This window comes from Lepus europaeus, chromosome 22, assembly GCF_033115175.1.
Source record: "Lepus europaeus isolate LE1 chromosome 22, mLepTim1.pri, whole genome shotgun sequence".
In the NCBI taxonomy this organism is placed as follows: domain Eukaryota; kingdom Metazoa; phylum Chordata; class Mammalia; order Lagomorpha; family Leporidae; genus Lepus; species Lepus europaeus.
The window spans coordinates 24965103-26107631 of NC_084848.1; the positions used below are offsets into that span (position 1 = coordinate 24965103).

General features: G+C 52.1%; 11 protein-coding genes, 1 non-coding gene and 2 pseudogenes across 28 annotated transcripts; 3 read left to right on the top strand and 11 right to left on the bottom strand.

The window, feature by feature from the left end:
• Positions 1-256: 256 nt before the first annotated feature.
• ESRRB (estrogen related receptor beta) lies at positions 257-165317 on the bottom strand. Of its 3 annotated transcripts, none has more exons than XM_062181430.1 (7): positions 165265-165317; positions 53775-54184; positions 35591-35707; positions 16183-16293; positions 15627-15788; positions 5411-5680; positions 257-616 (listed from the first exon to the last, which is right to left on the bottom strand). In XM_062181430.1, coding segments are annotated over exons 1-7 (1317 nt in total). In that variant the 5' UTR covers positions 165267-165317; the 3' UTR covers positions 257-371. The 3 variants fall into 3 exon arrangements, with proteins under 3 accessions (XP_062037414.1, XP_062037413.1, XP_062037415.1); XM_062181429.1 differs by lacking the exon at positions 165265-165317 and adding an exon at positions 102613-102662; XM_062181431.1 differs by lacking the exon at positions 165265-165317 and having other exon boundaries at positions 15627-15819; positions 16169-16293; positions 53775-53892.
• Positions 165318-188635: 23318 nt separating this feature from the next.
• On the bottom strand, positions 188636-226259 carry LOC133751418 (calcium load-activated calcium channel-like; annotated as a pseudogene).
• On the bottom strand, positions 211626-211693 carry LOC133751773 (small nucleolar RNA SNORD2). Its single transcript, XR_009864867.1, has one exon. It is a non-coding gene; the product is annotated as a small nucleolar RNA SNORD2 (small nucleolar RNA).
• A 31084-nt stretch (positions 226260-257343) lies between the features above and the next one.
• Positions 257344-312292, bottom strand: GPATCH2L (G-patch domain containing 2 like). Of its 3 annotated transcripts, none has more exons than XM_062181283.1 (10): positions 312215-312292; positions 309552-310224; positions 296437-296501; positions 289470-289646; positions 287916-287992; positions 285145-285212; positions 283020-283068; positions 281203-281288; positions 264807-264901; positions 257344-259930 (listed from the first exon to the last, which is right to left on the bottom strand). In XM_062181283.1, the coding sequence occupies exons 2-10, from the start codon at positions 310211-310213 to the stop codon at positions 259770-259772; spliced, it is 1440 nt and encodes a 479-aa protein (XP_062037267.1). In that variant the 5' UTR covers positions 310214-310224; positions 312215-312292; the 3' UTR covers positions 257344-259769. The 3 variants fall into 3 exon arrangements, with proteins under 3 accessions (XP_062037267.1, XP_062037268.1, XP_062037269.1); XM_062181284.1 differs by lacking the exon at positions 283020-283068 and adding an exon at positions 283126-283165; XM_062181285.1 differs by lacking the exon at positions 264807-264901.
• Positions 291286-292093, top strand: LOC133751674 (small ribosomal subunit protein bS6m-like). The gene is made up of 2 exons (XM_062181863.1): positions 291286-291294; positions 291689-292093. The coding sequence occupies exons 1-2, from the start codon at positions 291286-291288 to the stop codon at positions 292091-292093; spliced, it is 414 nt and encodes a 137-aa protein (XP_062037847.1).
• A 50008-nt stretch (positions 312293-362300) lies between the features above and the next one.
• LOC133751419 (histone deacetylase 1-like) lies at positions 362301-380938 on the bottom strand (annotated as a pseudogene).
• Positions 380939-382474: 1536 nt separating this feature from the next.
• IFT43 (intraflagellar transport 43) lies at positions 382475-467544 on the bottom strand. Of its 2 annotated transcripts, XM_062181034.1 has the most exons (8): positions 467482-467544; positions 465019-465111; positions 433946-434010; positions 403842-403894; positions 383711-383783; positions 383394-383469; positions 382947-383009; positions 382475-382791 (listed from the first exon to the last, which is right to left on the bottom strand). In XM_062181034.1, the coding sequence occupies exons 1-8, from the start codon at positions 467533-467535 to the stop codon at positions 382672-382674; spliced, it is 597 nt and encodes a 198-aa protein (XP_062037018.1). In that variant the 5' UTR covers positions 467536-467544; the 3' UTR covers positions 382475-382671. The 2 variants fall into 2 exon arrangements, with proteins under 2 accessions (XP_062037018.1, XP_062037019.1); XM_062181035.1 differs by lacking the exons at positions 382475-382791; positions 382947-383009; positions 383394-383469; ... (1 more) ...; positions 403842-403894; positions 433946-434010 and adding exons at positions 464143-464641; positions 464754-464807.
• A 3460-nt stretch (positions 467545-471004) lies between these two features.
• TGFB3 (transforming growth factor beta 3) lies at positions 471005-494806 on the top strand. Its single transcript, XM_062181347.1, has 7 exons — positions 471005-472546; positions 481494-481657; positions 481934-482063; positions 487523-487630; positions 489593-489764; positions 492555-492708; positions 493600-494806. The coding sequence occupies exons 1-7, from the start codon at positions 472195-472197 to the stop codon at positions 493756-493758; spliced, it is 1239 nt and encodes a 412-aa protein (XP_062037331.1). The 5' UTR covers positions 471005-472194; the 3' UTR covers positions 493759-494806.
• A 2330-nt stretch (positions 494807-497136) lies between these two features.
• On the bottom strand, positions 497137-776364 carry TTLL5 (tubulin tyrosine ligase like 5). Of its 8 annotated transcripts, none has more exons than XM_062181756.1 (34): positions 776016-776180; positions 774635-774803; positions 765480-765586; positions 745928-746010; positions 743305-743411; positions 739596-739726; positions 734871-734953; positions 727565-727634; positions 726694-726778; positions 717280-717381; positions 714811-714902; positions 713842-713949; positions 702414-702495; positions 700984-701045; positions 699740-699834; positions 689533-689646; positions 689225-689316; positions 671746-671808; positions 667228-667266; positions 657585-657742; positions 656233-656536; positions 651810-651930; positions 649127-649273; positions 647988-648091; positions 643789-643916; positions 640554-640637; positions 639606-640004; positions 635847-636031; positions 617822-617976; positions 574438-574633; positions 556795-557012; positions 542882-542964; positions 497721-497784; positions 497137-497363 (listed from the first exon to the last, which is right to left on the bottom strand). In XM_062181756.1, exons 2-33 carry the CDS (start codon positions 774706-774708, stop codon positions 497762-497764), a joined length of 3894 nt encoding a protein of 1297 aa, XP_062037740.1. In that variant the 5' UTR covers positions 774709-774803; positions 776016-776180; the 3' UTR covers positions 497137-497363; positions 497721-497761. The 8 variants fall into 8 exon arrangements, with proteins under 8 accessions (XP_062037740.1, XP_062037739.1, XP_062037738.1 ...); XM_062181755.1 differs by lacking the exon at positions 776016-776180 and adding an exon at positions 776342-776364 and having other exon boundaries at positions 497138-497363; positions 635847-636034; XM_062181754.1 differs by having other exon boundaries at positions 497138-497363; positions 635847-636034; positions 776016-776179.
• Positions 776365-776536: 172 nt separating this feature from the next.
• ERG28 (ergosterol biosynthesis 28 homolog) lies at positions 776537-788093 on the top strand. 5 transcript variants are annotated; one of them, XM_062181765.1, is made up of 5 exons: positions 776537-776636; positions 779820-779981; positions 783145-783235; positions 787173-787291; positions 787390-788093. In XM_062181765.1, the coding sequence occupies exons 2-5, from the start codon at positions 779849-779851 to the stop codon at positions 787467-787469; spliced, it is 423 nt and encodes a 140-aa protein (XP_062037749.1). In that variant the 5' UTR covers positions 776537-776636; positions 779820-779848; the 3' UTR covers positions 787470-788093. The 5 variants fall into 5 exon arrangements, with proteins under 5 accessions (XP_062037749.1, XP_062037750.1, XP_062037748.1 ...); XM_062181766.1 differs by having other exon boundaries at positions 776553-776743; XM_062181764.1 differs by having other exon boundaries at positions 776553-776721.
• A 2074-nt stretch (positions 788094-790167) lies between these two features.
• Positions 790168-854533, bottom strand: FLVCR2 (FLVCR choline and putative heme transporter 2). The gene is made up of 10 exons (XM_062181762.1): positions 853821-854533; positions 822671-822812; positions 819897-820037; positions 805307-805374; positions 803195-803298; positions 797918-798028; positions 796710-796815; positions 796497-796608; positions 795893-795948; positions 790168-791611 (listed from the first exon to the last, which is right to left on the bottom strand). Exons 1-10 carry the CDS (start codon positions 854505-854507, stop codon positions 791537-791539), a joined length of 1602 nt encoding a protein of 533 aa, XP_062037746.1. The 5' UTR covers positions 854508-854533; the 3' UTR covers positions 790168-791536.
• A 22082-nt stretch (positions 854534-876615) lies between these two features.
• Positions 876616-898275, bottom strand: BATF (basic leucine zipper ATF-like transcription factor). Its single transcript, XM_062181721.1, has 3 exons — positions 898126-898275; positions 896086-896190; positions 876616-877062 (listed from the first exon to the last, which is right to left on the bottom strand). The coding sequence occupies exons 1-3, from the start codon at positions 898186-898188 to the stop codon at positions 876853-876855; spliced, it is 378 nt and encodes a 125-aa protein (XP_062037705.1). The 5' UTR covers positions 898189-898275; the 3' UTR covers positions 876616-876852.
• Positions 898276-945854: 47579 nt separating this feature from the next.
• JDP2 (Jun dimerization protein 2) lies at positions 945855-986279 on the bottom strand. Its single transcript, XM_062181438.1, has 4 exons — positions 986203-986279; positions 976993-977216; positions 954638-954742; positions 945855-946875 (listed from the first exon to the last, which is right to left on the bottom strand). Exons 2-4 carry the CDS (start codon positions 977191-977193, stop codon positions 946690-946692), a joined length of 492 nt encoding a protein of 163 aa, XP_062037422.1. The 5' UTR covers positions 977194-977216; positions 986203-986279; the 3' UTR covers positions 945855-946689.
• A 123366-nt stretch (positions 986280-1109645) lies between these two features.
• On the bottom strand, positions 1109646-1112860 carry FOS (Fos proto-oncogene, AP-1 transcription factor subunit). The gene is made up of 4 exons (XM_062181609.1): positions 1112580-1112860; positions 1111677-1111928; positions 1111149-1111256; positions 1109646-1111052 (listed from the first exon to the last, which is right to left on the bottom strand). Exons 1-4 carry the CDS (start codon positions 1112718-1112720, stop codon positions 1110411-1110413), a joined length of 1143 nt encoding a protein of 380 aa, XP_062037593.1. The 5' UTR covers positions 1112721-1112860; the 3' UTR covers positions 1109646-1110410.
• Positions 1112861-1142529: the final 29669 nt, after the last annotated feature.

The window sequence follows — 1142529 nt, forward strand, 5'->3', positions numbered from 1 at the left end:
GAGGAAAGGCACATGCTGCCTCTCGGTGGTTGGTGGGAGAGATGGGCGCTGTCCCTGCTGATCCCCGGGGGTCTGCCAAGGGGAGGTGGCCCTCACCCAGGCCACAGCACCATCCATGGAGAAGGAAAAACATACCCAAGAAAAAGCCGGCGACAGATGAGCCCCACGCCCCTGCCCTCCCATCCCGGCCCCCCCCACCTCACTGCACCCCAGAGTCTGCGCACATGGCCGGGACGCAGGAGACCTCTTCCTCGGGACAGCTCAGAGTGGTGACACGGGGCTGACGGTGGAGGCTGGTGGCTGTGGAGGTCTCTGCGCTGGTCCGTCCGTGGGGCTGGCGGTGGGCGGGCATTGGTCCGTGCGCCGGGCCCTCAGACCTTGGCCTCCAACATCTCCAGGAAGAGTTTGTGCATGGGCACCTTGCCCTGCACTTTCACGCTGTAGAAGTGCTGCACGGCCTTGGCGGCTGTCTGCCGCAGCAGGGGCAGCGTGAGCAGCAGCTTGCCGGTCCTCCGCGGCTCCTCGTGGCGCTGGCTCAGCTCGTAGTCCTGCAGCGCCTCGTGCAGCAGGTCCTGCAGCTTCTGCACGGCCTCCAGGTCCTCGATGTACATGGAGTCTGCAGGCACAGGGTGAGCATCAGCAGCCTGGCTGGGGGGGTGAGGGGTGCCCTGGGGGCAGGGGCCATCCTGGGATCCAGGAGGCTCAGAGAGGTTAAGCCGCTGGTCTGAAGTCACAGACGTGATGGCGGAACCAGGAAGAGACCCTCTCATTTCATGAGCACCGAGGTGACAGTGGAGACCCTAGCAGGCTCGAGCCTGGGCAGCCCTGCTGCGTGCTCCGGAGGTGCTGGGCGGACCCTGGAGCCAGACTGGCATCCCACCCTTACCATCCCATGGCTGCACTTCTGCCGCGGCTACCAGGCACCAACTCCTACCATCGGCAGCAACCACCAGCCCCACAAAAGTCTGGCTGCAGAACACAGACAGAGGAAATTTATCAAGTCCCAGCAGGGCGGGGAGGCATCTAGTGAGGGCTGGGGAACGTTGGGGCTGAGCTGTAACACAGGGAATCTCCTGGGAGCCACATCTGGGGAAATCCCTGGACTCTGACCTTCCCTCCTGACCCTGGAAGTGGAGCACCCAACGCTTGCCAAGGGAGAAGGGAGAGGAGAGCACATGAATGGAGGGGGCTGCGAGCTCTGGGCAGGTTGACCAGGAAGTCCAGCAGAGCGCCTAAATTCTTTGGGAGAGCTGGGCCGTCCCTTTGCATGCTGGGCTGACTTAGAAACCGTGCTGCCAAGGGCAGCTGCACAAACTGGCTGCCCCCAACCCTCTGGGTCCACAAAGCCTGTGTCTTCCAGGTCTTGTCTCTCTCTGTCTCTGTCTCTCTGCCTCTCTCTCTCTCTCTCTCTGTGTGTGTGTGTCTTTTGGGTGGGGAGCAGTAGAATGAGGTAGAGAAGATTTTCGACTATCAGATGCTGTGTGACTTTGATCAAGTTCCTTGGCCTCTCTGAGATCATTTCTTCACCTGTAAATTGGCGCTCACAGCGTTCCCATACTCCTCGGGTGGCGGTGAGCGTTCAGTGACAGTGCACATCCCCCGGCCCTTGGCAAGCCCCTAATAAGCGTTAGCTCTCATTTTCATGGGCTGCAGACAATTATGGAGGAAAACCCAGATACCCTCCAGTTCTCTCTCCCTGGGACCAGGACGGGGGGACTCCTACTCTGCCAGTGGGGAGACGATGGGCTCCATCCTACACACTCAGCCACTGACGGGGCAGGCTCCCCAGATGTGGCTGCTCCCCGGGCCCCCCCAGACTCACAACTCCCACCTGCTCCCTCTTCTCCTGCCCTCCCCTAGGAGACCCAAATTGGCAGCTGCCTTCGACCAAAAATGAAATAAAATAACATTGCAAGATTAATTTCTTAGCAATCCATCAGCAAGTCTGTATCGATGGCATTGATAAACTGTTAATTACAAAATCAATGGCTATGAATTTGTTGTGCTGTCAGGGAGCCTTGGAGAGGGCTGGGACATGGGGTGACCGCCGGCCAGCAGGCGCCCGGGAGCTGCTGGTCTGGGACCAGTGCTCCTCGGACATGTCTCCCTCTCCTGCCTGCCGCTGGCGCCCTCAGCCGTTAGACCCACGGCCACGTTGCCCCACCCACAGCTGCAGCTATGGCCCTTACCGTGGCCCAGGACACTGCCACCAGGCCCATCTCAATGGTGTCCTGGCCCTGGCTCTGTCTCTCCCAGGGCCCGGTGGTTCTCCTACCCCGAGGCTGGGGACAGGTCACTCTCCCACGATCTTTCCTGGTCTCCTAGACTGACCCCATTACCACCGAATTCTTTTACAGCCCTAGAGCTGCTGGTCTGACCCCAAACAGGCCTCACTCTCCCCCTCATTCCACTGAGTCCTCCCTGGCATTTAGACCCAGCGCCGAGTCTGTCCCCCAGCTGAATACAATTCATTTCCTGAGGCCAGCATGGCGGCACACAAGCACAAGCCCCGGTTCCAGTCCCAGCTGCTCCACCTCTGATCTAGGTCCCTGCTGATGCGCCTGGGAAAGCAGCAGAAGACGGCCAAGTCCTTGGGCCCCTGCACCCACGTGGGAGACTCAGATGGAATTCCAGGCTCCTGGTTTCAGCCTGGCCCAGCCCTGGCTGTTGTGGTCATTTGGAGTGAACCAGCAGATGGAAGACTCTCTCTCTGTCTTCCCCATTCTTAGTTGCTCTGCCTTTCAAATAAATAAATGTTTTTTAAAAAACTGGCTCTTACGGGCCGGCGCAGTGGCTCACTTGGCTAATCCTCCGCCTGCGGCGCCGGCACCCCGGGTTCTAGTCCCAGTTGGGGTGCCGGTTCTGTCCCAGTTGCTCCTCTTCCAGTCCAGCTCTCTGCAGTGGCTCAGGAGGGCAGCGGAGGAAGGCCCAAGTGCTTGGGTCCCTGCACCCACATGGGAGACTGGGAGGAGGCACACAGCTCCTGGCTTCGGATTGGCACAGCGCCGGCCGTAGCAGCCATTAGGGGAGTGAACCAACGGAAGGAAGACCTTTCTCTCTGTCTCTCTCTCACTGTCTATAACTCTACCTGTCAAATAAAAACAAAACAAAACAAAAAACTGGCTCTTCCTTCCTGTAGCCTTTTGCATGGTGTTCCTTTGCGTGTGACCATGGCACTGTCTCCAGTTCTGCGTGTTCAGGTTACATTTGCGTGTTCACTCCCCTGGGGGGCAGTTCTCCAAGGAGCTCCTCTTCTGCAGGCTGTCCAGCACTGGGCCTGGCAGAGCTGAGCCAAAACACACCAGTGAGGAGGAATCTGGGCCAGGCCCCATGCCCGGTGCTGGGGCATTGCTCCTCCTTGCCTTGCACAATGAGCTGTCACTCTCCCTGTTTGGCAACAAGGGGCCAGTGCTGTGGCGTAGCAGGTAAACCTCTGCCTGTGGCGCCAGCATCCTATATGGTCACCGGTTCTAGTCCTGACTGCTCCTCTTCTGATCCAGCTCTCTGCTATGGCCTGGGAAAGCAGTGGAAGATGGCTCAAGTGCTTGGGCCCCTGCATACACGTGGGAGACCTGGAAGAAGCTCCTGGCTCCTGGCTTCAGATCCGCTCAGCTCCAGCTGTTGCAGCCATCTGGGGAGTGAACCAGTGGATTGAAGACCTTTCTGTCTCTCTCTCCTTCTGTCTGTAACTACACCTCTCAAAGAAAGATAGAAAGAGAGAGAGAAAGAAAGCTTCAAGTGCTTGACCCTCAGCAAGTAGTGGGCAGAGGTAGAATTTGAACCTCGTTCTTGCTGGCCTAGAAGCACCTGCTCTCAACTCTGCTGCTCCCAGCAGGGTCCAGGCGGCTGCCCTCTGTTGTTCCTGGTCTGTGATAAGTTAGGAGCGTATACATTTAGAAACTTTGTAGCAACCCAACAGCTGTGTTGTTATTTATGTCAGTGATTTAAAATTGGGCTGTGGTTTGCACATCTGGGTTTTTATTACATTTTTCTAACACTTCACTTTTGCTATATTTTACAAGATGATCAGTCCACAAAGGCTCGAACACTGTTTAAAAACTGGTGCTACACCCCAGGTCCTTTGAAAAAATAGTGCTTTAAACCTTTACTTGCACAGTTAAAAAGGGGGCTGGCCACTTGGCAGGTGCAGACCCTGCCCCCAAACCTTCAGTGCCAGGAAGGGAGCACTCCCCAGGGGCCCACCAAGAGCTCTGAGCAATGTGTGGCCTCCCCGGGGTGGGGGGCGGGGAGCAGCCAGGGCCTTGAGCCTCGCACACACCCCCTTCACCTAGAGCTTCCCGCACCTGTGGGGCAGCTGCAGGCCAGCCTCTATTTAATACATACTTACTTATTTGAGAGGCAGAGAGACACAAAGAGATGGGCAGACAGGAAGTTCTCCTACCCACTGGTTTATTCAACAACAGCCAGGGCTGAGCCAGATCAAAGTCAGCAGCCAGGAATTCAATCCGGGTCTCTCATGTGGGTGGTAGAGACACGAGGACTTGAGTTATCATGCGCTGCCTCCCAGGATGCTCATTAGTGGGAAACTGGAATCAGCAGCAGAGCTGGGACGTGAAGTCAGGCACTCTGATATGGGATGGATATGGGATGTCTCAACCGCTCTCCAAACACCTGCCTCCAGACGGCCCTCCCCAGATGCCACTAGGGAAGAAGTCCGGGTTCCTAGAACCTCATCCGGGTGGCAAAGCGTGTCCTTGGGCAAAGCTTGATGCTACCAGCAGCCCTGATGGGTTCGTGTCATCTGACACTGCGGGTCTTCAGGCCGAGCATGAGTGAGGGCGCTCATGGAAAAGTGGAATTAAAAGGTAAATTAATTTAAGCAAAAAAGCTTCAAAACCCATGCATAAAAGGTGTTCTGAAAGTTCATAGAAAACATGGACTATGGAAAAATCGTGCATTGATCTTAATTTTTTTGTCAACTAAAATGAAGTTGTCTTTGAATTCCATTTTCCCATGAACTTTTTGAGGTCCCATGTATGTGTGCGTGCACACACACGCATGTGTGCACACGGCTATGTGCTTCTGTGTGTGTAAGGTGTGAGACAGCAAGGAAAGAACCGCCGAGAGCTGCTGCAGTCTGGTGTTGGAGGCTGAGGATGGAGCAGACAGGTGGGCAGCCTCCTACCCCTCACCTGCTTCTCCCAACGTGGGCAAGTGTGAGCTCCACAGGAGTCCAAAGCCGATGCCTGGCCCTCCGAGGCCTGGGCACATCGCCTACTCTGCTTTCTCCTTGGCAGCCTTCCACTGACTCTTTAAGGCCAGATCTTCTGTAGCAAAAATCTTCCAGCACTATCATGTCACCCCTACCCACTGCAATGGGCCCCGCCCACAGGCCCACAGACCTGCCCCGGCCCTCCCCCAGCCAGCTGCACCCCTGCACCTGACCTACCTGAGTTGGCGAGGGCCAGGGCCTTGAGTGTCACGAACTCCTCCTTCTCCACCTTGAGCTTCTTGTACCTGCGCACCAGCTGCAGGATGGCCCGGTAGAGCTCCAGCAGCCCGGCCAGGCGGGAGTGCTCCTCGTCCATGATGTAGTCCTCGGCGTACACCAGCTTGTCGTCGTAGGGCAGCGAACGGTACACGATGCCCAGGATGAGGATCTCCATCCAGGCGCTCTGCAGCAGGCTCATCTGGTCCCCCAGCGAGAGGTTCGAGAAACCTGCCAGACGAGGGCACAAGGTGGGCAGCGCATGGTCAGGAGGGTGGACCTGGAGCTCCCTGGAGGGGACAGCCCGGACAGGGCTGGCTCTGCCCCCTGGGGCACCTCTGGACCTTTCCCCAGGTGGGGTGGGCCTATCACCCTGTGTGGCTCCCCTTGGCGTGTGAGTCAGACTTGGAATTCGTGGAAAAGACTTAGCTCAGTCAATGCACTGTTATCCTACCTCCTAGGGTATTTTCCAGAAGTCTGGGGAAGCTTCCTGATGAAGGGGAAGCACTCGGGATCCACGGAGTTACTGGGTTCCAAGTAGGGGCAGGAGGTGGCAGGAGGGGGCTCTCCCACTCTGGGGAGTTTCTGGGTTCCTCTCTCTGGGAGAAAGACCCAGGGGAGCTTTTCAAAATGGCACCTGAGCCCCACGCGGAGTCTCAGCTGAGACCAGGAAGCTCCACAGGAACCAGGGCGGAAGTTGCCAGTGGCCGTGGCCTGGGGCTGTGAGTGGCCACTGTCCAGGGTCAGGGGCCAACTTTCTCACAGGGCAGTGGTCAGAGCCCCTCTGCCCAGGCCACCACTCTGTAGCGACAATGACCCAGCCATCCTGAGGACAGGAGCCTGGGATCACAGAGCTTTCCTCCCTGCTGGTCCCACCTCGGTTTCCTTGTCTATGAAATGGGCTTAACAGCAGTGCCTCCTCCAGGCAGCCCCCGTGAGGTGTCAATGATGGGACCAAATGTTTACTGAGCTGTTCTCACTGAGGAGAGGAAAGCCCTCCCTGCGAAATGAGGGTAATAAACTGGAATTGCACTACATCTGCACTTCGAGAGGCCAGGCCAATTAACACCTTGATTTACAAGAGGTGGGGAGGGGAGAGAGAGAACAAATAAGGGCACTGACTGTCAAACACCTTAGCCACTATGCACAAGGCAGTAACTTCCCTGGGGCCAGCACGGCACCTTAGTGATGTGATCCCACCCTGACCATGGAGGCTGAGAACAGTAGCCACGAAGCCACGGGGTGGCACGGCACTCCACGGGCAGCTGGAAGGGAGGGGGCTCACAGGGGCCGCCCTGCCTGCCAAGGACGCTTTACTTCCTTTGCTGACTTAGCACGGCCCCCTGGGTTGGGCTTTCTGATGTGGGGGTGCGGCGAGGACAAACGGAGCAGAGGCAGGGAGGCCAGGGCCCGCTCTCAGCACACAGTGCTCACTGGTGGCTGTTCCCTTTATTGCTGTCGCTGTTGGCATGCAGTGGCTATGCCCCCTTCTCTGTGGACTTTCCTGGGGCCTGGGGTGGTCTTGGGTGGTCTCCTCACTCTCATCTGCTGCCCTCTGTCCCTCCCTCTGCTCCCATTCCTGGGACTGACAGCCCTGCCTATCACAGGGCAGGCTGCCCTTTGCCCCAGTTTTCTCTGGGTCCGACCATCAGGATGCCAGCGCCTGACCTCCCCGGCTGCTGGAATCCATGGGTGATCAGCAAGAGAGCAGGGACAATTACCCTGCCCTGCCCCGGGGTGAGCTGTGATGGATGCGCCCTCGCAGGGGAGAGGCTGGGACACAGAGGGGTCAGTAGGGTGTGCGTTGTTGTCCAGACGCACGGCCTGGGAGAGGGTGTGTGGCTGCCTGTGGGGGCCGGGGAAGCTGGCGGTAATAAAAGACAGATAGAAATGGACATCCAATTTCCCTTATCAGGTCTCTGAGTGGGAGAGAGGCCCTGGGCGACATTAATTAACAGATACCATCAGCAGCACAGGAGGGTGTGTGTGCCTGTGCGTGTCTGTGTGTGTGTAAGGAAGTGTGGGGCTGCATGGGGGAGCGGAAGGCAGACAGACTGGGAGGGCAGACGGAGGAGGAGGGCAGGGGCGAAATTAATAGACCACTGGATTGGCAGGTAGCAGAGAAGGAGGGTACGGCGAGCGCTAGGCTTCTGGGAACACAGGAGAAAGGGCCCCCATGAGGCTAATTGCACAGGTGGGAGCCTTCGAAGAACGCTACCAGCATGCGTCTCTCCCTGGTCATTCAGCAGACACTCGCGTATTTTCTCGTTTTATTTGAGAGGTACAGAGACAGACAGATGTGCACACACACACAGGAATCTTCCCTCTGTTGGTTCACTCCCAAGATGCTTGCAATGGCCAGGCCTGGGTCAGGCTGAATCCAGGAGCTGTGAGCCCCACCCAGGTCTCCCACACGGGTGGCAGGGGCCGTAGTACTTGAGCCATCACCTGCTGCCTCCCAGGATGCTCATTAGTAGGAAACTGGAGTTAGAAGCGGAGCTGGGACTTGAACCAGGCATTCTGATATGCGTATGGGTGTACCAAGTGGCGCCTTAACTGCTGTGCCAAATGCCTGCCCCCCAGCAAATGTTTAATGAGCGTCTACGAAGTGCCAGGCACGTGCTGGGCACTGGGGACAGAATGGTGCGCTCAAAGCAGACCAGTTCCCTGCCTTCGAGAGCTTGCGGTGAGGAGGCACAGACACACACCACGTGTCACGGTCAGCACCAGGTTACGACCGTAGCAGGGAAATGAACGTGACTCAGATGGAAGTCGGGGGAGGCTTTGCACGGGGAGAGCTGGGGAGTGAACTCCACAGGGGGCGGTGGCGAGGGTGCACCTGATGAACAGCTGCCAGGCCCTGCTCTGAGCTTCCAGGGAGCTCAGCCACGAGGCTCTGAGCACAAGAGTCAAGCAAAGAAGGGCCCACCCGCAGCTGGAGCATGGAGGAGAGAAGGGACAAAGGCCACGGGCCTGGCCTCCCAGCTGACACAAACATGTGCCCAACACACTTGGCTAGAGACGCTCAGCTCTTTGGACTGTGGTGTACGTCTGGCTGCCGTCGCCTGCGGCGTGAGAGTCCGGGACAGGCCTGCCCTATGGTGGTGGCGGGAAGCGGCCCGCACGGTGACTTGGAAGTTGTGTGTCATCATCAGAGGCTGACCCTGGGGGACCTCCGGCCAGGCTGGCTGAGTGTGCCTCAGCCCCTGATTTCTTTCTTCCTCCTTGACACCTTCAAAAGGTCCCACAAACACATAGCCTGCAAAATCCGAACGGAGGGCCAGCGTCGTGCCACAGCAGACTAAGCCACAGCCTGTGGTGCCAGCAGGCCGTACTGGGTCGCTGCTTTGAGTCCTGGCTGCTCACTCCCCCTCCAGCTCCCTGCTAATGCACCTGGGAAAGAAGCAGAGGACGGCCCGAGTGCTCGGGCCCCTGCACCCATGTGGGAGACCAGGCTGGAGCTTCAGGCTCCCGGCTTCGACCTGGCGCAGTTCCCAGACGTTGCAGGCATTTGGGGAGTGAACCAGCACGTGGAGGATCTCTCTCTGTCGCTCTACCTTTAAAATGAAATAAAATAGCTTAAAAAATTCAAATGAACTCTCCAAAGTACTGAACCATGTATATATAGGAAGGTCCTTCCAAAAGTTCGTGGGAACAACCATGCATGGACTTCAAGTTATTTTGCACCAAAATAAACAGATCGCTTCATTCCCTTTTCCCTGTAAAGTTTCTGACGTGCCTTTATGGCGGCTGCTTCATTTTGTGTAAGGAAGGGGAGCACATGTGTTTGCCTCTAATATTTAAAATAGTTAAACGTGCTACGATTGGACAAAATACACACTGGAAGGGACAATGAGAGACACAAATGGTCACCTGTAGGAGGTGGGAAGACGTCTGTGATTGTATTTTTGTCTAGTTTTTTTTTTTTTTTTTTCACTCCGTTTAAGATTTAAGGTGTTCAAAAACCAAACCGAATCATAGGTACAGTCAAGTTTTCAGAATAGCGGCAGGTGATCGGCGCGGCAGAAAAGTCGCTGCTTAGACGACCACGTCCCACCCCGGGGAGCCTGGGCCTGAGTCCCAGCTCTGCTGCGGGTTCCGGCCGCCTGTGTCCGTGCTCCCTGGAGGCAGCAGGGGATGGCGCAAGTACTTCGGTCTCTGCCACCCACAACAAAATAAACTTTTAAATTTATTTTTCCACCAACTTTGTGAAGTATGCTTGTATTATATTAGGTACATGTAGGTTGTTTGTGCTTTGTATCATTTCAAATAGTGATCTACCAAACACCCGTTCACAGCTTGTGTATTTGTGCACATCTTTCTAAAGGCAGATTCCTAGATAGCAAAAGAATCACTGGTTCACTCTCCAAATGGCCACAGTGGCTGGGACTGGCCTGGGCTGAAGTCAGGAGCCTGAAACTCCATCTGGGTCTCCCATGTGGGTAGCAGGGGCCCAAGCACTTGGACCATCATCTACTGCTTTCCCAGGCTCATTAGCAGGGAGCTGGATCAGAAGCAGGGCACCAGCACTCAAACGTGTGCTCCAGTGTGGGATGCCTGCATCACCAGTGACGGCGTAACCCACTGCACCACGGTGCAGCCCCTAGACTCCTCTTTCACTCCACTTCCCACAAACTTTTGGACGCACCCCCATACATGCAATTGTTATATAAGTGCATTTTTTAGTTAAATGAATGGCATGTCAGAGGCAACTGCTTGTGTGGATGTGGAAGGGCAGAGAGTGTGTGCGGAGCACACGGTCAGAACCCTCTCTGCGCCTTGCCAGCGGTCACCCTGGGCAAGTCCACCTCTCTGTGCCTCATCTGTAAAATGCACACAATACGAGCACCTATCTCGTGGGATGTTTGGACTAAATGAACTACTATGTGAACACCTAGAACACAGCATAGCATGCAGTGGGTGCCATCTTTTACAGAATTAAATGAAAGGGGCCAGTGCTGTGGCGTAGCAGGTAAAGCCGCCGCCTGTGGTGCCGGCATCCCATATGGGCACTGGTTCCAGTCTTGGCCACTCCACTTCTGATTCAGCTCTCCGCTGTGGCTTGGGAAAACAGTAGAAGATGGTCCAGGTGCTTGGGCCCCTGCACCTGTGTAGGAGACCCGGAGGAAGCTCCTGGCTCCTGGCTCCAGCACAGCTCCAGCTGTTGTGGCTATCTGGAGAGTGAACCATTGGAGGGAAGACCCCTCTCTATCTCTCTGCCTCTCCTTCTCTCTCTGTATAACTCTGACTTTCAAGTAAATAAATCTTTAAAAAAAAATTAAATGAAAAAGCAGATGTGAGAGGGGAACCCACAGGTGCGGTGAGGGGGGCGAGAACATCCCCGCCCTCCCTGTATGCCCACCCACCGGGACCGCACATGCACAGGACATTTGCAGAAGGAAGCTGGCATGGAGGCATTGGAACTCATCATCTCCACCTGTCTGTCACAGCTGACATCTTTACCAAAAGCACACCTTTTTTTATTAAAAACTCCAAGGCGCAGGCCCCTGGAGGAGGGCTGCCGCTGGGAGAGGCTGGGTGTAACCTCCCGGGAGGGCAGGGCTGTCCCCCTGACTGGCTGGCCGCAGGCTGCCCACCCTGCACTCTGCTGCCCCAGGCAAATGGCTTTCTCTGCACCAGCTGATCTAATCACACTGGGCTCTTCCCATCCCCCAGTGGTCTGGCACCACAAGCTCCTGGAATTTCAAAGAGAGAGAGAGAGAGCATGTAATTTGTGGCAAGTGGAGTCCATAATCTGTTAATTTATGATCGTTTCTGTCGCCCTCCGGGCCATTAGCAGAGGTAATAAAGGGAGATGCAATTATAGGATCTGGGGCCACTTCAGACACAGCTGCTGTCACTCGGCAGCTCATATTTCATCAAGCCAGCCGGTGGCTACCTGGGAGTAGGGCCACCAGGGGACCCTGCACGTCAGCCTGGGTGGGGCAGGGGCGGCAGTGATGCCCCACGAAGGCTGTCCTGGCCAGGGCGGACTCCAGGCTACCAGAGAAGGGCAGCTAAGGACTGGCGGAAGCTGCAGTCCATCGAGTGCCACCCGCGGCCACACAAGGCTGCCGGCCCCACGCTCATCTCTTGCTGGCGGGGAGTGAGACGTGGACTTGCTAAAGCTTGCCCTGTGCCTGGGAGATTCAACTCAAAGGAAAAACCCCACTGCCAGGAACACCCACTGCTACTCTGGGGGAGTCACACGGGCCCTGGGTTTTCCCTATGGAGCTCATCCCTTTGTATCCAAATGGGGTCCCGGGGACAGAACTACACCTGGTCGGCCTCTCTGTACCTGTGGTTTTGCTTTCTCTGCTTTCAGTTGCCTACAGTCAATCGAAAGCCAAAAATGCTAAATGGAAAATTCCAGAAATAAACAATTCATCCATTTTCAGTTTCTCACCATTCTGAGTCTTGAGATGAAATTCGCCCCATCACTCTCCAGCCCACCCTTGCTGCGAAGTAGCTCTTGGTCCAGTGTACCCAGGCTGTCTGTGCTGCCTTCCCATTACTGATCTGCGCTGGTCTCCACTCAGCGCCTGGTGTCACAGGGCTTGTGTCCAAGCAGCCCTTCCTGTACTTTATAATGAGTCCACAGGAGTATTGCCAAGGCGACACAAGGACACAACACACGGAAGGACAGAGGGATTCTCCTGCCACGTGGCGGCACCACAGGGCACGGGGGGAAAACACAGGGCACGGCGGGGGGGGGGGGGGGACATAGCTATGGGGTTGGGTGCTACCTATGGGTTCAGCCAACCACTGGGGGCCTTGGACAAGGGGCAGGGGAATGGGTAACTATAATTTCTTCTCTCGACCACATCTCCTAGTGAGAGATCTTACATGCAGTAAATGCTCACTGCATGCTTGCAAAGGCAAGAAAGACGAGCCCTTGGTGCGCCAGGCTGGAGGACACCGACGCCAGAGCCGTGGTCCCCTATGTGTGAGGACAGCAGCCTGGGCCCCTCCGCACTGCACTGCTCCTGGGTCATCTACAGCAGCCAGCCCTCCTTTCTGTCTGAGAACTGGATCGGACGAGGCTGACACAGGTCCTGGGGTGGCTCCAGTTTGCTTTCTCCCTGCTCAACCTGTTCTCTCTCTTTCTCTTTCTCTCTCTCTCTCTCTCTCTCTCTCTCTCAGAGCCGGTGAGCAGGCCTACAGATGACTCTCCCATCTGACTTGAGATGGGATTAGGCTGATTAACTCAGAAACATAAGGTACTTGATGTGTCACTGCCCTTAAGGTTTGGGGGCAGGTGTTTGGCCTAGCGGCTATGATGCTGGTGAAGATAGCCACGCCCCTATCAGAGTCCCTGGGTTCAACTCCTGCTCTGCCTCCTGACTCCAGCTTCCTGCTAGTGCAGACCCTGGGAGGTATGGGGAAGGCTCAAGTAATTGGGTCCCTGCCACCCATAGGCGAGACCTGGAGTGAGGTCCCAGTTCCTGCCTTCAGCATGGCTCAGCCCTAGCCATTGCAGGCATCTGGGGAATAAACCAACAGATGAGCATGCTCTCTGTTTCTCAAATGGACAGGGTCTCCAGTTCCTACTCCCTTGGAGGTGTCTCCAGGTGGGGCTGTGGAGGAAGCAGTGACCCAGGGGACCGCCAGGTGCCTCCCCTGAGCCATCACTGCGCTGAAGTAGCTGTTCAACCTGGGACAGGAGCATAGGGCGGGGCAGAGGCGGCACAGGGGCAGCTGTACCCAATGTGGCCCTGGGTTAGTGGAGCAATCCAGGCTGAGGTGTCTTAAGCAGGGCCCTGACCCCACAGGTGTGCTGAGCCAGCGCTGGGCAGATTCAAAAACTACTGAGCGTGTAATCCCCACGGGGCTGAGCTCCTTAGTGAGGGTGCACCAGCCCACCCTGAGTTAGAGCACCCAGGGGCCACCAGGGAGTCCCCTGTGCTTCCTGCCAGTGAGGTGACAGCCAGCAGCACCTCTGTAGGCTGTTCACATAACAGCTCACACAGGGGACTTTGGCATTCACTTCGGTCGCCGGTGGGCCTCGGCGTCTGCAGTCCAGGGTACCTCTGCTGTGTCGCCAGGTGCCCTGCGCTCAGCGCTCAGGGCTGGGCCAAACAAGAGCAGGATGTACGGACAGGAAGATAAACTGTCCCACGTCACAGGGCTCGAATTAGAGCGCACGGAAGGGCAGTCGCAGGTTCACAGGGCACAGCTGAAAGCTGAAAGGGAAAAGGAGGCCAGCCCTCGGCCCCCGCCAGCACGAGAACAGTCACAGAGGGAGAGCGGCTCATTTCCCCACCTTTCACTTTAATTTAGTGCGCACATTTCTTATGAGCTTATCCAACTACTCGAGAGGAAACTCACTACAATGTCTGCATTTCCAGTTTTTACGTCATAGAAGCAGCATAAATGAACACTTTCCAGCTTCTTTTTCTTTAACATTCCGTATTCCAATTTCTTGGGTGTCCCAGTAGCTGTCATCCTAATTGTAACACTGTATCCATTTGTATTTATTTGTGACACCATGTATCATGCTGTATCTATTAATTACAGCACTGTATCTGTTCTGTGTCTCCATTAACTGTAGCACTGTATCTACTAATTGTAATGCCACATCTATTTGTATCTATTCATTGTAGTGCTGCGTCTATTAATTAGCACTGTATCTGTTATGCATCTATTAATTGTAACAGTATTAATTGGAATGCAGTATCTACATCTATTAATTGTAACACTGTGTCTATTGGTTATAATGCTGTATCTATTAATTATGGTGCTGGTATCTGTTATGTCTCCATTAACTGTAACACTGCATCTATTAATTATAATGCCATATCTATTTGTATCTATTAAATGTAATATGGTGGGGCTGGTGCTGTGGCACAGTGGGTTAATGCCCTGGCCTGAAGCACCGGCATTCCATATGGGCGCCGGTTCGAGACTCAGCTGCTCCATTTCCAATCTAGCTCTCAGCTATGGCCTGGGAAAGCAGTGGAAGATGGCTCAAGTCCTTGGGCCCCTGCACCCGCGTGGGAGACCTGGAAGAAGCTCCTGGCTCCTGGGTTCAGATTGAAGCAGCTCTGACCATTGCAACCAATTGGGGAGTGAACCAGTGGATGGAAGACCTCTCTCTCTCTCTCTCTCTCTCTCTCTGCCTCTCCTCTCTCTGTGTAACTCTGACTTTCAAATAAATAAATAAATCTTTAAAAAAATGTAATACGGTAACTATTGGTTGTAATGTTGTATCTATTAATTATAATGCTGTATCTATTATGTATCTATTAATTGTAACATTGTATCTATTCTTATTAGATATACTCTAATTTGTTTTCTAATTGACCTCAGTTTTAATATTTGTATTATTTCTAAATTATTAGTAGAAAAAAAAGATGAGGAAGAACAGGAAGTTTTTCTCCTGTAGTAGGAGCTACATTGTGGGCGCATTAACAGAGCTGGGGAAATTGCACAGAGAGCGGCCTCCACCACACATGTGATGGAGAAGAGATGGGTGTCAGGAGCTACAAACATAAATTGTCAGAATCAGCTCTCATCACTTCTCACCATCGCTCACCACCAGCCCAAGAGAGAAGCTAAAAATGGGGTTGGGGTCTGCAATGCAGCAAAGAAAGGCCTACATGGCCCGAAACAGGTGGTGCCTCCTTCCAGCCCCAAAGTGCCCTTAAAAATCAAGGATCCAATGGAACAGACAGGCCAAACTCAGAGATCAAGCAGGAGGGCCCATGCTCAATGCTTGTCACATGGGGTCTATTTTGTCCTCACATCACCCACGAAGGAGCTCCGCTCTGGGTCAGCAGACCCAGACTTTGAATCCATCTGATTCCCAGGGCCATGCTCCTCACTCCGCCCTCCTCAGTGTTTCCCGGCAGAATTCCAGTAAAGTCTACAAGTGAGCCATCCTTTGTCCTCTGAGCATTCTAGAAACTTACTCTTTGAAAATGACCAATTGTAGTCCAGGCACAGCTTCTTCCAGAATAAGGGTTCTGAAGTTCATTAACACTACTGGACTTTCTCAAGAGCTGCTCCCCTCCAATCCCTCAAGGAGAGAGAGGGAGGCCAAAGGGAAATGAACCTGCCAAGGTGTCCCAGCCCCTGAGGGCCCGGCTCCAAGCATCGGAACCCCAGCCCCGGGGCAGGTATGGGGAGCCCGGCTGCAAGCCGCTGGCCTCCCCGTCCCCGATCCCGCAGGACTCACCTGGGATGTGCTTGGCCCAGCCGATGATGACCACGAGCTCTCGGTCTGCCAGGTCACAGAGAGTGGTCAGGGCCTTGATGTCCCCCTCGGGCATGCCAGGAGGAGGCATGGCGTACAGCTTGTCTGGCTCGGCCACCAAGAGGTATGAGACGATCTTGGTCACTGTAAGGACCAAAGAGGGAAAACTAAATGCCTGGGAAGAGAGGACCAGCGCCAGGGAGGGGCCTAGGCTGGGGCAGGTCAATGTGGCTGCCACCCCCCCTCCCGTTCTGACTCTACCAGGTGCTGGCAGCCATGACTGGGGCTGCGGAGAAACACCCTCCAACACCCCCACCCCCACCCCGGAAGTTGTCTGATGAATTCTGCCGAGAAGAACCTGGCTGTGTGCCGGGGGCACTGCTGGATGCTGGGGCCCACGGCTTCTGGGACTTTGGAAATGAAGGCTCTGACACCAACGCCACCCAGACGATCCCTCCCCAAGTCGCGGCATATCCTCAATAGACGTTAGATGTTCCGCAGGTGCCGGAGAGAGGTGCAGGCACTGCCTGGGACTCACATGGCTTTTTAGCAGGTGGGGAAATCTGTAAGCTCAGGTACGGGCTGCTCTCCGAGTCCAGCCGCCGCTTGTACTTCTGGCGGCCTCCACGCACCCGGTCAAGGCGCACACCTGTTGGGGAGCAACAAGAGAAGGTCTCAAGAGTTGTGCAACATCGCCAGGGGGGTAGCCCCATCTTGGGCATCTCAGCTCCTGCTAAGTCCTTCAAGGTCATGACCACGTAGCTGCACAATTATCCTAAAAGTCTGGTCCGTCAGTCCTGGCCCACCCCGCCTGCCCCAGGGCTGCTGCTGCCACTCTGGATTTAGCATCCCTCCCTGAGATCCATCGTTAGCCATTGTCAGCCCTTGGAAAGAAAACACACAATCCCTGTACCAAGTGCTAGGGAGAAGCCATTTATGTTACATGTGCTCTGAATCCAGCAAGGGCTGAGTTAACTTTGCCGAGAGAGGAGAGGGGTTCCCACCACCGGCAGGCACTCCAAGCTAACGAGGAGTTCAGAGTTTCACATGAGATGCATCTGGGTGGGCACTCATTAGCATCAATTTCTGGGGGCTGCTGTGGTGGTGCAGCAGGTTAAGCCACCACCTGTGACACTAGTATCTCACGTGAGCGCCGGTTCAAGTCCTGGCTGCTCCACTTCCAATCCAGCTCCCTGCTGATGCACCTGGGAAGGCAGCAGAGGCCAGCCAAAACCCTTGGGCCCCTGAACCCATGTGGGAGACCCAGAAGAAGCTCCAGGCTCCCGGCTTCAGATCTGCTCAGCTCCAGACGTTTTGGTGATATGGGGAGTGAAACAGCAAATGGAAGACCTCTCTCTCTCTCTCTCTCTCTCTCTCTGTCTTTTAAATACATAAAATAAATATTTTTTCAAGACCAACAGAGAGCTCCTATCCACTGACTGGTCCACTCTCCAGATGCCTGCGAGGACCAGGATTAGGCCAAGGCCCAAACTGGGAGCTGGGAACTCCAGCCTGGAACCCAGCCACTGATGCCATCCCTGCTCCCTCCCAGGTAGCACTGGCAGGAACCTGGAGTCAGGAGCCGGAGCTGGGACTCAAACCAGGTGCCATTCATGGCAGCAGTAAATATCTGGGAGTGGAGTAGAGGCCTCCTGCACGTCCTACCCCGCCCCCTACTGAAAGGCAATGTGGTCATCTTGCTGGGGGCCCCGCCCACACTGGAGACCTGCAGGGCGCAGGTTCTCCTTCTCCTGGACCTCCGCAGGTCAGAGCACGGCCCCTGGTCGGATGGCAAGTCGCCTGCAGGACTGTCCTGGCTGCTGCATTGCCTGCTCCTGGCTCTCCTCATTCTTGCCCGGTTTCTATGGGGGGGTCCTCGAGCCCCCGGATGGGCCTCCAGTAGACTTCCCCGGTGCTCAGAGGGCAGCACCGGTGGTAACGACAGTGGCTGTGGCTGGTTGCTGCAGGAGCAGAATCTCCAGCAGGCAGGTTCGGAGGAAGGAGGGAGCCCAGTGACAGGTGTGCTCCTGAGTGGTTCCCACCATGGGCAGCGTTGGCAGCCGGGGCTCAGCTCACCGGGGGGCCCAGGGATGGTGCAGATCACATCGGCGACCCACCCGTCACCAGCTAATGGCTGCTTTACTCCTGCCTGCCTGCCTGTGGGCTCCGGCTCTGTGGCAGAGGAGTGGTCACGAGGCTCAGATGAACACGCATGGGGCAGAGAGCGCTGGGCAGATGTGGCAGGCCCAGTCCGAGCCGCCTTTCTTCCCAAAGTGCAGGCCACAGGCCAGCAGCCTCACCGCCAGCTGGGGATCCCAAGGAGAGCGAAGATCCCAGGCCTGGCCCAGAGAGGCCAGAACCAGCATCCTTTTGTTTTTTCCTTTCTGAGCATATCTAAGCATATAGAGTTATTTGAGAGAGACTGCTCCCACCCAGTGGCTCCCTCCTCAGGTGTACACAACAGCCGGGGCTGTGCCAGCTTAAGCTGGGAGCCAGGAATTCAACCTGGGCCTCCCACCTGCGTGCCAGGACCCAATTGCTTGAGCCATCACTGCTGCCTCCCAGGCACATCAGCAGGAAGCTGGGGTCAGGAGCAAGAGGCAGGGATCAAACCCGGACACTCTCATACGGGACGCAGGCATCTTAACCACAGGCTGCCCATCCGGGAAGCAGCATCTGATCAAGGTCATTGGCATGCACAGAGCTTGAGGACCACGGCACTGCGGCACCCTGGTAAAGGCAGCAGCGTGTGGGCGCCTGCCAGGACCTTGGCAGGACCTAAAGGGGCAGCCGACCCCACGGAGCAGGGACCCAAGCCATGTGCTGGGAGGACGGCGGCGCACATCTGCCCCTCAGCCCTCCCAGCCCCTCGGGTGAGGGCGGGAGGAGCAGGGCGGGGGAGGATGGGTCCCCCCCCCAGACGTGTCTGGAAGATGCTTCCTGGTGAGGAGGGAACTAGACCCCAGCCAGTACCACACTTCCAAAGAGGCCCCTGCCTGCCACACCCTCCGCCAGGCCCCGATTCACCGCAGAGCACTGACAAACCTGAGACTTCACCTGCAGCAGCGAGGGCCCCACCCGCTGAGTGCCTGCCGAGTGCCAGGGTCTTCCAGGGACAGCGGGTGTTTCCTACCTGTGGGGTCTGCATCCACACAGCTGACCACCTGTGGATGCAAAATATCCCCCAACATGCGTCGGGGACTGGACACCTACACTCTTCTCTTTAAGGAACCATCCATTCATTTATGCATGGATTTGAAAGGCAGAGTCACACACACACACACACACACACTTTTCCATCTGCTGGTTCACGGTTCACTTTCCAAATGGCTGCAACAGCCAGAGCTGGGTCCGACTAAAGCGAGCAGCCTGGAACTCCATCCGGGTCTCCCACATGGGTGACAGGGACCCAGGTGCTGAAGCCATCACCTGCTGCCTCCCAGGTCCATTAGCGGGAAGTTGGATCAGAAGAAGAGTAACCGGCACTGCAATCCAGCCTGCGGGCGTCCCAAGTGGTGGCTTAACCTGCTGCACCCCAACGCCCGCCTCCAGACGTTTTTCTTGTCATTATTTCTTCAACAATACAGCACAAGAGCTGTTGACATTGTGTGAGCATTATGAGTGATGTAGAGCTGACTGCACGTGTGAGAGAAGATGCGTGCGGGGTCTGTGCCTGGTTTACACAGGCACTTGAGCATCTGTGGATTTCGGTATCTGTGGGAGGTTCCGGAAGCAAACTGCCACAGACACTAAAATACACAGTATCTTGGTGCTCGACTCAGGGACGAGCCCCTTCCCCGCCTGACGGACCTGCCCCCAGATGCAGGTCCAGTGAGTCTCCTCTCCTACCCAGGAGCCACATCCAGGCAGCTGTTGACCAGAGCAAGAAATGTAAAAGTGTGGGCCAGCATCGCGATGTAACTGTTAAGCTGCCGCCTGTGACACCAGCATCCCACATCAGAGCACAGGTTCAAGGCCCGGCTGCTCTGCTTCCTGTCCAGCAGATGTTGGCCCAAGTACTTGGGGTCCTGCCACCCATGTGGGAGACTTGGATGGAGTTCTTGGCTCCTGGCTTTGGCCTGGCCCAGCCTTGGCCATTGCAGCCATTTGGGGAGTGAACCAGTGGATAGAAAATCTCTTTCTCTCTCTCTATAACTCTGCCTTTCAAATAAGTAAATCTTTTTAAATTTGGCAATGTGTGGATCTGGAATGTTCTCTGGCTGATACAGGCCTGACCCTTCGTGGGGGGTCAGGAGAGACTTCAATACAGGACTGCATGTGCTTCCTCCCTCCCCACCCCTTGTCACACTGGGTGCTCCTTCCTGGGCTTAAAGACCACACTGGAGGGCTGGTGCTGTGGTGTAGTGGGCTAAGCTGGCATCCTATATGGGCTTCAGTTCCTTTCCCAGCTGCTCCTCTTCCAATCCAGCTCTCTTTTGTGGCCTGGGAAAGCAGTAGAAGATGGCTCAAGTCCTTGGGTCCCTGCACCCACATGGGAGACCTGGAGGAGGCTCCTGGCTCCTGGCTTCAGATCGGCTCAGCTCTGGCAGTTGCAGCCATTTGGGGAGTGAACCAGTGGATGAAAGATTCTCTCCCTCTCTCTCTTCCTCTTTTCCTCTCTCTCTCTCTCTCTCTCTCTCTCTCTGTAACTCTGCCTCTCAAATAAATAAAGTCTTTTAGAAAAAAAAAAAAAAAAAAAAAAGACCACACTGGACTTCCTCGCATAGACGGTGCGTCCCTTAGAGCTGGGGGCTGCTCACAGTCCTACGCCAGGGCCTGGCACGGTGCTGAGGCACCTGTTACTATTGCTACTATCAACCTTGTTATGACTTCCCCAGCATGGTGCACAACTGTGCTAACTAACATGAGTAATAACATAATATAAGGAAGGCTTTCTGGGGCCCGCGTTGCGGTGCAGTGGGTTATGACACTGCTTACAACACCAGCATCCTGTATGAACACTGGTTTGCATCCCAGTTGCTCCGGTTCTGTTCCATTCAGCTCCCTGCTAATGTGCCTGGGAAAGTGGCAGAAGATGGCCCAAGTGCGTGGGCTCCTGCCACCCATGAGGGAGACCCGGAAGAAGCTCCTTACCCAGTCCAGGCCATTGCAGCCATTTGGGAGTGAACTAAGGATGGAAGCGTGCACACTCTGTCTCTCTTTGCTTTTGAAAAATAAATAAATTTTTAAAAAATCCTTAAAAAAGGACTTTCTGTCTGTATTACCTTCTCTAATCCTCGAAATATAAAGCGGGTGCCAATATTCCCATTGTACAAATAAGAAAAACTGACACCCGGGGAGATTCAGTGACACCCGGGGAGATTCAGTAATTTGTCCCCTGCAATAGCCAGGATCCAAGCAAACTCTGCCATTCCAAGGTATGAGCTCCCAGGACACAGCAAGTACAAGCTGTCCTCTAAATTGTCTCCTCCAGATCTTACAGCCTAGCGGTCAATGGCACCAATCAATAAGTGTATCAATTATCAGGTTATTCTGTTAAAAAAAAAAAAGTGGCCTGTTGGGTTTAATTATGCACAAACAGGTCCCTGGTGGGAAACATAGTTGCTCTCCTTGCCTCCTGAGTGCTTTTCCAAGTCCTACCCTAGGCCAAGCCCTACCACTGCTGCAGCCGGTGGACTCCAAGGATCAAGTCCCAGACCAGTCCAGAATCCTTACAGCTTGTGTGGCCTGCGGCAGGTGGCTCTCCCAGCCTTCCTGCACCACTGGTTACGGGGAGGAGGCAATGGTGACACCCACTCTGCCCACCACATACGGCTTTAGTAACACTGGAATGACTCAGAGGTGGGGAGAGCTTGGTAAGTCGGGGAGGGGTCCTGCAGGCCAGGTGAGACCCTCCCCCCACTTCTCCTGCCATCTCCTGTGTGTTTCCCTTTATAGCCATCAGCTTTTCAATTCAGTGGGCTCAGAGGCTGACGCCCAGGCCTGTCCTCCTCGCTCCCCACTGTCCACAGTCAGGATTTGTGGATGATCACTTAGTGGGGGGACCCCGCGGCTCAGATCTGTGGGCCCCAAGTCTGGGGTAGGGGGAGGTGGCCCCCACCTGACTGCCCGCACCACTCCCAGACATGGCTCCTACCCTAGCAACACCCTTGGAGGTCTAGTCCAATAATTCTCTCTCCTGAGGGTCACCCTGGCAGAACGGGCCCTCCACAGGGTCCCCCTCGCTCCATGTCTATTTACAGCAGTGCCAATAAAAGACCAACACCCCCACATATGCCTGCAGGCACCTCCTGGGGAAGCACTTTGTGTATTCTCAGTCTGGAGCCCAGCACCCAGCCTGTGGCAGGCAACCAAGTGACTGCGTGTGACAAGTGAGCGACAATGGAGCCCCTCGGACTTGCCATAGGAGCACAGGGCCTGCTCCTTGCCACAGCTTCCCTGGGTCCTGCCAGCACCACCCAGAAATTCACTCTCTCAAGGCAGCTCTTCGCCCATGGATTCTGTCTCCTGGTCCCTCCACCCTCCACCCCACAACAGGACAACTCTCCTCCCCCAAGGCAAGTCCTTTAGGGATTTGAGCATTTGCAGGCACCCTCCTTCCACAGTGTTCCTATAAACTGTGCAGTGTTTTCAGGCCACTCACCTCCCTGCCTCCTACCCATGTGTCCTTATTGATAGGGTCTGGTCTCCACGGAGAGCTGTCACAGACATCGAGGGCCTGTGCTTTGTCTAGGCAGACACGGGTCAACCACACCTATGCTTGGTTACCCACCAGCGTGTCTCTGTTCACTCTTTGGCAAGCTGCTCACAATGGGGACTATTCATCATCTAATGAATCCTCCAGAAATGCACTGGCAAAATTTTTTTTTTTTTTTTTTTGCTTTTGTTTTTTTTGAAAGGCAGAGTTAGAAGGAGAGAGAGACAGAGAGATCTTCCATCTGCTGGTTCTCTCCCCAGATGACTGTGACGGCCAAGGCTGGGCCAGGCTGAGGCCAGGAGCCAGGAACTCCATCCTGGTCTCCCATGGGGGTGGCAGGGTCCAAACACTTGAGCCATTACCTGCTGTTTTTTTCCAGGCCATTAGCACAGAACTGGATTGGAAGTGGAGACGTCGGGACATGAACCGGCGCCCATATGGGGTACCAGTATCACAGGTGGTGGCTTTACTCACTACGCCACAACACCGGCCCCTGGATCAGCAAACGCTGGGCCCAACAGACATTCCTAGCTGTCTACCCAATTTCCATTCCACTCCCTCTTCCACGCCAACAGAACCGTCTCCAGCCCCTAGTCTGTACCAACAATCCTGTTCCCACTCCCTCGGCTCCCCTGAGCATTAAATCTGCCTCTGGCCACAGTGAGGCTTCTGGGAATGGTTTTGCTTTTCTGATAAAGAGAACAGATACGTTTGAGGCAGCACTTTCTGCCTTTCTCTTGCCCTAACCTGGAAGGTGAAGTTTGGAGTGTGGCAACCTCTTTGCAACCACGAGGTGGCCATATGAGGTCACTGAAAAACATCAGAGCAGAAAGAGTCGGAGCCCTTGACACTGTGGCTGAGAAGCCTGCGCAGTATCAAGTGCACGTCTCTGGACTTCTCGTTAGGCAGAGAAATGAACATCATTTATTGATGCTTAAGGCACTAGCTATCGAGCTTTCTGTAGCTTGCAGCAAAGAGCAAGCCCCACTGACATACAGTGGGCAATTACTTTTTCAAACATCAACTGGAAAAAAAAAAAAGGAGGGATGGGGACTTGAACTTGAGATGAGAATTACCTTATTGGTTGTGCCCTTATATTAGCAAAATACCTAAAAAGCAGAGTGCTGGAAGCACATTAAAAATACTAATCACCTTGCAATTACTCTCTGGGATTATGAGCTTTTATTATCCCATTGATACTTTCTGAATGTAGAGAGGCTTTAATAATGCTTGTATGTGAAGCACTGCACATCTCCAAGCACCGTAGTATGTACAAATCCTTTGTTTTACCACCGTGGTAAATGCAGTTTAATCCCTTAACAGGTGCAGGTCAAAACTGTACTATTTCCGAGTGTTCCATTAATGCCAAGGAGATGGCTAATCATTGGAATACACGACCCTGCGTAGATGCAGTCCCTGAGTTGGGCTCAGGACCAGATAAGGTGAGTCCCCCTTCCCGACCCACGTAATGTCCCCAACTCTGACAGACACCACGTATGCGCAGCAGGAAGAAGCAGCAGCCTCAGGACCAGGTCCCGACGGACTCCCTGCCCCCACCCCTTGCCACCTGAATGGTCCTGAGCAAGTTCCCTCACGTCTCTGTAACTCATTTAATCCTCAGGGAGTTAACACACGCAAGCATTTCAAATACTGTAGATGCCACACAGTAAGTGCTCAGTGCTAACTGACATGGCGACAGGTGGAGTGCCCCTTATCTGAAATACTTGAGACCAGACGTGTTCTGTATCCCATATTTTTCCCAGTCTTGGAGTATTTGCACATACATAACGAGATATTTGGCATAGGACCCAAAGCTACGCACAAAATCCATTTGTTGTCTGCACACCTTACACACACAGGCTGAAGTCCCTTGTACACAGTACTTGAGTGTGTCTGTGTCTGCAGTACCAACTGTCACCAGGGGTCAGGCGTTGAAGTCTCCACTTGCAGCATCCTATCTGCACTCAGGCAGTTTCAGATGTTGGAGGATTTGGGGTTTCACATCTTCCGATTCGGGATGCAAACCTGTCTGTTAGCAACGACACCAGTGACCGCAGCAAGGGTGCCTGCTGGCAGTGACGCTGGCGTCTGGCAGAAGGTTACCCTGGGGACACCGGGGGAGGGCACTGGGATCTCTCTGAGCTATTTTTACAATTGCCTGTGACTACAATGACTTCCAAATAAAGTTTATTTTAACACTCTTTTATTTTAAACATTTTTAAAATGCTAGTGAGAAAGTAAAATGTCGTTAGTGGAAATTCAGATGGAGTTCCAGGCCCCTGACTTCAGCCTGGCCCAGCCCTGGCTGTTGAGGACATTTGGAGAGTGAACCAGCAAATGGAAGATCTACCTGTCTTTCTTGTCTTTTAACTCAAATGAAAATAAGTAAATAAAAAAATTTAGGGGCCAGCGCTGTGGCATAGTGGGCTAAGCCTCTGCCCATACAGGCACCAGTTCATGTCCTGGTTGCTGCATTTCCGATCCAGCTCTCTGCTGTGGCCTGGGAAAGCAGTAGAAGATGGCCCAAGTCCTTGGGCCCCTGCACCCATGTGGGAGACCCAGCAGAAGCTCCTGTCTCCCGGGTTCGAATTGGTGCAGCTCCAGCTGTTGTAGCCATTTGGGGAGTGAACCAGTGGATGAAAGACCTTTCTGTTTCTCCCTCTCTCTGTCTGTAACTTTATTTCTCAAATAAATAAATAAATCTTTAAAAAATTTAAATTTTTTTTAATTTAAGAAAATGCTAAACAGAATGACCATCTTACCCAGCAGCCCCACTGCCACATACAGACCCGAGAGGCCTGAGAGCACGTTGAACAGAGCTGCACGCCAGTGTCCACAGCAGTGTTCTTTGCAGCAGTCAAAACACAGAAACACTCAAGTGTCCATGCACAGAGGGATGGACACACATAGGTGGCCTACACGCCCAGTGGAATGTCAGTCATTCACAAGAAGAAACAGAGTTCTGATGTGTGCCATAATACGGATGAACCTTACAAACGCCGTGCTGGGTGAAGTCAGCCAGAGAGCATCAGCCATGGCACGACTTCCCTTACATGACACACGTTCAAGTTCACAGAGACAGAAAGCAGCTTGGAGACTGCCAGGGTGCTGAGGGGAGGAGGGGAGCAAGTGATCAAGGGGTAGAGAGTTTCCATGTCAGATACGGGAAAAGCTCTGGAAGTAGATAGTGATGATGGTTACGTCACATTGTGAATGTAATTAATGCCACTGACTTGTACACTTGAAATGGTGTTGTTTTAAAAAAACTTACTTATTTGAAAGGCAGAGATACAGAGAGAGAAAGGGAGAGAGAGAGAGAGATATCTTCCATCCACTGGTTCACTCTCCAAATGGCCGCGATAGTCAAGGCTGGGCCAGGCCAAAGCCAGAAGCAAGGAACTCCAGCTGGGTTTCCAACTTGGGTAGCAGGGACACAAGTACTTGGGCCATCACCCACTGCCTTCCCAGGGGCACTAGCAGGGAGCTGGATCAGAAGCAGAGCAGCCGGGTCTCCAACAGGTGCTCCAACAAGGGATGCTGGGGTCTCAGGCAGCAATTTAAACCACTGCACCACAACGCCAGCCCAGGAAATGGGCTTCAAGATGGTAGTTTTATGTGATAAATACTTTGCCACAATTAAATAATATAATATACTAAAAACCATCAAAGGGTACACTTTTAATCGATGGATTGTATCTCAATAAAGCCATCAGAAAATCTGAAAACACTCGCCTTTCTCAGCTTAAACAAGATAACACAATGTGACACATACAGAAGAGTGCTTGGTATACAGCAGGTGCTCAGTAATAACTGCTTGCCTTTCACCTGCCTGCCAGCAGTGGCTCAAACGGCTTTCCTGACGGCAAAAGACCCAGTTCCCCACGGTCGCAGCTCCCACGGGCCGCGTGCCTTCCACAGAAGCCCTCCAGGAGCAAGCGTTCTGGTTAAGTGGCGTGCCAGGTGCCCACAGCCCCAACACAGGTGCTCTCAAGTTAACCAACAGGGCCGAGTGCCCACCCCTGCGCAGCCCGAGGACCCAGGCTCCACTCCCGCCAGCCCCATGGCTAGGTGGTGCCCAGGGTGCACACTGGGTCAAACCTTACTTCTCAACTCCGGAAATAGCAAAGAAGCCCCCTATGGGGCAAGACCTCCTCGGGAGGAGAGGACCAGGGCTCCCTAGGCCTCTTAGGGCCACGCCCCACCTGCGGGCCTCTCCCATCCTCTGCAGCACACAGCCACTTGCTGACTGGAGATCAGGCTTCTGACTTTCTTAATGGAAGTAAAGCAACTCCTGCTTCCCCCTCCTCCCTCCCTCCCTTCTTCTTCTTCTTCTCCCTCCCTCCCCTGGATGGGATCCCAGTCTCTCAGAGGTAAAAATAGCACAGCCTGCTTGGGGGGGTGGGGTGGGGGTGGGCGTGGAGGGCAGTTTCAGTTTCTTTTATAATTCAAGTACTAAAAATAACCTCTGAGGCCCTGCAGCACTGGGCCCTACACCTGGCCCTTAGCCTGCCCCGGGCTACACCTGTCACGTTTCTCTCCCCCAGGGAATGAGGGTGAAAGGTCTCTGAGCCAGCATCCGGATTCCACAGGCTACTGTCCAGGTCCAAGGGCAGGATCCCTGCTTACATTGCCGGGTTCACAGTCAGGATCCTGCTTTTCCCCTTATCCGGAACCCCACTGCCACCAAAGTCAGCCCCGTTGATGACATAAGCAGGTTCCTGTTTGCACATGGCTTCCCAGCTTGGAGAGCTTTCCCACCCGGCTCTCACTGGATCTGATGGTGTCGAGGAGGGAGAAGACGCAATGATTAATGTCCCAGGTGAAGACTGAGGCTCAGAAAGGCGGAATGGCACAGCCAGGAAGTGTCCGAAGGCAGGTCTGGGGCCAGCGTTGCGGCCCAGCGGTTAAGCCGCCTGCAGTGCTGGCATCCCGTATGAGCAGATGTCTGAGTTCCGGCTGCTCTGCTCTGATCCAGCTCCCTGCCAACGCACCTGGGACATCAGTGGAAGATGGCTCAAGTGCTTGGGCCCCTGCATCCACGTGGGAGACTGGATGGAGTTCCAGGCTCCTAGGTTCTGGCTGGCCCAGCTCTGGCCATTGTAGCTACCTGGGGTGTGAACCAGCAGATGGAAGATCTCTCTCTCTTTCTCTCTCTCTCTCTCTCTCTCTCTCTGTAACTCTTTCAAAAACCTGAAAAAAATCTTTAAAAAAGAAGGCAGATCTGAGTGCTGATCTGTAAGTCCCATCTCCTTGGCCCTGCTTGGACCTCTCAGTCCTGTCTGCCATTTGAATGCCATGGGAAGCCTTCGTGTTGAGGACCCAGCCCCTAGAGGTGCTGAGCGAGTCAGCCCTGGGGAGATGTCTGGGAACAGTCTTCAAAGCTCCTCTGGTGACTCTGATGCTGTGCCAGGTTTGGGGAGCTCAGCCCTAAGCTGCCTTTGCCACTCAGTTCTTTTATCTGTCTGGGTTCTTCCCGGGGATGTGAGGATTGACTCTTTCTAGTAAGTTCTAGCACATTGTAGCCGACTCATCTCCAGTGTGGGTACCTGGAGGGCCCAGAGTGGGTGTGCTGATGGGCTCACCCGCCCCGTCTGATGCCTCTCAGCTACACAGAACGGGCTTCCTCCAGTCCACCTGTTCTGGGTGACAGGTGAGCTCACCTTGCAGCCTCACACAACAGCAAACTGGGGTGATGCACCTCATATCTGAACCCCCAAAAGCCAAGAGAAAAGAGAGCCTCCTGGGTACACAGACGCACACATCCCTGAACATTCTGGGACCTTCCCAGCTGCTCTGGAGGTCCTGAGCCCCCAACACGCATGCTGCTGTCTCCTCAGAACCTTCACACCCAAGGCATCATGCTCCCAAGGACATTTCCACAAGGCTGTGCCATCCCTGTGTCCCCAGCTGCCAAGAAAAGGCTGGAACCATGCCGCGAGGAAAAGGCCGTTTAGTCCAGCTGCCTCTTGGCACGGGCTTTGCTGTTGGGCAAAGTATCCACACTGGGGCTGCAATGGGTTTCTTAGAAGGAATTCCTGCATTGCCAAGATTAGATCCCACCCAGCTCTGTCATTTACTAGCTGCCTGGGTCCAGGCAAGTCCCTTAAGCTCCATTGGAGCAGATCAGATACGGCAAATATGCGACGCCTGTGCCCGTCTTCCATTTCCAAGTCTGTGGCAGACATTACGAATCAATCACGGCACTCCTGCCTGCTGATTCCAGGCACTGCTTCCGAAACCTTTTCTGTCATGCACTCTAGGCCATTGCCACCCACCCTAGAACTGCCAGTTCCTACCAAACAAAGGCAACTTGTCAGGCTGCAGCCTGGATTCACAACCGAGTCGGAGGCTGTCAGAGGACACAAATATGCAAACAAACAACTAACTGAGATGGTTTCAGACTGGAGACATCCGATAAAGAAGCAAATGAGGGACCTGAAAGCAAGGCATGGGGTGGGAGAGGAGGCCCTGCGGGGAGGGTGGCATTTAAGCCCCAGCCGGCTGGAGGATGAAAAGGAGCCGGGCTTTGGGAGATGCAGGGGAAATGGCCTGAACGCCCTAGTAGGGAAGTGTTTGTCACACTTGAGTCCAAAGCAAGGGGAGTGCAGCACAGGAGAGGAAGGGTCTCAGAGACCATGGAGGAGGCAGGGAAGGGGGAGACCACGTAGGGTCTCGAGGACCCAAGTGTTGGGATTTTATTCCAAGCACAATGACAGAGGGAAAGCCCAACCAGCGAATCCCATTAGGGCGGTCAAAGACACTCTGGCTGCCCTGAGGACCAAGCGTGGCACCCGAAGTCCTGGCAGGAAATTGTTGCAATGGTCCAGGAGAAAGGTGGTGCTTCCCTGGACCACGGTTGTGACCGTGGAGCCGAAGAGAAGTAGGAGAATCGCAGTACATGACGGACACTGACCCAGGAGGAGACAGGTGATCTGTAGGCTTTGCTTGAGCACTGGGAGCATGGGGGTGCCATTCCTGTGAAGGGAAGACCGGGAGTGTGGGAGGGGGTGGCCCCAACCTGGAGCTCCTCTCCAGGGAGGTTCACTCTGTGATGCCTCTGAGGGCCCCCGTGGCGGTGCCAGCAGGGCGGTCACACACTGGCGTCTGCAGTGGCCGCCCAAGGATGGAGGCTACAGGTGTACGAGGAGAGTCGGCCACTCTGGCCTCTTGTCCAGAAGAGGTCTCCTGCAGGGTGCGGGTGGAGAAGACAGCCTGAACCAGCCCAAAGTGCGAAGGCCAGGAAGAGGCTGACTTTGCAAAGAAAAACAGGACAGAGAGAGAAGGAGAAATCCAGGCCGGCGGGGCGCCAGAGGAGCCCAGAGCCCAGGGGCTCGGGGACACTGCTAAGGAGCCCAGGAACTGGAAGGCAGGGAGGCCCTGGGCTTGCAGGGGGCAGAGTTTCGGGGCTGTGGCCGGCAGCGACGCCTGGCTGGAGCAGACCCAGAGGGGAGTGAGTGAGCATGCTCAAGGTCAACTGCAGGAGGAGCAGGGACCTAAGCGCACAGGGCAGATTAGAAAACCTCTTCACAACAGCGAGTTAGGAAGAGAGAATGACGCAAAGCACAAACCAGCAAGCAGGCCGATGAATTCAACTCAATAGAGTGACTAACCTCTGCCGGAAGCAAAGGAGTCCATAAAGAAACAGAAACCACATAGGGGGAGATTTCTCAAACACCAACAACTGGTAAATGGCTAAAATATCACATTATAAGATATATCAATATAACATACGTCTATATTTTATAACATACACTGTATATGCATATGTATCAGGGTATATAGGAATTTCTATGACTACTAGAAAAAACAAAGCAAAAAAACAGGGAAGGGCTCAGACAAGCCCCTCATCGCAGAGCAGGAATCCCAGGTTGCTAACAAACTCATGAAAATGCTTCTCTCACAGTCAGGAAGGCACACAGCGAAGCGACCGCACTTTATGCCCGCCCAGCAGAAAGTAGAAAGTATTAGAGTACAGAGCAACTAGAACATACGCATACAGACTGGAAAAGCGAAATCAGTGCAACCAAATCCAAACCAGCAGAGCAGCCTGCTGCACAGCCAAAGGTGCCTAACCCCAGCCCTCCTGCTCCCGCGCACTAGGACGTGAGAAATGAGGGAGAACCCGCCAGCCTCCCCAAGCTTCCCTGGTGTCCTGATCTGCTTGCTTGTTTTGTTGAGAAGCGGGAAGGGAGTCTCTGCCATCGAAGCCTAGCCCTACCCTAACATTACATACTACAGATGCTTTTCTGGACCTACTCAGTATTTCCTTCTTCAAGAGATCTTCAGCAAAGGTGGGGGGGGGGGTAGGAAAGGGAATTTGGTGGGCGGGGCTGGCTCTCGAGAGCAGGGGTGCTGAGACGGGGAGCAGCATGGGCTTGGGGAGCCGGGGTGCAAAGGCAGCTGGAGGCTTTTTAATTTTGTTTTCATGAAGGGGAGAGCAGACTGACTGAGGATGAAAATGAGCCTGTGTGAGAGAGAAGATGGTGATGCCGGAAGCAGAGAAGATGAGACATTTCAAAGAGGAGAGCGATTCTGAGCACAGGACGGGCGTGGCATCGGCCAGGAGCGGACCTGTCTCCAGCAGGCGGGAGCATTGGCGACACAGGCTCACCCGCTGGGCAGACGGTCTGTGGATTCCACAGCAGGAAGCAAGGCTTCCCTGACCTGATTCTGTTTTCTCGAGAAAATGTGAAGCCAGAGAGTGGGGAAAGAGGCCACGGGAGAATCAAAACTGCCTCTCGGATGGCAGAAGCAAATCCAGTCTAGGAGGGATGGAGAAAGGGAAGGGGTGGGTCCAATGGGACAAAGTTTTAGTTGGATGCAGGAGTAAGTTTTGGGGCCCTCCGGCCCTGCGTGGAGATGCACCATGTATCTCAAGATTGCTGAAATAGATTTTTAATGTTCTCGCCACCAAAACATGATATGTTCTCGAAGTGATGGATATGTTAATTAGTTTGATTGAATTTTTCTAGAACAGATGCATAGATCAAAACGTCACTTCTTACCCCGCAAATATACACAATTATTATTATTTAAAAGGCAGACTCATTTTGTAACACGATGAAGGATGTCTATCGTGCATCAACACTTAACATCCGGCTGCAGGCGCAGGGCTCAGGGCTGACCCTGGGAACTGGGGGCGAGATGAAAATGGCCACTGTTCTTCCCACTCCCAAGGCAGAAGGGAGGTTCACGGGGGTTTAATGAGTCGCCCAGGGAGCCACAGTGCCACCAACTCTGCACAGGCATTGAGTGTGTCACCCACTCAGCAGCCACCAGGGCCCAGAGTGGACACCAGCATCTCCTACGTCCTCATCCGGTCAACACCGAACAGTGGTCCTGGCGCCCGAGGAGTCTGCAAGGCATGGGCAATGCTTCGACCTGCCAGAGGAGGGCGTGAGTGCACCCATGGGTGTGTGGCCAGAGGAGGGCGTGAGTGCACCCATGGGTGTGTGGTCAGAGGAGGACATGGGTGCGCCCATGGGTGTGTGGTCAAAGGAGGATGTGGGTGCACCCATGGGTGTGTGGGCAGAGCAGGGCGTGGGTGCACACATGGGTGTGTGGTCAGAGGAGGACATGGGTGCGCCCATGGGTGTGTGGTCAAAGGAGGATGTGGGTGCACCCATGGGTGTGTGGGCAGAGCAGGGCGTGGGTGCACACATGTGTGTGTGGTCAGAGGAGGGCGTGGGTGCGCCCATGCATGTGTGGTCAGAGGAGGGCATGGGTGCACACATGGGTGTGTGGTCAGAGGAGGGCGTGGGTGCATGCATGCGTGGGTACATACGTGTGAGTGAAGGCATGTGGTGTGGGGGCGGGGCAGGAAGTGCATCTGGGGGATGCCAACACCCATTAGCCTTCTGGGCTATAGTTCAGTACTCTGCAGTGCTGGCGAGTTGGTTTGATTTGAAACGCTAATGTATTTTGGAAAAGAAAACGAATTTTTAAAAGCGAGTCATCTCTCATTCTCTTTGCTCATCACAGGGCCAGCAGAGTGGGCTCTGGCATGGGCTGGAGGCAGAACGCTCTATAAACACCAAACCATTAAATCCCATGCAGTGGGAACCTGATCGGGGCCTCCTTTTAATTTCCTGACATGAGCTGGCCACTAACCCAATTACCCAGAATCCCCGGAGGAGCCCCCGGCCTCCGCAACAAGCACAAAGAGACAGTGGAGCTGCTCGGCCGGCGGCCCGGCGTTCGCTGAAATCAAATCTCTTTTAGAAAACACTTAGGGAAAGGCAGGCGGGGCTGAGTGTGGAGGGCGGGAAACGCAGTGGGCCAGGGAGGCCGGGCTGCGAGGGAGGTGACCGGAAGTGTGCAGGGACAAGCTGCGGAAGGCAGCGGCCGGACCCCCAGAAGGCAGCGGGGAGCCCCGGAAGGCAGTGGCTGGTTCCACAGGGTTCCTCTGTCCCACCCTATCTGCCATAGGAACCCCTGGTCTGGGCTCCAGAGCCCAGTGAAAGGACTGGCCCGAGACAGTGCCACCCCCTGATACCCCCACCATGAAACCCAGTAAGGAAACCCAGGGCTGCTGGGCCCCGGGACGCAGCAGGCAGACTGCTGGAGTCAGGTGGAACCAAGCCTAACCCTGAATCAACACTGACATCACCAAGAGGCGCCACAGTAGCACCGTCCCGGGGGTCGCCACCTTGAGCTGCCGTGGGAGACCAGGTGCCGACATGCCTGATCTACAGCTGAGCAAGCAGAAGCACACGGGTGTGAGTGCACGTAGGATGAGCCAGGGGTGGAACCCAGGCCACCAACTCCTGACCCCGCCCAGGCTTTGTGCAGAGAGAATAATTCCTTCTTCCTAGTTTCCCCACCTCCAGTTCTTGACCCCAGCTTCCTGCCAGTGCAGACCTGGTGGTGATGGCTCAAGCACGTGGGTCCCTGCTGCCCACGTGAGACACTCAGATGACGTTCCCAGCTCCTGGCTTTGGCCTCAGCCTCAGCCCAGCCCTGGCCATTGTGGGCATGTGGGGACGGAACCAGCAGCTCAGGGATTGTTGCCTTCTCTCTGTCTCCCCCTCCTTCTCTCTGCCCCATCCTCTTCACTCCCCCACCTTTCTAATTAATTATTTTTAAAAGGTGAGCTAGGGCTTTGGACAGCACCTGCATTCCACAGCCCAGCTCTTGATGCCTCGGGGCTATGCAGGGGAAGACACAGGAATGTGGCACAGGACTGGTCCCCAACCAGCTGACAACCCAGGAGCTTAGAACTCTGAGCGGTGGCAGCCACTGGGGACAGCGAGCCAGAGAAAGCCACACATCTGACCTTTGCCACGACACTGGCTGGTTCCCCCAAATCAGGAAGTAGCCATTGACTTTGTGACTTCGGGAAGGAGAACTTAGAAAAGCTCTATTCCCGCTGAGAGAGGGAGAAGGAAGAGGGCATCCAACATCCTCTCTCCTTCCTTTAAGATTCTGGCCCCCAATGCCCAGGGCCCACGGGAGGAGCCTCAGGCAGGGGAGCAGCCTTTGGGGGGACAGTGACATCAGCCTTTCAGAGTGAGGCTGGAGTTGGCTGGTCCCGCAGGCAGAGCCAGGAGCCGCCACGGCTGCCAAGAACGCCCGCCTAGCAGGCACCCAGGCTCCTGGATGAGGCCGGCTCCTCCTCTTTGGGGGGCCGGTCCCCACGGAGCCTCAGATCCCAGGATCTGGAAGAGGGTCTGCTGGGGACAGACACTCAGGGGAGGCACTGGGCCTCCTGTGGTCTTTCCCCTCTTGGGTCTAGAAGATGCCAGCAAGGGGGTGGCGGGCGGATTCTGGTGCCTGCAGGCTCCTCCTCCCTCAGACAGGGCTCAGCAGGCCTGCCTGGGCACTGAGACAGGGGTGGGAGGGAGGCCTGGGCTCCTGAGGGCGGTGCCCACTCCCCAGTCCTTCCCTCTGTCAGGCAAGGGCTATATTCTATGCCTGCCCCGCCATTACTTACTTATTTACTTGGCAGAGTTACAGAGTGAGAGAGAGAGACAGAGAGAGATCTTCCATCCAGAACTCCATCCAGGTCTCCCACGTGGGTGCAGGGGCCCAAGCACTTAGGCCATCTTCCCCTGCTTTCCCAGGCACATTAGCAGGGAGCTGGACACAAACCAGTGCCCATAAGGGATGCCGGAGCTGCAGGTGGTGGCTTTACCTGCTGCGCCCGCCCTTCTCCTCTGCCACTCTCCTGATCACCCCCACATGCACTTCCCCTGCTTCCTCCCACTCTGGGGGGCTCCTTGAGCCCAGAAGCAAAAAACTCTTTTTCTGTAAAAATTTCCCCTGGCTCCCTTTGAAATCTGGAGAAGGGGCTAAACACACACACACATTCATACACACACACACGTACAGATACACTGACATATGCATACACATATGTACATAAACACACATGTGTGCCTACACACACTTGCACACACATGCACGCACACACTCATACATTTGCACACACACACCACTTCCCCAAAGGGCATTGAATGAGGTTCATCAAACTGAGCCGATCCACAGGGAAAGTGGGGGGAGGGGGTCCCTAGTGCAGTCGGCGCCCTTTCTCGGGATCTGGGAGGGAGAGGCGCAGCCTGGAGTGCCAGGGTCACAGAGGGCTGTCTTTAGCCCAGGACGCCCAGAGTGTCACCATTTCTGGGTGCAATCATTTGTAAGAGTTGTCACTAGCACATTTTGCACGGCTTCTCGTCCCCGAGAGCTGGGGTCTCTGTTACAGCTGGAGCGCGCTCCAGTTCAGAGCAGTGCTGCTGTGGAGCAGCAGGAGGTGCCGCCGGGAGAGGCAGGGCAGGGCAGGGAGAGGCAGGGGTGGGGGAGGGAGAGCCTATGTACCTGCTGGGAAGCAGAGGCTGGGCTCGGCTGTGAGGGGACATTATCTACCCATGGGAGTCTTCATGTCTCTGCCTCTTTCACCCCCAAACCTCAGCGGGCCCTGGGAGTAAAACAACCTCTCAAACCTGCCCCATCCTGTGTAGAAGAGGCTGACCCCAAAAGGGGGCCTTCAACAGAGCGCCAAGCCAAGGGTCTAGGGCCCAGGGGGCTCAGGAGTCCCCCCCCAGGATCCTTCATGGAGAACTCGTAACTCTCACCTGTTCTCCCATCTCCCCTGGTGGAGGGGAGCGGTGCACACCCTGGAGTGGGTCTTAACCCTAATGCAGGATGGACTTGCGGGCAGCAGGTGCAGGTGCGCCACCCTGGGAGAAGGCTCCAGCTTGTGGGCTTCTCACAGGAGCCTGAGACTCCCCATCCCTCTACCCCCAGCACAGCGGTGTCCGGGACCCCACCCTCGGCGCTGTGGGCCTCTCACCTTCCTTCAGCATCCCCACTTTGAGGCATTTCATGAAGCGGCAGGCCTGGCAGGACTTGCGCCTCCGTTTCGTGATCTCGCACTCGTTAGTGGCTGGGCAGCTGTACTCGATGTTTCCTGCAAGCAGACACAGAGACGGTGGTCAGGGGCCTGCCGCCCAGGGCCCTGAGCCAGGTGTGGGTCAACGGGCTGGGCCTGAAACCACCTCCCACCCCTGAGGGTCCCATCGGGCTGTGTCCCCCAGAGCAGGTGCTCTGAGAACATTGCAGACTCTTCTGTGCAGGGATTCCCGTTCACAGGTTTGGGATGAGGGGCAGGCAGCCCCCGGAGAAACACTCTCCAGACAAGGGCGCCCATGGTGTGGGCGGGCCACCCACTCACAGAGTTGGCATCTTAGCCCTGGCATCCCCTGTGCTGACCAGAACATCCACTGGGACCACTGCCACCCAGCCTCCAGCCCGGGGCCCCCCCCCAAGGCGTGGGGGAGAGCCTCAGGGGAACCCCAAGACCACAGGTGCCCAGGCCTGGATTCTGCTACTCACAAGGGACAAACACAGGCTGCCAAGCTGGATTTGCCAACCTGGAGGAAATCACTTTGCTTTTCACTGAGTCACGAATCCTCACCGGCCAAGCAGTGAGGGGTCTACCCAGCCAAGGTTAATAAGCAAGAGCTGGATTAGCCCAGTGAGCTTGCGGCGCCGGCACACCGGGTTCTAGTCCCGGTCGGGGCACCGATCCTGTCCCGGTTGCCCCTCTTCCAGGCCAGCTCTCTGCTGTGGCCAGGGAGTGCAGTGGAGGATGGCCCAAGTGCTTGGGCCCTGCACCCCATGGGAGACCAGGAGAAGCACCTGGCTCCTGCCATCGGATCAGTGCGGTGCGCCGGCCGCAGCGCGCCAACCGCGGCGGCCATTGGAGGGTGAACCAACGGCAAAAGGAAGACTTTTCTCTCTGTCTCTCTCTCACTGTCCACTCTGCCTGTCAAAAATAAAAAAATTAAAAAAAAGAAAAAAAGAAAAAAAAAAAGAAAAAAAAGAAGCAAGAGCTGGCATGGAAAGTTAGGTTCACACTGTAAAGCCCTCGGGCGGAGGATGGCCCAGCTGTGCAGCTGCTGCTGGGGACACCCGCATTCCATATCCAACGCTCCCTCACTTCCAAGACAGTGCGCACCCTGGGAAGGCAGCGTCACGGCTCAAGTACTCGGTCCGCAGCACCCATGCAGGAGACCCATACTGAGTTCCTGGGTTCCGGCTTCAGCCTGGCTCAGCCCAGCTGTTACAGCCACTTGGGAGTGAACCAATGGATAGAAGATTCCTCTCTCTCTCTCTCTCTCTCTCTCTCTCTGTTTCTCCCTCTGTCTATAACTCTGCCTCTCAAATAAATAATAAATCTTTTCAAAAACTGTTTTTACGGTACAAAGAAAAGACGGTGTCCCACCGTGCTGCTTTCTTGTTATTTGTCCTCCAGCTCCTGTGCCAAGGGCAGCGAGGTCTGCCGGAGCCGGGATCATCAGAGACCAGAGTCTGAACTCCAGCAGCTCTCTTGTCCCAGCCCCACCGAGACCCCCACCCGCTGAGGAAGCAGGGAGAGGGAGGCCTCCTGTCCCCTGGATCCTCCACACACACCCCCTCCCCTTCACAGAAACCCCGCTCAGGTGTACCGTGCTCCTACTATGTGCATAACCTGCATTGGCTCCCTTGATCCTCACAGCAACCCTCTGAGGTAGACACATCAGCACCCAGTTCACAGACCGACAAACTGAGACTTGGGGCGACAGAAGGGAGTTCTCCAAGGACACATCTACATCTCACAAGGTGCTTGCAGAAACCAGAAGTGTTGCCCCCAAAAACAGGCCCCTGGTGCCAACCGAGAAGCTGGGGTGGTCTGGTGGTGAGTAAGGGAAGAAGGGTGGCTGGCCCTGGTGTTCCCTGTGCAGCAGCCTCCCCACCAGAGACTCAGAAACCACTCAGCCCTGGGTTTTCTAGACCAAGTATGGCCCGCGTTCCACCACTGACAAAGGACTTTGAGGCAGGTAAACAGCTGGCCCGCTTACAGCACGCCTGATCGTACCGAGGACCCAGCTCGGCTCGGCCAGTGTCCTTCTCCCCTTTCCTTTTTTTTTTTTTTCTTTCTTTCTTTTTTTTTTTTTTTTTCTTTCTTTCTTTTTTTTTTTTTTTTTGACAGGCAGAGTGGACAGTGAGAGAGAGACAGAGAGAAAAGTCTTCCTTTTGCCGTTGGTTCACCCTCCAATGGCCGCCGCGGTAGACGCGCTGCAGCCAGCGCACCGTGCTGCTCCGAAGCCAGGAGCCAGGTGCTTCTCCTGGTCTCCCATGGGGTGCAGGGCCCAAGCCCTTGGGCCATCCTCCACTGCACTCCCTGGCCACAGCAGAGAGCTGGCCTGGAAGAGGGGCTACCGGGACAGAATCGGTGCCCCGACCGGGACTAGAACCCGGTGTGCCGGCGCCGCAAGGCGGAGGATTAGCCTAGTGAGCCGTGGCGCCGGCCTCCTTTTTTTTTTTAAACATTGACTCATTGGAGAAACAGACGCATCTCCCATCTGTCAGTTCACTGCACACCTGCCTACAGCAGTCCGGTCCGGGCCTGGCTGAAGCCAGGAGTCAGGAATTCAATCTGGGGCTCCCACGTTGGTACAGGAGCCTAAGCACCTGAGTCACCATCTGCTGCCCCCCAGGCACATTAGCAGGGAGCTGGATTGGAAGCAGAGGAGCCGGGACGCAAACCCAGAAACTCAGATACAGGATCAGCGCATCCCAAGCAGATGACTGAACCACTTCGCCAAACGCCCACCACTCGTCCCCACTGTCCTTGGTGGGGACACTGACTTTCCCGGAGCATGCTGGAGAGCTGCAGCTGAGAGGGTCTCTCCACCCCTCTCCCTCTCTCCCTCTCTCTCTCTCCCTCTCTCTCTCTCAGGTCCAGTGGGCACCACCTTCTGCCCTGTCCCATGTCCTGCAGGCAGAGGGCTGGAGGATGAGAAGTGAAGGGAAGAGAGGGCAGGAAGACTCTGTACCCTTCTCCCTCCTTTCACTTGTTATTTTGTTGTTCTTTTAAAAAATATTTATTTTGGGCCTACGTTGTGGCAGAGGGGGGAAAGCCTCCACTTGTGATGCCAGCATCCCATGTGGGCGCTGGTTCCTATCCTGATTGCTCCACTTCTGGTCCAGCTCTCTGCTATGGCCTGGGAAAGCAGTAGAAGGTGGCCCAACTCCTTGGGCCCCTTCACCCACATGGGAGGCCTGGATGAAGCTCTTGGCTCCTGGCTTCAGATCAGCCCAGTCCTGGCCATTGCAGCCATTTGGGGAGTGAACCAGCGGATAGAAGACCTCTCCCCTTGCCCCCATCACTCTGCCTTTCAAAAATAAATCTACAGATAAAACAATTTATTTGAAAGGCAGAGTGACAGAGAGAAGACACACACACACACACACATCTTCGCCTGGGCCATCTTCCACCTCTTCCCCAGGTACATCAGCAGGAAGCTGGATGGGAAGTGGAGGAGCCGGGACTGGAGCCGGATGCCGGCGTCACAAGCGGCAGCACAGCCCACTGCACCACAATGCTGACCCCTCCCTGTTTTCTAACCCCAGTGATTTCTTAGAGCACTCTGGCTTGTGTGTGGTTTCTTGGGGAATGATTCCAATGACTCCTGTAAGCAAGTTTAAATTTAAAAGAGAGTCAGGAGGCTGCTACGCCATAAACAGTGGCGGCCATGTCCATCTCCTGGTCTGGAGGGGGCTGTAGAATGTGGTCCCCAAGCCGGCCCCCTCTCTCCAGCCCTCTCCACTCCCCCAGCCATCTGCGGAAGTCTCAGCCCTATAACCCAGGGACCTGCAGGCTCCCAGGCATTTGCCACGTGGCTGAAAACAAACCCACAGTCCCCTCCTGCACCGGCTTGCCTGGCCGGCCCCGCCTCTCTGACAGCCTCCACCCATACTGTAACCGTCTCTCTCTCCCACCCAGAGGGGCTCCTCTCCGTATTGCCAGTGCCCAGCACACAGTAGGTGCTCAACATTCCCTGGGAGCCTGCACGAGAGCAGTTTTATGCATCTGGAGTCTCTAGTTTTCTCAGGAACCCATCTCACACAGGAGAAAGGTCAGCAGTGTCCAGGCTGAGGGAGAGGCAGGGACTGGAACTCAGGCGGCCACACAGGGTGGCTCGGGGCAGGGAGCTCACAGGGGCGGTACCCCAGGGTGCCTGGGGGATGCTGCAGCACACTGCCAATCTTCCCTGCACGGGCTCCCATTCCCTCGGGGAGCAGGAAGCACAGGTGGCTGCTCAGAACTGGGGGTCAAGGGTGCAGGTGGACCTGGCATTAGTGCCCTTCCAGGACAAGAGTGCTAACAGCAAGTTGTGAGCAACGCTCTTGACCCTTTGAGGACAGGTGCGTGTGTGTGCGTGCATGTGCGTGTGCGTGTATGAGCGAATTCTTATGTTATTTATTTATTTTTGTTCCTTTCAATTTGCTTTATGGCTCCAGGGGCTGACTGCCAGCAAAGCCAGGCTGGCGGCCCTGCCTTGTAATTTCTGTAAGTGCCTCCCTGATAAAGTGATGAGATGAATTCCTGTGGTCTCTGGGGGAGTGCAGCAGGGCTCAGGAGCAGGGCGGGGACCTGGGTAGCAGGCACACATGCACGCGCACCCATCCCCCAGCAGCTGGGTGGAGCAGCTTTGAGACTGGGCTTTAAGAGGACAGGGGCACAGCCAGTGGCTAGCACAAATCCAGGGTTCTATCCCAGGACTGAGTCCAGTGTAGACACGTGCAGACTCCACTTCAGGCAAGTCACCTGGCCTCTCTGTGCCTCAGTATCCTTGTCTGTAAGATGGGCACATGCCTATTCATCTGAATGGATCCAGTGACAGGAAGTGAGGGTGGGCACTTGGCACAGAGGTTAAGATTCCACCTGGGACACCTGCACCCCACATTGGAGGGCCTGGGTTCAAGTCCCAGCTCTGCTTCTGATCCCAGTTTCCTGTTAATGCACATCTTGGGAGGCAGCAGGTGCTGGCTCGAGTCCCTGGGCCCCTGTCATTCATGTGGGAGACCCAGATGGAGTTCTGGGCTCCTGGCTTCAGTGTGGCACAGCCCTGGCTGTGGCAGGCACTTGGGGAGTGAAGCAGCAGAGGGAGGACCTCTGTATGTTTCTCTCTCGGCCTTTCAAATAAATAAATAGATTTCAAAAAAAAAAAAAAGTAAATGGATCTACTTGCCCCTTCAATCAGACAAAGGAACAGAGTAACAGGAGCAGGCTGGGTGAGGACGGTTCTGTGTGAGGAGGCGTGGGGGACCCTCCGAGTGGACCATCCACAGGTGAATGGCCACAAGGGCGTGTGTAGAGAGATACACATACATGTACATATGTAAATGTATATGTATATATGTGTATATAAAAGGTCTTAGGGAAGAACTTGCTTCAGCGAGCAGCCAAGGCTGCTGTGTTCATTTCCACATGCAGGTGGATCTGCCAGGGTGGACGCGGCTGGAGGACTCGGATAAGGCTCTCCGGGGTGTCCCGAGCCCAGCCACCCTTCCTGCCCCTGAAGAACCTGAGGTTCTGCCTCCCACAGCCAGACCCAGAGCTGACCCTGCCTGTGTCCTAGGAGAGAGGCAGCCTCCCCCACAGCCCTCCGTGTGGCCCCCCAAGGCTGAGGCGCATCCTCAGCCCCAGCACGCTCTGACCCTGCCCTGTCCTGAGAAAAGGGAGCCCCGGGGCGGGGGTGCCCCCATCAGCCACAGTGGAGCGGGCAGCCCTGCCCCCACCAAGCTCAGAGTCGCACGCAACGGCCGCCGTCCTAAGCGGCTGCTGTAAAAGGGCTGGGCTGGCTGGCACTGGGTTCCGCTGCCCGAGGACAGACACTGTCCCCGTCACACTCCCTCCCTCTCTCCTCCTCACCCCCCTCTGATGATCTCATTCCTGCCCCTGGCTCCTACTCTCACGCACTTGGCAAGGACCCGCAGCAAGATCCGTGGCCTGTGCCTCACGCCCTTGTAGCCATCCACCTGCGGATGGTCCACATGGAGGGCCCCCAAGGCGTCCTCAGACAGAACCCACCCTCACGCAGCCTGCCCCTCCCACCCTGATCCTTGCTTGTCTCGCAGGAGGGGCAGGTGGCCAGAAACAGACGTGGCCTCCGGATTCTTCCCGCTCTGGAAGACCCCATCCCGTGTCCTTCATCCCACCTCCTGGCTAGCCCCTCGTCCCTCCCCGGCTGCCCCATCATCCCGTGCCACCCCGTCCCCATTCCCCTCTCTGGCCCACCCTCCACACTGCCCTGGAAGGATGCCAAGTAGCTTTCCGGGCAAAATCCCTGTCTGGGCCTCTGACTCATCACACACACTGAGCACGCATATCTGCACGCACACTGAACACACACGTCTGCACGCCTCCCCAAAAGCCAGCTAACGGGCGCTGTGGGAGTGAGACCGCTCTCAGAAGAGTGGGGGGAGCAGAAACGCAAGGAGCCAGAGACAGAGCTCTGGACAAGAAGGAAGCATCTGTATTGCAGATACCCGGGAGCCTCAGGCCCCAGGCTTGAGATACCGCAGAGGAGGGACGAAGTCAGGATAGGCCGGGCGTGTGTGGAAGGAGCGCTCATGGCCCAGACCCCAGGGTCAGGCTGCGCAGCCGCCAAGAAGCCCTCCACACCCTGCACTGACCCTGCTGCAGGAGTAGCGTTCCCGACTCCAGGACCCCACCTCAGAAGGGAAGCTGGGGCCAGAACAGGGTGAACGGATATTGCACATGGAGCCGGGAGACCTCCCAGCCCCTCAACCCAGCCCAGCAACCAGGTGCACTCCCTTACAACCCGACACTGGGGACCTGCAGGGTTCTCCTCAGGAGGGACTACAGTATAGAGAAAAGGGAAGATGAGCCAATGGACAGCCTCCCCCGCCTGTCTGAGCTCCTGCCCCATCTCTCTCCTCTCTCTCACATACACAGACACACACACACACGACATACACACAACACGCACATGCACACACACACCTTCCAAACAGCTTAACAGCTTTTCGTGTCTGTTTGCAGGGAAGCCCACCTTACTAATGCATTTCTGGAAAGACTAACCAAAACAAATAGGAGGGAAACCGGTCAAGGACAGAAACCAGGACAAAGTCAGAAGCAGAAGCAAGCCTCAAAAGCAATAACCTCACACTGTCGAACTGGGGAGGAAGTAGTCTGTTCACCAAGCAAGAATAGCTTGTCACAAAACCAAGCTTGTACAGGGCAGGTGTTGGGCCCACAGGTGTGTCTCCACTAGGGACTCTCATACCCCATATTGGGGTGCGTGGCTCCCGTCCCAGCCACTCAGCTTCTGATCCAGCTTCCTACGAATGCACACCCTGGGGGGCAGCAGGTGGTGGCTCAAGTACTTGGGTTCCTGCGGCCCACGTGGGAGACTCAGATTACACTGTGGTCTCCTGGCTTCAGCTTGGCTCACCCTCAGCTGTTGCAGGCATTTGGTGAGTGAACCAGCAGATGGGGGCGGGGGGTCTCTCTGTGTCTGTCTTTCTGTCTCTGTACTCCTCTCTTTCAAATAAAATGAAAGTAAATAAATTTAAAATTAAAAAAAATTAGAATGGAGCTCATGGAAATTAGAAATACGAAAGCCACCAACATGTGAAAGAAGAGCTAAGGTGCTACTCTAGGATAAAACAAAAATCAGAGAGATGAGGGCTGGAGTCGGGGTATGGCAGATCAACCTGCTGTTTGTGATGCCAGCATCCCCTATTGGAGTGCTGGTTCGAGTCCCGGCTGCTCCACTTTCAACCCAGCTCCCTGCTAATGGTCCTGGGAAGGCAGCGGAGGATGGCCACAGTACTGTCACCCATGTGAGAGACCCAGATGGAGTCCCCAGCTCCTGGCTTCAGCCTGGCCCAGCCCTGCCTGTTGTGGGCAGCTGGAGAGTGAACCAATGGATCTCTCTCTCTGTCTGCCTTTCAAATAAATAAATAAATTAATTAATAAATATATTTTTTTAAAACCTCAGAGGGTAGAAAAACGTTAAAAATCAGAGGACTAGTCCTAGAAGTCCAGTATCCAGCCCTGAAGGGTGTCTGTAAGAGAAAGCTATGGAGAAGTGTGAGCTAACGTGAGTTATTACAAGGAAAGGGGGGGGGGGAGGGGGGAGGAGCCAGAGAAGGGGTGGAAATGTCTCCGGCCTGAAGGATCTGGGTTTCCCCACCTAGAGGCCTGCAGAGAGCCTGGAGAATTAGTGAAAGAAAAGATCTGGGTAAAAGTAGGGAGGGAATGGGAGTGCTAGGGACGAGGAAGGGGAGAAGGGCGGTAGGATTTGTGGCCGTGGCTAAGAAAGGGCAGCACCAGGAACCCTGTGCCAAGGAGCTGTTCTCGCTCTTGACTGTGACAGCGGCCACAATCCTACACAGTGAAAAACTGCATACACACACACACATACACAGAGTGCATGTGCACACACACATACACACGAGTGCATGTACACACACACACACCCGTGCACACGCCTGATCACCTGGATTCACTTATTAATCTTGGTGGTTGTCTGTTGGGTTCACTGCAGTTTCCCTAGCACCTAGCACAGTGTCCAGAGAAGGAGGCCTTGATGAGCAGCCACCAGGACCTCAATGGCAAAAAGCAGCCATGGTTCCAATGCCTGGCGGTGGCTGATTTTCAGGAGTTCTGTGTCCACCCACGAGACGAGCCCACTGCCAAGGCTGATGGGCAGGTGTAGACTTTTCCACACACAGCAGCCCCCGATGATTTGACCTCACCTGCCCCCTTCCAGCAGGCCCACAGGCGTGTACTCTACACAAACAGGAGGGCAGATCCAGAAGAAAGGGACTCCGGCTCGGGAGAGAAGCCAAGGGCACACCAAGAAGGAATTGACAAGTGAACAGATTGAACAAAAACTATGATGTCACCACACTGGGAGAACAGGAAGGCGGGAAGTGTGTGTGTGTGTGTGTGTGTGTTGGGATGAGCTGTGTAATGGGGTTAACTCTCATGTTCCATAACAGGAAATCATGTCAAAATTGCTAGGTTGGTAAACATCGCTATAAAGCCATGGTATTAGTAGCTAAGAAGACAAATCCTAGGAGAAAGATTTCCTTAAATGGTGAACTATCTCCTGACTGAGGTTGTGGGGAGAGGGTAAGGTCAGGGATGATTATCTTCCACTATAAAATTTCCATTCTATAAACTATGGGCACACATTATTTTGGGAAGAGTAAAAAATTCAAGTACAAATTTAAGGATTCTCCAAATGTCCCCCCACAGGGCTGGGGAATGATGGCTACACCTGGAGACCAGGCTCACCTCTTCTCCCCCAACTTAGGCTCCAGGAAACCTAAACTATCCCTAAGCTGTGCATGGATCTCCAGGGGGCCCCTAGGCCCTCTCACCCTCCCTCCACCTGAGCCCCTTCCCCCCACCCCCTACCCCCTGACCCCGCCAATTCGTGCTGCACATCCTTGGAGCATCCACCCTCACGGGGCCTTCTGGGCCCCAGCTAGGCCCCCGCGTGCCTTCCCCACACTTGGCAACCAGCTTAGGGGTTCCTAATCAGGATTATTTGTATCGCTCTCCCTTTCCAACTGTGTGCTTACCCGGACAGAGATTATCAGAGCTTTCATCCGTACATCTCAAGTACAGTGCCCCGCACCTGACTAATGTCTGCTGAGTGGATGATGAACGCAAATGAAGTGAAAACAAGGTTCCTCCCAGAGAATTTGGCTTCCATGACCTCCCAGGGCCAAATGCCCCTCCCAGTGCCAAATGCCGTAGTCTCCTCCCAGTCCCTGTCCTCCTCCATCACCACCCCTCCAAAGAGACCAGTCATTGGAGTTCATCCCCCCTCTCTCTGTAGAGTCTTTGGCCACGACCAGACGATCTCTGGGACCCCTGCAACAGTAAGCCAGCCGCACCACTATCTGGGCACCACCCAGAAAGACAGGAAAAAAGAAAATCTGTCAATGAAACTGACTGTGCTTCCTTGCTAACATTTCCATTTTATTCTTACCAAAACAGCTCTCTCGGCTTTAGCTACACATTTGGTCACGTAGCATCCTTATGCATACAGGAAAGAAGAGATGTACGAAAATTAAATCAGTTGAGATATTGCTCAAATGTTCCAGTGACAGCCTGACCCCTCTGGTCATTTTGGATTCAAGTCACCATTTTCACGTTTGTCCACGAAAGGGAGCTGACCACACTGTTTCCCAGACGTGCGTCCACGGTTGTCTCAGATTTCCGCCTGCAGGCCACTGGCCCCTCTTCTGCAAGCTTCGCTGTGCAGGTGAGGGCGGTGACAGCCACAGTACAGCCATGACCTGGTCGACCCCAACTGAGACTTCCAGCCCCATTCAGACACAAAACAGGGCGGGGCGGGGCGGGGCCGGGAGATGTGCCTCGTAGAACAGGTAGAGCCAGGTCCTTCTTCCCAAGCTCCTCCTCCTCCCCCATCCCTCTCCACTCAGCTGGGTTCAGCATCAGCCCAAGGGCTGGGCGTATAGGCTCAGAACATGGAGCTCTGCCCTCCAGACACACAGATTCCAGAGGTCTGGTCCAAAATCTGCTCTCATGAAGATCTCTGCTGCTGGCCTGGAGGCCACACTTTGAAAACCACAGCCCTGAAGGCTTTCTTAGACCCCGAAGGCCACTCGAATTCCTCTCCCGGGCCCTAAGCTCCTATTTCCAGTTCTCCGAGTCTCAAAGTCCAGAACTCTTTCTGCCCTCCCCTACCAACACATTCCTCCTCCTAGGCTAGGTACCTTTCCCCTAATGGCCTTGTAGCTTAAATTAGAAACCTTAGGCCTTCCGACCCTCATGCTCCACAATCATCAGGAATCCAGTTCTGAACACTTATCACCACTGTCCAGTCTGGATGCACCTAATCAGGCCACTAACTTGATCTCTTAAAGGGCTGTTAAGCCCACCTCTGTCTCCCAACACCCAACCCCCCTGCTTCCAGCCATCCTTGTTTCTATCACTGCCCAGAATTTTCCTGCTCGCTGGAGATCGGATTAATTCCCTGCTGGGAAACCTTCACTGGCTTCCAGTGGCCAGGCAGAAGGAATCAAATAATCGCTGCTCCCTCTGTGGCTATCGCATGTCAGGGTCAAAGCTACACACATGGCATGCATGTCCCACTCAAGTTTTGCACAAACACTCAAGAGGTACGAACTATTTATCAGCCTCATTGTACTGATAAGTCACCTGCCCAGCGAGGACACAGCTTCAAAGCTGTGACCTGGGAGCTGGGATCATCAACAGTGCTCCCCTGGACTCCGTGTGTGCCCTGAGCCGCGGACGCCCCATGTTCTCACTTGCACACAGTTGCGGCTCCAAAACCAGGAACTGTGATGAGCTCCTCCTGCAGTCCCCCACCACCCCACCCCGGTGCCCTGCAGAGAGCTAACCCTTTGCAGGTTTAATTGACTCTTTCTGTAGCAGGTGATGGAAACTGAGGCTGGAGGACCCAGGTCCTTGCCCAAGGTCGGCCAGCTGGCCAGAGTCACTGAGCTGGGACCAGTCCCTGGCTCACAATTCCCACCTACTCTGGGGCCTTTGTCTCCACAGCACTGTCTTTTGTCCCCTGGGATCCCCCAGCCAGCCCCATTCTCCAGGACAAAAGGCCTGGAGGAGGTCCAAGGCGGAGTGACCCATCAATCTTGCCCTCCTGGGGGAGTTTCCTTCCAAGCCTACATCAGGCGAGCAAAGGGAGCACCATGCCAGACATCTCTCTCACCCCCGCTCTCTCTCTCCCCCTGCTTGTCTTTCTTTTTTTTTTTTTTCTTCTTCTTCTTTTTTTTTTTTGACAGGCAGATTGGACAGTGAGAGAGAGAGACAGAGAGAAAGGTCTTCCTTGTTGCCATTGGTTCACCTTCCAATGGCCGCTGTGGCTGGCGCGCTGCACTGACCCAAAGGCAGGAGCCAGGTGCTTCTCCTGGTCTCCCATGGGGTGCAGGGCCCAAGCACCACTACCTTCCCGGGCCGCAGCAGAGAGCTGGTCTGGAAGAGGGGCCGCAGGTGGAGGATTAGCCTAGTGAGCCGCGGCACCGGCCCCCCTGCTTGTCTTAAGTCACAAAACCAGAGGATGCTCCAAAGGTCTCCCGGTGACTTGGAAAGTTAACCCTGCTCCCTGGGACTGAGAGAAGGGTGCAGACTGGCTCTACACATGGGCCCTCATGCCCCCGTAGCCTGTGTCACTCAAAGCCCCGTGCACTCATCATGGCCCCAGATCTTGTCCCGCCTCTCCGGCTCCTTCTCCTTCCACTTTGCCTTCACTCACTCATGCTGGCCCTACCAGCCTTCCTTCTGGTCCTGAAACACACTCTGATGGGGAGGCACAGGTCCCAGGAGTTCTTCTGTGGCTTCAACTTCCCTGGAAAGCCCCCTTGTCACGTGACCTTCCCTAGTCCTCTGTTGCAAATAGAGGACTAATCACCCCTCTCTAGTCTCATCTGTGTCTTCTTCCTGGCACCTGTTTCAGTCCCTCCCCAGGTTTCCTTATGGATCGTGTTTATTGCATGTTTTCTCCTCCAAATGCAAGCCCACTGGGATAGGGCCAAGGATCTACCAGCTCCCAGCACCATGGCTGCCACTCAATACTCATCGAAACCAAGTGCAAGGGTAAGGCGGGATTTCCCCCCAGCGCTGTCCTCCAGAAAACAGGAAGTTGCTTGACACTTGAGCCTTTATAACATCTCACCTCAAAGGTGAGATTGGCCCATTACTCCAAGTTGAACAATAAACTAACAATTGAGAAGACACTTGGCCCTAAAAAGACCTCTATCAATGCCAATCACCCACATGAATCAATAATGAAGGGAGTTTAAAAAAACTTAACAGAAGCCGGCGCCCGCAGCTCACTTGGTTAATCCTCCGCCTGCGGCGCCGGCACATCGGATTCTGTCCCGGTTGCCCCTCTTCCAGGCCAGCTCTCTGCTGTGGCCCAGGAGGGCAGTGGAGGATGGCCCAAGTGCTTGGGCCCTGCACCCCATGGGAGACCAGGAGAAGCACCTGGCTCCTGGCTTCGGATCAGCGCGATGTGCCGGCAGCAGTGCGCCGGCCTCGGCGGCCATTGGAGGGTGAACTAACGGCAAAAAGGAAGACCTTTCTCTCTGTCTCTATCTCTCACTATCCACTCTGCCTGTCAAAAAAAAAAAAAAACTTAACATAAATTTGGTTATTCCTGAAAATTTGACCTTATAATTACAGATACCAAGTGTCAAAAGCAGTATAGTACCTGACCTGTAGGAATTACAGTTAAAAACCACAAATACAACAGAACTGAACACCTAGCAGCTCACTTACAGCTTAGCAATACTTGAGGGGCAGCAGCACACGCACACTCACAAGATATCAAGAAATCAAGATGGAAGATGAGATGCTCTGGGACACCCAAACGGGAAATGGCTCCAGAGACACTTTCATCAAACCATGCCAGCACGGTGGCACCGCGGGTGTAGTGCCCCCTGTGATGCCAACACCCCACGTCAGAGCCTTCACATCCAGACTGCTCTGCCTCCGATCCAGCTCTCTGCTATGGCCTGGGAAAGCAGTAGAAGATGGCCCAAGTCCTTGGGCCCCTGCACCCACGTGGGAGATCCGGAAGAAGCTCCTGGCTTTGCATCGGCGCAGCCATCTGGGGAGTGAACCAGCGGATGGGAGACCTCTCTCTCTCTCTCTGTAACTCTATCTTTCAAATAAATAAAATAAATCTTTAAAAAAAAAAGAGAGAGAGCTTGCTAGAGAGTGAGTGGGTTTTGAGTCCCACTGGAGTTCACCTTGGCAGTGCAGACACAAGGATTTCGCAGGCCTCATGCAGCCCTGGTGCGGGACAGACTGGGGTGACTGGGAATCAGAGCAGTCGGGCTGGCCCATCACAGGCAAAGGAGGGGCCTGAGGAGCTGCGGAGCCCAGGGACACTCCGGGGCGCATTCTGGAGCTTCCACACTATGCACAGCACTGGCAAGTAGGCGGGTGGGTGTTCAGGGAGGTCTCCCTGCAGAGCTGTGGAGGGGGAGGGGAAAGAGAAGGGTGTGCTTGGGGTGGGGGAAGGGCCGTTGCAGTTGAACACAAGGGGGGGGGGACGCTTGATGGGAGACACAGCACCTTCTGGGCACACGTGGAACACTCAGTAGGTGTTTGGGAACCCACAGCTCAGGGAAGAGGCCGAGGGTGAGAGCTCCGGGAGCTGGGGTCCATTCTGATTTCAGAGGTAAATGAAGCCAGGGGCCTGAGAAGGAAGACCCCAGTCCTGGAAGGCAGTGCAGAACTTCTGGGAGGGATGGTTTTAAGGTGGAACTACTAAAGGTATTTAAATGCTGATGAAGGCAGGAAAGAGACCGAGAAAGTGAGAAGAGGAAGACAATGGAGTGGAGATAATGGGTAGGAGGGTCTCTGGGAAGGGAGGAGCCAGGATTCCCCGCACAAGAGAAGTGCTGAGCCTGGGGTAGGCCACATCTCTTCCAGCAGCTTCCAAAAGGACTGTGGAGCCCACGCATAACAGAAATGGCAGATACGGCCGAGGGGCTAGGCTTGGGGCAACACGCAGGAGCAGCTCAGTGAAACAGGATGCAGGGTCATTGCTGAGAGTGACACAGGGTGACAAGGGCCAGGGCTGGAGGCCCAGCTGTGGAAAGGACCCCGGTTTGCTCCCCAGAGGCCACCTCCGCAGTCAGTCACTCATGACAAAGACTCTCATTCCCGCGGGTCAGAGCCACAGCCCAGACCTGGGGCTCAGCCCTCACTCCCAGCAGCCGGGCTCTGCCAGCCGCAGAAGGGGCAAACTCCCACTGCCCCAGTTCAGGAGCCTGATGGGTGACCCCAGGGCTGCCTGCACAGAACAGCAGCTCAAAGGCAAGGAGAAGTGGCTCCGTCTCCTAACCACCAAGCTCCTGTGTCCCTGAAGACGGACAGGGGAAACAGAACGTAACCAGACAGACATAGACTGTTTCACAGCAACAGACTGTCCTCAGCTACCCCAGGATGGCTGCCTTTGCCAAGTCTCCTTGTCCGCCTCCAGGTTTGGCCAATCCCCACTAACAGGCACATGGTTTTCTTTAGATACACCGGTAAATTCAATCACACGGACACACACGCGCGCGCATGCGCACACACATACACACTGTCTCTCCTTTGCCTGGAGCCAAGTGTTCCTTCAGGAAGGTGCCTTTGTCTATCTCTGAGCTCATCTATTCCCAAGTGAGTTTCACTGCCGCCCCAGACAACAAGCTCCCTTAGGAGGCAGAGACTTGGGATGGGCACTTAGCATGCCGGTGGGGCTGATGGTAGCCGGGCAGCTGCTTCCGCCTTCCTCACTGCTGCCCTGCGGATAAATGCACTTTTTTTTGGGGGGGGGGGGGGGCTGCAAAGACCCAGATAGTAAATGTTTCAGGCATTGCAGTTCAAGTCTTTGTTGCAAGGACCCAACTCTTCATTTGTCAAGGCAGCCATAGACAATATGCAAACGAATAGGCATGGCTATCTTCTACCCCACAGGTGCCGGCTGCAGCCCTCCAGGTTTGGTTCCTCCCTTTTCCCTCCCTGGCCCACCAACCACCCTGCACTAGCACCTAGCACAGCCAGACACAAAATAAGTGCTCAATAAATATTGCAGTGGACTCTCTGGCTGAGGGCTTTTCCAAGTCCTTGGTCCTACAACATTGTCCCCCCCATTGGTAGAACCACTTCATGGAACAGACTGAAGGGATGGGGAGGGCCAGGCAGGGTGTGGGCTAGTGGGATTTTCAGACTTGTGGATGGCTCCTTCCATGAGCAAAGCCCTCTGTTCAAGTTCCTGGGCTATTACATGCAGCCGGAATGCTCTCCCAGTGTGAGGAGGTGCTTGGGAGACCACGCCATAGCCTGCAGCCTCGTTTCCAGGCCCTTGGGGACAGAAGCCATGTCCCCTTCCCTCCTGTTGCCTCTCTGCACTTTCCCCAAAGCGGCCGTCCAATAAACGCTCAGTTCTTAGCTCGGCCCTGTGGCTGTCCCATGATAGGTAGTTGTTTCCTCCTTATACTTGTCCCATTTTTCCAAAATTCTGCAATTAACGTAAACCCTTCGTTGACAAAACTACCAGAACAACCCATCGGTCCCTATTTCGGATTTGAAGCTCTTTTCGGGTTGGAAGCGTGAAACTCAGCTTGTGGACAGGGTAGGAAGAGGCCGGGGCAGTTCAGTGCTGACGGCACAGACGCTGCTGTTTGTCTTTTGACTTCTGCGAAGAGATCAATATCCTATTCGTGGTAGCAAATAATGAAGGCCATTTACCGCCAGCTGAGAAGGCTCTCGGGCACCCGGGTACCGAAGGGGTCTCTGAGTCTACACGCACCAGCCCGGACCATGGGACCCGGGACTCTCCTGCCCACTTAAGAACACGTGGCTGCTCCTAAAAGCAATGCTTGGCCTCAAAGAGCCAAAAACCACGGCACGCTCACCACGACCGTGGCGCTGTTTGGGAAGAAGAATGCTGCTGTTGGAGAGACGGGAGTCGGTTTAAACATGAAATATTCGTGAAACATCTGCTGATTTGTGTGAAAACCATCGGAATGAGGTCCCCAGACCTGGCTGAGGCAGAAGACAGGATGCCCCTGCATTTCAAAGAGAGATGCAGGGCCTTGTCTCAGACACTGGCAAAAAGTGCGATGCGTGGTGCAGCCGCGGTCCTGCCCTGCAGGCTAGCGCAGTGCTTGATGAGAAGGAGTTTGAAAACATCTGCTGGTAATGGGGTGACTGGGGTCCGGGGTTTAGGATTTACTCTTGCACTGTTTCAATTTCCACCATTTTGTTTTTTAAGAAAGCAGTCACTTAAACTATTCTTTATAACTAAACTAACAATGTAAATTTTGCTAGATCAAAATAATAATTCAGTGATTCAAACACAGGTTGACTACAGAAGCTTGTTCTTTTAAGATGACTTACATGCCTGTGCTTTTAGTAACAATGTCTTAAGGGATAACGATAAAGCAAAACTAATAATGGCAAGCATTCAGTGAGCACTTACTGGGTGCCAAGCAATATTCTATTTGCTTTGTGTTAACTCCTATCTTCCTAACAGCTCTATGGGGGGCAGGAATGATAGCTCGCTTCATAAGCAACCGAGGTCCAGAGAGAAACCGAGGCAGCAAGGCCCAGGTTCAGCCGGAAGGCAACACACCTCATCAGCAAATCTGCAGCTAGCCAAGTCCAGTCCGCAGGCAATAAACAGATCGTCATCTGAGGCTGCTTAAATAAATATCTTCTGAGTTAATATACAGAGTCATGCCTGGGAAGCTCAGCCGGGGGGTGGGGGGCACCTCTGGACACCCAGGCAGGGCCCTGGATGAGGGATCTGACATGGGGCACGGCAGGTGTCCCTGGGGGATGGTGTCTGCTCACCTCAGTGACCTGCAAGAGCAGCGAGTCCTGTCCGTCCCTCCCTGGGGTCTAGAACAATGCCTGGTGCTCAACAGACACTTGACCGACTACACGAAAGTAAACACCCTGCCCGTGGCCCATGGCAGCCAGAGTCAAGGCTGCCACGGCTGGAGCAGCCTGTATGGGCTGTGAACTTGGTAACAGCCCTGGGAGGGGCTGATCCACCAGGGCCCCCACTATTCCTAAAGGTGACTTCACAGAGGGACCCACCAGCCCCACCACCACCCAGAGCTCTTGCACACATCCTCAGTCTCCAAGGGGAGAGGCGGCCCCTCACTCCACAGCCAAACACTACTCAGCTGATAACACACATGCACTGGGCGCAAAACAAAACAAAGACCTGCAAGAGAGGCCCACGGAGGATCCAGGCAGGGGACTTCCTGCGGGGATACCGACGGGCCTTGGTATTTTGCAGGGAGACAACATCCACATCTTACTATGCAATTGAAAAAAGATTAAAAGCAAAGTCTGGAATCACAGGGCAAACAATGCTACTGGTGCTTCCCCCCCACCTCCAGAAACGTAAAGCGTTTGAGGGGCACACATTCGCGAGTAGCCCCACGTGTCTGTGTGGCTTGGCTTGGGGCTTGGGGCCGTAACGCCACTCCAACCAGCCCTGCAGCTGGAGGGGGTCTCAGCAAGAGAGACCAGGAGCCTCACAGGACGGGGCGCTGTGAATCCCTGCTCCAAGGGCCCCCGGACCTGGCCGCTCGCTTCCGGGGACCCCTGCACCCCGCGCCCAGGGCCCGCACTGCCCACCACGCACCTTGGATGGTCCTCTTGAAGAAGGCCTTGCAGGCCTCGCAGGAGGCCACGCCGTAGTGGTAGCCGGAGGCAATGTCCCCGCACACGAGGCACAGGCGCTTGGGGATGGTGTTGAGCATGTACTCACACTTGATGGCCGAGTCCTCCATGAGACCGGGAGCACAGTCCTCGTAGCCCTTGCGGCACGGGGTGCCTCCCAGCCCTGCGCCTGTGAACATGGGCGGTGAGTCCAGACCGTTGGCGTGTGTGCCCAGGGCCAGGCCGAAGCTGCCGCTGGCGTCCGAGGAGCCGCTGGGGCTGTGGTGGCTGAGGGCGTCAACGCCTGAGGACGGACTAGAGGGCTCTGTCTTGATGAAGGAGCCGCAGCTGGAGCCCAGGTGCCGGTCCTCTGCGGACATTCTGTTCAGCAGCCTGCGGACACAGAGCGTGGGAAGTCAGCCTGGGCGGGCTGGGGGCGTGGCTCTGGCCCCAGGGGTAGGGCGGCTGGGAGGGGCCCAAGGAGATATTGATGGCCCAGGGGGACAACTGGACCCCCACAGGGCCTGGGCCCAGGGTTTCTGGCATTACCTCCAGAACCTTCTGGGTCCTCCAAGAACTGGATCACTAAGCTTCAGATGAAGGATGCTTTGCCAATCGCTGATTCCAGGGTGACACAGGGGCCTACAGTAGAGCAGTGCCACACCCCAGGCACTCGGCACAGTGTCTGATAACCCACTCCCAGGCACCTTTTGCCTAGGATGGTGGCCCTGCCGGGGCACGAGGCAAGTACACCTCCTCGCCACCCTGCCGTCGCCCAGAGGTGCCATTGCATCTGGCCAGGGCTGGCGCAGCAGTTGGAGGCCAAGGCCAAGGCCAAGGCATCTGGGTTTTGCCCCCAGTGCATGCTTGGTATAGGAGGACACACCTACAAGGCGTCCCGCTCTCTCAACTCCTTCCTAGTCCTTGAGCGGCCGGCTGCACCCAGCCCTCTGGCCCCCGAGAAGCTGTGCCCCCCTCAGAAAGCATGGGGGGTCACCCCTCCCACTCCGTCCTCGCCTCTGTGCTTCCTGGTTTCACCCAGAAAGTCAGGGAGCATTGGGAACAGCGACTTTCCCGGAATTAAAAGCCCCTCCTCCCAGACCAGGCTGGGTGGGGAAGGAGGCCAGCAAGGGTGTGACCCTCTCGTATCCGGCTCCCAGGGTGAAGGCAGGGGACCTGCCCCTCTCCCAGCAGCGACCCAGAAAGCAGCTGAGCTCCCGGCAGGTGGGTTGAGGTGTGCGCGAGGGAAACCCAGCCGACCCCCCAGCCAAGGTGGGGATCTGAGGCAGGAGGCCTGGGCTGGGCTCTGTCTGCCCCTGTCCTGGCCACATGGCCTTCACTGTCTGGGGCCACAGAGAGGAGGCCGATGCCCATGCCGGGGGTGGGGGTGGGGGACAGGTAGGAGGAAAGCAGGAAGGATCTGGGAGAAGAGCCAGGGTGGCCAAGTCAGAAGTGCAGCCTTGTTAACTGGAAAATGCCTCGCGGGCTGGAGGGAGAGCATTAAGAGCATTGCCGCCCCGCCCCCTCCTTTTCTGAGCAGCGCGTGCAGGAAAGGACTGGGGAGGGGGCTGCCTTATGGCAGTCACAAAGCCCACCCCACGTCAGAATCCTTGGCCACACACCAATGGTGGACGAGGGGGTTCCACTGTCCCTGGTCCCACTAACAACCTCGTAGTCAGCATGCTTCCAAAGGGGCTGTCCCACCCATCCCCACTTGACCTTGACCGTGTCTTAGGGCTCCCACACTTAGCAAATTTACAAACTCCTGGAATGTAGTGCATAGAGACAGTGGCTCCTGGTCTCTTCTGCTGCAAACACAAAGTTCCCAAGGCCTCCGAGCCACTCTCTGAGCAGCCCCGAGTCCCCCTCTCATCGGCAGCAGTTGAGGGTCTCCTCCGGGCTGTGCATCTCTGACAGTGCCTGTCATCTTCCCTGGGCACTGCCACCCATCTCCCCTCCAACCACCAGTGGTGTGTCCCCAGGAAATGCCCTCAGCCTCGCCGGATGTCATCCAGGAGAGAATGGGACTGAACAGGCACAGGTGCACATGGGGGTTCCTCCCCAGAGAGACTCCTCCGGAACGCACAGAGGAGAGCTGGGCACCTGCGCGCGGAGTTTTAAGCCCCTACTACTCTCCTAATGGTTGCATTAAGCTCTGCTCTTCTCAGAAACATCCCAGGCCCAATGTGAAAAACCCTGTTGGGCGAGACGGCTCCCAGGTCCCTGGCCCTCTGTTCCCAGCCTTCCCCAGGCCCTGTGAAGCTGCAGAGATGTCAGGAGATACATTGGACATAAACAGTCATTAGAGCAACCACTATTTAGTGAGCACCTGTTACATGCCACCTGCTGCAGATCTGTCTGTGGCGGTACAAGAAGCATTTGCCTGGAGGGCAGCAGGTGGACCATCCCACCCCAGCCACTCCTGGGAGACGGGAGGCTCCAGCTTGCCCAGTTGACTTCCCCCAGCCCTAAGGCTCAGTCATGGAGGAGACCCAGGAGAGCCCACGGTGATGTCCCCAAGCCTTGCTTCCCTCTCCGACCCACTCCTTCTTGATTCAGAAGGGCACAAAACATGCAGTGAGGATGGAACCCCCACCTCCAGGCCCTGGCTCGACACCTGGGGGCCGCACAGGAAATGCACTTGATCCTGACCTAGGTCAGGAAGCTGGCTACTAATAGGGGCCCGAGTCCCAGCACAGGGGGATGCTGCTGATGTCATTCCTTCCGCTCCCTCATTTCTGTGGCCATGACTGTGACCTCCCCAGAGTGCCTTTTCCAGGGGCCGTCAACATACGCATTTGGGGCACCTAGTGCATGCCAGGTGCTGGCCACATGACAACAATGTGGCTGATACAGCCAGGACCTCAAGAAGTTCACGCTGTTTCGCAGAAATGACGGAGGAAACACGGGGCTGTGTGGACGGCATGCCGACAGGGCCACCCCTGCTGCGTCCTTTGTCTCGCTTCATCCGTCCATCCATCCATCCCTTCACTGGTCTTTGCAGATGGCAATGCAGACCCCGTGAGGCCACAGCTCCCTCTGCCTGCTGTTCTCACTCTCGGGAGCCCTATGGTTGCCTATCTGTCCCGGGGCTGGGCGACTTTGCCCATGGCCTGCGGGGGGGGTCTCCTTTTGTACCACCTTATTTTGTCCCCACAGCCTATATGCTGGACAGTGTTAGCCCCGAATTGCAGAAGAGAGAGCCTGGAGCTGAGTGATAGCAAAGGTAGGGTACCAATTTTCTGCCTGCACGTTCAAGTTCCTTGCTCCCCGACACCATCGGGCAGAGACCTTGTGGTAGCTTTGAGATCTGGAAGGAGGGAAGGCCTGCACTTCTGGGAATGGAGAAGCCTACTTCCGGGGAAGAAAGTCCTTGTCAAAGTCCCTGCAGGTGCCTAAAGGTCAACCGATGAGGATCAGACCCGCCTCAACCTTTAACCTACATGCCCTGAATCTATAAAAGGAGCCCTCCCAGTCTCTGACACGCGACCTTTAACCTACATGCCCTGAATCTATAAAAGGAGCTCTCCCAGTCTCTGACGCGCGACCTTTAACCTACATGCCCTGAATCTATAAAAGGAGCCCTCCCAGTCTCTGCTCTGTTGCTCTGTTGGGACTGGTGAACCTCGCCCGGGAGCAGAACCCCAATAAAAGCCTGTGAATGAATTGATTCGTCTGCCTGGGAAGATTTGTTACACGCCAGACACCTTACCCCTTGTCCTGACAACCCCCCGGAAAAGGCAGACAAAACCTGCCTGCTGCTAAGAGCTCCCACACCATTTTCACGGCCATTTCTTGACCCGTGATGTATTAGTGCAGAGGGAGGAGGCTCAGGGTGCTTCCGGGCCACCTGATCCAGGCACGGGGAAGAAAGTTCCCCTGGGAAGCCTGCCCGTGCCCTCCATCTTCCCTTGCCCTGCAGGAGATCGCGCACTCATTCATTCACAGCAAAATGTGAAGACAAGACAGGGGGAAGGAGGGCCAAGAGGAGGACCTGGAGTTGTGATGAGCGAGCCAGCCTGTGGGCAGCAGGTTCGCTGTGGCCAGTCACGTGAAACAAGGGGCAGGTGCCCACCACATTTAGTGGTGGCTGGGGACCTTTGCCAGAGCAGGGTGCTGGCACGGTGGGGACGGAAACCCCCACAGTACAGTGAGCTGGCTGTGAAGGGTGGGGGAGGGGTGCGGTGCTGGTGTGTCCTGCACTTGGAGGTTGTGGGTGTGGAGCAGGAATGTCTTTGTTGCTGCTGTCAAAGTCCTTGGCTCCTTTGATGAGGAGGATGTTGCAGGTTTAAGGAATGTAAGGTATTTAAGGATTCCAATGTCCATACCTGCCACCTGGTGGCTCCTGGTCCCACCTACTGACCCCTTTCTCTCCACCGAGGAGATAATGAATTGCAGGCTGAGCATCCCTTATCTGAGTTGCTTGGGACCAGAAGTGTTTGGGGTTTTTTTGGATTTTTGGAATATTTGCATTTACATAATGAGAGATCTGGAGGCTGGGACCCAGATCTAAACATAAAATTCATTTGTTTTGGATTCACCTTGCACACATAGCCTGAAGGTCGTTTTATTCTGTTACTTTATTGGGGGGATGAGGTTAAAACTTTATTCACTTCAAAACCTTTATCAGGGGCCCAGCTCAGTTCTGGGGAAGGGGTGGCCTTGGCCTCCAGCCTGGGGAGAGAGTATCTCAGTGTTCACTCCTAAGGGAAATATTTGGGCCACTCTGAAAGCAATTTTACACCGTATTTTTAAAAATAATTTTGTGCGTCAACGTTTCAAGGCAAAGAATTTTCCACTTGTGATGGCATAATTCTGGAGCATTTCGGACTTTGGATTTCCGGATTAGGGATGCTCAGGCTGTACAGTGTCACTGGTGATAAGCAGACTTGAATGGAAGGGCTGGCGCACAAAAGATCAATGGCAAGCACTTCTCAGCCGGCAGCGCCGCCCTCCCCGCCAGCCGTGGGTGGAGGGACCTGGTGGATTCCTGGGCCTGAGCCCCTCCCATTCTGCAGGTGGGGCCCAGCCAGGACTCTTAGACTCCTAGGAGCCTCAGGTTAGGGTACCACTGGGCTGGTGGGAATCTGAAAGGCACCTGTCCTGCAGGTGGAGAAGTTAGCTCGGGTGTAGGCGGGCAGGAAGGAAGTCTGCAGTCCACAAGGGACGTTTGTCATGGCAGATGTGGGAGGAGAGCGGAGCAGGAAGCAGGGGCACAGGGGTAGCCCACTCTGCAGGGCCAGCAGGGCCACGGGAGCCTCTGGGGGCTGCCCTGTGATTGTCAGGTGTTCGCTACCCGACAGATGTTGCTACCCCCCAGATGTTGCCGAATGTCTCCCCCCCCCGAGGCCTCCGCTGCCCCCAGTTGAGGACCACTGGCTTGGATGTGTGTATGGCGGGGGGAGAAGGGGTGGACAAGAAGCCCGGGAGCTGAGGGTTGGACACAGGAACTATGCAGTCCCCAGGGAGAACGGGGTGCAGTCAGAAAGGGCACGTTGGGGGATGATGGGGGCGAGCACAGAATTTCCGGAGGGGTCAGTGGGAGGGAGGAGCCAGAGCAGCAAGGATGGGAGGGGGTTTCAGTCCACGGGGTGGGTGGCTGAGATGATGTCCAAGGAGCGCGTGGCCTCGGGGTGGGGGTAGGGGTGGGTGCGCTGTCAGCCGTGCTCCCAGGAGGATGGTGTCAGGGCAAGTCTGTTGTCCGCGGCTGGCTGGGCCCCAGTTACCCAGTGGATCGATGACTATTGACGCTGTAGGGGGTGGGACGGAAGAGTGAGAGGAGCCCCCGGAGGCAGCCTTTTCCCTGTGACTGGCCTCAATTCCACCGCTGTCCGCTCACACATGGCCTCCCTCTTGCCCCACCCAGTCCTGGCCCCTGGCTTTACCAGTGTGTGGGGTGGGACCCTGGGCTCCCCAGCCACCTGGGAGGCTGTCGCTGCCCTGGCGGGACAGAGAAATGGGCTGGAGGTTCTCCTAACACGGTCACCAGTGGAATCTCGAATGTTCTGAACGAACACCTGCAGTGGTGAGTTATTTCACCCCGAACTGCTAGGGGAAGAGAATGTCAAAGGTATGGGCCAAAGCTAATCAGGGATTCTGTTCCCCCAGATTCTCAGGACCTGTGGCCCTCTGGGGGGTCTGCTGGTGACCAGGAAGCAGCAGAGAACCTTCTGGAAGGATAGAGGAGTGAACTGGGCTGACTGCATTCCTGGCTGGGGTAGCATGAACCCACCAAGCTCGAGAATCTGGTTCAGGCAGGACTGTTCCAGAGCCTTCTCTGGCCTCCTGGTGGACCATACTCTGAGACGAGGGGGACCAGGGGCAGGATCACTTACAGGTTAGCAGCATGCGCCAGCATCGGCTGTGCTGGTTTCGCCACATATTGCTGTTTTTTTTTTTTTTTTTAAACAGGAAGAGTGGATAGTGAGAGAGAGAGAGAGACAGAGAGAAAGGTCTTCCTTTACCATTGGTTCACCCTTCTATGGCCGCCGCGGCCTGCGCATCTCGCTGATCCAAAGCCAGGAGCCAGGTACTTCTCCTGGTCTCCCATGGGGTGCAGGGCCCAATGACTTGGGCCATCCTCCACTGCCCTCCTGGGCCATAGCAGAGAGCTGGCCTGGAAGAGGGGCAACCGGGACAGAATCCGGCACCCCGACTGGGACTAGAACCCGGTGTGCTGGCGCCGCAAGGCGGAGGATTAGCCTATTGAGCCAAGGCGCCGGCCACATATTGCTGTTGACTCTGAGTAACCAGGTCACCTGTCCACTCCACAGGAGGGAAACGGCTTCCGAGTACCTGAGACTCTTCATGCACATGTCAGCAAAGCACTTGCTGACCAGCGGCCGCCAGAGCTGGTCCCAAAGCAGACCCCGAGCCTCTCTGGCAAGGCCTTATTTATTATCATCAGTCCCTCAGTCACCTGGAAGTTAGGCAGCTAAACTGCCTTTCAAAATCATGTTAAGGGGGCTGGCACGGTGGTGCAGGGACATAAGTGGCCTCCAACACTGGCACTGGCATTCCCTATCAGAAAGCCAATCTGAGTCCTGGCTGCTCCGCTTCCCATCCAGCTTCCTGCTAACACACCTGGGAGAGCAGCAGAAGACGGCCCAAGTGCCTGGGCCCCTGCACCCACGTGGGAGACCAAGGATGGAGTCCCTGGCTCCTGGCTTTAGTCTGGCCCAGCCTTGGCTGTTGCAGGCATCTGGGAAGTGAACCAGGGAGGGAAATGGAAGATCTCTTTCCCTGTCACTTTGCCTTTCAACAAATATGAATCTTTTTTTTTTTTTTAAATAGTAGTAAAGAATGCAGAATGCCTTTAACGTGGTGCTAGGACCTGGGGGAGGGGCATGTTGTGGCCAGATCCGAATTACTGTTGAGGTCCCGCTTTCCTGTTGGGCAGGGATTCACAGGGACTCAGGGAGGAGCAGCCCCGGGATGAGCCATGTGATGAACCAGGGCTTAGGATGAATCTAACCCCCAGTGGTCTGAATTGCCTATATATTCTTAAACATTTATTTATTTTATTAATTTGAAAGGGAAAGGTAGAGATAAAGAGAGTGGGAGAAGGAGAGAGAGAGAGAGAGAGAGAGAGAGAGAGAGAGAGAACCCCATCTGCAGGTTCAACTGCCAAATGCCTGCAACACCGGGAGCCAGGAACTCGGTCTGGGTCTCCCACCTGGGAGGCAGGGCTCCAGCCGCTTGAATCATCACCTGTTGCCTCCCAGGGTGCACTTTAGCAGGAGGCTGGAATCAGGACTGGCACCAAGGCACTGGGACACGGGATGCTAGGCCAGACACCCGCCCTGCCTGTTTCAGTGGATCACAGTTGATCATCCCTGTGTGATTCTAATCTTGCACGTGCCTATCTCTCAACAACAGAATAGCATATTTCTGGACAGACACACTTCAGCACTGCTGGACTCCCGGAATCACAAGTTCTCAGAGATCCCACTGCCTACCCTGCTGGCCTTCAGACGAGGGAATCGAAGCCATGAGAAGTCAGTGACTTAGTTTACGTACTAACTGGAGAGCCAGACTGGCTGGGGAGGGAGATCTGGGGGCAGCTGTTCAGGGCGCAGAGACACGGTGGGTTGGGGGCCCTCCCAGGAGCCCCGCTGATGTGCAAAGCAGTACACCTGCCACTTCCACAGCCACGATGCTGCTCCCGCACCTGTCTGTGCCATGGTTTTATTGTATCTGACCCCCTTGGAAATTCTTTACTGATACTCTCTTTCTCTTTCTCCCCCTGGGGGCCAGCCCTCTGGGACACAGGGCTGCGAAATGACCCAACAGCACAGTGGCTTCAGCGAGGATTCCCGCCTCCCTCCACACGCGCTGGAGCTCAGGCGAGAATCTGTAATTAAACATCTTGTCGTTGGGAAGATTACTCAAAACCAGGCTGATCCCAGACAACTGATGGAAATCTCGTTCCACACAAATTACGGCATGGGAAATAATGATGGGTAATTAGCGCCTTTCATTCAGGGCCTTTTACCCATGATTTTCCAGGCTGCATCCATCACAGTGAGAAGAGAGAGGCTCTGTCACAGCAGGAGAGGTGACTGCACGCACGGTGGCTGCCCCGGGGACAGCTCGGAGTTCCAGAGCAGTGGCAGAGGCCAACGCTCCAGGCCACAGTGGATGGACGCTGCTGGCTCTTCAAAACATCAGCCCTCAGGGCCAGCACTGTGGCGTAGTGGGTAAAGCCGCCGCCTGCAGTGCCGGCATCCCATGTGGGTGCTGGTTTGAGTCCCTGCTGCTCCACTTGCGATGCAGCTCTCTGCTATGGCCTGAGAGGGTGATGGAGGATGGCCCACGTGGCTCTTACTTTAGCTGCTGGGCCAGCTCAGGGCTCTGACCACAAGTGGGTCTGTTTAGGGGAGGCATCAGATATTCAGAATATACTCCCGGATGATTCTCTGTGTCCCTGCTTTCAGTGGCTACTGGAGATCTGACACCTGGTAGTCCGCCTGCCTTCTTCCTGAATCTGTTTTTATTTTCCCTGTATCAGGCTGTGAGGTGGTCTAAACCCCTACCTGAAGCCGCTAGACAGACTCATCAGTTCCCAGCCAGCACTGACAAGGCACTGGAGGCACTGGGCTGTAGGGCACAGGGGCTGGAGCTATGCTGCCTGGGGTCCAATCCGTCCGTTCTCCCCTTATGAACTGGGTTATTTCAGCTGCAAGTACCTCAGTATCCTCATCTATAAAAAGAGGGAAGAGCTGTAGTGTTCGTCTCACTGGATGGCCTTGGGAATGAGTGAATTAATACAGGAAAGAGCCTACAACACTGCCTGGCATACAGGGGGCGCTCAGTAATTGCTCAAAGTTGTTTCTCGCATCTAATCTGGTAATGAAGAGTTGGCTTCCATTTATAGTCTCTAAAAGGGTCAATCTGACAACAAGCAAGACTGTCTTACTCCCCTTTCCCCCCACCGTCCACTCCTCCATGCACCTCTCCATCCATCCTCTTAACCACGCACTTGCACGCCTGCTATGTCCATTGAGAAAGTCCCCTTTCAGGCAAAGGGGCCTCCTCCTTCCTCCTTCTAGAACCGACTGCCCAGCATTCTGACTGCTCTCCAACCCCAATACACTCTCTTCTCCCCTCTCTCTGGCTCCCTGCCCCCAGCACCATGTCCACACACACACGCTCACGTGTGCGCACGTGTGCACACACACACACACACACGAGCTCCCACGAGAATTGCCACTTTCTTGCACACGTCCACCTCCCTGGCCCAACTGATTGAGCTGGAGGTGGGCACTGGGCCCACGCAAGGCCAAGGAGTCTCTCCCGTGAGCAGTGTGGCACTCAGGGCTGCCTCTCCAGGGACAGAAGCAGCAAGATGGAGAGCTTGCGGGCCGAGCCAGGGGACACTTCCCACCAGTGTGCACTGAGAGAGACGAAGATCGAAGCTGGCAGCAGAGAAGGCAGGGTCGGAGGCAGCGACCCAGGAGCCCCCGTCGCAGCAGGCACTCCCTCCATGCCCTGCGGCAGCTCCTCTCACGGGAGCGAGTGTGGCCTGATGCTCCGATGCTGCAGCTCAAAGGAGCTTCTGACCACCAAAGGAACAATTCACACAACCTCTCACTCACCCACTCACCCACTCACCCACTCACCCACTCACTCACTCACCCACTCACCTGTCTCTGAATATCTGCCGTCTGCTGGATACTCTCCCAGCCCTGGCTGTGTCGGGGTCACTAAAACACACTATGTTGTCACATTTTGCCATCTGTGGCAATGAGTGCGTGTAAATCCAATAGTGGTGTGTCTTACAATAGATGATGTGAAACAGTCAATGAAACTTGGTAAGTAAGCGGAGCTGAGATTGCTATGACTCTACCAAAAGCCATTTGGCTTTCTTGCCTGAAAGACTACATTTCCCAGTCACCTTTGCAGTTGGCTGTGGTCATGTGACTGGGTCTTGGCCAGTGGAATATGGACAGAGGGATATCAGCCACGCCCCTATTTGGCCCATTTAAAAAAAAAAAAAAAAACTCCCACAGTATTCCCATAGGCAGCTGTTGTTAGCTTTAGATCACTCAATTTGCTTTCTAAAAAAATGATCATCAGGCTGGCATTGTGGCATAGCAGGCTAAGCCACTGCCTGTGATGTCGGCATCCCATATGAGCACAGGTTCAAGTCCCAGCTGCATCACTTCCAATCCATCCTCCCACTAAAGCGCCTAGGACAGCAGTGGAAGATGGCCTGGGTACTTGGGTCTCTGCTACCCACGTGGGAGACCCAGATGGAGTTCGGCCCTGCCTTTGGCCTGGCCCAGCCCCAGATGTTGCAGCCAAATATTTGGGGAGTGAACCAGTGGGTGGAAGATCTCTCTCTCTCTCTCTCTCTCACTCTGTCCTTCAAATACATACAGTACATCTTTTAGTATTTTTTAAAGGTCTTTGAGAAGAGCCTCCAGGTACAGTTCACACAATGGCAGTCCCCTAGAGCCACAGAACAGGTGTCACCCCGGCCACACAGAGGACAGCTCTCAGGACGGCTGGAGGCAGTGTCCTGCTCCCCGGGGAGCCCTGTCCCTGCTAGGTCCATGTCCTCTGGGCCTGTGAGAATCAGCTGTCTTCTCTCTGCTCCCTTTGCCAGGAGCCTTCTGAGCAGGCGGCCCAGAGCGGTCATCACAGATGCTGTGCTCCTGCTGATACAGCCCCGTGCGGAGCCAGCACTGAGGGCTCGGCTCACCTTGCTGTCTCCCCTCCGGCTCTCAGTGGTCACACCTTTGAGTTCCCCTGTGTGCACTCTCGCTGGGCCTCGCTGCCACCTCCCCATGTGTATCCCTGTGATGGCCCAACGCTGCCATCCAGCCCCTGGCCACGTGGCTCTTCCTGCGCGGCGTGTGTGCCGCAGGCACGACACAGGGCACTTGGGACTCCCAGCATCCCCTTCTCCTCCCGACTCCAAGGTCCAGGCTTTGTGCTCACCGGCAGCCTGGGCAGACAGCAGAGAGCCGGCTTAACTCTGCTGGTCAGGTGGGGAGCTCACTGCGACTGGCTGGGGGTCCTGTTCCAACCAAGGTAACGGGGACGTGGTGCCCACACGCAGAGCACTCACTCTTGGCAAACTCCAAGCACAGCCTGCTGGAGCCAGACGTGGGCCTGCCTGCGCGGAGTCACTGATTCCTTGCGACAGCTCCTGGAGTTGGTATTACCATTTTCCCCAGTTTTCAGATGGGAAAACCAAGGCCCAGAGGGGTTGGATATCTTCACAGGGGTTATACAGCCAGGAGGTGCTGCAGACACAGCACTGCTCTGGCCCGGGCGGCCCCTGGCGCTCTGGGCGACGCAAGAGGTCACTCGCTCTGTTTTCAAAATTTAATTGATTAATTAGCAAGGCAGACAGGTATAGACACACACACACACACACACGTATATATACACACATCTTCCTTTTGCTCCCCAATTTGGGGTTCACTCCCCCAATGCCTGCAACATCCAGGAGCCAAGAACCCCCTTGGGTTTCCCACATGGTGCCCAAGTACAGGAGCCATCAGCAGCTGCCTCCCAGGGTGGGCGTCGGCAGGCAGCTGGGTGGGACACCCTTGTCCCATCTCAGGGTCCTTGCTCCACACACGGGAGGGCGGGGCTTTGCCTATGCTCTTTCCAGCTCTACTCGCAGGCACACAGTAGGTGCTCAATAAACTGGCAGGCATACAGTAGGTGCTCAATAAACCTGTGTTGCATAAACAATGAATGAGGAGGTCTGAGGGTTGGGTGGGACATGAGGGCCCCTTGTCATCTGATTCCAGAGTCGCACAGTCCCCAAGCCCAGCCTTCCTCAGGATGCGCCGGTGCCAGGACACAGTCACAGGACAGGACCAGGGGCTGGGAAAAGGAGCCAGCCAGCTCCTGGGGGCCAGAACCCCTGGAGACCCAAGGGTTAGCGGTCCCTGTGAAAGAACCTCAGATCCACCTGGCAATCAATTCCGACAGAATCCCGATAATGCTGGCTTAAAGACTTTAGAAGGATGTATGGATTTTTCGTACTTTTTGTAAAAGCACCCAGAATCACGGGAGAGGGTCAACAAGCAACTCAGGCTACAGCCTCAGGAACACACAAAAAGTTCATGGAAAACGGACGTAAATGGTAAGTTTATTTTGGCATCAAAATATTGAAATCCACGCATACAGATGGTCTTGGAAAAGTTCATGGAAGCTGTGTACTCCAAAAAAATTGTGCATGGATTTCAAATTCTTTTGCATAGGGCTCCTGTCCAGATTGCCAGGTTTGGATTCTGGCTTTGCAGGTGCTGGCCGTGCAGCCAGGGCTCACCCTGTCTGCCCTGGCTTTCCTCAGGGCAGGAGGGCAGCCTGGTGGGCAGGGTCTGTGACTCCCTGCTGACTCCAGCCGCGGTCCCTGTCACCCTCATGGGAGACCTGGATTGAGTTGCCAGCTCCCAGCTTCACACCCCGGCTGTTGTAGGCATTTGGGAAGTGAACCAGCAGCTGGGAGCGCTCTCTCTCTCTCTCTCTCTCTCTCCATTTCTTAAATAAATTCATGAAAGACACCTGCCCCCAGGGTTTTCCTCTGAGGACCACATGATGTAACATGGCAGTGCCTGCACACGGGAAGTGCTCCATGAACGTGGGCCCCTTTGATCTCCCAGCTGGCTTGGGTACAGGTCCTGCTGGCCGTAGCGCAGGCAATCCCCGACCAGTAGAACCTCAGTGGTCTCTTCTGAGAACTGGGCTTAAGGAGGAAATAGGGCACGTGGTGTGCGTGCCTACACTCTGGAAAGAGGAAGTAGAACAGGGGTCACCCTTGCTGCTGAGCCCTCTTCTAACCATATTGGGGGAGAGGCCGGCGTCCCCAGGGGGCATTCTGCCTATTAATCGGATAAATAAACAGCCTGCTGGCTCCATCAGGACGTTATGTTACACTTCATTTATGGCTCACTAACACAGCCTTCATCCCCCGAGACGATGCTGGCGCTGGGACCAGCCCTGCCCTGGCTGGAGAGCTGGAGGCTAGCCCTGCCTACACCAAGCAGGATTCTGGTTCTTGCTCCTCCGGGGAAGTAAGGGCTTGGTGGGGGAAGACAGCAGCTGCAGGGGCCGGGGTGGGGGGCAGTAGGAGGGGAGGGGACCTGAGGGGAGCACGGTGTGGAGGGAGGAGTCGGGGGGGGGCAGCCTTCCTGACTGCGTCCTGCCTGCCGCTGCCTGCAGGTGTGCCCCTGGGGACCGAGGGCCAGGCCCAGGGCCTGCGCAGCTTTGCTGAGTGGCCGGGGCTGCCGGGGACTGCGCCCGTGAAGCGGATCTGAGAACACCTGCCTCTCCCCAGCTCCCCAGCCATGGGGATGTGTTCCATGGGGCTCTGTAAGGACGCCAGAGAAGGTGCTGCGGTCTTCCCCAGCTACTCCTCACTCAGCGGGGAGCGACCCAGGCACCCGGGTTCGTGTTCCGGTCCCTTTGTGGGCTGGAGGCAGAGCCAGGATTGGAACACAGCCCCCCACACACACACACCCCGACCCGACCCGGGGTCCGGAGTGCTCTGCCTCGCCACTTCACAGCTTCTCCACATCGCGATTCCAAGTGAAATCAGAAAGGCGAAGACCACCCCCGGCAAGCAGGAAACCTGAGCAGCACTCCGCATAGAACCCCAGGAAAGCCTGAAAAACGGTCACCAACCAGAGCAGCCCAAAGAGACAGCCGAGTGCCGCTGGGACCCTGGGTCGGATTCTGGAAGAGAAAAAAGACGGCGGCAGAAAACCCATCAAAGGCTGACGAGCCGTGACCAGTTGTGTGACAGTGCAGGGAGTGAGCAGAGGGAAAACTGGATGAGGGAGTTACGGGAACTTTCTGCGCTCTCTTCCATAAAGCAAAAACTATTGCAATGAAAAGGTGCTTTTAAAAACATTTATTTTTATTTATTTGAAAGGCAGAGTTACAGAGAAAGGGAGAGATAAAGAGTGAGGTCTTCCATCCATTGGTTCACTCCCCAAATGGCTGCCATGGCCAGGGCTGGGCCAGGTGAAAGCCAGGAGCCAGGAGTTTCTTCCAGGTCTCCCAGGAGGGTGCACAGGCCCAGGCACTTGAGCCATCCTCTGCTTCTTTCCCAGGTGCATTAGCAGGGAGCTGGATCAGAAGCGGAGCAGCTGGGATTCAATTTGATGCCCATATGGGATGCCAGTGTTGCAGGTGGCAGCTTAGCCCGTTGTGTCACAACGCCAGCCCCGTAGAACAAAAGGTGTTTATAAAACTGGAAAGGCACAGTGGTTAAGACTGTGCTTGGGACCCCCATATCATATCCCATGGTTGAGTGCCTGGGTTCAAGTCCCGGCTCTGCTTCCAATTCCAGCTTCCTGCTGGTGCACACCCTGGGAGGCAGCAGGTGACGGCCCAAACAGCTGGGCCCCTGCACCCACGTGGGAGACCCAGATGGGAGTTCCAGGCTGCTGGTGTTGGCCTGGCCCAGCCCTGGCTGTTGCAGGCATTTTGGGGAGTGAACCAGTGGATGGGACATGTCTCTCTCTCTCTCTCTCTCTCTCTCTCTGATACACTCTGCCTTTCAAGTAAATAAATCTTTTAAGAAAACGATTGCTGAAATGAGCACTTTCAAAAATGGGAAAAGATGTACAAAGCCCACCCAACTCTGCTCCTGATGAGCAGGCCAGGGGATCATGTGGCCACGTGCTGCCCTGGCCGGGGAGGCATCTGCGTGCGGCTTGGGCCTCAGCTACGCCTCCCTCTCCCCTCGTCTCTGCTCCACAGCGCCTCCTGCCCTGGCCGGAAGTCACAGCACGGTCCTGCTGATCTAGAGCTGGCCAGAGGGTCAGACGTGGAACCTCACTGCAGACCCGGTGGACCAGAAGCAGAGAGTCACGCGTCTGAACCGTGCCCTGCAGTGTTCACTTCACACGTGTGTGTGCGCACTCAGGGACCGCTGGGAAGAACCTCAGCATGTCGGTAATAACGCCATGGCCACGGGGTTGAACCACAGCGTTGACGAAACAGTGAGAGTTACAAGACAATGAGAACAAATTTCCAACCTCACTTCCGCCCTCTCCTGCTGTTCCAGCCACACTGCCCCCCTGGCTCTTCCCATGCAGGCTGAGGGCATTACTGCCTCAGGGCCTTTGCACCAGCTGTCCCTCAGCCTAGAATAGCCAGATACCCACAGGACTCACGCCCCCACTTCCGCCAGGTCTCTGCTCCCCCTGAGACGCTGACCACTCTTTCGACGTCACAGACTCTACCTGGTTACCTGCTTTACCTTCTTCACGACCATTGTTCACCTGCGAATCATCTGCCCGCCCAGAGCAAGCGCCACGGAGGCAGGGCCTAGGACTCACTGTTCTGTCATTGCCAAGACACAGTAGGAACTCCACAAAGGCAGGAATCAGTGGATGAAACGGGGAGAGGGGGAGAGCTTTAAGTGGAATACAGACAAAGGTCCCTCTCATGATACAACGATGGAATGTCAATGAGGATGCACAGAAGATAATGTGCCAACATGGAAACAGAGCAACAGTCAGAGGAAATGAGCTGATTTTTTTTAACCTTTCTCAAATTGCCCAGAGTGTAAGATGTGTCAAGCTGTGGAAAGAGGACAAGCTTTGACAGCAGTTTGACAACAAACTTCTGTTCAAAATCTATGTCTCGGGGCCAGCATAGTGGCATAGCAGGTTCGTGCTCTGCCTGAGACGCTGGCTTCCCATATGGGCACTGGTTCACGTCCCGGCTGCTCCACTTCCTATCCAGCTCCCTAGGAGCTAGCCTGGGAAAGCAGCGGAAGATGGCCCAAGTGCTTGGGCCCCTGCCACTTCTGTGGGATTCCCAGATGAACTCCTGGCTCCTAGCTTTGGCCTGGCCCAACACTGGCCATTGTGGCCAGGGAGTGAACAAATGGATCGAAGGTCTCTCTCTCTGTCTCTCCTTCCCTCTCTCTCTGTAACCCTCTCAAACAAATGTTTTAAAAACAATCTATCTCCTCCACTGGCTGGCTATGTGACTCGGCGAGACGCTCAGCCTCTCTCGACTTCAGCTGCTCCAGATATGAACTTGATAGCACATCCCTTTACTCAGAGGGTTGCCACGAATGACAGGCACATGTTGGTGGCCTCACGTCCCCTCTCCCACAGTGGTCTGTTCAGGCCTTGGGGCTTATAGGGGTTTTCCAGGCTGCACTCAACTGTCACTCTCTCTACGCCTTTTCAGGATTAGGGGCTCCCCTCTGAAACTCTGAGTTGAAAAACAGACACACACAGAGGTTACACATGCTAGAGTTTGTGAGTGGCCCACTGCCCCCACTGGCTCCTAGAAGCGAGGGTCTTGTCTGGTGCGCATCTGGGTCCCCAAGTGGCTGGGATGTTGAGCCCATGACTGAGCCGCACACCGCAGCGGGGGCACTTAGCACTCCCAGAGAATCGCAGGGCAGAGGGCAGAGGCTCATTTTTCCAGACGAAGGTCTGGGTAGGCCCGGCGCTGGATCAGGTCACCAGCGCAGCCAAGCCCGGGTGCCTGGCTCCCAGCCTGCCAAGCCACCGCACTGCAGTCTGCAGCCTGGGCCCCGGACGGTGCTGAGCCCCGGGGCCTGCGCGGCCGGAGGTCCAGGCTGGGAGAGGAGAGGGTTACAGGGCAGCTGCTTCCAATCAGTGACCGTGCTGATCGATCCACTCAATTAAATCTCGAATGCTTCCAAGCAGGAATACACAAAACCGCAGCAGAAGGTAATGACTAGTCATCAAGGGAAATTGGATTATTTCTCTGCTGACGGGGAGGGCTGGGTGGGGAAGTGAGAATATTCACTACAGCACGGGAGGGGCCACGAGCTCAGCGACCGGGACCGCTGGGGGCTTGGGGGAGGGACTGCAGGTGCAGAATGGAGCCCCAGTGTCACCAGCATCAACGGCCACCAAACATGGAACTCACTCGGTGCAGGCGCGGCTCTCCGTGTTAACACGCTTTGACGGGGCCTCAACCCCAAGAGGTCAGAGAGAGTCCACATGACAGATGGGGAGACTCAGGGGCCTGGTTACTTGGGGTACAGGCAGGACTGACTCAGATCAAGGGGTCTGACATGCGGGTTTTGCTCTCCAGGGCCCGGGGTCTGCTTCCTGGGGAGGCAGGGGATCGGTGCCTGGGGACAGAACACGTTAACCTCATATAAAAAGTAGTTACTGCTCGTTTATTCATTTAATCTCATTTGCTGAGTCAAACCCAGCAAGAATTGTGCCCCTAAGCTCAGCAGCTCATGGAAGAGACAAATAAGGGGCCTGTGGCAATAAGGTCATTAGACAGCAAAGTGACAGAAATGCCAGGACACAGGCTCATGCAGCCACATTCCCGGGCCCTGGGGCACAGAGCAGGGGCTGTCCAACCTCTTTAGGTGAGAGGGGTCAGGGAAGGCTTCCTGGAGGAGGAGTCTGGGCATGGTGTTGGGCAGGCCAAGGGGGACAGGGTGGGGATGGAGTTCGAGGCAACAGGACCAGCATGAGCAAACCACAGAGGTAGGAGAGAGCAGTAGGCATCCAGGGAGCCAGAGGGTGCCGGGGAGCCTGAGACAGAGGTGTGTGGCAGCCGGCAGGGCTGGGAAAGCAGCAGGTGGAGGCCTGGCAGGGGCCGGTGAGGGGTATGCATGCTGGAAGTTGTGAGGTGCACACCACCGCGGAGCAGGTGCAGGGGTGCCCCGCCTGACACCACCAGCTTCCAGCTGCACCCAGCCCCCGCCAGCTGCCTGTGTGGCTGCTGCTTGCTTTGCTCAACAAGGAAACTGAAGCGGAAAAGAAGTGAAGGGGCTATCCCAGAACCCAGCCCACTGCCTCGCACCTTCCTTCCCTCTCATGGCTCTCTCTGCAATATACATGCATGAGCGAAACTGGCTATTTAAAGGACCCTGCCCGCTAATCCTTCCGTAAACGGAAAATCTTTAAGCAAAGCTAATAATCGCCCCCATAATCCAGCTGCTATGTAATTCCGGATTTTACAGTACAGCATGGAGGCTGTGGGATTCTGGTTTCTACAGAAGCTCCTTTGTGGGGAATGGAGGGGCTTTTCAGGCGGCACAATGGTGGGGAGCTGCCAGGGGCAGGCTGTGCGCACTATGGTAGGAGTAGGAGGCACTGGGAGAAGGGTGATGCAGGTGCCCAGGCCACCAGCCCTGCCAAGGAGCCAGAGCCACGAGGCTTCCAGTGGGAAAGATGGAGGGAGGGATGCATGCGGGATACCTGGTGGCCAGAACAGGTGGAAAAACAAGGGGCTCAGCCCTTGTGGCCCCCACAAGACAAAAACCACATCAGCTGGGTTGTTCCCCTGACTGCAAATATCAAGGAGCAAGAAAGAGAGGCAACTCCACTCCTACACGTGCAAACCGGAGGGATGGAGACCTTGAAGCTGGATCCCCTGTTCCCCCATCCAACCCCTGCACAGCCTGGGGCTGCCACGATTCCCAGGTTCACCGTCAGCCCCTGATTCATCGCGATGCCCCCCGCACACATCAGAGCGCCAAGTGAACAGCAGATGCTCAATAAATGTGCTAAGTGGGAATTAAATTTGGCCATGCAGGTGGCACAGCAGTTAAGACACAGTTTGGGATGCTGCCTCCCCTACTGGCCTGTCTGGGTTTGTGTCTCAGCTCCATTTCCCCTCCCACGTGCGCCCTAGGAGGCAGCAGGTGATGGCTCCAGTTCTTAGGCCCCTGCCACCCACATGGGAGACCTGGACGGAGTTCCTGGTTCCTCCCTTCAGCTCCAGCCATTAAGCATTTGGGAATGATCATTCTCTCTGTCTCTCTGGCTTTCAAATAAGCAAATAATTTGTAAAACTGGTTCACTTTACAGAAATTAGATTCAGAGCAGGGATAAAGGCTTGGAGTTGGCGAAGGGAGGGGAAGGGAAATGGGAAATCATTTATATCGAGCGGCTCTGTATGCCCAGTGACACTAATTCTGTGTAAAACAACATTGTTTTATTACATAAACTGGTTCTGCTTTAGAAGTCATTAGGTATTTAACAATAGCATAACAATATAAGAACAGGACTATTTTCTCTCTCCAGGCTACTTGCCCAGTGGATGAGACAGATAAAGGTTCGTTGGGAAAGTGAATAATGGGGGCCAGCGCTGTGGTGCAGTGGGTAAAGCCACCACCTGCAGTGCCAGCATCCCATACGGGCTGCTATACTTCTGATCCAGGTCTCCCTTGGGAGAGCAGTGGAAGATGGCCCTAGTCCTTGGGCCCCTGTAACCACGTGGAAAACCCGCAAAAAACTCCTGGCTCCTGGCTTCAGATCAGCACAGCTCCGGCTGTTGCAAACATTTGATGAGTGAACCAGAGGATGGAAATCTCTCTCTCTCTCTCTCTCTGCCTCTGCCTCTCTGTAACTCTGTCTGTCAAATAAATAAATACATCCTTAAAAAAAAAAAAAAAAGCAAATGATGGCTAACAGTGACAGAGTGCTCCCCTAGGGCTGGGTGTCAATCATATCCTTTGGAGCTCCCAAGTTGGTGAACTCAAACCTGCAGTGAAGCTGCCCCCCCTACCTGGCCCCCTGCTGCCTGCCACACACACCTGCCTCAGCAGAGCGGTGGGCAGAAGTCACGAGAAAGCAGGCAAGGACTCAGCTCACTTCAGCATCACTCTGGCAAAGGGGGGGGCAGTGGAAGGAGGCCAGGACATGTGTAAGCTTCTTGGCTGTGACTGGACAAAACAGTAGCCGGTGGATGGGTCCAGGGAAGAGTTGGAGAAGTGAGAAGCCAGGCCTTGCCATGTAGCCTGGGCAGCACGATTCTGTAGCCGGACTCCAGGGGTTGCTTGCTAATTTATTTTGGAAGGCACAGAGACAGAGAGATCTCCCACCTGCTGGTTCACGTCCCTAAATGTCCACAAAAGCCAGGGCTGGGCCAGGTCCAACCTCGGAGCCAGGAGCTCCATCTGAGTTTCCCACATGGGAGGCACAGACCTAACCACTGGAGCCAGCACCTGCTGCCCTCCAGGCTGTAGCTTAGCCAGAAGCTGGAAGGGGAAGCAGAGCTGGGGCTCAGACCCAGACCCCCCAGCACGGGATGCAGATATCCAAGTGGTCTCTTCACTTAGGCACCAGAGACCCCCAACTGCCACCAGGCCCCAGGCCACAAAGCCAGACCATCCCCAACCTGGATCCCGGCCCCAACACCAAGTGACTCAACCAACCCGAGCCTCCAGGTCTCCACTTGTAACATGGGGATGCCCCACCCACCATCCCACCCAGCTTCCCCTGCAGATGTTTTGGAAGGATTAAGTTGTGCAGGGATACACGTGGGGAGACAATGAGCCACAGCCAGCTTGGGAACAGCTATTACTTCTGGGGGCGCTGTCGGGGGAGAGCAAATCAAGAAACAGCTATCACCTACACACTCAGAGTTTGACTTTTTAAAACTGTTATACACGTGAACATAGCACTCTCATAAAGACTGAAGAATTCGGCCGGCACTGTGGCTTAGTGGGCTAGGCCTCCGCTTGCTGTGCCGCCATCCCATATGGGAGCTGGTTCAAGTCTCAGCTGCTCCTCTTCTGATCCAGCTCCCTGCTAATGGCCTGGAAAAGCAGCAGAGGATGGCTCAAGTGCTTGGGCCCCTGCACTTGTGTGGGAGACCTGCAAGAAGCTCCTGGCTTTGGATTGGCACATCAGCCATTTGGGGAGCGAACCACCCTCTCTCTGCCTTTCCCATTCTATAGCTCTGCTTTTCAAATAAACCAGTAAAACCTTTTTAAAAACAAAGACTGGGGGATGGTGCTGCGGCGTAGTGGGTAAAGCTGCCACCTGCAGTGCTGGCATCCCATATGAGTGCCAGTTCAAGTCCCAGTTGCTCCACTTCTGATCCAGCTCTCTGCTATGGCCTGGGAAAGCAGTAGAAGATGGCCCAAGTCCTTGGGCCCCTAAACCTGAGTGGGAGACCTGGAGGGATCTCTTGACTCCTGGCTTCGACTTGGCCCAGCTCCGGTGTTGCGGCCATCTGGGGAGTGAACCAGTGGATGGAAGATCTCTATCTCTCTCTTTGCCTCTGCCTCTCTGTAACTCTGCCTTTCAAATAAATAAATATATCTTAGAAAAAAAAAAAAGACTGAAGAATGAAAACAAGCATACGAACCAGGGCTCAATAAATGGCAGGAGGCCTTGGAGGGGGGCTCCATCCGTTCCCCTGGGGGGGATGCCCTTCCTTCTTCAACTCCTCAGCCTTCCTCCTCCCCTGGGCCCCCTCCTCCAAAGGAGCCCTTCAGCTCGTTTGGCTAATGTATTCGCAAACCAAATTAGGGGGGCCCTGGCTGCCAGGGAGGCCCCCACCCAACTGCTGGAGGCAGGGAATTAGACACCATCTCGGGCTCAAATCCGATTAGGCGCCCGCGCCCGGCCCGCGTGCTCAAGCCCGCTCTCGAATCAATTTCACAAAGGGCCCTCCGCAGATCCACACTAATGGTATTGAGCCGGCATCTTTAAACTGAGGAGCCTGCGGAGATAAGACGCACCGGGAGCAGGACGGAGGAAGCCTGTCGCCAGGGCGTCCTTCCCCTCCGCCAGGGACACCGATGTCAACTTCGCTCCCTCCCTTCAGACTCAACCCCCACCCCAACTCCCGCCCAGGAAGCTTCGTTGTCACGGAACCGCTCCCCGAGGAGGCCCAATAGACCATCCAGTAACTGGGGTGCCCTGGACTTGCTGCCCAGGTTTCCCAGGTGCATTCCCGCTTAGTCCCTCCAAGAAACCTGCAGGGGGTCCCCATTTTACAGCCAGAAAAGTCGAGGTTCAGCTTGGTCAGGTGCCAAGGTGTGAGTGGGTTGACACCTGCCCCTGCCATTACTACGTGCGTGGCCATGGGCCTCCACTGAACTTCTGTGTAAAATGGACTCACTCAAAGGAGGCAAGGAGATGATAGACAAGGCCTTACTGGAGCTAAGCGCCCAACAGAAGTTAGCCCTCAATTCTCTGCACTGCCCACGTAGTTGACAACAGGTACACCTCTTAGCTGCAATGCCTCTGCCCTTCCTTTTCCTGGGAGTTTCTCTCTCTCTCTCTCTCTCTCTCTCTCTCTCTCTCTCGTAAGCTCCTCCAGCACCTTGTTCATTCAGGGGTTTACTGAGGTCCTACTGTGTGCCAGCTTCGTGCATCTGGGGTGCACATATACCAATTAAAGTCCTTGGAGCCAGGGACTGTCTTTTTGACCTTTGTGTCTGTATAGAACTTGATTCATACATTCTGGGAGAACAGACAAAAGGATGAGTCACTGAGTGGGCCAGATGGCCAGTGGTGACTGCAAACTGGCTGTGTGCATCTGGGCGGCGGCTGGGAGGGGGGGCAGCAGTGAGGCCTCAGTGCTGCCTGAGACCCTGTCCTCGCAGACTGGCCAGGGCACGTGGGACCCCCGGCCTCTGACTGGCGAGGGCTGGGCTGCCAGGACCCTGCAGTCCAGCCTCAACAGTCGCTCAGCCACTGGCCGGACCAGAAGGACAAGCCAGTTAGGGCGAGGGGGTCTGTCTGGGAAGCGAGCAAGCCGGCTGGGGCCTCCGTCTGCGCGGGGCTCACTGGTGTCTGCGGCTCAGGCTCCAGGGCCAGCACCTCCGTGCCTCTTCCTTCTGTTCCGGAGGGACCCCGGCCCACTCCTGCAAGGCGGCCCAGCCTCCCGCTGTGTTCCGTGTGGGGACTGAGCACACGGCCCTGCTGGCCCTGCAGGACCCCACTCTGGTGCTGAAAAAGTCCCATCGCTCAGTGACGTCACAGGTGTCTGAAGAAAGGGGGACACCAGAACGGCAGGGCCGAGGGGTCCCAGACCAGAGTCCAGGTGCAGGGGACTTGGCCAGGTGGCTCTGCTCCTTGTAGGCTCGGGCGCTCCGGCAGGGAAGGGGCAACTCCAGCTCTGGCGCCGTGGCCCTAGGGTCACATGGATTCCAGGTGAAGACAGCCCCGGGCTCTGCCTTTGTGTGCTGGTTCTGTGTGTGGTCTGGGGCCCAGGGGCATCAGAGCCACCGAATGGGTTTATTAAATTCCCATCCCTGGTTTCTGCCCCAGGCCCGCGGAATCGGAATCTCCGGGTGGTGAGGCTTTAACACGTGCTCTTCCTCACGGAAGTGCGGGAACCCCTGTTCTGTGAGCCCCTTGGAAACCCATGGCCAACAGCCGCGTGTTCTGACTCCTGGGGCCGCTGGTCCCCTCCTCCATCATTTGAAGAGCGCACCCGACTCTCCCAAGAGCCACGGAGGCAGGCATTCATTGGCTCATGCACTGAGCCCAGCACTATTTCCTGAGGAGCTATGGAGTGCTAGGCACAGTGGTGCTGAAGTCCTGGAGGCAGACCACATGCGAGTCACCCAACCCATAAACAACAGAACCACGCCCGCCCCGGGGCCTCCTGCTGTGACATTTGAGAAGAATCCCGAATGAAGAGAGGGCAGGAGCTTGTGGGTATCTGGAGAGTTGGGGAGGCAACAGGAGATTCAAAAACCCTTTTATAGTGGACTCGAAGTAGGGATGGCTCAACAAACACGAGTCAGCAGCCCTAACACATCGTGGCAACAGAACGAGCCGGGAACGGTGGTCTCCGTGGACAGGGACAAAGCTTTTCATAACACGTCCATTCATGATTAAAACCCTAAACAAATGAGGTGTGGAAGGATCGTAGTTCGCCACAGTAAAGGCTGTCGGTGACACATCCACACTGCACCGAACTGGGGAAAAGCTGAACACCCTCCAAGATCGCAAACCCACGCTCGCCTCTCTCGTGCGGTGTAGCTCCGGAAGTCCCAGGCAGTGAGCCAGGCAAGAGACAGAAAGAAACCGCATACAACTAGGAGAGGAGGAGGCCAGCGCTCCCAGTCTGCAGCTGCCAGGATTCTTCCCATAGACTAGCAGAACTGCCAATGGATTCAGTGAGGTTGCAGAATACAGAACCAACATGCACATTAAACAAACCAACATCATAGCACACTCCAGAACCCAGCGCTGGCTCCAGCCACAGCCCCTCCCGTCACACCGGGCATCCCCTCTGAGCCCCTGGAGCTCCTGGGTTTCCTCCACTGCCCCCTTCCCTCCCTGCCCACCCTGTAATTCCCGGGAAAGGAGACGCTCACTTGGTCCCTCAGCTGCACAGCCCAGAACCCCTGCCCTGGGAGTTTTTCAAAGACCCTCACTTGTTTCAAATATGCAAAAAAGAAAAATTAATTCTCAAATATGAATAGGAAAAATTAAAAAACCTTAATTCTTAATTAAATGTCCACAACATGATTTCTACTTCATTAATAGTATTTTGTAAACATTTTTATTACACCTGGAAATGATTTGTAGGTTATTATTTTCTTAGTGAGAATTCCTGAGTTGGCTTGAAGGTTTTTCCAAGGAATCATAGTCTAGTTTAAAGTCAATGAATGATTTGTATCCAAATAATTTGATTTTTCTGACAAATTTCCACAATAAAATTATACTCCTGAGATATTTAATATATATGAAGATACTTCAAAAAGTATAGATTTTAAAACTGAAATTAAAATTTCAGTTTCAGGTTATGCAAAATATTTCCATATTGGCGTACAGTTTTTTCACAATATGCATTGTTCATGAAGGATTTTATAAGAATTTTTAAAAATCTTCATTTATTTAAAAGGCAGAAAAATGAAACTGACAAAGACCTTCCATCCACCGATTCATTCTCTAAATGCCCACAACAGCCAGGGTTGCGCTAAGACAAAGCCAGGAGCCTGGAACTCGGTCTGGGTCTCCCAGGTGGGTGCAGGGACCCAGGCCCTTGAGGCATCACTGCTGCTGGACTCGGGCGGAGCTGGCCCTTGAACCTGGACACTCCAGTGAGGCACAAGCATCCCGAGCGGCCTCCTAATCACTGCCCCACGTGCTCAGCCCTCCACGAATGTTTTGAAGACCCGGAGTGTATATGATTATCGAATTTGGGCACCACATTAAACTTATCTTTAGTTCCATTTTCCGTGAGTTTTCAAAGCACCCTCATCTCGTGTGATCAGGGTTTGTGAGGGCCTGAGAGCGGCCGTGGCTGTGAGCTTGCATGGCCACGGGCAAGGTGGTAAAACAGGCCCAGGACCCAGGGCCCCAGGAGCTGCAGACAGGAGGAGGGCCTGGTCCACCCAGGGGTGGTCTTCCTGTCAAGATGGGCAGTCATTCAGTCCTACTCCCCCTGCCCTTCCAAAGAGGAGCAGGGCCAGCCCCAACGAGGCTCCCACCCCCATCCATTACAGGGAAGACCCTGTCCCCCCACCCCCCGCCTCCCTAGCTGCCCCTCCAGGCAGGTGGCAGCACAGGGTGGAATAAGGAGGTTCCCAAAGGAAATTCAGAGTGGAGGTCACGGCTAAGGTCCCCAGGTTTCCATAGTGACGTGGAGTCACTGAGGGAAGGCGAATCCTAAGAATGGCTTAATGGCCCGGCTGCCACAGGCCACTTGCAGATCGGGGGTGGGTCTGTGAGCTGCCATCCATTGACGGTTTCTCCTCAGGCTCACCAGAAACACTGCCCGGAATACGTATTCCACCTGTCCAGGGAGGACCCCCAGACTACTTCACACGGAAGCCTACAAGCAAGCACCGCCATTAGCCATCTTTCCACCCCTAGGCCCCCTCCAGTTCTGGGAACTCCCTCCCTTCCTCCCGCTGCCAAAGAGTTGCTGAGTCTCAGCTCCACGCTGCCTTCCATGTGACTCCACACAGGGCGGGGGACCCAACACACAGGTGTTGCTTTAGAAAACCACGCCACGGATGGGGCATGTGCTTGGCCAAGCAGTTCAGACGCCACTTGGGATGCTCACTCCAGTATCAGAGTGTCTGGGATCAAATTCCTGGTTCCGCTCCCGATTCCGACTTCCTGCCAGTGGGTACCCAGGAGACAGCTGCTGCTTCCTTAAGTATTGAGCTTCAGGCTCCTGGCTTCAGTCTGCCTTAGTGCTGGCTCCTGTGGGCACATGGGGCATGTACCAGTAGCAGAAAATGCCTGTCTCTCTGCCTTTTGTCTTTTAAAAGAGATTTTTTAAAAAATTTATTTGCAAGGCAGAATGACAGAAAGAGAGACATAGACATAGATAGAGACAGAGATCTTTCATCTACCAGTTCATTCTCCAGGTGGCTGCAAAAACAAGGGCTGGGCCAGACCAAAGCCAGGAGCCAGGAACTCCATGTGGGTCTCCCACGAGGGTCTTGGGAGACCTTGGCACTTGGCACTTGGGCCATCTGCTGCTGCCTTCCCAGGCACGTTAGCAGGTGTCCACCTCCTGTACAACATCTGGGACTCGAACCAGCGCTCTGAGATGGGATGCAGCTTGGTCTGTTGCACCATAATGCTGGCTTCTCCCTGCCTTCCAATGAATTTTAAAATATTTAAGAAGAGAGAGACTATCTGCAACACGGGGCTGGAGCTGCTTCCAGAGCAGCGCCTAAGCCCTGCACGGCAGGCGGGGGAGGCGGGGCGGTACTGAGGGAGCAGGGAGGCAGGGGGAGAGGTGCAGGGGGCTGAGAGGCTACATGCAGCCCCCCAGGGCCTCAGGCGGAGGGGTGCAGCCCACGTGGAGGTGTGGATCCCAGGGCACTTCCTGGAAGGTCACAGCAGCCTGTGCACGCGTTCACTCACTCACCACTCACTGTTCTGCCAGAAGACTCACAATGACGAAATGTGACGTAAGCGTGACTGAACATGAAGCCAACAGTTTAAAAGTTCTATTGACCCAGGGATGGATTCACATGTGGTGTGTATGGACACACATGGACGCACAGACACTCAGCGTACCGGCCCTCCGCGGCAGGTGCCAGGTCCCCGGGGAGCGCTGGCTGCTGAGGGCAGACACAGCTCCTTTGTAGAACGCCCCAGGCAAAACAGGAGGCGGACACCTGTTCCCCGTAGTGGACAGGCAGAGAGCACTGCCAGTCCTGCCCAAGTCACACCCCTGACTGGCCCGGGAGGTGCTGCTCCCAGTTAGAGGCCCTCGCTGGCTCTTACCAATCCACCTGTCAGGTGCTCCCAGGAACGAGCTCCGAGGGCTCCAGCAAATGCAGGCTGAGCAGGCTCTGTGGGACTGTGGCCAGGCCAATGAGGGCTCAGCATATACTGAGCCATCATCCTCTGCTTTCCTTCCGAATGCAACCACACTTCACCCACACAGAGCCCCTCCTCCCATTCCCTGGCGTCTTGAATTGTCCCTTCTGCCATGGCGAGGCCTCCTTCAGTTCAGGGCTTCCAGATGCACTGCTCTGTTTTGAAGTTTCTGCTTCCTTTGCTGCTAAAGGTTCCCTAGAGTGCAGGGGGAGGTGGGGGAGGCAGGGGCAAAGAGGTTCAAGGCTTTGTTCTGGAGTCAGACAGGCCTGGGTTCAAATCCTCATTTCCCACCTGCTAGGAAGTCACACCAACTCTCTGTCTACTGCTTTGTCTGTAAAATGAAACACTAGTTCCTCATTCAAAGGGCAGGTGAGAAGGTGAAACTGTGCACACAGAACACTAAACACAGAGGCCAGTTGTGGCACAGCAGGTTAAGCTGCTACCTACGACTCCGGCATCCCACACGGGAGCCACTTTATGTCTCCGCTGCTCCACTTCCCATCCAGCTCCCTGCGAATGCACCTGGAAAGCAACAGGTGATGGCCCAAGTGCTCGGGCCCCTGCAGCCCCATGGGAGAGCCAGATGGAGCTCCTGGCTCCTGGCTTCAGCCTGGCCCAGCCCTGACTATTGCAGCCATTTGGGGAGTGAAATCAGTGGATGGAAGATCTCAATCTCTCGCTCTCTCTCTCTCTCTCTCTCGCTCTCTCTCTCTCTGGTTCTTCGTCTTCCTGTAACTCTGCCACTCAACACTGAACCCAGTACTGAGTAAGCACCTGATAGGCGCAGTCGAAGAAGAACTCCCGGGGCGTCCTCTCTGGAGTCCTTTCACCTTGGTTTGCACTCTGAGCAGCACACTGCACAGAAGCTTCGACATCCACAGTTGCCCCAAACATGGACAGAGGCCACCTTCAGGCAGCCGGCACAGCAGAGCGGAAAGCAGGGAGGGGAGAGGCCCAGGAAGTCAAGGATTTGCAGGGTGAGCTTACGGCAGAGGAAGTCCTGGGGACCAGGGGTTCCACCAATGTGATCCCCCCAGGGCTGCATTTCCCAGCACCCGGTACCCCGGGCATTTCCACAGGCATCATGTCCCCCGCACTGAGCTCCCTACCCCCTTAAAAAGGTACCGTGGTCACATAAATAAGGGAAAGTCTTGGTGCAGAAGTCAGACAGGGTTCTCACCGCAGGACTTCTCAGTGCCTTTTTACATGGACATGGCCTGGGAAGGCCCGAGACAGGGCTGTGCTGCACAGAGCCAGCTGCACCCATCCAACGGCTCTCGTGGATCTGGGCCATGGACACATCAGAGTGGATGGCGCTCCCCAGTGTGGGCGGGTCTCGTCCCCGCTGCACAAGACCCTTCCAAAAAGGAAAAGCCTTCCCCTAGAGAGACTCCTCCCTGCCTAATAGCTTCGGGCAGAGACGGCAGCTTCTCCTGTCTCTGGACTCAAATCGCCCAGCTCCCAAGCTGCCCCCCATACAACCATCCTTTCCCAAATGCAAAACTACTCCCATGCCGCAAAGGAGAGCGACCGAAACCTCTGAATAAGAACAGTCCTCAGATGAGGCGCATTCCCCGGGAAGGCCCCCAGGCCCGTCCAACCTGCCACAGGCTTCAGTCCGCATGCAGGCCCCTTTCCCCTGCTCCAGCTTGCTCACCAAACCTTGTTCTGGGTTTGTCATTTTCTTATTCAAAACTTCTAAAATCTCTACCTTTGCCTGAACAGGGTCTCTAGAACTTCTCCCGGTAGGCAAATGCTAGGGGGCAGCAGTGTAAGGAAAGGGGGAGGAGGGGCCCACGTGGAGGGTCCCCACCCCCACCCCCAGGCTGACCCTCCAGAGCAGCTGATGGGCCAGGAGGGGCCACTGAGTGCCCTTCTTGCTTCTGCCCCCAGCCAGACTCTCGCAAGCTCTGGCTCAATGGGCCCTCCCAGCCAAAGCAGCGTGGGTTCGGCTGGGGAATTTGCAGGTTTTGCTGGAAAGAGGACAAAGTCACAGGCGTCTTGCTGGGCCATTCCTTATTCTGCAAGGAGCAGGACTGAGCCTGACCGCAGCTGTCACAATTGCCCAGGCTCCCCCGGGTCCCTCCATGGGCTCCCACCGAGTGTGCTGCACGATGCAGGGACAGATGGCCAGGAGCAGCGGGCTGTGACCGTGGAGCCAGGAGACCAATTGTGACCAAGCGATATTTATACACCCAGGTCGGTGCTGTCCCCTCCCACATGGTCACCTTGGGCCCGTCTTCCCAGGTCCCAGGGATGCTGTTTTTGGAGCTCCTCATGGGATTTGCCTTCAGAGCCCCAGGAGCTAAGAAAGAGTCACACCCTCCTTTTCTTTGTGATCCCAGACCGCTCTGCTCAGCTCTGTCACCCAGTGAGTTTCCTGCACTTGCTCCTGAATGACCTTGGCTGCCTCGGAAATTAGACGCACGCCCACAGGAAAAGGCTTCGCCACCAGCGAGCACTTTCAAAGCAGTGGACAGAGGGCTCCTACCCAGCTCTGCTGGGCCAGGCCAAAGCCTGGAACTCTATCCGAGGCTCCTAGGTGGGTGGCAGGGACCCACATGCCTGAGAGTCCACCTGCAGCCTCCCAGAGCGTGCACTAACTGGAAGCTGGAATCAGGAGTGGAGCTGGGACTTGAAGCCTCTGGTACTCCGATGTGTGATGCTGGTGTCTCAACGCTGAGCCAAGCACCCAGCCCGAGGTGAGTCCATTTCTAAGCACCAAGCATCCATGTTCATCATAGACCCTCTCTTAATTCCCAGCTTGTTTTATCCAAATGTTTCTATTCGGGAGCCACTCTAAAGCCAGCCTTCTTTATTTAAAATACAGAGCTGGGATGAAAGCCGAGATTTCTAGGGCCAAGGGGGCACCTGGCACTCTGGCTAGTGGCTGTGGGAAGCAAGTGTCAGGGTGCAGGCTGGCTGACCCCAGGGGTGTGGCCTGCAAGGGGGGAGTGCAGTGAGCAGTGCCTAGGTCCCTCCCAGGGAATCCACGGGCCCCACAGGCAGCCTCTGCAGGTGCCTTTCTCACTTTGACCTTGAAGAAGAAGGCCCTGCCAAAAGAATAGCAATGAGAAATGCCACCAGACGCAGCCCTCTTTGATGCGTCCCGACCTGGGGAATCGGTGACAGAAAATGCACAGAAAAGCCAGATGGCGTTTTCCAGGGTCATGGTCCACCATGGAGAGAAGCCTAGGGCCCCTTTCATGTCCTCTCCCGCGTCAGCCCGTGCCAGGGCCGCCGATGTAGAACAAGAGGCCGCGGAGACACAAGATTAATGGCTTCCCAGGCAGGTGCGCCACCACCCACTCTCGGCCCGTCACCATCCTCCAGCGGCTCCCTGGGCCCGGCTCCGTGAGGCGTGAAGCATAGGAAGAAGGTGTTGGAGAAGCCGACCCTTGCCAGCTAGGTAGTACCCAGCAGGCACCGCGAGAGCCCTGCCTTGCAGTGCAGCCCCGGGCCGGCTCTCGCTGCCGCAAGCAGAGGCGCCAGCTGGGTGAGACCAGGGAGGTGGAGGGCTGGACCCCGTTTCTGGATGCTGTCTGTCCTGAGCACTGGCTTCCAAGTTTGTCTAAAGATTCCTGAGATGTTGGTGGTTTTCTAAGGAGGGTTGATGAGTTTGCTGCTCGTGTGCTTAACCTGGCCGCCTTACCATATAAATTAAATTGTTTTCAGTGCGGCTGGTGCTGTGGTGGGTAAAGCCACTGCATGTGATACCGACATCCCATTCAGGCACCAGTTCATGTCCCACCTGCTTCACCTCCCATCCAGCTCCCTGCTAATGGCCTGGAAAAGCAGCGGAGGATGGCCCAAGTCCTTGGGCACCTGCCACCCATGTGGGAGACCTGGAAGAAGCTCTTGGCTCCTGGCTCCAGCCTGGCTCAGCCCATGGCTATTGCAGTCAGTTGAGGAGTGAACCAGTGGATGGAAGATCTCTCTCTCTCTCTCTCTCTCTCTCTCTCTGTAACTCTGCCTTCCAAGCACATAAATACATGTTTTTAAAAACCCACTTGCATTATAGTATGTGTACTCACATACAGTCAGAAAGATAAAGTGGAAAGCCACAAGCTCCCTCACCCCCACACCAAGATCCCTAAGCTCAGTCCTCGCAGGTAACTCAAACAGCGGTTTTTGTTGTCTCCTTCTAGAAGTTTCCAGTGCCAGGCAATGAAGCTGCAACCATAAGTGGGATTGTACTACGCATCCTGTTCAGTCACCTGATTGTCAATTTATACCCAGCGCTGTGCATTCTGTGCCCGCACAAGGGCCTCCGAGGGTCTCTCTCACACCAAAACGTTCCCCGGGGACCTGTGTCCTCCCTCATCTTGCTACCTTTGGTCTTGGTGAGTTGGAAAAACCCAAGATGAACTCATGGCTCAGAAACACTTGAGACGGGACATACATTTTCATCTCTTATTGGACACCCCGCAGCCCCGTAAGGGAAGGAAGTCTACTCCCATTTCGCAGGTGAGGCCAATGTGGAACGAGCAGTCAGGTGAGTGGCCCAAGGCTGTGCTGCTACTGGCCCAAGGTCACGGTGCCAGCTCAAGTCACTCACCTGTCTGATGTCAAAGGGCCCACCCTCTCCACCCACCCCACAGGGGTTGCCCACTCCTGGATCTCCTGCGTGTGGGCTGAGTCGGCACAGCCTCCTTCCTCCACGGGGGCCCTTCTGCAGCCTCGGCCCAGCCAGCACCCTTTGCATGCATGGTAGTATTGCCAGAGCCTAGCCTGACCTCAGACCAGGGACGGCCAGCTGGGTGCTGACCCTGCACTCGGGCTAGAGGAGCCAGATGTTGCCGGGAAGCACCCAGAGGCTTGGCAGCCAGCGATGCATCCCCGGTTCTGTGCCAGCTGCAGCGCGAGGCACCAGGGAGGCCAGGGGAGGCAGCCAGACCATGCAGCCTCGATGCCCACGCTCAAACCTCCTGGTCTTCTCACATGCATGTGGAGGGCACTGATGTCCCCCACTGACAGCTCCTTATTAGGTCCGCACCCAGGTCACTGTGAGAGAGGATTGGGAGGCCCAGGCCTGCCTGGGGGACAGGTGCAAAGGAGCTGGGGCGGAGGTGGCCTTGCCCAGAAACACGAGCGCATCGCTGCTCCTGCTGGCTTCCACCTAATACGAGTCTTTGCCATCTTTTCATCCAAAAGCAGAGCTGTTTGCGCCAGTCCGTCCCGCCCTCCTCGAACCTTCTGCCTGGCTCCCGCATCTCCTTGCCTCGCACGGCCTGGGGTGGCCAGGCCATGCGACATTGGCACGGCGTGTCTGTGCTCTGCACCTCCCAGCCCCAAGACTCGTCATTTCTATACAGGAAGATGGGGAACACAAGGCAAAGCACTGGGGCAGGGGCCAAAGACCGGGGCCTGGGCTTAGAACTGCAGCTGTGGCCCTCACCGGCTCGGGGCCTCCGTTTGCCCATCTGTAAAATGGAGCCAATGAGCTCTTCTCAGACTCCCCGCAGCCCCCACATTCTGCCTTCTGCTTCTGGGAAGCAGGAAGTGCACACGCTGGCCATGCGGGGGCGCTCCTCATGCTGTCTCGTCGCTGTGTGAACGTTGCATAGGGTACACAGCACAAACCAAGATGGCTACGGTGCCGCTGGGCGGTACAATCTTGGGGATCACCGCTGTATACAGTCCCACATCACAACGTGGCACACACCTGTATTCCAGAAAACGCCTCTGTGGCCGAAAACATGCAGCTTTTCAGATCGATACATTTCACAGAGCCCTCCCCCAACACCCATCGCCGCCTGTCACTCATCAGCATGCAAAGTACCCAGCACAGAATAAAGACCCAGGTGGTTCGGGGCATGGAGGGAGTCTTGTGCGCAAGGCTGATGGCCAGGACCACACACAGGGGCGCCCCTGGAGCCACGCTGGGGGCACCTCCCTGGGTGATGGCAACCTGGTTACTGAGGGGTGTCTGTCCCCAGCAGGCACCGAGGTTCCCAGCCATCTTCCATGTCGGTCCCCACTGGGTCTCATCAACGGCTGCCCTGATGGGCAGGCACGGAGCCTGGTGAGCTCAGGTTCACAGGAAGACAAACCACAAATGCAAACCCAGGCCTTAACAGAGAGCGCTGATGGCACCGCACACAAAGCAGCCCCATGTGTGGACAGAGGCCCTCCAAGGCCCGAGTGCAGACCTCCACCCCCGTTTGGGGTGGCTGACCCATTGAACAGGAGAGGGGGCATGCGCCCCTCCTCCTCTCCCTTCTTGGCACGGGGAGGCGATTCTCTGCACAACAGGACGGGCACTAACGTGGGCACTTCTGGGGACACTGGCCTCAGCCCTGCGCGGCTGTCCTGGGATGAGGACGCGATGGGGGTGTGATGGCAGCCTTTGCAGTCACAGACCGTTCTCAGGGGCTGTGCACCCACTTCCTGAGCCCAGAGTGGGCCGAGGGGTACAGCTGGAGACCACCCCGATGTGCTGGGGAGATGTCAGGGGCGCTGCCTGGAAAGGCAGGGACTGTGCAGGAGCTGGTGGGTTTCCCCAGCGTGCAGGGTTCTAAGCCATCTCAGGCACACCGGTGTGGATTTGCATCCTGTGTCGGCAAACAACTCCCTTGTGTCACTCCACGCCAGATGCTGTGCAGTGGGTAGGGCTCCCTCCTTGGGCGTCATTGCCAAGATGGAAGAAACCCACACACCGCAGCTGCCGTCTCCCAGTGCCCCTCCGCCTGCCACGCTCCAGCTCGCCCCAAATCCACCTGCAGAAGTCCCGGGAGCCCAGGTGCCACCCTCCCCAAGATGCGCTCCGCCTGCCAGGGCTGCCGGCTCCCCCACACCACACTCACACGCCAGCCAGCACCGGGAGCCAGAACCAGGGCCCCCGCCCGGCTCTTCTCCACAGGCCTCTGACAGCTGCAGCAGCAGGGGCAGGGCTCGGATGCCCTCCCAGCTCCACGCCCGCTGAGACCTGCGGGACCCACGTGGGACGGCAGCCACAGGGTTGGTGCCCTGCAGAAAGAACCACAGTCAGGGAGTTGCTCCCAGCAATTGAGTTGGAACCTGGGGTTCCTCAATCCCCTCAAGGCCTTCAACCCTTCTTCCTTATTATGTATGCCTAGCTGTGCATTAGAAAAACTAGGTTCAGCTCTCCTGGACCCTTCCCTCCACCAGGCACTCTTGGACAGTGGACAACCTGCACAACTGTGCAAGCGGTCCACCAGCAGTCCAGCCCCGCCTACAATGTCTGCCAAAGTGTATCCTTGACTCTTATTGAGGGCTCCTCCAGCACCCACCGTGCAGTGCAGAAGCACGGGTAGGCGGTCCCAGGCGGGCCTTGAGGGCGTGTAGAGGGACACGTTCCATGGCACGCTGGGAAGGAGAACTGAATCCCCAAGGTTCCTTCACCTTGTCAGGGGCATTTGTGGAGAGAGCAGGTGTTCCGAGATCAACAACAGACCCAGGTGGTGAGATGCATGCCCGGGGCCGACGTGGCCACCACCAGGTACTGTCTGTGGGCTCGCGGTTCCTCTGCCACTGGAAGAGGCCTGCCCCTGGGCGGGGCTGGCTGTGCGGGAGTCACTGAGTTCCGCAGGACTGAGCCTGGAGCAGTTTCCAGTTGGTTTCAGGTGCAAATCTGCCCTCCAGGGGCCGACTGGGAGCACCAGGGCATTTGGGGATGTCTGGAAGAGCCCGCGGCCCCTCTGGCCCCCTCCAGGGCTTCTGCCATCCTGGCTGCTGCAAGCCAGACCCTCTCGACTCGCCCAGAGACTCCCGCACTGCACAGCCCAGGAGAACCGCGGCTCACGCTGCTCCTGGCATGCACTCTGACGCAGCAACGGGCGGCATCGCACCCTCAACTCCCAAGGCCACGGAGCCCTGGCTTTCATGGACCATGCCGCCCAGCATTTCCACGGAGGACAGCTGCCTCTTCGTGGGGCCTGGGGGCCCCTGCTGCGGCCACATGGCAGCCCGGCTGCTCTTGGCATTGGCCCTGACCGCACCTGTGCCCACCTCCCTGCTCCGTCGCGTGGGTGCCGCTGTGACCTCATCCTCACAGTGCCTGGGGACACAGCATTCCTGTGCACCAGGAGAACTCGTGTTTTCTGCTTCCTGTCCTCACTGCTCAAGTTCACCCCGTGGGCAGGACCCAGAGGGAAAAGAAATTCTCCTTATACCTCCCCCTTCCCTCCCCTACCCTGGAAGTCACCTGTTTGAGTAGAATTCAGAGAGGGACGCGCCCAGAGCAGGCGAGAGGAAATGCTGAAAGGAGCCACTGTTTATTGCACACTTACTGTGTGCCAGCCTCGGCCCTGAGTACTTCCTGCTGACCAAGCTCTGACCTGTGCCACCAAGGATGAGTACAGATGAGGACCAAGTCATGTATCCAGGGTCCCAGAGCTGGGATGTGACGGCACCGGGTGCAGAGGCGATGGCTGGGGTAAATGTTTAACAACTGCCTGGGGGGAGTGTGTGCTCCCGCCCACGGTGTACACACCTGCCTGGCACGGCCGGTTTCTAAAGACCCACGTGACGTCACTGACGGCAGAGCCGGGAAGAGGGACAGGAGCCAGTGCTGTGCGTTTCCAGCCCAGATGCACGAAGCGCAAGCGCACCACGAGAGCATTAAGCAAAGGACCAGGGAGCGATGGGTTTCCAGTGTTCATGGCCTTTGTTTTTAACATATGTACTTAATTATAAGTTTATATATTTCATTGTACTATTTATTTAGAAGGTGCAGGGTGGGGTTGAGAGAGAGAGCGAGTGAGGGCGCTCCCACCTACTGCTTTACTTCTCAATGCATGCCATAGGGGGAAAGAGCCAGGCCCCAGTCAGGAGCCAGGAGCTTCAGCCCGGGCTCCCACGTGAGCGGCAGAGGCTCCAGCACTTGAGCCATCACTGTTGCCTCCCAGGGCGCACATCAGCGGGAAGCCGGGGTCGGGAGCCCGGCCAGAGCACAACCCAAGCAGCATGTTAGCTGCTGTGCCCAACGCGCACCCTGGATTTACTTTTCAATGAGGGTTGTGTTTATCAGCTCCCAAAACAACCGAGCACGAGCAGTCTCCCCAAGCTGGCTCCTGGCTGGGCTGGCTGCAGCGCCCCACTGGGACGTGGGTTCAGCCTCCGTCCAGTCTGAGGCCCGAGCTTTCCCTCTTCACCATGGCCCGATGCTGCCTCCTAGAAGGCGCGGATGCCCGCCTGGCCAGCCAGCCCCAGCCCCACGTCTCACCAAGGGCGACAGATGCTGGAGAGCCAGTGCTATTCCATGGCTTCTTCCTCCCCCTCGTGCCTCTTGGAGTTCCTCTTTACCCACTTCCCAGCTCCCTCCATGAGATCAACCAGCACGCATTAAGCACCACTCTGTGCCCTTCTAGGTCCTGGGACAGAGATGGCGCTTAGGCTCCGGGGGTTCAGGATCTCGAGGGAAGAGACAGGCATAAACTCAACCCCAACAGACGGCAGCTGCGTCAGGGGCACCGCCCAGGGGGAAGCTGCAAGGTGAGAGAGATTTAGTGCCCCTGGGAGAGGCTGAGGATGGCTTCACACAGGCTACCTGAGCAGGCTTTCGGGGGGGGGGTGCAAGAAGTTCACCAGGCAGAGCATCGTGGGGAGATGCAGTAGACAAAGGAATGGATTTGAGGTGTATATTTAGGTAAGTGTTTTCCAGATGGAGAAGAAGACTGGACAAAACAGAGAGAATGGAAGATGGATGCCCCATCTCAGCTGGGGTCTCTGCATTAGGGCTGAGAGAGCCGAGGAAGATGGAGGAGAACCAGGTTTGGAGCACGAGGCTGCTTTGTTCCTGCAGGAATCCAGGTTGGACGCCAGAGAGGGTGCAGCCTTGGCAATGGTCAGAGAACGGGTGATGGGAGAGTGACAGAAAGCCAGAGGACACGAAATGGGAGAAAATGAAGGATCGGCTTCAAAATGCAGACTCGGGCACGGAGGGGGCCAGGCCATCGGGGGCTTCCCGGAGGTTGGCTGTGCCCCTTGGAAGATGATGCCAGGGAGAGCGAAAGCCCCTTGCGACAGCCTTCCCCTATGTCCGTGACCAGGATGGGCTGTGGGGAGGGGCCCGACAGTCCTCCCACCTTGTCTTCTAGGACCATGGCATGGAGCACAGTGCTCTGCTTCCACCTCCACCTCTAATTTTACGCATGGAGGCAGCAGGAAGGGGGCTCTGAAGGCTGCAGTGAGAAAGCTGAGATTCGGGACACGACAGGGACACCGACAGAGCGCTCTGGAGTGTCGGTGCACAGCCACGCTGCCCCTGTGTAAACATTAGCTTTGTCAGCCATGTGACCTCGGGCAAGTGACTTAACACACAATGCCTTGGTTCCATCCTCTGTGGAATAGGGTGTTAATGGTGCTACTTCTGAGGGTTGTTGTGAGGGACTGAGGGGTTGATATACAGAACATTCTGGGGACACAAGTCTGGCACAGAGTATGTGCTCAGTAAACGGTGTTGCTGCAACTATTACTACTGCAGTCGTCCTCCGCTGGCCCAACAGCTCTGCCTCCCGCCAAGACTTTCCGCCCATCAAGTCCTTCAATGATCTCCGAAGAATGAGGTGGCTTTGAAGCTCAATACCAGGCCCTGAACATGACACAAGTTGTGTTGCTGGCCCAAACTCAGCAGCTGCAGGCTCTCCTTTGATGGAATGAGGCCTGAGTAGTCTCCAGCCTGTGTAGAGATCAGGCGAGCCAGAGGTGGCGAGTGTGCCTTGTGCACAGGATGCATACACGTGTTGGAGGGGGAGGCACAGCGCACTAGGAGGCAGCTGCAGGGGACAAGAGCAAGGAGCATGGCTCAGAGAGGTGCTAGATGAAGCCAGAGCTTCCCTCTTTTGCAGCCAGAGTCCTGAGCTCCATCCTTCCAAAGGTTCACCCCCTTGGGATCCTTCATACCCCTTACCACCGTGGGCAGGCTCTTCAGCAGGACTGTCACCTAGGGGTGCAGTGCCAGTGAGGGCCTGTAGGGGGCTCTAGAGCTCTTCCATTCCCCATACCCTGGGCTGTGAGGGTAACACACTTGAAACAGTAGTGCTTTTGCCAGGGCTATGTGACTACACAGCTCCAGCAGGTGAGTGGGGGGGGGGGGGGAGCTGGGGTTCCCTCGTACCCTGTTGGTGAGGCCCGGTTCACCCGCACCTCCGATTGTTTCAGGCATGGGTCCCACTGCATGACGCTGGTTTGGGCGGTTCCCCCCCAGCCTCCAAAGGTCAGCCTCCAAAGGTCAGCCTCCTGACCTCGCACGAGGAGGTGGACAGCTGTCATTGCTCTGGCTCCCAAGGTGGGGTGAGGGTAGCTGCCAACTGCCCAAGGCTCAGGCTCTCGCCGTCCAGCCCTCCTACCTGCGCGTGGGGGAAATTTCGCTTAGAGACAGGTGTGCGAAGCCAGGCCCTCCCCTAAGGCAGAATCCAGTAGCTCTGGTGCTGCCTTAAGAGAGCTCATTCGCACGCCAAGCGCAACTTTGTCAGTTATCTGGTGGAGGGATGTCACCTGAACCTGCCGACTTCCCAGGACGGGGCCGGCTAACAAGCTACGATGGGCAAAAAGTTAAAGGTGCGCTCTTAAAACCCAGTTTGGAAAAACTAAACACAGGTCTCCTGGTTTTGTCAAAAGCAGTAAAGAATTTGTGAAATGTGTTTCTTCATCAGACCAATTTAAGAACAACAGCCCTGGGTAGAATTGCCAGATGCAGCCAATATGGTGTGGAGTTTATCTACTCACATCAAGGGAAACCATTCATCGTGTGTGTAGAGTGAGCAGCTAACCGGTACCTCGTATTTTATCAGCCAGCTCGACCCGCAAGTCCGAGACTACAAGGATCCAGCGAAGCATGCTTCCACGGAGCAGCCCCACCCAAAAGGGTACCGCCTTCTCTAATCTCCTCGTGCCACACATGAAAACCCAGGCCCCACTCATGCATTAAATGAAGCAAACGCGTCAAGACCCCAGTCTCAGGGAGGCCTTCCGTGGTGAGGTTATGTCCAACGAGTCCAAAAGCAAACTTGAGAACGTGAACACTAAACATTACACTTGGCCGAGAAGCGATGTGAACACTAAACATTAGATGCACCCCTACTAAGTGCCTGGCACTTCACCCACTAAGCGCCTGGCATGTCACCTACTATGTGCCTGGCACGTCTTCCCCATGACTCTGTTGAGTCTTTGTGACAATCCTGGTAGGAGTGACAACTGAAAACAGAGCTACCTTCTGAAAAAAACAAAACAAAAAACCCACCTTAAATTGCTAAGGTTTGTCCATTTCAGGTCCCAGAAAGGAAGGGGGTGGGAAACTGAGGCAGCCTCCATCCTCTGGCAAACGGCTTTGCTCACTGTGCAGTGCCAGCTCTGTCACCGCCGGGCCGTATGCCGCTGGCACAGGACAGGCAAGTGTACGGCATGGTGGGGGCGAGGCAGGGGCAGCCAGAACGGCCGTGGGCATGGTGGGCTCAGAACCGAGGCGGACGCGTCACACGTCGGCATAACAAACCGCTCATCTGTCAGGGATAAAAGCTTGCCCGAGCCATCCCGGACACCGGTAACAATGACACACAGATTCCAAATGTTCTCTGTAAGGGAGGAAAAAAAAAAAGACCCACTCTTTTTCCTAATCCTTCTTAAACTCCACAAGACTGATTGGTTTTTATTATTCATGAATTAATTTTTTACTCAGCGTCCCACAAGGGAATTGAAGCTATAAAATTTCTTACCGATTTGCAAGAAAAAGCGGATCTCCACCTCCGCAGCCTAGCCAAACTCTTGCTGGCGTTCCTCGGCCGTGAAATGCTTTGTTTGTTAAATCAGTTAATAATCAATTAATAACCCAAAGCTTTGGGGTTTGTTTTTGTATTTTTTTCTTTTCTTTTTTGGAAAACAAAATTGAGGAAGAGCATGAGTAAGAATATTTAGGTGGGAAGCAAATACAGCCAGCCAGGAGGACCCCGGGATATTCGCAGAACTGGAGCTGCCTCCTATTTCTAAGATAGACAGGGAAAAAAGAAAGAACAAAATAAAGGCATCGGCGGCTTTAAAAGTGGTGCGGGGATGGCGAGCGCCGGCTGCAGATGACAGGGGTCGAGTCCGGGCATCGGCGCGAGGAGTCGCAGGTGCGGTCGCGGGACACGGCCGGGGGCAGCCCCCTGGCGGCCTCTCTCTGATCGCTGCCTCCCGGGCGCCCGCCGAGGTCCCCAGGAACAGGGCCGCGCGCGCGGCTTGGGGTGGAGAGGTGACTTTGCTCGGCGCTTCGCGCGGCCCTTTCCCCATTCGCTGTGCCAAGTCGCAGCCCTCGTCCTCTGCGCGCCTTTGCGGGCGGTGGGGAGGGGACCGAGAGGCGAGAGCCGGCGGGAGCGTCCCGGGGCCGGGGGTGGGGCGACCCTCTACTCCTGTTCCGGGACCGCGCGGCCTTTGAGGCTGGGGCCCAGACCTGAAGCCCGTTCGCGTGGGCGTCAGCACGAGGATGCTTATGTCTGGGGGCGAGACCCGGCCCGCGTGCCCCGGGTCCCCGGCGCGCGGTGGCCGTGCGCTTCGCGGGAAGCGACGGGGCCAGCCGCGCCCGCAGCCCTGCTACCTTCGCCTTAGAACCGCCACTGTGCCGCTGCTGTTAGCGCCACTGTTCAGGTAGACAGGGTCCCCAAGCCCAGGACACATATGACGAGGCGCCGGGCTGAGGGGAAGAGGCACTGCGCAGTGCGGGCTGGACCGACCCAGCAGGACGGCACAAACAAAAGCTTCCCCAGGCTCCCAGCCCAGGCAGCCAGGTGAGGCCGAGAGGCAGACTCCGGGCTGAGTTCGTCCTGATGCTGTCAGCCCACACCTCCAGCCTCCTCACCTGGCGCTCAGCTAGCAGACGGCCAGCCTGGAACCTGCGGGCGGCCGCAGCGGCCTCATCCTCCCTCCGAGAGCCGGCCAGCCATGCTGGGTACGGGACTGACGGCAGGTTGGGGGTAGGGTGGCCAGCGACAGGCATTCTGCTTTGGGACTTGACCCAGCTAACTGTGCCCAGCGCCTTGGGAGGGCAGAAATACCCACCCACGCATGCACACAGGGACACATGCTCAGACCCCCACTACACAGACACACACTCAGACACTGTTGCACACACGCACATGGACATACACTGAGACAGACCACCACACACACACACAGACTGCCCATCACACAGGTGCACACTCAGACCCCTACGCACACACGCACATGGACACACAGGCATACCCCCACTACACCCACAGAGCCCCCCACCCTGCACACACTCACACACACAAATGCACAGACACCCACCACACACAAACACTTGCATGCACACTGAGAACCCCACTCACACACAGACACACACTCTGGGTCGAGTCCCCACTGCACACACACACAGAGATGCACACTGAGACCCCCACTCCACCCTCCTGCCTCAAAAACATGAAATCAAGGAGAAAAAAACAGGACAAGGACAAGCAATAGCGAGTTGGAAAGAAAACAGAGAGGAAAAACCAGCAAAGACAAAGGAAAGGCTAAGCTGCCTCGAGCCCCCGTGCAAGCCCCGGCCCTGTCGGCCTCCTGGGTCCACAGCATCGCGAGTGACAGTGTTTCCTGTTCTCTGCCCTTCTGAATCCCGACGCACAGGAAGCGCCAGGAACGCTCAAAGACCCCTTTCCGGCTGCCTGTGCAAAGCACACACCAGGTGAAAATACCACGCACCACAAAGCTAAGCAAATACAATAAAAAATTTAAAATGAATTAATAAAAAGAATCAAACAACAGAAACTAACTTATGAAGTCAAGCAATGAAAAATAGAAGAGCTGAGTTGGAATAACCTTGAGCGGCTGGGGTTCTGAAACCCGTGCTTCCTGCGTGGGAAAGGGCTCCACGGCACTTGGGCACGTCCCCCGGGGCCCGTGTTCAACGCAGCTCTAGTAACACCCGTGGTCAGCCCGGGGGGGACCCTGATACAGTTTTAAATGAAAATTGATCACATTTGAAGCCAGAAGATAAGGACGAAACCTCGTCAGAGTTGTTTAACTGCCTTTTGACCTCTGAATGAAATGACATTGAGAAATAAAATAACATTTTCCAGAAAATCATTCCCAGCCAAGGTCCCATCCTGGGGACGCTGATGGCGATACTGAATAGAAGATTTTAAAATCCTAAGGAACAAAGGAGAGCAATCAGAAAGAAAGAAGAGAAGGAATGGGGGCGGGGGGGGGGCAGAAGGAGGAAGGTACTTCTTTAAGACCAAAATGCACATAGGTTAAAAAGCACAGAAAAAAAAAAATTGCACCTCTAACCTCCAGGAAAACTTCTGTGTTAGGTTTATAAATCTGAACTCCAGTTGAGACAATGCTGAATTGAAGGCATTCAGCTGAAAGTTCAGTTCCCACCCTGTCCAATTCCAGAGGGAAAGTCCCATGGGCAGGTGCATCAGCACGATTTCCCTTGATTTAAGAAAAGCTGCAGCCCATCTGTGGCTATTTCCAGGGAAAGAAGGGTGAGTCGGGAACCTGGAGCAAACAAGGCCCAAACGTCCCTTCCAGCGTGGCCACCTGCCGCCCCAGAGAATGACGGGACGCAGTCTGCCCAGGCCCAGCCAGGCCATAACGCCGCAGAGCAACTGAGACCCCGTGAGCTGCAGGGACACCCCCTTCACTCCACAGACAGAGGAACCTTAGGATGCTGCACCCCTTCTAGAATGTTCCACAGCCTGACCTCAGCCCAGGCCAGGGGCGCAGCAAGCAGCAGGGCCTGTGTTTAAATAGCAGAGCCCCTGGCCCACTGTCACCCCCGAACACACTCTGACTCCAGGACACACACAGCCTCCATGGTGAAAGCCCCTGAGGGGTGGATACTCCCTTAGCTGTTTCGGGGTTCAGAAATGGCCACTGCAACCCCGGCTTTTACAGCACTGTGAAAGGGCTGAGTGCTCCCTTAAGCCACTACTTATAGATGAAGGTCCCGTGAAGCTCTGCTCTGATTGTAGTCCTGGTCAGTACAGAGAGGCACCCTGGACAGGCAGGTGCAAGTTCACGCTCGGGGCAAAGGGGAGCCCACACGACTCCTGCCTCCCCACCCATCTCTGAAGAGGACCACCCACAGCTGCCCAGCTCTGAACGCCAACTCTGAGCCCAGCAGCCAGCGAGCCGCCCCGTCTGAGACGAGCGGCCCATTGAGATGAGCAGAGACCAGCTGCCGCCTGCCGAGCCCTAGGAGTATTCCGAGGAAGTCCCAGTGAGTCCCCCTTGGAGCCCCGCTTTCTCCCGCTCAACCCAGCATGCTTCTGGGTAGCTGGGGAAGATGCCCCATGTAGCCTGCCACCCAGGGTCACCAGCCCAGTGCCCTGAAGACGGAACCCCCCATTACCAACCTCTCTCCATCACGGCCCTGACATCCCCTCCAAGGAAGGAGTCGGGTCTCAGCACAGGGCTGCCACGATCAGTGCCGCCCCAGCGGCAGGAGCAGGCTGGGCCTGTGAGGGTTAAACTGTTGGGCCAGCATCACAGGGGTCACCGTGATGTGCAGAGAAGTTGAGCATCCCAGTCCCCCATGGCTGGTCTGCTAATTACATTTGCAATTATAAACGCCACAACTTCCCTGCACGGGGACGAGGCCACACCAGTGGATGGGGCCACCAGGGTGCAATCCCACCCCAGGCTACCCAGGGCCACGCCAGGGCCGGCCAAAGCCCCTGAGCGGCCACCCTCTGGGGAACGGTCATATCTAAGGCCGCTCCCCAGAGGTGTAGGCTGCTGGGACGGAGCCAGGGGAGAGTCGCCAGAGACCGTCTCCATCAAGGGTCACCAGCACATACTTGCTCTAAAGCTGGTTGATTCAGCCACAGAAGCCAGCCAAAGGGCTCAAGGGCAAACAGGCAAGATCTTGGGGAAGCTGCAGGTTTACTGTCAACCCAGCCCCTTCAGGGCTTCGCCCAGCACTCTGCAGACCCTGCACATGCACCTGACCCCAGCAACCATGGAGGACACTGGAGAGTGGGCGCTCCAGCTGAGCTGGGGGCCTCCGCGGTAGCACTTGGCCAGGAGCCTAGACAGGAGCTCCAGGGCACTATGCGTGGGGGTGCCGGCTAAGCCTGGGCAGAGCTCCCCGCCGGTCAGGAGCAGCGTTCCAGGGTCTTTCTGGGGAGAGGGTGGACAGACACCGGCCACGGCCATGACCGCGGGAGGACGCTGGAACAGGGGTGCTCAGGGCATGGCTCTGCTTCGCAGCCTGGACGGCAGGTGCTCCAAAAGCAACTTTTTGGAACTCCATGGAAAATGGAGCTTAAAAATAATTTTAGTACAAAAAGTCTTCAAATCCTTTCACCCTCTTTTCATCATTTGCATTTTCCGCGACCCCTGGGGACTCCTTTCCTGTGCTCTCTTCCTTTTACATTTGGAAGCACGAAGAAGTTACATTTTGAAGAAATCACTTGCAGAACCTGGGCAGACCCGTTCCAGAGAGGGGTGCAGCGGCGTCGGGTCAGAAGCCCCCACTCCCATCTTGCTTGGGTTTTCTGTCTTCCAAATCCTCTCCTCCTGTTGCCTGCCCCCGGCACACGCGGTCATGGTGTCTCTCTCTGTCCCTTCGCCTGCTGGAGTCACACAGATCTTTGCTTAAAAGAAACAAGGCACCTTGCAGTGAGCCAGGGGAGCTGCCAAACCTCCCCAGGGGGTTTTAGCGATCCTGAAAGACCGTAGGGCAACACAGCGAGTGGCCAGGACCCCGTTATAAGGGCCTCCAGGGCTAGCCTTGGGGACCCTCGGGGAAAGCAGCGTGTGACAGGAAGCCATCACTGCCACCTCCCTCCCAGTGCTTCCCCCCAAAGTCCCCTCTGTCCCTCCGCTCGGGCTAAATGGAATATTTATTGATTACCCCAAATCAATAGAATGAAAAGGTTCCTGTTTAGTGGGCCAGGTTGCTTCTTTGTTGGTGGTGTTTTTTTTTTTTTTTTTTTTTTAAGGAAAAAGATCTTTTTTTCCCATATTTCCTAATCATTGGTGAACAAGAAGATTGGTTCTACACGGAAGGAGTTGGGGAAAAGAGTAAGTACCAAGAGGAAATTTCCAGTGATGTCAGGATCTCACTGGGCTGGAAAAGGGCTTCGCAGGTTGGGCCCCTCCAACCTGACCGGAGGTTTCCTCCCAGCTCAGAGTGCACCCCTCCCTCCCCACGGCCCCCTGCCGTGCCCGACCTCTTCCCAGGCAGCCCTGGCCTCCACAAGGGTGGTAGACACATCAAGGCTTCTGTACTGGAGCCCCCTCCCTCGGAAATCCAAGACTAATGTCCTTACTCTGATTTATTTTTAAATGTACCATTAAAAATTAATTTCCCCCTTTGTTTTTCTCCGGGTCACTGATTCTAAATTGCCATGTGGCATTTTTCCTACGTGTGAACCCACATATTTTACCTCTAGGACAGTTTGTTCTTTGTTTCTTTAACAACAGCAAAGTGGTCATCAGAGGGTGCTAAGACAGCCCCCCCACACACCCACACACCCACACACACACCTCCCCACCCCAACCGTGCTCTCTGGGTGTTGTGCGCCCGTCTCCAGCTGATCCTGTCACACACACGTTTGTACACAGGCACACACAGGCGAGCACCCTCACTCCCACTCCGGCTGATTATATATGTACATAAAATATTGATTGCAAGGGTAATAGAGTCACCTACAGGATTGGCCACAGGAAAAAAATGAAGGAGAAAGGTAGCAAGGTACGGATGCACGTGTGCGTGTGTTCGTATCTCACCTGGGAAAGTGAGAATGACACCAAAGCATTAAAAAGGTTCTGTGTATGTTAGCAGGTGCAGCAGGGGATGGCAGGAGCGGGGGTTGGGGGATAGAGGATTCTTTCTCTCTGAACTCTGGTCCCTGTGCCCTTGGGCTTTCTCCAGTCCAGGAATGTCAACTAATCCACACAGGTAAAAACTGCGTAGAGAGCACAGAAACCCATCCCCACGTACGTCCCCCGAGGAACACCAGCACCACCATCAGTGGAGTCGTCTTGCTGTCCTTCCAGCAAACCAAAGAATGTGGTCCTCTGCTCTGTTACTTTGCGACCGGTGGCTCTAAAGCGACCTGCCATTGAGAAGTCAGAATGCTGCCTCCCCCAGACACCAGCCGCTGACCTCCACAAGCAGGGCTGCGTGTCTGAGCCATCACACACACACCCTGGCTGAAAGGCACTCATCTATACACGGGGCCAGCTCCCAGTCTGGAGCAGTGAGCAGTGGCATCTGCCGGGGACGCTTGGTTCTTCGCTGGAGACAGCAGGTGCATTTTTTGGCTTTTCCTGTGCCCCATGGGGGTGGGAAGCTAATTCTTTGCAAAGAAACTAGGCAGGTTGGGAAACTCAAAACCTCTCTCAAGCTTCGCTTATAATGATTCGCACTCCAAGCCTGCCCCAGAACCCCAGTCCTACACCTAGGACCCCAGCCCCCTCTTGGCACCTCCCTAATTTTCCCTCTGCTTATTTCTCTCCCTAAACTTAAGACAGGGTTACTGCCAACTCCAGGAATTGCCCGGCTGCCAACCCCCTCCCTCCCTGCTCCCATTCCTGCTCAACGTCATCAAGACCGCACTTCCCCCACACGAATTTTCAAATTTATCAACTATGACTTGAGCCTGGGACGGACACATAATAGATATTTCAAGCTCAACTAAAGAAGTCGCCTCTGCAGAAAGGGAGCCTAAATAATTTAAATATCCAATATTTGCGAACCTGGATAATTTCATGGGAAGAAACGCCCCCACGTGCAGCCACCACATCCACTGTGTCAGCCTCCCTCCCGTAAGGTGTCTGCGGGGCCTCCCACTCCCTCCAGGAAGGACCAGAGGGAGGCACGACCCCCGCTCAGCCCCGGCTCCCCTAGCCCCTAGTCAGGGACCCGTGTCACCCGCCGGGAGCCTGAGGAGCCCCCTTGCTAGCTGAGGGAAAGCGAAATGCGCTCTAAGTCAGGAGTCCCCTCTTCTACCAGCAAGTAGTCTTCTCCCTCCGGGACGCTCGGTCTAAATTCTGGCGGCAACCAGACCCTAAAGGTCAACGTGAGGCCGGGACAGCAGGGGGTCGCCGCTGTCCACCGCGTGGTGCCCCGGGGGTGGGCTGTGGGCGCCGGGGACTGCGCAGGTCTCAGAAGCCCACCTCACCCGGGACCACCGCTTTTGGAAACGTCATCGCAGTTCTTGGGGTACAAAAAAAAAAAAGACAGGACAGTGGAGCTAGCGAAATGCTGACTTGGATAGTTTAGTTTGCATCCGGAAAAAAAAAAAAAAAAAAAAGAAAAGACTGCAAAGTTACGCAGGAGAGCTGCCCGCGAGAACCAGAGTTTCCGTTTATGAATGTGATTTTTTTTCTGAAGCCTTCCAAGGGACCAGTCGGCACGCGCACGCGCCCAGACGCCAGGACCCTCGCCCGGGGAGGGTGGAACGCGCAGAGCTTTCGGGAAGACCGTGGCAGGTGGCGGGGCGGGAGAGGCTGTGGCCGCGCTGGACCCTAGGAGCGAAACCGCTGGAGCCGAGGCAGGGCGCGTGGGGCCGAGCTCCGCTTCGCCCTTCTGCGCGCAGCCCCGGGGCTGGGGAGCCGCGGTCCCCGGGAGTCGCGTCCGCCTGCGTCCACGCCGCTCTCACACCCACGGCTTCTGGCGCAACCGCAGCAAAGCCCCCAGGGTGCCCGGCGGTGTCAGCCCGTGCAGCTCCCTCCAGATCCCGAACTAACTTTGCCTCCGACGCAGCGCCCGGCCCGGCGCTCTCACCCCTGGCAGGCTGCGGGGCTCCCGGCGCAGGGCGTGCGCAACCCAGCGCGCCCACACCCCGGGGCCCTTGGCGCCGCTCGCGTACCCCTGGGGTGCCTCCCCCGGGACCGCCGAGTGAGCGCCGGCCGCCGGCAGGTTCCGAGCCGCCGAGCGCGTTCGAGGTCTCGTCGGTCGCCGGGGTGCTTCTTGCTCCCCGAGATGGAAAAGACAAACCCGCAGCGCCCGCGAAGAGGTTTTCTTGGACCGGACGGGGCATCCTTGCGGCCACATGCCTGTCCCTGTGCCCGCTTCCACCTCTCCCGCTCCTTTCCCCGGACACTCAGATATTTTCTCACTGATCCCAGAGGGCAGAGGGAGGAAGAACGCGCTACTCTAGCCTTCCAGTGAGGGTTGGGCGAGGCGGGGTCCCGGGAAAGTTGGCGTCGGGTTTAAGCCAGAGAAGGAAACTGAGGCAGTGTGCGGCTCTCCCCTCCGCTACGGGCCCGCAAGTGTCCCCCCCGAGGTCCCTGGCACTTCAGGAACGTGTGGGAGAGGAACTGCGACACCCGGGACAGGGACGGACGCACCGACAGCCCGAGGAGCGGGGCACCTACTGGTTGTGGTAGCCGAGGGGGTCCGGGATGCAGAGCTCCGACACGTCCATCAGTCCCGTTCTAGCATTCCCAGTCGGTGGAGACAGGCGGCGGGGAAATCACGCGGAAGAGCGAGTGAAGGGCACCGGCGAGGTGCGAGCCCAGGCAGGGGCCCGGGGTGCCGGAGCCGGCGGCCGCGCGGAGGAGAGGCGGGCGGAGAGCGGTGCGCGCACGGACCCGCTCTCCCACCATCCGCGCGCGCCGAGCCAGCGGGCAGAGGGGATGAGAAGCCGGGGACGAGACCGGGGCGCCCGGGACTTGGAGCCCACGAACCCTACTGTAGCTTTAAGGCTGGGAGACTGATGTATGGTTTGGCTCCTATTGGCTATCTCTCAGGGGCTGGACTTAAAGTGACAGAATCGAGCTGGGGTGGGGGGAGGGGGGCGAGCCCGAGCGACTTCAATGGAATACAAGTCTCCCGCGCGCGCGTGAGGAGTAGGCACTGGGCTTTAGTCACAAGGCCTGCTCCGTCCTCCTGCCCTCGCAGAGAGAGAGAGAGAGAGAGAGAGAGAGGGAGAGAGAGAGAGATGTCCAAGGTGGCACTGGGGGCCAGGGGAGATCTGCCGCTCCCAGACCACCCCCCACCCCCCCAACCCCCGTCTCCCGCCCCCCAACAAAGTGCTTCTTTACAAAAGCAGATCTAGAAAAAACTCACCTCGCACCCAACCTTTGGAATGGGTTTGTTTTCCAAATTAAAAATGAGCTGCCCTTCTCCACCCTGGCACCAAGGAGAGGAGACCCTGGCCTCAGATAGTCATGGCTGCAAGCCATGTGTTGAGTGTGAACAGGCCAGGCCTGCAGGAGAGGCCCAGGGAGACAGCAGCAGGGTCAGAGCTCCCCTTCCCAGCTCCTGACACCTGGGCCAGTCCCTTCTGCACGGTTAGATGCCTTTGCAACATGCCCTCCGGGTGTATCCTCATGTTCGCGGGCCAGCCTCGTGGATGCACCCGGGGCACAGACACAAGCCAATAAATCCTCAACTGCTTAGGAAAATGCAATTGTGGCTAAAACACCCAACTTTGCTGCCACATCCACTTTCTGACACACAGCTGAGTCCCCCTGTGCTGCTCCCTTCACAACCTGGAACGTGATGAGCCGCAGCAAAGCCACAACAAGTTGTAAGTCAAGCCCCAGCCTCCGTCTGGGGCTTTTCATCTTTTGAAATGTGCCAGCCACGGGGATAATAATCAATTTGGCGATTCAAATGAGTGTATGTTGGGGAGGTAGGTTTGGAATTATTTAAAAGGAGAGAAGACAACCCCTGAGGAAAGACCACCACCTTGTTCTCCAGAAGACAATGAGCAGTAGGGGGGGAAGCCACAATTTATCATCAAAATAACGCGTAAGTGGAGTGTAACCTGCAGGCACTTTGGGGATAAAAGCAGGGAAGGTTGCGCACAGCCCCAGGAGGGGCCCGCCATGCCGGGAGGGGCTGGGCACTGGGCAGCCGATCCTGGATGCTTTCTGGCTTGGATAGATGTATGCTTGTGCAGGCTGGGGAGCAGAGGAGCTGAGCTTTTTCACCTGCACTGGAGTGGGGGGGCGTGCGGAATTCTCCCCGCAGAGGCCCTGAGAGGGATGAAGGCTGTCAGCATACCCCCACCCCACCATGTCCCCAGATGTTCGAGTTTGGTTGCACGTTTCTAATTACATAGGTACTGGGTTCCACTAGACACAGCAAGAGGAACACAGAGACGCCTTCCCCGAGCCTGGCTTTTACACAAGCCCTACCTTTTGCCAAGACTTCTGCTTTCTGCTCTCCTGAGAGCTGGGCTGCGAGCACACAGCAGCCGGCGAGCGCTTTATAAAATGCACAGCCAATGTCTCCCACACTGTGATGAGGAATGAGATCCCATCCTTCCTGCAGGCAGGGCTCCCGTGACGGGGTTCCCTGGGTCCCTCTGCATCTCATGCCACACTGCCTCCAGGCCCCAGTCTGCCCACCTAAAAGGTCCACCATCCAGACTGCACCAGAACTTTCTAGTATTCACTTTGCTACCACGGTTGGCAATGATACATGCGTGGGTGTGAGTGGTACTTCCTCTTACCCTGACCCCCTGCACTGTAAGCTCCATAGAGGCAGGGCCATAACGCTTCGTCTGAGAATGCCAGCACCTGCCAGTGCGTGGTACAAGACAGCCGCTTGATAAAGATTTTCTGAATGAATTGTTGAAGTGTAGCAGTTCTTCTTGCTGGGGGAGAGGGAGGATGTCACAGCCTGCAGAGGCGCAGGCAGCTGTCTGGGAAGGGGGTGTGGCCCTGACAGGTCATGAAGAGTCAGGTAGCTCCTTGTTTTGTGCAAATGCATCATTTCAAACACACGCTGGATATAAAAGCCCCTCCATAGCAGAGACCAAAAGACAAGTTCACGGCCCAGAGCGGTGGATTCAGAGCCCCTGGGACCAAATGAGAGCTTGCGTTGGTTAAAGAGCTAGGCCAACGCTTGCATGCAATTATTCTCCACCTCCAAGGGCAGGGATGAGGGAAACTCAGACTTCCCCCAGGCAGTGGTGGTCCTCCAGGGCAGCGAAGTCTGAGACCCAGACCGCAGCCTGTGCCGGTGCAGCGTCCTCACCCACAGCTGGCTGGCGGCCAGCTTCTTTCTCATCTTCCTCTCTGGGGAGTGTCAGCCTCTACACTCTGCCACAGGAGAGGCAGAGGCCAGGTGGCGGGGACACCCTGGTGACATGATCCAGCGTGGCAGGCCCGGGCCTCTCCCGAGACGCTCCAGGCAAACCTGGCCAGGGCCCACTCCATGCATGGGACCAGCCTTTCTCCTGTGCTATCCTTGGCCAGCTCACAGAGGCGAAGCTTCCTTCTCACAGCCAGGGTCGGGGTCCCTGCCTCTGGCATAAAGGGGTGGCACTGCGGGATGGTGCAGAGGACCCAGGTCTCTGGTCCTGACTCCTCTGTGTGACCTCGCCAAAGCCATCGCTTCTCTAGAAAACACAGGCAGAGTGGGGTGTGCAGAGCTCTTGGGTTTCTCCAGGCTTGGACTGTATTCAGCCAATCACGAGTGCACACGGTTTCCACTCACCGGAGCAGGTGTTATCTGTACACCGTCTCTAGCAAAGGCTCAAAGTCACCTCCTCGCTGCTTTCTGCTCCATCACTGGCACCCCAGTCGAGTCAGCCCAAGGGGGATGGGACAAGGGTATTAGACATGGCAATAGTGGAAGCTGTAGGGTGATGGCAGCTCAATTTGTTTTTGTGGCAAATTCACTTAAATAGATATTTACACCTTCTCAGAACCTTATAGCTAAGAGGGGCTCAAGGAAGTACAGGTGGTCTCTGACTTAACAATAATTTGACTTAAGATTTGGGGGCTTTACAGTGGCACAAGAACGAGGTGCACTCAGGAAAAAACAAGGTCTCAGTTTGGATCTTTTCCAGCCAGCCACGTGCAGCATGGTAGTCCCTTTTGCTGCTGGCCGGTGGCAGCACCCACAGCACCCAACTGGTCACATGATCACAAGGGGAAACCAGCGACATTCTGTGTCATGTTGTTAAGCCAGGGTGTTCGGCAGGGGTGGCAAATGAAGTGCGTTTCCAGCTTGCACCATTTTCAACCTACGATGGGGTGATCAGGCTGTAACCCCATCGTAAGTCCAGGAGCACCTTGACTCAGAGCCATCATCGGAGTTGACAAACGAGAAAAGCTGGAAATTTCCCCAAGAGGGAAGTGACCTACGCAAGGTCATGCGGTGAAGAACTGGCCAGGTGCACCGTCTGTGGCCTCTGGATCTCTACTTATTCCAGCCCTCAATCTGAAGCAGGCCAGTCTCTTCAATGTCCCTCACCCTCCTTCCCCAAGGTCAAGCTCTTTCCTAAGGAAGAGGGAGCCAAACAAGCACAGTGCCGGGGCAACTCCCTCTACACACCTGCAGCCAGTGATAGGGCAGACACAGCGTCTCCTGGGTGGAAGAAAGGAAGCTCTGGTGGGTGGGCACCAATCGCACAGCCTGCTGTCCTGCCGGGAGCAGTGTTCCAGGCGGCAGAACATTCACACGCCCAGCCCGCTCTGTTGCCCGAGTCGCTGTTTCCCTAGGCACCAAAAGCACTGGAATGTGCCGATGCGGCAGCACGCACAGGTCTACACGGAGCACCTGCTGTTTCTTACTGCCTGCACAGGGAGCTCCCTGGGGGCCTGCACCTGGGTCTCCACTGCTGTCCCCACGATGCACACAGCCGATCCCAGCGGGGCTCCCTGTGCCGGAGGTCTGGTGAGAAGCTCTGCCTTCACGGAGCGCGGTCTTAGCTGTACCCTCCCTCCCTGGCGGCCATCCCCCTGGACGGCAGTCATCTTTGATTAATAAGTAAAGCAGCAGCGAGCAACGTCTCTCAGACTTCGAAGTTCCCTCCTGTCCATGTGCTGCCCTGGGATCAACCATGAAAGGAGGCGTTTGTCATCTTTCAAGTGGGGTGACTTTGCGGGAACTGATGGGCCCAGCTAGGCCCTCAGAGAGCAGAGGACTCGATGGCTTTCTCACCAAAAGGGAAGACCCAACAGGCATTTTTGGAGCGTCTGCCGGAGGCTCCCTGGCTCCAGTGGATGGGGTCATTATCTGTTGCATCACCCTGTTGCTCACCTGTACCCACATCCTCTGAAGCTGTTTCCAGGTGAGGATGTTGCCTTGGGGGCCCCCACCATGTACCCCCTTCTTACCACCAGCCCCGGGAGGAGAGGTTGCAGCGGTGGGATTGTCTGAGTCGCAAGCCCTGCTCCTTTCTGTTCCACCCCAGGCTGAGGGCCACGGTAGGTGCATCCAGGAAGTGTATCCATTGACAGTCCACGAAGACTACGGTGGGCCTGGCCCTGACAGGGAGCCTAAACTGCACATCCCGGGGCCAGTGCTCCCTGGGCGTCAGGCCACACACCGCTGCTGACCCACTGTCTTTTGCCGTGCTTGGATCTGGGGTGTGGAGTTATATCCCTGAGTGGTGGTCAGCAGCCAGCCAGCCCATTGGCTGGCACCTGTCCCACGGACCATAATTAGCTGATAACGCTAATACAATGTGAGTTTGTGCTCCCATAATAGTCTCCTGCTGACAGATAAATGCTGCGGAAATATGACGGCTTTTCCCGAAGCTGTAATGGGCCATTACCATGGCAGGAAGGCTCACGTCCTGTGACACAGCCGCCATGACACCAAGGACGCCTTGAGCAGATAAACGCTTGGGTTCCCTCCCACCAGCACCATTGTCCCTTTCCTGATCCGAGGTCCCTACCAGGAGTCTTGGAATAGCTTCCAGATATTTCAAAGCTCCATTAACTTTTTTTCTGAGCCTCAAGATCCCACTATCATACCACTGTACACTGAAGGTCTCCGTTTACGAGAGATGGCAACCGTGGAGAGCAGGTGGCTGGAGGACCAGGAAGCTGAGGTTTGTCGTTCCAGACAAAGCAAAATCTTTTTTGTTTTACCTCCTAAGGACCAAGAGAATAGGAGGATGTCATGACTGTGATAGCTTTGTCCCCTGCCAAATTTCTGTTGCCGGGGGGGGGGGGGGGGGGGACAGGGAAGAGGAGTGAGAGGCGAACAAAGAGAAAAGGAAGAGGAGGAGGAGGAGGAGGGAGAGGCCAGCGAGAAGACTGCACCTTCATAGTGCCTGGTGACTAAGAGACATTGAACAGCCAGCTATTGACTGAATGAATGATCTGTCTAATTAAATATTTTCCATTACAGTCGCTGGTGGGTTTTTTTTTTTTTTCTTACAACAAAGAAACTTGACCTTACTTTTGTCTGTGTCACATATACATTTATCATTAATATCCTGTGACTTTGACATCAGTTTAAGCATAAAATGTAGTTGGTTTCAAATGATAGTAGAAGCAATTTGTTCTGAGGGTCTCATTGTTGGTTGATAACATCGTTTTCTATGTAAGTCTGAGAGCTTTAATTTTTATAGGACAAAGTATAAACCAGTGGCTACTGGAAGTGCCACAACTTCTGAGGATAAGGGGCAGAGAACACAGGATTCTGGAGGGTCTTGGTGATAGTCAGGTGATAACCTTTTCTTTTGAAGATTTACTTATTTGAAAGGCAGAATGACAGAGAGAGAGAGGGACACACACACACATACACACACACAGAGATTTTCTGTCTGCTGGTTCACTCCCCAGATGTTCTCAACGACCAGGGCTGGGCCAGTGGACAGGGAAATCTGAAGCTCCACCCAGGTCTCCCACGTGGGTGGCAGGGGCCTAAGTACCTGGGCCATCTTCTACTGCTTCCCAGGAACAACAGCAGGAAGCTGGATTGGAACTGGAGCAGCCAGGACTCAAACCGGCACCCCAGTATGGGATGCTGGTGATGTAACCAGCAGCGACTTAACCCGCTGTGCCACAACGCCAGCCCCCCCATGATACTGTCAACTGCAAAAATGCTGGTATCAAGAACGGCCCCAGAAAGGAGGATTTTGTGACAAACTGACAGATGATGCCTGTATCTGCATTTCTATCCCCAAAGATAAGTCTCTTAGAGAAACCGTAACATAGGTAGAACTAAGAAAACTGATTCTAGCACACCATGCACAGGTGGAAAGTGTTATTAATGTGGAAACAAAGAATCTGGTTAGCTGAGCCAGGCTCCCCAGACATAAAATTAAAAACTGGGGACATTCAGGCATGTTTTTATTTCCTAAGGGTTCAAATAAGATAGAACTTCTTAATTATTTTTCAGAATGAAAAAGCATTTGATTTTTGCTCGAATAAAATGTTTTATGGAGATGAAGAACACATCAAGTGTTTCCGAGTTTCAGCAGAAATCAAAGGAAGGTGTTTGATAGAGGGCAAAGTGCTGTGTTTCTCTCGGGGGTAGGGGACGTTTTCTGTGCCAAGGGCCATTCGGATACGTACAACATCACTCACAGGCCATGCAAAATTATCAACCTAAAAATCAGCCTGCGATCTATAGATGGATGGAACTTCAAGTTCTGCCTGTGCTTGCCTTGGCGGGGTCAGACCGCATGATCCCACAGCCCTTAGACGACCCATGGGCTGGATGTTCCCCAACCTTGAATCCTAATACAGAGCATTCGAACTGTGTTCCTGCAGGAGACCAGGGGTCAGCCACCCCCTCACAGATGCGGGCCGCAATGAGAGCACTCCCCCGGCGCACTGCCCAGCGTGCTGGCTGATGGAGTCACACATGGGCCAGTACTGATTCGGAGGAAGCTTCCAGCTCTACAGCAGGGCCACCCACGGCAGCCTTCTTCTTCATAAGCTGCCGCAGAATTCCTGCCTTCCGAGGCCTCTGCCCCTCCGAGGGCCAGGCAGGAAGGGAAGCTCTAGAAGAGCCAACCAACGAGAGTTTTGAAAAATGGGCAAATGGGCAAGAGGCAGTGATCAGTGCCAGGTGTAATATGGAGGAAAAACAGTCACACAGCGGCCAGCAGTGACCGTCGTCAGAGACGCAGACTGGAGGAGCCTGGGTGGAGAGCAGTGATGCAGAGACACCTGGGGTCAGAGCAGGACGCACGTTACAGCCGCGCATCCCGCCCAGCGGCAGCATACACACTGCTTCGGGGCCACTCCAGCAGCCCCAGCAGAGCAGGGGACAGCAGTCATTCCGCAGGCACGGATGGAGTTTTACACTCAGCACTAGGGGACGTGCTTTGAAAGCAAATGGCACAGGTGCTGTAGAAAGGACTGGAAGAGAGGACTAGGTGTCCAAGGCCTCTGCAGGGGGTCCGAGTCACACGAGAAGAGTGACAAGCACGGGACAGGCGGGATGAGTGGTCCCACGGAACGGTAGATATTTGAGTCCAGAAACTGCACCACACATTTTTCTCTTTCTTGGTCAGCGGCCCCAGCAGGTGGAGTCTCGCCCATACCTGTAGTGCAGGAGACCTGGCTACCAGGGGCCAGGTGAGATCAACCTGGGAGCTCAGGCAGGTGCTCTCACATCACCTCCCTTCTATCCTCTGCGTGCTGCTCCACGGTGTGATTTCATCTTAGATGTTTTTATTTATTTTTCATCTACTTGAAAGGCGAAGAGAGAGAGAGAGAGAGAGAGAGAGAGAGACTTGCCATCTGCTGGTTTACTCTCTAAATGCCTGAAACAGCCAGGACTGGGCCAGGTCAGAGCCAGGAGCCTGGAACTCCAACCTGGTCTCCCACATGAGCTGCAGGGGCCCAAGCTGTCCCCCAGGGTGCACTTTAGCAGGGAGCTGGATCGGTAGCAGTGCTGGAACCCAAACCCAGGCACTCTCAAATGGGGTGCAGGTGCCCCAAGTGGCAGCTTAGCCCACTGTGCCATGGTGCTTGTCCCTGTCATTTCTTTCTTTAAAACCTCCCAGAAAAGACAGGCATGACCAACAAGCATCCCTGAGGTTGGATATAAAATGGGGACCAGCACAGTGGCCCCCACATCACACAGCCAACATCTCTCCCTGCCTCACTTCCACTTCCTCCTCACCCTCAGCTCCCAGGCTTGTAGCTGCCAAAGGCAGTGTCAGTGCTTTGATGGATGCCCCGGTTGTTCTGTCACTAGGGGTCCAGGGTGGAAACAAAGACTGAATCAAGGACCCAGCCCTGCTCCAGCCACCCAGCTGCCCACCTGTGCAGACACTCTGGGTCTGGTCTAGGCAAGACGTTCAGGTCCTTCAAAGTCAACCAATGGTGGCCTGGCCCAGTAGTCCTTCCCTGCCTTGTGCGTTGTCTCTTTTCCTCCAAACCTAGGAGGCTAAGCACCTATTGTCCTTTCCCTTCGCCTGGGTTTTCCCTGCACCGAGCCAAGATACCTCCATGGGTGACCATCCTCTGCTCACACATGCATCCACCAAGCAACAGCTCCAAGTTACAACTTCGAGCAACAAGAGCACCAAGGGACAGAGGCTTCAAGACTAGGAGCCCGTTGTCTCTCGCAGGACATCTTCCAGGCCAGGAAATTTCACCTTTGTGCTCTGCTGCCTTTAACACATTGGCCTGCACCTTCAGCCTGCTCTGCCTTGGTTGAGGAGGGTTCCTAGGTTGTCACCCAGCTGTGCCCAAACTCAGAAAGGGAATGAATGCAAATGTGTCTATGTGTTGAGTGCAACGTCCTTCCTTAGTTCTCTAGTCAGGTTTTTGTTGGTTGTCTGTGTGTCGACTTACATGTATTCCAGAGAAAGTCTTTCCCGGGAGCTACAGTCCTACCTACAACCTAGCAGACTTGTCTTCACTTCTTACTGGCCAGAGTGCAGCCACGTGCTCACCCAGACCAGTCACTGTCAAAGGAGCCATGGCCCTCCAAGCCTGGCTTAAGATACACTTAGTGCCTGAAGGTAGAGAAGAGGCTCAGTTTCCTGAACACCATGATGCTTAAGAATTGGGGCAGCTGTGTGACACGGCCACTGAGTCGCTGCCTAGACGGTCCGCTTCCCTTATGGGTGTACATGGTTGGAGTCCCGGCTGCTCCATTTCCAACCCAGCTTCCTGCTGATGCACACCCGGGAGCCAGCCGGTGATGGCTTCAGTACTTGGATCTCTGCCACCCACATGGGAGACCCAGATGGAGCTCCTGGCTCCTGGCTGCAGCCTGACTCAGCCCTGACTATTGCAGGCATTGGGGGAGTGAACCAGTGGCTGGAAGAGCTCTCTCTATCTGTCTCCTTGTCTCTATCTCTGTCTCTCTCTGTAGAGATGGTAATAGATGGTATCTCTACTTTTCAAATAAAATGAAAATAAATAATTTTTTTTAAAAGAAGAACAAACGAATCTACTTCTATTGGAAGAGGAAGAAGGAGCGGCACTCGGGTTGACCACCAACAAAGTCTGCCACACCTGGTGCTGTGCAAGGTGAGGCAGTGGGAGCAGACAAGCGATAAGAGGGGCCTCATTTGTGCAGAACAGCGGTAACCTGATGAGCAGCCTCACCTTGCTCCAGCAGCTCAAAGCTGCGATTGTAAAATACCCCTGTTGGTCTACATCCTAAACATCACTGCAGCTGCTCTTGAGCTTGGGTCATGTAGGGAAGCTTCACATTAGCATGTTTTTATTTACCAGCTCTTGAACACAAAGTGGATGCCACATGGAAGCTCTGATGTCCACACACACACGCATGCGCACGTGCAGACTCTGTAGGTGTTTCAGGACTACATTCACCGCAGCTCCTACTTCTTTCAGCTCCCTGAAAGCACAGCTTGTGTCTCAGCCCCACGGCGCTACACATCCCTGAGTCTGAACAGTAGATTTGAAACAAACACTGATAGCACAGGGATTCTAAAGACAAATGCGACCAAGTTGCTTCAATCTTGTTATTCCACAGGATCACTTGCAATTTGCATTTGCATTTAAACCAGAAAACAGTGAAACAGCAGGAACTCTGAGCTGCCATATTTGCTAAGTTCAAATATCAGTTCACACATGTCACATGACATGTCAAATGTCATGCATTTGAGTGCTCTTAAAGTAGAAATGTAGTCTTTGTTTTGAATTGTTTGTGGGTTGCTTTAAAATTCATCAACAAATTAAAATATATTTATTATTAATCATTAGGCAATTTGCATTTTTAAGATGTTTATTTTGAAAGTCAGAGTTAGAGAGAGAAAGAGAGAGAGAAAGAGAGAGAGAGAGAATCTTCCATCCACCGAAGCCAGGAGTCAGGAGTTTCCATCAGGGTGTCCCATGTGGGTAGCAGGGGCCCAAACACTTGGGCCATCTCTTACTGCTTTTCCCAGGCGTTAGCAGGGAGCTGGATCAGAAGCAGAGCTGCTGGGACATGAACTGGCGCCCACATGGGATGCCAATGTCACAGGCAGTGGCGTTACCCATTCCACCACTATGCCAGCCCCAGTGTGGTCACTATTAAGAATGATTTGATTATGTAGAGGAGGATGGCTGTTAAAAACAATCCAGTCCAGGTGTCAAATACTCCAGGTCCACCACAGCCACTCCCACCTCCCTTCCTACCCCTTAGCTGGGTGGGTGGTCTTGAGAAAGAGAAAAAGGCAACTCACCACACTTCCCGAGAACAATCTTAAAAGAACTCATCTCCAAACAGCAGTACAAACCATCCCTGAGCCCTGGAAGTCCTCAGAAATCCACACACACCCCCATCGCCATTTGCCTGTCAACTCCACCTTTCTCTAACTGCATGACTGCCTTCTATCAAACTCCAGCCCTGCGACAGAAACTCTGTTGTCAATCCCATGGCTGGTTTCTCTGTTTGGGCCAATCACCAAAGCTGTAGCACATTCACTTCCTGCCCCTCGCTCGTTACGCACGTAGAGTGTGCCAACTGAAGTTCAAGTCTCCAGAACAAGGCCCGAGAGGGGGCAGTGAGGGGACCAGTACGGCCGAGCACCCACCCCGTGCTGGGCACTTGGCACTGTCCCAGGTCCTTACCCCACGTCAGGTGGGCATCTGCACTCTCATCTCATAGATCAAGGAGAAAACAGAAGCTCTGCGGGTGAATGGCTCAAGGCCAGAAGACAATCTGGGATGAGAACCCATATCTGGTTCACCCCCAAAACTCTGCTCTCTATCCCTGGAATCACGTCCGCTCCACAGAGCCCATGCCGGTGGAACATCCTGTCCCTACGCCAGGTTTCTGTGGGCTAGCCTGGGAACCCGATCGCGATGCTCACTGGGAACCTGATCATGATGCTCACACACCAAGTTACAACCAACCAACCTACAAGAGGGCTCACAGCTTTTTGGGAGGCCGGTGTGGGCCAGAGCTATCTACCTGCTCGTGAACTTAGCAAGGTATGCTCATTCTTAACAGAAAAATTCACATCAGGACGAGAGCTGCTCTCAGCACTGAAGGGAGACCTCGGCAGGAGGAATGCAGCGTTGGGGAGACATCACTGGCTGTGTGGAATGACGCCAGAGGGCGAATTTTAACTCCCTCTGACTTGGAGACGGTGAAGGGCGGCCGGAAGCAGGAGGAGGGGGTGACGACAAGGAGGACTGCCCTCTGCCAAGCAGAATTTCCCCATTAGGGCCAATTTCCTTGGCTGGAGCTGGTTCAAATGGGAATTCTGCAGCCAGCTGGATGCCCTCGGCGGGTTTCTGCAGACACACCCAAGAGATGAGGAGGTGCTTTCTGGAGGCACGACACGCTCCCGGATAAAGAGCGCTCCTTACCCCATACTCCCTCTTCCCGTCTGAAAGGCCACGCCGGGACCAAGTGCGCGGTGTCACTTTCCCGTTTCTTCCAACATCAACCTGTGCTCATTTCCCTGTAGTGCTTGGATCCTCGCTAACCCAGCCATCCAGCCAAGGAGCTTCCCTCCTCACTCCGCTTGCAAAGGTGGGCGGGAGGCTGGGTCTTTACAGAGTCTCGGTTGGTGCCTCAACTCTTCCATGGCCACTTGGCTTGTCCACAGAGGAGACTCCAGCAGTACAAATGTTTTTGCTTCTGGGATCACAAAAGCATTGCTTGAAAGCAATGGTTTTCCTACTTTTTAAAAAAGAGCCAAAAACAATCATCCTTTAGATGGTACTGTACATAGAAATATGACTTGGAAAGTAAAAAGATGTAGCTCTTCCGATTTAGGTAACTGGGAAGAAACGACCATGCTGATCCCACTCAGTCCTTCTGCCACCCCACAAAGTCCACAAACTACACATCAGAGTCCCAGCTGCCCCACTTCGAATCCAGCTCCCTGCTAACGTGCCTGGGGAAAGCAGTGGAAGATGGCTCAAGAGCTTAGACCCCTGCTACCCAGGTGGAGTTCCAGGCTTTGGCTTCAGCCTGCCCATCCCTTGGAGAGTGAACCAGCATATGGAAGTTATCCCTCTCTCTGTCTCTCTGCGTGTGTGTGTGTGCCTCCCTCTCTCTAACTCTGCTTTTCAAATAAATAAATAAGTCTTGATCAAAACTATGTCTCAGCAATCATTCGCTCAGTCATCAGTCAATCAAGCATTGCTACCACTAATCAGACGCGTGCCTAGAAGGACCTTCCTTCTAGAGGCGCCAGGGCTGAGTGAGATAAGACTGGTTAGAAGTCAGCAACTGCTCCCACACCCCTGCTCCCTGTGTATCTTCTTCCATCCAGGTTGTGGCGCTGGCTTTGCAGTGCACTTGTTTGTTTGTTTGTTTGTTTTTTCTTTTTCTTTTTTTACAGGCAGAGTGGACAGTGAGAGAGAGAGACAGAGAGAAAGGTCTTCCTTTGCCATTGGTTCACCCTCCAATGGCCACCACGGCCGGCACATTGTGGCCAGCGCTCCGTGCTGATCCGAAGGCAGGAGCCAGGTGCTTCTCCTGGTTTCCCATGGGGTACAGGGCCCAAGCACTTGGGCCATCCTCCACTGCACTCCTGGGCCACAGCAGAGAGCTGGCCTGGAAGAGGGGCAACCGGGACAGAATCCGGCGCCCTGACCGGGACTAGAACTTGGTGTGCCGGCGCCGCAAGGTAGAGGATTAGCCTATTGAGCCTCGGCGCCGGCCTGCAGTGCACTTGTGAGCCAGGACCAAGCCCCCCATCACGGGTCGTATGGCTTGGTTGTTCTCAACCAGCACTATGATGTATAGGTGGGTTTCACATCAGGTTTGAAGTCCAATACCGGGAATATTAATACTGATACAGAAGAGCACTGGTTTTGGCATCTGGCAGACCTGAGTTCAAATCCTTGCTCTGTCTTCATTAGCAACAGGGCCCAGGGACAACATGCAAACTCTCTGCCCATGTTTCCTCAAACTTCAAAATGGTTTGTTATGTGCCTGGTGCTGTGGCATAGTGGGTAAAGCCATCACCTGTGACATTAGCATCCCATATAGGCAACTGGTTCAAGTCCCAACTGCTCCACTTCAGATCCAGCTCCCCGCTAGTGTGCCTGGGAAAAGTAGCAGAAAATGGCCCAAGTGCTTGGGCCCCTGCCACCTGCCGCGCATGTGGGAGACCTGGATGGAGTTCCAGGTTCCTGGCTTTGGTCTGGCCCAGCTCCAGCTGTTGCAGTCATCTGGGGAGTGAATCAGCAGATGGAAGACCTCTGTCTGTCTGTCTGTCTTCCCCCCACCCCCCAACATAACTCTGCCTTTCAAATAACTACAATGAAACTTAAAAAGATGGTTTGTTGCAGGGTGATGTGTATAAAGCACTTTGCATTGAGTCTGGCTCACAGCAGGTGGTAAAAAGACACTGCTCCAATTCCCTTCTTTCCTGAAGGGAGGTCCTGAGCTCAGCTCTGGGCCCAGGTGCTGGATTTTCACAGTGATCCTCTCCCCTACAACCTACTCAGTGTCTACATTGCACCATAACTTGGTAAGACCTAGCCTTACCACCCCCCGCCCCCGGAGAGCGTCAGCTGAGGTGTTAGCCCCTGGCGGGCCACCTGAGTCCCTCTCACAGGTTCCCCTCTCTGCCCCATCCCACGTCCAGACCCTAGAAGATGGAGCACATCTTTCCAGATGGGGCTGGAACACAGCTGTAGAACGGCCAGCCACCTGCTACCCACCTTCCCGTGAGCTCCCTGACTACATAACCCAATACCCAGCCCCTCATGGTGAGCCATAGAGTCCCGTGCAAGGTCAGGGCTAAGGCCATGTTGTCAGGACCAGCGTGAGGGAGGCTGTGGGTCTGTTTGGAGTCTACTTTGTGGTTCACACGTAGGTTCATGCCAAACTAACCCTCCAATGGTATCTGAGTCCACTGGCGTACAAAGAGCCGCCAATCCTACAGCGTGAGACTCACTCCACCCTTGCAAACCTTCCCATCTGCTACTAGACAACCCCCAGGAGGATCCTTCAGAGACAGATTAGGTCCCATTTCCTAATCTTAGAGCAGAGTCACCAATGCATAACAACCCAAACACTAGCTGTGTCTGTTGCCAAGGACCTTGTGGAGGTAATGGACAGACGGTGTTATTTCTTCTCCTATAGCTGAGGTCACCTCTCCTCACCACTGTGGCCAAGAGGACCTGGCCGTCTTGAGGTTACCCGTGCCCCCCATCTCAAAGGACCTCTCGAGGCACCCCCCTCTTGAGTGCCACCAGACAACAGCTCAGGCAGAGAAGCTTGTGAGCCACTCGTCGCCACCTGCCTGGCCACAGGGCAGCCACGTCATCCGGGATGTATTGGGCCCATCTTCGATGCATGATGGTCTCGATGAAATGGACCCGGTGACAGCTTCCTAAGTGTGTTCCGTCACGACCGGGTCACCAGCAATGTGAGTGAGCCCGCTCCCCGGTGTCCGCAGGAGTCGGTGGGAGCACCTGCCGGCAGGGCTGGCACACGTTATAAGGCGCATGCAGGGAGGGACCTTGCTGGCTCAAAGCAGCTCCTGGATCTTGCCAGCCCATGGGCAGAGGCAGAACAGTACCTTCCCTTTGTCTGAGAAGGGGGAGTGAACAAAGCCAAAGAAAGACCCCCGCCCGAGGTAACACTCCCAGGTCCCTTCTTGGTAGGGGAGTGTGCAGAATGAAAAGATATTAAAGATTAGCGGCATGTCCTTGGAGCTGAGGCTGGAGCAAGTCAGAAGATAAACAGGACTTACAGATCTGCGAGCACTTACGGGGCAGAGCAACGGGCGTCCTTCTCGTCTAAGTCTTGTGACGGTCAGTGCTGGCTAACGCGACAGATAAAGCAGTCTGAGAGGTGCCCCAATGGATCCAGCATCGTACGCTCAAGAGGAGAGATGGGTGGACACACGGTCTGGTTGCTCAGAGCCCAGCAAGTCCTCAGGGCCACGTTCTGCCACCCACCCCTGCGTGCAACAGGTATGCGTGCCTGCCCAGTGCTCCGTCCTGCCCACTGGGTCTCCAGGGCTTCCAGCCACCTACACGCACAGTCGGCGCGTCCTGCTCTCGGTCTCTGCTGTGGTTTCACAGTGCAGATCACAGGCCATGTGCTGGGAGCTGAATCCCCAGTGCAACAGGTTGAGAGGCGGCGACTGTCACAGGTGATGAGGCCACGAGAGCCCTGTCCCGGTGAAGGGATTAACACCACTCTCAGGAGTGGGCTCGTTATCACCAGCGAGTGGCGCTCTCTCTCTTTCTTCGCTGTCTCCCTCTGTTCACGTGCACCTGCACACTCACCACTCACGTGCGCTTTTGTCCTCTGGGACGATGTAGCACAAAGTCCCTTGCCAGAGTCAGGCGCCTCAACCATGAACTTCGCAGCCTCCAGCGCCATGAGCAATCCATCTCCTCTCTTGTCCAGTGCCCCGACCCTGGTGCTCTGTTCACAGCAGCACACAGTGGCCTGAGACGTTCCCTTTTTCCAGTCCCCGTGTCTGCTCCGGAGTCCCCGGGGATCTTGGCGTCCACAGGCAGGGAGGGAGCAGAGGGCGATGGTAAAAAGCAAGTTCCCGTAGGAGGAAGCCCAGCGGCTCCAGCAGGACCCCAGGGAGAAACACGCCAGTGCCGCGCAGGACAGGAGGGACCCTGCACACGGCAGGAGGGACCCGGAGCAGCAGCAGGGGCACCAGCCGCCAGCAGGGGCTCTCCAACTGCCACGCACCTCCAGGGAAGGGAGGAAGAGAAGCCCCTGGCACGGGCATCCTTCTTCGAAGCCCACTTTAGGGATGGCACCCAGTGCAGCCTTAGTTCTCACTTTCCCCTCTTCTTTTTCTATTATGTCCTCTTTAGAAAAGCCAGGAAATAAGGAGAGAGAAGAGTCCTGAGGGTTGGATGCTGGGTCCCACCAGACCTGAAGACCAATCTGTCCTTGGCAGAGCAGATATGCGAGCCACGTGTCCTGGCAAACACAGACCTTGCCGCCTTGCCTCTTAGAGCTCTTCCTGCTCGCTGCTTCCTCTGCCTCCTCTCTCCTGCCCTCCCTCCCCAAAGTCTGCCTCCCGTGCCAGCCTACAGGGACCATGACAGCACTGACCCCAGAGGCTGGTTCTGAGGATGGAATGAGGCCGGGCGCATGAAGCCCTCTGTATTGTGCCTGGCATGGGCCAAACACTCAGTAGTGGCTGCTTGTTGGCTTTTACTCCTACAAAAGGCGCGACAAACCAAACATTACCTGGGTCCCTTGTGAGTGCCGGCTTGAGTTCCAGCTGCTCTGCTTCCCATCCAGCTCTCTGCTGTGGCCTGGGAAAGGAGTGGAAGATGGCTCAAGTCCTTGGGCCCCTGCACCCATGTGGGAGACCTGGATGAAGCTCCTGGCTCCTGGCTTCGGATCGGCGCAGCTCTGGCCGTTGTGGCCATCTGGGGAGGGAACCAGCGGATGGAAGACCTCTCTCTCTCTCTCTCTCTCTCTCTCTCTCTCTCTCTCTCTCCTCCTATCCTTTCTCTGTGTAACTCTGATTCTCAAGTAAAGTAAATAAATCTTTGAAAGTCAGGGTTACACACAGAGAGAAGGAGAGGCAGAGAGTGAGAGTAAGAGAGAGAGAGAGAGAAAGAGAGAGAGAGAGGAAGGTCTTCCATCCACTGGTTCACTCCCCAGTTGGCCACAATGGCCAGAGCTGTGCTGATCTGAAGCCAAGAGCCAGGTGCTTCCTCCAGATCTCCCACGTGGGTTCAGGGGCCCAAGGACTTGGGCCATCTTCCACTGCTTTCCCAGGCCATAGCAGAGAACTGGATTGGAAATAGAGCAGCCAGGACTTGAACTGGTGCCCATATAGGATGCTGGCACTGCATGCAGTGGCTTTACCCGCTATGCCACAGCGCCAGACCCTTTTCAGCATTTTTATTGAAGTACAACACACAGAGAGAAATGCTCCCCTATCCTAAGTGTAGAGGCGGCTCAATTTTCATAAAATGAATGCATCCGGGGACCCAGCATCCAGTCCAACAAATCAACCATGGCCAGTGCTTCAGGTCCTTGTCATGTCCCCATCACTACCTCTGCCCTCTTTATTTCAGTTTTTAATTTTTTTTTAAGATTTATTTTATTTATTTGAAAGGCAGAGTTACAGAGAGAAAGAGAAAGGGAGAGACACAGAGAGGTCTTCCACCTGCTAGTTCACTTCCCAAATAGCTGCAATTCCTGGGACTAGGCCAGGACAAAAGCAGGAGCCAGGAACTCCACCCAGGTCCCCACGTGGGTGGCAGGAGCCAGAGCACTGGGGCAGCCTCTGCTGCTTCCCCAGGTGCATTAGCAGGGAGCTGGATGGGAAGCAGAGCAGCCGGGTCTCCAGCTGGTGCTCATGTGAACGGCCAGCATCACAGGTGCAACTTAATCTTCCCCTGCACCACACAGCTGGCCCCCATTTCATTGTTTTTCTCACTGCAGGAATATTTCAAACCAGGAACGTCCCTTTAAAGCAGGAAAGCTACCATCCTAATCATCGCATCAATCACCTCGGCTGTGCTCCGCCCCCCGCGCATGGATGTCCCGTGGTGTGCCCTTGACCTTGTTGTCACCCGCAGGTCCCCTGAGGCTGCGCGCTCCCGCACACCATGTGGAACAGGCTGTTCCCCACATCGAAGTGGCTGCTGTTCGGCAACAAAGCTCCTGGGGTCACCGTCCTTTTTGGAATTGTGTCCCTTAGAATCAAGTCAGAGGCCTGGAAGGTGTTGTTGGCCATGGGTTTTAGAAATGCAGATCCCACTTGAATAAAATTCGTGTGTCTTTCTGGCCTCCCAGCATCTCAGAATTCTGGATCTAGACTCTTCTCTCCCACGTCCCTGTGAACCCAGAAAAACTGGTAGCACTGGGCAGAAGTGGCGGGCACTGGCAGAAGACCCCGACTCCCGAGTGGGATGGGCTGCAGCTTGGCAGGGACCCCAGGCAGGAGCCCCGACAACCCCCAGGGGGGTGCGCAGAGAGGGGAAGGGTTCAGGGGCCCCCCACGACCGCTCTGTGAGGCCATCTAAGGTCTAGTGAGGCCCTTTCTCACCTCAGGAGCCATAGAGTTCAGCAGGTAGAGGCAGCATGAAGTTGGACAGAGAACAGCATGGAGCTCAGCCCTCAGGTGCCACGCCGCCCAGAGCCCACCCAGGACCCCATGGCGTGAGCATCTGTCCATGTCCCAAGAGACTTTCCTGTTCCCCTCAAAAGGTGGGCAGTGCCCAGCAGGCAGGATAAGCCTGGAGGGAGCGCAGAGCTGGGGATCTAAGGACAGAGCGCAAACACGGGGCCACGTGAGCAGGCAGGCCTCGTGGCCGTGGGTCAGAAGGCAGGCAGGGACTAGGGGAGAGCAGGCTGCGGGGCTGCGACGAAGTGTTTGCTCCGTCCTGATGGAGACGGTTGACAGCTGCGGCTTCAGAGCGACATTCGGCGGCGTAATCTGAGCAATCCCCTTAGCCTCCCTGTGCCTCGGCCTTCTGGTCTGTAAACTGGGGGCAGAGAGTAGCTGCCCCCAGGGGCTACTGTGAGGATTAGACAGTGGCTGTGAGAACACCCTGAGGCAGGCACATTCCACAGCCGCCGGCACACACTGCAGAAGTGGATGCTTTGCTGGAAGACAGGGCCCAGCGGAGAGAGAGGGAAAACGTTCTGCCGGTGCCCCCAGTGCTACCCCACGTGCCCACAGCAGGTGCTCCAGGAGAAACCCTGCCCCTTCCCCGAGTCTTCAGCCATGCTATTGCCCACTCACTCCTGGGGAAATTGGCAAGTCAGGGACAGCCACCGCGGGCACCCCCGGGACTCCAGCTGGGCACGGTGGGGAACAAGCGAGACCCACCTTCTCTTTGCTGGAGCCCAGGAACCCCCTGCCCTTCCCCTCCAGCCACCCCAGAGGTGTGGGGGAGGGGAGAGATGATGGAAGAGGAGCAGCTGATCCTTGGTCCCCGGGGCCTCTTCAGTGTGGGGCTCCCTCCAGGGGGAGCAGCAGTCCAGGGCTCACGCCCACTGCACAGCCTCACACAGGAACCCCATTTGCCTCCATTCTACAAGGAGGAAACTGGGGCCTCCCCTGCACGTCTGTCACTGCCCAGCCATGCGCTGACCACAAAGGGGACACAGACAGGACAGAAGACCTGTTCCTACTTCCAAAGCTGCATCTACCATGGCAGGAGGAGCAGGCCTGGCCTGGGACATTCCCGCAAATGAGCCACCTTGACCCAAGGTCGCCCACCCAGGACGCGGCTTGCATGCAATGTGCTGTGGGCGGCCGTGAGCCCAACAGGGTGACGGGTGAGGCATGGGCCCGGCCTTGCATGTTGGAGACAGCACAGGCGGGCAGTGGTTCGGGGATAAGGGGAGTGGGATAGCAAGTGGGGTCCTTCACAGACAATTGTGTTCTGGGCTGTCACTTGTCCCTGGAGGCAGCACCCCCAGTCCTTTTTCGTCTTTGACCCCTGCAGCCCCTACCCAGGCCTCCAACGTCACTGGCTACCTGGCGTCTGCTTTACATTGTAAGGAAGATTGCCTAGAAAGACACCCATCCAGGGAGGCAGGTGCACCCAATGGATGAGATCTTTCAAGGGGAGACCCCAGAGAGTAACACAAATGCTGACTTTAACCCCCCCCCCCCCCCGGCCCATGCAAGAGGGCCCAGGACTTCCCTGCATACGCGAGGCGTGCTCTCCCATCCCGGGCACCCTCAGGTTCCTGTGGCCCAGCCCCTCGCCTCATCCTGCTCTCTCACAAGTCTCTGGCCTGAGATGCTGAGCACTGTCTGCTTCCCTCTGGGGAGGCGGATGAGTCCCTCACCCTCTGAGACCTCAGTGTTTCCATCTCTATAATGGGCCATTTCTCCCCATCCCTCCTGCCTGGGCAAGCCCTGTTCCCCCAGAAAAGGTTGCTGTTCTCGGGGCCTGTCTCCATCCCACATGTCTGGTGCTCTGCTAGGCGGGGCACAGCAAATCCAGACACGGAACAGCCTCAGCTCTTAGCATCAGACAACCGAGGGCCAGAGGCACACAAGCAACCCAGGTGAGGGCACATGGAGACATGGGGATGGAGGGGGGATCCTGTGGGAGAGCTCGAAGACAAGTTTGCCAAGGAGGGTGTTCAAAACAGAGAGGCTGGGGCCGGCGCTGTGGCACAGCAGGTTAAGCTGCTACTGGGATGCTGGCATCCCATAGGGGTGCTGGTTTGAGTCCCAGCTACTCTATCCCATCCAGCTCCCTGCTACTGCACCTGGGAAGGCAGTGGAAGATGGCCCAAGTACTTAGGTCCCTGCACCCACGTGAGAGACCTGGATGGAGTTCCAGGCTCCTGGCTTTGGCCTGGCCCAGTCCCAGCCACCACAGCCATTTGTATTGTGAACCAGCAGATGGAAGATTCCTCTTCTCTCTGTGTCTTGCCCTCTCTCTCCCTCTCTCTCTCTCTCTCTCTCTGTAGCTCTGCCTTTCAAATAAATACATAAATCAATCCTTAATAAATTAAAAAACAAAACAAAACAGAGAGGCCAGGGCACTGGAGCAGGACTAAGGATGTGGGATGCAGGGGGAGGCAGCAGGGAGAGGTGGGGCCAGTGACTTGGAGCCACACTATCAGGATCCTCACCCCTGCCGCCCTGTGTGATACTGGACAAATCAGGAAACTGTGTGTGCCTCAGTTTCCTCACAGGTGCCACCGTTCTTATAGGTCCCACTGTCCCGAAAAAACGAGTTATAGGAGGGTACTCTGGAAGTTGGTGGAAAATGGAATTAAAAGACAAGTTTATTTGTGGTGCAACAGATTTAAAACTCCACACACAGGAAGGGGTTCGTGGAAAACGTGTTTTACGCTAACACTGTGCCATCTCAAAAATGCCTGCCTCAGAATCAGTGATAATCTTCTCATTCTGTTTTCCACGCGCTCAACAGCAGCGCGGGCTTAGCTTCACAGACGTGCGAGACACCGAGGATGGATGAGCCAATGCCTGCGTGGGCGTGCAGCAGCGGCTCCTGGCACGCGCGGAGCCCGGACCCCGCGGAAGCCATGGCTGCACGACCTGTAGGCCTTCTAGCTTGGCATCCCGGTCCCAGGCCTCAGAGTGGGTAGCGGCGGCGTGGGGACTGACTAGGCCTCCCCTCGGCTATGCGCCCTCCTCCAAGGGCCAATCCGGGAGCCCGCGCCCTGAGACCACCCGACAAGAGCTCCCCGTCTTCCCCGGCTCTCCAGGGCCCGGGTCTCTCCCGGTCTCCCCAGCACAGTGGCCCGTGCACCTGCGAGGCCGCAGAGCCAGACAGCTTTTCCCAGGAACACCACGGAGAGAGGGCCGCCAAGGTCGAGGGCGCCTGAGCCGTGGGCCGTGCGCACGGTGGGAGAATCCTCGGCGCGGCCGCCTGCGGGCCGTGCGCCACCAGAGGGCGCGCGGGATCTCAGAGAGTGCGGAGCGCTGGGCCGCGAGCCCCGAGCGCGGGCAGGCGGGAGCGCGCGTGGGCCGGGATGGAGGACGATGGAGAAATGACGCGACGCTGCGCTACACTCCCCCTGGGCGCGGGGGGCTGTCGTGCGGTCCTCCCTGCGCCACTCTAAGGCGGATGCTGTGTCCCCAGCTTGCAGCTGGAGACGCTGGGGTCCTACCTGCTGGATGTCCCACAGCTGGCCACGGCCACACCAGGGATTTGACCCGGCCCGGCCCGGCCCCAGGGCCCGTGCTCTTCCCCAGCGCCCTGCGGCGGCCCATTCTCCTGCCCCTCGAGGGTCACTCGCGTTCCCAGCAGCAGCGCACGGGATAAGGCCAATCAGCCCTCCCCCGCAGAAGCAGCGCAGAGTAGCTGCGGTCTCACTGGGCAGGCTGGCCCCACCCCAGCTGCCCCCCAAAGCAGGCGCCAGGACGGCCTCCCGCACATTCCGATCAACTTACGTTTAGCGTTCACTTCCTGCACGCGTTTCCCTGGGTTCTCACACAGTCCGCCCCATCCTTCTTCCCATTTTACAGATGGAGAAACTAAGTCAAGGAGTTAAGTGATTTTCCTCTCTCGGCCTCACCATCACATACCTGCATTCATCCCCTCAACAACCAACTCCCGAGCGTCCTCTCTGCGGGACAGATAGCAACCCTCACTTTCCTGGAGACTGCGTTTGCCCCCTCGAGGAATCCCCATGACGTCAGCCCAGTCCCCCTGTCTGGGGGGTTTGTGGGAAGAGGCTGTGAGTGCTGAACAGAAAGGAAAACATTTTTGCACAAGGTGGCGTGCGCGGCGCGGTACTCCTGGCCTTCACCCAGAAGACGGCGGTTGATGGTTGTGGTGGCTTTCACTCAACCGGATGTGCCGAGGTCCTAACCGCCAGGACTTTGCATCATGGCAGATGTCACCAGTTAAGGAGCACTCCAAGTGGAGCAGCCTGGGGCCTAAGCCAACACGAGCAGTATCCTCATAAGGAGAGAGGAGACAGCCACCCGGGCGGCAAGGGAGGTGGAGCTGGACGTGGTGTCCCTGCCAGCCCCGGAGCGCCAGAAGGGAGGGGCAGGTGAGGGAGGACCGTGGGGCTGCCCGCCCCTTGACCTTGCGCTGCCGGCATCTGGAACCAAGAGGCAGCACATCTGTGTTGTCTTCAGCCGCCCGGAGCATGGCACCTGCTACAGCCGCCCTAGGACACAGCTTGAGCACCACGAACTTTTTTCCCATTCATGGGCACAGCCTTGCGTGGTCCTTCGCTCACTGCACTCGTCCCTGGGGTCAGGGCCAAGGGTGATACCAAGCACTCACTGGCCACGATGCGTCAGTCCCCCAGCGGTCTCAGCATCTCCGTCCTCTACCTGTCAGCACTGACCCCTGGTTCCCAGGCGGGATGCCAAAGGTGTATTCAGCTGGTAGAGGCTGGGCCGAGAGCAGGCAGGTGTGCCCAGGGCCCGGGCCCCTCCCCTGACTAGCCGTGACTCTGCCAACCTCGCTCAGCTCTGCCAAAGCCCCGTCACTGATGTACTGCCTGTGGCTTCCTGCAGAGGGACAGGGCGCAGGGAGAGGCAGCAGCATGCTTGTCCCTCCAGCTGTGGCCAGGTGGCCTATGACAGAGGCAGGCAGAGGCCATCAGCTCCATGAGGAGCCACACATGGCCCGGTCTCTCTCACTCAACAGCCACCCCACAGAGTGATGTCATTGTACCTGCCTCACCGGAGGGCTCCGGGTTCAGGGACACAGAACATTGCTGCACTTGGCTTAGGATAGCCTAGTTTGGAAATGAACAAAATGCCAACTCTGAACACTGAGGAGTGACCCAGTGCCTCCCGGTGAAGCTCCAGATGTCTGTGGACCTGGTGGCTTCTGCCATCCTGGGAGCTCGGGGCTCCTACAACAGTCGCTTTGAGTCCCTGTGCATCACTTCTACAACCCCTGCAGCTCCCGGGGATTCTTCTGGGCATGCAAACTGCCACAGACAGCAACCTGCCAGGGCAGGGCTGCTCCGAATCGCCCTGGGCTGAGCACAGCGTCTTCCCCAATCAGGGGGAGCCGGGCCCCTGGCTGCCCTCTTCACAGCGCCTGCCGGCTTTGGGAAGGAGAGGTTCCTGCGGATCATCTGGCCTGGCCGACAGCGGCGGGGAAGGAGCAGCCCCCAGGTGGGACAGCAGAGAGACCTCTGACGTGGCTGCCTGGAGGCCGTTTGTCTCATAGCTGACTACGCCCTGCAGACTTGGAGCCGCGTGGAGTGGCTCGCTCTGGCCTGGGCCCTGCTCCCCAAGCTTTGCGGCAACACTTTCTTGGTTGGAAAGGCTCCTTGCTTTGCCTGAGTCCGTCCGTCCCCCCGGCCATCTGTCCTTTCCGTCCTGCCTCCCTCTCCGTTCACACCTTTAATTCACAACCCCTTGAGCCAAGTACTGTTCTGGGCACTAGAAACCCAGGAGTAAGAAAGAATGCCCTGCCCTCTGGAGTTTGCATTGGAAACGCATCGCTGCCTCTCTCTCCTTTCAACGACTCAGTTCTTCTCCCCTTCCCCTACCAGCCCTCCAGCGATGGGGAGCTCAGATCAGCCGCAGTGGGGAAGTGTAGATCTCACTCATTCATTCTGGAGCCGTCCATTAAGTGTCCACTGTGGAGGCCAGGCAGCGTAGTGGCCTGGTGGATTAAGCTGCTCCTTGTGACACCGGCATCCCATATCAGAGCACCGGTTCCAGTCCTGGCTGCTCTGTTTCCCAACTAGCTCCCTGCTAATGCACCTGGGAAAGCAGCAAAAGATGGCCCAAGTGCTTGGGCCCCTGCCACCTTTATGGGAGACTCAGATGGGGTTCTGGGCTCCTGGCTTCAGCCTTGACCAGCTCTGGCTGCTGTCGCCATTTTGGAAGTGAACCAGCAGATGAAAGCTCGCTCTCTCTCTCTCTCTCTCTCTCCCTCACTTTGCCTTTCCAATAAATAAATAATTTTTTTTAAAAGTGCCTACCGTGTGGCAGGTGCCATCCCAGCCTTCCTGGGTTCGTGGCCATGTAAGAGAACAGCCAAGATTAAGCCTGAGTTTTGAGTGACTTTGGACAGCCACTGAGCCTCAACCTCCCTCCTCGCTCCTCCCATGGACCCCAGCCACGCCTTTCATGACCTGAGGTCCCCTCTGCACCCTTGGGAGCCTGCACACGAGCAGGGCCCGGTTCCCGAGGGCGGTCTTCTCCCACCACGGCAGCCCAGCCGCTCCGGACTCCAGCTGCCCCCGCCAGCCCTCGCTGCTTTAATTAACTCTGCCCGGCTGCGCTGACTCACTCGTTGGCTGTGACCCGCCTGGTCGCAGAGGACACCTCCTCAGACACAATTACATTTGAGGATGAAGCACTTCCTCTGGGCGCAGAGCACGCCCGTGTAACGTTGCTGGGCGGGGGGAGCGGGGAGGGGGCTGTCTGGGGATGACTCACAGACCAGGCCTTGGGGTTAGTGCGGTCCCACAGGGCAGGTGTCTCGCACTCGACTGTACCACGCAAGCTTCCCTTCTGGGGAGGAGGAAGAAAACACGCCACCTTGCTAAGCAGAGGGGGGTCTCGCGTGTGCAGCAGCCCGGAGTGTATCAGAGCTTTCAAAAATAAAGAGGCAATGCTCCAAGTCCCTACAGCCCCGGTGCACCCCAACCCCGCCAGCCAATCCCCAGATTCCTCCAACACTGTCTACGTGCCTGTCAACCACAAAAGTAAAACATGAGCCTTCGTGTGAGACGTGGGGAGGAGACGCAACCTCGACTGTACCCCATTCTCAGTCCCATTTTATGGAGCAGGGAAATGAGGCTGAAAGAGATTTAAGTAGCCTCTGTTCTTAGGTCACTTAGTCTTTCCATTGGCTTTTTTTTTTTTAAAGATTTATTTACTTATTTGAAAGGCGGAGTTACAAAAAGTCAGAGTCAGAAAGAGAGAGAGAGAGAGAGAGAGAGAGAGAGAGAGAGAGAGAGAGAGGTGTTCCATCCACTGGTTCACTCCCCAGCTGTGCCGATCTGAAGCCAGGAGCCAGGAGCTTCTTCTGCATCTCCCACGTGGGTGCAGAGGCCCAGGCACTGGGGCTTTCCTCTGCTGCTTTTCCAGGCCATAGCAGAGAGCTGGATCAGAAGTGGAGCAGCCAGGACTCGAACTGGCACCCATATGGGATGCTGGCACTGCTTTACCTGCTACGCCACAGTGCAGGCCCCTCCATTGGCTTTAAGAATAGAATTGGCCAAGGATGGTTCTGAGTCTTGCACAGGTGAGGGGAGGGAGAACAGCCCAAAAAGACCTCAAGTCACATCATTTTCCTGACTTATGTTTCAATGACACAGGAGTAAATCAGCCTGTGGTGTGTGCAAGTTGGAGAAAGCCCGGCTGTCCTCTAGGTGTAGCCACCTGTGAGCCTGTAGGGTCAAGCAGTGCTCAGCTCAGACGCCCGCTATAGGCAAGGGATGGCAGTGTTTCCTGTGCCTTCGGATGGGAGCAGAGGAATTTTCATTGTAACAGAATTTCCCCAGGCCTTGACTTGCTTGTTTTTAAAGGATACAAAGCAAGAGAGATTCAACAGGAAATGTGGCAGGTATGCATTTTAAAACACACTCAGATGCCTTTTTAATAATATCCACAGGGGCACACCCACCCATCCATTCATCCACCCACCCATCTACTCATCTATCCATCCACCCACCCACCAACCTATCTATCCATCTATCCATCCATCCATCCATCCACCCACCAATCTATCTATCCATCTATCCATCCATCCATCCACTCACCAACCTAGCCATCCAACCATCCATGCATGCATCCATCCATCTACCCATCCATCCCCACACCACCCTATCCATCCATCCACCCATCCACCCATCCAAGTACTTCTTGACATCATCACAAGTAAGGAAACTGAGTCAGATGCACATGGTTCACACCTGCCGGCATCTCAGAGTCTAAGTGAGAAAGATGCTCTGTCCAAAAAGGCAAAGATCTGGTAAGCCCCTCCCCGACTCTGAGCAATGAGATCAGGTTTTAAGCTCCATGCAGCCCTGGCATGGGCATGAGAGAAGATGGAGGTGCTGCTGTCCCTTGGTGATGTTGCTGGCTGATCGGGGGACGAGGCTAGGAGCATCGACCTCCAAGTGACCTTAGTGGAGACACCTTGGACCTGAGGGCCAGGCAGAGCTGGGTTTGAATTCTGGCTCCATCATTCGTTAGTTGGGCAACTTTGGACAAATTACTTAACACCTCTGAGCCTTAGGTCCTTTAAATTTTCAAAGGCTTGATGACCAGCATCACAAAGGTTTGATGACTCTGGCCGAGTTACCGTCCAGATGAAACGAGCTAGCTCAGTGTCATGACGTGCCCTGTCCAGACGGTGACTGTACCACCCATCTTGGTAGCCCCATAGTACTGGGCCTCACACAGGTGCTGCATGCTTCACGTGCATTCGCAGTTAACTCTCTCTCCTCCCCCTTCTCTCTGTCTCTCACACACATCCATGAACAAACACTGTTAGGACCCCATTTCACAGATGTAGACACCAAGACTGAGGGATGAGCCAGGGCTGCATAGGCAACAAGAGCCTTGCTGGGATTTAAACCATATCATCCTGCCTCCAGAGCCCCACACAGCGTCCATCTCGCGGTCACCCACATGCATGGGCGTTGACCCCATGACAGATTGGCCTGGGCTCTGGACCCCTCCTTCTGCCTGCACAAAGCAACCCTTGGTTTGATGAAGAATGATGGAGTCTGCATGGAGCCATCCCCTACCAGGTGAGGACACTGCCCAAGTAACCAGTCCCCTGGCTTGTCCCAGAGGCCACAGCAGGGGAAGGAGGTGCGGGGGTGGGAGGGGTCTCACTTCCCACCATAGCCCTGCGGTGGCATCTGGGATCCAGCCCAGACCTAACCCGTGGCCAGTGTTTACGCAAGCGTGTGCCTGTGAGCATGCGTGTTGGGGGTCGTGTTCTTCCCAGCCTCCAGCCATCAGTAAATAAGACAGTGGGCTTGATTCATGAGCCCTGACAGGAAATCTATAGCATGCGGTGTCTGCAATCCTCACGCGGCGGCGCAGCACAATGAAAGAACAACGGTCCAATTACGGGATCCCCGTGATCCTGAGCAGCCGTCCCAGACCTCCCAGGGCCGTGGCCCAGCCACGTGGACAGCAGGCCCCAGGAGCAGAGGCTTGATGGAGGTACCCGGGCGATCCAGGCCACCTGGTAAGTGGGAAGGAGGGCACAGTGGCTGGCATTCCCAGCTCTGCCAGGCCCAGGGTAGCTCACCCTGCACTGAGTGCACCAGGCGTCTTGGGGCCCAGTCCCCCCTGCAGACTAAAGCAGCCTGTGGACCCCCTTTCCTCTCTGCCTCCCGTGTTAGAACCCAGGAAAGCAAATTTGCCCTGGGTGAGCCGGGGAAAGACACCCGAGTGTGTGGGGGTGGGGTGGTATTTGGAAGAGGCTGAGTCCCAGCCAGGTAGGGGTGTCCAGGTGAGTGCCCGCCCAGGTACTGCAGGCATGGGGGAGTGGAGGGCAGGATCTGCAGCTCTACTGACCACCCACGGGGTTGGATGATAGATGACCCCTAGGTTGGTGTCCACCCTGCAAATGTGACTTCATGTAGAAATGGGATCTTAGGACTTAGGAGATGCAATCAGGTTAAGATGAGGGCCTGTGGATTAGGGCAGGCCTGAGGTCCTTCCGAGAAGAGGGAAAGTTGTTTCCAGGGAGACACCAAGGGAGAAGCCATGTGAAGACGGAGCAGGGCTCGAAGCATCTACAGGGGTCTCTGGCCACCACCAGGAGCAACGGGAGAGGCAGGAACAGAACCTTCTCTGAGAGCCCTCCTTACCTTGGCTTTGGACTCGCAGCCTCCAGAACTGGGGGGACCCCGTGCCTGCTCTTTGTGACCACCGAGCTGTGGCACTATTAGGGCAACCTCGGACACAGACAGTGCTTGGCACACAGGAAACTCCCGCAAACCGGATGTGAGCAGGGCCCCCGGGAGCGCTGAATTCAAGGCCAGGCTCTGTTCGCTGTATCTCCCTGATCCTATTCCAGCCACTCTGCTGTGCCTTGTCTATCCAGCAGCCAGAGCCAGGGTTGGAAAACACGATTCCAGTGACAACAGTACAGGGCTGGCACTGTGGGACATCAGGTTAAGCTGCCTGGGATGCCGGCGTCCCACCTGAGCACCAGTTGAAGACCCGGCTGCTCCACTTCCCATCCAGCTCCCTGCTAGTGCACCTGGGAAAGCAGCAACCAAAGACTCCGGTCCCTGTACCTACAGGGAGACTTGGATGGAGTTCTAGGCTCCTGGCTTAGGCCTGGCCCAGCCTCAGCCAGTGAGGCCATCTGGGGAGTGAACCAGCAGATGAAAGATCTGTATCTATATATCTCTCCCTCTTTCTCTTTCAATCTGCTTTTCAAATAAACAAATAGATCCTTAAAAACAGAACAGTGGCCATTCTGATACATAATATGTGCCAGGTACTGGGAAGCCCTTCCTAGGAATTAAGCAAATTTCATGCTCTCAACAGCTCAAGAGCAATGCACACCCTGGACTGCTCAAATGCAGGCACTCTCATTCCAAAATCCATGCTGTCTCCACTACCTTTGCCACCTCCCACAACTTCTTTTTTTTTTTTCTTTTTATTTTTTGACAGTCAGAGTGGACAGTGAGAGAGAGAGAGAGAGACAGAGAGAAAGGTCTTCCTTTTGCCGTTGGTTCACCCTCCACCTCCCACAACTTCAAATAACTCAAGGACTTCATATTGCACTCCAAGTACAGTGAAAACTCCTTATCGCGACCTACAGGTTTTGCATGATCTATCTCTGACCTAACTCCTTGTAGCCTATGGCTACGAGTTCTTTACTCTTCCTCCTATTAAGACACAGAGTCTAATTCTGCCCTTTGCCACCGGGCTGGCGTAGGGCAGAAGTGAGGCTGCAGGATTCCGAAGGCCAAGTCCCCAGAACACTGCGACTTAGAACACTGGCTGGTGAAACCCGGCCACCATGCTGTGAGGAAGCCCAAGCAGCCCTGTGCAGAGGTCCACGGGGAGAGGAAGTGAGGTTCCCAGCCAACAGCCGATGCCATGCTACAGAGTGGCCATGGACTTGGGCTCCAGCCGGGCCACCCCAGCTGAATACCACGAAGAACAGGGATAACGGGCGAGCCCTGGCCACACCTCAGGTGTGTGAGCAGATTAAATGATGGGTGCTAGCCGGCGCCGCGGCTCACTAGGCTAATCCTCCGCCTTGCGGCACCGGCACACCGGGTTCTAGTCCCGGTCAGGGCACCGATCCTGTCCCGGTTGCCCCTCTTCCAGGCCAGCTCTCTGCTGTGGCCAGGGAGTGCAGTGGAGGATGGCCCAAGTCCTTGGGCCCTGCACCCCATGGGAGACCAGGAGAAGCACCTGGCTCCTGCCATCGGATCAGTGCGGTGCGCCGGCCGCAGCGCGCCAACCGCGGCAGCCATTGGAGGGTGAACCAACGGCAAAAGGAAGACCTTTCTCTCTGTCTCTCTCTCTCACTGTCCACTCTGCCTGTCAAAAAAAAAAAAAAAAAAAAAAAAGGAAAAAAAAAATGATGGGTGCTGTTTGAAGACACTAAGTTGGGGAGTTGGTTGCAATGGCTGGACTCTAATCCAGTCTGATTTCAGAGTCCCTGCTCTCACCGCTGTGCCACACCCCGACTTCTCTACTTAAAACTGTGACGTCACACCTTGCTTAGAATAAACTACCAAGCCCTGCTCTGTACCTTCTGGGGCCATCTGCCTCTCACGAATGTTCCTTTAACATTCCAGAGACCCCAGGGCCTTTGTACTTGCTGGCCTTCTCCCCAGGCTGCTCTCAGCATGACTGAGTCTTCCTCCCCTTCCAGGCCTGAGGTCAAAGGTCCTAGGACAGCTTCCCTGGGTACCCCATCCTGAAGATCGCTCCATCTCCCTCCCCCACTCTCTCCATCACCCTTCACCAAGGCCTCGTCCACTTTGGAAGGGCTCATTCTTGGCTCCTTTGGGCACTGCCACCAGCAGTGTCCACTAGAAGTGCCGTGTGAGCAGGAACGTGACGGTCCAGTTCAGCACTGGGGTTCTAGGACTGGGCATGTGCCTGGCATGGAGCAGGTGCCCCGCAAGTGTTTTCTCAGTGGGCAAATAAATAATCAAGGCAGTTAGCACTGGCCAGGTTCCTGCTGGGAGTCACACCAGAAAGAGGACCAAGTGATTGACACCTCACAGCCTTGCGGCACGAGCATCGCTGTCCCTACATTATATAGATGAAGAAGTCATGCTCCAGGGACAGAATCCGAGAGCCCTTGTGCTTTACCATGTGGCCTCCCCTGCGTATCTATATATATATATATATATATATATATATATATATATATATATATCTTTTTTTTTTTTTTGGCAGGCAGAGTGGACAGTGAGAGAGAGACAGAGAGAAAGGTCTTCCTTTGCCGTTGGTTCACCCTCCAATGGCCGCTGCGGCCTGCGCATCGCGCTGATCCAAAGCCAGGAGCCAGGTGCTTCTCCTGGTCTCCCATGTGGGTGCAGGGCCCAAGGACTTGGGCCATCCTCCACTGCCTTCCCGGGCCATAGCAGAGAGCTGGACTGGAAGAGGGGCAACCGGGACAGAATCCGGCACCCTGACCGGGACTAGAACCTGGTGTGCCGGCGCCGCAAGGCAGAGGATTAGCCTATTGAGCCACGGTGCCGGCCCACGTATCTCTTCTTGTTAAAGCTTCCGTTTCCATCCTCGGCTGGGTCAGCAGAAACGATTGCACCAGCCGCAGGCAGAGGCCTCCGTGCCGTGCTCTTGGGAGAAGGGACACCCTTGATGTCACCAGCCATATCTCCCTGATCTTGGGGTCGGGGGCTCCGTGGGCTTTCCCTACAGGCTCGCTCCCAGCTGTGTTATTTCCTCCCCTTCATGAATTTATTTATTTATTTTAAAAGATTATTTATTTGAAAGGCAGAGCTACGGGGCAGGGGATGGTGGAGGGGGAGAGATCTTCCATCCACTGGTTCACTCCCCAGATGGCCACAACGGCCGGAGCTGTGCCGATCCAAAACCAGGAGCCAGGAGCTTCTTCCAGGTCTCCCACGTGGGTGCATGGGTCCAAGCACTTGGGCCATCTTCTACTGCTTTCCCAGGCCACAGCAGAGAGCTGGACAGGAAGTGGAGCAGCCGGGACTTGAACTGGCGCCCACATGGAATGCTGGCACTGCAGGTGGTGGTTTACCCGGTGGTAAAGCCACAGCCACAGCACCGGCCCCTTCATGGATTTATTATACACCTTCCCAGGACCTTAAAAATTCCTTTATAGACCATCCATGGAGGTGGGCATTTGACCAGCAGTTAGGATGCTGCTTAGGATGCCTGCTTCCCGTATCTGAGTGCCTGGGTTTGAATCCTGGCTCTGCTCTGAATTCCAGCTTCCTGCCGATGGGCGCCCTGGGAGCCGGCAGAGGACGGCCCACGTACTTGGGTCCCTGCTACCAACCTGGGAGACCCAGACTGAGTTCTGGGCTCCTGGCTTTGGCCTGGCCCAGCCCTGGCTGTTGCAGGCATTTGGGGAGGGAACCAGTAAATGGAAGCTGTCTATTTGTCTGTCTGTCTGTCTCACTTTCTCCCTCTTTCTGGATCTCTCTCTGTGTGTCTCTCTGTTACTCTGCCTTTCAAATAATAAATAAATACATACCATATGCATATCCAAAAATAGTACAGTCTTTTGGGTACAGTGTCACCTCCACTCCGGGGAGTCAGTGGTGGACCCTGCATGGCATCTCTGGTCCTCCACACTTACGGCTCTGTGCCCTCCCTTCCCCATGCCTCAGTTTCCCCAACCTTCACAGGAGGTTAGCACCGCCTTACAGGACTTGCTGTGAGGGTGAAGCGAGGTAACCAAAACCTTGGCCAAGAGCCTGGCGCGTGGTGATCCCTCAGGCCCAGCAGACATGGTCATTCCTCTGTCACTGTTTCTGCCTGCACCTCGTGGGGTTCCCTGTGGCTTCCCAGCTCCGCCTACACCGCGCTCACTCACCCCCACCTGCCTTTGGGCCATGTCACCATGGCTGCTGGTCCCAGGGTCCAGGAGGGCGGGGCCCACTGTGTGCACAGCTGTGCGCACTGCAAGAAACCCCGGAGCCCTGCAATGTGCTGTTCAGTAAAAGGAGGCTGGGCAGAGAACGGGCAGCTCACACCTTGGCTGGGCCCGCACGAGCACACCCAGCCTGGAGCAGACGCCCCCACCCCACCAGCCGCCCAGCCGCCTCGGTGACCCCAGCAACGGTCCAAGGGCCTGGGCCGCGTGCCCTGTCACGTCGCACGGAAGGACGTATTGATTGGTTTGCAGAAGCCTTTCCTGGGGTCCTTTATATCTCGCTCCCCGGTCAGCCGTAATGAAGAGACTGCGTGCACGGGGCGGGGAAGGGCCGGCCCGCGTCCATCGGCCGGGATTTCTTCATCTTATCAATCAGCGCTTTAATTAGACACGTCCGAGGGGGCAGCCCCATCTCCCGGCGGGCGGCAATGTTTATCAAGCACGCCACATCTCTAATTACTGTGTCCTGACAGATAACAATTGGGGGGCAAGTGTGGGGAGCCCAGGAGGCAGGAAGGGGACAGCAGGGCCCAGCGCGTGGCCACTTGCTGAGGAGGCTGTCCCTCGCCGAGCTGGGAGGCGCAGGGCAGGGGGTGTGGCCTCAGAGAAGCGCTGCAGCCTCTGGGGGCTCCGACGGTGGCCAGAGGGGCGGCGTGCACCCCGCACACCCCGATGCGCTCCTTTGCATCTGAGCGTCCTTGGTGTTGCTCGGTGGCCCTAATGGCATCGTGGGAAGAGCCAGGAAAACCCCGACTTGAGAGCTGTGGCTTGGATGCTTGGTCCCTTGTCAGCCAGCTGACGCGGCCTTCAACACGCGACTTAACCTCCCTGGTCCCTGCTGCCTTCGCTGGCCAGCGGGGCTGGTCCCACCCGCGGGTAGGACTGCTGTGGCCTCCACTTAGAAGCACGCATGCGCAAGGATCTCCTCCTCAGCCCGTGGGGGAGGGGGGAGGGGCTTCGTTTAGAGCACCGGGAGCGGTTGAGATGATCGAAGGCGGAGACCTGACTCCTGGGGTGCCGGCATCCCAAATGGGCACCGGTTCGAGTCCCAGCTGCTTCACTTCCAATCCAGCTCTCTGCTATGGCCTGGGAAAGCAGTAGAAGATGGCCCAAGTCCTTGAACCCCTGCACCCTCATGGGAGACCCGGAAGAAGCTCCTGGCTCCGGCCGTTGTGGCCATTTGGGGAGTGAATCAGTGGACTCAAGACCTCTCTCTATCCTTCTCTGTAACTTTGCCTTTCAAATAAATACATGAAATAAACACGGCAAACTATTGTCACTTACAAAAAAAACCACTATTCTCCAAAGAAAAACAAGATAAGCTACACCTTCACCGTCTCCTTACAAATATGCTGCCCTTTGTTACCCAGCTCTGCTGCCGAGGCCGGGCCCGGGGCTGGGGTCTGGGACCCGCAGGTGCCTGCATGGAGCCACCTCTGATAAGCAACACTGAACTATGGCTTGAGTCCCCCAGGAGCTCGTCCGGGCTCTCCTGGCAGCCAGCGCTGGCACAAAGGGACCAGGCAGGGTGGTGGTGACCCCTCCAGCACTGCCCGCCCCCAGCCGCCATGGTGCCAGGCTGCTGCGTCCGTGCCCACCCAGGCTGGAGCCAGGAGCAGGGCTTGATGGAATGACACACTGCTGTAGTAGCTAATAAATAGGAGTAATTTGATTAGCTTTCTCTAACTGCTGATAAGATCCTGACAAACCGATTTTAATGCATTTCTGGAGCAAGATGAAATTGTTTCATTCGGAGAGGAGCCCCCCGGGAGTCGCCTTGAAGCTCCTTCAGTGAGAGGTAAAAATATGCCAATCATTAATGAGGGGAGAATTACGGAGACTTTAATGCAATCAGAAAGAGGAGCCCCGAGGCAGCTCGGGACTAAAACCTGCCCTTAAATCAGAGAGAGGCGGCTGCAGGGAGCTCGGAGCAGACAACAGGAGCTTGCACAGCTGTGGGCCCACTGTGCCCAGCGGCCTGTGTGGCGGGGGTCCCCATACCACGCCAGGGACTCCCACCTCAGGCCACGGCAGGAGGGCAAGGGTGGGGTCCAATGAGGCCGTGTTCCTTGAGGGTGTCTCCTGGGTGCAGTCCCTCTCAGAAAAATGACCGGACCATAGAAGTTTCTAGAAAAGTCAGCGATTGATGGACGCCACTTCCCTGGGATGACTGTATTCAAGCGTTTTGTTGGAGCTGAGAGACCGAGCACTGCCCTACGAAAGGCTCCCAGGCGACGATGCTTCAGCCTCCTCCCCTACGCCCCTCCATTGCCCATTCTCTAGAAGGTTCCATGGGTCCCGTCCCCAGCATAAAGCAGGTGGGAAGGTTCCATCCTGTTCTGGAACTCCCGGGGTCAGAGCAGCAACAGCTGCCCCCATGAGCCCTCCTGCCTTCCACAGCCTCTCTCATAGCCTGAGCCGCCCGGGGCAGCCTGGTGAGCATCTTCTGCCTCCCCCTCTCACTGGGACCGGATGCCTTAGCCCCAGCACGGGCAGGGCCACCATGGGTGATTTCTTTGATCAGTGTAACCAGGGGACGTCCCAGCTTCATTCACTCTCCCTGTATCCCTGTCTGTGCTCCTCCTTGCTCCCCCTGCACCAGCACCTGGCGTCCTTGTTATGCCCTGAACACATGGAGCCATTCCTACCTCAGGCCCTTTGCACCAGCTGTGTGTGCCCCGTGCTTGGAAAGTTCTTCTCTGGAATTCTGCAGGGTTCTCCCCATACCTCCTTCAGGGGTCATGGGGTGTCCTGAGGGTCTCCCCAGCTCCTCCACCTTACTAGTTCCCTAGAGCATTATCTGTGTGATGCACTGTAGGGTCCGCCTCCCCCATCCTACACACGTTAGACACACAAAGGTGGGGACTTTGTCTCATCCACTCGTGCAGCCGCAGAATGGCCAGCACATCTGTGAGGGCTAAGCGGCTGAGTGAGCAGAGCTGGGCGGCAGGTGTCTGTCACCAGTGCAGGACAGCTTGGAAGAGGGTGGAAGGGATCAGGAAGGCAGAGGGCTCAGGGATAGGGGGGTGGAGCTTTGAGGGTCATGGAGAGCCAGGAGCAGGCTCCAGGTCGCAGGCCCCTGTGTCTCCTCCATCCAGGCCCAGCCACCTGCCCAGTGTCTACAAACCTCGCAAAAACAGTGCTCACAGAGCCAGCTGGGCTGTGGACATGCTGGGAACAGAGTCACTCAGTAAAACTTGGTCTCAAGCCCTTGGGGTGCTTCCCTCCCAACCCTGGGCCTCAGTTCCCTCAGTTGAACCAGGAGAGGGGAGCAGGAGAGGTCCCTCTGAGGGCACCCAACCCCACGCTGCGGTTCCGTGGTCCCAGAGGGGCTTGGGGCCACAGCTCCCTGCCCACCAACAGGCACGGGGTTTCTGCAATTGGGAGGGATAGGGCTATTTCTGATTTGCCTTCTGCAAGCTAAGAGGCAGCCACAGGATGCTGCCGTGGGTTCAGAGCACGCACTCTGCGGCCAGACTGCATCGCAGGCTGTTGTGCAACCTTGAACAAGTGAATTGACATCTCTGTGCCTCACTCTCCTCCTTGGCAAGACGGGTTGCTGCACAGTACCTATCCTGCAGAGTGAGCATCAAGATCAGATAAGATTCGGGTAGCTTTGTTGGCCAGCGCTTAGCCCCTGACACTGAGTGAGCACTTCGTAAATAAATATGGGTTGTTGCTAATGGATGACACCCGAAATCAGAGCTAGTATGATCAGGACGGGGATCTTTCTGGCAGAGCGTGGGTGCAGAGTCCAAGCGAGGAAAGAGCCCCACAGACACAAGGCGAGGGGGGAGAGAGCGACACAGAGAATTAGCCGACAGAGAGCCTACCGGCCAGCAGGCACTCACTGAGCACCTGCTAGGTGCAAGGCCAAGGATGTGAAAAGACACATGGGGCCCCTCCGGTTCGCCCCATCTGCTCCACCTCATTGGACAGCCTGCGAAGCTGGAGACCATCTTCAACTCCTTTGCCACTGTGTTTGCAGCGTCCAGGCCTGGCACGCAGCGGGTCTTTCCAGAATCTCAGTTCAAGAGGGGAGGCGGGGGGGTGCAGAGGTTAAGTCACCCCCACCCCACACTGGAGAGTCCCGGCTCCTCTACTTCCCATCCAGCTTCCTGCTGATGTGCACCCACGTTGATGGCTCAAGTACTCGGGCCCCTGCCACCCACGTGGAGGACCCAGGCTGAGTTCCTGGCCCCCGGCTTCAACCTGACCCAGCCCTGGCTGTTTTTTTTTAATTTGATAGGTAGAGTTATAGACAGAGAGAGAGAGAGAGAGAGAGAGAGAGAGAGAAAGGTCTTCCTTCCGTTGGTTCACTCCCCTAATGGCCACCACGGCTGGTGCTGCACCTATCTGAAGCCAGGAGCAGAGTGCTTCCTCCTGGTCTCCCATGCAGGTGCAGGCGCCCAAGCACTTGGGCCATCCTCCACTGCCTTCCTGGGCCACAGCAGAGAGCTGGACAGGAAGAGGAGCAACCGGGACAGAATCCGGTGCCCCAACTGGGACTAGAACCCAGGGTGCCGGTGCTGCAGGCGGAGGATTAGCCAAGTGAGCCACGGCACTGGCCAAACCCTGGCTGTTTTGATGGAAGATCGGTCTCTCTCCATGTCTGTCTTTCAAATAAAATGAACATGATAAATTGGTGTTAAAGTGGTTCAGTACACAGCGTATGCTCTACAGAGCCCTGGCCTGTGTGGGCTTCTCTTGCACCCTGTAATCCAGCATTTTCTGAAGACTGAAATGATTTTTGGACATGCTCTTGGCCTTTCCCGCCAGACTGAGCCAGCCGGGCACAACGTCAGGCACTCACCAGCTGCTCTGTGACTGTGGGAGGCCCGAGGGTGGCAGGAGTGCCCAAGGAGCCTAACAGGCCGTGGGTGACATTGGTGGGAAGCAGACGGAGGGACTGGCTAGCACGGATTCAGGCTGGGCCCTCCAGGGTGTCAGGAGGAGGGGAGGAGAACATTCTAGATGGACCTAGTGCAAAGCTCATTGCCCAAAAGGATGGGCCAGGACCCAGGGGGCAGGTGAGAGCATCAGAAATTGGCCAGCTGGACACCGAGCACCACCAGGGGACACCAGCCCAGAATTCAGCTTTAGGGGTGGGTCTGGGGCCTCATACAATGAAGAGTGAGGACAGGGCAAGGACTCGCTGCTAGACCCCCGTGCTACCTCCAAGTCCATGGCCCCCACCTGCCCCTGCTAAGAACCCCAAGGTGTTTCTGGTTCCTGCAGGCCAGGAGAGTGACCCTCCCCACCCAGCGTGGCCAGGCCAGAGGCTCTGCCTGCGGCTGCACCTGCTCTGAGGTTGGGGCATGGAGGATGGTGCCTGGCTTGTGCGCCACCCCTCCCCAGGGCAGCAGGGGCTGTCTCGCTGCTGGAACACTCCCTTTGTCATCCTGTTTTGTTATGATTAAAAATGCATGTCGCAGGCGGGGCCCTGGAGTGTAACCCAGCTGAAAATTGGATCATTAATATTCCCCTCCAGCTGGGGCCTCTGCCCCTGGGCGGCTGTGAGCAGCATGCACGCAACAGTTTGGGGGCCAGGGCAAGACGGGGAAGACCACTGGGCACACCAGGCACCCGTACCCCTACCCAGGCACGTGCCCCACCCCCAGAGATAGAAACAGGTGTCAGGAGGAGCTCCAGCTTCTAGAAGGTTCTCTCCCGGCTCTCAGGCTGTGTCCAGGGAGCTGGAAAGGAAGTCAAGCTCTTCAAGGAGGGGCATGATCAGCCCATGGCCTCCCCTGCGCCCCCTGGTGGCCCCAGCCCCGCCGGCCTTCTGCTCTGTCTCTGCTGCCTCCTGCCTTGATTTCTTCTCATCTCTCTACCTGCTCTTGTTAGCAGCTAGCAGCATTTCCAGCGCCCCTTCCGCCTGCCGAGCACTGTCACATCTATAATTCTCAAAACAGCTCCAAGGAATGGCTTCTCTGCTTCGTGTCTCAGATGACGAAGCCGAGGCACAAAGACGTCCAGCAACCGAGCAAGCTCACCGGCGAGCAGGTGGCGCCAGTCTGCGCTCTTCGGCTCCAGACCCACAGCGTGGTCACGCTCCGTCTGAACTGGGGGGCGCCCTGGGTATAAAATGCCGCGTTCCCAAGGCTTTAAGAAAAAGAATGTATGCTATCCCGGCAATACTTTTTTTATACTGATTAATGTTGACATGATAATCTGCTACATTAGAATAAAATATATTTTAAAAATTAATTTTTTTTCCTTATTTGAAAGGCAGAGTGAGAGAGACAGACAAACAGAAAGGCAGAGACATAAGGACAGACGGCCCCGACAAACAGCACTGGGCCAGGCTGAAGCCAGGAGCCAGGAGTCTCATCTGTTGGCAGGAGCCAGCACACTGGTCACGCTCTGCTGCCTTCCCAGGGGCATTAGCAGGAAGTGGGACTGTAAGCAGGGCAGACGGGACTCGAACAAGGCACTCGGATACGGGATGCCGGTGTCCCAAACAGAGGCTTAGTCTGCTGCACCACATGGACCCCTCATTTGTTTCTTTTGACTTTTAAAACAACACAGCTGGGCTCTTGGCTTCAAACTGGCACAGAGCGCTGGCCGTAGCAGCCATTTGGGGGGTGAACCAACGGAAGGAAGACCTTTCTCTCTGTCTCTCTCTCTCTCTCTCTCTCTCTCTCTCTCACTGTTTAACTCAGCCTGTCCAAAAAAAACCACGGCTGGGTCAGCATCATGGCACAATGGGTTAAGGCGCTGCCTGCTATGCCAATATCCCATATGGGCTCTAGTTCAAGTCCCAGCTGCTCTACTTCCAATCCAGCTCCCTGATAATGTGTCTGGGAAAGCGGTAGAAGCTGGCCCACATGCTCGGGCCCCTGCCACCCAGAAGAAGCTCCTGGCTCCTGGCTTTAGCCTGGCCCAGCCCCGGCCATTGCGGCCATAGGGAGAGTGAACCAGTGGATGGAAGGTCTCTTTCTCTCTGTCTCTCTTTCTTTGTAACTCTGCCTTTAAAAAGAAATAAATCTTTTAATAAAACCAATACGGCTACTGGAAAATTTGAAAATTTGCACATGGCTCCCACCCACAGCTTGTGTGTTATTTCCCCTGGACAGCACTGCTGCAGCTGACGGGGGTCCCACCCTGGTTCTCTCCACCTCTCTCGAGGCAAAGCTTGGGGGCCACCTCCTCAGAGAACCTTGTCCATGCCCAGCAAGAGGCCAGGCCCAGTCCCCTCTCATTCATCTGTGTAGCACTGGCTCCTCCCACCAGGCACCTGACAGATGCTTCACATCTCCTGAAAGGCTATTGCAGAATGAGCTGTAAACGGGAGTGGGGGAGGGCGAGCTGGCTCTTTGGTTCTCCAGACTTTTAAGGCAGGATGAGAGCCGGATGTCAAAGCCACGATGTCCTGCCGAAATGACCACTGGGAGGGCTGGACACTCGGCCTCCCAAACTCCATTCCAGGGGCCAAAGTCCAGGGCTGGGGACTTGCAGTCAGCAACGTCAGGGATGTGGCCCCCCCCACCCCCCGCATGGTGCAGGGATCAAGAACCAGCTGCAAGGGCTCCCTGCCCGACAGAAGGAGGCCCAGGCTGCGAGGGGACAGGGTCCAGCCTGGTCCCCAGGTTGCTGCTGCCAGGAAGTGTAGAATCCCCCAGGCAGCCCCGTGAATAGGAAGGCAGGCTGCTGCACAGCCCGCCTCCCACTAGGAACCCAAGTTAACTTCCTCCATTGCACTTCACTGATGAGAGAAGAATGAGAAGTGGCAGAGAAGCCAGCGCCCCGCCCCGGCTCACCGCCACTCAGATGCTAAAGCACAGAGGGCCAGGGGCCCACGGGAGCCTCCCAGGTGTTGACCCAGGCGGGGAAGGTGCCCTCACCTCCTGCCGTCCAGAGAGGACGGAGCCGGGACGTGAGGATGGCTCTTCCAGCCCCGTTGCTAGTGGCCCCCGGCAAGTACTGCATGGCTGGGCTTTGGGGCTGCAGCGGAGCCGGGTGGGGAGGAGACCCGGGGTGGGGGAGAGGGTCCCCCTTCCCTTCGGGGTCTGCCAGGCCCCTGTTCTGGTCTGGACTGCGTCCCCCCAGGTCCAGGGACAGGAAGGACTGGCTGCCACCTGACCCCCAGGGCTCCCTGACTCCTCCGTCCCTGGCCGGGCAGGCCATAGGCTCTCATGCAGAGGCTGTTGGTGTTTGGATGTGGGGGCCAGGCCTACCCTCCTTTCTCAAATGTCCCAGAGTCCTCAGCATGTCCCCTCCTACATCCCATGAGCCCTGGCTCCTATTGCCCCCAGGCCAAGATTCACCCAGTGCCTGTGCACATGCTGCCCTCCCCCCACCACGGGAGACACCTCCTTTCTTGCTCCATACCTGGGGCTCAGCTGCAGCCCCAAACCTGCACAAAACCACCAGCCTTCCCAACCCATGCAGTCCTCCCGCCTCGGACTCCCAAGACCCGGCTCACTATGGGGGAACCCGCTGTGGGCAGAGACACCAGAACAGAGCAAGGGGGCAACAGGGACCAGGACCAGCAGCCACTGCATCACAGTGACCTGGGTCGGCCCTGCTTTGAACCAGAGGGACTTTGGAGTCGCCACCCCTGCCATTCTGCCCACAGCAGTGCCAGGCAGCTCCTGGGCTTTCTCACTGCTGCCCCCCACCCAGCCCCTCTGCCTGGGTAAGGGAATCACCAAGGTCCAGGAGTGCCTGGGACCCGAGTCCTTGGGAAGACAGGGCCTGGCTTCAGGGACACCCCTCCCCCACCCTGCCACCAGCTCTAACCCTAAGCCACTTTCTGGGCCTGGCCCCTCCAGCCTGAGAAGGTGGTACTTCCCAGAGCTGGGTCTCCCTCCTCCAGACGCAAGGGCCTTCCTGCGCCCATGGGAAGTCTGCACTTGTCACAGGTGGCGGCTGTGGCAGGGAGCTGGCCTGGCCGTCTGTCCCCGCCTGCTGCGGGGAGTGGGTGCTGGGCCAGCAAGTGCTTCCTCTCTGGTCTGGTGTCTCCCATCCCTGTGCCCCAGACCCTCACCCAGCCCACCCAGAGTCCCTTCCTCCTTTGCCTCCTCCCCTCCCCCACCCCTCCCCAAGGACAAGCAAAGTTATTACAATAATGAATTAGCCAGCCCGCTCGCTGCCGCCAGTGGCGAAGACAATTATCCCCCACCCCGCACCTCCCTAGCCGCTGCTCAGCTCCCTCATAAAGACAGGCTTTTGGGGCCGCTTTGTGCTTTGATTGGAAATGAAGAGATTGCTAATTAGGGAACACCTGCTGGGACCCGGGCTGGCAGGAACAGTGGCAGGACGGACTGAGCCAAGCGGCCACTGGAGGCGGGGCTGGCAGTGTGGCCCAGTCTGTGAGCCCACGGGAGGGGGAGGGAGGGAAGAGAGCCAGCACCATGCAGTCCCCTCCCCTCGGCGACTTAACCCAGCTCCCTGCCACCCCACCTGGAAGCCATAAACCAAACCCAGACATTTTATGGAGCTCTTCACCTTTTAAAGGATGCTAATTTGTTTATGGGTGGCCATTATTCTGCTGGTGTTTGCACAGGTCAGTGCTTGGCGTGTGGTGGGCCTGTGTTTGTGCTGTGCGCAGCTGTTTCCAGCTGAGATGCACACAGCCTCCCAGCACCCCCACGGAGGGACACACGCTCACGGAGCGGGGAGAGGGGACTGGCGCACAGAGGTGACCTGCAGGCACCTGACCGCCTGGTGGCAGCCACAGGGACGTGAGGTCAGAGAATTAAACCTGAGACGAGCTTGATTATTCTTGGATGGGAACCACCTGCCCTGGAAGACAAGTTCATGGGTGGCCTCTTGGCCGGGATGAAAATCCAATTAGACGCTGGAGTTACCGGGGCGTGGTGGCCACACAGGACCGATGGCTTCTACCTAAATGCCATAAAGAACCAGCCGGTGAGCCCTTATCTCATCTCATGTTCCCCAGCACCCACGCTGAGGGCTCAGCTCCCTCCCAGCCTGATTCCTAGTCCTTGTTCCCTCTCAGAACCGAGTCCAAAGATGTACCAAGCAACTCCTTCGTGAGGACTAAACACACACATGTACATACATGCACACACACTCACACGTGTGTGCACCACACACATATACATGTGCACACGAATACACACTTACATACACACACCATACATATGTGTACACACATGCAATCACCACACATATACCCACAGTACTCACATGTACACGTGCACATGTATGTACGTGCACAATGCACCCACACACCACACACATGCACACACACACAGCCCTCTGGGCACTCTTTTGAATATTTGCCACACAGTGTCTGGCTCGAGCTCTCCATCTCGGGGGGCAGACAGACGTGGAAACATGTAACTGCACCACAGGGGTGTCGTGGAGGGGCCGCAGGGGACACGCGTGGGCCTGAGCCGAGAGGTGACTTCTGCCAGAGGGGCTCTCAAGGCAGCCATCTCTGGGAAGGGGAGCCTGGAGCACAACTGCGGAGGAGTCTGGGGGGGGTGGCCCGGGGACGGGACCCAGCGGGGCCCTGCCTCTGGAAAGCAGGGTGCCTCTGCTCAGCTGGGCACAGCCCTCCAGGGCGATGGAAGGGTGGGCGTGGAGCCAGGGGACACAGTGGCATGCCACACTAGTGGACACACATGGGCACTTGGTGAGGCCCAGCAGGTGCTGTCCTGGACCCTGCCTCAAGGGGCTCAGGTGGCCTCCCCCGCCCACACCTCACTCTGGGCGCATCCTGGCTGGTCCCTCTGTCTCTTCTGCCACCCTGCACATGAACTGCCTAAAACGCTCCCCACCCCCAGCACGGGCCATCGGCTGAAGTGCGCACAGGCTGTCCCAGCCTCCCCACAGCTCGCCCAGGAGGCGAGGGCCCTCCCAGACGTCTTGTGTTGGCGTCAACGCTGGGCTGAGGGTGCTCGGACCTCAGGCCTCGGTTTTTCGATCTCTACAATGGGGGATGTCCTCCTCACTTGTCTCAGCTTCAGGGTTACACAGTTCCACCAAGCGTCATCCACCATGGAGGTACAGTACAAGAAAGCAGCTAAAACATAGGCGTTGGAGTAAGACCCAGTTGTGAGCCCAGGCTGCCACTCAACAGCTATATTATCTTAGGCTCCTCATCTGGCTCCTCTGGGCTTCATCTTTCTTGTCTGTAAAATGGGGGCAGTCCCAGCTCCCACTTCCTTGGTTTGCTGAGAGAGCACGGGAACAGCACCGAGCACAGGGCCTGGTTCGTGGTATGTGCTCAAGACCCAGCTGCCTTCTTCCTTCCCTCCTCCTCCTCCCTCCTCCTCTTCTTCATCGTCTCACAAGCTTCTCCATGGAATCAGGCTAGAAGGCCCCCATCCCAGCTTAGCGTCACTACCCTTTCAGTACAATTTAGCAAGTGCCTCTGCCTTCCGACACACCTGTTAATTTGCTCATGTGACTCATGGGACAGAGAGACTTTGTGAAGTGTGTCTAACCTGTCAGAGAGCAGCGAAAAAGCTGGCAAAGCCACAGGAGGGAGAGGCCAGCCCTACTGGTGGGACATGGCACAGTAACAGAGGCAGGAGGCACCCGGCCTCTTGGTGGAGAAGGTGAGCTGCTGGTGGGAAGGACAGGGGCCTGACAGCCAGGAGGGGCCCTTGGGAGAGACGGAAACAGCCCAAAGGGACTGCAGGCACAGCTGGAAGGTCCCCGGGCCCCAGCCTGGGCCCTCTCATCCCAGGCAGCAGCCGAAAGCAGGGGCTGGGGTCCTGCGGGCCTGGCACCTCCAGCAGATGGTGGCCTTTGCACCCCGGAGCCCTCCTGATGCCCAGGGAGGAGAACACACCAGGCACTGGAACAAGCAGCCAGCAGGAGGGTGCTTGCATCCCCATTGCATGTGCAACTGGGGTGCAGGTGTTGGGCCTAGTGGGGTGAAGATGCCCATAGAGTATAACAAAGAGCCTGGGCCCATTGCCTGGCCTTGGCTCCTGACTCCAGCTTCCTGCTAATGCAGACCCCGGGAGGCAGCAGGTGCCGATTCAAGTGACTGGGCTCCTGCTACCCATGTGCAGACCCAGATGGAGTTCCTGGCTCTTGGCCTTGGCTCCAGCCATTCTGGGCATTTGGGCAGTGAACCAATGGATGGGAGTACTTGCTCACTCTCTCTCCCTCTCAAATACATTTTAAAAAATATTTTGGATAAAGGTGTGATGGAGTCCTGAGGGTGGAGGAGGAGCGGGACTCACGTGCCACCATCTTCCAAAGCGAACCTCACCCCTGCACTCTCTCCACGTCTGTGATCCACTTCCCACGCCAGACACATTTTAGATAGCACTGACTGTGACCGTCAGAACCGCCCCCACCCTGATGCTTCTGTGGCCACACAAACCACATGGCACGCACTGTCTCCGAGCTTTGTTGAGTTGCACTGTAACAGGCAAGGCTGGACCAGGACAAAGAACTTCATCCAAGTTTTCCAGGTGGGTAGCAGGGACCCAAGTACTGGGACCATCTTCTGCCACTTTCCCAGGCACATTAGCAGGGAGCTGGGTGGGAAGCAGAGTAGCCGGGTCTCAAAACAGTGCTCTGATAGGGGAAGCTGGCGTAGCTTGACTTGCTCTCCTGCCACACCAACCTCTGCACCAACATGCGCTTTCCTTTTGATCCCATGTTCCATGAACTTTTTGGAGTCCCTCACACCTGTGAGTGCATTTTTAGTGGGGACACATGGAGATGTGGAGCAGGTATCACAGCCTGAGCCTAGTGCACATGTGTGTGTTTATGGGTACACATGTGAACAGTTGCATGCCCGTGCGGGGATCAAGGTTGGACCCTGGGCATGCAGAGTGGGGGAGCTTTACTCTTGGGCTTCGCTGCACCACTAGGGAAGCTTCCAGGAGGAGGCATCTTGAAATAAACACAGAGAAGGTGTGGTTTAGCGTGGGCTGGAGGCTGGGGCGGCAGCCTGCAGCAATGCCACAGTGGATGTGTATGACAGGTGGTTGGGTGGGAGGAGGGGAGTGCACAGAGCAGAGGAGCTCTCACAGGGTCCTTGGGGGCTGGGCTGAGCTGCAGGGGCCAGCACCCCTGCTGAGCTCCCAGAACTAGGTCTCCAAGCCCCCCTGGTCTATGATGAGATACCATGAGCTACAGAGGCACTGGAACTTGAATCTGAAACATATCTGTACCATTTCCTGGGCCTGCAACCCACTTAGGGAGGTGGAGCTGGGAGCCCCAGCTGTGAAGTGAAGATCCCACTTACATGGAGGGGTTGCTATGGAAACGAGATGCAAAAATATGCAAAGAACTTAGGCCAGTGCACTCAGTCCACAAAACCAGGTTCTTCCCCAAACCGCCCCTGCCCACAGCTCCTGCCCCAGCTGCACACTTGCCTCGTACACACACCTCCCCTGTCCCTACCCTTGAGGCAGACAGACAGGTCACAGCCAAGTACAGCAAGCAGGCAGCCCTGCCCTTTCTCCAGCTGATTCTGTATTTCAAACTCCAAGAGGACAAGAACTGATCTTCCTATATTTTTTTTCCTGTGCAGAGCCAGCCACAGCCATCTGTAATGGACGCTGCTTGGTCACAGGCCATGCCTGCACACGCTCTCCTGGCCACTTACTAAAGACATGTCAAAGTAGAAAAGGTCCCCAGTGGGGGGCCGTCATAGGGACCCTGGAATTGCATGGAAGGCAGCAGAGGGGGAGCCTGCCTCCTTGCAAGGAAGAGGCTGTTCCAGCTCCCCACAGAGTGAAAGCAGCAGGTGGTGAGTGTCTCTCTCTTCTTCTGCCTTTGCTGAGCCTAAACCAGAGAGGGTGGTGGAATCCATTCTCAGGGAACTGGCTCTCTTCAGAATCCCTGTTTGGGGCCAGCCTTGTGATGCGGCGGGGTTAAGGCGCCCCTGCGACAACAGCATCCCATAGTTGAGCACCAGCTCAAGTCCCAGCCGCTCTGCTCCTGATCCAGCTCCCTGCTAACGCGTCTGGGAAGGCCGTGGAGGACTTAGACCTCTGCCACCCACGTAAGAGAACCCAGTGGAATTCCTGGCTGCTGGCTTCAGCCTGGCCCAGCCTCCACTGCCATGGCCATTTGGAGAGCAAACCAGTGGATGGAAACTCTCTCTCTCTCTCTCTCTCTCTCTCTCTTGCTCTCTCTCTTTCAAATAAAATAAATATATTTTTTAAATCCCTTGGGGATGGGGCTGTGGCACAGTGGGTAAAACCACCACCTGTGATGCCATATGGACACCAATACATGTCCTGACTGCTCCACTTCTGGTCCAGCTCCCTGCTCATACACCTGGGAAAGCAGCGGAGGATAGCCCAAGTGTTTGGGCCCCTGCACCCACGTCAGAGAACCGGATAAAGCTCTTGGCTTCGGTCTGGCCCAGCCCTGGCCATTGGGAACATCTGCAGAGTGAACCAGTGAATGGAAAATCTCTCTCTCTATCTCTCTGTAACTCTGACTTTGAAATAAATGAATAGATCTTTTTCTTAAAGAATCCCTGTCTGAGTATCTTTGAATCTTCAACATCCAGGGTCCTGGTGTCTTATCAAGGGCTCTACCCCAGGTTCAACCTGGACAGCGATGGAATCTCACGGTCAAATTCCAGAGGCCTCCCAGAGATGGAGGGGAGGAGCCCACTCTAGGCTCCGTCTCTACCTTCTCCTCTACCGGACGCTGCTGGTGCTCTGCTCCTGTCCTCACCTGCCCTTCTCCTGACAGTTGCCCCTGGCCAGCAAGGGGAGCCCCCTTGGTCCAGAAGGGCCAGCAACTGATGGAGATGGAGTGGAACTGGCCAATCTCCCTGTCTCTAGTTGGGCAGCTCTGCCATGTGGCTGGTGCTCCTGAGCTCCCGGAGGGACCCAGCTGGGGCTGAAATACAAGCCAATGTGCTCAGCTTCCTCCCCATGCTCGCTCTCTCCCTCTCTCTTTTTTAAAGATTTATTTTATTTATTTAAAAGACAGAGTTACAGAGAGAGAAGTAGGGGGATCTTTCATCCTCTGGTTCACTCCCCAAACAGCCACAAAAGCCAGGCCTGGGCCAGACTGAAGCCAAGAGCCAGGAGCTTCTTCTGGGTCTCCCACTTGGCCCAAGTACTTGGGCCATCTTCTGCTGCTTTTCCCAGGCCGTTAGCAGGGAGCTGGATTGGAAGTGGAGCAGCCAGGACACAAACCAGTGCCTGGATGTCATTGTCACAGGTAGCAATTTACCAGCTAGCCACAATGCCAGTCCCATCCTGGCTTCTCTTTTTAAAAAAAAAAATTTTTTTATTTGAAAAGGAGAAGGGTGGAGAGGAGAGGTTGTGGGTTAGGAGAGAGATCAAGAGATCTTCCAACCAATGGTTCACTCCCCAAATGCCTCCAACAGTCAGGACTGGGCCAGGCTGAAGGCAGGAGCTCAGAATTCCATCAGGACTCCCAGGTGGGAAGCAGGGGCCCAAGTATTTGAAACATCATCTGCTGCCTCCCGGGATGTACATTGGCAGGAAGCTGGAACTGGGAGTGGAGCAGTCCCAGGCACTTTAATACGAGATGTGGGTCCCCATGTGGTGAGCTAACTTCCATCCCAAACGCCCACGCCAGCCCTCTGTTTCTTTCCTCACTCCCTGGCAGGTTCCTCCAGAAAACACTCTGCGACACAGAATCCTCCTTCCAGCCCCTGCTTCTGGGGACCTAAGACACTGTCATCCCCAACAGCCTGGCTAACTGTGGAACCCACCTGGCAGAGACAAGGGCAGGTCCCCACTGGGTGAAGAGGCAACCAGGAAGCAAGACTCACTCAGTCTGGGCGGCTCCCAGCCCCGGAACCTGCCACGGCCCAGGACCATAAGAGCATACTCTTGGCCTCCTCTGTGTCACTCCAACCTGGAGAACCGAACCTGGGTCAAGGCCACCGCTCAGGAAGTCAACAGATCCTGCAGCTCACCTTGAACTCCTGCCACCCTGCAGCCGGGGACCTGCTGCACCTGCTGTTCTCCTAAGAACCCACGGTCATGTCAAACATGCCTCCTCTGCTGGAGTTGTATTTGCCCATGAAAATGAACCAAGGATCAGGGCTGTAGGAGCCCCAGATAAGACAGGAAAACCGGCCCTAGAGACAGGAAAGTTGTCTCTGGGTTCCCTAAACAGCATCACTGATCAAGGTCATCTGGTGCGACACCCTGACTTGGGGCGGGGTGGCGCCAAACCTTAGAAATCACATCTGTGACCATGACCATGACCATTAAACCCTATCAGCACCTACAGCTGTCCTCACCCACCATGTCCAGGAGGGAGACTGAAGGCAGAGAGGGCTCCTTGGGAAAACGTGAGGCCAGAGGAAACCTGGTGAGCCTGCATCCTCGGAGGGCCAGGCCGGGGACAGAGGGAGGACAAACCCTCTTTCCCAAATGGTGAGCGCGTGTTGGACTTCATCCCAGGTGAGGGGGCCCTAGCTCGCTTGGAAGAGCTGATCAGCATCCCAAGAGCCAAGGTGGGCAAGCAGAGAGGAGACAGCAAGGTCACGGGAGAGTGGGATGGAGAAAAAGGCTGCAGCACTGGCCCTAGCAAGAGACCTCTCCTCCCACACCCCGCTCCCTCGGTAAGAAAACCCAGCAGGGGGCTGAGGTGAAGGTGGAGGGGAGGACCCGCGCACGAACCCAGTGGTGGGAAAGGAGGTGGACCACCAGCTCTGAGTCTGCAGAAAGACGACACGTAGCACAGAGCATGGAACACGAGGCGGTACAGACGTCCATGGCTGATGGAGGGAGTAGGCGCGGTCAGCATCGAGAAGGGGCAGGACGATGTGGCCATCACCGAGCCGAAGACAGGGCTGTGCTACCCAGCAGGCACCCCCGCCCGCAGTGCTTCTGAAGTCTGGTCCCCGTCCTACCACCGAGCTCACCAGCTCCTCTGCAGAGATCTTAGAAAACCGATCTGTAGAAAGGCAAGACGCTCAGCAGCTGCCAAAGGGAGCTAAGGGAGATTCACAGAGGACAGACTTGGGATGAGGCTCTGTGCTGGGATACTGACAAGGATGCAGGGACTTGGGCATGAAAGCTAGAGTTTCTGGGTCTCTCTTTAAAAAAAGATTTATTTATTTATTTGAAAGGCAGAGCAATAGAGAGGCAGAGGCATAGAGAGAGAGAGAGGTCTTCATCAACTGGTTTACTCCCCAGATGGCTGCAACAGAGCCATCCGAAGCAGAGAGTCAAGAGCTTCTTTTGGGTCCCCCACGCGGGTACAGGGGCCCAAGCACTTCCACTGCTTTCCCAGGCCATAGCAGAGAGCTGGATCAGAAGTGGAGCAGTCAGGACTTGAAATGGCACCCAACAGGATGCCAGCACTGCAGGTAGCGGCTTTATCCACTATGCCACAGTGCTGGCCCTAGGATCTCTCTTTCACAGGTGTCTGTCAAGGGGGACACTCAACTCTTTGCAAAGAAAACAAATAAAAAGGCAAAAACTTTGACAAGTTCAAAGCATGTGTAACAGAGAGGCGGGTGTTGGTCATAGCGGTGAAGATGCCACTCAGGACACCAGCATCCCACGTCAGAGTGCCTGGGTTTGAATCCCAGCTCCACTCCTGATTCCAGCTTCTTGCTAATGCAAACCCTGGGAAACAAACAGTTGGGCCCCTGCCATCCACGTGGGAAACCCAGATTGAGTTCCTAGATCCTGACTGGGGCCTGGCCGGACCTGGCTGTTTAAGGGCAACTGGAGAGTCAATCAACAGGTGGACGATCCTGCTCCGTCTCTGTCCCTCTCTCTCTCTGTCAATGCCTTTCAAAGAAAACCAAAATAAAGCATGTATCCATGATACAAAAGGGTATTCTTGTGGGTTTTCATGGTTGCCTGGTGCGCTCAACTTGATGCTGACACTGGGTGATCCTACTTAGGGTTCCCCGGGTGATGTTCAGTGAGATCCTTAACCTCAATGCCTCAGCTTTCTCTCCCGGAGCACAGGGAGCATCACAAGGCCTATCTACTCCGGTCATTACCAGGATAATCAGACAAAGCACAGGGTGGTTCCAGCACACAGTAGCCCTTCAAAAAGACGTCTTCCCACCAGGTACACGCAGAAGAGGCATTGCAGAGGTGGGAGCCACGTACAGGCGAGGAAAGCCCCCAAGTAAACAGCGTGAGGAGGCGATGCCTCGAAACGTCAGGATTCGCTGCCAGGAAATGGGGCAGTTAATGAGGGGAGGGATGGGGGGGGGGGGGCTCCTGCACGATATAGAGCCAGGGAAAGAGGCTGGAGAGTTTTGAAAGCTTTGAATTTGCAATATGGTTCATCCCCAAATGTGAAAAACTGCTGGTTAAAGAACAGGTAAGGGTTGAGGGGCCCGAGAACAAAGCGTGTCCCCAGGCTCAGTATGGAAATGACAGAGCCCCAAGACCTCCTGCCTGTGAAAGTCCGATCGTAAGAAGGGTTCTTCTGGGAAATTTTGGAGGCAAACTAGGGAAAGCCGGAGATCAAGGGTCCAGCGGATAAAGGAATCACTTTGTAAGTTTTACGAAATGGCAAAGGCAGGAGTGAACGGGGGCACGTCGAGACCCACGGAAGCAGAGTTGAGGACTTAGGGGAGACCATCTTAGAAATGAGTTAGACACCAGGAGAAGAATTGTCACACAGAGATTAATGATAAAATCAAGGCCATTTAGTAAAAATCAAGAAAACATCTTTATAAGAAAGCACATAGGGACCCAGAAAATGGAAAAGGGATACTTTGTGCTCTGAGGGCTCCTTATTTAGCAAGTCTGCAAGTGTAATATTTTTCAATTAATAGAGTTGGATGGGGGCGGGGCAGACCCAGACAGGAGGACGGCTGCCCAGAGGAGCAGGCGCGGCGGCTGGGAAGCCACAGCGGTTCTAGCTGTGTTCACAGGCGGCTTTCTTAGGCAGCACCATTTACGTATCGTCAGCAAAAGGTTTTCCATGAGCCTCTATCCTTAAGCAGTGAGGCAGGGGCTCGAGAAAGCAAGACCATGAGACACAATCAACAATGCCTGCGGCCCTTCTAGAAATGGAAGAAGTCCACACTGGCTGGAGCGGGGAGAGGGTGCACCCACCTGCCATTTCTTTCTTTTTAAAAATGTTTTATTTATTTATTTGAGACATACCCAGAGAGAGAGAGAGAGAGAGAGAGAGAGAGATCCCATTCACTGGTTCACTCCCCCAAATCCACACCCTCATAGCCAGGGCGGAGGCCAGGAGGCAAGAATTCTGCTCAGATCTCTCTGGGTGGCAGTAACCCAACCACCTGGACCAATCACTGCTGCCTCCCAAAATGCAGGAACCTGGAGTCGGGAGCCTGAACCTAGATACTCTGATGTGAGATGCAGGGATTTTAAGCACTAGGCTAGATGCATACTTCTGTCATTTCTAGCTTTAATACATTCAAAGTATGCTGGGGCACAGCAGGTTAAAGCCCTGGCATGAAGCACTGGCATCCCATATGGGCGCCGGTTCAAGACCCGGTTGCTCCTCTTCCGATCCAGGTCTCTGCTATGGCCTGGGAAAGTAGTGGAAAATGGCCCAGGTCCTTGGGCCCCTGCATCCGCGTGGGAGACCTGGAGGAGGCTCCTGGCTCCTGGCTTTGGATCGGTGCAGCTCCGGCTGTTACGGCCCTCTGGGGAGTGAACCAGTGAGTGGAAGACCTCTCTCTCTGTCTCTATCTCTCTCTGTAACTCTTTCAAATAAATAAAATAAATCTTTTTTACAAAAAGTATGCTGAGTGCCTGTCGGGTCCAGGCACGGTGCTGGGGGATGGGACCATCAGTCCTTGTCCATCGAATGCTTAATTCTGCTGGGAAAATAAGACACATAAATAGCTGTGCCACAAGGTGATGGACCACTGCTAGGTGGAGCGAGGGAGAAGTTCAAGGCTGGACCTAGAGAAGTCTTGGGAGATCATCTGGTCTACCCATTCCCCTCACAGGCAAAGAGACAGAGAGAGACAGGCAGAGAGACAGAGATACAGAGAGAGAGAGCGAGAGAGAGAAGACAAAGCGGCCTGTACAGAGAGATCTGGCAGTGGCTTCTGGAAGCCGATGGAAATGCTTGCTCACTGTGCTGACATGAAAATCAGTTTTCTTTCCGTCAACAGTTTGGTATCCTCCACAACAGTGTCCAATGGCATCAGCGGCGTGTCATATTTCAAGGTAATATTTCTGATATTTTTAGCAAAGAGATTCCACAGGTTTAATTATAATGCATTCACTTTCCCTCTCTCTGCCCCCATCCACCACCTTACGTGATCAGGCAAATGTATCCCAAAAATAAACGTGGAGAGAAAGCGAGGGAGGAGCCTGGGGAAGCCAAAGAAAACCCGTGCACTTGGCAGAGGGGGAGTGAGAGTGGTGCTGAGCCCACAGCCACGCACTGGGGCAGGCGTTTCTCACTCCCTCACCTGTCCTGAGACCGATCCCTCGGCCATGCGTGCCTTCTTACGTGTGTTAAAGCCTATACAAATGGCAGCCTCTGTCTCTAAAAATGCCCCTAAATGCCTTTCCCTTATGGATGCTGCTGACAGTCCAAGAAATCCACCAAGACTAGCCCTGGGATTGACAGCTGGCTTCGAAGCATCTACTGTAAGGATAGGGACTGGGTGAGACTCTGCCCAAGAAAAACCCCACTGCCGGTGTCAGCTGCCCAGGAGGCGAGGCCGACACACGGGACGCTCACCCACCACCGCCTGCTCTTTTTCCCCTGGGTTGAATGCAGGTCTCATCCCTACTGGTTTCCAAAGCAGCGACAGCAGATGGGCATCGAAGGCAGAATTAACTCAAGAGGCATTGCATGCGGGGGTTCTCAACGGCGCGCACCAGAGTAAACAGGAATTACACGTTCCTTCTAGATGACTCTCAGCCAAGACAGGCAAGGAGAGAGTCACGGATGGCTGCCCACAGCGCCCTGAACCTGCACACGTGCGCACAAATCCCCCAGGCCTGTCACAGGTCCCCTGGGAGCATGTGTGTTCCATGCAGGTAGAAAGCAAGCAGTCCCCTTAGTTCTGCTGCTCGGGGAAGAGGGTGTTGGCGCCACTCACAAACCACACTGCAGTGACTCAGGGTGCATATGGACACACAAGACAGCCATGGCCACAGGTTCCTGCCCTCGTGGCTGGGCTTGGCACCCGGGGAGGAGGGCTCCTCGGAGAGTTCACAGAAGACATGTGTTACAGAAAACCACTGCATAGATAGCCAAAGGTTTTGCAACAAAATAAACGGATCTTTTAATGTCATTTTCTAAGAATCTTAAATAATTATTTATTTGCGATGCAGAGAGAGTTGTAAGAGAAAGAGAGAGAGAGAGACCTCCCATCTGCTAGCTCTCTCCCCACACACCCACCGCAGCCAGGAACTTGATCCAGTCTCCCACGTGGGTGGCAGGGACCTATGACTGGAGCCGTCACTGTTGCCTCCCAGGGTCTGCATTGCCAGGAAGCTGGAGCCTGGAATTGAAGCCAGGGGCTCTGATGTAGGGTGCAGGTGCCTCAACTAGCACCTCACTGCTGGGCCAAATGCCTGCTCCTGCATGGCGCTCTGAGATACCCTCATGTGCCAGGCTGTGGAGAGCAGGTGTCTGTGATAGGTAAGAGCTTGGCCCGACCACTCCCAACCCCAGACAGGTCATGGGGCTGTGGAAATGCAATGCCCCGAGCAGAGACCTGTGCAGGATGAGGGGATGTCTTCAGGTCACCTCTGGAGACGCACCTTTTGCTTCTTGTAAGCTCTCCAGGGCGACTGCAAGTGTCACTGCAAATTGTCACCATCGTCACGACGGCTTTGAGGGTTTATCCAGCAGGTGAGCTCAGAGGTTGTAAAGGGGTTTTTCTCTAAGCCCCACAACCAGGGAAATGCTCATCTCCCCATTTTACAGATAAGACTGAGTGTGAAGGGGAGAGGCTGGGACCTGCCCAAGGTTGCAGTTGGTACAAGCTGGGTAAGGACCCAGTGGCTTGGTTCTTAAAGCTGCTTCTCACCCACACCCCTCCCCAGAGGCCGCCATCTGGGGGAAGGACTTAGTCTAACGCTGGTAAGTACTTGCCCTTCTACAGGGATGTTTACCCTCTGAGTTTTATCTTAGCTTCTCGCCACCCTTGTGAGATGATCCGAGCAGGTACCGGCCCCATCCGGCAGGCACAGAAATCAAGCCACAGGGAACGAAATCAAGGACCCAAATCCCAGCTGTGCTCTCTCTGCCCAGGCTGCCAAAGGCCTCTTATGAAAGTATGTTTTTTATATATGATTTTTTTCTTTTCTTTTCTTTTTGACAGGCAGAGTGGATAGTGAGAGAGAGAGACAGACAGACAGAGAGACAGAGAGAAATGAAAATATTTTTTAAAAGATTTATTCATTTATTTTATTTAAAGGGTATAGTCACACACACAGAATCTTTCATTCTCTAGTTCACTTCCCAAATGGACATCACAGACGACAGACAGGGCTGGGTCAGGCCAAAACCAAGAGCCGGGAACTCTGTCCAGTTCTCCCACGCGGGTGCAGGGGCCCAAGCACCTTGGCCATCCTCCACTGCTTTCCCTGGCGCATTAGCAGGGAGCTGCATAGGACCAGGTGCCCCACATGGGTAGAGGCCGGGAGCACTGGGGAGGGCAGAAGCATCAGATCACAAGGGCACAGACCTAGGGTCCCGAGGAGCCGAGGTCAACAATTTCAAATGCACGCTTGTTTTTGAACAAGTACAAGGGTGTTTCAAAAAGTTCATGGAAAATGGACAGAAACTGGAATGAAAAAATGTTTATTTTGGTACAAAAAGTTCTGAAATCCACACATAGCTTTTTCTTTTTTGAAATTTTTGTTTATTCATTTGATTTATCTGAGAGGCAGAAAGAGAGAGAGAGAGATCTTCCATTACCTGATTTGCTCCCCAAATGCCCACAACAGCCAGGGCTGGGCCAGGTGGAAGCCAGGAGCCAGGAACTCAATCCAGGTCTCCCACGTGGGTGGCAGGAACCCAACTACTTGAGCTGCCTCCCAGGGTGTGCAGTAGCAGGAAGCTGGAAGCAGGGGTGGAGCCAAGACTCCAGCCCAGACACTCCAGTGTGAGAGGTAGGCATCACAGGGGGGTCTTAACCTCTGGGACAAAGGCCCACCCACAGCTACAGCTTTTTCAAAGTACACATTTCTATGAACTTTTTGCAGACTGTCCTGGTCGTCACTGATTTTCCAGTAACTTTCTGGATGAGCTTGGCAAAAGGACGGTGAGGACAGAGAACCAACCAAGGAAGCTGTCGGTACAGTCATGAAGCCGGAGCCGAGGTGCACCTGCGCCAGAGGCCTTGGCGGAATGGGCCGACATGGGCCTACCTCACTCATTGGTTATGCCGACGCACAGGGTCCTGGGTCCACCACCACCACCACCACCAGTCCTAAACATGGGCACTTGGACAGCCAGCGAGTTCCTTGCCCCTCACTTTATACTCCAGGGAACTCGGGGCCCAAGAGTGCGAGCACCTTCGTTGCCACTGATCCTGGAGTCAGGACTGGGCTGCAGCACCTGGTGCGTGTCTCCTTCCACAACCACAGGCCGGCCCACGGACTAGCAGAGCCCACACACGAGCCCGGCCCTCGACACTGGGCCTCTCTCTGCGAGACTTGCTTTTTGAACTTTTCATTTCAAAATCATTACCTTTCATCAGGGAGTTGCAAAAAGTCTTTGCAGGGCGGTGTCAGGTGCCCTTCCTCCTGGCCCTTCTCTCATCTGCCGTGGGCTGGCACAAAGCCCACCCCTGCAACCTCAGATACGCAGACTGGGAGCTCCTCTCCTGAGACCAGGTCAGGAGCAAACATCCACAGCATTTCTTTCTCCTATCTTATCCCACTGCAAACCTTCACACACACACACACACACACAGAGCCTAATCAGCAATAATTTCACTCCTGAATATTGCTAGAAAGATCACTAAGCCAAGCTAATCAATGGTCCCAGCCAGCCACTGGTCCCCAAGAGAGGCCCAGACTTTCCTCTGCCAGCATTTAACCCTCGGCAGTCTGAGTTCTTACGCCCCTGTCTTCCAGACGAGAGCAGAAAGGCTGCTCTGGGAAGCATCCGGTACCTGCAATGATGTTCAGAACTTGACACCTTTCAAAAGCCTTGTCTGTGCTAATGGAAGCAGACACTGTGGAACACTTCAGAAGGAAGGGCTCCCTCTCATGTGCACCCCCCGGGACCCGAGTGGTTCACGCAGGAGGAGGAGCCGGGGGGCCGTTCCGAGTGCGAACAGGCAGAGGAGGCAGGTAGGGCTCAGCAAGGCGAGAGGGGAGAGAGCATGACAATGAGGAGAGAACCCACAGGAGAGACACCGGTTTAGCAATTAAATCTGACATCGACTTAGACAAAGGCTCTTCACTGAGCAGAATAAAATTCCTGGCCAGGTTTGTGCACCTAGGAATAAAAGCCACATGTCATTTGCTTTTTTTTTTTTTTTCTGGAAGCAGAAGGGGCAGGGAGGGGAGAGGGCTGGGGTCAGGAGCTGATGTGGTGGTTACAGCAGGTGGACCCGCACAGCCACACATCACGGTGTCTGTGTCACTCGCCGGGCACGCATGTACTGAACACATACTATGGTCAGGCCCTGGGCCAGGCAGGCACTGGGAACTCCAAAGGTGACTAGTATGGGAGTAACAAGGCAGGCAGCCAGACTCCGAGCGTTCAGGAGTCGGATCTGCCAACACGTAGGAGGGGGAGCAGGAGGGAGATCGGGGGTGCATGGGAAGTTCAGGCAGCACCATGATTTCCACTCTGGCTGCTCTGCCTCCACCAGGAAACAAATGGGTCCCCAGCGGGGAAGGAATGAGAAGAAGGCCAGTGACCTTGCATGGAGATGCACAGGGGTATGTGGACACCAGGACTGGGGTACCCTGCCAAAGGACACCTGGCAGGAACCCAGGGATGCCCACTCAGCTCCTGGCTTTACCTATCCAGGGGTCACACGATGAGCCAGGAGTCTACACTCGGCCCTGCTGGCTTCACAGAGGGACTGGCCTGGGCCACTCCGTGGGGTGGACAGGGTACACGGACCCTGCCCACGGGGATGTCAGAGCCCTTGGTCACTTTCAGGTCAGTGGGTTTTCCCCACACACCTTCACCTCTGGTTTCCTAAGCTGCAGGATGAAGTGGGGAGTCTTGCTGACATGGGGCACTGCCCAGCCAACAGTCAAAGAAAACAGCCCCCTTGCTGGGAGGCCTCGGGCTCTGGAGCCACGGGACTGCTCCACACCCAGCAAATAAAAGCAGCACCATTGTTGGGCCCAAGGCTAAGCCCGTCACATGCATCCGATCTTCCCAACACCCCTCCCAGTTGGGTCCTATTGTTACTCCCATTTAGCATATGGGAAAAGTGAGGCCTTGTGGGGTTCAGCTGTTCAAGCTTCATGGGTGCCAGGACCTAGACTCTGCTCTTAAGCACAGTCCTGTGCTGTCCACCGGAGGCCCACGCGACAGCAAAAGGCTAGGAAGGACCAACACACAGGGCTGGGCTGACACAGGAGACCGGGGCCAAGATCATTTCTGTGGGGCTGCTGGTCTAAGGAGGGAGGTCCCAGAAAGACACCCCTCCCCCACCCCCAGGGCAATGATGCCAACAACAGAGGCGGCCCGGCTGGAAGCCAAGGAGAAGGACCTGCACCCAGGCACCGGGCAGTCACAAGCCCAGGACCCTCTAGGAAGAACGTCAGCTGCCTAGGGTCTCCGCAGGCCTGTAAAAGCCCATGTGAGAGAGGCCGAGGCTGCTCGCTGGGTGAGTGGGAGCCCCAAGGCCCAGCGTGTGAGGGATTCCTCCTTCCCCAGCCACACAGGGGGCCCTCACTCCAGGGAGCCAGGGCCTGATATGGCCTCCATCTGGCTCCTGCTTTCCCCTCTCCTCTACCGGACCCCAGAGGGGGGGGGGGGGTGGACAGAGAGGCCAGGAAGCTTGCTGGGACTGAGTTGCCTGACCTCCGCGTGCCTTTGACATTGCCCGACCTTGGCCAAGTTGCTCCTCGTGTGTCCTGGCTGGAGCTCAGGGAGCTCTCCACCTGCATTCACCTGGGCTCTGCCAGCCAGATGGGCGGGTTCGGTGGTGCCCTTGGGAAGAGAGTCAGGCACGAGGACCCAGGGCCGGCCCCAGTCACAGATCAAAGCTGGAGGCAGAGCCCTCAGCACTGCATAGCCAGGACCAAAGCCCGGAGAATCCGTCCCCAGCAGCCGGGAAATTGAGCCATATTCTCACTCTCATGTGCTCACCTCCAGACCGGAGGAGGAGGGGAATGGGTGGGGAGTTGAAGGCACCCAGCCCCTCCAGGCCTCCGGTGGGTGGCATCTGATGGGAGAGAACCTTTTTTCTGATCACATCGGCAGATTCCAGCCCCGGGTTCCATTTTCAATTCGTGACCCTATCCCCCACCCCCTCCCCAGCTCCGTCCTGCCTCGCACTTCGCCAGCACACAGAAGTTGTACAGCAGCCTGAAGATGCTGATGGCTTAACTGGTTTAATTTTTTTCCCAGCAGCCCTGAGGGGTTTTAACTCTTTCCTCCTGCAGAAACCGGGCTTTTGGAGTTGAATGTTTAAACTCTCACTGGGAGACTCATAAATATTCGAAGTCACTCTCTCCCTCTCTGTTTGATTAGGAAATGAGCCTTTAACTCAATGTAATCCCCAAGCCATTAACAAAAAAGCCCTCAACAGCTCCACTATTAGAATTTCACTCTTAACCCACCGAGGATTGAATTAGATTAACATAACTACCCACAATCTGAGTTTATTTTCTGTGCCAGATAGAAATGTGTTTTCAGGAAAGGCGAGAAGGGGGAGGGAGTGGAGGAGGGCGAGAGAGAATGGGAGGATAATGAAATGTAAAAACAGAGATAAGAAGAAGATGGACAGATAGACTGCACAGTGAAGTGATGGCGAGAGAGAACGCTGCGTGTTCTCCAGCTTCAAACCCCTGCCAGCTGCCACTTGTTATTTATGGGGTGTTCGGAGAGAACTCGGCTATGTAAAATCATTTGAATGAGGGGAGCACTTTCTGGGCGTTTGCAGTTCCTTCTTCCCCGAGATGGATGGGTTTGCACCTGAGCCCGCTGTGTTCCAAAGCACCTGCTCGTTGGCCCCTCTGTCCCCAATTTGGGAGGAGGTCAGGACTGGATGCCTGTGTGCTGCAGAGAGGGGAGCCACGTAAAACACCACACCGCAGCTGTTTGCCCATGTTCAGGGAAATAAACAACAACAAGGTTGGAACGGCTTAGGTTTTGCAGCCGCCTAAGTCACAGACAGCCCCGTGACCAATTGCAGTTAAGAAATCAGTCTGGGAAAAAAAAATGAGTTTGATGGGAGCTCAGACCACAAGAAATTAATCGTTATTGAAGCAGAAACTAAGCCAGCAGAGTCTGCCTTATGCAAATGCACTGAAGATTCTGCACCCCCCCACCCCCACTGCACGTCTGTCCCTACGTCCAGAGGAAGGGGACAGCCACATGCTGAACGTGAGCATGAAAGCCAGGTGCTCCATCGCCCGGCACAGCTAAACAAGCCTCCACCCCTCCCACAGCGTCTGCAGGTAGCCGCAGGAAGGGGCAGCTCCCAGCCGCCCGTCTCGACAGATACGCTCCTCTCTGGGTCGTGCACGCTTTGTGAACACAGGACCAGTTCAGGAACGCGGGGCTCTCTCCCTGTCCATTTAGTCATGTGTCTGGGCCAGGCAGGCTCTGGTACTCAAAGGTTAAAAAAAAGTCCCACTTTCCCTGAAAAGCCATTGCCACCTACAAGTCCATGGCAACAGCAGGCGGCTGCGATTCCCGAGCGCAACGTCTCAATCACTCGACTCACTTGCACTTTAAGTAACGATAACCCACCAAGCAAATCCCACTCCAGCGTTAGTGAAAACCTTCAGCCGGATATGTTTATCAAGAGAGAGCCCTTGGCGTAGGAAAAATAATAATAATGTCACATGTAGAGCGCACTGAACTCCTGGGCTTTGTCTTTTCTTTCTGGATTTCTTAGGCTTGACTTCCCGTACTTGGGCTTAAGTAGTGACTCTGGTCCCCTCCTCCCCTTTATCCAAACTCCTTCCCGGTTTCTCTACTTGCATGTGTGGAGCTCACCTGCTAATCTCTTACTCCTGTTTCCCGTTCCCTACTGCAAAATAATGAATGAGTGCATTAAACACATCAATGACCCTAAATAAGAGACAGGTAGAAAGGAAACAACCAAGAAAAGGGAAGTTAACATTTCGAAAAAGTCAAAATAACAGTGAGGCTAGGTTGCTTCTACATCCACATTATTTCACTTCTCCCAAGCATTTGGCCAGTAGAACTCTTCTGTTTATAACCAGAAAAGTATCCAGACTTCTCTCCTTTGTTTAAGGCTTCTAAACGGTGGAAAAGATTGTTCCTCTGTCAGGATACTTTTTCCACACACAAATCAGACGCAGTCCTCAGCCACAGAGCGATGGTAGACATTGTGTAAGTAAGCAGAAACCCACGCCAGAAAGAACGAGATGCACTTAGGAAGCTGCACATCAGACACACGAAGCATCACCCCCCCCCCCCGCCCCCAACCCCGGATTCTGTCTCCAGAACTTAGCGTTGCCAGCCCTCTGTGAAGAGCATCTCCCCAGCTACGAAGTTTTCACGGGAGGCTCCCGGCGGGCGAGCCCCGTGGACCCTGGACAGTGGCTGGGGAGGGCCAGGTCCAGAGCCAGCCCACGTGCCCACAGAGCCTGCGCACTGCCGGGGCTGTCCAGAACAAGCCCGGCTTTCACAGAATCCTGATATTAAGTTTCTTGCTTTGTGAAGGACGCAGAGAGATGCCCTCAACAGCCCTCCACACCTGGCAGAGAGTCCCCCCATCCCGTTCTCCCCCCCACCGCCGACAGGAGTGAGCCAACCAAAGCTGGGAAGGCAGGACAGATCCTCCCACGGCCCCCCGGCTCCATGGCCAAGGGCGAAGCCCCTTTCCCTCACAACGGCACAGACCAGCCAGCCATCGGGGCTGCCGTGACCGTCCCTGGCTGCCGGGCAAGCCGTTCATCATCACCTGTCCTGCATGAGCCGGGTCTCCCCTCTCTGTCACCTTCTCCAGGCGCCCCGCACGCACGCCAGAGCCAGCCGCCAGCAAATAAAAGTTTTCACACTGGGAGACAGAACGCCCCGCTGAGCTGCGGGTAAACTTTCCCTTGCCCTTTTGATTGACTTACTTTTTCTCAGCGAAAACAAACACAAATCAAAGGGAGCCCACTGGCTCGCGTCCCTGTCCCACCCAGCCACCCCGGGACCCTCTGACCTTCTGACAACCATCGGAGAAAGGCCACATTTTCCCCTCGGCCACACACGGATGCTTCCAGCAAGGAAAACCAGGATAAAAGAGCAGGCGTGGGGAGATATTTTTATCCATTGAGAGAGAGAGAGAGAGAGAGAGGGAGTGGAGAGAGAGAGAGAGTAGGAAAAAGAGCAAGAAGACACAAGGCAGGAGCTGGGGCAGGGGACAGGGAGAAGTTGGCCACTTACATGCTTGGCGGGCGCGGAGCATGGCCCGGGTGGCGTGGGCTGCCTCTCAGGTGTGTCCAGTTGCTGACGACTCGTGGCTCGGCTCCTCCGGCACCAGCTGACAGTCCCCTGTCTGTGTCTCTTTGTGGCTAAGGACACAGTACTCCCAACCTATAAATAGAGCCCCACTCCGTGATTGATATAACAGGCAGCTGACAAAAAAAAAAAAAAAAAAAACAAAAAAAAAAAAAAACTCACAACCATAACCAGGTCTTAAACAAAACAGCCAGAGCTCCAGACTTCCAACACCACTGAGCCCAGGCGGACTCCACAGCCGCTGATGGGCACGGGAAGAGGGTGGGGGGATGTGCACTAAAGGGGAGGAGGAAGTAGGGGAGGGCAAAGAAACCGGGGTGGGGTGGGGGGAGACAATGAGGTCTCCAGTGGGGCAGCAGGCACTTGGGGTCATGGCAGAGCTGCTGAGTGACGGTCTTGGCGGCAGGGAGTGAGGGGAGGAGCCGGGGCTGGGGGTCTTGACCCGGGGAGGCACAGGGCCCCTGGATCCTGCACCCAGGGCCCTGTGGGGCTGCAGTCAAAGTCCTGACTTGGGAGCCTTCGTCAGCTCAAGTGCTTTCCATGAAAGTTTCCACGGCCCCTGCCAAAGCCGGAGGCAGGCAGGGAGCAGAGCTCTGCTGGCTCGGGGGGCAGGCAGGCTCCTGGGGGAAGGGCGTAAGAGCGGGTGAGGCGCCCAGGTGGAGGCCTCCGGGCCTCTGAAGAGGCCAGGAAATGGCCCTCCCAACCAAACACCTGCCACGTGTGGCAAGGCCTTGGGGGGGTTGGGTGTTGGGCTCTCTTTGTTCCCCAGAAGGATTTCCTAGGAGACTGGGTGGTGGGAGCCCCAGCCTTTGGGGGTGGGTACCAGAGGGTCTCTAGGGAACACTGTCTGCCTCGCATCTGCAGAGTGGGGGTGGCTCCCCTGGAGCAATGACAAAGCTGAGCCAAGGGGCAGACACCAGAGAATGGGCGACTTGTGGAGAACTGACACGGGGTGGGCTGCACTGCCTCACCCCAGGCAGGCCCTGGCTACCCCCGGCTCCCACCTGCCCACTGGAGACCACCGGCTTTGACCACCCAGGATCACCTGCCTTGGTTTTTCTGGGTCACTTGCGCCTGCTGATGGCAGCAGCATTTGAGGTGAGTTTCCCCTTTAAGAGGGTTGCAGGATCAGTCCCCTGCTGGTGTGGTAAGGGGCAGGTACTTCCCATCACCCGTGGTTTAGGGAGTGATGGCAAACCTCTGAGTGTTAGATCTCTTCTTTCTCCCTCCAGGCCAACAGAAACCACCAGGAAGGCCTGGGGCCCACACTGTTGAAGTCAAAAACCCTGCTTAATAGGCAGGGCCTCAAATAGCCCCTCTGCCCCGGGGCTGCCATGGGAATAAGGGGTCCGTGAGGGTAGTGATGGCTTGTGCCAGGCTCACTGGTGCTGCCATGGTGCCCAAGACGTAACAGGACCCTTCTGAGTGTGCACTGATGGACTGACTGATGGAATGAGTGAGTGAATGAATGAGTGACGCCTTCCGTTTGGGTCACTAAGCACCCTCCTTGAAATGACTGTCTTCCAAGAGGAAGGTCAGGAGTTGGGGTTCAGAAGACCCCCTGGGACTGGCTCACTCTTTGCCTGTGGTCCTGAGAGTCTCTGTGCTCCTGCGTGCCAGGCCTGCATGGCCCATGACCCCCACCCAGGCCTGGCCACGTCGGGGGCTCCCCAGGGGTTCAGCCGCTGAGCAGGTGGAATTCCACAGGGGCAGGGCTCCCAGGTCCTTCCCTCTGGAGCAAGATTCCTTCCTGCGGCTTCCCCGTGGCACAGCCCCACGTCTGTGATGAGCGCTCAGTGCACAGACTGAACAAGACCTCTTCCCCTGGAAGACGCGGCCTTGGACAGCCCCTGGGGGAGGTGCACCTCCAGGCTGGCCTCTGAGCCACTCCACAGACCCAGTCCCCACTCCCGCAGCTGAAGCCCACCTCAGCATCCACCCCACCCCCACCCCCACCCCCACCCCAGCTAAGCTGCCCCAGGTGGAGCCAGGGGCAAGCGGCGGCCACCTCTGCTCACTCGGGGCTCTGCCATCCCCTGATCATCATCATGGGAGGTGTCACGCCTTTGCTTCCAGGACACTCTAACTAGCTTCCCTTTCTCATCAGGAAACCTCTCCAGCTTTCAGGGCCAGTGGCCTGGGAGCAGACGGGCCTACCCACAGACACACCCCCCTGGAGCTGCCTGGCTCCAGACCCAGCCCTCCTGCCTTGGATGCTGCCTCTTCCACCTAGTGTTGGGAAGCACTGGTGCAAATCCTTTGACTTCTCAGCCTTTCTGTTCCCTCGGGAGCAAGGCAGACACGCTAAGCCTCTGTCTCCTAGGACTGTCGTGGGGACAGTCAACACAAGGGATGCTCAGAACGGCGCGTGGCACATCCAGTGTCCTCCACAAATGCCGGAGGTGTCAGCCGCAGCCCCAGGCACTCTGCCTTCCAGGTGGGGCCCTGCGGGGCAGACTGCTGGCAATGGGAAGTGCTCAGGCCTGTAGAGGTCAAGGTCAGGAGGAGAAGGCTGTGGGCGCCCTGAGGACCCTGCGGTGCTCCCCTGACCCCCATGCCTGCCACCCAAGCAGCCAGGCCCATCACACCCTCACCTCTCCCACTACTGCCCCTTCCCTGCCCCCTCTCCCCACCCAAGATGCTCTGCCACCTGGAGCACTCCCTCTGGAGTGCTTTCTCTTAGTCCTGTAAGATCCACATGACAAAATGCACCACTTTTTTTTTTCTTGGACAGGCAGAGTGGACAGTGAGAGAGAGAGAGACAGAGAGAGAAAGGTTGCCGTTGGTTCACCCTCAAATGGCCACCGCGGCCAGCGCATTGCGCTGATCCGAAGCCAGGAGCCAGGTGCTTCTCCTGGTCTCCCACGCGGGTGCAGGGCCCAAGGACTTGGGCCATCCTCCACTGCCTTCCCGGGCCATAGCAGAGAGCTGGCCTGGAAGAAAAGCAACCAGGACAGAATCTGGTGCCCCGACTGGGACTAGAACCCGGTGTGCCGGCGCCGCAAGGCGGAGGATTAGCCTGTTGAGCCACGGCGCCAGCCAGACAAAATGCACCACTTTAATGTATCCAGCTGAGTAGTATTAAATACCTCCCCAAAATTGCACAACCATCACCACTGGCTCGCTCCAGAACACCTTCCTCAGCCCCATCTCGCATCCATTCTCCCAAAGACTGGTCCCCTAGAACCGCGGTAACAAAGTACCCAGCCTCGATGATGGCTTCCAAAAGGGAAATTTCTCATCAACATATGGATGCTGGGGCCGCTGGCCTCGACAGACACGGATCTGCCTCCTGGATCCATGCTTGGCCTTCTCTGGACGTTTCGCATAAGCAGAATCAGACGGTCTATGGCCTCCCGCTAAACTCCGGTGTGTCCACTCTGTGTGTTCTGTCGCAACAAGGAGGCTGACCACGCAGCAGCACTCTGTGGGCCTCCTGGCCCGCTGCCTGCCTCCACCCTAGTTCTTGGCCCCGTATCTGAAGGTGAACCTCACGGCCTTTGGCTTCAGTGACTTGGCGAATGGGGCTGTGCACCTGCTGCCTCACACGGGTTACCCCCTCACCACATGCCCGCAGGAGGGACCATTGCTCCCCCATGTTAGTTTGCTCGGTGCCACCGGACTCCACTTGGCTTGCTCCAGCGTCATCAGTCCCAGCACATCAAGGTGACTTTACACTGTGTACAGGGGCCACAGCAGACAGCCGTGCCCCGCCCCCACCACCTTATCAATTCATTTACCTTTCAGAGTTCCCGAACACAGACTGGCAACCGGGAGGGGCGGGCAGGGACCCACAGCCCCGGAAGGGCCTGCATTCGCTTTATCTGGAAAGAAAAATCTATGTGCTTGGGGACAGACCTAAACACAACGCAGCCTGCGCGGCAGGCCATTAATCACTGCCCGCCAGGACGCGGGAGAGCAGGGCGCGGCCGATGTGGGCAGGCTGGCTTTGAACACAAGGGCAAGGTTGAGCTGGGGACAGTGCTGGGCTTCTCCCTTCCAGAGGGCATTCTTCAGGTACAGCAGGTGGGAGCAACACAGCTCAGTACTGGCGAAGTCCTGCGTGGAAGGAGGAGGCGGGAAGGGTCGTCCCATCGCCTCCATGGGACAGCCCCGACAGGAGGAGCTCCCACTGCACTGGGTGTCCACTCCCAGGTGGACACAGAGGCCTTTGGAGCAGGAAGCCCATTTTCCAGAGAACCAACTCATCAGGCCCAGCAGTTCAGCATAGTCCTATTACCCCCCTAGAGGGGGTCAGGGGAGGCACCAGGGCAGGGAGTCAGAGAACAAGGGGAGACCTAACACGTGGCCGAGTCAACAAATCAAGCCCCCAATTCCTTCCATTTCCTTTCCCAAGAGCCTCCCCCGGCTGCCGTACCAGCCTGCATAGCATCCTTAAAGAGGCCGAGCCTGCTGGGTGCCTTCCCTGCCTCCATGGCCTTGCCTTGCTCTCTGCCCTCACTTCCTTTCACTTGGACGGTCCAGCTCCAGTGTGCCACCCCACCCATCCACCACCTGCCCCCTGGGGACCTGACCACCGATCTCCTTCACCCATCGCCAACAACAGCGCCAAGCGCGCTGTCTCCCACATCTCATGTTGTCTTCAGCGTGTACTCGTCTCATGCTACAGAGAAGCCGTAGTAATGGAAATGACTGCTACCCTTCATTGAGATCCACTGAGCACGAGGGGCTGCTCAGAGCACCGGATTTAAGCTTGATTTAACCCTTACGTGTGCCCGGATGATGGGCGGGGATTACTTCCCCTGTGCCATCCTCTAGGAAGCTGGCAGTCAGGGCGGGGAAGTGACTTGCCCAAGGCTGCACAGTAGGATTTGAACCCTGCCTGCCTGACTTGGAAGATGTCACTGTTTAACCATCTCTGCCACGGCCCCCACACACCTGGAGGACACCGCGTGACACTTCCTTTGTTATATTCCTGGACTAAGGCAGCAGAGTTCTCACCAAGAACACAGCTGGAAGGGGCTGGGAGACAAGGAGCAGCAGCCTGGCGCTGGCTGGGTGCCCGCCGGGTGCTGCTCCCAGGGCATCTCTGCCACGGATTTGTGTCCTTTCCTCTGGCTGAGTGGCCCAGTGGCTTCTGGGAGATTTCCCAGTCCTTGGATGGACTCCATAGGGAATGGTGAGATCTCTTTGGTCTTCAGATGGGATTTAAAGTAGACAGAGAGGCGAGAGGCAGCGGAAGGAGCAGGATGAAGAGTTGGGGACAGAAACCTCAGACCTGGGTGTGGCCATGGTCTGCCACGTCTCTTCCAGGCCTTGCGTCTCGCTTTCTCGTACAGTGGGATGGAGATGCCGGATCCCAACCCTGCTCTGTCCACTGCCAGAGTTGAGGAGACCTGTGCAATCCCGGCCAGCGGTGACCATGCCCTTATATTCTACAAGCGTCCAGAGCTGTCATTCACATGTTTTGGTGAAAAGCAACAGAAACTGACTTTGGCCAGCCTCAGCAGGAATAGAATTTGTTGCACTCGTGTCAGGTGCAATCACCAGGAGGAATGACCAACAAGCAACTGCCCCACTCTGCTTCATCCAGTGCCAGAGGCCCCCAGGAGCCCACGATGGGCGCAGCCTGGGTCACGTGACCACCTGGCTGTGAGGAGGCGGGAGGGATGACAGCCCCTCGAGACCTGCACAACGCAAGCACAGTCACTCCTCCAGGGGGAATCGGGGTGCTGTTTCCCTCGAAAGGAAATGGGTGCTGCTCAGCAAAATTTAAAAGTAAAAAGTCTCCGAACCCTTAGGGACATGGATTTGCCACTGGAAAAAAATTTAGTTGGGAGAGCGATGAGTGGGAATCCTCCACCTGGTGTCAGATAAATCCCTGCTCCTACACGCAGACACCCCGTCTCCCCAACGCCGTACGCTGCATACTATCCACTCTCCAGGTGTCTTCTTGGATCCCTACCAAAGATCAGCTCACTGGAAATGTGTGGGCTTATTTCTGGGCTCTCTATTCTATCCCATTGGTCCCTTTTATACCTGTACCATACTGCTTTAATTGTTATAGTTTTGTAATGTATTTTGAAATCAGAAAGTATGATGTCTCCAGCTGTGTTGTTCTTGCTCAAGACTGTTTTACCTATTCAGTCTTTCATGGTTTTGCATGAATTTTTAGAAAGTTTTTTTCTACTTTGATGAAAATGAAAGATTGCATTGACTCTACACATTGCTTTTGCATGTGTGGCTATTTTGAAAATATCATGTCTTCTAGTCCATGAACACAAGATGACCTCCAATTTATTTGAGTTCTTCTCAAATTCCTTTAATCAGTGATTTGTAACTTTCAGTGTGCAAGTCTTTCGCCTCCTTGGTGAAGTATTTTATTCCTGACTGTTCTGTTTTTCCTGTGGCCACTGTGAATGGGCTACTTTCTGCATTTCCTTTCCAGATAGCTGGTGTCCGTACACAAGAACACAACTGGCTCTCCCATGGTGATTTTATGTCCCGGAACTTTGCTGCATTGTTAGTTCTACCAGATTTGGGAGCTTTCTAAATGCAAAGGGCAGAGGTAACCTTACTTCTCCCTTCCTGACACAGGTGCCTCTTACTCTTTGCTGGGCTGGTTGCTCCGACAAGGACTTCCAGGACACAATGTGGACAGAGTGGGGCGAGTTGGGGGCGGGGGGAGGTGTGTCTTTGCCTTGTTCTGGGTAATTCCAGGAAAGGTTGGCACCATTGACTACGATGGTTGCTGTAGACCAAGGTATAGTTTGGAATCACAGGATACATTGAGTTAATTGAGTTCCTGTTTTAAAATCTCCAATGGCTCTCCACACAAGTCCTGGAGCCAGTGCTGTGGCGTAGCGGGTAAAGTCGCCACCTGTGGTGCTGGCATCCCATAGGAGTACCGGTTCGAGACCCAGCTGTTCCATTTCTGATCCAGCTCTTTGCTATGGCTTGGGAAAGCAGTAGAAGATGGCCCAAGTGCTTGGGACCCTGCGCCTGCTTGGGGGACCCAGAAGAAGCTCCTGGCTTTGGATCAGCCCAGCTCCGGCCACTGTGGCCATTTGGGGAGTGAACCAGTGATAAAAGACCTCTCTCTCTCACTCTCTCTCTCTCTTTCTGCCCCTCTGTAACTCTGCCTTTCAAATAAAATAAATAAATATTTTTTTAAAAATGAGAACCCCAAGTCCTTTCCTTGACTCTGTATATGACAGTTCAGCCCTCACCCGTATTCCTGGCCACATCACTTGCCACGTCCTCCCACGTGGAACATTCCTTTACGACATCGTGTTCTCCCTCACACCTCTGCCTGGAACACACCATCAGGTTTCAAAGCTCAGCTCCAATGTCACCTTCTCCCTCTGGAAGCCTCTCCCCGTCTCAGCCACTCCTTCCTCTGTACCCCTGTGGGATCGTGTAGCATGCTCTACTACAGCGCTTATCACACAGTATTATAAATATTTGCTCAAATCTTGTTCCCCATTCCTGGGAGGTAGCACCTGGAAGATGGGGGCTTACCTTTTCCGCGTTTATATGAGTGGGATCTATCACCCCTCTACCAACCAGTGCGTCTCTCAGGTCCTGGACATTTACAGAGTGATTTAGAAATGTTTGCGGAATGAATTCATGCAAGCTAACAGATTAGGAAATTCAGAGTAGAAGAGTGAGGTTCAACATGGGATCAATACAGGATGAGTGTCACTGGTCCCCAGGGTTCCGCTGAGCACCACACAGCCCCAGGAGGCACGTCCATCCGCTGGTCCACATCGAGTGAATTCACAGCCTGGGCAGGTGCATGGAAAGAACCAGCTTAGCAAGCTCTAGACCTTGTTCCAGGAAACAAAGGACCAGCCACCAGTCACTGTTCGCGTTGGAAGAAACGTTTGGACAAGGGAGCATGGATGAGAATCATAGAAGACAAGTGTGGCCAAGGCTGGCAGTCACCCTCAGGCGCCTTCTCCAGAGTCTTTGGGTTTTCTGGCTGGCCGGGCCCATGGCACACCGTAGAGGCTGCAGAGGCCAGTGTGTTCTCAAGCTCCCTTGCTAGAGCAGAGATTTCCATGTGTCCCGTCAGACAATGAGACTCGAGGAGGCTGCTGGGAAAGAGGACAGGGTGCTGGAGCCATGTTTTCCTCCATGATAAAGAGAGAGAGAGACATGGAGAAAAGCGCCACAGAGGTCATCTTGCATGAAGAAAGACTTGGAGAAGAAAAGCCAGGATGCAGAATGGAAAATGCGTGGGTCCTTGATGTACTGGAGACGGCTGGACCAGGAAAGCAACCCTGGAACCACACACCTCTTGTCGCAGGAGACGACGCGTGTTCACATCCCTTCCGTCACCATTAGGTCTCCTCCCGTTCTTTGCCTCCCAAAGCGCTCTAACTGGTACTATTGGAGGTGGTGCTAACCAGCAATACAAGCTGGAAGTCAGATAATTAATGTAAACCAGATATAAATTAGCAGAAAATCCCTGGGAGCCCAAGGTGAAGAATCTCTAGAATATCAACAGTGGTCAAACTGCCAATAGTGAGAATTCCATTTCAGACTTGCAGTTGCTACATTTTTTCAGACTTAGTTATTGTAGGTGATTGGCACCATCATCCCTTAGCCTAAGCTCCACCTACCTCCAAAAAAATTGTTAGTCTCTGGGCCAGAAAAAGACCTGCCTGTTTTCACAGTGCTTTACAAAATGCCTTCCCATTCATTAAGTCACAGGGGCCTCCAGGGTCAGGAGACAGCCAAGGGACAGTGGCAGCCATGGAGACCACATCCTGCCGCTGGCCGAGTTGGGCAGTGTTTCCTGGAGAGCGCCCTCAGCAGCTGAGCACTGGTTAGGTGCCAAAGCCCTTCGTGTGTTCACTCACCTGGGCCTTACGGCAGCCCTCTGGAGTAAAGACGCCATTACCACCCCCATTGGCAGATGGGGGAACTGAGGCATGGGGGGGTCTGTAGTGTTCCCACCTTGACCAAGGCAGAGCAGAGCTGGGACGTGAACTGAGTGAGGCCAGTGCCAGATCTACACCTTCCCCCAGAACCTGCCCAATGACCACAGCAAGTCCTTCCTGGAGAGAGAGCAAGGCAGGTTCACATTTATGGATCCAAGTCCCTCTGGGAAGAACCCTAGAGCTTCGGAAGGGGCTCAATGCCCTCTGTCTGGGTCTGCTCTTGCCTACAGGCTCTGCCATTCTTCCACCGGCTGACCTGAAGATGCAAACCTTGCTCTTCTTTTCTCAGTTTTATTTATTTATAGTGGAGGCCGAGAGACCGAGCGACGCAGAAAGAGAGAGCGCTCCCACCCACTAATTCACTCCCCAGATGCCCACAATGGCCAGGCTGGGCGGAGGCCAAAACCAGGAGCTGGGAACTCAGTCCAAGTCTTTCAGGAGCCCAACTGTTGAGCCAGCCATCACCCCCGCCTCCAGGGTTGTGTGTTAGCAGGAAGCTGGAGTCAGGAGCCAGAGCTGGGACTCGAACCGAGGCACTCGGATAGGGGACACAGGTGCCCCAGGTGCTGTCTTAACCACCAGGCCAAATGCCTGTCCCAAATTCACAAAGCTTCCCTCCCAGCACTGACACCTGGGGGTGGGGGCCACCACCACCGCCATGAGCACACAGGGCTCACTTGTTAACAGCCTGGAATGCCATCATCTTTCCCTGCAGATCCTTGGCGTTTGGCTTCGGTAGATTCGGCGGTGGTTAAGTGGCCATGCGACCAGCCAGCACGTCTCTGAAAAGACCAGAACACAAGCAAGGCCTTGACTAACTCAGACCAACGGGGCGGGGGAGGGAAAAGCCAGAAGGAGCTGCGGCTTTCCCTTTACAAGGAACACATTTCTCACGTTTCTGGTACTTAGAGTAAATCACACTAAACATTAATAGCAGCCAAATGGAGTTCGTGCTGAGTTTGTGTGAATGAATAAATAAAACTAATTTTAATTAGCATATTCGTTGTGTACAAATATCGTCTATTCATAGCCGTTGCCAAGCCTGTTTGAAGGTTAAGCATCCATCCAGGCATCCAACAGGCGCCATGGCGAACCACGAGAGTCGCTGTATGCCGCTGTGTGCCCCATGCTGGAGTCTGAGGACAAAGAGGTGACCGCGACGCAGACAAAGCTCTGCAAGAATCTAAACCATAAGAGAAGACAGAAACCTATAACAGAGAATCGATCTGCCAGGATTTATGGAAATATATAGACAGTATATTGGGCCATCACATTTATGGAACAAACTGGCTGGCTCCAAAGGGAGGTAAAGGAAGATGCACTGGGGAGGGGGTCTTTGCCCTGGGTTTTGAAGGATGAGTAAGAGTCTTCCAGGAAGAGAGAAAAAGAAACTCGAGGGCACCGACAGGGTCACTCAGGGGCTCAGTGATGGTGGTGACTCATCGCCAGAGCTCACGTGTCACAGGTGTCACAGACCGTGCCTCGTCAGGTTGAAGTTTTTGATTACATGACTTAATGCATAAAATATTTTAAATGCAGAAACACTATTTTAAATTATCCATTTATATTTATCTGCAAGGCAGGAAGACACAGAGAGTGAGAGAGAGACAGACAAGCAGAGATCTCTCATCTACTGGATCACTTCCCAAAGCTTACAACAGCCAGGGCTGGGCCAGACTGACACCAGCAGTTCTGAACTCGGGCCGCATCTCCCGTGTGAGAGGCAGGGATCCAAGGACTTGAGCCATCCCCCGCTGCCTCCCAGGGTCTGCGTTAGCAGGAACCCGCAGCTGGAAGGGGAGCCAGGACACAAAGCCAGGCCCCCCAATATGTGGTGTTGGCATCCCAAGAGGATCCTTTAACCTCTGTGTCAACTGCCCACACCCAGAAATACTTTCAGTACAGAAAAGTGCATACGGTAATGAACACCATGTGCTTGCCATCAGAGTGAACAAACGTTCAGCTTATGCCATTAGCTACAGATTTTCCAAGAGGCAATACTTCCCATCATTAAGACCTTGATACCGCCCCTCTGCTGACCCCGGCAGACCCACCTCCTCTCTCTCTGTGGGGGCCTCTGCTTATTCCCCACAGAGCACCACCCACCGAGGGAGGCCACCTTGTTGATTTGTCACCTGCTGCAAGGTTCTCTCTACAGAGAGATTTCTGGAATGTCTTGGTCACCGTGGGCTCCTCCATGCCTGGTGTGTGCTCAGCACTCCTTAAGTATTTGTAGATAGGAGGGAGCGCGGAAGGACGGCTTCCACGTTAGGGTGAACTTGGATCTTCAGAAGGAGGGGCAGCAACCCAGTTGAACTCTACACTTCTCCTTTTTGAGTAGCCCTAAGGCACAGATGACACCCACAGGGCGTGACCAGCACCCCCAGGCACTGGCCCTGGAAAGGGGTGCTTTGGGAAGTGTCTGGGAGCCTCCAGAGGTCTAGGTCTGGCTCCTAGGGCCAGAGGCAAGGGTGCCAAAGCCTTTGCCAGCCAGTGAGGAGCAGAAGCGGCCAGGCTCGTGGCTGGTCTGGTAGGCCTGGAACTGCTCGTTGTAACCAAGGAGACTGAACAAGGTGAAAATATTACAGGCAAATAAAAGAAATTGACATTCAGGAAAGGTGACGAGTTACACATTAAACCGTGGAATGGGAGAGGGCAGAACCTCCCCACACCTGCCTCTGTGCTCAGCAGGGAGAAGGAACTCTCCCGTCACCACCCCCTCACACTGCTAGGGGGAGACTTTGGGGCGGGGATGTGATAGCTCCGTGGAAAGTGACTCAAGAAGAGGAGCTAGCCCTGGCCCCATCCTGACCACTGTCCTTCCCCACAAGCCCCTGAGACCATTCACCGAGCAATGTTTACTGAGCACCTACTACGAGCCAGCACTGGGCTAAAGACCAGGAATACGGAGAAGGGAAAACCACCATCCTGATCTTAAGAAGGTAAAAGTCTACAAAGACAAAACACAGTGCAACACAACACACAGTGCCACACAGCACTCACGCACGCACAGGGAGGGGCAGGTGCCGCAGGGATCAGAGGACTCGAGAGAACCCGTAGGAAGGGTTTATGAGGATGTGCGGTAGCTGATCTAGGATCTGAAAGCTGACAAGGAGCCTGCCAAGCAGAGCGGTGGGCAAGAGTCATTCTCCGGGTAGATAAGCCAAAGGCACCAAAGGCCCTGGGATGGCCAGAGAAGGGGGCAGGAACAGGAAGTGGCCGGAGCTGGTCCCTGTGCCTGGACTTTGCCTCTTGCCATCCAGAGTTCAGCTTCACGGTCACCTCTACAGAGAGACCCTCCCCAACAACCCATCTGTCAGCGCATCTGTGAGGGCCCCTACAATCCCTCAGCGTGTGAGTGTGATGGTTTGCATGCGCTGCTTGGGGTGAGGTATGCCCCGGGGACTCCCAGGAGTTCACTCAAGAGTGCACGGTGCAGGGGAGGGCTGATAATTAGTTGGAGGCCCACAGCAAGGGAGCCTCTTCTGTGTGTCTGTATCAGTGAGCACACTGGTTAAGCAGCACAGCAGGTGTCAGAAATAGATTTCTGGCTGGCGCCGCAGCTCACTTGGCTAATCCTCCGCCTGCGGCACCAGCACCCCGGTTCTAGTCCCGGTTGGGGTGCCAGATTCTGTCCCGGTTGCTCCTCTTCCAGTCCAGCTCTCTGCTGTGGCCCGGGAGGGCAGTGGAGAATGGCCCAAGTGATTGGGCCCTGCACCCGCATGGGAGACCAGGAGGAAGCACCTGGCTCCTAGCTTCGGATCGGCACAGCGCGCTGGCCACAACGTGCCAGCCGTAGTGGCCACTTGGGGAGTGAACCAACGGAAAAAGGAAGACCTTTCTCTCTGTCTCTCTCTCTCTCACTGTCTAACTCTGCCTGTCAAAAAAAAAAAAAAAAAAAAAAGGAAAATAAAAGAAATAGATTTCTATGGGTAAACGAGCGGCCTGTGAGCTGTCAGTCTGATGCGAGAATGTGAAATTGTGCAGATCTGTGTCAGAGTGCTGGGGATGCCACGCCCACGGCCCTCACCCGCCTCGGAGTTCACCTGCCCCTGACATGGTCAGTGTCTGGCAGCCTGAGCACATCCCACCGCACCCACCCGTGTCTCCCCCTTTTCACCTTGTTTTCTCTTCCACCACTGCAACTGGCTTTGCCCAAATGGGTACAACCGAGAGAATTAATGTCCCCAGCGCTGACCCTCAACCAGTGGGGGTGAGTCACTGGATGAGCACCTGTCTCCTGGTCCTTTGGGGGAAAGATGTCGAGATTTGCTCTATGCAGTGTCTCCGAGGGCCCCAGAAGGGCTTAGGCCCAGCTGCCACAGCTGTAACCCTCTCCTCTTCCCTTAGCCTACTCTTCACTTGTGCTTCCCAAAGTCATCGCCCAAACTGAAGGTCTCGTTCCAAGGTGCACTGGTGGAGGAACCCAAGTGCAGGTGGATCTGGGCTCGCTGTGCCGTCTGGAGAACACCCCCCTGCCTTGTTTTCACCCCGTTTTCTCTATGCAGAGTGTAAAAATCCAAGGGGCATTAGGCTTTACTCATTGGGGGTAAAAGCTCTAAGCTAAATCCTTAAATGATTCTATAACCAGCCAGCCATGAATTCTGGAAAGTTCTGGTTGTCGTGGACTCCAGGGTCAATAAGAATCTTGTCTCTGGAATCTTGGTGGTGCCTGAGTGAGCCCTTCAAGTGAGAGGTACTCAGAGCACCTGTTAGGACAGAGAGCAGAGACTTCTTTGAGCCTAAAGGAGCTGTAGGAATAGTGTTGTGCTCTCAGTAGACGGATGGTTCATGGATGTCTCTGTGAGGACTACTTCTCTTATAGCAAGGTCATGAGAGATTATGGGGGCACATCTCACCTGCATTCTCTTCACTCTTCTTAGCTGTGAGATTTCTGGCCTGAGACCCAGGTGGACAATGCCAACCTCAACCATGGCTGCAACAGGTGTGTACCTCCCCGTAGGGAGTGGACGAGTGAACCTGACCTTCAGGGTTGAGTCAAATTGCAGCCTTCAGTCCCCCTCAGGCTCCCCAAGGTTGCTGGGAAACAGCCTGGATCAAAGGGCCAGGGGCAGGAGGGGAAGACCCTGCTACCACTGCCGCTGAGTATGCTACCTGCTCTTGGCCCCGGTCTTCTCCCCTGTGGCTGAGTGCTTGTCAGAGGAGCCAACTCTTTAGCTGTGCAATACAGGAAAATATGAAGTCAGGATAACAGGGCAGGTCTTAGCCTCTTCTTGCACGTGTGTGGTCTAAGGCAGCCTCTCATTTCAGCTCCTGTTGAAAGGTTTGTGCCGAGGCCATCCATGGTGGATCCCAGTATACCCCTTGGCCACCCAAGGTCATTGGTTCTATAAGTCTCCTCTCACCTATATCACTGATTTTTGCCCTCCATGTACCACTACAACCATCACAGCTAACATGTAATTATATCTCCAATCTAAAAAGTTCCAACCCCAGGGCTGGCGCTGTGGCGTAGCAGATAAAGCCATGGCCTGCAGTGCTGGCATCCCATATGGGCGCTGGTTCGAGACCTAGCTGCTCCACTTCCGATCCAGCTCTCTGCTATGGCCTGGGAAGGCAGTGGAGAATGGTCCAAGTGCTTGGGCCCCTGCACTCTTGAAGGAGACCTGGAAGAAGCTCCAGGCTCCTGGCTTTGGATTGGCCCAGCTCCGGCCATTGCAGCCATCTGGAAAGTAAACCAGCAGATAGAAGACCTCTCTCTCTCTCTCTCTCTCTCTCTCTCTCTCTCTCTCTCTCTCTGTTTCTCTGTAACTCTGCCTTTCAAATAAATAAATAAATAAATCTTAAAAAAAAAAGTTCCAACCTCTTCCCAGTGCAGCTTCTGCCCTTCTGTTTGCCTTGCTAAGCTTCTTGGAAGCAGCACCTGCACTCGCTGTCTCCAATTTCCCCTCTGCCAATGCTTTTTGAGCCCACGCACAGCAGGTGTTCCTTCCTACCACGACCCCAGTGGCTCCTATCAGAGTCACCCACGGCCTCCTGATCACAAATCCAGCGGTCAGTTGCCCACCCTAATCTAACGGGGCCTCTCTCCAAAACACTTGCCTTAGTTGATCACTCTCTCCTGGACTCCACATTCTTCTCATTTTCCTGCTACATCTTGGAATGCTCTGGGAGATCTCCTTGGGTGTCGCACTTTCAATACTACCTATACATGGGCAGCTCGTAAATTTACGTTTCCAATCCAGCTGTCTTCTGGAGTTGTATCTTTATTTCCAATCATCTGATTCCACACAAATGTCTAATCAATATTTCAATTATGTCCCAAGTTGACCTGCTATATCCCATTCCTCCCTTCCAAGGTTAGTAGATGTTTTTAACATCTTCCAATGGCTTGGGTCAAAACCCTTGGAGTATCTTTGGCTCCCTTTTTTCTTGCCCCGTATCTGACCCTTTTGGTTCAGTCTTAGCACTTTCTCTCCTACATCTTGGTCCAAGATCTTCCCTACCTAGGCAACTGCCTCCTGACATGGCTGTGTGCGTCTGCCTTTTCTCCTCTTCTCTCGATTCACCGCCTGGTGCCCAGAGAGAACCTGCTGAGTCAGAAGTCAGCCATGTCACCACTATGCTGGAAACCCTCCATTGGCTTCCCATTCTTATTCAGAGTGAGGCTAGAGGACGGCAGCAACCCCACGGTCCTCCACAAGTGGGCACATCTCCTCTCTGCCTCTCTCCTGTCTCCAGCCACACCGGCCTCCTTGCTACTTTTTCAATATACTGGCCATTCCCTAGCATCATAACGTTCACATCTACTGTTCCATCCTCCAGTGACTGAGTCACTCACCACCCTCTGACCTTTAAACATAGGTCACCCTCCAGTGAGACGTCACCTGGTCACCCGGTGTGAAGTTGTCACTCACTTCCCTGCACATTTCCTGTGCCTTTAAGTTTATTTTATCTAATCCCTTTCATTACTTAACACACTGTATAACTTGCTTACCTATTTGCTGATTGTCTGTCTCTTCCACTAAACTATAAGTACCGCAGGGACAGCAATTTTTCTCTTTTTGTTTGTTGCTATATTGTCAGCCCCTGAAACAGTCAAAATTGAATAACATTTGCTGAGACCCTGTATAGATTCTTGTCCCAGGCCAGAGCTCAGATGACAGCCATAGAGACTGGAAGCAAGAACTTGTCTGTAGTCTGCTTCCCACTGTGACGGAGCAGCTCGTACCAGGGATGAAGAGAAGAGTTGGGTAAAATACAAAACTATTGAAGGGCTGTGGGCACCTTCCAAAGCAGCTGAGCATGGAAGAGGGAGCTCTGGAAACATCTCACGCAAGTCCCCTGTTAGGAACTCGGAGGGCTACATGCTGAGAATAAAGAGCATCAGTGCTAGACCAAGCCTTAAACCAGCCTAATCCAATGCTGAGTTATCTTAGTCCTCGATTGGACTAAGGTGAGCCATTTACCTGCCTTCCGGGGGAAGGATTAAATCCCTCTGGAGGGAGGTAACATGGTCCCAAGCATGTATGATTGCTCTAGTGCAAATCTGGTAGTCCATAAGAGCCTTTGGCAAGACAAAGCCCATGGAAACAGAGCTACTGACGAAACAGGTATTCACATTATTACACATGGACTTTAAAATGAATGTGATAAAAAAAATGGTCAGGAAAGTAATTGACAAGGTGGGAGGATTTAATTTCAGAATTGGAATTTATTAATTTACCATGGGAAAATGCAATGACAGATTAAGAACTCAACACATGAATTTAACAGCAGAATAGATAAAAATGAAGGGAAGGTTATTTTACAGGAAGATATTCCAGGAGGGAAAAATCAGACCAAACACAGAGAAGTAGAAACATACCAAATATAAAACACAAACACACACACACAGAGGCAAGAGAAATGGCGGTAAGCTCTCAAATAAGCGTGCTTATAGTTGCAGAAGTTGAGAGATAATTGCCAGAAGCAATATTTGAAGAAATAAATGTGTAGATTTTTCAAAATTGACTATTGATAGCAAATCAAATATTCAAAAAGCACTGTAAACTCCAAATGGGGTAAATATGAAAGAAATAACATTGAAGTACATTCTAGTAAGATAAAACTATCTTAAGGGGCCAGTGCTGTGGCGTAGTGGGTAAAGCCACTGCCTGCAGTGCTGGCATCCCATATGTGCGCCGGTTCTAGTCCCGGCTGCTCCACTTCCGATCCAACTCTGCTGTGGCCTGGGAAAGCAGTAGAAGATGGCCCAAGTCCTTGGTCCCCTGCACCCACATGGAAGGCCCAGAAGAAGTTCCTGGTTCCTGGCTTCGAATCGGTGCAGCTCCGATGGTTGCTGCCAATTGGGGAGTAAACCAGCGGATAGAAGACCTCTCTCTCTCTCTCTCTCTCTCTCTGCCTCTCCATCTCTCTTTGTGTAACTCTGACTTTCAAATAAATAACTAAGTCTTTAAAAAAAAATATTTTAAAAGCAGTAATAGTACAAGGCAACATCACCCTCCAGAAGCAACAAGTCTGACAGCTGACTTCTTAGCTAAATAATGGGAGCTGGAAGACAAGGAACAGAGACCTTGAAGTGCCTCAAGAAAATAAAGCCAATTTAAAATGCTCAGTATTTTCCAAAGTGAAAACAATGTAAAGACACTTTCAAACAAAGGTAAGTATTTCATTGTGGCCAGACCCACATGAAAAAGGTACCATAGATAGTTCCTCTCAGGCAGGAGGAGCCCAATCCCATATGTAAACATGGAAAAACTGGAATGAATTATGACAAATGGAAAGAGTATAAGACTGGCGCCATGGCTTAACAGGCTAATCCTCCGCCTTGCAGCACCGGCACACCGGGTTCTAGTCCCGGTTGGGGCACCGGACTCTATCCCGGTTGCCCCTCTTCCAGGCCAGCTCTCTGCTGTGGCCCGGGAAGGCAGTGGAGGATGGCCCAAGTGCTTGGGCCCTGCACCCGCATGGGAGACCAGGAGAAGCACCTGGCTCCTGGCTCCGGATCAGTGAGATGCGCCGGCCACAGCGGCCGTTGGAGGGTGAACCAACAGCAAAAAGGAAGACCTTTCTCTCTCTGTCTCTCTCTCTCACTGTCCACTCTGCCTGTAAAAAAAAAAAAAAAAAAAAAAAAAAAAAAAGAAAGAGTATATATGTGGATAAGTATAAAAAGGATTGGCTAGTGGCTGGTACTGTGGCTCAGCAGGTTAAACTGCTGCCTGCAGCACCAGCATCCCATATGAGCACTGGTTTGAGTTCTAGCCGCTCCACTCCCAATCTAATTCCCTGCTAATGTGCCTGGGAAAGCAGTAGAAGATGACCCAAGTGCTTGGACCCCTGTACTCGTGTGAGAGATCCAGATGAAGCTCCTGGCTCCTGGCTTCGGCCTGGCCCAGCCCCAGCCATTGTGGCCATTTGGAAAGTGAAACCAACAGATGGAAGATCTTTTTCTCTGTCTCTTTTTCTCTCTCTCTCTCTCTCTCTCTCTCTGTAACTATGCCTTTCAAATAAATAAATAAATAAATAAATATTTTAAAAAAGAACTAGGTATAAAGAGCAAAAGTAACTGAACAGACAAAAAGTCCAATATGACTATTGAAGCTTTGCTAACTGACATATAAGGGACACTTGACCCAACTTCAGAAAACACATTTTTTTTTTATTTGACAGGTAGAGTTAGAGAGAGAGAGAGACATAGAGAAAGGTCTTCCTTCTGTTGGCTCACTCCCCAAATGGCCACTACTGCCGGGGCTGTGCCGATCCAAAGCCAGGAGCCAGGTGCTCCCTCCTGGTCTCCCATGCAGGTGCAGGGACCCAAGCACTTGGGCCATCCTCCACTTCCCTCCCAGGCCACAGCAGAGAGCTGGACTGGAAGAGGAGCAACCGGTACTAGACCCGGTGCCCATATCGGGTGCCGGTGCTGCAGGCGGAGGATTAGCCAAGTGAGCCATGGCGCCAGCCCAGGAAACACATATTTTAAAAAGTATACACGAAATGTCTACCAAAATTGAGAAACTCTCAACAGATCTTAAAAGATTAAAGTAGTTCAGAATGTTTCCTGATCATAGCTAGAAGTCAGTAACACATGGATAACAAGAGAATTCTCACATTTAGAAATTAAGTAAATACTAGCAACCAATAAGAAAGAGAGATTGCAATGAAATCTAGAAAACATTGCTAATTGAATGACAATAAAAACATCATATATCAAAAATAATTAGGTGAATTTAAAACCGTGTTTATAGGGAAATATGTGCCTGGCAGTATATATCATAAAATAAGAAAGGCTGACAGCAAATGACCTAAGGATGTATCTGGTGAATTTAAAAATCAACAGTGAATTCACTTCAAAGAAAGTGAAAGGAAGGAAGGAAATAATAGATGTATGGGTAGAAATTACTTAAATAGAAAAGAAATGTATATAAGAGGAAAATAACAAAGCTAAAGATTGGTCCTTTAAAACACTTATAAGACTGATAAACTTGGAAGATTCATTTAAAAAAAAACAAAACCCCAATACCATGAATGAAGAAGAACACCTTTACATATCCTATACACTTAGAAATATGAGAGAATATTGTAATAACTTTGTGCTGGTATGGCTGGACATGCAAATGAACTGCACAAATTTCCTTAAAAAATAAAATTGAGGGGCCGGCACTGTGGCGTAGCAGGTAAAGCCGCTGCCTGCAGTGCCAGCATCCCATAAGGGCACCAGTTCGAGTACAGGCTGCTCTTCTTCCCATCCAGCTCTTTGCTATGGCCTGGGAAAGCAGTGGAGGGTGGCCCAGGTCCTTGAGCCTCTGCACCCACATGGGAGACATGGAGGATCCTGGCTTCGGATCGGCACAGAACAGCCGTTGAGGCCATCTGGGGAGCGAACTAGTAGATGGAAGACCTCTCTCTCTCTCTCTCCCTCTCTCTCTCTCTCTCTGTGTGTGTGTGTGTATAACTCTGAATTCCGAATAAATGAATAAATCTTGAAAAAAAAAAAAGGATGGAATCAGCACTTTAAAAAAATAAAATAAAATTGAAAGCTGACCAAAGAAAAAGCCAGAGAACCTGAATCATTTTCTTTATGAATTTAGGGATTTAAATCTATAATTTGCAAGCCCAGGTGTCTTCATTAGAGAATGCTTCCAATCATTGAAAGAAAAAGTGATGCCAATCTCACCCAAACTTCCAGAGAATAGAAAAAGAAGGAACCCTTCCCAACTTGTTATTTGGGGCGGCATCATGTGTGCAGCCTAATCAGACAGGAAGCATAATACAGAGATCAACAGGACTGTGCCCATCACAAATGCATTTGTAGGAAACCTTAAGCGAAATACTGACAGATCAGGAAGACCCATCACAACTGCAGGAAAACAAGGTTATTTTAACATCCAAAAATCAATGTGATTATCATATTTACATAATGAAAGAGACAAAACATAAGGTCATTTTAACAGAGAAAGCAATTTGATAAAACCCATGATTTTAAAAAGAGATCTCTTAGCAAACAAAAAGTGGGAGCCCTGAAGAAGCTCCTGGCTCCTGACTTTGGATTGGTTCAGATCTGGCCATTGCAGCCATTTGGGGAGTGAACCAATGGATAGTTGACTTACCTCTCTGTCTCTCTGTCTCTATCTTTGTCTCTTTCTGTCTCTCTGTTTCTCTCTGTAACTCTGACTCTCAAATAAGTTTTTTTTAATACCATTTTTAACATTTAAAAAATCACTTATCTAAAAAAAAAAACCTTTACATAGAATATTACAAAAAGCTATTGAAAGAAAATAAAACTCAAGTAAATGGAGGATATACAATGTTCATGGATTGTAAGACTAAATATTACAAAGAGTCATTGTTTACAAATTTATCTGTATATTCAATGTAATCCTATTTGATTCCCAGCAGTTTTTAAAAGAAATTCACAGGCCAATGCCGTGGCTCAATAGGCTAATCCTCCGCCTAACGGCGCTGGCACACCAGGTTCTAGTCCCAGTCGGGGTGCTGGATTCTGTCCCTGTTGCCCCTCTTCCAGGCCAGCTCTCTGCTTTGGCCTGGGAGTGCAGTGGAGGATGGCCCAAGTGCTTGGGCCCTGCACCCCATAGGAGACCAGGAGAAGCACCTGGCTCCTGGCTTCAGATCAGCGTGGTGCGCTGGCCACAGCGTGCCAGCCACAGCGACCATTGGAGAGTGAACCAATGGCAAAAAGGAAGACCTTTCTCTCTGTCTCTTTCTCTCACTGTCCACTCTGCCTGTCAAAAAAACAAAACAAAACAAAACAAAAACAAACAAACAAACAAAAAATAAATTCACAGGTTGACTCTAAAATTCATATGGAAATGCAAAAGCTTGGGAAATGCTCATCTTGAAGCAGAAAAACCAAGCTGGAGGACTTAGGAGCAGTTGTGAAGAATTTATAAAATTCCACTAACTCAAACGGTATTGAACATAGTACTGGTGCAAAGATAGACAACCAGGCCAATGGAACAGATGAGAGAAGAGACCCCTCGTGGAAGGACGTGCTCACTGACTCGCAGCAGTGTTGTCCCAGCGGCCAGGTGGGAAACAGTCACTTTTTAAATACATGGGGCTAGGTCAGTTGTACATTCACTCACAGAAGCCATTTCCAGGCTTGGAAATGTTGAATGTAAAAGGCAAAGTCAGAGTTCTTTCAAGAAAATAAAAGGGAATATCCCAATAACTGGGAGGTAGCCAAGATGTCTTAAATGGGTCCCAGAAAGCATTAGAATAAAGGAAAATATTGATAAATAGGCATTAAAATTAGGAGTGTCTATTCCTCAAAAGACACCATTAAGAGAGTAGAAAGATAGACATATGGTGGAAGACTATATTTGCAATATTCCCATCTGACAAAGAGACTTATATCCAGAATATATAAAGAACTCACACAAATCTGTATTATAGTATATTGGTACATAAATATTTATAATAACTTTACTTATAATAGCTAAAAATTGTAAAAATAAAAAAAAAAACAATGTGCCCCAACCAGTGAGTATAACAAAAGGGTGGAATACCACTCAGAGAGAAAAAGGACTGGACCATAGACACACAACCAATTTCATTCTTTTTCAAAATTGTTTTATTAATAGGAGGCCTCTGTATTTCAATATAAATTTTAGAATATATGTGTCAATTTCTGTTTTTTAAAAGCCTACAAGTATTTTGATTGGGATTACATTAAATCTATGGATCAATTTCATTTGGGTTCTTTTTTAAATTAATTTTTTTCTATTTTTTGTTGTGAATAAACACTCTTTTTTAAATTTATTTGACAGGTAGAGTTACAGAGAGAGAGAGACAGAGAGACAGAGAGAAAGGTCTTCCTTCTTTTGGTTCACCCCCCAAAATGGCCACTACGGCTGGCACTGCACCCGAAGCCAGGAGCCAGGTGCTTCCTCCTGGTCTCCCATGCAGGTGCAGGGACCCAAGCACTTGGGCCATCCTCCACTGCCCTCCCGGGCCACAGCAAAGAGCTGGGCTGGAAGAGGAGCAACTGGGACTAGAACCCGGTGCCCATATGGGATGCCAGCGCTGCAGGCGGAGGATTAGCCAAGTGAGCCATGGCGCTGGGCCCAGTGAATAAACACTCTAAAAGCTTACCCTCTTAACTCTTAAAGTGTACACTCCAGTGGTCTTGAATACATTTATGAAAGCATGCAACCATCACCAGCATCCACCTCCATACACTTCCTATCTTAAGGAATGGAAACTGTATCCCCATTACAAAATAATTTCCCATCTCTTCTCCCCAAGTCCCTGGCAACCAAGCACTTTCTACGCTCTGTCTCTATGATCTGGGCGATTCCAAGTACCTCATGTAAGTGGAATTCGTCTGTTTGCGACATCTGTTTTACTTAGCATAATGTCCTTGAGATTCACCCATGTTGTAGCATGTGTCGGAATCTCCTTGCTTTTTTTTTTTTTTTTTTTTGAAGTAGCTAAAATTTCGCCTTTACTGATTTCAACTGATGTATTTGGCTTAAAAAAATACACAACAAATAGTTCCAATTAAGTGTAGTTACACAAACTGCGTTTTTCTTCTAGATTTCTAAATGTTCATTCACTGAGAGCCAACTTCCACGTGTGTGACACGCACACAGCCTTGAGAGTCGGTCCCACAGAAAACATTTATGTCAGCAAAGCAAGAAAGATGCTATTTGTTTTTCAATAAAAAGTGTCACCTGAACTTAACTAATCAGTCTACTTATTTAAGACAATTTATCTGTGACCAAAAGCAGCATCATTTGTGTTGGGTGCCAGTCTCAGTCTAATGGTATCCAAAAAGCTGCAAAATAACTCAAAACTAGAAAGTGGCCGAGGTGCGAAGGCAGCCTGTGGTTCTTGCTAGACAATAGATGCCAGTCCATCTTGCATACCTAAAAACAACAGGAATTAAAGGGTTCAGCTTGGCTTCAAGAGAACATCCTAGAAGGAGGTGGAGGGCCAAGGAATCCACCTGCCTGCTTGGTGGCAGCTCGGCCGAGAATCTTCTGGATCTTCCGTCGAACAGACACAGTGCACAGACTACACGGGAAGATGAAGGGGCAGTCCGTAGTGTCACCCCCAGCAGTCCTTGCATGTAGGGAGTTCTGCTACAACTCCACCATCAAATATGGAGTTGAACATTCCCCTTAGGGCAGTGAGACAAAAGCCAATTGCAAACACGGATTTCATTGACCACTGAGAGATCTCCGTTGCTATTCTTCAGTTCTCTTCCTGCCTCTCTGTTTCCTTCTGTTGCTGTCGGCCAGCTGACTCTGTTATGGTCTCCTTCTTCTTTCCAATGCTTCACTCTGCTTTCCCACTTCTGCCTTCAGCCTCTTGTACTTGTCTGTCCTATAACCAGGACCCAGATTATGTCCCTGGCGAGAAGAGCCGTGCACGCGGAGACAAAAACGATGAGTAGCATCCGCGAACAGGGTGCTCACCTCGCAGCTCTGTCCCTGCACCCCCTCCCACCAGGGGTCTCCTTGCTCTTTGAGACAGAGTAATTCTCCACTGTATGTTTAGACCACACTTTGCTTAGCCATGTATCCATCGATGGATAAGTGAGCTATTGCAAAGAATGCTGCTACAAACATGGTGTATAAATATCTCTTGGAGAACCCATTGTCAATTCTTTTGGGTGGGTACTCAGAAATGAAATTGCAGGGTCATATAGTAATTCTATTATAAATTTTTTAAGGAGCTACCATACTGTTTTCCACAGTGGTTATATCATTTGATAGTCCCACACACAGTGCACAAGGGTTCAACTTCCTCACTAACATTGATTTTCTTCCTTCTTTCCTTCCTTCCTTCCTTCCTTCCCCCCTCCTCTTTGTGACAGTCCCCATCCTAATGGTGGTGATGTGTTATATCACCATAGTTTCGGCTTCATTGAACATTTTTTCCATGTGTGCATTGGTCATTTGAATATTTTCTTAGAAGAAGTGTCTATTCAAGTCCTTTGCCCATTTTTAAAATCAGATTTATATTTTTTGTTGTTGAATTTTAGAAGTTCTTTATATTAATCCCTCATTAGACTTGATTGGCAAATACTTCCAATTTGTGTTCTTTTATAAACCTAAGGATGTGTTAATAATCTGAGGGTCCTTACTGTCTAAGATACCAATAATAAATGATAAAAATAGCTATAATTGGGGCCGGCATTGTGGTGTAATGGGTAAAAGCTTCCACCTGCAGTGTCAGCATCCCATATGGGCGCCGGTTCAAGACTCAGCTGCTCCACTTAAGATCCAGCTCTCTGCCGTGGCATGGGAAAGCAGTACAAGATGGCCCTAGTCCCTGGGCCCCTACACCCACATTAGAGACCCAGAGGAAGCTCCTGGCTCCCGGCGTCACATCAGCACAGCTCTGGCCATTGCAGCCAATTGGGGAGTGAACCAGCGGATAGAAGATCTCTCTCTCTCTCTCTCTCTCTCTCTCTCTTTCTCTCTATCTCTATCTCTATCTTTGCCTCTCCTCTCTCTGTGTAACTCTTTCAAATAAATAAAATAAATCTTTAAAAAATAGCTGTAACTCATTTAACCCAGGTTTGTGGGGCTCTGAATACATGAATTTACTTAGTACTCCCAGAAGCCCTATGAGATAAGCACTATTATGCCCATTCTTAAACTCACGGGCAGGGCCTCAGTCTGAGAGAGGAGTAACTTGCCCACGGTTACAGCGTTAGCAAGTGGCAGAGGTGGGATTTGACCAAGGCTTCCCGACTCCACAATCTAGCCTCCTCTTCAAAACCGCCCTGGCTCCCTGCCTCCTCATGCCCTGACTCAACTTCCTCCTACCTGGTTCCTTCATGAACATAGGCTAAGCACCTGCTGTGTGCACTTGAAGCTGGGCAGGGTGATGTACACAGAGTACCTCCTCTGTCCCCTCAGAGGGACAACACCCACACATCCACATGCCCTTGCACACACACACGCACACACACACACACATACACACCCTCCACGGAAGTCCCCATGCTTGGGATCAGGTTCAGCTCTCCATCAGCTCGGCCGCGTGACAGCAGGTGCAAGCTGACGGGCTCCTAGGCAGCGCCCCTCCCCTACAGCCACTTGGGCCTCTGAGGCCTTCAGGGCTTCTCACTCGGCTCCCCTGTCTGGTTACTCGTTACAGACAAGGGTGCAGGTTGCCCTCGCTGGGTGAATGACTGGACCCTGTTCTCGAACTCTCCATAAGTAAGCCAACTCGCTCAGAGCAGCCGAGAAGCCGCGCAGAGGACCCGTCTCTAACCGTGGGAAAGCAGCTCTGCTATTTTTAGGTAACCCACTTGCTCTGCTACCTCACCCCTGTGCAGAGATTTCTCCTGCCCACACAGGACCTGCTCCAAGGAAGCAGCTTTTCCGGGACACTCTTTCACTCCCAGCCAGTCTGGTGGGTGTCCCCAGCCTGTCCCTTGGTACCCCCAGGCCCTGGATCTGGCTTTCAGAGGCCCGCGGTCAACAGCAGCAGTGCCTGAATTCGGATCTGGGTCTGCATTAAGGAGAACATCCTCTGTGGGATGTCTCGGCTCAGCCACTACTCCAGGGGACCTGGACCCACGCCGACGAAACAGCATCCTGGGGGAACTGTCTCCGTCCTTCCACACTTGGCATGGACTCCTGACACCCCAGCCTTCGGTAGTGTCTGGACTCAGCACTGAGCAGTAGGGAAACCTCTGGGGGCCGACTGCCTGAGAGCCCACGGGAGTCATTCGGGCGCTGGCCCCCTCGCTCAGCAGGCATTCCTGGGACCCTCCACTGGTACGCTGCGAGGGCAGGGGGCACAAAGGGGCGTCTGACACAGTGCTTGGCCTCAAGCAACTCACAGGCTGGTGCACAAAACAAAAACCCAAATGAACACTGCAAGAGAGTACTGGAAGGAAAGGAAAAGCAAACACCATCAAAGGACTGGCCAGAGAACAAGGGGGCACCCTGGGCTCCAAGTCCACTTACAAAGCACAGGCGGAGGGCGGAGGGCAGAGGACAGGCTTCCCAGGAGAAGGGCTGGCCAAGGGCCACAATGTGTGGCCATGGATTCACCCACCTGGTCGCCACTGCAGACCACCCGAGGAAGCAGGCAAATGCTGCCCAGGCTTGCAGGTGCTGCCAGTAGAATGGGTTGTATGACTGTCCTGCATGGGGTCTCTACAAACAAGACAGATGCCCACTCGCTTGACACGTTTTCAACTTCAGTTCTGGCTAAAGACAGGAAGTAGATGGAGCCCTCCCGGGGAAAAGGCTGGTACCTCTTTTGAGATATAGTTAAGGTTCCGGCCTGTGACCTGTCGAAGAACGTGCCTTGAGAATTTCAGGGCAGAATTAGGGAGCCAAGGTGAAGGAACAGGAAAGCAGAGGGTGCGAGCTGTGCATTGTGGGTAAGGGCAGGCAGTGCTGGTGTCAGGAGGACCCTGGGTCCCTAGCCCAGCCAAGTCTCTCCTTATCTGCTGTGTGACCATGGCAGGTTGGTAAACCTCTCTGAGCCCCACTTTCTTTTTCTATTAAAAAAGGAGGGGAGGGGGTTAAATTGCCTTCTCCATAGTTGTAAGAATAAATGAGACAAATGTCTGGCCATCTCGTCACCTCCTGTCCATACTTTGAGTAAGTGAATGAAATGCCTAGAGAGACAGAGAGTGGATGCCCAGTAAACACCCACCACCACTATAAGCCTCATCACCACACTGCACTTGCATTCAGATCACGTGTGGAAGACAACAAAACACAGCACGAACACAGGCCGTGGGCACGGGATGCCCACTAACCACCACGCCACTGTCCTTCTCCCCTGGTACCCTCCCAGTGCTCCTGCCTGACCCCAGGCAACAGTGATCCAAAGCGAGCCGAGAGCATCCCGGTGTATGCCTCTGCCTCTGCCTCCGCTCTCCTCCCCTCCTCCCTCTTTTATTTGGGCCCAGGAACTTGTCCCCAGCATGTCAACAGCAGTGGGAAGTAACCTAATTAGGAGTTATTTGATAGACTGCCCACCCTCGCGTCCCACTGGTAATCCAGCAGCCTTTGGCTGCAGACAGCAAAATATTTCCTCGCTAATTAATCTGAGCACAGGGATTTGAGCTTGGACCAACGCAGGGAAATCCATCTCCAGGAGCTTTGCTCACTTGCATCTGTTTCTCCCGCAATCACTTCCTTCCCTCAGCCCCACCCCTCTCCAACCTCATCTCCCACCTTTATTAAGCCTGGCTACCCTGATGACTTTGCACATGCCCCCCACGCCCTCCCAGGGCTCCCTGCAGGTTCGTTTTCCTCCTGCACCAGGTGGGGCCAGGGACAGGCGAGTTCATGCTCCCCAGCTTGTGACCGATGTGGCACCAAAGGCCTTGTCTGTGCTGCTCCCTGGCCCCCTCAGAACAGTACCCACCTCACTGCGGTGCCCCCTGCCCCCACCCCCACACTCCCAAACAAATACAGACATCTCACTCTCGTCTTTAAACAAGGCTCAGCTTCCGTCCCCGGGCCCTGCCCTGGCCCTCTGTAGAATCACCGATTTGCATCCAAAGAGCTTCCTAGGAACGGGGCAACTGTGCACATTATGCCACACGACTTGCCTTCCTTGGAGCGTCTCCCCAGGTCCTGCCAGTGTCTGTGACACACACACTGGACACGGGCGGTCAGAACAGGAACTTGGTGGTCGACAGGAGCTCGTGAAGAGAAAGACAGGGCTACCCACAGTAAGATGGCGAGCTCATTCCTGTTAGAGGAACGTGGGATCTGTGGCAAGAAAGCTGCCTTTGCAAACTACTATCTTATTAGGTAATCGTAGAGATTTCAGAGAGACTGTGATAGATAGACAGATGATAGATAGATAGATAGATAGATGATAGATAGATAGATGATAGATAATCAATTATAATGCAGCAGTGTCCCCTCTTTCTGTTACCTTCTCCCCACTTTTGCTTTGAGGGGCTGTCCCACGAAGCTTGGCCAATCACAAGCTCTCCTCTTGGGTAGTGGGTCTTGCACTGGGTGCCCCCAAGCTGAACACCAATAATCACACCCAGGTCTTTAGCCGCCCTGGCTCCAGGTCCTTCTGAGACCCAGCCCTTGCTGGGAGCGCCCTCGTCTTTCCAGCATGTTCCAGTTTGGCTTTTCTGTTTCACTTTCTGTTGCTTGCAACCTGACACCCGTGGAGCTGCTGATGCAATGCCCTAGGAGACTAACTCTTCTCTTTGCTCCCCTGCTAACAGGTGTATGAGAATTTCCTTGATTCAAGAATTGGCCAATCTTACAATAAAACTGGGCTTGATGAGGCTAAAGGGTAATATCATCATGTTCCCAAGTCTCTCCCTTCTCAGAGACTTTCTCTGCCTCCTCTCTGAGCCACTCTTCCTGTCCCATGCCATCTCCCAGTTTCAGCCAAGTGCTCTGGAGTAGTGGTTAGTGATGCTCAAGTCTCCCCCGCCTCCCAAGTTTTAAAGGACAGCTGGGATGGGAAAGGGACGCATGGTGGACACAGGTCCCTCTAGATAAAGCCGTTCTTCAGTAGCTAAAGCAACACAAGTGGGAGGGAAGCCAGGCTCTTGCCCTACCTGCCCATTGAAGCAGACACACATGCAGCTCCCCAGAAGACAGGACTATGGGAGGATTCGTAGTCTAAAAGCCACTTGCGCGCGGTAATAATCCCAAGTATCAGGTTTCTTGTCCCAGAGCCACGACTTTCTTTCTACTATAGGTACGCAGCCCTCATCTTTCTGCCCCATCTGGGCCCTCCGCGTATAATAAACACAGGGTACTGGTCTTCCCGTGTCCTTTGTTATTCAGTGATTGGCCCTGGACCTAAGTTCCGAAGGACCCATAGTCTTCCTCCGAGACTGTTTGGCTTCCAAATTCAGCCTGATCTCTTCCTTATCGGCTGTGTGACCATGGCAAGTTAGCAAACCTCTCTGAGCCCCCGTTTCTTTTTCCATTAAAAAGGGGAGGGTGCTAATTTGCCTTCTCCATGGTCATGAGAACAAATGAGGCACATGCATGGCCATCTTCTCACCCGCCATCTCCTGCGTGTGAGTTTGCCAGTTCTCCTGAGCTGACGGAGTCATTCTCTTTAGAGGAAGAATAATGTCCTAAGGAATATTTTACGTTGTCCCCATTTCCTGGAGAGCGAGAGGAGAATTCCACTCTCAAGAGCACATGAATGAATCCAGGTTGGTTCAATGTATTTCTGAGGTTAGGGATAATTGTCCTGTTGTGGACAGGAGTCCCAGCAGGTCCCAAGGCAGGGGCCACGTTAAATACCACACGGAGCTTCCTTCACTTGGCCACATTTCTTGAGGACACTACGAGGAATTACGCTCCCCTGGCCAAGGTCCCCTGGTGCTGCCACATTTCTCACAACAGGTGGACTCTGCTCCCCTCCCAGTGACCTGAAGAAGAAAAAGTCCCTCCAGACTTGAAGAACACATACGCCTCCTATTTCTCGTGGGCAAGGCGAAGTAAGTCGAAGACAGAAGAGGCATTTTCTGGGTGGTATTTGTACATCGCCCTCCATCAAGACCTGACTTGAATCTCGGCTCAAATCTCCAAAGGGCAAGCCTCCCAAAGACCACCCAGTTCCCTTGCCAGCTCAGCTCTGACTGAAGAACGAAAGTGGCTGCAGCCCAAAGGGCTCCCCGTGTGCAGCGTAACAAAGTGGCCAAGAGCACAGGTTTAGAGTCCACCTGCTCAGCCCGTGTCCTAGCTGGGCTAGTCCTTGCGGCACTGGCTACCTACTGCTGCGTAACAAATGATCCCCAATATCAGCAGCTTTGAACAAGAAACACTTGTCACACAGTTTCTATGAGTCCCGGAGTCTGGGGCGGGGCCTCTGGCATGTCACTCCAACAGGGCAGCCATCATTGCAAACTTCCCAACTCACTCCCGCGGTTGTTGGCAGGATTCAGTCACATGCAAGGCTGTTGATCAGGGGCTGCCCTCGGCTCCTTGAACTTTCCCAGGGAGCAACTCATGGTGTGGCAGCTTCTCCCCACAGGGCAAGCAGCCCAAGAAGACACACAGAGAGAAAGTGATCCAGAAACAAATGCCACAGTCTCTGTGACCTGATCTTTGAAGGAACTTTGTAGCTTAGACCCTATTACTTCAGTTGTGTTCTATTCCTTAGCACCAAGTCCCCAGACCCACGCCCAACAGGAGGGCATCTCAGAGCCCGCCCACCAGCTGGTCAGGTGACTTTGCACTCAGTGCCTCAGTTTCCCCACCTGCAAAACAGGATGTTGGTAAATAACACAGGTAGCACCCAGTGATGTCATGTGGGCCACAGATATGAATGCAGGAAATGAGTTTGGAACACAGCTGGGAAGAGTGTGTGTTCAACCCACGCTGGCAGTCGGAGGAATCCGAGGACAGGAGAAATACCAGGGGCTGGCCCTGGGATCCAGGCCGATCCCCCTGCTCTCCAAATGTCAAAGACATTCCCTACCTCTGAGGGGGGGGAGAGAGGTGGGGCGGGGACTGCAGGTGGCCAGGTCATCAGGATGTGCTGCCAAGGGAGGGGAGAGGCGTCCAGTGGGGCAGGGCTGCCCGGGAGCCCAGGCTTTGCTCCGCTCGGGAGCCTGAGGCTCGGGTTGACCTCATCTGCGGCGCCTGCATCCCCCAGGCTTTGCTGTGTACGAGGAGCTGTGCAAAGTGCCCGGTGCCCGTTCTCTCGTGTAATCCGCACCCCCCTGTGACGTATGTGCCGTTTGCACATTGTGCACACGCCAGCCAAGATGGCTGCACATGGGGTTTGCAGGTAGAAAGTGGCAGCTCAGAGAAGTCCAGAAACTTGCCCATGGTCACACAGCTCCGATGTCAAATTGAGGGCCTGTTGGATCAGAGGCTGTGCTGGGATCCACTGGGCTAACAGACAAGGGCTGGACTGAGAACAGAGAGTGCACTGTGATACCTCCATCTGCTGGCACACTGACTCCCACTGTGCGGCCTCCCCTGGGGTGACGAGCAGGCTCCCTGGTCCGCTCCAACTCTGCACCTGCTGCTCCCCAGCCTCCCCTTCCCCACCCCCACTGTGGGCCTTGATAGGTTCAGGCTCTGAACCACCTGTCCCCCCAGCCCCTACCATCTCACATCCTGTCTGCTACAGGGTGAATGTCTGTATCTCCCCAAAATTCATATGCTGAGAGCCCAATCCCTAATGTGCATTTGGAGCTGGTTTCTTTGAGAAGTAGTTAAGCCTGAGGGTGAGCCCTCGTGATGGGACTGGTGCCCTTAGAAGAAGAGACATACGGGGGACAGGCACCTGTCACAGGGATTAAGACGGCACTTGGGGGTGCTGGGGTTGTGGTGCAGCAGGTGAAGCTGCCGCCTGCAACACTGGCATCCCACGTGGGTACTGGCTTGAGTCCTGGCCGCTCCACTTGCTATCCAGCTCCCTGCTCATGGGCCTGGGAAAGCTGTGAAGGATGGCCCAAACACATGGGTGCCTGCACCCACGTGGGAGATCCAGATGAAGCTACTGACTCCTGGCTTCAACCTGGCCCAATCCAGGATGTCGTGGCCATCTGGGGAGCGAACCAGTAGATGGAAGATCTTTCTCTCTCTCTCTCTCTCTCTCTCTCTCTCTCTCTGCCTTCCAAATAAATAAATAAACCTTTGAAACAAATAAGACACCACTTGAGATACCCACAGCCCAGGCTAGAGTGCCTGGGTTCAAGGGCTGGTGCAGTCTGCTTCTGATTCCCGCTTCTTGCTGACGCACATCCAGGGAGACGGCGATGACGACCCATGTACTTAGATCTCTGCCACCACGCGGGAGACCTGGAGTGAGATGCAGGTTCCCAGCTGCTGCCTGGCCCATTCGCAGCTGTTGTGGGCATCTGGGGAGTGAACCACCAAAAGGCAGATCTCTCTCTCTCTGATTCCCAAATAAAATTAAATTTAGAAACAAGAAGAATAGACACACAAGAGCATGCACTCCCTCTCTTTCCCTCCTACCTCTCACACAAGCCGTCGGCAAACCACCAGGAGAACCCTCACCGGAAGCTGCCCGGGCTGGCACCAGGATCTCCCCCTTCAAGCCTGCAGAACTGCGACACACATGAACGAAATCGTCTGTGCTTAAGGTCCCCCGGCAGCCCCAGCCGACTGGGACGGTGTCCTAAGAGCACTGCTCCGGCACGCTGTCCCTCCTCTCTGCGCCCTCTGATTCCTTACAGTGGCCTCAGTCTGAGTGCATCTCCCCAAGTCACCCCTCCCCTGCAGCTGCCCGTTAAACCGCTCCCTTCCGACAATGCGCACCTCCGGGGAGCTCACACGCTGGCCTCGCTGACCCCTAATTCTCCTACCACAACGAAGACCCTCCCTCCCACCAACCACTGCTCCTCAATCCCACCTGCCTCCCTCCCACCTGCCCCAAAGAGACGGTCGCTGCCCTACCCAGCAGCCGTGCTCTGCGGGACAGGTTGTTTTCTGTGCCCCATCGCCAGGAAGGGAAGAAGGCCAAAGGCCCAGAGGAGGGAGAGGAGAATGATGGAGACCGAAGTGTAGATGCACGGGGAGAGCGCGTGCTCCGCGGGCTATAAATTCCCTTCTAATTCCAAATAATTCCGATTACACGGATGAGTAGTTTTCAATCAGGAAGATAATCTCAGAGATGGATGGCAGGATAATTGTTCGTAGCGCCGACGTAAATATTGTGTCGTTTCTATTAATCTCTGCGAATCGGCTGTCAGAGGTGTCACTCATTCATCACAACAAATTAAAAATAAAATTTTAAGAGAGAAAGTCACGCCTGGGGGTGGGGCGGAAGAGGCCGCGGTGGCTTCGGGAGCCGTGAACGCGGGGAAGAGGTGTCGCCAGCAAGCTGTTGCCAGAAATAAATTTGGCTTACCGATTTCATCTATTTATTTATGAAAGCAAATGGAAACGAGGGCTGTAGATCTCTATTAACTGCCGCGGGAGTGTGCGCACGTGCCAGCAGGTGCGGGAACGCGCGCCCGTGCGGAACGCGGGACTGAGCTGAGGGTGTGGGCCGCCGCCCCGCCGACATTGCCCTGGGCTGGAGCAGCTTCAGGCCCCTCTGAACAGGAGCCTGAGCATCCCAAAGCAGGGCCCCTGTGTTCTGCACAGCCCAGGCTCTGCCAGCCGTGGAGAGCTGGGGGCGGGCACATCCGGGCACTGAGACCTCTCCCCCCACCCCCCCACCACCACTGTCACAAGGATCTGCATCGGGCATTCCTGAAACTGGCTGCTGGCTTCGCTGCCAAGCTGTGGCCTTTTACAGTATTACTCAGGCACCAAGGGTCATAAATCCAGAGAAAACTCTTTAGAGAGACACCTGCATGGGGAGAACAAGAGCTCACCCTTTGTCTCACTTATTTCAATTCCCCGAGGTATGACGTCACCCTACAAGAAGGCACACATTTCCCAGAATCCTCCCTTCCACATGCTGCCCCCACAGACACAGGTACGGCTGACATCCCTGGACTTGTGCCACTGCGTGGGCACTTGCTGCAGCACCATGGCACGGTGACCCGCTCCGACCCGAGTACACGGCAGCCCCCCTCATCCTCAGGGCATCTGTCCCAAGGTCCCCAGTGGATTCTCAGAACTGTGAATAGGACCGGACCCTGTGTAAATGTCGAGAACGCTCAGTACCCCATTTAAAGGAAATACGTCACTGCCTCTCTCGGGTTTATCTGGATCACCACCATCACCAGACCTCTGTGTTGTGGCATCGTTAAGTACAGTAAGGGTTACTCAAACATACAGACATCCTGCCACACTTAGTCTCGCAACCAAGATTGCTACAGAGGTGACGGCGCTGTGGTGCAGAGGGTTAAAGCACTGGCCTGCAGCACCGGCATCCCATATGGGTGCAGGTTCAAGTCCCGGCTGCTCCACTTCCAATTCAGCTCCCTATTGATGGCCTGGGAAAGCAGTGGAGGATGGCCCAAGTGCTTGGGCCCCTGCACCTGCATGGGAGACTCTGAGGAAGCTCATGGCTCCTAGCTTTGTATCAGCTCAGCTCCAGCCGTTGCAGCCATTTGGGGAGTGAACCAGTGGATGGAAGATCTTTCTCTCTGTCTCTCCCTCTCTCTGTAACTCTGCCTTTCAAATAAATAAAATAAAGCTTTAAAAAAAAAAAGATTGCTACAGAGTGACTAACAAGCAAGTAGCATATACACCGTGGACACATTGCACGGAAGCATGATTCATGAGAAGGTGGGAGATGTCACACACTACTCAGTGTGGTGCACAATGGGAAACATGGATTATTTATTTCTGGAATTTTCCATTTAATATTTCCAGACCATGGTTGACTGCCAGTAACTGAGACTGCAGAGAGCAAAATGGAGGAGAGGGGTGACTGTACGTATTTACTTACAACAATTGTGGGGCCAGCACCATGGCTCACTTGGTTAATCCTCCACCTGCAGCGCCGGCATCTCATATGGGCACCCGGTTCTAGTCCCAGTTGCTCCTCTTCCAGTCTCTGCTGTGGCCCAGGAAGGCAGTGGAGGATGGCCCAACTGCTTGTGCTCCTGTACCCACATGGGAGACCAGTAGGAAGCACCTGGCTCCTCGCTTCGGGTGCAACGCTGGCTGTAGCAGCCATTTGGGGGCTGAACTAACAGAAGGAAGACCTTTCTCTCTGTCTCTCTCTCACTGTCTATAACTCTACCTGTCAAAGAAAAAAATTAAAAATTAAAAAAAAAATTTGTATTTCCAAAATGTACTTGAGAATATGGAAATGAAAGAGAGGCTGGTGCTGTGGCACAAGAGGTAAAGCCACCGCCTGCAGTGCCTGCATCCATTATGGGCAGCAGTTCTAGTTCTGGCTGCTCCACCTCCGATCCAGCTCTCTGCTATGGCCTGGGAAGGCAACAGAAGACGGCCCAAGTCCTTGGGCCCCTGCACCCATGTGGGAGACCTGGATCAGCTTTGGATCAGCTCAGCTCTGGCCATCTTATTTTATTTTTTTATTATTATTTATTTATTTATTTATTTTTTGACAGGCAGAGTGGACAGTGAGAGAGAGAGACAGAGAGAAAGGTCTTCCTTTGTCGTTGGTTCACCCTCCAATGGCTGCCGCAGCCGGCGCACCACGCTGATCCGATGGCAGGAGCCAGGTGCTTCTCCTGGTCTCCCATGGGGTGCAGGGCCCAAGCACTTGGGCCATCCTCCACTGCGCACTCCCAGGCCACAGCAGAGAGCTGGCCTGGAAGAGGGGCAACCGGGACAGAATCCGGCGCCCCAGCCCGGACTAGAACCTGGTGTGCCGGCGCCGCAAGGCGGAGGATTAGCCTAGTGAGCCACGGCGCCGGCCAGCTCAGCTCTGGCCATCTTGTGGCCATTTCGGGAGTGAACGTGTGGAAGGAAGACCTTTCTCTCTCTAGCTCTACCGCTCTCTGTAACTCTTTCAAATAAATAAAATAAATCTTTTTTTAAAAAAAGAAAGAAAGAAAGACAATGAAAGAATGCCAGTGTGTAGGGTCTGGACAAAGTCCTGGGAATCCATGCAGAGCCCAGTGTCTGGCATCAAAGTCACTCAGTCCCCTCAGATTTGTTGAGTGACTGCATGAGCGAATTAGTGGCTGGAAGTCAGAGACTAACATGAAGAGGCACAGGACTGTCAGGAAGAAATTTAGAGCCCGCACAGACACCCCAGAATGGCCACACAGCTGCTTGCGATGTGCCAAAAATGTGAAGCGCCCTAGAGACATAGCCAAGAAGGAAATCCCCCTCCTTATGAGATGCCCATCATCCCTAAGACGTGTGCAGTAGACACACAGCCCAGGTGGGAGGGAAATCTCTCCATGGCTCCATCAGTGCATCAGCAGGGAGTTGGATTACAACAGGAGCAGCTGCGATTTGAACCAGCGCTCTGATCTGGGACGCCGGCACCGCAGGAGATGGCCTAGGTTTCTGGATCCCAACAACCTTCTTATGACAAACACGCTCACGGATGCTCCATGCGTCAGAGGCAGTGCTGTGGGTCCACTACCCTGCTCTCTCTTCTTGGGCACGCGGGAGACTTCACTTCCCAGACCGTAGTGATCACATGGCTGAATTCCCGTGAATGTCAAGTGCATTTCGCTTACTTGCTCTCTGACCCTCTCTCATCCTCCAGAATGGAAGGAAAAACATCTCAGAAGTTGTTGAGGCGCAAGGTGGAATCGGCCTGGACGCCTGTGTCCCTCTTGGAGAAGAGCCACCTGCCCCAGCTCCGGCTGTGAGCCGAACACGATCAACCTTCACCAGGTTAACCCCTGACGGCAGAGGTGTCCTTGCGGCCTCACAGCTCACAACATGCTGACTACTGCAGCTGCCTTTTTGTTTTAAATAATTTTTTTTTCAGAGAGGCAGAGGCAGAGAGACAAAGAGAGAGGAAGATCTTCCACCTGCTGGTTTACTCCCCAAATGGCCACAACAGCCAGAGTTGTGCTGATCTGAAGCCAGGAACCAGGAGCTTCTTCCGGGTCTCCCACATGGGTGCAGGGGCCCAAGGACTTGGGCCATCTTTTACTGCTTTCCCAGGCCATAGCTGGGAGCCGGGTCGGAAGTGGAGCAGCTGGGACTCGAACCGGCACCCATATGGGATGCCGGCACTGCAGGTGGTGGCTTTACCTGCTATGCTACATGGCCGACCCCTGTAACTGCCTTTCACAGAATATTTCAGTGAAAGCCAAGGGCCTATTCCCAGAAGACAGTCCACTAGCAGGGTCAAAACCGTAGGTCAAGGCTGCTGCTCTCACCGGCTGCAGCTGGGCCACTGTGGGGTGGCAAAGGAACCATCACACTCAGCGCTCCACACAGGCCTCCCTTGGAACGACTCTGAAATCAGACTTGGCCGGAGGTGGCCAGTGAAACATGGATGACATTCCTTAGCAAGGATTTGTAACACGGCTCCTGGGCTGTTGCCACCAAGGGCTGAAACACGGGCTTTGAACAGGAACCAGATGAGAAGTGGGCTTCATGCTCCTTTAGGGAACTGGTGTCAACCAGCTCTTTGCTCAAATAGAAGACAGCTTTGGGGTCTCCAGGAAACAGGCCGCTGAGGAAGTGGACCTAGACGTCTCCAGGGCACACGGGAAGGTGGTGATCCAGGACAGTCACAGTGGGCGTCAGTGACTTACCAGTCATCCCCTGTACCTCCAGTGTAGACTCCAGGTTTTCCTTGGAGGGACCTCCTCCTCCTCTTACATCAACGCTTTAAAGTGGCTTCAACTTCCTACCCCAACAGGACATGTGACCTTGGCCTGGCCAATCAGCACACGGGATTCTCCAGGCCGCAGTGATTGGGGGGAGGAGCATGAACGATGGTTTTTGTTGTTGTTGTTTTAAGACATATTTATTTGAAAGGCAGAGGCAGAGAGAGAGAGGTCTTCCATCCGCTGGTTCACTCCCCAAATGGCCGCAATGGCTGGAGCTGGAGCCAGGAGCTTCTTCCGGGTCTCCCACAAGGGTGCAGGGGCCCAAGCACTTGGGTGGCTTTACCCATTAGGCCACAGCACCGGCCCGGCATGAACTCTAAGTTTACCCAATAAGAATCATCTCTGGGGGCGTGGCTGAATCTCCTGTGAAAGAAATGCGCTTCTCTCAGGGCTGCTAAAGCTGACCGAGCCTGATCCTGGGGCGGCCGAGCACCCCGGCATCACCACGAGGGCACAGAGTCCAGGGAAGGAAGCGAACGCCTGGGAAAGCAGAGCCAAGAGGTCAAGGGTCATTCAGCTCACTGTGGCTCATGGTAAATCCCACAGACACTTCTGGTCCACAAATAAAAACCAAGTGCTGGAATCAGAAGGGAGAAACTGGGAGTGGGAGATGCCGCTTGGACCCCAAAGCTTCCCTCCCTCAACACGATTCAGGTGCTCTTGGGTGAACCTCCAGAGGGAACGCACAGCTCCACGGGGCCTCTGGCAGGTGTGAAGTGTAGCTGTTTTAACCAGACTCTTCCGCGCTCAGAGAGAACACCCAGGAATGCATTATCAAGGTAGGCCGTGAGGGGCCTGTGCTGTGGCATCGTGGGTAATGCCACAGCCTGCAGTGCCGGCATCCCATATGGGCGCTGGTTCAAGTCCCAGCTGCTCCACTTCTGACCCAGCTCTCTGCTGTGGCCTGGGAAGGCAGTAGAAGATGACCCAAGTCTTTGGGCCCCTGCACCTGCTCGGGAGACTAGGAGGAAGCTCCTGGTCTCTGGCTTCAGTTCAAATCAATTGTGACTGTTGCAGCCATTTAGGGAATGAACCAGCAGATGGAAGACCTCCTTCTCTCTGTGTGTAACTCTGACTTTCAAATAAATAAACAAATCCTTTAAGATTTATTTCCTTATTTGAAAGTTACAGCGAGGCAGAGAGAGAGAGAGAGAGAGAGAGAAATCCTCCATCTACTGATCTACTCCCCAGATCCCTGAACAGCTTGGAGTCAAGGCTGGGCCAGGTTGAAGCCAGGAGCCCGGAGCTCCATTCATGACCCCAAAGTCTTAACTCACTACTCTATACCACTCCCTTCCTCATTTCTTTTCTTTCTTTTTTTTTTTTAAGATTTATTTATTTGTTTGAAGGCAGAGTTACGGAGTTGAAAAGGCACCCAATACTGAGGCTGGGACAGCCCCAACTTTCTGGACGAAGGCCATGGTTATTTGGTTCATAACCACGTCCTCGGTTCAGTTTCCTGGAACGTGCGTCTGCTGAAGCAATGCAGATAATCACTCACTCCTCTGGGCACTGGTTTGCCGCACGCATGTTTGCTGAGCACCTGCTATCCTGTGAGCCTGGCACCGAGCAGGGCCCGTGAGTAAGGTACAGTAGGCAGATACAGTCCCTGCTCCTCAAGAAGTTTACAGTGCGCAGGGGAAGACGTGTGGTTCTCCTCCACAGCTCTCCCCCTCTGCCCCAGCAAGCCCTGCTGTTGCCCCTTGGTGCTTACCCCTCCCCCACCCCGGGTCCCCTCTGCAGCCCAGACAGCGAGGACAAGTGCCGGGCTGCTCATCAAAGGCCCATTGAGAGCTGGCCATGTGTGGAAAGCAGCGGCACTGGGCCCGAACCTGACCCCGGGAGGGAACCTGACCCCGGGAGGCACAGCTGATGGGAGCGCTTTGACGGCAGGTGCCTGTCAGCTTCTGTTCTCCCCCCTCCCGCCCTCCAGTGTGTGTGTGTGTTTGCCAGCCTCAAAGTGTCACTTCCATTTGGAAGGCCGGAGGAGGCCAGGTGTTGAGAGGACCCAGTCTTCGCTCTGCCTGTTGAGCTGGGGTGGAGGGAGGTCAGGCAGGGCCAGAGGACAGATGCTCCTGCGTGGAAACACCCAGGGAGCCTGGAGCTGCTGAGGGAGCTGGGCCCCTCTTCTCTCTGCCTGGGCCATGGACGAGGTGGCTCCCTCCCATGGCCTCCGCATCAGAGTCCGACTTCTCAGAGCCTCAGCCGGTGGAAACCATGTTCCCCCGGCCAGGGCCAGTGTGCGGGGCAGAAGGATTTGAGCTGTTGGAGACCGATTTTAAGAGATGAGGAGGGGCCGGTGCTGTGGCGTAGTGGGTAAAGCTGCCGCCTGCAGTGCCGGCATCCCATATGGGCACTGGTTCGAGTCCTAGCTGCTCCACTTCTGATCCAGCTCCCTGCTGTGGCCTGGGAAAGTAGCAGAAGTGAACCAGCTGATGAAAGATCCCTCTCCCTCTCCCTCTCCCTCCCCCTCTCCCTCCCCCTCCCCCCTCCCCTCTCCCCCTCCCTCTCTGTAACTCTGCATTCAAACAAATAAATGGTTGGGTGGGGCACAGAGTGCTCCTGCACAGATGGTCCAGCTGCAGCCGGCCAAGGAGAGGCAGAAGAGGGAGGCGAGGAAAGTGAGAGTGGACAGCTGCTGCGGGCACCAAGGCCCCCACGTCTAAGCCACCAGCGGCAGGAGCAGCAGAGAGCCCTGGACTTCTGCGGTGCCCCCCCCCCCCCATTTCCACTTTGGCCTCTGTGAGTGGAAGCAGCTGCTCCTCCCCCCTCCCCCCTCCCCGTGTTTTGTGTGGTCTGCGAAGATCTGCCTTGAGAACCTGCTCGCTGGGGGACGCCAGGCTGAGCAAATGACCAGGACGTCATCAAAACGCCGAGGGGTGAGGACCTCTTATTCCAGGGCTGCCACTGCTTTGTCCTTCCACGGAGGCCGGGTGTAAAGATGTGTGGCCATGTGTAGCCATACACCCTCCGTGTGCACAAGACCATAATGCAAGGAGCATGGCCTCACTGAGCCTCAGTTTCTCTATGTGTATAATGGGAACAATAACACTCACCACACCCAGCTGCTGTAAAGGCGAGAGAAGTTAGCGTAGGCGAAGCGCAGGGCACAACGCCTGGTTATACGGCACCAGCCCCCCGCAGAGCTCACTCGCCCTACGCTCCTCCCCCCGCCCCACACAGCCTCACCCCTGCTCTCCTCGCAGCTGCGCCCTTCCACAAACTCGGTCATCTTGTGTCCTTGGCACAGTGGTCTCGCCGTCGCTCTGGAACCCCACTCCCTCCCCGTGGTGGGGTTTGCAATTCCTCCACGCCAAAGCTGGGAAGCCAATCACGGGAGCTCAGCCCAAGGGCCTCCTCCGCGAGGTCACCACGGTTTCCCAGCTTCTCGGGTGCGTTTCCCTCTGCTGCACAGTCACTACCGTGAGGAATGAACTTTGACCTTGGCAGGGAGCTCTCCCAGAATGCAACTGGTGTGTCTTTGGGTGACTCTGCATTTTTTTTTTTTTAATGACAGTGGATGCATGTTTTTCCAAATGCAGAGTGGCAAGGGCTGAGGCCTGGGCCCTGCTCTGTCTGTGAGTCTGTCCCTCCATGACTTGAGAGAAGACTTGGCTTGCGAACCCCGTGTTCCTGAGGCTTGGTTTACAGAGGGCTGAGCTCTCCTGGCAGGAACTAAGGACATCTTCTGCTGCTCGGAACCGACCGGAGCAGCGGCCTCTCCACGGCAGGGACTCCCCGGCATGCAAGATGAGAACTCCCACTAGGGCCTCCCGGGGGTAGAGAGCCTGTGCATCCACTGGGGGTCCCCATGGCTGCCTCCCTGGGGTAGGGAGCCTGTGCACCCACTGGGGGTCCCCCATGGGTGCCTCCCTGCGATAGAGGACCTGTGTATCCTCTGGGGGTCCCCCATGGGAGCTGTCTGCTGTCTGGGGGAGGGGGCAACTGTCTAAAGAGTCTTTTTTTTTTAACTTTTCTAGCCCATTGCTAACATTAGGCAGGAAGGGCACCGTGAATTGGCCGATCAGATGCTTTCTCCCTGGGACACGCAGGGCCGCAGACAGTCGGAGGCCCTTATCACCTCAGGAGCCCCCCCCACCCCCCAGGGCCCAGCCAGTTCCTCCTCAGGTGGCATTGGCTCCCAGCAGGAGGAGGTGGCACGCAGAGAGGGGCCCAACTGCTGGAGTTAGAGAGGACAAGGAAACGAAGCCAGGGAAAGAGGACTTCAGGGTGACAGCCAGTCCGGTCAGTCAACAGCACCCTGCTGGGCAGTGTTCGCCCCGGGCTGTTTGATCAGCTCCAGGCACAAATGCCCAGCACTCCCGGAAGTGACCACGTGAGACTCTGTCCCTCTGTGGCCTCTCCCTGCCCTAGAAGCTGGAGGAAAGTGCATATAATACAACTTCCCTGCGACCCAGCCATTCCGCTCCCATCTGTCTCCCCTAGGGAAATGAAAATCACGTCTACAAGAAGACTCGGACATAAATGGTCAAAGCGGTCCCAGACCAGAAACCAGACACTACCCGAATGTCCGCCAACCAACACAGGATAGAGATGGCAGGCCGAATCTGTGCAGTGGAATCCTGTTCCGCAGTGAACATGAAGAAACACTGATACACACGACAAACTGGGTGCATCTCCTAGACATCAGGCGACTGACAGAAGCTGGACTCCGAGAACGAAGGCTGTTTGAGTCCACTGATGTGAAATCCACAAGACAAAGCCAACTTCCGGTTATGGAAGCCAGGACCCTGGTTGTCTTTGGGGGTGGGCGGGACTGAGTGAGGGAACAAAAGACCTGTCTAGAGCTATGGAAATGTTCTACACCTTGCTGGGGGTGGCAGCTCCATAGGTGCACACACTGTCATAACTCAGGGAACTGAATGCAAGACCTGTGCAGTTTGCTACACAGGGTCTTCCCTGGATATGTTCCAAGAAACCTACTGCATGCTTGAGTCCATGGATAATACCAAATCCCACACCCCAAACCCTATCCGTTCTGTGGAGCCGGCCAATCTTGGATCAAAAATATTTTTTAGAATTGCATCTGTATTGCACGTGTACAGACTTTTTCTATATCATTGTTCCCCATACAACAAGTATTTGCATTGTATTAGGCATTATAGGTAACCTAGAGATGACTTAAAGTATAGGGGCACATCACTTCTCTGCCTTTTGGATAAGATCAAGTGTAAAGTGTAGGGGCACTTTGACGAAATACCGGAAGCAGGCTACTTATAAAGAAAAGAGGCTTAGTTAGCTCCCAGTTTTGGAGGCTGGAAGACCAAAGGCCCTCTCCACACTCTCATGCAGGTGTATGGACGGTGGGCGGCAGGAGAGAGTTTGGGGAACTTCGCCCATGGTGAGGGCAGGAAGGGCCAAGCTTGCTCACTTGACCACAACCCGCTGGAAAGAACAACCCAAGGGTCCCAGAGAGACAGGTGGGTTCCTTTCTGAGAGCAACTCCCCCTAAGACCTAAGAACCTCCCACAAGGCCCTGCCTCTGAAGGTCCCGTGACCTCCCAATGCCACCACCCTGGGGACCAGGCTCCCGACACGCGGGTCTTGGAGAGCACAGGAAAAGGGGTCTGGAGCTTATTCTCCCCAGATCCCAGGATCTGGAACGTGATGAGCCCTGGTAGGAAGCTCTAACAGCTCAACATACGCAATGTCTCTGCACAAGACGACCATGATGGGGAAACCCACGGAGCCTCACGTCATGGGACCCAACACTAGCCCAGCTCGTGACGAAGCACCACCCTCCAGTCAGAGCGCCGGTGCCTGCAGGAGTTCTGTAGGAGGTTGGAAAGGTGGCTGTGGTGAGAGAGGAGCCCAAGGGAAACAGAGCACCTGTGGACAAGGACACCACAGCCGCCTCAGCCTCAGGGGCTCGCCGTGGAAGCAGCCCAGGACTGTAGGCTACAACGTCCTGCCCCGACCCCGATGACTTCACAGGTGGTCCCAGCCTTCCCCCCAGGGAAGGTACCTGACAACCCTGGATCATGAAACCGTAAGAGGCATGTTACCTATTTCACATCCTGCAAACCGCTGTCCAGAAGAGGAGGAAGAAACTAAGGGCAGAACTGGACCCCACGCCCTGATGAGCCCCCGTCTGCAGACAGATGGCGCTCTCAGTCTCTCCCGAGACACCCACCTGCTGGTCAGGTGTGTTCTCTCCAGGAAGCCATGCGACCTTCTTACCCCAGTCTGACGGCGGGGCCACTCCTCAGATTCTGTCTGGAGAGGTGCCCATCTGTCCTGACGGACGCCCTGCCCCGTCCAACCTTGCTACCTGGCTTCCCGCTCCCCCTGTCTCACACCTGGATGAAAACGACAACCTCTATTCCACCCATCTCCGCTCACACGGGGAGCACACGCCCACAACACAGCAAGTGCTGTCTTTCTTTTAGAAACTCAGGAAGTCATCCCTGATACCTTTAATGGAGATTACATTAAATGAATGCCATCGGTTTGTATTTTATTATGCAGTTCGCATTTTCCACATTTATTTGAAAGTCGTTCAAGGCTTGGAAAATCCACTGCTTTGAAACGGTCTGGGTTTTCGGGGTTAATTTCCATATTAATTTAAGCTATAAACATGATTAGGGAGTAAATCTACTGCCAATATATATATATAAATGCATGCTGAAATCAAAGGTACATTTGGGATTATCAGTGGATATAGATTTCCATGCCAAAGGAGCCCTTAATTAATATGAGGGGATGTAAAATTACTCCATTTTTGCTAACTACATTTTTATGGAGGTCAGCTTTTGAAGTTTCACGCCAACTTCCGTTTCTTCAAATCATCGCGGATGACTCACTTCTGCTGAGAAGCCTCTCTGAACTCTTCAAGGAAGGCACAGAGGTGAGCCCTGACCTGCCTGCTCTATGAGCTCAAAGCCGGAGGACCCTCTAAGCAGGAGTGGACCACCCGCGAACAAAGAGCCAGCTCCCCTCTGCTCACCGGGAGCTTGGCTCAGGGCTGGGTATCCCCTGGTCAGCCAGACTTCTCAGCCTCTCTCAGTAATGCCTGACAGCTTGATTTCTGAGTGTGGACCGTACACAGGGCTCCTGAGATCTTACAGTGCATCACTTCAACTCTGTGAGGTCAATCTCTTTTCATCCCCACCCTATCAAGAAATGGGAACTCAGAGAGGTTAAAGAACTCGCCCAAGGTCACACAGCAACAAATTGAGCCAGGGAGACCCCCTCCAGGCAATGAGCTGAGCAATCTGAATTTAATGTTCTGGTGTTTGGAAGCCTGGAAAGTTGTCTGCAAAGAAGAGAAACCAAGAGAAGGATCTTAGGGAGCCAGGCAGACCTGCCCTCACTCATGTAGAAACTCAACTTGGAAGGGCGGACTGGAAAAGCAGCAGGAGAGTCCCCCAGGAGAGCCCAGGAGACGCCATGGGGAGTAGACTGCACCTGCTCCATCCACCGACCTGCTGTCTGCACACCCTTCCCGGCTTCTTCCTCCCCACCCCCTCTGCTGACTCTCCCCGGAATCCCTCTGTTCCTCTCCCTGACCCTCCCCTGCCCCCTCCTCAGCATCAGACGCCCAGTGCACCTTGCAACATGTCCCACGTGCAGCCAACCGTAATCAGCCCCTACCCTCTGCAACTGGCCGTGCTCCCGTGATTTCCTACAGCTGTGCCAGGTGTTGAGGAAGCGAGAAGCTGAACCCTGTCCCTGAAGAAGCTGAGAGAGACAGCAGAGTAGAGGACAGGCGGTGGGGTTTGGGGCCAGAGCAGGGTTTAACTCTGAATCTCAGTGCACCAGCTATTCGACTTGACTTACCTTCCCCGAGCCCCTGCTTCGTTATTGCAAAAACGAGAATAATCAAACCTACCTCTCGGGGCTGAAGTGCAATCGACATGTGATGCACGGGAAAGCAGCTGGGATGGGTGCTCTCGGTCTCCTTGCTCTGCATCCCGTTCCCCGCCCACAACAATGCCTTGGCTTTCAGTGGAGAACCACTTCCCCCACTCCTTGTCTATCTGGTTTGATTGGACTGACTCTAGCTTTTGTCTGGAGTGGGAGGGTGCCTAAACCAAACCAGGCCAATCAGAGTCTCAGTGTTTGCTTCAGTGACTGAGTCTGGGCCAATGAGATTTTTGCCCCAGGATTGGGGGAAAAAAAAAATCTCTCTGTTGCCTGGAGTTGCCGAGTTGGCTGAATGTAAGTTGAGAGCTGTGGCCGCCATCTTGGAAGGAGAGCTTGCTTGAGACTGATCTCCACACAGAAGAAAAAAGGGAAGGAGTGGGGGAGAGAGCAAGGTTCCAGACAGCTCGGAACACCTGAACACAGCTGTGGCGATGAGAGTCGACCCCAACTTTTCAGATGCTGCAGGTGACCAATTCCCTTTGGCTTTATCTGCCGTGAGTTGGCTACTGTACTCATAACAATGAGTAGAAAGATGCTCCCCCACTGCCCCCAACAACACACTCACACCACCCCAGTGTGAAACCCTAATTCCATCTGACCAGTGTCGCTATGCAAGAGGAAGTTGACGCACAGAGACAGCAGGGGGCCACGAAGACAGAGATCACTTCAGGGCCCGGGGAGCCGTGTGTGAGCCAAGGAGGCCCCAGGAGAAACCAAACCTGCACCGTGTTGACCTCGGACTTACAGCCCCCAGACTCGAAGGAAGATGAACGCCTCCCGCCCAAGCACTAACCAGGCCCGACCCTTATTAGCTCCCACGATGGGACCAGATGGGGCGTACTCAGGGTGGTGTGGCCGGGGACTCCAATACCAAATGGTCAGCAATGAGTATTCTGTCGTTTCCGGTCAGTCCCGAAGCATGACTGCCATCATATCACGATGAACCACTATTGCTTCAGCCACTCCGTGGCGTTTGGCTGTGGCAGCCCTCACACGCTAACACAGCCTCCACGGAAGCGCGACTAATGCAGTTCCCCTACTGCCATCCAAGGAACAAGAGAACCACGGACGGCAACTCTTTGATCCCAGGTAGGAAGTCACCAGAAGTTCCAGACAGGGAGAGAATCGATGCCGGAGGAGGAGTTGGATAGGACTTGGTGGGGTCAGGGGTGGGGAGGGCAAAGAACCCTGGGTTGGGCTTTAAAGAGTCAACAGAGGGGCTGGTGCCATGGTGCAGTAAGTTAATCCTCCGCCTGTGGCGCCAGCATCCCATATGGGCGCCGGTTCTAGTCCCGGCTGCTCCTCTTCCAATCTAGCTCTCTGCTGTGGCCCAGGAGGGCAGTGGAGGATGGCCCAAGTGCTTGGGTCCCTGTACCCGTGTGGGAGACCCAGAAGAAGCTCCTGGCTCCTGGCTTTGGATCAGCTCGGTGCACTGGCTGCAGTGGCCATTGAGGGGTGAACCAACGGAAGGAAGACCTTTCTCTCTGTCTCTCCCTCTCACTGTCTGTAACTCTACGTCTCAAATAAATAAAAATCTTTAAAAAAAAAAAAAAGAGTCAACAGAACCAAATACAGAAGAGGATGAAGGCTTCTAAGAAGGAGCAACTCCAGGGCGGGCCTTAGATGCTTCCTGGGACACCCATACCCTATGTGAAGTGAAGGGGTTCAAGTTAGAGCCTTCTTTCAATCCTAGCTCCCTAGCTGCACCTGGGAAGCAGCAGGTGATGGCTCAAGTCGTTGGGTCCCTGCTGCCTACATGGGAGACCTGGCTGGCATTCCTGGCTCCTGGCTTCAGCCTGGCCCAGCCCTGGCTGTCACAGGCATTTGGGGACTGAACTAGTAGATAGGAGACCTCTTTCCCCCTCTCCCTTTCAAAGAAAAAGAAAAAGGAACAACTTAGCTGGGATCAGCATGCCACCCATGGGAGACAAGATAAAGAAGTGAACAAACATGGGGGACAGCGCTGTGGCGTAGTAAAGCCGCCATTTGGGGAGTGAATCAGCAGGTGGAAGGTCTCTCTCTCTCTCTCCCCCACCAACATCTCATTGCTCTGCCTTTCAAATAGATAAATAAATCATTTGGTTAAAAAAAAAATTAACAAATTCATGGGGTGGACATTTGGCCTAGCATTGGAATGTCTGGGTTCGATCAACAGCTCTGGCTCCTGACTCCAGCCTCCTGGTAATGTCGACCCTTGGAGGCAGCAGGTGACGCCTCAAGGAGTTGAGTCCCTGCCACCACATAAGAGACCTCGATTGAGTTCCTGGTTCCTGGCTCTGACATATCCCAGGCCAAGAAACTGTGAGCACTGGGGAGTCAACCAGTGGATAGGAGATCCACCTAGCTCTCTTCCTGTTAAATAAATAAATACCTTCAAAATTTTTTGGGAGGGAGGCTGGTGCTATGGTATAGTAGGCTAAATTTCCACCTGTGACACTGGCATCCCATCAAGCACTCGTTCGTGTTCCGGCTGCTCCTCTTCTGACCCAGCTCTCTGCTAATGGCCTGGGAAAGCAGTGGAGGATGGCCCGAGTGCTTGGCCCCTGCATCTACATGGGAGACCCAGAAGAAGCTCCTGGCTCCTGACTTGGGATCCATCCAGCTCTGGCTGTTGCGGCCATCTGGGGGGTGAAGCAGCGGGTAGAAGACCTCTCTCTCTGTCTCTCCCTCTCTATGTCTGTAACTACCTCTCAAATAAATAAAATCTTTTAAAAATGTTTTTAATTATTAAGAACTTCAACCTGTTAAAAAAAAGAAAAACCCACCATCAAGAGAGTGAAAAGCAAGCAACAGGAGGATTGTTTGTCGAACATGTAGCCCTGTGGGATTTGTATTCAGGATATGTAACTCTCAAAAATTGATTTTAAAAAACACAAACACAAAAGAGAGAAATGGACAAGAGAGTCCAAAAAGAAGACTTCAAACAACCAATAGACACAGGAGAAAGCTGACGTCACTACTGATCTGGTGGACTCAAACTAAGGTCCCAGTGAGCTACCTAGAATTCACCTTAAAAGCCCAACAATCCGCAGGGCTCTGTGAGGTGTGAAGCCACGGGGACTCTACTAGGCTGACAGTGGCAGGGTAAATTTGTAAAACTGAAGCTGAACAAAGAAATACACTTGGACCCGCGATTCCATCCGAGATCTACACTCAACAGAAATCTGTGTGCAGGAACACCACGAGACATGGACCACAGTGTGTGTAGTAGCACTTTGCGTAATATCCCCAAAGCTGGAAGCTACCCGAATGTCCATCAATGACAGACAAGATAAGTAAATTGTGGAATGTTCCAACAATGGAGGACTACACAGAAAGGAAAATAAGTGAATTACAAGCTCTGTGGCACAATATGGCTCAGTCCCACAAAGTTGTGTGAAAGAGGCCAGATGCAAAAGAGAATCTATTATAATCTGAGTGGCTCCAGTTCAGAAAGCGACGAATGAGCCGCAGTGCTGGGGTTCCGAGGAGCTGCTGCTTGGGGGGGGGGGAGGTGCAGAAGCGGAGTGAGGACAGCAGGGGAGTGGGGGGGATCTTTTGTGGTGCTGACAATGTCTATTGTATAATAATTCATTGTATTTATAGTTTACGTCCTGTGCAGGTTTCTATAAATGCGTTATAATTTAGCATGTATACTTTTTAAAAGTTAAAAAAAATTATGGTCCATGCCACTCACAAGGTCACAGTCAAGCTGGGGAAACGGGCGGGCACGGATGGCCCAGTGACATCAGGGCTGTGATGAGCCAGGCTGCCCGGCTTCCTGTCCCAGCTCAGCACCACCTCGTCACGTCGTGGCCGATCTTCTTTCCTGTGAGGTGAGTGTGACAACCACGCCTACCTCCTGGGGTCTCTGTGAGAATTAGGTGAGCCATAAGAAGAGGTAGTTCACTAGCATATACCTTGTAGAGTTCTTGGTACCCTGTGGCCTCCCAATAAACCCATCTCAAATTGAAAACATCCTAGTAGAAAACGTGTTTATTACACCTAACCTGCCAAGCATCCTAGCTTAGCCTGGTCTGAAAGGCATCAGCACACTGGCATTCGCCTCCAGATGGGCAGAATCACCCAGCACAAAGCTTATGTTATGGTCATAAAGTGTTGGATATCTTCTGGAATGTATAGACTACTGCACTGAAAGTGAAAAACAGAGCGGTTATATGATTCTATTGTTGCACCAGCATAAAGTCAAAAACAATCTGAAGCTGAAGCACCGTAAGCTGGGCAATGTCTGTAGTAATGACGACTGTCGTCTTTACCACCACCACCACGACTTGGTGCCAGCTCTCCTGGAGTCACTTCCACGACAGCTACAAAGGAGCTGGACGAGGAGCGCAGAACCCATGCGGGTGACGGTGCAGCACCCTGCGCCTATCTGGTCTGCCCAGCATCCTCTGCAGCCAGCTGGTGTATCTGGAAAGACGGAAGATGGAGGAGAGGTGCTGCTGCCCCCAGGGAATCAGCCACAGCGATCCATAGCCTCAGGATCAGGCCAAGAAAATGCTGGAGCCACTACGCCCTCCAGTTATCACACCATGCTAGTGTCTTGTACACAGTAGGTGCCCAATACGTGCTTACTGACTGAATGTACAATTAGAGGAGGATAAGTGAGACAGTGAGTGGGCAAACGGAAAAGCAGGTCGGAGCCCCACGTGCTACCAGGATCTATAAATAGGAACGGAGGTCCCAGTTGTCCTTGAGCCTTTGCCTGTCCTCTTCCTGTGGCCAGATGGTGGTTCTCCCCGTTCCTCGTCCCGCTCGGCTCTGCCGCTCTCCCAGCCCACAGGCCACGTTGCGATCCGCCAAGCCATCTATTGCTCAGATGGCAACGTGAGGGAGTCGCTATTTATCTTTGTTACTGCCGCAAGTGTCCGAGAAAAACCAGCTTCGAAGATCACGTCTGCTGGGATAACCTATTGATTTGTGTCACATTTCTCCCAATCCCCATTTTATTGTTGTTCAAGACGGGGTCAGGGTAGGTCAAAAATAACTCTTTCCAGTGGAGGCCCCAGACTGGCGGATTCTAACAGGAATTCTAACTTCTCGAAAAGGCGTGGGCTGGAGAAGGAACAGAAGCCGAGTGTGTCCCAGCACCCAAATGGAGACTCTGCAGAGGGAGGGTCAGAGCGAGGCCTGTGGTTACCGCTGAGAGAGAAAAGAAGAAATTAGCTGGTAGAGTGGATGACAACTTAGTATCAACAGCCAGTGAGAGCTTTTAGAAGATTTTCAAAAATTAGCTTTTCATACTGCCCTAACCAATTTGCTGAACACAGTGTAAGAGTTGGCCAACTATTCTCTGAAAAACAAAAGGGTAAGCACTTCCTATTTATGAATGCTAACTCAGTTGCTAGATTTTCATCTCTAGCAGGAGTTGGCAAACTATGACCATATCCAGCCTCAGGCTGTTCTTGTAAATAAAGTTTTATTGGAACACTGTCTTGCCCATTCATTCATACAGTTGTCTAACTGTTTTACTACAAAGGTAGAGTTACGTAGGGTGATACAGACTGTGTGGCCTGCAAATCCTTAAATATGTATTATCTGGCCTGTTACAACCTATGATCTATAGAGTCTTACTTAATTTTCACATTTTTATCTTACATAAGGCTTTTTTTTAAAAAAGGATTTATTTGAAAGCCAGAGAAGCAGAGGCAGAGAGAGAAAGAGAGAGAGGTTCTTCATCTGCTGGTTCACTCCACAAATGACTGTAATGGCCAGAGCTGGGCTGATCTGAAGCCAGGAGCCAGGAGCCAGGAGCCTCTTCTGGGTCCCCTATGTGAGTACAGGGGCCCAAGGATTTGGGCCATCTTCCACTACTTTCCCAGGCCATAGAGGGGAGCTGGAACAGAAGTGGAGCAGCCAGTTCTCGAACTGGCGCCCATTTGGGATGCCAGCACTGCAGACGGTGGCTTTACCCACTACGCCACGGCGCCAGCCCCTTTACATAAGTCTTTAATTCATAAGGGTTAAATGACTTGCTCAGAATCAGATTCAAGGATGGTGCTGGGATTTGAATACAGGATTGCTTAAAGGAAAAAAAAAATTTCTCTGAGATGTATGCTACTTTCCAAAGAAGAAGATACATGATTATTCTCAAGAATGTTATCTGTACAAGTCACATCTATACATCATATGAATAGCATCTATACTAGTCAAATCGGATCCTAGAACTCTTCAAATGCTACTGTTTCAATAAATTGTCATTCAGGTGAGTACTTTGGAGGTTAAGTAAGATATCATACTGTGGACAAGCATTTGGTGCTGAGGTTAAGATACCTTTTGCAGGGGCCAGTGCTGTGGCATAGCAGGTAAAGCCACTGCCTGCGGCACCAGCATGCCATTTGAATGCTGGTTCAAGTCCGGCTGCTCCACTTCCAATCCAGCTCTCTGCTATGGCCTGAGAAAGCAGTAGAAAATGGCCTATACACCTTGGGCCCTTGCACCCACGTGGGAGACCTGAAAGAAGTTCCTGGCTCCTGGCTCCTGGCTCCTGGCTTCGAATAGGCACAGCTCTGGCCATTGCAGCCATTTGGGGAGTGAACCAGTAGATGGAAGACCTCTCTCTCTGTCTCTCTCTGCTTCTCTGTAACTCTGTCTTCAAATAAATAAATAAATAAATCTTTCAAAAAGAAAAAAATAGATACTTCTTGGGATGCTCCCAACCCATATCAGAGTGCCTGGGAATCTCTGTTTCTGATTCCAGCTCCCTACTAACATGAACCCTAGGGGATGGTCGATGAGGGCTCAGGTCCTTGGGTCCCTGCTACCCATAAGGGAGACCCAGACTGAGTTCTGGGCTCCTGGCATTGGGTTAGCCCAGCACTGATTTTTGTAGGCATTTGGAGTGTAAACCAGTAGATCACAGATCTCTGTGTATGTTTCTGTCTCTGTCTGTCTGTCTGTCTCTCTCTCTGTGTGTGTGTTTCTCTCTCTGCCTTTCAAATAAATGAAATGAAAATGGTCAATCAATAAAAAAGGACACGGCCCCTGGTTTAGGAACATTTGGGCTCTCCTGAGATTCCAGGGTCATGCCATTTGGCATACAGCTAACTTGTGGTCCGTTTCATCTTAACATTTCCTACTTCCTCTCAGTCTTGACCAACACTGATCTGTTGAATGGGGGCAATTATGAACTCTCTCTTACAGGAGGTTAAGTACAAGCAGGAAAAAGTAATGCCAGGCGCTCCAGTGTGACTGTGTTCCCCACATAGCATGCGTTGGGAACTTAATCCCCAATCCCATGTGTTGCCTCTATTTGGGCACGAGGCCTCTGGGGGGTAATGAGCATTCGATGACCACATGAGAGCTCTGTAAGATGAGAAACAGAGGGACGGAAGTGCGGCACAGTGGTCATGAACGGTATGGGACACCAGCATCCCGTATCAGGGCGCCTGGTTCCAGCTCCAGCTCCCGCTAATGTGCACCCTGGGAGGCAGCAGATGGTGGCATTAGAGATTTATAATAAGAGATAGAGAGGCCCGAGCCAGACCCCGCTCACTGTGGGATGCACCCAAGAGGCCCTCATCTCATCATGCTCTCGTTCTTGCAGCCCCCAGAACCATGATCTAAATAGACTTCTGTTCTTCATCAATTACTTAGGGATTGTGGTATAATCGACAGCAGCTTCTTCGCTCCCTTTCCTGGCAACAGAGTCATTCCCTAAGACACTGGACACAGTGGATCGGCAGTAATGAGGCTGAGTGGGGCGGGAGTTGTGGACATACTCAGAACGCAATCTCCGAGTCCCTGTAGAATCCAGGCGGCGGGGGTGGGGAGGAAGACGAAGACCTGCTGGTGTTGAGAACGAGGAGCTGCACTACTGCCGGGCCCCAGGAGATCGCAGTGACCATGTGGGAGGGCCGGGAGGAGCGCACGGAGCCGCGCAGAGGCCCTGGCCTTGCATCAGCGTCATGGGAGAGCCTGTCGGAGGATCATCAGAGGGACGGTCCACAGCAGCGCGACAGCTGCTGGTTCCAAGGGATTCTGAAGGGCGCCCCTGGCCCCAGGTGCTTCCTAGCTCTGTGATGTTTGGAGCTGTGCTGGGCCACGCTGCGAGCGTCAGAAAAAACAGAGCCACCGTGAGGGTATTTCACTGCAAGACGCGCAGGGTGGTCGGCTCTCCCTCACTAACTCTGAAGCTTCTTGGCTGCAGGACACCCCCGAGTAAACCAGCTCCCTTTCAGGTACCCCAAACTTCCTGGCTGTCATCCCACTATCTGGTCCCGACCCCGTCTTCTCTCTCCACTTGTCCCCAGCTTGGGGGCAGGGTGTGTGACCTGGGCCCCTCCCACCCCTCACACACAGCTGCCCCACCCTGGGTCGGTGCCCAGGCCCAGCCCTGCCTTCTGGAGAAGCAGGCAAAATGTAGTTGTTGCCATAGGAAACCCAGGCAAAGCCCAGGCACAGAGACTGACCCACAGCCCAGGAAAGACAAAGGAGCAGTGTGGTGAGATCACTACTAAAAACAAAAACAAAACAAAACAAAACAAAAAACAAAAAAAAACCTCAATGTATTTTGTTTCTTCAAATTTCCCACCTTTCCACTAAAGGGGAAATGGGAAAAAACAAACCAAACACACGTTAAAGATGGAGAAACAAAAAGCATCTTTCATATCCAGCCTAAGTCTGTTCCCCTCCCCCTTGAGACAACCACAGCTAATGGAAGAAACCAGACCCCAGGAGCCTTCGCGTGCTGCTGGGAGCAGGCCCGCTCGAGGCCGAAGCAGCTCTGGTCCCAGGCAGAGGCACCTCAGGAGTTAACCAGGAGTATTTATTTACAGGTTAAAGAGGCAAGCTCCAGCGCGGATGCTGTGCGGAGGCCGAGCCGTGCGTGAGCTAACAAGATGCTCTCTCTAGTGGCATTCTGGGCGATTACTCCCGAGCACCCAGCCATACCAAAATCAATAAACAATTTCAGCGCAGCCCAGGGAACTTTGCCACACTTAATAAAAGTCTCCAGCTGCCGTTATGGCTTCATTTCACCTTAACGTCTTCTTTAACTGTCCCTTCTTTTCAAGATCAATTAGAGGTACATGCAAAGGGAATACAGAAACACACACACGTGCAAGGGCACAGACGCAGACACCCGCACCGTAGGCAAACAAGGGCAAAAGTAGTTACGTGTGCCGTGGGCTCTCCCCTCCCCATTCATTATTTCCTCTTGAAGATGACCAATAGTGAGCAAGACTCGGGGTAGGACTGGGGGAGTGGAATTGGGTTGGCGGGGGGAGGGAGGAGGTGAAGGATGGTCCCCAATTCCCTAAGCACAGTTAACTAATCCCAATATGAAAGGCACCCTTACTCTGTGGATGGCTTCCCAAGAAGCTCTTGTCTAAAAATCACTCATGATATTGGACTGTTTCTCTATCCCCAGAATACACATTTAGAAATGGATGGGGACCAGCATTGTATCGAAGCAGGTTACACCACTGCCTGAGAAGCCGGCATCCCATATGGGCACCGATTTGAGTCCTGGCTGCTCCGTTTCCAATGCCACTCCCTGCTAACGCACCTGGGAAAGATGGCCCAAGCGCTTGGGGTCCTGTACCCACTGGAGACCTGGATGGAGTTCCTGGCTTTGAGTTTCAACCTGGCCCAGCCCCAGTTGTCGCAGCCATTTGGGGAGTGAATTCACAGATGAACCAAAGAGTGGTGAGACTCGCCTAGGGTAGGCAGGTTGGAAGGAGAGAGACATGATTCAGCCTGTGAGCTAAAACGACGTGTGTTGGATCACTCGTGCGCTTTCTTGTCTCTTATCCATTAGGAGCCCGCTGAAACACTGGCCATTCTCCTGGCCTGTTCGGCTGTGTGGCAACACTACGTGAAAACCTGTACGGTGTTTTTCGAAATGGTCCCAGGGCATGTTACACTCTGTGCACTGGGAAGTTCGTTAGCTATGCACAGCTCTGTGTGCACAAGCCCTTCCTGCCCACTTGAGAAAACGACCGGAGTCCGTGAGATGAACTGTTCCTCCTTTTAGGAAGTCAATAACACTAATGAATTCATCATCTATCTTGGATTTGTTGCCGCTACCGTGCAGTTAGAACAACTAGAAAGCTCCATCTACAGGAAGCACAAAGATACGGGCTTTCTGTGTACAAACACACTTTACGAAAGCAAAAAGAGTCACTCCAACGGTGGGCTAGCGATGGTGCTGGGACATGAGGGGCTAATAAGGCACGGGTGACATCCACTCCCCCATCTTTTGCCTATTTTCTAGCCGTGGTCAGATCCGGAAAAGTGGGCTCAGAAGCCAGTCAGGGGAGCCTTCTTCCTCAGTAGGACAGTGGCTGGGATGGCTGGACTGTTCTGTCCTTTCCCTACACTGCAAAGACATGCTGGCCATTGGCCATGTGGAACGCGCGCACTCGTGGAGCAAGGAGAAGGCCTTTGGGAAGGGCCTGCGGTCCCAGAACCCCAGGGGCTGCAAGGCGTGGCCGTGCACCAGCGCTGGTCCCCGGAGCTGCCGGCCCTCCCCGGCTGCTGACTTCAGCCTGTGGCCGGGTCAGCCTCAGCTCACTTCTCCACCTTCCTTCCCCAACTCCAAACATCATCACTTCCACTTAGCCTCTGCAGTAGACTCTCAACCCCACCAAGCGCATGTTTCAATCAAGCTCAGAGAGACAGCCAGGCATTGGAGGGAGGGAGAAGCCGTTAGAGCAGTAATTATGGCAAAGTTCACATTCCCCTGCCCTGCCCCGGCTAGGTTAAAAAGTGGCTCCGCTTAAACGTTCCATTGCCATGGGTGGTGTGGCTGGGATATGCTTGCGTGTCTCTGCAAGGTTCACGGGTTGCCATTTCATCCCCACAGTGCGGGATTAAGAAGCAGATATTTAATCCAACTATGGTGCTGTGAGGTGAGGCCTCTGGGAGGTGACTGCCATTAGCTAAGGTCATTAGGGTGGAGTCTCCATGATTAAATCCTGGTAGCTTTATAAGGAGAGAGATCAGACGAGACACACACACACACACACATTCCTTTTTCAAACCGGGGGGTAGGGGGGAGCGGGTGGCCCTGCACTGTCCCAGGACCCTGCCTGCAAGAAGACTGTCACCAGATGCCATCCCTAGACCCTACACCTCCAGAACCAGGGCCAAAAGAAACCTCTCCTCCTTTAGAATTCACCCAGGCTTGTGTTCCTAGCAACAGAAAGCAGACTTAACACAACAGGGTAGAGGGAATCATTGTGAGACATCTGACAACCTCTAGTGCTATTACAACAGGTTAGAAGGCACGGCTAAAAATTAGAGTCGGGTACAACATTCTGTAGCAGCTTAGAAAATAAATCCCTACCAGCCACAGAAGTGAAACAGACTTTGCAAATCTGACTGTGTTGGTTCCCAAGACCAAACTAAACATGTCAACAAGTCAATCAGAGCTGCCCATGCACCAGGATTTGCCTCGGGTTCTGGAGGCTTCTATTGCTCGCCAGGTATGACAGGTTCTTGACACCCAGTCAACACGTTAGGCAGGAAACCCTAAACCTACTGGTAGTGAACAGAACAAGCCACAGGTGCACCTACCTTTCTAAAACGCAGTCAATAAACACATTCGTAAAAAATATTCCCCAAAATGAAGACCGATCGGCAGGTTCCGGTGCAAAAACACAACTACAAAGGTGTGTGTTCTTGTGCGTTCCTCATGCCTCTACCCTGTGTAGTATTTTCATGGTGAGCACAGAGGGAGAGGCTCATGTCTAATTCTGTCTTTTGATATCCTGCAGGAGCTCAGGATGTGCAACTATCTTTATAAGCAAACTTCACAAGCAGAGGAACACACGCGCTTAAAAAATAATCCACTGGGATTCCGGTGAGAGTGCTGCCTAGCGATCGGGGACAGAGAACAGCAAAGCGGAGATTAATGAAATGCGTGAGGCGCCGAAAAGGAGAGGCAACTGGACATCGGGGTGGCTGGAGACCTTCTCTATTTAGAGAAAAGCATGAGCCTTGCAGGACAATAGCCTTCAAGTGACGATTCGAATAGTGAAATTCAGCAAATTCACAAATGACAAGCTCTGTGTTTTGTACGTTGTCTGATCTCTCCTTGGCTCTGTATATCACACAGAGCTTTGAAATATATATATTTGGAACCAAAGTACCTAGAAACTGACTTAGCTATACATCAATTCCTGGCTTCCTGATTACTTTTAAAGGAAATTATCTGAAAATTAAGTGGGTAAGCTATAAGAGACAATAGAAAAAATCTTTCTATAAATAAGGAATGACCAGAAATAATCAGAACGTGTGCTGACCTGGTCCCTCCCACCCCAGGCCATCTGCAACACCCACCCTGACTACCCACCCTCCCCATAACATCCATGGTAACCGACCATTTCCCACCCCAATCACCACCAGGCTCACTCAGCGGCAACACTGCAGGCTCTGTAGAGCTGGGGCCAGTGCCTCATTCATACTTGAGGCTGTGCCCTCTGACTGTCCCAAGTAACCCAGCTCCCCCAGGCAGGCTTAAACAGCTGCACAGCGGGCAGCAGGCCCCTCCCCCAGTTCCCTCTGTAGCATAGATACTAACTCTTGGTGACCCACTGTCCAGCTGCGCAGGGTCCCTGTTGGGCTAAGAGCCAGCAGGAGCCCTTCCTAGGTTCTTCTGATCAGAAGGTGAGCGAGGACAGAGATGATCGTTGCCCCCTGTGACCAAGGGGTTTGGGCTGGTCACCCCCTGAGGAGCTTATGGAGGAAGACTGGGATTTTGCATCCGTGAGCTTTTCATGAGCACAGTCCCAGGGCTCACTGGGGCCTTCCAGTCCAGGGTCTGTCAAACCACCTGGCACCTGCACACCCTCGGTCACACCACACGCCCACCCCTGAGTTCACCTTCACAGAGCAGGACTCTCATAGCCTTCATAAAGCTCCTTGGTCACCAGGGCATCCTTGCTCATCAGCGATTTTTTTTTTAAGATTTACTTATTTTTGAAAATCATAGTTACAGAAAAGGAGAGGGGCAGAGAGAAAGAGAGAGAGAGAGAGAGAGAGAGAGAGAGAGAGAGAGAGATCTTCATCTGCTGGTTCACTCCCCAAATGTCTGCAATGGTCAGGGCTGGACCAGGCCAAAGTCAGGAGTCAGTAGCTTCATCTGGGTCTCCCACATGGATGTAGGGGCCCAAGCACTTGGCCCATCGTCCGCTGCTTTTCGAAGCACATTCGCAGGGAGCTGCATCGGAAGTGGAGCAGCCGGGACTCGACGCCGCAGGCAGCATCTTGACCAGCTACACCATAGCACCAGCCCCATCAGTGCTGTCTTGAGGCAGTCAGGGTTTCCAATAGCTGTCATTACTCTCCTTAAATTATTAATGACTGTTGGGTTTGGCTTCAAAACTCTAAGTTAGCTTGTTATGAATCCCATGGTGATTTTGACACATACGTGCAGATCCATTTGCAGTTTGCAGTTTTTCCACTTGACTTAAGGACTGCTATTTTTGCCATTCAAATGGTAATCATCCACATGATAAAAGATGCCTGGACAAGCCCTACACACACACACACACACACACAATTTCCTTGCCCAGAGACCCTGGATTGCAATCCTGTGCTTTTTTTCCATGAGAAATTGAGACCATGTGGTGAGTGTTCAGCTTAGTGGTTGAGACTCCCACGTTCCACATTGAAGGGCCCAGCTTTTGGCTCCAGCTTCTGCTAACGCACCCCTGGGAGGCAGCAGGTGATCACTCGAGTACTTGGGTCTCTGCCACGCTTGTGGGAGACCTGGGTTGAATTCCTGGCTCCCTGCTCCCAGCTTTGGCCTCAGCCCAGCACTGGCTATTACAGGTGTTCAGGGAGTGAACTAGTGGATGGAGCTCTCTGTATCTGCTTGTCCATCTCTCTCTCTCTCTCTGCTTCTACAACAAGTAATAAAACATTTTTAAAAAGACTTTGGGAATTGGTACATGATTAGCCAAAGTCATAGATTCTAGATCTTTCCATGAGCACACAGGGTTCCTGGATATTAACAGTTAATAATAGTTTTTTTTTAAATATTTATTTATTTATTTATTTGAAAGGCAGAGCTACAGAGAAGCAAAGTAGAGAGAGAGAGAGAGGTCTTCCATCCACTGGTTCACTCCCCAAGTGGCTGCAGTGGCCGGAGCTGTGCCGATCCAAAGCCAGGAGCCAAGAGCTTCCTCTGACTTGGGCCATCTTCTGCTGCTTTCCCAGTCCACAACACAGGGCTGGATGGGAAGTGGAGCAGCTGGGGCTTGAACTGGCGCCCACACGGGGTGTGGGTGCTGCAGGCGGCGGCTTTACCCGCTATGCCACAGCACCGGCCTTGATAGTAGAGATTTAACACCTGGAGGAAATTATATATTTCTTAGTGGCATGAAATTTTCCCATGAGTCCAATAAAGATTAAAGCAAATTACAGCAGACATTTTAGAGACCTCTTGTGATAGCACCAAAATGTTTTCTCTTACATAAATTCTAAAAGGTGTTCCTGGTTGTGAGACAGATCACAGAGGAGCTGTGTTTATATCACTGTACAACCCGAGTTCTTTCTAAAGAGTGAACGAGGAAAAGCATGCAGGAAAAGGCAGTCTGCTGAAAACGAAAACGATGCTAAGAAAATCAATATCACATCCAAGAACCTCCGCCTGGCAGCTTTTCCTGGGCCGCTCTCACCCTGAAAATCCTGCATTCGATTCCAAGAACCCTCGGGCGACCCACTCCTCTCCGCCCACTCGCTGGAGGCATAGCCCCGTTCTTCTTAACACGCCTTCCCGACAAAGGCCTGCTTCCAGTTTGTCAGCCACTACAAGGGGCTCCTAAGTTGGAGCGATTTCCAGAACTCCGACCAAAGGCAGCTGAGCTACACCTGCGGATGAATCCATCGCTGAACCCAATTCCAGGTGGCAGTGGGGTCCCCAGCCGCCACCACCCCCAGCCCACCTCACACCTTCTGTGACTGACTTGATTGCCATCTTGCTAGGCTTGTTGCTACATTTAACATCATGAGATTTTACATAACTGTGTGTATACATACATATATGTACATACACACACATACATACACATACCTGCAACAAGCAGGTGCACAAAGCACAACAGGGCGATGTGTGGCTGCAATCATTCCAGAAGAACGTCGCTTTAGGAAGAGAAGCCGCGGGTGCGGGGTACAAGGGTTCGAATGATGGAGATGGGAGAGATGGGAGCCTGGCAGTAATTTCAGACTCGCGTTCAGGGCCCTCGAGAAACATCCGGGTGGGTCTGTGAGGGGGGCTCGGGGAGGCGCCGTGGCAGCCTCCAGGTCACCCGGCCCAGCAGTGAGCTCGGACTTTGGAGCTGTGGAAGTCTGGTGGAAGGAATGTCAGCTGACGTAGGCTACTGTCCCCTCTCGCTGCCTGCCGTGCCCGCAGTCTGAAGCCCGGTGCCTCAGGACAAGCAGCGTCCATGGTCTCAGGGGTGGGGCGCGGCTTACCCTGGGCCTTGGGCGAGGTTGGCGTCCATGGTCTCAGGGGTGGGGCGCGGCTTGCCCTGGGCCTTGGCGAGGTTGGCGTCCATGGTCTCAGGGGTGGGGCGCGGCTTGCCCTGGGCCTTGGGCGAGGTTGGCGTCCATGGTCTCAGGGGTGGGGCGCGGCTTGCCCTGGGCCTTGGCGAGGTTGGCGTCCCGATGTCTCTGCGCTCACGGGGCTGTGGGCCGGGGGTTTCAGTTCAGCCCCTCAGCACCTGGGTCTCTCCACAGACTTGCCTGAGCCGCCTCACAACATGGAGGCTCGTTTTCCCCAGGAAGCGGGGATGGCGGACACTTTAGGACCACCCTTGGGGACTGGCCGGGTTTCAGGTAAGCTGTGGTTTCTGCCACCACCTTCTTTTTTTTTTTTTTTTTAAGATTTATTTATTTATTTGAAAGGCAGAATCACAGAGAGGCAGAGGGAGAGAGACAGAGAGACAGAGAGAGGTCTTCCATCCTTTGGTTCACTCCCCAAGATGGCCGCAGCGGCTGGAGCTGCACCAATCTGAAGCCAGGAGCCAGGAGCTTCTTCTGGGTCTCCCACATGGGTGCAGGAGCCCAAGGACTTGGGCCATCTTCCATTGCTTTCCCAGGCCATAGCAGAGAGCTGGATTGGAAGTGGAGCAGCTGGGACTCAAACCAGTGCCCATACGGGATGCCTGCACCGCAGATGATGGCTTTACAAGCTACACCACAGTGCCGGCCCCTCTGCTGCCTTCTGCTCACTGTAGGACTAAGCAGAGCCTAAATTCAAGAGATGGGAAATTAGGCGGAGTAGCAGTGGACACGTGGATGTGTTGAAAACTGTGTCAGGCAATGCCGACTCCCTATTTACCTAGCTTACCTGGCACCTGTAGTAGAACTTCAGAAGACAATGCCAGCGCAGGCAGCAAAGCATCCTGGGAATGCAAGGTGCTACGCAGCTATGGAATGTTCTCCTTACTTCTTCCTCGTCCTCCCTAAGTCCTCCGTGGTGGCTGACTGCAGCCAGACTGCTGCCAGAATGGATGCTTATCTGTAAGGTGCCTCAGCTTAAGGTGACAGTTCTGGGAAAGAATTCTTTACTCAAAGAGTGAGATCCTCGGCCAGGCTGTATTGACATAATTATAATTAATTATAATTATACTGTTTATCTTTCTGATTTTTCGGGATATTATCAAGCATCTGAGAGGCACCACTCAGTTGATGGCAGTACAGTATTGTGCTGAGGCCAGAACTGTGCAAAAATCCAACAGTAGTCAGTATAGGCCGTGCGTGCTCACACAGTCTGCATATCTGCTTCCCTGTAATTCTTTTTTTTTTTTTTTTTAAACAGGCAGAGTTAGAGAGAGAGAGAGAGAGAAAGGTCTTCCTCCTGTTGGTTCACCCCGCAATTAGCCGCTATGGCCAGCGCACTGTGCCGATCCAAAGCCAGGAGCCAGGTGCTTCCTCTAGGTCTCCCACACAGGTACAGGGGCCCAAGCACTTGTGCCATCCTCCACTGCCCTCATGGGCCACAGCAGAGAGCTGGACTGGAAGAGGAGCAACCAGGACAGCATCCGGCGCCCCGACCGGGACTAGAACCCGGTGTGCTGGCACCGCAGGCGGAGGATTAACCTAGTGAGCCGGGGCGCCAGCTCTGCTTTCCTGTTACTCTCACACGAGCTGCTCTAAACCCTAGCCTGGCAGATTCCTGGTTTAGGTTAAGACTAAAGTCAAAATACAAAAACCATGACATGGCGACTGCGAATGAACCACAGCTGGTTTTCCAAGCTACGAGGATTTGGGGGGAAGAATGGGGATCTTTAGAACGGCGTTTCCCAAGTGTGACTTCCAGGCCGACAGCAACAGCGCCACTGAGAAGTCTGTTAGGGATACAATTCCCAGGCCCATGTCAGACTGGATGAGTTAGAGACTCTGGGGTAGGACCCCACAATCTCTGTTTTGTTTACTTTTTAGGAGGTTCTGATACACAACCAAATATGAGAACGACGCCTTAGAAAAGTCCCACTCACTGTATGCCATTTTCTTTGTTTAGAATGTAGCTCTTCTTTAAAATGTTTCTCTCTTTTTTTAAAGATTTCTTTATTTATTTGAAGGTAAGAGTTATACAGAGAGAGGAGAGGCAGAGAGAGAGAGAGAGGTCTTCTACCTGCTGGTTCACTCCCCAGTTGGCTGCAATGGCCAGAGCCATGCCGATCCAAAGCCAGGAGCCAGGAGCGTCTTCTGGGTCTCCCACGTGGGTGCAGGGGCCCAAGGACTTGGACCATCTTCTACTGCTTTCCCAGGCCACAGCAGAGAGGCAGATTGGAAGTAGAGCAGCTGGGACTTGAACTGGCACCCATATGGGATGCCGGCACTGCAGATGGCAGCTTTACCCACGACGCCAAAGCGCCGGCCCCATAAGATGTTTCTTATTGTATCTATTTGAGAGGCAGAAGGAGACAGGGAGAGAGAGCACTCCCATATGTTGGTTTGCTCCCCGCAGGCCCACAACAGCTGGGGCTGCACTGGGGTCAAGGCCGAGAGCCGGCAACTCAACCGTGAAGTCCCAAAGGGTGGTGGGGACCCGGCTACGTGAGCTGTCACCTGCTGCCTGTCAGGGCATGCATTAACAGGAAGCCAGGAGTGGACTCGAACCCAGGCCCTCCTACTCAGGGTGTGGGCATCTACCTGGCATCTTAACCACTAGCCCACATGCCCACCCCTGGACTGCATGGATTCAGCGATCGCACGGTAAAGCAGCTGGGCTGGGCACTTCCACTTATTCGGGTACCTGCAGGAACACATTGTCGCTGAAGCCACAGTGAGATCAGGACACAGGACCCACGGCACAAGGGCACAGAGCCCAGGTCCCCCGGGTCTACAAAGTGGAAAATGCCCAGGATTCTTTCAAAAAGGAGGAGGCGGCGGCAGAGGAGTTGGCGGGGCAGGGAAGGTGGTGTCTTTCCACGCTCGATTTCATAAGACATCAATTCTTTCTGAAGACAATCACAGAATTCCAACGCCAGGGATCTTCCCAACAGCCCTAATAAGAAAGTTTAAAAACTGAAATGATCGTATGCCTCAGAACACTCATCAAGGGTGTTGCTCGCATCTTTAAAAGAACAAACATCGGCCTTCTCACCAGAGATGCACCTGCAACTTCAGAACTTCCTCCCAAACAACCGTTTCCTTTTATCTCACGGACACTGTGGAGGGAATCAATGATGATGTTTCCAGAAAACCCAGATACAAATTAGCAAGCACACATCACTCACTCTCTGCTCTAAGAGCTCGTGTGGCGTCGTCTCACTTTTCCTGCCTCTATTTCCCCAGCCCGATTTTCCCCCTTTCTTATTACTTTATTTATTTATGTGTGAGGTAGAGGTATAGACAGAGAGTGGGAGAGACAGAACGGTCTTCCATCTGCTGGTTCACTCCCCAAATGGCCGCAACAGCTGGAGCTTGGATGATCCAAAGCCAGGAGCTAGGAGCTTCTTCTGGGTCTCCCACGCAGGTGCAGGGGCCCAAGCACTCGGGCCATCCTCCACTGCTTCCTCAGGCCACAGCAGAGAGCTGGATTAGAAGAGAAGCAGCCAGGACATGAACCAGTGCTCATGCAGGTTGCCAGCCCCGCAGGCAGAGGCCTGGCCCACTACGCCACAGCATCGGCCCCAAGTGTCCTCCGTTAAGGTCTAACTTGCTGTATCACTTTCATTGTTTGTCAGACATTTCATGGAATGAATGAAGCTGGCAATAAAGCAAATACATTTTTCAAAAGATTTACTTTATCTATTTGAAAGGCAGAGTAACAGAGAAGGGCAAGACAGAGAGAGAGAGAATCTTCCATCTGCTGGTTCACTCCCCAGATGGCTGTAACAGCTGGGGCTGGGGCTGGGCCAGGCTGAAGCCAGGGGCCTGCAGCTCCATCTGGGACTCACAGTGACTGGCAGGGGCCCAAATATTTGGGCCTTCTTCTGCTGCTTCCCCAGGTGCACTAGGGACTCAAGCCTGGTGCTCTGTTATGGGATGCTAGTGTTGCAGGTAGCGGCTTAACCCGCTGCCTCACAACGCGGGCCCCTGAAGTAAATACATTGAAAAGTGAGGAGGAGAAACCAAGGTTCTTTCCCCCAAGCAAATGGAAAGCCCGGGAGAAGGGGCAGTTGAAGAGGGACCGTGCGGGGCCTTATTGGGGGCACTGGGGTCTGGCCGGCTTCTTTGGCCCCTTGGGGAGCTGGGGGAGGAGCCCAAAAGGGGAGCAGAGGGAGGGGAAGAATGGCTTTTAGTGGCAAAAAAAAAAAAAAAAAAATAGCTGTTTGCACATCTCGTTCCCTGGACTTAAGAAAACAAAGAGAAGAACCATGGTCTAATTTCTGAGGCTTGTGGGATAAGCCTGCTTCTGTCCTGGGCGCTCTCACTGTGAGACTAGACCAGGGTTCCCCCAGGCCAACTGGAGCAGCCAGACCCGCACATCTGCCCCTTGAAGGCACCAGGCGGCAGCCTCACATCCAGCCCAGCCCGGTTCTGCTCTGTGCAGGGCTCCCAGCGTCAGGACAGGAAAGTCTGGGCGATTCGCACCTCTGCCCTGGGCTGAGAGCAAAAGCCAAGAAGGTTGGCCAGTGCCGCCATAGCTCAATAGGCTAATCCTCCGCCTGCGGCGCTGGCACCCTGGGTTCTAGTCCCGGTCGGGGCGCCGGATTCTGTCCCAGTTGCCCCTCTTCCAGGCCAGCTCTCTGCTGTGGCCCGGGAGGGCAGTGGAGGATGGCCCAAGTGCTTGGGCCCTGCACCCCATGGGAGACCAGGAGAAGCACCTGGCTCCTGGCTTCGGATCAGCACGGTGCGCCGGCTGTAGCACGCTGGCTGGCGGTCATTGGAGGGTGAACCAACGGTAAAGGAAGACCTTTCTCTCTGTCTCTCTCTCTCACTGTCCACTCTGCCTGTCAAAAATAAATAAATAAATAGCCAAGAAGGCACTGGTGCTGATTTCCTGGCTGTCTAGTCTGGATGGAGTTCAAGGCCGTCTTCTTCCGGCAGCTGCCTTGCGGGGAGCTATTTCCGCTCCCAGGCCTTCTGGTAGGAAGGGAATTGGGCAGCAGCCGCAGGGCAGGGGCTGTGGGGTAAACGATGCACTCGGCTGGGCAGATTTGCATCCCCAGATCCGCCAGGACCCACTGCCAAGCTTGACCAGCCGCTCCTGAGCCCCGTGACACTTCTCCACCATCCCTTTCGCCCCTGGAGGATGACAGACGAGGGGCTGCGTGGAATGTGTGTGCGAGCCGTGATGGGACTCTGTCTCGCTCCGCCGCAGAAAAAATATATATCCCTGAACAGCTGTGAGGAAGTCTCTCATTATTCATTGGCGGTCTTCCTGCTGCTCATCGCTTCCTCTTTATGCAATAAAAAATGAGCACAGATTACATGGCCCATTCTGACAATGATGGCTTTTAAACACCCGGGCTGGAATATGGCAGGTGGCAGAGAGAACACCAGAGAGAGCAAAGAGGTGTGTGAAGCCCTGGGCCACGGGAGCAAAGAGAATGGCCCGGGGGTTGGAAGGGCGAGGACTGACCTGCACGGTGACCACACGGGGTCAGCTCAAGGCTGACGCCTCTGTTCAAAAGCTCTCTGTTGGGAGAAATGTACAACCATGCAGGAATCAGACTGGGGAAGCTGGGTAGGGGGGAGGTGGTGAATTTGTTCAAAGGCAGAAACAGTCCCAGAGCGGAGGGAGCGCAGACAGACCCGAAGACCACAAGCTGCGTGTGGTCTCTCGGGAAGACGCCCCCAGGTGGGGCAGGAACTCACCCTGGCAGGGATGCTGACAGCGGAGGGGCCGTGGCTGGGGAAGGGAGAAGGAGTGACATCGTCTGCCTTGGTCTGTGGTCTGGGAAGGTGCGGGGATCGCGAGGGCCGGGAGCCTGGAGACAGCGGAGTCCGCCTGCCACACCCACTGTTTTAGGCTCCAGGAGGAAGCAGTGAAGACAGTGGTGGGAGGGGCATCCATGAACGAAGGAAAGGACACAAGTTAAACTGAAAGGCTCATCGATGACTCGGGGACCCTTAGTCTGGTCCTCACTTAGATCCTGATTTTCTTATGTGTAAAAAAAGCACTGGGGGGGGGGGGCGGGCAGCGCCATGGCTCACTTGGTTAATCCTCCACCTGCGGTGCCGGCATCCTATATGGGCACCGGGTTCTAGTCCTGGTTGCTCCTCTTCCAGTCCAGCTCTCTGCTGTGGCCTGGGAGGGCAGTGGAGGATGGCCCAAGTGCTTGGGCCCCTGCACCCACATTGGAGACCAGGAGGAAGCACCTGGCTCCTGGTTTCCAATCGGCGCAGTGCGGGCCGTGGTGGCCATTTGGGGAGTGAACCAACGGAAGGAAGACCTTTCTCTCTGTCTCTCTCTCTCACTGTCTAACTCTATCTGTCAAAAAAAAAAAAAAAAAAAAAGCATTGGGGCGGCGCTGTGGCACAGCAGGCTGAGCCGCGGCCTGTGACACCGGCATCCCATATGAAAGCTGGCTGGATCCCAGCTGCTCTGCTTCCCATCCAGCTCCCTGCTAATGCACCTGGGAAGGCAGGGGAAGGGGACCCAGATGGAGTTCCAGGCTCCTGGCCTCGGTCTGGCCCAGGCCTGACCTGTCCCCAGCCATTGTGGCCATTTGCGGATGGATGTTTCTCTCTTTCTCTCTCATTGTAACTGCCGTTCAAATAAATAAATAAACCTTTTAAAACAAACACTGATTTTTATGAAACAATTGGAAATTTGGATACTGACCACATACAAGGGAGCTTCGAAAAGTGTGTAGAAACTGGAATTAAAAGGTAGAATTTCCCATGAATTTTTGAGACTCCCTTGTATATGAAGACATTTAGAGATTATTGTCAATTTTTAAAAAGATTTATTTATGGGGCCGGTGCTGTGGCATAGTGGGTAAGGCCGCTGCCTGCAGTGCCGGCATCCCTTATGGGCGTTAACAGGGAGCTGGATTGGAAGTGGAGCAGCCGGGACTTGAACCAGTGCTCATGTGGGACACCAGCACCTCAGGCTGTGGCTTAATCCACCGTGCCAGATCTCCAGCCCCCTCCTATCAGTTTTTTAAGTATGACAATTGTATTCGTGGTCATTCACTAACAAGTTCTTACCTTTTAGAATTCGTACTGAACAATGCAAAATGATGGGTCCAGGAGATTTTCTTCAAAAAGCTCTGGGAGTGGGAGAGGCTGGGGCTGCAGGCGAGGTGAGCTCCCGGGGGGTGCGGCCGTGGGCGCGTGGGAGTTGGTTGAGCTGTTGTCAGCTCCTGGCGCTGTTGAGAGAGCTCTGTAATAAAGTCTTCTTTAGAAGAGGAGCAAGAATCTGCCCTCATCAGTAACCAGAAGTGCAAATGAGAGTCCCGTGGAGACCTGGTGTCTGTCAAAGGCACGGAGCTGTTCCAGTGACAGTGCCCATTGAGGGGTGTGACAGAGGAGAGGCCCTGAGGCACTGCTGGGTGGGGGCGAGGAGGGAGGAAGACACATCGGGTTACTCCCCCGGAAGCTTTTCCGCAATCTTTAAAATGTTCGTGTGCCGGTGTCATAATTCCACCTCCGTGATTTACCCTAGCAAATAACCCTCACACTGGACAATGCTTATGTGCAGAGAGACTCTTTACAGGTGCACGCCTTACCTGAGGAGCAGGCTGGTCTTGGCTCCAGGTCCTTGGGCTGTCCCACCCAGCAAGTGTCCCTGCCACGGCCACTGGGCACTCTGACAGTGTGGCCAGGGGTGGAGATTTTGGGTGTGCCTCGCCCACCCCACCTGTGGGCAGTCAGCCACAGAGGCCCAGTAAGATCTCTGACCCCGAGGCTTGAGTGAGCGCTGTCACAGTGTCACTCGCCTGTGCTGGGAAAGTAACACTGTCCACGACTCCGTGGGTAGAGGACAGTGGGAAGCCACATCTCCGAACGTTCCTGGGCTCGGCCTCTGGCTGATTTTAATCTTCAGTTGTAATAAACCACTACTGTGAGTTCTGTGAGTCCTTCTAGAATTGATCAAACCTTAGAGTGGTCTGCAGACATCCCCGGAATTTGAAATTGGGGTCCCCAGGGAGGGCTGCCTTGTGAACTGTTCCCCAACCTCACAGTTGGTGTCAGAAGTGGGGTGGGGGCAGTCAGGAGTGCGGCTTAGTGGTTAAGACCCTGGTTGGAACGCCCGACTCTACATCAGTGCCCAAGTTTGAGTCCCGGCTCTGCTTCCAATTCCAGCTTCCTGCTAGTGTGCACCACGGGAGGCAGTGGCTGATAGCTAAAGTACCTGTAGCCTTGCCGCCCAGATGGGAGACCTGGACCGAGACCTGGGCTCCTAGTGCCTGGCCCAGCCCTGGCTGTTGCAGGCATCTGGGGAGTGGACCAGCAGATGGAAGAAATGTCTGTATGTTTCTCTCTCTCTGTCTCTCTCTCTCTCTGTCTCAAATAAAATGAAAGCAAACAAATAAACATTTAAAAAGAAGTGACAGTTACCTTGTGCACTGTCTTCCCTCTAATCTTGCATGGGGTGGTTTATAAAAGTTTAAAACCAAGCCCAGGAAAAATGTCAGTGTTCAGCAAGTACAAGGCTGTGTGTGTCACATTGTCAGTACTCTGAAGTTTATAGTTTCTAAGGTTTTCAAACGGTCTATAGTATGCTAATATGCATAACTTATTTTGATAATCATAGAACTTATGATTTATACTAATATGAGGGGAAGTTATGTAACCCATCAAACATAATCTACATTTAGATTCTTTTAAGATTTATTTATCTATTTGAAAGGCAGGGAGAAAGACAGAGAGACAGAAAGCGAGATCTTCCGTCCACTGGTTCATTCCCCAGATGTTGGCAACAGCCAGAGCTGGGCCAGCTGAAGCCAGGAGCTAGGAACTCCATCTGGGTCTCCCACATGAATGGCGTGTGCCCAAGCACTTGGGCCATCCTCCACTGCTCCTCAGGCACATTAGCAGGGAGCTGGATCAGAAGCGGAGCAGCCAGGACTCTGGAACAGGTGTGGGTGCCCCAGGCAGGGCCTTCATCTACTGTGCTACAACACCCACCCGTATATTTAGATTTTGAAATACATGTGGAATAACATCCAGGAGAGTGATACCCAAATGCCAGTGAGTTTGCTGTTTAGGGGCAGCAATATTTATCTCTAAATTTTTCAAATGACCTCCACGATGTGAATGTCCATAACTTACTTTGATAATCAGGGGTGTGTGTGTGTGTGTGTGCGTGTGTGTATGGTTTCTAATCTTAGCCACGTCAGGGAAGGTTCCACAGCATAAATTTAGAAGGTGGTTCATGACCGAGAACCCCTCAAAAGCTTTGGCCTGGGTAACCCCCCAGGTCACCCTTCAGTTCACGCCGCAGGCATGGGCTTCCTCCCTGTGTGAGACAGAGAGGCACGCGCAAAACACTTTCCTAATTACGCCGCAATTCTCATGGGCTTCTGTCACTTAGGATCTTGGCAGCATGGAATGTGAATAAAACCTTTAATAAACAAGATGGCTTTTGGCTCAAGAGTGTCAGAGGCTGAAGCCGGGAATGAGCTGAGGCTTTGCCAAAGGAGCCCGGGGCCTCCAGGATGGCTTCTGCCTCTCTTCAGTGGGGTCTGGAGCGGGTGAGAAAGCACCACGACACAGGCCACAGCCGAGGGCACTCGCGATCTCTATCGGCTGGAAGGCAGGACCCATGCGCTCCTAATTTGCTTCCATCTTTTCTGTCAAATAACATCTCCTACCATGAAATGGGTAAAGGAAATGTTGATAAGAGGGAATTAAAGCTCCGAGGGCGGAGATTATAACAAGTGCCCCTGTTCTCTGGCTGCGCTAATGAATTAAAGTCTCTTACCTCGATGAATGACTTTCCCTGCTGCTGATAACCCTTGCAAATGGGATTGCTGAACTGCTGTCAGGGATCTTGGCCACAACCAGAACAGAAGATTCTAGAAGATGAGGGTTGGTGCTTTTATAGCAAAATATGCTCTGGATATAATACGTTACATTTCACTAAGTGTGGCCACAGAAATTCTTGTTTGTTCTCCACACCACACGAACACACATTCGGTTGGATTAAGTGAAAGAATAAACAAAACCACCCATGATGAGGCCCCGAGAGGCCACTGTGCTTCCTCCTGCCACAGTCTCCAGTTCCAAACAACCTCCGAGCTGCCTGTGTGGCCACTTTGGGAACGCACCAGTGGATGTAGGATCTCTGTCCCTCCCTCTTCCTCTTTGGCTCTGCCTTTCAAGTAAATAAACAAATCAATCTTTTAAAAAGTGAAAAGGTGAGATCTCCCGACATCCTTTCGAACCAGCAGCTCTGATGGATGGAAGGAAACAAGGGCTAAAGTCAGAGGCAGAACAAGGTTGTGGGGGGGAAGAGCTGGTGTTGTGTGCTGCTGGCTGAGCCGCCGCCTGCGACACCAGCGTCACACAGGTGCACTGGTTCGACTCCTGGCTGTTCCATTTCTGATCCAACAGAAGATGGCCCCAAGCACTTGGGCCTCCTCCACCCACGTGGGAGACCCAGATGGAGTTCCAGGCTCCTGGCTTCGGCATGGCCGAGCCCCAGCCATTGCAGCCATTTGGGGAGTGAACCAGAGGATGGAGGATAGATCTCTCTCTCTCTCTCTCTCTCTCTCTCTCTCTCTCTGTCACTCTGACCTTTACATAAATCAATACATTTTCGACAAGAAAGGTTATGATTGGGACACAAGTCAGGCATTTGGAGCAAAGCAGGAACTGGAGCTGAGAGAGGAGGGGCGGCGAGTGGAGGGATCACTACCACTGGCAGCCATGAGCCCCACAAAATGGTTTGGGAAAAGCCTAAGCAACACTTTCTAAAAGTTGAGCTTAGTGACTACGGAAGGGCAACAGCAGGAGGCAGGAGTGGGTTAGGGCAACCAATGAGTTTACCAGGAGAGTTGCAGCAGATCCACAAAGCGGTTAAGGGCTGGGCTGGAGCACGCAGTGCCGTCCCTGTCTGTCACAATCGGTAAATGCACGTGGCTGTGCAAGCACAGAATGTCAACCCGGGGTGCAACTCAGACAGCGAAGTTCACTGAAACCGGTGCTGGGCTACCAGGCTGGGCAGTTAGCCCAGCTCCTGGTGCAAGAGCAGGGGCCCGGAAGCGCTGTCTCTCGTGATGGCCGCGGAGAGCCTGCCGTCACCTGGCTGTGGCCTGTGGCCTTTGAGTGCAAAGCCTGTCCGAGTCAGTGCCTCTGCCGGGGGACAGATGGAAGCAGCCACATGACCCCAGGTCCCACATCCATTCCACCAAGTGGACAGACATGACAAGCCTTTTACTTTCAGGACACAGCATCATCGATCACACCCTGTTAATGCTTCCCTGTCGATGGCGGGCAGGGGCCGGGCGGGAAATGGGAGGATGTGGGATCCGGACGCCCCCCCCCCCCGAGGGGGGGAATCAATGGGCTATGGTTTGATATTTCATCCCAAGATAACCTTTTTCTCAGCGCTCCAAGCCACAGGGCCATCGCCTCTCTCTCCACCAGCTCACCACACACTGTCACACCCTCTCACACTCAGCTAAGGACGGGAACAGGGCAGAGAGGAGCGAAGGAGTGGGTACCAGCCGTGATGCAACTCGGCTTTCGGTCGCTTTTAGGAATTTGTAGCAACTAAACAGTCCGCAGGCGACACGGAGGCTTCCTCCACGGTTTCAGATCAGAAGCGAGAGCCTCCCAAGCAGCCGGAGAAGCCCATGTCTGGCTCATTACAGATGCACCCAGCAGCCGGCTAATCTCAAAGGATGGCCTTGGAAAACCGACAGCCTAGAAACGGCGTGCCCCCGGCACAGTGCTGACAGTGACAAGTTCAGAGCAAGAGGCAAAGACTTGTCACGTGGGGAGGTGAGAGAAGAAGCCACCTCTTTGTGTACACACACACACACACACAGCAAACACCAAAAATGCTCATGTTCTCCCCTTCCTGAAAGAAGACTCAACATCCACAACATAATTCCTGGGGAAATTAGAGTGTGACAGCCAGGGGACTTTTTGTTCCTTCTGGGTTCTAGGACCAAGAGCAAACACTACTTTGCTGTCTTTTAAATGGGGCTGCAAAGTGGCAGTACCGGATCCTGCAGAAGGCCACCCTGATCCTTACTCCCTGGCAGGGCTTCCCATTAGCCATTTTTTTTTTTTGGGGGGGGGGGGGACAGGCAAAGTTAGACAGTGAGAGAGAGAGAGAGAGAGAGAGAGAGAGAGAGAAAGGTCTTCCTTCCATTGGTTCACCCCACAAATGGTCGCTACAGCCGGCATGCTGTGCCGATCTGGAGCAGGAGCCAGGTGCTTTCTCCTGGTCTCCCATGCAGGTGCAGGGCCCAAGCACTTGGGCCATCCTCCACTGCCTTCCCGGGCCATAGCAGAGAGCTGGACTGGAAGAGGAGCAACCGGGACTAGTACCCGGTGTGCCTGCGCCGCAAGGCGGAGGATTAGCCTGTTGAGCCACGGCTCCAGCCTTCTGATGCATTTTTAAATGTTTGGGAAATACCTGTGTTACAAACAGGAGCTACTGGGGCCGGCGCTGTGGCACAGTGGGTTAATGCCCTGGCCTGAAGCACTGGCATCCCATGTGGGCGCTGGTTTGAGACCCAGCTGCTCCACTTCCGATGCAGCTCTCTGCTGTGGCCTGGGAAAGCAGTATAGGATGGCCCAGGTCCTTGGGTCCCTGCACCCACGTGTGAAACCTGGAGGAGGCTCTTGGCTCCTGGCTTCGGATCGGCTCAGCTCCAGCCGTTGAGGCCTCTCCTCTGTGTAACTGTGACTGTCAAATAAATAAATATTTTAAAAAGGGCTACTTTTTCATATCTTAAAACAAAAGCTCGTATCTTAGCAGGAATGTGGTTCATTTTAAAATTACTCAGTTTACAAATGACCTGCAAGTATGTTGCCCCGAGGCTGTTTAATGTGAACATTCTAGAATGGTCTTTTAGATTATTTATTTATTTAAAAGAGAGAGAGTAGAGAGAGAGAGAGAGAGAGAGAGGTATTCCATCCACCAGTTCACTACCCAAATGGCTGCAACAGCCAGGGCTGGGCCAGGCTGTCTCCCACATGAGTGTATCATCTCCTGCCTCCCAGGTGCATTAGTAGGGAGCTGGATCAGAAGTGGAGCAGCTGGGACAGGGACTGGTGCTCCAGTGTGGGATGCTAGGAGTTGCAGGCAGCAGCTTGATCTACTACACGGCAACACTGGCCCCCTAGAAGGGTCTTGAGACAGTCTGCACAGCCCTGGGTTCACCTCCCTCAGGGCTGCATGCACGCCTCCAGTCCTGCCTCATCACCCAGCCGCAGTCTCTCTGCCTCGAGTCTCTCTCCTGGACTCCAGGGCTGTGCTGGCCTCGCTGTCCTGACACTGAGCCCTTTCCTGAAAGGTGCTCAGGTCCTTGGAGGTCAGGGGAAGGAGGGGGACACAGATGTCCATAGGCACCCACGTAAACCCACAGCAAGAATGTCCGCTGGGAAGGGCCCCCTCCCAGGGAGAGCAGATGCTGACCAGAGTCCCGGAGGGCCCAGTGCAAACAGCATGGAGAGTGACAGGCGGCCTCATGGCCGGCTGCAGAAGGAAGCCACAGAGTGACAGGAGCCCCTGACGGCGGGGGGGGGGGGGGGGGGGGGGGCTTTGTGCGCAGCTTCCTGCTGGGCCCCAGGCTTGGAGGGCTGTGTATTGCGCATGCCCCGCCCTGGGCTCTGAGCCCCCCTATGCTCAGCAACTCGCATCGATGTTCACACACCTGGGCTTCCTCGTTTTCCCAGAATACAGCCCACTTCCAGAAGATGGCACAGCCGCATGGATTTTCACCAAGACCACCGTCTCAGTCTGGGTTTTGCTGCTGTAACAAAACTCCTGAGACTTAGAAAGAACAGAAATTTATTTCCCCACAGCCCTGGCAGCCAGGAAGTTCCAGGGCGGAAGCTCCTGCATCTGGTGAGGGCCCTCTTGCTGTGTCCTCACGTGGTGGAAGCAGAGGGAGTGAGGCCACTCCCACACGGCCTTTTTATAGTGGCCATGATCCGTTCTCCAGGGCGGATCCTTCACCACGAAAACGCTGCCCGTGAGGTCCCACCTCCCAACAGGGTTGCATTGGAGATTACGTTTGTTTTCTAACATTTATGTATTTATTTAAAAGGCAGAGTTACAGAGCGGGAGGCAGAGATAGAGAGAGATCTTGTCGCCGCTGGTTCACGCTCCGAATGGCCACAATGGCTGGGGCTGGGCCAGGCCAAAGCCAGAGCCAAGAGCTTCCGGGTCTCCCACGTGGGTGCAGGGGCCCAAGGCCTTGGGCCATCGTCTGCTGCTTTCCCAGGCCACAGCAGAGAGCTGGATTGGAAGTGGAGCAGCCAGGACTCGAACTAACGCCCATATGGGATGCCAGCATCATAGGCAGCCGCTTAACTTGCTGTGCCAAAGGCCGGCCCCAAGATTAAGTTTCTACTACACAAACTTTGTGGGACAAATACCATAGCGAAAACATGCCCACTAAACACAGGCATAAAGCCTTGTCACAATTTCCAGGGAACTTCATCTCCCTCCAATGACTGCTCATCCTACAGGCGAGCAGGGTCCTGATTTGTAACAGCAACCTTGAGTTTTGCTTATTCTTAACCTTACAGACATGGAAATGTACAAATGTTTTTGTCTTATCTGGCTCAGCACTGTATTTGTAAGATTCATTTGGAGCTGACATTGTGGCATAGAGGCTAAAGCCACTGCCTGCAATGCCAGCATCCCACATGGGTGCTAGTTCATGTCCTGGCTGCTCTACTTCAAATCCAGCTCCCTGCACGTGTGCCTAGAAAAATCAGTAGGAGATGGCCTGACTGCTTGGGCCCCTGCACCCATGTGGGAGACCTGGATGAAACTCCTGACTTCTGGCTTCAGCCTGGTCTAGCCCTAGCCATTGTGGCTATTTGGAGAGTGAACCAGGGGATGGAAGACTTCTCTCTCTGCCTCTGCCTCTCTGTAACTCTGCCTTTCAGAGAAATAAGTAAATCTTAAATATATATATATATATATATATATATATACACACACACACACACCCGAGAGCAAGCATTTCCCTCGTGTGAAGACACCTGGTCCCACCCTGGGATGCCTGAGTTTGACTCCAGCTCCCAACTCCAGCTTCCTGCCAGTGCAGACCCTAGGAGGCACCAGTGATGGCCCAAGTAATTAGGTTCCTGCCACCCACGTGGGAGCGCTGGATTTTGTCCGTGGCTCCTGGCTCTGCCCCAGCCCCATAGGCCTTTGCAGGAGCGAACTAGCAGATGGGAGCTCTCTGTTTCCTTGTGTCTGCCCCTCAAAGAAATGAAAAAATAATGAACAGTGTTATGCAGCGGGTCGGCAGCCTCTTACGATGACTGCAGGTGATCCCCGTCTCTGGCTAGCAAAGCCGGGTGGAAGCACCGCTCCTTGAGCCAAGAGTGGCCCTGGTTCACCTCTAGGCAGCTCTGATGCCCGGCCCTGCTCACACGCCATTCCGCAGGACCGTGGACACGTTCTCAGGACTGCTGGGCTGAAAGACACGATGTGCCTGTGTGACGCTGACAAATGCTGCCAGCTGCCGTGGTTTACGCTAAGCTAAACAACACATGAGAGTGCCTCTGTAGCCACACACTTGCCGTTATAGGGTGTTAGCAAACTTGATTATTGTTGATAGGAGAAGAATTTCTCTTATTAGGCATTTTCATATGCTTAAGAGTCACTTGTAGTTCCCCGTCTATAAAACGTCTCTGATAATTTACTTGGGTTATTTTTATATGAGATTGCTGGTCTATTTCTCTTTGATTTGTAGGGGCTCTTTATACTTTCAATAAATTAGCTCTCCTCTTGGTGGGATTACAAATATCTTGCCCAGGTTCTCATATGCATTTGCTTCTCATACGATTCATGAAGACATTTTTTATCTCTATGAAGTCTAAACTAGCAATCTTTTCTTTCGTGGCTTCTGGGGTTTGTGTCATACTTAGGAAGGCCTTTCTCCCTGTTGGGTTATAAAAGCATTTTCTTTTTTTCCTAGGACTTTTTTTAAGATTTATTTATTTATTTGAAAGCTAGAGTTACACAGAAAGAGAAGGAGCGGCAGAGAGAGAGAGAGAGAGAGAGTTTTCTATCTGCTGGTTCACTCCCCAAATGGCTGCTACAGCTGGAGCTGGGCTGATCCAAACCCAGGAGCCAGGAGCATCAACTGGGTCTCCCACATGGTTGCAGGGGCCCAAGCACTTGGGGGCATCTTCTACTGCTTTCCCAGACCATAGCCGAGAGCTGGATGTGAAGTGGAGCAGCCAGGTCTCGAACCAGCGCCCATGTGAGATGCCGGCACTGCAGGCGTTGCTTTACGTACTATGCCACAGCTCCAGCCCCTCCTGGGCCTTTTTGAGTTTCATTTGTCTTTGTTTACGTCCTTGGATGGTGTGCAGTTTGCCCTGGTATAAAGAGTGAAGCACGGATCCGTGTTAATTCCTTTCCGGAACACCACCCAGTGGTCCTTACCCCATTTATGAATAATCACTTCCCCACTGATTGAACGGCTCCCTTGGTCAAGTCCTCAATTCCCATGTGTGTTTAGATCTGTTTCACTCTTCTCTTCCACTCATCCAACCATTCACGACTTATCACCACCCCGTTTCTTTTGCTATAGATGTATAAATTTTAATACCTGGTAGAGTTAGCCTCCTTCTGTCAGTGCCTGGCTATTTTCATTCATCTCTCCATATGAACTTGAGAACAGACTGACTTAAGATCTTTGTTATGAATCCTACTGGTATTTTGTTGGTGATCACGCTGGGTTTATAGATGAACAAGAAGTGACAGCTCTGTGATGCTGATAATTTGTTTGGGAGTCTGGTTTGTGTTCTTCATTAGCATTTTAAAGTTTTCTAGAATATGCACGTTCATTCCTAAGTGTTTTATCTTTTATGTTTTCTGCTATTGTCAAATGAGTCTTTTCTTCCTTTAGAGCATACAGTTGGACGTTGTGCGTGCAAGCTCCATTGATTTCTGAAAATTAATTTGTATTTTTGTTTTGTTTGTACATTTTTGGTCATTCCTCTTTAGTTTCTAGGTAAACAATCCAATGATATCATTTGCAAATATAATTTTATATTTTCTAGCTTCTAGATTTTTATTTTCATTCTCTTGTCTAACTGTTTTGTCTAAGTCTTGCAGAGCAATTTTACATAATAGTGATGACTGGTGGACATCTTTCTGTTGTTCCTTGACTTAATGAAATTGCTTCCAGGATTCTCAGGTAAGCACAGTGCTAGCTTTGGATTGAGACAAACATATTTTATCTTATTAAGGAAACACCCAGGCAGTCCGAATGTTGAATGACCCCTGCATTCCTGAAACAAACTTCACTTAGACATGGTGAATCGCCCTTGCATCCAGAGCCAGTCTGAGTTCACATTCTGACGCCGCTACTTCTTAGTGACTTGCATTCAGGCAAAATACTCGGCTTGTTTATGACTCAGTTCCCTTGTCTTTGAAACAGGGATGAGCACATTCACAAGGTGGTTGTGAAGGTCAGCTCACGGCAGGGAGGGCTGAGCGCCTTACCGCAGGTTTAAGGGGCAGTGCCCTCTTTCCTGTTTATATCTCTTCCCCCATTTCTCTATATTCTCGATGTTAGAGGATTTTTTTCTTATAAATTGGGAATATTAGCCCTGAATATGCGATGTAAGTTACAAACATGTTTCCCAGTTATCACTTGCATTGTAGCTTGTTTATGATATATTCCATGCAAAAAAATCTTTTTAATGTATCTAAATGTATCTAATGGCACTTGGATTTCAAACAGTATTAGATTACTGGCCCCAATTCTGCATCCTTTCCTGCCATGAGAGTTCACAATCCCTTCCACCAAAGAGGTGCAGAAGGTAAGCACTTTCCCACCGGACCAAGGAGGAGGAGGAGGGGCGCCGAGCTGCCCCAGCTGGGCTGGGGGGCACCTTTATGCAGCAGTTAAACCAATACGGTTGGAAAAGCTTTCCCACCCCAGGTCACAAAGCAGGGGTCAGACAGTAATCATTTCAGGGGTTTGCAGACATGTACGTTCTCTGTCCCCTGCTCTTGTCTTTGTAACTGAACTCTCCAAACACAAAAAACAAAACAAACCATTCTTAGCCACAAAATGGACCTTGGGCCAGATCGGACCCACAGGCCATGGCCTGCTTATCCCCATCACGGAGGAATCCATTCCGTTTTTTTCTACTATTTGGTTGATATTTGCACAATTAGATCTCTGGCCAATGTGAGTATTTCCCTAGCACATGTGAGAAATGGATCCAGCTTTCTTTCCCATACCGTTTACGTCTCCACACGTCACCGTCGCCACGTGCGGCTGTCCCGGCATCATTCATTCTCACACATCATTGTTGCTGTGTGCGGCTGTCCCAGCATCATTCATTCTCATTCATTCTTACGGCTCACTTTTCCCCATTGACTCAGGACTCCACCTTTCTTGTATCTGGAATTTCCTGCCCACTACGCTTGCAGGGTTAGTCCGTGGTGGCGCCAGCCCTCCCCATCCAGGCGCCCTTGCTCAGGGCTTCCCCGAGCTGGTCCTACTCAGCTGTGCCTCCAGATGAACCTGATCCAAACACGCCCAGCTCCCATGACGAGGACTGACGGACGGCGTTCTGGGAAATCACATAAAATCCACCCACAAAGACGACACGGTCCCAGATTCTACATGGAGAGAAAGCTCCCTAAGCTTTCTACTTCTCCAGACTGAATTTTGGCAAATTGTGTTTTCCAAGGGATTTGTCCCTTTTGTCTAACAAGCTCTCTGATTCATTGGCTGAAGTTGCTCATAATATTATCATCATGCTGGCTTTTCTAGCTCTGCTGTGTCTGTCACTATTCCCTTCTCTGGTTCGTGGTCGTTCACTGAGCTGCCCATTTCCACATAGCCGCGGCAGTGGGACTTCTCAGTTCTCCAGAGAGATTCTGCTGCTTATCCGGGATGACTCTTGTCCTGGGTTCGCTGTAAATTCAATTCTTACAGTATTTTGGCCACAAAAGTGTAGATTTTGGCCATAAACCTTTATAAAGGTCAACTTGTTAAACATTTCTAGGTGAAATTGAAAAAAAAAAAAAACACCTTTTCCTTCACTAGGGCCACATTCAAAAAAGTGGTTTCTTGCTGTTATTTCTGCTCGATGGTTTACTTAGTGCTAACCCCAAAAGTAAAGTAATTCAGGGCATAAAATTAACACCCAAAGGTCAACAGTCTTCTTACATAGAACAATAATCACTTAGAAGAGATAATGGCAGAGAAAACCTCATCTACTAGCAATAAGGAGATGAAATACTTAGGAATAAACATATCCAGAGATTTGCAGAAGTTATACAAAGCAAATCTTAACACACTCATGAAAAGGCACACACGTAGACTTGAACAGTGGAAACACACCGCATTCTTGGATAGGATGACTTCTTATTGCAAGGATGCAATAAGGGCATTGGTTTGTGTCCTGGCTGCTCCACTTCCAATCCAGCTCCCTGCTGGATGTGCCTGGGGACAGCAGTGGAGGATGGCCTGAGTGCTTGGCTCCCTGCCACCCATCAAGGAGAGCCAGATGAAGCTCCTGGCTCTTGGGCTGGCTTGGCTTGACTTGGCCCTGGCCATTACAGCCACTCAGGGAGTGGACCTGTGGATAGAAGACCTCTCTCTCTCTCTCTCTCTCTCTCTCTCTCTGTATCTCTGACTTTCAAATAAATAAACCTTTTTTTTTTTTGACAGGCAGAGTGGACAGTGACAGAGAAAGACTGAGAGAAAGGTCTTCCTTTTTCCATTGGCTCACCCTCCAATGGCCACTACAGCTGGCGCGCTGCGGCCAGCGCACCACGCTGATCCAAAGGGAGGAGCCAGGTGCTTCTCCTGGTCTCCCATGGGGTGCAGGGCCCAAGCACTTGGGCCATCCTCCACTGCCCCTCCGGGCCACAGCAGAGAGCTGGACTGGAAGAGGGGCAACCAGGACAGAATCCGGCACCCCAACTGGGACTAGAACCTGGGGTGCTGGCGCTGCAGGTGGAGGATTAGCCTATTGAGCTGTGGCACCAGCCCAAATACATAAACTTTAAAAAGAACAGCTAGGAACACAGTGAAAAGGAAAAATAAAAAGTGTGATTTGCTCTACCAGTCGTTCAAACATACGACCAAGCCTCTGTCATTAAAACAGGGTGGTACCTTGCCCAAGGAGACCTACAGATCCTGGGATAGGAGAGTCCAGAAAGACCCATGGACATAAGCACCCTGGACTGGATCCTGAGCCGGAAAGAACATTCCTGGGAAAACTGGCAAGATTCAACTATAGTGGCTAAATAAGTTAGGATTGTATCAAAATCAATATCCTAGTCTCAATGATTGCATCAGAGGTACATCAATTGTTGACATTAAGAGAAGAGCACGCAGGAACTCTATTCTTTTTGCAGCTTCTCTGTAATTCTAAAAAAAATTTTTAAGCTTTTTGGTTAAAAACAAAACAAACAAAAAAACACCTCACTGTGAGTTGCAACATTGAGCAAGAGCCCCCTGCCCGGTGTAGAGAGGACCTGTGTCACCCTGACAGGGACCTGGGAGGGACCAAGAGTCACCCTCACTCCTGCTCCCCAGACTCCTCACGTCAGCTTTGGCTGGGGCCCTGTCAAATGCCTGTCTTTACAATAAATTCCATTTCATGCTTAAATAATTAGAATTTTAAAAACTACAAAAGATTTTTTTAAATCTATAAAATATATTGCACTATTTTTGTTGGGTCCTTTCAGCTAGTCTGTCATGCTAACTGAAATAGCACTTTCTTTTCCTTTTTTTCCTATAACGGATACATTAGATTTCTCTATTTTGAAGTCTTGTTTTTCTTTGCCAAATTATACTTTCCTAGAAAATCATCTATTTAGTCCAGTTCAGCAAAAAGCTGAACAAAGCATATTTTCTGACTCTCATTCAGTATTTGGTAATTCCACCCTATTTTGTCATCTCTTGTCATTGTGTTGGCTAAAACTTATACATTTTACTGCATTTTAAAAATCAGCTCTTAACCCTGTTTTCCCATTGTCTAGTTCACTGACTCCTATTCTTTGTCTGCTTTGTAGAGACTCATTTTGCTGTCCTTTTCCTAACATCTTGAGTTGCATGCTTGACATTTTTCTTATGTTTCAACATAAAAATGTTAAGGCTATGAATTTTCCTCTGAGCACTGCTTTACTTGTACCCTATAGGGAAAAGAGTATTTTTAGGTACAAAATAATGCTTTTTTATGCTTTGCATCTCCTATTCAAGTCAAGAATAGCTGAAGAGATTAAAAACAGGTTACAGATGAGCCTGGTTTTCTGGTTTTGTTTTCTTGCATCCTTATCAGCAATGCATCTATACCACCTCTCTATTATGGAATATATGGGTATTTCTGTGTGCTATAATAAGAAGAATGGCTCATGGACACTTGAAAATATAGTCACCATTTTTGGGATGAAGCCTTAAAGCATATTAATTAGGTCTGCTTTATCTTGTGTAAACTTACCTATGGTTTAATTTTTTATTTACTTGATACATCATGAACTGAGAGTTGAATTCAAATACCCAATTAACATTGCATGTCAGTTTCTTTCTGTGTCTCCTCCAGTTTTCAATATTTAAATGGTTCTGTTAGATATGAGTTGCAACATTGAGCAATACACAGTGCCTTTCTTTGTCTTTCAGTTCTTTTTCTTCAACTTGCCTGGTATCAAGACTATAGCCCAGAGGCCAGCGCTGTGGCTCACTTGGTTAATCCTCCGCCTGCGGTGCCGGCATCCCATATGGGTGCCGGGTTCTAGTCCCGGTTGCTCTTCTTCCAGTCCAGCTCTCTGCTGTGGCCCGGGAAGGCAGTGGAGGATGGCCCAAGTGCTTGGGTCCCTGCACCCGCATGGAAGACTAGGAAGAAGCACCTGGCTCCTGGCTTTGGATCGGTGCAGCGCCGGCTGTGGCGGCCATTTGGAGAGTGAACCAATGGAAGGAAGACCTTTCTCTCTGTCTCTCTCTCTCACTGTCTGTAACTCTGTCAAATAAATAAATAAAAATCTTAAAGAAAAAAAAAAAGACTACAGCCCACTAGTTTGTTTTCGCTTGGCTGACCTTTGTGCAGCCTTTCTGAATTCTACGAGGTTTGCTTGACACCTTCGCTTCTTACCCAGGTGAGTTCACTTTTAGAGCATCACAGGTGCAGTCAGTCTTACTCTTGTTTTAAAAACCTGTAGTTTATTTGGTTGTATGCAGTGTTTTTTCTTAATTTGCAGTGCCAATTTTTTTACTGCAAATCTCTTTAAATGTCTTTTCATATAATCTCCTTTAATCCTCTATTTAGTCAATATTTCTTAATTTCCTACTAAGAGCAATGAAATTAGAAATTTACTTATCCTTCCTGCTTTAATATTTTGATAATGGATCATAAAAGTCACTTTCCTAGTTCAGTGTACAAAAGGTAGACCACATCTCCTAATTTAAAATGCTGGCCAGCCAGACACTGTTCAGGAAAATGGGTGGCCAAAAACAAAAGATTGTTCCACTTTTACACAGCTTCAAAGGGTTTGGCTAGCTTTGTCTATTGCAGGGTACTAATGAGACCAAAATTATAGGCTCTGAGCTTAGAATAAGCCAGCCAGATCGGTCTTGTCTTACCGGCACTCTGCAGGCATGAAGCACTAACGACTTCCGTCTAGAGTATGAATGGATCAAAATAAATTTATTCCATGAGAAACAAAACCCAAAATGCTTCATCGGCCATTGACAGTATTCTTGCTACTGAAGAATATTTCCAGGGACTAGGACCAGCGGATCGTGTGTTAGATTCTTTTTTTTTTTTTTTTTGACAGGCAGAGTGGACAGTGAGAGAGAGAGAGACAGAGAGAAAGGTCTTCCTTTTTGCCGCTGGTTCACCCTCCAATGGCCGCCGCGGTAGCGCGCTGCGGCCGGCGCACCGCGCTGATCCGATGGCAGGAGCCAGGTGCTTCTCCTGGTCTCCCATGGGGTGCAGGGCCCAAGCACTTGGGCCATCCTCCACTGCACTCCCTGGCCACAGCAGAGAGCTGGCCTGGAAGAGGGGCAACCGGGACAGGATCGGTGCCCCGACCGGGACTAGAACCCGGTGTGCCGGCAGATTCTACCAAGAAAATCTCGGGCCGGCATCACAACATCACATGGAAGGGAATCAGGCACGCATCAAATGCTACTTCCAATCCCGTTCTATCTATTTCTAAGCACGTCACTAGCCTGGTTAACACTTCCCAGTGCAGGTATCCTAGGAATGCAAACCTGCTCATGTCTCAGTTCCAGCTTTGTCCGCGTGACGGCTCGGCCACAGTAGGGCTCCCGTGACTGCACCCTGAGCCCAGCAGCGGGATGCTCCACCAGCGGCTCTCCACACCTCTGCACAAGCAGTGCACGTGGGGTCCGCCACTTCCCACGGCCTGTCCAGCTCTGCCGGCTCCTCCATGCTGCCAGCCGCATCAGGGCGCCTGCCCTGCACTGAGCAAGCCCTGGGGCCGGGGCGGGGGGGGGGGGTCCCCGCCTCTCTTCCTCACTGCCTTGCTCAGCCTTGAGGACTTGTTTCTGGGGGCCTCCCTCCCCCCAGTTTAAGGGTGCTCTTCTTAAGCTGCCATAGTAGCTTGCTCTCCTCATCTCAGAATTTACCGCTATGCCTTGTACTACTTGCTTCCCTTGTCTCTTCTTCTAAAGGCCACGAACTTCAGGAGGACAGCAACGCCCTTCTTCTCTGTACCCAGAAAGTGCGTCCCGTACACATCCACCGAAGGGACAAACAGTTCAAGAGTCAAGACCGTTCGCACAGCAATTCTGCTAGCAAAGCCGTGTTTGGCAAGAAGTTCAAAACAGCCCGTCGGTACCACGAATGATCCAGAAGACACGTGCTCCTGGCTTAGGGATCGGTTGTGCCCTGGTATGCAAACAGGACACGGCCCTTTTATTGCCACAAGTTTGGATGACTTTATTGTCTCTTCTTTCAAAACCAAAATGCATTAGTAGAAGAGGGGCTCAGGAAACTGGCTACTTCAACAACACAGCACAGAGGAGGCATGAGCCCCTTTCTAGCTGCCCACATAAACAGCCGCCCGGAGCAGACAGGCCGAGCAGACTCCCAGCCCTGGGCCCAGGGACCCACAGCCGATTCCATCGTACACAGTCGCCCTTGGCCCATTGCGTGTTGTGGGAAGAGGCAGCAGGAGTGTTGGCCGAGAACGCTCCCTAATGCCGAAGACTTGAGTTTGAGTTCTGGCTGACACTAGCCAGGTGACTGAGCAAGTTAATCTGTAACTGCAGGCCGATTTCATTGCTTCAAAATGGAGATGAAAGCACCTACCTTAGAGTCGTTGGAATAAAGGAACGCTGCTTCCGAAGGGCATGTGACAGTCACTCGGTAAACAGCCGCCATGATTATTAAGGACCCCGGGAGGTCTAATGGATTCAAGGACACATCAAGTGCCCCAGGAGTGTGCCATGCCGAGGCTTCTAGGACGGGCTTAGTCAGGTTAGTCTGCTGAATCAGTAACCAGGCCAATGGCCCCGGCAGAGCTGTGTGGTTCTTGCTGGCTCTCTAGCATCTAAGGCTTTGAGGAATCCAACCATTCCCAGTAGAAGCCAAACGTTCCAGCCACCTCACTCGCCCTTCCCACAGCTTGGACACAGGCGCATGGCAACACAGCAGAGCCACCTGCCCCACCTTTGCAACCAGAAGCCAATGTCCCAAAGAAGCCAGGACACAGAGCATCCCTGTCCCTCCATGGAGTCCCGGGGCAGTGTGCAGTGCAGGCAGGTCAGCAGGAAGATCAGTTCCACTTCATTAGGAGTAGGGCTAGGGCTGAAGCCCCAGCACAAATCTCCTAACGAGAGTCGACATGGAGCCCAAGGCCAAAAAGGGGCGAGGGGGTGAGTCGATCTTCGCACCTACCCCCAAACTACAATCTTACTAAATTTTATCTTCATTCTATTTGAAAAGGGAAGAGAGAAGAGACCAGAAAGGGAGAGAAAGCTCTCATCTACCGGTGCACTCCCCAAATGCTGGCGACAGCTTGGGCCAGGCCAGGCCGAAGCTGGGCATCTGGAACTTGGTACACACTGGCAGGAAGTTGGGTTAGAAGCGGAGGAGCTGGGACTTGAGCCAGGCACCCTGCTAAGGCACGCGGGGGTCCCAGCTGGCAACTGGGCCAAACACTCGACCCCCAGCCAACTCCTATCCACCGGGCCAAACACTCGCCCCCAGCCAACTCCTATCCACAGCAGGAAGTCAGACCGAGGAGAGCAGTAGATGGGGAGCCTCTTTTTCTAGAAAAGTGGGCTCAGCCTCGTTCCAAGGCCCCAGAAGAGACAGCAGAACAGGGGCCCCAGTCCCATCCCGACTTCACCGATGGCAACCCACCCACTAGTAAGCCGGGTGGTCACCTTAGACTAACTCATCTGATCAGCAGCTCCTCCCACGTCAGCCGGCTTGGGGGGAGTGAGAGGAGGAGCAGAGAGCGTGCCCACACTTCCTGCACGTTCACAACCACACCCACCGGATGTCAACAGCCCACTCGAAGGTGGTGCTTTAAGCCAAGCAACTCATTAGCGTGGAGGTGTCCAGGGAGCGGTGGAGGCGGCAGAGCCAGCCCCCCAGGCCGCTGGTCTGACCTGCCCATGCCTCTGCCCCTCTGCGGAAAACCAGGCGGGTAGGGTCAGGAATGGGAGAATTCCAGAAAAGGAAGTGGTGCTACGGAGCCAGACCGAGGTCCACCCGAGGAGTCGGATCTGGCAGGCGGAAGTGAGCGAGGAACCAGGCAAGGACGTTTGCAGAGCGGCGAGGCCGGCAGCCGGGCTGCCACCGTCGCCTCTCGGGCTCAGCTGCACGATTCTTCACACACAGTCCCCGCGCCCACCCGCAGGTAGTGAGAGGGTCCAACCGGGGGCGCTGAGGGCTTTGAAGCAGCCAGGGTTAGAGACCACCGCTTCAGCGGCCTGGCCCTCGTGGACGGTACGGCCAGGGAGTGCACTTGGGTAGGGGCTCAGAGATGAGGAAGGAGTCTCTGAACACGTTTAAACACAAGCTGAATGCCAGGAGCCGAGGCTGTAGCTAGACTCAGCAGCACGTGTGACCAGGGAGCAGGCCTCCTGGGGACAGGGGTCCGTCTTGGACGGGCCAGCCACTCGCAGGAAGGCAGGGGTGAGGAAGGGCGTCTGGGCCAAGTGGGAGTTTCTCCGGTCCCTGGTAGAGCAGAGCCGAGCCTGGCCGCTGCAGCTAAGGTTGAGGCGAGGGTTTAGAACTGTCAGTCTGTAATAGGCTGCGTGTGGGTGTGTGCATGTGTGCACACGCCCTGTGTGAGTGTGAGACACTGAGCAACGTCAGCTGTCCCCACGCCCTGTGTGAGTGTGAGACACTGAGCAACGTCAGCTGTGCCCACGCCCTGTGTGAGTGTGAGACACTGAGCAACGTCAGCCGTCCGCACGCCCTGTGTGAGTGTGAGACACTGAGCAACGTCAGCCGTCCGCACGCCCTGTGTGAGTGTGAGACACTGAGCAACGTCAGCCGTGCCCACGCCCTGTGTGAGTGTGAGACACTGAGCAACGTCAGCTGTCCCCACGCCCTGTGTGAGTGTGAGAGACACTGAGCAACGTCAGCCGTCCGCACGCCCTGTGTGAGTGTGAGACACTGAGCAACGTCAGCCGTCCGCACGCCCTGTGTGAGTGTGAGAGACACTGAGCAACGTCAGCCGTCCGCACGCCCTGTGTGAGTGTGAGAGACACTGAGCAACGTCAGCCGTCCGCACGCCCTGTGTGAGTGTGAGACACTGAGCAACGTCAGCTGTCCGCACGCCCTGTGTGAGTGTGAGACACTGAGCAACGTCAGCTGTCCCCACGCCCTGTGTGAGTGTGAGACACTGAGCAACGTCAGCTGTCCGCACGCCCTGTGTGAGTGTGAGACACTGAGCAACGTCAGCTGTCCCCACGCCCTGTGTGAGTGTGAGAGACACTGAGCAACGTCAGCCGTCCGCACGCCCTGTGTGAGTGTGAGACACTGAGCAACGTCAGCCGTCCGCACGCCCTGTGTGTGTGAGAGACACTGAGCAACGTCAGCTGTCCCCACACCCTGTGTGAGTGTGAGACACTGAGCAACGTCAGCCGTGCCCACGCCCTGTGTGAGTGTGAGAGACACTGAGCAACGTCAGCTGTCCCCACGCCCTGTGTGAGTGTGAGAGACACTGAGCAACGTCAGCTGTCCCCATGCCCTGTGTGAGTGTGAGACACTGAGCAACGTCAGCTGTCCCCACGCCTTGGGGGTGGCACTGGTGATTTTCGTTTGCTTCACTTTTTAGAGGAACAAGGTGCAGAGTCTATCGCTGATGGAAAAAACCAAAAGCCGATTTAAAGTCATTGGCCATTAAGTTCTGGGACATTTTCTTTTTCAGTTAAAAACATTTGAGGGGCCGGCGCTGTGGCACAGCGGGTTAAAGCCTTGGCCTGAAGCACCGGCATCACATATGGGCGCCGGTTCTAGTCCCGGCTGCTCCTCTTCTGATCCAGCTCTCTGCCATGGCCTGGGAAAGTGGTAGAAGATGGCCCAAGTGCTTGGGTCCCTACAACCGTATGGGAGACCTGGAAGAAGCTCCTGGCTCCTGGCTTCGGATCAGCGCAGCTCCAGCCGCTGCAGCTATCTGGGGAGTGAACCAGTAGATGGGAGACCTCTCTCTCTCTCTCTTTCTCTCTCTCTCTGCCTCACCTTCTCTGTGTAACTGACTTTCAAATAAATCTTTAAAAAAAAAAAAACAATTTGAGTAAGGGGTCTACAAAGGTTGGATGAACTTTTAAAGATTTCTGTTCGGCCAGTGCCGCGGCTCAATAGGCTAATCCTCCACCTGCCACACACAGGGTTCTAGTCCTGGTTGGGGCACCAGTTCTAGTCCCGGCTGCCCCTCTTCCAGTCCAGCTCTCTGCTGTGGCCTGGGAAGGCAGTGGAGGATGGCCCAAGTGCTTGGGCCCTGCACCCCATGGGAGACCAGGAGAAGCACCTGGCTCCTGGCTTCGGATCAGCATGGTGCGCCGGCCACAGCGGCCATTGGAGGGTGAACCAACGGCAAAAAGGAAGACCTTTCTCTCTGTTTCTCTTTCTCACTGTCCACTCTGCCTGTCAAAAAAAAAAAAAAAATTCTGTTCGTATGCATACGCCTTGATAATTCGAGTCACACGAACATTATCGGCCAGAGGTAGTTTTAACCAGTCCTCAAGGTGGAAGAGAAAACTTGTATGGTGTTTTAAGACTGCAGAAATAGGGTTGGCACCACGGCTCACTAGGCTAATCCTCCACCTACGGCATCAGCACCCAGGGTTCTTGTCCCGGTCGGGGCTCTGGATTTTGTCCCGGTTGCCCCTCTTCCAGGCCAGCTCTCTGCTGTGGCCCGGGAGTGCAGTGGAGGATGGCCCAAGTGCTTGGGCCCTGCACCCTCATGGGAGACCAGGAGGAAGCACCTGGCTCCTGGCTTCGGATCAGCGCAGCACCGGCTGTGGTGGCCATTTGGGGGGTGAACCAACGGAAATAAGGAAGACCGTTCTCTCTGTCTCTCTCACTGTCTAACTCTGGGAATGAGAGCTAAGCAGCCTCCCAGCAGTAGCTCACGGACAGCACTGCGGGGCTCCGGGAATACCTCATCCTGAGCCACACGCGCTCTCTCAAGGGCAGAGCATGTGTTTGCAAGCACGGGTAAGTCCCGATCCAGCGGGATCAACACAGAGAAAATGTAAGGAGAAAATGGTTGCGACTGCTTCTCAAAGCTTGAAGATGAGGATTTTAGAAGATTAGCTCTGCCATGCTGACTGCAGACAACAGAAATCGGCATGAGCGGACCCTGGGTCCCCAACCCCTGCTGAGGCACTCGCTGAGATGTAACAGGCAAGGTGTGACTAAGTGGGATCACGGAAAATCGATTTTTCCACGCTCTCAGTACTGGGCCAAAGTACTAGCACACGACTCCAGCAACTCCACAGGTATTTGTCACAAACCTGCTAAGTACTCAGGCTGGGTTCCTCTACCACGATTTTCCCCCATTTTTTAAGGAACCATTCATCACCACCACACTGGAAAACAAATGACACCTGCCCTTGAAGCCAAGAGCCACTGAGCAGATCCTGTGAACACAGGGCCACGCACGTGCCGTCTGCCAGTCACGGAGAGACCATTCTGCAGAGAACAAAAGTTGTTGTTTGCCATTTTTAAAAAGTTATTTCCATCGGTCTCAACATGGCTTTGATGGCATTTTCTCCTGCATCATCTTGGTATTTCAAGATTCTCAGGAGCTTGTAGGGAAATGCATATGTATGTATACTTATGCATAAATCTATATGTGATAAAGGATTACCAGTTTCTGCCAAACAGCCTACCCCAACAGCCCTTTACTGACGGAGAGACCTGGAAGTGCCACAGAGCTCTACCGCACAGCCTCGTGCCTCTGACCCCAGCACCCGCCGGAGCGCCCTGGGGCAGCACACGAGACTGCAGGGCCTGGCCCGCGGTCTGTGGCCCAGGTCTGGTGGAGGGGAGGCGCGCTCCGGCTGCTGCTGGCGGTCCAGGGCCTGCCCTAAGCGCCAGCCCTCGCCCTCGTCCTCGCCCACCTTGCCGAGACCGCTTTCCGTGGAGGGGCGCTTCTTCACGGATGCACTTGAACCTTTGCGCTCCCCACATCCGGCGATGGTGCCAAGTGCTGCTATTTGCAGCAGCGGGGAAATTTCTTCTTCCGGCTCTAAGCTGATCTTGCTGGGCTTCTAAGAAGCTTATGATCCACGCTCCTCTCCATTTCCCATCCTCGTTGCCACTTTAAGGCCGGCGCAGAGTTCATCTTTTTGTGATCTCAGCGTACAAGACACCATGTGCACAGTGCTTGCTGGTGGAACTCCCCATTTCCCTCACCCACCGCTCTGCACCAGTTTTCTGATGGGGCAGGGACCCGTCCTGAATGCCGTGACAACAGTGGGATACAAGAAACGCTGACCACTAAGACCAGCGCTCAAGTGTTGGCACAGGAGGGGCTGACAAGACAAACTGCTTCTCCCACCTCGCCTCCCACCACCCAAGCTGCCAGACCAAGCCCTCCGCTCTCACCCCAGCTCAGGTAGGGTTCCCAAGACACGGAGGACACTGACTACAGTTTCCAATGTCGAGATTTTTCCATAGCCATCTCCCTGGGGGGAGAAAAGCATGTGGCTCAGAACCATAGCAGTGAGCCCAAAATAAAGCAAAAACCTGCAACTGTGCATCGCCAGACTTCCACTGGGGAGAGCCCAAGACACCCGCAATGGCCACGCCAGCCGCATCTCCGTCTCGGCGCTCTGTGACTTCTGTGATAACCTTGTCCCTTTATTCTGCGGCATGGATGGACGTGGAGCGGCCGTAAGTCCCAACTGCAGGGCTCTACCCGGTCAGCCTGGGATCCCTAACCGCTCTAATTACTTGTCCTAGGCTTGGAGCTTCACTTAGCAAACACTGTCAGAAGCCTCAGAGACGGCGCAGCGCTCAGCTTCCGGTTGTTTCGCCGAGCATATGGCCTTGTCTGTTAGTGAAACATCACTAAATAGTGACTATGCCTACTGCATAGTCCAGCAAAGCAATGTCATCCGGGGTTTCCAACTGCAACTGATTTCTCAAGAATTCAGGGCCAAATCTGTGGCCTATGTTCCAACCACATCCCCTCAGCAGAAGTTACACTCTGCCACTCCAAATCTGTACCAGGTATACAGCTACCGACTTCCTTATCAGCGCTTACCAAAAAGCAGCGCAAGAGTTTTGATGACAATGAGGTTGTTCCTTTAAAGTAATGCGTCTGAAACGCAGAATCTCAAATGCCCTTAAACTCTGAAGCCCAACTAACTTTTCATGAATGGTCCTCATGCAAGCAGAGAAGGTCGTGACTTTTGCCTCCTTGTGGAAAACACCCAAGATGAACTGGATTCAGACAGGCAGTGCGCAGCCAGCTGGCATAAAAACCAGAACCTGAACTACGCAGGAGTGGTAGACTCTGCCGCTGCTACTGCTGTTGGGCAGCTCCCACACGTGCGCCTGAGGACCCTCCTCCAAATGCGTCATGCTATCGGCTTTTCCGGCACGGATCGCGAGATCTGATTTTCAAACAAGCTCTTTTCTTGAAAGGTAAACAGATTTTTCTTAATACATGAGATTATATACTGTGCCATATAAAAAAAAATTTAAACTTTAAAATTCAAAATACACTTCATTCTTAGGTTATCCTCTCCCAACTGGTTAGCACTGAAAACACGCGGAATAAATTGGTTAATAATTCCTTAAGCTTGCACATACACAACCTTAAAGCGGGGAGCACACTTTACAATGCTGTGTTGGAAAGTACCTGTGAGCTTAAAGGCTGCTTGCTCACACACCTGTCTCCTTGCCACTTATTACGGGGAGGTATTGCCACCTTGTGCGACCCCTGTTCAAAGTATTCAAAATGTAGCACCCCCAAGAACTTGATGGTAAATATTCCCAGTAAACTTCACAAATAGAGCTCTCAGACGGACTCGGGTCGATCAGTGAAAACCAAGAGATGAAACCCAGGGCAGAGAAAGCCTAACGCCTGAGACGTCAGCCCTGGCTTCGCTGTAGGATTTTACACAAGTCACTCGGTCCTGTAATGGGTTCCATCTCTCTACAGCGGCATGACTTCTTAGAGCCGGTTAAAGGGTAAGTAAGGCTGCACACATAGATTATTTTTAATCCCAGGTAGGAAGGACAGAATCATGAGGACAGATGTTGGAACACCTTTGCCGCCGGAACTGCGGAGGTCTTAACAGGAGAAATCTGTGTGAGCCACAGAGCTTGGCACAAAGGCAAAAAATATAAATATCCATAGATTTCACCCACCAACCCAATCGAGTGTGTCAGGAGTCGTTGTCCAGGTCAGATGAAAACAATTCAGGAGCGCTCGTGTTTACTCAACAGACTTGGGCGCGGGCCACAGGGGCAAGTGCGCTCACTACCATCTGAGCACCAGGGCTGGCTCCCAGGGACGCTGGGCCAGACACGGCAGTCATCCCCTCACCCCTGTCTCCATCTTCCCCTTCCTCCACGGTGTTCCTCGCTGTGGACAAGTGCCACACCCTCAGTCTTATATAAAGTGCTATGCGAACTTGGCTTTGAGACCCTTCCCAACTGGACTCACGCCCACCCACCTCCCTACGTCACTGTTAAACACTGGAGCCTCCCCTGCCAACCAGAATTCCTAGAGGGAGCATGAGAGAAGAGCCCGCCCACCCAGACAGTGTGCAGGGAGATGGACAATCGCACTTGGGGACAGGAGGCACTGTCCACTAGGCAACCAGGTCCAGGAGAGGGGTCCCTCTGCGACATGACCCCAGCAGAGAGCGAACAGCTTCCATGCATGTCAGAGTCGAAGCGAAAGAGTCGAAACAAAGAGCCTCTGTGCGCCAGGCCCCTGCGCGACCGACGCTCTTGATAGTACTTTCTAGAAGCGCAGCTTTTCCCCTGCGGCTCTAGGCAGTTATTCCTCATCCGACTTCAGGCCGACTGTATATAGAGCTCTACGTGCGGCTGGGCAGTCATAAACACGCCCAGTGTGAAGGCATCTCACCAAGACAGTTCTCCTTCCCAAAGCATGGCCTCGAGGAGCCATTACTAGAGTTGAGTATGAACTTCAGCTGCAGGCTGCTGACCCATAATACTAACAGGACAGAAAGGCTGGCCAGGGGCGTGAAGTAAGACATAACCCACCGGCTACAAGTTCGCTGTACACCGTACACCCACCCCGTCGTCTTCGCTGTGCCCCTCTGTGAATCTGGGCAGAAAGGCCCTGCCTCAGTAGAACAGGAGCGCTGTAGATGAGAAGTGCCACGTGTCGCTGGTGACCCCCGGGCCATCCGCAGGCCGGTGGAGGAAGTTCCCAAGCCCCGTGCTGCTGGTGTCTCTTCTGAGGTCCCAACTGAGCACGTGCTGCGCTCATCTTATTGGCACTCAGTGGCCAGAGACCAGGCTCAAGGGAAAGCTGGATCTCCCGCAAACACAATTCCGCACAGGCCTTAGCTCGCTATGCAAATCTGCTTCTGCTTAGAAATGGCTACAGACTTGGGACTTCCTCAAGGATATTAAAAACACTACGCAAAACGTATGCAAAAGCAGTTACTAGTTTTCCAAGAACAAAGACACGCCTACAAAAAAGCAACAGTTCTGTAACAGAGCTGTAGGTAAACATTGGACTAGCAATAATAATGTGGTAAGTGTAGCATAGATGACCTTCTCTCTCTCTCTCTCTCTTTTTGTTTAAGAACTGCCGCCTCAGTACTCTGCTAATTAAAAAACGAGATTCCACATGGTTTCTAGAAGAGCGCTCTGCTGGCGGTCAGCCGGGGCAGTGAGCGCACAGTACTCTGCTAATTAAAAAACGAGATTCCACATGGTTTCTAGAAGAGCGCTCTGCTGGCGGTCAGCCGGGGCAGTGAGCGCACTGGGGACGCCGGGCAGGAGGAACGCGGCATGCAGAGCCGCCGGCCAGTGCCGGGCGGCCAGCCCAGGGCTCTCTAGCTGTGTCCAGGGCTCTTCTCCTGTGGGGCTTTAAAAAAGGTGGCCGGAGGGCAGTCGGTGGCCTTCTCTGCGGCAGGGCTCCTGCCCAGCCACTCCGAGGGGGGCGACTTCTGGGCTTGTGGTGCTGGTGTGGTCGGCTCCATGGCGTCCGCGTGACCTGGTCAACAGGGAGGGAGAAAATCAAGACAAGTCAGGATGAGAAATGAGAATGAGAGACCGAGAAGCAACATTTCTTTAGTCCCTGTATTCTGCGTTCTATGAATCCAAGTGGCCACAGAAGGCTTCTCTTGTTACTTTACGATAAATAAATAAATATATACATACATACATACATAAAGGTAAGATTTAAGTGAGATAGCGATTTCTCCATCTGAGAAAATGGGCTTAATGGGACAACTGGGTGAACTTGGTACAAGGGATGCGTCCTGTTGGGAACACCACGTCCTAAGCACCCACTGCTTCAGTGCTACAACAAGTCTTCTTTCTTACATGGACCTACGCAGCGATATCGTCAGCTCCACTTCTCGGATTAAGAAACGATTGGATGAACGGGTGGGATAAATCGTTCAGGGACACAACAGGACTCGTTAAGTGCTAAGATCCAAACTCAGACCCTGGGCCCCAGGCCCCATATTCTTCCTGCCGCACCCCATGCCTCCAGTGTGTCAGTGTCACCAAGAAATGCTATACGGGGAAACTGACAGGGCAGTGACACAATCAGCCAGGGTTCCCCAACAAGGTCACACCCACACCTCTGCTGGACAGCAGTTCTTGCTCGCACAGGGCTACCCTGCAGACCTTAGAGCAGGTGCCAGTCCACATCCTACCCACTGCATGCTAATAACACCTGCCCCATCACCAGGAAAACCAAGCATCTTCCTCCCATTTTCCAAATGCCCCTGAGTGGAGTGGCACAAGCCTCTGTCACCACCCAGCTCTCTGCTGGGAACAAACAGAACACGGACACACTAACATCCGGCAAAATCCTGCACAGCCAAGGTTCATCCTGTCACCCAGCACCTTTCCTCCAGGGGTGTAACCCACAGCAGCCACTTTCAAACTGCTGGTCACAGACAGTGTAGTGGGCCAGAAGCAGCCTTTTTTTTTTTTTTTTTCCTTCCCCTCAGTGAAATAAAAGAGACAATTATCAGAGCACACCCAGGGCTTACTTCAGATGTGCAGATGTATCCAAAATCCCCTCAGATGCTTATTTCTTACTGAAGGCTAACGTAAAAAACCTTGAAAGCTCATCTATAGCACATACCAGGATACTTCTACACATTTGTAGGAAAAGAGTTAGAAGATGGTTTATTTTGGTATAAAAAGCTTTTTGAAATCCATGCACAATTTTTTCCTAATATGCAGACCCCTGGTATGCATGATTTAAAAATTTTTTGCACCAAAAATAAGCTTATCTTTTAATTCCACTTCCCACTGACTTCTAGAAGTACCCTCATATGTCTGTTAAAACTTCTTGAAAAAGAAAAGAATGAAAAGTAACAAACAAGAATCAGCATGGCTGTCTCCTCAGCGCAGAGTGGAAAGACTTAAAAGATAATCTTTTTAAGATGACTGGTGGGGGGTCCAGCCCATGGCACAGCAGGTTAATCTTCCGCCTGCGGTGCTGGCATCCCATATGGGTGCCGGTTCTAGTCCTGGCTGCTCCTCTTCCAGTCCAGCTCTCTGCTGTGGCCTGGGAAAGCAGTGGAAGAGTGCTTGGGCCCCTGCACCTGCATGGGAGACCAGGAAGAAGCTCTTGGCTCCTGGCTTCGGATCAGCGCAGCTCTGGCTGTTGCAGCCATTTGGGGAGTGAACCATTGGATGGAAAACCTCTCTCTCTCTCTGCTTCTCCTCTCTCTGTGTAACTCTGACTTTCAAATAAATAAATATTAAAAAAAAATTGCTTCTGCAGTTTAAAAAATAAAATTAAAACAAACAAACAAAAAAGAACCCTCATGGGATAAGAGTCCTAGAACAGAACTATGGAATCCAACCATAGTTGGATCCACACAACAGGTGTCTACTGAGTTGTTTCTATGTGCTAGGCGTTCTCTTAGATGCTGTCAGCAAATCCAGTAGAAATCCCTGCCCTGGTGTGCATCTCTTGCATCACTGGCGTGGGACTCGGAATCTGACGCAACGCATTAGTGGATTACCTGTGAGGTTGCCTTCCGGTGATGCTCTAAAGCTACACCCCCTAACCCACGGGGAGCAGGTCAGGAGAGGCTCCTGGAGCAGCCGAACCAGACTCAGAACAGAGTCTCTGGTCACCCCCACTCCTCTCTCCCAAAAGCCACGAATTCACTTGTACAAGGACTGCAACAGGCATGTTACCAGTGCACCCTCTGCTGAAGGAGGTCATTTCAAGGACATGAAGTCTGGTTTTCCTCTGAGTCCCCGATGTTTGTTACAGCTATGTTTTCTCAAATTTTAAAAGGGGGGGGCCCTCCCTCTCCCTCTCCCGCCCCCTGCCAAGGACATTCCCGGGAAGCAGGTACAGGTGGCTCACTTCAGCATGAGGTGGAGACCTGCTGGAAAATCCCTGCTCAGGAGCATCAGCCCTAGGAGCAGGCTTGTGCACGGACTCACTCAGGTGCAGGGTGTGGCTCCGCGCAGTACACACCCGTCAGTGCCAGCAGCACGCGCTCCCCGGCGGGAGGGTCCACCTGACGCCCTTTTCCTCAGGCTTTTTGTTACCATTAGTCCAGAAAGCCAAGGGGGTGTGCCCTTCCTCCCTGCTCTTCCTCTCTCGAGCCTTATTAATATCTTTAAATTCAGTCAATTTCAACTCACAACTTCCCGCCCGTGGGGGAGGGGGAAGGGAGAAGATTTGTGGCCGCGTGCTTAAGGAAGAAGCTGAATCCATCACCGTGACAGGGGAGAGTGTTGGCAGAGATCTGAGCTATTTATTCCTTTAGGAAAATCCTATAAAGAATGACACGAGGAAGCCTCTATCTGCAGTCGTGTTCATCACGCCGGTGAGGAGTCGATAACGGATGTGCGCGGGAGTGTGATTTAGTGCCAGGTGCTGGCCCCTGATGCGTATTAATACGGCGGCAGAGCGGGACGTGCCTCTCTTCATCACTCATTTCTGTAAAAGAGGTGGAATCCGAGATGGCCCGATGGTAGGCAGAGCAAGCCCATTTGTTCTACTGACTGATGGCGCGGGCTCGGGCTACGTCCTTCACCTCCACGGGCACGCGGGGCGTGGGCAGGGAAAAGCAAGCTGCTCGGTGTGGCAGGGCTCGGTCAACAAGTGAGAAGGGAGGCCAGGCCGGGGGGGGGGGGGGGGGGCGAGGCCCAAGTCGCGTCCAGTGCCTTCCCGGGCATTCCCGACTCGAATCTGGACGGGGCAGGCTTTTACACCCTTCCCAGGGGTTCTTCTCGTACAAAGCTAGGCAGCTCAAAATAGAAGCCAGATAATACGGAGAGGAAACATGGACAGAAGGGAGGCGGGTTTGTTTCCGGGCTTTGATTGCCACAGACAGGGTGAGGCTGTGAGTTTGCGCGGGCTCGCGGTTTGGAATCTGTCCCACTGTGCCCAGAGGCAGGGTGACGGAGAGCGCAGCTCCAGGCACGGGGAAACTGGGCTGATCCTGGCTCTGCAATTTACCCCCGTGTGACCCTGGGGGAGTGACGTAAGACTCAGTTTTCTCAGGCATAAATTGGGAAGAGACGCGGCATGCTGTGGCAAAGATTAAATGAGATAATACATGTGAGTGTATAGCTAGGGACCTGGCCCCACAAAAAGGACTTAAAAAAAAATGAAAAGAAAAAGAGACTAACTCCTCGGAGCTGTGCTGAGGCCGTGCAGTATGAACCACCAGGCCCACCCTGAAGACAGGCTCAGAGCGCTCAGCTCCCGAGTGCGGGGAAACCTGCTCAAGAAAGTCAGGGAGGGGTGCTCCACTCTTCACATCAGCTGCTCCGATCTCCATAACTGACAGTATGTTCTGAGGGAGAAAAGTAATCTAGCAAATCCCCAACATCCAATATGCTCACTGGCGGGGATGCGGAACTATCCCTTTGTGTCATTCAAGGACAACACGTGTGCCGTCGAGTACAGGAATCTCCAGGGTGCAGCTCCAGAACCTCCGCATCTGGAACCAGCCAGGTCACCCCGCCTCGTCCGCCTCACACAGCTCTCCCACCGCCCCCCGGTGTCCTTGTGCCTTCTCGGGGTCACCACCTCTGCCAAAGGTAACTACCACTTGTTTTAAAAAATAAACTTGTTGATTTGTCTTCATTTTATTTGAAAGGCAGAGAGACAGAGAGAGAGAGAAAGCCAGAGACAGAGAGAAACCCATTTTCCACCCACTGAGTCACTCCCTAAATGCCCCCAACAGCCAGGGCTGGATCAGGCCAAAGCCAGGTGCCTAGCACTCCAGGTCTCCCACATGAGTGACTGGGACCCAAGTCCTTGAGCCATGACCTGCTGCCTCTAAGGTGTGCATTAGCAAGGAGAAGGATTGGAAGTGGAGCAGCCAGGACTTGAACCCAGGCACTCTGATATGGGACACTGGTGTCCCTGGGGGCGGCCTAACTGCCATGCCAAAATGCCTGTCCCCAGTGACTACTTTGGCTTCTACCAAACAGTACAGCTTTTGCACAGAAAACTACGAAGTTTAAACCTGAAAACTGCTTCTGGTTAGAAATGTCACGACCAGCAAATATTAGCACTCTGCAGAGAAGTGGAGGGAAGCACTGTGTGCTCCAGGAAAGGGGTAAATCAACCCAGCTGAGTCCTCGTGCCAGCCCAGGTGGGTGGATTCTCATTGGCCCGGACCTAACCTCCGTCTGCCAGCACGTCAGCCCCGACGACAGGCCACGGCTGCTGAGAGCGAGAGCAGAGTTTCCAGTTCCGGTGGAAAAGCACAGGCGTGAGCATCACAGAGAACTGGGCAACTGACTGCTCAGGCCTCAGTTTCCCCATGTGAACTGGGAACCAAACAACCTGCCTTACCCCACGGACTAGGAGAAAAGGCACACTGTCACCGGGCGGTGCTCAGTGAGGGGAAGGGGCCCACAGTCACCTGCAGCGGGGCTGGACAGAGGTGCCGCGGCCGTGGGCTTCCGCTTCCTCTTGATGTCGCGGGAGCACGGCGGTGCCCAGTGCACACTGGCCTGTCTGCAGACACAGAAGAGAAAACGTGGTTTCAGCTCTGTGACTTCTCGTAAGACCTCGCCCTCGGCCCAGGTCACATCATGAACCATCACAGAGGGATGCTAACAGGCGCCATCTTGGCCGGTGAGCATCACACAATGTTACGCAGAACTAATCAGAACTCATTCTTTACCCACCACAGAGAAGTAGCATTCAGGACTAATTTCAATAAAAATGTGTTTCATTACGTACCGATTTTTGTAGTTTTTTTTTGACAGGCAGAGTGGACAGTGAGAGAGAGAGAAACAGAGAGAAAGGTCTTCCTTTGCCATTGGTTCACTCTCCAATGGCCACTACGGCCGGCGCACCACGCTGATCCGAAGCCAGGAGCCAGGTGCTTCTCCTGGTCTCCCATGCGGGTGCAGGGCCCAAGGACCTGGGCCATCCTCCACTGCACTCCTGGGCCACAGCAGAGAGCTGGCCTGGAAGAGGGGCAACGGGGACAGAATCCGGCGCCCCGACCAGGACTAGAACCCGGTGTGCCGGCACCGCAAGGCAGAGGATTAGCCTATTGAGCTGCGGTGCTGGCTCTGTAGTTATTTTTCATACAAACTGTAACTTCCATTGTTCTTAACTCACCCAAGTGGTAATATATTGAAAAGTTGAAAGCTGCATGAACACAGATGTTTGCATAGAACTCTCTTTTCATAGAATCTCACAGGAAGTTTAACCCTTCTGCCAGTATCAATCTGGATTGTTACTTCTGTCTGCATCACAGGCTGATTAAGTTTGGTTTTTGTGACTTTTCAAATTTTTAAATTTTAACTTAAAAATATTAACGATGTGCTAATAATGTGTTCTCTTATCTGAGTATTTAGTGTATTTAGAAAACAAAACACTCAGTGCTTCAAAGCTACAAGTGCAGAAGACTGAAAGATGATGGACTGAACACTGAAATGGCTGTGTGCTGCTTTAGCTCTTGGCCCCAGCCGCTCATGTCTCCCTTAGCCCAGTGCACCCTGGCTTGCCTTTATCAAAGGGAGCTAGGCAGTGATCTAGCTGGCCTTCAGGGTTCTAATCGCTGGACTCAAGGAGTCACTTGCTTCTGCAATAGCTAAGAACCTTGATGGCCAGCGTTGTCCCGAGGTGGTTTGTGTAGGGGCATTCCAGGTCCAGGCAGACCGTAACTGCCACCTTCAGGTAATCCCCAGACCAACTGGAGCCCCCTGGCTGTCATAAAGAGCACAGCATCACTGGCCAATCAATGGAAGGTTATGAGCTCCACTGACCAACCAGGAACTTGGATACAAGCTGATCACGCACCTGTAGCACCAATTTCAATCTCTAAGAACCTTCACTTCCCCAGCACCTCAGGGAGCCTGGGAACTACGCGATAGCTGGCCAGCTCCTTGCTCTGCACTTTGCAGTGAACACCTCCTCTCTTCCTCCCCCCCGATGTCAAGGATTGGCTTTCTTTTTTTTTTAAATTTATTTATTTATTTTTTGACAGGCAGAGTGGATAGTGAGAGAGAGAGAAACAGAGAGAAAGGTCTTCCTTTTTGCCGTTGGTTCACCCTCCAATGGCCACTGCGGCCGGCGCATCTCGCTGATCCGGAGCCAGGAGCCAGGTGCTTCTCCTGGTCTCCCATGCAGGTGCAGGGCCCAAGCACTTGGGCCATCCTCCACTGCCTTCCCGGGCCATAGCAGAGAGCTGGCCTTGAAGAGGGGCAACCGGGATAGAATCCGGCGCCCCAACCAGGACTAGAACCTGGTATGCCGGCGCCGCAAGGCACAGGATTAGCCTGTTAAGCCACGGCGCCGGCCAAGGGATTGGCTTTCTGTACCTGAGGCATGTGAACCTGGTTTGGGGGTTCCACAGCAATGCCTCCAACCAGTTTGGGGTGTTGTTTGGCAACTTCCCCACTTCCTCTTTCCTCACAAACTAGACAGATCTCACCCCGATTAAGGGCCAGCTTTTGAGCCCCATCTACCACTACTATTTAACTGCTGCACATAGATCTTGTTTCCCTAATGAGCACAGGAACCATATTTACTCTTCTTCAGAATTTTCCAGTGATCTATCACCCTCAGCACAAGGCACACTGCTGATCCTCATTATACATCTCTTGACTAGAATAGCAAATGGATGTGAATAAATGTTTTAGAAATTAAATGGTCAACTGAATACGTAAAAGTAGGATCTTAAAATTTTAATTATTTATTTTATTTGAAAGGCAGACAGACTTCCCACCCACTGGTTCATTCCCCAATGCCCTCGATGGCTGGAGATGGTCAGGCTGGAGCCAGGAGCCAGGACCCCATCCAGGTCTCCCACATGGATGGACCAGCCACTTGAGTCATTACCTGCGACCTCCCAGGGTACACATCAGCAGGAAGCTGGAACACAGAACAGAGCTGGGACTGAACCCCAGGCACTCTGATAGAGTGTGCAGGCATCCCAAGTAGCCACAAAACCACGACACCAAAAGCCCTTGCAAGCAGTTAAAAATAGCAGAGCTTGTATTATGTCTCTTTTGCCCCAGTTTAAGAAACAGCCGAAGTGTATAACAAGTAAAAATCTGGTACAGTTATCCCAGATGGCTTCCTAATTGGCAGTCCCGGATGTGCCTCAAGTCTGCTAGCTTACCAGTCTTCAACCTGGAACTTCATCAAGCCCAGGCGCCCTGGTGCACAAGGGCTTGTACCACGAGACAACTGCTGAGCCGACAAACGTCCCTAGGTACAGGGCCCCCAGCCTCACAAGTTCACGGTGTCAACTCTGGCGCACACCCGTGCACTCTCACTCGGTCGTTTCTCTCAATAGCAAAGGCCTAAGAATCATTTCCACTTAGAAACAGGGAAACACAAAAATGTAACTTAAACCCTCAGAAATTCTTTAGACTGAAGAATGCTGAGGGCTGACATTCACAGTACAAAGCCAGCGGCTGGGGAGCCATCCAGACTCCTGACTGCCCACGCCCCTGTGTGGAGAGAGAGTTCGCTTTCAGCTAAACACGCCTTGGGCTAGCTGACTCCGGAAGTCTCAACACTCCATCCTCACAGATGTGTCAGGAGGGCAAACGGTGCCCTTCCCACACCTCGCGTCGCCTGGGGACCAGGTCTGCTGACTCCAGAATAAACACACAGAGAGGCCAGCAGGGCAGAGGCAGCCAGACCCGGGGATGAGCGGAGGGGAACTCCAGAAGCCAAGACAGAGGCAGAGGCAAGGAGCCGCGGCAAGACGGCCTTCCTGGGTGCCAAGAGCAGCGACCAGGCGCCACCTTCCCCACCAGCGAGAGCTGAGCCCACACGGGACTCAAACTGCTCCCTGCACGACTCAATCACGCTGCCCTCAGTACTTCAGACAGAGCAGCGAAGCCCAAGTGAGGAGGGCGGCGGGTCCACTCACGCCTTCTCTGCCTGACGCTCGAGATAGGAGGTTCCCATGCCTCGGAAGAAGTGGGAAAAGCCCTGCTTTGACTGAACGATGCTCCGGCTGTCGGGAGGGTGGCGCACTTGGCAGAGGGGCTGTGGGGAGGAGGGACAGCGACTGGCAGAGGCACAGGGGCCCCCTGGTGATGGTCATTTTCGGGATCCAGATGCTGGTGGCTTGGCTGTGACTCCGTGACAATGCCTAAGGTGTCTGTTTCTGGGTACACTTCTCTGTAGGTGTATTATCCTTCAACAGAAAGTTTTAATTAAAAAGCATTGCTTCTTCAAGATCAATATTTGTAATATGCGGAGTTTTATGACACAGATGCAAAATGAGATGCATAAGGAAAGTACTCAAAAGGGTATTAAGATATTAATTCTCAGAGTATCCACTTGGGCTGAATTAAATAATGACTGCCTTTCATTTACCACTCATCCATCATTTTCACAGCTCCGCATGTCAGCAACATGGCTAAGGGCCCACGTAATCAACGCTTTTATAGAGCAAGTCACTAACTTTTTAAATATTTATTTATTTGAGTGGCAGACAGAGGAAGAAAGAGAGAGAGAGAGAGAAACACTCCCATCCACTATTTTACTCCCCAAATGCCAGCGACAGCTGAAACAGGACTCACTCGCTGGGCACTCAGCACAGGTCTCTGAGAACCCACCACGTGAACCGTCAGCATTGCCTCCCAGGAGGCTTGCGTCAGCAGCCAGAGCCGGAGAACCAAATCCAAGTGCTCCAGTGTGGGAGTCTTAACTGGCATCCTAACCACTAAGCCAAATGTCCACCCAGAGTTGGCAACTTTCTTCTCACATTTTCGAAGAGTGACATTCTGGAGTAAAAGATGAAACCATTTATGTACAAAAGTGTTTATGCTTTTAACCATCTCATTGGAAATACAGTGTTGGTTTTTGTTTTTTTTTTAAGTATACACAATTTTTGCTTTCTATTTTTTTTAAAGAATGATTTATTTATTTGAAAGTCAGAGTTACACAGACAGAGGAGAGGCAGAGAGAGAGAGAGAGAGAGAGAGAGAGAGAGGTCTTCCATGCACTGGTTCACTCCCCAATTGGCTGCAACAGCCAGAGCTGCGCCGATCTGAAGCCAGGAGCCAGGAGCTTCTTCCAGGTCTCCCACAAGGGAGCAGGGGCCCAAGGACTTGGGCCATCTTCTACTGCTTTCCCAGGCCATAGCAGAGAGCTGGATTGGAAGTGGAGCAGCCAAGTCTCGAACTGGCGCCCATATGGGACGCCAGTGCTTCAGGCCAGGGCGTTAACTCGCTGTACCACAGCACTAGCCCCAGAAATAGTGTTTTTTAAATGCTTATTTTATAAAATGAAAGCACTGTTTATTATTCTGCCTACGGGTTGTTGTGTGTACCGTGTTCTGCAGCGCCCTTAGGGGCGAGGTGGCCTCAGTGGCCCGGCTGTCCCTCTAGGATAGGGTCATTCCATTCTTTCTGAGTACTGTGCAGTGCTTCAGGGTTAACTGTCCCCCCATAAAATGGCCCCCAACTCAAGCCTCTGGCCTGTTACTCCCTTTGCAGTCAATGATCTACTGCCCCACTCCCACTTCCTGCTGCCTCAAACATTCTAAATCCTTCAAATGGTTATAACTTAGGAAAGAAAAGGTTTTCTAAGGAAACTGAGCAACAAAGCATATTAAGTCAATAACTCACTTTGTTGTCATGTAAAGGAACGTATTTCTGCATGGATTTTTTTTTAAGATTTATTTTATTTATTTGAAAAGCAGAATGACATTCACAGAGAGAGGGAGAGATTTTCCACCCACTGGTTCACTCCCCAAATGTTTCCATAAAGTTTGGGGCTGGACCAGGCCAAAGCTAGGAGCCCAGAACTCCGTCTGGGTCTCCCCTGTAGATGCCAGGGGCCCAAGTACTTGAGTCATCATCTGTTGCTTTTCCAGATGCATGAGCAGGGAGCTGGACTGGAGGCAGAGTGGCTGGGACTCCAAACAGAACTCCAGTATGGGATGCCGGCATCACAGGTGGCAGCTTAACCCACTGCGTGTGTGGACTATTTCTTTCTATTCATCAGGTTTTTTTGTGCTTCTTTCATGACTCACTAAGTTCACTGAACACATACTCAGTGCAAGAATTGCACTGGGAGGCTGGCATTGCGGTGTAACGGGTTAAGCCAGCACCTGCAACACCAATATCCCATATGGGTGCCAGTTCGAGTTCCAGCTGCTCCACTTCTGATCCGGCTCCCTGCATAACACGCCTGGGAAAGTAGTGGAGGATGGCCCAAGTCCTCAGGCCCCCGCACCAGTGGAAGACCTGGATGAAACTCCTGGCTTCGGCCTGGCCCAGCCTGAGAGATCGTGGCCTACTGGGGAGTGAACCTGCAGATGGAAGATCTCTCTCTCTCTCTCTCTGATTCTGCCTCTCCTTCTCTCTCTCTCTCTCTGCAATTCTGACCTTCAAATAAATCAATCAATCATACCCCCCCCCCCAAAAAAAAAAGAGAGAGAACTGCATTAGGACCCTGAGGGTACAAGGATAAGACACTCTCTGCCTGGGTGGATCTTGTACATTCACAACTGTACAATGCTGTAGGCTACTGAGTATAGACAACAGAACTACTGAGGCAGCAGGACAAGGCAGGTTCACTCCTACAGGTCAGCCTAAATGTGCCTTCCTTCTTAAAGCACTTCTCTTCCGGCCGCTGCAGGCCGGAGAGGTGCTTCACAGGCGGTAGAATACCACCGTATCTGAAGGACTGAGGACACGGATATTTTTCTCTAGGTCCCTGCCTAGTCGAGATGAGGTGAGGGAAGAAGAGCAGCCGAACTGTTACCACAGGACTGTAAGGCGTTTTTCTTCTTTTGTGCGTTAAGTGAACACCAGTCCCAGTACCAGAGCCAGTAGACGTTTACAGTGGAAAAATCTATGTTCCCAGAGGAGGGCTCCAGCTGCTTGGGAAGAACCTTAGAGAACCCAGAACGAGGCTGGTGAAGGCAAGGGAAAGCTGGGAGCCGGCACTGTGGTGACAGGAGAGGGAAGCTGCCACGCTCTGCGGCACAGCCCGTCTGGGGCTGCAGGGGTCCCTGTGTTATCTGGGGGCGCGTCAGCAGGCCACGGGGTAGGCAACCGCAGCGGCCCCCGCTTCCTATTCAAGACGCAATTCCAGTTTTCTGTTTATAAAATAATTCTGTCATCACCTGTGCAGAGCTAAACAATTAGGAAGGGAAAGAACAAAGCGGTTGGTGGCCTCTCCAGCCCCGCCTTCGCTGAGGTGGACTTAACCACCGGCCCTTTCCTTTTGATGTGCAGTTCACTTGCTATGTGTCACCTGACCCTGGCGCTGTCCACCCTCACCCTCACCCTCACCCGGTGGCCATGGAGAACAACAGCGCACAAAGGCGGAGACGGAAGGGACAGGGACAAGACGCGGGCCTTCCCCTTCTCAGCGACGCCCTGGGCCCCCGGGTAGGGGGAAGCTTTACCCACTCTAAAGACTTTTTTTCTGAAAGAGATGTACGTGATCATTCTCGTGTTACAAAGCACGTGCCACCCTCTGCAGGAAGGGGCTTGTCCAATGTCCTGGGTGCAAACGAGGCTAAGAAGCTAAGCTGAAGTCTTGACCACGCTAACACTTCATTTTCAGTTGAAGTAGCAAATAGTTATCAGAATCTTGCACGGGACTGTCATAAATACTCATCTCTACCGAGACCTCATCAGGTAGGCCAGACTGAGTTAGGAATACATTTATTTTGAAATCTGTCCTGAGGTCACTCTGCTAAGTACCCACCTACCATGAAAATTGCTGAGTTCAAAAATCTACCAGTCTGGCACTGTGGTTAAGCTGCCCCTTGGGACACCCTTAGCCCCTGTAAAGTGCACTGATTCCATCCCAGCTCCTGGTGTCAGCTTCCTGCAGGAGATGGTTCAAGTACTCGGGTCGCTGCCACCCTCAGAGACCTGGACTGAATTTCCAGCCCGGAGCTTCAGCCGGGCCCAGCTGTTGGCATTTGAGGACTGGATCAGCAGAGGGGGAGTCTCTCTGTCTCCGTCTCCTTCTCTACTTCCCAAATGTACAAATAAAAAAACCCACCAAATTCTCAGAGCCAATCTGGTCCATAACAGAGACGTAAATAGTTCACCTAAAGAGCAGGATGATGAAGGTGGAATGTAAATTCTGATAAGAACACTGTTCTCCAGGAGACAAGCAATCGACCTAGGGAACAGACAGGCGCTCGGTGTCTGGCTGGAGCTCGGAGCCAGTGGGCACTCGGGACACGTGCTTCTCTCGAAGCGCCAGTGCTGGGTCAGCCCCTCCCCTCACGGGGTCATGTCCTCCCCCCCCGGGGGGGCACCTGCCAAAAAGAATGCATTAGGGGTGGAGGAGCGGAAGTGGGCACGAGCATGAAAAGCAACAAATAATGCTTTCAAAACAATTCTTACTCGAGAAAAAGTCACTAGATTTCTTACCATGGGTGTGAAGGTGAATGCTAAGGATTAGCAATTAATTGAAAGCGTATTCTGTATATCCAGGCATAAACACACCACGTCTACTTTATGCTTTACTGCAGGAAACGGAGAGATCAGGTGAGCTGCTGCTGCCGAGTGTTACTCAGGAAACTGGGCAGATCACTATGTCCCTGGGGCAGGAATGTACTTTTAGGGGAAAAAAATTACTTTGAGAAATACATGCATGTTTAATAGAATGAATACGTTGGCATAAAAAAAAATAGCTCAAGTGAGTGCTTTGGATTTAGAACAAAGATGTTTACAGTCAGTGGTAAGGAGGGAAGAGGGCCTCCCTCTGCCGGTGGCAAGCTCATTTAAGGAAGAGTTCACCTTCAAAACTCTGATTTTTTAAAAGCCATTGAGAAGTTCATTTTTTTGCATGAAATAGAAATAAAAGTTAATGTGCAAAAATGGATTTGCTGTACTTTTCCTTAAGTACAGACAAATAAGTAACATCGGGGGGAAGAAAAGACTGCTCCTAAGAACCAGAGGTCATACTTACCGTCCATCCCAGGTCCTCTCCTTAACTACTAACCTGTTCACCTCAGTGATTCCCGACAGAAACAGAGGGAGGCCTGGCCTGTGGAGAGCACCACGCTGGACGCGGCTGGCGTGGACACGAGTGAGTGAGCCAAGGCCCTGTCCCCAGCTCACACATGGGAGGAGGGCGGCTTTGTAAGTAAAGAACGAGTAACCCAAGATGCTGAGCTGTCATCAGAGAAGTAGTCAAGTGCTGGGTAAAACGGGGAGACGGAGGCCATCCAGGGAGGCAGAGACCCCTCTCCAGGGGTCAACTGACATTATTAAACACCAGTAGGGGAAACACTCTCACAGACTTGCACCTGGGGAAAGATGCAGGCCTAGGACACCGCGAGCCACAAGGGAGCGCAAATTCAAAATTATCACAGGAAACAGCAGGCTTGTCTAACAGCAAGAGAGCCTGGCAATGCCGCCAGTGGTTTTCACTCAGCTCTAACCCTCAGCAGCCTGTGCCTCAATCCCAGGGCCCCGGGCTAGGCTGACGCAGGCTATCATGGAGCTGCTCCGGCCAGCCACAGGAGCAGAGCGTTGCCCATCTGCAGGAAAGATGGGCATTTGACAACGGAAAACCAGAGAGAAGGCTGTCATCACTCCACTTCGGCCAGCAGATGCCCACAGTGGGCACACAAGACCCTCCAGCAGAGCGCAAAGGACCCCAGGGCTGTGCAGCACAGCGCACGCGGCTCCCCCAGGCCCCGGCACCCTGCGGACAGCCGTCCAGCAGCACCGTCTCCCCACACAGGGCTGAAACCCAGGCACTAAGGGGGTGAGCAGGAGCTGCTGTACTTCATAGCATTCCCGACAGATAGAGCGCTAATAAAAGGTTCTTCCCTGAGCCCTGGGGTAAAACCTGAGGCTGTTTATTATGGCTCCAAAGGTCAAAATTAATAGCATGAATTGAGTCTTCTTCTGGCTCTTTGAAACTCCTTGTCAAGTGGCACAGCCAGCTGGGCACATAACTCTGATATGCAGATCACTATGCTGTGAACAGATAAAATGAATTACAATGAGCTCAGCCTACCACGTTTCCACTCTGTACCGGGTAGAAAGGTCTCTCTCTCTTTCACCCAAATGCCTCCTCTCCTAGTCCATTCAAAGCTGCTCCAGACTCTGTAGTACATCTCCTTAGACAACCACTCTGGAAGCCAACACCAAGTTTTTAAAATTGAAACTATCCTAAGGACAGACTAGGGTGGGAGTTATAAGACAAAAATAATCTCGCTACCATTCTGTGGAATATTTACACATTTCCTTTCATTTTGATGCCCACGAGTCCAGTAAGAAAAGTATAGCTATTTCCACTTCAAAGCTAAGGAAATTGGAGTGGGCACGTAGTGCAGCAGTTAACCTTATCAGAGTGCTGGTCCACGTCCCAGCTCCACTTCCAATTCCAGCTTGCTGCTGATGCTCACTCTGGAGGCAGCCGTTGCTGGCTCAGCCACTGGCCCCTTCCACACATGTGGGAGACCTGCACTGAGTTCCCAGCTCCTGGCTTCAGCATGGCCCAGCCCTGTCCGCTGTGGACATTTGGGGGGTGAGCCAGCAGGTGGGAGGTCTGTCTGCCTCTCTGCTTTCAAATAAATCGATCAAAATATAAGACAAGAAAACTGCGATACAGGGGGGAGGCTACATCACCTGCCCAGAGAAAGCCCGGATTCTTACCGGGGTCTGCCTCGCACTAGCATCCACACATTTTGCCTCATTTTGCACACAGCAGTTATCTCATGGACTGGGAAGAAAACGTTAGAAAGTGAGACGTTTCCATTCACTTGTTAAGGAAAATGTACAACATCTGCGTGCCAGACTGGTGGCGTCTGCTGTCCCTACAGAACTGAAAATAAAATTTCTCAAAAGCAAAACAGCGTTTTATACAGGAAGCTGGCCTCCAGGAAAAGAGGGTATCAAGCAAGCGCGTGGCTACTGCAGAACTTAAAAAGAAGAAGAAATGGAAGTGGTGAGAAATCACCAAGTCACCACCACAGCAGAGGGCAAGTCAGCAAAGCTGCAAACGCGACACTTCCATGACACCCTCGAAGACCGCAGCCGGGACAGCACAGAGACGCAGTGGCTGCTCGGCCCGGGATGCTGCTCCACAGGTAACGGAGGCAGGAGAAGCCAGCCTTCACGATCAATCAGTCTCTCATTGTGGGAAAAGCTGCCTACAGCACTTGTCTCCTCATTACAAATCTGTGGCTGTGCCCTTGACAACAATCCCACTGCCTCTGTCTGAACACCAATCACACCATCTGCTGTTTGAGCAGCAGCAATTTTTAATACCAGCACCAAGGATTACTACTTTCACAGCAAACCCAACATCAGCAACCAAAACAACCGAACCCAGCTGACTTCAGACTTTCATCCACACACCCATCAACTACTCCTACAAGCCTCCACCCTCCTCACCTTCTAGTAACAACTGTGTGCTGGCACCGTGCCACGTCCTAACACTCTTCTTCACCTGTGGGAGGTTCTGCAACGCTATGAGGAGTCCAGAGTTCTACCTCCCATCAGGCACCACACACACAATAGCAAGGCACAGAGCTCATGCCAATTTCGGGAAGGAAGTCCCTGTTAAGCAATTACGAAGCATCAGTCATGAAACCATATGCATGTAAGCCACTAGTTCTTAACCCTGGCTGCCTGTCAGTCACATGGGCTGCTCTAAAATCGTGCCCATGCCTGGGTCTCACCCAGTCTAATTAAATCAGTATCTCTGGAGGGGGGTCCCAGCATGGATTTATTTTTTTAAAGCTTCTCAAGAGATTCCAAAGTAACATCAAGGTTGAAAACCCCAACACTTAAGTATTTCTAGGGTGGTATTTCTAAAATTCTCTTCATCAATGGTGCAAAGACCAAATGCCCCCTTCCATCTGGGCTGCATTATAATTAAATACATGAAGGGGCTGGTGCTATGGCATAATAGGCTAAGCCTCCGCCTGTGGTGCCGGCATCCCATATGGGCCAGTTCATGTCCTGGCTGTTCTTCTTCCGATCCAGCTCTCAGCTATGGCCTGGGAAAGCAGAAGATGGCCCAAGTGCTTGGGCCCCTGCACCTGCATGGGAGACTTGGAGGAAGCTCCTGGCTCCTGGCTTTGGATTGGCCCAGCTCCAACTGTTGCAGCCATTTAGGGGGTGAACCGCGGATGGAAGACCTTTCTGTTTCTCCCTGTCTGTAACTCTACCTCTCAAAAATAAATAAGTAATACATCAATATAGCGCTAGCTTAATCGTACGGTCCCACCATTGATTTGTTTCGAACAATGAACATACTAAACAGCAGAGTGCCTTGAGGCCACTCATCGCCCCCCAGTGGCCCCTAGGCCTGCCCTGGAATCGAGGAGGTCACTCGGGAGCCGTCAGGTGTAGTGGGGTGCTTGGGAGACTATAATTGGCAGTGTCCAGGCGAGAAGCAGCTCGGCCCTGTAAGCCGATAGGAGGGACCATGATTATCAAACTCTTTGTGCTCTTAAAGGAGAGTAATTATAGGCATGTGAAAAAAAGGGAAGCGCTCCCTCAGGACCTCTTCCTCACATGCTTCCCAAGAGGCACGAGGGCCATTAAAAATTCCATGATGAAGAGGAAAAACAGCCTGGGAACAGCCAGGAGGCAATACAGCAAATTAATACACCAGCCCTCCTCGGGGAAAGCTGTGATAAAACAGGAAACACTTCTCTCTTCGCAAAATAAAATTATACCACTAATGATAACATAGTCACCACACACACTTTCACACACACACACACACACTCACACACACACACAAATCGTTCTAATGATGGGTGTGAAATTCCCAATGCTACCCAGACGCTTTGAAAGAAATCTTTTCCTACTACAAATAAAATGGGACAAGAGAAAGATAAAATTTCCATTCGAAACAGCTTTCATACAGCCAGGCACCTGCCTCGGCCCTCTACCACTGCTCCTTTACCCGCTCTTCTGCAGGCCGGGCTTCTGTCCACTGTCCACTGTGCCCACGCCCACTGCAGGAATGAGGGCCACCTCATCTGTCCGCTGCAGGGGACCAAGACGGTGCCCTCTGCGCTGAGCCCTTGCTCAAGGAGTGCGGGGTGGCCCCAAGAGCTGAGTGCCACCATCTGCACGTCCTAAAACCCATGCTGATCATCTCCCAGAGAGCAGTGCTTGCCGAACTACTGACGGTGCAACCCCCAGGGTAGTAAAAGTTGAGGACACACTCTTGATATACGTGATACACACACACAGAGAATATAAATATGTGCTTCCAGAGCGATATATGTACAAAGGAAACAATAACAAATTTCTTTTTTTTTTTAATTTTTTTTTTTTTTAATTTTTGACAGGCAGAGTGGACAGTGAGATAGAGACAGAGAGAAAGATCTTCCTTTGCCGTTGGTTCACCCCCCAATGGCCGCCGCGGTAGGCGCGCCACGGTAGGCACACTGCGGCCGGCGCACCGCGCTGATCTGATGGCAGGAGCCAGGTGCCTCTCCTGGTCTCCCATGGGGTGCAGGGCCCAAGCACTTGGGCCATCCTCCACTGCACTCCCAGGCCATAGCAGAGAGCTGGCCTGGAAGAGGGGCAACCGGGACAGGATCGGCGCCCCGACCGGGACTAGAACCCAGTGTGCCGGCGCCGCAAGGCGGAGGATTAGCCTAGTGAGCCGCGGCGCCGGCTTCAATAACAAATTTCTAAGGCCAAGATAAAGAAGACACACGGGGTTAAAAGTGCACTTCCCCTGCCCCCACAGAACCTTCCCACATGCCACACCGTGCATGTCTACTGCTCTGGGGATGCGGCCTGGGAGGGAGGACAAAGATGCCCTCTCCCGGCGCACGATCTCTGTCCTCGCCGTCACAGCAATGGTCTCGAGCAACAGGCCGAGGGCACCAGCAGCAGGGCCAAGACTGCTTGTGTGTCTAAGTCCAGCACCAGCACTCCCCAGTAAGAGCGAAGACAAAAACGCAGATAATGAGACACACAGAGAAACAAGGTGCTGCCAGCCAGGCCTGCCGGCATGAGGCTTTTCAGAGCAACAGAACACCTGCTAAGAGCTTGGAGAGTGATGGCGCCACAGCACAGAGGCAGAGGGCAGCGGTCAGGGAAATCCCCTCTGCCCCTCTCGCGGTAGGCTGCTCCGCGTGCTCTTTACACAGTCTTACACAGACAGAGGACTGAGAATCTGTGCCTCCGGAGAGAGCCTGCGACCATCACCCCTAAGACAACCTCCCTGAGCCTCCGAGTCCCGAGCCCAGCTCCTGCTTCCAAGCATCCAGCCTAATTGTCAATTTCCGCCCCATTATCCCTCGGGAACAGAAGCTCCTTCAGTATCTAAACAAAGAGCCTGGCTAACAGTAGGGAGTCAGTGCACACGAAATGAATGAATGATGCATAAGAGCCCGGCTCACGGTAGGGAGTCAGAATGAATGATGCACACGCAGTATGCTACTGAAGAAAAGAAGTCTGTGTCGTCCAACAACCTCCCACCTCCTTAGCAGCACTATTTACGATGGTCTCTCTTTACACGAAAGTCTCCCTGTGAAACACCACCACTCCACTGGCAGTGGGCTGAGACAGAGCTCTTTATTACAGCCTCTAGTACAAGTTCTCACTGCATCCATGAGAATAATTTCTGGGTGCAGGCTGCACCCCGAATCTAAGAACATATTTCAGAATTTATTAGATGGGCCAGTGCTGTGGCATAGCGGCTAAAGCCACCACCTGCAGCACTAGCATTCCATATGGGTGCTGGTTCATGTCCTAGCTGTTCCTCTTCAGATCCAGCTCTCTGCTATGGCCTGGGAAAGCAGTAGAAGATGGCCAAAGTGCTTGGGTCCCTGCATCTGCATGAGAGACTTAGAGGAAGCTCCTGGCTCCTGATCAACCAAGCTCCAACTGTTGTAGCCATTTGAGGGGTGAACCAATGGATGGAAGACCTTTCTTTCTTTCTCTCCCTCTCTCTGTCTGTAACCTCTCAAAAATAAATAAGTAAAATCTTTTTAAAAATAATAATACATCAATATAGTGTTACCTTAAACTTACAGCTCTTGGCTTTCACTGTAATATTCTGTAAAGGCAGCTATGGGGCTGGCAATGTGGCACAGCAGGTAAAGCCACCACCTGCAGTGCTGGCATCCCATATGGGCACTCAAGTCCCAGCTGCTCCACTTCCCACCCAGCTCCCTGCTAATGGCCTGGGAAAGCAGCAGAAGATGGCCTAAGTGCTTGGGCCCCTGTAACCACGTGGGAGACCCAGAAGAAGCTTCTGGCTCTTAGCTTTGATCAGCCCAGCTCTGGCTATTGTGGCCATTTGGGGAGAGAACCAGCAGATGGAAAATCTGTTTCTGTGTGTCTGTGTCTCTCTCTCTCTCTTTCAAACAAATAAAAAATCTTTAAAACAACAACAACAACAAAATCATTGTCATGCTGGAAATAAACTCGTTGAACACCTGAACTGGGAGACCTGGCTTGAATCCCGAGCTCCTGGCTTTGGCCTGGCCAAGCCTTGGCCATTGCAGCATTTGCAGAATGAGGCAGCAGATGGAAGACACATCTTTTTCTCTCTCCCTCTTTCAAGTAAGTAAAATTAATTTGTTAATTAATTTTTAGAAGCTCTGTGGTCCAGCCCGTTAGCGGCTTTTCTGTGCATATGATCCTGCTACGGGAGGGATGCCACCACGGGAATCACACTGACTCCCTGTGTCACCTACATGAAGAGAACTTACACCGAGAAACCTAGCACAAATGTACACTGAACGCCTAGTGGGCATCACACAGAGGGGCTGGGGGCTCACTAGGAAGCAGGACAAGGTCCCTGCACTTAGAAACTTGTATTCTATGGAGAGAGACACGCAGAGGGGGCGATGTGAAAGACCAAAAACCAAAAACAAAAAACAAAGTCCCCAAGATAAACTCTCAGGCAAATTCATTACAGACTGCACAGGAGGCAAACAGCTAACGAACACGGGGTGCTGGAGGTGGCCCCTTTCGGCAGGACGGCCCCGGAGGCCTCCCTGAGGGGGCGGCACCTGAGCCGAGACGGACGCGAGCTCAAAGCTGGCTTTCCAGGCAAAGGGAACAAGAGGAAAGCTTCAGAGGCAGGGGAGGGCTGCTGTTTTTGAAGAACAAAATGGGGCTCCCTGGTGCAGCCGGCCCTCTCCCAGAGAGGGGGCAGCATCGTCTGAAAGGAGCCGGGACACGTAGGCAGGAGTCGATTATGCAGGGCTGCGCAGGTCACGGCAGGGAACATTAATAATGTTCTTTGAAGATGGAGCTTTGAGCAGCAGAAATAATATGAAATAGGAGCCGGAAGAGTTAGGTCAAAGTTGAAACGCAGTCATATTAGCCACGTGACCACAGAAAGCGACTTCGCTGCTCTGCTTTAGTTCCCACCTCCCTAAAAACTCGTTATCGCCAAAAGCTGTTGTAAGGAATAAATGGATATTACACACATTCTTTGTAACAAAGTATTATGAAAAGGAATATGGTATTACTCACAAGAACATGACAGCCACTTGGGGCAGGCGTTTGACATAGCAGTTAAGAGACCTGGAGTGCCCACACCCCAGATCAGAGTGCCAGGGTCAAGTTCAGGGTACACTCTAGACCCCAGCTCCCTGCTGATGCACACCCTGGAAGGCTCAAGTAGTTGGGTCTCTGCCATCCACAAGGGAGACCTGGATTGAGCTTCCAGCTCCTGGCTTTGGCCTGGCCCAGCCCTGGCCACTGTGGTCCTTTGGGAGTGAACGAGCAGATTGGGGCATGCTCTCGTACCCTCACTCAGTCACTCGCTCACTGCCTTTCAAATAAATAAATAAAAAAGCACATTTTTATCTCATTTTTAAAGAAAGAAAATCAGCACCCCCAGAAGACAAGTACCTGGCAGAGCAGTGCGCTGGTGAACATCTTCGGTGAGAAGCATCAGCAAGAACATCCAGCGAGTACAGCGGGGAGAGGGGGTTAAACTGCAGGAAGAAACAGGATGTTTTCAGTGAGGCGTGCGTGAAACCCTCTCTCCTACCAGATTACCTCTCTCTTTGATGCTCAACTCTCTGGCCATGGCAGACATAGACACTCTGGATAAAGGTGCCGTATTGAAGAGTTTGCCCACGGATGCTCCATCCCTGATCTAGCACACCTCAAAAAGAAAAAAAAAAAAAAAAAAAAAAGACTCCTTGTTAAGCACCAGTTGTTCAAAAGCTTCTGCTACACAGGAGTCCCATAAGTGGCCCAAGACAGTACTTTCCAGGCGACGTAACAGGAACTTCTGTCTGCTGCTTATCAAGTGAGTGTTGGACCTTGTTCCCTTAAGTACAGTGGGAAGATAACTAGACTAAAAATTGGAATACCGAACTTTGTAAGTCCCAGTCTGCCACAGAGTTGCTTGTGTTAAAATCTTGGAGCTTCACTGGCCTCGTCTGTGAGTCTGTGTACCGCCTTCTGTCTTACTCGCTTTACAGGATGCTGCCAAGGCTAACTGAAACCACGGCTTTAAAGGAACTTCATTTCTCATTTGTAAAACATCTACTGACCTCGGAAGGTGGTTGTGAGGATCAAATGGGATCCTACAGATGAAAGCATCTCACTTCGTGCTTGCCAGCTTCCTTTGGACTTTAAGTCTATAACTTAATACATCTTAAGACTGGGAGAACTTTGAACGGTAACTTCAAAAGAACTTAAAAAGAATACAAACTAAGCAGCTGCTTTATCTGCCACAGAGGTTCCAGGCCCGGTCCACCAGCTGCATGGCTCTGGGCAAGCAGTCCACATCTCGTGGCCCTCCAGTTCCTCTGTGGACTAAGCAGTCACCACGGGTCCCCTCCTGCCTCCAGATCCTCTGAGGCCAACGTGGCTGCTGCTCCCGTGGACAGTTCCCCGAGCTGCGCACTCCCACACGCCGCCTTCAGGACTTTGCTCTGACCTGTCCACCACCTCCTGCTTACTTAGTATTTTCCTTGATATCAACCATTTCTACACAGCCTTATCCTTACTATGTTTCCATAAAATGCGTTTTATAGAATGTCTTAATATATGACATGGTATAGAGCTTACAATCCAAGTTACGTGTCTTCATACCATCTACCCCCATCATGTCTTCCATGGCTCTAGTTCATTTTGAAATAGCAAATTCACAATCAAAGTACCAAGCCTACTAGAGTTATCAATTCAGTAAGCTACTAAGAAGTCAAAATAAAAACGCTAAGCAACAGGAAGCCTGGGAATCTCTACCTGTCAGTCTTCATCAACATGACAACTATTCACTAAGACAAAGCAACCCCCACCTCAAAGATCAAAAAGCTCACCAGCAACCCCTGCTCAAAGGTCTAACTACGCTGAGGGCCCCTCCCAGGGTGGCCAGGGACAAGACCACGAGGGCAAGGTTCTAAGGCCTCAACCCCACTTCACCCGAAGTAGTGCACCTGCTTGCATGCGCAGGCCTGCCAGAGCACTTCTCAGCTCGGGATTCGGTGCTGAGCTAACTCCTGAGCAGATGAGATTCATTCTGCCTTCTAAGGGCAAAGTTCAAAACTTAAATTAAAAAGAGGAATCCTATGAAATACGTGTTGTTAAGTAAGACCTGATGACCACAGCTGAACCCGAAACAGGGCCTCGAATGCCGGGCCGATCAGTGAGTGCCGGTCTTGGAAACAGCCCTCCGCGGCACTCGGGGTGTGGGAGGGAAGAGCGCCCCTTACCTCCTGGGCAGAAATGTGAGGAAAGTCAGGGGCCGGCGCTTTATTCTTTCTAGAGAAAAGGAAACCAGATGATAAAAATAAGGATAACAAAGAAAGGCCATCTTACCTGATTGCGTTCTCTTTTCCCAGCTGATGGCAGCCAGAAACTAAAGAGAAGGGGAGAACAGTAAAGAAAACAGTGAAAGAAGTGGCAGGGAAACCAGACAGCAGCCGAGGAGTGCAAAGGCGTCAGTGAGGACAAGGGAGGAGACGGGGAGGGATGCAGCTGGGAAGAAAAGCCCAACGACGATTCTGCTGGAAATAACTCCGCAAAGGGAAGGTTTCACGTGGAACACAAAGGATTGGACACGGGGCCGGTGCTGTGGCATGCCAGGCAAAGCCACCGCCTGCAACGCCAGCATCTCCTAAGGGCGCTGGTTTGAATCTCAGCTGCTCCACTTCCAATCCAGCTCCCTACTAATGCACTACTGCTCTCCTTCTCTGACTGACTTTAAAACAAACAAATAAATCTTAAAAAATAAAAATTACACTGAACAGGCCAGAAATGAAGCCAGAGTACAGAGTGACACCCGTGTACTCTCAGCTGGGCAGGGACAACAGGGTCCTCAACTCACATCTAGCCTATTTGGAAAATTAAAAATCAGACAAGTCTGGCTGTATATAGGATCAGAACCAGGTCCTGACCATGACACATACAGGACACAAGATCCAACCACGGAGCCAGCACTGTGGCTAACAGGTAAAGCCCCCACTCACAGTGCCAGCATCCCATATGGGCGCCGGTTCTAGTCCCGGCTGCTCCTCTTCCGATCCAGCTCTCTGCTATGGCCTGGGAAAGCAGTAGAAGATGGCCCAAGTTCTTGGGCTCCTGCACCACATGAGAGACCCAGAAGAAGCTCCTGGCTCCTGGCTTCAGATCAGTGCAGCTCTGGCCATTGCAGCCATCTGGGGAGTGAACCAGCGGGTGGAAGACCTCTCTATGTCTCTACTTCTCTCTGTAACTCTGTCTTTCAAATAAACAAAATAAATCTTAAAAAAAATAAATAAATAACTTTCCTACAGCTACATAAAGGAGATTTCCCTCTACAGAGGTCCAAGGATGAGGGGAGAAGGTAGGGACATAAAGGCAATCATCCACTGTAAGCCAAAAAGAAAAAGAAAAAAAAAAAAAAAAAAAAAAAAGAGAGAGAGGCAGAAAAATGAGTTTAAAATATAGCATCCTTATGGGAAGCTATACCTATAAAATTCAAAACTTAATTAATCAGCAAATCGATTGATTAAATTAAGACTAGTCTTTTTTTTTTTTTTTTAATTTTTGACAGGCAGAGTGGACAGTGAGAGAGAGAGAGAGAAAGGTCTTCCTTTGCCATTGGTTCACCCTCCAATGGCTGCTGCGGCCGGCGCACCGCGCTGATCCGATGGCAGGAGCCAGGTGCTTCTCCTGGTCTCCCATGGGGTGCAGGGCCCAAGCACTTGGGCCATCCTCCACTGCACTCCCTGGCCACAGCAGAGAGCTGGCCTGGAAGAGGGGCAACCAGGATAGAGTCTGGCGCCCTGACCAGGACTAGAACCCAGTGTACCGGCGCCACAAGGCGGAGGATTAGCCTGTTGAGCCATGGCACCGGCATGAAGACTAGTCTTAAAAGGAGAAGAAAATCACTGTCACGGCTTAGCAGTCAGCATGTGAACTGTTAGGTAACACAGCTCAAAAGCCTGGTTTTGGGCCAGCACTGTGGTGTAGTGGGCTAAGCTCCACCTGCGGTGCCAGCATCCCACATGGGCGCTGGTTTGTGTCTTGGCTGCTCCTCTTCTGATCCAGCTCTCTGCTAATGGCCTGGGAAAGAAGTAGAAGATGGCCCAGGTGCTTGGGCCCCTGCACCCACATGGGAGACTGGGAGGAAGCTCCAAGCTCCTGGCTTCAGATTGGCCCAGCTCCGGCCATGGCAGCCATTTGGGGAGTGAACCAGCAGATGGAGGACCTTTCTCTCTGTCTCTCCCTTTGTCTGTAACTCTGCTTCTCAAATTTTTTTTAAAAATTCTTAAAAAAAAAAAGCCTGGTTTCTAAGTGGCTTCATAACCTCCTGCGGAACAAGCTGGGAGAGCCGCCCCCAACACGTGCACTTACTCTTTCTGCCGCGGGTCTCTAATGATATGGCTGATCCTCTCCGTGCCCAGAGGGCTCATGCTGGTCTCCTAGAAAGACAAGGAGAGGCTGAGCCAGCCAGAGACAAATGCACAATCCATCGTCCAGCTCACATGCTCCCACAATTGAAGGGCCCCAGCGACCTCAGAGGCACACGTCCAGCACCCATCTTCAAATCCAGCAGAGAATACATTGCCTTTATGGGAATCTACATCCAGAATGCTACCTATTGTCTTACTTGTCTCTGGTGATCTGAAAATGCCATTGTAAACACTGTTCCCTGTGATGACGTCTTCATTCAGTAACACCTTCTGGAGTTACTGGCGTACACAGAAGCAGAAACACTTGTTCAGAAACCCGGAAGTGGCCCGTTTCCCAGGCCTGCACACCAAGCTCCCCGCAGCCACAGGATCGCAGCCCAGGAGTCGTCGTACTGGGACATTCACGCACCCTCACTGGTAAACCAAGGCATCTGCCAACTCCAGGAAGGCAAGCCAAAGGGCTTGTGTGACTTATAGAAATTGTCACCTTGCCTCTGTCCATTCAACACCACCGCTCCCAATGAAAATGAGGGGCACATAAACTGTTAAACTCCAGGTTCTCGAGATTGTCATGGAAGCTTACCCAGAAGAATACAAGAAATTCAGAAACTCATCATCCCCCCGGAAATCAAAGTGGCAGAATGAGGCCCTCCGCCCTCATCTAACTTGAGTGCATTTACCTGGATGAGTCTATCACAGAAACTGGAACGCACAGCACCATGCACAGGAGGAAGAGTTACACACGTGCGTGTGCGTGTTAAGATGACAGAACATCAGGCGGGGGTACCAACGGCCAAACGTGAAGCCGCGACTCACATGCATTTACTTCTGGACAAACACTATCTACATTCATCTGCATTGCACGCATTAACCTACACATTAGAATGCACATGTCAGCAGGACAATTGGCTATGGAAACATTAATCTGAGGTCAGATTCTGGGTAGGGGTAGAGCTTAAATGAGAAGGCGCCATATACTGTGTTCTTCATCCCTTTCGGCTCTGCCTGCTGGCCACAGATGCAGACGTGGCAAGGGGGCCAAGGGAAAAGATGGGTGAAAAATGAGCTATTTGCTACAGCTGGAAAATTATTAACTGAAAGTGCCGTAATGTTTAAATTTACAGTTTATTACTGTGTAAATTACAAGCAGTACTTTGCGTAATTAGCAGTTCGCTGGCAGGGAGCTGTGAATGAAACTCATTATTTATGATTACAATTTAGAGAAAGAGAAGAGAGGTGGGGGGGCTGGAGGGGGGCTGAACAGTGACCTCTGCTAGAAATGACAAATACCCCTTTAAGGTGATGAAGATGAATTAAACAAGTAAATATTATCCCATTCATTTGAAATCATTAGAAGCACGTCACGTCCAGCGGGTCGTAGTTCCCTTCCAGGCTAGCTAAAGGAACACTTCAAGATGAAATGACTCACTTCCATGGAAATGCAAGGCTCTTGCCGCTGAGTGAGGTAGGTGGAAGGGAAGGCTTTATCTTCCTGCCTAACCAACAAAGGGAAAAAGCCCCACTCCAACCTCCTGCCCGCCCTCCACCTCTGGGACTCCCAGCCTGCTGGCCGTCCTGCTCAGAGTGCGCTCCTGGCACAGGCAAAGCCGCGTTCTATTGTCTGCAAAAGGAGTGATCCGAGGGAACAGAAATCATTCGTCCAATAATCCAACATTTTTCCAATTAGGAACTGGGACTGAATTTAAAACTAAAAAGAAGTAGGAATCGGAGTTCAGCTGAAAATAAACATCCTCACTTCTTTTGTCTAAAACTTCAGAAAATGACTTCCTGATTGGACTCTAAACAGTGGCATCTTAGGCGTAGCCAGACTGTGCCCGAATGCTACACACCCGGCTTGGCACAGAGCTGCCACGGAGCAGGCCTCCTAAACACTTGGTGAGTGAACAAATCAGTGCCTGCCTACGCCTCTCTCTTCCTTCCTCCTGGCCCACCACCTCCTCGGACTGTGCACAAATCCCTGTCTTACCCGATTTCTCAGTCACAGAGCTACGGTCAAAGTAAAAAGATAAATAACCACTGTTAAAGATACACATAGGTGGGTTCAAATCTGTATTCTGCTGCTTCTCGCTAGGAAACGTCAGGTGTAACTTCTCTGAATGTAAGTTTTTCTCACCTGCTAAAGGGGAACGTGACCTTTTCTACAAGGTGCTGGAGGAGTAACTGAGCTGAGTGCCCAGCTCAGGCCCTGGCAAAGGCAGAACTGAACCAACAGGGCCATTCCCCCTTCACGGCTAAAAAGGAGGGACCCTTGCAATGTGCTAACAAGGATTTGTCTCTCTCTCTCTCTCTCTCTCTCTCTCTCTCTCTCTCTCTCTCTCTCTCTCTCTCTCTCTGTCTTAATGAACTCTAGGATGAAGAGACCAAAGTTAACATAGAACAAAGACCCATTCATGAACTCAGGAGTCATAGAGAAGCCAGGAGTACTTTCGGCACACAGTAAGATTAACCTATAGATTTACAAACAGCCACTATAATGACAGTGTGTACTCTGTCAGAACTTCTGTAAGTTTCATCTTTTGCAGGTGTACTCCTTCATAGCCTACATAATGTCCATTCTCAGAAGCTAACAAAAAGCTGTAACTGGCTTCTTTAACTCCAGGGAGCTCTGTGGAACCTCTGATTGTCAACAGGGTCCACATGCCCAGGGGGATACTGGCTTCCACAGAGCCTGGGGAATATGAGAGCCATCACCTTCCCCAGCCTTCTTCGCCCCTTTCTGAGGCATCGAGCTGCAGCTCCAGGCAGACGATTCAAGCGAGCATGGTACCCTAAAAAAGAGAAGAAGGGCTCAGCTCCTGGCTGCAGACAGTCCATAAGTGATCACATTTGTAGTACGCTGAAGGCCTTACCCCCAGAATCTTTCTCGACTGATCTTTAAATTAGTATCTCAAGGTTGTCCACCATGGATTTACCGTTCCCACGTCTTTGTCACCAGCACTACAATCTTAGGCATGCCATCTACCTTGTCCTCGGCCTCCCTGTCTAAAAAGAGGGATAATCACTTCCTCAGGCCTACTCTACGGGGCTGTCTGGAAGACCCAGTGAACCCGTATGTAGAAGGCACTGAGTAAGTGACAACACTTCACAAATGTAAGGCATTATAAGCAACTCCTAATTTTAAATTAGAAGCTAGTTACTATGTCAAAAACAGGTGAAAAGAGCCTGTTAAGAGGGTACCTGAAAAAATCTGGGAAAATGCAATGAAAAGATAAATTTATTTTGGTGCAAAACATTTTCTTTAGTACATGGTAGTTTTTTCACAATACTCATTCTCCATCAACTTCCGGAAGACCCCTTGGATAGCATAACCTCCTCTTTCCAGCTGTTGCCTGTGTTCCACAATGGGGAGAATGCACACAGAAATACGGTCCATGAACTGTCTCGAGACCTGGGTTTGCAGTCTGTTCCAAGGCTCTTCTTGTTGCTCTTGTGCCCCTGTGTATAATGTAAGTGGTCCATAAAGGACTCTCAGAAATGCTCACTGCAGTGTTCAGTGAGAGCTAATAAGCAGACAACGTGCCTCAGTCAAGCAACTGCTCTGCAGGCCTCACACACCCCCAACCCTGAAAACTCATCGAAACACAGCGCCACATAATGGGAGCTCACAGCTCTTGAGGTAATCCGTATCGCCAACAAAGGCTCGACAAATACTTGAGAACGGACTGCCTGGTTATTTACTAGTTACTGGGAATCCCAGAATCATAAATGTCTAGAGTTAAAAGCAACCACTCAGTCTCATTCAACGCCACATAGCTCAGTGACGGCTCTGACACCTCAAGGAGATGAAGTGCCGCCACAGCAGGACCGGCAGCATCAGCGAGCAGCGCTGCACGTCTGTCTAGGCTCCTCCCCTCTCACTTTGCTACATCACAGAAGGGAAAGATGTGTATCTGTGTAAAAATCTGTAATAACAGAATCACTTAAGTAGAATTACTTAAAGTATTTCTAAAGCATCTATTTTAAGAAATGGGATTTTACTAAAATCTGTTCTCTTCCAAACTCCAGTATTTCAGGTTCCCTTGGGCTCTGAATACCTCCATCAGTTTCAGAGCAGGATGGCGGCAACCGGAGAGTGTCCTGCCAACTATGTCCCCAGAGTCTCCAGGGATTGACTTAGGTAGGAATGAGACCCTCGAGCTCTGAGAGTCACCTCTGAACCCTCAGACGGGCTCCACGGTTCAGAGTCAATGGGTGCTTCCCAAGGGACCCGCGACAGCGTGACATGTGTCTCATCGCAGCACTCACCTCTCTGAGCTGGCCGAGAGGGCAGGAGGAATGTGGGGTCGGAAAGCTTCTCCAGGCCGGAATCCATCCTTTCCACTTCAGAGCAATGATCAGCAGTCCACTTTGGCAGAAGGTTGGGGACAGTAAACCCCGGGACGCACTCTCCTTCATAGAACCAATCGCTCTGCTCATCGTCCCCTAGAACCAAGAGATGACACCGTGCGCTGGAATTTTAACATGCTCCACGAGAAACCAAACGAGAGGGTGATTTCTCAGTACTTTAAAATAAGTCAAAGTACGAGAAAGGTGTTCTGGTCTTTCTTAACGATCTATATGACGATGAAAACTGGGATATCAAACTAGTTTCACAGGAAAGTCACACTGTGTTAGACTGGACTGCTCTGGTCCTAAACACAAACACAGCTGTCATTTACTATCATTTACCAGGGTTTGTGCTTAAAACCTGTAAACATGTTATCTCTTCCAAGTCCTACATTAACTCCTACTTTTTTTTTTTTTTAAGATTTATTTATTTACTTGAAACTCACAGTTATAAAGAGAGAATAAGAGACAGAAAGAGATCTTCCATCCATTGGTTCACTCCCCAGCTAAACACAACAGTCAGCACTGGGCCAAGCTGCAGCCAGGAGCCAGGAGTTCACCTGGGTCTCCCACATGGATGGCAGGGGCCCAGACACTTGGGCCATCTTCTGCTGCTTTCCCAGGTGCATTAGCAGGAAGCTGGATCAGAAGTGGAGCAGCCGGGACTTGAACTGGCTCTCATAAGGGATGCTGCATCACAAGCGGCAGCTTTACCCATGATGCCACAATGCCAGCTCCAAACTTCTAGTTACAATGGGGCAACTAAAGCCTGGGGAAACCAAGGCCAAGTCAGTAAATAAGGAACCCGGCATTTGAACCCAGAGCCTGATCAACTCCAAAGCCTTAAGTCTATAGACAAAAATAAACTGCTCTTCCCTTACTTTCTCTGGGGTCTAAATAAACTTACAGTTCAAAGCTCATAAATGTTTCTCAATTCAAAATTAGCTCTTCCTCTGAGATTTCTTGTTGTAGTCACATTTCTCGTAACAGCTAAACAAAGGATACATGCTGTACTTCATTTCTACCTTGGTATCTCAGTAATGGGAACAAAAAATCATCCTCACACGAGCAATTCAAGCAACCAGGAAAAAATTAACTGCAGAAACAAACAATATAATTCCCCAAGGCTTTCTGGGAAGTTATGCCACTTGCCCAAGGTCAAATATTTCATTAATGGCAAAGTCACAGCTAGTCCAATATATACGGGCCCCAGGTTCCAAGTTCTTTCTACTGACTACAATGATGACATCCAGCTTCTGCTGCAGTTTACTCCTGCTTCCTGTGTGCTGCCCTCTTTTCAAAACGGCAAAGATGAAGTCAACTGCTAGGAAAACATCTGAAGAGTTTGCAAAGCATTCTTTCTTAACATATGCCGGATCCCAGAGAAGCTGCTCAGGACCTGCCTCAATCCGTGGTCTCAGCACCCAGGGCAACAGTCACTCTCCCATCCCTGGAGAGAGCTCCGAACACCGGCAATACTGAAGTGACTCCCAGTGTCCCCTTAGGGAACACACCACAAGCAGCAACCCTTCTACAGCAGTGGTTCTGCCTCTGTCCTGCACCAGAAGCACCAGGGAGGTTTGTGAAAACACAGGCTGCCGGGCCCTATACCCTAAGTCTCTAATTCTGGCTGGTTTGGACAAGACCAAAAATTTGCGTTTCTAACAAGTTCCCTGGCAGTGCTAAGCTGGTCTAGGGACTACACTCTGAGAACCAATACTCCAAAAAGCATCCCATGAACCAGGTACGTTGTAGGAATTAAAGACAGGCATTCGTGTACGATGATTAGTTTCTCTGAACTTTAATATATTCATTGCCTTCCTATCCACAAGCATTCCTTAAAGCCATTTATCGAAATAGAATATTCAGTTAGCTCACGCTTTTGGATGACAAATGACAGACTACAGTGGGGTCTGGGGAGTTCTCAGCAGTCACTCAAGGTTTTTAATAACGCAGAGAGGGATTCACGGAACTAGAAGGGACCCTGTGAGGTCATCTAGATCAGAAGCCTTCAACCTGCAGACATGTGGTGCAGGAGCTCCTTAAGAATGCTGCCAGGGCTTCCGCCGCCCGCGACCTGTCTGGCCCAGGAGCCCTCAGGACCTCGCAGGTCCTGTCACCGCCCCGTCCGCGTCTAGGGAGCCGGCTCAGGCCGAGCCACGCGCCGAGCGTTCGGGCATGCCCTGTTGGCTTTGATCCTGAGAGTCATGCAGCGGGTCACTGCTCTGAAACGTACGATCCCAACCCTGATGGGCAGAGGCACTGTAGTGAGGAACCTGGAAAACCTGGGCGAGCACGCGCTTCCCGAGAGGACCTTCACCCAGAGCCAGCGACACACTCGAGGCCGGTACTTCTCGGTGGATTTTTATGCACCAACAACTACTGTTGAAAGCATAAAGGAGTATTTGTCACAGGACACTGATGTGATCAGATCGAATGTTGTAAAACATCCTTTGACTTGGGAAGTAAAACCATGTGAAGGAACTGTCCCTGTCCCACTTGAAGAGAAATCATATCCATATCCCACAAAGAGGAAGAAGTGAGAAGATCCACCAGACTTTAGCCTTCTATTTAATTCTCACACTGGGGAAGCCTGGGTGAACAGTTCACAAGCATGGCTCTTATCTAAGCGTATGTGGCAGGTGCTGTTCGATTTTTTTTCCAAGGTGTTTTTAACTCTCAGTCCCCTCTGCTGCAAGAACTGGGGGACCTGCTCGCTGAGGGCTGCTGTGCAACCTGTGGCCCCAGCAGATGAAGATCCTCCTTGATTTCATTGTCATTAAGCTATCGTCTACCTTGGTGAGGACTCTCTCCTTACAAACAGGAACACCAAAACACAAAACGACCTTGGGTTGTGAGCAAGTCATTCAGGCTGTGTAGCCATGTAAAAATACACACTGAAGACCACGGTGTTACATGGGCAACCTTTGATGAGAGAAATAAACATGATTTTAAACCCCCACCCCCAAAAAATGCTGCCAGGGATTGGCATTGTGGCACAGTGGGTTAAGCTACTTCTTGCAACACTGGCATCCCATATCAGAGTACTGGTTTAGGTCATGGCTGCTCCACTTCGGATCCAGCTTCCTGGTAGTGTGCCTGAGAAGGAACAGAAGATCGTCAAAGTACTTGGGCCCCTGTCACGCATATGGGAGACCCAGAAGGAGTTCCTGGCTCCTTGCTTCAGCCTGGCCCAAATTTGCAGCCACTTGGGGAGTGAACCTGTGGATGGAAGACATTTTTTGACACTTTGCTTTCAAATAAATAAATATTTTTATTTAAGATTTATTTATTTATTAGAAAGGCAGGCTTACAGAGAGACAGAGAGAGATTTTCCATCCATTGTTTCACTCCCTCAATGGCTGCAATGACCAGGGCTGGGCCAGGCTGAAGCCAGAAGCCAGGAGCTTCTTTCAGGTCTCCCATGTGGGTGCAGGGGTCTAAGCGCTTGGGCCATCTTCCACTGTTTTCCCGGGCGTATTAGCAGGAAGCTGGATCGGAAGTGGAGCAGACAGGAATCGAACTGGTACCCACATGGGATGTTGGCACTGCAGCTAGTGGCTTAACTCACTGTGCCACAATGCTGGTCCCATAAATAAATCTTAAAAGAAAAATGATGCTAGAGAACAAGAAGATGTACGGATCAGGCTCCTGACCTCTGGTTCCCCAAGAATGTGGCTTTAACCAAAATAGCTCAGTTGCTTAATAATCTGAGATTCTGTGTACAAATCTGTTCAAGAAGAAAAGCGAGAGTTTTCTCTTTCTCTGAGTACTAACGAGGACACCAAGAGAAGACAGTGACCCTGGAGCCAGCAGGGAGTCCTTGCCCTTCCTAGAGCTGGAGTGGTCACCAGAGCCCAGAGACAGAACCATGGTTACAGGAAAAGACTGCCACACAGGAGGTGTGGCCTCGGCAGAGGACCAAAACCGTGGCCAACCATCAACCCAACAGCGACAGAGCCAGGGGAAGCCACAGTCCAGTGTGGTAGATGGCATTACCTCCAAGTCCTCACTACCTCTCCATGACAATCAACCACACCCTTTGGCCTTGGCCACTGGACGCTAACAGCACGCTTCCTTGTCCTGCTGACACTGGGCCTGGTCATATGATTGACTTAGGTAGTGGAACTACCTGATGTGATTCAAGCAAAGGCTTTACACATGCATGGCTTGGCCCACTGGCATGTCTGTCCTCTGCCATAAGAAGCACACGACACCTCTCGCCATTCCTTCTTTAGCCCAGGTGCCCTAAATAAGATTTACTGAGTAGATAGAAACTTAAATTGAGGCTTGGAGACCAGCTGAGCCCCAAGCAAGATCAGCTGAACCATAGCCAACCTACAGCCCCCAAACAAGAAATAAATGTGGTAAACCACTGAAATTTAGGGGCTATTGAGCAGCACATCCCAATAAAACTTTACTAATACACCCAATCTCAATCACCTCCATCCCTCCTATCTTCCACTGTTGCCTCTGGTTGACCAAACTCAGCAAGCAACTGAGTGCAAGAAAACCCACTGCTGTAGGCCATAAATATATGCTGTAGGGGCCAAAGGAGAACTGTATCTTGGTGAATGATCAGCCATTCAAGGAAAGGTGAGCAAGAGACTTCAGGTCAAGAGAGCAAAGGCACAGGGGCAGGGAAGAGTACAGCTTTGTGCTGATGCTCTAAGCATTCAAACACCACCAGAATATGTGAAGTTGGGAAAGAGAAAAAGAGGGGACCAGCGCTGTGGTGTAACAGGTAAAGCCGCCTCCTGTAGTGCTGGCATCCCATATGGGCGCCGGTTCGAGCCCGGCTGCTCTACTTCTGATCCAGCTCTCTGCTATGGCCTGGGAAAGCAGTAGAAGATGGCCCAAGTCCGTGGGCCCCTGCACCCATGTGGGAGACCCAGAGGAATCTCCTGCCTCCTGGCTTCAGATCAGCACAGCTCCAGCCATTATGGCCAGTTGGGAGTGAACCAGCAGATGGAAGACCTCTCTCTCTCTCTAAAAAGAGAAGAGTTGGGGGTCACAGCATATCCTATAATCTTCCAGGATTCCTAAGAATTCGTCTTAGGACAGCCTTTCCAAAGGTCCAAAAACATAATCTGCTATAGTAAGTCCACGCTTTCTTATACCTCTGTGTAATCTATGCATCATAATCTTTAGGAAATATCTTATGATACTCTATAGCACAGCAGTAAAACAAAACAAAAGGCAAATATTAGTAACCTTGAATGATAAACACCAGGACACTCACGGAAAGACAACCAGACTCTTAGACAATAGAACAAGATCCTAGAGCCTACCTACCTACCTACCTACCCACACACACACACACACAGTCTCTAATGACACCAAATTCCCTCAGAACCAGACAGAAATACACTCACAACAATCTCCACGGGGCAAGCGTCTGATACAGTGGTTGAGACACGGCTTGGGACACCCGGATCTCATAGCAGAGTGCCTGGGCTCAAGTCCCTGCTCCACTCCTGATTCAAGCTCCCGGCTGATATGCACCCTGAGAGGCAGCAGGTGATGGCTCAAGTATTTCACTCACTGCCACCCTTGTGGGAGGCCCAGATGGAATCCCTAGATCCTGGTTTCAGCCTGGCACGGTCCCAGCTATTGTAGGACCTTAGGGAGTGAAGCAGGAGATAGAAAATACTCTCTCTGTGTCTCTGTCTCTGTCTCTCTGCCTTTCAGTAATATGATAAATCAAAAAAAAAATATTTAAAAAGAATGTTTTTCCCCAGGAAGATTTTTTAAAAACTATCTTCATCATAATGGGAAGCTCAACCATTCCACAGGGATGAAAGGGTCTCCATTCTTACAATGCTCACTTACAGGGCAGGAGGTCCGCCCAGCAGTCAAGACCCTGGTTAGGAGGCCTATGTCCCATACTGGAGCAACTCCGGCTGCTGACTCCAGCTTCCTGATGGTGTAGGCCCTAAGGGGCAGCAGTGCTAGTTCAAGTAACTGGGTTCCTGCCATTCACATGGTAGACCTGGCGGTGTTCCCAGCTCCCAGCTTCAGCCCCAGTTGGAGGGCATGTAGGCATTTGGGACAAGAGCTCCTCAGGTACTGGGGGCCTCTCTGAACCCACCTAGACACATGGTCACTGTGCTGCTTCGGTCCTCTCATCACTGAGCCCTTGGAGACAAGTTACTGGATCTCAGAACTAGAAGGAACTCTAGAGACCTAGGAATCCCTTATTTAGATTAAGAAAATTACAGTCCAAGAAGACTACCTGAAATTCTTACTGGTACACAAGTCACGTGCCCTTAATTCAGCAAGAGTAGAGAACAGGAGTCTGGTAAGACCCCCTTATATCAAGGCCACGTTTCTAATTATTGTTCAGATAGCAACAATAAAGAATTAGCCACTTACAGGTACCAGGCTTATTCCCAGGGCTCCATACCAAACTCCACATACTCTGAGAAAGGAGGTTTCCCTTGAATACTATAATCACTTATAAATAAGTTTATAAAAATAACTAAATTTCCCCTGCATGTAAATAAGAATGCCTTCACATCCCAAAGAGGAGAATAACATGTGACGTCATTTCTTGGTTCTAATAAACAGGAACTTGCCAGAGTCCCAGCCTCAACACTCTAGCCTCCTAGACCAGCGATCCCCCAAGTGTGAAGTTCCCGCACAAGCGCTGCTTCTTGTTCCTGCAGAGGGGGAAAAGGTGTAGATTGCAGGGGTAACTCCAGATCTGCTTGATTTCTAGGAGTTCGGGAATTTGCGGTCTCAGTTCCCTGGGTGGACCTTGCCTGCCCTCACGTTTGAGAACCACTGCTGCAGACAGCCATCAGTGTCCTGGCAAGTCACTCCTAACATCGCTAGAATTGCCCGCAAACACCACACCCAAGTCCGCAGCTGGGATCGAGGTTACCTTGCCGGCCTTCATCATTGGTAAAGAGCCCGGTGTCGCTGCTGCTGCACACACTGCTCGTTTCACTGAAAAAGAGGAAAACACAAGACAGTCCATCAGCCGCAGCCAAAGACAGCGCCGTACCTTCCTCTGCCTTCAGCTGGAACGATCGCAAGCTTCCTTCATTTCACTCCATTCTGTTAGCCAACCAGATAAGCAAAATTTCAGAGCGAAGCCATGGGATAGATTCTATTTCCCGCAACTCCAAACAAAAAGAAGTGCAGAAGTTAGGAGATTTCTAAAACTTTTACTTGCATTTCAAAATAATTCATTTGTTTATTTTTTGTATTTGAGAGGCAAAAGACAGAGAAGAGGCAGAGAATTCCCATCTGCGGGTTCACTCCCCGGATGAAGCCAGGAGCCAGGAACTCGATCTGGGTCTCCTACATGAGGGGCAGGGACCCAACCCCTGAGCCATCAGCTGCTGCCTCCGAGGGTGCACGCTAGCCGGAAGCTGCAACGACGGGCAGAGCCAGGACTCACACCCAGGCACTGAGTGGCACCTCAACTGCGAGCTGAAAGCCCACTCCCAAAGTGCTGTTAAAACATCTAAGGCCAAGTCACGTTGCTGGTTTAGCACTAGAAAGTTCTTTATTGAGGCACAGTCTCAACCAGGCTTGGTATGTCAAACAACACAAATTTACAAAAACTACCACTCAACTTTATTTGTAAATATGTCAGTTTCAAATGAGGCTTTCCAGCTTTAAAACTTCCAGCATCTCTCAAGTTTTCCCTCTCACAAAGCAGCAAACAAAAACGCATAAACAAGGGTGCATGTTCGACGCCGGGGTTGCGTGACGCCACTTCCGACACCCACATCCCATGTCGGAGTGCCTGGTTCCAGTCTCAGCTCCTCCACTCTTGATCCTGCTCCTGATAACACACTCTTTGGAAGGCAGCAGATAATGGCTCAAATACTTGAGTCCCTGCCCCCCATATGAGAGCTCTGGACCGAGTTCCAGGCTCCTGTTTCAGCCTGGCCTGGCCATGGCTATTTCAGTCATTTGGGGAGTGAACAGTAGACAGATGATCACTGTCTGTGTCTCTCTTTCTTTGAGTTTCAAATACCAACTCCCACACACACAAAAAAAAAAAAAAAGAAAAGAAAAAAAATGTTTTCGGGGCCAGTGCTGTGGCACAGCAGGTTAAAGCCCTGGCCTGAAAGCACCGGCATCCCATATGGGCGCCAGTTCTAGTGCCAGTGCCCCTCTTCTGATCCAGCTCTCTGCTATGGCCTGGGAAAGCAGTGGAAGACGGCTCAAGTCCTTGGGCCCCTTCACCCACGTGGGAGACCAGGAGGAAGCTCCTGGCTCCTGGCTTCGGATCAGTGAAGCTCTGGCCATTACAGCCATCTGGGGAGTGAACCAGCGGATGGAAGACCTCTCTGTCTCTACCTCTCTCTCTAACTCCGTCTTTCAAATAAATAAAAAATAAATCTTAAAAAAAATAAGAAAAAATGTTTTCAAATATCTATCAACAGAAAAAAGGAGGGGCTGGAGCCGTGGCTCACTTGGTTAATCCTCTGCCTGCAGCGCTGGCATCCCATATGGGCACCAGGTTGCTCCTCTTCCAGTCCAGCTCTCTGCTGTGGCCCGGGAGTGCAGTGGAGGATGGCCCAAGTGCTTGGATCCTGCACCCGTATGGGAGACCAGGAGGAAGTACCTGGCTCCTGGCTTCGGATCGGCACAGCGCCAGCCGTGGCAGCCATTTGGGGAGTGAACCAACGGAAAAAGGAAGACCTTTCTCTCTATCTCTCTCTCACTGTCTACAACTCTACCTGTCAAATAAATAAATTTTTAAAAAAAGAAAAAGAAAAAAGGAATCTATATGCCCAAAGTCACACTTTCTAAATTTAATATCTTCCTTGACATTTAGTAGATATACACAACTCATTTTGGAAAAAGAAGCTAATGTTAAAAATATAAAAACAAACTCTATCTGAACTCACTGAAATGAAACTTTGGCCCTATGAACTGATTTTGCCTCTTATGTTGTTTTTTCTCCACCCACTCTCCATTAAATGGTTTATCTGGTTCGAGACTAGTAATGTCTTGATCAGGAACATTTGCTTCCAGGCTAGTTAACCTTGTTTTACAATGGCTCTAGACGTGATGGGAGAAACTAAAGCGAGGAATAAACATTTCATCATCCTGCATAAGAAAAAAGCGTGGCAAAATGCTAATCTACATTCTCGGATCAACTCTCGGGAAATATTTTGTATTTGACAACATTTCCATGTAGCCTGCCAGCACTAAATCCTAAAATGCTACATAAATTAAGTAACAATGCTTTCTTCACTTCAGCCAGGCTCTGTCCTGACAAGAGCCAATTAAGCCTTTTTCCTTTGATTTTCTTCTGTATGCAGAAGAAATGGGAACACTCTCAGAGGATCACTGTAACAGCAGCTCCCAGAACTGCACCCTGGGTTCTGCTGGATTTAGAAGCTCCAAAGAGCTTTGGAGTTAAATCCGGGAGATGTTCTCATGCAGAACCGCGTCCCTCCTGTGTGAGGGTCAGGCACTGTGCCTGCTAAACTTAATGGTGTTGGCTTTGTCTTTGTAGCAAAAGCTGAAGAACATGAGTGATCTCACTCCATCGAGTCTTTCTCATTACTATTTCTTCTTCTCATCTTTCCTCAAGGATAAAGCAAGTGTTATATTTTAAAACTTCTCATAATATTAAGGAGAGCCACAAAGCACAGGAGGCCATGGGATGTTCTACTCCTCCATCATGTTGCACAACAGGTCTTCAGCAAGAAGCTGCATATTGTGTATTATGGAAAACAATGCATGGATTTCTTTTTTTTTCTTTTACACCAAGATAAGCTTAACTTTTTTTTTTTTTTTTTTTTTAATTTGGAAGACAGAGTTACAGAGGAAGGCAGAGAGAAAGAGAGCGAGAGAGAAAGGTCCTCCATCCACTGGTTCATTCCCCAGTTGGCTGCAACAGCCAGAGCTGCGCCGATCTGAAGCCAGGAGCTTCTTCTGGGTCTCCCACATGGGTGTAGGGCCCAATAAATAAATCTTAAGAAATAAAATTAAGGGGCTGGCGCTGTGATGCAGCAGGTTAACACCCTGGCCTGAAGTGCTGGCATCCCATATAGGTGCCGGTTCGAGACTCGGCTGCTCCACTTCCAATCCAGCTCTCTGCTATGGCCTGGGAAAGCAGTAGAAGATGGCCCAAATCTTTGGGCCACCCACGTGGGAGATCCAGAAGAAGCTCCTGGCTCCTTGCTTCAGATCGGGTAGCTCTGGCCGTAGCGGCCATTTGGGAGGGTAAACCAATGCAAGGAAGATCTTTCTCTCTGTCTCTCTCTCTCACTGTCTAACTATATCTGTCAAATAAATAAATAAATAAAAATCAATGTAACAGTGACTTAGACAATGATATTAATTTAGGGGCTGGCATTGTTGCATAGCAAGTAAAGGCACCTTCTGAAATAGCAGTAAAGCACCTTCTGAAATGCAGGCATTCCATATGGGTGCCAGTTCAAGTTCTGGATGCTCCACTTTTTTTTTTTTTTTTGACAGGCAGAGTAGACAGTGAGAGAGAGAGACAGAGAGAAAGGTGTTCCTTTTGCCGTTGGTTCACCCTCCAATGGCCGCTGCGGCCAGCTCACCGTGCTGATCCGAAGCCAGGAGCCAGGTGCTTCTCCTGGTCTCCCATGCGGGCGCAGGGCCCAAGCACTTGGGCCATCCTCCACTGCCTTCCTGGGCCATAGCAGAGAGCTGGAATGGAAGAGGAGCAACCGGGACAGAATCCGGCACCCCGACCGAGACTAGAACCCGGTGTGCTGGCGCCACAGGTGGAGGATTAGCCTATTGAGCTGCGGCGCCAGCCTGGATGCTCTACTTCTTTTTTTTTTTTTTTTTGGACAGGCGGAGTGGACAGTGAGAGAGAGACAGAGAGAAAGGTCTTCCTTTTTGCCGTTGGTTCACCCTCCAATGGCCGCCACGGTAGGCGCGCTGTGGCCGGCACACCGCGCCAATCTGATGGCAGGAGCCAGGTGCTTCTCCTGGTCTCCCATGGGGTGCAGGGCCCAAGGACTTGGGCCATCCTCCACTGCACTCCCTGGCCACGGCAGAGAGCTGGCCTGGAAGAGGGGCAACCGGGACAGGATCGGTGCCCCGACCGGGACTAGAACCCAGTGTGCCGGCGCCGCAAGGCGGAGGATTAGCCTAGTGAGCCGTGGCGCCGGCCCTGGATGCTCTACTTCTGATCCAGCTCTCTGTTAATGCGCCTGGGAAAGCAGCAGAAGATGTCCTAAGTGCTTGGGCCCCTGCACCCACATGGGAGATCCAGAAGAAGCTCCTGGCTCCTAGCTCTGGCCTGGCTCAGCCCTGTCCGTTACGGCCACTTGAGATGTGAGCCTGTGGATGGAAGCTCTCTAACTCTCCGTAACTCTGACTTTCAAAAAATAAAAATAAAAAAAGATGCCAATTTAGCTAACTCAATATAATATTCTGTTACAAACAAGCTCTACCTTTCAATAAAGACATTTTTCTTTCAGTGCCTTTGCAGATCCCAAGTCTAGAAAGTCAAAGATGTCAAGTTCCTACGCATTTTTTTCTTATTCCAAAACCTTCAAGAGTGTTTACAACTTTTTTGCTATGAGCTTTTACTAGGCCAGAGGAGAAAAGCTCCATTCTTCATTTTTATGAGAAAAAAAATATGATCCTACCTCTGTGCTGACTCTCCTTGTGGTCCTCTGAAGCCTTTATGATTGTCAAACAAAAGTACGAGGCGAAGCCCACAGAAATGGCAGGGAGCGCCGTCCCATCTTCTCAAGGGGGCAGCGGCTCCAGGAGGCATCAAGGCCTCCGCCTCTGCCTGCACGGTCGCTCTGAGCTCCCTGCCCTCAGACCATCTGCGAGTCTGATCCGGAAGAGTCTGTAGACGCGGATCACCTGAGAACATTTCTAACATTTTTTGAAGAAAATATACTAATCTGACAAATAATTACATGATTCAATAAAGTTGGGATAATAAAGAATCTCCAACAGAAAAGGCAGGAGAAAGGATTTTTCCCAATTCTCCCAAACCTCTGCACATTCATGTAGTAAGCACTTGACACGATCCCACCAAAGATCAGACACTGCTATAACGAACACTACAACTAGCAAATGCTTCCAGCATAACTTAAACACGTGCACCTTACAAAAGACCACCAGTCCAGACTGGGAGAAGGATGTGAAGAGCTAAGCGAGAAGGCTCTCCACTGAAGAATATTCTGCGATGGATAAGAGGTGAGGGAAGCCTAGAATTTAACCTTGGCACACTGAGAAAATCATCCCATTTCAGGAGCCAGAAAATGTCTCAAAAATATTCCTTTGAGAATAAAAGTAGTTATAGTATATCACACTTCTCCCTCAATGTCTTTCGCTAAAGAACATTCCACACTTTATTCAGCAGCCTGGCCACCATTTTAAATAAGGCACAAACAAAATTAAATCCTGGATTTGGGATCACCAGTTGAGTTACTTAATTATTCTTAATAATGTTAGAAAAACAAGTGAGCCACATCCAAGTGAAATAACAGAAGTGTAAAGAAAGTCCGCTTAAGCGAAGATTCTAAAGGTTAACCCTCAACATTTTATTCTGCAAATTTTCAAACACAGAAAGTTGAAACTCAACATTACAGTTAACACACTCCATCACTTGGATTCTGCAAGTAATATTCTGCTTTGTTTTATTCCACATACATCCATCTAGAGGTTCTGTGCCACTACAGACACTGTGGGTAGACCACAGGACTGGGCGTGGCATCGCTGTCACAGAAGTATATTACCATACGTGTCAGGCCCCATAAAGCACTCCTGAGAGGCAGGCGCCTCGGCTCACTAGGCTAATCCTCCGCCTGCGGTGCCGGCACACCGGGTTCAAGTCCTGGTTGCTCCTTTTCCAGTCCAGCTCTCTGCTGTGGCCAGGGAAGGGAGTGGAGGATGGCCCAAGTGCTTGGGCCCTGCACCCCATGGGAGACCAGGAGAAGCACCTGGCTCCTGCCTTCAGAACAGCCCGGTGCGCCGGCCGCAGCAGCCACTAGGGGGTGAACCAACGGAAAAGGAAGACCTTTCTCTCTGTCTCTCTCTCTCACTGTCCACTCTGCCTGTCAAAAAAAAAAAAAACTACTGAGGCCTCTTCTCCAAGACGCACCTGCCAGCGGAACGTGGCAAACCTCGGTACCAACCTAGAAATGCTCTCATCCGAGACGCTCTTCTGTGCAAGCTCTGGGAATGAACTGTTTGCCTTTTTGAGGCGCCATTAAAGGCTATAGTTTTTAAATCCACAAAAACTTTTGTTTTAAAACTACCGTACTTTTATTCCGTATAAAAGATGGTTTGAACCTCATTAAGTTATCTAAATTTGAACCTCATCCTTGTTGGCAAAGGCAAATGAGTAAAAACTCAATTTCAGTATGAGAAACACCAAGAGTAGTGGTTCTCAACTGGGGGCAGTTTTTCACCCCGACCCCGCCACCCCCTGCCAGGATTTGGCAATGTCTGGGAACAATTCTTGTAGTCAAAACTTGAAGAGGGAAGGGAGGGCCGGTGAACCGCTGGCATCAGTGCATGGAGGCCCTGGAGCCTCTAACACCCTGCAAGGCACGGGGCACGCCCACAACAGACTACTGTCCAGTCCACAACGTCAGCGGTGCAAGCTGAGGACCCTGATCTACAGCGATGAACAAACTCAACGGATGGAGGGGACAGGGCCTCCACTCGAGGAAACCTCGTACAAGAGGAGAGGAGCTGCTGCACTTGAACTAGATTGAGCAATTTTCGAGAGCAGAGGTCAACATCTCATAGAAGCAACAACGTCACCACTTTCTTGCCGACCCCAGGGCTGGCTGCAGAGCAGGGATGCAGGGTGGCGCCCCCTGGGGCAGGCTCAGCACAGCTGACAGGCGGCTCCTGCCGCATTCTCCAGTGCCTGCGCCCAGCCTTGCAGTGTGGGCAACTCCTGGCAATCAGCCAATTGTTATGTCCGCGTTTCTGCTGATGGGCGTTTGCAATGTTTTCCTAAGAATTCTAGTAAGCAACTGAGGCTGCCTCTTAAAATAAGAAGACAACAGCCAGCGTCGTGGCTTAACAGGCTAATCCTCCACCTTGCGGCGCCGGCACACCGGGTTCTAGTCCCGGTCAGGGTGCCGGATTCTGTCCCGGTTGCCCCTCTTCCAGGCCAGCTCTCTGCTATGTCCCGGGAGTGCAGTGGAGGATGGCCCAAGTCCTTGGGCCCTGCACCCGCATGGGAGACCAGGAGAAGCACCTGGCTCCTGGCTTCAGATCAGCACAATGCGCCAGCCGCAGTGGCCACTGGAGGGTGAACCAACGGCAAAAAGGAAGACCTTTCTCTCTGTCTCTCTCTCTATCCACTCTGCCTGTCAAAAAAAAAAAAAAAAAAAAAGAAGACAACAATGGGAGGTTGGCTGTGGTGGAAAAGAATCATGGAATCTCGGCGTGCCGAGGCTCCTAGGGGGCTTTCAGCTCCGCTTTGACTCTCCCGGAACTCGGGAAGAAATGGCAACTATGTGGGAGTCTCCCCAGTGACCCAGAACTCATCGCCTGGTTAAACAGCAAAGTGAACTTCATTTTTATAGACTTATAACTTTTACACTGTTACATTTTATCTTGAGGCAATCTTTAACTCTCTGTACTTTCTTTTTTAAAATGTTTTTTAAGATTTTATTTTTATTTATTTGAAAGGCCGAGTGACAGAGAGGGAGACATAAAAAGAGAGATCTTCCATCCTCTAATTCACTTCCCCAATAGCTACAACCGCTGGGGCTGGGCCAGGCTGAAGCTAGAAGCCAGGAATTCCATCTAGGTCTCCCAGTGGGTAGCCGGGGCCCAAGGACTTGGGACATCTGCTGCTGCTTTCCCAGGCGCATGAGCAGGGAGCTGGATCAGAAGTGGAGCACCTAGGAGGTGAACCAGTGTCCACATGGGATGCCAGTGTCACAGGCGGTGGCTTAACCCACTGTGCCACAATGCTGGCTCCTACCTCTCTGTACTTTCCAGCCCTAAGTCCTACTTCCCGCCTCTGCAGCCACACAGAACAGCAGTAACAGTTCTTTCAAGAAACACAACAAAGGTGTCACAACCACCTCTCAGTCTTATTCAGCGATTCCCTAAGACTATACCAGCAGAACTCTGAATAAATCTAGGCACACCAAGCTGGCTGGTCAACACTGGCAGACACACTCTGAGTCAGTTCCCTACCACACACATTTTCTCCATAGCCCCAGTAACCTCTGATTAATGACCTCCACTTGCAAAGGAGGCTACTTACCTTAACCATGAAATAATGAATGCTATTGATCCAACAAGCTACTGCTATAGCGTGTTATTGATCACCCAATCTTTGGTTAAAATGGTCCTCATTTAGCAATTTCACTGTCACAAACACCTGGAGCAAAGCATGCTCATAATTAACGAGTTTGGGGGAGTTAAAGCGAGAGGTGATGGGCAGAGATCTCGGCTCCCCGCCATTTATTCCTGCTTCTGAGCTATTGTTTGTGTCAGAAGGGATATTGATTTTCTATAAAAATAAGAAAACAAGAGGCACCAAGGGGCCGCAGGAGGTCAGCTTGGGCTGCAGAAGGAGGGGGAGGCTTAGCACTCTATCTCTGTCACTTGCCTTCCGAGAGAGGGGAATATTTTCTTTCCTGGGAGATTAGCCTCTAATACATCACTTTAGGAGGCTCCTGAACGTGACTTCAGGCCATCAGCCAGCCAAGCCACTCGTGAAAGGAAAAAAGCTGAACCACATATTCAAGGGGACAAATGACGTGTTAGTGCAAAACAGCAAAATTAGGCTATGGTCGCCTCGCTAATAGCTGCTCTACGGACAATCTGAATAAAGATCAACAGAAGGGAATCTGACCCAGAGTTGTTCCATGTTAAGACAGTCACAAACACACATACAGAAAAAAAAATAGAACAGCTCGATTTTTATGTAAACATTAAGAAAACTATTATATCATAGCCACTTTGAGTTCCTCATAATTCAGTTAGGATTGCTGGTGTAGAGTTGAAGGAAGAACAGAAAGAGAAAAGCAAAAAGAAATTCTGGTTAAGCTGAAAACAACCTCATGTTTTGTTAGCAAGGAATAAATTTAAAGAAATTAGAAATAAAGCTAATTGACACACTCATTTTCAAACCTAAAACATCTAATAGTGCTTTAGAAAAACAAGAATCTACCCACTGACTAAGCTTGAGCCAAGCCTAATGATCAATTCCATCTTAACAACTTTACAGAATGGATCACTGCTCCGACAATCCTCCTCAACACCATTGACTAAAAAGTAGATTTCTACACTTTGGTCTACATATGAATAAACTGTGGCACACCCAAACCGGGTGATGAAAGAATAGTCAAGAGAATTTTTTTTTAAGATTATTTATTTATTTATTTGAAAGGCAAAGTTACAGAGAGAGGAGAGACAGAGATCTTCCATTTGCTGGTTCATTCCCCAAATGCCACAATGGTTGGGGCTGGGCCAGGCCAAAGCCTTCTGGGTCTCCCACATGTGTGACAGAGGGCCCAAAGACTTGGGCCATCTTCCGCTGCTTTCCCAGGCCATTAGCAGGGAGCTGGATTAGAAGCGGAACAGCCGGGACTCAAACCAGCACCCAAATGGGGTACTGGTAGTGCAAGTGATAGCTTAACCTGCCGTGCCACAGTGCTGGCCCCAAGAATTCTTAGAAGCATTTCTTTTAAGGCAGAAAAAAAAGTGGGAACATTTTGACAGAATCAACTCATTAAGTCGGTATAATACCTAAATCACAAACTATGATCAACTTACACTCTAATACTAGCCCTGCTGATAAGGAATGCTTAATAGTCAACAACAACTTAAAAACTGAAAGATTTGGGTTTGGCCTTTGTCACAGTGGATAAGATGTCGCTTGGGGCACTGATATTCATGTCAGAGGGCCTGGGTTTAGGTCTTGGCTCCTCTCCCAACTCCAGCTTCCTGCTAGTATGTACCCTGGGAGGCAGTAGGTGATGGCTCCATGCCACGCATGCGGGACAACTGGATGGAACTGCTGGCTCCTAGGCATTTGGGGAATAAACCAGCAGATGGAAATGCTCTCTTGCTCTGTCTGTTGCGACCTCTCAAATCAATTAAATACATAAAGACTGCTTTAAAGACAATTAAAATCTTTTAATTCCACTTTCCTTTTGAAGACAGGTTAAACGTAAAATGTAAAGAGTAAGTAAGAATCGCCCCATGCTCCCCATAGAGCAGCACGGACTAAGGAGGGAACACACAACGCATCTTTGTAACTAGCAACGAACCAAGGCAAAAATTTACAACTCCTAATATTCAGAAGACTTAAAGACGTTTCTCATTCCATGTCTCCTACTGTTCTACCCATTACTCCCTCATGGCTACAAGGACTTTGAAATCCATTATAGAAAGAACTCGAACAAGGGAGAGAGCCTGACCAAGGAAACAAGTCTCCTAGAAGTGAAGACCAGGAACTCCGTGAGAATCCCTGCCTCCTGTGGGGCAGCCAGGCTCTCAGACTTCTTGCAGTTAGGACTTCTTTCACCACAGCCCGACTACAGCGTGCAATAGATGCCTCTATCCCTGCTGGCCTCCGGGTCCTGCATTCGGGGCTGTACTGAGGCTACCACCTTAGCCAGGGTCCATCTCTTCACACAATTACATCAGAGGTCAACAAGAAATTCTAGGAGAGAGTCCTACACAAGCTATCATCCCAACAGGTTATTTCTAAAAGCGTCATTTTCAACAATGAGAAGACTGCTACGTGGTATGTATGCTCAACGTGAAAATAAACTTGAATGCTTTAAGAAAGGGTTTCCGTATTGGGAAGGGTGGGAGAGATGCCTGGTGCAGCAGTTAAGGCGCCACGTGGGACACCCAGCTCCCCTGTCCTAGTGCCCGGGTTCAATTCCCAGCTCCACGTCTGATCCAGCACACCTTGAGAGGCAGCAATGATGGTTCAAGGACTTGGGTCCCCGGCCCCAACGTGGGAAACCCAGATGGAGTTCCAGACTCCTGGCTTTGGCCTGGCCCAGCACCAGCTGTTGTGGACATTTGGGGAAACACCTAGCTGACGGAAGATCTCTGGCTGCCTTTCAAATAAATAAAAATAAGTAATTTTTAAAAAAGATGTATTTATTTACTTGAAAGTCAGTGTTATAGAAAGAGAAGGAGAGATAAAGAGACAGAGAGATCTTCCATCCACTGGTTCACTCCCCAGATGGCCGCAATGGCCAGGTCTGAGTCAGGTCAATGCCAGTTCATCTTGTTCTCCCACGTGGGTGGCAGGGGCACAAACGCTTCAGACATCCTCCACAGCTTTCCCAGGCCATTTGCAGGGAGCTGGATGGGAAGTGGAGAAGCCAGGACATGAACTGGCACCAGATGGGGTGCAGCATTGCAGGTGGCAATTTATCTGCTATGCCACAACACCAGCCCTCCAATAAATAATTTAAAAAGTTCTTTAAATATATTGTGAAAGGCTACACATTGACTAAGCATTTCTTTCATGAGAAGGGAAAAAGTTTTAAAATCCAAAAAGATAAACATACAGATTGGGTAAAAAAGCCTTACAAAGAATTAGGCATTAGAGGAAAATTAGCAAAGCCAAGCCTATGTCAATATAGTAGAACAGACTGGCAAATACAAAGCAAGAAAAGTAAACACTGATTTAAAAGCCATCCACAAAGGTGCGGGCATACAGACCTACCCAGCTTCTCTCCCTGACACAGCCTCACCTCAGAGAACCTGAGATTTATGCCTTTGTTTTACACTGAACTTCCCAAGAAGCAAAGTCCTAAGAAAGCTCATATGCTCCACAGTCACAAAAGTGAGAGAGAAAAGATCAGAGAAGAGGCAGACTCATGGGGCAGCAAAGCATGCTGGTCAAACAGCAAAGCATGCTGGTCAAACAGCAAAGCGTGCTGATGAAGGCTCTGCATCGGGACCAGGCTTGCTTCTCAGCTTGGGCCCTGGGTGATCATGGGCAAATCATGTAACCTCTCTGCACCTCAGTTTCCCATTCTATAAAACACAAGTCGTAATGCCTACAACCCAGCGGAATTCTGAGCACTGCAGAACATAGGCCAAGCGTGTAGCCTGAGCCTGACATACAGTTAGTGCTCAATGAGTCCTAACTAATAGTAACAATGATAGAACCCAGCATTCTCAAGCAGGACTAGGCAACCCATCTGGGGAGCATCCCTGGAAGCATGGGGGTGATACAAACAAGAGGCGTGGGAAGGATGTGGTGGGGCTAAATGTCCCGCAAGGCTCGGAGAAGAAGTGCCCACCTAAAAGACCACCAGCATCCTCCCTGAGACGTGGACAGCAAGGAGGAAGAGCGACCACCTTAAGGCATCAGGTGGGGGGCGGGTGTCACGGTCCCAGGACTAGCTGAGAGGTGAAAGACGGAAAGCAGAAATGACACTGACATTTTAAACACGCCCTCAACAGTGGCCCGCCTTTCTGACTTACTCTTATTTGGTGTAAGACCAACGGCAGGCAGTGCTGTTGTTTTCAAAATCCGTCATGGGTGCAGAAAACCTGAATGCTAGTCACGGAAAAGATAAACTCAGTATGGCCCAAGCAGGAGCAGCAGAGACAGACTCACAGCTCAAAGGCGTCTGTGGCCATGGTTCTCAGCGGGAAAGGCCGTGCACAGGGAACACAGAACCCCCACACACGTGCTCGGCTACACACCAGCATCTGCTCAGACCCCGCTTCTAAAGAATAAGGGGCGTGTATGAGCCCCACGGCAGGAGTGGCGGCAGACTGCCTTCTTCCAATAGAACCCTCGGCTACGCATTTGAGGTACATACTTTACATCACTCTTAGAAACCTATGTTTTTCTCTTCTATGTAGCCTTCTTGACATAAGGAAATCAAGACTCACGAATAGCACTTTAAACAGCTATCGTTAAACTACTGATTGACTCAAAGCAAGCCAGAGTCAACGCAAGCCTGGCTGGCTTGAAAGAAAATGGTGTTCATCACCAGCCTGTGGGTTTGCGCTCCAGGTAGAGCTACCCAGGACCATCTTTGACTGGAAGGGAGAGCTCACCATTCCGACATGTTCTCATCAGAGCCCTGCTTCTGCTCGTCGGCGTCACACTCCATCCTCTCCTTCCTTCCTGTCTTGCCCAGCAAAGTCCTGGTTTCTGCTGATTCACACACGCCGTGGCCCGAGGAGGCCCAGGGAGCGTTCTCCTTGCAGCGGGACAGTCGCTGCTTCTTGGCAGACTTGAACCTGCAGCCTCTCTCATAGCTCCAGTCCGACACCTTCAGCTTCTGCTGCAGACTGGCAGCCACCTCGGACGTCACCCGCTTCACCTTCCGGCGCCGCCGGAGGGGTCGGCAGGGCGCGTTTTCGGTAAAGGAGTCAGACTCGTGCCAACAGTGCTGCTTACTCTTCACGATGGCATTGAGCGCCGGGTGCCGTTTGGCCACCGTGGTGTCATCAGAGTCGCTGAAAGTGGTGACCGGGGCCACTTCTCGACAGTCCTTGACGGCCTCATCCAGGCTCGACTCCGAGGCCTCGCTGAAGCAGCAGGTGTGCTCCGACGGGTGCGTGAAGTCAGACCGGCGCTTCCGGCCCCGGCGCTTCCGGAGCTGCCGCCTCTGCTGCCGCGGGCTCAGGGCCATCTCCTCCCACAGCTCGCCAAGCTTATTCTGCTCAGAGGTCTGCTCTAAGGCGGAGGCTAAGTCATGTACCAGCTCATCCATGAGGGCCACATCTGCGAAAGGAAGTTAAAAAAAAAAAAAGCCTGACTCGGGTCCGCTGTGTTCAAGTAATTTTCTAAGACAGATGGCAGCACTGCAGAATCCTACAGAAAATAAAGTCCCCTGGCTACACTTAACATCGTTCAAACCACCAAGTCACTACAACAGCTATGCAGTCCGTGTTAAATGCCCGTATGTAGCCCTTGTGAAAGGGCTGAAGTCAAAAGAGTTCTTAAGCACAAAAGCTCAACTGGGATCTTAACAAAACCAGGCAAACAAACTCAGAATAGACCGGGCCTATTTTCCCCCAAACTTGTCACTGAATTATCTGATAAATTATCTGCCTCATCAGACAGAAAACCACACAACCGCTGAGCTGGGCAAACACAGGGCAGAATCCAGGGGCGCATCCTGCCGTCTGGGTCCCTGCTGAGAACAGACTCCGCGGGGAAGGGCAAGGCAACTTAGGGGCAACGGCGGCTTGCGGTTTTAGGGACACGAGTTTGTACTCAGAATGGGCAAGAGACCAAGCTTCATCCATCCTGACCTGGTACCGCGGGCAACCTGGAAGCTACCAGGTCTGGAACTGTATTGGACATGTCACGTGTGTTTGAGTAACTGGCAACGTTTAAGCTCCTCACCCCAGCCTTCAGAAAACAAGTGATCACCCTAAGTATGTGTTTTGGTGCTGCACCACCTTGCAAAACCAGAGTATAACTAGGCTGAAATGACAGGGCTGGGGCGGAAGCGCTGAACTTTCTGGCTAACTCCTTTCCAAAGTTTCAATTTTGCTATTCATTCTCACCAAACTCTCACACTTCTTGGGTCACCTGAGACGCCACAGGGAACAGAAACAATTTTCAAAAACTCTTCTTTTAAAGGGAAATGTCTAATATAATCTGTCCAACGCCTAATTAAATATATATTAAATTAGCAGCTTTCCCCTAACCCTCGTTAGTCCAAAGATCCTACTTGGAGCTTAACCCTGCGGCGTCGCGGGCAGCCTGCATTTCCCTCTCGCAGCTGGTATCTTGCACAAGGCTCTCTTAAACCCTTTCCCCTGGCCTCTGCGCTCCAAGGCAGGAAAGCGGAGGTGCCACCTCTGTGAGAGCAAAGGCAACACCGAGGTCCAACACCACCAGCGAGTCAAACCACTCAGAGTCCCAAAGCCACACACATCCCAAGCCCACGTCCTGCAGAGCAGTAACAGGTGACGCGAGAAGGAGAGGCAACGGACCCCTGCGACCGCAAGAAGCCAGTGGGCAGAGAACGCCCAAGCCGACCGCCCCCATAAAGAACACCTGCTTTAGAAACTCGGGCAGTCAGAACTGCACAAACTCGCACGTGGAACCAAGTCACCAAACACCCGCCAGTCCAGCGCCTGCCGGCGCAGCATCCTCTCCTGCCTCCAAGGCTGCGATCCAAGCAGGGGGTGAGGGGAGGACCCTGGGGCGCCCGCACGCCTGGCACCGGTGCAGGCACGCAGCCCAGTAGAGGGTGAGGCTGTGTGAGTCACGCCCGGGGAAGCGGGGGTGGGGACAACGAGGAGGCGCGGCGGGCGCTGGGCGCAGGACCCGGGTGCGGCGAGCGGGGGCTCACCAGGGGCGCGGGGGCTCAGCTGCCAAAGAGCAAGTCGTGGCCACCGAGCGCCCTCCGCGATCGGGGGCGCAACGCTGCCACACAGGTTTCCAGGGACCCTCACCACGCCCCGGCCAGTCGCTGAGGGCGAGGGCGCCCACGGCTCGGGGCACCGGGCGCCCACGCCGCCGCCAAGGGAGGCAGACAGCAGCGGGGAGAGGAGGCGGCGGTCGCCCCGGGGGTGGCCCGCTGCTCATCCTCGGGGATGGGGGCCCTGGGCCCTGAAGAGCAAGGCCCCGCCACCCTCGCCCCAGCCGCCGGCCGCTGCAGCCCCAGGACGCCCTGAACCGTTCAGACTCCAGCCCCGATCCCCTCTGGCGTTGGGCCCCTGGACCCCGGCCCTCTCCTCCCGCTCCTCCCCCTCACCGGCTGCCGCAGCCGCCTCCAATGGCCACCGCTTTTTGGGCCGAGTCTCCCCGCCAGGGTTTCCCTCTCTGATCTCATTTCCGGTCTGGGCCGGAGGGGTGGGGCGGCGCTGGCTGCGCGGGAGGGCCCGCCCGACCCGGCGCTTCCGCCCTGAGGCCGCGCCCACTTCCGCCCCACTGTGGGCGGGGCCCCAGAGCAGCAGGGACGCCGGGAAGGGCGAGGGATAGCGGAACTAGTAGGGTCTCCGACCGAGCCCAGGAGACCCCGAGCGCGATCCTCCTCTCCCTTGGGGGCGTCAGGAAGTTGGGCGCTGCGAAGCTGAGGAGAACTGGGTCTTTATTCTTTAAGGGTGGGTACTGCCCCAAAGGAGTAGTTTTTGCATTGAGTTACTCAAAGCATTAAAAATACACCTGCCTTGGGGAATTAAACAGGTGAAATCCTATGACTGTTGGAAGAAAAGAAGTAGTCATGGGCTGGTACTCTAGATGACTGGAGGAGTGAGTGAGTGGCGAGGAAGAAGGGTCTCCCACAGAAGAATCCTGCATAGTTTGTGGGGGTACCGCACCGGCAGCCTCACCCCCAACTGACAGAGGCTGTGCGCGGGGATTTCTTCCAAAGAGAACGGTGTGGAAAGGGGGAGAATGAGCACCCTGACAGTGGGGGAACCTGACAGACCCTCCCTCGGCACCAGCTCTGAGAAGTCACGTAGATAGGATGTGGACTGCGGAAGAGATGACACTTCCCTTCCACGACCCATCACCCCAGTCTAGTCAGGAGGGGAATCAGAAAACCAAAAACAACCCTCAGGCGAGGGAGTCTACAGACTTCCTAGCTTGTCACCAAAGACGAAGAAAGCTGTGGGAAGCTGTCACAGCTAACAGGAGCCTAAAGACCTGCGCCAGGGGCCGAGTGGGTTAAAGCCCTGGCCTGAAGCACTGGCATCCCATATGGGTGCCAGTTCGAGTCCTGGCTGCTCTTCTGATCCAGCTCTCTGCTGTGGCCTGGGAAAGCAGTAGAAGATGGCCCAAGTCCTTGGGCCCCTGCACACACGTGGGAGACCCAGAGGAAGCTCCTGGCTCTTGGCTTCGGATTGGCACAGCTCCAGCCACTGGCCCCATTTGGGGAGTGAACCAGCGGATAGAAGACCCTTCTCTCTGTCTCTCCCTCTCACTGTCTGTAACTCTACCGCTCAAATCAATAAATAAAAATCTTAAAAAAAAAAAAAAAACTGTGACAATGTGATGCGATATCTTGGTTGGGGCCCTGAAGTAGTTAAAGGGTGCTGGGCAAAACTACAGAAATTGGAATCGAGGCTGGGCTTCAGTTAATACTTATATGTCGATATTGGTTAATTGTGACAAGAGTGCTATACTAAAGTAAAATGTTAACACTAAGGGAAATTGTGGTGGTTTCATAATTTTTCTGTAGTGCTGGAACTGTTCTAAAATAAAGGTTTACTTTTAAAAGTGCACATGCCTTTTAACTCAGAAAGCCTGCCCCCTACGAATTGTATTCTAAGGAAAAACTGGAAATGGGCACCGCAATGTTGAGTGGCTAAATTCATCTCTAGCATTGAGTGGGGGGAGTGAAGAAGCCCGAGAAAGTCCTGGAGTCCCACAGCAGGAGTTACTCACCTACACCATGACCTCTAGGGACTGCAATACCTGGCAGCCTCCCAAACTGATATTATAGAAGAAGATTTAATGATATAAAAAGTTACCGATCATGCGTGTATGTATTTCTGTGTGACTGCTTTACTTCAATAAAAAGGTGACTCTAAAAATGTAGAGGGGAGGACCCTGGCCTAGCAGTGAAGACATCTGCGTCCCACATCCCAGTCCCCCCTCCAGCTCCCAGCCAACGTAGACTCACAGAGGCAGCGGTGAGGACTCAAGTCATTGGGTTCCTGGCACAGGAGAGACCTGGACTGAATTTCCAGCTCCTGGGTTGGCCTGGCCCAGTCCCAGCAGTTGCATCTGAGGTGTGAACCAGTAGGTAGACACTTGCTCACTTGCTCGCTCACTCGCTCTCGCTCACTTTCTTTCTCCTGTCTTTCTGCCTCCCAAATAAATAAATACATTTTTTTTTAAAACAGGCAGAGTGGACAGTGAGAGAGAGAGAGAGACAGAGAAAGGTCTTCCTTTGCCATTGGTTCACCCTCCAATGGCCACCACGGCCAGCGCACCACGCTGATCCGAAGGCAAGAGCCAGGTGCTTCTCCTGGTCTCCCATGGGGGGCAGGGCCCAAGCACTTGGGCCATCCTCCACTGCACTCCCGGGCCATAGTAGAGAGCTGGCCTGGAAGAGGGGCAACCGGGACAAAATCCGGCACCCTGACCAGGACTAGAACCCGGTGTGCCGGCGCCGCAGGCGGAGGATTAGCCTATTGAGCCGCGGTGCCAGCCAAATACAAATTTTTTAAAACAAAAAATGTAAAGTAGAATTCTAGTCATATATACAAGAAATTAAACTGTACTTGCATAGTAATATGGCCAGAATGATATACTACAGAACATCCCAAAATTGTTCCATTTAAATGACTACTTTTCCTGCCTGTTGTTTTCATGGATTTTTGGAATTCTGTGTAGGTGAAACATTGCGTAAAGAGTGAGGGGAAAGGGGCGGGCAGGCACTGTGGCATAGTGGGTAAAGCTGCCGCCTGCAGTGCCAGCATCTCATATGGACGCTGGTTCGAGTCCCAGCTGCTTCACTTCCGAACCAGCTCTCTACTATGGCCTGGGAAAGTAGTAGAAGATGGCACAAGTGCTTGGACCCCTGCACCCACAGGGGAGACCCAGAAGAAGCTCCTGGCTCCTGGCTCCTGACTTCAGATCAGCCCAGCTCCAGCCATTGCAGCCATTTGGGGAGTGAACCAGCGGATGGAAGATTCTCTCTCCCTCTCTCTCTCTCTCTCTCTCCTTCTGCCTCTCTGTAACTCTGTCTTTCAAATAAATAAATAAATCTTAAAAAAAAAAATACAGGAGGCTGAGTGGCTGAGAAAATTGTTAATGCCATCTGTACAGCCAGAGAAGTCAAGAAGGGAAAAAGGTTTAGTGGAAAGATGAATAATTCCATTTTGAATGTGCTAAATTTGTGATTCCCTTGGACAGCGATATGGAAATGTTCAACAGGTATCCACAACATCAGCCTTTTTTTTTTTTTTAAGATTTATTTATTTGAAAGGCAGAATTCCAGAGAGAGAGAGAGAGAGAGAGAGAAGGAGAGGGAGAGGCCTTCCATCCGATGGTTCACTCCCCAGATGCCTGCAACAGCCAGAGCTGCACCAATCCAAAGCCAGGAGCCAGGAGCTTCCTCCAGGTCTCCCATGCAAGTATAGGGGCCCAAGGACCTGGGCCATCCTCTACTGCTTTCCCAGGCCTTGGCAGAGAGCTCTGGAAGTGGAACAGCCTGGACCCATACCAGTGCCCATATGGGATGCCGGCACTGCAGGTGGTGGCTTCACCTGCTACGCCACAGCGCCAGCCCCCAGCCCTCTTTCTTGCCTAAGTGAGAATTCTCTCCCACAAATCACAGCAGGTCCCTTGGCACCAGCTGCCTTCATCAGCACTGACAGCTCCCAAGTTTCTTGCAATCCAGCTTTCACTCCCAGAGTTCTGCTTGACAGCTCTACTTGTTTGCTCCACTGGCATTTCCAATTTAAGACATCCAAAGAAAGCTTAGTTTCTTCCCGAGTTCCTATCAAATCTACCTGTGCTCCGCCATTCCCTGTTTGGGAAGTGTCAACACCATGAAATACAATCATGCTGATCAGATGCTCCAATCCCATTGTAGCTCCTGCTGCTTCCTGGTACGTCTTTACTTAGTTAATCGAAATGCCTCGTGGCTTCCATTCTCATGGGATGTTCACATCCACGCCCCCTCCACCCTCATTTGTTGTCGCTCTGCCATTGACCTCCTCTAGGCAGGCGGCCCCTCCTACGGACGATGCAGTAGCTGCCTTACTGATCTTCCCATTTTTCAGTCTCTCCCCACAAAAACCCATTCTCCTCAATGGTACTGGAGGGAGCTTCCTAAAACACAATTTGGATCATGTCACTTCATCCGTCTTCCACTACACCTGAATCGCGATTGAGCATGCTAGACCACTTGCTGGTCCTTGAACACCCAATAAACATTCAGAGTGACTTGAAGGCTCAAATGCCAATGTCACCTCCATGAAGACTTCCCCTTGCTTGCTGAGTCTTTGGGCTCCCTCCCTCTCACAGCACGTGCCAGTATCTTTATTACAGCACTTTCCTCATTCAACTCTCAATTAGAGCCAATTAGGCACAACTAAATCACTCAACCAACAGATATGTACTGAGCACCTGCAACATGCCTGGCCCTATGCTAAGCCCTGGAGATAGGACCATGCGAACAGATACAGCCTATGCCAGTGCCCTGGGGACCCCTAGCCACCCTGTTCTCAGGGCCCAGCACGGGGCTTTCCCACGATCCATGCTCAGTGAATTACGACGTAAATGAATGCGTGTTTACTAAAGGCTGGATCAGAGTGTAAAAGCCCTTGCCTCAATCTCAAGAGAAAATTTTAATGAAAACTCTGCCTTGATGGGATGCTGGAAGCCATGGCAGAGTCATGTGTTGACTGAGGGTGACAAGAGAGGGGATCTGATGGGATGAAGGGACAGCTCAAGAGAGACAGAGGCCATTTGCAGGGCACTGCTGTCTAAACCCAGATGGCAGAGTTGTACGGCAAAGACGGAGAGGAAAGCTGAGGGTGAGTGGTGGCTCTAGGGAAAGCTCACCACGCTTAGTGACTGAGGAGGTCTCCGATGGTGATGAGGTTAGAGCAGGTGTCAGTGGCGGAGGAGGGGAAGGAAGTGAAGGCTGGACAGCTCCCACAACTAACTTGCTGTGTCTCAGGTTAGCTGCTTGCTTCTCTGTGCCCCCACCTCCTCGACAGGAAATGCTAACCAGTCTCTTGGATGGAGATGAAACAACGAACTTTCACATGTAAAGCATTCAGCAGAGGGCCCAACACAGACAAGTCCCTCCAAAGGGATGAGCAGTTACTGAGGAGAGTCTAGAAGTTTCCCTCCATTCAGCAGGAGAGCGAAACTTTTAGTTGAACAAGGAAATCCCCAGTTGAAAAAGAAGCTGCCCATGGGAGGGAATAAGAGGGTTCTCCCTCCTCTTCCCAACCCCACAAATGTTTAGGTAATTAATTAACAGTAAACAAAAAGTCTTCAAGGGCAGGCACTGCCCTATCTCCTGCCTCCTGCCTCCAGACCCAGCTTCCTGCTTCTGTGTAGCCTGGGAGGCAGCCAGTCAGGATTCCAGTGTGCGCTTCCACCACCCACATGGGAGGCCTGCACGGAGTTCTGGGCTCCTGGCTTCATCCTGACCCAGCCACAGCTGTTGCAGGAATCTGGGGAGTGAACCAGCACGCGGAAAATTCTCTCTCTCTCTTTCTCTCTCTCCCCTAACCCCGTTCTGCCTTTCATATAAATAAAAATTAAAAACTTTAAAATTTTTTGTAGTGTTGATTCATTAGATTCCCTGCACTCATAATAAAGTCGTCAGCGTGGCCTGCACAGCCAGGTGCCTGTCTGCCTCTCATCCTGCCCCTCTTCCCTGTGCCCACAGCACCAGCCCGCCAAGCTCGCATTCCCCAACCTCCCCAGGGCCTTACTGTCTGCTTCCCTGCACCTGAGAGTACCCTTGAGGGCTTGGCTAAGACATCACCTCCACAGAGAGACCTTTCCCAGTAGGATCGAAGGTGCTTTCCGTCTCATCCCTTGTGTCCATTTTGTGCTGCCATCACAAAATAACACACTTATTTTATTTTATTTAGATGTATTTATTTATTTTAAAGTCGGAGTTAGAGAGAGAGAGGGAGAGACAGAGAGAGAGACATCTTCCATCTGCTGGTTCACTCCCCAGATAGCCACAGCAGCCAGGGCTGGGCCAGGCCAAAGCCAGGAGCCAGGAGCTCCCTCGTGGGTGCAGGGACCCAAACGCTTGGACCATCCTCCAGTACCTGCCCCAGGTACTTTAGCAGGGAGCTGGGCTGGCAGTGCAGCAGCCAGGAGCCTATATGAGACGCCGGCACTGCAGCAGCAGCTTTACCCACTATGCCACAGTGCCAGCGGGACATTTAAAAGGAACAGAAATGGATGTTTTCACAGTTCTAGAGGCTGTGAAGTCCAAGATCACACCTGCAGTTATCATGGCCTGGTGGCTTAGCACAACGCCCAAGTATCATTACCTTACAATTCCATGCAAAGCCTGATGCCGGTCTCTCCGGGCTAAAATCAAGGAGTCAGCAGGGCTGCCAGGGAGAAGCCCCCGTCCCCCTGCCTTCTCTAACTTGTTGAGGCGCCCACAGGCTTCTGGCTCCTCCCAGCAGGAGTCAAATCCCTCTGACTGCCTTCCATCCTCGCATCTCTCCGCCCGCAGCCAGGGGAGCTCCTCTGCTGTGTGCTTGGGGTGGGCCTGCCTGGGTGATCGGAGACAATCATCCCCTCTCCAGCTCCTTAACTTCCATCAGATTGGCAAGCTCTTGGTCACACACATGAAGATTCCACGGGGTTATTCCCCTGCCTGCTATGACATTACACTATCCCCATTTCACGGGTGACAAAGCGGAATCCTTGGCGAGGTTAATGAATTTTGCCTAAATCCACCGGGCTAGAAAATGACAGCTCAGGGCCCACCCTGAGCTCTGCCTCCCAAGCTTGTGCATTTGATCTCTAAGTTGTATTTATCTATTCTTACCCCTCCCTTTCCCTGTCACACCTGTTGTAGTAGGCACTATTGGTTGCCTATCAGTTGCCTAACTCTGCCTGTTAAGTCTCCCCCGTGCATTAGTTCACCAGTGCTGTCAGCCGGGCTGGAGTAACAGAAGCGTGTTTGCTCACAGCTCCAGAGGCTGGGGGTCCAAGGTCGAGGTGCCAGCAGGGTCAGTTTCCTCCTGGGTTTGCAGGTGGCTGCCCTCTGCCGCCTCTCTGCATGGTTGTCCTTTAGTACGATGCACCCTGGTGTGTGTCTAAATTCCTTCTGATTCTAAGGACACCAGTCACGTTGGATTAGGACCACCCTCACAGCCTCATTTTAACGGAGTTACCTTTTTAAACATCCCACCTCCAAATACAGTCACGTTCTAAGGGACTGAGGTCAGGACTTCAGTGCATGGTTTTTGCAAGGGTACAATTCGCCTACAACACAACACAACAGTCCCATGCTCAGAGAACGCCAGTCCCCACCCTATCTCTAGGGAGGACCATCCTATTCTTGCAGATTGTTTCGGGAGTGGGCGTGTGAGGTTGTGGGGTCACCTTCCAAGAAACATTTCCACTCTTAGGGACAGTCACAGGCAGAGAGCATCTCTCTTCTCTTTCTGGAAGTTGGCGTGCCTGAATGTGACATCAGCCACAGCCTTCCTGCTAACATCCCCCTGAGAGTGGCAGAGCAGAGAGGTGGAAAGAGGAGAGTCTACCCAGGACCCCCCACCAGGCGGCACCAGGCCACACCAGCTCTCCTTGTGTTTAGGCCGTGGTGGGAGGCCATTTTCTCTTATCCGCAGCCACGTCCACGCTCGCTTTCCCACCCGCCCATCATCCAGGCCCCTCCACAGCGTTTTTCTTGTTCATCCTAACAACTGAAAGGTACTACAGCCACTTGGCTTGGCAAAATCTGCAGCTCTTGTAAAAACATCCCTTTGACATCCCTATACAGAAATGTGAAATGACCGTGAACAGGTATTCAGCCTTCTGCCCTTATGTGTATAGAAACTGTTCTCCCTTGACGCAAGTATTAGGATGCCACTCAAGATGCCTGCATCCTAAACCCAAACGTCTGGGTTCTAGTCCCAGCACTGCTGTTGACTCCAGCTTCCTGTTAAGGCACACTCTGGGAGAAAGAAGTGATATCTCAAGTATTGGGCCCCTGCCACCTACGTAAAAGACACAGATTGACTTCTAGGTTCCTGATTGTGGGCATCTGGGCAATGAGCCAGCGGATAAGAGATCTAGCTCTACTCTCTCTGTCTCTCTTTTTAATAAAATAAGTAAGTAAATATGTTAAGTTTTAAAATGGTCCTGTCATTGCAAGCTTGGCATTACAAACTCCTGGATTCTGTGTTTGGAAGGGCTCACTCTCACAAGGTACAGGAGCCACCTGCACCTGTGGAGCTCAAGTAATGGGGCCCAGATCACTAACCCTCTCCCTTGGAGCTCATTAGACACAGAGAAAAGGGACAAAGAAGCTGGAGTGTTGCAGCCTGGGAAAAAGCAGCTCAAGCTGCAGCTTGCAGGGAGCAAGGCGGAAAGAGCTGAAAGGGCACCAGGAACTGACTTTGCAGTGGGACTGGGAGGGGTTGAGAGACGGGAAATGCGCACTTAGGAATGCCCCTAAAATGCATAGATGAAGTCAGATGACCATACAATATGGTCACCAGTTGCTTAACAAGGATACGTCTGAAAATGCATCACTGGGCGATCTCACTGTTGTGTGAGCATCTCAGGGTGTACTCACACAAACCTGGGCAGTGCAGGAGGATCTCCCAATGAGGCCTCCTGATACAATCAAGAGACACAGTATGTGTGAGGATGCTACCTGCCTAACACGGTGTAGTGTTGTGTAGTAAATTCTTTTTAAGGATTTATTTATTGTATTTGAAAGGCAGAGTTACAGTGAGAGAAAGAGAGAGAGAGAGATCTTCCACCTGCTGGTTCACTCCCCACATGGCCACAATAGCTGGAGCTGGGATGATCCAAAGCCAGGAGCCAGGAGCTTCTTCTGGGTCTCCCATGCAGGTGCAGAGGCCCAAGGACTTGGGCCATCCTCTGCTGCTTTCCCAGGTGCATTAGCAGGGAGCTGGATCAGAAGTGGAGCAGCTGAGACTTGAACCAGTACCCATATGGGAAGCCAGCACCGCAGGTGATAGCTTTATCCACTATGCCACAGCGTTGGCCCCAATAACATTTTTTAATAAAAGGAATACATTCAAAATGACAATAAAATTATAGTAAATATATAAACCAGTAGCACAGTGTTATAATTATCACATATTATGTACTATTCACAACTGCATGTGCTACACTTTTATACAACTGGTATTACAGGTTTGTAATGGGCTTTTTCTAAAATATATATATTTGAAAGGCAAAGTGACAGAGAGAGGGAGAAGTTCCATCTGCTGGCTCATTCCCTAAATGGCTGCAATGGCCAAGGCTGACCCAAACCCAAGCCAGAAATCCACAGCTCCATCCAGGTCTCTGGCAGGAGCCCAAGAACGTGAGCCTTCATCCGCTGCTTCCCCAGGTGCATTAACAGGAAGCTGGATCAGAAGCGAAGCAGCTGGGACTTGAACCTGCACCCCCACTACAGGCTTAACCCATTGTGACACAATACTAGTGTAGGTGTGCTTACACCAGCATCACCACACACAGGTGAGTAACACATTGTGCTACAAAGTGATGACGGCTATGATGTCACCAAGTGATAGGAGTTTTCAGATTCATTGTCATCTTATGGGACCATCATTAGACGTGCAATCCATCATTGACCAAAACGCAGTTACGCAGCAGGTGATTGTTATAGTAGCTAACATCTACTGAGAACTCAGCAGTTGCCAGGCAATATTCTAAACTTTCATATGGATTAACTCAATAATCCTCACTGAGATCCCACTTTTAGCATCTAAACTTCACAGATGAGAAAAAGTAGGGGGCAGAGAGCGTGCACAAGGCTATATAACTGGTGTGTAACCAGGCAGAGTGAGTCCAGTGTCCCTACACGACAACAGAACAAAGGTTGGGGGGCTGGCGCTATGGCACAGTGGGTTAACACCCTGGCCTGAAGCACTGGCATCCCATATAGGCGCTGGTTCTAGTCCCGGCTGTTCCACTTCCCATCCAGCTCTCTGCTATGGCCTGGGAAAGCAGTAGAAGATGGCCCAAGTCCTTGGGCCCCTGCACCCTCTCGGGAGACCCAGAAGAAGCTCCTGGCTCCTGGCTTCAGATCAGCACAGCTCTGGCCGTTGCGGCCAATTGGGGAGTGAACCAGCGGATGGAAAACCTCTCTCTCTCTCTCTCTGCCTTTCCTCTCTCTCTGTGTAACTCTGACTTTCAAATAAATAAATAAATCTTAAAAAAAAAAAAAAAAGAACAGTACAAATGTTGGGCGAGAGAAGGTGGCTGTATACCATTATAAGCCTCAGGAGGCCAGAAGAGGTGTGCTATCACCTGAAGACGCACCACTGAATTCCAGTTCAACATGTATATTGCAAATCCTAAAACAACCCTGAAAAATATAACACAGAGGTTATAGTAGCTTCCCTAGTAAGCTAACAAAGGAGACAGATGAAACCATAAAAACAATCCAGAAGAAGGAAGAAACAAAGAAACACAGGACAGATCAACAAATAGAAAATAAATAGCACAACTGTAGCGTTTTTGAACAATGATTTCTTGATTTGGAAGGCAGAATAACAGAGAGAGCAAGAGAAGAGAGAGAGAGAGGTCTTCCATCGGGAGCCAGGAACCCCATCCTGGTTTCCCACACAGGTGGCAGGGGCCCAAGCAAGATTCATGGCTGCGGTCGCTATAACAAGCAACAGATTAACAAGAGGAAAACACAGATTTATTTTAAAGAAGTTGTATGTGACAGAGGAGCCTTCAGAAATGAAGACCCATCGAAGCAGGAAAAACTGCATTTTGATGGGTAGTCATACAGAAATATTACTGGAGGACAAGAGTATGAACCCGTGGTGACAAATTGGGGAGGTTTAGAAGCCTTGTTCATGCAGATTCCTTTTCAAAAATTGATAAAGTTATGTTACTTTATTTATTTGAAAAGTACAGAGAGAGATAGAGACACGGAGACAGAGACAGAGAGAAGCAGAGAGAGCAAGAGATCTTCCATCTGCTGGATCACTCCCTAAACGGCCCCAACAGCCAGGGCTGGGCCAGGCTGAAGCCAGGAGACCAAACTCCTTCCAAGTCTTCCACGTGGAGAGCAGGGACCCAGGTACTTCCACCATCACTGCTGCCTCCCAGCGTGTGCATCAGCAAGAATCTGGAGCAGCAAGCAGAGCTGGGACTCAAACCCAGGGACCCTGATATGGGATGTGGGTGTCTCAAGTGGCGCCTTAACCGCTGTTCCAAAGGCTCGAGCTGTTCACCTTCTTGGCCTCTGCCTGCCTGTGAGGCCAAGGACATTCTTCTCCTCTGGAACCAGGGTTTTAGAAGCCACTGGTTCTGTCGTCTGTGTCACTTCTGGGTGCTTTGTTGATTGGTTTTCTCCCCCATTATACTTGTATTTTCCTGCTCTGCTGTGACTCATACTTTTTTACTGTTTTCCAAACAAACATTGCTTGTTTTACCTTGCTGGGTGCAGAGGATTTCTGTATTTCTATCATCGTGTGAGGTGAGAGGGGACACAGCCCCTGTTACTGCATTAATGTCCAGAGTGGAAGTCTCGGGCCTTGTATTGCACTGAGAATCTTTTCCTATTAGAGCGGCTGGAGATAAAAACAATAATCTGTTGCTCCAGCCCAACAAGTTCTGTGCCTTTGTATTTCTTCTAAATTCCGTCAACAAAGCAGTCATTTCCTTCTTTAGCTTCTCTCTTTCCCATAGTTCCTTCTCAGACGCAGTTGGCAGGAGCCATCTGATCTGTCAACATTCCAGTGCGCAAATCCGGAAGTTCATTACGCACTTCTGTCTCCCCCATTACTTCAGACAGCAATGTCCCCATCATTTCTCTAGACGTCTTTTCTTCCCCCAACCTACTGCCGTGGTTCGTCATCTTTTCTCACCTTTTCTTGCCTTTCATTTTCAAAGCCAACGCTTCAAAAAGTTTGTAGAAAATGGAATTACCAGAAAACTTTATTTTGGGACAAACAGCTTTGAAATCTATGCATAGCTTTGCATAATGTGCGTTTTTCACGGACTTTCTGAAGCTGGTGCACACGCTAGGGTTGAGTTTGCACCCAGCTTACGGCAGTCCCCGATTCCTAGGTACCAACTGGTGTGTCAGTTACCTGGCGTCCCAACAGTGCTGCATAAGTCGTCCCAACATTTAGTTGCTTAAAACAGCATCCACTTCCTACTTCTCACAAGTCCGCAGGCTGGCTGGGAAGTCCTGCCCGAGACGAAGACTAGGCGTGGGCTTGCTTCTGCACCCAGCCAGCCAGGGGCTGGGTGCTCTCCCCGCCTCTGTCTGCGACAGCTCGACTCTCCTCCCCATGCCTGCAGCAGGCCGCCCTGCTCCTGTTCCCATAACCATGGCAGGAGTCTGAGAGAGGAGATGGAAGCACATAGCACCTGCTCAAGCCTGTGTGCTCTTGTCAAGGTTGTAACTGACACATCGGCCACAGCCAGTCCTGTAGCCAAGCCAAAAGTCAGGGTGGAAAAGCTAGGGAGAGCGCATAAGCCGTCAGACCCACCTGTAAGGTGGGCATTAGCATCACCCCCCACCCCCACCCCCATTTTACAGATGGGAAACTGAAGCAGAGAGAAGGCAAGTACTTTGCCCACGGTCCCAGCTGTCATGGGCCGGAGACTGGGTCTGAACCCCAGTCTGGCTGGCAGTCCCTTTGCCCAGGCACAGGGTGGCACTGCCCTCTGGGGACAGACCCTGAGCAGTCTGGGAGTCCCCAGCCCACGGGGATAAGGGTCCTTCAGCCTCCTCTGGGAGCCCTCCAGGGACGGCCGGCTCCTCACCGCCCTAGCTCAGCCGCAGACCTGCGAGGAATGGCTGCCCGCCGTGAGCGGAGGCCCCTTCCAGTCCCTGTCGCCCCAGCCTCAAGCGCCCACGGCCGCCCGGCGAGGCCCATCAGGGGTTAAAGGCAAGGAAGAGAGAAACAAAAGAAGGAATCAAGTCAAGAAATGTGCCATGAAGCTTCGGCAGCGCAAAGCAGAGAAAGTCATTTCCAACTTCTTTCATCTCCTAGATGAAGCCACTAAATAAAGGGGCAAAGCGGCGAACACAAGGGCTTTTAATCTGTCTCATCTCCTTCATAATAACTGCAAATTTTCCCGGGGCCCCTGGGAGCGCGCTCCTCCCCGCGCGCCGCCTTATCTCCCCCTCCACCTTGGGCGCGCGCGGCGCGGGCCGGCCCGGCGAGGCCTGGGGGAGCCGGCGCTCGCCGCCTCATTGTCGCGCTCGGCCCGGGGCGCGGCGGCGCGGCGAGGGCCGGTCAAAGGCAGGCGGGCTGGCGGCGGCCTCATTAACGGGGCCTTTCAGCGGCGCGCGTATCAGAGCCCGGCCTTTTCACAGGCGCTAATTAGCAGTGTGGAGCCTTGCCCCCTCTGGAGAGGCGCCTCCAATCTAACAAGTGGGAACCGCGCTGCGCTCCCCCCCCTTTTTTTTCCCTGGCACTTACTATTTATTGTTTCCCTTTTTCTCCCTCTCCTTCGCCCCCTCCCTCTCCCCGCCCCAAACCGCTGCATTGTCCGGCTCCCCGCCGCCAGATAAGGCCTGGGGGGGTGGGGGGGTGCATCATTAATCACTCGTAATTCTCAGCTAATGATAACTTCCTCTCGCGCACAGAGAGAAGTTAATCTTTCCTGGGTACTGGGGGAAAGGGGAGCGGAGGGCGGAGTGGGGGTGGGCGGCAGGGAAAGGGCCACCCTCTCCCTTCCCCTCCCCCCACCGCACCTGTTACCATCACCGCCTCCTTCCTACCCCGGCAGCGGCCTTTCTCCACCCACAACGGCTGTAGGGGGTTCTACAAACTTTGGCTCACAAGCTGGCCCTGATTGTCCCGGCTCTGGCTCTCCTCTTCCTCCCTCTGAACCCTCACAGCCCACTCTTACCTAGATTTCTGCCCACCTTATGGTTGTTTACACTCAAGAGTAGAGACCACCAAATCTTTAAAGTGCCTCTCTCCTCCGCAGGACCTGTGTACAACGAAGGTCTGTTGAATGAATGAATCAACTGGATTTTTTTTTAACTCTTTTGCCAGACATTTTAGTGGCAATGGCTACAGGCCTGCACTGCTGTAAGCACTCTCATTAACAAGCCTGAGAGACAGGTGGGATCCCCACCCTGCAGTCTAGGGAATGGGGAGACAGAGAGGTTAAGTAACTCACCCTCAATCACAGAGCTGTTGAGGGGCAGAGCCAGGATCCAAACCCAGAGCCTGTGTTCCTAAAACCCCTTTGTGAGGACACCAATCCTGGCTTCCTCGTACGCCCCCGGCTCTCTCCCTGGTGACACGACCAGGCTGGGAAGGAGGCCAGCTCCACCAGTCCAGGTAGGTGGGCAAGGGGTGGTAGAGAAGGCACTCAAGCCAGGCCTCCCTCAGCTGCAAAGCCCACAGGACAGTCAGATGGCCCTTAGCCACAAGGTAAGACTACCATCAGCGGCCTAGGCCTGGGGTCCCTGGACCGGGTGGCGGCGACCCCCTGGGTATCCTACCTCCCTTGCCACCCCAGGCCCACTCCAGGATGCCTTGGGTGCAGGAGCAAAATCCCCAAACAATGCTGGGTTCTGCTCTTCTGTAGTGAGTGGCGCAGGGTGCGCTGGAGAGGGAGGGAGGGCTGGCGAGCCTCTGAAAATCCCCTCCGAATTATAAACATATCCTCTTTAAGTACATTTCTAAGGATAACATTTGTATTACTCTGTCCTGTGCCTGCAGATAGAGCCCGCCTATCTCCTCCATCTCCCCTCTTTTCTCTGCGCTCTGCTGGGAGCGGCCCCTATCTGGAGCCACGCTGGCAATCCGCTTCCCTGCAATTGTTTCCATCGAGGGGAAAAATTAATTTCTGCCTATCGTTAATTGAGAGAATCGTGTGGAGGGCGAGGGAAGGGGAGGGGGGAGGAGAGGAAGGGAGGAGGCGGAGGGGCGCGATCGTGTTATTAACCGTGTCCCTTTCATAAGCAAATATTCTGATTGCCATCAGTGAGATGAGAGGCTCATTAATGCAGGAAGCAGAGAGGTGATTAGAGAACTTTGAAGAGCTATTGAGCTGAGCAGGAGGGAGGCTTGCCGGGAGCTAGAGGCCCAGGGAGTTTGGAAAGGACTAGGCTGGGGGTGGGGGGGGGGGAGCCACTGGTATTTTATTTTATTTTATTTTATTTTATTTTCATTTGTTTTGCAAAACAGAGCTCTCTGATTTGCTGGTTCACTCCCCAGATGCCTGCAACCAGGAGCTGGGAACTCAATCCAGGTCTCCCATGTGGGTGGCAAGGACCCAAGTACTTGAACCACCACCTGCTGCCTCCCAGGGTGCGCCTTCGAAGGGAGCTGGACTTGGTAGTGGAGCCCGGACTTGAACCCAGGCACTTGGATATGGGATGCAGGTGTTCCAAAAGGCAGTGGTGGCGGCCTACCTTCTACCCATACGCCTGCCCCACCACTGGCCTTTTCAATGGGCTTTCCAGTTCTCCCCTCCTCAATCTCTCTCCCCAATCTCCAAGCCATCAGCTAGCATTGGGAAGAATGCAAAAAAGTGAGCAAAAACTTCACACCTCCTTTGATGCTCACCCACCCTGATGCTAAACTGCTAGAGACTAAGGGGTCACAACCCGTCACCCTCAAACAGGTCTAACAGCCTGTGGTTTTCAGTAACAGTCTTCTATTCTGTCCCATCCGGCCTCACCTGTTCATGTGTCCCTACCTGGCCTGGACACCACTTCTGGGGCCTCAGAGCTGGTATTTGGAGGTGTGGGTGTTGGGGATTGAGGGAGCTGAGACGAGGTGGGCATGTGGGATGGTGACAGTGATGGGCACCACAGTGCACCCCACCTCCTCCCAGCCTGTCTTCTGATCTTGGCCATGCGGTCTGCGCTGGTCAGTGCCACGTGGACCCCTCCCCACCCAGTCTGCCCCAAGCAGGAGCCCCGTACTTCCCTCCAGTTTCCTGCACCAAGACCTTCTCCAAGTAGAGGGTGCTCAGAATCAACTCCCTCCCCCCACACAGGCTCAGTGGAGAAGTATGTGAGCGTTTTTGCCTCCCTTAGCCAGTGGCAGACAGCAGACTGTGGATAAATACCCCAGGCTCCCCAGAGGGATCCTTCTGGGATCACAGTGTGCCCAGCTCAGAGAGCCTGGGAGAGGCACCCCACTGCTGACATCACTCTCTCCTTGGCTTTCCCTCCTTCTCAGCTCACTTTCTGCTTCCTCATGCCTCCTCTCCAGCCAGCATCCCCAAGTGCACCAGAGCTCGGCTTCTGACTAAGACCGTGGCCATCTGTGGCCCCAGGCTGCGTGGCAAGTGCTGCGTTTGAGAATGACCCCACACAGCTGGCGGCAGCAGCAGGTGCTAGAGACAAGGGCATGTGGAAGGGCAGAGAACTAACACCAGAAGCCACGGAGGGCGTGGAGGCTACAGGCTGAGCTCAGTGCTGAGATGAAGCCTAGAGGCTGCCACTGTGTCAGCCACCGTGTCAGAGAGAGCCGTGTGTCCCCGGCAGTGGCACAGCTAACGGCCAGCTTCCCAGGCAGAGGCTAAACTGTGCCTGGTCTCAGGGCACTGCTGATGCCGCATGCGCATCTCTGGGTGCTTCTACCCCATCCCCAACCTGCCCTCCCAACTGTGCGAGTGGAGAATTCTCCAGGACCCACGGGAGCCTGGCCAGATCTTCCTCACCCTCAGCTTCTTGAGCTCCCAGAATCCATCCCAATGCCTGCTTTCAGAGTAAGATGCCCCCGGCGAGAGGTACAGAGAGGAGCAGAGGCAGGCGGCTCTGGGGATCTCAAGGGTCAGAGGGCTAAAGCTACTCCCCACCCCAAGTCCCACTCCCAAAGGACACCTCACTTCACTCCCAGAAACCAAAGGCGCCCTCCCCAGAATTCCGCCTCCAAAAACAGGAGAGCAACCGAGACCAAAAAGAGACAGGAAAACACGGGGAGAAAAGGAGAAAGGAGAGAGACGCTTGGAGGTTTTCCGAACAATCTCCATTCTCTACGGTGCTTTCTGTTTAAAAAAATGGAAAAGGAATGATGGAGAAGGGGGAGAGTCAGACGAGTTTAATGATGTGTGTTCAAAGCTCAGATTGGAAAAATGACAGAGAAAAGCGGCCTGTTTCGGCACTAATAAATTGTTCTCGGCCGTAAGAGGCGCCTGTCGCAGCATTAATACAGGCCCCTAATACACGGGTCAGGGTTAAGTAATTCTCTCCGGCAACTTAAGCGAATAATGAAGCTGGCGGCGGCTGGTGGTGCGGTGGGAGAGACGGTCTCTGCCGCCGGCACTCTGTCTTCATTTATTATGCCAGCGGCGGCCCGGACGGGAAGCCTCCGCCGAGGAGATATCGCTTCATTTCGGCAAGGTAATGAAAGCCGGGTTGGGGGGAGGATAAACCAATTTGCCGGCTGACACTGGAAGGAGTGATTTGCGGACTCAGGAAGGGGAGAGAAGGGCCCGAGCACAAGGAGGCACAAGGCTAAACCAAAGCAGGCCAAGGCCCTTCCCAGAGGCAGAGATCTGGCGGGACATGGAGCAGAGCAAGCGGCTAGAAGGAGCTAGTGCAGGGCGTGGGAGAGCCAGGGGGTGGGACGGTGAGAAGAGGAGTCCTCAGGGAGGAGGGGAAAGCACAGAGATCAAGACAAGGGACTCAGAGGTCAAGGACACGTACTGGCCAAGTGACAGGGGGCTGCGGCCGGGGAACAGGGTGCTGTGGAAAAGAAAAGAAACTAGGTAGACGCTGGAGGTGCGAGTAAAAGGCCGAGGCCAGGAGGGCAGAGCAACGGGGGCAGGGATCGCAGCGGGAGCACAGGTCGCTGCTTGGATACCTGAGACTTTCGGAGCCAGACTGTATCTGAATGGGGAGCCTGGAGCCACCCCTCCCCTCGCCACAGTGGTCTCTGGCCACACCGTGTGGTGTGCACTCCTGTGTGGCCAGCTCAGGCCAGGGGCCATCAGCCCTTCTCTGGCAGCTTCTATGCTCCAGTGATGGCCTGGGGGGGGGGGTGGCTCCTGAATCTGGGAGCAGAGGGTCTGGGGTTGTGTTACTAGGGGAGGAAGCTGTCCCCAAACTGGCAGCACCCCTCTTCTTCTGGAATGGCCTGAAACACCTGAGGCAGGAAGCCTCCCCTCCCCAGGTCTTAAAATTCAGGGGGAAGGAGTGAGCATTTAGCCTAGCAGTAGACACTCACCTCCCACATCAGACAGAGGGCCCGAGTTCGAGTCTCAACTTGGGCTCCTGACTCCAGCTTCCTGCTAACGCAGACCCTGGAAGGCGGCAGGTGACGGCTCCTGTACTGGACTCCTGTTGCCCATGTGAGGGACCTGAATTTGGTTCTAAGCTCTCAGCTTTAACCAGCCCATTCCCAGCCACTGCAGGCATTTGGGGAGTGAACCATCTGGTGGTAGATCTGTCTGTCTGCCCCTCTACTTCTCTCTCACTCTCTCTCTCTCTCTAACAAATAATTAATTTTAAAAATAGGAGGAACCCTTGTCTGGGTCAAGTGCTCAGCTGAGTTTCCCTTGCAGTTGAGAACCCAGGAGCCTGGCCCTATTGCAAGTTGCTGCTCTTGTCACATAAGAAGAGGTAACAAAAAAAGGCAGAAGTGGTGAAGGAACCACCCCTGCCAGCCGTCTCACAGTGTGGACAACTGTGTCTCGTGTGTGTCTCAAGGTCACAGGCAGGCAGGAAGCTCGGCAGGATTAGGTAACTGCCTGTTCCCTTCCCCAGCACTCTCTTCTTCCCTTCAGCACCAGGCCTTTGGACAGCTCCAACGAGAGGTCCTGTGGACTAAATGGGCTTTCCCCGCCTTGATCATAATTTACACTTCCTTGGGACACATGCCTGCCATTTCCCCCCAAGTTTAAGATGAGAAGCTCTTCAGCCACCAAGAAATGGGGAAGAGGCTCAACTTCCCTACCTGCCCCTCACCTACATGCTCCTCTCACACCCTGCACCCACCCCTGCATGCCTGTACACACACGCGCTCACTTACTCACTCCCAAGTAACACTGCCACTTTTCTCCCCTGATGTGGGTTAAGGATTTCCAATAAGGACCGAGTATTTGAAGCTTAACACTGCAGTCTCCAGAGGAGCCAGGCCAATTTCACACTAATCTAACCCATGAAGGGAGAGAGCATCGGAAGCAAAAATTACATCAAAGAGAAGTTAATGCCGAGAAGCAGGCGACATAAAAAGGAGCTGCTTTCAGTTTCAAATGACTACACCAATCTGGATTAAGAGATCAGCCTGCCGAATGCCTGGGGAACCGGGCAGAAGGAAGCCTTGTCCTCAGGGGCCCCTCGGGGTGGGGGTCAGACTCCACGTCCACTGACACAGGACATGCCCTGGGCAGGGTCTGGACAAAGTGAAAGAGATCCGGGGGAAAGTGGAGGGAAGCACCCCGACTGCCGAGCCTGCGTGGAGAGGATTCCGAATTTTCTGTCGTGGAGCTTTATTATGTTCATGGTGACAAAAATAAAATCAATGTTGCAACCACAACGGAATCTTAATTTTTTTCCTCCATCTGGAATTTATATCTCTAGGCATTTTCCTTGGCACGACACTTAGCATGGTTGTGCTCACAGGTGACAAAGCACTTTATAAACTCCAGGGCTGAGGACTGGGACAGTGTGGTCGGTGATGGAGAGGGAGGCTGCCGGTTCGTCCTCTGGCTCCGGGACAGAAGTGGACGGCAGCCTGAGGTGCTCTCGCTGTACCTCTCCCCGCCTTGCTCGGGACACAAGGGCACCACATGGCGACCTCACCTGACTGAAGGCCACGTGTTGATCCAGCAGATAAAGAAATAAAAGGGAAAACAAAGAACCTTCCCATTTCTGTTGATTACAGATACAGCTGTTCCAAAGTAGTCACTTTAAATCCCTGCCAGGTCCCTCCCAGAAATGTGACCTGGAGCCCAGGACAGAATCCTCTTGGTCTTCACAGGCTCCCAGTGTGACAGGGTGGCTTGTAGCCAATAGCCCTGCCCTGAGATCACCCATCCGTCCCCATCTGTCCACTGCCAGGCTTCTTCCCTCCTCTTCAACCTGAAATTCACTGGCCCCTGGGAATGACCCACAGGATGGCAACAGGAGCAAGTGGGCGCAGCCAGGAGACCCGGGGGAGAGGCCGCCAGTCATCCCGTCTTAAGTGGAGCTGAAGGGAGTCCGGCCTCCTGCCCACCCCCAGGCGCAGCCTGACAAGTGAAAATCCCAGAATGAATGAAGGCCCCGGCCCGTGGAGCCGGCGTCTCCGCGCGCATCTCCGAGCTGATTGACTTGTCGCCTCTGTGAGGCTGACTCTATCAGCTCCTCGGTGCCTCCAATTCCAGGTGTGATTTAGTTTGGAGATGAGAGGTGACAGTTAACATTGGTACTCGTCACTGTAGATCAGACGCAGTCACGCTGTCTTCCCTCTCCCCGGAGCCTCCTCCCGGCGCCACCGTCCCGCTCGGGCGCCCGCAGCCACGGGCTCCCCCTGCCCGGCTGGCCCACCGTGGTCAGCGAGTGCCTTTCCACCCTGCTCTGTACCCCCCACACCAGGTTCCTCAATGCTGAGCACCGGCCCCCGGCCTCGCCCTCCCTCCCTCCACAAAGCCCAAATTCCCGGGTCTTCCCTGGGAAGCCTTCCAGAGCTCTGGGGTCCCCATCGCCCCTCTCTCGGGGGTAGCCCAGTCTGGGGGCCTGCAGTCCTTTCTTGTACTTTTTCCTGGAGGAGCAACTCACACAAAAAGCACAATTGGTAAGAGAACAGCTCAACGGCAAATTCGTAAATAACCACCAATGGCGGTCACTTCTAGCCTTGCTGTCTGCTTCCCTCTGCCACTCCCAGGGGAGGAGATGTTGGAGAATAAAAACTCTCCTTGAGAGGAGACCTGGCTCAAGGTGCACAGAAACCTGCCCAGCCCTGGAGGACCCAAAAGAACCAGGAAGGTTGTGTAAGGGGAAGGCGGGGTCTCTGAGCAACAGCACAGGAAGTGGACATGCCTGCAAAGGGCAGCCAGCTGGCAGGGGGCTTCTGACCTTGTACTCAGTGATCAGAGCCAGATCCTCTGCCCCAGGCGGGAAGGCAAACTCAAGAGGCTGCTGGTCAGCCCCCGTCACCAAGCAGGTGCACATCCGATCCTCACTGCCTTTCCTGTTTCTGAAAAGCCACCCCTGGTTCCGCAAGGACCAGTTTATCCTTCCTTTAAACCTGCTCTCTCTCGACACTCTTTTTAAAAATTAAAAAAAGTGGGGGGCCGGCGCCGTGGCTCACTTGGTTAATCCTCCGCCTGCAGTGTCAGCATCCCACGCGGGTGCCGGGTTCTAGTCCTGGTTGCTCCTCTTCCAGTCCAGCTCTCTGCTGTGGCCTGGGAGGGCAATGGAGATGGCCCAAGTGCTTGGGCCCCTGCACCCTTATAGGAGACTGGGAGGAAGTGCCCGGCTCCTGGCTTCTGATCGGCGCAGCACTGGCCGTAGCGGCCATTTGGGGGGTGAACCAATGGAAGGAAGACCTTTCTCTCTGTCTCTCTCTCACTGTCTATAACTCTACCTGTCAAATTTTTTAAAAATGTAAAAAAAAAATTAAAAAGTTTTTTAAATGTATTTGAGAGATAGCCCCTATCTGTTGTTTTATGACACCCCACCACCACCACTACCACCAAATGCCTGCAACTGCCAGGGCTGGGCCAAGGCCAAATCCAAGAGAAGAGAATACAATCCAGGCCTCCCATGTGGGTGGCAGGAACCCCATTTCTTGAGCTATCGCCACTGCCCCCCAGGATCTGCATCAGGAAGTTGGAGTCAGGAGCTGGAGCCTAGTACCCAACTCGGGCCACTCCTAAGTGGACCTGTTTGTTTTAACTGCTGAGGCCAAGTGCTTGCCCCTCTATTGCTATTCTTGCAGGCCATTTCACCCATTTAACAGACCTGTGCTGAGGTGGACGTAGGCCACATGGTCTTATGTACACAGGGATGAATAAAACATGGTCCTTATCAACCTCTGGTCTCGCAGGGGAAACAGACATGACCCCAATCTCTAGTCAACAGGACTTGAACAAGTGCTCTGTAGGGTCGGAGAGGAAAGAGCAGATAATCCTGTCTGTGCGGAGTGGGAGGGGCCCGCACAAGATCTGGTATTCTCCAAATCCGGCAGGGGCGCAGGCTAAGAAGCCATACCAACCTCACGGGTCCAGACGGCAGGGGCACCAATGCCAGGCATGGCTGCGGCCCGCTGGAGGCAGCCCTAGGCTCTCAGCAGGATCAGCCTAGGCAGACCGTGGATGGGCACACCCTTAGCATGGCCCAGGCTTGACTGGCATCTTGGAAATTCTTCTTTTCCTGCAAGCACTAATATTGTGTGGTAACCAAGGCTGCCTCAGGAGAAAGCAGACCATAGGTAGTTTTCGGTTGTAGTCATGAAACTCAGACTCTGCAGATCTTGTATCTTCTGACTGAGCTACCGCACGTGTGCAGTAAAGTGCAGCGATACGGGCACACGGATTGGCGAATGCTCACGTATGTCCACACCCAGCTGTGCGCTGCTCAACGCTTTACTGGTTCTTTGGGGGCACAAAGCTCTGAAGGTATCACTGGCCCATTTTCGTGGTACAAATACTCCCACTGTGGCTGATTTTTGAGCTCTGATATGATGTGTTTGAATGCACAATCGGGAAGAGACGCTCCTGGTCAGGTCCAGCGAGCCGACATGAGCCAGACCGAGGCCCAGTCCGTATGCTGCAGGACACACTCACGGAGCCCCTGCAGGGATCAAGAGCTAGACCAACTCCAAGCCTCCACCGCCCTCCACGTGCCCCTCACCGCCGAAGGGAGGACTTGGGGAGTAGAAGTCTTCGCAGAAGAGGACCTGGATGAGATATGAGCAAAGCCCTTCAGGTTGTGCAGGACCCAGAAGGGTCTACAAGGTTGGTGGGAAAGTAGGGGAGCTCCTTGGGTGAAGAGCAATGCTGTTCTGGGCTTCCGGGAAGTGAAATGTTAAGGGGGTGAGGGATTTTTGCCCTGACATCCTCAGACACCTAAGGGCTCCCTAGAGACACCTGGGGGTCACCGATGAGGAAGCTCTGCAGGAGGAGTGGGCCAGCTGCAACACCCCCGCCTCCATCTCGACACCAGTGGCTCCACTGATGACTGTGTTACAGATCAGGCTCTGGGCAGGATTTCCTCTGAAGGAAAGTTCTAGGTGCATACATTCAGCGCAGCGGCTAAGACACTGCTGGGGATATCACATCCCATGCCAGGGCGCCTGGATTCAAGTCCTGGCCCTGCTTCTGATTCCAACTTCCTGCTAACGTGCCAACTGGGGCCAACTGGCAATGGCCCAAGTACTTGGGTTCCTGCTGCCTATGTGGGAGACCCAGAATGAACTCCTGGCTCCTGGGCATTTGAGAAGTGATACACAAAGATGCTCAATGCATTGTTATCTGTGAACAGTGAGCACTTACTTTATCAGGGCTATGGTTTGCTGTGGCTAACAGCAGGGGATTAAATGCATTAGGATACTTTTATACAAAAAAAACTTTACACTGGTACTAAAAATGACTATAGATCTGTATTTATCAACAAAGAAAGATGTCAGTGATATAGAATTAAGTGGAAAAAAAAAAAACAATTTACAAAGAGTAAGCGAGGCCGGCACTGCAAGTAAAGCTGCCGCCTGCGGTGCTGGCATCCCATATGAGCACTGGTTCGAGTCCCCGCTGCTTCACTTCCGATCCAGCTCTCTGCTATGGCCTGGGAAAGCAGCAGAATGTGGCCCAAGGAGCCATTGCCCCCACATGGGAGATCTAGAGGAAGCTCCAGGCTCTTGGCTTAGGATCAGCCCAGCTCCAGCTGTTGAGGCTGTTTGGGGAGTGAACCAGCAAATAAAAGACCTCTCTCTCTCTTTTGCCTCTGCCTCTGTAACTCTGCCTTTTAAATAAATAAATCATTAAAAAAAAGAAGAAGAAGTAAGCAAAGTCTAATCCCATTAATTTAAAAATCTGCGGGTTTGGGGCATGGTGGCCATCCAGAGATGTCTGGAAAGATGCTCTCTAAAATGCTAACCATGGTTCCTTCTGAATAGCTGAATTTGGCCAGTTCATCTTATTCCTTGTGTTTTTCTATGTTTTTTATTATGATGAATGTGTGCCATTTAAAAAATCAGAAGCAGTCTCTAAGAACTGACAAATTAGATGATTTTTATTTGGGAAAGAAAAGCTTGCCAAGACAATTCACCACCCCTAACTGCTTGTTCCGCTGACGATGGCTCAGCGTGGTTGAACCTGGCAGGCGTATTTGAAGGGACTGCTCCAGAAATGACAAAGAGCCTGCCCAGGGGCAGGTGTTCTGTATGGCAGTTAAGATGTCATTCGGGATACTCGCATCCTATATCAGAATATCTGGGTTTAAGTCCTGGCTCTGCTTCCCATTCCAGCTGCCAGCTAATGTGCACCGTGGGGAGCTCAAGCAGTTGGGTTCCCGCCACCCATGTGGGAGACCCAGATGATGGTCAAAGCCCACCAACGTCAGACAGAGCCACTCCATGACAGTGATGAATCAAGACCACTTCAAGATCATCGTTATCATCCAAAGCATAGCATCAACAAGGGTCCCCCTCTCCCGGCTAACAGAATGACTGCTGCACCCTCCCCACTTAGAGCTTTGGCCCAGCTCTATTCTTGTCTTCTTTTAGATAAGAATCAGATACCCAAGCATAGAATTACCCTCACTCTGACACCACCCTACCAGGCAGTCCAAGGCTACTTCTTTTTTTTTTTTTTTTTTTAAGATTTATTTATTTATTTGAAAGTCAGAGTTAACGCAGAGAGAAGAAGAGGGAGAGGGGGAGAGAGAGAGAGAGAAGAGATCCTCCATCTGCTGGTTCATTCTCCAACTGGCTGCAACGGCCGGAGCTACCCTGATCCGAAGCCAAGAGCCAGGAGCTTCTTCTGGGTTCCCCACATGGGCGCAGGGGCCCAAGGTCCTGGGCCATCCTCCACTGCCTTCCCAGGCCATAGTAGAGAGCTGGATCGAAAGTGGAGCAGCTGGGACTCGAACCGGCACCCATATGGGATGCTGGCACTGTAAGCAGTCACTTTACCCACTACGCCACAGCACCAGCCCCACTACTTCCTTGTATTCTTCCCCAAATCACCTAAAACAGCCAAGTCCTATAATTATTCATTTTGAACACCCTCTTTCATGGCATTCCACGGCTCCCCACAGCATGCACTGTGATTACTGCAACAAGTCCATAAACTCAATTCAACTGTAGTGCACTCCTGACAGCTTTGTCTGGAAGACACTGGTGCCCGTGCGCACGCGCACACACACACACACACACGCATGCTTCCCCTGTCACAAACATGAATGCAGAGCCTCAAGGACAGGGAGTCATGTGCATGAAGTGAGGGAGGCTGAGTGTCGGGCGGGGGATGAGGAGGCCCACCAGGGAAGCAGGGAGCAGCGCTCGAGTTGCCGGGAAAATGGAACTCAGGTTTATAGGTCTTTCAAAGCTCACCACAATCCTATAAAGCGGGGATGTACACCTTGTTTTTACAGCTGAGTAAACAGAGTTTGGGAGAGAATAATAATTCACCAAAGTCACGTCGTAAAGAGCTGGGGTTCTAACTCAGGTGTGATGGGCCGAATGCTGTGTCCCTCCCAAGTTCCTATGTTAAAGACCCAGCCTCAGGAGTGGCATGTGGGGGCGGGGCCTCTTGGGGGTACTGAGGGTGAGTGAGATAAGGTCAGAGGGTAGAGCCCCCATCAGGTGTCCTCACAGGAAGATAATAGAGCGCCCTCTTGCTCTTTTAAATTTTATTTATTTATTTATTTATTTAATTTTAACTGATTCGTACAAACCGCAGGCATTTCTGGAGCATCTTGATGATTCAATACAAGTACACCTTATGTGATGTTCAAATCAAGGTAATCAAATCTACCTTCTCAAACATTTATCGTCTCTTGACGATGAGATCGTTCCAAATCCTTTCCCCTAGTTCTGTAGAAACGCGCACTGCATTATCGCTCCCGGCAGTCACCCCGCTGTGCAGCAGGACGCCAGGGCATCTTTGTCACTGTAACCCCGTACCTGTTCATCCACCTTTCCCGTGTTTCCTTCCCCTACTCTCCCTCTCCCTCCACCCCCATCCCCTGCTGTGTGGGGACACAGCAAGGAGGGAGCCAACTGCAAGCCACAGAAAGAACCCATCCCAGGACAGTCACCTGCTGGCACCTTGCTCTTGGACTTGGGGACTCCAGTCTGTGTGCGCAGTCTGCTGTTCCGGCCACCCAGTCTCTGGCACTTTGTTATGTAGCCTGAGAGGACTGAGACATTGGGTTTGTCTCATTTCAGGGTCTACACCCTAGAAAGTCACACCACCTAACTGACATTTTTTTCTATTTTAACGCTAACATTTGAGGTGGGCACTTGGTGCCTCATCCTACTTGCTAGTGCCTGGTCAAACTCCAGTTCTTCCACTTCTGATCCAGCCTCCCACCACATGTGCATGCCAGGAGGCAGCTCCTGGGGTCCCTGCCATGTGTGTGGGAGACCTGCATTGACTTCGGGGATCCCGCTTTGATCTGGCCCAGTCCTGGCTGTTGGGAGCCCTTGGGGAGTGAACCAACAGATGGAAGATAACACTCTCTCTCTCTCTCACTCACTCACTTTCTGTGAGTGTGTATCTGCCGTTCAAATAAAATGAAGATAAATAAATACATTTAAATATATATTAAAATTTAACTATAGGCACAGGCATTTAGCCTTACTCTGCCACACCCCCCTCCACCTTCCAAATAACTCTTTTAAAAAAAAAAGTAAGACATAAACAAACTGTAAAACACAGTCACTAAAGTTGGACCTGCCGTAGACCTGGGTCCCGGCTCTCCCGGCGGCTGTCACTCTTAGCAGCTGGTGTGTAACTAACCTTCCAGTACTTTTCCTACTTATGTACGTACGGATGTGTGTCCTCCTAGAAAAGCTTTATTCTAGTGGTGTGGTGCAGCTTCGTTTTCACATCAATGGCTGTCTCTGTGTTGTTCTGCAACTTGACTTTCTCACTCAGCAATGGTTGGAAGCCTCACAAGTGAAGGAATGTGTATCTGTTCCACCCACAGCCGTGTCCCCAGTGCTGCAGTGTTGGGCACATAGTAGGTGCTCAGAAAATGTTTGTTGATTGGCAGGAGGAGTGTATTACCACTAGATGCAAGTCTGTTCATCTGACTGCTTATAAACCACCACATTCTTCCCACCACTGCATGTACTTGGTCCACAGTGGGTATGGCAGCGTGTGCGTCTGTACGTTGTCCAGCCATTCCAGTGGATGGGCATTTAGGTTGTTTTAATTAATCTTTATTTTGAAAATGGTTAAGATATCTATTCACCTGAAAGGCAGAGTTTACAGAGAGAGAGAGAGAGAGAGAGAGAGAGAGAGAGAGAGAGAAAGAAAGATCTTTCATCTCTTAGTTCACTCTCCAAATAGCCACAACAGCCAGGGCTGGACCAGACCAAAACCAGGAGCCCCTATCTCCATTAGGGTCTCCCACATGAGTGCAGGAGCCCAAGGACTTGGGTCTTCTGCTGCTGCTTTTCCAGGCACATTAGCAGGAAGCTGGATTGGAGGTGGAGCAGCTGGGACTCAAACCAGTGCCCATATGGGATGCCAGCATCACAGGTGGTGGCTTTACCTGCTATGCCACAATGCTGGCCCCAGAGAGAGAGAGAGAGAGAGAGAGAGAGAGAGAGAGAGAATCCCTCTGCTTTCCCAGGCACATTAAGCACAGAGCTGAATCAGAAGTGGAGCAGCCAGGACTCCAGCTGGCACCCATATGGGATGCCGGCATCACAGGCTGTAGCTTTACCTGCCACACCACAATACTGGTTAATTTATCACCATCACAACATAGCAACAGACATTTTTTGCCTTTGTCATCTTGTGCACATGTGTGTTTTTTCTAGGACACCAAGAAATGGCATTGTTGGATCATAGGGAATACATGGCTTTATTTGTAATTGTCCTGCTGAGCAATCCCTTCAAAGAGAATCTACAATGTGTGAAAATACTCATGTGTCCAGACTGTTGGCAATACTTGATAATACTATACTTTTTAATTTGTACTTATTTTATGGGTAGAAGATGGCACCTGCATTAACTTTTCTGCTATTTCTTTTCTTTAATAACTTTTACCAAAGGATCCCTAATATATTTCTTATGAAAAGAGAGTGGAGGAAAAGATAGAGGAATCCTGAAGTTTGTTCAGGGAAATTTGGTAAAATGCTAGCAGCTGACACCACTGAGCCCAGCCTTGAATAGACACTAAGCACACATCTGGGAGGCAAGCACATTTGGGTCTGAATTCTGGTGTGGGGCCCGGCGTTGTGGTGCTGCCTGCTATACCAGCATCCTATATTGGAGCACTGGTTCAATTCCAGGCTGATCCGCTTCCCATCCAGCTCCCTGCTAATGCACCTAATTAGTAGCTAATGCTAATTCTTCCTGCTAGGGAGAAGAAGATGGCTAAAGTGCTTAGGCCCCTGCCACCCACGTGGGAGACAGAAATGAAGCTCCAGGCTCCTGACAGGACTGGTCCAGGCTGCTGCAGCCATTTGAGGAGTGAAACAGCAGATGAAAGATCTTTCTCTCTCTTTCCCTCTCTCTAGCGCTTTGCCTTTCAAAACAAATTAATTAATTAAAAAATTAATTCTGGCTATGTCACTTTCTTCCTATGTAACCCTGAGTTGTTTATCCATACTGAATCTTTAGTTTACCGTGAATAATAGTATGCTCACTTTATAGGACTGTTGAAATAATTAACTAAGATAATATTTTTAAGGTTTTTAAGTTGCCCATCCATAATGCTATATTAGCATTTGTTTATTTAAAATATAATATGTCATACGTGCCAGTTCGAGTCCTGGCTGCTCCATTTCCGGCTCTCTGCTATGGTCTGAGAAGGCAGTAGAAGATGGCCCAAGTGCTTTGGCCCCTGCATCCACATGGGAGACCTGGAAGAAGCGCTTGGCTCCTGACTTCGGATCAGCGCAGCTCCGGCTATTGCGGCCAATTGGGGAGTGAACCAGCAGATGGAAGACCTTTCTCTCCATCTTGCCCTCTGTCTGTAACTCTGCCTCTCAAATAAATAAACCTTTAAAATAAATACAATAAGCCAGAACTAACATTCTTCATGGATGTGGAAAATGTGTACTGTGAAGAAATTATGTGTGAATTTCAAATGTTTGCACTAAAGATAAAATTTATCTTTTCATTCCATTTCAATGAACTTTTTGAAGTTTCCCTGTATGTCCACCACATATTACACAGAGGTCCCCAAAACTCTCACAGTCTTCCGTCCACTGGGCCTTTGGGCCATGTTCAGATTTGGTCTCTCCCCAGTTCGCTCTTCCAGAAGCGCCTATTGTCATGAGGAAGAGCTGGGCCAGCAGTGTGCCAAGGGTGGGCAGTGAGTACAGTCTGCCCCACATGCAGGCCACAGGGGCACTGTCTTAAGCAATGTAAAAGCCAGGAGACTGAACACCTGTTTGCTGTTTTACTATTACCATGAACTAGCAATTCTAAGTGGCAAAATACCCCTCCCTCAAAAAAATTTTCATCTGCCTAAGCGTTAACTACCTGAGCTCAGGTGACTCTTCCTGCTCCCCCACCCCACCCTTGGTACACTCCTGGGTAGGAAGTCTACCTGGCACAGATGTGTCCACTCTTGTAAGGGGTCCTTCTTGGGCCTGGGTGTTAGCAGGAATCCAAGAGTTGGCTGGGTGGCCCCAGGGTCCCCAGCTTCTAGAATCATCTTCCTGGTCCTGCACAACCAACCATCCCAGAACAACACAGCTGAGGGCTCAGCCGTGACAGATCATCTCCATTCCATGTGGTTGCACTGGGCTTTGTCTGTGGCTGCCATTTGGGGCTGGGAGATGCAAAAGGGGCCTCGGGCCAGGGCGGCTGGAACACTGGGGCTCCTCTTTCCTCGCAGTCTCTCCCTCCAGGGCCTTTCCGTGTGACTTCCCAAACAGGACGACCCCAAGTTCTTTCCCTAGTGGCCTGGAATGCCATGGAAGCCAAAGTGGACGCTGTGTGGCCTCCTTGAGAGCTGGGCCTAGCCTTTGCTCAACCTTACCTTGGCTGCCAATCACAGGCCAGACCAGACTCAATGTGAGAGGGACCACACAGAGTGTGGTCACAGGTCTCCCACGTGACCCTCCAGGCCACCCAGTGACCTGAGCTCTCCCCATCAGTGCCCTCCCCAGCAATTTCCTAGCTCCCAGCAGCAGCAGGGGCTTCCTCTGCCCTCGGCTTTGGGAAGCGTCTCCCTGCATGGAGGATGCTGCTCCCCAGTGGGGGCCACGCACGCTGTGGCCCTTTGGTGCTGCAGGCTCTGCCGGCAGGCCCATTTCGCGGAGCCCCTTCCAGCAGGTCCTTGCGCCACCTCGCAGCCTCCCACCCTTCTCCCCTCTCCACGCTGCACCCCAGAGTGTCTATCTATTAGAAGAAGGGAGAGAGGAACAAGGCAGCAGTATGTCACGGGAGTGATAATTACATTCCAGGCTCCCATCATGCCGGCTGCTGCTGACCTCTCACCCCTCCTCTCTTTTAATCACCCCCCGGCATCACTCACTCTGACAGAGCAGCAGCACAGGCCCTGTGACCTGTCAGCCCGGGGACATGACTTATAGGGCCTCGCAGGTGGACAAAGGGAAGGGAGAGAGGCCCCATAAATCTCCCGAGTGAATAAAAGAGAGTAATGGACTGTGCTCCCCAGGCCGGGCTAGCACATTCCCGAGCTCTTGTTATTTGGCACAGAGTTAGGGTGATGAGCAAGTGGCCCCGGCTGACATGTGGGTCCCAATCAACCTTGCCGAAGCTGCAGCCTCCACGCAAGTCCCAATGTCACGTCCATCCCCATGTCTCTGGGGAGGGGGAGAAGGGGGAGGCAGCGGGACGACGGAGGCTGGCTCCTCCTCTGGTTTCTGACACCAAGGGGAGAGGAGGGAGCAGGAGGGGATCAGCGCTGGCCCCGCCCCGCCCCTGAGGGGCTGTCTGAGGAGCTGGGTCAGGAGTTTCTGGCAGGCAGGAGTCATGGCGGGAGGGTCGGGAGGGTCATGGTAGGCAGGGGTCATGGGGTTCTAGAGAACCCCATGTGGGAACTCCTCCATGGGGAGCGGCCCTGGATGGAGACCACTGCTGGGGCTGCCTTCGTAGGCACGTGCAGGACTCACGGAGCCTTTGTAAGTTTCAGGGATGGGCGTGAAGGGACCTATCCTCACCAAGGCGTCTGGGAGGAAGTGGAAAGGCTCACCTGAGCAGGTGGGCGCCCCTCCCGTGGGCAGACTGTCAAGTCGGGACGAGAACACCAGTGTATGGACCCCAGCTGGCTTCCGGCTCCTTTCCCCACTCCCTGCGTCTACCCCTTGGAGCTCCCAGCTGCGGCCATATGCCTTTTATTTGGTCTGTACTGGTTTTAGCAAGTTGTAATGTGTAGGTCTTCACCAGGGATGAACCCCTGTCATCTTGCCTGCTCCAAAGGCAGCGGGAGCCCCTAGGGAGCCCGGGGCCCGCTCAGACCCTTCATCCTCTGGTGGCCCCTTTGCCACGTCACCACTCATTGACAGTGCAGTAGCTTCCTCAAACCCTTGACAGCTCTTACAGAGCCTCATAGCAACCCAGGGGGCGGGGGGAGGGGAGAGGACAGCACTCCCTCCCTTGTGTAGCTGGAGAGCGTGAGTGTGAAGAGTTAACCAGTTCACTCTGCCCACGCAGCTGTCAGTGAGAGGGAAGACTCCAGCTCTGCCTCCCTCCACCAGCCCCTTCTACGGAGGCACTGCCCCACCTCTGCAGGTGAATCGTCAGGGGACTAACTCTCTACCCCACCTGCTCCGGCAGGTGTATCTGTCCTTAGAAAACGCTCTCTCGTCTCCCCAGAGCCCAGCTCTGCGAGGCCTCTCACCTGCCTGTGGCCCTTCTGTTCCTTTCAGGATCCACACAGACAAGTCTCGTCCTGTGCCAGAGTCTGGAAGCTACTTTTGCCAGGCCAGGCAGGCGCCATCGCTGCACTCGTCAGCACACAAGCGACCAACCCAGCTCACGAGGGGATCTGTTGGCTCCGGAACCTGCAAGAATCCCCTTAGGGACTGCAGCATCCAGGGGTTCTAACAACGTGGTCAGGAACCTGCCCCTGTTTCTGGGCCCTGCCTTCCTCCACACAGACCCTGCTCTCGGGCAGGCACTCGTGATATGGTAGCCCTTGGCAGACCGGGCTAAATCCCACCAAGCTCAGCAAACTCAGCACAAAGACAGCTCCTCTCCCCCAGTAATTCCAGCAAAAGAAACAGATAGGACGATCTTTGGCTTGGCATAGGTCATCTGTCCACTCGTGAACCAGGCCCTGTGGCCAGGAACATACAATCCCTGAATGGCCAGGCCTGACTCATGCGCCCACTCCCTACGGATCGGTCACACCCAGATGACGTGGCAAGAGCAGTGGAGGGGATCCCAGAGGAAAACCACGGGAGTTATTGCAGACAATGGGGGAGAGATTGGGTCAAAATAACCAGTGCCCACTGCAGTTGCCATGGTTTTGAGGCCCACGCCACCCTGGTCATTCTTCCTGACCACCTGGTGTTATTATTTCTCTGTGGCTGTAACTCGGAGAGTAGGACCCAGTAACCCCCAGTGATGTCAACAGAGCACAGAAGGCCTCAGGTCCACCTGCTGCAGCCTGCTTGCATCACAGACACCTGGGCCACCGTGCGGTTCTGGCTCCCACAGCTCCCCTCACGCGTGCGCGGATCCCTGCCCACCTCCCCTTCCGCGTCTGTACAGCACAGGTTCCTTACATCGAGGGGAGTGGCTTTCCATAGAATCCCACTCAGTACCAGCCTGAGAGCTCCAGGCAGCTCATCCCAGCCCGGGAGCCGCCCCACACACAGTCGCTTTGGCAGTCTGAAGCTACAGTGAAAATGCCATGCGTCCCCTAGCCAAGTCCTCGATTTCAGAAAAGACTGGATGGGCTGGGTGCTTGGTGTAGCCTGGGATGCCAGTCCCAGCCCTACTCCAGCTTCCTCCTACTGGGCACCCTGGGAGGTGGCAGATGATGGTTCAAGTACTTGGGTCCTTGCCACCCAGGTAGGAGACCTGCCTGGAATTCTGGCCTCCCGGCTCTGGCTCGGTCCGCTACAGCTGTTGCAGGCATCTGACAGTAAGTAAGCAAGCAGATGGAAGATCTCCGTCTGTCTCTTTCTCTCTGCTCTCTGCCTTTCAACTAAATAAAAATAAATATATAAATATTTCTTTAAAAGTTAAAAATACCAGGGCTGGCGCACTATGCTAAGCCTCTGCCTGTGGTGCCTGCATCCCAAATGGGCAGCGGTTCATATCCCGGCTACTCCAGTTCTGATCCAGCTCTCTGCTGTGGCCTGGGAAAGTAGCAGAAGATGGCCCAAGTCCTTGGGCCCCTGCACCTGTGTGGGAGACCCGGAAGAAGCTCCTGGCTCCCAACTTCGGACTGGCTCAGCTCTAGCTGTTGCCACCATCTTGAGAGTGAACCAGCAGATGGAAGACCTTTCCCTCTGTCTCTCCCCGCTCTCTGTTGTAAACTCTGCCTCTCAAATAAATAAACAAAATCTTTAAAAACAATTGAAAATACTGAAAAGGACAGAGTTAGGAGAAGAGCCCTGTGACGGGACATTAGACATTTCGTATAGGGTCACGCCAGTCCAATGGTCAGCCTTCTTTGGGGAAATAGGAACAGCACCCCTCGCACTGGAGTGTTGTGCTAACGACATGAGTTCATATTTGTGCAGACCTCAGACATGGCCTGACATACTGTACATAATGTGAAGGCATTTGCCGAACAAGGACTCAATAGGCCAAGAGGTATGAACGCAAACAGCTGTTATGCACCCACATTTCTGTATCAGTCCCCACCGGGTTTTATTAAACATCCGGAAATACAAGAACATGTTATCTCTGGCTTTCCCTTCATCAGTCTTATAAAACAGGAAAGGGAGGTGTGGCTGCTGCCAGCAACGCTGGCCCGCTATGACCCACAGACCTTTTTATGAGCTCCAAAGCCATCTATTTGATAAGCACACAGTTCTAAAACTATCTGGGAGGCATCCATCTCACTGATCTAGAACGGGTGACACTGCCTACTGGAAATTCGGAAAAACATGCTATTAACGTCTGTCTCCTGGAGCCCGCATTCTGACTGCACCAAGGAAGGTAAATTCAGTTCTCTCGAGGCCCAAAGCAACAACCTGCAAAGTCAGGACCCTTCCCTAGGTCACCCACACAACCAAGCCTTGGCCTTTGCATCCATGAAGGCACCTGTGCCACTCTAAAATGCTGTGACTGGCTAACAACAGAGCACTCAGCTGTAGAAGCTTAACCACAAGGCCTGAACACCAAGCAGCCCCGAGGCAGCATGTCTTGGGGCTAGTCTGGCAGCTCAGTCACATATCAAGGACCTAGGCCCTTTCTGTTTCTGCCCTGCTGTCCTTAGCAGTTGGTTTGTGCCTCACAGTCACAAGATGACTGCTGCAGCTCCAGGCACTGTGGCCTTCTGTAAGGTACTAAGAGAAAGGAAAAGCATCTTCTCTCTAATATTTTCCTATTGAGAAGCAAAATGTACTTTCTAGAAGCCCTCGTAGCCGTGCATCTTGAGCCAGAAGTTCACGTGGCTACCCCCAGCTATAAGGGTGGATAAGAACAATAGTATCTATGCCGTATAGGAAGTAGTGGCGAGAAAGCGAGCTGGGAACAGCTGCTGGGTGGCCACCAAGCCAGGCCTACCACAGTGTCCTCAGCAGGGCTGTAGGCCCATCAATCCCCCCCCCCATGCCCACATGTTAGAGCTGCAAGTAACTCTGAACTTATCTTGTCCAACTCCCTGATTTCGCTGTGATAAAACAGAAGCCCAAAGCAAAAAAGGCTAGCCCAAGGCCACACAGTTAGTGACTGGGTGAACACTATCTATATACACAAGTGACGATAACAGACATGTGTGTTAGTCAGGAGAAGGACTCTCCAGAGAGGCAGAACTAGCAAGAGATAGGAAGGAAGGAAGGAAGGAAAGGAGGGAGGGAGGGAGAGAGTGGGGGGAGTGAGGGAGCGGGGGAGGGAGCGGGGGAGGGAGCGGGGGAGGGAGGGAGGGGCATATAGAAACATACAGATATACGTAGAGTTGCACTTACACACACATGCAGGCAGGTATCTATGTGGAATGAGCAGGAGGCTGACTTTCAGGAATTGGCCAAGACAGCAGTGGGGCTGGCGAGTCTGAGATTTGCAGGGCAGGGCATCCAGGAGGCAGGAAACAGCGGGGTTTCTCTGCCACCATAAGAATTTCTCCTTTGGCCGGCGCCATGGCTTAACAGGCTAATCCTCCGCCTTGCGGTGCCGGCACACCGGGTTCTAGTCCCGGTTGGGGCGCCGGATTCTATCCCGGTTGCCCCTCTTCCAGGCCAGCTCTCTGCTATGGCCCGGGAAGGCAGTGGAGGATGGCCCAAGTGCTTGGGCCCTGCACCTGCATGGGAACTGGGAGAAGCACCTGGCTCCTGGCTTCAGATCAGTGAGATGCACTGGCCGCAGCGGCCATTGGAGGGTGAACCAACGGCAAAAAGGAAGACCTTTCTCTCTGTCTCTCTCTCTCACTATCCACTCTGCCTGTCAAAAAAAAAAAAAAAAAAAAAGAATTTCTCCTTTAGGAAACCTCCATCCCAAGGCAACTGCTCTACCCTAAATCTGCTGAGTGAAGCGTGGATGACGTCTAAGAAAAAGGCAATCTTCGCCGTAACGTCCAGCCTGGTGCCTGACCCAACAGGGGCACCCCAGGCTGGCCCAGTGGTCCCTGAGATGCACCACCACAGAACACGGCCTTTCTCCGAAGGTTGCTGTGATGAGCAGATGAGTTAATACTTATGGAGCACTCAGAACAGGGCCTGCCACACAGACGGCGCACAATACACCAGCACGCAATCGAGCGAAGGCGCAAACAGATGACCTGGGACTGGAACCGCCCTGCCGCGACGCTCACAGGCAGCACAGAACATTTGGAATTTTCTAGGCAATCAGAGCAACACTCGCCATCCATAGGACACCCTGGGAACTATTAACGCCAAGTAGTGCACGGCTTTATTTATTATTATTATTTTTTAACCTGTGAAAGGCAGAGAGACAGAGATCTTCCATCTGCTGGTCATTTCCCAAATGCCAGCAAAGGCTGATAGTGGACCAGGCTGAAGCCAGGAGCTGGAAATCGGTTTGAGTCTCCCACACAGGTGGCAGGGACATGAATACTTGAACGATCATCTGCCCCCCACCCCCCACCCCGGGTGCACACTAGCAGGAAGCTGAAATCTGGAGTCGATCCAGGCACTCCAATACTGGATGCAGTCACCCCAAGCGGCACTTAACCACCGCACCAAACAAAAACCCCTGCTCAAAGTTAATTGTCAGATCTTGCCACCTTCTTTTTCATGTCTTTGAGAAGCCAGGATTTCGGCAGTTGCTGTGATAAGCATCAGTGTGGAACCGGAAATGAGACTGTCAGTGTCCAGTCTGGTTCCTAGGTTCTAGAAGGTGTGCAGTGCCCACCTGGTTCATACATCCCATGAGGAGGTAACTGGGGTAAGGACAGAATTAGAATGTTAAAAATACATATACATATTGCTTTTTTTTTTTTTTGACAGGCAGAGTGGATAGTGAGAGAGAGAGAGAGAGAGAAAGGTCTTCCTTTTTGCCGTTGGTTAACCCCCAATGGCCACTGAGGCTGGCGCATCGCGCTGACCCGAAGCCAGGAGCCAGGTGCTTCTCCTGGTCTCCCATGGGGTGCAGGGCCCAAGGATTTGGGCCATCCTCCACTGCCTTCCCGGGCCATAGCAGAGAGCTGGCCTGGAGAGGGGCAACCGGGACAGAATCCGGTGCCCCGACCGGGACTAGAACCCGGTGTGCCAGCACTGCAAGATGGAGGATTAGCCTGATAAGCCACGGCACCAGCCTGCATATTGCTTTTGCAAGCATTCAGTTAGTTGTTAAGAATATTTAAGTTGTTTAGACCTAACAACTTAAAAATTAAATTTTTACCTATTTCTTTAAACTTGGGTCTTCATGAAAAAATTATTGCAATGCTGAGAATGGAGAAAGATTGGGAGCTTCCTCTGCTCTACTTCCCTTAGTACGACACAGGACACCTGACTGGGAAGGGGCTTCCTTCATTCAGCAACCGAGTGCGTGCCTGTGGCTGCTCTCAGGTGGGGCAGGGACAGGAGGGGGAGGGGCAGGCAGGGCTTTAGACGGAGCTGGACAGGCAGGAGAGACTAAGGAGCAGGGCGGGGTGGGGGGCCCAAGCCTGTGGCGGGAAGATTCCAGGCAGAGTCAGTCTGGCCTGCCCTGGGTGAAATCAGAGAGCAGCAGGCAGGCAGGACATGAGGGCACCCCTGTCTAAGCCCAGGCAAGCAAGTGCAAACTGGGGGCGCCTTCCCCTCTCTGGGGCAGCAGGTGGACGCCCAGCAGAGCCCCCTCTGGCATACCTTCGGCAGCTCCATTCTTGCTTGAAAAGGAGTTGCCATGAAGTCCCGCAGCAGAGAGAGAGTGAGTCTCCCCCTCCCCCTCCCTCCCCAGCCAGGCCTGTGCCTCTGCTGAGCTGCGGTGTGCAGCCCCCTGCCCTCCCCCCATCTGGCGTCTAACGATGATGGAAGCTGCTGTCAGTGCGTGGCGACAGTAATAAACACTCTTCTTAATAACACAGGGTGTACCTCTTATTAAAATGAATGGACTCCCACGGCGCAGCCTGGGGCCGCACGGCTGGCCGCCAGCCGGGGACAGCAGCCCTCGACTGGAGCAGTTTATCTGCTGTAATTACGGGTGGGACAACGCAGTCGGCGGTGAGCTGGGAGCAGGCTGGGGGTGGGCCCTGGCCCCAGTCATGCTCAGACACTGGGCTCGGACCTGGACCTCAGGACCTTAACACTGCACCCCCGGCCCCTCGAGCTCAAGCCAACCCAAGACTACACCATGCCAGATCCAGAGGGTACAAATGCACCCCTCAGGGACACACACACCTGGAGTTGACACAGGGCCCTCCAGTGGGACCCAGGTGCTCCAGAAATGGTGAAAAGCAGCGTCAGGAACAAGACTCCTCATGTGGCTGTGCCTTCCGGGTAGCCCAGTGTCACAGGTGCACAGCAGACAAGGTCAAGCATATAAATAGGCCTGTGTGTGGAGGACAGAACCTAGATCCAGCCAACAGGTGCCAGGCTACATGAGATTTGCACCCCTATGTGTAGGCAATGAGGGGACTTCATTTTTTTTTTTTTTTTTTTTTGACAGGCAGAGTGGACAGCGAGAGAGAGAGACAGACAGAGAGAAAGGTCTTCCTTTTCCATTGGTTCACCCCCCAATGGCTGCTGCGGCCGGCGCACCGCGCTGATCCGAAGCCAGGAGCCAGGTACTTCCCCTGGTCTCCCATGCAGGTGCAGGGCCCAAGGACTTGGGCCATCCTCCACTGCACTCCCGGGCCACAGCAGAGAGCTGGCCTGGAAGAGGGGCAACCGGGACAGAACCAGTGCCCCAACCAGGACTAGAACCCAGGGTGCCGGCGCCACAGGCAGAGGATTAGTCAAGTGAGCCAAGTGAGGTGCCGGCCAGAGGGGACTTCAAAAAGTCCATGGTAAATGGCACTAAAAGATAAGCTCAGGAGTCGGTGCTGTGACACAGTGGGTGAGGCTGCCGCCATGACACCATATCCCGTGCGTGTCACAGAGCCAGTTTCAGTTCCGGCTGCTACTCCTCCCATCCAGCTCCCTGCTAATGCACCTGGGCAAGCAGCGGAAGATGGCCAAGTGCTTGGGCCCCTGCACCCACGTGGGAGACCCAGATGGAGTTCCTGCCTCCTGCCTTTGAGTTGGTCTAGTCCTGGCTGATGCAGCCATTTGGGGAGTGAGCCAGTGGATGATAGATCAATCTCTCTCTCTCTCTCTTTCCTCCTTTCTCTGTAACTCTGCCTTTCAGATAAATAAATACATCTTTAAAAAAATAATGAAAAATTGGGAACCACTGGATTAGCCTGGGAGCCCTGTCTGGGGCCCCTGCATCCCATACCTGAGAGAGTGACTCAGATCCTGGCTCCTCTGCTCCCATCCACTTTCCTGATAACACACACCCTGGGAGGCAGCAGGTGAAGGCTCACCTTGGTCCAACCTAGCAACTTCAGAAGCTTAGGAGGTGAGGCTTTTGGCCCAGAAAATGCTAATAAAGTCAGCTACTCCAAGCTCTGAGTACTTCCTCTATGCCAAGGCCCCAGATATACATTCTAGGGTACATCTTCTTTGCATGTTGGCCCCTGGTCATCTCTGTTTTGTAACGGGGAACAGAGGCACAGTACACACTGTTCCTAGGGCCACATAAATAGTAATAGCGCCAGGATTCATACCCAGGCTGCCAGAGCCCGAATTCCCCATCAGCATCCAACACTGCCCTTGGAGGTAGCAAGCGCGTGAACTTGACTTCAGGAGCCCAAATATGTAAACTACCAATTTCTCCAGCCGGTGCTCTTGGAAATTATTCCTTAAAAACAAGATGCTTAGGAGGATGTTTGGTGCAGTGGTTAAAACCCTGCTTGTGTAGGCTGCTGTCATGGTACAGTGGGCTAAGCCACCTCCTGCAGGGCAAACCTCCCATACGAGTGCCAGTTCAAATCCTGGCTGTTCCACTTCTTCTTCTTCTTTTTTTTTTTTTTTTTTTGACAGGCAGAGTTAGACAGTGAGAGAGAGAGAGACAGAGAGAAAGGTCTTCCTTATTTCCGTTGGTTCACCCCCCAAGTGGCCACTACGGCTGGCGCACTGCGCCGATCTGAAACCAGGAGCCAGGTGCTTCTCCTGGTCTCCCATGCGGGTGCAGGGCCCAAGCACTTGGGCCATCCTCCACTGCCTTCCCGGACCACAGCATAGAGCTGGACTGGAAGAGGAGCAACTGGGACAGAATCTGGCGCCCCGACTGGGACTAGAACCCAGGGTGCCAGCGCCGCAGGTGGAAGATTAGCCTAGTGAGCCGGGGCGCCGGCTGTTCCACTTCTGATCCAGCTCTCCACTAATGTGCCAGATGATGGCCCAAGTACGTAGTCCTCTGCCATCTACATGGCAAATCTGGATGGAGTTCCAGGCTCCTGACTGTGGACTGTGGCCATCTGGGGAGTGAACCAGTATATAGAAGGTCTCTTTCTCTCTCTTCTCTCCCTTTCTCTCTGTAACTCTGCCTTTCAAATAAAATTACAAAAAATGACACTGCTTGGGATGTCCGCATGCTGTACCCAAGTGCCTGGTTTGAGTCCCAGATCCTCTGCATCCCATCCAGCTCCCTGCTGATCCACACACTGGAGGCAGCAGGCTCAAGTGCTTGAACCCCTGCCACCAGGTGGGACTCCTGGATTGAATTCCTGGTTCTTGGCTATTGCAGCAGATGAAATATTTCTGTCTCTCTGTTTTGCTTTCAAATAAAATGAAAATAAAAATTTAAAAATCAGGGCAGACGTTCTCCCATGGCCTTCTGTAGGCGACAGGTGCAGCAGCTGGGGAGCTGGCCCCACACCTCACACGGCCAGCAGCACTGGACTTCTGCTCCCAGCCTGTATACCTGGTCAACCACGCCTCCAAGAACAAGATGAACCTAAGACCAGAAACTGTGTAACACGGACGCACCTGGAGGACATTGTGCTACGTGAAACACGCCAGCCGCGGAAGCACAAATACCGTAAGATTCGATTTCTAATGGACTGTGAAGTAGCCACATTGGCAGTTTCTGCTTTGCAAGATGAGAAAGTTTTGAAGACTGGTTCTATAACAAAGCCAACGCACGTAAGCTAACCAAACTGTACACTGAAGACGGCTATGTGACAACTTCAACAGATAAAACAGAAAGTGACACTCACGTGGAGGCAACAGAGAGCCACCTAGGGCCGAGGTCCCATCCAAAGGGAAGCACAAGGAGAGGTGGCTGACACTGGCACTCGCTCTTCCCTGCGGGGTGCCTGGCCACGCAAACGCAGGCACAAGGCCGTCTGGATATGTTCTCTTCTGGGAGGGGCCGCGTCCACACACAGCTGCTGTCCAAGAACAGGTGCAGGGAGGGTTTGGGAGCAGGTAGGCCTCCAGGTGCGCTCGGCGGGTAGACAGCAGGCTGATGGCCTGGGAGTGGCAGGGCCCTAACCTGTCCCTCCATCCTTCCCACTGCCCCCCCAGGCCCACAGGCAGATGGGTCTGTAACTGTGGGGAGCACACCACTTGCCGCTCCACGCCCGTCTTCTGTTTTGTTTTTCTTAACCCAGGAGCACACAAGAGCCGGCTCTGAGCCCCTGGAGTAGCTGAGCATCGGCCCCTCAGCATCTACAGGAGGCTCTCGGGAGTTCACGGCTTCATTTGCCCATTTGTTAAGGGCCTCAAGTGCTTTCAAAATAAAAAATCACCCCGTATAGGAATGTGAACGTCCCCCCACCACCCTATGGGCCCTTCTGAGAAAGTCCGAAATAAAAACCGCCATGTTGCCCTGTCCAGGCCTCCCCTGGGCCCTCTCCTCGCCCGCCGGGCTGCACCCCCGATATGATGACGTGCATGGCACGTACGCTGCGTCACGTGACTGCTGCTTCCCGGCGGTTCTGCGGGCAGCCTCAGCCAGGGTTCCCAGCCCTTGCCACACCCGGCCACGCGGTCAGCAAGCTGCTCGCTTCGCTCCACAGACGCTCCGTGGTGCTGCTGCTCTGCCCAGCCGGCCTGCACCTTGGTCATGGGGTCTGCTTCCCGAGGGTTCCGGTGCCTCCTGAGGCCACCAGCGCTGTGTACTCTATCGTCGATGCAGGGGGGCCACACCGGCCACTCCCTCCCGTCCACCTGCTTGGAGAATTCGTCTAGTACCTTCTCCAGCAAGGTGAAGGCTACCCGCCATGGGTACCCGCCGTCAGCAATGCCCCGGACACACCCATGGCACAGGCACTCTTATTCTTTGTTCTGCTGTCTGTGCAGGACGCTGGGGCTGTACAGCCTCATGGTGTCGCGCCCCAGCGACCCCTACGCGGCCACAGGACCAGCTCGGCTCCAGGCAGCGGCGCCCCCGCCCCCGGGCCTCCGCAGCCATCCTCCTGCCTTTGCGCTCACAGCTCTGGGCAAGCTGACTCCACTTCCGCCTCCGGACTGGGCCCACTTCCGGCTCCCGCCCCTCCACCCCATTGCCTTCCGGTTCCCTCCAGCCCTAGGTCCTGCCACCCAGCTCTCCTGTGCTTCTCCCTCCCCGCGGGTTCTCAGCAGTGGCTTGCCCTCCCGTTGAGCCACGGCTGTAGGCACCAGGTGTCCTCCTCTGGTCTCTCTGGCTTGTGTTTCACTGCGTTCAGCTGGGCTCCAAACCATATGACCCAGCCCAGCACCAAGTCAGAGCAGGGCCCGTCCAAACCCATGGTTCCCGCCACAGCTCAAGTAGCTCCAGGCCAGCTCTGTGGGTAACTGAGGCAGGGCCCAGACCCCACATCCTGGAGACGCTGTGACAATGAGAATAGGGTGCACATTTGAGAAGGTTTTTAATCCATGGTCTCATTGCAGGCTCACAACCGTGCTGTGGTGGTAGTGTTAGCCCCATTTTACAGATGAGGAAACCGAGGCTCTGAATAGTTACACAAGTTGCCCAAGATTTTAATCACAGAGTCACACTGCCTCTATGGTCCCTGAAGGAGCCTATTCCAGACCCCCTGGGGCTCCATCCCACCAGGAAAGAGTAAAGCGAGTGCCCTCTTTGGGGCCGAGGGGGACTATAAAGACCTCTGACATAACTACAGGCAGTTGGGATAGCTGGGGAGGAGTAGCTGGGCGATACCACTGCCACCACAGCTTCCTCTGTCGCAGGCCCATTGCACCCTGGGTCGGCAGGAGCAAGCGTTGCTCTCATTTCATTTTATTTTTTAAAGATGTACTCATTTTATTCAAAAGGCAGAGTTAAAAAAGAGAGATCTTCCATCCACTGATTCACTCCCCAAGTGGCTGCATCGGCCAGGGCTGGGCCAGCAAAAGCCAGAAGGCTGGAGCTCCATCTGGATCACCCATGTGGGTGCAGGGGCCCAAGGATTTGGGTATCTTCTGCTTTCCCAGGAGCTGGATTGGAAATGGAGAACTATATGGGATGTGGGTGTTGCCAGCAGTGGCTTAACCTGCTATGCCTCGCCAGCCCCTATGGTTGCCTGGAGAGGCTGGCCCCCGGGCCACCCATGATGGGCCCAGGAATAGCCCTGGGGGTGCCACCTCCGTGAGCCTCACTTTGGGCCCCTCTGAAAGGGAGAGCTTGAGGGAGGACGCGAGCTGTGATTGGGAAACATCCTCACCTGTTGCACTGATGGTGATGGTGATGACGATGCTGGTCTTTGGACAGCCGCTGTGAACTGGCTCCCGGCATGCCCTGTACAGCTCCGTTACTGACAGGTGGTAGGGCGAGCAGCACTGGCATCACCCCTGAGCCTGTCGGGCGTGGAGGACCTGAGCCCGCCCCCCGCATCCCCCTGCCCCAGGCCTGCTGACTCGGAACCTGCGCTCCCGCACAGTGAGGCCTGGCAAACACCGCCTTACTACATCCCAGCGAGTTTGCGCTTTTGTTTCCCTTCGGAGTTGACAGGTGAGGCTCCGTCAGATGGAGTAGGTTGTTGGCAGTCACGCAGGTGGGAAAGGGCAGCTCTGGAATTCAAACCCAGGGCAGCGCAGCTTCGGAACGGAGAAAGCAGTGATGGGGGCTGCTTCTCTGACCCGCGCTTGTGTTTCTGTTTTTATAGCCTCCTTCCTCGGCTGCCCCCCGCAAGGACTCCTGAAGCCCCCTGGGGGTAGGACAAAAATGAGGTCCCCTCACCCTCACGACCCTAGTTCTGGGAGGCCCTGCAGCTGTCCACCAGGTGTCCATGAGGAGCCCCTCTTGGTGCCCAGTCCAGAGCCTGCCAGGCTAGCCCAGCCCCCAGCAGCCAGAGGCATTGTCCCAGCTGCCCAGGGCCTGGCACAGGAACGTGTCCCTGGGCCCCTGCCACGAAGCCGAGCTGCTCTCTGCCGGTGGCGTCTCTGCCCGTGGGGCTGTGGCACACGCCGCATCTCATTCCCAAACCCTCAATCTTCCCATTAGCCGAGATTGCAGGTGCAGCACGCCAGCATCACCGCCTGTCACTGCCGCCGCACGTCGGCCGCCAGCCGGGAATGGTCTCGTCTCCTTCAATCCATCACACGAGGTTTCCATCGCTCTCGGCCAAGACCACTTGGGAGCCCCCAGGGGATCAGCTGCACGGTGAGGCTGTAGGCAGGAGGAGTCTAGAGAGAAGGGTGAAGGGCGGGGACCTCTTGGGAGCTCAGCCCCACAGCACGGCAGGAGCCCAGGCTAGACCACGGTGCAACCTGCTCCAGGGGTCCAGAGGAAGCAGAGGAAGAAGGAGCAGAGTCCCCGCCTACCAGCCCATGGCCAGGCGTCTACACCTGAGGCCTCTGAAGATGTGGTTACTGTGGTGAGGACCACAGATCCCGGGGCCCCACCCCTGGGCTTTCTCATCCAGCGTGTCTGGGATGGAGCCTGGGGCTCTGCTTTTAAACCAGGCTGTGCATGGCATCCTGAGGCAGCTGATCTCTGAACCTCAAAGTTGAGAGATGTTCTCACAGAGCACCGTGCCCCTGGAGTCAGGCCAGGCAGCCCTGTCCCTACCAACAGCCCCAAACCTCCGGGGCCTAAGCAATGATGATCGTTTTGTGTTCAAGCCACATGCGCGGGGCAAGTGGGCAGTGAGGCTGTGTTCCCAGGGGTCAGTCACAGATGCAGGTAGACTGGGCACCAAGTCCACCGTACTACCATGGCCATGCCAGCAAGGAGCGTGGAGCACTTTTGTCCGAAACAAAGCAGCCCCACCTAAGGGTGGGACCTGCCTAACTTGCAGGGGGTAGAGGAAGCTCATCCTCCCACGTGCCAGGAGGCAAGACGGACATGGGAAGACAGCCGGAAAGGCTGCCACAGCACCAAGGCCTAAGGCCACCCCTTCCTGGTGAAACCTGACCCACAGGCTACAGCGGAGGGAGGTGAAAGGGGGAGCCTGGGGCTCCACTTCCACAGCACGTTGCGGTCTTCTGAGATCACTCGCAGGGGCCGGCTCATCGCGGACTCCCCCTGCAGCAGAAGTATACTATAGTGTATCTTATCGTACTCTATCCTATCCTATGCCATTCCATTCCATTCTCTCAGCTTTCAGGGTCGCAGCACGAACAGCCCAGGGCCACCAAGCATGCAGGAGGACGGAGTTCAGTACGCAGGTGTTTGGGCTCCTGGCCTAGGGATCTCCCCGGCAGGGCCAGGCGGGGCCCAGCCAGGTTCTGCGCACTCAGTGCCTCCTGACTTGGACAGCCCCCCCGCACCCCCCAAAAACCCCCGGCGAGCTCAGCCCCTGGGTCCTTTGGAAGTCTTGGGTCTGCCCTGGTCCCACTCTACTCCCCAACCCATACGATGCTGCGGGCTAGACAGCTGCCTTGGTTCTCTTCTGTCCACCTGGAGGAAGGAGACTCCATCAGCCCCCAACCACCAGAGGTGTGTCCATCAGCACCCAGCCTCCCTCCCCAAGCCCAGCCGACAAGAGTCTGTGGAGATTCAATTTCAAGGGCGTTAGGGAACGCAAGTGAAGCAAATGAGGGGCTAAGTAAGGTTGCTGTGGAATATTAGAGACGGGACGGGAGGGAGGCTGGGGTTGGGGGTAGGGGGAGTCTGTCTGACCTTCGGGAAATGAAAGGGATGGAAAGTTAGTCTAAGGGCCAGCATCGTGGTGCAGTGGGTTAAGCTGCCACCTGCGGCACCAGCATCCCAAATGGGTGCCAGTTCGAGGCCTGGCTGCTCCACTTCCAATCCAGCTCCCTACTAATGTACCTGGGAAAGCAGCAGGAGATGGCCCAAGTGCTTGGGTTTCTGCACCCATGTGGGAGACCCAGAAGAAGCTCCTGGCTCCTGGCTTTGGCCTGGCCCAACCCTGGCCATGGCAGCCATCTGGGGATCCCATGAACCAGTGGGTGAAAGATATCTCTCTCTCTCTCTCTCTCTCTCTCTCTCTGTAACTCTCTTTTAAATAAATTAATCTTGAAAAAAAAAATTTGTCTCTTAGCTTGCCTGCGAGTGTGTAGCCCAGGCTGGGAGAGGCCGGTGACCACAGGACAATGCGGTTACACAACGCCTGTCCTCAGGTGCTGCTGGTCTTCCACTGAGGCCCATCGCCCTGCAGGCAGCATGGGCTGGAGCGGGGCTGCCCTAGCGAGGGACTAGGGTGCTCACCACCCAGCCAACACAGCCAGGGCACTGTTGCGAATGCAGACACTAAGTTGAATGTGCCCCTCCTACAGGCTTTTTCTGCTTTCCTGGAAAACAGCGCAATGCGGGGCCTGTGCTGACCCTCAGTGACTCCATGCCTGCACCCCCAAACTTAATTTTCCCCTTTCTTTTTTATTTATTTACTTATTTATTTGAAAGGCAGAGTTACAGAGAGAGGAGGAGACACACACACACACAGAGAGAGAGAGAGAGAGAGAGAGAGAGAGAGAGAGAGAGGAAAGAGATATTTCATCCGCTGGTTCACTCTCCAAATGGTCATAATAGCTCAAGGCCAGACCAGGTTGAAGCCAGAAGCTAGGAGCTTCTTCCAGGTCTCCCATGCAGGTGCAGGCCCCAAGGACTTGGGCCATCTTCCACTGCTTTCCCAGGCCATAGCAGAGAGCTGGATCAGAAGTAGAGCAGCCGGGTCTCGCACTGGCACCCATATGGGATGCTGGCATTGCAGGTGGAGGCTTTACCAGCTATGCCACCTCCACTTGTCTTTACCGTGCACCCCACCCCCACCCAGTAGTCAAAGGTGGGGCCGTAAGCAGGGGTGAGGTTGGGCCTGCTGATTCCACACCAGGGCACTCACAGGATGTCTGGCTTTAGAGGCTTTGGAACTGCACAGAGACTAGACAGGGTGAGGGTGCAGGTTGCAGGTTGACCCTGGGGTGGGGGTCCCTGCCATAGCCGCTGGCTCCCCATGATGGCTGGGTTGCACACTCAGAATTTGTGTGTTGGAAATTTAATCCGCAGAGACAATGCTGGCGTATCTGGAGGCGGGCCTTGGGGAGGTGATGAATCAAAGGAGGGTGGGACCACCGCGTTCCTGGCCATAGAGGAGGAGGAGGGGCCCTGGCCAGCACACCGGCTCTGCCTTGGCATCCGGTGCCTCACCCCCACCCCCACCGCAAATGATGCAGCACAAAGGCCCCCACCGGTGCCGAGCTGCGTTGCTCTTGGGCTTTCCGGCTCCTAGAAACGTGAGCCAAATGGACTTCCCTGCGTGCACTCCCCAACCTCAAGCATTTTGTTAAAGCCACAGAGAAGAGACTGTGAGGTCTTTGGCGCTCACTCACATCCTTGTCTATGAAGTAGGACAGCAGCAACACTCTACTTCCTAAGATGTTTGAGTTCCTTCCGCCAGCAAATGTTTACTGAACACCTACTGGGGGCAGGCAGGACCCTCGGGCCTGCGAGCCAGGGTCCCTGTGCTCACAGCATGGCAGCCAAGGCTATGGAGGGGCCTAGGGAGTAGACAGCAAACAAGTGAACCAAGGGGAGTCACAGGTCTGGCAGGAGAGAGAGAGAGACTCTCACAGACTGGCAGGAGAGACTCAGAATGACGAGGTCAAGGGCAGCTGGAGCTGGGCATCTACAGCAGCGGTTAAGCACCGAGGTTAAGGCACCACTTTGGACACCTGCTTCCCGGATTGGAGTCCCTGGTTCAAGTCCCAGCTCCTCCACTTCTGATTCCAACTTCCTGCTAATGTGCACCCTGGGGCCACCTGTCACCCAGTCCCTGCCCTCAGTCCATCCCCCTGCAGCTGGCTCAGGACACGGGAAGTGCTAAGCAGAATTCCTGGCCTGGCCCGGCTGCCTGAGACCACACAGGCCCTCCCACCTGTTCCCGGCCAAGGCAGACACTTGGCCTGCCCAGGGTGCAGGAAGAGAACAGCTCAGCCCCGCTCCGGCCCAGAGACCTGGGGAAGGAGGACCTCTCAGCTGACCCCACAGGAAAAGCTGCCTGGGTCCTGCACCTGCTCAGGCTCCTTCTGCACACAGCCGGAGAGTGACCCCTAGCGAGCACGCCCTGCAGAGAGCGCATCTGCCCATGGCTGCCTGCGGGCCTCACCTCAGAATCCCAGAGCAGGAGAAGCAAGACAAGGCGGGCCGAGGCTGTGCGGGACTTGGGGGGCCCATAGAAGCAGCAGGGTAGGCTGTGGACCCCGAATCCACGCTGCTCTTCCAGGGGTGGGGAACAGCCTGGAGGGCTGGCCCAGGACACCTGCTGGGGCCCAGCATCCGGCTTGGCCTGACTGGCTGGGTGCCCAGGGTAGCCGAAGCTCTCTGGGCCTCAGTTTCCCTTTGTAGACTTTCCAAGGTCTGGCAGAGCCCATCTGGAGGTGGGCATGGGGAGGTATTTAGGGTCACATGACGTTGGACAGGTGGGGTCCCCATGATGGGGTCAGTGACCTCCTAAGAAGATAAAGACCTGAGCTGGCAGTAGCCACCCCCCACCCCGACTCGCCTAAGCCATGGCACCGCAAAAAGCTACAACCCAGATGCCGGCACCGTCATATTGGACCCTGCCTCCTGAACACAGAAGGAAATCTCTGTAGATCACCCGTCTGGCATCCTCGTCTAGCACGGCCAGAGACTCAGGAAGTTCCCGTCTTGGGTGAGGCGTTCATGGGCCAGCATTGTGCTGGAGGGGTTGAGGGGCAGACTCCATGTCGTTCTGTGATTGGAGGGCAGGCCAGGGGGGAGGTCCCAGGGTCAGTGGGGGGTGCCCTTGAGAGCTGGTTACACATGCAGAGTTGGGCCTGGTCTCTCTCTCTCTCTCTCTCTCTCTCTCCTTCCTGGTTCCCCATCCGTCCCACCTTCCCACCACCTGCTTCAGATGCAGGCTAATGAGGCTGCCGGATCCAGGATGAGAACCTCTAAAGCTGGGAGCCGAAATAAACCCTCCTCCTTCCCAAGGCTCCTCCCAGGCTCTTGTTGCAGCATCGAAGAGTTGGCTTCTAGGGCGCCTAACTTTTCTGAGCCTCAGCTTCCTCACCTCTGAAATGGGACAGCAGCGATGCCTGTTTCACAGGAAGACAAGGAGGAGTCCAACCCCAGATGGAAACGCTTTGAAAACCACAAAGGCCTGGGAACATTCAAGACATCTGAGGGCCCCCGGTGGCTTCCTCTGTGCAGGAGCCTGGATTTGCTCCCCTCCGTCTTTTTCTGCTTTAACCATCTGTCTCTCCAATCTGAAATCTGTTCCACCTGACCCCTAGCTGACCGCAGCGCCCCCCCCCCCCCTCCATCCCGCCACAGCCTCCTCCTCACAGCCCTGGCTGGGCACCAGGGGCCCAGCTGAGTATGCAAATGTCTCCCCAGCCAGCTGGTGCCCGCCTCCCAGAAACACATGTTCCAAAGCCCTCTGCCTGGCTGGGGACAAGGGCACCAGAGCCTCTGGCCCTCCACGGCACTGAGAGGACGAATTACCGAGCAAGGAACAGCACAGCGAGCAGATGGGCCAGCGCTGCTGGACGTGAGGAGGCGGGTGGGGGAGGAGCAGAGGATGCGTGGTGGGCATGGAAGAAGGGCGCGGCGGGTCGGCACACTGACCACCGGGGCGCATTCTTCCCTGTACATCCCCCTTTGGGGCTTCTGGGGAAAACGTGAAGCATCCCTAGATTTTACTGGGTTTGCAGAATTGCCCTTGCCTGTCTCTCTCTCTCTCTCTCTCTCTCTCTCTCTCACACACACACACACACACACACACACACACACACACACACACGAGATATTTTAGATCTACAGGAAGGCTTAGGGAATAAAGCAAGCTGAAGCAAGCACACCCCCCAAGTCCAGGCTAATTCAGTGTCGATCACCCCCACACACTTTAGACTTCTGCCCCCCGGGAGCGGTCCCTGAGCGGGGCACAGCGTGGCCACGCTTCTTTTCTCTGTAGAATTGGCCACCACCTTGTTCATCTTCTTTTGCAGCTTGCTCTTCTGGTGCTGCGACGTGCCGATGGGATCCACGGCCGGCCCCAGCTCACTCGTTTTCACCGCCCTCTCCCCCATTTCCCCCACACCCCAACCCAAGGCAGAGCACTCAGCCCAGGACCTTGACCCTCAGCCGAGATGCAGACGTCAGGGAAAATGCAGCACCAGCGTCAGGCTTAGAGCCGGGGCCTTTTCCTCTTGGAGGCAGGCGGTCCTATAGAGGCTGGGGGGCAGGGGGGATAGTGAGATTCCTGGGTAGGGGGAGGGTAGGAGGGTGGCGATGGCACAAGTAGAAATCTCTGCTTTTCCCAGTAGGCCTGGAACAACAAACCGGCTAGAACAGCAATCGTGGGGCAGGAGTTTAACTGCGGCTAAGCTGCTGTGTGGGATGCCCACAGACCATATCAGAGTGCCAGGGTTCACGCTCCCGCCCCACTCTCCATTCCAGCTCCTTGCTAATGCAGGCTCTGGGAGGAGCAGGTGATGGCTCAAGTCCTTGGGCCTCTGCCACTCACTTGGGAGACCCAGGCAGAGTCCTGGGCTACTGGTGACAACCTGGCCTCACCCTGGCTGATGAGGGCATTTGGGCCAGAGGACGGCAGCTCGCTCGCTCTTGCTCTCTCGCTCTCGCTCTCTCTACCTTTCAAGTAAATACAACAAATACAACTTTTTTGTTAAACAATAAACATGACCACTGTCATCCTGACTCGGCGAGAACACACTGTGCCAGCCCTTATTCCAAGCCCCTTCATGTGTGTTATGTCACTGAAGCCTCTCCCAATCCTGTGCTGTGGATGCCTTCATGGTCCCCATGGTCAGGGGAGCCGCCCAAGCCATCAGCGCTGCAGAGCCAGGACATGGCCCTGCTGGGGCACAGGTGCACCCTTCCCGCCGGCCTGGAGGCACTCCCCACGACTGGGCCCTGGTACCTGGGGCCTCCCCAGGCTGCAAGCCCCCCCAGGCTGAGGACGAGGCCACACAGGTACCAGAAGCGCCCATCAGAACCTCAGGCAAGACAACGGCAGATCCCTGGGGCAGGCTGTGGCAAGCAGTGCAGCTGAGGGAGGAGGCCGAGCGGTGCCCGGAATCCAGGGGAAGGCTGGGGAAGCGGCTGAGAGATGCAAAGGGTCTCCCTCTGCTTCTTTGGAGGGTGAGTGGCCAGAAAGAAAGGGAGTCGAGATTCTGGGGCCGCACAGGCTCCAAGGTTCTTTCCATCTGCCGAATGGCACAACATGGGAGACAGAGGTTGGCAAACACTCTCCTAAGGACCCAGACAGCGCACACAGGTGACGCGTCGATTGATGACAGAGCGCTTGGTGGCCCCAGGCGTGGATCCCCGTGACGGTGCAGCCCAGTACCCTCTGTGATGTTCACATGATGACGGTGCCAGCAGCACCACGCATTTCTTGTCGTTGTGTGATGCTGGGGGCACATTGGTTGGGGAGGACCATGGTGTCTGACACCTGCGGCCGGACAGACAGCAGGTGAAAGTGTGGGTGTGGCCGTGTGCCTATGGACCCTGACACTTGAATCCCATACAATTCCCACGTGTTGTGGAATCGTCCTCATGATTTCCCCTACCCTACCACGGGCGTTTAGATCACAGCCCCCAGGAAAATGGGCAGGGGGCCCCACGTGCCCTGTGGGGCTTTAGTTTGCCAACCTCTTCTTTGGAGAGAAATGTGTGGACCGGGAGTCCAGCAAGCCTTGGGTCTGACCTGTTTTAGCTGTGCAACTGTGGGCAAGGACTTAACCTCTCTGAAGCCCTGCGCCTGAGATGCTCACAGCCTTGTGATGCCCGACTTCCGGCTCTGTCCCCTACTCTTCAACCTCTTCCCCTCGGGTCACTGGTCAGAAAAAATGTTCCATGTGGGAGACAGGGCAGGGGTTCCAGTCTCTGCAGCAGCCATAGTCCTACACAAAACGGCCACCTGGGAGCCACCCCATTAGCCACATTTCTGAACAAAGAGCTATGGAAGAGGGACCAAGTCCCCCACCCCAGGACAGAGGGACCAAGCTGTCAGCTCTCAGTGGCAGAGAGAGTTCTTGGGAATGCCAGCAGATCCATGCTTTTTCCTCGCTGAGCCCCTCCCAGCTGAAAAGTCTGGGACATTGGCCCTGTTCCTTAGCAGCCCTGGGGCCCCTCTGCCCCACCCCGCTCCCTGCACCTGCTCCTCGGAAGGTCAGAGCCACCTGCCCTGAGGATCCACAGTCAGTGTTGCCCTGCTGGCCTTCCTGGGGGTCCTGTGCTCTCAGGGCTTGCTCTGAAACAATGGGGCAAGAGCGGAATCCACACTGTTCTCCACAGCCCGTGACCAACTCAGCACCACTCCTGACCAGGTGGCTCCCCGTTTGGGCCAGGACTGTGGCTTCTGCAAAGCCTGGGAGCCCTGCTGTGTCACCAACATGGGACACTTTCCGTGATCAAGAGGGGAAGAGGCTTAGGAGGGCAGGGAAGAGCCGGAAGTTGGGCATCGCTGGGCTGTGAGCGGTGCAGCTCCAGGGCCTGGCGGTCAGCTCCGAGCCTGGCAGGAGAACCGAAGCCCTCCCTTCCTCGAGCTGCCTGCTGTGCCTGTGCGGCCGCCCCAAGGAAGGGAAGCAGCTGGAGACCCTCTTGGGTGCTCTCCTGCCTGTGGGCCTGGGCCAGAGAGAAAAGGGCTGGGCAGGCAGGAGCTTCCCCGGGCAGCTGCTCCTGCCGCTCAGTGTCTGTACAGTGAGCTAGGGCAGCCACACCGAGCTCCCCGTGTAGGGGGTCTACACGACCGACACTATCCCCCATGCTTCTGTAGGGTAGGCGTCCAGGATCAAGGTGCTGACAGCTCGCAGATGGCTGCCCACTCGAGGCATCCTCGCCTGCCCTGTGCACATGGCCCCTCCCCCATCCCCCCTTTGTGTACCCTAACGTCCTCCTCCTATAGGGACATCTTGAGGGCCCACCCCTAGGACCTCATTGAACTTCCTCACCTCTTTAAAGGCCCTGCCTCTAAATGCAGCCACCTTCTGGGGCACCAGGAATTAGGGGTTCAGCGTAGGAATTGCGGAGAGACACAGTCAACCCATAAGGCTGTGGCCCTGCCTCCAAGCCTGAGCTCCTCGCAGCCTCTCCACCTGCAGGGATGTGCCTGCCCAAGGGACTGTTGGAGCCCGATTCCACAGGGGAGGCCCTGCAGGGAAGGGGCCGCGCTTCTGGCAGGTGAGGGGTTGGGACTCTGTCTGAGCAGTGCCTGGGCTTGTGCCGTGTGAGAGGGGCACAGTCCTTGGTACCAGTGATGCTGAGGCGAGAGCTGCCAGAGGATGCCTCTACAAAAAAGTGGTTTTATTTATTTGAAAGGCAGGGTGATACAAAGACCAGGGGTGGAGTGGGGGAGCTGCTATTCACTGGTTCACTCCCCAGCTGGCCACACCAATAGGGGCTGGGCCAGGCCACAGCCAGGATCCTGGGGCTCCATCTGGGTCCCCCATGTGGGTGGCAGGGGCCAAAGCACTTGGGCCATCTGCTGCTTTCTCGGGCACATTAGCGGGGAGCTGGACTAGTCGGGCTCAAAGCTGCATTCTGATAGGGGAGGCCAGCACCACCCCCTGGGCCTGACACCTGCCCCACAGAGGCCCCACCTGCCTCACCTTCGAAAGCCTGCAAACCCACAGCCCAGGAACTGCAGCTGTACTCCGATGCTTGGTCCCTTCTGCCCCAGCTCCACAGCTGGCCGTACCGAGCAGGGGCAGGGTCCCCAGCTTCGATCCAAGCAGAGTTTCACTGAAGCCTGTTCAAACGCTCACCGTCCCTCTCCTGGGCTCCTGGGGTGTGGCATGGAGGGCAGTGGGGGCTCTCAGGAGGCCCATGTGTCAGCCGGCGACTCAGGCTCCCCGGAGCTGGGCCCCCATCCTTTTCCTGCCACATGCAGAGAACTTTCTCCAACTTGTGGGAGTCCCTCCCGCTCCCCGCCTGCCGCCACCCCTCCCCCTCGGCTGCTCTCTCCCCCCTTCCCTGAGCAGATGCGACAAGGGCGCCGGCAGGCTGGGAGCCGGCGCAGGAGCCGCCTGTCCCTTTGTGCGTACCTCCTGGTACGATTATTAAACGCAAATTACAAAAGACGTGACCCGAGCGATCTTTATTTCTTCTTTCAACAAGTGTTGCCTGCGGGGCCCTGGTTCCAAATTCCGTTTCAATTATCTCGGCCATTTTAGACACAAAGCAGCCGGTGTTTGTAATCACCGGCGAGGAAGGAGGCAAGTCCAGGGGCTCCAACTCGGATGTCCGCCCCTCCGGTTTGAACTCGCATCTGTGGCGATGAAAGACTCCCGGGGCGACGGACAAACCCACTCCAGCACACACCACGCCCACGTCACCACGTTATAGAGTCCCGGATTCCACATTCTACACAGCCCCCACACAAACAGGGAGGCTCCCCTCTGCTACCAATGGAATGAGCTGGGGCAGCCCCTGCCCCTCACCCCGTGCCTCTCCAAGGCAGGGCTGCTTTAGGATGGACCGAGAGCAGGTGCACAGGCTTCCCCGTTCTGATCACTGGTTCTGGGGAGCAGGAGACACAGATGTCTGGCTGCCTTGGTCACTGGTTGTGGGGTCGTCCAGCAGGAGGAGCCTGGAGAAGGAAGCCAGGGATGGACATGGCTGTGATCCGGTCCCCACAGCATAAACCCATAAACACCTGGAGACTGGCCATGGCATTTTGCTTCCCACATGCGCAGCGTGGTGCGTCCCAACAGGACGTGGGGTGGAAAGCCCTGGCTTTGGAGCGAGAGGTGCACCTGCTGGTGATGGCTTGCCACTCACTAGTCCCGTGACCTTGGGCAGGTTGTGTGACCTTGTGAAGCCTCTCACAGTGTTACTCTCTGTGAAACAGGGGCGGTCTGTGAGGGCTGCAGTGGGGATCTAAATGTGCCTGGCGCATGAGCGGTGACACGATGGCCCTGTCCACTCAGAGGGTTTTCTAGGGTAGGCGTTTGGAGCACTCCATCTCGGGGTGCCTGGTTCAGGTTTCGGCTCTGCTCCTGACTCCAGCTTCCCGCTCACTAATGCACACCCTGGGCGGCAGCAGGTGATGACGTCAGTACTTGGGTCCCTGCCACCCACATGGGAGACCCAAACTGAATCTCTGGCCCTTGGCTTTGGTATGGCCCAGCTCTGGATGTAGAGGGCATTTGAAGAGTGAATCAATGCATAGAAGATTGATCTCTTCTTGCCCATTTCAAATAAAAAAAAATATGTCTTCAAACACTTTTAAAAAGAAGAAAGAAACAGATGTGCTTTAGCCAGTGCCACAGGTGGAACCGCAGCAGTAGAGCCTCACCTCCTGCCGGCTCTGGGCTGGACACCATGACGCCTGCTGGAGGCTGCCTAAACAGTAGGCGCGAGGCACGCCCTCTGCTGGCCGCTGAGAACAGCCCCAGCCCAGCCCGGCCCACGGGAGGGCCGATTTACAGCGGCGCTTAGCGAGGGCTGGGCGAGTCATTTGTCACGCGGGGCCCGGGCACCTTGTTCTACCTGTGTTGAGTGTGTTTTATTGGTGTTGAGCAGAGCGAGGCCAGAGTGGAGCCGGGGATAGGAAACCCACTCAAGTGAAAAATGAGGAAAGCCAAATGGGATTGAGCAAAGGGAAGCGGGGAGAGGCGGCAGGGAAGGAGGTGAAGGGGCGGATTGTAAAACACAAGACAAATGGACGCCGCAGCCCTGGGGTGACCGGCCAGAGGCCCCACCCCCACCCCCGCTCCCACGATGCACCTTGCAGGGGCTGCAGTGACTGGGAGGTCAAAAGTTATCCCGGGGTTGGCGCTGGCTCCAGACCGAGCAGTCGTGAGCCTATAGTGGTGGGAATCCAGAGGAAGAAGGTTTTCAAGAAAAAGCGAAACACAGCCCACTTCCCCTCGACCTGCACAGCCAGCGCCAACCCCTCTGTCCCAGCTCGCCCTGGAAAGCAGAGGCCAAGGCCCGTCTGATCCATGCTGTTGACCCTCACCCTGTCACCCCTCCGCTTGGAAGTCTTCAAGTCCAAAATCTCACATGCACTCTGGCGAGGCAGATATAGAGATGTCCCTGTTAGGAACGAGAGAGAGAGAGCGAGCGAGCGAGCGGCAGATAGGGAGATAGACGCTCGGCTTTGTGCCTGCAACAAGCCACTAAAGGTGCATTTTTAATTAAATTTATACAAAATGTGTCAGTTTTATCTCTCGGTTTCAAACCTGACTCTTTTCTATCAAAGAGGAGTATTGATCTCCACTGCCCTGGAGCTACCTGACTGAATTAAGCAGAATAAATAGAAGGAGGAGGCCTGGAAGGGCTGAGCCACGTGCACAGAGGCACAGTCTAATGGCTCCACAGTCATTTGCTGCAATTAAAAAACAAAACCATTAGAGGGCCCGTTAACACCTTGAAGTCACGAAACTGTGGCTTCAAAAAAAAAAAGGCTCCCAACAGCTCCCAGGCAAAACATTTTAATTGCTATAATCCTTCCATCTTTGCGCAGCACCTGGGTATCTGGCAGCTTCCTGCATCACCCAGGCGCACCAGCGCGGTGCTCCTGTCCTGTGGGACCCACACTCCCTGGGGCCTCTGTACCCAGAGCTGGGGCCCGGGCAGCACCTCTCAGCTCCAGACACACACTCGGGCTTCACAGGCTGGTTCTCTCACTGCCTGGGTGAGTCCCTGGGGGTCCTTGTTTCTGTCTCCTGATCTGTCAGAGGCATCAGTACACGCATTCGTTAGAGGACGGGGCGATGTGTTCAGGAACCTCATGCAATGTCTGGAGCAGTGAACATGTGGACAGGGGCACTGAACACTGCTTCAAGCAGGAGGTGTCTGGGTTCCAGGCCCAGCTCCACTTCCAAGCCCACTGCCTGCCTAATGCACACACCCTGGGAGGCAGCCGGCGATGGCTCCAGTCCTCGGGTCTCTGCCACCCACATGGGAGACTGGGGTGGAGTTCCTGGCTTCTGATTCAGCCCCAGCCCTGGATGTTCTGAGCATCTGAGAAGTGAACCAACAGAAGATCTCTCTCTCTCTCTCTCTCTCTCTCTCCCCCTCCTCCCCTCTCCTCTCCCCCTCTTCTCTCCTTCCTCCCCCTCTCTCCTCTCTCCCTGTCTCTCCCTCTCCTCTCTCTTTCTCTTTCTCTGCCTTTCAAATAAATCAAGTTAACCAAAGCACAGAAGCATCTTCGTGCTTTCTCTCTTTCCCTGAGTGCCACCAGGAACTGCATTGTCCTCTAACTCCATGTCACCTTCGTGGCCCTCCCTGCTCTCCCCAGTCCTGAGCATCCCCAACTCAGCCGCTGAGGGTCGCAACAAGCTGCTGCCGTCTCTTCTTCTTCCGTTCCCAGCAAGGCCCACCCGGGCCTGGCCGGGGAGCTGAGGTCGGCAGCTAATGCAGGGCTCCTCGAGGTGTGGTCCTCACGCCTGCAGCAGTCACACATGGCAGCTGCGAGATTTCTGGCCTCACCCCGGACACACAGACTGGATCAGAATCCATGGGGAGCAGGCTCCGGAAACTGGATTGCATTCGGCCCCCTGGGAGATTCTGAGGCTCACTAACATCTGAGCAGCTTTTCAATGGCTGTGTTCGTCGACCACCCTGCTCCCCCACCCTCCGGGCCCACTGCAGTCCATCCCAGGACTCACCCCTACCCTTGTGCTCCTGTGGAGGGGGGGGGCACGTCCAGGCCTCAGGGCCATCACTCCTCTGCCTATCAGGTGAGCTGATCATTCCCGTGGCCACAGGGGCAGTGGTGGGCTGACCAGGACGGCTTAATTAAGGTGGGGGTGGGGAGGAGATGGGGTCAGTGCCAGACAAGCAGGCAGGATTAGAACAGACAGAAAGAATGGACAAGGGGCCAGCTGTCAGCACCCTGGCCTGTCTAGGGTGATTATTAATAATGATAAGCAGGAGAATGGGAATAATAAAGGAATAATGAGCTGGGTCTGAAAGTGATGGGAGATGGAACGCGATAGAGGGCTGAGCCCTGGTGCCTGCTGCCCTGGGGGGCGTGGGGGACAGGCCAGAGCTGGCAGCAGGCTTTGCTCGTGGTGGAGACTCTGGCTGGGCCCTGGAACGTGCCCTCCTCCTCCAGGGAGGCCACAAAGCCAGGAGGCGATGTGACCAGGAAGCCGACCGAGCCACGTTCACTCCCTTTTTTCCACAGTCCAGGGGCCTCAGCACCCGGATGTACGTTCAAGTCACCAGGGGCACTGTGCTGAGGACGCACACAGCCAGGCTCTGCCGGAGAGATCCCGGTTCCCCAGGTGGAGGCGGCGAGCCGGGCCTCTGCGCTTTGAACGCCTCCCCTGGCCGAGCCGGCGCCAGGGGCCGTGCTCCGAGGCCAGGGAGGGTCTTCCACCTGAGACAGGTGCACAGGAGCTTGCCCAAAATCCTCCCGCAGCAGCTGCCAGAGGACACACGGGAGCAGGGTAGTGAGTGGGGGAACCTTGACAAAGCAAGACGGAGACGCCGCCAGCAGGCAGGGAGGAAGCGCCCAGCTCCCCTGGCCTTGGTGCTGATGGGCAGCAGCATTGCCGTCCCCGGGGAGCCCAGCACGGCCGGTGCCCTCAGAAGGAGCGGCTGCTGTTCTTTGTTTTGTTTGTTTTTCCTAAGATTATTTATTTATTTATTTGGAAGGCACAGTTACAGAGAGAAGGAGAGTAAGAGAGAGAGAGAGAGAGAGAGAGAGAGAGAGAGAGATCCTCCACCTGCTGGTTCACTCCCCAAACGGCCGCAAAGTTTGGGGCTGGGCCAGGCCGAAGCCAGGAGCCTGAGACTCCATCTGGGTCACCCGAGTGGGTGGCAGGGGCCCAGGAACTCGGGCCGTCTTCTGCTGCTTTCCCAGGCGCACGAGCAGGAAGCTGACTCAGAAGCAGAGCAGCCAGGACTTGAACTGGCACCCATATGGGAAGCTGGGGATGCAAACCGAGGCTTACCCCTCTGTGCCGCAACACCGGTGCCAGGCTGCTGGTTTTTACCGTGAGCCATCATTCACAAACCTCTGCCTTAAGCAAAGGTTCTCCAAAGGGGGAGGGGGTTGGGAAGGTGTTTGGTTAAGACTCCTCAGAGCAGGGGCTGTGGTGCAGCAGAAGAAGCTGCCCACGTCCCACGTCAGATGGCCGGATTCCGGTCCTGGCTCCGCCACGTCCAGTTCAGCATTCCTCTTACTGTGCAACAGGCGATGACCCAAGTACTGGAGTCCCTGTGCCCACATAGAGGACTCGGAGAGGGTTCCTGGTTCCTGGCTGTGACCAGGTCCAGCCCTGGCTGCTGCGGGCATCTGGGGAGTGAACCAGAGGGTGGACGATTGATCTCTCGCTCTCCCCCTCCCCCTCCCCCTCCCTCCCTCTCTCTCTCTTCCCCATGTATGTCACACTGCCTATCAAATAAATAAATATTTTAAAAACATAAAATGCACATTCTCAGTTTTGTAAATACAGCAGCCAGACACGGAACCACCACTGAAATCAAGACAAGGGCCTTTTCCAACACCCTGTCCCTTTGAGCCAACACTTGCTCTGCCCCCACCCCACGAGACTTCTCTGTTCCCTGGCTAGGCAGCCACCCTGTTGGGGCTTCTCCTTGCCTCGACTCCCCCCCCCCCCCAGCTCTGCACCCAGGAGGCAGCGTTCTCACTCAGCTTTGGCTCCGTGCTCTTTGTCCAGGACGCGGCGCCTTGGCGGTGGGGAGTGGTCCCCGGCTCCATCAGAATGAGCCTGGCCCCTCCAAGACCTGCAGGAGCCACCCCGTCTCCAGCAGAGGGCACACGCCCCTGGTCTGCTGGACTGCATGTCACTTGGCTGCCTGGCCTCTGCAAGATCCGGGGTGCAGTTGCCCAAATGTCACCTTTTCTCTCTCCTCCAGGGCTGACGCCCCCAGACCAGGGTGGGTGACACGGGTCACTGGCCAGCCTTGAGACTGCCTACAGAGCCACGAACAGCTCTCCATGCCTCACCTCTGCACAAAAGCTGGAGCTTTCTCCTGCTGCTGAGAGGAGACCACCTCCTCCACCAGGGCGGACATTTGGCCTAACGGTTAAAACACCACATTTCATATTGGACTGCTCTAGGTTCGAATCCCAGCTCCAGCTTCTAACTCCAGCTTCCTGCCCTGGAAGGCAGCAGGTGAGGGCTCAAATAGTTGTGTTCCTGCCACCCATGTGGGAGACCTGGATTGAGTTCTGGGCTCTTTTGGCTTCAGCCCAGCCCAGCCCAGCCATTGTGGACATTGGGGAGTAAGCCAGCAGGTGGGAGAGGAGCTCTCTCTGTCTCTCTGCCTCTCATGTAAGTAAGAAAAGTTTTTTAGATCTTTTGCCAAATGTCTGCTTGAGGATTCTGGTTCCTCCTCCTTCTCAGGCCCACTTGGTTGGACTCGGCTCCAATATGACAGCTGCACGAGTGAGAGGCTGCAATCGCTGCCTCTCCAGGAGCTCCCAGCCTGAATCGCACTTGAACTCTAGCCAGGCCACTGGAGCTGGCTCTGAAGTCGGGGCTGCTGCCCAGAGCCATGCCCTCTCAGCCTCAGGTCCCTCTGCCCCTCTGAGTGTCCTTGGGCTCACTGTTTAGGCCCCCTCCCTACTGGAAGCAGACACCAAGACAGAGTTACAAGTGCAAGAGCCATTGTGGGTGGCACCCGTGCAAGGTCCAGGGGCGAGGAAGCATGAGCAGTGGGGGAGGCCCTGGCTCAGGTGGGGATGCAGGTGTGACCTTGGAGAAGGGAGAGCAGGAAGAAAGGGGGCACAGTGAGAGTCCTGGACAGGGGCACAGCTCAAGGCAAGTCCTGGCGGCCCCTTAGGGTGCTGCGGGGCCAAGGCTGCCAGTGAGGAGCCCTGGCACCACTGCCATGCTCAGTAACTGGCCGGGTGCAGCCTGGATGCTGAGACAGACGCCAAAGGCACCAGTGTTAGGGGCCAGCAGTTCACCCTTGCCCGAGTTCCCTCTGGAAGGGTGGTCCTAGGGGCTGCCCTCCTCCTGAGCTCCCATGGAGGTGCAGCCGGCTGGTGCTGGGGTGTGGGATGTGCACCCCTGCTGAGACATCGGGCAGCCTCGGCTACCTCCATCCTCACCATGCCTTGCTAGTGTGACCGGCTCCAGTGGCTGCTCCAGAGGGAAGAAGGCAACCCTCCTACCTTCTCTGGGACTGCCGAGTCAGAGGCCCCCTGAGCAGGTGCCATGGGCCCCCGGGCAGCGTTCACTGACACAGTCCCGCAGAGGCCTCCCGCCCGGACCCAGGGCTAAGCTTCCTGATCCGGGGAAGGGAACTCGTGGGAGGTAAACTGGGCCTTCTAGGAGCTGACATGACTCCAGGTCGTGCATCAGGCCAGGGTCCAGGTCACTCACAAAGGACACTGGCCCGCAAGTCAGGACTTGAGTTCTAGGCTCAGGAACATGACCTGGGGCAAGTGTCCGGGCGAACAGGAGCCTCTTGGCCGAACGCAGAGGCTGGGCAGGGACCTCAACGTCAGAGACCACAGTATCCCTGCAGCAGGGGGCGGGCGCTGCCTGTCACTGTGTACAGGAGCTGTCGCGCCACAGCCCAAGGCCAGCGCTGCTGTGGGGCCTGCAGCCCTGAAGCAAATGCAGCTCTCAATTTGCTAAAAGAAGGTGGGATTCTACACTTCAATGTGAAATTTTCCCATATTGTTTATCTCTTATTATTTTTTAAAAGATTATTTATTTGAAAGTGTTACAGAGAGATCTTCCATCGCTGGTTCACTCTCCAGATGGCCACGACGACGGGGGGCTGGGCTGATCTGAAACCGGGAGCCAGGAGCTTCTTCCGGGTCTCCTACATGGGTGGCAGGAACCCACTCACTTGAGCCATCATCTGGGGACTCACAGGGTGTGCATTAGCAGGAAGTCGGATTGGAGAGTGGAGCTGGGACTCAAACCCAGGTCCTTCCACAGGAGTTGTGCTGCCTTAACCTGGTGTCTTAACTGCTGGTCAAACACCCTCCCTGTTTGGGTTTTAAATGCTGGTAATTAACTGAACAACTGTTAAAAGTCTGGAAGGCAGATCAAAGCTGACCTGAGGGTCAACTGAGCCTGAGGGCCTCCAGTCTGTGGTCTGGGGGTGCTGAGTGCCCCAGACTCCTGGGGGCCTCCAGTCTGGTCTAGAGGGGGGTGTTGAGTGCCCCAGACTCCTGGGGGCCTCCAGTCTGTGGTCTGGGGGTGCTGAGTGCCCCAGACGCCTGGGGGCCTCCAGTCTGTGGTCTGGGGGGGTGCTGAGTGCCCCAGACTCCTGGGAGTCCGCCCCGTGTTTCTTCCAGGTCTCACTGCTTTCCCAGGTAATTAGCAGAGAGCTGGATCAGAAGTGGAGCAGCCAGGACTAGAACCGGCACCCACAGGGGATGTTGGTGCTGCAAGCGGTGGCTTTGCCCGCTGCGCCACAGCGCCAGCTCTCACAGCTCCTCCCTGTAGACGAGGAGACTGAGGTGTGTGGAAGTATGAGAATGTGTCCGAAGCCGCACACCCGAGATGGAGGAGCCCGATCGTGAACCTGGCATTCACCCTACTCCAGGCCCCCTGCCTCCTGCTTTGCTTCCTCCAGGTACCAGCTCCCAAAGCACACTCCAGCACCAAACAGCCCAAAGAGCATCCAGCAGCATTCCGGGACTGTGCACTTCCATCCAGGCCTGGGGTGCCCCTGCCCCCAGCAGCACACGCACGCGGCTGCCGGGTTGAATCCCCTACAGCTTGCGCTCTGGAAGAGACAGAGCTCAGCGGGACCTGCAGGGCTGGTGTTTCCCTGCGGGGAGCACAGGCGGGCGGTGTGCCGCAGCCGCACAGATGCTCCCGGGCAGGCCGGCCAGCCATCGTGCCCTGGGCTCCGAGTGTCCCCGCAGCCGGGGAATTCTGGGCTAATGCTCAGCCCTGGCATGGTCCCCTCTCCCACTGACCCCTCCCGTCCAGGTCACCGTGACAGATGCTGGGAACATATGCCGCGAATTAATTCACTGCGGCGCAGCCACAGAGCATCACCAGCCTCCCTGTCTGCTCCCGCCACCCTTGCCTTCTGATTTCGACCTCGCCAACCACCCCCACCACCACCGAAACACCCCCTTGGCTCCCCCTCCCTTGTCCCTGACACCCTTGCAGTGGGCTTCCTCTTTGGATCTGAAGCCCACCGCCAAAGGCACTTGGGACTCCCCAACCCCTATCCCAAAAAGGATAAAGGGCACCCAGAAAGCTTCCCTTCCCCATCTGTGTTTCCAAACAGAAGCCGTCCCCATCACCTAGAAATGAGGAGCGCCGATGTCTTTTCTTAAGGGACGTTGGTCCCTCCCCGAGAGGGGCCAGAATGACCCCGCCCTCCCAGCCTTCCCTCCCATCACTCCTGCTGCAATGGGTTTCGGGGTGGAAATAGCAGGTGTCTCTGGGAGTCTGTGAGAGCTGTGATTCCTTCCTCACCTTCATTCTGTCCTCTAAGGAGGGACTGGCAAATTTGGTGTGGGGGGGGGGGCTGGGAGGGTATAGAAAGGTCCCATTTTATTACAAAGAGTCTCACAAAGACGAAGATAGAATCTCAAAAAGGAAGCTGGACAGCCTGCCAACCTCCACCGGCAGAACTGGGGAAAGACCGGGGGCAGGCAGCACAAGTTTCTGGGCTCACCTGAGGCGGTGGGGGAAGGTACGACAACAGACCCAGCCTACAAATGGCTACCGTTACCTTGGGAGCCAGAGCGAACAGGAAGTCCCTGAGGACCCAGAATGTTCCACAGGGGGCACCTTCCCGTATCTGCTAAGCAGACACCCGGGCACTGCAGGATGTGGTCTCGTGGCCACAGAAAGGCGTCCCTTCTCCCCACACCTGGTACCCTTCCTGGTGTAAAATCAAGGACCTGAAGGGACAGCTGGCAAGGCATAGCGTTTACCTAGCTCGGCTACCCTGGCCTCGGGGTATTTCTATGTAATGTATTTTTTTTTTAAAGGAGTTTAATTTTTTTTTTTTTTTTGACAGGCAGAGTGGATAGTGAGAGAGAGAGACAGAGAGAGAAAGGTCTTCCTTTTGCCGTTGGTTCACCCTCCAATGGCCGCTGCGGCCGGCGCATCTCGCTGATCCGAAGCCAGGAGCCAGGTACTTCTGGTCTCCCATGCGGGTGCAGGGCCCAAGGACTTGGGCCATCCTCCACTGCCTTCCCGGGCCATAGCAGAGAGCTGGCCTGGAAGAGGGGCAACCGGGATAGAATCCGGCGCCCTGACCGGGACTAGAACCCGGTGTGCCGGCGCCGCAAGGCGGAGGATTAGCCTGTTAAGCCACGGCACCGGCTCTATGTAATGTATTTTCATGTAAGAGATAGGAAATCTAGAATCTGAGGGGTTGAGGAGGGACGTGGGGAAGCTGGCCAGGCCTGCTCGGGCCGACGCGGCCTCTCTGACCCCTCTGCTGGCTTCTCCTCTCCTGGGACTTGGTCTTCTCTTCGTCATCTTTCTCCTCTTCAGCTTCGGTCTTGACTCTTGGCTTTCCTGAGGTTGGAAGAACTCATGCTCCCGCCTCCTCCCTCATCATCGGAGTGGTTAAACTCCTCCTCACAGGCTGCTCGCTTATCCAAGGAGCAGACGGAGCGGCGGAGAGCGCTTGTCAGGGTCCCCTTGGTCCTCATCACTGCTTTCCCCAGGAACGGCCGCACTGAGACCCCAGGCGCGTGGGCCAGTGTTCTCAGGATCTCCGACAGCCGCTGCTGGATCCTTCCCGGGTACTTGTTAGTCACGGTGGAAGGACCGGTGTGAAGCTGGAAATCTGGTCCAAGTATTCGAAACAGCCCCTGTCTGCAAGTTCATTAGGGACCTCTGCACCCAGGGCCAACGGCCGTTTCGTACGTCCAGCACCGGGCCACACGTCGGATGGAGTGACCGCCTCCTCTAGCATCGGCACAGGCAGGCTGACACATCGGCACAGGCAGTGTGACAAAGTCCACACTCTTGGCCGGCCCTCTGATGGTCAGGTCGGAGCAACCCAGCCGATCCGCAGACAGGCGCCTGAGCCACACTGTACCACCACCACGCGAGGCTGGAACAGCTCCGCTACTCTGCACGAGACCGGCTTGCAAACAGCCTCACGGGACTCGCGGTGAGTCCCATCTCGGAGCGGACAGTTAACAGAGTAATACTTGCCCTTGCCAGCTCCGGTATCCCGTAGGTGCCCAGTTCCTGGGGCGTGCTCTCTGTCCTCACGGCCCCATCTGTGGTACAGAGGGCCGCGTCCATGCCGGCGCCGTGATGAGCATCGCCGTCAGTACGCAGCACTTTCTGGCGACGCTTCAGCAGTTCCAGGATGGCCAAGACAATTCCACCGGCACAGAAGCCACGTGCCTCGGACTTCTCTGCAGGGTGCAGACGCCCCGCCCAATTCACAGCCCTTCCTTCCATCAGTCTGCGGCTCATATAGTCTCACAGCACTTGCTCCAGCGCCACCGGCCGTCAGACACTGCACGGTCCTCACCACGGCTGGCTCGCTGCATCTGCCGGCCGCACCCGGACACGTTACCTGGACGAAAGGAGCGCAGGAACTTCCTCGGTCATCCCGGCGGTACTTTCTCAGCTCCTCAGCAGTGGCTCTGCGAGGGCGGCGCATTTCCATTTCCCGGTAGAGACCGCAGGGGAGGGAGCAGCAGGCTGCGAGTCGTGCGGATGCGCTGCGGCTTCCTTGGATGGCCTTGTCCGTAGCAGTGACTTCCAACGTCCCCGTCGTAGTCGTCACAGACGTTCCTCCCCGTGCCCTGAGTCTCTCCAGCTTGCTTGGCTTCTATCCCTCCTGTCAGTCAGTCGGTCCACTCTCCCACCCACAGCTCCACACAGCGAAAAATGTTTTTTAAAAGATTACTTATCTGACAGGCAGAGTGAGGGAGAGAGAGGAAGAGGTCTTCCATCCCCTGGTTCATTCCCCAAATGGCCACAACGGCTAGGGCTGGGCTACGCCAAAGCCAGGAGCCAGGAACTCCATCCAGGTCTTCCACATGGGTGGCAGGGACCCAAGTGGGTCATCTCTACTGTTTTCCCAGAAGCACTAGCAGAGAGCTGGATCGGAAGTAGAGCAGATGGGACTCGAACCATGCTCTGATATGGGATGCGGGTGTCGCAGGTGGTGGCTTAGCCTGCTGTGCCACAACACCGGCCCCAGCCAACTTCTGTGTGGGGGCAGGTGGTAAATACCTTAGGCTTTGCTGGCCAGATGGTCTCTGTGGACTGAGTTCTGCCACTGCAGTGCACAGGTAGCCACAGACACAGTCATCCAATGGACAAGGCTGTGCTCCAGCAAAACCATGGAAACAAACAGCGGCTGAACTGGGCCCATAGCTGTCGTTTGCCAAACCCTGCTCTAAGCACACCCAGCACCCCTGTTGTCCCCTGGTGGACGTAGACAGCCTCCTGGCCACTCCACCGCCCTCTCAGCTGCACTTTGCAATGGACTACACGGTCTCCTCTCAGGCCTCTGCTAGCTTGTGAGCTTCTTGGGGTCAAGGTCATGCCCTGTTGGACCTTAAACTCTTGGACTCCGCATGGAACCTCATGGAGATGCAAATACCCAGCCTGGCCCTGAAGGGGCTTCCAGGTTAGTGGGGCACACAGCCCACTGAGGTTTGCAAACTGGAGGTAAAACAACAGGAAGAAGGAAGGCAGCGAGAAAGCGGGAGGATGCGCCTCCTGCAAAGTCAGTAGCAACCTCTGGAAGAAGCAAAGGGGACGACAAAAATGGAGGAATTAATTAAGCTACCTACAGCACTGGAAAACAACAAACAAAACCAATGCTCCGGAGAGTCTGGCGGCTCCTTAAAAGTTAAGCATGAACCCACCGTAAGACTCTGCCAGTCTCAGGAAATCGACCTAGGAGAGGTGAACGCATCTGTCCAAACGGACAGCACAGAAATCTGCAGCAGCCCCGAACTGCAAACAGCCCAGAGGTCCACCTGCCAGCTGGGGAAGAGGGAAGCAAGTCGTGGTGCAGTGCCTGGCGGTAGGAAGAATGACTGGAAAATGGTGATAACACGCGGGGGGCTGGGGCGGGGCTGGGGTGCAGCAGGTTCCGCTGCAGCTCTCAATACTGGCATCCATGTTGGAATGCTGGTTCTGGTCCCAGCTCTGCCTCCCATCCAGCTCTCTGCTAATGTCCCTGGGAAGGCAGCGAGTGGTGGCTCAAGTACTTCAGCTCCTGCTACCCTTGTGGGAGGCCAGGATGGAGTTCCAGGCTCCTTGGCTTTGGCCTGACCCATTTGGGGAGTGAGCCAGCAGACAGAAGATTCTTTCTCTCTCTGTTTTTCAAATAAACAACCCCCAAATAATCTTTACAGAAGAATGGTATGACGTGGATAAACCTTGAAAACACAGGAGTGCTCGCAGCCAGACTGAAAAACCTTAAGATACAAGTTCATTTCCATAAAATGTCCAGAAACTGCAAATGCATGCGGGCAGGAACCAGAGCAGTGGTCGCAGGGCAGGCGGCAGGGATCGCCCACAGGGACTGCACTGGGCCGCTGCGCACTGCTCCCTTGGGTCTCTAACACCAGGGATTGCACACTTGAGTCTCACGGTCTGCAGATTCTGCCCCAGTAAAATGTCCCACGTGAAACAAAGCCTAGTGTCCAATCTTCTGGTTCACTCCCCAAATATCTACAACAGCCAGGAGCCCAGAGCTCCATCCAGGTCTCCCATGTGGATGGCAGGGACCTAAGGACGTGAGCCATCATCTGCCGCCTTCCAGAAAGTGCACTGGTAGGAAGCTGGATCCGAAGCAGAGAAGCCAGGATTAGAACTAGGCTCTGTGACACAGGATACAGCTGGTGCTGCCGGGGTGGTGGCTTGACCCCAGCGCCAATGCCTGTGGGGAAATCAGGCACACGAGGTAATTCAAAGATGGCGCTGAAAGGAAGTGAGGTGGGCGGAATCCAATGTTGTTTACCACTGAAGCTAATTGGCTGCGCAACATCAGGGGAAGTGACGACAACTGATGAAGGGTGTATAGACATATGGCTAGTCCTATAAAAAATCGCCCGGTAAAATGATCTTTTAAGTGATTGGTTGGTCCTTCTGCCCTGCCCCAATGACGCTGCAGTTTTGTGCTTTAAAAGGCTCTGCTATGTGCGAAATAAACGAGTCCCTGCTTGACTTGGCTCCCTGCTGCGTCTGAGTGTCTCTGGGTTCTCAAGGCTGGGAAACGGGCGAGCGGCGCACTTACCTTTCCTCGGGCCCAGTCCATCCTCGTATGGGTGGACTAAGACCCTGCAAATGCCCACCCCGACCCAGGCAGTTCTACTTTGTCCATCTGCCCCTCCAGCTTTGCAGGGCCAAGAACAGAGCCCGGCACGTGCCAGGTGCAGGGACATTCCGCAGAGGAACGAAGTGCCCACTGGAGCCCAGCCTGTGAACAGCCATCTCTGCCGCCGCCACCCAATGCCAGAGACCAGCCGGGACCGCCCAAGCCTGCACAGAGCCGTGAGGTGATCTAGGAGGAACTGGTGAGGAACCGGTCAAGGACCACAGGATGGAGGCAATGGTCCTGAGACGTCACAGAAAAGCACATGGCTGGGGCCTGTGGCTGCCCGTCTTGGTCCTGACCTCTTGGGCCATCTTAGGAGGCTCTGACTTCTGGGGGATGTCACTGCCTGTCACTTAGGAAGGTTTCCTAGAGCCAGGTGAGATGTAGGTGGACGAAGATTCTGGAACAATGTCTCATTCCCCAGGCACTCGAAGCCTGCCAGGCACGATCAGGGCGCGGGACAGGTGACAGGAGACTGGCACACGTGGCCCGAGCCTGACGCGTCCAGGCCTCGCTCGCTCAGCTTCAGGTCCACAGGGCCTCTCATGCTCGGCCTTGGTCACAGACGCCCTCTGCTCTGCCGTTACCCCGGAGTCGGGGCGGACGCCTGGCCTAGGGTTGGGGGTGGGGCAGTTATGTCAGGAACTTCCCCAAGCTGAAGGCGGCAGAGGTGCAGACAAAAGCCCAGGTGGAGTCGGGAAAGCTGGTTCTGAATCCCAGCTCTGCTGCTCGGTAGCTGGATAATCACGGCCAACCTCAACTCCTCCGAGCCTCAGTGTGCTCGTCCATAGAATGGGGGTGACCACAGCGTCTTCTTCCCTGGGTGGCTGCGAGCCAGACCATTCCTGCGTGCTGAGCTCAGTACTATCTTCCAGAGAGAGCGCGGCAGGTGTCAGACCGCGTTGCTGCTGTTGTAAAATACAGAGCGGAGGGCAGGCACCCCCTAGCCACCTGCTCAGGCTGGCTGGAGACCTCCAAGGTTATCAGAATCCCGAGGCAATTGAATTTGCCAGTAATTAAGGGGCTAGAAATACAGTCTTTCTCCTCTGGGTTTCAGGAGGATGGGAGCTCAAGGAAAACCAGCCCAAATGAGACTTCTCGGTGGCCACGGGAATTACTCTACAGAGGGGCTGTCTGGGCTGCACGTGTGACTCCGGCAGAGGAGGGGACGGGACCCCAAAGCCGCGAAATCCCCCAGTTTATAATTAACAGACACACACTTGCTCTGCCCGCTGCCTGGCTCACTGGGGAGGGGCACTGCAGTCACAGAAAAATAACCCCCCAGTGGGTTTTTGATGTGCGGAGCCTCTTTGTTTTTCTGAATTTTAATGAAGGGCTTCCCAGGCGGAAGGAGAGAAGCACTCGGTGCTCTGGCGCTCCCCGTGGCCGTGGCCAAGGAGTGGCCTCCGTGAGCGGCCACAGGCCCGATGCAGAGCGAAAGGTCCCTGGCCTCGGACGAGCCGACTCAGGGAGAAAGAGAAAAACAAAAACAGAAGCTGTCTCTGCTTGGGGAGAGGCGTGGGCTCCGCTCCTGCTCTCAGTGCAATCTGGGGCCGGGGGTGATGGTGCCTGGGGGAGCAGTGGCAGCCGCATGGCTGCAAGGCTGAGCTCCTGAGAACCCGTGAGGACAGGGAGGCCACACGCCCCGAGGGAAGGCCTCTGGGGAAGTCTCTGCAGCTGCCCCGCTTCCCGCAGAGCCAGCAACGAGGCCCTGGACGCTGCAGCAGGAGGGCACCAAGGCACAGGTGCAGGCAGAGGTGGGGAAGGGGCCGGCTCTGACCTGGTCTCACCGCACACACTTCTTGGAACAGGAAGGCGGCAGCACGGCGAGGGTCATGGTCAGAAAGGAAACTTCCAGGCCCTTCCAGGACCCCTGCAGGCAGCGTGGGCAGCTGTGGGCAGCCTCTCCCCGCCCTCCTCCAGGTGCTGGGACCTCCTGAGCCATGCACACTGCCAGCAGGTGCACCTGTTCCTCCCCTCCTGGATCTACTTTCCCCCGATGCTGGGGCAGCAACATGTTGTGCTCAGAGCTGCCATCAGACTGCTCCCAAGTCGCCCCCTCCACTGGGATCTCCCCAAGAGGATGCTGCAAAGGATCAGAGGATGCGGCCACAGAATAGCCATTTATTGCAACTGAGAGATCCAGTGGGGTCTACTGAAAATAAATATTTTTGTTACAAAATATCCATATAAAAACCCTAAGCTGCTTGCAAGCTCCCTTAGTTTTTCAGCTTATTGCATTTTGGTTAATTTGTTTCAAATCCAAAGCAGAGGCCTGGGTCAGGTGAGCCTGGCCCCGCCCGCAGGCTCCTCCTTCTCCACCTGCAGCAGCTCCCACTCGGTGAGGAGCTCCGACGACACCTCGGTGTACAGGTGGTCCCAGTCCCAGCTGACGTCATCCTGCCAACAGGGTGTCCCCGGGTAAGGCCGGCCAAGCCTTTCCCCATGCTGTGGCCAGCGTCCACCCCAATCTGCGCGCGTGGGGAGGCCCGGGGCATCCTGGGAGGCAGCGGCTCTGGGCTGGGAGGGGGGAGGAGGCGTGGCGGCTACCGTACCTCGCGGACCTCGTGCTCGGGCGAGAGCACTTTGCTGAGGAGCTTCAGGTCGATCTCGCCGTCCTGCGAACGTGAGGGCAGTGAGGGGCCAGGCTGGGCCCGCGGGGGGCTGGGCCAGCCAGGCAGAGCCAGCTTGTGTGGCAGCCCCTTCCCCGCTCCCAACACACGGAGAGCGGCAGGAATGCCTCCCTAACAGAGTCAGAACCCCAGGGGACCACGCGGCCGCTGGGGAGTGGGCGGGGCAGGGCCACAGGGGCCTGCTGTGCCATCAGCTGCCACGTGGTTGGCCACGATCTCAGCCACGGCAGCAACTCAGATGCAGAAGGGTCAGGGATGCCGTGAGACACCCATGGACGGGGCTTCCTGCACGGGTTCTGTCGCCAGGCAGCCCCTGGGGTCCCTGGTGGGTGCTGCTGGGACCCCACCCCTCCAGGTGAGCCCACTCACCAAGTTCTGGAAGGCCGAGTACTTCATGAGGTCATTGTCCAGGTCGCGGTAGGTCATCACCCGGTTTACCTGGATGCTGAAGGAAAGACAGAGTGCGAGGAGGCCCCGGAGGAGGCCAGACTGGCTCGGACTGGACCGGTCCCAGGGCCTGGTAGGCAGCCAGAGACGACCAGAGTGGGAACAAAACGCTGGGACATGGCAGGAGCCCTGGCATGGCCGATGCCCATCACGGGGCGGCGGGGGCAGGGGCAGCCCAGGGCGGGGACTGAGTCACACATTTTCCATTTCTTGTCAACTTCGCACCCGCTCTGACGTACCTGGGAGGAGCTGCCACCTGCAGAACAAAGTCTTCTTCCTGGACTTCTTCCAGATCCGGGATAATCGGGGTGTCTGCAAGGAGAGTGGTGCTGATGTGTGTGCGGCGTGCACGGGGCAGGCAGCGTGCACGGGGCTCCGGCCGCCTCTTCCTTCTGCTACGCCCACCAACACCTGGCCCGGGGGCTGGAGGTGGGGGTGCGCTGGGCCCTGGGACACAGTCTCAGGCCACCAGGGGTTCTCAGCCCAGGGCTGTGGTTCTGAACCGGGGGTGTGCAGAACTGAGGGTGGGTCTTCCATGGCTGCTGGAGCCCAGGCCTGACCCAGGGTGGGGCTCAGCGATCTGCATCTGTATTTCTCCCTAAGATCGTATTATTTTTATTTTTCATTTGATCTGAAAGGCAGATGGGGCCAGCATTGTGGCATAGTAAGCTAAGCCTCTGCCTGCAGAGCTGGTATCCCATGTGGGTGCTGGTTCCTGTCCCAATTGCTCTTTTCCCAATCCAGCTCCCTGCTAATGGCCTGGGAAAGCAGCAGAAAATGGCCCAAGTCCTTGGGCCCCTGCACCCATGTGGGAGACCTGGAAGAAACTTCTGGCTCCTGGCTTCGGATCGGCTCAGCTCTAGCCATTGAGGCCATTTGGGGAATGAACCAGCAGATGAAAGACCTCTCTCTCTCTCTCTCTCTCTCCTTCTCTGTGTTTGTAACTCTGTCTCTCAAATAAATAAATCTTTAAAAAAAAAAAAGACAGGCAGAGAGAGAGAGACAGAGAAATCTTCCATCTTCTGGTTCATGTCCCAAATGCCTACAACAGCCAGGACTGGGCCAGGTCAAAGCCAGGGGGACAAAACCCACGTCTCCCATGTGGGTGGCAGGAACCCAAGTACTTGAGCCATCACCACTGCCTCCCAGGGTGCACACTGGCAGGAAGTTGGAATCAAGAGCAGGGCTGGGACTTGAACCTGGTGCTCCAACATGGGATGTGGGCTTCCTAAGCAAAGTGTCTCAACCGGTATGCCAAACACCTGCCCTGATTTCCCTGAGACTTCTTGGGTGATGCGTCGGGTTAGGAGCTCTCGGAGTGGATCAATGGAAAGAAACAAGAAGAGACCCCAGGCAGCACTTGGGGAGGGGCTTGTGGGAAAGAAGGGATGCTCCTGAACGATCCTGGCACAAGCCAGAGGCAGGGTGACTGAGGACGCCCAGTGTCACCGAGTGAGCATCGCTACGAGTGCCACTTGCTCACGGAGTGGAGCTACAGGAGCAGCAGCTCCACCGAGCAGCTGCCAGTGCCCCCTGTTAGCATGTCAAGGTCATTCTCCACCTGACACCGTAACCTGGCTCCCCAGCCTTGCGGCGTGGCCAGGGTCCGCACTTGCCAGGCCTAATAAGGGGCGTAAGTAACGCCAGTGCCGAAGACACCCCTCCTCCTGCCCGCTCTCTGAGGCTGTCCTTCCCTATGCTCCTCGGACAGGGTTACAGACGCAGGAGCAGGCAGCGGGCCATTTCTTTCATCAGTCCGACAAAACCAGGAAATCTCACACCACCGAGCTGTGGCTCCCGGCTGAAGGTCCCCAAATTGTGCCTCTCCTCGTGGGGACAATCTAACACCTGGAGAAACACTTTGTTCTCCAAACTGGTATCACTGGGTGGGGTAGGGTTTTAAGCCAAAGTTTAAAGAAAAAAGAATGAGTGAGTGAGAGAGAGAGAGAGAGAAGGAGGGAGGGAGAGGGAGAGCGAGAGAGATGGGGCAGGGGAAGAGGCCAAGTGGGGCTAGGCCAGCCTGGAATCCCCAAGTCAGCTGCGAGCATGGAAAGAAGGGAAAATGCGGCCGGGCAGCCCCTCGCCGCTCCCAGGCCGTGCACCGCTCTCGCCCAGCCAGGCCGGCACACATCACGGTCAGCCCCAAGCTGGGAGCTGCAGATCTCTGTGACCACTGCCGACCGCAGAGCCACAGATGACCTGGAAAACGAGAGACAGAGCAGAGAACAGACAGAGGGAGGAAGAATGTGGCTGAGAGGGGACATACACAGAGACACCCCAGCACCCCAGAACACTGAGCCGCACCTGACAGGTGCCCGCCTCCATGAAGGCGCTGCTGGGGGCTCAGACTGCATTCCCCAGTCCTGCTGCAGAGATTCTGTGTCCTATGTAACACAAAGTCAGCTGGCTTTGTCACTCCTGCTCGAGTGGCTGATAGAGTCCTTTGTGCGGGCTGCTGACAACACTGTGCCCTGAGCCCAGGGCCAGCCAGGCTCCCAGGCCCTGCAGTGGGGGTGGGGAGCTGGCTGTGCCACACGCCATCGGCACGGTGACAGTTGCGGAGCCAGCCAGTGAGCTGCTCCCGGCTCCTCGCGGTGCGGAGTGCAGCCTGAGATGAATATTCAGAAGTTGCTAAGGAAATGCCCCATGCTGAGTATCGGGCTCAGGACGGGCTCCTTGCAAACTCCCCTTTCCCTCCACAACTTTAGCATTTGGGTCCTGTCAACCCTGCCCAGCCTCTCCGAGCGCCGAGGAGCTGCACTTCGGCCCGACGGCCCCTCTCGCCCCCACGGGCTTCCCTCTCGGTCCCCATGCCCCTCCTCCAAATGTGCACAAAAGAGTGTGGGGCCGGCCCATCTGTGACAGATCGGAGGTCAGCTCGGGCCCTGGCAAAGGGGCCGCTCAGAGCGGCACTGGTGGGGCTGGCCACACAGTGGGACTTCTCTCTAATTGGAAGCCTGGTGGCCGGCAGGACCCGGTGAACCGCCTGAGTGGGACGGCGCCAGCGATGACAGCCAGGCCAAGGCAAGCTGGAACGTGGCGGTGCGGTGACAGCTTGCGCCATCACAGCAGTGGCAGCCCGTCCAACTCCCGGCTCGCACTGGAACAGGTGGCCGGGGAGCCGGATTGGGGCAAACTTCAAAGAACTTCACGATTCCAGTTTCTGACGCACAGTCACAGACAAGGGCTTGCTTGTGTGGACAGAGTAGGTTTTGGGGAATTTTTTCTGCTTTTCTTTTTCTCCTGGCCTCCTCCCCATCCTCTTTTTTTTTTTTTTTTTGACAGGCAGAGTGGATAGTGAGAGAGAGAGACAGAGAGAAAGGTCTTCCTTTTTGCCGTTGGTTCACCCTCCAATGGCCGCTGCGGCCGGCGCATCTCGCTGATCCGAAGCCAGGAGCCAGGTGCTTCTCCTGGTCTCCCATGCGGGTGCAGGGACCAAGGACTTGGGCCATCCTCCACTGCCTTCCCGGGCCATAGCAGAGAGCTGGCCTGGAAGAGGGGCAACCGGGATAGAATCCGGCACCCCAACCGGGACTAGAACCCGGTGTGCCGGCACTGCAAGGCGGAGGATTAGCCTGTTAAGCCATGGCGCCGGCCCCCATCCTCTCTCTTTCACATATACCACAGGAGTAAGCCTAGGAAAAAGAAAACAGACCTGAGAAAGCCGCCTCCTCCCCCGTGACCTACAGGCAGCCCCGCGGTGTGTGATGCGGACTGGGGGCCGGTCTGATGGCTACCGCGCAAGGCTCAGGACAGGCAAGAGGGATCCAGGGTCAGCTCCAGTCCGGCTGGAAAGCTTCTGCCATCTTCGAAAATCTGACCGCGAGGTTCACTTGCCTCCCCTCGCCCTCCTCCACGACCACTCAGAAAATCGCTAAGGACAGCAGGGTGAGGCAGCTCGGCCGGCGTCGCACCCCGGCTCTGCCACATCCCCCGTGTGACTGATCCTCTCCCTCTGTGAGACGGGGAGTGTGATCACGGCTGCTTGAAGCACACAATGCAATCATCCTCACCAAACAAAGCGCGAGCCCTGTGCCCGGTGCACAGAAAATACTCGTGAACTCTTCTCATTCGCTTCACCAAGGCTGCAATACGAGCACACAGAGGAACGTGGGGCTCTCACCTTCACTCTCCCATTCGGTCCCGCCCAGGGATCAGCATTTCTCAGAGGCAACATGGGAGCTAAGTGAGGGCAAGCAGGTGTTGCCAGGTGAAACCATCGAAGACAGCGAGAGCCCGGCTTCCAACTCCACCCCGCGTGGCTGCAGCCCTGGGCCCCTCCACCCCCAACCCCACGCTGCCTTCCCAACGTGACCGCCTTCAGGGATGATCCTCGACGTAACCGCCTCCCTGTGGGACACCTGCTACTCTGTGACTGTGTCCTCTGTTCCCAAAACAAGCTGGGGCCCGTCCCCCACCGTTTGTTCCCTGCCTTCCCTACAGGCACAGTGCAGGCCTATCTGAGCACCCCGGAAACGCTATCCCACCCCAAGGAGAAGGAGGTGGCTGGGCTCCCTGGATAGCCCCGTAAGAAGGGAAGGCGCAGGCAGCACAGCAGTGAGCTGCCAGTGTCCTGGGCACCGGTGTCCTCACTTCTGCCCCCCCACCCTCCGTGCCAACTGTCTCTTAGGCTCCACAAGCTGGGCCCTGGTAGCCACGCCTGGGGGGTGAAGGGGGACTCCACATGTCTGCTTGTTCGCTCATTCCTTCACTCACCCATCCAAGGATGCCTGACTGAGCTCCTTCTGGGAGAAAGACGCCGTGGCAGGTGATCCAAGCCCCAGCGACAAACCAAACACACGTGGCCCACATCGCCACGGTGCATCAGGCTGCTGGAGGGCTTGCACGCAAATCACCGGGCTGCTTCCCAGTGAGAGCGTGCACTGCTTCCCAGTGAGAGTGGCACCGGACAGCAGATGAACCGGACTCCGTGGCGGAACACCACAGGGAGACCCGACTGCTTCACCCTCCGGGAGCAAAAGGGACAGCAAGTGTGAGAACAAATGCAAAAGCTACAGAGGACGGTAAAATGAGAGCCGGGCCTGCCCTGTGTGAGACCCAGTCGTCTCCCTAGAGGTGATCACGGCTGGCGATGTCTTACGGACGGAGTGGAAAGAACTGACCTGGAGCGTGTGTGGCACACGCGGTGTGGGAAGACACCTGCACACAGCATCGCTCTCGGGTGCACCTTGGTCCACAGTTCATTGTAAGTCAGCACCCAGTGCTCTAAGGCACGGGTGTCCCACCAAGTGCTTAACCCAGCCCAGAGAGGACCCCACTCAGAGTGTGGGGCACAGGGTAAGGCATGGGGGGGCACAGAACAGCTGCGAGGCGAAGGTGGGGCAGGATTCGGCCAGGTGGGCAACAGCAAAGGCACAGGAGGTGAGAAGTCACTTGCCACGCCACAGCAGGCCAGTGTGCCTGGGGTGCAGAGCCCAGGGGAGCGCCCAGTGCCGGGCGAGGACGGGCCCGCATCAATCAGCTGTGTGCTCTACGCCAGGCCCCTTCAGGGGAAATCGAAGACAGAGCATGGCACCGTGGCAGAGGGAAGCTCCGGACACAGGAAGTAGCAATAAATCAGGAGGCGACGGCCCACGCACGCCCTTGTTGGTGAATCACCTCCGGATGGGACTGGCAGGACTGAGAGCTTCCCACAGCCCCCAGGTGCACGGCGCCACCTGGTGGGAGCACGTGAAATCTGCCCCGAGACGGTGGCCAGCTGAAGCAGACGCAGCCCAGTGATGCCGCCGCCCAGGCACTGGCCACGGAAAGGCTGGCTGGAGAGGAACCGAATCTGGACACTGTGCAAACCCGAAGGGCCCAGGCCAAAGAGCCACGCTGGTCTCCGCCTTGCTCCTCAAGCTGCCGGGTGGGGGCGTCCCCAAGAACCACCAAGTGGGATCTCTGGACACCTCCTGGATCTGATGACGTCACACACAGCCAAGGCCTCGCCTCGCTGAGAGCAATGGACCTGAGCCGTGGGGACAAAGTTACGGAGGAGGAGTGCTTCACCCTGGCCTCTTCGCCCATCTGCCTCCCACTCCGGAAGCACCCGACAGAGGCTCGTCCGTGCACACCAACAGCAGGAAGCACTCGTGGCCAAAAGAGAGATTGTCAAATGGGAAACTCATTTTGACATGAGCACTCTCAGTAGCCGCCACCCAACATCGATCCAACAAACCAAATGCCAGGTGAGGCCACGGATGTAAATACGCAGTGCCTACAGAAGCACTGGAAACCTGCAGCTACACCAATCCATCAGTGACAACCCATTTCACAGACGCCCTGAGATGCCGCATTGCACGCACACGAGCCCGGGAACCACCTGGCAAAGCCCCAGAGGGAGGCAGTTCGGCCCCGCTGCTGGCAGTGAAATGCTTGTCTGTCTCCTTCCAGTGCAGCTGGCCCCAAGCCTCTGTGACGCATCTGTGACAGTCTGCACCCAGACCCAGCGCTGCTGGCTTCTCGGGGGACCGCCAGAACAGGAAGCGCTCTCCTAGACTGGACAGGGCGATGAGGACACACCGAGCCCCACCAGGCCCTTCACCTGCATCACAACAACCCAAGTGCTGCCAGGAGACATCAAAGGCGGTACCCCAGACTGGCCCTGGGTCCCCTCCAAGCAGGGACTCCACCCCTCACCGCCAGTCCCTTTAGCTTCTACTCTGTGCTGATTTTCTTGGTCGGTTTCTATGGAGTCGTAAGCACCCCAGCAGCTTCTCATTTTGGTAAATGACACAAGGGGTTCGCTCCCCTTCCCAGGTTCCCCAGGGAGTTTGCTGATGACACCCCCCACCTCCCGGAAGCAAATGCCTGCTTCTTTCCCACCCAGTCCTCTGGCTACTGAGCTGCTAGGTACCCATATCCACCATTCACAGCCAAGTTTAACAACCTCTCCACAGGGAAGGATCTGGACACAGCACTGCAGGAGCCCCACCCCCCCACCCCTGGCCGCAGGAACCGTCTAGACAAACCCCGAATACTGTGCCCCAAGTCCACAGAGCTCGTAAGCGGGAGACACAACCACCGCCGTGTTTTCGGGAGCTGGCAACTTCAAACCACCGAGCATTATCATTTTTTTTTTTTTCTCTGCAGCTGCAAAACTTTGTTTTACTGAATGCTGTTACCTTCTGCATCACGTATGGGGAATTTTAAACAGGCAAATGGAAGAAGGTCTGATTGAAGATGAAGTTAAGTGAAAGAAATTGGTCTCATTTAGCACATGACAGGATTCATCTGTGTTCCCGAGTCCACTGAGGTGGCATCATGGGCGTTTCATATTCATGAGCTGCTGCGACACTGTGTCCCCTCATTTACAAAGAGCCGTGTTCAGCAAATTCTGTCCCCGTGGACACCCCGTGCATTTCATGGTCTTGTCAGAGAGACATCAAACGCTCTGGTAACCAAATACCAGAAAATGGCTTTAATTAGTGGATCTCAATCGTATAAATAATTTTTTTTTTCTAAGTGAAAAAAAATAGAGAATTTAAAAAAAAAAAAAAGGAAAAGAAAAGGGGAAAGCAGTAGGCAACAGGCTTCAAACACCCGGAGGAACAAGGGGAAGAGGTGGCCTCAGAGGGGCTCCTGGGCGGCCCCCTGCACTCCCCCCATCAGGGGCCATGGGGCACAGACCCATCTCGGGGGCCCTGGCAGGTCCGCTCTATGAAGACTTTTGTCCCTGGTGACTTCAGCTGACTAAAGCTAGGTCCATCCTTGGCTCGTTACGGACAGGTGAGGAGGGACTGAAGGTGGCCAGAGAGCCACACTGCAGAAGCCGAGAGATGTGGCTGACCGCAGGTGAAAGGCGGGGCCCAGAGAGTGGGTCTCTGAGGAAGGGGCCTGGTGGCGGGGGTGGGGGTGGGGGTGGCGCAGGCTGAGGGCGGTTACCCCGTCCCTTTTTGAATGCCTCCCTGCTTCCGCCTGGAGCTGAACCTCAGCCAGTGCTGCCGGGGACAAAGCCCACAGACCTTCCGAGAGGAAGAGGACGGGACAGAGGCTAGCCCTGGGCCCTCGAGATGCGACAAGGCTCTCGGCTGGCCATGGTCGGAGAGGAAAGTGCGAGCCAGCTTTGGTTCAGGCCCCAGCCCGGATGTGCTGTGGACAGAGGGCACTCGGCTCCTGATCCACTGACCTCACTGCCGTGCCCAAAGGGGGGAGGTGAGCACATTTCCGTAGCAGCCGGGCTACACATGCAACCCACCACCCCCACCCCAAGACCCCGGAGGGCCCCCCAGCAATCGGCCTCAGCTGTGCCGCACTGAGCCTGGCCAGCGATGCCACGTGGCTCCTGGGAGACAAGCAGGCCCAGCGAGGGTTCTCTAGGGGCAAAGACCCCCTCGGCCTTGGAGCCTCCAGCAAGCAGATCCTGAGATGAGCCCAGTGTTGCCTGCCGTGGCAACCTCTAGGGAGCACCAAACCGCTCATTGGCCACTGGCTGCTGCAGACCCTGAGCAAGGACCCCCCTGGAGTTTCTGCCGCGCCTGTAGCCCCGGAGAGGTGCTCAGGACAAGGAGGGGCACGGGACTTCAGCCGTGACGAGGACGGAAGGAAGTGGTTCGAAGGGACAGCAACCAAGGTACTGGCTGCCTTCCTCAGTGGGGTGAGACGCGGGCCACGGCGTGCGTGCAGCGGGGTGGGCGCCCGCTCGGCGCTGCCAGAAGTATGTCAGAAACCAGGCGTGTCTGGTTTTATTTCATCCTCTTCGTGTTACACTGGAAACAACAAGACAAACTACACTGCTTTCATTCCGAATCCTTGGGTTTTGTATTTTTTCCTTATATATATTTATTAAAAAAAAAAAAAAGGCTCCTTTGATGGGTGCCACCCGTGACACCCCCACATACACGACGCTTCAGAGCGGCTCCCTCCGCGCGAGGCCACTGCGGGTGACAGCCAGCAGGTTTTGATCACAGCCACTCCGAATCGGATTTTCATAAGATAGATGGGGAGTCTTAGGGCTGCTCGCTGTCTTATCAGATGAGAACGGAGGGGGAGGGGGCGACGGGTCCTGGGGGAGCCGCGCAACAATCAAGGGCTGTGTGGCTCTCTCTCTGTCCCCCCGCTGCCGTGATTTTCAAAGGAGCCTGCCTCGGGCACTTTTAAATGATGGTGTCTCAATTCTGTAATCATCTTTCAAGAGCTTTCTCTTAAAGGGGCTTTTAGGTAAACCCAGTCCGTCAACTGCACTTATGGACTTAGGAATCACATTCCCAGTGTGCGCCCTGCTGTGCGTGTGTAGACACAGCCGAGGAGGCCCACGCACACGCTGACCACCTGTGTACTGCCGCGGGAGGACCTACGGCCAGAGAGGAGGACCACCTGCTCGCCGTGGCGCAGGCAGGAGTGTCCCCCTTCCCTCTGCCACCCCCAGGGCGTGCTGCCTTGGGTTCTTCTTTGGAAACTCACCACCACGTTGAGTGTCAGAAGGAGGAGACCTCGTCAAACCCATCCCCACGCACACACGGGCCCATCCCTTCCCGTCTCTGAGGGACATCCGGCTGTCAGCTGACCACTTGGGGGACAGGAAGTGTCACGGGCCACCCCTGGCCACATCTGGCTGAGGTTCTGAGTACGGGAACTGTCAGGCCTTTTCTCTATGGTCCCCGTCTCTCGACATCGACGTCCCTCTGCTCAAAGGAAGAAGCAGGGGCCCCAGGAGCCCTGGAGGCCGCGGCCCTCCTCACCTGGGCCTATCTCAGCCGCTCTCAACCCTCTCCACTCGCCCACTCCCTTCACAGCTGTGTGGGGACACACCTGCGCAGGCCCTGAAAGCTGCACTGCCACACCACCTGTGGTCTCTTCTGGGACGGTCTCACAAAGCCAGATGAGACCTGCTTGGCCCTACCCCCATCCTGACTTACATTCAGCTGGGACAGAGACCAGGAAGTTCCAGAATAAACACCCTCGATTGTCACCGTGATGTCAGGGTGACATAAAGTAACTCTCTTTCACTTCTGCTGCTGCTTAACGCTGGATGATCTGCTACTAGTCACAGCCCTCCCAACAGATGCCGGCACGACAGCCCGCGGACGGAGCCTCGCTCTCTGCGATCCTGGGGACGAGTGACTGCAGCCCACTTCGCTCCAAACACACGTGCGCGTGTGGCACAAGCCCCTCGTGTTCCTTCTTCGTGTTATATCGCACAGGGACGCTGCCCACATGAACAAAGGGATGGGACTGCAGGGAGGTGACTGCCAGCTGTGTTTTGGGCACACGTGGTCGTGATGGGACTTGTGGGAAGTCTGGGTGACCTGCAGACTTCAGGGCACAACCCGGGGAATGAAGCACTCTGTCCTAGCTCTGCCAGCACCGCGGGAGGCCTGGTCCGCACTTTGGGTGACTCTCTTTCTAAAAGAGTTATCTGAAAAGCAGAGAGAGAGAGAGAGACAGAGAGAGATCTCCCACCTGCTGGTTCACTCCCCAAATGCCTGCAACAGTTTCAGGTCAAAGGCGGAAGACTGGAACCCGATCCAGGCCCCCTACACGGGTAGCAGGGACCCAGGTACCTGAGCCCTCACGTTGCTGCCTGGGTGCACACGAGCAGGAAGCTGGGATTGGAAGCAGAAATGGGATTTGAACCCAGGCACTGCCATATGCAATGTGGGTGTCCCAAGTGGTATCTTAATTGCTGCACCAAAAACCTGCTCCAACACATTGATTTTTTTTCCTATATTTATTTATTTTATATGAAATGCAGAATGACAGAGACAGAGAGAGGGATATCTTCCATCTACTGGTTCGAGCCTACGACAGCCAGGGCTGTGCAGGTCAAAGCAGGAACTCCATCTGGACCTCCCGTGAGGGTGGCAGGAACCCAAGTACCTGGACCATCATCTGCTGCCTTCCAGGCGTGTTAGCAGGGAGCTGGAGAGGAAGCAGAACAGCCGGGATTTGAACCAGCTACACTACTGCATTCCTTCCTACAGGGAATGCAAGTGCACACAACACTGACCCTCCAACAAATGGATTTTAAGGAGTTTTAGTAACAATGATAATGAAAAGAATCAGCAGCAGTTGTTGATAGTTTTTAAAAATTAGGGAGGCAGAAGAAGCAGGTTTAGGAACCACTTAGTCCTACACGCTGCATTCAGCTTAAGGAGGACATAACGGAACGTCCCTACCGAGTGAGGATGGAGCTGAGACAGAGTTCCAGTTCATCTGTCCTTAAAGAATCCATTCACCTTTTCTCTCTCTGCATTTAAAGCTGTGTAGGCTCCGGGCGACTCTGCTGTGTGCAGGAGAAGGGAGGAAGCATTCGGTAGGAGATTAAGCAAGGAAGCCGTGAGATGGAGGTGAACGGAGACGGACAGAGGGTGACGGAAGGGTGGTCCGGATAGACCGCACTGCTCTCAGTCTGCGGTCGGCCCTGTAGCGCACAGCTCTTCCAGCTGCACTGCCGGGCTCTGTTCAGCCACTTTTACCTGTTTTCCCTGTTGACATGGATAGAAAATTGAGCAATTACCCTTAAACTTGGAGCTCTCAGATCATCCAGATTGCTACACGTGCAGAATTAAGTCCCCGATTGCCCCTGGCTAGAAGTGGCTCAACTCGGCTTGTCCTTCAGGAATTAAACACTTTTTGGTGGGCCACAGGGATTTATTATTCCTAAGGTTTTGAGTTGCTCAATTCTGTCAGAACCACGCTTTGGGATGTGAAGGTGCATGGCTCTGTCCAGTGGGGATGACACGTGCCCAGGAGCCGGCGTGCCAGGAAGAGGGAGTGAGGACCCCACTCTCGGTGCTGAGCTAGGCCACAATGCGATGGTTAAATACGGGGAAGGGCTCTTTTTTATTTTATTTTTTTAAAGCTCCTGTTTGCGGAGACTTTCTACTTCTTTTAAAGACATATTCCTGGGTCTCAGAAATCTTTTTCGAACTTGAATTTAGCCCGGAGGAGCAACATTCTGTCCCGATGACTCTAGGTCTGCACAAGCCGAATCCACATCCAGTCGTGAGTTCAAAGATGACTTCAGCCTGATTGGGCTTCGGCTTTTTCCTGAGCTGACAACCCTTTCTCCCATTCGGATGGGACGTGGTGCTCATCGTTATACTCCGCCCAGGGCTTCCTTTCCCAGAGCTGGATCCTAGAGCTGCCGGACTCGGAGCCCGGGAGGCAACACAGCTTGGCACTTGCTGTCCGTTCTGCCCTCCAACTCCCACCCCCCCCCCCCTTCCTGGGCAACTTTGACTCCTGCTTCAAGCGGAAGGTTAAAACTGCTTCTTGAGGGCAGTCTCCCTCTCCACCTAGTGCACACCAGGCCTCCACGTCTCTCTCTCTCTCTCTCTCTCTCTCTCGCTCTCTCTCTCTCTCTTAGCACCCCATGCTCACTAATCAGCTGTGCAACTCTGCTTTACCCTGCACGTCCCCAACTAGGCTGTAAGCCCCGTGACGGTGAGGACGGCTGGTGTTCTGCACCAAATCCCCAGTGCCCAGCCCTGCGTGCACACATAGGACTGTTCAGCAGTCACTGTGGAATGCAAACATGGCTTCCGCACAGTCACCTGTGGCACCTGAATGCAACCCTGTTTCAGATCAGACGTTCTTCCTCTAACCCACGCCACCCTCCAGGACACAGGTCCAAAGGCTGAGGCCAACCGGAAACCAGGTTCTGAGAGCATGGCTGGTGATTCTGCCACGGAGGGACAGTCACCGACCTGGGGGGACGGCATTTTTGCCATCCGACAATTTGGGGTATCCTGAGGTCATCCTGGGGCCCCAGCTATTCCTCACTCTTCAGCCCACAATCATGAATCCCCCCTTCCAGGAAGCACAGTACTGGCTGGAAAGAGAATCAGCAAATCGGATGGCTGACAAAGTTCATGAAAGGTAGCTGGTACAGTGACATGGCCCGGAACCAGGGCTGAGCCCTGCAGACCAGCTTCTGCTTTGGTCGCACAAGTCCTTTCCTCGCTCTCCGTGTACAGTCTCTCCTGACGCCAGACAGCTCACCTGGGCAAGTTTCACATCCTTGTCCAGCTACCCAACTCCGTCCACCCTTCCGGACTCTGCAAGGTATCTTCCTGCCTCCTGCCTGCTCTTGGCCCATGGGAGTCGCTGCTGCTTCTGAACGCATGGTCACTAATTAGGTAAACAACTTGTACCACAAGAACCATCTGCTGTCTTTGCCACGTGTTCTGCCAGTTAGCTTTTTAAAAACTATTTGCAACATTCAGGAGGCGGGAACACCACGCTGGTCTCCCACACGGTGGAGCCATCACCGCTGCCTTCCCAGGTCTGCAGTAGCAGGAAGCCGGAGCCAGGAGCTGGAGCTGGGGGCACAGCCAGGCATCCTAACCGCTGAGCCAGTGCCCACAGCAGCTGTTTAACCCTTGCACTGCTTTTCCTCTTTTATGTTTGTCTCCCCAACAAAGTTCGTGCCTTTACGGCAGAGCCCCACGTGGTCTTGTGGAGAGTTTTAAACCAGTTCCCGAAGGCTATGAAGAATTTCTTCAAGATCCTAAGTTTTTTTTAAAAAAACAAGAATTTGGCAACTTTGAGGCTGTGCCACTTCCTCTCTGGCTCACCACAGCCCTCACTGTTCTTTTTATTGTCTTACCCTTTGCTGACCCACGTGGTTATCCATCTGCCTGCCCCCAGAGCCAGCTGCGTTTGTGGCCTGGCCAAGGTCTTACAAACGGTCCTCACGCAGTACCAGCAGGTTTGCCCAAGCCACCTGAGCTGTCGCTCGGTCTCCATTCCTCATGCTGCAAACACAGCTCATCTCCAAAGCTCCGTTCTTCCACAGAGGGAAAAGGAAGGGAGTCTTGCAGCCTCAGGTGTGCGGAGGGGAGGAGCGCTCCCCTCTCTCCCTGGGTATCTGTGGCCCAGAAGGAACGCATCTTCCCCAGGAGACAACGAGCACCACGCAGCGAGCGAATGCTGGGACGCCGACTTAGAGACGGGGCTCCCAGGAGCATCGTAGAGAGGGCAGAAGCTTCTGCAGGGCCAGGACCGCCTCATCCATTACAACAGGCAGCACTGGTGCCACACAGGCCACGGGCGCGGCACGAACGCCTGCCGGCTTCCGCGAGAACCGCTAACGCCCGAGGCTCATGGGGGCCCTGACTGCAGAGCCTCGTTTCTTTATTTTTAAAAAATTTTATTTATGGATTTTACCTACTTGAAAGGCAGACAGATAAACAGATATAGGGATAGACAGATAGAAAGGTGGGCAGGTGGGCACCACCCTCCTACCCACTGGTTCACTCCCCAAATGCCCACGATAGGCAGGGTTTGGCCAGGCTGAAGCCAGGAGCTCAGAACCCAGCCCAGGTCTCTCACGTGGGTGGCAGGGACTCAGCAACCTGGGCCGTCACCTGCTGCCTCCCAGGGTGTGCATGAGCAGGAGGCTGGAGCATGGCAGAGGCAGAACTTGAACCCAGGCCCTCTGATGCGGGATGTGGGTGTCCCAATGTGGCGGCTTAACCACTGTGCCAAATGCCCGTGCCTCCTTCTTTCCTGAGATTTATCCGCTCCTTTGGAATTGCTCACCAATCCCCCATCCCTGCTAGGAGTCGGAAAACGACCAATCCCTTGCCAGGTGGTAACGCCCCCTCCCCGGTCATCTCAGAGAACCCGGACGTGGTTGTATCACGGGGAACAGCGGGCTTCCTTACAGGTGCCCACAATCTGCTGAACACCACTGCTGAGTGAGGGCCCAGAGATGCTTCAGGGGCATCACTGACAGCGTCGCCCCACTCACCGGATGTCTAAGCTCCAAGGAGCAGCCTTTCCCAGCCAACCAAGTAATTCTCTGAGCAAAGACAATTCCAGAAACTAGTTAGAGGTAACATATGATTCTTCCTGCATAATGGATTCTAAACATTCACACACAGTGAAATGGACTAAGCCAAGTGTGAAGTGTAACATATGAACTGGTTTTCCATTAAAAGACTCCAGCATAACGGCATGGGAAACAGATTGATGCTGGAGAAGAGGCATCCTTCCTGGGAGGCATGAGCGAGTGCACTCTGACAAGAGGGGGTTTTATGTTCTACACGTCCACGGCAAAAACAAAGGCCAAACCACACACTTCACATTCCAGTAAGTGGAGGGGAGACAAATGCCAGCGGGCTTCTCTGAAAACAGTACCCTCTGCTTTCCTGCCTTAGCGCGATTTCACCCTGCATCCCTCCATCATTCTGGGCACTCGCTGTTACACATCTACGAGCGGCACTAAAGCATTCTGCCCATGGAGGGGGACACCAGGAAGCCCAGAGACTCACCAGGGTGCTGGGGTCAACATCTGTGTTTAAATCTAGCCACTTGGCCAGCGCCGCAGCTCACTAGGCTAATCCTCCACCTGTGGCGCCGGCACCCCGGGTTCTATTCCTGGTCGGGGTGCCAGATTCTGTCCCAGTTGCTCCTCTTCCAGTCCAGCTCTCTGCTGTGGCCCAGAAGGCAGTGGAGGATGGCCCAAGTGCTTGGGCCCTGCACCCGCATGGGAGACCAGAAAGAAGCACCTGGCTCCTGGCTTTGGATCGGTGCAGTGCCAGCCGTGGTGGCCATTTGGGGGGTGAACCAATGGAAGGAAGACCTTTCTCTCTGTCTCTCTCACTGTCTAACTCTGTCAAAAAAAAAAAAAAAAAAATCCAGCCACTTACTAGTTGTGTCACCTCGGGCACAGTTATCTTTGCCCACGTCTGCTCCAAAACGGTGACAATGAACCGTCCAAATGTCTATCGACAGGTGAACATACTATGGTACATCCATACAGTCGACTCCTACCCAGCCGCGAACATGAATGGGTTAATTAATGATCTATACAGCAACCGAGTGAACCTCAAAACCCTCCCGCTGGGTGAAGAGAATCAAGTTCTCAAAGAATACACATGTAGGCCTCCATTTATCTATGACTCTAGAAAATGCCAACTACTCCATAGTCTCTCTCTCTCTCACACACACACACACATACAGAGTTGCCCAGGGCCAGGGCAGGGGAGGGATGGGCTTGCAAGGGGCAAGGAGGAACTTCGGGGGTGATGGGAATGTTCCATGCACTAACTGGGGTGGTGGTTTCATAGGTTCAAGCACTATCAAAACTCGGACTGTGTGCTTTAAATAAACATGGCTTATTGGGTATCAATCAGACCTCAATAAAGCTCATGAAGGAAGGCTTTCCCGTAGATCTGTTGGAGAATTACACGAGCACTAGGGCTTGGGAGTGGCACATGGTGAATGTCTGGTAATAAATCACGATGCTGGTGGGTACTGCGGCACCAGAGCGAGTGTTCTCCTGGGAGGCAGAAGCCCAGGGTTTCTCTGAGTCCTGCTGTTTGTGTAATGATCTCTAAGCCTCAATTTCTTAAAACGTCCAGTGACAGATGTGGAAGGGTGGCCGGCAGAGTCCCCTAGAGCCGCCACCCTCTGACTCTAACATGGCACAGCCCCGACGGCGGCCAGGGCAACCTTCTAGCAACGGGCCTTTCAGTCTGTGCCAACTCCAGCGTTCAGAAGGCTTTGCCGTAACGTTTACGTTAAACACGTGACTCCCTGCCGTGCAGCGTTTTCCACAGTGACGAGAGTGGGGAACGTGCGATTTTGGAAATCCTTCAAGGGAGCTGGGAAGAGGCTAGGGCGGGATGGGGCTAGGCCTGGAGCAGAACGCAGCGAGCAAACCGGCTTCAGAGTACGAACTTAACTGTTCGTTCTGTGTTTCCACTTTCCTAGCAAAACACTCGAAAATCTCTTTTCCCTAGAATTTAATGTTTTCTAACTTACAAAACGAGTCTCTTGGTGCTCTGAACACACACATGGGCACCTGGGGGATGAAGACGTCGAGGAAAAGGCCCACTCGTACCCACCCCTGAGCTCCTCACACTACCAATCACCTGCCTTTGCCACCACTCAGCCACACCCTGCCTGCTGCAAATCTAGGGTTCCAACCCCACTGCTCGAGCAATCTCAACGGACACTGCTCCTTCCCCACCTGACAGCCTTGTTAATGTCTGCTGGAGACGCTGCCTCCTTGAATCCTTTGACACTTCCCCCTCAGTGGTCACCTTGCTGTCCCATGCAATCAATGGCTGGAGCCGCAGCAGATTCGCGGGGACAGGCAGAGCGAAGGTGCGGCCCGCAGCCCCCAGTCACTGTGCTGCCACTTTAGTGTTGGCAGATGACATGCTACACACGTGTCTGGGAAAACAGGACTTGGGACCAGATACGGAAGACACCTTATTCAATACTCACTGGGAATTATTAGTGAGTGGGGAAGTCTGGCAGCCATGAGGCCTTTGGTGGGTAGAGCTAAGGAGGAAGATCTGGAAATAAGAACTGACCTGTGGGGCCGGTGCTATGGCACAGTGGTTAAAGACACCGCCTGCAACGCCAGCATCCCATGTGGGTACTGGTTTGAGTCCTGACTGCTCCACTTCCAATCCAGCTCCCAGCTAATGCGCCTGGGAAAGCAGAAGATGGCCCAAGTGCTTGGGCCCCTGCACCCGCCTGGGAGACCCAGAAGAAGCTCCTGGCTCCTGGCTTCAGGTCGGCGCAGTTTTGGTCCATGCGGCTATCTGGGGAGTGAACCAGCAGATGGAAGACCTCTCTCTCTCTACTTCTCTCTGTAACTCTGTCTCTCAAATAAATAAGTAAGTGAAAATGAAGAAATGAGCCTGTCCATAAGAGATGCTGGGAAGCAGAGCAAAGTGCTGCACCATGTTGTAAGAGTGTGCTCTCAGCTCCTACAAGTCTTTGAAATTTATTTTCACTTTTATTTGAAAGACAAAGACACATACAAGAGATCTTCTATCTCCTGGTTCACTCTCCAAATACCCACTAGAGCCAGGGCTGGGCGAGGCCAAAGCCAGGAGCCCAGAACGTCACCCAAGTCTCCCATGTGGGTAGCAAGAACCCAAGTCCCTGAGCCACCACCTGCTTCCTCCCAGGGTGTGCATCAGCAGGAAGCTGTACTGGAAGCTGAGCGGCCAGGACTTGAACCAGGCACTCTGATATGGGATGCAGACACCCCAAGCGGTAACTTAACCACTGGGCCAAATGTCCAACCTGCTCATCGGCTTTTTGTGTATTTGTCTTTTTTTTTTAGATTTATTTATTTTATTTGAGAGGCAGAGTTACAGACAGAGGGAGGGAGAGACATAGAGAGAGATCTTCCATCTGCTGGTTCACTCCCCAGATGGCCACAAAAGCTGAACTGGGCTGATCTGAAGCCAGGAGATGGGAGCTTCTTCCAGGTCTGGGTGCAGGGGGCCCAAGCACTTGAGTCATCTTTCTGCCTTCCCAGGCGCATTAGCATGGAGCTGGACTGGAAATACCGGTGCCCACATGGGATGCCAAAGCCACAGGCAGAAGCTTAACCTACTAAGCCACAGCACCGGCCCCGCCCATAAGCTCTTAATGCATCCTATGGTGTGGCCTGGCTCTCTGACTTCTCGTGACTGTTCTTCTACCTTCGGACCCCTCAGAAGTAAGACGGGGCAGAGGGGCGTTTTCACACAGCTCCTGTCCTCTCCAGCCCCAGCCCCGGCTTCACTGGGCCACACACTCACCCACGGAGCTCATTTAAGTTAACACCGGTCTCTGGGCCCTGGACCCAGCAGCTGCCGCATCTGCAGAGAACCCTGCTGCGATCCCGGCCTTCTGCCTAGAGAAGCCTTTCCGGGACGGCGGCACGGTGCGGGGAACTCGGCCCGAGCATGGAGGTCCCCCAGGGTGGGGAGAGACAGGATGAAGCTTAACCCAGGTGGCTGGAGTTTGAGAAGCAGAGTCTGAGAGCCTGGGGAGCCACACGGAGCAAGAACTCCAGAAATACACGCCGAGTACCTTCACACTGTGAAGCCCCACCGAGCCGGGCAGAGAGCACCGTCAGGAAGACAGGAGCTCAACCACCCCACAGCTGATACAGAACCAAGGAGGCTTGGCTCGCACAGCCAGAGTGCAGAGACCCTGCCAAACCGCCTGGCATGCGGCAGAAACCCACCGGTGTTCAGGACAAGTCCGAGACCCGCCCTAGTAAAGCCTGAACATCATGCTCAGAAAGCGCAAGTCAATCAACAAACACACCAGTCTTCAAAGGAGGACAACAAGATCCAGACATGGAACCTGACCCCTGCCCCAGCCGGCATCCTCTCAAACTTTACGAACCAGGTGAAGAAGTAGGAAAGCAGCACTAACTGTAGCCAGAAGGAAAACTGTTTAGCAGAACCAAACCCCAAAAAGACAGAGATGGCAAGACTGGTAGTTCAAGTTGGAAAAACACAAAGAAAACCACACCAAGGCACATCCCAACCAAACTGCCGAAAATAACCGGCAAAGCACAGGAAACCTCCAAAGCGCTACAGTGGGGGAAAGAGACCCTGCTCCCGGGAGAGCACAGAATGACTGTGGACTTCTCACCAGCAACGACACAGCCCACAGGGCAGGGAGCGCTTCTGGCTGCAGAACTCGCGCTACAGAAACTGACAGACGACCGGTGGGAGGAAAACGACTCTGGGCAAACCAGGAGCTGCACAGAGGACTGTGCACAGCTGCTCGGCCTGTTTCTACAGTGAGCCTTGGGCTGACCACTACGGGCTGGGCACCGGGGACACACAGGCGAGGGACATTCGGCGTCCGGAGGGAACAGCGATCAGGCCAGCACAGGAGTTACGGAGAGGCATGTTCTGCCTGTGCTCAGAGGCTGGCTCTGGTCACGCAGCGCTGTGGCCTCGGGCGACTTCACTGCTGTGCTGTGGGTCGCTGCGCCTGTGTGGGGTCACCATCCATGGCCGGGTCTCCCTGGCCCCAAACGTTTGGGCCTGGAGGTATCTCAGATTTCTGGATTGTTTTCGGACTTTGGAATATTTGAATGGAGTCGGAGAGAGCTAGCTTAAGGGTGGGCTCCAAGTCTAAACACAAAATTTGTTCGCAGTTCATGAACACCTTCCTATACACGTGGACACATGGCCGTTTCACACAGCTTTTAGTGTGCTTGAGCTTTAACTGTGACTTGTCACACATAGTTGGGTCTGGAATTTGCCACCTGTGGCCTTGGATTCCACGGCACTTCAGACCTGAAGTCTCCGGTTGCTCAGCCTACAGTACCGTCTCCCAGGGCCATGGTGGAGGCAAATGTTTTCCTACGTACACGCCGGCAGGCTGGAGCCGGATGCGTAGTGAACCCCTAGCGCATCTCTGCTCTGGGGATGGTTACTGTGATGGGAGGGAGCGGACGGGTGGGCGAGACACAGCACAGGGAAGGCTGCTTCGGCCGTGGGGGGAAGGAGGATGGAGGGGTGGGTGCTCCAGCCAGAGGCAGCGGTCTTCATTGAGGAGTGGAGACGAGAACCTTAGCTACAGCCCGAGAAAGGCGGGGCTGGGCTGGGGCAGGGGTGCTCCCCGGAAGCCCTTCTGGTCCCCTCCCAGGGACACCCTTACCTCCTCCGTCATCTGATCCATCCGGGCTCTGCTGTCTGAGACGCTGGCTGCCCCTAGAAAAGAAGAAAAGCAGGACAGAACGTGAGTCTCGAACACAGAGACGAACCGCCCCAGTTCGCATCGCACCCCTTCTCTCTCCTAGACGAAAGCGTCCCGGGCCTGCTCTCCTCCATCACCTGGACCCAGCCTAGCGAGGCCACTGGGTCTGCAGGAACAGTTGTACAGGCTGTGTAACGCACCAGTCCAGGGGGCAGCTTCGAAGACTACGCCATGACTGCTCCTCCCGTCCTGGGGGTGTGACAGAGGGTGGCCCTGCCGCTACAGCCACGTCCTGTTTGGGGTATGACTCCTAAGATACGGCTGGGCTCACAAGCTGGCATTCACCAGGACAGACATAGTAGGAGGAGACCCGATGAGGACATGGACACAGAGTCCAGCCCTGTGGCTGAAGGTCCTCTCATGTGGGCTGGGAACAAGTCAAGCGTGAGACAGAGGAGGAAGAGCAAGCGCGACGCGTGCTGTGGGCGAGAGGCAGCAGACGGGATTCTCGGCAGCGACTGCGTGCGCGGATCGCCTGCGTCCGCCGCTCAGGAGTGTGGCGGAAGGCGCTTTGCTGAAATAAAGCCCCGGTGCCCAATTCACGCCTCCCGCCGGGGTCCCAGCAGCACAGTGACACGCAGCCCAGGCCAAGGACGCAGCATCTCATGCAGTGTTTTATAAACTCCGGGTCACGACCCACCAGTGAGTCATGAAGCCAATTCAGCACATCGCCACCAGCCTGCTGTTTTCTTTCTGCTTCCTTCTTTTTTTAAAATAGCATAAAAAAAGAGTATGCCACAAAGAGGAAGGTTGTGGGGCTGGCACTGTGGCATAGCGGGTTAAGCTGTTGCCTTTGGTGCTGGCATCCCTTATGAGTGCTGGTTCGAGACCCAGCTGCCCCACTTCCAATTCAGCTCCCTGCTAATGTGCTTGGGAAGGCAGTGGAGGATGGCCCAAGTGCTTGGGCCGCTGCACCCACATGGGAGACCAGGAGGAAGCTCCTAGCCCCTGGCTTCAGCCTGGCCCTGTCCTGGCTGCTGTGGCCATTTGGAGAGTGAACCAGTGGATGGAAGATCTCTTTCTCTCAGCCTCTAATAAATAAATAAAATAAATCTATTAAAAGAGAGAGAGAGAGAGAAAAGCTAGGTACTATGCAAATGCTAGGTTTTGAGCTTTACTTATACCATGTATATATACCAGTCTTACGTATAGTCCAGCCCGCTACCACGTGGATGGTAGTTTTGTGATTCAAGGCAGGCTAAAAACAGCGGCCTGCAAGGATGCTGCCTGGAAGTCCTGCCTCCCGCAGGCCGCCAGGGACCGGAGCTCAGGTAAGGAACTGGGGCTCAGGGCCGTTTCTGGCAGACACACTCCCTTTCCACCTTCCGGGAAGCAGGCTGCCGGCAGGGCCTGTGTGCTGCCTGTGTGGTCCAACCCCAGGCCCTGTAGGCCGCGCACAGAGCTGTGGTCGGCACAGCCACTGCTGCTGCCTCCCAAGTCTCTGTGCCAACAGAAGCAGCTCTCCGAGAGCTGGGAACCTGGTGAGGACAATAACTCCTGTGAGCCACCCGTAGGCACACAGCACTGCTCAGGGCTTGTCAGGGATGCTCAGCCCAGGCAGCACCGCCTCAAACCATGGGAAGGAGCTGAGGCAGGTTTCAGGAGCACCACTGAAACAAAATCACGGATCTACTTGAAAGGCAGAAGGGGGAGAGAGAGGGAGAGGGAGAGGGAGAGGGAGAGGGAGAGGGAGAGGGAGAGGGAGAGGGAGAGACCTTCCATCCACTGGGTCACTCTCCAAATGCCTGCAACATCCAAGGCTGGGTTGGGCCCAATCCAAGAGCCAGGAGCTCCATCCGGGTCTCCCATGTGGGTGGTAGGGCCCCAGGTACTTGAGCCATCACCTGCTGCCTCCCAGGGCTGAGCTGGTTACTGATGAGGCTGAAACTAGAATCCAGGGCCCCACAATGGGACACAGAAGGTTAAGCTGCCACTTGTGACTCCAGTATCCCTCATCAGAGTGTTGGTTTGTGTCCCAGCTGCTCCACTTTTGATCCAGCTCCCAGCTAATGTGCTTGGGAAAGTAGTGGAAGATGGCTCAAGTGCTTGGGCCCCTGCACTCATGTGGGAGACCTGGCTGAAGCTCCTGGCTTCAGACTGACCCATCCCTACCTGTTGCAGCCATTTTGGAGCGTAAACTAGCAGATGGAATTAACCTTAAAAAAAAAAAAAAAAAAAAAGGAAACCAGACTGAATTTCCCCTCCCGCCTTCCACCCTGGATTTCCAATCCTTTGTCCGAAGCCTTTTCAAAGGCCGATGTTCTCACGCCCCTGGGGCACCAGGACGCCTGCCTGCGTTCAGTGTGCGCACGCCCCTTCTGGTCTTTTCCTGTTTAGAGGAGGAGGCAACATAAGTTTGCACAGACAGGGGACTGGAAGTTGCGGGGAACCCCTTAAATAGGCAGCTCACAGGCAGTGGTGCTTGACAGCCACACCTGGGAAGCCTTTTCAATGTCCACGTGCAAGGTCCTACCCACCAGGTCCCCTGAGGCAGAAACTTCTAGAAATGGGACCCAGTTGTGATTCTGAGAATGACTGCTCTGAATCTTATTTCAGATATTAGGCAAGAATAAGCAAACAGACCCACCTGCCTCTTCCTCCATGTTTTTTTTTTTTTTTAACGATTTATTTATTTGAAAGGCAGGGTTAGAGAGAGGCAGAGACAGAGAGAGAGAGAGAGAGAGAGAGAGAGAGAGAGAGAGAGGTCTTCCATCTGCTGGTTCATTCTTCAGATGTGCTGAACTGAAGCCAGGAGCCTGGAGCTTCCTCCAGATCTCCCACACAGATGCAGGGGCCCAAGGACTCTGGGCCCTCTTCTCCTGTTTCCTAGGCAGAGAGCTGGACCGGAAGTGGAGCAGCTAGGACCCGAACTGGCGCGCATATGGATGCTGGCACCGCAGGCAGAAGCTTTAACCACTATGCCACAGCGCCGGCCCCCCTCCTCCTTTTTAAGGATTCATTTGCTTATTTGAAAGGCAGGATGACAGAAAGAGAGAGGAGAGACTGAGACAAACAGATCTTCCATCTGCTGGTTCACTCCCCAAATGGTTACAACAGCTGGGGCTGGGCCAGGCTGAAGCCAGAAACCAAGAACTCCATCCAGGTCTCCCACATGGGTGCAAGGGCCCAAGTACTTGAGCCGTCACCATCTGCTGCCTTCCCAGGCACATTAGCAGGAAGCTGGATCAGAAGCAGAGCAGCCGGGACTTGAACCAGTGCTCTGATATGAGAGGCTGGTGACGCAGACGTCAGCTTACCCCACTGGACCACAACACCGGCCAACCTCCTCCTTGTGCGCTGCCTGCTTTCTCCCACCAGAAGTGTTAGTGAACGTGGCCTTGACCCAAAGGCTGGGCGAGGAAGAAAGAGCAAGAGGCTGAACGGTGCAGGAAATGAAGCTTCCACTCCTGAGTGACCCTAGGTCGGCTTACCTCCAAGGTGCTCATGGAAACGGAGCAGGTGTCCCCACCGCGGCCGGCTGGGAGCAGTTCAGATGCCATTAGATTAGAGACACCAGCTCAACAGCCAAATGCAAAACATGGAGGCTGGGGCCGGCACTGTGGCATAGCGGGTAAAGTAGCGGTTCGAGTCCGGCTGCTCCACTTCCGATCCAGCTCTCTGCTATGGCCTGGGAAAGCAGTAGAAGATGGCCCAAGTCCTTGGGTCCCTGCACTCATGTGGGAGACCCAGAGGAAGCTCCTGGCTCCTGGCTTCAGATGGCCCAGGGGACTAGAAGTTGCGGGGAACCCCTTAAATAGGCAGCTCACAGGCAGTGGTGCTCGCCAGCCACACCTGGGAAGCCTTTCCAACATCCATGCACTAGGTCCTACCTCCCAGGTCCCCACTGTGGCCAACTGGGGAGCGAGCCAGCGGATGGAAGATCTCTCTCTGCCTCTCTTTCTCTGTGTAGCTCTTTCAAATAAATAAATAAATCATTAAACAAAATGGAGACTTTGAAAAGGTAACTAAACGCCAGGCTCCTTTTCTAAGGGCTACTGCATCACCTACAGGTGGCTCCAGCCACGCCGCAGAAGGATGGGAAAGTGAACCTCCTCCTCCCCCTGCTTCCGTGTGGAGCAGGTGACGGGGGAGGACACGCCGTCGCCCCCCCCTTCCCAGGCAGGGAGGGCTGCACTCCACCCATCAGTGAGGGGCAGAGGGCAAATCGCGGCTGTCCGGGTGCGCTCCTTCCCATCTCACCGGAAATGTTCCGCAATCAAGTGGCCGTGTTCTTTCAACGTCAGCCTCTTGGGCAGGGGACGTTGCGGTTAGGGTGTGGCGTCTGCACCCAGGTTTCTCTGGGACCTACACTTGGCTTTTCCTCCAAGGCGGGAGGTAGTGGCTCTCAGCTCTCAGGGGAGGGCCTGCTCACAGGCCCCGGCAGGCGCCGGCCCCACTGCCACAGACCAGGACGATGGCCGGGTGCCAGGTGCTGTCCACTGGCTGCCATTACACAAGGCATCAGCACAGAAAGTTCATGGAAGACGCGCGTCATGAAAGCACTATGGGCGGATTCCAAAAGTTTGGTACCAAAACGAACTCAACTTTTAATTCCATTTACCCACAGACTCTTTGAAGTGCTTTTGCCTAATAGGACAAGTTACATATAAGACTATGCATGATCTTATTTCTAAAATTAATTAATTTTTATTTATTTGAAAACCAGAGAGACACAGAGAGATCTTCCGTCTGCTGTCTGACCCCACCAAATGCCTGCAGCAGCTGGGGGAGGGGCATGCGGAGCCAGAAACTCCATCCAGGTCTCCCACACAGGTGAACCATCACCTACTGCCTCCCAGGGTCTGAACAGCAGGAAGCGAGACGGGAAGAGGAGCCGGGATTCTAACCCAGGCCCTCCGGTCTGGGATGGGAGCACCGCCCTGTGCCGTGCTGAGTTAGCACGTTTCCTGGTTTCACTGTTTCACAGGCGAGGTGGCCAGGGCTCGGCCACCTGCACAGGCCTGCAGGCCAGCCTGGGCCGTCTGCCTCAGAGCGCCTCTGCAGCCCGCAGTGGGGAACTGCAGGCAGCTCCAGGCCACGGGAGATGCTCGTGCACAGGCCCGGCTTCCCGTCCAGGGAGAGTTTCCTAAGATGGGGACACGCTTTCAACTTAGGCCAGGGCTGCGCTGTGCCGGGAAGTTAACGCTGGTTTAATTGTTCCGTGTGATTTACTACTTAATATGTTTTATTTACAACTCGGCAGCTTGAGTTACAGCGATAGAGAGATCCGGTCTGCCTAGGTCACCTTTCCCGCCGCGGTCCCTCCTTCTCGCATCTCCTCTGACCGGACACAGCGGCTTCCTCTGTCACTCAGACAGCAGGATTCGGCCCACGGAGGAGAAGCGCGATCCCATCACAGCGGACCCTGGAGAAAGAAGCGCTCCCTGCTGCCTCGGGGGCCTGGCCCAGCCACCGTGGTCTCAGCCCCCAGGACCCCCAGCTGCAGCATCGCGCCAGCTCCTGAGGCCACATGCCCCTGCCCCCCATCCTGCCACCGGGTCGAAGGCCCCAACGCTGCCCGGCAGGCTGCGTGCTGAAGGGTGAAAGACGGCCGTAACGCAGGCATCAGCTGGGCTCAGACGCTGCGCGGCTTAATGGAGGACTGCGGAGCTGTAAATGGAGATGAAGCACCACGGCTCAGAGGGCTGCCAGGGAGCTGTCTTCATGCTGCATGACAATGCTCGGTGGCTAATTAGACACCGTTAACCTATTTTAGCAGGGGACATAACTGGGATAAATGGGGGGAAGTGTCCTTGAAGTCACTTCATATCCACAGCATACACTGGACCCTAGACTCGCCTCCCTGTGCAAGACAGACAGGCTCCGGATGGCCCGAAGTGCAGGCCCCAGGGGTCCCCCCAGGGCAGGCCCTCTGCCAGCCCACCCCTCCCCCATGCAGTGGCCTCTGACCCCAGGAAAGATGGTGAAGGGCTTGGACAAACGGTTACCGCGGCGACTGACTCAAGGTGAGCAAAATGGTTAAAGCCACAGTTAGGCCCTCCCAGGGCTCTCATTACAAAAAAAAAGAAGAAATTCTGCAGCCAGGGGAACAAATGTATCCAGTGCAACTGGCCGAGGAAGAGCAGGTAGGAGACACCAGCTCACATGGGGCCAAAGATCCCTCAACGTTTTAAAAATGCATCACTTCTCTCTAGAGGAAAAGAAACGCAAATGCCATCTTCAGGCAAGGCTTTCTGCCCTCACAATCATAAAACATGAATGCCTCCATATGTCACTGAGGCCGACCCTGTGGGGGCCGAGGGAAAGCAGGCAGCCTGCCCCAGCTTACACCGCGTGGCCGGCAGGTCCCAGTCCAAGGCCCTGCTCTGCACCTGCTGGGACTCACCAGCGCGCCTCCACAGCACGGCCCCAATGGAGGACAGGCAGAACGTGCCACTGCAGTCCTGGCCACGCTGGCTGCCCAGGGTCACACAGTGCATTGGCTAACTGGGACCCCTCTGCTCCAGGACGGCCCCAACACCTGTCATCCTGCTGCAGAGCCAGAGTCCTGAATGGAAGTCTTCCCTGGCCTGTATTTCTCATAGCTAAAATCTCTCCTTGCCCTCGGTCCCTAGATCTTGCCACGCATGTGTTCTGCATCCAGCACAGATCTGTGGGTACTGCATGTTCTTCCTTCTTTTGAAGACAAGCAGGTACCTCTAGCACCCAGACTTTGGCACTTTGCAGGGTTAGGCCACCGAGATCACATTTAGCTCCTGCTGGTGCAGTTCATCAGTAAGGTACCCAGTAGCAATCTACAAAGCCAGGTCCACGTCCTGCCTGCAGATGTCGAGCCCCACCCGCTGGAAGGTAGGGTGAATTAGAAGACAATTCCTGGGTGAAGTCTGCCCCCTGCTGGTGAGATTAGAAATAACATCTTTGTTCTGATTCAAATAGGCCGTCTATTTCATTTGTGCAGCTGGACATTGCAGAAGTCTGAGCCTGCAAATCTCTGTTATAAAAAGGAGGGCTGGCAGGACTAGAGCAGCATTAAATGCTGGCTTGTAATCGAGATTTTGCCATCGCTGTGATCAGAGGGGCTGGAAGCTGACGGAAAAGCATGTGTCTCACCAGTCCTAGAGAAACACACCCGTGAGGATGGAGGGTGGAGAGTGAAGAGAAACAAGGCAGTGTGACTGGGACAAGCAGGAATCATGTCCCCACAGGGCAGGGGCAGGCTCCTCGGGGCTTCTGGGAACCTGCTGCGATTCAGTTTTAACTGGGGGATGGACTGGGTCTTCGACGACTCCTGGAGGGAATTTTCCACGCTGGGATGGAGAAACCTGCAGACTTCCTTCTAGTCACTAACTCATTGACTTCTCTGCTCCTCTTTTACATCCTGTGGTCCCCACAAACCCATAAATCCACGCAAACCCATCAGGACCAAACAGCAGGCGGCTTATGCTGACGGCAGGGCCCACGAGCAGCCACAGCATCCGAGGCCACTGAGGGAGGACAGGGCCATGTGTGGTGGCCTCCTGGGAGGCTCAGGATCCTCCTGAACGAAGGCAGGGCCGGCGTCGTGGCGCAGCGGGGTAAGTCGTGGCTGCGACGCCAGCACCCGCGTGAGCGTGGGTTTGAGATCTGGCTACTCCACCTCCAATGCAACTCCCTGCTTACGTCTCTGCTTGGCGGGAAAGCAGCAGACGGCCCAAGTGCTTGGGCCCGTCACCCACATGGGAGACCCAGATGGAGCTACGGGCTCTTGGCTTCGGCCTGGCCCAGACCTGGCTGCTGCGGCCATTTGCGGGAATGAACCAGTGGATGGAAGATCTTTCTCTCTCTGTCTCTCCCTCTGTCTCTGTCACTCTGCCTTTCAAATAATAAACAAATCTTTTACAGAGATAGAGATAGAGATAGAGACAGAGATAGAGATAGAGACAGAGATAGATACAGATATCTGAACCAAGGATACCTTGGCACTTCAAGACATGGCCTTATGTGTACTGCCCACAGTGGAACCCCAAGTTGGTGCAGCCACCAGTAACCAGCTGTGCTGGGGGTAGCGTGGGTCAAAAATTAAAATCACTGGCAATCCGCCTGGCCCAAAAATCCCTGCGACTTTACGAGGGGCTTCCATTTGGCATGCATTCAAGGGGCCTCAGAGAGCGCAGGGAACAATGGAATTCAAAGACTGGCGGCGGAGAGGCGCTGACAGAGTTCCTGGGAAACGCGCGTCCTGCATAAACTGACGGGTTTACGTCTTCACAGGCCGCCGCCGCCGCTGCTTCCGCGTCAAAGCCGCTCTCGCTTACTTCTCAGTAAACGACTGCAAAGAAGCAGGTGTGATGTTCAGAGATGCATTTTATTTTCCAGAGCGCGGATCCTTCAAAGGGACAACAAGGAGCCCGTTTATGTCGGGAGAATTTTAACCAATGGCTGGCATCTCTGATGGCTCCCTCCCGGCTCTGGGCTGCTCCCGCTGCACAGCGCCAGTCCCCCGCAGCAGACGCTGGCGGGCTCAGGGGATGCAACTTTTTCTCTTTGGAAGTTTTTTTGCTCGATACGATGGCTCCATATGATCAACGTCGCCACTCTGTGAGGGTCCCCGGGGGGGGTGGGGCAGAAAGCCGACTTCCTTCCAGCAGACTCGCGCCGGCACACACAGCAGAGTGCATGGCCTTTGCGTGAACTTGAGATAAAAGCTGCAGCTCTCCGGTTTGAGGACGGGCGTGGCTGCAGACCGCCAGGCACAGTCTGTTCTGCTAATTAGCTGCATGACCTTGGGCCATGGGGCAAGGGGATGTTAGCGTTAGCAGGAACTCGCAGCCGCCTCACCTCTGCAGCCTGTGCTTTGTGCATCTCCAAGTGAAAGGGGCCAGCCCCCCCACCCCTGCCCCGTGCAGCCTCCCCGTGAACACTGTTCTCTGGCGCCTCCTGAGCAGCCCCTTAGGGAGAGAGGCCTTCCCATTTCCAATCATTTTTAGGGACTAGAACGTTAAGCCAAACTCGCTTCCTATCTAAGACTTTACAGCGTCTTCCTCCTCGGTTCTCCTCTCTCCTTCCTTAGCTGTTGTCAACCCTGCTGCGGCCTTCCCGACTGCCCGACGGAATTCTACTGCCCCGTCACACCCCTGCTCTCCACATCCCCAGGGGTCTCCTTCCTGCTTCACGTGACTTCCGCGGCCCCTGCCCCAGGCAGTTGGCAACAGGGCGTCTGCAGAGACCTGCTGGGGACCCTGCAATCTCAGGAACCAGCCCTCCTATCTCCAGGGTCAGCGAGCACTCAGGGGGGCCCAGGCTCCGTCACCCAGGGTCCGGCCAGCCAGGGTGGGCCTGCTGAGCTGGACTCCTGGGCCTCACTCTGCACAGCCAGCTTGAAGCCAGGGCTTTTGAGCAGGGGTTCTGGAGCCAGAAGATGCTATGACTTTGACATCTGCCCTCTCCAAAAATCCGTGTTGCTAGGAGGTGCACCTGAACATGACCGGTGAGGCGCACCCAATCCAGTTTAGTGAGCTGTGGCCTTCAGAGGGTGCTCAGGCCTAAAAGGACCAGAGAGGCAGCAAGCATAAGACACCCGCACCCTACGTCAGAGGACCTGGGTTTGATTCCTGGCTCCGGCTCCTGATTTCAGCTCCCCGCCAACGCAGACCCTGGGAGACAACAATGATGGCCCCAGAAACTGGGTCCATGCCGCCCGCGTGGGAGACCTGGATTACATTCCTGGCTCCTCAGCCCTGGCCGTTGTGGGCATTTGGGACGTGAAGCAGTGGATGGGAGCTCTCGCTGCCTCTCAAACTAATAAATACAGTTTTAAAAGTAAAGGGCTGGATGGAAGTCACGAGGCCCTTTGGCCCCTTCTACCTTGCGCCCTGCGGGGCACCACGGCCAGCCTTCGCCAGGCACTGCTGGCACGCTGGTATCTGGCTCACCAGTCTCCAGAGCTCTGAGCAGCAAGTCTGTAGGTTGTGGCAGCTTGTCTGGCAGCAGGAACGCGCCGAGAGGATGTGGGCTCAGACGGGAGTGTCGCCACTCACCATCTGCACACTCGGGCGAGTCACTTGAAGGCTGCAGAACCGGTAAGGTGCCAGACTTGACTTTGTAAGTAGGAGCAAACGCGCTGACTCGGGCAAAGCCCTGAGCAGCCCCTGCTTCACGACACAGACGTGTTCTGAGAAACGCGTCACCGGGCAGCACATCCGGCACCGCGGGAACACCACAGAGTGTGCTTCCACAAGCCAGCATAGCTATGACATCACGGGGTGGCACGGTCACACATGTCACGATGCACCGACATGTCACCACGCACTGTGTGACTGCCCCTGGCACGCGGGAGGCCTCGGTGGCCAGCAGCTGCTGCTGCCTTTTTTATTGTTAGGGTCATTAGTACTATTCTGGCCAGTGCTGCTTATCCCCGTTCGGTCCTGAGGCTGAACTCCAGCCCAGACATGGGTGCCGGCTTAGGTGTGTCCAGCTGAGTCGCTCCAATTCTTTTTATTTATTTATTTATTTATTTAGGTATTCTTCTTCTTTTTAAAATATTTTATTTTATTCATCTGAACGACACACAGAAAGAGAGAGAGAGGTTCACTCCCCAAATACAACATCAAGGGCTGGGCCAGGCTGAAGCCAGGATCCAGGAACTTGAATCCAGTTGTCTCCATGAGTGGCAGAGGCCCATCACTGGAGCCATCACCTGCTGCCTCCCAGGTCTCCATTAGCAGGAAGCTGGGAATGAGCGGAGCTGGGACTCAGGCCCAGGCACTCTGACACAGGACACAGGTGTCCCGAGCATCGTCTGAACCACCGTGCCGAATGCCTGCCCTGCCTTGTCCACTTTGCCTCCAGGGACCCGTCACCCCTGCTTGCACACAGCCGGGGCTCACAGCCGCAGCCGGCACACCCAGCGGCCTGCCTTCCTCCCCTGACCTGCTGACGCTCCCACTGAGCACGCGGCAATCTGCCCAGCTCACAGAGCCTCGCCCGCTGCCTGCTGCCGTCTACAACAACCCGACCACAACCTCCAGGTTCGCGGCATGTACTTCTCTCGGTTTTTTTCCGTCTCCTGCCTTACTTTTTCCTGTCTTCTGGTTCTCTTCTTCCATTTCACTGGCTTCTTACCAAAAAAGCCACTTTTATCTCTGGCTCTCAACTCTGTTCTGTAGGACTGCCCACTTGTAGGAAGCTTCCAGCATTAGGTGCGATCGTTCCTGTGTGCTTAGCACAGCTCACCCTCTGCCTCGCGCGGCCCCGTGTTTCCCACAGGACAGCCTCACCCGCTGCCCTCTGCATCTTAGCTTGACGGGGTCATGCCACAGAGAACAGCCTGCTCCTACTAGAGAGTCATCTCCCCCTCCCCTTGACTCAAACCCCAGCCAGAGACAGCCCAGACCTCGCCCAGCCTCTCTAGCACTGAGGGGGAGCCAGTGCCACACGCTGACCAATGAGGAAGACGGAGCAGCCCCCGAAGGGTGCACAGCTCTCTCCCTTGCCTCCAAAACACAAGTCCTTGTAAAGAAAGAGCCCTGCACCTTCACGTCCATGCAAAAACAGGTGATGCCCGGGGGCCTAGCAGCCATCACACACCAGCAAGGCGCACGCTAAGGATGGGGTACATGAGGAAGGGAGAGGCGCCGCCCCTCCTGGCTCCATGGTGCTGCCCCGGCGGCGGAGCCTCTCGTTTCCGAGACAAAGCCTTTCTGCTGAAGCCTGCTGGCTCGCGGGTTCTCTGTGTGTGCAGACCATCGCAGCCCTGCCTGGCAGCATGCTTCCTGGCAAGCCAGGGCCCACTGCGGCCCAGAAGGAACACGAGCCCACGGAAAGCCAGACTCCCATAATCCTGAGCAGGCAACCTCAGCACAGGGTCTCAGGAGAGACGGCAGTGATCTGGAATGGACACAAGGAGTGCAGTTCTCAGGGCAGGGATGCGAGACGTGGCCAGTGCGGGCCAGAGGCAGGCAGGCCGCTGTGGGAGGAAAGCACGGGCCGGAGGTCCCGCTGTAAGCCCCGGGGACGACGGGGCCCCGAGAAGGCTGCACGCTGGGATTGTACAGTGAGAAACAGCTGCACGTGGTCTTCTTCCAAGTGTGGACTTGGCTTCCTGGCACACCCGTTCCTAAACCCTTGGGATTTCTGACGTGCTAGGTGTCTCCGTGTCTGCTAATCGGATGACTGACGGCTGGGCGCTCCTGGGTGGGCTCAGGATGAAGGCTGTTGCCGAGGAAACCAAACACATGATTCGAAGTCTGGAACTTTCGGTCCTGCCCACCAACATCTGCAGCCCCCTGCTCCCCAACCTCCGGGGAGGGGAGATGGGTTGAAGGTTGACTCGATCACCAATGACCAGTGATATAATCAATCATGCCTCCACAAGCCCCAGAGGACCGGTCCTAAGTGCGTCCAGGCTGGCGAGAAGGAACGGATCTACGCACTGGACAGAGCTCCTGAGCTGGGGCCCCTCCTGAGCCCCACCCTGCATAGCCTTCACCTGGCTGCTCTTCTTCAGGGAATCTGCAGTGCAGTCCTTCCCTGAGCTCTGGAGCGCGCCAGCCCGTTAGCAGAACCTGGACAGGGGCCGCGGGAGCCTGGTTTGTAGCTGGTGGGCCGGCAGCCCAGGGAAAACCACCTGGCGCTTGCAACTGCGTGTGAAGTGAGCGCAGTCTTGGGGACAGGCTCTGGAGCTCTGGGACTTGATACTAACTCAGGTGGAGAGCGTCCGTCCGAGCTAAACCACAGGACAGGCAGCGGGGCTCCACGGGGCACGAGCTCAGTGCGTGGGGACAGCCAGGTGTGGAGCCAGCAGAGAAGCCGTGGGCATCCTGACAGCACCAGGAGACGGTCTTCACGAGGCACAAACAGGGCCCTGCGCGGGTTAGCGCATTTCTCTCCACAGCTACAAAATGACCATGCCGTGCCCCGTGAGAAGGGCTTTCACAACACCTGTGACGGCATGCCCTTCGGGCCGCTGGCCACACAGGTGTCCACACGTCAGTGGCTCCTATCCTCCACAGGCTGCAGCTGTGGCTGGAGTTCGAGGCCCTGCTCTCCTGGCCCCTCCTACAATCGTATGGCTCCTATAGCCACACAATTGCTGCGCGTCAGCCAGCATGGTGTGAGATGCTAAACACACTGCGTGTCTGAACCTCCACGACGCTGGCCGCTGCACCCTGAGGGCCTGTCCCCGCCCCCGCATTAGCCAGCTGCTTCCTGTCACAGATGAGAACAACCTGCTTCCAGCGGCCGTCTTGATGCGAAGTTACCTTTCAAACACGCGGTTTGAGGCGGGGTGAGCCTTCGAGTTAACTTAGAGTTAACATGGAAGAGACGGGGCCCGTGGGTGCTGAGCCCACTGCGGGGGTGGGGGTCTGCCCTGCGCCTCTGCTCCCTCCTGCATCCCATCCCCAGGGCTCTGCGCAGTGCCCGCTGCCTTCCCTGTCCCTCCCTTGCTTCCTGCCCCCTTTGGCGAAGTGACAGACAGAATGTTAACCAACCATGTGGTCCTTACCTACCGCATACGCGCGGATCAAACTGCCACGCTGCACCCTGTAGATGCAGACCATCGCTGTATGGCTGTAAAAGTTTCTTAAATTATGTTTTCCTTTGCTGAAAAGAAAGCTCCAACTCCCAAGCTTCCCACGCTCCAGGCTTGTATATCTGGGGCTCCCCAGAACCAGAACACCCTGCACATGAAACAGGGAACTTTGAGATCTTCTAGTTCAAACCGCTCGGGGAACCCTGGCCCAGACTTGCCGGCAGGCCACACAGTGAGTGAGTGGCAGAGGGGACAGGCACGCAGATGTCCTGACCCCTGACAAAGCAGGGTGGCTCAGAATTGGCCTCCAAGGCAGCTTCCGGCCACACTAACCCGCTCTGCACTGCTCTGGTCTACTCTGCCCCCGCCTCCTCCAGGAGTCACAAGCCTGAAAACCAGAGGCAGAGGCTGCCACAGCACAGGAACCAGTACCTGGCTCCCAAGCCGGCTGCCTGGGAATGGATCCAGCTCTTGGAGGGCACTGCAGGGTTAGGAGGGGCGATCATTTCCAATGCCTAATTGAGCTTAATGACCAGCCTAATTAAGCCTTTTAATGGCAGGGTGGCCGTGGCCTTGGCTCGTGCCCCTAAGTGCAGCAGGCATCCTCTGGGCTCACCTTCTGGTGACTGGGCAGCCGGGCTGGTGCACAGCTCTGCACGCAGGTAACTGATGCAGGTTAGAAAGCCTGGGTCACACACTCAGGCCCTGTGACGATTCTCACAGGTGCAACATGTCGGAAGGAGGGCAAGACAGCCCTCAGGAATGCAGACCAAGGCTCTACCCTGTGCAAAGGTGCTATGTACCAGGTGTCCTGGGGCATAAGAACAACAGGCAGGAAGCCCAGGGGAGCAGGACTCCTGCAGTCAGACTCACCTGGGCTGAAGCCCTGCCTGGCTCCTTACTAGCTCTGTGACTTCGAGCAACTTACTTAACCTTTCTGAATGCCAGCTTGGCCATCTGCAGGGATGATAATAGGACCTATATCACGGGGCTGTTTTGAGGATAAACACATGCTTTTGTGTGTCCAGCACAAAAGTCAGAAGAAATGGTGTGTGTGTGTGTGTGTGTCTGTGCTACTTGGGTATGCGTCCGTGTCCACACCACAAGAGGGCCAGGTAATACACGTGGGCTGTCCACAACAGGTTCCACAGCCTGGCTGTACAATATGTTCCCAAGGATGAAGCTGCAAATTTTATAAAGATTAGCGCTATTTTAAAAAAATCAGGAGGTTGCAGGGGCTGGCGCTGTGCGTTCTCTGCTGCTTGCAGACCATCGCAGCTGTGTGGAAGATATGGAAGATGCTCCTGGTTCCGGCTTCTAATCAGCCTGGCTCCGGCCGTTGCAGCCATTTGGGGAGTGAATCAGCCGATGGAAGACCTCTCTCTGTCTCTCCCTCTCTCTATCTGTAACTCTACCTCTCAAAATACATAAATAATAATTTTTAAAAATAAAATAGAAAATCAGGAGGTTGGGGCCAGCATTGCGGCACCGTGGCTAAAGCCACCGCCTGCAATGCCAGCATCCCATATGTGTACCAGTTCATGTCCCAGCTGCTCCACTTTCAATCCAGTTCCCTGCTAATGTGCCTGGGAAAGCAGCGGAAGATGGCCCAAGTGTTTGGGACTACGCCACATATATGGGAGACCTGGAGGAAGCTCCTGGCTCCTGGCTTCAGCCTGGCTGATCGCTGGCCATTGCAGCTAACTGGGAAGTGAACCAGCGGATGGTTCTAACTCTTTCAAATAAATATATAACTAACTCTTTCAAATAAATATCTAAATCTTAAAAAAAAAAAATGGGGTTGAGAGTGGCAAACAAAACAAAACCCTAAATGTCTACCCACAAAGGATTATTATGGAGTATAAAAACTGAGGTCAGTCTGTCTACACGTACCAAAAGAGCCCCAAGGTCTTAAAAAGATTTTTTTTATAACGCATTTTTATTTATTTATTTTCATCTTATTTGAAAGGCAGAGAGACAAAGAGAGGGCAATCTATCTGCCTTCTGTTGGTCCAGTCCCCAAATGCTCACAACAGCCGGGACTGGGTCAGATCAAGGCCAAGAGTCCAGAACTCAATCCAAGTCTCCCATGTGGGTGTTACCGCGGTGCCAGGTAAATTCTGTCGTCTCAGAATTTTTACATCACCAAGTGTTTCTCAGTTTACTTGTACAACTAAAAGGGCTTCTCAGAGTTGCTTCTCAGAGCGACTTCCCCAGCAATGGTGGGCTTCCAACAGACCCCACCCGGCTCTGGGATCTCATAGGAGATTGGATGAGAGACTCTTAACTTTCTGGTCTGGCAGATCCTTGCACTCTGTGTCAGTCAGAGAAGCAGAAGAACATTCCGCAGCAGACTGCGCCCTTGGCTACTGCAATGTACAGGATATTTCTGGGGCTGCTCTTTTCCCTCCTGACCCTACAGACCCTCTGACTCTCCAACAACCCTACTCTGGTCACTGGAGAATTTCACTTGTGCAAAACCAAAATCCAGAAAGGGCTCGAGTCAAAGCCTGCACAGGACATGCTGGGAACCCATGCTAGAACCACTCTTGGTTTTTAATTACAATTATAGTCAAGGGTAGCTTAATTTATTTAGACGGGGTAGGACCATGGCATAGTAGGTTAAGCCTCTGCCTGCAGCGCCAGAATCCCATAGGGGCACCAGTTCAAGTCCCAACTGCTCCATTTCAAATCCAGCTCTCTGCTAATGGCCTGGGAAAGCAGTGGAAGATGCCCCATGTGTTTGGGCCTCTGTACCTGCATAGGAGCCCTGGAAGAAGCTCCTGGCTCCTGGCTTCAGCCTGGCCAGGCTCCAGCCATTGTGGCCGTTTGGAGAGTGAACTAGCGGATGGAAAATCTTTCTCTCTGTCTCTCTCTCTCTGTGGTAACTCTGGGTCTCAAATAAATAAATAAATAAAGAGAACATAGAACATCTCTGCTTGCTCTACACCCAACATCCTGTGTCAGCCCCCAAAAAATCCTCAATGAGAGAAACACTGATGCACTGCATACGTCCTCCCTAGCCTGGGGGCTCTGTCTGTGCCATACTGAGCCCAAGTCTCATGCTTCGGCTACTCCCTGAATAAACACCGGCTGCCTGGGAAAATATCACACCTGCGACCCGCTCAGGACTGTGCTCTCATGGGGACAGGAAATTCTGGAGCACCATGCGTCACTTAAAACGAGGCAGATCTATCCCTGACCGAGAATCAAACAGAGCAGAAAGAAATATTGTTCAAGAAAGCAGAGGACACATGTTACCGTTTGCGTGTGTGATGGGGAGGGAGACTTATTAACCTGCATTTTTTGTAAATGCCAAGAGAAAAAAGAAACCCGCCTAACAGTGGTTGCTTCCAGGAAGGGAATTCTGCACCTGAGGAAGTCGGGAAGGGGGAGCGCACTGCGTTTCACAAGCCACCACCCTTTCTACCTTCTGAATCCTACACCATGTCTGCTTATTTAGCTAAAGACAAACAAATAAAAGTAACTTTAACCAGGAGTTCTGAAGTTCTGAAGCTAGCGTAAGGTGTACAACGACCCAAACACCCATCTCCACATCCCACTCAGTCCTCTTGAACTGATCCACGTTTCTCAATGTAGTTAGGTTTGAGCTCCACTCCACCAGAGGGCAACATCCTACCCAAAAGGGCTCCAGCAAAACTAGACGCGGGGGTGTGTGCCAGCCAAGGCACAGGGCTCTGTGACACTGTCCTGCGGTGAACAAATGCTTGGTCTCTGCCAGGAAGAGTGACTCTGGAGGGACCTGGCACTGCTGTCATGTGGCACGGGCTGAGTGGGCAGGATCAGCTTGGCTAAGGGCTTCACAGACTGTTCTGCATGATCCACCCATTATGCTCACTCCTCCCCACCTGCCAGGGACCAAAACACATGAAATCAACTACTATAAAACAAGTTTTTGTAGACAAGAAAGGCCACCACCTGCAACACCAGCATCCCGTACTGGAACACTCGCTTGAGTCCCAGGTGCTCTGCTTCCGATCCAACTCCCTGCTAATGCACCTGGGAAGCCAGCAGAAGATGGCCCAAGTGCTTGGGCCCCTGCACCCATGTGGGAGACCTGGATGGAGTTCTTGGCTCCTGGCTTCAGCCTGGCCCAGAACTGGCTGTTGGGAGCATCTGGGGAGTGAACCAGGAGGTGGAAGATCTCTTTCTGTGACTCCTTCTCTGTCATTCTACCTTCTCCCTCTCTCTCTATAACTTTCAAATTGATAAATAAATCTTTTTTTTTTTTTTTTTAAAGGGAAGCTAAAGTCTTTTTTTCTGAACTTACTGTGTCTAGCAAAACAGATGGAGGAAAGGCATCGATGCAGGTCAAGGTGCGTGATGATGAAGTGACACGGGGGGTTCAAGCACGGAGCTCCCATGAGCATCTCCAAAAATAATAAAAAATAAATAAAAATAATAAAAAGAAAGGGTTAAGGATAGAATGAGTTAGGCTCAGCCCACATTTTCCCCTGCTTCCATGAGAACACTTATTTTTCACTAGTTATTTCAATGCACATAGCCTGGGCACTATTTATCTCCAGTTCTTACTGAACATATGACTTCCAGTAATCACAATGTAATTAAATTCCTATATGGTGTATTCTTTATGTTCATTAACATAAAAAGATAATCTAGTTCTTTCATACGGATTTTTTTCTTAAAATTTTTTTTTTCTTCATTTGAAAGGCAGAACAAGAGAGAGAGAGAGGTATCTAATTTTTTATCCACTGGTTCATTCTCCAAATGCCAACAATGGCCAGGCTGGGCAGGCCAAAGCCAGGAGTCAAGAACTCGATCTGAGTCCCCCTCATGGGTGGCAGGGACCCCAGTACCTGAGCCGTCACCACTGCCTCCCAGAGTGCACATGAGAAGGAAGCTGGAATCAGGAGTGGAGCCAGGAATCAAACCCAGGCCCTCTGACTGGGGACGTGGGCATTGCAAGTGGCATCTCAGCTAGTGTGCCAAATGCTTGACCATCTGTCCAGATTCTGAATGTTGAGAGCGCTGAGAGCAAAGCAAAAGATTATTCTTTGGGAAGCCTGCACAGAACAAATGTAAGGTATACTTGAAAAATGTGATGTTGCTTGGCCCTAAAGTCTTTCTGAACTTACTGTGTTTAGGAAAACAGATGGAGGAAAGGCACCGATGCAGGTCAAGGTGCGTGATGATGAAGTAACACAGGGGGTTCAAGCACGGAGCTCCCATAAGCCTCTCCAAAAGCCACAGAAATAGGGACCTGGTCACTGGAAACAGGTGCACAACTAGCTACCCAGGACCTTCCTTTCTCAATCACTTCACATGGGACTGCACCATCTGACTTCAGCCAGGCTTGGACACACACCCCTGAGACATAACTGTCCACCTCTGGCACCTGGACTCATGATCCTCTCATAAAGATTCCGGGTTCTTTATGGCTAAGAGCTGCACGCAGAGGGGCCGGCGCTGTGGTGGAGTAGGCTAAGCCTCTGCACCCCATAGGGGCACCAGTTCGTGTTCCGGCTGCTCCTCTTCTGATCCTGCTCTCTGCTATGGCCTGGGAAAGCAGTAGAAAACGGCCCAGGTCCTTGGGCTCCTGCTTCTTTGTGGGAGACTTGGAAGAAGCTCCTTGCTCCTGGCTTTGGATAGATGCAGCTCTGGCCATTGCAGCCATTTGGGGAGTGAACCAGCAGGTAGAAGACCTTTCTCTCTGTCTCCTTCTCTCTGTAGTTCTACCTACCAAATAAATAATTAAAATTCTTTTTTTAAAAGAGCATTACGTGTTGCCAGCACCGCAGCTCAAAAGGCTAATCCTTCGCCTTGCGGCACCGGCACACTGGGTTCTAGTCCCAGTCGGGGCGCCAGATTCTGTCCTGGTTGCCCCTCTTCCAGGCCAGCTCTCTGCTGTGGCCCGGGAGTGCAGTGGAGGATGGCCCAGGTGCTTGGGCCCTGCACCCCATGGGAGATCAGGATAAACACCTGGCTCCTGGCTTCAGATCAGCGTGGTGCATGGGCCGCAGCGGCCATTGGAGGGTGAACCAATGGAAAAGGAAGACCTTTCTCTCTGTCTCTCTCACTGTCCACTCTGCCTGTCAAAAAAAAAAAAAAAGAGCATTATGTGGAAAATAAATTCTGTTTCTAATTTTATTTTCTTAAAACGAGCAAACTTGAGTGTCTGGGTGTTGAAGATTAAGTTACTGACTCCACTAGCACTCGGGGCACCTTTTCCCTGCTTAGTTACTCGCGCCTATGTTAGAAATGAACATCCAGAAGTCACTCAGTGACCAGATGTGTACTGTGCCACGCACTCCACACCCAGAAGCAAACAACGTAAACAAAAACCTCTTGTACGGTAACTAGTTACCCGTAGTAAAAGAGGCAGAGGCAGCTGCAGCTCTCCAAGAGTTAAGTAGAAAATAAAAACGCAACAGGCATTTAGTGGTGCTTGGGATGTTGCGCCCCGCACCACAGTGCCTGGGCCCGAGTCCCAGCTCCCTGTCAATTCCAGCTTCCTGCTAACGCACACCCTGGGAGGCAGCAGGTGATGCCTCCAGGGGATGGATCCCTGCCACTCAGGTGAGAGACCCAGACTGAGTTCCAGGGTCCCAGCTTCAACCTCGCCAAGCCCCAGTTGCTGAGGGCATTTTGGGAGTGAACCAGAAGATGGAAGAGCTCTCTCTGCCTGCCTGGCCCCACACTCCACTTTTCAAGCAAATCAAATAAATAAAAGAGCGAAAAAAAGTGGAAACAAAAACAGAATTAGAGAAATGAAGAATTAGAGCCGCATGTAGACAAACACAACTGGCTGTTTAAGGCGAGGGGTGTATGGGTGCTTGTTGTACTATTCTTGCAACCTTTCTACAGGTTTGGAAATTTTCAAAGTAAGTACACTGGAGGGAGCAAAAGGCAGCACCTCAAGTATAACCTGTATTTCAGACAACCAAATCGTTCCTGAAAGAAGTTCCTTCTAGAAGAATTTTGTTAGGAAGCAAAATTAGAAAGACCACGCGTGACCTTTAACGAAATCATGGCTCTAAGCGACGTCCTTGCCGAATGCTTCAACCACGAGGAGGGTGTGTGATGGAGCCTCAGGTGAAGGCTCACGCACCCCCGACCCCAGGGAGCAACCACAGACGCACTGCACACGGGGAAACTGGACGCCCGTGCCTTCAGCCGAGACCCAACAGGACGCACACGGTACCACCTACGAGGTGTCCCTGCCAACAGGGAGCCTAAATTGAACTTGATAGCTCATCTCAACAGATCCAGAGCTAACGAGAAGCTCAACAGTGGGCACAGAGGGCAGGGAAGTTAAACTCTCTAAGAAGCAATGGGCCGAATCCAGGATGTGGGGCCCTCTACAGGACAACACTGCACAGGACAAGCCTCTTACAAAAAAACCGGGAGCTGGTGCTGTGGCGTAGTGGGCTAAGCCTCTGCCTGCAGCGCCGGAATCCCATGTGGGCACCGGTTCACATGCTGGCTGTTTCTCTTCTGATCCAGCTCTCTGCTATGGCCTGGGAAAGCAGAAGAAGGTGGCCCAAGTACTTGGGCCCCTGCACTCACGTGCAAGACCTGGAAGAAGCTCCCGGTTCCTGGCTCTAGATCGGCGCAGCTCCAGCAGTTGTAGCCATCTGGAGAGCGAACCAGCAGAGGGAAGGTCTTTCTGTCTCTCCCTCTCTCTGTAATTCTACCTCTCAAATAAAAAAAATAATCGTAAAAAAAGAATCAAAAGTATGGGAGAGGGAGGGGGAGAGGAGTGTTCCAGAACAAGAGAGACTAAAGACACACAAGACCTAAATACAACATGTGGCCCTTGATTTGTCCCTTTTACGATCTAACTGTAAAAAGTCATCTTTGAGACACTGGAAGTAACTGAACATGACCTGGAGATCAGGTGACATTAAAGAATGATCATCAATTTTGACTGGCATGATAGTTAATAAACAAAAACAGCTCTTATCAGTTAAGGAACAATTATTTCTGGCAGGAAAAGGAGGCGGGAGGGAACCAGTGACATCCTTTTCCGACTGTCAAGTTCTTCTGCTCACTGTGGCCTCAGAAAAGGTAAAGGATTTTTCACGTTCATACGCACACCTTCTTCAGAGCCAAGACTGTGTACCCCTAGGTATGTCTGACCCAGGACGTGGCCTGATGAACAATCTTCAATCGGCCAAGTGGGGTGGGTGCACAAGACTTCCTGTGGCCAGGTGACCAGCCCAGGTGCCTTGGCAGCCCTAGGCCCAGCGCAGCAGGCCCAGAGGCAGAGTGCTCACATCCCTCCCCACTCGCAGCCGCAGTGCAGCCCTCAGCACACCGACGGGGACGTCCCGGCCAGCCTCCCCTCCGTGACACCTCCGTGGGCCTGACTCTGGTGGGGATGGACGAGCTGAGCAGACCTGGTGTAAGAGCGGCACACGGCTCGTGAGCACGCTTACAGATGGAGGAGCCGCGGGCTCTGTGAGCTTTGCCTTTCACACTTTGGTAGTCTACCGACAGTTAACTACTGGCTGCTAGCAAGAAGGTAAAGAGACTGGTATGGCAATGACACGGAGCAAGGGGACAGAAGCCCTTTAGTATTCTTGGAATATCTATGCCATTAAAAGAGAGAGAGCGAGAGAGGAGGAGGGAAGGGGGCCAGCTCGGGCCAGCTCATAGCAGTTCGACCGCCATCTTGATGTCCTTGACACGTGCAGATGGCGTGGAAGCGGCTGGCAGCAGGACAGCCCATGAGAAGGAAGGAGCGGCCAGTGGAGATTTATGTGAGCAGAGTGAGATGGACAAGGTAAAATTGTCAGGAGGAGTTGTTAGAAAGTAAAATATATTGTGACAATTCCACTCCTGCCGTTCATCAATAAACTGACAGATCATTTAGTGTCAATTAGGAGTGATAGATGGACAAGTCCCCATGATCCTGGGCCAAAATTAATGGCTGGGAGGGAGAGGGTGATTGAAAATGACGGCTGACATTGAGAGCAAAGTCCTGGAAGTCCCCGAGGGGCCATTACTTGCCTCGTTCCCTTGCAGATCAATGCAGGGACAGACCCACAAACAGACAGTCTGAGACAAAACTTCATCAGACCACCTCTCCTTCCTCACTTTACCAAGCAGGCCTCCTCTCTGTTCAGCTCTGTTCCCCAGGGGCCATGTCAGTGACCCAGCAAAACCGCAAGCGTCCCAACACCAGCGACCTCGGGGCCTCGGATAGCTGGTTCTGGGAGGGAATCTCCAGCACAGCCGGGACGCTGGCGTCAGCAGAGGGGACAGGCAGTGACCCCAGGGCCCGGGCAATGCCTGATCCCACTCTTGCGACTCAGGGGTGAGCATCTGCGTGCTCTAGCCAGTGAGACAGGCGGGGCACACACACCCTGCTCTCTATCTTGGGCAGCGTCACAAAAATGAAGCAAAGGTAGCCCAGGAACTCCTGTTTCTTGGCTGTGAACTCTCCAGTCAGACCCAGAACCAGCCTTGGGCTTCCCACTGTGGGGGCATAGCTGAGAGCCCCGTAAGCCTCGCTATCCTGCTACGGCCTTGCATAGGGCCCTCTGTCTTACTGGGCAGAATCTTCCCGAGAGAATTGGTGTAATGTGTACTTACAGTGATGCCGTAAGTGAACTGAAAGTTCACGTTCTCCCTCCAGATTCTCACGCTGAACCCCTGATCCTCAACTGGTAGTGTTGGGAGGTGGGACCTCTGGGAGGTGACCAGATTGACGAGGGCACAAGGGAGCAGCTCCCACGAAGATGAAGAGGGTGAGAAAGAGACAAGATATCTCTCTCCCTGCACACGGTTGCCAAGGAAAGACCAGGTGGGGACACAACCAGGAAAAGGACCCTCACCAAGAACCTGACCACAATGGCACCCTGACCTCAGACTGCCAGCCTGCGGAACTGGTGTTTAAGCCTTCCACTATATGGGAATGTTCTTAAATTAATTAATTTATTTAAAAGGCAGAGGTACAGAGAGAGAGAGAGAGACCTTCCATCCACTGGTTCACTCCCCAGACGGCCGCAATGGCTAGGATTGGGCCAAGCCAAGGTCAGGAGCCTTGAACTCCACCGGGGTCTCCCACGTGGGTGGCAGAGGCCTAAGTACCAAATGAGGACACGCATTGAGCACAGTGCCATCACTAGGATCCGAAGAGGAAGTCAGGTGAGTACACTGCTTCCCAGTGTGAATTCTCCGCTTTAGCCAGATTCACCACCAAGTTATTGTCCCTCCAACCTTAAACCAAGTCCTCTCCTTGTGGTCCTCCATGCGCCCAGCTTGACCCCCCCTCCTCTGCAAGGCACTCCCTGACCACAGTGCTTCTCTTACATCACAAAGCAAAACCACGAAGCACACTACGTGCCCCTCACTTACAGCACCTCCTCCTGGCGCCTCTGTGTGCTGTGAATGAAGACGCCCGAGGCCCTGCACCAGAACGTCCGCTCCACGGACAGGGGCGTGGGCTGTGCCTGGCTGTCAGCAGCGCAAGCAGGGGTCCGCGTGTGCGACCTCACCAAGGCAGCGCCTCGAGGCAGCTCAACAAGCGCCGCTGTCCCCCCCTGTCTCAGAGGAAAACAGCCCCTTACTTGCCGTCGGAGCTAACCAGAGTCCTCAGAAGGCCAGTCCTGCCGAGGTCCTGCTCCACCTCTCGTCCACCCTGCTGCCCGGTCACCGCTCTCCCTGTATCACAAACTCGATTCTCCATCTGGACTTCCTGCCCCAACGACCGTCTCTTCCTGCCCTGAGAGCTGTGGCCCTGGTGCCGTCCGCATTTCTTCACTTCCCATTTCCTCTTTTGCCCAACACACTCACTGTAGCCACCATCTCAAAAGCCCCTGCCAACCTCACACAGCCAAATCCGAGGTCCCGCTCTGGTCTTCTGTTGCTGCGTCTTCTTCCTTCTCACTCTCTCCTACACGCTAAACTGTGGGAACGACCTGCACGTACAGCGCCAGCCCCCAGTCTCTCCTCCTGTCCTCCCTACCTTACAGCACCACTACCCAACCTGACCCCTGACCCAGGCACCTTGCAGTGACCTTTAACTCCTCCCCTCGCCCTGCATTCAGCCAATGGCACTCCCACTAACTCCGCCTCCAAAATGTCCCCGAATCTCCCTGCTTCCCCTTCTCACACCACTGCCTAGCTCAGGCTGTCATCTTTCCTACAGCTTTGGTTCCCAGCAGGTCTTCCAGCCTTCCAGATCTCCACTTGCCACACTGATAGCAAAGGGATCCTTTCAAAATTCTTGGCTGTTCGTTCACTTGTCCAATACACCATCACTGGGTGGTATGGCTCGGGCCCTGTTTGAGGTACCGGGGGTACGTACATAAGACAGTTGTGTCCCCTCTCATGGAAACTGCAGACAACATTGTACTTATGCGTATGTAGAGAAAGCAGATGAGGTGAACAGAAGGGTAAGGGGTGCTACTTCATACTAAGTGAGGTCAGCTTGCACCTAGTAAACCAGGGGAAAGTCTTTGGGTTTTACGTCTTTGGGTTTCCCAGGAACTCTGTCAGCGCCTCTCCGCCGCCAGTCTTTGAATTCCATTGTTCCCTGCGCTCTCTGAGACCCCTTGAATGCACGCCAAATGGAAGCCCCTCGTAAAGTCGCAGGGATTTTTGGGCCAGGCGGATTGTCAGTGATTTTAATTTTTGACCCACGCTACCCCTAGCACAGCTGGTTACTGGTGGCTGCACCAACTTGGGGTTCCACTGTGGGCAGTACACAAGAGGCCATGTCTTTTCTTTTTTTTTTTTCTTTTTTTCTTTTTTTATTTTTGACAGGCAGAGTAGACAGTGAGAGAGAGAGAGGCAGAGAGAAAGGTCTTCCTTTTTGCCGTTGGTTCACCCTCCAATGGCCGCCGCGGTAGGCGCGCTGCAGCCGGCGCACCGCGCTGATCCGATGGCAGGAGCCAGGTGCTTATCCTGGTCTCCCATAGGGTGCAGGGCCCAAGCACTTGGGCCATCCTCCACTGCACTCTCGGGCCACAACAGAGAGCTGGCCTGGAAGTGGGGCAACCGGGACAGGATCGGTGCCCCGACCTGGACTAGAACCCGGTGTGCCGGCGCCACAAGGCGGAGGATTAGCCTAGTAAGCCGCGGCGCCGGCCGAGGCCATGTCTTGAAGTGCCAAAGTATCCTTGGTTCAGATATATATATGTGCATATACATACATACATACATATATATATATATATGATTTGTTTAATCTTTAAACAAGACAACAAGATGGGGTGGGATGCTACTGGAGGATTCTGGGCAGACAAGTGAAATGCTCTCAAAGGGTCACTCTATGTGGAGATAACACTGAGAGGGCAAAGGTGAACCAGGAGAGACCCACTGGGAGGTTCTCACTCGAGTTAATACTGGAAATGCTGGTGGTGCAGCCGGATGCTGGTGGCGCAGGCAGCAGATGTGTGTCAATCACAGACCTGACATGGTTTGCTGATGGACTGAAGGCGCTGAGATAAAGTGAGGAGCCAGGCCTACAAGGACGATCTGAGTAACGAGGAAGATGGAGTCCCCATGGACTGAGACTGCAGAAGTCTTTGGAGACACAGGTTGGGTGCACAGGGAGGACTTAGAGGCTAATGTGGACACGGGCAGCTTCAGGTTCCCCTGGAAACAAGCAGGGAGCTGTTCGGGGAAGGACTATGCCGCAGACACAAATCCTGGAGTCGTCATGGGCAGGAGAGATCAGGCCGAGCTCACGTGAAGAGTGAACGTCACAGAGAAGACGAGAGGTTCAAGGATGAGCCCTGGGCACTCCGACGTCTAGGAGCCAGCCCAGAGACTGAGAAGCCAGACAAGTGGACACCAGGAAAGCAGCCAAGGAAAGGAAAAGCGTCTCTCTCCACAAGGAAACATCCTTTGATCGGGAAAAATCTTTGGTTCTTTCCCTGAGGAAGAAACGTTTGAGATAATCTTTTGCTCCCTAAGAAGCAGACATAAAATTTGTCTTATTTCCATATTCAAAGTAAATTCCACAACTTACAAGCATTAAAATCCCTAATAACTTAGCAAATGAGGCTCCTCTCTAAGATTCGCACTGGCATAGGAGACCTACACTTGCAAGTCAAGTTCTTGCTTCTGCTTAACACTAAAATCAATGTTATGTCCTAATGAAACCAGGGTGGTGCTAACATACATACATGGGTATGGAGGAAGACCACCGGAATGGAATAACAAGTCCAAAGTAGACTCAGGGACATACAAAAGATGAGAATACGATAAAGGTGGCTTTTCCAGTCACTAGAAAATAATGTGTTTTTAAAATTTGTGCTAGGGGGGCTGGCGTTATGGCGCAGCAGGTTAAAGCCCTGGCCTGAAGGGCTGGCATCCCATATGGGCGCCGGTTCTAGTCCTGGCTGCTCCTTTTCTGATCCAACTCTCTGCTATGGCCTGGGAAAGCAGTGGAAGATGGCCCAGGTCCTTGGGCCCCTGCACCTACGTGACAGACCTGGAGGAAGCTCCTGGCTCCTGGCTTTCGATCAGCACAGCTCTGGCCATTGCAGCCATCTGGGGAGTGAACCAGAGGATGGAAGACCTCTCTCTCTGTCTCTACCTCTCTCTGTAACTCTGTTTTTCAAATAAAATAAAATAAGTAAAGTAAAATAAAATAAAATAAAATTTGTGCTAGGACAACAGCCACTCAGAAAAGCACAACACTGGACTCCTACTCCCAGTCGTTCACCAGAATACATTCCACATGGTTCAGAGATCTACATTTTAAAAAGAAAACTTAAGGCAGTTTACTCCCAGCAAAGAAGGAAAAACTGAAAATACACATACGTGCACCTGCTTCTGCAAACTGAAGGGCGGGACTGCCGGACCAGAGATGACGGATCATCCACTACAGGGGACGGAACGGGGTGAGACGGAGGGAGAGGATGGAGTCAGAGATCTCCAAGTGTACCTCTCTCTACAACGATACCTTCTGATCCACGGAAATGTCATACATCTTCAAAAGTAAATTAAATAAAAAAGATGGAAGAAAAACCTTACAATTGAACACAAACAGAAATAAATAAATCTGATTGAGTATTAAACTGGAACCTAACCCACACAGGAAAGAAGCCAAGTAATTTCTGGAAACATTATTCTGAATCTTAGTGTGATATAGTCTAAGGACAGAAATAATGCAGGAAAATCTTGAGTTTCACTTAGGAGATTCATTATTGGAATGACATTTGTGTCGGGATTGTGAAACTACTTGTATATACTCAGGGACACGGCGTATTTCGAAAAACATTATTTCCTAGCTCTGTTCTGAGAAAGCCCAGAAGCAAGAATTTCCCAATAGGAAGGAACAGTGCATGTCCAGACCTTGAATTATAAAAAGATTCTCCAATACAAGGAGACTCACCACGGCTCTTGGAGAAGTGGTTGACTCCAGGACTGGAAAAGGAAAATACAAAGTGATTGTAGAATTATCTCCCTCTCGCAGAAAGCAAGCAAATGCTCAAAAACCATTGGGGAAGACCAAAGGCAAAGGGCCAGCTTGAAGGAGCTCCCACTGGCCACACTTGGAATAGTGATAATAATTATTATCAGAAACAGAAAACATTATCCAACAATGATGGAAACTGATTATAACACAATAAACAATAACAATCCCATGAGTCCATAATCTGAAAAAGAGCAACAGAGAAAGAAAAGGGAAGAAAAAGGAAAAATTCCAGGCAATTAATACAGAATAAACAATGGAATTAGAAAAATCTACATTTCGCAACCCTCATTATATTAATCACTGATCTGGGTTAGAGCCCTGGCCCACAGCGTCAGCATCCCATATGGGCACTGGTTCATGCCCTGGCTGCTCCACTTCCAATCCAGCTCTCTGCTAAGGCCTAGGAAAGCAGTAGAAGATGGCCCAGGTCCTTGGGCCCCTGCACCCATGTGGGAGATCAGAAAGAAGGTCCTGGCTCCTGGCTTCTGGCTCTTGGCTTTGGATCGACACAGCTCCAGCCGTTGCAGCCATTGGGGAGTGAGCTAGCAGATGGAAGACCTTTCTCTCTCTCCCCTCTTCTTCTGTACTTCTTTCAAATAATAATAATAATAATAATAATAATAATAATAATAATAAAAGACAATGAGCACCAGCATCTACGAGTGCTTCGTAAAGGCTTCTCTCTCTCCTGCACTCTTATGTGGACACAGTCATTTAATTCTCACCTGAGTCTGAAGAGTTATTTGTGACCCCAGTGCAATGGTGCAGAAACTGAGGCCAGAGGGGTTAAAGCGCTCTCTCAAGGTCCCTGAGACAAGGAGTGGGGGGGGGGGGGGTAAGTGGCTCCAGAACCCACAGCGTTTAGCCACTGTCTAAGCTGTGTGTGTTTGGGGGATGCAAGGGAGGGGACTCAAAAGAGTAGCGACATTCGTGCTGTGGACAGAATTCCCTGTGACCCCTGCACCACCTCCAGGGAGCACCAGCGCGTCCACTCCAGGGGCTCAGCCACTGTAAACGCCTCGTCCAGCATCAGCCAGCAAGGGGAGGATGGCATGTGCATGGCAGCCGCACACTGTGGCCCCACGCAGGGCAGGAAGTGCCGCCACGGGGCTGGTACTGTGGCACAGCGTGTCAGGCTGCCGTGATGCTAGTATCCCATAGGAGTGCTGATCTGTGTCCCAGCTGCTCTGATTCTGATCCAGCTCCCAGCCCATGTGCCTGGGAAAGCAGAAGATGACCCCAGTTCATGGGCCCCTGCAGGCAGGTGGGAGACCGGGAAGAAGCTCCAGGCTCCTTGCTTCAACCTGGTGCAGTTCCCGCCATTGCAGCCATTTGGGGGGTGAACCAGCGGATGGAAGACCTCACTGTCTCTCCTCTCTCTGGAATTCTGCCTTTCAAATACATAAATAAATCTTAAACACACACACACACACGCACACACACTCACACACGCACACGCGCGCATACTGTGACATTTGACTGTTCTTCCCAGGAATCTTGAAATAAGCGGACAGGCTGAGGGGATACTGGAGGGTCAAGCACCAATCCTTACAGTACCGACCTGAGAAAACACAAGACAGCGACGAGGCACAGTGACGGCAGCCCCAACAGCTCTTATTTATGAATGAACACTGTCGGCGCTGTTACTACGGAGCTCAGAGGCAGTTTCTAACAGCAATTCCATTTTGTTTACAAAATGACTTTAAGAAAAACACAGAATACTGCAATGTGGGTGAGCTCTGAAAACACGCGGAGCACAAGAGGCAAGTCACAGAGGACCACGTGATGCAAGATTCCATATATACCCAATGTGCAGAACAGGCAAACCACAGAGACGGAAAGCTGCCCGTGGGTGCCTAGGGCAGGGGGGGTGGGAGGGCCACAGCAGCGGCCACCAACAGGTCCCAGGTTTCTTTGGGAGAGGCAGTGATGAGAAAATGTTCCCAGACTGATTAGGTCTGCACAGCTCTGTGACTACACTGAGGACGACTGAAGTACGTGAACTGTACGGCGTGTGAGTTACACCTCAATAAAGCTACTATGAAAGATAATGCAACCACACAGCTGTGAAGCCCCCATCCCATCCCCGACGGCCTGGGAGCCGCTGGTACTCACGTTGATGGTTTTGAGGAGTCGTCAGCCCAACCTCCGTGCCTCCGAGGTGGTTTGGGAGGGGGCTCCTGCGGGGAAACAGTAATAGTGACAGTAACAGTGACAGTGACTAACGTCACTCAATGTTCACATTCAGCCCTACGCTGGCAGAGGTTCAGGCCACCAGTGCCAATGCCCAGCTCATCAAAGCTTTCCGAGTAGGTTTCTGGTTTACTGCGAACATGTGCGTGCCTGCACACTCACACGACAGGTGTGTAAACCGACAAAACGTTTCTGGAGGTCCGTCTGGGATGTCCACTGGAAGGCTTAAAAACACTCAGGCTCTGCGAGCCATCCATCCCAATCCCAGGGATCCACCCGAGGCACGCATCAGAGCGGACCATGATTTATTTCTGAAGAGTGACCAGCTGGACACGACTGAAATGGCCAGCGACAAGGCCACAAGCCAACGGGAGGACACACGTGATAACGGCGCCAGGTGGCTAAGAAAAGCTGCGTTGCAATGTGCATCAAGGGTAAGGGAAAGCCCGATGCATCTTCATTTCTTAGGATTTTGTGAAAAGACTCACACACGACACTTAGTGTTAAACATCTGTGTGCACGAGCCGCAGAGGGGACTCAGTTACAGGCAATTTGAATCTTCCTCCTATGTGCTACTGTGCGTTTTCCAGGGTTTTTTTTTTTTTTTAAGAAAATAACCTGGACTATTTTTATAAACAGGACAGTAATAGAATAAAGATGCAAGAGTGAGACTTGCTTTAAAATCATAAACTAAATCAGTGGGTTAAAAATGTACTCAAGGGGCTGGCGCCACAGCTCACTAGGCTCATCCTCCACCTGCGGCGCCAGCACCCCAGGGTTCTAGTCCCAGTTGCCCCTCTTCCAGGCCAGCTCTCTGCTATGGCCCGGGAAGGCAGTGGAGGATGGCCCAGGTCCTTGGGCCCTGCATCCGCATGGGAGACCAGGAGAGGCACCTGGCTCCTGGCTTCGGATCAGCACGGTGCGCTGGCCGCAGCAGCCATTTGGAGGGTGAACCAACGGCAAAGGAAGACCTTTCTCCCTGTCTCTCTCACTGTCCACTCTGCCTGTAAAAAAAAAAATGTACTCAAGGAATTTGCGCAGGAGGCACTCAGCCGCAGTGGGCACGTGCAGACACCCACATGCACGTACCAGTTCCGGTCTAGCATAATGCAGAAATAACAAGGGATCAGCAGCCGCTCCCGAGTCATTTCAGTTGGATAAAACAGCACAGAGCATTTCCTTTTTGAATTACCCAGGATTCTCCTAGGACTGCTCTTTGAAATATCCATTTTATTTTTCTGAGAACTTCATATAAGTATTGCGTGGGGTCTAAGAAAGTTCTCTGATAAGCAGACCCAAACAGAGGTCGGCAAAGCTCTCCTCTGAAGGCCAGGAGGTAGGTGTTTTTCATTTTGTGGGACATGAAGTCTGCTGCAGCTTTGACACTGGAGAACGACAGATAGCCAGGGATAACAAGTAAACAAATGAGTAGAGCTGTTCCAATAAAACTTCACAGAAGAGGCAGCATGGTTTGCTGCCCCCTGGGCCTCGGCTGTTCTGTTGCTGCTCCCTTCTTTTAAAGTCTAACTTCGAATTTTTTAGAGAAAACACCCTCCCACCAAGCCCGGGTAGCTCTGTACTTTTTTTTTTTTTTAATTTTTTATTTTTGACAGGCAGAGTGGATAGTGAGAGAGAGAGACAGAGAGAAAGGTCTTCCTTTTTGCCGTTGGTTCACCCTCCAATGGCTGCTGTGGCCGGCGCATCTCGCTGATCCGAAGCCAGGAGCCAGGTGCTTCTCCTGGTCTCCCATGCGGGTGCAGGGCCCAAGGACTTGGGCCATCCTCCACTGCCTTCCCGGGCCATGGCAGAGAGCTGGCCTGGAAGAGGGGCAACCGGGACAGAATCTGGCGCCCCGACCGGGACTAGAACCCGGTGTGCCGGCGCCACAAGGCGGAGGATTAGCCTGTTAAGCCACGGCGCCGGCCAGCTCTGTACTTTTGATAGTTTTATTTCGCACCCTGATCCACGCTCTTCACTGTCAAGGACGTGCTCCACTTACATACAAGGTCTTTTTGCAGAGAGAGCCAGATCTGCTGGACATGACTTACCAAGAAGATCCAAGTGTCGGAACACTTGGATGTAGCTTAACTCCTGGAAAGTGGAAGCAGCACTTTAGAGAAAACAAACTTAAGTCTTCTATGCAAGGGGCAGGCAACAGAGCTACTGGAGGGTTCTGTGTATCTCCGTGAGAAACAACAGGACACAGGAGTGGAAACGCAGTGTTTGTATCTGCAGGGGGAAACCCATGATGCACCACGCCCCACCACTGCAGGTGGTGTACCTGCCACCCCATGCTCGCCCATCCCTAGGCTAGAAGGGGAAGCCTCACCTTCCATGACCCTCTGTTTCTTTAAGACATGGCTGGCTAAACCAGGGGAAGTCTTGGTCTGACCAGATCAGAATCGATCGTATTCCTTGTCCCAGGATCTGGAACTAAAGTAGAGGCTAATTTGTTCTGACAACAATTGCAACTGCAAGGACCAGTTCCTGTGAGAATAAGCCACAAACAAGCCCAAGCTGAGTATGGGCAGTGCTATGGTTTCAGGGTAGCTCCTCAGACTTCCTGTGCTGGAACCTTAAGTCTCCAACGCAGCAGTGCCGGGACGTGTTTGGATCAGTGTCTGGGGGCCTTCCTGAGTGGCTCAATGCCTTTATTTATTTTGAAAGAGTTACAGAGAGAGAGAGAGAGATCACCCATCTACTGTTTCATTCGCCAGATGGCCGCAATGGCTGGGGCTGTGCCAGGCCAAAGCCAGGGGCCAGGTGCTACATTCAGATCTCCCACATGGATGGCAGGGGCCCAAACACTTGAGCCACCTTCTGCTGTTTTCCTAGATCATTAGCAGGGAGATGGATTGGCAGTGGAGCATCCGGAACACGAATCGGCACCCATGTGGGTGTCGGCATGGCAGGCAGCAGCCTTACCCAGCCTCGCCTGCTCTGGCACTACGCTGGCCGCCATCATCACCATTATATTTAACATCAGCATATGACAGGAGAGATCATGTAGAATAAAATGTATAGCCAGACTAGGGGGGAAGCACACTCTTTTGAGCCTGTCCTACCCTATCACTTTGACTTCTGGTAGACACTGTGTACTTAGTTAATGGAGTTGCCTAAGCATCCGAAAACAAGAACAGTCTCTATCTTCTTAAACCGCAAACCCCAGAGGGCCATGGCTATCCAGTGGTGTGTTAACTCCTTTCTGCCTAGAGGGGACACAAAGCCACTTTTCCTCTCCCGCATTTCCTTTCCCGCTCCTCCCATTACAACATGGCACCAGGAGCTTCAAAACATATAGGAGTCATTCCTCCAAATCTAGTACAGTTTAACAAGGAATTCTGGGGCAGGCATTGTGACACAGCAGGTTAGGCCACCACACGGGACACCCACGTCCCACATCAGACTACCTGGTTCAAGTCCTGGCTACTCCGTATTTCCAAGCCAGCTTCTTGCTAACGTACCTGGGAGGTAGCAGATGACGGCCAAAGTACTTGGGTTTCTGCCACCCACATGGGAGACCTGAATGAAGTTCCTGGCTCCTGGCTGCAGCTTGGCCCCAACCTGGCTGTTATTGGCAACTGGGGAGTAAACCAACAAATGGAAAATTTCTCGTGTGTGTCACTCTGCTTTTCAAACAAATAAATCTTTTTTTTTTTTTTTTTTTTTTTTTTTTTTTTTTGACAGGCAGAGTGGACAGTGAGAGAGACAGGGAGAAAGGTCTTCCTTTACCATTGGTTCACCCTCCAACGGCCGCCGCGGCCGGCGCACTGCTGCCGGCGCACCGCGCTGATCCAATGGCAGGAGCCAGGTGCTTCTCCTGGTCTCCCATGGGGTACAGGGCCCAAGCACTTGGGCCATCCTCCACTGCCCTCCCAGGCCACAGCAGAGAGCTGGCCTGGAAGAGGGGCAACCAGGACAGAATCTGGTGCCCCGACCAGGACTAGAACCCGGTGTGCCGGCGCCGCAGGCGGAGGATTAGCCTAGTGAGCTGCAGCACCAACCCAAACAAATAAATCTTTAAAATAACGTGAACACATTTAAAAAAAAGTAGTTCTGAAATTGAAGAGTTTTTTTTTTTTTTTTTTTAATCTAGCACCTGAAGCTCTCAGGAGTGGACACATAATGCTTTATGTTTTTTCTTTTTTAAAGAAGACTTATTTTTTATTTATTTGAAAGGCAGAGTTAGAGAGAAGATGAGAGACAGCAAGAGATCACCAGCACCCATATGACATGCTGGTGTAGCAGGTAGAGGTTGAACCTGCTAAGCCACAGCATCAGTCCCCAGCAATGGACTGCATAAGCTACAGCTCATTTTCCCCAGAGGCTGAGATCACTGGGAAAGAGAGATCTGCCACAAAGTCCTCTGGATGAAAATGAAAACGGGGCAGGGACCGTAGAAACTCTCTCAGGAGCAGGGGCAGGCGTCTGGTACAGCAGTTAACACACCACTTGGGATGGCCACATCCCATATGGGTCCCTGCCACCCAGTATGGGAAACCTAGGTTGAGTGTGGCTCCTGGCCTAAGCTTGCTCCAGCCCCAACTGTTGGCAGGCATTTGGAGTCCCCACTCCACATCTGACAGAGCTTTGTGATAATGCATACCCTGGAGCCGGCGCCGCGGCTCACTAGGCTAATCCTCCGCCTAGCGGCGCCGGCACACCAGGTTCTAGTCCAGGTTGGGGCACCGGATTCTGACCCAGTTGCCCCTCTTCCAGGCCAGCTCTCTGCTGTGGCCCGGGAGGGCAGTGGAGGATGGCCCAAGTGCTTGGGCCCTGCACCCCATGGGAGACCAGGAGAAGCACCTGGCTCCTGGCTTCGGATCAGCGTGGTGCGCTGGCTGCGGTGCGCCGGCTGCAGCACACCGGCCGCGGCGGCCATTGGAGGGTGAACCAACAGCAAAAGGAAGACCTTTCTCTCTGTCTCTCTCTCTCTCACTGTCCACTCTGCCTGTCAAAAAAAAAAAAAAAAAAAAAAAAAAAAAAAAAAAAAAAGGTAATGCACACCCTGGGAGACAGTAGATGATTGGTCTCTGCTACCATGTGGGAGACCTGGAGTGAGATAAAGGCTTGCCCCAGTGATTGTAAGCATTTGGGGGAGGGACCAGTGGACAGAAGGTATCTCCTGTCTTCTCTTTCAAATTAAATAAATACAAAAATAAAATTTTTTTGAAAGAAAAGAAATCCTCCTTGCTCCCCAGTGGGAGTTGGCAAACCTCAGGAGAGAGTGCTGGGGCAGGTGGGAGATGAGGAGGTTCAGGCAGAACTTAGCTCTCTGCACAGCAGGGCTTGGGCATTTAGGGGGAGACGTCTGACACCTGACAGATTTGGTGGTCTGAGTCCAGGGACTTGAACGGTTTCTGTAAATACCCCCTACCATAAACCTTGTTAGGGTCACCCACAAATACCCTTTCTGGATAAGACAAATTTCATTACCCAAGTTCTAAGGCTGTTCCCTGGGTGGGCAGTGGGCATTGTCCTGTGTGCACTGAGCCAGAAGTAGTAGATGTCAGCCCCGTCCCAAACGTTATCCGGCTCGATGAGGCTAAGAAGAGACGGAATCCAGGTGCGCAGGTGCGTCAGCTTTGTACAAAACCCATCTGATCAGAAGTCAAGCTTCATCTGAAACCCAAGAGGCCCCACTGAAGGCAGGAGGCACAGGTCCAGGGGTCATTCCAGACACAGGCCACAGCCAGGGCCAAAGGGGAAGCTGAGGGGAAGCCTTCAGCCATGGGACAGTTCCATCCAATTCGGGATTCATCATCTGCTGCCCCAGGCCCATCAGCAGGATGCTGGAGGGGAAGTCTGAAGTAGACAGGACTCCAACTGGTGCTCTGATACGGTACACGGACACCCCAAGGAGTGGCTTAACCGTTGTGCCACGATGCCTGCCTAATTCTGCAGCTTTTTAGTCACTCTGGGTGGTGGTGACTGTGCCACTTTCTCCTGGGGCTTCATTAAGACAGTGCCCTGACAAGAACACTACACAAGGGCATTTCAAAAAGTTCACGGAAAATGGAACTGAAAGCTAAGTTCATCTGGGGGCAAAGTATGTCTGAAATTGTATAAATGGGTGTTCTTCAAGAAGTTAATGGAAATGTGTATGGATTCCAAAACTTTCTGCACCAAAATATTTTCAAATTCCATTTTCTGTAAGTTCTTTAAAATTTTTTACACCTATTACTTAAAAGGCATTACTTATTCACAGAAGTAATGCTTATTATTTAAAAGAGATCTCCCATCTGCTGCTTCACTCCCCAAATGCCTGCCAACAGTTGGGGCTGGAGCAAGCTTAGGCCAGGAGCCACACTCAACCTAGGTTTCCCACACTGGGTGGCAGGGACCCAGTGCCTTCAGTCTTCACCTGCTGCCTCCCAGGGTGCACACGAGTAGCATGCTGGAATCAAGATCAAAGCCAGGACCTGAGCACGGGCACTCTGACGGGAGATGCAGGCAACCTGCTGCTACAGACTTCCTGAAGCGCCCGCACGCGTGACTGAAGGCCAAACAGAACTGCACCCACCCAGGAAGTGCTGAGGAAGAGCCGTCCCAGGAGCCCAGGGAGGAACCCGGGGCCTGCTCGGCCCTGGGAATGGAAAGGGAAAACATTCCAGAAGAACGTGGTCCGAGGAAGACAGCACCTAACACTCCTGGAGCTGACGTTAGTACCTGATCCTGTATCGGTAAGGGTCCCTGGGAAAAACAGAGGGGCTCTGAGCCCCTCAGCATCTGTCACTTGGCAGTGTACGCCTTAAGCGGAAGCTGATGCAACCTGATAATAGCCCGGCAGCCTGAAATTAAGTGCAAACGATCTGTCTGAAACGGAAGTAGACGACTGGCTTTGAGCAATATAATTTAACCGGCTTGGGTCGGGGGTGGGAGGCCCTTTTGCATGGACAGCCCAGCCCCTGAATGCCTGGCTGCTCTAAGGCTCTGACGACATCTAGAGACCTGGTCAGCTCCGTTTCCAAGACAGTACCACGGCTCTCTCCCCAGGGCAATCTGAAACACGGGACACACACCTAGACCGAGCCGCTGTGGTCACTCCTTGGAGGGCCGGCTGCCAGAACTGCAGTGCTCTCCCTTCCAGGAGGTGATGGGCCAGACGCCGATGGCCTGCAGGAGCTGCAACGCCCTCACCAGCTCATCTGTAAGAGCTCCACTACCTGCGGGGCCCGGGAGCAGTCCAAACTCTGCAGTCACAGATCTTCCCACCTGGGCACGGGGCCTTGCTTTCCCGCCCATCAGGGCAAGGCAGGCCCAGAGCGGACACAAACACGTGACTTACTTTTTCTTGAATCTTCGGTGGCCGTGGGTTTTATATAACGGAGCACTCATTTAAAGGAAAAAGAACTCAGTCTTGCTCCATGCTGGAAACTAGACACGTGATCTTTGGGCAGGCTCAGACAGTGGTCTCTCTCTTTTTTTTTTTTTTAAACCTGGAGCCCACCAGAATCTTCCCTGGCCAAATAGCTAGAGAGATGCTGCCAATCTGCTTTGGGAGAAATGGATTTGCTATTCCTAAGTTAGAGAGGAGGGGGAAAAACAGGATGGGGGAGAGGGATTAGCCCTCAAGGGACCTTAAATGCTAGAATGTAGAGAAGGCCTGGTCCTGGAATTCAAAAGTCCTGGCTTATCTTTACATTTCTCTGCTCCTGAAATCCAGAGGCACAACAGCCCCAAGACATCGCTGGGAAAACCAGTTCTGGCTGACTACTGCCAGGTAACATCACCCAGACTTGTCTTCCAAAGACAGAGTCTTGACACACGCGAGAGGACGCGGGTACCCTGAGGCAGCGCAACCCTCGGTCCTCTCCCGTCGCTGCAGCCCCGTCTGAGTGTGGGAAATGAGCATGGCCTGACGGACGGAGGGGCAGGACCCTGCATAGCTCCTGGAGAGAAGCAAAAATGCACTTGCTCCAAAAATAAACAGGGGGCAGGAACGGCTGTGAGTAAGGAGTGGGAGGCACGTGACTGGCGGCTGCAGTCCTGAAATACCAGCTTTCTACAAAAAGGAGCCTGTGACAGGCAGGGAGCGGGAAACTCAGGAAATGGCCTCTTTATATGGTCTCATCCGAATGGGCCAGGATTCAACCAACTGGAATTACCATGTCAGAGAGCCTTTCGGGCCAGGCTCGTTTCTGATCTTTATATGGTTCCCCCAGATTCTTAAGATGCCGAAACAGAAAAGATGCTGGAGTGCCAAAAAAGGAGCCTTTTGAGTTTAGAAACTTCTCACACACGCTCCAAAGTCCTGGAGAAACCTCACCCCCAACCCCCCAGAACATGCATCGGGCTGAGTTCTGAATCCAAAGCTGCAACCTGTGGCAAAAAGCCAGTGCACACGTGTGCGCGCACACACACACTCCCAGAGACACGCACACACGAACACCCAGCACGAAGGCATGTGATAAGGCACAATCTACAGCAAAACTCCCACCCTCCCATCTCCCAAGAAGGTTGTTCTTTCTGAGCTAGACGGCAGGGAAGACAAACACTCAGCAAAACAAATGCACCCCACGCAGGGCAGCAGCTGCACCTTCTCCCATCTGCCCGCCATGCACAGCCCCATCTCTCCCAGTTTCACCCCGGGTCTGACAATGAATTCATCACAGACCTAAGTTTTCCCACGGTGCTTTAAGGTCATGGAAGCTAACGGATCATCCTAGCTTTGAGCTGAAGTGTGCTGAGTAAACACAGTTCTCTCAAGCCGAAGTGGCCAAATCAGAAGGCAAATTCTACTCTGGTATAAGAAAAACCTGATCATCAACAGATGCCAAGACCATTAGGCAGGCATCGTGGCACAACGGTTAAGCCACTCCTTGGGGTGTCCGTGTACCGTATCAGAGCACCAGTTGGAGTCCTGTCTACTTCAGACTTCCCCTCCAGCATCCTGCTGATGGGCCTGGGGCAGCAGATGATGAATCCCGAGTTCCTAGCACCCATGTGAGAGACTCATATGGAATTCCAGGCTCGGCCCCTGACTTCATCCTGGCCCAGCCCCAGCTGTTGCAGGCACTGAGAGACTGAACCAGAAGATAAAGGATCCTTCTGTCCCTCTGTCATTAAGTAAGCTAAATAAATAAATCTTACTGAAAAATAAAGCCAATGGTTGAAATGCCGGTCAAGAACTGGGCATTCTCATGGTGCCCAAGAATTGCCCAGTGCCTTCATGTCCTAGCAGGGCTAACTGCTGCCCGAACTCAGTGATCAAACATGGTACGCTGCCACCAGAGGCACGTGGTATCACCCAGGAAAAATTCCTGCCATCTAGCTAAGGCTTCCCCCAGTTCCCTGCTCACTGGAAACCAGGTGAGAGTGGTACGTCAAACGTTGCTAGGAAGGAAGAATCAGACAAATCCACAGCGTGGGAGACGCCACCCAACAGCTGGCCAGCCCTGTGCGAGTCAGCGCCACAATGTGGGGGTGGTGGGAGGAGGCTGGGGACCGTTCTAAATTCAGAGACTGAGAGATAAGCACAATGGCATGGTTTCTGATTGGATCCTGGTCTGAAAAAAAAATAGCTACCAAAGACATCATGGAGACAACTCAGGGGCATGAAATTAGAGTAGACAATAGATGATGCTAGGAAACTGTGAGTGCTACTAGGTGTAGAGTTATGATTTTCTAGGAAATGTCCTTTTCTGAGATACATGCTAAAGTATTTAACATAAGTGGTATAATGTCTGTAATTTAAGATTTATTTATTTGAAAGGCAGTCACAGAGAGGCAGAGGCAGAGACAGAGAGAGAGAAAGAGACCTTCCATTAGCTGGTTCACCCACCAAATGGCAGCAATGACCTGAGTTGAGCAGATCTGAAGCCAGGAACCAGGAGCTTTTTCTGGGTCTCCCATGTGGGTATAGGGGCCCAAGCACTTGGGCCATCTTCTACTGCTTTCCCAGGCCATAGCAAAGAGCTGGATGGGAAGTGGGGCAGCCGGGACTTGAACCAGGGCCCATATGGGAATGCCAGCACTGCAGGTGGCAGCTTTACCTGCTATACCACAGCGCTGGCCCCTGTAGTCTGTTTTGAAATAATTCAGCAAGAATTATATAAAATTGGGGCTGGCACTGTGTTGTAGTGGGTAAAGCCACTGCCTGAGGAGCCAGTTCAAGGACCAGCCGCTCCACTTCCAATCCAGCTCCCTGCTAAAGGTCTGGGAAAGCAGCAGAAGATGGCCCAAGTCCTTGGGCCCCTGTACCCACATGGGAGACCTGGAGGAAGCTCCTGGCTCCTGGCTTCAGATGGGCCCAGCTCCAGCCATGTGACCATCTGAGGAGTGAAACACTGGATGGAAGACCTCTCTCTGTCTCTCCTTCTTTCTCTTTCTCTGTAACTCTTTCAAATAAATACATAAATCTTTTTAAAAATTATATAAAATGTAAACATGTTTTCAAATCTCTTATAAATTCAAGCAAATATGGGGAAACGCAAGTGATGTTCATTGTACTACTCGCATTTTTTTCTACTTTGCTGGGTATTCCAATTTTAATGAAAAGCTGAAACAAAACAAGAAATAAACTAGATGCATGAAGTTTAGTTAATAGAAGAGAAAAGAGGCAGGGAGGGTTGGTGTGGAGGCGAGTCCCAGTGTGAGAGTATTTATGGATGGGTCTCTCAGGGAGAAGGATGGTGAACAGGGACAGGGAGCTCCTCTGCAGCATGGCTGGGAACCCCTAGAACAACTGGGAACAACTCTACACACAAAACAAGGGTTCTGAGAGCCCTGTCCTGACCAGAAGTGACGGGAGACCGTGCTTTCCAACAGAAATGGGAACTTACTGATTTCCTGCTGTCTACCTATGCATGCAATGTATGGTGGACTGTATTTTAATCATGAATATCTGTACAGATGAAAAACGGGTAAGGGAGAAAATGGGCAAGGAAGCACAACAGACCAGACACCAAGCGATCCAGCCGGAGGGCCTGGCTCTACTGCTGACCAGCTCCGGGCTCCAGGGTCCTGGGCTGCTCTTCAGGTCACAGGTGACTGCTCCCAGTTCTCCACGTCTGGGACTCTGTGGGTCCATGAACTGCACTACTTCTGATTTAAAGAGCACACACCTAGGCGTGGAACACTTATCACCCATTTGAGCTGGCATGAAGGAGACAGGGACGAAAACAGAAGACAAGGGCTACGGACAGAAATGAGGGTATGGAAGCATGAAGACTCGGTCAGTGGTGAGTAAACCAATCTAGGCCATGAGAATACACTGCCTAACTCAGAGCCATAAAAATAATCACAGACGTCAACTGACAATTTACCACCCACCAAAACTTTCAGAGGACGACTCTGCAAAACCTCATGATGCGATGACGTGGGTGATTAGCACCGCATCCTAGTTTACTGCAGAAGAACCTGCAGCCCGAGATGACCTCACCTAAATCACCCTATCTGTAAGTAATGGAGCAAGGATTCAAACCCAGACCTGACACCACAGCTTTGGGCCAACCCAGAGGGTGCGTGACTTCCCAGCAGCTACGCACGGCAGCCAGGAGCTGCTCAGAAGGATACGGCAGCTTCAGGAAAGAACCCAACTGAGCAAAAACAAAGAGCCCTTTAAGAGCAGGAGAGCCCACACAAATGCCATCCTGTCCGACAGCAGACCTGGGAAGGCCAAACCCAAAGCAGCATCTCCTCATCTATTTTCTGGGCACAAGAAGATGTACCTAGCAAACCTAAGGATGTTCAGTAAGACAGGAAGACTAGAGAGTAGCTTAGGCTAACCCTCACCCCATCAGTGAGGCAAGCTGAGGCTTAGCCCGAGGGAAGGGTTAACGGCAAAGTTAGGATGAAAAAGCGGTGCCAAAAATAAACTGTAACAGCTCCAACACTGAGCCAAGCTGTGTTGGGCTGAATGTGATACAAATCTTTGTGCTTGAAAGTAGCTGTGTCTCTAGTGCGTGCTCCAAGATTCTCTCTTCATACCAACGGCCAAGCAGCTTTGAAGAAGGAGGTGCCGTGTGAGTTTGCCAGAAGGAACTAAAGGAAAAAGCTCCGGTTTCATGGGTGGCCAGGGAAGGGCAATGGAGGGAGGAGGGAGAAGAAAGGGGAAGGAGTCCTGGGTTCAAATTCTAGAATAGTTCTGTTTTCCAGCTGTGTAGCCTGGGCCAGTCGTGTTTTCACTAAGCCGCCTCTTCTTTCTTTATAAATGAGAATGACCATGAGTGTCTTGCTGATCGACACTGTAAACCCTGCAGACAACCCCTGGCATAGAGCAGACACTGGAAAAACAGTGGTGAGAGTGGTTGTTTATCAGAATAAATGCCATGTTATTTATCACAAATGGTAACCGTAGCAAAATGCAGAGCTGCAACAGACATCCTTAATGCTTAAGGTTGAGACAATGGGAAGCTTTTGATAGTCAAACATTATAGGACCTTACATTGAGGGCTGCCTTGCACAAGTGTTGTTTTAGGTACCAAATTCTTATCTGTTTTAGCTTCCCAGAAGAGGGAAGAATCCTTTAAAGCTGCCTGAATAAGAGGAAGAAACCACAGTGCACTGTTCACTGACACAAACACGATGCTCCCAACAGCCACGGCACCTGGCAGATGCTCCAGCGGCATCACACCTCCCTCGGTAGTCATGTACACCCTACCATAAACTCCCACATCCCATATCTTAATACAGAGGCAGAACATGTCCACGGTAACTCATTTGCGGCGTAGGGCTACCAGCAGTTTGTTAGAGATGCTGGTCCAGAGACAACAGGTTCCAGTCCTGGAAGTCATGCTTAGAATCCATCCTGGATTGTCCCACCTTAGCCGGTGTCTCCTGATTTCAATACATTCCCTTGGGTCATCTCAAATCAGCTCTTCCCTCTTCCTTGCCATGGGTCTATGCACCTTCCAGACACATATGAAGACATGCCCCATTCCCCCGTACTTTGTCATTCAGCCAACACAAACATTCTTTTCAACTTTCACCATAAATCAGAATCAATACATTTTTTCCATTCTCGTAACTCCTCTTCACGTGTTAAAATTAATCCAGCAGGTGTGTAGCCAGAAATGCATACAACGTTGAGGGCATAAATTCCCAACACTCTAGGGAGTGACCCCTCCTGGCACCTGTGACTCTGTCTAAGCACAGTCACCAAAGCCAGGGAGGGACAGTGGGGAGCAGGAGGTGAGTAGCAGCAGCAGCAGCACATGGTAACCTTGATGCTTTAGGAAATCTGACCTCTCCCAGACTCCTCAGGGTGATGAAGGAAAGGAAGTATTAATCCATGGTCTGGCACTCGTCCTCCCCATGTGAGACCTAGGGAGCAATGTCCCGCTCCAGCCCCACCACGTGTCACACTATGGTGTGACCAGGACACCATGGGTCTCACACTGCCAGTTCTTGCTCTGGCTGTAGGAGCCCAGGGAGAAGACACTATTAGCACAGAGCAATGTCACGGCTGGCACACCAGCACACATTTCCCTGTGCCCGCTCCACACCATTTCAAAAGCAGTCCTCGTTATCTTAAAGTTTTTAAACTTCTAGAAGCTTTTAAACTCTACAACTTCTACAACTGCTTCTCAAACTTCTGGATTTGACATCCTGTCAATATTTTTAAAATCTTTTTTCTTTTTTTAGAGGGGTGGAATGAGGTTGGCAGTACGTGGTTAACAACTTTTAATTGTGTTAAGAACCTTTTTGTAAAAACCACCAATCTGGGGCAGGCACTGTGGTGCAGCAGGTTAAGCTGCTGCAGTGCCAGCATCCCATCTGAGCACCAATTCAAGTCCCAGCTGCTCCACTTCCGGTCCAGCTCCCTGCTAATGCACCTGGGAAATAGTAGAAGATGGCCCAAGTGCTCAGGCCCTTGCTACCCATTGTGAGAGACTCAGAAGGAGTTCCAGGCCTTTGGCTTTGGCCTGGATCAGTCCCAGCCATTGCAGCCATCTGGGAGTGAACCAACAGATAGAAGACCTTGCTCGCTGTCTCTCCCTGTAACTCTTTCAAATAAATAAATCTTTTAATCATTTCTTGGGCTTTTGGCTAAGATCAAGTGTTGTATCAAATAAATAAAATCCACCATCTCCTCTCACCATCGTGTCCGTAAGGACAAGGCCGTTCCAATCTTGTCAAATAAGGAAGGGCAGAAGCCAGGGTTAGAGATGGTCCTCTGAAGTGAATAAAGGTATGCAACGCTTCCTACACTGCTGCTGGTTTCCTCACCTAGGTAGAGACTCCCCTGGTGTGTATGCCAGTGATAAAACATGGGACGGGCTCTTTTTCAGTTTATCAGTTCGAGCCCAAGGTTAATTTCTCAGGCCTTCTTCCCACCTTTTCTCAAACACAAAAAGACTGAAGACTAGCTCTTTTACTGCTCCCAGGTGACAATGGGTACAATCAGTTAAATGGGTACCCAGTGACAACTGGGTACAATCAGTTAAACTACAAATGTTGCTACTCAGCCTGAGACTACACAGACAGAATCCCTGCCCCTGAAGTAGCCCAATGCTGACCTCTGCAACCCTAGAGAGCTTCTTAGCTATTAGAAAGGTAGAGCGACAGAAAGAGACAAAGAGGGATCTCCCAAGTGCTGGCTCACAAAACGTCCAGGACTGGGCCAGGCCAAAGCTGGGAGCTAGGAACTCAATTCATGGGTGGCAGGGACCCAACCACTCGAGCCATCAGTGGGTGTTTCCCAGGATACACATTAGCAGGAAGCCAGAATCGTGCATAGAGCCAGGACTTGAACCCAGGTACTCCAATATGAAATGCAGGCACCCCAACCTGTGTCTTTAAGCCACTGCACCAAGTGTCCACCCCTGCAGAGGTCTTATTTTAGACGAACTTTTTAGCACAGCATCCACATGACAGGCACTTACATCCTGGTGTCTCTTTCCTACCCATGATTCTGATCCTGGCTTCCAAGTGCACTACCCATGTCAAAACACTGTCTTAATAGTTAATGTATCTGAGTGTCTCTGTCATTGATCCCAAGATAAAACGGACACAATCTCGCTCTACAACAATCACTCTCATTCTCTTCTCATTAATAATACCAGTTGGGAAAAATCACTGCATTTTCAAACACTCCAAAGCAACTGGCAGGAAATGGGAGACCAGTTTGCATTCAACTAACTTTCACAGAAAACAACAACTATAAACTTGGGACAAAATAAATAAAGCAACCAGGTGAAGGCCCTGGAAGACGGACAAAGGCAGCAGAAACCAGAAGGAACGTGATCCTTGAGAGAAAGAATCGCACTGGGTAAAAATCCGCATGTAAATGGATTTCCCAAGAACACTCGCAGTCTGAGCAGGAACTGGGAACCAGAACTCGGCAGGAAGCTGCAGCTTTACTGTCTTGAGGACAGAAGTCCGGGGCTGGCAGAACTGCTGCAAACACAGAGGGAAAAATCCTGGGAAGGAGGAAGGCTCCAAATCAGCATTACCTACGCCCCGCCCCAATTCCTACTCAACACCTGCATGGACAAGCATGGAGGAAACTCCCAGGAAACCCAAGGAAAAGCCACAGCTGAAAAGATGGAAAACACCTGAGTGAAGATGACATTTTAGTTGCTGCTCACTGCAGAGGAGACACAGTGTGGAATGTAAGCTCTACCAAATTACAGGTGGTTGGCTACATTTTGAATTTTCCAACAAAATTCCAGAAGGGCCATGCCTTCCAGAAGAGACCATGTCCCAGGACTATGAGATTTGCTCTGGGACTAAGGGCAAAACCAAAACAGACCTAACAAAAAGCCTGAAACCAAGCTTATGAGAATTCAAGTGATCTGCAAATAATCTACCTCCTTGCTAAAACAAAAACCAACACTTCAGAGGAAGGCAACATAACCTTAGTTTCTACAATGAATCATCCACAATGTCTTGTGTACAAACAAAAAATTACTAAACATGTAAGGAAAAGGAAAGCATGACTTATAGTCAAAAGAAAAAGCTGACCTCAAGATGACCCAAAGGTTTGGATAAACAGACAAGGACTTCAAAGAAGCTATTATAAATATGTTCACAGACTTAAAAGAAAACATAGTTCTTAATGAATGAGTAAACAAATAGGTAACCTAGGCAAGAAATAAAACCTATACTTAAGCCGGCGCCGTGGCTTAACAGGCTAATCCTCCGCCTTGCGGCGCCAGTACACCAGGTTCTAGTCCTGGTTGGGGCGCCGGATTCTATCCCGGTTGCCCCTCTTCCAGGCCAGCTCTCTGCTATGGCCCGGGAAGGCAGTGGAGGATGGCCCAAGTCCTTGGGCCCTGCACCCGCATGGGAGACCAGGAGAAGCACCTGGCTCCTGGCTTCGGATCAGCGAGATGCGCCGGCCGCAGCGGCCATTGGAGGGTGAACCAACGGCAAAAAGGAAGACCTTTCTCTCTGTCTCTCTCTCTCACTATCCACTCTGCCTGTCAATAAATAAATAAATAAATAAATAAATAAAACCTATACTTAAAAAAAGGTAGGAAAATGGAAATCTGGAATTTAAAAGTATCTCTGAAATGGAAAATTCAGTTAATGGACTTAACGGCAGTCTGAAGGAGGCAGAAGAAATAATGAAGTTAAAGATAGATCAACAGAAAACATCTAATTTGAAGAATAAAAAGATAAAAGATGGAGGAGGGAAATAACAATGTTTTGGGTAGAAAAAACAGCATAAGTCTATGGAACAACAACAAGCAGTTGGAGTCCAAGAAACAAGGAGATGGCAAATGGAGCAAGAAGAGATTTCTGAAGAAACAATGGCCTAAAATTTTTCAAATCTGGGAAGAAAGGTCAATTCACAGATCTGAGAACCTCAGAAAATCCCAAGCAGAATAATTTCAAAGAAAATCACAGGAAGGCACCCCACAGTCAAAGAGCTAAAACAAAGAGAAAGCAGAACCCCAGCCAGTGGGAGAAGGACAGGCTCACACCCAGGAGAACCACGGAAGGAAAGGGGATGGCAGTCTGTCCAGGGGTGGGGTGAAAGTCTGCATTGCTAGAAAACACCCTTCGAAATCACAGGTGCAGTGAAAACAACTCCAGACGAACCAAAGGGAGAAGCTGTTCTCTGCACACCTGCACCACCACAAACGCTAAGGGAGGATTTGCGGGCCTAACTGGTCCCCAGCGGAAACCTGGAGCAACAGGAAGACACCGGGACGATCAGAAACGGCAAACATTTCTCCAAGTAACAATGGCTTAAAGCGAAATGGCAGATGGGATTCTGGGGTTTCTACCATATGTAATTTAAAAATATACGACATCAACAGCGCCAAGGATGGGAGGGGAGCCTGGGGACTCAAGCCTGCTGCAAAGCTCATTTCCGTGAAGCGATGTCACATTAACTCCAAGTAGCCAGCGAGGAGTTAAGGGTCCCTATTCTAATCCTCAGAGCACTGACTACAAAAGTTATAGAAAATGTTGTACCGGGGGCCAGTGCTTTGGTATAGCAGGCTAAGCCTCCACCTGTGGCGTGGGCATCCCATATGGGCGCCGGTATGTATCCCGGCTGCTCTTCTTCAGATCCTGTTCTCTGCTTATGGCCTGGGAATGCAGTAGAAGATGGCCCAAGTCCGTGGGCTCCTGGACCCATGTGGGAGACCTAGAGGAAGCTCCTGGCTCCTGGCTTCAGAGAGGCCCAACTCCAGCCATTGTAGCCATTTGGGGAATGAACATTTATGTCTCTCCCTTTCTCTGTCACTCTGCCTCTCAAATAAATAAATCAAATCTTTAACAAAAAAAGCTATACTCATCAAGTCAAGGGTAGAATTAAGGATGACACAAAAAAACTAGTGGCTTAACCACACTGATGTAATTCCATGCCACGGGGTAAATGCAGGTGACCAGAAACATTTCATGCAACATCAGTCAGTACCCTTGTCCCGTAAAGCAGCGTTAAAAGAATATTGGACTGCCATCTTGTTCCTTCTCGGTAATCACTGATGTGCTACCTAATGAGAAGAAATCCAGCCAAGCTGAAGATTTCCGTGAGGCATTCTGATCACATCTTATGGTTCCTAGGCGGAGGAGAGGTTCTCCAGTCACAGCACATCTCTCCTTCTCTTCACCTCACCAAGTCCTGGCTTTCCCCCACAGATTTCTCTTGCAGCTCGCTCTTTCTTTCTTTTTTCTTTTTTTTTTTTTTTTTTTTGACAGGCAGAGTTAGACAGTGAGAGAGAGAGACAGAGAGAAAGGTCTTCCTTCCGTTGGTTCACTCCCCAAATGGCTGCTATGGCCAGTGTGCTGCGCCAATCCGAAGCCAGGAGCCAGGTGCTTCCTCCTGGTCTCCCATGCAGGTGCAGGGCCCAAGCACTTGGACCATCCTCCACTGCCTTCCCGGGACACAGCAGAGAGCTGGAATGGAAGAGGAGCAACTGGGACAGAATCCAGCACCCCAAATGGGTCTAGAACCCAGTGTGCCGGCGCCGCAGGCAGAGGATTAGCCTAGTGAGCCGTGGCGCCGGCCTGTTGCAGCTCTTTCAAGAAGAGCTTGCCCATTCTTTAAAACCTTAAAAACCAGGGTCCCAAAACAATGCTGCCACTTACCTCCCTCAAGTTTCCCTAGATTGTTACTCTTCCAAATTATTGAACATCTCTTCTGAAATGCCTCTTATGGGGCCAGAGTTGTGGCCTAGCAAGTAAAGCCGCCACCTGCAATGTTGGCATCCCATGTGGGCACAGGTTCATGTCCTGGCTGCTCCACTTCTGATCCAGCTCCCTGCTAATGGCCTGAGAAAAGCAGTGGAGGATCATCCAAGTGCTTGGGCCCCTGCACCTATGCAGAAGACCTGGAGGAATCTCCTGACTCCTAGCTTGTGCTTGGCCCAGCCCTGGCTGTTGCAGAGAGTGAACCAGAGCACGGAAGACCTCCATTTCTGCCTCTCTCTCTGTAACTCTTTCAAATACATAAATCTTTTAAAAGATTTTTAAAAAAAGAAAAAGAAATGCCTGTTCAGCTCCACCATCTCTCTTTCCTCTTCTGGGAGAACTCTCCTGCTCTCCCATCTCCGACATCATTCTGTCACCATATCCCAACATCACTCTGTCACCATATCCCGCACACCTGCCCTCAGAGGCCACCTGGCACTCACGCTGCCTCTGCCTCTCCCTGCCAGGCTTCGATTGCTTGTCTCCCAAGAAAGGAACACCTACAACGGGTAGAAGCAAGATGTGTGCACTAAGAAAAATATGAATACCACAAGCTACAACTTTCTTTTTTAAAAATAAAGAAAATTATTTATCTATTGAAGGACTGAGTCAGAGACAGAGAGGGAGTGATGGGGAGAGAAAGAGACGGGGGTCGGGGAGAGAGAGAGACAGGGAAAGAAAGAGACCTTCCATCGAGTAGTTCACTCCCCAAGTGGTCACATGGCTGGGGCTGGGCCAGGCTGAAGCCAGGAGCCTGGAACTCCATCTGGGACTCCCGTGTGGGTGGCAGGGGCCCAAGCACTGGAGCTGGATCAGAAGTGGAGCATCTGGTACTCAAACCAGCATTCATTCGGGACGCTGGCATTGCAAGCAGTGACTTAACCTGCCGTGCCACAATGTCAGCCCTGATGAAGTTTCTTTTCAAAAATAAATGCACTTAAGTATAAAAGAGGAGTTCACACACACAGAGCAAAGTTAATAATGTGAATGGTATGTGGATACCAAAAACTGCACAAACAGCCTGGGAGAGCCTGAAGTTTGGGAGCACTGCCCTGCTTCACGCCACATCATCCCTTACAACTGCTCCAGCCGCCTCCTACTGATCTCTGAGCCAACATTTCACCCATTCTAGACAGCGCTCCAACAGAGCTGCCGGAGTTATCTTCCTAGAACACAAACCCGGTAATGTCATTCCCGCTCTAAAATCTTGGTGGGATTCCTGCCACCTACAAAACAAACCCCACGTTTCCCACCTGCAGTGCTCAGGTCTACGTTCCAAACACATTACGTTGTCCAGCACACCGTGAAAACCCCAGGCTCCTGCACAGCGGCACGTCTCAGAACAGGCAGTTCCCACGGCCACAGATGCCCCTTTGCCCTTCCTTCTCCTTGGCAAGTTCCTACTCACTCACTTCAACGCCCCCCCGGAGTCACCTTCTGTGTGACACTCCCCTGACGCCTCGGCAGGGCTGCCTGCTCCCCCCATGTCCCTCCTCGCGGAAAGCTTCTGTATTTATAATGCGAGGCTACCGTGCTTGCTTTGGGGAAGTATATATTGAATGTGTGACTAGCAAGTGAATGAATGAGTCCACTTATGTCAGCAAAGACACAGTCAGGCCTCACTTAGAGGTGGGGCTACGCGCTGAGAAACGCTTTGTGAGGCGACTGCGTCAGAGCGCACTCACAGCCATGATGGCCGTGATTCCCTAGGGACTGTGATCTCAGAGGCGGGGGGCCGCCTGCACGTTCCCAGTCCATCGCTAACGGAGACAAACGGGCAGACCGAGCTCTCCATTATCACTGGTTAAGAGAAAAAAAACAGAAAGACCCACAGGAAAATGAGACAGGTGGAGGAAACGGAAACACAGAGCAGGCCCATTGATAAAAGACAAAGAGAAGAGGGGTGCGGAGATGCGGAGAGGACACCCGCACGGCCTATTCCCCGGATCCTCTCAACACTCACTCACGGGCCCTCCCAGCGTGCTCCTCGGTGCGGCTCCCTCGGCCTCTCCCTGAGACTGCAGGGACCCATGCTCACGGAACCTCTGCTGTGGCTCCCCTTCCTGGTCCCTCTTGTTGGCAGCAAACCCTGTGCATTCCTCCCTCCCCGACACTTGGGCTTCTGGGGGCTTCTGCGTACCACAGGTGCCTGACGTTGCCCTCTCCTCGATTCCTACTTGGGAGCTGCCCTTCGGCTCTCCCGTCCCTTAGCTGTGACTCTGCCTCGGCTTCTCTCGGAGGCCCTCTTCGTTTCTCTCTCTAGGGACTCTCAGGACAGGGTTTCCGTTTACCCCTCCGTGTTAACGACTTCCAATCTCTAGCTCCAGCCCTGAGCCCTGCACTCCTGAGTCTACACATCAAGGCCTCCTGGGCACCCACTACGGTGGCCTCAAAGCACCAGGCTCTGACACATCACTCCTTCATGCCTATGCCTCGCTCAGGTCCAGAAACTACTGAGGACCTACAACGTGCCAGGCTCAGGGAGAGCAGGCAGGTGCTTCTAGAACTTGCAATCAGTGAGAGAGACTGTCCTAAAAACTTGCACAAACACCTGGTTATAAACCGTGATTGGTAAGAGAGAAAAAGTGAAAAAATACTACAACTATAATAAGGAGACCAGCAGGTAACATTTTTTTAAGTGATATTCGAGCTGAATCCAAAAGACAAGTAAGAGTCAGCCCAGGAAAGAGTAAAGGTGTGCATTCCGGGCCATTACTCCATTCTAGTCTAATCTAGCCAACGACAGTATTCCAGGGAGACAATTCTATTTTGCTCTTGTGGACCTACAGTATTCTAGGGAACTATTGTGTTCTAGGGGACTGTATTATTCTAGGGAGCTGTTCTATTCAATTCTATGGAACTACAATATTCTGGGGAGTCTGTCCTGTCTATTCTATTCTATGAACTATGGCATTCTAGGGAGCTTTTCTAGGGAACTAGCATAAGTAAGGACTCCACGGGCAAAGAGCTCAGCATGACTGCAACCACGTGACAGGTACCATATCAGGTTGGAGACGTGAGGAAGGCCCAAACCATGCAGGTGCAAGTCAAGGATTTGGGATTTATTTTTTTTTTATCTTAAGTGTCACGCTGCAATGGGTATCCACGAGAAGGTTTTCAACATGAGATGACTGATGGACATCACTATCAGGCCACTCTAGCTGAACTGCAGGAGAGTGGGAATACAGGAGAGACCACCTAGGAGGGAACTGCCACAGTCCACATGAGATGACAGTAGCTCAAACTATTTCTCTAATTCCCACGCTTCTCCTAAACACAATGCTATCTACAGTCATACAGTCTGAGAAGCCCCTGCTCTGAAATGCTTGCCTACATAGAAGTCAAGTCTCATCACAACATAATATCATTAACATGAAAATTTTACCATGCAAAAAAAAAAAAAAAAAAAAAAAACCACCAAATTTCTGAAATCTCTGTACTCATTCCAAACAGGAATCAGACCACATTCCGACAGCTGACATAATCTGAAATCCTTGAGCACTCTCCAGAGATTATCTTCTTGCCCAGCAAACAGACACACAGAGGGATGTGCAATGGCTGCGTTGAGGATGCACTGAACACCAGCCTGGGAACACGGAGAGCTTGCTGTCTAATTCTCCTCGTGTTAATCAGTTATCTTCGTGTCGTATAGGAAATGCTGGCCAGCCTCGTCTGGGTCATTTGTCAGAAAAGGGAAAGGGGTTGGTCCCTGAGGACCTCACTCCAGCACCTTACGGCCAACTGCTCCACTCACAGATCCGAGGTGCCCCAGACCCTGCCTGGCGCGTGCTCAGGCTGCTCCTTGGAGCACTCTTCCCTCAGCTCCTTTCTTGCTTAACTTCTACTCTGCTTTCAAGTCTCAGCTCAAACACTGTTTCTTCCAGGAAAACCTTTCCTGAGGTCCCCAGAGTAAAAAGGCCTCAACATGGGTGCTCAACTTTCTTTCCTGCTTCACCTCCACCCCAACTTACTTTTCTGTAGGCCACTAGATCAAGATTCTAGATGGCAGAGCATATGCCTGGTTTTTCATTGTAGTCCCGGCTCCAACTACAATATCTGACACACAGAAAGCTCTCAGATTTCATAAGTGAATGAATGAAATGAACAAATGAAATTAGTTTCTATCCAAGGTCATCGAGGTCACCAAGGTCATCCCTCCTCATTGTCTACTCATATGCCCCGAAAACAATAAAATGATCTAAGCCTGCAATGAAGTCTGGAAAGACTGCCGACCCCTAGACGGAGGACGGGGTTTTGAAGGTGGAAAGGAGTCGGCAACTAAGCGGCCGGTGGCACAGGCAGAAATGCTACCAGAGGAGACGGAGAAAAGCAGCCTCCGGTGGCACAAAGCATTCTTAACAAAAGGATTCTTCACCAAATGCTTTCTTGCCCTGAGGCCAAAGGCAGCGCTAGGAACAGGCACATTTCTGTGCTTGGAACAGAGTGCGGTTTGGGAGACACTGCTGACACGCGCGGACTCTCATCTGACACAGAGAACGGCAGCAACGGCAGCTCTGGGCACCGGCCTCAGAGCTTCACACTCCCTCTCCTCCAACCCCCCAGAACAGCCCAGGGAGCCGGCCGCCAGTCATCCCCAGTGAGATAACACGCTTCCGGTGGATAAGCAACTCGCCCAGGACATACACCTAGTCACTGGCACACGTGGAATTACAGACAAAACAGCTGGCACAGACAATGACCACAGCAGGCGACCTAAGGGTACAGCACTAAGCTCCTGAAGTCTGTTTCTCACTCGGCCCTGGCCACACGTGGGGAAGTCCTGGCCACACGTGGGGAAGTCCTGGCCACACGTGGCACCCCGGCCAGCTTCACCAGTGCACTCCTGGGAAGCCAGCAAGCAGGCGCACCGCCCCGGGGCCCTCGGAGAGCCGGCGTCAAAGCCAGAGCCGGCACCAGGGGATCATCTGGAGCTGCTGACGTGGCTCCAGCCCGACGTGCCATCCCCTCCCACACGGCAGCCGGCCCTGGGGAGGGGGTCTGCGATGGTCATCGCCCACCCGAGGGGAGAGTTCAGCACCCAGGCATGCAAAGCACGACACGAATATGAAGTGTGGAAAACGCGTTCCCCGCATCGCTGTGCGGCAACGTTATCGGAAGCATCAGGCGATCCAGCCCATTGGAGCGCGGCTACGAAAAAGGCTGAAAAATGTGGCCAATCAGGAGGGTTATTTTGGTGAGAAAGAAGAAAAATGTCACCAAAAAGGGTCAGCAGATAACCCTATTGGGCTGAAAATAACTGCCCGGCTGGCAGACCAGTGAGGGAACGGGCGGCGGCAGACAGACGTAATGCGAGCGCCCAGGGAGCTCCGGCTTGGGGGGGGGGGGCGGTGTCGGGCTGCTGGGATGAGGAAATTGGCCTAATTTGGGAACATGAGCCCAGCAGCATTTCTCAGATTCCTGCGAGAGGATCTGGCTAACTTTCAGTTCTGCGCCCTGGGAGGAACACCCAGGAGATGGGGGGGTGGGGGGGTGCACTAGGGGAGAGAGGGAACAGCTGTGACTCAAATGCTTCTCTCGCCAACTGATGAATAAGGCTGATCCGGTGAGAACCACGATTCCCAGGGGATAACCCCAAGTCTCTCGGTCTCTCCAGGGGCCTCTTGTCCGTGGGAGGTCTGTGTGTCCATCTGTCAAGCACCCAGGCGAGGCCAGGTAGTGGCTTGGCGCCCAGCTAGAGGCAGACAGATTTGACCACAGTCAGAGAGGAGCTGGGTGACTCTGGACGAGCTACCCATCCTCACAGATAAAATGAGATAACAACAGAGCCAGCTTCAGGAGCTACTGGGAGGCTTAGCTGGGATACCGCGTGCACCCAACACACAGAGAGAGACTATTCTACTACACACTACAACGTAATAAAAGGACAATCCACAGAAGAAAAGCTAAGCCCAAAACGAGTCCTAGACCCAAGAGAGAAATGCTCATGGAAAGCTAAGCCATTCTCAGACAGCTTTCGCCAAAGACTGCGTTTGCCCAAATTCAGTGTGACGTAACGCTGGCAGGAAGCGAGCAGGTCTTTTCCTGAAGGACTTGTGGAACAGCAGAATCATGTCAATCAAGAGAGGGGACAGCTCAGGCCGAGAAACCTGGTGTAACTCTCAGAGCTGCTGTCTGCACACAAAGTTACGTGATGTAGACACATCAACACGCGTGAGAGAATCACGTTCCAGAAAATCCTCACGAACGGTGATGCCGACCTGAACTGCTGACCACACGATGCTTCTGGTGTGTGGCAGGTGCCCCATCCCGCCAGCCACACACAAAAGTACAGTCCTGCTTCTCTTGGTACCCACCATGTCTTAAGGTTTTTTGGTGTGCTAGGTACTGTGCCAAGTACTTGACAAGAATTATCTAATTTGATCGTCATGACAGTGGTTACCAAAAAAAAAAAAAAAAAAGTGGGGAGAGGCATAACCAAGTCAACTCTGAGCGAGTGAGAAGTTACAAAGAATTCACCTCCCTGGCAATTCAGTAAAATGAGTTCTTTCAAATGCACTGTTTGAAATCTACAGAATGACCAAGCAGAGACCTGGCCTCTTGTGTCAGAGCAGCAGGAGTTTAATGATCTGGACAGAGGTGTCCGACAGACAGAAGGTTCTAGGCAGTTTTGGAGATAATTAGAAGAACAGATCAAGAAGAGATTCACACAGGCAGCTCTATCAGAGATCCTAGAACCGAGACAGTTTTTGGTTTTTTTGTTTTTGTTTTTTTTTTTTTTTTCAGTGAGCTCCACACAACTTTAAATTTGAAAACTGGAGAGGAATGTGGACTTATTTTTGTAGCTACTAAAAATAAATTCTTTTTTTATACTCAAGTCTACCCCCCTCAAAAAAAAAAAAAAAACCCTTTGTATAAATTTTATTTTTAGAAAAAAATTGTCATTTCAGTTCGGAACTTCCTACTCAGCTGCTTTCTCCTCCCCTCGCTTACCAATTTGCCCCAAGATTTTGGTTCGGCAAAACGTTCCGTTAAAAACTATCTGATGGGGCAGCCATTGTGGCATGGCAGGTAAGCAGCCACCGGGAATGCCCGCATGCCACACTGGAGTGTGGGTTTGAGTCCTGGCTCCTCCACTTCCAATCCAGCTCCCTACTGACGCATCTGGAAGCAGCAGATTAATAGCTGTAATGCTTGGATCTCTGCCACCCTTGCGGGAGACCTGGCTGGAGCTCCACACTCCTGGCTTCAGCCTGACCCAGTGCTGGCTGTGTATACATTTGGGAAGTGAACCAGAGGATGGAAATGCTCACTCACTCGTTTGTTTTCTCTCGCTCTCTCATTTTCTGCCTTTCCAGCAGATGAAAATAAATTAACATTAAAAAAAAAAGGCAAGGCCAGTGTTGTGAAGCAGTGCGTTGGGCTGCCACCTGTGATGCTGTCATCCCACATCAGAGTGCCGGTTTGAGTCCACTGCTCTGTTTCCAGCCCAGCTCCCTGCTAATGCACCTGGGAAAGCAGCCGAAGACAGCCCAAGTGCTGGGACCCTGCACCCATGTAGGACACCCGGATAGAGCTCCAGGCTCCTGGTGTTAGCCTGGCCCAGCCCTGGCGATTACGGCCATTCGGGGAACAAACCAGCAGAAGGAAGACCTCGCTCTCTTCCTCTGTCACTCTGCCCTTCAAATCAATGAATAAAGCTTAAAAACAAACAAACAAAACTCCCTGAAACCTCAAGTGGTGGTTATAAGGCCCAGCTCTGCCCCATTTGGAAACTCTCCAGAAATGGAAGGGAGGTTGTGAGACCAACGAGATGCAACTACAAGTCTACTCAGTGAGGCCTCCGGCCGTTTTCCTGAGAAGGGCCTGCTTAATGGGCACGCACCGTGACTCCTCAACCCTTCCTGACTTCCTGCCCAGAAAACAGATCTGCTATCTGGAGATGACCAGCCATCTATCAACTGTGAGAGCAAAAGTGACCAGATCTGGAAGGCACGGACAGCTGGAAGTGGCTGGATGATGCAGGATGCCCTCCAATGACTGTACCTGCTTTGTTCTGTCCTCCTTGCTATCTGGCTCAAGTACTAGAGCTGAATTTGTTACATGTAGCCAAATTTAATACCAGTGGTTACAGAAGGAGACCTGAAAATCCATCCATCCTGAAAGAGCAGGAGTTTAAAATTCAAACGCAAACAGGAGCTGGGCAGATCAAATGTTAAGTCAGTCTGCCCAAGTGTACTCAGGTGGTGACCTGGAGAGAGCTGGCCACCTGTGGGCAGGCCCCATCGGCAGCTCCAGCGTTCCCAGCATGCCACAGCTTCTGGCTGTAAAGAAGAGGCACGAGTCTGAATGTTCATGGAAAGTTTCCTGGCTTCTAAGTGGGATTCAAATTTTAAAAATTTTAACTGTGTGCATACAACAAAATATGACTGCAGGCTCACTTCAGCCTGAAGGCTCCCAGCTTCCCACCTTTGTAGAGGGCAGAAGAGAAAATACCTGAGTTCTAGAGATGTAATATGGCCTGCAATATGCTGACCATATTCTGTTAACAGCTTTACACCAACCACCTCACTTCTTTCTGTCTAAGCACCCTATCAAGTATTACCAATGAGGACACGGAGGCTTAGAGAGATTAAGAACTTGCTTAGCTCACAGAGCTGATGTGTGGCACGCCCGGGACTTCAGCCAGGCCCATGTGACTCCTCGGTCTGTGGCGTTTTCCCTCATCATAAGGAATGCCCATTGCAACCAGTAAGCCCAGACACCTGCTCCCGATCACCACCAGCCACCGACGGACAGAAGAGTGGCACTCAGACTTTCAACGCAGCTCAAAAACACACCCTTGCTTCCATCTCTTTCTTTCTTGCCACTTAACACGAAACAGCAAAGCACTGTCCAGACTCATCCATCTGCTAATTTACTCAAAGAACGAATGCTTGTACGGAGCCTGTCCGTTTACTAGTGCTTTCCAGTGTGAATCTCACTTCATCCCCACGTCAACTCGACTCATCAACTGACAGCTAATGAACCGAGGATCACTGCGATGAGTGACTTGGTTTCAGAGCCAGCAGCCAGCAGCAGGGCCCATTCTCACCGACGCGGACCGGCTCTCCAACGCCAAGCCCTGTGCTCTCTGCTTCCTTCGCCAGAGCTTCCAATCCCTCCCCGCCTCGCTTTAAAAGAAACATTTGCTTAAACTAATTTCTTCTTAACGCTAAAGGAACTCCAGCCTGGCTGACAGCACTCAGGTGCCATATTTATGTTTTCATGAATACCTTCACCCTCGAGTGTAGCCAGCGAGGACAAAAATAAATGCATCATGTAATACACTCAGAGCTGGAATGTAAATGGGCACATGCACAAGTCTTGGGATCTAATTTTAGAAAGAAACAGCCAAAAAGTCTCACACAGCACAGTGAGCATCTGGCCCCATGGGAGGCTGCCCACGCTGCTTTAAACCTCATTTAACCCAGGAAGAGAAGGGATCTGGCATCCTGGCTGCCATCCTGCTTTCAGAGGTACCAGCTGGATGAGAACCAGGAGGCTTTTCATCATGTTCTCCCTGGGAAGAGCTAAGGCCCAGAGCAGGAAAAGGCTCAGGCCTCCGGGTGATGTCCCGGCGTCAGCAGCTGCTCCTGAAAGGCTCCCCCCTGGTGACTGTGCAGCTCCCCCAGCACCAACTTGCGCCAGGAGCTGGGAGGAGGGGACAGTAGGCGAACAGTGCCCACAGACCCCAGCCTGAGCACTGACTTAGACTGGGGCTCACATAAGGCTCCAGGGCCCCATCAGGCCACTCCTGGAATCCTAGCCCCGTCACAGGCTCACTCACCCAACCACCGAAGGCGGCTGTAGCCTCCTTCACAATGAAGCATATTTTTAATTAACCTTCCTGGTTGCTGGTGAGCACGAGAATGGGGCAGTGGTTTCTGTTTCCTCCGTTCACTGAAAGACGCCAACCTCCTACAATGCTGCCTGCACAATGTAAGCTTCAGTAACCACTTGTCGAACAAATGCACAATGACATGATCCCGGGAAGGTTCCTCCCGGACCTGTGTGGAACAGACAGGCCAGAGGACAAGAATAGGCGCCCATCGACCCCGTCCCCTGCTTCCTCATTTTCCCTTTATAGACATACACGACTGCAGGTTCAAGTTCTCCGAGCTCCAGGGTGGGGTCTGGTATGTCTGCTTTCACAGTCTTCCTGCTTTAACAGCATCAGCCCCCGTAACTGTGCCGCCAGCGCGCCGCTGTCTGCCTGTCCGCACCCTGTGACACCCTCGGCTCTAATGTGTAAGGGCGTCTCACACGAGGCATCTCATAGAACACCTGTTCTGTGCCAGGCGCTGTGACAGACAAGGGGCTTCAGCGTCAAGACCACAAGCCCCGTCTTCCAGAACTTAGGAGGGAGCCAGACAGGTAAACAATAAGAACACAATGCAGCAAGCGCCAGGATGGAGGTACCATGGCCAAAGTCACAGAATGCCAACCCCCAATCAAGCCCACCCAGTGATTTTTTTTTTTTAAGATTTTACTTATTCATTTTGTTTTTTTAAAGATTCATTTATTATTTATTTGAAAGTCAGAGATACACAGAGGAGAGGCAGAAAGAAAGAGAGAGAGAGAGAGAGAGAGAGAGTCTTCCATCCACTGGTTCACTCCCCAATTGGCCACAATGGCTGGAGCTGTGCTGATCCAAAGCCAGGAACCAGGAGCTTCCTCCAGATCTTCCACGCAGATGCAGGGACCCAAGGACTTGGGCCATCTTCTACTGCTTTCCCAGGCCATAGCAGAGAGCTGGATTGGAAGTGGAGCAGCCGGGGCTAGAACCAGCACCCATATGGGATGCTGGAGCTTCAGACCAGGGCGTTAACCCACTGTGCCACAGCACCAGCCCCACTTATTCATTTTGAAAGGCAGAGTTAGAGAGAGAGAGAGAGAGGAGGCAAGACAGAGAGAGAGGTCTTCCATTCACTGGTTCACTCCCCAAATGGCCATAATGGATGGGGCTGGGCCAGGCTGAAGCCAAGAGCCAGGCACTTCTTCCGGGTCTCCCATGTGGGTGCAGGAGCTCGGAGACTTGTGCTGTCCTCCACTGCTCTCCTGGGTACCTCCATCATGGGGCTTGCTGCACTGTGTTCTTTTTAGTTTTTTTTTTTTTTTTTTTTTTTAAAGATTTTATTTATTTATTTGAGAGGCAGAGCTACAGAGAGGGAGAAACAGAAAGAAAGGTCTTCCCTCCACTGGTTCACTCCCCAAATGGCCACGACGGCCTGAGCTGCGCCGATGGGAGCCAAGAGCCAGGTTCTTCCTCCTGGTCTCCCATGCAGGTGCAGGGCCCAAGGACTTGGGCCATTCTCTGAGGCTTTTCCAGGCCACAGCAGAGAGCTGGATCAGAAAAGGAGCAGCCGAGACTAGAACCGGCACCCATATGGAATGCCGGCACCGCAGGCAGAGGATTAGCCCACTGCACAGTGGCACCGGCCCCCTGCATTGTGTTCTAATTGTTTACCTGTCTGGCTCCCTCCTAAGTTCTGGAAGACGGGGATTGTGGTCTTGACGCTGAAGCCCCTTGTCTGTCACAGCGCCTGGCACAGAACAGGTGTTCTGTGAGATGCCTCGTGTGAGACGCCCTTACACATTAGAGATTAGAGGCAAGGGTGTCACAGGGTGGGGACAGGCAGACAGCGGCGCGCTGGCGGGACATGGTTACGGGGGCTACTGTTACTGAAGAAGGAAGACCGTGAAAGCAGACAAGTAAAGAGACAATCAGGATAAAATGGGATACGGTCACCAGTAGGGACCACGGGAACTGAGAGGAAAGGGCCCCCCGTTGGCAGGAGAAGTTAGGGAAGAGCTACAACAGGGCAGGGTCCTGATGCTGACTCTGGAGAAGCAGAGAGTCTTCAAGCAGACAGAGGAAGGGAAAACGGGCTCTCGGTGAACTGCCCAGAGCAGTGCCTGGCGTGAAGGGCACGGCTCCTCAGGCTTACCCAATCTCCTGGAAGAGTACAGATAATTTCCCGTAATTTCAGGCTGCTCAGGGCTTCCAGTAAATGATCCCCCTCCTTCCTGAAGGCTGCAGAAAGTGCAGGTCACCAACGTGCCGTTGCGCGGCCCACCCTGACGCCAGCAGCGTGCTCCCCAGTGCCTCTCTGGTGGAATTAAAAACCTGGATTCCTACCGAGTCTGGAAACTTCCCAGTCCCTGGCTTCAGTTCATGGAAAAAAGCTCTTTCCTAAGGATAGGAGGAAATGCAGAGAGACTAATGTGGCATCAAAGAAAAAAAAAAAAATCATCCCTTTTTCACTTCCTGCTGAGGAAGTGAAATCCAGAGAGGAGGAAAGGGGCGATCAGGAGCTGAAGGTGGGAGAGCGAATCCCCGCGCACTGAGGTATCAAGGACTCTTATTAAAGAGAACTGCCCGGATTTCTGCTCTCAGCACCCACCTCTCTGTTCAGAGTCAACGAGGAATTCTTGCCCCCGAAGTGATTCTCAGCCTGTGACGGCTCCAGTTGAGCTCGGCGACCCAGCTTGGCCACCTGCAAGGTAACGGAACAGGAACGTGAGCCCGGGCTGGACTTATGAAGCGAGGTGCAGACGATCTGAGTCACTCAGGCATATTCCTAGAAATCTCTCTCAACCCTTAAAGCAAAGTCAGTGCCACTTGGCAGAAGAGGAAATTCACAGGTTAGGGACCAGAAGGTTTTCTTTTACCAGTTGCAGGGACTGCAAGAGCACAACCACTTTTCCACCCAAAAAAATGCAGTCAGATACTCTAGGCTGGCAGAGCCCTCACGCCATGGATCAGAGAGGAAGTGGGCAAAGGCTACCGTGTCCCTGTGCGAGATTTTAGGCAGGCCTAATCTGAAAGCTGCAGCTTGGCATGAAAATGGTTATTTCAGAGCAAATGTGGATCCCATGCCCTCTGACACACACACACTCACTGGGTCTGCATTCAGACACGAAGGGACTTCTCTAAGAACCCTGGGACATCAAGGCGCTTTGCAGCTCTGCATCACACAGGAGCCATGTGCAAGGGTCTCCCAAGGCCTTCCGGGACCAAGGCTCTGTGTCTCAGACACTTCCCAGCACATACACAACAGGGAGGCACACTGGTGCATGCTGACACGTTTATATTTGCACTGTTCACTTTGTGGCCTCTTTATGAATATAAGTGCTTTGATTAGCACTTATTCAAGGTGGGCATCATCTGATTCTGGAGATGACGAGGACAGGGACGGGGACTGATGCCGTCTCACAAGGGAGGAAACCGGAGGCCAGCAAACCGAGTGGGTGGCAGACATCAACCTGAGAGCAAAGACTTCCGACTTCAACACCTGGCGTCTGCCCGACAGAGGATGCTGGAGTTTCAGTCTGAAGGAGTTCTAAGAACTGACAGCATCCCCAACAGGGGAGCCGCACAGAACCCTGTGGAGCTCAGACTTCCAACTACAACGTCAACCGTTTAGGCTTCAGGAAGCACAAAGCAACCTTGCTGAAAACACGCATTCTCTTCTCAAGGTGCACGCACAGTTCCCTCCTTCCACCCACGGCCGCCCTCCTCCGGGTGTCACAGTCCTGGTTATCTAAATGTGAGCGGCTCCGTGCAGCGGATGGCCTGAAACAGAACTTCAATGGTCTTGTCTCGCGTAACTGATTATTCTCTAATAAAAGCATGTCAAGGTTTTAGACTTCTTGAAGCTCCTGGGTAAATCCACAGGGAAGAAAACGAGCACATGATTTTTATATATCTTACCTTAATCGTTTATTTTTTATTTGCGAGACAGAGACAGTAAACAGAGCTTCCATCCATTGGTTCACACCCCCAGATATCTGCCATGGCCCAGGGTTTGAAGCCAGGAGCCAAAGCCAGGAGTCTGGAACACAATCCAAGTCTCCCATGTGGGCTGCACGGACCTGATTACTCCAGCCATCACTGCTGCCTCCCAGGGTGCACACAGCAGGAAGCTGGAACCAGGCGCTGATAAGGATGCTGGCGCCCCAAACATCTGCCCCGATACCATGCATTTGAAATGCATTTAACTTCTTGCCCGTCTTCCCCCACCAGAACATAAGCCCCAGGCGATGCAGGGGCTGTTTGAGTCACTGCTCTATTCTCTAGCACCTAGCACAGCGCGTGATACAAAGTAGAGGCTCGATAAATACTTGCTAGAAAAGGGTAACTGCCACATTTGCATCTTTAGGTACTAAAAAAAAAAGGTCGGAAACCCACGGACAGCTTTTCATAACGTGCTTTTTGCACGAACTTTCTTAAATCTCCTGGTACGCCTCTGAGTAAATCGGGGGCAAGGGCGGCTAACCCCTTCTCACAGCTTAGGGTACATCGGGCTTTCCTCTGCACCCCACTTCCACGTCTGCAGCCCCGGCCCGAGCACACGGAACCACCACCGCCTCACGCCACTCATCTCCATCAGAACCTCGTGTCCTTAGCCACCAGACCCAAGGAACGCCCGTCTCCTCCGGGGGATGACGGCCAAGAAAGGCGACGGGCCTGCCTCCCCTCCAGGCACCACGCAGGGTGGCTTCAGCGCGGACTCCTGGAAGCGGAAGGCCCTAGGGGAAGCCCTGGGACAGGTGCCCGTGCGACCCGGGCCCGGGACGCCCCCCGTCGCCCTCGGATCGGTCCCTTCTGGGGGAGCTCGCACTCGGGGCTTCCCCCCAGAAATGCAGCGAGGCTCGGAAATCTCCCACCAGCTCCAGAGGCCGGCGGCCCTGTTTTCCGCCGAGTTTTCCAGCCAACGTGCCCGACGCCAGCAGCGGCGGAGCCCACCGCGGCCCCGGGGGCGGCCCCGCGCTCGCTCCGGGACACTGAGGGAAGCGGGGTGGACGGGGGTCGCTCCTCCCCACCCGCCAAACCCTGGCCCCAAGCCTCCCGCATCGCTCCTCACGGAGGTGACTGCGCCGCGGAACCGCTCCTCGTCGAAGTCCAGCGTATCCTCCATCGCGGCGGTCGTCTGTCGTCACTTCCTGGAAACCAAGCTGCCCAGGCGCGTCCCTGACGACGGCCCCGCCCAGCCGTCCCAATATTTAAAGGGGCCGCCGCACTGTTCCTGTGTTCCGTGTGCCAGTCTCCAACTGAAACCAAGTCTTTCCTAAAGCTGCCTTGGCGGACTTCTGGAAGAAAGCTCCTGATAGTGCAGCTCACTCTAGCTGCCCCTGCGGGACGGTGAAAAGCTGTTAGTCCTTAGGAACTATTGGCATTTGTAGACAGCACAGCCAGGCGCTACTGCCAATAGCAGGAATTGTACTGTCCCCCCCCCCCCCCCCACGTGCGTAACTCTTTGCAACTACAGAGAGAAAAAATGATTAACTCGAGCGAGGGGTAGGACAACCTTTGCGGAAAGCAGAGTAAGTTGAATTGTTCCCATCCGACAGTGTTCACAGGGGGTCAGGTGTAATAAATGGTTTCTAATGTCTCAGAGAAAATGGCAATTGTGTAATCTCTTCCTTCAAGAAATCCACAGGAGGCTGAACGGACTTACCCAATACCTGAGCAGTAACAACTTACAGAGCACAAATATGAGGATCCCATTGAATCCCAACAGTCCCAGAGTAGCAGTGATGTCTCCACTCCACAACTGTGGACGGTAGGGTGCCAGGAAGCTGTCTGTCACCCGAGAGCTCCACCACGGAACCTGGTGTTTCTACCCCCAGATCTTCCTGGAGTGTGTTCTCCCGCATGTACTACTCAGTGCTAGCCATTCTGCAGAGGGAACTGACCCACAAGTGGCCAGCTGATGAGGCAAACAGGTTGAATCTCCATCCACTGGCTTTTTTTTTTTTTTTTGAAGATGTATTTATTTATTTGAAAGGCAGATTGACAGAGAGAGAGAGAGAGAGAGAGAGAGAGAGAGAATCTTCCATCCGCTGGTTCACTCCTTAAATGGCCAAAATGGCTGGGGCTGGGCCAGGCCGAAGCCAGGAGCCTGGAACTCCATTTAGGTCTCCCACATGGGTGGCAGGGGCGCAAACACTTGGGCCCTCGTAGGCTGCTTTCCCACGCACATGAGCAGGGAGCCGGATCAGAATGGAGCAGCTGGGACTCGAACTGGTTCTCATATGCGGTGGCTTAACTCGCTGTGTATGCCACAGCACTGGCTCCATTCACCAACTCTTCATGTGAGGTCCCCAAGTCAACGCCACCCGGCACTGACCCCCTGGCCCCACAGAAGGTGGCTCGTGTCCCCAGACATGAACAATGTGCCCAGGATCATGCTGGGAACAAGGCCTGGTGGCCAAGGGAGCAGAGCAAGGACTTGCAGTGAGGACCTCTAGAACGAAATGGCAGGTGTTTCTTAACTATCCAATAAGTACTGCACCCAGCCATCCATTCTGCATGTTTGCTGGGGTGGACTGTGCTTCAGCACCCTGGGGACGGCAAGAGCACCTGTTGGGGGTCGGCAGGCAGAGCTGAGTCCTCCCTTGCAGCGGGCGCACAGCCCTCCCCCACCTCGGCTGCTGCTTTTGTGAGCCGTCCTGGAGACTAAGAGCCTACACTCACCAGCTCTGCTCCAAGAAAAAGTCATCAGACGCCCAAGACGGATGCAATACAGGCTCCAGGGGACTCCGTTCTCGGCTCCCACAGCAGCAAGAAGGGCTGGAGCCTGGGCTGTTCCCCTTTCTTATCAGCCCCCGTATGTCACCATGCCTCCACCTCGGATCTGTTTCCAGGCCTTTGCCCCACTCTCCACCTTCCTGAAAACAAATGGTGCTCCCTGGGTACAGGGAAGCCCTGGAACCGTGGCTTCCAGACCTTGCTGAGCCCCTGGACTATACCTGACGCCAAGGCCACAGCGCCAGCCACTGAGCTGAGAGAGCCCACAAGGGACTCACTGGCCATTGTCCCTCCTCTCTCTCCTGCAAGGCTTCGCTCCAAGTTCTCCCTAAGGCCTTCCCTGGTCGCCGCACTTTAAACTGCAGCCTAGGCCAGCGCAGCACCCCCACCCTCCTTCCCCACTCCCGGAGTCATTTGCTGCTGCATCCACAGAGTCCAGAACAATTCCCCTGCAGAGTGCAAACCTCACCACAGCCTCCCAGCTTCTGGAGGCAGTGCAGGTGAGTAGCCAGGGGCGCAGCCTGGGCACTGGACTTCCTGGGTCCAAATCCCAGCTTTGCCGGTCACAGCTATGTGGCCTGAGGCAAGTTACTTTTGGAGCCGCTATGCCCAGATTTTTTTCATCTGTTGCACCGTTGAAAATGATTCCTACCCTAGGGGCTGGTGCTGTGGCACAGTGGGTCGATGCCCTGGCCTGAAGCATCGGCTCTCTGCTAAGGCCTGGGAAAGCAGTAGAAGATGGCCCACGTCCTTGGGCCCCTGCACCCATGCGGGAGACCCGGAAGAAGCTCCTGGTTCCTGGCTTTGGATCAGCACAGCTCCAGCCGTTACGGCCGATTGGGGAGTGAACCAGCCAGATGGAAGACCTTTCTCTCTCTCTCTCTCTCTGCCTCTCCTCTCTCTGTGTAACTCTTTCAAATAAAACAAATAAGTCTTAAAAAAGAAAAAAAATAAAGAAAATGATTCCTACCCAAACCATAGAATCTGACTTCAATGTCAGCCCCGCCACTCATAAGCAAGGTGACAAAAAAAAAAAAAAAAAAAAAAAAAAGGTGGCCCCTCAACTGTGCAGTGGTCCACCAGCGTGTCCTGTGCTGCACACAGCGTCCCTTCCGAGAGGGGCCCAGCAGCCAGGCGGCTGGAGCCGGGCACCCTTTGGTCCGGCCGGGCTGCAGGGGGCGGGGGCCATTCCCAAGAGAGGGACCCCTCGGACCGACGTCCGGGGCTGCAGGGGGAGTCTGGCCGGCCCTACGCTGCTCGCCCGTGGGAAAAGCCCTCGAGGTCCAGGCGGGACGGCGGAGCGAAGTTGGAGCGCAAACGTCCCCTCTCGGCCATCTGGGAACCCGACTCGGGCCAACCGCCGGCTCCGCGCTGCCTGGCGCGGCTCCCGCGGAGCCCCCGCCGGGGAAGGGAGGCCGAGGCGGCCGCGCCCGCACGCCCCGGGGTCGCCCCGCGCCCGCAGCCCCCTCTCCCGGCCTCCGCGTCTCCGCGCCTCGGTCACTGGCGGCCGGGCCTCGCCAGAGGGCACCCTCGGCCTTCCGGAACGCGCCACCATTTTTTTTTTTTCCAGCGCCCCCAGAGCTTCTGCAGGCTCGCGCGGCTGCCGACGGCGGGTCTGCCCCGGGAGGAGCGGGGGGCCAGGCTGGCCGCCGCCGGGGACGCTGCCCGAGGGACGGCCGGGGGCCCGGAGGGGCGCAGGCGAGGGGCGCGGAGAGCGCGGGCCGACAGCTGGCCCGAGGGCGCAGGGGCCGGGGGGAGCCGCCAGGGAGGGGGCTGCTCGGAGTAACTTTCCAGAAAAACAGCCAACGTGTAGCAGGAGTGACTCCAAGAGGGGAAAAAAAGTTCAGTGACCACGTCGGACGCAGCGTGTTTTTCAAATGGGCTCGGCTTTTCCCGTGCCTGTTTAAAACATTACAATCGTGCAGCGGCGAAGGAGGCCGGGCCCTGCCTCCCTCCCCCACCCGGGGCGGGAGACGTCATGGGAGGGAGGTATAAAATTTCAGCAGAGAGAAATAGAGAAAGCAGTGTGTGTGCATGTGTGTGTGTGAGCGAGAGGGAGACAGAGGGAGACGCAGAGCCAAGTCCAAGGCAAAGAGCGAGAGAGGCGAGAGACAGGGGAAGAAGCCTGCCGGAGCAGCCCTGCGGGGAGCTGCCTTCTGTTTTCTTTCCTTTGATTTTTCATTTTTATTTTTGTAAAGAGGAGCCAGGGACAGAAGCCATGGCGGAGGGAGAAGACACGCCGAGGTGCTGGTGACCGTGGGCGGCCGAGGGGGCTCTTTGGGGCTGCCAGTTGCACGGGACTCCCCGCGTCTCAGCCAATGAAGAGGACGCCAGGCAGCGAGAGCAGAGTGGTTTAGAAAGCCCCCAGCGAGTGTAGACGGAAGGGCAAGCATGGATGGAGTGCCTGGGGGACGAGGGTGCCCCGTGTTGCCCCCACCTTTAGCCGGCCCAGCAGCTGCCCAGCCCTGCCCCTCCCCACCTACTCACTGGTGATCTGACTTTTCTGTTTTTCTTTTTCTTTCTTTTTTTTTTAAATATTATCCCCCCCCCCCTTTTTTTTTTGTTCCTGTTCTCCCTCCCTCTTCTCCTTCAGGGCGAGGGTTTTGATTTTTGGGACCCGGCCACGGTCCTTCCGTGCCCTCTTTAAAATACCCGCTTTCTCCCCATCGCCAAGTGGCGTTTGGCAATATCAGATATCCGCTCTATTTATTTTTACCTAAGGAAAAACTCCAGCTCGCTTCCCACTCCCAGCTGCCTCGCCACCCCTCCCAGCCCTCCGCGTGCCCAGCAGAACCTGTTTAGACACATGGGCGAGAATCGCGGCGCACCGAGGCACACAGTCCGCTCCGCCGGCCTCGGGGCTGCCAGCGCTTCCTGGAAGTCTGCAGCTCGCGCAGTGCAGTGAGTTCATGCACCTTCTTGCCAAGCCTCAGTCTTTGGGATCTGGGGAGGCCGCCTGGTTTCCCTCCCTCCTTCTGCACGTCTGCCGGGGTCTCCTCCTCTCCAGGCCGCGCCGCCCCCCCGGCCTCTCTCCCCGGCTCGCCCCATGAAGATGCACTTGCAAAGGGCTCTGGTGGTCCTGGCCCTGCTGAACTTTGCCACGGTCAGCCTCTCTCTGTCCACTTGCACCACCTTGGACTTCGGCCACATCAAAAAGAAGAGAGTGGAAGCCATTAGGGGACAGATCTTGAGCAAGCTCAGGCTCACCAGCCCCCCTGAGCCGTCGGTGATGACCCACGTCCCCTACCAGGTCCTGGCCCTTTATAACAGCACTCGGGAGCTGCTGGAGGAGCTGCAGGGAGAGAGGGAGGAAGGCTGCACTCAGGAAAACACCGAGTCGGAATACTATGCCAAAGAGATCCATAAATTCGACATGATCCAGGGACTGGCGGAGCACAGTAAGTCCCGGTCCTCACCAGGGTCACCGCCCTGGAGGGTCTCCGCCGGAGCAGGGCGCTGGGCAGAGGGGGCCCGGCAGCGGCCACCCCGCGGAGTGCCCGGGTTCAGGACATGCGATGTGCGGAGGGGGCCCGGTAGTGGGTGGGGTGGGAGACAGAGCCCTTCTGGTGAGAGCCGGGGCGCCTCGGGGAGGCCGGCAGCTTGCCGGACTCACATCACATCCTTGGCGGATTTTAAGTCGGAGTTGCACAGGGCTGCCCGGAGAAGCATATGTGTTCTCGCACATGCGATCCTACGGGGAACTGTAAACATATGGGTGTCATATCGGGGTGTGTGTGTGTGGGGGGGGAGGCTGGCTCTCTCCCTCGAGCCCTGACAGCTCCATGAGTCTGGAGACTCGGATCCTGTCTCACAGCTCACGGTGACACGTCTCCCTGTCAGCTGTCCCAGTTTCTGGGAAGAACAGTACCTGCCCCCAGATCAGTGTATGGGAAGCGCCTGGGAGCCCAGGGGAGAGAGCCTGGGCCCTTCCGTCTGCACCACACACATGACCCATGTGAGCCCACGTGTGTAGGGGAGGGAGTGCACGTGTGTTCACATGTCCGTGGACTTCAGGGCAATACGTCGTCTCGAGTGGGACAGTGGACGTATTGCTCAAAACGGGCACCCTTCCTGGGACCGGGGGAACACATGAGAGCAGGGTTGGGGCTCTGGGTGTGTAGGGGAGGACGGGTGGCCCTCTGTGTCTGCGTGTCACGGGCGGGTGGTCCGGCGAGCGAGCGGGTTGGGGGAGGGGGTGGCCGCGGGGCCGTGTGTCCGGGAGCGAGTCTTCCCAGGAGGCTGCCGTCTGCGTGCAGGAGCTGGGAGCCGCGGGCCGAGACGCCTGTGTGTGTTTGTACACGTGTGGAAGTCATGTGTGTTTACTGAACGGGGATTTAAAAAACCTCAATACAACAGAGAGAAATTTGGCAGATGTTAAGAAACTGACAGCCCAGGAGAAGAGGAATGTGAGCCGCTCGTGGGCCAGAGGCTCCGGGCGCAGCTCTGTTTGCTTTTCCTACCAGCAGGTGTCCTCGCCGCCCTGCCGACCTAGCCCAGGCCCACCTGGGAGGTGCACCGCGCACGCACTGGGGGCGGCAGTGGGAGGGTGATGGGGGGTGCACAGAAAGGATGGAAAGGAGCCTGGCTAGAGAAAAGGAACAGGCGAGGGGACTGACACGTGCACCAGCTCTGGCTGCAGGAGGTGCAAAAGGCCCCATTGGGAGCCGGCCCATGCCAGGTGGAGGAGGTTGTGGTTACTGGCGAGGGGTTCCTGGGGCTGCCTGGGGCGCCCTTCCTTAGGAAGTGGCTACTGTGTGGGGCGGAGGCCGGGGCCCGAGGCAGAGCTGGGGTTCTCTGGCCAGGCCTCTCTGGGTGGGGCTGGCTCAGGGTCTGCCATGGACCCACAGCAGCTGGATGGCTGAGCCTCCAGGTCCCTGGGCGCCCACCAAGGCAGGACATAGTGGCCACAAACATCAGAAAAGGGTGGGAATCTGATGTTGGAGGAGAGTTCAGGGCCAGAGGGCAGGACTCGGACCTTAATGGTCCAGGTCAGGAGGAGGAGTCCAAGGGGGGGGAGGGGTTCTGAGTCACCAGGCTCCACCCAGCCTGGAATCCTGAACTGAGAATGAATGAGCTAGCTGGGTGGGAGGCCGGGCAAGGACAAGCGGTCGTTGATTTTTGTGCAGAGACGTAGGGCACAAATAGTGGACGGCCTTGGGGAGAGCCAGGGCCGGGCCCCACAGATGCTGGGCAGTCTTCAAACTGTAGCACCAGCTCCTTCCACCGCAGGAGATGGGGGTGGCTACGGGGCTGCTGAGCTAGCAGGCTGCTGTTTGGGAAGCCAGTGCGCAGTGGGACACAGGTGATGCAGCTAGCACGGGTGCGGCCAGGAAGCAGACTCTTCTGCAGCTGCAGGAGCTGACACGGAGGCAGAGCGGATGCAGACCTGGGCCCACCCTGCAGCCGCCCGGGTGCTGAGCCCGCCTGGAGCGGCAGCCACACAGGCACAGTAATTACAAAGCAGGTAGCGGGCAGATACACATGCCCAACAGGTGCTGCACTGGAGGGGGGAGTGTCCTTGGAGACTGGGGCAGAGGGGAGCCTGTCCTGACTTGGGGTGACGGGTGGTCTGTGGTGGGAGCAGAGTCTCAATGCCAGGGTTTCTGCATGGTGGTGGCGAGGAGGGGGACAGGTAATAAGACGATGTTGTCTTCCATGTTTTGTCTCTCCCAGCCACCTCCTTACCCAGTAGCTGGACGCTTGGAGGGAAGTGACAGTAGGAGCTGGGCAAGGAGACAGGGCTTCCTGGAGAAGAAAGAATCATTTCCAGGGTGCAGGAGAGAAGACACCAAGGCGAGAGCAGAGGAGGGCTCCCCCTCTGGCTCTGCCCGTCAGGGAGTTACCTTTGCCTCTTTATGTCACCGATGAGGAAGCCGAGGCCTGGGTCAGCTAAGGAGCAGGGACTAGAGCGGAGACATGGATTGTACAGCACACATGCTGTTAGCACCCATGTCTAGATGTCAGGTGCACGTTTAAAGTCCTGTGAACCTGAGACTCTAGCAGAACGTGATTTACAACACAAGTGAGTCCCCCTGTTGGAGTGAGCAGGAGGGGACCGGAGCCACTACCTTGCTAACACAGGTGACAGATGACCCAGGGACGGATAACTGGATTTGTTCTGTCTTATCTCTGCCTGGCGTTGTGCCCGGGAGAGTTACACTGCCACGAATGTTAGCTCACCTTCGTGCAAGAGTTTTCTTTCTTTAATGAAGAGTCTCGGGTGGCTGATGCAAGCACAGCCTTGCAGAAGTCACCCACCACCGACCCCACTCCTCCCCGGGCCTCAGTTTCCCCATCTGTAAAAGTCAGAGATGATCCCCAGACTCCCTTTTCAGTTGAAAGAAATTTACGATCACAGCTGTGGAGAGTTGACAAGGACCCCTCTGGGGAGTCGGGGCAAGGTTCTGTGATGCCTGTCTTAATTCTCTAGGGTTTTGCTGCAGGATGTGAGTAGAGACTTTCTCTGACCCACGTGGTGAGGAAGGACACAGCTGGTGCAGTCCCTGGGCCACCCTTCAAGATAGCCCTGGCCCAGGTGCTCTGTCCTGTATCTGGGGACACAGGCTTTTGGTGTCATCCAGGGGCAAGGCAGTGACAACCAGAAAACCCCGAGCTCCCGAGAGGAGAGAAGACTCAGTGTTGCAGCCTTGCTCCTCGGGCTGCCCTGGGTAGGTTTTATCCATTCTGAAAATTAAAAGACATTTTCGTATTGCAAGAACTCCTGTACCCTCCAGGGCAGTGATCTCCACTCAGCAGATGGGGCTTCTCCGAAGGTGGTCCCGAGGTGAGGGGATCTCTAGGTCCCGCCCCAGACTTATAGAATCAGGACCTCATGGGGGTGGCAGTTAAGGATAAAATGCAATTTTAAAATTTATCTATTTTATTTGAGATAGACAGCTCTCTAAATGCCTAGAATGGTGGCGGGGGGCAGGGGGGACTGGACCACAGTGAAGCCAGAAGCCCGGGACTCAGTCCCAGTGTCCCACGTGGGCGGCAGGGACTCAATTACTTGAGCTGTCACCTGCTGCCTCCCGGGGTGCACATTAACAGGAAGTTGGAGTTGGGCAGGGAACCCACAATCTCCAATACAGTAATGGGCATTCTGACCAGTGTCTCAGCCATGAGGCCAGAGGCCCACCCTGCTGTCTCTTTTCAACAAGCCCTTAGGTTTTCTTATGCACCCTGAAGCTTAAGAGTGGCAGAAGGAAAACTTTCCTTAGAGGAGTTGCAAACACAAGTGCCTCAGGGTCCTAGAGAAAGGAGAGGCCAGGTGACAGGGGGCCGGAGGGGACCTAAAGCCCACAAGCCCTGTTGAGTGGGCAGCCACTGCTCAGCTCCTGGGAATTTTTGCATTGAAGAATTTGAGTCCCTTCTGCACACTGTGGTGCAGAGGGTGAAGCCACTGCCTGCAATACTGGCATCCCAGATTGGAGCACCTGTTACAGTCCTGGCTGCTCCACTTCTGATCCAGCTCCCTGCTAGTCTACCTGGAAAAGCAGCAGAAGGTGGTCAGAGTTGCAGGCTCCTGGCTTTGGCCTGGCCCAGCCCCAGCCATTGCAGTCATCTGGGGGATGAACCAGCAGATCAAAGATCTGTGTGTGTGTGTGTGTTTGTTCTCTCCTTCTCTCTCTGTTTCTCTGCCTTGTAAATAAATAAATCTTTAACAAAAAATAAAAATAATAATGTGGGTCTAGCTTGACTAGAGCTAAGCATTTCCCATTAAGAGCCGAAAATCTAAATCTTTCTGTGAAATCTCCCAGTCGTTAGTGTGGCCTTAAAACATTTCTGAGTTTCTCATTCGAAATTTCTAAACATGATGCATTGGCCAAACAATACACCTAGCTCATTTAAATGTCAATCCATTTAACCAGGAAAGCAGTGGTTCCTCAAACTTCCAGAACATCTGGAAGCCATGGTACCCCTTTGTAGAATACTATAAGCCGTGGTTCTCACCCCCCTGGCTGCACTTTAGAACATCTGGAGATCTTTAAAAAATGCTGTGGACCCCCCAACTCCAACACAGTCAGCATCCAGGCATCGTCTGTCTTTAAAGCTTTCCAGGTGATTCGAGCATCCAGGCAGGGGAGAGAAGCACACACACGGGGGTGTGCAGACCTTCCTGGAAGCCGGCAGAAGTGATGAGCACGGGCGGAGGCACACCCAGCAGCCCAGCTGTCTGCAAACGCTCCAGGAGACAGTCAAGAACTAGACATGGCGACCCTCTTTTCCCATGAACTCTCTGCACAAATATTCTCCCTTTGCACCCTAAAGCCAAATGTAGAAAGTGGCATCCATCAACATATATTTCTCTGTGCAATGGGAAAAAAGTCGGTCCTAATTTAACTGAGAAAGGTGGACTCCCTCACCCGGCTCTCAGTATTGCTAGTGTCGGGTGGAAGCATGGCGGCCTGGGAGCTGACACTTACTTGAAGCCTAGAACGGCACTCTGTGTCCTCATAGACTCCTGCCTCATTGTGTTGATGAAGCTATCGTCACTCCTTCATAAATGAGGTGTGGTCAGACGACCTAGGTTCAAATTCTACCTCTGGGGCCTGCGCTGTGGCGCAGCGGGTTAATGCCCTGGCCTGCTGTGCCGGCATCCCATTCGAGTCCTGGCCGCTCCACTTCCGATCCAGCTCTCTGCTATGGCCTGGGAAAGCAGTAGAAGATGGCCCAAGTCCTTGGGCCCCTGCACCCATGTGGGAGACCCAGAAGAAGCTCCTGGCTCCTGGCTTCAGATCGGCTCAGCTCTGGCTGTTGCGGCCATCTGGGGAGTGAACCAGTGGATGAAAGAACTCTCTCTCTCTCTCTTTGTGTGTGTGTGTGTATAATCTTGAAAAAAAAAAAAAAATCCCACCTCTGCCGCCTGCTGATTGACCCCAAGGTCATTTAACTTTTCTGACACTCAGTTTTGTTCCTTGTGGAATGACAATTTTTATGTATTCTCATTCACTTCAATGGCTGTTAGAGGATCAGGTGGGTTGATAACAGCTCTATAAAATGTGCAGGATGCTATTGTAGCTTTTGTATTTTGTTTACTTATGTACACACTAATCCATCCCATAAAGTGGCACTTCAAAATGCTCATGGAAACTGAATTAAAATATCAATTTATTTCGGTGCAAAAAATTAGAAATTTAATTAAAATTTAAAAACACATAGTTTTTTTTCATAATATGCATTTCCATGCACTTTTTTGAAGACTCTTTATATTTATTTATTTTAAATTAGTTGATTTATTTGAGAAGCAGAGAGAGCTCCCATCTGCTGGTTCACTCCCCCAAATTCCTGCCACAGCGGGGGTTGGACAGGAGTCGAGGCTGGGAACTAGGAATGCTACCCACGTCTCCCGTGTGGATCCCATTTCCTGGAGACATCACTCAAACTGCCGGCTTCCAGAAAGGTCTGCACACACCGTGTGTGTGCTTCTCTCCTTTGCCTGGATACTCGAATCACTGGAGAGCTTTAAAGACAGACAATGTCTGGACACCCTCCCTGGTGATGCTGACTGTGTTGGAGTTGGGGGGTCCACAGCATTTTTAAAAGATCTCCGGATGTTCTAAAGTGCAGGCTCCCAGGGTCTGCACTGATGGGAAGCTGGAGCCCAGAGCCAGAGCCAGGAATTGAACCAGGTGCAGCAGTGTGCATGTTAACTGCGAGGCTAAATGCCCACTGCTAGCCTCTCGGATTTGAGACGTCACCATTATTCCGCACCTGCCAGGCAGTGCTGTTTGCAGCATGAAGGATTGTGTGCGAGCCCCGCCTGCTGGCGCTGCTTTGCTGGTGTTGACCCATGTGTGGCTCCGGCCAGGACCCTTCGGACTTGGCTTGCTTCACCCGAAGAGGGCAGCACTAGATGACTCCCAGCGTCCCTTCTAACTCTTAGAATCCATAGCTTTTGGTGACAGGAGAGCACCCTCCCTATCTTGAAATTTCCTTAACATCCTCACCAAGAGGATTCCACCTTGGGGCATGGATCCATGTGTGATGGACTGGAAAAATCTGAGGCAGGACGGTCACCAGGATCCCGGGCCTTCCTGTAGCTCGTGGTTCTCCCCGTCTGCTGGCTTCCCCCTGCCTTGACTTGGCCTTCGTTGTTCTCACCAGCAGGTGCCATTTCTTGTACCCCTTCTCGTTTTTATTTTTATATTTTAAAGATTTGTTTATTTGAAAGACAGAGTGACAGAGAGAGAGAGAGAGAGATCTTTCATCCACTGATTCACTCCACAGATGGCTGCAGCAGCCACTTCTGGGCCAGGTTGGAGCCAGGAGCCATCGAGGTCTCCCATGTGAGTGGCCAGGAGAGCAGGTACTCGTGCAGGTGCCTTAGCAGGAAGCTGGATGGGAAGTGGAGCAGCCGGGACTTGAACCGGCGCCCATATGGAATACCAGCACAGAAAGGGGGCAGCGTGACCTGCTGGACCACGCAGGTTCCCCCCTACTGCTTTTTATGGTAGGGTGCACACTGCACTGATCTGTAATTCCCTTGCAGCCAGTCACTGGAGATGCTGTTATAACTGAGGCCATACTGATGACAACTCGGTCAAGACCCTCGAGAGGGCCACCAGTTCCAAGTAGCTTTCCCATATTCTGAGGATCGCTGTCGGGTAAACTGAGGCGTGAGGTTGCTGTCCACCGAGTCGTCTCTGGTTTTAGCTGAAAGGCGTAGGAGTAGCTGCCAGTGCTTGTTATTTCAAGGCCAATTAATCAGGGCTTCATTAGCCGGCATTCGCACATTTGTTTTCCTAACATCTGTTCCATTAATTTTCTAAGAACCTGTGTCGGGCCCACCAGATGGCAATTTCCAGAGCACGCACCCATTCTTTCCTAAAGATCAGTGGCGCATTTGCTTGTTTCCAGGCGTCTGATCCTTCCCGCCTCGCCCGCGCCTTCCCACACCACCCCTCGGGGCGATTATGAGCTCATTCCAGCCACGTCCATTATGCGTGGAATCTGGGTCTAGGAGCTTGGATTTCACCTTCTGGCCACTGTTACCACTTGTGCAGAAAGGTTTCCTCTGGGTGTCGATGCTGCTCAGGCCTTGCAGCGGTCAGAGGTGCGGGAGCCAAGCAGAGACGATGGGGTCTTTCTCTCTTATCTGGCTCTGGCACGTGCTGCCCTCTGTCTTGTGGGCAGGGATGGAGAGGCCAGCAGGGTGACAGAGCCTGGCCTGCCGAGGGGAGAGATGTGTGTGAGCTGAAGAAGCATCTGCATGTGCCGGGCTCCAGGTGCCTTCCTTGGCTCCTTACTGTTTGCAGGATAAAACTTCAGCCCTCAGAGCGACAGGTGGACCCCAATCTTTCCTCACCTGGTGCCAGCTGCTGCCGTTCCCCCTTCCTCGCTTCCTTTCCATCCTGCCCAGCCTTTGCTGAAATCGCTCTCCTCCCCAGCCTGCCCCCCTGCCCTCCTGCAGGGACCAGACCCAGCATCGCCTGGTGCGCAGAGTGGTCCCTGCCGTCTCCCTCCTCCAACTGCCTGAAGCCACTCCTCCCTGGCCCTGCTCTCTGGGCCCATGTTTGGGTCGCCTCTTCCGGACTGTTATCCCCTGGAAGGCAGAGGCTGTGTCCACTTTGTGCTTCTCAGTGTTGGCACAACGCTCGGCACGTATGGTATCATACATAGAGCTGGTAAATGAACGGCTGAACGTCTTCTCCCACTGCAAGGGAAGACTCTGAGCGAGAATCGCTCGTATCTTTTGAGAATCTGGTATTTTCTTCTTCTTTTTTTAAATATTTATTTGAATGCAGAAGCAGAGAGAGAGAGAGAGAGAGAGAGAGAGTCTTCTATCTGCTGTTCACTTCCCAAATGGCTGCAATGGCTGGAGCTGGGCTGATCCAAAGCCAGGAGCCAGGAACTTCTTCCAGGTCTCCCGCGTGGGTGCAGGGGCCCAATCACTTGGGCCATCTTCCACTGCTTTCCCAGGCCATAGCAGAGAGCTGGATCAGAAGTAGAGCAGCCAGGACTCGAACCGGCAGCCATATGGGATGCTGGCACTGCAGGTGGCGGCTTTACCTGCTACGCCACAGCACTGGCACTGAGAATCTGTAGTTTCTAAAACAGTAGGAAAAACTGGCTGGAGAGCTTAGCAGAGTTGGGGTGCCAAGGTGGTTGGAGCAGGAAGCAGTAATATTCGAGTGGCCAGTCTCTAGTGCCAGGGCCAGCGACTCTGGGGCCTCCCTGCTCCTTGCTCTGGACCGTGTGTGACTCTAGGACCACCGAGAACCTTCCTCCTCACTCCACCCTCCAGGGAGGTCACAGGTGGGGCGATGGCCACTGGGTGACCTCACTGTTCTTATGGGGCTCACTCACACTGCACATCTTCCCTCTCCCTGCCTTCTGTCCTAGACGAGCTGGCTGTGTGTCCCAAGGGAATCACCTCCAAGGTTTTCCGCTTCAATGTGTCCTCAGTGGAGAAGAACGGAACCAACCTGTTCCGGGCAGAATTCCGTGTCTTGCGCGTGCCCAACCCCAGCTCCAAGCGCAACGAGCAGAGGATCGAGCTCTTCCAGGTAAACCCAGCACAGAAGCTGTGCAGGTGGGAAAGCCAGTTCTTTCCCATAGGAAGTCTGCCCTGGGCGCAGGGCTCAGCAGTCCTGGGCTTGAACCCTGGCTTCTCCGTGTCTGTGTCTGTCTCTGAGCGGGTTCAGAGTTAGCTAAGGTGCTGGAAAGACGCGGCCGGCAGCAGCTTTGTCTTCCTGTTGCTCGGCCACCTGCCCTCCTCCACGGAGCCCGGCCCTGGGGGTCTCTGTCCTGGCCTCAGGCGCTCGCTTTCCTCTGCCCCGTAGATCCTCCGGCCAGATGAGCACATCGCCAAGCAGCGCTACATCGGTGGCAAGAATCTGCCCACGCGAGGCACTGCAGAGTGGCTGTCCTTTGATGTCACTGACACCGTGCGCGAGTGGCTGCTGCGAAGAGGTAGGTTGCCCCCCCACCAGGAGGAGCGTGAACCCCTGGTTCCTCGGGACCTTCGTGAAACATCAGGGTTGCAAGCCTGGCTCCAATTCATTCACCCAACATTTATCCCATGCAACCTGGGGGTTGGGCAGTGAGCAAGACAAGGGGTGGTGCCAGACCACACGGGGCCTTTGTTCTGGAAGGAAAGACAACTAGTGAACAAGACGCTCAGATAGTAAAGAGCCCCGCGCACAAGGAGGGGGCAAGGTGACCCTGACAGGTGTCCCCCCCCCCCCCCCCAGCAGCAGCTCGGACGAGGTCTCTGTGCGCTGAGCTCTGAGTGATGAGAGGAGCCGGCCCTTGCAGGGCAGGCCCCCAGGTGGAGGCGAGCTGGATCCGCCTTAGCAGCTGCAAGCCGGCTGCTGTGGCCGGGGCGGGGTGAGCTCGGGGGGCGGAGGCATTTGCTTCAGCACGGGGAGCAGCTGCAGCGGTGCCCAGGGCAGGGCTGGGGGTGCGCGGGAGGCAATTCGGTGGACATCTTTCAGAGACCCCACGAGTTGCTCTGAGGCCAAGGGAAGAAGCAGCAAAGCCAGTCGGGGGTCACTGCAACAGCCCGACGTGGGCAGCGTGGACCCGGTATGGATTTGTTCTGTGTTTTGGAGGTAGGGCCGATGGGACAGGCTGATCGGGGTGGGGTGTGGACACGTAAGAGGAGTCTCGGATGACTGCTAAAATTTGAGACCGAGCAGGCAAGTGGTAGTGCTAACAGGGAAGATGGGAGAGGAAGCTTGAGAAGCTTCTGTTGTGGCGATTGCATTGGAAAGGCCTGGTAGAGCTGTCTAATGGGTACAAGCGCAACCCACTTCCTGTGTGCCAGATTCTCACCCACTCACTCTGTGGACACCTCACTCTCACCTGGACAGTTAGGTAATGGCTCCTCCCCCGTGTGCCTCACAGAGCTGTTTTAAGAATTAGGTGCATCTGAGAAAACGTCATGGCTTTTGACGTATTTTATGAGAGTGTGTTTTGTTTTTAAAGACTGATTTATTTATTTGAAAGGCAGAATTACAGAGAGACCGAGACAAAGAGATTGAGCAAGAGAGAGAGAGAGAGAGAGGTCCTCCATCTGCTGGTTCACTTTCCAAATGGCCACAACAGCCAGACCTGGGCCAGGGCCGAGGCCAGAAGTTTAGAACTCCATCCAGATCTCCTGTGTGTGTGGCAGGGGCCCAAGCACTCCACTGCCTTCCCAGGTGCATTAACAGGGAGCTGGATAGAAAGCAGAGGAGCTGGGACTTCAACCAGCACCCATATGGATGCTGCTGTCACAGGCGGCATGTGCCAAAACACAGACCCCATTTTTCTCTCCCCTCCCCTCCCCTCTCTTCTCCTCTCCTCCCCTCCTCTCTCCTCTCCTCTCCCATCCCTTCCTTCCTTTCTTAGTTTCTAAAGGCTGTTTTGTTTTGGAATGTGTGCACCTGTGAAGTTAGATAAGGAACCTGAGGCCCCCAGAAGTGACTTGCCCAAGGCCTTGCGTCTGATTGGCAGTTGAGTCTGCCAGCTGCCAGCCCACGTGGCTCCTGACACCAGGTCCTGCCCTCCTGTCCCTCTCCTTCTGCCTGGCTGGTACTGCCTGGGCAGCCTGCTGAGTGGGTGGCGTCATGTATGGCGGCCCTGTCTGTCCCCCCTCTTCCTCTTGTGGAGGGTTTTCCGGGATCACCAGCTGTGATCCAGCCAGAGTCCACGTGTGCACTGATGCTGAGTCACTGAGGCAGGTGCATCCTTCTTTGTCCTCGGTATTTTGGGAAGCTGGAGGGTTAAGGCTCCAAGGCAGAGATCTCAAACTGCTGGGCCTGCATACTGTTCTCAGCTGGGCTGGTGGTCAACAATTGTTTTTCTTTGTCAGGGGATCTCACATAAAACCTGGACTTCTGGCTTTGCTTGCAAAATTGGAAGATTTCCTAAGAATCACTCCCCAGAGACGAGTGGTGGGCCCTCGTTGAGATGGGAGGGGTGCGTTCTTGAGTCACCACAGTCCCTGCCATTCCTCGTTGCTCCCCAAGATCGGGGCCAGATGTTCCGACTGAGCATCCTACGGTGGCTGGGTTTGCTGGGCTCTGCCGGCATCAGAGGTTGCCTGTCCCCATCTAAGGGGCGTTATTAGGTGGCTGGCTGAGTGGACGGTGGGCTGGAGAGCCTGCCCCAGCCCCAGGGGTAGCCAGGAGCTCCCTCCTGTCCCTCCTCCTCCTGGGCGTGAAAGCCAAGGCTTAGGGGAACCCACGTGGACCGGCCGACGGCAGCACTGTTGGGAACTCTGACTCAGCTGGCGCTCGGCCGAGAGCCCGGCATGGCTACAGGAAGGAGGGGCTGGGGAAATTCATCTCCTAGCTTCCCTGATTCTGATCAGCTCCACCTGGATTTCTTTGAAGCCCTGGGCACTTGAAGGAGTTCTTATTTTCACAGCTGCAGAACTCAATGAGAAGCTTGCGTCGAGAATGATTTCCATCCTCCTCGAGACATCAAAAAGATAATTTCGTAATAAAACCTACGGGTCCCCCGCCCACCATCCCCACCGCTGCCAGTTCCGAGGTTAGTTCTTCCCGGGATCCTCCAGCGCCCACTCAGGCAGACACTGCCCACCCCTCCCACAGCGGAACCGCGACGTCGGCCTTGACTTACACAGGGCTCTGGGGCTGTTCAGGGTTCATGGTCCCAAACCAGGCGGCCGGTGGACTCCAGACTGGAACGGTTCCTGGTGTGGTCTTAGATTCGTTCAGCAAACACTGAGAGCCTGTGTGCAGCTGTGTCCTGGGTCTCTAAGCTGGTTAGAGCTCTATCCCGAGTCAGGGACCAGGGCCTCAGCCCCTCGTGCTGCTGCTCATCCAGGCTGCAGCTCCTCTGTGCACAGAGCCTGGCCTCCGCAGCAGGCTGGCCAGGGACCACTCCCAGCATCCTGGCTCTGGACAGCTGGGACAGTGACAAAGCACAACTCTGGCATCTCCGTGACTGGGTGGGCATCTTCCTCAGTGGTCTCTGCTGCCCCCTGTTTGTCCCTCCTTTCCCTGACAGTGTGGCAACTGACATCAGACTATGTGTGAATGCTGGCACTATGGCCTCCTGGTAGGATGCAATTGGGCAAGCCATTTAATTTCTCTACACCTCTGTGTTCTCATCTGTACAATGGGAGACAACAATTCTTACTCTGTAGGATTCTTCCCGAGATTAGATGAGTTCATGCTTGTAAAATCTTAGAGAACCGTTCAATGTGTTGTAACGCTCAGCAAACGGTGTTGTCATCACCTTTGAGCCTTGGTGACAGAGCCTGTGGTCAACCTGGTCATCTCCTGCTTCTCACTGGTACCTTAACCCCCCACCCCCCTTATCTGTCTGCACCTTGACTTTCTAACCCAGACTCACAGAACTCACCCATTCTGGGCCTGCCCCAGCCTCCTTGGACCATCTTGAACAGGATGTATGCTATATACTGTTGGGTAGCCCGTTTCTGCTCCGTCGTCTAGTGCCTTGACCAGGAGGACACTCCTCACGCCTCCCTCTCTGTTCACTTCTCTGGCTGGGACTCGGCTGCTTCTGGCTGTGTTGATCTGCCTGTCCCCACTGATTCTGCCTTCTGGGACACAGATCCCCAAGCTCAGCAGGTGTCAGTGTGTCCCAGAGGCTGCCCTGGCCTGGGCCAGAAGAAGGGAGCTGGTGGGTAGCCAGAACAACTGGGCTGTCCCGGCCAAGCCAATGCCGCCCAGAGTCCCTAGGCTTTTGTACCACTCTGCCCAGGAGAAGGGTGCTGAGCCGGGTTGGCCTTTGGGGTTTTCTTCGATGAATGCCAGGTTTCAGGATGACCTGGAAAGGCCAGAAGCTCACACACTGGGGTGGCCTTGGAGAGAGTGAGAAATCAGTGAGGTTGCTGAGCTGCTGCCGCTGAACCCGGGGGTCCATCGCCTATGGCCACGCCTGGACCTGGCCGCAGGTGGCTGCTGCCCCAGGGTCAAGAGAGCTCCCATAACTGAGTCTTATCCACCCGAGCTGATGTGATACCAGACACTCCCGATGCTCCCTACGCAGAACTACCTGATTCACTTCAAATTGCCATGTGTTTCTTAGTCTTCCTGTTTTGCTTCCGTTTCACTCAACCTCATTTACCCAATTTTCTCACTTCCTTGACTTGGGTTGCCAAAACACACGGTCCCACCGCAGGCAGGCAGGACAGAGGGCCAGAGTGGACCTTGTTGCACTAGGCTGTCCGGTACCCCGGACCCTGGTGCCTCCAGTCTCCCTACACGCATTCTCCCCGAGCTCCTGGGCTGTGGCCCTCTGCTCTGTTCTCTGATTTTACCACGGTCGTCCCACGCTGTCCTTGGCGGGCCATCCACTTCCCTAGCCTTCTCTGTCGTGGTGGACAAGGTTTCCCAGACAAGAACCCTCCAGCTCATTTTAACACATTGTGTGCTCTTCCCTGCCGGGGGCGGGGTGGGGGTGGGGGGGCAAGGCCAAGTGTAACCACGATTTCCGTTTCGTCTCCTCTGGAATGCACTCTCTCTCTACGCAGTCATGGCGCTGGTGGACGGGCCGGCAGCTTCCACTTGCACACATCCTGCCCCTGGCCTCCGGCATCAGCTCCTGACTCGCAGTCCTGCTGCTCAGCCTCCCGTCTCGGGCACCCGGGAATCCCTATATCTGCCCGGCCGCGCGCGCCGCGTTGACCCCTTTAGCACGTCTCTTCCACGTCCTCAGCCTCTTCCCTTCCTCCCCTCCTCGGCAGGCTGGCTCAGCCGTCTCCTCTCCCAGCACACACTTAGATGTTGTCAGTTTTTCTTTCTCGTGTCCTCATCCTTCCGGCCCCAAGTAGGAAGGCAACAATTTTCTCTTAATAACATCCTTCGAGAGGGATGGCTTTTTTTTTTTCTTTATTTATTTTGAAAGGCAGGGCACAGGGCATGGGGGAGAGAGACAGGCAGACGATCACTCATCCGCTGGTTCACTCTCCAAATGCCCACGGCACTGTGGCAGGGCCAGGCTGGAGCCGGAGGCTGGGAACTCAGTCCAGGTTTCCTGTGTGGGTGGCAGAGACAGGCGCTTGAGCCATCGCTTGCCTCCCAGGGTGTGCATTAGCTGGAATGAGCAGAGCCAGCTCCTGAGCGTGGGGGCTCACGCTGGTGCGGGCGTCCCAAGTGGCATCTCAGCTGCTGCACCCGACGCCTGCCTGCCCTGACGAGGGATGGCTTCTCCCATTCTCCTGCCACTGCCCACTTGGCTGTTCCCGACGTAACAGAAAACCACGGAACGTGGCAAGATGGGTCTGAAGGGCTACTCTGTGTTTTGGAAGAGTGTCCCATGACCCTCACTATAACCCTGTTTCTGCAAGCGCCACAGGAGCAGAGGCCACGACTCCTGCTCGCAGCGTGGTGAGCACGCTGCCCTGGCCCAGGGAGTGCTTTTCTCACTGATTTCTAGCTCTTATTTTGCAGAGTCAAACCTGGGTCTGGAGATCAGCATTCATTGTCCGTGCCACACCTTTCAGCCCAACGGAGACATCCTGGAAAACATTCACGAGGTGATGGAAATAAAATTCAAAGGTAACAAAACGGATGTGCGTGGTAGGATGGGCGGGGGAGTGCACGGGGTGGGAGATTCCCAATCGGACCCCAGGCAAAGGAGCCCACGTCCTTCCCAGAAATGGCTGGCTGCTTGCACTTGGGTCCTGCTTTGCTTCCAGGCCAATGAGCGTGACTTGCTGCTCACAGATGGAGAGAGAGGGAGAGACAGAGAGAGACTCCACAGAGAGAGAGAGAGAGAGAGAGAGACAGAGAGAGAGATTCATGCGTGGAAGACAACATGCTGCTGGTGACAGTGCTGACATCACGTGGGCAAGCTGTTCAGCCCCCTGAGCCCAGTGAAGTGGCCCTGAGAAGACCTCATCCACAGGGTTGTTTTGCAATTAAGCGAGGCAACAAACGTAGAACAGGCGCCAGAAGTGCACTTCGGGGGCCCTGCCCGCCAGAGCTCTCCAGGTGTTGGAAGCCCCCCTGGTCCTTGCCCTGGGAGTCATCTGGATATGGGGCTCAGGGATGGCAAAGTCATTGAGAGCTGTTTCTGGTTTGCCAATGTTCCCAGGGACTTCAGCCTTCACAGTCTCTGGGGTTCAGGGAATTCCTTTCCCAAGTCCCGTGCTGGGTAACTGAGGATGCCTGGGGTCTGAGCCTATGGGCTGTAAGTCAGAGCCATTTTTTTTTTTTAAGCCAAGCATTTGTCTTTTTTTTTTTTTTTTTTTTGACAGGCAGAGTGGACAGTGAGAGAGAGACAGAGAGAAAGGTCTTCCTTTTGCCGTTGGTTCACCCTCCAATGGCCGCCGCGGTAGTGCGCTGCGGCTGGCGCACCACGCTGATCCAATGGGAGGAGCCAGGTGCTTCTCCTGGTCTCCCATGGGGTGCAGGGCCCAAGCACTTGGGCCATCCTCCACTGCACTCCCTGGCCACAGCAGAGAGCTGGCCTGGAAGAGGGGCAACCGGGACAGGATCGGTGCCCCGACCGGGACTAGAACCCGGTGTGCCAGCGCCGCTAGGCGGAGGATTAGCTTATTGAGTCACGGCACTGGCCGCATTTATCATCTTAACCACAGAACCTTAGTGTTCAGAAGAACTTCAGAGTTTTCACCATAGACCAGGTTAGGATGAAATTGTCCCACTTCTGCGAACACTTCTGTCTTCATAAAGATTTCCAGAAAGGAGAAGTTGAGGTACAGGTCTCCCCTTTATCTGGCAGACTGGCGGCCCTGTCCTGAGACCCCCGGGCGCCCTGTACCTGTGTAAGCGAGGCACTTGGTGACCCTGCCCACAGCTGGCGGCCACTTCGCACACGGTCGGTCTCCCTTTCGTTGAGACTCTCTACATCAGTTTCTGGGCTTTTCCCTCTGCAGTGAAATCAGATCAGATGATTCAGGTTCTCTTTCCGGGAGTTGTTTTCGAAGCAGTCCATCACACGCTTTGTCATCTCACCTGGTCCGTGCGGCGAAAACACTTCCGAAATGAGAAATACGATGCGAAAGTGAACAGTGACTCTTCGGCTCCCGCCCAGACTGGAGGGCTTTGACACCTGAATTATCAGTAGGACTTCTGTGCAACCTTGACCAACTCAGATTTTAAGAGAGAACCCACGTCAAGAGGCTAAGTCCTGGCGTGCAAAGCGGCCACCCAGTGTGATGTGGGACGTTCCCCCTGGGGGACAGGGATACCGCGTAGGGCCAGAGAGACTCCTGGGAAGCAGCTCAGGTGGAGCTGTCTTCTCCTTCGAGAATTCTGAATGTGGACCCGGAGGGCACCTGCTGCGGGCACCTGCCAGCGACGTCCCCATGAGGCTGAGTTCTGGTGCCGCCAGGTCCCCCACCCAGCCCTGCTCCCGCTGCCAGGGTGGAGCCGCCCTAGCTCCTGGTGCCTTCTGCCGCTCTTCCGGGGCAGGGATGGGACGGGATTAGGACGCAGCCGCCGGGGAGGCTCTGCTCTCCTTACGCAGGAGCTTGTCACCTTCTGCCCCTCCTGCAGGCGTGGACAACGAGGACGACCACGGCCGTGGCGACCTGGGGCGGCTCAAGAAGCAGAAGGATCACCACAACCCTCACCTCATCCTCATGATGATTCCGCCGCACCGGCTCGGCAGCCCGGGCCAGGGCGCACAGAGGAAGAAGCGGGCCCTGGACACCAATTACTGCTTCCGGTGAGCCTGGGTGCGCATGGGAACAGACGCCCACCGCGTGCTTCCTCCAAGACCTCAGCCCTGCTGAGCCAGGGGGAGCCTGCTGATGTCCACAAGCATCTCTAGCTGGAGTGCGCGTGTCGGGAGCCCCAGGGTAGTCCTGCAGTGTGACCCTGCAGACGCCTGGGAGGAGTGAATGAGGAAGGCTGCAGTGCTTGGGGCTGGGGATGCCTGGCAGGAGCCTCTCCCTGGTTTCAGGCCCTACGTGCTGACTGGGGTGTGTGGGGAGGAATCAGTGCAGGAGTTCCCAGTAAAGACCCATGAACACTACCGGGAAAGGGGACACAGGGCGCTGGCAGGGGGCCTCTGAGCAAGAGACTGACGCAGCGATTCAGAAGTAGCTGGCCAGCCGTCATACAGAGATGGGAAGCCACAGCTTCTTCCCTTATTTAACTTTGCCCAGCCCACCTGCTCATTTATAAGGGAGGGGATGACATGAGCAGGCACACCAGCCACGCAAAGGCAGAAAGCCGTGCCATCCGAGAGAGGCTCTGATGGATCTGAGCTTCCAGAATGGGGGGCGAGGGGTCCTTTGGCTCCCGGTCTGGGGCGAGTCTTCAGGAGGGCGTGGGGTTTGGGCAGAGCCCTTGTGGGTAGGTGGGGATCCTGGAGAAGGAAGCCCCTCGGGTAAAGGAAGGCACACGAGGGGTCGGGTTGGCCGCACGGGGCTGGGGGCATGAACTGGGAAATCCAGTGATCTTTTTGATGCCGAGCCTGGGAAACGAGGTGTGGGAGAGGCAGTGCGGACGCCGCCAACAGCTCGCGGATTTGTTCCGTGCGTCTCTCTCTCTGGGAGGAACGCGTGCTCTAGGCCTCGAGCAACAGTGCCTTAAACCTAGGGTGTTTCTTGTTCCCGAGAGGGCCGTGGCCGTGGGTGCAGGGCTGGGCCGGCTGCTCAGCTCCGCCAGGCTTTCCTGCTCTCTCGTGTGCCATGCCTGGGATGCTGGCTTTGCACTCTCTTGCCTGTGAGCTCCAGGATCTCGTCCACGTTTAAGACAGGGAGAAAGGGGAGACAGGTGGGGGGAGGGCCAGCAGCTCTCCCCTTCCACCTGTTATATTTTTTAAATTTTCTTTTAAAATTATTTAAAAAATTATTTATTTGAAAGCAGAGAGACGGAAACTCTCCCAGCTGTTCGTTTACTCCCTAAATGCATGCAACAGCTCAGGCTGGGCAGGCTGAAGCCCGGAGCCAGAAACTCAAGCCAGGTCTCCCAGGTGGGTGGCAGGGACCCAGGAACTTGAGCCGTCACCTGCTGCCTCCTAGCGTGCACCCTTGCAAGGTGCCAGAATGGGGAGCCCAGGGCTGGGACTTGAACCCAAGCGCCCCAGTGTGGGATGCAGGCATCCCACGCTGCAGCTTAGCTGCTGTACCAAAGGCCCACCCCTCTCTGTTATTTTAATAATCTGGTATCTTCACCAGAATTTACCATCACCCCCGGCATACTTCTTACCTCTGACTGGGTGTTACTGGGTCATGTGACCACTCCGACCAGCAAGGCTGTCAGGAAAACCAGAAGCTGCTGTTCCGGAAGGTGTGATGGGAGCTGCAAGGGAGGAGGGGGTTTGGAAGGCTTCCTGGACAGCCAGTAGGGCCTGCCATGGCTCCCCCCTTGGAACTCCCAAGAGGCTAGGTGTGGGCCAGTAGTGGCCTTTGGAAATAGCAGGTTCCAAGTTCAGCAGATCCTGAAGCATGGCTGGATGTGCACACAGCCAGGGCTCTGCCCACTGGAGTTCTGCAGGCCACAGAACGGAAGGGGCCTGAGCAGTCCGCTTGGCTGACCTTGTTTGGTTCAGTGGCCTCTGGATGTCGTCTGAGCGGTCATCTACTGTAAAAGCTGGGACCCGCATGGTGGCATTGGCACTTGCGACACTACCATCCCATGTCGGAGCACTGGTTTCAGTCCCAGCCGTTCCGCTTCTGGTCCAACTTCCTGCTAATGTGCTTGGGAAGGCAGCAGAGGATGGCCAAAGTGCTTGGGCCGCTGCACCCACATGGGAGACCTGGATGGAGTTCTGGGCTCCTGGCATCCGCGTGGCCTAAGCCGTTTATTTCCGTGTGGGTGCACTGGGAAGTTCACAGTAAAACCAACCTCAGTGGAGTGAGTTGGCGATGTTTGTTGTTGTGCTTGGTTTTATCTGGAGCATTTTGTGTCTCTTCTGATTTGTGATGTAAAAGTAGTCAGGACTGCCTTTGCCTCTTTACTCTTCCTTATGCAGCGTTTTCATTTTCATTTTCACTTTATTTGAGAAAGAGGGTGGTGGGGGAGAGAGAGACTCTCCTATGTACTGGTTCACTCCCCACATGTCCTCAGCAGCCAGGGCTGGACCAGGCTGAAGCCAGGAGTCGGGAACTCCACCCAGGTCCCCCATGTGGCTCACGTAGTTAGGAGAGACTACCTCCCGTCTCCCATTTCCTGTCTCCCAGGAGGGTGACTAGCAGGAAGCTGGAATTGGGAGCAGAGGTGGGGCTTGACCCTGGCACTCCGATGATGGGGTGCAGGCATCCCATGGGGTGTCTCGACTGCTTACCCACCCGCTAACTGCCTCCTGGGGGCCTCGTCTTCCACCCAGGAAAATGTCTCTCTGGTTTCTTCAGCCCCATGCACTTGAACTTGGCCTTCCATTGACTTGAACCATTTCCCATGACAGCGTGGGAGGACTCCAAGGGAAAACACCAAGGGTGTTTGTGGTGTTTCTTTCATTGTCGGATGGTGTTTAGGTTGATTTCCTACCACTGTTTTATTGTTGTAGCAACTTGGAGGAGAACTGCTGTGTGCGTCCACTCTACATTGACTTCCGCCAGGATCTGGGCTGGAAATGGGTCCACGAACCCAAGGGTTACTACGCCAACTTCTGCTCGGGCCCGTGCCCGTACCTCCGCAGCGCAGACACCACCCACAGCACGGTACGGGGCGGGCGCGCGCGGCCTGGGGCACTGGGGCTGAGCCAACCAGACCATCTGTTAGAAAGAATGAGTGAAGCGTGGAACACGGGAGTGAGTGGATGATGATCCGGGGAGCGTAAGGTGATCTCAGCGTGCAGGCCCAGTGCCACCCGGTCACATTTCTCCCAGTTTCAACCAGCCTATTTTTTTTTTTTTAATTTGCTTTGTCTAAAGCTTTTGTGCGGTGGAAATAAATTAACTGCCACACACTATGTTAAATGTCAGAGATGTGTGTACCTGGCTGGCGAGGAATGCTGGGTAAGCAGGTCTCTGCCGGGAGGCACAGAACGCGGCCTCTTGGGGTGCAGAGAGGTTTTCCTGAAAGGCAGTGGAGGCGGCACGTGAGGAAGCTCACGGGAGACACTGGGAAGACAACGTGAGAACGTGTGGAGCCCACAACCTCCGAAACCAGCTTGTCTTTCCCTCCAGGGGACTCAGACCTGGGACAGTGGCTTGTGAGGCATGCGTGCTCATAGCTCATTATCATCCTGTCCAGGGCCCTGCACTCCTACACGTAGCAAAGGCCCGGGGGGCGGCGCGTAGTGAGAATAATGAACCATCAGGCCAAGTGATCAGTGGCAGGGAGGGAGTTCTTGCCGGCCCAGAGGGTCATTGTCAGTTTAAGGTCTCCCTGGGACTGTTACATGCGTACCCTGAGGGCCCCCAAATGCGCACACAGGGTTTGCCTTCTGCCATCATGGACGCACAGCAACTTGTCACTCACCCAAACTGCGTCCCAACAGTTCCCCTTACGTGGCATCCAAGGCCACGGCCGTCACTCTCTGGAGTCACCCTCGAAGCCGGGGTGCCCCTGGGATGCAGGCCTGAGGCGTGGCTCTCCCATCTCCGCAGGTGCTGGGACTCTACAACACCCTGAACCCGGAAGCTTCGGCCTCGCCTTGCTGCGTCCCTCAGGACTTGGAGCCCCTGACCATCCTGTACTATGTCGGGAGGACCCCCAAGGTGGAGCAGCTCTCCAACATGGTGGTGAAGTCCTGTAAGTGTAGCTGAGGCCCGCGTGCGACGGAGGAGAGCGAGGTGCCGCTGCCCGACTGCCCGCTGCTCGGGGGACACAAACGCTGCAGACCTGGCCCGAGGCCTCCGGCTCCAGGCGGACGGCTGAGCCGGGGGTTTCCTTTCCGGAACATTTCTCTTTCTTGCTGGCTCTGAGAATCGCTGTGGTAAAGGAAGTGTGGGTTTGGTTAGGGGAAGGCCGGACTCTCGAGGGCACAGATTTTTCTGTGATGTGGACAGAGGTGGTGGGGACAGAGGAAGAGGGATGGCAAGTCGCCCTGTGGCAGTGGGATTGGGGCTACGGTGGGGTGGAGGCAGGGCCGAGAACGGCCGGGTTGGGGCCAGTCTGGAAGACACTTGGGACCGGAGGCCAGGTTTGCTCCCTGTGGGACCACATCCTCTCTAGGGAATCAGGGTGGCGTCCTACAGGCCAAGCATCTGTCTCAGACAGGTCACCCAGGAGTGTCTCCTACCACTGGGGAGTAAGGGCAGGTCTTTTGTTTTGCAAATTGTCCTTTCAACATCCATCAGCAAATCCAGGTAATGTAGTTCCCGGGCCAGCAACTCAACCGGGCCCAAGGGAGACGCTGAACTCAGAAGCCAAGGGTGGGAATCGGCCCCCTCCCATCTGCCCTGTGGGTCCCTCTTCTCACCTCCTTCCGCGGCTGAATCCCGCCTGGGGCGTTCGGCTGGACACCTTCCAGGTCAGGCCGCATGTATCTGGATTTGGGGGCACCAGGGGCTCCTGCCCCCGAGCCCCCCAGACCCCGTGTTCATTTGGTGTTCCTCGAAGCAGGTGCTACAGCCCGAGCGGCAGTCGGGGCAGCTGCATGTGTGCCACAGTGACTTGGGCCCAGACGCATAGACTGAGGTATAAAGACAAATACAAATATTACTCTCAAAACCTTTGTATAAATATTTTTGGGGAAGCTTGGATGATTTCATCTTCTGGAAGATTGTTTCTAGAACAGTAAAAAGCCTTCTTCTAAGGTCCATGTCTGGCTCAGTCGATGTCTTTGTTAATGCCCCTTCCCTTCATTCCACGGCGGTGTCGCCCATCCCTGGGGCAGAGGCTCTTGCCTGCTTGGTGTGGACGCCCGGCACGCACAGCACCTGGGGGAAGCCTGCCCTGTTGCGGGTGTTCCCCCTCCACATGGGGCATGGCTCTGATCTGCGGGAAAGCCCACCGTGTGACCTCCGGGCAGCTGCGGGGTGCGTGTGTCCCACAGAAATGGCCAGTGTTGTCATTTTTTGGAAACCGTCTCCACCCTTCCCGGGTCAGCTGAGAATCAGAGAAACTGTGGCAAAAGGCCTGAGATCAGAGAGTCTTCCTGTTTCCAGGTGGAGCCTCAAACAGCTGACCAGGAAGTCCCTTTTCAGACTCAGGGCCTCTTGTGAGAGACCTGGGAATGAGGGGGGAGGGGAGGAGCAGTCCCAGAGTTCTCTCTTGATGCCATAGCAATGTGGAATTCATGCCCTGTGTCGTGAGGGAACCACCCAGTGGTTCCTGAAACTCGCCCTCCTCCAGTGACAGCACCTTGCCCCTGGGAAGAAAGTTCATCCGGAGCTGAACTGCAGGCTGGTGGATGTGCGTGGTGTGTGTGTGTGTGTGTGTACGTGCCTTGTTCCAAGATGCAACTCTTGAGTTTGGTCTCCGAGACTTTCTTCCTGCGCTGTCCATGCCCAGCCGGTGCTAAGGGCCTCTCCCGGTCTTCATCCCCCGTGGCCCTCATTTACCGCCACTGTCTTTCTGGTCGCTGTGCCCCTGCCCTCAAATCTGGGCTGGTGGGCTGTGGTCTATCCAACCCCAGGGAGTGCGTGGGTATGGAGGGGGCGCAGCACGCCCAGCACTGTGGCGGGCGAAGGCTGTTGCTGTCCCCCAGCGTCAGTGTCTTCACTCTTGAACAGAAGTGCACCCCTTCAGCCCGCAGCTCGAGAGAGACAGGCGAAGGGTCCAGGCTGCTAGAAGCTGCGTTTTGAGAAACAGTGCGTTCCAAGAGGCTTCTACAAGGAAGAGGGAAGTAATCTTACCCTAGGCAAACTCCCTTTTTATCCAACCTCATCAAACATCGCAAAACCATTGGGCCTTTGGTTCATTCTACAGAACCAAGGTAACTAGACGTGTTTCCTGAAGTGCCCCACAGACAACAACACACCGTGACTGCACACATGTTGATGTCGGCGCTGTACTCAGGCTAAGCAGCAGATCCAAGGATGGGCAGGGGTCCGCACTGTAGCCTCCCCCTCCATGTAGCTCAGGCACTACTGTCTGTCCGTAGGGAGGTGAGAGGTGATGTTGAAATGACAGCCCTGCTGGCGGAGGGCTCACAGGATGGGTCTGGTTTATTACCAAGAGAAGTCCAGTCCCAGGAAAAACGACTCGCAAGCACTTGAGTGCATGAAAGGAGAGAGGAGTCTGTTCTTAGCACTGGGTCGCCACGTGGAGAATGCAGGAGAAATTAACTTGAGGATTCAATTCTGATTGGATACCTAGGGCAATTCCAAGCCCTGTAGTTGGTCTAAAAGTTCTTCTACTGGGCTCATCCCTTCTTAGGCTTTTCTCCAAGTCATACGGCGAGCCCTCCCCCGGCAACCCTCCGACACCCCCCGCCGTCCATCCCTCTCATCAGCAGGGAACTATGGAGGAATTCTGTGTCGCCTCACCAGCTCACAGCCACAGGAACAGTTAGGATGGTCCTCAAACTACTATCCACAAAGCCCAGGAACACAACGAACACATCCCCCTCCCTCCTGCAACCCCCAGATCTCAGCTCTACAAGCAAACCAAATGCTTTCACGCGCCCAAATCTTGGTTTCCGTTCACTATGAAGGCAATACAGTCTCTTGTCTGTTTTCTACCTAAGTTTGGGACACTGTATTTCTTCTAGGATTTCAACCCTGAGTCTGCCGGCTCTTGTTGAAGCAGCCCTGACTCTGTCTGTGCTCCCGGGCGATCCCTGGGCCACTCAAGTCCATCCTTCCATGGGCTTGTGGCCTCGCACTTACACTTTCCTCTGGGGAAGCTCGAGAGAGGACCTGGGAGAGGGGAGGGGCAGGAGGCAGAGGGTCAAGTAGAGAGCCACTGGGCCGGGCTGCACAGTTTGGAGGGTCTGTTTCGGGGAGCAGTGTGCACCTGGGCACGTGAGGACCCCACTGTGGGTGAGCCTGCCTGTGGTGGACTGTGCTGACAGTCTCCCCCGGACGAGAGCTGTCCAGGACCTACCATCCGCTCTCCTCTCCAGCGTGCACGTTTCCACAATGAAGTTCTGAAAACTCTCCCAGCCATGAAATCAAATGAAAAACTGGTTCTATTTCAGTCTTGTTTGCAACTGCTGATGGTTGGGAAATTAGTACATTGGAAAAATAAAAAAAGAAAAGAAAAATGTAATGACTTTATTAATTTCAGAAATCAGTAATTCCAAAGGCGCCTCTGCCCCTGGCCCCCGTTGCCGGCCGCAGGCCCACTGGTCTCCACTCCCCGGGAAGCTCGGGCTGTGTGCTCCCCCTGCCCCCAGACCCTCTGGGAAGGGAAGAGCAGCTTTGGTAGATAACGATGAGGGGATCTGAAGCTTGCACAAGGAAATGAAGCTTAATGCTGCCATCTGCAAAAGAAGAGGAAGCAAGATGCAAACAGGGAGCCTCTCATAGCGTCTCTGGGCCGTAGCGGGGAAGGGACAGAGCAGACCTGCATGGGCTGGGGGACAGGGCCCGGGGGGGGGGGGATGGGCACGTGTGCTCTGATGGGGCGGAACCCATGCGTGCCACGTCCCCACTGCCCGGGGCCACCAGCACCCAGGGGATCTTCCCTCCTGGGCTCCCCAGTCGGGGGCTGGCTTGGCTGCATGGCAGGCAGGCGTTGGCTGTCACTTCTGCTCCAGGCTCTGGGGACCCGGAGGCAGCCCCCAAACCACTATGCAGCCCTCACAGTGCCGGCAGCCACCTCGCCCTTGGTCACGCACCCAGGAGGAGTGAACGGGTCCTTCCTCCACGTGTCTGTGGTTCATCTTTTAGTGTGAGCAGGATCTGAAAGAGAGAAAGTCGGCTGTTGAGGGACGGCAGTGAGCACACGGGGTCTTAGATGCTGATAGTCAGTGCTGGTCTACTTCACGTCATGGAACGAAAAAAAGAAGCATTGGCCCAGATAAAGCAAGTCCCTCCCCCCGAAGTACAAAACCCTTCATTTTTAACCCTTTTGGTTGGAAAAAGATTTTTAGAACATCCCTGTCCTGCTGCTTTTTTTTTTTTTCTTTTTTTTGGGGGGTGGGGGGAGGCATGTAGTTCTCTTAGTTTTTCTCTTTTCCTTGGACCAAAACATTTTGTTCCGCTTTGTTGAAACATGGGCAGCCTGCCTGGGAACGCAGGGTCAGTGTTAGCAGCACCGGGGAGCTGCAGAAGGAAGCTGTGTTTTACATGCTTCCCAGTGTTCTGACTCCCCTCCCCTCCAACGCCACGCTGTCGGTCAACCTTGGCCGCTGCCTCTTCTCCCCAGCCCTGCGGTGCACCTGCTGTGCCCACCACCCAGTTTAAGAAAAGGACCACCACCCTGAATCCCGGCGAGACCTTCCCAGTCCTGTCCCAGTTGTGCTCTCTTGAATTTCCTGTTTATCCTTCCCTTGTCTACTTTTTGAAAACATGTTCATTTCCCTACGCCTATGCCGAAGTCATACACGGTTCAGTTGTATGAGGTTCTGCTCCTGGGACTATTCTTAAATAGTGATCTCCATACACGAAAAGAAACACGTCCTGGGCTGTGCACTGCGGGGAGCGCTGGGACATAAACACTTGCATCTGCAGGTCTCACTCATTTCCCAGAGCGGTGGAGCCAATTCACACCCACTCCCCCACTTCTCCACCTCCTCTGCATGGGCAGAAGTGGCCCTGCCTCAGTTTACAATGTGAGGATCTAGTGTATCCCACCGGGGGTTGACTGAACATCTTCCTGATGAGAAACAAGGCTGAGCATCTTTCAGATATGTTAGACATTCATGTCTCCGCTTCCACAAAACGCCTACACGTGCCTTTCGCTTCTTTTCCTACTGAGCTGTTGGGCATTGATTTTTGTGAACAGTTTTATTGGGAGAGAACTCATTTCTCCTACAATTCACTCCTTTAAAGTATAAAACACAGTGGATTTTACTGTATTCAGAACTGTGCACCTGTCACCACAATCCATTTTAGAACACGTTCAGTATTTCCTAGAGAATGCCCCTTACCCACCGACGCCCACACCTCTCAACACCCATCCTGAGCAACCACCACACTCCATTCTGTTGCTCTAGATTCCCTTCTCCTGGCCGTCTCATCTCAGTGGAATCATACAAGTTATGGCCACACTGGGGCTGGCACTGTGGCACAGTGGGTTAATGCCCTGGCCTGAAGCGCCAGCATCCCATATGGGTGCCGGTTCGAGTCCCAGATACTCCACTTCCGATCCAGCTCTCTGCTATGGCCTGGGAAAGCAGTGGAAGAGGCCCAAGTCCTTGGGCCCCTGCACCCGTATGGGAGACCCGGAAGAATTTCCTGACTCCTGGTTTCGGATCGGTGCAGCTCCAGCCATTGCGGCCATCTGGGGAGTGAACCATCGGATGGAAGACCTCTCCCTCTGCCTCTCCTCTCTCTGTGTATCTCTGACTTTCAAATAAATAAATAAATCTTTAAAAACAAAAAAAAAAACAAACAAGTTATGGCCACGTGTGTCTGGCTTCTTTTATTTAGCACAATGGTTTAGAGGTTCACACACGTGGCTGAAGGCATCAGTACTCTACCCCTTTTTGTGGTTGAATTATATTCCATTGTGTTTGTGCACATATTGGACTTTATTTATCCATTCATCGGCTAATGGATATCTGGGTTGTTTCTACCTCTTGGCTCTTATTAATAATGCTGCTGTAAACATCCACATAAAAGTTTTTGTTTGAACATGTTTTAATTCCTCTGGGGTACGGATTCGGCAGAATTAACTGCTGAGTCATATGGTTACTCTATGTTTAACTATTTGAGGAACTGTCCAGCTTTTATTTATTTATTTATTGGAGAGAGAGAGAAGAAGCGGGGAGAGATATTTTCCACCACTGGTTCACTCCCCAGATGATTACAATGTCTGGGACTGGGCCAGGCTGAAGCCAGGAGCTAGGCGCTTCATCCAAGCCTCCCACATGGGTGGCAGGGGTCTAAACACTTGGGCCACCTTCTGCTGCTTTTTCAAGGTGCATTAGCAGGGAGCTAGATCAGAAGTAGAGCACCCAGAATTAGAACCGGTGCTTATATGGGATGCTGGCATCACAGGTGGTGGCAGAGCACGCAGAATTAGAACCGGTGCTTATATGGGATGCTGGCATCACAGGTGGTGGCTTAACCCAATGCCGGCTCCAATTCTAGGAATTGTTTGAAGTTGCCAAGGATATTGAATTTGATCAAATCCACTGAGAGGAGAATGTAATTATTTTCTTCTTGAATTTCTTGCTACAGTAAATTGCATCAGTCAATTTTTAAATATTAAATGATCATTGAATTTCTAGAATAACCCTAATTTGGTCATGACATAGTGTCTTTTTTTTTTTTAAGATTTATTTATTTATCTGAAAGTCGAGTTACACAGAGAGAGAAGGAGAGGCAGAGAGAGAGAGAGAGAGAGAGAGAGAGGTCTTCCATCCGCTGGTTTACTCCCCAATTGACTGAAAGAGCTATAGCTGCACCGATCTGAAGCCAGGAGCCAGGAGCTTCTTCCAGGTCTCCCACGTGGGTGCAGGGGCCTAAGGACTTGGGCCATCTTCCACTGCTTTTCCAGGCCACAGCAGAGAGATGGATCAGAAATGGAGCAGCCAGGACTCGAACCAGTGCCCATGTGGGATGCCAGCACTGCAGGCGGTGGCTTTACCCACTATGCCACAGCACTGGCCCCTTCTTTTTAAACACCGTTGGATCCAATTTACTAATATTTTATTTGGAATTTTTGCGTCCATATCCATGATTAAGATTTTCTTGTGATTTTAGAACTTTTTTGGGGCACTGTCCTTGTCAGGTTTTGATATTAATGTAATAGCAGAGTTAGAAAGCGTTCTTTCTTTTCCAACACCTCAGAATAATTTGTAGACTGGAATATTTGCTCCTTGGATATTTGGTCATACTCACCAATAAAGCCATATAAGCCTGACGTAGTATTTGTGGGGAAAATTTTGTTTTTGAATCAATTTCCTTAATAATTAAAGGGATATATGCATGCCATATTTCTTTTTTTAAAGCCTTATTTAAACCAATTCTTTTGTGTTTTTTAAAGTATGATTTATTTATTTGAAAGGAAGAATGACAGAGAGGGAGAGGGAGAAAGAGATCTTCCATCCACTGGTTCGCTCCCCAAATGGTTGCAACAGCTGGGGCTGGGCCAGGCCAGAGCCAGGAGCCGGGAAGTCAATCCAGGTCTCCCACATGGTGGCAGGAACTCAAGTACTTGGGGCATCATTTGCTGCCTTCCCAAGTGCTTTATCAGGAGGCTGGATGGGAAGTGAAGCAGCCAGGACTCCAGCAGGTGACTTGGTATGCAATGTGGGTGTCCCAAGTGGCAGTGTAACGACACCGTCTCCTTGTGTGAAGTTTTGTAAGCTAAACACTAAAGCCGTGTCCGTCTCACCCAGGTTTAAAAACTGCATCAGCATAAATTTACTCATAACATCTTCCTACCATCTGTTTAATCTCCGAGGCATGTTTCATAATGCTTCCATTCAGTCCTCCTGATTCTATGTTTATTTTCTATTTTATTACTTTCTTATCTTTACTATTATTTACTTCTTTAAAATTTATTTTGTTGTTCTTTTTCTGTTTTTGGCTTCTTAAGCCAGATTAACTCTGCCTCTCCCCTTCTGTCACCATAGACATAACTTTTCCTTTTGGTGTTACTTGAGCTATACTTGAGTATACTTGGTGTTACTTGAGCTATACTCCTGCTCCCAGTGTGTTTGTTATTAGACCTTCTCTAGCTGTATTTGTAATGAGTTAACGCTTTCTTAATCTACAAACCTCTGAGGATTTTCCGGTTACCACTCTGCTATTGCACCGCAGTCAAGGAGCCTGGCTTCCAAGAAGCGATTCCAGGCAAGTACCGGAGTGGGCCTGCAGAGTGCCCTTGGCAGTTACCCAGCGTGCTCCGTACATGCCTGCAGCCCAAGCCTGCTACCTGCAAGCTCCCAGTTCTCTAAAACATGGCTGACTTTCAGACTGCTCAACCTACCAATCACTGAACTGCACTAAAACATTCCAAGATGAAGGCGAATTTATCTATGTCTTTTCATGGATCTGTTCATTATTGGCCCAATATGCTTTCCACAAATATGAATTTTGCTTATTAAATTAAAAAAAATTTAGTATTCATTTTATTTATGTGAAAGGCAAAGCAGAAGACATACACACACACATACATGGTGGGGAGGGGAGGAGGGAGGGAGGGAGGGAGAGAGAAGAAGGGAGAGGGAGGGAGAGGTACAGAGAGGGAGAGAGAGAAGGAGGGAGAGGGAGGGAGCGAGAGAAAGTGCTCTTATCCACTGGTTCACTCTCCAAATGCTTGCATCAGCCAGGGCTGGGCCAGCCCAAAGCTCCTCAGTGTGCAGCATGGATCCAACTACGTGAGCCGTTACCTGTTGCTTCCCAGGTGTGCATTAGCAAGAAGCAGGAATGGAGAGTGGAGTTGGGGTTAAATTCAGACACTCAGGGGCCGGTGCTGTGGCATAGTGGGTAAAGTCGCCACCTGCGGTGCTGGCATCCCATCTGGGTGCCAGTTCGAGTCCAGGCTGCTCCAGTTCTGATGCAGCTCCCTGCTAATGTGCCTGGGAAAGCAATGGAGGATGGCCTAAGTGCTTGGGCCCCTGAACCCACGTGGGAGACCCTGAAGAAGCTTCTGGCTCCTGGCTTCGGATTGGCCCAGCTCTGGCCATTGCAGCCATTTGGGGAGTGAACCAGCGGATGGACGATCTTCCCCCACAGCCTGTTACTCTGCCTTTCCAATAAATAAACATAACTTTAAAAAAAAAATTCAGGCACTTGGACTTGGGATGTGGGTAACCCCAGTGGCAGCCTAACCATTGTGCCAAATGCCAGCCTCTGGTTTAAAAAATCATTAAATACATCAGTTCAAACAAGTCCACAAGAAACGGAATAAATACTGCCCTGTGAACATTTATCCATAAACGTTTTTAGCTTGAACGCCTACTCCTACTGATGAACATAACCACATTGGCTTTCTTTTGGTTGGTATTTCCTTGGTATTTCTTCCCCCAGTATTTTTCTTTCATCCTGTCTGTATGCTTAGGCTTTAGATAGGCCTCTTCTGATAGCCTAAGTGGCTTATTAAATCTCCAGGCTGACAGATGTCTACTTCCTTACCAGCACGGTGTCCCACGTTGGCCCTTCCTGATGGGGCGGATGGAGTCCCCTCGCTAAGTCCTGGGCTCAGAGCCCCTGGATGGTTTCCACTGCACCCAGAAGAAAAGTGCAAGTCCTTTTCCTTTCCCTTTCCGGGCCCTGCCTGACCTGGCCTCTCGTCCCCTCTCAGCCTGCTTTAGGCATTATTTGCTTTCATCAGTAGCAACGTCACAGTGTGTTCTGAATTCACCTGCTGCTGACAAGTTAGTTGTCAGTCAAGCTGGCAATCCTTCGCTAAGTCTTCTACTCTCTCTGGCTGCTTTAACATCTTGTCTTTGTCTTTGGCATTCTAAGGTTTAAGTATGATGTGTCCAGGTGTGTGTGTGTGTGTGTGAGTCCCTGCAATGTGTATATCTTTTCCTGGTTCTGGAAAGTTTTTAGCCATTGCATCTCTCCAAATATTGTGTCTTTCCCATTTTTTTCTTTCCAGGACTCCAAGTAGATACACATTAGGCCACCTCAGTTGGTTTGCCACCTCTTTTTCTCTACGTACCAGAAGATTTAACTACATCCTGAATTCACTAAATTTCCCTTCAATGGGGCTCATCTGCAGTTAGTCCCACCCACTGACTTCCAAACTTTAACTACATTTTTTTTCAATCCTTAAAGTGTTACTTAGTCCTTTTAAAGATAGGTGTAGTCATAATTTTCTTCTCAGGGTTTTACTTGTTTTTTATTTTTTTTGACAGGCAGAGTGGATAGTGAGAGAGAGAGAGAGACAGAGAGAAAGGTCTTCCTTTTTGCCGTTGGTTCACCCTCCAATGGCCGCTGCGGCCGGCGCACCGCGCTGATCCAAAGCCAGGAGCCAGGTGCTTCTCCTGGTCTCCCATGGGGTGCAGGGCCCAAGCACTTGGGCCATCCTCCACTGCACTCCCTGGCCACAGCAGAGAGCTGGCCTGGAAGAGGAGCAACCGGGATAGAATCTGGCGCCCCAACCGGGACTAGAACCCGGTGTGCCGGCACCGCAAGGCGGAGGATTAGCCTGTTAAGCCACGGCACCGGCCTGTACTTGTATTTTTACTCTTTAATTTCTCTGAACATATGGGACAATTTATTTAGCACTATTTGGCACTTTCAGTATCAGGGACCAAGGTCTTCGCAGCTCTAACAGTGTTACCTGCTGTCTGGCTGGTTCTCTTCATGGTGCTGTGTTTCCTTATTTGCTTTCTAATTTTAATTAATTAATTTTCTTGTTGTTGTTGTTTTGAAAGGCAGAGAGACAGATGCAGAGAGATCTTCCATCTGTTGGTTCACTCCTCAAATGTCTGCAACTGCCTGCGGCTGGGCCACGTGGATGCCAGGAATCTGGAACTCAATCCGGGTCTCCCGTGTAGGTGGCAGGGAACCATGAACTTGAACCATCATCTGCTGCCTCCCAGGCTGCACATCAGCAGGAACCTATATCAGAAATCGGGAGGCTGGGGATTGAACTGAACCCAGGACCTCTGATATGGGATGCTGCAGTCCCAAGTGGCAACCTAACTGCTGTGCCGAACACTTGCCCCTGTGTTGTGATTTTGAACTGTGGTCTCGGGTTTCTTACAGCTTTATTAGAATTTTGGTGTGAACGAGGATTCCTGCACATGAAATACGCATTTAGTTCTGTTAGGTGCCTGGGCCACCAGCAGCTCAGGACTCTCTTGTACTGAGTTCTCAGTCTAAAGATGTTTAGGCCACCCAGGGAATATTCATTCACACCCAGGCTTGCGGGAGGGCTGGCTTACGGTTCTAAATGCTCAGGGGAGAGCCCCCTACTCTGTCCACTGAGCACCAAGGTTCAAGATGGGCAGTTTTCTTTGAGGGCTGGAGACAGGGTAAAAGGGAGGCTTTGTTTCTCACTGACTTTTCTATGGAGAACAAAGCCCACGCCCTGGGGCCTTGTCCTTGTGCGATGGATCTCCTGGTCGGCTCCTCACCATGGGATTTCTGTTGCCCTCGTGTCCTGTGAGAATTCTGCTCCAGAGCTACTTCCCCCTAGTCTCCTGCCTGGTGATCTGATGAGGGTCACATGAGCAGGCAAGGTGACCATGGCTATAGCCTGGCTCTCTCTCTCTTTTTTTTTTTTTTTTTTTTTTTTGTAGATCTTTGAAATACCAGTCACTGACATTAACCTATCTTCTTCAACTTTGCTTTGATATCCTGGCTTAGAAATAGTTTATTGTTTTGGTCAAATGTCTGTGGGTAATATTAATTATATACTCGGCAATTATCAACCAAATGAAGGTACACCTTATATGTTAATTCTAAAGTCAACAAGCAACACAAACAAAATATATTCAGAATTATGCTGAAAAATCTTAAAAAGTGAGGCCAGTGCTGTGGCGCAGTAGAGTCTTGGCTGCTCTACTTCCAATCCAGCTCCCTGCTGATGGCCTGAGAAAGCAGTGGAAGATGGTCCAAGTGCTTGGGCCTCTGCACCTGCGTGGGAGACCCAGACGCTCCTGGCTCCTGGCTCTGGCTTGGCCCAGCTCCAGCAGTTGTGGCCATTTGGGAAGTGAACCAGTGGATCGAAGATCTCTTTCTCCGTTTCTCTCTCTCTCTTTCTATGGGTCTGCCTCTCAAATAAATAAATAACTTTTAAAAATCTTAAAAAGCACCTGTAGAATATATTACATTGCTTTGGCAGCTAACAAAGTGTCCAATAAATCCAGTTTTTCTTGTAGCCTACTGTTCTCCCAGTAGAACCTGCTTAGAGTAACTCGCATTGAGGGCCACTGAGTTCAGGGCCACTTTAAGACACTCTGAGAACACTCGGGGATGGGGAACCCCTCACGGAGGGGCGGGCTTGCACTCCACACTCCCCAGGAGGCATGTGTTCCCCAAGAGGAGTGGTGGGAAAGCTTTCTAAGTCATTCTTGGATTTAGGGGGGGATTTTTGTCTTGATTGTATAGCTTATTCCCCTGCTACACTCATTTAAGTGCAGAGAACACATCTTGCAATTTTTCACAAAATCCAGAGCACACAGCCTGTTGCCATGTAAATATTTAACATAGGAACTGCTTGGTCAACAGTGGATTGACTGACGTGGGGAATGATTGACAGCAGTGCTTCCCTAGGGTAGAAAAGCCTCCCAATGAACAATAGAAATGATGCTCTGCAAACAGCAACAGGCCTGGTGTGAGAAGTGGCAGGCCACACTTCCAGACCAATGATCCTACCACCATCCACTGTCTCTAAGTAAGAGAACTATGCAAATTTTTCAAAAAATGTTTTCTTCAGGAGCCAGCACTGTGGCACAGCAGGTTAAGCCACTATCTGCAGTGCTGGCATTTCATATGGGCGCTGGTTTGGGTCCCAGCTGCTCCACTTCCAATTCAACTCCCTGTTAATGCACCCAGGAAAGCAGCAGAAGATGGCCCAAGTGCTTGGGCTCCTGCACCCATGTGGGAGACCCGGATGAAGCTCCTGGCTCCTGGCTTCAGCCTGACCCAGCCCTGGTCATTGTGACCATTTGGGGAGTGAAACAGTGGATGGAAAATCTATCTCCTCTCTCTCTCTGTCTCTCTAACTCAAATAAATAAGCAAATCTTTAAAAAAGGTTTTCTTCATATAGGCCTTGTGTGTGTGTGTGTATGTGTGCATGTGATCATTCTATACGTGTATCAATATTTCATATGCAGTGATCAGATCAGCTTTGGTAAACATTTCCATAAATACTAAAATAACTTTTTTGGTTAACACTTAACCATTACATATATTTGTGGGGTACACTGTGATATTTCTTTTTTAAAATTTATTTTATTGATTTCAAAGGCAGAGTTACGAGGGTGGGGCAGGAGGAGAAAGAGAGAGAAGCCTTCCATCCACTGGTTCAAACAGCCAGGGCTGGGCCAGGTCAAAGCCAGGAGCTTCATCTGGGTCTCCCATGTGGATGCAGAGGCCCAAGGACTTGAGTCATCTCCTGCTGCTCTTCCAGGCACATTAGCAGGGAGCTGGATAGGAAGTGAAGCAGCCAGGACTAGAACTGGTGCCCACATGAGATGCTGGCATTGCAGGTGGCAGCTTAACTAGTTAGGCCACAAGGCCGGTCCCTACAGTATGAAAGTTCCACAAATGGATATATAGTGCGTATCAGGGTAATCCACATTTCCCTCTGCTTATCAGTAAGGGATGCACATTTTCAGTGAGATCATCTGACTCACAGCCCTTCTAGCTCACAAAGATTCAGAATTCATCATGACTTCTATCCCTGTAAAGGCCCAGACCTCAAACAATCAGCGTCCATTACGGGAGGACTTTTTCCTCCCTCCAAGGTCTGAAGTGAATGAGAGAAACAAATTTCAAAACTTCACTTTTAAATGACCTAAATGCAAAGACTTTCGTCTCTCTGATTTACGCCCAAGGCCCTTCTCGCTGATCCCGGTGGCCCTAGTGGTACCTCTGGCAGTGCTCTGGTTTGATGGGCAGGAAAGTGAATGAATCCATTTATTTATATCCTGAGTGACAGTAGTCAGAAGGGACAGCTGGGCAGCCAGGGCCAACCTGCTGCCCCTCACCTTCCTGGGCACGGCTCAAGTATGCAGGAATGAACAACACAGGCGTCGCTGTGTCAGATCCATTTCATGAAACCCTGCCTGGGTGACACAAAGGCGCCGGGCACAGCTGCAAGGGGCTTGATGAGAGTCACGGCAGCCCCGGGCGACTCTGACACGCAGCCACGGGGCCAGGGAGCTGCTGACCGGTGCGGCCCCACTGAGCGCTCATCAGAAATGCGGGCGCCCAGTTCAGGTCACAGATGGTAAAGCCGACGTGAACTACAGGGGAGGACTGCCTTTCTCTTTGTGAAGAGTACTGAATAGTGTTAATAAAGCTGAAGTCACGTACATAAGGAACCCAGTTCTTCCAAGAAAAATGCACTTTAATTTATTTCTGAAAACACATTGCACTCTTACAAACCTTTAAACAAGAGGCCATGTGGCCCTTTCTCTAGCTCATTGCATCATGGAATCGAGACATCAGAAGGTTTAATGTCACTCGGTGAGGTGACTCTTTGTGCAACACTTAGGAAGTGAAACCCTAAGGAAAGGCAATTTAATATTTGCATTTTTGTTGGCATAAGGATTCTTAGTGACTACCCTTTTAAGAAAACTTAAAAATTACAAGGCGATGTAAATTGAAGTTCTTGGTATCTAATTCTATGATCAATCTTCCATTCTAGTCTCAAAGCATAATGTACTCATACAATTACCCGTACAGTGAGTAATGAATTCAACAAATAGTGTGAAGGGGAGAAGGCACTGTCCCTCAACAGCAGAGACAAGCTGTCAGAGCAAGCTGCAAGTAGATCCTGGGAAGAATTTCGAGAGGGAGTGGGGAGGAAGGAGGAGGAGGGGTGGCAGTGTGGGTGGAGCCAGGGTACGGTGGGAAGCATCGCTGGGTTCCCAAACCTGTATACATGAAATACATGTATTGCCTTAAATAAAAATTTTTAAAAAAGCATAATGTGATTCAGTAGATCTGCTAGTTCTCTCCCTATGTGAAATCTAGGTTTATGCAGGAGATTGCCAAGTCACGTACAAGAAAGAGACTTATTTTACGAAAAGGCTCTTTGCTCCTTAAGGAGACTTCAGCTCTGCACCGAGGACTCTGGTGGCGAAGACGACAGCAGGAACGGCGCGGGCTCTCCGCCTTCTGCTCTTCCTCGTCCTTTCACCTCGGGGACGTAACCACACCAGTGATCGCTGTGCTCTGCTACTGCAGGAAAACTCGGGGCGAGGGACAGTGTAAGAATCTCTGAGGGGGGCTGGCGCTGTGGCAGAGCAGGTAAAGCCGCCGCCTGCAGTGCCGGCATCCCATATGGGCGCCGGTTCCAGTCCCAGTTGCTCCACTTCCGATCCAGCTCTCTGCCATGGCCTGGGAAAGCAGTGGAGGATGGTCCAAGTCCTTTACCCGTGTGGGAGACCTGGAAGAAGCTCCTGGCTTCGGATTGGTGCAGCTCCAGCCGTTGTGGTCAATTGGGGAGTGAACCAGCTGATGGAAATTCTCTCTCCTACTTTCCCTCTTACTCTCCTTCTCTCTGCCTCTCCCTCTCTGTAACTCTGCCTTTCAATTAAATAAATCTTTTTTTTAAAGAATCTCTGAGGTCAAAAGAACAGGGAGGCACTTCATCTGCCCTGTTCCAGTCTGATGGGATTCAGCCTTGCTCCTCCTCCAGGAGATGCCCGGTAGGGAGCCAGGCCGGGTGCTGGGCGTCCACTCCTGCCCTGGGACAGCAGCACACTTTCAGTTGCTTGGGGCGGGAAGAAGCAGACCAGTGGCTTTCAAACATTCTCCTGACTGCAGCGTGGAGCAGAAAACACACTCATCTTACATGGTCACTGGCCACACACCTGAGTGTCACTACGACTTAAATATGTCTCCTGATACTGACTTCTATTACACATGGGCCCTGGCACTTTTCTATCACGTTCTCTCTCTCCACAGGGATGAGGGGGCAGTTGATGGCAGTGCCCGGGGGGGGGCTGGCCTTCCACGGGAAGACAAAAGCCCCATCTCAGTGGTGCTGGCTCACTTCCACCACCACTGAGTGCAAACAACCAGTGTGAAGGTACTGAAGGCGGCGTAAGTGTGGCTATGGCCTACTGAGTTGACTTCAGCATCCACAGCTGGGCCTGGGACCACAGTTCAGAAACCATGGCTCTAGGGTCTACTCCTCACCAGCTCTCAGGAAGCAGGGAGGAACCGGGACATACAAGGGTCTTCAAAAAGTTCAGAGAAAAAGGTGCATTTTGGAAAAAACTACACACGGATTTCTAACTTGTCAGCACCAAAATAAACTTATCACTTAATTCCACTCCCTGTGAACTCGTTGATGGTCGTCGTATTGTCCCAGAAGTACTGAAGGTGACTGCATGTGCCAGGGATGGCGAGTGTCTGGGGCACTGCAGGCTGGAAACCTGTGCCCCCCATGCCATGGGCAGCTCTGAGCTACTCTCGGTCCCCCCAGAACTGGCATCTTGGAAGAGTGAGAGGCACCAGCAGTGACCGTAGGAAAGTCACCATCTCCGGGCTCCAGTTTCTTCCTCTGACTGGAACGTACATCACGTCCTTCAGCGGACTGTTGGAAGGACCAAATCAGACACCCAGATCAAAGCACTCTGCACACTCGGAAGGGCTCCGCGGGGACTGTTCACCTGCAAGTGAGCGGATGTCTATGCCCAGGCAGTGACGACAGTCTTCCTTCTCAGTACCAGAGTCATCAATCACTCCCACTCCCCGAGACCGTGAAGTATCCAGGTGCCCCCACCGGCTCCATCCTCTGTACTGGGAGGAGTCGTCCACGTGTGGCTTTGCAGGTGTCTCTGTCAGGACAACTGCCACACCCTACGCCAGGCTCTGACTCCCCAGCCCCCTCCCAGGTTTTTGAGACCTTTCACCCAAACTTTTGAAAACACTAAGATAGTCTGTCCCAATCACCCACAAAGCTAATTCTGCAGATGGTAGCAACTGCTTCAGTTCTCAAAGTTTAATTCTTTAATTTTTAAATTAATGAATTTAATTTAAATTCATCACACACACACACAGAGTTCTCCTCAGTTGGTTTTCTTCCCAAATGCCTGCACTCAGGAGTCCAGAACTCAACCCAGGTCTCCCCCATGGATAGCAGGATCCCAAACACCTCAGCCATCACCTACTGCCTTCCAGGGTCTGCATTGGCAGGAAGCTCAAGCCAAGAGCTGGAACTGGCGCTCCAGTGTGAGATGTGAGCATCTTAACAGCTCAGCCAAAGGCTCACTCCCCAAGGTTTAATTTAAGAGCAGGTAAAACCATCTCACATCTATCAGGATGACTACGAACAGGAAAATAACCTGTGTTGGTGGGGACCCGGAGTAGCAGGAAGGAATCCTTGAGCACTGTGGGTGGGGGTGCAAATGGTATGGCCACTAAGGAAAACAATATGACAGTTCCTCAAAAAACTAAAAAGCAGAATTACTATACCATTCAGCAATGCCAGTTCCGTGTACATATCCAAAAGAAAAATGAAAGTAGGGGTTAGAGCTGATATTTGTGCACCCATGTTCACACAGTATCACAAACATAGTCGTATTATTCGTAATAGCCAAAAGGTGGAAGCAACTCCGGTGTCTACTGGTGGATGAATGGACAAACAAAATGCTCTCTCTCACACACACATGTGCACATGCACACACACACACTCTCTCTCGAATACTGTTCAGCCTTAAAAAGGAAGGGAGTTCCAAAACGTGTGACAGCACAGATGAACCTTGAGGACGCTGTGCTAAGTAAAAGACGCCTGCGGCCGTGTGAGTTCACCTACATCCGTTCCTAGGGCAGTCGGGTCACAGGGCTACAAAGCAGACTGGTTTTCCAGGGCCTGGGCACCACAGGGAGTGAGGAGTTACGGTTTAGTGGGTGCACAGTTGTGGTTTTGCCAGATGAGAAGTTCTGGAGATTGGCGGTGGCCATGGTAGTGACAGAATGTGAACATACTCAATGCCCCAGAACTATACACTTAAATATGGTTAAAATGGCAAACTCTGTGTTATATGCACTTGTATTTTCCCACAATTAAAAAAAAGCTATTCATAGTCAATTCTTGTAGATACTGCCAATCTATCACCCATGCTGCTCCAGGTATTACATGAAGTGCTTATGCATGCATTATCTTACAGGTTGAGTGCCCCTAACCCAAAAACCTAAAATCTGAAATATTTTGAGTGTCAGGGCACTGTTCAAAAAGTTTCAGATCTCAGATTACGGATACTCAACTGGTAAAATCTATACAAATATTCCCAAATCTGAAAAACTCTGAAATCAGACCCTAGCATTTCAAGTAACCAATTCTCAACCTGTATTTAACCCCATATTTATATTGTTGTTAAGAAGCTCAGGGCAGAACACAGAGACATTGATTGTTTTCGTCTACTCAGTGACCTTTCTCATCTGCTTATGGTTTCAGCCCCTCTCACTTCCTCTGGGAAACTGCTCTTCACTTCCTCTATTGCCACCAGGTTATCACGGCCAGGATACAAATGCTAATTCCAGACTCCCTTGGTCACAGAAGTGGGCAAGCAGTCCAGACGTGATCCGAGTCTGGATCCCCGTGGCTACAGACACTGCTTCAAGAGGTGAGCCTGCCACTCCGGACGAGCCAACCACAGTGCTTCCATGGGGTCCACAGACACACCAAAGTGGAAAGAGGGCGGCCCTCCTTGTGGTCTCTCAGCTGCTCAGACCATCCCTTCCCTCCGATCTCCCCTCACAGAAGCCCAGTGAAGTGGGCATTGGAGAAATCAACGAAGCTGTGCTGAGAAACCGAGAGGGCTGAAGAGAGAGAGGGCCCACGGCACAGAGAGAAACCAAGATCCGATCACACAGTCCCGAGATCTGCCTTTATCCCCCCAGCAATGTGCACCCATAAATCCCCCTAGCTCTTAAGCATTTAGGCTGGGCTCAGTTATTTGTAAACAAACATTCTCTGGATATTGCCAGTGGATACACAAATGTCAGAATCATTAGAAGAAAGATACAAATTGAAATTCTCAAAATGAACAGAATAAGCCCAGAAACAGATAACATAAAGAGAGGAGAAAAGCCCCAAAGTAGAACTGACCCAATGCACCTGTCCAGAGAACGGCCATTCTAATCTTTGTCGGAGCAAAGTGCTATTCAGACACCTGCTAGAAAACTGACCTAGGAACTCTACTTGCTAAAGAGAACCATGAAGGAATGTGTAAGATGCAGCTGCAAAGTGGGGTAGCTGGTAAGAAGCGTTCCTCCTAGGAGAGTTGTGACGATGGAGCAAAAGCAATCTACGCACAAACTATAGAATCTGGGATATACAGCCCGTGCTCAAAAAATAGCTGCCAGTACCACCATGAGTCTTTCAAACTATAATGACAAGGAGAGGTAACTGGAAAACTCAAATTGCCAAGTGAGAGAAGATTAATGGCATGTATGGCAACTTATGTTTCACGTCTTCAAGGACTTTCTCTCTCTCTCTTTTTGTTAAGATTTTATTTATCTGTTTGTGGGAAAGGCACAATCAGAGATCTCTCCCATCTGCTGGTTCACTCCCCAGATGTCCACAACAGCCAGGGCTGGGCCAGGCCGAATTCAGGAGCCAGGAACTCCAGCTAGGTCTCTCATAGGGGAGACAGAGTCTCAAGTCTTTGAGCCATCATCTGCTGCTTCCCCAGAAGCATTTGCAGGAAGCTGGACTGGAAGTGCAGTAGCCAGGACTCGAACCAGGCACACTGATATGGGCTGCGGGTGTCCCCAGTGGCGTATGAACCACTGTGCCACCTGCCTGCTTCTCTGCGGTGACGCTGGGGCTTCGCACCTCTCCTGCGCCCCTTCTCAGTCTCACTGGAAACGCGCTTCCTCCTTTGCCTGCTTGTTAATTTTCACTGTTCTCCAGGAGCCTGTGCTTGGCCCTCTCCCCTTACTCTCCGCTGACCTCCAAACAGGACAATTCCAACGCCCATGGCACCTTCCTGGTGCGGGTCCTGTGAGATCCTCCCACTGTCTCACTCTCTGGCTTTTGGAAGGACACTCAAATGGACCCTAGGACCAGTCTGTCATCTTGCTGTCGTGCAACCAGGATAACAGGAAACAGCTTCTTCCTCTCTTAAAACAAAGGCCCACCCAGGAGAGAGTTCCAGCAAAGCAGGAGCTAAACTCTTGGAGCTTAGCATGTGGCAATGTGATTAGGAGTGACAGCTTCTTAGAGTGCTCCGCAAGCCAAAGGGAGAGGCGCCCCTCACACCACGGACGGAACCAAAGGGAGGATTCTTGGTGAAAAGGAGTTTTTACCTTGGCTGGGAATAATGGCAGCTTTGCCACACAGACGGATGGTTAGACAACCACGAGACAATCAAGCTGACAATGATACTAATTTTAGAGGCTAAAGCTATGGAGAACTCAGTGTCCGTTCTGGGAGTCAGGTGTCAGCTCACTATCGCCACAAAGCAGATGTCCCTTGAATCCTCTGAACTCCAGCTTGGGGTCAACAATCACCACCTCTTCTCCTGTCCGCTTCTTCCTATCCGCTCTCCAAAGGCTCCTGAACACGTCTGTTCCTCGATATTTACCCTCCACGTTGCTGTACGCAGCCCTTAACCATTTTAACGACTCTTTGCTGGATTTCCCAAGCTGCATCACTTCTGGGGGTATCAGGGCACAAGGCATGCCCGCTCCACCCTCCCCCCCATTCACTTACCCCTCTTTGGTCCATTAATGACGCGAGAATGATCAGAGCAGTTTCACAGCCTCCCATGGCCTAAGCAGCCTAAAAGATTTTGTCCAGTTTTACGTTCTGGAGTCTGTTTTATGAAAGCTATAAATTGCTTTCACTTTCCCTACATAAAATTATATGAGAGTTGGACAATGCAGGCTTAACGCACGATGCCTTCCCTGTCCTCTCCCGCTTCCCCTCCCGGTATGCAGCCCTGGTTGAGAATCACTGTAAAGTCTTGGACTTAAGGATTCATTGTACTGTTTCTCGTCAGTGTGGCCCATAAAATGCTCTTCCCCACTCCCAGAAAACCTGTCCTCAAAGTCAGAATTTTATAAATTCCAGATCATAATAATCTTAGTTTCACAGAATGGTAGTGCAACCTTTGGATTAAGTCAGTAAGGACTGAACTTACTACATTGTGTAACACTGGCCATTTGTCTACCTCTTGATGCTTCGAGTAAATTTATTTAAAAAACAACAGTGTGGCAGGCAGCCTTTGAGGTGGCCTCCAGTGAAACCTGCCTTCTGGTATCCATGCCCTTATGTAATCTCCTCCCCTGTCTGTGGACTGGACTTAAAGACTCACTGCTAACAAAGAGAATATAGCAAAAGATAAGGGCCACTTTTTTAAAAAACAAGTTTCCTGGGGCTAGCGTTGTGGCACAGTAGGTTAAACTGCAGCCTGTGATGCCAGCATTCTATATGGGCACTGGTTCGAGTTCTGGCTGCTCCACTTCCAAACAGGCTCTCTGCTAACATATCTGGGAAAGCAGCAGAAGATGGCCCAAGTGCTTGTGCTCCTGCCACCCACATGGGAGACCTGGATGAAGCTCCAGGCTCCTGGCTTCAGCCAGGCCCAGCCCTGGCCACGTGGCCATTTGAGGAGTGAACCCGCGGATGGAAGATCTGTTTCTCTTTCTCTCTATGTAACGCTCTGCCTTTCAAATAAATAAATAAATAAATCTTAAAAAAAAAAAGCAGATTTACTTATTTATTTGAAAGGCAAAGTGACAGGGAGAGTCAGAGAGAAAGAGGGGAAGAGATCTTCCATCTGCTGGGTTCACTCCCTACATGCCTGCAACAGCCAGGGCTGGGCCAGGCCGAAGCCAGGAGCTCCATTTAGGATGGCAGGAACCTAAGTCCCTGGGCCATCATCCGCTGTCTCCCACGCGCATTAGCAGGAAGCTGGATTGGAAGCATGGAGTGCAGAGATGCAAACCAGGCACTCCGGATTCGGCCGGCGAGCTGCCTCAGCGGTACTTTAACTTCCTGCACCGACCATGTGGCTCTGGAGGGCGAGGCCACTTCTTTCACAGTTGGCTGAAGAAACGTGGCAGCTGCACTCTTTTCCAGGATGTGCTGAAGCCATCTGCAGACAGAGCGAGGCAAAACCCTGGCCGCTAGACGCCACGTGAGCCGCCTTGGCCCTGGGGGAGAACCTGAACCTGGCCCTTTGGGATCTTCATGCCCTGGGTTCTGCCCGCACAGACCCTCTTCTCTGGGACTTCCTGGAGAGCCACTTCCTGGATGAGAGGGTCCAACTCCTCAAGGCGGTAGCCTGGCCGGCCCCTACCTCTGGGAAAGGCTCGCCCTCAGGCGTGACTGGGAACGTCTGGAGTCCGGTGGCCCTTGGGGCCCTGGGCACCTCCTGGTATCTTGCTTCCTGCCTGACCTCTCCCTCCAGCCACTAGACAACCTGCTATCAGCCTGGGAGCCCCCTCTCAAAACCTGCACCACATAGAAAGCAAAGTTTTTTGCTAAAACAAACAAAAGAAACAAAAGAACTGTACCTATTCAGCTTAATTCCTTCTCCCATTCTTTGTTACTATATACAAGTTATATCTTTGTACACTATCAACAAAAATGTACTGTTACTGTTTTATATATGATGGGAGAAAAAAGTTATATAAAAATACATTTAAAAAAAAAAAACCAAACCAACTTACTGCGCCACAACACATACCCCAGCGTGGGCTCAGACCTAAGATTAGGTTACAAAACACTGTGGTTTCTGCTGTGGGTGCTTTCTTGCTCTTGGCAGGGGAAAGGCTGGCTGCCGTGCTATGAAGCAGCAGCGTTAACAGCACCCACTGCGTGGCTCACAGAACCTCCGCTCCTTTCTCACAGGCCCTGAGGCCACGAGTCCAAGGTGAAGGTCCTGGCAGGCCTGCTTTCTCCTGCGGCTCTCGCCTTTGCTTCCTGGAGGATGTCCACCTCCTGCTGTGTCCTGGAACAGTCCTTCCTCTGCATGCACACATCCCTGGCGTCTCTGTGTGTGTCCACACTTCCTGTTAAAGGCGGTCAGACTGGCAGCAGGTGCTCAGCCTCGTGGTTAAGACGCAGGCATCCCACACTGGAGTACCCGGGTTCAATTCCTAGCTCCGGCTCCGGACGGCAGCTTCCCGGCAATGCAGACCCCTGGGAGGCACAGGTGATGGCTCAAATACTTGGGGTCCTGCCACTTATGTGGAAGCCTTGGACTGGGTTTCTGGCTCCTGGATGTGGCCCTAGTCCAGCCCTAACCACTGTGGGCATGTACGGAGTGAACTAATAGAGAAGAGAATGCTCTCTTTCAAATAGATTTTTAAAAAATAGTAACAGTAAGAAATCAGATTGGAAAAAAACAAAACAAAGAAGTCAGACTGGATGGGGCCCAGTCTAGAGGCCTCATTCTGAATTTCACCCCTTGTACGGTGCTGTCTCCAAACACAGTCACGTTCTGAGGCATAGAGGGTTAGGGCTCCACATATGAACTTCGCAGGAGACCTAAGTCAGCGTCCTTTGGAGCATCCTCCAGAGAGGCCCACATGGAAAGATGCTTGCCAGCAACAAGGTGAGTGGCTCGGAAGCAGATGGCCCATGCTTGTCCATCAGATGAGACCCCAGCTCCCAGCTCAAAGCTTTCTGCAGCCTGATGAGTGCCAGAGGCATCAAGTGAGTGAGGCAGCCCAGCCCAGACACCGGGAGGTCATGTTAAGGGGCTGCCGTGATGGTATAGTGGTAAAGCCGATGCCTGCAATGCCGGCATCCCATATGGGTGTCTGTTCAAGACCCAGCTGCTCTGCTTCTGATCCAGCTCCCTGCTAACATGCCTGGGAAAGCAGCAGAAGATGGCCCAAGTGCTTGGGCCCCTGCACCCATGTGGAAGACCTGGAAGAAGTTCTTAGCTCCTGGCTTCAGCCTGGCCCAGCCCTGGCTGTTGGGGCCCTTTGTGAGTGAACCAGTGGATGGAAACTCTCTCTCTCCCCCCACCTCTCTTTCTGTAACTATGCCTTTCAAATAAATAAATAAATCTTTTTTTTAAAAAATCACATTAAGAGCAGAGTGGAGGGAGTGGGTTTGGGCCTAGTGGATGAATCACCTGCACCCCAAAGTAGAGTCCCTGGGTTCAACACCCAGCCCCGGCTCCTGACTCCAGGTTCCTGCTAAATGCAGACCCCGGGAGTCTAGTGGTGGCTCAGGTAATCAGGTTCCTAAACACTCAAGCGGGAAACCTGGACTGTGTACCTGGCTTCTGGCTTCGGCCCCTACCTGGGGCCATTGCAGGCATCTGAGGAGTGAACCAGAGGGTGAGAGATCTCCGTGTGTGTGTGTCTCTCTGCCTTTCAAATAAATAACTAAAAAAATCATTATAAAGAGCAGTGTGAAAGGTAAAGATGAGATAAAACTGAGAGAGGAGAAGTGAGGATGGAAAACCTGCAGGAATTCAAACGCAAAGTGTCATGTGCCTGAGCAAAGCAGCGATTTGAAGGAGGGGACTTGACATCTGGGAGGTACCTAAGGGTGAAGGGGATGATGCAGTCCCACGGCATGTAACGTCAGGGACACGGTCTCACCAGTGCACTCCTGCGAGCACATCACACCGCGTTCTTGGACACACGGAGATGGCTGCAGTGTCCCCAGGCCAGACAGCCTCCTGGGGACAGATCCCAGAGGACAATGAAATCTCACGCATATGCAGAGGACGCAGCGCTTTATGATGAGAAGGAGCTGTAAGAGAGGTGGAAAGAGGGAACCAGCACGACCGAAAACTCAAATGTTTTACGTGAAGGAGCAGAGGCAGGCATTTGGTGCCGCCATTACGTCGCTTCGGGTGCCTGCACCCTGCATCAGAGCGCTTGGGCTTTCTGAGCCTCTGCTCTGCTTCTGAGGCCGGCTTTCTGCGGAAGTGCACCCTGGAAGGCAGCAGTGCCGCTCAAACGCTCGGCTCCCTGCCATCCACGTGGGAGACTGGACCGAGGTTGGAGCTCCTGGTTTTGTCCTGGCCCAGGCCTGGCTGTGGCGGGCATTCGGGGAGTGAAGCAGCGGATGGAAGACCTCTCCCACCCGTCTCTCTGCTTTGCAAATAAGATGAAAATAAAGTGTTTATTTATTATAAATAAATAAGCTATTTAAATATGTGGATGATATTTCTCTAAATTGGTTAAATAAGCCACCCTTTCTTAGTTCTCTGAAGAGCTATCATAGTCCCGTGTTTCAGTGATGTTCCGATTGCCTGGCGTAGGCTGACCTTAGAACTGACGTCGGCTTCAGTGTTTACCGCAGCGGGTGACACTGCTCATGGCTGAACAGTACTTTCTTTGCCTGGTTCTGCTGTGATGTTCCCCCCTCATGCATCGCCCGCTGGACCCCAAGCCAGCTGGTCCTGGAATCCCTTGTCCTCTACATCTTCCCAGCAGAGATTTAACTAGTAATATTTATTATCAGTGGTCAAAATGAGAATTGGAGATCATTCTTTTGCCTTACTCCAGAATTTCAAATTCTGTTCTCCCCTGTGTATGTTCATTCTCCAAATTGTAGGTTGGGGACCTTGTGATTTATTTGTTAGGATGTGGACTTCATACTGTGTTGAGTGTAATTCATTTTAGAAATTTATTTATTTATATTTTATTTTAAAGGCAGAGAGAAAGAGCTCCCACCCACTGATTTACTCTTCCAATGCCCGTAATACCCAGGGCTGGGCCAGGCTGAAGTGGGGATCTGAGTGTCCCACATGGGAGGCAGGGCCCCACATACTTGAGCCACCCCCTGCTGCCTCTCAGGGTGTGCATTAGCTGGAGGCTGGGATCAGGAGTGGAGGTAGTGGGGTCCTGATTTCTGCCCCAGACTCCTGCCCCTGCACGGCACTGCTAGGGGCAACACACACTCAGAGGCCCCCCGGGAGCGCCAAGCATCTGAAAGGCACAGCAGGAACAGCAGTCCCAGGAAACATCCCAGCTCCACTCAGAGGCGTGCGTGGGTCTGCGTCTCTCCGTGGTGCTCCCGCGCAGCCGGCAGCAGTGGGAGGCACCCCGTAACAGACGGGACAGCGTTTCTTCCTTTTTCCCAGGAAAGAGATCTGAAAGCTGAAAAGTTACTTTGGCTTGAAGCTGGCAAACACAGCATATGGCAAATTACAGAGTTGTCGTGTTTTGGAGTGGATCCTCATTTCTCAATGTCGAGATAACGTCAGTGTTATAGGAAAGACGGTCTCCAGGTCAGACAAACGGGAGAAAGGATAGGTTAAAAATGAACGTCTCTCCTGGGGACGCGGCAGAGCGCTTCGCATGCTAAGCCATTGCGACGCTGGGAAGTGGCCCGGAGCGCACGCACTGCTCACACGTCCTTGTCCGAGAAGACCTGTGCCTCGGGGACATGCTGTCCTGGTTTTGCAGATGAGGACCCCGAGCCTGAAGAGATTTGGTGACCTCCCCCCGAATCCCGCAGACAGCAGCAAGGCTGGTCGAGAGCCCACTTTCCTAACTCTCCACTGGGTCCTCTCCCATCGCCCGTGCCACACTGCTGGTGAGCTACTGACTGTTTACTCCAAATCCGAGACAAAGAGTGGAGCATGAAGTTGATGCCACGGAGCCACCGAGATTCTGCCTCCCGAGACCTGGGGGCCTTGGGCCACGATGACACGATGATCTCTCCAGGAGGGTGTCAGCTGCTCGGCGGCCATGAAATAAACGGAACGTGAGGAGCTCCCTGGGATGCCTTAGGATGCTTTAAAGAAAAATGGATTTATGCCGAGGATAATTCCTGCAACAGATGTGAAATCAAATACTTCATCTCCCAGTCCTGCCCCCGCTTTCTGAACGGGAAATGAAACAGCAGGATCAGCCTGCCCTTCACCACATCATGCTTTGTGTCTTTCAAAAATCCCATGACCAGGTCAGCTTCTATTTCCTGCTGCTCCCCTTCCTATAGCAACAGAGGGCAGAGGGGGCTACTGGTGGGCCGGGCGGTCGCCAGGCACCCCCAGCCCACAGCTGGAAGGCCCGCTCCACCACTGCCAGGAGGCACCCTGAATGTAACGCACGCCCTGCGCACAGGCCCACCATCCGCAGAGAGGGAGCAATGAGAACTGGGTTAGTTCTAGTGCTCCCTGAAGACAGCACAGGCAGACTGAAAAGTGACTCAGGATTTTTTTTTTTTTTTGGGGGGGGGGGTCCTAGAAGCCAGGGTTTGTGAATGAGGTGGATGGATTTGAAATAAAACTGCAACACCTTGACCAGGTAATGACATATCAAGGGAGCAATATACACACACTCTCATGTGTACATGCATAGCATTCATACACAGTGATATACACGGATACACACACACATACAGTCACCCTTCAGCTACCCGTGGGAATTACGGCCAGGATCTCCAGCAGATGACAAGATCTGGGGATATTCAAATCCCTTATGTAGAATGCTGTATTTACATATAACCTCTGTGTGTTCTCCTAAATACTTCAAATCATTTCTAGGAGTCATAAATGCCCAAGACAATCCAAATGCTATGTAAATAGTTGTTATACTATATTGTTTAGGGAATAATGAAAAAGCAAAAAAGGCTACGCTTTCGGTATGAACGTATTTCTTTCAAATGCTTTTGAGCTGTAGTTGGTTGAACCCAGGCACGCAGAGCCCCTGGGTGCAAGGCTAGCCACGATGTGATGACGCGTGTCACAGAGCATAGACTCTTTTGTAATGGCCAAGAAGAACTGAAGGCCCCTCACCATCTTTGCCTGGTAATGCAACACTGCTCTCCCCACAAGCCTGGCAGCCAGCAGCACTCAGCCTGGCAAGGGTGAGCCCAGACACGGTCTCTGGTCCTCCCCTCCAAGAGTGTCCCAGCCAGCCGTGGCCTGGGTCACTTGAGGTATCTCTAAGAGTCACCTTTCAAAGTGCAAACCACTTGTTCAGTCACATCACCAGCAGGCAACAGGACGGTGTCAGGCGAGGGTGCCCAGGAACAGCAGAATTAAGGGGATTAACAGCGGGAGAGAAGCAATTGGTGGCACAGCTAGCGCCATTCCCAGCTGCTCTTGTGTGGATTTGGAGCACAAGCTGAAGCTTAAGGCTCTGAAACTGTAGTCAAGGTCCTCCTCGCTCTGTGCTGGCTAGAGCTTCAGATATACCCTGGAGCCTGACATCTTTCCAAACAGGGAAGAAGCGAGTGAGGCCAGGCCTGGGGACAGCTGTTCCCAGGCACACCAGCTTACTCGGTGAACGCTGTGGGCAATGCTGGGCCTGGCCAGCTTCCCACCCGAGGCCTGACGGCACACCTAGCAAGAAAGAGGCCACCAAAAAGTCGCGGGGTTCACGAGCAGGAAGCACTCACTATTTATGCAAGAATGTGGCTAAGAAGTAAATACAATCGGGCTGCTTACACTGGGATTTTTTGTTTTGTTTTCTATTTTCCAAATATTAACTTTTTAAGGTTTACTGATACATGTGCATGCATGGGTTTCAAATATTTTTGCACCAAAATAAATATTTTAAATTCCATTTTCCATGAAGTTTTTTTTAGCCCCCTGTATTTCATATACTAACAAAATGCACTCATTTGAAATGCTCAGTTGGGGCAGGCATGGAGCCTTTGGTACCTGCATCCCACATCAGAGTGCCTGGGCTTGGTTCCTGACTGGCCCCCAATTCCAGCTCTCTGCTAACTCTGGGAGGCAGTGGTGATGGCCCAAGTAGTTCCTGTCACTCACATAGGAGTCTTGGATTGAGTTCCTGGCTTCTGGTTTCAGCCTGGCCCAGCTCTGGCCCTTTGCAGGCATTTGAGGAGTAAACCACTGGGTGGGAGCTTGTTTCTCTCTCTCCCTCTCTCTCTTAAACCATACAGTTCAATGGCTTCTATTGTATTCACACAGTTGTGCAACCACCACCACCACCATCCATCACACCAAAAAGAGCCACCATGCCGGGTTAGTCACCTCTCACTTTCTTTCAGGATCCCAGCCTGGGGCAATCGCTAGGCTACTTTCTGTCTTCAAGGATTTAACTCACTCTGGACATTTTCCATAAATAGACTATGTGGTCCCTTATAACTCGCCACATTCACTGGGCGTCATGCTTTTAAGCTGCACCCATGGTGTAGTCTGTGTGGGTGGCTCATCCTTTCTTATGGCTGAGTAACACACACTTTGTGCTTTGTTTACTCACCATACGAGGGACCTGTTTCCATATTTTGGGGATTATGAGCAATGCTGCTATGAACAGTCATACCCAAACATTTCCGTGGACGTATGGTTTCCGTTTCTTTTGGACAGACACTTAGAAGGGGAATTGCTGGGTCCTATGGCAACTCTAGGTTTGACAGTTTGAGGAACTGCCTGGTTTCCAAAGCAGCTGCACCAGTTTAGGTTCCCAGGGGCTGTGCACGGAATTCCAGTTCTCACCCATACTTGTTGTTACTTGTATCCTCACCCGTACTTGTTATTACTTGTCTTTTGACCGCAGCCATTCTCCCGAGTGTGAAGTGGTGTCTCGTAGCTTTGAGTTACATTTCTCGAACGAGCAGTGGTACGTCTTTTCACGTGTTTCCTGGCCATTCGCACATCTTCTTCTTTAGAGAAATGTCTACTGAAGTGTGTTGCTCAATTAAAATAAAAATCAGGTTGCTGTGGCAGGCTTTAGTGCAGCCTATATCAGGGTGCCTGGTTCAAGTCCTGGCTATTCCATTTCCAAGCCAGCTTCCTGCTAACACACCTCCTAGGAGACTGCAGATGATGGCTAAAAAGTAACTGGGTCCCTGGCATCCAGTCGGGAGACCTGGATTGAGTTCTAGGCTCCTGGCTTCAATCTGGCCCAGACCTCGGCATCTGAGGAGTGAACCAGCAGATAGAATGTCTCTCTGTCTCCTTCTGTGTGTGCACCTTTTAAATATCTAAACATTTTTAGAAATATTGGGTTGTCTTTTTGTTGTTGAGCTGTTTATATTCTGAATCCAAGTCCCTTGCCATATATGAGAGTACTTCAAAAGGCGCAAAAATAAAATTAAAAGATAAGTTTATTGTGGAGCATAGTTTTTCCATATGCATTTCCCACGAACATTTACATTAGTTTATTTGAGACAGAAAGAGAGAGAGAGAGGGAGAGAGGGGGAAAGGGAGAGAGGGGGGGGGGAGAGAGAGAGAGAGACAGCCTGTGCTTCCATATACCGGAAGCCAGGAGGTGGGAACTCAGTGTGGACCCCTCCCATGGGTGCACAAACCCAGTTCCTTGGGTCATCACTGCTGGCTCCCAGGATCCGCGGGGCGGAAAGCTGGAGCGGGCCGTCAACCCCAGGCACTGTCGTATGGGGGCGAACGCCCACGCCTCCAGGAACTTTGGAAGGGCCTTCGCCTGGGATCTGCAAGGGTCTGCACTGCCATGCTCGGACGCGCAGCTTTCTCAGCGGCGTCTGGAAGCACGCATAGTAAAGGCCAGCCTGGTGCTGTTGTTGGTCGTGCTCTTCGCGGTCATTAAGAAACTGCTGCGTAATCTCAGGACATGGAGATGGGCTCCTATAAATTCTTCTAGGAATTCTACAATTTTAGCCCCTCCACTTAAGTCTTTTATCAGCTTGGGGTTAACTGTTGCGGCTAGTGTAGGATAGGGGTCTAACTCCATTGCTTTGAGTAAGGAAGACAAACTGTCCTGGTGTCATCTGTGGAACAGACTCTTCTTTCCCCGCTCAACGGTCTTGGCCCTCTTGTTGAAAATCAATTGGCCATAGGTGTATGGGCTCATTTCTGGATGCTTAAGTCTCTTCTGTTCCTCTATCCCAAGCCACACTGTCTTGATTACTGTGGCTCTGTATTCGCTATTAGTTTTAAATCCTGTTTAGAATTCTCTGACTCAATACTGCTGAGCAAACTTCTGGTTTGGATTATCCATGCTACCAGGCCCCAGTCTTACTCTTTCAGGAGAATCCTGGCAAAGACCGAAGCACAAGGAAGCTTTTCTTTAAACAAAACCGGGGTCGGTAATAACTCTCAGCGTTTAAAGCGGTTGTACCGTGAGCAAAATCTTAAGAGGACACACCTGAGCAGAAGAGAGTGTTGTAATAAGGTTAAATTTATAACGAGGCTAATCTGCATAATGTAAGAGAAGACAGTCATTGGCCTGTGGCAGGACTATCAAGAGCAGGCCGTAAATAATTAACGTGAGTGGACGTGGTATATAATCTTACATTGGACTCAGAGCAGAGCTGTGATTTTCATTAATAAGCACATTTACAGGGGTCTTTGTTTCTCTGGGGCCCCTTTATTCCACCTTCCTCTCTGACAGTTTTGCCCTGACCTTTCTAACTCTCCAGGAAGTCAGGGACTCTCATGTGTCCTGAAGCTTCCAGGTAGCAGGGACTCCCCCCCCCCCCCAACACACACACACACACACACCAGGAGCCAGGACTGGGGCTAACAGGGCTCAGAACACCTCTACCTGCCACAGGCAAGGAGCAGGTGTCAGGGCTGCAGAAGGGCGGTGAACTGTGCAGCAGGGGGACAGACCCGGAAAGGAAAGCTTCCGTGACAGCAAGCTTTGTGCTGGGCACATCACGTACGCAACAGATGCAGACGACTATCGACATCCATCCTCCCCTTCCTCCCTAGTGAGAGAACTCGGATTTGCCTGGCCGGCGGGGGTGGGGGACGGGATGACGCAATGCGCCAGCCAAAGCCCACCTCTCCAGGCCCCTCTGCTGCCAGGGAGAGGCATGCAAGGGAGCCAGCGCTGGCTAATGACTCACTAGTTAGAACCGCTAGACTTCCAAGAAAGCCTTTTCCAAAGGGGGACAGAGTGAGCCGGCAGCTGTCTTTCCCCATTCCCCCTCCTTCTTCCCTTGAACGTGCACACACTGCCAAAGGAACACAGGGAAATGAAGCTGATGTTCAGGGTCAGCAGAGCAGAAAGAGAGGAGCCTGGCTCCTTGCTTAGGTCTCCACAGAGCCGCACCAGCCCGGACTTTCTGTCCCCAGACTCCTTGACACGTGAAGAGAATCAATCCTTTGCTTACAGCGTCCCTGAGTTTTTGGGCTTGCTGCCGGCAGGAAAGGCTCTCCTGAGGGACCCCGGGTGATCCCCGTCCCTGGGGCTTGGCCCCACCCTCTACTGCACTCTTCCTCCTTGCTTCACTTGCATCCAGCCCGGCTCTGTCCTCAGAACTGCTGGCCCCATCCTTCCAGGAGGTGTGGGGGCAATGACCTTCACAGGGGCCGGCACTAGGGAACATCGGGTTAAACGGTGGTGAGACACCAGTATTGCATGCGGCACTGGTGCAAGTCCCGGCTACTCCACTTCCTATTCGGCTCCCTCCTAATGCTCCTGGAAAAGCAGCAAACCACAAGGAGTTCTAGGTTCCTGCACTTTGGCCTGGCCCAGCCCAGCCATTGTGCACTGTGTCCATTTGGGAGTGAACCAGTGGGCAGAGGATCTCTCTGTGTCTCTTTCCCTCTCTCTGTAACCCTGCCTTTCGAGTAAATAAATAGATCTTTAAAAAAAAAAAAAAAAAGATTACCCTCGCGACTCCTCCATCCATGGAAGTGGAGGCAGGAGGTCCACTCTGTTCCTTATCCTTCCCTTTCCAGGTGTGGCTCCATCTCAAGGAGGGACAGTTAAGTGGTTGGATTAAAAGAAATCCAGCCTCTGGCCGGCGCCGTGGCTCAACAGGCTAATCCTCCGCCTTGCGGCGCCGGCACACCGGGTTCTAGTCCCGGTCGGGGCACCGATCCTGTCCCGGTTGCCCCTCTTCCAGGCCAGCTCTCTGCTGTGGCCAGGGAGTGCAGTGGAGGATGGCCCAAGTGCTTGGGTCCTGCACCCCATGGGAGACCAGGATAAGCACCTGGCTCCTGCCATCGGAACAGCGCGGTGCGCCGGCCGCAGCGCGCTACCGCGGCGGCCATTGGAGGGTGAACCAACGGCAAAAGGAAGACCTTTCTCTCTGTCTCTCTCTCACTGTCCACTCTGCCTGTCAAAAAAAAAAAAAAAAAAAAGAAATCCAGCCTAATAATGACTCCACGCTGGCAGGAATACCCAGCTGAGGGATCTGGGCTAACCAGCAGACACTGCGGGCAGGCTGAGGCTGCAGGGCCTGTCCACCAGCCAGTCAGCTCCCTTAGGGAAGGAAGAGCACAGGGCAGAGGCCTGAGGGGCACAGTGTGTAGGTGAGGAGGCAGCGCAGCAGGTTCTGTACTGAAGCGGCCTAGGGCTGAACTTCAGCTCCTCCATCAAGTTACTTAACATCTCTCAGTATTAGCTTCCTTATAAGCAAAATCAAGATAGCAGAACACCTACTTTGGTTTTCGCTGGATGCATTACCAACATAATCTTTTTGTTAAACTGTGGCAAAATATGTAACATAAAAGGCATCATCTGAACCATTTGTAAGTGAGAAGTTCAGAGGCGTCAAATCCTTCCTCTTCATTGTGCAGCTGTCACCACTGTCCATCTCCAGAAATTTCTCATTTTGTAAAACCGTGACCCTGTACCTATTAAATAATGACTCTCCATTCTGCCTCTCCTTCCAGCCCTGGGAACCACCATGCTTACTTTCCTTTTTTCCTCTTCTCTTCTTCTTTTTTAAGATTTATTTATTGGGGCTGGTGTTGTGGTAGAGCAGGTAAAGCTGCCACCTGTAATGCTGTCATTCCATATGAGTGCTGGTACGTGACCCGGATGTTCCACTTCCAATCCAGCTCCCTGCTAATGGCCCGAGAAAAGCACCAAAAGATGGCCCAAGTGGTTGGGCTCCTGCCACTCATGTGGGAGACCTGGAAGAAGTTTCTGGCTTTGGCCTGGCCCAGTGCTGGCTGTTGCAGCCATCTGGGGAGTGAATCAGCAGATGGAAGTTCTCTCTGTCTCTCCCCCCCTTTCTTTGTAACTATGCCTTTCAAATAAATAAATAAATACACTTGTGCCACTTTTTGCTGTCCTTGCTAAGCCATTAGCAGGGAGGTGGACTGGAAGTGTAGCGGCCAGGACATGAACCAGCACCCACACAGGATGCTGGTGTCACAGGCAGCGGCTTTACCGGCTATGCCACGATGCCGGCCCCCGCCATGCTACTATCTATCTTTAGGATCTTTTTTGGGAAGATTATTTATTTCAAAGGCAGAGTTACAGAAAGGCAGAGGCAGAGAGAGAGAGAAAAGTCTTCTATATGCTGGTTCACTCCCCAAATGGCCGCAATAGCTGGAGCTAGGCTGATTTGAAGCCAGGAGCCAGGAGCTTCTTCAAGGTCTCTCACAAGGGTTTTTGGGCCATCCTCTACTGCTTTCCCAGGCCATAGCAGAGAGCTGGATCGGAAGTGGAGCAGCCGGGACTCGAACTGGCACCCAAATGGGATGCTGGCATGGCAGGTGGCGGCTTCACCCACTATGCCACAGCGCTGGCCCCATCTCTATGATTCTGATGACCCTAAGAGTGGAATCAGGAGGTATTTGTCTTTTTCCTGATTGGTTTATTCCACTCAGTGTAATTTCCTGAAGGTTCATCCTCGTTACAGCTTACTGCACCACCTCCTTGCTTTTGCAGGCTGCAGACTGTTCCATTGTATGTATGCGCCACATTCTGTTTGCTCATTCATCTGCTGATAGACACTTGGCTTGCTCCTGTCTTTTGACCATTATGAGTAATGCTACTACGAATATAGTTGTACAAATCTGTGTCTCTGGTTTTCAGTTCTTTTGGGTATAATCTCAGAAGCAGAACTGCTGGGCCATATGGTAATTTTAATTTCTTGAGGAGCCACTGTACTGTTTTCCACAGTGACTGCACGATTTTGCACGCCCATCCACGCGCACAAGGGCTCCAAGTTCCCCATATCTTCCTCCTCAGTACTTTTTGTTCGACGGTAGCCGTCTTCACGGGTGTGATGCGTTGTTGAGGCAGTTTGTACCCTGCACACTGATCCTGCAAGACTGATTATCTTTACACAGATTTTATAGAAACTGAGGCCCAGAGGTTAAGCGAGCCCAAAGCAGCCAGCTGGGGGTGATGGAGCCCACACAGGGCAGTGTACCTTCAGAGTCAGGTTACTTCATTCCTGCAGTCCAGAGTACTTTTTTTTGTCTTTAATTAACTAATTTATTTGAGAGGCAGAGTTACAGAGAGAGAGAGACAGAGACAGAGAGAGAGAGAGATCTTCCATCCGCTGGTTCCCTCCCCAAATGGCCACAATGGCTGGAGCTGGGCCAATCTGAAGCCAGGATCTGGGAGCTTCTTCCGGGTCTCTCACATGGGTACACAGGCCCAAGCACTTGGGCCATCTTCCGCTGCTTTCCCATGCCACCAGCAGGAAGCTGGACTGGAAGCGGAGCAGCCGGGACTCAAATCGGCACTCATATAGGATGCTGGTGTTGCAGGCGGAGGCTCAACCCACTACGCCACAGCGCCGGCCCCTCCAGAGTTCTGACTAAACGTAGGACAACAGTGCTAATGCTGTATGGCACTGAGCTTGAAGTGAGAGTAAGCAGGGAAGGCAAGAGGTCAGGGCTCAGAGAACTTTAGGTGGTCTGAGGACACTGGACAGAAAGCCCAACACAGGACTCCAGACCATGATGAGAAATTTTACCCAGCAGTTCAGTAGGACTGTGTGGGGTTCAGGTTCAGGTGCTACCCAAGTTCAGAGGGGCATAAAGGATCCATGGAGGTGCAGAGGGAATAAAAGGTGGCTCAGTGTTCAAAAGCAAAACCTGACCCGTGAGAAAGTGAACAACCTCTGCTTGGTCGGGGTGGAGGAAGAACACAACGGGAGGTCATGTTCTTCAGATAAGTGGAACCTCATTTTAACTTTGTCCCATATAATGAGCTCCTTGAATGTGGTCTAACATGAAGCATCTTCCCACCGAAGTCTGCGTTACAACAAACAGGCGTACAGTGAGGTTGCACGTGCACATCAGAGGTTGTTTTCTAGAGTCATTATTTTTTTTCTGTTCACTGCTTTATAGAAAGTAGTTTTACAATATTACAAGAAATAAGAGAAATGCATTTGGTAATCTCTTAGGATAATTATTCTGAGGATTATTTAAGAATAAAATGCATTGTTTGAGTTCTTCATTGCAAGGCTTTGTCGTCTGAGGTTAGGCATTTTACTTGAAGCCAGAAGAACAGAGGGAATAGAACCTTTTCCAGAGAAATTTCTCGTCTGTATTTATCCTTTTGTTTAAGGCCCACATTACAAAGTAATGAAGCATCTTGGATAATGCTAGGGATTCAAGAAATGTACAGAATGTAATTCTGCCCACCAAGAGTTTATGGCGTTATTGAAGAGACAATTCAGCCAAGAAGTACACAGTGATAAAAGATGACAAAACATAAAGAAGTGTTCAACTTTATAAGTTGCAAGGTTACAAAATGACAAGGTAAATGTAATCGTCTGAGCATGAGTTAGAATTACTGGAGGACGCAAGACTTCACCGGACCCTGGAGGGATGGGCATGGTTTGCATATATAGAAGGGTATTTGTCCCAAATGACAAAGGTGGAAATATGAAAATTCACTCATCCATCTGGTCAACTTCTTAGGTTCCCAATGTGGGCTCAGCATTGTGCTAGGCCCTGGAGTATTAGAGTCAAGTTGGACCTGATCCTTGCCGTCCGGGGAATTAAAGCCCAGTGGAGAAATCACCACGTAGTCCACAAAGATACCGCAGTGTTGCAAATGTCACATAGAGGCTGTCAGAGAGCCAAAAGGCAGCTCACCCAGACTGCGGATAGAGACAGGTCTGAGCCAACAGGAGGTGAGCAGTCTGGACTACTAGGAGTTAGCCCCACTGGGGAGGCACGGGCAAGAAAGGGGAGATGAAGCGTTAGCCAGTGCAGACTGTGTGTGCAAACCCCGGCCAAGCTCTCAGATGTCACCTCTGCCACCTGCTTTCCAAGGCACTTAGACGCACCTTCTAGAAGCAAGATAATCGTCCAGGTAGCTGGGTGCTTGCCAAAGAGCACAACCTGTTCTTATCAAGCAATCGACTGAGAGAAGTTATATTTAGAGGACAGTCTAAGACACATGTAATTCACCCAGTCCTCTACATCATCATTATCTTACCCTTGGATTATGAGGACGGCAAGGAGACTGGGACTGCGTTAGCTCTGTTCCTGCACGAGGCGGTCTCCACCTGCTACTTCACCTCCTCTAGGTCACGCCTGCCAGGAGCCATGCGAAATACACTGCTGTGCTCGCTTGCTGAGGGCATCAGCACGTCTTTCCACGTTATAGATAAGGTGTGTAAGATATTCCTTTAGAATAAGAACTAGGAAAAAGCTTGATCTTGGTTTCCCCCAGATATTTAAAAAGATTTTATTTATTTGAAGGGGGAGAGGGACAAGGAGAGAGAGAAAGATCTTTCATCTGTTGTTTCACGCTCCAAATGACAGCAGTGGCTGGGGCTGGGCCAGGTCAAAGCCAAGAGCTCCATCTGGGTCTTCCACGTGGATGGCAGAGTGACCCGGGTACTCGGGCCAATTTCTGCTGCCTTCCCAGCCCCATTAGCAGGGAGCTGGACTGTCAGAGAGAAGCAGTCAGGACAGGAACTGCTGGCGATGTAGACAGCAACTTAGCTCACTGGGCCATAATGCCAGCCCCTTCCTCTGAATTTTTTTTTTTCCTTTTTGACCATGAGGATTATATAATTTATCATGGTCCCTTGTTTTTCCTGGGTGTTCTGAGACAAGGAACCAAATTTCGCCTCGATTATAGTAAATTTATTCAGAAATATATGTGTATAATTTGGACATATATGTTATTTGAAGACATAAGTGTGTGTGTATTTTAATTTGAGAGACAGAGGGACTCAAACCATGTGGGCGGCAAGAACCCGACTTTGTGAGCCACCATGCCTGCTTCCTAGGGCCTGCGTTGGCAGGAAGGTGGAGTCAGGAGTGGAGCTACCAGGGGTGGGGGTGGCAACTGCTGCGTTTGTGATGCTGACTTCCCATACTGGGCCTGCTGAGCCCTGGCAACCCCACTTCTGATGCAGCCTCCTGCCAGTGCACCTGGGAGAACAGTGGAAAGCCGCCCAAGACTTGGCCTGCATGGGGGAGACCTGAATGGACTTCCTGGCTCCCGGCTTTGATCGGGCCAAGACTTGGCTGGTGTGGCCATCTAAGGCGTGGACCAGCAGATGGAAGAGCTCTTTGTCTCTCCCTCTTCTTCTCTCTCTGTTATTTTGCTTTGAAATAAGTAAACAAAAAAGTCAACATTAAAAAATTATTTATTTATTTGAAAGTCGAGGTGGGGCCGGTGTTGTGGCTTAGCAGGTGAAGCCACTGCTTGCGATGCTGGCATCCCATGTGGGCGCTGGTTTGGGTACCGACTGCCCTGCTCCCTGTCACACTCCTGCTGGTACACCTGGGAGGGCAGCAGAGGATGGCCCAAGTCCTTGGACCCTGCACTCACGTAGGAGACGCAAAGGAGGCTCCTGGGTCCTGACTTCGGCCCTGGCCGTTGTGGTCATTTGGGGAGTCAACCAGCAGATGGAAGATCTCTCTCTTTCTCTCTCTTTCTCTCTCTCTCTCTCTCTCTCTCGGTTTCTCCCCCTCTCTCTGTATCTCTGCCTTTTAAATACACATTTTTTTAAAGAGTCAGAGGTACAGAGAGAGAGAGAAAGATCTTCCATCCACTGGTTCACTCCCCAAATGGCTGCAATAGCTGGGGCTGGGCCAGGCAGAAACCAGGAGCTTCATCTGGGTCTCCCACATGGGTGCAAGGGCCTAAGGACTTGGGCCATTCTCTGCTGCTTTCCCAGGTATGTTAGCAGGGAGCTGGCTTGGAAGTGGAGCAGCTGAGACTTGAACTGGTGCCCACAGTGGGTACTGGCATTGCAGGCAGTGGCTTAAGCGCTTAACTGGTATATTAACCACTAGGCTAAATACATGCCTCTGGTCTTGTATTTGAAAAATCTAAATCACCTTGTTTTTTGGTCCTGACTTACCCATTATATTTTAAAATTTTACTTTATCATAAGTGGTTTTATATTTTAAGACAGTGATGCTAGAGATGAAAAGTCTTTGCCATACCTGCCTAGCTTTAATGCTGTCCGAAGAACATTGCCAGGCCGGCAACCACTGGCAACTTTGTATCCCACAGTATTTGTATTCCCTGCCAGACCAGGGAAAGATCTGCCCCCCGACGGCACTTCCCCGATCAATGAATGCACAGCCTTCTGCGGGCTGAGCGCAAGACTCAGAGAAATGATCACACCGAGAGGAGAGATGCCGGGTATGGCAGAGCTGTTAACCTGGACGACGGAGGGAGGCAGCTGCCCAGGAGACGACAGACGACCTGGTCGGAGGGACGGACGACGGGACTGCTGTTAGCTGGCAGAGCTGCTAATTATCCCAAATAAAGTGGCAAGTTTTCATGAAGTCTGGCTCCTGAGACTTTCTCCCCTGTGTTTATGCACCGAATTGTCCCTTAACAGAAGTAAATTGAGGGTGTCTCTCCCCTTGATCATCAAGGGTATTGTGGACAGCCCAAGGCCCCTGCACAAAGAGGCAGGTGAGCTTCTGCACACTTGCACGATGGTGATTTACTTAGAAGAGTAAAAAGGATGAGTAAATAGGAAACAAAAGGCCCGAGAGGCGTCACGTTTCTGAGAGTGGTGTGGTTTTTAAAGATTCTACATTCTAGTATCTGATTAAAAAATTATGAAAAATTCATTGCCTAATAAAATTTGTGGCTCAGCAATAAAAAGTTTAAAAAAAAAAAAAACCCACTCCTGTCAAATTCCAAAATGTCTTCCCTTGGATTTGTCACGTGTCTTAATTTCCCTGGGAAGCAAACTAGAAGTAAAGGGAAGAGGGAAAAAACCCTCAAACTTTTCAGCCCAATTTATATATATATATATATATATATATATATATATATATATATATATATATACATACACACACATACACACTATGTATAAGTGTATATATATTTTATATATATATATATATATATATATGTATGTATATATATGTGAATCTTCCACCTGATAGCAACAAATGAACACCACCACGAGTGCAACTCCTACCTGGTAGACTTGTTCCTTGCTGTCACCATGTGACAAGCAGGCTGACCTGCCACCTTTTTCCCCATGGTGTCCCAAGGACACTGGCTAAGTTTTGTTGATGGGACTCAAGGGTATTTCACACATTCAAGGTGCCACCAGATAAGTGGATGCCCTGGAGACCCACAGTGCTAACTGGGGATATCTATGCGTTTGAAACACAAGAGCAGACAGTAAGAGATCATTCTGTAGTTTTTGCTTAGGGGTGCTCTTCCCTCTGGGGACTTCAAGGACTCACATCCAAAGGAGTAAAGGATCAGTATCAGTGCCAATCAGGCTCTGCAGCCATACACCTACGCCTTGGGCCCGGTCCAAGCCCTCCAAATCAGGGAAACAGAGCTGTAGATGTTTCCATGTGCAAAGCTGGCTTTTTCCAAAGACAGGCATGGTGTGGCATGCCACTTCCTTTCTCTAGAACTTTCAGGAGCAATTATGTCCTGAGGACAGAAGCACGGTAAAGCGAAGGCCCATGAATGTAACGAGCAGCCCCCTGAAGCTAGAGGCAAGGTGCGTGGGTGACCACAGGATACGGAGTGATAACCTCGAGCAGAATGGGCGAAGACTCGCAGAGAAAGGCAGCGGTGTGCTGCCTACGAGAACAGACCGGATGTCCTGCCGCCCCAAGTGAACAGAGGTAACTGCGGGACCACACAACTTCGTGATGAGGTGCGGCGGGAGGAGACGCAGATGCCAGGGTGGCGCGCATTTTTCCCAGGAGATGTGCACGCTTCTGTAATATGCATGTAATTTGAGAAAGGGGCCCCTGTACTTCCCTTGTCTCTTCCGAACAAAGTAGCAATTGTTAGCAGTTGGAGCGTCATCATTCCTCTCTTGGGATTCTGCCAGCTCAGCAGAAGACAAATACCAATTTTCAGATGTTATCTGTGTCGGTAGCCTAGTTCTTAATCCACTGCAGAAGCAGAGCTCCCTGGAGCACTTGAAGCCAAAGGAATCCCCTCGGGGTGGGTTCTTGCAAGTGCACCCCAGCACCCCCTCTGCAGACAGGCTGTCTTCTCCCCGGCTTCCAACCAGGTTGCGGGGCCATATTCGAGTTTTGTTTCCGAACGCAGAAATAGTTACGAAACAGAACGAAAAGGCCTCGGGACAGGAAAGCATGCGACTTCAGTGGCGGACAGCCAGGCGACTGCACCACACGGAGGCACCCACATCCCTCTTGCGGGGCCGCAGCCGGACGGAGGCCAGCCAAGTGCGTCCTATGGAGACATCACTCGCGGAACACGGCCTGCACCGCAGTGCTCCGACCAGCTGCCTGTCTCTGTCCCTGGTTCCTGACGCTTGCTTGAAGCCTGCCCGTGCTAACTATCATAGGGTGAAGTCAGCGCGGCCGCATGGCGAGGAGATGGCCGGGCTTGGAAGGAAAAGCCAACTAGACACACAGGTGCTGGTCAAGGCTGTGGGCTCTGGGCTGGTTGGGAACATGTCAAAGGCGCGCTTGGGGCCAGCGGTCAGGCCCACTACAAGTTCACTAGCTCCGGGAGTGACGGCCTCTCCCTTGGCCTGAGAGGCCCCCAAGTGCCACAGTATTAATAATACAAAAATGAGGGGCCAGCGCCGTGGCTCAGCAGGTTAACGCCCTGGCCTGAAGCGCCAGCTTCCCATATGGGTGCCGGTTCAAGACCCGGCTGCTCCTCTTCCCATCCAGCTCTCTGCTATGGCCTGGGAAAGTAACAGAAGATGCCCCAAGTCCTTGGGCCCCTGCACCCACATGGGAGACCCAGAAGAAGCTCCTGGCTCCTGGCTTCGGATTGGCACAGCTCCGGCCTTTGCGGCCATCTGGGGAGTGAACCAGTGGATGGAAGACTCTCTCTCTGTCTCTACCTCTCTTTGTAACTCTGTCTTTCAAATAAATAAAATAAATCTTAAAAAAAGAATACAAAAAATAAGAAAATACAAATAAGATAGCTACATATACTATTATGTGTACACACACATAAATGGAGTATACATAATTATATAGTTAATACAACACAGGCAAACAGATGCCCCACTGATAAATACAGAAAACAGAGCAATCCTGTACTTACACATGACACCAGCCTGGGGTAGCGAAAGAGGGCCTGAGACAGGCCGCAGCTCCTAACGTCCTCTGGCTCTGGGACAGGATAACTGGTGTTGTGTCAGTATTCGACCACACGAATGCCAACACCCGCCGCATCCTCTCATCTCCCCTGCTTTCCTGAATCCACACGGGAGAAGGTTCTGGGCTGCCACAGCTGGTGACAGTGCCCATCTGTGTTCCTGTCTAAGGGACCTGAGCCCCAGTCCTCTTTTGCATTCCCTGCAAAGAGCAGGCATGAGCACGAATGACGAGGCCGTGGCCTCTAGGGTCCTTCGTCCCCAGCTCCCGAGAGGCAGCCCACTGCCACCTGCCGTCCGCCAGGCTGCAGGACTGCTTCTGAGGCTTCCCGGCAGCGACCCTGCACCATGAGGTTAGGGGCGGGACCTCTCGACCCCCCCCCCCCCGACCTGCTGTGTATTCTGCACCCCTACACACCGAGCTCACCACACCGCACGGCCCCAGCCGCGCCCAGATTCTGGTCAACTCGGGCTCAGCAGGGCCGCCTTTGCAGCAGAGACTGAGGAGCCCTGAGCTGGGCCCTCGCGCAAGGCGTCTTTGCCGAGGATCCACCCCACCGTGCCATAGAACGCTCAGGGTGGACTGCGAGGGCTACTAGCGGAAGAGGCTCGGGAAAGTGATCCTACACGGGCGGCAGGCCCAAGTCTCACAGCCCTGGACACGGATGGCCAGGAGTACTTCTTGGCAGCCCCGCCGTTTGGTTTGGAGCTCGCGGTCGCATTCATTCTCCTGGCTGCCAGTCTCCTGGAGGAAGCACTGACCTCACTTTAGGTCTCTGTATGTTCTGAGCTGTGCATCAGGGACGGTGCTCAGTACCAGAATTCAGGGGCCGCTGGCGAGGCAGCACCAGGAGAACCCTGGCTGTTTTCAGTCTCCCCGCTGCATCTTGGGAGATGACCAAGCCATGGATTTGGTGTTCCCTCCTCTCCTCTCATTCCTTTCTGGAAAGAGTTTAGATGGGCTGGGGAAAGATATTCGAAGCTTTCTGATCCAATGTAAATGAATCCTGTGGTGGGTAAATAATTTTCCTCTCTCCTTTGCTCTCCTGGGGTATTTTGATGAATAATGCTTCTCAACTCAGTTTATAAACATTCCCCTGGAGGTAAGAAGAATATTAAGCCCATGGCAGGTGTGCCATTAATGCTTGGGGCGGAGCAAAGAAGAAAGGAACCAAGGCCTTGAGGTTTCATAGAATTTTCTGGAAAGTTTTGGAGGCCACAGCTGGGAACAAAATGCTGAGGGCAGCGTTGGTGAAGCGTGGCCGCAGCTTCACAAGATCAAGTCTGGTCACCCCTCGGGCGGATGCAGGAGCTCCGTCTCTATGGGTATAGCACAGGATGGTCAGCAGTTTGTTCTGCTGACAACCACAGCATGTGTTCATCTTAAACAACTCAGCAAGAAGCGTAATTAATTCATCAACCTCACCAAATTAAAAAAATTTGTTCCCTCTCAACCTCATGTGCTGACACTCCGGTTCACAATCGACCCCCATTTTAGTTTAAAAGCTTTCTTTGTAATATCCATTCTTGTTCAAGACTTACTGCCCCTTGACGTTCAAATATTTTTCAATATATTCTGTTACACTTTACCTGTGATAACTCACTTAGGGCTTTAGTTTCTTTGATTTGTCTCAAATTCCCTACATTTTTAAATAAAAGCCTCTCAGAGAGTAGAGAAATTTACTGCCACAGCGCCACCTACTGGGAGGCTATTGGAGGAGCAAGCTATTTGTAGCTCAACTTTGACCCACAGGAGTTGGAGAACCTGGACTTCGCTGTCATTTTGTGAAACCCTGGTCCCTCTTGGTAGCTACTGAAGTCTCCTGTTGTGGCCTAAAGTCAGCCAGTGAGAATGATAAAAAAAAAAAAATGCCCTTATTTTACTGTTACCTTAAACTGGCCCTGACTTCACCAACTTTGATTTTTCTCTGTCCTCTTACTGTGGCAAGGGCTCCAGATTGTTTGGGCAAGGGTTTGGCTCTGGCGAAAATAATTTGGGGAGATTCCAAAGATCCTGAAAAATGGAAAACAACATCCCACTTCACGCTATATTTGATCTTGGCCGAAAGAACGAGAAGTAAAATCTAAAACTGGCTAGAGGGGGTCATGGCTCTACCAAACGCCGCCACCCCACAACCTGCCAAACTATGTCTGTCTTTTGCTTTCTAACAGCAAAGGAGGGAGTCACCAGCTCAAACTCCCGCCTCCTGACCCTGGGGAAAGAGGAACGTGTTGGGAGCAAGAAAGGGCCAGGGACACCAGGGCAAGTCTCTCGGGAGTCCCAACACCTACAGGGTGTCCTCGTGAAAGGAAGGGAAAAGAACCGGGCAGGAAATCAGGCCATTCTGCTGAGAGCTGCCAGGCAAACAGTTTCACCCGAACCTTAGAAATGACTTCCAGATCCTCAGGGCTGAAGTCCCCCGGGTTCACTTGATATTAACTTGGGTTCCTTCCTCTTGCTGTCGCAGGGACACCATGCAGTGGGCAGACACGGAATAGGGGTGAGCTGATGGCCATCCCCACGCAAAAGGCGCAGAGCTATGGTGCATTTTACCAGGGCCCAGGACAACACACACTAGCATTGCTTCTGCCTGCAAGTGACCTGCTAGTGATCTCCAAGAGCACTAAGGTCCCTCCCACCAACCACAGCCCAGTGAGTGCCTCTAGTCAGAGGGCAGGGGCAGGAGAGGTGGGCTTGAGGATGCGAAGGCTGGGAGCAGGAGCTCCGGGCAGGGGTGAGGGCAGCTGGTGCAGCCTCCGTCCCTACCGCAATGGCAGTTGACACTATCAAATCAGCCCGAGAGAAATGCCAGTTATCTAATCTGCCGCTCTCTGCTATTTTAGTTCACTATTACCACTTCAGAGCCCAAGAACAACGCCATGCTTATGAAGAGGGAAAGCCAACGACGTTGGCTGTGTGCCAACGGCCCTCTCTCCAGCCTCTTTCTCAGATTTCCAAATTTGCTGACTCCACGCCTTCCCTTCCATTGCAAATTTAGAACGTGTAGCCTGAGGACGGGAAGTCAAGCAGAGCACTATCATGGAGCACTCGGGCCTCGGCTGGGAGCCTCACACTGCCTGTCCCGCTTAATGTTCACAGTAAAGATGCAGTCGCCCACTGTCCGTGGCAAAGGACTTGGCGCTGTTTCCCAACCCTGCCCTGGGACCGACCACTGCTTTACCCAGACTGCCTGAGGGACAAAGCTCACAGCTTGGCCAGACCTGGGCTGAGTTCAGAGCCAGGAGGCAGACCCGGGCTATACGCATGCACACTTTAATATCGTGTTTAACTAAGTGAGTTCACTGGGCCAGACGGGGGCTGGCGACACCTTCAAGGCAGCTGAGGAGTTGCGGTACAGGCACAGCCTTGGCCCGTCCCCGGGAGAGACCAGGCTTTCTGACTTTCTAGGAGGGAGGCTCTGCCTTCCTGCTGCTGCCAGCGAGCACCCTGCCCTTTCCACAGGACACTCTCAGACCCCTGCAGACGGCTGCGGCTCCAACCTAGGCGCCAGACGGTCACTGACTGCTGCACAAATTGCTGGAACTCCGTCACAGTCACCGAGACGGATATGGGCCAGGCAGGATACGGCGAGCGAGGAGCTGGGAGGTTGCCGGCATCTCTGGGCTCAGGGCCCCGCACCCCTGACTCCGCCCCCTCACATGCTGGCATCTCTGGGCTCAGGGTCCCGCACCCCTGAGTGCGCCCCCTCGCACGCTGGCACCTCTGGGCTCAGGGCCCCGCACCCCTGAGTGCGCCCCCTCGCACGCTGGCACCTCTGGGCTCAGGGCCCCGCACCCCTGACTCTGCCGCCTCGCATGCCAGTGCAGCACACCTACTTTCCCATGATGGACTGAGCTTCCTCCAGCATGAGGGTACCACACTGAACACGAGTAAGCTGAGGTCCACATGGAGACACCATGTAACTTTTCCAGAAGCACCAGCACTATGACCTAGCGGGTTAAGCCACCTCCTGACACGCCAGCATCCCATATGAGCACTGGTTCGAGTTCCAGCTGCTCCACTTTCAATCCAGCTCCCCACTAATGCACCTGGGAAAGCAGCAGAAGATGACCCAAGTGCTTGGGCCCCTGCACCCATGTGGGAGACCAGAATGAAGCTCCTGTACCTCCCTTTCTCTGTTGTGCATCCTTTAAAAAAAAATAAACTTTCCCAGTGAACATCACTTGCACTGAGCCTCGCTCAAAATCCACCCCATTTGTAGATTCATTAGTGTACCACCCTCTACCCACTCAAAGGGCCACTGAGCCGGGGGCATGCACGGTCCCCTCCTGCCATGGGTCCCTCCCCGTAAGGCTGTCTGCACTCGCCTGTGAACGTGTGCTCTCTCTACCTCCCAAATAAATCCTGCTCCCAGTCTTCCACTTTACCTATGCCTCTGCTTTGAATTCTTTGCAGTTTTCAAATATTTATTTATTTATTTGAAAGTCAGAGTTCCATCAGAGTTCCATCTGCTGATTTACTTCCCAGATAGCCACCAAGGCTGGGTCTGGGCCAGACTGAAGCCAGGAGCCAGGAACTTCAGCTGGGTCTCCCACAAGGCTGCAGGGGCCCAACCACTTGGGCCATCCTCCACTGCTTTCCCAGGTGCATCAGCAGGGAGCTGGATGGGAAGTGGAGTAGCTGGGACTCGAACCAGCACCCACATGGGATGTGACATAGGTGGCGGCCTCAGCTGCACCGGCCCCTCTGCTTTGAATTCTTATCTTACACAGAGGTGAGAACCTGGAATAAGAACCTGGAATAAACACAGCTGGGGACCTTATCCCCACAACATCATAAAAGCAAAATGGTGATTAGGAGATAGATAGGGAAAATGCCCAAGCGTCACTCCAGCATGCTTGCCAGTTTCTTTTTTTTTTTTTAACTTTTATTTAATGAATATAAATTTCCAAAGTACAGCTTATGGATTACAATGCCCCCCCCCCATAACTTCCCTCCCACCCACAACCCTCTCTCTGTCTCTCCTTCTATGTCTGTAACTCTGCTTCTCAAATAAATAAAAATTCTTTAAAAAGTTAAAAAAAAAAAAAAAGGAACTACCATGGGGCCAGCATTGTGGTGTAATAAGTTAAGCTGCTGTCATCCCGTAGGAGTGCCAGTTCAAGTCCCAGCTGCTCTGCTTCTGATCCAGCTCCCTGCTACTGCACCTGGGAAGGCAGCAGAAGGTGGCCCGAGTGCTTGGGCCCCTGCCATCCATGAAGGATATACGGATGGAGTTTTGGGTTTTTGGCTTTGGCCTGGCCCAGTCCTGGTCATTGCAGCTATTTGGGGGGGGTGGACCAGTAAATGGAACACTTCTCTCCCTCTCTCTGCCAATCAGTCTTTCAAATAAATAAAGCAAAAACAAAACAGAAACAATACTACCATGTTACTTTCTGGGTGGGGGTAGTGGAGGGAGCAGAGTGTGAGTCAGTACCACAGATTATTTATTGAATTCTGGTTCTAAGATTTTAAATGGAGAGCAAATCTTTGTGTTCTTGTAAGTGTCTGGCCTGGGTGTAGTTACGGAACCCCCCCATGCACACTGCTTCATTAACCCTCACAGTGAACCCGTGAGGTACATAGTTATCCCAGGCTTCTCCACGGTCTTGTGATCATCTCAAGCCCCACCTGGACCCCCCTGAAAGCACGTGCTGGCTCCTGACTGCTGTCCTGACCACGCCAAGTTCCCTGCGTGGCTGAAACCAGCCCTGCCACCTTGCCACTCTGCCCTAACACCAGCCACTCTGACCCGCGGGGGCTCCTGGAACACAGCACATCTCCACTGCCCCCTCCCCCCTCCCTGGAACTCCTTCTGCCCTGTGCTTTCGTTCTCCTGGCTGACAGAAGTCTCGGCTCAGATGCTGCTTCTTCCAGGAAGCCCATCGTCCCCAATGCCTGAAGAACTGGGCACAGCTGCTTGGGCTCCAATACGTTGGACTGGGGTGGGCACTGTGGCAGAGGGGGTTAAGCTGTTGCTTGGGACAACCACATCCCATACTGGGTTTGAGCCCACCTCTGCTTCTGACCCAGCTCCCTGCTCATGTGCCTGGCAGAAGAAGACGGCCCAAGTACTTGGGTTCCTGCCACCCCAGCAGGAGACCCGGATGGAGTTCCTGGCTCCTGATTTTCAGCTGCTCAGCCCCGGCTGTGAAGAGCACTGGGGGAGTGAAGCAACAGAGGCAAGATCTCTCTCTTTTCTCTCTCTCTCTCTCTCTCTCTTTCTCTCTCTGTGTGTGTGTTACTCTACCTTTCAAATAAAGAAATAAATCTTTCTAAGAACTGTCGTCCCATCATTTCCTAGCTGTGAGACTTCAGCCATGTTTCATAGTCTGTGTTTTCGGCGCTTCAGCCATGCAATGGGGAACACAGCTGTTACGTTCTCTAGCTGTTGAGTGAATAAATGAGCTACTACATGGAAAGCATTCAGAAGCAGGCCTGACACAGCCAATATTCACCATCGTCCGGCTGATTCGAGGTGACCCTTGCACCCGACGGGACCCACTGTGTTGCACGGTCTCTGCTGACGTCCCCTCCTGGAGTCCCCGAGGGCGGCACCTGCCACGGTCCTCTTGTCTGTGTCTCAGGGTCCAGCACAGTGCACACGAAGTGACGGATGCTACGGCAGTGCTTGTTACTTATTAGTGCTTTTCAGAAATGAATGGCTGCGTCTGGACCCGCCTTGTATATTGTACAGGCACGTACCCCCACACAGGGGCCTCAGCCCCTCAGTCCTGGCCACAGACCGGGACCTTAGCAAGACACTCAGCAAAGACCAGAGCGCCCGCCCTGCACGCGTGAGGGAAAGACAGGATGCACCTCCCCGAGCTGCTGTGAGGATGCAGGGAGAGCCACGGCGTGCAGAGATACCACAACACGGAAACGCCAATCAAACACAGCGCACTTTTACCAAACACCACGAGCCTGAGTGCTCCACAGGCTGGGGAGCTTCATTTAGCCCAAATCCATCCCCCCCCCCAAAAAAAAAATCTATCCTGGGATGTCAAAATGATTTCAAATAAAAATGTACTAAAAAATGCACTCGAATCCTCTTTGGAGGCAGAAGAGAGAACGCCAAGCATGTTCACCAGCGCCAGGGCTGGCGCCCACTAACCTGTGGGGCTGGGCATGGGCACAGAGGCTGTGGAGCTAAGGCTGCTCTGGAGTCCATTCAGCTGCCCTTCCGAGGAGGAGCCCCTGGAACACAAAGGACTTGGGTCAGACCAGCACGTGGACAGGCAAGGTTAAGGGCAGGCCCTCCGACGGCTCTGCCTCCTGCTCTTCGTGTTCCCCTGGCTGCTCTCAAGACTGTGTTCAAACGTCATCTTATCAGAGAGGACATCCAAGGCCGACCTGCACCCTTGTTCTCAACACTTCAGAATTTATTACCACATCCTCCCTGGGACGTAACTTCGGGAAAGCCCCGGCTTTGCTCACTCTGCACCTCCAGGGCCTCGCACAGTGCCTGCCATATCACAGGCATGCAACAGGTGCTTACTCAGTAACTAGGCTGAGCTCCTGGTACTGACGCGGGTGATTCACAAGAAAACAACAACAGAAAACAAGTTTCGTGTGGAGCAGTGGTTCTCAACTGGGAAGAGATGTCCCACCGTCCACCTCTGGCACTGTCAAGACAGCTGTGGTCATTACAACTGTGGCTGCCATTAGCAGTGGGTGGGCAGAGGCCAGGAATACTGCTAGGCAGCCTGCAGTACACGGGAAAGGCCCAAACCAAGAGCTATCTCGTCCAAGATGTCTACAGGGCTGAGGGTGAGAAATGGTACCCAGCACTTCCCTTCACACCAGCTTCGACAGAAGACAGGACAGAACGTATTCCAGAGAGAGCTGGAGGTGACCCTACGACCAGCCTGACAGGCCACAGACCACGCCAGCAATGCCTGCGACAGGCATTCTTGCACTTCTTGCACTGCATTTATCAAAGTTATAATTAGGAAACTAACTGGTTGCTTAACATCTGTCATCTTTGCTAGAATGTAAGCTTCATAAAGACAGGGTATGGCTCAGTCTTAGTCACTGTTGTAACCCTGGCTCCTAATTTTGCAATTTGCGCATACTGGATAGCTAATAAATATTTTTTGGAAGGATCTGAATCTGCTGCCTACAGAAACCCACTCACTCGTTGGGCCATCCACCTTGATTTTAGCTGATGTGTAAACATTCTGCCTGAGAAGTGAGAGCCCCATTAATTAGTTCTTTGGGATTTTTTTTTTTTTTTTTGGTCATCCTTGATGAGCAATATCTGACACAACCTTTACAACCTGTTTCCAACCATTTGTTCTCTCTCTTTCACACATACACAGACACACACACACACACACACACAGGCCTCATAAGCATTTCCTGCGTTAGGTACTAGTGGTGGACACACACATTAAAGCAGATACGTAAGACACACTGCACAGAGCACCAGGGGGAGTGAGAGTGGTGGTGACGGTGAGGGGCGAGGTCCAGGGCGGTCTCTATGAGGAAATCAAAGTTCTGAGAAACAGGCACGAGCCAAGAGCAGGGCGGAACTTCCTGTGAGGAGACAGCGTCACACAGATTCAGAGGGAGAAGGGGCGGAGAGGGGGCCAGGGACCTGTAGACAGCAGCAAAGGGCGCAGGGTGGGGGGCACAGGCCAGGATGTTTGCCAGGCTGCCCTGACGGGAATCCTCCAGTCCCACTTGTTAACCATACACCCTCCAGGCCTGTCTAGGTGGGGCTGAGTCAGGGCCCTGGGTGCCCAGGTGACTGCCATCACCCCAGAAGTCAGGGCACCGCGGGCTGGCACGCCAAGACGGCGACTGTGAGGTGCAGCTGGGAAACTGGGAAGAGGGTGCCCATCCCCCCACCCCCCAGAACACACAGCCCAGCAGGTACAGGCTCACACTACCTTACAGCCCCGCCCACATTGGGCACTCTGATTGGACGACGGGGAAACATAGCGGCAGGAGAGAAACGGACAGAGGCTGCACTGTCCATCCCACAAGCCTCTCTCTCCACAGCTGCCTCGGAACAGCTTGCACATGACCCAGGGAACCCACCCAACTATCTGCAGCCTGCTATTTGCTCTTCCAAGTCCCAAGGGAAGAGGGAAAGCTCTGGAGGGCCTAGGATGGGGTCCTTCCTGGACAGACAAGTCCAAGCCTCAGGGCCAAGGTGCTTGCTTCTGGAGCTGCTGAGTGGGATGAAGCCACAGGCCTGGTCACCGTCTCACAGAGGCACCCTGAGGGCCAGAGGCAGCGAAGGAGAAGAGTCACTGGGGGTTAGGCTCAGTGGGTTCTGGGCCCCGCAAACTCTAACCTCCTCCTCCTCCTCTTGGGAACTGCCCGCCCACCCTCTATCTGCCGAGGCTTTACCCTGTTCTCAGCCGGGACCTCCTGACCCACCCAAGGCCCCGTGCCCAGCTCCATTCGCTCTCCACCATCCTGCAGCCCACCAGCTCCCACCTCAGGCCTTGGAGCCTGCAGAATAGGAATCTGAACGTTTTTAATGACTCCACTGTCTTCAGCATAGGGTTCCCTCCCACTCCACAGCAATCCAAGGGGCATTCTTTCTCTCCCTCTCTCATTTTCTTTCTTTAAAGATTTATTTGAAAGTCAGAGTTACAGAGAGAGGGGGAGAGAAAGCCAGAGATATTCCATCTTCTGGTTCACTTCCCTAGTGGCCTCAATGGCCAAGGCTGAACCAGGTCAGAGCCAGGAGCCAGGAGCTCTATCTGGGTCTCCCACATGGGATGCCAACTCCTCCTGTTTTCATTTTTACTTAGGTGTGTAGATCAAAACTTTTTGCATTCACTATAAACCTATCTATGGAATCTATAATACAAGTTGAGTGACTTGTTGAATTTAGTATCAGCGTGAAATATTAGTGTTACACTGGTGAGAAGGACTAGTCATCCAGAATCTAGAAGTTAACAGAAATTTGCTATTAAAACCAAAAGATAATTAATTAGTCATCTACAAGGAAGAAGTCTCAAAATTATGCTTAAGATTCCCCAGGAAGGGAAGGCTCATTTGAAGTGGACAAATCATCTCTTAAAAAATCCATTACTGGAGTCAGCACTGTGGCGTAGTGGGTAAAGCCACCGCCTGCAATGCTGGCATCCCATACAGGCACCGGTTCGAGTTTCAGCTGCTCCACTTCTGATCCAGCTCTCTGCTATGGCCTGGGAAAGCAGTGGAAGATGGCCCAAGTCCTTGTGCCCCTGCACATGCATGGGAGACCGGAAGAAGCTCTTGGGCTCCTGGCTTCAGATCGGCACAGCTCTGGCCATTGTGGCCATCTGGGGAGTGAACCAGCAGATGGAAGACCTCTCTCTACCCTGCCTCTCTGTAATCCTGCCTTTCAAATAAATAAGTAAATAAATCTTTTAAAACAATCTATCATATGCATGTTCTTTGCCAGTGTCAGAATAAGCCACTGTTCAAGTATGTGGCTTGTACCTAGGGGCCATGTGGTCTGAGACATGGATGAGAACGACGTATCCACAGCCGTCCGAGAGGAGACTCTGGAGTGAGGTTTTCCACGGAAACGCTGCGGCAGAGCGTGGTCCAGGCCTGTTCTCCCTGCCTCAGGCATATGGACAATAGGGTACCGGGATGAGACAAGCTCATGGGGCCGAGACGGAGAGCCTGCAACACGGTTCCTGCCAACTTCCCTGAGCGCGACAGCACACGAATCAGCCGCGTTCTTGCCGACTATCACTCTTTCTCCCTGCACAGCTGCGTGCAGAGTTAAATGCACGCTCGAGGCGCCTCCAGGACCTGCCGCTTTCTGACCAGTGCATACGTGAGATATGAAGAGGTGGCTAACCACAGAGAAGACTGGAGTTGTAAAAATGTCAGGAGTCTTACAGTGAGAAATGCTGAACAGATGAGACGAGAAAGGTGTCACTGACTTTACATTACCACTTGAGTTCAGACCCAGGAAGAGTGACAGCTGGAGCATCTAGACCTTAATTCGTCTCTTGGAAAGGTCCCAGCGTCTGAGATGGAGTCAAAGGTGAAGAGTCGGAAGCCTGGCGCGGTCTCAGCTGTGGTAACAGACCTAACCCAGGCCCTTCTCTGTCCACCATTATTAAAAACTGCTCAAGGGCAGGCTGCTGCCTATTAACCCAGCCACTTAAAAACTGTAATCAGGAACGTGGTCATGTACAGTGGCAATGGAAAATTAGGAGAATTCCATTAATAGCGACAGGTTCCTTTCAACTAAGGCAGTATCTCTCCTTGGGTTACATTCACAGCTTGCTCCTAGAGTTTCCTTAAACGTTGAATGCACACATCCTAACCCCAAATTCGACCCCTCGCTCTCCCCCATTTACTCACACTCCTCTGCCTCGCGTGAAGTCTAACGAACAGCCTGACGTGGGCATTACTCCCACTCTCCTGGGCCTTTCAGAGAGGCTCCTCGGTGATGCACTGCAAACACCATTCTTGTAAGATGTGCGCCCATCATCCTGGAAGAACTCTTCCTGTGCAAGTATCTCCTTAGGGACTACAAGCCTGGGTTAGAACCCAGGCTCTGCTCCGGATTCCCGCTTCCGGCTCCTGTGCACCCTGGGGGTGGGGTGGGGACAGCTGATGCCTCAAGTAGTTGAGTCCCTGCCACGTACAGGGGAGGCTCAGACTGAGCTCCTGGCTAGCTACTACAACCTGGTCCAGCCTGGGTTGAACATGGGAAGTAAACCAGCAGACGGGAGATTTCTCTCTCTGTCTCGCAAATCATTTTACCAAAGAAACCCATCCTTCATAGCCAGCCCCTGTAACAAGGCAGCACCGGCCTAAGAAGGCGGAAACGCGCAATGCCCCACGGTCTGCTTGAACAGCAAGGCTCCTGTGGGACAGGTGATCTGCACTTCCCTTCCTGGTGGCTTCCCCTGTTCTTCCGCTTGCCCTTCTTTTTGGTCAGTGGAGACTTTCCTCCGAGTGAGAGAATTCAGGACGATCTGCTGACAAAGCCGCCTCAGGTGCTATGCTGTTTCTTTCTGGGTTCTTTTCGAGGCTTTCCGCATCTCTGACACAGGGCTACCAGTTTTACCTTGGGTTCACGCCAGCACATCAGAGAGGAACCTTCTGTAGAAGGAAGGCCCTACGAAAGGCAGAAGTTCAAGACCACAGCCGTGCTGACTGCCCCAGATCTGCGATATAAGACACGGCTGCATCTGCGAAGGCCCTGAAACAAACACCCCCGAACTCCATCACTGTACAGAATACTGACGATACCTTCAATAACGAGAGAGAGACGGAATCTCGAGTGGAAGTTAAGTTAAAGAACTGAATCTGGGGGTGGGGGTGGGGGTGGGGGTGGGGACACATATACTCGCAGTTCTCTTAGCAAAGGTTTATTCACAGAGCAAACATTTCGAGTTTTCCCTACAGCATGCCTACCATAGCTGTATCCCTTTCATCTACCAGACCACGGATTAGATGTGCATTGCACAAACAGAAGCTAATGTGCTAATCCTTAGAAAATAACAATTACAACATTACTATCTGGGGTCCAGCTCCAAAACCAATCCAAGAAATATTTCACGAGGTCAGGTTTTGAGCAGCAGTGGTAGCTGGGCCTCTGTTTGATAAAAATACGACCATTATCCATTCCACTATGCTTGCTGTTACATTCCTTTTAGTTCCTGACATTATTTACGTCGTCTGTCCTTTCTTTATTCATCAGTCTTCCCAGAGGAGATTCACTCTACTGTCCATCAATTTCATTCATTCCTTCAGCAGATATTTAAGGAACACACCTACCATGTGCCAGACGTGGTTTGGGCTGTTCTCTCATGCTCCGCCATAATTTCTGTGTTTTTTCTTTTCTTAATATTTACTAGTTTACACCACTGTCCTTCTAAAGCTTTTCAAATTAAATAACTCATATTTCTGCTTAATTTTTTTTAAAATAAGTATTGTATTTATTTGAAAGGCAGACAGAAATTGGATGGGGGAAACAGAGAGACAGACAGACAGACACACATCTTCCACCTGCAACAGCCAGGGCTGGGGCAAAGTGCAGTCCAGAAGCTTGACCTTGATCCAGGTCTCCCACATGGGTGACAAGAACTCAATTATTTGCTCCATCACTGCTGCCTCCCAGGGTCTGCATTGGCAGGAGGCTGGAGCCAAGAGCCGGAGCTGGGAACTGAACCAAGTACTCTGATACAGGATGCAGGTGTCTTAATTGCTGGGCTAAATGCCTGCCCTGCACATTTAGTACATATGTGATGACAGGTGAAGACAAGAGATCTGCCCTTGAGAGATACATAAGAAGCAGAACACACACACACACACACACGAAAAATAAAGCGAGGAGGGAGATGGCAGACTTGGCTGAAGAGCTGAGGATGGGGTAGTTGGAAAAGATGCACCGATGTGATAAATAAAAGCCAATCTCAAATAAGAGGCAAGACTTGGAACCCAGAGGGCTAAGGGCATTCTGAGGGGACGATAAGCAGGTGGGACACGGTCTGGGAAGCCTGCAGGTGGGCTTTCCTGTGTGCAAGTGGGTAGAGAGGACTGTGGACACACTGCAGGAGCCATGAACGCCATGCCTTTTAAAAAAAAGGTTTGAAGAACTATTTTAGAGATGATATTGAAAAAATGTTTCCTAGATTGATTTGGAAATCCTATTCCTTTAAGAAGAAATCAATCTGGCCAGTCTTCAAAGTTCTACCTTGTTCTGCTTGGGTTTTCTTTGCTTTTCATCCATGTAGTGGGACACAACTGCACAGTCGGTCCTCTCCTACTTTTGCAGTCTCCTCACGTCTACTTTCAGCCTTTTCTTACTTGTAATCCCCTATTCTCCAGTAGAAGTATGTTTATTTCCTCCTCCCTGTTCCCACACCTAACCTAGATGAGGTTTTGATCTTATCAATTTTATTGGTTATCACTTTATATTATTTTTCATCTTTTTTTCCTTTACTTTTAAAAGATTTGCTTAGCTAGAGAGAGAGAGGGAGAGACAGAGAGAGAAATCTTCCATCTTCTGGTTTACTCCCCAGATGGCCACAATGGCCAGGGCTGAGCAAGACCAAAGCCAGGAGCTTCATCCAGGTCTTCCAAATGGGTGGCAGGGGCCCAACACTTGGGTCATCCTCCAGTGCTTTTTCCCAGGCACATTAGCAGGGAGCTGGATCAGAAGTGCAGTGGCCATATGGGATGCCGATGTCCCAGGCAGTGGCTTTACCCGCTGTGCCACAGCGCCAGCCCTTTGAGTTTCTTTTACCTATTTTTCCTAGCTTTGTTTCTCTGTCCCCTTTCTAACTTCACAAGGTAAGTGCTTAGTTCAGGTTTGACAACTATGTGGCATGCACATTCGCCACCCTCATCATCTGTCCTGTCTGTGGCAGAACTACTCATCCGGCGAAGCCTTTCCCCTGCCCCCACGATGAGCTCAGAGGAAGAACTCACAGTTCTTTTCAACACAACACTCTGGGCACTCAGTGGACCCCCGCGTTATCAGCCGAAGCCAATCTGCCATTTGTATCTTGGCTTGGCAATTTCTTTTCAATCTTGCTATATTTTAACAATGGAAATGTGGGCAGACATTTGGCCAAGTGGTTAAGTCTCTAGCGCTCCACATCAGAGCACCTGGGTTTGACACCCGGCTTCCAGCTCCTTACTCCAGTTTTCCTGCTAATGCAGAGCCTGGGAGGCCGCAGTGGGTGGCTGAAGTACCTGGGTTCCTGCCACCCACATGGGAGCCGACTGAGTCCCAGGATCCTGGCTTCAGACCTGGCCCAGCCCCAGCGGTTGTGGGCACTCGGCAGCAGATGGGAACTGTCTCTGCTTCTCAAATAAAAATTAATCCAAAAGAAGAAAAAAAAAAAAGAGAAAATGACTAAGATTATGAATTTACCTTTGAGTGCATCCTTGGCTCTCTCTAATTATTTTCAGTATAGTCTGCAATATAATCTTTATCTAAGTTCCTTAAAAATGTTTTAAAATTTCCAAATTATTTGGGTGCTTTGTCTAGTTTATTTTAATATTTCATTTTACTGTCAAGTGGTCAGAGAAAGAGGCCGGTATAATTTTTACTTTTTTGAAGATTTAATTGAAGTATTCTAGTTTTTAAAACTATTCAGGGAGGCCCTGCAGAGTCCAAAGTTGTGTGCCTATTAATTCAATATTATTGATTATATCATTCAAAGCCCTCATGTCCCTGGACAGCCTGTTAATTCAATATTATTGATCATATCATTCAAAGCCCTCATGTTTCTGGACAGCCTGTTAATTCAATAATATTGATTATATCATTCAAAACCCTCGTGTCCTTAGGTTATCCCCTTTATGCCCTGATTTGCCTACAGTAGTGACTATCGTAGTCTCTCTCTGAAATTCTTTATTTTAGCTTCAATCTGTCTTTCCTCTCACTTTGTTTCTTGCACACTTTTCCCCTAGAAGCTCTGCCAGTTTGTCCTTTAGTTTGCATATGTGCTGTTCTGCAATGTCCAGTCTCCACGCACCGTGTCTGGCCCCATCTGCCACTTAGGCAGTTCTCAGCCTGGGCCCTCCCCTGCCCTGAGACCACCGTGAGCTCCAGGGTCACATGGGCAGCACTCTGCATGTCAAGCTTGTCAAGAACATACATTAGGTTATTTTCTACAATGCTGCAACCCCTCGGGATCTTACCCATGGGGCCTTCTTCTAAGTTACATTATCTGAGACGTTATCTGCACATCACCAGGCCCCAGGATCTTTCAGTACTGGCTCATCCTCCAGGGCCTGCGTTCAGGGAGGAAGTGACATGGATCACGTAGTTCAGAGGGAGACATAAGTTCCTGCCCAAGTATTTTAAAGAAGGATTTTCATATCAGATAAGGAAGAAGAGAAGCGAGCAGTGGGAAGTATCTGGCAGTTTTATCATCACTTCAATGGCCACTTTAACATCCCAGCTGGCCAGGACGAGAAGACCTTAATTTAAAGTACACCAGAATGAATCCCTGTAGGAAGAGCCAGGGTACGCTGCCTCCCCACTGGGCCATCCACAACCACGGGGATGTCTGGCCAGGAGCTACCCCTCTGACTGCTGTCACTTCCACGCCAAAAGCACCTCCCCAGACATCCTAACGCGACCACGCACATCCAGATGGCAGGAGAGTGGTAAGCAGACCTGCTCCTCCCACCTGCAGGCCCCACCTCTAAGAGCGAGAGGCTGGGTCAGGGCTGTGCCAGGGCTCCCGCTCGCTTCTGGGACCACACTGCTCAGGAGGGTACTCCAGCCGAGCCCCTTCCTTCCTGCGCGACCTCTGACCAGAGTCTTCCAGCACCTTCAGTGGGGCAGTGGCACTGGCTCCTCCTGGTAGGGCTGTCTCACTTGTCATTTCAGGGGTAACCTGGAAGTGGAAGGGGAGGCTGCTGAGTTCCCAAGTGCTTACGCTGTCCACGTCCAAAAGCAGTCTTTTGGGATGACCGACCTGCCACTTGCTGTCTGAAGGGGCCGATGGGGACTCTGGAAACCACTGGTCTGCTGGGAAGAGCCTGTGGTTAGCACGGTGGTGGCGCGAGTCCCAGTTCTGGCTCTCACAGCGCCACCTGTGCACCCCGCTACACTCGCAGCCCATCCCATGCCTCCATTCCTTTATCTTCCAGCAGGGAAATGCCACATTTACATGGTTTGGAACTGCATGACTTGGAGGATCCTACTTTAAAGAGGAATAGGCCAGAGGTTGGAACATTTTTCTTGAGACGACACAAAATAAAGGGCTGACAGACGATGGCTAAGCCTGCACGCTGACACCAATCTCGCACCAAGGGCTTCGGGATGGCCCTGACCCTCGAATCCTTTGTGCTAGAACCTTCTCACTCTCCTGGCTCCCAGGTGTGAAGATGGAGCAAACCTGGTGTACCTGGTGCTCACCTCCACATTCTCCTGACCCTCATTTCTGCGCACCTGACCCCATGTGTCCAGGTCACACTCACTGGCGTCTGGTTTCACCGCGCCGCTCGGCTCCCTCCTCCGGCCCCGAACACCACTGTCCTGGGTGCTGACACGGAACAGCAGGCACTCTGAGGTCGCCCGGAGGCGGCGCGGCCTCAGGCCCTGGCGGGGACGGGCAGTGCCAGCTGTGTAACGGAAAGCCCCGTAGCTCAGCCCGCATTTCTGAAACGGCTCTCTCTCCAGAGGAGGAGCCCAGGCTCCCACAGCTTGGCCCCTGCCCTGTCACGTTCATCCCTGGCCTGTGGGCTTTGCCCACGTGCCTGGCAAACGTCAGGTCCCAGGTTGCTCCGTGTTTCCTGGAGAGTAGGATTCTAGCTCTGAATAAAAGGTCATTTGCAAGGAAGAGACGGCTTGGATGCGTGCGTTCATTTGTCGGCTGTCACCCTGCTCGGTCCGGCCGCCCGCTTGGAAGAAATACCACAAATAGTTTTGAAAGGAGGATCTGAAGCGGGTACTAAATTATGAAGTGTTGCAAACATGAGAGAGGGAAAATCAAGAAAGGCTATTGGCACTAAGGAAATGGTAAAAGAGAGAGAAAAAAGAAAGAAACAAAAAACAAAGAAAAAATTCTAAATCATTCTCTTTACAGAATTGACAATCAAGACTTAGGTAGAGGAAATCTGAGTAGATGAATTCAACAACTATAACAAGAACAACTGGGCCGAGGGGAGATGGAGAAAAGGGCCATAATGCATCGGGATGAACAAACAACGTGCTCATAAAACAGCTTTCAACGGAACGGACAGAAAACAAGTCATTTTGGCTAATTATTCAGTAGGGACAGTGGTTTTTGTTTTACAGATGGAAAAATGAAACCATCAGAAGAAAAGTGGCTTGAATATGATCATAAACAAACAGGACCCCGCTGTTCTGATTCCCACTCAACTCCCTTTGCACCAAAATCCAAGTGAAATGTCATCTTTTATGTTCTATTGTTCAGTAAACTCAACCCTCTAGGATGTGGAAACTTTGATGCTCTTGGAAACTGCTTCTATATTTGTCTAATGCCAATTCTGTGCTGGGAGAAGTCTGAAGTTCAACCCAAAAGCACAGGGCTTGGCGTGGTCCGGAGCTCATTACGACTCCTCATCAGCTGTGTCATTCCCAAGCGTGACTCAGTATCACCAGTCATAACCGAGGGCTCCGGCTGAATCGGGCTGAGCCAGCGCACAGGCTGGGGAGACCCAGGCGAATGAAGCAATACCCCTTGCAGGAAGAAAAGACCAAAAGTTACCTGAAAACCTCTTGAAATACCACCTTCGTGTTAACCACAGCGAATCCTCCCAGTACCGTAGCACATGCTACTTGTGCCTACCAGGCTCTACCTTTGTGCCCAACGTTCATTAATAATTCGCTTATTTCTTTAAATAACCCAATGAGGCAGGCACTATTATTATTCCTATTTTAAAACAGGAAAATGAGTCACGGGGGTGTTAAAATGCTTGCTATGCCGGCTAGGAACAGGAATTACGTTACAATAGTCAGGATCCTTCAACCGAGCCTGAGGATCCTGGTTTTGGGAGCCATGAAAAGTTTCTCTGGATTCAAAATAACTTCACTGCTCCAAATAAAGGATGGAGGTGAGTTCACAGAAGTGCGCCAGTGAGAGCTGCTTCGTATGGTATGCCCTTCGAACGCCCACGGCAACCTAAGAGGTTGGGAACACTGGGCAACGGGTGCCCGAGGGCTCTCTGTACCATCCTTACCACCCTTGCTGTCAATCCCAAACGAACACACAGTTTACTTTTTTAAAGAGCTGTATCTGGATGCTTCAGAGAGGGAGCGTGGCCCTGAGAGGAAGGCCTCGGGACTTAGTAGTTTCTCTGGGACACAGGAGGGGGTGAAGGTTCTTCACACGCAAAACCACGCTATTCCGTCGAAGTTGGAAGACTGAAGACACTCGCGGGCCCTTCCCAGCACTCCACTTCTCGTGTCAGGGAGGGAATGCTAAAGTCTCCATTAGTGCTAACTGAGCTTTGCAGAACTGTGCTAGTGCTTTAAAGGCAAATTGGAAACTATTTCCTGGAACAACACCTCACAGCATGCCTTTTGATACTTGGATTATTTCTTAAATTCTGAAGAAATCTTTGCTTTTCCCCCCTTCTGTGCATTTTTGATGCTGAGCTGTTTCCGGTTTTCCCACACTCCTGCCTGTCAGAGCAAAACCCACAAGAACGCAGTGAGGCGAAGTTTGCCCAAAGTGCTGCGATTCCATCTAGGAGGCTGCAGGGCAGTGAGCAGCATCTTCAGCCAGCCAGCCCTGCTGCCGGGGCCCGCCTCTCCACCAGCGGGCCACTGAGAGCCATCTCAGGGTGCCGGCCATGCTCCGAGACGCCACAAACAAGGAGCACACTGGCAAACTCCCCCTTCACCCCCGACTCACCGGGTCTCCCAGTTAACTGCAGGCTTCTCCCAATGTGGGGGCTTAGAACGTGTAGGCTGAGGACTGCTGCGTTCTTAGGTGTGCAGGCCTTGCCCAGTGCACGCCAACTGCATTAGCTCTGCTGATGTTTACCAGCTGACCTTGAAGTACCTGCTCTCACTGTCTTGTTTTTACACATGGGGAAACTGAGGCCAAGAGGTTAAGTCGTTTGTAACTCACCGAAGGTGTGGATTAGCAATGCGTGGCATGGGAGTCTGAATGCCGGCAGTGCGGCTCCAGGATCTGTCTCCGCTCTGTCAAGGGGGCGGGGACACACAGCTTCCTTTCTGTCCCGCTCCAGGCATTCACCCTGAACCACAGCCTTCCTACTGACCTTCCTCACCACCCCTGAGGGCTCCACAGTCAGGACAGCGCCAGCTCCTCCCTGGACAGCGCTTGGTACTCAGCAGGTACTGAGTAAATATTTGCTGGATAAATGAATAATGGCAGCAGTATAATTAAAACAGCCACAAAGGACTGTTTTCAGTTCAGAGACACGGGGAACGGTAACTACTTCTTCTGTGTTCTAGGATTCATTCTTTTTTTTTTTGACAGGCAGAGTGGACAGTGAGAGAGAGAGACAGAGAGAAAGGTCTTCCTTTGCCGTTGGTTCACCCTCCAATGGCCGCCATGGCTGGCACGCTGCGGCCGGCGCACCGCGCTGATCTGATGGCAGGAGCCAGGTGCTTATCCTGATCTCCCATGGGGTGCAGGGCCCAAGCACTTGGGCCATCCTCCACTGCCTTCCCGGGCCACAGCAGAGAGCTGGCCTGGAAGAGGGGCAACCGGGACAGAATCCAGCGCCCCGACCGGGACTAGAACCCAGTGTGCCAGCACCACAAGGCGGAGGATTAGCCTATTGAGCCGGGGCGCCGGCTTAGGATTCATTCTTACGACTGAAGTTGATCTTGTGAAAGACAAATGAATGAGGAGCTTTAGAGACAGCAAGACCCGCACACACGGGAACGGCCTGGCTCGTCCAGATGTCTCTGCAAAGTCCCCCAGTTTTAAACTGAAGAAGGGCTGCCAGAACTGATGCTTCAAGCCATTTAGTTCACTGGCTAAAAACCAGGGAGAAGAAGCGTCCAGGTTCCTTACTGGTGACATCTGATTCAGGCGAGGCAGTGTCTTACTGTTATTTTGCTATTGCTCTACGACGGTTAGACTACAAGAAGAAACAGGAAGCTTGTTCCCGCAGAGCTTGGTGGCTGACGTCAGTGCAGTCAGCCTCCCCAGAAGAAATCGCGATCCCATGCCTTCCCATCCAAGGGCCTGCAAGTCAGCACGCAAGGGAGGAGGAAGGTGCTGACCCTCAACTGGAGTGGGAAGACCTGATCGAGAGCAGCTGTATCAGGAAAGACGTTTGCTTTTCTGCTGCGAGCCCACAGCCCGGGACTCCTGACCCGGGGCAGCGTCTGACTGCAGCCTGCCACAGGCCAGCGGAGTTCCTCCGTGGTCACCTGGGAAGCCTCACGCAACAGTGCCCGCCCCTCCCAGGGGGCAGAGCCCCGCCACCACCGGAGCTGGCCTTTCTTCCCCAACAGGTGTCCACGTTTCCAACACTTGAGCGCAAACTGTCTTGAAGGCTCCGTAAATAAAACAGTATTATCAGTTTCAAATAGATACAACTCCAAAGAAATTGAACACCAGATTATGGAAAACTTACTTGGAAGCCCTCTGGGATGTGGCCTTTCTGAGCGCTTGCTTGTGATTGGCTGGGGGCTTGGGGACCAGGGAGGAGGAGGAGCTTGGAGGCGGCACCGTTTTTTGTGGCAGACTGGTTGGCCTCGGGCCACTGGCTGCGGCACTGGAGATTCTGCAGCCTGCGCCATTACTCATTGTCCATACATTGGAGTTGGGTAGTGCCTGGCTGCCAAAGATCGCCTACAAGAAAAAGAAAAACAAAATGATCCATGGAGGTCCCTTCAGAACCCACTTGCTGGTCTCTTGCTGGCTTGTCACCTTCGGGGCGGGCGAAGGAGAGAGGGCACAGGGCGTCTCTGGGAGATGGAGTCGGAGGCCAGTGCCCGCGGGGTGTTTCGGGAGACACAGTCCTCTGATGCGCGCCGCCCACAGGGACTACTGGGAGAGGGAGTCCTTTGAGGCCTGTCACTCGCTGGGCTCTGAGTGATGGAATCTGAGGCAGGTGCAGGTCTAGACACACACAGAAGGGTAGGATCGTGGGGCAGAGTTGAGATGCTCCTGCTGAAACAGTAACCAGGGCTCCGATTCAGCGCACCGGGGTATAACACGTGGGGCCACACACACATGACCTCTGGTCTCTCTCCTAGTTTCTTTCATGGTCAAATTCAACGGATTTTTAATGAATGTCTCCTGCTGGGTGTCAAGTACTAGAAACAGCGCTCGGAGCAAAACTGACTTGGAGCTTTTTAGGGATTCCAGCGCACCCCAGACCTCTGAACAACTCTAGGTTTGCACGCTGTGGCGAGGGCCTCGTGAGTACGACAGAGAACAGGAGTCAGGCCAGGCAGGGCCTGGAGAGCTATTTTGAGAATCCCAGCTCAGTCACACCTTGTTGACCTAATGATTAACATATGGTTTTTCATTTGGAAACACTCCCAAAGTAAAACTGCCACACAAACACAAGTTACTATATGAAAGAAAGATCAGTGCAAGGGGAGCTGGGCCTATGATTAGACAAAGGCCCAAACATCACCATTGGAACAGCACAGGTGCCTGCATACATCTGTACTGATGATGTAGACACGCATTTCCTTCAGAGAGGCCTAGAAATTCTTACAAGCTTGTTTGCCTCACTAGGAACCACATTCTTGTATCACAAATATTGTTGCTTCAGTACTATCAGCACTGCTTTTAATTTGCGTGCATTATAAAAACATCAAATGTAATATGACAAGAAAATAATGTAACTGTGAAAACATACAGCACTCGTTACCAAAAGGATCTCTGGCTACTGATTTTCATCTACGGACACGACCTGCAAGGAAACTAGGGGGGAGGGGGATGCCCTTTCCCCAGGGCGAGGGCTTCCAGGCAGGCTTCACTGGCATTATTTTAGTCCTTCATGGATTTTATTTTTATTTTTTTTGACAGAGTGGACAGTGAGAGAGAGAGAGACAGAGAAAGGTCTTCTTTTTTCCCGTTGGTTCACCCTCCAATGGCCGCTGTGGACGGCGCATCACGCTGATCCGAAGCCAGGAGCCAGGTGCTTCTCCTGGTCTCCCATGTGGGTGCAGGGCCCAAGCACTTGGACCATCCTCCACTGCCTTCCCGGGCCACAGCAGAGAGCTGGCCTGGAAGAGGGGCAACCGGGATAGAATCCGGCGCCCCAACTGGGACTAGAACCCGGTGTGCCGGCGCCGCAAGGTGGAGGATTAGCCTGTTAAGCCATGGCGCTGGCCCCTGTATGAATTTTATTTTTTCAGATTTCAAAGTCGGATGGGGTAGCTTTAGTTGAATGTTAGTCTTTCTACACTCATGCTGTGGAGTGTCTAACTGCAAGGAAATGTGGCCAAAGACCCTGAGTAGGCAGGGGTGAGGGGGACCCTGGGGTCTCATGTGGAGTCAGTGTGTTTGACAGGGAGTAGAGAAAGTTCTGAGGTAGATCTGACCGTTTTCAAACCAATCAAGCCGAGATGTTTCCCTCCTCCATGATCCACCCGCAGGGGAAGTGCAAAAGCTATTAACTCTTCTCTACCCCGACCCAAAGCAGAGGGAGAGAAAGACACAAGGGCCTGGGCAAAGCTGGAGGCAGGTGCTCTGAGCAAGCACACGTGGGGAGGTCTGCAGACAGCTCCCGAAGGCTGCAGAGCCCTGAACTTGGTCACCCCATGGCTCCGAGGACAAGTCACCACGGCGTCCAGCCAGGGGCCACGCCTCTGGGACGGGCTCCGACACAAACTCCTATCCAGCTGCTGTTTCTGTACCTGATGGCTCAGAACCAGGGCGAGGGACCCAACAGGGGAGAGAGAGGGAGGGAGGGAGGGAGGGAGCAGGCTGCCCCGGGCACCTATTTTCACCACTGCATCTGCTAACATCCAGGAGCTGTCTCATTCAAAATGGTGGGGAGGCCAGAAATTGGAATGAGGGCCGAGAAGTTCTCCACGAGCCGCAGTCGTAACCGCTCTGGGAAATGAACTCGTTCCTCACGGGGCTGACCTTCTCATGTCTTCAGGGAACCTCCAGGGGCGACAACATCCACTCGCACTCACACACACACACACACACACTCCCAACACGCTCACACACCTGCACAGCACAGGTCTGGAAGGATGCAAGAAACCGGTTATCCACACAGGGAAAGAACCAGGAGTCAGGCTGGGAGGGAGACTGTTTCCTACATATCATTGGTATCTTTTGAATTTTGAGCTGTGTATAGTTATTTATTAATAAATAAATAGCTAATAAAATAAATTAACTATTAAAAAGACAGAAGGAAGTGTGGTTTTAACAGCATTTAATCAGGTAACAAATTAACTCTCGGTACCAGCCACAACAACCAAGTGAAGCCCAAGTTTCAAGCTGCTGGGGACAAGACTCCCTGTTGGATCGAGGAGAAGGAACTGACTGTCCATCGCCAGCCACAAAACCAGACGAGGCCACCAGGGAGAGAAGGAGGGGCCAGGGTAGGTGGAGGAGAACCTGGCCTTGCAGTCCAGTGTGCCTGGGCTCAAGTGCAGGCCTTGCCACGTGAGAATTTTCCAGGTTAGTTAACCTCTCCTAGCTTCAGCTTTCTCACAAGCGATCACAATGATTTCTCCGGATTGTTGGAGATGAAATGGAGCCCCTGAAGGTAACTCTAGCCCAGCTGCTCAATCAGGGCTTCTCGACGTGAATACCAGGTGTGCAGTAGACAGTCAACAAGCGGGCCACTCGTCCTCAGACTTCTATCTCAGTCTCCCAAAGAGCCAAAGGACGCAACAACAGAGTTTTCCTGCCAGTAATCAGTTGTGAATGGTAGTTGGTTATGCATTTTTCAACATAGTTTCCTAATCTTACCATGGCACTCAAAAGCTGAGAAGGCAAATTCTGACAATGGAAACATACCTTAGGTTCCCCAAATCACATTTACTCAATTGTTTCTGGGACAAATAGTCTCTCCTTTTTTGAACACTTGCAAAAATATATTTGTATGTCTTGTTCTACTGTAATTCTACCTTGTATCATGGTCCCGTAACAATGTACTTTTTTACCCTGCTGGACAATGCATGTTAGGATGGGCTGGATTTATAAGTGGAGCACCTACAAGGTAAAACATTCCATAGAATGCCAACTAAGGTTTATTTACTTGTTTGAAAGTCAGAGCAACACAGGGAGAGAAATCGGGAGAGACAGGGATTGTCCATCTGCTGGTACACTCCCCAAATCGATGCAATAGCCGGGACTGGATCAAGCCAAAGCCAGGAGCCAGGAACTCCATCTGGGTCTCCCATATGGGTGGAGGGGCTCAAGCACTTGGGCCATCCTCTGCTGCCTTCCCAGGTGCACTAGTAGGAAGCTGGATCAGGAGCTCGGCAGCCAGCACTTGACCCAATGTACAGCAACTAAATGTCTATACAAGAAAATAGGCAAATGTGTATTTACATCTAGATGGAATTCTGCAGTAGGCTAATTCTCTGGACCTTGAGCAGTGCCTAGTGTGTGCCCAGCTCCCATCCAGTCACAACATGTCAGTAAGCATTTCTGCAGACTTGCCTTGCCTTGCCATCACGTTTTGTGATGGGATCTTAGACACTGCCGTTTAATGTAAGATGAGACTGCTCTTCAGACTGCAAAATAAGTCAGGAGCACTTACTGCCCAGGAGACTGCCCTGGGCCTGGATACAATCGGGTCTTCCTTCTCCCTGATGATACTACTGTGACTCTGCCTGGGAAATCACGTGGGCCCGGCTAACAGCTCACCTTTCCTATTCGCTCTCGTAGCTAGGTTCGGTTACCTGGCACAGTTCAGGCTGCGAGATGTGAAGAGCAGTTTCTAGGTGTAGCTTTGGGGGGAAGCCCTTCCATGGGCCAGGCTGGTTGGTCCACACCTTTTGCCCTGTTTTTCTCCCACCTGGAATGTGGAAATCTAGCTAGAGGTTGACCAGGGACAGTGGGAACGTTATCTGCAAAGAATTACAAGGCATGAGGACAGAAGGAGAACGTGTCTGAGGGCACCAGGGAGGGCTCTTTCTGGGAGGGCCTGCCTCCAGATTCCTAACTACACAGCAAAAACAAATAAACCTCTAGACTGCTTAAGCTGTTGGGGCCAGAAAGAGTTCTGTTACTTGCAGCCGAATGGCATCCTAACTGATAGGACAAATCATTCTCCAGCTACCACAGATTCAAAGCTTGCTTAAGCGTTAATACAACAGAGACTCATTGCCTGTTGGAAGGCAGATACTCCTTTCAACCACAGAAGGCTTGCAGGCTGTGCTCTGTGGTTGGGTAACCGTGGCCCAAGTCACTGACGGGACAGTGAAATGGTTAGGATCGTACATCATCCGGAACTCTGCAGTCAGTGGCGGAACTCATTCACAGGTGACTCACTGACACCAGGGCTGAGCGGGATGGAATTAAAGCAACCACATCCGATAACAAGAAACCCAGGAGAACACTCAGGCCACGTTAAGAGTGGATGTGTTTGGACTCCGAGCAGAAAAGGGCCTCTTCAATATCCCCACAGCCTGTAACCGGCCCCAAACCTACAACTCCACCAACCCCAGATTGTGTGAGCGGTTTTGTCCCGCTACTCATTCATAAGTGGACAGAAGGCTTACATAAAGTGCTCTTTATAGAACTTCCAAGAATGTGAGGCTTGGATGTAGGCTACCAGCAGCGCAGGGATGGGGGCTGCACCGTCATCTGTCAGTGTCACGGGAATGATGGTGCTCTGTACGCACCGGCCTCTCCCTCGGACCTGGTCAACATACACAGGACTCTCGCTTCTCTGCCGGGTGTGGGAAACAGTCACACTGCAGCAAGGCGGCTCAGAGAAAGCCGCAGTTTGAGGGTTGGCTTGGCCCCAGGCAAAAGACTGGGAAGGCCTTCCTTCTCCCACAACAGAAGGGGACTCGTGGGTGGGAAGGAGGGATTTCTGATAGACAGAACACAGACAGCAACTTGGAAGTTACGGCAAGCAAGATCTGGGCTCTCTTACTAGAAAGATAATACTGTTCAGAGATTAAATTCTGGGAGGTTTTTTTTTTTCTTAATTCCTTCCAGAAAAACACTCCTTTTAGCCTTCACTCGGGCTTCCTGGTGGTGAAGCAGAGCTGGATGGCTCTGCAGGGAAAACACTCTGTAAGTTCAGTTTTCGAGAATTAAGGGAGATAAAGTAGGCAAACGCTGATCTCCAGTGGAGGATGTTAAGGTCTCCTTGTGCCTGTTTCACTCCGATTTCAGAAGAGCTAACATCTCTGTGCACTCTCCTCCCCACGTCAGAGTCTGTCCTAAGCTGGGTCAAGCTCCCGTTTGCACAGCTTGCACAAAGCCACTCCCAGGATGCCCCTGCCTGTCAGCTCGAGCATTTCTTGAGCACATAAGCCACTAGTCACTCACCTGACCAAGGTTAAGCAAAGCACTGTTCCAGGGAATGAACACATTGGGACTTTTGTGCAACCTCAGGATACTTTAAAAACCTCAAGGCCAAGGTGAAGGTGACAGTAGCTGTTACTATTTTGGCAAAAGTAAGCTTCCAAAGGGCCTTTGTCTTAGCCGGTATGGAGTACTTGGCTGTCTTCCACTCACAATGTTTGTCCGCTGGGACAAGACTGAGGGCCGAGCAAGAGAAACAGAGCGCAACCTCGGGCACTGCTACAAAACACAGGGCAGTGCTCTGACCCCCAGGGGTGGGCAAGAAACCCGGAAGTTCTACTGTTACCCTCCAGCGAGACCACCCCACACACACCAGAGACGGGACGTGCAGCTGCCACAGACACTGGGCGTCCGCTGGTATATCCTTCCACGTCTAAATGCAACTAACGTGCTCCTTCTCCTTTAGCAAGCAGGATAGAACATTCTTACTCCTTCCAACAACCTGTTCTCGAGGGTGTGAACACAGGTGCTCACCTGGACAGAACAATTCTGAAACTCTTATTCATCAGCCAGCTGAGACCAGTGTGCTTCAGACAGTCCCTAAATAAATAATGTACTTGCTAACATTTGAGAAGCAATGAGAGTAATTAATACCAGATACTCAAATATACTCATAAGCCTCAGGCTCCTTGGTCTAATCCAATTGAAGATGCCACCAGCGGTCTCTGAGCTGATCTTCAGCTGTACTGACAAACTCAGACTGATCTTGGGCTGGGTGTGTGATACCATCAAAGAAGCCCAACTACAAGGCAGCTGGCTAAGGCCAGGGCTACTGTCTGTGACCATAAAACCCAGCTACAACTAACCAGCCCTAAGACATCAGCCCCTCAGTAGCAGCCCCGCCTCCACCTCACGGCAGGAGCTGATGTTCAGATGGCACAACTCGGCTCACGTGACCGTGACCGTGACCATGACAGGAGGCTCTGCTTCGCGCTCCCTCTCCTTTGTAAACCTCTCCATGCCCAGCAGCGTTTGAACACTGATCACACATGCACTCAAAGAGGGTTTTCCTTTCTTTTGATTTTTTTTCTTTTTAATTTCTTTAGCACACGTTCATTGAAAAAAGGGAAAGAGTGTGAAAAGGACTCTAATCCTACTCTGAGACCGCCGCTCAGCACTCAGACATCTGCTGGGTGTACTCTGTTGTTTTCTACATGTGCATGTGTGTATGTCCGTGTACTCACAAGAAAATGGGAACAAGCAATAGCAGGTGTTTTGGAGTCTGTTTCTCCTTTCACTCAAATATCTACCTTGAGTATTGTTTAAGGTAGATTTAGAGCACTTTTTAAAATGGCTGCATATTTTCTATTATGGTTTATCATAAATTACTTAACCCATCACCAATAATGGAATGCCACGCAATGAAATAATCTTGTGGTTATGAAATATACTTACAAGTGGAAAAAAAAAAAAGCAGCCCCTTAATTCTCTCTCTCTCTCTCTCTTTTTTTTTTTAAGATTTCTTTGGAAGGCAGAGAGAGAAGAAGAGAGAAATAAGGCCCACAGCAGCCAGAGTGGAGCTGAGAACCGCATCGAGGTCTCTCCTGTGAGTGGCAAGAACCCAAGTATTTGCATCACCATCTTCTGCCTCACACAGAAGCATTAGCGGGAAGCTGGATCAGAAGTGGACGTGGGACCCAATCCCAGGCACTCTGACATGGGATGCCAGTGTCTCAAGCGGTTGTTTAATGGCAACGTCCCATCCTCGCCACCTCAAATCTTATACTCCATTTTGAACCCCTCCCCCCAAGCATGTCCACAACACCAGTTCTTCTGTTCTTCAGGAGCAGTGCTGCAGTAACCCTCTTAGATCGCTGCACTTGTGGTAAGCGAGCTCCTTAAACAGTTCCTGTGGGGTGGAACAGCTACCTTGGAGCTTCTCATTCTTCTGCTTTAACACCGTTCAATATGGATTCCCAAACTGCCCTCAGTAACATCGTGCCGATTTACATTTCCACCAGCGGTTTGAGTGGCTGAATTTCCTTATCTCTCCTTGGAGTGCTGTGAGGAAATGGCTCCCACGAAGAGCGGCGTCATAATCTGGTTCTAGTGCGGCTTCCTCCTTTTGACATCCGTGAACACTGATGTCTCATGTTAGCAATCTACACAGCCATTACTCTAAAGAATAATCATTTTATCCTGGTATTAACCATTGTTTTCACTTTCTTCTCACATCTTTCTTAAGATTTATTTATTTTATTTGAAAATCAGAGTTACATAGAAAGAGGAGAGGCAGAGAGAGAGAGAGAGAGAGAGAAAGAGAGAGAGAGAGAGAGAGAGAGAGAGAGAGAGAGAGAGATCTTCCTTCTGCTGGAAGTTCACTCCCCGGTTGGCCACAATGGCCAGAGCTGCGCCGATCCGAAGCCAGGAGCCAGGAGCTAGGAGTCAGGAGCTTCTTCCAGGTCTCACATGCAGGTGCAGGGGCCCAAGGACTTGGGCCATCTTCCACTGCTTTCCCAGGCCATAGTAGAGAGCTGGATTGGAAGTGGACCAGCTGGGACTCAAACCAGTGCCCATATGAGATGCCAGCACTTCAGGCCAGGGTGTTAACCCACTGTGCCACAGTGCCGGCCCCTTCACATCTTTCTCTAGCAATTGCCAGCAAATGCATCTCTGTACCATTTTTAATTGAGTAAGCAAATATTAGTTTTTAAAGTGCAGCTAATTAATAATTTGTAAGTTTGAGGCTTCTCCTAAGACACCTTTTTCCACATGACTTTAACCAATTTCTGCTCCTGGCATGGGGGTGGGGTGTTTAGCTAAGACTCCCAAGTTGAAATTATAACGTGGTGCATGTTTAAGGTTACGAGGAATACAGAGACAGCTGAAGCCTCTGCACATCCACACTCACTGAAGCTTTGTTCGCAACAACCCAGATGCAGAAGCAACCTCCAAGTCCTAAGCCAGCAGCTGCACAAAGAACACGTGGTGTACACACAGACTGGAACATCCCTCAGCCTTTAAGAAAGAAGGCCAACCCAGCCACATCTACAACACAGACGGACCTTGTGGAACGTGGGAGACCTGGAAGAAGCTCCTGGCTCTTTGCATCGGCTCAGGTCCAGCCTTTGTGGCCATTTGGGGAGTGAACCAGAGGATGGAAGACCTCTCTCTCTCTCTGTCTCTACCTCTCTCTGTAACTCTTTCAAACAAACAAACAAAAATTTTTTTTTTTTTAAAAAAAAAAGCTTGTAGGAAAACAGAATTGAAAGATGAGTTTGTACTGGTAAAGCACTGTTTTGAAATCCATGCACGGTTTTCCAGGAACATGCATCTTCGTGAACTTTCTGGAGACCTCTCGTGTTGAACTCATGGACACAGAAAGTGAAGTGGGCGCTGGAGTGAGGCTGGAGTGAGGGAAGCCGAGAGTCAGCGCCCAGGGAGAGTGGAGGGCTGCAGTCCTGCGTGGGAAGCAGCCCTGGGGAGCTGCCGTCAGCTGCGTGCACAGGGCTGCAAGGCTGCACCGTACACCCAGGAGCTGTTAAGACGGACGGTGCATGCACGCTACATCGCTTTTAACTGCACCGAAAAAGAAGGTGATCCATAGCATGAGCAGCGGAGTTTCACAGAGCTTTTACCACAGTCAGCACTGCTTGCAGGGCTTCGTATGCTATTATCTATCTAACCCTCCCAGTCATTTGAGGTGGGTCCCCTTATCATCACTGCTTACAGAAGAGGAAACCAAGCCACAAAAATGTCAAGCAGCTTGTCCACGGTCACACAGCTACTGAGTAGTGGGCTGGGATTTGCACTCCCGGACTGTGATTTAAGAGCCACAGTGCATGCTGCTGCCTTCCTTATTTATGTTGCATCAACTCCCCTGTAGTGCGAATGTGTCTCAGGCACATTTATTTAAGTCTAATCTCCTTTCCAAAGCAAATCTAAAGCAAACCCAGCAACGTGTCCAACCTTCATCAGCTGCATAAAGAAGACAGAGGTTTCATTTGCTGTGCTCCAAGATCGTACTCTCTCTAGAGAAGGAAGGCTTGAAAAAAAAGTTGCCTATAAGCAAAGCTTCAGTACTTATTTTAAGTTAAATGGTGCAAGTGTGTGTGTGTGTGTATGTATAAAGATAACCTCAAAAGATTAGCAGTGACCCCAGATGGAGAGTGCAACTGGTTGACAGAAGCGAACACACAGCCTCAGTTTCAACCTCCTGCTTTATCTTTCATTTGCTAGTATTTGTAGACAGACAGTGCCCTTGCTGTCCTACTCCTGTATCATATCTTATGTCTCCTGATTAGTAAAATGGAACACACTTAGTCAAAGGTACTAAGTCTCCTCACGACTTCGAATTTCAAGTTCGTAAATATCTACCGTGCCTCTGTCTTCGGCTGTTCCTCTGTTTTACTTGGCCCAGAACCTCGCACAGTTGGCCTACTGTGCATATCCTGCACAGGCCTCGCAGGCGTTCGTTTGTGAATCTCGCTTCCTGTGGCTGTATCCATCGCTGATGGAGCTGTTTGTGCTCCAAGACGAGGCCTTGGGAGTCCAGTGTTTACCCCGGCGGTGAAGATGCCTGCATCACGTATCAGAGGGCCTGAGGTCAGGTCCTGGCTCTGTTTCCCATTCCAGCTTCCTGCTAATGCACACCTGGGAGGCTGCAGATGACGGCTCAAGTCATTCCCTGCCACCCACATGGGAAATCTGGATGGAGTTCCAGGGCCTCTGCTTCGGCCTGGCCCAGTCCCAGTTGTTGCAAGCATTTGGGGAATGAATCAGTAGATGGGAGATTTCTATCTGCCTTTTTCAAATCAGTACACACAAATAAAGTAGTAAAGCTGGCATGCCTTATCTGACTGATCAAAAGTGTACACAGTAAGAAGAAAACAGAGTCACTTCTGTCAAGGAGGTTGGTAGCTCTGACCTGGTTTCCACATTTTCTCTGCCGCTGGGCAGCTGTGTGGTCTTGGCTTAATTACTGACACTCTTTGAGCATGTGTTTCCTCATCGGTGGAGTGAAGATAACACTGGGTCTGGCACGCAGGGAGCACTCGCTCTGTGTCTACTTCCCTCCAAGATTCCAGGGAGATGTTACCCTGGCAGTAGCTAGAAAACAACCTCATGATAACCAGGGGACTTCGTGACATCAGGAATGAATGGACAGGATGAACGGATGTCTACTCTGGAATGACAGACTGAGAACGGGACGTATGTGGAGTGAGAAAGCAAGCATACAAATTATGCAAAGATGTCGCCTGTGCTGTTCTCATCTGTGGACACCTTTCATGTGTCCCAGTGGCACCCTCAAAAACACCTGTCATAGAAATAAGACTGAAGTATTCTTAACAGCACCAACAATGGGCATGAGAGGACAGAGCAGTAACTAGAGCTACAATGCCTATGTTATTAACAACACGGGAACTAACAGCCCACACAGACCCCCCATCTCCAGGCCTCGGGAGTGTGTTTCAGCACGCTCTGTGACTTGTTAGCTCCTGGTTCTGTTATGGTTGAGCATCCCTAACCTGAAGACTCCTGCGTCGGAAACTTCCAGGGTGTCACCATGATGCCATGAGTAGGAAATTCCACACATGACCTCATGTGACACTGCCTCATGGGTCGCAGCCAAGATCCACGTGCACTAAAAGCATTGTAGGCACCGCGTATAGAGTATATGTAATGCATAAGTGAATTTCATGGTCTCATTATGTATATGCAAATATTCCACAACAAAACCAATTCAAAATTCTAAACGCTTCTGATCCAAAGCATTTTGGATAATGCAAACTCAGCTGACATTTAATAATAATAAAATATGGGCACATCTAAGATTTTTTAAGTCCAAGAACACCTTATTAAAATGTTAATTAAGAATTTCAGGTTAATTGGGGTACCATCTAGACCTCAGTTTATAGGTGTTTAACAAGATTTTTCTTTTGCGATGGTGCATATAAATAATAGAAGACTGGGAGAGACTCCTGGGAATACAAACATAATTTTATTGGTATCAATGAGTCCTTGCTGTATGTTTGAATTGCATCTTTCTTTTTATGGACCAGTATTTATGGCTGCTATTTCCTGAATGCAGCAGACGGCACGACAGCCATGGGATTGGATGCTGGAGGCCTGCAGACCTGGGTTCATATACCAGTTCTTCCCTTCCTTACTGTGTGACCCCGAGAAAGTTTCACAAATGATGCCCTGCTTTTTTCATCTGCAAAACAGGGTGATGGAGAGGGCACTTGTAAGGAGTCCATGGGATACTACAGACAAAAGGCCTAGCGTGGTGCTTGCCGCATGGTAGCGTCACATCCTGAGGGTTACACGCCCACACGCACGCAGCATCGTCTCCACGAGGACGCTCACAGAGGTCCTCAGGCCAGGCACCAGACAGGGCCAGGAGTTCAGCTGGGGAGTGCTTGACCCCAGAGGCTGTCTAGAGGGACAGTGCCTTTCCCTGAAGCCACTGAATGCTGTTTCACATGTATTATTTCACCAGTTTCCAATGTATTTTATTAGGTAAGAGGAAGTCTGGTTTGGCAAAAATCTGCTATGTCAAACGGCCCTAGGAAAATCAGGCATCAGTTCAAGCTGCACACTGTTGCAGGAGATCCTGATAGAGGTCAGGAGGAAACGCACAACAGTACAAACGACCAGCCAGCCAAATACACAGCAGCCACCCAACAAGCAAGCAGGTTACAGCTTCGAGCCACACGCTGGGGAACCTGAGCGGACACACGAGCTCCCCCCCGTGCTGCCCCTCACCTGGCCTCCCTCTGATACCCTGTTGGGAAGGCACACAGGGACGCCTCCAGCAGGGATACGCGGCTCGCCTGCTCTGCGCCCATGCTGGGCAGCTAGCGTGTGCTCACCGGCTGCTTGGTCAAAGATCTGGTGCCCGCAGAATTTTTCTTTCTTGCTCTCCCCTCCTCCCCCATAACGCCAACACACAGCAGCTGAAGGCACGGAGAGCCCATCCATCCCTGCAGGGGGGCAGACTTTCCAGACACACGTGACGGGTTTCCGTGGGAATCCTTTCCGCCCGTGGAGCTGCGCATGCGCGCACACACCATTCGCTGGAAGCTGGTGACACATGGCGCTCGCGATGTGGCCAGCCTTCTCAGACACCTTTCACACAAATACTCTGAGTCCCTGCTAGCCTGACTGAACTGAGGTGAACCACCTGGGAAGGGCGGAGGACTGCAGGCAGCTCAGCGCTCTCCCACTGCGAGTTCCCTACCACGGAAGACGACGTCCACCAGGCGTGGAAGGGTTTTGAAACGAGAACTCAGTCAGTGAGGAATTAAAATGTCTTTAAAATCTTTCTTGCTCCCCACTGCTGTTCAAAGACCCTCGGGCAGTTCTCCACTGGTCACCAAAACGTACGTGAGTTTTCTGCCTTTGGGCTCCTTTTTGGTCTGGATGAGGCAGGGAAGAGTGGGAGGGAGGGGAGGGGGAGTGGGCTGGGAGCAGAAGTTTAACAAAGGATCACTTTAACAGAAACTACTGAGTAATCGCTCCGGCCCGTGCCAAGAACAACAGCAGCTCCATGTCGGCAATTAGAATCAGGTCAGTCGGGCCTCGCAGCCGGTGCAGCCCTCCTTGCAGACCCCAGCAGAGCTACTCATGCTGACGTCACCAGGAGTCACTGCTGCCTAAGGAAGGCCCCCGACTCAGCCCAAGGCAAACAGCTTTTTTTTTTTTTTCTTTTGCCTTCTCCTTTAGGGTCAGGAAGCCAGGACAGAGGAAGTGGGAAGCAGGGAGAGAGACCAGAGAGAAGACCCAATGTTGGGATACTTCCATTGTCACCACGCCGACACTCACTGTAAGTCGGTTAATGCAGGTGGAGCACCTGGCACGGTGCTCGTGACAATTATGACGACAGCGAGAGGTGGGGAGTGCGTCCCGCACGCACTTTATCTCTGCTCGCCGTAAGGCCTGCATCCCGGGAGCAGTGCTTGCTGGGCAGAATGTACCCTTGATAAGAAGAATGAACAAGGAGGTATTTTGATAACTAATTTATGAGGAGACTGTGGTGGATGGGGTGAAAAGGATGGCAACAAAGTTCCTATAAAAAGAAATTACTGCCTGAAATTTTATAAGGGCAACACTAAGTTTTAACACATCCTGTCTCCCTTCTAAAGAACAGAAAATAAATAGCCAAGAGGAGAAATTTTTGATCTCTTTCTCTCTAGGCTGATGGTCTTAAAGTGTGGTCCCTGCAGGAGTAGCATTAGCTCCACCAGGGAATGTGCTAGAAATGGGACTAGGTGAACCCCTGCCTCAGACCCACAGGACCCCAAATGCGTACAGGGAGCTATATCAGTGTTCCCCCAGGCCCTTCGAATGGGTCTCCTGCGCCAGACTAGGGGTCTGCAAACTGACGCCTGCAGGCCGGATCTTGGCCACCACCTGTTTTGGTAAACAGCGCTGACCTTGACTGAAGGGCAGCCACACTTGTGTGCTTCCACGTCGTCTACGGCTATTTCCCTTCTACCACGACAGAGCGGAGCAGTTGCAACAGGAACTCTACAGCCTGCAAAGCCCGAGACACTATCTGGTTATGTACAGGGGAGTCTGCTGAGCTCTGCTCTCAAATGACCTACGATGACGCCTTCCAGACTGCTGCTCTGTTTCACCAAAGTGTGAAAGCTCCCAGTCTTCAGTTTCCGCCCTCTGTGTATCACGCTCCCTGGATCACACCGGCCTCCTGTATCTCCGCCCTGGAAGCTGCTGCCAGGGGCTCTAGGTGACAGGCTCAGCCTTTCCCAGGGGTGGGCCCAGGGCTTGACAGTGTCTGGAGACTTACAAGTCTGAATGAAGAGCAACTCATGAAGGCCTGCAGGGGCCCATTTGCAAACACACATTCTGAATCAGAGTTTGACTTCCTGAAATTAATACCTTCACCAAGCTGGGCACGTCTCTGCTCTCACTGGGAGGCAGAAGAGGATGGAGAACTCCCCTGCGTGTAATGGGAGAAAGGCTGCATGAGCTTTCTCTAAACATTTATTAAGAGACAATTAGGGGGGGCCAGCGCTATGGCACAGGGGTTAAGCCATTGCCTGCAGCACCAACACTCCATGTGGGCCCCGGTTTGAGTCCCAGCTGCTCCATGTCCAATCCAGCTCCCTGCTAATGGCCTGGGAAAGCGCCTGGCTTTGGCCTGGCCCAGCCCCAGTTGTTGTGGCCATTTGGGGAGTGACCAGCAGATGGAAGATTGCTCGCTCGCTCTCTCCGCCTCTTGCTCTGCAACTCTGCTTTTACATAAATAAATATATCCCCCCAAAAAAGAGAGATAATCATGTGAGAGACACTGTTCATAAAAATAACTAATACGATATTATCTAAGTATGCAGCCCCCGTTAGCATCTGTCCCGCAAACTGGCCTCTCTTGCAGATGAGTGCGAAGTAAATCACATTTCAATTCCACCCTTGCTCTCAGACAAGCAGTTAAGGAGTTTCACCCACATGGTAGAACCTGAAGCACAAGGAGTCTACAGGGAAACACCACCTCTGTGTAAAGGGTTAATCCACGGACGGAAGACAGAGTATGCTGAGAATGCAAACCATGCTCCAGTCCACAATTTGGTGAGCATTCTAACAGCCAGGTCGTACAGACAGCACGGCTAACAACAAAGGCATAACGTCCAGCAGATCTTCACGCTGCCCTCTGACAACAGGTACTCGAAGCTACTAAATAATCTTGGTATTAGGATGCTGAATCTCTGATCTGCTGTTTTGTTATAAACTTTTCTAGTTAGCAGAATTTCATTTCTTTAGCTCGCCCCTGCGTCCCAGAACCTTGCCCCACTTCATTTCCCCCTAGGCTTAAAAGAACAGGGGGAAGGCGAAAAGTCATGTTCTCCCCGCACCTAAAACTGTGATGGATGATCATCTGTTCCCTCTCCAGGAGACACGAGGTAACTCCCTTCTTGGGAGTTCTGCCTCCTCCCTGGGACAGATACTCTGACAGCTTCTAAAAAACATATTTTCCATATACTTCATAATTCAGTGAAACTAAACCAGTATAATCCTTAGTGAAAAAAAAAAAGTCTACACGAGAACACCAGTACTCTGAGTTTTCAAAAGAATGTGAGTTGCTGGAAGCTAATCAAAAGCACAAGGACCGAAGCGGTTTCTGAAAGTGAAAATCAGCAAAACTGCCTCTCCTGCCCCAAACTTCAAAACTCCACACACACCTCCTTCTATTTTTTTAAAAATCCATCCACCATTTCAAGGCACTGGAGGACCAACTGTCTCGACTGATTAGAGGCACAGATGACACTCACATAAGGGAAAAAAGGCTCTCCACGAGTGATGCCCCGACCAGCTGGCATAGAACTAGGCTGCCACTCCAAGTACTCTAAGCAACAGGGAACGCAGATGTTTAAAATGTTTTTAAAATTTTACGGGTTAGAAAATTATCTCAGATGCACATTTATATCAGCAATTGCATGAACATAAACTAGCTCATATGCTTCCACCATTCCAAAGATAGTCTAAATGAAGACATTTCTACAGAGGGCAATGTGGTGGACAAAATGAGATGCTATATTCTATGCTTTCTGGATTAAAAAGTTTATAATTTTCTCCAGTAAAAAATGAAAACAGAAGTTGCTTCCCCAAAGCCTATACCCACAATTTCTCAATTATGGTGAATGAAGATAAAATACAGAGTATACTACTCCAGATAAAGATGACCAAGTAATAAGCTATGTTGAAAAAAAAGTAAAATGACTAAATTTTATTATGATGGCTGAAAAGAAACGGGAAGATCCAGAGCACAATGAAATCGCTTTATTTGGAGAGGAAATAAAAAGCCGTCTGGAGATGCTGCTTCTCTTTGGAGTGAATATTCATCTTGTAGAAGCTGAAACACACTTTGTACATTCCTCTAGGAGAAGCAGTGAATGAGCAGAGGTGAAGCTGAGACAAGTATTTCCTAGGGAAAACGAGCACCGGAGAGGCTCGCGGCATCAGCACCGACTCAGCCCTGCGTTCCCACTGTGGAACAGGCACCTGAACCTGCCGGCCACCCGGAACGGTCAATGCCAAGACCACTCTTCGTGGCCTGGCTTCTTAGCGACAGTGTCTTTCTCTGTGGCTGGGGCCACGCTGACGCGCTGCTGCTGTAAGCTGGAGGAGCTCCCTCACGCACACCTGCAGGAGTTCCTGCCATTTCAGAGTGCCACAACAGCAGGGGATGCTGTGGGTGTGGTCACTGGCACAGCCCCGCCCTGTGAAGCAGTGCCCAGCACTTGACAGATACTCAATAAACACCTCTGGAATGAATCATTTACAGACCAACGACCTAACTTACAACCATTTCCTGCAAGAGAACCTGCAAGTTATTTACTCCTTGAAAACCGATGGGCAAGCGGCTGATGTGGACTTCTGGGTAGACAAGTCTATGGAGGCAGGAAGTAGTGCGTCTGGGGGTGAAGACGCTTAAGAGGCTAGCTTGCAGGTATCAGAGTAAGACACTCTGGGAAGTGACCAAACTAGACCGTACCACAGGAAGGATAAACTCTACACCAGAGATTTTTATAAAGAAATATTCAAATCAAAGCACCACATCAAACACGGGGTCCACATGGCCTTCCAACAAAGTCAATGTTACTGCTCCAGTACAGGTCCCTAAAAGGAGACTCCCCATAATCACTCACTCAGGCCAGGGTGGCAATAGTCAACTTTGGGGAAAGCAATCCTGCATTCCCCCATGTATTAGGACACACACACACACACACACACACACACCCGGAAACAGAGGGAAGCTACCAGCACATGGAAAAGCCTCGTCTTGAATTACCTGGTGCCGGGCTCGACTCTGGTCCAGAAGCTGCCGGGACTGGAGTTTTTGCTGTTCAAGCTGCTGCAGGGCAAAATGCAGCTGGTAGCTGCCCGCCGTGGGGTGGTACTTGTGCTGGGGGACCACCCCTGTCGCCTTGCTGTATGCATTGTTCTCCAGCTCACCCTCCCATGCAAAGCCACCTGCCTGGAGGCTCCTGGGGAGAAAAGAAAAAAAGCAGATTTCTTCAGAGTGGCTGTGTGAGAGGCGAGAAATGTCGCAGGTATTTTCCTCGAGAGCTAAGCACCGTTTGGGATTGCGGACTCCCTGTGTGGTAAATGGACTCTCCAGCGGCTCATGGGCGTGGCGTGTGGTCACTGTACAGTAAATACCTGCTGGGCATTAAGGAATGGAAATGCCAAGTTCACTCCAGCGTGACTACCATTGGACCTCTAAGAGGCCATGGAGCATCAAATGCAGGACAGGTGGCTCGTTCAGAGCAGGGACCAGGTCACAATCATTTCCTCTAACAATTTCAAAAGTAAAGAGGTGTGTTATGCAGAATTCTTAAGTTTACTCATCTACCCATTAATGAAATAGCTCAATCTTCTTAGAAGCTATTAGAGTTTCCATCCCTATTGTGTGAAAACATAATTGGTGGTGACAAAAACACCTTCTTCATTCTTCCAAGTTTACCCCAGCGTCATCCCTATCCAGGCTGACAGCTAACACATGCAAGAAGACAAAGCGCCGATGGTCTCTTTGGCTAACCAGTGCCCAGGCTATGCTGTTTGGCAAATTCCTTGACTGTCTACCTTGCCCAAATTCTTTTTTTTTTTTTAAGAAAGCTTTTATTTAAGAAAGCTTTTATTAATTTCATAGGTACAGCTTTAGGAATATAGTGGTTCTTCCCCCCATACCCACCCTCCAAATCCAAATCCCATTCCCATCCCACCTCCTACTCCCTCTCGCATCCCATTCTTCGTTAAGATTCATTTTTAATTATCTTTATATTCAGAAGACCAACTCTATACTAAGTAAAGATTTCAACAGTTTGCACCCACACAGACACACAAAGTATAAAGTACTTTTTGAAGACAAGTTTTACCATTAATTCTCATAGTACAACTCATTAAGGACAGAGGTCCTACATGGGGAGCAAGTACACAGTGACTCCTGTTGTTAATTTAACAACTGACACTCATATTTATGATGTCAGTCATCACACGAGGCTCTTGTCATGAGCTACCAAGGATACAGAAGCCCCTCGAGTCCACAAACTCTGTCAGTATTTAGACAGGGCCATAATCAAAGTGGAAGCTCTCTCCTCCCTTCAGAGAAAAGTACATCCTTCTTTGATGGTCCCTTCTTTCCACTGGGATCTCACTCACAGAAATCCTTCATGTAGATAATTTTTTTCCCACAGTGTCTTGGCTTTCCATGCCTGAAACGCTTTCATAGGCTTTTCAGCCAGATCTGAATGCCTTAAGGGCTGATTCTGAGGTCAGAGTGTTGTTTAGTTGCCTAGATTCTTAAATTCTCGATGTGCTGAGAATTTCTTCACTACTACAGGCTCCTGTTTTTCCCCTTTGACCATTTCTTTCAGATAGAAGAGTCTCCATTTATACCACTTCATACCCTATTAAACAAGAGGAAACACAGTCAGACACCAGAAAATAAGAAATGCTGGCAAGGACATAGAGAACTTGGAACCCTGTGCGCTGTGGGGGGAATGTAAAAAGGTGCAGTCACTGTGGAAAAACACTTGCCGGTGCTTCAAAAAGAGAAACATGCAATCACCCTATGATCTAGCAATTCCATTTACAGATGTAGGAGTACACGTCAAAGAACTGGAGTTAAGCAGCACTCCACCAAGGTTCACGGCAACATGATTCACAGAGCCAAAAGGTGAACACAATCTAAATGTTGATCACTGACAGCTGAGTGGACGAAATGTGTGATCTCCATGCAATGGAATATTATTTGGCCTTGAGAAAGAAGGAAATCCTAACACATGCTACGACAAGGATGAACTCTGAAGACATTATGCTAAGTAAGATAAGTCGGTCGCCAAAGGACAGATATCCCAGGAGTCCACTTATATTATGACATACTACAGAGAGTGAGATCATAGGGACAGAAAGGAATGGTGGTCGCCAAGGGCCAGGGATTAAGGAGGTGCTGCTTAACGAGCACAGGGCTTCAGAAGTTTCTGAATCGTGCACTTAAAATGAGTGAAATGGAAATTTCACCTTATAGGTGTTTCAGTGTCACTCAGTTTGAGAACAGCTTTATGTGGCAGTCCTTCCACCTCCTGATTGTTTCTGATTGCACTTCACGGGCCCTTAGCTACTTTTGGTTGTTGTTGTTTCCTTTCTGGGATACAATGTTAAGGACATTTTACACAGAGGAAACACTATGAGGACTCTCGGAGTGAACCACTGGACACCAAAGCCCGGCTGCTGGGGCTCAGAGAAATGAAAGCGTGCATATCTGAGAGAAGTAGTCCCAGTGCTTCAGTCACTGTTACCCTTTCTCTGGGCGTTCGTGATCGGTTCACCCACGGAGGTGTGGCACCACCGGGCTGAAGTTGCACAGACCTTCCCGAGTCCTGACCTAGGGGCCACCTGAGGATTGACAGCAGAGCACAGGGGGTGGGAGCCAAGCGCAGTGTTTGCCAGGTCCAAAAGTCCACGCTCCTCTCTTGCCTGTGACCTCTCTCACAGCCTGGTAATTTCAGGTCTCTGCTTCAGTTTCCCAACGGCTGGCAAATAAAGAGATTTCCAAATACCTACTCTAGGGCGAGTCTGTGGAATGCACTCTCGAGTGCGTGGATGAAAGGTTTCCTACCCACAGAATCTCAGCTCTGGTATGTCGCATCCCTTGCTCCCACAGCTGGCGCCCAGAGTTCAGCTGCACAACACACCGCCAGCAAGTCCTCGTGGAGAACAGCACCCCAGAGCTCAGAGCTCATGTATTAGATTTTTTTGAGTGCACTATCTGAACTCGAGTGATCCCCCCTGAAATGTCTCAGTGTGCACGCTATCACACAGGTTAAAAAACAAATGAGCTTTTCCAAGGGACTTCCAGAAGTACAGAGAAATGTGGTGGATGGAATACAAGTAAGTAGCTAAGAACATTTTAAAAATGGACAAGGTAGACGTTCGGTGGGACTCAGACGGTGTCACACGGCTAGGAGAGGAGGAGCCCCCAGAACCGCATCTCTCTTTTCTCATTAGTGAGGGAAGAGAAAAGCTTACTGAAGGTAACACCCAAGGAACAGACTGAATAGCTAAAAGCACGACTGAGCTGGGAGCTGAAGGAGGGGCAAGGGAGAGAGGGACTCAGGTTTAAGTAAGAGAGAAGGTTCAGGGCAGCAGGCTGGCCCAAGGAAGGGGACGGGTGAAGAGCAGGGAATGTCTCTGCCCATTCGCCTTGTGATTCCCAGCGCGGAGGCCCTGCCTGGAATCCAGGATGACTATTATTTGTGTTAACTGGCCCAAACCGCACAACAGTTCACCCCCAGTGAGTCTGTTGCCACGTGTGGTTTCCTAGTCACAGGGAGCACTCTAGACTCAGTGGCTGGTATTAGGAGATTTCTATAACTATGCAGCTTCTACCAGAATTCACCTCACTGGCTGCTAGACTGGTTTTATTTGCTAAAATCTGTTTTAACAACAAACATTCTCAGCAGAGATTCAGTAGGAATCTTAGTGGGATGCTCACGGACAGACTGTGAGGTTGAGATTCTCAGGTACACAAACATGAGGCTGGGGCCTGTGGGTGTATTAGGGCAAGGACGCTGGGCAGGAGAGGCTCAAATAAGAAACTGTGGATATGAAGTGATATGTTCTTCCAACTACACACATACTGAGCAGACTGGAACACCATAAACTTTTTATAATGAAATCTGTTTTTAATCTCATCAGCAACACAAGCCCAGTCTCCAAATCACAAAAGGAAGTTTCTCAAGCAAGTAGAGGTTTAAGTAAAGAGGCAGGAATTTTTATGGTGCAACACGTGGTGGGGGTGGGGAGTGCTCAGCTGGGTTACATGGTAAGTACCATGGGAAACTTGCCGGCTTTGAACTGCAGTGGGGGTTCCCCGAGCCATGGCATATCTCACACAAGCACCTGCAGTGGCAGGTGTTACAACAATGATACGGGGAGGCCAGGTGCTCTATAATTTGGGTTTTGCCTGATGCTGGGGCCTGAGTGAATAACTCACATTCCGAAACACTCCTTCCTATCACATCTAACAGCTTGCATTTCTACCCCAAACTCCATCCCATTTTCTTGAACCTCAATTCATTCTATGTCACTAGTAATACATTTTCTACCCCCAACAAAACCGTGAGATTCATTCTTCCTGAAATCTAGTGTTTTGCATTATTCTTTGTTCAATACAAAAATGTAATGGTGCACATTCTCATATTCCCTGAAGAGAATTTCTAATCGTTTTCCACTAGTTCTAGAACAGAGGGGAGTATACGGTGCCAAGAGAGTTAGCTGTGTGCATGCTCTGCATGTTAAACACCTGATTCAAAGTCGCCTATGCTGTGTTTTGCCCTTTACGACCTACGGGGCTAACGGGCAATGACATGGCGTGCTTTCCTAAGCACCACATTCTCTTACTAGCCTATCCATTTAGAATGTCACCGTACTTTCTAAACTCACTGTGGCCCTGCCAGATGCCACGTTTTCCTCCATAACTGGCCTCCTGCAGCACAACCTCCAGCCAATACACGCTGAAGTGTGACGCTTTTCCCTTTGATTTAACAGCCGTTCCGTTGGATGGATATTGTTTTTAGGAAACTTGGATGGACTTTGCGAACTGCAAAGCAAAATCCACTCAGCATGTGGTTGCACTTGCTGGAAAGACATGCTTTCAGTATCAAGACTTCCTGCGAAATGATGTGATATCACAAGATTGCAGGGTAGGGCCGAGGCAGAGGGCCCCGACAGCTGTAGACACTGCAGACACTGCTGTCCGTTTCCCCAGCCTCCTCCACCCACTCCCTGCTAAACAGCCACACGCACAAGGATGCCCGCCCCTCCTGACTCCAGTTTGGAACCGTGTCCGCCTGTTTCCATTCCTCACAGTGAGGGGCCGAGGGTGCTGTGGGTGCTTGTTAGGTGAAGCTTAGGGTGGCTGAATATTCAGGATTGCAAGGAGCAGCCCTGCAGAGGTCAAGGTGTGGGTGTGCTGCCAGCGGCGCTCCTGACGAGAAACACGCTGGGGTCACAAAGGACGTGCTCTCTGGGGGAGAACTTTATTCTTGCTTTACAAGAAACAATAGCCCTTCCCTGAGTGCCGCTTTAAGGAGCATACAGACATCTAAGAACAACACAAGCTCCATTCCCTTAGTCTATAAATTCTACGTCACAAAATAGTCCTGCCATACCGTGCGCACTACAAACGTGTATTAACAGCTGATGAGCCTACAGATGACAGCGGAATCCCTCACGGGCAGCTAAAGGCAGTGGCGGCCAGAACGCGGAAGCAGCGTGGTTAGAAAGGCACGACAGTGTAGCAGGAATCTCCTTTGGCTTTGAGAGGTGCCTCCACAGACAAAACCAGAGGGACTGCATGGACCGGATTCTGCGTGTCCCGTTACGAATGCCTCCCAGAGAGGCTAGGAGTGGGCCGCGTTCGGAAGCATGGGAAGGATCCTCTCCAGAGTGGCCCTCAGCTCATCTGACTTGTCTGTATTTTTCTTAGGCTTTCTTCACCTGTTGTGAATTAAAGAGTTAATACAAGTGAAAGCACTGTGCAAGTACAATTTAGAAAGTGTGATGACATTCTGGCCGGCGCTGTGGCTCACTAGGCTAATCCTTTGCCTTGCGGCGCCGGCACACCAGGTTCTAGTCCTGGTTGGGGCACTGGATTCTGTCCCGGTTGCCCCTCTTCCAGTCCAGCTCTCTGCTGTGGCCCGGGAGTGCAGTGGAGGATGGCCCAAGTGCTTGGGCCCTGCACCCCATGGGAGACCAGGAGAAGCACCTGGCTCCTGCCTTCGGATCAGCGCGGTGCGCCGGCCACAGTGCACTGGCCGTGGCAGCCATTGGAGGGTGAACCAACGGCAAAAGAAGACCTTTCTCTCTGTCTCTCTCATTATCCACTCTGCCTGTCAAAAAAAAAAAAAGAAAAAAGAAAAAAAGAAAGTGTGATGACATTCTAAATGGATGGGCTAATCAGAGAATTCAGTATTTAGAAAACTATGGCACACAAGGAAGGTTCCAAGAATGTCCTGTTGCTACGCAGATCCTAGTTTTGCTACTTTTCCTTCCCCTAACACAACGATTCCATTTTACCACCACCCGGGAGCAGCAGTTCTCTGAAGCGGTGAGGTGGCAGGCGCCTATTCAGTCACCGGCAGAGGAGTCTGTGCTGCAAAGTGAGCACGTGGCAGTCAACAGCTGTGGAATCCAAAGTACTCTGAGGACTCAGGAGACAACACTGAGCATCAACCACTATTTCACTCCACACACACGTTCAGGCTGGTTACAGCCCTTAAACCTCAAAGCTCGTGCCACAGAACCGCTACAAGAAAACCCAAGAGTACGTCTGTGACCTTCTGGTAGGCAAAGGTTTTTTAGACACAACACAAAAAGCACTGATCTTAAAAGAAAAACATTAATAAATGAGCTTTAGTAACATCAAACATTTCTGCTCATCCAAAGACATCACTCTGCCTTTCAAATAAATAAATAAATCTTCAGAAAAAGGAATTTTCATTGAATTTGTGATCATAACAGTCAAAACCTAGAGCCAATCCTACCAGATAAACAAACTGGTATATTCCTACAACAAAATACTACTCAATAAAACATAATGTACTACTAATATAAGCAACAAAAGAGATGAATCTCAAAAAAAAAAAAAAAAAAAAAGCCCACAATGTTGAATGAAAGTCAGACACAAAAGAATAAATATTCCATGATTCCATTTATATGAAGTCCAATGGATATGCACATCTGATTTATGGTGAGAGAGGTGAGAGGGTAATGGTCAGAGGGAACAGGCTGTATTGGCCATGGGTAGGGAATGTTGATGTGTGATAGAAATTTGCATGTTGTGTTAACTGTGGTAGTTATGTGTTTATATATAACTTAAAACTCAAAAATTGAAAACTTAAAAATACATACGTTTTAATTTATATAAGTTAAGATTGAATTTATTTATTTATTTTTTTTAATTTTTGACAGGCAGAGTGGACAGTGAGAGAGAGAGAAACAGAGAGAAAGGTCTTCCTTTTTGCCGTTGGTTCACCCTCCAAAGGCTGCTGCGGCCGGCGCACCATGCTGATCCGAAGCCGGGAGTCAGGCACTTCTCCTGGTCTCCCATGGGGTGCAGGGCCCAAGGACTTGGGCCATCCTCCACTGCACTCCCTGGCCACAGCAGAGAGCTGGCCTGGAAGAGGGGCAACCAGGACAGAATCCGGTGCCCCAACCGGGACTAGAACCCAGTGTGCCAGCGCTGCAAGGTGGAGGATTAGCCTATTGAGCTGTGCGCCGGCCAAGATTCAATTTTTAAGACATACATGCCAACGAAAAGTTACATCACTTTCATTTATCTTTCATTCAGATCCTGACTTATGATTTCCTGTCTGGCTGGAGCCAGAGGCCTGGAACTCCATCCAAGTCCTCCACATGGGTGGCAGGGACCTAAGTAGTTAAGCCATCATCTGTTGCCTTCCAGGGTGCATTATCAGGAAGCTGGATCAGGAGTAGTATAGCCAGGACTCAAACTGGCACTCCAATATGGGACGTGGGCATCCCAAGTGGTGGCTTAACCCACTGTGCCACAAAGCCCACCCCTACGTCTCTATTCTTGACTTCCCTGATTTAGTCGTAAAATTACTTTTTTTTCTCTTCATTTACTTTGCTGCACTGGGAGATCATTGGTAGAGACACGTGCCCATGTAGTTAACCTCATTTTAGTGCAAAGCAACCCACATTTATTAGAGACACTTCCTGGGTGCTCAGGGGCTACCAGGAAGAAGAACATAGCTCCTGCTCTCAGGACGCTCCAGATCTGGGGGGAGGAGTCCACAGGGAACAGGAGAAGGTGGAAAAGTCAGGAGCAGCAGGACTCGGGATAGGTGGCCTTTAGAAAAGGGTTTAACGCAAGGCATGGTGTTAGACAGTTAAGAGAAATTGGCTTATATGATAACAACGGTGATGAAACATTAGTATGAAGGATCAGAAGGTCTGGAGAAGTGAGAGGAACACAGGCAGAAGGACAAAATGATGCAAACAGACCCCCGGGATGTGAAGCAAGAAGACAGACTGGGGCTGAAACGTGGAGCCTGGAGGCGTTAACAGCCCTGTGTAGAGGGCCATGGACAATTAAGGTTGGCACTGAAATTGCACAGTGGAGAGACCCTGTGAAGAAAAAACAAAATCTGCTTACAAAGTGGATTCAGTAGACGACTCAATGACTGAGTACTTCTACTAGTAGGAAAAAAAATCGCACATATCATTTAGAGAACACATTTAACAACTTATACTGAAACCCTCTATTTTTATTTTTATTTTTTTAATTTTTTGACAGGCAGAGTGGACAGTCAGAGAGAGAGAGACAGAGAGAAAGGTCTTCCTTTGCCGTTGGTTCACCCTCCAATGGCCGCCGCGGCTGGCGCGCTGCGGCAGGCGCACCGCGCTGATCCGATGGCAGGAGCCAGGTGCTTCTCCTGGTCTCCCATGGGGTGCATTGGGCCATCCTCTACTGCACTCCCTAGCCACAGCAGAGAGCTGGCCTGGAAGAGGGGCAACCGGGACAGGATCGGTGCCCCGACCGGGACTAGAATCTGGAGTGCCGGCGCCACAAGGCGGAGGATTAGCCTAGTGAGCCACGGCGCCGGCCCTGAAACCCTCTATTAACAAGTCTTAATTTATAAGGTAAATTATAAACTAGCTGTAGTTGTCAGGAATTGTTGAACACTGCTGGCTACCAACTGAACGGTGTGCCTATTCAGCAGGAGCAGGTAACAGGACCTGCCATGAAAGTTCAAACTCACAGTGACAGGCACTTTGATTCTTAGAGAACCTGTGTTAGAATTTGTTTGTTTTTTTTTAAACTCTAAAAAATGCATGTACTAAAAAAGTAAATTTTTTTCACCTTTGACTTTCTCCTTGAGATCAAACTATACTCTCTTCTACCTTTTCTTTGAAACCATGGAATTAGCCTGAGATGGTTCTTCTGCAGGAAGAGGCAAAGTAGAATAGGAATGGCAGAATGTAAGATACCGAAAAGTTCAGAACTGATCTGGAAAAACTATGTGAACTCATGACGACCTCCATGCTAGGTCAAGAGCACAGAACTATATGAAATTAGAAGTGCTTGAGAACGGGTGAAAGGGCTTAAAAACCTTTCAATATTTTGTTTATTTGAGAGAATGAAAGGCTTTCGGGAAAGGATTAAAGAAATAATCCAAGAAAGAAGGCAAAAGGAAATAAAAGGTTTTGAGTGTTAGAAAGGCATCCAAACCAATTCAAGAGTCAAGTTTGTCAAAGAACGCTGGAGCAGCCCCTGGACCCACACGCAAGTTCTGAACTGGACCATCCTGAGAACAGGAGGCAGCAGCTTACTCTCCAAGCACTGGGGCCTGGAATACCAGGAGCAAATCCTGACTCTTCCACTGAAAGCAACACACTTCACCTCTCTGCATCTTGACCGCAGTGAAATGGGAACAAAAATCAACCCCACCTCCCGCAGGGCTGGCCCAAGAACGATGAATGTGATAATCCACGGACAGTGGTCCGCACACGGTGTAGCATAGGCAAGTGTTAGGGCTACGATGAACATCCTTCCCATGGAAAGTGAATTCAAACCTTCGTAGGGCTGGGTAACTAGGAACAGCAAGTCTATGACTTCCGAGCAAGAAGAGAGGCAAAGTAGTATCCATTATGCCTTACTAAGTATTACGTCCATGGGGGCAGTGGATCGAAATGAGGACCCTGAGTCACTCAGGATGTATGAGCAGGACGGCAAAGTCCACTTGCCAGTGTCGCCTTCCAGAGACCATTGCGGTTGGCAGCCCCTGCCTGAGGGGACGCCCTCCTGTTGGAAGCCCACTGCTCAAGCCAGGAGAACACTCACGGGCAGGGCAGGCCAAGTGCTGGGGCACTGAAGAATGAGGAAGGCGATCACAGCCCTCCTCCTCCTCCTCCTCCACCTCCTCCTCCTCTTCCCCGGGCCCAAAGGACCAACAGTGGCTGGTGCCCTTTCACTTTTTCAAAATAAGGTTAAACAAAAGTAATTTTTGGAGGAGCAGAAGCGAAGTGAGCATATTCACATGGGAAGCACAGACAGAAAGAGCTAAAACAAAAGGCACCAAGGGATCCAACCTCCTATAAACACTGTGTGAGCGCTCTGACATCCCCCTTGCACACACAGTAATTCTGGGCTCAGCTGTACTGTCTGCTTTTTTCATCTGGCAATATGCTGTGAACATTTTCCCACATGATAATACTGGGTTTTGGCAGTTCTTACTGCACTGTTAACTTCTATTATACTTAAAGTCAACCTAAATCCTTAATCCTTCTTTACACTTGAATTTTTGAACCCATGTGAGGGCTTTATGTCATTCCCTATTCAGTTCCATGAATGACATTCATCACCCTAGCATGCTTAAATCATCGTGAATCTTGATCGTCATTCACAGAATTCCAACTTCACGTCATCTGAAAAAAGGACTTGTATGTCTTGTGGATATCTAAGTACCTAGCATATAGTAGGCATCCAAGGCAATACGAAAGGAAATGTGAACCCATTGATGAAAATGGTGACCCAGTGAGCCAGTGCAAAGTCTCAGAGCCTGAATTCTCAGACACACACTGATCCATTGTTTGGTTCCCAAATATCTTCCATGGCGGTATTACCTCACTCATCTCTCTCTTGTGCTCACAATGCCTTGCTGGAGCCCAGTTACTGTACTTCTCCTTTAGGGCCTGATCTTCCCTCACTAAAGCAACTCTTCCATGAGGGAAACGAGCCTACTGTAGCACGACTCGCTGTTTTCATGAACCAGTGCCGGGCTTACGCGAGTCCCTTCTCCTTCTCCAAGGGTCGCCAGGTCACTGCTTTGCTAATCTTTGAGACTCTGGCCTGAAATCGACGTCTCCATTACCAGCTTACATATTCAGCATCTAAGTTATTTCTCTCTCTTCCCTTCCTTTCCCCACACACAGGCTGCTTCTCTGCACACAAAAACAATACACGGAATCACTCTCACCAGCCCTAGAAACATAAGTCAGGATCAGGAATCCTGAGAACTGCTCTTTGGACACAGCGTTCAACAAGGGGGAACAGGACAGATTTAACAGCTCGACTTCACTTTTGAGTTTCATTCTCCCTAACAAATTAAGGGTGTGGACAGGACAGAGATAGACCTGAAAAACTAAGGAACTAAACCAGGAGGGGACAGTTCATCAGTGAGAGCCGGAATAGATACACCTATCCCCGACTGTTTTCTGCACACCTGAACAGAAATGCTGCAGGTGAAAGAAGGCAGGGCCACAAATGAAAACTGCGGCTTGAAATCAACAGAGGCTAGAGAAAAAAAAAATTGCAAGAATCAAACAAATTGAGCACACGAGCAAGATCCAAATAAGATATCCAGTTTGAAACCCAGAACTACAAGAAACTGAGAGGGGAGACTTCTGATTATTTACTCAATCCACAGAGAGACAGCAAAGGAGAGAGAAGCAGCAGTGATGACGGGAAGATGTCTTAGGGGGGTATTTTGGCTAACTTCTTCTTGTTAAATAGATGTGTGGCAACAGCATAAATTTAGGAGGAACACGCGGAGGTATCATGTCACAACGCGAGGAGCCGATACGCCTGTCCTTTCCGAGTCCAGGGAGAGCTCAGCCAGCTGGCTTGACTGCGGACACGGAATGTGAACCAGACTTCGGCCCTCTCCACACCCCTACCACTCCATGATTGATGGAACGGTCCCTAGGAGGAGGAAATAAGGACAAAGTTGGATTTCTTAGTACATCTGGCAGAGACTCTGGGAGCAAGCTTTATGGAACACAACGCGGGACACAAAACCAAACCTTTCAAAAGGTTAAGTTCACAGCACCATTCTAGAAGGCAACTTAGGATTCTGGGAGCCAGCCAGGGCTGTAGATAGAGACTCCTAGGTCCTTTATCTATTAGCAGTCTGGATCCAAAAGGACACATTGATCCTTCGCCTAATGAACAAGAAATGTCTTTGATCCAGCTCTTTATTTTGGCATAACCAGCACACCACATGAAGCCTCAAAAATGCAGCTGTGAACTAAAAAAGAAGTGAGCAAAGAGTGACCTTTCAGAAAGCCAAAGGAGAACTCCCTGACACGGGCCCGCTCGACAGTGAAGACTCCGTCCAGCTCGGCAGGATTTCTCGCAAATAAAGGAAAAAGTCTGACGCCTTTGTGACAATGATACAGGCACACGCGAGCACGGCTGGCCCTTGTGAAACAGGACCGCCACCACCTCGCGCTCACAGCCCGCAAGACGAGCCAGGAATGGCTTTGGGAGTGGAAGTTACCATGCACGCTGTCTAAGGCAGCTGGCATGCCAGTTTCCGGGAACTTCCCCACTGACTTGCAGCTGGGTTCAAACCTGGTGCACACGAACGGCTTGCAAAGTGTCACAAATTTAGAATTCCTGGTCCATCACATCAGTTGGGCTTCCTTTGTGTCTCTTTTCCCCAGGAGGCAGAACAGCAGGCGCTGGCAGAGCCAGGGCCTGGGCCTTCCTGGCCCAGGACGCTGCCTCTGCTCCCTTTCTTCCGCCCGCCAGGGGAAACAGACCAGGCCAGACTCCACCTGTCTTGTTACTTATTATTTTTGGTAAGACCTTCTCCACCTGTCCTTTCCCTTTCTCCCTAAGATGTTTTTATAAAGTAGGGAAATCAAAATGGCCAAAAGAGGGAGGGAATAAAAGGCATCCTTAGGGCCAAGCTCTCTTCTCACTGTAGTATGTGGATGAACTGCTCCTTGGGGCCCACTCTCTCACGCCACCTTCGACATACAAGCAAAACAGCCCTTCATCGTGTTTCTACTCATAAGCTACAATGGCAAAGGCCTCTCTCTGCACCAAGACAACTGCACTGACGTATGCTGGAGAGGAACTGAGGGGTCTAGTCCAAGGTCAAAGCTGGCACCAGAAGCAGGCACCTGTCTATGACAGGATCAGACGACTGCAGACACACTGACCTCCTCAGCTGTGTCCCACTTCACTACCAGCCCCTGGAGAGGCCACACACACAGGGCAGGGGTTCTCACGGCCCTGGGGCTGGCAACATTACCATCAACATGGCATCAGTGTCAGCGCAGAAGCTGTTGAAACTGAGAATAACAACCTCGCCCTAGGATTTCTGGAATCAGAACCTCTGCGGCTGAGACCTGCCCACCCCTGTCTTCACGAGCTCTGTCCAGGGATTTCTAGGATGAGAACCACTGGCAGAGTTGACAGCATGGGTTCTGCCACCAGAGTGCTCGGGTTTGAATCCTCACCGCCATTCACCAACTGTCATCTTGGGCAAGGCATTTCATTTCCTTGTGTTTAGTTTCTTCGTTGGAAAAGTGGGGATGATCAGAGTTCTTAGCTCATGAAGAAGCCACGAGCATGAAACCAGCTGATGGACGGGAAGCTTTTGGAACAGTTGCTAGGACAGAGTAGACGTTAGCTATTAAGTGTATGGGGCATTTAGTTGCTATTAGCCATTATTATTTATTTATGATCTTAGTTTTGAGGTCAGGTGGGACTTATCTGAATTCCTCACAAACCAACAGGAAGTCCATATTCCTGCATGGTAACCTGTCTTCCTGGTGCAGAGAAGCTAATCAGCTTGGTGTGAATGTGACAGAAACAGGAGTATAGAATTCCTAGTTCAGGGAGTGAATTCAATGTAACCCTTTACCTTCAGAGCTCCAAGTTCATACATCATGCTTGCTGATGAAGGACCGCGCGATTCCTCCCCACGTGCGTCTTATGAACTGACTCCCGCTGAGTCCATACACGGCATGTAGGCTAACGGGGACATCCTTCATCACCTTTTCTTCTTAACCTTTTCATGACAAAATGGTTCCCTTCTAAAATACCACCGCCAATAAACGATATGCTTGCTAAATCACAGCTAAAATGACAGATGACAGCTACGAATGTTGACTATCACTGTAGGATCAGGCAATTGGAAGAAATCCAGAGGACTAAAGTAACCCCATTTCTATTCCCCGGAGTCACAAGATTTCCCTCCTAGAATTCCTCCCCATCTACAACAGTTACACTAATTTGCCTGACAAATCCATGAAAGAAATTAAGTTACATCCAGGAGAGTCCACATTCAATCCAAACTCTCAATAAAAGTCACACATACTTAGCTTCTTCAGGCCATTGACGCTTTCTGTCCACACACAAAACCTCTCTAACACTGGAATTTGGTAAAAGTGAAAAATGACACAAATGCATAAGCTATGATAGAGATATTTGCAATGCTGAATTCTATTGTTCCAATGACTGCATTTTCCTTCCCAGAAAGATCATTGCTTGTGTTCCACTAGTGATAGCTCAGAGTGTCGTCAGAGACACGCCCACCTCTCCTTTGTACAGGATCATCCAGCAGCAGGTTTTTGGTCTGGGGTGCCTCTGTGAAAAGACTGGTACTGACTTTCCTCTCTGGACCAGTATGGAAGTTAAAGTAGAGAAAAGAGAATGAACTTTCACAATGGAAAGAGCAGGGTCCAAATTCTTGCACCACCTGTTATTTGGTAGGTGACCAGGGACAAATGGTGAGACAACTTTATCACCCATACAAGAGGATTTCAGGGCCTATGTTACAGCCATGTCTTCAGGAATAAAAAGTGTAACTCATGAAAAGCATAGGGTCTGGCAGGAGTTAAGAATTCAATAACTATTAGTCCTCTTAGCCTTCCCTTTGTCCCCTCACCCCTTTTAAGATTGATTGATTGACTGACTGATTTCAAAGGCTTAGTTACAGAGTCAGGTAGGGAGAGACAGAGGAAGAGGGGCTGGCATAGTGGGTAAAGCCCTACCTGTGATGCTGGCATCCCATATGGATGCCGATTTGTTTCCCACTGGCTGATAAACTTCTGATCCAGCTCCCTGCTAATGCACCTGGAAAAGCAGTGGAAGATGGCCCAGTCCCTGGACCCCTGCCACCCAATGAGAGACCAGAAAGAAGATTCTGGCTTCTGGCTTAGGCCTGGCCTAGCCCTGGCAGTTTCAGCCACTTGGAGAGTGAACCAGCAGATGAAAGATGTATGACTCTCCCTCTCTATCTGTCTTTCCCTCTCTCTCTGTAACTCTTTCTATTAAATAAATAAATCTTAGAAAGAGAGAGAGAGAGAGAGAATATTCTATTCAATGGTTCACTCCCCAAATGGCTGCAAAGCTGGGGCTGGACCAGACTGAGGCCAGAAGCTTGGAACTCATCTAGGTCTCCCACGTGGGTGCAGGGCCCTGAGGATTTATGCCACCTTTTGCTGCTCGCCCAGATGCATTAGCAGGGAGCTGGCTTGGAAGTGGAGCAGCTGGGACACAAACCAGTGTCCATATGGGATGCCAGTGACGCAGGGGGCAGCTTAACCTGCTACACTGGCCCTGTTCCTCTCTTTTGATAAATGGTAGATCACAATCCTATTTCAAAATAAAAGAGAAATGCTTCTGAATTAATATCAAGTTGTAGAATACATTAAACAGTATAAAAATTAATTTAAAAACTAAAAACTTGTTGACTATTAAAGCGAGTACATCCCACCAGCATGAAGAAGGATAAAAAGTCACCCGCACGGCTGGCGCCGTGGCTTAACAGGCTAATCCTCCACCTTGTGGGGCAGGCACACCAGGGTCTAGTCCCAGTCGGGGCGCCGGATTCTGTCCCGGTTGCCCCTCTTCCAGGCTAGCTCTCTGCTATGGCCCGGGAGTGCAGTGGGGGATGGCCCAAGTCCTTGGGCCCTGCACCCCATGGGAGACCAGGATAAGCACCTGGCTCCTGCCTTCGGATCAGCGCGGTACGCCGGCCGCGGCGGCCATTGGAGGGTGAACCAACGGCAAAGGAAGACCTTTCTCTCTGTCTCTCTCTCTCTCACTGTCCACACTGCCTGCCAAAAAAAAAAAAAATAATAAATAAATAAAGTCACCCGCAGTGCCATTCTGCAACCACGCTGAGGGCCCTGGCACGTTTCACCTCGCTCTGCTGATAGAATCTGCTTTTCTCGTTCAGTACTTATGCCAAGATACAGTGGCTGGATTTCTCGTGCGTACTTAGGTCCAGTCACGCGCTGTGCAGTGATATCTCAGGCAACAACAGGTCGGGCACATGGCAGTGGTCCCTAAGAGCACCCTGCCTGGAGGCGCCATGGTGGCTCAGTCTCTATAAACACACTCTGTGAGGCTTGCATAACAAAAGCACCTCGAGATGCATTTCTGGGGGTGTATCCCTGTTGCGGAGTGACGCATGATGAGACTTATTATGTGCACGTTTGCTTTTTTTTTTTTTTTAATTAAGAAAAACAACTCCAGTTACTCCCCAAACTATGCCACCGAGAACAGGACACCAGCTTTAAAATAAATAAATAAATAAATACAAGAATTAGTGAACAGCTTCCTGTGGAAGAAGATCAAGGAAGGCTCTAAGGAAGAAATGACATCATGCCCGAGTCTCCAAAAGACGACCGGCACTTTGTCAGCTGACAGGGAACTCCCGGGCAGAGGGAAGAGGTTATAAAAGAGCAGGAAATAACGGGAGAGCCCCTGTGGCTAAATGGCAGGTCACAGAGGGTGGGGCGACACACTCACTGGCCAAGCTGCCACGTAAGCTTGAACTGGGGTCACTCAGGCACTCGCAAGGAAACTGCAATTTAAAAAAAAAGCTGCAACAGGAAGGTTTGGGGAAGGCCCGGGGCAGGAGTGAAGGTGGACTGCGGTGGCCAGGCACGCAGAGAGCCACGTGTCACCCTCACCTCCCCAGCGCGAGGGCTTTCTCAACGCCTGGCTCAACGCTTCCAAGGCTGGGTGAGCCTTCACAGCAAGCTCGTGAGACGGGGTGTGCTCCATTTTACAGGTGAGCCAACTGAGGCTGATGAAGACCTTCTGCGCGTGGACACACACAGTGGGTGGAAGGGCTTCTTTTGAACCTAGTCTGGCTGCACAGTCACGGTGAGGAATGGAAAACTGGAACCTAAAACTGCCCCCACGAAAAGATAATCTAATCAATGATCAATGCTATGGAACTTTGCTTAGAGACTATTACAGTTATCCCAAGATCAACAAAAATACGCTCTACTGATTTCTGACAAAGCTGCAAAACCAATAATCTTTTTAAGTTTTCCTGTTGCTTTATGCAATTGTTGGAGCAACTGCATGTTCAGACGCAAAAAAAAAAAAAAAGTCAACCTAAACTTCAGACCTCATGGGAAAATTAACTTGGAATGGATCACTGACTTAAATGTGAACCATGAAACTATAAAATCATCCCAAAGATTGCTCTTAACCGAAACATTTCAAATAAAAGAGATGCGTGAATTCACTTTGGACAGTTGCAGAGTCCGCGCACCTGTCCGCTTTGCAAATGCCTGCTCCGCAGCTACCAGTCCTGTACTCAGCGGCTACGCCACTGACATGGGAAATATTTGACACAAAAAATAAGATTCCTTTTCTTGTGCAAGATGGATTTTAAATTTATATTTATTGGTTCATTTCTATGTATTTGAAAGGCAGAGAGAGAGAGAGAGAGAGAGAGAGAGAGAGAGAGAGAGAGACCTTCCATCTGGTTGGTTCACTCCCAAGGTTTCGGTCAGGCTGAAGTCAGGAGTCTCGAGCTGATCTGGGTCTCCTGCATGGTGGCTGGGGCCATCATTTGCTGCCTTCCAGGGTGCATATCAGCAAGAAGCTGGCATCGGGAGTGGAGCAAGGACTTGAATGCAGGCGCTCTGGTATGGGATGTGGGCAATGGTGACTTAACCATCACACCAAACGCCTGCCCCAGAAGGCTGTTTAACGGGGCCTGAACAAAGTTTAAACGGAAGGGGAGAGCCAGCTGAACTGGGAACTGCCTCTAAGAGCCCCCACCCCACTCCCGGCACGAATGGCTAGGCCGGGAAGCAGATGCCTATCTTTGACCTCCTGGAAGTCACAGCATCAGGGAGCGCCCTTCAGCTCCTAACAGTCTTTATGTGGTGACGGTACCATGGCAAGAGTGGACTACAAAGGCCTGGAACTCCGGGCGAGTACAGGCACTTCTGCACTCCAGCGAGGCTGGCAAGGCTTGCCTGTAATGGGATTCTCACCAAGGAAGAGACTTGCCCGTCTCATGCTAAGTCCCTCTCAACACTGCAAGGGGAGTGGCCATCATCAAGCGCAACGCTGCTTGCCATCCGCAGGAGAGAAATCTGGGCACGCTGTGAGCTGCTCCAGCGAGCTGGCGTCCTACCATTGCCTTCGTGTTGCCATGGGAGTAAGAGGGGCTCAGAAATGCTGCAGGTGCCAGGACTTCCGCCAGGTGGACACCACCTCTGGGGCTGGCTCAGAGGAGCCGTCCAGGTACGGAAGGGTTAAGGGCGCCCTGCGCCTGGCCTCTCCTTACTATCACTTTGAAAAGCGGCTGCGTTTACAGGAAGAGTGCGAGAATGGAGACTGCCGCAGCCTCGCAGCCAACATTTGGTTCCCATTACCGTGAAGAATCTCTTTCCTCCCTCCGTTCCCCCGCCCCCACCGTTTTATACTTTTTCCACATTTTATATTAAAAATACATCAAGCGTTTTTCTTCCCTTTTTAAAAGAACACTTTCCTTAAGCTTCTTGTCCTCTGTCTGCGACTGTTTTCTGGTTATTCCTCGCACAGGCTCCTTGGGTGAAATCAGTCAGCAACAAAACCAGGAGAGAACAGCATCTCAACAGGGTAGGGGGAGGAAGAGAGCTGGACTCGGGGCTTCGTTCCAGTCTTAGTGGACACCAAGGGCCCACGGAGAACTCTTAACCCCCTGTCCCACAGCCCCCTCCCGGTTGTATTCCTGCCCCAGAGAAACCACGCCTAAATGAACAGATCCCCAGCTAGGGCCTATTCTGCATCTCATCATCCATGACGACGGCAGGGAGTCTGCAGGACAGGGGTGTGAGTCCAGAGGGGCAGACACGCGATCAGTGGTCAGCACTTCCAGCGAGGGCAAGGGGAGAGGGGCACACGCTCAACTCCAGACTGGAAGGTACAGTGGGACAGCCTTTTTGGAGGCCAATCAACGGTATCCATACAAATTCTAAGGGAACATTACCATTTGATCCAACAAATTCCACTTTCAGTGATTTACCCTACAGAAACACTTGCACATGGGGCAGGAGTTAACAACCACTTAAGGATGCCTGCAACCCATACTGGAGTGCCAAGTCCCAGTTCTGCTCCTGAGTCTCACTTCCTGCTAACGTGCTGACTGGGAGGGAACAGGTGGTACCTCGAGTACTCCAGAACCTGTCACCCATACAGGAGGCCTGGCTGGGTCTCGGCCGAGCTCAACCCTGGCCACTGTGTGCATCTGGCAAATGAACCAGCAGGTGAAAGATCTCTTTGTCTCTCTGCCTTTCAAATAAATAAAAATTTTAGAAAAGATAATACTTGCACATGTGAGCAAAGATATATGAATTAGATAAAACTTGGTGCTCCTTAATAGAATCAGAGAATAAATTACTGTCCATTCATACCTTGGAAAACTATATAGTGGCTAAAAACATAGTTTCTATGAACAGACTGAAAAAATAGAAACATACAAGACATTCAAAACATTTATTGGAAATGAAAACACTATGGATAACTTCAAAAATTTTACATCAAAATAAGCTTTTATTTTAATTCAGTTCTCCAAGAACTTTATTTTTTTAAAAAAGATTTATTTATTTATCTATCTGAAAGTCAGAGTTATGGGGTGGGGTGGAAGAGTGGGGGAGGGGGAAATCTTCCATCTGCTGGCTTTGGCCTGGCCAGAGCTGAGCCAGGCCGCAGCCAGGAGCCAGGAGTCCCATCCAGATCTCCCACATGGGCACAGTGGCCCAGGCATTTGGTCTATCTTTTGCTGCCCTCCCAGGTGCACCAACAGGGATCTGGATTGGAAGTGTAGTAGCCAGGACCCGAACCGGTGCCCAGACGGGATGCTGGTACTACAGACACTGGTTCAACCCACTACGCCACAATGCCTGCCCCTTCTGTGAACTTTTTAAAGTCCCCCTTATATTAGAAAGGAAAAAGTCACAGAAAATATGTAGAAAAACATACAAATCAACCTTCCAACTGTAGCTACCTCTGAGAAGACTTCATGTCTCTGACATGGCTACATGTGTGCATGACTTTTTCATCTAATTTTTAAAAGCATGGACATAAATATCTCAGTCTGCCAAACATAAATAAAAATAAACACACACAAATATCCTCCTCACCCTGCCACATTCTCAGTCCTGTGTGAGTTGCCCTGGGTTGGAAGAAACTTGAAACTTAGAACATTTCTTAACTCATAACAGGTACTAAGTCAGACCTAGGGAAGTAGACAATACAGAAAGTAAGTCAGACAGGGTTACAGAAGAGTGGGTAAAGACAGAGACCAACTCATTACTCCTAGAGGCTCAAGGGTTTTCAAGGTCATAGTCACAAGAATAAAAGGAATGAACACTGACCTATCCAAAAAGTGAACTCTTTGTCAATGGTGAGGATGGGAGGAGAAGTGTGCACTGGGGGAGGAGGCAGCGTAAGGACACGAAATCCCCATCTCCTAATGGGAAGGTAATAGAGTAATTTAAAATTAAATCTCTAAAAATAACAGAACAAACATATGACTTAAAAATACGAGAGTAATAACAGAAGAAATGGCTAAAGGAAAGCTGAAAACAATTATCTCTAACATAGAAATTAAAATGGATAGCACAGGGGAGAGAAGAGGCAAGGAATTCGCATTTTCATAAGCTTTATGGAATTATTTATTTATTATTTTTTTAAAAAGAGATGTATTTATTTGAAAAGCACAGAGACAGAGAGAGGGAGAGGGAGACACAGAGAAAGAGAGGACTCTAACATGTGCTGGCTCACTTCTCAAATGTCCACAACAGTCAGCAGGCCAGGTCAAAGTCAGGAGGCAGGAACTCCAGCCTGGTCTCCCAAATACTTGGATCATCATCCACTGCTTCCCAGGCGCATTAGCAGGAAGCTTGATTGGAAGCAAGGAGTAGCCGGGACTCAAACCAGGCACTCTGACAGGGGGAAGGGGCATCCCGAGCAGTGGCTTTACTCACTGGGTCACAAAAGCCACACTCGAATTACTTAACTTCTAATTTGGTACTCCCGAATTCCAGTGCGAGTCAGCCTTCAAGATGGCCCTCAGTGATCCGCAATCCTGGTCCTCCTGTCCTTGAGCAGCCCCCTCCCACACTGAGCAGGGCTGGCCTAAGTAAACAACAGAACGGCACAAAAATGATACTGTGTCTGGAAGACCCAAACGATACAGCCAACGCCATCAAAACTTAGAAGAGCACACGGGGCAAAAGCTTCATGACATCGGATTTGGCAAGGCTTTCCAAAGGCATAAGCAACAAAAGAAAAAACTGACATGTTGTACTTGATCAAAATGAAACCCTTTTGTGTATCAACGGTGACTCCATCAACAGAGTAAAAAGGCAACACACACACAATGGGAGAAGATATTTGCAAATGATACACTGATAGGGGATGAATATCCAGAATAGACAATTCCTACAACTCAACAACAAAAATCAACCTGGTTATAAAAATGGGCACAGGACTTGACACATTTCTCTAAAGAAGACACAGAAATGGCCAACAAGCACAAGAAAAGATGTTCAACATCACTAATCATTAGGGAAAAGAAAACAAAAATTATGAGATACCAACTCATATCCATTAGGATGGTAACTATCAAAAAGGAAACAAAAAATCCCTGGAAGCGAATGAAGATGACAATACAACATATCAAAACCTATGGGGCACAACAAAAGCAATGTTAAGAGGGAAGTTATAGCAACTGGTGCCTACATCAAGAAATTGGAAAGGAATCAAATAAATGAGTTATCAATGCATCTCAAGGACCTAGAAAAACAACAACAAACCAAACCCAAAATTAGTAGGAGGAAAGAAATAAATTAGAGAAGAAATAAACAAAATTGAAACAAAAAAATTAGAAAAGATCAGTGAAATGAAGAGCTGGATATTTGAAAAAATAAACAAAATTGATATACCATAGCCAAACTAACCAGAAAAAAGAGGGAGAATTAATAATAATTAGAGATGAAATTATAATTAATAATAATTAGAGATGAAAAAGGAGATGTAACAACAGATACCATAGAAATAAAAAGAATCATCAGGAATTACTACAAACAGCTGTATGTCAACAAATCAGAAAATCTAGAAGAAATGGATAGATTCCTGGACATATACAACCTACCAAAATTGAGTCATGAAGACATAGAAAACCTAAACATACAAATAACCAAGATGGAGACTGAAACAGTAACAAAGACCCTCACAACAAAGAAGAGCCCAGGACTAGATGGCTTCACTGCTGAATTCTACCAGACTTTCAAAAAAGAACTAAATCCAGGGGCCAGCATTCTGGTGCAGCAGGTTAGGCCTTTGCCTGCAAAGCTGGCATCCCATATGGGTGCTGGTTCAAGACCCGGCTAATCCACTCCTGATCTAGCTCCCTGCTAATGCACCTGGGAAAGCAGTGAAGATGGCCTAAGTGCCTGGGCTCCTGCACCCGTGTGGAGACCCGGAGGAGGCTCCTGACTCCTTGCTTCAGCCTGACCTAGCTGGCCATTGCGGCCATTGGAGAGTATACCAGAGGATGGAAGACTGATCTCTCTCTCTCTCTCTCTCTGTCTCTCTCTCTCTTCCCTTCTCTCCCTCTCTCCTCCTCTTTCAAAAAAAAAAAATTAAAAAAAAAAAACTAATTCCAATTCTTGTCAAGCTATTTAAAACAACTGAAAGGAAGAGAATTCTCCCAAACTCCTTCTATGAGGCCAGCATCACCTTAATTCCAAAATTAGAAAAAGATACAACAAAGAGAACTAGAGATCAATATCACTGATGAACACAGATGCAAAAATCTTCACAAAATGTTAGCTAATCGAATTGAACCACACATCAGAAAGATCATTCACCCGTACCAAGTGGGATTTAGCCCTGGTATGCAGGGATGGCTCAACACACACAAATCAGTAAGTGTGATACAGCATATTAACAAACTGAAGAATAAAAACCAGATGAGTACTTCAATAGATCCAGAGAAAGCGTTTGATAAAATACAACATCCTTAAGCTGAGGAACAGCCCTCAGCACAATCAAGGCAATTTACAACAAACCCACAGCCGGCACCTGATCGAGTGGGGAAATGTGGGAAGCATTTCCACAAACGTCTGAAACCAGACCAGGATGCCCACTTTCACCACTGCTATTCAATACAGTCCTTAAAGTTTTAGCCAGAGCCATTAAGCAAGAAAAAGAAATTTGGAAAGAGGGGAGTCAAATTATCCCTTTTTGCAGATGACATGATTCTATAGATAGGGGAACCAAAAGACTCCACCTAAGAGACTATTGAACTCATAAAAAAAAATTTGGTAAAGTTGCAGGATATAAAATCAACACACAGAAATCAATAGCCTTTGTATACAGATAATGCCATGGCTGAGAAAGAACTTCTAAGATCAATTCCATTCTCAAAAGCTACCAAAAAATTAAAAATCTTGAATAAATTCAACCAAGGAGGTAAAAGATCTCTCTGATGAAAATTATACAACATGAAAGAAACAGAAGACACAAAAACTGGAAAACTCTTAAATGTTCATGGATTGGAATTAATAGCAAAAAAATGTCCATACTATCAAAAGCAATTTACAGATTCAATGTGATCTAATCAAAACACCAACATTTTCCTCAGATCTAGAAAAAATGATGCTGAAATTCATATGAAAACCCAAGAGACTCCAAATAGCTAATGCAATCTTAAACAACAAAAACAAAGCTGGAGGCACTGCGATACCAGATTTCAAGACATAACTTCCCCTGTAGGGAAGTTATCATCAAAACAGTCTGGTACTGTCACAAAAATAGACATGTAGACCAACAAAACATAAGAGAAACTCCTGAAATCAATCTTCAACAAAGGAGCTAAAATCAATCGCTGGAGAACATACAGTCTCTTCAACAAAGGATGCTGGGACAACTGGATCTCATGTGCAGAATTTTGAAGCAAGACCCCTAGCTTACACCTTATACAAAATCAACTCAAAAATGTATCAAGGATCTAAAGCTATGACATGATAATATCAAATTATTAGAGAAGAAATTTGGGGAAACTTTTTAAGACATCAGCATAATCAAAGACTTCTTAGAAAAGACCACATAAGCATAGACAATCAGAACAAAAATTGACAAATGGGGGTTACATCAAGCTGAGAAGCTTCTGCATAGCAAAGGAAACCCTCAGCAAAGTGAAGAGGCAACCAACAGAAAAGATTTGCAAACTATGCAACTGATAAAGGATTAATATCCAGAATCTATAAAAAACTCAAGGAACTCAACAAAATAAAACAATCCAGTTAAGAAATGGGCAAGGACTTGAACAGGCACTTTTCAAATAATTCAAAAGAAGAAATTCAAATGGCCAACAGACACATGAAAAAAATTCTCAGGATCCTTAGTCATCAGGGAAATGCAAATAAAAACCACAATGAGGTTTCATCTCATCCAGTTAGAATGCCTCTCCTACAGAAATCAACAAACAATAAATGCTGGTGAGGATGTGGGGAAAAAGATACCCTAATCCATTGTTGATGGGAATGTAAACTAGTATAGCCATTGTGGAAGACAGTAGGGGGATACTTCAGAAAGCTGAAAATAGATACACTATCTGACCCAGCAATCCTACTTCTGGGAATTTGCCTAAACAAAATGAAATCAGCACTTGAAAAAGTGATCTGTACCCCCTTGTTTACTGCAGCTCAATTCACAATAGCTAAGACATGGAATCAACCCAGATATCCATCAACTGATGATTGGATTAAAAAAAGGCGATACACACACACACACACACAGAGTGACCATCAGCTGTGGCTATGGGCTGGTGCACCTCATGCTCACCTGAAAAGCCACTGCTATCATCTTGGTCCCTATGCCCAAGAAGCTGCTGCTGGTCAGTGTTGACAATGGCCACAGCTCAGCTACACTACCGAGACCACCTCTGATGCCATCTCCGAGATCCTCAGCTATCTAACCTGTGACCTCTGCCAAGAGTCCACCGTCATCAAGTCTTCCTCTCCGGAATTCACTACCATTGCAAAAAGACTCACACTAGCGCCCCTGTGTGGAGGACCAGGGCTGCCACTGCAGCCACTACACATGTAAGAAAAGTAAAGTGAATTGAAAATAAAGTGAAAAAAAAAAAAAAAAAAAAGTGGTTCAGGAATTCCACTGTTGAATATGTACCCGAAAGAAACTGAAAATAAGGATACAAACATATATTTATATGCCCATGAAAACAGTAGCATTATTAATAATAAAAAAGCAGAAGTAACCCAAGTATAGACAGACAGATGAATAAGTAAACAAAATTTGTTGTATCTAGACAATGGAATATCATTCAGCTTTGAAAAGTAAGGAAATTCTCAGGACCAGTGTTGTGGTGCAGTGGGTTAAGCTCCTGCCTGCAGTGCCAGCATCCCACACATGTGGTGGTTCAAGTTCCGGCTGTTCACTTCCGACCCAGCTCTCCGCTAATGTGCCTGGGAAAGCACAGGAAGATGGCCCAAGTGCTTGGACCCTTGCACCCAAATGGGAGACTTACATGATGTTATTTCTTAGATTCAACCTGGCCCAGTCCTGGCTGTAGTGTCCATTAGGGGGAGAGAACCAGTGGATGGGAGATTTTTTTTTCTCTCTCTCTTTCCCCCACCCCCATCTCTCTGTAACTCTGCCTTTCAAATAAATAAGTCTTAAAAAGAAAAGTAAATTCTGACACATAGCATGAACGAACCCTGAGGTTATGTAAGTGAAATGACCTAGATACAAAATGACAAATACCATAGGATTCCACTAATATGAGGTACCTAGAGCATTCACAATCATAGAGATAAAAGGAGAATGGTGGTGCCAGGGGACAGTGGGAAGAAGGCTAGGGAGTTCCTGTTGAAGGGACACAGAGTTTCTGTTTAACAGGAAGAAAAGGATTACTGAGAGGGAAGTGGTGGTGATGGCTGCACAGCACTGTAGATAGATGCACTGTTCGGTTAGAAATGGTTAGATAGTGAGGTTCATGTTATCTTCTGCAAGAATTAAAATTTCTTAAGTGGTTAAAATGACAAATTTTATATCACGCATATGTTACCACAATTTAAAGAATTAACTAAGAATGACGTGGCTTCTGCCTTACGCGCTGTTGGATCATTCTCGGCTCAGAAGCCAGCTCCCAGGGTGAGGCAGTGAACTCGGCCTGGTAGAGAAGCCCGCCAGGGAGGCACTGGGGCTTCCTGCTGATAGCCAGCACAACTCACAGCACCGAAGCAGAGCCTGCCCCAGGCACGCCCTCAGATGGCTGTGACCCTTTTGGCTGACATCTGATCTGCCGTGTCACACGAGAGCAGCCAAGCTGCCCCTCAGTCCCTGACCCCCAGAATCTAACACATGATTATTGGCTTACGCCACTGTTGGAGTATTTGTTTTTGCTGTAGTAGATAACTAATGCAATTACTTAAGAGAACAAGTTTTAAAAGGAAGAGAAAAAGCATCTTGCAGGCATTACGCCATCGCCGTGGCCTGGGATGCCAGCAGCACACAATTCAGGGCGCGTTACCACAAGGCACCTCTTCACCGACAGGCCTCTTGGGTACTGAGACACTCAGAAGTGTGGCAAATTCGATTGTACATACAAGATACTTGACTACCATGTTGTCATTGAGCTGGCTGGCACTTGTGGCATACCACGGAGCAGGCTACACCTGCAATATGTTAACAAGCAAGTGCCGGCCAGCGCGGTGGTGCAGTGGGGTAAGCTGCTGTTTGCAATGCAGGTATCCCTTATCACAGGACAAGCTGGAGGCCCAGCTGCTCCACTTCTGGTCCAGCTCTTTGCTAACGTGCCTGGGGAGGCAGCAGAAGATGGCTCAAGTACTTGGGGCCCCCGCCACCCATGTGGGAGATCAGGATGGGGTTCCTGGCTCCTGGCTTTGGCCTGCGCAGAATTGGCATTTGCAGCCATTTGGGGAGGAGTGGACCAGCACATGGAACATCTCTCTCTGTCACTCTGCCTTTTAAATATTGTTTTTTAAAAGGGAAGCAAAAAAGTAAACTGGTGCGAAATATGGGTTGTGTGTATACTAAAATATGAAGAAACATCCTCATGAGTATATCAGAGATAGGGCGAGGGGATGGATAAAGAGCATTATTTATATGGTCATACAGCCCTAAAGGAGTTTCACTGTGGGTACTTCAATACTGATGCCATCAGGTGGAATTCACTAGGCTGACTCTTGTTTTGAGTCTTCTAATCCCCTCAACTTTGCTGATCAAAGTTCTGGAATGTGGAAGCATGTTCCAAACACAAAAAGAGTGACTACTGCTGCCATGGCAGGTTTCTGATCCATAGGCCCCAGAGTCAGGGCAGCTCCCAGCAGGAGACAAAGTTCAGATGCAACAAACGGTGAGCACACTGAGCTGTGAGTCTGGCCAATGATGAAAGACCTGATCCAGCTGCTGAAAAAAAATACCTTCCAAAAATGACAGAATGTGGGGCCAGAGTTGTGGGGTAGTGGGTAAGGCTGCTGGCTGAAGTGACACCATCCCATACGGGCACCAGTTCATGTCCCAGCAGCACCACTTCTGATCCAGCTTCCTGCTAATGTCTTGGGAAAAGTAGCATAAGATGGCCCAAGTTTTTGGGCCCATGCCACCCACTTGGAAGACCCAGATGAAGCTCCTGGATCCTGCCCAGCTCAGCCCTGGCTGTTGCAGTCATCTGGGGAGTGAGCCAGCAGATGAAGATCACTCTCTCTCTCTCTGTAACTCTGACTTTCAAATAAATAAATACATGCTTAAAAGATGATAGCGTGTGACTTCCAAAGACAGGTTTTAGTGCAAGAGCTGCCCAGGTGGGAGTCTGGTCTGTGATTATGGATCAAGGAATGAATTCGAATTCATTTGGTTAAACCACTGGGTACCATGTGCCAGTTGCAGGGGTATAAAGAGGTATGTAGGTCTGACCCCAAAGGAGGCAGAGGAGGGAAGGCATGAAAATATAAGTGTAATCGAAGTGATGTAAATGCCTTTGCCGCAGGCAAGCAGGCTGCCTGTGCCGGGCCTGGCAGTAGAAGGGCTGCAGGGGAGGAGTCAGAACTGGACTGGATCCAGAATGATCTAAAAGAACAAGTTTGCTGGATATCAATGGGAGAAAGGGAAATACTGTTGAAACACAGGTATAAAGACTCAAATACATATAGCTATATATATATTTAAAGATTTATTTATTTATTTCAAAGGCAGAGTTACAGAGAGGGAGGAACAAAGACAGAGAAAGAGGTCTTCTATCTGCTGGTTCACTCCCCAAATGGCTACAATGGCCAGGGCTGGGCCAGACTGAAGCTTGGAGTCAGGAGCCTTACTGGAGTCTCCCACATGGGTGCAAGGGCCCAAGCACTTGGGCCATCTTCCACTGCCTTCCCAGGCCCACCAGCAGGGAGCTGGATTGGAAGCTGAGCAATTGGGACTTGAACTGGTGTTTATATGAGAGGCTGGCACCACAGGCATCAGCTTAACTTGCTAAGCCACTCCAGCCCCTCAAACAGATTTCTTAAAATGCTTCCCTTTAGGGCTGGTGCTGTGGCATAGCAGGTAAAGCTGCCACCTGTGTCACCGGCATCCCATATGGGCACCAGTTCAAGTCCCAGCTGCTCCACTTCCAATCCAGCTCTCTGCTATGGCCTGGGAAAGCAGTGGAAGATGGCCCAGGCCCCTGGGCCCCTGCACCCATGTGGGAGACCCGGAAGAAATTCCTGGTTCCTGGCTTTGGATTAGCCCAGCTCTGGCTGTTGCAGCCATTTGGGAAGTGACTCAGGGGATGGAAGAGCTCTCTAACTCTACCTTAAAAAAGAATGCTCCCCCCACTTGTTCATCTGATACTAACTACAAGCATAGATCGTGGGCCAGAATCATCCTAGCTTGGTGTAGCAGGCACTTTAACTTCCCCCCCGGCCCTCAGCCAGTCCCTGACGTGCAGGTGATGTTCCCATGATGCTGCACGTCAGGCGCGCTCCTGCCTCTGCACAATTCCCTGCTGTTTTCCCTGAGTACAAAAGGCAGTCATTTGCCCTCTGCAAAGTCTGCCCCCGTTTCCTCTGGCACAGCTTGCTCCCTGGGCTCTGACGGGCCTCGACGGGCATGTTCCCTGCACTGTGACTGCTCTTACCATAACCATATCTCACCCAGTGGACCAACCGACCCCCAAGGCAGCGATTGTGTCACACGGGGCTCCGTGCACTGGAGCCCGGCAATATCACGGTCCCACACTGCTTGCTGAATGCAAAGATGAGTGAATGCCCCAAATTCCCTCCTGGGAGAGTCCTGGCTCCACCCAAAGAAAGCAAACTAGGACCCCGACCCTGTGAGGAGCTGGAGGGGTCAGATGGAAATTCACCAGGTGCAGGACTAGAAGCCCCAGGTTCCAGCCCTTCATCAGTAGGTAGGTGTTTGAATTTGTACAATCCACGTAACCTGTGTGGGTCTCACAGTTAAAGTTTTTTTCTTTTTTTAGAATTTGAAATAGAGAGCAAGAGAGAGTGAGAGAGAGAGTACGGAAGCGATCAATCTTCTAGCTGCTGGCTCCCACCCAGACATCTGCAATATCCTGGCTTGGCCAGTCCACGCCTGGGGTCGGTGAGGCCCCACCCCACTCCGTCCCATCCACGGTGGCCAGCTCAGGAGACAGCGGCCAGCAGGGGAGACTGGGACTTGGGTGCACAGCCCCGCTGCCCTGAGAGCTGAGGGGGTTAAAAGAGAGCACTCAGCAGGGGGCCTGCCAGGGGCAGAAAAGGAGACTCTAGGCAAACCAGGACCCTACAGGTCTGGAAGGTGGGGCTTGCAGGCAGAAGGAGCTGTAATGACAGGCAGCGCCTGCAAAGGACCACCGAGCGCTTTCAACCTGTGCCAAGCCAACTGAGGAACGTGAGACTCCCCCGGGGACAGCAGTCTGTGCGCCCTGGTGCCGCCCGAACGCCCGAGTGCTCCTGCAGAGTTTACGAAGCCTGTGCCGGGGAACACCAGGCACCCCACCATCTCCTTCCACGGGGCAACAGCAGGGTTCACTTGGGGAGAATCATCTGCCTCAAGTCCCGAGGCCCAGGGTTCCTTGAGTGGAAGCACGCGTGGTCCAGCCCCTGGCTATAGAAGACTGACATCTCAGGAGAGACGTGGCACGGGCATTAAGACCGTAAACTGTGCACGGGAACACACAACTCCAGAAGAGGGGAGGTCAGGGGGAGGAGCAACCTGGGGGCAGCTGGGAAAGGCTTGAGGTGTCTGAGGACTGGACAGGAGGGATGAGGTAAAGGGGCAGCAGGCCCAGCACGGGGCATGGGCCTCCGGGGGTTTGCTGCCTACCCAGGCCCTCCCCACAGCACAGCAGCTGGGAGTGCAACCGTCTAACAAGCATTTACAGCTGGCACCGAGCTGAATGCCAAAGAGCTCACGGTGAACGAGCCATTTACCCTAAGACGGGCAGTATTGGGGCTCCGTGCTGGGGACGGGGGAGGGTGATCTTCTGTTCTCAAGAGGGATGCCCCATCTACCTGGGGAACACAGGACCTCCAGCTGTGTGCCCAAAACACAGGAGGAGGAACCCGACCTCAGCTTTGATCAGCTGAAAAGGGGAGAGCGGGCGTCCCAGGGGCTGTCTCCCAGCAGTCCTTGAGAGGAGGACAGGCCAAGAGGGCTGCGAGTTGCTCCTTACTCCACAGTTTCATATTTGCCCTGCCGACGTCCGAGCCCCATTGTGTGTACTATGCACAGATGGCAAAGAAAAAACGCAGCAGAATGCAAGCAGGAGAGAGTCGGCAAAGTGCTGACCCAGCACACCTGGCAGCTGCTAAAACACAACTTCAAAGTTTGGGCTTCTTTGAAAAGCCATCAGGCGGGACCCCGCCCGCGGCCTGCTAGCCGCAGGTTCCCTGGGCGCTGCTGCCCGCCGCCACTTCCGCATGCTTGGCTCGGTTCCCTGGGGCAGAACTGCCAGCCAGGCTGGGGGGAGGGGCAGGGGAGTCTGGCAAGACCTCCCCCAGTATCCAGGCCTGGGTATCTCAGAAAATAAAATGGGTAGCGATGGGACCTGCTTTAAAAGCCCTTTGCTCTCCGTGGGGCCAGTTCTCTGACTGAGACGTGGGTAACACAGAGGCTCGGGTCCTCGGTGAGTCACAAGGCAGAGATGTCACTCGCAGCACCGCACCACAAATCAGCTCAAGAACAGCATCTGCGGCCAGTCTTTAACCCACACCAGAGGCTCACTATCTACAGATGATCCACAACGGATGATGAAGACGCCGCCCCGGAAACTCACTCCCTTAGGGTTTCTAATCACTGACCAACTTTGGGTCTTTCACACACCCTCCAGGTCAACCGTCTAGTTCCCTGCTGCCTGGGAGGGTGGCTGTGAGCCACATATGGCTTGGGAGCATCTGGCTTGTGGCTGGTGTGACATTCTGGACCCCACTGGCCCAGGGTCGCATTCACCAAACCTTCACTGAGCACTTTGTGTGGGGGGGCGCTTGAAGGACAGAAGGAAGTGTAGTGTAGGACTGGCCCCTGTCCTTCAGTGTGCACACTCTAACAGGGATGGTACAACAGCACGCACACAACTGCAGCACAGAGACTGCTAAGTGTCAGGGGAAAGTAATGGCGTAGGGTTGGTGTGCCACACACTGCGCTTCCCTCCCCTCCCCATCACTGAGGCAGGGGAGTGCCGGAAAGTCTCTCCAATCCAGCACAGCGAGGACAGAGAAACTAACACAGGAAAGCTGAGCACCACAAACACACAAAGCGGTCCAACTCACCAACAGAAGGTGGCTGGGCGTGAGGATGGCGCGACCCTGCACTGGCGGCCAAGGGCGTCTGACACCCTCCCACTCTGCTGGCTTCTAGAAGCGGCTCTGAGCACCCCTCAGGGCCCGCAGGCCAGAGAGGAGGATGTAGGGGGCCGGCAAGTGCTCTGCTTTTTCCTCTTTCACACCTTGCTTTGCCCATCAGATTGAGGAGGGCTTCTTGCTTCTAAGGCACTTTGATTTTGGAAAACCAGAATGGCCTGAGCAAAATCCAAAGAAGCAGTAGGAATTAATGACTTGGGAAATGTGTGTGTGTGTGTGTGTGTGTGTGTGTGAGAGAGAGAGAGAGAGAGAGAAGAGAGAAAGGGGGAAGAGAGAGAGGAGAGCGGGGGGGGGGGGTGGGGGGGCAGGGAGAGAGAGATGTGGGAGTGTGTGTGTGTGTGTGTGTAGACTGTGATCCCGATGGAGAGGAGAGAGGAGCCAGGGCATTTTTCTCTAGTGTTCAGTTCATGGTGATGCAAAGGGCTACACAGACCATTCTCTAGGAATTAAAACTGTACACCTGGCCAGAGCTTCCTTTAAATGCTATCTCCTACAAGCATGAGTCCAGTGCACGTGGAGTGGAAAGATGAGAAGTCTGCCTGAGGTCTGCCTGGGGGCTTGGGGAAGGTCGCAGGAGGCTGAGTTGAGCTGAGCTCCACAGGAGAACAGGACGTCCATCATTCTTTCCCTTACTTAATTTTTGTTTTTTATTATTACATGCCTACTGTTTACCTAGATGCTAGGATATAACTGTGAATAAGAAAATTCACATCTTAATGGAGGAGTGACCAAAAGCAAACAGTGAACTAACAGGTAAGTCCCACAGAATGGAAAATTTGAGAACATGGTCATGGGCAAAGATAATAGACTTTCAAGTAATTCTTATATTTACTCTTTTTTTGACAGGCAGAGTTAGATAGTGAGAGACACAGAGAGAAAGGTCTTCCTTTTTCCGTTGGTTCACCCCCAAAATGGTTGCTACAGCCGGCGCGCTGTGGCCAGCGTGCTATGCCGATCAGAAGCCAGGAGCCAGGTGCTTCTCCTGGTCTCCCATGCGGGTGCAGGGCCCAAGCACTTGGGCCATCCTCCACTGCCTTCCAAGGCCACAGCAGAGAGCTGGACTGGAAAAGGAGCAACCACAACAGAATCCGGCGCCCCGACCGGGACTAGAACCCGGGGTGCTGGTGTAGCAGGTGGAGGATTAGCCTAGTGAGCTGCGGCACTGGCCTATATTTACTTTTAATTTAAAACTAAAAATAAATTTATGGTGTACAACATGCTGTTCTGGAATATATAATACATTGTTGAGTGGTGAAACTGAGCTAATTAACTAAAATACCTAATTATTGTTCTTGTGGTGAGAAGTTGAAATCTACTCTCAGAGATTTTCAGATATATAACGTTATCATTAACTACAGTGACCATGTTGTGTACCACCTGCTTGTTGCTGATCCCCGGGATGGGTGGAAATGATGTGTGAGAAAGGCAGATGGGGACCAGGTGCAGGTGTTCTCCTTGGAAGCCAGGCCAATGTTTTTTGCTTTTCAGACTGTGGAGTGTTGCAAGGTCTGTTTTTTTTTTTGATCCTCAAAATTTTGTTCTAAGTATTCAAGTTCATATAATGTCAATACCAAATATATTTAAAATAATAAAACAAATGAGAAAGACTTAGACTCGAGAGGTAGAGGCCTCACTGTGTCATATTCCCAAGCTGCATTCTCTAATTTACCCCCAACAGTAATAAAGCTAATATTGTGCAGATTTTTTTTCCTGTAATTTCTCATTTAGTTGTAAACTTGTAAGAAATCAGGGCATATGATTAATTATACAGCCTAAACCCCCAGCATCAACTTCTGGGTTTTCTTAAGTTACAAAAACTTAAACAAAACAAAGTCTCTTTATAGACAGAGCCACTTTGATTATGGATATCATCATGTGAAACTCAGCATTTTAATTAACACATTATTTCTAATGGGAATATTCTGCTCTAGCCAGACTGCTTCCCATTCATTGCTCCTGAAAAGCCCTTAAACTGTACATTTGTCCTCTGCTTGCTTCTCCAGCCTGCACCCTGTACTCAACCTAAGACTGCATGTACGTGCACAGCCCCATCTTTTCTCCGTGTCTTCCTGCAGTGCCTCTTCTGAACTGGGCACTCCTCCGAACCTGCATGCCCCCTGCCACCCCTCACCTTGCACTGCTCGGGCAACAGAAACCTCGGCAGGTGGAGGACAGTGCTCCCTCGGCTGTCCTGCTGAGCTGCAGGCTCTGTCTCTGATCCCAGAATGCGACCATCTCTTAACTGATCAACTCTGCCTCTCAGTGGATCCCATCCCACCCACTCTTCCAGATTCCGCTCCCACCTTTGCTTTTCCGTGAGGGTTTTGCCATCTTCCCCAGGCACAGTGATCACTTTCGCCCACGTGGAGTGAGATGCTCCTGTTCAACAGTGAAGCACCCACTGTGTCACAGAACTCGCAGGAACAACTGACACAGTTGTTAATGCTCCTCTTGAGGACAGGGATCCTTCAGGACCCAGCCCAGCACCGTGCATTCAGGTGTTTGACCTGAATGTCAGGGTTTGGGGGGGGGGGGGGTACACGACATAGTTCCAAAAGTACATGGAAAATGGAATTAGAAAGTAAATTAATTTTGGTACACAAGAATTTGACATCCATGAATAGCTTTTTCCCCCCATAAGATGCATTTTTTTGGACTGTTTGAGACACTTCCTTATACTTGGGAACACTAAATACAGGCAGGGCACTTCAGTTACTCGGTTTCCCTCGGTGCGCCAGAAGAATGTGATTTGATTTCCTCAAGCCTTTGAGGACACCCCATTTATTAACCTCCTCTGCGGTCTCCTCACCTGCTGCCCCAGAAAGCCTACTTTCCTCACCCAAGTCCTTCAATGCTGTAGTTGCATCCTTGAGATACGCCCCTATTTCAGTCTCATCACAGAAAGACAGTACAACTTGTTTATAAAAAACAGCCCCCAACCAGCATGGGGGCACAGCTAGTTAAACCGCTGCCTGTGATATTGGTATCCCATGTGGGCATCAGTTCAAGTCCCAGCTGCTCCACTTCCAACCCAGCTCCCTGCTGGTGTGCTGGGTGGACAGCAGAGAATGGCCCAGGTACTTGAATACCTGCCACCCATGTGGGAGACCTGGATGGGGTTCCAGGTCCCTGGCTTCCACCTGGCCCAGCCCTGGCAGTCTAACCATTTAGATAGGGAATTAGAAGATCGAAGATCTCTTCTTCTGTCTCTGTCTTTCTCTGTAACTCTGCCTTTCACATAAATAAATTAATCTTTAAAAAAATAAAATAAAAAGCAGGCCAATGTGTTACTGACTACTGGCTTTGAAGGCAGATTAATACAGGTCTCATCCTGATAAATCATGGGAACCATGGCTCGTCCCCTTGCTGCTTCTGCAGCATGAGAGCCGTCCAATCAGGACCAGAGTTCTAGTGTTACCACCACTGAACACCTGGGCCCTCTGTGTTGCAGCTTCTGAACCCCTGAGCTCTCGTCCTCTACTAGCCTTGCTCACGTCCCCCAGAAAATGCTGGCTTCACATTTAAAGTCTGCACTTCTTTCTTCCTTCATGCACTTGAGAGGGAGGTGAGGGTGAGGGTGAGGGTGAGGGTGCGGGAGCGGGAGCGGGACGGGGACTTTTGTCATCTTAGCCTCTTAAATCCTAGGACTTATTCTTGGAGAGCTGCACTGGGTCGGTAAGATGCTGAGAGTCTCTTGGCAGCGGGAAGGGCGGGGAGTAGGAGGAGATGCTCGGTGGAAGGCCCCGGTAAGCGGGCCGGCCTTCCCTCCGCGTCCAGGCGGTGTGTGCGAACACACCGTCAGCCTTCCCCGACTGGAGTCCGAGAGACGGGCAGCGCTTCCTCACCACCGGGATGCTTGCCAAGCTCTTTCAAGGCTGGCAAACCCCAGCTCACTGCAAGGGATGGAAGCTGACAGGAAAGTCATGTGAGGAGAATTAAAATGAAGGATAAATGAAGCAATTCTGATAGGTTTCCAATTCTGGAAATGTATTCATTCAGCTTAGCACATGGAGCTGTCACTTGGGCCTCTTAAAACCAAGATAATCATCAATTTTGGGTCAATATAAAATTACCAAGTGGGGTCAGCATGGTGGCGCAGTGAGGCAAGTCGCTGCCTTCAATGCCAGCATCCCATGTCAAAGCACAGTGACCAAGTTGCTGCCTTCAATGCCAGCATCCCATGATCCCACGTCAGTGCGCCCGTTCGAGCACTGGCAGCTCGGTTTCTGCTCCATCTCCCTACCAATGAGACTGGGAAAGCAGCGGAGGAAGGCTCAAGTGCTTGGGCTCCTGCATTTATATGGGAGACCTGGATGGAGCCCTGGCCATTGCAGCCGTTTGAGGAGTGAATCAGTGAACAGAAGCTCTCTCTCTCTTTCCTTTTCAAATAAATGGTCTTTTTAAAAATTACAACATGAAGAGTAATATAAGAACCTCTTACAGTGAGTCTGTGAGTGCTAATCCTAAGGCAGGAGAGGCAAATTAAACTAGAAAAGCTGACACTGGCTAACAACAAAGCCTTGTGCATTTTCCAATTCTTTCGCTCCTAATGCCAGGCTCCAAGTAATTCTGCACCCTTCTTTGCCTAGGTCCTGATCTGACATCCAGCCAGCTATCTCCAGCACGTTACTCTAAGCTTACCAATGTTCCCTCAGTGAGCAGAGCCCAATCATTCTGGCCTTGGTGCCAACTACGATGGCACTTGGCTCTCTTGGGGAACGAGGAACTGTACAGTGTCTGAAGCCGTGCAGGGTACAAGCTTTGAGAGACCACATGGCTGGCTGAGAACTTCCCACAGCACTACAGGCCTTTGTCACTTACAGGCTGGAGACATTCGACTCGAAGGGAACAAGTGGTGAGAGTTAAGACAGGAGGAGGAAGGCAAGGTAAACTTCATTTTGTGGGAAAGGAGGAAGGAGAATAGGAGTGAAGTATCACATGAAAGTATTTTGTTTTTTTAGCACCCCACCCCCCCAAAGTGGTTTCTTTTTGTGATTGTGCTCTTTGGCTAGAGAATGTTGTTTATATAACAGGATAAAGTACAAAATTATAAGCTCTGAACTCCTCCAGAGAAAAGCTCTCCCAAAGCTCGACCCCCAGGATGGATGGAAACTCTGAGTGTTCACTGGCTGGGACACTGAGCTGCAATGGAAATTTCGACATTCAGAAGATAGCAGAGAGGAAGGGCCCGCTGAACAGCAAGAAGTCACCAAAGGGTTACAACAAAAAGAAAGAGTCTCTCGGCTGCAGCCTGCTGCTCTCCATCCTCCCTGGCAAGGCGACGTCTCGAGGCACAGCTCCAGGAGCCCACTGCACAAGGGCCATGCCGCCTTCATCTACAGCGGGTGGGAAACTGAGTGGTGTAGCAGGATTACATCCCAAGCAAGTCCAAACTGAGTGTGTGTGTGTGTGTGTGTGTTTCTGAAAGGAACTAAGAGTTACCAAGAACCTATACCAAACCCAGGCACAATGCTGGCTACTTTCAAACACACAACACTTACTAAAATTTAATTAGGTAGGAATTACTATGTAAATTTTTTAAAAAGATGGAGAAACTGTGATTCAGAGAAGTGATCTGCCCAGGCTCACAGACTCTATACGGCCGACCCAGGCCCGTGCAGCTCTGATGTCTACTGTGCTCTGCACCCTTCCCAGTGAGCATGGGGGCCCATTTCCTGTGAAATTCACATGCCTTTAGAGAGAGAAAAGCATGTGAGGCTAGGCCCAGAATAACTCCCTTGTGCAGAGGCAAACAATGGAAGCAAAACGTTGCCACTTTGTTCATGGAATAATTTTTGTAGTACTGTGGGACTCTGTTTTAAATCCATACATACCCTCCCCCCTTTCTTTAAATGTTTCAAAAACACATAATTTTATATTTGCCATCTTAACCAATTTTGTATGCACAGTTCAGGAGTGTTAAGTACATTCACATTGTTCTAAAACAGATCACTACAGTATTTTCATCTTGCAAAACTGAAACTCTAAACCCATTAAACACGCATTCCCCTCCTCTCCTCCCCCAGCCCTTGGCAGCCTCCCTTCTGCACTGTATCTGTGATGCTGGCGACTTTAGGCATCTCGTGTGTGTGTGCTCACACGTTACCTGTCCTTTCCTAAGAGGCTGGCTTAGAACACTGTCCTTGAGGTCCATCCAGGTGTAGCACAGCGAGCGACAGGACGGCAACCTCACCCAAGGTGCTCAGTCTCTTCCTGCTAGTTGCCTGTGCTCTGTGGTGTAGACCTGCGCTCTCTGCCACCCACCACTGCTCCCGAATCAGCCCCTGTGCAGACGACGCCCTCTCGCCACTAGATGATAGTCTCCTGGTGATCAAACCCATATCTCCAAGGTCTTTTAGACCTGACACATGACCCAGCAGGTGGCTGACGGCATGGAAGACGGCCCGGAGAGTAAACTCAATGAGATAGGGAGGTGCTGTTTTCTTCACTACTAACTAGCAGTTAACACAGTCCTGACACACAGACAATGCGCAGGACAGATTTTTCAAACAAATGAGCAAATTCAGTTTTCCTAAAGACTGGTTGGGAACAAAAAGATGAGAAGTCAGAGACCCAAATCTCCAGCAACACTTCTAAGAAATAATCCAAAGGAAGAGAGAAAAGTATTAGCTACACCAGAGTTAGCAGCTCTGAATTACATGCTCCCAAAGTTCTGGAAAGCAGGCTGCCAGACTATTTATAATCTATTACTTGAGGTAAGAGGGCAGGGGTAGGCGTCTGGCATAGTGGTCAAGATGCCGGCATCTTCGTATCAGAGCGGCCTGGGTTGCAGTCTTGGGTCTATTCTCTTTTTTTTCTTTAAGATTTATTTTTATTTATTTGAAAGACAGAGTTACAGAGAGAGGTAAAGACAGAGAGAGAGGTCTTCCATCCATTGGTTCACTCCCCAGATGGCCGCAAAGGCCGGAGCTGTGCCTATCCGAAGCCAGGAGCTTCTTCTGGGTCTCCCATGCTGGTGCAGGGGCCCAAGGACTCAAGCCATCTTCTACTGCTTTCTCAGGCCATGGCAGAGAGCTGGATCGGAAAAGGAGCAGCCGGGACTAGAACCAACGCTCATATGGGATGCCGGCGCTTCAGGCCAGGGCTTTAACCCGCTGCGCCACAGCGCCGGCCCTGGGTCTACTCTCAATTCCAGCTTTCCGCTAACATAAACCCTGGAAGGCAGTGGTGATGGCTCAGATCCACAGGGACCACAGGGTGCTTGGGTCCCTGTCACCCACGTGGGAGACCCAGATTTAATTCCAGGCTCTTGATTTTGGCCTTGGCCCAATCTCACCTGTGATGAGCATTTGGGGGCAAATGAGCCGGTGAGAGATTTTCCTCTCTCTTGAACGAAATAAATAGATTTTTAAAATTAAAAATAAGATTTAGAGGGCAGAGCAACATTATAAATGGCTAAATTCTCAAGATTTCTCATTCTCCAATGGGTTTACAGTCCTCACGCAGGTGCTCACGGGGGGCGGGGCAGCCAGGCCAGGCAGCTATGCCCGCATCGTCCCGGCCTGTCACAGAACATGGTAAGAAATTCACGGCTGTGCTCTTCCTGTCAACTTCCCCCACCTTTAATATCGAGGAACAGACAAATCCCCAGGATGCGTGTGTGAAAAAGCCAGAGATGGATAAAAATAATTCAATGACAAATGCTGGAAAAACACACAAAGGGGCAGAAGCCAGACATTCGTGGGATTCCCTGACAGCTTGATCCACAAGGAAGGGCTGGACTGGAAAAAGCCAGGGCCTCAGGTTCCTGCCAAGCTGTCTGAGGCCCTGTCCTTCCCAGCTCATTCCAAGCAGCAGCCAAGACTTTACAGTAACCCTTCCAGGTCTCACAAGACAAACGCAGTGCGAGGCCACGAAGTGCTCCTCACCCAGAACGTTCTCCTCCCAGGAGGCCCGTCTCCACAGCGGGCTGGCAGCCGCCGGGGGATGCCTCTGCCCATCCACTTTGAGCTCCTAATGACCCCGGGGGCTCAGAAAGGGGACAACGGAAGAGACAGCCTGAAACAGCTAACCTTTCTCGCTGGCTAAGGAGAAGCTGCAACACCCGGGTATCAGCCTCTATGGAGTAAAACATCAGCGCAGGGAGGAAGGTGGCCCACGGGCAGTACCTGCACGCTGGAGTCCCCGTTGTATAATTCTAAGTCCTCCTCGCTCGGAGACACACCTCAGGCTTCTAGACATGTGACTGTACTTGGCCCCGACCGCTTTCTCTTCTGGAGAATGGCCTGCAATTAATCTCACTTATTACCTCTGAAAAGTAACAACAGAGGAATGGCTGGCCAAGTCCAACTCCAAAGTGTCTAGGGAACTGCAAGCTACATGGCCAGGCCTCAGACTGTCTGGGCAAGTCGTGGGCTCTTTGCCTTCCTCTCCCACAACAAAGCCTGGATGGGGACTCCAGACAGACCAAAGGAACCAAGGGATTTGAGGAGCTGGGCTGAGCTCACACTGACCCAATGGGAGACGACAGCCCTGAGGCTACATTTGGGGTGGTTTCAAAACAGCCAGGGGGGAAGAACAAGGTTGTCTGGTGAGAACTTGTGTGATCCATAAAATCGAGAACAATAGCAACACAACGGGGAAATGAAAAATAACACTATTTGCAGAATTCTCGTGAGTCACCAGTTTTCATTCCTGTGGCTCCCAAGTCCCTGAGTTCCCCGGCATGCGAGGACGAAAGCACAGCCAGGCGCAGGATTCTCTTTACCTCTTCTTACAGCTCCGTGAACTGGCAGCGCTTCTCAGCACTGGAATCCACCGCAGGAAAACTAGCAGAGCACCTTGGTGTGTACTTAGCACCCACTTCCAGAGAGGTCAAAGTGCTTTCGAAGCAATCTCAAGGCTCTCAACAGGCCAGTTTATATGCAAGTCTGCTTGCTCAAGACGAAGCTTAAATGCATAGCTCAGTCACTTAGTGTCAAAGCCAGCTACAAAACTCACATCTCTCAGCTACGAATCCCATACCCATCCAGCTTAGTCACTCCTGCTGCTAAAGGAGGAACACCAAGAGACTAAATAAATACCCACAAACCAGTGACTTAGCAGGTAGAAATGGAAGTCAGTGCCCGCTGCAGGTCTGGCTGTGACCCACATCACAGCCAGGTCTGGAAGGACCTCTTAGTGCTGCCTTCATGCGCATCCCTCTGGGAATTCCACGTGGACCTGGAATCCCCAAGCAGAGCCTCCAAGCTGTTTCGGCAACCAGAGGTTATTTGGGGGCAAAGGAAGATTTCCCAAGGCCACTCTGAAGAAGTGGGCCTTGTGCTTGGGAGGCAGCGGAGAGGGGGCTGCTGGGAGGACCACTACTGCAAAAAGGGAAAGGACAGGCAATGTCAGGGAGGTGGCTTTTGACTGCAAAGGCCCTGGAGCGAGCCCTGAACTGTGCCACGGCAGCACAGCACCAAGGGCACAGCCTGGCCGGGAGAAGCCGCTCAGTGTCAACCTGTCTGGCTCCGACCCTGACAGATCTGCCACCTTCGGTCTCCGTACTAACAGGTGCCACCAAGAGAAAGCTCCGAGCCTGGCCATTCGTAACTTCATTAAAAGTCTGGGTTTTTTTCTCATTCCATCTACAAGTATACAAAGCGCTAATACTCTTCTTCCCCAGAATGCGTAGTTCTGACATTTTGTTTACAGTACGGAAAATGCCTGTAGCCTTGTCATACAAGATAATATAGCCAAGATTGCAGTGAAAATGTTTTCCATAGAAACAAGGCTCTGATTTGAAAATGAAAATGGAATATTTGGAAACATTTTACATGGAAAATCAAGCTCTGTGGTATAAACAGAGTTTCTTTTTTACGACTGTGTTTTAGGAACGCGGTTACTCTGCAGATTATAAATCACCCAACAGGCTGCTCCTGCGGAGGCTGTCTTGCCTTGATTCCCTCTCCTGAGCGTCTCTTCGTCCCCCATTGAGATGTTCCTTCCCACCCTGCCCACAGTGATGCATGGGGATGAAGGACGGGGACCGGCACACGACGTAACGTGCTTACATTTCTGTTGCAGCCCAGGCAGAGTTCCCGATTCGCAAATGAGATCCTGGAGGAATAACCCTTACTTAACAACAATTAGATATTTCCTCCATGCCCAAAGCCTCCATGTCTCCACCAAGCTCAGGGCAAAGCAGGGTATGTGGCAGAGGCAACTTATCTCAGCTGGTCCGAAGACATCACTGGGGTGGTCAGGTCGCTCTCCAGAGCTTGTGGCACTCAGGCGCTGGTGTGATTTAATGCATACTTGACGCCCCTTGAAGATGTGCTGGGACTCCATCTCTTACTTTTTTTTATACAGGGGCACTTAAAATATGGAGACCAGAACTCTGTACAGTAGTTTCTTTTCAGTTCACAAGTTGCTTCCTTTATGGCCAGAACCTATTTGGAGTTTACCCTCTGCCATATCTCTCAATTACATACAGGAAATATTCCCAAACAAACATTGCTTGGGGAGGTCTGATTTTAAAAACATATACTAGGCCGGCGCCATGGCTTAACAGGCTAATCCTCCGCCTTGCGGCGCCAGCACACCAGGTTCTAGTCCCGGTTGGGGCGCTGGATTCTATCCCGGTTACCCCTCTTCCAGGCCAGCTCTCTGCTATGGCCCGGGAAGGCAGTGGAGGATGGCCCAAGTCCTTGGGCCCTGCACCCGCATGGGAGACCAGGTGAAGCAACTGGCTCCTGGCTTCGGATCAGCGAGATGCGCCGGCCGCGGTGGCCATTGGAGGGTGAACCAATGGAAAAGGAAGACCTTTCTCTCTGTCTCTCTCTCTCACTATCCACTCTGCCTGTCAAAAAAAAAAAAAAAAAAATACTAGATGGAAACATAAAAATTAAGTATGTCCTTCAAAAACAGAGTCCAATATAGGACAAGGTATAAAAAAGAGCTAGCAGACAAGGGTAAGATGTCAAGTCAGTACATGAGATTGTTGATCAGAAAGAAAGATTACAGACAATGATTTAGAGTATAAGTGCTCGTTCTTTTACTCAGAAGTGATTTTCCTAACTGCATCAGAAATTTCCTTTTCATCTGATTTTCCTGACAACTGTCTTACAAAGTAAAACGAGGACCAGGGGACTTAGGTGTGGAAAGGGTATGTGCCATGCTGGTGTCTCCGTACAGAACTCAAGGTGGGGAGGGCTTGCTGGGGACGCATGCCCTCCCCGCGTAGCCAGACATGAGCTCCAGGGCCCCACACATACCTGCTTCCGGGAGGGCTGGAGTGGTTCTCGGGAGCGTGAGGGTCTGGCTGTATGGGCCACGTTGGCCCCCCAGGACTGATGATGGGTCTGAGGGTTGGGGGAGTTGAAGTACTACTTCTGTTCATGACGCCGCTTGCCAAATTCAGGTTTGTCACCTAGAAATGGAGGAAGGGAAACAACCTGATTTTACAGAGCTTTAGAAAAGTAGCATTAAAAACATGTGGGAACAATCAAGGCAAGTCCAGGAGATGCTGACTCATCCGAACTGAAGCAGGGGCTGTGACGAGGGCACCCGGGAGAGTCGGCTGCCGTGCACACAGAGCACAGGCGATGGGCCAGTGCCAAGTCAGCAAGAATTCACTCTGCTCCTACCGTACCAAGGCACTGGACTGTGCCAGTGCCGCGAAAACCATGGGCAACACAAACAAGGATGCACATCAAATCCGCACTTTGCCAGGCAACATTCCAAAACACAAGGCAAACACCTAGCCTTTCTGGTCCTGTTTCCTCAACCGAAAGTTCCAGATGCTCAATAAATTTCAGTTATAATTAATCTTTATCATCACACATAAAGAACTCATTGATTCAGAAAAAAAGACAGAGGCACGGCAGGCTAAGCTGCTGCTTGTGACGTCAACGTTCCATGTCAGAGTACTGGTTCAAGTCCTGGCGATTCCACCTCCAGTCTAGATCTTGTTTCTGTGCCTGTGAAGGCAGCAGAAAATGGCTCAAGAACTTGGGTCTGCCACCAACGGAGGAGACCAGGATGGAGTTTCTGACTCCTGACTTCAACCTGGCCCAGACCTGGCATTTGCAGTCACTCAGGGAGTGAACCAGAAGATGGAAGTGCTTGCGTATGCTTGCTGTCTCGCTCTCTCTCTCCCATCCCCCTCTCTGGTCACTCTCACTATGCCTTTCAAATAAAAAAATCAATGTTAAAAACAAAAGACAGTCAATAGAAAAATCTTAAACACTGTCAATAGAAAAATATGCACTGACTTCAATAATATACAGAAAAGACCAATTACATTTAATTGTACCGCAAAATGTCAATTAAACATTAACAACTTGTTATTTCAATTGGTAAATGTAAATAAGAAAGTAGAGCAGATCACAAATAAACACAAGTTAGATGATACTACTTTTATGTGTCACAGCAATATATAACCATAAAAAAGATACTATCCAGCAATGGTAAGTGGTGAGATTCGATAAGTAATTATACCATAGGTGTGACGGCAGATTGGTAGAACCTTCCTAGAAATTAATTTGGCAATATATTACTAAAATAAATTACATTTGTATACTTTGATGCTACAATCTAGTTTCTAGAAACTATGTGGAAAAGCTATTGCCTTTGATTAATGGTGGTGACTATTGTAATGCCTGTCAATGACTGTCAGAGCCTAGCAGGTGCCCTGCTCTGTGTAAACAGCACTCTACACACATCTCATTCGACGTGGCCAGGTCTGTCACTAAGTACGATCATGAGGTTCATGAGACAAGAAGGTGACTGAATTTGAGGAGTCCACTGAAGCTCACCAACAAACGGCAGGACTTGGATTTGAACCACCATCTGCTGGGCTCCGAAGTCTATGTGCTTACTTAATACCCTATCCTGTGAACAGATATTAAAAAGCAAGCATATTTCTAATACTGGAAAGGGAGATGATCTAACAGCTAACAACACTGCTAGATGAGCATTATTCTACCCATGAGAGAATATTTGGATCAACTTTTTGTTATAAATACTTAATGATATAGGAATGTGTTGTTGTCTTCAATTAAAAAAAATCACGATATCAAAAGTCTCAACACAACACTACAGGCACTGCAGACCCAGATTTCCTTAAATGCACACACACACATGCACGGAAACACACTCCTGGAGACCGGCCATGCGAATCCTGGACACGAACAGCATGTATTTCTGAATGGCGGCTCGTTTTCTTCTCCAAGCTGCCTATATTGAGCACGCAGCCTGCATTACTCATGTAGGCTCAAACACATGTGTTAAAGTTGCCATGACAATGACAGATGTGAGGTGACGTGCGTGTAGCCTGGGAGTGCCGGTGGCATCAGGGAAGAAAGGCCACGGCCAGCGGGGAGAAGCAGTTCCCAGGCGGATGCCCTGAGGAGGCCGAGAAGACTTGAGGGCGAACACGGGGTTTCAAGCTTGGGAGCAGAGGAATGGTGTGAGCCTCTAGTGTGTCCCGGGCACCTGGGAATTCTGACAGTTACAAATCAAAGAATTCTAGATCAAAAAAAAAAAAAAAAAAAAAAATCTGAAAATCCTGAAAAAAAGAAAAGTCTTTTTTTTTTTTGGACAGGCAGAGTGGACAGTGAGAGAGACAGAGAGAAAGGTCTTCCTTCGCCGTTGGTTCACCCTCCAATGGCCACTGCTGCCGGTGTGCTGTGGCCGGCGCATCGCGCTGATCTGAAGGCAGGAGCCAGGTGCTTACCCTGGTCTCCCATGGGGTGCAGGGCCCAAGCACTTGGGCCATCCTCCACTGCACTCCCTGGCCACAGCAGAGAGCTGGCCTGGAAGAGGGGCAACCGGGACAGACTCCGGTGCCCCGACCGGGACTAGAACCCGGTGTGCCATCACCGCGAGGTGGAGGATTAGCCTATTGAGCTGCGGCGCTGGCCAAGAAAAGTCATTTTTAGCAGCACTATAGTATTTCATTCCTAGTTACAGAATTCAGTAAGTGCGAACAGCCCGGACCATGTCTTCACACCAGAGAACTCCAAACACTGTTCCTGGAAAGAGCTGTTACCAGTCAGGAGCCGCCTCTGGTGTCTGCGTGGGCTGGGCGTGGGGCACTGGCTGCACCCTCGGGAGTGGACCAGGCTGTGGGAGAAGCCTCCGAGACAGGGAGTGGACCAGGCTGTGGGAGAAGCCTCCGAGACAGGGAGTGGACCAGGCTGTGGGAGAAGCCTCCGAGACAGGGAGTGGACCAGGCTGTGGGAGAAGCCTCCGAGACAGGGAGTGGACCAGGCTGTGGGAGAAGCCTCCGAGACAGGGAGTGGACCAGGCTGCGGGAGAAGCCTCCGAGACAGGCACGGCGGCCGTTCCTGAGCCTCGCCCCTGCATGTGCTGACTGAAGACACGAGAGACTGCGCAGCGAGTTTTGGTAGTGGCTGTTCTCTGGTCTCCAGTCTCTTGTAAGGGCTTGTCCTTTGTCCTATGCCCTAGAGACCACAGGGCTCATGGCCCAGACAATGAGACAGGCTCCCTGTGGGGCTGAGCCCACTCCTGCCCCACCCCGACCCCTCCTCCTTCCTGCCCCCACCTCCAGCTGTAAACAGCAGGTCTTTTACAATCAGACGTGGTCATGAGCTTGTAGACAAACTGCCCAAGAGAAAGGTCTTTATGATAACTAACAGATTCTCCAATTACAGCCTCAGTCAGTTGCGCCAAACATTTAAGGAGGCTTAATAATAATTTACAGAACAGAAATAAAATAAACAAGATATGCACACTTTACCATTTTAGTATAAATGGTATAGTTTGGAGACCAGTGAATAGGAAGAGGAGGAGATACCAGATGTGGCAAATCTTCTATCTTTTGGCAAGGCTGCTCCTGGGGTCAACATTGTCATTTATACAGCTGACACATCTCAACACTCACTGCGCACCATGCAACACACAGCCTGGCATTACCTGGTTGTGCATTCCTGCATTTGACCCTGAGCAATCCCTCTGAAATAGGCTCTACTGCTAAATCCGTATCTAAACTGAAGTCCATGGGGCTGGCACAATGGTGCGGCAGGTTAATCCTCCACCTGCAGCACCAGCATCCCATACGGGCGCCGGTTCTAGTCCCGGCTGCCCCTCTTCCAATTCAGCTCTCTGCAATGGCCTGGGAAAGCAGTAGAAGATGGCCCAAGTCCTTGGGTCCCTGCATCCACGTGGGAGACCCGGAAGAAGCTTCTGGCTCCTGGCTTCAGATCAGTGCAGCTGTTGTGGCCATCTGGGGAGTGAACCAACAGATGGAAGGCCTTTCTCTCTCTCTATCCCTCTCACTGTCTGTAACTCTTACCTCTCAAAAAAAAAAAAAAAAAAAAACAAAAACTTAAAAAAATAAAATGAAGTCCAGAGAATGTAATCAACTAACCCAAAGTCCTACCTATGGAGCACCAGGGCTAAGATCACAGCAAAGAGTACTTGACCTCAAGTGCAGGCGGTGCACTTCCCATAAACCCCATGGCTTAATGTTTGAGGCACAGTAGTAATGTCATTTACTTACTCCTCACCCACAAATCACAAAGGTAGACACTGCTGAAGTCCCACTTCACAGAAAGAAAAACTAAGGCTCAGGGAGCTTATGCTAAGTAATTTGCTCAAGATCACACAACAGTTGCAGAACTGCTATGGTTGTTTTAAAACCTATTTTTGAGTTCGGAGACCAGAAAGGAAACAACTCAAGTTATCCCTAAATATCAGAGTTTTTGAAAACGGCATCAGATTCAGACCTCAAAATCTTATCTTTTTTAAAATGATTTATTTATTTGCAAGTCAAGAGTGACAAAGAAAGGGGGGTGGATGGAAGGAGGGAGGGGGAGAGACAGAGAAAGCAACAGCGAGATCTTCCATCTGCTCATTAACTCTCCACAAAGGAGAGATCTGGCCAGGCCGAAGCCAGAAGCCATAGGTTCATCTGGGTCTCCCACATGGTGGCAGGGGCCCAAGCATTTGGTCCATCAGCCACTGTCTTCCCAGGTGCATTAGCAGGAAACTGGATCAGAAGGGGAGCAGCCAGGACTAGTGGGCATTTAGATACATGACGCCAGCATCCCAAGCAACAGCGGACCCTTCTGTACTACACCACCAGCCCCCAAACCTCAAATTCTGAAATAGCTATTATGTAGGGATTGATGGAAACTATACTAGCTTTTCCTTCTTTCCCTTATATTCTATTTTCTACTTGTTACCCTTCATCAGAGAATACCAGAGAAGTGAGATAAAGAAAAGCTGTAACAGTTTTGTTTCTTAGCAGGTGAAGGAAAGAATGGCATGAACTAGAAAATAATTTTGAACTACTGATGGGTTTTGTTTATTCACGTAACATTCATTCTCTGTTTCATAAATAAGCTAAGAATTGCAGCCATTGCGTTTTCCTTCTACACAAAAGCAAAGCTTCATTATTAAATTTGAGAAACAGCGAAAAGGAGAGGTTATATAAAGAATGAGAAAACTGTAAAGGATTCTCACCTTTCTCTCCAGTGGATTCCTCTACCAAATGAGAGCTACCTGCCCCTCTATCTGAAACATTCTATTCTTATCCTTGTGGTCTTATCTACAAGACACTTAAGCACACACGGCACAACTGCTGCCCCACAGCCTCGCCCGGCTGTCTTCCCAACACAGACACTGCTAATCCAACGATTCGGGGCTCACCTGACAGCGGTCGCAGACCCTCCTTTACACGGTTCTCCAAGCAGCCATCGCTGAGCAATCACAACTGTTCTAGAACATCACTGTTCAGTGGAAGGTTCTGTGATGTAGGGAACAATCTACGATCTGTTCGGCCCAACACACAAACCACCAGGCAACTTGAAATGTTGTCTGGTGTAAATAAGGAATGGGATTTCAAAGTTTATGTAACTTAAATTCTAAAAGCTGATGTAGCTAGTGGATACCTTACTGGTTAGCACAGCTCTAGAGCTTTGAGCAGATCTGGCTAAATCTTATACAAGCAAACAGATCGAGTTACCAAATTATCTGGATGCAAGCATCATTCTGGTCCCCAAACTACCTTCTCCTGCGTAGGGAGGCTGCAAGGGCAGGACCAATCTTCCAGCATCACATCAGAACTTAACAAACTCCAGAAGCAGGTAGTCAGGGCCCAGCCTGCAGGTACTTACCTAACCAGACAAAGGGGTAATAAACACGGCTTTCATCAGACTGCACCCACTCCTCTGTCCATCTACATTTCCCCGGGTAATGTTGACAAAACCAGCTTTGATCAGATGAAAACAGTGAAAAACAGCACTTACAGGCACTTGATAAGAAATGGTGATTCACATGTCACCACAAGAGAGCTTTCTGGGGCCAGCGCTGTGGCACAGCTGTAAGCTGCCACCTGCAGTACCAGCATCCCATATGGGCACGGGTTTGAGTCCCAGCTGCTCCACTTCTGACCCAGCTCTCTTCTATGGCCTGGGAAAGCAGTAAAAGATGGCCCAAGTGCTTGGGCCCCTGCACCCATGTGGGAGACCTGGAAGAAGCTCCTGGCTCCTGGCTTTGGATTGGCCCAGCTCTGGCCATTGTGGCCATCTGGGGAGTGAACTAGTGGATGGAAGACCTCTCTCTGCCCTGCCTCTCTGTAATTCTGCCTTTTGAATAAATAAATCTTTAAAAACGGGGGGCGGGCTTTCTAGAAGGCAAGCTTACATAAAGAGATAACACCATTTTTGTTAGTTACATGGGCTGTCAAAGTAGAGGGCATAGCTGTTGGGCCAGGTGGCTTCTCTGGGCTAAGTACTAGAATTCATGCTACTAAATCTAGGGGGTCAACTTCCAAGTACATACCTTTAGTCACAGGGGGGTCTGACTGAGAGTCAGGGCATAGTTCAAAATCCATTGTAATCATTGGAATATAACTCAAAGAACACGCCCTATTGATAATGGATATCAATATCTTCATGTGTATAAGAATTTTATAATTCTATGGATCTTTAAAATGTTCCACCATAATCAATTTTATGCAAATATGACTTTAAGATTCCACTACAGTAACAGCAGCACCAAAATCATATTAACACAAATGCTGGCTAAATTTAGTGAACACTTAGTTTGCTCCAGGTATTGCTCTAAGCGTGTTCCATGTATATTACGTGCACAGTTAACTTATTATGTGTCAACGCCTGGATTTGATGCCTGGTCTTCCTGATGCAAGTTCTCTTCATCTTGTAGTTTCAGCCACTGTTGCTCCTCTCCACTTTTCTCTGGGGACTGACAGCATCTGCATTACTGGGGGCTGTTCTAATGCTCACAGCATCTCAGCCCAGCACCAGCCCGCCAAATATGCATTTAATGAGATCCACAGGTAATTCACTTGCTTTGTGAAGCCTGACAAACACTCGTCACAGGGGATGATGGAGAGGGAGAAGGGGGAATAGGAAAAAGGAGTTGTGCCACGGCCCCCCTATGCCAATGAAGCACCAGGATCTTTCAAGAGGCAGCAGAATAAGGAGCAGAGGTGAAAGGGAAAATAATTCCACCAGGGCCTTGAAGGTGCTGCTGCTGTTCAGAGGCCCTGGTGTTCAAAGGAGCAACCATTAAATATACCACAGAAGCGCAAGTGGGCGAGACGAATCCCAAAACTCCAAGACTACTGGTGATGCTGCAAGGGAAATGGTGGTAATTAAAAAAAATAAAAGTAAAAAACATTTCAGCCTAAAAACAATTTGCTTGCTACCCCTGCCTCCACACCTGCCTTCCTGTAGCTCGTCAGCTAAGTGAACGATGCCTGCGGGAGACAGCGTCATCACGGGACCCTACCTGCACCCAGGCCTGGGGCCTGCCTGGCAGATGTTTCCTTCACATCCTGTCCTCCCCCTCCTCCTCCTCTGCGCTCACTCTCCCGGAGCCACTTATCCAGACGCTCCACTCCCATTCCCCGCCTCGCGTCCACTGCCACGGTGACCTCAGAGCATTTTTTCTTTTAGTACCAAAACACTGTTTATTTTAGAGGCAGCCTTCCGAGTCAGGCAGGTGAGCAAATATCTGACTGTGTGGGGCAGGGACGCATCGCATGCATTCCACCTAGACAGGTGTTTAAATTACAGCGGGAATAAATACAGGTGATGGATTGAAGAGGGGGTAGCAGCAACCCAGGAGAGGAGGCCAATTTCCGGGGCCTGGCCCGCCCGAGTGTTACTGCTTGTTACTGCTGTGTGCGAAAAAGGAATGCTGCTGCCAGTGCTGTAATTAAAAGAGGATGGTGCTGCCCGGATGGGCTCCACACTCACCATCTGCCAAGATACCTTCTGGTATCCAAAGAGGGTCTGGGACGGGCCTAACCAGGGCCCTGCGGCTACAGTCGCATGCTCTCGACAGGCTGCAGTCCTGAATGCTCAAAAGAAGGCCAACCCTCAAAGACGGCTCAATAAATCCTCACTGCACATGGGAGACCCAGATGAAGCTCCCCGCTTTAGCCTGGCCCAACTCCGGCTATCGTGGTCATCTGGGGAGTGAACCAACAACCAACAGATGGAAGATTACTCTATCTGTCTCTCCCTGTCACTCTGTAACTCTTCCAGTAAATAATTTTAAAAGAAAAAAGAAAAGAAAAAGAAAGAAAGGAAGGGACGACCAGAGTGGACATCTGAGGCTCAATCTGTCCTAGGGCCATATGGGAAAATGTGCCTTTCCTTTAATCTATCTTTCTATGCCACCCTTTAGCAGGAAAATGGTTAAAGAATCGAGAATAAAGGGTGAGTCTGGGGGAAGGTCCCCAGGAGGCCAACGAATGGCTTCATTCTAGGCTTCAGGCCGGGCGGGCGAGAAGACACTGGATCCTACACTGACCAGCCCAAGTCGCCAAGCCAGCAATGACATACAGGAGCTTGGAGCCCCAGAACCTCACAGTAACCAACAAAAGACTTTTTCCTGGAGGTGCCTCTGTGGGCGTCCTCTCCTCAACTTCAAGGTAGGGAGTCCTGGATTCTAGCCACAATTCTCTATGAATCAATGCATCATTACCATGAACGTGCCAACTTCCAGGTCCACCCCAGAACAACAAATCCAAACAAACCGGTATTTAGAGAAGGGGAGGTTTCTAGTAGCTGTGTGGAAAGGCAACACGGGTTAATGAGAGAAATCATGCGTGGCGTTTGCCTCAACTCTCCCAGCACACAGAGCAGTAACCAGCGCCTGCCTCTGCAGTACATGCTTGACCTTAGGTGCTTGGCATTGTTTAGGGGCAGGTCACAGAATTCTACATAGCTCCACGTACGGATTCTCTACAAATGGAGTGGCAAAGACCCTCGCCTGACTGGGGCTTACAGTTTTGCTTATAACTTTTTTTTAAAAAAAATAAATTTGATTTGAGAGACAGAGTTAAAGAGAGAGAGAGAGAGAGAGAATCTTTCATTCACTGGGTCACTTCCCAAATGGCTGTACTGGCTAGGGCTGGAGCTAGGCCAAAGCTAGTAGCCAAGGGCTTCTTCCAAGTCTTCACCACGGGCATAGGGGCCCAAGCACTTGACCCCCTTCCACTGCTTTCCCAGGCACATTAGCAGGGAGCTGGATCAGAAGTGGAGCAGCCAGGGTCTTGAACCAGCAACCATAAGGTGCTGCAGGTGGTGGCTTAACCCACTATGCCAAAATGCCAGCCCCAACTTTTTTTTCCTAAATACAGCACCAAGGTTTATCATCGCTGCTTGGGAAAAACACAACTAGTAAACACATACGCGATGACAGGAGAGGCAAGGATTAGCTCCAACTTGAAAATGCAAAAATCAGAAGGTTCTTCTGGTTTACTACCACATCCTAACGTCAAAGCCCTGTCTTACAAAGGATCTTCTTCAGCTATAAAAGATGTAAAAGACCTTCAGGAGATGTTCGTGCCAAGCTTTACACCATGCTTCTTCCTGTGTGATAAGTTCAAGTTTATTTGCCTATCTGACCCCTCAGAGGACAAGCTCCTTTAGGAGAGAGCCTGGATATACTCACTGCTGCAGCCCCAGTAGGCACTAAAGCACCTACATTTCGTCAGCATCCACAGGGCACCGACTCCAGGACTGCCCCTCCCCCCACCAGATACTCAAATCTGAGGATGCTGATGCTCCCATACACAAGTGATTGACGCACATCCTCTCAGAGCCTTTAAACCATCTCTAGACTGCTTACAATACTGAATACAATGTAAGTTGTTCTTTACACCGTATTGTGTGGGGAATAATGACAGGAAGAATATCTGTACATGTTCACTGTAGACACAATTTATTGCATACGGTTGGCTGAATCTGCAGATGCGGAACCCACAGATAAAGGGCTGACTATACATAGTACATTAAGTGGGTCTCACCCAAAAAAGATCCTAGTAAGCAATCCTGGAGCGTATCCTTCTACTCCTAACACACACGCCCGTGCACACATACACGTGCGCACACTCCCTGCCCCCAGGGGGCAATCTCACGGCTAAGCAGAGAAATGGTCACCATCACCTGGAAGGCAGGCTCCGAGCTGCCTCTCTGTGCACAGTCTACAGAGGAGGCACTGCTCTGCGGAGAAGTAAGGTAATCAGTGGCTGGCACAGGAGGCGAGTGCTGCTCCTGCCGGTGCCTTGCATAATGTGAGAGACGATTTCTGCCTCAAGCCCTGGGCAAGGCTCTCAAATGGGTGAAGCAATGGCCGTGACACGGAGTTTGCCTCCTGTCGGGATGCCGTGCGTGGTACACTTGTTTCTGCAAGAGCTGGCAAACCATCTGCAGGGACTCAGACCAGCCTGATGCACACTCAGATGAGCCTGCAGGGCTCACGCATCTCGTTTACCAAAACGGAGGGCGAGTCCAACACGGAAAATCTACTTAGCCACAGAACGTGTGAGCACCTGGTGACATTCCCAGTCCAGCTTCTACTCTTGTCACAGCTCAATTCCCTTGCCATTCCATGCTCCACAGAATCTTAGGCAGTCTAGGGATAATGTTTCAAAAGATTATTTCCTTAATGGGACAAATAGTTATCAGGCACCTGCTCCGAGCATGGCCTTCTTTTGAGCACTGAGGATAGAACAAAAGAAAAACTAACCCTTTCCCTCCTGGAGACTGCAGCCTAACCAGGGGATCTCACTGAAATATGTAAAGAATGTGCCAAGCAAAAAATGATCACAGATTTAGAGTTTGGACTAAGTCATTGACATTAATATACTATCCCGGATTTTCAAGGGCTCTTACCTGGGAGACCATGGGTCTATGGGGTGACAAGAGGGAGCCTGGGTGGGAGGTGTCTAGAAATGCTTTGAAACTGAACGCACATTTCTAAGTCTGAGCGCACCCTTTTATCAGGAGGTAGAATATGGCTTTCATTCTGAAAGGGATCTCTGTCTCCAAAAGGCCGCAGGTGTTGGGGCTGCTCTGAGTACAAGCCGCGCTCAGACTACATCAGTGTCATCTGAGAACGTCCCCCATGCTGCTCACACACAGCGGACTGGATCACCTGCACAGGCAGGGACATGCTTGCTCCTCCAGGCAGGGGGCTCTGAGGGACCTGGGGCAGGAAATGCGGCTCAGGACCTTGGGACCTGCTTTAGAATGTGACCCCGGAACAGAAAACGCCGGTGGATGGAGACAAAGGGGAAGGAACCGGGAAGTGGCAGGTCTGCGCTCCTTCCAAGATTCCCACCTCTGACGAAGTATTAGAGGGCGGACTCCAGAGGCACCAAGGAATCCGCCAAGAAGGTGCACTCTGCTCACCCAGGGAGCGACTCACCCACAAGCAGTTACGTTTCGAACACCCTCCCCACAAGGGCTCTTAAAGACAGGATGGTAAATCGCGGTCACAACAACCTTTTTCAGTTCCTGAATGTTGATAAGTGAGCCTGGAGCCTCCTGCCCCCCAGGAGGTCCGCGTTACAATGCTGATTGTGTTTTAAAGGCGGCCAGCAAGAGCCGGCAGTCTGCAGTTTCAACGCAGGGCACTGCATTCTCCTGAACTGCATCGTTCACAGAACAGCCACACAGGCCGAGTGCTCCCAACCCAGAGAGCGCTGCGCGGCAGGACTGCCAAAGACATTCCTGGGAAGCCTGACAAAGCGGCTGGATCTCTCCATAGTGACTCAAACAGAAAGAGGCAGCAAAAGCACTGTGTAGATACCACCATCTACAGATGTGCAAAAGTCCCTTACATCAGATGCCACAGACTGGGCACAGCCTAGGCACATTCTCCTGTGTATTTTAAACCACCTCCAGGTTAGTTAGAAGATTTCATTTCATGGAAATGCCACGGAAATAGCAGCTATACTGCATTGCTTAGGTAACAAAGACAAGAAAAATGTTCAGCACGGATGCAATTTAAAAAACTTTTTTTTCCCCTCAGTCTGTGGTTGGTTGAATCCCTGGATGTGGAACCCACAGGACCAGCAGTGGTTCTGAGGAGCAGAGGCCACTGCCCCTCACAGCACTGTCTATCAAAGGAGACTGCCGCCATGACACTCGACGGGAGGGGGGCGCTGGCATGCAGCCGAGTGGGTTGCCAGTGCACATCAGAGGTGCAGCCTGGAAATGTGTGCCAGGCGGGAAGCATCCACAGAGACTCGCTGACTGATGGAAGCTCTGGTAGAGCCTCACAGAAATGGGCGACGCGGGAGCACAGGCTGGAGAAGCAGCTTGGAGCCAGGTTCTAAAGAAAGGCTCTGAGGAACACGGAACACCCTGCGCTGCACACTGTAGACAACAGGCAGCCTCTTCAGATTTTGCAGCAGGTGATTTCCATGATGAGAATGGCGATTTAGAAAGAGCCCCTTAGAGAACAGACTGGAGTGGGCAGGCTGGGAGGCCAGGTGGGAGAGGCCTACACCGGACAGCAGGTAGGAAGGTGAAACAGACACAGTTCAGAGCCACTGGAGATGGAGTGCACGAGGCTTGGCAAGTACCTGAACACAGACAGAATGAGGAGCCCAAGAGCACTGATAAAGGCTCCACACCTACACCCTAGAACTGCAATGTCAGCAGGACAGAGGAGAACCTGTAGGGTTTAGAAATGTGGACTATTTTTCTGGGATATTTTCGAAATATGCAAATACATCAGATGCTGAGCAATGCAGGTAGGTGGAAATGTCTAGCGGGTAGCTGGAAATGGATTTGGGAGAAATCCACAGAGAAGCACCAGGTGAAGCTACAGGAAAAGAAAACATACCCCAGGGGAACCTAGGGAGAGAACACAATTCTCTAAGGACTGTGGCCTGGCATACAGAGGTCTGCTGGAGGACTTCCCAGGAGGCAGGGGACTCAGGCCCAGCAGTCACCTCACTGTCTGCAATCGCAGCAACTCTGCTATCATCAGCACTGCACATGCCAGGGCTTTTCAGACCATGGTGAAGAGAATGAAGGAGTGAGTTCTCAGAGGAATTACGACAGCATTAGAGAAGCTAAGGGATGTGTTCAGCTGGGAGGTAGTCACACCCTAACGGAGGATGGGCATGGAAAACAGGTGGCTGAGGGTGGCAGCTTCAGGGTCAATCATGTGACCTTTGAGAGAGCTAGACAAACACTGAGTGAAGTCAGACAGCAGAAGTGTGTGTGTGTGTGGGTGGGGTGCTCAGGATGGCCAGGGAGAGCAAAGGTATGATACTTTAAAAGAAGCTTGGCGCCAGCGCCGTGGCTCAATAGGCTAATCCTCCACCTCGCGGCGATGGCATACCGGGTTCTAGTCCCGGTCAGGGCGCCAGAGTCTGCCCCTCTTCCAGGCCAGCTCTCTGCTGTGGCCAGGGAGTGCAGTGGAGGATGGCCCAAGTGTTTGGGCCCTGCACCCCATGGGAGACCAGGGTAAGCACCTGGCTCCTGCCATCGGATCAGCGCGGTGCGCCGGCTGCAGCGCGCCGGCCGTGGCGGCCATTGGAGGGTGAACCAACGGCAAAGGAAGACCTTTCTCTCTGTCTCTCTCTCTCACTGTCCACTCTGCCTGTCAAAAAAACAAAAAAAACAAACAAACAAACAAAAAGAAGCTTGGCAATACAAGAGCTTGGAGGGGTGGCAGAATAAAACAAGAGTATTTTGGAACAAGAGACCATGCCAGGGAGCTAAAGGAAATGGGAGGTGAAAGCCTCAAGAGATACAAAAGAGCCAGAGAATGAGGGTCCTTTGGAACAGGATCCTAGAACACAGAGGCCCAAGGATCCAGCAGGAGAGAGTCCTGATACTAAAATTACCCCATTTTCCAGATAAGGAAATCAAGGGATGGAGGTCAGCAACAGTTCCCAGGGCTCACCGACTCAAGAGCTTATATACTCTTCTCTTCTAGAAACAGAAAGCCTACGTACGAGGCACAGAACAACAACTGTTGCTACCAAGGGTCTGCAGAGCCAAGGAGACTGAAGTGAGCCAGTGGCCACAACACCACAGCACAGAGTACAGAGGTTCCAGGACGCACAGACAAGCTAAGGCAGCAGGAAGCAGGTTCCCGGGGCGCAAACCAGGGCTCATCTGCTCAGTCCTACACAACACTGGAAACCACTTTGCCTTCAAACTAGCATCGCTGAGACTGAGTCCAGCCATGGTCCACGGTGGAGCCTTACAGTGGCAGCTGCCAAAGCGGGAGAGAGAACGGGGACCTCCTCTGTGCACCGTGAGAGAGGCTGGAGGAGCGAGTGCCACAGGCCAGACGCACCTCTGCACGGATCCTTCTCTAGGACCGGCTGGGAAAGCAGCAGGGCAAGGAGAGACAGCATTTTAAAAAAGGCCACGGTTTCCTTTCCCACTGTCCATCTAAATGAAAAATACGAAGCGCAGAAGCGTCCTCCTCCTCCGTATCTGTCAGCACGCTTGCGGGAGGCCTGGCCACATCTTGGGCACTGGCTGGCCAGGGAGCGGAGCCTGACACAGCACATTCGCTCGCCTTGGAGCCCTCGCCTGGGTGGTCTGCTCTTATCCCTTTGATTAAACTCCCAGGCTGGAAGAGCTGGAGCTGCTCCTAATGATAGCTGAGTCCTGAAATCTCACACTTGCCTGCACACAGAGGGCCAGGGCTGCCTGACTCCTGCCTCCCACTCCTCACCGCAGAGCTGGGCCAATTCGTCACATTCTTCTGTTCACTCACAGCGGTAACCACAAAGAGCTACGTCTGTGCAGAGCAGGCCACACTTCCTCCCTGGACTGGGGGGAGCAGAGAGAGTGAGAACTCACAGGCAAGCTCAACTCCAGCCCCTCTGAGCCTCCGCAGTGCACCCACCATGGGCACACATGCTTCGAAAACACTCCCTTTTACAAATGTATTTATCTAGTTGAGAGGGAGGGAGGAAGAGAGCATGTGTGAGAGAGGGTGCATTTCTATTCACTGGTGCACTTTCCAAATGACCAGAATGGCAGGGGCTAGACCAAGGCAAAGCTAGCGAGCCAGGAACTCCATCCAGGTCTCCCCGTTGGCTGGCAGGGACCCGCCACCCTGACTCACACACTGCTGCTTCCCAGGGTGTGCATCAGCAGGAGGCCAGAACTGAGAGCAGAGTCAGGACTCGAACTCGGGTATCAGGTAAGGGATGCGGGCAGCCCCGCACGTGGAAGGGAAAGTTTGATATTCGCACATGTTCTAGGTCATAAACCAAGATAAATCACGGCAGAAGGAGTAAAAGTAATGACAAGGTAAATGAGATTCTGTTTTTAATCATTCTGGGCCCCCTCAAGTTGCACTGTAAGATCCGGGGCTGTCAGAGCACTCCTTGGCTAGTTCACTGCTCTCAGTAACTTCCAGTGCCAAAACAGCTGTTGCCTCCCACATAAACACTGGCCAGCTTTCCTTCTGGGAGCTGCTCCTATCCGTCTTCTGCCACCTGCCCCACTACCTTTAAGATGCAGTTGTGCGGTGTTCCCTGTGCCGTCTTCCCACTTCTACAAGCTGGGTTAGCTGTGTCTCACTGGTGGTTCTGTTTTCCCCACAAAGATCTCCGTTAGGTGTCACCCGTGCTGGTGTCAGCTTCTATGTGGCTATGCTGAGAAGTACGCCTTATATCATCCGTAACTGAGTACTGTGGCTGGAGCACTCGGAAGGGCTTAGGAACATGTTTTGTTTTGTTGTTTTTGTTATTATTGCCTTTTCTTCTAACTAATAAATCAATAAACACAATAGAATAAAAAGCTTTGTAGTCTAAACAGTTAAAATTTTAAAAACTTTTTTAATTCATTTTTTAAAATTTATTTATTTGAGAGGCAGAGTTACAGACAGAGAGAGGGAGAGACAGAGAAAGAGGCCTTCCATCCACTGGTTCACTCTCTAAAGAGAGGGCTTCCATCTGCTGGTTCACTCCCCAGATAGCCACAATAGCCAGCGCTGGACTGATCCAAAGCCAGGAGCCAAGAGCTTCTTCTGGGTTTCTCACATGAGTACAGGAGCCCAAGCACTTGGGCCATCTTCCACTGCTTTCTCAGGCCATTAGCAGAGAGCTGGATCAGAAGAGGAACAACTAGGCACAAACAGGTACCCTATGGGATGCCAATGCTGCAGGAGGAGGCTTAACCTACTATGCCACAGCATCAGCCCCAAACAGTTCAAATTATAGGCAAAATAAAATGATTTTTAAAAAGTACCAGAGCCAGCACTGTGGTGCAGCAAGTTAAAGCTCTGGTCTACAGCACCAGCATCTCATAGGGGTGCTGGTTCGAGTCCTGGCTGCTCCACTTCCAATCCAGCTCTCTGCTATGGCCTGGGAAAGCAGTAGAAGATGGCCCAAGTCCTTGGATCCCTGCACCTGAACATTGTGACCTCCTGGGGAGTGAACTAGTAGATGGAAGATCTCTCTCTATGAACAGGAGATATCTGTATCTCTCCTATCAACAGGAGTCCAGTGGGCTTTTAATTCTTTATAGCTAAAAGAGATTGGGGGGGTGTGGGGTGTGACTTCCCAGCAGGATGCATCCACCTTGGATTTAGATTCCTACAGGATCAAGATCAGATCACTTGGTGGTCTTTGCAGTTTAGAACATGATGGAGGTGGAAAACATGTAAGCACTAATACCGGCCTCTTTTTTAATTTTTTTTTTTTTTTACTGCAATTACAAAGAAAATCTTTTAACGTCTTGGTGCTCCTGGCTGCTCAGACTGGAAACAGACACTCCAGGCGGTGACTCAATGACAAAGGTACAGTGGATCACTGGCTCCATCCTTTCTCATGGCACTTCACAGGTCAAGATTCCTTCTCATCCGACCACGGTCATGACATTCTGCTCCCTCTCTCTGTAGCATTCAACCACCACAATCTAACCCTCCAGCTCTCTTCAGGTCTCAACACTGCCCTTCAGGGTTCTCTGCTTCCTATTTCACATCAGGCCTTCCGTCCACCCCCCCACCCCCACTCAAAATGCTAGAGATCTGGAAAAGAAAATAACCCCTGCCTCCCACACTGGGAGGGGAGGGAGCTGGGCTCAGTCCAAGGGAGGCTGACCTTCAGTTCTGGCCTGGAATTGTACACAGAGAAGCAGAGGACCACCAGGGAGCAGTGTGTGGCCTACTTTGAGCACGTACTTGAAGCAATTTTCAGCTTCACCTTTTTCTAGGGTTGACTATCATTACAGAGTTACCAGCAATTAAGGAATTGGCCACAACAGAGATACAGAAAAAGACAAGAGTGGAGTTACATTATCATGATTGCTTTGGAGGGCTTTGGTGCCAGGCAGCATTGAGGAGGAGAAGATACGGCTTCTACTCCCAATTAAACATCAGGAGGATAATCAGCAAGAAAGACAAAGAGCAAGCACAGCGTTCCTGCAGGAGCTCCGGACGCCCCTGTGCCGTGAGTTGGCTGAGTGTGTGAGGAGCGTCCCGTCTGTTTCTGTCCGCCTAGCTCGCTGAACGACCCTGATCTCATCCCTCCCATCAGCCTCTGTGTCCCCACCTAGAAAATGGGGGCAGTGTGTGTAGGACAGGGGTGGGAGGAGACACTTCATTAATCAGGACCCATAGAACGCTCTGAGCTCATGAAATAACAGGCAATACAGTAAAAAGAGAAGGAAAGAAAAAGAAAATGTTAGGACATCTTGGTAAAAAGATTTGTGAGCGTAGGATTCACTGGAACATTGTATCAGGGAAGTTATTTTAAAGCTTCCTGGAGATTAGTCACAGCTGAACACGCCAGTCGCGCATCTGCGGGTTAGGTGCCTCACAGCCAGTAGCACAGTGACTTAACAGTGTCTGAAACAGACCAGCAACTGTCTCCAAAAACCAGGAGGAACACTGGGCTGCGCTGGCTGATCCTCACTGAAGAGGCAGCAGTATAGTGGAATCAGTGAAGACGGGGAAGGCCACAGTAGCCCCTCAGTAACCCTGCCTGGGGACCACGGAGCCCTTCACACCCCGGGCGCCTCCTACCTGCTGCGTGAGCAGGCTGATGTGGCTGGACGGAGAATACTGCCTTGCTGCCTGCCGCTCGGCCAGCCGCTGAAGTTCAGCCGTCACCATGCTTTGGTTGTACCGTTTGCCGTACAGAGAACCATCTTCTCCCTCTTTTTGTATTTTGGCTACTCCTGAGTGATGCTTGCTTGGGTGGCACGAAGCTGCTGTAAAAGATAAAACACTTTGACCAGTCTGGGAAAATACCTGAAAAAAACTAGGATGGCGACAGAGAGATCTCAGGTCAACAGATACCTGAGCAATAAACTATCTTCAGAGGGTCACACAAATGAAAACAACTCATTACTACACTCTAGAAACCCTTGCTACGGCCAAGCTGCTACATGCATTTACTGATGCTTCTGGTTACCAGGATAGCTTCACAATGAAGGACTGTGTTCATATGCAGTGGGGGATAACCAATGCTAAAATCTACCATCTTACTGGGAAAAAAATGTGTCTTGGAAACTCATTATAGTCCTTGTTTGTTTTTGATCTTACATGACGGCAATGGTCTATGTCATCCACTGTCAAATCACCCACAATACTTGCAAAGCTCAAAAGGGAAACAAGGATAAAAGCAAAATTGAGCAACAACCCAAAATTCTCAAATGACTGATTTTCCTTTCAGATTGAAACCTTACTCTCTCAACTATAATATCAGAGTCCTATTATTCTGAGCATTGAAATTCTGGCAAAAATAGATTATTTCATATAATTTCATTTAATACCAACATAATGTCACTGAAAAAAGTTTTGACTCAGAAAAGTAAAAACATGATATTTCCTTTCTTTCCTTTTAAGAAGGCTAATGTAACTGCAATTGTTATATATACACAATTTGGGGGCACTCCTTTAAAAAGCTATAAACATTTCACATTTACTACATTACTTAGTACATAAAAAATTTGTAATACTTGTACAAGTTATGAACATATCACAATAAACAGCTAGGATATTACTACCAAAGCCAAGAACTACACTACCAGCCATGTGCGTTAATGACTGTGCTCTTCCCTATCCCTACTCTCCCTGGAGGATTCGTTCATTCCCTTTCTTTTAAAAACAGAAATAGATGTTGCTATTACTACTGCCTAAGCCATTCAGAATACATCCTTGGATCACACTGGGAATAAACTAAAAGTCTACTGCAAACACAGGGAACCCAATTACCTGAACATTAAACACAGTGCATAAAAGCAACCTGTAGGTCAAAGAAGAAATCGTGACAGACATAAGGAAATAATCCCACCTGACCGTCGTCTGCTGTGCCCTATTCCTCTCTTGGAGAGGATGACAAAGGAGGGTTTTTGAAAGAAGAAAAGCTTTGATGACAATACAAGGTACTACAGATGTTGATCCTACAGAATTTCTCATGTGGGGTGAAAAAGCACAAACCAGAACATCATCATCACCATCTCTGACTTTAGAAAACAAAGTCACAACCATGGTCCAAAAGTTATAAAACTTTTTGAGAAAATACAGGAAAAAAATCTTTGTGACTTGAGTTGGGCAACAGTTTTTCAAATATGATTCAAAAAGCACAAGTGATAAAAGAAAAAAATGAGACAAATTGGACTCCAACGAAATTTAGAGCTTTTGTGCTTTTCTGAACATGAAAAAACAACCAACAGACTGGTAGAAAATATTTCTAAATAATACGTCTGACAAGGGACTTGTACCCACAAAGACAAATACCCCAATTTTAAAATGTGAAAACACATTTCTCCAAAGAAGATACATGAGTAGCCAGTCAACACATGAAAAAATGCTCAACACCATTAACATTTAGGGAAATGAAAGTCCTATCCACAAAAAGAGACACTATCTCACACTGAGCAGGATACATAAATAAAAGACAGCACGTGTTTGGCAAGGATGCAGAGAAATTGGATTGCCGGTGGTAAACCTGTGTACCACTCTGGAAGTCAGTTTGGTGTCCCACAAAAAAAGAAACTATAAATTTGTTACACAACTCAAGCGATCGGATCTAGCTATACACCTAAGAGAAATGGTATTATGTTACATTCACATGAAGATCTGTATACAAATGTTCACAGTGACATTATTTATAATGGTCAAAAAGTGCAAACAAATCAAATATCCACCAATGGATGGGTGGATAAACAAAGTATGGTGCCCCATACAACATAGAATTATTCAGCCATAAAAAACATGCTTGACCATAGATGAACTTTGAAAACATTATGCTAAGTGAGAGAAACCATTCACAAAATATCACATATGATATGAGTCCACTAATAAGAAATGTCTAGGGGCCAGCACTGTGGCGTAGCTGGTGAAGCCACCACCTGTAGTGCCAGCATCCCATACGGGCACCAGTTCCAGTCCCAGCTGTTCCATTTCTGATTCAGCTCTCTGCTGTGGCCTGGGAAAGTAGCAGAGGATGGCCCAGGACCTTGAGCCCCTGTACACACATGGGAGACCTGGAGGAAGCTCCTCGCTCCTGGTTTTGGATTTGCCCAGTTCCAACTGTTGTGGCCATTTGGGGAGGGAACCAGCAAATGGAAGACTTTCTCTCTCTCTCTCTCTGCCTCTGCCTCTCTGTTAACTCTGTCTTTCAAATAAATATATAAATCTTTTAAAAAACGGGTTACTTTGTCTAACCTAGTTTTAAAAAAAGAAAGAAAGAAGGCCGGCGCCGCGGCTCAATAGGCTAATCCTCCGCCTTGCAGCTCCGGCACACTGGGTTCTAGTCCCGTTCGGGGCACACCGGATTCTGTCCCAGTTGCCCCTCTTCCAGGCCAGCTCTCTGCTATGGCCCAGGAGTGCAGTGGAGGATGGCCCAAGTGCTTGGGCCCTGCACCCCACGGGAGACCAGGAGAAGCACCTGGCTCTTGCCTTCGGATCAGCATGATGCGCCGGCTGCGGCGGCCACTTGAGGGTGAACCAACTGAAAAGGAAGACCTTTCTCTCTGTCTCTCTCTCTCACTGTCCACTCTGCCTGTCAAAAAAAAAAAAAAAAAAAAAAAAAAAAAAAAAAAAAGAAAGAAAGAAAGAAAGAAAAGAAAGCAAATGTCCAGAACAGACAAATCTATAGAAACTGAAAGCGGATCAGTGGTTGCCAACAGCCAGTGGGAAGAAGAAACAGAGTAACTGCTAATCGGTACATGGTTTCTTCTGGGAATCATAAAAACATTCCCAAATTAGATAGTGGTGTTTGCTGCATAATTTGGTGAATAAACTAAAATTCATTGAAAAGGGTGAATTTTATGGAATGTGAATTATATCTCATTAAGCTGTTATTTAAGGAGCAGAGGAAAAGCTTGATTGGTAATATGGGTCTACTTCATTTAAAATTAGATATCCTATTTAAGAATTCTCTCATTATTTATTCCAGTCATTCTTTAAATACATTGAAAAATAAAAATCGATCTGATATCAGGAATAACTATTTGAATCAAAAAGAATGCATAGAACACACTCATAAGTCTATGATTCTCTGTGGTAGGAAATCTCTCGACTAGACTATAGGCCCCTAGTGAACAGAAGCCCTGTGTCATCCATCCCTTTCTCTCTACTGCCTAAAGGAAGTGCTGCTTCATTCGGCATCAGTGACTGAGTGCTGCCAGACAAACGTGAGCATCTTCTTCAGTCACATCAGGACAGGCACCCTGTGTCCCTCTGAGTTCTAAAGAAAGGCAAGGGCATTCTCTCCTTACTGGGGCCGGGGAGAGCTGACAGTGCAGGCCGCCTTTCGTTTCTTTTCTCACTCACCTGTCTTGGCTGAAGAGGGACGGGACAGCTTCTGGCTGTAGATGTGCGCAGCGCTTTGGAAAGAGGAGAACGGGCCAACGGTGTAACTGCCTGAGCGGCAGCGTGGCAAGCCCACAGGGCTCGGGACGTTCTGCGTCCCAGTATGCATGGAAGACACACTCTCGGGAACGGGGTTCAGTAAAATGGGTGGCTGGTGAGGCATGCTGGGGACTGCTGGAGGAAACTGAGGTAAGGCAGCACGGTGGCCAGGCGCGGGCGAGAGGTCAGGGGTGGAAACAACAGCTGACAGATGGGTGTTGGGAATTTTGTGGAGAGGAGCAGCTGCAGGACCAGGGAAAGCAGTGGAGGAAGGACTGGCATAGACTACTTTAGTCTCTTTTTCCGCTGGAGTGGCAAATCCTATTAAAACAAAAACAAAACAGATCATTTTAGGAAAAATGGACATAGGATCTCTCTAAGACATCAAGGAAAAAATGTTTAAACCAGTGAGATAATCTTCACATGAAAGAGAAATGTTAACAAATACAGACTTTCATGGTATTCATCATCAACTTCATGAGATCTGCCTAGCAGAGGCAATCTGGCACAGCAATAGGATTTAGTTTTCATGCTTTCTGTAAGCTGGCGTTGGGACTACCCCACAGAGCACAGCAGGCGGGTTTATCAACGTTAGGGCATCAGCAAAAAGCTTCTGCTAGTGACAGGTAACTCCTCCGCCTCTTTCTACTCTGCCAGGAAACGAAAGGGCTCAGGATTTCTAAACAGAAGAAAATAGAAAATTCTCTGCAAGAAAAACAGGTTATCAATAGATAAGAGGAAATTCTTAGGGAAAGGAAGAACAAAGGAGGAGCCCTTTGGGGTCATGTTTCAGTTTCATGCTTTAGAAGTCTTCCAGTTTAGGGGCCTATCAAGAAAGTAGCAAACCCATGTGTGTTTGAAATCACTCACGTGACAGCTTATCAGAGTGGATTTCTGTTGCCTGTTGTTGCTTAGGCGGCTTTATTTTCACTTCCTCCACAGTCTCAGGGTGATCTGAAATAAATAAGAAATACCGAACTTAGGCTCTCTTGCTACTCAAATGCAAAGACATTTTTTATCCAAAAACATATCACAAATGCTAATAAATGCTGAGAAACACTGCACACCTCACCACACTTTTCCTAGGCTTGGTACTCCCACAGCCCTGTTGAGCCGACAATCAACCAAATGGGTTTCAGCTCTCCTCAACTCTAGCTCCAACTCACTGAACCAGAGAAGATACTTAAACCCAGAGCAGCTATCCATGAACTGCCAACATGCTAGGACATGCCTGGGAAGGAAAACAAGTGAGGGTGGTCAGACGCTTCTGCCAGGAATTCAAACTGGGGGATCCAAGAGAACAAATTGGTTGATGGTATCCGCTGGAGCTAAAATACATGTGTAACAGGGCAGCTACCATGAGACAGAAAGAGCAGCTCCACCATTCTTGGCATAATAGCAAGATATCGCAATGGTTCTGTGTCTGAAGCTCCTCAGCGGTCTCACTTGAGAGTACCTTCAATAACAAATCTGATCTAATAAATTAATTTTCTCTGGGTGGGCACATGGCGCAATGGCTAAGATGTTACTTGGGATGCCCGCGTCCCATATCAGAGTGCCAGGTTCGAGACCGTGCTCCTCCACTTCCAATCCAGCTTCCTGCTAATGTACACCCTGGCAGACAGCAAATGATGGCTCAAGTATCTGCATCCCTGCCACCCTCGTGGGAGATCTGGATTGAGCTCTGGGATCCCAGCTTCAGCCTGATCCAGCAATGACTATTGTAGGCATTTGGGGAGTAAACCAAGGAACAGACATTTCTCTGTCTGTTTCCCTACCTCTCTGCCTTTAAAAAGAAACAAAAGAATAATTGTAAAAATTAATTTTTCTCTAAAAACAGAACTTTCAGATGAACAGCCAGTGCTAACCATATACTTAAGAGAAACATTCCTAAATTATCAAGGGCTAGGTTCACACAAACATTCAAAAAGGCCGTTTTAAGATAATCTTTCAGAGTAAAAGAATAAGGATATATGAATTCTCTCCTCCCCGTCACTACCAGGAGTGGTCCTACTGTTGACACACTTGCTTATTCATATTTGAAATCAGCCCAGACACCACAGTGTCAAATGTCATCATGTTTCCTTGACTAAGGCCTTCCTACTGCCCCTCTAGGTGATCATAATAGGTATAGACAAGTGTACACATTCTTACATAAAGGTAGTCCTTAAGACCTTATTTTTTATGAACTTGAAAGGCAGAATGACAGAGAATTTTCCACCTGCTGGTTCACTCCCCAAATGTCCACAACAGCCAAAGATGGACCAAGCCAATGACAGGAGCCAGGAACTCCATCCAGGTCTCCCACATGGGTCAAGGATCCAAGTACCTGAGCCACCATCTGTTACCTCCCAGGGTGCGCATTAGCAGGAAGCTGGATCAGAAGCAGAGACCGGACTCAAACCCAAGCACTTCAACATGGAATGTGAGCGCCTCAAGTGGTGGCTTAGCTCCCTGCATCACAATGTCTGTGCCAACTCCAGAACTTCAAGACCCATCTGCAACTGCAGGCAGTTAGCGGCCCCCCATGCTGTGGTGGGGGAGGAGTTACCATGGGAATGTCCATCTAGGCCCCCACCCACACACCTTAGCACAACTTTCTCTTACAGGAATTCCTCGGCCTCCCTTCCCCAACGCTGTTAAAGAGGCTTTTCAGAACATCCATCAACCTTCTTCTTAATATTCTCTAGCCCAACTTCACCCATCAGACAATGTACTTTGTAAGTCAAGGACTTGGGCAGCCTTGGTCACTGTTTTCCTAGCAACTATCAAAGTGCCTGCCACATAATGTATGCTCAGATAGAACAGATGAACGGGGATAGGAGAACTCAGAGCTCAGAGTCTGGACTCGGAAGAACTATGAACCAAATCTGTTTTAAAACCAGCATCTCATATGGGCGCCGGTTTGTGTCCTGGTTGCTTCTCTTCTGATTCAGTTCTCTGCTATGGTCTGGGAAACCAGTAGAAGATGGCCCAAGTGCTTGGGCCCCTGTACCTGAAAGAATCTCCTGGCTTCTGGCTCTTGGCTTCAGATTGGCTCAGCTCTGGCCATTGTGGCCATCTGGGGAGTGAACCAGTGGATGGAAGACCTCTCTCTGTGTCTCTCTCTGTGTGTCTGTAATTCTACCTCTCAAATAAAAATAAATAAAATATTAAAAAAATTAATATGTTTCTTTGGGAGAAATTCCTTCCACATTTTAAAGGACCAATTTTCTTAGGTATTCCCATATTAGAACATAACCGCCTTGTAGGACAGGGAGGAAACCCCCATTTTTGAATCTAGTGTTCATCACGTGGACAAAATCGGTGCATTGGTTACCTGTGCTCAACACTTCCATCTAGGTTTCAAATGAATCCTACATTTAACGCACAGAGCTCTGGTGATAGCACAACACCACTGCCATGTTTTATCATAATGACGTAAGCCAGATAGTCTGCTCCACGCTGAATTCCAAAACTCCTGATTACAGACTTCCTCAGAACTTAGAGAACACGTGGGAACATTCTAGATTATCACAATGACTAACGGAAGCTAGTGGCATGGAGGGCTTGGAACCAGGGATACCTGGTATAGAACAGTCCCACACAACAAAAAGTTCCAGCGGCGAGCACTAGAGAAAGTAGCATACTTGATTAGAGCGAGACACAATTGTTAGGAGAGGCAGATGGGTGGAGAACACAAGCTTTGAGTCAGGCAGACCAAGGATCTGATTTCTGTCCCTGTGCGCTGGAAGTAACTTTGAGCAAGCTATTTAGTCTCCTTTTGCTCATTTTCTTGCCTACTCTATATGGTTGTGGGAAATGAAAAATAACAACATGCCCAGCAGACAGAAAGGTAAGTGTTCGATAAATGTTAGCTATTATTAGCTCTTCCTGAAAAGCCCTCTGCTATTACTTATCATGAAAAAAAATATCAGACCAGCACTTCTTCTGGTTTTTAGACAAAAAGTAGGGTCCCCTTCTCCACCCCCACGCCAGTGCTGTAAAGCTGCACCACCTTGGAGACTGCTGGCGCTCAGTCACTACATGGTTCTTGACCCCCTCTTACATTTCTCGTTTTTTTACTCGTTCTTCTTATTTCTCACTAAGTAACCAGCATACTTACCACCTTTGGCCCCACTATCAGAATAACTACTGCTGCTCTTAGAACTTTTAGAGTGAGTCCCCAGGAAGACACTTGCAGACTTGTTTTTTTGGGTGTAAAAGGTCAACACTTCCTCCAGTTCAGCCTCACTGAAATGAGGAGAAAAGCATGGTCAGAATGAAGGCTGATTTGTGAAATCTCTCCGCCAGACTGGACTACGGATACAGAGTAAGCTGGAGAAGGAAAACATGAAAAGCACAAACTGACCATTCCCTGTTAATAGATGGCTCAAATGAAATATACAGGAAAACAATCTAAAAATTTAAAATGATAAAGCTTTGTTCATTCCATAGTGAATTTTCTAGATTCGCATGGTCCAACATGGCAGCCACTAGTCACATGAGACTATTTGCATCTAAATGTAATGAAACTACACATTCCCTTCAGTATTACATGAGCCACATTTCCAGTATTCAGTAGTCACCCACACAACAGGGCTCCACATCGGGAGTTACAAACTACAGTCTATGGGCCAAAACTCACTAGCAACCTGTTTTTGTATGGTCCCCAGCTAAGAAGGCTTTTAAAAATGTTTTTAAAGAAGTCTATGGGGAAAAGACCATGCATAGCCCAAGGAGCCTGACATATTTATCATCTGGCCCTTTACAGTTTGCCCACACCACTTCTAGATGACTGACACATCACCACTGAACAAGTCACCTGTCATTTCAATTGTCTCAGTCAGAAACAAGGGGACCTACCAGAAGAACCACAGAAGAGTTCCCTACCCAACTGCACACTGTAGGAAACCCTACACGGTGAGCCTAAGATCACCTCAAACTGTCAAAATTGTATGCCCTATGGACATCCAAAGACTGGGAAGTATCGGGAGAGGGACAGAAGCCTAAGGGTTTCTTCCAGTAAATATGCCACGGGTGGATTTTCTAACATCTCTGGCAGTTTCTTGATGGTCTTTTCCATACAGGTGGTCTTTGTATAAGTGAAACGTGCACATGTGACACGAAGTGTTTACATCTTATCTTCTGAGGACACTCTAATGAGAATCCAAGAAACCACCTTTATGAAGCTCAGCATAAACCCCAAGGTCTCCAGAGCAGCTATCAAAAGATGGGGTCTGCCAGTGGGCAGCTGCGTCTGCCTGCCTGGTGGGTGTTTTATTTGGCCCTTCACCAAATACTGAGAGGCAAAAGTCATAGTTGCTCAAAACCTAAGTTGCTTTACAGCTGCCTTAGCTTCTGTCCATTTTATAATTTATGCTGTCCGGCCTAATTTCTATACGTATTTGAGTTTACCAGCAGCGACAAAGGTATCGGTGTGTTCACCCAACAGGTTAAAACAAGAACTAATACTATCATTCATTTCCTCATAACTATCACTCAATCCACAACTAGTAATAAATGCATTCCAGTGAATTTTATCTCCAAATCCATGTACTTAGTTAATAACACATGAAAGTCATTTTCAGTATCCTTTAGGGCTGCTAGGGTAATATACATCACTTTTCTAAAGTTCGAGGTTTTTTTTCTTTTTTACATGTTTTTGAGATTTTGAAGATGCCTAAGAGGAACCAGAAATTAATTTTTTAGCATTAAAAAGAACATATTTTCTCAATACAGTTCTCTTCCTTTTCTATGCTTATAATGTTGATGTAAGAAACTATTTCTTGCTTTGTTTCTATATCTTTACATCAACAAAACAACACTTCACAACTGTGGACTCCTACAGAGCCATAGGTCTGTTTGCTGTATGTTTAAGGACATGACACAGGCTGTCACGGGTCTGTGCAAAGCCTTCAGCAGAGACCATACTGGGCTAGTGACTGATAAACTACCACATGATGTAAATTTCACAAATAACAGAAAATCTATTTTCTAATTTTTTTTCCTATCATAACCTTGATGGTTGAGTCTACAATTGTTTTATTCTTTAAGTTGGTGGCTTTGTACAACTATCTAATTAGAAAAAGGGCCTTCAGGAAGAGTTTTATAGGATTTAAAATTAGGCGTCTTTGTTATCTCTTCCAATATAAAGGAAAAAATGGCCTGGTTGACTTTTATCAAGACCAAGAGCTGAATACTGACATTTTCAATTCGGAAAAGCTAACACTAGGCATCAAGGGCTTGTTCTATTTTATAAATGAGGCGTAACCCTCACAGCACTGAGAAATCGCCAATTCCTCAACCCACTTGGAGCAGGCAAGATGTGGTCACCTCTGCTGCATCAGTAGAGCGGCAGGGATAGATCCAGCACGGAACACAGGAGAAGGCTCTCAACTCAGCTTCCCGCAGGTCCCCCAGTGCGCGGGAGTGCTGCGCCCGTGACGGCTGTCTGCAACTACAGCCCAGTGCCCGGCAACAGTGCTTTAGGAACTGAAGTCGTGACAACAGCAGCATAATTGGATGAGATACAGATAGGATGCCTAGGAAACTTTTTGTCTTTCTGTCACAATGTGCAGTGGGTGCTCAGTGTCACAGCGTGCAGTGGTGTGCAGTGTCACAGTGTGCAGTGGGTGTCAGTGTCACAGTGTGTGCAGTGGGTGTCAGTGTCACAGCGTGCAGTGGGTGTCAGCGTCACAGTGTGTGCAGTGGGTACTCAGCGTCACAGTGTGTGCAGTGGGTGTCAGTGTCACAGTGTGTGCAGTGGGTGTCAGTGTCACAGCGTGCAGTGGGTGTCAGTGTCACAGTGTGTGCAGTGGGTGTCAGCGTCAGTGTGTGCAGTGGGTGTCAGCATCACAGTGTGCAGTGAGTGTGCAGTGTCACAGTGTGTGCAGTGGGTGTGCAGTGTCACAGTGTGCAGTGGGTGTGCAGTGTCACAGTGTGCAGTGGGTGTCAGCGTCACAGTGTGTGCAGTGGGTGTCAGTGTCACAGTGTGCAGTGTCACGGTGTGCAGTGGGTGTGCAGTGTCACAGTGTGTGCAGTGGGTGTCAGTGTCACAGTGTGCAGTGGGTGTGCAGTGGGTGTCAGCGTCACAGTGTGCAGTGGGTGTCAGCGTCACAGTGTGCAGTGGGTGTCAGTGTCACAGTGTGTGCAGTGGGTGTCAGTGTCACAGTGTGCAGTGGGTGTCAGCGTCACAGTGTGCAGTGGGTGTCAGTGTCACAGTGTGTGCAGTGGGTACTCAGCGTCACAGTGTGTGCAGTGGGTATCAGTGTCACAGTGTGCAGTGGGTGTCAGTGTCACAGTGTGTGCAGTGGGTGTCAGTGTCACAGTGTGCAGTGGGTGTCAGCGTCACAGTGTGCAGTGGGTGTCAGTGTCACAGTGTGTGCAGTGGGTACTCAGCGTCACAGTGTGTGCAGTGGGTATCAGTGTCACAGTGTGCAGTGGGTGTCAGTGTCACAGTGTGTGCAGTGGGTGTCAGTGTCACAGTGTGTGCAGTGGGTGTGCAGTGTCACGGCGTGCAGTGGGTGTCAGTGTCACAGCGTGCAGTGGGTGTCAGTGTCACAGTGTGTGCAGTGGGTGTGCAGTGTCACAGTGTGCAGTGGGTGTCAGCGTCACAGTGTGTGCAGTGGGTGTCAGTGTCACAGTGTGCAGTGTGTGTCAGCGTCACAGTGTGTGCAGTGGGTGTGCAGTGTCACAGTGAGCAGTGGGTGTCAGCGTCACAGTGTGTGCAGTGGGTGTCAGTGTCACAGTGTGTGCAGTGGGTGTCAGCGTCACAGTGTGTGCAGTGGGTGTCAGCGTCACAGTGTGCAGTGGGTGTCAGCGTCACAGTGTGCAGTGGGTGTCAGCATCACAGTGTGTGCAGTGGGTGTGCAGTGTCACAGTGTGCAGTGCGTGTGCAGTGTCACAGTGTGCAGTGGGTACTCAGCGTCACAGTGTGTGCAGTGGGTGTCAGTGTCACAGTGTGTGCAGTGGGTGTCAGTGTCACAGCGTGCAGTGGGTGTCAGTGTCACAGTGTGTGCAGTGGGTGTCAGCGTCACAGTGTGTGCAGTGGGTGTCAGCGTCACAGTGTGCGCAGTGGGTGTGCAGTGTCACAGTGTGTGCAGTGGGTGTCAGCGTCACAGTGTGCAGTGGGTGTCAGCGTCACAGTGTGCAGTGGGTGTTCAGTGTCTCAGTGTGCAGTGGGTGTCAGTGTCACAGTGTGCTTTGGTTGTTCAGTGAGTACATTCACATCCGGGTGTCAGAAGCCAAGGGAACACTGGGTATTTGGTCAGCTACATGGAAGAGGGAACAGGATGGTCTTTATTAATCAAGAATGCCATCTACCTTGCTTGTGTGATGAACTTCTGGAAGTTTTCTGTATTCACTCCATCTTCCTCTTCCTCTTCCAGTTTCTTCTTTGATTTCTTTTCAGCCAACTGTTCTGTTTCCTACCCAGTGGCCAATTCCCACAGAAAAATAACAAGATAAAACTAATTCCTGATAAATAAGTATTTTATCATCTGGTTTTATTATCTTTGTATTAATCAGCCCTTACAGAAAAGGTACTTAATTATTCCATATTCTTTAGCCACCTATTGCTTTCGGTCATTATTTTATAAGTTGTTTTGAAATTTCTGAGTAAAAGTTGCAAAAAAAAAAGTGTACATAGCTCCTTGGAAAAAGAGTTTATAAGTAGCAGAGTAACATCTGTGATCACATTTGCAGTTTTTAACAGTCTAACAACAGAGGCACAGTATTTCACTGCAATTAGGGGAGGAAAGATAGAACTTGGAAAATACTCTTATATTTATTCCAAACTAAATAAATTCTTAACTTAAATAAGACATCAAAAAATTCTGCAAAGATCTGGAGTAAATCATGGATATGGGTTTGGTACACTGAAATTCGACTTCCATTCCACACAACTTCAGAAAAGCCAGTTCTTAGCCTTCCCTTCTGCAAACTGATCATACTTCTCTCCCCAACCCCTGAAATGCTATTTTGTAATGCATTCTGAAACCCTTGCATACAAGAGGCTTTACAAAAAAATATTCTAATTAAACAAACAGCATATTTTTTGGGCTTGGTTGCAAAATGATGTCATTAAATAAAACAGTTCAGAGAAGAAAGTATAACTCCCTCAAGATCAAAGAAGAGGTCATCATGTTAACTCTACAGTTCAAATTTGCTCTCATATGTTCATCTCACCATTGTTTCAGGTACAATAACAATAACACAGATTCACGTGGCCCAGGACTCATCTCAGGGGCAACAGAGCTCAAGAAGAATACGGCTTTTGGTAAGAGTGCACGATGGCCACTGGGCCTATTCAGCCCAGCTGGGTGAAGGTGAGGGGCTCCACTTACAATAACGCATGGGGATGATGCTTGCTGGACCCAGGGGGAGAAGCTCGCCACCCAGCTGGACAGAAAGTCTTCAAGCTTGTTTCTGATGAGCATGTGAGGACAACGTAAACCACTCACCTTGTTGTACACAATGATGAAGTCACCCAGTTGGTGGGCCAGGATTCGCCTGCGTTCCAGGAGTGCCAATCGTCGACTAGGTAAGACCATCCTTAGGGAATGCTGCAGGTTACTCGCTGCCCGCTTGAGGAAACGAACCACCAGCTCCTACAAATTAAAGAGTCATAGGGAGAGAAAGCAGAGATTATGTTAAGGAACAGAAGAAAAACTTGAAAGGGGTTGTGCAATAGAGATGTGAGAAAAGGTTTCTTCTATATGGTCAAACAAGACCCAGAGCAAACATGTTATGTACAAGAAGGATACAGAAAGGCAAAACAAAACCAACTTATCCTCATCCTTCAATAAGCTGGCAATCAAAATTCAAAATCATATATGTTTGCAAATAACCTTGTAATAATGTACCAGTTGCAAAAGTAGCATAATACATGCCCAAATAGAATTATAACAACTCACAAAGCAATCATGTGAATAGGGTGATCAGAGAGAGCCTTTAGGGAAGGTGACAATCAAACACAGGCAGTAGAAACGAAGACCAGGAAGCAGGTGAAATCATCACAGGAGTGAGGATACACAAAGCATAAAGAAATAACCACGGATAGGAAAGGGGGAAGAATCAGGAAAAAGCAGGATAGAAATACAGGAAATGGAAAGAAACCTGGGGGAAAATGGTGTCTCGGAGCCCAAGGGAGGAAGGGGCTTCAAGTCAGCACCTCCAAGAGGCTGGGGCCAGGAAGGACTACAAGAAGACAAGGGCCTGGATCTGCGACGCTAGGATAATTTCAAGAGGACGCTCTCAGTAAACGGAGTAGCAGGAAATACTGGATACTGAAGAACAGAGCTAAAGAGCAGAAACTACTGAGCTGTAAGTGAGTGATGGAGGAAAAGAAATAAATGCCATGATGTCTGCAGTGTGATGGCTTTTTCTTCCTTCAAGGATGCGGGAATTCTTAGAGTTGGTGGCTGGTAAGGGGAGCACAGTGGAAGTCACCAGAGGAAAGACAGAGCCCATCTCACCTGGGGACAAAGGACTGGGGAAGCTGAACAGATGCTAATCGGATTATTAACAACGTCACAAATACTTCAAAGAGAGACTATCTATGATCAAGGGCCTTAAAGATATTGTTGCCCTAAAGCTGCCTTGGTGATGGATTGGGGGAACTTCTGTAGAATATGCCTGTGAGTTATGAGATAAAGGATCCCCAACCCCAACCTAGATCAGAGAGGGCAATCCTACACCCACCTTCCTCGTAAGCAAAGCCACTGCCACAATCACCAGGGGATGGACTAGCATTTGTTTTCTAGATATTTTTTCAAAAAGGAATTAAGTTTTGCGGTGAGGATCCTAAATATTCTTACAGAAAGCCCCGTAGAAATCCTGTGCGTGTTCCAAGCCAGATTTTGCAGTGGTTTTTCTCTGATGAACTGTGTTTTTTCCCCCTTTCTTGAGTTTGGTTTTGGTTCATTGTCCTTTGCTGCCAATTTACTCCGGCGTAGAGGGAACAGCCTTCGTGACTGCAGGGTTGGATTTCACAGTTCTACTCTGCCGTCTTCACTATAGGGTGGTTTACACTGTTATATTAAAACATTATTTTTTCACAGTGGAGCAGACAAACTGACTCGCAAAAAGGCAGTTGCAATTTTCCACTTGGAAAGAGCAGAGCTAACATTTTCCACTGATGGCTGAAGGATTATTCGCAATACACAAGGTTTTATCTCTGGGCTGTATTGGCTACTTTAAATTCACAAGTTGTTGTCTGGGAAAATCCAAATGTTTTTTATAATAAACGTGGCAAAAAGACCTGCCTTTTGTGTATGAAGGACTAGAAATTACGAGAGAGTTACCCTTGAGTGGGATAAAAGATGCGGTTTTCTTAGACTTAAAGGTCCTTCTCTTTTTTTGGAAATGGATCCCTCTTGTTAAAGGTTATGTCTTCCTCTATAAGCTCTGACTTTACCAAAGAGCTTGAGGCTTCCCATCATTCTGCTGCAAAAAGAAAACCCTTCTTAGAATATTAAGTCCTAGGCATGGTCAGATGGCTGACAGAGAGTAAAATTTATATCACACAAGTTTGATTCCAGCAATGGAAGAACTCTACAAACTTTATAGTCAGTAAAGAAGACAACGTGAAGTTGGAGCATGCACTCTGAGAGGGCCCTGACCAGGTGGTGACTTCGAAGAACTAACTTGAGTCCTTGGGACAAAAAATGAATGCCTTATGAGCCAGGGAAATGACAGAAGAGCAAGGGGTTTCTAACACCCGGGCTCACGCACACAAGTGTCCCACAACAGCCCCGGCTTCCGGAGGTCTCTGTTTCCTCATCTGTAGAACACGAACGATAATGCCCGCCACAGCGTCAGGAACAGTGAGGGTGCCTGAGAAAGGACTGTGAACATTCTTCTTCTTAAGGGCTTCCGAGAGGGCTCAGCACTGGGGAAGCAGTCAACTTCCATTCCAGAATGAACAAATGGATGCTTTCAGTGCATAGTGTGGTGAACACTACAGAATCAAGATTGGCTTCTCATTGAAGTTCTAGAAATTTAGAAACTTAACTATGTAACAAGTTTTCTCAGCAGAAAAATACACTGCTATTCAGCACAAAGTGGGGAGAGGGAGCACGAAAGAAGGAAAGAAAGGCCAGGCAGATAAGGAGAGTCAACAGGTTCCAGGAAGAACGGCCTCACCATCTGCTCGTCCTCTTTGGCAGCCCAGCTGGTGCTGAGGTTCTGGCCTCCGTGCTCTTTCATCAGGCGAACCTGAACATGCTGCAGATAGGCAGAGAATGCCGCCCGGGCCTGCACTTTGCTGCGGAATCCAAGACAAGAAGCCGTTAGGAGATGGCATGGTATACCTGCCACCGTGCACCTGCCTCCCAGAGTCCTCTTTGAGGATCCTTTTATCAGGATGGCCAAGAAATAGGAGGCCCGTCATAAGGTCCCTGCATGACTCCTTCTAAACAGTAAATGAGGTTTTTACTTTTTTTTTTCCTTATTAAAATAACCAGAGCTGGAGAATCCCATTTATTTTCTTATTATTAGTGTGGGAAACACAAAGCAAGAATAGAAAATCAGGTTTCCTGCTCATCACCTTCTCTCTGCGAACTTTTTAACATTCTTCTCTGGTAGAAGAATGGAACCTTGGTTTTGTACTGGAAGTCCCCAAGAACATACTTATCAGCACAAAAGTATGGATTTTGCTATGGCAACGAACACTTCCAGCATGCAAAAGCCTCCAGAGCAGGAAACAGATAAATCCTACAAAGCAACTTTGGAATCCAGATTTTAAGGTCATGCTTTTCTCAGCCACGAGACGGGAGTGGCTGGGGCCCAGCACAAACGAGTGAGGTCCAACAGAGCCTGGCGTCAAGGAACCGCCGGGCCAGGCCGAGCCCAGATGTTCCGTGGGAAAACGCTGTCATGAAACATAGGGAAGAGCGGCCCAGTGGTATCGCTGAACAAGCCGGCGGTGTTCTGCCCAAGCTCCCCGAGCTATCGAGTGGGGGACGGAAGTGCCGCAGAGACACTGACGGCTCTCACTTCAGCTGCTAATGGTGGCAGGTCTGTTTTCTTTCAGGAGAGATTTTGGTTACTTCAGCTGATCGGCCTGCTGACGCTGTGGCCAAAATGACATCAGCGAAGATTAGGGCCCAACACAAACTCTGTTTACAATCCTCACCCATGCGGTCACTGGGCACTTTCTACTCACTGTTCCCCCAAGGTCAGGGTAAAGGACTTGTCCAGAGCAAACGGGGAATCCTAGGAGGGCCCAGCTCTAGATGTTCTGTGTGCTGGAGTCCTAAAAGGCAGGGGTCAGGCTGGGGAGCCTTTGCTCCTGCGAGCTCAGTGCCCGGGAGCTTTAGAACGCGAACAGTAAGTGAGGCCAGAGCTTGGCGTAACTACTAGGGCGCATCCGTGGGAGAATGACAGGCCTTGGAAACAATCTACGTTGATTTTCCAGTGCTTCTCAACATGATTATCTTCTTGCTCATCTACGCAGCATCACCCCTGTCCCCTCAACCATTCCCCAAGCCAGCGTGGAGAGCGTCCGGCCTGTAAAATCATTTGGTGTGGCCCTGCCTGCCAAGGCAGCTGCAGGCAGGACTTGAAATTCAATAAATCAACAGCAGCCTAATTTTAAAGCTAATAATTTGGTATAGCCCACGAATCATGTCATAACCATCCAGAGGGCCCTTGGCCAAAAAGGGTCCCGACCCCAGCAAGTGCTCCCTCCATGACAAAACATTTTCGAGTCAAAAGCAATTCAGAAGACCTCAGTGTTAGTCAAGAAATTCACGTGCAGCATCACGAGCAGGAAACAGGCTGCTCAGGAAGCTCCAGGTGCGGCAGAACGCGCCGCCTCGCTGCCTGGTCCTCCCTCTTCCGCTCACACGGGAAGGTCTCTCGGAGAGCGGAGTCACTGTCAGAAGCTGAGATTTCAATCGCTATTGTATTGCAAATCAGATGAACAGGTACTGAGTTTTCCATTTTTATAAATCGCTCCTCGGTATAGAAAACATGCAGCAAGGAGGCTGGGCCTGCGGTCTCAAACCCTCGCCAATGCAAACCTCCCAGACTTCTCCGTGCCACGGGGACACCCACAGAGCTAAGGGCAGCTACGGGCAACGCGGTCTGGAAACCAGCGATGTACACCTACACACCCTGCAACTCCAACAGTTTACTCACTGAGAGCTAGAGCTGTCAGATTCAAGAAGAAATAATTTATTTCCACAACTGCTAAGGAGAACGTTATTGCTGGAAACTACCTTAGAATGCGTCCAGTGGTGTTCAAATGCTCTATTTTCACTTCAGTGCAATTTCTGGCCCTTCAGGAAGTAGTTTGAAAACACTTGTTTAGCCCCGGGCCTGGGCTCCACAGAAAAGGAAACTGAGGCCTGGAGATGCTCCTTGACTTGCCTGTGACCACGCAGAGGCCAGCTCTTCTGAGCTTGCTGTGGTCGCCAGCTTCAAAATCCCATCTTCAGGAAAAAAACCTTTCTCTGAGCATGTGTGCTCACTCACCTTCTCTCTCCCCTCTGATGTACTCTCTCCTCTCTTTCATTGCTAAGTCCTTTGACAAAGTTCACACTTGATTTCTTATTTCCTCAGCTCACAACTGGTCTGTTGTCCCTGCAGTTGGCCCTAGGTTACAAATCCTGGAGTCTCCCTTCACTCTTCACCCTAACTTGGGCTGCCTAGGACACCCTATAGATCTGAAACTCTCATATTGGAGCTTTACCATACGACCTCTCGCGCCCCCAACCCTTGCTAACTGGTATTGCATGGTCTCTTTACTGGCTGCCGCTAAGTGCTAGTGTTCGCCAGGACTCAATTCTTCTCCCTTTCTCCTGTTCTATGCTTGCTGAACTAAACAGAATTGGACAGTCTCATCCACTCTGAAGGCTTTAACTGTCAACACTTCAATCCTGCTCAACCTTGACCTACAAAGCTGCCTTTCCATCTGTCTACAGGACTTCAGCTCAGAATACTTCCTCCTCACCGAGTCTCCAATGAAACCACCATCTCGATCGTAAAACTAATTCCTGTGCACCTTACACTGACTGACATCACCACGCTGTCAAGTGTGGACAACTCGGTCTGTCCATCTTACCCTGCAAAGTTCCATGCATGCTCTCCACTCCTAGAGCCACTGCTCTGCTCAGGGCTTTCACCTTCGTGGCCCTGGACAGTTCTAACTCATCTCCTAGCCTTTAGCCTTCTCTTATCAATCCCTATGCCACAATGCAATCGGAATTCACTTCTTAAAACAAGGTCTGGGGGCTGGCGCTGTGGCACAGTGGATTAAAGCCCCAGCCTGCAGCGCCGGCATCCCATATGGATGCCGGTTCGTGTCCTGGCTGCTCCACTTCCGACCCAGCTCTCTGCTTTGGCCTGGGAAAGCAGTAGAAGATGGCCCAAGTCCTTGGGCCCCTGTAGCCACATGGGAAACCTGGAAGAAGCTCCTGGCTCCTGGCTTTGGATTAGCTCAGCTCTGGCTGTTGCGGCCATTTGGGGAGTGAACCAGTGGAATGGAAGACCTCTCTCTCTCTCTGGCTCTACCTCTCTCTGTAACTCTTTCAAATAAATAAAATAATTCTTTTTTTTAAAAAAAGTCTAATTGTATCATACATCTGCTCCTCTTACGGCCCTTCACAATCTAACATCATCCAACTTTCTATAGCCTCATTTCTTTTCTCCTAGCACTAATGCTCTCTAGTCTGTATTTCGCAAGCACACGAGCTCACTCCTATTTCAGACTGTGTACTTTCTGTTCGGCCTGCTCTGTTTTGCCCCCTGGTCTTCACAACCGACCACTCAGCATTCAAGGCTCACCGCACAAGTCGCCTCCTCCCGCCTGACCACCAGCACCTTAGCAACGCTCTGCCTGACTGCACTCCGACGTTACACTGTTCTATTGTTGGCACAGCATCTCTTACCGCCTGAAACTGCCTTGTTTCTCTGCTTACTGTCAGTTTTTCCATCAGGCTGAGGCACCACAAGTCTGTCTTGATCCCCAGAGCGACGCTCTATGGCCTACTACAGTTCCTGGCAGACAGCAGGTATCAATAAGCACTTGTTGAGGGACTAAATGACAGCACCATCACTACTCTGTAGGACCTGACACCCCTACATTTATCTGTCTCCCAACCCTACTCACCAGTCAAGGCCTGGTTCAAACAGTGCCTCCTCCAAAATGCCTTTCTAGCCCACTCGATCACACCAATTATGCCTTTTTCTGTATCTTAAGAGTGCTTTGTTCACCCTGGGGTCACGACCCCAGCTCTTTACATTTCTCCAGCACTAACCTGTAAGCAGCTTGAGCTCCTTGTCTCATTTACCTTCTGCTCTAGGCTACTAACACTCTACCCAACATATACTGGTCGGGCCAATGAGACCTGGGTTCGTATCATGGCTCCACCCTAGACAAGTCACTTAACTTCTCTAAGGCTCAGTTTCGTAAAAACGGTAGGGTCTAATCACAGTCATTATGTCACAGGACTTCTCTACATAATAAATGTAAAACGCCTGTAAAGCCATTAAGATACCACCTAGCTTACACCATGTAAGTTAGCTGTTGAAAATCTGACTTAGAATTACAACAGGCACATACCTAAGATTCCCATTATCTTGCAGAATCTGCATCAGGTTAAACTTGGGCTCTGCCTCCTGGGCCTCGAGGTTGCAGCACTCTTCTTTATTACTCCATTCAGGGACGTTCATGGAATTCTCTTTGGGTGGACTGTCTACTGTGTCGCTCAGCGAGGGTGTGCATGCGGCCCGATTTTCCCCGCTGGATGCTGCAGACTCCTCTTGGGAAGCTTCCTGTTCTTCAGCTTCATTGTCTAACGCAACTTCTTCTTCCACTTCGCTCTCCGACTCAGCGTCACCATTCATTTCAGCTGGCTGCGTAATCACTAAATGCGAAGAATCACTAATGTTGCTGAAAAAAGGATTAAATTTTCCTCTCTCCCAATACCTTCCTTGGGCCTCTTTAGTAAAAGCCCACTTCTACATCAAACCACAAACAAAGCATAAAATTACTATCACTGCATGTCACTTTCTAATCTTCTATATAAAACCCTATTAACAGTCTTCACTAGAGTTGATATTTCTCATCACATCAATGGCTCTCTCACAAAGGAAAAAAATAAAAAACAGCCCAAAACCTTGGTTGAGTCATCGCTACAGAATGGTAGGGACTTTCAGAACCCCTTCACGGAGGCACAAAGAGCAGGGGAACATCTTTCTGACTTATGTTTATTCATGATCCTTTCCCGCCACTGCCACTGAAGTTCCCTGAGACCAGGAACCATATTATTTTATTTACCAATCAAACCCCAGTGGCTAACATGCTGCCTGATGCAGGTGCTCGCAGGGACAGGAGGAAAAAGGAAGTCAGTCTATGAGCCAGGTACAGATACACCTGCAGCAGGGGGCCTCCAGGAGAGAAGGAAACTCCTCTTGGTCTAAAAATATTTACAAAGTTAGCAACACCAAAGGGCACCTGGACTCACCTAATCCTAAGAACCCTGACCCGTGTGCTCACGAGTTCACTAAGCTCAGGCTAACAGTATTTCTAAAGTATCAGGTCTTCGTATCTTGTTGGAATAAGAGCAAAAGTCAAAATGTGTGTGCTTCAGAGATGCGTCAGTACAGACAGCATGGACTGCAAGGTTTAAAACCTTGCAATCCTTTTGAAATTAAGCATCACATCAAAAGACTGTATGTGTTAAAAAAAAAAAAAAAGAAAGAAAAAAGAAAGAAAGAGAGGAGAGAGGAGAGAGGAGGAGAGATGAGAGAGGAGAGAGGAGAGAGAGGAGAGGAGAGGGAGGAGAGGAGAGAAGGGAACAAGTATATGTGATCAGGAAGGTCCTGACTCTTTAAATCCTGAGTAAGAAGCTGGTTAACTCAGTCGGGCAGGAGCCAGACAGTGGCGTTCAGTGAAAGCTCGCCAGCAGGTACCTGGGTATTTTGGCCTCATTGCCCTCAATCTGCCACTCCGTCGTCTACGTTTTCGCACCTCCAGAGACAGAAGCTTCCTCTCGTAAAGAGCAGCATGCAGCTTGGCCTTTGAATTCACGCTCTCTACCTTCAAGTCCGGTGCTCCGTCCGCAGTCATTCTAGGGTAGAACAATACAGCAGCTGTGGCCTTCAGAAAGCCCCAGCCTTGACTCCAAGGCTAAGTTTGACAGGACTGTGGCATGATCAGAGACTGGGCATGGCAACGCTAGCAAATTCTAAAGGATTTGACAGAGAAAGAGGTTAATGCTAGAATCTACATTAAAACCTCACTAATGGCCTGTAGGAATTTGTTAAATATTCTGTCTGAAAAAAGTCTGAGAACAATTAAGTACCTTTAAATATTCAGTAATACTGGCCGACTGTTACTTTACTACACGAATCATAGTTTCATCCAATACCTTACAGCTTAAGAATAACTGGGAGACATTGGTAACATTTTAATTCTTAGGCTGAGTGGTGGCAAAAGGACCAAAGATGTCTGTTTTATTGCTATTCAGTCTAACTCACCCAGAATTACACGAATATTCTTTTGAGTGTATAAAATATTTAATAAATACAAATTTAGCAGACATTAGGACGAGCTGATAATCTGTGAATATGGCGAATAGCAATGAGTAGAATGCAACTTCCACGGGAACATCTTAGTGAAATTATCAAGACCTCCGGACTCACGGATCTCAAGCACCCCGATAAGAGAAACTGCGAGCTCTCCAGCCTCCTTTAGATGCTAACCAGCTACGGGAGGAGGTAACGACGGGCAGCAAAAAACCTCCAGGTGCTGAATGCAAGTCAGGTGGTGAGAGTCAGGGGCTCACACACAATTAGGTCATGGACGAGAACATGGGGTCGGGGGAAGGAGCTGTAGCAGCTGCATTAGAAATTAAAGTAAGACAATCACAACTCAAAGAAATACAGAGCAGGCAGTCAGCCAGGCCACCAAAGACAGAGAGGGCTCTGGGTCCTTGAGTCAGAAAAGCACCCATGTTGACACCTGAAAGTGTGCAGCTAACTCTGTGCACTCAGAACTCAGGGTCTGAGCGGTGAGCTCTGAACTCTGTCTCTAGAACTCCTTGAGAGGTCGGGAAATCAGCCTGTCTCCTCTGGGAGTTTCCAGTCTCAGCAGGAAGGCAAGGCTGAGTCTCATGGTCTGTTTAGGACTTTCTGCTAAGGATTTCCAGGTGGCTGGACTGGACAGATCCTTCCAGGCCTCTTCTCCAGAGAAGGACATCAGCCAAGAACAGGAAAGGTCCTGACACTGGCAACAGAAATGGGAAGCAAACTCATGAGCTTTAAACAGAGATCAGGGGCCGGCGCTGGGAGAGAGCACGTAACGCAGCCACCTGCAGTGCCAGCATCCCAAAGGGCGCCAGGTCAAGACCCACCACTCCACCTCTTGTCCAGCTCCCTGGCTAATGTGCCTGGGAAAGCAACACAGGATGGCCCAAGTGCTTGGGTCCCTGCACCCATGTGGGAGACCAGGAGAAGCACCTGGCTCCTGGCTTCGGATCAGCGCGATGTGCTGGCCGCAGCGGCCATTGGAGGGTGAACCAAAGGCAAAAGGAAGACCTTTCTCTGTCTCTCTCTCAGTATCCACTCTGCCTGTCAAAAAAAAAAAAAAAAAAAAAAAAAAAAAAAAAGACCAAATCCATCTCTCTCTCTCTGCCATGAAAATAGATATTTAACCAGTTAAATAGTAAAGAAAATAGAGTATGATTGAAAACAGTGATGCAAAACAATTTGTTTAATAGTGTCTGATTACCTTGGTCAACATTGCTAACTGCAACTGCACAGGTAAAGTCAGGCATTGCCTAACACTGACACCTCTATCCTACAAACTCATTAACATTCCTCTCCCCAAAGCCACATCTTTAAAAACTTAACACAACTTCAGATGGACCCATTAGGGTCGTCTTAATTGAAAGAGGGGAACTTAATTTGACACCCTAATAAACTAAAGCCCAATGTTTACACTCAAGAATCAATGTCTAGGGGCCGGCGCTGTGATGCAGCGGGTTAATGCCCTGGCCTGAAGCGCCGGCATCCCATATGGGCGCCGGTTCTAGTCCCAGCTGCTCCTCTTCTGATCCAGCTCTCTGCTATGGCCTGGGAGAGCAGTAGAAGATGGTCCAAGTCCTTGGGCCCCTGCACCAGCATGGGAAACCCAGAAGAAGCTCCTGGCTTCGGATCGGTGCAGCTCCAGCCATTGTGGCCAATTGGGGAGTGACCCATCGGATGGGTCACTCTCTCTGCCTCTCCTCTCTCTGTGTGTAATTCAGACTTTCAAATAAATAAATAAATCTTAAAAAAAAAAAAATCAATGTCTATTGTATAAACCAAGGCAAGAATTCTATTCTATAGGAAGAAAAGAGATTTCCTTCAAGAAAACTATCAATAAAGATTAAAGTAAAAACTTTTGATTATAATCCTAAGATCTCAAGGGTATGGAAAAGCTACTAAAGAACCTTTCTCTAGAGACATTTTCAAATAATAACCATCAGACCAACTAGACAAATCCTAAGTAGTTCAAGGGATGGAGGATAAGGAACACGAGGGAAAATGTGAGTCTCATCAACACGAATGACAGTTCTGTAAGCACAGACCTTGCCTGTCTTGCTGATCGCTGTATCTATGCTGCTTGTGAGACTGCCCAGCAGACAACTGACATCGTAAGCAATCTAATCAATACACAACTGAATTCCCTATGCAAAAGTTGCAATAGTGTCTTTCAGCTACATCTCTATCATTTTTTCCAATATGCTGTCATGGAAGTATTCATTTTTATTTATTTTTTATTTATTTTTTTGACAGGCAGAGTGGACAGTGAGAGAGAGACAGAGAGAAAGGTCTTCCTTTTTGACGTTGGTTCACCCTCCAATGGCCGCTGCGGCCGGCACATCGCGCTGATCCGAAGCCAGGAGCCAGGTGCTTCTCCTGGTTTCCCATGCGGGTGCAAGGCCCAAGGACTTTGGCCATCTGCCACTGCACTCCTGGGCCATAGCAGAGAGCTGGCCTGGAAGAGGGGCAACCGGGATAGAATCCGGCGCCCCAACCGGGACTAGAACCCGGTGTGCCGGCGCCGCAAGGCGGAGGATTAGCCTGTTGAGCCACGGCGCCGGCCGTCATGGAAGTATTCAAACAGATAGAAATGTTTAAAGAACTGTTCAGTGACTACCAAAACGCCTACTTCCCAACTTAGGATCAGCAGTTGACATTTTACGTATCTGTGTCACCACTTATATATACATTCATATATTCCTCTATCCATCAATCCATTTAATTTTTAAAGTACTTCAAATCTGCAAACAAGTATTAGTGCATTTTGCTCCTGAATATTTTAATATGCGTATCTTGCTAACTAGAGTTCAATATTTTATAGGTTTTTTTTTGTGAGCTACAAAATTACTAACAGTGAAATACACACATATTAAATATCCACTTATGTACTTTAACAAATGCCTAGAACTAATCCAAACTCTAACATTACCATCAGTTGAGGAAATCTTGTGCCCCTTCCCAATCAATGCCTCCCTTTCATCCTGTTCTAAATGTTCCATCCGTTAGTTTTGCCTGCTCTACAAAGAGAACCACAGAACACGAACTCTCTGGCGTAAAGCCTCAGGCAGGCAGCACGTTTTCAAGATTCATCCATGCTGTGTGTGCCAGAACGCTTCCACCTTTACTGCCGAGTGCAGGCCACTTTCTGAATGGCCCATCACAGTTTACCTACTTTATGTTGCTGGAAATCTGGGTGGCTTTCCTGTTTCACAATATTATGGATAAAGGTATATGAACAAAGTTATACAAGTCATGTATACCGATTATGATTTTGTTTTTCCCTTCCCTTGGGTAAAGACCTCAGAGCAGAACTCACTAGCCTCTGGAACGAATGGTCGAGTCTGTACCAGCTCAAGCTGCTGAGGACAATTTACCAGAGTTCTGTTGGCTCCACATCCTCCCCAACATGTGGTGGTCAGTCTAATTTTAGCCATTCTGCTGGACATTTAGTAGTATACCATGGCTTTACTTTGCCATTCCTGATTAACAGATGTTGAGTACATTTTTTTTTTTTTTTTTTCCGACAGGCAGAGTTAGAGAGAGAGAGACAGAGAGAAAGGTCTTACTTCCGTTGGTTCACCTCCTAAATGGTTGCTACGGATGGCGCGCAGGTGCTTCTCCTGGTCTCCCATGCGGGTGCAGGGTCCAAGCACTTGGGCCATCCTCCACTGCACTCCCGGGCCACAGCAGAGAGCTGGCCTGGAAGAGGGGCAACCGGGACAGAATCCGGTGTTCCGACCAGGACTAGAACCCGGTGTGCCGGCGCCACAGGTGGAGGATTAGCCTACTGAGCCACGGCGCCAGCCATGATAAAGTTTTTAATCTTGTGGAAATCTAATGTGTTTTTTTCTGTGTGTTTGCCGCCCACTGTGTTGTGTCTAATAACTTTGACAAACCACAAAGTCACAAACATCCTATGTTTTCTTCAGGAAGCTTAATAGCAATAAGCTTTTTTATTTATGTCTGTGAATCATCGGGGTTGAGGTTCAATTTAGAAATATGATAATATAGCTGCTCTAGCCCCATTAGTTAAAAAGAATTTCCTTTCCCCATTGGATTACTCTGGGTTTTTCGTTGAAAATCAGACGACGATATAAACATGGGTCTATTTCTGGGCCTCTATTCAGTTTCATCCAGTAATTTGCCACAGTGTTGTTTACTGTAACATTTTGGCATTTAAGCCAGGAACTCTTTAAATTTTTAAGTAATATTTTGGATATTTCAGGTTCTTTGCATTTCCATATAAAATTTTTATAAAGAGCTGAATCAATTTCTATTAAAAAATCTACTAGAGCCGGCGCCGTGGCTCAACAGGCTAATCCTCCGCCTTGCGGCGCCGGCACACCGGGTTCTAGTCCCGGTCAGGGCACCGATCCTGTCCCGGTTGCCCCTCTTCCAGGCCAGCTCTCTGCTGTGGCCAGGGAGTGCAGTGGAGGATAGCCCAAGTGTTTGGGCTCTGCACCCCATGGGAGACCAGGATAAGTACCTGGCTCCTGCCATTGGAACAGCGCGGTGCGCCGGCCGCAGCGCGCTACCGCGGCGGCCATTGGAGGGTGAACCAACGGCAAAAGGAAGACCTTTCTCTCTGTCTCTCTCTCTCTCACTGTCCACTCTGCCTGTCAAAAAAAAAAAAAAAAAGAAAGAAAAAAAAAAATCTACTAGAAAAGTGGTTGAGACTGTACTGAACCTTTAGATCAATTTGAGAATGCATATTTCAACCTCAAAGTCTACCAATTCAGGAGCCCACATATCTCTTCCTTTATTTAGCTCTTCTCTAATCTCTTTCAGGAATATTTAACAGCTTTTAGCACACAATTATTGAACACATTTTGTTAAATGTATTACTAAATATTTTATATTTTAACTGGTATTATAAATGGAATTTTAAATTTTATTTTCCAGTTATCTGTTGCTCATATATTACAATATCAATTTTATTTTTTCAAGATTTAATTATTTATCTGAAAGGTGAAGTTAAGAGACAGAGAAAGAGAGAGAGAGAGGTCTTCCACCTGCTGGTTCACTCACCAAATGGCCACAACAGCCGGAGCTGGGCTGGCCTGAAGCCAGAAGCCAGGAGCTTCTTCCAGGTCACCCAAGTGGGTAGCAGGGGCCCAAGTACTGCTCTCTCTGGCACATTAGCAGGGAGCTGGATCGGAAGTGGAACAACTGGAATTCAAACCAGCCACATCGCAGGCAGCAGATTTATCTGCTATGCCACAAGGCCAGTTCCCAATGTAATAAATTTTATTATACTATCTTGTATCCTAAAAGCTTGCTAACTGCACTTTTATGTTCTTGTTATGTTGCAAGTGCCTTAGGGTTTTCTCCTAACCTGATGATGTTGTCCACGAATAAAGGTACTTTATTTCTTCTCTTCCAATCCTTCTGCCCCCTTGCATTACTACACAGCTCAGGACCTCTAGCGCAGTGTAACTGAAAGTAGTGAGGGTAGATATTTTGCCTGATTCCTGCTCATAGGAGAAAAGCCTTCAATATATTACCAGCTACGATGCTGGTGACAGATTTCTCTTATGAGGCCTTTATCAGACTGAAGAAGTTTTCTATTCCTGATGCTAGTAGTTTTCTAAAATGTATGTCTCAAAGTTCGTCAGATTTTTTTTTTTGTATCCAATGAAACTCTCTAGTTTTTCCCCAGTAATTAATAAGAGAAATTATATTGGACTAATTTCTTGCCTCACGGGGGTGCATTCTCATGCAGTCACGTGCATGATCCTTTATATGCAGCAGTGGGCAGATTTCCTAGCAAGCCTGTAAGGAACCTGGTGTCTACGCTCATGAAGGATACTGTCCTGTAACTTTCTGCTTCTTTAATGTCATTGTCAGGTTTTGGTATCAGGGCCATACTGGCATTTTAAAATGAGTTGGGAAATGTATCTTCCCGTACCTTTAAGAGTTTGTGCAAAATTGGCATTTTCCTTCCTCAAATGCTTGACAGAATTTACCAGTGAAATCAAGGATTCTGGAGTTTCCTTTGTATGAAGGTTTTTGATTACAAATGCACTTTTCTGGGGCTGGTGCTGTGGTCTAGAAGGCTAAGCCTCCATCTGCAGTGCTGGCATCCCACATGGCCACCAGCTCAAGTCCTGGCTGCTCCACTTCTGATCCAGCTCCCTGCTAATATTAGCTTCTGGGAAAGCAGGGGAGGATGGCCCAAGTGCTTGGGCCCCTGCATCCATGTGGGAGACCTGGAGAAAGCTCCTGGCTCCTGTCTTTAGATTGGCTCAGCTCCAGCTGTTGCAGCCATTTGGGGAGTGAACCAGCAGATGGAAGACCCACCTCTCTCCTTCTCCTCCTCCCTCTATAACTCTTTCAAATAAATAAAATAAATCTTTAAAAAAACAAGAAAAGTTTTCTGTTTCAGTTTGTGTGACTCCCCTCCCCAACCCCCGCAACCAACACACACACAAGGAATTCAGTCACTTCATCTAGGGTGGTAAAGTAACGGAACAGGCTGCTAGTAACCTTCTCTTAATGTCCCTGTTCTGTCTGTAGGATTGGGGGTGATATTCCTCTTTCCATCTGATACTGGGGATCAGCGCTTTCCCCCCTTCTGCCTTTCATCAGGCTAGAGTTTACCAATTCTGCTAGTTTACCAATGAACAAATTTTGGATTTTGTTAATTTCGTTGGTCTGTTATTTAACTGATTGGTGCCCTTTCTCATTTTTTTCTTCTACTTTGAGTTACTCTGCTTCTTCTCATTTTCTAAAATGGTCACTAAATCATGGATTTTATTCCCATTTTCTAATGTAAGCATTTAAAACTATAAAGTTCCCCTAAAGCACTATACCAGCTGCATCTCACACATTTTAATGTTATATTTCTATTACCACTTATTTAAGATATTTTCTGGGGGCTGGCCAAGGCATAGCAGGTTAGGGTACAGCCTGTGATGCCAGCATCCCAGATGACTACTGATTCAAGCCTCAGGCTGCTCCACTTCTGACCCATCTCCCCACTAATGTGCCTTGGAAGAAAGCAGAAGTACTTTGGCCCAGGTACTGGCACTATGGTGTAATGGGCTCAGCCTCCGCCTGCAGCACTGGCATCCCATATGGACACTGGCTCTAGTCCTGGCTGCTCCTCTTCTGATCCAGTACTCTGCTGGGAAATCACTGGAAGACAGCCCAACTGATTGGGCCCTTGCACCTGCTTGGGAGACCCGGAAGAAGCTCCTGGCTCCTGGTTTTGGATCGGCTCAGCTCCGGCCATTGCGGCCATTTGGGGAATGAACCAGCAGATGGAAGATCGTTCTTTCTTTCCCTCCTTTTCACTGTCTGTAACTCTACCTCTCAAATAAATAAATAAAATCTTAAAAAAAAAAAAGTACTTTGGCCCATGTACTTGGGCCCCTGCTACACTCACGTAGGAGACCCAGGTGGGCATTCCAGGCTCCTCGCTTTGGCCTGGCCACTGTGGTCATCTGGGGAGTGAACCAGCAGATGGAGGATCTCTCTCTCTGTGTCTCTCCTCTTTCTGTAGCTCCACCTTTCAAATAAATAAGCCTCTTTAAAAAAGATATATTTTAATTTCCCTTAATTTCTTTCTTGACCCAAGGATTATTTAGAAATGTGTGGCTTTATTTCCAAATATTTGGGGATTTCCTATTGTTATCAATATCTACTTGCACTGTGGTCAGAGAACACACTGTGCATCATTTCATCATTTTAAATCTATCAAGACTTGCCCCATGTGCCAGCACATGTTCTCTCATGCCAGCTTTCATTCGCTTATCCACACCAACAAAAGTCCCCAGCAATGACGAGATGAATGCCAAAGCTGGAGTAAGAACAGAACCCATGCATCTGTCAATATTCTTGATTTTTTTCTCTTGTTTTTTGTTTCTTCCAACTTCCAAATTCAGAGCAGTGCTCTAGGAAGCAAATTTATCCTCGATGAAAAACGGCAAAAAACTTAGGAACCAAGTGTAAGTTTCATTTGGAAATAAGTTACAAACTTGAGTAACCTCAGTTTTCCCTTGAGGCAATCATAATGTTTTCCTTCTTTAAAGAAAATTATAGATTTATGCTTCAAAGGGCTTGGATGAGAAACCAAGTTTATCTTAACTAACTCTTTTTAAAATATTTATTTATTTTGAGAGACAGAGATAGAAAGAAACACATCTACTGGTTCACAGTTCAAATACCTGCAATGGCTGGACCCTGGCCAGCAGCAGGGCACTCAATTCACATCTGCCAGGTGGGTGTCAGAAACTCAAATACTTGAGCCATCACCACTGCCCGCGAGGGTGTAGCAGGAAGCGGGAATGGGGAGCGGAGCTGGAACTTGAACCCAGGTGCTGCAGTATGGGACGCAGGTGTCCTAGGCAGCACCCTAACTGCTGTACCAAATGCCCGGCCCAATCTTAATTCTCTCTTACATGGAAATCCAAAAGCCAGTTATAAAAGGCTTCTTTCTTATTGTTATCTTGCTGGTTTTTAAGGAGTTACAGCACAAAGGAAATATATGTACTGTTTCAAACTCGGTTTAGTGAGAAGGTGTGTACTTAGGTTTAAGAATTTTGTGTTGGCTTTAGTCTTCAGTGAGGCAAGGCCATCTCCACCTGGCCTTCTCAGAGAAGTCTTTATGTGCTCTGCCCAAACTAAACATCACAGGTACTCCGCACACTTCCAGTTCTACAGCAAACTGTAAGCACATCTGATCAGCTCCGTAAGACACGGAGCTGTAACCCTCAGGTAGGTCAAGGCCAAAACAGGAGCTCTTATTTGGCTTTAACATGTCAATGGCCTTGAATGTTATTAACGCTCTGGTCGTTCTCACACGGCCAAACGAGAATACCGTTACTTTCAGTTGAAATGACATACTTGTAGTTATGAAAACTAATCTCAAACTTAGTTTGTAAAAAGTAGCTAAGAAATACTCTTCTAATAGGAAACATTCTTATGTTATCTTCAAGTGGGCTAAAATGTAAAGTACTGGGCTGTCTGTGTGTGGTGGTGCCCCTCGCACAAGGAAAGAATTTCTCAACGTATAGAAGCCAGTTACCGTGTTCTTCCTGCCAATAGGCTTCTTCTTGGGTTTCCCCTACAGAAGGAGAAAGGACAACTGGGTTAGAGAATGCTATTCTGATGTCCTCTGTTGAGTTCCCACACGCATACTCCTAAAACTCTACTACAGATGTTCCACACGGATGAGGCCATGGAGGGCATCTCTGGGGAAAAGCGGACGGATGAGTCAGGCAGATTCTCAGAGAGGAGTAAAGTTCTATGAGCTCCAGGGAAGGTCAGATAAATTCTAGAGAAAAATCCTAGCAATTGCGTGCATTTGTATAGCTATCTACAAAGCAGATCACATGTGTTCTCACAAACAGCCGTGTCAAAGCAGGTTATGAGCCCCACTTACAGAAAGGCGCGGGGTACGGTAATTGTGCGGCCTGCCCAATGACCAGAGCTTACAGGGCTTCCACTGGAAGCCAGGGTGTGGGTCCCAGACCGCAGCGCTCGTCTGCTGGCACTGAACTGTTTTAGGAAAGGAAACCAACATCAGTTCTCATGGGGTTGCCAAAGGATGCTCATCAGAAATGGGTTTTCCACAACTAAAAAACAAAAACCAAACCAAACCAAATCAAAACAAAAACGCCATAAAAAAGAGGTGCCCTCTACTGTCTCTAAACCAGTGGTGGGTTCTAAGCACAGGAACTGAGTGCTGTCCATGTTCAAATGTTTTTCTTTTAAAACATTCTCTTGGGGCCAGGGCTATGGCATAGTAGATCAGGCCTCTTCCAGTAGCGCCTGCATCCCATATGGCACCAGTTCCGGTTGTTCTACTTCCGATCCAGCTCTCTGCTATGGCCTGGGAAAGCAGTGGAAGATGGCCCACATGCTTGAGCCCCTGCACCTGCGTGGGAGACCTGGAAGAAGCTCCTGGCTCCTGGCTCCTGATCAGCCCAGCTCTGGCCGTTGCAGCCATCTGGGGAGTGAATCAGCAGATTGAAGACCTCTCTTTGTCTGCAACTCTGCCTCTCAAATAAATAAATCTTTAAAAAAAAAATTAAACATTGTCTCCTCATTTGGCTTCCTTCCATTTAACGCTGCTTTATTTCCCCTAGTTTTGTACTCATTTCTGCATGTGTAGGTCTGTGAGTACATATGTGCCGGTCTGTGGTGGTGGACAGATGAACCTACACAAGAGATAACATTTTAATGATACTGACTTACATCAAACTGATCCCTGTAGTGTACTTTTATAGTCACACACTCACACACACACACACAAACCCTCTTAGCTCACTCTGTTGCATTAACCTGTCCTCTATTTGTAAAATGTTGTCATTTCAAAAATGATCACATACCATGTAATTTTTAGTACTGGCTATTTTTAGAAAGAGACAAATGCACTGTAGATCATAAATCTGTAGAAATCGAGTGGAAAGGTTAAATCTTCAACAAGACATTGTCTCTTTCCTTTCCCATGTCTTCTACCGTGCTGATGTCCTGATACTGTCACATCATCACGGGGAAGTTTCAAGATGACTAACGTCTTCGCCCAGCAACCCTGACTTCAGTTATGACCACCTGGGCAGCTTCCATCCATCCACTACCTCACACTGGGCACAGAAACACTTTACAAGATCCCCGAGACCTACTAACACGCCACCATCGTTAAAACTACAGCATGCTGTCAGTACGTGAGACAGTACTTTCAAGGGCAGGATGAGAAGACAGGGAGCAGTCAGGGAGGGGAAGGGGAAGTAGACAAAACTAACCTAAAAGAGAGGAGCAGAGAATGAGCTTGAAAGTGGTTCTGACAGTAACACACTCAGATTTGCAAGAGGGAAAACATCCAGACAGAAGAGAATAGATTTATGGGAAGACATTAGACCACAAACACAATTACATGTTTTTCAAGGCAAGTTTTCTATGTATGCCTACCAGGTGGCAGGTTCTTGATACTGACCTAACAAAGCACCTAGTCTTAAGACGCACATTGTGAAGTACAAGGTAGTAAATAGGCAATTATAATATAATCGGACTGACAGATACAATCAGATTGAGGGCTGGGAGTACCACCTCCTGGTCTGGGCTGCAGAAGGAATGACATAGCTGGGAGAGTTTAGGTAGGGATGGATTGAAGGCCAATTCAAAGGAAGAAATTTGTGAGGACAAGGAGGTTTGAAAGAACACATCAGTGTGACCTGATTAGCCATGGAATGGAACAAAAGCCCAAAAAGGCATGCAAGAGAACATCTCAATGGTTCTTCTTGGCTAAACAGGGAAATTCATATTTTTTTTAAATCAAGGATTTTAGAATTCTTTATAAGCAGCAGTTGTTAACTGGGGTGTGAAGAAAGACTGCAGGGACACACCAACATGGACGGAAAAAAAATTCTATCTTCTAATTGAAATCTAGCGCTTCTTCCCTATAATGTGGGATTCCGTGCTCAGCAGTGGATCAGTGTGACTTCATTACTGAGAGAGATAACGTATCTGTTTCTGTGCTTTAAAACTGTCACCAGTTTGTCAAAACACAGTCAATATCTACTATTCTTTGAAATGATGCTGGCTATTAGACCTGCTGCTATGCTAGGTCTTGTTACTTAATGTATTAACAAAGAAGCACATACATTATTATATCTCAAAACTGGAATTGTTATGCTGCTCCCAGGGAAACAGTTCCTCCTTTGGCCAGTGTGGAAGACTCCCAGCTTCTCGCTCTATCCTCCTTCTCCTTCATGGGAAACCCAAGTATGGAAAGATCCATCCTCAAGTATGTCAGCAGAAACAGACCTATGAACCTGTGACAAAATCCATGCAAATTACCTACTTGAAGCAAATAAATGTCCGTTATTTCTAAGTGTGACTGGACAATCAATCTGTAGACACACAATAGGAAAATCTAAAAAGTAAGATGAATAAATACAACTAATCCAGGGGAATGAAAAATAATGCAGAAAACAAAAGGTAGCATAAAACAAGCTAATTAAGATGATCAAGGAGACCTGAGGAGATATTGTAGCCATCAAATAATACTAAAAAGAAAGGAAATGTAGGTCTTGGATATTTAAAGTCATACTTGCTAAATAAGAAAGCAAATCGAGCAATCCTCCCTTGTGGCTGTAATGGATAACCAGCTGGAGAAGGCTGAAGAGCAATTTAGTTTTAGAAGCAAATGTTCAAGAAATCTCCAAGAACTTAAGGTAAGAGGTGAGATCGAAAGTATGAGAAAGATAAAGCCATGTGGAGGCTGTCACCCCCATTTGTCTAACAGAAGTTCCACAAGGAGAGGAAGAAGAGGATGAGGGAACTATTCCCTGGTTTAAGGACTCACTGCACACCAGAATAATGAAGAATGACAGAACCTATCCTGGCAAAGCATCTGAATCCAAAGGAACTTTGCAAAAGCTTTCAAAGAGGGAGGGAAAAACCCCACAACTCTACGCTGTACATAAAGAACCGAGAGTCCACGTCTTTTAAACAAATCCAAAGGTCTCTTTCATCAGAAGCTGTGATTATTTAATCAATGATGTTTACCACAAATTCACAGAGATCGCAAACTACACATAGTTCCTGATGAGAAATCATGAAATTCTAAGAAATGGCTGAAATCTGGGTATCTGTTTTAAGAATCTTAAAAAAGAAAGAAAGAAAAAAAAGGAACCATATCCTCAAAATAAGACAGACTTCTCTAAATAACCAGGGCATCTCATCTGACCATCAGTCAGAAGCCTCACCGCGCTGGGTCTCAGTGGTCCCCGACTGCTGGGCCACTTGACTCTAACGTCTGTTCCGCATCAGTTCCTCCACTGTCCCCTTCTACTGTGAGTACCAGCTGTCATCGCTTACAAGTCCCAGTATATTTATTTTGTGAACTGCTTCCCCTACACTTTTCTGATCTGGTCATTCTCATCTCCTCTGGCTTAGCAAAACAGATAATTTCTTCTGTTTAAAAGACACAGCAAAGGCCGGCGCCGTGGCTCAACAGGCTAATCCTCCGCCTTGTGGCGCCGGCACACCGGGTTCTAGTCCCGGTTGGGGCGCCGGACTCTGTCCCGGTTGCCCCTCTTCCAGGTCAGCTCTCTGCTGTGGCCCGGGAAGGCAGTGGAGGATGGCCCAAGTGCTTGGGCCCTGCACCCCATGGGAGACCAGGAGAAGCACTTGGCTCCTGGCTTCGGATCAGCGCGATATGCCGGCCGCAGCGGCCATTGGAGGGTGAACCAACGGCCAAAAGGAAGACCTTTCTCTCTGTCTCTCTCTCTCACTATCCACTCTGCCTGTCAAAAAAAAAAAAAAAATAGACACAGCAAAGACAAAAGAATCTTCCCCCCAAAAGAATAAAGTTTAGGGCATCGATTAAGACCACTCAAAGGTTCCACAGTGTAATTTTTGGTTTCTGGAAAGTTCTGAAGTGCTGAGAGCTAATGACAAATTCTGCAAGATGAGGTATTAAGTTTTCTCCCAAAGGTTTACACGAAGTCTTTTTGGAAGCCTTCTTGCCTTCTTTTGCATATGCTTCCTCCCAATCTTGAGATCTAGTCCTAAATTTGTAAGTTTAACAAACCCCCACCTGTCCTGGAAGAGGCGTGTTGCTAACATGTAGTTCATAGAGGTCTTGTGCTCCAGGTAGGACCTGAAAGACAAAGAAAGAAACTTGTTAACTGAATCAAGCACAGACGTGACAGGTTACTCATATGCTTTTTTTAAAATAAATGTATTATTTCTGAAGAATTAAATGCATAGACAGTTGCTCAAATTAAAATTAAAATACTAGAATAGCAGCTAATAGAATAAAACAAAAAGAATAAAGAAAAAGAGGAATTTATTTTATTTAGAAAAAGATCACATTTCTTGGATAAATAAAAGGTGATATATTAAATTTAGAAAAGAAACCTGAAAGATAAAAAGAAAACAAAAAAATTATATAGACAAGAGGTGAAATGAAGCTGGGAATGAGACGCATTTAGGACAGGGAAATGTAGATGAGGGCTGTCTGTACTCCTGAACTGGAAGAGTTTTCCACGGCTTTCCCATGTCTAGTACGGAGGCAGACAATTTCTCTGCCAAACTCTGAAAAGTTGGACAACCTGTGCGACTGATTCATTCATGCTTTCTCTACACACTTGTCCAGCACCGATCCTGCAGCACAGCCTGACCAGTCCCCTTAGAGTCCTCTCCCTCCTGCTGATCCTTTGCCTCTGACTAGACACCTCCTGCCCCAACCATCTCTACAACCTGCTCTTCAAGAAGCAGTCAAGCCCTGGTGGTGCAGGAAGCTTTCCTGACACAACGCTTCCAGTCTGCAGAGGTTCCCCTGTCTGAACCACCCTGGGTTTGCTGTACGCCTGAGGGGGCGACCACATCCTGTCTTGCACAGTGCACTTTTCCCCTAGGAAAGCTGCATGATGTAATGGGAAAAAAGTAAGATGGAGAGTCAGGTGACCCAGCGACCGAGGACAAGCCACGTTACTTTACTGAACCTTAGTTTCCTTGTCCTTAAAATAGAAATGATAACAATGACATGCACAAAAGTATTTATAATTACAAAGAGTCACACAAATAGGAGCTATTTTTATTTTATGGATGAACAACTTTTCAAAAAACATATGGTTAACTCTCAAAGGGCAGGAGCCCCATCTCATATTTGTTGCATGCTTCAAAGAAACAAGCATAGTGCTAGGCACTTGGTTGGTAATAAATACGTATGAATAAAATGGCATTCTCACCTATCAGTAGATAAATATATTCTCCCTCACGCTAGGTGAAGGCCCCTCTCTGCCTTTTGCCCCAGCCTGTCCAGGAGAGGTGGAGAACTGACCAATGTGATTTGTTATTTAGGGAGAACAGAATATGCTGCAGTGAGCATCTCTCCATTCTCTCTCTGAGAGGTAAAATCTCCCCTTGGGAAGTACAGATGGGGCAGTACATACACGGGAGTGCACCTGCTGTTCCTCTGGGGCCAGGAGTTCCCCGCCTTGCCCACAGTGGGCATGCAAGTCTGCCCAGTTCTGAAGTTCAACAGGAAGAACGTTTGTTTGCAGACAGAAGATATCAAGACTATATCAGTACAAAAAAGGTATTGTAGCCTCTCTCGTAGTTCTTGTTTTATTTCTCAATTGGTTCAGAACCAAACCAGTTTTGTTGTTTTTTTTAAAAGTACTACACAGGATTCCTTTCAGAAATTCCGACATTATCTGAAATTGATTGCTTAGAAAAAGGTCCTCAAACTAAGATCTCGTCTCAAACTACCTAAAAGGGAAGAAATAGGAAATACAAAAATTCAAATTCTTCAAAAACATATCAAAGGATTTACTTCTCCCAGGATGGGCACTGTGGATCAGTGAGTTAAGCTGTCTCCTGGGATGCCCACTTCCCACATTAGAGTGTGGGTTCCAGTCCTGGCTCCTCTGCTTCTAATCAGGCTCCCTGCTAAAGCACCTGAGAGGCAGTGAATAGTGGGTCAAGCACTTGAATGCTTGCCACCCACGAGGAAGACCCAGATGGAGTTCTGGGCTCCTGGTTTCGGCCTGGTCTGTTGCAGCCATTTGAAGAATGAACCAGCAGAAGAAAGAATGGTACCTCTCTCACTCTTCCCCCCATCACTCTACCTTTCAAATGAATCCCTTTTAAATATTTTTAAAAACTGTATTCAAGGTATTCAAGTTTTGTTTATTTCATATACACAGATATAGGACCACGTAGTACTTCCCACCTTACCCTCCCTCCCACCCCGCTCAAATCTTCTTCCTCCCTCTCCCATTCTCATTCTTAATTTTTATAAAGATCTATTTTCAGTTTACTTTATACTCATAAGTGAACCCTACACTAGTAGAGTTCAACAACTAGTATGAAGAAAAAAATACTGTTCTCTAACAGTAGAGGCAAGGGCTGAAAACAATCACTGAATCTCCAAATGTCAATTTCACTCCAATACACTACATTTTAGGTACTCTATCAGTTACCCCAGATCAGGGAAAATATATGTTATCTTTTTTGAGACTGGCATCTTTTTTTTTTTTTTAAGATTTTATTTATTTATTTGAGAGGTAGAGTTACAGACAGAGAAAGGGAAAGACAGAGAGAGGTCTTCCATCTGCTGGTTCACTTCCCAAATGGCTGCAACAGCCAGAGCTGGGCCAATCCGAAGCCAGGAGCCAGGAGCCTCCTCCAGATCTCCCATGCCATCTTCTACTGCCTTCCCAGGCAATAGCTGAGATCTGGATCAGAAGTGGAGCAGCTAGGACATGAACCAACACCCATATGGGATGCCGGCGTCACAGGCAAAGACTTAGCCTGCTACACCACAGCACTGGCACCAGGACTGGTTTTTCTAAAAGATGTAATCCTTCTCTCTCTGCAACACTTTCAAATTAAAAAAAAAAAAATGTAATCTGTACATTGCTTCTAGAGGTCTTTTGGCTAAGATCAAGTGTAAGATGCAATCTGTGCACACTTCTTACAAAAAAGAGAAACTTAAGAGTTTTGAAGAAAATTCAAGTGATGTTTTTCTGTTGAATTTCTAGGTCTTCAGGAGGCATTACTACTAACAGTATATTTTATAAGATAAAAGGATTTCTCTATGAATAGTTATACTTTCGAAACAAAACAAATTTAAAAATTTGTCTTTTCATTTTTTAAAAAAATTATTTATTTTCACATTGTTTGAAAGGCAGAGAGGGGCCAGCACCATGGCTCACTTGGTTAATCCTCCGCCTGCGGCACTGTTATTCCATACGGGCACCAGGTTCTAGTCCCGGTTGCTCCTCTTCCAGTCCAGCTCTCTGCTGTGGCTCGGGAGGGCAGTGGAGGATGGCCCAAGTGCTTGGGCCCTTCACCCACATGAGAGACCAGGAGGAAGCACCTGGCTCCTGGCTTTGGATCAGCGTAGCTTCAGCCATGGTGGCCATCTGGGGGGTGAACCAATGGAAGGAAGACCTTTCTCTCTGTCTCTCTCTCTCACTGTCTAACTCTGTCAAAAGAAAGAAAAGAAGGAAGGAAGGAAGGCAGGCAGAAAGGAAGAGAGACAGAGAATGGGGCAGGGAAAGGAAGCTCTGTTCACCGGTTAACTCCCTAAATGCCCACAACAGCCAGGGCCAGGACAGGCTGAAGCCAAGAGCCATCCACTACACGGGTGGCAGGAAGCAAAGTACTTCAGCCATCATCTACTGCCTCCCAGGGTCGGTGTTAGCAGGAAGCCAGACCAGAAGTGGAGGAGCCTCTCAGCTTCAGCTCTGTACATGGACCCACTACCACCTCAACTGGGTCAAAACCCTTGGTCACCACAGGAAAAAAAGTATGGGGACTATCCACAAATGCAAAGATTCTCAATCTAACTAGTGAGCACAGAATGCAAATCAATACTAAAATAAGACAGCATTTTACATCCCCTATGTTGACAAAAATAAAGATGTCTGAAAGTACCATTACTGAGCAAAACATCTCTTATGCACAGATGACATGAGTGTAAAATTACATCTTCACTTTCAAAAACAACTTGGTATTACTTTGTCTCCTTAGCATTGTCTTTTAAAACTAAACATTCAACTATCCTACGGCCGTAATTCTACTCCTACATATATGCCCAGGAGATCATACAAAAAATATTTACAGCACAGATGTCCTTAACAGCAGAAGACCAGAAAGACATCAAATGTCCATCAACAGGAGAATGAAAAATATTAACAAAAGTATAAACACACAGTAAAATACCATAAAGAATTGAAAAACGAATAGCTATATGCAACATGTATTTAAGCAAAATAATGCTAAGTAAAAAAAAAAAAAGACATTTTTCAAAAGAACAAGTTCAAAAGCAACTAAAGCTAAGCAATACAATTCCGTGTCTACACATGAGCGGACACAGCAATATGCTTTGCCCTCCTACCATAAACAGCTAGAAGAGCGTACAAGAAACAAGAATTTTAGACATTAAACAACTGCTGGCCCAAGACTGCGAGCCCTGTCAGGGGGAAATAAACGAAGTAAGCCCTACAGCTGCTCTACCGTTCTGCAGGGAAGCAATTTCCAGATTAACAAAAAATGGGGGAATTAAGTGCCACCCAACAGTGTCAAAATGAATGACAGAGATCAAGTTCCAGGAAGGACTAGATTTTCAGAGCAATGTACCACACAGGAGAGACCTGTCTGTAGGAAGAAACGCAGAGGTGAGCATCTGGCACAGGGACTAGGATGCTGCCTGGAACCCAGAGAACTTGGGTGAAGTTCGCAGCTCCGCTACCAACTGCAGATTCCTGCTGATGCACACAATGAGAGGCAGAGGGGATGACTCACGCACTTGGGTCTCTCTTGGTCCTGGAGACCCCCAGACTGAGTAACCTGGCCCGGCCCTGGCTATCGCGGGCGTGTGAGGACTGAAGCGGCAGCTACGTCGACCTCTCTCTCTCCCTCCCTCCCTTCCTCTCCCATCTCCTTCTCCTTTTCCTCTCCTCCTCTTCCTCATAACCCCAGTCTCTCTGCCTTTCAAATAAAAATAAATATTTTAAAAAGCATACATGTAAATATCATCAAAGGGGACCTGTTGAGTCCTTGAGTCAATACAAATCTGCTGAGGCACAGGGCTGAGCAGAGAGCAACTGGCAGAACAGACAACAGTTAAGCAGAAAGGTCAAGTCAGATAATCCCCAGAGGTCACAGAGGTCACAAGTTCCGTTCCCTCCAGCCAGAAGGAACAGATTTTACTGAACATGGGGAACACGTAGCAGATACCCCAAAAGTCTTAAAGGGCAAACAGATACTAAGACAAAGAGCTACTTTTTCTTCTTTTCTTTCCTTTTTATTTTTTAAGATTTGTTAATTTATTTGAAAGTCAGAATTATACAGAGAGAGAGAGATCTTCCATCCATTGGTTCAGTCCACAAATGGCTGCCATGGCCAGATTTGGGGGCCAAAGCCAGGATCCAGGAGCTTCTCCCAGGTCTCCTATGTGGGTACAGGGGCCCAAGTACCTGAGTGATCTTCCACTGCTTTCCCAGGTGCATTAGCAGGAAGCGGGATCAGAAGTGGAGCAGCCAGAACTCAAACCAGCACCCACCATGGGATGCTGGCATTGCAGGTGGCAGCTTAACCCGTTCAGCCACAATGCTAGCCCCTAAAAAGCCACTTCAACAAACAAGCATTGTGGCACGGCGAGCTAAGCTGCCACCTGTGATACTGACATCCCATATCAGAGCTCCAGTTCAAGTCTCAGCTGCTCCATTTCCAATCCAGCTCCTTGCTAATGAGCCTGGGCAAGCAGTGGAAGATGGCCTAGGAATCTGGGCCCTGCCATTTACATGGGAGACCCAGATGGAGCTCCAGCATCCTGGCTTCATTTTAGCCCAACCCTAGCCATTGCAGCCATTTGAGGAGTAAGCCAGTGGATAGAAGACTGATCTCTCTCTCCCTCCTTCTCTCTCTTACTCTTTCTCTCCTCTTCAAATAAATAAAGGTATAGTTTTAATAACAATACTTAAAAATAAGCCTGAAAAACACTAAGCTCACCTACAACTGTCAGGGAAAAAAAAAAAAAACCTTCATGAGAGTTTAAAGAAGGCAATAAAATCCACACACCCAATAATAATAATATAACATAACGTCTGCATCCAATTTTAAAGATTACTGTACACGTTACAAAACAGAAAGAATGTGGCCCATAAACAACAGGAAAACCAGTCAGTAGAAACAGACCTAGAGATAACAGATAACAGAATATGAAGGAAATTTTAAAATGGTTACTATAAACATACACACAAGGATCTAAAGAAAATCATCAGGAAAATAACAAAACAAAAAAGAGAAAAAGAAAACATAAAAAAAGACAGGATTCTCCAGATGAAAAAAATGAAACATCTGAAATAAAACTTTCACTGATGGAATTAACAGTGGATTAAAGCACTGCAGACAAAGTGGCTTTAGGGACAAACAGAAATAGAAAACCACCCAAAGGGAAAAAAGAGGGGAAGAAAGGCTGAAAAACATATGAACGTGCCAGGCTTATGGTACATATAAACCAATCTATCATGCAACCAGATACCAAAAGAAGAAAGAGAAACAGGAAAATATATTTAAAGTAACAATGGCCAGTGGCTGTTGAAAAGCAGCCATAAAGATAATTTAAAAGCCAGCAGAGGGGGCTTGGCTCTGTGGCGCAGTGGGTTAACGCCCTGGCCTGAAGCACCAGCATCCCCTATGATCCTCAGTTCAAGACTCAGCTGCTCCACTTCCGATCCAGCTCTTTGCTATGGCCTGGGAAAGCAGTGGAAGATGGCCCAAATCCCTGGGTCCTTGTACCAGCCCGGGAGTCCCAAAGAAGCTTCTGGCTTCAGATCAGCCCAGCTCTGGCCGTTGCAGCCATTTGGGGAGTGAACCAGTGGATGGGAGACCTTTCTCTGCCTCTGCCTCTCTGTAACTCTGCTTTTCAAATAAATAAAAAATAAATATATTTTTTTAAAAAGTAAAACGTATGACAATAACACAAAGGACAGAAAGAGGAAATGAAAGTCCACTGGTTGTGAAGTGCTATATCATGTATGAAACAGTACAGCTCTGTTTGGATATTACACTATGATAACTAAAAGACGGATGCTGTGGGCCTAGAGCAACAACACTGTAAGAAGTGAAACAAAGAGGCAGGATAAATTAATTGATGCAAAGAAGGCAGGAGAAAATAGAAAGGGAACAAGAAACACAATAGGCAAATAGAACACATATATTAACATGGCATATTTCAACCTAACCATATAAAAATACATTAAGTGCAAATACTCTAAATATTCCAATTAAAAGGCAGAGCTTAAATTTAAAAATTAAGACTGACTACACACCATCCATGAGAAATCCACTTCAATTCTTTTTTTTTTTTTTTTTTTTGACAGGCAGAGTGGACAGTGAGAGAGAGAGACAGAGAGAAAGGTCTTTCTTTACTGTTGGTTTACCCTCCAATGGCTGCTGCGGCCGGCACACTGCGGCTGGCACACTGCGGCCAGTGCACTGCGCTGATCCGAAGCCAGGAGCCAGGTGCTTCTCCTGGTCTCCCATGCGGGTGCAGGGCCCAAGGACCTGGGCTATCCTCCAGTGCACTCCCAGGCCACAGCAGAGAGCTGGACTGGAAGAGGGGCAACCAGGACAGAATCCGGTGCCCTGACCGGGACTAGAACCCGGGGTGCTGGTGCCGCAGGCGGAGGATTAACCTATTGAGCCGCGGCACCGGCCCACTTCAATTCTAAAGACATATATAAATTAAAGGTTAAATAATGGAAAAAAATATCCCATGCAAATATTTACATCAAAAAGAAAGATTTCAAGCAAACAACCTAATGTTAACATATCAAGGAACTAGAAAAATGAGAACAAAATTAGTAGAAGAAAGGAAATAATAAACATCAGAGCAGGGGCCCACGGACTCAGGCCATCCTCTGCTGCTTTCCCAGGAAAATTAGCAGGGAGCTGAATAGGAAGTGGATCAGCCGGGTCTCGAACTGGTGCCCATGTAGGATGCTGGCACTGCAGGCAGCAGCATTACTCACCACGTCACAAAGCCAGCCCCCAGGAATCAGTATTTTTTAAATGTACATACTACTCAAAGCACTCTACATAGTCAATAAAATACCCATCAAAATACTAATGACATTCATTCCTCACAGAACCAAAAAAAAGATTCTTAGAATCTGGATGAAATCACAAAAGACCCTGAATAACCAAAGCAAAAAAAAATAACTTGAGCAAAAAACTGCTGGAGGCGTCACACTAGTTGACGTCAACACGTATATATTTCAAAGCTACAGAACTCTAACAGCACAGCACTAGCATAAAACCAGACCCACAGACCAATCGAACAGTACAGACAGCCCAGAAATGAATCTACACAATGATAGCAAACTGATTTTCAACAAAGGTGCAAAGAACACAATGAACAATCTCTTTATTAAATGGTGCTGGGAAAACTGGATGTCTACATGTCAAAGAATGAAATTAGATTCTTCTTTCTAACCACACAGAAAAATAAAAAACAACTCAAAACAGATTAAAGAGGTGCAGTATTTAGCCAAGTGCTTAAGATGCTGGTTAAGACACCCACATCCCAGGGCCAGTGCTGTGGCACAGCAGGTTAAGGCCCTGGCCTGCAGCACTGGCATCCCATAAGTGCACCGGTTCACATCCCAGCTGCTCCACTTCTGATCCAGGTCCCCACTAAAGCACCTGGGAAGGCAGTGGAGGATGGCTCAAATGCTTGGGCCCCTGCACCCACATGGGAGACTTGGAGGGAGTTCTGGGCTCCTGATCAGCTCAGCTTTGGCAGTTGTGGCCATTTGGGGAGTGAACCAGTGGATGAAAGACCTCTCTCTCTCTCTTTCTCTCGGCCATTTGGGGAGTGAACCAGCAGAATGCAGTTCTCTCTCTCTTTCTCTACCTCTCTCTGTAACTCTTTCAAATAAGTAAAATAAATCTTCTTAAGAAAGGGTGGGGGATAATTAAAAAGAAGGAAAAAAAGATACCACATCCTATATTGGAATATCTGATCCCAGCTTCCTGCTCAGGCAGACTCGGGAGCCAGCAGTGATGGCTCAAGTAACTGAGTTCCCATCACCCACGTGAGAGACCTGGGTTGGATTCCTGGCTCCCAGCTTTGGCCCAGTCTAGCCCTAGCTATTGCAGGTATTAGGGGAGTAAACCCGCAGATGGATAGGAACTACTGCGCTCGCTCACTCTCTCTGTGTCTCTCTCTTTCCATCACTATCTCTTTCTGCCTCTCAAATAAATACATAAAATCTTTTAAATGCATTACAGACTTAAATGTAAAACTCGAACCCATGAAAACAAGCAAGCAAACAAACATACGGGAAAAAGGAAACATAACTTCAGTCAGGGCATTTTTCAGACTTGACCTCAAAAACACAGGCAACAAAAACAAAATCAGACAAATGAGATTACCTCAGAGTACAAAGCTTCTTCATGGCAAACCAACGGAATGAGGAGACAACCTATAGGATGAAGGTACAACCTATGGAATGAGGAGATAACCTATACGGTAAAGAGACAACCTACAGAATGAGGGGACAACCTATAGGATGAGGGAACATATTTGCAAATATACATCTGATAAGGGGTTAATATCTAAAATATGGAAGGATCTCAATTCAATAGCAAGAAAACAACCCAGTTACAAAATGAGTGAAAGACCTGAAGAGATACTTCTCAAAGGAAGACATAAATGACCCACAGGCATAAGAAAAAGTACATAAGGGAACTGTTAATCAAAAACACAATGAGATACCTACCACTTCACACCATTAGAATGGCTGTTATCAAAACACAAAAGATAACAAGTATTGGTGAGGATGTGGAGAACAGGGAACTCTTACATACTATTGGTGAGACTGTAAATTAGTATAGTTATTATGAAGAATAAAAAGTCCCCCTCAAAATATTAAAAATAGGACTACCATATGATCTCACAATGTCTCTGCTGGGCATATATCCAAAGGAAATGAAAGCAGTTTGTTGCAAAGATTTTATATTCCCATATTTATTGTAGCACTACCCACAAAAGGCAAGATACAGAGTCAATCTGAGTGCCCACCAATGATGAATGGATAAAGGAAACATATACATATACACACAATGAAATATTATTCAGCCATTAGAAAGTTAAAGACAGAAGATGTGACAACATGGACATTACGTTAACATAAATAAATTAGGCACAGAAAGACAAATACTGCATGATCTCACTTAGGCGGAATCTAAATAAAGGTGATCGTACAGCAGTAGAGAGCAGAATGGTAACTACCAGCAGCTGGGGTTGTGAAAGGGGAGGCGATGAGGAGGAAATGCTGATCAGCAGATATAGGACCAATTCAGGAGGAATAAGTTCAGATCTATTATACTGCAGAGTGATCACTAGAGATAATACATTATACTCTTCTAGGTGTTCTCACTAACACGCGGTAACTGTGAAGTAACACCCTAGTCAGCTAAATTTAACCGCTCTACAGTGTATATACACATATTTCAAAACATCAAATTCTACTTAATAAATACATACGATTTTATCTTTCAGTTAGAAACACTTCTTTACAGCAGGGGTAAGGAAACTTTTTACTGCTAAGGGTGACTTGGATATTTATAACATCATTTGTACATGTAACATCATAACACAAAATTATCAACTTAAAAATTAACCTGCTGTAGATTTACTGAAATTTTTTTTTTTTTTTTTTTTTTTGACAGGCAGAGTGGACAGTGAGAGAGAGAGACAGAGAGGAAGGTCTTCCTTTTTGCCGTTGGTTCACCCTCCAATGGCCGCTGCAGCCGGCGCATCGCGCTGATCTGAAGCCAGGAGCCAGGTGCTTCTCCTGGTCTCCCATGGGGTGCAGGGCCCAAGCACTTGGGCCATCCTCCACTGCACTCCCGGGCCATAGCAGAGAGCTGGCCTGGAAGAGGGGCAACCGGGATAGAGTCCGGCGCCCTAACCGGGACTAGAACCCGGTGTGCCGGCGCCGCAAGGCGGAGGATTAGCCTGTTAAGCCACGGCGCCGGCCCGATTTACTGAATTTTTTAAAAAGATTTATTTATTTATTTGAAAGTCAGAGTGACACAGAGAAGGAAGGTAAGGCAGAGAGAGAGAGAGAGAGAGAGAGAGAGAGAGAGAGGCCTTCCATTCACTGGTTCACTCCCCAACTGGCTGCAACAGCCGGAGCTAAGCCAATCTGAAGCCAGGAGCCAAGGGCTTCTACCGGGTCTCCCACATAGGTGCAGGGGCCCAAGGACTTGAGCTATCTTCTACAGCTTTCCCAGGCCATAGCAGAGAGCTGGATCGGAAGTGGAGTAGCTGGGTCTTGAACCAGTGCCCATATGGGATGCCGGCACTGCTACGCCACAGCGCCGGCCCCAGATTTATTGATTTTTGAGTCCTGCCTATGGTTGCCTTGGCATGGCCAGACTAAATGATTTCGCAGGACTTAGACTGGACGTTCTCCAATCCTGCTTTAAAGGTAAAACAATGGAAAGAGTCTGCCGTGGAAATCTTAGGCATAAGAAAGCTGAAGTGCATTGTATCCACAGCAGATGAACAGACTGCAGGATAAAGAACATTATCAGGGATTAAAGAGGAACATTTCCAACAGTAATAAAGTCAATTTATCAGAAAGATATAACAAACCAAGTGCCCAGGAACCTAATAACAGTTCCAAAACTGACAGAGGCAAACGGAGAAGCAGGAAGTAAGTGAAGCTGCAAACAGGTCTGTAAAGATAAAGACCACCTAGGAAATGGTGCAGGGAAGACTTTCGCCTCCCTTGATGACTAAAACAAGAGGAGTTACTGATTTTACCCAGATTCATTGTGTTCCAAGCAAAGCAGGATTAAACAGCAGAATGTTAACTCAGTACAGCCCAGCTTATCTCTTCTCTTAATGCACAAGTATGTATCCTGGCTAAACTGCCTTCTAGGATCCGAGTGCTGGTCGTTTCTGTCAATGCTTCTTGGTGACTTGTAGCTTCCTTTATGTCATTTTGGACTGGACTTCTATTTTCCCAGCTTACTGCTTGAAACTTCAGTAAATCTGAAGTCTAGTTTATATTTACGGCTCGAGGTCATGAGCAACTTAATAATAGCAGAACTGACAGCACAGCATTTACAGGAGTTAGGGAAGCATCTGTGTCTTATTGACAGAAAAGCCTTTATTTCAACGATATTTTGCCTTTGACTGGATAACAAGGATTTGCTATGAGAATTAAGACTCAAAATGGGAAGAAGAATAAAAAAAGAGCAGATCTCGATGACCCTGTCAATCTCCACAAACGGACGGACATCTACAGAACACTCTAGCCAGCAGTGGCAGAACACACACTCCTTTCAATGTACGTGCTAAGTTGGCCGTGATAAACCATATTTTGAGGGAAATAATTAAATTTCAATAAATAAAAAAGATTCAAATTGTCAACGTATGTTTACTGAACTCAACAGAAGTCATCAGTAACAAAAAGATCTCTGGGAAAGCCTCCTTGCTTAAAAACTAAATAACATACTTCTAAGTAACCTAGGGGTCAAAAAGAAATCAATAGGCAAATCAGAAAGTATGCTAAATAGAATAAAAACAAAAACATGGCTGGCGCCGCGGCTCAATAGGCTAATCCTATGCCTGCAGCGCCGGCACCCCGGGTTATAGTCCCGGTCAGGGCGCCAGATTCTGTCCTGGTTGCCCCTCTTCCAGTTCAGCTCTCTGCTGTGGCCCAAGAGTGCAGTGGAGGATGGCCCAAGTCCTTAGGCCCTGCACCCACATGGGAGACCAGGAGAAGCACCTGGCTCCTGGCTTCAGATCAGCGTGTCGCAGCGGCCATTGGAGGGTGAACCAACAGAAAAAGGAAGACCTTTCTCTCTGTCTCTCTCACTGTCTACTCTGCCTGTCAAAAAATAAAAATAAAAATAAATTAAAAAAAAAAAAAAGAAAAAAACCCCAGAATAACCAAAATGTGTAGGGTGTTGCTAAAAAGGAACTTGGTATCAGATTTGTATCATATATTTAAAACATCATAGATCTAATACAAAAGCTGAAATGATAAAACTCTCGGGGTGGGGGGGGTGGCTGAGAAAAAGATTTGTGAAGATAGGGGTGGCAAACACTTCTTAGACAGGAAACAAAAAATGCATAAGCCTTTAAAGAACCTGGTCAACTGGACGTCGCTGAAATTTAAAATGTCTATGGCCCAAGTCCGTGAGCCCATGCACCCACAAGGGAGACCTGGAAGAAGCTCCTGGATCCTGGCTTCAGATCAGCCCATCCAGCTGTTGCGGCCATTTGGGGAGTGAACCAGTGGATGGACAGACCTTTCGTCTCTCTCTCTCTTTATCTCCCTCTCTCTCTCTGCCTCTGTCTCTCTGTAACTCTGCCTTTCAAATAAATTTTAAAAAAAATAGAAATTTAAAACTTTTAAGATTTTATTCATTTGAAAGACAGAGTTACAGAGAGAGGTAGAGACAGAGAGAGAAGGCTTCCATCCACTGGTTCACTCCCCAGATGGCTGCAACAACTGGAGGTGTGCTGGTCCAAAGCCAGGAGCCAGAAGCTTCTTCTGGGTCTCCCATGTGGCTGCAGGGGTCCAAGCACTTGGGCCATCTTCTACTGCTTTCCCAGGCCACAGCAGAGAGCTGGATCGGAAGAAGAGCAGCCGGGACTAGAAACGGCACCCATATGGGATGTCAGCACTGCAGGCGGCGGCTTTACCCACTTCTCCACAGCTGGTCCCAAAACTTCTGTTTTTTAAAAGCCACTGCTAAATACAATTGAAAAAGCTAGCAGCAGACTTAAGAGTGGTGCCAATACTGTGGCATGGAAGGTTGAGCCTCCACCTGTAGTGCTGGCATCCCAAGTAGGCACCACTTTGAGTCCTGGCTGCTCCACTTCTGATCCAGCTCCCTGTTACTGGCCTGGGAAAGCAGTGGACGATGTCTGGGACCTCGGGCCCCTGCACCCATGTGGGGGACCCGGAAGAAACTTCTGGCTCCTGACTTCAGCCTGGCCTAACTCCAGCCATTGTGGCCACTTGGGGACTGAGCCAGCGGGTGGAGGATTCTCTCTCTCTCTCTCTCCCCTTCTCTCTATATATTTCTGCCTTTCAAATAAATAAATCTTTTTAAAAATTTCAATATAAATGTAATTTAAAAAAATAAAAATTCTGAGAGCATGTGAATAGATGCTCAGTATCAAAAGCAACTTAAGGGGTCTGCGCCGTGGTGCACTAGGTTAGTCCTCCGCCTGCGGCGCCGACATCCCATATGGGCACCGGGTTCTAGTCCCAGTTGCTCCTCTTCCGGTCCAGCTCTCTGCTGTGGCCCAGGAAGGCAGTGGGGGATGGCCCAGGTGTTTGGACCCCTGCACCCGCATGGGAGACCTGAAAGAGGCTCCTGGCTTCGGATCGGTGTAGCTTCGGCCGTTGCGGCCATTGGGGGGGGTGAACCATCAGATGGAGGATCTTTCTCTCTGTCTCTCTCACTGTCTGTGCCTCTACCAGTCAAGGAAATAAATAAAAAAAACTTTAAAAAAAAAAAAAAGCAACTTAAAATCATCAAGAGTTATGCTAGACTGTCTAAACTTAAAAAGCCTGGCCAATACTAAGTGCTGGCACGGATGGGGGCCAACGGCAACTTTCACATATCATTGCTAAAAATGCAAAATGAAGCCGGCGCTTCGGCTCACTAGGCTAATCCTCCGCCTTGCGGTGCCGGCACACCGGGTTCTAGTCCCGGTCGGGGCACCGATCCTGTCCCGGTTGCCCCTCTTCCAGGCCAGCTCTCTGCTGTGGCCAGGGAGTGCAGTGGAGGATGGCCCAAGTGCTTGGGCCCTGCACCCCATGGGAGACCAGGAGAAGCACCTGGCTCCTGCCATCGGATTGGCGCGGTGTGCTGGCCGCAGCGCGCCTACCGCGGCGGCCATTGGAGGGTGAACCAACGGCAAAAAGGAAGACCTTTCTCTCTGTCTCTCTCTCACTGTCCACTCTGCCTGTCAAAAAAAAAAAAAAAGCAAAATGATACCATCACTTATCACATGACTCCTCTCTTCCACTGCTAGGTACTTGCCCAAGATAAATAAAATCCTAAGTTCACATTGAATTGCACACAAATGTTCAGGGCAGCTTTCTTGACAGCAGCTGAAAACTGGAAATAATTCAAGTGTCCCATTGCTATATTTGCATGATGAAATAAAACACAGGAATAACAAGAAATGAAATATCACTCTACACAATAACATAGATAACTCTCAAAAATACTAAGCCAGACTAAAAAAATCCAGACATGAATGAGCAGTACTGTATGACTCCATTCACATGAAATTCTAGAAAAGCTACCATGACAGAAAGCAGATCAACTGACGTCTGAGGCCCACTGTCATGGAGGCGGAGGCAGGGAGGGGGACAGCAGGAACACGAAGGGACTTATGGAAGTCACAGGAACAGGCTCGATCTTGACTGTGGGGTGGCAGTGGCTAAATTGGTGTTTATGTGAATCATCAAACTATACATTCAAAATGGATGCATTTTATTACATGTAATGATTAAAAAGAATATATTTCTAGGCACCAATACAGATGACAAAACAAATTTTCAAATCAAAGTAATGATAAACACACAATGCAGGACAGTGTGTAACCCTTGACTGAGGGACTAATTAGGAGGCTGGCAATGGATTTAAAAACAGGGAGCACTGTGGCGTAGCAGGTGAAGCTGCCACCTGCAGTGTCAGCATCCCATCTGGGCACTGGTTCGAGTCCCAGCTGCTCCACTTCCGATCCAGCTCTCTACTATAGCCTGGGAAAGCAGTGGAAGAAGGCCCAAGTCCTTGGGCCCCTGCACCCGTGTGGGAGATCCAGAAGAAGCTCCTGGCTCCTGGCTTTGGCCTGGCCCAGCTCCAGCCATCGCGGGCATTTGGGGAGTGAACCAGCAGATGGAAGACCTCTCTCACTCTCTCTTCCTCTTTGTAACTCTGCCTTTCAAATAAATAAATAAATCTTTTTTTTTTTTTTTTTTGGACAGGCAGAGTTAGACAGTGAGAGAGAGAGACAGACAGAGAGAAAGGTCTTCCTTCTGTTGGTTCACCCCCAAAATGGCCACTACGGCCGGCATGCTGCAGCCAGCGCGCTGCGCCGCTCCGAAGCCAGAAGCCAGATGCTTCTCCTGGTCTCCCATGCGAGTCATGGCCCAAGCACTTGGGCCATCCTCCACTGCCTTCCTGGGCCACAGCAGAGAGCTGGACTGGAAGAGGAGCAACCGGGACAGAATCCGGCGCCCCAACCGGGACTAGAACCTGGGGTGCTGCGCCACAGGCGGAGGATTAGCCTAGTGAGCCACGGCGCTGGCCTAAATAAATGCCATCACACTAGTCCAAGTGATCAATTTCAGCTCACAATTGATAGCTCTGATAGGTCTAAGAGTCAAAGAGATCACACAAACAAGACAAGTATCTGCTAATACTAACTGATAGAATCAAAAAGGGAGAGAAAGATCCAACATGGGAAGCGGGATACACAGCAGACTCATAGAATGGCAGATGTCCTAAACAACACTCTGGCCTCAGAATCAGCCCTCAAGGCATTCGGATCTGGCGGAAGAGCCCATGAGAGTATAGCAGGCATGGAAAGCCAAGATATCATGGAAAAAAAAAAAAAAAAGACCTAAATGAATGATCTCTGTGAGTGAGATCCCAGTGGAAAGAACGGGGCCATCAAAGAAGGAGGTACCCTTCTCCGAAGGGAGGAGAGAACTTCCACTTTGACTATGACCCTATCGGAATAAGATCAAAGTCAGCGAACTCTAAAGGCTTCCATAGCCCTGGCAACTCATGACTAGAGCCTAGGGAGATTACTGACGCCATGAACAGGAGTGTCAAATTGTTAAATCAGCAACAGGAGTCACTGTGTACTTACACCCCATGTGGGATCTGTCCCTAATGTGTCGTCTAAAGCGAAGTGATGCTATAACTAGTACTGAAACAGTATTTTTATACTTTGCGTTTCTGTGTGGGCACAAACTGATGAGGTCTTTACTAATTATATACTGAAGTGATCTTCTGTATATAAAGAGAATTGGAAATGAAAAAAAAACAACCTGGTGTTAAAATGGAAATGGCATAGAAAATTAATTAATTTGAAAAAAAATTATGTAGGATCTCTGTCTTTAATGTGCTGTACATTGCTATTTAATGCTATAATTAGTAATCCAATGGTAGTTTTTTCACTTTATGTTGCTATATGGGCAAAATGTTGAAATCTTTACCTAATATATACTAAACTGATCTTCTGTATAAAAAATAATAATAGTAATAATAATAAAGTAAAAATAATTAAAACAGGGAGAAATAATACACAGCAGATTAAATTACTGTTCATGGTCTAGTTTGGGCTAGGTAATATCCACCATAATATACATAAATAAACAGAGTAAGGAAGCCACCACATGGGGAGTGGTGTCGGCAGTGTGTCACAACTCATCTAGATGATCCTTGGACCTGAGGTACAGACTTTCATATATATATAGAAAAAAATATAGTCACCTCACCCATATATTTCCCACGTCTCAGATGTAGGAAATATGCGAATAAATCCACCTCTCCGATCATTCTCCTCCTTCACCCTCCGTAAAACTTTGATCTAGACAAGAGACAGAAAACAAAATGAGTGCCTCCTTTGAAAACTGAAATCCCAATGAATTCCATTTAAGATGCTGTTTCCAGAGAAGAAACTTTTCCCTCATCAAGCTCTCTCTTTTCCTGGTGAGATGAGTTGGACATGAACACCATGACTCACTCGCTCACGTGTCCGGAGCCCCCGGTTTAACCACAAAGCCCTGAAACACGGTCTCTTTACCTCCTCCATTGACAGGCCAAGCACAGAACCACCTAACTTCCCCGGCACCTTCTCCCGGGCTGAGCCCACGAGGTTTTTCATTTCTGCATCACTGGCAGAGAGTGGACGGGAACGCTAAGGAGAAGGAAATAAAAACAAACAAAATCTAAAAGCAAACCAGTTTGCATCACCTTACCTCATTCCCCTCAACATCTGTGTCTTTCCTACTGGTCATAAACTCACATCCATAGCCCACCTTCTGAAATTCATCTCTTAGCCTGGAACACTGGGAAACAGATGACAGTGAGTAAACGCAAAGGCAAGAAGAAAAAAACAGTGGGAAAACACGGCAGGTTGAGAGAGAAGCAAGCAGAAAAAAATGAGCCACTACTTACTCCTATCTGGTTTTAGCATACAACCAGTATTTCAAGGATATGGAAAAACAAACTGAAAATAGCCTCCATAGAAATTAAATGTAGATTGGTTCCAGTATATTCTTTTCAGAACTGGGAAGGACAGTTAGGAGAATTGAGACAAAAGGCACAAAACCGAGGAACGATCTTGGGCCACAGATGAACAGCTGGGCTGTGGGATGTGTCAGGACTCGGGAGAGGAAACACTGAGATCAGAGTCAGACACAGAAGAGAACTGACACGGAAAGGCTCCAGCCTAGCAAACACTGACGGCCGCTGGATCTCAGACACCCGGGACAAGGATGACTGCCCTGGTACGCCAAGGAGGCAGCCACGTGGGTCACGCTCATCACGGAGCTCAGAAGTGATCTGGGCCACTCCCGCTTCTGAATGCTGGCCAGGGGCGTCACCTGAGTACACGAGTACTACAGGTTTTGATATTACATAAGTGGAGCCACAGGAAGGGAGCATGAAGCATGATCGCACACTTCTACAAGAAGATGAAGAGACCGATAAGACAAAGAAATCTGCCAAGAATAAACAAATAATTCAAGAACTACAGGTACAACTGTCTTCCTAGATTTCTAGAAATAATTTTCAGGCTGGCGCCGCGGCTCACTGGGCTAATCCTCCGCCTTGCGGCGCCGGCACACCAGGTTCTAGTCCCGGTCGGGGCACCGATCCTGTCCCGGTTGCCCCTCTTCCAGGCCAGCTCTCTGCTGTGGCCAGGGAGTGCAGTGGAGGATGGCCCAAGTGCTTGGGCCCTGCACCCCATGGGAGACCAGGAGAAGCACCTGGCTCCTGCCATCGGATCAACGCGGTACGCCGGCCGCAGCGCGCCAACCGCGGCGGCCATTGGAGGGTGAACCAACGGCAAAAAGGAAGACCTTTCTCTCTGTCTCTCTCTCACTGTCCACTCTGCCTGTCAAAAAAAAAAAAAAAAAAGAAATAATTTTCAACCAGGCAGGTGGCTACCTCGCAAGAAAAGAGGCCTCAGAATGAAACTTCCCTAGCTGGTAGCTGCATCGTGGACTTCCCAGACTCCGGAACTGTGTGACGTAAACTTCTGTGCTTAAGCTACCCAGTCACTAGTACTTTGCTATGGCAGCCTGAACACATTAATACACCCACGCATACAAAAAGCCATGAGTGGCTTTACCTTGGGACACAAGTGAGACCACTACAAACTAATCATCAATGCTGGCACGGGAGTTAGCATCACTATAGACTTTCAGACAGGCAACTCCATAATGAGCCATGAAGAAAAACTATGAAAGCAACAGAGGGAAGCAACTTGTAAAGGTAGGGTCTTTTATGTGTTTAGCTTTTCTGTGGAATCTTCAACATCTAGAGCAGTACTTGGCACAGAGTAGATCAATAAATTATTTGTTGGGGCCAAATAATTGTGCAGCAGTGGGTAAACTGCCGCCTGCAATGCCAGCATTCCATGTGGGCACTGGTTTATGTTCCAGCTGTTCCACTTCTGACCCAGCTCCCCTGCTAATAGCCCAAGAAAAGCAGCAGGAGATGGCCCAAGTGCTTGAGCTCCTGCTACCTTTGTGGAAGACCTGGAAGAAGCTCCAGTACCTGGCTTCAGCCTGGTCCAGCTCCAGTCGTTGCAGCCATCTGGGGAGTGAACCAGCAGATGGAAGACCTCTCTCTCTGTCTTTCCCTCTTTCAAAAAATAAATCAATCTTTAAAAAAAAAGCATACAATTTAACAATGGAAAAATAATAATTATTATTTGTTGAACAAATAAATGAATGAATATGCTAACATGCAGCTCAACTGTGGCAAGAATTAAACTTTGCAGAAGGATCTGTGAAATTATTTTTTTTCTTTCAGGCTCTGGGAATATATTAAACAGTACTTGCTGGAATGAGAGGGGAATATATGGGAAAAGGTGATGATTTAAGAGGGAAACCACTATAAATAATATAATAATTCTAAAAAAGCATTAAAGTGTGAATGTTTATTTGGTGAAAAATTTGGAGAACTCAAAATATTAAATGGATGGTTTGAGGATTTTCTCCTAATCACACACTACTGATTGCTTGCCCAAAATTATTTAACCAGGTCACACACAACAGCATAGGTCCGATCAGATCATACACCTGCTCGCCAAGAGTCCAACAGCCTTCTTGCCTGATGCTATTCAAGGATACTGTAGAGTAAGCTCAAATTAAGTAAGGAGGTAGCAAAAAATAAGCATTTATCTAAATATTATAATAAAAACATGCATTTTTACTTATTCAGCATTTATGAATAGAAAAAATGCTACCTAAAAGTCTTGACAGTCTTTATTTAAAATATTTTAAGAAATAATTACTTATTAGAATAGCTTTAAGGAATGTATATTTTTTAGAACATGGGGGAAGGTCAGATCACTACTCAATGACATCTAATGGTCCTGCCAATTTTTTTTTCAGTTGGTTTTAATATTCCTGGTTTCCAGAAACTGAGATAATGATCTTGGTGACCTTCCTCTACAATACTAACCTACAGCACCCAAAATCTCTTAAGCTGCTCTGCCAATTACTTTCAAAGAATTGTCTCCATACACACTGACTGCCACTCCTTTGTTATAGCCTACAACTGCAGCCTGAGCTCCTGTGTGCACGGATGAGCACTGCTATGGGTGAGAGGCACATGTGGGAAGAGGGGGCTGTGCTTCTGGCTGGGATATTTGGGAGGTATGAGAAAGGGAGGGCTGAGACCTGAATTAGAGACAGAGGTGAGAGAAAACGCAGAGAAAGAGAAAAGGAGGGAAGAAAGATAAGAAAAGGGGGAAAATGTTTAGGAGACAAACTTGGGGATGAAAAACATGGAGGAAAAAAAAAGGAATCAGGTTGGTCTGAAAGTCTTTAGGACTATCAAAAATAAAGGAAAACAGTCCAACTGAAGGCATTCCTTGATTCTGACTTTGGGCGAAGTTCCAATAGATTGACTGAACACACTACGAAAATAAGGCTCAGGGCCGGTGCTGTTGCGTAGTGGGTTAAGCTGCTGCCTGTGATGCTGGCATCCAATATGAATGCCGATTCGAGTCCTGGCTGCTCCACTTCTGATCCAGTTTCCTACTGATGCACCTGGGAAGGCAGCAGAGGATGACCCAAGTGCCTAGGCCCCTGCACCCACATAGGAGACCTGGATGAAGCTCCTGGCTTCAGCCTGGCCCAGCCCTGGCTGTTGAGGCCATTTGAGGAGTCTGTCTCTCCTTATCTCTCTTTCAAATAAATTAAAATAAAAAAATGTGTAACCTTGTTTTATATTTTTAAACAAAGAAACAAACAAAAAAAGCTATTCTGAACTGAAAGAGAATGACTGCCTCTGGCAGATGACATAGAATTTGAAGCATCAGACACATTTTCAATTGCCTAATTACTATCCATGTAAGAATTCTGCCATGAAGATGTCCAATATCAGAAATGCAACTTATGGCTCAGAAACCTGCCTAGAAAAGAAATCTTTAGGGGTGGCGTTGTGGCATAGTGGGTTAAGCTGCCAGCTGCAATGCCAACATCCCATATCCATACTGGTTCAAGTCCCAGCTGCTCCACTTTCTTTTTTTTTTTTTTTTTTTTTTTTTTTTTTTTTGACAGGCAGAGTGGACAGTGAGAGAGAGACAGAGAGAAAGGTCTTCCTTTTGCCGTTGGTTCACCCTCCAATGGCCGCCGCGGTAGCGCGCTGCGGCCGGCGCACCGCGCTGTTCCGATGGCAGGAGCCAGGTGCTTCTCCTGGTCTCCCATGGGGTGCAGGGCCCAAGCACTTGGGCCATCCTCCACTGCACTCCCTGGCCACAGCAGAGAGCTGGCCTGGAAGAGGGGCAACCGGGACAGGATCGGTGCCCCGACCGGGACTAGAACCCGGTGTGCCGGCGCCGCAAGGCGGAGGATTAGCCTGTTGAGCCACGGCGCCGGCTGCTCCACTTTCAATCCAGCTCCCGGCGAATGCACCTGGGAAAGCAGCAGTGTAAGATGGCCCAAGGGCTCCCACGTGGGAGACCTAAAAGAAGCTCCTGACTCCTGGCTTCAGCCTGGTCCAGCCCCAGACATTGCAGCCATTTGGGGAGTGGACCAGACGATGGAAGATCTCTCTGCATATATCTCGCTTTTTCTTTCTGTGACTCTGCATTTCAAATAAAATAAAATTCCTTAAAAAAAAAAAGGAAACATTTATATGTCTAACCATTATTGCAAAGGAAGAACTGATTTTGAGAAACGTGAACTTACTGAGACAAGGAACAACCTGTCCCCACTCAAAGCAAAAAAAAAAAAAGCCAGTGTTGATTCAGAAAAAAATCTTCTAGGCTTAAAGACAGCTGGTAAATACCAGTGACGAGAAGAAGTTGACAAGCGGTAGAATATGAAAAAAGATGATAGATCCTAAAAGACATCATAATTGATGAGCAAAAAATAGAATCTTTTTAACAGAGAACGACATGTAAAGAACCAAAATTTCCCAATGCAGTTTTACAAAACTTGGAATTGTTCATTAAAAGCAAAGAAAATCAAGGTAACTCAAATTTGCATGTGATGCATCATGTCATCTACAAAGTAAAGGGTAAAATTTATTTTAAAAAGCAAAATGAATTAACGCTCTCAAAGGAACTAAAATAGGAACCACTTCCTATCAGCAAATATAGGTGACTACAAGACAAACAGTGCCTTCTGAGGCTGGGGCTGTGGCACAGCAGGTTAAAGCAATGGCCTGAAGCGTCGGCATCCCATATGGGTGCCAGTTCAAGTTTCAGCTGCTCCATTTCCGATCCAGCTCTCTGCTATGGCCTGAGAAAGCAGTAGAAGATGGCCCAAGTCCTTGGGCCCCTGCACACGCGTGGGAGACCCGGAGGAAGTTCCTGGCTCCTGGCTCCTGCCTTTGGATCGGCACAGCTCCGGCCGTTGCAGACATCTGGGGAGTGAACCAGTGGATAAAAGATCTCTCTTACTGTTTCTACCTCTCTCTGTAACTCTGTCTTTCAAATAAATAAAATAAATCTTTAAAAAAAAATAGTAGCTTCTAAGAGAAAAACTGAACATGACAATAACCAGAGGCATACTCTGAAATTTTAGGCAGCAGGGGGGGGGGGGGTAGAATAAATTTAGTAATGCAACATCTGAAAATCTGGAATGATCCTAAGTCAGCAAGTGTGAGAGAATTGCACCTTTTTATTAAGGGAACTGGCTTTAAAAACAAAACCAAACAATTCACAAAGCCCACATAAAAGGTTTGAAAACTCAGAACTAAGGAGGTGCCAGAGGGTTAGAAAGCAGCAAATGCAGGGAGGGGCCCCTGCTGACCACTGCTGGGGAGCCTCACTCGACTCCTATGTAAAACGATGGAGAATAAATGTTGAAAGGGAAAAATCCACACGCACCGTGAGTTTTAGGGGTTCATGACGAACAGTAGTATGGAGATTGCTTTGCTTATTTTAAAACATGCTTCAGAAGAAATTTGACTTTTAGGACAAAATTATAAAATAGGGACTATAACAAATGAACTCAATATCTTTGGATTTTTTTATTCCAAATAATATTTCCAATCAGTGGTTAGTACCAATATAACGAATATAATACATTGACAAAAACTGGAAACAGTTAAAAGATGTAACTGCAAGATAAGATGTATAGCATTGAATCGAGCTAGCAAGTAATTTTCAGAATAGGTACTGATCTAAGCATTATCTGGAATCTTCATTAATTCTGGAAGATGACACCAACCAAAAAACGCAACAAATCAATAAAACAGCACTTGTGGATGACAGCAAATGTGAAACATATGACTATAGATGAGTATCAAAATAATGCCAGATACTGACAATGGAAAAGGAAAATAAGACTCAAAATCAGGCCAGGGACCAAAGGTTCTGAGTGTAAACTGTGTGTCCGAACCACCCAAAACTCTTCACCTCTGTTTCACTTGTTCCTTCTCAGCGTGGATGCAGCACTCTTCCCACTTTTCAGCAGGGGAACGAAGCCTCAGGAAGGCACGTGAACTTGCCCAAGGCCTAACAGCTAGGCTTTGGCAGAACTCGATTTTGAATCCAGGTCTAAATGACAAAGCTGGCTGAGTAAAGCCAGAAGGGCTTTGTGTCACATAAGCGGTATTCAACAACGTAACTGCAGAGAGGGCAATTCAACGCAGTTAGATGTAATGGAAGTAAAATGGATAAAAGGAAATGAAGATTAAAACTGTGTATCAGAGATGCTTCTTTGGAGTCAAACTCAGAGAAAACCACAGAAGAGAACTTTCGTACTCTCCTTAAGTCGGCAGGCAGAAGGGATACACAGACTAAAAGTTCTTTGAAGTCAACAGCTTTGTTTTGCTTTGCTTTTTGCCAGATAGCAGTTAGCACAGGCAGATACTTACTAAATGTAAAACAACGCTGTTACAGAGTTTGGAATTCTACCAACTGAACACCAAAACCCATGCTATGGAGCCACATTACCCAGTTACTAAATACTAAACAAAGCATCCAGTAATCTGTCTTTTTGTCATTTCATGGTCTCATGTAAACCATAAAAATCACTTTATCATAAACAGTAGCTAGGAAAGTTACAATTAAGCTTTCAAGCTTACCACAAATTACATCACAGAGTAAAAATGCCAAAATAAACACACTGGAACTATTTGCTAAATAACTAATAGCTGCAGTGACACACTTACTTACAGGAACATCTACAGCCCTCATACTAAAGCATCAAACAGCAGGAACACAACCCCTACTGCAAAGCTATTACTTTCAAAGGATGTTCGTTAAAAAAAAAAAAAAAAAAAAAAAAAAAAAATCTGCAGGCAAAAATGACGCCCAGCAAGAACAATAAGAGAGCAAATGCTGATCATTCAGAAAGATATTATCTCTAAAGGTAGCAACTGATGCAGCCAGTCATGCCAGCACTGAGTGCGGTTCAATCCCACAGGAGTGCTGGTTCAACTCCTGGTTGCTCCACTTCCAATCCAGCTGCCTGCAGATCCTTCCTGGGAAGGAATCCAAGTGCTTGGGCCTCTGCCACCCAAGTGGGAGACCTGGAAGAGGCACTTGGCTTTGACTCGGCCAAGTCCTGGCCATTGAGGCCATCTGGGGAGTGAGCCAGTGGATGATCTTTCTCTCTTTCTCTCTCTCTCTCTCTTCCTCTCTCTCTCTGTAACTCTGCCTTTCAAATAAATAAAAATAAACCTTTAAAAAAAATTTTTAAAAAGGTAGCATTTGAGACACTATTTATGTCCCAACTCAAACAAAGCACAACACCCAATGTGAAAAAGTTTCCGATGTGAAGCTGCTAACGACATCATGTCTCCTAAGATGTGTGAACATAACGAAATTCACTATGGATTGTGTAGTTTGCTTTATGGGATATTTCAGTCCAACTAAAGGATGCCTCCAAGCCTATTCATCATTTAAGTTCAGCTGCCTCTACCACAGCAGAATCACTACCAGAAAGAGGATTTGTAAGTTCTTCTATTTTCTACTGTACATCCAAGAAGACCTGACTGTATTTATTTTTCATTTATTCTATTTTATGTTATCAAACTGCAAAAAACAGGTGTATGAAATATGTACCAAGAATGACTGAAGCTGAAAGGTTTTTCATTTGAGGAATGGTAACAGAAACTGAATGAAATCCCCAAATGATCCAGAACTTATCTGCTTGGCGTTTGAAGACTGAAACTGTGCAGATACTGGACGCTATAAAAGACAGAAAATGGAATAAAGCCTTACCATCTCTTAACATGCCTATCTTTTCCATCTCCCATATCAATAATACAAAAAAAAGGGAAACCAAATATGTAATTTTGAAGCACAGACCAAGACCAAGAGCCCTACACTTTGTGGCTGGGGGTTCAGCGCATTCATTATGATTCCTCGCGCTGCTTCCCCCAGCACCATGGGTACTCGGGACCCAGCTCGCCACTGCTGAGCGCAGTCCTTCCACAGCTGCTGAAGAGCCTACGCTTCACCGGCTCACCTGACAAGTGGGCTGCACACGGCACACACAACTCCTCTCCGGTTCCTTGAGCCTCTATTTAAGCGTCCTGCAGGTTGCTTACAGATGAATCACGCCATCACCTTCCAGCTAAACAGACACTGGGGAGATTCTCCACAGTGTGCCGTGCTGCCAACAGAAGCTGACAGGCAAGCCAAGAACAGATCAATTCGTCCAAGATCGGCAGATCGCTCCCTCCCCAGGGACACCTGGCAGAAGCCATGTTAAGGCTACACAGCAGTATTCACAATCTTCCTACATAATTCTGTAGCTCTTGCCACAGACTCCGCAGTAAACACTCTGTGAAGGGCTGTGGTTGCCTGAATTACGCTTTCCGGGTGCACCTAGGCTAATCCCCTACTTTTTCTGATTAAAAATTAAAGGAAACTCTTTAATCTGTGATGAAGTACTGATCAAGCATAGCCTTCTTGCCTGGGCTTATTTCTAATCCAGGATAATACCCCTCAAAATACTGTACACCCTGTTCCACATCCCAGCACACCAGAATCACCCTGGAGCAGGGCACAGAGTTCATCTAGCTCAAAGACGTGTCATGTTTGGCCTGCAAAGTGGTGTTTTTGGTTTTTTTAATGAACTAGTTGCCAATATTTAAAAGTCAGATGGCTGATTTCTCTCACCATGCCTGGTCCACACGTAGGCACGGCTGCGATCAGCCAGGGCAGTTCAGTCAGACGGGCGCCCCTCTGAGGTGAGGCAGGCTCTCTCCAGGCTACCCACACACATCACTGTTAGCTCGATTATTTCTGCCCCTACTTACTCCTTCGCATTTCCTGCCTGCAGGCTGGTAGGCACCTGAGTTTGAAAACCCTGTCCTAAAGGAAAGTTACCTGAATAAACGATAGTATATGAGCTTGGCAGATAGAAACAGCGAGATCTAAATGAGATCAGCAAGCAGATGGAAGAGGAGTGGGAGGAAAAGGGCCAAGGAGAAAAGGAAAGGGAAAAAGAAGGAAGGGCAGAAGAAGCTATTCCTGCCTCCAAAGAGCTTACAATCTAGCAGAGGGGGCTGGGCCACCTAAGGCAATAAGTCAGTGATGCCAAGCAATGCAACACAGGACAAGTAAATGATGCTGCCATGAAAAGGAAAGGCCATGGAAGAGCGGGGAGCACTTCCTAAGAAAGGTGCTGGAATCTCTGAGCAGACGAGCAATGGAACCAGAGAGGACCCGAGGAGGAAGGCAGAGCTCTTGACTCAAGACACAGAGGTGGAAATCAGCAGGGCGAAAGAGGCAGGGGCGGCTGAGGAGATGCTGGAACGAGCAGAGAGGAGCACTGGCTGACTGGCTCAATCGGAACAACAGCAAATGCAGCGCACACAAACACTGGGGCAAGCCTCGCTCGAATGACGGTTCAGACACGCACAAGTTTCTTGGGCATTGGTCTCACGTAGCCCCAGTCAGTAACTCCCATCACTGAGAGTTCTTTCCAGGAGGGCTGCTTGTTGAGGGGACGCTATCATGATGGAGCATCTTCTTCGGAAAACTAATCTGAAGATCAAAACGAATGCAGTAATGAGTAAGAATTATAAGGCTGTTTATGAGAAAAAAGGGTGATTCTGAAAAAGAGAAAGGAAAAAGGAAAGGAAATAATAGTAATGAAAAAGAAGCCAAGAGAAAAGACAAAGCGGGGAACCAGTCTGCAGGGACGCACTGAGGGCGGCACGGCCGCAGGTAACCGCCTCCTGTCCAGCCGGACCCTTGGCCCCTGCTCTGCGCGCCCTCACGGGCAAGCTGCTGCACCTCCCTCCCGTCCATCAGCTGCACTTCCCAGCCGGCCTGCTCTGGGCTCTGTGCTGCTGCATTCGCTTACCTGAGGTTTCTGGAAAGGGTTTCGCCTGGAAGACTCAAAGGTGGGATAAATTGGCCGGGTCGTTGCCCGCTGGGCAGGATCTTGACACACAAATCCTGAATGGGAATGGGCAACATTAAGGCCTGCCAGTTTCTAAGGAGTCAGCAGGGCTGGCTGCACCTTTCCTTTGGGTGTAAAAACTCAGTTTCATTGTCTGGGATATTACAGAGATCTATTCTTCAGGGAATTCTGCACGATGCTCTCACACACACCCTACTTGAACTCTGACCATTATAAATGGAGAGAACAAGAAAGGAAATGCGCAGATAAGTCAGCCTTGCTGTGGGAAGCTCAAATGTGACTCTGACTGAGAAAGAGATGTAGATTTTTGATGAACTCCAGAGTAAATGTGCAAATCATCATTTCAAAATACATGGTTGTTAATAACAACAAATTATTTCAAAGTGGGTTCCTGGTGAATGACTGGCAGACACTGTTTGTTCCAGGAGACTCCAAAACCACGCGAGCAGCCTTCCTGTTATGTGAACTACTTCCAGAACTGCTCCGCAGGATCCATCAGCAACGCTGTCAAAATGGGCTTCGCTGATTATCAATAGTTTAAGAAACTGGACGTCAGCTAATTTCACTTACTTCCTAAAAAGCAGATTCCTAAGAAGAAGGGAATAGCTCAGTTTTACAGCATTTCCTGGTACATCAAGGATCAGTTCATCTCAAATGCATTTTATTATGTCTTTTTAGAGTACTTAAAAAAAATCACAACAAACCCACAACATAACCCACCTGACCACCCATCTCTATTTCAAAGTTTTGGCTTATCTACTTAAAATGGGGTTTCTTCCTTGGGCTGCTTTGGTTGTAACCATGCAGAAGGGATCCTACTGAGCCCAGGAGAGACTGTCGAGCAGAAATACAGCCAGGCTCCTTTGTAACAAGGCTTCTTCAGCGGGTTTCACTTTCCCAGCTCGGAGTAAAATATACTTTCTCAAGACCTTTGCTTAATTCTCTTCCTCAGCTCATAATTCCTGTGCCTCAGGTCTCTGCTTTAGCTGTGGTTCAGCCTCAGGACAGCATGGAGCCAGGGGGAGTAGAAACATATAAACACTTCCCTGAAAATATAATTTTTTAGTCCAAAACATTCAGCGTGGCTTAAGAACTGCCAGTTGGCAGTATCTATGCAGCCTGACAAAATGGAAGCTCTGGTTAATTTTTCACATGAGTCCAGTTCAGAAAGCACCACTACTCACCTACGACAGTGAACATATCTGAAATCATACTGGCTTTAATCTTTAGGTCCAAAGGCGCATCGCTAACAGAACAGAGAAAGAAAAGAGCAATTGATAATTCTGTAGGTTAACAGAATAGCTATCTATCTTCTAATGGGTCCCAATATAGCAAAGTTTACAAATGTCAATGAGAAGCAACACATAAAGCACATCAAATCCATGGGGGGGAAAAAAGCAGTAGTAGTAGTAGTAGTAGTAGTCTGGGCAAAAATACCAGAAAGAAAAGCCCAAGGTTAAACGCGCCTTCCGTGAGGCAAGCACCAAGGCACCAATTCCCTGACATGCAATCCTTTTGCTCCAGAAGGTCTTGTGCAATTCAAATTTCGCACAAGAATATTGCTTCATTATCACTGCGGGCTTTAGGGCTCAGACTTTTAGGATGCTGTTTTATGAGTGTGCCCGTCATTCAGATTGGTTTTTACTGCTGCAATAGCTGAATCACATTCACATGCGACAGAAGAAACTTTGGCCTTTCTGTGCTTCTTTCAAGTCTTCATTTTCTGTTCTAAATCAATCTTCTTAGGCTTGCAAAAGGGCAGGAAAAAAAAATCGTCATACCAAAATCTCATCAGATATTACAGCAAGAACCCACATGGCAACAGAAAAAACATGGCCCCAAAGCGAGAGGCCTCCCTGGGGCAGTGACTGCCGTGCTGGCCTTGGTGCTAGGGTTCCGCCACACACCCAATGCAGATGCGCTGGCACCACTCTGGGCAGCTCCACCACCACACAATGTTCTCACTGGACACCCAGCGAGAGGCTGACACCTGAAGCATCTGTACGATCCAGCTCGGCAACTGCCTGGCAAGCTCAAGCCAGACTCCCACTCCACGGAGCAGTCAATCTGTCTTTATTGGATTACCTGGCATTTCGCCAACATCTCTCATCCTTAAAGACCGAACAGCTGGGTGGTCCTGGGCATAAATCTCTAGTTTTCTGTTTAGAGAAGCAAATGGCTAACAGAAATTCTGGCTGTAGCTGCAGGTATAAGCAGAATCTTCCCTGGTATTGAAACATATATGTTTCTTTCCTTCTTCTAAACCATAGGTTGGTTTAAAAAAAAATTTTTTTAAGATGTTTCTAGGACTTTAATCTTGAAAGGAACAGGGCAAAAGGTCCAGATATTATTTACACTGCCCAGGTCTAGTTTTTATACCTTTACAGGATACATGAGGCCATGTAAATCCTTGGCAATAAAGGGAATATAATAATAATTTATGTGTTTCTTTAGTCTTAACAGAACATCTGCAAAATTGAAATCCTATCTGATAACTATGAAAAAAGTCTTCTAGGGCCAAGAGAAATGATGGAAAAGAAGAAAAGAGGGTGGGGTGGGTGGGGTTAGAGCCTCTTCAAGGTTTATCCTTTTCTAGTTGAGGAAACTGACTTACCAGGCCAAAGAAGGAGAGAGATTCACTTCCAACAACCATGGCTTCAGAGTAGAATCTATGAGTACATCAAAGCCATAGAGTTCTAGAAATACAACACAACACACATCATTCTCTATGTCACAACTGCACAAAGATCTGGAAGATTCAGTCCAATCAACCCCCATCAGAGATCTGGAAACTCACTAAGTGTAAGTGATCAGTGGAAGTAGAAGCAGTATCTTTCAAGTTCAAGAGAAATTAATCAGCTGCTAAGGCTAATAAGAAAACTGCTATAAAAGGTGTTTTAATGACCCACACTGGAGCACCTGGTTTAATTCCCAGCCCTGGCTCCTGATTCCAACTTTCTTGTTAATACAGATCCTCAAGTAACTGGGTCCCTGCCTTCCACATGAGATACCTGGATTGTGCTTCTCGCTCCTGGGTTTGGTTCCAGCCCAGCCCTAGTTGTTGGGGGCATTTGGGGAGAAAACCAGCAGATGGGAGCTCTGTGTTTGTTCCCACCTCTCAAATAAATAGATTTTAAAAAGTTTTTTAATTCCACTATTTTGGGGGCAGGTATTATGACACAGTGGGATAAGCCACAGCTTGGGACAGTGGCATCCCATATTGGAGTGCTGGTTCAAGTCCCAGCAACTCTTCTTCTGATTCACCTGCTTGCTAATGTGCAAGGGAGTCAGCTGATGAGGGTCCAAGTGAGTACTTGGATTCCTGCCATCTGTATGGGAGATAGCGGTGGAGTTCTTGGCTACTGGCTTTGGCCTGGTCCAATCCTAGCTATTGCAATCATCTGTTGAGTGAACCAGTAGATGGAAGATCTGTCTCTCACTCTCTCTCTTTCAAATAAATAAAAACATCCACCATCCACCATCTTCATCATTCACTCTACTGACGTTCCTGACTGCTATACAGAAAGTGACCTGACTCTGGAAGATTCAATAAGCATGATTCTGCTGTGCTTATTGTTTAAAAAAAAAAAAAGGCAAGAAAAGACTGAAACAAGCACCTCCAACACCAGTGGTGCTTTGGGCTTGCTCTAGATTGTCCCGCCCAGCCACCCACGACCCTAAAAGCTCTCTAAAAACAGAAAACTCTGCTGAAGCCATCTCTCCAGGGTCTCCCATCACTTTTTTAAAACCAAGATATTGCTTTTGCAACCTAGGTCAAAAAGACATCGAAAGGTAAAATATATTTATTCTTTCTCCTCTCCTATGGTTTCAGCCTTCTTTGAAGATAGAAAATAAAACACACGGGCTCAACACAGAAAGACAGCAGAGAACAAAGGAAGCCAGTGGTAGCACAGGGGCACTGTGACAAGCCCCCCTGCATCACTAATAGTATTTAGGAAGGAAGGGCGCCAGCGATTAAATTTCCATGGCTTCTGACCTAATTACCTGATTTTTCCTCTACCTCCCCAACTGTCATAAGGAGCAGAGTGAGACCCACGAGCAGGCTTTTCTCCCAGAATGCCTGATTTTGTTTAACAGATTCAGGGATAAAAGGTTAACTTTGGAACCCTTCTTGTTATTATTAACGAGACAGACTTACAGGCGTCGCCACTCCCAAATGCTTCACCATGTGTCTCTCCAATTTCTTACACCTTTTCTCCAGCAGAAGACTACCTTCTTACTGTTTTACCAGATGCAACACCCAGGGAACACAATTAGCTATTTTCCAGAAATTAATTCTAAAACAAATTTCCTTGCTTCAATAATTTTTTTTCTCAAGCCTCTAAAAAAAAGTAGAAAAATAAAGGTACACTTCTAAAACGATGGCCCCAAAGACTGTTTTTCAGAATACTGGGGAATGAAGAGTCTGGAAGGGGCACCCAGAGGCCTACCCAGTGGCCCCCGACTGTACTGTGGCACTCAGGGAAATCATCTCTCTGACTCTGTTAGCACTCTGCGGCTCCCTTTCCCTCTTCATTAATCACTGTCAACGTCTGGATGCTCTGTGCAGTACGGATTCAGGCACATGTGCACATTCTGAACCTCCACAGAAATGCTTCCATGAACAAACTGGCTGCTTCCTTAGTAATAATCCAGGATTCTATTTCATTCATAAAAATAATCACAAACTGGGGCTGGCACTGTGGCTTAGTGGGTAAAGCCGCAGCCTTTAGTGCCGGCATCCCATATGGGTGCCAGTTTAAGTCCCGGCTGCCCCATTTCCGATCCAGCTCTCTGCTATGGCCTGGGAAAGCAGTGGAAGATGGCCCAAGTCCTTGGGCCCCTGCACCCACGTGGGAAGACCCGGAGGAAGCTCCAGGCTCCTGGCTTTGGATCAGCACAGCTCTGGATGTTGCGGCCAACTAAGGATTGAACCAGCAGATGGAATACCTCTCTCTCTGTGTGTGTGTGTGTGTAACTCTGCCTTTCAAATAAATAAATAAATCTTTTTTAAAAATCACAAACTACACAAGACTTTGAGATGGGATTCACCTTCAGGTAATTAGGTGAAATTTACATATTATCTATACTTTAAAATGTAACAAAAAAAAAAAAAAAGGAAGCTGCTACATCTATCTTCTTTTGGCAACAAATACACTACTTTTATAGCCAAAACATTCAACTGAATATCTTACCTAATCTTCAGTAATGCCACAGAGTATTTTCCCTTTAATTTAAGAGAAATACTCTTTTTTAAAAAGATTTATTTTATTTTATTTGAAAGGCAGAGTTACAGAGAGGCAGAGGCAGAAAGAGAGGGAGAGAGAGAGAGAGGGAGGTTTTCCTTCCTGTGGTTCACTCCCCAGATGGCCGCAAGGGACAGAATTGTGCTGATCCAAAGCCAGGAGCATCTTCCGGGTGTCCCACGCAGGAGCAGGGGCACAAGGGTTGGGCCATCTTCTACTGCTTTCCCAGGCCACAGCAGAGAGTTGGATCAGAAGTGGAACAGCTGGGACTCGAACTGGCACCCATATGAGATGCTGGCACTGCAGGCGGCAGCTTAACCCACTAAGCCACAGCACCAGCCCCAAGAAAAAATATTTTCATGATACAGAACTAAATAATATATATTAAAAAGGAAATTGTAGAATTCACAAATCTACATTAATCTTACATAAGCAAATGAGAATATTCTGTTTGATTCAAGAAAAATCTTATTCTCATTTTAAAAGTTGGAGCACAGGGTTCAGCTATAACATGGTGATATCATTATAACAGCATGTGCAGGGGCCGGCGCTGTGGGCATAGCGGGTAAAGCTGCCACCTGCAGTGCCAGCATCCAATATGGGCGCCGGTTCGAGTCCTTGCTGCTCCACTTCTGATCCAGCCCTCTGCTATGGCCTGGGAAAGCACTGGAAGATGGCCCAAGTCTTTAGACCTCTGCATCTGCATGGGAAACCTGGAAGAAGCTTCTGACTCCTGGCTTCGGAGGGGCTTCAGATTTGCATAGCTCCAGCTGTTGCGGCCAATTGGGGAGTGAACCAGCAGATGGAAGACCTCTCTATCTCCCTCTCTCTGCCGCTCCTTCTCTTTCTGTGAAACTCTTTCAAATAAATAAATAAATCTTAAAAAAAAAAATAGCATGTGCACATACTGATGAGATTTGCAGGGCCAGCCATAAATGAAATTAACAATCAATAAGACCTACTGTTTAAACACCTCATGTTTACTTAGCCATTTGGTCAAATCAGAGGCAAATTCCAAGAAACTTGATTGACAGGGTGACAACCAGTATTCTGGGAAGGAGAAAATGAACTAAGGAGAATGAAAGTGCTAAATCAATTTTCACTCAGGTGAGTAAAACCTGTCAAATGCTAACTAAGTGTGCCGAACCCAAGGACTCAACCCTCCAGGGCAGATGTTTGGCAGAGTGGCTGAGACATCGGTTAAGATACAACTACATCAAGTGCCTGGGTTTGGCTCTGGCTCTTAATTCCGGCCTCCTGGGAGGCAACAGTGTGGCTCAACTGATTGAGTTCCTGCCACCTGTGAGGGAGGCCTCTCTCTCCCCTTTCAAATAAATAAATAAATCTTATACATAAATCAATCTTGGCTCCTGGTTTCTGCCCCAGTTGTTACAGGCATTTGGGAGGTGAACCTGCAGATGGGAGCACTCACTCGCTCCCTCTCCTTCACTCAAGCAAGATTTTTCAAAAAAACAAAAGAAAACAAAACAAAAAGCCTCAAATGTAACTACATCTGGACAGGCAGCAGGGGGAAGAAACACCTACTGATATGTGTTAGCATTACCACAAAGTACAAGACCTCGTTCATCTAAAAGGCTGCATTAACAGGAGAAAAACAGGATGAAAACGTAGCTTTTGTAATAAATTTATTTATTAAAACAACTACTCCAGCTTAAGATAAGTAATTTGTGGTCCTTGGTAGGCCACTTCAGTCCTTATAACACCTGTTTCCACTGATGATTGCTCATTCCTACGGACATTAAAGATCTTTAAAGGTACGGAGCAGGTTGTACTGAGAATATTCAACTTGTTCACCTCTTCATATTGTATGTTTTAGCAGCGGCCATCTAGAATCTCAGATGCACAGTGTGCAGATGAGACATACGCGTGCTCCTGTCATTAACGGGGCAGGCAGGTTGGCTCTTCCAGGTGACAGCTCCTTTCTCTGTTCTTCTGTGTTGTCTTCACCATGACAGGAGAGCAAGTATTTTCAAAGGACAGCTCTATTTACCTTACTCAACGGTATTTCCCCAGGACCAATTTCCTTGGTATTTCCTTCCTTCAGCCCCCAGCCAAACCAAAACAAATTGGAAAATTAGACTAGTCAGTGGTAAGCAGCCCAACTTGCCCCACTTGCTCCCAGTCGCACCTTCATCTCCTGGTCTCTTTAAACACAGCTTTGGAAAAAGCAATGTACACTTCGCTGTCTGAACTTCCTCAATGCCTGACCACTCCCAGCCCAGAAGAGTCTCTAATAATCGACTGTCCTTGCCAATGACCACTAAAGACCGCTAAACCTAAGCACCAGAAACTGTTGATCACCGTACGTACTGGAAAGTTCTCCTCCCTGGGTGCCGGGCACCACTCTCCTGATTGTCCTCCTTCCTCTCCTTCTTCCATCCCCTCTCTTCTGCTCAGGTTTGCTTAGCCTGGCATTCTTAGGTTTCTCTCCTCCTCAATTCTACTCCTCTTGAGTACCTGCATGTATTCTCAGGGTTGTAATATTCTGATGATGACACTCAAATCTGTACCTTTAGTCACATGGCTCCTGGATACCAAACCCATGATTCCAACTGCCTTATAGACACCTGCTCCAGGAGAGCGCACAGGTGCGCAACAAACAGCACTGACTTTCCCTCAGGCTGTCAGGCTTCCTACAACTCGTCATCCACCAAAATCAACAGCCAGAGACAGTCTCTTCACCTCCTAAATCCAACGCATCACCAAACCAACCTCTCTCTCTCTCTCTCCCCATCCCTCCCTCTTTAACCCAGCCTGTCTTCTCTAGTCCCTTTTGAAGCAAAATTTACATACAAAGAAATGGGTGGGTCTTAGGTGTACATTGATGAGTCTTGATAACTGGATACATTCACGTAACCCACACTCTCAACCTTCACAGAACCCTTCACTCACCCCAGGGACACCCCCTCTGCCCCCCTCCTGGGAAATACCCTGCACCTCACCCTCACCCCTGACAACCAATGTTCCTATTTTGTTCACCATAGATTAGTTTTGCCGGTTCTAGAATTTCACGTAAATGGCATCATACAGTAGTCTTTTGAATCTGGCTTCTTTCAATTTAGCATGTTTTTGAGGTTCATGCATTATGGGTTCTACTTTAAGGCAGGCTTGCTCACCATTTCAGAAAGCAGCATATCCTGCCATGTCACTGTATTCTGCAAATCATATTTCCTCTGTTAGGAAAGGCAGAGCTGGTGACTCCTGTGTTTTCCAAGGGCACCGGAGTCACATTCTACACCTCAAAGTGTCATTTATCTTGTCACGTCTGCCCCTGCCCACCCCCTAGAGGGCAGGGGCCATGTCTCACTTGTCATTTTATACCAAGTAGTCTGCACCATAACTAACACATGAGAAACAATAAGAAATACTAAGGAGAAAAAAAAAAAAACACAGAAAAAAAATGTTAGGAAAATAAATATCATGCAATTTTTGAGAAAGACAAAATAATTTATAGCTGTTCCCCCAAAGTAATCCTGATCACCTGACTTGAGGTATTCATAACAAAATCACCAACCATAAACAAAATCAGAGAAATTCTCATTAAGAAATTTACATTTTAAAACTGTATTAAGAAAAAAACTTGATTGGGAAAAAGATTTGATAGAAGAAAAAATAATAATTCAACTGTATTAAGAAAAAAACTTGATGGGGAAAAAGATTTGATAGAAGAAAAAACAATAATTCATTCGAGCCCTAAGAGATTACTGAATGTGTCACACCACTAATTTTGGAATTAATCCACTAACTCACCCTAGAAGTTGAGTCCCAGCTGAAGGCACAGCCCCCAGGGCACGGGCACGCGCTGACATCGCCCGCACTCACTGCCACTATTGTACCAAGGAAACACTGTCCACCTTGGCTTTGGGGTTGAGTTGAAAAGTTAGCGGAAAGCCTTTATAGGGCACCCCGAAGGACCAAGTTCCCACAGGAAAATGAACTAAATGAAAGAAAAACACCCAGAGCCAATTTCTTAACTGGTCCAATAAATCAATATGGTATCCGGCTACCTGATAGAAAGAGTTAAAGAGAGTATCGAGGATGAACACTATGGACTAGAGCGACCTTTTGCAGGCCGGACCTGCTACAAAGGATGATGCCAGTTTTCCCGAGATCTAGTTAACAGGAGCGCAGGGGCAGAATCCGAGACGAGGGGTGAGCCAAAAGGAGCCTGATTCAGCAGAATGTGTCTTTCCGAGAGCAGAGAGCCCTGGCTCCCAAACATGGCTCTGCCATGGACCAGCCGCCTAACTAGGGACAGCTTATTTAACTGCTGAATCTTGTTTTCCTTGTCTACACAGGAGCAAGGGATAAGCCAGAAGAGGAGACCATCTCCGAAAGTGGACAGTTTGCCTTCCGTCATCTGTTGTTGCTGGTCAAGCAGTTCCCAGTGTTGGGGAATTTTGCATGCTGCCCACTTCCCTTCCTTCAACAATAATTTTTGGGCACTCTCCCTTTGAACATGTCCGCTAACCCTACAACACACTCGTGAGTGGCAGCCATACAGCAAAGAGCGGAGGAGTAGGCGTGGTTTCTCCCAAGCAACCACGCCACTGGTCTCTGATTACAATAGGCCAGGCCCATCAGGGCCACAAGTGGCCTCACACCTGGCCCACGTGATCCCAGGCTGGAGTGGACTGAAGCTGGAGCCCATCATTTGAGCCATCTTCTCACACACACAGATAACGCCACTATCAGCAGCAAATCTTTAAAGGCCAGCTAACATCCTGTTGTTTTTGGCTGTTTTTCTCCAACTGGTCAAAAAAGCTTTTCTCATAGCCAGTTATCTCATGGTGCCAATTTCCTAAGCGCAGTTAAAAGGGCTGCTGGGGAATGTACTACTTCATTTTCACAAAGTTGGAAGGCAGTGCAAGTTGGGTTGAATTGGGGGAGGCATCAAAAACTGCACAAATCTACAGTGCGATGGTCAGAGTGATGCCCAAACCTCTCAAGCCCCCCGCGCCTCTGCTGTCCCCTTTGTTCCTCTGAGTCCTTTTCTCTTTCAGCTTGCGTGTCTGGACTAATTATTCTCAGAGGGCCTTTCCCGAGGCTCAGATCTATAAAAAGCGCTAGGTGGCTGAGTTTCAGATAGTGTGTGAAGACTCCTAAGTTGAATAACAGTGCAAGTGTGCGGATCTGGCCCCATGTAAAATGTGGTGTGAACGGAGTTGGTGGTGGTGCACTGACCTACAACCCGCACACAGCAGGATCTGCATGAAAGTTAATACATAAACGAATGAATGAACGGGACGCAGGTGAGGGGGAAATCCCAAGGCAGCAACACTTAAGCTGTAATGGAACAGCTGGCAGAGCTTCCTAGGTGACGACAGAAACAACCACCTCCAGAGTATGGTGAACCCCTTCTCCACGCTACCGTCTTCCCCTAAGAGCACCAACGCTCTGTTGAAGCCAAAAGCTTCTGGGAAGCTCTCAGTTCTTGTTTATTCTAAAACAAATTTTAAAAAACAGCTTATTCCTTGTGATTTAAACCCCAGGGGAGGATAGGCGTCCGTGGGAGGCAGAAAGAGAGAGACACACACACACACACACACGTATACAAAATCATATCTCACGGGGGGGCGGGGAGGGGGGTTAATGAAGCACACAAAATCCCAGGGCTGACAGGAAGCGGATTCAGAACCACAAAAGCCAAGAAAACAGTCAACAACTTAAAAAACTCCAGATGCACTCAGTTTATGAAAATCGAACACCAGGAAGGAGGGCAAAGGAGCCCCGCGGCCGAGGAAAGGCACTTAGCGGGTCGAGGAAAGACACCGCTGCTTTCACGCGGGAACATCCTATTGCCATGAGGTTTAATAAATTCCTGAGCTTTCAAAAGTCATTCAGGCAACAACACAAAATAGAAAATAGATACTCGAAAAAGCATTTACGGTTAACCATTCAGAAGAGAAACTTTTTACACAAAGGGCTATAGAAATTTACCCCCATTAAGAGCCAAGTAGATGTAGAAAAGAAACTTTTACTTATTATTTGATCTAGGAGGGTTTCTGACCCATCCTCAAACATTTTGTAGTCATTCTCACGCTCCGGTCCCTTGAGGTACAGATCCACTGGGAAGCCAACTGTCAGGCCATCGAAGAGCAAGGAAATCGCATGCGAGCCTCTCATTCAACAACTGTTTCCTCAACAGCCTCTGACAGCTACGCACTGCATGGGCAAAACTGGAGCCAAGGCGCCTCCAGTCCTGCAAGGAACAGACACACACGGGTACCCAGCACCAGGCAGGCAGGTATACCGCCGAGTCAGGAGCACAGAGCCAGAGGCTGGGAAGGCTAACTCTGAAGGGGAGAGTTGAGAAAAATATCACCTGGGACTTGGCCTTCAAAGATGTCAGTAATGTATTAGGACAAGCGACCTGAGAAAGGTGTTTCAGACGCAGGAGAAAGCAGAGGCAAAGGCACAGGGTCAGGGAAGGACCTGGGTGGTCCAGGCAAAGGGAAAATAGTGGGGTTTGGCAGAAAAAGGGTAGTACGGGCCAGGGAGACACAGCGACTGACCGTCAGGAACTCAAAGACGGGGTGGGGTTGTGGTGCAGCTGGGTGAGCCACAGCTAGGGACACTCGCATCCAATATCACAGTGCCAGTTCAAGTCCCCGCTACTCTGCTTCCTGCTAACGCGTCCTGGGAGACAGCAGATGATGGTTCAGTGCTTGGGCCACTGCCACCCTTGTGAGAGCCCAGATGGAGTTTTGGGCTCCTGGCTTCAGCCTGACCCAGACCTGGTTATTTTGGGCACTTGGGGAATGAACCAGCAAATGGAAAATCTCTCCTACTCAGTGTGTCAGTGTGTGCATCTGTGTGTGAGTGCGCATCACTCTATTTTTCAGGTAGTTAAAAATAAATACACATTGTCAAAATAAAAAAGCTCAGAGACTACTGGAAAATGCATGTGCAAATAAAACATCAGGACGTGACAGGGAAAGACTCTACTCAAAGCCATGTAGATATAGGAGCTTTCAAGGCAAACAGGACAAGAATGTCCTAAGTAGACAGGAGAACTTACACAGAGATACAAGCATGGAATATTCAGAGCTACAGTATGATAGTTAGAATGTAAGGTGTAAAAGGAGGAACAGCGGGCCTGACATTGCCGTGCTACAGGTTAAGCCACAGCTTGCAATGCCAGCATCTCATATCAGAGTTCTGGTTCAAGTCCCAGCTGCTCCACTTCCCATCTAGCTCCCCATTAATGCAACTGGGAAAGCAACAGAAGATGGCCAAGTACTTGGGCTCCTGCCACCCACGTTGGAGACCCAGATTTCCTGTTCCTGGCTTTAGCTTGGCCCAGCCCTGACTACTGCTGTGTTTGGGGAGTGAACCAGCGGACAGATCAGTCTATTGATCTGTCTCTCTCTTTCTTTGTTGCTCTGCCTTTAAATAAACAAAATAAATCTTTAAAAAAAAAAAAAGAGGGAAATGGAATTCTATAAAGTCAGCTGGGCTCACATCAAGTCTCTATTACACCATATCTCTATCCAAAATGCTTGAGAATTCTTCAGATTCTGAAATACGTGCACAGACCTTGTTGGCTGCACATCCCTTATCAGGCTGGACTTTGAATTTTCAGATCAGAGATGCCTGACCTGTACTTAAGCCCATAGTCATTTAAGGATTTAAAAGACATGAACAGATACATGCTTTAAAAAGCAATTACAACCTCTTCTCTTCCTGTATAATTTTAGATCCTGATTTATCTGCCACCCGTTATTCAAGTCTTAACAATGTCTTTTGTTTAGGAGCCCTCAAGTACATATTATTACAAAAATCTATTAGAGATCAACAAGTGTAACGTCTAATTATAAAAACAATAAAAACTCATTTTCACCGGTGCAACCTAAGGACTAGACATCATGCCAAGGCTTCGCATGCATCATCTCACTGCGCCGCATGGCACTCTTGGGAGGCAGGCACCACCACTATGACCATTTTACAGCTGAGAAAACAGAAGTCGAGCAACTTGATGGAAAAAAATCACAAAATGTGGAAGGGGTGCAGATGGGTCTGGGTGCTCCTCACTTTCCTGTCATCCCACCTCCTGAAAAGCCACGGCTCTTCCATCCTGACCATCTGCGTTGCTCCTCATCACGCTTAGCCACCCTCCTCACCAGCGGCCCTACTGTGTTCCTGCCCAAAGCCCAAGGAACCATAGGCACTCACACCAGCGATCATTTACAAGTTCACAGCCACGTGACAGCACACGGGCACAGGCACCCTGAGTGCTGCAGGCACAGCTGGCGGTGGTGTCTACAGGTAACACGTTTCCTGATCCAGTAGCTGTGAACTGTTCATGGATGGTTCTTTGTGCAGTCAGGCTACTGGGGGTGAAGCAGCAGGGGAGCAGGATGGGGGAGGAACCCGCTGGAAAGACGGCTAAAACAAAAAGGAGTCATTGGAAACGGGAGAAAGCACACACTGGTACCAGCCAGGGCTGCTTGGCGTGGTTCCCAGTCTGACTGCCAGAGAGCTCAGGAATACACTTGTGAGAGCTGGAGTCTTGCACAGTCGGCTGCAGACTTTCTGACGGAGACCCACACTTGAGTTCCAGTCCCTGCTTCACCCAAGTACAGCTAGGTACCCCTGGGGGGACGTCCACCCGAGTTCACCACCGGCCTTTTGGTATAAACTCAGACAGACAGGAAAGCCCGCCATTCATCACTCAACACCTGTGCAATCACTGAGTCTCTCTAACCCGGAATCCCATCCCAGCTTCCCAAGAGCCTCTCCACAAGACGCATTCAGCTCCGTGAGTCTCCTTACCGAAACAGCTGCTGCGATGAGGGACGAAGGTCTTACAGGCAGTGGCGATGGCTAGCTCGGCAGAGATGATGGTCTTAATGATCAGGTCCTCTACGTGGGCCATCAACGCTGCAAAAAAGAACGCTTTTCACGAAGGAAGAAATATGAAATTTTCCAATCCTGCAAATATTTCAAGCATTTATTTCAAAGTTACCATAGTGGTATATTTAGTGCTCAATCTAAGTCCATTATAGGTAACCTATATAAAGGATGGGGGGACATACTGGTTTAAAACGCCTGGCCTGGGTTCCAGATCGCAGCATTATTACAACAGCATGTGTGCTCACTGAAAAGCCTCTCCAGGGCAGCCTCCAAGCGGGTGCTATAGGAATGCCGGCACGGGGAGACACGCTCAGGTGGCCTCCCACGACAAGACAGGCATAGAAGGGAAAGGAGCCTCCCCACCCTTCTCACGCTTCCTTTCCATGCACCCCTCTTTCCCCTTAGACTGAACTAGGCTCCTCGGGCACACAGTTTCCCGCTGCACTCAAGGCTCAGCAGCAGTGCCCATTCTGATTCCAAGCTCTGTGCTCCAACCCCGTGCTGCCTATTCCCCAACTCCAACTCAGCAGCATGAATGAGAGATGCGCTTGGAAACACTGGAACTCAGGGCCCACAAGCAGGTGGGCAGTTTGTTACGTAAGTAACTGACCGTATTCTGGTCAGCAGTTCAATCCTCAAGCATGATAAATTTACTAAGGATTAAAGGGAAAACTTAGGCCTTTCAAAACCAGAAATGAGAAAAGGGACTCTTGGGGTCATGGAAAAACCGTTCCCCATCTTGTAAATCATAGGAAAAAGTGACACCAAGAACAATCATGCCACTGGATGTCTCGGCAGCATTATCAGGCTCAGGCTGACCCCTGGCAGGAGTCAATGGTAAAAACCAGAGAGAAGAGAAGCCAAGAAACAAAAAGGCCTGGTACTCACCAGTTGTATCTCTGCCCTCCTGTTTCAGATACCTAAGCATAGCACTCATGCTCCACTTGTTCCCATAATCCTCCACTTCAGGATCATCACAACTAAAACAAACCAAAAATCAAGGTCACACACACGACTAGGCCTGGCTACAGAAACAAGATATTTTTTTTTAACTTTTTTTTTTTTGACAGGCAGAGTTACACAGTGAGAGAGAGAGAGAGAGACAGAGAGAAAGGTCTTCCTTTTCCGTTGGTTCACTCCCCAAATGGCCACTACGGCCGGCGCACTGCTCCGATCCGAAGCCAGGAGCCAGGTGCTTCCTCTTGGTCTCCCATGCGGGTATAGGGCCCAAGCACTTGGGCCATCCTCCACTACCTTCCCAGGCCACAGCAAAGAGCTGGACTGGAAGAGGAGCAACCGGGACAGAATCCGGTGCCCCAACCAGGACTAGAACCCGGGGTGCCAGCACCGCAGGCGGAGGATTAGCTTAGTGAGCCATGGCGCCGGCCAGAAACAAGATATTTTAAGTCTTCAGAAAAACACTCATTTTGCTGACTTCCACTTACCCACTGTCATTTTTTTAAAAAGATTTATGTGTTTATTTATTTGAAAGGCAGAGTTACAGACAGCCAGAGGCAGAGAGAGGAAAAAGAAAGAGAGCGAGAGTGAGAGCGAGAGAGAGAATGAGAGGACTTCCATAAGCTAGTTCATTCCCCAAATGGCTGCAATGGCCAGAGCTGGTCTATCAGAAGCCAGGAGCCAGGAGCTTCCTCCGGGTCTCCCACGCAGGTGCAGGGGCCAAGGACTTGGGTCATCTTCTACTGCTTTCCCAGGCCATAGCAGAGAGCTGGATCAGAAGTGGAGCAGCTGGGTCTCGAACTGGCGCCCATATGGGATACTGGCACCGCAGGCAGTGGTTTTACCCACTATTCCAGAGCACCCGCTTCTCACCCACTGTTTTCTTGGTACTTTCTGTCATGCATCCCTTTGTATCAGTTTCTTCGATGGAATTGAAAATGCATATATTTTGTTTTATTCAAGAATGCAGGAGACCAGGCAAATTCTTCCTTAACCATTAAATTATACATCATGAAAGAGCAGAAAGCAAATTTGAAAAGTTACAATACACTAACAGGCTGAAATATTTGGGGATACAGAGCTAGCCTTAGATCAGTGTCCCATGGGTCTACAATTTACCCATTTTCAGACCAGCCTGGAGATGAGGTGGGCTAGTGTGCTAACCTAGTGTAGCACTTTAACATGCTAACCCCCCACAGAAGTGCTGCAGCACCGGAAGCAAGCTGCCTCCTCTCTCTGGTGGTGGACACAGCTCTTCTGACACTTTGGAAGGGAACAGGCACTAAAGTAGGAGTGCAGTAGCCTCTGCTCTGGCAGCGGAACGGCCAGCGGGGCAGACCACCACAAACGCTGGGGGCCTGCGTTGTACGACTGGCCCCTCGCTCCCTGCCTCCACCCCAGCGGTTACACCTTTTCTTCCCTTGAACCGCTTCAGTCAGGTCACAGGACTCAGTGAAATCCATACAGCTTCAGCAACTGCTCAATCGCTTCCAGACTCCGCGCTTGCCTTCTTTCCCTGGACCTGCTGGGCACCTATTTTTAGTCTGAGTAGAAAGTAACTGTTTGGGTTTCTTTTCTATTTTTCCACTTTCTGGCAAAATTATTGGGATGAAAGAAAACAGAGCAAAAAGAATATTTCCACACAGCTGGGCTGGTACTCCGTTCCACAGAATCCTTTTCTGAAATGGCCTCATTTCTTTAATTTTCTTCCTAACTTTTTTTTTCCCCTGCTCATATACCTATTTGTTTTAGAAAAACTTAAGAGCAGAGAAGAAAACAAAGATGACAATCCCACCCACTACCGCCACATACGGTGAACATATCAGTACATATTACAGTCATATGTACATACATATGACATTTCCTCCACTCTCAGCAAAAACAAACAGCTCTCAGTGTCTCGCAGATTTTAGAAAGAAAGGAAGCTGTGTGTGCTGTCCAGTCACCTGATTTTTCCACCCCCAGCAGGGAATGGTGCGTGTTCTTTCTCTGGTCCTGTGTGTGCACCTTTAGTTCTTAAGGCTATGTTCCTAGAAGTGGAGCTGCTGGGTCAAAGAGTACAAATAAGTTTAAAGGTTTGGCTCTATCACCAAGTGCCGAAATGACCTCATTTCTTGACTTCTAAAATGTTCCAAGTGCCCAATAAATCCCCACCCCAAAGTCAAGTGAGGGGAGACAATGAGGAAGACACAACTCTGGGAGAGAACAGTGACGTGGCAGCCGGGCAAGCCACTCACAAGGAGCAACAGAACCTCAAAAGTGTGCCACATGATCACAATAGCTTTGCAGAAGTGTCCCATGGACAGAACTCTAAGATCACACTCTAGTGCGACATGTCAGTTCTCTACCGCTAACAGCACACGTCTGAAGCTGACCTCTTGGCTCAGACAGGGCCCATACCTGACGTAGTCGCCACTCTTCTTGTTCACGCTGTAGTTTGTCAGGTGCATGAACTGGTTCCGAATGTTCTTGGCGCCTTGATCATAACGCACAGTGGCAAACCTGATGGAAAGGATACAGAATTTCAAGGAAATGCAGATGACAACTGAGCACTGAAGAGATGACAATGACAGAGTGACGTCACTCTACAAATAAGAGTCCCACAAAGTGCCAACTCCCACATCACGTTTAATTCAGCACTTGAAGCAACCCTATGAAGCTCTTTTACAACAGATGGAAAACTAAATGTGACTAAGGAAGATTAAGTAACTTTGCCAGGTTCACTCTGATCCTAGAACTGAGTCTTACTGAGTGCAAGGGGCCACTTCTCCTACACAGAACCCCACACCAACAGGAAGGACGACAGCTCAAAGTGCAGTCATTCACAAGCTGAGAAGCTGTGTGTGCGATGCTGCGGATGATGGGACAGACATTAGCTGGCCAGGAAACACCTCCTGAGTGTCCATACTGTGCCTGGTTTGCAACAATAGATGGAAAATTTTTTAAAAGAACAGCATAGCAATATGCAGACTTGGAACTCACATCCATCAAAAGCACAGAACTGGCCCAGAATATTCTCTGTAAAAGAACAAACATGGCAGCAGCAACAGCAAGACAGGCAGAACGGCGTAACTATGGCCACATTGCAAGACACTAATTCCTGCCTTTGGAATGGAGGCAAAAGATGGAGGGATTAAATACAGAGCCCACTGAAAACATAGCAGCAACTTAATATCCTGGACTACTGTCAAAAGAAGACCAAAGTATAAAATCTGTGTGCCTCTAGAGGAAGTAACTAGGGGAAGAGAAAACTTTCCAGTGATGCTCAGTATCAACAAAGGGACACTCAGGGCCACTGGTTATGGTAAATATCAACCCCTGTTTACACACCACTAAAACCGCATCACCCTTCCCCAAGTGCTTTTCCCAAGAGGCATATCCAAGTGTGTGAAAAAAAACTGAAAGGCCACAAGTTTATTTTCGTGTGATTTACAAATTATTTACATATGCTTACCCAGACTATGAAGTCAACATGAATTTTTACCACATTAAAGGTCAGCATTTAAAATTTTCCTCTTCTCTATTTCTTCTCACCCACCCACCATCTCCACTCCCTAATTCTCTGCACCAGAAATACACAGCATCCAAAGAAAGAAAGTGAGAAATAAAAAAAGTCCCAAACCCCAAAAGCTAAAATAAACAAGCACGAGGCCAGGAGAAAGGATGTGGACAAAGAGAAATGTTGACAAGGCGTGTACGGCTGAAGGACGAGAGTTGATGAGCACTGAGTCTATGCTTGAAAAGGAGCTAAGATTTTTCCAGAAACTTCCAGGAGTTATCACTGAACTTCTAGTCTGCCACTCCTACACATCTTTCCCTCATGGGGAGTCTCTGAGCAAGTGGGAAACAGTCATCTTCTGAATTCTTGTGAGACCAAAGGGCCCATGCTGGCCTCCCGAGGCATCATACATCACCAGACACTACCCCACAGTAACAAACCTACCACCATCCTCTCCCCAAAAGAATAACGAAAGGGGAGCTGGCGCTGTGGCATAGCGGGCTAAGCCTCTGCCTGCGGCGCTGGAATCCCATATGGGTGCTGGTGCGTATCCCAGCTGCTCTTCTGGTCCAGCTCTCTGCTGTGGCCTGGGAAAGCAGCAGAAGATGGCCCAAGTCCTTGGGCCCCTGCACCCACATGGCAGACCCGGAAGAGGCTCCTGGCTCTTGACTTCGAATCGGCTTAGCTCCGGCCGTTGTGGCCATCTGGAGAGTGAACCAGAGGATGGAAGACTTCTCTCTCTGCCTCTGCCTCTGCCTCTCTCTGTAACTCTACCTCTCAAATAAATAAATAAATAAATAAAATCATTTTTAAAAAAAGAATAATGAAAGGGAGAAGGAAGGTCCTCCTACTTCAGGGAAAGAGGTTTTCCTATCTCCTCACCTGGTCAACACAACACTGACAAGAGCCCGAGGGAAGCTGCAATCTGACCCCCAACAGACGTCATTCCCCCTCTTCTTTGGCCAAGAGGGCTGCCCCTTAAAAATCACCTTCTTCTTCCCAATCCTCCTTTTCCCTGGGTCATTCTATTCTGAACCCCAGCAGGGACAAGATTGCTAATGTCAGAGAGTCTACTTCTACAGAGTATAAAAAGATATATTCTGATATAGTAAGATATATATATATAAGATAAGATTCTGATATAAGAATCAGAGGCCAGCGTTGTGGCCCAACAGGTTAAAGCCATCACCTGTGACTCCAGCATTCCATATCAGAGTGGTGGTTTGAGTCCTGGTTGCTCCACTTCAGATGCAGCTTCCTGCTATCGCACCTGAGAAAGCAGTGGAAGATGGCCCAAGTACGTGGGTCCCTGTTACCCATGTGGGAGACCTGGATGGAGTTCTAGGCTCCTGGCTTCAGCCTGGTCCAGCCCTGGCCATTGTAGCCATGTGAACCAGCAGACAGAAGATCTGATGCCTTACCGACAGGTTCCCCAGAGGATGCAGGTCTGCAGGTGCTGTTCTCTGTATCCCACCGAGCCAGTGGGTAACACAGACGACCGCAGAGAGAAAAGGTAGCAGTGTACACTCATCTTCTCCCTAACCCAGTAACATCTGTGGCTCTCACGAAAATCCATGTAAAACAAACCACATTCACCTCTGATCACCGTTTTTCTTCTTGTCCAGAGCAGAAGTCACATTAGTCTTAGAAACAGCCTAACCTGCAAAGGTTTCCTTGTGTTTTTTTTTTTTTTTTCCTTTTTTTAACCTCAATTATTTGAGCAACATTTAAAGATTTTATTTATTTAATTTAAGAGGCAAAATTACACAGAGAGAGAGAGAGACAGACAGACAGACAGAGAAAAAGGTTTCCCATCCACTAGTTCACTCCTCAGACAGCCACATCAGCCAGAGCTAGGATGATCTGAAGCCAGGAGCCAGGAGCCAGGAGCCAAGAGCTTCCTCCAGTCTCCCATGTGGGCACAGGGGCCCAAGCACTTGGGCCATCTTCTACTGCTTTCCCAGGCTATAAGAAAGAGCTGGATCGGAAGAGGAGCAGCTGGGACACGAACTGGTGCCCAGATGGGATGCCAGCACTGCAGGCAGAGGCTTAACCTTCTACACCACAGCACCGGCCCTTTGACCAGCATTTAACAATGAGACCTTACACCTTACTGCCTGCAGCCCAGTGACAGCTGGGGCCCACACGAGGAAGACAGAGCAGAGGCAAGCTCAGGAGGTTACCTAAGCAGGGTGGTGGACTCACATGGGTCTAAATCCACACAAGGAGGGCATCTGAGTGGGGTGGTGGCCCAGCAGAGCCAGCAGACTGACTACATGCAAGGGAATCATGCCAAAAAAAAAAAAAAAAAGTGTTGATGATAACAGGAGCCAGATTTTCTCACTGTTGGAGAAGAGAGAGAAAAATATGGAAAGGGGGGAACTAGAACGAACCCTGTAGTTCTGAGCTACAGTTGGAGGTGCTAGTATGAATGGCTGCTTTTGAATACAGATGGATACAAAAACACAAACGTATACTGCTTCTGTGTGCACGTCTCTGTTCACACACACATTTCCTAGGTCTGCCCAATGCAGGGACCCCAGGGAGGGCCGTCTAGAGCAGTGACTTATCTAGCACTCAGATCTTGATTTCTAAATGCTGTTCTCCATTAAAAGGCAACCAGTGTTCCTTAGAGAAATGGCTGATTTCAGGGCTGGGTCAGAGAAAGAACAGGCTGAGCCTGAAACATCTTGTGTTCAAAGAACGATGGGAACACGTCCGAAAGACACAAATCCAGGAGAGTCTGAGTACCCCAGTAATCACGCAGTAAAGGGCTATATCCCATTCAATAAGATAGGGACCCTTGAGTCCACTTAGGTATAAGAAATAAGTGAATAAATAAGCAGAGCGGAGAAACTTTCCCTTGAAGTAAAATGTCAAATAACAGAAGATTACAAAATCATCATTTGGCAAGCATTACAGCAATAATTCACTCAAACAAGAAACATCAACAGACAGGGTGAAAATGAGATAAAGAATGAGGTTTTACATGGTTTCAAACGTTCTCATAAAATACTTACTCGTTACAAAGGAAAAGAAAAAGCGATTTCTCAGTGGAAGACTGGTAGACACCACCTTAATCAAGCAGCCAAACACTGTTCAAAGTTACCATGGGCCACTAGAGACAACACAACGACAAGAACCAGCATCACTTCTGTGATGCATCCTGGCCCAAAATACAGAACCCGGGCTTGATCATGAGAAAGTATCAGACAAATCCACATTGAGACACCTCCTACAAAATGACTAGGTTGCAATCTTCAAAAGTGCAGGGGTCACAGAAGTCCAAGAAACTAAAGGACTGTTCTAGACCGGAGCAGACCAAATAAACATAGCAGGTGAGCCTTGATTGGATCCTTCCATTATAAAGAAAATTAAAAGAAAAGCTGGCAAAATTTGAACAAGGTCTGTAGACATAAGGTAAAAGGTAGTTTTTCATATTCTTCTTACAACTTTTCTGTAAGTTCAAATAATTTCAAAATTAAAAGTAAAAAAAAAAAATCGGTAAGTCTCATAATAAAAATCTGCACGTTCAGCCTCCCTCACCAAAGCAGAAGTCCTGGCAACACCAGCATCAGTGCCTTGCTGGTGATGAACAGGAAATAAACGCCTTCAGGTGGGACACGTGTGCCCCTGCTCTCCTCTCCGTCTCCACCTGGCCGGCCGTCTTCGGCAAACGTATTTGTGAGCACTGAAGTGTGAGACCGCCGGTCTAGACTTTCACACACTATCAAGTCTCATACGATTTAAGTCTGAAAGCTTCCACACACCTGTTTTTATTAGCAACAATCTAAGAGATTACCCTTGACTAGATAGCCAGGAAGCAAGCTTGCCAGCGCTTATCTTCACACAGGCTGAAAGCCACACCATGCATTGCGTCGAGAACCACCCTCTAATGAGACCACTATTTAGGAAAGCTGTCACCAGAGGACCGCGCAGCCTTGACTTTTAAGCCAGTAAGTGGTGGGAAAGAGACTCTTCCTTTCTTTGCCCAATCTGGAACCCTGGGTTCCACCCTGCAGCCTCCTGATGAAGACAGAACTATATGCACTGCCCTCCCCCCAGCCATTTTTTGTAACCACACTGAAAACAAATATGGATTGTCCTTATTCTGACTGTATCTTCATTCCGACAATAGACTCTTAAATCACAACCTATAATTCCTTTCTGTTTGCTGATGGTCCTCACTGAGACTCACATTGGTAATCATCTGTCTAAAACTCTTAAGTACCCACGTGAAGAAAAGATTTCAGCGTTAAGCCTATCCAGATGGTCCACAGCTCAAGGTGGTTCAGCCGACAATTTTCCAGCTTGACGGTGGTGCAGAAACAAAACACACGCAGAAGCTTGATCTTTCTGGCGAGCACCCTGCGGCAGGATGTTTTCTTACAACACAGGGCGGCAGCGGTGCTCAGTTGCCGCCCCGCAGCCACAGGGGAACAGCCGATGGCCCCAGCACGCTGGGCTGCGGAGCTGGGACGTTTGCTGGGTTTTCAATCTACAACGGATTTACACGGACAGGGACACAACCCCATCACAAGTGGTGGATCATCTGTAGTAGGTACTTAATAAGGGTTAACTAAAAATGCACCTGAGTTGCACCTGTTCCAAAGTCAGTACCACTAGGGAACGACAAGGAGAAGGAAAGCAGAGTTATGGGATCTGCTAGGCTCTCTTCCCTTGTTCTAAGAACCCAGCACTCAGAGTCACAGACAGGCTAGATGTGGGAGAGCCGAACCCTGTCTTTGGTAGTTGTATTTCCTAATGAAATGTATGAAGAAGAGAAGGGGCCAGCCCTGAGGTTATCTTTCAGCAGGTGTAGCCATTCTGAGTCAGTGAGGCCTGGACGAAGAAGACACAGTACCTCCGTCAGCCTTGCCAGGAGCCACTGGGTTTCATCCTGGCCTGACCCAGAAAGATCTTATGGAAGAGAACAAGAGGCCCACGAGCTCTCTGATCTGCGGTCAACCAGCTGCAGCGGGAGCCTGCCAAGGCACTGCAGTGACGGGGCAGCGCCCTACAGAGCCGTCTGGGAGGGGATTACCAGCCTGATCCTCCGTCTTGAGAGCCAGATATGACTCAAACTGCACAAACAGCCACGGCCTGCCAGGGCGGGTGACAATGAGCACGGCAGAGGGACTTCTCCCCCTCCCCCGCCACTTGCTGCTGTGGCAGAATCTGGACCGTGTGCAGCCTGTGAGGTAATCTGAATTCCTTGGCAACCAGCAAGCACCTGAATTCTTTCTAAACCACAGGAATCCAGCGGAGAAAAGGTAAATATCCCTGCGGAGCCAGTGTTAATTAGCAAGGAGGGCTACTGAAGAGGGGACTGCGGGTGGGGAGGGAGGCAGACCATCACGAATGCTCTGGGGTCTCTCCTGACTCTCCATGGACTAGGATGGCCAAGGCCGAGGCCAAGAAAAGGCAGGCCCGGCCGGGACCTTCTTGGGGCCTCTCTGCCTGTCTCCATGGCAGGGTGGGCTCTCGGCTCCCTGGATGGCCACTCTCATGCTCCCTGGATGGCCACTCTCAGCTCCCTGGATGGCCACTCTCACGCTCCCTGGATGGGCCCAGGGTGCCAGTGCTACCTGTCTTTGGGTCTCAGACAACACATTTGGTTTTCAACTCAATTTTCTTTGGATTTTTTAAAAAACTTTTTCTTTTTTCTATTTCAGTGAAAATTTGGCTATCAGCTCTGTCTCGAATGTTGTCAAATCATTTCAACCCGATGTTGGGTCCACCGACAACTGTAAAATCCAGGACAGAGTCATCTTGGATTCCACTCCGGACAGGAAAAGGAACCAGCACCATTTTGGTGGAGAACAGCACCCCTCTCTGGAAGCTGAGTGTCCCCTGCTGGTGAAAACCAGCAACGCACATGTGAAACTCAAGATCAAGGCTGGCCTCAGGGGCCCTCCTACAGGACTCCAAAGGGCTGGCCCCAAATCCCAGAAACACACCTCAATAGTTCACCCACACAGGAGAAAACAATGCGAGCCCTCCTGTTTCTCATGTGAACAAAACAAGGACAACTGCAAAGACCAAGAGACAAAGAGAAACTGGGGTCTTTCCGTTGTTGTTGTTTGGTAAGTGGGTAAGGAGTTAAAGAATTTACACCCGAGAACTTGTTTCACCAGACTGTCTTGTGCCATGAACTTCATCTTTGTGCCACCCAGCATTCATCTGAGGCCCAAATGCTCAGGTATAAAAGCCTTCCTTTCTAACGAGGGAGGCTAATGCTACAGGCCTCCAGTTCCAACGCTTCAGGAAAGAAGACAATTTTCCTTTTTGGCCTCTAAGTCAAATGACCCAGTGACCTCCTCCCAAATCGGTAATCTTCAGTTAGGTCTACACACAGCACACGTCGGCCAGGCTTACTTAACATGCAGATCCAAGCTGCTCAAGGTAGCAACACAGCCCCGCAGGCGCTGGGGGCTAGAAAGAAGCAGGGGGATGCCAAGACCCACAGCCAGCGAAGTCACGGCGGCTGCAGCACACGGAGCTCACTGCACAGACGGTGAGCCCTCACAGGGCCCTGGCGAGCCGCCTGCCACAGTGCCACCGCCAGCCTCCTGCACAGCCCTGACGCTCACCCTCGCCTTCAGGGAAACCCAACCAGAGTGCTGAAAACACACGTGGTTTCTGGTTCAATTTGGTTTAGGTTTTCAGAAAGTTGTTTACATAGTTATTCTGAGAAAAAGCATCCATTGATTTACCATATATGTATAAACATATAAATTTTTAAACATGATTTTCTCAGTGCCTGCTGCCAGCGAAAGAAGAGAGTTGGTCCATTCAGTAGATGCCGACTTCCAGGACAGACCGGTGGGCAGAGCACTGGCTTGTCTGCGGTAAATTCTATAACAAATGTTGGCACAGCTTTCAAAGTGAAGCTCTGACAACTGGGCCAAATTTTAGCCATAGGGAGGGCTATTAATATTGGGGTTGAAGCAGCGCAAAACCTACTGGTACGTTATCCATGTGCAACTGCGAGTGTAACTTTAATATCCTTTCTCTACTCCAGAAACCCAGCGTGCAGATCCTATTCAGTCCCCAGGTGGGGCTGGGAGAGGAGCTGGGTGGAGTGAGTGGAAGAGAGAGAGTGCAGAGGCTCAGGACACAAAATTGTCATCACCTTACAGATCTGTGAGGAAGTCAGGAGTACACTTTACCTTCTCTTTGTTCTAGATTATGCACAGAACAAATTATCTAGGCTTTTACATCTAGTGTTGTCTGTCCACAATTCACAGGGTGAGAACCTATGGAAAACATCTCTCCTATGAAAGCCTGACTAGAGCTGGCGGTTAGATCAAGCTCAGACGCCTGGTCCGGCCTCTTCTCCAGCAACCAGGACATGTTCTAGTTCTCCTCCCCATTCTCCATTTTCAAAGAACAGGAGGCCAGAACCAGGGAGTTTCAGTAGCATCCAGTGTTCCCAGGGCTCAAACTCATAAATCTAGTTACTGAGACTAAGACAGGGCTTATAAATGCTATCACTGCCACCTAGTGGTGAAGGGGAGCCCCAGCTCAACCCACTGGAAGGTCTGGTTAGTAAGCTCTCCCTTTGCATCTGAGAGTCAAAGGATTCGTATCCAAAAATGTAGTATGTGAGACCATTAAAATACTACTGTGAAATTATGGCTGTCAGAGTAATAATGTGTGCCAAAGAACCTACGTGTAAGCAGGTAGCCTTCTTTGTCCATGGTGTTTCCCATGTTCGAAGTGCATTTTCCAAAACACGGAGGCATAAACTAGTACAAACCATGCTGTCATGACTACTCAACCAGGCCAGCCACCTCCTTAACTGCTGTGCAAGGTGACATCAAGGCCATTATGTATAAAAGAAATTTCGGGACAAACCGGTGGGTGGGGGAAAGATTAGTTTTGTAGGAGAAAATAACACAAGCAAAGTCATGTACTGATTATATTTCCTGGCTTCGCTAAGTCTCAGGGTTGGCAACTGCAAACCTGTATCAACCAGGAGAAGGCTGGCAGGATTAAAATAAATGCCTGGAATGTAACGGGTAAACCAGCGTGGGACTTCTATTTTTCTTGCTACAGCCATCCCAACAAGTGTCATCCACGAAGACACCAGCCACTGCGGCCCTGGGCTCGGCTGGGAAAGGTGTGCTAAGACACGCACACGTACACACGCAGGTGCAGCTGCACAGCCGTGAGGCTGCCTTCTGTCATCTGAAGCTCAGCTGAGCATTCTCTAGCTCCCTGAGTCCAACAAAACCGAAAACCACCTGACCCGAGCTCAGTCCGCTCTAACCGCCCACCCGACCCCTCCGCCCCAGAGCAACATCTCTTACCTAGCCAGTCCTTCTTCATAGAGATAGATGACGAGAGGATCATAGGAAGTCACGAGTACATACAGGCGCACATCAAACTTGAATTCTAAGAAAAAAAAAAGTTTGGAGTCACAGGGAAAACTAAGTTCATTTGTTTTCTGCTACAGATGAGCAGGGCGCCATAACATAGACACAGGAAAGAAAACAACGCTCCTCTCCACGAGATACACACACTGCCCATACACTTCGCCCGTTTAGGATAAACAGCCATACCACACACACTACATATTATACAACAGTGACATACAATGTGCAATACAGAGTACTATTATACATAGACTGGACAGCACTCATATATGGACCGATCACTGTGTAACCGATAAAGCGCTCTTACACTACAGGTTGAGCAGCCCTTGACGAAGATGCTTGGGGCCAGAAGTGTTTCAGATTTGATTGTTTTCAGACTTTGGGACATCTGCCCATTCATAACAAGACACAGGATGGGACCCAGGTCTAAACACGTAATTCATTCACCTTCTCTATATATACCATCCACATAGAGCCTGAAGATAATTTTACATCATATAATTTTTAGTGAGCCCTGTTTTCACTGTGATCATCACATGAGGTCCGATGTGGAGTGCTCTACCAGTGGAGTACTGTCAGCTCTCAGAAGGCTTCAGCCCTGGAGCGTTTTGGATTTGGGGACCAGGGATGCTCAACCTGCACATCACTTCCCATGATGCAGGTAAGGAACCGGCCTCACCTCTGGAGCCACGGCTCCCAACAACTGCACCCTAGCTTAGCAGAGGCTTACGAGAGGAGACTACACGGAGAAGTGAGAGCTTAGCAAAATGCAGCCCAGTCTGGTGAGGGCCTGATCACAACTCACCGTCTATAAGCAGGGGGTTGTTAATGTACCGGGAGACCAGGATGTTCTCTTCCAGGGAGATCTGGTTTGGCTGTTGAGTAAAGAGAAAGAAAAAATGGGTGGAAGAGCAAAGGAATCCTAATTTACACTCAGGGAGCAAAGTTCTTAACCTTTTAAGAAACGATAAAATGGACAACTAAAGCTCCAGGAAAGCTTTCCTCCAAGGTGCCCACATATTCAATCAGCCACGTCCCATGCCCCTCCCATAAACACCATGGGTATCCAGTTACAATAGGGGGAAATGCACTTACAGAGCACCTCTCACATGATAAATACAGCCCAAACAGCTTTAAAGACTCACATATACGAGTTTAAATAGCTACATGCCAGGAAAGTAAGAGCTACTTAAATAAATAAATCAAAAGTTGCTTTCTCGCAAATGTGAAGTGTCAGTGAAGGCTGTCGTTAAGTCGTCTGAAGGAGTGACGGATCCTCAGTGGACCCCAGCACCCCCTCTATGAAATGGGATGATGTTCGATCCATGCACGCAAGTGCTCTCGCTAAGCAACTGTGTACAAAGACTGAACGAGATCGTTCAAAGATTTCTTCAATGAGAAACAGAGTGAGTATTGCTGAACAAGGTACAAGGCGCTGGGAGTTCAGGGAGGAAGAAAACAGATTCCATCTCTGCTCTCCCAGTTTGGTATTTAGGTAGAGAGACAGCAAAATACCTAGTTGGAAAGGATGCAAGGCAGCAGCCTGCACAGTGATGGTGTGGACCAGCCAGCTGGGCCCAGTAGGAAGGCGTGTCCTGGAAGGGCAGTTGTAGAAGCGAGCATGGAAACCTACTGAGCATGGGGCGGAGCCAAGGCCATCATAGGAAGCTGGCCTGGACCATGTCCAGGAGAAGGGGAGGGGTGGCAGAGTCACGGACCTGGAGCTAGAAGTCTGGATGAGAAACAGCGAGAGGCCATTAGGCAACTGGGAGAGAGGGACGCCACTGTAAAGGGACTGGAACCCCTGGCACTGGGGGTGTAGAAGTAACGAGGTAGGAAGCAGGAAGCTACTGTGGGTTCCAGATTAAGGAAACAGTAAGATTAAAGTGTCTGTAACAGAACAACTCCCTGTGTGATTAGATTCAGACAGAGAACTCAGCTGGGACTCACAGGGTCCATGTGGGACAAACGGGCTCCAAACAGGAAGTGACAATGATAATGATTATGACCGGAATAGCGATGGTAACAGCAACAGAAATAACCGTTAACCCTTACAGCAACAATTAGAATCTAATAAACGTACTAAACACTTACTACGTGCCATCTACCATTTGAAATATGTCTCAAGTACTATTTCATTTAATTTTTATCCACCCTGTAGGACAAATATAGCAAAAAACACATTTTATAGGTGAGGAAAGAATCAGAGAGGGTTAGGAACCCAATCAAAGTCACACAGCTCAAAGAGCAGCACTGTATGCAGGGCACTTTGCCCCAGAGACTTACCTCTTAGGCCCTATACACACCTCTCTCCCAACATTCCAATCCAGAAGAATTTTCCCCAAAGTATGAAACCCTAGTTTTGTGACAATGCATTTCCTCCCCAAGTACTACAGCTGTCCCTAAAGTAAGGATAATTTTGTGACCCATAACACTACCCACACCCACAATGAGCAACTCCAGAGTCGGGGTAATGAGATTCCCCTCTTACTTCCAGCTGTTGCTATCTCCACGCCGGAACACAGCTTCCACAGCCCATTTCAATGCATCAGATGGACACCGTTCATCAGTACTTTTCATCCCCAGAGGACGAAAGCTTTTCCTGGCTCCTGTACATTTCGTGATACTGTGCACAACCGCTCTATTTTGAGCCACCTTAATGAGTATGGGATACAGAGGCCAGTGTTGTGGTGTAGCAGGTTAAACTGCTGTCTGCAGTGCCAGCATCCCATATGTGTGCTGGTTCGAGTCCCGGTTACTCTACTTCTGATCCATCTCCCTGCTAACGCACCTGGAGGGGCAGCAGAGGATGGCCCGGCTGCTTGGGTCCCCGCACCCACGTGGGGGCCTGAGAGAAGCTCCTGGCTTTGGTCTGGACCAGCTTTGGCCCTTGCAGCCACTGGGGAGTAAACCAGTGGATAAGATCTCTCTCTCTCTCTCTCTCTCTCTCTCTCTCTCTCTCTCTCCCCCTCCCTCCCTCCAACTCTTTCAAATAAATACATAAACCATTAAAAAAAAAAAAAAAACAGTGAGGGGCTGGTACTGTGGCACAGAAGGTTAAGCCTCCACCTACAGTGTCAACCTCCCACATAGGTGCAGGTTCAAGCCCCGGCTGCTCCACTTCCAATCCAGCGCCTGCTAATGCACCTGGGAAAGCAGCAGCAGATGGCCCAAGTCCTTGGGCCCTTGCACTCATATGGGAGACCCAGAAGAAGCTCCTTGCTCCTAGCTTCAGCCTGGCCCAGGCCCAGCTATTGCAGCCATTTGGTGAGTGAACCAGCAGATGAAGATCAATCTCTCTCTCTCTCCCTCTCTCTCTGTATCCCTGCCTTTCAAATAAATCTTAATAAATTGATACAATCACTGAACGGAGCACTAAGCTAAATTAAACAACTCCAGCCTCTTCCTACTGAGTATCTACAGGCCATACTAGAGAGATGATCACCCAGCTTTCCTGGGAACCAGGGAAGACTCTGGGACCGTTCCTCATTCAGGGGCAGATGTTATCATTTGGCCCTCACACCGAACTCCATCCCCCGGCCAATCAAATGCCCATAGCCATTTCCTCCCTCCCCTTCCTCTATGTATGCACAGCACGCACACACTACGTAGGTAACTTCATCTGTCTTTAGCTCCCTTTTCTACCTACATTACAAAAATACTGCCCAAAGGAGCCTTTTCTTCTACAATTTTAACATTGAATTCCTAACTCTGGGAGTTTATGAACACTACATTTACCATAGATAATGTGTGAGACAAGGGTGACTGAATGTGACTTTCATAATTGAATTCATACTTTAATCAGAAAACACCAGGTCTTTCCCTCCTCGATTTGAATGAACCAAATTGGGAAAGCACGGCATTTGGTCACGGTTACTGAAGGAGCCGCAGCCAGCACCGCTTAGCTCTTCACATTGCATTCTCGAGTTCAAGCGCACATCAGGAAGAAACCACGTCAGCCAGCGGCAGAACGGCTTCCATCCCAGGATCCTCACTTCTCTCTTCGCTATTACACACTCTAGGGCTCTCTCTTCCATTTTCTGCCACGTTCTTGTACTGGTAAAAGTTGCTCTGGGGGATACGTTCCACGCAGTTCTGACTGTTCTAGGAAAGTGTTAATAAGAGGCCTCCCCGTGCAGCGGGAAGACAGGGGAAGATGTTTTCACTTGGCCCTCACACCTAACTCCATCCCCCTGCCAAAGGCCCTCGCCCACTCACAGCACTGCTGCTCAGACCCTCCGCCTGAGTGCTCCCCCCTCCCCCTCAGGCATGAAAGCAGGCAGCAGCCCTGGAAAGAGTTACTTCATCCAGTTGGCTAATGGGTCACATATTCCACGGGAAGGGATCCAGGTACGGAAAAGAGGCGATGGTTAGGCCTTCTGTGCAGGGAGAGATGAGTATTAACCACACATTTGTAGGTCTGGGTAAAAGGTGATACAATTCACTTTGGGGTGAAAAGGGAATATTTTCCCATTATATCCACATGGTGCCAGCTCCCCTCATGCCTGCTGGCGTCTTCCCAGGCTTCTGTCTGGCACCTCCGCTAAATACCTGAAAAAGTCTGATTCATTCCAGGGCTTGGGGGGGGGGGGAGCGGCAAAGGTCCTGGCAGCTGCTCTGATCTGTGCGGGGGCTCGGGACTCAGCCCTGGAGAACTGGGACAGAGAGGGACGCACACAGCTGGCCAGATGTGCCTCTGCAAAGACAAGCTGTCCCCTCTGGGAGACTCACTGGACACCAGACACCCAGTGCAGTTGAGGCACTGGGTTGGTACTCAGGCCCACAAAGGAAAGTTTAGTTTTCCTGCTCTTTAGGATGTTCGCTTTCATACAGCAAATCACGAGGGCCAAAAGAGCATTCCAAGAGAAAACTGTCCCAGATGAGCTGGGAATAGATCCGATTCCGTCTGACTCACGTCTAAGAAAATAAAAAGCAAGCATGTACAGCAGTTGACTTTTTGTTTTTTGTTTTTGACAGGAAGAGTTAGACAGTGAGAGAGAGAGAGAGAGAGAGAGAGACACAGAGAGAAAGGTCTTCCTTCTATTGGTTCACCCCCCAAATGGCTGCTATGGCCGGCGCGCTGCGCCAATCTGAAGCCAGAAGCCAGGTGCTTCCTCCTGGTCTCCCATGCAGGTGCACAGGGCCCAAGCACTTGGGCCATCCTCCACTGCCTTCCCGGGCCACAGCAAAGAGCTGGACTGGAAGAGGGGCAACCGGGACAGAATCCGGCGCCCCAACCGGGACTAGAACCTGGGATGCCAGCGCCGCAGGCGGAGGATTAGCCTGGTGAGCCGTGGCGCCAGCCAGCAGTTGACTTTTCAATCACAGTTCCATTTGGCAGTGAAAGCCTGAACCCGAGTGAGTACTACCTACAAGATTCAAACAACACTGGCACTGCTGGCACAAAGCAGAAGGAAATCTGGGGTACAGGAGCCATCACGTCAAGGTCAGAGCACAGACAAGAAAACAGAGAGCCAGGCACACAGACGGCCTTTGTACCACGGGAGAGCTGGGGGAGGCCATGCGAGCGGCCCAGGTAGCGGGGTCGGGTGGGCCTGAGGCTGCAGCAGAGCCAGACCCTGCGTTCATTCAGCATGAAAGGCCTGGGCCTCGTCGTTTACTGGACCATTTCAAGTCCAGACTGAATTTAAGGAAATGCCAACGTGGAAGACCCCCTCAGAAAGCTCATTTCTGCACACATAGGAAATACCTCGGTGCGAAAGATAACTGGGGAATTCAGGACGGAGCCCTGGCCACAGACACGGAGATCTACTTCCCCCGCCCTCACAAGCGCCACTGGAAGGACAGAAAGGAGTTTTTCCAAAGAACGAGATGATAACGAGGCTCAGGGGAAAAAAAAAAAAAAAAAAGTAAAAGGAGCCAGAACGGACCCACGTGTGAGGGAAATCCTGAAGACAGGAAGCAGACAGGATCAGAATGAGAAAACAGAGCAGAGCAAACCCAGCACAACACATCGGGGGTGAGGGTGAGCGTCCCAAGGAGGCCGCGGCTAGGACCCAAGGGCACACAGGCCACAGACAAGAAGCCCACAGCCGAGCCAGGACCGAGAGTCAGATAATTCAGCCACGGCGGCCTTCCCAGCACCCTGAGCGGCCAAGCCGCAGGACGGTGCTCTGGGGAGCACATCTTCCAGGGGTGCAGCAATGTCAAACTGGGAGTAAACAAACGCACCGGAAGGCCGAGGAAAGAGGAAGCAAGGCAATGTTCTCAAGGTCCTAACCACTCTTCCAAGTCTAGAGACTGAGACTGGAGTTTGGATTGATTTTATGTACTCTGCATATCTATTCCATTTATGTATGCATTAATTTACATTTTTAAATGTATATGAAAAACAGAGTGACAGAGAAAGAGAGAGACAGACACAGACATAGTTGTTGCGCTGGTTCACTCCCCAGATGCCCACAATGGCCAGGGCTGGGAACTCACTCCCATGAGAGAGGCAGCAGCCCCGTACCTGAGCCACCACTGCTGCCTCTCAGGGCCTGCATTAGCAGAGAGCTGGAGTTGGGAGCCAGAGCTGGGGATCAAACGCTGGGACCCTGACGTGGGGCGCAGGCACTTTAACTGGCATCTTACCCACTAAGCTAAATGCCTGTCCCTAAAAACAACTTTTAATAAGAATTTTGCAAAATCTCAAGATACTGACAGCTTTTGAAGAAAGAAGAAGATGAGGAAGAATCAAAGGAAAGCAAGGAGGGAGGGAGTACAGAAGAGAGGCTGCAGCAGCAGCAAGGTGGCCATAGGAGTGAGAGCAGGTGCCCACAGCTCGCTTCAAGTAGACACTGACTACACAGGCTACCAACTGGCGCTAAGTGCTGAGGAACTGACATGACAACACGTTGAAAGCAGCTGACAGCCGGTGCCACGGCTCACTAGGCTAATCCTCTGCCTTGCGGCACCGGCACCCCGGGTTCTAGTCCCAGTTGGGGTGCCAGATTCTGTCCCGGTTGCCCCTCTTCCAGGCCAGCTCTCTGCTGTGGCCAGGGAGTGCAGTGGAGGATGGCCCAGGTCCTTGGGCCCTGCACCCGCATGGGAGACCAAGAGAAGCACCTGGCTCCTGGCTTCAGATCAGTGTGGTGCGCCGGCCGCAGCAGCCATTGGAGGGTGAACCAACGGCAAAGGAAGACCTTTCTCTCTGTCTCTCTCTCTCACTGTCCACTCTGCCTGTCAAAAATTTAAAAAAAAATAAATAATAAAAAAATAATAGGCTGGCGCTGTGGCTTAACTGGCTAATCCTCCACCTTGCGGCGCCAGCACACCGGGTTCTAGTCCCAGTCGGGGCGCCGGATTCTGTCTCGGTTGCCCTTCTTCCAGGCCAGCTCTCTGCTGTGGCCCGGGAGTGCAGTGGAGGATGGCCCAAGTCCTTGGGCCCTGCACCCGCATGGGAGACCAGGAGAAGCACCTGCTCCTGGCTTCAGATCAGCATGATGCGCCGGCCGTAGCGGCCATTGGAGGGTGAACCAATGGCAAAAAGGAAAACCTTTTTCTCTGTCTCTCTCACTATCCACTCTGCCTGTCAAAAATAAATAAATAAATAATAATAATAATAATAATAAAGTTGCTGACACAAAAGGCCATCCTCCCTCAAAATCTGATCCAGTGACTTTTTTTTTTTTTAAATTTATTTTTGACAGGCAGAGTGGACAGTGAGAGAGAGAGACAGAGAGAAAGGTTTTCCTTTGCCATTGGTTCACCCTCCAATGGCCACCGTGGCCAGCGCACTGCGCTAATCCGAAGCCAGGAGCCAGGTGCTTATCCTGGTCTCCCATGGGGTGCAGGGCCCAAGGACTTGGGCCATCCTCCACTGCACTCCCGGGCCACAGCAGAGAGCTGGCCTGGAAGAAGGGCAACCGAGACAGAATCCGGCACCCCAACCGGGGCTAGAACCCGGTGTGCTGGCGCCGCAAGGTGGAGGATTAGCCTGTTGAGCCTCGGCGCCAGCCCAGTGACTTTTCAAGGCCAGTAAGGTGAACACCAGGGAACACACACCCAAGCTCGACACACTTCTGAGTGCAGAGTTCAGAAGGGAACACCTGCTCTTAATGGGAAGGAATCAGAGGTAGCAGGGCTGCCCTCCGCCACATACTCACATTGTTGATCAGGTAGACGCCTCGCCCCCTGGAAGAGGCCACTGGTTTTACTATCCAAGGTCCCCGGTCCTTTGAATATGAATCTGCTCAAAACATTGGGAGACAAAAAAAGGGAGAAAGAAACAGAGAGAGAGAAGGAACATGAGTTGATTATCTTAAATTTCAATACTGGTTATCTAACTCAGGTGCCTTAAAGAATCTTCCAAATTTCTAACTGGAGTGCAGCAGCTAGAATTACCTGTATGTTTAGATGTGGCTTAAAATAAATAAACATGAGGTGGGAGGGTTCAGGATGAAGAGGAGGAGAACAGAAAACAGGAAATTATAGTTATTTCTTCTGCCCTTTCCCCTGTCTCCTGAATGAGGGGGTAAATACAGAACACAGTGCACACCTGGATGACGGTCTGTTACTCTCACAGTCATGATGGATCTTTGAAATTCTCACCTGTGCTAACTACAGGCCCTCCAACAATTAGACCAAAGCTAGACCTTCTACTATGGTTACTTTCCTTAAATAATCCCTCAGAGCTTACTAAGAACAAAATTGCCTTAACCCCAGCAAAGCGCATGAGAAGAGGAAAATGAATCTACAAGTGAGTGACAGGTGCCATTTGCTTCTGCTCCTCTCCCAGGTTCACTTTTGCGTCGTATCATGAGAATAAAACTAGACAACTGCTAGGAAGACGTGCAAAGGCTTGTAAGCGATCTGGGGAGAAGCAGGGGGTCCTGTCCTCCACTTAGGGATGCCAGAGCACAGGGGAGAGCAGCAGAGACAGGACATGGTGTTGCTGAACTCCCGCATCCCAGCTGGAAAGAGCCCAACTCACAACCACCTCTCAGCTGTGATGGGAGACTCAGGCGGCAACAGCGGTTACCATCTCAAAGCAGGAAGGAATGAACGATGACAAGAGTTTATATAAATTTTTTCTTCTTCTTTTTGTTCTTCTTCTCTGAAAGAAGAGAGACTGGACAGGCATGTGGTGCAGCGGTTAGGACACCACTTGAGACGACTTCATCCCAGATCCAACTGCCTGGTTCTAGTCCCAGCTGCTCCGCTGCTGGTCAGCTTCCTGCTAATGTGCACCCTGGAGGCAGCAGGTGATGGTTCGAGTACGTGGTCCCCTGCCACCCACATGGAAGACCCAGTTGGAGTCGCAGGCACCTGGCTTCAGGACCTGTTCTGTCTACTGCATGTATCTGGAGAGTGAACCAGCAGATGGAAGATGGAACTCTCTCTCCCTCTCCATGTTTCAAAAAAATTTTTTTAAAAAGTAAACATTTTAAAAAAATAAATTTTGTGGAGGCTAGCATTGGGGTGCAGTGAGTTACGCCACCTCCTGCAATGACTACATCCCACATGGGTGTACCAGTACTGTCCAGGCTGCTCTGCTAACGCACCTGCAAAACAGTGGATGATGGTTCAAGTACTCGAGTTCCTCCCATCCATATGGGAGACCAGGGTGGAGTTTTAGGCTCCTGACTTTAGATGGCCCACCCTGAGCCACTGCAGCCATTTGGGTAGTAAACCAGCAGATGAAAGATCTCTCTCTTTCTCTCTTTCTTTGTGTGTGTATAAGTGTGTGCCTCTCTCTGTTACTATGCCTTTCAATAAAATACTTTTTAAATAAAAAGCTTTTTGAAAAATAGAAGTATAGGCATACACAACTGTTTTTAAGAAGTGAAAAAGAAGTACAGCTGAGCGTGGAGAGACAGGTGCATGCACACGCCTCTGAGCAGATCCCCAAGACTTCCTGCTTCCTAAGTGCCTCGGAGGCTGTGCACCAGGACATTTGCACCATTCTGTCGCAAACACAACAGCAAAAATGCAGTGAAGTTCCCTGTGCTTCCTGTTGAGTGATGAAGAGGCAAGCTCTCCTACCAGTGTGCAGAGCCGCCCCCTCCCCAGGGCAAGCACACCAACTTCCCCCACTCCAAACCCGGGCTCACGACAGGCAAGCCTTCAGGAGGAAGGATTCTGGCACAGCTCCTCTCCTCTGACACCAGCGCCTTCTGCCTCCTGTTCTTTCCCTCTGCCGTGAGCCAGCCTCCTCAAGGCCTCCCAACAGGAACTTGACTTTGTCAATGTCACAAAACATTTGCCAGGAAGAGAAAAGAAAATCTCTTTGTCCGTTCTTTCCCAGCTTTCTCTGCCTTTTTCCCTTGGTGCAACTTTATACAAAACAAAACAAAGAAAACCTCTAGGGGGCTTCACTGTGGCACAACAGATTAAGCCACCTCTCTGGTTCAAGTCCCAGCTATTTCATGTGCAATCCATCTCCCTGCTAATGTGCCTGGAAAGGCAGAGGATGATGGCCCAGGTACTTGGGCCCTTGCCACACATATGGCTCCTAGCTTCAGCCTGTTCCAAACTTGGCTGTTGCAGCCATTTGGGGAGTGAACCAGCAGATGAGAGTTTGATCTGTCTCTCCCCCTCTCTCTGCTACTCTGTCTACAGCCATACCAACCTGAATGCACCTGATCTCACGTGTCTTTCAAACTTAAAAAAACCAAAAAGCTCAGTGAGCAGGGTGGACATTTGATGCATGATTGCAATGCCACGGAGGAAGCCCACATCCCGTATCAGAGTGCCCGACCTTGAGTCTCAGACCCGGTCTCGATTCCAGCCTCCTGCTAACGCGCACCCTGGCAGGCAGAGGTGATGGCCAAATAACTGGGCCCCTTCCACCCATGGGGGAGTTTGACTGAGTGGGCTCCTGGCTTTGGCCAGCCCGGTCACAACTATTGTAGCCATGTGGGGAGTGATCATCAGAGCAAGGACCACGTTCTCTCACAGGTCCTAGACGAGTCCCGTAACACTGCCAAGTGTCTTTCAGCCCCTAAAGCAGCAGCATGCTAGGTCTAAGAGAAACAGCACTGACCCAGGAGTGGAGAGATCACAGTCCTCATTCTAGAGTGCAAGGAAATGACACCATGGGTGGTTTGCTTCTATCTAGTCCATCTTTAACACAGGGGCTGCGACCGGCATCGTGGCACAGCCGATGAAGCCAATGCCTGTGACACATCCTACATGAGCACTGGTTCCTGTCCTGGCTGCTCTACTTCTGATCCAGCTCCCTGCTAACGTGCCTGGGAAAGCAAGAGAAGACGGCTCCTTGGTCCCCTGCCACGCACAGGGAGACCCAGATGGAGTTCCAGGCTCCTGGCTTTTACATGGCCCAGCCTAGCCATTGTAGTCATTTGGGGAGTAAACCAACAGATGGAAGATCTCTCTCTCGCTCGCTCTCTTTCATTCTATGTAACTCTGTGACTGTCAAGTAAAGAAATCTTTAAAAATCAATAAAATGAGAGGCTCACTCTGACAGCTAAGGTCTCTGGTAACTGAAGTTACCATTCTATAATTTACTGACTTTTGAAATCATCATCTGCACTGAACTGGCTGACCTCAGACTTTGCTCACATCTTGAATCACCTCTCAGCCTCTCCTACCATGGGAGACGGCCAGTCCCAGGGAAAGCTGTGCTTCCCTGCCCTTGGCGCCACCCCATCCTGCTGCTGAGAAAGCGGTCCACCTGGAGAAAAGGGCTGGAGGGGGCAGCACATCCTCAGGTTCTTCATGGTCACAGAACTCCTGTTCTACTAAACACTGCAACGGGCAGTGGTGGCACCAGGAGCCTAGACAGCCCTGTGCCGTGTGTCTCCTCCCCCACACTCTAAGACCAGGAGCAGTCAGGGGGCGTCTGGGCCTTCACGTTTCTGAATAGTTGGCTCTAGACCAGATCTCAACAGGTTTTCTCCCTGCAGGGACAACAAAAAGCAGGAACTGGTGCCGTGGAGCAGCTGGCTGCTTAAGCCACCATGTATGGTACCAGCATCCCAAATCAGAGTGCCAGCTCGAGTCCCAGCTTCTAATCCAGCTTCCTGCTAATATGCCTGGGAAAGGAGAAGATAGCCCAGGTACCCAGGGCCCTGCCACCCAAGTGGGAGACTCAGATGGAGCTCCTGGTTCCTGGATTCTGCTTGGCCCAGCCCCTGCTGTTGCAAGCATTTGGGGAGTGAACCAGAAGGTGGAAGCTCTCTCTGTCTCTCCCTCTCTGTCACTCTGCCTTTCAAATAAATAAATCTTTTTTTTAATTAAAAAAGAAAAAGAAAGAAAGAAGCATTCTAGACCTAGACCTAGGTCGTATGCTTTCCTGTTGCTTTCTCAACAACAGAGTGGACAGATTCCTTTTGGCTCCCATGTGTACTCTTTGATTGGTCTGAACCCAAAGGAAACAGGGGATGGCTAACTGGCCCCCCAGATATATGATACCTGTACCCCAAAGAACAGAAATCACCTGAGTCCTGAAGGTGGCAAGAATGTCTCTTAGATGGCAAAGGGACCCCAAAAAGGAAGCATCTGCGGTTCATACGCAGAAACGCCATGTGTCCTTGCTTGCACTAACTCCCCAGTGAAAAGAGGCATTCGCGCAAAAACAGGTAAGGCACAGGCATGCTTATGTGACACCAACGTGTCCTCACATAAAGGATACGACAAGCTCATTAAGAAGAAACACACAGATACACAATCAAAAAAAAAAAAAAAAACAAACAGAAAAAAAAACCAGCCACATTGAACGTTCTCTCTGCAGCCATTTGACTGGAGAACTAAAAACTCCTAAAGGATTCAGAAAGCACCAGGTGGCTGACAGCGTGAGGCAGATGCTGGGCCAGCCGTGCCCCAGGCCCAGGTGCCGGGGACGGCAGCGTCATCAGTGAGGCACTTACTGCAGAACTCCGCGTACTCCGCTGGCAAGAGGAAGGTCTGAGGGAGGATGTGAAAAGCCTTGAATCCATGCGTGTGCTGCATTCGAATGATGTTTTTGTACAGTCGGTCTTTCCGGGTTAGTTCATAAGACCTAAAAATCAAAAATTACTTCCATTTCAGTCAACTGTGACTCAGAGGTGCTCCTGTCATCACAGTCTAAAGGTTGTAGGGCAGTTACAAGAGCAGCAACCGATGACACTGTCCCAAGCGTACCACTTAGTGAACCCATAAATATTAATCATTTTCATCCAATAGATTCCTTAGTCTGATTTATTCCATAACACATAATTTATGTATGCTGAAAGTTGCCCTTCAAAATGTTCATGAAGAACTAATTAAAAGATAAACATAAGAATATAAATTTTATCTCTCAACATAAGCTCGATCAGGTCCAAAACACTTCTGTAAGTGATGACAGCAGCCACTTAGTCCGCCACTGAAGAACTAAGGTCCTGAGACTCTAACCATGTCTGTTTTACATTACTGACTGAAAAACGCGGGGGCCCTTTAAAGTTCTTTTTTTTTTTTTTTTTTTAATTAGGAGACAAAAAGAAACCTTAAAGAGCCAAATCAGGATTGCAAGATGTGTGTCTAATGATTTCCCACTAAATCGTAACACGCTGCCCTTGCTCGACGAGAGGACGCAGGGCGCGCACTGTCGCGGTGGAGAAGGACTCTGCTGAAGCCCTCCCAGGCATTCTTCTGCTAGAGCACTGGCTTAACTTCCTCAAAACACTCTGGTAATAAGCAGATGCTTCTGTCCCTTGGCTCTCCACAACCTCAACGAGCAGAATGCCCTGAGCATCCACACCACCGCTGCCATCACCTTGGCTCTTGGCTGGCCTGCTTCTGCTTCCACTGGCCCTCTGCCCCCTCTGGATAGCCACTGCGTGCACTGCGCTTTGTCTCCAGGACAGTACTTGCGTGGCCGTCTTTCGCCCCGCCATTATAATTCTTTCAAGAAATGCTTCAGGATTGATGCCACTCATTCAAATTTTCCAGTGAAAGATCTGCTCTTGCCTGCAGCTGATGTGGCTGTAACTGAAGTGGAGTGCGTGCTCCACTTTAATCCTGCAGTCACAACTGAGTCCACACGGAGATGGAATCCCTGGGGTACACACCTCCAGGAATACTTTAGAGACAATTTATAGGCCAGCGCCGCGGCTCACTAGGCTAATCTTCCGCCTGCAGCGCCAGCACTCCAGGTTCTAATCCCGGTTGGGGCGCCGGATTCTGTCCCGGTTGCTCCTCTTCCAGGCCAGCTCTCTGCTGTGGCCCGGGAGTGCAGTGGAGGATGGCCCAAGTGCTTGGGCCCTGCACCCACATGGGAGACGAGGATAAGCACCTGGCTCCTGGCTTCAGATCGGCGCAGCACCAGCTGTAGCAGCCATTTGGGAGGCGAACCAACGGAAAAAGAAAGACCTTTCTCTCTGTCTCTGTCTGTCTGTCTATCTCTCTCTCTCTCTCACTAACTCTGCCTGTCAAAAAAAAAAAAAAAAAAAGGCAATCTATATAAATAATATACTACTAACACAAGTTAGGAATGTAGACTCCAGAGTGGGCTATTTAGACTGTTTAAATATCTATTAAAATAGATGCAACTGATTTGCTTCAAGCTTCCAGTCACACTTTCACAGACCAAATCCATATCTTCCAGGCATTAAGGAAGAACACAAGGTTTATTTGATACCTGGGATGTTAGGAAAACTAAAATACAAAATTACCCAGGAGTATGAAGACCATTTGACAAGAGACTGCAGGAGCCAGTTTTTATACACCATGATGGGTACGAGGCAAGAGAATTGAGAAATCAAGAAAACGCTCACATTTCATGAAAATAAAGAAAAGCATATGAAGGTAACTGCAAAGTAAACTGGCTGGTATGAGTGAGTAACGGGTGCAGGGCCTGGAAATAACTAAATACAGCCTTTGACCAAAGACTCGATTGGACTGGCATGTCTTCGTTAGACTGATGGGACGAGCTTCTCACTCTCCTTCAGGTCACGTATCTCTCCAGGGTTTCATGCTGCTAAGATAAGGCAGGGCTGCAGCATCTACTTTACCCCCGTTCTCTCTTCTGTGACACTAAAAAACCTTGCACAGTAAAATCTCAGTCACACACTGAATGGAGCCCATGAGGCAGGTACTTTTTTTTTTTTTTTTTAAGATTTTACTTATTTATTTGACAGGTAGAGTTACAGACAGAGAGAGAGAGTGAGAGTGAGAGAGAGAGAGAGAGAGAGAGAGAGAGAAAGGTCTTCCATCTGATGGTTCACTCCCTAAATGGCCGCAACAGCCGGAGCTGCGCCGATCCGAAGCCAGGAGTCAGGTGCTTCGTGTAAGCACTTTATATCCTGCTATATCAAATCCTCTGGGCAGCCCTGTGAAGTGTGGGCCATTGGCACCTTCTTTTTACTGATAGGAAACTCACACCCAGATAAGTCAGTTGCTCAAGTCCCTCAGCAGAGCTGGGATTTGGGCCCAGGTGGTTGGCTATGGAGCCTATGCGTTGAGCCGCTAGGCAATACTACCCCTCTAGGCTGCCATCAACAAAAATAACCGAAGGGAGGTGTCAACAGCATTGACTCCAATTTTTTGTACTCCTTCCAAATTATATGTCAAAAAAATTATGTGTAATGATCTACCAGCTGCCAACTAGACTGTCACCCTGTAATTCAAGTAAAAGCATAGAAACAGAAGCCACCATCATGCAAAACTGATTTGCCCAGCTATTACTAGCATTTAATAAGATACCAGTCTCTTGGCCCCTTTCTTTGGAACCCTGGAAATGTTTACACCCAGGATAACACATCACATTCAGATTCTAGGTGGGCCACACTTTTATAAAGGAGAAAGACAACAACTGGGAAAGAACCCATCCACATGAGGTACTCCTAGAATCTCAATTTGAGGAAAGAGAACCAGATGCTGTCTCCTTTCAAACTATGGCTCAAGTGATTTGTTTCCTGCCACTCGAGTGGGAGACCAGGATTAAGTTTCCAGCTCCTGGATTCAGGCTGGCCCAGACCCAGTCTCTGAGAGCATTTGGGGAGTGAACCAGCAGAAGAGAGCTCGCTCCCTGTCACCTTGCTGCTCAGATTAAAATAACAGTACTAATAACAATGTCAACAATAATAATAAAATCATCTCTGGGGGCCGGCGCTGTGGCACAGTGGGTTAATGCCCTGGCCTGAAGCATCGGCATCCCATATGGGAGCCAGTTCTAGTCCCGGCTGCTCTTCTTCGATCCAGCTCTCTGCTATGGCCTGGGAAAGCAGTAGAAGATGGCCTAAGTCCTTGGGCCCCTGTACCCGTGTAGGAGACCCAGAGGAGCTCCTGGCTCCTGACTTCGGATGGGCTCAGCTCCAGCCGTTGCAGCCATCTGGGGAGTGACCCATCAGATGGAAGACCTCTCTCTCTGTCACTACCTCTCTCTCTGTAACTGTATTTCAAATAAATCTTAAAAAAAAAAAAAAACCTCTGTCCCCTTTGGCAAGTGTTCATACACGCTCAGGTATGTGAACACCTCAGTTTGGTTTGCACACTGCTGCCCTATTATCAAGACAACTTCTTTGTTGTTGTTTTTTAAGGACATTAATTATCTCTAATGGCAACATACTTCAAAGTTAGGTACCTTTAAATAGAACAAAGCAGCCACAACAGCATTACCTGGGAAAGTGATTGACCTTTTGTGCTTCAGAGAGGGTGCGAAGTAAGAAGGGCTTCAGGTGGGATCCTGTCCACATTAGGTTATAGTCAGTGCTGCTTGGGTGAACCTGAAGGCAGAGAGAATGACAAGAAGGCAAAGCAACATCAGAGACTGGAGCCACTGCTGTGGCATTGTGGGTAAAGATGCTACCTGTGGCACCAACATCCCACGTGGGCACCAGTTCCAGCCCTGGATGCTCCACTTCTGAACCAGCTCCCCACTAATGCACCTGGAAAAGCAGCAGAAGATGGAAGTGCTTGGGCCCTTGCACCCACAAGGGAGATATGGAAGAAAATCTCTGCTCCTGGCTTCAGATCTGCCCAGCTCTAGCCATTGCAGCCATTTGGGGAGTGAACCAGCAGATGGAAGATCTCTCTCCTCCATTCTCTCTGTAAATCTGCCTTTCAAATAAGTAAATAAATTGTTTTTAAAAAGAAAGAAGAGAAAAAGAAACATCAGAGGTAGCCCCTATCCAGGAAGAGCAATAGGAGAAAAGTTCAAAATGGATTTTTATCCACAAAGAGCTCATGGGGGTGATGCAGGTAGTGGGTATCACAAAACAGAGAGAGTTTAAAAGAGGGGAGAGGCCTTCTAGAAAAGCCCAGGTTGTCTCTGCATACCAAAGCGCGACATGAGAGCCCAACCCAAAACTCTTCTCTCAGACTGACCTTTTGTCCTTGCACATACCAGGTACAACGTGTTGATCAGAACTGGAACCTTACAGTAGCAGACCAACTTCAGAATTCACTCAACCATTTATTAGCACTCATTTATCCACTCATTCAGAAATTATATACATGGGGCCAGCATTGTGGCGTAGCAGGTAAAGCCCTGGTCTGAAGTGCCGACATCCCACATGGGCGCTGGTTCTAGTCCCAGCTGCTCCACTCCTGATCCAGCCCTCTGCTATGGCCTGGGAATGCATTAGAAGATGGCCCAAGTCCTTGCACCCCTGCACCCTCGTGGGAGACCCGAAGAAGCTCCTGGATCAGCTTTGGATCAGCTCAGCTCCAGCTGTTGTGGCCATTTGGGGAGTGAACTAGCAGATGCGCAACCCCTCCCTCTCTCTGCCTCTGCATAACTCTGCCTTTCAAATAAATAGTAAACAAATCTTTAAAAAAATAAGAAATAGGCCGGCACCGTGGCTCAACAGGCTAATCCTCCGCCTTGCGGCGCCGGCACACCGGGTTCTAGTCCCGGTCAGGGCACCGGATTCTATCCCGGTTGCCCCTCTTCCAGGCCAGCTCTCTGCTATGGCCCGGGAGTGCAGTGGAGGATGGCCCAAGTCCTTGGGCCCTGCACCCCATGGGAGACCAGGATAAGCACCTGGCTCCTGCCATCGGTTCAGCGCGGTGCGCCGGCCACAGCGCACCTACCGCAGCGGCCATTGGAGGGTGAACAAACGGCAAAAGGAAGACCTTTCTCTCTGTCTCTCTCTCACTGTCCACTCTGCCTGTCAAAATAAATAAATAAATAAATAATAAAATTAAATTTAAAAAATAAAAAAAATAAGAAATATACTTGTCTCAGAACTTCATCAAAACATCTCCTACAGAGGCTGGCATTGAGGTGTAGCAGGTAAAGCTGCCACTTGCAATGATGGCATCCCAATACAGGTACCGGTTTCTGTCCCAGCTGCTCCACTTCTGATCCAGCTCTCTGCTAATGACCTGGGAAAAGCAGCAGAAGATGGCCCAAGTGTTTGGGCCCCTGCCACCAAGTGGGTGACACAGATGAATCTCCTGGCTTTGGCCTGGTCCAGTTCTGACAGAAGAAGGTCTCTCTCTCTCTCTCTCTCTCTCTCTCTGTCTTCTCCTCTATTAACTCTGACTTTCAAAATAAATAAACCTTTAAAACAAGAAAACAAAATATCTCCTACGTATCTCAATCAAGGATAAGGAGTTTACAATCAGACTTTAACAACTGTTTCAAAATATCTAAAGTGGAAGTTGTTGCACTTTTGCCAGTCCTTCCCAGTCATCCCAACAACCTATTCCTTCATTTTAAAGGACCTGCCAATCTCCCACTCAGCTCCTCCTACAAAGGTAGAACCATGATCCACAGTAGGCCAATCTTCTAATTCCAGAATGTGATTCCCGAGCACAGAAAGGCATTAGGACAACAAATGGAGTCCAGTGGCTTGAGATGATCCTAAAGATTCCTGCTCCCAGATCCCTGGGGCTGTCCTAGTCTCTCTCTTTCCAGACACCCAACTTCGCAGCTTTCCCCTGGATTCTGTTAAGCACCCCCTGCACACCTTCTCTACAAACCACTTTCAGCTAAAGTGAGGCGAGTCCTTTTCTGTTGCCATCAGAAAACCTTAACCAAACAATGCCTTATGGGCAACTCTGCTTCTAGCTCAAGCCTAAGAATACAATAAGAAAAAACCCTGTGAAAATGTGTTGCATGCCTTGCAAGGGGATACGCATAAGGCCATTCAGAAATTCAGTCCAAGCTCTCCATTACCACTAAGCGTTGGTCCCAGGTGTGTCTAGAATTGGCCCTGTGAATTGGTGAAGTCAGTTGGGCGCTAAGATTTTTAGCTTTTGAGCTGATCAAGTGAAGCAGTAAAAATCAACTTACTTCATGAAACCCATGGGCTGTTAGGATGCTGCGTACCAGGCGACTGTCCGTCCGTACAATCTTGTAAGATAAATGATAACGTTCTACAGAAAAGCAGAGGATCAAGTTTCAGTAACCAAAAAGTTAACTGTGAAACCGAGACTAAACTGTGAGAGTACGGTTGCTTAATTATACCCCATCATATGATACAGCTACCATTAAAACTACTATAAGGAGAGGATTCTGTTGGATCAAGGGCTCTCAGCCTGAGACTCTTTGGAGTTCATGTGGATGGTGGCAAGAGGGGGTTACATCTTTGCTTTCACTAGTTTCTAGTTGAAATTTAATTAGGAATGTGGGCAACAAAGCAAGTAGTCTTAATAGTAACTGTAACTATGCCACCAACAGAAACCAGGCATTTTATTGGTTTTTTTTTTTTTTTACTTTTATTTAGTAAATATAAATTTCCAAAGTACAGTTTATGGATTACAATGGCTCCCCCCCATAACTTCCCTCCCACTCACACCCCTCCCATCTCCTGCTCCCTCTCCCATTCCATTCACATCAAGATTCATTTCCAATTATCCTTATATACAGAGGATCAATTTAGTATATATTAAGTAAAGATGTCATCGGTTTGCACCCACACAGAACTGTGTAAAATACTATTTCAGTACTAGTTATAGCACTACTTCACATTGGACAACACACTAAGGACAGAGATCCCACATGAGGAGTAAGTACACAGTGACCCTGTTGTTGACTTAACAATTTGACACTCTTGTTTATGGCGTCAGTAATCTCCCTCGGCTCTAGTCATGAGTTGCCAAGGCTATGGAAGCCTTTTGAGTTCATCGACTTTGATCTTATTCAGACAAGGTCATAGTCAAAGTGGAAGTTCCCTCCTCCCTTCAGAGAAAGGTACCTCCTTCTTTGATGGCCCATTCTTTCCACTGGGATCTCACTCGCAGAGATCTTTCATTTAGGTCCTTTTTGTTGTTGTTGTTGCCAGAATGTCTTGGCTTTCCATGCCTAAAATACTCTCATGGGCTCTTCAGCCAGATCTGAATGCCTTAAGGGCTGATTCTGAGGCCAGAGATGTTTAAGACATCTGCCATTCTATGAGTCTGCTGTGTATCCCGCTTCCCATGTTGGATCGTTCTCTCCCTTATTCTTTTTTTTTTTTTTTTTTTTTTTTTTTGACAGGCAGAGTGGCTAGTGAGAGAGAGAGAAAGACAGAGAGAAACGTCTTCCTTTTTGCCATTGGTTCACCCTCCAATGGCCGCTGCGGCCAGCACATCACGCTGATCTGAAGCCAGGAGCCAGGTGCTTTTCCTGGTCTCCCATGCGGGTGCAGGGCCCATGCACTTGGGCCATCCTCCACTGCCTTCCCGGGCCATAGCAGAGAGCTGGCCTGGAAGAGGGGCAACCAGGACAGAATCTGGCGCCCCAACCGGGACTAGAACCCGGTGTGCCGGCGCCGCAAGGCGAAGGATTAGCCTGTTGAGCCATGGCGCTGGCCTTCCCTTTTTTATTCTATCAGTTAGTATTGGCAGACACTAGTCTTGTTTGTGTGATCCTTTTGACTCTTAGACCTATCAGTGTGATCAATTGTGAACTGAAATTGATCACTTGGACTAGTGAGATGGCATTAATACATGCTACCTTGATGGGATTGTATTGGAATCCCCTGGCACATTTCTAACTCCACCATTTGGGGCAAGTCCGATTGAGCATGTCCCAAATTGTACATCTCCTTCTCTCTCTTATTCCCACTCTTATATCCAACAGGGATCACTCCAGCTAAATCCAAACACCCAAGAATAACTATGTGTTAACCACAGAGCTCAACCAATAGTATTAACCAGAACAACAACAAAAAATACTAAAAGGGATAAAGTATTAAATTGTACATCAACAGTCAGGACAAGGGCTGATCAAGTCACTGTTTCTCATAGTGTCCATTTCATGTCAACAGGTTTCCTTTTTTGTGCTTGGTTAGTTGTCACCAATCAGGGAGAACATATGATATTTGTCTCTTTGGGATTGGCTTAATTTACTCAGCATGATGTTTTCCAGATTCCTCCATTTTGTTGCAAATGACCGGATTTCATTGTTTTTGACTGCTGTATAGTATTCTATAGAGTACATGTCCCATAATTTCTTTATCCAGTCTACTGTTGATGGGCATTTGAGTTGATTCCAGGTCTTAGCTATTGTGAATTGAGCTGCAATAAACATTAAGGTGTAGACAGCTTTTTTGTTTGCCAATTTAATTTCCTTTGGGTAAATTCCAAGGAGTGGTCTGGCTGGGTTGTATGGTAGGGTTATGTTCAGGTTTCTGAGGAATCTCCAGATGAAACCAGGCATTTTAACATTATTTCACAGCTGTTACAAGATACCTTATCACTTATCTTTTTTTTTTTTTTTTTTTTTTTTTTTTTGACAGGCAGAGTTAGACAGTGAGAAAGAGAGACAGAGAGAAAAGTCTTCCTTTTGCCGTTGGTTCACCCCTTAAGTGGCTGCTACGGCCGGCGCACTGCGCCGATCCGAAGCCAGGAGCCAGGTGCAGGGTGCAGGCCAAGGACCTGGGCCATCCTCCACTGCACTCCCGGGCCACAGAAGAGAGCTAGACTGGAAGAGGAGCAACCGTGACAGAATTCGGTGCCCCAACCGGGACTAGAACTCAGGGTGACAGCACCGCAGGCAGAGGATTAGCCTAGTGAGCCACGGGGCCGGCCAGTTATTCTCATAATATTTAAAAATTATGGTAGTTAACAGACTTTCCACTAGATCATTTTATTTATTGTATTTTTTTTTAAAAAAAAAGCATATCACAAAATTTCCCAAATATTTTGATATCTTCATTTTAATACACCTAATTTCCTTTATGACCATTTATAATTTTTTATCCATTTAAGAACACTGTTCTGAGAAGGCCATGGGCTTCTCCAAAGTGCCCAGGGGGTCGGTCCACTGTACCAATCAGGCCTGCTCTGGACAACCCTTCGTGTCCCGAGCCTCTGGTTATCAGGGTATACTAGACCAGTCTGGGAACTGGTGGGAACTGAATAACTGAATTCAGCCTTTACACTGGGCGTGTACGTTCCTCATGGTGCTTTAAAATTAAAACTGAACTAGCTGCTAACCTTTTGAAATCAGAAGACTCACTATTTAAAAAATCCAGATTCCTGGGCTTCTCCTGAAACACCTGAGCACCCTGGGCTCTGTGCTCTGCAGTGGCACCAACCAGAGCGCTGCGGCTGCCACCTTCAGCACAGGCCCACAGATTCACTTCAGCACAGCGCCCAGCCACGTCGCTCACTGGCATTTCCTGCCAGGTCTAGGGAAGCATCTGTGTCGCTGAACCCTGAGAGGAAGATCTGTAACCATGCAAGATTTCAGCACATCCCCAAAGACAACATTTAACCTGCACCATTAAATTCAGTCTCTGTGCACCACCACAAAGTGTTTGAAAAAGTTAGCTAAGAATTCTGCAGAACCAGTTTTTTTAAAGGACTACCTACTGATCAGTTTCTGAATGAGCACAGCATAGATGCTTATGGGAAGAATCAAGAACCATGCTCAGCCCCTACAGTCAAAGACAACCATTTCTTTTCTTTTTGAAGTTTGTTTATTTATTTGAAAGACAGGAAAAGGAGGAAAGAGATTTCCCATCTGATGGTTGACTCCCCAGATGGCCACAGTGGACTGTGCCTGGCCAAGAACCAGGAATTCCATTCGGGTCTCTCACATGGGTGCAAGGGCCCAAGTACTTGGGACATCTTCTATTGCCTTCTCAGATGAATTGGCAGAGAGCTGGACAGGAAGTGGAATAACCAGAACTGGAACAGGCACTCATATGGGATGGAGGCATCACAAGCAGCGGCCGAGCCCACAACCATTCCATTCCATGAGTTTATATGAGAGCAGTCATAAACCCCCGATGCTGCTTGCCCAGCCCCAGCAGCAACTCCACGCAAAAGGACATCGGAAGACTGGCATGAAAACACCAGACACTCGGTACTTCTCACTCCTTACTCCTGTGGCAAACTTTGACAGCCCAGTTTCAAGGTTTCCCCAATAATCCATCACCACTATGTTATCTTCACGATATTTTTACAAGAAAACAGGGCAGAGTCACACGTGCTGACCTCAGTGCAGGAAACCACAGAAGAGGCAGTACCAAGTCCAGGAGGAAAGCCCAAGAGAGGCCTGCAGCACCCTGTCAGGCCCAAAGAGGAGAATGCCCAAAGGCGGACTGAGCACATGCCACAAAAAAGTCTTGAAGGGGCTACTAACAGAGACAGATTCTAACATACTGATCAAAGAATCCATGAGCCCAGGTACACTGGTTTTCTTTTGTGGCTGTAACAAATTAACAGACCTGGCAGCTTAAACCCAAACATACTGTCTCACAGGTCTGTGGGTCACAAGTCTAACACAGATCCACCAGGCCAAGATCAGGGCATGGCAGGGCTGTCTTCCAGCCAATGGCTCTGGGCAAGACTTGTTTCCTGCCCACTTCCAGCTGCTGGTGGCCACCCCTGTTCCCTGGCCTGTGGCGTATGGTCCCCTTCCTCTTCCTTCAAAGCCAGCAACGGCGTATCTAATCATCCTCACACTGCGTAACTCTGACCCCCTCCACCTCCTTCTTCCATTTCAAAGAACTCTTGTGATCTCAACAGCTCTACTTGGACAACCCAGGATAACTTAATGATCTCAAGGTTGGTTGACCTTTGCCATGCAAGGTATTATACTCTTAGGTTCATGGATGTGGACATACTGGGAAATGGAGGCATTTTTCTGCCTGCTATGGCCCACCCAGGCCCCCAACATCCATTCCAACAGCCCAAAAAAAAGCCTCTACCCACCCACTGCAGCATCAACTCAAGGTCTAATCTCATCTAAATGTATCAGATCAAAATGCCCAAATCTCAACCCCTGAATCAGGTACAGGTAGGACTCTGGCTTTGACCCAGGCAAGGAGAAAATTCCTCTCCCTGTGTGGACCACTGAAATAGGAACAAGTTACACAACAGCGATACACAGAACACCAGCTATAGACATCCTGGCTCAAGAGAGGAGAAAACTAAAGGAAAAAAGGATCCTGAGTAATTTCAGCCCCAGCCAGGCAAACTCGATCAGGTTTACGAGGCCCTGGAATAACTCTCTGTGACTCACATGTCTGCCCTCCGGAGTCCACGCTCCATTTTTCATAAAAGCACACTTTTGCAGACAAGTAATTTTGTCAGCTTGTTTCTTGCCTGTAGACTCTGGGGTCCAACGGCATTCTTTCAGTTCACCCTCTGGCCACCCCTTTCAGAGCAAGCTGGCGTGTTTCTAAGAAATTCACAGGTCATCTGTACATGGACTCACTCCACTGGACAAGAGACTCTTGCACACGTCTCCCCTCGATAATTCCATTTCCAGGTTCTGCTGAAATGGTTGAGGGGATCCGAAAATCACAAGCTTAATCTCTTCAAACAGTCTTTTGTGTAACCCTGAGTAAGCTGAACTTCCAATCTACTGGATTTGAAAGTATCCACCCACCCTTGTTTTTTGTTTTTGTTGGTTTGTTTTGTTGTTTGCTTTCCTGACAGTGAATCTCTTAACTTTGGCATTTTTGAAATCTGGGTAATCTGAGGAATTCCTGAATCACCAAGTTTGGGTTTCTCTTTGCTTAGCAGTTCCTCCTGCATCGACTCTTCCCTCTGCCATTTTGCTTTAAGCAGAGAGAAGTAACCAAGCTGCACCTGCCGCCCTTCGCTCGGAAAGAGCCTCTGTTAAGTATCCAGTTTAGACATTTCCCAACTCCGCTTTCCAAATGACAGAATGGCTCAAGTCTGCTAAGCTTTCTGTCACTGTTCAACAAGGGTCTCCTTTTTTCCAGGTTTTTTTTTTTTTTTTTTTTGACAGGCAGAGTGGACAGTGAGAGAGAGAGAGAGAGAGAAACATCTTCCTTTTGCCATTGGTTCACCCTCCAATGGCCGCTGCGGCCAGCGCGCTGCGGCCGGCGCACCACACTGATCCGAAGCCAGGAGCCAGGTGCTTCTCCTGGTCTCCCACGGGGTGCAGGGCCCAAGCACTTGGGCCATCCTCCACTGCACTCCCGGGCCACAGGAGAGAGCTGGCCTGGAAGAGGGGCAACTGGGACAGAATCCGATGCCCCATCCAGGACTAGAACACAGTACGCCAGCGCTGCAAGGCGGAGGATTAGCCTAGTGAGCCACGGCACTGGCCCTTTTTTTTCCAGTTTTCAACAACATACAGCTCACTTCCTTGTGAGACTTTACCAGCAAAGTCATTAACAACCCAAATTTCTAATAACAGTGTGTTCCAGGCAATCTAGGATTTTTCTATTACACTTCTCAAAATTCCTTCAGCCTCTTTCTATCGCCCAATCACAAAGCCACTTGTACACTTTTAGGTATTTGTAAAAACAGCATTCCCCTTGCCAGGTACTGTAATTTGTACTGTGTTTCTACTGCTGCTACAGCAGATCACAACAAAGGTTAAGTGGTCTAAACACAAACGCATTATCTCAAAACTCTGTAGCTCAGAAGTCTGACGTGGGTACCACAAAGCTAACATCAAAGCATCCTTTCCAGCCTCTGGGGGCCACCCTGTTCCTCAACTTTGGTCCTCTTCCTCCACCTTCCAAGCCACCAACTGGGGGATTAGCATCACCCTGACTCCTCTTCTGCTTCCCTCTTTCTATTCTAAAGATTACACTGTGATTACACTGGGCCTACTTGGCTAACCCTATTATCTTGAAGTCAACTGATGAGCAACCTTAAATCCATCTACAAGGTCAATTCCCATTTGCCCCAGAAGTTAACATACTGAGTTTCCAGGAATTAGGAAGTGGACATCTTTTGGGGACCATTATTCTGTCTACCACATAAAGTAAAATTTACAGAAAATTCAGCAAATAAAAGTATAAGGAATTATAGAAATGAAAAATTACCATTTTACACAAAGTGTAAGACCAATTCAGACCAGAAACAAGGGACGCCAATGTGGTGACAGACTGTAAGAGAATACGATATTCTTACACACATCTCAGTGTGTCACTCTAGGAAAGGCTTGTCACAAAGAAGAGATACCTCCACTATGAGGCAACCTGGTGCACATGATCTTAACCAAACGGTCCAACTGCCATCACCAATAATGCAAAGTCATGACATCACACACTTGCAAATGTGACACCCTGAGAAAGGAACCACTTCACCCAGTGACGGTCCTGAAAACTTAAAAACCTGAAACTACACGTGGAAACAATCAGTCAGGGATAACAATAAATCCTAAGGATTGTCTGCAAAGCAGCGAGTCTGGAGTCTTTAAAAATGTCAATGTCATAAACGACAGGAAAACAGAAAGTCTGGAAACTGGTCGTAGACGAAAGCAGACTAAATAAATATGACAACTAAATGTAATCTTCCATTGGATCCTAGATAGAGAAACAAAACAGCTATAAAAGGTAAAATGGGAACAGTGGAGAAAGCGTTGTAGGGACTGTAGATCAGCTAACAACATTTTACCTATGACAAATTATTGTGGTTACACAGAAGATAACCCAGTTCTCAGAAGATACATATTCATGGATTGCAAAAATTTTTGCACCTAAATGAACTTATCTTTTAATTCTATTTTTCCATGAACTTTCTAAAGCACCCTTACATGTGCTGAGTAACGTTATCAGGAACACGAAGTATTTGAACTGATTCACAAATGGTTCAGAGAAAGAGAAGGAGAGAGAGAGAAGCAAACCTGGCAAACAGTCAACAACAATCGGTGAATCTAGGGGAAACGATGCGTGTGTCCACTGTACTATGCTGCACCTCGTCTGAAGTTTTCACGTTAAATATTTAGAGAAGTGGAAGGAAAACAGGACCTCTCGTTAGGATAACTGTGATCATTTTCACACCTGTAAAAGCTAAAGCATTGGGCTGGCACTGTGGTACAGCGGGTTAAAGCCAGGGCCTGCAGTGCCAGCATCCCATATGGGCACTGGTTCATATCCCAGCTATTCCACTTCTTCTTTTTTTTTTTTTTTTTTTGGACAGGCAGAGTGGACAGTGAGAGAGAGAGACAGAGAGAAAGGTTTTCCTTTACTGTTGGTTCACCCTCCAATGGCCACTGCGGCTGGCGCACCGCGCTGATCCGAAGGTAGGAGCCAGGTGCTTTTCCTGGTCTCCCATGGGGTGCAGGGCCCAAGGACTTGGGCCATCCTCCACTGCACTCCCAGGCTACAGCAGAGAGCTGGCCTGGAAGAGGGGCAACCAGGACAGAATCTGCTATTCCACTTCTGATTCAGCTCCCTGCTAATGCGCCTGGGAAAGCAGCTGAGGATGGCCCAAGTCCTTGGGGCCCTGCACTCATGTGGGAGACCCAGAAGAAGCTCCTGCCTGACTCCTGGCTTCAGCCTGGATCAGCCCTGGTCATTATAGCCATTTAGGGAATGAACCATCGGGTGGAAGATCTATCGCGCTCTGTCTCTCTCTCTTGCTCTCGCTCTCTCTCCCTATTCTTGCCCCCCTCCCTCCCCATCTCCTTCTCCCTCTTCCCTCTCTCCTTTCCTCCCTCCCTCCCTCCCGCTCTCCATTTCTCTGCCTTTCAAATAATTAAATAAATCTTTATTTTAAAAAAAATCCAAACCATGAACCACAGGGTTACTGCTGGAGTCGAGAACTGTACCAGACTCTGCACACTCTGCAGTGCTTGCCTCTCAGCTCAGGCCCCAAGGGAGGTAATCAGCAAGGTATGTGGCACGGTTCATGGTTTCAAGGGGACTGGGACAGCAGAAACAGTATGTCTCCGGCGTCAAGCTGCCCCAGTACACAGGGGCCTCCCACCCCATCAGCAGAGAGCTGGATCAGAAGCACAGCAGCCGGGACTCCAGTCAGCGCTGATAGGAGGCGCTGGCATCCCCTCTACACCACCACACCTGCCCCCCGCCTGCAGTCTGTAATTGTTTAATTTCTCTGTGCTCAATTTCCTCACCATAAAACAGAGCTGCGTCTAACAGTACTTACCTCCTAGATTAGATGTGAGCACTAAATCAGTCACTTCTCATACATGCAAAGTTTTACAACAGCTGCTGCTGGGGCCAGTGTAGCAGGTAAAGCTGCTGCTCGTGATGCCAGCATCCCATGTGGGCACCAGTTTGGGTTCCAGCCGCTCCACTTCCAATCCAGCTCCCTCCCTGCTAACAGCCTGGGAAAAGTAGCAAGGATAGCCCAAGTGTTTGGGCCCCGACCACCCAAGTGGGAGACCCAGATGAAGCTCCTGGCTTCAGCATGGCTCAGCCCTGACCACTGAAGCCACTTGAGGAGCAACTCAGCAGATGGAAGATCTCTGTCTCTCTGACTTTCAAATAAATAAATCTTAAAAAAAAAAAAAGAAAGAGAGAAAAGAAAGAAAAAGAAAGAAAGAAAAAGAAAGGAAGAAAGGAAGAAAGAAAGGAAGAAAGGAAGAAAGGAAGAAAGGAAGAAAGAAAGAAAGAAAGAAAGAACAGAACAGTTGTAGCTACATAGTAAAATATTTACATTGTAAAAAGTAAAAGCAAGTAAAAGCACTGGTGCCAGCACCGTGGCACCAGTATCCAATTTGGGTGCCAGTTCACGTTCCAGCCGCTCCTCTTCCAATCCAGCTCTCTGCAGTGGAGGATGGCCCAAGTGCTTGGGACCCTGCACTCCTGAAGAAAACCCAGAAGAGGCTCCAGGTCCCTGGCTTTGGGTCGGCCCAGCTCTGGCCTTTGCAGTCATCCGGGGAGTGAACTAGTAAATGGAAGACCTTTCTCTCTGTCTCTCCCTCTCTCTCGCTGTAACGCTGCCTCTCAACTAAATAAAATCTTAAAAAAGTAAGAGCATAGTAAATTATCTAGTAATATATAGTATCATCCATAGGAAATCATGAATTTCAATTAAATGCTAGTAATATTCTCTTATTCTTCCTAATACAGAAGAAAAATGTAACCACCAGCGTACTCAGCGCACATTTGAGTCCTATCATATGTAAGTAATAAGTGGTGACCAACCATTTCTAATCCCTATCACCTAACTACAACCTAACTCAGATACACTGAACATCTTCCAAAAGGGGAATGGGAAAGGTGGGGAGGTCAGGCGGGCATTTGGTGCAGTCGCTGAGATGCCTCTTGGGACATCTACGTCCCATGATCGGAGTGCCTGGGTTTGAGTCCTGCTCCATCCTCAATTCCAGCTTCCTCTAATGTACACCCTGGGAGGCAACAGTGATGGCTCAAACATGCGGGCCCCTGCCACTCACAGGAGAGACCTGGATTGGGCTCCCAGCCCCTGGCTTTGGCCTGGTCCAGCTCCGGCTGTTGCAGGCATTTGGAGAATGAGCCAACAGATGGGAGATTGATCTGTCTTTCAAATAAATACAATTTTTAAAAAATTAAAGGAAGGATAAGGGCAATAATAGAAAGCAACCATATCTCATATTCATGTTCCATGTGCAATGCTGGTTAACACTGCTTCTTAGGTCAGGTTATAAGCTGGTGACCCAAGGAGCAGACTCATTTGCCAACGTATCTATCTGTCACTCATGGTGTTTTAAAATAAAAATGAACTAGCCACTCATCTTTGAAATCTAGAAGAATTCATATAAAAGTCTAGATTTTGGGGCTTCTCTTGGAAACATCTGGCAATCTTGGCATGATGGTTAATCTTATGTGCCTGTGATGGGGCCACAAGATGCTCAAAAATCCGGTTAAACAGTATCTCAGGGTGTGTCTGTGAGGGACACTCCAGAAGAGATTCGTATTAGAATCTGCACACTGAGCAAAGCCCAGGCTGCCCTCCCCAGTAGAGTGGGCATCATGACACCCTTGCAGGGAGCCAGCAGCGAGAATGGTGGTGGGTGTGCTCTCTGCCTGAGTGCATGAGCTGGGACACAGCTCTTCTCTGCCCTCAGCTCTGAGGCCTGCAGACACAGGCTGGCATCTGCCTCTCAGGCTCCTACTCTACCATCAGCTCTCCTAGGTCTCTAGCTTGTGGACGGCAGATCACGGGACTTCTTAGCTTCCATAACTGCGTGAGCCAAGACCTTATAGTAAGTCTCTCCTTCTCATCTCTTCTCCCTAACACACAGGCTTTGTGTCCCGTGGCAGTCATCTGGAGAAGTGCACCTGCACAGAGAGCCTACCCGACTGTGCAAGCAAAAATCACCACGTCCCACACAAAACAAGAGGCAGGGCACGATCCTCCCTGCCTACAGGCAAACTGACAAGCAAACTATTTCTGAGCCTCTGACAGAGCATGCCTCCTGTGCCACCAGGAGAAGGCAGAAGTCCCTTCTCCAACCACTCACATGGCCCCAGGAGGCAGCCTGCACTGCTGGGATCCCTGGCAGGCTCCAGTAGTGACTGCAGCAGAGCAATGAAAACATGGAGATAAAATCCCATCTGTCAGCACAGAAATGGCCAGGGCATGGGAAGAAGACAGCACAGGAAGCCAGAATGAAGACAAAATTGACATTTTTGACTTTTAGAATTCAAACACAGGGGCCAGCCCTGTGGTACAGAGGTTACACCCATATGGCCACAGGTTTGAGTCCCGGCTATCCCACTTCTAGTCCAGCTCCCTGCTAATGTACCCGGGAAAGCAGCAAAAGATGGTCCAAGTATTTGGGCCTCTGCACCCACGTGGGAGACCCAGAAGAAGCTCCTGGCTCCTGGCTTTGGCCTGGCCCAGCACTGACCATGGTGGCCATTTGGGGAGTGAACCACGTGAGTGCAGGGGCCCAAGCACTTGGGCTATCTTCTACTGCTCTCCCAGGCCATAGCAGAGAGTGGGATCAGAAATGGAGCAGCCGGGACTTGAACTGGTGCCCATACAGGATGCCAGCACTGTAGGTGACCTGCTATGCCACAGTGTTGTCCCCTAAGGAGTCTTGAACTATGGTGCTATGACAGAGGAAATTAATCTTTCATTTTATTTAATTTTAATTCATTTAAATATTAGAACTGATACTTGTTTCAACAATTAGAAAAGATGTTTGAAATAGCTGGGCCAGGCTGAAGCCAGGAACCAGGAGCTTCTTCAGGTCTCCATTATGGATACAGGGGCCCAAATACTTGGGCCGTCTTCTGCTGCTTTCCCAGGTGCATTAGCAGGATGCTGGATGGGACATGGAGCATCTGGGACTTGAACCAGTGCTTTATATGGGATGCTGGCATCTCAGATGGTGGCTTAACCCACTGCACTACAACACCACTCCTGAGATGTACTTTAAGTATGAAATACATGTTAGATGTAAACTCTCTTATTAATGATTGTATAATATTTAATAAATATGAAAATATAATCTTTTGGTATATTGTGGTAAAGTACATTATTAAAGTTAATTACCTTCTGAATAATGCCACTGAAAATTTTAAAATTATATATATCGTTTGCATCACATTTCCACTGCTAGTCTACACAAGTACAAACTTATTAATAAGCAAATTATAAAAATACTGCCTCCTTCCAGGAAAATTTTAAGCTAAAAACTCCTGTTACTTATAAAATACAATCCTATTTACATATTTAAAGTATATACAATTGAGGAAAAATCATTATGGTAGGAAAAAAAAGTTGTATTTCACAAAAAAAGCATGAGAAGCCATACTGTACCAAAAATATTACCAATGAACTCTGTGAACCATTTAACAAACAGGAAAAACAAACTTGGCAGCTAACACTGTGAGACCAACTGAAGATGCCCGAGGGTTCGGATTTACTGCTCAAGGGGATCTAGCCAGGGGCTTAGGATCAGAGCCATTTAAGAGAGCTAAAAAAGAAACTCAAAAAGACTGAGATTGTTAAGCAACTCAGAACATTGAGGCAGCAACTAGTAAAAGTCCTTCCAGTTGCTCTTTTCATAAAGGAAGCTGAGGAAAATTATTAAGCCTCAGTGAACTAGGGAACACAGAGAAAATTCAAAAACACAGAATTTGAAAATTTAGTGACTTTTTCTTTAATCACAGGAACTTGTAAAGAAAAAAGACACGATTTCTGGAAAACAGTAATTGCTTGAGTAGTGGAATGACTATATTAATGGATATTAATAAATGTTGGGTATTATAAAAAAAGGATCTCCCTACTACCATGGGATACATAGATTATTTTATGTGACAAGTAGACCAAAATTACATATTTGGGGAAGACTGTCTACCTCTATTGTTGTCAGCTACCTTCAACATTGTGGCCTCAATCATATTTGGAGGGAGCTGCTTAGCAAAGGCTCTTCAGTTATTCAGGGTTCAGATGACATGAATGAACACTGTCCCTTTAAGTGGTAACCTAGCAACTTCCAGAGGGGATTAGAACACAAAGACCCATGCTGACGGAAGAGGATTCAAATCTCCAAGCAGGTGCTCACAGTTCTCTCGATGCCTGGCTTATGGAGCAACCACAGACCTCAGAGTCATTTTAAAGTAGACCTTATTCAATAAGCACAGTAAACAGCACAAGTTCTGAGCCCCTATCATGTGCCAGACATTAAATGATCTCACTTAATCCTCACAATGCGAGCAAGGTAGACAGTATCAACATTTCACTCATAATGAAAGTGGCTAGAAGAGTTCAAACGGCAGGTGTTCCGGCCAGCAGTTAAGATGCTGCGAGGGAAACCCACATTCTGTATCAGAGTGCCTAGGTTCAGGTCCTGGCTCCACTTCCAACTCCAGCTCCCTGCTAACACACACTGTGGGCAGCAGCAGGTGATGGCTCAGACTTGAGTCCCTGCCACCCATATTGGGAGACAAGGATTAAGTTCCCAGGCTCCTGGCTTTGGCCCATCACAGCCCCAGTTTTGAGCATCTGGGGAGTGAACCAGCAGATAAAAAATCTCTCACTCTCTCCTTCCCTCCCTTTCTCCATCCCTCCCTCCCCCACTCTCTCTGTATCTCTGACTTTCAATAAATAAATACATTTTTAAAACTAAATAAAAAGACTTGCCCAAGACTCAAAGCTCACAAACGCCAACATCTGAGAACTCAAGTATAGACTCTTTGTACCACACCACAAGATAGTTCTGATCCACAGCATTATAATCTTTAATAGCTATAGGCTAACCCATGGACTCAATGGACTTCTTAAAATTCAATAAACGTGGCCGGCGCCGTGGCTCAACAGGCTAATCCTCCGCCTTGCGGTGCCGGCACCCCAGGTTCTAGTCCCGGTTGGGGCACCGGATTCTATCCCGGTTGCCCCTCTTCCAGGCCAGCTCTCTGCTATGGCCCGGGAAGGCAGTGGAGGATGGCCCAAGTCCTTGGGCCCTGCACCCGCATGGGAGACCAGAAGAAGCACCTGGCTCCTGGCTTCGGATCAGCGCAATGCGCCGGCTGCAGCGGCCATTGGAGGGTGAACCAACGGCAAAAGGAAGACCTTTCTCTCTGTCTCTCTCTCTCACTATCCACTCTGCCTGTCAAAAAAAATGATCATCAAAATTGACAAACCTTGGGGCCAGCACTGTGGCACAGTGGGTAAAGCCACTGCCCACAGTGCCAGCATCCCATATGGACGCCGGTTCAAGTCCCAGCTATTCCACTTCCCATCCAGCTCTCTCCTATGGTCTGGGAAAGCAGTAGAAAATGGCCCAAGTGCTTGGGCCCCTGCACCCATGTGGGAGACCCAGAAGAAGCTCCTGACTTTGGATCAGCGCAACTCTAGCCATTGTGGTCATCTGGGGAGTGAACCAATGCACTTCCCGCGGATGGAAGACCTCTCTCTCTCCCTCTCTCTCTCTCTCTCTCTCTCTCTCTCTCCTTTCTCTCTCTCTCTGCTTCTCTGTAACTCTGCCTTTCAAATAAACGAATAAATCTTTTTTAAAAAATTGACAAATCTTTATCTAAATTAAGGAAAAAACAGACTCAAAATTACTAAAATCAGAAAGGAATAGGGATATTTCTACTAGCCTAAAAGAAATAAAAGGATCATAAAAGAATATGGACAATGAGTATATGCCAACAAACCAGATCAGCTAAAGAAAATGGACCTAAAAACACATAAGCTACCAAAATTGCCTAAAGTAGAAATAAAACAGCAGAAGATGGGCCAAGTACTTGGGCCCCTGCTACCCATGTGGGACACAAGGATGGAGTTCCTGGCTCCTGGCTTCAGCCTGTTCCAGCCCTGGCTATTGCAGGAATTTGGGGAATGAATCAATGGATGGAAGATTCTCTCTCTCTCTCTCTCTCTCTCTCTCTCTCTCTGTCTCTCTCTATCTCTCTCTCTCTATGTCTATCTCTATCTCTCTCTGCCTTTCAAATAATAAATCTTAAAAAAAAAAAAAGGAGGAAACAATATATTAACAGACCTCTACCCAGTACAATTATAATCAGTAAACAAATCCACCCAAAAGATAAGCCTAAGACCAGAAGGTTTCACCTATGAATTGTACCAAACATTTAAAGAACACCAATCCTTCTCAAACTCTTCCAAAGAAAAAGGATGAATTCATCCTAGGAGGCCAGCATTTTGCTGATAGCAAAGCCAAATAAAGATACTAGAAGAAAACTATATACCAATACCCTTTATGAATACAAATTTTTAAAAACTTCAACAAAATACTAGTAAACCAAATCCAGAAGCAAATTAAAAGGATTTTATACCATGCACAAGTGAGGTTTATGTCAGGAATGTAAGCGTAGTTTCAACAGAAAAAGTCAGTCAATGCAACTTAAGACATTAATAGAATGCAAGGGGAGAGGGAAATCGTCTCAACTGACACAGAGAAAGTGTGTGACAAACTCTAATACCCTTTCATGGTAAAGACACACAACAAGCTGGGAACAGAAGGGAATGTCCTCAAAATGATAAAGGATGTTTAGAAAAACGCACAGCCGGGGCAGAAAATTAGCACAGGGTTAGAGATACGCCACTTGGGATGCCTACGCCCACAGCAGAGTGCTCTGTTTTGAGTCCCAGTTCTCCCTGCAACCCAGCTTCCTGCTAAGGGGCATCCTGGGAGGGAGCAGATGACAACTCGACTTCTTGGGCCACTGCCATCCACATGGGAGACCTCAGACGAGCTCCTGGCTCCTGGCTTCAGACTGGCCCATGCCTGGCTGTTGCGGGCATTTGGGGAGTGAACCAGCAGAGAGAAGATCTCTCCTTCTCTTTCTGTCTACCACAGCCAACATCACACAGAATGCTTCAAGAAAGCTTCTACTCTAGCATCAGGATCAAGACAAACATGCCCTCCCTCACCACTTCCACTCAATATTATATGGAAGTTCTAGCCAGCTTAACTGGTTAAGAAGCAGCAGCAGCAGGCATCCAGGTTGAAAAGGAAAAAGTTAAATTACCTAAATTATCTCTATTTGCAGATGATATGATCTTAGTGTAGACATTCCTAAGAAATTTATACACACAAAACATTCATTACAGCTAAGAACAAGTTCCGTTAAGGTCTGAGGATATGAGGTCAACACATAACACTCAACTGTGTTTCCATGCACCGCCAATGAATCACGTGAACATGAAACTGAGGAAACAATTCTATTTACAACATCATCAAAAAGAATTAAACACTTAGGAATAAATTTAACCAAAGAGGTATAAGACTTAAAACACTGAATACTATAAAAATAACTAAAAGAAACTGAAGACTTAAATAACTGGAAAGACATCTCACATTCACGGACTGGTGGATTTAACACTGATAAGATGGCCACACCTGCAAAAGCAATTTTTTTTTATTATTATTATTATTTTTTTTTTTTTGACAGGCAGAGTGGACAGTGAGAGAGAGAGACAGACAGAGAGAAAGGTCTTCCTTTGCCGTTGGTTCACCCTCCAATGGCTGCTGCGACTGGCGCGCTGCAGCCAGCGCACCGCGCTGATCCGAAGCCAGGAGCCAGGTGCTTCTCCTGGTCTCCCATGCGAGTGCAGGGCCCAAGCACTTGGGCCATCCTCCACTGCACTCCCAGGCCATAGCAGAGAGCTGGCCTGGAAGAGGGGCAACCGGGACAGAATCCGGCGCCCAGACCGGGACTAGAACCCGGTGTGCCGGCACCACTAGGCGGAGGATTAGCCTGTTGAGCCACGGCGCCGGCCCAAAAGCAATTTTTAAATTCAGTACACTCCATCAACATTCCAATGTCATTTTGTAGTAATGGAAAAGCTGATCTCAAAATTCACGTGAAACTGCAAGGGACCCTAAGTAGCCAAATCAATCTTGAAAAAGGACAACACTGGACAATTTACACTTCCTAATTTAGAAACTTACTATGAAGCTAGAGTAAGCAAACAGCATGATACTGGCATAGGATAAACATGCATATCAACGGAATATTAAGCATCTAGAAATAAAGTCATATATTTATAGTGAATTGATGTTTCACAGTAGTATCAAGACCATTCAATGGTGAAAGAATAAGTTCTGGGGCCAGCACTGTGGCACAGTAGGTTAAGCTCTGGCCTCCCCTAGTGCCGGCATCCCAAGTGGGTGCTGGTTCGAGTCCTGGATGCTCCACTTCCGATCCAGCTCTCTGCTATGGCCTGGGAAAGCAGTAGAAGATGGCCCAAGTCCTTGGTCCCCTGCACCCACGTGGGAGGCCCAGAGGAAACTCCTGTCTCCTAGCTACAGATCAGGTGAACTCTGGTTATTGTAGCCATTTACGAAGTAAACCAGCAGATGGAAGACCTCAGTCTCTCTTTCTACCTCTCTCTGTAACTCTGTCTTTCAAATAAATAAATAAATAAAATCTTAAAAAAAAAAAAAATGAAGTTAAAAGAAAGAATAAGTTCTTCAACTAATCATGTTGGCACAGCTGGATTTACACATGCAAAAGAACACAGGTGGATCCCTGCCTAATACTTACCTTTACACTCTATGAAAAATGAATTCAAATTGTGTCAAAGACTATTTAGCTCTAAATATAAGATGGAATCTATAAAACCCTTAGAAAAAAAAAAAATAGGGATCATGACCTTGGGTGAGGCAACAGTTTCTTAGATTTGACACCAAGAGCATAAGCAACAAAAGAAAAAAAATAGCTAAATCAGACATCATCAAATCAAAGCCTTTTGTTCATGAAAGAATATTACCAAGAGAGTGAAAAGATCATCTACAGACTAGGAAAAAATACTGGCACATCATATATCTAATAAGGGTCTAATATCCAGGATATTTAAAGAAACTTACAGCTCAAAAACAAGAAAGACAAATAACTCAATCCAGGAAATGGACAAAGGCCTTGAACAGACAGTTCTCCCAGGAAGATACACAAATACCCAACAGGCATATGGAAAGATGCTCGGTGTCAGCAGTCAGCAGGGAAATGCAAATAAAAACCACAGTGAGATTCCACTTCACACCCACCTGCATGGCTATAACCTAAAAGCTGGAAAGTAACAAACGCTGGCGAGAATGTGGAGAACCTGGAACTCACACACACTGTTGATGGAAATGTCAAATGATGCAGCCACTGAGGAAGACAGCTGGACAGCTCCTGACTAAGTTAAACACGGAAGTAGCATATGGACTAGCAGTTCCCTTCCTGGTTAAGACCCAAAAGAACTGAAAACAGGTATTCAAGAAAAACTCGTCCACAAACATTCACAGCAACACTGCTCACAATGGCCAGAGAGGGAAACAACACGAAAGTCTGTCCACAGATGAACAGTTAAAAAAAAACAGGACACTCATTTAGTGGGACATTGGTCAGTCAGAAAAAGGAACGAACGCTGACACATGCCCCGACACAGATGAACCCTGAAAACATGATGCTACGGGAAAGAAGCCAGGCACAGAAGGCCACACATTACCTGATTCCACTTACACGAAATACTTGGAATAGGCAAGACCATAGTAAGTAGCTTAGGGGTGCCAGGGACTGGCAGCATGGGAATGGGGAGTGACTGCTTAGTGGGGACAGGCTTCACTTTGGGATGATTAAAATGTTCCAGAACTAGACAGTGGTGATGGCTGCACAATCGTGAATAAACGAGCTGCCAAAGAACTGTACATTATAAAATGGTTAGGATAGTAAAATCTGTCATGAGTATGCTTAAACTTTAAAAAAATACAAATATAGGGCCGGCGCCGTGGCTCAATAGGCTAATTCTCCGCCTTGCGGCACCAGCACACCGGGTTCTAGTCCTGGTTGGGGCGCCGGATTCTGTCCCGGTTGCCCCTCTTCCAGGCCAGCTCTCTGCTATGGCCCGGGAGTGCAGTGGAGGATGGCCCAAGTCCTTGGGCCCTACACCCTCATGGGAGACCAGGAGAAGCACCTGGCTCCTGCTTTCGGATCAGCACGATGCGCTGGCCGCAGTGCGCCAGCCATGGCGGCCATTGGAGGGTGAACCAACGGCAAAGGAAGACCTTTCTTTCTGTCTCTCTCTCTCACTGTCCACTATGCCTGTCAAAAAAAAAAAAAAAACAAAACAAAACAAATATAAATACATACAATTCTGAAAAATGTCAAGTAAAACAATGGAACAGGTTCTTCTCGTGGCCAAGGCCCTTTCCCCATCTGTATGTCACATCCAATTCAAGACGAGGTTGTGGGGTCGTGCCCAGCTCTGCCTTCCATGGGAGAGGGTCCACCCACCTCCAATAATTCGAATGTTGTTGTCCTTCGTCAGAATAGCCTCAGCGTGGAAAACCAGAACTGGGATCCTCCGGCAGCCTCCAGTCCACATGACACACGGGTGATCCCTACAACCACAACAGAAGTCCTCGTTAACCGGCAGCTCAGCATCTGAACTACCTGCTGAGCCACACGACCGGACTGCTGCTGAGCAGCCTCCCCCGCCTTCTGGAATGCAAACCCCAGATGTCCAGGGCAAGTCCCTCGTCTCCCACCCCAAGCCCTGCACCCCCGTTTCAGGGCTGGGCCGTGACTGGTTTCAGCCTGTCGGGACATCCCATCACTCACTCAGGGATGGACTGTTTCTGGGAGGAGATGAGCTCTAAGGCCCTCTGGGAAAGCAGTGTTCCCTTCCCCTTCTGTACCAGCTAAAGGATGGCCTCTCTTCTTCTTTAGTTTATTTATTTCCATCTACTTGAAAGGTAAAGGGATGGGGTGGGTGGGGGGGGAACCTTCCATCCACTGGTTCACTCCCTAAATGCTCAGCCAGTGTGAGGCCAGGCTGAAGCCAGGAGCCGGAAACTGCATCCAGGTCTCCCTCCCACGGCTGGCAGGGACTCAGTACTCGAGCGTCATCTGCTGCCTCCCAGGTACACGTCATTGAAGCTGATCAGAAGCGGAGGTGCCAGGACTCAAACTGCCACTCCAGTACGGGACACGAGCATCCCAAGCAGCAGCTTACGCTCTGTGCCACAAGACCATGCCCCTCTCTTTCTCTTGATGGTGTAGGCTGAGAACTGCAACGGCCATTTTATGACCTTGAGAGGAGAGCTCAGAGCTGTCAGAAAAGGAGGAAGTCAGAGGCAGCCTGACTGAAAGACGGAGAGAATGAAATTCTGGGTGATACTCAAGAGTCAGCGCGGCGCTGTGGTGTAGTGAGCTAGGCCTTCACCTATGGCACTGGCATCTCATGTGGGCGCCAGTTCGAGTCCCAGCTCCTCCACTTCCAATCCAGCTCTCTGCTTCTAGCCTGGGAAAAGTAGTGGCAGATGGTTCAAGTGCTTGAGCCCCTACACCCGTGTGAGAGATGCAGAGGAAACCCCTGGCCCTGTGGATCGAGGCAGCTCCTGCCATTGCAGTCATTTGGGGAGTGAACCAGCAGATGGAAGACCTCTCTCTCTCTCTCTCTCTGCCTCTGCCTTTGTAACTCCGCCTTTCAAATTAATAAATATTAAAAAAAAAAACTCAAGAGTAGCAGAATCAAGCCTTGCCTCATTATGAGTTAATAAATTCCCTTTATTATTTAAGACAATTTTTGCTAAGTTTTAATCCCTTGCACACATAAAGAATCCTAACCGATATATTCAGAATGATTTATACATTTCTTCTGCAAGTGATAGCCCCTTTTCAAGCTAATCTAGAGTCTGGGCTAAGATCCCTAAACTGATACAAATATCCCAACTGAAGTCACATATTTTAAAGAAAGTCTATGCTAAATGGATTAATATAATCGTACTTCAAAAGGTTGTATAGGGGCTGGCGCTGTGTCACAGTGGGTAAAGCCACCGCCTGCAGTGCCGGCATCCCAGATGGGGCACCGGTTCAAGTCTCAGCTGCTCCACTTCCGATCCAGCTCTCTGCTATGGCCTGGGAAAGCGGTAGAAGATGGCCCAAGCCCTTGGGCTCCTGCATGCAAGTGAGAGACCTGGAAGAAGCTCATGGCTCCCGGCTTCGGACCGGTGCAGCTCCAGCTGTCACAGCCAATTGGGGAGTGAACCAGCAGATGGAAGACCCCTCTCTCTCTCTCTGCCTCTCCTTCTATGTGTAACTCTGACTTTCAAGTAAAATAAATAAATCTTTAAAAAAAAAAAAAAGTTGTGTAAAACAGAATTAAAAGATAAATTTTGTTGCAAAATATTTTGAAATACATGCATAGTTTTTTCTTAATATGTTTTATCCATGAACTTTTTTGAAGATCCCCCATACAGTTTCCTCCAGTGTAAAACCACAGGACAGAAAGAGACCTCTGACTTTATCCTCTTTCTCTGCTGTCAGGAAATCTGTTTAGGCACAGGCCTGGCGGCCAGCAGTTCAAACACCCACATCCCACATCAGAGCGCCTGGTTGCCCCCTGGCTGCCCTGCTTCCAGCTGTCTGCTTGTGCACATTGAGAGGTGGTGAAGATGACTCAAGTACTCGAGAGACCTAGAGTTCCATAGCTCCATGTTCTTGGCTTGGTCTGGCCCAGCCCTGGCTGTTGCCAGCATTTGGGGAGTGAACTAGTAGATGGGCAGATATCTCTCTCTCTCTCTCTCTCTCTCTCTCACTGCCTTTCAAATAAAATAAATAAAAGAAATCTGTTCAATTAATCTCTGACAAATTGTTACTTACTCACAGATTAGAAAAATCTTCAGTCTCCTTAGGGCAGAGAAGTAGGAAGAGAAAGAAAGTTAAGTAAGCTGAGACCCTACTACAAGCTAGGTATTAAGCTAACAGCTCTCTTGTGTTGTTTTATTTAATCTCTTTGCCCACAGCATGAGCTCAAGAAGTCTCAGAGAGGCTAAGTAAGCTGCCCGAGGCGACACAGCTGGTTAAGGAAGGGGACAGGGCCTCTGCTCTTTCCACCCTTGGCCTCCCTCACCACTTTTCAGTCAAGTTCTGAACATCCTGAACTCAACTCTTTGGGAACTTGAGTTAATCAACTCCTTAAATGGAATAAGAGCATTTGGCCAAGATTTGCTCCACTCTTAAAAACTCACGTGACCACTCCCCTTAACAAGGGCCAGACTACAAATCCTAGAGCCAAGCCAGACCCTCCCAATCCAAGTTTTAAAAGATCCACCCTCTAAACACAGATGCTGCCCGGCTGCCAGGCCACCAGGCTTGGAAGGGAGGCAGCCTGCAGACCCGGGGTGAGCTGCCCACAGCTTTTTAGTGAAGACAGCAAAGAACGCCATACCTGGTTCCTTTCCCGTTTTCGAGACACGGAATGTGCATGCTTATTGTTCTTGTCCTTCCACTTAGGTGCTGGTGCCCAACTGGGGGACGGTGTTTACAGGGTACATTGTTCACAAGAAGGATTTGTGTGTGTGTGTGGCTTTCTTGCTTTTTAATTTTAAACACCTGTAAAATGTGGGCAGGGGGCCAGCTGATTCCTATGTTCTCTTCCAACTTTAATTTTTCCACTATATTTCTAGTCAGCAGAGAGAGGAAAAAACAGGCAGTCTAAACTCCAAAATCTTGGGCAGAAACTCTGGAAACTACCCAGAGTTCCCTGTCCATCTAGCACTGGCTACAAACTGGCATTGCTGGGCCTCAGTATTTATGAACAAGAGGTCACTGCTACAAGTTACAAATGCAGGGCAAGAGTTAGGACTGCAACACTCAGCTGAGAACAGTCAAGGCCCTAACCATGCTCTCCGTGCAAAGCCAAACCCCGGACAAGCAAACACTTACAACCCATGGAAAGGTAGAAGAGGGAGTAGACCAAGTTTCGCTTCAGTAAAGTCAACTTAAAACACTTCATGCTAAATTGCCATTAAAAACATGCTCCCACCAGGTGGTGCTAGAGAGAAAAAGTTCAAAATGATAGGGAAACCGACAATCGGGACTTTAAATGTTCACTCCCAGCAGAAGCCAGCGGATAGGAAGCTCCACTCTGTGAAAGAACTCGGGAATTAAATGATTGATTATTGAAGCAGAACAATGTTATGGTTCACTTTATTGGAAACTGAAGAACACTTTGGTTTTTAAGGAGTAGTTTCATGAGGATCTATATGATTCTCTCCTGAGACCCAAATGACAAAAGGCGAAAAGACGGAGAGGTAAGGGGTAGGTGTTTGGCCTAGCAATTTAAGACTCCAGGTGGGATAGGCGCATCGCATTGGAGATGGAGCGCAGGACGAGTCCCAGCGCTGCTTCCCATTCCACTTCCTGCTAATGTGTACCCAGACTGGGAGCAGGTGAAGGCTCAGTGGCTGAGTCCCTGCCACCCGTGTGAGCTCCCAGTTCTGGGCTCCTGGCTTTGACCTGGTCCAGCCCCAGCATTTCTGAGCTCTCTTTGTCTCTCAAATAAATAAATAAATATTTCCAGGGCCAGCACTGTGGCATAGGTTATTCCTCCACCTGCATCGCCAGCATCCCATATGGGCACCGGTTCTAGTCCCAGCTGTTCCTCTTCCGATCCAGCTCTCTGCTGTGGCCTGGGAAAGCAGTAGAAGATGGCCTGAGTCCTTGGGCCCCTGCACCCACATCGGAGACCCAGAGGAAGCTCCTGGCTCCTGGCTTCAGATTGGCTCAGCTCCGGCCATTGCAGCCATTTGGGGAGGGAAGTAGTGGATGGAAGACCTTTCTCCTGTCTGTTCCTCTCTCTGTAATTCTACCTCTCAAATAAATAAATAAAATCTATAAAATCTAAATAAAATAAATATTTCCAAGTGAGAGACCTGGATGGAATTCCTGGCTCCTGGATTTAGCCTGGCCTAACTATGGCTGTTGTGGGCATTTGGAGAGTGAACCACCAGATGGAAGATATCACTCTTTCTTCCACTGTCACTGTGCCTTTCAAGTAAATGAAAAGTAAACTCAAAAAAAAAAAAAAAAAAGAAAGGAGAGGTAAAACAGTCTGCATTCCCATTTCCATGGATTCTTCATAGCACAGCCCCTGAGAGAAATGTCTTCTGCACTTCCCCACCCTCCAGGGCCCACCACAAGCCTCCTCCCCCATGGAGCCCTCCCTGCTCCTCCAACGCATGAGCAAGCCTCCTTCCCCGAGCTGATATCACTCGCGACGTAACTGTTTGCTGGTGACTTTTTTAACTGATACAAAGCCCACTTTTATGACAGAAAATAAAGTTACTATTTTTTCGGTGACCAAAGAAAGCTTGCATTCAGTTCTTACATGAAAGTATCCACATCTATATATAAACTTGCATTTGGGTTCTCAAAGAAAAATAGAGAAAAATAGCCTCTTTGCATTTACTACTTGAAACGGCACCAGAAACAGGGCTGCCGGGATGGTTTCTAGCCCTGGAGTTCAAGACTGCACAAGGTCTGAATATCTGAAGACAGCGGAGGGACATAAGCGCATCCGACAGATCTGACAGATGTCTGAGGATGGACGTCTTGGGATCAAGGCAACATCTTTAGATGACTTAAGGCTTTGAAGCTTTCGAAAGTGCAACTCTACTGCTGCTCCTGGCGCGACCACAGTTTAAGCCTCCTGCCTAAAACAAGCATCTGACTGACAAGAAAGACAGAAGGTGATAGACCAGGATTAAAACCCAACGGTAAGAGTTTGGAAGGACCTAGGTCAAAGATCTATTAATTCAGACAGGATGGGGTAGGGGGGAAAATCACACCTTGATTGTCACTAACATCTCTCAGAGATCTGGCAATTCTCAATGACGAAGCTACTACCCACAGCAGTATCTGTGCCTCTGACTCTATCTGAAATTCCAGGTGTTTTTTTATACCATCTACGGTCACTGCAAATATCTCAAAGTATCATCTGCACTGATCACTAAGTTACAGTAGCTGGCAGACTCAGGCCAGATCACGCGTGATCACGGTCATTCTATACAGCGAGCGAGATGAGACCAGACAACCACTGGACAATCCGAGAGGCGGCATCTCTGTGGCTCCCCAGTACTCGCCATCTGGATTGCTGACCCAAGACCTGCGCCCGCAGTATAATGATGTCATACAAACTAAGCAAAAATAGTCTTCATGCTCTTGTCTTTAGAGAATGAAATTTAATTTTCTCAGACTTTAAATGAATGATTTTGCTATTTAAAGTATTAACAAAATGCACATATTATTTAATAACTGCATTTCAATGTAATGGTACTTTTTGTAACAATGTGTATTTAATTTTAAGCACTTAAAATTAGCAATCTGGGACGGGGGTAGGCCACTGGGGGTTGGGAGGCAGCCCTGAGTAGGGGCTGTGGTGGTTCGCAGGGACCTGGCTGCAGGGGCTGCAGGGGCTGCAGGGTTGTTGAGAAACTACTAAAGTATCTGTGGAAGCAAAGTATAATTTCATAAGAACATAATGGATGGCGAGGAGAAAACCTACGGTGGCAGTGAAGGCCCTGATGCCACGTGCGTCAAGCTGATATCGTCTGAAGGTCATGAATTCATTGTAAAAGAGAACATACACTAACATCAGGAACAATTAAAGCCATGTTGAGTGGCCCAGGTCAGTTTGCTGAAAACGAAACCAGTGAGGTCTATTGTAGAGAGATCCCTTCACATGTGCTATCCAAAGTATGCATGCAGTTAAGTTACTGCTTGGGACGCCCACATCCCATACTGGAGCTCCTGGGTTCAAGTCTCAGCTTTGCTTCTGCTATCAAACAACCTGAAAGGCAGCAGGTGACAGCCCAAGTACTGTGTCCTTGCCACCCACATGGGAGACCCCGATGGAGTTGCCGGCTCACAGCTTTGGGCTGACCCAGCCCTTGCAATTTCAGACATCAGGGAAGTAAATCAGCAGATGAAAGATCTGATCTCTATCTCTCTGCCTCTCCCTTTCAAATAAATAAGCAAAATTTTTAAATAATCTTTCCAATAAGGAATCCATGACATAAAAGGGTTAAGAACCTCTGAGCTAAGGTAAGCTAGAGTGGAAAGCCTTCATTTATCCATTCAGTCCGTAAGTCAAGCAAGTGTTCACTGCGTCCCTGCTCTGACACTAGGTCAAACCATCTGCCACGTCAATACTGGGTTCGTCCTGACCTGCCAAAATGCTGACTGCATGGTTCAGTCTAAAACGTGGTGGGCCCAGCCTCTTAAGCCCACATATGAGAAGCAGTAACAGAGTGGAAGAACAATTTTAAATTGGAAAAACTGACACCTACAGAAGTTAAAAACTTTGCCAAATGGGCAAGAGGCAGTGCACTGAAAACAAAAAGTCACAAGGCAAAGTAACCAGAGGGAATTACCCATTTAATTATCCCGAACAAGAACGACCCAAATACACTGTCAAATTTCCAGTATTCTCTAAGACCTAAAAGTGATGAGAAATTTTCCCTCAAAGCTTTATGAATCCTTCAATATTTTTTCAAATTACATTAATATAACCTTCCACCTTAATCAGTCTGCCATGAATTCACTGCTAAGCCAGTAACAATACTGCCTTCTATTTGCATGACTTTGTAATTTACCGAGTACTTCCACACATTATTCTTTGGATCTCAATCACACCGCTACACAACAGCCTGCCAGACATCAGCCCTGTTTGTCAGGTCACACAGCACACAAAATCCCAAAAACTCCCAGAGAACTAAAGATGAGTCTGAACTTTAAACTGGACTCTCTTCTGTGTCAAGCAATAATTTATTTATTTATTTTTTTTTTTTTGACAGGCAGAGTGGACAGTGAGAGAGAGACAGGGAGAAAGGTCTTCCTTTTGCCGTTGGTTCACCCTCCAATGGCCGCCGCGGTAGCGCGCTGCGGCCGGCGCACCGCGCTGTTCCGATGGCAGGAGCCAGGTGCTTATCCTGGTCTCCCATGGGGTGCAGGGCCCAAGCACTTGGGCCATCCTCCACTGCACTCCCTGGCCACAGCAGAGAGCTGGCCTGGAAGAGGGGCAACCGGGACAGGATCGGTGCCCCGACCGGGACTAGAACCCGGTGTGCCGGCACCGCAAGGCGGAGGGTTAGCCTGTTGAGCCACGGCGCCGGCCTCAAGCAATAATATTAAAGGAGGTGAAATAGGAAAATGCTCCAAAATCTGGGAACGCTAAGTGTGAGCCTCAATCCACCGCTTACTCTCTATGGGTCTCTAAGTCTGAGCCTCAATCCACCGCTTACTCTCTACGGGTCTCTAAGAGAGGATCTTGATATTTCTGTGGTTGAGCTTAATAAAGTGGAAACGATAACTTCTTCAGATTAAATAAGAGGAGGAAGCAGTCTGGTCTTCAGAGTCAGTGAGGCCCAGGTGAGTTAAAGGCCTTGCCATGGTCTTCAGCAGTGGCACTGATCACTGTCTCTCATTTCTCCTATGAGGGTCCAGCCATTAAACAACTCGACTCCTTCCTCAAAGTACTCAGGGAAGCAACGCGGCTTGAGGCACACAGCATAGGCTATAGAATTTTTTTTTTTTTTTTTTGACAGGCAGAGTTAGACAGTGAGAGAGACAGAGACAGAGAGAAAGGTCTTCCTTTTTCCGTTGGTTCACCCCCCAAGCGGCCACTACAGCCGGCACACTGCGCCTATCCGAAGCCAGGAGCCAGGTGCTTCTCCTGGTCTCCCATGCGGGTGCAGGGACCCAAGGACTGGGCCATCCTCCACTGCATTCCCAGGCCACAGCAGAGAGCTGGACTGGAAGAGGAGCAACCGGGACAGAATCCAGCGCCCCAACCAGGACTAGAACCCGGGGTGCCGGCGTCGCAGGCAGAGGATTAGCCTATTGAGCCGCGGTGCCGGCCTAGGCTATAGAATTCTAATGCGCTGCCCCAGAGAAGCCCTGGCAACTTACCTGCTCTCTCCATATGACCACCACTCTATCATCATAAAGGCATTTAAGAAAACTAGCACAACATAACCAATGTCACAGTTCAATGACCTACTTTTCTTCAGTATCTAAAAATTGTGACATCTTCAATGTTAAGAGCTCTGATCAAGAGTCCACCAAGAGCTATCATCTGCATTTTACAACATCTATCTAGAGCTGATGTTCACTCATGAGAAATACAGCCTTGGTGCCTGTGCCGGCATCCCATATGGGCGCAGGTTCATGTGCTGGTTGCTCCTCTTCTGATCCAGCTCTCTGCTATGGCCTGGGAAAACAGTGGAAGATGGCGCAAGTCCTTGGGCCCCTGCACCCACATGGGAGAGCCGGAAGAAGCTCCTGGCTCCAGGCTTCAGATCAGCCTACTCTGGCCATTGCGGCCATTTAGGAGTGAACCATCAGATGGAAGACCTCTCTCTCTCTCTCTCCCTCTCTCTGTAACTCTGCCTTTCAAATAACCAAATCTTAAAAAAAGAAAGAAACACAGCCTTATTATCCCATTTCTAACAGCCGCTGGGAACAGACTAAAAAGGTCTGGGATAGAAGCTCAAACCAGAGTCAGACAATACCAAACAAAGGCTACCAGATAAAAGAGGATCTGAATAAAAGAAAACTAACTCCCATTCCAAAGGCCAGAGGTCAGAAGCAGGCCCGGTACTTACTCCTGGCTGATCACCTCCTCATCCTCCGAGGATGATGCTGTTTCCTCCAGGTCCCGGGCCATCACGACGGGCATCTCCTCTGGGGTCTGTCATGCAGTCAGCAGACAGGGGCCTCAGAGACCTTTCCTTGCAGACTCACTGGATCAAACGATTCGGGTGGCACAGATTCCTGCAGAGAAGTCGATCGCTCTGACATACAGCGCAGCTGTGCAGTCATCGTTCCCTGCTGATGATCTTCCAAACAACGAAAAGAAACCCATTCCTAAACAGTACCCGAGCTCTAGCTTACCTTCATGGTGCCTCACACACGGCTCAAAAATCGGAAATTTTTTTCAGATGTACTCTCTGGACTCTTATGTATTTGAGAAGCTCTTATTAAGTCTGAGTTTCTCATTTGTCTTTCATGTACTAAATCTCACCTGAGGGAGGTGGCCAATTCCTTGCTATGACCTCAATTAAACTTGGCCTGGGTTAAAAATAAGAACTCAAGGTTTAAGACTTTTGCAAATATTTATTCAGACTCAATGACAAGCACACACGGGAGATGGCATCATGTTTCAGTTAAGACAAATTCCACAACAGAGCCAAACGATTAAAATGTTCTCCTGGATCAATAACGGGGGGGGGGGGGGGGGGGGCTCTCTTACTGAAAATCACAAGCTTGGATCTGAATCTCAAAGGGACATTACAATTACAAAATTTCCAACGCGGCAGTTCTAACTTGAAAATAGATTTTTCCTTAGGGGGAAATACATTATGTCCGATATACCTGACAGGGAAGGGAATGCAAACCATAAAATGAAAATGTGCGGATGTCCGCAATCCCACTGCTCAGAGGTAGGCAACTGATGTCAATCTTTCCAAACTCTATTTTTCTATGCATTCATGTATATAAGATTGCAAATAAGACCAAAAAAAAAAGAAAGAAAGAAAGAAAAGAAAAGAAAGAAAAAGAAAAAAACACCACCCGAGCCCGCTAATGACCCCTGCAGATCTTCGGGGTAACGGGCAATCCCTAACAGCCTCGGAGGCTCCTCTGCAGGAGATGCCCAGTGGAATCCCTCCATCTTTCCCAAATGCTGGGAAGTCCCGTAAGTTACACCGAGCGAAGCTCCAAGCGAGGAGGGGATAACCACCTTCCCCGAGCTGCCTGCAGATCAGGAGCCCGCGGCCCCACCCCCAGCGCACCCCGATCCCGAGCGGGTCGGCAGGTGCGCTCCCCGGGAAGGACGGGGCGACCCCGCCGCCACCCTCCCGCCCAGCGCGCCCGGAAGCCAACAGCTGCTCCCGGGCTCTGAGGGGGAAGTGCAGCCGACCGCGGCGGCCAGGGCCGGGAGCGCACCTCCCTCCGGCAGGGAAGCGCGCCGGCGCCGGCGTTTACCTGTCTCATCTTCCCATGGCTCCGGCGCGCATGTGGGGACCACGCTCTGCGCCTACCTCCCTGCTCCTTTCCCAGCCGGGCTCACCGCGGCTGCCGACGGCTGCTTCCCCCGTTACTACAACAACCAACAAGCAACCGCCCGCTCGGAGCCACTGCGCAGGCGCCCGCCACCCGGCGCGGACCACGCTGGGCTGCGGCGCGGACGGATGCCGTCACCGCCCCGCGACGCGGGAGCAGAGCCGCGTGCTCGGCACAGCGCACTCTTGACTTTCTCTTTCCCGCTCTGTTCCCCCCACCCCTCCGCCCCTTAAACGTAGACTCCAAACCTGGAGTTCCGCCACTATCAACAGGAGGGTTTGCTGCGTGAGCGGCGCCCCGGGGGGGAGAGGCTTAGGCAGCGGCCACCGCTGATTGGCAGTAGAGGGGTTCACTCCCTATCTCCTGCTCGAGCAGAGCCGGCTCCGCCAATCAGAGCGAGGACTGACAGGAACGACCCAATCGTGGAGCCGGGCTGAGGGCGGGGGGCGGGGACGAGTGGCTCAGGTGGAATAGGGGCTGGAGCCGGCCTGGGGAAGCTGGTTTGCTGCTGCGGCTGCGGCAGTGCCCGGGTCCGGCTGCCAGGTAAGGCGACGGTGGGAGAGAAGAGGGCTGCAGGTGGCCGGGTGACATCTGATTGCGAGGATCCGAAGAACCGGGACAAACGGAGGTGGGACGGAAGGAAGATGCTAGTAGGCATCCTTTTGTGGGGGAGAGGGGTTCGGGAGCCGACGACGAGGGGGAACCCGGAAGATGGGGAGGGCGTGGTGGGTTCGGGGAACGAAGGGTGGGTGAGGGCAAGAGCAGCCACTGAGAGCTGCTCCTGTGCGAGGAGCCTTCTCCGTCACCCTGGAGGTTGATGTTTGTAACCCCATTCTGCAGAGGAGGGAACTGAGTCACACAGCACCGAGTGGTAGGGGCAGGATAGGAACGTCCCTGGCTGGGCTCCCTAACACCAGACCCACGCTATCCTGGACGAGGTCGGGGCAGATTTTGGAATAGCAGCCGTATGAGGGAAGTTCAAAAGGTTCATGAAAAAATGGAATTAAAAGATTAGTTTGGAGCAAAAATTTTTGATACTATGTTGATTTTTAGGGTTATTTTCTTTTTTCTTTCAAAGGCAGAGAGACAGATCTTTCATCCACTGGGTCTCTATCCCAAATGCACACAGTAGCCCAGAGGCTGGACCAGGCTGAAGCCAGGAGCCAGATCTCAATCAGAGTCTCCCACGTGGGTGGCAGGGACCCAAGTTCTTGGGCCGACTGCTGCCTCCCAGGGTGAGCGTTAGCAGGAAGTTGGGCTGGGAAGCAGAGCCTGGGCTCCAACCCAGGCCCTCCGGTGTAGGATGCAGGCACCTTACCCACTGCACCAAATGCCTGCCCTGATGCAAATTTTTTTTTTTTTAAATTTTTTTGACAGGCAGAGTGGACAGTAGAGAGAGAGACAGAGAGAAAGGTCTTCCTTTTGCCGTTGGTTCACCCTCCAATGGCCGCTGCAGCCGGCGCACCGCGCTGATCCAATGGCAGGAGCCAGGTGCTTCTCCTGGTCTCCCATGGGATGCAGGGCCCAAGCACTAGGGCCATCCTCCACTGCACTCCCTGGCCACAGCAGAGAGCTGGCCTGGAAGAGGGGCAACCGGGACAGGATCGGTGCCCCGACCGGGACTAGAACCCAGTGTGCCGGCGCCACAAGGGGGAGGACTAGCCTAATGAGCCGCGGCGCCGGCCCTGATGCAAATATTTTTAAGCGAATCATTTAACTCTGGTCCCACCCTCGTTTGTAAAATGGAAATACTAAGTGGTATAACACATGTTGGGTGCATGGCACAAAGCCCAGTAAGGCAAGGCTCCTGCAGCGCTCACCAAGAGTGCTACTTCCTTCTCTTAAAGCCGCAGCAGGTTGTTTATTTTTATCTTTTGGATTGTTCTTCTAGTTTATGGACTATGTGTGCCTAAGGAACAGGGTAGAAAAAAAGTAAGGGTGTAAATAGTGCTCTCACACCGTACGTTCCACTGCAGATCCGTACTCTGTAGGTTTGGGAGGATCTGTCATCAAGAATCAGGCAGGCACCTGTGAGCCTCTGGCTTTGGAGAGCATTGACATGAAAAAGTAAATAGAGGGGCTGGTGCTATGGCGCAGCGGGTTAACGCCCTGGCCTGAAGTGCCAGCATCTCATATGGGCACCGGTTCTAGTCCCAGCTGCTCTTCTTCCAACCCAGCGCTCTGCTATGGCCTGAGAAAGCAGTGGAAGGTGGCCCAAGTCCTTGGGCCCCTGCACCCACATGGGAGACCCAGAGGAAGCTCCTGGCCCCTGGCTTCGGATCGGCGCAGCTCCGGCTGTTGCGGACATCTGGGGAGTGAACCATCGGACGCAAGACCTCTCTTTCGCTGCCTCTCCTCTCTCTATGGAACTCTGACTTGCAGATAAATACATAAATCTTTTAAAAAAAGAAAAAGTAAAGAGGAAGACTGATTGCAACCAAGAGAAAGGAATTTTGATGTATGGTAGTATTTGAAGAAATTGCTTAAAGATAAGTAGTGTTCCACTTATTGCAGATTATACAAATCTACTCCAAAAAGTTCATGGAGAATGGAATTAGAAGACAAATTTTGGTTTATTTTTGTGCAAGACATTTTTGAAATCCATGCTGAACTTTTTGAAGAGCCCCATACTGTTCACTGACTGTTATCAGTGTAACCAAGCATTGCAACCAACTTCTGTAAGCCTTACACTAAAATCTATTGTATTACTTTTTTTTTTTTTTTTAAATTTGAAAGGCAGAGTTACAGAGAGGCAGAGAGAGAGAGAGAGAGAGAGAGGTCTTGTATCCACTGGTTCACTCCCCAGATGGCAGCAACAAACCAGAGCTATGCTGATCCAAAGCCAGGATCCAGCAGCTTCTTCCGTGTCTCCCACGTGGGTACAGGGGCTCAAGGACATGGACCATCTTCTACTGCTTTCCCAGGCCATAGCAGAGAGCTGGATCAGAAGTGAATCAGCCGGGACTTGAACTGGCATCCATATGGAATACTGGCACTATAGGCGGAAGGCTCACCCGCTACGCCACAGCGCCGGCCCCTGTATTACTTTATAGTAATACTTATACAGGTCTTTACTTCTGTTGCCTTTCTTCCCATTTTTCTCTCCGGGTTTGTCCCTTCCACCCGCGGTCGTTGTCACCCTCAGTAAAGGTCAGCACACTGGCTTCAGGTGACTATTAGAGGCAATGTGCCAACCTAGGAAGTAAGAGTAATGTGTAAAGAAAACCGAGCGGGGGCGGACATCGTGGCGCAGATTAAGCTGCTGTCTGAGACACCCCTGTCACATATCTGTGTGCCTAGGATTGAGTCCTACTTCCACTTCTGATCCAACTTCCTGTGAATGTGAGCCCTGGGAGGCAACAGCCGATGGTTCAAGTACTTGCTTGGGCTCATGCCGCCCATGAGGGAGACCTGGATGGAGTTCCTGGTACCTGCCTTCTACCTGGCCCAGCCCCAGCCTGTTGTGGGCATCTGGGGAGTGAACTAAGGGATGAAAGATAGCTTGCTCTTGCTCTATCACTCTGCCTTTCAAATAAGTAAAAATAAATTAATTAGATTTCAACCAAAAAAAGAAACAAAACTGGTGCATGAGCCTGGAGGACCTAGAGAGGAGCTCACGCAGTGACTGCCCAAGCTTAGTGCAGCTCTCGTGAACGGGCCGCAGATAGCCACAGAGCAGAGATGGACTGACCTTGGCTCCTCGTGTCCGCTGTCCTTGTTCCCAAGGCAGACGCCCTCTCGGATCCAAGGGCAGCATGAGCCGATTCCTGAACGTGCTGCGGAGCTGGCTGGTCATGGTGTCCATCATAGCCATGGGGAACACGCTGCAGAGCTTCCGGGACCACACGTTCCTCTATGAAAAGCTCTACACCGGCAAGCCGAACCTCGGTAAGAACCAGAGAGCCATGTCCTTCATAGGAGCAGCCCTTGAGTGGTTCCCCAGGCACTCTGTACCCCAGCACAGCCCCCATGCACTCTACACCGGCACAGCCCCCGTGCACTCTACACCGGCACAGCCCCCGTGCACTCTGTACACCAGCACAGCCCCCATGCACTCTCTACACAGGCACAGCCCCCATGCACTCTCTACACAGGCACAGCCCCCATGCACTCTCTACACAGGCACAGCCCCCGTGCACTCTGTACCCCGGCACAGCCCCCAGGCACTCTCTACACAGGCACAGCCCCCATGCACTCTGTCCCCGGCATAGCCCCCGTCCACTCTGTACCCCGGCACAGCCCCTGTGCACTCTCTACACCGGCACAGCCCCATGTACTCTGTACACCGGCACAGCCCCCATGCACTCTCTACACAAGCACAGCCCCCATGCAGGCTATACTTCACCACAACCTAGGGACTCAAAGCACAGGCACCTGTTTCGTCCTCCATAATTTAGGTACTTGACAAAGTTCGTGGAAAGCCATGTTACAGAAACACTATGCATGGATTTCACCTAATTTCACCTTTTTTGCACCTAAATGTATGTGTCTTTTAAGTCTAATTTTCCGTGCGTGTTTTAAAGAACCCTCACACTTACTGAACCTGGGGGAAGCTCAGGAACCCAGGCTCTGAGAATGTTCCAGGTGATTGTTTGCTGCCTGATCGAGGCTTTGGCAGCCGCTGGGATGATCAGCTTGTCAAGGACACATGACCCCTTTCCACTAGCTTCTCTGAATACCTGCTGACTCATTTCGGAGTGCCCTGGGCAGGCAGTGCACACAAACAGCATTAGACAGGTAGGTGAGAGAGTGGGGCTACTGGTGACCGGGTAAACGTCCCACTGAAAAGCTTTTCTTCAGCAGTCAGTCACGGCACATGGATACCCCCCAGGTGATCTGGAGAGAGACTAACCAGAGTCCTCCCCAAACCGTGACATCGTCCCTAAGAAGGCAATCCACATCCCTCCAAGCTGGTCCCCCAGAAAGAAACCGCATTTCCCAGTGGCCTTTGCTGCCTCCCCAAGCCTGTCTGCTGGCGGTGTTTTTGCGTTCTCGCTCGTACTCCACGGCACGGGTGGGTGCGGTAGTCTGAGCCGTGGCACTGTTTCATAGCAGCCGACAAGTGTGTGTGACATTTATAGCTAACCCAGATACGGGCATTGACCTAGCTCAGATTTCTGTAACATCTAAGCATGAAATGAAATGAAATAGGCTGAGGCTCCTCTTGAGCAAGGTTCAGTTACAGTAGGAGTGAGAGGCCTGGAAAAGCAAGCAGGACAACTCCTTGTTCTCATCCCCAAACGCTGCCCTCCCATGGCTGCAGAACCCCGTGTAGACTCAGGCTGTCGCAGGTTGGCTGGTCCAGCCCCTTGCATTTAGTGTGCAACAGAGAAGCCCGGGGGTCATGTGACATGCTGGAGTGCGTGTCGATGAGCAGAACTCTGTGCGTGTGTGTGTGTGTGTGTGACTGCCCCCTCCCTTTCATCTGGGGGTTGTCACAGGGCCCTGCTGATTGATGCTCATGGTGTTCTGGAGCGTCCCATAGAATTCCATGGTTAGGGCAGATGAAGCGCCCCACGCTAGTGTCACTAACCAGAGAAACTTCCTTCCTCTTTTCATCAGAGAAGCTAGCACGCTGGGTTACGAAAGTTGCAGCCATCCAGGGCTAGTGCTAGGTGTTTGCTTGGCATGTGGAATTCTTTCCCACTACCATTGGGAGGTCTTGAGTGCTGTGAATTTGGTGGAGTGTCTGGTATTCCCGAGGCTGGAAAACCCTTCCAGCCCACGTAGACATGCGTAGCCCTTCCAGGTGTCAGTCGCATCCCTGGACGTTGCTCTTGCTCGGCAGAGAAACCAGCAAAGGAGGCATCTTTGCTTCCACCATGTTTACGTCCCCAAGTCGCTGGATGCCTCGGGCCAATGTCTGTGTACTTATACACAATCCTAGCCGAAAGGCCAAGACGGTACGCGGCGGCTGCGCTTTGAATCACCCAGTCCGGAAGTTTCTAGAAAATAACTGTATGGGGCTGGCGCTGTGGCAAATGGGGTAAAGCCACTGCCTGCAGCACCAGCATCCCGTATGGGCACTGATTCGAGTCCCAGCTGCTCCATTTTCAATCCAGCTCCCTGCTGATGCACCTGGAAAAGCCGTAGAAGATGGCACAAGTCCTTGGGCCCTTGCACCCACATGGGAGACCTGGATGAAGCTCCTGGCTCCTGGCTTCAGCCTGGCCAAGCCCTGACCGTTGCAGCCACTGGGGAGTGAACCAGCGAATGGAAGATCTTTCTCTCTCTCTCTCTCTCTCTCTCTCTCTGCCTCTGCCTCTCCTTCTCAGTAACTCTTTCAAATAAATAAATCTTTAAAAAAGAAAATAAGAAAATACATATATGCCCAAATGTATGATGTGATTGGTCTGGCACACAGGCCGTGGTAATGTTATAAAATCTCTCAGTTGATTCAAGAAGCAGCTTTATAGTAGAATATGACCCACACTTTTAGGATAAGATATTTAACACAGAGGCATCAGAATGAAGCCACCAAAAGCTGCCAGCAAACACCAAGGACACAGGGCTCTGTCCCACTGCCAAGTGCACAGGAAACCTGTCTAGTTTGGGCTTCGCTCAGACCCCATAAATCTGCATGCAGGAAGAGACCCAGGGATGTAGGTATCTTAAAGACCTCATGCCGGCATCTAGGTTGGTGCTGGTGTCTCTGAGTTCTGTCCTGCATCAAGCCTGCTAGTCTTGTACTGAGAGACCAATCTTGGCAGCATCCCCCCACGCCTCTCCTGACACAGACTCTCTGGGTTGCCTGGGAGCCAAGGGCGTGAACTGCTGTATCCAGGACTGGCTTGCCTAAGTGGTCCCTTTGTTGGCTTCACTCTTGGAACTCCTCTTCCCCCTGCAGAGATCTGAAGGGCACCTGAGCAGTGCTCATGCCCGGCGTTCCTTCCATTCCTTCCAGCCCGTTCTCGAGTGGGGCGCTGGAGCCTGCGCAGGGAGGTCAGGGTCAGCTCCCTGGCTGCCGTGAGTGACTGGCGCTGTGGGAGGAGTCTGGAAGGACCGCCAACCCCCTCCCTTCTCAACATTCGTGCTTGCTTTTGCCCCGCAGTGAACGGCCTGCAAGCTCGGACCTTTGGCATCTGGACGCTGCTGTCCTCGGTGATTCGCTGCCTCTGTGCCATCGACATCCACAACAAGACGTATGTAAGGGAAGGAGGAGCTCTGGCATCCTTTTGTTGGAAATCGGCTGCGAGGCACAGCCATTGCCCCCTACTGTTAAGTAGGACCAGTTCATTCACTACTTAATACATTTGGCTGGCGCCATGGCTTAACAGGCTAATCCTCCACCTTGCGGCGCCGGCACACCGGGTTCTAGTCCCGGTTGGGGCGCCGGATTCTATCCCGGTTGCCTCTCTTCTAGGCCAGCTCTCTGCTGTGGCCCGGGAAGGCAGTGAGGATGGCCCAAGTCCTTGGGCCCTGCACCGGCATGGGAGACCAGGAAAAGCGCCTGGTTCCTGGCTTCGGATCAGCACGATGCATTGGCCGCAGCAGCCATTGGAGGGTGAACCAACGGCAAAAAGGAAGACCTTTCTCTCTGTCTCGCTCTCTCTCTCTCTCTCACTATCCACTCTGCCTGTCCAAAAAAAAAAAAAAATACATTTGTCTGGAAAGCAGATAATAAAAGGCTAAACTTGCCGTGTTGAGGCCATCCAGGCCTCAAAAACATGAAAGGCCAACGGGTCTTATTTAGCCTGGAAACTCTGGAACTGACCCAACAGCGGCAATGGCATTATCCAGTGGCCTGCATCGTATCCCTGTACTTCTTTACTAAGGAGGGTGGTATGTGTGCTCTTCTTAGGGTGGCCACCCACACATACCTTTCTCACATTCCTCCCTAAGAAGCAGGAATGAACGGAAATCACCATCCCGAAGAGGAGGAGCTCACGGTAAACTGTTGTATGCCTAGGCACAATCAGCTGCTGAGGGTGAAAGAGAAGCTGGGACCCCTGGGGTCCACCTCTCCAAGGTTCTCAGACCAGCGTGGAACCGTGGCCTGTGGTCACAGATAACCGGCCTACAGGATGCTGTAACTGCTTCTGGCCACTGGGTGGGGCTCGAGCTTTCTTCCAGGCCACAGTCATCGCAGTTTGCTCAGGTCACTGGGTGAGGCTGTCAGAAGGCCAGCTTCACACTGAAAGACTTTTCTGCCTTATCCAGGCTCTTGGATCTGGGGAGGGAGGGGCCGTGATGGTTACTGAGCTCCTGATGAAGTGCCTCCCAGTGTCCCTGCGGAGGAGTGATTCTCCTTCCTGATGTTGCAGATCTAAGAGTTGAAGCTTCTTAAGGCTGGCCTTCGGTTGGGACACCCATGTCCCTCGTCCCACATCCCACATTAGTGTCCCTGGGTTCAGCTCTGGGCTCTGGCTCCTAACTCCAGCTTCCTCCTGAAGTAGACACCAGCAGGGAGTGGTGATGGCTCATGTAGTTCTTGCCATTGAGGCAGCAGACTGGATTGGGTTGCCTGATATTTGGGGGTGGGGGACCTTGTGCGTGTGCTCGCTCGCTCTCTCTCTCTCTCTCTTTGCCTATCTGTCTCTCAAATAAGTATATATTTTTTAAATAGGAAAGTCTATTTTTTTTTTTTTTGACAGAGTGGACAGTGAGAGAGAGACAGAGAGAAAGGTCTTCCTTTTGCCGTTGGTTCACCCTCCAATGGCCGCCGCGGTAGCGCGCTGCGGCCGGCGCACCGCGCTGTTCCGATGGCAGGAGCCAGGTGCTTCTCCTGGTCTCCCATGGGGTGCAGGGCCCAGGGACCTGGGCCATCCTCCACTGCACTCCCTGGCCACAGCAGAGAGCTGGCCTGGAAGAGGGGCAACCGGGACAGGATCGGTGCCCCGACCGGGACTAGAACCCGGTGTGCCGGCGCCGCAAGGCGGAGGATTAGCCTGTTGAGCCATGGCGCCGGCCAGGAAAGTCTATTTTTAAAAAACAAATATTAGAAACCCAATTAATTTAAGCTTAGGAGAACTGACTCCAGTGGGATTTGCAGCAAGACTATTAGCTCTCTGATTTCTCCAACTTTAAAGTTTTGTTTTTTTTTTTAACTTGAAAGTGTAGTTTGCTTGTCCTAGATTGACACATATTTTTGGAAGCAGTGTGGTTTAGCGGAACAGCCTGGGGCCGAGGGTGAAAACAGAGAGAGGGTTCTGCTCTCGGTGCTCAGCCCCAGCTGCCCCGCAGCAGTGTGGCTGGCCTCTGCACTTGGTCTCGCACAGCAAACGGGAGTGCGCATCTGTTCTAACTCTCAGGGTGACAGAGGGAGCGAGGATTGGGTAATCATTTTTTAAAGTTACTTATTGACTTAGAAAGGAAGAGACAGAGATCTCCCACCTGCGGGTTCACTCCCCAAATGCTCGCACCAACCTGGGCTGGGCCAGACAGAAGCCAGTAGCCATAGCCAGAAACTTAATCCAGGTCTCCCTGTGGGTGGCAGGGACCAAGTAGTTGAACTATCACCTGCTGCCTCCCGTGGTACACATCAGCAGGAAGCAGGAATGGAGAGCAGAGCCAGGACTCAAACCCAGGAACTCGAGGATGGAATGTGGCCATCCCAAGGGCAGCTTAGCCTCTGCACCATGCGCCCACCCCATAATCATTTCAAAGACCTTGACTGTGATACAGAACTGCTGACAGGTACAAGGGATCCATTTTCTATTTCCTGGACTTTGAGAGTGAGCGAAGACAACCCAGACTTCCCCTTATTTCTGTTAGCCATTCATGCATCCCCTTGCCAGCACAGGACAGGTGCAAACGCTGACTTTCTGTGTCTAACCCGTCCCAGCCCAGGACTTTGATCCATTCATTTCTGATATGCACTCTGATCCTGTCCCCTCCCTAACTGGAAAATCAAAACCACCACACATGCAGACATAGTTAGTAAATGTGTAAAGCCAGGCTGCAGAATGATATAGATGATATAAATACTTCTGGGGAGGGCAGAGGGAGGACAGGATCAGGTGGGGTGAGGAATTACAGGATGCATGGCCTGTTAGCTGTAGATTTCATTTCTTAGAAAAAAGTGTCTCGACCAACATGTCAGCATGTTAAGATTTGGTTATATTGGTGTTTCCTTGAGTCTTCTATCATTTTGCATTGTTTGAAGTATTTCCTACCTTTCTAAAATTTCATTGTTGGGCTGGCATTGTGGTGTAGCAGATAAAGCCGCCGTCTACGATGCTGGCATCCCATTTGGGCCCTGGTTCATGTCCCGGCTGCCCCACTTCCAATCCAACTCGCTGCTAATGGCCTGGGAAAGCAGCGTAAGATGACCTAGTCCTTGGCCCCTGTACTCACATGGGAGATCCAGAAGAAGCTCCTGGCTCCTGGCTTTGGATCGGCCCAGCTCTGGCTATTGCAGCCATCTAGAGAGTGAACCAGCCTATGGAAGATCTCTTTCTCTGTCTCTCCCTTTCTCTTTTCTAACTCAGACTTTCCCATAAAATGAATCAATCTTAAATAATATACAGTTTCATTGTTAAAGATGTAGGAATCCGTGCTGTCATCATCTCCACGTCATAGCCAATGCTGAGGAGCAAACTCTGCCCGTGGGGCTGTCACTGAGTCCTCCCCGGGCACTTTTCTAGGCAGACACAAATACCCAGCTGGTATTGCAGGAGTGTCTGGAAGCCCCAGCCGTGTCCTTGGTGCTTCGTCCCCATTCAAGCCACTCATCTCGTGGCATCCATCATGCAAACAAGCACCTGGGCAGGTACCAGCCAGGCGGGAATAGAGTACAGAGGCAGCCAGTCTGGAGCGGTAGAACTGTAAGCATTGTACCAGTCTGCCTGGGACTGCTGTAAGCCAGGCTCTTGCTTGCCTACAGCTGAGTCTGCCCCCTGCCCAACTTGAAGATCTGCAGTGGGCGCCAGGACCCTGCTCCCCGCTTAGCAGTCCAACCTTCCTTTTGCCCTAGATGAGAATCAGCTGATAGATCAAACAGCCGGGTCTTTCCCAGTGACACGTGGCCATTTTCCTGAGCCATCACCATGCTCTGGGAGGCTCAGGTCTGACCGATGCTTCCCCCTGTGCCATGCCAAGCTCACGGTGACTGCTCTGCTTCCTGTCTGCCTCCTGCAGGCTCTACCACATCACACTGTGGACCTTCTTCCTCGCCCTGGGCCACTTCCTGTCTGAATTGTTCGTGTTTGGAACCGCGGCCCCCACGATCGGCGTCCTGGCACCCCTGATGGTGGCAAGTGAGCATCCAGCCCCGGGGCCGGCACGGAGCACACGGACCAGGGATGGATGAACGGTGCCCTGTTGACGCCAGCCACTGCGCTTTTCTCTGTTTCAGGTTTCTCAATCCTGGGGATGCTCGTTGGACTCCGGTACCTGGAAGTGGAGCCGGTGTCCAGACAGAAGAAGAGAAACTGAAGCCAGCGGTGCCACCTCCAGGACTTCACTGCCTTCCGCTCTGTCCTCTCCATCGCCGCTCTTTCACTTCTTTTCGGCTCCTTCATCTTCTGGCCTCTTCAGCTTCCATTGCACACTTTTGAAATTTTCACAGCAGGCATACAGAAAAGTATATAACACTCACGTGCGGTTAAACACTAATTTTAGAGTGGATACCCTAACTCCATCCGAGCCAAGAAGTTGCCAGCACCTCCAAAGCGCGTCCTTCCCCCACCTGCAGCCCCGCCAGGCTCCCTCCTCCAGCCACTTCGCCTTTGGTTTTCATCCCTTGTCTTGTGTGGTGGGAACACATGAACTGCGAAGCCTAAAGCTGCTGCCTGCCCAGAGCAGCCGTGACCAAGGGCTGCCTCGAGGGGTGGCCGTGCAGGTCGGCCTCCTCTCTGCTGCTGGACGCGTGACTCTGAGCCACCCGAGGGACGGGCAGCTCTTCTGAGAAGGGCTCCTCTGTGCGTGAGAGCAGGACCCTGGCTCTCCTTAGAGCCACAAGCGCATGAGAGCTGGAAGAGTCTGTCCATTTTTAGACCTTCTGGTCAGCTGTATTTGTGTAACAACTTTTATAATAAATAGAGGAACCCTCTGCTCCGATCAGTCCTTGTCCTTTGACCCTCCTAAAGCAGGAGCCCCCTGCCCTCGGAGCCCTAGGATGGGAGCAGCACAGCTTTGTGCCTAATTGTGTGCCCCACCATGCGTGGGCAGCTCAGCTCCAGTAAACGCCGTAGCCTTCAGCTGCCTACTGTCCTTACTCATTTCTCCTGTTGTCGCTGTTCGTCTGTTTTTAAGAGACAGACGGGAGCTTCCACCCTCTGGTTCACCCCGCTCCCCACAGTGGCTGGGACTGGGCTGAGGCCAGAACTGGGAGCAGGAACTCAGCCAGGTCACAGCCATGAACCGTCACTGATGCCTCGCCCAGTCTGCGCAGGTCAGGAGCCAGCGCGGGGCATGAAACCCAGGTCCTTCCCCAAGAAGCAGGCATCTTCCCTGACCTCGGAACTGCCAGGCTGACCGCCGGCCCTGTCTTGTGTTCTTACCCACCTGTGCCAGTCTTCAGTTCCCAGCTGAACAGTCAGGACTCTCTTGTTTACTTCCTAAAGAAAACTTTAAGGGGCCTGCGCTGTGGCACAGTAGGTTAATCCTCCGCCTGTGGTGCCAGCATCCTATATGGGCGCCGATTCTAGTCCCAGCTGCTCCTCTTCCCATCCAGCTTTCTGTTATGGCCTGGGAAAGCAGTGGAAGATGGCCCAAGTCCTTGGGCCCCTGCACCCACGTGGGAGACCCTGAAGAAGCTCCTGGCTCCTGGTTTTGGATCAGCGCAGCTCTGGCTGTTGCAGCCATTTGGGGAGTGAACCAGCAGACAGAAGACCTTTCTCTCTGCCTCTCCCTCTCACTGTAACTCTGCCTCTCAAATAAATAAATAAAAATCTCAAAAAAAAAAAGGAAAAGAAAACTTTAAAAAAAAATAGGTTTATTTGAAAGGTAGAAAGACAGGGAGAAACAGAAAGATCTGTTCACTCCCTAGATGACTGTAACATCCCAGGCTGGGCCAGGCCATGGTCAGGAGCAGGGAACAACACCTGGGTCTCCCATGTGGTGGCAGGGGCCGTCTTCCACTGCCTTCCCAGATGCATTAGAAGGTTGCTGGGTCAAACGTGCAGCAGCCAGGACTCGAATCAGTACTCACATAGAGATGCTGGAGTCCCAGGCGCCACAGTGCCAGCCCCAAGAAACAGATTCTTAAGAAAGCAGAAATAGAAAGTAGATCTGGACAACATGGAGAAAAAACAGCTGCATGCCATGAAGAGGGGACAGCTAAGCCCCAAGGACAACGCAGCAGAATGGACAGCTGCCCCCTCAAACGCTACCGGGTCCCCTCCCAGGTGAGTGAAAACAGAATTGTAATAGTCTTTCCCCAAATGAAAATTGCTAATAATTACAGTGGCAGAAGCCTACAGGCCCAGTGCAGCTCTCCAGGGAAGCCACGTACAGAAAACAGCCACAGGCTCAAGTGAACACAACTCGGCCTACGGTAGTGGCAGTCAGTGGACGGTTGGGAAGAAAAATAGCACGGAGCCACAGACACAGGGACAGAGCTGTGGACTCCAGCCAGAGTGAGCTGCTGTGCGGCTGGGATGATCGCAGAACAAACACTTCAGCCACCTGTGAGGCACGGCCAGGAACCGCAGTGGGCTGTCCTCAGCAGTCATGTCAGACCCGTGCATGGGCCGGAAAGAGGTTGGGGACACAGGCTGGACCCAAGAGACAGCAGCCTTGCCGCACTCCAGGATGGCAACGTCCTCCTCCCGGGGGAGCTGCCTCACTGCTCCTCCAGGCCTCCCCACCCCTCAGACACAGCCCTTGAAATATGTGGTCATCTTGGGGACACCGCCAAATGACAAGGAAGACTGATTTGAAAACCGTTTATTGCCTTAAAAGATCTGGTGGTACAAATAGTACAAATTTTATTTTTAAAATAAAGCAATAGATTCAGTAAACACTTAGTTAATATTAGCTCCAGGGGTAGAAGAGTAAACACTTTTCTCCTGATCAGAAAGTAAGAAAAAGTAAGGCACGTGTCTCCCACCCAGAACACTCCCTCCACCAACAGTGTGAACTTTCATTAGTCACCCACACGTGCACCTGTGCACACGCATGTGTGCACACACACACACACGGCTCCCTGCGGGAGATGGGTCCAAGCACCCCAGCACTGCAGCCAGCACAGGCCGCTCTGATTTGCTGAGGCCAGGGGAGCGGCCGAGGCAAAACAGCACAGTGGTCAAGATCACAGCTGTGTGAGGCACAGAACATTTCTCTTATTCAGGAAGCACGTGAGAAAAGGCTTGACAGTAGCCCAGGCCCGAAAGGAGGCTGGCCCACACTGGCTGAGGGCTCCCTTCACAGTTAGCGAGTGGTAGGGAATATCCACCCCACACATCATCTGGTCTGGCCCTGCCAAGGCAACCGCAGGTGAGACTCAAAATTCATTCCATCTATAGCAGGCTAATTTTTAAGCTGGTAATTCCGTAGGGCCTGCAAGCTGGTGTTATAAATATTCACATGGCCCTCCCAGAAAAAAGGTTCCCCACCCCTGCCTGAGAGTGATAAACAAAACATTACTGCCAGCAGGGGGTGTGTATGCAAATCCTGACCCCAGCAGAGGTGAGTGAGGCAGGACTCCAGCAAACTCATTTCCCCCTGGGGCCCCTTTCTTCTGTCCCTCCATTCACAGCTCTCAGGAGGAAACTTGACTTGGGAGAGGAGCCATGAGTCAGGACTGGCTTTCAGGAAAGATGCAGGTGAGGTGGCTGGGCTGGCCCTCGCAGGGCCCGTGGCAGTGTTTCCCACTGCAGCCTCCAGAGGTGACAGTGACAGTGACACAGAAGTCCCTGGCCATGGACTTGTGTAGAAGAAGCCCTCCCATCCCCAAGACAAGCCACCAGAGCTCCCAGACACACGGAGAAGTGGGCCCTCCCACCTCAGCTTATCCTCAGTGGCCACACAATGTTTGTGTCCAGTTTATTGATGTTTGGTTCAGTCAGCTTTAGGAGGACCTGGAAGCAGACCCCAGCATTAGGCAGGCTGCTGACCCAGGAAGGGCCCTTGGGCACAGCAGCTTGCCTTAAGGCTCCTCAGGGGCCGGCTTCACCTGGGCGTCTTGGGAGACTAGAAAAAGTGAAAATCCTGAATAAGCTCTCTTCCTGTGATAATTCTGCAAGCATGGAGTTAAAAAGGGAAGGCGAGGAGCCGAGGTAGGATGTGCTCAATGTCCTCCTCCAGCCTGCCCCAGCACCAGCTCCCATGACCTAAAAGGGGGTGGGGAGCAAGTGGACTGCATCTCATGAAAGGCCCCGGGTAAACCGTGCAAGCTCTTGAGTGGGTTCCAGGAGGCACAGCCATGCAATCCACAGATATTCCAGCCGGTTCCCTCCTGAGGCTTCTCCAGCAAAGACCTCTGAGCCGGCAGTGAGAGCTGTTCTCAAAGACGAGGTGGCTGTTTGCTGGGCTCCCTGAGTTGCCACCACCTTCTTCTCTCAGAGATGATCATCGGACACAGCAGTGGGCACCTTGCTGGTGTTGCTCTCCTCCTCCTCCTCCTCCGGCAGCTTCTGCAAGGCAGGGCAAGCGGGCAGCCCGGTGGGTCAAAGGCCCGGGTCTCCACCCAAGCTGGGGCAGCTGCCTGCCCATGGCTCTAATCAATGTGCACACGAGAGCCAGAGGCCACTCAGCACCCCTAAGAGTAAACAGAGGCCACAAGAAAGAACCAGCCCCTGCCTGATGCACTCCCCAAACACACGCACCCCCAGCGACACCGCCTCACCAGAGGCGGAAAGGCCAGGGCTACCACAATCCCCCACCCCAAGTGCCATGGGCCCAGAAGCAAGCCCACTGTCCCTCCCCATTCTGACAGCGGACATGTGCCTTGACTAACCATCGACACCTGTCCAAAGTGCCAGGTCTGTGATATCCTTGGTGTTTCCCACTCCCCCCTTTTGGGGGAAGCCCTGGGATAAAGAATGTTATAATGCACATACAAGGAGGCCCCAAAGAGGCTGGATCACAGGCAGCCAGCACAGCTGGGTCTGTCGACTCGGTGCCTCTGTGTGCATGTATACTCTACACACAAGAGGAGACTTCAGGGCAGGCTGGCCCTGAACTTCTCAGAGGAGGATGGCACAGATTCTTCTGGGCCACACTAGTTACATGGGCTGGGAGTTAAATATGGTCTGGACTGAAACCTTTGGGGCCTCAAGGTACACACTGCCAACTTGGACATTTATCTACTCTTTGGGTTTTTTAAAATGTATACATTTTAATGGACACATAGTGAATGTGTAATTGTCACAGAGCAATTGTATGATTGACATATAGTAATTACATAGTGTTAGACATGGGGTACAGTGTGACATTTCAATACATGTATGCAATGTGTCAGGGTAACTGTCATCGCTATCATTTCTTTGTGTTGGGAACATTCAAAATCCTCTCTAGCAGCTATTTTGAAATAGCTGATAAATTGTCGTCAATCACATTTATCCCACCGTGCCATAGAGCATTCCAAGTTATTCCTGCTCTCCAATTGCGCCCCCGTGAGTCTACAGTTTTACCAAGTGCTTTGCCTCTTACCTCCAGCGGACTCCTAATTAGCAAGCAGGCCTTGGGCACAGCCCCAGCGCTGCATGGCCAACAGCACTCAAGGCCTGGAGGAGCATGTGCAAGACCAGGCTGCGTCCAGTGTCAGCCACACCCCCAGTGCTTTCCTTCCCAGGGAAGGCTGCAGGGCTGGGCCAAGGCGATAGCAACAGCTGTGGAAATCCAACTTTCCCACTCTTGCCAACTGTTTGGCACCAGTTCAACCTCAGCCGTGAGGAGCCTTCATTCAGGCTACCAACAGCCTATTTAAGTCAGCCAGCCTCTCCCATCTGCTTGACAACACACACACACACACACACAGGCCTGCCTCCTGCAAAGCCATCAGCATGAAATCATTATCAGAAACGGAGGTTAGTAGGGACAGAAGCACAGCTACATCGCCCATGTGATGGAAGAGAACGAAAAGCCCAAATCAAGATATTTTTCAGAGTCAACGTGGGTCATCACCCTTGTCCCAGAAGTTTGATCTCTTTTCACCTAAACTGTACCTCTCAGGTCCGCTGCATGCCCTGTCTTCACCTGGCTCTGACAATGAACTTGTCAGCAGGTCTCTTGAGTTACACTGAGTGCTTTTCTGGGTTGTGTAACGACAGGTGTGTGCAGGAGGGCTGCTCTGTGTCAGCCCCAGCAAGACCCTGATCACCCCGTGAAGCCAAGTTGCCACAGTTGGCAGTAGGCCCAGAGACAGAGTGAGTTATCCAGGGACACAGGACAGTTGAGCGCCATTGCCAGAGCTTAAGTCTCCAGTTGCTGCTCACTTTTAATTTCCAGCTCCTCCTGTCCAAGGAGATTGAGCCAACAACTACAAGCTCACAGACAAATGTTCCCTGTACACAAGTGTCTGGCTACAAGAATCATAAAAGATTATGCCAAAATATTAGGCAAGATGGAATTCTGTAGACATGAGGTTCTGGTAGAATGTTAACAGTGTGGAAAAGTTGCCAGGCTATATTTAGTAAACAATATAGCCATCAACTGATGATCAGATAAAGAAAATGTGGTATACATACATGATGGAATATTACTCAGCCATAGCAAAGAATGAAATACTGACATTTGCAAAAAATGGATGCAACTAGAGCTCACTATGCTAAGTGAAATAAGCTAGATCCAGAAAGACAAATATCACCTGTTCTATTTGTGGGAATTGATATAAAGACTATAAAGAAAAAAAACAATATAGAGGGAAGGGTAGAAAATGAAAATATAAGCAAGCAAACCTATAGACTACAACACTAGCAAATGGACTAGAATGCTACTTGGTCATCCCTCGGGTGTAGGATTTAGGTGACTTCTGTTTCCTCCTTGTTTGCCTAAATCTGCCAGCATAAACACAGATCATAAAGTAAACACAGCAGAATCTCATGTCACCTGGCACAGTGCATCACATTCCCCTTTGTAACACACTTTCTCCAGGCTCCTTATGTCTGCCATAGACCAGAGTGAACCAAACCAGCACAGGTCCAAGCCTGTGTCCACGGTGGCCCTGGGCTGCCGTGCAGGTCTAGAGAACACTGTTTCTGCTGGAAGGCCTTCCCTGTCTGCCTAGCAAGTCTGCTCTTCTAGGCTCCTCCTTCCACATGCACCTGCTGCCGCCTGCAGTGGTACCAGAAGACAACGGCAAAGGACTGAAGATGACGATCTTAGTACACGTAAGTGCTAAAAACCTCTGCTGCAGAAAACCAGTTTTGTTTTGGAAAACTGGCCAAGATTTTCAAAATGAAACATTCCATGTTGGCACTCTTACACAATGTATAACTTCATTGGCAGCACCTTTCTAGAGGGTGGTTTAGTAACACACACAAGTCTTAGAAATGTACACGACCACTGATCCAGTTCTCAAAAAATGCTGTACACTTAAGAACAGGCACTAAGATTCAGCTTCCAACATGTGAATCACAATATTATCTATAACGACAATTCAAAACCACCTAATGTCCACCAACAAAACCATTAAATAATAGTTTATCTATATAATGGGACACTGGAGCCAGTTAAAGCGTGCTGTCAGAGTAGCTGCCTGATAACATGTTTGCAACAAGAAGAAAACAGAACAGATCCCATTGTCTCAAAAAAGGAAACACACACATATTTGGATACAAAAATAAATGCAAAAAAAAAAAAAAATTAAGAGCATCTCATCTTGGCCGGCGCCGTGGCTTAACGGGCTAATCCACCTTGCAGCGCCGGCACACCAGGTTCTAGTCCTGGTTGGGGCACCGGATTCTGTCCCGGTTGCCCCTCTTCCAGTCCAGCTCTCTGCTGTGGCCCGGGAAGGCAGTGGAGGATGGCCCAGGTCCTTGGGCCCTGCACCCGCATGAGAGACCAGGAGGAGCACCTGGCTCCTGGCTTCGGGTCAGCGAGATGCGTTGGCCGCAGCGGCCATTGGAGGGTGAACCAACGGCAAAAAGGAGGACCTTTCTCTCTGTCTCTCTCTCTCACTATCCACTCTGCCTGTCAAAAAAAAAAAAAAAAAGCATCTCATCTCATCCCCAGATGATGAAATTACTGGGTGAATTTTAAATTTTTATATATTTACTGTTTTATTTTTTAGCTTTTTTACAAAGAACATATACTACTACTGTAATACGTTCGCTATTTTTCTTTTAAAGAGTTATCCCATTCTTGCTCTTGTCATATTTGTGATTTTTTTATCCTTGCACAGATTTGACATCATTTTGGCTAAAGTGGGTCTCTACTTTTCTATTCTAGATCCTTCTCCCGGCTGGCTCCTCTCCTGTCACCATCAGCTCCTGATTCTTGACGTGTCCTTTGAGAGTCCCACTGACAACCTGTTGGTTCCACCCCATGCCCTGCCTAAGGAGAGCCACTGTCTTAAGGCTACCACTACCATGACGGGTAGGTCAAGCAGCCTCCTATCTTCCCTCCCTGGCAACTGACCCCAGGCTGCCAGCAGTGGAACCAGGGCCACAGGGTTTGGCTTAGGACCCAAGGGGGAGACACTGCTCAGCAGAGTCTGACAACAGTCGCACGCCCTGGGGACCAGGACAGAGGAGTCACAAGGAGGACAGAAACTGGGCGAAGAGCCTGGGCAAGAGTAGCAGGAAAGCAGTGCAGGAACACCAAAGAAACCTTTGCATGCTGTCTGGTCTCACAGCCACCACAAACCACTCCCTCTGAGAGCATCTCCTGGCCCATATGTGCGGCCACATCCTCCCCAAAAGCCAAGGACCCAAATGTCAGCACCCCTCCCCCCCAAGCTCCAGTATACTTACAGTCTCAGGAGTTTCTTTGTTTGCCTTCTGCCTCCGGAGATCCGCCCTAATGAATGCTGAGATCAAGAGAGAAGAGTGGCAGAGACACAGTCACCAAGCAGATCAATGGTCAAGTTCATCCAGGAAAGGGAACCTTCAGTGGCCTGTGGGTCACAGCTATCACTAACCTACTTCAGATATCGAAGGCAGCCGGGGACACCATCAGCTAACTCAAGCATGCCCAGGGGTCTCTGATGTCCCCAGAGGCGGAAGCCAATCACGACTCTGGCCTTCACTGATGGGTCACTTACAGTTACCAGGGGCTGCACGCATGTCACTCTAGCCATCACAGCAGTTCTCACTTGGCAGATTAGGAAACTGAGGTTCCCAGAGATGGGTCCACTTGCCCAAGGTCAACGGCCACAGAAGTCAGTGTCACAGTCTATGATTCAAGCAGGGGTCTGCTTGTTCTATCAAAACATGTCATGGCCTCCCAAAGAGAAGGCCCAACACACCCTCCCATGTGCCCCCTGCATGTGCACTCCCCATCTCTGGGGTCCCAAACTGCCAACAGCCTTGCCCATAAGCAGCCTGTGCCTCCTCTTGCCCTCATGCCCCAACTCACCAGTGAGGGCTGCGCCGAGGCCGAGGAACACACACAGGAAGATGTTTCCGGGCGTGGTCCCAAAGTTGTCAATTATCTGGCCCTGGGAGACGGTGAAGATGATCCCAAATACCTGGAGGGGCCAAAGGAAGACTGCAGACAAGGACCCAGGCAGCCAGCCCACAGGAGGACCAGCCCAGCCAGGCAGGGAACAAGACGAGGTGAGAGCTGTACCTGTGCGGACACGTTGAGGAGGCCGGATGACATGCCTTCTGACTCTGGGTACGTGAGCTCCACGGCAAACTCAAATCCCAGAGGGAGATAGCCAGTCATAAAGAAGCTGAAGTTCAGAGCAGAGAGACGAGGTGATGAAGAAGCTCCCCAACAAGCAGGATGGGGAGCCCCCTCCTCCCTTAGAGCTCCCTCTACTGCTTTTTGTCTTCCCGTCGGTGCAGACCGGGCCCTTGAGCAATCTGATCTAGCCAAGCCCGAGGTGGCAATGCCAAGGGTAAGGAGATCCTTGCAGACCCGGAAGAGGGTCCCAGGTGGACCTTGTGCTCAGGGGGCCTCTTGGGTCTCCTGCATCTCCATCGAGCCACCAACGGCAGGGTCAACGTTTATACAAAGGGCAAGGATGCCTGCTGGGTTAAGCTGAGAGACTCCGTGCCCTGGGCCCTGTGCCCTGTGCTGGCAGTGGGAAGTCCCTGGGTGTTGAGCAGCAGCTCTTTGGGTCCTGGCAGGAAGAGCTTCAGGTCCTCCCATTTCCCTCCAGAGAGTGGCCAGCTGAGACGGACTGCATGTCCAAGGTCGTTCCCTTCTCTCTCTCTCTCTCTCTCTCTCTCTCTCTCTCTCTCTCTCTCTCACACACACACACACACACACACACACACACTTCCCTGGCCACAGGAGAATACCTGGAAGATGGAGCTTGTCAGAGACCTCTTGTGGTTTCTCATCCCACGGGCCTAGAAAATTCCAATTCTAATTCCTTACAGCCGTGCCACACTTCTTACTGCTTTGACGTCCATTCTTTGCCCCTCAACAACTCCACGAGGCAGACCACTCTCATCCTCACTTACAGATGAGGAACTGAAGCTCAGCGGTCAGTGAGTGCCTGTGGTCTAACAAGTAGTCAGCGGCGGAACCCAGAGTTTCTGACCCTAAGCCCTGTGTATTTTTTGTGACCCCAGCTTGTCCTGGGCAGAGCTAAAAGAGACAGAGCGTTTGAAAGCAGGGTGTGCCGCACACGTCCCTCCATCCCCACAGCACAGCCAGGCTGCCTTTGGAAGTGCTGTGAGGATTCACAAGCCCCTGGGTGCCACTCCCACGTCTCCTGAGGCCAGTGCGAAGGCTGCCAAAGGGTGTTGCCTCCAGGAACACTGGCAGCTCCAGGAGCCATGGGATGGTGTTTTCCCACAGAATGGGTCAGAAGTGGAACTCACCCCATTGTGCCAGCAGTGATGAAGACTATCCACAGGTGTCCCAGGTTCAAGGTCAGAGTGTACACCACCATGCCCACCAGAGTCATGATGTACACCACCAGGGTTGTCTCCCTAGGGGCAGAGGCAAAGAGCTTGACACTTGAAGCTTTAAGAGGAGGGATCATGTATGCTTTCCATAAGTATGTACCGGGTACCCACTGTCTCTGAACCTCTCTGTGGGGATGGGCCATGTGCTGTCACAGACCTTTCTTCCATGAGAGTGATGGATACTGCTGCTATGATCACACATAGCTTTTTAATTATATCATCATCGACGCTACAGAGGGTGAGGCCAGGCAGCTGCAAAGCCCAGTTCTCTTCCTGCAGAACCCTCTCAGCAGCAGAGCGAGCCACCCTGGACTTGCCACATCCTTCCACAGGCAAGAAGGGCACGGCCTTTCCTTCCCTGCCCCGGACCAGAGGAAAGGGAAAAACAAACAAACAAACAAACACAGGACAAACACTGGCCACAGTCAGGTGGAGTGACATTCAAGACTACCCCCGAAGCCCCCAGTTCTGCTTGTGTGCTTTGTCCCAAGACCCCCGGGCAATGCTGGGCAGTGATCTGACTTTCAGACGCTCTGTCACCTTACGTTCTTCCTGTTGCCTCCTGCACAGGCCCAGCCCAGCTGTTCCTGCTGGGCCCGAATGACTCAGTCCAGATGCGGAAACAGAGAGGGGACCAGCACTAAGGCACAGCAGGTTAAGCTGCTGCTGGCGACACTGGCATCTCATATCAGAGTGCCAGTATGAGTTCCAGCTGCTCCACTTCCAGTCCAGTTCCCTGCTAGTGTGCCGGGGAAGGCAGTGAATCATGGCCACATACTTGGGCTCCTGTCACCCATGTGGGAGACCCAGATGGAGTTCCTGGCTCCTGGTTTAAGCCTGGCTCAGAAATGGCTTTTGCACCCACGTGGGGAGTGAACCAGTGGATGGAAGACCTCTCTCTCTCAATGATTCTTTCAAATAAATAGATAAATCTTTTTTTTAATAAAAAGGACTAAGAGAATATTCTCTAGCCTTGAACTAAGGGCCTGAATGCAAAGCCAAGGACGGAAATCCACACTCTGTTAGCTCTCCTGTGTCAGTCCCCTCAGAAGTGCCATCAGCAAGCTCTGGTTTCTAATTGAGGCTCAGCCCTGTGGTGCTGCTGCACACAGCTGTCTCCCTGTGGTGCCAACCCAGGACTCTGCTGTGGCCTCGACTCCCACACGTAGACCATCCACTGCAGGGTGCAGGCTCTGCACATTCTTCTTGGTGTTTTTTTTTTATTTATTTAATTAATTTATTTATTTGAGAGGTAGAGTTACAGAGAGAGACAGAGACAGAGAAATAGATCTTCCATCCACTGGATTACTCCCCAAATGTCTGCAATGGCCAGAGCTGCACTGATCCGAAGCCAGGTACCAGGAGGAGCTTCTTCCAGGTCTCCCACATGGGTGCAGGAGTCCAAGCACTTGGGCCATCCTCTACTGCTTTCCCAGGCCATAGTAGAGAGCGGGATCGGAAGTGGAGCAGCTGGGACTCGAACTGGCGTCCATATGGGATGCTGGTGTCACAGGCTGAGGCTTAGCCCACTATGCCACAGCACCAGTCCCTGTACAACCTTCTGAACACCAAGTTAAGAACCTTCACACATCTCCCCTATACCCAGAAACACAGTGGGGCTCCAGCAGCACACCACAGTTATGCCAAACTAATACCTACATTACTGGGCGCCAAATTCCATTAAGTGCTTTACATACATTTATCATTTCAACTCAACCCTCATAAAAATCTGGCAAGAAAGAGATGGCTATCCCTACTTTGATCAGTGAGGGAACCGAGGCTCAGGCCACTTAAGTCCCCTGTCCACAGTCACTGATAGAATAAATGCGAAGCTGGGAATGGAACCCGGAGCTGAGCTTGAAGGCTGTGCTCTCTCTCCTGCTACGCACAGGAATGACATACTAGGCAGTTACCTATTTGGAAAAACTCAAGACCACAGTCTCTGAAGGACACGCTCCCACTCGGTGCTTCCAAGCAGGTGTCAAGGCAAGAGGAGCTTCTCCCCTGCCTCACCTGCTCCCCTCCCACCCACCCTGCCAAAAGTAACTTTAGTGTATGCCGGGTTTTCCCAGTGGTCCAGCAAGCTCACCAGATACCAAACGTTATTTGAGGCCATGCTTGTTCAACTACAGAGTCTTCTTAAACCACTGGCCAGTTGAGGAGAACTACTGTTGTCCCAGCCAGAAATTAAAGGGACCTCTCCACCCAATTTCCAGCCTCCAAAGTAAACCGGACACACACGAGGGCCTTTGGGAGACAGGGCATGGAAATGACAGAGGCACACAGTGCCATCAGCCCACTGAGGGCTGGCCCTTCCCGGCCTGGCCAGAACAGGGACAAGACTGTCTCATGCTGACCACTGGAGCTACACGTCAAGTGACGTTAGGAACTGGTGATGCTGAGCTCCCAAGAGGGCCAAAGACGTATTCTCCCCATCCTTTCATTACATATTCAATGAGTCAGCTGGTTGCCCACGCCTCGGCCCAGCCAACATTCCAATCTCTCCCTTCTCCTGCCACAAGGCGAGCGCTGGAAGAAGGAACAGTGCCACTTGCTGCTTCGGGGTGGCCAGTCCTTATTTCCCTTGTGTCTGCCCGAAGCAAGCAACTAACAGATGGCAGAGACGAGATGGCAGCCAAGCTCCACCAGCAGTCATTAAGCCGAGCCAGGCAACTTGTCCTGTGAGCCAGGCGGCCACGCCCCTAGGCATGGCCTCAATCAGCCTTTGACGAGGGCTCCAGAGTGAGACCTGGTCACCCAGAGCCTCACAGAAGCGTGTTTGTGTGGCAGAGAACAGGTCTGCCACTGTCTGTCACCCCTAGACACTGGGAACTTTGGAGGCCTTGACAAAGCAGCCCAGAACGCCGCCCTGCCCCAGCGCAGGGCAGCCCTGGCAGCTGCCCACCGGCCAGGGAGCACTGGGCAGTCACAGCACCGGGAGAATGCACTATCTCCAGGGCTGCCTACGGTTGCCTTTCTTGTGTTTTTAACATTCATTTATTTATTTGAAAACCAGAGTTCCAGAGAGAGAGAAGGGGAGGCAGAAAGAGAAAGTTATTTTCCATCCATTGTTTCACTCCCCAGTGGCTACAACAGCCAGGACTGGGCCAAGCTGAAATCAGGAGCCAGGAGCTTCATCCAAGCCTCCCACGTGGGCAGCAGGGCCCACTTGGGCCATCCTCAACTACTTTTCCCAGGCCATTAGCAGGGAGCTGGATTGGAAGTAGAGCAGTGGGGATACAAACTGGTACCCAAATGGGATGCCAGCGTCACAGGTAACAGCTTTACCTGCTATGCCACAGTGGGCCCCTAAGGCTGCTTATTACACGTGCAGATTTCTCTACTGAATTCGCATCCATAGAGGCGGGGCCCAGGAACCCTTATCTTTAATTAGCATCCTGGATTAGCTGATATATGCTAAGACCTTTTTACTTTTTGCCTAAAGCTCATCCTTTATTTCTTTATTATTATTCTCTTGAGATAAAAACAGTGAGACAGACAGATCTCCCATCCACGGGTTCACTCCCCAAATGCCTGCAACACCCAGAGCTGGGCCAGGCCAAAGCCAGAAGCCATAAACTCAATCAGGGTCTCCCCATGTGGATGGAAGGAACTCAATCATTTAAGCCATCACTGCGACCTCCCAGGATCCTCATTAGCAGGAAGTGGGAATCAGCCAGGACCTGAACCCAGCACTCCAGTATGGGCTGCAGGCATCCCAAGCAGTGTCTTAACCACTACAGCAAACACTCATCTCCGCTAACACCTTTTGAGACAGCGCTGGGCTCTTGGAAATGCACTGGGTATTCAGGTCCAAAGCATGTCACAAAACTTAGCAACAAAGTACAAGTTAAGCAAGTAAGATAATTTCTGCGTGTACTTCAAAACTGGCATGGAAACTGGAGTTAAAAAGGGAAGTTTGGGCCGGCGCCGTGGCTTAACAAGCTAATCCTCTGCCTTGTGGCACCAGCACACAGGGTTCTAGTCCCGGTTGGGGCGCCGGATTCTATCCCGGTTGCCCCTCTTCCAGGCCAGCTCTCTGCTATGGCCCGGGAAGGCAGTGGAGGATGGCCCAAGTGCTTGGGCCCTGCACCCGCATGGGAGACCAGGAGAAGCACCTGGCTCCTGGCTTCGGATCAGCGAGATGCGTCGGCCACAGCGGCCATTGGAGGGTGAACCAACATTAAAAAGGAAGACCTTTCTCTCTGTCTCTCTCTCTCTCACTATCCACTCTGCCTGTCAAAAAAAAAAAAAAAAAAAAAAAGGGAAGTTTGGGTGCAAATTCTTTTGAAACCAATGAATACAAGGGGATCTTCAAAAAGTCTGTGAGGGGCGGGTCTTGTGGTACAGCCAGTTAAGTCCCCTGCTCGCAACACCGGCGTCCCATATAGGAGTGCCAGTTTCAGTCCCAGCTACTCTACTTTTGATCCAGCTCCCTGCTAATGTGCTTAGAAAGCAGCAGTGGATAGCCTAAGTACTTGAATTCCTGCTACCCAAAGGGAGGCCCAGTTGGAGTGTCTTGCTCCTGACTTTGGCCCGCAGTTGTTGTGGGCACCTGGGGAGTGAACCAGCAGACAGAAGGTGTCTGTCTCTCTCCTCATCTCTCCCTCCCTTTCTGCCACTCTGCTTTCACATAAATTAATTAACTTTTAAAAGTTTGTGAAAACCGAATATTATAAAAATATGCATGGATCTTCATTTTTTTGCACCGGAATAAACTTACCTTTTAGTTCCATTTTCCGTGAACTTTTTGAAGTGCCCTGAAACTCCGCAAACTGGAGCAAGCACCCAGCACCTTCATTAACGCCAGGGAGTCCACAGGGGGCCCCAGAACAGAGCAGTGAAGTCACTTCTTCCTCTCCATCTTTGGGCTTTCCAAGGCTGAGATTTTTCTCACCTCATTTCATTTCTCCCACGTTTGCTCCTTCCTCAAAGCTACTTGAGAACGGGGATGGGGAAAGGACTGAGCTAGGCCTTCGTGTCCACTCTCTCTCATCTTCCTACCATTCCCACAGGGCCAGGAGAGTTTCCCTAACTTCAAAAATGAGGGAACAGGCTAGATTCAATGATGAGAAATCTCAGGTGCCTGCTAGGCCTCAGAGCCCCCAGGGGGAGCCCAAAGCCTTGCAGTCACATTGCTAAGGAGTCTGTCACGTCCATACAGGGGTCCCCAGGTCCTAGTCCACTCACTTGTAGGTTTTGGACCTGTCCAGCCAGATGCCTGAGATCATAGCCCCGAGCATCCCTGCAATGACGATGGTCAGGCCGATTCTTCCAGCGTTCACTTCTTCCCCCTGGGAGGCACAGCACAAAGATCACCCAGTGAGGGGACAAGACCCGGGACACAGCACAGTCACCATGGGCGAAGGGGCACAGGCACAGAACGTGGGCTCCACTGGAGCCAGGATTCAGAGTCAGGATGAGACGGCCTGGAAGGAGCTGCCAGAGGGCAGAAAATCCTAAAGTCGCAGCTTCTCCCAGCACCACAACCCTAGATGTGTGTGGATGATCCTGGATGCTGGAGTGACACGCTCAGGCAGACTTTTGTTAATGTAATCCTTATAGCAACTCCTCCATTTCATTCATTATTATTCCTGTCTGACCAATGGGTGAACTGAAATATCCACGCCCAAATGGTCCATTTGTAGGCTTTGTGAGCTATAAGTACCAAAAGAAACAGGAAGATACCTACTGTTGAGCACTTATAATAAGCCAGGCACCAGGCCTAAGAGCTTACATCATTATCTCATTAATTCTCTCAATCCCCCAACATAAGGTCAGGACTCCATCTTCCCCATTTTACAGATGAAGAAACTGAGGCCCAGTAAGGCTGGCCTGCTGGCCCAAGGTCATGAGGCATATATTACATACAGACGTAGGATTTGAAGTCAGACCTGTCAACCTCCAAAACTGGAAGACTTAACCACGGCGGCCCAACCAGCTCTGCAAGGCTGAGAGCATATTCCTTTGGAAACACAGGGGGCCTTTGCACTCCTAATTCTGAGACACTGGGTGTCCCATCCCCAGCATACAGCTTCTGGTAACTTCTACAAAAAGCTTTCATTTATGCAACTGAGGTCAAATAAAATCTTGCCCTTATTTTACAAGTTAGATATTTCATCTGGAATTTTATACACACACACACACACACATGTACGTTAGATACTTTATCTGGAATTATATATATATATATATATATATACACGTTAGATATTTCATCTGGAATTTTATACACACACACACACACGTACGTTAGATACTTTATCTGGAATTATATATATATATATACACACACACACGTTAGATATTTCATCTGGAATTACATATATATATATATACACACACACACACATACACATATGTTAGATACTTTATCTGGAATTATATATATATATACACATACACGTATGTTAGATACTTTATCTGGAATTATATATATATATATATATATACACATACACGTATGTTAGATACTTTATCTGGAATTATGTATATATATATATACACATACACATATGTTAGATACTTTATCTGGAATTATAAATATATATACACATACACATATGTTAGATACTTTATCTGGAATTATATATATATATACACATACATGTTAGATATTTCATCTGGAGTTATATACACACACACACACACACATACTCATTAGATATTTCACCTGGAATTATCTATATATAAATGCTGTAAATCTACGTATTGACTAGCAGCACTACCTAGCCCTTTGCTCTATATTTTATACATATCATATATAATAAATAAGATTTGAATATATGAGGGTCTTCCCAAAAGTTCATGGAAAAATATAATCGAAAGTATGATTTTGGTGCAAAAAATGTTTGAAATCCATGCACAGCTTTTTCATAATATACATTTTCTGCGTATTATGCAAAAAAAAAATTTTGTACCAAAATAAACTCATACTTAATTTCACTCCATTTTTCCACTAACTTTTTGAAGTACCCTTGTGTAGACAGAGTCATACATGATATCATTTATTCTCCAACCCTAAAAATAATGTTGCAAGAAATTATCATGCTTCCTTCTGCAGGAAAAAGAGAGAGCTGAGAGATGCTAACTAGCTTGTCACACAGTCACACCATCACACAGGTTAGCACTGTCCCAGCTGGGGCTGAGTCCCAGGGCACCCCCTCCAAGTCCCACAAGCATTCCGCCACACCACACTGCCCAGAACTGCAGGGGACCAGGAGCTAAGGCCCCAGCTCCCACTGAGACAGGGTGAGAAGTTGCAGAGTCTCCAGGCCAAGCATGCTCAGGGAGCTCCCTTACCGGGTAGCGCAAGATCACCATACGATTCAGCAGAGTGGACAAGGCATAAAAAGCACCAGCATTCAGACCTGCAGGGAGGAGGGAGAAACAGATTAGGGCCAGCCTTCTCCTGGGGCCATAGCTAACCTCACCCCCCCGCCCCCCGCCATTAGGGAGGTCAGAAATCTTCATCCCCTTTGCCACCCTGAGTGGTGTCATCAGAGGAGAAAAATCCAAATAGAGATGAGGCTACCCTGTAGTTTTTCTCAAAGAAATACTTCAAAGCAGCCAGAAGTAGTCATTTTAACCTTTTCTTGGCCACACACCGTTGCCCTTGGACACAGGCTCTGTAAGGTGCTCTTGGGACTCTCAGATCAGGAGAAGCCATGCTCCTGTCCCAGGCTTTGACCAGACGTATGGGGTCAACAAATCTAATGGACACCCTCTGCCTGCTTCTGATGACCCTGTCCCTCTCTAGACTGCTCCAGACCTCAGGGGTACCCCTAAGGCCAGCAGTTTCCTCTTCCTCCTACAACTTTCTTCTCTGATTCAATGCCACACAAAATCTATCAAGTGAAACCAGAAGACGCCCTCAAGAGCACGGAGTTGACTCAGCTACTTCATCAATTCATTCAACAAACATGGGCTATATTGAAAGAACTTGTGTCCTTCAAGAATGAGGTCATTTGTCCAAAGCCATATACTGCGTTAGGAGCTGAGACTGGAACTGATCCCGAAGAGAAAGTAACTCCTGGTCTCCCTGCAAGAAAACCAAGGACAGTGGCAGCAGCACATACTTGGGCACTGGACACTGTTCTAAGTCCCTTCCATCTTTGTAACAACCTGCAAAGGTAGGGAGTATTATCCTCCCCATCTCAGACATGAAGAAAAGGCACACAGAGTTAACCAAACAAATCTAGTCCCTCCACAACTCCCACCAGGAGTCTTTTTAGCTTTACCTAAACATTAAGGCTGTCCGCACACTTGACAATGGGTGTACTTAGGCGGGTCGAAGACAGGACACATAGCTAGCAGGTAGGGCAGCCTCTGGAGCTGCTCTGCAGTGGAACCAGCCCAGGGAAGCCCTGTCCACTGAGCGAGCATTCAGAAGCTGTTCTCTTTGGCCCTCAAGGTGATGGCTGAGGTGCCAGGAAAGGTGGCTATGGTACCTCCTTGGTTTAACTCCTCAGAGGAGTCACTATCACTTGGAACACAGGCAGTTTCCAATGTACCCATAAAGGACAAGCAGGCGAAAAGTATCACTGTTCTCCGGAAAGCATGAAGAATGGCTCCCTACCAGATATGAATAGATCTGTGTCTACTCTTATCACAAGAGGTCATTTTTAGCATATGCAAATTTGCCCGGATGTAGTTGAAATACTCCCTTTATCAGACTCCCAGAGGAATGAGATACAAAGTTAAGTGAAGGTCAAATTTACAAGCAAAATGAGAAAGAATTTGCCTTACCACTCCTACGACGACATAGCCATGAAGGGCTGGGGCTGAGTTTGAAGGCAGATCCTGCGGCTGCACAGTTCTTGATCTTAATTACTCTACATCTGCCCAAAGCTATCACCCTAAATCAAGATTGCCCCAGCACAGGCCATCCGGTCATTTCCTCCTGCCCAGCCTCTCCCTGCAAGGATGCAAACTCCAAGGATGCAAAAAGTTGGGCTCAGTGCAGCCTCCTGAGCATTACAGGGCCACAGTGGGTCAGCAAACCTCGTGTCACAACAGCTGCCAGACTAATGGCCATGATGCCTTTAAGGCTCACCCAGCAAGGACACCTGACAAACCTTCATGCCACACACCCAGGTACTTGGAAATTCCATTCCTGAAATAAGAACCACATTCCTAAAAAGGGGGAGGGCAGGGAGGCAGTGTGGGCAGGGAGAAGCAAACAGCTTCCTCCCCTGTCTGATCCCTCATGTTTCTCTCCTTGCCTGCCACACACGAGGCAAGGAATGAAGCAAGCCAGCTCAGCTGCAGGTGCAACAGCTGCTCTCTGTTGGGATGAACAAGAAGAGCAAAACCCACAGCAAACAGCGGGAAATTAACCAGAAGGACAGGGAGCAAGACACGCACCAGCAACCTCATGACCCTGAAAAAGGCCAAGGGAACTGGGTTCTGAGCAGGGTGAGCCACACAGGGGAAGCTGAGTGGTTGCCAGGACTCGGGAGTTTGTGGAGCGTGCTCTGGGGTCCATCAGCACCTCCTGGGAGCTTGTCAGAAATGCACATTCCAGACACACCCCCCCCCCCAACACTGCAGCAGAAGCTGGCAACGTGTGCTTGAGCAAGCCCTACAAGAGATCCCAGTGCTCAAGCCGGAAGCCCTGGTTCCACCAGCCCCGTATGGCTGACCAGCAGCAGTCCCCGTGCCCAGCCAGCCAGGAGAATGAACAGGGGGGTGGGGGGCAGAGGAAGGGGGAGCAGAAGTTCTCCCTGGAAGGCTGCCAGTCCTTCCCCGGGTGTCCCAGTTCCACCCCAGAGGAACGGCGAGCTTCTGTGTGCTTTCTGAATCAAACTGTAGTCCAGATGACCCCCCCCCAGACTGTTCAACTCAACTCCATTGCCCAAAGCAAGGGGTGGGCATCCCACCAGGGGGGAAATAAAACACAAGCTCAGCCCTGAGTCCCCCTTCTGGGACCCCAGGGGCCTGCACCATAGTAGATCTAATTATCCCCATCAAGGGCGTGCTGGGTCAGGCGACCCACAGGAGAGGCCTGGTCACTCCTGGTCATTGTGGGAGAAGAGCTGGCCACTGGGCAGAAATGACCCAGTCATAACTCTGAGTCTCTCTCTTCTCTCTCTCTCTCTCCCCCTCTCTCCTTTGCTATGACTAATGTTTTCACTATGGTCCAGAGACTACTTAACATTAGAATGCCTTAAAGTTTAAAAACCCATATTTTGGGGTCCTGCCCTAGACCTACTAAATCAGAATGTCCTCGTAGGGGGCTCAAGGATCTGTATTTTTACATTTTGAACTGACCCACTACAACTGTACATACGTATAGGGCGCCATGTAGAATTTTCATACTTGTATAACATTCATGTCATAGAAAACATATCTATCTCATCAAACATTTAACATTTCTTTATGGTGAAAACATTCAAAATTCTTTCTTCTAGCCTTTTCTTAAAAAAGAAACATACAGTCCATTATTACTACTTAGAGACACCTGACTGTGCAACAGAGCACAAAAACTTCTCACTCCTATCTATGGACAACTTGGTAGGAATTTGCATTTTAACAAAACAAAATAAAAATCCGGAGGGTGGGAAGGAGTGACCTTGGGAACCAAAGATCAAAGATCAGACCCAGGCACCCAGGCGGTAGAGTTAATGTGGAAGCAGCAGGAATATAGGAAGGGGCTTTAAGACCCTAAGAATGTTCTAGAACACAGCTACTTGAGAGGTTTCAACTGTGCTCCAAATCACAAATTGCCTGCACTGCTTGTGAAAAGCAACCCCCAAACAGATTTTGCATATGAATTTCCAGAAGAGAGGCGTGGAAATCTACACACACACTCAGTCAAGCACTGAAGAGATTCCATCCTCACCTTAGATCACACCTCGGGTCCAGTGTTTTCCCTTTCTCTTTCCTGAACTAAAGTAAAACCTTGTGAAAGGGCTGGTTTGACCTCAGCAAGACTCCCAGCAATCTCAAGAAGGATTTTACTTTATTTCATTTTTAAAGAAATAAATAAATTTGCTTGAAAGGTAGGGCAACAGGGGCTAGTGCTGTGGCACAGTGAGTAAAGCCATTGCCTGCAGTGCTAGCATCCCATATGGGTGCCGGTTCGAGTCCTGGCTGCTCCACTTCCAATCCAGCTCTCTGCTACGGCTTGGGAAAGCAGTAGAATATGGGCCTAGTCCTTGGGCCCCTGCATCGTGAGGAAGCTCCTGGCTCCTGACTTCAGATCAGCACAGCTCTAGCCATTGCAGCCATTTGGGGAATGAACCAGCAGATGGAAGACCCCTCTCTGCCTCTGCCTCTCTGTAACTCTGCCTTTTAAATAAATAAATAAATCTTTAAAAAAATTATCCATCACACACATACTTAAGTAATATTGATTTACTATCCAGAAAGTAAAAAAAAAGAAAGAGAGAGCAGTAGAGAGAGAGAGGGAAAGATAGAGAGTGATCTTCTATCTGCTGGTTTACTCCCCAAATAGCCACAACAGCCAGGGTTAGGCCAGGCCAAAGCCAGAAACCCAGAACTCCATCTTGGCCTCCCATATAAGTGGTAGGGGCCCAAGGACTTGGGCCACCTTCCGCTGCCTTCCCAGGCACATCAGCAGAGAGCTGGATTGGAAGTGAAGCTGCCAGGACTCAAACTGGTGCCCATATGGGATGCCTGTGGCATGGCAAGCAGCGGCTTAATCTGCGGCACCACCACACAGCCCCGCAAGAGGATTTTATGATTCATTCTTTGGCCAGGATCTTCAAGGGGACACAGAGCCCCCTCTTGAGGCTCTTGTAGATGGGACAATAATAAAGATTTTGGGCCTCCAGGGAAGGTGCTTCTTTGGTGGAGCCTCTGAGTTCAGATGCCAGACACGCTGGAGGTGAGGCTGGGGGTGACCGGGGAAAGGTATCCCCCTTTGACGACATTCTCTAGAAAAGGAGGCTTTCTATGATTCAACGGTTACATCATTGATGAAAAGACAGCAGAGGAGGCCAAGCACAAGTTAGCTCAGAGAAGGCAGCACAAGAAAAGTTCTTTTCTTTGTCCCACCCTACCCCACCCCAGTGTTGACCCACATTCCAGCCCTGCCTTTTCCCCCCCAGACACTGGTGGAGCCCTGGAATTTCTGGATCCAGCCCCAAGTCTTCCTGCATTGCCAAACATGGAGAATGGTGGGTAGCTTCCTGTGTAGCAGTGTTTCAGGAACAACAAACACAAACCCAGCCCCAGCATCTCCGCCCTGCTGGACTGCCAGGCTTAGGGAAATGCTAAGACTAACAGGACAGCTGGGTAAATTTGCATTTCAAATAAATGAATAATTCCTTAAGGATAAATATATCTCAACTATTTTCTGGGACATATTTATACTAAAAAAGTATTTTGTTCATTTGAGGGTCACATCTAACTGGACAGCTATCACTTTATCTTTCCACCCCCCCACCCCCTTTCTAAAGCTGTGGCCAGAAGCCTGGGGCATAGCCAGCAACACCTGGACCTTGAGTTTCCAATCATGGTCAGTGCTGACCCCCTGCAAGCTCCTCAGTTGCTACCGGTACACATGAGCTCCGAGCAGCTCAGTTCAGAGGATCCCTTGGAAGCCACTTCAAATAGAAATACACTACCACCAGCTGCAGGAGAGGTACTCCCTATTTGGTGAAACCTAGTTCGGACCCAAAAAGGATGTTAGGAATCGGCAGTGGGTGCCTGCCATGTCTTTCTTCTTAACTGCTTTACAGCTTTCCCTTCCATTGAGAGCGCCTCAATGGGAAGCATACATCATTATTATTTTCTGGCAAAGGTGGGGTGTATTCGAGAGATGAAGGAGGGGCACTCAGTAGCTGGCAGAGCTGACACCAAAGCTCAGACCTCTCATTCCTTGTGAATCAAGTCGGAATTCACAGGTCCAGCACTCAAAGCTCTTCCTGCAAGAAATGCCCACCCAAACCCAGCACATGTGCCCACGAAATGCTATTTTCTGCCTGGTTGCCAGCTCCATGCTCTTAGGTACATATATGAAGGGTCTTCAAAAAAGTTCATGGAAAACATGTATTATGAAAAAAAAAAAAAGGTGGGGCCGGTGCTGTGGCGCAGCGGGTTAATGCCCTGGCCTGAAGTGCTGGCATCCCATATGGGCGCCGGTTCTAGTTCCAGCTGCTCCACTTCTGATCCAGCTCTCTGCTGTGGCTGGGAAGGCAGTAGAGGATGGCCCAAGTCCTTGGGCCCCTGCACCCTCATGGGAGACCTGGAGGAAGCTCCTGGCTCCTGGCTTCAGATTGGCACAGCTCTGGCCATTGTGGCCAATTGGGGAGTGAACCATCAGATGGAAGACCTCTCTCTCTGCCTCTCCTCTGTGTAACTCTGACTTTCAAATAAATAAATAAATCTTTAAAAAGAAAAAAAGGTACATGTTCTTCAAAAATGTTTTGCACCAAAATAAACTTATCTTTTAATTCCATTTTCTCACAAATTTTTTGACATGCTGTCACAATTTAGAACAAAATAGAAACACTACCTGCACAATGCAAAAAGCATGGCCCATTTTACTCTTCAGAGGCCAACCTGCAAGGAGGTCTGGGAGGCTTGGGATAATACTGGGGGATTCCAAAGCCTCTGGTGAATGTGGAGAGAACTTTGTGGTTTGTTTTAAATGGAGCAAAGGAAGTGGAAAAAGAAAGCAGAGATAATCAGTTGGATTACATGTCAAACCCTGCCTGTATAGAACCTGTGAACCTTAGACACACTGAGCTTGAGATACCAACATCCCCACATCCCAGAGATGTATGGTGGGGGCTCCTTCCAAGACCTTCCAACTCCAGACTCTGACCCTAAAGGAATCAACACCCAGGCAACTGGTCAGGAAGACTGGGCCTGGGAAGGACATACTCCCATAGACCAAAAGGAAAACGCACGCAAGTGCAGCCAAGAACACAGCCCCGGCTCCATCTGCACGAGGCTCCCTTCTGCACCAACAGGCAAACGGTGCAGTGTTAGGAAGACAGGCTTTGCATCAGACAGAGAAGTTTAAATCTAAGCTGTCCTGGTTATGGACAAGGAACTAAATCTCTCAAAGCCTCAGTTCTTCACATGAAAGGACTTACATTGTGGATTTGTTTTGAAAATTAAGTGATAATGGTGTTTGACATACAATAATGGCTCAGTAAATTTATTTTTTCAAATCTCTGAGTACACTTAAGAATCATCTTCTTTTTGGCAAAGAGCCCTGTCACCAAGTCCAATTCTCACCATGGCTAAAAGGCTTATAGTTCTGTGGCTGTAATGAAATGTATACAAACACCCAGATCAATTTAACTCACTCTCACTGGGATACTCTGAGACCTTTGAGATAAATGCTAACACTAACACATTCTATCTCTGCAAGACAGAGCCAAGTGTTCCAGAGCTCAGAGAAGTGAAACATTTTTCCACTGTAGCACTATCTCCATTTAGATAACAATGTACTCCCACCCTTTTCTCTTTCCTCTCCTTCTGAGACTTCCATTCTGCATTTATTTGGTGGTATCTCAGAAGTCTCTAAGCCTCTGCTCATTTTTCTTCATTCTTTTTTCTTTCTGTCCCTAAGACTGGATAATCTCACTTGACTTCTCTTCAAGTTTGCTGGTTCTTTCTTCCGTAGCTCAAATCTGCTATAAAGTTTCCTAGTGAATTTTTTCATTTCAGTTACTATGATTTTCAACTCCAGAATTTATATTTCTTTCCTTTTTTTAAAAAAAAAAGATGTATTTATTTTAAAGGCAGAGTTAGAAAGAGGGAGAGAGAGAGAGAGAAATCTTCTACTTGATGGTTCACTTCCCAGATGGTTGCAATGGCCAGCACTGGGACCAGGCCAAAGCCAGGAGCCAGGAGCCAGGAGCCAGGAGCCAGGAGCCAGGAGCCAGGAGCCAGGAACTTCTTCCAGGTCTCTCATGTGGATACAGGGACCCAAGCACCTGAGCCATCTTCCACTGCTTCTCCTAAATGCATTAGCAGGGAGTTGGAATGGAAGTGGAGCAGTCGGGACGTGAACCAGTCCCTTATATCTTTTTTAAAATTTCTCTTTATTGATATACTCTATTTGATAAGGCATCACTCTTAAGTTTTTTCTTTAATTCTTTGTATATGATTTCCATGTTCTTTGGCCATACTTATAATAGTTGATTTACAATCTTTATTATGGTCAGTGTCTGGGGTTCTTAGGGACAGTTGCTTTTTCTTCCTGTGTATGGGTTAGACTTTCCTGTTTATTTGCTTGTTTCAAAAGTTTTTATTAGAAACTGGGCATCTTATGCTTTCAAATTTGTATTTTTTTATTTGTTTAAAAGGCGGAGATAGGAATCTTGCATCCACTGGTTTACTTCCCAAATGCCTGCAACAGCCAGGGCTGGGGTAGGCCAAAGCCAGGAACCCAGCACTCCAACTGGGTCTCCCATGTGGGTGGCAGGGACTCAAGTACTTGAGCCACCACCCGTTTGCTCCTAGAATACATGTGAGCAGGAAGCTGGAATGAGGAGCAGAGCTGGGACTCAAACACAAGCATTCCAATATGGAATATGGTGATCCCAAGTGGTATCTTAACTGCCAAGGCAAACACTTGCCCTTGAACACTGGACACTGAAAATAACACATAATTCTGGAGATGCTATTCCCCCTCCCCAGGACTTGCTGCCCTTTGTTTGCTTGTGTTGTTTGTTTATTGACTTTCCTGGGTTAATTTTGTAAAGTCTGCATTCTTTGTCATGTACAGCCACTAAAGTTGGTGGCTTGCTGGTAAGATCATAGTTGGACAGAGATCCCTTCAATGTCTTAAACCAGTGTGTCTCCCATCTTTGCTGAAGAGCCGCACGCATGTGTGTGTGTGTGTGTGTTGGGTCACCTTCAACACCACAGCAGTTGACAACGCTGCTCTAGCCTTTACTTCCTGCTGGTGCAGAGCCTCAAGCCACTCAGAGGTGAGAGTTCAGAGCTTTCTCCTCACAGTCTTTCCTGAGCTTGAGCTTTTTTTTTTTTTTTTTTTTTTTTGACAGGCAGAATGGACAGTGAGAGAGAGAGAAAGGTCTTCCTTTTGCCGTTGGTTCACCCTCCAATGGCCGCTGCGGCCGGCGCACCGCGCTGATCCGATGGCAGGAGCCAGGTGCTTCTCCCGCTCTCCCATGGGGTGCAGGGCCCAAGGACTTGGGCCATCCTCCACTGCACTCCCTGGCCACAGCAGAGAGCTGGCCTGGAAGAGGGGCAACCGGGACAGGATTGGTGCCCCGACCGGGACTAGAACCCGGTGTGCCGGCACCGCAAGGCGGAGGGTTAGCCTAGTGAGCCGCGCACATGCAGGCGAACTTCCAACTCCCTAAGGACGTAACAGAACTTTTCAAAGCCTTCTATGGATATTTCAATCTCCAGATTGTCTTTCCAAAACTATAACCAGTCTCTTATTTGTCCCACCTAATACTGTTTAGATACCTATGTGGTTTAACAGTGCCACTGACGGTTTACAACAAATGCCATGGAAATAGGGCTTTTCCCACGTTAAACAAAGACACGGCCTGGGAATGGGGCTTTTCCAGGGATCTACCAGATAAGTCAAATGGCGATAATTCTTAGGAATGGGGCTTTTGGGGAAGCTTCAGTGGCTGTGAGGAGCTGGTTTTCACAGCTACCATTGTGCAAGGCTGCTTGTTGTCAAGGCTACTGCAGAGTCCAGGAAAAGGAGACTGAAATAGGGGAAGTTAAACAACAAAGTCAAGGTAGGCACTTGGCTCAGCAGCTAGGACACAGCTTGGGATGCCCACATCCCATACCAGAGCACCCTCAAGTCCCTACTCTACCCCCATCCAAGTTTCCTGCTAATGTGTATCCTGGAAGACAGCAGGTGATGGCTCGAGTACTTGGATTTCTGCCACCCACGTAGGAGACCTGGATGGAGTTCCTGACTCCTGGCTTCAGCATGACCCAGCCCCATTTATTGCAGGCATTTTGGAAGTGAACCAGTGGATGGAAGATTTTTTTTTTCTTTCTCTCTCCCTCTCTCTCTCTCTTTGCCTCTCTCTCTCCCCCTCTCTTTTTCTCTTGCTCTCTGTGTGTCTTTCAAATAAAATCAATGCCTAATCTCAAATACAATCAAAATAAATAAGAATTCTTAAGCCCACTGTTCTTACTGATATTCACGTTTTTTTCTTGAACAAATGTTGGTTGCGAGCCTTTGGCTGAGAATCCTGAAAAACAGTGATTTTGGCCATTTTTGACAGTGTTCTTGTTACTTTTATGGAGGAGCATATTTTCTAAGGTGCTTAATCCACCATTCAAGAAGTGCTTCTCTATCTATTTCCTGTGTTATCGTTTAACTAAGCAGATAGGAAAGAGTGTTCAAAAGTACAGGATTATAACCACTGTGCCAGACTAAAGACCATATAAAGACCCAGTCGTGCAAGAGGAACGAGGAGTTGCTTTAGTCTGCAGCAAGCGCCTCGATGACCTTTGTTTTTATTTCTTGCTTTCATGGGTCAGTCAGTGACCCACCCTGCCACACGGCCTGTGGAATGGGACCACCGCCCAGCTGGCAGCACTATCAGATCTTCAGCCACAGAACACATTTATTAAGCACTCATCTGCCCTGGAATCCTGAGGCAGGCCTCAAGTGCCCTGTTGTCACTGCAGTAAAGTTTATGGAGGTCAGAAGTCAAGGCACTCAAGATGTGTAACTCTAGATAAAAAGAAAAAGCCCTGGAGTCATGGAATCCTGAGTCTGGAAGAGACCCAAAAGTCATCTGCTCTTTCTCTCCACCTGTAGCTTGAGATTGCCCACCCCAGCCCCTCACCAACTAGTCGTTCCTGTCTATGCTTGGCCACCTCCCGGTGACCAGCAACTCACAACCTCTTTAGCTGGACACCACCATGTGTAGGGAACTCTATTATGGGTGAATAAGGAGATCTACTTAGAGAGAAACAAGAAGTTGGAGGAAATGAGAAATGGAGAACTGAGACTTGTACGACTAATCCGGATATGTAGAGCTGCTCCAGGAGAGAGGTCACTTAACTACTGTGTATGACTTAGAAAACTTCAGACTGCTGTTCTCCTGGGACGTCACCTCTTACCCAGGGCCACAGCAGAAAACCACTTTGAGATAAAGGGCATCCATCAGCCTAAAATGAAACCCCAGACCAGCTCTAAGGCAGAGTATACGGATGATGACAGAACAGACATTAAGAACACATCTTTGGAGTCAGACAAATCTAACCTACCTGAGTTCTGGCTCTGCTACTTTTTAAAGTGCTGTATGGGGGCCAGCGCCGCGGCTCACTTGGTTAATCCTCTGCCTGCAACGCCAACATCCCATATGGGCACCGGGTTCTAGTCCCGGTTGCTCCTCTTCCAGTCCAGCTCTCTGCTGTGGCCTGGGAGGGCAGTGGAGGATGGCCCAAGTGCTTGGGCCCCTGCACCTGCATGAGAGACAAGGAAGAAGCACCTGGCTCCTGGCTTCGGATCGGCGCAGCGCCGGCCGTAGCGGTCATTTGCGGAGTGAACCAACAGAAGGAAGACCTTTCTTTCTGTGTCTCTCTCACTGTCTATAACTCTGTCAAATAAATAAAAAAATAAAAAATAAAAATAAAGTGCTGTATGATGCTGGGGTAGTTAGCCCATCTCTCTGAGTTTCATTTCCTTTTCTTTTTTTATTATTTTTATTTTTTTACAATTTATTTATTTATTTGAAAGTCAGAGTTACACAGAAAGAGGAGAGGCAGAGAGAGAAAGAGAGAGAGAGAGATGTCGGTCTTCCATCTGCTGGTTCATTCTCCAATTGGCCGCAACAACTGGAGCTGCGCTGATCTGAAGCCTGAAGCCAGGAGCCAGGAGCTTCCTCACGGTGCAGGGGCCCAAGGACTTGGGCCATCTTCTACTGCTTTCCTAGGCCACATCAAAGAGCTGGATTGGAAATAGAGCAGCCAGGTCTCGAACCAGTGCCCATATACATGCCAGCGCTTCAGGCCAGGGTGTTAACCTGCTGTGCCACAGTGACGGCCCCCTTTTTTATTTTTTGAATATATTTCTTTTTATTCTTTTCTTTTAGGATTATTTGTTTGAAAGGCAGATAGAGAGAGAAAGACACAGAGACATGGAGAGACAGAGATCTTCCACCCACTGGTTTACTCCCCAAATGGCCCCAATGGCTAGAGTTGGGTGAATCCGAAGCCAGGAGCTATGAACTTCTTCTGCATCTATCACATGGATGCAGTAGCCCAACTATTTGGGCCATCTTCCAGTGCTTTCCCAGGCACACTGGTAGGGAGCTGGATTGGAAGTATAGCCCCTGGACTTGAACTGGCGCCCATATGGGATACTGGAGCTGTAGGTGGTGACCTTTCTCACTACACCATCAAAGCACGGGTCCCTGAGCTGCATTTTCTTCATCTGTCAAATGGGGATAATCATAGTATCTATCTTTTTTTAAAAAAATTTATTTGACAGGTAGAGTTATAGATAGTGAGAGAGAGAGAGACAGAGAGAAAGGTCTTCCTTCCGTTGGTTCACTCCCCTAATGGCTGCCACGGCCGGCGCTGCGCCGATCCGAAGCCAGGAGCCAGGTACTTCCTCCTGGTCTCCCATGTGGGTGCAGGGGCCCAAGCACTTGGGCCATCCTCCACTGCCCTCCCCGGCCACAGCAGAGAGCCGGACTGGAAGAGGAGCAACCAGGACTAGAACCTGGTGCCCTTATGGGATGCCAGTGCCACAGGCAGAGGATTAACCAAGTGAGCCACAGCGCCAACCCCATCATAGTATTTATCTTACATGGGTGTGGCTAGAGTTACAATAAAATCATATATTAAAAGTTCTTGGCACACAGTGAAATGTTATTGCTGTCATAAAGCATTGGTTTGTGAGGCCTGTCCTGTGGCACAGCTAGTTAAGCTGCAGTTTGAGACTCTAGCATCCCACATGAGCATCGGTTCAAATCCCGGCTGCTCCACTTCTAATCCAGCTCCCTGCTAATGCACCTGGGAAAGTACTTGGGGCTCTGCACCCATGTGGGAGACCCGGGAGAAGCTCTGGCTCCTGGCTTCAGTCTGGCTTGGTTCTGACTCGTTGCACCCATTTGGGGGATAAACTAGCAGATGGAAGATCTCTCTTTCTGTCTCTGTCACTCTACTTTTCAAATTAATTAATTAATTAAATTTTTTTCTAAAGGCATTGGTTTGTGAGCCTACTCAAAGCATGTAGCCACAGGCAACTAGAGTTTCACCAAGAATAAGTCATGTCAAATCAATCAATTTCATTTCTTTGTCTCATACAGTTGCATACTTGTTGAATTAATTTTAATCAAACTTTAACCAGCAGGTGAAGTGGTCCAATGTGATCTGGATAGCAGCACAGCTGGGTGGATCTGTAACTGCCTGTACTAAGAGGGAGTACCAATGGATAAACTGGTGTTCACCTGGAGGAGACCTTTTAATGGAATGTCAGGAGGCTCTGTCTTGCCCTTTCCTGATTCACTAGTCTTATTAAAGGTTGGAAAGAAGATACAGAAAATACCGTGCAGGCCAGGCAAGTCAATACAGCAGCATAAGATCCAAATTTATCCTGCCCAAAACCAAGAAAATTAAATAAAAGATTGATACGGTCTTGCACTCAGGTTTAAAAAAAGTGGTCACAAAGTGAGGGAGGACTGGGTGAGGAGTGAATCATGTAGCAAGACCCATGCATTCATTCATTCATTCATTCAGTAACTACTGGCTTAGCCACTCTGGATCGGCCACTGCTGACATCCTCTAAAGATGAAGTCAGGAATGTGTGTTTGGCCTAGTGGTTAAGACTCTGGTGAAGATACCTACATAGTAGGTTAAGCCTCCACCTGAAGTGAGCACCGCCGGTTCAAGTCCCAGCTGCTTCCCTTCCAATCCAGCTCCCTGCTGATGGCCTGATTAAGCCCTGGAGGACGGCCCAAGTGCTTGGGCCCCTGCACCCAAGTGGGATATCTGGAAGAAGTTGCTGGCTCCTGGCTTTGGATTGGCCCAGCTCCAGCTGTTGTGGCCATTTGGGGTGTGGACCAGTGGATGGAAGACTTGTTGTCTGTCTTTCCCTCTCCCTGTCTGTGGCTCTGCCTCTCAAATAAATAAATAAATCTTTAAAAAAAATAATTTCCACATCTCACATCATAGTGAATAGATTCAACACCCAACTCTTGTTTCCAACTAACGTAGACCATGGAGGAAGGCAGTGCTGATGGCTCAGCTGACTGGAGTCCTTCTACTCCCATGGAAACCTGGATTGAGGTTCACCCCAACCCAGCCTGGCTAGTGCAGGCCTGTGGGCAATGAAGCAGCTGATAGGAGCACCCTCCCTGACTCTCTGCCTCTCAAATAAATAAATAAAAATTTTTAAACATATGAAATGACATAAATCTCTACTCTCACAGAGTTCAGTCTAATGGAGAGATACACCTAGAAATGGCATTTTTTTTTTTAATGGTAAATTTTAAGACGTACAAGGAACAGCATGATCAGAGAGGGGAGGTCACCTGACACTGTTTTCCAGAGATGACAGCAAGACGAGACTTGGAGAACAGACTTGCATTTGTCAGATAACCTGGCATAGGAAGGCATGATCTCCCAGGTAGATTCTACAACATGTGAAAAGCACTCAGGCACAGCTGGGTCTCTGGTGAAGACACCCACATCCCTCGGGGATGGCGCTGCGGTGTGATAGGTTAAGTCTCCACCTGCAGTGAGCACTGCCGGTTCAAGTCCCAACTGCTTCCCTTCCAATCCAGCTCCCTGCTGATGGCCCGAGAAAGCCCTGGAGGATGGCCCAAGTGCTTTGGTTGATCCTAAACCTACATGCACATTTGGGATTTGGAAACAGGAGGACATGGAGCTATCAGGCCTCTCATTTCACACTCCCAGTTCAAGTACACTCCTGGGCACGCCTGCCCCTTACCATATGTGATGACAAGCAGCACGAAGTTGAGGTTTTTGAAGAGCCGGATGATGGAGCTCAAGTATGAAGCATCAGGGGACGCCAAGGCATAGCTCAGGGACTGGGCCCTGCTCGGGGGATGTTTAGGCTTCTCCTTGAATACTGTAAAGAAAGAAACAGAGCTGAATGAGAAATCCTGTAGGCCCACCCAGCAGGGCTGGCTCCACACGGACAGGAGCTGGCTCCATCATCTAAGAAGGGGCTGAGACAGCCAAAGGTGTTAATTCCCCAATTAAATCCTTGCAGCCTCCTCTCTTGAAGCTGCCTCCCATTGTCTGAGGCTGGGATTAGTTTTCAATGATAGCCTCTGGAAGACTGAACTCGTCGGGCCTCCCAGGCAGTGTTCAAAGCCCAAAGAGTTCCATAATAACCAGCAGATAACCTATCACAGAGCACTGAAAAAACACAGCCACCGTGCCTGGCTGGGAAGGAAGCGAAAGCTGAAGCTTTGGGACTAGTGAGCCCAGTTACTGGCTTAGAACACAGCTCCTACTGAGGGTGTCGGAACTGTGCTGCGTGCTTAGCGCAGAGCTTGGCCGCTGACCAATACTCCCTGAGTAAGTAAAAACGATCTTCAATAGAAGAAACACCTAGAGCCCCCTCCTGGCTTCACAGTCTGAATTCAACATCTTTCCTATGAAGGAGACCAGGACATCAACAAGCTCCTCTGGGAGTGGACACTTGAATAGAAGGGCTGGAGAGGGACGACAGAAAACCACTCCATGTCTAACTGCAGTGATGACCACTCCACTTTCAGGGCAGGGGACACTGATCAGTTTAACTAATTGTTTGCTAAACTGGTCCCCGGATAAAAGTCCAAGCCAGCAACACACAGCCTCCCCTAAACCCCATGAGGACACTCTGAAAGTCCATTAGACTGTGTCCAGTTAGAGGAAGCTCTGCATACGAGGTTGGCTCTCTTGGCAGATCAAAGGGCACCCCCTACACCGGGAAAACACCCTAGGACTGATTTCAGAGCCCTGCTTCCTCGATCCCTGGAAATAGTCCTGGGTAACTTCCACCCATTGCAACCCCCTCCACTGTCTTGCCTGTTGACTTCCCCTTCCGTGGGGGAAGAAAGCAAGGCAAGAAGGTTACCTATCTCTGCATCAGCAGGTGTGGTGGCTCAAGGATTTGACAACTGAAACCAAAATTCAGATAAGATTCTTCAGCTCTTTACTCAATGAGCTCCTTGCTATGCTTGGTAATAATAGGTCAAAACACAAGAAACATCTTACCCTCCAGGTTCTCAATTACAAAGACCCAGGCCCCCATCTGCTACAAACACGAGAATCTGGAGCTGGACACTTGACAGCTTAAATGTCTGGCTGGGTAAGGAGGAGGCTACTGGTTGCATCATCACCACCGCTCGCCCCCACAGTTCCCCTGCTTCTTGCCTTTGCAGGAACATCAGAGCTCTGTGAAGGACATGCTGCCCACAGCTCTGCCTCAGCCTGCACACCAGGGATGGGAGGATATGGGGAGCGGCAGCTGACTCTGGGGGTGAGGCCAGGGGCCAGGGATGGAACCTTGAACACGGGAGCTGGAACTTCAGTTATTAGGAGGAAAGCTGGTTAATCTTTAGACGGTGACTAACTGGAAAGAAAAACATCAACCTTGTTGTTTCGGATTTATCAGAGCCCATAGAACATTACTCAGATGAAAAAAGAAGTAAAATGCTATCAATCAAACACCTGAATGTACCTGCATATAAAATAGTAATGGCAGTATCTGAGGTTGGAGGACTAACTTGTTCCAGGAGAAGTTCATGGTCATCCCTTTCTTGATGCTATGTTTATTATTTTAAAATCCTTTTTATTTAGTCACTTGTATGTATTCAAGAGGCAGAGAGAGAGCTTCCACCTGCTGGCTTATTCCCTTCATGCTGCAATGGGCAGGAGCAGAGAACTCAGTCTGGCTCTCCCACATGAGCCACCTCCTGCTGTCTCCCAGGTGTATGGTAGCAGGAAGTCCGAATCAAGAACAGAGCCTGGACTGAACCCAGGCACTCTGACGAGATGCTGTTGTCCCAAAAGGCAGCTTAACTGCTGGGCCAAATTCCTGCCCTGCTAGTTTCATTTTTAACATTTTCCCATAATGATCATATACCATTCTCATAATTTTTAAAAATGCATTAAAAATGTGATCTCCAAGTACACTCAGGTTAACCTATGAGATTATTGGTGATGCTGGGTCATGTTCTGTTTTCTTTTGTTTTTCAGAAATTCAGAGTACGAAGTTAGACAAGCTTAGACTTGAATTCAGTCCCTGTCACGAGCTACCTAATCCTGAATGACTCCCTTCAGTTCCCTCACATCTTCCTCTTTGTTAAATGGGACTGATGACAGTAGCCCACACAGAGGGTTGCTGGGGAGTGTATCCTATCAGGCATGCTTCACACCAAGGGCCTAAGTCCCCTAAGTGATACCCTAAGTGCCCACTGATGTCATCAATGAGACCAGGAGTATATCCATTACTTCTGTGAGACAGGACCGCAGAACAGCTCAACTGCAATCAAGCCTACTCGGATCTACTAGACAAGTGCACGGGACCAGTGTGCTGGGGAGAGCTACTCAGGTGAAAACTTCTGAAGACAGAGAGAATCCCAGCTTTCAGTTTCTGTAAACATCCATGGTATTTTATGGCCCTGTTCCCAAGGGCCCCACCCAAGATCGCAGAACACTCCATACCTCTCCACCTCTCTGCCCTTGGCCCTTTCAGTCCAATAACCTTACCGATGATGACAAGGATGAACAGGAGAGTGGCCACACCTCCTATTATGTAGAACATGATGCTGATGTGGTAGGCAAGCTTGTCCTGGTCTTTGATGTTGGGTACCAAAACAGGAGGGACCAAGAACCCAATTGCAATTCCAAGCTATAGAAGACAGAGACAATCAGTCACAGTTAGCAATGCCCAAAAGGTGACAGTACAGGTTTAAAGAGGTTCCTAAAAAACAAACAAACAAACAAACAAACATAATTCTCAACTTCCAATCCATCTTCAAACCCAAATAGGGATTGCTGCCCCACTCCAAGACAGCAGAGAAATCTTTCTTTTGATTGACCACTTGACTCCCCCACTACCAACACCTATTTAAAAAATTGTAGTTGGGGGTCTCAGTGCAGACTGGCCCTTCTCTACTGCAAACCAGTGAGCCATGGTTCCTTTATCCCCATCTCTGGAGAATAAAACAATGTTATTTTTTTCCTTGTGCCACTTAAATTTCTAGTTGCACTGCTTCTGCTTACTTGGAGCTGAGAGATCAGCTGGGGACACGTTCTACACATTCCAATCCCAAGAACTTGTACGCAGTAAGAGTCAGAAGTCTAAAATTGTTACCACATTTACAAACACGAAAGCTTCAGTTCATTGAGTGAATAACTGAGCAACTTCCCAAGCATCTACAGCATGAAGTCACACACAACTGCATGAATTTCTACACCCAGGACATGGACACATGCAAAATGGCTACACACACACACACACACACGCCTCAACAAATTAAAACATCTCCTATCTGGATTGGAGTCCAAACTCCAGGGACCTGACAGGTAACATGACTTGAGGTGTTTCTGAGGTCAGAAATGCTTTGCTCCAGTAGTACCTGGCTGTGATACAACTCCCAAAAGTGTGCCACACATAACACCAAGGCAGAACCCGCAAAATAGCTTGTGACCTCGGGGGAGCTCAAACTCCTTTGTTGTGAGGTCTTTTTTCTTTTGTTGGATTTGGAAGGAACTGCAGGTAGAGAAGCAATCTGTGCTCACTACACACAACTGCACGATCATCAGCTGCCAATCTGCTGATGGCCTTGACTGGTTTTCCAATCTGTCCATTACGGACACGCAGCACGGCTCCTGGTGGGTCTCAGCACTGACGATTCACAAAAGGCATCAGCAACAGGCTGAGTGTAGGGCTCCTTCCGCCGGAGTATAAGTGACACATCAAATATATCTTTAAAAACTTCTACTTTGTGGAAAGGACTCAGCTAGACCTCTTAGCAGATAATGAAATGTATTAAGCAAGGCCCTTGCTTGGAAGGAGTTGTATGATAGGTGTGGGGGTGGGAGGGATATAAAATAAAAATACAGAAGATACCACAGATGGCCATGTTTGTGGGTTGAAATGATGGAATGTAACAGTTTGAAAGTTCTTTTGTAATTTTCTAATAGGACCCCAAAGTGGAAGGACCTGACTGGAGGTTCGGTGAGGCTGAGCTCTGGGTTGTCCAGGGCTCTACCACAGTTGAGATGCGAAGACAGATCTCCTGGCCCCTCAGGACAGGGCTGCTCCCTCTGGCCTGCACCAAGGCCCTCCAGGACCAAGAGCCTTGAGAAAGGCCCCGGAGAGCAGACACCTCTGGAGGAGAAGCTCTGTCATGACCTTGGAGTTACACCTGTTGCTCAGGCACAGCGATCTGTCAAGGTTGAGTCAGGCTTCTTAACTGCTGATCTCCAAGAGTTGACTGGCACTCAAAACCAGTCATAGAGTAGTGTGGTGGCTGGCCTTATGGTGTCAGCTTGGGTGGATGAAGAAATACCTAGAAAGTTGGACAAGTGTCATTTTGTGTGCATCCATGAGGGTGTTTCCAAATGAGATTAGCATGTGAGTCTGAGTACATGAGGTGGGAAGACCTGGCCCTGATGCGAGCAGCTGGAGTCTGGAGAGACAAAATCTGGGGGGTGAACTGAGAGCTGGAACACACTCAACTCTTACTTTCAATGTCAGCTGCCGGCCTTTGGACCTCAGGACTTAAGCCAGCACCCACCTTGCTGGCACTTGGGGTTTTGGCCTCAAACTCGGTCACCTGGGCTTCCCGCATTCCGAGGCCCTTGGACTTGGCCTGGGCCATGCCACTGGCACCCCAGAGTCTCCAGTCTGATGGCGAGACATCTTAATATTGCTTAATACACCTCGTTTCCTGCTGAGAAGTCATGAGACTTCTCAGATGCCATAAAGATGTGAGCCAATTCCTCTAACAGATCTTCCTCCCTATGTCTATATGGATTCTGTCTCCCTAGAGGACCTGATTAGGACGAGGGCAGATGCAACCTTCTTCATGTCTGGGACCCCGGGTCAAGCCCACATCGTCTGGCCTTGTAGGCCCTTTGTTGTTGGAGATCCGGAAGGTAAGGGGAATCTTTGGCGGGTCCCACTTGTGAGCATAAGGAAAGACACAAACATCACTCAAGTCTCTGCCACTCCCTCATTTCCAAAATGGTGACAAGAACCCTGAGACCTGGAAGCAGGATACCATAATCCCTGGTCATCTTCTGCCTCCCTATGTAACTCTTCCCAGCAGAAGTCACACTACAGACCTGACCCCTCAGGCTGGACTCTGTTCACTCCATCTACACACCAAGCCAGAGGGAGGCTCTTCTACTCCCACACCAGCATCCAGGCTGGCTGGCTGGCAGGCAATACTGTCTCCTGGTGACCTTTCTCAAGAGGAAGGTGGCTTGGGATTGGAATTGGCAGAAATCTGGCTTTTATGCCCTGAGCAGAAAAACAAAATATAGGGATTTGACTATAAGCTGCTGAGGCTTTGTGCTTTTCCAGACACAGATTTTCCTGCTTTTTGAGAGCAGTCTTCAGTGGGAGTCCTCAGCTCTATCTCCAGTACCCAGTTTCTAAGTTTGCCCCATAGTCAGTACTCAGTCTGTGGGTGGGTGGCTGGCTGACTGGCTGGACAGATGGAGGGTGCATGGACTGATGGATGGATGGGTGAGTGGATGGATGGGCAGATGGTTGATTTGTGGGCCGATGGATGGATGGATGGAGGGTATGTGGGCTGATGGATGATGGACGGGTAGATGGGTAGATGTATGGGCACATGTTCAGATGAAAGTGTTAGAAAAATCTTGCCTACACAAAGGTCTGCCCACTAAAATAGGTACAGGTTCTTTCTATAAACCACACTGTGTCCACAGTGGTAGGAGGAAAAAATTCAAGTATGGGAAAGTAAGGATGGCCTACCATTTCTTGAACATCTACTATGTGCTGGGCATCTAATATATTTTATCTGCTAGTTTTATCCCGATAATGTCACAACTGAGAACAAGTGTCCGAGGTCACACAGGCAGCTAACAAAGAGTTGGGACCCCAAGACAACTGTGTCTGAGCCCAGAACCCAGCTCAGCCTCCTGTCTCCCAGGAAGCATCAGTGTGACACTAGCCAGCCCAGAAGCCTATGCGTTTACCCATCTGAGTTCTGACACATATCTGATAGGCTACCTGTAGGATAAAAGTCAGAGACCTGGAGCCCAAGTCAATGCAAAATTCGCTCCAGAAGGTGGGAGAATGCCGCTCCTGGACGGAGTGATGCTGGCACCTCTTCTGCACTCACAGCAAAGCCAGAAACCAGGTCAGAAGTGTAAGTGACTGAAAATTACCACTGCCCGGTTTTGAGCTGACTTATGTCCCTGTATTCGCTCTAGTTTTATCGTTCTCAACAAAGTACAAAGTCATGGGCAAAATACAAACTTCAGAGGTGGGTGTTGTGGTGCAATGGATTAAATGGCTGGTTAGGATACCTGCATCCCATATAAGAATGCCAGTTCATGTCTCAGCTACTCTGCTTCTGATCTGGCTCCCTGCTAATGCGCCTGGGAAAGCAGCAGCAGATGTCCCAAGTTCTTGGGCCCTTGCATCCATGTGGGAAACCCAGATGAAGCTCCTGTCTCCTGGCTATGGCCTGGCTCAGCCCCCCTCATTGCAGCCATTTGGGAGTGAAACAGCAGATGGAAGATCTCTGCCTCTCCTTCTCTCCCTCTCTCTCTCTAACTCTGCCTTTCAAATAAATAAAATCTTAAAAAAAAAAAAAAAAGATGGCACAAGTACTTGAGTCCCTATCACCCATGTGGGAGACCTGGATGGAGTTCCTGTCTCCTGGCCCAGCCCCAGCTATTATAGATATATGGCAAGTGAGCCAGTAGATGACAGCATTCTCTCAATCTCCTCTCTCTCTCTCTCTCTCTCTCTCTCTCTCTCTCTCTCTCTCTCCCCCACCCCACCCCCGGCACTCTGCCTTTAAAATAAATAAATAAGAATCTTTAAAATGCAAAATCTACAGTCACACCAAGTCACAGTCCTAGTCTTCAGAAGCTTATTCCAAAAACTGGTTTTACAGTGGAGTGAGGCTCTCCTCACTTCCACCCATCCCACAGCAGCAACTCCCAACCTCGCCTCCTGATAAAGGTCACCGGCCCCACCCCTGCCATCCTCCCTCAGGCGGGGCGGGGTGGTCCGGCATTTTCACAAGCAGGCAGTCCTTATCAGCCAGCATGGGCGCCTTCCAGCGGCTCCCCCCAGGGGCTCCCCCGTGACTCCTTCCCCAGCCATTCCCCACCGCAGCTGGTGAGCGTGGGAAACATGACCAAAACTGGGGTCTCCTCAAAACCCCACCGGGACTTCCCCTGCTTTTACATTCGGGGCAAAGGTCCTAAGCACAGCCCACCAAGTTCTGTACATGGGGTCTGTCCACTGGTCAGCTACGGGTCATCTACTTGCTCTCTGAGACCCTGACACACTGGACTCCTTTGTATCTTTGAAATGTTCGGAGCTCCCTTACAGCTGAGACCACAGGGACTTTGCACAGGCTCCTCTGCCTGGCCTGGAATGCCAAGGCACCACCCCCGCAATGCAGATAACCCTTAGGTCTGAGGCCAAGTTGCACGTTCCCCAGGGACCCATTTCTGATGCCTCACCCCAAGTGAGCTCCCTGCAGAGGTGACCTTCTCTCTGAATGATTATCTATCAATATCCCTCTCCCCAGGCAGACCACGAGGGCTCACATTCGTCTCTGAAGTCCAGTACCTAATAATGGTCATCACAGTAAAACACACAGTGCTTTACGTGTGATGTTGCAGTCCCCACGCAATCCCAGACAGAGGCTGTAACACATCTCAACTTGATAGATGCGGGAACTGAGGTCCAGAAAGGTTGACACTTGTCCGAGGTCACACAGCTGGAGCTGGCGTTTCAGCACACAGCACCTCGGAGTCCGGGGCAAGCGTAATAATAACTACAGCTTACTTCACCCCCAAAAGACAGTGCTGGCAATGATGTGGTGAGCAAAGGGATGGAGAAGCAGCCTTGGATACCCCATTTTCATTATCTATTTCATTTTTTGCCTTTTCTGCAACCCCCAGGGTGATACCTAGTGCTGCTGCAGTGGCAGTGGCAACATTTCCAGAGCAAACGTCACAGCCACCAACACATCTGCACAGCCTCAGAGCTCCGGGTGACGGGAAGAAGCCACGCCTCACCCGACGTCACCTGGCGTTCTGGTCCACCCAATTGGGAGAGAACAGAACTGGAAAATCACAAGGCTGCACCGGGAGGATGTCCACCCATTACACAACACAACACGTCAGACCAGCTCTGATATCCATGAAGCCTCTGCCCCCAGCCACCATCAACAAGGTCACAGCTAAATTAGAACTGCGGCATACAGATGTCATTCCGAGTTTTGGGGTCAAGAGATAGTCAGGCCTTCAGGGGGAGGATCCTAGGGCTTCCACAAAAGGCAGGGAGCTCTCTGTCAACACAGGCACTTGGCAGAGTCACCTGAGCCCTGGTAAGGCTCCCAAGGTGCCTCCTCCAGGCTGTTGACAAGGTGGACCCTGCCCTTCTGGTTAGGAGATAACGATCCCAACCAACAGGTTCTCACCGACCCAACCTCATTCTTCCCTAGGCACAGGTAGCCCACCGAGTCAAGGCAGTCAGTCTCTGGGTTGGGCCCTTGTGGGATTCAGAGCTCCCCGGTGTCCCCTTGCATCTTTCCCTGCGGCATAGCCCCTTGGCCCGAAGGCTTCCACCAGGCTGGGGCTCCTCATGACCTCCCGTGGGCACACTGCGCTCCTCAAGGAGCTCACAGGGTGCTCTGCCCCTTTTAGCAGAAACCCCACCTTTCCTGCTTCCTGTGCCAACACTGGCATCTTCACACTGGCACAGGGATGAAGGGCTCACACTCTGGGGTCAGGAAGATGAGTTCAAAGCCCAGCTCCGCCAGTTACTCGGTGTCTGATCTTGGCAAGGTAATCGGCCTCTTGAGCCTGCCTGTTTGCTAACCCACCAAAGGAAAACGGACCGGTTAGGGTTCATTCTCTACATGCAAGCCCGGCTCTCCAAGCCTGCACACGCTCAGTGGCAGTGGCCACAAGGGAGGCTTCTGGGACAGGCAAGACACTTGGTTTGTGTATGGTGCTCATGCAAACCACGCCACCTCTCCAGTTCTGTCAGCTCTCTCTCTCTCCCTCCCTCCCTAAGATTTTACTCGAAAGGCAGAGTAACCGGGAGACAGACATTCCCTCCACTGGTTCACTCCCCAAAACGCACAGCCACATCAGGCAGCGCCAGCTCCAAGCCAGGAGCTCCAACTGGTTCTCCCACGTGGGTAGCAGGGGCCCAAGCACCCCCGTCATCTTCCGCGGCTTTCCCAGGCACATGAGCAGGCAGCTGGATCGGAAGTGGAGCAGCCAGGACTCCAACCAGTCAGTGCCCACACGGGATGCCAGTGTCACAGGCGGTGGGTCACCACGGCGCCACACGCCGGCTCCCTGTTCTCTCTCAACGCTCCCGCTCATCTTGAATTCTGCCTCCTACAACCGCTCCGTCCCAGCCCTCCCCAGTCGTCCCTCCAAGTCCCCCAGGGTGCGTCCTCTCCCCCTGCAGCCCTGCCGCACCTCTCCTCCTCAGGCCTGCACCTGCCCGAGGGCACCGACAGCCCCTCACGCAGGAAGTCCCGCCCTGCGGCGGGCAGGAAGTCCCGCCCCGCGGCCTGCCGCTCAGGGCTTCCTCTCGCCGTGGGCTCCCCTGCTTTACAAGTCTTCCCGCTCCTCGGTCCCTCTGTAGCCCTGTGTCCTGGTCGCGGCCCCAGCCTTTCCCCCTCAGCCGCGGCTCCGCCTGGTTTGTTGTCTGAGCCCGCCTAGGCGCCGTCCCCTCGGGCTCCTGGCCAGCCGTGACCTCCTTGCCCTAACCTCTTCTGATGCTTTGGTTTCCCACCAATTTTCGGACACATTTTCCTGGTGCCAGGCAAACGGAAGAGGCGCTTGCTCAAGAAATGGGTGTTGGTGACGGAGGCGGCTGCAGGTCAGCCAAGGAGACTTCCACGCGGGTGCCAGGGGGAGCCCAGAGTCACAAAGATGCGGATGGACACTGAGGTCTAGGCAAAGGTCCCCGGGACAAGTCTGCTGCGTAACCTAGCATGGTTGAGAGTCCCATTGAGTTTTGAAATTTTTATTTATTTTAAAGGGAAAGAGAGAGAGAGTGAGAGTCTTCCATCCACTGGTTTCTCCCCAAATGCCTGCAACAGGAGAAGCCAGGAGCCAGGTTCTCAACCCAGGTTGCCCAGGTAGGTGGCAGGGACCCAAGGACTTGAGCTCTCTCCCAGGGTGCCCGTTAGCAGGAAGCTGGAATTTGAAACGGAGCCAGACACTCAGATAAGGGCTACAGGCATCCCAAGCAGCCTCTTACCCACTGTGCCAGACACCTGTCCCTGATGTCACCGTTGAACCTCGGTGGCCACGTCAGACTGCTAAGGTCCAGGAGCACAGACGGGCAGCCTGAGCCTGAGCCCGCACCAGCTCCCCCACAGCATGTTGTCCACGGTGAGAAGCCAGGTGAAGGTGTGCATCTGCACCTCCACACACACTAGCGGTGCCTGAGCACACATCAGGACGGTGGAGGGAGCTGCAGACGGCATTAGTGTAAGCAAGTGTTACTACACATTTACAGGCACTAAAATGGCTAATATACACTATGTCCAGTTTCCATTCCACACAAGGACATGCCACATGGCCATGGGGCTGCACAGCCTGGCACTGTGTCCCAGGCCTGGAGGGCAAGGCCACCACCAAAGCCCCGTCCATCACCCAGGACCACGTCCACATGGGGAATTACGTGGGAGCGACTTCTCCACTCACTGTTCTGTCCCCACTGGCATTGAAAGGCCATGCAGAGCTGCACACGTCACTTGTCTGGTGCCATACATACCACATTCTGTCCTTTGGTTGCTGTCGCTTAGATGTTTGTTTTCACCTGCTAAGTGGACGCTCTGGGCGTGAGCTCCAGGACCCCAGCTGGGTGGGGTGAGGTGAGAGTGCAGGCCCTCTGCTGGGCGGGGCACCTGTGGGCTCAGCTGCGGGTGCCCCAGAAGGAATGCAGGGAGACCGAGGAGGCCGCAGGGGCTCCAACACCCCAGAGTCAAGAGCACAGGGCTGGCCGGCGCCGTGGCTTAACAGGCTAATCCTCCGCCTTGCGGCGCCGGCACACCGGGTTCTAGTCCTGGTTGGGGCGCCAGATTCTATCCCGGTTGCCCTCTTCCAGGCCAGCTCTCTGCTATGGCCCAGGAAGCAGTGGAGGATGGCCCAAGTCCTTGGGCCCTGCACCCGCATGGGAGACCGGGAAAAGCGCCTGGCTCCTGGCTTCAGATCAGCGAGATGCGCCGGCCGCAGTGGCCATTGGAGGGTGAACCAACGGCAAAAAGGAAGACCTTTCTCTCTGTCTCTCTCTCTCACTATCCACTCTGCCTGTCAAAAAAAAAAAAAAAAAAAGAGCACAGGGCTTGCCTTTCCCCAGGAGAGGGAGGGAGTCCCCAGGCTCCTGGGCATGCCGGGCAGCGCCAGGGAACTGGGGGGAACGTGCCCGTGGCAAACAGTAAGCACACCCAAACCCTGCTCATGGGACTGCTGTCTGCAACCCCCGTCCCCAGGCCCTCAGCTTCTTTCGTAAAGGCCTCCCAGGATTAAGGAGGTGGCAGGCTTTCAGGCACAAAAGCAACCCTAGTGACTCAGGGGGAAATCACTCATGACAGGACTTTGTGTGTCTGAGGGCTAAGCTTCGTCTCTAAGGACTTAGGAAGTGGGATCACAGCTGCTCAGTCCAGATATCCTGGGTGCTCCCTCCCCGGTCACCGGGTCCGGCCTCAAAGCTGCGATTATGCAGTTTTGCTCTTGGGTTTCCGTAAGCCCTCTGAGAGGAACAAGGTGAGGGAAATGCTTAGGGTAGCTCGTGATCACTGGTTCCTAGGGAACAGAACAGTGGTGATGAGAGCTGATGCTTCGGGCTTGCCACACGATAGGCACTGCCCTGAGCACCACACACATGTGCACACGTGTACACACACATGCGTTTCAGAAAGCTCATGGAAAATGGAACTAAAAGTAAACATCTTTTTACTTTTTTTTATTTTTTGAGAGAAAAGTAGGATTTATTTAAGTTGGAGACCTTCTGCTGAAGCGGCCAAGCAGGGGGTTCCAAGAGAGGAAGACCCCAAAGTAAACACTTTATGCATATGAGAGTCTTCAAAAAGTTCGTGAAAATGCATGTTGTAAAAAAACCACACTTGCATTTGAAAATCTTTTGCAGCAAAATAAGTTACCTTTTAACTCCATTTATTCTATAAACTTTCTGAAACATTTTCGTGTGTGTGTGTGTGTGTGTGTATGCGCATGCGCACTCTTTTAATCCCTATTTTAAAGTTGAGGAAATTGGCGCTTAGGTAGTTGGTCCAAGATCACCTAACGGTAAGAGCTGAGGCTGGACTTCTAGCTCAGGCCATCTGCAGCGGAATCTGTTCCCACCTGCTGGGCTGCACGCTCTGGCCAGGAGTGTTATTTAAGCTGTGCTGAGCACCTGCCACGTGTGAGGCAGTGTGCAGAAAGGCATTTCACGTGGTGTCTCACTTCAGTCTTCACAACAACTCCTTAATGCTGGCAGCAGCAGCATTGGCTTGGTTTTTACAGCGAGGAAAACATCAGTAATTCACCCAAGGTCACTCTGCTTCTAATGCCAGCCCTGAGATTCAAATCCATGGCTATCTGACTCCAAGGTCCTGCATGGACAAGGTGGAGGCCACAGAAGCATGGCTGCCCTCACAGATCTGACCATTCTTGCAGGCTTGTGTGTTCAGTTTTGTAGTTTAAGGGCCCCCCCCCCCCCACATCTGGCTGCTGGAGGAGGCAGTGCCGAGAGGTGTCCCCCGCTAGTCTGGTTTGTTGACAGCATAGTTATACCCATGGGTTTCTTGTTCTTATGGAATGCCTCATTTAATTTTGTTTCTCTGCCTGTAGGGTGTTGTCTCCCCATGAGGAGAGAAGTAACATTGACTGATATTTCTTGTGCAACTCCCCGTACATGGTGTTTGGCACAGTGGCAAGAACAGAGATGGTGCTCACAAAGTATTTTCTGAGTAAAGCAATGACTCTTAGAATTGTGCAGCTCACCGCTAACTCAAGCTTCTGGTCTCCTCTGCAGCAAACCAACTGGGCCCAGCAGCAGCTTGCTGCATTGTGAGAATTGACCAACAGGAAGCAGACAAGGGGCCAGCATGCGGCACAGGTTAAGCTACCTCCTGCGATGCCAGGATCCCATAGGAGCCCCAGCTGGAATCCTCCCTGCTTTACTTCCAATCCAGCCCCCTGATAATACCCCCGGGAAAGCAGCAGAAGACCCAGGTAGCTGGGCCCCTACCATCCATGTGGTAGCTTAGGATTGAGTTCCTGGCTCCTGGCTTTGGCCTGGCCATTATGGCCATCTGGGGAGTGAACCAGTAGATGGAAGATCTATTTTTCTCTATCTCTCCCTCTCTGTCTGTAACTCTGCTTTTGAAACAATCAAATAAAACTTTAATTAAAAGAAAGAGGGAAGCAGACGTGAGGTTTCAGAGTAACCAAGGAAGCCCTGACACAGGGAAGACCTCACATACGGGACTCCCGTAGATCAGGCCTGGAAGTCACGGGAATCTCTCCATCAAACCTACACTCAAAACACACTGAATCCCAAGCGCCCTTCTGAAGAGTAAGGGAGGAGACAACAGGTGCAAGACAAGGCACTCACTCCTGCCAAGTAATTGTAATTCTAATTTTTCTGATGGACCTTGACCTTGACCTCCAGCCTTGGTGCTGCATCCCCCCTCATCTCTGGTGGGGTACAGGGCAGCTGAGGAGCAGACGCCCTAGGCTGTGAACGGAGAACAGAGGGCCCGAGTGCTGCAGGGAAACTTTTCTGCTTTTGATGCTGACACAGGAGTTGTTTTCTTTTTAACTCTATTTTTTTTTTCCCCTGAGCTCCTATTTATGCCTGCTTCAGAAATCACCAACTCGGGAGCCCCTCCCTTGAAGGGCTGGGGGCTTCTCTTGACAGCATCCTCATGGTGAACCCTGGGAAGGGTCATGCTAGGTCTCCCCAGGGAACACAAGTGGAGCCCCCTCTGCCTCCCCTCGCACTGAGAACACAAATCACTGTGGCCTCAGCACACGGATGTCCCTTGGCTGACCGCGTGGATGGCTGGCCGCCACGGGCTTGCCGAACGTCTCCAGGACTCGACCAGGAAAGAGGGGAAGTGGCAGGGTAGCTGTCAACCCACACAGCCAGCTGGGATGGTATCACACAGTCCTCAGCTTCTCTGGATTTTTCACTTCCCCCCCCTTTTTTTTTTTTTTCTTTAAGATTTATTTATTTATTTGAAAGGCAGAGTTACAGAGAGAGAGAAGAGATCTTCCATCCTCTGGTTCACTCCCCAAACAGCCACCATGGCTGGGGCTGTGCCAGGCCAAAGCCAGGAACCAGGAACTGCTTCTGCGCCTCCCACCTGGGTCTAGGGGCCCAAGGACTTGGGCCATCTTCAGCTGCTTTCCCAGGCCATTTGCATAGAGCTGGATGGGGAAGTGAAGCATCCGGGACTCGAACCGGCACCCACATGGGATACCGGCACTGCAGGCAGTGGTCTAACCCACTGCGCCACAGCGCGGGGCCCCGATTTCTCACTTTGGAAGTAGGCAGCAAACAGAATTCTGTTGAAATGCTTTGGCTCTGTTCCAGCCACCAGCACTCAACAGCGGACAGATGCTGGGGCCCTCCCTGCCCTTTGACACAGAACTGCCCAAAGGAAAAGAACATTCTTTGCTGTCAGGAACATGACATGCTGTCATTCCCGAAAGTGGTGCTCATGTGACCCTCGGTGATCCTGCTAATCTCTAAATCTGGAAGGATTTCCCTGGTGACGGCCCTCCCGCTCCAACCCGGTAGTGAAACTTGGGCCCCGGGAAGTGACTTAGCGACAGGCTCTGGACACGTCATTGCTTCATTGACTGCCACAAGGAAGACCCAGTTCCTCTCACTTGAGTGTACATTTCCAAAAGTAGATAGGGTGGACCTCAAGTAGCCTTTTCATAAGCAGCCAACTTCTTGGGTAAACTGACCCTGCCTCATGACCTCAGAGAGAAGTTTGGGGAGGAAAAGAAATCTAAACCTACGCCAACAGGACGATTAACCCGATACCTACAGCCTATGATGATCAGCCACCCCCATCTTGCTCCGCCCTGAGAGAGCGGCACTCTCAGCTCTGACCCTGACGCTCAGGGAGTTACCCAGGGAGCTCCTCACGGAGAGGCAACTCCCAGCTCCGAAGCCACCTCCCCTCCCGCCCGGCCTGACGCTGCCACCAGTTCCCCTCGGTAAGGGACAGGCGTACTGTCCGATCTCTCCTCCCTTCTGTGTGGGCCCTGTGAGAAATGGGCCTTCTCTTCCCATTCACTGCTGCATCCCTCGTGTTCTGAACGCTGCTGGCCCGTGAGAAGCTCAATAAATACAAATAAAGGCTGGGGTGCATGGTCTCAGAATGAAACCCAGCCAAATAGGACAGGCCAAGGAGTTGAGTGCCTCTGTCCTCTGGTGCTAATGTGTCACATTCCCTGCTGTCAACTGGGGAGACTCAGGGTGGCTGGCTGGAGGAGTAGTGACCTGGGACAAATAGGATTCAAGACGAGATAAAGACTGCATGGCCGGGAGGCAGAGATCTGGCCCAGGCTGGGGGCATCCTAACATTGGCCGTGGGTGTTTATGGGGGTAACATGAAGATATAGGACCAGGCATACTGAGGGCAGAAACTGGGACACTCTCCATGAAGAGAGACAGAGGAAGCTGGAGATGCCAGACAGAAACTGCAACACCTTCTTAGTGCTCTGACCTTTTCCCAGGGATACCCAACCCCGCCCATCCCCAGGGTTTCCACGGATCCCTGCCACTTGCTCCCTGAGTAGCCCCTCAGGAAAAAACGCCTTCCTCCCAGGCCCTGTCTCCAGGGAGGGGCTAAATGAGCTCTGTGCTGGGCTACCCCCACCACCTTCCCCCATGGAAGACAGGAGCGGGCTAGGCACGTGCCGACTTCCAAGCTACAGCCTGCTGCTCCTTCACAGCCAGCTATGAGCTCCGTGAATCAAAAGGTGTTTGGCTCAGGAGTTAAGACACTGCCTGGGCCCACATCCCACATCAGAGTGCCTGGCTTTGAGTCCCAGCTCCACTTCCAATTCCAGTTTCCTGATAATGTGCACCCTGGGAGGCAGAAGGACTTGGATCCCTGTTATCCACATGGGAAACTCAGATTGAATTCCTGGATCCTGGTTTCCATCTGGCTCCTAGGGGCATTTGGGGAGCAAACCAGTGCAGGGAGGATCGATCTCTCTCTCCCTCAAGTAAAATGAAAAAGTAAAATTTTAAAAAGAAGAAGAAAGGTCCACTGGACTCCTGAAGCTGCAGAAGGATCAAGTCAGCAAAGACCGCCTTCCCCCTTTATGGCTGCAAGGAATGTTCCGGAACCCAGAAGCTCAGGGAGACGTCCTACAAGCAGAATGGCCAGAGTTCATTCTGACAGTGAGCTGACGGCAAAGGCAAGTGTGCTGAGCTCTCTCCTTGAGGGTGCGGCCCCAGACCCAAGCTGCACCTCACCAGACAGACAGGGCCTGGCGTGTGCGCAGGGAAGCCCTTCCATTGTCCCATCAAGCGGCGAGTCCAGAGTCTTTGTTTCAAGTTCAAGCAAAGCCACTGAAATCAACACTTACTCGACACTCACACTTCCCCATGCTCGAGGCACCTGCACCTCTCCAGCCTCAAGCAACACCGCGGATCAACCACAGGACGCCTAGCGCACAGTACGAGAGAAGCCCGGGGGCTGTTGCCTTGTCCGTTTCATAGCCGAGTTTAAGCAGTTTGCTGAATTCCCAGAGTTAATGGGTGGCGAGGTCAACACCAACATCTCGGGATCCATTTCCAGTCCCGCCCTCGTGCCTGGGAACCCCAGTGAGCTTCCACAAGGCACCCCCAGGACGACGCAGGTGAGGAATGTGCTGCCCTGTGCTCCTCCTGCAGAAAGCCTGGGTCATTCTAAAAAGATAACATTAATTAGTGTGCACCCCTTATCAAAGTCCTTTCTGAGTCAGAGGGCATTCCAGGGAAAGGAGCAGAGGGGAGTGCGCCCCGAGTCCCTGCGCGGCCTCCCGGTGGTGACCTGGGCCCTGGGAGCACAACTCCTGCACAGCTACAGCCTGCCGAGAGCCAAACATTGGCACGCAGCACGGGCCTCACGCCAGAAGGAAGCAGAGGGTTACTGAGATGCCTGCCCAAGGCCGCCCAGCGGGCCAGAGGCTGAGGATGTCTCTGGGGGACAGGGCAGTGACACGAAGGGAGCTGGAGGGTGGTGAGGTCTGCAGGACAGGAAGCAGCTCCAGAGAAGGGGCGTCCCCCAGCCCAGCCAGGCCCCTGTCAAGCAGGGGCTCGACCACCTGCTGCTCTTCCCAGAAGCCACTTCAAAGGCTTTGGGAATTGAGGAAGTCAAGTGCAAGGGATTTTCTCACGGGACCAGCTACCAGTAAAAGGTAAGAAAGATCAGTGAGAGGTTTGGGGTAACCACAGGAAATGCTCTGGAATTTTCTCTCTACAATGAGGAGATCTTCCATGGTGAAGCAAGAGGCACCGAGGTTGGAAAGAATAGGAAAGATAAAAGCACAGCGTGGCTGCAGTCAGCACCTTGTGCTCCATGCGTTCTGAGTCCCCCGCGTGGATCAGCCACGGCCTCTCCAGGGTCCCTGTTGCTGATGGGGCTGACTTCTGTCTAGAAGCTTGGTGCTGCTGGCCCCACCTGACTCTCCAGGAGAGACAGTAGACAGGTGGATCGGCTCAAATTCCCAATGTATACACCAAAGAGGAGGCTCTGTCCCCCAAAATTCCAGGGAGGGGCAGCCTTAATTGAAGAGAGCGCTGGATTCAAAAGATGCCATGAGGACGACTGCTACAGCAGGAGTTTGGGAGAAAAGGAGAAGCTAGAAGTGCATTCAGGAAATGTTTAGGGAAGGTTTGTTGGGTTCCAGGAATGTTCATGGGAACACAGCCACATTTAGCTTTCATGGTAACCCTATAGGCTGGCACTGATGAAGCTGATGGCCAAAGAGGACAACTGCCGGAAGCCGCAAACGTGGCTGCTGGCAGAGCTGGTCCAGCTTCCCTGCCTTCCCCGCCAAGAGTTCTCAAACCTCCATGGGCGTCAGAGTCCCTGGAGGAGACTCAGAAACAGCCCTGGGCTAATTCCTGGGTCTGCCCTGGTCTGCATTTCCAGTGGACGCTTTAGGTGATTCTGTTGCTGAAAGTTCAGAGACGGCTGCTTTCCACTGCCCCAAGGGAGGGGACCAAGAGGCAGCTCCCAGCTGCTGGATTCTTCCAGGTCTCACGGGAAGGGGTGGCAGTGAGAGAGAGAAGTGTATTCCTGCCAGTATCCAGTAGATGATGGTTCCTGGAGTGCGCTCCCATGGGTAGCTCCACACACAAGTCCAGCCGCAAACAGGAAGCCAGGACAAAGATCTGAGGTGGCCTGGATCGCTCACCAAACAAACAGCCCCTGGGAATGGGCCCTGCTGTACCATGGGCTGCTCACTCACCACATTTCTCTGAGTAGATGGTCACAGCCAATAGCACTGGGCACAGATAAGAGGGTACTCCCAAGAGTTCATGGAAAAATGGAAGTAAAAGATAAGTCTGTTTGGGTGCAAAAAAACAGAAATCCATGTGTAGTTTTTTTTTTTTCTTTTTGTTTCTTTGTTTGTTTTTTGACAGGCAGAGTGGACAGTGAGAGACAGAGAGACAGAGAGAAAGGTCTTCCTTTTGCCGTTGGTTCACCCTCCAATGGCTGCCGCGCTGCAGCCGGTGCATCGCGCTGATCCAAAGCCAGAAGCCAGGTGCTTCTCCTGGTCTCCCATGCAGGTGCAGGGCCCAAGCACTTGGGCCATCCTCCACTATACTCCCGGGCCATAGCACAGAGCCGGACTGGAAGAGGGGCAACCGGGACAGAATCCGGTGCCCCGACCGGGACTAGCACCTGGTGTGCCAGCACTGCAGGCAGAGGATTAGCCTATTGAGCCGCGGTGCCGGCCAGTTTTTTTCATAGTATGGATTTTCCTATGAACTTTTTGGAGTCCCCTTGTATGCATGGATTTCAATTTTCTTTGCGTCGAAATAAACTTATCTTTTAATTCCACTTTCCACGAATCTTTTGAACCTCAAAGCTGCCTCTGGAGCCACAAAGGAGACCCAGCCGTACCAACCCGGTCATTTTGGGCACAAATCAGGCATTTTCAGGAGGAGAGGAGGACAAGAAAGGAGGAAAAGCCCCCACCTGGCCCCCACTCCCTCCCTGCTGGAGCCAACAAGGCTGCCCAATCCAAAGCGCTCTCCTGAGACTGAGAGGGGTTTGTGTTCACCTCTCTGGAGGAGGGATCTGACGGGAGCCAAAGCAAACACCACTGCCCCAGGGACACTGTCTAACCCCCAGCCATGTCATCTCCCCCTCTGCAAATACAGGCAGCACTGCGGCTGTCCACCCTCTGGCTGGAGTGAGGCAAAGGCCACGCACGACTTGAGCGACTTGAGTGTGGGGGGTGACAGCTGAGCTCAAGGTTTTGCACAGTAGGAAAAAGGAAAGACACCTGCGATAAGGTCGGAAAGAAGAAGTGTCCAGCTGGGCCGCCCCAGCCTGCCCTCCACCTCAGAACGACTCACCAAAGAAAAAGGCCCTGGGTTCCGCGGGATCAAGGCCACCCTGCTAGGGGGAGGGCAGGAGGGGTGCCAGGTAGAAAGCCCCAGACAGACAGTAGTGAACAAAGAGGAAACACTGCCTTTCACCTTGACCCTGCCGCTCTCCATCAGCCCTGATGGGGCTCCCACCCTCATCCTGCAATCCACATGGGGCTGTTTGATGTTGGAGCTTTGGGGTAGCTGAAGTATGGAGAAGGACATCCTGTTAACACCATTGCTGGAAGAAGATAAAGAACAGGCGGTGGAAAACAGCTGTGCACACCTGATAAGGCTGGGTGTACTCCCCCACTGAGGAGCAGCTCAGGTGCACGGGACTAAAGTCGGAAATGCACGCATGAGAGTGGCCCACCGCTCTCCTCCCAAGGTCCTCATCACAGACAACAGCTCTCACCACCGCACTCCTGGGAAAGAACACCCTCTCCCAGCACCTGCACTGCTTCGAGTCTGAGAGTTAGTAAAATGGTGCAGTCTTTTCTATGGCGTGATCTACACCCTGACACCATCCTGGGCTCTAGCTCCCGCCACCATTGCTAGAAGCCAGGTGGCCACCTGGCCCAACCACTGCTGTCAGCTCCACCCCCATCCTAATAGGATTCGCTGCTCCTACTTCCCTGCCTGCCCCCTGGCGAAGTTTTAAAAGGACCTGTTCCTGGACACGTGGCTCTCTTTCTCTCTGTCTCCTGACCTCTGTCTCGTTCTCGGTCTCCTGATCTCTGTCTCTCTCTGTCTCTGGATCTTTCTCACGCTCTCCTTCCCTCTCTTTTTCTCCTTCTTTGCCCCTTCCCTCCGGTCTGTCGGGTTTCCTCCAATAAACCCTTTCCCTTACTCCGGTGTTTGGTGTGTTTTGTGGCGGCCTTACATTGAGGAACTCTCGAGAGGCAGGTCCCCAACAGGATGGTACGGGAAACTTCCTGGAAGGGGCCATCCTCTGCGTTCAGCTCCTGGTCACTTCAGTCATTAAGAATTTGCTCAGGGACAAGCATTGTGGCAGAGCCTGCAAAGCTGCCCAGGAAACCTGCACCTCACCTCGTGGTGCCTGGGATTGAGTTCTGCCTCTGCCTCTGATCTAGCCTGCCGCTAACGGGTACACACCCTGGGAGATAGCAGGTGCGGGCTCAGGTATTGGGCCATGGCCACCCACGAGGAAGACTTGGATGGAGTTCTTGGCTCCTGGTTTCAACCTGGCCCAGCCCCAGCTGTTGCAGGCATTTGGGGGAATGAACTAGTGGATGAAAGCTCTCTCTTGCGCTTTCAAATAATTAAAAATAAATTAACTTTTTTTTTTTTTTTAAAGCATCAGCTCAGAGAGGGAATTTGGCTTAGGAGTTGTGCCCATATCCTACATCAGAGTGCCTACATTCCTGTACCAGCTCTGCTCCTGACTCCAGCTTCCTGCTAACGCAGACCCTGGGAGGCGGCAATGATGCCTCAAGTACTTGGGTCCTTGCCACCCCTGAGGGAGACCCAGATTGAGTTCAAGGCTCTGGGCTTCAGCCTGGTGATCACAGGCATTTGGGGAGTGAACCAGCAGATGGGAGATCTTTCTGTCTGTATCTCTACCTGTCACATAAATTCCTAAAAAAAAAAATTACTGTTTTAAATAACGGCAAAGTGATCAGCTCAGCATCCACTCATCGGTGAAGGAAGCTGTCCTGCTTGCTCCCCACTGCTGTCCTGCGGGGGTAAAGTCCCCCTGCAGCTGCGCTCCCCTAACAGCTGTGCATATACACAGACACGGTTCAGTGTCACCCTCGCCTTCCAGATCAGAACACACAGGCAAACACCTTACCTGCGGCAAACGCTCAGGACACCTGTTCTTCCTTTCACACACCTCCTCTGAAGAACTCTGCTGGCTAAATGCCCTCCACATATTGTCCCATTTAATCTTCTGCACCATGTGCAGAAGCCAAAAGTTAGCACAGCTATGGAGCCATCAGAGGAAACACAGCTGAGCTCCAGATGGTGGTTCTCAACCACCCCAGGGCTGGCATTGCTGGATGCACACAGCGAGGGCTTAATAGTTCTTCAATATGACATTGAGTAATATCAAGAAAACAACCCAGGAATGCTAAGTCTTTCTTCCAACTGTCTGCACTCAGTTGACATGATTGGTCACTTTAATCCTTTTCAGGAAGTGAAAGTCGGTAATTCATACATGCACTTGCAAGCACCTGTTCTGCCCAGTACTCTGCTCTGAGATACAGAAGAGATGCAATCAGCCCAAGTCCCCAGCCTTGGGTAAGTTTGCCATTCAGTCAGAAAAGCAGGTGGAAGAGGAGGGAAGAGGGATGATGAAGATGGAGAAACACACAAACCAACAGAAAACAAAGACCAGTGGTTGAGTAAACAAAGCAGCAGGTACCCAGGCCAGGAAATGTATTCCTCAGAGCACCCAATGTTATGAGGATGCTGGCAGGAGGTGAGCAGGCGCTCCAGGTAGAAGGAAACACAGTCATAGGCAGTGATTTTTTTTTTTTTTTTTTTTTGGTGGTGGTGGTGCTTAAATCTACACAGTATTCAGCTTTAAAATTTTAACTGTAACAGCTCCTTCACATCAAGTACAGTCCAGGTTTGTGCAACCATCACCTTACTCCCTCTTGTTTCATCTTCCCAAACTGAAGCTCTGTACCCATCAATCAGTAACTCCCCATGTCTCTGCCTGCCCCCATCCCCAAGCAACCACCATTCTACCTTCTGTCTATGAAGCTGACTGCTCTAGGCATCTGTGATATAATAGAAACATCGCTTGGTCATTGTCCCCGGTGCCTGGCACAGAGCTCCACAACGCCTTGGGATTTCCTGAGTGATAGGAATGCCTTTGGTCATTCATAATGAGTCCCTTTCCAACACCCCTGATTTATGATGCTACGTGACTTAGGCTAGGGCCCCTCCCTAGCCTCAGGATGAGGTATTTAGCCTTATGAGTGAAAGAACAAGTGGGCCTTTCAATCCCACCCCCGGGGAGGAGGAGAGTGGGCTGCAGATTGAGCTGGAGAACTCCTGGCAACGAGTTTCAGACAGCTTTGAGGTTAAGCAAATGAGTTGCTGGGAGAGCGATGCCAGGACAAGGTGTGGGTGCTCCACACACACTCCCTTCCCCACATCGGGTCCCATTTGGCTGAGCTGCATCCTTTATAAGAAATGAGCAAATGTAAGTTGGTGTTTTTCTGAGATCTGTGAGCTGTTGCAGCAAATCAGACCTCTGAGAACCTCCAACTCAAAGCCCCTGGGACTTGCAAAGGGTCTCTGAAGTGGGGACAGTCTTGTGGGACTGAGCCCTGCCCCTGTGGCATCTGCCAACCTGGGGAAGTTGGTGTCAGAATTGAACTGAGCTATAAGACACCCAGCTGGAGTCCACAGTGTGAAATTGGTTGCTCTCAGAAAAAAGCAAAAAAAAAAAAAACAAAAAAACTTCTGTATCTCATATAAGCAGAATGACAGTATTTGTCTTTCTGTGACTGGTTTATTTCACTTAGAACAAGGTCACCACAGTTCAGCTGCATTGTAGCATGTCTCGGAATTTCCTTCCTTTTTAAAAAAATTATTTATTTATTTATTTAAGAGGCTGATAGATTAAGACAGAGAAGAGTGCGCACACATACTCTCACTCACTAGTTGACTTCCCAAACACCCACAACAGGACGAGCAGGCAGAAGCTGGGAGCTGGGAACTCAATCCCAGTCTCCCTGGGTGGCAGGAATGCAGCTACTTCAGCCAGCATCACTGCCTCCCAGGGTGTGTATTGGCAGGAAGCTGGAGCCAGGACTCAGGTCCAGGAGTCGAAGCCAGGCAGTCTGATGTCAGACTCTTAACTGCTAGACCACACATCCGCTCCGAAGGCTCAATAAAATCCCACTGTGTGCACATTTTGTTTCTTCACCTGTGGCTGGACAGACACCTGAGATGCTTCCATCGTCCAGCTGTTGGACTCGTAGCACTATGAGCACTAACTACACAAACACTTGGCGAAACTCCTGTTTCAATTTTTGGGTACACATACTCAGAAGTGGAAGGATTGCATCATGTGGTAATTGTACTTTTAATTTTTTTTTTTTTTTGAGGAACTGCTGTACTGTTTTCCATAGTGGCTGCACCATTCTGCATTCTCACCAGCAATGCCTAGGGTTCCATGTCTGCACCACCTTGCCACCACACACACACATATACAACTGTACAACGGCAATCCTAATGAGCCTGAATTGGTATCTCATTGTGGTTTTGATTTGTATCACTCTAATGCTGAACATCTTGTCATGTACTTATTAACCACTGGCATATCTTCTTTGGAGAAATATCTATCCAAGTTCCTTTACCTAATTTTAAATTGGGTTATTCATTTGTTGTTCTTTCATCCTTGAGATTGCCTTTTCACTCTGTTGGCAGTGTGCTTTAACACACAAGTTTAAAAAAAATTTTTTTTTTTTTGACAGGCAGAGTGGACAGTGAGAGAGAGACAGAGAGAAAGGTCTTCCTTTTGCCGTTGGTTCACCCTCCAATGGCCGCCGCGGTAGCGCGCTGCAGCCGGCGCACCGCGCTGATCCGATGGCAGGAGCCACGTGCTTCTCCTGGTCTCCCACGGGGTGCAGGGCCCAAGCACTTGGGCCATCCTCCACTGCACTCCCTGGCCACGGTAGAGAGCTGGCCTGGGAGAGGGGCAACCGGGACAGGATCGGTGCCCCGACCGGGACTAGAACCCGGTGTGCCGGCACCGCTAGGCGGAGGATTAGCCTATTGAGCCACGGCGCCGGCGACAAGTTTTAAATTTTTATGTAGCCTAATTTATTTTTTCTTTTGACACCCCTTCTTTTGGCATCATATCTAAGAAATCACTACCAAATCTAATGTCATAAAGCTTCTCCTGTTTTTTTTTTCTTCTAAGAGCTCATGTTTTGGTTTTTATGTTTAAGTGTTGGATCCATGTTGAGTTAGTTTTGATAAGTTTGAATTTAGTTTTGATCTTATAAGGCAAGATTCTGATTTTATTAGATATCTAATGTAGATATCTAGTTTTCCCAGCACCATTTTTCTATGTCTGCAAAAAAAAAAAAAAAAAAAAAAATCTCTGGGATTTTGACAGGGATTGCATTGAATCTGTAGACTGCTTTGGGTAGCATTAACATCTTAATATTATTGAGTCATCCAATCCACAGACATGGCATGTGCTTCCACTTAGGTGTATCTTTTTTTTTTTTTTTTTTTTTTTGGCCAGGCAGAGTTAGACAGTGAGAGAGACAGAGAGAGTTATAGACAGTGAGAGAGAGGGAGAGAGAAAGGTCTTCTTTCTGTTGGTTCACTCCCCAAATGGCCGCTACGGCTGGCGCTACGCCTATCCAAAGCCAGGAGCCAGGTGCTTCCTCTCAGTCTCCCATGTGGGTGCAGGGGCCCAAGCACTTGGGCCATCCTCCGCTGCACTTCCGGACCACAGCAGAGAGCTGGACTGGAAGAAGAGCAACCGGGACAGAATCCGGTGCCCCAACCGGGACTAGAACCCGGAGTGCCAGCTCTGCAGGCAGAGGATCAGCCTAGTGAGCCGCGGTGCCAGCCCAGGTGTGTCTTCTTTAATGTCTTTCATCAACATTTTGTAATTTTTGGAATATGTCTTTTACATCCTTGGTTTAGTCCTAATTTTAAATGCTATTTAGGTGAAATTGGTTTCTGAACTTCCTTGTTGGATTGTTCACATCAGTGCAGAGATGTACGATTGTATTAAAACTGATTAACACGTTGCAGAGTTAGTCTGCGGTGCCCTCACCAGCTTGCAGAAGGGAGCCAGGGACTGGAAGGCACAGCTTGGGGGAGGGGGTGGAGCAGGAGGGAGTTCCGCATTTCCTACCATTCTGAGTGTGACTTTTTCTTAGTTGGATGAGCTTGGTTGCAACAGATCTTTGATTTCCAGAGCACCCATAAAGAAGTGATTTCAGAATCCCTAATCATTTACTGAGTGTTTCCATGGGGCTTGGAGCTTCCAAGGCATCTCATTAAGGTCACATTCCACAGAGTTGATCTTCAAGGAGATAGATCTTCAGGGAGATAGGGAGATGCAGAGGAGAAAGCTTGGAGATAACAAGAGATAGGCCAGAGAGGACTAGGGAGGGAGCAGGTGTCCAGGAGTCCTAACTGAAAACTTAGATTCGATCCACAGAATTAACAGGCACCTGTAACAATGCCTGGCCATTTCCACCTGGACATCAGACCCAACACACAGCAAGAGAACAGTCAGCGCTAACAAGGCATGGCGACGAGCAGGACAGTCCCTTCCTGCACACACCGGTCCTCAGTCCTGAAGGCTGCAAAAGTGCCTGATCATGAACCTTACCTGGAGTCTGGGCCCCTTCCTTAAAGTCTCTGAGAGATGCACTTGGGGGCTGGGCTTCTGTATTTTCACCCAGCCCCTCGGTGAAGGGAAACAGACGCCACCACTGAGGATGACCAGGTAAGTTTCCTCCCCATGGCACCGACCCCTGAGCGTGGTTCACCTGCCCGCATGTTCGGGAAGAGTTCAAGAAAGTTCCACTTGGCTCGTCTCAGAAACTCCAACCTGGCAATTTTATCAGACCCATAGTTTTGAGACATAAAATACAATTTAAAAACCAGGCTTCCAGCTGGACCCCTGAAACTCTCAAAGGACGAGGCTCTTAACTGGGAGAGATAATATCTGTATTCTACACTTTGTGTTACCCAGGAGTAAACGACTAGAGCCATCAAACTCCAGGTGGTACTCCAGATGATGCCCCCAAGGAAACCTGCATTCCCCAGATCAGCCCTGGGAAGAATGCTCTACAACAGGAAGCAACCAGAGCAGCCGTCACCCCCATGTCCCTAACAGCACTTAGGGTCCACACTTCTGGGGGCAGGTGACAAGTTAGATGGGCTAACAGGTAGTTAGGCCATGTCCCTGTTGGATGAGAAACAGCGGAAGTCTCTTTTTTAAGAGAGTACAAAATGCAGACTTCTCCCAAAAAGCCACCTACAGCGAGACAAAAGTGCCAATCCTACCCTTCTGAGTTTCTTGTTTTCTCATGAGACTAGAAAGAAGAAGTTATGCATCCCACCCTTGTGATGGCTTTTTGGTTTCGTCATCATCGGTCTAGACAGGATTACAGTTCTGGCCTTCTGATGGGTTTTGTCCCCACCCTTATTGCCTGATCCTGAATTATGCTTAAAGACTCCTATCAGTTTCTTGAGTCTGCTCCCTGGAGCCCTACTCCTGGCTGTTGCATCAGGTTTCTGACTTAAATAGACCTTGCTTTGCTCAAAACAAACAAACACAAAAAGTCAGTTACCAGAATTTCAAAACCAGATTTTGTAAGGCAGACGCAGAGGATGAGACACACAGGACTCCACTTAGAGCAGGTACCTAGAACAGGGACAGGAAGTAGAATAGAGGCTAGGGAGGCAGAGAGGAGCGTTGGAAACGATGAAGTTTTGAGTACAGGTAGTGGTGACAGTTCTAGAACACTGTGAAGCTATGCAATGCCACAGGCTCGTACATTCATCATTAATGTGACAAATATGTTTTACTATAATTTAAAGAACAGATTTCACTAAAAGTCTGGATTTCTGGTTTTTCTTTAAACAAAAGCGAAAATCTGACAACTCTGGGTCATACTTTGATATCAACCACCGGTGGGAGTGGGAGCAGCTGCTGCCTTCAGGTGGGACACACGCTCTGCAGTTCACTGGGGCTCAGCCAGGCTCCAGTGTCACTGACGGGGCCCAGTCCACTCACTCCCAGGACCTGATGGCTCCCAGGGCATCTGAAAGGATGGTCTTGGACCTACCTCACCCTACTTCTATCATCACCAGCCATGTTCTGTTCTCCCAGCCGCTGGCTCATTCTGGCTTCTTCTTCTTCTTCTTCTTCTTCTTCTTCTTCTTCTTCTTCTTTTTTTTTTTTGACAGCAGAGTGGACAGTGAGAGAGAGACAGAGAGAAAGGTCTTCTTTTTCCGTTGGTTCACCCTACAATGGCCGCTGCGGCCGGTGCACCGCACTGATCCGAAGCCAGGAGCCAGGTGCTTCTCCTGGTCTCCCATGCAGGTGCAGGGCCCAAGGACTTGGGCCATCTTCCACTGCACTCCCGGGCCACAGCAGAGAGCTGGACTGGAAGAGGGGCAACCAGGACAGAATCCGGTGCTCCAACCGGGACTAGAACCTAGTGTGCCAGCACCGCAGACAGAGGATTAGCCTATGTCATTCTGACTTCTTAAAAAAATTATTTATTTGAAAGGCAGAGTGATGGGCAGGGGCCAGGGAGAGATCTTCTATCCACTGATTGACTCCCTAAATGCCCACAACAGCTAGGGCTAGGTCAGACTGAAACCAAAAGCCAGAAACTCCATCTGAGTCTCTCACGTGGGTGTCAGGAACCCAAGTATTTGGGCCATTACCTGCTGCCTCCCAGGTGTGTTAGCAGGAAGCAGAGTAGCTGGGACTTGAACCAGCACTCCTATATGGGATGCAGGTGTCCCAAGTGACAGCTTAACCAGCTGGACCACAACATCCACCCCCTTCCTGTCTTCCGATGCATAAAGAGAGGCCAGAAAACAGGGAGCCGTGTGGACAAGCACTCTGCATGCCAAAACTAACAAAAGCCATTGAGGGGAGTAAGCAGAAAAATTCACCTTCCCACCTCAAACTTCACTCTGATCTTGAAAGGCCTCTGACATTAAATCCACATGATAAGCCTGGACTTGAACATCTCCACATGGCCATGACTGTGGACTAGGACTGGTGGGACCACCCTTCTTCTGATTCTTACTCCTCAGTCAAGCTCAGACACTCAGCTGCTCTGGGTGACACCACAGGACCAGCCAGTCCAACAGGCACAGCCTCTGCAAGCCCAGAGTCACTGCCCTGGAGCACATTCTTACCTGGCAGCATCTGATGTCCTCTGCTGAATAGCATCATTGTTCTAGACCTGCACTGCCCACCTGGTTATGCAGCACAGCCCATCGCTTACTGGGAAAGGTGACCAGTCTGTAAGTGTGAAACGCAGCCCAATTTGCAAGGACTTAGTAATGAACAGAAAGTAAAATGGCACATTACTGATTTTACTATATTGATAACACACCAAAATAATATTTTGGATACACTGGGTTAAAGAAAATATATTACTAAACTAGTTTCACCTGTTCTTTTTACTTTTTAGCATTTTTAACATGGCTACGAGACAAGGTAGCTAGATATCTGGCTCACATTGTATTTCTAAAGGTTAGCGCTATGCATTTTTTGCATCAGCATGGCTTCTGTAAGGTTCCTGTATCTTCTGTACTTCTATAGGCAGATAGATTGTCTCTGACTCTCCAAATATTTCTAGGTGGCACTGGGTACTGGGCTGAGAGCTATTGAGGGGCCTCCAGGAGGTCCCTTCCCCTCCCTGTGCTGCACACCCCTTATTGGAGTTGGAGCTGGCCTTGACACTCTCTTGCAACTTCTACTCTATCTTGTCCTGTGCGCCACACTATCCGATGCTAACATAAGGCTTTCTTCCAGTGCTGGTGCAGTAACAATGTGTGCATGTCACTCAAACCCCCACAGGGATCGCTTTCCCTTGAAACAATGCTGCAAGTGTTGCTTTAAAAAAAAAATGCCAAGCTGTTTCCATAACCTGGAAGCAACTGGGCAGAGTTTACCAAGAAAAGGAAAGAGCTTCAGTTATAGTCTAGAGCCTCCTCCTCCCTCTCAGCCCAGTGAATCCGGCTGCACTGGTTTCTTTCACCAGACATGCTGACCACACCTTCTGGACCAGGCAGTGTCACTGTGCTAGGTTAAGAGGCAGAATCAGCCCTCTAGCAGGAACTTCCAAACAGAAGGCAGGGGTTGGGCATTTGGCACAGTATTTACAACATCACTGCTTGGGATGCCGGCATTCCACATTGAGGAGTGACTGGGATCAGGATCCCAGTTCCAGTTCTGATTCTAGCTTCCTGCTGATGTGCACCCTGGGAGGCAGCGAGTCACTACTCAAATAGTTGGGTCCCTGCCACTCATGTGGGAGACCCAGATGGAGTTTTGGGCTTCTGGTTTCAGCTTGGGCCAGCCCTAGTTGTTGTGAGCATTTGGGAAGTGAATCAGTAGATGGAGGAGCCACGTCTACTTGTCTCTGCCTCTTTGCTTTTCAAATAAAAATAAATAAGCAAAGAGAAGACAGTGCTAGGAGAAGTGTTGGAAACTTTAACACCACCACCAACTCTTGGAGACACAAAGGGCAAAATGAGACCCTCAAAATCCCACTTTTCTTTTTTCCACACACGTGTATTTTATTTTAATGGCTACTGACATGAGCTTTAGAAGTGGAGCTGGATTCAAATCTCCCTTCTACCCCTCGGGGATAAGGTGGCTTGATTTCCATAGGTCTGCGTTGCCTCGTCGGCAACTGAGACAACTCCACCGACCTCACAGTTGATTCCATTAAGCAATGGATGAAAAAGTGCCTTGTCTATAGTAGGTGTTAAACAAATATCAACTTCCTTCCTTCCCTTTCCTCATCCTTTTTTTTTTGACAGGCAGAGTGGATAGTGTGAGAGAGAGAGACAGAGAGAAAGGTCTTCCTTTTGCCGTTGGTTCGCCCTCCAGAGGCCGCTGCAGCCGGCGCACCGCGCTGATCCGAAGCCAGGAGCCAGGTGCTTCTCCTGGTCTCCCATGGGGTGCAGGGCCTAAGGACTTGGGCCATCCTCCACTGCCTTCCCGGGCCACAGCAGAGAGCTGGACTGGAAGAGGGGCAACCGGGACAGAATCCAGCACCCCAACCGGGACTAGAACCCAGTGTGCCGGTGCCGCAAGGCGGAGGATTACCCTGTTGAGCCACGGCGCCGGCCATCCCTTCCTCACCCTTTACCATAGCAATTGGGCAAGAAAATACTAAAAACCTCACGGAAAACTGAACATAAATCCTCTATATTATGATCTGGCTTGAATTGTTTAATAACCTGAATCTTGGTGCTGATAGTTTTACAGTCTGGTGTAGGCACTCTGTGAAGGCAGGGCTTACTCTGCAGCCCTAGGCTAGTGTCTGGCAAAAGGCAGGTGCGAGGTAAATGCTTGTTGAATGAATGCATGTTGAATTTAATGCAAGCAGAGGTCAGTGCCTGCGTGGGTCATGTAAGAAAGTTTCCAAGTGATAGATCAGGGACAGGCTCCATGGCACAGCAGGTTAAGCCTTGGGACACAGACATCCCACATCCAAGTGCTTGGGGTCCAGTCCTGCCTCTGCTTCCAATGCAGCTTCCTGCTAACATGCACCTGGGAGGCAGTGATGACAGCCCAGGACTTGGGGCCCTGCTCAGATTGGGTTCCAGGCCCTTGGCTTTGGCTTTGTTCTGGGCCAGCCTCAGCCATTGTGGGCATTTGGGGAGTGGACCAGCAAAGGGAAGATTTCTCTCTGTCTGCCTTTCAGATAAGTAAATCTTTTTTTTTTTTTTTTTAAGAAGTAATAGGTCAGAATCACCAGAATCTTCTGCACAGTCCACGTGAATGAGGCTCAGGCCGTGCAGAACGACCCTGCAGAACCACATCTGAAGTCTGCTCACAGCTTGTGAAGTCTTTTTTTCTAAGCACCACGGCTTAAGGCGCTCTGTTAATATTTCTCCTCCATTCAGCAGTACTTTACCACAGAAAAAGCTTAAATCACATGCAGAGAAGCAGTCGTCTCTACGAGAGGAAGCACACACAATGCGGTTTTTATAATGTTTAACTTAGCACAGAGGATTACGCCTAAAAGATCAAACCAAGCAGATGTCTCTCCAGGCCGCAGATAAAGCCTCTGTTTGCAGACCTAAAACTCTCAGCACTTCCTAACCTTATCGGGGGAGGGGATGAATGGTTATTCCTATCCCATTTTAAAGACGCATCCAGTATTAAACTCCCTCGCAGGGTGTGAGAAGCCTGTTAGGTTGTACTCTATGGTGAACAAATCGCCTATCTTGATGGTGACTGAGGGACTTCTCCAATCAGTGATCCTGCCCTCCCCAAACAGTGGAGCTGGGATGGTGGCGACCTAGTCTAAATCCTATTCTGCTGCTAATAGGTTGGAAGCCCCCATTCTTTATCCCCCAATTCCACCGTCCTATAAAGGAAAAACCCAATGCAACGGGGATATTGAAAACCCACAGTCAACCATGTTGGGGATAGGAGGATGATGGTGTGGTCCTCCACACTTGCTTTTAAGTTGCCCTGAACAAAAAGCCCATCTGGTTTCACCCCCAGGCTTTAAGTCCACAAAATCTTCAAAACATTCAAATCCGCAGGTTTGGGCCAGGGATTACCGCTGTTTATATGCTAAAGGTGGCCCCTCTGTTTGCTTCCATTGATTGCTCGGAACTAACACCATCTAACAGAACTCACTGACAGAGGGAAATTCAGCTCAAGTTAGCATCCTGGTGGTGAAGACGAACAGAATCAAAATGTGCCTCTAGGGAAGCTTTGGAAAGTTTCTGTCCCAAATGACAATCTGACTGATATGAGCAGGTGCAAGAAAACAGGCCTATGAGAATTGGGGGTTGCTGCTCACGTGAAACACGCAGCCAGGACTGCACGTGCTTGGAAAAATAAGAGAGCCGGGGCAGTGGTCCCGTGACAGAAGGACCCAAAAAACATATGCTTCAAATACTTGGAGAAAGCAATCATAACACACCCAACTTTCCGGATCAGAACTACATGGAGATGCAAAGAATTTTGAATTCTCCTTCCAAGAAGAAGGAAAGAAAAAGGATTAAGAATATGAGCTAAGGGGGCAGGTGTGTGGTGCAGCAGTTACGACGCCACTTGGAATGCCCACATCCCATAACAGAGGGCCTGGATTCAAGTCCCGGCTCTGCTTCCGGTCCAGGCTCCTGCTAATGCACACTCTGGGAGGCAGCAGTTGATGGCTCCAGTAGCTGAGTCCCTGCCACCCACATGGCAGATTGGGACTGAGTTTCTGGTTCCTGGCTTCAGCCTGCTGCAGCCCCAACTGGGCATTTGGAAATGAATCAGCAGATGGAAGATCTCTCTCTCTCTCTCTCTCTCCTCCTTCTCTCTCCCTTTCAAATAAATGTTTTAAAACATTAAAAAAAATCAAAGAAAAGAAAAAAGAATACAAGCTACTTATACCAGAGCCTTCTTGGAAATGCGGAACGAGATCTCTAGCCATCCCGCAGGTCTTGGCTCTCAACCCCAGGGAAGGAGTCTGGCACCAGACGTTGGTGCCACTGTGCTGGCTTCTGCTGTGTGTAAAGGAGGTGAGAACAAGGCCACGCAGCACCAGGCGTGGCTCTGCTGTCCTGCGTTGGACAGGAGACACAGCACTCAAGGAAAGCTGCTTGGTCCAGCTAAAAACACCTGCCAAGTTCTGATGACCCCAGAATGGTCGGATGCCTGTGTCTGCTGGCTGAGAGAGAAGAGCTCTCCGGAAGTCAAAGGTCGAAGCTGGGGGCCTGCATGGTGGCACAGGGAATTAAGCTGCTGCCTGGACAACCGAACCCCACATCCAAACGCCTGGTTTGAGTTCTGAGCTACTCCAGTACCGATCCAGCCTCCCGCTAATGTTCCTGGAAGACAGCAGGTGATGGCCCTAGCACTTGGGTTCCTGCCACCCACATGGGAGACCCCGATGGGGTCCCAAGCTCCTGGCTTCAGTCTGTCCCAGTCTGGCCTGGCTGTTGTGGGAATTTGGGGAGTGAACCAGTGGATGGGAGATAGCTCTCTTGTCTGCCTTTTATGCAGAATGAAAACGAATAACCATTTTTTAAAGGTCTAGGTTTGTGGACTGACACAGGGTAAGAAACAACACCACCACAGCAGAGCATGTTCTGGGAGCCTGCTGTCTGCTGTGGCTGACCAAAAAGCTCTCCCGCTCTTGCTTGCCATGTCACCCTGTCACAATCACCCAGTGACACTGCCAGTCACAGGCAGGCATGGAGTCCCCCGGAGTCACAAAGGCTGTGAGGTGCGCTCAGGTGCACAACCTAACACACCCCTCCCAGCCACCGGGGCAGGACGCCCACTCCTCTGAACGCCCACCCACCGGCTCCTCGGCTCACCTGATTGCCAAAGACGGCCACCGAGCAGGCTGTTGAAACCTCGTTAGCTCCGAACCAGACGGAAGCGATGCGCGAGGGCATACCCAGAATGAAGACCTGGGCCACCGAGCAGATGATCTGGCCAAGCACGGTGACCGGGAAGAGGTGCGGCTGCAGGCTGCCCAGCTTCACCCAGGCGCCCAGGCAGTTGAGCGCCGAGCCCGTGAGTGCGATGGTGCGCAGGCCGAATTTCTCTAGCAGCCAGGCCACGGGCAGCAGCAGAGGGATGTAGGTGATCATGTAGCACATGGACAGCCAGTCGATGGCGAAGGCGCTGACGCCGTAGAAGTGCATGAAGATGTTGCTGATGGAGCCGTACTGGATCCACTGGAAGGCGTTGCACATGGAGTAGCAGCTGAACACCAGCACCACGGCCCAGCGGCGCCGGCTGACCTTGATCACGCTGTCCTCGGGGCCCGAGCTGCTGGGGTGCGCCAGGCTGCCCCGCAGGGCCAAGGTACTGGGGTGGGCAGAGACGCTGGGGTGCACCGACACGCTGGGGTGCACCGACACGCTGGGGTGGATGGACACGCTGGGGTGCACCGACACGCTGGGGTGGACCGAGGCGCTGGGGTGGACCGACGCGCTGGGGTGGGTGGAGACGCTGGGGTCGCCGCGCTCGTCCTGGCTGGGATGCTCGTCCCCCATGGCCGCAGCCTCCCCCGGGAGCCCTGTGCAGGGGCGGTCTCCGGCAGTCCCAGGGCGCACAGTGAGCGGCCTTTTGCCGGTCGCCTACAGCCGACCACTGGCTGCTAGTGCGGAGACGCGAGGCCGAGTGACTGCAGCGCGCCGAGGCGCCCCGCGCTCACCCCCAGGCTCCCGCTCCCACTTGTCCTCGGGGGCGGTCCGTCTGCCACCCGTGGCCGCAGCTGTCCCCGGCCGCAGATGCCTCCGCGCGCTCTGGGCCGAGCTCGGGACAAGCCGGCTCCCGGCACAGCCACTTTGCCGGCCCTGTGAGCGCTGGGGCCGGCTCGGGGCCTCGCCCCCTCGGGCGCACGTGACCGCCCCGCCCCCTCCCGCCCGGCCGCCCCCACCCCGACGCCCTCCGCACCCGGCCTCTCCGGCCTTCCCGAGCTAGCCCCGGGGCGGTGCAGTTGTTTCGCCATAGTTTGCGGGACTTATTCCTCCCCCACGCCCTGGGAGCCATGGAAACCGCCCGCTTAGCCCCCCACCCCCCGCAGGGGACCCCGCAGCAAGACGCCCCTCCGCCCCGCCGAGGTCGCCTGGAGCCTCCCGGGTGCGAGTTCGCCTGCCCAGCGCGCGGGCGCGGATGCGCGGTGCCCCCGGCGAGCTCAGGGGAATCCTGCCGGGATCCCCAACTTTCTCCCCCTGGCCTGGACTCCCCAGCTCCTGCCCGAACTTTTTCGGTGTAAAGACTGGCAGGTTTCTCGGTCGGCTTGCGCTCCCGAGTTCAAGAGCGGTTGGCAGAAATCTCGCGTTTCCGCTGCCTTCCCGGGTGGACGTGGGCTTGCCTCGGGGAAGTCGTGTTTGAACTCGGGACGCGGGGCTCTGATGTCCTGACGAGCCCCGGGCAGCTGCCACGGCGAGGACCCGAGGGTGGCGGAGCGGCGAGACCGGAGCTTAGGAACTCGCGGGGGCAGCGCGGCAGCGCCCACCCTCCCGCCGCACTAGGCACGGTCTGGGAGGTGATGCTGGTCCCCAGCTGGCTCGCGGCTGCCCCCTGCCGGTGCCAGTGCCGGCCGGCGGCGAGCTTCAACCCCTGCCGCTGGAGAGCCGGGCTGCAGGGCGCCCTCGCAGGTGCGCGCCGGTTCCCTCGGGATCTCAACCGTGGCTCAGGGCTCCATTCCTGTTGTAAAAATGGGGATGATGAAAGAGCAGCACCCCTCCTCGCATCGTTCTTGTTGAGGCTTGAGTTCCAGAGAACGACTGGCGAGGTAGTCAGGCAGCGTCCCGTGGGCGCCGGCTGTCCTAACAGAAGGCTGACGTCTGCTGTGCGGTGAGAAACGTGTTGCGCGCACCAGCCCGTTTCAGCGGCACAACAGTTGTGTGAGGGGCCCGGAGGTGAAGTGCGCCCAGCCTTCCTCATCCAGCGATTCCACGTCCCGGGGCTGCTTGTGGCCTGGGAAGGCAGTGGAGGATGGCCCAAGTGCTTGAGCCCCTGCACCTGCATGGGAGACCCGGAGGAAGCTCCTGGCTCCTGGCTTCGGATCGGTGTAGCTCCAGCCGTTGAGGCCAATTGGGGAGTGAACCAGCAGATGATCTTTCCCTCTCTCTATCTGTAACTCTACCTCTCAAATAAATAAATAAATAAATAAAATATTTTTAAAAAGATACAAGAGGGCCGGCGCCGTGGCTTAACAGGCTAATCCTCCACCTTGCGGCGCCAGCACACCGGATTCTAGTCCCGGTCAGGGCGCCGGATTCTATCCCGGTTGCCCCTCTTCCAGGCCAGCTCTCTGCTATGGCCCAGGAAGGCAGTGGAGGATGGCCCAAGTGTTTGGGCCCTGCACCTGCATGGGAGACCGGGAGAAGCACCTGGCTCCTGCCTTCGGATCAGTGAGATGCGCTGGCCACAGCGGCCATTGGAGGGTGAACCAACGGCAAAAAGGAAGACCTTTCTCTCTCTCTCTCTCACTATCCACTCTGCCTGTCAAAAAAATAAAAATAAAAAATAAAAAGATACAAGAGAATGTGCATGGATTGAATGCAAATACAGCACCATTGGATACTAGTGTACTTCCAAAAGGTCATGAAAAATGGAACTAGAAGATAACTTTAATTTGGTGCTGAGACTGTTTAATCTATTCCTAGTTTTTTTCATAATTACATTTTCCATAAATTTGTTTATGGAAAAAACTATGCATGAATTCAAATTTAGTTATTTCTTTATTCGGAAGGCAGACAGAGATCTTCCATCCTCTGGTTCACTCCCCAGATGCCCGCCTGGGTCAGGCTGAAGCCAGAAGTCCAGAACTCAGTCTCAGCCAGCCATGGAGGTGGCAGGAGCCCAACCACCTGAGCCATCCCCTGCTGCCTCCCAAGGTGTGCTGTAGCAGGAAGCTGACACAGACAGCAGAGCTGGAGCTGCAGCGCAGGCACTGGAGTATGGGACGCAGGTATCCCAAACGGTGGCTTAACTAGTGTGCTGCACGCCTGTCCCTCAAAAATAATTTTGCACGAGATAAACGTCTTTTAATTCCATTCTCCATGAACTTTTTGAAGTACCCTCATACCCTGGCAGATGGCAAGCGGCTCCTTGAGTCTTGGCCATCCATGGATTTTAGTATGGGAGAGGCAGTGTCCTGGCAACCATTTCTGTGGATATCAAGAGAGACTGTAACTTCTTCGAGGTCCCAAGCTGGCCTGCAGAGCCATAATTCTCATTCAAATCTAAAATCACTCGAGCTTTCGCCCAGTGATTCAAGTACGGTCTCTGTGGATAGTAGCAGGTGCACCTGGTGAGAGCTGTTGGAAAGGCAGAATCCTAGCCCTTCCTCCTCCTGAATTAGGAGCTGCATTGTAACAAAATTCCCAGGGCCTTTGTTTGCACATTGATGTTTGAGAGCCACAAGGCACCACTCCTTTATCTTTCTTGTTTTTTTAAACTTTGGACCACAGATGAATGATTTAAAACTCTGGAGCAGTAGTTCTGAACTTGGGTTACAGATTAGAATCACGTGGGGGCATTGTTAAGATTCCCAGTGCACTGGCCACACCCCACATCAGAACCTCAGAAGGTGGACCTGAGCCTCTGCGTACCAACAGCTCCCAAGGTCATCCCAATTTAGAGCCAAGTTAGAACAGCTCACTCTCAGGAGAACTGGGCTCAAACTGTCGCTCCCTGCTGTGAGACACCCACTTTTTGGTAGAAACTGTGGAATGTTGAATTATAATCAGACTTGGTGTCTAAGAATTTCTGTAGTACTCACATCCTAGATTCTCAAAAGTCTTCGCTTTGCTGTGCCAGTCTCCATGGACAGCAGCACTTCTGTTGTCTTGGAAGGACTTCTGAGACCCTTCACTGTTTCTTTTCCCTAGATCAAGGGCCTCCCCTAAAACTCTTCCATATACATTATTTTTTTTTAAAAAATGTATTTATTTTAGAGGCCGAGACAGACAGAGTTCCCATTTACTGGTTCATTCCCCAAATGCCTGCCATGGCCAGGGCTCAGCCAAAGTCGGGAGCTGGGAGCTGAATCCATGTCTCCACGTGGGTAGCAGGGATCCAGTTATTGGAGCCATCACCTGCTGCCTCCTAGGGTCTGCATCAGCAGGAGGCTGGAGTCGGGAGCAGAGCCAGGAGTCAAATGCAGGCACCCCGGTGTGGGACAGGGGCATCTTAACTGCTAGGCCAAACTCCCACTAGATAATATTCCATTGTATGCATACGTTGTTGATTCACCCAACAGAGACCAGGGTTGCTTTCACATTTTAGCTGTTGCGAATCGTGCTGCTTATAAACACGACTGCACAAATATCTTGGCCTTTTTTTTTTTTTTAAGATTCTATTTATGTATTTGAGAGAGTTACAGAGAGAAGAAGAGAGAGAAAGGTCTTCCATCTGCTGTTTCACTCCCCAAATGGGTGCAATGGCTGGAGCTGGGCCTTTCTGAAGCCAGGAGCCAGGAGCTTCCTCTGGGTCTCCCACATGGGTGCAGGGGCCCAAGGACTTGGGCCATCTTCCGCAGCTTTCCCAGGCCATAGAAGAGAGCTGGATTGGAAGAGGAGCAGCTGGGACTAGAACTGGTGCCCATGTGGGATGCTGGTGCCGCAGGCAGGAACTTAGCCTACTACACCACAGCACTGGCTCCAAATATCCTGTTTCAATAATTTGGGGCACACATTCTCGGAAGTGGGTGCACATACTCGAGAGCAGGAGCTGGGTGTCAAGCCCAGTATTCTGATACGGGATGAAGGCATCTTAGCCAACAACTTAACACCTAAGCTAAACACCTGTTCCTGTTATATTCTTAACATCATTTTTGCAAAACTGAGACCAGAGGCAGGTGTGCTTCTCAGGGGACCGCAGCCAATGAGCATCAGAAGAAGCAGCAGCACTGACTCTCCCCCCGGTGTGGCCTCTGCGACAACACTTCATTTTGCTGACAACCACAGAGCTCTAACCGGGAGTCACATGGTCTTTGATGTTGCCTTCATGGTGAAGGAAGTCACATCTGTTGTGAGCTCTGGGTTGGTTCTGCTCAGATTGGAAGCTCGTGTTACTCAACCTCTGTCCTATCAGGATCAAAAATACCTACCTCAAGAGCTTGTGAGAATCAAACAAGATATTGTCCATGTGTTGTTCTCAATAACAATGACAGCATTGTGGCAGCCACCGGGGCAGTGCTGACTCTGAGCTGTGTAAGTGTGGATTTGAGCAGTGGACGATGAACTGTATGTATCTCTATGTTCTATCCAGAGGAACCTGGAGGCACACCTTGAAGGTGAAAGAGAAGAGCTTATGAAAGGGGGGCTCTGGTCCCTAATTCTATCCAGAGCGACTTCCCAGAAAACTGGAGGGAACCTCTGGCATTGAACTTGCAGGCCCTGTGAATGGTGGCAAGACCTACCTGCGAGAGGCCAACAGCAACTCCCCAGAACGAGAGCAAGACATGAAATCCAAATGTCACACACACCCTCACTGACAGGTCACGGTTATTGATGTGGGAGGCCTGGAGTTTGTTGAGTGCACGGAAAGACTAATTTCTAATGAAATTAGTCAGCCTGAGATGCTGAATTCTTATCCCTTAGAAAATACCAGTGCCTGGAATTTATGAGAATGTTGTGTTTGGCAGCCTTGCAGGTGTAGCTTATGCACGTACTGCTATGTGTTATCAACATTCTGCTTGCCTTGGGTCCACACTTTCCCCGGACTTATGACCATCCAAGGACTTGTACGTGTCTTTGCATGCCCTGGGGCATTTAGCAAGACAAACTGTATAGCACACACTTCCCACATGTGTCTGTAGAATTGAGCTGACGAGACACTGCCATGGAATGTCAGAAAACTGAGGACAAAGAGGGCATCCAGGAGGATTTCAGAGAGATTAAAAAAAAACATGTTTCATATAAAGTCTTCAAATAAAAAAAAAATAGGTTCAAAATGTCATGAGTGTTATCAGGTCAGTGAAACAATGCCTTCTAAAAGAAAAATATTTCCTGCCTGGAATGCTATAAACAAACCATGAAAAAAATAAGCATGAGAAAAGAAACATTTTCAAATACGCAGAGCTTCAAAAAAGGTACTGCCCTATCCTCTCAGGAAGCTGCTAAAGGATGTGCTCCAGCAAAACAAAGGAGGAAACCTACAAGGAATTAAGACCTAAGATCAAAGGGAACTGGGAATCAACACACAGAAGGTGATGGGAATCACTACCTGAAGGAAAATCCCAGGAGCTTAGCTGGGAAAGCTCGGGGAGCAGCCAGTGCAGGGGCAGCCGCTGTGGTGCAGCAGGTGAAGCCACTGCTCAGAATGCCTGCAGCCCATACAGAGCACTGGCTCAGGTCCTGCCTACGCTGCTTCCAGTCCAGCTCCACACAAGTGCATCTGGAAAGCAATGGATGATGGATCAAGTCCTTAATTTCCTGACACCTATGCAGGAAACCTGGTTGGAGTTCCTGGCTCCTGTCTTTAGCCTGGCCCAGCCCTGGCTGTTACAGCCACTTGGCAAGTGAACCAGAGGATGGAACATCTCTCTCTCTCTCTCTCTCTCTCTCTCTCTCTCTCTCTCTCCCTTTCAAATGAAGTTCAGGACCTTGTACTATGCTCACCACATGTCCTTCAGAGCTGAGCTAACTCCATGCTGAAATAGCCTCACCACCTCTAGCACCGTGATTCCTCCCTGCCTCCTTCCCAGGCCTCACTGACTCAAAGAGGAAGAAGCGAGTGTGAGGTCAAGACCCCACAGATTCTTCCTGAAGCCCCGACTCTCCAGCACACCGGCCAGGCGCAAGCTGTCGGTAACCATGCAGGTGGGGGGTTGTCAGCCTCCAAAGGGAGTGAGGTTCTGGGTGAGAGTGGGAAGCAAGCTCCTTGCCTAGTGCTTGGGTCCGAGCACAGAGGGGAGACCGAGTCATGGCTGGTGCACCACCGGGGGTGCTGGGCGATGGAAGGATCTGAACCACTGGACCCAACGACCACTCCTGGAGTTTGAATCATGATCTGACATTATGGTGCGTTTGGGTACGGGTAATACCCCATTTGTCAGCAGCAGGGGGTGTCTATTTCCAGTCCATGCCTGGCACGGTGCTGCCACTCAACAAACACAGCAGCCAGCAGCACCAGAGTTCCGCCTCTTCACAGCTTCAGCCACCTGGGAGAGGCTGCGCTCAGTTTTTGACCTAAATGTAAACTCCCAGATGCCGGTTCCCAGCCTCATCAACCATGAACTTGGAGGCCAGGGCCATATGAGAACAGAGCCACTCAGTTCTTAAAGGGGCCATTTTGGAGTAGGGGAGAGAGGCGGAGGGGCAGCCATCAACCCGTCACACAGGCAGATGAGACAGCCAGTGCCTCCTGCTAGCCGCGAGACACCAGGTGGTGCGTTCAGGGGACGCCCGGAGCTCAGGGCCGCTGACAGCATCCGTGGCAGGGACTGGGAGAATCCGAAAGTACTCGAGTTTGGTTTGGGAACTGTCCAAGTCTGATTCTTCCACTTACGCACAGAATCCAGGGGCACCCCCTCCAAGGGGGAGCCAGGAGGCCAAGGAGGCCAGCACAGGACCTGGTCACCTTCCATACAGTTTGGCTCTTGGCTTTCCATGGAGTTCAGAGGAGGTTCTCCGGCCTCTTGATCTGGCGGGGCCAGAGGCGGCTGCAGGGAAGGGGTGGGGGCAGAATCCAGGGAGGAGAGGGAGAGAGGAACAGGAGGCAGGGCCAGTCACAGCCTCACTTCCCTTTCCATAGGACAGAGAGATAGAGATGGAGATATGGATACAGACATGGCGGAGATGAGAGCAGCCCAACTGCTAGGCCAAGCGCACAGCCCCTCTTCGTAAACTTCATGGGTGAAGCTGTTGTTCCACCCCAGATGGCAGCCCCATCCCCCAGGTGGCTCCCGGCACGGTGTCCTCCCGACTTTTCCCTTCCCTCTGGCCCCCTAAAGCCCCAGACCAGTCCCTGGCCGTCTTATGTGCCCCCTGCCCTTGTTCAGTCCCCAGGTCCATTCTTGCCCAGGTGACCACAGCAACCTCCCGTGAGATGTCTCCATCCTCACTCTAACTGGATTCTCCACAAAGCAGCCAGAGCCATCTGTCCGAGTGACGCTTCTGGTAACGTCCTGCATTTGCCTAAACCTTCTCTGTGCCCCCCCCCCCCCAAGTCCTGTGCGTGAGGATGATCCAGCATCGTGGTCCGGCCGCTGCTCCTCTCTCCTGCCTGCCTCTCTCCCTCAGTTTGCTCCAGCGCAGGGCTTTGTGCAACTCCTGAAAAGGACTCTCTGCTCCCTCGTGGCTCAGGGCCTTTGCACATTCTGTGCCCAGTGCCTGGAATGCCCTCCCCACCTCTTTCACTAAATTCCATTCTTCCTTAAACTCTGGCCTCAGAGCCAACTCATCTGTTCCTCTTTAAAAATTCTTACTGATAACCCACTTTTACTTGCACACGTGTGTGTGCGTGCATGTGTGTGGGTTTATGGGAGTGTTTGATCTTTGTCCTCGCATGTAGACAGTAAGCTCCATGAGAGCTGGGAGGGATGGCTTTTGTTTTGTTCTGCACTGAATCACCACCGTCTGCCACAGGGCCAGGCCAAGTCTCACCTGCTCTGAACACTGTGTCCGACATCTCCACGACTCCTCCCCATGGTCGGCCCGTGAACCAGCCTGGACCTTGACCATGGCTTTCATTGTGCCTCCTGCAATGATTTGCTCACCTATCCGTCTCACCGCTGGCTTGTGGGTTCCAGGAGGCAAGAACCTGCTCTTGGTTGAGCTGGTTTCCCCTGCCCCCAGGACAGTGCCACCTGCAGGAGTCAAGGGGGTGACTGCTCCCTGGGCCCCGGTTTTATCCCCCTAAGCCAGGGGCCGAGCCAGGTGATCTTGTGCGTCCTGTCTGTTCCATCACCTGGTCCCGAGTCACACACCTGACCCCGTCAGTGCCCTCTCTGCTTTGTCCCCCCTGCCCCCGCCTTTGACCACTGCCCTGGCATTCGGGGAATGCTCCGTTGTGCAAAGACAGCTCATGCTCCTGGGCTTTCTAGAGATTATGGGAAAAACAAAAGAACCATTTTAATATCGCCCTTCCTCTTGTGCTTTAGTTAAGGCTTTATTTTATATGTATGGGGCTACTTTTTTGTTTTCTAATTATTAAGAAGTATTTACAATGTATAAAAAGGGGGTGGTACAGCAGTTAAGACAACCTTGGGGATGTGTATATCCCAGATGAGAATGCCTTGGGTTTGAGTCCTGGCTCCACTCCCAGTTCCAGCTTCCTGCTAATGCACCCTGGTGGGTAGCAGTGCCCCCTTCCATCCACCTAGGAGACTGGGCTGGAGTTCCTGGCTCTTGGCTTTAGCCTGGCGAATACAGGACATTTTGGGGGAATGAACCAATGAATGGAAAATCTCTCTCCTTCTCTCTGCCTTTCAAATAAAATAAAAGTAAACAAAAATTTTAAAATAAAGCACATCAAAGGCATAAATATGAACGTAGTGGCCTCCATGAACCTACCAAATGGACAAGAGCCAAGGCCAGAAAACGTGACCATGTCCAAGGTCCTTTTCCTCACAGGAAGGCCAGCGCGGCTTGAGGCCTCCCCAAGGAGGCTCTGGCACTTCCAGGAAATGCAAACCCGGTGTCCAAGTGTCAGAGGCAGAGGCCTTTCCTGCACCCTCCTCCCAGGAGAATGGGGGCCCCTCTCGCCCCGGGCCTGAGCAGGCCTTGCACACGTTTCCTCTGCAAGGAGAGACCCGGGGAAGCCGAGTGGACCCTAGAGGTGAGCCCAGAGGATGCCTTCTAAACCAGCCCAGCCTCTGGGCTTCCGCAGCTGATAGTGAGGCCCGAACGCCACGGGGAGGCACCTGGGAAACCAAAAAGGATCACAACATAGAGGAGACGCGGGCATCTGCAATGAGCCGGGACCGTCCGCACACACTCTGAGGCCATGTGGAGGTGCGGCCCATCTAGGGAGGGCACCTAAGAAGCGCATTGCACCCTTCCTAGCCCTTCTGGGGGCCGACACGGAGCTAGGGCTGCGGTTTGCATATGACTGGAACTTTGCACTCAGAGCCCCAGGAATAGGGTTCAAGGGCCTGCTCTGTGCACACGGGCGGGCAGTGTCCATTTCATTGGGCTTCTAAGAAATGAGAAGCTGCTTCCTGACTCGGTACCCGGCAGCCAGCAGGTGCTTCACGGGTGAGAGGATTCACGCTGAAGGCAGAAGGATGTGATCCACCCTGTCTTCACGGCGGAATGTCTCCCGAGGCTGTGTGTGGAGACCACGCTGATCCCCACACCGGAGAGACGTCCAGCCCTGGTCCTTCATTCAAATATCTCCTCATGGGGCCGGCACTGTGGTGCAGCAGGTGAAGCCGCCGCCTGGGGCGCTGCTGTCCTACATGAGTTCCGCTTTGAGTGCTGGCTGCTCTGCTTCTGATCCAGCTCCCTGCTAATGTGCCTGGGAAGGCAGCAGAGGATGGGTCAAGTGCTCCATATGGGAAACCCGGATGGAGTTCTGGGCTCCTGGCTTCCTCTTGGCCCAGCCCCGGCCATTGAGGCCATTTTGGGAGTGAAAGAGCAGATGAAAGATCTCTTTCTCTCTCTGTCTGATCCCCCCCCTCCTTCCCCCCTTTGCTCTGCCTTTCAAATAAATCTTTTTAGGAAAAAATAAAACCACCACAAATATCTCCTCAGAACTCAGCCCTGGGATACACAGTGAAGTCCTGCCAGGTGCCAGCTCACCAGGGGCCAGGAGCTTCCTCCGGGTCTCCCACATGGGTGCAGGGGCCCAAGGACTTGAGCCATCTTCCACTGCTTTTCCCATGCCATTAGCAAGGAGCTGGATGGGAAATGGAACAGCCAGGACTCGAACTGGCACCAACTGGGATGCTGGCGTCGCAGGCGGCGGCTTAACCCACTTCATCACAGCACCAGCCCCCATTCCAGCTTCTACCTAAATAATGGTTGGCTACCAGTTGGAAGTCAAACTTGGTCCAGGTCCAGGGCTGGGAAGTGAGGGTGTCACGGGGAGGGAGTGGATGGATGGTGTCCACAGTTCTCTCTGTTGTCACTAGGTGGCAGCACCAACTCAGGACTATGCCCTGTCTGCCTGGTTGTAACCCTGGGGCTGGGGAAATTGCCCCCAGGGGCACTCAAGCTTGGGGTGATGCTCCCACTGCGGAGGCAGCAAAGATAAGTTTGAGTCCCATCTCCACACTCAGCTGTGTGGCCTTGAGCACACATTTAATCTCTTTAGGCTGTCTCTCTGTAAAATGGAGCTAATAACAGGTCCTAAAAGAATAGCGTGCACAGATGATATAGCAACTGATAAATGACAGCCACTGTCATGCCATCCATCCCTGGCTCTTCCAAACATCAGCCTGACTTCGCACCCTTTTTCTCTTTCAACAGCACCCCTAATGCCTATTTAAAATGAGCACAGGGATAAACATTTTGGGGTGGTGAAGTCGAGGTCGGGGGGCAAAGGAAAGGGCATAGTGTGATTTTTCTCAAACAGACCCAACTTTTCCTCTTCCTTCACCCCCTTCCACCCCTCTCTTCCTCTTCATTTTCTTACTTCCACCCCAAGAGTTTTATTTGCAAAGGCACATTAACTACCGACTTGGTGCAGCGCCCTTGGCTAGGGAAGGACAGGTGCAGGAGCAAAGGGAGAGGCGAGCACCGGGCAGAGTTCCCCTTTCCGAGGTGCTCACAGTCACAGCTGGGATCCAGGTGTGTACTCAGTGCAGCTGAACTGGCTGTTCAAATACTGAAATGTTTACATCCTGGCTGGCAGGTAGCCTGGGCCCCAGGGCCCCTGCACGTGACCAGTGCCAGAGCCTGCGTCCACCCTGCTCCAGCTGTGGCGCCCACTGCGAAGAGCCAGTGCCTGGTCTGCATGTGGAACGCTCTTCCTCGACGAGCCAATGGGCTGGGCTCCACAGAGAAGGGACTGACGGGCGTGGAGCGAGAAGCTGGGAGCTGAGCTGCAGCTTCCCCAGTAGCGGTGTGCAAGTCACAGCCTGGGGTTCCTGCCAGAATCCTCCGTGGGTCGTATCCAGGTTGCGTGCTGCAGGGGCAGGTGCAGCTCTGGCGGAGCGCAGGTCCCTGCCGTCGCCAGGGGCCTCCAAGCATGCTCTCAGAAAGCACTCTACGCCCATGAGCCCCTGAGACCGAGGATCCAGGGCCCCACGGGAAACCCAAGTGTGATTCACCAGTTTTTGGTTTCATAAAAGAAGCTGACTCTGGCTGACTTAAGCAGGAAATGAGTTTGTTGGGAGGACAGCGTGAGGCTGGTAGAATTCAAAAGCTGAAGGCAGGAATCGGAACAGGCCTCCACCACAGGCACTTTTCAGGCAGGGCTTCCCCCCTGGAGCAGAGGGGCTCCAACAGCTCTGGGGTCTTCGCCTTTGCTGTGCTCAAGGTCAGAGTCCCTGAGTCACAGGGCTGCACCAGAGCCGGCAAGGCACCTTGACTGACAGCTCTACGCATGGGGAAGAGAAAATTCTTAAAAAGGACATTAGGATATTCTTTACCAGTTGAAGGGGGAGTGGATCCTGGGTGGTAAATATGGTCACCCTATTCGCCTGCATCCGCTTCTACGTCCCAGTTGAGTGACACGCCGTCTTCAGCCCAGAGTGAGACCCAGACAGAATGAGAGCCTGTCTTTGCAGTAGTGCCGTGACTTCCCTGAGGCCGCCAGGAAACCCAGCCAGCCCTGTTCCTGAGGATGCGAGGCTCCTAACTCTCCAAGGCACGGTCCAGGCTCGGCACGCTCAGCCTCAAGCAGAGCAGCCTTGAGATTGTAGGAGAGAATGAATGACTCAGGTTTATCATCCCCTGATTCACTCCTCAAACCTGCTGCTATGGAGTCCCTGCTGGGCACTGGCCATAGAGCAGCAAACAAGACACATGCAGTGTCTGTCCTCGCCCACGGCTGAGTGAGTGGCTCTGGAGACAGCCACTAGGCTCCTCCCATTGGCCACTAGGCTCCTCCTCATTGGTCATCAGGCCAGGTGGTTTGTCCATGAGGTGCTGGATGCCTGGTCAGAGGAGGAACCAAAACTGCTGTCATCCTAGCCCCACCTGCCTCAGCCCAGCGTGTCTAAGTGAGCTCCGCACCATGCCCTGCAGTACCTATCAACTGCCTGCAGACACACAGGGCGGTGACGGGCTCAGCACCCTAACCCTAACCCTAACCCTAACCCTAACCCTAACCCTAACCCTAACAACTGCTGAGCACCCAGGTTCTTGGTGGGACCCCTGCAGCTTCAGCTTCTCAGCTCTGGCTCCCCCATACCACTCTCCTTGCCTCCACACTGGCTTCTGTCACTCTCCCCAGCTCTGGACGTGCCCTCTGCCCTCAGAGCCTGTCTCTTGGTGCCTTCGCTGAAATGCTCGTTCCTTGGGACCCGCCCCTTCCAGCTCCTTAACACCTACCTTTCTACGCAATACCAACCTGGGAAATTTTGCCTGATTCCCAGACTAGATCACATGGTTTCATAGCCCCACACACCCTTCCTGCACAGCCACCAACACAGACTGAAATGTCACATTTATCTGTGTGGTTACTTGGTTAACATTTCTGTCACCAGATCCTGAGTTCCACGAGGGCAAGGATTGCCTCTGCTTTGCCCGTCTTTTTCTTAGCCCCTTGCCTGCTATACAGTAGGACTTCAATAAAGATTTGTGGATGAATAAAGTGAGTGGATGGATGCATGGCTGGCTGGCTGGCTGGATGGATGGATGGGTGCTAGAATGGGTAATTAGATGGATGGGTGGATAGGTGGGTGGCTGGATGAATGGATAGGTGGGTGGGTGGGTGGGTGGATGGATGGATAGATAGGTGGGTATGTATGGGGATGGGTGGATGGGCGGATGGGTGGATGGATGGATGGATGGGTGGATGGATGGATGGGTGATAGAATGGGTGATTGGTTGGATGGATGGGGAGGTGGGTGGATGGATGGATGGAGGATGGAGAGATGGGTGGATGGATGGATGGATAGATAGGTGGGTGTGTATGGGGATGGATGGATGGGTGGATGGGTGGATGGGTGGATGGATAGATGGGTGGAGGGATGGATGGATGGGTGGATGGGTGGATGGATGTTTGGAACACAGTGCCTGTCTTCTAGGAATATGAAATCCAAGACAATTCTTATTATGACAACAGGATACAGGTGCCGACCTGACCCTCCATTCCCCGCTCCAGTGGCACAGATGGGGAGAGCTGGCCTCTGGGGCCTCTGTCCGGGGTGGCAAGGTGCAAGATGGTGGGGAGAGTGCTGTGTCAGCATCTGCGAGGCTGCATGGAGTCTCTGACCTGGATGTCCCCACAGAAAACAAGAAGGGAAAGAGCCTGTCGGTTCCTGGGCCTCAGAGCTTTTGGAGCTTTTGTGTTTATCTGTCGTTGACAAGTTTATAAATTTAAATGTAGGCATTTTAAATATGAAGAGTCTAGCTGATCTTGGTTTGGGCCAACACGGAGGTCTTATTCATCCCTTTTCTCCTTCCTCCCTAGTCTTCTGTACACACTGACAAGCAACAGTGGGTGGTGGGTATTGTGGGTTGAGCCACCACTTGTCACGCCTGAGTGCTGCTCTGAGTCCTGGCTGCCCACTTCTGATCTGGCTTCCTGCTGATGCGTCCTGGGAGCCAGTGACTGATGGCTCAGTGCCTGGGCCCCTGCCACCACTCGAAGGAGTTCCAGGCTCCTGGCTTCAGCCCAGCCTTGGCTGTCGTGGTCATGTTGGGGAGTGAACCAGCAGATGGAAGTTCTCTGCCTCTCTCTGTCACTCTGCCTTTCAAATATTTTTCAAAAGAGAGATTTAGGGGCCAATGCCGTGGCTTAGCAAGCAAAGGTGCCACCTGCAATACAGGCATCCTGTATGGGTTCCAGTTTGAGTCCCGGCTGCTCCACTTCTGATCCGGCTCTCTGCTATGGCCTGGGAAGGCAGTGAAAGATGGCCCAGGTCCTTGGGCCCCTGCACCTGTGTAGCAGACCCAGAAGAAGTTCCAGGCTCCTGGCTTTGGATTGGCCCAGCTCTGGCCATTGTGGCCATTTGGGGAAAGAACCAGCGGGTGGAAGACCTCCCGCCTTCTCTCTCTCTCTCTCTCTCTCTCTGTAACTCTGCTTTTCAAATAAATAAATAAATCTTTAAAAAAAGAAAAGAAAATAGAAACAGAGACTAAGGCAGTTACTGCTGTTTAAAAAAAACAGAGAGAGATTTTTTAAAAATGGATAAAATTCAATAAACAGATGTGGTGTAATGAAGTCGTGCTTCTTGCAATCAGCTCATGCTATTCATATGACAATCACCAGGGAAGCCCGTTAGAGATGAAGGTTCCTGGGCCCCATCTGAAGACCCCCTGAGAAGAGAAGAAAAGGATTCCAGGCAGAGGAGACAATATCTGAGCAGGGGAAAATGTGAGCCAGGGTCAAGCGCGTGACTTTCAGCCTGGCCACTACGTGCTTGTTTCCGAGGTGTCGGGCAGGTCGGTGGAAACACAGGGCAGGTGCAGAGATGCTAAGTCTCTGCTATTCACCCTGCTGCTGTGCGAGTCTCTGTTGTGGAGCTTGCCCCGTACACTGCAGGGTTTTCACAGCACCCCGGCCTACCCACCGGGTGCCAGGAGTAGCTCCCTTCCAACTTGTAGCGGTAGGGTCAGACACTGCCAAATGTCTTTCGGGGCTTGGGGATTCAGCCCAGCAAAGAACTGCTGAACCAAGGATGGTTTAGGTTCCTTGTCTGGTTGTTTGGTTCCTGCCTTAAGCAGAACTGGGTTAAACTACACTTAATAGAAAATCCAACTAGAACTTGGGTCATTATCACATTTCCACAGTATCATCAGAGCTCTCTGTTCTCTGTATATGTGGGTTCTTTATGGTCCTAAGATGGTTGCCCCACCCCTATTGTTGCACCTGCCTTCTAGGCAGATAGGAGAATGGCATGTTCCCGTCTAGACAGCCACACCTGTTCGGTGCTTTTCCCATAAGCCATACCTAGAAATTCCTGCTTACATTTCATTGGCCAGAACTGTGTCACATGGCCATTCCCAGCTGCAAGGGAGTCTGGGAAGTGTAATCTTCTCATGTGGGTGCATTGCCATCCTAGACTCTGTAGTCAGGGAAAGGGAAGAATGGCTGTGCGAGGGTGAGCGCAGGCCTCGGCCACTCTCCCAGCCTCGGTTTCTAGTCCAGTGATAAGCTCAGTAGTCTCTCAACAGGAATCTTCCAGATGAAGTCACACAAACCAGGACAGCGACAGCATCTGACTGTGCAGGCTTCCCCCACCGGATCCCTCTGGAGAAAGCTCCCTGCCTCCACCTGCAGCAGACTGTTCAACCCAGAGCCAGGTTTTTGTTTTCTGCTCATGGAAGTGGATTAACTCAAATTATATAGCAAGTGGGTAACCAACAAGATTCCCAGGATACATTTCTGCCCCCTTTCCACCCCCCATTTCCTACTCTCCTGATCGCTACCCAAGGTTGATACAGTAGCTGGCCATTCTCATGGCTAGATTTCCATCGGATATCTCCTCAGCACATGCTACAAAGCCTAAAATGCCATCATCACTTGGAGCTCCTTACTTTGGGTCAAACATTACTCTAAGTACTTTCTCTAAAAAAAAAAATTATATTTGGGGCCAGCATTGTGGCTTAATAGGTTAGGCTGCTGCCTGTGACACTGGCATCCTGTATGGCTGCCACCTTGAGTCCTGGATGCTCCACTTCCAATCCAAGCCCCTGCTAATGCCTCTGGAAAAGCAGTGGAAGATGGTCCGTGTTCTTGGGCATCTACACCCATGTGGGAGACCTGAATGAAGCACATGGCTCAGCCCTGATTATGGATGGGATGAGAGATTCTCTCTCTCTCTCTCTCCTGCGTCTGTAACTCTTCCTTTCAAAGAAATAAATCTCTTTAAAAATTACTATTGATTTTTTTAGAAAAGGATATATATATGTATGTATATATATATATATATATATATATATAGAGAGAGAGAGAGAGAGAGAGAGAGAGATCCCATTCCATCCGCTGGTTCATCCCCCAAATGCCTACAACACCCAGGGCTGAGCCAGGAGCCAGGAGCTTCATTTGGGTCTCCCACATGGGTGGCAGGGCCCAAGGACTTGAGCCATCTCCACTGCCCCCCAGGGTGTGCATGAGTAGGAAGCTGGAGTTGAGAGCATAACTGGAACTCAAACCAGGCACTCTGATATCGGATGTGGGTGTCCCGAGCAGAGCCTTTACTGCTGTGCCAGACGCCTGCCCCTCCAAGAGCTTCCTTAAATGGGGGTCTCAGATGTCAAGTCCTTACTATCTTGGCATTGGCCTTAGTCTCCCCGCCCTCCTTCCTTCCTGGAATTGCTGAGAAGCTCTGGGGCCTGAACACCAGTGGGGAGGGGGAAACCAGGGCAGAAGAATAGAGATAGTCTGTGTCCTGAAGAAGTGGGGCACCCAGCTGTCTCACCTCCTGCACCACAAAGCCACAGCCACCGCTGCGACATTGGCTGGAGATATTAATAAACAGTGCTGGTAAGTTTGGGTCCAGCAGTCAGCAAGGCTGTGACCTTTGAGTTGACTTGACCTCCCTTGCTCTCCCCACCCACACTTCTCAGGCAGAGGCCTGACAAGCTGGCTTTCTCGTAATCTGCTTTGACACTCACCCAGGGAATAGCACTGCTGCTAAGAGGGAAACACCGGAGACAGCAGGTGGGGAGGCAGACACGCGTCAAAGCAGGAGACTGCAGTAGCACTGCACTGTGCCCGCGTCTGGCTACACGGGGCCTTCCCACGGGCTGGGCTTTCCAGGGACATGCTATGACCTAGATCGCAGGGGCACACAGGCAGACCCTCCAGCTCAGCAGCAGGGGTTCCTGCTCAGGTCCTGGCCGACCTCCTACTCTCCCTCCTCCCATGGGGCAGGGAGGCACGCAACCTGGAGCCCTCCGTCCCCTTTATACTTTTCATTGTTTGTTTAATTTTGTGGAAAGCACAGAGACAGAGGCAGATCCCTCATCTGCTGGTTCATTCCCCAGATGCCTGCAACGACTAGGGCTGGGCCAGGCTGACGCCAGGAGCCAGGAACTCAAAATGCAGTCTCCTATGTGGGTGGCAGGGACCTAACTACTTGAGCCATCACCTGCTACCCCCAGAAGCCCGACTGGATAGCAGAGCCAGGATTTGAACCCAAGCACTCCGATATGGGAGAGAGGTGCTCCCAAGTGGTGGCTTCACTGCTGTGCCAAATATCTGTCCCTCTCTGTCTGCTTTATTTTTTTATTTTTTGACAGGCAGAGTGGACAGTGAGAGAGAGACAGAGAAAGGTCTTCCTTTTGCCGTTGGTTCACCCTCCAATGGCCGCCGTGGCTGGTGCGCTGCAGCTGGTGCACCGCGCTGATCCGATAGCAGGAGCCAGGTGCTTTTTCCTGGTCTCCCATGGGGTGCAGGGCCCACGGACTGGGGCCATCCTCCACTGCACTCCCGGGCCATAGCAGAGAGCTGGCCTGGAAGAGGGGCAACCAGGACAGAATCCGGCGCCCCAACCGGGACTAGAACCCGGTGTGCCGGCGCTGCAAGGAGGAGGATTAGCCTATTGAGCCGCAGCGCCGGCCAACCTCTCTGTCTGCTTTAAGCTCACACTCTATATCACCCAGGGTGCCGGAATCCCCCCCACCCCGGGTGCTGAGCAGGCTTCCAGCAGTGCCACCCTCTTCCCCAGATACTTCTCCCCCAGGGTAGACCAGATCAGTGGCATATGTACACCTGGACCCAAGGTCCCCAAGAGATGGCCATCTGTGGGGATGGAGAGTGGATGGGGCTTGATCTTGTAGGCTGCTGTGTCCACCAACATGAACTGAGGCCACTGTGGCATGGGGACAGCCCGAGGGTGAGGGGGATGGGATGCGAGCAGGTGCCCTCTGAGGGCGATTTCTTGCTACTGCCTTGCACCAATGCAAACTTCTGAGCAGCCCAAGAATTCTAAATTCAAGCGCAGCCTCTCAAGTTGGGATGACTCTGTCTGTGTCGAGGGAGGATGAGGGAATGTATTTTGTTAAGGATTTGTGAGCTTAAATAATCAGACACAAGGCATTGGTCTCTGTTTGCACCCTTGCCTCAGGCCCTGCAAAGGTTGCAGGCAGATCTGGCCCACCAACATATTTCATTTGGTCTGCAGAGTATTTTAGAAGTTGGGAGAGCTCACTTAGAAATTCTGATTTTTGGCTTTCCACAGGGCAGCCAGCGAGAGAACCGAAGGGCAGTTGCATACTCAGCCCTCAGCTTTCCACACTCTCCACCACTCCCAATTGTCTTATACCCAGTGGGTCGCACGCATGGACAGTGCCTGCCTGGGGCTGGCGGTATCTGAGTGTGAGTCAGCTGGTCTACCAGCCTGGGCCAGCGACGCCTATCATGAGTGGGAGCCGGGGATGCAGACGTAGCTGAGGTCAAACTCCAGAAAGGTTCATCTCCATTTGTGGCTCCTGCTCCTATATCCTTCCGTGGAGATGAAGCCGGTGGTGGCGCTTGCCCCGGGCTCGGCCACCCACTGCCTCTCCTGGGCTCATCAAAAAGGAGAAGTGGAACTTCCTGAGGTCATTAGAAAGTGGAGACTGAAAGGGGAAGCGAAGTCCCCACCGAGAGATGGAGACTGGGGCACGTGAGTGCTGCGTTTCTCGTTCTGGCCCTGAACATTGTGCGGGAGATGCCTGCTTGGGGTCATGTGCCTTCTGCGGGGGTTTCTGGGGGGGAATCACAGCGCTAGAGCAGGGGTGGGGGGAGAGAGCTCCTGCTGGAAGGAAGCCTGCCCGTGAGAGGCTAGGCCCCGGCGGAGCGAGCCACAGAGAAAGCCACAGCTGAAAGTCCGTGTCCAGCTGTGCAGGGAAGGGGACCCAGTTCCGCAGGTGCGCCACCCGGAGTGGCCACGGCTTCTTCATTCTGCCCGGTCACAGAGGGAGGGGAAAGAGCTGGCAGAGCCGCAGCTTCCAACCCTGGGTCCAGAGGGAACGCATGAGAGAGGCCTCCGTATCCAGGCCCGCATGGGATCCCCGCACCGGGAGAACCATGTGCTTTGCTCAGTGTTGTTGGGAAACCAAAGGTAAACATGCCAGGTTCTTCACTGGCAGCATCACAGGTCATGTGACAGCTGTCAAAGATCCTAACTGGCAATTGGCTTGATTCTATGGTTCTAGAAGCAGGCAACACTTTCCTACACGACAGGAGGAGAGTTGCTGTTGGCTGAGCAGAAGAGGTGGGGTTTATAGGCAGAGGAGACCTGAGAAAAACAGAGGCAATGAGCAAAGAACAAAAAGTGGATTTGCCACAGCAGGTGTTTGCCACAGCAGCGGTGCCGCATCCCATATCCGAGTGCCTGGGTTCAAGTCCCAGCCCTGCTCCCGATGCCAGCTACATGGTAATGTACATCTTGGGAGGCAGCAGGTGACTCAAGGACTTGGGTCCCTGTCACTCACATGGGAAACCTGGATGGAGTTCCAGTGCTCCAACCTGGCCCAACCCCCAGCTGTTGCAGGCATCTGGGGAGTGAATCTCTGAGTGTCTCTCTCTGCGTTTCAAATAAGTTTCATTAGTTAATTAATTTTTTAAAATAGACTGGTCATTTCAAGGGGACTTTCCTAGTAAGATGGAGACAGGGAGACTGAAGAATAGAAAAATAGTTGATGGGTTGACAGCAAGTTACTTGAGGTTACTTCTTGTACAGATTAAAGGACTTTATCACATGCCTGTTGAAACTGGCCTGTTTGGAAAGTAGGTTGCTGTCTCCCTCCCCAAGTATTCCCAATCCAGGCGACAGGGAACTGCAGTGGGGGGGTGTGGGTGGGGGCGGAATCCATTTTGGTTTTTGCCTGCTCTGTCGGGGCCCAGTGCAGGAGTCTTGTCCAAAGTGAAGGCGTCGTGTGCCTTTAACAGAGGCTCTTCTGGGCTGTGCCCCCAGCTCTGAGTCATGGGACTCGGCCCAGTGGCCATGTCTGGGGTATCCCTGGGCAACAGCTTTGCCAATGGGAGCCCCCTGGATAGCAGTGTGCATGTAGAGAGCTTTGTATTAGGCTCCTACTGTATACGGGCAGCAGGGAGGTGAGGAGATGCATGCTGGGACTGCCTTCCCAGCCCTCCGTGGAGTGATGCTGGCATCATGCCCGAGGGGTAGGCAGACACAGGCGGGTACAGCCTAGGGACGCAGGCTGTCCTCGGCCTGTCAGCCAGAGTGTGGAGGAGGCGCTGACCCAGGGGGATGGGCCTGCTCTTCCAGTCCCCACCCTCCCACGATGGCCGCCCCAGGGTGGCAGTGGACAGCAGCTGTGGCTCTCTTCCTGAACAGCTGAGGATGAGGCTGGGGGCGGAGGGCTGCATCAGACCCCTGGAACGGCAACCCCTGTGGCTTTGGTGGCCAGAAGGCTCAGCAGGGGCTGTGCTCAGGCAGGCCTCCCCTGCAGCCTGGGCTCACGTGGCTGTGGCCACTCCTTGGCAGGAGTGCGGTGAGCAAGGGCTGCAGGCCAGCAGGCATGCGGCCTGGGGCTCTCTGAGGGTGGGTCAGAGCAGGGTAAATGTGGCACGCTACCTGAAGACCACCCCCCCCCCCAGCCTGCCTGGTGTTAATGAGCCGCCCGTGGCCCCCACGGGGCTCCCAGGGCAGCTGGTGGACTCGTGGAGACAGGCAGTCATGGGCTCTGCATTGCTGCTCTCTATGCAAGGGGGTCTGCCAGGGGGGGTCTCTGCATTCAACTGCGTGCGGCCCCCTGAGAGCATCAGGGAAACACTGCCCTCCTGTTGCTGAGAGAGCTGGCAAGGGGCCAGCTCTGTGACACAGAGGGTTAAGCCACCACTTGGCCTTGGCATCCCTGGTGCTGATTCAAGGCCTGGCTGCTCCACTTCTGATCCAGCTTCCTGCTAATGCACCTGGAAAAGCAGAGGAAGATGGCCCAAGTATCTGAGCCCCTGCCACCCATGTGAGAGACCAGGATGAAGTTCTGGGTTGCTGGCTTCAGCCTGGCCCAGCGCCGACTGTTGCAGGCATTAGGGGAGTGAATCGGTGGATGAAAAATATCTCTCTCTCTCTCTCTCTCTCTCTCTCTCTCTCTCTGCCTTTTAAGTAAATCAGTACATTTAAAAATGCAGCTGGTGGGGAGCCTGGGGCATCCTTGAGACTTGGCGGTGCAGGTGCATCTGTGAGCAGGAGGTGACAGGACCCACCTGGCTTCCATCTCTCTGGATGACATCCTGCAGGGGTCCTTCTGCCTGGATGGAGGGCCGGAGGAGGGAGCACAGGAGACAGGGAGGAGTGGAGCAGGGAGGGATCATGTTGAGGGGACTGGGGCAAGAAGATTTCAAAAGGTGCCTAGAAACAGATGAAAGATGCTTTGGAAAAAAAAAAAATCAGGATCCCAAGCTGATCAACAAACCCCAAACAGAAGCACTGCTGGCAGAGGCTCCCCAGCCTTTGGTGGGTGCTTGAGGTCAAGACCACCCCCAGTGAATTCACCCCCAGTGAATTTCAAGGGACAAGCTAAGAGGGACACGGTCCTGCCAGGCTTGCTTCTTTTCAGACGTTTATTTAGAAAAACAACCCTGCCCAGCCCTCCTCCCTCTGTGCCGTGGGATTTGGGCTGCAAGCTCCATTCTCCTCGGGCTCGGCCTCCCACCTCCACGGTCCGGCCCAAGCTGACAGCTGCCCCAAGGCTGGGAGGCCTCGTGCCCCTCGGGCCGCCACAGCCCTCTTCTGTTCCGTCCTTCCTCCGGCTCTCCAGGTACAGGGAGTGCTGGGAGGGGCAAGGCAGCGAGGCCACAGTCTGTATGCCCTTCCAGGCCTGGCGGGCCAGTGGGGGCCGGGGCTGTGCTGGCTCCCGGTGCCGACGCTCAGGGCTGGAAGCGCGGGGAGCTGACGTGAGGCTGGTGGAAGGCATGGGCACTGTACACCACCTCAGGGGGCGAGGGCGCGCTGGTGGCCAGCACGGAGCACAGGGGCTCGTGGCTGCTCAGCACCGACGTGAAGTACTTCATCTCCTCCGTGAGCTGCTTGATCTCCTTGCGTAGAGCCGCGTTCTGTTTCTCCAAGTCCTCGCTCTCCTGCAAAGGCGACAGGTGCACATGGGTGTGTCAGGAAGGCAGCACGGCCGTGGGACACGGGGGCTGCAGGAGACTGGGATGGGCATATTGCTGGCATAGCCGTGGAGAAGCACATGGGAGGATTTTCCCGCACGTGTGTGCCTGAGTAGGTTTCAGGACGCCCACGCGTGTGTGCGCATGCCCAGGCCCCTGGTTATGAGGTTGAACCCTATGAGGCTGCTGGTATTTATCTGGCTCTGACCTCTGAAAACAGCTGTTTTATGTAGTTCTACCCGGTTTAGTCTGTTTTTTTTGGTTGCGGTCACCAACAGCCGAGGTTGGCTCGCCTTTCTAGAAGGAGGTTCCCCAAGTCCAAGTGCACAGCTTGGCTTCTGGCCCGCGCGGCAGAAAGGCACCAGAGCAAGCGGGCTGTGCAGAAGAGGCAGGCGGCAGGCCTGCTCTGCAAGTCCGCCGCGTCAAGTCCCCCGAGCCCTGTGACGCAGCGGGCCGGGAGTCAGCGTGAGCCGCCATCGGACAAACCTAAGCTCAGCTCACGGAGGCGCCTGCGCGGATGTGCTCGCTTGTGTGTGTGTGCGGGCGCCAGGGCCTGTGCGGGCGCGTCTGCAGGTGAGCGTCGGGCGCGGGGGGAGCCCGGCAGCAGGCCAGCACCTGAGCCCCCAGAACGAGGTCTGTTCCACCGCCTGCCCTCTGGGAACCGTGCGTCCTCCGAGCGCCCCCAGTGTTGGCCCTCAGCATTACAAGCGAGCACCAGGTTAATTGTCTCCTTGGCCCAAGTCTTCCTAAATATTCCGGGGTCAGTGTTTGCCATGACCTTCTGCCCAGCCAAGCCACCCCCCCCCCATTCTTGGAGGATTTGTTCCAGAACATTCTGAAGATATCTGAAATCTTGGTTACTACCAACCCCAGTGGATCCCCTGTCATTTATTTCCTATACATACCTACGATAAGCTTAATTTCCAAACCAGACAAGTAGAAAATGAATGACAATCACTGATAATAAAACAGAACACTGCAATAGAAGTTATTGAAAACTTGTGCCTGCTCAATAGGCTAATCCTCCTCCTGTGGCGCCAGCACCCTGGGTTCTAGTCCCAGTCGGGGCGCCGGATTCTGTTCCGGCTGCCCCCTTCCAGTCCAGCTCTCTGCTGTGGCCCAGGAGTGCAGTGGAGGATGGCCCAAGTGCTTGGGCCCTGCACCCCATGGGAGACCAGGAGAAGCACTTGGCTCCTGGTTTCGGATCAGCACGGTGTGCTGGCCGCAGCGGCCATTGGAGGGTGAACCAACGGAAAAAGGAAGACCTTTCTCTCTGTCTCTCTCTCTCTCTCACTGTCCACTCTGCCTGTCAAAAAAGAAAAAAGAAAACTTGTGAACTGTTTATTTTCTGAATTTTCCATTGAATATTTTTGGACCATGGGTAACTGAAACCACAGAAAAAAATGGCAGCTAAGGGGGCACTCCCATACTCTGGGTGTGTCCCAAGCCTGTGTGCAGCCTTTTCCTTTGTTGCTTGGGAGACAACAGGTGTGTTCCCATCAGGAAAACTGAGGGAGGCAGTGCCGGTTCCGGTCAGTCAGTTACACTGTGGTGATGAGCAGTTACTGGGAAGCAGAGGCACCTTTAGGGGGCCCAGGGGAACTGCAACCGTAAGGGTCACGTTTCCTGGCTCAAGCAGACCTTCTCTGCTGACAATTGATGCCCACAGAGGAAGGGGAAAGAGCATTGGAGGTGCAAATAAATTGCTTGTCAGTTCCAAAACCCAGCTGGTCCTTGGAGACCAAGTCTAGTTTTACATGGTTCAGATCTGCATTTTTAAAATGTGCCATTTCATCAGAATGAATAAAGTTGCTTGCTTAAAAATATTCACAAGTCCTTCCTAAAAGCTAGAGATTTGAACTTGGTGGCCTCAGGGTTTGGGACGATTTGGAATTCCGAATTTTTAACCAGTGCCCCGGTCATTTCAAATCTTTGAGCAATTTTGAAAACACTGGTTAACTACAGTATTAAATTTCCTTTAATTATTCAAGCCACTTACTGCCTATTTAAGGGCCTGGGACACACTTCGAACTCAAATGTTTGTTGACTAACTGATGACATCAGTTGCTGGTACAAAGAAGTTGACTGAAAAATAGGGTGGATGGTGGGTAGATTCCAGATAACTTGACATTTGACATTTAAAGCCGGGCCTAAGGGCGTTTGGTCCAGCAGCTAAGATACTGGTTAAGATATCTACAGCCCATAGCTGAATACCTGAATTCCAACCCAGCCCTAGTTCCTGGCTCCAGCTTCCTGCTAATGAGGCTTCTGGTAGGCAGCTGTGATGGCTCAAGTAATCGGCTTCCTGCCACCCACATGGGAGACTTGGATTGAGTCTCCAGCTCCTGGCTTTAGCCTGTCCCAGCCCAGGGCCATGTGGGCATCTGGGGAGTAGACCAGCGAATGGGAGCTCCTCTCTCTCTCTCTCTCTCTCTCTCTCTGTCTCCCTTCCTCTCTCGCATCTCCTGTGTATCTCTCTGCTTCTCAAAATAAACAAATTAACTTTGCCCTAAATCACCTATCAGGAGCCTGGGCTGCAGGCTAATGAGAGCTGGATAGGATTGGTCAGTTCCATTGCCAGTCATCCCAACCCCGGCTCCCCGGGAAGGGGGTGCTTTGTAAAGTGGTGCAGAAGTTTCTGACACGGACCTCAGCCCGGCCTTTCCAGAGGATGGTTCTGAGCTAGAATTAAAGGGGACGCCCATCACCAAAAGGGGCCTGGCGGTGGCGGGGTGGTACCTCGGCCCAGCCACTGCCCCTGCAGGCTGTGGCCGGCACACTCCGCTCCCCTTGCTTGTGCTTGCTTCCTGGCATGTCCCAGGGTGAGGGCATTCCCCACCGCCCCGCCCCTTTACCGAAAGGTAAGATAAAGCTCCATGATGAGACGGGGCGGTGTGGGTAGCACGGGAACTGGGGGCCAGGAGTCCTGGCCCCTTCCTTCCTTGAGCCCTACTCCTCGCCCCCTCTGAGAGTTTCCACTGGTGACACCATTTACTGTAAATTCTGTGCTCCGAAGAGCCTGGGCAAACCCCGAGCCAGAAGGGAGGGGCCGGGGTAGGCCGCTCTGACCTGCTCCCCGCCTTAGAGGCAGGCCCAGCTTTCGGGAAGTGACAGCGGCTCCTTCCTTGCTGAGCGCGCGCCACCGCAGAGCTCTCTGACCTTGTCTGCCTCGCTGCTCCCTGCCTTGCAAATCCCAGAGCTCTAGAAGCTGTGCAGAACCGCCGCCTGCTGCCGCCGCTCACAAGTCGACAAGAACTTGCCTTGACCCTGGGAAGAAACCCTGCTTCCTGCCAGGGGGGCCCCCAGAGAAAGCCGCGCGGCTGTCCCGGGTCGGGGTCAGGCGGTGTGCAGGCAGCCTGCGCTCGCAAGAGAAAGGAGTTGACTCCCCGTGCAGGAGGAAGTGGCTAGCTTGGGCCTCATCCTTCTAGCTCCCGCCTGCTGTTGCTTAGGCCAACGTGGCCCTCCCCGGGGCGGTCTTGCGGAAGGGACCACAGCAAAAGTGGCCGGGGGGAGCGGCTGTTTACCAGAGGCAAAACCGTCTCATCCCCAGCATCCCCCCAGGGACTGGGAACCTGGAGCTGAGCAGGAAATCTCTGGTGGGGGTGGGGTGGGGTGAGGGGTGAGCTTGCACCTGAGCGTCCACGTAAAACGGTGCACGCATCGGCTTTTTGGAACTCATTTAGGTCTCCGAGGCTTCTCACAATCACGCTTTGAGATGGAGACACTGGCTGTTACATTATTCCCACTCTACAGAGGAAGCCAACTGAGACCCCAGGACAGACCTACTCCACCTACCCCTCGAAAGGACCTCAGGCTCCTGGCAGCAGCTGCTAGGAGAAAGTGCTTCACGATCTGCCTCGAGACACTGGTTTTCTAGAAATTCAGAAACTGCAGCGTTGATCCAAAGACCCACAACCGAGGAAGAGAAGAGCAAGACTTGAGCCACGTGGTCCTTCCGTCAACACCCCCAGCGTCGAATTCCCCTGGGAGGCTCCAGACAGGAAGACAAAAGTCTCCAGGGAGCCCTAAGACGTCCTCTGTCACCCCACAGTCTCCCAAGAGAAAGCTGGGTCTGGATTTTGGTGGTCTCAACCCCAGGACGCTGAGTCAGCCACCCTGGTGGTCACAGAGCTGACTCTCTGGCCCCTGCACCGCACGGGGAGGGAGTCACCTGCCAGGCTGCTCCAGAGGAGGCCATCCCAGGTCTGGACCAGAGCCAGGTCCTGGACACCGGACCCCTCCCTCAGTGCTGGGTCCTCATCCCGGCTGGGTAACCCTTGGTGACCCACTTTCCCACCCGCCTTGAAAACAGGACCAGAACACTGATGTGCCACACACTGGGATCCCTCCCCCCCCCCCCCCCCCCGGGAGGGGTGGCCTTTGACACTACTCGGGCTTGATTCAGATTTAATAGCTCTGGGCTAGGGCCTGGCATTGGGTTGTTCAAGTCTTCCCAGGAGATCTAATGGACAGCTAATACAGAAAACCACAGCATCAGAAGATCTCCATAATTCAGATTCCAAACTGACTGCCCTGAGGGTGTTAGCAAAGTAGCGCCTCCGACCCCCTCCTTTGGGGAGGGTGTGGAGAGGGGAGCAGGGGGTGCAGAGTCAGCTTATATGAGAAAGATTAGTAGAAACCAAATTATTGAAAGTGTCGCCCCAGCTTGACTTCCAAATAATTAATGCACAGCGGATACCCCCAAGGTAGCGATCACTCTTTGAAGTACTTTAGGGTTGCTCTCCAGTTTAATCGTTGCAGCGACCGTGTGGGTGGGTAGCATTATCCCCCCCGTACACAGAAGGAAGCTGGGAGGTGTGGAGGGTACATGTGCCAGTGGCAGCACCAGGGCTGGGGTGGGGCGGGCTGGCTTCAGAGCCTGGGCCTTCCCTGCCACGTGGCCTCGGAAGCCCCTTTCTTCCTGACGGTGTTTGACAATGATCTCCTGCCCTGTTGGCTTCCCAGTGTCATCGTCCATCTTTCCCCATCTCATGCAAATGCCAGTCCTGTGTTCACAGTCCAGCCTCACCTGTGGGGTCGCCTGGTGCCACCTCTATCCAAGCCACGAGCAGCGTGGGAGTGGCTGGGGCACAGGGAGGATTCTGGGAAATCCCCTGCTGGAGGGGCTGAAGGGGGGGCCACTCAAAGAGCTCCTGAATGATGGGGAATCCCCAGGCGGTTCCCTTACCCCGGGGAGCCAACTGGGACAAGACCAAGGCCAGGCGAGCATTTGTTGGCAGGGCTCTGGCCCAAGGCTCTGCAGGGATTCTCCAAGCACGCAGAGCAGGGCTTGGGCCTCCCGCTGCCAGCCCTGGGTTAGTGCCTGAACCTTCTCCTTGCGTTGTCTCATCCCAGATTCCAGAAGGCTGAGAACAATCCCTGTGCCTGTTCTGCTCGGCAGAACATGCGCTCTTTCCAGGGAGCTGCCCCTTCTCACTGCAACGAGAGAGTGGGCTTTGATGCTTGTTTCTCATGCCCGGCCCTTCAGTGTCTCTCCGTTGTCATTCCCTAAACAGCAAATGCAGGCCGGAGGCGGTGCCCACCATCCCTGGAGCAGGCTTAGGACTGAGAGGTAGGACACTGTCCAAGCAGGGGGCAGATCCGTGCCTACAGCTGCCACCATTCCTTAAGGAAATTAGCCCTGGCCTCTGTCTGGGAGGGAAGAAGAGAAATCACCAACCCCAGAATCAGACGTGCGCCAACTGTCTGTGCACCAACTGAGGCGCGTGTCTGATTCTGGAGGAATCTTCACTTTTGTGCCTTTAGGGCCAGAAGTGCCTTTGTCATCGATGGACGTTTAGGCTGACACCTATTCCTTGGCTTTCAGTGACTCCAAGTAGCCTCACTTGGCAATTACCCCAAAGTCCTTCTCCCTTGCCTCCATCTACAGAGCCCGGAGAATCAGTCAAATAACCCAGCTTTCCCTGCAGCTAGGGGTAGCTCTGAGACAGAATTCTGACCAATGAGTTGCAATCAGAAGTATCTAGAGGGGCTGGAGCTTCCCAGCCTGCCAAAAAGGCAAAGCCTCCTCTCCAGGACGAAGGCCACGCTGCCTCAGCAGAGATGGGTGCCTGGAGGTTCAGCAGCCGTCTTGCAGCCTTGAGGATGGAGGAAGCCACACCCTGAGGATGGTGTGCAGACAGCAGCTGGGGGTTCCAGCCTGCTCCGTGCTCTTCTGCACTTCTTGCTTTCTGAGAGAACTAAACCATGACCTGGTGGCACCTCCAAGTCATGGCTTGTCTGTTACTGTAGTGGCATGCAATCCTGACCGACACCTCAGGTTAGAGAGGTCGCTACTGGCAAGCCCAAGTCTGAAAAGCGATCGAACAACAACCAAACGATCGATAATTGCCATCACAGCATAGGTGTGAACTGCTTTGTTTTAAGTCGCCGGGGAGCTGGGACAGAGCGTTTGGGGATGGACCCACAGAATCACTCCAGACTCACTCCCTGCCTTCTGCTCCACGAGTCTGCTGGGTTTCAAACCCCACTCACTGCTCCTGGTTCTCAACCCTGGCTGCCTACTGCAGCCACCTGGAGAGTTTTGAGCAGCCGCAATCCCTGGACTTCACCCCCCAGAGATTCCTGTATCATTGTTCTGGGGTGTGTCGCAGGCATCAAGATTTTAAAAATGCTTCCCAGAGGGGCTTAATGGACAACCAAGTTGGGAATTGTGTTCATAGTGGATTCTTCTTCCATATAATATAAATATATAGCGTTTAATTGTGTTAGATGCATTTTGCATGTTTATATTATTTAATGTATTTTATAATGTATAGTATAAGGAACATAAAGAAATTGTAAAGAGTCCAGGAAACATTTCCCAGTTAAATTTTTTTTTTCTAAAAGTAAGAAGCTCTTTAACTTTATTACGTGACTGCTATGAAATTTGCCAAAAACAATTTCAAGCAGCCTGGTCCAGTTCTCTCTTATGATGGAAAGGCAAGAGGTAGCAGAGCTATTGAAATCTCATTGATTCTAACTTTATCAAATTAGTTACCCCAAGATGTTGATTTTATGAGGGCAGGAGCTGTTATCATCTGTACTTTTTTGTCCGACATAGTAAGTGTTCAGTAAACTCACACTGCTTGCCTGCCAGTGTGGAATCTGTTAAGAACTGGCCAAAATATGGCCGGTGCTGCGGTTCAGTAGGCTAATCCTCCGCCTGTGACACACGCACCACGCGTTCTAGTCCCTGTTGCCCCTCTTCCAGTCCAACTCTCTGCTGTGGCCCGGAGTACAGTGGAGGATGGCCCAAGTGCTTGGGCCCTGCACCTGCATGGGAGACCAGGAGAAGCACCTGGCTCCTGGTTTCGGATCAGCGTGGTGTGCCGGCTGCAGCGGCCATTGGAGGGTGAACCAACGGCAAAAAGGAAGACCTTTCTCTCTGTCTTTCTCTCACTGTCCACTCTGCCTGTTAAAAAAAAAAAAAAAGAACTGGCCAAAATCTGAAGAAACAGTCTACCAAGTAGATTTGTAATGTCTAAGAGACATCCAAAGGGGTGTTTAACTCAAAGTTCAAGTTCTTCAGCAGCTTCTACTTTGCTACTCTGGGGTGGTTTCAAATGAATGGAAGAGATTCACTTTTAAAAAGCCCAAGGTCAGATCCCTGCTTAGCAACACTTTTGTTCCCCAAACTGTAGCTATGGTGTGGGAGTCACCGAAGGACAGCACTTTCAGAACTCTGCACGTAATTTCCCCAGCTCGGACTTGACCTTCCCTGTCCACGCCAGTGCAAGAGACGGGCAGCTGTGAAGAGCCAGGCTGGGGGAATGGCTGGTGCTCTCCAAGCTTTCATACACAGCCAAGACACCTGATTGATGTATGGGAAAGAGCCCGGCCTGGCATTCAGTACATGAACCACTGTGACGCCCTCCCCTGGGTAAAACTAAAGAAGCTCGCAGTACTGCACTGTCCTACCTTTGCTCTGTCATTGACGCCATCAACAGTCCCCAGGGGGTGCTATGGCTTCCCATTTTGTAATCAAAATTTAGGCTCAGATAAACCTCCAGGCCGGAATTTGAATTAGTCCCTGTCCCCGTCTCAGCTTGGATCCTGCTCCCTGTAGCACATCTCCTCCTCACTGCCTCCACCAGGCATCCTCCCACCTTCCCCGGTCTCCTCTGCAATCACGTTTGCCTCCAAGGCCGGGGTCCTGGGGAAGCCTTCCCGGTCACCGCCCGCATGCCCATCCCTTGGTCACTCTCCACGGTGCACCGTTTCGTTTACCTATTCACTTCCCGCTCCGGCTTCCAATTGAATGAAAGGGCCAAGGAATCAGAAAACCGCTGTTTTCCCAGTGCCTCGAGCAAAGTGCCCCTGGCCTGGAGGAGGCCGGGCGGCACCGGTTGAGGGGGTCTCTCCTGTGACGGCGCAGGCTCCAGGACTGGGAATGGGGCCTTTGCGTGTGTGAGTCTGCACGTGAATGATCAGGCATTTTCTTGTGCAGGGAATTGCTCTGGGGGCTGGGAATCCAGGCCCCTCTGCCTGGCTCTGGGCTTCATCCCTTCGCTGGAGTTCTCGGACGAGTCCCAGGTCCCTTCCCTTGGGTCCTCTGAGTCGGGGGTGACTGGATAGTCACACTTGTCCACGTGCACACTTTGGTGTGGTCCTGGTGTGACAATTTTCCAGTGTACTCCATCACTCCCCAGTGTTCCCAATACGAGAATAAATGGAAAGTTCTAGCAAACCCTGACCCCTAAATTCTGCCTCAATTGTGTCCTCTTTGTGTTCTCAATTTTCTCACCCTTCTGTCTAATCGTCTTCATCTTGTTTTAAATTTTAAAAATACAGTATAACTGTATTAACCATATTTTAAAAAATTTTAAAATGCCCACGATCCTTGTCGGCTAACACCCATTCTCATTGTACAGATTGCCATCTTTTTAAACAAACGTGCAAAGCTATTTTTACAAACCTCAACAAGAACACACGTACAATTTGTATTTTGCTTCCTGTGTCAACTTTGTCACATCCACCAGTACCTCTTCAAATCAACGATCGGCAATTTACTTAAAAAGGTCTTCTAGGGCTGGGTGTTTTGGTTGCTATCAAATTGTCACTATCGTCAAGAACGCTGGAACAAACAGCTTGATGCCGCCTGGAATCTGTCTTTGCTCAGCTGCCGTCCGGGGTGATTCCTAGCAGACAGACCAATGCGGCCGAGCGCACAGTCAGTCTTCCAGTCTGTGGCAAGCACAGCTGTAACGAGGTTGTGTGAGCCTTGGCAGCTCATGTCAAGAGCCTCGGGTGGTCACTGACGTCATCCATCGGCGTATTAACTGTTAAGTCAACAACAGGAGTCACTGTGCACTAACTCCCCATGCAGGACCTCGGTCCTCACTGAGCTGTGTTATGAGAGTTAACTGTAAAACCTGTTCTCAAACAGGTTGTGTGTGTGTATGTGTGTGCGAACTGTTCTAATCTTTACTTAGTATAGAGTTGGTCTTCTGTGTATAAGGTTAATTGAAAATGAATCTTGGCCGGCGCCGTAGCTTAACAGGCTAATCCTCCGCCTTGTGGCACCGGCACACCGGGTTCTAGTCCCGGTTGGGGTGCCGGATTCTATCCCGGTTGCCCCTCTTCCAGGTCAGCTCTCTGCTATGGCCCGGGAAGGCAGTGGAGGACAGCCCAAGTCCTTGGGCCCTGCACGCGTGTGGGAGACCAGGAGAAAGAAGCACCTGGCTCCTGGCTTCGGATCAGCACAATGTGCTGGCCGCAGCGGCCATTGTGGGGTGAACCAACGGCAAAAAGGAAGACCTTTCTCTCTGTCTCTCTCTCACTATCCACTCTGCCTGTCAAAAAAAAAAAAAAAAAAGAATCTTAATGGAGAATTTGACTGCGAATGGGGGAGGGTGGAAATGGGGTTTGGAGGGCAGGTATAGTGGGAGGAATCACTATATTCCTAAAGTTATACTTATGTAATTTGTACTCCTTAAATAAAAGATTTCTTTGGGGAAAAAAAATAATATCCCTGGGCTGGGTATTTGGTGCAGCTGTCAAGACGCTGCTTGAAATGCCTGCAGCCCGTAGGAAGACCTAGGTTCCCGGCCCGGCTCTGCCTCCAGTTCCTGCTTCCTGCTGATGCACAGCCTGGAGGCAGCAGGTGACGACTCAAGTGCTTGGGTCTCTGCCACCCACATGGGAGACCCGGACTGAGTTCCAGGTTCCTCTCTCCAGTCTGACCCAGCCCCATCTGTTGCTGGCATCTGGGGTGTCAACCAGCAGATGGAAATCTCTCTCTGTATCTCCCAAATAAAATGAAAATAAATAAAATCTTTAAATAACAGCAACAACAGAAGAAGGCTGTGTGAGATACATAATGGCATCAGCCCTGAGTGCACGCGTCACTTTTGTCTTAACTTCCCTGGCACTGCACTTAGCTGTTCTAATTTTAAATCGTTATTTTTGCCAGCTGACTTATGAAGGTTTCTTCCTTTCGCTTTAATGTCACAGTCATCAATTGCTAAGGAAGAACAAGTTCTACATGGGTCTCCTTAGCTTTGCTCTGCAGGGAACACTGGGCAAGTTCTGGAAATGCTTCTGTTTGCCACAACTTGGCGTGTCCGTGGTGGCGGTGGCAGGGTGTCCTGTTGGTGTCTGTGGGTAGAGTTTATATTTTATGCTGCACAGAGCAACCCTTCCCCCGACAACAAAGAATGAGCGAACGCAAGACGTCAGTGGTGCCGAGGTTCAGACACCCTGCCTTAGCGTGTATCATGTTCCTAATCAGAATAGAAAATTAGGTTAATCTCACGTTGGTAGGAAAAGTGTTGTGTGAGCTCTCTGTTCCTAGCCTCTGCCCTCTGGTCTCCTGGAGGCTGGGTGTTTTTCTTTTCAAGGATGTGCTCTCCTTGATAGTCAATGGTCGCTTGCTTCATCTGATGTAAGCATTCCCCCAGTGTGTCCCTTTAGTTTTGCACTGTGACATCAAAGCCTCTTTTACATAAAGGAGCGCTTCGATTTCAACGCCCTCTCTCTCTTGGTCTCTTGTTGTATGCCAGAGCTTTGTAGCTGACAAGGGTCTGGCCTGGTCAAGCATTCTGGCTCATGGCCTCCTTCTTGGCTTACCCTTTGCAAAAGGACATACAAGAGTAGTTCAAAAAGTGCATGGAAAAAAAAAAAAAACCAACAGAATTTGGGTCCAAAAGTTTTTTGAAATCCTTGCATAGTTTTTTCATGATAGGAATTTCCCATGAAATTTCATGACGGTCCCATCTATGCATGGATTTCAAAGTCAATCTATCTTTTCATTCTGTTTTGAGGTGCCCCGTGGGTGAACCACACCACCTGCAGAGCAAAGCTGTGTGGAGCAAAACAAAAAAGCAGCCTGGTGGGAAGGCGAGGGGTTTGGGTGCTTGAGCGTCCTCCCGAAAGACGCCAGTTCCCTTATTGTTAACGAGACAGGCTGCTCTAGCATATGTCTGAGTGTCCTTTATTATTTTTAAAAAATATTTATATGAGAGGCAGAGAGAAACATAGAGACACACACACACACACACAGAGAGAGAGACAGAGACTACGAGAGAACTGCCATCTGCTGGCTTACTCCCTAAATGTCTGCGATGGCTGGGACAAAACCAGGCAGAAGCCGGGAACTGGGAACTCAATCCAGGTCTCCCACAAGAGTGGCAGGAACCCAATTACCCAGGGTCTGCATTAGCAGGAATCTGAAGCCAGGAGGCAGAGCTGGAAATGAATCTCATGTACTATGTAGAATGTGGGCATCTTAACCATTAGCTAAATGCCCACTCCCTCTGAATTCACTTTGAATTCTGTAATCCTACAAACAAGGTTGTAAGACCATAATTATTGCCGGTCCCTCGACAGCCCACGATGGACTTTGGTACAGACAGCCCACAATGGGTTTCGGCATGGACAGCCCACAGTGGATTTCGGCATGGACAGCCCACAGTGGATTTCTGTATGGACACCCCACGATGGATTTCGGTATGGACAGCCCACGATGGACTTCGGTACGGACAGCCCACGATGGATTTCAGTACAGACACCCCACGATGGACTTCGGTACGGACAGCCCACAGTGAATTTCGGCATGGACAGCCCACAATGGATTTCGGTACAGACAGCCCACAGTGGATTTCTGTATGGACAGCCCACGATGGATTTCGGTACGGACAGCCCACGATGGACTTCGGTACGGACAGCCCACAGTGGATTTCTGTATGGACAGCCCACGATGGATTTCGGTACGGACAGCCCACAATGGATTTTGGCATGGACAGCCCACTCCAGGAAGCAGGGGCCCGGTTGGCTTCTACAGAGGACTGAGGACGCCGTGCAGCCTGAGCAGGGGCTCCCCGGCCAGACTTTCTCACCCTTCTCGAGAGAAAGGGATCTAGCAGCTACTGAGCACAGCCAGCCTCGTGAAGACACTGCCCAGGGGCAGCTGCCACTCTGGGACCTGGGAGCTGCAATCCCTTGTAGCCAGGCACTTATTTTTTTTTTTTAAATTAAACTAACATTTATTTATTTAATTTATTTGAAAGGAAGAGAGACAAAGAGACAAGGACAGTGACAGAGACACAGACACACACACATACACACACACATAGAGAGAGAGAGAGAGAGAGATCTTCCATCCTTTAGTTCACTCCCCAAATGTCTGCAACAAGCCAGGTTGAAGCCGGGAGCCTGGAGCCCCATCCAGGTCTCCTAGTTGGGTGGCGAGGATCCAAGTACTCGCGCCCTCGCCTGCCGTCCCACAGGAGTGTGCCTTAACAGAAAGCTGCAATCACAAGTGGAGCCAGGACTTGAACCCAAGCACTCCGGTCTGCATGCGGACATCCCGCTGGTCTTTCACTACGACATCCATCACCCTCCCCTAGACAGACATTCTTTCTCGTGTCCAGAGCTGTCCCTTCAAGTGTGCCTCGCAGACTCAGCCACGCCCAGCTGACATCAGTGGAACCAGCGGTTCAGGTGATCAATTGTCTTGGCATGCTTTTTGTCCCCAGATGCAAATCACCTAATGTTTTAGACAGTTAGAGACTACTTTGATGTTTAAATGGCACATATTCATCATAGTAAACTAGTACAGAAAAGTACAAGGAATAAGATAAAGTAGCCAAACTCAACCAAGAATAACCACTATTAGAATTTTAGAGAATTTGTTTTCAGACATCCCTTTGAGCTGCCACCAAGCCCAAAGCCTAAACTTGTTCCGTGAATGGGGTTATCTTCTGCCTACTCTTTGTAATTTGCTTTTCTTACTTAATCCTGTATCACTGGCATCTTTCTGCTTTGCTAAATACAGATCTACAATAGTCATTTTAAGTGCCAGTGTACAGTTCTACTGTATAAAAGTGTCCTAATGCACTAATCCTATTGTTAGCCAAGCCAAGGATTACAGCTCAGAGGAAGGGCTCAGTGCTCACGGGTAACGATGCCTGGAGCATCGGTGTGCATCCTTCTTCCTTCAAAGCTCGCAGGTGGAACTGCGTGTTGGGGTTATTCCCATGTAAGATGTTAAATATTGCTACAAGTCCTTCTCAAAAAAAATTTCAAATCATATTTTTATAGAGATGCCTTCACTTTCTTGGCCAGACCTGACAATGGTTGGGGAAAGCATACATTTTAGACAATGTTGCTTAAAAAGCAGAAAAACATATTGAGGAAGGAGTTCAACGAAGATAAAGATTGGGGGGGTTGGAGAAGGCGGTGAGATAGCTTAGTGATTAGGAAGATGGGTTCTGAATCAGATGGGTGTAGTTACAAGCTCTGTAACTTTGAACAAGTTGCTCCACCTAATCAACGGGTTATACAGTAAGATCTCTGTGCGGGTGAAATGAGATACTGCAGGCAGAGCACGTAACGGATATGCACAAAGCCCTGTGTACGATTCACACACGTTTAAAAAGAAATTCATGGCGATGGAGAGGCAGAGATGCTTCTCCTTTCCAAAGATGGCTCACTGGCTCCACATCGAACCATCTTAGGCTGGAACGAGCCAGAACGTTCCTTTTATTTTTTATTGATCTATGACTTCTCTGTGCCCATAAACATGACATGGTCTCCAAGAGAGAGAGAAGCCCAGAGTGAAGCCGGACTGAGGGCCGCCCCTCCGCAGGCCTGCCTGGGCACCCAGAGCAACAGTGCAGGTGTAAGGAGGCCTGGGTGGGGGGGCAGACCTCTGCTGGGCTTCTTTCCTTCCATTACCCAGTTTCCCTCCCATTGTACATCCTTTATCTCTCACCGCACCAGCTCAAAACTCTCCCTAAGGCGTGATCTATGCTTCATAAAGGACATTAAGCATACACCCTGGAGCCTGTAACGCCCTTTCTCTTCTTAAACTGGTGGGAGGCTCCTCCAGGAGCCGGTCCCAAGCAAGCCCCTGGCCCGCCGCCACCTAAGGGAGTGCCTAAGCCTGCAGCCCTCAAACTTGACCCTGGTACCCTCACTGGCTCCCCGACCATGGACGCTTAGCACAGCTCCGAGCTAACACTGCTGTCTGCCCCGCTCCGCTGTCTCCCCGACCTTGAGTCTCCTCATGAATGAAGCTTCTGGACCCCAACCCTCTTTCTGCTCACCCTGGCCCGTGGACTCAAAGTCCTTCCTGCTGCTGGTCAGCACCAGAGACCCACGCCGTCCACCAGGATGGCTGCTCTGGGGGAACCGCTTTGCTGCCCTTTCGAGGGGCACCTTCTGTTGATGGCTGGGAGGGTCACCGGATCCCAGCTGACAGCTGCTTCTCCTCTAGGCCCCGGGCGTGTACTGAGGACGTTCCCGGCGTCAAATGTCACGATGGAGGATTGCTCCGTGGGTGGCATCAAGATCAGGAGGGAGAACATCCTAATGCAAGTGCAGGGGGCTCAGCAGTGCAGGTTTGGTGTTTGTTCGATAAAAAGGAAAGCACGGAGGGTGGGCTTTTCACAGCAGTGAAGACACTGCTCGGGGTGCTCACGTGCCGTATCGGAGCACCTGCTAACGTGCATCCTGGGGGCAGCAGGTGAGGGCTCAGGTACATGGGTCTCTGCCCCCCAAGGTGGAAACCCAGAGTTCCCAGCTGCTGGTCCTGCCCTGGGCCTGCCCTGGCTGTTGTGCCAGTTAGGGAGTGACCAGCGTACGGAAGGTCTGTCTGTCTGTCTGTCTATCTATCTATATCCAAGCTAAATAAAAAGATAAAAATGCAAAGCATCTCCCTCTTGTTTCTTTAGTTCTACACTTCAGAAACAAATATAATTATCACGTTTTGATAATGCACTCAAACATTTTCAAGTTTATATAGTTCTGCACATATAAGTATCTTTCTCTTATTAAGAACACAAGTGGGTTGCCGGCGTCGCGGCTCACTAGGCTAATCCTCCGCCTGTGGCGCCGGCACCCCGGGTTCTAGTCCCAGTTGGGACACCAGATTCTGTCCCGGTTGCTCCTCTTCCAGGCCAGCTCTCTGCTATGGCCCGGGAAGGCAGTGGAGGATGGCCCAAGTGCTTGGGCCCTGCACCCGCATGGGAGACCAGGAGAAGCACCTGGCTCACAGCACGCCAGCCGTAGCGGCCATTGTGGGGGTGAACCAACTGAAAAGGAAGACCTTTCTTTCTGCCTCTCTCTCTCTCACTGTCCACTCTGCCTGTCAAAAAAAAAAAAAAAGAAAGGAAAAAAAAAGAACACAAGTGGGAGCAAACTCAGTACCATATTCATACCTTTTTTCACTTCGAATTACAGAATTCTGAGCGGTAACTCCTTCAGATGCCACTGCTTGCTGTAAGAGCTACCCAGCATGCCACTGACTGCATGAACCGCATCTTATTTAATCACTTCCTTGCCAAAGGATGCTGAGCTGTCTCCAGCCCGGGTTGTGAGGAACAACAAAGCAACCATTGTCTTTACACGGTCAGGATGTCATCGTCTGTGCGCACGTTTGCGAGTAAACTCCCAAATGTCAAACTGCTGAGTCGCAGGATCCGTGCACTGACAGTCTGGGTGGATAGGGCCCCGCGGCCCTCTAACGGGGCTGGCCTGTCTGCCTTCCTCCTGTCCTGACAGCGGCTGCTGGCCCCTGCTGCTCCTCAGCCTCGGCAAACAGGTGCGTTAGCGACACCTTTCCTCTTTGCCAATCTGTTGCTTCCATTAGTATTTTCCTAACCGAGCGAGGTCTAGCCTCTTCTCACAGGTTTATCTGCTGTTCACCTTTCTCCTTCTGCACACGGCCCATTCGTGATTTCTCATTCTTCTTCTGTGTTGTTAGTCAGTTTCCTGGTCAGAAGAGCTTTCATGTGTTAAGGAACCATGGCTTTATTTTTTTGTACCGCATGTGTGACAGATATTTTTTCCCCATTTGCCATTTGCCTTTGATTTTGCATATAGTTTTTTGAGCCAGACAGACATTTTCAATTTTCATGTATAAATGTAATCATCTTTCCCTTATGGTTTCAGAGTTTTATATGCATTGTAAAATGCTACTGGTTTTCATCTGCTTGAAAGACAGAGTGAGAGAAGGAGAGAGAGACAGACAGACGAGAGGAAGATCTGCCATCTGCTGGTTCACTGTTCCAGTGCTGCCAATGGCCAGGGCTAGTTCAGGCTGGAGCTGGGAGTCCAGACCTCCACCCGGCCTCCCCCATAGATGGCAGGGGCCCACACTCTTGGCCATCATCTGCTGCCTCCCAGGAGGCATTCACGGGGGCTATTTGCTGGGGGTCTCAGGCATGCAAGGTGCCTCTAAAATTTCCAGTCTTTAAGCAATCTTTCAACGCCAAGCTTCCATGATTAAATAGATGTATGCGTGTATGTACGTACTGGTTACGGATCCTGCTTCTTACAATGACCGTTATTATTACAGATTGAGTATTACTTGTGTGAGATGCTTGGGATCAGAAGTGTGTCAGAATGCAGATTTTGGGGGGGGGATTTTGGAATATTTGCATAATGAGCTACCTTGGTAATGAGACCCAAGCCTGAACGCGAAATTCATTTGTGTTTCATATACACTTTATGCACACAGCCTGAATGATAATTTCACACAAGATTTCTAGTGCACCTGCATTTTGACCGCGACCTATCACATGAGGTGCGGTGTGGAATTTTCCACTTGCAGTGTCATGTCAGCACTCCAAAAGCTTTGGATTTAGCAGCATTTCAGGTTCTTGCATTTTCCGATTAGGGATGTCCAAACTCTCCTACCCCTATTATACTTGATTTTTGTCAGTGTGTGCTCTATGCCAGGCACTGTGTTGAGCTCTTTACATGCATGAACTCCTTTTTTTTTTTTTTTTTTTTTTCTCATCTTGTAGCTAACGGGCCAGAGGCTGAGGAGGGACCAAGAATCTCCGAGTTCAGACCCACAGTCAGCCGGCAGCGGAGCTGTGATTCAAAGCCTGTCCTGACCCACAGCTGCCAGCCTACACTTAGCTCCCACTGAAAACCAAAGTCACAAATGTGTAAAGCTTCTAACAGCTTTCCAGTCCCGAGACGTTGGCTACTTGCTCGAAAAGGACGATTGTGTGTATCCCTTGTCATCTTTACTTGTAGGCTTTCCTGCAGGGATATCGAATCAGAACCAAACTCTGATAGAGACCAAATTAGAGATCAGAGCTGTTCAAGACTAAGAGGGTGAGCCAGTGTGTGCAAGCTCCCAGCGCCCGTGAACTCCCAGACAGCACGTGCGCAGCAGGGCTGCCAACGCCAGAACGCCTGAGCCGTGGTTCGCAGTCAGCACAGACTTGCTGATCGTTCGTTCTGTTTTTCAATTCAGCAACTACATGCGAACCGCCAACTGTGTTAGTGTGCAATAGAGGAGATACTGCACAGATCTCAACCAAGCCACAAGTACCTCATCAGGGAGGCTGGTGCAGCCTGCTCCCTACATCCTTTCAAAGCTCAAAGAAGCATCCTCCACCATAGTCCTGAACCCACAAAAGTCTACGCTTTCTGCGGGGTCTTCCGAAAGTTCATGGAAATTTTTATTATGAAAGAACTATTTTGCACCAAAATACACACATTGTTTAATTCCATTCGTTTTCACCAATGCTCTCATCTTTCCTTTAGAAGGTTACAACAGTTCTAACTGCTGATGGCTGTGCTACTCATCCCATTAAATCCAAGCCTATTCGCTTATGACGCCAATCATATTTTTCGCCCTTGAAAGCAATTGCTAGGGTCGAGAGCCATGGGAGTATTTCAGGAGGAAGGACTTCGAGGTAGGATTGCGAGAGGATGAGAGGAGCGGATGGAAGAAAAGGGAAGCAGTGCCGAGAGCTGGTGGAATGAGAATCGACCCAGGGCCGAGTGAAGCCAGGAGGGTGGTGAGGTGCGCAGGTGAAGAGGAAGCATCGCATTCCAAAGCACGGAATCAGGACTTGAACCCTGATGTGGGAGGGCCTGGGGCCGCCTGGGCGACGGCCACGAAGCCGCAGCCGCAGCCGAGGCCCTGGGCCCGCTCAAGCTGGGGGTCAAGGCTTTGTCTAGGAAAGTTTGGGGCGAGAGGCAACTCAGCCAGGATGGTGAGCAGCCCGGGTAAGAGCCATGGGATATCATGAAAGATAGAGGTTTCCAAATAAAACTTGAACGAGGCCCAGAAACAAGGAGCAAGGTACAGCACCGGGGCCCTCCGGGGCCCCAAGGCAGGGACATCTGAGTGGCTTCCAAGAGGCGGGGCTGTGTGTGATCCCCACAGCTCCCCACACCCCTGTTCTCCATGGCTGATGAAGGACAGCGCCCCCTCGTCCGCCCCTCCCCGAGCAGGTGGCCTCTGGGGGCTTCCCACAGCCAACTCACCTGCCCGCTGAGCCCTTTTTGGGGTAGAAAATCTCATTCCCCTACTGTACAACCTCCTGGCCCATTCCCTGCTACAGAATCTCCCTTGTACACTCCTCGGAGACTGCCCCCTCCAACCTCACCCCACGGCCTCCCGCTCCACTTGCTCCCCCCCCCCCCACATCCTCACGCAGGCAGAATCAAAGCTGAGGTCCTCACTTAGGAGGAGGGGTGAGTGCCAGGAGCGAAGGCCAAGGCCAAGAGCAGAGGGCTCACCAAGTGCAGGGTGTCGGCTTTCTGTGTCTGCCGCTGCCGGCTCTTCTGGGCAGCGATGCGGTTTTTCTCCCTTCTCTGAACTTTTCTCACGTCATCGGAGGAGTCCTGGGAGGCAGACAGCGGGCATCAGGCAAGCCTGCTCCTCTCCAGCCATCCGCCCTCCCTGGTCTCCACCTCTTCATGCGACTCCATCCCCAGATCTGCACCCCCTCCTCCCCGGCTCCACCAGGAGAGCTCTCCCCCTGTCCCAGGTAGCCTTGGGGCTCTAGGGCTTGCCTTGTCCACAAGGCCTCCCTAGGGCCGTACTTGGCAAAAACAGCGAGGGTGGTGCAGCGTGTTTTATCACCTCTCTGCGCCACCCTCACTCTCTTGCTTCATCACCCAGAACCTTCTTGCTGTTACTTTTTGAGCGCTTCCTCTGTGCCCACCTCTGTGTAAGCGTGTTCTGGGAGGAAGTCCCGCTTCTGGGACACCCGTGGCGTTGTTTCCATCTTACACGTGGGGAAACGGAGATCTCTTCCTGCCTTCCCAGGACCCACTGTTTGCTCTCCGTGGAGCCTGCAGCTGCACCCCTGAGCTGAGGGCCCTGGCCACCGCTCTGCCTCCGGTTTCCCTGCGGCCCTTCGTTGAGTTCAGCCAACACGAGCACAATGCTTGCTCCAGACGAGACGCTTAGAAGAGGGACCTTAATGGTGGCAGCTCCGTGGCTGTGGTGGGCAGTGCATGGGTGCTCAGGGGGACGGCGTGGGGCCTTGGCAGGTGCTCTAATTGCATCCCATTGGCTGCTGCCTCCTAGGCTTGGCCAGAGAGGGCAGCTCCCGCCTCCCCCCTGTGCGAGGCTGCACAGACTCCTGCCCTGTGCCTGCTCGCATCCCTCAGGCTGCAGGGGCACAGATACCCAGGCCGGGCATGTGATGCCCCGCGAGCCCAGGACGTGGAGGCCGCTGCGGGACCAGGGCACTGGGGCAGATAAGGAGGAAGCGCTCTTCCCCTACGGGGGATGGGGAGCCGGGTTACCATGGAAGCCGTGAGTAATTTCCTTCCGAAGAAGGGGCCAGTGCAGACTTCCAGGCAGCCTGAGCCGCTCCGATAGCATCTCAAGCCGAGGGCCAGAGGGGTCGCCCTCTGCAGGGCTGCCGCGGAACTCCGTCCCACCTGGTCGCTGCCGGAGTAGATGCTCACTCCTGCAGCATTTTGAAAGCTTGCCTGGCTATCTGTGCCAAGCGTGCAGTTTTTACACCACGAATGTGGAGAAGATTTTAACCCCCTGATATGCAAACAGTGGCTCTTGGGAAGGCAGGAGGGAGCGGGGATATCTTCTAGGGAGCGATGTCAGGAGTGCAGTGGTGGAGAAAGCCCCAGGAGCTGGGAGACGGGCAGGGGGCTTACATTTGGGGGAGATCCGGACATCACAAGCTGGGAGCCCAGTGCTCCCAGTGGAAGTATCCCAGTCACCCAGCTCCCCCAGAGCCACCCCTTCATTTGTTAACTCCCTCCGTCCTGAGGCCACAGGGGACCTAAGTTTTAGTGGTGGCCCCAGCATCCCTCGCTAGTGGCAGGTTCAGCAACAGGGGCAGTGCCTGGGTCCTCATCCCTCTAATTTTCCAACCTGCTCTCTTGGGGATTCACTTGTCCCTGGCCTCCTTTTTCACCCTGGGGGTGCTGTCCTGGGAACAGTAACAGGGTTTAGGCTGGGCATGGCATCAGCCCCCGGGAGCCTCTGCCTTAGAGAGAAGAGACCCTTTTGAAGTCCATGCCCCTCTTGGCTTCTTAGAAAGTTGCATGGGGCAGGAATCCCGCTGAGGCAAAGGCAGTGGGAACCACCCCCCACCCCCACCCCGCCCCGGGGAAAGGAGAAGATTAAGGGGCTTGGGTAGAACACGCAGGAAAAGGAGGGTCCCCCACCCCCACCCTTGGACTCAGAGTGTAATTGCAAAGGCCATGTCTGGACTCTCAGTGCTCACGCCACGCATCACTCCCCTCCCCCGGCCCACCCCGGGCAGAGGCAGAAAGCAGCAGAGAGGGGAAAGAGACCACTACCTGCTTGCCAGGCGGAGGAGAGCGGCTGAAGCTGGAGTCACTGCTGTCAGAGCTGTGAGGCATGGCTGGACTCTTCCGGCTCTCGCACACAGCCCCACGCGCCTCCGGGCTCTCTCGTCACCAGCTGGCCTCCGCCAGCCCTCCGGTCTCCACGGGTGCCGCCGCCGACCCCTGCGTGCGTGCGTCCTGCTCTGGGGTGCGGAGGGACTGCTCCCCACTGGGACATGTCGCTCGCTTTGGGGCTGGCGCGCGCTCTCTCTTGTGGTTTCTGGTGATTGACGCTGGAAGTCACATGGGCGGAAACTTCAAGTTAGAAGTGAACTTGAGAAAAAAATACATCTCTGGGAAAAGACCCGCAGAATTATGTGAAAGAAAAAAAAAAATACACCAAACCCAAGATACCTTCCGACAGTTGAGAGGCGGAGCGGCTCTCTTCAATTGATGAAGATAAAAGAGAAAAACAGCCAGGGCAGGGAAAAACCCCAGCCAGAATTAGCACTCTCTCTCTGTCAACATGGCAGAGAGCGGAGGACAGTGGCACACAGTTTCCACTGTCACCCGACTTGATTTTTCAACCAAAGCAGAGCCTCGGAGCTGGGATTTCTTTCTGGTTTTCAACCGAAAACAGATGCCCATCCTGAGTCGTGTTTTGGAGGCTTTCCTCGCTCCTGCCTCGGGGTGGTCTGGGGACAGGGCGGCCCAAGGCCATTGTCCCCCACCTCCTGAAGCCCCAACACGAGTGGCTGAAGACCAGAGAGAAGGTTCTGGAATGGAGGGGTGTGTTCCCCACCGGTACCTCTCGGCTCCTGCTCTCTGTAGAGGAAAGATGGGGACGGCCTTTCAGGAGCTCCAGACTGAATCCTTCCGATTCAAGGTCAGCAGGTCACAACCCAGACAGGAGACAAGCACAAACCAGTGCAAGCAGTGCTGCAGTGGGACCCAGGGCGACTCTGTGTGTGTGCAGCGTTGGGCAGCTGCTGGAGCTCTGGGGTCCTCGGGGCCCTCGTCTGTTAAAGGCTGTGAGACGGGCCGGTGCTGTGGTGCAGCGGGTTAATGCCCTGGCCTGAAGCGCCGGCATCCCATACGGACGCCGGTTCGAGTCTTGGCTGCTCCACTTCCGATCCGGCTCTCTGCTGTGGCCTGGGAAGCAGTGGAAGATGGCCCAAGTCCTTGGGCCCCTGCACCCATGTGGGAGACCCGGAGGAAGCTCCTGGCTCCTGGCTTCAGATCGGCGCAGCTCCGGCCATTGTGGCCAACTGGGGAGTGAACCAGCGGATAGAAGACCTCTCTCTCTCTCTCTCTCTCTCTCTCTCTCTCTCTTTCTCTGCTTCTCCTCTCTGTGTAGCTCTGACTTAAAAAAAAAAAAAAGACTGTGAGATGTGCATGCCCAGCACTCAGGGTCACCATAAGAAACAGGTGGCACTGAGGATCAGGGTGCCGCCCCGGGGCTGTGTTGGGCAGCATCCGGCTGGCCATGCCATGGGCAATTGTGGACCTGGAGGTGAGCAACCCAACTCCCACCTGGGCATTTCAGCTTGTTTCAAAGGCCTTGCATTATTCCCAGGGTGGCTCCCAGCCCAGTCCTTGCCTTGCTTCATCTTGGGAGTGACAGGGAGGCGGCCCCTGTGGCGCTTTGGCACCCACTGAGGCGATAGCAGCCCAAGGATGAACTGAGCCAAACACAATCCCTTCCTCCCTTGAATTTCTACCTCTGCAAGGGACGCAGACAGCAGACAAAGAAGTTAACTGCCAAGAGTGGCAAGTGTAGGGATGAAAATAACGCCGGGGAGGGACAGGGACCTCCAGGGGTCAGAGGCTGCTCTTTCTGTGATGTGGAGAGGAAGAAGAGCACTCTGAAAGGGGACCTCTGAGCAGAGAACGGAAGGCAGGGAGCAGGTACAGGGTTCAAGGGTCCAGCGGGAGAACATTCCGGAAGGGGCATCAGTAGGGCTGGCGGGGGGTGGCGAGGAGCATGCGTGGAGTGGCGAGGGACTGGCAGGGATGCTGTGTTAGCTTCTTTGCCTTACTTACTGTGATGGGGGTCTGGAGCAGGCTACCCTGAGGGAGCAAAGAGGTTTATTTAACTCACATGATTGTAGGAGCGGGGCATCGTGCCCGCATTGGCTGGGCTCTGGTGCGGGCCCGCTTGGCTGCATCACATCATGGTGGGAGTGCATGTGGGAGGAGTCACATCTCGGAACAGGAAGCCAGGGCCAGGGGTCAGGCTCAGGCTTTCACAAATGTATTTGTTTAGGATTTATTTTTTTGAGAGAGAGAAAGAGAGAGAGAGAGAATGGATAGATAAGATCTTCCATGTGCTGCTTCACTCCCCAAATGCCTGCAACAGCCAGGGCTGGGCCAGGCTGAAGCCAGAGCCTGGAACTCCATCCTGGTCTCTCTCCAGGGATGGTGGGTGGCAGGGGTCCGAGTACTTGGGCCATCTCTGCTGCTTCCTGCAGTGCACATTAGCAGGGAGTTCCACCTGGACACAGAATAGCCAAGACTCAAACCAGCACTCCAATACGGGATTCAGGCATCGCAAGCCGCTGTGCCACAAGGTCCACCCTCGGCTCAGCCTTTGGCAACAACTGGCTCTGGAGAGGACCCACCCCGGGAGATCAGCAAGCCCGCCTGGGCTCCATCTCCTAAAGGCTCCACCATCCCTCGGTACCACTGGCAGGACCAAGCCTGCAACACAGGAGAGTCACCCAAACCACACCCACAGCACGGCGGGGCGGGGAGGGTGGCAGCAGAGGGAGTCAGTGCAGTAGAGCGGGAGGTCATGAAGGGCATCGGAGGCCACCACGCAGGCTGTGGTTTGGGTTCTGGAAGCCATAGGAAGCCGACGGAGGATCCCCCATCCCACCCTCACCCTACTCTCTGCCCCAGCCACGGTTCATCCCGTCACAGCACTTCCCACATCTAGTAACTATTTTATTAGTTCACTTACTTGTTGCTTCCTGTTTCCCTCATTGGAATGTCAGCTCCATTTATGGATTAATAAGTAATTCATGCGTTCATTCATTCAGCAACTGTCCATTGAGCACCAGGTTTAGGTTTAATGGGATCTCTGGACACCATTGAGAGCTCAGTACAGGGGAACACAGTGGAAGCAGGTCAAGCCGTTAGGATGACAGCACTGGATTATCCAACGAGCCCAGGAAAATGGTGGTGCTGTGGACAAGTGAGGTTGTGATGATGGTGGTGAGGGGTGACCCTGCAAACAGCAAAGACCGGGCCCCTCCTGTCCACAGTGGTGCCCAGTGCCTGGTAGAAGCCCTGCTGATAGTGTCCAAGTGAATCAGTGGGGAAGGGAGTCCCCATTGCTCTGCAGGGCCTCTCACCTTTAGCGTGTTGAAAGCTCATTTAGGACAATGAGCATCATATTTACATACTATTAAGTTTTTTTTTTTTTAAAAAAGATTTATTTATTTATTTGAAAGTCAGAGTTACACAGAGAGAGGAGAGGCAGAGAGAGAGAAAGAGAGAGAGAGAGAAAGAGAGAGAGAAAGAGAGGTCTTCCAACCAATGGTTCACTCCCCAATTGGCCCCAGTGGCCAGAGCTGGGCCGATCTGAAGCCAGGAGCCAGGAGCTTCCTCCAGGTCTCCCCTTTTCCAGGCCATAGCAGAGACGTGGAGCAGCCGGGACTCGAACCGGCGCCCATATGGGATGCCTGCGCTTCAGGCCACAGCGCTGGTCCTACATACTATAAGTTTAAGTGAACATTTATTTAACAGAAATCCAAGATCTGAACAAGACAAAGAGATGCCCCTCATAGAAAGAGGGGAACAGACCACCGTAAGTGTGGCGGGGTACAGAAGTCCTCAGCTCTTTGAACACGCACCAGGAAGTCCCGCTGAGTGAATGACTGTTTGATTCCGGGGCACTCAATCCAGATCCTAACTTAAAGGTACACAGACACAACTGAGGAGAGAAATGCCAATCGGCTCTTACATGGAAAGATGAGTCTCATTCCAGAGTGCTAATTAGAAATTGCTCTGAACTATTTAAAATTTTAAAAGAACAGACACTTATGTATCCACCCTGAAGCTTAGTGAATAAATGAGGAACAGAACTGAAGGCCCTGGCGCGCCCCCTCCTACTCTCCATCCCTCCTCGCCCATGTGAGGTGGGTGTATCTTTCCCACACACTTCCTGGACTTGAACTATGGCCACAGGCACACCTAAGCAATACATAGTACTAAGTGCATCATTTCAAATGCCAACACTTGTGTTCCTTTATTTATTTTTAAATGTATTTGAAAGGCAGAAAGAAAGAAAGAGAGAGAGAGAGGAAGGAAGGAAGGAAGGAAGGAAGGAAGGAAGGAAGAAAGAAAGAAAGAAAGAAAGAAAGAAAGAAAGAAAGAAAGAAAGAAAGAAAGAAAGAAAGAAAGGAAAGATCTCTCCCATCGATAGGGTCCCTCCCAAAATGTTCACAAGAGCCAGGACTGGGCCAGGCCAAAACCAGGAGCCAGGAACTCCATCCAGGTCTCCCACAAGGGTGGCAGAGACCCGGGCACCTGAGCCGTCGCTGCTGCTGCCTCCCAGAGCGCACATTTGCAGGAAGCTGGAGTTGAGAGCAGAGACGGCACTCTTATCGGAGATGCAAGCATCCCAAGCTGCGAGGCCAGACCCTGCCCCTGATTTTCAACTTTTTGCACTGTTAAGGCTTGGGGAACAGGCATCCCCTGAGGTTACTCTGCAGAACTCCACGAAGCCACCGAGTAGCAGCTGTAACACACGCAGCACCAGCTCAGTCAACACCAGCCCCGAGCATCAGGATGCTGCCAAGGTACTTTTGCTGGATACTTCAATCCCTTCTGCTGCCAGCTGGCTCACACAGGGTCACATACAAATTAGGAAACAGGGCCACACCTAGCTAGACAACCCCATGCCAAAATGCAAAACCTGGTAAACCCCCTTGAGTAGTGAACAACCTACACAACTGTATACAACCATCCCTGCCATCTAGCACTTACTGTGTGCCAAGAATAGCTTAGCAATTGACTCATGTAATTCTCACAACAGTCATGGGAAGTATCTACTGTTCCTCCCACCCACCACATTTTTTATTTTTAATTTTCATCCATTTGAAAGGCAGAGAAAGACAAGGACAGATAGAGAGGGATTCTTATTGGTTGGTTCATTCACCAAATTCACAGCAGAGGCTGGACCTGGTTGAAGCCAGGAACCTGGAACTCAGTCTGGGTCTCCCATTTGGGTGGCAGGATCCTAAATACTTGAGTCATCACCATTGTACCTCAGGGCGCCCATTAGCAAGAAGCTGGAATAGGGCGTGGAGCCAGGACTTGAACCCAGGCTACAGGTGCCCCAAGCAGCATCTTAACTACTGTGCCAAGTGCCTGAGTCCCCATCCCTAATTTATGCACGTGGGACACTCAGACATAAGTAGCTTGAGTAACTTTCCTAGGTCACATCAAGTGGGTGGAGCTGGGACTCAGACCCGCATGGTTTGGCTCCCAGAGTCAGTACCCTCAGCACTAAACTGTGCTATCTCTTGCTTTAATCTTCCCAAGAGCTCTACAGAGCAGGTGTGTAGTTAGATTTCCCAATGTATAAATAAGTGAGGACCGAGAGGGATGATACTTTGCCCAGGGTCACACAGCTGGTGAGCAGCAGAGCCAGGATCTGTGTCGAGCAGCTGATGCACCTGTAGGGTACTCAGCCACCAGGATGCTCCGGGGCTCTGGGCTGTCATTGGAGGAATCCGCCTCCAACCACCTGCGCTTCACATCTCCTGCCGTGAGATAACGTTACTCGGCTTGCAACCCTTGAAATCACAGTTCTAACCGTGGCGGAACTTCGGCATGGCTGTGTTACTTGGTACAAACTTTAGAGAAACCCAGGCAGGAAAAAATGTTCAAAAGACCCCTCCAATTGGGCTGAATGAGGGGCAGGAGGGTGTGAGGTGGGAGGACCAGAGGAGTGACAGCTCCTGAGTTCCCTACGGGTTTTACAAGAAAGATGTATAGGGTTTTACAAGCAAGGATGACCTGGGGCTGGAAGACTCCCCCAAAGGGTCTGTACAGTAGGGTGTTAAAAAGTATGGTTTCCAAGGTCAGCGCAGAGGCGTAGTGGGCTAAGCCTCTGCCTACGGCACAGGCATCCCACATAGGGATGCAAGTTCATGTTCAGGCTGTTCTTCTTTCGATCCAGCTCTCTGCTATGGCCTGGGAAAGCAGTAGAAGATGGCCCAAGTGCTTGGACCCCTGCACCTATGTGGGAGACCTGGAAGAAGCTCCTGGCTCCTGACTTCTGGCTTTGGATTGGCACAGCTCAGCTCTGGCTGTTGCGGTCACTTGGGGAGTGAACCAGCTGTTGGAAGAACTCTGTTTTCTCTCTCTCTCTCTCTCTCTCTAACTCTCTCAAATAAGTAAATATAAATCATTTTTTAAGAAGTGTGGTTTCCTTAGTGAGTAATAACCACGTGTGCTTAGGGAGCACGGAGAGATGCTTCAGCACAGAATCCCAGCAGGCGTGCATCCCATCAGGGAAATGAGCCTTTCCGTTGCCCTCCTGTTTCTTTTCTTTTCTTTTTTTTTTTTTTTTTTTTTTTGACAGGCAGAGTGGACAGTGAGAGAGAGACAGAGAGAAAGGTCTTCCTTTTGCCATTGGTTCACCCTCCAATGGCCGCCGCGGCCGGCGCATCTCACTGATCCGAAGCCAGGAGCCGCCCTCCTGTTTCTTTACGTTGGAGGCTTCAGGAATGACTTGATGGGTCACTCTGAACCCTGGTCACCCTCTGTGCTGTGGGTCACTGGTGTTCATGCTTTCCAGCTAACTGTGTTTTGGTGCCCAGTTTCCACGTCCCCCCCTCCTCCCCACTCCCCCATGCATAGCCCTTTAAGAGGACTAGCACTGTCTCCAGTGTGAGTTAGCTGTTGCTGCATAACAATTGCCCTTAAAGTTAGCAGATTGTATCACTAAGCATCCATTCTATCGCATGATTTTAAAATTTTTATTCATTGGGGCTGGCGCTGTGGCACAGTGGATAAAGCAGCCGCCTGCAATGCCAGCATCCAATATGGGCACCAGTTTGAGTCCTGGTTGCTCCACTTCTGATCTAGCTCCCTGCTAATGCACCTGGGAAAGCAGCAGAGGAAGGCCCAAGTGTTTGGGCCCCTGCCACCCACGTGAGAGACCCAGAAGAAGCTCCTGGCTCCTGGCTCCATCCTGGCTCAGTGCTGGCCATTGTGGCCATTTGAGGAGTGAAGCAGTAGATGGAAGATCTCTCTCTCTCTCTCTAAGTTTGCCTTTCAAATAAAATATTTAAAAAAATTTTAAATAAAAATTTTATTCATTTATTTGAAAGGAAGAGGGGGGAGGGGGGGAGAGGGAGAGGGAGAGAGAGAAAGAGAGAGAGACTCCCCACCCACTGGATTTCCCAAATGTCTTCAACAGCTATGGCTGGGTCAGGCCATGGCCAGAAGCCTGGATCTCCCACACGAGTGGCAGGTGTCTTGAGCCATCGCTGTTGCCTTCCCATAGGATAGTATCTTTGCTACCTTGTCTTCCTGGAGCCAGGATTCGGACCCAGGCACTCCATTATGGGATGCAGGTGTCCCAGCCAACGTCTTAACCACGTCCCCAAACACTCACCCCTCCACCCACACACACAATCTCTGAGGGTCAGGAATCTAAGAATAATTTTTTTTTTTGGACAGGAAGAGTTAGACAGTGAGAGAGAGAGACAGAGAGAAAGGTCTTCCTTTTTCCGTTGGTTCACCCCCAAGTGGCCGCTACAGCCGGCGCACTGCGCCGATCTGAAGCCAGGAGCCAGGTGCTTCTCCTGGTCTCCCATGCAGGTGCAGGGCCCAAGCACTTGGGCCATCCTCCACTGCCCTCCTGGACCACAGCAGAGAGCTGGCCTGGAAGAGGAGCAACTGGGACAGAATCTGATGCCCCAACCGGGACTAGAACCCGGGGTGCTGGCGCCGCAGGCGGAGGATTAGCCAAGTGAGCCACTGCGCCAGCCTCTAAGAAGAATTTGGTTGGGTACGCTGGCTGCGGGTGTCTCAGCACCCAAGCTGCTGTTGGTGTTGTCACCATCTGAGGACTTGACTGGGGCCAGAAGATCTACTTCTGGGACAGCTCCATCACCCAGCTGTGGACGGAGTTGAGTGTCCCCAGAAGGTGGCAACTGGCTCCCCCAGGGTGGGGAATCAGAGCAAGCAGGGGAGAGGCAGGGGAGGGGGTGGTGGGAGGGAAAGCCCCAGAGCCTGTTGTGAACAGCCCCATGCTCCCACTGTGCTCTGTTCACGGGAAGGGAAGCACTGGGGCTGGCGCTCACGGGGGGGCAGCCAAGGAGGCGCTACCTCTGGAAGGGAGAACTGTTGAAGAAACTTGTGGATTTTTTTAAGACCACAGCTCTCCCCCAGCAGTCCTGAGCGGACCTTTAGCCAATGTGGCCATCTGATACAAGATCGTGGGGTCCCAGTTTTGCCCCCAGCTGGCTCTGTGACCAAGGGAGGTCTCTGTCCCGCGCTGACTCCCTTATGCAAATCTGACAAGGGGTTATCCTTGTTTCAAACTGGCAGGATATACCGCACATAAATGGGCTTCCCAAGGCACAGTGGGCTAAGCCCCCACCTGCCCTGCCCTCATCCCATGTCAGAGCGCTGGTTCAAGTCCTTGTCGTTCTGCTTCCCACCCAGCTCCCTGGTAGTGAGACTGGGAAGGCAGGCGAGGATGGCCCAAGTGCTGGTGTCCCTGACACCCACCTGGGAGACCCAGAAGAAACTCTTGGCTCTTGGCCTCAACCTGGCTCAGCCCTGGCTGTTGCAGTCATTTGGAGAGAAAACCAGTGGATGGAAGATCTTTCTCTCTCTCTGTCACTCTGCCTTTCAAATAAATAAATCTTTAAATAAATAAATCTTACAAAATACATAAGCAAAACACTACAAGCCCGCCCTATTCATACCAGGTCAATTCTCCCATTCCTCCACTGTTCCCAGTCCAAGGACACACAGAAGCTCCATTTCTGCGCCTGGTGCACCAGCCCCTTTCCAAGACTTCCAGATGCAAGGGACCAGCTTCTCCCAGACCAGGACGCGCCGGCCAAATGGCAAGGAGATGAGGACAGAGGACCCAAGTGGAGCAGGAGTGCCTGTGGCCCCTGGGCAGGATGGTTAGGGAGCAGGGACTCTTCCTGGTGACTGCCCCTGCACAAGTCTGACTCCTCCCCGCCCCCTTGACAGCCCGTGCAAGCCAGGACGGAGGAGGCCAACGCGGGCTTGGAGCCACCTTCAGCTCATCCTGGGCCATCGGTCCGGGGTGGGGCCTGAACATACGCACAGCACTGATGTGGGGTGAAGTGGGAGGCCCCGCGTGGCCTCGGGTCTAGGTAAGCTCCTCCGCCACAAGGGACAGACGCCACTGGGGCTCACCCCACTGCGCGCCCCTTCTCACCTCCCCGAGTGAGCGCCCCCTGCCCAGATCTACCCTCAGGGTGTGCTCCAAGCCAGAGTGAACCCCCAAGTTCAATTCGCCAAAGCAGGCCAAGCACCAGCCCAGAGCGGGGCCGGGTGGCGTGGGGTGGGGGGACCGGAAGTGAGAGAAGCCCCCGCCTCCTTGCCGGCCGCACCAGGGCCCTCGGCGGCCTTCGCCTGGACCTGGGCTTCTGCCTTGACCTCCGCTGGGCGGTTTCACTTTCCTCGAGCGCCAGCCTCGCGATCCCTAGGCACCGCTTCTCTCGATATTAAAGACGAAACTCAGGGAGAAGAAGGAAGAGAAGACGACTCTCCTGGGAGCGTATGCAAATGTCCCCGGGGCTCCCCAGGGGCCCCCACACTGCTGGAGGGGCTGGGGGTGGGAGGAGGAGGAGACCTGGCCCCAGCGCTGCTGCCCACCCCTGCCAGGCCAGAATTCCCGGGACAGCCCCCGCCCAGTGCCCCTGGTCTGGGCCGCGGCCAACCTGAAGCCAAGCCCAGGAGCCTTTTCTCTGCGTGCCCCTTTGAGGACTGATGGCCGCGGTGCCTCGTTTGAAATCCGAAGGGCTGGCTGCCACTATTTAGCTATTTGAGCAAAAATAATAAAAATCCCCTAGCTGCTTTAGAAATTTTTTTTTTGGGTGGAAAAAGCACATTATGGTACATCTTTACTGCTCAAAGATGGCTCGAGGGGATTTTTCTCAAAGTTTCCCAAACAAGGAGGGAAAACATTTACCTGAGAGCAAGAAAAAGGCTGGGGGTGGCCAGGTGATGCCAGGGAAATCCCCCCTCGGAGCGGCCTCCAGCCCGGCCCTCTCCGGCCTGAAGCCCAGATGAAGACCTACCGGAAGCTTCTTAGGGGACTGGGCCGCCCGTCCTGCAGCCAGCCCTAACGCAGGGCCCCTCATCTGTGGCCCCTTGACATTTGGGGACAGACGACTCCGTTGTGGGGGTTGTCCTGTGCTCTGTAGGACGCTTGGCAACGTCTCTGGTCTCCACCCTCCGGTGCCAGCAGAACCCCCTCTCTCATCCCCACCTTGTGACAATCAGGAATGTGTTGGACGTCGCCAGGTGTCCCCCCGGGAGGCCGCCATGAGTCACTCAATGAGACCTGCTGGGTTAGGGAACGTGCCTCCCGGAGCTTGCGTCCCCGTGGTCAGTGTGGATCCATGGCTTTCCCGTCCACCCCTGGAAGCACGGGAGGCTTCAGCCCAGGTGGGCTTGCTCTGCGCAGCTCCTGGGACTCCGAGCTTTGGCTTTGTTCGGTAGCGGAGTTTCTGGCAGCTTCCAGAACGAGCAGCAGAACTGCTTCCTGCAGAACCCTCTTTAGACAGGAGGGAAGGGAGCAAGGCCTCTTGCTTCAAAAATGGAGCTGTGTCAAAAGGAAGTCGTCAGGAATTCTGGTATGTTCTGAAGGCGTGCGTCTGCGCTGGCCGCAGGTGAACGCGGACTCATGCAGGAGTCACATTCCTGGCCGGCGCCATCTGGCTGTGGGAGGAACTCGGAAGCTGGGCGGATCCTCTCTTTCCTCAGGCCCGGCTGGGGACAGGGCTTCATGGGTTAAGGTGCTTTGAGGCAGAATCAAGTGACTTTTTGCCCACCCACCCCTGAGAGGATGTGGAGAGAGACTGTCTCTTAGCTTTAGGTTTGCAATTGGAATCGAATGTTCTGGCTCTGCTGCTTGGTAACCGAGTGATCTTGGGCAGTTGCTTGAAACGGCTCAGTTTTCTCGTCTGTGTAATGGGAGTGATGGTGCCACATCACAGGACGGAGTGTATTTCTATGGCTTGTGGCAATGATTGGCGCCCAGTGAGCGTGTTGTGCCCCTCGGCTTTGCTTATTACTTTCTAAAAATCCCCTTTATGCAATTTCCCCCCAAAGTCACCCTTGTCATGGCTCTGTGCCTGAAAACCCTTTTTCTTCTGAGCTTTTTCTCCGTTTACTGTTTCCAAACATCACAGCCCTGTCTGTCACGTCACTTGCTGAGCAATGGCCTGTTTGTCCCCAGGCCGGGGCCTACATTTCCACCCTCTCCTGGCTCCATAGGGCAAAGGTCACTACAGGGACCCTCCCGCCCCCCAAAAAAAGGATCCGTCACCCAAGGACCATCTGCTATTTTTCCACCTGCTTTGGACAATGGAGTTGCACCCAGGAGTTGGCTGTTTTGAGTCAAGTGACTGAATATTCGCGTGAAGTCTTTGGGAGGACGTTGGGTTTCGTTTTTCTTGAGTGAGTATCTAGAAGGGAATACCTGCACGCTTGCTAGCCTCACTTGTTGGGTCTCGTGGATTTCTGTAGACTAGTCGGGGTTTTCTTAGACGATTATGCTGTCTGTGAATAGAGTTCACTCTTCCATTTCCAATCCATCTGCTGTTCCCTCTGTGTGTTGCACTTGCCTTTGTGTTCCGTTCAGTGTGGAATAAAGCAGTTGAGACTAGAACTCCTCAGCCTGCTCCTGGTGTGGAGAGATACGGCTCTGTCTCTTGTGATTGAATATCGTGGAAACTACCGGGTTTCTGTGGGTGCACGGTGATCAGCCCGAGAAATTCTCCTTCCATTTCTGCGCTGAAAGCCTTCGTCCTGACTGTGTATTGAATTTTGTCCTTTGACAAAAATGACAACTATCTGTTCTGAATCTTTTGATACAATTTCATGATTTTGCTCCTTTGTTCCATTATTATAATAAATTTCATGGAATGACTTTTGAGTGTTAAGCTAACCTGCCTTTCCTGGGATACATTCTACTTGCCCATTTTTCTTACTGTATTTTAAGTTTTAAATCTATTTTTAACATTTATAAACTATGGAATTTATCCACACACAGTGCATAATTCAGTGATTTTTAGCATATTCACAGAGGTCAACCCCAAAAGAAACTCTATCCCTATTAGCAGGTACTCCCCATTCCCAGTCCCTGGCAAGCACTGAAATACTTCCTGTTCTTTTTTTTTTTTTAAGATGTATTTATTTATTTGAAAGTCAGTTACAGAGAGAGAGAGAGAGAGAGAGAGAGAAGTCTTCCATCCGCTGGTTCGCTCCCTAGTTGGCTGCAAAGGCTGCGGCTGTGCCTATTCAAAGCCAGGAACCAGGAGCTTCTTTTGGGTCTCCCACATGAGTGTAGGGGCCCAAGGACTTGGGCCATCTTGCACTGCTTTCCTAGGCCATAGCAGAGAGCTGGATGGGAAGTGGAACAGCGGGGATACGAACCGGGGCCCATATGGGATGCTGGCACCACAGGCAGCAGCTTTACCCGCTAGGCCACGGCACCAGCCCCTGACATGCTTTCAATTTCCAGGGCTTTTCCTACTCTGTACCTCTCATTTAAATGCAGTCGTATGGTATGTGGTCTTGTATGACTGACTTCCTTTTCACTCAATAAGATATTTGCAAGGCTGGGTTATGTAAGAGCATGAATCCCTGCTCCATTCCTTCTGGGTTCCCACAACATTGTATCAATATGCTACACTTACCCATTCACCCCCATAGAGTTAGGTTGTTCCTCCTTTTGGCAATTTTAAAAGTTTTATTTATTTATTGAGAGAGAGAGAAAGAGAGAGAGATCTTCCATCTGCTGGTTCACTCTCCAAATGGCCCATGCCGGCGGTGAGCTGATCTGGATCCAGGAGCCAGGAGCTTCCTCCAGGTCTCCCACATGGGTGCAGGGGCCCAAGGACTTGGGCCATCTTCCACTGCTTCCCAGGCCACAGCAGAGAGCTGGATTGGAAGTGGAGCAGCCGGGACTTGAAACGGGGCCTACATAGGATGCCGGCGCCGCAGGCCGGGGCTGAGCCTACGCCATAGCACCAGCTCCCTCAGTCCCCATTTTGACTCGAGCACAGCGCTGCTGTCCACACCAGCAGACACAGGTTTTCAATTCCCTTGGGCATGGGATTGATGAGTCATGTGTCCCTGCCTGCTTTTTCCAGCAGGGCCTCATTTGATATTCTTATCAGCAGTAAATAAGGGCTTCTGTTTATCCACATTTTCACAACGTCTGTTCTTCATCATCTCTTAGATTGTAGCAGTCTAGTGGGTGTGAAGTGGTTTCTCAGTATGGGTTTCTCTCTCTCTCTGTCTCTCTCATCATTGCCCTCTTAACAAAGTTGTCTTCCAATCCATGTACAGGGGATAGCATTCCATTTCTTAAGGTCTTCATTAGTTTCTTTTCTTTTCTTTTTTTTTGACAGGCAGAGTGGATAGTGAGAGAGAGACAGAGAGAAAGGTCTTCCTTTTTGCCGTTGGTTCACCCTCCAATGGCCTCTGCGGCCGGCGCATTGTGCTGATCCGAAGCCAGGAGCCAGGTGCTTCTCCTGGTCTCCCATGCGGGTGCAGGGCCCACTGCCTTCCCGGGCCATAGCAGAGAGCTGGCCTGGAAGAGGGGCAACCGGGACAGAATCCGGCGCCCCAACCAGGACTAGAACCCGGTATGCCGGCACCGCAAGGCGGAGGATTAGCCTGTTAAGCCACGGCGCCGGCCCATTAGTTTCTTTTGATGATTTTGTAGTTTTTTCATATATAAGGTTTGCATGTTGAAGACGTACAATTTAGTCCTCTCTCTCCTAGCATGTGTGTGTGTGTGTGTGTGCGTGTGAGTGCCTCTCAAGGGAAAAGGAGGAGGCAAGCATTTGGCAGAGCAGGGAAGACCCCAGCTGGGGCACCTGCATCCCCTATCAGAGTGCCTGGGTTCGAGTCCCAGTTCTGCTCCCAATTCAGCTTCCTGCTGATGTGATGGCTCACATGCTGCCACCCACATGGGGGACGTGGGTTGAGTTCCTGGCTCCCAGCTGAGGCTGGGAAGGGAGCCAGCTGATGGGAAGTCTCTGTCTGTCTCTCTGCCCCATAAATAAATAAGGAAATAAATTCGGTGCTATGTATATTATTCTTGATTATAAATAGAACTGTTTTCTCCATTTCATTTTTGGATTGTTCATTACCAGTGTATAGCAATGTAACTACTTTGTGTGTATTGATTTTAGCCTGAAACCTTGCTAAGCTTGTATATTGCTCTAATATTACACATGTATGTTTTATAAGACATATGTATGTGTACATATGAACCCATACATGCACACATATGTGGAGGTGTGTGGATTCCCTAGGATCTTCTACAAGCAAGATCATCTCATCTATAAGCAGAGGTAGTTTAACTTTGTTCTTTCTGATCGTAGGTGCCTTTTACTTCTTATTCTTGCCCGACTTCCCTGGCTGGAAATTCTAGCACGACGCTGAAGAGAAGTGCCAGTGGAGATCACTGTCTTGTTCCTGGTCTTATTGGGAAAGCTGCCAGTCAGCCTCTCACCAGCAAGCGTGGTGTCAGCCGTGGGTTTTCGTAGATGCTCTTTGTTACATTAGGGAAGTCCCCTTCTGCTTCCTAGTTTTTCAAGTGACGTCATCACGAGAACTTGGATTTTGTCACGTGCCATTTCTGTGTGTATTGAGACAATCCTGTGACTGTTGTCCTTGATTCTATTGACCCAGTGTATTAGATCGACTCACTTTAATTTGTGCAACCAAACTTGTGTCCTGGGATAAATTCCACTTGGTCATGGTGCATAATTTGATATGTTGTTGGGTTCAAATGACTAGCGCTTTGTTGCGAAGTTCTACAACTAGATCCATAACAGCTGTTGGTCTGTAGTTTTTCAGCTTTATTTATTAATGTTATTTATTGAGAAGGAGGGGAGGGGGAGGGAGAGAGACCCACTAGCTTATTACTCCTCAAGTGCCCAGGAGCTGGGAACGAAATCCAGGGCTCCCACGTGGATGGCAGGGAACTAACTACTTGAGCCATCACCAGCTGCCTCCCAGGGTGCACATTAGCTGAAAGCTGGGATTGGAAGCAAAGTCAGGATTTGAATTCAAGCACTCTGATATGGAATGTAGATGTCCCATGTAGTGTCGTAACTGCTGGGCCAAACACCCATTCCTGTAGCTTATTTTATCTTGTGTCTTTGACTAGCTTTGGTACCAGGGAGACATTGGCCTCATAGAATAAGTTTGAAAGCATTACCTCCTATGCTACTTTTTGGAAGAATTTAAGAAGGATTTTGTATTAGTTCTTTTTTAAGAATAAGGTTTGTTTATTTATTTATTTGAAACTCAGAGTTATGGAGAAAGAAAAGAGACACAGAGAGAGAAATCTGCCATTTACTGGTTTACTTCCCAAATGGCTACAGCTGCTGGGGCTGGGCCAGACAAAAGCCAGGAGCCAGGAGCTTCTTCCAGGTCTCCCATGTGGGTGACAGGGGCCCAGGGATTTGGGCCATCTTCTACTGCTATCCCAGGCCATTACCAGGGCGCTGGATTGGAAGTGGAGCAAACAGGACTCACACCTGCACCCATAAATGATGCTGGTGCTGCAGGCGGGGGCTTAATCTGCTGTGCCAGAGCGCCAGCACCTGCACGAGTTCTTTATACGCTTAGAGAACTCATCCCAGCGCTGATACGGATGCTGGTGTTGCAGGTGGTAGTTCAACCCGCTGCGCCACGACACAGGCCCCTGCTCCTGTGCTTTTCTTTGTGATAAGTTTTCGACTACTAGTTAAGTCTGTTTTCAGTCTGCTCAGATTTTGTATTTCGCATTCAGTTTTGATAGCTGTATCTTTCTAGGAATTTTTTCATCTTATCTGGGTTATCCAATTTATTTGCATATAACTGTTCATAGTATTTCCTTATCATTCTTTTTATTTAAGTAAGTTCAATAATAATTTCCTCTTTTTCATTCCTGATATTAGTAACCTGAGTCTTTTCTTTCGATTTTTTTTCGTGGCCCAATGAGATAAAGGTTTTTCAAAACTGTTGCTGTCTTCAGAGAGCCAAGTGTTTGTTTCCTGGGTTTTTTTTTTCCCAGTTGCTTTTCTCCTCTCTATTTAATTTACTTCTGCCCTAATCTGTGTTTGTTCCTTCCCTCTTGCTCTGTTGAGTTAGTTGTATCTTCTTCTAGTTCCTTAAGGTTAGGCTCCTGAGTAGAGATCTTCCTTCTTCTCTACCAGTCACGCCCAGCCATGCATTCCCCTCTAAGCACAACCTTAGCTTCGCCTTATGCATACTGGTGTGCTGTGTCCTTGTTTTCACTCACCACAAAGTGTTTGCCCACTTTCCTTGTAATTTTCTTCCTTGGCCTACTTGTTGTTTAGGGGTGTGTTCTTAAATACCCACATATCTGTGAAGTTCCCACTTTTTTCCATTACTGGTTTCTAATTTTGTTCATTGTGGTTCGAGAATAAACTTGGTATGATTTCAACCTTTCTAACTTTATTGAGGTCTGTTGTGGCCCATAACGTGGCCTCTTTCCGGAGAACGTTCCAAGAACACTTGAGAGGTTATGTATTCTGTTATTAGACAGATGACGTGTTGTGAATGTATAGTTTGGGTGGTTTAGAGAACTCAACTTTTCTGTTTCTTTGTTGTTCCTCCATCTTGCTTTTCCATCTACTAATGAAAGTGAGGTTTTGGAACCTTCAACTATTATTGTTGAATTGTCTACTCCTCTATTCAATTGATTTTTCTTCATTATTACAAAATATTGATTTATTTATTTATTTGAAAGGCAAAGTTACAGAGAGGCAGAGGCAGAGAGAGCGCGAGAGAGGTCTTCCATCCGTTGTTTTGCTCCAGCCGGAGCTGCGGCAATCTGGAGCCAGGAGTTTCTTCTGGGTCTCCCACGCGGGTGCAGGAGCCCAAGGACTTGGACCATCTTCTACTGCTTTCCCAGGCCACAGCAGAGAGCTGGATCAGAAGTGGAGCAGCCAGGACTCGAACAGGCGCCCATATAGGATGCAGTGCCTGTATCCCATAGCTCAGCCGGAGATTCTGATGTATTTATAGAAGAGTAAAAAATGTTGGAAATGCGCATTATTTGGCCAATGAGTGAAAAATCCAACTTAACACGACAAAGAGGCTGACCAGAGAGAAAACGGTGCAATGGAGAAGTGTGCAGCCATTAAACACAGAGCTGCAGAAGAACGATAGAGACTTGATGCCGTGCAAAGAGGTTCGCAACATAGCACATGAATTGCACGATTTAATATATTGCGTACTTTGGAATTCTGCATATAACCACGGGAAGAAAACAATTCAGACATGACTAAATCATCGATCTCTAGCCAGTCAGTGTGTAGATGGGCAGGCCTGGAAGTGTGGAAAACTTGCACACTTTCCCTTTATCTGCTTTGTCAGTGCTTGAAACTATTACTAAGTACGTACATGATCCTGAAAGTTGCTTTCAGTTATTTATTTGGGAGGTAGAGAGACAGGCAGACAGGCAGAGCCACCATCTGTTACTGGTTCATTCTCTAAATACCCACAAGTGCTGGGGCTGGGCTGAAGCTGGGAGCCAGGGGTGCGATCCAGGTCTCCCACATGGGTGGCAGCACCCAATCATTACTGCCGCCTCCCAGGTGTGCATCGGCAGGAAGCTGGAAGCAGGGGCCAGTGTTGGGCACCGAACTTGTGCTCAGATGAGGGACTCGGGCATCTTAACCGACATCTTAACTGCTGGGCCAAACACCTGCCCTTGAACCATTTTTGTACTTATACTTCTCTTTCTCGGTTTATCTACTTTAAACATGATTTAGAGTGCCCCCTACTTTGAATGTTGAATAATTTAACTCAATTATATTTCATTTCCCCCTCCCAGTTTTTACTTACTTTTTTAGTTTATTGGAATATTTATAACTTCAAACAGTACACTTAAATCTCTATTTCTTGGCCTGTCACCTTTTACAGTATGTCTGGCTCACGCAGTGTAAGTTCAGGAAAATACCAGAGTATTTAAAGAGTTTGTGTAAAATGGGATTAAAAGAGAAGTGTATTTTGGGGCAAAAAATTTTTTTAAAAGATTTATTTATTTACTTTGAATGTCGGAGTTACACAGAGAGAGGAGAGGCGGGGGGGGGGGGGCGGTCTTCCATCCGCTGGTTCACTCCCCCAGTTGGCCGCAATGGCTGGAGTTGCACCCATCTGAAGCCAAGAGCCAGGAGCTTCCTCCAGGTCTCCCACGCAGGTGCAGAAGCCCAAGGACTTGGGCCACCTTCTACTGCTTTCCCAGCTGTAGCAGAGAGCTGGATGGAAAGTGGAGCAGCTGGGTCTTGAACCAGCGCCCATATGGGATGCCGGCACTGCAGGGGGTGGCTTTACCCGCCATGCCACAGTGCCGGCCCCAAGAAATTTTTGAAGTCGTTTATATGAGAGACTTTTGGATGGGAATGTATTTTATGAAAAATGTGTGTATTTCAGAAGTTTGAGGTCCGTGGACATAAGGTGTCTTTAAAAAGTTTGTGGAAAATGTGGATTATGAAAAGCACCCTACATAGATTTCAAATGTTTTACCTTATAAAACTTATCTTTTTACATTATTTATTTATTTGAGACGCAGAGAGACAGAGAGAGGAGCAGGGAGTGCTCCCATCTGCTGGTTCACTCCCCAGATGCCTGCAACAGCCAGGATGGCCGCTGGGAGTTAGGAGTGGGGGTGGCAGGAACCTGATTCCTGGGGCCATCACCTGTTGCTTCCCAGGGCCTGAGTTAGCAGGAGCTGGAGCAGGAGCCGGAGTCAAGATTTGAACCCAGAATCTGAGATGGGAGGCGCTGATGTCTTAAGCAGTATCTGAACCACTAAGGCAAATTCTCCACCCCAATTTATCTTTCAGTGCTATTTTTCCATGACCTTTTGGAGGTCCCCTTGTACTGGGGCCCAGGCACGGGCAGTGTGGCCATCCCCGTTGCTTGCTGGCTGTGTGTCTCCCTGGTCCCCTCTTCAGCTGTAGAGTGAGGATACCAGGAGCAGCCACACGTAGTTTTGCTGGGAGAGTGAAACGAGATGGCCTACGAAGAGCTGGGCGCTGTGCGTATGGTCGTCACCCCCTAGGCTGGCAGAACTGGGTCACTGTTAGCTCTGTGGTAAGAGCTCAGAAGATGCCACTGGCTGCTGGCACTGGGCATTTCCTCTGTGTGGAGCTCGGCTCCAAGGACAAGGCCAGGTCCTCTACCTTACAGCACCTCTCACAGGCACAGCTCAAGCACAAGGCCAGGTCCTCTAACCTTACAGCGCCTCTCACAGGCACAACCTGAGGACAAGGCCAGGTCCTCTAACCTTACAACACCTCTCACAGTTACAGCTTGAGGGCCGGAGGCAAGAAAGTGACTTCAGACCCGAGTCTCCAACCATGGCAATGACACCACGAGGCCAAGTCCCAGGAAGTTCCCGTGGCGTGGCTGCAGGGTCCAGAACCCCCGCACGGCACCCGCTGGCCTGGATGTGCAGGTCCCAGACTCAGCTTGGCCGCGGGCTGCTGTGTGCAGTGTCCAGCACAGATTCCCCAGACAGGAAGTTCAGCTCACACCTCCCAGAAAGGCTGCCGGGAAGAGAGCAGGTGCGTGAGTTCTCTGTGTCTCTCTTGACAGCCCTCAGATCATAAGGTCCAGTTTCCAGTTAACTTAAAAAAAAAAACACTTTGCAGTCATGGTGGTGTGCACATCCCGAAATTCAGACTGGGAATCACCAGGTACAGGGGCCTTCCTGGTCCCAGCCCAGGCACCCGGCAGCCTGGGCCACCACTGCGGTTTCTCGGTCTCAGTCACCCAACGCAGAGAATACCAGCAGTGGCTATGGCAACTGAAGACACAGTGACACATCTGGCTGCCTCTGAGGAGGAAGATGTTGCCCCCAACTCTCCAGGGGCGCCTGATCTCATTTGTAGAGCAGTTCTCTAATACGCACGGTGGGGCATGCAGAATATTCTAGAATTTCTATGTATATTTATTTTTATCCAAAAAAAAAAAAAAAGGACACAGACGGTAAGGGCAGGTATTTGGCCTCATGGTAAAGCCCCGGCTGGGACTCCTTCGTCCCACATTGCAGTGTCTGGGTTCTCATCCCACCTCCAGGTCCCAAACCCAGCTTCCTGCCAATGCAGACTTTGAGGGACAGTGGCTTCAGCAGTTGGGTCCCTGCCACCCACATGGGAAACCTGGATCGAGTTCATCATCCTCAGCTTCAGCCCGGGGCCAGCACTGCTTGTGATGGACATTCGGGGGGTAGGCCAGTGGACAGGAAGTTCGCTCTGTCACTCTGCAACTTGATAATAATAATAATAAATTTTTTAAAACATAAGAAAATCAAGCTATGATCATGTGTAACATATTAGTATAAGAACAAGTGCCGGGGCTGGCACTGTGGTGTAGTGGGTAAAGCAGCCACCTGCAGTGCTGGCATCCCATATGGGTGCCGGTTCGAGTCCCAGCTGCTCCACTTCCAATCCAGCTCTCTGCTATGGCCTGGGGAAGCAGAAGATGACCCAAGTCCTTGGACCTCTGCACCTGCATTGGAGATCCGGTAGAAGCTCCTGGCTCCTGGCTTCGGATTGGCTCAGCTATAGTCATTGCAGCCAACTGGGGAGTGAACCAGCGATAGAAGACCTATCTCTCTCTCTCTCCCTCTCTCTCTCTGCCTCTCTGTAACTCTGCCTTGCAAATAAATCTTTTAAAAAAAACAAATACCTATTTTGTAGATAAATATGAGTGTACTTCAAAAAGTTCATGGAAAATGGGATTAAAAGAGAAGCTTATTTTAATGTAAAAAATTTTGAAATCTTTGCATTGTTTTTTCACAAAACACATTTTCCATAAAATTACTGAAGTTGCTTCATATATTGCTTAACAAATAGTTATACATATACTTTATATGATAAAATACAACAGCAAAACTTTGGCAGGTTTGGCTTTGTGGCACAGCAGGTTAAGCTGCAATTTTTGATACCAGCATACCCTATCGGAGCTCGTATTCAATTCCTGGCTGCTCAGATCCTATCCAGCTCCCTGCTAATGCACCTGGGAAAGCAGCAGAAGATGGCCCATGTGCTTGGGCCCCTGCACATATGCAGGAGACCCGGATGGAGCTTCTGGCTCCTGGCTTCTGCCTGGCCTGGCCCCAATCATTCAGGGAATGAACAGATGAAAGATCTCTCTCTCTCTCTCTCTCTCTCTCTCTCTCTCTATTGCCCTGCCTTTCAAATAAATAAAATAAATCTTAAAAACATCTCTTTTGCATGCTCAAAAAAATGTAGCAAACAGCATGCATAAGCAGAGGATCCGAGGTGGCAGCTCTGGGAGCAAAGCCCAGCTCCGTAGTGTGGTCGCTCTTCTCCCTGGAGTCTGGAGACTTCCTGCTCTAGTTGCTTTGGCCACTTGAACTGGGCAGCCACCCTTCTTTTTCCTAGCTCCGTTCTGGCTGTTTCTGTCCCCAGCCCCCATAGGCTGGGCCAGGCCACTACGTGCCCTCCCCGCAGGGTCGCAGTTCCCAACCCCCGGGTTGCGTGAAGCCCCACCGTGGAGTACTTATACAGCATTTGCATCTCATGGCCGTGAAGCTCTATCCCAGAGCAGAAATGTCCAACGCCTGGGGCTGACGGGACCCCTGGAGTCTCTTCTCGCCCATCCACGGTGCCGTGAAGGCCGCTGACTTGCGAACCTTTGCCCAAACAAATGAGTGTCTTCCTCAGAGTCCCATTCCTTCTGCAGCTTGGGTCAAGGTGTGGCCATCAGGCCAAGGGTCTCCCTTCAAGAAAGAGAAGAGCGCTCCCTTCCACAACACAACCCCTGTGAACTGTGGTTCCCCAGTGGGAAGCGTAACCGAGGACTTCCCCTGGTGGCTTGGTCAGAGCCGGGGCTGAGTGAGCTGCTTCTGCAGAAGCTCGATAACATCAGGACAGCGGGGTTCCGGGCAACGGACCACCCCCGTGGGACTGCAGGAGTGGCCTCCTCCGGGCAGACACCCCTCCCCTCCCCCGCCGCGTCCAGGTGCGTCCCCGGCGTCCGCTCCATGGCCCTCTTTGTCCCTGAAGATGGGCCCCTCCCAACCCCAAATCACCTCGGTTCACACCACCAGGCTTCTCAAAGTCAAAACTCCCAGTGGGGAACAAGACCCGGATGGGTGTCGCTGGAGTCAGGGACCAGGGGCTGGCGCTGGCGGCTGAGCACATGCACTCCAAAGTGTCATCTGGGGAATTAAAGGAGGCAGCGGGAAAGCAAGAGAAGCCAAGCTTCTGTCCAGTGCCCTGTGCTTTAGCCAATGCCTTCCAAACAAGGAGCCAGCCCACCAGCAGTGAAGTTTGCCCTCATTCCACCAGTTTTGCTGTGGAAAGGGGCACCGTATGGAGCCGCAGAGAGAACCAGGAAGCTGAGACCCGATCTGCCACTGACTTCCGGCCTGGTCTTGAGGCTGAAGTCTGCCCCGCCCTCAATTTCCTCACCTGGGGGCTAAGGATGCATGGACTACCAAGGGATGCCTCCAGGATCCTTGAAACTCAGAGTCCGCAAAAACTCCAGCTCATCTCCAGCTCCCTAGGGCTTCTTTAGAATATAAAGTCTGGCCGGTGCAGCAGCTCAATAGGCTAATCCTCCGCCTTGCGGCGCCGGCACCCCGGGTTCTAGTCCCGGTTGGGGCGCCGGATTCTGTCCTGGTTTCTCCTCTTCCAGTCCAGCTCTCTGCTATGGCCTGGGAAGGCAGTGGAGGATGGCCCAAGTCCTTGGGCCCTGCAGCACACTGGCCACAGCGGCCATTGGGGGGGTGAACCAACGGAAAAAGAAGACCTTTCTCTCTGTCTCTCTATCTCACTGTCCACTCTGCCTGTCAAAAAAAAAAAAAAAAAAAAAAAAGTAAAGTCTGTGCAACACGCTGCTTTTCTAATGGTCTCATCACGCTCTGGTTCAAGGCGGCATCGCCGTAGGGCAGGTTGGTCATGAGCATGCCCTCGGAGGATGAGCCTTGTCTACACTGCAGGATCCTCTCCTTGGCGGAATGACCTACAGCAGGTTGTCGCATTGCTTCTCGTGGGATCCCAGGTTTTGCAAAAGCAGAAGGCCTCTTGCTTCTGGTGGCTTTGCACATCCGGGACCTTAGTGGCTCTGGACAAGGCAGGTAACGTATGTGCTTTCCCAGCCGGCCCTGGGGTCTTGGCCGGCGCTGTGGAGTAAGTGCCACACCTCTGAAACACTGAAGCGTGATGCTTCAATTGCTGGCCTCCCAGTGGCTGCCAAGCTTGGAATAACCGCGTTGAGTCAGCTGGCTCTTTGCACTGCTGTGGGACTGCACTTCCGCCAACTTCCATTCCCCCAGTGGAGGAGAGACATGAGCAGAGGCCCCACATGTTCTCTTTAGGGAAGGTGAAGGATGATAGAGGTAGAGGAAGAATAGGATGAGAGGGGAAGGAGAGAGAGAAGAGGAAGAGCGCAAGGGTGGGGGGAGGAGGGAAGAAGAAAATGGCATTGGAACTGGACACGAAGGAAATCAAGCCATCACTGAGCTTTGGGTTGGGCGGTGAGACTACCACTTGCACAGCTGGGTCTTTGTGCACCGCTGCTTGATTCTGTGCCTGGAGATAAAATCTCAAGGTGTCAGCAATCGGAGGGGCCTCTGAAACCCTGCTCAGAGGGACCAGGGGGACGGCGAGAGAGGAAACCCTTTTGCACCGAGATTTGTGCTATCTCCGATGTCCATCTGTGCGCAGACCTCATCTGAAACTGTGATAGATGAAATCAGGAGAGTTTTGTGATCGCTGCCGTCTGAGTCCGTTTTCTGTTGCTGTAACAGAACCCTGGAGACAGGGCGATTTAGAAATGGAAAGCAGTTGATGGAGCTCCTGGTCCTGGAGGCTGGGAGCCCGGGATTGAGGCGCCGCCTCTGGGGAGGGCCTCGGTCGCTTCCTAGCAGGGCGGGAGCGGGGATGGCAAGTGGGCATGCGCAGAGAAACAGCCGGGGGCGACCTCACTCCATGACAACCCACTCAACCAGAAAGGTGTGCTGGCCCTCTGCACGACTGACTCAGTCACCCGTGAGAGGCCACGCCTCCCCACGGCGCCGCGAGGCGATCAAATTTCACCATGAGTTTTTTTTTTTTTTTTAAGATTTATTTATTTATTTGAAAGTCAGAGTTACACAGAGAGAGTAGAGGCAGAGAGACAGAGAGAGAGACAGAGAGAGAGAGAGAGAGAGAAGTTTTCCATCTGATGGTTCACTCCCCAGATGGCCGCAACGGCTGGAGCTGTGCCGATCCGAAGCCAGGAGCCAGGAGCTTCCTCCAGGTCTCCCACGGGGGTGCAGGGGCCAAGGAGTTGGGCCATCTTCTACTGCTTTCCCAGGCCATAGCAGAGAGCTGGCCAGGAAGTGGAGCAGCCAGGCCGGGTCTCAAACCGGTGCCCAAATGGGATGCCGGCGCATCAGGCCAGGGCATTAACCTGCTGCACCACAGCGCCGGCCCCCACCATGAGTTTTAGAGGGAAAAAAACCTTGCTTATCTATTTTACACTTCTCTGAATTTACCTTTTACTTACTTGACAGGCAAAGAGACAGCAAGAGAAGGGGAGAGAGACAGAGACACAGAGGGAGCTTCCAACGGCTGGTTCACTCCCCAGATGCCTACGACAGCCAAGGCTGGGCCAGACCAAACCAGGAGCCTGGAACTCCTTCCAAGTCTCCCACATGGGAGGCAGGAACCTCATACGTGGGTCATCCCTGCTGCCACTCCGGTGTGCATTAGCAGGAAGCTGGAATCGGAAGTGGAGTGGAGTGGGACTGGAACTCAGGCACCGCGACATGGGATGCAGGCATCCCAAGCAGCACCGTAGTCGCTGGGCCACAGACCTGTGCCAGACATCCCGTGGCTAAACCATAGTGACAACCCGCCCTCCCACAAAGCTTGGGGTAGCTCCAGGAGACTGAAGTGAGCCCCAGCTCCACAAAGCATGCATGGATCAGGTGAGTTTGGGCAAAACAATTCCATCTTTCAACACCTTTGTTTTCTTGCCTGAGCCACGAGCTGTTAGCAGCATACACACCGTGGAGCTGTTTGGAGGACTCCATGAATTTAGGTCTTGAGTGCACTTGGTGAAGGGCAGCCACTGCTATTAGTAACGCACACGTCAGCCATGTCCCATGAGTCTGGGCGTGCCTTGAGGGCAGGGACTCGTCATGGTCACTGTCAGCCTTCACAGTGGTGCCCGCCCCTGCACGGGCACAGTGCTCATCCCCGTACTGGGTGCAGGGCACCGAGCCAGACTGCTCCTGTCTCTCTGAGGGCTCCTGGCTTCCAGTGCAGGAGGCAGAGAGGGGTCCCATCGAGGGACCAGGCTCTGGGCAGATGTTAGTGATGTCCCCTGTTCCCTCCTTGGAGCCAAGAACAAGTTAAGAATAAGGCGATTCCATGGATGGTCTTTTTTAGTGTTTATTTATTTGAAAGGCAGCGTTGCAGAGAGAGAAGGAGAGAGAGAGAGAGAGATCTTCCATCTGCTGGTTCACCCCATAAATAGCCACAACGGCTGGGGCTGGGCCAGACTGAAGCCGGGTGCCAGGAGCTTCATCCGGGTCTCCCAAGGCCATCAGCAGGGAGCTGGATGGGGAGTGGAGCAGCAGGGACTTGAACTGGCACCCATATGGGATGCTGGCGGTCACAGGTGGCAGCTTATCCTGTTATGTCACAACGCCAACTCCATGGCTGGTCATTTTTGTAGGCTACATTCCACTGGCCAGGGAATGAAGGCTCACCGGGTCCACACTGGCCAACAGAAAGAGCCCCCAGCAGCCCGCATCCCAGCTCAGCTTTTGAACTCTGCAGAGATGCACCGATTTCTGACCCCCACCCTCTACCGCCAGAGCAGCGCGTGATAGAGTAGGGCCCAGCATTTGGATTTACTTGGCCAAGGTGTAAAGGGCACTTCTCTTGGCATGCAACTGAGCGGAGAGGCTCAGGGGCCCTGTAGATGTCTTTTGTAGGACATCACCGGGCCGAGCTGGAGTGGTGGACTCTCCCCATCACTGGAGAACGATGACAGCATGCCCTGCTACTGTCCACGCCAGCCTCGGTGGTAGTGAGACCACCACGGCCCATCCCCACTCCAGCAAAGACCCCTCTGCTGGGAGCAGCATGGGAACAGGCACTGGGCCCTGGGCTGTGGAAGAAGGGGGCGCGTGGCTGACTCTCGAGAGCCTCACAGACACTACTTCACTGAAACCAAACTTCTTTTAAAATAAGCGGTTCCGGGGGTGGGCATTTGGGAACTGCTCTTGTGACACCCGTGCCCCATGGTGGAGCACCTGGGTTTGCCTCCAGTTCCAGCTTTCTGCTGAGGGGCAGCCTGGGAGGTGGCAGGCGGTCACTTGGGCACGTGAGACCCTGCTGGGCCACCCCCTTGTCTCGGCAAACTAAATCGGAGATGTATAAGGGCCTGTGCCCAAGTGGGAGACATGGATGGAGTTCTGGGCTCCTGGCTCCAGCCTGGCCCAACCCTGATTGTTGTGGGCATTTGGGAAGTGAACCGATACACAGAGGACATCTCTCCATCTGTCTCTGTCTCTGTCTCTGTTTATGTGTGTGTGTGTGTGTGTATGTATGTATATGTATGTATGTATATATATACACACACATATATACACACACACATATATAATGAATATACATACATACATATATATATAATGAACTGGAAAATTCTAGTAGTCCAGAACCTAAAATGAAAACCAGAGAGAGGCTTCCAGAAACAGTCATCGCAGCTACCATTTCTTGAGCACCTACTATGTGCCAGGCCCTGGGATCTCCAGAGAGGCTCACAGCACCTGCCCGGTGGATCTGTGAGGATCCCCTTGCACAGACGTGGAAGTGAAACTTTACCCAACTTCTCACCCAAGTAAGAAGAACAAAGCTGATCCTCTCCGTAGAGTGGAGCTATGATTGGATCATGAAGGTGGGGATGGAAGGCAGCCCAGGAAAATGAAAATGGTCGATTCTCAGGGGCGATAAGATGGCTGGGGACTTGGCCCTCGGTAAATGCTTGTGGAGCCTTGGGTAGAACTCTGGTTTTCAGACAGGTCTGTGCAGCCTCTGGGCTGACAAGGTGGTAAGGGCCCTCGGGCACCCCTCCCCCTCCCCGCCCTCCCCCACACTCTCAACTGCTCTGCTAAGTGCTGAGTGAGTGCGGGGAGGGAGAGTTTGGGGGAAACCCCTCCTCCAGCTCACACTGGCTTTGTTGCTTTCAAAAGCTCACTGCAAATCTGCTCCCTTGGAGCCTAGGACAATGACAAGGATGACTTCTCCTGCTCCCCCCCCTCCTCTTCCCCCCCCTTCCCCCCCCCCCTCCTTCTTCTCCTTCCCTTTTACGAATCAGCCACAATGCACCTGTGTGGGCCAGAGACGCTTCTGGAACACAAGTCTTGCTGAAGTCTGATGCTCCTGGGCCTGCAGACCCCCTCCCTTCAGATGCCCCCCCCGCCCCTCCCCCCCCACAGGAAGGCTTCTTTCAGTCCAGGCCCTGGCCGCCGCTAGGACTCAAGACCCCAAGACCCCCATGGAGGAGGTGACTGAGAGGGCGGCTGAGACCCACCAGCTGTGATGAAGGCAGAAGTCACCTGGGAAGCATAGTCTTCCTCCTTCGAGTCCCAGCTTCCCCAGGGGCACCGTGAGACCTGTCCTGGCCTCCTCTCCACAAACAGCCCCCAGCCAGGTGTTCTGCAGGTCCCACCCCAGTCTCCTCCCCCACCCCAGTCTGGCTCTGAGAGCTGCAGCCTGCCGTTGTCACAAACACTCCTGACGCCACCTGTTGCCCTTCTGAGGGCTTGATGAACCCACAAGTGACTTCCCAAGGTCACCATGCAAGAGATGCCGGGTGAGGATTCCTTACCCATTGACCTTGCAGGAGCACCCCCTTGTCTTGATAAATTGGGTGCAGCCATGCTATGTCAGGATAGTCGCTTCATCATTTTGTTCTTGAATATTACTTTCATCCTTAAAAAATTGTATTTATTTTCATTTTATTTGAAAGGCAGAGAGATAGGCAAATAGGGATCGCCCATCTGCTGGTTCACTACCCAAATGCCTGCAATAGCCAAGGCTCAGGTCAGGACCCAACTCCTTGAGCATGTTGCCCCCCAGGGTGTGCACCTGCAGGAAGCTGGATGGAAGTGAGGAGCTGGGATTCTAACCAGGCACCCGGACGTGATGCGATGTCCCTAGTGGTGTCTGAACCACTACCTTCATCTTAATGTCAGTCTGTGGGAGGGGATTTGAAATCAGGAAAAAGAATAAAATGGATGAGTCTGGCGCTGTGGCATAGTGGGTAAAGCCGCTACCTGAGATGCCAGCATTCCATGTGGGCTCAGGTTCAAGTCCCTGCTGCTCTATTTCCACTTCTGATCCAGCTCCCTGCTAATGGCCTGGGAAGGCAACTGAAGATGACCTAAGTACTTGGGTCCCTGCCACCCATGGGGGAGAACCAGACGGAGCTCCTGGCCCCTGGTTTTGGCCTGGCCCAATCCTGGCCCTGGGCCATTGTAGCCATCTGGGGAGTGAACCAGCAGGTGGAAGACCTCTCTCTCTCTCTCTCTCTCTCTCTCTCTCCCTCACTCTCTCTGTAACTCTGACTTTCAAATAAACAAATAAATAAATCTTAAAAAAAGAATTAAATGGATGAGCTCAAAGCTGAAGGGGTGATCAGAGTCCCCAAAAAGAGAAGCCAAGAGCTGACCACACTCCCTGCTTCCAGACACCAGGGGAGAAAGGAGGGCAAAAAGGGATCTTCTATCTGTTTGAAAGCTAGTTACAGAGAGAGAAAGAGATCTTTTATCCACTGTGTACTCCCCAAAGGCCTTCAATGGCTGGGGCTGTGTCAGACTGAAGCCAGGAGCCAGGAACTCCAGCCAGGCCTCCCACATGACTGCAGGGCCCCAAGGACGTGGGCCATCTTCCTCTGCTTTCCCAAGTGCATTCGCAGGGAACTGGATTGAAAGTGGAGCAGTCGGGATTCTAACTAGTGCTCGTATGGGATGCCGGCACTGCGGGAGGCAGCTTGACCCGCTGCACCATGCCAGCCCCAAGAGAATCTTTCAAAAAACACTGAAATTATCCCCAGGTAAAGACTAGGCCTGTAAAAGAAAACAGAGGACTGCTTATTTCGTTATTTCTGGAACCATCCAAACTCCAATGATCAAGTATCACCTTGTCTGGTTTTTCCCTGTCGTTCAAGTTTCTTTCTTGTATGATGTTCAGTTTGTAAAACACATACACAGTAAACAAATGAATGTGAGTTACCATTTGATCTTTGTGAGTGCGGTTTCTTTCCTAAATTCAAAGCCCGGCTCAGCTGAGAACCTGCCCTGGGACAGACTGATGGAGGAGACGTCTGGGTGGGTCCTCCTTGGGGGGCAGGTGCAGAGGCACAGGCAACCTGTGACCACACGCGGAGTCTCAGTTCACTCATAAAGATCACACGCCCCAACCTCCAGCCCTGTTCCCGGACGAGCCGTCCTGTGGTTCTGAAACCTGGTGACTGTGGGGGAGGGGCCTGAGACCACTCTCAGCCATGTCCCCTGTCCCCGACACCAGTCACTGAGCCCTCCGGGCACTCCAGGAGAGCTGGGGACGAGCAGTGACTAAAACTGATAGCCCATGCCCTAGAGCCCCTGGTGTAACAGAGGAGATGGATGTATGAGGACTCCACGCAGGAAACCCCACTAGGGATGGAGGGAGCACAGACGAGGGGCCTCCAACCAGCCCTGAGGAGTCAGGATTCCTCCCCAGGGAACAAACCTTTAAGCCAAGGCATCACAACCGTGTAAGGCCCAAGCCAGGCGTGGCTGAGACTAGCTGTCATGTGTGGCTTCCTTGCTCGGCCTTCTGAACGCAGAGTTAAGACCCCATTTCCCAGCATCCCTTGCATCAGGGATGACCTGAGACTCAGCATTAAGATAATGGAAGGGGGACAGGAGAAGCCGCCTGCAGGCCTGGCTCCTGTTCTTGGCTCACTCGCCGGCTAAATGCAGAGGACCAGAACTCCCAGGGAAAGCAGCCGGGCAAGGTGGAAGGCGCCTGGGTCCCTGAATCACCACACAGAAGGCCACCCACCCACCAGGAGTGCCCTGGTGAGCTACAGCACACACGGGGAGCACGGGTCTCCTATGCAAAGTCGTGGAGGCTCCAGGCTGAATCTATGATAGCACCTCGCCTTATAACCAAGTGTGTGTGTGGGGGGGGGGGGGCCTTTGAAGATAATTTAGTGAAAACCAATCTAACTGTAGGTGGAGCAGTCATTCAGACGGAGGGGAGAGAACAGTAGCAGAGGCAGGTTGGCCGATGGCACTCGGGCTCCGCAGGTCCCGGGTGTGTGGCCCTGGGCAAGCTGCTCAACCTCTCTGAATTTTGTGAGTGAGAATGCATCACAGATAGAATGGTGCTGAGCACATAAAAGGCTTATCAAGGAACGATCCCTTATCCTGAATCCCCGCATTGTGGATGATCCGGTAATAATATGCTTTGGTGATTAGTGACGGTGATGTGAGGAGTCCATGTGTGTTGAGAACATCCACATGCGTGTGTTAATCCCATTCTCATGGCGCTAGGAATTAGGCATTGCTTCCTCCCAGTTGCACAGCGTCTCGCCCAAGGTCAAGAGTTCGGAAGGGGTAGAGCAGGGCTTGCAATCCAGGCAGACGCGGCTGCAGTTTCCATGGTGCCAGAGGAGGACCAGTGAGAGGGGGTGATGTGCTTCAAAGGGTCTGAGGTTGGGGCCCAAGCCCCGGCCCCTATGCACTGTGATTAACTTATGTGTTCAAACCCTTCCTTACTTTGCAATATTTAAATTCTTATTTTTTTCCACTTTATTTGAAAGGCATAAGAGATGGAGACCGAGATCTTCCATCTGCTAGTTCACTCCCCAAGCGCCCATCACGTGTGCGGCTGGGCCAGGCTGAAGCCAGGAGCTTGGAATTTCAGCCAAATCTCCCACACGGGCGGCAGGGACCCAAGTACTTGAGGCATCACCTGCTGCCTCCCAGGTGCATTCGCAGGAAGCTGGATCAGAAGCCAGAGAGCTGGGACTCAAACCCAGGCCTGCGTGCTGGGATGCAAGGATCCCTAGCAGCATCTTCACAGCTGCACCACAGCCTGCACCTGGAGGCCCTTCTGTATCCACAAGAAACACTGTCTTTTTGCATCTTGGCAGGTGTCCTGGTGGCTTTGGCTATAATGATGCTGAACAAAACCAAAACCTGCTCTGGGACCAACTGTGAGCACTCTTCCTGCGGGCACAGCCCCGGTCCCTTCCTGCGACGCGACACAAGCCCTCTCTGCCTGGGGCCTGCAGGCTGAGGGTCTTGGAAACGTGCAAGAATTTCCACATTTCCATGTCCACAAAGGCTCTGGGAGGCTCACACTGGAGCAAATCCATTGAGTTGAAAAGGATTCTCAATCGCAGAAAAACAAAACATAAGCAAGTCTAAGACGTGGGGCTTCTGGGCTCACACCCAAAGGATAAGAAACTGCCCATCGAGGAAAGGCTGGGGATGGCGGCTGCTGGGGACACCTGAGCCTCATTTCAGAGTGCCAGGAGTGGAGTGCCACCTCTGCTTCCCACCCTGGGAGGCAGCAGGCGATGGCTCAAGTCCTTGGGCTCCTGCCACCCACATGGGAGACCTGGATGGACTTCCTGGCTTGTGGCTTCCATTTGGTGCAGCCCTAGCCATGCAGGCATTTGAGTGAACCAGAAGATGGAAGATTCTGTGTGTGTGTACGTGTGCACGAGTGCACGTTACTCTGTTTCAAAAAATAATACAGATAAATAAAACTAAAAAAGAAGAGTTGGATATAGGGCTTGCTAAGACTTCCCATGGCCACCAGAGGGCAGCAAAGACATTGGTCATAGAAGGCAGAGACCTATTGCGGCTCTTCCAGTCCAATGCGGGAGTTGGGCAGGAAAAGTAAGAAAGGACCCCCCCACCCCCACCCAACTCAGGGAGCATCACCTACACCTGGAATCCCAGCCATTTTTAAAAGGATGAGTTTTGAACCTATTCTTCAGATCCTGTAACTAATGAGTTAATTGTCAGAAATTTAGAAGGACAGAATTTATGAATCAAACCATTATCACCTGACCACACCCAGAACTGCTGGCTAACATTTCAGTGACTGCTCTTTGGGAAAGAAGGTAGAAATAGATGTACAAGCCAGGACTGTGGTGTAACAGATAGAACTGCCACCTGTGACGCTGGCATCCCATGTGGGTGCTGGTTCAGGTCCCTGCTGCTCCACTTCTGATCCAGCTCCTGCTAATGTACCTGGGAAAGCAGCGGAAGATGGTCCTAGTGCTCGGGCCCCTGCACCCACGTGGGAGACTTGGAAAAACTCCTGGTTGCAACCATTTGGGGAGTGAACCAGCAATGGAAGATTCTCTCTCTCTAACTGTGCCTCTCAAATAAATATACATCTTTTTTTTTTTTTTTTTGGCCGGCGCCATGGCTTAACAGGCTAATCATCCGCCTTGCGGTGCTGGCACACCAGGTTCTAGTCCCGGTCGGGGCGCCGGATTCTATCCCGGTTACCCCTCTTCCAGGCCAGCTCTCTGCTATGGCCCGGGAAAGCAGTGGAGGATGGCCCAAGACCTTGGGCCCTGCACCCGCATGGGAGACCAGGAGAAGCACCTGGCTCCTGGCTTTGGATCAGCACGAAGCGCCGGCCGCGGCGGCCATTGGAGGGTGAACCAACGGCAAAAAGGAAGACCTTTCTCTCTCTCTCTCTCTCTCTCTCTCACACACACACACACACTATCCACTCTGCCTGTCAAAAAAAAAATCTTTTTTTTTTAAAGAAATAGATTTAGATTAGATACAGATACACATGTAACATAGTCTGATTTCAAAAAGTTGACACATGTCAGTATACATAGGTCTCCCACGTGGGTGGCAGGGACCCAGCCACTTGAGCCGTGTCCTGCTGCCTCCCAGGCTGTGCATCAGCAGGAAGCTGGATTTGGGAGCAGAACTGGGACTTGTGCTGATTTGGATGTGCGCATCCTAACCTCTGGGTCAGACGTGTGCCCCGGCCCCTCGTACACCTTTTGAAGACCCCTGGAAAGTACCTAGGCATGTGTGTGCGTGCTTGTGTGTGTACATGCGCACCCACACGGATGTATCCTTGGGTCCAGGTGTCTCTGGCTCAACTGTGAAGCTTGGCAGGGCCGGGAGCCACTTCGCAAGCCAGGGGACTGGGGGCGCCGGTGGTCAGGGGCAGGGTCCTTTAGGGCCGGTGGTCAGGAGCAGGGTCCTTCAGGGCCCGTGCTCGCCCTGCGGGGTCTCTGCCTCTTGACATCTCGGCGGAAGGCAGATGTACAGCCTTTTGCTCAAAAATAGTCCACAGTGTGAGCAGGTGTGCAGAGTTCGTTGAATTCCCCCCAAATGAGTCACTCTGAAGGTGTGAAGGAGGCGCACGGTTTAAGGAGTTACCACTTCCTGGTTCCACACGGGGACCCGGTCCTTCAGGCCAGACCGGGCACCCGTGCTGGGAGGGGGGCCAGGTGGCAGCAGCGGCTGTGCCTTGTTCTCTCCCTACAAAACCTCCACCCCATCTCTTTGTCTCCGGAAGTGTCTTCCCCGAGGGAGACACAGCAGCCTCCTTCCCTGCGACCCACTCGCTCACCATCCCAAGAAAACCCCACAAACGTGCAGTGGAGCCCACACGGGGTCTCCAGGGGGACACGGGCACTCGCCAGGTGCAGGGGGCCATCCCCTCTCCCTGATTATTACAGTGAGCTCGTGGGACAGCAGCCTTGGTCCCCTCCCCGCCCCAGAAATTCTCTCTGCTGTGGGCTTCGGAGTTGGGACAAGTCTGGTTTTGAATCTCAGTCGCATCTCACCCTAATTTGCGTGATGGGGCTTCAAAACGCACACGGAACGAGGCTATTCCAAAGTCTAGGTGGGCTTGCCGCCCGCTCTGCACGCTGATCGTGCCCAAGGGACAGTGGCAGCGCGTGTGTGCCCCATGTTTTGGGGTCTGTCATGCTCACGTTCTCAGCTCTCCTGAGCCTAGCCAGGCACATGCGGCTTTGGGCGGCGGCGTGGGAGGGGCATCCCAGAGAAGGAAAGGGGAGAGGCCTTCCGAGCAGAGGCCCCCAGACTCAGTGCAGCCGGGTGCTCACCCTGCTCTGTTAGAATTGGTCAGGGGTGGGCGTGTGGCACCGTGGTTAAGACGTCAATTGGGACACCCACATCCACGTTAGAGAACCTGGGTCAAGTCCCAGCTTAGCTACCAATTCCAGCTTCTTGCTAATGCAGACCCTGGGAGGCAGCCAGCGAGGGCCCAAGCACTTGGGTCTCTACCTCCCACATGGGAGACCCAGAGAGTTCCTGGCCAAGAAGTCACAAGTACTTGACCCATCCTCTGCACATTAGCAGGGAGCTGGATTGGAAGTGGAGCAGCCTGGGCTCAAGCTGCCGCTCCAGTATGGGATGTGGGAGTCCCGGGTGGGAGAGTGAAGATACAGAAATCATGGAAGCAGTGGGTACCGGAGCAGGTGCAGAAAACTAAAGAGAGAGACACATTGTGGGGGCGGGTGGGGACCTGCAGTGAGCACAGTGAAATGGACAGAACCGTGAATGTTGCAGCCCAGCATCGGTGCCTGTGAGCCCCTAGCCTCCTGAAACCAGCTGGGAATGACAGGGAGGGACCTGGAAGGACGGAGGGGAGGGGCTTGGCCTCGCTTTCATTAGGGGAACACGTGCTACAGAAGCGGGGGTCCAGGAGGTAACTGCTGTCTGCCACAAAGCACTAATCAGAGCACGCATGTGTCTACTTCACTGGGTCCCAAGGCGCCCACGTGAAACTGTCCTTCTGGGGGTCTGCGAGGGTGCTTCCTAGAGACCAGCACCTGGCCTGGTGGACGCAGTAAGTAGCAGCTCATCTGCAGAGGGCGGCGTCCGGGCCTCGCTGGTTGACCTGGGAAGCCTCATCGCCAGGTTCCCCTGAGTGGCACCACCAGCCGCCGGGGCCCGCAGTCTACAGGGGGCCGATCCCACACGTCTCAGCCCACACCGATACGTGCACCGAGTCCACGTGGTAACTCGATCTCACTCTCCCTCTGTGAACACACGCACACTCACCTACGTGTGCACACATACATGTGTGTTTGTATGTATGTACATATGTGTGTGCAATCATGTGTGCACTTCTCAGCTCTGTTTCTCTGGAGGACCCTAACGGACCCACTGATACGGGAATGATTGAACAAGGGGAGGTCTGTGCGTGTCGCCCCGTGCTGTGCGAGTCTGTTCCAGCAGACCTGGGCTCGGCAGGTGCCGATTTACCAAAACGGCTGCTCACTCCTGCGCAGCTCTGACGCCAGGCTGGGGCATTGAATGTACCTTAGGGAGGGGTGTAAGGAGTGGAAGGGTGGGGCCTAGAGGGTCAGACCGCTGCTATGGTCTCAGTGTTTTTGTCCTCTCCAAAATTCATGTGGCAACTTGGTCCCTGATATGACAGTATTACGAGGTGTGTCCTTTATTTATCGGCAGGGGCCAGTGTTGTGGTACAGTGGGTTAAACCTCTGTCTGCAGCGCCAGCATCCCATGGGGGTACCAGTTCGAGTCCCGGCTGCTCCACTCCCGAGCCAGCTCCCTGCTAATGCACCTGGGAGCTGCAGGTGCACCTCTCTCTCTCTGTCTCTCCCTCTCTCACTGTAGCTCTGACTTTCAAATAAATAAATAAATAGATATTTTAAAAAATATTTTGAAAAAGTAGATGTTCAGTCTCTGTTTTAAGTCACATAAAGAGACAAATAGGGGCTGGAGCCCCCCACCTGTAGCTCTCCTGGGCTGGGACGGCACTCTGCTGGCTTTACAGTTCTGGGGTCTCTGGAGTGGCCCCAGTAGGTGGCCCACGGCTCCTCTAGGCATTGAGCCTGGGAACTCTCTTTGGTGGTCCCAGCCCTGCGGTATGTCTGTGCCCGGGCACCCTGTGGAACCTGGGCAGAGGAAGCCACGCCTTTCCGGCCGCTGCCTGCAGTCAGCACCTCTTGGGGGCACCCACGCTCAGTCTTGCAGCCAGGCAGCACCTGGGCCACGGCTGGGGCTACCAAGGAGCCCTGTGGGCATGTGCAGAGCAGAGACTTCAGTGGCCCTGGACAGTGAGCCCCAAGGTCCCACAGGCACCCTGGGCCTGATGGGCGTGGCAGACTCAGAGACCCCCACAGTAACTTGGGGTCCTTCTGCATTTGCTGGCTTTCCTTATCCATTCCTTTCTCCTTATCAAAGTGGCCACACCTACAGTTTTTTCTCCTGAACACACTGGTTAATTTTTTTTAAATATTTATTTATTTATCTGAAAGCTATAGTTACAAAGAGATGAGAGGCAGAGAGAGAGGAAGAGAGGTCTTCCATCTGCAGGTTCACTCTCCCAGCTGTCCACAATGGCCAGAGCTGCGCCGATCTGAAGCCAGGAGCCAGGAGCTTCCTTTGGGTCTCCCATGCAGGTGCAGGGGCCCAAGGACTTGGGCCATCATCTACTGCTTTTCCAGGCCACAACAGAGAGCTGGATCGGAAGTGGAGCAGCCGGGACTCGAACTGGCGCCCATATGGGATGCTGGCGCTGTAGGCAAAGGCTTAGCCTACTACACTACAGTACAGGGGCTGTATTAGATTTAATAATCTAATTACCTTAATTCTTTTAAGGTAAGGGTATGTTTGGCTTTCTAAAAAAATTCCCAAACTGTCTTCTTCTTCTTCTTCTTTTTTTTTTTTTTTTGACAGGCAGAGTGGACTGTGAGAGAGAGAGACAGAGAGAAAGGTCTTCCTTTACCGTTGGTTTACCCCCCAATGGCCGCTGCAGCCGGCGCACCATGCTGATCTGAAGCCAGGAGCCAGGTGCTTCCTCCTGGTCTCCCATGCAGGTGCAGGGCCCAAGCACTTGGGCCATCCTCCACTGCACTCCTGGGCCACAGCAGAGAGCTGGACTGTAAGAGGAGCAACTGGGACAGAATCCAGCGCCCTGACTGGGACTGGAACCCGGGATGCTGGTGCCGCAGGCGGAGGATTAGCCTAGTGAGCCGCGGCGCCGGCCCCAAGCTGTCTTCTAAGGTGGCTGCTGGGCAGACACTCGGCGTAGGAGCGGAGCCCCTGCTTGGCTGCTTGCATCTCATGTCAGAGAGCCAGGGTTCCTGCTCGTGCTCACCCTGGGAGGCACAGGCGATGGCTCAGGTAGCTGGGCTCCTGCCACCCCATGCGAGACCCGGATTGAGTTCCTCAATCTTGGAGTCGGCCTGGCCCAGACCTGGCTGTTGCAAGCATTTAAGTGAACTATCAGATGATATATCTCTGTCTATCTTTTTGCCGTTTAAATAAAATAAAATCTTAGAAAGTAAAGTGGGCCTGCTTCCTGGCAGATTCTCAGAGCTCGTCAGAAGTTGTCATACAAAGCAATTAATTTGCAGCAAATAAGGAGACCATAGGGAATCATTTCCAAAGCCTTGACTCCCCAAGCATGGAAACAGGTATGGTTTAGGGAAAATGAATATGCATGAGGGGGGCGGACACAAGCGCACGCAGGCGCAGTTCGGACACGCGCTTAGACTTAGGTTGCCTGTCTAAGGGATAGGGCTTGAGCTTCTCCCAGGGCGGGGATCTCAGCAGTAAAATGAAGGCAGGGCTGCCTCTGGCACTTTTTGGCCATCGGCCCAGGCGTTACTCTTACAGTAGGGTCTGGATCTGTCCAGGGCGGCTGGGGATTGCGTCTCTCCCTAGAATGTGACCGAAAACCTGAAAGACAACTTGGGAGAACCTCTGAGCGGCTCAGGGCGTGAGCGCTGGCCGAAGACAGCTGTGCCACTCTCACGCCCCCGCCCCGCATCCTCCCCAGTGGTTGGCGTTTTCTGAGCTTGGAGTTCAGCCTCTCTGGCAGGTGTGCAGCAGTAGCTCCTCGCTGCCTGAGCCTGCAGCTCCCAGGTGACCTACGGGCATCTTTTCATTCGCTTCTCTGCCGGCTGTCCATCTGACTTGATGGGATGTCAGTTCAGGTCTTTGTCCAGTTTTTAAACTGAGTTGTTTGTGTTTGAATGGTTGAGTTGTCAAAGTTCTCTGTGTGTTCTGGGAGTGAGTCCTTGATCAGATGTGTGTTTTACAAATGTTTGCCTCCAGTCTGTGGCTTTTCTTTCCATTCTCTTGACTCTAGATCACTTTTTTTTTTTTTTGACAGGCGGAGTGGACAGTGAGAGAGAGAGACAGAGAGAAAGGTCTTCCTTTTACCGTTGGTTCACCCTCCAATGGCCGCTGCGGCAGGTACACCGCGCTGATCCGAAGCCAGGAGCCAGGTGCTTCCTCCTGGTCGCCCATGTGGGTGCAGGGCCCAAGGACCTGGGCCATCCTCCACTGCACTCCCGGGTCACAGCAGAGAGCTGGCCTGGAAGAGGGGCAACCGGGACAGAATCCAGCGCCCTGACCAGGACTAGAACCCGGGGTGCCGGTGCTGCAGGCAGAGGATTAGCCTAGTGAGCCGCGACTCTAGGTCACTTTTAACACTTGCGTTTTTCAAGTCAATGCTTAGAAGATGAAGGCACACAGAGAGGGCCTAGCCTAGTTCAGCCAGGTCTGCCTGGCCACAGCTCCCGTGTAAATGTCCTGGTGGGGAGGGAGGAGCTGCCTGCAGGCCTCCCTGCTTATACACAGCCTCCTCCTTGGTAAAACCCACTCATTGTTTATCGTTGTGTGATGGAATAAAACTCCTCTTTCCCAAGTCCCAGCTGCCCAAGTGTAGGAAGAGTAGAGACTGTCAAGTCCAGGAGGCCACGTGGGTCACCTGCTCAAGGTGGGGGCGGGGGGTGGGCAGCCACCCCGGGACACCAGCCGAGGGGGGCGGCCTGCCCCTCCACCTGCAGACGCCTGCCTAGCTCAGCCCTGAGAAGCCTTCCCTGAGCAGCCGAGTACTCCTTGTGCTCATTTCAGAAGACTGGCAAGCTGGGGTGACCTTGAACTCCCCTCTCCCCTTCTAATGAGGGAAGGGATGTCTCTGGAGCCCAGGCTGCAGGCGGCTTTGGAAATGCACAGGTTTGAAGGGAATGCATTGGAGGATGTCCCATTCTCCCGCTCTCCTGCTCTCCCGCAGCCTTCAAAGAGGAGCCGCTCTTTCAGAAGCCCACTGGCTCTCCTCAGGCGGCCATATGCAAATCTAGGCTGATAGAAGGGAGCCTGAGTCTGTGTTTCAAGCACAGGAAGGCGGAGAAGGAGAAACCAGATTCCCAGTGGGGCTGTAAATGCCGCAGGCAGCAGCAGGAAGGAAGGGCCTGGGGCTGGGGAAGTTGAATCTGAGGATGCTGACGGGAGAGGGAGGTCCGCTGGCGTGAGTGGTGCTGCGGGCCCCAGTTAGACGGGTCCCCCTTGAAGGCACACAGACGAACCTGGATTAGGTTTGTGAGCTGGAAGACCACGCCTTCACCGCGCCCCCTGTGTGACCTCTCGCCACACCTGAGTGCTCACCGGCCAATCAGGTTAATTAACCACTCCCCTTGGAGAGTGGATTAAAAGCCTGGAACAGGGTGTGTCAGGTCCTTTCCTTCCTCCCTCACCCTGGCCTCTTGTCAGGAGGGGGCTGGCTGTAGCTGTGGCCTTCGGGCCAACCCACCTTATGCTTCCTGGCCTAGGTGCTCTTCCACGTGGTTGGTTCCTGGTACTGGGTATGAACCCAGATCCACCTCTCTCCTGTAGAGAAAGCCCTCACTCTCTTATGCATCTTTCTCACTGAATAAAAGCTTAAAATGTACCGTGCTGCCTCGTTCATTTATGCTGGTATTTAGAATTCTCTAAATATTGGGCAAGAACCCACTCGGGCTTATTAATATTGGGGATTTATTAATAAGCATATGGTGATATTGTACGGCACCCAAATTCCGGTAACATGTGGCACCCCGGATGGCATTTCTGGGGAACTTTCAGGGGCCACATTCCGGTATAACTTTTAGGGGTCCAAATTCCGATATCACCCTGAGGACAAGGCCGCCGCGGCAGGCACAGCCTCTTGGTCCTGGGAAGAGGCAAAAGACCAAGAGGCTGATATGAGAGCTAACGAGAGCAAAGTGATCAAAAGAGCAGGGAGCCAGGCGCAGGCTCAGCCCAAGTGGGGCTGTGTTTGCTCCCGGAGGGAAGGTTCCCCGGGCTCCGGGGTCATCCCACCCCAGGTAGAAGTCTCCTCCCTGCTGCCCTAGACCTGCCACTAAGCCAACCCTCACCCCGTGGACCCCCTGGCCTCCCCAACACACTCTGCACTTCCTGGAGGCTGGCATCTTGTTGGGTCCACTGGAAGCAGTCCCTAGGCACTGATTGGATTGCGTGCAGTGGTGCTAGCTATGTGATGTTGAATAACACACTGAGGCTTACCCAAGCCTCAGTTTTCCTCATCCACAAAATGGGATTTCAACTGATAATACCGACCTCACAAACCCAGTGCTCAGTAACAATCAGGCAGTCCTGAAGTTCCCTCGGGAGCCACACTCTCGGTGACAACCATACACTTCATTCCACAGCTAGGTAATATGAAGCCGTAAATATTTATAACTCAGAAAACAACATACCAGGACATTGAAAGCAAAGTTCTGGCGTTGTGCCGCGCACGGTTAAGACGCCAGCACATCGTATGAGCCCTTTAACTTATTGGGAGTTGTGCATCCAACACAGCCAGCGCCCGGCAGACCAGGGACAGCGTTAGCTCCACGGGGCCTGCAAGTCTGTATGGCGTAAGTGGCAGAGCAGGAAGATCCTGGTCCCGGCCACATGGCCCCAGGCCTGCCAAATGGGTTAGAGCACCGTTCCTAATCACGGTTGGCATCTTGCCTCCAAAATCCACCGAGAGCCACTGAGCCTTGAGCCTCCTGAGTCCTGGGCTGTGAGGTGCCACACCTGCCGTTGGCGTCAGAAAGCCCTGGCACACTGCACCGCTGGAAATGCCGTCCCCAGGGCGCGCCCTGCGTCCTCCCGGGGTCTCCTCCCATCCCCTCCTGCGCCTGTGCCTTCCTCAGGCATGAGTACTTGCCACTTCCCGCTCTGCAGCTCTGCCACCAACACAGTGGAGCAGCTGGAGTCCGAGGGGTGGAGGGGACCAGACCTCCTGTGGCCAACACGGTGCCGGGGAGCAGGAGAGCTAGCTCAGCCCTCCAGCTAGGCCCTGCACAGGGGCCTCTGCCTTCCGCATAGAAAGTGAGCGCTTCCTGAAACTCTATTTTTTTAAAACTTCTTAGAGAAAGAGAAAACGACAAAGATCTACCACTCACCGATTCACAACTGCCCGCAGCAGCCAGGTTGAAGCCAGGAGGCACGAACTCGATCTGAGTCTCCCACAGTGGCAGCAAGCCAATCACCTGGGCCATCACCTGCTGCCTCCCGGGGTGCACATTAGCAGGAAGCTGGAGCAGAAGAGGATGAACCAGGACTCAAGGAGCCCAAGCGCTCCGATATGGGACGCAGGTGTCCCAAGGGGAGATTGCCTGCTGCGTCCAAAGCCGCCCTGACCCTCCTACTGCTGAGAGTTGAGAAAAACGCACTTCCCAGTTGACAGAGGTGGGCGTCTGTTCCCACAGTGACGATGGGCCCCACCCATCGGCAGTGATTGGTTAAGTCCATAGCGATCCACCATCTCCCACCACACTCCGTCTGAGGTTTGCAGAGATCAAACCGTTGAGTCAGCAAGGATACGAGAGAGACTCTCACCATCTCTGCATCCCACAAGCCTCTGCCGGCGGTGCTTTCCTCCGCAATGGCTCCCGGGGTGCAGTTCCGTTTCTGATTTACCCCTGGGAGGTGGAGGCAGCTTCACTCCGCCCTCTCAGCTGTTCCTAGCACATCCCTCTTACTGGGGCAGAGGTGTGGCCGACTCGTGAGGATGCCCACATCCCAGAGTGCCTCAGTCTGCGTCCTGCTCCAGCTTCCTATGGTTTTTTAAAGAATTACTTACTTGAAAGGCAGAGTTACAGAGAGGCAGAGAGAGAGAAAGAGAGAGAGAGAGAGAGAGAGAGAGAGAGGTCTTCTATCTGGTGGTTCACTCCTCAATTGGCTGCAACAGCCAGAGCTGCACCGACCTGAAGCCAGGAGCCAGGAGCTTCTTTCCGGTCTCCCACGCGGGTGCAGGGGCCCAAGGACTTGGGCCATCTTCCACTGCTTTCCCAGGCCACAGCAGAGAGCTGGATTGGAAGTAGAGCAGCCGAGTTTCCAACCAGCACCCATGTAGGATGCCGGCACTGCAGGCAGAGGCTTTACCCGCTACGCCACAGCGCCGGCCTCCCAGCTTCCTGGGAATGCACACCCTTGAAGGAAGCAGGTGATAGCTCAAGTGATTGGGTCCCTGCCACCCACATGAATTGAGACCCGGATTCAGTTCCTGGCTCAGCTTTGGCTCAGCCCAGCCTTGGCAGTTGTAGGCATTTGGGGTGTGAACCATCCGATGAGAGCTCACTCTGCCTGTCTCTTTCTGCCTCTCAAATAAATTAAAATAGAACAGACAGACAGATAAAAACCCCTCTTCCTCCGCTGGTCAGAGAACCAAAGTGCAGCTCCTAAGCGTATCTTTCCCATTTCTATTTCTAAGAAGTGGCAGAAGAGCTACAAGGGAGGTTTGGGCCCACTGGGAGGCAGCCTTGTGCCTCCATAAACCATGTGTGAGCAAAACCCCAAGACCTCAGAAATGAAAGGGTTTATTGAGCTGTCGCAGATGCTAGCCAGGAAGAAAGGATCCACCTGCTGGTTCACGCCCAGATGACTGCCGGAGCCAGGGTTAGACCAGGCTGAAGTGGACGTCTGGAATTCAGTCCATTTTTGTGGCAGGGGCCCAACTGCTTGAGCCATCACCTGCTGCCTCGCAGGGTGAACATTAGCAGGAAGCTGCATCCAGGAACGGCTCAGGGACTCGAACTCAGGCACTCTGATAATGAGATGCTGGCATGCCGAGCGATGTCCTCACCACCACGCCAAACACCTGCTCTGGGAAGTGTTTATGGAAGACGTGGTGGCGATGAAGGGTTTCTCCGCACGGGGGCCCAGCTTACCTCGCTGTCACCGGGCTCTGAGACCGTGAACTCCATCCTTGCTGCCTATGATGCTTCTCGCCTCCGCCGGGTCCCTACCATTCTGGAACTGCATCATCTCCACTGACAGGTGGGAGCTCCGGGAGCTACGTTTTGGCCTGGTTTCCCCTGAAAGCAGAGCTTGAGACCAATGCTGATGCACAGGTGGCCGTCTGGGAGGTGTTCCCAGGGAGCAGGAGGGACAGGAGGAGAACAGAGGAGACAGAACTAGTACGAGATGTAGTATTGAGTGGGGCCACCTGTGTGCGTCACTTCTGCAGGTCTTTCTCAGTCCTGCAAGATCTTGTGAGGAACTTCAGAAAACCTGTCTCAGAACTGTCCATCTAGCCTCTCCCCCACCAACTAGTCAAGGCAGGGCACAGGCACTGGCTCCCTGAACTTCCAATGGGGTCTCCCAGAAGTTGGCTGTGGGTGTCTCCTGGGTATAGGCATGCACCTGTGGCTCCAGAGGCTCTGTCACAATAGTCACTTAAAAAAGATTTATTTATTTTGAAAGGCAGAGTTACAGAGAGAGACACACACACACAACACACAGAGAGACAGAGACAGAGAGAGACCTTCCATCCACTGGTTCAGTCCCCAAATGGGCCAGGCCAGGCTGAAGCCAGGAGCCAGGAACTTCTTCCAGGTCTCCCACGTGGGTGGCAGGGCCGAAGCACTTGGGCCGTCCTCTGCTGCTTTCCCAGGCGCATTAGTGTGCAGCTGGATGGAAGTGGAGCAGCCGGGACTCGAACCGAAGCGCAGAGGGGATCCCGGCAATGCAGGCAACAGCTTAGCCTGCTGCGCCACAACAGTGGCCCCACAATATTTATTTTTTAAGCCAAAACAGTGCACTCAGTTTTAATATTAACCTCTTAATAAACTGTAACTTAAGTATTTACAAAGAACTGAGTTCAGTTCTCTTACGAAAGAGTAAGGTTAGCAAAACTCTCATTGCTTTGTATTTAATGGATACATGTGTATCTGTAAATGTCCCCCCGCGGACATATCCATATATGTGTCCGAGCCTCATGTGTGTAACTGTGTCCATACATTTCATATCCACAGTCATGTGTGTGTGTCTCATGTGTAAGTGTGTCTGTTGGTTCTGTTTCACTCTTTGAACCTGTGCTTGCTGTGTGCGTTGGCTTACCCCTGCCAAGCACTGAGTCAGGCCCTGGAGATGCCCGGAGGAGAGGTTCCCCAGGCCCTCTCCACCAGGGCGCTCTCCGCCAGGGGCGTGAGCCCACAACCCCCCTGCCTCCCCTGCTGGTGTGTCATTACATTTGCATAAACTCAGAATGGTGCAAGCAAGCTGCAATCCAGTGTCATTCCAGATTGCTTTATACTTGCTGCGTTTGCCAGGAAAGAAAGGAACAGCCAAGTCTTCCATTTGGACCACGGCGCATCCTCTGGTGAGGAAACAGACCAAGCCTACGGAGGAGCGTGAGCAAGAACAAAACCCGCGTCTGGGGCCCATCTCCCACCACTCACAAATTATGCTCTTCTACATTGGATGGAGATTTCAAAACTACGTGATACGTCGCACACGCTTTTGAAGACCAGGATCCTGCTCACCCGCCACCCCCTCCTTCCGCTCCCAGGAGCACTCTCTTTGATGGATGTTGATGCTGACGGCATCTTTCCTACCCCTATGATGTAGCTCAGTGCTGATTTGCAAGTTTAGGACGTGGGGGCTGATGCACATCCTAGCAGCTAAGACACTGCTTACGACATCCGTGTCCCACCCTGGAGTAGCTGGGTTCGGGACTCAGCTCCGGCTCCTGGCTCCGGCTTCCTGCTATTGCAGGCCCCGGAAGGCAGGGGTGATGGCTCAAGTGATGGGGTCCCTGCCACCCACGGGGAAGACTTGGAATGAGTTCCCTAAGTGGCAGTTCTCAGTCCTGGCTGCTCCACTTCCAACCCAGCTTCCTGCTCATCTACCCGGGAAGGCAGCCGTTCACGACGGCCCCAGGGGTCCCTGCCGCCCATGCAGGATACCCAGTCTACACTGCATCCTTCTGTGGTTTCCTCCCCCGCCCTCCAGCCCTGGGGTTAGGTCTCTGAGATTTATCCGCATTGGTCCATGCAGCTGTAGTTCATGCTTTTTAACTGCGAAGTAGTCAATTTCATGAAAATAACCAGACTTTCTCTCTCAGTAGGTTCACGGGTATTGAGGCTGTGTCAGAGCCTCGGTGAGCATTCTTGCACCTTCCTGTGCCCCTGTGCTGGAGTTCTTCCCCAGTGTGTCTTAGAAGGGAGCGGACCGGCTCACTGCCACGTTGCTGGACACGGCAGTCGGGTCAGCTTCCCCCTCGCAGCAAGGCCAAGTTTCCTTTAAGGCACATCCTGGCCCCCACCCACGAGTGGCTGCCTGACAGATCATCAAAGGGCCTGTCAAGCTGCACACATCACCTCCACTGGTTCTCACAGGGACCCTGCAGGGCGGTGGCATGTGTCACATCTATGTTCGTGGGGCAGGAGGGCACCCGGAGGCCCAGGGTGGGGATGATGAGCCCGCCACAGCTGGTTGTGGCCAGACAGGAGCTGAAGGAACCCAGAATCCTGGATCCCAGGCTTTCATCACCATGGGAACCGGACACATGATCAGAACACGAACTCTGCACCCCACCTCAGAGAATAAAGATATTTAACCAGGAGGCAGGTGCTGTGGTGCAGCCTGGGACACTCGTACCCTATGCTGGAGTGGAGGTTCAAGGTTCAAGTCTCGGTTACTTTGCTTCTGATCCAGCTCCCAGGTAACGCACCTGGGAAGACAGCATATGATGCCCCAAGTACCTGGGTCTCTGCCACCCACGATGGGAAATTTGAATGGAGTTCCCGGCCCCTGATTTAGGTGTGGCCCAGCCCCAGCTATGTTGCAGCCATTTGGGGAGTGAACCAGCGGATGAAAGATTGTCTCTCCCCCTCTCTCCAACTCTGCCTTTCAAATAAATAAAATAAATCTTAAAAACAAAAAAAAGGCAGGAGATCTGGGGGCAGCTCTCTGCTCTGCCTCCTTTCAGCTGGGTGAACTCTGACCTTTGTAAGCCTCGGTAAACAGGAAGGTGACACACCTATCCCACCCAGCTCACCGAGCTGGAAGAGCAAACAAGACCGCACACTGCTAATGCCTCCGGAACTGCCAAGTGCCGGATCAGAGGGACGATGGGTGTGGCAGGGAGCTGACCCTGCTCTGGGAGGAGGTGGCAGTCACACACAGCCTCTCACCTGGGTTCAGCAGCCGCTTCACTCCACGGCCACGGGATGGCCTGGAACTCGGCTCTGCCTGCCCTGCAGCGAGATCTGTAATTGTGGCCTCCTAAGCTTCCTGTTCTCACCAGGTGAGACCACAGAGACATTCACACCGTCAGCTGCTGACAGAAGGAGCATCCTGGGCCTTTGCAGGCAGAGTTCAAACACCAGCTCTGTCCCTGGCCAGCTGGGTGTCCTGGCTCAGTCTCCTACCCTGTCTGTGCCTCCTCTACCTTATCTACAGAATGGAGGCATGATGTCTGCGGTTGTGTGACTACATTCAAAAAGCTCCTGGAAAATGGGATTAAAAGATAAGGTGGGGGCCAGCACTGAGATGCCACTTGCAACCCATACGAGAGTGCGAGTTCGAGTCCGGGCTACCACACTTCCAACCCAGCTCCCTGCTAATGAGCCTAGGAAAGCAATGGAGGATGGTCCAGGTGCTTGGGCCCCTGCAGCCACATAGGAGACCAGATGAAGTTCCAGGGTCCTGGCTTCGGCCTGGCCCAGCTCTGGCCGTTGCAGCCATCTGGGGAGGGAAATAGTCACTCCTCTGTCAATCTGCCTTTCAAATAAATAAGTCTTTACAAAATATATATAATTTTGGTGCAAAAATGTTTTGAAATCCATGCACAATATTTTCATACTATACATTTTTCATGAACTTTTTGAAGGTATTTCGTATGCACAGATTTCAACCTTTTTTTTTTTGCACAAAATCAGCGTATTTTTTACTTCTGTGTCCCAGGAAGTCTCTGCACTCTTCTCATCAGTGCTGTCCCACAGACAGCGGCCGTGAGTCTGCCCTTCCCGGGCCTCCAGTTCCTCGGACGGGAACCACTGCCCCTGCCTGGCAGGACTGCAATGAGGAAACGAGTCGGTGCAGGAGGTGAACTCGTCACTGCAGGCTCTGGGGCTCCTGGAGGTCACCTGGCACATCCCTGGAGGCACCCAGGAAACCTCTGCAAACCAAACGAATGGAGTAAAACATGGAGGCTGCAGGAGAACCTCTCTGAGCCTCAACTTGCGTGTCTGTAAAATGGGCACACACACCTACCTGGGAAGGCAGTGGTGAGAACTATGGGCCTACAGCAAGTGCTCCCTACCTGCCCTGACTCGGCACACCTTGCACCCCATCCCCCAGGCAGACACGTGAGGCGGCTGGGTAAGGAAGAGCAATGTTTACTGAGTACTATGAAGGCTCTGAAGGATGGAAACACACCCCACCCCCGCCCTGGCCACCCCGACACCCCGAGACTACAGTACTTAGGAGTTACACACAACGGCCATAACTGGTGGGTGTCTGTTCATAACAAACAAACCATAGCATATTTATACTGTATCACATCGAGTGATTATAGAAATCCATATATATATTGCTTGTATAAAATCTTTTTTTTGTAAAAAATATTAAAAAAAAAAAGAAAGTATAAAAAAAATGTGCATTTGGAAGCCCTACCAGGACAGCCAGTCTGTAAACATTCAGTGAGTATGTGCTTTGGAGGGGGCGCCCGCGCCGCCACGCCCACAGCAAACTCCAGCTGGGCCGGGAGGCTGCGGCCCCACGGCGGGGCTGGGGGCAGCTGGCTCACGGGTTCCCTCTGAGTTCCATCCTTGGCCGCATTTTGGTTGCAACTCCTGGCTGCTCGGAGGTCCCTCGGGTGGGTGTCCTGGAGGAGAGGCCGGCCACGGGCCCGAGGCTGCCCAGCTCGGGGGTCTCTGTGGCCCAGACCCCTCCGTCCTGCCTCCTCCGAGCGAGATTCCGGGCCGGGACAGCCCTGCCCGCGGGTCGACTTTGGTCTCAGCCCTTGGTGCCTCTGGGCTTCCTCAGCCCGCTTCTGCCCCCCGTGGAGCCGATCTGAGTGTCCCCAAAAAGCCCGACCGCTGCTGGCTTGCTGAGCCTCGTACGGGTTTCCATGCACCAAGCAAGGGCCCTCTGGGCCCCTTCCTCCTCTCTCCGAGTCTCTCCTCCTCCGCCGCCTCCGCCTCCGCCTCTCCTCGGCCCAGCCCAGGTCACTTCTTCTCCAGCTGCTCCAGCAGCGGGTGGCCGTCGGCCTCGGGGGTCTTGACGCTGTCGGTGCGGACGATGCAGGTGGGGCGGTGCCGGTTCAGCATGAGGATCAGCTGCTGCCGCTCCTGCTTCAGCTCCTCGATCTGCGTCTTCAGCTCCGCGTTCATGAGCTCCAGCCGCTCGGACTCCTGCGCGAACACAGACAGGCCGTGAGCCGGGGCGGGACGGCTCTGGGGACAGGCACCTTGGGCTGCAGGCAGGCCATGAGCCAGGGTGGGGACAGCTCTGGGGGACAGGCACCTTGGGCTGCAGGCAGGCCGTGAGCCGGGGCAGGACGGCTCTGGGGACAGGCACCTTGGGCTGCAGGCAGGCCGTGAGTCGGGGCGGGGCGGCTCTGGGGACAGGCACCTCGGGCTGCAGGCAGGCCGTGAGCCGGGGCGGGACGGCTCTGGGGACAGGCACCTTGGGCTGCCGCTTGCCTGCTTTCCCTCTGCCAGCTTCCCACTGGAGGGGGCACAGAGCCTGCCGCTGAGCCCCTGGGCCAGTGACCTCTGGTCGCAGAGCTCATCGCGCCTGAGACACCGGCCTGGGTCACAGCGGGAGGAGTCTAGGACCAGCCTCACTCATAGCCCACCTGCCCCTTCCCCCTCTCCCTGTACACCAGCTGCAGCCCCTCACTGTTGCTCTCATCTGCCGGATGCTCTGCTGCCCCAGGGCCCTTGCACAAGAAACAAAGGATGGGAAAAGGATGGGGGCCAAGGGGACCTAGGGCAGGTCCATGGGGGGTTGTGCGGTGACCCACAGAGGGCGGGCAGTGCGGTGGCAAGGTGCTGTGCCATGTGATAAATGCATGTCACGAGCCCATGATGCTTCAAACAGTCCCTTCTTACCCCCTGTACTCTACACGTCTGTCACCCAGACAGAGGCCACTTTGTCTTCCTGCTGGATTCAAAAGGAGGTTTCCAGCAGACCTCCAGTGAGGTCCCCGTGACCTTCCAGGCCGCCTGGAGAGGCCCTGGGGAAGGGCAGGGGTGTGGACGATGAGGGGTGGGGCCAGGCAGCGGGGGGAGGGGCTGTCAGCTCACAGCCAGGGGGTCACACAGGAAAAGTGCCAGAATGACTTTTCTTGGGCTGTGTCCCCAAGACACCTGGTTGAGAGCTGAAATGTACCCAGCAGCCAGCTCCGTTTTACCCTGTTGGCACTGTGTTGCCTCCCAGGGCACACTGGACAGCGTCTGTAGATATCTGGGCCGTGGAGCTCCCAGAGGGGAGGGCGCTAACCAGCATCGTGCAGGTCCAGGTGGAGGTGGATTTCACAGCCTACCAGCTCTGGACACCCGCCACGCAGCCACGCAGCCACGCACACAGAACCATCTAGTTCCGAGCCCAGCAGCGCAGACTGAGCAACCTCTGTCAGTCAGCAAGCAAGCCGCGGCTGCAGCTGTGAGGGCGACACCTGGGCGGCCACCTGCCTCTGCGCGTGCCGCCCCCTCCCCCGCCGCAGGCGGGGCGCAGGTGGTGCAGCCTCTCCCTGGGGTCTCAGCCAGGGGGGCTGCCTCCCTCAGGCCGGCCGAGCAGACTGGATTGTCCCTGTGCTCCTCTCTGTGGTGGCAGCGCGAGCTCGCGGGGAACTCAGAACTGCTGACACAGGCAGGCCTCATGGAGAGAACGGCCTCAGAGAAGGAAAAAATGCTTGGGGGAAAATATTAAAAACCAGCCATGGTGGTTTTTGGTTCCGCAGGCTGAGGCATGATGGGGAAGCGGGCGTGGCCCCCAGCCCTCAGAATGCCTGGAGCAGCCCTCTGTTGGGGGCCTGCAGAGACCCTGGGTTTCAGGCACCTGCTCACTGCACCAGGCCAGCTGCTGACCTTGGGAACGTCCTACAGACCCTCTGACCACCTGGGTCCCCCAGCTCCTTCAGGGCAACGCCCACACCGCTTAGCACCTGCTGTGTGCAACGAATGCTCTGGGGGACCCAAAGGCCAGGAGCCCCTCACCGGAAGAATTCCACACAGCAAGGCAGGGCTTCCTTCCTGGGTGACCCTGGGCCACCCAGGGTCCTGCAGAGAGCTCAAACTAGCGGGGTTTTTAGAAACTGGGTTGGCCATGGCTGGGATTTCAGCAGGGAGCGGTGCCTGAACAAGGTCACCGTCACAGGAGAGCTTGGAGGTGCTTACAAGGGAAAAAGCACCAGGCTCTGAGCACGGCTCCCTCTAGGGCACAGCAGGGCTGTGGCTCTGGGAGGAGCCTCCGTAACCTCGTTTGTGGGAAGCAGATGAGCCCACACGGTAAAAACACTTGGTAAACGGAAGGGTAACAGGGCGGAAGGAGTTTCTGCTTCAAACAGTGAGCAGAGAACCGAATGAAGAAGAAAGAGAGTCCAAAAGCAGCAGGTGTCGGTCCCCGCCTGGATTGCGGAGAACGGAGACAGGGCGAGAGCTGCTGGGGAGCCTGAGGGAACGACCCAAGGAGTGGGGCCTGGGAGGGGAGCTGTTCTGGCGTGCTGGGAAAAGCAAGGAAGAGTGTGTGTTGTTAAGAGCTGTTTATTTATTTGAAAGGCGGGGGCACGGAGAGATCTTCCATCTGCTGGTTCACTTCCTAAGTGGCTGTGACAGCCCAGGCTGGGCTAGAACAAAGCCAGGAGCCTGGGACTCCATCCAGGCCTCCCACGCAGGTGGCACAGACCCAAGCACTTGGGCCGTCTTCCGCTGCCTTCCCGGATGCATGAACAGGGGGCTGGATTGGAAGTGGAACAGCCGGGACTCAGACTGGTGCCGCAAGCAGCCACTTAACTCACCGAGCCACAGCACCGGCCTCAGAAGTCTAGGAGGCTAAATTGGACATGCCCAGGGAAGCGCCCAACACACGGAAAGCAATGGTCCTGCCCACAACCCATGCTGGAGTGCCTGCTTGGACTCCCAGTTCCTCTGCTTCTGATCCAGTTTCCTGCCAACATGCGCCCTGGGAGGCAGCGGGTGACGGTGAAGTACTTGGGTCCCTGCCACCCATGTGGGAGACCGAAATTGAGTTTGGCTCCTGACTTCGGCCTGGCTTAGCCCTGGCTGTTGTGGGCATTTGGGGAGTGAACCAGCAGATAGAAGGTCTCTGCCTTTCTCTTTCTCTCTCTCTACCCGCCCTCCGCCTTCCAAATAAAATGAAAATAAATAAGTAAAAATAAAAACTAAAACAAAATCAGTAGTCCCGCACTTGGACCCATCTCCTGGAGCTACTGTAGGTCAGACTGACCCTAAGGGGGACACGGGCATCACACAGGGGCTGAGTGAGGAGTGGGGCAATGTGCCTGTCACAGTCACCACAGGGACGCCACGTGTGCTGGCTTTAAAGTGTTAGCGCGTACCAGGGAACATACTGGACTCCAACTGCCTGGCTCAGCACAGAAATGCACTGCTTCCTAATTTCATCCCCGGCCATGTACTCAAGAGCTGCTGACTTATTTATGCCCAAGCACTTGGGGCATCCCCCACTGCTCTCCCGGGCCACAGCAGAGAGCTGGCCTGGAAGAGGAGCAACCGGGACAGAATCTGGCGCCCCGACCGGGACTAGAACCCGGTGTGCCGGCGCCGCAAGGCGGAGGATTAGCCTAGTGAGCCGCGGCACCAGCCAGGAAGAATCTTTTTAAAAACAGGATTGTAAGTGTGGTTTGTGGCTTCTCAGCAGCAGTGCCTGCTCTCGTCTCCTAATTATGCAGGAGCGGGGCTAGAATCTTCCACAGGGTCAGTACGAAGCGAGGAGCTCTGGCTGCAGTTCTGTGGACTGCTTTGCCCTCTGGTCGATGTGTATCGCCCTGGAGTAAGTGAAACCACTGTCTGTGCTGTCAGAGCAGAATTAGTGCGGCCTCCTGCTGCAGTCAGCAAAGGCAGTGGGCAAAACACGCCAGGCGAGGGGCTGGGTGTCCTGGCTTCTCCTCCTGGTTATGTGACCTCAGCCAAGGCACTGTGCTCCCTGAGAATACGCTGACTCGCCCAGGGCACTTGCAGCATTACATTTTTCGGAAGCTATTAAAAATCAAGCATCACCCCCAGGCACATACGACAGAGGCAGGTGTCTGGCCAAGTGGTTGAGTCACGGCCTGGGATGCCCGCATCCCATACTGAGTCCCTGGGTTTGAGTCCCAGTTCTGCTCCTGATCCAGTTTCCTGCTTATGCACACCCTGGGAGGCAGCAGGTGTTGGCCCACATACTGGAGTCCCTGCCACCCATGTAAACAGACCTGGATGGGGTTTGGGCTCCCAGCATCTGGCCTGGTCCAGCCCCATCTGTTGTGGGCATTTGGGAAGTGAACCAGTAGATGGAAGATCTCTCCTTCTCTCTCTGTCTTCCAAATAACTAAATATTTTAAAACTGCAGAGTTGCACGAACTCTGTGTAAGAGTTGGGGAGCAGCCTTCTGAGCTTCACAGATCTGCCTGGGGTAAAGTTCTAGCCCTGCTGTGTGCCTGCTCTGCTGCTACCAACAAGTCTGCCAATGTCTCTGAGTCTGGGCAGAGAGTACGGGAAGCCCTGGGGCCTGTCCCCAACTCAGCCACCATGTGACCCTGTGCAAAGCTGCAAGCCTTCGGGACAACGGCCAGGCAAGGGGGCTGCCTTGCCTCCTCCAGAGTGCCTGAGACTGTCGCAGAGAGAGTGGCCCCCAACAGGGGTGGGCACCGTGGGAGTGGGAGATGCATCACCGCACCCAGAACCCAGGAGCCTGTGTTAGGCACACTGCCGTGTGACAGTCAGCGAGGTAGAAGGGACGGACACAGGGGCACACGGGAAAGGTGCTCAGGCAGCCCCAGGCCCTGCAGGGCAAGACCCCGACCCATCCAATGCCTGGCTCCTGCGCTGGGCTGCAGCCAAGTGCCCAGGGGTCATGGGCTCGAGAGCCTCTCTCACACACCCATACTTTAACAATTTATGGAAAATAGAATTAAAAAGTCACTTTATTTTGGTGCAAACTATTTTTTAAACTATGGGGCTGGTGTTACGCCTCAGGGAGTTAAGCTACTGCCTGTGATGTCAGCACCCTGTAACAGAGCGCTGGTTCACGCTCCGGCTGCTCTGCTCCCAATCCAGCTTCCTGCTAATGGCCTGGGGAGGCGGCAGAAGATGCCTCAAGGACTTGGGCCCCAGCCACTCGTGTGTGAGACCAAGATGGAGTTCCTGGTTCCTGGCTTTGGTCTGGGCCAGACCTGGCTTTTGCAGACATTTGGGGAGTGAAACAGCAGATAGAAGATCTCTCTGTGTCTTTCTCTGTTTCTCTCTGTTTCTCTCTCTCTCTCTCTCTCTCTGATGCTCTGCCTTTCAAATAAATTTACAATTCAAAAAAAATTATGCATGAAGAGTTTGTAAAGTTTCATGGAAAATGTATATTATGAAAAAAACTACGCATGGATTTCAGATTTTTGCACCAAAGTAAACTCACCTTATAATTCCATTTTTCCCATGAACTTCTTCAAGTGCCCTTCTATATCCCTTTGTACTTCTGAGTCTTGTATTTTACTCATTAAAAAGTAAATCACAGGACAACCCCCAGGCCAGCAGGCACTGCCTGCACAGCCACCTGCACACCTGCGTGGGTGCCTAAACCTCACACCCGCCTCTGCTCCCAAGGCCGGGGGAGCAGGGGAGTGGAGAGGAGTATGGGGTTGGGGCACGACCAGGCTGGGGACCAGACACTGCGGCCCCTGTCTCCTTCTCAGCCCTGAGCTCACACGGTCTCTTGGCCCTGCTGGCTGCTTCCTCTTGTCACTGGGACAACACTACACTCGGCCCGCTGGGTCCCCGTGGCCCCAGTCCACGGCTAGAGGGAGCCTTTGTGGGTGAGCCTCTCTCCTCTGGAACACCTGCATGGCTCCCTATGGCCACACAATCCATCATCCTGGTCAGGATGCTCACCAGGGTGAAACAGGCGCTGTGGGTGGTTAGGCAGAGGGTAGGGCAGGCTTTCGCACAGCTGTTAAGCCACCGTTTGGGACACCCGTATCCCAAACCAGAGTGCCTGGGATGGAGATCTAGTTCCGCTCCTAGCTCCAGCCTCCTGCTAACATGGACCCTGGGAGGCAGCAGCTACTGAGTGGCTCAAGGGCTTGGGTCCCTGCCACCCACAGTGGGAAATGTGGATGGAGCTCCCGGTTCCTGGCTTCAGCCAGGCGCAGCCATGGCTGTTGGAGGCACTGGCGGAGAGAGCCAGTGGGTGGGAAGCCTCTCTCTTCCAAATAAAGTAAGTAAAAATTTATAATGGTCATGAGGCCAGGACAACAGGCCTACACTGGGATTGTCCCAGGTCACCCAGCCTAGAGGATCACCCTTCATAGCAAGGGTCTGGTCCACTCAGCTCTGTGAACTCCGCCCACACGGCCATTCCCTTCAAACATCCGTGTGCTGCTCCTGGTCACCCAACACCCAAGGCCTTCCTCTCACTAGCTCCTCTCCTCTTCCAAGTCTCCCAGGAAGCAGCGTCTCTCGGCCTCGACTGGGATGGTCCCCACGGTTCGTTCTGAGCTCGCTGCTCCTGTTCCTCGTTTCCCGTCTGCCATCCCGGCACACACGGCACCTGCCTGACCATCGCGCAGCAGGCACCGGCTAAACCCTTAATGGACAGACAGACGGGTTAGCAAATGCATGGATGACCCCCAGCCCACCCACTATAAACCGTGTGACCTTGGCCAAGGAACCTGACCTCTCTGAGCCATGGGTCAATCTCTGGAATGGGGAAAATCACTCTTTACCTCACAGGGATGCCACAGGGATTGAGACAGTGAAAGGTGGGCATGTGGCAGGGCCTCAGCAGGTGTTACTGGGACGGGGAGAGTGACAGGTGCCATTCCTGTGGTGTTGTTCACTGTGCTTGTGACCGTGTGCACTGGGGCACAGCGTGGCTCCACCTGGCTGACGAGCCCCTGGAGGCAGGGCGGCGTCTCCATCCCTACAGGCACTCAGTGCTGGAGGCCTTGTCTGAGAAACTTCTAGAAGACTTCCAGTCCAAGGCGGTACCACTGTCTTCCAATGGGGCTCCGGCTCTAAGGCTCTAACTCCTGCCTATCATAACCACTCCCCAGCCCTGGCTGCTCACAGGCCTCACGCTGCCTACACCTGTGACCCCAAAACAGCTCTCTGCTGGTTGCAAGCCTGTTGCCCGACACCCTTGTCCCCCAGCTCCCGGGGCGGGGGAGCCCGCCTGCTCCTCCTGTGTGTGTCCCCACAGTGCACCCAGCACAGCGCAGGACATTTAGGACATCCTCAGCCGGACTCACTGACTCAATGAATGTGCAGAGGAATGAAGGCATGAATGAGAGCCGTAACAGCCAAGTATTAAGAGCAATTGCTTTCAGGTGAGCCTGGGCTCGACTCTCAGTTCCACCACTTGGATGCTGAGAAAGGGGTAGGCTTCTTGGCCTCACTCTCCGTTCCCTGATCCGCAGAGACGCAACAGCGCACCTGCTGGTAGGAGGTGGCTATCACTCCAATTACTTGGGGTCGTATACAGGCAGCACTTGGCACGGCGCCCGACCTTACGGATGCTAGCAACTGTATTGCACACGGCGGAACAGCACGTGGTGTACCGTCACTGTGCTACGCTCACGTGGTCTGTCATCACTACTGCTGTTGAGTATGAACTGGTGGCTGGAGATAGGGAGACTGGCCCTGCTGAGTCCACTGCCCACAGATGCAGAGAGGTTACCAACACCTGGCTTCAGCCAAATCCTGCTAGGTGGACCCCAGCGGAGGGTGCCAGTCCTGGGCCACCGTCTGTCCTCAGTGGAGGGGAAGCCGGCTCCCCCCAACCGTCCAGGGGATGTGCGTGGGCGGAGGCTGCTGCAGGCTGCCCTTGGCTGTTACGGTTCCAGGAGGCGGGGGACGGCAGAGGGGCCCGGGCTGCTCGGGCAGCGCCAGCACACACACGCTGACTCCACGGGCGCCCGCGGACGCCTCCCGGGGCCCTGCTCACCCGCTGCAGGAACTCTGTGCGCTCCTTCTTCTTGTTCCGGCACCGGGCCGCCGCCACTTTGTTCTTCTCCCGGCGCCTTTTCCTCCGCTCCTCTTCCTCGTCTAGCTGTGGGGGCACAGAGCCACCGGTTAGGCACGAGGAGGCCCGCAGCACAGCCGACCTCCTGACCCACGTGCAGACGGAGGCGCGGTTCCCCCTGCCGAAGGGGGGCTGGAGGTGGGGGCACCAGACGCTCTGGGAGCAGGGGCCGGGGCTTGGCCGGGGAGTCGGGGGTCCACCCGCACTGTGCCCAGCCCCAGCGCTCTGGGCATGCCTTTCCAGGCCAGCGGCTCCCAGGCACTTCCTCTGCAAACGGCTTGGGGCCTAGGCCCAGGCTTCCCATCCGCCCCCACCTTTCCAGGCCCTGACTGCCTTCGCCCTCCCCTGGTCCCCTCGTCCCCTCGTCCCCTCGTCCCCTCGTCCCCTGCTCCTCTGCTCCGCCACACCCAGGAGTCCCCGCTTTGGCCCCTCCAGACACTCGGAGCCGTGAACACCGTCTTTGGGGGGCTAAACAGGCCCCCCAGTATCTTCACCTGCTCTCATCCAAGAGGTCTCTGTGCATCCTTTCCCAGGTCGTCCATGTGTGAGGGGGCTGGGGAGCCCCTGGGGCCCGCTGGGTCTGCAGGCTTGCTTCTCCCCCAGTTAGGGCCCACTCCAAGCATGATGTTGGGCTCGTCTGATGGGAAGCAGGACACTCAGTACCACCAACCCCTGACTTTGAACCCAAGCTGCAGTCACTGTTTCGTTAACAACAGCACGAGCCGCCTAGTTGACTAAACCCTTAAAATGCATGCCATTTACCCCTCACAATCAAAGCCATAGGAGGAAGTACTCCTAATTGTCCCATTTTACAGATGGTAAGACTGAAGCTACACAGTTCAATTTGCCCAAAGCCACTCAAGTAGTAAATGGCAGGGCCAGTTTTGGAACTCAGATTTCTTGAGCTTGAACCCTTCCTTGACCACTGACCCACACAGCGCCCCAGGAGAACTTGGCTTGGGTGCTCTTTGGGTCTGTTAAGACTAGAGGACACACGGGCCAGCCGGGCCGGGGCCAGCCGAGTCAGAGGCCACTGGAGTGGCTGCTGGAACGCCTTCGGCCTGCCAACTCTCTCACTTCCAAGCTGGCGACTCTGGCCGCCCAGGGCCTGGATCAAGGTCTCAGCTCCAAGGGCTACAGGCCAGGAAAATAAACAGCCGCCCTCCGAGCATTCTCCGAGGCTCTGGGAGCCCAGCCCCACGGCCCTGGGCACAGGCCCTGGCAGGGCGGCCTCTTCCTCCTTCCCCTCCAGCCCAGCCCCAGCCCCAGCCCACCTGCCGGCCCCTGGAGCAGCGCCTCGGCAGCAGCGCCCCACCCAAGCACCTCCCAGCCCCGTGGCCTCCTTTGAAACCGAACCAGAAGTGACAGGTCCTCTGGCTGACCTGCATGTGGGAAAATAGAAACCTGGCCGAGATAGATTCCGCCCAACCTCAGCCTCACCCCCAGCAGGGCCGGGTAACCGTGACGATGGGCCGAGGGCAGGAACTAGATGGAGGAAGCAGGCGGCCAGCGGCCAGCGGCGCAATCTCCCCTCGGCCGGAGGGTTTGCCCACAAACTGCCGAGGGGAGGAGGCACGAGCGCGCGCCTCCTAGCTGCAGCTCCCACCGGCACCTCTGCACGGGGGCCGCGCTGCTGGGCCAGCACACACGCAGGGGCTCGGCGTTGGGAGAGGTTAAACAGAGGCACTGGGCGGGGTGGACACCCAGAGCAGGGGCTCTCTGCCCCTCCATCCACTCTGCCCAGCCATGTCACTTCCCTGCCATTGCCTTCCTCCCCAAACATCTCACCAATCTCCAAACTATATCCCGATTTTCAAGGGTAAATCTCACCTCCTCTGGGAAGGCTCCCCAGATTAACTGCTACGGCACGGTAAGGATCTCTGTCACATCCCACCACACTCCTCAGCCTTTCCTGCTGCTCTGGAAGATGGGGGACCCGAGTTACCCCAGCGCCTGGCTCAGAGCACAGCACTTACTAAGGGCTCTGCAAGTACCCCCCCCCCCCCCCCATGAATGCCCGGAGTCAAGGACTCTGCAGAAAGATGCCCCAGGCCTGGGCTCTGTGGGTTCCAAGTGCCTTGGCCTTGTCACCCACGTTTGCGTCTGCAGAACCTCTCCTGGGCACCCTCGGCAGCCTTCTCTGCTGGGGACAGTCCCCGCCCTCTGCTGGAGGCCAGCAACACTGGGGCTCAGGCCCTGCCTCCCCCAGGAGCACAGCGGCTGGAGGCCGTCTAGGTCCAGGAAGGCAGACTCTGCCGGCTGTGGCAGGTCTGCACGAAACCCCCACAGGCCCCGCAAGAACACAAGGTGTGCATGGGCTAGAGCCCCTGTGCCCACCACAGCCACCACCAGCTTCCAAGCCCAGCCCTGGTCCTTCCTGCTCCCATGCCCCAGCGGGGCTGACATCTCCCAGGAAGGCGGGAGTGGCCCCAGGGCCCCACAGCCACACCCTCCCCAGCTCCTCCTGCTGCCGCTGCCGTCTCAGACCTGCCCAGAACAGCTGCAGAGGCCCCAGGAGAACCAAGCCAGGAGCTGAGCGGGGCCCTGAGCCTTCTGCCCCTCCCCACCCCCAGGTTTCAGCCCTGCCTGGGGCCATTTGGGGACTCTCCCCAAGCTCCTGCAGGTGCTGCTGTCACCCTCACACTGACGCTGCAGCCCCCTCCTTCCTGGCGCTGCCTGAATTCTCCAAAGCATTTGGCCCTGAGTGGGTGCTTTCCCCATACATGGCTCTGACATCTCGAACCGGAACTCAGAAGCAGGAAGGATGACTTTTTCCTGCAGGTGCAGTTGGAAGAACCAAGCTGTCTGGGGAGGAGCCAGCTTGGTGCTCAGTGCATTTAAAGAACCATGAGATTGGTGGGGGGATGAGTTTTCCCTGCTCTCAAACTTCATTCTTTTGGATCTGTCCTCCCTACCCCATTAAACTCCCAGGATGGCCCAAGGGCAAAGTCACCTGTGCCCTGGCCTTGAAGGAGAGACCTGGGGACCCTGCAACCAAGAGGGTTCTCACATTGAAGGACTTGTCCTGTGTCACCCCTACCCCTCCTCCAAGTCCTAGTACAGGAGCAGGGGGACCCCAGCCCATGGCCACAGCTGAATGGACAAGATATGAATGGCTGCCTTGAACTGGGCTAGTCACTGTCCTGAACTTTTTTTTTTTTTTTTAAGATTTATTCATTCATTTGTTTGAAAGGCAGACTGACAAAGAGAGAGATCTTCCACCCACCAGTTCATACCCCAAATGGACACAACGGCCAGGGCTGAGCCAAGCCGAAACCAGGAGCCTGGAACTCTGGATCTCCCACGTGGGCGGCAGGGACCTGAGCACTGGGGTTATCATCTGCTGCTTTCCCTTTTTATTATCTACGACTTTCCCTAGGGCCACCTTTCACTGCTTTTCCAGATGTTATTAGCAGGGAGCTGAGTGGGAAGTGGAGCAGCCGGAGGGAATCAAAGCCGAGCCCACATGGGATGCCACATTGCAGGCGGCAGCTTAACTCACGGCGCTACACGACCAGCCCCTGTCCTGACATTTGAAAGGGGACACAGAGATGGCCCAATGAGCATGCAGGGCTGGGGTTCACTCACACGTCCGGGCAGCACAAAGATGGGGCTGCTGACCTACAAAGATGTGCAGAGACCAGAGACCACGTGGCCGGAGAGAGACAAACTGACGTGCAGGAGGTAAATGCTTCTGGGGGTGGCTGGCACTGAGGCACGGCAGGTAAAACTGACACCTAGGGTGTCGGCATCCCATATGGGCGCCGGTTCGAGTCCTGGCTGCTCCACTTCTGATCCAGCTCTCTGCTAATGGGCCTGGGAAAGCAGTGGAAGATGGCTCAGATCCTTGGGCCCCTGTACCTACTTGGAGACCTGGAAGAAGCTTTTGGCTCTGGTTTGACTGCCTTTCAAATAAATAAATAAATCTTTTTTTTTTTTTTTTTGACAGGCAAAGTTAGACAGTGAGAGAGAGAGAGACAGAGAGAAAGATCTTCCTTCCGTTGGTTCACCCCCCCCCCCCCCAATGACTGCTGCGGCCGGCACACCGTGCTGATCCGAAGCCAGGAGCCAGGTGCTTCTCCTGATCTCCCATGCGGGTGCAGGGCCCAAGCACTTGGGCCATCCTCCACTGCACTCCCGGGCCACAGCAGAGAGCTGGACTGGAAGAGGAGCGACTGGGACAGAATCCAGCGCCCCGACTGGGACTAGAACCCAGGGTGCCGGCGCCACAGGTGGAGGATTAGCCTAGTGAGCCGTGGTGCTGGCCTAAATAAATCTTTAAATAAGTAAATAAATACACCTATAAAAAATGCTTCTGTCGGGTGCTAGGCCAGGCCCACCCCTTCCTCCCGAATGCGCGCAGGGAAGACTGGAGTCAGCTGTTGGACCTCAGCATGGCCACCTCCTGGACTCAGGGCCACCTCCCAGGGTCCCCTAAGACCGGCTGCAGGCAGCACACGGGCTGTGCGTGGTCCCTGCGGCACTCAAGACATGAGAAAAATGCACGGGAGAAGTCGCAGTCCTGACTCTTTGAGGTTACAGGCTGCGGTGGCTCAGGCCACACCCTCACATGCTTCGCCAGAGAGACAAAGAGGGAACAGGTGAGAGAGAGAAAGGCTGGGCCTGGGCCAGGTGGGGCAAGCAGGTGCCCAAGCTGCACATTTAAGGAGGGGTGCACGCTCTGGCTCATGCACATGCAGGGGCGGCAACTGAGACTGAGCGCCTCCTTAAATGTCGTGGTCCTGGGCACCTGGACTGCTCACCCTGGCCCAGGCCCTGAGAGAGAGAGAGCTCCACCCAGGCAGGCAGCGACACACAGAGCAGACAGCAAACCACACGGCGGAGACTAGGACAGGCAGAAGACGGCACAGGGAGAGAGCAGACAGGATGGACGAGCGGACAGTGGACAGGCAGGAAGTACACGCGGGGAAGAAACTCCGTGCTCCGGATTCCAGTCCCTGGGGTCCGCCGTGGGTACCCCTGGCTCTGGCCTGCACCTCCTCCTTTGGCCTGGAGGGAGCTTGAGGTTTCTGCCACCGAGGAGGCCAGGGACGCCCAGATTCCCCCCCGGCACAGTCAGGTGATGCCAGGAGATCACGGAGGGACAGGAGACGGTCCCCACGATCCAGGGGCAGGATCCTGCCCAGGAGCAATACCTGCTTCTAGAACCAGACACAGAAAGGCCTTTTGGCAGCAGCCAAAAGAAAGCAAACAGAGGCGGGTGACGTCAGTGCTACCAAACCCCTTGGCCTGGGGTCCCAGCAGGGAACAGGTGAGTCACCCACAGGAGTCCCTAAAGAGAGCTTAACAACAGGACCATGCAGAGGGGTGGGCAGAGCTTGGGGAACCCTGGACCAGCAACACCCCAGGCGTAGAGGGGCCCAGGCAGCAGTAATGACAGGAACAGTGGAGCCACCGCCTAGCCATGGGAGAGGGCACCACACAGGAGCTGTGATCCGGGGTTCAGGAGCACAGCCAGGGAGGACTGGCGACAGAGGATGAATACCCCCAATTCTTGCTGTCTCCTTGCCGGTGCTGCCCAGAAGCCAGAGTGCAAGGGATCCTGGGTAATGCAGTCCATGGAGCTAGGCAGAAGCAGGTAGAACAGGAATGAATCTGGTAGGCAAAGGAGGCGATCCCACACAGGGCTCTCTGTGACCCGCCCACAGGGCTGGCCTCACCCTGGGCTGACAGGTGGCCGGCAATGGCAGCAACACTGGGGCAAGGCCGGGGCCAGCACTGTGGTCAGCAGGGTTAAGCCACCACCTGCAACGCTGGTGTCCTGGCTGCTCCACTTCTGATCCAGCTACCTGCTAATGGCCTGGGAAAGCAGCGAAAGGTGGCCCAAGTGCTTGGGCCCCTGCATTCACATGGGAGACCTGGAAGAAGCTCCTGGCTCCTGGCTCCTGGCTTCGACCTGGCCCAGCCCTGGTCATTGTAGTTATGTGGGGAGTGAACCAGTAGATGGAAGATTTCTCTCTCTCTCTCTCCCCTCCCCTCTCTGTAACTGACAAATAAATAAATCTTTTTTTAAAAAAAGAGACACAGTCTTGCAGGGACCTGGGCTGTCCCCATAGCTAGCGCTCAGGAGGCACCAGCTGGGTCATGCAGCAGAGCGCGCAGGTGCCTCACCCTCAGCCTGGGCCCCTGACGGCAGCCTGGGCCCCACCTGAGCTCTGGTGAGGAGCGTAAACCCTGTCCCAGGCCTGCCGGGTCAGGGCCAGCAAGTGCCTGATTCCCACGTGATTCCCATGTGATTCCCAGCGCATAGGAAAGTGTGCCCTGAGCTGACACGTCTTCCTCCCCGAGTGGCCTCATTTCGGTGACCACTACCTCTGTCTGCAAAATCACACCCGGGAGTGCTCCTGACCCCTTCCCCTCACACAGTCCATTCGCACCTGCAGAGTACAGCCCCGAGCCGCCCACCAGCGTGCCCCCAGCCCCGCTGCCTCTGCCCTGGACGACCGCGCCAGCTCCACAGGACTCCCCTTGGCCCAAGTCAGCTCCTCTGCGTCTCATTCACTGAACGGTTCCCCTCTGCCCTCAACTACAACAGCAAGGCCTCCCTCCTCTTCCTCCAGACACCACGTTCTCCCCTGTCCCCTCCCCAAGGGCCTCGCCTTTGCTGAGCCCTCTGCTGGGACATCCAGTCCAAGCCTTGGCCAACCAATCCAATGCACAAGCAGCCCCCCCATGCCATGTTAGCATGGCCTTGCCTATTTCCCCAAAGTGCCTCTCCCTAGCTGCTCTCCTTGGTCATGTGTGCACTTGTCTGCCACTGTCGATCTCCCCCCGAGGACGCTAATCCTATTTATAGAAACATCTCCTTCGCCACCATCACCAGCCACTAGAGCTGAGCACAGCGGTGAACTCCGCAGTGAGCCAGCTGACTAATTAAATCCATGCTGCTCCGCTCTCAGGAAAGCATCAAGGCCGGTTCTAGCATCCTCCCCACTTTTACAAGGAGGTTCGGAACAAAGACTGCCCCACTGGGGCCGGCGTTGCAGCACAGCGGGTTAAGCATCCCATAGGGCGCTGCTTCAAAGCCCGGTGGCTCCACTTCCAATCTGTTAATGTGCCTAGGAAGGCAGCGGAAGACGACCCAAGTACTTGGGGACCTGCCACCCATGTGGGAGACCCAGAGGGAGGTCTAAGATCCTGGTTTTGGCCTGGGCCAGCTTTGGCTGTTGCAGCCATTTGAGGAGTGAACCAGTAGATGGAAGACCTTTGTCTCTCTGCCTTTCAAGCAAATGAAATAAAATCTTTAAGAAAAAAAATCAAAGCTGACTGCTTGGGGTTCGAGTCAGGTCTTTTGGTCCCAAGGCGCAGGGCTCATCAAAGGCCAGGTGGCCTGAGGGTGTCCCCCTCCCACGTGACAAAGCCCCCAGCCTCTTTAGCTCCTCCTGGGCATGGGAATACGAAGCAGGAGCGGAAGCTTCCAACTTCCAGGGCAATGATCCTCTCACTCTTTTCTTTCTGGGGCTTTCTAAATAGAAGAAGTGCCTGACTGTGCAGCATGCAAGCTACCCGGTTTAGAGGAGGGGGCTCCAGGGCTCCTCCCCGGCCTGCCCCTCATGCCCACCATGTTTCTCAGGTCTGCGTATAGGCCACACGGCTGCCCAGGGCTGTGGTCAGCATGGGCTTCGGGAAGGGGGTCTTCAGGGCAGGCTGGGCTGTGTGCCCCTGGACAAGTCACCTGGCTACTCCAGGCCCCCATCCCTCACCTGTGCACAAAAGGCACTGAGCTCAGCCGGGAGGTTTGCCGGGAGGCGCCTGTGCCTGCCTTCCCAGGTGAGGGGCAGCTGGGGGCGCTGCTGGCCTGTGACCTGGGGAGAGCCCCAGGCTTGCAGAGCTGGCGCCAAGCAGGCCTGCAGCCACAGCCCTGCAGCCTCCAAACCTGGTCAATGGCGAGAGCCACCAGCCAGGCCCACCAGAGGCCCCCAACCCCGCCCCACGCATGGAGGAGCCACATTTCAACACCAGGGACCCGGGAGCATCCTGGGAAGTAAACACCCAAATACCAAACATACCAGACATTCCCCCACATAAACAGGGCTGCACTGAGCCTGGGGGCTGTGGTCCCTGCCCCTCCACACATCAACAAACAAAGCAGGGCAGCCCAAGGGTGAGACTATGGCCAGGCCGGGCAAGCAGGGCTGGGCCCACAGCTTCCTCTGCCTCCTCCCCTCCAGCAGACCCCAGGGGCCCTGGTCCAACACCCCAGAGGGGCTGGGGCCTCCCCACCAGCCAGGGCTGAGCTGCTGGGAGCTCAGTCAGGCCTCTTCACTCAAAAGGCCTGGGGCTTGGGCCTCAGCTGAGAAATAGTGGGAACAGAACAACGCAGACAAATGGTTTGTCTCCGGCTGGGGCTGCAAACTCAGGTCACCTCCAGGGGCTGAGAGAGAGAGAGTGACTGCACGCTGTCAGTGAGAGTGGAGGGCAGGAGGGGACCCCCCACACACACACACCCCCGACTAGCCCCAGGGCAATGAGGGCTGGGGATGGTGAGCCTTCCAAACTTCCATGGCAAGCTGAATGCAGGCGTTCTTAAAGTAAAATCTCCTAATTGCACCTTTAGGCCAGGAAGTTCACTTTCAAAGGAACGCTGCCTGGGCCAAGCACGAGCCATCTGCGGACTGCACCAACCCGCGGGCGGCTAAATGATGGCCTCTGGCACGCGACGGAGCCCAGCATCAGCAAAAGCCTGGCTGCGTACTCCGTAACCTTGGGCCCTGCCGTCCTGGGGCAAGGTGGGTCTTTGGGGGCCCCCGTTTGACAAGTGAGGAAGCAGAGGCTGCCATGCCTGGGGGACAGGGACTCCACTCCATCCCCTTGCACACCTTCGTTGGCCTAAGTTGGCCTAAGTCCCCAAGGCCCCTTCCAGCTGTGACGGCCCTGAGCGCTGGGGGGGGGGGGGGGGGGGGCTGGGAGAGGGAGCGGGACAGAGCAGTGCGGCCCCTGCCCGTTAGGAAGTCTCTACTGCTACAGCCTCTTAGCGCCAGCCCCTGGATTTCACAGATGAGGAACTGCGCCCAGAGGAGGAAGCGCTGGCCGCAGGGCTCACACAGCAGCCAGGGCCAGGGTCCTAGGGACAGGTCCCAAGGCTTCCGCCTGGTGGACGCTCCAGGCCCCGCCTGACCACACCTCATCTCTCGCTCCTGATCTGCTGCTCTGAACTTTGTGCTCCAGCCTGGCCTGGGACCTTCTCCCCAGCTCTTGACTTCCAGGCCTGCTCCTCTTCCCACTCCAGCGACACGGCCCGTGCACTGTCCTTGCCTGCGCTGGGGGCTCCAACCCCCATCTCTGCACTGATGCCTTCGTCTTCAGACCCACACATCCACCTGCCAGCTGGCTGCCAGGCCTGGGTGTCAGTACTCTCTGCTTTGTGTTATTACATGACGAACACGTTGAGGGTTTATTTCAGCTTAGCACGGCTGGTGATGTGGACAGAACACAGGACTCTTGACAGGCCAGTGCCCTTTCTCCACCACCCCGGCAGACCCCAGGACATACTCAAATGACTACCCCTGTGAACTAACCCCCCACTGGACGCGGGCCACACACCAAGCAGCTCAGCCAACCCCAGGGCGGCTGAGGCAGCCAGTGCACCTGCCAGGATGAGCCCTTCAGCTCCCACGGCTGGGGATGTGCCCTCGTAACTGCAGGCCACAGTGGGGAAGGGCAGGGCTCTATGCTAAGCTCCATCCCAGGGCCTGGATCCAAGAAACTACAAAGATCCGAGACGCGCACAGCATGCTCAGGCCGAGACTTGAAGTTCAGGAAAGGGGCGTGAGTCTGCCCAGGTGCCTGCACCAGATAGCGGTAGGACCTCCCAGGCACCCCAGGTTTGTGCATGAGCCAAAAGCCCCACAATCTGCAGTCTTGGACATTCGACCCGCGGTGGATCCCTTGTCTCTCAGCAAGAGGAAGCCCTGCCCTCTCAATACCTCCATCCACAGGAAGAACTTCTTCTGGGTTAAGAGAACCCGTAAAACAGGATAGGCTGTAGTGGCCAGTGCTGTGGCGTAACAGGTTCAGCTGCCGCCTGTGATGCCAGCATCCCATATGGGTGCCAGTTTATGTCCCAGCAGCTCCACTTCCGATCTGGCTCCCTGCTAATGCACCTGAGAAAAGCAGTGGAAGATGGCCCAAGTGCCGGGACCCCACCACCCATGTGGGAGACCTGGAGGAAGCTCCTGGCTCCTGGCTTCGATCTACTGAAATCTTCCAGCTACTGGTTCAATCCCCAAATGGCCGCAATAGCAGGGGCTGGACCAGGAAGATCTCTCTCTCTCTCTCTCTCTCTCTCTCTCTCCTTCTCTCTGTAACTCTGCCTTTCAAATAAATAAATCTTTTTTTTTTTTTTTTTAAGTGAAACAATAGGACAGGGGGCAGGGGCTGCCTTCTATGAGCAGGCCAGGGCAAGGCAGGGCCGTTCTCTCAAAAAGCAGGGAAGGACGGCCCCATGAGCACTGCTAAGAAAAGACAGCGCTGTGTTTGGAACAAAGCCTGCGAGGGTGGCAGGCCGGGGCGATGCCCATCTGCGGGCCCCGCTCAGGAAAGAGCCAGGGCTGCTGCCACAGACACGGGCGAGGGGCCGGGAGACGAGAGAAATCACCGTGGCACAGGCAGAAAACCTAGCACTGGGGGAAGAGATGCCGACTGCCAGCAAGTCCTCGTGTGCAGAGTGATGGCTTGCGCTGGAATATGTCTGTTTCGGACACACTTCCTATTAATGGGTTAGTGGGCCTTGGTTCCCCACTACCCAAACAATCTAGCTGCTTGCCCTATTGAGAGCTGCTTCAAAAGACGAGAAGAGGAAAGAAATCATTGTCCCCTCCCAACAAGACTCTCCCCAGCCCCGAAAGACCGCTAAGAAGTAGAATACACTGTGTGTGTGTGGGGGGGGGGGGGGGGGGGGGGAGATCCTGCCTCTTCCCTGGGAGTTAATGGGGAGGAGTTGACAGTGATTTACGAGAGCTGACAGTGGTTTACACTGGGTCAAGAAGTGGAGACGAAAATGACTCTGCCTCCAATTAAAAGAAAACGCGGCCACTGCTTGGAATGCTTAGCAGCGCGGTCCGCAACGCTGCACGCTGGCCGAAGTGCAAGGGCATTTCAAGCCCCACCCCGGACAGCCTTTGCAAGCCGTCCGTCTTTCATCACGAAGGTGAAACACAAGGTCCCTGCCGTGATGACTCCCCAGCAAGGAGCTCCTTTCATCTGCACGCAGGGCGTGCGGCCGAACCGCGCGTTCCAGCCGATGTCTTTCCGGCGCAAGGCACAGATAAGACACCAATCGCCTGGCAGAAGGGCAACCTTGACATCGAGGGTATCGGGTAGCAGCAAATAAAACTCCCACGAGTGCACGCGCAGGGAGACCTGGCCTGGGCGGCACAGGGGGATTTCCCCACGAGCGCTAGGAGAGACTCCCCAGCTCTTAAACCAAAACGCCCGGGATCTCTGGACAGCAAACGGACTTCCCTCCCGCTCTGGCATCAGAGCAGCTTATCCGATCCTCCCTTCCAGAACAATAAAGGAACCTCCCCCTGACAAGCAGGGCGGCTTAATTAATTGGGAAGCCCTTTAGGGCCTGGATAGGGCAATGCCAAGACACAGAAAGAGCTGGTTGGAGCTGCTAAGCTGCGTGCTGGCTCAGAGAGCAACCCCTACCTTACACAAATGCAAAATGCAGGTAGCAGGAGCATTGGAGAGGCCCCGATGGGCGGCTTGAGCTGGGGTTGAAGGAAAAATGTGGCTCTTAGATGCTTGAGCCCTTCTCAGAGAGGATCTTTGCCAGCTGCAGCTGGAGGGACTAACTGCGTCTCATGTTTCTAGGCCCCGCCTTCCAGAGCAGCTGTTTCCACAGCGTCTACACTGCCACAGCTCTCAGGTGCTGGCCGGGCTGCCCTGCTCACCCCATTTTAGAGGCTACGTTATAAACACATGGATTCCAGATTAGTTTCAGCAGCAAAAAGCCTCTTGTTCAAAGGTTCCCACAAAAGACTACCCAGCTAAGGGCAGAAGTACACCTCAGGGCTTACCGCTACATCACACACCTGTGACAGCCATTCAAGGAGAACGGGACCCTTGCAGGGAGAGGTGACGAGGGACGACTGCGGGTCTCCGACAGCCCCTGCAGCCGCACCATCCCTGTCTCTGGTTTTCCTGGCACACCTGGACCGGCAGGTACAAGTGGCAGACAGGTCGGGGGATGGGGAAGATGGATGATAACTGCGCCAGCGCACCTTGCACTCCCAGGATGCTCAGCAGTGAAAGAGAAGGAGCAGGAAGAGCCTCGTTCGGAGGCCCAGGCAAAACAGATGGACCTGCACCAGCTGTCACCTTGGCAGGGCTCTCCAAGGTGTTGGAGGAGACCATAGGCAGACGTGTGTGTGTGTGTGTGTGTGTGGATCTGCTTGTGTTTTTCTAATGGAATAGATACAATTCTGCCTTGGGCATGAGACCCTGGCAAGTGACGTAAGCTCTCTGGGCCTCACTTCCTTAACAAGAAGAGGGGACTGATGACACCAGCCTCCCAGGGCTGTGGAAACAGATCACGGGAGACAGATACCGCCTAAGAAAGAAGTGTGCAAGGCGTAAGGTGACCTGCGGGGCAGGCCGCCTGTCCTGAACACAGATGTCCTCGCTCCTTCAAACAGCAGGGCAGGTGTCTACTGCACCACAGGACTCAACCACTGGCTGCAGGTTGGGCCCCCCTGCCAGCCCCACCCACACCCCCCGAATCGCAAGGCCCTCTAGAGGATTCTAATGAGTGGCTGGAGTTACAAACCACTGTCTTTTTATTTTTTTATTTTTTAACAGGCAGAGTTAGTGAGAGAGAGAGAGACAGAAAGGTCTTCCTTTTCCGTTGGTTCACCCTCCAAATGGCCGCTACAGCCGGCACACTGCACCTGATCCGAAGCCAGGAGCCAGGTGCTTCTCCCAGTCTCCCGTGGGGTGCAGGGCCCAAGCACTTGGGCCATCCTCCACTGCCCTCCTGGGCCACAGCAGAGAGCTGGACTGGAAGAGGAGCGACCAGGACAGAATCCGGCGCCCCAACTGGGACTAGAACTTGGGGTGCCAGCGCCGCAGGCAGAGGATTAGCCAAGTGAGCCACCGCGCCGGCCACAAACCACTGTCTTGGGGACAGGCTGGCCTTTCACGTAGCGAGCAATTAAAACACCACTCGGGACACCAACATCCCGCATCGGAGTGCCCGGCTTCAGGTCCCAGCTCTGCTCCTGACCCCTGCCTGCCTGCTCATGCACAGGCTGGGAGGCAGCAGGTGATGGCCTGGAAGGACCTGGGGCCCTGCCACCCCTGTGGGAGCCCTGGGTGGAGTCCCCGGCACCAGCCTGGCCCAGCTCTGGCTGTTGTGGGCATTTGCAAAGAGAACCAGCAGATGGAGGCCCTCTCTGTTTCCCAGCCTTTCAAATTAAAAAAGAAAAATCATTTCTAACATCACCGTTGTACCCCACATTTCCTCCAGCTGTGTACAAAATCCTGTCCGACTCATCTCTTTGCTTCTGGACGCCATTAGGAACCAAAAAGCAAGGGGAAGAAAATCGCCCCACACGGCCCAGGGCTCCCTCACTGCTGCGGGCTAAAAGAGGGTTTTAATAACCACAGCTGCCGATCCTGGAGCACCGCTGGGGGATTTGCATGCCTTATCCCTTTTAATCCTCCCCATCCTCCTGGGAGCCAGGAATGATTCTTTCCTATTTTTGTAACAGCTCTGTTGAGATCAAATCCAACTGTACCATGCAGTTCACCCCCTAAAGTGTCCAGCTCCGCTTATACTCACACTTGTACAACCACAACCACGATCAGTTTTAGAACGTCACTGCCAAAGGAATCTTCCCACCCCTCAGCTGTCACTCCCCATCCCACCCGTCTCCCTAGGCAACCAGGGGACCCCTCCTACTCGCTGCCTCTCTGTAGGTCTGCCTGTTTTGGACATTTCATACCCAAGGAATCACACAATACAGGGTCCTGTATGACTGGCCTCTTTTTCCCTAATATTCGTTTATTTATTTGGGGGAAGAGGAGAGGGGGAGAGAGAGAGAGAGAGAGAGCGAGCGAGCTTGCACCCAGTGGTTCACTCCCCAGATGCCTCACTGACTCCCACAATGACCTCGGCTGGAGCCAACCAGGATATCAATCCAGGTCTTCCATGGGGATGGCTGGCACCCAATGACCTAAGCCATCACCTGCCGCAGCAGCAGGAGACGGGCGTCAGGAGCCAGAGCTGGGAACCAAACACGGGTACGGGATGTGGGCTGTGGGCTGTGGGCATCCTGAATCACCAGGCTGAACTCTCGCCCTCAGTTTACTTTCTACTCCTCACCTGCCCTCTACACTCAGGTTCTCGGACCTCGTCCACTGCTCAGACTCCTCCCCAGCTCTCCGGCCAGGGAGCGCTGGTGCACGGCCATGCTTCCGGCCTCTGTTGGTCACCTCACTGCAGCAGCATCTCGAGAAGGAGCCCCCTTCTACGGTGACCAGGAGCTGGGGACTCCCGTTTGGGGGACCCCTCCGGCCCCTGCCGGGCAGCTCCCAGCCTCCAGCGTGTTTGTGGAGTCCCTGGGATCCGAGGGTCTTACATCTGAAACACGCTTTGGCTTTCACTCTGTGAGCTCACGTCGGAGGGACAACGCTTCACTTCCTTCTCCTTCCTTGCTGACCAGTGTGATTTTTCCATGGAAGTGAAACTCCTCCAGCTACCCACATCCACACGAGCTTCGTCCAAGGGAGAAACGCAAGCTCCACGCCTAGCGACTACCCCAGAACCAGACTACACCAGCACGGCGTCAGGCTTTGGTACTTGGCTTCCAAAGAGCCAAGGGCTTTCACTGGGGGTCGGAGGACCAGGCGTTGAGGGCAGAGGCCGGGGGAGTCAGCCATCCTGAGCACGCACCTGTTCTGGGCTGGGCAGCGTGGGGCCCTGCAACAGAACCAACGACAGAAGGGAGAGGCCAGCAGAGCACAGGCCGAGAGCTCCACATCCAGCCTTCTGGGGTGGCTGAACCCAGAAGAGGCCCCGGCCCTCGCTCCAGCACCTCCTCACCTGCCTGCCGCTGTCCCAGTGTCCCACTAAGTCTCTGTGCTCCAACCCCAGGGTGTGTCGTTTGGTGCGTTTGGACACAGCAGAGAGCACAGGGCACTGAATGGCTCCACAGTCATCCAGCCAGATGAGCCTCACTCAATGAGGACTCAGTTTCCCCACTCTGAGTCCACACCGCCACAGGGTCTGGGGACACCAGAAGAGTAAGACGATGAGTCCTGACCAGAAAGGCCACCTTGTAGGGTTGCCGAAACACCGCTGGTTGCTGGGATTCGGCGATGACCTTAACACACAGGAGACAAGATAAGGGGTCACACGAGGCAGCCCAGGGAAAGCAGAAGGTAGCAGAGCCGTCCCACTCACAGCTCACAATGATAACAGAAAGCCCGGCTGCATCCAAACAAGAAGGTCTGCTTGCTTCCCCGAGACCCAGGCCACGGGCCCAACACGTGGACAGGGCAAGTGTGGTCAGAGGGGCTGATCCACCACGCACGGACTCAGGCCTTACACAGGAGGTGCACAGAGACGGCGCCTTGGAGTAAGGGCATCTCACTCAGCCTTGCGGTGAAACACCACAAACTTGGTTTCCTCGCCCAACAGACGAAGGACCAGCTGGCTTGCCCGAGGTCCCTATTGGGAATAAGGGGCACAGCCAGACTCTGACCCCAGAAGCTTAAACCCAAGCCCAGAGCTCTGCCCAGGCCCCAGCAGCAGCCCTCCTGGGCTCCCAAGACACCGGAGCACCTGCACACACTCAGGCACCTACCAAGTCCAAGGGCAAAGGGCCCTCCAGGAAATGAAAGCCCAAGGAACAAGTGTTTGAATCAGTGATACAAACCCACTTGCCTCATCGACATATTTGGAATTGTATATTGCATTTGTGTGTTTTGTTAAGCGCCAGGCCTCACGCGAAAGCGTCACCTGCATTCATTCATTTAATTGTCAAAGCAACTCTAAGAGACAGCGACAATTGTAGTCCCATTTAAAATGGGGCATCGAAGAGCAAGCCACGGAGCTCCCTGAGCTTTGCAGAGGAGTCTGACCTGCCAAGACCACGACGGACCCACCGGAGCAGGCCTTGCTCAGCCCAGCGGTGGAACTGCCCGTGTCCCACATCCGTGAGCCCAGGTGAAATCCCAACTCTGGCTCGGCTCAAGCTGCCTACCGGAGGCGGCAGTGATGATGCAAGTGAGTCTCTACCACCCGGGTGGGGGACCTGGGCTGAGCGCCTGGCTCCAAGCTTTAGTCCCCCTGAGGTATGGCAGGCCTCTAGGGAGCTCGCTTTCTCTCTCTCTCTCTCTCTCTCTCTCTCTCTCTCTCTCCCTCCGTCTCTCAAATAAGCAAATAAATAAGTAAAAATATACAGAACCAGTCACGTCCCCACCCCACCCCCTCCACAGAACCCCATGCGAGGCCAGCAGGGGGCATAACTGATCTAGGATTTTAAATGAAAGCTTTAGAACTGTGAATGCCCAGGGTATCAAAGATGACTCCACAGAATGTTAACCACATCCCCAGCAGCCTCAATGACCTCTCATTATGCCCCAAATGTATTTGTTTAAAAAAGGGGGTGGGGTGAGGTGTGGGGAGGGGGCAGAGAGGCATTGTGGTGCAGCAGAGCCCACATCCCATCTCCAAGTGTTGGAGGATCCAGGCCCAGCTACTCCACTTCCAAGCCAGCTTCCTGCTGATGCATCCTGGGAGGCAGCCGATGAGTCCCTGCTACTCATGTGGGGGCCCAGATGGAGTTCCTGGTTGCTGACTTTGGCCTGGGCACAGCCCTGGCTGTTGCAAGTATTTGGAGAGTGAACCAGCTGATAGAAGATGGATCTCTCTCTCTCCCCTCTCCCTCTCTGTCATTCTTTCAAACAAACAAACAATCTTTTAAAAAATGAAATGCTACCAGCTTTTAAAAGCTGTGCTAACCGAGTGACAGAACTAAAGTGGAAACTCAGGATTTCAAAGATGAGTTGGGAGATTTTGTTCCAAGAAAGAGCAGATTGGATGTCTCCGCCAAACAAGTTTGAGACGAAAAAAGCATCTGAGTCAGGGGGAAGAAAGCCAACTCTGTTCCAAACAGCCACAAATTAAAAACCCATTATGCAAGGCCTGCTAAAAAATGTCAGCAAGCTGCCTTCCCATTTCAGATCACAACGACCTAAGCACGGAGGCAGGCACTGGACACAGCGCGTTAAGACGCTCACACCCCGCATCACAGTGAGGGCAGGGGTTCAATCCCAGCTTAGGCTCCCACTCCAGCCTCCTGCTCACGGGTCCTCTGTGGGTAGCAGCGATGGCTCAACTCACTGGATTCCTGCCACCACACAGGGACCTGGATTGATCCTCAGCCCAGCTGTGACGTGGTCCGGTCCTGGCTGTTGCGGGAATTTGGAGAGGGAACCAACACCAGAAGGGGCCTCTCCTTCCCTGTTTCCCTTTCTCTCTGTTCCTCTGCCCCTCAGATAAATCGAAAAACAAAAACAAACCAACAGGTATTCTTAGCCCAAATTGTCCAGGCACATCAGCTGGTTTAGGGCAACTTTTTATTATTTATTATTTATTATTATTTATTTGCTTATTTTTCCAGTTACATTGGTTTCTTTCATGAACAAATGACCCCAGGAAGAACACCTGTGGGTAAGAAAGAATGCACTTTCCAGGCCACTGTGTGGCCCACGGAGTTCAAGCCAAAGAGGGCCATTCTCGGAATGTCCTACAGGGGCCCTGGAGTGGCTGGCAATGACCCACGGTGAAACTGACAACCAGCTGTCACCTCTCCTGCTCTGAAAATGACAGGGACACGCATCCACTCAGCAGGTGGAACACGGGCAGGACCAAGTGGCGAGGGCGGTCCCTGGGGGGATTACGCACTCCGTCCCTGGGTGGGTGGGGGGGAAGCCACAGGATTCTCCTGACAAGGGTCAGAGGACCCCAGGAGAAGTCCTGACAGCTGTCTTGTTCCCAAATGCACCTGAGGCATCTCCAAGCCCACAGACACCCTGGCCTCCACCCTCGGAGAGGCTGATTCCAGGGCCTGGGCTGTGGGGTGGGGGCTGGAAGGTGGTACCTCTAGGAAGTTTCTCGAGCTGTTTTCCTGATCAGTCAAGTTTAGGAACAGCTGGTCTGATTTTCACTGTGCTCTCGTCTTGTCTGCCTGAAGTCGCTTACGGTCAGAAATGGAAGAACCCGTGAGCAACGCTTGGAGGTAAGACCCAGGAGACAGAACTCAACTTGCCAAGTGGCACAGCTAACCGTGTTCAAAGCCACAAGCACGAGACACCAAACACGAAGAAATGCATCTGCCCTTGGGACCTACACTACGGGACACAAACTCACATACTGATGACGCAGACAGCACAAAGGGGCTGAGGGTGAGGCAGTAGGGAGTAGTGGGGCCTGAGGAGAAGGAACGTCATGCTGACGCCGGCAGCGTGCGCTGCTCACCTCCCATCTCTCCTTTCGTAGGAGGGCGTGGGCCTCATTTTTTAAAAAGAAACCAGGCTTTTAAATATAGCAGCTCATTCAATTAAAGAAAAGAAGAAGGAAGAAAAAGAAAACCACACTGTTGACGGCCAAACAGGATTCACCTGGCGGCTGACTCCTGCGCCTGGAATGACAGCTGGCGACCTGTCTCCTAGAAGGGCGGCCGGCCCAGGCAGCCCTTGAACCTGTGGAGTGCCCTCCAGCACGCTGCAGAGTAGCCCAGGGTGGGGGAGGGGTCCCATGGGGCAGGTTGCAGCCTCTGCCTCCTGCCTCTCCCAACTGCACATTCCAGGCCCCGAGGCAGGGTGTGGCCACTGTAGCCGCTGCCACAGCCACAGCTCAGAAGACTTGGGAAGGAGAAAACTTCAGGCCAACGGGGCCTGGCTGGTGCAGGGGAGGGAAAGGGGACAGCAAGGCTCTAAAAATCCCAAACCCCAGAGAATGAGCAGTCCCGCCACTGTCCACACCTTGGTGGACATTGCTTCATTTCTTTCTTTTTTTCTCTCTTTTTTGACAGGCAGAATGGACAGTGAGAGAGAGACAGAGAGAAAGGTCTTCCTTTACCGTTGGTTCACCCTCCAATGGCCACTGCGGCCGGCGCACCGCGCTGATCCGAAGCCAGGAGCCAGGTGCTTCTCCTGGTCTGGTGCAGGGCCCAAGGATTAGCCTTGCGAGCCGCGTCACTGGCTACACATTTCTTCATTTCTAATACAGACCACTACGCGACCTCGTATTGTACCCGAATTGGCTTCTGTGGGAGATGCCCTCACTATAATGTGCAGCTCCCGAGAAAACGGGGACCTGGGCTACTTGGTTCACAGCTCATTTCCACCACAGTGCCTGGCACACAGTAGGTGCTTAACAATTATCAGTGAAACGAATGGTCTGCAGGCATGCAGCTGGCACCAGCACAGGATCTGTTAACCGGATAATAGTAACATCGGCACAAAGCACTCTGTAATCCACAAGACCTGCTGTTGCACTTGATTCTTCCACTTTTCTTTTACCGATCTGCCTGGTGCATTTGGACATGGCCCAGGAGACCGCCGGCCTCTGCAGAGCCAAGCTCGGAGCGAGCTGCCCACACCGCGGCTGGGCCCACGCACCCTCCAGGGCCTGCAGAACTGTCCAGCTCAGCGCTGACCCGGGCCGTGTCATGGAAATGACCACACATCCTTGGGCCCGGTTCGACCCACTTCCCTAGCCCCGTGGAACCCTGCTGAGAAGCTGGGGAGGGATGGACAGCACGGGAGGCATCAGCTTAGAGCTGTGGCTCATTTCCCATCTGGTGACCTGGGACTCCCTTGGCCCTAATGTGAGGACCTGCACAACGGGAATAATGGCTTCCTAGGGCTCCTGTGTGAGATAAGCAGGGGGCATGGCCTATGCCCAGCTCCGTGCCTGCTGCTTAGCTCAGCACCACCACCACCACCACCATCCAGACACTGGTGCCGCCCTTCCCAGCAGCTCGAGCCAAGTAACTGACCTACCACGGAATAACCTGGTCCCCAGGAGTGGGTAAGGAGCTCTCGCACACCAAGCTCTCCGCTCCAGGGCCTGGTCCGTAGGCAGTGTTTAATAGACGTGAGTGGCTATCTGGTTGTTATTCAGGAGGATATTTCCAGTCCAAAGTGCCCACGGGAACAGATCTGCGAAACTCAGCCTCCTCGGCTGCAGGTCTGTCTCCCGAAGCCCCTTGGTTTTCTTGCTCCGAGAATGAGCTCAGCGCCCCCCGCCCCATCCCCACCCCTCCTGGATCTGACCTGGCAGCATCTAGAAGCATCTGGAGGTCGGCTCTCAGCACAGAGCTGGAGCTCTGGGCTCCATCTGCCCGTGCACCCCCGCAGTGCTGCCGGCTGACAGCAAGCGACGAGAGGACATGCAAATCCGCCCTAAAAACGGCGTGTTATTTTCACGGCCTGGATGGTGCATGTCTGTGGGAGCCTGCTGAGGACAGCGTGTCACCGTTAGGTACAGGGCACATGTCACCAATTTGGGGCTGGCTGTGAAATGTAAAAATATCCAACCCCAAGAAAGGCTTTTTCCAAAAAAAAAAAAAAAAAAGAAAGAAAAGAAAAGAAAAAGCAAACTTTTCCCGTGCTTTTTTGTGCACTCAGCCCTGAGGCCAATCCCAGCTGGGCTGGTCCTTGCCCTTGGCTCTGCACCAATCCCAGGCATAGCTCAGCTACTGGCCTTCCAGGGCAGCCATACCCAGCCATGGCCCGGAGACCGATGTCAAGTCAGGGGTCCAGGAAGGCAGGGCTAGCAGAGCGCCGAAAGACAGGTGCCTCCCCAAGGAAAGCAGAAGGTGAGCGAGGCCAGGACGTGCCGTCAGCCAGACCAGGATGGGCCGTCAGCCACGTGACGGTTACAGGGCCCATTCAGGGGCTTGCAGCCGCGGCACCTCTCCTCTACAGCCCCAGTCTTCAGCAGGTGTCCCCGGTAGTGCACCTAATCCAGGTGTCTCCAGCGCAAGGGCTACCAGGTGGTGGAGCCGAATGCGGGCAGCCGGCAGTCACCAAAACAGAGCCCAGAGCGGAAGAAGGAAATGCCGGGGCCGGCGGCCAGCTGGAGCGAGGAAACAGCCATAGCCGTGTGACCAGACCCCCATCCTTTACAATGAAAATGTCAAGCAAAATGTCGGCTCACGTTTCTTTTAAAACACCGCGCAGGCCAAGCAAAACACACCGAAGATCCAGCCCCAGCCCACAAACAGACACTGCACCACCCACGGCCAAGCCCCCAGCTGTCCTGTCGGGGAGGGACACGGGGGGGGGGGGGCAGTTGCATATCTCCTGCAGGTCCCAAACCCCTTTCTACATTCCCTCCCTCCAGACCTCCAGGCGACAGACAAGCCCCCATCCAGGCCCACCCTTGCCTGGGAACGCTCCCTGCAGGCCTGGGGCCGCCCCGCACCAGCACCACATGCTCCGCCACTTCCTTGCCCTGCAGCCTCCTCCCCACTGCCACCCTGGCTCCTTTGCCCTTCCGGACTCTGATCAATGGCCCTGCTGGGGGCCTTGTGGGGCTGGGGGCACCGTGCTGATACCTGGCCCTGCTGGGGACATCTGCCTCTCACCAGGCCCCATGGGAAAAGCTGCCTTGTGCAAGTGAGGCTTAGGAGAGCAGCAGGTGCAAGGGAGCCGAGGAAGTGAGCTCTGTGCGTGGGTCTTCCGTAAACCCGGCTGTAGACTGACAGCGCAGGCGGACTGAGGCCTGTCCAGCTCGGGCAGCTGCTCGGGAGGCCGTACCACCCTTCTTCCAAGGTCTCGAGTTCAGCTCCAGACTGGAGCCAAGAGGGGTGGCGGAACGGCATGACCAAGGATAACAATTTTTAAAGATAACACAACACTGGCGTGCCCTGGTCCATTCTGCAAAACAGGTGCACATTTCCATCCACTCCCTGGCTGCCAGGACGCCACTATTCGTTACCATTATCATCATTCCCCACTCTTTCTCCTCCCTTTAAAGAACCAGAGGCAGCCAAACCTCCTGCCCCAGCCCAGGGCCTCCCAAACTTAGAACGTCCTAATGGCGTTAAAATGCAGATTCGGGTTCAGCAGATCTGGGTGAGGCCCGAGAGTCTTCATTTCTGCCAAGCCCCGGAGAGGCCCACATGCCACTGGTCCTGGCACCACTTGGAGGAGCAGCGAGGCTAAGGTCACGGGACACGCGCAGGGCCAGCCCCAGGGCTCTCCCCTGCACCCCTTCCCCCGCCTGGGCTCACCTCACTTTTCACAGGTTGGGGCCTCTTGCCCAGTTTCACCTCCAGGAAGTGCAAGGGCGCGATCATGGCCCCGATGTTGCGGATGTCGGCGTATTTCAGCTCCTCCACGGTCAGAGCCGAGCCAGGCAGTCCGGTCAGGGGGCCGAGCCCTGGCAGAGAGCCCGCGGTCACGGAAGGGTCGGGAATCTGCCCGGGCATCATAGCAGGAGAAGCGGCAGGCCAGCCTGGGAGGGGCGGAGAAAGCGGCAGCGGTCATCTGCAGGGAAGGGGGCTGCTCGCGCGGCTTCAGCCCCAGGTCTCCCTCCTGGCACCAACATTTCCCTACATCCTCTCCCCTCCCAGCTGCTCTTCCTGCCCTTCAGCCCTTCCTGTCATAGAGGAAAACCTGATCAATTCATTCACACCAAGGTCATCCCTTGCACCGCCAGGGGTGTCTGCCTTTAAAGAAAAAATAGAAGGCCGTGACGCTCAACCCCATCGCTGGCGACATTTACTCACTCGGCCTCTGCTGCGCCAGGCCCTGCGGTGAGCCCCCCTCCCCCACCAGCACTCTGAGGCTGGGCTGGATCCCCCCCCACTCAGGAAGACGATGACCCGCTCAAGGGCAGGCACACAGTCAAAACCGGTGGCTCTGGGGCTGCCTCGGAAGAGGCGGAATTCTAACGGCGGCATCTCAAGCACCTTTGCACCTGTTTAAGAGGGAGCTATTTTTAATCTGGCATGGTGCCTCCCCTCAAATCACACATCCCATTCTGCACACTTGTGAAGACACCCTGAATACAAGATGAAGCAAACTTAAGTTAGAAGCGTGTGTGTGTGTGTGTGCTATCTACGCAGCAAAGGAGGTGGAATTAATTAGCATGTGCTTTCCCAGTGGAACCTAGGACCAGAAAATTCCTCCAAGGTCTTCTCACTCTCAGAGCAAACACATAGCTGAGCCGTGCCAGGTGCAAGCGGCTCAGAGGGGAAGAGAGACTCGGGCAGGAAAGAAGACGTGAGTTAGGCAGGCCAACACCAGTGCGATGCTTATTCTTTCTTTCTTTGACTTGGGGGAAGCTCCCAGGCAACAATGGCCAGCCCAAGGCTCAACTGTCAGTGAAGACAGCTCATCCACCAAAAAGCCCGGACTCACCCAGGCCCTCGAGGGGCTCCTGCCCAACTGGCCGATCACTGAGCACCTGCTGTGAGCCAGCAGGCACTGGGGAGGTTGGATTCAAGAAGTCTTAGTGTCTGAGTCGCATTTCAGTGCACAGCTGTCCATGGATTCCAGTCCTGTACAGGAAATTGTCTCTCCTTCCCACCTGTGTGCACAGGGCCACCCATGTAAACCTCCCCCGTCTCACTAATCCCGAGGGAAGACTGTTCGCCCAGCCCCCATCTCCACCAGTCTCTTTTCATATAGAGACGCACAGGGGAGCTTCAGCAAGGTCATGGCGAATCTGCACCATCGTGTCATCCCATTTCTCCTCCCACTTTTTGAAGCCGTCACACTGGCCTTCTGTGTCGGGGAGCCCCTGTGCTCCCAGGGCCATGTCGTCTCCGGCTCTCTGCCCTCACCCCAGAGGGGCCCTGGACGGTGAGCCACAGCCACCGGCCCCTACTCAGGCTCCCAGGTCTAACATGCAAGAGGCGAGGCACATCAAGTGCAGGCCACACTCTCCGTCTCCATCTCACTTGAAAAGGTGACGTTTGGTTCCCTCTCTGAGTCCCGTGTCACTTTCTTAACAGGTTCTGCACTCCAAGGGGCAAAGCACACGAGCACAAAGACCTCCACTGGACTCCGCTCTGTTTAAAGATGTGGAACAGACAGTGAGCTGCCACCTGGTCCTCCACACACCTACGGCGTCTGTCCACCAAGCTCCCTGCCTTGGCATCTGGTGCTCCTGGGCTCCACCCACTCGGCTCCCACTCCCGGTCCCCTCAGCCCCTCCGCCCCACCCCACATCCTTTCTCCCTCCCCCCACCGACTCCTTGGCACCCAGTGGTCCCCGGGCCCTCTCAGAGCAGGACCTGAGGCTCACTCGTCCAAACCACATCGTCATCTTGCACACGAGGGAACCGCAGCTCCGAGAGGCTCGCTAACTCGCTCATGGTCACACAGCTGGAAAGTGCCAGGGCCAGGAATAGACTCCCGGTCCCTGGACCCTGGGACCATGGCTCTCTGGCCCTGCCCTGTGTCCCCTTAGGCATCAGTGCCTTCAGCAGTGGGAATGATGTCTCCCCAGCTGCCAGACATCAACACTGTGCAGAGGGCTCTGCTTCCCAGAGCCCCAGGCTGAGGTCGTTTCCAGATAACCCCACGGCAGCCAGACAAAGGAGGTGGAGACCAGACACAGAGGTGGCCCCGGAGACCTCTCATTTGTGGGGGTTCAACGCACTGGGGTCCCGGGTCAGTGAGAGGGCCACTCCTGCTGCCCGCCTCAGCTGGGCTGTCACCGTGGGGGGGTGTAGGCTGCCCCCAGAAGACCACCCCAGGGCTGCCCAAAACCCCTGTCTGCCCAGCGCTCTTCCAGGAAACTGGGCCAGGGTCTAGGACAAGGACTCGTTCCTGTGGGCACAACTGCGCCTAGGCCAGGCCATGTGGCCACTGGGCAAGCAGAAGGGGATTTCAGGGGTACAGTCATGGCTGGTGGGGCGTCACCCAGGTAACCCCAGTGCCTAGCATCATTTTTGGCACTGAAGGGCAGTCTAGAACACTTGCCTGGGGTAGGTGTTTAGCCTAGCAGTTAAGACGCTGGTTGAGATGCCTGGGTTTGGTTCCTGGCTCCAGCTCCTGACTCCAGCTTCCTGCTAGTGTGCACCCCAGGAAGGCAGCAGGTGATGGCTCCAGTACTCAAGTCTCTGCCACGCACGTGGGGGACCTAGATTGAGTTCCTGGCTCCAGCCTCCCCCTCTCCCCACCGGCCACTGCAGGCATTTGGGGGAATGAACCAGAGGATGACTCTGTCTCTCTGCCTCTCAAATAAATAAATAAACAGTTTCTGAAAGATAAGTACTTATTGAAGTCATAAATAAATGAGTGAGTGTGCAGATGATAACAACTTCACGGAACAGCAAAATTCAGCGTGTGTGGGAGGTAAACTCTCTCTGGAAGCCGAGATGCTCACTGTCAGCTCCTAATGTCACCTCTAGGCTCTTCATTCCCACAGTAGATCCCAGAAAAGTACTCCAGAGGCTCCCATGCACCTCCCTGCCGAAGGCAAGCCCGGGAGATGGAAGCCAGACCCCAGCGTGCTCCAGGAATGGTAGGCTGGGCGCGCAGCTTCTGTTTATTTTCATACAGATGGTATAAACGAGACACATCAGCGTCATAAATGAGCCCAAACACAAAGAATTCTCTGCTACCGTGGAACCCCCAGGAGGGGCAGCCATCCCCTGGGGATTCCCACCGTTCTTGTTCCTCTGTGACCCTATGGCCAGGACAAGCCTCCCCCAGGGGACCAGGCACCAGGCTCTCCTTGTGGAAGCAAACCTCCCCACCCCGCCCCTTTTCCTCCCTCACTGCTGCTCAGATACAAGCCACAGAGTCCTCAACACATAGCATTCCTAGGAGACAACCCCAGCAGCTGACACTCGCGGTGAGAAGCCATCCTAACCCCTGGCGGGCGGGGGCCGAGCGGGCCGAGCAGCTGCCTCTCATAGCTGGAGCCTCATTAACTGCAAGGAGCTGGCTGGCAATCTAAAGCTGGGAGGCCACTTTGGTGATCTGAGAAATAAAACAATTTGATGCGATTCGCGGATCTATAAAAAAGGAGGTGGCGGTGGCCAGGAGCCAGCGGCAGCCAGGAGGAACTTAACACTTGCAGGAAGACACGGGACAAATGACAAGCGGTGGACTCATCTCCCAGCCCAGTCATTCCACATGGAAACAACTGACCAGGAAAAGGAGAACTGACGACAGGCTAAGCGCTGGAAACCCAGGGCCCAGGAAGTCTGAGAGGCAGACAAGCGCCCTCCGTGTCTCCATCCGGCCCTGTGCGCTGGCACAGCGGCCATGTCGGGAAATGGGGGTTGGGCTTCCAGAATCCAGAACGACTCTGGCAATTTGGGACTCTGATCAGGAACAATGGACAGCCGGGGAACGCACAAGGGACAGGTCAGGCACGAATAAGAAAGAAACAGCTCAGAAGGTCACAGCGGACCCTAAGCCACTGCTGAGCTTAAGATTATGGGTGACTTGAGGCCGCCCCACAAAGCCAGCTGGGGCCGGCGCTGTGGCTCACTAGGCTAATCCTCCGCCTTGCGGCGCCGGCACACCAGGTTCTAGTCCCGGTCGGGGCACCGGTCCTGTCCTGGTTGCCCCTCTTCCAGGCCAGCTCTCTGCTGTGGCCAGGGAGTGCAGTGGAGGATGGCCCAAGTCCTTGGGCACTGCACTCCATGGGAGACCAGGAGAAGCACCTGGCTCCTGCCATCGGATCGGCGCGGTGCGCCGGCCGCAGCGCGCCTACCACGGCGGCCATTGGAGGGTGAACCAACGGCAAAGGAAGACCTTTCTCTCTGTCTCTCTCTCTCACTGTCCACTCTGCCTGTCAAAAAAAAAAAAAAAAAAAAAAAAAAAAGCCAGCTGGGTGACAACAGGAGCCAGGCAGGAGGAAGCACTTGAAGAAGAGGCCTGGTACCCGGATCTCTTCCGCTCTGACTTCCTTGGGGAGCTGCACTGGGCACAGAAAAGCCCACAAGAGAGGGCAGCACGGATACTCATCTCAGCCCTAGCGAGAAAAGGCGGAGGTGATTAGCAAGCTTTCTCCCCGGCTTTTCTGCTCTTATTTACTCTATGTAAAGCTGCAAGAAGCCTTAAACCCTTTTTTGTCACTTGGAAAGAGCCATCCTTATTACAAAGGGCCCATTACTGGGCTGGTGTCGGGGTGCAGCAGGTTAAGCCACAGCCTGTGACACCAGCATCCTGTATGATCCTGGGTTCAAGTCCTGGCTCCTCCACTTTCGAACCAGCTCTCTGCTAATGTACCTGGGTAAAGCAGCAGAAGATGACCCGAGTGTTTGGGCCCCTGCCATCTGGGAAGACTCAGATGGAGTTCCAGGCTCCTGGCTCAGTCCTGGCCATTATGGCCATTTGGGGAGTGAATCACTGGATGGAAGATCTCTTTGTCTGTGTGTCTCTCCCTCTCTCTGTAACTCTCAATTTCAAATAAATCTTAAAAAAAAGAAATTGCCCAATATTCAGTATTTTTTTCCAGAGAGGCAAAAACAGTTTAAAAAAAAAAAGTCAAAAGAAATAGGATCTGCATCTCAAACTTCCTGTCCGTAGAAATGAAGGCTTAAGGGAGGCGCTCCGAGAAGAGCTGCCCTCCAGGGAAGCAGCTGGCCTGGGCTGGCATCAGGAGCCCAGAACGGGGGTGTGCTAAGGGTGGAGGTAAGGGCAGGTTGGAGTTTACAAGAGCAAGCCCCAGTAGCAAGAACTGGGGTCAGAAGTCAAGGGCACGGAGCCAGGAACTGAGCATCAGCACCAAGGAGGGCTAAGAAACAGCGGGGGAGGACCTCCAGGAGGGAAGCGGCTGCAGGGGCAGGAGTCCACAGAGTGGGCAGAAAGGTGGCAGGCAGTGGCCACAGGGTAAGGGAGCCATCACCACGAGGCTTGCAGAATGAACAGCAGACCTCTGGTTGGCGCTAAGGAGCCATCTGGGACTGCCTCTCTGCTGGGAGGTCAGTGACGCAGGTCCACCAGGTTCCCAAGCACAAGGAGATCCAGGCGACAAGGAGCAAAGGGGCAGGGGAAGCTGCAAGCCGCAGAATGAGGACCAGGCCCCTGCAGGTGCTGGCCCAGCTCTGTAGGCGGGGCAGCTAGGGAGGCTTCAGAGCCAGACCCCAGCCACGTGGCCCGGGGCAAGTTCCCTAACCTCTCTGCACCTCCCTATCCTTAGCTCTAAGGCGAGAGCTAAGGCTGCCAAGAGATTCAATTAGCTAAGACTTGGAAAGTACCTGGAATTGCACCTGCACACAACCAGGAAGGCTCGGCGGCAATCCCTTAGAGGTCCCTTCCGGACTGCTCCCCCCCACAGTGGTCTCCCCTCCTTACAGCCACCTAGAGGATTTCCCCAGAGGATCCCCTGCTCGCCCACTTTCCAGTGGTACACCCTCAGTGGGCAGGGCCATCCCGAATCCTGGCAGTGAACTACACAGCTGCAACCAGAGATGCTGCGCCAAGGGCTAGCGACACAGGTGCAGAAATGAGGCCGGGCACCTGCCCCTGTCCTCAGAGATCCCTCTGAGGTCTTCTCCACCCTGCAAGCCGGGACACGGCTGCACAGATCACTGGCCATGAGGTACAACCACCAGGCAGCCCTCGAGAGTGGAGGCCAGCACCGCTGTGCCACTCGGAGGGGCTGCTCCTGGCGGGTTCCCCTAAGCATTCAGTGACGGGTAGCCGGTGCCAGGAGGAGCCACCGCATGATCCCTGCATAGCCAGTCAGGCCTTAGAAGAACTGGGAACCTTGCCCTAGGGGATGCCTGCTCTTCCCTGGAGACTGGAAAAATGCTTCCAACAAGCCTGCCTGGGAAGCCAGCTTTGTCCTCTTCCTAACGTAGCTGGTCAGCGAATACACGTGAGATCCTCCCTGCTGGGAGTCCACACCTCCAGGGAAGACCCTGGCACCGGCCCAGCTGTCGCCCCTCTGCCAAGCTTGTCAGCTCTGTTCTCAGTGGCAGGATTCATAACACAACGCACAACACAGATACACACGTGCTGTGTGATAATTGCTTTGGTCCTTTAAAAAAAAAAAAAAGTGCCACTGGCCAGCTCCTGCTTTGGAAATCAGCACCACAGCTGAATCCCACGGGCTACAGCCAGAAACTAGACCAAAAAGGAGAGGTGGGGAGGAACGGGGGAGAGAAAAGCCAAGGACGGTGGGCTCGGCTCAGGCCTCCCACAGCCAGCCCCACGTGTAAAGAAACCCAGGCCGAAAATTCCAAGCGTGGGTTGCTAAGGCATTTGTCTCTGCTGAGTTTTGAGAGGGCCAAACCACACACACGCACAAGAGTGCACACGCGCACGCACACACATGCACACAGGCACACGGAGCTTGGCAGCCCCAACGTTCCAGAGCTGGTAACACAAGCCACGGGACCGCCTGCCAAGACAAGCAGGAGAACGAGCCAGTTCCAGTTTCATTGGCCACCATACGCTGCATATGGCCCAGGACGCAGCCAAAAGAGTGTTCTCACCCTCCTAAGGCATAGGAGACCCTCTGTTTTCAAACACACCTCCACAGAGCCTTAATTAAAGGAAAATGGAAAAATAATGTGCCTGCTTCTCTCCCGCTGCCTATATAGGTATGTGCACCTATACCCAGACACACTCACTCTATTTTTCTCTTCCGCCCATTTCGCTTTCAAACATAATTCATTCGCATGGAAAAAAAGCAAACTACATCCTGTAGCAGAAAAGAATGTAGCCTGCCCTCAGCCCTGGCTCCGACTGCTCAAGTAGAGCTGGGGCTGAATGAACGCAGAGCAGGCCAGCCCAGAGTCCGCACCGGCCCCTTCCTTTCCAGCGTGGAGCTGGAAGTGGAGGCACTGGAAAGAGAAAGCCAGTCCATTGCAACACCAGGGGCGGCTCAACAAGCAAGGCCCGAGGGCCTGGCCCTGCCAAGGCTTTCTGCAGGGTGGAAAAGATGCCCACACACCCCGGGAACAGGTTGGGGAGACAGGAGGCGTGTGCCCTGGGGGTTGCCAAAGCTAAGTAGCGGTGGAGTGGGGGAGACCCTTACCCGGCCCTCCCTAGAGGGCATTGTCACCACACAGGGACACATTGCCCAGGACGGGGTTTCAGCTAACTCAGGAGAAAAGCTAAAGGCCTCCACACGCACACCTTGCTGCAGCCCTTAAATAGCACAGCAGCCAGCTCTCGGGGGAAGGTTCTGGAGCTGCCCACCGCGCTGAGGCCGAGCACAGAAGAGGCTCTCTCAGGGCCCACCCTGCCTGCTCTCAGCTAGGCCGAACCCCAGCAGCCCAGAGGCTTGAGAACGGACCTTGATTCTCCCCCCCCCCCGCCCCCAACCTCGGGTTCATATAAAAGTGGAGCAACCTCACACCTAATGCGTGGTTACACTCTCCCCTAGAAACCTGCAAAGGGAGATAAGCCATCGAACTCTCCCTGCAGCCAGATCTGCTGGAAAGGCAAAGCAATGGGAGGTTTCTTTAGAAAACCCACAGAGAAGGGAGGCTGGGGGGGGGGGGGGGGGATTGGTTAACACAGTGCCTCAAAGGACAAGCAGGTACCCAACACCGTGCCAAGCTTCAGTTTCTCAGGCTTCTCAGACTCCGAGCCGGGGCACACACCCACACTCTGCTCGCCCTCTCCACACAGACTTGAGTCCTTCTGCCCTGCACAGGAGCTGTCAGGCCACAGCCCCAGGGCCTGGGGGCCACACGGAGGGAAGGGGGCCTCAGCCAGCAGGGGCCAGGCAATCCTGCTACTACACCAAGGGGTCCCGCGACTTCTTCCTGCAGCCTCTCCACCCTTCCATCAGTGCATCCTCTCGTGCAGCTGCCGCTCCTCACACTGCCCCAAGCCAATCCTGGCTCTGCCAGCCCCGGGGTCCAGGGATACGGGGCAGAAGGCCCAGTGCCCTCCGGCCCCTTTGAGAATTCCAAGCATCCCCGGGAGGGGCTGCCTTGCCTCCTTATGTAACCTGGCCGGGAGACGCGGAACCCCCAAAGCCGACCCAGGCCATCCCTAGGACCCTTCCCAGCCCAGAACCGTGCAGCGGAGTATCCGAGAGAAGCCCCCTTCATCGGATGCAGCCCCCTCGCCCTCCTCAACACCCTCCCCCGGGTCCTCCGGGAGCCGCGCTTCCTCCCGGCCGGCAGGTCCCTGTCATCCTCCCCCGCCCCGCCCCCGGCTCCCGGGCAGGGGCCGTTGTCTCCCCACTCACCCCGCCTTCCCCGCCGCCGCCGCCGCCGCCGCCGCCGGAGGAGAGCGCCTCCCAGCAATCGGACGGAGGAGGAGAGCGCGCGAGGGAGGAGGCAGCGGACGGAGCCTCCCGTCCCGGGGCCGGAACCAAGGGAAGCCACCGGCTCCCGGGCGCCCCGCGCCTGGAAAGCTCGCGGTCCCGGGGAGCCTCCCGCGGGCCGCGGGTTCCGGGGGGCTCTGCGCGCTCCGCCCGCGCGAGGACGGCCGTCCCAGGTGCCCGCGGCCGGCGCGCCCCGCCCCACCCGCGCGGCCCGGCGCCCCGCGCGCGCCCTCGCACCCACCGTGCAGAAGCCGCGGGCGGAGGCGGCGCCCCGGGGGCCGGGGCCCGGCTGCAGGCGCCCTGCACACTCCGCGCCGCTGCCGCCGGGCCGCGGAGCTCCGCCCGGTGCCCAGGCCCGTCCCGGCCCGGGAGCCGCCGCGGCGCCAGCCCCGCCGCCGCTGCAGCGTCCGCCGCCGCCAGCGCCCCCCGTCGCGGCCGCCGAGCGTCCCTCCCGCAGGCAGTGGCGGGCGGCGGGACGGGTTGCATCAGCCCCGGCTATATAGCGGCCCCTGGGCGGCGGGGAGGGGTCGGGAATGCGGAACCGGCCGAGCTGCCAGCTCCAGACGTCAGAGGGGGACGGAGAGGAAGGGAAGGAGGGGACAGGGGAGGAGGAGGGGGTGTGGATCCGGCGCTTCACACCCACTGACCTTCACCGCCCCCGCCGCCTCGGGCGCCCTCCTCCCGCGGCTGCTCGCGCTGCTCTGCCCGCAGGGGCGACCCGGGCCCCGCGGCGCCGGCCCGGGCTCCATCGCGTGCCCCCGCGCTCCCAGCCCGCGGCTCCGGGACGCACGCGGAGCGAGCAGGACACGGCGAACGGTTATGTAAGCGCATCCCCAGCGCACGGCCGCCGCCTGGGAGGGCGCGAAGAGAGGGCCGGGCCCATAGCCCGGGCAGGCGTCGCCGGGGGGTGGGGGTGGGGGTGGGAGGGCGTAGGGGCACGGCCTTCCTGGGTCCTCATCCTTTTCCCGGACCTAGATGGTGTCAGAACGATTCCGAGCTTGGACGCCTGGGAAGCGAAGGGGTGAGGAGGTGGCCTCACAAGCGGGCTCGATTTTGCCATGCAGAAAGATGGGCCCAGGATGACGGTGCCTGGGGGAACCTGTACCCCTGCCCACCGGGCGCCCACCCAAGGCTGTAGCCTGACACCTCCACCGCCCCGCGCCCGGCTCGTTTGATCCCGGGGCTTTTTGTCTTGCTCCCGCAGGCTGTGCCTTTTCCCCTCCGGAGCTGACCCAGCCTTCAGCAGGCCAGCAGTGGCCCTGTGCCATCCTCCTCCAGAGGTAGATGGGCAAGGGGACGCTAGAAGGAACGGCGCTGGGTGGTGCCCTGCAGTCCTTAAAGGCCCGGAGCCCTGGGGGCAGAAGGGTGGCTCCTGAGACCTTGGCACCAATCTCGATGCCTGCCACCTTCCAGGCCCCTCTGGGTGCCCAGCCAACCCCCTACCTCTGCCCAAGACATGGATCCCCGGTGACCTCTAGCCTCCTTCTCAGGGTGATGCCAGGTCATTTCCCACAGAAGAAAGGAAGTGAAAGGAAAAGGTCAAGCCTTCTTGGAGGGTAGATGCTAAGAATGAAAGGAACAACAGGACTGGAGACAGGTGGGAGCCACAGAACACTCAAGCCAGCGTGCCTGCCATGTGGTCGTAGTCCCCCTGCCGCTCCCGGGCAGTGGAATCTTTCCAGATCAGAGCACTGGTCCCATAGGAGGAAAGGCAGACCAGGTCCCCATGGCCATTGCCTGCCTGGCCAGTCTTCCCCTTGGCCATCAGCAGCTTCCCTCGGGAAATGAATGTGAGCCGGTAAAGAGGGGGCCAGGCCCTAGAAGAATAGTCTCGGAGAACACATCGTCATTTGATAGTCCCGTGGGAGAACAGGACTCAGCCCCACCGCACCTTCGCATCAGCGTCAGCATCAAAGCCAGGGACGGGGAAGCTGCCTTAGGATGCTTCTCCCAGGAGACCGAGGTTTGGACGTTTATGTGGAAGCCGACACTGAACAGGGACCGTGGAACTTTATGTGTCGTCGGCTGGGACTTTGAACAAGCGAAGCTGATCTATGCGCAGGGACCAGTAATGAGCGTGTGTGGTTGGAGCAGGTGCTCTCCAGGGCCTGCTTTGGACCGTGGTGGGGCCTCCCCCCACAAATATTTAAATAAGCTACAGGGGTGGTACTTGGGGGTGACTGGGCGGTCTTGGGCCCGCTCCATCTCCCTCTAATAGCCACTAGTTCTCCCCTGTTATTTGATACGGACGTTTTTCCGTTTTATATAGGATGCTGTGCAAACACAGCTTCAAGACCTCCCTCCAGCCCCACCGCCCCCTCCCAGGGAAGTGCCTGGAGGGAGGATTGTAAACCGACGGTGGCCTGCTTCTCCTGCTGGTCGTTATGTGGGGCTGGTCTACACCCCTGGCTCCCAGGGGCAAATGACTCAGCCGAAAGCAGTCTGAATTTAGGTTTCCTATCAGTCGCAGCTAGAAGAGTCCTTATAAGACACTGGCCCCGGCCAGGAGGCCGCCTTAGAGGTTGTCACATATTCCAAGTGAATCTGAAGAGATGAGGACTGTGCCGAGGAGAGACGCTGCTGGAAGCCAGCGCACGCTAGGGGTCGGCTGAGGGTGACAGTGCAGAGCGGAGTCGTCCCCAAGGCATGGGCAGGTGGCATTCTCATGACGCTGAGATCCTGCATCCAGGCCTGGCTAACACTTTCCCTGCCTCTGGAGGTCTCCGTTACAGGAATCATGATTGAACTTGGGCCTCCGAGTCCTTGCAACTAGAAAAATCCTGACGAGGCCACTAGCTTTCACACGTCTGACGCATTTGGACGTTGATGACAACCAAGCTCTTTGCAAAGGGAAGAAGTGAAATGGTGAAGTAAAACAGTCCCTCAGACCTGTTCCTCCAGTATCAAAGCAGGAAGTGATGGTTCTGGTAGCCTGCCAAACAGCCAGTCTTCATGCAAATATTACTGAACATCTCATAGGTGCTTGCAAAGTACACAGAGTAGAAGGCATAATTCCTGGGAGCCTAGCAGTTAAGTTGCTCCTGTCCCAGATGGGAGCACCTGGGTTTGATTTCCAGCTCCAGCTCCAGCTCCTGACTCCACTGTCCTGCTAAAGCAGACCCTGGGAGGTAGCAGGTAAATAGTTCAAGTTCATCAGGTTCTGGTCATCTATGTGGGAGACCCATATTGAATTCCCAGCTCCTGGCTACAGCCCCAGTCCAGCCCTGGCCATTGCAGGTGTTTGGAGACTGAAACAGTGAATAAGAGCTCTTTCTGTCACTCTGCTGAGAGAGAGAGAGAGAGAGAGAGAGAGAGAGAGAGAGAGAGACTCCTCCTGACTTGCCATCAAGTTAGGAAGAATGACTTAAAAACTAGTGAATAGGAACATCTCAAATCAGAGTGCTGGTTGAATCCTGGATACTCCAATTCCAATTCAGCTCCTGTTAATGTGCCTGGGAAGCAGCAGATGATGGCCCAAGTACTCGAATTCCTGCCACCCACGTGGAGACCCAGCTGAGGCTCCTGGCTTCTGGCTTTGTTGACCTAGTCCAGGCTGTTGTGATCATTGGGGAGCGAACCAGTGTTTGGAAGGTCAGTCTCCTCTCTCTCTCTCTCTCTCTCTCTCTCTCTCTCTGCCTTTCAAATAAGTAAATTTTAAAATAGACAAAACAAATGAACACAATACCAGGAGCAGCTGAGAGAGAATTATATCACACAGACTATAAGCACGGCTGGAGTTGAGATAGGGTGATCATCCTCTACTGTGTGGACCAGAGTTACAAACTAGTAACTGGCAGGTTGAACTTAGTTTCATTGGCTCAGTCCTAAATTTTTTCTTAAAAATATATTAAAGGAGGGGACAGTGCTGTGGCACAGTGGGTAAAGCCGCCTTCTGCAGTGCTGGCATCCTAAATGGGTACCAGTTCGAGTCCTGGCTGCTCCACTTCCCATCCAGCTCCCTGCTAATGGCCTGGGAAAACAATGGAAGCTGGCCCAAGTCCTTGGGTCCCTTACCCATATGGGAGACATGGAGGGAGCTCCAGGCTCCTGGCTTCAGATCAGCCCAGCTCCAGCCATTGTGGCCATGTCGGGAGTGTACGTAATAATCAAGATAAGCTATGTTTTGCTGCAGGAGTAAGTATCACCCAACACTGATGACTCAACACAAGAAAGGTTTATTTTGCAGACAGCTATCCTGCAGGTGATGCACCTCCATGGCAACAGGCGCATTCATGTCCGTCCTGGCAGAGAAGGAGAGTAGAGATGGCTAAGCATTGGCAGACAAGTCTTTCCTCCTGGATTGCCTGTCATTGGCCAAAGCAAGTCACGTGGCCACTCTTAATTTCAAAGGGACAAGGAAACTCTGTCCTGCTATGTACGGTGAAGGAGGAAGGAACCAGAAATTAGCGAACCATCAGTAGTTGCCACAGCACGCACTCCCTCATGGCAACAATGGGCTGGCACCTCCTAGACAACGCGCCCTTGAGATGGGGCACCGTGGGATTTGACTAAGCGCTCTCTTCCCAGCCTGGCATGGCCTGGCCTCTGAGGGCACTTGGCTGTGTAAATCCCGGTATACGCAAGGCCAATCTCAGCATTAGTCTTGCAGGTGTCTCTGGTGATCCATGGAGTTACCACAAGTTTTGTTTCACAAACGGATGTTTTGATCTGCTTAAGGCAAAAACACATGCTGTAGGGGGTTCTTAGGATGAGAGGCAGGATGGTGTCATGGAATCACACAAGAGGTTGAGACTAGCTTTTTTTATGTTCTGCAAATCACAGTAATCCGCTATGATGATTTCTTCCTCCTGGTCTTCCTTTGATCCATGAAACAGCTACCAGGAGAGAGCTGGAAAAATGAACCTCCCCCATGTTCTTCCCTGGGGTGGGGGAAGTTTCATGGTAGTGATTTGGGGGAGTGGTCTGATTTAAAAAATTTTTTTTAATTTACCTATGTCTGAATTCACATATATAGGGGTGTGTGTGTGTGTGTGTGAGTGTGCGTGTGTGAGTGTGTGTGTGTGCATTCAAGGCTGAAGTATCCAAGAAGAAAATCTGGGAATTGGGAATGGGAAGGCTTCTCTCCCGATAACCACCAATGAGAGTTTTCTGAAATATGTCTAAAGGTTTAAGAATAAATCAGCATCCACAGTAGGCAGTCATTTCTGGGAAGAGTCCAGCATCTTCTCTTTAATCCGCTAATGCAAGAAGGCTTGGGAGGGTGAAGCAACAGTAACTTCTCATGATGCGGCAGGCGGGGTGAGGGTGGGAGAAGCGTTGTGGATACTTGTTGCTCCCCTCAACATTCCCTTCTTTGAGCTCCTCCCTGTAGCTCTGGAGGGGTGTCAACCCTGGGGCTTCATCACCCCAACCAAGGTAGATGTGTGACACCTGAGTTAGCCAATCAGAGTAGTCCCTTTCCAAAGCCACAGTGATTGGTTCAGGAGTGGACCTGTGGCCCAAATAGGGCCAATCAGAGTCTTCCCTGAGATTTGCTATGTGAATGCTAAGGAAGAAGGAAGCCCCTTCTCTTTAAAACGCCACAGCAAAGGTGTAGTCAGTGGCTGTCAGTGGCCGCTTCTCCTGTCATGTGACAACAGCCTGAGAAAGGAACCAACACACAGAAGAAAAGAGAGCCAAAATGTGTAAAGAGAGAAACAGCCATGAGATCGCCATCTGAGTCCCCGACTCTAGCGTGCCGTAAGAAAACGCCGAGTCATCAGTCATTGGACTTTGTATTGATGGCGTCAACACATCCCCTTTCTCTTTCTTAAGACAGTTTCTCAAGTTGGGTTTTCTGACCCTGGCCACCGAAAGGTTGCTGAAAAATGCATGAGTCAAATGACTTAAAGTCAAGCTTCCGAGGGAGCGCTGAACTGACGCGTGGACTTGCACCTGCTTCCATCCTTTCTCATTCATCAAGCGCTGCTCAGCCTCCGAGAGACTAAATACAGAACTGCAGTGAGCTGCCTGCGCACGGCTCAGGGCTCCGTTAGTCATTTAAATAATTTAGTCCGACAGCCTTGTCTGAGTGTTTGCTGTGAGCCGTGCACCATGTGCTGCCGTATTTGAAGAGGCAAAGGAAAAAGAAGATGTTCTTGCCCATAAAGGATGACACTCTAGAGGCCCAGAAAGATGGATGATATTTATAAAAATGGGGAAGTGAGGGCTTCAGTGATCTAGGGAAAACCTAACGTGATGCACTGTGCGCTCAGAATATTCTGTTTCTGTGTAAGTCCTGCAGCTTAATGAGTGAGTGAGCAGAAGTTGATCTGGGGCTCAGTCTTAGGGGATGTTGATGATGAATTAATGAACTGGGGGAATAAGAGGCAAAGAAGTTCCGAGACAACCTGTGCCCCAGAAGACTGGAGAGTAGGGGGCACCCTCACAGACTCTCAGGACCCCACCCCACCCCACCCGCCATCTCCTCTCCCTTAACACAGGCTTCCCCAGTGCCATGGAAGTCAGACTGTGTTACCAGGACAGTCAGAAGAACCCAGAAGGAAACAAGGTCGGAGAGGAGTTTGCTGTATTTGCTCAGATATGAGAGACATTACACCCTCACAGAGGGAGAGTTAAGAGCCTTGAGTTCTTTTCTAATTTAAATAATTTTATTTATTTGGAAAGCAGAGAGACAGAGACTCTCTGTGAGAGAGAGAGAGAGAGAGAGAGAGAGAGAGAGAGAGAGAATGAATCACCCCTCCACTGGTTCACTTGCCGAATGTCCACAAGAGCCAGGGCTGGACTAGGCCAGAGCTAGGCACCAGGAACTCAGTCCAGCTCTCCCATGTGGGCGGCAGGGACCCAGCTACTTGTGCCTTCAGCTGCTACCTCCCGGAGTGTACATTAGCAGGAAGCTGGAATTGGGAGCAAAGCCAGGACTCGGGCACTCTGATACAGGATGCAGGCTCCCAAGCAGCCACCTAACCGCTACAACCATCACCCACTGAACACATTTTTTAAAAGCAAGAGTTTAATCTGAGGGCTGCATCGCAGTAGATAAAGCCACCGCCCACAACACCAGCATCCCACACCAGCACCGGTTCAAGTCTGGCTGCTCCACTTCTGATCCAGCTCTCTGTTAACTGGCCTGGGAAAGCAGCAGAAGAGGGCCCAAGTGCTTGGGCCTCTGCCACCCACCTGAGAGACCCAGATGGAGTTCCTGGTTTCTCTCTCTCTCTCTCTCCTTTTCAAATAAATAAATCTTTAAAATTTGTATATTTCAAAGTGTAATCTGGGGCTGGTGCTGTGAGGTAGTAGGTTAAGCCTCTACCTATGGCACCAGCATCCCATATGGGTGCTGGTTCGAGTCCCAGCTACTCCAGCTCCCTGATAATGACCTGGGAAGGCAGTGGAGATGGTTCAAGTCCTTGGGCCCCTGCACCCACATGGGAGACCCAGAGGAAGCTCCTGGCTCCTGACTTTGGATCGGCCCAGCTCCAGCCATTGCAGCCATTTGGGGAAGAACCAGCAGATGGAAGACCTCTGTCTCTCCCTCTCCGTGTCTCTAACTCTGCCTCTCAAATAAAATAAATATTTTTTTTTAAAAAGAGTGTAATCTGCACATGTAGACATTAGACATTACACTACAGCCATGTTCCCAGCCAGCAGCCACACACACCTGCTGCTTCTGGATGAACTGAAGACTCCTTTTCACGCTTTCCTTTCTTCTTAATTCCTGCCCCATTCCAGAAAGCGTGGCTGTGGATTGGTCAGATTCCTCCGTAAAACCTTTGGGCCTCGGTTTCCCCATCTGTTAAATGGATACGATAACGACGCCCGCACTGGCGGGTTGATGCAAAGGTTCAATGTGATACAAAGCACCGCACCAGTACTTGCCGTATGCTAAGCACTCAGCAGATCCGACGGTACAAATCCTCACCATCCTCACCATTACAGCCGTCACCGAATGGTTCAGCCAACGCAGGGCCTGCAGCTAGGAGCGGGGGCAGACCCGTGCAGCCTGCAGGCCTTTCTCCCACTTGGGACTTAGGTGACGCTTTCCTCCTGATGCCTGATGCTAGATTCTTCAAAACTGCTCTCCTTGGTTCGGGCACGCTGCTGCGGTCACTGCAATATGCTGGAAGTGACCTCAGGGGTAGTGGCCGCATCTTAGGGTTTTTTTTTTTTTTTTTAAGAAAGAATAAAAGGTAAACATTTATTACTAAGGAAGAGAAAAATGTATACAAGAAAGTCTAGGTTCTTTCTTTTCATGCACTACTTTTGTAATAAGTTCCCAAGTATCAACTTTTGAGATTTTCCAAAGGATAATTTTTTTTTTTTTTTTTTTACATAGGACCATTTACTGTGTGTGGACATTGTTATCAGAGAAACTATATATTGTAAACTAAATATAGTCTTAGTTTACAAGAAACTTAGAGGAATTACATATTAATGGAGAAGACAATGTTATAGTTCACTGCGAAATATTACAGAAGTCATGCAATTGTGTGGTTTTAAGTGCTTAATTGCTTGATGCAAACAACGCAATGAAAAGAAGAGAGAGAACTCACCAAAGCAGGCCTGCCTGTAGGATTCTGTGTATTCAGTTCGCCCTACTTTCTCATCATCTCCAATTACTTGCTACATGTGAGTGACCACTGTAGAAGCCTGGGAATCCATCAATACAAAGGAAGGAATAACGTCTGTTTCCAAGGCATCATATGCCCCTGTGGCAGAACCTGGGTTAATATAGAATTTATTTCCAAGCTCAAATGCTTCAAATTTGTGTGTGTGTGTGTGTGTGTGTCCTGAGATAAGGCTAAGCTGGCCATGTCTCCCTACAGCAGAACCTGATGTCCACGGAGCAAGCCAGTGTTGGGCTGTCCAGCAGTCACATGCTCTGGTCTGGATGATTGAGATCTCATCGAAGTCTCCCAGAGCCTTGATAGTCAACACGTCCTAGGTGCAAAGGTTTCCAGTGCAGAGAATAAGCGGCGTCTCTCCTGCTAGCAGGGGCTTTTCGAAGTGAGCTGGCCAACTGTTGCACCGGTGTGGGATGTGCAGATCACCCGATCGCAACACCAGCATCCTGTCACCGGGCTCTGCTCGGTCACCGCCGCCGCCGCCGCCTGCTTCCACCTTAGGTCTGAACGTCCGCTTAACGCCATGTGTTGAGCTTATGGTTACACTCAACGGACATTTAAATAAACCACGTGCTGGGCCGAGCAATCATTTCTTTGGCATCCCCGTGTCGAGAGCACTCGGGCTCTCGGCACTGGAAGGATGTTCTTTAAGCGAATGTTGAGCGACCAGAGAATGATTGGACACAACGTGTCCAGCACAAACTTGTCCATATTAAACGAGGCCGGCCTAGATGGCACGGGATCGAGCTGGGCCGGAGTGACGACGGGGATAAGCCTCCGGACTCTTTGTCTGCTCTGTGTTTCCAAACCACCGCCAAGAAAAAGTGATTTCAGCCAACGTTTCTGGAAGGGAAGGAAAAAAAGCCCCGGAGGTTTTCTGCGGGAGGTGGTGTTTCCGCTTTCACTCAGTGCTCTTGGTCTTGGAGGTGGAGAACGGGAGGTGTGGGCAGCCTAAGGGGGCCCAGTGACTGGCCCCGGGGGCGGCTGGGGTCTGCACTTGGAGGGAGGCTCTTCCAGCTCCAGCCCATGCCGGCCAGGTCCTGGCGCCCGCATCTCTGCACACAGGCCCCCAAGTCAGCCCGGAATGCTTGGGGCTGGGGTCCCAGAGCCCCCAGGAGGGCAGCCCCACACTCTGTGTCTTTCCTGGGGAAATCTGCCACCCTGGGGAAATAAGGGAAAGTCGCACTCCTGCCGGAGGAGACCCCTCGGGCTGGCCTCTGGGACAGGCACGGAGGGAGGCCTGGGGACAAGGGCTCCTTTGGTGGCCCTGGCTGGTCTCACAGGCTCCCTTTCAGGCTTTTTGCCCGAGGCCCCCTCCCTCCCGCCTGCCCTCTGTGTTTCTCTCGCTCTTAAATACACCTCCCTAATCCGCTCCTTCCTCCTTTTAAAAGCCTGCCTTTCCGTCCCCACACTTCCCCAAATGCCAGCTTGTTATTTCTGTGCCCGCCCCCTCACGCGCTTCCCCCGCCAGCTCCGACTGCAGCGCGGTGTCAGACCCAGCGGCAGATTTCTCACTCATTCCTTCACTCAGCCATTCATTCGTTCCATGGATATTGGGTTATCTGTAGGAGCAAAGGCTTAGATCATAAAAGGATGAACAAGGCTGCCCCCCCCTCTTATGTGAACGCATAATTAGCTGAGGAGGTAAGTAATCACATGTGTGCAAAGGCCAGCGAAGGGGTACTGGACACAGGGAGAAAAGCCACTGGAAGAAACCTTCCCCTATTGGTCAACACTTCTTATCCCAATCAGTGTGGGGCCCAGGGCTGTTCCACTGTGGCACCGGGACAAGTGTCCCCCTGGGGACTTGTCTGAGCGGAGGAACCCCTCCGACCTTTCTTCCTGTAGGTCAAAGCTTCGGGGCTATGGGGGGTGTCTTCAGACTCCACTGCCCATCCCTAGTCCCTTCCAGACCTGGGGTCTCGGGTTGTCTCCCATGGCCATGTTCATGGTTTTCACCGAGGTACCAGGGCTCTAAGATTAATTCATCATGCAAGGCGACAGGACAGGTGCTCCCTGGAACCAGACTGCCTCTCTGTATCCTGTTTATGATGCATGTTAGCTATGTGGCCTGGAGCGATTCACTTAACTTCTCTGCTCAATTCCATCATTAAAACAGGATGCAGGTGATAACACCCAACCATAGGAGTACGAGAAACTTTCAATAAGTTACCCCCCCACACACACTTAGAATAGTACTTATCACACAGGACTCAGGTTGGCAGCTCTTTGATGCTGGCGGCTCCCGGCTCGAGCTCCTGACTCCTGCTTCCTGCTAAGGTGGACCTGGGGAGGCAGCTGTGATGGCTGAAGTGACTGAGTCTCTGCCACACCTGGGAGAGACCTGGGTTGCATTCCCAGCTCCCTGCTTTGGCTACCCTGGCTATGGCAGGTATCTGGGCCATGATCCAGCAGATAGAAGCTCTCTCTGCCTCTCAAATATACAAATATTTAAAAAATAAATAAATTACTACCAAGAGCAGCAAAGTAAAAATCAAAATCAAAATCAAAGCATCCCAGGGAAAACTCAAGGAAGGAAGGAAGGAAGGAAGGAAGAAGAAAGACTGCATTTTCCTTAACTCAATTTTAAAATATTTTTATTTGGCAGGGGACGGGAGGAGGAGAGGGAGAGAGAGAGAGAGAGAGAGAGAGAGAGAGGGAGGAGAGAGAGAGAGAGAGAGAGATCCTATTGGTTGGTTCATCCCCCGACACATTCTCAACTGCTGAGGCTAGACTGAAGCTGGGAACCAGGAGCTCAATCGGTGGTGCCACAGCACCAACTGCTTGAGTCATCACCGCCTTCCAAGGTGCATGTGAGCAGGAGTGGAGTTTGGAGCGGACAGGACGCAATCCTAGGCACTCTGGTATTGGGTGCAGGCATCCCAAGCAGCGGCGTTATCCACCAAGCCACAACTGCCTGCCCCAGCACTTGCTTTAAATTACATTTTATTACCTGACACCTTCTTTTTCTGAAAGCATTGTATCTCATTTAAAGCAACATAGCTCATTCTCAGGGCTTAAAAAGTGCACACCCTCTAAGAAATCATCTAAGGGCTGTGTTTGGCACAGCAGTTAAGATGCTAGGTAAGACACCCATGTCCTCTATCAGAATACCTGGCTTCAATTCCAGGCTCCAGCTGCTGACTCCAGTTTCCTGCTAATGTAGACCCTAGGAGAGAGCAGTCATGGTTCAAGTTAGTTGGTTTCCTGCCACCCACTTGGGAGACTTGGATTGAATTCCAGTTTCAGCTCTAGCGCAGGGATGCTGTAGGCATTTGGGGACTGAACTAGTGGATGGGAACTGTGTCTATTTGTCTCTTGTCGCTCTCCCTTTCAAACAAAGAACATTAAAATTTTAAAATCTGAATTGCATTGCACCAGTTGCAGAGATGCCTACGTGTATAAATTCAAACACTGTTATGGCAATAGAACTATTTGGGAAAATTTCCTGTAAATGTCAATGCATTTAAAGTATGCAACAAAATATCAAATTCATCAGTGGGTTCTCAACTAACCTCTTTCATTTTAGGATTTATTTTAGGGGTTAGCACTGTGGTGTAGCGGGTGAAGCTGCAGCCTGCAGCACTGGCATCCCATGTGGGTACAGGTTTGAATCCCGGCTGCTCCACTTCTGATCCAGCTCCCTGCTGGTACACCTGGGAAAGCGGTAGAGGATGGCACAAGTGCTTGGGCCCCTGTACCCATATGGGAGACCCAGAGGAGGCTCCTGGCATCTGCCTGGTCCAGCCCTGGCCATTATGGCCATTTGGGAAGTGAGCCAATGGATGGAAAATTGATCACTCTCTCAGCCTCTGCCCCTCCCTCTCTATGGTTCTGCCTTTCAATAAATAAAACAAATCTAGAAGTTCTTCTGCCCCAATGCACAGTGGAGCACCGTCATTCTGTCAGCCTCGGACTGTCCCCAGTGCTCAGCCTCTGTCACCAGGGGCAGTGACAGGCAATCGATTGGAATTTGCTCGTAAGAAGGTTCACTTTTGAAATAGCAGCTAACATTGATTGAACACTTACTCTATGCCAAGCACCGTGCTAAAAGCTTCAGATTTATTAATTCACTTAATCCTCATAGAAACCCTTGAAGTAGGCGGTAGTGCTAATCCCATTTTACAGATAAGGAAACTGAGGAACAGAATGCTTAATATCACAGCTAGTCAGAGTGGCAGAGTCAGGGCTCGAACTCAAAGAGCCTGGCTCCAAAGCCCATACTCTCAGCATATACAGAACAGCATTTATTGATGTTTGCTTGCATTTTAAGTAGAGTTTTTTTTTAAGATTTATTTATTCATTTTGAAAGAGTTACAGAAAGAGGGGGGAGAGAGAGAGAGAGATCTTCCATGCTCTGATTCATTCCCTAGACAGTCATAACTGCCAGCCCTGGGTCAGGCCAAAGGCAGGAGCCAGGAGCTTCATGCAGGTCTCCCACATGGGTACAAGCACTTGGGCCATCTTCTGCTGCTTTCCCAGGCCATAGCAGAGAGCTGGATCGGAAGAGGAGCAACTGGGACTCGAACTGGTGCCCATATGGATGCCGGCACTGCAGGTGGCAGCTTTACCCACTATGCCACAGTGCCGGCCCCAGGTTATTCATTCTTGCTGTTGGTTCTACAGTGCTCTTTTTCAGGTTCATGTGTGGATTCACAGAATATCAGGGATGGATGGACCTCAGAAATCAGAGTGATGCCTCTCGGATTCCAGATGTGAGAAAGAAGGCCCAGAGCCACACAGGTGGGGGCAAAGCTGAGACCACACCCACTTCATCTGGGAACAGCTGACTCCCAGAGACAGCAGTCACGCCTGACCACCTGTGTGTCCTGGCCCCTGTTCAGGGAGGGGCTGTGGGAGGGAGGGAGGACTCCCTTGGGCCGCCCCCTGTGACCTCTGCTGGAACCTGTAGGAAGGGGGAGAAGAGAATTAGCACTCCAGATCTCCCATGATGCAGTGGTATAATGGTTGGACAGGGGCAGAGGCCCGGGTCAGAGGGAAATTCCTAACCTTGGATGAAACCAAAGAGCCCAGAACCCCACCCAAGTCTCCCATGTGGCAAGGGTGCTGCCTGCCAGGATGTGCATCAGCAGGGAGCTGGAATCAGAAGAGGCTCAAACCCAGGCACTCTGATACAGGGTGTGGGCAACCTCTGTGCCAAACGCTGCCCCATGCGCTATTTTTGCATTTGCTGGGGGCCTGGTCCTGGGCTAAGCCCTTTACCCGGCATCCAATTTGATGCTTCCTCATGCAGTCTGTCCTCTGGGTCTTGCTATCAGCCTCCCTCTGCCGTGAGAAAGCTAGCGGGTCAGAAGGTTGAGGAACTCACCCCAGGGTCACACGGCAAGTACGCACTGGGGCTGTGATGCAAGGGTCAGCTGTCTGAGCCGTGTGCTGGCCTCTGTCCAGCACACGCGTGCGTGCAGCACACATGTGCACACACCAGGGGCTCCACGCTCAGTTCTGCGCAAGCCCCTAGCACACCAGACTCCCAGAGGTTGCCAGGGCTGTGCCCATGGGGGAGTTTTACCTGAGCCAAGCTCAGAGCCCATTGGCTCCACCAACAAGTAGAGATTTGGGTGCTTTCTAACTCACATGCTATTCAGAGAGTTCTCTCTCTCTCTCTCTCTCTCTCTCTCTCTCTCTCTCTCTCTTTAATATTTGCAAAACATTTTTTTTGGCATCAAGCATGTAAACATACAAACCAAAAAATACACGAATCGTAGGTGTGCAGCTGAGCGAATTTTCGCTCAATGAACACACTGGTGCTGCGGTGTGTGCAGGCTGCCGGAACAGACGCCGACAGGCTGGGGTTGGTTGTTCGTCACAGCTCTGGGGCTGCAAAGACCAAGGTCAGGGTGCCAGCAGATTTGGTGCCTGGTGAGGGCCAGCATCCTGGCTCGTTAAGTGGCTGACTTCCGGCTGCGTCCTCACGATGGAAGGGGCGAGGGAGCTCTCTGGGGTCTCTTTTTGTGCCCCCCCCCAAATTTCATGGCTTGGAAATCCTCAAATTCCTGTTGATGCTGTTTGGAGGCAGGGTCTTCAGGAGGTGATTGAGATTCCATGAGGTCATGGGGCCCCCATGGTGACATTCTTGGTGTTATAAGAACAGGGAGACCCAAGCTGGCACGCTTGCACTGGCTCGCCGTGTGGTGCCTTCCACCATACTGCTCTGTGGCAAGAACCCCTCACCAGATGCCAAAGAGATGCCAGCACCATGCTCTTGGCCTTCCCATTCTCCAGGACCGTGAGCTAAATAAGCCAATAAATCTCCACTCTACAAATTACCCAGTGTAATTTGTATTTACTATTCCAGTGCAGCCACAGAAGACAGACTAAGACAAGCACTAATTCCATTCCATGAACCAATAACAAGCCAAAGGTTCCACCTGCTAATGCTAATGCCATCACATTGGGGTTAGAATTTGATGAATTTGGGGGAGACCCAAACACCTGGTTTTTGGCACGTGGCACCTGCTGCACGTGTCTGTAAAGAGGAGACAAGTTCATCAATTTCAGTTATTTGGAAGGGAGTCATTGAGACTTCAAAGCAACCAATTTTTAGAGAATTCTTTTTTAAAATATTTTATTTATTTATTTATTTGAGAGATAGAGCCACAGAGAGAGAGAGACAGACAGAGAGAAATGTCTTCCATCCGCTGGTTCACTCCCCAGTTGGCCGCAATGACTGGAGCAGTGCCAATCCAAAGCCAGGAGCCAGAAGCTTCTTCCAGGTCTCCCATGTGGGTGCAGAGGCCCAAGCACTTGGACCATCTTCCACTGCTTTCCCAGGCCATAGCAGAGAGCTGGATCGGAAGTGGAGCAGTCAGGACTTGAACTGGCACACATATGGGATGCCGGCACCGCAGGCTGCGGCTTTACCCGCTACACCATAGCTCCGGCCCTAAGAGAATTCCTTTTTTTCTGATTTATTTATTTATTGAAAGGCAGAGTCACACACACACACACACACATACACACAGGTATCTCACCTGCTGGCTCACTCCCTAACTAGTCACGATGGCCAGGGCTGGTCCAGGCTGAAGCCAGGAGCCTGGAACTCCCCTCCCACATGGGTGGCAGGGACCCAAGCACCTGGGCCATTTTCCTCTGCCTTCCCAGGACCATTAGCAAGGAGCTGGATCCCGGAAGTGGAAGAGCCGGGACTCAAACCAGCGCTCTGATACGGGATGTTGCCATCGCAAGTGGCAGCTTAATCTGCTGTGCCACAACCCTGGCCCCCAAACCGAATCTTCGTATCACAGATAAATGTCCTCTTACCAAAGGTGCACTGTACAAAAAACAAACAGCAGAACATTTCGAGCCCAAAACGCCTGGAATTTACTGCTTGCTGTTTTAAACAAGATGTGTGCTCACCTCATCCCAGTTATGATGGATTTCATTGAAAAAACAAAAAACAACAAATGCTGGCGAAGATGTGAGGAAAAAGGTACCCAATCCACTGCTGGCGGGAATGTAAACTAGTACAGTCGTTGTGGAAGACAGTATGGAGATACCTCAGAAAGCTGACAGTAGGTCTACCATATGACCCACGAATCCCACTCATGGAATATACCCAAAGGAAATGAAAGCAGCACATGAAAGAGTTATCTGTACCCCCATGTTTATTGCAACTCAACCCACAATAGCTAAGATATGGAATCAACCCAGATGTCCGTCAACTGATGACTGGATAAAGAAAATGTGGTGTGATACACACACACACACACACACATATAGTCTATATGTATATATACATATATACTCATGTATACATACATACATATATAGATATATGTATATATATACACTATACACACATATATAGAATCTATATGTATATATACATATATTCTCATATATACATATATGTATATATATATATACACTATGTATACACACACACACACACAATGGGATACTACTAAGTTGTAAAAACAAGAATGAAATCCTGTCTTTTGCAACAAAATGGATGTGACTGGAAATCATTATACTTAGTGAAATAGGCCAGTCCCCCAAAAGACAAATATCATGTTTCCCCTAATTTGTGGTAATTAATACACAGAGCACCAAAAAATGTAATGTATATGAGTGAAATCGACATTTTGAGATTCGATTATTGTTTACAGCCCTTGTCTATACTCTCGAGGCACAGTGGTTTTTCTGCTTACCACTCGTTGAGTTCTTTATTTGGTGGGGTTACGTTTGTGAGTATAGAACAAACTGAAAATATGTCATTGCGAAAATTAAAAGAAAAAAATAAGAAAAGAGGGGTAGAAAGCATCATTATGCTCTTAAATCTGTATATATGAAATGATGCAATTTGTTTACCTATGCAAATTTAAACATTTTATAAAAGCTGTGTTCCTTCTAGACGTGATATATCCCAAGGAGATAATAAAACCTTGTTATGCCAGCGCCGCGGCTCACTAGGCTAATCCTCCGCCTTGCGGCGCCGGCACACCAGGTTCTAGTCCCGGTCGGGGCACCGATCCTGTCCCGGTTGCCCCTCTTCCAGGCCAGCTCTCTGCTGTGGCCCAGGAAGGCAGTGGAGGATGGCCCAAGTGTTTGGGCCCTGCACCCCATGGGAGACCAGGAGAAGCACCTGGCTCCTGGCTTTGGATCAGCGCGGTGCGCCGGCCGCAGCGCGCCAGCAGCGGCGGCCATTGGAGGGTGAACCAACAGCAAAAAGGAAGACCTTTCTCTCTGTCTCTCTCTCTCACTGTCCACTCTGCCTGTCAAAAAAAAAAAAAAGAAAGAAAAAAACAAAACAAAACAAACAAACAAACCAAAAACAACCTTGTTATGCAGAAGAAAAAAGTGTGTTTTCCAGGAGGCAGCTGGCACTTGTTCTGGATACCTAAGTGCAGGGACGGTGCCTCTCGCCCTGCTACTTGTTGGTCTCCTGCCCAGGGTGTGGACACAGTGAGCGGGAGGACCCCTCCATCCTGGCTCCAGGTGTCCACCTCACCACTCATGGGGTCAACCGGAGAGACTCTGTGCTCCCGGTTCCAGCCCAGTTCCCCAGTCAGACACCCAGGTTCAAGTCCAGGTTCTGCCGCAGCCCACGTTAGTGACCCGGTGTTGGCCACCTCAGTTCCCCCAACATCAGTGCTCTTGTGTGTGTGTGATGAGACCTCGGCTGCACCTTGTGTGATGACAGGGAGGCGGGAGGGCTCACCACAAGGCCTGGCATGGTGATGAGCCGTGCCTTCGTCCTATTTCCCGGAAGACACGGGGGTGGGGGGAGCCAAGGGCGCAGCTCCCGCCTCGAGGCAGGGTGGACCGGAGACAGCCACGGGCAGTCCTCCGTCCTTCATTTGCTTCAGGCCCTGACTCAGGCTGCCTTCGCCCGGCAATGCCGAGAGGCAGGTTCATTCTTGCAGGTCAGCAAAGAGCCCTCGGCGTGCTGAGCCAGGAATAAAAATATTGATTTGTGAGGTGAATTCTGGAAGCCCAAGCAAGCTGTCAGAGCCAGAAATGGGTGTGTGTTGGTGGTGGGGGGGGTCCCTTCAGCTTAGCCCAGCCCAAACCATCACTGTCAGCCAGGAAGTTACCAGCGTCTTCGGAAAACATCCAGATGGAGGTGAGATTGGCTCCAGGAGAGGTTGTCATGACAACCAGGAGCACATGGCTGGTTGAATTTGAACACCCTCCCCCAGACAGACACACACACACGCACACACACATGCACTCAGCACACACTCAGATGAGTCTTGCCGGGAGCCCAGCTCTCTGAGCTGCAGAAGTTGGGGTCCCATGGGTAGGGGAGAGTGTGCGTGGCTCCACCCACTCTGTCTCCCCACGCAGCACTGCAAGCTCTCGGCTTCATGAAGCCTTTATTAGACCCTGTGCACGCGTGTGGGGGGGGGGGGGGTGCTGAGGGCACTCTGGAGATAACGGCCCTCCCAGAATAGCTCGGTGGAAACCATCAGCCCGAGGCCTCTGGGAATCAGGCAGCAAGCTGATCTCGGGCTCCGGGAAGCACCAGGGAAAAGGGACCCTCAGTGAGTGGAGCATCTTCGCCATGCTGCTCGCTGTGCTTGGTCCAGGCGCCCCCTCGGGGTGTTCTCCCACAGGACTGGTCCCTGAACCCCACCCACTGCGGTGTTACAGGCCCAAGCTGTCAGAGACTGCTGCCCCAGGGACTCTGGTACTCGGATGGAGACTCTTGAAAACTCAGACTTTGCACCTCTTTAGGTAATAGACACACTTCACGGGGGGCCGAAATTCCAGGCTCCCTGGAGGGAGGTGGCTCCAGGACGAGGGCACCCAACAGACTGCAGCTCAAGTTGAAGGTGCAGTGGATCTGGGTTTGAGTTCTCCAGTGCGGCCTTGGGTAGGAGCCCTCAGCACCCATGTCTACACAACGAGGCCGCAGCACTTAACTCCTCTGTCTATTAGCACAAACTCTGGCGCAATGTCTTAGGGCCTCAAAGGAGGACCAGCCAAGAAGATTGTTGTTCCCCACCCCTGGACCCCCAGCTGAGGACCAGGACTGCCTGGGCAGGGGTGTTCAGCAGCAGAACCTCAAAGGGCCACTGCACCAAACACCTGCCTTTCCATGTTCGGGGCACCAAAATAGGCTTACTTTTAACTCCATTTTCCCATGGACATCTGCCGAGTTAGACAGTGGTGGAGAGAGAGGCCTGAAAGAACCAACCAATGAAATAGTCAGTTGGATGCGATGGTAAGTTGTTGAGATTTCTCCCTCCCAATGGACAAGAGGGAGAAGACTTGAAAGCTCTGGGCATTCCGAGTAGGGATGAAAGAGAGAAGACGCCTGGCCTGGGGTCGCCCAGGACACAGCACTGGAAGGGAGGAGCTGGAAGCAGACAGACAGAGGATTCCTTTTCTGAGCAGGCCCTCTGTGGGGCGGCAGGGGGCAGTTTTATTATTGATGGTACGTGATCACCTGCGCCGCAAAGCTACTGACTGCGGCCCCTAGCGAAACGGGTTCGCTTTTCTGAAGCCAGTGTAGCCACTCGTCAGGGTGGGCACAGAGCCAGGCAACGGACTGCAGCCCATTGGGAAGGGGGTGGGGAACTAGATTTGAGACTCGCCCCCTGGGCAACCTCTGCCCTCGTGACCCCTGGCTGGCTCTGCTGATGGGCCCTCAACCTTTCTCTTGTGGGCAGTAGTGCAATGCAATAGAGAACATGGCCCGTTCTGACTGTGCCGCTGTGGGTGGGGTGAACGGGACACTTCCAGTGGGGCTCGAGCCTTTGGGGCCTTCCTGTGTAAAGACGCGGTTGTTGTCCGTGGATGCATGGTGAGGTTAAATGCGCACACAAGGGGCCCGCACTGTGGCGCAGGGAGTAAAGCCGCCCTATGTGGTGCCAGCATCCCTTATGGGCACCAGTCCCAGCTGCTCCACTTCTGATCCAGCTCCCTGGGACAGCAGTGGAAGATGGCCCAAGTAGGTGGGCCCCTTGCACCCACATGGGAGACCCAGTAGAATCTCCTGGCTCCTGGCTTCGGCTTGGCCCAGCCCTCATTGTTGCAACCATTTGGGGAGTGAACCAATTATCTTAAGGGCCACCGTCCAAAGTAACCGCATTACAGCACATTATATGTTAATCACGTCCTCGCTTTTCTTTGTAGTTTCATCACGTTTGAACACAGCCCCACACAATATAAATGTCCTTGAACTTTATACACATTGACTCCTATAGCTACAGTTCGTTGAGATTAGCTCCCTTGCCGAACACTGTGTTCGTGCCATGTGTCTTTAGTATATTCATTTTCTCTGTTGTATACTATTCCACTGGAGATGCCCACAATGCATTCATTCACTCTGCTGTTGGATGGATATCTGAGGCCCTTTGAGTGTTGTGATAAACAGCGCCACAGTGAATTTTCTGGTCCATCTCCTACAATCGCATGCATTTCTGGACTTTCTTTGGGGTAGAACTGCTGAGTGGAGGCCTCGGAACACACTCAGCCCGCGTGGTGCTGCCAAACCGGTTTCCCAAGTGGTTGCTCTCTCGCCAGCGGTGGGGAGTCCCCAGCCACCCACGGAACACTGGACACTGCGCTATTGCTTCCGGACACTTCCCGTCACCCAGGTCCTCATGACCACCCCTTCCCCGTCTGCCTCAGCGTGGTCACCACCGCCCCGAGCAGGCGCAGACGCTGGGCTGCCCGTCTGCTTGGTATTCTAGCCGAGTCTCTGCCTTCCAGCGCGCTGCCGTCTTGTCACTCCTGGCAGAGCTGTCTGCACCGTCTCCCCCTCCTTCCTCTAAGGAGAGCTTTCAGATCTGCTCCGGAATGGGACGCTCCTCATGCAAATGTTTCCTCTGACAGCATCTGCACACGGAGTCCCTGGGCTCTGGGGGAGGGGCAGCCACGCATTCGGTGCCGTGAGCAGGTTTTTGTTGTTGTTTGGTTTGGTTTGAGGTTATTGTTTGTTTGTTCATTCAGTTTTGGGGGTTGGTGTTTGGTTTGGTTTGGTTTTGCTGGTTTTTCTTCCCTTCCTGCTTCCTGAAGATGTCCCAAAGAGCTGAGGTCACTGTGACATCGCCTCTGCCAAAGCCAAGGGCTGCCACCCTTGGAATGCGCTCGCAGCTTAACTTTGTATCAACTTCATTCAATTTGCATTTAATTTTAGTGGCTGGCACGCCCCCCAAAATATCAAGGCTAGCAAATACCACATATCCCTACGACGAGAGACACCGAACCTCCCAGAGAACCCAGTCTTTCCTACCCAGAGCATCACGGACACAAGGGCGTCAGGAAATCTTGGTGTTTAAGTGGAATCCGTGCCTCCCGGGAGGCTGAGTTGACAGCTGAGTTGGTGGACACATTTGACGGCCGGGCCAAACACCTTGGTGAAATCTTACTCTTGACCCGGGGGAAGGGGGGGTGAGACTGTGGGTTGCTAAGCAACTCTGGCCGAGAGGAGCAGGCTCGCAGGACACTGGCTAGCTCACAGAACGGGCAGTGCGCTGGAGGACCAAGGTGGGGGCTGCAGCCAGGAGCAGTGCCCAAAACCACGCAGCAGAACTGGCCTGCCGAGATCCCACGACTGCCACCAAGCCCCAGGCCTCGTCCACACTCCCAGCAGCGGGCACTGCGTGCAGCCGCTGCCACCCTGGGAACTTGAACTTCCTCCTGACATGGCCTTGGCCGCACAGTCTGCCTTAGGTGGAACGTGGTCTCGTGCCGTGTCCTAGCTGCAAGAGAGGCTGAGGACGTAAAAGTGCTGTTCAGGCTTGCAGTCCACTCCGTGTGATTAGCAGTACAAAACTAACTGTGGCCTAAACAAAATACACTTTATTTTTCTCTGGTTTGAAAAGAGTGTGAAAGCAAACAGTAGAGGGCTGCTCTGAGACTCCCTCAACTCGGCCTCTGCATGCTGCCTTACAGCCCAGTGTGGCTGCTGCAGTGTCTGCCATCGAGCCCACATCCCAGCCATCAGGAAAGACAAAGGGGCAAGCAGGATGATCCCTCTCTTGACAGCCACTTCCTGGAAACTGCATATATTACTGACATCTGACTGAGCAAACTTGGTCATTGGCCACAAGCATTTTTGTCTTTGGTGCTAGGAACTGAGCTCTGTTCCTTACTGAGGCTCAGAACAGTGCATGTGTGTGCTGAGTGGGCGTTCCCCAGATACAGAGAGTGGTGTGGAAGCTGGGCAACCCAAAAGTACAAAGAGTGAACCCCCGATGGCCCCTCCACATCGCGTCTTCTGCCCCCACTACAGCCGTGCCAGGCCTACCCACCACCTCACCCAGGACGGGAGCCCCCGAGTGAAGGCAGCTGGCAGGGCAAGACTGGGACAGGGAGCGAATGAGATGGGGGCGGCGCTGGGAATGCAGGCCCGCTGCCCCGCTGGACTTCGTTTTGTCCCCTTTGCAGGAGCAGGGCGAGAATTCAAAGCAAGCCTCCCCTGTGCTGTCTCTAAGTACTTAAAAGCTGTTAGTCCAGCGGATACACGGTTAGATAAGACCTGCCTTATCTTCCTACCTGCACAAAGGCTATGCTGGGAGGGCTGGCTGTGAACAGAGTTCTCCCAGAGCACCAAGCGGCAGCTCCGCACAACGCCCAGCACCTGCCCAGCTGCAGTGCCCATCCTCAGCTGGGGGCCTTGCTCAAGTACAAGGTCCTGACGCCTGCCCACCGCCCCCCAGGAGCCCTGCTCCGGCCACCTTGGCGTGGCAGACCGTGGGGGACCGGCTCCATGGTGCTGGACGTGGGCTTGGGCCATGAGGATGGAGAAGCCGGGGTCCTGAGTACTGGGAGCGAGAGCTCAAGGTGGGTCCAGGTACGGGCGGGCTCTGATGGGGACGCCCTCCTCAGCCCCACTGCTTCCCACCCTAAGCTCGCCGGGAGGCCGGGGCAGGGGTCTCCCACAGGCAGGGGCTCCTGTCTGGTCTCTGGGTAGTCCTGGGTCGCATGGAGCCCCCACCTGGCGGGGAACTGGAAGCTGCTTTGCCATCGGGGGTCTGAAGAGCGCCTTTGGCGGGGACCCACGCTGGCAGAGGGGCTTCGGTAGCCGTGCGTGACCCCGCACAGGCAGCGGGAGGCCGCAGTTCTTGCTCCTCGCCTCTACAAACGAACCCGAACGAACCCAGAGGGAAAAACCAAGCCAGACCCGAGCACAGCCGGAGAAATGGCCCGCCAGGCAGAGTCTCCCGCTCGCTCCTCGCGCCGCCCTCCGCGGCTCCCCGCCCTCATCCCTGCCCTGGCGACGGGGAAACACAACAGTGGGGCCGGCGGCGCGGGAGGTCACAGCCCTGCAGCCAGGGCATTCCCGTAAGGATCAGAGCCGGGGAAACCTCGGAGGTCCGTGGAGAGTGCCTGTTATGAAAAGCTAGGTATCCATGGATTTGCTCAAAAATAAGCTTACGTTTTAATTCAGTTTTTTAAACTGAGAGGCAGAGAGACAGAGGAGAGCGCCCAGCCCCTGGTTCACTTCCCAAGTGCCCGTGACCCCCGGGACTGGGTCAGGCAGAAGCCAGGATCTGGGAACGCCATCCAGGTCTCCTGCATGGGTGTCCGGAACCCAGCCTCCTGGGCGGTCATCACGGCCTCCCAGCATCAGGCTTTGCTGTCAGCTCGCCGGGGCGGGGCATGTGTGTCTTAACCAGCGTCTCAGGTGCTAGGCTAAATGCCTGCCCCTAGTCCCGTTTCCTGCCAACTTGCTGGAGAACCGTGGAGTACACACACACACACACACACACCCATGCCACACAGGCCCCCAGCTTCCCACCGCAGCCAAGGTCCTGCAGGATGCAATGTCGGCAGAAGGGGGATGTCAGGGGTGCGGGGCAGGTGTCAGATCCACCTTCGGAGAGGAGCTAAAGGGTTCATGTTTCCGTGCCCTTGACCCCAAGTTTCTCAGGCTCTTGGGGGGTGTGAGAAGGAGTTAACGTTCCTAGGGAGCAGCCGGGAGGTAGCTGGGAAGGGTGTGGCCCCCAAACTGACTTCTTCTAGAAGCAGGGAAACCCACAGATGTGCTTCTGGCCAGCGCACAGGACAGGTGCAAAGAAAGACAGGAAGGAGGCTGGGGTGTGCTTCCTGGAGAGGGGGCGCTGGGACTCCGGGAGCCGCGGATTTGGCTGCCCCTCGTTGCCCTCGCGTGTTCGCAGGGCCTGGCTTCCTGGCCTTTGGCACTTGGGCTGCCAACACCTGCCAGCAGCCAGGAGGCGGGCACTGGCTGCAGCTTTCGGAGGTGCTTATGAAACAGATGAGTAAGCCCTGAGACATCTCAGTGCCGACCACGGCCAGCCCTGTGCCAGGCTGGTGCCGCGGGGATGGGAGGGTGGCGGCGGCAGGCTTGCCCCAGAGAGCTGCAGGCAGAGGTGCAGGTCCCCAAAACACGGGAAGCAGGGGTTGGCCATGGAAATGACCTCACGGCGGTGGAGAGGAACGAGGCTGCGACACGCGGAGCCCAACCAAGAGCCCACTTCGTGCTTGCTTTCTTTTAAAATTTGTTTTATTTATTTGGATAAAAGGAGAGAGTGAGAGAGAGAGAAATCTCCCAGTTGCTGGTTTGTTCCCCCATATGCCTGCGACAACCATGGCTAGGCTGGGCAGTGGGTTAAGATGCCATTTGCTGAGGCTGGCGCTGTGGTGTAGTGGGTAAAACCCCAGCCTGCAGTGCCGGCTTGCCATGCGCACGCCGGTTCGAGTCCCGGCTGCTCCACTTCCAATCCAGCTCTCTGCTGTGGCCTGGGAAAGTAATGGGAGATGGCCCAAGTGCCCCTGCACCCTTGTGGGAGACCTGGAAGAAGCTTCTGGCTCCTGGCTTCGGATCGGCTCAGCTCTAGCCGTTGCGGCCAATTGGGGAGTGAACCATCGGATGTAAGATCTCTCTCTCTGCTTCTCCTCTCTCTGTGTAACTCTGACTTTCAAATAAATAAATAAATAAACCTTAAAAAAAAAAAAGATGCCATTTGCTGTGCTGGCGGCCTATATGGAAGCATCACTGCCAGTCCCGGCTGCTCTGCTTCTGATCCAGCTCCCTGCTCTGCGCCTGGGAAAGCAGTGGGTGATGGCCCAAGTGCTTGGTCCCTTGCACCCACATGGGAGAACCAGCAAGTGGAAGCTCTCTCTTTTTGTTCCTCTCTTGCTCTGCCTTTCAAATAAATAAATCTTTGAAGAAGAAGAAGAAGTTGCTGCCATCAGGAACCAAGGACTCACAGTGAGATCGTCCCCTTCACACGTGGCTGTCAGAGCCCCACCCTCCAGGACAGGGAGTCTCCGTGAGCTGGGACAAACAGCATCACACCCTGGGCCCCGCCGCCGATGTGCCCTCTGCTGAGTAACACCACTGCATCACCGGTGACCCTGCCCACACACCCCACCTGTCAAACGCGTTCCCAGCACCCCGCATGCATTACTTCATTTAGTCCTCTCGACAGCCCCATTTTATGGATGCAGAAACTGAGGCGTTGCATGCCAATGTCACACAGTTGGTTAAGGGCAAAGCAAAGAATCAACCCCAGGAGATTTGATGCTAAAGCCTTGGATTCTATGCCCTGGAAGTGTCCAGGTTCTCTGCTCTCCCTAAGGGACCCTGGGAAGGGGGAACGGGTGTTCACTCTTGGGATGGGCTCTGTTTCTGGAACATAAGGTCAAGACCCCTTCCTTGGAGGGGGGGATCCTTTTTTTTTTTTTTTTTAAACTGAAGCCTCTGAGGTCTTTCCTCCAGCTATCTGGAGTGGTGACCAGAGCAATCAACCAGGGAGGAGCCCTGGAGGCACAGGAGAACCCAGCCACACCCTGCAGGCACCAGCCGAGGTGAGAAGGTTGGAGGAGGAGTTTTTCCAGTCTCCTATTTCCCAGCACCGTGCCACACACTCTCCAGCATCAAGGCACAGGCTACTTCCTGGGCCTCCTGGAGTGGGGAGAAACTACAGCCAGCAACCTGTAAGACAAACCCAACCATGTCGCTGTGATGTCCGGTCCCCCAGCCTCTCATGACTTGAAGGCCAAGTACAGATGCCTTTGCACCGCCCACAAGGCCATCCTCTCTGAGCCCTCCACCCCCATCCCCCTCACCCTTGGTCCTTCTCTCTCTCTCTCTCTTTTTGTAACTCTGTCTTTCAAATAAATATTTTTTTTAAATGGTAACTTTATTTGGGTGCAAATTCTGAAATCCATGCATCTGAGGGGTCTTCACAAGTTCATGGAGGGCAACCATGTAGAACAGTGGTTAGGACGCCACTTGGGATGCCCACGCCCCACATCACAGCTCCTGGGTTCAAGTCCCGCCCCTGCACCCAATTCCAAAGCTTCTTGCTAATGTGCACACTAGGAGGCAGCAGGTGATGGCTGAAGTTATTGGGCCCCTGCCACCCAGGTGGGAGACCCGGAAAGAGTTCTGGGCTCCTGGTTGCAGCCTGATCCAGCCTCAGCTTTTGTGACCACCTGGGGAGGGACCCAGGGGCTGGGAGATCCTCTCTGTCTTTCGGTCCGTCTCTGTCACTGTCTTTCAAATGCATAAAACGTTTAAGAAATACTTTTTGAACAGCTTAAAGTTTAGAAAACGAAATCCATAGAAAATGCATACAATGAGAAATGTATGCACAGGTTTAAAAAGTGTTTTGGACACAAATAAGCTTATCTTTTCATTCCATGTGTCCATGCACTTCTTCAGGTACCGTTCTAGTTCTGGTCACAGCAAAACTGAGCCTCCATTGCCTCCATTGCTGATCTCAGCCTCCCTGTCTGTAAACTTTTATCTGAACAGATCAAATTCTTGCTGGGGGAAAAAAAAAAAAAAAAAACCTTCTAAACCCTACAGAGGCTCGGCCTCTTGGGAAATTGTCAGCGTCCGGCACAGTGTAGCAGAAAGAGCACTGCGCAAAAGGACAGTGGTCTGACTTCACCCCGCTGGGCTGCCCGTTCCTCATCGGCAGAAATGACCGTGGCATTTGGGCTTGAGAGCCCACCCCCACCCCCCCCGCAGTGACCACGGGCTCTAGAAATGGAAGTTGCCTTTTGGGGCCTAAAGGAATTTTCTAAACAGTAAATGCTAACAGTGAACAACACTAACTAACTATAACAAAGTGAGTCTAAGGCTCTTCTTTTTTCTAAGAATTATTTATTTATTTGAGAAGCAGAGTTAGAGAGAGAGAGAGAGAGCGCGAGCTCTTCCATCCACTGGTTCACTCCCCAAGTAGCTGCACCAGCCAGGGCTGGGTCAGGCCTAAGCCAGAAGCTTCATCCGGGTCTCCCACATGGGTTCCAGGGCCCAAGAACTTGAGCCATCTTCCACTACTTTCCCAGACATATCAGCAGAGAGCTGGATTAGAAGTGGAGCAGCCAGGAATGGAACCAGTGCCCATATGGGATGCCGTGTAGCGGGTGGAAGCTTAACCCACTAAACCACACCCTGCCCCCATGTCTTAGGTTCTTTAACAGCCCCATGTGGAGTTCTTGTCACACATGTGACATTGCCATAGGTGGAACCAAGGCCAGAGATGGTAAGTCATTTGCCCAGGGCCACACAGCTGATAGACAGCTCTCTGATATGGCCTGGGAAAGCAGTGGAAGATGGCCCAAGTGCTTGGGCTCCTGAACCTGTGTGGGAGACCTGGAAGAGGCTCCTGGCTCCTGGCTTCAGATCAGCTCAGCTCTGGCCGTTGCAAGAATTTGAGGAGTGAACTGGTGGATGAAAGACCTCTCTCTCTCTCTCTCTCTCTCTGCCTCTCTGTAACTCTGCCTTTCAAATAAATAAATCTTTTTAAAAAATTTTTGCAATAACATTTTAAATTTAATTTATAATCACAGGCTTAATCCTCCACTAGAGACAAGTAAAAAGCAGAAAGATTGCTGTTCCACAGGGGCATAGACAAGTGCTGTAAACAATAATCAAATCTCAAGATGTCAGTTTCACACATGTACATTACATCTTTTTTGTACTCTGTTTATTAGTTACCACAGATCAGAGAAAACCTGTGATAATCATTTTGTTTTGGTCTGGCTTATTTTACTAAGCATAAAGTTCTCCAGTTGCATCCATTTTGTTGCAAAAGACAAGATTTTATTCCTTTTTATGGCTGAGTGGTATTCCGTCATGTATATATATCACATTTTCTTTATCCAGTCCTCAGTTGCTGGACATCTGAGCTGATTCCATATCTTGGCTAATGTGAGTTGAGCTGCTATGGAAGTGGGGATATGGATAACGCTTTCATACGCTGATATAATTTCCTCTGGGTAAACCCCCGGGAGTGGAATGGCTGGGCAGAGCTCAAGAAACTCAACAAGAACAAAACACACAATCCAGTTAGGAAACAGACGCAGGACATGAATGGGCATTTTTCAAAGGATGAAATTCAAGTGGCCAACAGACGGGTGAAATACTCAGGATCACCAGCCGTCCAGAAATCAAAAATAACAGATGCTGGCGAGGAGGCGGAGGAAAGGGAGCCCTAACCCACTGCTGCTGGGAATGTAAACTGGCACACCCATTGCGGAAGACAGTATGGAGTTCCCTCAGAGGTATCAACATGAAGAAAATTTTAATAAAATAAAATGAAACACCCCCCCCAACACACACACTCAAAAACCTGTGAGCAGATGTTCAAAAGAATCCAACTTTGTTTTAAGCTCTTTGGTTTTTTGTTTGTTTGTTTGAGATTTGTTTTATTCATTTGAAAGGAAGCGTTAGAGAGAGGTAGAGCTGAGAGAGGTCTTCCACCCGCTGGTTCACTCCCCAAATGGCTGCAACAGCCAGAGCTAGGCGATCTGAAGCCAGGAAGCCAGGAGCTTCTTCCAGGTCTCCCATGTGGATGCAGGGGCCCAAGGACTTGGGCCATCTCCCACTGCTTTCCCAGGTGCATTAGCAGGGAGCTGGATGGGAAGTGGAGCAGTGGGGACTCAAAGGACACTCCTATGGGTAGCTGGTGTCTCAAGTGACAGCTTAAAGCTGGCTGCAAGATGGAGTCTTTTACCCCACAGCTCATCGTCCAAGTAACTGAGGTTCTCCCAATGGGCTCAAAACCATTGAAGAAGAGATTCAGAATCCGGCTGAAGCCTTCTTTTTTGTTCCTCTCTTAGTATTTGTGAAGATAACCGCACTTCATCAGCATAGGCACCAGTCTCCATGGCAGTGGCCTCAGGCCAAATTCCTCTTGCTGTTAGGAGGCCAAGTGCCCGTCCACCCCCCAGGGGAGAGGCTCTGGCCTGGAACTGTTTTCCCAGTTGTCCCTGGAGCTGAGGTTGCTGAAACAGGTGCAGCGACAGCTCAGGATGTGCTAATGAATTCATGAGGCCGCCTGGGGGAAGGAGGTTACAGGGAGGGGCTGGGAAGGGCCTTTCTCTTTTCTTAAGAAAGTTAGCATTTCTTTGTGTGAGTGGGTACACACCACAAACACACACACACACACACACACGCCAGGCCTCTAACCTGAAAAACTTGCAATTTTTCACCTACCCCAAATTACTCACGGTAGTTTTTCCATCTCAAGATATTCAGGGGCTGGCCTGATTCGCACTCTTCCCACTCTGGGATCCAGTCCCCTTTCTCAAGACCCAGGCTTGTTTCTGTCGGTCTCCCTTTCGTAGCATCCCCACTTTAACATTTTTAAAATGTACTTTCATTTTATTTGGAAGAACGAGAGTGAGAGCAAGAGCAAGCATGTGAGAGAGAGAGATCTTCCACCTGCTGGTTCACTCCCCAAATGTCTACAACAGCCGGGGCTGCGCCAGGCCAAAGCCAGGACTAGGAACTCCATCCAGGTCTCCCGTGTGGGTGGCAGTGAGCCATCGTCTGCTGTTCTGAGAACGCACTGAGATCAGCAGGAAGCTGGATGAGGAGCCGAGCCAGGACTGAACACAAGCATGTGGATGTGGGATGTGGAAGTCCCAAGCAGGAGCTTGCCCCCTGCACCTGGCGCCCACTCGGGCACCCCCACCCCCGCCTCTGATGTGCTAGGGGGTTCTTCCCTGTTCCAGTGGGAAAGCACCTAGAGGGCAGGCTCGTGTCTGTGCCCGGTGACTCTTGGCTCTCCAAGCCCCTGGCGTCTGCGTGCCTCACCCAAACACTCCACAGCGCTGCCCTCTCACTTCCTCCTCTGACAATAGTGACAGATGACACGCTTAGAGCGCGACCACGGGCCAGGTAGTGCTCCAGATTTTTCACAAGTATGCTTTTATTTATTATTTATTTGAGAGTTGGAGTCACAGACAGAAAGGAAGAGAGAGAGGGAGAAGGAAGTCTTCCATCCACTGGTTCACTCCCCAAATGGCTGTAACAGCTGGAGCTGCGCCAATCCAAAGCCAGGAGCCAGGAGCTTCTTCCGGTCTCCCACGCGGGTGCAGGGGCCCAAGCACTTGGGCCATCTTCCTCTGTTATCCCAGATCATAAGCAGAGAGCTGGATCGAAGTGGAGCAGCTGGGACTCGAACCGGCATCCATAGGGGATGCTGGCAATGCAGGCAGAGGCCTAGGCTACTACACCACAGCGCTGGCCCCTTCCACATGTATTAATTCATTTAATTCTCCCAGCAATCCTAGTATTATTATTCATGCTCCATATGAGGAGACTGAGGCACCAGGTGGTTACGTAACCTTTCCCAGGTCACAGAGCCAGTGAGTCACAGCAGAGCTGAGGTTGGGACCCAGGTCTGTGTCTGGCGCCATCGACTGCTTTCCGCATTGCACATCCGATCCTGAAATGCTCCATCAGTTTGGGTGCTCCCAAGCTACCCTTTGCTGTCATGGCGACAGATCTGGCTGGGGTCAAGAGAGGTCGCCTGTGACTGCAACTGCATGGCTTTTGCCTGCACAGCAGCGGGAGCCCCAGCAGGTGTGCAAGGTGAGGGGTGAGGCGCTTCCTCCACTCTGCATTTGAGAAGGGGCGGTGGTTGGGGGAGGGGAATGCCAACCCCTGGCGCTGGTGGAAAGCAAGGGTGCCATCCAGCCTCTGAGTCGTGCCACTGCCTCAGCAGCTGTCGAGAGACGGACCCCACGGCCGCTGCTGAGTGCTGGTCCTTGCTGGGGGCCCTGCCAGCCATCGCTGGGGCACCCAGCAGCACCGTGCCTGCGGCCTCTCTCTGACTGCCCCCAGGGGGCTGGGAGGGGGTGGGGCAGAGTTGTCAGAACCATCTGTCCTGGGGTCCTGTAGGTCCTCCCAGGCACTGTAGAGCAAGCCTTTCCCAGTTTAATAAGCACATGAGCTCCCGGGGTGTCTTATGAACATGAAGATTGTGGTTTGGCAGGTGTCAGGGCAGGCAAGCTCCCAGGGGATGCCCATGCTGCTGCAGGAACCACGCCTTGAGCATCTGGGGCCTGGATTAGCTGCATCTGTGCCAGCTGCTTAGCATTTGAAGCGTGTTGAGGCTTCAGGTGTAGGGACAGTCTCAGGTTTCAATATTCTTTTTTTTTTTTTTTTGACAGGCAGAGTGGATAGTGTGAGAGAGAGATAGAGAGAAAGGTCTTCCTTTTTTGCCGTTGGTTCACCCTCCAATGGCCGCTGCGGCCAGCGCATCGCGCTGACCCGAAGCCAGGAGCCAGGTGCTTCTCCTGGTCTCCCATGCAGGTGCAGGGCCCAAGCACTTGGGCCATCCTCCACTGCCTTCCCGGGCCACAGCAGAGAGCTGGCCTGGAAGAGGGGCAACCGGGATAGAATCCGGCACCCCAACTGGGACTAGAACCCGGTGTGCCGGCGCCGCAAGGCGGAGGATTAGCCTGTTAAGCCACGGCGTTGGCCTCAATATTCTTTCCATTAATTTATCTGAGAGGCAGAAAGACAGATGAAAGAGGCCTCCCATCTTCTTGGTTCACGCCCCAGATACCCAGGAACCAGGAACACAACCCCGGTCTCCCACATGGGTGGCAGGGCCCAGTCTCTTGAGCCGTCACGTGCTGCTTCCCGGGGTGTGCAGCAGCAGGAAGGTGGGGCTGGAGCAGAGCCAGGCCTGGAGTGCACATACTCCACTATGGGATGCAGGCAGCCCAAGCGGCATCTGAACCACAGTGCCAAGTGCCTGCCCCAAACAGCCTCAAGTTTTAGCTTCGAAGGCGGTAGTAGCAGTGGTGGCAGTGGGGCAAGTGGCATTGCCACGCTATGGCGGGGGCGGGTAAGATAGTGATCCTGCAGCTGATGGTGTGATGGCACGGACGGTGCGGTGGAGGGGACGGCAGTGCCGCAGGCGGCGATGGTGGTCTTGGCGGTGGGGATAGGGATGGCAGTGGTGGTATTGTTACAATGATAGTGATGCTGGGGCAGGCAAAGCCACGGTGTGGGTAACCAGTGCTTTATATCCCTTATAACTTCATGCTTCTCGAAGCATTTCTCACATGTGCATCCACAGTGAATGGACGCAGAGTCAGCAAGCCTGAGTGTGATCTTCAGCACCCCCTCTCCCGGGGACGGTGTGGCGCTCTGTGAGCTCGCCCTGAGAAAGGGTAATACGCTGCAAACACGCCGGGTTCTTACACCCTGCTGCTCATGAGCAGGCGCCTGGCGGAGGAGAAAGGGGCTCTCCGGGACACCACAGCAGGACGTGCTCTGAAGCCGGTGCCGTGAGGCGGGGGGAGCAGAGCCCCGGCCTGTGGGCGGATCTCCACCCTTTAGCTTCCACCACTGCCCGCTGGCTCTGGGGTCCTCTTGCTTTTGTGGTTTTTGGAAGCGAGTACCCTTCCAGATGAAAAGGCGCGCCGGGATCAGCCAAAGGATCTCTGGATGCAAAGCGGGGCAGTGTGGGGGCGGCCCCCGCTCAGCCACTGTGTCTGCAGGAACAGAGGCCCCTGGGTCCTTCCCCTGCCCCTCCCCAAACGGGTGCCACGGGCTGTGCAAATCTGTGGTCGTTTCAATCAATTATCTATATTTATTTGAGAGTCACACATATACACACATGCACACAGAAGGAGAGAGAGAGAGAACCTCCATTTCTGGTTCATTCCCCAAATGTCTGCAATGGCTGAGGCAGGGCCAAAGCCGGGAGCCAGGAACTCAATCTAAGTCTCCCACATAGGTGGCAGGGACCCAAGTGCTTGAGCCTTCGCCTTCTGCCCCTCAAGGCACACGTTAGGAGGACAAGTTACGCTGGCACTCCTTATACGGAATGCAGGTGCCTCGACCTCTAGGCCCTGTGCCCACACCCCAGAGCCCACGGCCTTTGACCTGGGTGTGAGGCGGCTCCTTGGACTGCCTTTCTCCCAGAGCAGACAGCACAAAGTTTCAGTTAGAAGGCTGGGCTCCCAGGACCCCATAGCCTGAGCTGTAGGTGACCCAAGGGCTGACTGTGGCCGAGGACAAAGAGAACCTGGGCTTGTGGGCCATGCCAGGCCTCAGCCAACACCCACAGCCCCATGGCTCTACATTGGCCAAAGGTTGTCTGGAAGAGGTCCCGGGAGAAATGTGTCGATAGCAGCTGGAACCTGACTGGCCACCCTGAGAATTCTGCTGCCGCCATCTTTGGTCCTGCCGGCTACATAAGAAGCTTTGTCACTGTGGGGTGGTGAGTCCAGGATGTGACCACTGGACAGAAATCAACCTGTAGCAGGCTGCAATGTCTGCTCTCAGTGCCTCAGGCCAGCTCAGGGGTGCTGGGGCTGACCTGGCTCAGGAGAAGGGCCCAGGGCGAGCCCCGGCGGGGGCTGCATTCTCCTCTGGGCCTCCCACACTCATCTGGGCAATGAACACATTGCCAGGAGGACGACTGAGTTGAGGAAGGGGTTTTCCTCTCTCTGCCGTTCCCTTTCTGATCTTTTGCAGCTGGTCAGAGTCTCACCTGGCTCAGCAGAGAGGATGACGGGTGAACGGGATAGGACGGGACCTTGTATTCAGAGCCTGCCTTGTCTCCTCTTCCATCCCCTCCCTAATTTCTGGCCTGACCTGGAGGCCAACCAGGCTCCACCACATCGGCGGGCAGGCACCTCCCTGCGCAGAAGCTCCTCTTCCACCCTAGGAGGCTCCTCTTCCACCCTAGGCCCTTCACAGCCCCTCCCGCACCAGCCCAACCCGCGCCCCCAACCTCTCCCTCTTCCTGCCTCTCACAGTCCAGAGTCCTGCTCTCTGCTGGAGCCTGTGGCTGGAAAGCATTCTGTAAACCAGTCTAAGTCACTGTGATGCCCCTGTGGGCAGGAATTATGCCTTTCCTCTCTGGTTCCCCAAGCCCTCGCCAGTGCCCGGTACCCCAGAGTCACCCAAAGTGTGTGCAGGCACTGATAGGATGAACAGAGGAACCGGTGAGCGAGGAATGCTGGTGTGAAGTGATACAGGCAGTGAGCCCCTCTCAGCGGGTAGTGCTTTGTGTTTCTTTAACTAAATCCCAGTGAGAGCAATGTTGATGACAGAGCGTTTTCCCAGCGGCCCCAAGACCTCACCCAATGGGGGCTTCCCTGAAAGTCAAGTTAAGCCTACGTGGGATGGGAGTGGGAGGTGGTTGTGGGGGAAGGGGAGCTGCCCCCGCAGCAGAGAGGAAGGAAGTGGTAGTTTCTGGCCCTCTCCAAACACTGCCCAGAGGCTTCTTGGATTCTGCCCAGCCTGCTGAAAAGAGACGCATTGAGCACCGAGGCTGTCCGGCTGCAGAGAGGCCTTGAGGCGGGTCCCCCAGGGCAGCCAGCCAAGGGGGCAGCCACAGCGCCGCACTGCTCAGCAGAAGCCGGAGGATGGCTGGGGATTGCGCGTAGCCGGACATCCACAGCCCATGGAGGGAGCACCTGGGAGGGTGGGAGTTTGGATATGCAGGCTTGATGGGAGAGGACCTCAGGCCATGGGAACTCCACCTAGGCCTGAAGACTGGCAGACACAGGTTGCGTTAGGCCAAAGCTTGGCACAGCCCAAAGTACACGAAGGGAGTAGGTCACCTGGGATCCAATTATGCAGGCCTGGAGCCATGCTAAAGCATTTGATGAACGCGGTTCCACAGCCATCAGAGCATTTCAGGACCCCTTAGCCGAGGGGGGGAAAAGTCTTCATTAGGGAAATAAACCACAATTTGCTTCCAGGCACTTTACAAACGCCATCAAATATAATCTTCTACTGCCACAAGGTGGGAGCCATGATCCCCACTCTGGAGCAGAGGAAACTGAAATGAAAGAGGACTCAGGGCTCGGGGGTCCTCCTGTCTGCACTTGGCGTCTGCCTCTCGTGGGTGCCTCCTGGAGAAGTTCATGAGATCGCACCCCAGCCAAACTGGAGTGAGCACCAAGGGAACAAGATGGCAGCATGGGACTGCCTTCCACGGCTGCCGTGAAGAACCGGAAGTTCACTTCACACAGAGGGAAGGGCTATTTAGCCCACAGCTTTGCAGGTTCAGGTCCAAAATCAGGCAGTCCTGTCGGTTTGGCATTTGATGAGGGTGATGGAGTGCGGAGGAAGGATCGTGGGGCTGGCGCTGTGGTGTAGCAGGTAAAGCTGCTGCTACCTGCAGTGCCGACATCCCATGTGGGCACCGGTTCTAGTCCCGGCTGCTCCACTTCCAATCCAGCTCTCTGCTATGGCCTGGGAAAGCAATAGAAGATGACCCAAGTGCTTGGGTCCCTGTGCCTGCATGGGAGACCCAGAAGAAGCTCCTGGCTCCTGGTTTCAGATCGGTGCAGCTCTGGTCATTGCGCCATCTGGGTGAGTGAACCAGCGGATCGAAGACCTCGCTCTCTCTCTCTCTTTCTCTCTCTCTCTTGCTCTCTCTGCCTCTGCCTCTCTGTAACTCTGCCCTTCAAATAAATAAATAAATCCTTTTTTTTTTAAAAAAAGTAGGTATTGTGAGGACTCTCTCGCTGATGTACAGTGGATAGGTGGAGGTGCACAGGTTACCTGCACATATCATTTGATATAAAGTATTGCAGATTTTGGTGTCCTGGACCCAGCCTCCTGGGATGCCAAGAGTCAGCTGTGTGAGCCCACTGTTCCAGACATGAAGGCACTCAGGCGGAACCAGAAACCAAGGCAGTTAGAAGCCGTGGCATCGAAGGAGGAGCAGTGCAGGGGCCTATTCCCAACCACGTCACTAAATGACACAGCACTGAAATAGTCGCAAAGTTTTCAAAATGTTTGCACCTGTCTGACTCCAGAGCTGCACCCATGAGGCAGCTAGCAAGCTCCTACTTTCCGCACGAGAGGCCGGCACGGCTGGGGTGGCCCTGGCCTTGGCTTGGCAGTCGGCTCATCTCTTCCCAAGGCAGACGCGAGCCAAGTCCTGCATCTCATGTCCCAAATGGACGGGTGCCCAGGCTCTGAGAGTCAGGGGAGACAGCGGCCCTGCACTGTGTTGGACTGGGGGCTTCTCCATTTCCTGCTGAAATTGTCATCACTAAGAACAGGGGTGCCCTTCCAAATATCTCGGTGCTTCCCAAACTTTCATGTCCGTGAGTCAGACCGTGAACAGCAGTCACTCCTCCTCCCCGGAGGAAGTCGGCTGTCGGCAGGGCTCGGAGGAGCAGGCTCTACTCCTTGAAGTTTGTTGGACCCTGGCATGAATGTGAGGGGCTCAGATGGTCAGGCAGTGTCCCCTTCTGATGTTTATTTTTCACTTAAAAAGATGAATAGTAAAGTATTCACATAGCATCTCTTTTTAAAAAGATTTATTTATTTATTATTTATTTATTTATTTGAAAGGCAAAGTTACAGAGAGAGAGAGAGAGAGAGAGAGATTTTCCATCCGCTGGTTCACTCCCCAGATGACTGCAACGGCTGGAGCTAGACCAATCTGAAGCCAGGAGCCAGGAGCTTCTGCAGGGTCTCCCAAACAGGTGCATGGGCCCAAGGACTTAGGCCATCCTCCACTGCTTTCCCAGACACATCAGCAGGAAGCTGGATCACAAATGGAGCAGTCAGGACTCGAACCGGTGCCCATATGGGACGCTGGCACTGCAGACAGTGGCTTAACTCACTACTCTGCAGCACCAGCCCCTCACATAGCATCTTTTGAAAGTTTTATTTATTTGAAAGTCAGAGAGAGAGAGCACAACAGAGAAGAGAGATCTCTCATCCACTATTTTACACCCTCAAATGCCTACAACAGCCAGAGCTGGGGCCAGGCCAAAGTCAGGAGCCAGGAGCTCCATCCAGGTCTCCCACAGGGGAGGCACGGACCCAAGCGCTTGAGCATCACCTGCTGCCTCCTGGGGTGCCCAGCAGCAGGAAGCTGAGTCAGAAGCAACAGCAGCTGAATCCCAGGCACTCAAGAAAGTCGGCTCCGGAAATGGGGGTTTAACCCACTGCACCATAACACCTGCCCTCCTCCTTCTCATTAACACAAAAACAAACAAAACAAATCTTCCTCTGTAGAACTGTGAGTGGACCACAATTACAGTACTGAAAGTTTATAGACAATGAAGAAAAATTGCCCAAAACCCCACAACGCGAACACAGTCCATCATTACCCCCTTGCTGCATTTTCTCTCTCGGTTCTCCTCTGTGTTGGCTTTTTAAATCTGGTCACCACACTGTACACACATTGTTGCATCTTTTGCTCTACTTCTATCGTGAGCGTTGTCCCTGTTCTGAAGGAGGAACCGTGACTATGCCTTTAAATAGCTGACTGATCGGAGGCAAGGGATGCTGGCTGCCAGAGGACAGTGCGAGGTTTTGTAACAAATGGAATGAGTCACTGGGCCCTCACTCGTTTGATTGTTCTCCTACTGGGATATATTTACAGGATTTGTTTTGAATGTCTCCAACATGTTGGCTTATTTCTCCTCTGCGTACCCTTCCAGTTTTTACTTCTTCATTCAACTTCCCCACGACACTCCAAGCTCTGCCTGCCTCTCCCAAATCACACCGGCTCGATCCTTCATGCTCCGTAAATCAGCCGGGGAGGTGCTAGCACGGCGCTGGGCTGCAGGAGACGAGCCGAACTGTGTGAACGGCGGGTTAGTGGAGCACCCACAGCCCACGTGCGGGTTCCGCCCAAGCTGCAGCCCCCCACCATGCTTCAGAGTCAGCGTGTTGTCCTGTCATCGCTGCTGTCACCATCCAGTACCCTACGTCCCAAAACAGTGGGGCAGACCCTGCCAGCCATTGCGCCTCGGTGCTGTGCGTTTCCTGTGAATTTAAACAGTCAGACGTCATGGACGTGAAACATAAACACTGGGTGCGCCATGGCATTTTAATGAGGTTCAGCTGGGTCCAGCATGGCCCATGCTTACCACTGTGTCAAATCTTTTTGCTCCGGATCACTTCCTTAGGGCTGGCCCTTTACAGCCAAGACAAACTGCTTTCTGAGCACTTGGACGGTTGCAGAGAATTGTGTCTGGGCCGACGGTGAGCCCCAGGGCCCACTGTGTGTCTGCAGAGCAGGACCAACCACTCCAAGGCTCCTGAATAGGAAACAGCAGAGCGACGGGAGATACCCTCAGCCTGGAACTGCTCCCCCCGACTTTCGCCTTGCTCCCCACTCTTTGCAAACCATTGTCACCGCTGCAGCTCTTCCAGGCCTCCCCAGTAGTTGCATTCCCATCTGACAGATGCAGAGACCGGGGCCTGAAGAATAAGGTGACCCGTCCAAGACCACAAGACAAGGAACCAGTTGCCCAAGGTTCTGTCTACTGAAAGGATTTCAGTACCAACTGGGTTGCTGAAATAAGGAGGCTTAATGAACACCAGCCCCGGGGAGTGGCCCAGGCCAGCAGGGTGACTCTGCCATCCTCAGCACGGGGCTTCCGTTGCTGTGTGCAAGGGGCTTCCCTGGGGGTCCTCATCCCCTGATGTAAGAAGGGGGAAGGGCAGGGAGGTGGTCAAACATCCCCTTCGTGGGTCACGTTCAAATGTGAGTCGCTTCTACTCGCATCCCGGAGACTGGAACGCGGTCCTGTGGACATGCCCAACAGCGAGGGAGGCTGGGTGGCCTGGTGCCCAGCACAAACTCAAGGGTTCTACTATCAAATGAGCAGAGAGTGGACGTCGACAGAAGCCAGTGTGGAACTCAGGGTCGCAGACAAGAGAAGCCCGAGGACACAGGATCTCAGCAGCTCTCGACCTCCCAGGCCCTTGGTAGAGCTTGTGGCCAGGACCCCCCTTTGTCACATTGGGGCCACCTTCGGGGACCTGCTTATGGCCTGTACTGTACGGAACCAGGACCAAAACTAAAATCAAAATTGCATGGAAACTGGCCTTGGCCATTGGGTGATGACAGCACAGCAACCAGGCCAAATCCAGAGCGCGCTGGCCAGCAAGCCAAGCAGGAGAGCAACAGATGTCCAGCTGGTAAAACACAGACCCCTGTACCAACAGAGGTTTCCGCCAAGGGACCCAGGCACTGTGGATGCAGTGGAAACCCCTCAACAGCTCTTCAAGCCCCACCTCCTTCCACCCCTTCCCCCACTCCTGCCACCTCCGGTGCACCGATTCTCCCTGCTCAGAACAGCTCCCAGCCACTCTAAGCAGCCCTCGCACACTTGCCTCAGTCAGCTCTTCGCTCTGCTGGCCTAGCGCAGGTGACAGCTCATCAAGGGTGCCCTGCACATCCCAAATGAAAATTAGTCATGCCTAGCTTGGTAGTCCCAAGGCACCTAAAATTTTTTTTCATTCATTTATTTTTAATTTATTTGAAAGGCAGAAATACAGAGAGAGGTAGAGAGATAGACACAGAGAGATCTTCCATCTGCTGGCTCACTCCCAAATGCCCACAACAATCAAGGCTGAGCCAGGCCAAAGTCAGGAACCCAGAATTCCATCTGGGTCCCCTACATGGATGGCAGGGACCCAAGCACTTGAGTTATCTCTCTGCTGCACCCTAGGGTGTGCATTAGCAGGAAGCTAGATCAGAAGTGGAGTAGCTGGGACTTGAACCAGGCACCCGATTTGGGGTTCAGGCCCAAGTGGCAACTTCAGAAGCTACACCAAACACCCACCCCTCAAGGCACTTTTAATATGCAAATCAAATCATTATCACATTGCATTATGATTGGTTGAGCCTAAATCTGGCTCACTCCACACAACCCCATATAAGAATTTCACCCAATCGTGTACCCCCAGCACTTTACACAGTAAGCACCTGAGGGACAATGGGGGCCTCGTGAATGAGCGGTCCCTAAAGAGGCAGGAACGGTGCCTTACTTGTCTCCATACCCTGGGTGCATAGCATAACACCCGCACATATTTGGTGTTTCATAAATGGACTTTGAATGACTTAACTTGAACTTCCTTGAAATGCAACGAGTTCATCCACCTCGAGAAGAACTGGAGCCAGGTACAGCAAGCACAGGAGCAAGAAGGCACAGCTTGGGGCTGGCGCTGCGGCACAGTGTGTTAAGTCACTGCTGCGATGCCTACATCCCATGTGAGTGCTGGTTCGAGTTCCAGCTGCTCCACTTCTGACCCAGCTCCCTGCTAATGTGCCTGGGACCCTGCCCCCCCATAAAGGAGACCAGGATGGAGTTCCAGGCTCCTGGCTTTGCCCTGGCCCAGTCCTGGCCATCGCAGTGGATAGAATCTTTCTCTCCCTGTTTCTCTGTCTCTCCTTCTCTCTCAGTTACTCTGCCTTTCGAATAAACAAATAAATATTTAAAAATAAAAAAGAGACAGTACAACCCAATCTGGTACCAATATAGTCCGATTGCATGGATAGGATTTTCAGAGCCTGTGAACCTGGGATGTCCAGCTAGTCCACCCAGCAGACGCTAAGTACTGCCATGTATTTGGCAAAGACTCCCTGGAACTTGCACTGGGCCCTTGTCCTTTTCTCCCCACACTCACTCGCCAAGGCTCAGTGCTGGGCCTGCTGCTCTGGTCCCCACCCCAGTGAAGACAGAGATGTGGGATTCAAGCCAGAAAGAGCTTGGGTGACCCAGCTCCACTACTTACCCATTGGTTGTGTGGCCCTCAGTATGTTCATCTGTAAAGTGGGACAAAGAACCCCTAGCGTGTGGGGCTGTTGTACATGAAACAGGTAGGCCCAGCGGGAACTCAACGGAAGTGGCTGTTCCTACGATGTCTACAGTGACTCCCTCGCTCCACCAGAGGGAGGCGATGCCTCCGTCCCATTTTCTGTTGGAGGCCTTAGTTGCCTTTCTCTGAATTCCAACATAAAAACAAACCCAGGTCCAGGTAGCCAGGCATGCTTGGAGGCCGCTCTGTGGAACAAGAGATGGTGCAACCGCTGGAGGAGTGAGACCTGGGCAGGGGTGGGCTCCCAGTGCCCAGGAGAGGGACCCTCGGGAAGGACCTCCCAGCTGCCCCAGCAGCCAATCAGAGGCAGTGCCCAAGCGTCCAGCCCTGGAGGGGCGGGGGTGTCAGGGTCCTGGGGCATGGGGCGCCTCTCAGGTGAGGTTGCTCAGGGCTTAGGGCCCTAGCACGCTGATGCTTCACTGTCAGGTATGGTTGGTAGGCGTCCTCGAAGCCCTGAATCTGGAATCTTTTCTTTCCTTGTCTCGTCCACCGGCTTGGTCATTATTCCTATTGAAAGAGAACAGGGCCGGAAGTCTAACATGTGAGGTCCCAACCTCCCTTGCAACAGATGAGCTATGTCTGAGCCTCGGCCTCCTTCTCTGTGCAGGGCAAGGGCCAGGGGGTGCCCTCTGCCTTCCAAGGCCTATGTGTTGAATCCAGTCCATCCTGCACTGGGCCCAGCTCCTCCACCGCCCCAGACTGCACTCGGGTTTGGTTTTCATGGGAACCAAAGAAGCCTCCCAGATTGCCCCAGTGTTTATTCTTGGAGTCATAGGGAGGGGGGTGCACGCGGGAGCTGGGCAGCTGGGGGGGACGCTGTCCCGCCGGACAGTGCCACCTCTGTGACACCTCCACGTGGAGAAAGGTGAACCGGGAGCTAGGGGTGAGTATCCCTGCTTAACAGCTTTCCGTTTGTTTACCAAAAAAATATTGTTCCATCATAAAAATTCTCAAAATAGTTCCTTCCCTGGCCAGACTGACTGGCGGGCGCCCAGCTCGGGAGCCCAGCCGTGCTGGAGACAGGCTCCCGGGGAGGCAGAACTAGCAGGGAAGGTGGCAGTGGCGTGGGGACCAGCAGCTCCACGCGTGTCCGACGACAGCACGGTGCTGGCTGCCTGGGGCTCTCTCTGCTCTGTGACAGGATCTCACCCAGCCGCTCGGAAGGCTTATTTCTAGCTAAGAAGGGCTTCCTGGCTCTTCAGGGGAGAGGCGCTGTATCTGATGGTCTGGAGATGAGACGAGTGCGTGTGTCCCCACCCCGGGGCGTGCTCTCTCCCTGACACTCAGGCTGATGCCGTCTCAATCCACGGTTCTCCACCTAAACGGCACACTGCAGAGAGCCCTTCGCTCAAAGCCTGCTCTCCCCGGCGGCCCACACTAGGGTCTTGGCTACAGAGCCTCATAGGCATCCACCTCTTCCCTTTGGGGAGCTTGCCACTGTGGGTCCCCACGTAGGAAGGCTGGTCCTCCTCGGGCTCTCCAAGCTCCCCCCAGGGCCACCCACATAACAGGGCTCAGTAAGCATGAACTGGGTGTGGGGTGGAGGCTCCTCCATCCGGGACCCAGGCCTTGCCCAGGGGACCTGTGCCTATCTGACAGTAGGAGAGGAGTAAACAAACATGGCTCCACTGCATCCCTCCAGCTCGCTCCTCCTGCCCCTCCGCCCACCCTCCGCAGAGTTGGACCCCGCCTGGGGAAACAGCCCCTGGTTGCTGACGGGCTGCTCCTCACAGCCCACCCCGGCTGCAGCAGCCCAGAGCCTCACAGCCAGGTTTCCAGGCACACTCCTGAAGAGCCCTGTGTTTATAGCCAGACCCATGCCGTTCTTCCCACCCCATACCTTAAGCCTTTCTTAATCTTATGCAAAATAAGAATAAATTCATTCTTAGAAAATATTACTGGGGAGCGCTTGGTATAGTGGTTAAGATAGCAGCAGGGACACCCACATCCCATATCTGAGTGCCTGCCTTTGAGTCCTGGTTCCGCTTCTAATTCCAGCTTCCTCCTAATGCGCTCCCTGGGAGGCAGCAAGTGACCACTCAAGTACTTGGGTCCCTTGCCATTCATGTGAGACCGTGGATTGAGTGCTGGGTTCCCAGCTTTGGCCTGGGCCAGCCCTGGTTGTGGTGGGCATTTGGAGATAGAACCATTGGAGCGGAGCTCTCTCTCTCCATCAATCTGCCTCCGTCTGTCTCTCTGCCTTTTGAATAAAGAATAAAATCATTTTAAACCAAGAAGGAAAACACTGCCTGTTTTATTGATAAGCAACATGAAAACTAATCTAATCTAAATCAGCAATGCTTTGCCCAACAACCCGCATCTCACATCCAGAGAGAGAGGGAGAGGGAGCAATCTGGAGGTGAGGTTCCCCCAGGTCACACTGTGCTGTGAGCACAGGCCCCACAGCGGGAGTGAGGACAAGGCGGCAGCTGTTCCCACACAGCTGGTCTCACTTCCCACACAGCTGGGCACCTTATGTCTCCGTGAAGTGCCTTGTGATGCACAAGATAGTATTTTTACACAGAGACAACTGCTTTGTGGTGCACACAACCATGTATATCCTATTCTTTTTTTTTTTTTTTTTTTTTTGAGAGGCTGAGTGGACAGTGAGAGAGAGAGACAGAGAGAAAGGTCTTCCTTTGCCGTTGGTTCACCCTCCAATGGCCGCTGCGCCGGCGCATCGTGCTGATCCGAAGGCAGGAGCCAGGTGCTTATCCTGGTCTCCCATGAGGTGCAGGGCCCAAGTACTTGGGTCATCCTCCACTGCACTCCCTGGCCACAGCAGAGAGCTGGCCTGGAAGAGGGGCATCCGGGACAGGACCGGTGCCCCGATGTATATCCTATTCTAACAGGAAGTTGCCTTCAGGGGTCGTTTTACTGAACAGGACTGATTTTCCCCTTTACATGCTGAATTTAGAAGCTAATTCTCAGGCTGGTGTAGTGGTGCAGGGTGTTAAGCCACCACCTGCGACGCCAGCATCCCACACGAGTGTCAGTTCTACTTCCTACCCAGACCCCTGATAACGCACCTGGGGAGGCAGCAGAGGATGACCCAAGTGCTTGGGCCCCGGCCACCCATGTGGGAGCCCCAGGTGGAGCTCCAGGCTCCTGGTTTCAGCCTGGCCCAGTCTTGGTCATTACAGCAATTTGAGGAAGAAACCAGAGGATGGAAGATATTTCTTTCCCGCGCTCTCTCTCTCTCTCTGTAACTGCCTTTCAAATAAATAAATAAATCTTAAGAAAAAAAAAAAAAAAAAGCTAATCACACTTCGCATCCAGCCACTATCTGCATCCATTGTAGGGAAATCAGATCAGAGAGTCCAGCAGAGAAAGTTCGTTCCCTGGATCCACGGCTCAGAGACAAGCACTATGCTCTTCTAGTGGCCTTTTTAAAAAAATTTAACCAATTTCTAAAATGTTTAATTGACATCTGGTAATTGACATATGGGGTACAGTGGGACGTTTCAATACATGCGTACCTAATAATCAGATCAGGGTCAATGCCATCACCTCAAACATCCATCATTTCTCTGTGTTGGGGACATTCAAAATGTTCTCTGCTTGCTACTCGGAAGTGCCCAATTATTTGTTGTCCAACCACAGTTGCTCTTCTGTGCTATGAACTTTAGGAGTCATTCCTCCTCTCTGCACTCCCAAAGAGCTTCTTTGTAAGAAAAGTGTGGGCAAATGTGCATTTTTAAACATGTATTTATTTATTTGAAAGGCAGAGCTATAGAGAGGCAGAGGCAGAGAAAGAGAGAGAGAGAGGGCTTCTATCCGCTGGTTCACTCCCCAAATGATCACAACAGCCAGCGCACCGCGCTGATCCAAAGCCAGGAGCCAGGAGCTTCTTCTGGGTCTCCCATGTGGGTGCAGGGGCCCAAGCTCAGGCCACAGCAGAGAGCTGGATCAGAAGTAGAGGAGCCAGTGCCGGTGCCGTGGTTCACTAGGCTAATCCTCCGCCTGCGGCGCCAGCACCCCGGTTCTAGTTCCGGTTGGGGCACCGGATGCTGTCCCGGTTGCTCCTCTTCCAGTCCAGCTCTCTGCTGTGGCCCAGGAAGGCAGTGGAGGATGGCCCAAGTGCTTGGGCCCTGCACCCGCATGGGAGACTAGGAGAAGCACCTGGCTCCTGGCTTCAGATCGGTGCAGCGCGCCGGCCATGGCGGCCATTAGGGATGTGAACCAACGGAAGGAAGACCTTTCTCTCTCTCTCTCTCTCTCTCACTAACTCTACCTGTCGGAAGAAGGAGAAGGAGAAGGAGAAGGAGAAGGAGAAGAAGAAGAAGAGCCGGGACTTGAACCAGTGCCCATTTGGGATGCCAGCACTGCAGACTGGGCTTTAACCCACTGTGCCAGAGTGCCAGCCCCCAAATGTACATTTATTACGCCAGTATCTCATGAAGGAAAACCGGAAAGAAGATGCCTTTTGGTTTTTTTAAATTTTTATTTCTCGATTTTATTTTTGAAACGCAGTGAGATAGACAGAGACACGGAGAGATCTTCCATCCTCCAGTTCACCCTGCGCAAATGTCCACAACAGCTAGGGCTGGGCAGGTCAAAGCCAGGAGCCTGGAACTCAATCCGGGTCTCCCAAGTGGGTGGCAGGGACATAAGTCCTTGGACCACACCTGCTGCCTCTCAGGTGTGGATCAGCAGGAAGCTAAAGGTGGGAGTAGAGCCAGGTCTCTAAGCCAGATGCTCTGACGGGGGCTACAGGTGCCCTGCGTGGCATTCTAACTCCTGAGCACAGAGCTGGGAGCTTTTTCTGAGTGTTTCTTATGAATACAATGCTCTTCCAGCTCTCCTCCTCCAGCTTTGGGGCGGCTTTCTGCCATGATAGTATTTGCACCAGAAAAGCTGCTTTCCACCCTGGCCTGTGCGCAGAGAGTCACTCCTGCAGGGAAGCAGGCCCAGAACTCGGAATCACTCCCGCGCACCACACCTAGGCTCTGCCTTGCCACGCCTGGCCCATCGGGGAGCAGCAGGCTGATCGTCGTGCAGTCGTCCCCTAGCGAGAACAGATGCTACGGAAAGAATGCTTAGGCAGAGAGATAGTTAGGAGACAGACACAGTTGCCCACCCCGTGCAAGCCATTTCCAGCCTTGGGCTGCTTCTTTCCCCAGGAGAGAAGACAGGGATACATTGAAGAGCAGTGTTCGGTGCTGAGTGCTAACCAGGAATAAAAACGCATTCGATAAACTCTGTGTTTTTAAGGCGCTGGTTTCATTTCACGCTGCTTTCTTTCATACTCGGTGGTTGCAAATCTAGTCCAAGATTGGCTGACGATTTGCAAAATCGGAGATTTTGATTATGTATCTGGACTTTGATCCTTGAATGGGTGCACACATGGAATTAACCTTAAAAAGCAAGCAGCTCCGCTTAGATGAAAGAAACCAGCAGCCGCTTGCTCCCCTGAGTGCAGAGGTACTTCTATCCCATGGCCAAATGGGCTATGAAGGAATTTGATAATTGCCTTTCCAGTTAGAATGGCACATATTCACCACTCAGATTCAAGAATTTGTTTTAAAATGCAACTATAAATAGTGCAGGTACTTCCAGAGTTTCTAACATCAGTCTTGCAAATTTCCTGAACTTATGAATAGCCCGTTGTTCAAAGCCACCCAGCCACACTCAGCAACTGGATCCCGTGAGCTCGTGCCCCATCGCCAGTGTCGCGTTTATTGATTTAGCCACCTTGTTCCCAAAATAATTTAAGACGGCTTGAAAGATGCACGCAACATCATGAAAGTAAGATCACAAGTAAATGAGGAAAAAAAGACACGGGAAAGAAAAAGGACCAAGAGGCTAAGGGTGGGGTTTCAGTTCTGCAGGTGACAGCGGTCTATGCCCTTGTTCAAGACATAGCTGCAGATTTGAACCCGAGCTTCCTAGTGAGTAAGGCAGAAAAGGGGGAGATACGAGCAACGGCGTGGTCTTGTGCATGAAATAAAAGCCAGGTGTTTAGGGGAAGCACAGCTGTTCCCGGAAAGAAGACTGATGAGAAGTTTCTTCCATTAATCCTCATAAAGAAAACACTACTCTTACCATAAATACAATAAAAGGTCCCATAATTTTTGTCTCATAAAACATCCCTCAGTGTGGGCTGATGGCTTCTTAGAGTGTGTTAAGAGCATTTCCGCGGGAGTCCAAAATCACGTGGTTCACACCCGCTGCTGAAGGAGTCAAGGATAAAGTTGAAGAACTGAAGGAGTAGGGGCCGGCGCTGTGGCGTAGCAGGTAAAGCCACTGCCTGCAGTGTTCGTATCCCATATAGGTGCCAGCTCGAGTCCCGGCTGCTCCTCTTCCAATCCAGCTCTCTGCTATGGCCTGGGAAAGCAGTGGAAGATGGCCCAAGTGCTTGGGCCCCTGCACCCATGTAGGAGATGTAGAAGAAGCTCCTGGCTCCTGGCTTCGGATCGGCCCAGCTCTGGCCATTATGGCTATTTGAAGGGTGAACCAGAGATGGAAGGCCTCTCTCTCTCTGCCTCTGCCTCTCTGTAACTCTGCCTTTCAAATAAATAAATATATATTTTAAAAAAACCTGAAGGAATGGTTAGGCTTCATCGCTTGCAGGCCATCTCATCAGCCTCTGTCTCTGGAAGCCAAGGATTTGTCAGCGCGGCGAGCACACAGCTTGCGGTGGCTTCCTCCCTGACCAGCACTTGGGCTGTGGGTTAAACTCCTCTCCATTTGCTCCAGCCTCATCCAAACCCGGGTACAGCCAATGTCCCTGGTGAGCAGTGCGTGGAGCTGACCACACCTCGTCCACACCGACCCCTTTCTTCTCTCACGGGAAGCTCTCACAAGTCAAGTTCTTCGCTTTTTCCACTTGAGCTCTCGGGTCCTGCTGGAGCTGGTCTCAGCCCAGCTCTATCATTGCAGTGCTGCCTTCAGACAGGGAGAGCTCAGGCCTCACCTGGAATCTCCTAAGGCCCCCCTGTTGCCCCAGACTCCACCTTTCCTCTTCGGGGTGCTCTCCAATCCCTCTACTCCCCACTCCCCCATGCTTTCCCTGGCTCCCTAAGCCTATGAGGTTGACCAGATGCCCTGAAGGGTTCCAGGATTCATGCCAAGGAGTGGTTCTGGGGTCTTGGTTAGATGTGGTTCCCAGGAGTATGTCAGGACAAGCAGATCACTCCTTCTCTCGTGGGAACACACAGGACTGGGCTTTGGGAAAGGTGCCGACGTGCTGATCTGGAAGACTGCGCCAGGACCAGGACCCAGGGAGATCTCAGGGCTCTGAGCTGTCGGTAATCCAGCACGAGCCATGGAGGCTGTGCTGCATGGGGAGCCCATGCCCCAGCCCTCCATCTTGCTTCCTGCCCCCCTTTCTAGGGCAGCCACCCCGCCTGGAGCACCATCTCACCTGCGCCGGCAGTCTCTCTGTCTACTCTGTTCCACCTCACAGTGACTCCTTTCAGGAGGAAAAATGTCTCCTTTCTTCTTCATGAGTGAAGGAAGAAATTCTACTTGTGAACAAAATTCCAAGATCTAATCACATCGGATCAACTTAAACAGTGGGGTTAATGATGCCTTAGGAAGAGAAAGACGTAAATGTAAAAGTAGCCATGGCCACGCCCCGGGACCATCAGCACACAAAGCCCTTAGGATAGCTACAGGTCTCACAGGCATCCAAGTCTTCCCCACCTCCACTTTAAAAAAAAAAATGTTTATTTATTTATAAAGAGGAGAGAGAAAGAGATAAAGAGAGAGAACATTCTATCCACTGGTTCACTCTCCCAAATGGCTGCACCAGCCTGGGCTGGGCCAGGCTGAAGCCAGGAGCCAGGAGCTTCATCTAGGTTTCCCACATAGGTGCAGGCACCCAAGGACTAGGGCCATCTTCTACTGCTTTCCCAGGCCACTAGCAGGGAGCTGGATCAGAAGAGGAGCAGCTAGTACTCAAACTGGCACCCATATGGGATACCGGTGCTGCAGGTTGTGGCTTAACCCACTGTGCCACAGTGCTACCCACCCCATCTTCACTTCTAACAGGAGCCTCTCACCCCTACCACCATCATTCATGATCATTAACAACAATTTCTTACTTAGTTTTATAGTTTTTCTATTTAGGCACTGATGGTGGAAAAAGTAGTGTTTCGTACTTGTGTTAATTCCAAGTGGGCAGTATTTCAACTATATATATGGCGTGAAACAAGCTGCAAGGATTAACCAAACCACATAACCACCATATATAAATTGTTTTTATGAGAAAATATAGTCCCAGTTACAATAACCGCTTTATAATCGAATTCCTGGTAGAGTAAGTTACAGACTTCCTCCCCAGTATCACCTATACCTGTGCAAGGCAAGAGCTGGGGCACTGACCACAACCAGCACTGAGTAACACCCGAGCGTCTCAGGGACAGCATCTTCCGGAAGTGGTCATGTCTGTAGTCATTAGAAATACTCACGCAACAGGGCCGGCGCCGCGGCTCACCAGGCTAATCCTCTGCCTGTAGTGCCGGCACCCCAGGTTCTAGTCCCGGTCAGGGCGCCGGATTCTGTCCCGGTTGCTCCTCTTCCAGTCCAGCTCTCTGCTGTGGCCCGGGAAGGCAGTGGAGGATGGCCCAGGTCCTTGGGCCCTGCACCCCATGGGAGACCAGGAGGAAGCACCTGGCTCCTGGCTTCGGATCGGCGCGGTGCACTGGCCGTAGTGGCCATTTGGGGGGTGAATCAACGAAGGAAGACCTTTTTCTCTATCTCTGTCTCTCTCTCTCACTAACTCTACCTGTCCAAAAAAAAAAAAGAAGAAGAAGAAGAAGAAAGAAATACTCACGCAACAAACACTGCTACAGCAAGAATCCCTGCACAGGCACACGGATATATCCACACACCCCGCAAAGACCTCTGAGGCCCAGGAGTTGGGTCAGGTATTCAAGTGCGCTTACCCGGGCAGGGCAGGTGTTTGGCCTAGCAGGAAAGGGCTAAGGGACAGACGCTGTGGTGCAGTGGGCCCAGCTGCCACTTGGAGCGCTATGGAGTGCCTGGGACCCACTCCTGCCTCCCCTTACCCAGCTCCCTGCTAATGTGCTTGGAGGGCAGCAGATGATGGCCCAAGCTCCTGGGTTCCTGCCACTCACATGAGAGATCCAGATGAAGTTCCCGGCTCCTGACTTCAGTCTGACCCAGACTCAGATCTTGCAGGCATTTGGGGAGTAAACTAGCAGATAGAAGATCTCAGTCTCTCTCTCTCTCTCTGTGTGTGTGTGTGTTTCTCTCTCTCTCTCTCTGCATTTCAAAAAAAAAAAAAAAAAACTTCTAAAATACCTGGGCCAGTTTGTGGTGCAGTGGCCCACAAACACAGCTAAGAACACCTGCCTCCCTAACTGGAGAGCCAGTCAGAGTTCAGCTCTTCCTCTCCCCATCCAGCTTACCGCCAATGCATCTGGGAAGCAGGAAGGCAGCAGATGATGGTTCAAGTGCTTGGGTTCCCGTCACCCATGTAGGAGACCTGGATGTAGTTCCTGACTCTGGCCTTGGACCTGGCCCAGCCCCAGCTGTTGCATGCATTTGAGGAGTGAATCAGAGAATGGAAGATCTCTCTCTCTCTCCTTCTCTCTTCCTCTTTCTCTCCTCTTCCCGCCCCCACCTCTGTTGCTCTGCTTTGCAAATAAAGATAGACAAATCCTTTTAAAAACATCTATTTTGGGACCACTGTTGCGGCATACCAGGTAAACCCACCACCTGCAATGCCAGCATCCCATAGTGGGCACCAGTTTGTGACCCGGTCGCTCCACTTCTGATCCAGCTCCCTGCTAATGGCCTGGGAAAAGCAGCAGAAGATGGCCCGAGTGTTTGGGTCCCTGCACCCACATGGGACACCCAGATGGACTTCCTGGCCTGGCCCTGGCTGTTGCAAGCATTTTGAGAGTGGACCAGAGGATTGGAAAAAATCTCTATCGCTCTGCCTTTCAAATAAATAAAGAGAAGGTAAGCAAGTGCGGCTGGACGTGCAGGGAGGGAGGGGCAGGCATCCTGGCTCCCAGGCCGCCTCCTGCACTGACCACATGAGCGAGGCTTCGTTTCATCCTTGGACCTCACAGGCTCCTGCGACAAAGGCCAGGGTGAAGCCACATATTTACGGAGGAGCTCATCCAAGCTGAACGTCCAGGACGTGTCTGAGTCTCTTCCCTCTGCGGTCATGTCCATAGAGGTCCTGCAGCAGCAGTCCCAGGCTGGGACCTCCGACTCACTTCTAGGTGAGAAGCGGATCCGGTTCCCAGAGGAAGCAAATGTCTGCGTGCTCTCGCCTTCCTCTCCTTCCTGCAAACATTCGGTGGTCCCCTGTGTACACAAGTGCACAGAGCGTGGTGCTGCTGAGGATAAACTGGGTGATGTGTGGGCCCTGAAACCGGGGGACCGGCTGAGGCTATCGCAATAGAAGGCAGAAGTCTCGGGAAGTGTGTTCAAACCACACGGCAGAGTCACCCAGGGGTGTTTACCGCCTGCAGGAGGAGGCCTCTCTCTGTCTCTCTCTCTGTCTCTCTCTCTCTCCCTCTCTCGCCTCCCACCTGCCAGCTGTGCACCCCCGAGGCCCCCACACCGGCCCTGGGCAAGAGTGAGGCTGGCTCTTCCCTCCAGGGCCCACCCTCTTGGAGCAGACGGCCCCTGAGAGTGTCTGCTGGTTGCAGTCATGGTCACACGGCAGCCAGAGAGACCTCTTCCTGAGACCTGAGGCTCACACACAGAAGAGAGGCCTCCAGGATAAAATTGGAAGGGAGCAGAGCTGTGGTGGGCGGGCCGGATGGGGCGGAGCTCCTCTGGACGGTTGTGGTACATTCCTATAATTCTGATGGGTTATAAGCTATGGTTGCACTTCTGCCACTCACGCCCAGAGACTAACCCAGGGTGCGGTAGGAACATGGAGCCAGGCCTGCAGCGTGGGCCGCTGGAGGCAGACACCCCGAGAGGCAGATGCTTCGTCTCGCCCTTCGTTGTAGGCATGACTTTGCACTCATGGGATCTTCAATGCATGTGTGTCGCAGGCTTGGTAATTGACCAAAATGCAAGCCGACTATGAGTGAGAAGGAGTCTGCTGTAAATGAATCATGAAATGGGGATCAGGCCAGGGAAAAGGAAATTGCAGTCAAAATCGGGAAGGAAGTGGAAAGAGAGGCTACACTGCCTGGCGGGTCAATGTTGGAGCCTTTCCAGAATCATAAATATTCGCCCCAGAGAGCTTATTAGCCAATCTAGACCACTGTTTGCCCCTAATGTTTCAATTATATTTTATCTAAGGGTGTGACCCAGTGAAATTTCCCATCTGTTTAAAATAAGGTCCAGCCTAGGAACGGGGCTGACATCGGTTGAGATCTAAATGTGCAGCTGAACTTGGGGCAGCTCCTGGCCCCCTCACTGTGCACCTGCAGCCACAGAGATAGGCAGCAGGACTGGAGGAGGAGAGGAGAAGAAGCCAGAACTGCAAGCTGTCCCCCCACCCCTCACTGTAGCTCTCTGTGGATGGCTGTCTCCTCTTTGGTTTGTTGCTCATTTCTGAAAAGAAGGTTCTGGGAGCCACGATTGTCCTGTGACGCCAAGGACTTTCACACCAGGGCAGGTGTGAAGCCGCTGGCATCAGAAGGTGCTGCTAACCCTGTGGATAGCCTGGCCTTGTGAATTTCACGGGCCTTCTTACACCCAGGGTCTACTACCACGGGGGAGGAGAAGGCACTGCCTTGGGCCTTGCTCTACCTACTTGCCCACTTACTGAAAATGGGTCTGGGGTCCCGTGTGGACAAACCACCGTGGCTTTGAATTCAGTGAGATAAAGGCAAGGGAAGAACTCGGCACACTGTCTGGGAAAAACAGAGTTAGGAGAATTTACTGCACACCAAGGACCATTCCAACCTGGAACAACAGAAAATCCTGTCCTGGAGCCTCCATTCCCCCGAAGATGGCAGATGACCCAGCAACTGCAGAAATCAAGTGCAATGGAGAAAGGAATAATGTTTATTTATCCTTTTTTTTTAAAATTTCTTTGACAGGCAGAGTGGACAGTGAGAGAGAGAGACAGAGAGAAAGGTCTTCCTTTTCTGTTGGTTCACCCCCCAATGGCCGCTGCGGCCAGCGCATCACGCTGACCCGAAGCCAGGAGCCAGGTGCTTCTCCTGGTCTCCCATGGGGTGCAGGGCCCAAGCACTTGGGCCATCCTCCACTGCCCTCCCGGGCCACAGCAGAGAGCTGGACTGGAAGAGGAGCAACTGGGACAGAATCCGGCGCCCCGACCGGGACTAGAACCCGGTGTGCCGGCGCCGCAGGCAGAGGATTAGCCTAGTGAGCTGCGGCGCCGGCCGAGAAAGGAATAAAATGGATGATGAAGGGGTCAGAGGCCACCCTCCGGGCCTGCGTGTCAGGTGGCCCTGCCTGAGGGAGTCCCAGAGCACCAGCCGCCCACACACCCAGAGGGGGACTCACTCCCTAGGAAGCGTGGCCGGGGCACAACACAGAGCAGGAGGTGACTGGGACAGGAGGAGGAGACAGGTCATCATTACCCATCTTTTTACCTTAAAGAGAGCTTGGTATGGCATGAAGGAATCTTCCAGAAGCTCTTCCCTCACCTGCTGCAAAGAAATGACTGCTTGTCCAGATGGACTGAAAGATGGTTCTGCGCCTCCAAACACCAAGTGGTGTGCTTTCTAGGGGTTCCTGTCCCAACAGCTGGCATCTCCCACGCACTGCCTCAGTTTCCCCAGGATAGTCAAACTTTGAAAGTCTGAAAACCAAACTATTCACATCAAGTGCTTTTAAAAAAAAAGATTTATTTATTTATTTGAGAACGCAGAGTCACAGAGAGAGGTCTTCCATCCACTGGTTCACTCCCCAGATGGCTGCAACAGCCGGAGCTGCGCCAATCTGAAGCCAGGAGCCAGGAGCTTTCTCCAAGTCCCCAACATTGGTGCAGGGCCCCAAGCACTTGGGCCATCCTCCACTGCTTTCCCAGGCCATAGCAGAGAGCTGCATTGAAAGTGGAGAAGCCAGGACTCGAACCGGCACCCATACAGGATGCCAGCAATGTAGGCGGTGGCTTTACCCATTATGCCCCAGAGCCAGCCTCCAAGTGCTTTATTAAAAAATATTTTATTTATTTATTTGAAAGGCAGAGTTACAGAGAGAAGGAAAAAGAGAGAGAAAGAGTGAGAGAGAGAGAGAGAGAGAGAGAAGCAGGGAGGGAAGGGGAGGGAGGAAGGGAGGGGGACAGAGAGAGAGAGATCTTCCATCTAGTGGTTCATTCCCCAAATGGCCACAATGGCCAGGCTGAAGCCAGGAGCCTGGAACTCCATCCAGGCCTCCCACATGCATGGCAGAGACCCAAGCACTCATCTTCTATCATCTGGGGCTTTCTCAGGTGCGTTTGCAGGGAGCTGGATCCCAGGTGGAGCAGCCTGGTCCCCAGCCGGCCCTCACCTGAGAGTGCTGGCACCGCAAGAGGCAGCTTACCCCTTGTACACAGCGCCGGCCGCACACCAGGCTCTTGATTTGGCACTTCCTGACACATGGTAGAGAAATTCATCAACGCCCCCCTCTGTGGTGCGAAGACTCGGCCATGAGAGTAAAATGGGGTCATCCAGGGCGCACCCAGCACATCTATGGCAGACACCAGGGCGCACCCTGTCTCTCTCTGTAGACCCTGGATGCCAAAGCTGCTGTGGCTGTGGGATTTCCTGGATCCCGAGATGGTTGGTGCACTTCTATTCTAGAGAAATGGGGAAGAGCCATTCCCGGAGAACCTGATGGAGACTTCACACTCCCGAAAGAGCCCTGGCTCTCAGCAGCATCTGTGGTTGCTGTCCCCTCAGGTCTCTGCTCAGGCCACACTCAGGAGAGATTCCATGGTTCCCCCTGGAGAACACGCCCCTCCCCAACTCAGAGGGTCAAGAGTCACCTGACCTGGTCCTCAACCAATCAGTATGTTCCATTCTCATCACGCCCCTTCCCAACTCAGAGGGCCAAGAGTCACCTGACCTGGTCCTCAACCAATCAGTATATTCCATTCTCATCACGCCCCTTCCCAACTCAGAGGGCCAAGAGTCACCTGACCTGGTCCTCAACCAATCAGTATATTCCATTCTCATCACGCCCCTCCCCAACTCAGAGGGCCAAGAGTCACCTGACCTGGTGTTCAACCAATCAGTATATTCCATTCTCATCATGCCCCTTCCTAACTCAGAGGGCCAAGAGTTACCTGACCTGGTCCTCAACCAATCAGTATATTCCATTCTCACCACGGGGATTGTCTCAAGGATGGGCTCATGATCCCAAATGAACCAATGAGAGTCAGGCCTGGACTCTAGCCTGGGGGTAGAGCTGCCCTCCTTCCTGCTGAGCTGGATCTCAGAAGATGGAAAGTAGAGCTGCATTGTTTTCTAGAGTATAAATGCCAAAGCTTTTTGTACAAGGTCAAGTGCTATGCAAAATGTCAAGTTCATGATACCGATTACTTCCAGAGCTCCTGAACTCTGCTGACCTTTCCTGGCCCCTTACTCTGCGTCCTGTGCTTCCTATGCACCACAGTAGCCCCTGAAGCAGAAATTACTGAAGTCCCATTTTGCAGGTGGAGAGACTGCGGCTTAGCCAAGACTAAGTATGCGCAAATCCACAGGGCTGGCGTTTCTCTGTTATACACCTGGGACCGCACCACACCCTGTGTACAAAGGAGGGCACACCAGCACCTACACCCAAACGTAGCCGAGTCGTGCAGTTGTAACAGATTTAGCTAAGGCCCCGCCCCTTTGTGCTCACAGGGACCTCACACCATGCTGCCTTGTCCCTCTCTGTCCCCTACCTCAGGCCCCAGACTCCTGGACACAAACGCAACTCCCCCAAGCCCCACCTCCTGGGACCAATCGCTCAGAGGGTGGTCTCCGCCCCGTTGTGTTGGACAGACGCTCGCTTTGCGTCTTAGCTCCTGCCTGCTTCCTCCGCCACACCAGGCACGACCTTCGTCTCCTTCCGCCTGGGGCCTTGGAGAAGCGAGGTCCTTGCGACTGTGCCACGCGCGGAGCCGCCATGCTGCTGGCGAGAGACAGCCCGCACCGTCCTCCCTTCACAAGCCTGGCTCTAGCGGCCATTCCTCTCGCTCCGGTGGCCACTCCTAGGGGGACAGCTTCTAACCTCACCCCAGGCCTGGCCGCCTTCCAGCTGCCCCCTGAACTTGCACTTGGACATCCCCGCGTAGTCATCTGTGTCCTGTTGCTAATAACACAAAACCACAGCCCGGGGTGAGTTACAAAGAAAACAGGTTTATTCTGGCTCTTGGTTCTGGAGGCCCGAGACTGTTGGGCCACATTGGCGATGGCTTTGCTGCCGGCAGAGTTCCATGGTGGCCCAGGGCAGGTGCGCACCCAGCTGTCTCTCCTGGTCTCTCTCCCTCTTACTCCAAAGCCACCTTCAGCCATGGGACTGCACCCGACAGTGCCTGACCCTCTCCACCTCCCAGAGGCCTCAGCCCTAATGCTGGAGTTGGCCTAAGTTTCCACCCTCCACAGACCCCACAGGGAGGGACAAACTCAACACACGGAGCCTTGGGGGACGCCCAACCCATGTCTAAGCCGAACACCCCGTCACCTCAGAACCCGGATGCCCACGTGGGGCCCAGAGCTCCCCACAGTCAGCTCTGTCTCCTGCCCCCGCACCTGCCTGCCCATCCAAGTTCTCACTTGGCCCAAGGGCTGCAGCCAGGACTCGGCCCTAACCAGGGTCCCCAAGCTCCTCTCTCCCTCTCTCCAGGTTGCAGTAGGCTCCCTAAAATCGGGCAGCTGGTGACTGCTCTGTGGCACCCCCAAATCTCAGCGGCTTAGCAGAATCGAGGTTTGTCTCTCGCCCCTGGCACAGACCAAGGAGAAGCCGAGAGCGAGGAACTCTGCTCCACGCGGTCATCCAGGGACCAAAGCCCCTTCACCCTGGTGGCTCTGACACCTCCTGAGGCCTGGAGGGATGACGGGCCACAGGGAAGGTGTAAATCATCTATTTTCATTTTCTTGGCAAGGCAGGGAGACAGCCAGAGAGATCTTTCATCCACTGGTTCACTCCCCAAATGCCAGGCTGAAGCGGGAACCTGGAACTCCATGGAGGTCTTCCACGTGGGTACCGGAAGCCCAAGCACTTGAACTGATACCTTGACAGGTACCTTAGCAAGGAGCTGGATCAGAAGCACAGCATCCAGGACCAGAACCAGGCACTCTGATATGGGCTGCCAGTGTCACAAGCCACAGCTTAGCCTTCTGCCCCACGACACCAGCCCTCATCCCAGACATTTCAGTGCAATCTGACTGGTACCGGTTTGGAGTCCAGGGTTTATAAACTACACAGAACCTCACCCGCCAATGGCACAAACACCCCCAAAGTTCATCTGAAGCCAGGAGCCAGGAGCTTCCTCCGGGTCTCCCACATGGGTACAGGGGCCCAAGGACTTGGGCCATCTTCCAGGGCTTTCCCAGGCCATAGCAGAGAGCTGGATTGGAAGTGGAGCAGCTGGGACTTGAGCCAGCACCCCTATGGGATACCAGAGCTGCAGGCTGGGGCTTTAACCTGCTGCGCCATAGCCCCGGCCCCCAGAGCAGCTTTCAGTTGGAGTCCAAAAGCTGATGGCCCAGCTTGAAGGCAGTCGTTAGCCTTGGTATGTCCCCCGGAACCCATGTGTTTGGAAACTTGGTCCCCAGTGCCGCGGTGTGGGGAGGTGAGTCCGTGGAGGCTCTGCCCACTCATGGCTTTGGTGGAAGTGGCTTTGTTGTAGCCGGAGCTCTCCCACAAGCCTGCTCTGCCTTGCCACGTGATGGCCTCTGCCGGGCTGGGGCGCCCCAAGGAGGCCTCGAGACACTGAGCTGACCCCCGCACCTTGTTCTTGTGCTTTCCAGTCCAGAACCACTCCTGTGCTTTCTAAATGACCCAGTCTCAGGGATTTGTGAGAGCAACAGAAAATGGATTAAAATAGCGGTGAAGACAGAGGACTCCTCTCTTATTCAGAGGCGCAGCCTTTTGCTGCAGTCAGACCCTGAACGAATCAGCGAAGGCCCACCACTGTGGGGCAGGCAAACTGCTCCACTCAGTCTCTTAACTCGCTGTGCCTCAATGCCAGCTCCAACCCTTGGAAATATCTGGCCAGCCGTTGCTGCGCTGGGATGACGGAAGCCTGGAGGTAGCAGGAGAAATGGAGTTACATGGAGAAAGCCTGCTGGGAAGTGAAACCAACAGAGGTGACCCAGAGCTGAGAGCGAGAGACTGAGCCCTGGCGATAATATTTTGAGCACCTAGATGTAGCCATGTTTCAAGCTCATGCCCTTGAGCTTTGTAACTAGATGGATGATAAATTCCTTTTATCTGTAGTTGATCTGAGTTGGATCTCTGTCACTCAACACTAATCCTAAGTTAATTCATGAAGCAATTAAGATTCTCCAAAATATGGTCCCAAATCAAGTTTCTGTCATTATCACCTACACCACTTCTACCAAACCTGCACTGCTTCCAAACCTTACCTGAAAGTCCCCCCACCTCCCCACCCCACCACCAGTAGTTCACACCCACCACCATTTCTTCCTCTTCACTGAGCGTCCATATCCCACTACTGATTGAGATCCAGCTCTGCTCCAGCCTCCCCCAAAAACCCACCCTACCCACCCCAAACCAGAGGTCCCCTGGGAGCTCCTGCACCATCGTCGACACCACTCATCAGGTGCTTATCCTACAGGATTGGGCTGTGTTGGTAACACTGCCGCGAGTATGTGTTTTCCCGGCTCCCCAGCAAGACCACTGCTGGTGAATTTCACAACACCCAGAATAGACCAGAGCTGTAGAAGGCAAAACAACACCCTGGGCAGCTCGAGGCTTGCTTTGGAGGTATCTTAGAAAATGAATAAATAGCGCTGACAGGTACAGCTGGTCGAATGGAGAATCTAGAACATAAGCTTTTTTTCCCTCCATTTTGCCTCAGACTCACTGAGCTGAAAGCTGTTAAGGGAGGCCCACCAAGGAAACTGTCACTTGACCCTCTCAATGGTATCCCCAGCCATGGGCTCCCCTGCCCCAGGTATCCCCAGCCATAGCCCTGTAGTTGAAGTCTGCCATTCCTGACTCCTCAGAAACCTTTACATAGCCTCTCCGCGTTTTAGGGATATTCACACTGTGTGTGTATGTGTGTGTGTGTGTCTCAGCTTTCTCTGTGTACCCACACAAAACTTTGATTTGGAAGTGAGCTGCAGGAGGAAATGGGGCGGGAGGGGTGCAGGCACATGTTTTGTGGGTCTGCGTGCTAGCAGGTGCAGCAGGTTTCGGGGGTTGGGGGCAGAGGCAGCTCCACCTGTAGCACAGGCAGGCACGGTTTGTGATTGGCAGTGGCAGTAGCTCCCTCCCCCCCTCCCCCATCTAGGAACTGGCGCGGCTCTAGGAACTGTTCATGGGCGTTCAACCTGGAACCTGTTCTTCCAGCCTTTCTGACAGTTCTGAGATGTTCCCTATATCCGAAGAAAAACTCCTTCCAGCTTCAACTCTCTAGGGCAAACTCTGTTGTCCACAGCTGCATTTCACCAAAGCAACCCTGACGTCCACCGCTTGGATCTGTGGCCTTGTCCACGGCCCAGGCGTGAATGGAAGCCGTGTGGCCTCACCTGGCCGATGGCCAATGGCAACACTCCCACAGGCCAAAAGCCCTGGAGCCTTTGGGTTTCCCTGCAACTGCAGGAGAGAAGGGGCTGGGCGGTAGACCAGATGGCTGGGGAGCTCCTCCTGGGTTCTTGGTGTTCTGGAAGTTTTTGTAGTCTGATCATGGATTCTCCCATTCACCTGAAAGGTAACTATTAATTAACTACTGACAGTTTTCACTAAACCAATATAAAAGCACTTTGCGTCTCCTAGAGATTTTCATGGCACCAGAAATTCAAGATTTTTTTTAAATGCCTCACTCTGTCTCCCAGGGTGAGGCTGCCTTGAACCCTACAGACCCAGTTCCTCTACATAGGTTCCTCTTGTTGGCTTCTGACTCAGCTCATTCTTCCCCGTTCTCGGGGCCTCTGAAGACCTTTCTCAGCTCCCCAGCCTGCTCCTGCCTGGACGCCTAAGTCATAGTTTCCCCCGTAGAGTCCGGCTACCTCCCGAGAAAGCTTGGCCAGGGGTCTGTGAGGCCTGGGAGGTCTAGAGCTGGCAGAAGGGCCGAGGCTGGTCCTTCCTGAGTGTCTCTCTTCCACCTGAGCCCGCATTCTACAGAAGCCTTTACTCCCTCTGCTCCCCTCTCTGCACTCCGGCTGGCTCCAGATTACGCCAAGGAATTCCCTAGCCAACAGGCTGGGCTGATGGTCCCAACTCCACGGCCTCCACGGGGGACAGAGATCACAGGGCCACGGGGCTTTCCTGCTCGCCTAACGTGCAGGCACACGCATGCTGAGGTCATCCCCATGTGGTCGCTGAAGACATTCCATCCCCAACCACCCTCCGTGTCATCCGTGGATGAAGCATCTATTCCCTATGGAAAGTGCTTGGGACTGAATCCCCGGCCGACAGGAGGCTCAGGATGGCTGTCCACGGCCCATTGCAGATAGGCTTCTGCCAATAGCTCAAGGGGAAACAAGGTCCCCGGGAGGCCCCCAGCTGTCTGATCACGTGACCTCCTTGGCTCCCTTGCAGGGACGTCTTGTTCCTCTTGGAGCCATGGCTCTATGAGGAAGTGACTGTGTCATAGCTGGGACAGGAAAAAAGCTATTTCAAGCCCTGAAGTAATCTCTCCCTGAGCACAGCCTTTTCAGGAACTGCCTGGACAGTGGAGAAAGAGCAGTCCTGAGCGCGGCTCACCGGGAGCCTGCGCGGCTGAGGCCCGGGAGCACTCCAGGGGCTACGGGGCTGCTCCTCCCTGCTGGTGTATGTCTGGCCTCCCAGGGAGGTGGGCACACACAGCCCCCCCCCCCAGCCAAGATGCAGAGGCCTCTCCACACTCCCAGCTAGATGGGGAAGCGTGGGAACATGCTCATCCACACATCACGCTTGGATTTCAAAAGCGCATTGAGCAAGAGGGTGGCACTTAATGGCTGAGAAGCTGTCTCCGTGGCTGGTGGCTCCTCTGTGTGCAGGGGAGAGTCAGAGTCTCTTGGGGAGCAGTCAGGTCTCGCGTTATGATGCTCCTGTCCGTGACTAACCACTACGCCATGGGGCTCCTGTAAGACTGTGTTACCCAGGGACATCCCAGCCGTCTTGGTTTGTGCTAAGTACACCGTGTGGTGTTTGCACAACGACAAAGCCACCTAAGGACCCATTTCTCAGGACATGTCCCCAGTGTTAAGCGGCATGTGACTTGTTTCCTTCAAGAATTGTCAGAGTCAGACCTGAAACCATTTTCACATCACCATGGGAGACTGGGAGAAATAAGGGTTCTACCAAGAAAGCTCACAGACCCCCACATACTGACCCGTCAAAGGTTCGGCCTCCACTCTGAAGGAAGCAAGAGAAAAGGACAGTCCTCTTTCCTGTGGAGGTCACCCGTATTTTCAGCACATTGCGGGTGTTCAACCTGTGCTACGGGGCCAGCAGGTGCATGTTTCCATGTCCTTCTACGTCCTCATTTTCCTGAAGAACAGATGTCATGTACACAAGTGTGTCTGAGAATAGTGGAGAAACCCCGGGTCTGGAGTTCACGTCTCATGATGAATTACACACTCATGTGCATCTTCTTTATTTGCCCGAGAAAGTTAAAAAAACAGAGGCCATCCAAGGCAGAAGGATGACAAGTCTTACCGCAGCTCTAGAGCTCTGTGTTGGACTCTGGGAAGCCTGGCCGCATCCGAGTGGTTTCTCTATTGTGCAGACTCATGTTGCTCCCGGAAAATCCAAGGTTCCACTGTTCTAAGAGCTAAGTGGGAGATGGCAGGAACTTGGCATGCTTGCAACTACTTTGTATTCCGTGTCCACAATAGCATGACAGACATTACTAATCAATCATGACTCTCAATGTGGCATTCCAGGCAGCTATTACCAATCAATTAGAACTACACACACACACACACACACATCTTGTCATCCCTGCTCTGGGCCACGATGGTGTGTACTCTTGTATCCTAACTCAATGGTTTGTATGTGTATTGATGGTTTCTGTTTCAGTGTCCTCAATCTCGAAATTCTCATGATACTCTTTATAATAACCAGTGATCACTGAAACTACAGACCTGAAGCATCTCGTATTGCAAGTGCGGAGATTGAAACCCAGAGAGGTGAAGCAAGTCTCCCAAGGTCAGGGTGTTGGTTAATGCAATGACAGTTTCTAACATCTGTGTAGTATTTTACAGAAGGCGGTGTCCTTTAACCCAAAATATCCAATAGGATCCTTAACCCATTAATTCAATAGATAAATACTTATTTATTTATTTATTTATTTACTGTGTTCCTTGTACTGTGCTAGAGATTAGGAAACCAGAAGTTAGAAAAAAATGAGTTGAGGGAAAGTTTTGATTTCTTTCTTACAGTCAACCTTTTAGGTCTTTTTTTTTTTTTTTTTTTTTTTTTGAGATTAATTTATTTAGGGGCCAGCACTGTGGTGTAGCAGGTAAAGCCGCCGCCTGCAGTGCCAGCATCCCATATGAGTGCCAGTTCGGGTCCTGGTTGTTCCACTTCCGATTCAACTCTCTGCTATGGCCTGGGAAAGCAGTAGAAGATGACCCAAGTCCTTGGGCCCCTGCAACCACGTGGGAGACCCGAAAGAAGCTCCTGGCTCCTGGCTTCGAATCTGCAACAGCTCCAGCCGTTGTGGCCAATTGGGGAGTGAACCAGCGGATGGAAGACCTCTCTCTCTGCCTCTCCTCTTCTCTGTCTGTGTAACTCTTTCAAGTAAAATAAACAAATCTTTAAAAAGGAAGGAAGGAAGGAAGGAAGGAAGGAAGGAAGGAAGGGAAGAAGGTCGATTTAAAAAAAAGATTTATGTACTTATTTGAAAGGCAGAGTTACAGAGAGGCAGAGGCAGAGAGAGGTCTTCCATCTACCTTACAGTCAAGCTTCCAATAAACTCATGTCCTGACACGGGCAGACACCACGATCCTCTGCTTTTCAGGCACTCAGGATTATTTTTTTTAAGATTTATTTAATTACTTGAAAGTCAGAGTTACACAGAGAGAAGGAGAGGTAGAAAGCGAGGGGGGGGTCTTCCATCCGCTGGTTCACTCCCCAATTGGCCGCAATGGCTGGAGCTGCGCCGATCCGAAGCCAGGAGCCAGGAGCTTCTTCTGGGTCTCCCACTTGGGTGCAGGGGCTCAAGGACTTGGGCCATCTTCTACTGCTTTTCCAGGCCACAGCAGAGAGCTGGGACTCGAACTGGCACCCATTTGGGATGCCAGCACTGAAGGCGGCGGCTTTACCCATTACACCACAGTGCCGGCCCCACAGGCACTCAGGATTAAGAGAGGATACAACACTACTGAAAAATGGTAGCTCTGGAATTCACATCCCTAGGCAGCCACTTTTCAATGAGGTCACTACTGCTATGAAGCATGGGGACCAAATTTCCAGACCCCTCGGGCGTGCCTCAGTCAACTCTCTGCTCATTTCAGAATGCTCAAGGGATGAAGGAACCTTCCTGGCTGAAGCCTCTGTTTAGGCCACAGTGGGAAATATAATTTTCAAGGACTCTTTTCCTGTAGACCATTACCCCCGACCTTGTAGCCCACACTGTGATGGGCAGAACAGAGAAACAAGGGTGTGCAGGGCCCCAGACCCTGTCCCCCAGTCTTACAGCTCTACCAAGCTGTAGCTGGTCTTGGGCAGGTTGCACTGCCTCTCTCAATAGTTCCCCCACCTGCAAGGGAAGACAGTTGAGCCAAGAGATCTCTGAGCTTCCTGCCCACTGACATCTGCTGATTCTGCCTGACCAAGAGAGAGGTGACCTACTCAAGCCTCCTTCACCCTCTCCGTTGACCAGAGGCTGTATGGAACAGCTGGCTCTGCGCCCCAGGCCCACCAAGAAAACAGCAGTTCCAGGAAGGGCAGTGTGGTCTCTCAAAGCCCAAAGTCCTGAGTTCTAATGCAGCTGACCATGCAACCAGTTCAGCCCAAAGGGAGCCTAGAGCATTGTGCAGAGCCAGAAAGTAATGAGACAAAAAGGGGGGCGTGACAAAAGGACTCAGGGACCAGGGCTGGCATTGTGGTGCAACAGGTTTAGGCTCTGCCTGCAACTCCAGCATCCCCTATTGGGCTGCCAGTTCGAGTCCTGGCTGTTCCTCTTCCTACCCAGCTCTCTGCTAATGCGCCTGGGAAAGCAACAAAAGGTGACCCAAGAGCTTGTGCTTCTGCCACCCACATGGGAGACTCAAAAGTCCCAGGCTCCTGGGTTCCTGGCTTCAGTCCAAACAGCCCCAGCCATTGTGTTCATTTGGGGAGTGAACTAGCAGAAGGAAAATCAGTCTCACTCTCTCTCCCTCTCTCTGTCACTCTTTCAAATAAATCTTTAAAAAGAGAAAAAAGAACACAGGAGTTTGTCATCACCAAGCCTGGAATAATATGAGCAAGAATGAATCCATACCAATATAAATGAATAATTAAGCAAATAAGTTATACATGAATAATTAAAGTAAATTAATTAATACTTAAGTAAAATTAATTAGTGATTAAGTAGATTAATTTAAAAAGACTAATTTTCCCTATGAATGAATTCCCAATTATTTAGGTAGAGTCTCCCTCCTCCAGAAAGTAGAACCTCACTTCCCTCTCTCTGCATGTGAGCCAGACTTAGGGACTCACTTCCCATAAGTAGACTGCAGAAAAGGAAAATCGCACCTTCACAGTGGGACACGTGGCAGAGCCACCTTAGCCACGTGACCAAAGTTAACCTCACGCCCATTTCACATGCCTCCTGGTGTAACGCAAAGAAAAGGGACATTTCACTTCTGGGATATTCTTTCCAAAGACCCATAACTGTGGTATAACCACAAGAAAACATCAGACCAACCCGAACTGAGGGGTATTTAGTGAAATACCTGAGCCAAGGTCTTGAAACATGGGAAACTACTAAGCAACTTGTCACAGATGAGAGAAGACGTGGAAACCAGACCCAATATGGTATCCTGGATCAGATCCTGGAACAGAAAAGGGAGAGGAGAGAAAAAACTGGAGAAACACAAATAGAGTTAGTCATTTAGTTAACAGTATCACATCAATGCTAATTTCCTTTTAAATTTATTAACTTGAGAAGCACAGAGATGGAGAGAGGCAGAGATTACCCAGACACTGGTTCACTCCCCAAATGCCTTGAAAAGTCAGGGCTGGGCCAGGTCAAAGCCAAGAGTCAGGAACTCCATCCTGGTCTCCCACATAGGTACCTAGGTACCTTGGTCTCCCACAGGGACCTAGGTACTTGGGCCATCTCTCCTGCCTCCTGGGGTGCTCATTAGTGGGAAATCAGAGTCAGGAGCTGAGCCAGGGCTAGACCCCAGGCACTCCAACATGGATGCAGGTGTCTTAACTGCTGTGCCAAGTGCTCAGTGTTAGTTCCTTAGTAAAGTAACCCAGGAAAAGAGTGGTGAAAAACGGTCGTTACACCTGCGTTTAGAGGTAAGGCTGGAACACTAGCATACACAGTCACAGTGCAAAGTGTCTGTCATGGCGGCCGGGGACCAGACAACTTCTGAAACAAATTCCAGGAAAGGACCAGAGTGATGCGAGAGAGGCCTGGGTGACAGCTGATGGGGGTGAGAAGCTGAAGAGCCCCCCCCCCCAGACCTGCCTCCCCAGCAACAGCCACAGCTTCCCCAGGCCATCGCTCCTCGGACTCCACTCTGTCCTCACCTCCTGGCAAAGCCTTCTGCGGGAAGCCGCTCTCTGCAAAGGGCCTGGTTTGCCATCAGCATCCATTGTCAAGGAGAAAGAAAGTTTCTTCTCCCACGCAAATGCCAGGCAGGGGGTGGTGCCAAATGGCCACAGGACCCTGGTTTCCCCAACAGTGACTGCTTTGTATAAAAGAGGGCGAGATGCCAGGACTACTGCAGGCTGCCCAGCGTCTCCAGGCCCCCGGGCGGTGGGGCAATTGCAGGCTCAGGCCGGGGAAGAAAGGGAACTTCCCCACGTGACTCCACCACTTGTCCCGGAAGTGATGAGAGACACCGCTCCTTCTTGTTTCTCAGTTGCAAGAGCAGCCCTGGTGACAGAGCAGACCCCTCCAGAGGGGACGATTTTTGAAACCTCCAGGGTCCCCTGGGACGAGCTACCAGGGTAGCTAAGCTTTGCAGAGAGAGGGTTAATTCCTTTCATTGGGTTTCCAGCAAAATCTGGTCGAAGCCTGTTAATTGCCTGCCTATTAGAACAGAGTTTGCAAAATACAGCTCTTCCTGGGCGGCGGAAGGTCATTATCCCGAGCATCAGTTTTGCCTGCAAAACCGAAACAAGTGAAGCCAGAGACAGACTCGCACTCAGGGCTCGGGACGTTTCTGCCGACCGGGCAGTGATCTCAGCACCTGCCCTGCAAACTGCTTTCTTGGAAGAATCCCTGACATCAGCGTGTTTTCCCTTCGGAGACGCGCAAGGCGTGTTCTCTCTTCTTCACAAAGGCAGACGGGACACTGGCCCCAGAAGCTATGTGCCCTTGGCCTGCTGTCGTCATCTCCCAGTGGCTCCAGTTCCTCATCCGTCAAGTTGAGAATAACGTTATTCAATGAGCTCGCGCGCATGCTGAGCCTCGGACAAAGCTAGGAACGGGGCTCGGGCAATGTGGGTGACCTCACCACGCGGGTCCCGTGTGGCCATAGCCCTGGTGCCCACTCTAATCCATGTGGCTCATCTCCAACCTGTGCTTTTCTAGTAAGAAAGAACAGAAATCTTTCCCTGGGGTCAAGGACTCTTGAGGTCCAGGCTGCTTTGTCCCTACAGCGAGTTAGAGCTCGGCTCTGCCGATGCGCACTCAGGGCGGACTGAGGGGTACATAACCGCTGGAGTGGGGCGCAGCGGGCACAGAGGGCACAGCGACTCTGCCCCGCCCCCCCCCCGCCCCGTGACAGGTGCTGGGGCTCTGTGGGGAGCCACTGCATCGCTCGGGGGGCCGGAAGTTCCTCCTTTCCTCGTCTCCACCTGCGGGAAGTCCTGCAGGAGCGCACCCTCTGCCTGGGGCACTCCAGGGGGCGCCGGAAACGCTACCCCTACCCTGGATCTGCAGGCCCTGCCCTCACCGCACCTCCCTCCTCCTAACACCCCTGCACTGCCACCACGGCCACAGCCCCAACCAAGACAGCCTCGATTTTCTCCTAAACTCACTCTTCCTGCTGTGCCTGCGCAGGTGCACAGAATCCGCCTTCCAGGGGCTTCATCCACAGATCTCAGCCCCACCCCCACCTCTCCCCTCCTTCACTGCATCTGTTGATGGCACATCCAACACAGTCCACGAATGTCCACTCATCACAGTCCCTTCCTTACTCAGGGCGCTGTCACCTTGCACCAGAAGACGGCAAAGCCTCCTTAGCCATCATCCAGGCTTGCTCCCTCCATCGCAGTCAGCCCACGAAGCCCTGGCCTTCCTACCATCCTGAAGTGCCCCCAAAAAACTCTCTCAACACCAGCTTCTCAACTTACAAGGCCTTTTCCTCACTCCCTGTAGCTTCTCTCCCCAGCCCTGCCCACTAGTCCCCGGTGCTCACACAGGAAGCTCCAGCCATTTGGAACACGCCTCGCTCTCCGTGGGGCACAGACAGTGTTACTCAGCAGATCTGACGTCCGTCCCGTGTGTTTCCAGCCCTACAGCAATTCAATGGTGCCAGGTGACTGGCTCTGGATGGTGGGTCACGAGCAGTAGTCGTGTGATTACTCCAAGGCTAACGCATTTCATCAGCGGCCCCCCGCCACACACACACACACCTTTCCTGGCTGTATGTTGAGGTGATGGAGTGTTGGCATGGACGTATCCCAGATCATTGAGTCTCCCAGTGGAGGACAGAGACCCTGTGCTTGCGTCCGATTCCAGATGAGTGGAAACCCACTTTCCCCAGGCTAGGCCACTGCTCCGCCCTCCGGCACCTGCTCTCCCCTCTGCCTGTTAGGATTTCCCCTCCTGTTTTCTGCCTCCCACCTCCTCACTGGCCAACTCCTGCTGACGTCTCTGCCCGAGCTTGGTTGTCGCTTCCTCCAGACACCCCAGGTCGTGGGTGCTGACGGAGAACTTCCTGGAGCCCTGTGAACCCCCTCTCAGCACAGTGCATGCTGTTATAACTGGCCTTCCCTCTGCCTCTTGTTCTCTGCTAGGTCTGAGAAGGTAGGGCCATGCCTTGCTCGTTTCTCCGTATCCCAACACCCGACAGAGCGACTGCATGCAGAGCATTCGACAGACACCAGCGTACATGGAGGTCATGGAGGGGAGGCCATTTGGCCTAGCAGTTGAGACACTGCTGTGGCACCTGCATTCCATGTTAGAGTCCCAGGGCGGGCTTGCTGAATCTGGCTCCTGACTCCGGCTTCCTATTGATGCAGACCCTGGGAGGCAGCTGTGATGGCCTGGGTAATAGGGTTCCTGCCACCCGTGTGGGAGACCTGGATTGAGTGCCCAGGTCCCAGCTTCTACTCAGCCCAGTCCCAACCAGCATGGACACTCGGCAGTGAGCCAGTTAATCTCTCTCTTTCTCTCTCTCTCTCTCTCTCTCTCTCTCTCTCTCTCTCTCCAACTCCTCCCCACCCAAGCTTTTAAAATATGAAAAATAAAAGGGAACATGGAGTTAGAAACTAAGTTCATTTTGGTGCAAAGCCCTTTTGAAATCCACCCTGGCTTTTTCATACTCCACATTTCCCGTGAACTCTCAGAGCACCCCTCCTGGGCGCCCATATGAGTGGATAAACTGTGTTTTCGGGACCTGGTCCCCAGCTCAGCAAGTTTTTGTAAAATGGATAAATGAATGGCTTCTCAACCCCTAACGTCAAACAGGCAACAAAAACAAGGGTTCTAAAAAGTAGGCCGGTGCCCATACACAGCCATGTACACATCCCTGAATTTGGAAAGTGTGCCTGGGAGCAATTTTAGACACACAGATTAGCCTGCTCACCCCTCAGCTTCGCCCCACAGCAGAGGTCAAGCATTCCACGGCGGTGAGTCTTTAGTCACTGTTTGAGTGGTAAACTATTAAAAATAACTGAGGAATTGGGAAGGTGGCAAGTTCCCCTTTTTAATGATTTATGCTCAGCTGGGAGAACTGGATAATAAAAGCCGAAGATCTACAGGCATCCTTGCTCTGCACTTCCCTCCGTTTTTTCGGGCTGTCTGACTTTTCCTTCCCATCACTACAGGGACCCCCGGGGCACCTGCTCGCAGCACTGAAGCAGCCGCTGAGGAAGCTCAGACGCGATAAGCTGTGGTGCCCTTTAAGGCCACAGCAGCCGGCAGACACTGATGTTGAGGCAGGTGGCGGCGCGGCCCCTCTCCTCGGCTGTCAGCTGCCTGTGACAGCAGCAGACCCTCCAGATTCTCCATTTGTCACTTGCAGCAGAGCCAGGAGCTCAGGTCTCTGGGGACCCAGGCAGGCTGCCTCCCCCCGACCCGGGGAGGTGTGGGGGGAAGGGGTTTCAGCTCCAACCTGGGTGAGACCTTGAGACAGCAGCAGAGAAAGGACACCCATCAGGTGCAGTTCAGGGCGGCCAAGATTTGGAGCAGGGACAGGCGTGAGTCCCTGGGAGGAATGCCAAGCCGTGTCCCAGGTGGGGACTTCCAGGGTTCAAAGCTCATGGAAAATAAAGAAATAAAAGCTGCAGTGACATGAGAAACAAAATAAAGGCCCAGGACCAGGCAGGGTGTAATCGGGTGCTTTGTTATGCTGTTCAGATCCAGCAGGGTCACAGGGGAAAGATCGAGGTGATCCAGAGACGGCAAAGAGGATGCTGTAGGAATACTTGATGCCGGATGCCCGCTCAGTGCCAAGGACTGGTGCACATTCCTGCTCGGGCTGCGCAGAAAAGCTGATGATGCCCCAGGTGACAGAGCTGATGGCCTGAAGCGCCGGCATCCCATATGGGCCCCAGTTCTAGTCCCGGCTGCTCCACTTCTGATCCAGCTCTCTGCTATGGCCTGGGAAAGCAGTAGAAGATGACCCAAGTGCTTGGGCCCCTGCACCCGTGTGGGAGATCTGGAAGAAGCTTCTGGCTCCTGGCTTCAGATCAGTGAAGCTCCGGCCTCTGCGGCCAATTGGGGAGTGAACCATCGGATGGAAGACCTCTCTCTCTTTCTCTCTCTCTCTGTGTAACTCTTTCAAATAAATAAATAAATCTTTAAAAAAAAAAAAAAAAAAGGCTTCCCATTTACCAGGGATCTTCCAAAGCTTTGTGGAAAATGTGGATCATGAAAAAACTGTGTGGATTTCCTGTTTTTTTTCCCCAACATAAACTTACCTTTTAGCTCCATTTGCCCAATTTAAAATACCTTTATATTGTTTTTAGCCCTTACACTACCCCTAGGAGGGAGCTATAACTACCCCCACTTGAAGCTGGAGAAACAGCTGTGAGAAGTTACCATGCCAGCAGGGGAGGGGAGGGGAGCGGAGGGGAGGGGGCACTGGGAATGCCCTACTTACCACTCAGGCCTCCTGTGCACTTCCGTTTTCCCATCGCTGATTTTTATTGGAACCCAAAAGATTGGGGAGGTGCCAACGTGGCACTTTAGGAGTGGGGCCCAGGTAGAGGTCACCTGTTCCTAAGGCACACTGGTGAGCAGCCTCACTGCAGCTCTGTTCCCCGGAGCCACGGTCCCATCAGCCACGGCTGATCATTCCAGGAAACGTCGCATAGGAGGTTTTAGAGGTGAGCTTCAGGTTCTGTGTGTTTGCAGTTTGTTTTTCTTTATTTGAGAGGGGTGCAGGGAGGGACGGACAGAAGAGAGAGAGGGAGGGAGAGAGAGGGGAGAGAGCACTCTCCAATCCACTGCTGCACTCCCTAAATGCCCACATCAGCCTGGGTTGGGCCAGGTCAAAGCCAGAAGCCTGGAACTCAATCAGGGTCTCCCACTTGGGTGGCAGGGACCCAAGTCCTTGCACCATCACCTTCTCCCTCCCAGGGTGTGCATAAGCAGGAGTCTGGAACTGGAAGCAGAGCCAGGACTGGCGCCCAGGGGCTGCGACACAGGAAGCAGGCAGTCCAGACAGCATCTTAACCACTGCACCACTCACCCCGAGACAGTTTTAAAGCAGTCGTGTGCGTTCTGTTTACTAAAAACTACAAGAGTAAGTGTCCATCTCACTGACTGCCTCTGTAACTTTTGAAAAGTAACTTAACCTCTTGAGCCTCCTCTGTAAAACACGAATGGTAGGACAACTCCTTTATCATAAGCGTGTTGCCAGGACTAAATGAGATGGAACACACTTCACACCACAGCTGGCCACCGGAGCACTCAGTGAGTGATCCTGATTAAGGGGCAGCATTGGTTCATCGCTTGCTGTTTGTCAAGCCTTCCGCTCTCCATCCTGAAACAGCAGGCAGAAGAAGACCTGAACACGTGTGTGTGGGAAAGTAGATATGGACGTAGACATGGAGGGACGAATGACTGTATATGATTGGGAGTACTCAGAGGAAAGAAAATGACCTGTTAGTCCACGAGTAAAAATATTAACAGTGATCGTGGAAAACTTTTTATTTCCTTCTGGTATCTTCATAAATTTCCCATTTTTACTTTAAATTTTTTTATTTTGTTTATTTGAAAGGTACAATGACAGAGAGAGAGAGAGGAGAGAGAGAAATTTCAACCACTGGTTCACTCCCCAAATGGCTACAATGGCCAAGACTGGACCAGGCTGAAGCCAGGAGCCTGCAGCTCCATCCAGGTCTCCCACAAGGGTGGCAGGGGCCATTTTCCACTGTTATCCCAGGCGCATTAGCAGGGGGCTGGCCTGGAAGCAGAGAAGCCAGGACTCAAACCAGCATTCTAACATGGGATACCAGCCTCACCGGTGGTTGACAACCCACTGAGCACAGAGCAGCCCCTGTAAGTTTTTCTGTAATGAATACAGTGAATTACTTTTACAGTCAAAACAAAGGGAATCTTGGCCGGCACCGTGGCTTAACAGGCTAATCCTCCACCTTGCGGTGCCGGCACACCGGGTTCTAGTCCCGGTCAGGGCGCTGGATTCTATCCTGGTTGCCCCTCTTCCAGGCCAGCTCTCCGCTGTGGCCCGGGAAGGCAGTGGAGGATGGCCCAAGTCCTTGGGCCCTGCACCCCATGGGAGACCAGGAGAAGCACCTGGCTCCTGCCATCGGATCAGCGAGATGCGCCGGCCGCAGCGGCCATTGGAGGGTGAACCAACAGCAAAAAGGAAGACCTTTCTCTCTGTCTCTCTCTCTCACTATCCACTCTGCGTGTCAAAAAAAAAAAAAAAAAAAAAAAAAGGGAATCTTAAGCGACCCATTGGAGGTGCAATTCATTCTGGAGTGAGAGGGACATTTTATTTCAAGGAGGCAATAAAAGTGTAAAATCTTTTAGAAGGTGCACTAGTTTAACAACCCCGCCCCCTGACGTCACCTGCAGCTGCTGTGCTACCTGGTTTTGTAACCAGGACCTTAGGGTCGGAAAGCAGAGACTTTAGGAGACAACCAGCCGCTGCTCAAATCTCAAATTCCGAGTTGTTCTCAGTCCACCCAGGGCTCGGAGCCCTCCTGCACCCCGGCCACGCCTTCACCATGACCTGCGTCTCCAACCCAGTGGAGACATCACGCTGGCACAGAGCAGCAACCGCACTCCCCACCTGGGAAGGCAGAGCCAGCTCCAAGCAGAAGCCCCCTGGGCCGGTACACAGAGGACAGGGCTTTGGGCAAGCAGCTCGCGCTGGTGGAAGCGGTCAGTTCTGGGAAGGGAGTGGGGGGAGGGGAAGGAGCCTTGGGGTGGGGGGGGAAGCACAGTGCCTCTCTCTCCAGAGGACTCTCCCCTCCGTGCTCCGCCACAGCCTCTGTGATACTGCTGGTGCCCTCGTGCAGACGCAGCGGTCTCGGAGAACTGAGCCGGGCTCAAGCCCCACGGTGAGCGGCGAAAACAAAAGCTGCCACGTATGGGTTTTATCTCGCGTGGAGCCAAATCAGATGGCAGAACCCCTGGCAAGCCGTGGCTGTGCTGGGAGGCCGGCCGTAAAACGTCTCGGCTGGCTTAGTGCGTCTTCTGTTGCTTATAACAGAACACCTGAGTCCAGGCAGCTTATAAAGGAGCGAAGATTTAGCTCACGGTCCTGGGGGCTGCAAGTCCAAATACTGGGCAGCTGCCCCTGGCCTGGCCTTCGTGCTGCGCCATGACGTGATGGAGACAGGAGGGCAAGTGGGTGTGTGGGAAAGGGAGACAAGACCCGCTCTCGCCCAGCCTGACCCATGCCGACCTCATCACCTCCCCGAGCCCCTCCTCCCAGCCCTGCCACAGTGGCAGTCAGATTTCAGCATGAGTCGGGGGTCAAACCATGTTCAAACCATAGCATTAGCTTAGCTGTTTAAATAAAATGAAGTAGGGACGTGCATTCGGCCTAGCAGTTTAGACACCCATTAGGCACCCACATCAGAGTTCCTGGGTCCCACACCTGCCTGTTTCCCAGCTGATGCTCACCCTGGGAGGCAGCAGGCGATGGCTCCCTGCCACCTACATGGGAGACCCAGAGTGCGTTTCTAGCTCCTGCCTTTGGCCAGGCCTAGTCCCAACTGTTGCAGGCGTTTGGGGAGTGAACCAGCAGGTGGAGGAGGGGAGGCGGTCTGTCTACCTCTCTGCCTCTTGAATAAATAAATTGTTGATTAAATTAAAAGGCAACTGAAGGTCTGGAAGAACACCTCTACAGGCCGAGCGTGGCCAGGCGACCTGTGCTCGGCCTCAGGGGCTCGCCCGGACTGGAGCAGCCCAGCTGCCTGCACTTGGCTGTGAGTGTGGAGAACCCTGCTTCCCAGCGCAGGAAGTGGCACTTCCCATGGGCGGGGGACTAAGCCCGGAGAAATGAGAGAAGACACCAGGCATTTCAGGTTAGCAGTCAGAGAAGAATACAGGCTGGAGCCTAACTAGATCGGGGAGACTGGGGAGTTGTGCGTGGTGCCCCCTCCCCCCACAACACCCCCTGTATTCCTGCAGATGGGGGCTCAGTCAGCAGACTTTCCCCAGGGAGGGTTCTGGATGCATTTACGTCGTGCTCCGCCCCGGGAAGAGAGCTGGGAACACAAGAGAGAGAAGCCCTACTCTCGGGCTAGGGAGAGGAGGCAGACGGTGAGTGACGCACCACTCCTCCACGCATGGACGCTGCTGTGAAGAAAAGGCGGGAGGGAGAGGAAGACAGGGCTCGCGGGAGCCGGCGCAGGCCTCTCTGATGAGGTGCCCTTGGGACAGGGCCTGACCTCAGTGGCAGCCACGTGGGCTCCTGGGAAGGCGCAGCCTGGCCCAGGGCACAGTAGATGCAGACACGCAGGGGCAGGACAGTGGGAGCAGAAGCAGTGGGAGATGGGGGGGGGCAGGCACAGCAGGCTCTGGGGGGGGTGGGGGACACCGCAGTGCGGTCTGCCCTCTGCCCTCCAGGGCCCTGCAGCCTGCGACCTGCCGTTTCCCACGCCCACCCACCTGCGTGTGTACTCTCGCCCCATAGGCCTCCCGGCCCTCGGGCTGCAGGTGGGATGGGGGACAGGCCTCTGTAGGGGACCAAACCCGAGGAACCGCAGCGCTAAGATGGCGCTGATTTCCTGCTTCCGGGTTCTTCTTCCCCGGCAAAGTTTCCCGCGCTACCCCTGAGCTGTCCTATCCTGACACAGCCTTGTAATCATATGATTCGTGACGTGTACTGCGTATATATGCCCCGACCACCGGATGTGCGAGTAGTTCCTGCCCGCCAGAGATCGAGGTCTGATCTCCCGCGCCCTGAGTAATAAAGAGCTCTTCTACGAGACGCCCGGTGTCGGTTTCTTGCTGGACGAGAGCGGCGCCGAGCAGCTGGTGGCCCGTACGGGGAAACGAAAGAGCTTGACTCTCGGCGTGGAAGGTAAGCGAGGTAAGTCTTACCGGCGTGGCCCCGTGAGCGAGGTAGGTCTCACGGGTAAGGGGTGGACGCACCCTATTTTCGAGGAAGTGTTTTCCCTCTTTGTTGAGGAAGTGTTTTCCCTCTTTTATTCATGATGGGCAATGCCCCGAGCCAGTCAAATTTGATTGCCCCGTTAAAGGCGCTACTGCGCAACAAGGGAATTAAAGTCTCTCGATCCACGATTGCTGAATTCCTCGGGAGCATTGACTTCTTTGCTCCGTGGTTCGCTCATACAGGCCAGATCACTCTTAGCTGTTGGGAGAAACTTGGACAGGACCTCCGGCGCACGGCCGAGGACCCTAAAGAACCTGATCTCAATCCCATGGTAATTCCCCTGTGGGACTTGGTTCGAGCATGCCTTCGGGAGGAGGGGTCGACTCGGACGAGCGACCCGGCGCTCGCAGCCGCTCGTGATACCTTTGAGGAAGTCCGTTCTCAGAAGTCCGAGAGCGCTCAGGACCTGATAGAGTTTAAGGAAATTGGGTGTCAGACTTCCCTGGCGGCCCCGGACTCTGAGTCCGGCGCCTCCTCCTCTGACGCGGAGGGGGAGGGCGACAGCCCGCATAAATCACCCCCCCCTTTATATTCGCGGTTGCGTCGAAGGTTGAGAGCCGCTGATGCCGCCCCCGCGGCTCCCCCTGGTGGCTACCCACTTGATTATCAGTCTGAAATCATAGCGCCCCCAGGCGGCAGCACTTTTGATGTTAGGCAGCCAACCCAAGCTCCACCCGCACCGCCGTGGCCGCCTGCCGCCCCGCTTGTCGCTACTGCCCCACCCGTAACAGGGAGGCAATTTCATCGGCAAGCCTGGAAACAACTAAAAGCTGACGCCCCCGGCTCAGCCCATGCTTACCCGGTCTTGGGCCTGGGCACCCGAGAGGTCAGATACGCACCGTTGGACATGGCGGTCCTAAAAAGCCTCAAGCAGGCAGTTTCTGACTACGGTGCCACCGCCCCATTTACTATCTCCCTGCTTGAGTCAGTCGGTCAAGAGGTCTTAACACCCAGTGACTGGACTCAGTTGGCTCGCGCCTGCTTAAGTCCCGGCACATTTCTTCTATGGCAGTCTATGAATGCCGAGTGTTGCCACGATCAGGCGGACGAAAACGCTGAGGACGGCAACCCCGCGTGGAACGCCGACATGCTATTAGGGCGAGGACCCCATCAGGCCGATCAAACACAATACCCAAGACAAGTGTACAGACAAATCTCCGAGTGCGCCCGACGGGCGTGGAGACAGGCGGCCACTTCGGGTGGATCCTCTAGCCACCTTACCAAGATTGTCCAAGGCCTGACCGAACCGTTTGCTGACTTTGTAGCTCGGATACTCGAGGCCGCGTCACGGATATTTCCGTCGGACGCAGACGTAAAACCATTGATCAAACAAATCATATATGAGCAGGCTAATAGTGAGTGTAAAGGCATCCTCCGGCAACATAGAAACAAATCTGTGGATTCTTGGCTGAAGTATTGTAGGGACGCCGGCGGCCCGCTTACTAACGCAGGCCTTGCCGCCATGTTGGCCACCTATAACTCCACACAAAAACAGGGAGGAGGTCAGAGCCAGGGGCGCCCGCGGCCCACGATCTCTTCTGGCCTTTGCTTCCAGTGCCACCAACCTGGTCACAGAAAGCGTGACTGCCCTGCGTTTGCATCTGGGCATTCCCCAGCGCACTCCACAAGTGCAGAGCTCTGCCGCAGGTGCCGCAAGGGCCCTCACAAAGCGGAAGACTGCCGTTCCGCCTTTGATGCCGATGGCAATCCCCTCACCGGTAACAGACAGGGGACAAAAAACGGCCAGAGGGGGCTCCCCGCTCCGGCGAGGGGCCCCCAGGTGAACGCCTACACCTCAGTGCCCCCCCCTTCGCTGTTGCCATACCCTCAACCCCCTCAGGCCGCGCCACCAGTGGCTCCGCAGGCCTGGACCTCTGTGCCGCCTCCCCACTCCTCCTAACACCGGAGATGGGAGTTCAGCTGGTAGAAAGTGATTACTCAGGCCCCTTGCCACCGAATTCGGTTGGGCTTTTGCTAGGCCGATCTTCTGTTGCCCTTCGGGGCCTGACGGTAATTCCCGGTGTGATAGACTCTGATTTTACCGGTAAGATAAAAATCATGGTACAAACATTTCAAGGAACCGTTTTAATTAATACTGGAGATTGCATAGCTCAACTTTTGTTGTTACCCAGTCTTCACTCCCTATTCCCTGCAAGAGGCCCCGCCCGCGGCACGAGTGGTTTCGGGTTCTCCGGAACCAATTTCACTGGCCTGCACATGCTTTTGAACGAACGCCCCATGCTTACCCTGTGGATTAATGGTAAAAGTGTTAAAGGTCTCTTAGATACGGGGGCCGATAAGTCAATTATAGCTGAAAAGGACTGGCCCAAAACATGGCCCACTGACGTCGCTGAACAGACCCTACAGGGGCTTGGCTTCGCCAGCTTTCCAAAGAAAAGCGCGGCCCTTCTACCCTGGCAGGACGACGAGGGTCACTCAGGACATTTTGCCCCTTTCGTTTTGCCCCTTCCGGTTTCACTTTGGGGACGGGACGTGTTAACGGAAATGGACGTTGCCCTAACCACCACTTCCCCCGCGGTGCGTTCCATGCTTCAAAAGATGGGGTATGTCCCGGGAAGAGGCCTCGGCATTCAGTTACAGGGCACGCCCTCTCCTGTCCAGCCCGAACATAAACACAATAGAAATGGTTTGGGTTTTTCTTAGGGGCCACTGCGCTGCCTCCTGCATCTATAAAGCCCCTATCAATATCCTGGTTGGTAGACACACCAGTTTGGATTCCGCAGTGGCCCCTGTCACAGGAAAAATTGGAGGCAGTCAAAAAGCTCGTTCACGAGCAGGCTCAGGCGGGACATCTGATCCCATCTACCTCCCCATGGAACACGCCTATTTTCGCAATTCGAAAAAGAACAGGAAAATGGAGACTTTTACACGATCTTAGAGCAGTCAATGCGCAAATGCAGCCCATGGGCCCGGTGCAGAGAGGCCTTCCGCTACTTTCTGCACTCCCAAAAAATTGGCCCGTGATTGTCATCGACCTCAAGGACTGCTTTTTTTCCATTCCTTTATGTAAAGAGGACACTCCCCGTTTTGCCTTTACTGTCCCTACTACTAACCAACAGGAACCAGATAAACGCTGGGAATGGGTGGTCCTACCTCAAGGAATGACAAACAGTCCTACCATGTGCCAAATCTATGTTGCTCGTGTGCTTGACCCAATTAGAGACCTGTTTCCTGACTGCAAGTGTCTCCATTACATGGACGACCTGTTATGCGCTGCTCCTACAAAGGACAGGCTTCGGGCCCTGTACGGCGGGTTGCAACGAGCGCTGCAAGACTCAGGATTGTCTATCTCCCCTGAAAAGGTGCAGGTGTCCTCCGTGGTCACATACCTTGGAACCACGGTCACACCCACCCACACCAAACCTGTAAAGTTGCATATTAAATATCCGAATGTTTCCACGCTCAACGATTTACAAAAACTTCTGGGGGATATCAATTGGATTAGGCCTTTCCTTCGCATCCCCAACGCCACCCTGCAGCCTCTTTTTGACGTCCTAAAGGGGGATCCTAGTCTCACTTCTCCACGAGAACTTACTTCTGAAGCAAAACAAGCATTGCTGGCCGTTAACGAAGCGCTCAGCGAGGCCGCACTTAAGCGGTGGGACCCGTCTGGAGACCTCACCCTGTGGGTCCTCTCCACGCCCAAACAGCCCACGGGCGTTCTCTGGCAAGACGGCCCCCTTCTTTGGATCCACCCCTCGGTGTCACCCACTAGATCCCTCGCCCATTATCCCTCCATGGTGGCGGACGTTGCGCTTATGGCAAACCAGAAGGCTATCCAGCATTTTGGTCGCGAGCCATCTACTATTGTTGTGCCATATTCTGCAGAGCAGGTGCGTGTTCTCACTGCTTGCACTGATTCTTGGTCAATCCTGGCCTGCTCAGTTTCCGCTACAATTACCAACAGAACCCCTCGCGACCCTCTGTTAACCTTCATACAGTCTCACCCCGTAATTTTCCCCAAAATTACATCCTCCAAACCGCTCCCCGAAGCCGTAGTGGTGTACACCGACGGTTCCAATACCGGAGTCGGTGCTTATGTTGCTACCGGAAGCAAGCCGAAAGCCTTTCAGTTTGCGACTGACTCTCCCCAAATAACTGAGCTCCTCATAGTTAATCAGGTACTTTTAGATTTCCCGGAGCCTGTAAACATTGTTTCCGATTCCCACTATGTGGTGAATGCGGTTTCCATATTAGAAACCGTGGGCAGTGTTAGTACATCATCCCCTGTGAGTAATGTTTTCCTCACCCTCCAGCAAGCCATTTGGAATCGGCCCGCTGCCTTTCACATTACCCACATAAGGGCCCATTCTTCCCTGCCGGGGCCTATGGCATTGGGCAATTCCATGGCAGATCTGGCCACACGCCCGGTGTGGATATTCCACTTAGCCTCCCCTGAACAACAAGCCACCTACTTTCATTCGGAATTTCATGTCAATGCCAAAACACTTGCCGCCAAATTTAACCTCCCCCGTGCAATCGCTCGTGATATTGTTCGTCGTTGCGCAGCTTGTCCTACCTTAACCGCTGTCCCATCTTTAGGAGTTAACCCCCGAGGACTCCTGCCAGGACATGTGTGGCAAATGGACGTCACTCATATTCCAGAGTTTGGAAAGATAAAATATGTCCACGTGTCTGTCGACACGTGCTCCCAAATTATTTATGCCTCTCTGGAGACCGGCGAGCGTGTCTCCCATGTCATCGGCCATTGTCTTGCGGCTTGGGCGGCATGGGGCAAACCCAAAATTATAAAGACCGACAACGGACCTGCCTATACTTCCACTTCATTCCAACAATTTTGCTCACGCATGCAAGTCCAACATAAGACCGGAATCCCCTACAACCCCCAAGGTCAGGGTATTATCGAAAGAGCGCACAGAACGCTCAAGGCTTTCCTTTCTAAGCAGAAGGAGGGAATTGCAGCGGGCAAGACACCCCGCATGCGCCTCTCCCTCGCATTATTTACCTTAAATTTTTTAAATTTGACGGATCAGTCTATGCCCCCCGCTGAAAGACACATGATAAAGGAACCCCCTGCACGAGGATTTGTCCGCTGGAAAGATATCCTTACGGGATTATGGCACGGCCCGGACCCAGTACTATGCTGGAACCGAGGCGCAGTTTGTGTTTTCCCACAGGAGACGGGAAGAGAACCCCTTTGGGTCCCGGAGCGATTGGTGAGGAAAGCGGATCCACCGACAGAAGAACCAACACCCTCGCCACAAGACCGACCGCCGGAGGAGCCACCCTCGTCATCAACGGGTGATACCTCCCCCGAGGCTAATAAACCTCAACCCACCTCCTGAGGATGTTGGGCCGTAAACCGGCCGTCGCCCTTCTCTTTCTGGGTCTTATCCTCCTCCCTAGCTCTCATGCAGGCTTAGATGCCCCTGCCCACCGACAACAGGCCTACTTGCAGTACCGCAATAATCCCTGTAGCTGCCCAGTCTCTGCAGACAGCCTACGAGGCATACACCCCTTGAGCTCGACTGACTGTGGGGACAAAACCGTTTATAAGGTATCCTGGGGTTGCGTGGCCATTCCCAAGCCTCGCCCCCATCCCTCGAGTGGTCCCCCACCGCCATGCCCATGCTCCTCCTCCTTTCTCGCGTCCGTACGTAGTTCTTGTTACAAGTCATTCTCTACATGCACCTATCAAAACCGCACTTATTTTACTGCGTCGCTGTTGCCTTCACCGGCATTGCGGCCTGTCTTTCTCGATTCGGGACCTTTTGTTCAGGCCCCTTGCCCCGCCCACTCCAGCCCTTCTGTCGTCTGTTGGGGAGTGGGGGCACCCATATATGTCTCTGATGGTGGAGGTCCTCAGGACCAAGCTCGCCAGAATGACCTATGACCGTGCCCCCACCGAAGACTAGCCCGCCCCTCCTGACGCATTGTACTCCCGCCTTCCTCGTATTGTTTGGTCCCTAGTCTTCTCCCCAATTGGGCATAACCCCGTCCTCCGACCGGGAGTAAAAGACCGAGGCATGCGAGATCAAGGATACCGCAGCGAGCGTTCACCCGGAGGTTCCGGGGGCCTCGGGAGAGTATATGCATGTGCATACGGGGGTGGTCCCAACCCGTCCCAGAAAAAGGGAAACTAAGGGCAAAAGTGAGGCCAAGGGTTGCGGCCGAACCTTTGGTGTATCACAATATGCCCACCGGCACACTGGGCATGCACCTCTGCTCTCTGTCCGGTCGCTGATATCCCGGCCGCCACGGCCGTCGGAGGCTGATTTGCGGAAAATAAAAAGGAGGGAGATGTAGGGGACCAAACCCGAGGAACCGCAGCGCTAAGATGGCGCTGATTTCCTGCTTCCGGGTTCTTCTTCCCCGGCAAAGTTTCCCGCGCTACCCCTGAGCTGTCCTATCCTGACACAGCCTTGTAATCATATGATTCGTGACGTGTACTGCGTATATATGCCCCGACCACCGGATGTGCGAGTAGTTCCTGCCCGCCAGAGATCGAGGTCTGATCTCCCGCGCCCTGAGTAATAAAGAGCTCTTCTACGAGACGCCCGGTGTCGGTTTCTTGCTGGACGAGAGCGGCGCCGAGCAGGCCTCTCCCTGGGTCTGGCCGGGTGAGCAGGGAGAAGGGACCACCTTACTGGCTGCCCACCCTGGCTCAGTCATGCAGGGCTCCACAACTCAACAGCCACTTTCGCCGTCCAGGTAGCCACAGGGCAGGAAGAAAGGTCTCAGCAGTGGGCCCAGGAGGGGTCTTGCATCAGCCTATTCATGCCACACGGAGCAGCTCCTGAGCACCAGGTCTCGTGCTGGTGCTGGGGAATCCCCCGATGAATGAAAGGAGCTGTATATGCTCCCCCAGCGGGAGCGGAGGGGAAGTAGACCAGCAAGCCTGTGGGGAGAGCGGAGGAGGTGATGTGGCAGTGATGTGCTGGCCAGTGTGTGACAGCTGGCTCTGCAGAAAACTGGGCGTGCGTGTGTCCGTGCCTTTGTGGGTTTTGCTGCTATTGAGGTATGCAGCACGTAACTTATAAATAATAATAAAGTGCACAATCCTCTTTACTGTAAATCCCACACGACTGCCCGGCGTTCCAAGAAGGCTGTCATTGATTTTCCCTGAAAACTTGGCCTGCGGCCCGACCACTGTTACAGCAGGTGAACAGGTGTGGTTCTACCAGAACATCAGTTGATATTGTTGGTCTCCATCAGACAGCAGGGACAAGGCAACAGTGCAATCAGAACGTCACTGATTTGCCAATGATGTGAACAACTTTGCTAAATTGAATAATGGTTTGAATACTCAATGAGGAAACTCTCGGGCCTGGCGCTGTGGAGCAGTGCTGGCACTCATGTCCCAATGCCAGTTTGAGTCCCAGCTGCTCCGCTTCCAATGCAGCTCCCTGCTCATGTGCCTGGGAAGGTAGCAGAAGACGGTCCAAGTGCTTGGGCCCCTGCCATCCACATGGGAAACCCAATTGGAGTCCCTGGCTCCTGGCTTTGTCCTGGCCCAGCCCTGGCCATTATGGCCATTTGGGATATGAACCAGCAGGTGGAAAATCTCTGAATCTTCCTCTCTCTCTCTCTCTCTCCACTCTCTCTGTAACTCTTCCTTTCAAATAAATAAATCATTTTTTAAAAGAGTAAATTCTCAATTTTATGTGCTATTCACAATGTCCAAGGGTAATTCAAAAAGTTAATGGAAGAAATGGAATGAATAAGTGTAGGGCTGGTGTCATGGCGCAGCAGGTTAAGCTCCGCATGTGATGCTGGCATCCCATATGAGTGCCAGTTCGAATCCCAGCTGCTCCACTTCCAATCCAGTCCCCGACTAATGTACCTGGGAAAGCAGCAGATGATGGCTCAACACCTGAGTTCCTATCACCCATATAGGAGACCTGGATGGACCCCCTGGCTCCTGGCTTTGGCCTGGCACAGCCCTGACTGTTGGAGTCACTGGGGGAGTGAATTAGAGCATTGAAGATCTCTCTCTATCTCTATCATTCTCTGTCACTCTGCTTCTCAAATAAATAAATAAATAGATCTCTCTCTTTTTTTAAGTTCATTTTGGCACAAAAAGTTTTGAAATCCATGCCTACTGCTTCCTTGATACGTGTTCTCAGTGAGCCGGCCTTTTCGAAGACTCCTCATAAGAGCTACAAACACAGCATTCTTTGAAGTCTGATCTGTGTTATTAACATTTTTGTCATCACTTCCTTAATCAACACATAATAAACCAATCACTGATTTACAGCGTTTGCCAGTTTTTATGTTGCAAATAGGCGCTCCCAACGTCGTACCACTGACAGAGGGTGCGAGGAGGGGCACAGTGCCCAGGAACCGCAGAGTGTCCCACCCTGTGCCCGGGGGGACCACCAACCACAGGGCAACAGCCTGTGTAGTGAAATGGTGAGGAAACAGTGAGCTCTGAGAATTCATTATCAAAGTTGGATTTCTGGCCGGCGCCGTGGCTTAACAGGCTAATCCTCCGCCTTGCGGCGCTGGCACACCGGGTTCTAGTCCCAGTTGGGGTGCCAGATTCTATCCCGGTTGCCCCTCTTCCAGGCCAGCTCTCTGCTGTGGCCCGGGAAGGCAGTGGAGGATGACCCAAGTGCTTGGGCCCTGCACCCGCATGGGAGACCAGGAGAAGCACCTGGCTCCTGGCTTCGGATCAGCGAGATGCGCCGGCCACAGCGGCCATTGGGGGGTGAACCAACGGCAAAAAGGAAGACCTTTCTCTCTCTCTCTCACTATCCACTCTGCCTGTCAAAAAAAAAAAAAAAGTTGGATTTCTAATAATGACCAACTTTAACAACCAGCTCACACAATTTGGCTCTTACATAAGGGCACACCAGTGAGCACTGGTCACAGTGGTGGGTGCTAACCTCAACTTTAGGGTTCAAGCCAGCTGAGGCCACAGAGGACCAAGTGGGTCCAGGTGTCCAGCAAAGCACACAGCACATACGGCCAGTGCCGCGGCTAAATAGGCTAATCCTCCACCTTGTGGCGCCAGCACCCCGGGTTCTAGTCCCAGTCGGGGCGCCGGATTCTGTCCTGGTTGCCCCTCTTCCAGGCCAGCTCTCTGCTGTGGCCCGGGAGTGCAGTGGAGGATGGCCCAAGTGCTTGGGCCCTGCACCCATGGGAGACCAGGAGAAGCACCTGGCTCCTGGCTTCGGATCAGCTTGGTGTGCCGGCCACAGCACGCCAGCCACGGCGGCCATTGGAGGGTGAACCAATGGCAAACGAAGACGTTTCTCTCTATCTCTCTCTCTCACTGTCCACTCTGCCTGTCAAAAAAAAAGAAAGAAAAAAAAAAGCACACAGCAAAATAGTGGGAGGAGAAGCCTTTATCTCAGCAGCTGAGACTACGCCAAGAGAACAGTCTCTCTCGAGGGAAACCCCAGGGGAAGACATTTGGCTCAGGGGTTAGGCACCTGCTTGGGACACCCCCATCCCATAGCGGAGGGCCTGAGATCTAGTCATACCTCCGCTTCCAATGCAGCTTCTTACTAACACACACTCTAGGAGCCGGGGGTGATGGCTCAGGTACCGGGGTCTCTGCCACCACATGGAGACCCAGAGTTCCTGCTCCTGGCTTCATTACTGGCCCAGCCCTGGCTGTTGTGAGCATGTAGAGAGTGAACCAAGGGATGGGAGATCTCTACCTCTCTATATTTCTATCTGTCTTTTTATGTACCTCTTCCTTTCGATCAATGGAGGGAGGGAGGGAGGGAGGGGCCTTGAATGTGGACACAAGCCAAGCTCCCAGGCCCATGTGCAGTGGTCCTGAGGCTGTGCAGGAAAGGAGCCACCCTATGTGTAGTAGAGGGAGGGGTGCCCCCAAGACCCCGAGAGGGAAGGGTGGAGGGAGGACAGGGACAAGGCAACCCCGTCCCACAACAGCCGCTGCTCAAACCCCAGTAAAAGTGGTATCGGCCAAGAAGCAAAACACTGAAGAGTTGAATTTGCTGTGCAAACTGCAGTGAGGAGCTGAGGGGAGCACTGGGGCTGAGCTCATGCGTGCGCAGATGTGAGAAGGCGCGGGGCGCCCTAAGCAGTGAGTACGATCCTTCCCCAGAGCCCCAGGTGTGAGGGGGGTGGCGGGACAGGCTCCGAGCCCCTGGAGCCACTCTGTCGGCTATGGGTCCCGCCCTGCACAGATAGAGGCCTGTGCTTCCCTCCCACACACGGTCTGGGCCTCTCAGTCTTTCCTCTGTGGCTGCCCCAGGGGTGGGCACCCCACAGGTGAGCCCCACATCTGGGGCAGGTCCCCTGTTTCTCACCCCACGACCCAGAGGCTGCGGCGTGGCAGGACCCCTGCACAGCTGCCTCGGACGAGGCTGACAATGGCCTTTCCTGGGCATCGGGGCTGCCGGGCTTCCGCCAGCTGCTGAATGTCCTCTCCTGGCCTTGAGGTCACCCTGCAGTGACACAGCCAGCTCCAGACAGTGACTAACGGGGCTGGAGGTGAGTCTTTCCACGACGGGGCCCTGAGGCCTCCCCCGTCGGCTCATCCTGGAGTCACAGAGTTCTCACCTCCCTCTTCCCCTTCTCTACAGCCCCGAGATGTCTGCTCCTGTGGGCAGGGACAGCCGCTCCCCAAGGCCAGAATCCAGCTCCCAAGCACCCTGGGCACCTGCCCGCTCTGTCACCACACAGCCCGCAGCTGGGGGGTTAGGGAACATAGACAAGGAAACCGACGGTGGCACTGGAGGCTGGAGCACGTCACCCAGGCTGGGCTCTAGAATTAGCCCCTGAGTGGCACCAGCCTGGCAGAGAAGCAGAACAGGACGTCTCGGGCAGGTGGAAGAGCAAGTTCAACGATGTGAAAGAAGGCGGCGCATCTGGGGTCTCCCGAGTGGGCTGGTGTGGTCAACTGTATTATGCTGTTACATGTTAGGAACCGAATAATCATTCACAGCTCTGTGCACGACAAGCTCAGCCATGTGGGCAACAGGGATCCAAGCACTTGAGTCACATCCTGCTCCTCCCAGCATGCACATTAGCAGGAAGCTAAATCAGAAGCACAGGAGGAGGCGGGACTCCAGCCGGGCCTCTGGTACGGGAGGTGGGGAAGCACAAGCAGCAGTTTAACCTTAGCTGAATTAATCACTGAGCCAGATGCTTTACCCTCTTTGTGGGCTCACCCAAAATGCAAATCCCCCACCCCCTACATCAGAACCTCTGCACTTGGGGCCCAGACCACTGCACTCCAGGTGGTCTTTGTATGCTGAAGTTAAAGAACAGACACCCTTGCTGTCAGCACTGTGGCTCAGCGGGTTAAAGCCCTGGCCTGAAGCTCTGGCATCCTAAATAGGCGCTGGTTCTAGTCCCGGCCGCTCCTCTTCCAATCCAGCTCTCTACTATGGCCTGGGATAGCAGTAGAAGATGGCTTAAGTCCTTGGGTCCCTGCATCCATGTGGGAGACCTGGAAGAAGCTCCTGGTTCCTGACTTTGGATCGGCACAGCTCCGGCTGTTGCGGCCATCTGGAGAGTAAACCAGCAGATGGAAGACCTCTTTCTCTGTCTCTACCTCTCTCTGTAACTCTGTCTTTCAAATAAAATAAAATAATAAATCTTGAAAGAAAGGAAGAACAGATGCCCCATGGTTTGGGGACAGGCGTGTGGTGCAGTGGGTTAAGCCACCGCCTGGGTTTCCAGTGTCCCACATCTGAGTTCCTGGGATTGAGTCCTGGTGCAGCTCCCTGCTGGTGTGCACCCTGGGAGGCAGCAGGGGAGGGCTCCAGTGCTTGGGTCCCCACCACCCATTTGGGAGACCCAGATGGAGCTCCCGGCTCCTGCCTGCACCCTCGCCCAACACTGGTATTCACTGAATGAGCCAGCAGGTAGAAATCTCCCTTTTTCCTCTCTCTTTCTTTTTTAATATTTATTTTATTTATTTGAAAAGCACAGTGACAGAGAGAGAGAAGGAAAGACAGAAAGAGAAAGAGATCTTCCATCTGCTGGTTCACTCCCCAAATGGCCACGACAGCCACACTGTGTCAAGCCAAAGCCAGGAGACTGGAACTCTAAAACTCGCTCCAGGTCTCCCCGTGGGTAGCAGGGGCCCAAGCACTTGCGCCATCCTCTGCTGCCTTCCCAGGTGCCTTAGCAGGGAGGTAAATTGGAAGCAGAGCAGCTGGGACTGGAACCAGCACTCTGATTCAGGATGCCAGCATTGCAGGGAGCGGCTTAACCTGCTGCGCTACAACGCCGGCCCCTTCCTCTCTCCGCTTTTCAAATAAATAAGTCAACCTTGGAAAAGAGAAGCAGGCGCCACTCTGAGAAGGAGCCTTTCACGGAGCCTCGGCTTTGACTGCGGCCAAGAGTCTTCAGCCTGCACTGGCCAGGCGGTCACAGCACCCCGGACTCGCGCCTGAGCCTTAGAAGTCACAGGCTACCTAGAGGGCAGGCCATCTCTCACCAAGCCGGGTCAGTTTTGTACACAACTCCAGCACTAACCCCCTGCAGCCAGCGGATATCGGCGGCCGAGTTTTCCACGAAGTGTTCTCTGGGGAGAGCCTTCCCGGCCTTGCCCGCCCCCGCCGCTGGGGAGGGTCACAGCCTGGGGTGGGGAGCGGTCCCTTTTCCTCCATGACAAACAGACTCCTCAGAGAACATGCACTCTGCGAGGTGCAGGCCTGTGAGGCTGGGCCCTAGGAGGTGGCCCTGCGAGTCCATACAGCTGCCTATTGGCCTCTGGGGAGAAAGGTGTTTCCAGCCACTGTGTGACGCACAGACCCAGCCCGCCACCACCATGCGACGCTTGCTAAGCACTGTCCCGAGTCACACACATGCTCAAGAACACACAGTGGCTCCCTGTGGCTGCCTGCCCAGGGCATCAAGCTCTAGTCCTTTCGGTCACTCCTTTCCCAGCCTACCAAGGTCTCTCTTCCCCCCGCCCTTGCCCCTAAAACTTGCCTGGCAGGGGAATTCAGACCGATGCCCTGTAACCGCCAGACCCTGGCCCATCCCTGAAACAACACACACAGGCCAGCCCCCTTGCCTCTGAGCTGGGGTGCCCTCCGTGTGTGGCACGAGGCTCCTTGCCATCTGGGCCTCGTCAGCCTGGCTTCTTCTCCCATCCTGCTCCAGTTTCCTCACTTGCCCACCAACTCTTTCCCCAGAGAGGACTCCCTCATAAATGACTCAGCGAGAATTCCTGTCTCCGGCATTGCTTCCAGGGAGCCTCACCTGAGACTCCTCTATCACTTGGAGATTGCCTTGGGGTGGTGGAGGGAATCCCCATGGTCACAGAGCAGAGTGGCTCCCAGACCACAGAGGCGGCTTGAGTCTCCCCTGCCCCTTGTTTCATCCATTAAAGCACAGAGTGGGGCAGGCGAGCAATGGCGACAATGCCTCCGTCTCCTATCTGAGTGCCTGGGCTCAAGTCCCAGCTCTGCTCCCGAGTCTACCTCCCGGCTAAGGCACACCCTGGGAGGCAGCAGGTGTGGGTCCCTGCCACCCACATGAGGGATCTGGATGGAGTTACAGACTCCTGGCTTTGGCCAGGTATGATTACTGTCGGCCAGAGGATAGTAAGGAATGTGTTCAGTCCCAAACACACAGGGAGAGGCAGGGACAGCAAGACAGGACAAAGCAACACACTTTGGATAGGGACAAGCAGATGGAGGGATCATGGCACCTGATCCTCACTTGCAGAACACTCCCCTCCCTTGTTCCCCGTCTGCCACCCCGGCCTGGCCTCCTGATGGTGTGGTTACAGACGTCTCAGTCAAGGGCAAGCAAAGGGGAACAGCTGGAAGGCGGTGCCGGGAGTCAACACACAAACTGGCTCTCCTGGGGGGACCGCAGGGTAGGTGCACCTGGCCCCACTGCAGCGCCCTGTTAATTGCTGAGCCCCTGGGTGCTTTATTGATGTTTCTGGAACCTGACGGGTGTCACCACTGGGTGGCCGATGTGGGAAAGACATTGCTTTTATCTGGAGAGGACACGACCTATGCCTCCTAAACAGTTAAGGCCCACTTGGTTGTTCAGTCCTCTGTCAGTAACATTCCATTCCTTCCGCCATCTTGCCGACATTCCACACAGCTGCACCCATCTACTCTGTCCGACAGAGCTGCTTGCTTACGCACTCACTGTCCCTCATTTTTTACAGTAGACTTAAGGATCCTTAAATGACACGGCAAATACAAGGCAGGCCCTTCTTCCAGAAATGCTAGCTCCTCCTCACCGGTGTCCTCCGCTCCTTGTGCCTGTCCCATTATGAAACCACAGCCCTCAGGAGTAGAACCAGGATCCAGCTCAGGATTAGAGCGCTGATGTGTTTGGTCCACATCTAATGCGTGCTCCACTGTGCCACGGAGCCTTTCTGGGAACATGGCTCCAGCCTGCTGGTGGTGTGGTAAGGACCTTGTCTGTGTTACCTCTGTATCTCTCTCTCCCTCTCTCCCTCTCTCTCTCTCTCTCTCTCTCTCTCTGCTTGTCCTGTAACTGTGGGATTCAATTGAACTAATAGCACTGAAGGGGCACAGCCAGACTGCTGTCCTGTGTCACCAGCACTTGACTTAAAGAGCCAAGAGAGGGGCCAGCGCTGTGCTATAGCGGGTCAAGCCACTGCCTGCAGTGCTGGCATCCCATATGGGTGCCGGTTCAAGACCTGGCTGCTCCACTTCTGATCCAGTTCTCTGCTGTGGCCTGGGAAAGCAGTAGAAGAGAGCCCAAGTCATGTTGGAGACCGGCAGGAAGCTCCTGGCTCCTGGCTTCAGATCAGCACAACTCTGGCCATTGCAGCCAATTGGGGAATGAACCAGTGGATGGAAGACCTCTCTCTTTCTCTCTCTCTCTGCCTCTCCTTCTCTCTCTGTGTAACTCTGACTTTCAAATAACTAAATAAATCTAAAAAAAAAAAAAGCCAGGGAGCAGGAGCAGGTGTTTCTCAGTCCAGATCAGAGGGCCTGGATTCCAGTCCCAGCTGCGACCCCTGAGTCCAGCTTCCCCCCAATGCAGACCTTGGGAGGCAGCAGATGACAGCCCAAGTTCTCAGGGCAGGCGTCTGGTTCTGTGGTAACTGTCATTTGCAGCAAACCGGATGGAACCGGAGGACATCATGTTAAGTTAATAAGTCGGACACAGAAAGACAAACACCACGAATTCTCCCTCGTATGTGGGAGCTAACATTAAAAAAAAAAAATTTCAATCTGAACACAGAAAATTAATTACTAGAGACTGGGAGGGGTGAGAGAAATAAAGGAAGTTTGAATAAAAAAAAATAAGAGGAAATGGGTGTGGCTCATTAATTGTGACAAAAATAGGAATCCAAGCTGTTAATAATAGGGGAAGTGGAGGAGGGGTGTACAGGAACTCTTGTATTGCTATCTCACAATTTTTGCTTTATAAATTTAAAATTATTCTGATAAAATAAAAAACTATTCTAAAATAAAACGTTAGAAATTTTTTAAAATTCTTTTCATAGTAATTAGGTTCCTGCAACCCATGTGGCATACCTGGATTGAATTCCGGGCTCCTGGCCTCTGCCTGGTCCAGCCCTTGCTGTAGTGGGCATTTGGAGAATGAACCAGCACATGGGAACACGATCTCTCTCTCTCTCTCTCTCTCTCTCTCTCTCTCTCTTCCTCTCTCTCTCTCTCTCTCTTCCTCTCTCTCTCTCTCTCTCTCTCTTCCTCTCTCTCTCTCTCTCTCTCTCTCTCTTTCACTGCCTCTCAAATACCTAGATAAATAACATTTTCTAAAAAGCCAGAGAGGGGCCGGCACTGTGGCACAGTGGGTTAACACCCTGGCCTGAAGTGCTGGCATCCCATATGAGCACCAGTTCGAGACCCAGCTGCTCCACTTCCTATCCAGCTCTCTGCTATGGCCTGGGAAAGCAGTAGAGGATGGCCCAAGTCCTTGGGCTCCTGCACCCACGTGGGAGACCCGGAAGAAGCTCCTGGCTCCTGGCTTCGGATCGGCACCACTCTGACCGTTGTAGCCAATTGGGGAGTGAACCAGCAGATGGAAGATCTCTCTCTCTCTCTCTCTCTCTCTCTCTCTCTCTCTCTCTGCCTCTCCTTTCTCTGTGTAATTCTTTCAAATAAATAAATCTTTTTTAATAAATAAATAATAATAATTAAAAGCCAGAGAACAGGAACAGGCTCATTCCCCAGCAGAGCTCCGAACAAGGCCTGTGCTAAACCCGAGTTTACCTTTCCTGGGGGCCAGTGCAGACAGAACACAAGGCTCCTGATGTTTCTCAAGGCTCAAGAAAGCCACATACTGCACCCAGGTAACACTAACACCTGCAGCCCCTGTCCCTGTCCACCCGGCCCACCCATCACAAGGCTAACTGAGCTTGTTATGTGAAAAGTGCTCGCCGGATCCCCAGCCTAGCTGCAGCCATACAGGCCGGGGGCATGCAGTTCATTAAGAAATCAAAATCTACCCCCCCCCCCACCGGCCAGGCACGCTCACACACAGAACGTCGCTGTAGCTCAAGTCCTGAATTCCAGCCCAGTCAGAAGTCACTAGGGGCAGGGATCTGAGGACTCCTCTTCTCCACAGCAGCTCCTCCAGCTCCTGCAGCTCCTCAAGAGGTCTTTGTTCTAGACTTTCTGCACTGCCCCACACGGCCACTCCTTCCCTCTGGTACTGCTCTCCCCACTATCAATTAGGATGCTTTTGGGAGGTGATGCTCATCACGATCACCATCATGGTGACGATGGTGATGGAGGTGATAGTGATGATGGTAGTGGTGTTGGAGATGATGGTGATGGTGATGTGTGATGATGTTTATGGTGATGGTGACGATGGTGATGGAGGTGATGGTGACAGAGGTGACGGTGATGATGGTGGTGGTGATGGTGATGTGTGATGATGTTCATGGTGATGGTGATGGTGATGATGATAATTGAGGTGATGGTGATGGAGGTGACAGTGACGGTGGTGGTGGTGATAGTGGGATGGTGATGTGTGATGATGTTCATGGTGATGGTGATGGTGATGATGATAATTGAGGTGATGGTGATGGAGGTGACAGTGACGGTGGTGGTGGTGATAGTGGGATGGTGATGTGGGATGATGTTCATGGTGATGGTGATGATGGTGATGGTGGTGATGATGGTGGTGATGGCAGTGAGCATGTATCACATCACACTTTGTTTACTGAGAAGTAGACTCTGAGATCAGCATGTACACTATGCTGTTAGGATCAACACCTACAGAAAGGGAGGGGGAAATAAATTGCAGTAGGAGAAGTTGAGCTGACATGGAGCCCAACAAAGGCCTCTGTCAACCCCATAGAAAGTTCTATAACTGGCAGGGGCCCTCAGGATTGTCCTGAATGGGGCCAGAAGTACAAGCTATTATAGCTCTCCTAGCTCAGTCACAGGATGCATAGGGTCCCAGAGAGCGCAGGACTGTGGGCGGTGTGGCTGTGCAGCAGGGGAGACCCCTGTGTGGAGCGAGCCCTTCTGATCTGCTGGCCCTCTCTTCCTGGAAGGTGGAGCCCACAGCACCCCCAGCACGCACTCTGCGTGCCCGCATCGCCCTGTGCTACTGCCCTGCACGTAATCTCACTGAATCCTCACAGTAACCTCACGCGGGAGGCACTGGGACAATCTCCTTTTTCTTGCAGAAACTGATGCACTGAGAGGTCAAACCACCTACCTGAAGTCACACAGCCTGAGTGGTGGAGACAGGATGTAACCCAGGCAGTCAGACGCCAATGATCGCCTTCCCCCGACTGCGCCCATGCTGGTAAGAGAAAACCCAGCAAACACATAACCATACATTTCACCCAAGTGTCTAGCTCAGAAGAATCATTTAAAAGTGGTTTGATGGGCAGGGGACTAAGACATCCCCTGGGCTGCCAGCATCCCCTACCTGAAGGCCCAGATTCAAGTCCTGGCTCCGCTCCCAGTTCCAGCTCCCTGCTAATGCAGACCCTGGGAGGCAGCCCTTGATGGCTCAAGTGCTTGGATCCCTGCCATCTACACGGGAGATCCAGCTGAGTTCCAGGTTTCTGGCTTCAGCCTGGCCCAACCCTTGTTATTGCAGGCATCTGGGGAGTGGAACACTGGGTGGAAGTTATTTCTCTCTGTGTCTCTCTGCCTTTCAAATAAATAAAGAGACTGTTTAAAAGGACATCTTGCAGTGTGTAATCTGAAACCATATCAATAAAATTAAGCTTTGAGTGAACGAATTGGCTCACAAAGAGGAAAATCCAGCGACACGGGTTTCAGGAGCAGGTTGGTGGCATTCGGGCTCCTTTGCTCTGCTGTCTACTCTCTTCCTTGCACTGGCTTTGTCCTCGGGATGGCGTCCACCAAGGGCATGAGATGGACCTGGGCTGCTACGTGCATCTGTCCGCAGCAGGAGGGGAGAGGAGTTCGCTTCTGTATCCCTAAAACGACGCAAGCTTCCTCCTTCCCACTTCACAGCCAGAACCCAAAGGGCCCACACTCTGCTCGCAGACTGGCTCAGGACCGTCCATGCTCTCCAGCTCCCAGCCAGGAGACTCTGGGTGCTCTTGGAAAGCGGGAGAAGAGGAAGTTGGGGAAGAAACCCATGGAACGCACTGCGCTCTCCACCCCATGGGCCTCCATGCCCTTGACCCCTCTGCCTCCTTCCCCGGGGTCCGGCCTCACCTCCTCAGCCCCTGCCCAGATGGGCATCACTCACCTCCATTCTACAGCTGGGGTTTCAGAGAAGTGGGTGCCCTCAGATCCTTGGGAGGACACAGGGCACAAGAACACGTGGGGTGTGGCATGGGCTGGAGCAGGCATAAGGTAAGTGGGTTCTTTATGCCGTTCCCTACACCTCCTTGCTTGGCCTCAGGCAGCCCCTTGGACCACACCACCCACGACCAGCCTCCACTTGCACCCAGGCCACTCTGCCCTGCCCCTGCTATGTTTGCTCCATAGCCTGTATCTCCATCTGGTTTTCTATGGTTTTCACGTGAAGCTACTCGTTCTGTGTCTCTTTTCTCTACTGCAATAGCTGCCTCACAAAGGCAACTATTTTATCTCCTTCATCACTGAGTTTTCGACACCAAAAACAGTGCCCAGCGCATAACAGGTACTCAGTAAACAGTGCTGGACTTGTGGATGGATGGATGGATGGCCACTGCCTTTGGGTTGCTATAGCAACAGGCTCAGCCTCCTCTTCCACCTTGAATAGCATTGCCAAGGACCTCCATCCATCGTCCTCGACTTCAACATGACAAGCCCCAGGAAGGCAGTTGGAGAAAGATGAAGGGAAAGAAGTCACAGACCACCCCCGTGCTCCAAAGGACATCTGAGCCATTCCTACCTCTCCTTTCCAGTTCTTAAGAATCACCCAAGTTGGTAAAACAATTGCAAAGTCTGCACTGGCTGGCTCTCCTTGGCTAATGTCTAATTAAGAGGTGCCAATTGGCTCTGCCAGCCCAGGTTCAAGTCATTCTCCACTTCTCCTGCCTCGCACGGGGGAGAACAATTCTAGCCCGCTCGCAAGGTGATATGGGTACTCGAGTGAAGAAAAGAATAAAAGCCCACAGATTTTAAAGCCAACATGTGTTGGGTTCAGATCCTAGCTCCACCTTTTCCTACAGGGATGCTCCAGGGCAGGTTGCCTGCTCTTTCTGTGTCTCCATATTCCTACCTGTGAGTGCTATTCCTAGTTACTGCACAGGGTTGTTGTGAAGATCAAACATATCTGAGATTACAGAAAACACTGCCAAGAGCCTGGCTTCCAGGAAGCACTGACTACTGGACCATCCGGCCTTCCGTCCTGGAGACATCTGTCACCATGCAAGTCTCACTCATTTATACAACCCCCACACACCCTCACAACACATGCAGCAGCTAGCACACATACAACAAAACGTATGCAACACGCATGGCACAGCCAAGCATTGTTTCACACCTGGGACTCTGTGTACATTGTGGTTTCACCCAACTTTGAAACCACATCCTTACACACACACACACACACACTCACCACTCGTCCCCACTGTGCATCACAGCGATATCAAGCAATATCATGATAAAGCAGTTTACCAATTGTTCGTTCTAATTGCTCTTGGAGCATAATATGTATCCTTTATCAATTTTGTTTCATAAACTTCTCGGCAATAGTGTCTTCTCCAACACCATGGTATTCGAGAGCAGAGCTTGGGGTCAGATGTACAGGGGTTCAAATCCTGGCATCAGCATTTCCCAGCTCTGTGAATTAGGGCATGCTGCTCAATTTCACTAGCCTTGACATTATTCTCATCGTATGAATCGGGAAACAAAGAAGATCAACCAAACCAGTAAACGTGAGTCTCATGTTCTTATCTACAAAAATGATTCATCTTGGGGCCGGCGCTGTGGCAGGCCATCCCCGGCACCAGCATTCCATAGGAGCGCCAATTCGAGTCCCAGCTGCTCTGCCTCCAATCCAGTTCCCTGCAAATGCACTTGGGAAAGCAGCAGAGGATGGCCTATGTGTTTGGGTTCCTTGGAAGACCTGGAGGAAGCTCCTGGCTCCTGACTCCTGCCTGACCAGCCCCAGCCATTGCAGCCATTTGAGGAGTGAACCAGTAGATGAAAGATCTCTCTCCCTGTGTGTGTGTGTGGGTCTGTGTCTGTGTGTGTGTCTGTCTCTCTGACTCCACCTTTCAAATAAATAAAATAAATCTTTAAGAAAGAGAAATGATTCAGCTTGCATGATCTTTGGAAGGATTGAAAAGATAAAGGTGTGTAGCGCAGTTGGATGGGTGCTCGGCACCTGCTGACATAGCTGATGTAACAAAGCACGGGAAGTGGTGGCAGGGGTCAGTGCTTTATTTCTGAAAAGGGAAAACCGTCGCCTGGAGTACACTGTTCACAGGGACCGTCTGCCCTGACGGAGACAGGCTTCGCTGCGCCTCTGAGTTCCAGATTCCATGAGCTTCCCCCAGCGTGCTGTTGTAACTGTGCCATTTCCCTTCATGAAATTCGAGAGGTGAAGTTTTGACACGATTTCATTTCCTCCCGATGGGTGGGCTTGTCCTGTTTCTCAACCTGGCCTGAGCAAATGGGAGAAGTATTTCAAGTGGCTGTGACACTCCACGTCGGTCCCACCTGCGGTCTCCTGAGAATGAGCCGAGTGCCCGCCGCTCTCCGAAGGCACTGGGCTTCGCCCCGTGCTGTGACTGCCAGATGGAATCCTTGCCATGTCTCCTCCGAAAGCCCCCTTCTCCTCTCAGCCTGCCCCTGAGCATTTGGCTACCTGAGCAATGAATTTTGAAATAATATCTTCATGATGCATCACATTCTTACGGTATACTTCTGTCCACCGAGTGCTTTCTTTTTTATTATTTTTTATTATTTATTCATTTACTTAAAAAGCAGTGTGTGTGTGTGTGTGTGAGAGAGAGAGAGAGAGAGAGAGAGAGAGAAGAGAGAGATCTACTATCCACTGGTATCCACTGGTTGGCTCCCCAAATGGCTGCAACAACCAGAGCTGGGCCAGGTAGAATCCAGGAGCCCAGAACTCCCTCCAGGTCTCCCACGTGGGTGCAGGGGCCCAAGCACCTGGGCCATCTTCTGCTGCTTTCCCAGGTACTTTAGCAGGGAGCTGGATCGGAAGCAGAAGAGCCAGGACTTGAACCAGTGCTCCGAAGTGGGATGCTGGCATCACAAGCGATGACTTAACTCTCTGTGCCACAACACAGGCCCCACCCAGCGCTCTTATCATTCCTCAGAGCTGGTGTGAGGAGCAGCTTATCTGTCAGCCCCAGTGAACACAGGCCCAGGTGTTCTCCGCTTTCTGTCGGTGCCACTGGTCCCTGGAGCCACAGGGAGACTGTCTGTGCTGACGACACTCTTCTTCTCATTGTGGGAGAATCTGCACAGCACGCCGTGTGCTATGCTCATTTAATCATTTTTAAGTGCACTGTTAGGTGGCATCCAACACATCGTCATTCTTTTTTATTTTTAATTAGTTTATTTTATGATACATGGAAAGAAAGAGAGCGAGAGAGATCTCCCATCCACTGGTTCACTTCCCAAAAGCCCACACTAGCTGGGGTTAGGCTGGGCAAAACCCAGGAGTTAGGAACTCCATCTGGATCTCCCATGTGGGTGGCAGGAACCCAGTATTTGAGCCATCATTGGCTGCCTCCCAGAATGCACATTAACAAGAAGCTAGATGGGAAGTGGCGTACCTGGGACTTGAACCAGGCTCTCCAAAATGGGCCGCAGGTGCCCCAAGAGGTGACTTAGCTGCTCCACCAAATGCCGACCCCAGGACCTCATTCTTCTTTTCGATTTTTTTAAGATTCACCTTATTTATTTGAAGGGTAGAGGTACACAGAGAGACGGGGAGAGACAGAGACCTTCTATCTGCTGGTTCACTCCCCAAATGGTCACAATGGCCAGGGCTGGGCCAGACCGAAGCCAGGAGCCAGGGAGCTTCTTCTGGGTCTCCCACGCAGGTCCAGGGACCCAAATACTTAGGCCACCTATGCTGCTTTCCCAAGCACATTAGCAGGGAGCTGGATCAGATGTGGAACAGCTGGGACTTGAACCGGCGCCCACATGGGATGCTGCAGGGCAGGTGGCAGCTATAGTCTCTGCACCACAGCGCTGGCCCCTAGATCTCATTCTTGTGCAACCATCACCATTACCCACCTGCAGGAACTTCTAATCTTCACACACTGAAATGCTGTGCTCATTAGACAAGAACTCCCCGTTCTCCCAGCCCCCAGGCGCTGGCAACCCCACTCTACCTCCTGTCTCTGTGAACGTGACCACTCGCGTGTCCTATAGGTGGACTCGTGTGGCAGACGCGTTTGCAGGTAGCCAGATTCTCTCCCCTACTGCGTGTGTCTCGGCTGACGTCGCCCACGGACGGGAAGGGGTGCCTGAAGCCACGCCCCTCGCGGACGTGAGCACCTTGCAGGCAGGCGGCCAGCCCTGGGGGTGCAGGCAGGTGTGTCCGACCGTGTGGTCTCACACGGAACACTGGGCTCTCCTCTGGGTGTCCAGGTCGTTTCAGTCGCCTCTCTGTAGCCATGCAGAATGGGTTTCAAGACCCTGAAGGCCACCAAAATCAGGGATGCTCAAGTCCCTGCTACAAAAAGCCCCCGCAGCACCTGCACGCAGCCCACCCACGCCCCAGACACCGCCAATCATCTCCAGGCTGCGTCCAACACCCAAAACGATCACTTCCTTCTCAGGAGCCTGACTGCTGCTCGGCGTGCAGCGAATTCAAGCTTGACTTTATGGAACGCTCTGGAACTTTTTTTTTTTTTTTAACATTTTCCATCTGCAGTTGGTTGAGTCAGCGAATGCAGAACCCACTGTCCTTGAACCGTGGTCATCAGAAGACAGAAAAAAAAAAAGTCCTCCAGACGGCAGGACAGTTCCCAAGCCTCCCCCCACCACCCGCGCTCCTCCGCCGGCCTCTTTCTGTGTGCAGTTTTGGGGGGCGGTTTTTTGTTTTGTTTTTCCAAAGTCTGTGATCCACTTCACGTAAAACTAACACAGCTGCAAATCTCTTCTGCCGGGAAAGGCTTCCAGGCCTTCCAGGGGCCCGGGAGCCACTGCCCTCCCTCCCAGGCTGACCCCCCCCAGCGCGCTAGCCCCTGCCCCCCAAACCACTGCCCGCCCCCCCCCCCCCCCCACAGCCTGGAAGTGGCCCAGCCCCCTCTGCGGGTTTCTGTCACTTGGAGAAGTGCAGGCTTCCCCGGGGGTACCCCGGCCCCCCCACCCCGGGCTTCCCCCACAGAGAACTGGGCTGCTGCCCGCTGGTAAACGCACTGGGCGTCCCCATGGCGACAGCCTGGCCAGGCGCCGGGTGACGCCAGCCCTGACTCCCCTCCCGGCCTCGCCCAGGTCTGTTTGTTTGGGTTCCAGCTGCTTTGCGCTGGGCTTTGTTGTGTTTGTCGGTTCCAAGCAGCTCCTTTGCGGAGGGGAGCTGAGATCCGAACCCCTGGGATCCCGGGAAGGCGCTCCCCCACCACCACACTCCGCCTCCCTCTCCCAGGGAGTTTCCTGGCACTGGGGGACAGTGGCATTTCCCCATGACAGCAATAAGCCCTTGGGGGCCTGGTCCTTCAGGCAAGGCCCAGCCCACAGATCATCACCAGGGCTCTGCTCCCTGCAGCCAGCGGCCCCGGTAGGCACTAAGGGCCAGCCTGGTACTGGGGTAAATGGAAAGACACCCCACCGAAGGGGAGAGGAGAAAGGCGGCTGGGGCTGGGGAGAGATGGGGGGAGGTTGGTGGGGCAGCGAGCCCTGCAGGGGTAAGAAGGAAAATGTGGTGGTCTAGGAGAGGCAGGACCTGCTCCCCCCCAGGCAGCGATTATGTGCTCTGAACAGCTTCCCCAGGGAGCAATGACAAATGCTGGAGACGCTGACTGTGATTGGAGCATGGCGGGAGGCACATATCCGAACACAGGGCACCCCTACATAGGTACAATGTTTGTGTGTGTGTGTGTTTTTTTAAAGATTTGCTTATTTATTTGAAAGAACGAGAAAGAGCGAGAAAGAGACAGAATTTTTCCATTTGCTGATTCATTCCCCAAATGGCCACAGTAGCCAGGGCTGGGCACTCCATGTGGGTATCCCTTGTTGGGGGGCAGAAATCCAAGCACTGGACGACCCGCCGCCTCCCAGGTGCACAGCAGGAAGCTGGGTCAGAGCTGGGAGTAGCCACGATGCCTGTCCCTAGGTGTCCATGTTCTTTGAGTTTTTCCCATTTCTTCTGTGTCCTGCCTCACTCACACAGCGTCACACCACCATGAAAGCATCAGAAGTCTGGCTGGCGTTGTGGAACGACAGGTCCATCACTGTTTGCAACATCAGCATCCCAACATCAACGCGGGTGCCAGGCCTCCAATCCAGCTCTCTGCCATGGCCTGGGAAGGCAGCAGAAGATGGCCCAAGTGCTTGGGCCCCTGCACCCACGTGGGAGACCTAGATGGGGTTTGAGCTCCTGGCTTTGGACTGGCACAGACCTGGCTGTTGTAGCTATTTGGAGCGTGAACCAGCAGATGGAAGATTCTCTCTCTCTCTCTCTCTCTCTCTCTTTCTCTCTCTCTCTCTCTCTCTGTCTCCCTCTGTCTCTGTTGCTCTGCCTTTCAAATAAATAAATCTAAGGAGGAGGAGGAGGAAGGAGAAGGAGTTGGAGTTTCGGCACAGTGGACCAACCCCCAGGACTCTGTGGTGGGAAAACAAAAGCAGTTAGCTGTTGCTATTGGTTTTTCCCTCCCATCTCCTAAACTGTGTTTTTTCTCATTTATAATACATTTTGTTGTGTAGATTCCCTCATTTTTCTAATACATGACTCACCTTAGCCTGCTATGAGTGGAACAATCTTTTACATAGAAAAGACAGAAATAAGGTGTAGAATTGGACTGAAAACACCTCCATTTTTGCTCACTCTCCTCCCCGTTTTTCACTGCAGGTGAATTGTATTTTTTTTATTCCTGGTCTCCAACCTCTAGAGCAGCTGCTTAGAAAAGAGGCTAACAAAAACTGACCCCTAAATGCTCTGCTGACGTCATAAGGGTAAAATATATGTTCAGTAAAGTGCTTCGTCTTCCTTAACAAAAACACAACTATACTATAGAACATTGCTGTAACTGGACACCCTGTATGGAAAAGGCACTTTGATGTCTTAAAAAGTCGGGGCCGGTGCTGTGGTGCAGTGGGTTAAATCCTGGCCTGAAATGCCGGCATCCCATATGGGCGCCGGTTCTAGTCCCAGCTGCTCCTCTTCCGATCCAGCTCTCTGCTATGGCCTGGGAAAGCAGTAGAAGATGGCCCAAATCCTTGGGCCCCTGCACCCATGTGGGAAACCCATAAGAAGCTCCTGGCTCCTGGCTTCAAATTGGCGCAGCTCCGTCCGTTGCGGCCAACTGGGGAGTGAACCAGCTGATGGAAGACCTCTCTCTCTCTCTGCCTACCTCTCTCTTTAACTCTGTCTTTCAAATAAATAAAATAAATATTTTTTTAAAAAAGTAAATTGTGGGGTCGGTGCTGTGGCGTAGTGGGCTAAGCCTCTGCCTGTGGCACCGGCATCCCATATGGGCACCAGTTCAAGTCCCAGCTACTCCAGCTCTGATCTAGCTCTCTGCTATGGCTTGGGAAAGTAGCAGAGGATGGCCCAAGTGCTTGGGCCCTTGCACCCACATGGTAGACCTGGAAGAAGCTCCTGGCTCCTGGCTTTGGATCGGCGCAGCTCCGGCCATTGCGGCCATCTTGGGAGTGACCCATCGTATGGAAGATATATATCTCTCTCTCCCTGCCTCTCCTCTCTAACTCTGGCTTTCAAATAAATAAATCTTTAAAAAAAAAAAAAAAGACTAAATTATGGCGCCAGCCTCTGGGGCAGGGTTTAAGGTGCCACCTGGGACACCAACGTCCCGTACCAGAGTGTCGGGGTGCCAGTCTCAGCTCTGCTCCAGAGTCCGGCTTCCTGCTAACACACACCCTGGGAGTCACAGGGGACGGATCAAGGGTTTGGCTCCCGCCAGCTCTATGGGAGATCAAGATTGAGTTCCAGGTTGCTGGCTGTGGCCTGCCCCAGTTTGGGCTGCTTTGGGCATTTGGAGAATGAATCAATAGATACAAGACTCTCTCTCTCTCTCTCTCTCTCTCTTCTCTCAAATGAATAAATAAATTTTTAAACAACTTCACTCCTAAGGAAGTATACTTTGGCGACTGTGGTATTTTCTTCAAAGAGAAATGGCTTTTAATAACTGAAGCAGTGCCCTGGACAAGACACGTTAAGTTCTGACTCAATTAGTCCCCAAATACTGAAAGCGTGAACTCCTGGGCCCGATTGCAAATGCTACAGGCTCATGGGGATTAAGAGCTCAACTCAACACTCCATAATTTACTTGAACACAAATATTCTGCTCCCTTAGCTAAGACACACACTATTTAACAACAACAACAAAAAGCTAAAGGAGCTACATAACGTGTTGACGGAAGTCCAGATGCTGGGGACATTAAAAAAGGAAGAAAAGAAAATGTGGATTTGGGGGAACAGTTCAGGTGCGCATGGGCGGAGACACACATGTGAGCTTCCTCCCCCCTCCACACACACAGTTTGGGACGGTCTTACTTCCCCTGTTCGGATCACTGCAAGTATCCAAGTTAGAAAGCTGGGCTAGGGCCGGTGCTGTGGTGTAGCCGGTAAAGTTGCTGCCTGTAGTGCCAGCATCCCATATGGGCACCGGTTCGAGTCCCGGCTGCTCCACTTCCAATCCAGCTCTCTGCTGTGGCCTGGAAAAGCAGTAGAATATGGCCTGAATCCTTGGGCTCCTGCATCCATGTGGGAGACTGGGAAGAAGCTCCTGGCTCCTGGCTTCAGATTGGCTCAGCTCCGGCCCTTATGGCCAACTGGGGAGTGAACCAGCGATGGAAGACCTCTCTCTCTCTCTCTCTCTCTCTCTGCCTCTCCTTCTCTCTCTGTGTAACTCTGACTTTCAAATAAACAAATTAATTGGAAAAAAAAAAAAAAAGAAAGCAGGACTTCCAGACTTCTGAAACTTCATGAGCTTTTGTTTTGTTTTGTTCCTTCAGAGCCAGAGAGAAAGAGAGCGAGGGGCAAGGAGAAAGAGAGTGAGAGAGAAAGATGCCACCATTCACTCACTCCCCAAATGCCCACAGTGGCCAGGCCGAAGCTGCAGCTGGGAGAAGCTGGGAGCTAGGAACCTCCCCATCCCAGGCCTCCCACGTGGGTGGCAGGAGCCCCGGTGCCCCAGCCCTCACTGCTGCCTCCCGGGGTCTGCATTAGCAGGAACTGCAGGCAGGAGCCGGAGCTGGGTGCAGGATACAGACACCTTAACCAGAGTTTTACCCACTAGCCCTAGTGCCCACCTCTCCTCAGGTTTTAATCTCCCAAATAATTCATTTAATAACCACTTTGATCCTGGGGGCTCCTGAATTCACCCCAGATCTTCTGCTGTGAGATACAAAAGGTGCCTCTTGGGGCCGGCGCTGTGGTGTAGTAGGCTAAGCCTCCGCCTGCGGGGCTGGCATCCCATATGTCATCCCAGGTGTCCCGGCTGCACCACTCATGATCCAGCTCCCTGCTAATGGCCCAGGTGCCTGGGCCCTGCACCCGTGTGGGAGACCCAGAAGAAGCTCCTGGCTCCTGGCTCCTGGCTCCGGATCAGCTCAGCTCTGGTTGTTGTGGCCATTTGGGGAGCAAACCTGCAGATGGAAGACCACTCTCTCTGTCTGTCTGTAACTCTACCTCTCAAATAAATAAATAAATGTATATATATATTAAAGTGCCTTTTGGACAGCCTTGGCCCCTCACCTGCACCTTGGCTGCACAACCAGCCTGCCCACTTGCAAAGCACTCGGCTGGGCCAGGCACTTCCTGAGCTGTCCTGGTCATCATTAACTCCCACCGCGACATCTTCAGAGGAGCTCACGTCCCTGGGGCAGCTGTTCGGCTCAGTGGCTCAGTCACCATTTGCGACACCCACCTCCCCTGTCAGAGGGACCAGGTTTGAGTCCTGGTTCTGCTTCGGACCCAGCTTCTTGCTGAGGCACAAGTTGGGAGGCAGCAGGTGGTGGCCAGAGTCGTTGGGTCCCCACCACCATATGGTAGACCTGTCTTGTGTTCTAGGATGCTGGGTTCAGCCTGGCCCAGCCCTGGCTGTTGGGGGCATTTGGGAAATGAACCAGTGGATGAAAGATAGCTAGCACTCACTCTCTCTCTCTCTCTCTACCCCCTCAGCCTCCTTCAAGAAAATAAATGAATCTTTCAAAAAGAGAGAGAAAGAGGGAGAGCAAAGCACAATTCCTGCCCTTTGATGGCTTCTGAACTAATGAGAAAAACAGCCAGGGGTCAAATGAGCACACAGAATGTACACCACCACCTGGGAGCCCCCAGCGCGGGCCTTCCCGCTCTGAGCACCTGGTGGGCGTCAGGCACTGCCACCACCACCAGCACCCCGCCCCGCACTAACCCCTCACCCACAGAACCGTGAGATCTGAGCGACCAGTTGTTATTTTCAGCCCCTGCAAAATAAAAATCATCTCATCTGGATTGAGTGCCTCGGGCATTAAGAGCATATGAAATAGGAATCAGTTACATCTCAGCCCCTGCTCCCGGTGGGAAACCGGAGTGAAGGCAGGTAAGAACGGGACGGCTTGGCTGCCTGAATCCTGCAAACCTGCTATCTAGTCCGGACGCCAGGTCCCGCACGGAGCCCTGCACACGTCCCCTGCTGCGCGGACGAGCGCCCTCTGCTGGCAGCGTGCGCTGTCCCCCGCCGCTCCGCTTCCAGTGGCTGCAGGTGCGTGGGGATTCGCGGGAGACTAGGTCCGTTCCTGGCTCAGACCCCTGCGCGCACCCAGGCCCTGGAGGTACAGCCTCAGTCGGCCCGGGCTCCCCACCCCTATGGGCTAACAGGGATTATTGGACGGACTTCGCACCCCCACTGCCCAGGAGACAGGTGAAACCGCTCCCTGAGCAGTCAAGGGAACAGAAAACATCCCTCTGGACTCTGGATCGGGCCCAAATCCTTCATGCTCCATAACCAGACCCTGCCTGCCGGCCTCTGCCTGCTAGCCTGAGTGCCCCCCCCCCCCCAGCACGGGAAGTCCCCGCGGCACAACATGGGTGGCAGTCTCCAGCTATCAGACCGGTTCTGAAACTGAATAATGTGTGGCCACATAGGAAACCCTCAGCACGTCTACTGCGTGCTCAGTGTGGTCGCTTGCTTACAAATCGCCACCAAGGGTGGGCGCCGGGTGCCACGGTTATATCACCACGTGGGAGCTCGGGTCCCCTCGAGTCCTGGCTCCTCTGCTTCCGATCCAGCTCCCTGCTAATGCACACTGATGTCCACTCAAGTGCTTGGGTCCCTGCCACCCACGTGGGCGACCTCGGTGGAGTTCCAGGCTCCTGGTTTCAGCCTTCCCATGGGGGGGCATTTGGGTTGTGAACCAGCGGATGAAGGATCTCTTTCTATCTGTCTGCCTGTCTCTTCCCCTGTCTCTCAAATAAAATGGAAAATAAATAAATATTTAAAAAACATTTTTAATATTTATATTAAACATTTAAATAAATATTTATTTTAAATAAATATTTTTAAATAAATTAATTACATAAATAAATATTTTAAATGAATAAATTTTTAAATAAATTTTTAAATAAATATTTATCAAAAATATTTTTTAAAAGGCCATTCGGGACATGAAAGATGCTCTCAAAGCATCTAGCGTAGCTGTGGACACATCACACAGGGGGCTGTGGCCTCTCCACCCTGCAGAGAGCAAGGCGTGGTGCCCAAGGAATCCAAAGAAATTCTTTTATTTCTGTAAATATAAAAATAAAAAATCTTTAGGTCAAAAACCACCCTAACATAGTATAAAATACGTTCACCTTTATAACAAAGTTGCCATGAGATAGTTCGCTAAAGGCCAAATAAGTTTTGACAACGGTGTCAAGGCCATTCCGTGAAAAAAGAGTCCTTTCAAGCAAATGGTGCTGGGAAAACTGGGACACCCACCCACAGCGGACCCTCACCTAACACCGTAAGCAGGAACTAAGTCAACGTCGGTCATGGCCCTCAATGTGAGAATCAAAGCTATGAAGGAAACACAGGACAAATGCTTCAGGACACAGGAGTTAGCAGTGATTTTTTAGGCCACCAAAGCCATTTTCCATAAAAGAAAAAAAGAAGACATCATGAAAATATAAAAATTTGGTAGAGCAAAAGGCATTATTAACAAAGGCAATGAGAGAAAATATTTGTAAAGCATGTGTCCAATAAGGGGTTAATATCCAGAATATATAAACAACACCCACAACTCAAAACAATAAAGCAAACATAGGTGAAGGGCTTGAATAGGCATTTCCTCAAAGAATATATACAAAAGGCCATTCGGGACATGAAAGATGCTCTCAACATCACTCATCAGTGGGGAAATGCAAATCAGAACTACAACCTTGTGTCCATTAAAACTGTTACTGTCACAAAAAAAAAAAAAAAGGAAAGAAAAGAAAGAAAGAAACCAGAAAGTAACAAGTGTTTCCCAGCAAGGGGAGTAACTAGAACTCGGTGTACTTTGGGGGAATGTAAATGGTGCACCTGCCGTGGAAATAATGTGGCCGTTTCTCAAAACATTAAAAAGCCACGTTGAGTTCAGCAATTCCCCTTCTGGGCGTATTCGCAAAAGAACTGAAAGCAGGTCTTGAGGAGCTATTTGTACCATGATGTTAACAGCAGCTTCGTTCACTGTAACTCAACGTGCAAGCAACCCAAGTGTCCACCAACAGATGGTTGATAAACAAAACGCAGTGCACAGGGGCGGTGGAATGTTACTTAGGCTTAAAAAGGAAGGAAATCCTGACCAGAGGTGGTTATGCTGCGTGAAAGAAGTCCGACAAAGACTAATACTGCCTGCGTCTACTTACGTATGTGAGGAAGCCCAGAGTTCTCGCCTACTTCAGATAGTCGAAGACTGGCGGTTGCCAGGGACTGGGGAGACGGGGAATGCGGAGTTGGCATTTAAGGGGTGCAGAGTTTCAGTTCAACAAAGTGGACAGAATTCTGGAGACAGAGTGGCGACCACTGTCAATATGGTCACTGCACAAGTATTTAACACCACTCAGCTGTGTGTTTGAAAAACGGTGAGCATGCTACAGGCTAGGTGTATTTCAGCATAGCCTAAAGATGGAAAAAAGAATGTAAGAGATCTGAATAAACTAATGTCAATTCAATACATACCGTGTTTAATTAATTCTTACTAAAGGAAGAGCCATCAAAGGCAGAAGTGCCAGGGCCCATGAAAGATAAAACGCAGGCCCAGGGAGGAAAGGCTTCTTCCATTTAAAACAAATAGAAAAACCAAATACAGGGGCTGAGTTGCAATGCAGCCTGCGATGCCAGCATCCCACAGCCAAGCACCAGTCTGGGTCCCGGCTGCTCCACTTCTGGTCCCGCTTCCTGCTGCTGCACCTGGGAAAGCAGCAGAAGATGGCCCCGGGAACTTGTGCCCAGCCATCCACACGGGCGCCTGGTTTCAACCTGGCCCAGCCCTGGCCATTGCAACCACCTGGGGAGTGAACCTGCAGATGAAAGATCTCCTTGGTGAGTGTACGCGTTCCCCACCATGACACCCCTTTGCTTCTGGGAATTCCTTCCGCTTCAGAGTGGCAGGGGTCTTTCACAGACCTATAGTTTTTAAAGTAATTTATTTTTTAGTGAATTGAAAGACAGAGAAAGAAGTTTGCATCCGCCTGCAACAGCCAGGGCTGGGCCAGGCCCAAGCCCGGAGCCTGGAATTCTATCCTGGTGTCTCTTATAAAGTTGACACCCACCAAGTACTTGAGCCATCATCTGCCGCCTCCCAAGATGTACATTACCAGGAAGCTGGATGGAAGCCAAAAAGACAAAACCAGGCACTCTCATGGGGAATAGGGGTGTCCCAAGGGGCAGCCTGACCCACTGCCCATCCACGACTTATTCCTAAAAGTTCCTTCATGCTGTTAGAATCTGTGTGCCCGTTTGTTTTTAGCCAAAGATCTTGTCTCCAAGAATTTTGCTTTAAAATGTGCACATGCAGTAGGCCATACCCGTAGGCGCCGGCAGGGGGCGCAGAGACTTAACCTTAAGCGTGCGCGCTCCGGAGGCGCCAGCACACAGGCTCGCTGGGTGACCTGGGGACCCAGAGCCCTGAGCATCACCCTGGAGTTTGCTAGGGATGCAGAATCTCAGACCACGCCCCACACCTCCTGCCTGGGGGTTTTCATAAGAAGACGCGTCAGTCGTTTATACACACGTTACAGTTCGCGGAGGGCTGGTTGGAAGTTGGGTGGAGGCCGAGGAGGGGAGGGTGGGTGAGGAGGGGAAGGGGCGTTTGGCAGTGCTAAGTTTGCAGCCTGGGTTCCTGTGTCCCCGATCAGATGCAGCTCTGCTCCCCATCCCAGTTCCTGCCAATGCGCACCCTGGGAGGCAGGGGTGATGGCTCAGTACTGGGGTCCCTGCCACCATGTGAGACTCACTGAGTTCTGGGCTCCCGGCTTCCACCTGGCCCAAGCCCTGGCTGTTGTGGCATTTGAAGAGGGATCCAGTGTAGGAACCAACGTCTGTGTGCCACGCTGCCTTTCAAATAAATAAAAGTAAATAAGTAAATTTTAAAAGATGGACTTGAAGCCAACAGAGGGAAGTCAAAGCACCTCACAGGCCACCGACGAACCGGCTTTCCCTTCTCCCACTTCAAATCACTCACTGAGGGGCCGGTGCAGTGGCCTAGCAGGCAAAGCTGCTGCCTACAGGGCCGGCATCCCATATGGACACCAGTTCGAGTCCTGGCTGCTCCACTTCTGATCCAGCTTTCCTGGGAAAGCAGTAGAAGATAGCCCAAGCCCTTGGGCCCCTGTACCCGTGTGGGAGACATTGAAGAAGATCCTGATTCCTGGCTTTGGTTCAGCCCAGCTCTGGCCATTGCAGCCATTTGAGGAGCGAAACATAGATGGAAGACATTCTCTCTCTCTCTCGCATTCTCTCTCTCTCTCTCTTTCCTCTCACCTTCTCTCTGTGTCTATAATTCCACCTTAAAATAAATAAATCTTTTTTAACAATGCTTATTGAACACCTACTATGTGCTGAGGTTCGGGGATCCAACAATGATCAGAAATACCAGCCAGCCGCAGAGGCCATTGGGGGGAGAACCAACGGAAAGGAAGACCTTTCTCTCTGTCTCTCTCTCTCTCACTGTCTACTCTGCCTGTCAAAAAAAAAAGGAATTTGGGGCCGGCGCCGCGGCTTACTAGGCTAATCCTCCACCTGCGGCGCAGGCACCCCAGGTTCTAGTCCCAGTTGGGGACCAAGTACTAGTCCCGGTTGCTCCTCTTCCAGTCCAGCTCTCTGCTGTGGCCCGGGAAGGCAGCGGAGGACGGCCCAAGTCCTTGGGCCCTGCACCCACATGGGAGACCAGGAAGAAGCACCTGGCTCCTGGCTTCGGATCAGCACAGCGCCAGCCATGGTGGCCATTACGGGAGTGAACCAACAGAAGGAAGACCTTTCTCTCTGTCCCTCTCTCACTGCCTATAACTCTCTCTCTCTCTCTCTCTCTCTCTCTCTCTCTCTCACTGTCTAACTCTGCCTGTCAAAAAAAAAAAGGAATTTGATTGCCGCTGCAGTGCAGCTAGGAGGCAGGTGCTCCAGGAGGGATGAATGTATTTCTCCTGAGACTGGATTTGTCCCCTCCAGGTGGGAGTTACACGGTGCCGGGTTTCCCCAGCCCCGCCGTGGCTTCCTCCTACTTGCTCTTCCACTCTCTGCTGCAAGGACCTCACCAGAAGCTGAGAAGGTTCTAGAGCCATGTTCTTGGACTTCTAGAACCACGAGGCAAAATAAACCTTTTTGAATGTTTATTTATTTTTCATCTATTTGAAAGGCAGAGAGAGAGAGAGAATGAATGAATGAATGAATGAAGCAGTGGGCTCACTCCCCAGGTGGCAGCAAGAGCTGGTGCTGGGTCCAGCTGAAGCCAGGAGCCAGATACTCCAGTTCTCTAAGCACTTGAGCCACCTGCTGCCATCCAGGGTGCATTACCAGGAAGCTGGAGCCACAGTGGAGTAGCCAGCACTCTGATGCGGGACCCCTTAGCCCACTGTGCCACAACAGCCACTCCCTCTTTTTAAATGAATTACCCAGCCTCGGGTATTGTGTTCTTGCAGCAGAAAACGGACGAAGAGGGTGGTGTCCTCAAGATTACACAGCTAAGAGCGCTGCAGCCAACCGTCGCTTCCTGTTGGACACCAGGGACCACGCATGGCATCCGACCCTGTGCTACACGGCTGCGTTTCAAAAGCCTTAAAGCACAAGCCCTCCATGCGGCTCCCTCGTGACGAAATAACCTTGGATGGCCACCAAACTTAGTGTTAAAGACGTTTGCGGCACGTTTATCATGGCGAAGGCGTCTCTCAGCAGCTGAGACTTTAGGACGAGAAACCCGTCGCCCCGGGGAGAGCAACACAGCACAGCAGGTGACGCCGCCCCATTCGAGCCCAGCGTCCCGAATGGCAGTGTTGGTCTCAGTCCCAGCTGCTCTGCTTTCAGTCCAGCTCGCTGCTGCTGTGCCTGCGAGGCAGCAGAGGATGGCCCCAGTGCTCGCACCCCTGCCACCCCCATGGGAGACCCAGATGGGGCTCCTGGCTCCTGACTTCTGCCTGGCCCAGCCCTGGCTGTGTCAGCCTCTGGGGAGTGAATGGATGAAAGATTTTCTCTCTCTCTCTCTCTCTCTCTCTCTCTCTCTCTCTCATTCTGCCTTTAAAATAATCCTTTTTAAGCCCTCTGTGGCTAATCATTACAGCAACTTATAGAAAAATATTTGGTGGCCATGAACTTCCACGCAGAAAAAAACAGATTGCAAAATAATATTACTACATGGTCCTAATTGTGCAAAAACTGCCATCTGAAACCTAAAGTAGGAAATGAATGTGTGCATTGGAATGGCAGGATTAGAAAGACTGGGGGCCGGGGGTGGCGCTGTGGTGCAGCAGGCTAACACCCTGGCCTGCAGCGCTGGCATCCCACATGGGCGCCGGTTCTAGACCCGGCTGCTCCACTTCCGATCCAGCTCCCTGCTATGGTCTGGGAAAGCACTAGTAGATTGCTCAAGTCCTTGGGTCCCTGCACCCGCGTGGGAGACCTGGAGGAAGCTCCTGGCTCCTGGCTTCAGATCAGCACAGCTCTGGCCATTGTGGTCAATTGGGGAGTGAACCATCGGATGGAAGACCTCTCTCTCTCTCTCTCTCTCTCTCTCTCTGCCTCTCCTCTCTTTCTGTGTAACTTTGACTTTCAAATAAATAAATAAATCTTTAAAAAAAAAAAAAAAAAGAAAGAAAGGTTGGGGGCCGGCGCTGTGGCATAGTGGGTAAAACCTGTGCCGGCAGTGCCAGCATCCCATATGGGCACTGGTTCTAGTCCCGGCTGCTCCACTTCCGATCCAGGTCTCTGCTGTGGCCTGGGAAAGCAGCAGAAGGTGACACAGGTGCTTGGGCCCCTGCACCCGCGTGGGAGACCCGAAAGAAGTTCCTGGCTTCTGGCTTCAGATCGGTGCAGCTCCAACCATTGCAGCCAATTGGGGAGTGAACCAGCGGATGGAAGACCTCTCTTGGCTCTCTCTGCCTGTGACTCTGTAACTCTGCCTTTCAAATAAATGAATAAGTCTTAGAAGAAGGAGAAGGAGGAGGAGGAGAGGAAGAAAAAGAAGAATTTGAGAGGCTGACAGTGAGTGCGTCTGTGCCGGCACCGAAGTCCATCTTTATTTTAAGTATTTTCTGAATACCTGTGTTCTCCAAGGTTTCTATCAGGGACATCAATTTCCTTTGGGAGGAGGAAGCAAAGCAAAAACACAAAAAGCAAAGCAAAGTCTGAAGCTTCCCGTTTATTATGCTCTGCTATCTATTTTACGAAAACACTCTGCTGAGAACATTTTTTATATTACAAAAGTGAGGTGTGCAGGCCAAAAACAACGAACTCCGAAAGCACCGACAAGCAAAAAGAAGAAAACAGACGCTCACTTCCTCCAGCCAGGGATAGCTCCCCCGCCCCAGCTCACCTTTCCTTACAGGTGGCCCAAGGCCTGCCCCCCCACTCACAGCCAGTACTGGAAGCCCGAGTGTGGAAAGAGGCTTAAGATTCCTCTGTGATCCCCAAACTGTTCCCCAGGTGGACCTGTCCAGGCCTCAGCCTGTGTCTGGGGTCCCCGGGGCCCAGAGCTGTGAGAGTGAGCGCTATCAGCAAGCCACCAGCAGGCCATCCTGCCGCCTCCCCCTCCTTGCCTGGCAAGCTGCAGGGGCTACAAGCGGCACCTGTGGGACTTTGCCACACCCACAGCTGAAGGGAGTGAAGATTAGTGTGGCCCCAAGACCATGCTAACCCCTCCCCCATGGCCCCTCCAGCAGTGGCTGGCCATCAGCCTGGGGTATGGGATGGCCGCTGGCAGGAGCTGCGTGGGCAGGAGCTGCCGTGAGAGAGGCCACGCCAGGCCGGCCACAGGCTCTGTCTGGGTTGTTCCCATACTGCCCTGGCTCCACGCACGCACACCCAGCCCCCACCCTCCCCTAGAGTCTCCCCTCCCGAGAAGGAGGGCAGGAGGGGCCTGCAGCTGCTGGCACCCAGCCCCGCTGGGTCCACACCCTCAGCACAGCCCTGGAGCAGAAAATGTTCCTGGAACCACCGTGCAAGTCAGACCACTCCCGGCTTCTTTGGATGCTGTGGCGGCTGCTCCCGGCCCGCGCGCCCCCTGCAAGTACACCGCCCATAGTACAGGTGGACTCACACAGCTGATCCTTCGTGAAACCTCCAAGGGTTTACAACTCTGTTCTCCTATGCGTGTGGCTCTCTCCTCCCTGAGCGTAGCCACAGCCTCTGCTCATTGAGCTCCCTACGTGTGCCTCACATTTCACACACTTGCCACGCTCACAGCAGCCTTTCTTTTCTAAGACTTATCTATTTGACAGAGAGAGACAAACACATCTTCTGTCCATTGGTTCACTCCCAAATGCCTGTGACAGCAGGAGCTGGGCCAGGCCAAAGCCAGGAGCTAGGAACTCCATCCGGATCTCCCACGTGGGTGGCAGGGACCCAAGTCCTTGGACCGTCATCTGCTGTCTCCCCGGGCGCATCAGCAGGGAGCTGGACGGTGAGTGCAGTAGGCGGCACTCAGATGCGCGGTGCGGGCAGCCAGAGCGGCAGTCTAGCCTCTGGGCCTTCGTGACTGCCCACACCACAGTCCTCTTCATGGATGAGGCCCCAGGGTCCCAGGACTGCTGACACAGACAGGAGGCCCCTCAGTCTCGCCTGACCCCGAAGCACACGCATCGCCCCCAAAAACGTCGGTGCAGAAGGGAATCGAGACATTTAAACTGAAAAATCCCTGGGCATCGTGCTCGCTCTGCGCTGGGTGCTGCTCCCGCTCTGTGCAGGCAGCAGCTCCCCCCACCCCTGCACTGGGCTGCTTCCAGACAGACACTTATTTCTACGAATGAGAAAACAGAGGGACGGAGAGGGGAGGGAGCCAGAAGGCCACACAGTGAGTGATGGGGTCTGGACACGGAGCGCCTCTAGAGCCTGTGCGGCATCTCTGACCCCAGAGCAGAGGCGCCCCTCTCCAAAGTCTCCGGCCCCAACCCTTCCCGGTCCCCCTCCCCCTCCCCCTCCCCCTCCCCCTCCTCTCCTCCTCCCCCTCCCCCTCCCCCTCCCCCTCTCCTCCTCCCCCTCCCCTCCCCCTTCTCCTCCTCTCCTCCTCCCCCTCCCCCTCCCCCTCCCTCTCCTCCTCCCCCTCCCCCTTCCCCTCCCCCTCCTCCTTCTCCTCCTCCTCTCCTCCTCCTCCACTTCCTCCTCTCCCAGAGCAGGGCGGTGTTGGCGCTCCCTGGTGAAATCGCTTTGTGAAACTACTCATTGTGCAAGGGACACCCGATTAGATCACTACCTGGCTCCTCCATTCCCCCCACACACACCACCACCAAGAACTAAGCGTTCTAGAAAGTTGACTTCAGCCAAGATGTAGGGTTGTCTTTGCACCCATCAGTTAATGAGTTAATCAGTTATTGGGTGTCTTTTTTGTGCCCAGCCCTGTGTCGGGCATTATGGGGGTCTACCCACACCACACAGGCATGGCCCCACCCTCAAGGCAATAGCAGCAATGCAGACAGCAGGCAAGTGCACGCTGCGTGTGGCCAGCCGTGTTTCAAAACACATACAGGATGGGACCGTCAGAAAAGCTCTCAAGGCAGCAATGAAGCCGCTGCCTGTGGCACTGCCAGCACTCGGTATGGGTGCCACTTCCAGTCCAGCTCCCTGCTAATGGCCTGGGAAAGCAGCAGAGGATGGCCCAAGTGCTGGGACCCTGCACCCACGTGGGACACTCGGATGGAATTCCAGGCTCCTGGCTTCAGCCTGGACCAGCCCTGTTCATGAATGGCCATTTGGGGAGTGAACCAGTGGATGGAAACTCGCTCTCACTCTCTCTCCCTCCCTTCTTCTCTGTAACTCTGCCTTTCAAATAAATCCTTTAAGAAAAAAAAGAAAAGGAAAAGCTGCCAGGAAGGAGGTGAAACATGAAATAGGGTGTGAACGAAGGGGCAGGGTTTGGGGGTGGGGGGTGGACAGCAATGATTTCTGCACCAGCCTCTACCAGCTCCTCGGGAACACACTGGAGAGGAACAGGGCTGGGACGGCTCGTGTGTTTTGTTTTGGGGGTGTCTGCTTTGTTTTTCTGCTGCTGCTGCTTCTCCGCTTGCAAATCCCCCCCAACTTCCATTAGCGTGAAAAAGGACCAAGTCTATGGAGCGGGAGAAGGGCGCAGTGCCTCGCACGCCCGCCAGGTGGCAGAGCTGCGGCGCGGGAGCTCAGGCCCCAGCTCCGGCAGGTCCGGGGCGGGCGCGCGTCCACGGCTTGGGGGCCACCTGCGCAGCCAACCTGGAAGTCAGGGGAGAAGCGAGTGTCAGAGGGAGGGAGGGGGAAAGAGAGCCGCATGAAACAGACCGGTCCTCTCGGCCGGGGACCCCTGCGAGCCAGGAAAAGCCGGTGCAGCGGCAGGGAAGGCTCTGAGCGAGCTGGAGCCACTGGCGGTCCGTGCCAAGTGACCGGCGGGCGGCTCTGGCTCCCCGGGCAGAGCCGGTCCCTCCGGCCTGCGCTGGGAGGGACGCTAGCGGCCTCGGCGAGCACACACGCCTTGGCCACGCACCCGGGCCCTGGCGGGGGCTGTGCGCGCCAGGCGCATCGTTGCCTAGGGAGCGCAGGTGTCCAGAGGGCCAGCCTGGCCCTACGGCCCGCAGGAGGCGCAGGGACACTGCTCGAAGCCCGGGACCCTGACTCTAACCGGCGGTGCGAACTCGGATGCGTGAACCAGCTGCTCCGAGCCGGTCGCTCAGAGAGGTTACGTGGGTAGCGGTCTCCCATGCGCCTGCCAACCCTGGAGTTCTGGAAAAGGCGCGCTCGGGGGCCCCCGGCTCCGGGGAGACTGCTGCACGCTCGCCGGCCGCCTCCCAGCTGGGCCCTCCGCCCCCAACAGGGGCTGCGGGGGTCCGGGCTGCGGCAGGCGACACGCACAGGTCACCCGCCAGGAGTGCATCCGGTCACCGGCCAGCAAAGGGCAGGCGCCTAACCAGAGGCCACGCATCCTGGGGCTGCAGGGTCCTCCCGGCCCGGCCCCGCATCCTGGGGAGGGGTCGTCCGCAGGGGGCGGCGCAGCCCGGCCGGCCCCGCCCCCGGGACGCGGCCCGCAACCGCAAGGTCATGCGCCCCGCGGGGGGCCGGCCTGACCCCAGAAGCCCCGATTTCCAAAATCTCGAATGCTGAGCTCGGCGACACGGCCGAGCGTCAGCTCCCCGCACCCTTCCCGGGGTCCCCTGAGCCCCCCGCCCCGCCCCGGCCCGTCTCCGCGCGGGGCCCGGGGAAGGGGGCGCGGCGCCGCGCGGCGGGACTCCCGCTCCCGGCCTCCTCCCGCCCCGCGCCAAATATGGGCAGAGCGGAAGCGGCCGGCTGACGTCACGGCGCCGGTGGGGGCAGCGCCGCGGGGCCGCTGACGGGCGGCGCTGACGGCGCCTACGTGTCGCCCTGGAAACCAAACAGTAAACAGAGGACCCGCGAGCTCCCGGCAGCGCCTGCGCGCGCGGCCTGGCCTGGAGCCGGGGGCCGGAAGCCGGGAAGGGCCCGGGAGAGGCCTCGGCCGGACCGACGCGGGCTGGGGCGCGGCGAGGGTGCGGAGGGGGCGCTGGCGGCGCACCCCGGGACGCGCCCGCCCTGCGCCCGCGAGGGTGTTGGTGTCGCGTGGTGCGCGCGGCTGGGACCCCAGCCCTGCCACTCGGCGAGGTGAGCACCACGGGTGTCCGTGTGCGTGCGCCCCCCGGAGCACAACGCACAGAAGCGGGCGCTGCTAGAGCTGTGAGGGTTTTCCATGAAAGCCTGCGGGCCTGCGAGCGTGAGCGGCGGTGGGAGCCCGCGGTGTGCCGGCCTTTTCTGATTCTCCCTGCTGGGCAGCCCCCGAGCCCCTGCCCCGTCTGAGCGCTGCGGCTGCGGCTGCGGCTGCGGGCAGCCGTGCTGTTCTCGTGTTCTTGGTTAAGGAGCGATGTAAAAGGAATTTTCCACTTCGAGGATAATGGGCAAATGTTCTAAAACTTCTGTGTGTTCACGCAGGCGTGCTTTTACACACACACACACACACACAAAACTCACGAAATAGTACATTGTGCTTCTTCGGTTTTAAAGTTTTAAAGCACAAAATCTTCCCAAACAACTGGAGACACTCAAAATCAGCCTTCACGGCCGCTGTGTTATTTCTTTTTCTTTTTTTTTTTAATCTGTTTTAAAAGAATGCGTTATGCACCCAGAATAATCCCAGCTCATTCTGAACCATTAAGCTTCCCGGTAAGGTGGAGGCTCGTAGCCGCGTCTGGATGTCAGGCGCCAGCTGTCACGGTCGCTGGGAGTTCAGGTCCATGTGGAGCACAGTGCTTGTTAAAGGACGTGTAACTTTTAAATGAAACTGCACATACATGGGATTCGAACTCAGCAGGAATCCCGAGATGTTGAAAGCTGAAAACAGCCGTTTTTTCTGGAGGGAGTATTTTGTCATTGACAACATGTAGAGCCCGTGGTGATCGTAAAAAAGCAAACCAACTTGATTGATGTCGTATCCCTTTTAAATTCTCAGCAGGCAGTGCTGCCTGCCTCTTAGGATTGTTCTGTGGGCTCAGTGAGAGCATCCTCCAAGCGTGTGATACAGGAGCCAAGCGCTCGCCTGTGAGGTGCACGGCACACAGGGTCTGCGTCAAGCATGGGGGACACTTTAGCCGTTACCCACCTTAGACCCTGGGCCTGCAGGTGCCGACCCAGCCCCCTGCCTCCCGACCAGCTGCAGGATCTCGGATCACAGAACTTCTGTGCAACCTCAGATGCCCCTTTATCCCCCAGAGATTCCACAGACGTCACAAACCTGGCTCGTCCAACATGGAATGGATCTGTTAGCCTGGAAGCCTGCTCTTCCTACAGTCATGAGGTGGTCAGGGGAGCCCCTGGCCTCCCTGGTACACCTGGGAGTGCCCTGGATTCCTCCCCCTGCCTCCCCTCCCACATCCACTCAATCACGGAGGCCGACAGTCCTACCCCCTAATTACCGCTTGTTCTCCCTGCGTTGCCAGCACCAGTGCCTTGGGTCAGCCTACACACAAACCAGCTAAGTAAATACTGGGCCCCTCAGGATCTGCCCACGGTTTGCCTCTTCTTGACCCACCTCAGCCCCTCCTCTTGATGCCACAACATTGATGTAACTGAAATCCAAGGTACTTACGGATGTTTGGTCCTGCGCCCTCTCCACGCTCTCCTCCTGCTCTGAACCCCATCCCCGCATAGAGCTGCTGCAGGCTCTGTGCCTTCGGGCTGCTGTGGGCTCCACCTGCACTCTCCTCCCTGCACTTTGCAAAGTCCCTGTACTTTCAGAGCTGAGCTCAGCGGCCATCTCCCCAGAGACTCCCTCTTCCATTCAACTCTTTAAAAAAAATGTATTTTATTTATTTGTATTTTATTTATTTATTTGAAAGAGTTACAGAGAGAAGTAGAGACAGAGAGAGAGAGGTCTTCCATCCGATGGTTTACTCCCCAGTTGACCGCAAGGGTTGGAGCCAGGAGCTTCTTTTGGGTCTCCCATGTGGGTGCAGGGGCCCAAGGACTTGGGCCATCTTCTACTGCTTTCCCAGACCATAGCAGAAAGCTGGATCGGAAGAGGAGCAGCCAGGACTCAAACCGGCACCCATATGGGATGCCAGTTCTGCAGACAGCGGCTTTACCTGCTACACCACAGCGCCCGCCCCCGCTCAAATCCCTATTAATGGAATCATCTTGTTTTGATGAGTTCAGCTATGGCGATAGTCACTCGATGAACTAAACGCCTGAAAGTAGATTATCGTTTCCTGGGATGAGACCGCTAACTGTTCCCCAAGCAAGCGCGGCAGCAGCTGGAACCCGGATGAAGGTGCCGTCCTCTTTCTCCGGCCCCTTCCACAGGGCCCCTTCGTAGGGGCCGACCTCTAAGCAGCTGACGACTCGGGCTGTCAGACTTCCTGGCCACCTGACTGAAGCAAACCCAAGCACCATGCACTGAAAGCAGAGAGGGCTTCTCAGCTTGGAGGAACTGACGGCCGCTAGGCCAGGCAGGCGCCTCGGGACAACAGCCAGAGTCCACTCTGCTCTGTGGCCTCCTGAGCAGCTGGACAGTGCTTCTCGGGCGAAGGAAAGGCGGCTTAGTTTAGTCCATCACTGGGTGTGTGGAACCATTGAAATGCATGGTGTTGCCATGGAACCTGTTTATGTTCTGATGATTTCTCTTGTGTACAAGGGAAATGGAAATCTATTCTATAGAGCCCCTTCAGAGACGTACAGCTCATCCGTCAGGATTCCCACCTGCTTCCCTCTGGTTTGGGCATCCCCCTGGCAAATGAAGACTATGCTCACGGCCTTGAAGTTCATAGTGATAGTGACAGTAGCCAACCCTTATTTTTCCATTCTACTGCAGACTAAATTATATAATGATAAATTTATCATTCAGCACACTGATTGCTAGAAACCAACGAACTCAAGTGGATACTCTGATATTTTATGTCAATAAGAGTGAAAGACATGTTTTCTTTGAAAGTGATTGCATCTGGATTTACATATGCATGCATTCTACATTGATGTCGAGACAATTTCTCAGTCCGTAATTAGACCACAAGTGTCACTGACCTGTAGTTTACTTGTTTCATTTGTACCCCCATTAAAATTCCTTCCCAAACTAGCTGGTTTCTCACCTTAACATCTAAAAAACACTTGAGAGAGATTTTTTTTTTGACAGATAGAGTTAGACAGTGAGAGAGAGACAGAGAGAAAGGTCTTCCTTCCGTTGGTTCACCCCCCCCAAATGGCCACTACGGCCAGAACTACGTCGATCCAAAGCCAGGAGCCAGGTGCTTCCTCCTGGTCCCTCATGCGGGTGCAGGGCCCAAGCACTTGGGCCATCCTGCACTGCCTTCCCGGGCCACAGCAGAGAGCTGGACTGGAAGAGGAGCAACTGGGACTAGAACCCAGTACCCATATGGGATGCCGGCACTGCAGGTGGAAGATTAACCAAGTGAGCCACAGCGCTGGCCTTGAGAGGGACTTTTTTAAAGCAAAGGGGCGTGCTCCTCCACCCTGGAAAAAATCTACGAAGTGCATGGTCATCTTCACTCTAAGTTCCACCCTGTTCCTGTAGACATTCCCCAGTCTTCATCATCCATCTTCATTCACGCCGTAAGCGTCTGCTGTGTCACAGACTCTGAGCATGCAGTAGTGGGGAACGTACAGGCCAGCGGTGAGGGGTAGGACAGCTTTCAGGAGGAAAAGGACACAGGTTAGACGTCGCAGAGACTGATGCATGCCGCGGAAGCAAGGGCAGGGTGCCCAGGTAATCGCCGGGAGGGAGCATGTGCAGAGGCGCCGGTCAGGCTGGCCAGGGAAGGCCGCCCTGGAGGAAGTCTCCTCTGTGTTGAGCCCTGAATGCCAGGAAGGGACTCAACCTGGGGAAAGTGGCACAGACAGAGGGACGGCATGTGCAAAGGTCCTGCTGCAGGAGCAAGTTCAAGAATGGAAAGAAGTGCTGTGAGCTAAGTGCTCGTAGGGGAGAATATGAGCCAGAATTGGAGAAGAATCGCCGGTCCAGTTCACCAGTGTTAATACAAGAGTACTTCCACCGGTTCATGGAAAAATGAAATGAGAAGCTAAGCTTATTTTGGTGCAAAATATCTTTGAAATCCATGCAATTTTTTCATGATATGCATTTCCATGACCTTTTTGAAAATCATAGCAGCCGGCGCCGCAGCTCAATAGGCTAATCCTCCGCCTGCGGCGCCGGCACACCGGGTTCTAGTCCCGGTTGGGGCGCCGGATTCTGTCCCAGTTGCCCCTCTTCCAGGCCAGCTCTCTGCTATGGCCCGGGAAGGCAGTGGAGGATGGCCCAAGTCCTTGGGCCCTGCACCCCATGGGAGACCAGGAGAAGCACCTGGCTCCTGGCTTCGGATCAGCGCGATGCGCCGGCTGCGGCGGCCATTGGAGGGTGAACCAACGGCAAAAAAGAAGACCTTTCTCTCTGTCTCTCTCTCTCTCACTGTCCACTCGGCCTGTCCAAAAAAAAAAAAAAAAAAAAAAAACCATAGCAAAACAGCATCATTGAAAGCATTCTGTAGCAATTCAACATTCAAGTGGTACTCATACCTCCTTTTTTTGTGAAATTTGATTATTCAGTGTTTGGAGAAGTCTCCAAAGAAGTTTTAAAAATTGTTGGGGCCAGCACTGTGGCATAGCAGGTAAAAGCCGCCGCCTGCCATGCCGGCATCCCATATGGGTGCCAGTTTGAGACCCGGCTGCTCCACTTCTGATTCGGCTCTCTGCTATGGTCTGGGAAAGCAGTAGAAGACAGCCCTAGTCCTTGGGCTCCTGCACCCGCGTGGGAGACCCAAAAGAAGCTCCTGGCTTCGGATCGGCACAATTCCGGCCGTTGCGGCCAACTGGGAAGTGAACCAGCCGATGAAAGACCTTTCTCTCTCTCCCTCTCTCTCTCCCCCTCTGTCTCTGCCTCTCCTTCTCTCTCTGTGTAACTCTGAATTTCAAATAAATAAATCAATCTTAAAAAAAGAAAAAAATGCAATTAAAAGATAAGTTTAAAAATTGTTTTTGTTTTAGTTCTTTTAACTTGAAAAACATGGAAAGTTCAGACGAGTTCCTTAGAGCAATCATCTGTGCCTCAGTTTCTTTTTTGTGCATTAATTAAAGATGGCATCACGGATTCACTTTCTCTGACATGTGCGAACTGCCGTTGCCACATAACGGCTGTCATCAGAATAAATTAGTAAATGCTCCCCTTTAATTTTGATAATTACACAAAACACAGTGGTGTGCAAAGACGAAGCAGAATGTACAGCCACATGTTTTTTCCTTCTACCCCTTTTCCACCTGTGGTTGATTTGGAGCCCGTAGCACGGTGGCAAGGCATTCACTTTGAAGTGGAATTGGCAGAGTTAACCCAGGGGCCCAGTGGAAGAATTCCAGGAGTCCAGGGTAGAAGTGGGGTGTGTGTTACAGCCCCGCCTTGCTTACTATCCTGACGGAACCCAGAAGGGAAAGAGTTAGAGAACATGTGTAGGAGAGACTTGCATTGCTGCTTGTGGAATCCATCCATTCACCTGCTGGGCATAATCGTCAACAGCCCCGGACACTGTGCCAGGCCCTGAGCTGAATCTGAGGATCCACTGATGAGCCAAACCAGACATGGTCCGCTAAGGCAATGACCTCTGCCCCACGGCATCCTGTTAAATCTGCTTGTCTTGCCTCAGTGTTGAACGGCGTTGTCCTGCCATAGTGGCTCACTAAAACTTGTTCCCAGAGACACAGCTTGTGGGTAGGCATCAAAGTCTTTCCCAAGCCAGTGCCGCAGCTCACTAGGCTAATCCTCCGCCTGCAGCACCGGCACACAGAGTTCTAGTCCCGGTCCGGCCGGGGTGCCGGATTCTGTCCCGGTTGCCCCTCTTCCAGGCCAGCTCTCTGCTGTGGCCCGGGAGTGCAGTGGAGGATGGCCCAAGTGCTTGGACCCTGCCACCCGCATGGGAGACCAGGAGAAGCACCTGGCTCCTGGCTTCGGATCAGCACAGTGCGGTGGCCATTGGAGGGTGAACCAACGGCAAAGGAAGACCTTTCTCTCTGTCTCTCTAAAAGACTAAAAATAGTCTTTCCCAAAAGAAAGTTGACATCCACAGGGACCATTGGATCCTGAGTGAGGAAGGGAGGATTTGGAAGGAGTCCTTTGGCTGGGGAGCAGAGGGATTCCTTTCTTCTCAGTCCCATGGAAGTGGTCGGCAGGGAGCGAGGTGGGCTATCAGCCCTCAGGGAAGCCTGTCCAGGAGAACCTCTCTCCTTGGACACTTATGCAGCCTTGATGGAGCAGCCAGTCTCCGCTGAGCTGCGGGGAGCCAGAGGAAGCTTCAGCCAGGGCTTTCAAAGGGAAAGCAACGCTGTCCCTCTGTGGCCAGCAAGGGACTGCCAAGGGTCATTCGTGAGGTCCCTAGGAGTAGGCTCATGGCCAGGGCTGGAGGTCCAGCTGCTCTCTCCATGTGGGACATCTCTTTTCTCAGATCATATTCCTCTCAAGAATGCCAGCCAGAGGGTCGGTGCTGTGGTGTAGTGGGTTAAGCTGCCACCTGCAGCCTCGCCATCCCATATGGATGCTGGTTCGAGTCCCAACTGCTCCACTTCCAATCCAGCTCCCTGCTAATGGGCCTGGGAAAGCAGCAGAAGATGGTGCAAGTGCTTGGGCCCCTGCACCCACGTGGGAGTGTCAGATGAAGTTCCTGATTCCTGGCTTTGGCCTGGCTCAGACCTAACTGTTGTGGTCATCTGGGGAGTGAACCAGTGGATGAAAAAATCTCTCTCTCTCTCTCTCTATCTCTGTCTCTCTCTCCCTCTGTAACTCTGATTTTCAAATAATAAATAAAAAGAGAGAGAGAGGGAGAGGGAGCCAGCCAGGCTCCTGGCAGGCTACATATCACCCTGCTAGCCATGTTAAATTCTGTATTTAGTTTAGGTTGTATGTAAAGGGCATAGAACATTTGCCCTTTGAACTGCAAACGAGGAGCCCAAGGCTCCTACTGCTATTGCAAGACGGGCAAGAACACTCTGAGTGGTATGTGACAGAGGCACATTCTCACGAGCTGGAAGTTGCTTTCAGATGTCAGTGAGTATGGAAGGAGCCCCGAGATCACAGGTGAGATCAAGCTTCATGGAACTCTCACTTTCAATTAAAACTTTGACCTTGACTGAGGCTGACACCCCGTAACCACCCAGTGATTTTCATTATCACCAACACATTGAAAACCTGGCCTTGGAGCTCCCTTCCACCTCCACCCAGCTTGTGCAGAAGCCGCGGGAACCAAGGTTGAAGGGCACAGTCTCCTTTCTCTGTGGTTTGTACGTGTGTGCATGTAAGTGCCCCATCAGCAGAGCTGTCCCAGACAAAGGTCATGATCTTCTTTATGATGATAAAGTTGCAAAGTCAAAGCTCATTCAGAGTCCTGTTGACTTCTCCTTATTGAGCTATTATGTAACTTTATTATCCCAGCCATCAAGCATTATGTGCGCTGTTTGAGATCCCTTTTGAATTCTCAGAGTCAGTGTTTTCTTCCCCCAGTTTAAATTGAATGAAAGGCACATGGTGCTAAAGAAACGTCAGGGTCTATTGCACATTTGTCACTAAGGACTAAGGGACAGAGCCCTCTCTTCCTTTGAGGAATAAAATAGTTCAACTCAATGTGTATAGGTCAGAGTGAAAGGCTGAGGAGGTGTTCTCAACCAAGTGCAAACTTCTTCTGAACCAAATATTAACAGGCGGTTCAGCCGATGGTTAGCATGGAGGTCAGCTCAGATTCTCATCCCAACAGTGCACTATTGAGAAACTCATTCTTTCTGGACTCTTCTTCTGTGTGCCTTGCCTTTTAGGTGAGAGTAACTTCACGTGATTTTGTGGAAATAAGAAGTGACAGTAGCTATGCCAAGCTTCGTCCTGGGCGCCCAGACATGCCCAGAAGCAGGGAGACAGCAGCCTCACCCAGCAGGTTCCCACCCTCAGAACCAGCAGGTGGAGAAGCTTCCCACCGCAACACGAAGATGCATTTGCAAAATGTTCCAAATTGGCTCTGGAGCTTCCTTCTCTCTGATACAGGATCAGCCAGAGGGGCGTGTCCCCTCCAGGTGCTACCCGCCGGACCAGCTGGTCCCCCAGGCATGCCTTTCAGAATCCCACCAAAGGTCCCAAAGGAAGGAACAGGAGTGGTCGCATTCAACTTAAATGCTTTTATTGACAGTGTCTTGGAACAATAAGCAAACAATGCTTAAATTTTTCATTCAGATTCACTTTCCACATGTCAAAAGACCTCAAGGTAGAAAAAAATAAAATAAAAATATAAATATCTGAGAATCCATCTTAATAAATAAATTAAAAACACAATAAAACGTTTTCATGGAAAACTGTTAATGTCAAAACATTCAGACCACCTCAACAATGCATGATCAGTAACGTTACAATGAACATCGATGTCGAAGAAAAACTACAGTACATGGATATAGCTATTTATTTCTATCTACTAGAAAATAAAGTCATTATCTTTTCTTAGTTGAATATTGGTCATTTCTAATCAGAACACACTATTGCCAGGAACACAGTAGTTATTGTTAAAATCAGCTGCACTAGATACAATTTGAAAATATCCAGCACCAGGTTAATTCCAATAATGAACCCAATAGATTAGTTAATGCGATGAGAAGACTAAGGAGAAAGAGAAAAGAGACACAGACCCAGGCCTGGCTCAACATGCTACTACCAGCTCTCAGAAGTGCCACTGGGAACAACACACACTCCATGCGTTTTGCTACATCTCTGGAAGAGGTAAGGACTCGGGTCCACACGCGGGTGCGTTCCAGTCCTTGCGGCCCACAGCCTGGTGTGTTTCACGCACAGATCGCGTCCTCCCTAGTCTACCGGAACCCTCGAGGGAAGACGTGGTTCTCTCTGTAATGCACCAACTCCGGACAGAGGCAGGGCGCCGCGCCGGCTGCCTCCCCTGCCCGGTCGGCTCACAGGGCGAGCAGCGTCGGGGAGCTGAGCGAGTCAGAGGAGGGCTCGTTGCTGCTGCTGCCCTTGCGGTGGGCCGCGGCGCAGCTGGGGAAGGAGTCAGCCTCGGGGTAGGTGAAGACGAAGGAAGACGTGTAAGTGGTGCAGCTGGGGGTACAGGTGACCACCGGGGTGCACAGGGGCTCCAGCTCCGCGGCCATCGGCCCCATCCCCAGGGCGCCACCGTGCAGGGGCTCCCAGTCTGCGGCATAGAAGGAACCGGACAGGTCCACGTCCGGCACAGAGCGCGCTGTCTCCGAGCCGCTGGGCCTGGATGATGCTGGGAACAGGAAGTCATCGAAGGGTTCGGCCTTCAGCTCCATGCCGCTCAGGTTCTTGCCGGGCTCCACTGCGGGCTTAGGCTCCGGGTCGTTGAGGAGGGGCAGGCTGAAGGGCTCCTCGGACTCCGGGGTGGCAGCCTCTGGCAGGCCCCCGCTCAGATCCAGGGATCCCACGGACATCTCCTCGGGGAAGCCCAGGTCGTCGGGGATCTTGCAGGCGGGCCGGTGGGCTGCCAGGATGAACTCCAGCTTCTCCTTCTCCTTGAGCAGGTTGGCGATCTCGGTCTGCAGCGCGGACTTCTCGTCTTCTAGCTGATCTGTCTCCTGTGTTGGGGAGGGATGGAGACAGCATGAGACTTGGTCACACTCCGGGGCCCAGCCTCGAACTTCCACATGCGTGACCCCAAGGGGTCTACTCACCGCCTGCAGGGTATCGGTGAGCTCCCGCCTCCGGTTTCGGCACTTGGCTGCAGCCATCTTATTCCTTTCCCTTCGGATTCGCCTCTTCTCCTCTTCCTCGGGTGACAACTACAACGACACCAAGCAGAGAGCCCTTCAGTAACAGCGACAGCCACCACTTCGGGGAAGCTGGCTCCTGCGGCCTCCCAGCTCCCTGGCACCTCCTCTGACGAGTATTTCTAACCTGCAGTCGCAGGCGGGGTGTGACTTGCATTTAAAATCAGATCCTCAGCCCAAGAACAAAGATGAGCCCAGGCTGAAGGCGCCAGCGACAGGAAACTATCAGGGAAGAAAACTACAGACGGACTTCTCGGGGGCGGGACTATCGGAGTCTGGCCTGGAGCCAGGCTTCCTGGCTCGGGATGGGATGCACAGACAATTCCCACTGTGGCTTCAACCTCGCTGCTGGGTTCCCCCAATCTCCGCTGCTGTCCCCGTGCCCCGCCTCCCGTCCCCCCCCCCCCCCCCAGGTGCAGAGGCGCCTCTCACCTGCTCCACCTTGCCCCTGCGGCCGATGCTCTGAGCTCTGCCTCCGGTCAGGGTCTTCACGTTTCCAGCCCGGGAGTAAGCCCCAGCCGAGGGGGCGGGGACTCCGTAAGGGTGGGGGGCTCTGGTCTGCGATGGAGCCACGGAAGAGACCAGGGTGGGCTGCACCAGCCACTGCAGGTCGGGGCTGGTCGAGATGGCAGTCACGGTGGGGATGAAGTTGGCAGTGGAGACGGCCAGATCCGAACAGAAGTCCTGGAAGAAAACAGAAGGGGAAGCCGCCGTGAGCGCGCGGGTTGCGCTCGCAGGTGGGGCGCGCCGGGTTCCCAGCGCCTGCCGCATGCAGCAGCCGGGGGACGGCGCCTGCGGGGTCTGCTAGTCCCCATCCCGGCTGGAAGCTCTGCCCTCTGCCCGCAAGGTCTCCGCAGCGCGGCGCCTCCCGGCAGCAGCCCGCGGCCGTGTTCCCGTTATTTCTCCAGCAGCATCACTCGCTGGAAAGGGGGTTTGTTATAAATATCCCTGACGTCCGCGCTGACGCAGGCGCCGCTCCGGAGTCTCCAGAATGAACTCGCTTTTTATCAATGAAACTGCCTTACGCACCCTCCTCCCGCGCCCCTCCTCCCGGCTCCGGGCCGCGCTCTGCCGCCTGCCCCAAAGGAGCGGGACCTCCACCTGGCGAGTCTCTCCCTGGGCTCACGTCCGCCCCGGTCGCAGAGGGTGGGCAGGGGGCTGCCCGGCGCGGACCCGCCGGGCAGAGGGGCAGGCACGGCTTACTATGACGACAGGCGAGCGTGCGCTCACAACAAGCCCCGCGCTCCCAGACTGGGGCTGCTCCGGCCACGGCGGCCTCCCACCCTGGCGACCCCCCGGGTCCCGGGCCCCACGGCGGCGCCAGGGCGCCCTCACCTGCGCATTGACCGGGGAGCCCATGCTAGAGAAGGAGTCGGCTGGGGAGTGGTAGTAGGAGAGGCTGTCCCCGGCTGGCGAGGCGCTGCTGCAGCGGGAAGACGCTGCCTCGTAGTCGGCGTTGAAGCCCGAGAACATCATGTCGCAGGGAGGGCAAGCTGGGCGAGGGGCCTGGGCACCGAGGCCGGCGGAGCGCTGGCTGGGGCAGAGCTGGGTCGGAGCGCGGTCACTGCTCGCTCGCTATGCCGCGGCCGCCGACTCTGTCTCAGGTTCTTGGCTGCTCGCTGCAGAGGCGCTTGGAGTACGAGGCGCCGCAGCCACCGCTTTTATAACAGCATTTTGTGAATGAGCCCAACGGCGTCACCGGGCGCAACCATGTGGCGCTGGAGGGGTGGCGCGCAGGCTGGGGTGGCGCCGCTGCCGCCCGGCCGCCCCCAGCCGCGCGCGCAGCCCCCAGCCCCGGTGTTCCTGTGCGTCCTTACTCTGCGGTGCGGGCGTGGCGAGATGAGGGTCCCGGAGGGGTCCCAGACCCCCGAGAAGAGGGCCTTCGGGGGTGGCTCCCCCCACGGCGACACGGGACGGCCGTGGAAACCTGCTGACGCAGATGTCCTAATATGGACATCCTGTGTAGAGGGGGAGGGATTGACGGGAACTGCTCGCGGGCTGCAGCCAACATTGAGGGTGCAGCGCGGGGGGGAAGCGGGGGCCGCGCCGGGGCGGGGGAGGGGAGGTGGGAGAGGCGGAGAAGGCGAGCGAACATTCCCACCCGGCACACGCTGCGGACCCTTGTTCCTGGGGTCGTGGGGGATGGGACGGAGGCCGGCCTCTCACCCCAGTGCAGGGACTAGGGTTGGTTCTGAGGCTCAGGTACTGGAGGAACAGGTACATGGCCCCGAGGGCGCAAGTGCGGCTCGCAGAGGAACGCGCGCAGACCCCATTCCCGACCCCTGCCCTAGCTGGGTGCAAAATGTGGCCGTAGACCCGAGCCCCCGAGCCTCCAGGCCCCAGGGCCCCAGGATCATTACTACGTTTGGAAGCAGAACGTGATGGGTCTAAAATGAAAAAATACGGTAGCCTGGCTTGATCTGCGAGGCGGGGGTACTTTGATTTTTACTGATTCGTTTTCGTGTTTGGAGGAAGGCAGCGCACTTGTTTTTTTCTTCTGGGCCATACGTGGGGGTGTTAGTGTTACTGTCCAAACCCTGGGAGCCCGTCCGTATACGTCATACAGACCCCCGCGCCAGGATGCCAGGGGGTCGTCAGCCGCGTTCCGAGCGGCGTTCTGGGGGCGGGCGGGCTGTGCGGGGTCCCAGGGTGGACTGAGCCGCCGGAGGACGCAAGTCAGAGCTGGGGGTGCAGTGGAGGCCGGTTCGGTTCCGCCAGGAAACTGGGCTCCCAGGGAGCCCGCAGCGGGTGATTTTCCAGCTCGCATGGGAGGCGGGCAGCAAGGAGAATGGAAGAACGGTGCCCAGCAGTACCCAGGCGGGAGGCCTCGGGGCCGGGCCCTGGAAACCTGGAGGTCTTGGGGGCCGAGCAGGTGCTGCAGAGCGCGCCACGCCCCCCCCCCAAACGCCCCCAGCCTCCCGCCGGGCTGTAAAGGACCGCCGGGGTCACTCTGCCCCAGCTCGGCCCCGGCGCTCCGGCCACCCCCTGGGGTGCAACGGCGCAGGTCCCTGCAGGACCCCTGAGTCCTCTGACCCACTCTGGGGGCCCTGGGGGTCGCGGCCAGCCGAGGGCCCGCTCCCGGGGAGGGGCGAGGCAGGGTCAGGACAGCGGGCGGGTCGTGGGTGGCGTGCGGGGAGCGGAACCGCGGACCTGCCTCCCGCCGCCGCGCCCGGGAGCCGGGCGATCCGGCTATAGATAGTAACAGGGAAGCGGCTGTTTACAGCAACAGTGCGCCGCCGGGGCCGTCTCCAGGCGACGCCGCGCGGCCGCCCGCCCTCCGCGCTCCCCAGGGGCCGCGGCCTCCCCGGGCCGGCTGCGGCCGCGGCCCGCCGCCGCTTGACATCATCCGCCGTCCCGGGCGGAGCGCGGCTCGCGCGGGGCCGTGCGTTGCCCTCGGTTCTTCGAGATCCGAGCCCGGCGCGAGCGGGGAGGGCGGGGAGGCGGGGACTCGTGGAACTGGGCCACTTGCTATTTTTGCCTTCGCTGTCACAGGCAGAGGTGAAAACAGAATTTCATCGTTGTATGTCATTGGTGTGTGTTGGTGGGAATTTGGGCGCCTTTTTTTCTTCCCCTCCCCACTCAAAAGGAGGAGGGGGAGGAAAAGGCAAAACACGCAAGACACAAACACAGACTTCTTGGAGCTGCTGTGTGTCCCGAGGCCGGTCTGCGGCCTCCAGCTTTGATTTCATCGTCTCGAAGGCCGTTTCACTGCCCTTGATTGAGACAGGCAGAGAGAGAGAGAGAGAAATTATGACGGCAAATCCATCTCTCCTTTTATTATTAGCTTTCGGACAAAGTAGGTCAAGCTTTGAATTCCCGGGCCATTCTCCACTGGATCTGAGAGTCACTTAAAAGCAAACCTCCAGTTGTTTGATTTACTTCCCCTTCAGGTCTGAAGCAGCTCAGGCCAACACCTGAAAGATGTGTCAAGATTTTATGCCCAGAATTTATTCCATAGATCACGTCCCTGCTTTGCCAATAAAGGAGGAAAGAGATCTTTTCGGGAGATGAGCCTCCCTACTCCAGATTGCTTAACCCCTTCCCGGAGCTGGAGACTTACAAAATCCATGCTTTCAGAAGACCAGGCCATACATTCATTCTTTCTTTTATTCATTGAGCCGAGAACTGCTGAGAACCCTCTGTAGCCCCGCACCTGGGCTAGAGGCTGGTGCTTACTGTGATGAGCAGGGTGCACCTGGTCCCACCTCAGTCAGTGCATGGGGGAAAGTGACAAGTCAACAGAGGGTTGCACCGCAGCACGCAGTGACTGGACAGAGATAAGAGCAGGATACCCCCAAAAGACGATCAGAGGAAGGGGCTGCACTGCAGGGTTGGGGCCCGGGTCCTCTGGCCTCTGGGTATTGCAAGCAGCATCTGAAGAAGCAAGCGCTCAACCCCAGGCCTTTGTGTAGGATGATACAGTCCCGGGGCTCCTCTCCTGCCCGCCCAGCATCTGAACCTGAGCGTGTGCAAACAGATTCCCGCATCCCAGTCGACCTGCAGCATCTGTTTCAGGACTGCAACATCACATTTTTTAAAAGTGGAGCTCTGCAAGAAAGCCTAAAAAGAAAAGCAAAGCAGAACCAACCAATGTGTGAAATCGCCTCGGCCATTGGCAGAGGTCAGGGTCAGGGTGACTCTAAGACAGGTGTGCCCCCCCCCCCCCCCCGTGAGCCCGGTACAACTTTCCAGCAGAGCAGGGATCCCGTGTCCTGGGCATGTCTGAACACATAACAGCAGACTTACAGTGTGATGAGCCGTGTGCCGAGTTCCTCCTCCCTAGGGAGTCACATGTGCAGAGCATAGAATCCACGTCTGATTTTAACCCGGACTGGAAACAAACCCATTTGTTCCTCAGCAGGTTCCCCCCACCAATCACATACAACCTTCTCCTGGTGTGCACCCCTCTGTAGAACCTGAATGAGGGGACTTGAGCCACATCAGACTGTTGGATAACTTCTGAAGTCAGCGCACGTTGTTTAGCCGGGCGTGATTGCCACATTCAGTGAAAGGTTGCCGTGTGTGCCGCCTACGTAAATGCTGCCGCACACGGCCTGTCCCTAGCATGCAGAAGTAGTTATTTATTTGGGGAAGTGTGGTCTGGTGGTGAGGTGTTGTGGTCGGAGCACGGGACCAGAAGTCAGGAAGATGCGCACATCAAAATCACTCTTTCAGGGACTTGGGAAGTCGCCTCCTAGACTCGTGTGGCAACGTGGGGCCTTTGTGCTTTTCATGTACTTGCATTCAGTTGGTGCCTAACGCTGTGCCTGGCACACAGTCGGTGTTCAATAAATGCTGAATAAATGAATGGATGAAGGAAGGAAGGAATGCCTTCATCCGGGCAAGGTGGGCATAAATGATTGTTATTTGTGGGTACTTAGCAAGCAGATAGATGATATTCTTTTAGGAAGGCTGATAGACTGACTCTCTTATTCTTAGGTATGAATAGGCGAAAATTGGGGAAGAGAAAATAGCAAGATGTTTGAGCTGTTTTCAGTTGATGCTGCCTATCGGTAGCATCTCAGTGGCTCATGATGAAAGATCACACTTAGCCCAGTTTTTGAGTCCCATGAGAAGGACAGCCAGTGCCCGTACATAAATACCACATTGTGTGTGCACCAAAGACCCAGTCGGCACCACCCTTGAACTTGTTCATTGTAAATGTCTGGGCCCCACAAGCAGAAGCACTCTGCTCTTCCTGGGGGTGCCACACACACGTGAGCCCAGTGAGGGGTCCTGAAGGGCAAGGTTACTCACCCTGGCTCAGACTGTGAGCAGACAGGGCGCCCCTATTTAGAACAGCGCAGGCATGGGGTGAGCACCCCCTGCACCCACACATATACACAGCGACCAATTAGTGCCGGGGATTTAGCCTCTTGGGGAAGAACTGTTTTCATTCTGAGCAGTTCTTGGCTTTTTGACAGGAGATGATGATTCAATGGGATCCCCGTCCTTCTGCTAATGTGAGCATTTAAACAAAGCTCTGTGTGGTCCCTGGAACACACTCCATCTGGAGCTGGGGAGCCGGGGAACACAGCACGCAGCCGCTCTCACGGCCACAGGCAGTGTGGGACACACGGCTGGCCGGCAGGCATGCTGAATGTGCTAGAGAACCCAAAAAAACTCCCCACGGGCAGAAAAGCGAGTCTCCACCAGGCTGTCGGCTCCTCCGATGTCCTGAGCTGACCTCTGTGGCTCTGGGGCCTCAGCTGCTGGGATTCCACAGGAGCCCCATCTACGTCACTAAGCCTATAGGATAACAACACGCCCTGGGTGAGAAACCTCAATGGCAGGGCTTCTATCCAGTGGGAAATTCTCACAGTTGGCATGGGGCACAGGGCTGGGGGCAGGGGACAGAGGTGCTAGAGTGGGCTGGCGCGCTCTGTGTGCCAAGGTGTTAAGACATCTTGAGTGCGGTTTACATCACTTTAGCCACTCAGTACGACAGATGTTTCAAGAGCCATTGATCATTGTCATGCCAAAAAAGGTTTCCCTGTCCCAAACCAGGAGCATCCTGACCAGTGTGTAGGAATTCGGAGTTGTGCTGTGTTCTGAGCTTACAAATCACCGACACATCATCCCTGGGACGACGCCCGGTCTTCATCCTCGACTGTGTGCTCTGTAAGAAAACGTCCAGTCGCAGCCCTCGGCTGAGGTCTGAGTGTCTCCATTGATGCTTTCCTGGGAGTGTTAATGAGTTCAAGATCGCTGGTGAAATTCCCCAATGACTCTGTTGAAGAATTCCACACTCGGACTCCGGCCCGCCCCAGAGTGAGGTGATCAGCCGGCACAAGCAGGAATTGTGTGCTGCCAGGGCCCCCTCCCCAACTTAGGGGGCTCCGAATTGAGTCATAACCCTCAAGAGACCTGTTGAGAGGCCAGTTTTCAGAATGACACTGAGAAAATACCTACACTCTTTCCAGGGGTCTCCAAAGACGTGGGATCCAGGCTCTGCCTAACCTCCCAAGCATCTTGAACCACTTCTCCTCACTCTGCCCCCACCATCTCGCCATCTTGCTTCCTCAGACATTCCTGTCCCTGGCCCTTTGCACTCACTGTTCCCCCATCTGTTGCATCAATGCACCGAATCTTCCTCTTGATCAGCAACTGCTCAAGTATCAACTTTGCCAGGAAGCCTGCACTGCCCACTCCCTGTCCTGTGCAGCGTTGCAGCCGCCCTCCTTGCCCACTGGTCACTCTGGCACATTACACACATCACTGTGATGCTACTTATTTATGTGTTTTTTCATGGTCTCTTCCTTAAGTAGGTCATGAGGGACTCAAGAGCAGGGACCCTACTTATCTTTTCAAGATTTATTTATTTGACAGGCAGAACAATCGAGAGAGGAAGGAGGGAGATAAAGAAAGAAAGATAGAGACAGAAGAGAGAGAGAGATCGCTTCCATCTGTTGGCTCATTCTCCAAATGGCCACAAGAGCCCAAGGCAGGAGCCAGGCGCTCCATCCTGGTCTCCTACATGGGTGGTAGGAGCCCAGGCACTCAGGACATCTTCCACTGCCTTCCCAAGCACATTAGCAGGAAGCTGGGTCAGAACCAGGGTAGCTGAGGACACACACAGGCGCTCCCATGGGATGCCATGCCACAAGTGTCATCTTATGCCACTGTGCCACACACTGGCCCCTTCTCTGCCTGATTTCTATCTATCCTCAGCGCCCATCTTCCTGACCCTAGCAGGCACATAATAAATGTTTGTGGAAGGAATGAGTGAATTTTAAATAGATGGCTTATCTACTATTTTCCTTGTGGGTGAGAAGGCAGGATGGATTCCCTCTTTTGAATAAGAGGTCTTTTTTATTTTTTTTCAACAGCAGAGTTACGGGGTGGGGGGCTTCCATCCACTTGTTGACTCCCCAAATCGCCACAATGGCACAAAAAAAGGCTTTTTAAAGATTTATTTTATTTTTATTTGAAAGGCAGGGTTACAGAGAGAGAGAGGAGAGATAGATCTTCCATCCACTGGTTCACTCTCCAAATGGCCACAACAGCTATGAATGGACCAAGCGGAAAGCCAGGAGCCAGGGTCTCCCACATGCGTGCAGGGGCCCCAGCACTTTTTCATCTTATGCTGCTTTCCCAGGTGCATTAGCAGGGAGTTTGATCAGAAGTGAGCAGCCAAGTTCAAACCATCGCCCATATGGGACGCTGGCACTGCAGGCAGTGGCTTAACCTCTAGGCCACAACACAGGTCCACATAAACCTTTTATGGTCCCAACACCAACACAATTTCAGTATCTCTCCTACCCCAAGGTACTTCCAAGTAAAAACAATGTTGAGTTGTAAAATGAATTTTTATTTTAAAAAGGGGAAAACCAGTATGCTGAAACAATGTCAGGGTGTATGTTCCATGAGGGAGGGAAGACTATTGATGGGGAGCCTGGGCACAGTACTAAGCCCTCGATAAGCAGGGCAACAGACGCAGCTCTCCTATCTCCTCCCTTCGTGTCCCCCAGCCCTGCCCCAGCCCACTCTTACTTGGCTTCTTGGACAATCCAGCTGGGGTTGAGCGCACAGCTGGGGCTGGGTCAGTACTTGCCAGTTGCCTGAGTTGCCTAGAGCAGGTGGACTGGAGTATCCCATACCACAGGATGACCCGAGGTCGGGATGCAGCACCTACATCAGCTGCATCTGGGCTGGAGCTGGCCTCAGCAGCTGTTCACAGGGTGCTCCATGTGCACCTGCCTGCTTCTCGTTGGCTAGCATAGAGGGTGAGATGGGCCCGCAGGATTCTCCATTCTACTCGTTCAGCAGGGCTGTTCTATCCCTTCCTCCCATTCTATCTGATGGCTTGGTTCCCTGCCCAGCAGGTGTCTATGAGGAAAAATTCTGTGCTTGCTCTTGGACTATGCTGGGGACTAGGACCTCTCCAGACTAGGCCAGTTTCTTTGCACTGAGGTATGCTCTGGCTGATGTCTGCCTGAGCTTTGAACTTGGAGAGGAGGGCAGCAAGGGATTGTGAACAGCTAGAAAGGGGCCAGCACTGTGATGTAGCAGGTAAAGCCCCAACCTGCAGTACCAGCATCCCACATGGGCACAGGTTCAAGTCCCGGCTGCTCCAGTTCCAATCCAGCTCTCTGCTATGGCCTAGGAAAACAGTAGAAGATGGCCCAAGTCCTTGGGCCCCTGCACCTGTGTGGGAGATCCAGAAGCTCCTGGCTCTTGACCTCGGATCGGCACAGCTCCAGCCGTGGCAGCCGTTTGGGAAATGAACCAGCGAATGGAAGACTTTCTCTCTCTCTTTCTCCCTGCCTCTCTGTAACTCTGCTGGGAGTCTTTGAAAAAAGCACTGGAAAACAGCAAAGAAGGAAAGAAATAGCTGGAGAGATGTTCTTCCACTGGCGCTGTCTTTACTGGCCGCCAGATCAGGCTCACCGAGGGACAGCTATGAGGCAGGGTGAATAATTGCCATGGTTCTTCCCCATCTCTGGTCCCTATGGTAAAATGACTGGAGAATACTACAGACAGCCAAAGGGTTTCAAATTAAGTGGTTTTCGATTGTATGTTGAGATAAGAGCAGCCCTGAGGTGTTTATAGCACACATCCAGTTGAGATTAATTTAGTTGTATTCTTATCAGACATCTCTAGCCTGCTTTCTGTTTTTCCATTGGTTTCAGAATTCCCTCCAGGGAAGAAAGTGGTTTCACATACCTCAAAATATTATTACCTTGTATGAGCCAGAAAAAACACTCACAAACAGGTTCTGGGGCAGGGCCTAACAAAGTTAATCCTTTCTGAACTCCAATAGTCCAGGCAAGTACCCTGTTCTTTATTCTTCTTTCAACACCTTTTTTTTAGCACCTACTATGCACCAGTCACTGGAATCCTTAGGCAACAGCTAAGCTTCCTACTGATGTGAAGCTTGGTCTAGTCATGAATTAACAAGAAAATAAACAAAGTCAGATAAAAGTTAAGGTCTGGCCAGGTGATTAAAATGAAAGACTGTTGGAGCAGGTGTTTGCCCTAGCGGTTAAGACTTAGCTTGGGACACCCCCAGCCTATATCCCTGACTCTGCTCCCAATTCCAGCTTCCTGCTGACGTGCACCCTGGGAGGCAGCAGGTACTTGGGTCCCAGCCACCCACGTGAAAGACCTGAATTGAGTTCCAGGCTCCCACATTCAACCTGGCCCAGGCTCAGCTGTTGTAGGCATTTGGGGAGTGAACCCGGGGATGGGAGCTCTCTCTCTCTGCCTTTCAAATAAGGAAAAATGAATAAATAAAATTTCAAAAACAAAAATGGTTAATGAAATGATACGTCATGAGCATGTTGCTCCTTTAGATTGAGTGGAAGGCAGAGACATTTTCCATGAGAAGTGAGTGATAAGAAGGAACTAGCCTTGGGGCCAGCACTGTGGCGTAGCGGGTAAAGTCCCGGCTGCTCCACTTCTGATCCAGCTCTCTGCTATGGCCTGGGAAAGCCGTGGAAGATGGCCCAAGTCCTTGGTTCTCTGCACTCATGTGGGAGACCCAGAAAAAGTTTCTGACTCCTGACTTCAGATGGGCCCAGCTCCAGCCATCGCAGCCATTGGGGAGTGAACCAGCAGATGGAAAACTCTCTCTCTCTCTCTTTCTCTGCTTTTCAAATAAATAAATTAATTAATTAAAAAGAAGAAGGGTAGGGGGAGAACTAGTTATGGAAGACTAGGGAGCATTCTAGGCAGAGGAAACTTCCCGCTGAAGTATTGGCAACCCTGAGTGCTGATTCATTCCCACTTCTGAACCCAAGCTGAGCTTGTAAGGTGCACCTCAAAGTCTACCACCTGACTCACCAGCAACCATGTCCTCCTGCTCCAGACCCTGAACGCCAACTTTGAGACTAAATTTGGAAATTTCCCAGCTACTCCCAGCTCTGTTTCCTCAAAGCTGCCGCTACACTTGAAACAGGATATGGACAGTTGTATTTCATTCTCACGCCACACAATCCGTGTGGATCCGGCTTGTACCTGGCTCCATGCTAGTGCAGATAGCTGGAAGGTTCTCTCTCTGGAGCTTAGGGAGTCTTAGACGAAAGCACTGGGAAACAGCCAAGTAAACCGCCCTAAGCCAGGCTTTGAGATCTTCCAGGGCCCTTTTTTCGCAGGAATTTGAAAACAGGCGCATTCCATTTTGCTCTTTGTTAGAGAGCTATTGACAATAAGCAGAGTTCAGCTTAGAATTCACGCTGTAAAACAACAGAACACTGAACAAGCCAAGCCTTCTCACCACGCAGGGCCCCACTCCCTGCACTTCTGCTGATCCTTACAGAGGACTCAAGGAACTTTCGAGTACATTTGGGGAGTTTATGGGGGACTGAACTCTCAAAGCATTCATTTTCTCGAATGCTTTGCTATTTTGACTGTGCTGGGACTGCTCCACAAGCCACTATCAGAACCCACCCATCTTGAGTTCCTGTAAATATTATGTCTACGCAGAACTATGTGAACTATTTCGTAGCTGGAATCTGAAGCAGGCTGTGAAAACTTGCTAATGGGAATAACAGAAGAAGAGTTTGAAAACTCGCAGGAGAGTACGGTCAGCAGCAAGGGGAAAGTGGGCTACAGGATTATGTGTGCGTTGGGGGCCGAGGAACGCTCCACTGATCAGTCAGCCTGCGCGTCTTTAATTCAAATCCAGGAGCAAACGTATGCTGCTGACGCGTCCCTGGGGGCGCGAGGGTGGCTTCCATCACAGCGAGTGCAAGAAGCTGAATTCAGCTCCCAGAGGGGTCACCGGGCCGCAGTCGCAGTCCGTACTGATTGTTGCAGGCAGTGGAGCCCACAGGAAGCTGAGCCAGCAACTGTCAACTCTCAAGGATTCCTAGGATTGGGGAGGCGATAGGCAGCTCTTGCCATGCGCCCCGGGTCCCCAGTCTGAATTCAATCCAATGCGGTCTCTGAGGCAGGGACCCGCTCCTCTCTTAGGCAGACCCAGTCTCTAGAACATGTGCGCAAAGGCACCATGACATGCTAGCGTGGTACATATGTTCTGGGCCCTCACCTCCCACTCTTCTCAATTCAGCCTACTCTTTCTCCAGATCTCCAACTTAAAATGCCACATCCACAGAAGGCCTTCCCCTGAGCGCCCAGGCTACATCCGGAACCTCTTAGACGCCTTCATCCCACCCCGGGCTCTTCTTTCTTAGCAGTAAGGCCACTTTTAATAATATGTATGTACTTAGAAAGCAACTGGGCTGCTATCTACAAGATAAGCAAAGGTCGGTAGCTTTGATTTGCTCACCGATGCATCCCCAAGCACCTAGTGAAGGCTTGATTCTCAGGAGCCATGAAAGGCTCGATTGCATCTCTTCAGTATCTCTGTCCCCACTCCAGGACAGCAGACACCTTCCTCTGCCTGTTTCACTCTTCACCGACTGTCTACCCCCTAACATACTTTCTGGCACATGAGAGCTGCTCAGAAAATACTTGAACAAATGGAACAATCGTAGCTAATATTTATTGAGTGCTTGCTCAGGAATTATGCTGAGTGCTTTGCAGATAGACTGGTATTTAATATTCGACGACACAGGCATACGCATTCTGATGCCATTTTTGCTAAACAGGTTCAATAACATTTTTTGAAAACAATGCCCTGAGAGGTTTCCAATCCACAGTGGGTAACTGTGCTAACTGCTCTACCCAGCTCAGTGGATGTGCTCTGGTGACCTGAATAAGTGACTGTGTGTCCCCTAGGTACCTACCAGGGAGTGACAAGAGAGAAACTCCAGTCTCATGGGCCTTAATTACGCTTATGGTGCTTGGAATTCAATTATAGCCTCAGCTTCTAGATGCCTTGGGCATCGGGGAGAAGCGAATAAATATTCTTGCATACGGATGGGATGCCAGGCTGGCTGCACTGGGCTCAGTGCTGCCACAGAACGTGCAGAATACGTCCACTTCTGCCAGAGGCAACTGCAAGCAGGGGAAAACGTGGGCCAGCTCCTGCCCAAGCTGCCAGTGGAACGGGCTCTGCCAGTGCCTCCTGCCCCTGCACGGACACCAGCTGCAAGGCAGGCCCGCTCCCTCCTCTGAGAACCGTGCCAGCCTCCAGCACCCAGTCCCATCTGATCCTGCTGAGCCGAGCTTGGGGCGAGTCAATAATCCTGCCTCCCCAAGCAAAACCAGAAGTGTTCAGGTGGGTGGGGCATGGGCTGAGCAAGGGCTTTGCAGAAAACAAATTGATGTGTCCCAGAACAGAAGTGATACCCAGAGAGTCGCTCACAGCATTAAACCCTCCCACCCTGGGACCATCCTCGTGAGAGTATGCCAAGGTCCTTTACCAAAGAACGGGTGACCCGGAGATGGATAGGGAGACAAGTGGGGAGTATGATTAGGAAAACCAAGAAAATGTTCAGTGAACTCTTTGTCTCTCCTTGATTCTCTGTTCTTCGTCACTGTCAGCACCACCCCACGGAGAGAGATGGAGAAACTGCACTGCCTTAGAAAGCTAGGAAAAATAAAGATAAGGCAGGGAGCGTTCATAAAACTCTGTTTATTTAAAAGGACTGTCCTTTAGTCTTAGTCTTTTGTCCTTTGGCTTCTTTGAACACTAAAATGTCCTCCAAGCCATGAAATGCTGGTGATAGTAAGAGGCAAATTAAAAGTTGACTGGTGGGACCGGGGCTGTGGCTCAGTGGGTGAAGCTGCTGCCTGCAGTGCTCGCTTCCCATATGGGCACTGGTTTGAGTCCCGGCTGCTCCACTTCTGATCCAGCTCCCTGCTATGGCCTGGGAAAGCAGCGGAGGATGGCCCAAGTGCTTGGGCCCCTGCATCCACGTGGGAGACCTGGAGGAAGCTCCTGGCTTCTGGCTCCTGGCTTCAGTCTGGCCCAGTCCTGGCCACTGAGGCCATTTGGGGAGTGAACCAACAAATGGGACACTTTGCTCTCTCTCTGCCTCTGTCTCTCTCCCTCTCTGTAACCCTGCCTTTCAAATCAATCAATCAATATTAAAAAAAAAAAAAAAAAGCTTGGTGTCATAGAAACTTCTGGATTATGGTACAGTATGCTGTCAGACGCTTTGGGTGAGGATGGTCTCCCATCTCACATGTGAGCGGAGCTAGGGGGTCTACAGTTTGGCTCCAAGTATACTCTGTCAGCAGCGGCACAACTGTGAGGGCTGACTGATTAAAATCAGTCATCTTCTCCAGGCTTCCAGAATCACGGTTCTCAGACTTACTCAAGAGCCCAGAGACCTCACGTGATGCCATCTCACCTGCTGTAACCTCATTTACATTAGATTTCAGGAGCTCGCTGCCCCAAGAGAATTTTTATTCTAATGTTTATGTGTTTTAGAGGAAGCGAGAGAGAGATTCCATCAGTTGGTTCACTTTACAAATGCCCATAAGAACCAGGGCTGTGCTGGACCAGGAGCTCAATCCAGGTCTTCCTGACTCCATTGAGCCGCCGCCACTGCCTCCCCAGGTCTGCATTAATAGGAAGCTGGAGTCAGGAACCCACGCTTGAACTCCCGTCTTCTGATGTGGGATGTGCATGCACTAACAGTATCTTAACTGCTAAGCCAAATGCCCACCCCAGAATTCGTATTTTAAAGCTAAGATCTGAAGGAAGTGGTGCACGCTTAATCCAGAGGAATTTATTGCTGATAATGGAATTTTAGGGGCAATGAAGAAGCACTCCTTGGCCCAGGACAAGTCGAATCACACAGGTGGGCATTCCTCCAGCCTATCTATGGGGGTATTCTCCTCCTGTCCACCTTGACCCTGCTCCGTTGACCACGTCTGAACTTCGTAACAGTCTTGGAAGGTGGGTAGGGTAGGTGACGATGTCTCCATGTTTATCTCCAAAAAAAGCTAGACTTGAGGATCTGCCCTCTATCACAGCCAGGATTAAAAAGAGGTACAGAGTGCACGTGTGCTTTGGAAAGCCGGTGGCTGGTCACCCTTCCTACACATCCTGACATGGGCCAAGGCCTGTTTGACAGACACGTGGTGGACGTGTGGCAGAGGCTCCACCGAGCATGCGGTGGGGAGGTGCTGGGGGTTAAGGGGTCGTGAGTGGCACGCCAGCACTTGCCCAGCACTTGGTGTCTCTGAGTGACAGCTCATGGGCATTGGCCCCACGACAGTCCCCTGGAGTCACAGTGAGCACGGGAGGGCCGGGCGTCCTACAGATCACATTCTACAAAAGAGGAAGTAAGTTGGGAGGTTAATCGTCTTGCGGTTTGAGGAAGTCAGCAGCACAGAAGGATATCGTGGTCTTGACGTTGAATTCGGTCAGCAAACTAGAGCAGCTTGGCTGAAACACAGGATGGAAGGGGGTGTGTGCGTACACATGCACACGTTCATGTGCAAACACACATGAAACAAATTGCTTCTGACGGTACCACCAAAGCTATAATCTATTTTGTATTTCCTGGATTAAAAATTCCCTGGCCTGCTACTACATTTGGGTATCCAGCAAAAGGAAAGGACGAAGCTTGGGGGTTAGAACCAATGCCGCTGGACAGTGTTGTAAAATCTGGTTAGATGCTAGAGTCACATCCAGGCCCTAAGAGGCTCCCTATCCCGCACCTCCCCTCTTCTCCCTCCACGTGGAGGAGATGCCCTCCAGTACCTCTTCAAGCCACCAGCTCACCCTCAGTGGACAATGTCAACACTGTCTCATTCTTCTTCCTTTCGAGTAACCTAGATAGATTGGCTCTCAGAGACCAGGACACTCTGGATTCCTGGAAACATAAAGAAAGATGATAGAATTAGAAAGGGATGTTTGATGGTCTACAAATGATCTTATTCAGACTTTCAAATATTCCCTGGCAGTGTCAGGACAGGAGACTTGCCTGGCAATTTAATATATTTACTGTGTAAATAGTAAGCACTTGCAGTGCCTGACTTAATCAGAATGAAGTTCATTATGATAAAGAGCTGTGCCCTTTGGTCCTATTTGCATTAAGCAGGCTCCCAATTTCATTCAATTTCACTCACATCTCCGAAGGAAATCACAGGCCATGAGGCTGGCCAAGGATGGAAAGGGGGGTGGGCAGAGGAATTAGCAAGGAAATTCACAGGAGCAGATAAAGGGGAAAGGAGGTAGTGGCTGAGATCGGAACAGAGACAGCGGGATACCTTCCCTATGACCCCAATCTAGAGAGTAATTTTTTTTTCTTGTTTTTTAACTTGAGGTTTGTATCTCTCTCTCTCTCTCTCTCTCTCTCTCTCTCTCTCTCTCTCTCTCATCCTCCCTTTCTTTTTCTCCCTCTCTCTCTCCCCCGACTTTGAAAACATGTTATCGGGTCATCTAAACCTTTTATGAAACATTTCAGACTTGTGTGCGCATGAGCTGGTGAAGATTTATTATATTTGACACCGTAACCAAAGATGTTAGTGCATTCTTTTATGCAGGACTGGATTGAAACCCCTGAGGCTAGATCGCTATCTCTCGCCAGATGTTAACTCGGTTTCACTGATGTGAGCTCAGGGTAAGGTGAAAAGTGTGTCTGGAGATATTCCTTGGAATGTGTTGCGTACTGTATTGCATAGCAAGAAATCTGGGAACTCACTACGTAGTACTCCGTCTCTGTCCTCAACTTATTCTATTTTTTTCGGAGAAGGAAAATGCCCCCCCCCCCCGAACTAAAATGGTTAGAGAGAAGAGTATGATACAATAAATCTGTAAATAGAAGTATCCACCCAAGTCCTTTGGGATTCTTTGAAATACACTTAGGCTACCAAAAAAAAAATAATAAAAATAAAAAAATCTGGACATCTCGGGGCGGGACTGCGGATAAATGATGTCATGCAACAGAATCAGGACCGGCTGGGACAATGCAGCCAGGCCCGTGTTGGGTTAGGGGCGGGGGCGCTGGGTCTGCGGAGGCCGCGGCTGCTCCCGGGAGCACAGACAGGCCTGACGGTGCAGACTGCACGGCCTCTGGCTGTGGCTGAGGGGTAACCGCACCGCGGGGGCAGGGGTGCGCCGGGCGCCAGGGTCCCGAGCCCGCCCCGGCACGAGGGCACCTGCCGTGCTGTTAGCGGCGGGAGCAGGCTGCACGTGAAGCACGTTTGCTCCTGGATCCCCTCCCTGGCGACGGCCCCAGACCTCGGCCTCCAAGATGTTAGAGAAATAAACAAGCGGGAGACAACAACCATAACAGCAACGCGGCGGAGCGGGCGCGGGACACCAAGCGCCGCCTTCGGAAGCCCCGGGCCAATCACAGGCCTGTTGCTGGGGCCCGGTGTTTGGCCGCCTGACGTTCCCATGGAGACCGAAGAACGTTACACACTAAACACTGGCGACGTTGACGTCTATGCATTATATCCATGGAGACGACAGAGCAAACGTCATCCCCCCCACCCCGCCGCCGGCGCCTCCCCGCCCGCCCCGAGCGCCAGGGGCGGGGGGAGCGACGCAGGCGTCGCCGTCACGTGCTGCGCGCCGCGCGGGCGGCCGGGGGCGGGGCCTGTTGCTATGACTGCGGCGGCGGCTGTTGTTGTTTGGGGCTGCGATTAGAAAGTGCTGAGGCGGCAGTGGAGACAGAACCGATTCTGGAACGGCGTCTCCCGCCCCCGGGGCCGGAGAGGGTTCCCCCGCCCCTGCAAAGCCAGGACACCCCCTAGGCTGTCCCAGCGCGCCTCAGCCTCGGGTCCTGAGCCAAGACCGCTCTGTGCTGCCCGGGACTCCCAGACTGAGGGCCAAGCCTAGACCACTCCCTCCGCCCTCGGCCGGCCACGACTGTCAGGGTGACCTCCCTAACCGCGTCCGCTCCAGACGGCAGCCCACAGAGCAAACCGCTGACCAAACGTGCCTTGCCCGCGAGACGGGCGCAAAACCCAGCTCGGAGGCCTTTCCCACTGTCGGAGGAAACCCCAGGACCCCGGAGGAGCGTGGTGCAAGACTTGAGGGAGCCGTGCCTGGGAACTGCGTTTAAGTGCAGTCCTGGCAGAGGAAAGCCGAGACAGCCCTGAGAAACGGGAGGGCCGGGGAGGCTGGGTCAGTGGAGCCGCTGCTGTCGCCGGGCTGTGCTGGGCCCGTCTTGGCACCGCAGGCCCTCGCAGCCTGAGACGTCTCCGCGTGCGCCAGCCGATCCTTCACACGACTCTGGACACCGGATCAAGGAGCCAGGGCGGGACCCTGTGGAGACGGCCGCCCCGGGCGGCGTGTGGAGTTCCCGGGCCACAGTCTGAATTTAAGCCGTGTGTATTAATCTGCTGGAATGTTAACAAGTGAGCACGCAGGGTCTGCTTCCCATGGTAGGCACGTGAAAGAAGGAGTTGGTGAAGTGAATGGCGTTGGGGAGCTGGCCGGAGCTCCCGCCCTTTCTCCGGCAACACAAACCCTGCCCCCTCTCCGTGTCTGCCAAGTGTGCACCTCCAGGCTCCCCTGTGAGGGCCCCGCAGCATTCCCACCTGCCCACAGAGCATGGCCATGCCCTTTCAACACCGTCTTGCTCCATCCTCTGACCCACTCATTACTCACTTCCCCGGCACCGGTCCCTAAACGGCTCCCCCGTAGCTCCCTTCCCGCTCTGTGGCCACTCCCCAGGCTCCTACCCAGTTGACTGGCACGTCCCAACCCTTAGCCCCGTCCACTCATCTGCACCACGGGGTTTCTCATGTCTGGTCTTCACCAGGTAGAAGACACTGAGCTTTTGCAAACTGCTGTCCAGTTCCAAGCAGAGGAGAAGGGCACAGGGAGTGGAACAAGACTATCATCTGCATATTTAATAATAATAATAATAATAATAATAATAATAGTTGAGATTCAGGCCCTGTATTGAAACCCAGCTCAAAATCTGCTTATCACGGGACTTAGGACAAGGCAGCAATGCAGCAGTTTGGACATTTTCGGGGAAGCATGAGAATGTCTACTTCTTCCATCAATTAGTGGTCAAGCTATACCTGTCTGAGAGTGTCCTGCCCCACTCCAACTCCACCCAGAGCGGGAGGCAGATGGAGAAGAGGGAAACCTCAAGGTCAGGCTAATGGGACAGGCTGACTTGTGGGGAGGGAAGATGAAGTCAGATTCTGGCAGAGGGATGAAGTGGTTTGTGTTTTGTTTCAGATGCGACAGCGCCGATGCCACTTACCAGGGCGCAGAAGTAACCCATCTTGCCACCTGGGAAGGTGGCCCGGCAGTCCTCCTTATCTCTCCTGTTTCAACTCAGGGGTAAGTTGAACTAACATGGTTTGTTGACTGTAGATTCTGTCTCTCTCAAGATCTCTCTTTCTATTCTTCAGGACACCCAAGGCCCCAGCAAGCCACTGAGAGAGGGTGTGGGGAAAGGAAATGGCAGGCAAGACGTATCTCGAATTTTCCATGTGACAGGGCTGTATAGAGGCCCCTCCTAAATGTCGTCTCATTTTTCCTCTAATCACGCCTGACGACGACCGGGGCTACTTATGCTCATCTTGACAGCCAAAGAGACTGGGCTCATGCAGTTAAGGAACCTGTCCAAAGACTCACAACAGAGCCGGGCTTCTGGCCCTGGTCTATATTGTCAGAGCTCTTGCGATCCCCACAGCCCCAGGAGGCAGTGGAACACACAGCACAGCTTTACCTGGGTCGTTCCACAAACTTTCCTTTGCACGGGGACACTTTGATCTCTTGTGAGATCTGCAAGAACTTTATGAGAAGGTGCTGACACCACAAAGTCAGACTGTGGAGCCTTGCCACCTGGGACTAACCTACTTCCTCATTGGCCCAAGACCCAGGGAGGCAGAGAGAGACAGGCCCCAGAGCACACACAGCAGAGGTCTGGGCGGCTGCTGGGAGCCTGTGACCTGGCCAGGGCGAGGCTGGGCACTGCGTGAGTTCTCAGGCTGCCTGGAGAGCTCTAACCAGATCTGTCTGAAGCTGTCGCTCAGGCCTGGCCCCTCCCTCTGCTGCTCCTCGCTCCCCCCTCCCCCCATGTGTGACCCTGCCCTGCCGGGAAGCACGTCCAGCACGAATTCCTGCAGCCCTCAGATGCCTTTAGGGGTTTAATGTGTTTGAAGAGTTCCCTCCTCGACAAGCAGAGTTAGTCAAGCCGAGTGGGTGGGGCGGGCACTTCCCCGCCATCCAGGGCTTGGAGGAAGGGGAGACCCTCCTCCCTCCCGCCTTTGGCAGCTCCTGGAGAGGTCCATGTGGGTGGTGATGAGTACAGACAAGCCGGAGGGTTGCTAGCTGGGCAGGAATGCCCACGGGCCACGCCTTCCACAGCCCTTGGAGCACCTCATCGTGTCTGGGCCGGTGGAGGGGGTGGCAGAGCCAGGGAGTGGGTTCTCCTGCGTCTGGCTCCAACAACCGGTTTATTGTGATGATTCTATTTGTGTTCCCTGTGTTCTGTTTGACTTGGCAGCAGGGGAGGGAAAGGGCAGCAGGTTCACTCCGGTTTGTACTGGGTGGTTCCTGCAGCCACACCCAGATGTTAAAGCCAGAGGCTCGCACTGGCACTGGGGATGCCTTCACCTGGAGCCCTGGTTGTGAGAAAGCGAGGTGTGGGAAGTATTTCCTTTTTATGGACCAGCCAGGTGTGGTTGCCATTTCACCTATACCTGCACTACTAACGTCACCCAGATTCAGGTCAAAGGGCAGGCTTGCCAGACTCCCCTCACCCCAAGATCTGAGATCAGGAGCCAGTTGGTCGAGTCCCTTGGGGTTGGGTTATCCTGAGTCTTGACTACTCCTAAACACCTTAAAATCCTGCTTCTGAACCAAAAGTCCTCCTGCGTCCGGTTTCAGGCAGAGGAGGAAGGCACAGGGAGCAGAACAAAACCATCATCAGCAGCACCTGCACGTAAACAATATCCCCAGGTAACAGTTGAAACTCATGAGCTGTAGACGAGGCGGCGGGGTACTAATTTGGGCATTTTCAGGGAAGCAATGAGGATTTCTACTTTCTCTGTCAATTAGTGGTCAAGCTAATTGACAATTGTGCTCTACTTTGGGGGGGTCTTGTATCTCCCAAGTTGAAATATGAGCTTTCCTAAAAGGCACAAAGTAGGGAGACCTCTCCCCCTCCCCCCACCACCACAAGCTTGTAGCACTCAAAGACAACAGGCATGGGGTCAAGCTGACTTACTCTAGAACTCTGTGTGGTCCAGAACAAAAGCATCCCTAGCAAGTGCGAAATAATGGTTAGCACTTACACTTCTGTTGCCATGCACCGTTTTGGGTGTTTTAGTACAATCTCATTTAAACCTCAAAACAACCGAAGAGGTGAGTACCATTATCATCATCCCTTCTTATCAGTTAGAAACTGGGATTGAAGAAATTGCCAGATCACCCAGCTAATAAGTGACAATGCCAGGATCCGACAGAAGGTAACCTGGCTCTGGAACCCATGTGAAAAGGGCCTACCTGCCAACCCACAAAGCATCCTCGCCCTGGAGCCTCAGCTGGCCTTTCTTTGAATGCAAAGGTTTCCTTGCTGAAGGTTGACAGTCATAGTCTTCCAGCCAGGTCAACCAGTGGCCCTTCAGAAGTGCACAGTTTCCAAGGGCTCCTCACTTGTCCGTGGGCAAGAACAAGGCCCAGCTTGATGAGATTCTGGGCCCGCAGTGAATGACCATTATGGCTTATGTCTCTGTGTGCACCATGGATGCTGGGGGCTGGGTGCAATCAAAGCCACAGAGAGCCCTGCCCCGAAGAAAGTGGCCCCGACTTAGGCAGCTAGGTGATGAAACCATTTCCTTTCTAAGAGAGGCCTGAGCACACGCCTGTGGGGCCTGGCAAGGCCACAGGCTTTGTTCCTGAGGCCACTCCCTACCGGACGTGACAATGCGTGGGGCTTAAGACAGAATCACTTCTCAAATGCAGGAAAGATGTGGATAATTACCATTGCCCACATTTATTGAGTGCTTAAAGTGCTTTATATGATGGCTGATGTGGATTCATTTATGTAATCCTTAGAACAACTGGAGTGAGGAGGACCCGGTGCCGTGGTATAGAAGGCTAAGCCTTTGTCTGCAGCACTGGCATCCCATATGGGCTCTGGTTCTAGTCCTAGTTGTTCTACTTCTGATCATACTCCCTGCTAATGACCTGGGAAAGCAGCAGCAGATGGCCCAAGTGGTTGGGTCCCTGCACCCACATGGGAGACCCAGAAGAAGCTCCTGGCTCCTGACTCCCAGCTTTGGCCAGGCCCAGCTCCAGCCGTTGTGGCCATTTGGAGAGTGAACCAGTGGATAGAACATCTTGCCTTCTCTCTCTGTATTTCTGCCTTTCAAATAAATAAAATAAATCTTAACAACAACAACAACTGGAGAAGGAAGGTTCTGTTATTATCCCCTTTGACAGAGGAAGAAATGGAGGCACCAAGTGAACTCCCCCAAGTCAGCACAGGCAGTGAAATTCAAACCCAGGCCCTGACTGTCCAAAGCAAAATGGCGGCCCTTTCCCAAAGTCAGGGACAAGGTGGCAGCAGAGAGAAATTTTGAGATAGTTTTATAACGGGACTGGGGAAGGGTAGAGGTGGGGCTCGAGAGCCCAGAGTCCAGTTGACTGGGGATTCTTGGGACCACGGACCCATGCCTCCGGAAGTGGCATCTGGTTCTGTCACCCAGGCTCTCAGTGGCCACTCCAGAGCCCCATGAGCCAGAGATGGTTCCAGTCATCCCTTAGGCTCGTGAGACCCATTCTAAAGTCTACAATGGCTAGACCCTGGTTGGTCTCACCAGGACAGAAAAGAGTGGAGACAGAGAGTGGTACAGACTGTGACTGTCTTGTCTCAGAGCATTTGTGTGGATATGCCCTTGTCCGTCTGGCCTTGGGATCTGTCCAGTGACCAAGCGACGTGATGCAAGACCCAGGCCAATGCTCTCAAGAAACCTTTCTATTTCTGGCCCCTCACAGTACCTCTCTCTCCCTCTGTCTCCTCCCAATAAAACACAAGTACCTTGGTAGTACTTAGCAACATCGCCCGGAGTCAGACTGTCTGGTTCCAAATCCTAGTTTGGCCACTATTTGTCTTCCAAATTATTTAATCTTTCTGTGCCTCAGTTTCCTAGTCTGTAAAATGGGGATAACAGTAGCACCTTTCATAAGGTGTGTTGAGAAAACAATGAGGTAATCTACAGAGGTATTTCAAAAAGTTTGTGTGGGGGCGGCAGTGCTGTGGCTCAGTGAGTTAAAGCCCTGGATTGCAGCTCTGGCATGCCATATGGGCGCGGGTTTGAGTCCTGGCTGCTCCATTTCCCATCCTGCTCTCTGCTATGGTCTGGGAAAGCAGTAGAAGATGGCCCAAGTGCTTGAGCCCCTGCACCCACATGGAGACCCAGAAGAAGCTCCTGGCTCCTGGCTCCTGGCTTGGGCCTGGCTCAGCCCCAGTTGTGGCCATTTTGAGAGTGAGCCAATGGATGGAAGATCTCTCTCTGTCTACCTGTCTCTGAACTCCACCTTTCAGGTAAATAAATCTGAAAAAAAAAAAAAAAAAAAAAAAAAAACAACACCAAGTTTGTGGGAAAATAGAATTAAAGGATAAGCTCATTTTGGTGCCAAAAGACTTTGAAATCCATACGTAGTTTTTTTTTCATAACACACACTTTCCTTGAACTTTTTGAAGACTATGTCACATGCATGGATTTCCAAACTTTTTTTTTTTTTTTGGATTTCAAAATCTTTTGCTCAAAAATAATTTTTTAAAAAAGGTTCATTTATTATTGTGACAGAAGCAGCCAGAGAAAGACATTTGCTGTCTGCTGGTTCACTCCTCAAATGGCTGCAAAAGCTGGGGCTGGGCAAGACCAAAGGAGGAACCAAGAACCCCATCTGGGTCTCCCACCTGGGTGGCAGGGGCCCAAGGACTTGGGCCATCTTCGCTGCTTTCCCAGGTGCATTAGCAGGGAGCTGGATGGGAAGAGGAGCAGCCGGGACTCAAACCAGCACTCTAATATGGGATGCGGGAATTGTAGGCAGCAGCTTAACCCACTGTACCACAGCACCGGCCCCTATCTTTTAATTCCATTTTCCACAAACGTCTGGAAGTCCCTCCCGTGTATGGCAAGTGCTTCCTATGTTAGGCATTTCTATTGCGGTGATGGTGATGAATTCCACCGGTTCTCCTTTCTCCGGATACTGAGATGATTGTTGAACACTGGCTACATGCTGTGACGTACTAGACTGCTGTTGGTACTCCTCCTTCTAGCATCAATTCTGGTGTTAGTCCTTCCCAGAGATCCAGAAAGAGGCACTCTTAGGATGGGAATCAGGGGGGTGAGCATCGGGCACAATGAGGAAGGCACTGCTTGGGACATCCCACATCCCGTATCAGAGCGCCAGGCTTTGAAAAGACCCAACTCTGCTTCCAATTCCAGTTCCAGGTGGCAAGTGATGGCTTTGAACAGTTGAGTCCCTGCCACCAACCTAGGAGACCTGGATTGAATTGTTGGCTCCTGGCTTCAGCCTGGCTCAACCCTAGCTGTTTCGGGTATTTGGAAAGTAAACCAGCTGATGGGAGATATTTCTCTCTCTCTCCCTCCTTCCGTCTCTCCCTCCCTCCCTCCCTCCCTCTCTCTTTTCACTCTGGCTTTTGCTTTCTCTCTCTCTCTCCATGCCTTTCAAATACATAACATACAGAAATAAATAATTCTTAAAATGGTAAAAGAGTCTTTGGGAAACTCCTTAAAGCCAATATTCTTGAAAATTGTCATGGGTCAACTTGGGAAGGCAGCCAAAGCTTTTAATTTGCAACAACTGCTGAGAAACCATGTCAGCACCTCAGTATAGGTCTGTCCGCTGGACGCAGAGGTTAGGCTGAAAGTCATGAAACCCAAAATAAGTATGGAGCAATGGCATTGTCAGGGGTTACTGAGGGCAAAATAAGCAGGCTTTCACAAACCCAGCCCCTCTGGCTGGCTCCTCGTGGAGACTCTCACCTTCTTTTCTTAGATTGTCATCTCAGTGTGACGACAGAGTGTCTTCATAGGCTTCACTTCTACTCAACTTCTAACGTAAGGGCAGCACTTAATAGAAGCTGATGACGATACAGGCCTAGGATAGAAAGTGAGCACCTTCACGAATGACTTGGTGGTGCCAGGGAGAGCCAGGGTGAAGGGCACCTTATCTCAAATCCGAACGAGAGAGTGCATTTCCTGTGAAGTCTGATGAGAAAAAAAGATGTGGTCGGACTCCCTCCATCACACAAAGCGAGCTAGCCTGAGTCCTGCCTGCTGCTGCTGAACTTTGAAAACCTGAGCGGCACATTTGTGGTTGGCTTGTGTTATCTGATCCTGGGGCTGACACATGCTGCCCCGAGTTCACGGCTGCAGAGTTTCCAGCCCTCCCTCAGTCTCTTACGTGATGGTTGCTGCGTGGCGCCGCGTCTCTCTCCACTCCTCAGGTGGAACAGCTGCAGGGGGGACCCCACAAAGGGACGGGATGCTCGTAGTCATGGAGGCTGTTGCCAGGGCTCCCGTGCCACCTGCTGCTTTGCCTATTCCATTTCGTTCATTATGGCCACATCTTGGATTAGCAAACTGAGACTTGATGTAAGTAAAAAAACAAAAGTAAAAACATTGCTCCGGGCCGTCCAGGTGGAGAGGTGCGGAGTCTGGGTTCACACCAGAGACCGTGGGTCTGATGACACTGAGGACCCTGCAGCAAATCATGCTGCCTCTCCATGTTCTTTCCTGCTTCTCAACTCCTGTTTCTGCTGCCCACCCACCCAGCAGGTCATCACTCCAAGACCCCCTGTTGTGCTGCGTGGTCACTCCAGCCTGGAGGAACCTGTCCTCCCTCCCGCCTTTTCCCCATAGCTGTTCATCCTCTTGTATTATTCAACAGTTTGTTGCCCAGGCTCTGTCTCCCCAATGAGTCGCAAGCCCCTAGAAGTTCAGTGAGCGTCTCCCACTGCCTTGCGTCCTCCACAGTGCTCGGTTTAAAACTGCACGCAGTAGGTGCTGAATCCAAGCTGACCAAATGAAAGAAAACTGAAGGTAAATGTAATCTCTACCCAGAGGTCCTTTTCAGCAAGTGGGATTCATGTTGAGTTCAGCCTTCACCTGTGAATCCTGTTGTTGTGCCTTGCCCCAGTGAGTGGGTGCCTGATAATTTATTCAATGAGGGAAAGAATGGATGAAACCCCAGCTCCATCACTTATGGGTGACTTGGGACAGTTATCGTAGGTTCTCCAAGCCTCCATTTCCTCATCGGTAACATGGGAATAGTTCCTGGAGAGCTTCTGTTTGGATTAGAGATGTGGGAGGCACTGGCCCAGGTGCTGCTGTAACCATCACTGTCTAAACCGCTTGTGGCAGTGGTTCCAGCAAGCCAAAAAACAGAGGGCATGCCCACCTGTCTAATGAGCACAGGCGGAAAAATTGCCGCAGGAGGGGATCAAAACAACCCGGAGCAACTGCAGGGCCCACAGGTATCGCCAGGTACGGCGTCACGTTTTGTTTTCGCTTGTGGCCACGTCGGAACCCCCGTGGTGTCTCCTATGGAACTCAGTGATGATTGCTGCGGGGGCCCACTTTTCCTTTCTTTATTAAGAAGAGGAAACAGGAAACCCAGTGCAAAACCCTCCAACGGTTAGCGCTACACCAAAGTTGTGAGTGTAACCACACCCCCGCCAGGAAACGAGAGTACAGTTCTCACAGTGAAGTTCCCTCACCTTGCGTGGCCCACACGGTGTTTTTCAGAGATGAAAGGGCTGAGCTTTGGGCAGTGGGCTGTCACTGGAGAAGTGGTTTTTGTATGCTGTCGATAGGGTTCTATTACAGGTCACAAGCTAAGACCGGGGAGGGGTCTGCAGGCAGATTCTGACCCACTAATGTTTGTTTTGCCCCACATAGAGTGGCCAGCATTTAAAAATAGAGAAGTTGAGTGGGCGGTTATCCACTTCAGGTGTTCACATTTCATATTGGAGTACCTGGGTTCGAATCTTGACTCTGCTTCCAAATCCAGCTTCCTGCTAATGCATACCCTGAGAGGCACCAGATTATTATGGTTCAAGTAGTTAGGTCCCTGCCACCCACATGGCAGATCAGGATGGAGTTCCAGGATCCTGGCCTCAGCCTGCCCCAGCTCAGTTGTGGGCATTTGGGGAGTGAACTGGTTCCTAGGAAATGTCTCTTGTCTGTCCCTTTGCCTTCGAGGTAAAGTAAATACATAAGTAAGTAAGTAAAAATTGAAAAGAAAAATGGAGAGTTTGCACACACAACCAGTCTGGATTTGCAGCTGCCTCCTTGAAGTAGGCAAAGGTCTCAGGTTTGATGCATTGTCCACTGCACCCGAGTACTTTACCTACCAGTCTCCAGAGGCCTGTGAGGTCCCAGGCTTCTTTTTCTTTTCCTACTATTTATTTATTTATTTATTTTAAAGGCAGAGTTACAGAGAAGGAGAGGCAGAGAAGTCTTCCATCTACTGGTTCACTCCCCAAATGGCTGGAATGGATGGGACTGGGCCAAGCTGAAACCAGGAGCTTCATCCAGGTCTCCCACATGGGTGCAATTGTCCAAGCACTTGGGTCGTCCTCCACTGCTTTCCCAGGCACATTAGCAGGATCTGAATCAAAAGTGGAACAGCTAGGGGAGAGACAGACAGACACACACACACACACACACAGAGAGAGAGAGAGAGAGAGATCTCTTCCATCCACTGGTTCATTCCCCAGATGGGCACAACAGCCAGAGTTGGGTTCTACTGAAGCCAAGGAGCCAGGAGCTATATCCCATCCAACTTCCACTACCAGGGAGATAGATCAGAAGTGGAGCAGCTGGAACTCGAACTGGCGCCCATATGGGATGCTGGAGTCACAGCTTTACCTGCTATGCCAAGCGCGCCCTGTCCCCATATCTTTCTAAGTCCTTGGCAGGAGAAAGTGGAAAGGGTACACTTTTTATGTGTCTCACAGGTGAGCCATTATGGTGAGCCAAAAGAAATGCTTCATTTGTTTGATTTTTTTAAAAATGATGAAAGTTACACGTGATTTTTGTTGTTTTGTTTTCATTCCAAAAACCAAGAAGTAAAATCATGGAAATGAAAAGGTGTGCTCCCTCCCTCTCTCTCCCCTCAAGCTGCTCTAGAGGTAACCATGGCTACTAACAATATTGATAAAAATAATCACTCATGTTTATAGAAGGCTTACTGTGTGCCAGGCTCCGTTCTCCGTGCAGCTTTTCTCATGTCGTCTCCACCACAGCCCGCGATGGTCATTTGAGCTTCACAGGGAAAGAATGTGTGGCGTTGAAAGGTTAAAGTTGCAGAGCTGATACAATCCAGTTAATCTGGCTGCAGAACCCTGATTCCTAACTGCGGGGTTACACTGCCAACACTTACAAGTTTAACCATGAATATGCACATGCAAACTTTTATTTTTAATTTTTATTGATTTATTTTCATTTTATTTGAAAGGCAGAGAGATACAAAGACAGAGAGACAGAGAAACAGATGGAAAAAGACCTCCCTATTTGCTCTTTCACCCTCCAAATAGCCACAACAGCCAAGGCTGGGCCAGGCTGAATCCAGGAGCCAGGAGCTCCATCCGGGTCTCCCACATGGGTGACAGGGGCCCAAGCACTTGAGCCATCATCTGCTGCCTCCCACCGTGCATTAGCAGGAAACTGGATCAGAAGCAGGAAAGCTGATGCCTGAACCAGGCATGCAGATGTCACAAGCAGTGGCTTCACCCACGGCATCGCGACACCTGTCCCCACTGGCCGTCATCTTTGACATCACTCCGTGTCACTTTCCTGATAACAACGTCAGAGTGTTGGCTGGGAAATATTTTCTTTCTCTCTCTGTCTTTTTCTTTCTTCTTCCTTCTTTCCTTCCTTTTCTTGAATGAAGAATAAGTAATGTTTATTGAAAGGAGTACAGAGAAAAGTCCCACAGTGCAGGGATAGGGTGTTTCTGAGGAAGAAGCTACTGGCAGAGGTGATCTGAGTGTTTTATACCTTTTGATAAGTTTCCACAGGGTCCTTTAAGAAACATTCTGTCTTTCATCCTGCTGTGATTTCGTCCTGCCTTCTTATCTCCCATTTGGTCAGTCTCTGGTGTTTTTGTTTTGCTTTGCTTTGTTTTGTTTTATTAAAAAGTCAGAGTTACAAAGGGAGAGAGAGAGAGAGAGAGAGAAGTCTTCCACCATAGGTTCACTTCCCCAAATGGCCGCAACAGCCAGAGCTGTGCTGATCCAAACCCAGGAGCTTCTTCCTGGTCTCCCACACGGGTTCAGGGGCCCAAGGACTTGGGCCATCCTCTACTGCTTTCCCAGGCCACAGCAGAGCTGGATCTGAAGTGGAGTGCCGCGACTCAAACCAGTGCCCATATTGGATGCTGGCACTGCAGGTGGCGGCCTCACCCACTACACCACAGTGCCAGCCCCTGGTCCCAGATGGTTTAACCTGTGGTTTCCTCGGGAGAACATTTCTGGACCCAGGTGACTTTCAGAGATGGCAGCCCATTCAGCTGGTGAGTGACCAGCCTGTGGGGCCTCCAGCGCATTGTAACAACCCTCACCTCTGGGGCAAGGATAAGTGGACAGCAGGTAGATATCGGCCTTTGCATAGGCTGGTCTTTTAGCCTGTTGGTCACGGTTGAGAGATAGATGCTCACATTCTGCAAACTCCGTGAGGGTTGGGACTGCGGCTTAGCCTCAGATTTATTTCCAGAGGTGAGGACAGTGTGCCTGATGTGGTTGGTGCAGAGTAAGTGCTCAGCAAACCAGCTGATGGAATGAACACGTGAAGGGATTGCTTGTTGCATACTTGGGACACGGCATCCAGAAACCAGACTTACTCCCGTTCTGAGTGGAGTTGCTGCTGAGCCCTGAAAGCGACACCACTGACCTGGATTCATAAGCATTTATTAATAGCGATGTCATGCTGACGTTCACGTGGGATTTCCTCATAGTTCCTCCCATTCTTAGGCATTGAGCTAGAACAACCTTGCATTCCGTCCACAGGCCCTGTTAAGAGAGCACATGGATTACCATAAAGTGACACGGAATGCTGGTTACCAATTTGGGATCTGGAGCTAATCTGCCTAGTTCTAAATTTTAGCCCCAACATTAAAAAAATTTTTTTTTTATTATTTACTTTCATCCTTATTTGAAAGGCAGAGAGACAGAAAGAGACAGATAAAGATATTCTGTCTACAGGTTTACTCCCAAAATGCTTGTAACAGCCAAGGTGGAGCCAGGCTGAAGTCAGGAACCATAAACTCAATCTGGTTCTCCCACATGGACGGCAGGGGCCCAAGTAGTTCAGCCGTCATCTGCTGCCTCCCAGGGTGTGCATTAGCAGGAAGCTGGAACTGGAAGCAAAGTTAGGATTCGAACCCAGGCACTCTGATATAGGATACGGGTGTCCCAAGCAACATCTTTACTGCTGTGCCAAACCCCTGGCTCTAACATCCACTTGCTATGTAGACTCAAGCATGCTACTTAATGTCTCTGTGGCTTCACTTGCCCATCCATAAATTGGGAATACTGAGTACCTACCTTATAGGGTTGTGAGGATTACCTGAGTCAGTGGATGTAGAATGTTTCCTGGAGCAATCAGCATGTGGTTAGCACTCAATGGATATTGGCTGGCCGCCTTACTATGGAGAGCCCTGCTATGGGACTTAACAAGAGGCAAATTAAATGACAATGTGAGATCCTGTGCAGCCTCTCCCTCATCAACACACTCTGCAAAGCCAAATGTGCTACTGATTTTGAAATAGCATCTGTGTTGGGTACAGAATATATTGTCTTAACTTGCTCTCGTCCCTGGATGGCGTTCCAATTCATTATTCGTTTCCTGGCAGTCAAATCGCATGCCTTTCCGGGTGACGGTAAGACTGCTTAATACACATAATCTCTTTAATACCCACCCACTGTGTGCACCGAGGCCCCTCCTCCCGGTCATGGGCTGTGGAATCTTCTCTCCCGTTCCCCTAAGTGGCGCAGCGTCATCGCATTCAGGGGGAGCTACTCTAACCACTGCAGCTGTTCTAAAATTGTGAACGCACCAACAGCTGCCTTCCTTCCCTCCGTACTCCCCCAGGCTCCCATCACGCAGGCTCCCGCCTGTCCCCTCTGCTGTCACAGGGGGCTGAGTGTATGTCGGGATTCACAAGCCTAAAAAGGCAAAATTCTGAAAATTCTCCCGGAAAAATGCCAGTTACATTCCCACCTCCTCCAGAGCCAGTTTATTCCTGTGCTAACATCGTTATTATCCTATTATCATGGGGCAACTCTGACAACAGGAGACACAAGAGTTGGGACAGATATCACCAGTGTGTCACACAGATTTGTCTTTGAATTAAAATATGTGGGGCAATGATGACTTGAGAGCACAGGGAAGGTAAGCCCTGCTTAAAGATTTGGGGGAGAGGTGCTGGCACTGTGGCAGAGTAGGTTAAGCCTTCATCTGCAGT

Excerpts from the sequence above, each read along its gene's own strand:
- ERG28 (XM_062181765.1), top strand. The coding sequence starts at position 779,849 with ATGAGCCGATTCCTGAACGTGCTGCGGAGCTGGCTGGTCATGGTGTCC. Across the intron at positions 779,982-783,144 it reads CACCGGCAAGCCGAACCTCG|TGAACGGCCTGCAAGCTCGG; the intron begins GTAAGAACCAGA and ends TTTGCCCCGCAG. Across the intron at positions 783,236-787,172 it reads ATCGACATCCACAACAAGAC|GCTCTACCACATCACACTGT; the intron begins GTATGTAAGGGA and ends TGCCTCCTGCAG.
- FLVCR2 (XM_062181762.1), bottom strand. The coding sequence starts at position 854,507 with ATGGGGGACGAGCATCCCAGCCAGGACGAGCGCGGCGACCCCAGCGTC. Across the intron at positions 822,813-853,820 it reads TGGCCGTCTTTGGCAATCAG|CTTGGAATTGCAATTGGGTT; the intron begins GTGAGCCGAGGA and ends TGTCTTCTATAG. Across the intron at positions 796,816-797,917 it reads ATCACTGCTGGCACAATGGG|CTTCTTTATGACTGGCTATC; the intron begins GTGAGTTCCACT and ends TCTGAACTTCAG.
- TTLL5 (XM_062181755.1), bottom strand. The coding sequence starts at position 774,708 with ATGCCCGTCGTGATGGCCCGGGACCTGGAGGAAACAGCATCATCCTCG. Across the intron at positions 667,267-671,745 it reads ACACGCCTCTTCCAGGACAG|GGGAAACCCAAGAAGAAGCC; the intron begins GTGGGGGTTTGT and ends CTCCTTCTGTAG. Across the intron at positions 640,638-643,788 it reads TGATAGTGGGGCCAAAGGTG|ATCACCCTGAGACTGTGGAG; the intron begins GTAAGTATGCTG and ends TATTTATTTCAG.
- ESRRB (XM_062181429.1), bottom strand. The coding sequence starts at position 102,662 with ATGGACGTGTCGGAGCTCTGCATCCCGGACCCCCTCGGCTACCACAAC. Across the intron at positions 54,185-102,612 it reads CCCCTCGGCTACCACAACCA|GCTGCTGAACAGAATGTCCG; the intron begins GTAGGTGCCCCG and ends CTGTGTCCGCAG. Across the intron at positions 5,681-15,626 it reads CTGGGCCAAGCACATCCCAG|GTTTCTCGAACCTCTCGCTG; the intron begins GTGAGTCCTGCG and ends CTCGTCTGGCAG.
- FOS (XM_062181609.1), bottom strand. The coding sequence starts at position 1,112,720 with ATGATGTTCTCGGGCTTCAACGCCGACTACGAGGCAGCGTCTTCCCGC. Across the intron at positions 1,111,929-1,112,579 it reads GCTCCCCGGTCAATGCGCAG|GACTTCTGTTCGGATCTGGC; the intron begins GTGAGGGCGCCC and ends GTTTTCTTCCAG. Across the intron at positions 1,111,053-1,111,148 it reads TCACCGATACCCTGCAGGCG|GAGACAGATCAGCTAGAAGA; the intron begins GTGAGTAGACCC and ends TCCCCAACACAG.
- TGFB3 (XM_062181347.1), top strand. The coding sequence starts at position 472,195 with ATGAAGATGCACTTGCAAAGGGCTCTGGTGGTCCTGGCCCTGCTGAAC. Across the intron at positions 487,631-489,592 it reads GATGGAAATAAAATTCAAAG|GCGTGGACAACGAGGACGAC; the intron begins GTAACAAAACGG and ends CCCCTCCTGCAG. Across the intron at positions 489,765-492,554 it reads GACACCAATTACTGCTTCCG|CAACTTGGAGGAGAACTGCT; the intron begins GTGAGCCTGGGT and ends TTATTGTTGTAG.
- BATF (XM_062181721.1), bottom strand. The coding sequence starts at position 898,188 with ATGCCTCACAGCTCTGACAGCAGTGACTCCAGCTTCAGCCGCTCTCCT. Across the intron at positions 896,191-898,125 it reads CTCCTCCGCCTGGCAAGCAG|GACTCCTCCGATGACGTGAG; the intron begins GTAGTGGTCTCT and ends TCTGCCTCCCAG. Across the intron at positions 877,063-896,085 it reads AAGCCGACACCCTGCACTTG|GAGAGCGAGGACTTGGAGAA; the intron begins GTGAGCCCTCTG and ends TCGCCTTTGCAG.
- IFT43 (XM_062181034.1), bottom strand. The coding sequence starts at position 467,535 with ATGGAGGATACGCTGGACTTCGACGAGGAGCGGTTCCGCGGCGCAGTC. Across the intron at positions 383,470-383,710 it reads CAGGTGGCAGCTCCTCCCAG|CATCCAGGTAAACCGGGTGA; the intron begins GTACGTCAGAGC and ends TCTTTCCTTCAG. Across the intron at positions 383,010-383,393 it reads ACTCGGCCTTCCAGAACTTG|GACGGCGAGATCGACCTGAA; the intron begins GTGAGTGGGCTC and ends TCACGTTCGCAG.
- GPATCH2L (XM_062181283.1), bottom strand. The coding sequence starts at position 310,213 with ATGGATGAGCTGGTACATGACTTAGCCTCCGCCTTAGAGCAGACCTCT. Across the intron at positions 287,993-289,469 it reads CTCTCGGCCAGCTCAGAGAG|GGTACCATGCTCGCTTGAAT; the intron begins GTGAGTGCTGCG and ends TCTCTTTTTTAG. Across the intron at positions 264,902-281,202 it reads CCAGCGCACTGCTCTGCCAG|ACAGGCCAGTGTGCACTGGG; the intron begins GTACTTGTCTTC and ends CTGTGTCTGCAG.
- JDP2 (XM_062181438.1), bottom strand. The coding sequence starts at position 977,193 with ATGATGCCCGGGCAGATTCCCGACCCTTCCGTGACCGCGGGCTCTCTG. Across the intron at positions 954,743-976,992 it reads CCCAACCTGTGAAAAGTGAG|CTAGACGAGGAAGAGGAGCG; the intron begins GTGAGCCCAGGC and ends GTGCCCCCACAG. Across the intron at positions 946,876-954,637 it reads GCACAGAGTTCCTGCAGCGG|GAGTCCGAGCGGCTGGAGCT; the intron begins GTGAGCAGGGCC and ends GTGTTCGCGCAG.